Source organism: Megachile rotundata, chromosome 4 (assembly GCF_050947335.1).
Source record: "Megachile rotundata isolate GNS110a chromosome 4, iyMegRotu1, whole genome shotgun sequence".
NCBI lineage: Eukaryota > Metazoa > Arthropoda > Insecta > Hymenoptera > Megachilidae > Megachile > Megachile rotundata.
In genome coordinates, this window is record NC_134986.1 from 13,435,974 (window position 1) to 14,541,553 (window position 1,105,580).

Consider the following 1,105,580-nt stretch of genomic DNA (forward strand, 5'->3'; position numbering starts at 1 on the left):
TCGTATCTGAGAAATAACTTTCGCGTCTATGCCGCACGCTTTGCTTTTTCGCGTTCAACGCAACGAAGGCGTTCCGCTAAAAGCACTCTTGCAGCGAATATCTCGTTAATGTGTCTCGTTAAGAACGAATTCTATGTAAATGTTATGAAAGCTAAGTATCCGTTTATAATGGATCGTGGATATTTTTGTTAGGTAACTGCAACTTTAATGCCCGTTAATTTTAACGCGCCTACGTCACAAAAGATGCTTATAAACGAGCTTTAATATTCATTAAAGCTGAATATGCATTAACGTTAATGCGTGTAATCGGTTTGCAACCGGCTCAACAGAGCTAACAATATGTGAAACGCGTTTCCGTCTTTCGCACCATTACACGTTTAATCGTATTTCGTTGATAAACATTATCCAATCGGTGTATGTTTATTTTTAATTGTCTTTAACGTAACACACCCTTTTTTAATTTTACAAACGTATTACCATTTTCTCGAATAAATTGCTCGATGCAATTTAACTTACAAAAGTTTAATTATATATAGAGGGAACGGTGTGTAAAATAGTCCACGCAAATGGAACAACTCATCTCTGCTTTCATTGCAATTAGAAAAAAAAATTTCGAAAAAAGTATAACATTGTTTCGCTCGCACAGACCATTTTGTGTAGGAAGCTTTTCGGTTCTATCTGCTCGTTCCTAAAAAAAGGGTATTGTATACCCCAGAAAACGACTGGCCACCAACACAAGCATAATCGAACGCGAAACGAACGAAAAGATACATTTTTTACATGCTCGTCGAAAAATGCACTTGGACCGTGGCGCATGATGACCACGTGAAAAGTGGCCGAAACATTTTGCTGATTTTCACGAGTTGCGAGTCGCTATTTTGTTTTTTTTTTTTTGTTTTTTATTCGAAAGGTTTTTCGTGCCACACACTCGCACGCGAGCACGTAAATCGTGCACGTGATGAAAAGTGCTTGTAAATTTCAAGCACGCTAGTAACTGGCCAATGAATAGCACAGGACCACTTCACGAAACGACGCTCTAATGAAATGAAAATTATTTTTAACCGGTGAAAGAGGATCCACCTGTAATCGGTCTAGTCCCGTGAAATTCGCCGTATTAATGGCTGGGGGCTGCGAATTATACGCGGGCATTAAATTTTAATTGCACCTGGTGAATCGCGAATTCTACGCTGCACGGAATTCGAAACGAACGGACAGAAATAGGAACTGGACAATTAAGGAATCTTTAAAAGGAAACCAATGAAATTTGCATTTTTTATATTTATTCTGATAAATTTTAGAGGAAATTACTCGCGCATATGAAGACTGGTATGAGCACATTTTTTGGAGATCACATTTGCAACTGAAATGTAATTTTATTCTAGGTAGCCTCTAGTGAAATAGAAAAAATTGTTCGTAAAATTATTGTCTTCATCTAACATTAAAGATATACATATAATAAAGCTGTAAGGATGAATAGTAACTGTAAGGACAAGCAGTAGTTAAGCTAACCAGATTTACTTTTTATGAATCTGGTTTTTCTTGCAAGGAGTTTATAAAATATATGTAAAATGATTGTCTACTGTGCTAGCCAACTGTGCAGAACATACGATGTTGATTTATTTGATGGCACAAATATTCAGAAATGAGCTGATCACCATTTACAAAAATATTCGTATACAGTCCATACTTGTTATAAATAAAATTGACATCGAAGAAAGTAGAATGGTTTTGCATAAATTAAATGTGATTAAGAAATCGTCAGAGGAGCATCTCTCTCTAACAATAAGCAAGGTTCTCGAATTCAGGAATTCTCGGCTCGGAACAAGTATCGAAACAATTCGAAACCCCGGAGCGATAGGATTGCTCGAATATTTGAAAGAGACGGTATCGAATGTCGATCGGTGCAATGCCGGAAGCCTTGTAGAGTGTCGTTCATCCGATTTTCTAATCGCGTTGCAACAAAACGCGTGACCGATTAAAGGGGTTCGGTCACCTCCGGTTGAAAAAACAGCGATCAATCAGGCAGATCGTATTTTCACGCGAGACAGCGGATCGTTTTTACGGAATTGCGTGGACGATCGATGAGCGGGATGAACGGGAACGAAAGAAACCGGAAGGAAAGGGGACATTGCACGAGCGACCAGGCGAGCGTGCATAAAAATTACGATTCATCTGTCGATCCTGACACATGAAAGAGACGAGCAACACCGTGAGAATGAACGAGCGGAGGAATAAGTGAAGCCTGTCTGATTAACATCCTTGTTTCTTCACATAACTCTACTTGTGGACGTCTGTCGATTAAAATTCTTCGTTTGATTAATCGATTATTGAAAAGAATTTCGAATATAGATTAGACTAATTGGATTAAACGCTTGATACAATAATTGTTAGTCATTCTTGATTTGAAGGTTAGGTTTCTGATCGAAGAATTAAAATTATACTCTGTGCAAGTAGGAATTTTTACCAGAGTTTGTACAAGCAGGAATTTTAGTCTGTTCACTGTTTTATCAATTTTCGTTTGAGTCTACTTTCATTTAACAACTGTGAATCGTGGCAATTATCGATAAGCTGTAAAATGAGTAACAGAACCGATTCGAATAATGTTGATTTTTCTCGTCAACGTTGATTGGCTGTTAGCAGGAAACGCAAGGGTATTAGCGTAACTTATCGATAAGGATATCGATAACAGAAGCTGTAGATGCAGGTCGACGGGGCGATTAGCGACGATGAGCAAAGTGGAATGATTTATTCCATGTCTGAAGGGAAATGGCTGCTCGAGTTTGTCGAAGGGTAAATCCTGGCACACCGAGCGGAAATTCGAAGCTTTTACGAGCTGCATTTCGTACGATCGTTACTGTTTGAGATCTCCGGATGCGAGATGTGACTTCTGGAAGAGAATCGCGGTTAGCTTCTGTAAATAACAAGCTGATACTTTTGATGGATGACTGGTACGATGCGAAAGTTAGTATCTACACCAACGGGCAATACTAATATTGGATTCTTCTACCTCCATCATTTAAATCTATATTTTCCTTTCTGCTTCTAATTTGAATTGCTAATGCACATTCGCGGAATTCATGTAGTCGGGAGATGTAACTTTGCGCGAATTTAACGCGAAATATTTTCTCGAATAATTCATCTTTAAGCACGTCAGATTTTTCTGATATAAAGCTTGTCGGATATCTTAGCGAATTAAATGTATCAGGATATTAATCTCGGTTATTTGATCGAGAATATTTGTCGATCTTTTAATATCGCGGAGTACATTATCCAGACACGGGAGTCCAATCTTCCGTCGAGCACGGTGAACCGCTAATGGAATCGCGATAATTAATTTTATGGCGGAATTGCGGAGAACGAGAGGGAAAGAAACAAGGCCAGAAAATAAGGGAATAGTAGGCAAATATGTTTTTTCCCCAACTATTTTCTCGCCGCGAATAAAAGGGACGCTGAAATCCCCCTAAAAATACACGCGAGAGAAAAGGAGAACGTGTTCGCCGCTGAATTATACGCTCCGCGAAAATTAATAAGAGGAGCGATGTAAACACGTGGCTCTGTAACATGCTGGAGAAATGTAATTAATTCGGGGCTCACCCTCCCTCCTAGACCATTGAATGAAGGATTAGAATCTCGTAATTTTGATCCTAAATAGTTCTGATGTTTCGCGTCACATATGTGACATTTTACGTACACGGTATGTCGGAAAAGGAACTTTTTAAATTTAAGGAAAATTAGCGTCATCCATTAAATATTATTTGTTATCTGGAAACATTATACCTCTCCTACAAAACACAACAATTATTATTGAAATCAAGCAATGAATTGTAAGCTTATAGCGTTTAATACGACAGAACCTTTCGTCACTGTGACAAAGGTGTTTGAAGCAATTCCACAAAAAGATAAAAAATTTACTTTATACGAAAGTATCGAATATTTATGTCCCTTCAGAAGAAATTCTAAAGAAGAAGAAGTTCTTGTATTATTCCTATAACATATGCACCTTTCATTTGAAAGTTAATACGTCCGTAATTGACCCAGCAGAATTACTTCGACATTTTCTTAATTAACGACCCTCATTTATCGTGATCTGGGTTAAATAACGAGAAACGTCGCTTCCAGGGAATTTCAAGAAGAAAAAACAAAATTCAGGAATAAATATTTCTATGAAGCTCGTTAACGAGTTTATTGTCACGAATGTCACCGGCTGAGAGTTTAATTTAACGACGAAAGAAAGTGAAATTAAAAAAAAAGTTAATCTTTAATGACTCGTATTGTGCAGCCGCGTATGGCTGTTTCTATTGTGCCAGTCAGCTGGTTAAGTAAAACGTAATTAACTCGTTGAATAAGTTGAATGCGCGGTGAAAACAGACGCGTGTAACGTGGTTGACTAGAATTGTTATTAACCAGAGTACGATTGTTTCGCTCTGCAATATAAACTTTCCATTTGCTACCTGGTTAAATTGATTTTTGCACCCTGCATTTTCATTAAACTTTGTGAGGAGTTGATATAATGATTAACCACAGCGATAACGTGCTTTAAATTGCTCCATTACGTTGCTGAAACAAATAAGAAATTAACCGTATGTCGAGTATGGTTCGATATTGTATTTCTTTTGGGTTTTATGAATCATTCAGATGGATTGGTTAAATCTTCATAACTTTACTACTTATAATAAACAAAGAAAGAAATTTGTCATGCACTGTACACTGTCACAATACATTTTATAGAAAAGCCTTACTATCTTGTAGATTGAGTTGATAGGTAAAAGAAAATGAGTGTAAAGGATTATGTTTTTCCTACTATTGATAATGATTTTATAAATCGTTCATATAGATTGGTTAAATATATCTTCATAACTTTACTACTTACAATAAGCAACAAAAATTTGTCACTCTACACTGTCATATTTTACAGAAAAGCCTTACTATCTTGTAAATTAAGTTGATAGGTAAAAAGAAATGAGTGTAAAGAATTATATTCTTCCTACTATTAAACAAAAATTGCAGAATAACTAATAAGGCAGCCTATCTAATTAACTTTGAAGGCTTGATTTATGATGGAAATAAATGGAGGATCTCTGAAAGTTTGATCAGAGGCTAACAAGATGTGCGGGTTTGAATGGTGCCTTCTCGGGGAGTTTACAAACTCGAGCACAACAGTTCGTTACTTTTTGAGGATACTGCTGGGTACCGTATGTACTGATGTCAACACATGAGCTGGCGCATGAGACCCAAGAGCTGCCTACCATGTACACATACAGTGACATTTCGGCGAATTAGAATAGTAATAACAATAACTGAATGCGACTCTGTCTTGCTCACACTCGAGTTTGTTATTGTTTTTGTCTAATCAGTGTGCGTGACTGCTCGAGCCAATATAACATTAACCTCTTTCCATGCTTTAACGCGTTCCACTCGTAAAACACTTACAACTCAAATGTGACAAATCTTACTTAAATTTTGAATACTCTTCAACTTGAAATTTAGGTCCAACTATAAGTTGCATTATCAAGGATCCCTGAATATAAAATAATTACATTTTAATTTTCTTTGTTCGTTTTAATGTTATAGCCCTGAATAGTTAGTCTTGTCTGACGCATCTGATAAAATACGTGTGAGTTGTTCACTTTTCTATTCTGATTAATTGAACCCATTCCAGCTTTTCTAAACACCAGGGTCAGCCTCAGGCGCCAACTAATGGTTTGACATCGGTACACGAATAGTTTTCGTTAAAGATCCTCGACGTTGTTGTCAGGGTGCGGATCTTTTCTTTCTTGGAAGAAGCCTGAGTTTACGTGAGTAATATCTGGGAAAGCCCGAGGGTTGCAGAAGCGTATGCAAATGACGCGCGAGTACATAAAAGCAGGATCTGAATGGTTTTGCGTTACCTCTGTTACTCGCGTTTCGATAAACCTCCTTTCGCATAGCCGTATCACGCGTGAAAATGTGCTTTCATATCCCCGTGTATGCTTTCCTCTGATTTAACCGGATCTATGAGCCCTCGTCGTGCATCACGCTGATACACGAGACAAAAATGTATCGGCTCTATTTACGAATCAGGGTGTTTCGATAAATCATACAAAAACTCGAGTCTAATTTTAAAAATTGAGAGGAAGTATATTTTTTGGTATTCGACTTTGTTTTTGGAGAAATTGCGTTTTAACGTTATTTAATGTATATTTGTGACAGAATGTGCTTAGGATAGAAAGAATTATATTCATAGGAAAGATTGTAATAATTTTTTGTTCATTTGTAAAAAATCATGCTTTCGTACAAAAATTTTTTTACAAGTATTTTCATGAATTTTTAAATTTAGTTTTCGTAAAGGTGAAGGTTTTTATTTTTGATTCATGATTGGAACACCCTGTATAAAATGTCCTAATATATTACATACGTGTAGATAAAATCTTGCGAACATTTATTTTTCGAGATAATTTCTCCACGTTGATACAGTCTATCATTATTTATAGGATATGTGTAACGTGAAAATTAAGCTGTACTCCCGTTATTAACTACGAACAAGGATTAATACAAATTTCGCGCAATACTTAAGCACTGGATTTATGTAAAGTTGATTCACGTATAAATTTTGAGATCCTGTAAACGTATGTGCAATGTGCTCCGAAAGTGATGGAAGTGAATTAATTATTGAGAATGAAAATTTGTTAATTTCCAAGATCTAGATTTTTGTGAATGTAACTTGGAATTGTAGGAATTTGGGAATTTAAAGATAGGGAAATTCCGGAGCTTGAATATTTAGGAGTTTAAGAATGTAGGAATTTTGAAATTAGGGGAGTTCGAAAAATTTCAGAGTTCCAAAGTCTCATGATTCGAATGTTTTAAGATTGCAAAGTTCAAAGGTCCCAAAATTCAAAATTTTCAAATTTCACAGCCTCTTAAGGCCAAAGATCTAAAACTTCCGAAGTTATCCGAAAGTCTACGACTTCTGAAGCTTCTGAGTCAAAGAACTCTGTACCCAAAAAATTCTGAAACTCTTGAGCCAAGAAGTCCTTTGGAAAAATTCCACATCAAGAAGTCCTATACTCTAAAATACTAAAGTTTCCTTATCCAAAAACTCTGAAGTCCCTTTCCGACAAATCGAGAAGCTCTCAAAGATCCAGTACCACATTTCGAAGTCGCAAATCAGCAGAAATCGTTAACAAAACGCGGCTTGTTACCGAAACCAACCTGCGTAAAACATTAAATTCTCGATTGCGACCGTCACGAGGCCAATTTTAAATCGCAATTTCCGCGCTATTAATTTTAATCGTTCGACCCGGCCTGAAATAAAATTATACGTACGCTCGCGGCAATCCACGCGCGACAAACACGAATCTGATTGATATACGTATGTGACACGGCGATGATGCGAATTCTCGTTTCTGCAACGAACGCGATTACCGTCGACATTAAAGTTACAAATAAAATTACAGGACGGTCGTGTTACGCGCGACGCCGATTGGAAAACAAGAGATTTCGTCGAACAAATACCGTTTCGAGAATTCCGTTCTCTCCGGTGAATTTTCTGAAAGAACGCAAATATTTCGCTCGCGATTTGTCTAGCGGCTTCGAACGGCCGCGCAATCCGCTTCGAGGAAATCCGCGAGCGCACGAAACACGACGTTCGTGCGGCGCAAAGAAGCTTTCGAGACATCCCTCTTTCGCAAGCTGACTTAATATCGTGAGATTGGATGAATATCGAGACATTTTGACGCTACAACTTTATCCCGCTGTTGAAATCGTTTTCTGCTGTACAGAATGTCTCGCGTTCAAAACATGCTTGTTTCTTGGATTTTTAGGTTATGCAAGTGGTGTAAATGTGGAAGTATAGACTCATATAGTTGAAATATAGACTCATGTTATGTGAGAATAATATTAAATGCGAATGGTCATTTATATATATTATATTGTTTACGTATAGTCACACATGGTCACATATGTATTTATATTATTGTTAACGTGTGACAGTCTCTTACATGTACATATGTGAATTATTGCTAATATGTCACAGGTTAATATAGTCACTTATATGTACATGTGTGTGTCATTGTTCACATGTTACATGTTAACATAGTCACTTATATGTACATGTGTGCATCATTGTTCATATGTAACATACTAACATGTTCACTCATACATGTATTAATTTATATAACATTATATAAATTGTCTTACTTGTCTGAACATTTTAAAATGTCTGACTGATGTGTTCATGAAGGAAGAAGTACTTCAACCATACTAATATTGCTGATATTAAAAGATTGTTTTATTTTATCTTAACTTACATGTTTTATAAGAGAAACTATCATATCTTTCACGTAAATAATTCCATTTTGATTCTAAAATTTCGCAACACGTTTCTGGTTTTACAACGAAATAAATATACATTACAAGGCTTGAAAGCATGCATGATTTACAGTGGAAGTTGAACTTCCATATTTATTCCGCCTCCAAAGTTTCAGGACACGTAAAAGATAATAAATGTATACATTTAAAGAGTTAAATCGTAACAGAAAAGTAATTGTGGATCATAACGATGTTTCTGATGAAATTACGAGAGGTTTTAGCATGCAAGTCAGTTGGGATTGCAAATCGGTCGGAGTAAAGAGGGTTGAAATAGACCGAGTCATGAAATATTCTTGTCCCAACGCGATCATTACCCGCGGTATCTGGCTGTTCAAATTTGCAACAGTCCCGCGAGATTTACGACTTGATGCGTTCGAAAGAATCTGCGAAATAGCGCGAACCGTGGCGCATTAATCGTGAAAAATGCTCCGAAGCTTCCAGAGGAGCCGAAACATCGAAATAAGCGTTCCCCGTCGTACATCATTGAAAATACCGTCGTAAATTGGGGACAACTTTTTCAATCCATTCTCCTTGTTGCCTGGTGGAAATCAAGATTTATGACTTCATACGTAAGCTCGCCGACTATCGTCCATTAGCTATAGCCACGAAACCGTGGGAAAGTTAGAAATCAATATCGTTTTTTTTTTACTGAGAGCTTCCAGCAAATCCTTGCAATATGGTTAGCTTCTCTGTTTATTAACTAGTTCGAAAGTTCGTTCGATCAAACGACGGGATTCACGGTTGTAAGAAGCATTCCGGTTTTACCTGTCGATTGTTAATGATACGAACGTTTTGCTTCGTGATGTTCAAAGTTTTAGAACGGGGTCAAAGAGTTTTACGATGTTTCTTCTTTCGATTTATAATCGGAAGTTGGGATTTAAGAAATATTCGGGGTTGCAAGTTTAAAAGTTTGTGCATAAATATGGAGCTGACAATGTGGATGGTTTTTGGTACGAAAGGACAGCGATGTGAAGTTTTGTCTGTTCTGAGATTTGGAGATTTGGGAATTTGGAGATGTGAGAATTTGGGGATGTGAGAATTTAAGGATGTGAGAATTCGGGGATGTGGGAATTTGGGGGTTTGAGAATTTGAGAGTTTAAGAATTTGGGAATGTGGAAATTTGGAAGTGTGAGAATTTGGAAGAGTGGGAATTTGGGGATGTGAGAATTTAGGGATATGAGAATTTAGGGACGTGAGAATTCGGGGATGTAGAAATTTGGGGGTTTGAGAATTTGGAAGTTTAAGAATTTGGGAATATGGAAATTTGGAAATGTGAGAATTTGGAAGAGTGGGAATTTCGGGATGTGAGAATTTAGGGATATGAGAATTTAGGGACGTGAGAATTCGGTGATGTGGAAATTTGGGGGGTTGAGAATTTGGAAATTTAAGAATTTGGGAATATGGAAATTTGGAAATGTGAGAATTTGGAAGAGTGGGAATTTGGGGATGTGAGAATTTAGGGATATGAGAATTTAGGGACGTGAGAATTCGGTGATGTGGAAATTTGGGGGTTTGAGAATTTGGAAGTTTAAGAATTTGGGAATGTGGAAATTTGGAAATGTGAGAATTTGGAAGAGTGGGAATTTGGGGATGTGAGAATTTAGGGATATGAGAATTTAGGGACGTGAGAATTCGGTGATGTGAAAATTTGGGGGTTTGAGAATTTGAGAGTTTAAGAATTTGGGAATGTGGAAATTTGGAAATGTGAGAATTTCAACATTGAATATTTCAATAACTCAAAAATTTAATAAGATTCCAAAAATTAGAAAAATATCCTAAAAGTTCGAATGAACAGAATATCAAACGCATGCGCATAATACTCCACAAGTTTCAACACAGCAAAAATGTCCAACTGTCTATTTCGCGGACTCTCGTCCAATTAAATCGCGTCAAATTGAATCGTACCACTATCCATCGCATGGAATGAAATCACGCGAGATCGAATCGTCTCGAATGAAATCGGCATCCGAAACCCGTGAAAAACGCATGAAAAATTCTTAAGCAAATTAAACATCGCATAAATGAAGCATTCCCGATAAATAAAGGGTTTAATACCCTTTGAAACGACTTTGGTTGATGAATCGACGCGGATCTTTGAGGCAGATTTCCGAGAATGCAGGGCGAAGGAGTTGAATGGATGACGCGTCAGGACAAAAAGGGCCGGATAGGGCGCGAGACGGGGCGCAGTATTTAATCAGGCGTACATTATGCAAGATTAGACGCGTCTCGAAAATTAATATCCAACGGCAGAGCCGCGGCGCTCTAGTTAATGCCCGTTGATACCCCTATCTCGTGTAAACAGCCACGAAGAACTCGTGGAATCTCGGCTCCTCAGGTTCGCCTTGCTGACATTCGTGTCGGCAGGTAGCGTGCCATCCTCTTTATCTGCTTACATGTGTCTGTCGCTGTATTTGCTTTCGCGGTTTCGGGCTTTAACCTCTGCTGGAACGAGAACAAGAACTTGTCAATTTTACTTCTTCTTCTCATTTAATTACACTTTGCATATATTTAATAATAAGGTTTAATATTTGGATGTTTCAAACATATTTTAATAGGGTATATAACGATAGTAGGGTATGTAAGGTGATAAGGATAGTAAAGGTACTGTGAAGGTTTGGGAATATTTGGATCTAATGACATGTGGACATAGTACTCCAGTCTGTGGATATTCGTGTGTGGATGTATTTGAACCTTGAGACATTTGGATCTATTACTTTGGTGTGTGGATATTCATATGTGGATGTATGTGAATCTTGGGACATATGGATCTAGTACTTCAGTCTGTGGATATTCATATGTGGATGTATTTGAACTTTGAGACATTTGGATCTAGTACTTTGGTGTGTGGATATTCATATGTGGATGTATGTGAATCTTGGGACATATGGATCTAGTACTCTGGTCTGTGGATATTCATATGTGGATGTATGTGAACTTTGAGACATTTGGATCTAGTACTTTGGTCTGTGGATATTCATATGTGGATGTATGTGAATCTTGAGACATATGGATCTAGTACTCTGGTCTGTGGATATTCATATGTGGATGTACGTGAATCACAGTACTTCACATATGGATACAGTACTTCATTCTAAGGATACTCATATCTGTATACATTTAAATTTCGGATCTAAGGACAATCAGATCTAACGATATTCAGATCATGGACTACCTAGACCTAAGAACACTCAGATGTAGAAATACTCGAATCTGGAAAACAAAGACTATTTGTAGACCAGGTATATTTAGACCTACGGGTATTACGATCTAAGGATATTTGGGTACACAGAACTACCGGAATATAGAACTCAAATCTGTACATAATCAAACCTAAAGATATCCAAGACCAGATATCAGACCAAAATATAATTTGCATCCATAAGACAATAATCTCTAAAGATGTCTAACCTATCTTCAGATATTCCATCTGAATACCATACCTACTAACACGTGGCATTTCCCAAAAAAAGAGTGCCAAACATTAATTTCACCTAGCTGAAACATTCGTCAGCATACACCCGGTGATACGACTTCGTTCGACATAATTCACATGTGACGTAAACAACGAGGGACGATAAGAATAGCGAGAAAGTATTACTTGGCATCAGCGTTCACGAAATTCGAGTGCATTTGCGTACATATCCCCGGTTGGCACGGAGATCCCCGAGAGGCTGCCGTACTGAAATAGAGTAATCGCGAATGAAACCATGAAAGGGGTGGCTCGGTTATCAGCTTTAACCGAGATTTCTTGCAAACTGTAGCTCGCGTTCCTTAGTCGCGTTTCATTTTCCTGCGCGGAGAACCGATATTTCGATGCCTCTCGCTTTAATGCCTCCTCTTAATGTGTTCCACTCGTTGCGTACCGTTCTAACGGTCTACCTAACGAGAACGTGCGCGTAATCTGCTTTTCGATTCACTAGATTATCAGAACCGAATAGTGGAATTAGTGTTGCGACCACGGTAGAGTACTCGTGATGATATCTCGGAACATTTGCATCTGAATCTCTCTGAGTAACCACATTTTTGTAGGAGTGGGATAATTGACTTGAACTAGGTATAATAAGTTAAAGGATAAATATTTAGATAAAAGGGGAATATTTACATGCGAGGATCTGATAGTTATAATAGTTAGGTAGAAGGATTTCGTGATTGTTTTTAGTGGGAATGTAGATATGTGTTAGGGATGTTGGAAGCTGGACTCTTGGGAATTGGGGTTTAGGGAATTGAGGTTTAGGGAATTGGGGTTTAGGGAATTGGGATCTTGGGATTTGGGGACTTGAGATTTGGGACCCATGGGATTTGGGGACTTGAGATTTCGGATTTTTTGAGATTTGGAACCCATGGGATTTGGGGACTTGAGATTTTGGATCTTTTGGGATTTGGGACCCATGGGATTTGGGACCCTTGGGGTTTGGAACCCATGGGATTTGGCATCCATGGGATTTAGCACCCTTGGGATTTCGGACCCTTGGGATTTGGGACCCATGGGATTTAAGACCTATTGGATTTGGCACGCATGGGATTTGGGGACTTGAGATTTCGGATCTTTTGGGATTTGGGACCCATGGGATTTGAGGCCCTTGGGATTTGGAACCCATGGGATTTGGCACCCATGGGATATAGCACCCTTGAGATTTGGGACTCTTGGGATTTGGGATCCTTGGGATTTGGGATCCTTGGGATTTAGCACCCATGGGATTTAGCACCCTTGGGATTTGGGACTTGGGAATAGAATTTTAGAGAATTGGAAGCTCGCATGCTGGAATCTAAGAAATCTAAATCAAGTGATTTGGGGCCTTGAAAATTATTCTCTAAGGAATCTATTTATACTCGTCATCCAAAAATTAATTTCTGCATTCAAATATGAAAACCTTCCTATCTAATGTTATAGAAAATGAAATTCCCAAGATCCCAATGTCCCATAGTGCAATTTTCAACACTTCTTCTATTTCCAAGCCCCATCTCCTAATTCCCTAATACCAAATCAAATATCAGCTTCATAAATTAATCCTCAGATTTGACATTAGCCAGAATAATTACAGAGGCACTATCCGGATTTTAGTTCGAAGTTTGCAAGCGGCCACCTATGACATCCAGTTGAAATAACGGCCGAATAATAGTTCCAGATGGTCCACACCGGACGATAAGATAATATCGGTAGAAAATCGGAATTAAAAGCCATCGTCTCGTATCGCGGTTGATTTCTCGTTAGACTCGATCCAGCTGTCGACCAGCTCGTAAATTCTGTCGTGAATCGCGTAAAATTGGTAGTTTCGTTGCGTCACGTGAACGACAGCCGATAAGAGAAAATCACGAGCGGTCCTCGTCGACGTTTTTCGGATGATTTTCAATCGGAAAACATTCTGGTCCGGCTGTCGATCGAGTGGAACGAAAGCTTGCGAATAAACTCGAGCAAACCGTGAATCATCGTCTCCGAAATTGAAAGAGGACAGAAACCGTGATTGAAAAAAAAGAAACGAGTAAATAATCGTCGGAGAGAAGGGAAACGTACTCTCGTTTCACCAATTATTTGCTTGAAAAGAACTGACCGCTTTATTAAATCGTGCAATTTTTCTTCTCGCACAGTTGGCTTCCTTTCGATAATTACACGTGTACTTTCACTTGTCACATTTGTCAATTTTTAAGCTTTTAATGTCTCTTCAAATTACAGTAATAAAAAAATTAATCTTTTAATACTTTACGTTTGTCAACATTTTTTTCCCAATATCCAGAGATCCGCCAACGTTTAGCTTCAAGATACTCAAAGCAATAATTCAGTTTCAAGGATCGTAATTAATGCTAGACCTCTTAAGAGAACTGAAATTGTTCTAAAGTGGAATGGAACTGAAATATGGAGTTGAATTCCCAAGTAACCGGTGACACGAATTTATCGTTAACGATGTTATTTGTAGGATAAAATGAAAAGTGGAATGATATTTCATAGCGACGGAGGAGTAGAAGCTCGTCGAATTAACCGCGCAAGAAAGTAATACTAAGTAATTGTAAGGCAATACAGCTGGTCGTAGTGGCACGTGTGCATACGCGGCTAGCGTCAATAAAGTTTCGTTTTACATGATAGAGTAGACTGCCATAAAGCTAGGTTTTCATCCTGTCCCCCCGTGTCTCGCGTTTCACTTCTGCTTCCTCGGTTTGTCCAACGAGTTTGCGTCGCCTAGCACTCGTGTCACTGTCAATTGCAAACCTTGAATTTATTCTATTCGTTCATTATTCAGAGGGAAATAAAGGTTCACTTTTTCAACATTCGCGGGTGCGTTATGGGGGGATGAATAATTTTAAATCGCTAGATTGATAGGTACATAGGAGCTTTAGAATTGGGATCTTGGGAATTGGGGTTTAGGGAATTGGGGTTTAGGGAATTGGGGTTTAGAGAATTGGGATCTTGAGAATTAGGATCTTGGTATTTGGGATCTTGGGAATTGAGATCTTGGGAATTGGAATCTTGGGAATTGGGAGCTGGGGAATTGGAAGCTTGGGAATTGGGGTTTAGGGAATTGGGGTTTAGAGCATTGAGATCTTGGGAATTAGGATCTTGGGAATTGAAATCTTGGGAATTGGAAATTTGGGAATTAGGAGCTGAGGAATTGGGGGCTTGGGAATTGGGAGCTTGGGAATTGGGAGCTTGGGAATTGGGAGCTTGGGAATTGGAAGCTTGGGAATTGAGAGCTTGGGAATTGGAATTTTGGGAATTGGGGGCTTGGGAATTGGAGGCTTGGGAATTGGGAGCTTGGGAATTGGGAGCTTGGGAATTGGGAGCTTGGGAATTGGAATTTTGGGAATTGGGGGCTTGGGAATTGGGAGCTTGGGAATTGGGAGCTTGGGAATTGGGGTTTAGGGAATTGGGGTTTAGAGAATTGGGATCTTGGGAATTGGGAAATTGGGAATTGGGAGCATGGAAATTGGAATTTTGGGTATTGGGAACTTGGGAATTGGGAGCTTGGGAATTGGCAGCTTGGGAATTGGGAGCTTGGGAATTGGAAGCTTGGGAATTGAGAGCTTGGGAATTGGAATTTTGGGAATTGGGAACTTGGGAATTAAGAGCTTGAGAATTGGGAGCTTGGGAGTTGAGAGCTTGGGAGTTGAAAGCTTGGGAATTCGGAGCTTGGGAATTGGGAGCTTGGGAATCAGAATTCTGAGAATTGCAATCTTGGGAATTAGAATTTAGTGAATTCGATTCTTGCAAATTATGTCGAAATAAATCACTAAAAATCCATATGAAAAAATGGCAAATGGTTACTGTTACCAAGATCATAAACCTATCCAAAAATATCCACGATCAAACTTGAAGTTAGTGTTGCTCTTCTAGAAAAATTAACCACTTTCATAATATATAGTTCATCACAAGAGTCGATAAAGGCAGTACTGGTCATAGACATCCCTATCGTCGTTCTGTAACCTGTGTTTTTTTAACTTATCCCACCTTAATCATAACCTCAAATTAAGATCTAGAGAATAGTGGTATAGGGAGAACAGAAAAAATGCTTCCATCTAACCCTGACAGGGTTAATAGAAAAGAGGAAAAGGTTAATGGACGAAGAAATTTTTCAAACAAACTATTATATTATTTGTATAGACCGAAATGCATATCTGAGAATATTGGAGTTTTAAAAATAAAATCTATTTTACCTGAATTTCTCCCTTCACTTCCCTTTTCAATTCCGCAATCCAATCCTCAGCATTCTTTCGTTACTTATTGCCTCCCGGTACACGGCAAGTAATCGAAAACTACAGCACCTTAGTATACACTGAGCGTTCTTTATGATAATTGTCTGTCGAGGCTTTAAAGTTCGTTTAGGATTTGCGTTTATTTCGTTCCCACATTTCTAACGTCACCGTTCAATTCCATTTTCAATACATAAATTAAATACCGAATTCGATAAACTCGCACAAATAAAAATTATAAAAACCATTATATGTAATTTTGGGACAGAAAAACTGTTCGCTCGTTATTTTATATAAAGAATTCGATATTGTTTGAAATAATAGAAATTTCGTGGTCGTTATCCGATGACCCGCGTTTCATCCGACAAATATTAATCCCCGAACGATTATAAAAGGGCGGGCGCAACGTGAACGATATTATCGGGAAAATTGGAAATACGAAAATGAAAAGCGAAGTATTTGGAGGTCGAACGGAGCGTGCATCGCGGCGATCTAATTACGAGAAATCGCTTCATTACCTTCGCCGTGATTTAAATTCACCGTGGAACCGCGGAAAAATCGAACCGCAGGGATCTTCGAGCGAGCTTCCAATTAATTTCCACCGGCTTCACCGGTTCAATGGGGTTGTTTCACGGAACGATTGATTTGTCGAAAAGACGATAGAACTTATTGCCGATCGATCCTTTTATGCTTCTAATAATTTTATACTGCCGCGTGCTAGGCAACCGTACGTCTATTTTAGTCATAGATACTTGATATACTAATTTTATGTTTATTTTTTATTTGGAGATTAGGGTAATTGTAGTGGGTGACTTTTTATTTAGAGTAATTGTAGTGGGTGACGGGTAAGATTTTGATATGTAGGTTTTGCAATTTTTCAGTTTTTGAATTTGTGAGGGTTGGGGGTTTGAGTAGTTTGAGTATTCTCGTTTTATACTTCCAAATTTCTATACATTCGAATTCCTATTTTACTAATTTATATTCCCAGATTCCTATATCTTCAAATCTCCAAACTTCCAAACTTCTAGCTCTTCAAACCCTCATTATCCCAAATTCTGAAACCTCAAATCTCCACATTCTCAAATCGCATTATCCCAAATTCTCATACCTCAAATTCCCATATTCACAAATTCCCAATACTCTACATCCCCGATTCCCTAAATCCACCTACCCCCAAATCCCCATATTCTCAAATTCCCAACACTCTACATCACCGATTCCCTAAATCCACCCACCCCCAAATTCCCATTTTCTCAAATTCCCAACACTTTACATCACCGATTCCCTAAGTCCACCCACTCTCAAGTCCCCATATTCTAAAATTCCCAACACCCTACATCCCCGATTCCCTAAATCCACCCACTCCCTAATCCCCATATTCTCAAATTCCCAACACTCTACATCACCGATTCCCTAAATCCACCTACTCCCTAATCCCCATATTCTCAAATTCCCAACACTCTACATCACCGATTCCCTGAACCCACCCACCCCCAAATCCCCATATTCTCAAATTCCCAACACCCTACATCCCCGATTCCCAAAATCCACCCACCCCCAAATCCCCAATTACCAACAGTGCTACTCCTTCAAATTTCCAAAAGCTTTAATCTTGACAATTGTGAAAAGTCCTCAATCCATCTCCAACTTCCCCAGTACAATTCTACTTCACAGAACTTCATTACACAGTGAGTGTAGCGTAAGAAATAAACCAACCGCGATTGAACGCGAAATGAAGGCGTCTCTCAAAGCAAGCAGAACCGTGGTTTAAGCGATTCGGTTAACAGGTACCTCATTCACCGAGCAAATCTTCGTCATCGATGATCCGCGCAGTCGTAGATAGCTGAGGTCTATTTGGTGCCGGTTGGCTGTCACAAAGGGAAGATCTAACAAAGATAGGGGAAACGCGGAACGGAGGAGCAGAGAGGGTGCTGCGATTTTGGTGGAACGCGGCTGGAACGACTAAGTGGAGGGGGACGAAGGGTGCAGCAGCAGGGAAGGGAACGATTACACAGGTGGATGAAAGCGGGTCTGACCCGCGTGCACCCCCGAGCTCCGGGTTAGTCACATATTTGCCGACGTACGAAGGACTAAAAGCTTTTCACTCGCGGCTCTATTTTCGACCCGTAAATCGTGTTCCGTTACTACCCTTACGCGAAACAGAAACGCAACCGATTCTCGTTTTGAGATACCATCTTCGTTTTGGTCGATTTGGTTCCTTTGGCAGAGACCTGTTACGGATCATGATTTAACCTATTTACCTTAACCCCTTCCGGTGCCATTTATTTCGGATGCGTTAGTCAAGACTAACTGTTCAAAACTATAACGTTAAAACGGACAAAAAAATTTTCCGAGAGTTCAATAGTTTCAAAAATTAGAAATTTTATAATTTGGAAAGTTAAAGATCTAGAAGTGTAGAAGTCGAAAAATTGAAAATTCGAAAAACCCTAGAAATCTAGAAATCTAGAAATCTAGAAATCTAGGAATCTACAAAACAAATCCAGTAATCCAAAAATCCCAAAATTCCAAAATCTCCAAATCCCCAAATCCCCAAATCCCCAAATACTAAAATTCCAAAATCCCCAAATCCCAAAATCCCCAAATCCCCAAATCCCAAAATCCTCAAATCCCAAAATCCCCAAATACTAAAATTCCAAAATCCCCAAATCCCAAAATCCCAAAATCCCAAAATCCCAAAATCCCCAAATCCCAAAATCCCAAAATCCCCAAATCCCCAAATCCCCAAATCCCAAAATCCCAAAATCCCCGAATCCCCAAATCCAAAGACCCAAAAATCCTAAAAATCTAAAAATTCCAAAATCTAAAAGTCCAAAAATCCAAAAATCTAGAAGCCAATAAATCCATAAAAATATAAATCCACCAGAAACGAACACTACCAAAAATGAAAAGTTAACAGCCCGACACAACCTAATATTTACGTTAGTTCTCCTCCGGAGCATAAATAACGAACAATGTCAAATTTTCTTAAGCTGAAAATTCGTCTGGCTCTCGTGCATTTTATTAATATGGAAATGGGATTTAATATTGAAAGAAGGCCGGCCAAGCTTTCGGATTCAACGCGTTCCATTCGGCTGTTTAAATACCGGGCTATTTACATCCGGACTCGTTAGTTCGGAGTTTCTTTCGTTGGATAAACAGGAACTTTTCCGGGGCCAAGATCTTCCTCCTCCGAGATTTCTAAGTAGAAGAATATAATATTGAAAACTTTTGCTACTTCGCTCGCGAACACGAGGTGTTCGAAACTTTTCAGCCCCTTATCGACATTTCGAATCTGTGTCAATTTTCCTGTAATTTTAGGTCGAATTTTTTCGAACTCTTATTGTCTTTTATGATACCGAAAGTGATGTTCGCTGTTTATCGATTTAATATCGGATTAATTTCGGGGAAAATTTCAAAGGTACACCGTTTGAAAAATATTCCATCATTACGGATATATTATCAGCCAATAATTACGCGGGATAATTAATTGACAGTGCTTGTTTCTCTGCAGCTCTGTTTGAATGGCCGTCTGATTTCGCGGAACGTCCCCTATTGTCAAAGAATTTCAGATCGAATTACGCGCAATCAAATTCATCTTCTTCGCCGTTTCATCGCAATAAATTACTGACATATCTACCAATGAAACGCTATTTGCACGAGTATTCACGATACGTACCTTTGTAAACGAAGGATCAACCGCGTTATTTTCCAACCGAGCAAATTGATTGTTCGAATGTTGAAGCGTTTTCACAAAAGTTCGCAACAACGGTATCGCTCGTCGGTCGAATTTATTAATTGATTTCAATCTGTCGTTGTCATCGATTCCTCCGCTCCTCTCTGTTCAAAAAATATTTCCCGTTGTTTCGTTTTATCCTGCGTCTCGTTACATCGCGACGAACGGTATTTCGTTTCGGAGGAGCGCTCGATCGGCGAAATCACGAATTACTCCGTAACGAACCGAATAAAAACAGAGAACGGTGAGGGACGCGCGAAAAACCCACTGGGAGAGATAGTTAGAGGAAGACGGAAAAAATAGCGGATTACGCGAGATGGTAAACAGAATGCGTACAAAGTGAAAGAAAATAGAAAAAGAGGTAGTGAAAGAGATTCTGAAAAAGCGAAGAGAGAGAAGAATTTGAAAGAAACGGATGAAAAATGTGAAAAAGATTCGAGGTAGAAAGGGAACCGTGTAAAAAACACGGAGGAAAAGTTAAAGGTGCAAAAAGGTTGGAAGATGAAGGAAAATAAAGGGACGAGGCTGGACAAACGAACGGGGTTGAAAAGCGAGAGCAAAACACAGGGTGAAACTGAGCGAAAGAGAGAGAGAGGGTAAAAAGATAAAGAGAAACAAAAAGTATGCACTTGCCGCGCAACGAACGAGTTCAATTTGTTACGAGCTAGTCGGTCGTCGATTTTCACGTGCGCGATCGGACGAGAATCGAAAATCGCCTTGGAAAAGAGTGGAAAACGGGAACGGACTGTGAGTCGTTTTCCGACTCGTTTTCGAGTATCAGATTCTCTCTCGGGTCAATTCGTCGACTGGCCAACTGTTATTTCCATTTCGGGACGGACTAGAAACACGTTTTCACGAGAAAATAGAATCATCCTCCGCTTTAACACTCGTGCGCCAAACACGCTCATTTTAACGCAATATGTATTCTAATCGAACGCGAATGAAGGATTGCAAAATCTGAATCAAAGTTATTCTCCTGTTACGAAGGTTATTTGCATCTACTTCTGAATTGTTAAATGCCATTTGTCCATTGGTTTTTAATACTTCTTATGTATTCAGGGTGTTGCTGAGATATTTGCTTTAGGAAATTATAAGAGTTGTCAATTGTTAAAAGATGTTTAATTATTACAAGAAGTTAATTTTCGAACATTATATTCAAGTTTTTATTACATATATAATAACACAATTTGATTAACCCCTTAACCTACAATTTTCTAAACAGCTGCGTCATTCACAGTTCACTAATTATTGCTACAACTTGAAAATAAATAAAAAAAATTGAAAAGTTAGATACGTTGTGTGTTCCATGATGATAGATTCTGAAGATTATAGTCAGAATTGAACGCAAAATTCAGTTACATGCGTCTGCTTTGTCATGTGAACTACAAGGTGCGCCAGTGTGACATTCTAGGACAAGGGGTTAAGAAAGAAATAAAAATGACCTCGCAGTCACTCGTAAGTTCCTTCAGGGATTCGACGATTTCCTGGATTCGCCTGTTCCCAACACGCCGAGTTTATTCGTTCTAAAAGCGTCGTGAAAGGGGACACCCCTGTCCGATTTACGAGCAGAGAAAGTTTTTTGACGGCTCGAGTGGCATCTGATCGGTTTGTTTTTCAGCGGGTAACCCAGACGGTCGGAATGGAAATAAAGAGAAAAGAGGAAAAACTACGGTCCCCATTGGCCATCAAACTCCGAGGAAAATTATGACGTCCGCGGGGAGGGTGTCGGTTTACCATGATCCTTTTCGTGGCCGCCTATTGTGTCCTCCTGAAAACCTCCCCGTATTCTACGGTTTGTACGCCTTCCCCGACACGTTCATCGCTTCCTGCCGGCTCCTTTAAGTCTTTGTACTCTTCGCCGAGAGTTCTGCCGATCGACGGAACTCGATCGGCACTCGAGTCGTTCGACCGCCGCATTATCTTCCGCGAAACTTTCTTATGGCTCGTCCCTCTTTTCGATCATTCGCCGCTTCTTCTTCGAAACTAACTTCCCGCAATCCCGGCATACGGCTTCCGGAACAACTACGGACTACTCCTTCTATTTGCATCCATTTTTCTCTGCTTACGCGCAACAAACGATTTTCGAAATCTTGGCTTACTGTTCGCTTTAAAGTAATTGAATGTCGATGCAACTCGACATTTTCAATACTTTCAGAAGGGTATTACTGTTATAGATGTTCTGTTTTACAGTTTATAAATGATGTGAGTTGGGAGAAACTAGTATTGATCTCTGCTGTGAGGAGTTTCAGCGATTTTGATAGGTCGCAAGTAGAACGAGTCAACGATAAGCGATGCGGGTGTGCAGATCAAACATGGACGCTTAAGTAGAACAAGTCAATAATGGCCACTTCGTTGGCTGAAATTTGTTTTTGAACATTTCAGACAATTTAAAGACCTCTAGTTAATATTTGTTTAAAAATCTCTAACAAATAATGTATATTTCAAGGTCTCTAATAAAATTCATTTCAAGATCTGTAACAATTAATAAACATTTAATCTCGAATAACTAATATACATTTAATGATCTTGGACAGTCCATATATGTTTAAAGACCTGTAACAATTAATGATCATTAAAAAATTTCTGCCAATCAATGTGCATTTCAAGGTCTCTGATAAAATTCATTTTAAGACCTGCAATATTTAATAAACATTTAATCTCGAACAGTTAATATGCATTTAATGATCTTGGACATTCCTTTACATGAACAGTCTTTTACATGAACCTAAAGCATCCTAACCTCTCACATCGAATTATTTTCAAAACCATTCATCTCAAAAACTTTCAAGTATCCGAATTTAACAGAAGTACATTCTGTAGGTCCGATTTGCATCGAGTTTTCATTGATTCCAATTAACGAAATTGACGAGGGTCAATTAAGAAAATTATTTTCGCTAAACGAGACCGATTCCCGAAACACGAATTCGATCAATTCTGTTTAGGACGGTGACCAGTTATTATCCTAATTTGTAGGTTACCGATTTGTTTGCCACGTTTGCGCCACTGTTAAACACAATAATTTTCAATTAATTAGTGTACACGCCGCAATATGAGGCAATAACTGCGATCAGTATTTAACTGCTGTGCATGCAATCTTCATCAAGCTCTATAATACTGCGTTTGCACAAGAATTAGCGGAATTAACCTGCATATGGCAAATTAACTTGACACTGTCCGTTATGATCATTGCTTCGGTAAATTATATGTTTCTCTATTTCCGATTTTCTAAACAGTTGTGTTCCTTACAAAATAGCAAACTATAAATAAATACTTTGATCCTAGTCACAAACCTGTTCACAATAAAATTGCAAGAAGCTACATTGAAAATCTTGTTACAAATAAAATTTGACGATAATCATGTTATCGACGTTCAGTTAAAAAATTGAACATAAACACCAGATTATTTACAAAATATTATTCTCACCCCCTTTGATCCTAGTCACTCAATAATCAGTTCAGAATAAAATCACAAGAAGCAACATTGAAAGTCTTGTTACAAATAAAATTTGACAATAATCATGTTATCAGTGTTCATTTAAACAATTGAACATAAATAACAAATTATTTACAAAACATTCTTTTCACTCTTGTAATTCTACTCACCTACATACCAGTTCAAAATAAGATATAAAGAAGCAACACTAAAAAACTTGTTTCAAATAAAGTTTGATGACAATCAAATCAGTGTTCACTAATCACAAACTAATTCACAAATCAGTAAATAAAATGAAAACACTGAAAATTTCCCAAACGAAACTTGACGAGACTCGAGTTATCGTTAAACAATTATGAAATCGTAGACAAAAGGAATCTGACAACGGAAGGAAAATGTGAAGGGTATTTTTGCAATGTTTAAAGAGCAACGTTACAATGCAAATAAGCTATACATATTAACGAGTACGATTATCTCTGGCAAATTACACGAGGCTCGTACAGTGTCTCTTGTTCCTTATCCTCGTAATCGTTTTCGGATAACGCCGAATGCCTGTAAGAGTTTCTCCAGAGGTATTTGCATGCCCCTCGGGAGCCAGCCCCTCGTATAAACATGCCCGCATCCCCTTTTCTTTCGATCAGGTAAATACCTCGATGTGAATTGCGGCTTGCCAACCCTCGGGGGACCGGAAACTCATCCTGATAGCTGATCCTTAATTCCGTTAGTCCTTCATCTTCCAAAGGTGAACGAGTCTGATGGTTAAAGGTAACTCGATGGATTATTCGAGCTTCATATAATTCGATCAAGACGATGTCGATACGATATAGCTCCTAACTTTGCTAATGTTAAGCTTTTTGCTGTTGTTGATCGTCTTTTTGTTGCGTTTTGGAGATGGGAATTTTACTGGGTGTGGGAACGGGGTGGAGGTTGTATTTTTGTGGGTGATGGTCGAGGAGGTGAAGATGGGTTTATGAATTTATTGAGTTTTGGGGGTTGAGAGTTCGGGAAGGTGAGAAGTTGGGAATTTGGAGACTTGAAGGTTTAGGAATTTGGAAATTTGTAAGTGTAGACAGTCAGTGGGTTTGTGAATTTATTGAGTTTTGGGGGTTGAGAATTCGGGAAGGTGAGAAGTTGGTAATTTAGAGACTTGAAAGTTTAGGAAGTTGGATATTTGTAAGTGTAGACAGTGGTAGAATTTGGAAATTTGTAAGTATAGACAGTCAATGGGTTTGTGAATTTATTGAGTTTTGGGGGTTGAGAATTCGGGAAGGTGAGAAGTTGGGAATTTGGAGACTTGAATATTTAGGAGTTTGGAAATTTGTAAATGTAAACAGTGATTAAATTTGCAAATTTGTAAGTATAGACAGTCAGAAATTTAAAAATTAAAAAATTCAGTGATTTAAGAATGTGGAAATTTCCACCCCTAAAATCGAAAAACATGGAAACCCAAAATTTGATAATTTTCCAAACACCGATTTTAAACTCCTCCGCAAATGAATACACCCTCAAACCATTCAAACAGTTAACACTCTATTACAATCTGAAAATGACCACTTTGAGTTACAACTTCAATACTCGTTAACGCAGAGTTACACCCCCGTCCAAAATCCAATACTCGTTACCGTTGATTTACAATTTCGCCTAAAATCCAATACGCGTTAACTTTGAATTCATGCTACGCATCTCTGTAAAAAGCCGAAACTTTCAAATGATCACGGCTCCGTTTTTTCTCGTATTTCCGAGCAATTACAGAAATTACCAGGGCTCGTAAACAAAGGAGGGAACACGACAACAAATTTTTACACGCGTTTCGCGGATGAAGTTTCTCTCGTCTCTTTAATCTCATGATTCCGGTTCGTTTATCGACCCATCTCTTTTTTTTAACTCTCGCCGATGGTTCCCCTTCCGTATCATTTCTCTGTTCATTTCTGAGGAAGAAAAGGAGCAGTTTTCAATCTCGAAAGATGTACCGGAAACGCGACAAGCGACGTTGATCTTGCACGAAAGACTTAACGCAAGTGCGTCTCCGGCGAGAAAAGGGCGAAGGGTGATATCGGGAGAAGTGCAATATCTTAAAATTCGAAGCGGGGAAATCGTGCATTGTAGTTGAGAAGGGAGTGCAAGCAACGTTCGGTGAATAGCAGGAATTCGAGCTTCCGGTTTTTCAAGATATTGCTTCTGCTATGGGATTACAACCAGTTTCAACTTTCCAGACAAAACGAGAGGATTCAGAAAATAATATCTGTGGATAGGAGATATCGTACGAGTGTTATAGATGTACCGAGATACAAATCGAACTTGGGGTTCTTATAGAATCTTTTGTATTGGGCGATTTTTGGAAATTTTTCGAGATTTCGTTTGTAGGTGAGGTGTGAGAATGTTGGAAAATTTGGGGATCTACGAATGTGGAAGTTTTGGGATTTAAAGGTTCAGGAGTTTAGATGGTTAGGAAGGTTAGGGGGAAGTAGAAGTAGAGGATCTACGAATATGGGGATGTGGAGATTTGGAGATGGAGAAATTTGAATATCTAAGATGTTCAGGAGTAGAAATAGACATTTGAGTATCTTTGGAGAGACAGGTATGGCAAGTTGGAGATTTGAAAGTGGAGGAATTTGAATATCTAAGAAGTTCAAGGGTAGAAATAGACATTTGAGGATCTGGGAAGACCCAGGTATGGCAAGATGGAGATTTGAAAGTGGAGGAATTTGAATATCCAAGAAGTTTAAGGGTAGAAATAGACCTTTGAGGATCTACGGATATGGGGATCTGCAAGTTTCGAAATGGAAAAATTTGAATACCTAAGAAGTTCAGGAGTGGAAGTTTGAGAAGTCTATGGACATGGAAATTTAGGAACTTGAAGATGTAGAAATTTGAATATTTGAACTTTGAATAATTAGATGTAGAAGTAGAGTTTTTAAATCTTAGGAGTTTTGATAACTAATAAAACCTAGTAAAAGCAATCCTAGAATCTCAGTATTATCCTAAAAGATAATCACTGTAAAAAGACCTCACTTCCACAGTGACCTCCTATAAAATAAATCACACGGAATGATAGAAATTGATGAAAAATAGCAGTTTCATCCACTCCGACATTCTTAATCCCACGATCCTTATTAGATCAGAAAGTTCATGTCGGAAAGTTATAACCCAGCCAACGTAATCTATCGTGACAACCCGCGTTAATTACAACTAACGTTTACGAAATGCATACCTAATCTCGAGTTTCCTTGTATTTCAGAATGACGTGGCTTTGTTTAATATAATTGGTCGCCATGGTAAAGTGGCCGGGCTCGTAAAAGCCCATGGAATACTGTCGAAACAAACGGGTCCGAACAGTTACCCCGGAGAGCTTTAATGGCCACTTGAATCGAGTTTGTGGTCTCTTTACCTCTCTGCTGCTTCTTAGAAAAAAAAGAAATAAATGGCAAGCTTGAGAAAGGAAGGGAACGGAGAAATCGTGAAACGAAAAATCCAATTTACTCGTAATCGCGTCACCGCTTTCGGCCCGATTAATCTCTCTTTTCTCTTTTTTATCCCCTGATCTTATCATCTGCGGTATATCGTGTTATGCTTCTTTCGTTAGACGGAGATTTTAGAGTCGTTTAGCAAATATTAAATTATAAAATTTCGTGTATATCGTTTGTTATATTTTTAAGTGTAGGTAGGCTTAAATGGAGGAGGCTTTGTGGAGGTTTCAGTTGGATGCCACTAGATGACGCAGGAGACTTGACTTTCTCGCTAGTAACCGATGAGTAAATCGCTTCTATGCATCTCTGTGTCTAACGCAGGGGTCTTCTAGAATGCTTTACTGAATTCCTAAATTCTTACTTTCCCGAATTTTCACACTCCCAAATTTTCACATTCCCAAATTCCCATGTTCCCAAATTCTCACATACTGAAATTCCCACATTCCCGAATTCTCACACACCCAAATTCTCACATCTCCAAATTTCTATATCCTCGAATTCTCACGCCCCCAAATTCTCACATTCCCAAATTCTCACTCTCCCAAATTCTCACGCCCCCAAATTCTCACATTCTCAAATTCCCACTCTCCCAAATTCCCTCATCCCCAAATTCTCACATGCACAGGTTTCCACATCTCCAAATTCTCACATCCCCAAATTCCCACATCTCCAAATTCCCACGTCCCCAAATTCTCACATTTTCAAATTCCCACATCTCCAAATTCCCACATCTCCAAATTTCCACATCTCCAAATTCCCACATCTCCAAATTCCCACATCCCCAAATTCTCACATCCCCAAATTCTCACATCCCCAAATTCTCACATACCCAAATTCCCACATCCCTAAATTCTCACATCCCCAAATTTCCACATCCCTAAATTCTCACACCCCAAAATTCTCACATCTACAAATTTCCACATCTCCAAATTCCCACGTCCCCAAATTCTCACATCCCCAAATTCCCACATCTCCAAATTCCCACATTCCCAAATTCTCACATCCCCAAATTCCCATACCCCCAAATTCTCACATCCCCAAATTCCCATATCCCCCAATTCCCACATCACTCATCCACCTATCCTCAAACCCCCACATCCCTAAATTTCCATATCTCCACCTATCCACACCCCACTACCTAAACTTCCACATCACCTTCCAAATTAAAAAATCTCCCAATTTCAGTACACCTATCTACCTTGATCCCCCGAAAGCCCTAAGTTAATCGAAGTCAAAGAAGCAGAAACTACAATCGCCATTCCTTTCGACAAAATTCCTTTGTTTAACCACAGCAATTTCGTTAAGACCTCACAGCGCAGCAAAGGCTCCTACCGGTGAATGTCCGAGTCTTTTCATTGGACCACTGGTCGATCTTTGTAAAAGTAGCTTCGTCATTCATTAAGTTGAGCACCCAGTTTCGTCTTTACCCAGCCCATTTCTACGGATCCCCCTCTCATCCTCATTTTTCTTCGACGTTGTTTCCGTTCCTTTGTTTTTCTCGCGCCCTTCTTGGTCGCAACCTTTATCCGTCGTTTCTTTCAATTTGCCCGGCTGTTCACCGTTTTTCTACTAATTTCATCGTTCCCTTTCCACCCTCTGTTTTGCGTTGCTTCAGACGACTCGACAGATTAAATCACATTATTTTCTCCTCTCCCTGGATCTTTTCTCCATTTATTTTTTTTATCTTCCTTTTAACCCTTCAGCCGCTGCTTCCTTTCACGGGGGAAGAATTAATCTTTCGCATAGAAGAACGCTTCTTCCATTCTTGTTGTTTTTACTTTCGAGACTCGTAATGAGATACTTAATGCTACGTTTGCGTCAACGGAATTTGCTCTTTGTACGATGCCGGATCTGCCAAGCCGAGTTTCTGCGAATTGTTGCGACGAAATTTTTTTTTATTTAAGTAAAACTGAAAGCTGGAGTAATTCCAATATTTTCTCGCATAATCAATTCTTACGATTATTCTCTTCTCAAGTATATTCTTTTGATATGATCACGAACTTTTTTATTTTAATCCTTACATGATCATGTGGGGGTTGAAATACCTTCAACTCTTTGCTGCACTATGTCACTAATACTTTAATACATTTTTTGCATATTGTATATTTTATCATATATTATATTATATTATATTTTCATCATATATTAATATTTGCATTATAAGAAAGTTTACTTTCTCATCATCACTCACAACAGTAAAAAAATGCAGACATTTTCAAAGATTCAAAAAATCACGCAATAATAGTGGAATAAATAGTAGAACCCATGTAAACGATAAGATTCATAAAAATCGAATGAACAAGGCGATGACTAAGGGTAGAAACGAGGGGTAGAATGCTGGTAGTAGCAAAGGTACAGTAATTTTACTCGTCGACGTCTGTTTTCAACGGGCAGAAAGCCCGATAAGGCCAGGAAGGAAGTGGCTTCGTTGTTTCCCGTTTTCAGTGAGCCTCGCTCTCCAGAATGAGCGTACACTTTGCTCATCCTCTTCCATCAGGCTTTTTCGTTGGCCAACCTCTTTTGCCAGAGTAATATCGACGAGTTACCATCGTTAATCGATTATATTATCGACGAGATCGTCGATTTTTCATTACCCTCTGGAAGCTGGATTCTCCTTCACGCTGCCAAAAATTCTTTAATCTCTTCCTGTCATTATTGATTCACCAATGTGGTTGCTAATTCACCTTAATAAAATTGTCAACACGATCCTTTGCAATTTTCCTCCAAAGTCGTGATATTACATTTTCTTGAAATAAAAGCATTGTGCGAATTGCAAGCAGGAATATTTTTAAATGGAAATGACCGAATGCTTGATATTCAAAACGATTTGTTATGTTGAAACGCAATTTATCTTACGTTTGTTCCTACATGACCAAGAACAATTTTTCCGACGATTTCATAATACATAAAGATTTTCGAACCCATTGTTCCGTGGCCAGCGTGTAACCGATAGCGAAGCTTTTGTTCCGATTTTTCCCTCGAAATTACCGTAAAATACGTTTCGACCCTGGTCAGTCTGCCGGCTATTTAAATCTATTCGCCGGCATTATTTCCGGGACTGCGGCCACCGCAATTCGATACATATCGATCAATTTAACGGCTTTACTCTCTGTCATGGAAGATGATTGAGTTGCCGGCGGAATTGATTGAATCTTTTTCCACCGAACGAATATCAACAAAACTATTCGGAGAATTCGGTTCGGCTGTATCGAACGTTATATAAGAAAGAGGAAATAAATGAGAGGAAAAAGGGCAGAGTGACCTAATAAACGTGTACCACGCGATCGAAAGGAACTGCATTCTTCTCGATTATAGACGGTGACTGAATCGGATGTCACGAAATTTACAGCCGTATCTCAGACGAAAATCCTGATAAATCGGCCAGGGAACATCGTACAGTCTCAGCTCCTGAACGGCTGTATCGAAGGTGTTTGAAATATGTTGCTCTATGCTGGCGATTTTTATCACTGCGATTTATTAACTCGACTTACATTTTCTCTTGTAACGACTCACAATCGTCTCGTGAATTATGGTGCTCGCATGACTAGTATCCTTTCGTTACACTATGGAAGTCCTTATACTATCAAATTTTAATTCATGAATCACAATGAAGGTTTTCCATGAAAAGAGTCAAAGTGAAATTTTTATTCGTGCATCAAATAAAGAGACTAAAAGTAAAGAGTTACTGAACCTGTTAAAAAATGTTCATATGTTGACATGATTCATATCTTGATTCATTTCATGAATATTTTTCTTGAACACATAATCATACAATACGTGAAGACAATGTACTTAGTCCATTTTATAATTGAAAATATTCGAGCACGTATATGAAACTTTCAAGCTAATTGTCTATGACAGAGCGGAAGGAAGTTCATTTTTAATAAGATCGATCGAGCAGCGATTCGGAGAGTCACGGCGTATCTAGGTGACATACAAATGCTTGAAAGGGATGTTCGATCACCGTGGTCCATCGACAAGTTAATTTTCTACGCGAACAGCGGCAATTACCAGGCCGAATAGCCTTCCTGGACGTGACAGTGTTAAAACGGAGGTCGTTTCAACGGATTCGTGATGAAGCCAGAGCGGCGTGCCGCTATCACGAAATTTATGAAGTCCGTAGGAAAAAGCAGTTGATCGAACGTCCGCAGACGAAGCCGAAATAACGACGTCAGCTGAAACTAGTTTCGAACTAGTTGAACCGAATAGTCGATCACAGGGTTCGCTAAAAGATTCAAAGGGATAACTTTTGTCGCGAGTGGCCAACGGGCCAGATGCGTGGCCAATTGATTGTCGAAGTGTGAAATGGTCGGACAGAGAGAGAGAGAGAGGGTCGAAGAGGTCGGTTGGCAGGACGCCGGCACGAAAACCGTGTAATCACGGGATTCCGTGGAATTAGCCGAGCTCCGGGAAAATTCAGGCTGCAGAATCGATTCCTCGAGCCGTGCCGAGGTTTTCGCTGATTAACGCATACCGGAGACCCAGTTTAAGAACTCCCGCCGCAAACAAGCGTATCCAGCAGCTACACAAAGGTGTACCTCCGTGTCGTTTGCCTGCGAGCGGCCCTTTAATAATGGAGAGGTTAATTAAAATCTTCGTGGTCACGGGGATGGTCGCGTTACGAAATAAACAACCCGAGTATCTTTCCGCGGACAAAGCTGAAACACGATCGCTGAAAGGCACCATTGTACCTTTTTATGAACAATGCATCGGCCCCACGGGAAAATCACCAGAATGCTACGATTGAGTGCACGTTCTCTTTCTGTATTTTCAAGTCTTTTTTTGGGAACCTTCATTATTCATTCGGAATGTGTATATACAAGTATCGAATTCAGAAATTTCGTTCATTTGATGGTATGGGAAAAGGGGGGACATTTGGAACGACATTTGGAGCGACCGGTGGGTCATCAAGTGATGGTCTCATGTGGCGAAGTAACTCACCAAAGCATCATCGTAGATACCATTGATAAAATAGTTGAACTAAGCAGCATCCACGATATTTCACTACGTCATCATCTTTCATCATTCTCTATTACAAAAGCATATTTAATGCACCTCGCAACTTCGCTACCATCTCAACATCACATGTGAACATTATAACTTCCATTCCTAATTACAATATATTATAACAAACATGGAAATGTCGTACCACCTGAATACATCAACCAACTTCAGTAACCGTACACTTATTTACTAATTTTATTACAAAATAAAACCGAGAATATCCTATATTATGCTACTGATCCATGAATAAGAGTTACAAGAACGGGCAAATCTGACGGCACAAATTGGCCGTCTTTGTTAACGATATAATAACAGGCACGATTTCCGGTTGGTAAAAAGGAGGAGCAAGAAATGTTTCGAAGGAACAGCGTCTGTCGTACTTTGGACGCGTAACCGCAGCAATTTCCGCAGGCTGTTAGCGAGGCGGTAAGGTGGATAAGGTGGTAAAGAGATGCACACGAGCGAGCCTCTCGTCGACGTTAATTAAGAGGCATTAAGAGACTCCGGGAGACGTTGGTCGTCGGCCCTTTAATATCTGTCGGTCGGCAACCAAGCCGTAACCGGTGATTTTCCACCCACCGACTGACCTAAATTTCCTTGCTTTCGCTATTCATAACGGCGAGCTACCACCCTCTTCTTCCTCATCCTCGTATCACTTTTTTTTACCTTTTCCTCTTGCCTTTGTTTCGAGCCACCCACTTTCGAGCGTGCGTGAGTTCCACAAATGAATTGCTATGATAATTACCTGGCAAATACGCGTGATTGTGTGAAAATTGATAATTTTATAAAATGCAAGAAAATAAAAATATGTAGAAAGTAATAGCGTTCTAAAGGAATGTTAAACAATTTGATCTTCGTTTAAAAAATTAACATTCCACTTCTCTTTTTGCTGGATATACCAAATTAAACGTATTGAATATGTAATATTAATATTAGTGAAATATTTACATTCCCTAAAAATAATTGATTTGTGAGTCGTGTAAGAATTATTAGGATTTTGGAACGTGGTCTTGTTCCCTTAAATATCCGTCACTCGTTTGAAGGATAGGAACGTCAGCTTTCATCTGGCAAAACGTTTCACGGTACCTCGCATTTGCATTCTCACAAAGCGTTCAAAGAAGTCACACTAATGGTGGTGTATCTTTGAATCAGAAAGTAGCGTGCGATTAATGACAGTTATAGTGCGATGTAGTTACTCGTTTACTATGAAATTTGATTTCGAGAAATTCAGAATCTGAAAGGAAGAAAGGAGACTTGTTTTATAAATTTGAGAATTTGAAAATTTTCTCTGTGAAAGTTGTAGAGAAAAGAATCTATATGGAGTACCCTATCCCAGTAATAATCGGAACTCATTAAGCGTCTCGCTTAGCATTTTAAACATCTCCGAAAGGATCAGAAGCGATAAAGAAATAAAAGAGAAATTCCTTCGATAAAATATTAAATACTTGAGTCGATCGCAATTAAAGGAACATCCACGTCTTGATATTGAACTACATTCCCTGAGAAATGAGGTACAAAGCTTTTCATCCGGCCTTCCAATATCTACACAAACGTAAATTAAAATCAACAGCCAAATCTCCCTAGAAATAAATTTCTTATCGACCAACTTTTCTAATCTACAGAATTAATTCTTTTCTTAACGAATCCCTTTTTCGCCGAGCTACGAAGAAAAGTAGAAAATTTGCCAAAAGTTTCGAGCTTCTCGAACGGTCGCGTCGGTTCGACGTTAATGCATCGAGATCTCGATCGAAATTCTGGGCGAACGGGGGGCTGCGGAAAAGAATCGCCGGAAGAAAAAAACGCCGAAGAAAAAGAAGCTGTCGGTCGGTGAACGCGCGAGAAAGAAGGGTGGAGAGAATAAAGCGGAAAAACGCGGCCGTTCTCTTCGCAAGCTCAATTTCTAGGGAATGCGAGCTGCGCGCGATCCACTTTTCTACTTTATCGTTCGGAGCTAGCCCGTTTAAGCTCTCCGCGTCCGATCGACAAGGAAATTTCTGCACGACTTCCCCGGGATTATGTTGTTCCCGTGGTCGTGAATCGGTGAGTTGTAGTTTAATAAATTCCCGAGGACCTCCTCGCGATCGGCTACTTTCTTTACGCTTTTACCCAATCGACAATCTCCGGATACTGTCCTCTTTCAACCATTTTCTTCGTTCAACCAGATAACAAGCATTTTCGCCAAACAATTAATCACATGCGCATATACGTTGATTTTACATATTGATCATACATGTTGATTTTTTATAATGATTTTATATGTTGGTTATATTTGTTGATTTTTTATATTGATTTTATATGTTGGTTATATATGTTGATTTTTTATATTGATTTTATATGTTGGTTATATATGTTGATTATATGTATTGATCACATATGTCAATTACATATGTTCATTATACATACTGAAAATATTTGTTGATCATATGCATTGATCATACATATATGTCAATTACATATGTTGATTACATATGTTGACAATATGTGTTGATTATATGTATGTTCATTGCATATGTAGATTATGTGTGGTGACAATATATGTTGGTCACATATGTTCATTGTATGTAATGATCATGTACAATGATTACATGTTTCAATAACATATGTTGATTATACATGTCCATTGTATATGTTAATTATAAATGTTGATTATATGTGTTGATAATATGTAGTGATTATTTACGTTGATTATGTACATTGATTTAATATATTGATTACATATGTTGATTACATATATTGAATAGATATACTGATTACATATGTTGAATACATATGTTGAGTAGATATATTGATTACATATGTTGATTAAGTATGATGATTTTATATATTGATTAGTTATATTGATTATATAATATTGATGATATATATTGCTTGTATATGTTCATTATGTATCTTGATTAAGTATGTTGATTTTATATATTGATTAGGTATATTGATTATATAATATTGATGAAATATATTACTTGTATATGTTCATTATATATCTTGATTAAGTATGTTGATTTTACATATTGATTAGGTATATTGATTATATAATATTGATGATATATATTACTTGTATATGTTCATTATGTATGTTGATTAAGTATGTTGACTTTACATATTGATTAGGTATATTGATTATATAATATTGATGATATATATTGCTTGTATATGTTCATTATGTATCTTGATTAAGTATGTTGATTTTACATATTGATTAGATATATTGATTATATAATATTGATGAAATATATTGCTCATATATATTGATAGTGTAAATTGATAATATATGTAGATTAAAATCAGTTGATAATGAAGAAACAAAGAAATATTCGTATGAAGGATAAAAAACGCCAAACGCAGCACAATAGCGAGATAAATCTCGGTGCGGGATTCCGGTGATTCTCTGGATTTCGATGTTCCTGTTCTGAGTCGGGCAACGGTGGACCCGTAAATACCGTGAGCTGTCGATACGATCGGATCCACGCTTCTTGCCGAGCCATTCAAAATTCCGCAGCATCCGTCTGCAAAGTGGATTCCGATCGAAACGTCGTTCCACGGCGCTGCCAATGGATTGTCTTCGAGTCAAACGTCCTGTCGTTTCTGTCCTCTAATCCGTGGACGGAACGTCCGTCTGTCTAAATGGTTATCCTCCAGGCTGTAACAGGATTTTGCGATCCTTGCGGTGAATTCCATGCCCACGTTGCACGGATTTCCTCTATCGATCTACCTTACGCTCTCGTGATATTGCTGCGGTGTATTGTCGCTTTGCTAACTTCTGACCAGACGATCGTGCAAAAGACTCAACTGTTGAATGATATTCTGAACTTTCGTTTATGGTCTCTGGTTGGGATGTTGGAAATGGGTGTATTTGCTGGTACGTGAATTTGGGGATGTAAGAAGTTGGTGATGGAGAAGTTTGGGGAAATGGGAATTTGAAGGGGTAGTATGGAGATGTGGGAATAGCGGGATATAGGAGTTTGATGATTCATAAATTTGGAGATATGTGCGTTTTGAAATGTGTAACGTGGTGTATGTGAGAATTTAAGTACATGTAAATAGATGAATATGTAAATGGGTGAATATGTGAGTATGTGAATATGTGACTAAGTAAATGGGTGAATATGTGAATGAGTGAATATGTGAATATGTGAATGGGTGAATATGTGAATGAGTGAATATGTGAATATGTGAGTATGTGAATATGTAACTATTTGAATGGGTGAATATGTGAGTATTTGAATATGTGAATATATGAATGGGTGAATATGCAAGTATGTGAATATGTGACTATGTGAATTTGACAAATATGAAAATTCATAATTTACAAAATTATAAGCAGTAAGCCCCTAAACATAGAAATACAGTAAAACGAAAGGTGTCTACTTGAAACCGAGCCTACTAAAAAGCATTGTTCAAAATGGTTCTCGGACGACATCGCGCAGTTTAACAGGCTGTTGCAAGACAAGAAACATTTTTGAGTGTCGCATTACGCGATTTAACTCGTAATACGGGCTCTACTCGAGTCGAGTCGTTAACCTGAAGCATTCGTAAACTTCGTCGCGGGGGATTTTAACGGGTTTAGCAGACTTGAAGCGGGAACTTGCGCGCTTAAAGTCTGCTTCCGGCGGATGAACAATCGTCAACGTCGAATGAATTAAGAGGCTTCCTTTTTAGCTTCATTTCCTCTTTCTTTTCTCTGCTTTTTACATCGAAGAATTTAATAATTTAGTTACACACGCTGTGCATTGACGTATACATACATACATGTACATGTATACATATGTGTACATATGTTTACACATACATGTATAGTAAATGAAACTTCAATATGAATGACGAGATATGATCATTTAATTTTGTATAAATAGTAATGATGACTGATAGTACTATATCAGATAGTTACTAATGATAATTCATTGGTGACGTCATCAACAAAATATATACTCCTGTAGAAGTTTATTATAAGTAATATTTATATTCATAACTGCCTACTTTATGAATCTTAACAAATTAAATCTCTAAAGTATTGCAAGTAAGTAATCCTCACAATATCTAAATAGTATTTACACATTTTACCTCCTTCCAATTATTTCATTTAAAAAAAAAAAATCATACATGCATGCAGTATATTTCATTGCATTTTACTTTTCACGAAAGTACCGCATAATTACGTATAAACACAATAACAATACTTCAGTTAATTATCTCAACGAAAGCAACGAACATCCGACTAAAAATGTCGCGTTACCAGACAAGGTGCAAAATTGGCCATTTCCCAGCATTTTCCTCTAAAGCAACCTTTTCAAACGTTTCCATTTCGCACACAACTCGACAAGTATACAGTTTCTCGTCCTCCTCTCCGCATCACAAAAGAGCGGCAGGTTAGGTCTCCACGGAATCGAGGAGGTACTCGATGCGGATCGATCGATCTATCGATGTATTCAGCGAGGGCATCGAGTTGTTTAACCAGCAATACCGGCAACCACCAATCGGCAGCCAGTGATGGATTACTCGGTGTGGCGAATATGATATTCCCAATTAACGGTGATACCTCGCGCAAAATTATTCGGCGAAGTCAGTGTTTAATAATGGAAATCGGAAAGGCAACACGTACGAGATTCCTCGACCCGGAATCTGATTCGCACAAATCGTGTAGACTCTGTGGACTATTACGCACCTGGGACTTTTCGGCGCAATTCCACGCTTGGGAATACCAAAGTTGTTTCAATTTGAACTATTATGCTTCTATATATCTGGCATTTAAGGTACCGTTGCAATATTGTTGGATTTCAGATTTTAGGATTGATGTACTGCGGAGTTTAAATTTATGGATTGTATAAATTTTGAATTAGCGATTTTGAGTAATTATTAAGGTTTCAAATTGACTAGTTCTCAAATTCCAGATCTGCTTATTGTTAGGGCTCAAAGTTTTTAAAACATCAAATTATCAAACAAGATCCTGAATTCTCAAATCCCCTAGTCCCTCAATCCTTAAATATCCAAGACCGCAAATTCCCAAATTACCAGATTTCTAAATTTGAATCTCTTAAATCCCCAAAGTTGCTGAACCCCAAATTCTCAAATTCTCAAGTCCCTAAATCCCCATATTCCTAAATTACCAAATTCCTAATTTTCCAATCTCCTAAATCCCCAAAGTTGCTAAGCCCCAAATTCTCAAGTCCCTAAATCCCCATATTCCCAAATGACCAAATTCCTAATTTTCCAATCTCCTAAATCCCCAAAGTTGCTAAACCCCAAATTTTCAAATTCCCAAGTCCCTAAATCCCCAAATTCCCAAATGACCAAATTCCTAATTTTCCAATCTCCTAAATCCCCAAACTTGCATAATCCCAAATTCTCAAGTCTCTAAATCCCCAAATCCCCAAATTCCTAAATTCCCAAACTCCCAAACTCCCAAATTCCCAAATTCCCAAATTCCCAAATTCCCAAATTTTCCACTTCCCAAATTCTCAATTCCCCTAAATTCCAAAATTCTCAAATTAGAAATCACCTTCTAATAATCCAGAATGTCTCCTCCAGACAGAATCTTGTAACTAAAAGTGAAGTAACAACGAAACTGTTCGATCAACAGTAGAAATCGTGGTATTCACGCTTGCTAATCTATTCGGAAAATTTGACTGTACAACTATCTTCGTTGGAAGTTCTCTGTACAAGGCGGATCCAGTTCATACATGGCCCGTTCCGTAGCATTATACGTCAGAGAAGCTTCGGAGCAGCCTAAGCTAAACACGTCTCAAAGGACATAAGGAAGGTGCATCAAACTAGTTGAGACTCAATCAGCCGAAGTACAACATCAAAGACTGCTCGAATCACTGGATACCATTTGATAAAGACCGAGTGATAACGAGGACAAGGAGATCTTCGTGAAAACGTGTCGAAAACATTGAGGTACATACATGGAGTTTGAAGTCAATGGGGTAGTAAGGTTCAAGGTATAGGGGCTAGTAATGATAGGTCGGGTAACTTCGTTCTTCTTCGCTGTTATTCGGGTAGTCACGTGATACGAGTTACAGGCTGTAGACTTGTAGATATTATAAATACATATGATCGAATATTTCAACATTTCCTAAAGAATGAGAGAGATTATTATGAAAAGAACATCCTAAATTATAAATAAGTGGATAATAATAAAAAAGAGACGTTGAAAAACCTCAGTTTCTTAAGAAAAGTATGTAAATACAAAATTCTGTATATTATACAATATAGCACCTCTTGATACCACACTGCACGACATTATCCGACACGAACCGAATGCATCCGAAGCTAACCGATGTACCACTACAGCACTTCTACAGCTTCTAATGTTAAGAATTTCTTCCTTTAAAGTACTTTACGTTTTATTTATATACACCTATGGTTGTCACAATTGCTTGATTGATATCTGCAGAGTGATATTTGATGCCCCTCTGTTTATTCCTGCTGTTTGCACTGAATTAGCAGTGTCTATTTAGATCGATCTTAATTTGTCTGGAATTTCAGCGACGTTTCGATTAAGCTACACAGGAGATGATTTATGCGATTATCGAGAACGTGCGATTGTAAATAAAAACGTGTTATGGCATAGCGGCCAAATTTGAATATCGACTTACTAATTAACGCGATTCGAGCAATTATTGAGGCTGATTTGGTTATACACGATGATATTCGGGGCTAATGTATGCAGATCAAACGGGATTATGTGGTATTCGAGTTTGATAATCTTCGCCGTTTCGAGAGTTTACGCTAATAGATAAAAGTTAGCGAAGCAAGCGGGTAAATAACCATTCGAATATTAGCAGAATTTCGATTTAAATTAAATTAGAATTTAATGTGATTGAATTTGGAGCGATTCGAATTCAACGTGATTCGAATTTGGCGCGCTTCAAATTTAGGGAGATCCAATTCGGATCGATTCAAATTTGGTGCGATTGGAATTTGGAGAGATCCACTTCGGAACGATAGAAATTTGGTGCGATTGAAATTTGGGGAGATCCAATTCGGAACGATTCGAACTTGGCGCGATTGGAATTTGGAAAGATCCAATTCGGAACGATAGAAATTTGGGACGATTGAAATTTGGGGAGATCCAATTCGGAACGATTCAAATTTAGCGCGATTGGAATTTGGAGAGATCCAATTCGGAACGATTCGAACTTGGCGCGATTGGAATTTGGAAAAATCCAATTCGGAACGATAGAAATTTGGGACGATTGAAATTTGGGGAGATCCAATTCGGAACGATTCAAATTTGGCGCGATTGGAATTTGGAGAAATCCAATTCGGAACGATTCAAATTTGGCGCGATTGGAATTTGGAGAGATCCAATTCGGAACGATTCGAATTTGGCGCGATTGGAATTTGGGGAGATCCAATTCGGAACGATTCAAATTTGGCGCGATTGGAATTTGGAGAAATCCAATTCAGAACGATTCAAATTTGGGGCGATTGAAACTTGGGGAGATCCAATTCGGAACGATTCAAATTTGGGGCGATTGAAACTTGGGGAGATCCAATTCGGAACGATTCGAATTTAGCGCGCTTCAAATTTGGGGAGGTCCAATTCGGAACGATTGAAATTTAGGGAGATCCAATGCGGAACGATTGAAATTTGGCGCGCTTCAAATTTGCAAAAATCCAATCTGAAACGATTCAAATTCGACGTGATTCAAGTTCAACTCAAAGCAACCAGAATTCAGCATGATTCAAATTCAACACCCTTCAACTCAACATAATTAAACTCCACACAATCCACCTCAATACAAATCTTAAATCCCCCTCAACCTAATTCAATTGACTCCAGTGCTAAATTCCTCAAATTCAATTCACCTCATTCAATCCTTAACTCTTCCATAAATCTTCCCAATAACATCAAAATGAAAGAAGAGCCCTACTTCAGAAATCATAAAAGAGTACAATAAAAATTACTTAAAACAGAAACCACTTATTTAAATACAAACTTGAGAAGGCAACAAAATATTATCTGAAGTTAAATCTTTCTTCAGTTTCCCATTGTTTGAGCCTACACAAAAGTATCCTGTAGGATCCTTGGTCCTTTTTCGTGTCAAAGAGAAACACCAGGTTTTCAGTGGTTCGCGAACAGGAAACGCTAATTAGAGCCTCTACACCTGGCCACTCCAGCTCCTAGACAATAATTATCGCGAGAAATCCCACGGTGGCTGGACCTGGCAAAACGATGCCGTTTTCAAGCAGGGATTGTGGCCACAAAACGTGGATGTTGAAAACCTTCTAACGACAGCCATTTAAAACTGAGCACTTTTTTGTTCCAGTCTAAGAGACTTCAGTTTTTTTCTATCTCGTTATAACAACTGTTTAATGCGATATTCGAGTTTTGGAAACAAGATTATTTTTTTATTAGCGGTTTATTACATGTATTTAATTTATCATTTAGTGATATGCATAATATATTTATTATATGTATAATGTATGTGGAGGAAATTCAAAGAAAATTGTTCGGTATTTAAATTCATTCACAAGGTTTTTAATATTTGTGTAATTTTATATGGTTTGTTTAATGTTTATTTATTTGAGATTAATTAATAGATGAGAAATAGGTGTACAATTTTTGGAAAGAATATGCATAATGTATGTGGAGGAAATTCAAAGAAAATTGTTCGGTATTTAAATTCATTCTCGAGGTTTCTGATATTTGTGTAATTTTGTATAATTTGTTTAATGTTTATTTTTTTGGGATTAATTAGTGGATAAGAAGTAGGTATACAGTTTTTGGAAAGTATATGCATAATGTATGTAGATGAAATTCAAAGAAAATTGTTCGGTATTTAAATTCATTCTCGAGGTTTTTGATATTTGTGTAATTTTGTATAATTTGTTTAATGTTTATTTATTTGGGATTAATTAGTGGATAAGAATTAGGTATACAGTTTTTGGAAAGTATAACAAGTATTAGGGAAAACTATATAACAGGTAACGAGCGTTTAGAACCGTGTTTCTATGTGTCGGTCAATACGTAGGTATTTCTACTGAACTCCACGGTCTGACTAAACACTGACCTCCTCTACTTGCTCCGCTACATCGTTTCTAACAAACTTCACTTTTTATCCAAAAATCAACTGAACCCTCGACTATTTCTGTTTCTAAATAATCACACGATGACTTTCTCGAACATTCAACAAATTTTGTTCACGAAATCACTATCACATAACTGAATACATCAAGTACAGTCTACAAATACACATTTAACACTAAAACTACCAAACCGGTCAAATGACCGCTCCACAAGTTTCTTATTATAAGATAGACATTTTATTAAAATACATTCCTTCAAATCAGTACGGATTTTCATCAAGATAAAGAATAAATATGAGCACTAATTTATGTTTCATTTGTATATTTATTTTTTTACTTCATTTTTAGTTTCAAGTTAAGTACATATTATATGCCGGTAGGTTTAATGTTAATCAACATATTCTTTGCAAACTTACTCCAACATATCGAACCAATTAAATATTTCGAAGCAAGTCTCTAATTAAAAATTGAAATATTTGAGAAGCAATCAGATATCAATCGCACCGTCAAAAAGAGAACGCAAGGAACGACGAAATTAAAAGGAAGGAATATAGGGAGAAGTTTGACAGATGTTAATTACGAATAAAAAACGAGAAAACGTGGTTGACGAGATTCGAGAACAATGATGATACATCCAGGTTCCAGGCATGTTTAACGAGCAGAGATATCGAGTTTGTCGGTTCGATTTCGCGAATGCTATGGTCGCAAAGTTTCACCGTGCGACTGCGTGGCCAATTGCCTGGAAAATGAGAAACGTCGACTCACGCTAATTAGGGTCTCGACCTTCGACCCTCCCGCTGCTATACATGATAATTATTGCGAGAAATCCTCTTTGATAGCGGCCCAATGCGAGAACCTATGCAACGAGGCAGTTCCATTAATAAAGGCTCACAGTTTACCGCATTATTTACGATTGTAATCGCTGCAGCGAGCCTGCAATCGATACCTCTTTTATTTCATACCGGCATTTACGCGTAAATAAAAATGTTGTAAAATTGGGGGAAATGTAATCGTGCCGGTGATGTTTAATTAGTCTTTGGAGAATGTAAAGCTGTTGGAAATTTTGGAATTTGAGAGTTTGGGAATTTGAGAGTTTTGGAATTTGAGAGGTTTGGAATTTGAGAATTTTGGAATCTGAGAGCTTGGGAATTTGAGAGATTGGGAATTTGAGGGTTTGGGAATTTGAGAGTTTGGGAATTTGAGAGTTTTGGAATTTGAGAGTTTTGGAATTTGAAAGTTTTGGAATTTGAGAGTATGGGAATTTGAGAGATTGGAAATTTGAGAGATTGGGAATTTGAAAGTTTTGGAATTTGAGAATTTTGGAATTTTAGAGTTTTGGAATTTGAGAGTATTGGAATTTGAGAGATTGGGAATTTGAGAGTTTGGAATTTGGGAATTTTGGAATTTGAGAGTTTTGGAATTTGAGAGTTTGGGAATTTGAGAGTTTTGGAATTTGAGAGTTTTGGAATTTGAGAGATTGGAAATTTGAGAGTTTTGGAATTTGGGAGCGTGGGAATTTGAGAATTTTCAAATTTGAGAGTTTTGGAATTTGAGAGCGTGGAAATTTGAGAGTTTTGAAATTTGAGAGTTTGGGAATTTGAGAGATGGGGAATTTGAGAGTTTGGGCATTTGAGAGCGTGGGAATTTGAGAGTTTTGGAAGTTGAGAGCGTGAAAATTTGAGAATTTTGGAATTTGAGAGTTTTGGAATTTGAGAGTGTGGGAATTTGAGAGTTTAGGAATTTGAGAATTTAGAAATAGGAATAATTCCCCTCAGCTTAAACCCCGCCTCTAGAGCCCCCACACCGGGAAATTACCGAACCCCACCTACCCCACATTTCCAATTCACATTCCTACACAATCACAAGAGCAAAAGCACCCTAATCGAATTTTTCTCCAAAAATATTAATTCTACCCACACAAAATATCTTCCCCTGAAATTCACATTCGCACCTACAATTAACGTCTGTTCCATTACACGCATCATTCCCGCGATAAGATTGATCCAATTATAAAACGTGCTTCGTTAAAACTTATCAGACATTTGTGCCCGCATTGATTGGACACCATGCATCGCAGACAGTATGTAATTAATAATTAACGCACCGAAAAAACCAGTTTCAGAAAAAAAATCTCGTGCACAATTTCTCTTTTCATTCTCCCTTTTTTTTTAGTTCGAACTTGTCGATTATTTTCACGTAGGATCAGGGGATTTTCAAACAGCTTGTACAAAAGCTTGCGTACGTATAACCGACAAAATATTCTTGTACAGCATTTTTTTGTTTCATTTTTTAGGAAGTTGTGAGTTAAAGCCAGCCAGACGATAGGTCATTAAAATGCAAAGCGAGGATCAAAGGATGGGATTGGATCCACTGTGCGGCTGGCTGGCTGTTTCAAACTTTTCTGTACACGCGAAATCGAAATCGAACGTGCAAAGGTGACGTTATCTCTCTCGTTATTTTTTTCCGTAGTAATTTGTCGTGTTTAGATCGGATGAACGAGTTTATTACGGAGTGTGCATTGTTTTTGAAGCTCCCTGTGCTCGCCGGTGCATTATGCAAGCAGTCGGTACGAAACGACGATAAAACAAAGCGCCTTATGAAGGCTGTTAAAAACGAGGTTTAAGACCTTATGGAGTAACTCTGTTCGAGCACTAAGAAATGTTCAGCCATTTTGTTACTAACGATTGTATGCTAACAGGTCGCCGGTCATTAAATGTGTATGCACCGAGCGATTATAGTCATCTGCCTCTGATCGCTCACTTTGTACGAAAAAGCATTACGAAGCAAAGCACCGCATAATATACCGAAACTGGTTTTATACAGCGAATTTCTAATGAAATATCGCAAGGAATTTATTTCCATATGTAAACGCTTGTCGATTCAACATTGTCGTAGTACGAAAGTTAATCGACGCAGCTTTAAAAATGAATGCTTTCTATCTGGGTCAACTCTGGGTCAGGATTAAATGAAAAACACGTTCTGTTTTGATGCAAAGTGTTATTTTCTGTTCGAAAAACTGTTCGTTGGAAAAACTGGTCGTACGGTAACTTTCCTGTTTTACATTGGAAGTGTTAGAGATCGAGCTTCAAACGTAAAAGGTCCGACAATATTTTGTAACGTACAAATGTCACAAAATGGATACTGCGATATTTTGGGGCAGAATCTGTTATTGCAATCTTTGATTTGAAACATGCTACTTGTAACTATAAAATATTAATTTTATATTAGTTTCTTTAATGGAGCTTTTGTATAGGCACTTTTATTGGACTTCAAGCTTTAAATTGATATATTATATGTACTATTATGTGATACTTTTATGTCATGAAATTGTACGTGAAACTTTCAGTGCTTCAAGATCAGTCATTCTTACCTGAGTTCGATGATCTACCATTTTGTATTAAGGATACAAATGAAATGTTTGTTCATATGTCTGCAACTATAATTTGACATATGTGCAACTTTGCGTATGTACAATAACATATGTACAATATTTTCATATCATAAATTATCTTAAATAAATAAATGTTTCTTTGTCATCGCTGAGTCAGCCATTTTACATTAAGGTCAGCATATGTACATCTTTGCATATGTACAATAACATATGTACAATATTTTCGTATCATGATATTATCTTAAATAAATAAATGTTTCTTTGTCATCGTTGAGTCAGCCATTTTACATTAAGGTCAGCATATGTACAACTTTGCATATGTACAATAGCATATGTACAATAATTTCGTATCATGAAATTATCTTACATAAATAAATGTTTCTTTGTCATCGTTCAGTCAGCCATTTTGTATTAAGACAAGCAGCCATTTTACATTAAGACCAGCAGCCATTTTCCTTACACCTTTAAATGAACACTCATTCGTCACCAAAAGTAACAATTGTATTAAACAAATCCACGTTCCAAAAATCCTTTCTCTCGTTTATATGAAAATGGCGGAACTTCCGAATAAATCCCCACGGAGCAGTTGTAATTACTTGACGCGTGTTTAGCTTTTCTCTTGTCACGAAAGAAGCATCGACGACACGGTTGCTCTGCAATACTGGTAGACGAAAGAGTGGGGGTTTGAAAATCGCCAGAGGGAATTTTCGTTCGGCTTGCAAAAGCGACGACATCCTTTTTCCACGTGGTGGTCCCTCGAATATTCCCTGGGGAGGGTTATACAGAAAACGGTGCACACACACGCGCACGTAAGTACACACATAGGAACACACCGCACCGGTTCGAAGGGAATAGACACAGCGGGATGGAGTGACAGGAAGTGGAAGGATATTAGCCTGGATGTCACTCGACGTAATAGGAAGAGGTGAGCAGCCCTCTTTCCCTCCGGGTCCCAACCGGCTACCCCCTTTCTCTATACGTCCCCAGGGTGCGAGACACCCTCCAACAGGAAACAGGTCTCTCCAGTAACGACAGCTCCTACGTTGCTTCTACGCTTTCACCGATGGATTTTCGACCCGATATCGATAGCTTCTTCATCCCCGTCAGACTTCATTTCGTTTTCTAATGGGACAAATAACCTGTGTACTCACCTTGTCGCCTGTGAATAATGTACTTAAAGAATAAGTTATAGGTACACTGCGGATGTTTCTAGTCTTTGGGTACAAACTTGCGATATAGGCTTATGTCATTAGGTATTTTATGGGACTTGTATTATAGGGGTATATTTTCATATGGTTCTTATTTTGGGATGCGAGGTGTTCTTTCAATTTCAGATTTCTATGCTTGTAAATTTCTTGAATTTCCAAGTTGCTGAATTTCCAAATCCCAAAATTCCCAAGTGTCGAAATTCTCAGATTACCAAATTCTATCTGTTCCTAGAACCTTAGAATTCTAGCGTCTATAAATTCGCAAGTCTTCAAATTGCTGAGACCCCAAATTCACAAACTTTCGAACTCTCATGTTCCCAAATTCTCACGTCCCCAATTTCTCACATCCCCAATTTCTCACATCTCCAGATTCTCACGTGCCCAGATCCTCACGTCCCCAATTTCTCACATCTCCAGATCCTCACGTCTCCAGATCCTCACATCTCCAGATCCTCACGTCTCCAGATCCTCACGCCCCCATATCCTCACGTCCCCATATCCTCACGTCCCCATATCCTCACGTCCTTAAATTCTCAATTCCCCAAATTCCTATGTCCCCAAATTCTCAAATCCCCAAATTCTTATGTCCCTAAATTCTCGAATCCCCAAATTCCTATGTCCCCAAATTGCCAAAACCCCAAATTCTAAAATTTCCATTCTCACATCTCTAAATTCTCCAACCCCGAATTTTCAAAATCCCCAATTCTCGAATCTCCAAATTTACTTAATTTCCAAATCCGCACCAAATGACACGGACTCAAGCGCTTCAAATTGAAACCGAATTCAATCACGTCAGAGCAGCATCGAATTTAATTGTATCGAGTCAAATCACGTCGGATTCAATTACATAGAGTCAAGCCGCTTTAAATTGTATCTCATGGAACCTCGATCGAATTGAATCGTATCAGAGCTTACCAAAATAATCCGCGAATAATTCGCGTTTTACCGCGTTTAAGATCGTTTTATATAGCCGACACCATTAAAAAATTCCGAATAACGCGGAGTTTAAAAAAAAATATATATCGAACCGTATTAACGACGATTCGCGTTTCCGCCTTTTCAATTACTTTGCCAGACTGGTATCGACAAAACAAGCTTCCACGTTCGAATGTAAAATACGCTTCTGGCCCGGTGAAACTCGCGAAACAGAGATAACGTAAAAATACCTTGGCAAATGCCGGATCAATATCCGGATTTTCGTGCTAAAACTTTTTGCACGATCAGAGTTTGCAGCGCACGTCGAAAAATTGCCAGAACTGAAAAAAAGTCTTCGGAAAATTTGATGGTGATCCTGTTAATCCGACTACGTGCTAATTTACTACCGAATCAATAACGTTGATTACACGTTTCACTCGATATATTCCATTCTTCCATTAAACAATTCTCTTCATGATTTTTTCAACACTTTTTTAACAAGTTCTCTTAAACTAATCATTTATTAAAAATCATATTACAATAGGAAACTTTTTTAAGATTTATGAAATGGGAGTTATTACTGTATTTGTATGTTTATTATTTTTAATGTAGTTGCATGTTGAGATTATTTTGTGAGGTTTGAAATGCAAAAATTTTAAAGGTAGTATAAATTACATTTAGACATGTTTTTTTAAATTGTTGCCCCACATTCGTTGTAGCTGTGATAATATCATATGTTGTAATGTAATTATACATATATGATATATGTATATATGAACCCTATTTTTGCAAAGGAAAATGTTGTTCAGAGTCACGTCCTCTACCAACATTTCTGGTAGAAATGTTTCGCACCAATTGTGAGACACCCTGTATATGACATATGATACATGCATATTACACATATGTATAATATATGATGTTATTATATATTTTTGTTATATAGTATTTATATATTGTATTTAAAATATATGTATATAATATAATATACATCATGTAATATAATAATGTACAGTACCTTTGCATTATACATATAATATAATAAGTATGTGTGTACATGATACGATAACTGTTATTGGATAATTTGAGGAGTTACTTCGAGAACTCCATGCATTAAAACAATTATATAATAAAATTTGTTATTACAATAAAATTGAATGAATATAATAAAATTGTTGAAATGTAAGAATAAGTGAATAGATAGGGTAAATTACAGACGTAACATATTGCACACATAATGTAACACAACGGCAATTAACAGCTGCGCGATATGCAGTGATAACTGGAACGATATTGACGTAACCAGCAGCCAATTACTAAACGCAACATCACTGATCCACTAATATATCCGTGGAATCTCATTTGGACGTACGTACACGTCGACCAAGCGAAACGAGCGTATTTCCAGTTATGGTCGTTTCAGCGTTAATTCGCGAAACGACGATGGCTTCTCTGATTTCGCTCGCAGGTACTCGCTCGAGCCCTCGCGAATATTCTCCGGCGCTCGCTTCCTGCCGGCTGCCGGAACTTTGAACGTGTCCCGGGCCGAAAACTTGCCGCTAACGAGATAATAATTTTGACACCCACGGAACAGGAGATAGACGAAGTTACGCGCGTTTGTACACCGGTGAAAATTTCCCTGTAAACTCTTGCCGCTACGGCGCGGCGCGCTTGTAAAAAAGTTACCACGCAGAAACGCGTTAATTAGCGGCAGAAGCCGCGCCCGGAAAATCCAAGGCGGATAATTATCGTGGCGGTTGGAATTGTCAACGATCGATGCCGCGATACGGGCTGTCTCTAATTTAATCCTTTGAGCGTCAACTTACTCTGTTAGTCTCGTTTTATTAAGCTTCTCCGTATCAAACTCTCTCCTTGATTTCCTAGCCTTAAGCCGTTGTACAATGCTACTTATCATATGTCAATCCACAGGTTTGGTGAAAATGTCTATGTAAATCCTCCTCTAATTTTCTTTACATTACGAGACCCTTTACGACCAAAAATACAATTATGATTTTGTCAATTTCATGACATAAAGTTATTTTATAATAGTACTTGCTATTTGGAACTTATAGTTTTATGAACAAACGTACATAAACATTTTATCGATATTTTCAATATAACGTGGCTGACTGAAAAGCGTAGTACAGGATGATCGTTTTTGAAACATGAAAAGTCCATCAAGATTTGATGACATAGTGTTACAAAGTGATACTTATGCTATATGATTTTAAAGTTTAAGGTACTATAAAAGCAGCTGTATACACGTTTCACCGATATCCTCAATATAGAATGACTCTCAAGTACCGCAATCAATTTTGAAACAGTGTCACATGGTTTCACATGAAAGCATCAAGTAGTCGAGTATATAAATTTTAATCTTGAAAACGTTTTACCATTATTTATAATACAAATCCTTCCTTAAACAGAACATGAATTGGCTAAACTTTCAGTTAAGTAAAAGGCTTCCACTTTGGGATATTGAATATTATAAAACAACCTAATAAAATTAAACTAGTATACCCAATTTCCCAAATAGGTATCAGTCTGCTCTAAACCACATTTCACATAGGAAGTATGTGGTTTCATGAATCTATTTTGAACAACCCTGTACAATCAACCACAGCTCATTGACTTTCGTTGATGGTACATACATGTACGTCTACGCCATAGAATCTATAGCCATGAAAGGGTCAAAGGAACGATCTCTGAAACCTCTTTCAAGCATGAAGCAAAAGCAACAGATACACACCCCCGAACGATATTCACATTTTGCGGAGTTAGTCGAGCGGACAAATGAACGACGAGATACGTACGTGGCACGTTATAGTAATTTGTCGCGGATTTTGCAACGAAACGAGAGAGCTTGCGCACAGATGATATTCTCGCCTGGTGGTTCTCCCTGTACGCTGAAACAGCCGACAGCTTTGTTCACGTTTTTTATTTTTCGAAATCCTTGCACCGATGACAGCGTACAGAGCGAGCAGACGGTGGTGATAAATGATTTCCAGACTCGACGAGGGAGATGCTTCTTTTGAATCCGATGTGACGACTCGGTAAATTGGACAAGTGATTCGGATACTGATGCTTTTGAATTACGCAAATTTACTTTTTTACATTTTGGTCTCGAAATTTTTCTGAAGGTCTCTAATTTTAAATTATTCAATTTATACAATGTTTCAAATTAGCTGACTGCGTTTTGAAATTTCTAAATTGTCTGATTTGAAGGTTTGTGTATCCTTGTATACCCTTTCTAAATTTTTAAATCCCCAGTTTTTAAATATCTAAATTACCAAATGTTCAAGTTTATAAAATTTGTCAGTTGTCCACTAAAAGAGATACCCATCACACTCTCTTTCTCTTACAACGTCATTTACCCCGCAAAAGCCCACAACTCACAACAGAACGATGTAATAACGTTCTCCGAATAATCGGCAAATAAAAAGCACCCCATTTCCCGTCGCTAGAGCGCAAAGGTTCGACAAATTCGCCGATGTAGCAAGTCGAGTTACAGAAGCGTTCAAAGTTGGCTCGTAATAATCGATCTCGTTAAAGTTGAACACCGAACAGAAACGGTGTGTCGTTCCGTTTCGAATTTTCGATCTTTTTCGCCAACTTTCCAGCGTGGCCGCGACACGAGACGGAGAGAGAGAAAAAAAAAAGAGGAGGGAAGAAAATTCTTCCGGCAATCAGAGTTCGAAAGTGCATTCCAACGAAACGTTATACCCCCTTCCTCAGCCCCTGGCCGACCCCTTGTTGGTTCGAGTTTGATCGAACGCCTATTTCCACGTTTCTGGGCCATTCGAGGCGAACAAAGTAGGGGAAGCGAATGAAAGGTAAGGAGATCACGCTCGCGTGTCGGACCAAGTTTTTCCGTCGAACAAACTGCGAGGAAAAGAAAAGTCCAAGAGGATTATCGGCATCGAGTTTCGGCATTCGGTCTTTCATTGCCGTTTAGAGTTCTTTTCGCTTTGACCCGCTCGAACCCTCGAAGAAGTGGCAATCGTTTCGTGTTGTCGCATTGCTGTTCCCTGCTAAACTTTCATCCTGGAGAATCTTTCCGAATCGTGTCCTATCGTCCAGAACGTATTGTCCGACAACTATTGTAATTCCAGTTTGTTCTTCCGTTCACGTAATGGTTAAACACGACGCAAACATGTCGGAAAATGACACCTATGCTCGCAGGTTGACACGGTTAAAAATAACTGCATAAACGTTTCATCGCGTTTCTTCCTACCAAATGAGTAATCGCGCGATGTAAATCATTGTATACTCGTGTCAAGCTACAGATTTACTGCCTGATGTGTTTGACATACATTTATGACCCAATGTATTAAGTAATGTACCAACATATTTGCATGGCATACTTTGTCAAGTAAATCCTGATACATTCTACATTTGATGTCTATGGAAACAGGTCAACACTATCAACATGTTAATTCTGTGATAATACATCACGTATTACAGTATGTCATTTATTTTTACACGGTGAAGTCTTTTCGTTAAAATCATACAAATATTCATACAAACATAAATAAATATCACGATCGTCAGTTAAGAAAATAAATTTCTTTTTATTCCTGTTACGTCATAACACGGTAACAAAATAGCGCAGCATGTCGTAATAATATAATATTGTAGTTTGAACATTTCTGAACCGCGTAGTTCTTCTCTGATACCCGAGAGACGTGTCACAAACTTTTAGTCGCCCGCCATGTACTCAACATGGCTTCCGGTAAAATTTACAGGAACGAATTTGGACAAATCGAGTCGACGTCTCGTACCTTTACCGAATCGACAGAGAACGGGTTTGCTCGAACAACTTCCAGATGTCTGCTGCCATTAGCGTAGCTTCCATCGAGCAGGAAATTGTCACGAGGAAGCGTTTCGCCACGGTCCCTTGAGTGGCCGAAACCGATTTTCACGGTTCGCCAAGCAATCGGCTAACGATTCGCGACCTATCCAAGCTAATTCGAGTGGATGCTCCAACAGCTGTCCACCTATTTATACGTAGAATTACTATACGAGTCCATAACTTCTACAATAGGCGTAGAATTGTAAGGAATAAAATTAATTTACAGCGTGCGAAATTACTACGCATGAAGTTTGAACGCGCAAAATTATTATGCATGGAGTTCGAATGCGGAGACATTCTAATGCATAGGGTTACAGCGCGTGCAATTATTACGCGTCGAATTACAGCGTGTGAAATTACAACGCGAGGAATTGTAATTCATGAAGTTACAGAGCATGAAATTCTAACGCGTGGCAATATAACGTATGAGACTCTAACGCGTGGTAATGCAAAGTGTAGAATTATGGCGCTTAGACTTACAATGAGTCGAATTACAATGCGTAATGGTATAACGCGTGAAATTCTATCGCATCACGATACAACACGTGGAAGTGTAGTTCGTAGAATCGCAGCGCGTTAATTGCTAACGTGTGGAATTTCAGCGTGTGAGATTCTGACGCGTGGAATTACAGTGTGTGAAATTACAAAGCTTGGAATTATAGCGCGTGGACTTGTAACTCGTAGAGTTCCAGCGTGTGAAATTCTAACGCGTGGAATTAAAGTGCGTGAAATTATAACGCGTAGGATCACAGCGCAGGGAATTACAACGTGTAGACTTATAACTCATGAAGTTCCAGCGCGTGAAATTCTGACGCATGGAAATAAAGTGCGTGAAATTGCAACGCGTGGAATTACAACGCGTAGACTTGTAACTCATGGAGTTCCAGCATGTGAAACTCTAACGCATGGAATTAAAGTGCGTGAAATTGCAACGCGTGGAATTATAGCGCGTAGAATTACAACGCGTAGACTTGTAACTCATGGAGTTGCAGCATGTGAAATTCTAACGGATGGAATTAAAGTGCGTGAAATTGCAACGCGTGGAATTACAGTTCGTAGACTTGTAACTCATGGAGTTCCAGCGCATGAAATTCTGACGCATGGAGTTATAACGCGTGAAATTGTAACGCGCGATGATACGTGAAAGTAAACTGGAGGTGATATAACATATATATGCCCACCCAATTTATTTTTCCAAGCACGTTATATGGCAGTGAAAAAGGCAGCTAAAGCCACATCAAAGCAAAAATGGTCGAAAATGAAATTGGTAAGAATCGATATGAAAGGTGTCGAGCGGCGTTCGATATTTGATCGATAATCAAAGGAGTCCACGTGCGTAAAGCCGACGATTGAACGTTGGATGGTTAACTGTGCACATCGAGGCGCGTATATATACGCACGCGTGCACCTCTGATACGTGCGTGCTCGCGCGAGTGTGCAACGGATCGTCCGTGTTTATCCACGTGCTGGTGCGCGCACGATATTTGCCATAGGAAACCACACAATGGCCCGTCACACCGCAACTCGACCATGGCAGACGTGCCGTACCTACGGCAATGCGGAATACACTCACACATATGTACACACACGTTTCGAGGTACAGCTGGATTCGAGTGTCGATACCGGACTGACACACAAAGCTCTTCTTCCCTTTCATCCTCGACTCGCTCTCGGCCGGGGAACAAAGAAGTTAACCAGGAACATGTCTCTGCTTCTCGACTCTTTTGTACGCCGGCCACGTGTTATTCCGCTGAACGATTACCGCTTTGATTCGCCGGTGACGGGGCTTTCGAAAACGATTGCGGGTGTCGAGTGATCCCGTGAATCGATGCCCGGAACTTCGAGAGGTGTTTCCAGGTGTTCCGGGGCCGTCGGACGTGTACTACCTTCCAAATCATTCTGTCCGCTTTTGTTTCTGGGATGTTGTTGCTGATCAGGGCTAGGTACGTGTATGGAAATCGATTTTGGAACTACACTACGGACGTTGTAGGATACATACAGTATTACTGATATTTCTATGGCTTTTCTCTGAATGGTGTTTGATTTCTGCGATATTTTCATTTTGAACTTTGTACAGATCTGGGTATTCTGTTACGTAGCGGAGATTTGTAGGAAAATTCGGTAGCTGCGGTGGTAGAATATCTGGCTGTGAATCTGATGGTAGCAGGATCAAATCCAACGATTATGTACAGAATTCTTTTTTCTCTTTTTTTTTATGAATTTTTATCATGGAACTATGCTTATTAAAAATATCTGTATATCTTACATAAATCTTAAACCTGAAGTTTGAAGTTTCGCTTCTAATAAATATTAGAACCACAATATTATGTTATACTATGTATTTTGTGTAATGTAACACTGTGAAAATAGCCAAGTAATTTTTTAGTAACACGATGTAAGTAGGCTTTCATTAAAGAGTCAATCATTTCCACATAAATTATCAATTTATTTAGGTAGCTCTAATTTCGTCATCTAACGCACATAAACCTACTCAGTGCCCTTAACCTCGATCAAGGAGAAGTTCATTAACCTGGACTCAATTACTAGTATTAAACGATTGTTTAACAATCATCGGACAATCTGCCTGTGCAAGCTTTCCATGGAAGCGGATGCAATCGATGCTGGCCAAGCCGTGGCAGCTTTAAACGCCGATACACGGCATAAAAGCCATCAAGCTCCGTTCTGTACACACCCGTCGAGATCAGAAAATTAATTTACATCCTATCCTGTACCGGTGCGTCTAGTACAGGTTTCGTGGTAATTTTACGGAACTTCGAGGTTTAGAGCCAGACAGTGATGACGCTGGGAGCTCTAATGAGATCTCTTCGAGTCGTAATTACTTCCCAAAAGAGAGAATTATGCTAACCTGAGAACTACCGAAAAATAGGACCTTTCGAATCCAAACTTTGCACTGATTTAATGATTACACTTTTCGTGTCTCTGCTATTATATTTCAGAGATGAGGATGAGAGTGAGATTCAAGATTATGTGGCTGTAGATGAGATTTAAGTTGATGGATGAGGTTTAAGTGCATGGATAAGGTTTATGACTTGAAGTGCGAAAGAGTGTTTGAGTAGAGTGACATCGATAGACATGCATTGTATATGAAATAGAATTGTTGTGTGACATATAAACTGAGAGTTCTGTTCGAATTAAATATATCATCAGTTAAAGCGTTAGCTCAACATATATCATCCTGAACTATTTCAAGAGTACTAAACTTAATAACGAACAAAAATAAATTTAAAAATTCGGTGTTTCAAACGTAGACTTGCCCTATGGTTGACCTTTTCAGCGATTCGCATATCATTTATCAATGAGAAAATTAATTGGCAGATCGATGGAGACACGGTGCAGCGGTCCGTGACGGAAGAGGAACCGAATCGATTGATCTCTTGTCTTTGAGCACAAGGGACACTATTTGCTTCGCAGTGTATACGTAGTTAGCCGTGGTCCACATTGGGTCAATGCATCGAATCGCGCTATCGAATTTCGTGCAGCAACTATCTTGCTTCCCGTACGTATATTACCGGCCCTGGTTGAACGTAACGTCATAAACTAAGGGCTGCGGATAGGTATTTGCGGGCAACAGTTCCATTTCCTAACGCGAGCGAAAACGGGACAGTAGTTCTACTCGCACCCCCCTCGAAACTTTGGATTTATGCGCGGCATTGCACAACAATATCCGTGGCCGAAAAGTATCCCGTCGAGATACTTTGTCTCCTAACGCTTCGACGAAACCGTACCACCGTTTCCTGTTAACGTTGCTTCCGTTTAATTCTGCCTCGATGGACCCTGCGAGTATTCATATACTCTGATTTGCACGTTGCTTTGATGAAGCTAAAGCGGGGAATTAGCTTGTTTTGGGACCAGTCGGAATTTTGGGGTTTGGCTGTTTAGAGGGGCTTGGGTACTTGGGATTTGGGGTTTGAGTACTTCGGCTATTTTTTTAGTTAGGGTCTTGAGAGGTCTGGAAGGTTAGTAGTTGGAAGTTGGAAGGTTTTGTTTGGAAGGTGGAAGGCAATTTTGGGATTTGGCTGTTTAGAGAGGTTTAGGTACTTTGGCAATTTTTTCAGTTGGGGTCTTGGGAGGTCTGAAAGGTTGATAGTTGCAAGTTGGAAGGTTTTGTTTGAAAGATGGAAGCCAATTTTGGGATTTGGCTGTTTAGAGGGGTTTGGGTACTTGGGATTTGGAATTTGGGTACTTTGGCAATTTTTTTAGTTGGGGCCTTGAGAGATGTGGAAGATTGGTAGTTGCAAGTTGGAAGGTTTTGTTTTTAATTTTTGGACGTTGCATGTTTGAGTTTTGGAAGTTTGAGATCTCAGAACTTTTTGGACCATGTTTGGAATTTTACTATTTTGGCATTTGCAGATTTGGGATCTTGGAGTTCTTTCATTTCAAAGTTCTAATAGTTGGAAATTATAGAGCATTATAGCTTAAGGCCCTTGAAATTATAAAATCATGGAATATTTCAATTTTACGATCTTAGAATTATAGAACCATTATACCTTGAGGACTATAAGTCTTTTTCGAAGTTTAAGAACTTTAAGAATTTTCAATCACCGAGTTTTAGAAGTTTGGAAATTTTATGAACCTTGAACAACTTTGTAATTTTGAACTCACTTAAAATGATTAAATACAACCAACTGTGAGACCCAGACTTTAGTTCCAATCTTGGAAAGTGTGCAATGCCAATTAATATCGTACACCATTATGTTAATAATGTTTATCGTAACCATGAAAAGAGAAGGCATCGCGAAACTCGGCACTGATTAGTAGGTTTGCGTGGAACCGCGATGCAACGGATGCAATATGCAGCCGAACTGCATCACGGGTGATGAATAAGTAACATTAATTAGCCTGCGTCACGGTCGACCCCAATGTCAAAATGAATTAACACCGCCGGCATTCTTCGTTTGCTCTCATGAATTAACGACGAGCTTACTCTTTGACCTGTCGTTTCTCATCGACGTAGACAGCTACCTGGCAAATGTTGATCTTTCTACGAATATCTTTTTTCCCATTGTCATTCTATGTGTTACTCAAATGTCAATCCATCCGTGAAATTAGTTAAATATATTTTTATTTGGAAAACTGCCGCTTGTTCCAGTATCGATGTAAATGTTTAATTTTATCATCTCATTTCAGTGATGATCAGATGGACAGTAAACACAATATTGAATAATGACCGAAAAATAAATCGGGTAGTATAACATTAAATATTAATCGTTCATTAAATGACAGTTAATGAATTATTTTATGGTAGGACAATTTGCAGTTATTTAATAATTTCATAATAAATTTTAATCATTTAATATTAAATGTATGTGCAATCATTTAATAATCTGACAACAAATGTGCAGTTATTTACCAAGTCCGGTATGCAATTATTTAATAACCGTATATCAAGTAGTAAACGAATAAAAATTGAACATTTCAGAGGAATATTAAACGAAAGATACGTGTCAGAAGAATAATTATCGAGTCCAGCAAGATAGTTAATAAAAAAAGTAAGAATTTGGATTATAAAGTTAAATTAATTTTAATTAAGAAGTTGAGACGTTCTCGAAAGCTTCTTGAAGGAGGGCGCAGGTTACTTCCGGTAGTTCCCTGTTCCCCGTTATCCGACGGTGTTTTCAATCGTATGCGGCGTTTCGTATCCACGGCACGAAAGCTTCCTTACTCTTAATCCTTAATTAACCCGAATTCGAACCGATTCCCGGCAAGTAGTTCCAGTTCAATTCGAACTTTAATCTCGAGGCAGACGGGCGTTTCGAATAACCAGCACGGAAACAGGGCGCCGTGTTTTCCCTCCCGGAACACCCTGGAATCCCGACGAAACAATAATTCGAACTTTCCAGCGGAACAGCCGGAAAAATATGGACGTTCTATGGGTCCCTTAGCCGAGTTTCCTCCCGGACTTTATTGCGAACCACTGCTCCCGAGAATGGCACGCGAAATCGTTGAAATATCTTCCTCTATTCTCCCTTTTCCTTTTCGTTCCCTTCTTTTAACTGTACCCTCCGCAAACTTCCATGAAATTTTCATTTGTCGTTAAGTCGTTCTTCGAAATCATCTATATAAAACAACTCGATTCACAAATATTTTAGGTTAGGTTGCTAGATACTTTCCTTGAAATCAATGATTTTCACCTACATAAAGAATTATTGCATATGTTCAATTATATTTATTTTTATTTATTTTTAATTTCGAATTATGTGTAGTACGGTTACAATTTATTATATATAATCACTAATCTCATAAAATGTGAATCTATTATAAAAATATATAGCAATTACAATCGTTAATAACGAGTCATGTCCGCGCACGGCCATCTTGAGCGTGAACTTCAGCACCTAACCTAACCAAGGGAACCGAACGCTAAGTGAACATCTGTTCGGGATAATTTCTTGTTGAGAATCGAACGCACGGACAGTTGAATTTGTAGCAGAGTTCGGACCAGCCTGTGGGATAGCAAGTTTCTGATACATAAAGTAGCTTACACCACTTAAAGAGTTTGATAGTTCGAAGCTTACCATCGACTGATTCAACTAGAATTCCCATTTCGAGTTCGAATACATGCTGTCTGTTCTGGTTTCTAGAGTCGACTTGTCTTCTGTTTATTTAGGTCCGGCTAGATAAATAAAAACCTACTCTCAATTAACGAGTTAACTGTGCAAACACCAACTATCAAATTATTTGATATTTCTGGCGAAAAATGAATTACTAATGAAATTCTTGTCGCAATGTAAATTAAACTATAAATATATTATAAAAATAAATCTCAATGCACACGATATTATAGTAAAGTGACTGCACAAGAGGCATTTTAAATTCTAAAAGATCTTTTAATAGTTAGTAAAAGTACACGTTAATATCAACTCCATGCAAATACGTGACACTATGACAAAATCTCGCTCGAATTTTTAAAACGCCCCAATTTAAAGTTTGTCCAATTACAATTTGCATAGTCAAGATTTGCCGAGTATTGACATAAAATTCCAACAATTTTTTTCTGGTTCAATATCCCAGCCGACAAAATTGTAAGGTAAGGGGTTAAATATCAATTTGTCGAAAGCGAGACTTAATTATTTGACGAAATTAAATCGCCGGTTGACGAGGAACGTGTTAAAAGATAAAAATCCTTTTCTAGCGAAATAATTGGATGGTAAGAAGCGGCGAAGGGACAGGATTGTTCGTTTGGATTCATTAAGGGAATTACATCGAGACAGCCGGTGGAAAGCAATTTGAACGAAGATCGACCGCTATATTCGAGAAAATAATAACGTCAGCCCCCGTTGTTCGGCGTAATGGCAGCAGGAATTGTAACGCAGAAGCTCCGAGGTCTTTTCTTCGCAACCACCGTGAAGACCTGGCAGGAATTGTTCCGTCGAGTTCGAATGCGTAACGTGATCTCGCGCGACGTTTCCGTGCCTCCTCTCGGAGAACTTCGTTCAAGCTGCTCTGACATTTCCATCAAAGAACTCAACCCCCCGAACAATGCGTGCTAATTAAGGAAAGAGCAATTATGAAAGTCGTTTCCTTTCATTCTTCTCGTTCCTCTTATATACAGTTTCCTTAACAAATACCAACTAGTTAACGTGTCGATTACTCTTCTCTTTTGGATTCTCTTTCTGTTTGCTCTTCTTTGACATTTTACAATTTTAGAAATTTTAGAAATTTGTCTTTTTTACAATTTTAGATATTTTTTAATTTTGGAATTTTAGATATTTTTTAATTTTGGGGAGTTGGGAAGTTTGAGGTCTTTGGAGGTTAGAATTTTTGAATATTGAAGTTTGAGAAATTTAGAAACTTTGATTCTATGCATTGAAAGTTTGAAACTATAGAAGTTTGTTCTTTTGAGTACTTACAAATTTTAAAATAGCTTTCTGAAATTTTAGGACATTGAATATACTTGAAAATACTTGAAGCTACTTGAAATTTTGTGAAGACTTTGAGGCTGTTTTTAATATGACATTTTAAAATGTTACATATCTAAAATTTTAAGATTTTGAATCTTCAGCTGCTTCAAATTTTATGAACACTTTGAGACTCTTTTTAATATGAAATTTTAAAAAAATTTTAATATTTCTACAATTTTAAGACTTTGAATCTTCAGCTACTTGAAATTTTGTAAAGACTTTGAGACTCCTTTAAAATAAAATTTAAAAAACGTTGTATAATAAATCCTGAAACTTTGAATCTTTCCACAAGTATAAAATTCCGCAATGATATCCAGAAACATATTTTTCGTATAGGGGTAATATATCGCAGCGAAACACCCTATATACCGTGATGGGACTAAAGAAACATGGAAAGCAAGAATTTTGTTGGAGTGTAACGACGTCGTGGTTTAAAAAGAAACAGGGGTCGTAAAATCAGGCAACTTCCAGATGGAGTGGTGAGTTTCGATGAAAGAATTACAGGAATAACCGGGGAAAGAAAGTGGAAGCTGTGTCGTTTGAGAAATTGGAAAGGCTGGGAATGGCGATGCAGTTAAAGCTGCCTCGAATTTATCGCTTACCTTTACCTTCGCTCGATAATTCCTGTTCCTTTATGGCTCGGCTTACTGTAACCATTTTTCCCTTTTTTTGTTTAGAAAAATAACGAGCAACCACGATCGATGTTCGATCGAAAAGTGGTCTTGTTACGGGAGCTAAATTCGGGGATCAAGAAATAAAGGAAACTGTTCTCTGTGTTGTATTTGATGACAGAAATGGTAGAGTGCAATGTGGGGTTGTTGTATTGGCATCAATTATTGTATCTTTTTAATGGTGTGATAATTGAGTTGAAATAAGTTTTATTTTTATTATTGTCGTTCTGTGTTAGCAAATTTGACAATTTTAAGAACCTTGCAAGAATTTCAGTATTTGTTACAATTTGTTTAGGAATCTGTATATCCTCATGTCTCCACATTATCTAATTTCCACGTTCTCAAATCTCTATATCTCCAAGTACCTTCATCCCCAAATCTCCACATTCCCAAATCCTCACATTCTCAAACTACTACATTCCCAAATTCCCACATCCCCAAATCTCCACATACCCAAATCTCCGCATCTCCAAATCACCGTATCTCCAAACTTCCACATCCCCAAATCTCCATAACTCCAAATCTCCACATACCCAAATCTTCACATCTCCAAATCAGCACATCTCCAAACTTCCACATCCCCAAATCTCCACATCCCCAAATCTCCACATCCCCAAATCTCCACATCTTCAAATCCTCACATACCCAAATCCTCACATACCCAAATCTCCACATCCCCAAATCCACACATCCCCAAATCCACATATCCCCAAATCTCCACATCTCCAAATCACCACATCTCCAAACTTCCACATCCCCAAATCTCCACATCCCCAAATCTCCACATCCCCAAATTTCCACATCCCCAAATCCACACATACCCAAATCTCCACATCCCCAACTCACCAAATCGTCAAATCCCCAGCCCCCCAAATTCCTGAACTAAATCCCCAAATTTCCAAATCCACATTTTAATACTTTCATCCCATAAAATCATCATAGACTCTCACCTATCGCAGTAGATTGTTCATCATAATTAACTGTTAGTTATTTGATATTACGATTATTAGTAAGCGGTTTATATAATAATTTCTATCGAATTTCATGTGCCACTTTGTGAAATATTTGTATCATGAAATCAAGCTACATATTACGTGTTGAAATTGGTCATTGTTCGCTATAATTAGCTGTCAGCTATTTCATGCTACGAACATTAATGAAGGGCTTATAGATCTTTTCGATGAACTTTAAGCTTTAAATTGACACGTGCCATTTTGTGGAGCTTATGTGATGTGTCTGAGATACAGTACGTTTCAAAGTTGGTCACTGCTTACTGTAAGCTATCAACCATCTACGGTTAACCTTCTACACACCAACTCTTGGTTGCAAAGTACACATCACGTTCAGTAATTATACAGAAGAGTAGCTATACAGAAGTAGCTGTAGAAGTGTAACTTTTGAATTACATAACATAGGAACACCGTGTATATCGAAATAAAAGAAAAACTCGTAAGGAAGGTGATGGTAAGGATGATCCCTTTCTTCTTCGGAGCATAAAGAACGATCCTGAGCGATCGTCGGTCATTATTCTCGTTGCGTAACTATTACGTTTCCCGTCGCGTGCGTTTTATTTCCCTTCATACTTCAGACTCGTTCGCAACAAGCCCCGTTGGTACGGTGTCCCATACACTGACAACTACCACTGGGAAGAATACGACGCGTGTGTAACGGAGAATACTAGAAGGGATTTAGTAAAGTCCGGCCATAAAGAGTAAATTACGATGTCGGTCTCGCTTCACAGTTTTACGCCGCGCCGTTGTCGTCGTCCGTGTTGTCCTCCCCCTGTGTATTCTCCGCCATTGTGAACCTGCCATCCACTTTCTGACGCACAAATAAACTGAACCCAGCTTTGGGATATTGTGGTGACCGTGCGGGAACACCATCTTCCTCGTCGTTTTCGACGATTTTCCTCGTAAATCGAGCGTGAGAGTTAAACGCCGCAGAAGAGCCGGCTAGTAGAAATACGGGGCTAATTAACTGGCTCAAATGTTTATCATCTAGCGAGCTTTGCGAAGTAAATGTTAATCGTTTAATGCATAAGTTGTAAATCTTGTAGATTATGTTTTGAACAACTATGTATATTTTCTAATCTTCAACTAATATTTTAACATTCTCCTCCTTTACTTTTACCTCAGTTTTCTTATCGAACCACCCTGATCCACCTCGTTTCTTACAATTAACAACTAAACCAACACACGAACTCGTAAGTTCGGCTTTCTACTAGATATTTCCACCCCTTTCTCCGTAAAAATAACGTGAAAACCTTATAAAAGCGTATCTCGATTCTACCACCTTTCATCGTAATTTTAACCACTAAAGTGTTTTCGTACATTCGCTACATTATGAACTAACGATTCAGAAGAAACAGATTCCAAGGAACCTAATTAATGAGCAATATACAACTGTATTCATTTAATCCGCCGAGTCTTTCACTCGCAAACGTTTATATAGAAAGTCCGTACTTAATAAACGAAAGGTAAAGAACCCTCCTTTCTTGAAGCCGAAGATATAAGGCGGTGAAGACACGCAGAAAAGGGGTGGATATTAAAGGAATGAATATTAATTCTCCGCGATCCATTGTGCCGTGAAAGTTGTAATTCGAAGAATTTGCCGTCTACAAGGGTGGTTCATTGAAAATCCGTTTAAACACTTTTGACGGTAATTTTGCCGTCGTTGGTTAGCTTCATATTAAATGGAATTCCTGTTAAATGACGTACCTATTCAGCTCGGACAAAGTGGACACGCATGTTATGCAAAAACGGTATCGTGTAACGGATAGGACGATTATAATATCAACGTTGCCAATGACGAACGTTCGAAACGCACCCCTATTGCTTTCGCGCAGTCGATCACCGTGAAGACCGTTGACGTCCATTTTGTCATTATTTCGGGGAACAAAGCCCTCGTTACGGAATTAGCTCATTGTCGCAGGATGTGGACAGTTTTGGGGGTTTTGAAATATTGGTAGTTTGGGAATTTTGAAATATTTGCACTTTGGGATGTTTTGAAATATTGGCACTTTGGAAATTTTAAAATATTGGTACTTCACGAATTTTTTAATTTTGGGGTTTCGAACGTGGAGACATAATTTCTTAGATTTTGGTATTTTTGTACTCTGTCTTCTATTTTAGGAACTTTAGGGCCCTGGAAGATTTCCTTGGAAGTTTGCAATTTGTTTATATTGCAGGTTTGGAACTTGTGAATTATGGGGCTTTTGGGAGTTTGGAGATGTTGAAATATTGCAACTTTGAGATTAAGAAATATTAGAACTTTTGAAACTTCAAATTTTAGGGATTTCAGAATTATTTAATTTTAGAGATTTTCAACTTCGGAGATGTTCAGAAATTTCAACCTTGTGACTCGCACCTTCAGAACCTGAAGATGAATACCACATTTCTCCATGTCAAAATCTAGGAGCTAACTCCGAAACTTTGATACTATACAAAACTTCGAAACATGTTTTTCTCCAGCACCGACACCCAACGACAAAGCGCCAGCGCAAGATGACCACAGACGTCGTTCGCGACATTACAATTAAAAATGAGATTTTGTGGCTGACGTCGCAGCGAATAGGTGGTCCATAGAGAGAAAAAGGGATTCGTGTAGCATTAACGAAGTGTTGGCGAGAGAAGTGGGTCACACCTGACTCTGCCTCGTCGTCTGGAACGCTGCGTGCCCATGCAAATGCATCCACTCTTTTTCTGTCGTTTTCAGTTTCACTCGAGCGTGTACAGTTTATAAAAGGCACTCGGTGACTCGGTCTGTTTAAGCTTCAACTAGACGACTGGACCCGATACCTTCACAGGGGCCGAATGCCAGCAAAGGAGAGCGAAATGAAATTGTTTAAATTTCTACCGGTCAGAAACAGTTGTTCAGAGAATGACGCATGGTAAATGAAAAACATGGAGAAAAAGTAATAAAGTTGGTTTTACTGTTTGTACGACGACTGTGTAAATCGGGATTAATATGGGGGCGTAATTGAAACGAGGGAACTTACAATTGATTTTAACTTCTTTCAACCTCAACATCAAACTTCTTTAGTTAGGAATTCCGAAATAGAAATGTTGTAGTCTGGGAATTTGGATAGAAGAGTAAATTGGTGAATTTGAGAGATGTAGAGTTTTAATATGTCTGACAATTTTTAATTTGCAAAAGCTATGTAACTTGAGGATTTGAGGACGTAGAAATTTTTGCACCGAGGATTTGAACCCATCACTACCTACAAGTACGCTATTCATCTCTCGAATGAACAAATATTTCCTTCAAACTTAAAGCGCTTCCAGTTCGAGGTCTTCAAACAAAGTTGTGCACCATGAATTAAAGAAGCCGATAAACTCGCCATAAAACCCAAGAACAATTAGAGTATTGCGAAGTTTCTTGTTCGCGAAACAATTCCCAATGGCGGCAGGGTTTAATCGCGATTAGAGTAGAATATTTCTCTCGTAATGATCGGTAGGAAAATGGCGTTTTAATCATGGCCGATGTTGGTAACCGGTATTACTCCCGAGAATATGAACGATAACAACAAGAAACTTGCACGAAATCGCATTTGGGGCGCACGGTTGTAGAGTGCAAAACGAATTAGCGGAAAGCGGCCGACGACGTTGCATTTGCATATCTTCCAGGGTTTTCCTGTCGTCGTCCCGCGAACCAGAAGAAGACGTAGCTTCCGGCCGCGTGCCTCTCGTTCGTTGGCTTATCTGTACCCAGCTGGCAATGAAAGAACTCCTTGAACGTCTCGATTCTCCCGAAGTAAGAATTTCCTTCGCGGAGAAATATCGGGGAAAATCTCATTCGACTTTCCCCTTGAATTTCATTTCTGTACCCGAACTGTATCTCCTTCGAATCATTTCCTCCCTTTTTTTTCTCTCTCTTGCCCTCTTTCGCTGAACGAATAGAAAGGTTTTGCTCGAGTCTCGTGTAGGAAAATTTTGAGTTACATTTCAAAGGATATTTTCGTCTTCGGTTTAATCGAAAGGGTACTCGAGCTTTCCGCATCCCTGAAGGGAATTGTCCCTCTTTGGCTGCGCGATATTTAACGATGCTGCCGAACCAACCGAAAAGCATTCCTCGAATACTTCTCCTCGATCGCACAGACCTGTTTTCTCTCGCACGAAATTGAATAACGGAGTTTCGTTTTTGCCACTGTCTCACTCGCTGAATTGCTTCCGTTCTTTGTAATAACGCTCTTCGCTCTTATTAACGATGCTCGCATCAGTGATCGATTTAGGTTATGTTCGATCGGGACGCCATTTTAAACTGACCCGAGGACAAAAGTTTCGAGTGAAGACAGTCAGGAATAAACTTTTCTCGGAATAATTTATTCATTGGTCTAACAATTTTTATTTGAAGAACTCTTATTTAAAATTAACTAAAGTTTCATGTTCTCTCGTGTTTTTATATAATTATTAAAACTCTGCATTGTTCTTCTTTTTAATTGCTAATTGTAAGTTTTTATTGAAGACAAAAATTCATTCTAACATATATGTCAACTCTGATTCGTGAATGTTTTTATTTTAAATAATCTTATGACAAAGTTCGAATAATACAATGTCCTGTTCTACTGCAAATTGTAAAGTTTTAAATTATAATGTTAGACAATCAGATCTTGAGTCACGTTTGATCCTGTTGAATTTAACCGAAATTTTTTCTTGGAAACAACTTTAGGTCACTTGAAAGTGTTTAACAAAATGGGATAATTGTAGAAAATGTTCTCGGAAACAATTGAAGCGATTCTCGGAGGTTCTCGCGGTTCGCTCGAAGGATTTCAGAGGGCAACGTTCTAACTGCACATGAAAACGCGAGGAACCAGGAACCAGCTTATTTGCATGTCCCTGGTACATCCTGGTGCGTTGCACCGCGAAAACACGACGTCGTATCTTCCATATAATGCTTGCACACGTATACAAACCTGGAAGACGGAACCCGAGTAAAAGGAAGTACCGGAATTCAACGACCAGCATCACATGCGTAAAGCTGCTTCACAAATCAACCACATTTTCACTTTTAATGCTACGTTTTATGGTAGAAATTTCAGCGTCCACATTTTCAGATATGTGAATTGACCAAATTGCAAATTTTTGAAGTGTTAAGTTAATCTTCTAAAGTTGTGGACTCTGAAGTTACCAATTCTTAAATACTCAAATCGTCAAATTTTTAAAGTTTGAGTACTCAGATTCCTAAATCCTTGAGGATCAAATTCACAACGTTTCAAATTCACAACGATCAAATTCTCAAATCTCCAAACTCTCATCCCCCTAAATTCTCAAATCCCCAAAATTCTCAACCCCCTAAATTCTCAAATCTCCAAACTCTCAAGCTCCTAAATTCTCAAATCCCCAAAATCTCAACCCCTTAAATTCTCAGCTCCCTAAAATCTCAACCCCCTAAATTTTCAAATCCCCAAACTTCTCAACCCCCTAAATTCTCAAATCCCCAATATCTCAACTCCCTAAATTCTCAAATCTCCAAAATTCTCAACCCCCTAAATTCTCAAATCACCAAAATTCTCAACCCCCTAAATTCTCAAATCCCCAAAATTCTCAAGCCTCTAAATTCTCAAATCCCCAAAATTCTCAATCCCCTAAGTTCTGAAATCCCCAAAATTTCAACCCTCTAAGTTCTGAAATCCCCAAAATCTCAAACCCCTAAATTCTCAAATCCCCAAAATTTCAACCCTCTAAGTTCTCAGCTCCCCAAAATCTCACCCCCCTAAATTTTCAGCTCCCCAAATACCTAAACTTCAAAACCAAATCCAACGCAAATTACCCTATAACAAAACTCCGCTCTCTAAAATTCCTCCATCGAACTTACGTATCTCCTACATCTCAATATCATCGATTCCTGAATTTGTCAACGATTCGAAAAGCCATAGTATCACGAAGAAACGAATAATCGTTGCATTGTTCGAAGAAAACGTTATCAGAAACGTTTCTTCGAATACGGAATTGTAGCACGGTGTTTTCATAAAGTATTCCGGAGCACGACTGCGTGAGCATTTACTTCGCTCGTTGTATATCATAGCTGGATAAAAGTTTTCGTTGTTTATTGCTGAAAAATACGGTCGGTCCGTATAGCGTGTTCGCGTCGGCGAAGAAACAAAAAGCAAAAAATAGTAGAGAATTAGTAAAATGTGGTTATAGTTAGAGGATTTCTGGGATGCGCGTGAAACATCGCGTTTCCCAGACGTCCTAGCACATTATTCATCGCGAACTCTCACCCCTTATATATCATTTTTAACTTTCGACCTACCTGATACCGACTCGATTCAAAGAATCATGTTTCGGAATATTTGACAAATTTTATGACGTGGTGCAATAATCGATTCCTTGACAATTTTGGTTTTGAGAAATTCTATATATTTTGATGAGACTGTAACCTTTAAAATTATATAGTATAATTTTGTGATACTTTTATGTCATCGAATTAGAGATGACATAAATTTGAAGCGACATATTATTAAATATTGAATATTATTGAAAAGTGATATTACTCAATATAGCTATTAAAAGACCTGTATTTATAATTATGTAAAAACTATTCTGTATAATTGTTAAAAACATTTTATTCAAAATATTATACTAACCTATGAACCCATTCCTATTATTCGCAAACTCGATAAATAATTCGAATGCAAAGTGTCAGCAAGAATCTATCGCAAGCACACAAAAACGATTTGAATGTTACAATGGGCTCCGATCGAAATATCCTAGCTGATACTAATTTCCTCGAGGGAAATCGAACGATCGACCGTTTTCAGGTGCACAGAAACCCCCCACGGAATCTCGAAATTGCTCCTTCATCTCTGGCCCGGGTAAAGGCGTCGCGACCGTGGTTCTGCGCGAGGCTATCTAAAATTCATGAATCAAATGGCAGTGGGACACGTTCGCTTAAAATTCCAATCGTATTCAAAATAAATAACCGGTTTCAACTCGACCACGTGTTTATGCAAGTTTAATTAAAAAGAAACCCCCGCGAATCGACGGAATTAATTGCGGTACGAATATTTAGAAACACTTTTTTTGTTCAAATACTCGATCGCCAGAAGGAGCGATTCATTTTTTGAACCATAAATTTTCAAACCAATTTGATAAATTGCTCGCTCAACTGTTTGTTCGAATGTTTACTTGCTCTAGACTCGAATTACATTTTTTTTAATAATGTGAAAAATTGTTTCTGATTTTTATGAACCACATATTTCAGTATTTTATGAAAGATATAAAGCTTTTTTTGTAGATAAGCTCGTAGTGAATATTTGCAAGAATATTTAGTTTCAAGTCATAACTTAAAACAGTTTGTTTGAAACTTCTTTTGATCTTCTTAAACCTGTCACTAACAAAGTTTAAATAAAAACTTGCTAACACAATACTTATCCAACAAAAATCGAATGCAACTGAGCTTCTCGATTTACCATTAACTTCTATCCTCCTTAAGGGTGTCTTCGTATCCAGCGAATTATAAATTTGTATCCAGCGTATATGAATGATACGAACATCCAAGAGGGTGAAATTCTAACAATCGCATCTCATCAAGGCGCGATAACCAAGGAAAAGTAACGCGAGTGGATGAAGTCTATCGCGGGGGGTGGCTCGTTAAGCTGAAAATTATGAGATAATTAATATGCGGTTCGTCGCCTTCGTCTCTCTGTCCTCATCCCCGTTCTCCACGCCCTTACGTGAACCTTCCCGTTCGCTTCGGTAAACCAAGTCAATACATAACGCAATTACCTGACAAGTAGATGGAGGTTGCCTGTGGCGGTGTATCAACGCAGGCGTTAACGCACCCCTTATTGCACGTGCAGCTGCACGTACGTGCATCTACCACCTACACACGCAGTTGCACGCGTGCACCTGCAGGATCGAGGATCCTGTCTTTCAAGGGGTTCTGAAGTCGAGAAATGCAACGAAGTCTCTCGTGTAATTATCAACCTACAGAACGATTTTCTGCGATGTAATAATGCAGAGACGGCAGCCATGTTTGCTTCAGTCAAACGCAGGATATTCGGAGAGGATTACATCTATCGATATAGATTTCGCGAACCAAATAGTTTTACTTGTGTAATGTGTTAGGTGCTTGTGGAAATTTCGTTGTAATTTGAATTCGTTTGAATGTAATAGGGCGTTTACACTGAGCAAACCTGGAGTTAATAAACCTTAAAAAGGTAGAAATAGAGGGTAGAGGGTAGAAGTCAAGCAACTTCAAATCCCCAATTTAAACGTTCCGAAAGTTCCTTAGAGTCTCAGAAATTCTGCAATTATAAAATTGAGATGTTCCCAGACAAATTCCAATGTGCTAAAAGTCTTAAAAATTCCTCAGAGTCTCAGACATTCTACAATTATAAAATTGCAATGTACCAAGACTAATTCCAAAGTGCAAAACTCCTAAAAATTCTACAAAGTCCCAGAAATTCTACAATTATAAAATTGTAATATACCAAAGTAAATTCCAAAGTGTTAAAAGTCCTAAAAATTCCTCAAAATTCCACAAATTCTAAAATTAGAAAATTGTATTATACCAAAACAAATTTCAAAGTGCTAAAAATCGTAAAAATTCCTACATCCCAAAGTCCCCAGACTTCTCAGAGATATTAACAGTTCAACGAACTATGATCGTGTGGGAAGATGATGTGCGTCGATACAATCCCACGAGATCCCGATGATTGTGGTTGATATTAATTGAAGAGTTCGCGTATCAGACAGGGTGGAAAACAGGGATGCGACTCTGATGTTGAATGGATACACTCGAGTCGAGGATTTAATGAAGAATCGTTCAAAGTTTGGTGGTTGTTCGAACACGGTTTTTTCAAGCACGCAATTAGAGTAATTGAGAGGTCTCGTTATTTCCACTGTGTGGAACTTCGGATCCTGGAATTGTTTACTTTGCTTCGAACGGCTGGAATGTCACGAAGCAGCGCTGTTTCGATCACTTCCGATATCTTGTTCAACCGTCGAACAAAAATTCATTACCCTACCGTTAAAAACCAATTAAACGTTGCCAATTGTTAATCCTGTGTTAATAAAAATAGATTAACCGTTTTTTCCCCCGTGGAAAGTTTCGATAAAACGTTTTTGGCAAATACTGCTTTAATATGAAATTTTTAGTAGAAACAGGATTTTCATCGTTTCTTGACATACGATCAAACGAGCTTGAATTTTTATCAAAACGATCGAAGCTTTCATTAAAAACATTCCGCTCGGTATTGAAATTTTTCTCATCTTTGATCCGATCACGTTATTGAAATTTCCGTCCTGTAGAGTTCTGTTATTGCGCTCGGTTTTCATTTTTGCTATAGGATTAATCGATTATTGATAATCATTCTAATACGCGGCAATTCATGTACGGGAAATATTAAACACAATATGCTGCAAAATACTGTCACAAATTTCTGCCCTTATTATCTACGTTTTCGATTAATTCGAAATTTAAACAGTATCTCACAGATGACACTTCAAAATATCGATATTAACGTATTATCATTAAACGACATAAAACACGAATAATATTAATGTTTCAGTATTATCAGCAAATATCAAGGACCCTAAAGTAGTAACGATATGAATATAATCGTCCATAAGTTTCCCGGTTAGCAACGATAACGAACGTCTCGTATTTACCCCATAACTCAAATTAAACGCCATGCAAGATACGTAACGCTTTCAAGATACGTGTGCACTAAATTGCGTGTCGCCAGAATCGTCGAGGTCGAGAAAATTTGCATGCACCTCGCCGAATGGTGTTTCCTGTCGTTCAGAAGATTCGCGTAGTGCAACTATCGACTCCTTACATTCATAATGCATCGCACGTGCATCGAGTCAATGCGATTACACGGCTGAACGGAGTTAAACACCCTCTTCGGGCCAAGCCTCCAATGACGTTTACGCATGATCGCGTCTCGGCTTATAGACTTCCTGTCTCGAACCTATTTCCGGTTGTTTCTTTTCAAAATTGCGATTCGCCTTGGATGAAACTCGAATCTGATACATATGGTTCCATTGTACGATGCAGTTTGCTGCTTGTTCTCGAATTCTGTGTGCAACTGAAAAGAGTTACTCTGCATAAAGGTTTCTACGCGAAACTTCTGCCATTCTACATGAAAATAATATTGGATAAAACTTGTTTATATGTCTTCAAAAAATGAACCTCAAATATTATTTCAAACATCTAAATATTACAAGAAAATTTGTTTGTGACAAGAAAAACAACAGCCACCCTCTTGCAGTTGTACCACAAAGAATAAAGAATAATTGATAAAAATTATACTGTAATTGTAATTCAAAATTGTCTTAAAAAAAATGAACCTCAAAATTATTTTAAACATCTAAATATTATATAAAAATTTTTTGTGACAAGAAAAACAACAGCCACCCTTTTGCGGTTGTACCACAAAGAATAAAAAATAATTAACAAAAATTATACTATAATTGTAATTCAAAATTGTCTTAAAAAAATGAACCTCGAATATTATCTCAAATATCTAAATATTACAAGAGAATTTGTTTGTGGCCAGACAAATAACAACCACCCCTTTCCAATTACACCACGAAGAGTAAAAAGTAGTTAACAAGAATTGTATTATAATTGTAATTGAAAATTGTGAAGAGCGATTTTAAATTATATAGGTAAATATGATATTATTTGTGGCTGCTAATCTGTTGGCTGGTCATCAACACGTTAATTGCAAGAAGTTGCGAGCGCACGTCTAATCCAAAGGATCGATGCATCGGCAAGTTATCCTCCTGAAACTTCCCTAGGATACACAGGATGTGTACGCAGTAGAAGCAGCGTGTTCTCGTATATCCTGGCCGATATCGGCTTCCTGTGGGAGTACACACACGTTTTGGCAACATGGTTACGCGGATCACTGAAGTTCGACACGCTGCTCGAATAACGAGAGGCCAATAGAAAGCACGCTTGAATCTCTGGTCCATATTGACCGATTGATGGAAAACCATCTTCTCATGGTTACAGAGTGTGCCCCGTTTAACGCGACCCCATTTGCTATTCTCCCAACGTGGAAAATAAACCGTCCAAGATTAAAAATCGTCTTATAAAAATATACTGCAACTTGATGGAAATTTGAAGTATTCCTTCTTGTAATAGAAAAATATATTTCAACTTGATGGAAATTTGAAGTATTCTCCTAATAACATGCATATTAATTCATTCATTCGATGTTCCTTCAACGAAGATATCTTCTGTAAATACATTGTTACAGAATAATTATACATACAATTATCTTCCGTATAAACAGAAGATCAGGAAAAGCAAACAACTGCGAAAAAGATCACGTAGCAAACCGTAGAAGGGAAGGAAGTTTGTTTAATTAGAAAGGAGACTAGGTAGAAAATGCAGGTATACACCGACGGAAGTATGCCGAATGCATAATTAAGTTGAGCTTCAGCTGCAAGGTATTTAGGTCTGCTCGAATAACCCGAGAAAGTTGGCAACTTTTGATATCGTGATGGAAATTTGAAAAATGCTGCTCTGTTTTAACGAGAACTTTAAGTATGACATTTGCAACCTATCGCTAAACTGTACAGCGTCCGAAACATCTTCGATCTCTCGTTATTTCGCCGCTACGAGACCCGAATGTTCAGAGGAACGCTTCTAATTTAGATGTTAGACCGAAACGTTGATATTTCTCAATTCGTAACAGACGAGGAAACGGACACACGTATTTGGAAGGAAACTTTTGATCAGTCGAGTGTGCGAGTGGATGATGGCTGGCGAGACGATAGCCAGAGGAATCCACGAATTTTATATAGTCCAGAATGCACCAGGAGAGAAGAGACGACCGGGAAAAACGCCGGCGGGCTTCCATGCCAGCCCCGGGATTATAATAATTCGCGTCACTGCATCCAATTTCAATTTACCTTTGGCTGGGTTGAACGCGTCGCCAGAAAGCCGAGACTACTTCGTTAACTGGACCTCCGTGCTCTGCGTCTCGGATCAACGTTCTTTTTTTTTCGGTCATAAGTAACTGATACCATTTAACTTTCGCGAGAGAAAAATTGAGACTGAGAATAGGAAATGTGGGAGAAACGCGTTCACGAACTGGGAACTTTTATAGTTGGGAGTTGTTTGGTGGTTTAAAAATTTAGAGATTCGGGAGTACAAAAATTTAAGAACATAAAAATTGTTGAAATTTTGTTACTTTTGAAGCTGGAAGAATTTGTAGTCTTCTATATAGAGATTTTGATATTCTACTTCCACGCGTGAATTCTCTTTAAAAAACAACATCTCTTCCAGACGAGAGACAATTACATTTAATAAACGAATTTGATTTGACAAGAAATGAAGTAAATGTAGGTAATAATTGGTAACATTAAAATACGTAATTTGCAGTAGAGTATTTATGAAAGTAAATTCGTAGATAAGAGGGTGGGTTAATGCCACCGTCGACGCGAGCTACAATATCCGACGAGGAAATATTAAACGGGCTATTTTCCGTGTACTCTGCACGTTCGCAGCGTGACGAGCCGATTAATAGCGGAAACAATATCCGATCTCCATTTACGGTCTGAAAAATAACAAAGAAGCTGCGGAAAAGGGAAAAATGGTGAACGTGGTATGAGAAGGGTCGAAGTAACGGGAAGAAGAGAGACAGATTCGAAGATACAAGGTGGAAGAGCGAAATGGAACGAGTTGGAGAAATTCTATGGTGAAGCAACGTGCAGGCAGTGATTTGCGGCTGGTCCTCCGGGTATTTCCATGGTCTCGACAAAATAAATTGTTGTTTCCTCTTGAGAATTCGAGGAGGACGAATCCGGTACCCGCGAATGCCCCGAACAATATCGTTTGTACCTTCGAGCTAAAGGGGTGGCCCTCCTCTTCTTCTTCTTCTTCTGCTTCTTCTTCTCCTTTCCCCTCTCTCTCTCTTCAACCGTCCGACACTAAAATTTATGATACGTCGCGCATTTATATTCCCACACCTTCCATAAATTTTACTTTACGCGCATGTAAGTGGCTCCACTTTTGTTCATAGATATCTACGACTGTCAGATTTATGTCCGCGTACGTGCCACGATTCGATGCCCGAGACACGGTAGAGGCGGGCACGGAAATGGAAGGATACTATCCTGTTATCGAGTGATAAAGCTGCCGAATCGTCTCTATTATACGCTATCGGCTTTCTTAGTTAAAGCTAGAATCACGGTTTCGACAGTTCGCCTTCGTTTTTCCCACTTTGCCGGTAAATCAAATGTTTGCCACGTCGAATTGAAGAATCAAACAAATCGGAATTTCGACTTGCGATTCTTGAGAAAAATACGTATTGATTACACTCGTCATCAAATTATACCGTGGCCCAATTTTTTATCTAATAATAAAACAGTAATAAACAGGAACACATTAGGTTTAATTATTTCGATTGAGTACTTTAACGTGTAACTCTTAAAAGAAAAATAATTTAAAGAAGTAAGGAATCTTTATTTTAATCTTGAAATTAATAGAATTTTTAAATGTGCTACCCTATATATTTGTTTATATGTTTCATTTAATTTATTGAGCGAGCGAGACGAAAGCGAGCGAAGATCTTATACTTGACTTAGCAACTTCTTTGTCCGCGTTTTTCTTTGCACCATTCAACCAATTTTCATCAAATTTTGCACGCACATGCGTATGTACATCCAGATGGACATAGAAAAAAGAATTTTTTAAAAGATATAAAACTACAAAGTATTGCATATAGAAATAATGCAATTTATGGACTAAAAAATTAGCGTCCATCTAGCGGCGAAACTGCGAACTAAACTGAAAAAATGTATGTCCGAACACGCAGTAAAGGGGTCAAATAAAAATTGATTTTCTGGGCTTAATAGGCAGAAAAATGAATAACTTATTCAACAAAAATTGCTTTAAAATGTCTAAGGAAGCATACTACGTCGTCAAAGTTGCGAAATATTTCTTTTTATATTTTTCCTTATCGCGTGTACGGGTTAAAAACCATATCCCCGACCTAGTACAATAATAAAAGACATAATTTTGCAAACTAAATCTTTGCAATCTAGTTTACTAATTAGTAAACTAGAGGTTTCATTTCTTCTTTCTTACAAATTTATATAAAAACCCTTCAAATGATACTATTGGCACCATCTACCACTCAGCAATAAAAACAAAACAGAAAATCACTATTTTTACAAAAATGCCTCACTCTTGCCTCCTTAGATGAAAGTAAAATATTCTATAATTTCAATACAATTCAGTAATGCAGAAGAATAAAAAATTTTTTTAAATTATATTGAGCTAACAATGAAGCCATCTATCGATCAAGTATAGTACTATCTGGACCAAGTTTTTCTCCCAGCGATAAAATAGAAATCTACAACACTCAGAATTCATAACTATTCGTAATATAAAATATTCTTAATATTCAGTCAACCTGACTACAAGATCTTATCTCGTTCACTGTTACATGTATAAGTCTATAATGCTTTATATTACAAGTGCTGATCAAGTATCAATTCACAAAAGTTTAATTTTCGCGGGTCTGTCATTACGCAACGCCACTGTGGTTTTTATAATACATTCTATTGCAACTTTCCTATCTATGTTTACTAGTACGCATGGCTGTCAACGTGAGAACAAAATTGTTTTAATTGCCCTTGGGAACACTAAATTAACCGAATTTACCGACGTTACAAGATAATTACATATTTAAAGTGAACAGAGATTTATGCAATTACTCGATATCAAATATCGTAAGATATTTCTAAGTTCACTTATTGAATCGTTTCGTCTGAAATCAGTGTATGCAGTTCGTGCACAATTGGTGGTCACGTTGAATCATCGGAAGTAATTGTCAATCTAAACTCTTTGAAGGCACAAGATTGAGCATTATGTGCGCGAAAATGGCTTTTCAGCATCAGGCTGGTACTGCTATGAAATGCTTAAGTGTACGTATATCTTATAGTAAATTAATTCTAAAACTGGGCGTTATATCAACAATCGTTTCGTTTCTTTGGAGCATGCTATGTGATAATATCATTTTTCTATAATTTCTAATAACGTCATACCTATAAAAAGTTCTTATTAATAACTGCATATTATTCCAGATTTAATTTAGCAATCCTATAATTATTTAGTACCATGAATATTATAATTTTAGATACCGATTACTTTGCACAAGGAAACAGAAGTCGATGAAAATGGTGAAGAAGTAATGAAATGTGGTTTTAAAATAGGAGGTGGAATTGATCAAGATTTCAGGAAAAGTCCACAGGGTTATACGGATAATGTAAGTTAATGTGATATAAGCATTGTATATATTTGCAGGTTATTTATACAAATTGTTTTAGGGCATATATGTTACTGAAGTACATGAGGGATCAGCAGCAGCAAAAAGTGGTCTCCGAATGCATGATAAAATTTTACAATGCAATGGATATGACTTTACGATGGTAACTCATAAGAAAGCAGTATCGTATATAAGGAAACATCCAGTATTAAATCTATTAGTAGCCCGTAAAGGAGTAACCAGTACTTAATTACCAAATGAAGTATCTATTTGGTCTAAGGAAAGTATTTATTTCATCCTATACGTTAACAAAGTCAATTTATTCTAACTACGTGTCTACCAAATATCAAATTAGATTATGATCAATAGTAAAGTATTCTTCAGTTAACTTTATAAATGCAAACTGATAAAATTCTTAATATTTTATTTTTTATTTTATAATTGTATCAGTAACAGGTGTCAAAAACTTCATTTGAGATAGGGACACGATGTTAATTCGTGCATGTTCAATAACATTTACATTTACTTTGGGAACATAATGATTATCTCTCGTTACAGTAGACATAAGATATTAAAACGGTAGTTTGATATATATGTATAAAAGCCCTGTTACGATTCATTATTGTTGTTGATAAGGATAACAGTATGTAAGTGTTTTTTAATAACTCGTGATAACTAATAACACATTATTGTGTGTAATTGTGCTTGAAAAACATAATTTACGTATTTACGTGTGAAAATCATGCTATCTAATGTTTGTTGTATATCAAAATTTTCATCTATATTTCTTGTGCCAAACAGTAGCTGCTACGTGGAATCCATATGAATATTTCTCGTCATTGTGTATATATTTATATACAAAAAAGTTCCATAAGCAAATCTATTTAAATGAAGAACAAATTTTGATCAATTTCAATCAAAGAAATAGTTGTATGGATAAAAGTTATGATATTTTAATGCTTTAAGTATTTCTACATTGTAAAATATAACAAAAATGCCAAAGCATAATGAAGTTACACTAGTTTAGATACACAACATACTTTTTACAAAATTTTGTATTTCTAGTATATCAGTACACTATCATAAGATTTATACAAAATATTTCGAATTTACACATTTAAAGTATTCTTTATCTATTGAAACAGTTATACAATAAACATTGTTTCAATACTTTTAACAAGTATACACCTAGGGTATACATAATTTATGTGAATAAGTATTAAGATACATTGAACTACTGCATTTAAGTGCATTTGAGAACAAGTTTTATTAAACTAAAATGAAAATCATTGAGACTGTTCACTTTAAGACCAACAGAAGTATTAAATTTTGTATTTTGTAACTTTTAACTTTACCCAGTACTGAACGTTTCAATGCATTTATACATGTTCTTACAAATAAGAAAAACAAATTTGTATTTTATCTTCCGTAAATTGGTTCTATAAGTATCATAAGTGAAACAAAAGGAACAGTTCCTGTAATACATATAACTTTCTTTCATATCCTGAAGTTTTAAATACAATCACGGCAAAAATGTCAAACCAGTTCATAAGGCATAGTATAATATGTTGTCATAATTTTATAACTAGTCTACTAACAGGAAGGAATTTAAACAAAATTGTAAACTGTAAATTATTACGTGTGCAATCAATATGCATGCACCCTAGTATTATAAGATTTTTGTATAGAATCCTGGTGTGACAAATTATATGCATTAGTTCGATCAACTAAGATAAATATCATGTTATTTATTACCAAAAAAGATGATTAATATAGAGAAATATGAAAAAAGATATCTATTGTTTATTATTTAATAGTAAATAAACGTCCTACAACATCCTATACAAAGTTTTATGTATTTGCATGTAACTCTTATTTAATATTTCAAAGAATAAAAAGCAGAGAAATTGTAATTAAAAATTCCTTTTGTAATTTTTAACTCGCAATATAATTTTGTTATTAAATAGTTAATTTGTTAAGTGATTAACAGATAGTTGCTCAATCATATGATGCCCAAACAATGTAGTAAAGGCCATTTTATTTGCTGTATATTTTTTAATAAAATATATTTAATTTATTACTATCAATAAGTAATTATTTATCTTTTATCTTACTTAATTCATATAAGTGAAATTATAAATATATTATTATAATATTGCTTTATTCATTTAAATCTCGCTTGAAAACGCGCCATAATGATGTGACGCTGACGCGTGGTGACGTGTCTAGAACTCTCTACGTGGATGGTGTATGTGTGACACGTCGTTAGCTACTCTTCTACCTCCTACTGCCAGTAAACGTTTAAAGTAATTTGAAGGAACACGTTATCAGAACGTAACGCGACTTCAAACAGTGATTTTACTTGAATATTTCGGACGTGTTAATTATACTCGTATAATTATACATACGGTTAAAAAGTAAAGTAATTCAAGATCTTTATTAAATACAATTCAGAAGAAACAACAGGTTATTGTACAGCAAATTTGTTGTGATCATCTGGTACTTGTTCAAGATTTTAAATTAAAAATATACAATGGTAAGTAATTTAGTAGAATCTGGAATAGAAAAAAATTTTCTCGATATTTATGGTTATATTTTGTTTGTTTTTATAAGCCTGCCGCACCTAGTGCAACTTCGGTCGGAGCCGCGGGGAGATCACCAAGCAAAGCCATAGCACCTAGAACAAGCGGTAGCGGTACTGTCAGGCAAAGGAAAACTGCCACAACTACTTCAACCAGAAGTAGAAATACAGGTGCTGGCTCTGATGGTATGTGGAGGTTTTACACAGATGACTCCCCTGGCATTAAAGTGTAAGTAAATACAACATTGTTTTGGAAAAAAAATGTTACATACACAAAGGCTTGTAGCTTCTATTGTATTACTGTTAATGAATTAGAGTTTAATGCTAAATATTTTCTATCCATAAAGTACAAATTCGAATAATCAAAGTTAAAAATATTTTATTGATAACACAATATGTTTACAGAGGACCAGTACCGGTGCTCGTGATGTCCCTGCTCTTCATTGCATCTGTGTTCATGCTTCACATCTGGGGCAAATACACTAGATCTTAAAATTGAATGTGGTTTACAAATATATCTAAAGAATTGGTGCGATGAAAGAGGAAAATGTGGAATAACTAAGAACAGATTTAAAAAACTTAAGCCAGTCATACTCAGAAGGAATGTGGATATCAAGAAGGCTTACTATGTATATTTTTAATATGGTTTCTTAATTGATTTAAGGAAATCCGAGCCCTGCTCGTCGTACATTGCATTTTCATAAGATGGATCTCTTGAACAATGCACTTTTTATCGCGAAACAAAACAGAAATTTAATGCGCGATCATAAATATTACCATTGTAATCGTTTACTTTCATGGAACTGAATTTTATAACATTTGTAAAAAGATATCTTGAAAAAAATTGTATTTGTGCATAATAAGCGATCGACACGGTACTGATTGTCGTTCAGTATTGTTGATCATATACTGGTTATTGTTTGTAAAGTTACTATTACGATGATATACATGTACAATATTAAAATAAATTATTCTTTGTCCAATTAGATGTATCAAGGTATGAAACTGATTCTTTTCATGTTCATTTCTTTGCGCGAGATTCCCGAAGAGATCAACTTCAATGTCCCTAAAAGATCTTTCAAATTCATTGTCTTCTTCACTACAATGCGAGCAAAAAGCGATTTTGTAATGCGCCATGTTTCATTTAACTGGAAACTCATTTGCTGTCGTGTATACGTATTGATTTCATTCTGAATGCGCGCAGCTTGCGGCGCTCTCCGAAAAGGAATTAATCCGGATAAATTAAACAGCGTAAACAATCGCTTCATTGTGAAAACAGCAAAACATTCCCTTACTAAGATATTACCAATACAATTTTTTCAAACTCGCATATTTGTACAAATATCAATTAATTATAAATATAATATGAATATGTAAATAGAAAAGTTTTGGTACGTTATTAATATTTTGTTATATTAGAAATAAGTATTTCAAATGTTCAATGTTAAGTGTATGTACTTAAATACAGTATACATCAACGCTAAAGAAACGCATAAAAGCTAATAATTCTCGGGAGACCTTGCTTCAGGTGATAATCAGTATCTGAATCAAGAAACTCAATAGGTAGACACCATAGACTACCGACTAGAGGGAGACACCTAATGCGATAGAAAAGGACAGAGCTAGAAGGCGTCTGTACAGCATCGAGCATAGTGCACTCCTCTTGCAAAAATGGTGAGCTTGCATAGAATACTTTGTAGAATTGCAATTTTAAGAATTTTTAAATTTGATAATTTGGAACATTCTCAAAATTAGAAGTTGTGGAATTGGAAAGTGTGGAGATTTGAATATTTGGAATTTTGGGAATTTTGGATTTAAAAAATTTAGAAACTGAAGCACTTAGAATTTTGGAAATATAAAATTTAGGCGCTTAGAATTTTGGAAATGTATCATTTTGAAAATCTGAGAATTTGTGATTTTAGAAATTGTCAAGTATAGAAATTTAGAAACTTGAAAATTTGGAAATGTGTAAATTTTTTTGACCTCTTCTTTCTTTGTATCAATATTTTCTTTGAGAAAAATATTATTTATACCAAATTGCTATCCCTACTCTTACGTCGCCATTTTCCTGAGAATAAGGTTGCAATGCCTTGAGCTATACAACGATACGCTCACAGTTCGACCTCGTAGCACGTGATCATGGGTTTCTCTTCTCGTTTTAGACACGACATTGAATCCCCTCGTAGTCCTGCCACTGCGTGTCGTCGCGGGTGGAACGTCGAGCAAGTCCACCCGTATTGTCAGTTGCTGCAATGAGACTCCTCTCTTTCGAGGTAAATCGTCGTTACTTCTTAACCAGTATACATTACACTTCGACTACTTCAGGCGGTTTTCTAGCCACAGACAGGGTGTCTCCGCGTACCGACGATTCTCCTTCAAATTTCTTCAATATTTTCATTCATACTTACAGTGATTAATATACCTTTCATTCGTGCAATCATTTTCTATATACAGTTAAAAAATTTATAATTAACGATGAATATTTTTATTGACGAATTAAATTTGTGAACAGTGCTGACATTCTTATGGTTGTTAATATTGAAGAATGATAACAGTTTGTAATGGTTACAAAATAACAGTAGTGAACTGGGTAGTTTGATTGATTGATGTTTTAAGTAATCGTTCGCTTTCCTATTGTTCGGAAGATTTGAAGATTTTGAAAATTCAACTCATGGTTGTACAATGCAAAAATTTCGTATCGCGAGTTTCAAGACACGGTGAGTACGGAACTTTTGTTTTTTTTTTTAAATTTTGATGACTGAAATTATATTTTTTTATCGTGGTACATGAAAATAAAAGGTAGTTCGAGTATCGTGGTTATCGACAATGAAGGTAAATGTGATTTTCAATGATTTTCTATCTTATGTGAGATTAATGAATTATGCGAACTGCATTGCGACGCGAAGCGTCGCGGAAACAAGTTAAATGCGATAAGATTGATTAAAATCTACTTACGAGAGTTAAAAAGTGCACAATAATAAAAGCATAAGAATAATTTTTATTTTCAAACGACAAATATTGTTTATAATTTTTTTAATGTAGTAAACGTATATAATATACAGTTTTAATTTATATTTAAATTGAAAGCTATATATGCGATTTATTTAATTCTTAACGTAAGGAAGTAGAGTTTTATTAAAAAGTACCATTATTATTTCGATATGTATATTCTTATTTAATACATGCTACTGTGCTGTGTACAAGACACAGCATAATCGATAAACGGAAAGTATCAACATGCTGGTTATACATGAAATAAAATAGAACCATAAAAATATCAAGTGTCAAGTTTCAGTATTAATACACCTATGGTATTGTTAAGACTGCATGTACTAGCATAGCAAATATTTTCTATAGTGGGCACGTATTACTTGGAGAATAAACACTGAAATTTAAAGTACACATTCAAACTATCTTATGGAATTTGTCGGACAAATTGAAAGAGAAATAAATTTAAATAATTATTTCTTCAAATTTAGGATATTTGACATTAGTAATTTAAAAATTTTCAAATTTGTAAATTTTCAAAATCTCTAAATTCCAAAATTTAAAAATTCTGATTTCCCAAATTTTCAAAATTTCCTAATTCCAAAATCCTAAAATTTTGAATTCTCAAATTTTCAAAATTTCTAATTTCAAAATCCTAAAGTTCCAAATTCTCAAATTTCCAAAATCTCTAAATTCCAAAATCCTAAAATTCCAAATTCTCAAATTTCCAAATTCTCTAAATTCCAAATTCTCAAATTTTCAAAATCTTTGAATCCCAAACTTCTGAAATTCTAAATTCTCAAATTTTCAAAATCTCATTGCCACATTTCGAAATTTAAAAATTTGTAAATAGCCGACTACCTACAATTTGAAATTGAGGATACCCGCGTAAACTTCCTTCCCTCCTGACAAATTACAAAATTTGACCTAGTTTATTAGCAAACAGTGATCATCGAAAATAAGAAAATTTTTGTTTTAAGAGTGATTATAAATTCACGTTCGTTAGCAATATTAACGGCTTAATTAACGATTCCAGATTCGTAAATAGTTCATCGAGCGGAGGGGCGGGTAATCAACGAGGATCAATGGCGGTCGATATTTTGGACGAGGACCACTTCGCGGTGAGCGCGATCGTCACCGTCGGTATGCAAATTATCTTCTTCACGATCGCAGCGACCTTCCAACTGGACAAATTGACGGACTTTGCCGGCGGCACAAACTTCATCATTCTTGCCCTTCTCACTTTCTTTCTCGGCCAAGTGGGCAAGGTATTCTAATTATAAACTGTGTCCGTACACCAAAAGAGTGTGCACAGAAACCTAGTAATAAGAATTCTGCATTGTAAAGCTACAAAATATTTGTTTCCACTGCGAGTATTTATTTCTGTATATCCGTTTGTTTACAAAAGTTTTGTGGCTACTAAAAACGGAACATTTAAGAGTTTCATTTATATGGTTATTGATCTAAAATATGTTTTTCAGCCTTATGACAGCAGACAACTTATGGTAACAGTATTTGTTTGCCTATGGGGCTTTCGTTTATCTGCATATCTGCTGTACCGGATTATTAAGATTGGACGTGATAAGAGGTTCGAAGATCGTCGCAGTAATGTAATTCGTTTTGCAGTATTTTGGACATTTCAGGTAATGAGAATAAATTGTTTAATTGTCATGAGTATCTGTGTACTGAAATGTGATTATATTTTTAGGCTGTATGGGTGTACGTGGTGAGTTTACCAGTGATCATCATCAATTCACCACGACATAAAATTCCACCTGCTCCCAAGACTATGACACCATATGACAGTGCTGGTACTGGACTATTTGTGACTGGGTTGCTTGCTGAAACCTATGCTGATCTCCAGAAATTCTCCTTCAAACAAGATCCTGTAAATAATGGCAAATGGTGCAACGATGGTATGGTCAAACACTTGTAGATAGTTCTAAATGTTAGTTCTTTGCTAATAGACCTTTTGTGTTTTATGTTAGGACTGTGGCGATTGTCTAGACACCCGAATTACTTTGGAGAGATCGTAGTCTGGTGGGGTATCTTTGTGATATCATTGAACGTAATTGAAGGAGCCGAATGGGTAGCTATAGCATCTCCGATCTTCACGACGTTCATCATTCTATTCTTGTCCGGAATGCCTCTATTGGAAAGAGCTTCCGACGAGAGATACCGCGAGTAAGTGTCTGCTTTGAGGTATTTACGGACTTCCTGGTATCTACTTTCCAGACTTACAAGTTACTATAATCGCCACGTTTCTGGGATTCTAAATGCTTGATCGTTTTACAGCAATGCAGAGTATCGCTACTACAAACAGTCCACATCGCCCTTGATACCGATACCGCCGTCAATCTACGTAGAGGTGCCACATTTCCTCAAGTTTCTCTTCTGCTGCGAATTCCCTTTGTACGATTCATTGGACGTGAAGCCACGAGCAGCTGTCACCGAGTCGACGTCCATAAGTCTTGCTGCATCCACGTAGCTATAGCCACACGCCGGACGTCAAAGTTCTGAATCCGGCGTGCAATCAAGCGTCACGGCCACGGCCAGCACAGCCTTTTAACGATGCTATTAAGATCCTTTACGTTTTACTATTTGTGTCTCACTCGCTTGAGAGTAAAACTCGCAAAATTTAGAGTTTATTCATGTCCATGTAAACTTTCCAATTTGAAACTATATACATTTGTGTTAGTAAAACGTGAGAAATGATTACTATCATATGGTACTTTCAAAGGAAGCTGAAAATCAAACATACTTGAATATATTCTCTATGAATTTTTTGACGATTTCTAATTTATATAAGAAAGAGTTTAAAATATATTTGAACGTATACAACGTTGAAGATCTTGATTGTACTACCTCGAATCAGATGTTCTTGATATTGAAATCAAGTTCATCGCGATAGTTAGATTGATAGATACCAAATTAAATGTATAATAGTTAATTCCAGAGTCGAAACTATATGTATATATATATAGTTTACGCTGAAACTTCGTACAAAGCAGTTGAGTAATTTCATTTTGTAAAATGCAGTATACCTTAGTTGTATTCCAAAAATAAATTGTAATATTTATGTAGCCGTATTGGTTGCACTACAACAGCAGTTTCAGGATAAAATTGAAAATATTTTTGGATCAGTAGGGACCACACGCACAATTATATTAATTGCTTATGTATAGTTTTACATGCGTAGATGTAAACTTAACTTTGGAAAAGAGACTTACAAGCGAAATAAGACTTGGAAGAAACATTAATGAAACACGAGAAGAAGGCAGTTGTTACTTAACAATTTCTTCCCAACTCTTGCTTGCCATCAAGTTATAAATCCGTTAAAACTCGTACTAAATCAAATCTTGTTCCAAAGAAATATTTAAATAAAAATTTTGACGTAAGTTAACGTTTAATCTGAATGTAATTTATTGTAAAAAATAAGAGCCTGTTTGAATGACATTGAATGACTGTGCATAATTTAATTGTAGCACTTAATTATAGCAATATAAAACATATCCTAATGCCGAGTAGAAGACTATTAAAGAACAAAGGCATGAATAAAAGAAAAAATTAATTATCGTAAGCTGTGTTCTTTTGAAATATCAATCACTTTCAGATCTAATATTTCTAAATTCTTCTTATAAATAAGAAAAGGATTATATCGAACACTTTAAATGACTAATTTGTCAAATAATTAAACACGACGCGCTTTAAAAAGAATGCAGCTATAGATGAAAATTGTCCGCCAAATTATAAATAAAATGTTACATTGTAAACGATCCTCTGAGATCGTTTCAATCGTTTGTTGTTATGTAAATCTTCAGAATTTTAGATAATAAAGAAAAGTTGATTCAATCGTATTTTTATTTTATTCTAAATCCTTTATTTTTTTATCCGTTCATTCTTTGCATACGATAATATACAATAGACATCTCACTATGATAAATTTAGCGGTAGAATTAAAAAATTGATCCGCAGCATCTAGCGCATGGTGTTCACCAGCTGCTCCTGGTAGCAGGATCGCAGAAAAGCGAGGAGGTATACGAACAGAAGAGGTATCCGTGGATTAAAATGGCTCCTGGTTAAAATAGCTAAAGAGAAATAATTTATTTCTTAATCTAATTTAAAAATAAATTATAGTAATAACTTTTAAATAAGGTTTTTAAAAGTGTTTTGCATGTAATTAATAAATTTAGAAAAATTGATTCGATGGATACATATTCATGTTAAGATGTCCGAAGTATCGAAAAATCTGTCGGTAAAACTGAAAATTTGATCAGCGCCATCTAGCGGATGTTTCCCAAACCTTACTCCTGGTAGCAGGATCGCAGAAAAGCAAGGAGGTATCCGGAGGTGGCAGGAGGTTCCCGCGCAAATTCGCGCATGCGCGGTAGGACCTGACTCCCACCACCAATCCAATATGGCGTCATAGATACATCGAAGTAATGACGAATTAATTAATTAATTACTCGTTTTCTGAATATAATTTACACACTTTCATGGTCACAAAATGTTCGTCAAATTTATTTTAACACCTTTATACAGAATTAGTTAATCAAATATCGTAGTAGAATTATTAGTATTGATATTTATTAATAATTAATTCCTTTGAAATAAAATCTTCAAAAATAATGCGTTAGAAAATAGACAATAATTCAGGGATTATTTTGCAATCATAAAAATGCATGAATTGTGCTTAGAAAATGAGTAATTAATTATTTGTTATCGTCAATTTCAATTACTCCGGGAGACGCCATCTTGAAAAAGGGACGTATTTCTAGCTCTACCGCGCATGCGGTAGAAAAATAATTTTTATCGTTTTTCCAGGTTAATACACGTTAATATACCTCAAATTACTTCAAGAAGCAATTCTAATTCGCTTTGGAATGTTCTAAATGTGTTAATAACTCGGAAATGTTGATAAATCCATGAATTGTATCTTTGCTGTAGTTTCATTAGTTTCTGGGTTCCACCGCTAGACAGCGTAAGTGCATTCGCAGCCAGTGCGCGCGAAAATATGAAATTTAGAATACGGAGAGCAAGATTCCCAAAATTCCTTCGAATTATTTTTGTCATATTATGACAATATAACCTATGTTCAGTATAACCTATTATTACACATACTACTACTGTAATTATGGATAGAACTATTATTATTATTATTATTATTATTATTATTATTATTATTACTCTTATTATTATCAATATAACATATGTTATTACCCATATTACGACAATTATTATCGCTGGAACTGTAATTATTCATACTAATCTTATTATTATCAATATTACTACGCATATTACTACTTTTATCATCATTATCCTTATTATTCTTATTATTATCAATATTACTACGCATATTACTACTTTTACCATCATTACCTTATTATCCTTATTATTATCAATATTATTACGCATATTACTACCTTTATCATCATTATCCTTATTATCCTTATTATTATCAATATTATTACGCATATTACTACCTTTATCATCATTATCCTTATTATCCTTATTATTATCAATATTACTACGCATATTACTACTTTTATCATCATTATCCTTATTATTCTTATTATTATCAATATTACTACGCATATTACTACTTTTATCATCGCTGGAACTGTAATTATCCTTACTACTCTTATTATTATCAATATTTCTACGCATATTACTACTTTTATCATCATTATTCTTATTATTCTTATTATTATCAATATTTCTACGCATATTACTACTTTTATCATCATTATCCTTATTATTCTTATTATTATCAATATTACTACGCATATTACTACTTTTATCATCGCCGGAACTGTAATTATCCTTACTACTCTTATTATTATCAATATTATTACGCATATTACTACTTTCATCATCATTATCCTTATTATTCTTATTATTATCAAAGTTATTACGCATGTTACTATCTTTATCATCATTATCCTTATTATCCTTATTATTATCAATATTACTACGCATATTACTACTTTTATCATCATTATCCTTATTATCCTTATTATTATCAATATTATTACGCATATTACTACCTTTATCATCATTATCCATATTATCCTTATTATTATCAATATTACTACGCATATTACTACTTTTATCATCATTATCCTTATTACTCTTATTATTATCAATATTATTATGCATATTACTACTTTTATCATCGCTGGAACTGTAATTATCCTTACTACTCTTATTATTATCAGTATTATTATGCATATTACTACTTTAATCATCGCTGGAACTGTAATTATCCTTACTACTCTTATTATTATCAATATTTCGACGCATATTACTACTTTCATCATCATTATCCTTATTATTCTTATTATTATCAAAGTTATTACGCTTATTACTATTTTTATCATCATTATCCTTATTATTCTTGTTATTACCAATATTATTACGCATATTACGACTATTATCATCGCTTGAACTGTAATTATCCTTACTACTTTTATAATTATCAATATGATTACGCATATTACTACTTTTATCATCATTATCCTTATTATTCCGATTATTATCGATATTATTACGAATATTACGACTAATTATCATCGCTGGAACTGTATTATTCTTAGTACTCTTATTATTATCAATATAACCTATATTATTACCCATATAATTATTATTATTAATAGTAATAATCGATTTTTAATATAAATAATCCTTATTACTCTTATTATAATCAATATAACCTATATATTACCCATATTACTATAATAATTACCGCTCACACTATAATTATTATACTTATCGCTCTTATTATTATCAATTTAACTTATATCACTATCCATATTGTTGCTTCTATTATTGTTATAACTATTATAAAGAGTAGTCATCCATTTTTAATATAAAAATAATCCTATTTACTCTTAATATTACCAATAAAACCAATATTATTAAGCATATAACTCTTCTTATAATAGTCAGAACTATTATTATTATCATTATCCCTCTTATTATTATCAATATAACTTATATTATTCCCCATATTACTGATACTATTATCGTTGGAACTATAATTATTATCCTTGCTACTGTTATTACCATCAGTCTGGGCCAAAGGTTAGGTTATATTAGGTTAGGTCTGGGTCTAAGGTTAGGTTATATAAGGTTAGGTCTCGGTACCTAACCTACCTAACCTTTTTTTTTTTTTTTTTTTGTTTAAGGAAGACAGAAATCCAGTAACGGACACCTGGGAAGATAGCCCAGATAGTGTGAGACTCCCGCTTCCGACGCCCCTAGAAGAGGGACGGTTTCCACGGCCTACTCACTAAAACTGTCTCCCGCCCCCACCACAAGGGTGGAGGGTGGCGGCAACCCGCCAAGGCTCCCGTATCGTAAACGACATAGTCCCCTTGGTCTAGGCCATCGCTCGCTGTTGTGAAAGAAGGACTCTCCCCCCCACCCCTCGCGAATGTGTTCCATGTGTGAGGAATGGATGCCCTCAACCAAAGAGATTTGACCCGAGAGGCACGTCAAGAACTAGGGGAGACTCCCGTGCGTGTAGCACCGATCTCCAGCTGAACTTGTAACGTCCACTCGGCGCCTCCTCTCGGTGGGCGAGAACATACGGCAAGAAACCGCGACCTCTCCCCACCATTTCGCACCTATGTGTCGCTGTCGACTTGGTATTAAAGGTAAGTATGTAGGGTAAGTCTAACTCTGTTCGCTAAGCTATATTCGTTATTTCCGCCCCCGCCCCCGCAAACGGTATTCTGACTGCTATTGTTGTTTCTGTACTATGCTTTCTAGTTGTCCTATATTTGTTCCTTCTAGGGTAAGTCTAGCTCTGTTCGTTTCAGCTATATTCTCGTTTCCCGCCCCCACCCCCGCGCCCCCGCCCCCACAACACTGTTCCTGACTGTTATCTTATCTCCGTATACCCTTACTCTTATCTCATTACGCCGAACCCTAATTTCATTTTCCCTCTGATTTTGCATTCGGTTTTCGCTTGTGCCCCTCACCCCGGCTGTTACCCCGTTCCCTCTTACCGCGTTTCCTACTTCGTCCCAGTCCTCTTTCACAACGCTACTTGAGCCCATTGCTCTCGGTATTTATTTCTTTTCTCTCTTCCAGCACTTTCCCTCGGTTCTCAATCCGTCCCCTAATGGTGCTGTGACCAGGCTGACGTTCAAGTTCCTCGTTCCAGTACTTTCCGATCAAAAAGTCTGCCAAGCCTTCGGGTCGCTCATAGCGTTGCCCGCCATTGTTGCTGCTTTCATTTGTTGCCGCCGTTTAGGCGCCAGCCAAATTTCCTTATGTTTCCTCCTTCTTCTCTCCCGCCGATCCCCTCGGTCCCCATTGTCGCCCCCTAATGGTGCTATGACCAGGCTGACGACTGGGTCCCTAATTGAATCAGCAGTTGATCAGAAGGATCCTCTGCTCAGTTTAATCTCTCTCCCTCCTCTCCCCCGCTCAGTCGGTCACCGTTTTGTGCCCCCTAATGGTGCTATGACCAGGCTGACACCGGTTTCCTCCTTTGCAGGTTTGAGTCGTTCGATCGATCGTGTCTTGTTTTCTCCTTCTTCTCTTCCGCCGATCCCACTCGGTCCCCATTGTCGCCCCCTAATGGTGCCATGACCAGGCTGACGACTGGGTCCCCAGTTGAATCAACAGTTGATCAGAAGGGTGCTTTGCTCAATTGACCTCTCTCCCTCCTCTCCCCAGCTCAGTCGGTCCCCGCTTTGTGCCCCCTAATGGTGCTATGACCAGGCTGACACCGGTTTCCTCCCTTGCGGGTTTGAGTCGTTTGATCGGTCGTTTCTATTTTGTTTCGCCGTTTCTTCTGCCCCTGCTCTTCCTCTTCCTCTTCTCCCTCTCGCTGTCCTCTTGCTTCTTTCCCTCCTCTTGCCGTTACCTCTTCACCCTCACGCTGTCCTCTTACTTCTTCCCCTCCTCTTGCCATTTGAAAAGCGCGCCGTGCCACCGCCGTCTTGCTTGTCGCTGCATCCTTTTTCTTCACCCTTTAGGGCCGCTCTCCAAATGTTCGCAGCGTTCCTTCCCTCGCCATGCTGGATATTCTGGTTATTCTCAGTGCGGCCCCTTTTCTCCACCGTCGTTGTGTCTTCGTGTCTTCGGAGTTTCCAGAGTGCTGGAGCGTTTTCCACAGTTCTTCCAGCTATACTATACTATACTACACTATACTATACACTATATACTGTACTATACTATACTATATACTATACTATACTATACTATACACTATATACTATACTATACTATACACTATATACTATACTATACTATACTATACTATATACTATACTATACTATACACTATATACTATACTATACACTATATACTATACTATACTATACACTATATACTATACTATACTATACTATATACTATACTATACACTATACACTATACACTATACACTATACACTATACACTATACACTATACACTATATACTATATACTATATACTATACTATACTATATACTATATACTATACTATACTATACACTATATACTATACTATACACTATATACTATACTATACTATACACTATATACTATACTATACTATACTATATACTATACTATACACTATACACTATACACTATACACTATACACTACACACTATACACTATACACTATACACTATATACTATATACTATATACTATACTATACTATATACTATATACTATACTATACTATACACTATATACTATACTATACTATATACTATACTATACACTATACACTATACACTATACACTATACACTATACACTATACACTATACACTATACACTATACACTATATACTATATACTATATACTATACTATACTATACACTATATACTATACTATACTATACTATACTATACACTATATACTATACTATACTATACACTATATACTATACTATACTATACTATACTATATACTATACTATACACTATACACTATACACTATACACTATACACTATACACTATACACTATATACTATATACTATATACTATACTATACTATACACTATATACTATACTATACTATACTATATACTATACTATACTATACACTATATACTATACTATATACTATACTATACTATACACTATATACTATACTATACGATACTATATACTATACTACACTATACACTATATACTATACTATACTATACTATACTATATACTATACTATACTATACACTATATACTATACTATACTATACTATACTATATACTATACTATACTATACACTATATACTATACTATACTATACACTATATACTATACTATACTATACTATATACTATACTATACTATATACTATACACTATACACTATACACTATACACTATACACTATACACTATACACTATACACTATACACTATACACTATACACTATACACTATATACTATATACTATATACTATATACTATACTATACTATACACTATATACTATACTATACTATACTATATACTATACTATACTATACACTATATACTATACCATACTACACTATATACTATACTATACTATACTATACACTATATACTATACTATACTATACACTATACACTATACACTATATACTATACTATACTATACTATACTATACACTATATACTATACTATACTATACTATACTATACTATACTATACACTATACACTATATACTATACTATACTATATACTCTACCACACTATACACTATACACTATACACTATACACTATACACTATACACTATACACTATACACTATACACTATACACTATACACTATACACTATACTATACTATACTATACTATATACTATACACTATACTATATACTATACACTATACTATACTATACTATACTATACTATACTATACTATACTATACTATACTATACTATACTATACACTATATACTATACTATACACTATATACTATACTATACTATACACTATATACTATACTATACACTATATACTATACTATACTATACTATACTATACTATACACTATACACTATACACTATACACTATACACTATACACTATACACTATACACTATACACTATACACTATACACTATACACTATACTATACTATACTATACTATATACTATATACTATACTATATACTATACACTATACTATACTATACTATACTATACTATACTATACTATACTATACTATACTATACTATACTATACTATACTATACTATACTATACTATACTATACACTATATACTATACTATACACTATATACTATACTATACTATACACTATATACTATACTATACACTATATACTATACTATACTATACTATACTATACTATACTATACACTATACACTATATACTATACTATACTATACTATACTATACTATATACTCTACCACACTATACACTATACACTATACACTATACACTATACACTATACACTGTACACTATACACTATACACTGTACACTATACACTATACACTATACACTATACACTGTACACTATACACTATACACTATACACTATACACTATACTATACTATACTATACTATACTATACTATACTATACACTATATACTATACTATACTATACTATACTATACTATACACTATACACTATACACTATACTATACTATACTATACTATATACTATATACTATATACTATACTATACTATATACTATATACTATACTATACTATACTATATACTATATACTATACTATACTATACTATACTATACACTATACACTATATACTATACACTATACACTATATACTATACTATACTATACACTATACACTATACACTATACACTATACACTATACACTATACACTATACACTATACACTATACACTATACACTATACACTATACACTATACACTATACACTATACACTATACACTATACACTATACACTATACACTATACACTATACACTATACACTATACACTATACACTATACACTATACACTATACACTATACTATACTATACTATATACTATATACTATACTATACACTATATACTATACTATACTATATTATACTATACATTATACACTATATACTATACTATACTATATACTATACTATACTATACTATACTATACACTATATACTATACTATACTATACTATACTATACTATACTATACTATATACTATACTACACTATACACTATACACTATACACTATACACTATACACTATACACTATACACTATACACTATACACTATACACTATACACTATACACTATACACTATACACTACACACTACACACTATACACTATACACTATACACTATACACTATACACTATACACTATACACTATACACTATACACTATACACTATACACTATACACTATACACTATACACTATACACTATACACTATACACTATACACTATACACTATACACTATACACTATACACTATACACTATACACTATACACTATACACTATACACTATACACTATACACTATACACTATACACTATACACCTGATCTGACCTAACCTTCGGCCCAGACCTAACCTAATCTGACCTAACCTTGGGCCCAGACCTAACCTAATCTGACCTAACCTTGGGCCCAGACCTAACCTAATCTGACCTAACCTTGGGCCCAGACCTAACCTAATCTGACCTAACCTTGTGCCCAGACCTAACCTAATCTAACCTAACCTCGGGCCCAGACCTAACCTAATCTGACCTAACCTCGGGCCCAGACCTAACCTAATCTGACCTAACCTCGGGCCCAGACCTAACCTAATCTGACCTAACCTTGGGCCCAGACCTAACCTAATCTGACCTAACCTTGGGCCCAGACCTAACCTAACCTGACCTAACCTCGGGCCCAGACCTAACCTAATCTGACCTAACCTTGGGCCCAGACCTAACCTAACCTGACCTAACCTTGGGCCCAGACCTAACCTAATCTGACCTAACCTTGGGCCCAGACCTAACCTGACCTGACCTAACCTTGGGCCCAGACCTAACCTAATCTGACCTAACCTCGGGCCCAGACCTAACCTAATCTGACCTAACCTTGGGCCCAGACCTAACCTAATCTGACCTAACCTTAGGCCCTGGCTTAACCTAACGTGACCTAACCTTGGGGACTGACCTAACCTAATATAACCGAATATTGATAATAATAAGAGTAGTGAGGATAATTACAGTTCCTGCGATGATAGTAGTCGTGATATGCGAATAATATTGATAATAATAAGAATAATAAGGTTAATGATGATAAAAGTGATAATATGCGTAATGATATTGGTAATAATAAGAATAATACGGATAATGATGATAAAAGTAGTAATATGGGTAATAATATTGATAAAAATAAGAGTAGTAAGGATAATTACAGTTCCAGCGACGATAGTAGTCGTAATATGCGTAATAATATTGATAATAATAAGAATAATAAGGTTAATGATGATAAAAGTGATAATATGCGTAATAATATTGATAATAATAGGAATAATAAGGATAATGATGATAAAAGTAGTAATATGCGTAATAATATTGGAAAAAATAAGAGTCGTAAGGATAATTACAGTTCCAGCGACGATAGTAGTCGTAATATGCGTAATAATATTGATAATAATAAGAATAATAAGGTTAATGATGATAAAAGTGATAATATGCGTAATGATATTGGTAATAATAAGAATAATACGGATAATGATGATAAAAGTAGTAATATGCGTAATAATATTGATAAAAATAAGAGTAGTAAGGATAATTACAGTTCCAGCGACGATAGTAGTCGTAATATGCGTAATAATATTGATAATAATAACAATAATAAGGATAATGATGATAAAAGTAGTAATATGCGTAATAATATAGATAAAAATAAGAGTCGTAAGGATAATTACAGTTCCAGCCACGATAGTAGTCGTAATATGCGTAATAATATTGATAATAATAAGAATAATAAGGTTAATGATGATAAAAGTAATAATATGCGTAATAATATTGGTAATAATAAGAATAATACGGATAATGATGATAAAAGTAGTAATATGCGTAATAATATTGATAATAATAAGAGTAGTAAGGATAATTACAGTTCCAGCGATGATTAAAGTAGTAATATGCATAATAATACTGATAATAATAAGAGTAATAAGGATAATGATGATAAAAGTAGTAATATGCGTAGAAATATTGATAATAATAAGAATAAAAAGGATAATGATGATAAAAGTAGTAATATGCGTAGTAATATTGATAATAATAAGAGTAATAAGGATAATGATGATAAAAGTAGTAATATGCGTAGAAATATTGTTAATAATAAGAATAAAAAGGATAATGATGATAAAAGTAGTAATATGCGTAGAAATATTGATAATAATAAGAGTAGTAAGGATAATTACAGTTCCAGCGATGATTAAAGTAGTAATATGCATAATAATACTGATAATAATAAGAGTAATAAGGATAATGATGATAAAAGTAGTAATATGCGTAGAAATATTGTTAATAATAAGAATAAAAAGGATAATGATGATAAAAGTAGTAATATGCGTAGTAATATTGATAATAATAAGAGTAATAAGGATAATGATGATAAAAGTAGTAATATGCGTAGAAATATTGTTAATAATAAGAATAAAAAGGATAATGATGATAAAAGTAGTAATATGCGTAGAAATATTGATAATAATAAGAGTAGTAAGAATAATTACAGTTCCAGCGATGATTAAAGTAGTAATATGCATAATAATACTGATAATAATAAGAGTAATAAGGATAATGATGATAAAAGTAGTAATATGCGTAGAAATATTGTTAATAATAAGAATAAAAAGGATAATGATGATAAAAGTAGTAATATGCGTAGAAATATTGATAATAATAAGAGTAGTAAGGATAATTACAGTTCCAGCGATGATTAAAGTAGTAATATGCATAATAATACTGATAATAATAAGAGTAATAAGGATAATGATGATAAAAGTAGTAATATGCGTAGAAATATTGTTAATAATAAGAATAAAAAGGATAATGATGATAAAAGTAGTAATATGCGTAGAAATATTGATAATAATAAGAGTAGTAAGAATAATTACAGTTCCAGCGATGATTAAAGTAGTAATATGCATAATAATACTGATAATAATAAGAGTAATAAGGATAATGATGATAAAAGTAGTAATATGCGTAGAAATATTGTTAATAATAAGAATAAAAAGGATAATGATGATAAAAGTAGTAATATGCGTAGAAATATTGATAATAATAAGAGTAGTAAGGATAATTACAGTTCCAGCGATGATTAAAGTAGTAATATGCATAATAATACTGATAATAATAAGAGTAATAAGGATAATGATGATAAAAGTAGTAATATGCGTAGAAATATTGATAATAATAAGAATAAAAAGGATAATGATGATAAAAGTAGTAATATGCGTAGTAATATTGATAATAATAAGAGTAATAAGGATAATGATGATAAAAGTAGTAATATGCGTAGAAATATTGATAATAATAAGAATAAAAAGGATAATGATGATAAAAGTAGTAATATGCGTAGTAATATTGATAATAATAAGAGTAATAAGGATAATGATAATGAAAGTAGTAATATGCGTAGTAATATTGAGAATAATAAGAATAATAAGGATAATGATGATAAAAGAAGTAATATGCGTAGTAATATTGGTAATAATAAGAATAAGAAGGATAATAATGATAAAAGTAGTAATATGCGTAGAAATATTGATAATAATTGGAGTAGTAAGGATAATTACAGTTCCAGCGATGATTAAAGTAGTAATATGCATAATAATACTGATAATAATAAGAGTAATAAGGATAATGATGATAAAAGTCGTAATATGCGTAGAAATATTGATAATAATAAGAATAATAAGAATAATGATGATAAAAGTAGTAATATGCGTAGAAATATTGATAATAATAAGAGTAGTAAGGATAATTACAGTTCCAGCGATGATTAAAGTAGTAATATGCATAATAATACTGATAATAATAAGAGTAATAAGGATAATGATGATAAAAGTAGTAATATGCGTAGAAATATTGTTAATAATAAGAATAAAAAGGATAATGATGATAAAAGTAGTAATATGCGTAGAAATATTGATAATAATAAGAGTAGTAAGGATAATTACAGTTCCAGCGATGATTAAAGTAGTAATATGCATAATAATACTGATAATAATAAGAGTAATAAGGATAATGATGATAAAAGTAGTAATATGCGTAGAAATATTGTTAATAATAAGAATAAAAAGGATAATGATGATAAAAGTAGTAATATGCGTAGAAATATTGATAATAATAAGAGTAGTAAGGATAATTACAGTTCCAGCGATGATTAAAGTAGTAATATGCATAATAATACTGATAATAATAAGAGTAATAAGGATAATGATGATAAAAGTCGTAATATGCGTAGAAATATTGATAATAATAAGAATAATAAGAATAATGATGATAAAAGTAGTAATATGCGTAGAAATATTGATAATAATAAGAGTAGTAAGGATAATTACAGTTCCAGCGATGATTAAAGTAGTAATATGCATAATAATACTGATAATAATAAGAGTAATAAGGATAATGATGATAAAAGTAGTAATATGCGTAGAAATATTGTTAATAATAAGAATAAAAAGGATAATGATGATAAAAGTAGTAATATGCGTAGAAATATTGATAATAATAAGAGTAGTAAGGATAATTACAGTTCCAGCGATGATTAAAGTAGTAATATGCATAATAATACTGATAATAATAAGAGTAATAAGGATAATGATGATAAAAGTAGTAATATGCGTAGAAATATTGTTAATAATAAGAATAAAAAGGATAATGATGATAAAAGTAGTAATATGCGTAGAAATATTGATAATAATAAGAGTAGTAAGGATAATTACAGTTCCAGCGATGATTAAAGTAGTAATATGCATAATAATACTGATAATAATAAGAGTAATAAGGATAATGATGATAAAAGTAGTAATATGCGTAGAAATATTGTTAATAATAAGAATAAAAAGGATAATGATGATAAAAGTAGTAATATGCGTAGAAATATTGATAATAATAAGAGTAGTAAGGATAATTACAGTTCCAGCGATGATTAAAGTAGTAATATGCATAATAATACTGATAATAATAAGAGTAATAAGGATAATGATGATAAAAGTAGTAATATGCGTAGAAATATTGTTAATAATAAGAATAAAAAGGATAATGATGATAAAAGTAGTAATATGCGTAGAAATATTGATAATAATAAGAGTAGTAAGGATAATTACAGTTCCAGCGATGATTAAAGTAGTAATATGCATAATAATACTGATAATAATAAGAGTAATAAGGATAATGATGATAAAAGTAGTAATATGCGTAGAAATATTGTTAATAATAAGAATAAAAAGGATAATGATGATAAAAGTAGTAATATGCGTAGAAATATTGATAATAATAAGAGTAGTAAGGATAATTACAGTTCCAGCGATGATTAAAGTAGTAATATGCATAATAATACTGATAATAATAAGAGTAATAAGGATAATGATGATAAAAGTAGTAATATGCGTAGAAATATTGTTAATAATAAGAATAAAAAGGATAATGATGATAAAAGTAGTAATATGCGTAGAAATATTGATAATAATAAGAGTAGTAAGGATAATTACAGTTCCAGCGATGATTAAAGTAGTAATATGCATAATAATACTGATAATAATAAGAGTAATAAGGATAATGATGATAAAAGTCGTAATATGCGTAGAAATATTGATAATAATAAGAATAATAAGAATAATGATGATAAAAGTAGTAATATGCGTAGAAATATTGATAATAATAAGAGTAGTAAGGATAATTACAGTTCCAGCGATGATTAAAGTAGTAATATGCATAATAATACTGATAATAATAAGAGTAATAAGGATAATGATGATAAAAGTAGTAATATGCGTAGAAATATTGTTAATAATAAGAATAAAAAGGATAATGATGATAAAAGTAGTAATATGCGTAGAAATATTGATAATAATAAGAGTAGTAAGGATAATTACAGTTCCAGCGATGATTAAAGTAGTAATATGCATAATAATACTGATAATAATAAGAGTAATAAGGATAATGATGATAAAAGTAGTAATATGCGTAGAAATATTGTTAATAATAAGAATAAAAAGGATAATGATGATAAAAGTAGTAATATGCGTAGAAATATTGATAATAATAAGAGTAGTAAGGATAATTACAGTTCCAGCGATGATTAAAGTAGTAATATGCATAATAATACTGATAATAATAAGAGTAATAAGGATAATGATGATAAAAGTAGTAATATGCGTAGAAATATTGTTAATAATAAGAATAAAAAGGATAATGATGATAAAAGTAGTAATATGCGTAGAAATATTGATAATAATAAGAGTAGTAAGGATAATTACAGTTCCAGCGATGATTAAAGTAGTAATATGCATAATAATACTGATAATAATAAGAGTAATAAGGATAATGATGATAAAAGTAGTAATATGCGTAGAAATATTGTTAATAATAAGAATAAAAAGGATAATGATGATAAAAGTAGTAATATGCGTAGAAATATTGATAATAATAAGAGTAGTAAGGATAATTACAGTTCCAGCGATGATTAAAGTAGTAATATGCATAATAATACTGATAATAATAAGAGTAATAAGGATAATGATGATAAAAGTCGTAATATGCGTAGAAATATTGATAATAATAAGAATAATAAGAATAATGATGATAAAAGTAGTAATATGCGTAGAAATATTGATAATAATAAGAGTAGTAAGGATAATTACAGTTCCAGCGATGATTAAAGTAGTAATATGCATAATAATACTGATAATAATAAGAGTAATAAGGATAATGATGATAAAAGTAGTAATATGCATAATAATAATGATAATAATAAGCATGATAAGGATAATGATAATAAAAGTTGTAATATGCGTAATAATATTGATAATAATAAGAGTAGTAAGGATAATTACAGTTGAAGCGATGATAATAGTCGTAATATGGGTAATAATATTAATAATAATAAGAATAATAAGCATAATAATAATAGTTGTAACGATAATAAAAGTAGTAATATGGGTAGTGATACCGGTTAAATTGATAATAATAATAGTAAGGATAATAATTATAGTTCCACGATAATAGTAATAGTAACATGGGGAGTGATATATGTTAGGTCTCCAGACTTAACCGGATACAATCTAACCTTAGTCCCTGACCTAACATGATCCGAACTAACCTTAGATCCTGACCTAACCTAATATAACCTAACTGTAGGCATGACCTAACATAATGCGACCTAACCTTGGACCCTGACCTAACCGAATATAACCTAACCGCATGCCTGATCTAATCTGTTGATTGTCTGTTATGTTTAAGAATGTAATGGAAAGGATTGTATAAGTACATGAATTCTTTTGTTTATTTAGTGTAACTTCATAAATACATACAATTTGAAAATATATTTTGTACAATTTTTTATTTATGTAACTCTTTATTAGCTTAATTCTTTGTCGAAGATCAAGGCAGATTGTGTGTATATTCAATTTTGGATCTGAAAAATAAAAGCATTTATAATAACATATTTATTGTTGTTGCACGATTTAATAATATTTTTACGTGAAAGTTAGAACATTAGTAAACAGAAAATGTGAATTATAAAAATAATAAATTGAATAACTATTTATAAGGTAGTAGTTTAAGGCTTAAAGTACTTTTAAGTAGCGCGCAGATCAGTGTGGGCAGTCCCAGTGCATGCGCAGTAAGCTATCCGTAGAATCCTCAGTAGTGTATATACTTTGATGAAATATAAGGTATCATTAGGCCCGAGTGAGGAAAAAAAATAAATCTGAAGAAAATTGCAGGAAAGAGAATAAAAGGGTTAAATAATACAACAGATTATATATAATAAAAGTAATATTAAATTTATTTATGATTATTATTATTTTTTACGTTTGCAGCCGATTTGTTATATGAATACCAATATTTGTTGCAAGAGCAAAGGAAAAAGATACCGCTCGATTTTTATCGGATCTATGTATATTAACAAAATAAAATCCATGTATTTCTTTGTTATTGTTTCTCTGATATTATAATTTTCACACGTATAAAATATAGTTATTCAAAGAGGTCCTTCCAAATCGTTTTTCTTAAATAATAAATTCATTCATATTTTAAAAGTTATTGTGCTTTTGTGTTATTTTAAATATAATAATCTCCCATATTCCATCATATTATTCCCATTATATTATATTATATAATTCACGATATATATATATATAGTTGTATAGTTTTATACAGTCATATATGTAACTAACCTAACCCAGCCTAATGTAATCCAACCCAACCTATACATTCATAGTTTACAGTGCAATTATAAGAATTTTTGAAAAATTATGTAGAATCATTAAGGTGCCCTCATCAGTCACCACTGTGTGTACCGGCTAGGTACGGCATTGGCAGCAACCTGTGACGTCGCTGACGCATGCGCATAAAGCTCTCGCGTGAGATAAAATCTCACGACTGCCCAACACTACGCATGCACTGGGACTGCCCAACAATGACTGCCTCCGGATACCTCCTCGCTTTTCTGCGATCCTGCTACCAGGAGTAGGGTTTGGGAAACATCCGCTAGATGGCGCTGATCAATTTTTTTTTTTTTTCAAATTTACCGACAGATTTTTCTGAACTCTGAACATCGTAAATGCATATCGATTCATAGTTAGTTCGAAACTTGTTAGTATTTTATTAATTCTGAGTTATACATATAAAATATATATATGGGAAAAATGTGCAAATAGATGAATTATTTGCAGAAATTGAGTAATTAATCGGATATGCATTTTAATTTTAAAATATGTTATCATGTTGAAATAGGGGCACCCATACCGTTCGTATACCTCTTTCATTTTCCTATCATGCCGCTTCCAGGGGCACGTTAGATGACTATTCAAAAAGTCTTTTATCGCGAAGCAAAAAATGTCTAATATGCAATTTCCCTTCAACGATTTAACACTAATGTAAGAAATCAAAAACTTCTCTAGCATAATATAAAGCAAACTAACTTACCTGCTGTATAATTGTACGTGGTCCAACGATCTTCCAAGCAGATAATTATAAAAATAAATAAAAAGATAAATAAAAAAATAAATAAAATAAAATAAATAAATAAAAATAAATAAAATCTAGGAGGGTATTAATAAAGATCAAAGAAATTTCGTAAAGATCACATTATATTTATAAACACATTTTATTTGTTCGTATGTATATCGTTAATAAATGGTGATATAATAATGACAATGAAATGTATAGCGCCGAGCATAAAACGAGCAGTCATATTATAATTATTATTAATATTCCTCTTACGATAAACCTTACTGTATTGGATGTGTGCCTACCTACTGTGCTTGCAACGTTTATGGTCTTGTCCAAGTGTTTTTTTCCTTTTCTCGTTCTTCATCACTAATTTTATTATTATTATTATTATTTATACTCGTACTCGTAATAATTCATAATAATAATAATCCGTAATAATAATAATATTAATCATATGTAACCACGGGTGTAAACGTATGCGTTGTCCTAAGGTATAAACAGCTTTCACACACTAATTATTTACTTGTGTTATTTATCATTATTATTATTATTTTTTTTTACCTTTTGTCCTTTATGTAATCGTAATCGTCGTTTAATTATAAGTAAGCTACTTAAATATAATTATCCTCGTGTTTTATCGTGGAATTATTATTTTGTGACCGCGGCTGTTATTGACCCGGCGGCCTCGTACAAAAACAGTTCAATTCCCGTTCGATATTATATAACATTATACATCAAAAAATGTCTGAGTTGTATGTACTTTTTCTTTTCTTCTTTCTTTTCGATGCGTGAAAGACACTTTTGTATTTTTTTTTTAATCTCGTAATGTAAAATTTTTATTACTCTCGCGCAGGAGAGATAAATGTTATCTAATAAAAAGTTGAACTAATACACGGGACAGCACAGCGTTTCATTCGTTTTTCTTTTTCTTTTTCATTTGGTTCCAACATCGAAAGGAAACCCAGACACACAAGAAATTCTGTTTTTTGCCTGTGCCTCTTTTCTCATTTGTTTAATTTTAAATTCATTTTGTTCTTGTGAAAAGAAAAAGAAGAAACAAAGACGGTGTCGAAGCGTCTGCGATTTCGAGACGCGTCGCTTCCGCTTCCATCCGTTTCCGACGAACGCTACCCTAATTCGGATTGCATCCGCGTATACGTAATACAAATATCTATATAATAATGTACAAATCATCGTAAATATATCATTTTCTGTCGATCCGTAATCGCACAGATGAGTCTTCGTTCGTCGAAACGTCGTCAATGAACCATAAAAAACGGAAAAACCAGTCAACCAGAAAATGTGCGCGCGCGCTTATCATTTTTTTGTATCAAGTGTAAAAACAGTTTCGCTTCGAAATTGACGCGAATGAAGCAGGTGATATCGTGTATAAGAGACAATTAAAAAAGATTGTATCAGTCGCCTTCTCTGATGCATCCAATGACTTTAACATTTAATTTCTGATCATTTTCATCATCAGAAGAATTATTTAATCATACAGATGTATCAGAAAAGGAAATATTCTATCACGCGAAACCTAATGACTCGAAAATGACGTGCATCTAATTACAATTTCTAAAGAACGATTGAACAGGGGTGTTTTCTATTTCGACTAAACAGCAGCACGACTAAACGAAGATCATGATGTGATATACGGTACACGTTACTTGGAACGCTAGGTACGTAACTCATTTTGCACAGTAAGAGCCAATGGTATGGTAATAAGAGGCGACCGCAAGAAGACGCCTGAATCAGTGACGCTCTTCTGTCTATCGCCAACCATAAACGATAATCTCGCTCCCTAAACTGCATCGCGTACATCCCTTTGCTACGATGTACGCTGATGCGTTTTTCTTTTGGCCACTGTTCTCATCGAAGATCTCATACCACCTGCACGCGTCAGGCTATTGCATTTAATATATTGCAAACCTACGATATTCTAATGACTTATGAGATAGCCCCGTTCTCTGTTATCTTTTGTTGTTCTCGTTCTTCACCCGGGGAGGGAGGGCGAAGGGTCCTTGGGTCGGATCAAGTTTGTTCGTTTCCGGGTGTGCTTCGGGTGCGTCGATGAGAAATGACGTTAACATGTTACGAACGTATATAAACGAAGTATTTAACATTATGAGCCTATTAATATATCTATACGTATAAGTAGAGAGCTCTAACTTTAAAAACGTTTGTCGAATCTTTGCGACTCGCATGTTTTTCTTCGCTCTTTCGCACACATTCTATCGCCTCTTCTTGTCTCGCATGTACTCTATTCTCAAACATTCGTCTCACACATTCTATACATTCGCTATAACATTTACTCGTTCTCTATCACTCTCTCTACATTGGCTCGCATACAACGCTCATTCTTTCATCACCCTCTCCGTCTCTCCCTTATCCCCCCCTCCATCATCCTACCAGATCACACCCTCAATTTTCCGCAAGTTTGAAATCCTCTTTCCCTTTGAACGACTTATTTACTTAGTTGTCCCCTCGAGACAGCTTATTTCCCCTCTTTCTCCTTCTCTTTGTTCTCGTCAACCTCCTTATCCTTCTCCAACTCCTTCTCCTCTTTATCCGCTTTCTCCTTGTCGCCCTCTTTCTCCTCCTTCGACTCTTTCGTTTCCTTCGCCTCCTCTTTGCCCTCCTTCTCCTCCTGCTTCTCCGGCTTCGGTAAATGCGTGTTCATGTCAAGAGTGGAACAGATCTGGTCCCAATCCGGGAAGCATCGCTCCTTCATGCGCGAACAATGGCCGACCAAATTTGGGCAGTTCTCCTGCATGTAGTCCCGTAGGCTGTACGACGTCTCTTTGTCGATGTACAGGATCTGGGCGAGATGCGCGAACGCCACAACATCCAACTATTAAAAACAAGAAATATATTAAATTAATTTCAAATAAATCGAGACAAATTCCTCTCATGTTAAAGAGAAGACATCATTGCACGAGGGTGTACAGTTCTGAGTAGCTTACAAGAAATTAGTTCTAAGAACTCGAAGCTGATGCATCACAGCACCCATTAAATCGCATCGATGAGCTTATTTTAACTGTACAATTGAATCATGCAGACTGATTTCAAGTATGATTGAATCACATTTGAAGCATATTGATCTCATAAAGTATACAATTGTTGAGCGAACGAAAAGCGTACCGTGGTCGGTTCATCTCCGAAGAAGAAGGGCTTATCAGCAAGCATATCAGAGAGAACCTTGAGATCAGCGCAACCGAACTGGGACACCTCTTCAGGAGTATACACTCCCATGCCCTGGGCCTTCACCTTCTTCACACCCTGTAATAAATGTCCGTTAGAAACCGTTGCAAATTGAGAGCGACAACTAAGTCAGTAATCGCAAAAAATGAAATTCAAACGAAAGATTTACCTTGCGTCCGTACGTAAGCTTGAAGAGAAAGTTTAGAATACCATTGGGAATACGGCTGCCAAGTACATGTTGAAGGTTCACCTTATACCCCTTCAGAACCTGATCGAAGTTCTTGGTGCGCCAACACGTGACCACCCAAACTAGATGATTCTCGATCATCGATATCATTGCATGAGAAACGCTTCGTTGTTCGGACGTAAGGCCGGCATCTAGGTCCTTGCCGAATTTTTGGCTCAATTCGCGAAGAATGATGGTGCTGTCCGCGATCTCTTCGCCGTTTAGCTCTACGAACGGCAGCGCACCCTTCTTGGAACGGAACTTCAGCTTGTGATCCACGTTCTGTAACAAACAAGTGACGTTTTAATTAAACTCTTTATTCCACCACTGATATAAAGAAAATTTATTCTATTCTTAGAATAATCTTCTTAAATCTGTAATGCTCAAACGCGCGTATACGCTTCGGTTTGGAAGCCTATGTTGTACACCCTGATCTGGGAAATAAAAAAACGAAGAAAAAAGGAGAAGAACACTCGGAGGGCTTCGATGCCGTAGCGACTAAGGTGCCCCGTTCACAGTTGGCTGGGGTTCGATTTCAACACGATTCAATTTCGTATAAAAACGTTCTTCTATGTTAGGATTTACTTAATTTGCCATTCCCATAAATTAAGCTTTCTAAATTTACCATGTACGTTAAAAATAGTACAACACAATAGTGGAATACGACAAGTGGCGATATAACGCTGAGCAATATAACACGTGCAAATGCAACGTAACATACGGTGATATAATGCGTGAAAACTGAACACATGAAACTACAACATACGGTGATATAATATGTGGAAATAAAACATTCGGCAATATAACGCGAGGAAATTTAACGCGTGAAAATACAACATATGGCGATATAACGCGTGGAAATTCGACATACGGCGATATAACGCGAGGAATTTTTAACGCGTGAAAATACAACATACGGCAATATAACGCGTGGAAATGTAACATATGGCGATCTAACGCGTGGAAATACAACATTCGACAATATAACGCGAGAAAATTTAACGCGTGAAAATACAACATATGGCAATGTAACGCATGAAAATACAGCACATGGCGATATAACGCGTGGAAATACAACATACGGCAATATAACGCGAGGAAATTTAACGCGTGAAAACACAACCTACGGCGATATAACGTGTGGAAATACAACATACGGTGATATAACGCGTGGAAATTCAGCATAGAGCAAAATAGCGCGTGGTAAATTAACCCGCGGCAATATAACTAATATAATTACTTATTTCATGCAACTAAAAAATATCCATATCCCCAAGTCCCCAACGAATGTGTTAAATAGCATTTAACCGGTGCATCGAGTGCAACAAATGCACCTGCACGCTCTATTTATACGCGTCAGTGCCACACACCGAGCACTTCATAAGTCAAATAAGATATCTGGTGTACTTTACAGGTGGATCGAATTGCAAAGCAATATTGATAACGCGATATACGCGTGCGAAGATTTCAAGTATATCTCGGGGTCACCACGCAACAATAATTTCAACGAAGTTCAATTAATTTTGCGAATCAGACGCGTATCGCGCAAACGATACTCGATAAGAGAGAAACAAAATACTATAATATCGGATATACACCGACTTTTATTAGACGTCAGAGATAATAAGGGGGCTAACGGGGCAACCGGATGTAGCACACTTTCTTCAACTTCGGTTTACAACAACGGTGAAGTTCAAACATTGTCAATGAGCATATTACCGTGATTTCACCAAAGCATATTAAATAAGAAACTTTCTAGCCATCTGTTAACGCATTTCACTTCGTACAAACCCGACACAAAACCAATGTTTCATACACAATGCAGGTAAGAGTTAGATTAGACCCGATTACCTCCCGAACTCATCTCTCGCAACTAATGAACGTAACAAGAAAAGAAAGGATGAATCGTGTATCTATGGTACAAAAATTATTTCTTGCATCTGTTCTCACGATTCAAATATTGGCGCTATTACCAAAGACACGGTCGCACGTAATTCGAACGTCAACGGAACCGAAATATCGCTAATGACTGTACGTGTCGATAGCGTATCGATAATCCATAGTATTACTGTTAATCGCAGGTGAGCAGGAAAACGAACACGAGCAGCGAAACAGTTTACCGAGAAACGTTTCTCGTGTCAATTACGATCGACAAGTGGAACACCGTCGAGTTCGCGTTGTCGCCTATAGAAATCACCTGAATTAACCGTACGATAATGCGCGAAGAGAGCGTAGCATCGAGTCCGGTCCCACGAAAAGGGGAACAATGTCGCGATGTACGTGGGAATACCTCTTCGGAAGGAGCTCATCATCGTTGGTAATCAACGAGTGTCGAACGCGGTTGCGGCATCATCAGAAATAAACGAAAGTACAAGTCGAAAGACCCGAAAAGGGGAGTTAAGGACGGTCCTCAAAGTCTGTACGTGGCACAGTTGTATTGGTGGTAATAGCGATGATGGAAACGACGACGTTGACGACGATGGAGGTGCACCGGCTGTTTTGCAATGTGAACGGCACTGTGATAATGGTAAGTAACGAACGGGTGGCACAGAAAGTGGGGGGTTGCACGAAAGACGAACGGAGAGAAACCGAGAGCAACAGAGGATGTATGCCAATGCGAATTCCGTGCAGAAGAAAGAGTCTAGGAGATATAAGGAGAAAGAAGGATGGGAAAGGAGAAGGACGAACAATCGAGGGGAGAGAAGAAAAAGAGCTCGAGGGAGCCAAAAAAAGTGACACGCACATGTAACAGAAGTCGGAAAGATAAAGGGATAGAGTTCGCTGGAATATTATTAAGTGCTTGATAATATCAATAACTGGATGTTTTGATATTTTGATATCGTTAAGGTTAATCGGCGTAACTGAAATTCAGTTAAACTTCTAACTCGATTATAATTATTCTTCTTCGAAATTAAGTTAGTTCAGACGCGAAGCTTAAACAAGAATAAATGGACTCCACGATAGAATCATGGAGCATTATTATTAACCTTAACGATATCGTTAAGTATCAAATCTATCGATCAATAACGACACTTCATAAGATTGCTCGTTGATCCTTCAAAACCCTACCGATTATAATTTAAGATATAATTTAAGAAAAATATGCAGTGTGTATGTACAAAGTTACTCGTAGAAACTTATCGTAGAAACTGTCAGAAAAGGGAGAAAAAAAAAGCGGGAGACATATAAAGCATCAAATGAGGAATGGTGAAGCCGTATTGTATACCCAAGGGTGCAACGACTTGACCAAAGCGTGAAAATCCGATATGCCGAGAATTAAATATCCTGTGGCGTAAAATCGATGAAGCGGTCGGTACTGATTAATTCGCTGGTCCGCACGTTTTAGCAGATGGCGTTGCGGTCGCTCGCATCCCGCGCGACGATCGTTAAAACCGCCCGTCCGCGCGCATTCAAAAGCGCATAATAACCGGAAGAAAGAGAGCGAACTGGAATATCGCGGAGAAGCGTGTATCAATTCGAAGAGATGAAAAGTCGAGCAGACACGGAGGGGTGTAGGTGGAGTACAAATTACCGCGGGGCAGCTTCCCGTTCGCGATCTCGCGCGAATCGGATATACGCGCATGCGCGTACGGACTTCCTCTGGATAAGCGCAGGGGTGCACCTCTCCGCTTGTCTGTGATTTTGGGGGATTAAACGTGAAACGTCGAAAATTTCAAGTTTTTAATTTTTGAATCTTCAAATATTCTGGTTCCTAAATTTACAAATCTGAGAATACTCGAGTTTCTAAAATTATAAATTATGAATCTGAAATGTTTGTCTGCAAAAATCAGCGAGTGGTGGGATGTATATTGCACGTTCAGAGAGGGGAGGTACTCGATAATGCACTGTAGGTTTACACGTCGAGCGAGAAAAAATGATAATACACCCCAAGAGAATGCAAATGACGCGCAAGCAATGTAAATCAAAACGCAATGCGACTAAAAGAGTTTCCCGAGAATTTGGCAGTATCAACAAACTTCCAAAAAGTGAAAAGAAACGAGGTAGCCAGAATACGAGGGAGAAAAAGGGATCACCGAGCGGAGCTAGAAAAACCTGAGAACACCAAACGAAGCACGGAATAACGAGGGGAGAGCATGAAACCCAGAGAGAGAGAGCACAGGGGGGTGGCAGACAGACAGACCGGGAGCGAGAGGACAGATCGAAAGGGAAAGAGAGGGAAAATGAAAAAGAGAAGCCAGAGAGGGAATCAGGGAGTGGTAAAACAGGGAAGAGGAGAGGGGAGAACGCGTGGGGTTAGAAAGAGACGGTGAACATTGAAAAACGAGAAAGAAAGAGCAAGTACAAGACAAAGTCGAGTGGTGGAGGCAGAGAAGGAGAAGGATAAACGGAGGGTGAATGGGTGGGTGGAAGGGAGAAGAAACAAGCTGGAGGACGATGAACTCTGCCGGTAGGCAGCTTCCGTCGCCTGGCAACGTCCTCCTCCTCCTCCCTTTTACCTCCTCCTCTCCCTGAGGCTTCACGCCGTTATGTCGTGGTATCGTACGTAGGCAGTCCTCGTCATGGACGTAGTAGTCGTGTCATCGTCTTCGTCGGTGACGATCATGGTAGTCGCTGTATTTTCACGTAGCTCGTGGCTCTCGCAGCTTGCGCGCTGCGTATTGATCGCACACGGGATGTGCTACTCTGCTACTACCTGGTGCTAGCCGACTGCTCCAGCGCCGGCCTCAACCGCCAGGAGAGAGCTTTAGCCACAGCCCTACGCAGAGGGCCAATGTGGCTTCTCCCCTCTCGATATGACTCTCTTGCTTCTTGCCTCACAACGATCGACTTCCACCGACTGGTTTATTCGGATTCCTTTTTTGGTCTTCGATGAGCAACAAATGTTTTACAGGTTATTGGAAAGAGGCGCGTGCTTCACCGTTGCGTCATCGATGCATACACTACCATCACAACTTAGATTATCGCTTTTGTGATGCATTTTAAAATGTTTCTTCTAATTCATAAATACTGGTAAATGATTTTTGGTGATGAATACTGGTATGTGTACTTGAAATGGAACTTGCAACATGCAGACACAGGAACTCGTGACTTTAGATTACAGAACTTGAGACATCAAAAGAAAGCTCTTAGAGACACTCTAATATCGGATGTACCCTAAATCTCGAAGCTCGTGAAGGACTCTGACGTTACAGGTACTCTGAATATCACGCACAGGTCGCACGAAATGTGCGCTCTAAATATCGCACGCATTGTAATATTGAATGCACTCTAATTATCGGATCTCACGATATCGCGTGCACTGTAAATATCGCACGTATCATGTGCAGTCTAAATATTGCATGATGCGATATCGCGTGCTCGGTCGTCGAAAGTTTAAACCAACAGTGATGCGTTCAACAATTAGAATGATTACGATGACTGGACCTCCGTTTCGATTTAAAGAAATTCGATAGTACTCAAGGCTTTTGAAATAGCGAGGGAAAGAAGATTACGGCACGCAATCGTACCCAAGAGATAGCTATTTCTTTGGAATAGTGGATATCGAGGTAGCAATCTCGAGAACAATTTTATCCCGGCAAGTTATCGGTCGTTCCACCTGATCACCGAACGATTTTCTCACCCCGTTCCACCTTGATAATATTACAGTCCGTTACTCGAGTATTAACTTGGGATTAGTCACGCTGAAAGTTTGAAGAACCATTCGATGGAGTAGAACATCCTATAAAGGGTTCGATGCAAATAAAATGAACCCGTAACACCGCTCCTGAGTTAAACGCCGCTTCGGGTTATAATTCTCGAAACTTACAACGTAACCCACGTATCTGTACGGTGTACAAGGTATTGTCCGCGACACATGATCACAAAACAACGAAAGACACAAAGGGGACATAAATATGCCGGTGTGGAGCAATGTTTCTATTGTTCGATTTCTATTGATCGAGGAAAGCGCGAACGCCTCCGCGCGCAGAAACACGTCGTCCGAGATTGTGTTGCCCACGGGCAACATCGTTTCCCGTTGTATCAATGGCGGAACGTTGGTGGCCCGATGAAAATACCGTCGAGAGGTGAATGGTTGCACGTGAAAATAGTTTCACTACAAGGCTAGCACACGCGTGGTCATAAAGGAATGCTGGCGCGAACCGATCAGCCGAAAACGAAAGCAAACGCAGCTGTGACTGCCAAGTACAATGAACTTAAAGCTTGGCAGACAACCTCGGTGGCCGGGACGCTTACGATTTATCAAACTCATTTTCTTTTAAAAAAAACACCGATGGAAATTGTTCGGTTGAATGTTATTGATTCACCTATGGCTCAATCAAGATAGCAGAACAGGGTATTAATAGCATCTGTAGCCTCATGATGCTTTCAATTATGGGTTGCTATTAAAGTATAATATGATAGTGCAGATTCGTTGCCAGATAAGATATTAATGTTAGGTTATTGCGATGAAGTTCAGGAACGAGAGGGTGGTTAGAATTTATTGACACGAAAGTAGCACACAAAGTAATAACAAAGTTGCACTTATTGTTTACTGATTGAAAGAATAATGTTTAATGAAAATAACAGTATAAACATTTCAGTGATAATGTAAAAAAAATTAGTATGAAATGGTTGGTTAGTAGTTAAACTGTGGTTATTCCAAGAAAATGAATTCTAATAGGGCATAAATGTAAAATCATTATTTAACGATGAGTCACGTATGACTCATGGGGGTAGATAGCATGTGTAAATCGTGGGTCATCCTTGCACGACCTTAGCTCGTAAACGTATATCGTTCACTCCATTTTAAGAAGCAAACATTTACCTAGCGCCGTCTTCTGATAAACCAATAATACACGTTTATTGCTCCACCACTAAGAACTGTTAAAATCGAAGAAAATTAACACCGAAGCTGCCAATGGAAGAGAAATTTCCACGCAGTTTGCTCGCAAATTGCTCATACCACCCTGGCAGGAAATCGGTGTATTAACAACAACGAGCAAAGACGAAGATCGTCGTTTTAACGCGAAAAGCTCGTTCCCCTAGTTAGCCATCCGTGGGTTCGTCAAAAGAAACGGGCAAAAAGAGGAAACGCGAAATTACGCAGCGTATCTGACAATGGCCCTCCGAGAATGCCCGTTTTTCTTGGATACTTCGCGAACAATGAACAATTTGTTGCGTAAAACAGCCGTAGCCTTGATTTGATGCGCCTTCATTCTGACAATGTAGTACATTTACATATATTAAGAAAACCTTATAAGAAATTTATAGAAAAAATATATTGAAAAAAGTGAATAGAAATTTCAAGTGATAGCAGTAGCTAGTTCATTATTAACCTACAAATTGAGCATCGCCGACTCTTCAGATAGATCTTTGGTACATGTAGGGTATAGTATAAGGAGAGATACAATGATGGGAAAAAATTCTAGCTACGAAAGTTTCAAGTCCAAGAGTTTTCAAGTCTACAACTAAAAACTGGAAGTTGCAAAGTGTAAAACTACCCAAGTCTGAAAGTCTGAAAGATCTCAATTTCCACAAGAAGTGTCCTAACCTTAGAAGTCTCAAAGTGTGAACCTTCATAAATCTAAAAGTCCAAAGTCTAAAAACCTCAAAGTCTCTAAGTGTGACAGTTTCCGAAGAGTTCCAAAATTTGCTCAATAAAGAATAAATGTTCTAATATAGAAGAAATTTGATATTTAACTAAAATTTTACAAAACCAGTTTCAACTATCTGCCGACGCGAAAGTTCACGTCCTATTGTCCGATATATATCAGCTACAAAGAAAAAGGAGATGGTACATATTGAAATCATCGGTATCATCTAGCCTCGACCTTTCGGAGTGCCTACGATCCTGACAACTGGTCGCACACCTTGTAATGGAGAGGCCTGAAAGTGGTCCCCTCATTCTCGTCTAACTCGTACACTAGGCTGCCTCCGCCTATCTAACCGTTAACAAATGACCCCATCGCTCGATTACGTCCACGACAGAGCGAAAGAGAGAGCTATACTTTCAGGACGCGACACGGAATCGTGTACCCCATAAATATTCCTAATGGGCGCCCCGTCGAGATGTTCAGAAGCTGTAAAACGAGTGGCCCTTATTCTCTCCACGGTGTTCACCCGCTGATTAACTTCATAGGATTATAAAACTCGTCCTCACCCTGGAGCGATGGACCCGGTTCTTTGAGAACAATGTGCAAATTTTGGGTGATTTTAGGATGTGAGATGTGGAGAATAATTATCATGGTAACTGGAGAATGATTATAGGTAACGGATAAGAATACATTTTTCATTAAAAAACATTGAATTACAATGAGAACTAATAACTACTTTAAATGTGAACTTTGAAGTCCAGGTATGTGTTGGGACTCATATGAGTGCTTATTAAGATTCGACTATTTTTCCAAGCTTAGAAGATCGTCCTTTGCGAGCAACACAAAATATGTACATCTCTCCTCAAGCCTTTCGAAACCGCTACAAAATAATTTTCCTTTAAACTATATTTGATTCTCCCTCCATAAGAAGCCATTTGCCTCGAATTCGGGTCCTAACTAAATCAGACCAACCAGCAACGTGCACTTTTTTTAACGTAATCCCGCATTAAATTTCAACCTATCCCCCACATATGTTCTTATTATACGGTCTCTTTTAGCCACGTTAACTCCCCAGTTCGTAATAGGATTAAGTAGGATAATATGAAATATGTTGCTTAGGAATTCCGTATGGAGGACCGTGAATCTCGAAACTGCACTTGCACATCAATTATCCCTACCAACGAAGAAAATCCTACGCAACACACGTAAACGTGGGATGCCGGGCCACTCTGCATCACTTACGACGAATCTGAAAAGTCTATCAGTATAAATTAACTCGGAAGAAGATTGCATTCGCCCGACCATATTCTCCCGCTTTGCCCAACGTCTAATTTCCGACTCGTTGCCTACCAACACCCCCTCCGCCCCGTTGGAAATTCCGATCTACAATCATACAATTAAATTTTAACAACGATCACGCTGCACGTCGGACTCTACTATGTGCGCTTGAGAACGTGGTAGACTCGTCACTTGACCGATTTTCAACTTTAGTGTTCTACATTCAAAATTTTACTGTGAAGATATTCTTGGTGATACTGCATTTTTAAATATTGTGGAGGTTTAATTAATAGACAGTGAATTCGTGTTTTTGGTAAGAGATGGCTGAAGTTATTCGAAAGAGTAAATTGGGGAAATGTTCGTTCAAATTGAGAGTTGTGGAGGAAGAATACGGATGACATGGTTTGAACAAAGTTTAAATTAAAATTGAATGAATGGTTTTTCAATATAACATCAAGTTATTAAATCGTATCTTTGTATGTTTCGAAGTCGATCATGCCTTGCTATAAGTAGTAGACAATTCAGGACTAGTAAACATTTTCTATTTAAGATATTATTACAACCTTTATATGTGTACTCATTTTGTACAACTTCTGGGTCAACATGTCAATTTCAGTCTGATACATTTACCCAAATAATCAGCTATTGCCAAGAATATCGATGAGGCACATAAACTCACTTTCATCGAACTGATACGCCATAAGTACATTTTTATACCTCTGTCAGCAAATCGCTTCATGAATGCACATTTCCCAGATTCCCCGCTTCCGTCAATAGCCCATTAGTCATCTGACATTAACGAAACGCTAATATCGTTTTTATTGCGCTTCAAATTGATACGCCATAAATGCCACTTAGCTTTAATGTCATCAAATCCCGTCCGACATAAAACCGTTTATCGTAACTGGCAAGCAGCCATTTTGTACAAAGTATATCAATGAACTGTCTACACAGCGATTCGCGTCGAATAATAATCTTCGTAGCTGTCGTGCATGTTGCTTCACTTTTCTGTCACGAAATCGTGTCAGCGGCGATAACGTAGTTTCGCGAGTTCCAGGCGATCGATTTGCAAGGGAAAGTATTAAGGGAGGGCAGATAAGACAGGGTTGTAGCCACTCGAATTCAGTGCTTTCCAGCTTCGGAGCGCGTCACGTAGCGGCGATAAAAATCCGGTCGTTCGCCAAGCGAAGAACGAGTCTAGAACTCGGTAGAGGTCGGTGGCCGGCCTACCTCAACAACGTATCGACACTCGATGCCGCAGCACATGTCGGCCAGCAGTTCAACACGTGTGTTGTCCAGATACCGTGTGTTCACCTTGCGAGCTGCGTTTCCGCGTCAACGTGCAACCACGCAGTACGTCGTCATCGCATAACGGAGCTCCACTTACGAAATCTAACTAAATAGTTCTTTAAACTCTACGTGCAAAATATATGATCTACTTTGCAGGTTATGGAGACTTGTGGTATAGTCAGAATGTAGAGCCTGGAGGCACGTGGTGATTATTGGTCAATTAGATGTGGGGTATATAAGAACTCAGACATGTAGGAATTTAGGGATATAGAAATTTGGTGATACAGCAATTAGGAAATATAAAAATTTTGAAACAAGCACAATGCACAAATGTACTGATGAATACAAAAAATTATTATACGAATTTGAAGATCTATAACTTTGTGAACTAGCAACTAATACAAGTCATCTAGAAAGCTAGAACCCAAGAACCTAAAGTTTCCAATTTTCTCCTAACAATGGTAAAACTATTACAAACAGGAAGGCGATAGTATTCATCGGATGAGATCATCGGTATAATGCGTGTATCAATGCAAAAGAATCCACATTATCATACGAGCTTCCCTACTTTACATGTAATTGTACGCTCGTGCCAACGAGCTACACTCTTCCAGTCAATCTAACAGATAACCATCCTTTTTTCCCGTCTTTAATAGAATTATCTGAAAACCGCCAGTTTTCTGGCCGCGTCCGATAGATCAGTCAATCATCGAACAATGAACTTCCTTCATACCGCGTGAAACGTCTTATGAAACGGCCAGATAATTCTTCGTTGATATACGGACAATGGAAGAGTCGAAAGGAAACGGTGCTCGTTCGAGGCTGCGATATCGACTCTGCCGATGCGATTACGGCATCGTGTGTCGTCGATAAGAACACGACTCGTCCTGAAGATGCTGATTAGATACTGGACTCGAAGGAATCTTCGAGAGAAGTAGACGCCCCATTTGCAAAGTATTCAAGAGAATAACGACCATAAAAGTTAATTTAAATGAACTCTTTAATCAGGGACAAAAATAACACTACTTATATTTGAAACTGATTTATCTTCCGAGAAGTTATTTTTAATACAAAATATTCTAAAGGAGCTTCTTGACATAGCTAATGAATAATCCGCAAAAACGGGTCAAGGTTTTGTGAGATGCCACTGTAGAATATAAATACGATACAGAAAAATGCAGGGCAACAGAAAGCTTCTTTGTTGCATAGTTCATTCACAATTTAAGCGGTTTGAATAAATACGAAAGATTGAGATTTTGATGCGAGCTATAAACGGACTGGTCCATTGTATTTCAAGATTCAGCCATCTTGTATGGAGAATATTCATGAAACGTTTATGCAGCCATTTCTGTGAAGCTTCAAACGTTACATTGACATATCATAAGTGATATTTTGAGACACTTTTCTGTCATGAAATCGTGTCATACTTTGCAGGTGTTAAAATTAGACACTGTCTCCTATAACCGGCAGCCGGCCATTTTGTATTTAAAATATTTACGAAACGCTCACGTGATCCTTTTTCCGAAGCTTTAAACTTTAAATTGATATATTGCGAGTGATATTTGGAGATACTTTTCTGTCATCAAACTTCATCTGACCTATTTTATGTTAAGAGCATGAAAGGATAGAATTATCATTAAACCTTCAGCTTTAATTTATTACATTCATTTACAATACTTTCATGTCATCAAACTTTCAACAAGACTTCGGGTTTAATACAACCCGGTAATAAATAAAATAAAACCCGTATCATGCTCGACGTGAAATTATCGCAGCATTCTGATTGATTCGATAAAATAAATTTCCCGCATGGTTTTACCGTACTGTGGTGAAACGTGTTAAGTACACTTCTCGTCGACCTAAAACATTTCCACTGGTGGTACGAGGATCGATACGACTAGCAGCCTCCAAGAAAAAGAGAACATCGAACGACGTTCCGTACCCGCGCACGCAAACCTACATTGCTCCGAGAGTTCATTCTTCAAACGGTGCAATGAACCCACACGACAAAACGAATTTCTCGCGCTCGAGGAATGCCAGTCCGAGCCCCGTGAAGTCTTTCAAGCGTTCCACCGCGATAAGATAAGCAGTAATGAGGTTCAATTGGAAGATTAATTAATTAAGAACCGCGGCAAAGGGGATAAATTGGGTACATTGCGGTGGTATGCCGGCGCGATGCATGTGTACCAGCAAACTGGCCTCTTCGTTTTAACTCGGAAAAGGAGAAAGATGAATATTTCTGTCAACGATCTCGATTTTATTCTTCTTTGGTTCTATAGGATAAAGTAAAAATATCAATTGTGTATAGTGCTGATAACACCAGAAATGATACTCTTAAAATTTACTAATATTCGATATACTGGTGGTTCCACATTTAAACGTGGAAAATATTGAAACATCTTATAGGAGAATCTTGATATAACTTTTGATGAAACTATTGAAGTAACATTTTGAAGTAATTCGATGAACGCAACCGAGAGAAAATTGAAAGAACATGGCAGTAGAAAATCCAACCCTCGTTATTCTTTCACGACTACAACGCGTGATAAACGTAGTTTTTTCCACCCACGTTTACGCAACAGGCCAAACAGATAAAAGTAAAGAACTTCCTCCGGGATGCCGAAAATCTCTCGAATTCCATGCACGTGGTTCCGGGTTAGGGGTCGAGTCGAAGGTTAGAACCCCAAATTCTTCACGAAAGTAACTTATACACGAGGTTCTGGAATAAGATCGTTCCCTAGTTCCCTCGGACGAAATGACTCCGTTTTTATTTCTTCTTGCACGTATAAACTTGGATCGTACGACGATGTACATCGTTCTCGTTTCTTCGATGAAAGACGATCGGCTTCGCTTTGTTCCTGTTACAGATGATACGTACAATCACGACTCCAGAGGTCTCGATGCTATTTTAAGAAAACGTTGCCCTCGCATTCGTTCTTAACGACCTTATTTCTGCCGCGATATACCAACCACGGGGTTATTCGAATCTTCAAAGCTTGTCTTGTGACACGATCAACGCAATACCTCACCTTAGATACGCAGTAATCGCAGTAATCTTTGCAGATAATTTTATTGGGTATAACCGCAGAAATTTATGTAAATTCATTTCAATAAAGAGAGGAAGTCTTTGATATTTAATATGTTAATGTATTTTAATATTTGTAATTCGAGATATTTAGAGTGCGTATAATATTCAGGATAAGATTGATAAGTGCACTCGATCTTGATGTGAAATAAAAATTAGAGTGCGCGGATATTATGATGCGCTCGAAGTTAGAGAGTGCAGAGTATTGCATTGTAATTGGCATTAGAGTGCGTACACAATTTGTGGAACTCGAAATTAGAGTGCGTACAAAATCGTTGGAACTCGAAATTAGAGTGCGCGCCAAATTGATCGAACTCGAAATTAGATGCGCTTAAAATCAACGGAACTCGAAATTCGAGTGCGTTCGAAATCGCTGAAACTCGAAATTAGAATGCGCTTGAAATAGGCGGCACTCGAAATTAGAGTGTGCTTGAAATTGGCGCAACTCGAAGTTAGAGTGCGCATGAATTTGGAGGCACTCGAAATTACAGTGCGCTCGAAATTGGAGGAACTTGAAATTAGAGCGCGCTCGAAATTGGAAGAACTCGAAATTAGAGTGCGCTCGAAATTGGACGAACTCGAAATTAGAGGGCGCTTGGATTTGCTGGAACTCGAAATTACAGTGCGCTCGAAATTGGAGGCGCTGGAAATTAGAGTGCGCTCGAAATAGGAGGAACTCGAAATTAGAGCGCTCGAAATGGGAGGAACTCGAAATTAGAGTGCGCTCGAAATTGGAGGCGCTCGAAATTGGACGAACTCGAAATTGGTGGAACTCGAAATTAGAGTGTGCGTTTTCAAACCTCTGAATTACAGTGCGTTCGATCTCAACGTTCCATCGATATTAGAGTGCACTAACAGAGTGCATCCTACTACTTGGGTCGGTTCAAAATTAGATGAAATGAATTTTACATCGCATTTAATATTAGAGAGCATACAATATTTAAATCATGTCTATCATACGATTCTCGATGTGCCCGCACCAAGAATCGAGTGAACGATTATACCGAGTCGACTATTATTCACCCGATATCGGACATTTCATGTCGATAATCAATTCTGTAATATAATTTGAAATGCGACATAGTTTCACAGAAGACATTTATAAAGTTGTTAAACGAGAGAGTTATAGTACGTCTATTTTCATGAGCACAAGTTGCATGCGTTTCCAACACCCACTATAGATATGAAAAATGAATTTCACGATAAGAAGATTATTACGTACAAACACGATATTCAAGCGGCCGTTGTTGCATCATTCAAAATTAAAACCGACCTTTTCCCTTATCTCCCGTCTTAGAACATTCCCGTAGAAACTCCGTACGTCCATTAAAGCAGGAAAAGTTTCAAGGTGAAAAAACGGAAATCCTCTTTCAACGGAACGACGTATCTTCGAGTACGTTCTGTCATGTCCGCGTGGAAGTAAAGTGCTTTCAAACCTGATATTCAAGGCATTTGTCACGATGTGTCTAGTTCGGAACAGCATTCGAGACAGTAAGATTGTACCTCGGTTGTACTTAATAATTCATACGCGTCGATATGAAGAGTAATTCGCTTTGTTCATGTACTCGGTGGATATCATTTACATGAACGCGTTCGACTACAGTGTTCTACCAAGCAAATATTTGAGATGCCAAAAGATTTCTAAGCGAACTTTTACATAAACGTCTACTAAACACAAATCTAATATCTGAGATACTAAAAATCACACACAGACAATTGTGTAAAAAAAATATATTATTAAATAGAAGAATTACTAACAACTTAGCTACTAGAAATATACCTAATGGATATACTTACACAAATACCAAACGTAAAGTACCAAACAAGATTCAATTTCAAAGCCATCAAAAGTTACCCAATAAAAAAAAAGCTTACTAACAAAAATACTCAGTTACCAAAAAATGTGTACTGATATGAATCTACTCCTGAACAAACCGCAGAGCTACTAAAAGAAAAATCGATGCAAAGATATCGAACAAAAAAATAACTAGAAATTACAAAATGGTGCCAATATTTTCTAAGAACATTCCAATATAAGCCTTGCATAAAAAAATACTTAAGTACATAACGGCATGCTGTCGCGAATTAGCAAGCGAGGTCGGGGCGAGGTTCAAGAATGAAACGAGCAAGGATCGATATTCATCGATCGTTTTTTAAACATAAAAATAGGTTGTATACTTGAAACGATCGACCGGTTGGCGTGCTACTATTTCTCCAACTGCGTTCCACGTATCCGCTCGAACGAGAACGTTCGGAAATACGCTTAAATGTACACAAACACGTAGAATAGTCATGGTGTTACAAATTACGACGACGGTGCAGCAGGTGCGATTTTTTTACGCATTTAAATGCCGAATGAGTCAGCTGTGCTTCTCAGGTGTGACGATAGTTTGAAATACAGTGCGGCGAAACGATTCGAACAGAGGGTTTGATCCTACGTCTATACGATATCTAAATATATTTGAAATTTATATTTTTAAAACGGTGTATCTGAGTTATTGGACAACAATTTGCTTTTGATGTTCGAAAACACATGATTACTGCTTTAATGAGCCCGCTATCGTCGATAACCTAAATAGTTTTTCAGAAGCAGTCTTATCAACAGTGATTTATTCCAGTTTAAATATAACGTATTCTAGATCGTTTTATCTCCGTCTGAATACGTGGAGTCTATTTTTAAAGCGATCGATTATGTTATAAATATTACATAAATTTCGAAACGTGAATTTTACTCTGAAATAAAATTTGCAGTCAGTGAGTTCTATAATCTGTTACCCTAATTCTGTATAACTTAATTTATTGATCTGAGCTACTGTTACTCAATAATTTTTAACTTTTATTGATCGATAAAGCTGACGTCGAGCTAGCACAAACCGATACATTCATCAGAAAAAGTTGAATGATTAACAAATACGTTATCCTAACGAGGCAGTTACAAATTAACAAATCCCGACGTGGTGATCATTAAGCTGTTGGTTACACGAGATTCACGTATCAGCTGGAATGATCATAAAATGAGTTCGTAATTATTCATGCCGAATGATTCACCGGAATGGTATATCCTGGAATCGAGACCAATGAAGCCTCGGGTTGTCGTTTCTCGGTAAGATAACGATTATGTTCAAAGGAAAACATTATTCGCTTTTCCGGGACATTGTTATTTAAAGTCGATAACCAACGATGTCATTGTTACATTATTTATTCGTAAAAACCAAGTGAAGTCATCAAATATATGGATCTATGATCTGATATGTTAGATCTGTGCCTTTACGAAGATTTGAATTTGGAGATATTGGGAGTACTTGTACATTTAGAGTCATTTGCTGGGATTTGGGGACATTTGCTAAGGAATAGAAACACTACTTCAAATCTATAAATACCTATACCTAATTTTGATCAGAGCTACTTCTGAGGTTGATCCTAGAAATATTAGGACGTACACATATTTAAATCTAGCGATGTTGAACCTAAGGATAGTAGAAGCATGTATAGCTCCAGGGATATTCAGCTCCAAGTGTGTGAGGCTCAGAGATATTGAGATCAATGAATTTTTAAAAAAGATTGAAAACTGAATTTAGAGGTACAGAGGTCCAGGTATCTGGAATTTAATATACGAGAATGCAGGTATATAGAAATATAGGAATTTGAACGTATCAAACACGTTTCAATACAATTTTGTTGTAAAATTCCGAGTAAGCCACGTCAGCTCAGAGATATTCAAAGAATTTTTCAAAAAAATTGCAAATTAAATTTAGAGATACAGGAATTATATGAGGATGCATGTATCTAAAGATACAGCAATTTGAACGTATCAAGCATGTTTCAACAATTTTATTATAAAATTCCGAGTAAGCTACGTCAGCGACAACCATAAGCGTATCATTGAGTGGAGAAATAGTAAGGACGCTTTCGAAGGCGTTAATAACACGTGCCTGCACGTGTCTTACGTGAATTCGAGGCACAAGTTGCAATCGACAGGTAAATCTGTATTCACGGAACGAGCAACTCGATTGAACAGACTAGCCACGAACGAGTCGGACGGAGAATGCTTTATATAGCGATGAAAGGAAGGAACGCTTATATCGCGTATTGCGTCTTCGAATGGACACACAAGTCCTCGAGCGGAAACCGCGTCGCGACGTCTATAAACGCGATATTGACGACCAACGATGGAAAACAACTTTCCATGTGTTAACGTGATACCGTTTCCTTACACGAGCCTACGTTGCGTCGATTGAACGTTACGCGTATCAAAATCGATTCCGCACGTGCCTGTATGCGTCTACGCATAGGTATCCGCTCGTATCGATCGTCATTCAAACCACAAATTGTATCTCTCTCTTATACGGCTACAGACACAATTTATATCTTTTTTACGAGGATCCGATATGGTATAGCCACTGTGAAATATTAACGGAACTGCATAGCAAGCATTCTTTATTTATTGCACAGTCCGAGAAGACCAATGAAGATTTCAAACGATACATCTTTGGTATTTTAGACCTATTGAACATGGACGATCAATATATTACAGACCATTGTCAATATTTACTGGCAAACTGCTTCTCCGTTCTAAACGCGAAAATATATATCGATCGTCTTAGACTCATTTTACACTCACGGCATTAAACTACTGGCAATGTGCCAAGTAATTACAACTAATTAGAAAAAAAATCAAGAACAATGGATAGATTAATAATAATCGGATGGTGAAAGTGTCTAAGTGAAAATGAAGGAGTTAAAATGGAAGATTATCGCTTATTAAAGCATACCTTAGCGAAGAACAAAGAGGAATGACTTAAGACGTAGAATGGCAAAGCGTCGTTCGAGGCACGTCGCATTCTGCACAAGGCAATCGTGCACGCATAGGCATGGGAAAAATGCGCTTGCTTAATGCATTTAAATTCATCAATTCAAGGATATCTCAAGCGCCACGGTTAAATTTATTTCCTTTTAAAGCTCTTATAAATACCTAACGGAGAAATTTTCATTTCTTTCGACGACGGTGTAAGTTTTTATTATGACACGCAGTTAAATATCTTGAGTACAAGACACCTTTCGATCGTTCATAAGAAAGTTCATAAGACGCTCGTGCTTTTATTTTGATAACACGTTATTACGTTTTGCGAACATTTCTATTGCAATCATTGTCGGGAATTGAAAGAAAAGTCAATCACTTATTGAAGCTTGCTAGCCTCAATGAAGGGAATCGAGTTACGCGTTCAAACAACTGGGAAGCATATTGAGCACCACCCACGACGAATAAAAGCACTTTGAATATTTTGCACTCCAACAATCGCTTTTCGCTTATTTTTCCAACCGTTACACCTCTGCAAAACTTAAATTACGCTTCTCAATTTATATTTCATACAGGGGGTTTCACTCAAGAACTAAATTATGTACGTACTACTAAAAACAGAGAAAATGACTAACATAGTTTTACATGGTTACAGAATATACGTTCAACAACAAACCATATAACCATACATCGATATCTAAGCCATATATCAATTTAATAACAGAGAAACTAATTTATATGTTCGACTTAAACGAGACACCCTGTACCATCATTTATTTTCGGTCCTCGATCGATAAATTGAAGACAAACTACCCAAATAAAGGGCCTACGACATTGTTATACCAATAAAGACTTATTGGTCATTAAATTTTATTAGCCCTAAAGGACCCACGTGAAGGAAGGTTTCCGACCGAGAATTCCCAAATACCCATTCATCAATGGTACAAGGCATTTGGAAATTCCGATGGAAGAAAATTGTTCCAAGTTGTACCGTTAAGATTAGTAACACGTGTGTACGGCGTGTACAGGGCGTTTTCAGTGGTGAGTGGCTTCCATGAAACTGTTTTAAAAGGCCTGACAAGCAAAGGAGGGGAACGGTTTACCCACATCTTCTCTACCTGCGCGTTTCCGGTGATTTAAAGAGCCCGACCTGCCTCAAGCGTGAAGCGTGGCCGCACACGTTTTTCCCTCTACCTGGTCGCGTTAGCCGATCGGAACAGTAGGCCAACCATGCTCTCCAGAATGAAAGTCTTATTAACGCTATTTCACGTGCTGCCGCCGTAATTGAGAAATTAACGCGGTTGTACCAAAGTGGATCGATAACATCGAGTGACAGTCACTGAACCCACAGCTATCGAGAGTTCAGGAATTTGGGAATGTTGGGTTACTTGGAGATTCGAGAGTTTGGGTCATTTTGGAGGTTTGAAGGTCTGAGAGTTTGGAAATGTGGGGATTTGGGAGTTTAAGAGTTTGAAAATTTGTGAATTGAGAGATTTGGGGATGTAAAGATTTGTGAGTTTAGGAATTTAATGATTTCTGAACTTAAGAATTTGTAGATCTAGAAATCTGAGATGTTTGAGTTACTCGAGAAGTTTGAAAATTTGAGAACAGAAACATTTGAAGATCTAAGGATTTGTAAATTTAGGGATCTGAGTATTTATGAATTTAGAAACGCTTTCAGAACTTGGTCTAATAATTCAAAAGCATAGATATATTAAACTTGCAAACTTCCCACTATTCAAACCCAGAAAGCTATTATAGAACTCGAAACTCCAAAACTATAAATAGAGGAATATCTAACTTGACGATAGCTACGCTTCACTTCACAGCATTTAGAGTATAGTCACATCCATGGTGAAAATCACAATACGACATAAATGACTGGAATTTGCGAAGAGAATCTTAGTGGGAAGAGGTCAGAAAATAATGATGTCGAAATTCTTTCTGAGAAGACGTTGCTCAGGAAATAATCTAAAGCCTACAGTTATGGCATGGGTTGGGTCAAGATTTAACGAGCCATGGAACGAGCTGTGAGTCATGGGATCTAACTCTCTCGGGAGAGTATACTTTGCAAAGAAAAATACCAGATGAAACGTGCCTACATGGTATTCAGGTTGAGAGAAATTGCTATTTGGACACCTTTTTGCGATGTTTATCATCTGTCCGTTCAAGTGTTCCTGATTAAGCTATCGCTGCAGTTCGGTTAAGTGCTTAAATTACATGATTGATATCGGTCGAATCATTGAATCTATTTTGATACTCTGTAAATCATGGGACCGACCTTCGTGTTGGTTGCACCAAGTGCGAACTTCAGAGCCCATCTTCTTTCAAATCCTATCACATAAGACTCACAGTGAAACTAATAATCTTATCTGAAGAACTAAAGTTATCAAAATGTGGTAGTATAGTAGTCTCGGCGTAATTAGCACTGAAACTTGGTCTTGGTTCTCTAGGGAGAAGTAAGAAGTTAATCCTGCACTCCAATGATGCGTGAATCGTATTGGAAAAGTTCTGCATCGTTAAACCGAATTGTTTGATGATTTCATAGAGAAGAGTTTTCACGAAAAGCCAGTGTTTGTTCGGAAGTACGAGGAGCCAAGGTTGCCGACAAGATCCGCGACCTCGATCGGATTCGCCAGCAAAGAGATCTGCTTTCTCTCATTACATCGTCATGAAAGTATAATTCCCCTTATGCTCGATGGAGCACCGAACAGAAGATGCTCGGTGCGAGTTGGCTGTTTATTGCAAAATTGCAAATGCGATTCATCGTTGGCCCCAGCGTGTAACGGCGTCATTCAATGGGCGAGTTGCAACGTAATTATAATGTATCGCTTTCATAGAGCTAAGCTCTCGTGCTCGGCATGTATCGCGGATACCATTCGCGAGTAAATCGGACCGGAAACGAGTTTAGCGCGTTGGAGAAACGTCGGAAATAATCGATTATACCGGGCACAAATGGTTCAGCCGATGAACTTCATGGGGACATGCGCGCCATGTATGGTGAACGCGTTGTTACCCGCTATTCGACGACGACCATTCATCGTTGCATTCATTTGCGAAAAACTATCACGTCGACGGAGTTTCGATAGTTTTCCGACGACACGGTTTAACAGTTTGTAATCCTGTTTCGAATTTTACTCGACTTCGTAATTGGTCCTAGTTACCGAAGTCTGCTTTCATGTTACTGAATATGTATCACTGCTACCATTAATTCTGCGTATTCAAGTAGCAAAACTAATCTCCTGAATTTTTAACCGCTTCAAGTTCTAACTTTGGTCGATGAACTTCCCTGTACTATCACTCATACATATTGATTTTGATTAACAATTTGAATAACGTACAAGACACAGAATATCAATTATATAATTGAATGAAAGATGAAAATTTTGAATCAGTTCGTCTGCGCCATTTTCTTTTAAAATATCCACCAATTTGTTCTTCTCGAAACCTACCCGGTATTTATCCCGAAAACGAAACGAATCGACGTTTCATTTGTAAAAATCCACGAGCCATTTCAAAAGTATTCGTATAAAAACAAGCGAAGAACCGAATCTTCTGCGTAATCGATTAATTTACGCCCGCCATTATCAATAAAAGTGTGACGCCAATGTTAGAAGCGGTTCTGGAACTTTAAATAGAAGAAAAGTTCCAATTATCTCGAGGATCAGAAACATTTCACGTACGATCGTCTGTGAACGTTCGAAAAAAGAAAATGAGGTGAAAAAGAGAGAAGCCGCCGATAAATTAGCACAGTTTCACGCGTTCCCGTGTCCCGCTAACTTTCGCACCGAAAAGCGCGCGTCTTGGCAAGAAAGCGTGAGAAGCAGATACGAAACAGAGAATTCTTGTTTAAGATTTTTTCATAACCCACATTTATGTGTTAGCGATTCGTCGCGCGACCATGTCTACGTCTTCGAAAGTGTTGTCTTCCTTCTCTTTGTTTCGCAATCCCATGCAAATCGCGTATCCTTTCAAGGACTACCATTATCGGCATGAATATTCATATGTTGTACGTTGGACAATGAACGCGATGCATTTAAAACGATTCGAACCGGTGAACATACCGTGAGCATGTTAAATTACCCAATACAATTAATGACGCACCTTGTGCGTCTTATACTATCAAGTATAATTAACGACGCACCTTGTGCGTCTTATATTATCCAATATAATCAATGACGCATATTGTGCGTCTTGTACTATTCAATATGATCAACGAAGTAGTTTATGCATTTTATACTATTCAACACAATTAATGACGCATCTGGTGCGTCTTGTACGGTCCAACATAGTCAACGAAGTATCTTATGCATTTTATACTATTCAACACAATTAACGACGCACATGGTGCGTCTTATACTATCTAACATAATCAATGAAGTACCTTGTGCATTTTATACTATTCAGTACAGCTAACGACGCACTTGGTGCGTCTTGTACTATCCAACACAAGCAATGACGTACTTTATGCATTTTATACTATTCACCTCAATTGATGACGCACCTGGTGCGTCTTGTACTATCCAACATAATCAATGAAGTACTTTATGCATTTTATAATATTCAATACAGCCAACGACGCACCTGGTGCGTCTTGTACTATCCAACACAATCAATGAAGTACCTTGTGCATCTTATAATATTCAATACAGCCAACGACGCACCTGGTGCGTCTTGTACTGTCCAACATAATCAATGAAATACCTTGTGCATTTTATATTATTCAATACAGCTAACGACACACCTCATGCGTCTTGTACTATCAATACCGTCAGCGACGCACCTTGTGCGTCTGATACCACTCAATATAATCAGCGACGCACAATGTATGTCTTACACTACTCGAATCAATCAACGACACACCACGTGTGTTATAATATTTGCGCAATGTAATTAATGGCATATCACGCGTGTCAGTTACTGATATAATTAATGACGCACCACATGTGTCTATATCTGCAGCAACGTACTTCATGGCGCCTCCTGCATCCAACAATAATTACCATAATAAATGAAGAAATAAGACATTTTCTTAAGTGATTATTAACGACGATGGAAGAATATAAGGTCTCGATAAGTAGGTACTAATGCCCGGCACACCCTGTAAATATAATGTTGCTGCAAAACAAGAACAAGTAACAATACATCATAACCGAAGATTGCATCTTGGATTTCTGCACTGTAATTATCGGGCCCCCAACAACACCGTAATTATATTTCCAATAAACGCAGCGGTTACTTCGAGCAGTGAAGAATGTATTCGTCTGCTCGGAACATTTTATTATTAACATATTGCCTGTTTTACATTAGCACGTGGAATCGTTAAGGTTTAACGAGAAGAGAGCTTCCTTTCGTATATAGGATTCGTAAACAATGGTTGTAAGATGGAGCGAAGATGAAAAGCATTTCTTGGAAACTTCGATGCATCGTTATGCCGAGGACAAAATTGCCCAAGTTGGCCAATTGATTCGGACCATTCCGCACGTTATTTATACCTATCTTGGTAATGATTAGTTCAATAAGAACTTCCTCCGTATTACCTGTGACCTCTTTTGTTCCAGTTCTGTCGTTTTACCATTCGAACGAACGCTCATTACGAAAGGGTTACCACGACTCTTTATATGGAAATACAATCAGTGTATAATTGTTCGAGCCCCGCGCGATTCGCGTGCACGGAAACAAAGAAGACACTTTTTCAATCGTTCGAACAAATCGCGTCCTTTGTTAGAACTTCCAAGAAAAAGAACAAGAACCATGGAAAATTTTATAATAACCCAATTGTACAATTTTTTTTTTTAATTTAAAATCCAAATAATCTCCAAGTCGTAAAAATTAGACGATGGAATGAAACATGTAACAATTACTTCCACGATGTTCCCTAGGGCGTGTGCAAGAAATAACCAATTACGTTCGGAGAATCGAGAACGGGGAACCGGAAGTGGAGGCGTCAGTAACGCTTGACAATCGCATCGGACAAATTACATAAAGTGCAATCGTTCATCAGGGTGTCTAAAAATAGCCCTTAAAACGACCACGTACGGCGGGGAGCAAATTTGTCTGGACCGTGTCTAAAATCGTTTCGAAAGTAAAATAAGACACGGTCTTTTTGTTTTTCCGGAGATCGTTATCGATGGTGACAAAGGCGTCGACTCAACGTCGTCGTAACGTTATCGTAAAAGCACGAAAGAATTAGAAACACTATCGGGTTCGTTGAAATCTGCTTTTCGAACCCTCGACAAACATTATCCCTGTGGCTCCGTTTCGGGGAAAAACGTTATGTTCAACAGATGTCGTGAAGACCCCACATTTAAAGGCGGCCAGATGAAAAAGAACGCTGGTAACGCGTTTAACCTCGAGCTTCCAAAAGTGTTTCGAAAGTGGCGACCACCATCGAATAAAATTCCATGCGTTCCGAACCATGAGAACCGACAGAAGAATTCTCCGAGTTTCGAATTTCTGTTTTAATAACCGAACACGTGATGCGTTATCGATTGACGCAGTCCTTACTTTCGTAAACATATACACATCGTTTTAGAAATCTGACATATTTTAGAGACTCTTTTGTACAGAAAAGTTTGATAATATTGTAAATAAATTTTGCTTTTGATGCCTAACACGAATATGCACTTGTGTATTAATTTTTTTTGTTTGTCATTCGAACAAATTTTGAACGGAAGAAAGAAGAGGAGAACGTGAAAAAAAAAACGTCATCTGTATGAAGATTTTGTACTTTCAGAGTTTTCCGACCCTGATTATTTATCGTCGAGTATTCCACGACCCGCGACTTATATCGCCCCTATGCAGCCAGCAACGATATAAATAAATTGATGGAAAAACGTGCGTAAACAAGCAGAGATAGATGGTAGAACATATTATCTTCTAAAGAAGGAAGTAACTATGTATAGGTGTTCACGTTATTACGAATCTTTTCAAATATTATATCTACATATTTATTATACAAGTTACTCAAACGTGGAGATTTGAATTTGCGCGCCAAAACGTACTGAATACGTTAGTCGCTCCCATTAGTCCTAATATTTCGACAATTATATTAGATTAGTGAATTAATTCTATTTCTATCATTAATTTTACTTGAACAATATCAAGATAATATCAATGTATCGAATTATCGATATTTGTCGATAGTACGGGTTCTACGCAATGTGTCAATATTGATGTGATTGATCACGTGACCTCTGCGAGTATCGACTCATATGAAGATATAGGAAACATCATTTAAATAATATAACATTAACAATAATATAATACATTTAAATGATATAATAGGATTTCTTAAAAAATTAATTCAATTCTAAAAAAGGTCCTCGAAAAATTCCGTTAACTATAAAAAGAATCGTCATCGCGCAAGTGTGTCGCCGACTAAAAATACGAGCCATACAGTACGCTGCGACGATTTCTCGAGCAAAAAATCATCTTCTGGTGAGCGTTTGTTCGGTCACGATATCGATCGATGCATTGTGTTCATCGAAACAACACATGGTTCAGCGGAACGCCACTCTCTTAGTTGACGCGCGAGTCCCGCTCCGGTGGTGTGCGTGTGCGCGTAAGTACGTGTAGCCCGAAGGGGTCTACCGCGTCCTTCCATCCCCCCGAAAACAGAACGCGCAGGATCGAGAGCCTCGGTATACAGGGGCATTTTGCTCTGTTCAACTTGGAAGCCCTCCAATAGGCTTTCCTTGCTCGCCCCCCACGCAACCACTGAAACCCGTTTTAAAAGTCCATAGGAATGCATGCCGCCGGGCCTTTCACCTCTTTCGCGAGAAAATGTATTTTCATGCTTTTCGATCGTATGTACACTTGCGAACACCGTTCGCTTCCCCCAGGAAAAATGATTTAGGGGAAAGAAGACCCATCATTTGTTGATTTTTTTGGTCGTTAGTTTTCCATCTTCAAACTTTCAAATTTGGAATATTGAGAATTTGAAAATTTAGAAATGTACAAATTTTTAAATTTACATATTTAATCCCTAAAATTGAAGATATATATACACGATGCTCCTCCCCCGCGGATCTTTGTATTTAAAGAAAGTCAATGTTGCAAATGTACTCCGTCATCCTTTACTTTACACCAGCAGATATACAAATTTTTACGACAGGAAATGCCACCGAGTGGAGAGAAATCGTTTTAACATAATTACTGTGTCATCAAAATCTTGGAGCTTACTTGATTACAAAATGACGTAGTTACAATAAAGGATCGCTCGATACGAAAGCACGTATCAGGTTTAATGTTTCGTCGTATTAAATGTTACATGTATAATGGGAATGAGATACTTGTAATGTTTAGCTATTACGTGCACGATTACGTGCTTAAGCTTTGCCCTCATCAAAAGAGTCGCGGGTACGTTATCACCGCTTGTCTAGATGTCCGGATGTAAACACTACGCTTTCTATAAATATTTGCGTCTGAAATCCAGAGTGGGCTACCGTATCAGTGTATTCCATCAGAAAATATTTGATCCAAGTACAATTTCAAATTCTAACTGTAAAACTGTCCGTAAATAATAAATTTCGAGCATAACATATGTTCAAATTCAAATCAACGATTTAAGAAAAAAATGCAAATGTCTACTCCATGTTTTCATGAAAATCGATCGATATCGTACAGAGGGTTTTTTTTTTCAAATTTTTACAGAAATCATTAACCATGAAAGAACTAACAATTGAAATGTTCATAAAAAGAATCGGCTATTTAAGCATAAGCCATTTTAGTATAGGAAAGTGCGAAAAGTGATTCGTAATCGTTTAAAAGCACGATTAAACATTGCTTTGGACGCACGGAGGTTGACAAGAGCCGCCATTTTGAAATAATCGGTAAAGGATCCACCTTCTCTATCATTTTTTCTCTAAAGAATACATTAGTTTCTTTAATGAAACTTCATTTATATGATGCTTAGCACGAATAACTAACTAAAATTTCAGTTATAAGTCGGGAAGGGTAAACAGCTAAGAGGACGCCGTTACCCGGAAGAAATACGGCGGCTAGGGTACAACCTCGGGAGCATCGTACTCCATTGATCTCCCGACTCTTGCATCTCGAAATTTGAGCGATTCAATATCATGCGAATAACAATTGAAAGCTTACCTCGTATCTGATGCCGTTGAGCCGCAACCATGTTTCCACCTTGAGACAATACGGCGAGATGGAGGGCAAAAGCGGCGTTCGTGAGAACTGATACAGATAAACAACGTCCTTCTCGTAGTTGGTCTTGTGCACGCTGATAGCCTTGGTCGGTGCGGATGATGCAGCGGCCGCGGCGTCGGTGGCCTCCTCCTTTTTCCCACTTTCTTCTTTCTTCGCCGCATCCTTTTCTTCTTGCTTATTGTCCGGCGGCGTTTCGTCCTTCAGCGCCTCTTTCATCTCTTTCACATCCTTCATCTCCTTGCTCTCCGGTCCAGTGTTTTCTGTCTCCGTTGCCATCGTCATCTTTTCTAGTTTTCACAAGTTGTCGACCGTGTTCCAGTCAAAACGAGAAACGTTAAAGTGAAGAACAAACGTCGAGGGACAAGTTCTCGAGCGACACTGAGAGACTATCTCGAAGAGAGCGCGCACAACACAAACGTACGCCGGGTACTCCTCGATCCCTCTGCTCGCCGGCCGGTTCCTTCTGTCCGCGGCTCTTGTCCCCCAGCCGAAAACGCCAATGCGCATGCGTGAGCGCCACACCCCACTGCTGCCGCCATATTTAATTGGTCCGCCACCCCTGCCCGGTCCGCGTACCCCTCCCTCCCACCACAAAGGTTTATGCCGTCTGCTCTCGCTTCCATTCCCTTCAAATATCTCTTTTCCTCCCGAGAACCCCCATGAGCTGACTCGAAGCACTTTGCCGTGGTTTCACGAGCTTGGCAACACTGCCACCACCGCCACTTCAACAGGACCAAACGCGCAACTATGTTTTTAGGTACCCCTGGATTAATTATGGAACGCCCTAATGGAAAATATCAATCATTTGGTTTCATTTCTTTCAGTTACTACTGACTTTTATGAAGTTTCTTTTATAAACAACTGTTAATGTTGCTCTGAGAGTACATGTGTTAATTATATTAATTTTATTCATGATACTTAGTGAAAAGTAATTTTGAATATATTGGAGTCTTAATTATGGCTTTAGATAGGTAAATGGTTATGAATTTGAAATGGTTATTAATTTTTTTAAATTTCTAGATGTAGAAATATAAGAATTTCTCAATTTTTTTACTTCAAAAATTTACAAATCTTAGAAATTGCACCGATATCCGTGATCTCCACCCGTTACTAGTAGGAAATATCATTAGTATTCGTGAAAGTTCATGCGAGGAAGGACTCCATCACAGGCCATATAAATGGAAGTCATACATATATCCACGGCCGAACTATCATTAAATATAATATCAGATGAAATCACCTTTTTTCTAAATTTCCATATTTAAAAATTCTAAAATTGCCATATTTCTGAATCCCCAAATTTCAGGAATGATAGAACTTTCGATTGTATTAATTTCTATATCGTGTTCGTTATCCGTATATTTTGTCGGCATTAGATATATCAAGACTACACCATAAATCCAAATTTATGATAATTAAAATCATGACGTCTTCTAGATATAGTATGCGGAGGGCCCTATGGTATTTTAGTTTCGGTCCTGGACCAACCCGGCCAACCGCTCTTTTCACTTGTAGTGAACTGGCAACGTTGCACCAGACCGGCGTAACAACGAACCCCTTTTCACAGATTACTTTTTTCTACTCTCTGGCCGATCGACTCCATTTGGAAAACTACCTGCCACAAGTTGCGCCGCCCATGGACGCAAACTCTTCCCGAATCACCCGATGGTTCCTGTTCTCTGCTTTTGTCTTTGCGTTCGCTGATGTCTCGCTTTCTTTCACGCTATTGCTCCCTTTTTATCCTTCTCGCTCCTTTGGAATATCGGTCTGGGATTGTTAAGCCTGTACACGGGATTATACCTTTCCTGTGGGGTACCGCTTCGCTTGGGAGCTATCAATAGCCATAAGGAGGCCAGGTCCCCTCGTTTCGAGGCGCAAACGAATAATCGAATGAATAAGAACTGAAATTCGAAGTAACCTTAATTATTCACGAAATGAAAAGGATTAATAAATGCATTGTATCTTTTATATTGTGTTTTTCTATTTCTTACATATTATAAAACATTTTATGGCGTACTAAAAAAATGGAAAACAATGAGCCTTTTAGGTTTAGTGAAATACAGTATGTTATTAACCTGTTTGCCGATTCTTCTCGTATGCGTTCACGCGGGAAAAAGACAGAGGCCTTAAAAGTGAATAAAAATTTATTTACTCCTGATGTTATAATATTCCCCACAATGTTCGTGATAAATTCACATCGTTGTCCATAGTGTGCGCGTTATCCGTCAGAAAATCTCGTATACAACATTTGGAAAAAAATTACTGACAAATGCTTCGTTTATGACCGCTTGTCTTTCAAATACAATAAATGCATACAATACGTGTAATTACTCTGAAATGATTTTCAACGAAATACCACGAACTACGATTAAACAACGTCGTTGCTTCGTAAAATGTAAAATGGGCGTACCTTAAAAAGATTGACAGTAGTTTTGTAAAATAGAAACATGTATAAAAGAGCAAATAATGTGACAATATGATTCAATCGTTAATTATTTTTACGTCAAGAAAAGTATTCCATACATTCAAGTGCCGCCTTTTTCTCTCGACTGAAGTTGGCAGACATCTGTCAAGTGATCGAATGATAGTAATCAAACGATACTATCGAACGCAGGAGTTTTAAAGCGGCTAATGAATTCGCGCGAAAATTTGAATTTCGATTACGATACACGAAACATTGCAATTACGAACATTGTTACAATCGAATATTGTATTTTCCTTTTTAACGAAATTTAAATAAGAAATACTGAAAATACGTAGGACATGATTCTTAAAATTAAAATTCGCCTAAGAAACAACTTTTATAAATACTGATATTGATGTACGAATTTAGGAGCAGTTCAAAATAAATGCTTGCATTCAATGCAAATCAGTTTTATAATAGAGGTGCTACTATTGATTATCAATACATAGTTGCAGTTAAATACAATTAATTATTACCTCTTTTTTTATTTGCCTTGCGCATCGTTGATTATTAAAAATAACCTTAAATTAAGCGCAATAGTTTGCGACAAATTTTTGTTTATTTTGCACACGTAAATTTTCTAAAGCAACATAGAATAATTTATTAAAAATTAACGGACAGACTTTGAATCGTTTTAGCTGCAGCCATTGCGCTTAAATCCAGTATATGTCGGGCAGTAGCGAAATTATTTTATTATTCTCCTTATTTATAAAGGGAACAGAAATATTTGTTTCGACCGCTGACGCAATATCTGAAAAGATTAGAAACTGAACCATTCTTAATGGTAAATATTGAGCTTGTGCCAGTAAGCGTTGTATTAGCGCGCCTCTATATTACGCAAATTTCAATCATTTTGCTACGCAACGACGTTTTCAAATTTTTATTTCTTTTATTCTCGTGAAAACGTGTAAAAGCATTTACTGATTCTCTCGTCGACTAATTCGCTAAACAACATTGAATTGCTACTAGATCGTTTACATGATTCTCGTAGTAAATCCTACTCACATTTTGTGTTACAATTTTAAAAAATGTATAGAAAATGAAAGAGTATATATACTATAGCAAATGCTATGCATTTCAAACTGGAGATTTTAATGCGTGGTATATTTAGCGTATATCTCTAGTTCAACCGTTTAGCGTTTAACCAGTAGCGTAACTAGGACTTTCGTTTAGGGTGAACCAAATACCCTATACTTCAGATACAGTACTGTGTATGGTAAAGTCATTATACAAGAAAAGAAGACTCCACCAATGAAACAAAAATTGACGGACATGGGAAATTTTTTATATAAAGCTGATTTGAATAAGAAAGCTTACCATACTCAGTACTGTACTTATTCCAATAAATTCTGATAAGAGATCAGTCTACATTTTGGAGGGCAAATGCACCCTGGTCCCTACCTAGCTACGCCAATGAATCCAATATTCTAATTTTATCACATGCTTGAAAACAAATATTTTGATCAACAGAATTTCTTAAATATTAAGTACAATACATTAATTGTATTTAAGGAACGCAGCAATCCAATGTCTGGGCGAAGAAAATCGACAATCGGCGCAAAAATAATGTTTCATTCAGAAAGCAAGTTGAAGTCAGACTTTTACATTAAAATGGAAACAATCGTTACAACGAAGATCATTCGTGTTGGGAATGTGAAAATCTAATCGCCTAAACTTCTTGTACAGCATACAAAAATGATCTGGTGATCTGAACCGATTCTACAATTTTGCAAAAGTGTTCATGCTGTTTTCTCGATCAAACGTGCACGAAAGCGGATAATTTTTGTTCCACCATTACAATTTGGTGTTTAGTGCGAAAACGAGTTCTCCTCGGTTTAGCCAATTGTGTACAATAAAATAAAGAAAGAAAAATCGATATAATTTAGGCCAAAGCGACAAAACTGTGTTACGCGATTTAACCCTTAACGTTCCAACGTTAAATTAATTATCGCTACTCGCATGTAAATTGATATCATAAAACGCACAATCGTATAAGATACATTTCACTAAATTTCATATATAATTATTATCTACAAATAAAATTGTACACCTAAAATACATTTAAAATTAATACTCCCGCGATAGCATTTAATTGCAGTGTACGTTAAACGCACATTTACAAATGTTTAAGTAATTAGATATATTGCTTCTTCAGAATCTCATTTGCTATCTTCTAATGAACAATATGAGCCTTTCAAACTATACATTATGTGCAAACTTCTAAGTACTTATCGAAGAGAACCTTTTTTTAATACAAAAAGGCTGCTTGAGCGTGGCTTAAAATTCACATTAAAAAAAAGTTATCTAACGTAGCAACATATAATTTATCTACTTGCAGCGCAAAATCTCTAATTATCTATTTTCTCTAGAGAGATCGCTTATTTGGGTACAATACAGTCTTGTTATACTACCTTTTGAGCGAATTTTTTAAATTTACGGATTTTCCTAAGCCTTTCACACGACCCTTTCCAGCTTCTACAACCTCGAGGGCTATATAACAAGACTAAACTGTACAGTTGGATTTTATCGTATACCCGTTAAAAAGAGATTACGTTAGCAAAGCTGCAATTGTTTGCATACAAAAGACAAATTCTTTGACCCGCTGATAACACGTTAATTGCGCTGGTCGAACGAAGGTAAACAAGAACGCATCCTTTTTTATCAACCAGCTGTTCCCTTTTATCTCAAAAGTAAATACACATCCTGGCTATGTATTTGGAATTCTCAAAGCACATTTTAGGGGATGGATCGTTAAGGGTTCGAGTAAGCTCTGAAAAAACGAAAATAAAAAAAAAGGAACGAAATCGAGAAGAAAGCAATGATGATTGGATCGGCGCAACTACTTACGTTGGAAGTATGTAATTATCACGTCCCTAGGAAGTCACTATTAAGGAACGAGCTATCCGGTCTATTAAGTTTTACAAGTACTGCCGATTATCTTGTTCGGTTTCACTTTCGCATTCAATAATCTGCAATTAGTAAATTTATTTAAAGAACACCGCTTCAATCTCGATCGTTCAACAGTTGCTAATAGAACGGAATTACAAATTCCTCTTCTCTTTTAAATTAAAATTATTTCTCCTCTTTACATGGGCGTAGCTGGGACAAGGGGTTGATCCTACGGTGGAAGATCTATTTTAAAAATAAATTTGAAATGCATTTGTGGATATCTAGGGGGGTCCAAGCATACTAGGATCTAAGGAGGCTCTAGGGAGATTTGGGTATAGGTATGAGGTCTGAGTATGTGGACATCTAAGGATATTAGCATGCAAGAATTAATAGATATTGGGATACAAAGAATTTAGGAATACAGGAATGTAGAAGTTACAGAATGCATCTGGATATAACAAATGTCTTTCTTCATACTACAGATATTTACTTTAAAATAAACTACCCCTGACTAATAATCAGGCTACGCCCATGTTTCCTTATTTATTATTTTTTAAATAATAAATATCATAGATTTTGCACGCAAGTTCTTTGTTATGCAACGAGAAATACCATGGAATTCTTGAGGCGTAGCGTTTTCTTTCAATCTTTTCCGTTTTCTTCTTTGTTGGTTAAGTTTCTTTTTACGTGGAACGCTAACCGGATCAACTTGCTACTATATAATTTCGTTAACGAGACTCTAATGTATGTACGTCGCCGCGTGTCTATGCATATAGACACACGTATTCTCTTCTACGTTTTCTTCCTCGTCATCTTTTTATTTCATAATTGAAAAAGACAAATCTAACTCGTCGATTTGACCGGCGACGAGTATCTATTCAATATACAATTCCTTAAATGGAATTACATTTGGTTTAAATTACAAAAAATACACAGAATGCGTAATACGTATAAAAACGTGTCGTTTATGCGTCACATTGTTAATAATTAATCTAACATTTGTTCGATTGCAAACAGACTTCGATTCTATATATGGGCTGATTAAAATTGATTAAATCGTTAGTCGAGATTCAATAAAATAATTATTAAAATATTTAAAATAAAATTTAACAATAATTTTTAAAATCAATACTTTCAGTATGTTATTTAAAAAATCAGTGTTGCGATAAAATCAGTATGAATCTAGCTAAGAATCCTATCCTAAATAAAATCATTAAGAGATATTTAAAAAAACGTTGCATGACGTTATCCTATGTATAAAATTGTTAAAAAGCAGTTTTACAAACGATATGAAGTCTGATTGCAACGAATGATCAAGTAGATTATTAATGATCACCAGATTACACCTAGTTTAATCGCTAATATGCTGTTAATACATCACGAGTTATAGTGATATTACACGAAACCTAAAACATAATTATTTATCCCTATGTGTTTGTCGATTTATAATATTCTATGTGCGTATTCGTCGTTCTTTCTACAGCGAAAGCGTGATCACGAACGTAAAACGGTCCCATCTGCTCTGACAATGAAATACTTGTGTGTATGTATGCGTGTGTATGTTACGACACTTAGCTGCCTAATTTCTGGTATACGTGGAATTCTATACCTCTGGTGAATTCTGCGTAGTCGCATTGATATGATCCTGTAAACAAATTCGGAGATCCCGTTCGTCCAGCTCGCTTTCAGTATCGACACTAAAGCTTCTCACATTTTGGCCACCGTTACCTGTCCAATGTTGTTTCCAACTTTCTAATCTCATGACCTGCGACACACATAGAAAATACAGAAATAGTTGATGAATTTTCTGAGTAATCATTTCTACAAAACATTGTATAACTTGTACGTCATCACGTAGAGGAGAAATGTGCGTTAGAAGTTTCTTTCTAAAAATTATTTTTAGTTTGGATTCACTACTTCTTAACTTGAGGAGCAACTACATTTATTTGCACTGTTTCTTAATCTATTCACTTTAAAGACTGTTGTGTACAATATTGTCTTGGAAAGTATCAGGAAGTGAGAGGTCAGTATTACAATTATACAGGCAAATATTATATTGCAGAATTGTGAAATCTCTTAATTAAACTATTATAATCCTTCTGCTTTAAAGTGATGAAGCTAGTGATCACTTTAAATGATAATGCACAGATGAAAAGTCATCCTAAATATTGTACCAAGCAACATGCACATTGGTTGCTATTTAATTGTGCTTAATTGATCTTGGACAAATTTTCTCTGACAGTATTCATTAAATCTGATTACATTAGTGATGGAACAAATGAACAAAGCAAAAACAATGCATGCGAACAGTGATTATAATGCACACAATTAGTAAGATCTTAAAGCATGTTAAATATAATGATGAAGTTCAACTAGTACTACATGAATTATTTCTTATGAGGACAATGAATTCAATGAATGTTTCTGTCCGTAACACTTTTACACTGGGTGCATTTATGTACAATTATATTTACAAATTATACACAATAGGAAGATCTTCATAATAATTTAGAATGATTTGCAATAATTGAACTGTTAAGGGAAATTCAATCTCTTTTTCTGAATTTAAATTATTTCTTAAATGTATCTATTAATAGACTATTCGTATAAAGTATGTATAAAACTGTAAAGAAGAAATACAATTCTTTAATACAATTCACATTGATGTCATGCTACGTACATGAAATGGAAAAAATAATGCTTACGGATGGGTAAAGACTTACTCGAGCCAGCGCCAAGGCTCAGTCTCCGGGCTGGTGATTGGCGTAGGGAACTAAGGAGACAGAGATAACACAGCAATAGAGGGTTAGTTTTACAAGACCATTAGTTTCATTGTGTTCGTGTTTGGTACCTTTACACAATAAGAATTCCATTAGTAATTACAATCAAGGACATATAATACTACATCATCATATCTTTCAATACACCTAATTATACTTGAATAACATTTTTTCAACAGCAGATATTACAATGCATTTTTGCTTAACATCTTGGAAATATAAAGTATTAAAGCAAATGAATGATATCTTTGAAGGTATGTATTTTCTCAATTATAATTTTTTAATTGTTACTCCGTGCTGTGCTAACTCTCAATAACTAATATAATGATCTTAAAGCACAATTAGTATAATAAATAGCAAGCTTGATTCATTATAAAATAATTTCAGTATGTTCGCTACATACAACAGTTTAAGACATTGAAAATTTGATGATCATTTAAAAATACTGCAAGATGTTTACAGAAACTTTTATCAAGTGTATGCATTCAGTATTTTATTCCAAATTTTCAATGTACAATATATTAAAACATAAAGATAAATATTTTCTTATACTGTTATGATGCCCTCAAAGATATAATGTCGTCTTAACTTGAAACAAGAATGATTACTGTGTTCGTTCGAATGCGACAATAACATTAAATGAGTGAATACCATAACAATGATTAATTTAAATGTAAAGCAAATCGACATTTATTATTTGTACTTTGCATTGTAGCAAGGACATAACAAGCTGAGAATGCAATCTATCCTCAAAGCTTTGATATGTAAACCATCTTTTTAGAAATAGATAAATACAATTAGGAATGTTAGTACTCTGAATGGATGAAACTCGATGAATTCTTAACGTGTACAGGTACCTCTGTAGGAATATGTTATTTGTTTATGTGATAAGTGAGATCACCGTGTTTTGGTTTCCATTACAACAATTAATCATTAATTGCAGAGAATAGAAATATGGGATATATTAGTATGAAAATCTGATAAAATGTTACTATCATTAAATTTTGGCAGAAAAAAATGATGGAACTAAAATTATGTCCAATTATTTCTTAATAAATATTTTTGTCTAAATATTTGATGACGTATAATTTTGTATTGTTCATTAGCGTGACAATTAGCCATACATTGCAGTAAGAGGTGCAATTTGTGCATAGTTTTGTGAATCACAATAATACAAAAGCAAAAATCACATCTTTGCTTATTTTACATGTTATCACCACAGATGCAATTTTATACACTTAACAAACAGAACAATAATAGCTTATATTATATACATTTTTTTTATATTTAGCTTGTTAATTCAAAGTAATTGATAAAAAAATGTATTAGTAACACATTGAAAAGTTTATCCTTTGTGACATGTGAATTAACGGTGCAGTATTAAAATAGCCAAAACGGTGTTGAGATCCTAAAACATGATCTTTAAGATGAAAGATATATCAGTGAAATAAATATATTAGCACTTTACAAAAAAACAGTGTTATAAAAAAATATTGAGTGCATTATGATAAATGTGTAATCATATAAAGGATTATACAAACTATTCACAACTAAATTAAATTATTTCCTCCAAATGATAATCCAGATTAACGACTTTGTGAAAGAAATCTGGGAATTTAAATATGTTATAAAATATTACTTCGATGGAACTGTAACTGATCATTGTAAATAATTAATTGAAGAAACTATGTATGTATTAATGACAACAGTAGTTGTATAGAATTTATGTGGTTCTGTGTCTATAACTCATATGAATATGCAGGAATTGCAATAACAAATCAAGATCCTATAATGAAATTTCAACTGGAATTACTTCTATCTTCAAATATACGACAATTTCAATAGTTACGTAATTCTACAAGCTTCGAAATATACTACCTTGCAATCAAATACCAAATTGAATAACGATTGGAATTTAAACTACTATAAAATGGTTATAATACTACGTCTTTACGATCTACCATCATTACTTCTACCTTTTTAAAGATTAAACAAAGGTATGAATTTCAACTTTTAACTGAAGTAATTTAATGTTTATCATTGACAATCGTACACGTCTAGAAGAATAATTATACTTGTGCATAATTGAAAGCATTCTTAATTATGCCATTTACTTTCATTGTTAAAGTAGCACATTATTTCTTTAGATTTACACACCTTATTCAAAAGAAAAATTTCTTTCTATTACAAGTTATTTCACAAAACAATTAAAATAATTTTATGTTTGTCTCTGAGTTAGCACTAAACCTTGTAAAATAGTAGAACTGTCCTACATGTATTCATTTAGTCATGCAAAAGGTGAAAAACCAAAGACAAATTTGACTGTTTTCTTTTCGTAAGAAAATAAAAATTAATCTACATTTAATAACATTTTTTCCAATCACCCCTTACTGCAATTTTTAAAGCAATGCTTTCATTAATGCAGCATAAATATAATCTGAAACTTACACATACCTCAGCTTTTAATTCTGCAACTTTATCTTGCAATTCTCTTACTCTCTCACTGTCGTCTAAATTGTTTCTAAGTTCACCTTCCGCGTGCATCTCTTCATTCTACAATAAAAGGTCAAGAATAAATAAACAGAAATGATCATAGTTACATCCTATTAAATAAATGTCAATACTTTTAATTCAAGAAGAGATATTTTCTGGGTGAGTTCAGCCACTTGCTGCGCGTGTTCCGCATCGCGTATCCTAGCCATCATAGCTTCGTCCTTCATCTTTGACTCCAGGTCAGAATACTTGTGTTGTTGCTCCCTTAATTTGGCAGTAAGTTCTTTTTCTCTAGTTAAAGCAGCTTCTAATTCATCTTTAAGCAATTTCCCTCCTTCGTCCTGCCGACGGAGTTGATTCGTGGCTACCTGTACTTGAGTTTCAAGTTCCATAACTTTCAATCTAAGCTCTTTTACTTCCGTCAAAGCTTCCATTTCTCGAATTCTGGTTGTCATTAAGTCTTCCTCGAATTTTTGCACCTCATGGCCCCTGTTCTCCCAGAACAATAGCTTCTTTGGCGTAGAATCGCTAGCAGGTTGATTTTGGGCTGAACGGTGCTCTTGCAAATGCCTCTGCCAGGCAGAACTTAACTCCATCACTCTCTGCCGAAGATCCTAATAAAATTCGTTAAATGAATCTTTTCACATGTCATAATTAATTAAAACTGAGAATACATGGATCTAAAAGTATTTTAGAAATTTGGGAATACATGTCTTGATATTATCTTTTCTTACCTTTAAGGAAAGATTAGCCTCAGCTTCTCTAAGCTTTACAGCAATCAATTCTTCTTGCAAATGAGCAACAGAATTATCTGGCGTCGATTCACGTAAGGTCTTTTTATCTTGCTCCAATTCCTGTATTCTCGCTCTGAGTTCCCTTATCGTTGCATCATTTTCTGCCTCGTGCAACCGAACCCTTACCAATTCCTCTTGCAAGCACTGTATCATTTCCTCCTTCTGCGACAACGCCTCTTGTTTCGATAGAATTTCTTCTAAGGAAGATTGCTTCGACGTCACGTTCTCCTCTAATAGAAGCGACAAAGATCTCAACTCCTCATGAGCCTGCTCGAGTTGATGACTGGTCTCGAGATGCGTATGCCGAAGGGCTGCTAATTCCCTTTGTACAACGAAAGCAGTTTCCTCCTCTTCTGCGCGAGAAACTTGACCCCTGACCAATCTATCCGCCAGTTCCGCGGATTCAGCTTCAAGAAGTTCAGTTCTTTGCCTAAGTAACCTATTCTCCGCTCTGAGCCTACGAAGCTCAACCATCTCCTCCTGTTCTTTCATTTTTAAAACGGTATAATCTTTCTCCAACTTCTTCATTCTTTTCGGATTTATTTTCATACCATAAGCAAGATTCATGAGGACATCAGGGTCTTTCTCGGCTCTTCCAGGTAGTTGTTTCTGGAAGAACTACAGGCGAAAGGACTGGTCAATATTAGTGAAAGGAAACTACAAGTGGGTCTTCTAGAAACATACACATATTAAATTACACAGGTTTTCCTCTGTCTTCGTCCTTCTGTCTCTGACTCGCATTAATATTCTATCTTTAATCATTTTAAAAACACAGTTGGTCCAAGTCATTACACGCTGTATATAGTGACAACGCGTATAACCAAAATGTCCAAATGTTAATGCGAGTCACTGTATAGATTTAAGATACAAAAGCTGGTGTTGAGAAATTACCTTCAACATGCCTTCCATGTCCAAGCTTAACAAATCTTCCTTGCCTAAATGCAGCATGGCCAACGCAACCTTGAAAATAATCTCCATGCCTTCAGACAGAAACACGTCAAAAATGCGGCAGGCCAGCGGCAGGCTGAGCGCCGTGGTAAAAAGCGTAAGAAACCAAGACGATGCGTACATCGACGTGTGAAAACCTTGTGCCGTGAAATGAGCGTGTAATTCGGGATGCGTGTCAGCAACTAAATGTTCTAGCTGATACATGCACACCCCTAATTCAGCCATACTCGGCTTGAACATGTCTCGCAAACGATACTCTTGCATAAGCGCTACCAGTACAGCGAAAGCTTCCTCCTCCGGCATTTGCTGCAACAACAAATTGACACCTATTTAATTCTGATCAATTGAAACGCGATGACCTACATCCAGTCCTCAAGTATTCATTTTATTCTTTCTATTCTCTTTCTCACTCTCTCACTCTCTTTTTCGCCTCAAACATTAAAGTGTACCTGCATAAGGAGTAATCCTACAATAAATCCCGAACCTTGACAGTATCCCACTTCACGATCATGAAGACTATACGCTTTCATAACGTTAAACAGACTCTCCTGGCCAAGTCCGTCTTTTTCCTTAAAGAAATCATGCTCAGGATAGGTTCTGGCTATGTCCCTCCTAATTATCCTTTCGCACGCGGACGTGGCTTTGATATACTCAGCGAATTGCTTTTTCACAGGAGAGTCGTGAGCACCACTTAGTAGCTGCCAAACAATACCTCTGCAATGATGAATATAAATCAGTCTTTTTGTTAGAAATTTAGAAATTAGTACTTGGTCATGCCTCCCAGATTTCCGATATTACCAATTAACCTAATACAATTCTCAAAAAGGGTTTATTACCTAAAATGATGAGGTATTCCTTGACGTACTAATTCTTTGACGAATTCTTTCCTCTTCTTCCAATGATAATCCCAATCAGCGACGATGTGACCCCACAGGGTCCAAGTATTCTCTTCACCATCGGCTGAATTGTGGCGTCGGGGTGCAGCATCGCCATTCCCTCCGCTACCCCCCGACGCCACCGACACCTGAGATGTGTCAGAACCTTTCCTACTGTGATTACTATGAAGCGAGTTCAACGACTTTGCATCCGATTCAATAAGCCTGTTATCAATCATATCAATCTATTGAGACACACACTTCAGTGTTACAAAAGTTTTTTAATGATAGCATGATACATCTGATACATTAGAGCGCATATACTACTTTATCGTTTTTCTTCGCATCTATTGATTTTACCTAACTCTGTGACGCATGTACAGAAATACAAGCAAATGCCGACTGAATATAAAGACAGATTGCTCAAAATAATTCCAGAATCTTGTATTTGAAGAACTAACTCGTAATCCATGAAGATTATCCATGAAGATTACGTTACAAATTACGTTATACCAAAATTTATAATACTAGAAAATTAAGTAGAAATAAAGATGTTAAGTAGTAATAAAGATTCTACAATTATTTTGAACGCTGATAAGTTACAGTGTAAAACATCGACATGTCTAAAGCACGGATGGTTAGCACATGCAGGGACGATGAGCAAACGGTTCTGGTCAGTTATAATTCACCTATTGGCTTCCTCCAGCTTAGCTAATAGAGCCAGCTCGTCGGTGGGTATTTCCTGCGACGAGTTTATCCTCTCTTCCTCGGATTGAATCGGCGGCGAGCTCGGAAGTATCTTGCTGGCCTGACTGTTGGTTTGAGCGGTCTGGTGTACAGTGGTGCATAAACACAACACGCTCATCACCTGCGGTCCATAACGTGATAATCCTAATTGCCCGGCTGCCTGCTTCTCTTGACCCCTACAAACCAATCATGTATTCAGATTACTTATTCATTGATGAGTAACATTATTATTAACTCGCTGATTTTTCTAAGAATCACTTAATCATCAATCATGACTAATTTTACGAATACAAACGAGGTTTTTTAACGCAACTTGTAGCGTCAAATTTTCGAAACTAGTACACGTAAAAAATGACCAGGAACAAGAAAGCGCTCGATAACGAACATTTTCTATTTCATTATTTAATATTTTTACGCGGTAAAAAAGATCGACGATAAGCTGTACACTCCTCTCACCTTGTCGGCGAACATAATTAATGCGAGAAATCAAAAATTTCACTAACGAACCGACTTTGTCGACTGTAAATCGAGCCGATGCGTTAACCTGGCGTCGTTCACCGAAGTATCAACGTAATTAATGGATTCTAGAGGCAACGAGAGATCATCGAATCGCCAATTAAATGGATTTGAACCGCGAGCTTTTCAATCCTCCCTGATGAATTTCCCGAAAGGCTTCGATGAACGCTCGTTACAGAAATATTCTCTCCCCTTTTTAACCCTTTCATGCAGTCAAATAGAGAGACGAAAAAAATATATAATTTTTATTTTTACTGAGGCGGACAAATTTTTAGACGACTTTTTGTAGTATAAAAATTATAATTATCGCGCAACTAACGGTTGTAGATATATCACACAGGCATAGAATGTATGGCAACGCAAAGACAAACATTCGTTTGTCTGGCCTAATTTTTGTATTTGTCTGTTGAGATACGATCTCGTGAGTGTCAATTAACGTGTTCATTCTACCTTCTTGTGGTTTTATTTCGTGTCCATCGCGCCGCCGCTGGTGCCAGCAAACCACGAAGAACCATCGAGAAACGTTTTCGTTCTTCTGTCGCGAAAGGTATACACTTTCGATCGAGAACACCGTATTTTTTCAAATAACTCGGTAATCACTTTCGATTTTTCCGCGAAACACTCGTCGCGGAATAGTATTTTTCAACGATCATTTGTGGAACTGTTCTGTGCACGATAGTCGAACGACCTTCTCGAATATAAAATCCGTCGAGTTTTTTCATTCTCCGTTCGAGAAGCTTGACACTTTATTTGTTTCACAAATTAATTGGTGAAGTTAGAAACCCTGTGGATTACCCGAGAATATCCGTTTCAATTGCACTGGCAAGTAACAGAAGACGAAGAAGAAAGCCCGAACAATTAGCGCGTGTGAATGGATTAGCGGACGAATGCAACGCTCGAACACGCTTATAGCAAATACGTACAAAATACACCAGCTACCGGATAGAATAATTTATGTTTCTTCGTAGCCTGAATTACCATGGAATTCGTGGCATGTACGAACATCTGTGCACGAAAGTGCGAACGATAACATTGGATAATTCCTACGCAATAGAAATGCGGACGATAGAATATTTTAATTCAAATCTCCAGGAAATTATATCCTGCGAGATTCTATTTAAAAAAATGTTTCATTCGAAAATTTCACACTGAACAGGTCGAACAGAGTTCTATGGCAACTTTTCAATTCTAAACACAAAAGATAACCAGGTTAAAAACGCGCGATCACCCATCCATGATTCCCACCCACGGTGTTTCTTCATTTCGTATTCACCTACAACGCGTACAAATCACAGGTGTGCCCAAACGTTTGATACATTGTATTACTCCTAGATCACACGTCCTGGATTCGCGATTAATACCTTACAACTGTACCTACTGTTTTTTTTAACATTTTTAAATGTGCTTTTCTTTCGTAATTCTTGTAATATTTTTATTATTTCTAATTGCAGACTTGGTGAACTGTGTCGAAAATATGAGATGCGAAGGTGTTAAGCTGTTCGAGAGCAATGACCTTGTGCGTCTTGTATTAATGTATGACACACCTTATGCGTCTTGTATTAATAAAATCTATGACGCATCATGTGCATCTTATATTAATATATGACACACCTTGTGCGTCTTGTATTAATAGATGACACACCTTGTGCGTCCTGTATTAATATAACATATGACACACCTTATGCGTCTTGTATTAATATATGACACACCTTATGCGTCTTATATTAATATAACCTATGGCGCACCATGTGCGTCTTATATTAATATATGACACACATTGTGCGTCTTATATTAATATAACATATGACGCACCAGGTGTGTCCTTCGTTGTACATAAAACGTTCTATTCGTCTGGTAAAGAAATTGGTATTTTTCTAAAGTTTATTTCGAAAATATGGAACGGTACGGAAGTATAACTTGTTGTAATTGTTTGAATAATACCGTAACTAGAAAAACATTACTGAAAACAGTTCTGCACCTGAAAATTGTTCGTTAAGCGTGTGTGCGATAACAGTGTTACTCCGTAGTATACCAATTGCACATTTTTAGATAGTCATAATTATTCAGAAGATAATAAATTCCACTTCAGTTGCTTCAAGTTATTCTACCTACTTCAACGAAACTACTTTTTAGATCAATTAGTTTGTTCTCGAAAGTTGAACGGATCTTGCAAAATCTTATTTCTAATTTTTATTACACTGATTTTATTTTTATTTTAAAAAATTTAATTCTAGGGATATTTAATTTGTCGGTACTTTTTGAATTTGTGTATTATATAAAATTAATTGGTTAGTGTTTGTATGCAGAAAGATTGTGTTGATATTTTAGGGTTGAAAATTGGTCTACGAAGTTCAATCACAGACGAATCGTAATTGCATTAAATTCTTCACGCTTTCATTTCACTTTCCATCATTTCACGCCAACATTAAATTGCAAAAACGTTTATTTCGCCGAGTGGAAAGTTTGATGGATATCGTGGGTCATAGGTGACCCATGCAAATAATCGAATATACTACACAGTACAGTGTGTGTAAGAAATACATGTACAATTTGAAACTGCATCCTGTACGTTGAGATGATGCGATTGTTATAAATATCGATGCTGGATCAGTACCACTCGATATTTCCAGCCTCTCGATAACTCGAAGTCGTTGAACAACTCACATCTCGAAATACAATACAATAATTTTATTATAACAATCACGAATAACTGTGTCGATTATTATCGAGATAAAATGTGGGATCGTTAGGATTTTGCAAATTAGGAAATCCAGAAATGAAAAAATTTGGAAATATGGAAATATTTAAGTTTACATATTAATTCTCCTAAAAATCGAAGACAAGTGGGAGACTGTCGCCTACGCTCGTTCTTATCCCAGGAAGCCTACGTTGCAGTCGAGTGTACAAGATGATACGATTAAAGTAAGTTAAACCACAAACGATTTAAGGTAGGATACAGGTGTGGATGATCGGAACTGTCACTTATCTCGATGCCACGGATAACGAGAGCGTCACGATATCACGGATAACGATCGATCGCGAAGAGTCTCGTTCGACAAGGGCCACCGGTTAATTGGCCAATCGATGTTGATTTTATCGTTCCCTTTTTCGATTAACTGGCACAGTAGGATCGCCAAACACGTACTGGAAAGTACGAAATGGTTTGAGGGTCGATGGAGCCCGCGCAGGCCAGGATGCTCCACATGCGCACCGACCTCTCTCTTTCGTAACGAGTAAATAAAGGAAAAAAGAAGAAACAGCGACTTGATTCAATACGGAAGAGACGATAAAATTCTACGTGAAATTATATGAAACGTCGATTTGGCATGAAATATTCTCTCAAATAGAGTACACGAATCAATTGAACTGTTTAAACGTACAATTATTGTTTATAAATAATTTAATTCAATTTCGGTTCGATTTATTTTCATTCACAAAAATGTTACTTGAAGATTTATTATTAACGTATACTTTTTATGATATAAAAATATTTGACTTGCAGATTCTACTATGCACGTTTGTATCTACGTTAAATAAAACGAATCTAGCGGCAAATAATGTATTCGACGAAGGCAAACAGAAAAGTCTAACTCGTTAATCGGTAAATATTTGTTTGTTCGTCGGCAAGAGAATGTAGAGAGATAGGAGTACTCTTCATTTATTACACTTCATTTTGCGACTGAAACTCTAATTAATTTAAGAAGGAAAACGTACGGTTCATTCATGGTATACACTAGACTATAAATAACATAAAATTGATCGCTTTTAGACGCTCCTACGTTCTATGTTACACCGTGCGTACGTTCACGTGATTCAGAAATAGCATTTTTCTACATTTGAGTTTATAAGCTCCTCGATTTTACGAGCTAAAAAATTTCGAGTTTCAAATTTTCAAATTTCCAAATGTTTGACGGCGAGCCATCAAGGGATGCATAAAAGTTGCATTTGATATTAATTTTTCCTTTTACAACCTCATTCAGGGCCATATAGCGAGACTCTATAGTGTACGAACATTACTCGTGACTCGGTCGATAATACAGCATCTTTAACAAAATTTTTATAATTCTAAAAAAGTGCTATCCGTTATGTCATGAAATAGAAAAATATTAAATCCGATTAGACGTTTTTAACCGAGTTATAAAAAAGAATGAATGTTGTCTATTCAGCGGAAAACAATTATCACGAAAATTAGACACCTTTCACCGACGCACGTTTTGTCGGAAGAAAATTCGTTACGTTCGTTTCTGGACTCTTCGTCGGTATGTGCGCATACGCGTATTGCTCACAACAATATGCTTTTTAATTATTCCGTAAGAATGAATGACGGATCGCTTTACCGTTACAGTTGCACAACACGCGACTACGTATATCGCGCATATACGTGGAAAGCAATCGTCCAAATGCATGTGGAAACAAAGCGATCGAGAAACGTGAAAAAGAATCTAATGGGTTGCACATTCGCGTGTCGTAGAACGCGATGATTCAAAAAATGTTTTGTAGGATTTCAGTAACAGCATTTCCAGGGAAACGTATTGTGTGTACAGTGAACTTTCATGAGAAACATTTCTTTTCAGTATATATTATGTTTAAATTTTAACGTTGCTATTTTGAACTAGCTTGTGACTACGATAAATTCAATGGATGAGAAAAACAGTAAGGTGTTAAATATTCTTTTGTAATGTTTGATTTTCTGTAATTGTATGTTTATTTTGATTTTGATAGAAACAAGAAAACATATTTTAGAATAGTATTATTTACTTAAGTTAATACGAATTATTATATTTAAAATGTAAATATGTGAAGTTGTTAGAAATTGTTTTTCTCTAAATGGTTCATGTTAAAGATTAAACCATAAAATTCACTTATCATGGTATAATAATAACAACTGTGTATTAGTCAATCGTAATGCAGATAGCAAAAGTTCATGTTGCCATGTATAAAGTTAAAAGAAATTATATAACTATAGATTTATAAAATAGTATTACAGAATAAGCTCCATAGTTTTTGAAACTTAACGTTGAATTGAATGTAATGCATTTCAACGTTGAATTAAATATAATATGAGATAAGAGAAACAACTTGCTTAATTTTTTATCTGTTTATCAATCAAATTTTCTTCATTTATTTTATATATTCCTTTAAATGAAACGTCAGTAACATTATCTTACTTTGCAAGTTTAAATTACAAAACAATGTAATTTAAATAAATGTAATTTAAATATTAAACAAAACACTATCTTTTCAAAATAGAGTTCATAGCAGAAGAAATAAATATTTTCAATGTGACATCATTCTTATAATCTTATTTCACGTGCAATTTTAATAATACCATACCATTTCTCATACAAATTAAGTATAAGTGGTCTACAAAATATTGAAAATCGAGTGAAAAGAACGCGAAATGAAATATCAGTAACAGGTGCCTAACAATATGACGACGAAAAAGGAAAACTGTCAGAGTGGCACTTGTCCATATTAACAAACTGTCAGGCGAAACGATTCACCGACAACCATCTGTTTCTGAAATGTACTAAAAGTACTGTGTACCACGTACCTTTGGTAAGATTAATATTCCATATGTTGTCCGCGGAATGAATCACGCACCGAGTCAAAAAATTATGTTTCGTGTTAGCAAAGTCGGTTAAAACGCTGCTACGAGGGCAACGAGGCATATACGCGGCTGTCACCACTTAAAATTGTCATCACGATAGATTTGAGCACGCGCACTGTTACCAACGTTTACATTAATACAGCACCATGCCTTAAATTCTTTTTTCTTTCATTACGTATTCAAAATTCTCCTAAAACATAAATAATTGAGCAAATCTATAATAGAAGCCATTAACGAATGTTAATTGTAAAAGTATAATCATAAAATTGTTGTATATTTACAGTTAATAACTCCCGTGTAAAGTTACTAGTACAACTCAGCTCCACGAAAGACCGTACTCAATTTGCGCAACTTGGTTAACTTCAGCAGACTCTGCTCTGCTTACTGTTGTTTCACTATGCGTGCTTCTCTCTCCGCCAGTCATATACATGGTGAGCAAAAATATATGATTGGGGAGAAGAAACGATACTGCAAGGAGTACACAAAATAGAAAATCACTGGTTATACACATTTGGCGCCACGAACATTATAAGAGCACATGCGCGTTACCCTTGGTTACAAGGCATAGTTAAACCAATGCAAGCTGATTTGCGCAAACGAATGAAAATTCGTCATTTAATGAGTACGTTCTTCCGTGGAACAAAATATAATACCATTGTTACCGCTACCTAAACAATTTATAAAAAACAATTACTTAGTTACTTTCAGTAACATTTGAAATTATACGATACACACGTTGTGTTATGTAAATATATGAATGTATACATTTTTGTAGCTGTATATTTGTCGTATTTACGAATTTAACAAGACAACAGATATTTTAATATCGTCGTAACATTAAAAATATAACTGATTATTTTTTAATCTGTACAAAATGTTTCAAAATAATTGTAACAAATCACTACTTTTAACAACCAGCACATAATACAGAATTTGTTTTCTTTAAGGCATTGTGGTTATCTTTACATCAACTAATACAAGAGACAACATTTTTATAATGAACGTATAAATAAATGTATATGTTTCATACAGTTTGCTACATTTAAAAATATATGTGAAAGTTATTGTATCATAAAGAAATAAATTCTTAAAATGTCGTTAAGAAAATTTATGCATCCAAAGAATAAGTATAAAAAAGTACCGGATTTCAAATTACTTGCATTGTTGTATCCTGAATTTCGTAATGTTGCAAATATAGTAAGATTAATATTAATATTAATACTATTCAAATGGAATACAGGATGTAATTTGTTTATTTAATTTTTAGGATCTAACAGGCAAAGTAAAGATTGACTTCAAGAATGAGGATTGTTTACGAGTACTTACAGAAGTATTATTAAAGCATGATTTTAATCTAGAAGTAAAAATACCACCAAAGAAATTAATACCTACTTTACCATTACGTTTGAACTATATTTTATGGATAGAAGATTTAATGAAACATTCTTCTTTTAATGACATGGAAGAAGTAGTAGGAATAGATATTGGTATAAGAAATAATACAATTTTAATATAAAGTTTTATTCTATCTAAATAATTCCATAAATTAGAATAATCATTGGTTTTATAGGTACAGGTTCAGTTTCCATTTATCCTTTGCTATTTGCAAAAATGTATGGAAATCAAATGATTGGGACAGAAGTTGATGAGACTAGCATACAAACAGCTATTCAACAGATTGAAAATAATAAATTGCAACATTTAATAAAAAGTAAATTATAATCATAAGACTATGAACAAGCTGACACTAATGCAGTAAGCTATATGATTTATTTAATTTCTATCAGAAATTTAAAATAACATATTTTTTACAGTACTAAAAGTAGATGAACAAACAATTTTGAAAGGTGTAATTAATGAAGATAAAGTATATCATTTCACAATGTGTAATCCACCTTTTTTTAAAATAGAGGAAGACTCAGAAAAAGTACAGAAACGTTTGCCACCAAGAAATGCTCCAACTGGAAATAACAATGAACTTACAGTTCAAGGTGGTGAGAGACTATTTGTGATGCAAATGATTAATGAAAGTATAGAGATAAAAGAAAAAGTTAAAGTTTATACCACAATGTTTGGAAGAAGAAGCAATTTATTATTTTTGTTGAAATTTTTAAAAAGAAAAAATATAGAGAATGCAACATGGACAGAATTCTGTCAGGGTCACACAAAACGGTGAACATACTTTTTATAATTATTCTACTTGTTCATATGTAAATATTTATTAATATACTTTCTGATAGATGGGGATTGGCATGGACATTTCTGCCAAAAGATGTTATTGACTTGACAAATGCACCTGTCATAAGAAAAAGTGGAGATTACATTGCAAAGTTATTAAGAGAAAAACGTCCAACCGAATTACAATTTCCTATGCAACATAAATTTTCTTCCTTTGATAATGCAATCAACTTTTTAGAAGAAACATTGGAAGAGTTAAATGTAAAATTTTTATTTATTCTATACTGTACTAAATTTATGGCATCTTAACATATATCACGTTTTACAAATAGGTGCAAATTAAGGAATTGAATTTACCCATTGATGATTTCAATGGTTGGTCGTGTCAGTTGGTTGCGGAAAACGATACGTGGTCTTATGCACGAAGAAAGCGTCGATTAGCTCAAAGACAATTGGACCAATTTAAAGATCATGACAGTGAAAATAGAAGTACATCAAATCATACAGAACATTTGTCAGAGAAATTAATTGAAAATAATTCAAAAGATACAATTGAACAAAAAACAATTCCACCATCAAAAGAAAAATCTGTTGCTAGAGAACCTTTGTTAATATGTAGTTTTTTCGTTGAATTAATAGAACAAGAAGAATCTGAAAATGATGATATAAAAATATCAATGATCTTTGAAAAAGGAACAGGTGGAAAAAATGCTTTAGAAACATTTAAACAGTACTTAATAAACAAATTAAATCTAAGAGAGTATTTTCAAAAGCAAAGTGCTAGGCCTAATAAGAAGAAAAGAAAACGATTGAAAAGTAATACGAGTAATAAATGTGAAACTGATGTTAGTTCGCAAGAAGACGAAAAATCGTTTGAAAACAGTGTGGAGTCTGTCTAAATTGTTAATTCATGTTCTGTATAAAATGGTTTATTTTATCTCAGTTTTATGAAATTATGTAACAGGTAAAATATATGTAAATCAAGTATTTAACTTTATTTATAACCAATAGTCCTTATTAACTAGCATTTTTTTTATCATACATTTTGGCTAACAAGTGCAATATGATCTTTTATGTTGTAAAGTATAAACTTGTTAAACAGAAACTACACAGCATTTCCACTTATTCGTCTTTCATTATTACTCTTATTGTTATACATGTAATAATCAGAACATAAAGTAAATTTGTATTAAAATGAACGTCAAAAAATCACTGATGTTTCAAACTCAGTGATTATAATAATCTGATAAAATCTTGATGTGGGATGTTATTTTTAACATCCTTTATACAACAAATGCTATTTAATAAAATTGTATGATTAAACAACAAAAAAATGTAGACTAACATTTCGGTAACAGTAGATTTTCATTTGTATAATTCTAAGACTAACTGCGGTACTTTTCTAGTAGTAATTAGTAAATTGACGCTACTTCTATAATATGTTGACTAATGAGCTGCTCCTGATAACTTTATTTATGTTCGTGAATGCAACAACGCATCTGTCATTATACCATGCTTTTGCTGCCATCATCTTTTTTATAAAATACCTTTTCTTTCATATAAACAGTAATGAAGCATATATAAAATCCAAATCTTTTTTCAGATTCAAATCTTTATATGCAATAACGATAAAACAATGACAGATGAAAGAAAATTTTTTACGTGATATAAATGGTATAAAAATGATCAATAAAGTTGCATCAGTTATTCTTTTCAAATATAACATATTTATTACATGTCAACCTCTATGTACTTTGATACTGTTTATAAATGACTTATAGTTTAAAGGCTCCTAATTATTTGGTATCAGTAGATTTCCTCAATTATACTTATATTGAATCCATCAGAACTAACTTTATATTTCATTTAAAATAATAAATATTTTTGTTCGTTTAGTATGCACTGGATTTAATGATGGCAACTAGAATGGGAAACTGACAGTAATGTTTAAATGGCACAAACAATGATCTCAAATGTGTACTAGCAAAATAGCCTATTAAAGAGGTACAAAAAAAAAAAAAGAAAAACAATTGACTTATAATCTATAATAATAAAATCCATTATTCATTTCATGATCATTATAACTTTATCGGTACTCTCTAGTGCAATGTAGGCTTCCTTCGGCTAAGGACAAGTGTGAAGGGAAGAACGTTCTATCGCTTGCCTTCAGTTCTGCGGGGATGAAATATGAAAACTTAAAATTTGTCAATCGTAAATCAACATATGGTGGGACTTATTTCCCCTACATTGTCATTATTCCTTAGGAAGTCTACAATGCTTGACGGTGTACTTTGCGTTCCGTTTGAATTTAGCAACACTTGTGCAATACGCTGGAACAAACGCTAATTATCTCGTTGATCGATGGAAGGTGTAATATTCAGAATTTTCATCATTACGATATACAATTAATTGAGCCTTTAGAAAAATGTAATGATACAGGCATGGGTGTAAGAATGAATTCCTAGGTCCATGGATAAAGGCGACACAACTCTCTTTAATTGTTTGAAAACATACCCCGTTTTGTTCGTAGTGGTTCATTAAGTCTGTATTTGATCAAACTATGAACAACGTTCTGATAAGCACATGTGCTAAGGCAATGAATTTCTTTGTTCAGAATTATTTACACAAGTGAAGAATTAGTTATATATTAGTGAATATATATGCAGTCGGAAATCAGTCAAATTAATTTTTTTTAACTTGGCGTATCGTACTCGAGCATCGCGAGCGTTAAAAAATCTAGCTCCCGAAAATTTCACGCTGATATTGTCAATAATCGCCACACTGTAAAAGTTCAATTCTGATAGCACTTTATAAATGTATATACCGATACATCAAATAACGATCCTCATTGAACGATCACCGCAATTTTCGTTTTATCCCAATCAATTATATTATACCATACGCGCGTTACTCCTGCAAAGACTGGACGCGGGCAGGAAAGAGACTAGGATTCAGAAAAAAAATTACTAAGTATCATCATTAGCGACTTAGAATGAGCTCAGCTTTCTGCAGCCACTGGTTCTAATGTTGTTTTATTCTCGTCCAATTTTTTCAACTCTATTTTTTGCGCTTCAACTTTCTTTTCTATTTTTTTATTCTCCTTTTCATCTTTTTTGTTCTCTTTATCTTCCTTCTTAGACTCCTTCTCATTTTTTCTATTTTCTTTTTCTTCCTTTTTATTGTTCTCTTTTTCTTCTTTCTTATTTTCCTTCTCGTTCTTCTTGGTTCCATTTTGAAGAGCCTTGATTTCACCGTCAGGTGTCTGTTCCTTCTGTCGCTTTTCCATTTCTGCTTTGAAATTCTCGATATCCTGCTGGCTGATTTGAACAAACAGAATACCATTGATTACATTCAACATATCCAACACAGATCCCATACTAGGTGGTTGCACTTGAATTGGTGGCAGACTAACGCCCGATTTGCCAGTATAAATTTCGTTCATCTTCTTTTGTAAAACGACGGCCTGTTGCGTAAGATGTCTCAAACAGTCGCTACTTTCTTTGGTCTTTTCATGATCTTCGCCTAATTGTTGCTTGTATATAGCGTATGTTTCCTTCTCGTTATTTAAAGCTGCACGGAAATCACCCATACAAGACTGAGTTCTAGCAACAAGATGATAAGAAACTGCTACTTTTAGAGATCTTGGGCCGTGATATCGAAGATTTAAAGCTAAAGCATGCTCCAAAAAGCGGAGCGATAATTCGTATTCTCCAACGGCGTGAAGTATCAGCGATATATTACTCTAGATAAACATAGAAAATTTATTAAATATTGTCAGATTTTTCTTATCGAACCCTTCATATTAAAACTTACATCAAGAAGTGCTACTTCTGGATGATCTTCGCCACAAACTAATAATGCCAAATAGCGTGCCCTATAGAGTAGCCTTAATGACACGGAAACTTGACCATTGGCGAAAGAGTATAAAGCCAGATGAATCTTTAAACACATATAAATAATAATGTTAACGTAACACAGATTATTAATTTAAACAGTCACTGCGTTTAAGACTTACATATTCTGTAATAGTATATGGGTGATCAATTCCATTAACTCTTTCCGACATGAGTACCGCTTTTTGTTGAGTAGCAAGAGCTTCTGTATGGTCACCCATTATGTAATTTAATCGTGCAAGCATTCTGAGACACTGTGCAATTTCAGGATGCATAGCACCATAAACGTTATTCAAGAGATTCAGTGCCTCACTGATCAATTCATAGCCATCTTTTAAATAACCTTGCTGAATTTTACTTTGACCCGTTGTATAGAAATTGTATGCGTCGCTTGCCTAAAGAAATCGATTGAATACAGATCACATATAAAATAATAAAATTTTACACACGATTCGTCTTTTACTTACTCTAGGATTGATATGTTTAACAACAGGGAATATACTGAGGATATCTTCCTCAAAGAACGTGGCTCTATTCTTATTTTCAAAGTTGTATTCGCGTAACAATATTTGAATACCAGTCTTTATACAGAAATTACGTAGTAAAGAGATTTTTTGAAGATGAAAATGATCTATCGTAGCGTCCAATGATTCTGGGCACGGTGTTTCCCAGTCGTAGTAACTTTTCAGATCTCCTTTAATTTGCTGCCAAAGAGACTTAGGTGTTAAGGAAGCCCACTCCACCTCAGACTGTTGTGGACCATTATTTCTACCTTTCCTTTTATTGCGTCGTTTGGCAGTTTTACTCTGAAGCTGAAATTAGTAGTTATATAAGTTTTTACCTAGAAAATTATTTTATCCATTGATATTTTTAATCTTGATAATTAAATGAACTCCACGAACGAAACGAACTAATATCCTGTGTCAGTATTAATCATACCTCTTCTAGATTCTGTTGCGGATGAATGATTTGTGCTGAAGACAATAGGCAATTCAGGAAATGACTAATTGCCGCAGACAAGCTCATTAATTCTGTACCCTAAAAAATTAATATTAAATTTTTTTGTTCGCAATCATATTAGAAATCGCTTTAGCTCATTTAATATACCTGCATGTAAAACGTGAAGATGTGTTTCGCTGAGCGTAAAATAAGTTCAGAAACAACAATACGTTTAAGATATTGTAATTGTGGAACCGTAGCTAACATGACTGCTAGTTTACCCAGATATCGTACATTGATACCTTTACCATGCAAAGCTTCTACTAATGTACTACCGTCCATTGCGGCAGCTGTGTGATCTAAACATTCTCGAATCTGTAACAAAAAAACTTCATGTAAATTTCTTATTCGCTTAAATTTTTTTATTTCTCAAAATAGATATTCTTCAACAAAACTTACGAAAGTGTGAATTTGCACCGTTAATAAAAAGTCAGCAGCATCTTGTACCAACTGTTTCTGTTTTTTTAAAGCAGGGCCATTTGGATCTGGATGTTTTACACCCGGCGAAAATACATCTGGATTGAACCTAACATCGAATTCAGCTTCTCGCAAACTTCCAACAGCTGCGGCAGCTCGTCTAACTATTTCTTTCGTACTTTCCTCCACTGAAATTAATGGATTAATAAATCAATCTTAAGGTAAAATGATTATCAAATATATATTTTCGTATTACGTACATTCTTGCTTTTCTCCACCAGTAATAGAATCAGTAATACTTTCCACAATTTTTTTGGCTTCATCCGTCTCGATCAGTGCATGAGTAGAATCTTCTTTATTACTATCCACTGCAACGGCATTCGACTCTTCTTTTTTACCTTCCTATAATTAATTAAACATTAAATTATAATGTTATATAATTCATATGCCATGTTTAGATTAGTTATTTATTCTTGCCTTAATAGTAGTCTCTTTTTCCTTCTGCACTCTTCTTGCAGACGTTAGTTGTTGAAGATGAACAGCGGCATGCTTAATGAATTGAACGTATCTGGCCTCAACAAATGAGTCTATTAATTCCTGACGAAGACAAGCTAATTTATGCTTGTGCTCAATTGGAAAACCTAAAGCTTTAGCTTCTTTGCTCAGCTCAACGCCTTCCACTGTAAAGAAACAAACGTATGAAAATGTAATGGTAAAAATTAACTTCAGCTAAGTTATTAAATAAATTACGTACATTTGAGGAAATTGACATCAGGAGGAAAAGTTCGTAACAAATCCAGCACATAATGTCGCGAATCATTTCCAATGATACCTTTGCATTCTACGCTACTGCAAAGTTCAACTTCTTCACCAGCGTCGTTGATAACTTTATGAGGAAGAATTTTTAATTGTTGACCAGTTTTGTTCAACTATGAAATACAATACATTATGAAACACTTGAAAAATGCTTCTTAATATTAACAACAGGATTATGATAAATAACTAACCAGTTCTAGGTACTTAGGATGCGTGAGAACCGTTTTTCCAAAATCTATAGAACCATAAACAACAGATTGCTCCTGCTCGCGTTCCAAGATTCCTGGGATGATTGACTGAGCGGTGACACGGTATCCTCTATGCAGAGGAATACGAGTGATTACCATGAAAACTTAACATCCATTCAATCGAGATGTAAGTTGCGATAGAATACTGAACATCGAACAAGTATGTACAAATGATCCGCTACAAAATATCCACGTCGTACAAATAATGTGACGAAAGGAATGCGTGTACCTAATTTTGTACAAACCTGTAATCAATCACAACGGTACCAAGTGTATAAAGACCGGGTAAGTCAACGGCAGCATACACTCGCACACCCTGAAGATCGTTACGAGGCGCGACAAATGCAGCAGCATCACCGCCAAGCTCTTTATAATGATCTCTCACGTCGAATCCCAGCGAAAAGAAGATATTGTTCCATATAAACATCTGCATTTTTGCCTCTTCTCCTGGATTTATTGCCATCACGTTACCGTCTATCACCGCCACCGCTCCCCGAGTTGCAGCGGCAACGAAATCGCTATGAACCTAATCAATTAATTAATTAATAATAAACAAGCATTTTAATACTATCACTATTTGACATAGGTCGACGTACTTTAACAAAGATATGTATTTGTCAAAAGCGACACTTCTATATTTACTATGAATAAATAAAACTGAACATACTTTAAAGATAGCACGTTCTCTAAGCAATCTTTCTGGCAAGTTTTTACGAGGAAGCTCTCTAGTTGTTTGCAACTCTTCGTTCCAATCTCGAGTTTGTCCTGGTATATGCTCTTCATAGCCCAACTTAGATGAGAAAGCTATAAAAAAAGTATGTCACATATTATTTTACCAGATTCGTACGTAATTAAGGTAACTGTTAAGTACCTAATATGTTATTAACCCTTTAAGTATGATAGGGTTCAACTACAAAGCGCTATTCATAGTCAATCGATCGAAGTTGACGATTTAGCCGCTATCATATCAAAAAGATTAAGAACCCGTATTATCTAATAAAATGAAGCGTACTATCTTCAGCGCGTATTGCATCGATTGTATGCTCGATCTGAGGTGCGGACCACGCGTACAGCTGATACGGTGTAGCCACTCTTTCAAAAGGATGTCTTTGTGTTCTTCGCCTTTGCATGGCAGCGAAACCCCGTTTAAATGCCGGGCTGAGCTGGTTCAGTAGTTCAATTAAGCTGTGACACAGATGACTCGGGGTCGCTGGTTTCGGATTAAACACTTCTTTTGTCGACTGATTGACAAAGAACCCTCTGGCACACGCAGTTAAATAGTACTGTTTGTCCTCTAACGTTACAACGTGTAAGTATAACAAATCACCATGCAACTTTCTATGGCCGGGTGGTGGATTCCATCCGGACGTTGTTAAAACCTGCAAGATGTGATTACCATTAAAATAACTGAAGAAACAACAGAAAGTGATTCGGAATTATGACATCTTACTTTTAAACAAGGAGGACATTTCTGCTCTTTGGCTTGCGGTTGTAGAGGTAGTAACGGTCTATCTTTACACCCGGGTATAATGTAATCGGGCGGAGTACAATCGACCGAATCTGCCCTGCTTTTTTTCTTCTCGAGGATGTCACCATTCGTGACAACATTTAGGAACGATAAACTGGCACACTCGACGCCATTATACGCGTCCGCAGGATCTACGGACTTCAACAAGTCACGGACGTGTCGTACATGTATACGAGCTTCTCGCATTGTATATGGTTCCTCCACGACTTTAATCACCGATCCCTCTTTTAGGCCCTCGATGTTCTTCAGTTCGGCAAAGTTATCCAAAGTGTTGCCATCCAGCTGAAGGGAGAAACATGTTCGGTGGCATGTGTCCTCGCGATCCATGAGTAACTGATGGATTTCCTGTAAAACGTTATAAATGTTTAGTTACTGTATAAATGTTGAAAAAATATTTCGAGGTAGAGAGGGTATATTTACCTGAACCAATTCCATACTGGAAACTTGTATGTCAAAAGGTTCCGCACCCGGACTGACAATTTTAACAGTGAATCCCATGTCTTGAATGAAAACAATTTCTTGCTCACTGCCATCCTTATCACCATCTGCATCTTTCTCACTCTTATCGTTCTTCTTGTCTTTTTCTTCGTCCTTTTCCTTTTCTGTTTCTTTCTCGTTCTCATCACCTTTCTCTTTCGTGGCTTCAACTTCACCCTTCTCGACGACGTTCTTCGCGGCCGTACTCGCACTTCCGGTCTCCTCCGCGGTTTCTTTCATATCTAAACAGAAAAATTAATCAAGTTACCGAAGCTTATAAAATAGTTAAATTACATTCGAACAATTGTATCAATGAAAGTAGGTTACTGAATGATATGAATAAATAAATTGCACAAACATTTTTATTAGCATACATTGCAACTTTTATTAGCAAGTGGTAGCTATTTAAATGAATAGGTTAAACCAGCGAATTAAGTAACTTCCTTAATTACTTTTATTCATTTCAGTGAACATAAAAAAAATAAACTGAAAGAAGATATCTTTACATAAGATATAATAAATTTTTTTATAACGATATTAATAGTATTCACAACTTATTTGCATAAGAAGAAATGAAAACAAAAATTTTTTTATAGATATGGGGTACATTTCTGACTAGATACGGCTATGGATATCCGTAGGTCTACCAGTTGCATTCACCAATGCATTTATAAATAAACGGCAATGTAAATAGTACGCACTTAAATGCCGTACTATTTTTATCGATCTCATGTTTGCAATATACATCCATTCCTGGCGTATGTCGATCTTCGTTGTGTTATGTTATTAATTACGATCTAACTGACACGCCGTTTATCAGTGTTCATTGTGATTCCATCACGATGGTTGTTGAACGTCCGGACATATTTCAAACAATTCGCACCTGTGGGACCTTGATCTTAAACGACCTTGGTACAACTGTTTATAATAATTTACAAAGTACCGTAACAATGTAATAAAACTAAATATACTTATCTATGATAATATAGCTCTTTATTATTATAAACTTTTATTGTTTATTTATTACCGACACACTACACATTTGAATGTAGTTCAGTATATAATTAGAAATCTAGTGATACTTTGGAGATATTGTCATCTAGAGAGTTTTCAATGGTGCTTACTTCCGTAAAAATTGCTTTGGTTGTCACAAATCTAGTTAGCAATCTAATAGAATATTTATACTGGACACGATGTTTTGATTACAACAGTCTTTGCCGCCTCGCTGTTTGCTATCGATTATCGATTGATCATCGAGTTGTCGCCAATCAAAATTTTATTGATTTAGAGGACGTTCACCCAGCTACATCAAGATCAAAAGAAAACCGGAAAGTTTAATGATAACAAACACGAACAGATTAATCGGAAAATATCTTTTTCTGTGTTAGAATTTGGTTGAAAATAATATACTGCATAAAAGTAACGTTACTCGACTATGTACAGTACATACAAGGTTTGTTATAATTACAGCTAAACTCTTTTACTCTACGAATATCTATATTCATACATATGAGTGTCATAATTTACAGTGACTTATCTTGTGAGCAATTGTCTTATCGCATTCTTGTCCATACATTTTACTATTTCGATATAAAGCTGTCCTCCATTTCTAACTAGTAAGCGTTATCGGGAAGAGAGATAAGAAAAGGAACACAGAAAATACTTTGAAGATAAGCAGATAAAAAAGCATGAAAAAAGATGAAATCTAAAATATATTTAAGTTTATCGTTATCTAATTTTAAAACGTTTCCTTAAATTTCATCTAGTAATAAATGAACAACGAAGCAAAATTTATAGAAGATAAAACATTTATCGACGATAAGTTGAGTACTTTTAATGTAAACATACAAATTTCGAGTATAGGAAGTACTTGAATTAATCTGAATCAATTTCGAATCTTCAACACATCCGTTTTACTAATTGTTCTTTTTGAGATCGATATGTACTGTGAAGATGTTTTCGAGTATCGAAGTCGATGGTTGTACCGAAATCGTTTCCTTTAAATATATGACTACGTTCAACTAAATTATTCGAATCGAAAGACAAATATCGAATATAATACATCACATATGGTTCACTCAAATGTATCAGTAGGGTGCCATGTTAATTATTTCTTTCATTATCACTCTCGCGCCTTCTGTAAGAAAACTCGACAAACTTCCATGGCGAACACGTGTTAGTACGCTAGTACACGGTCCTTCAAAGTAGATATTATTTCAAGGCAAACTAGTTCAATCTTTATTATGTAAGATATAGAACACATGGATCTAGGGATATTTAAAGAAATCTTGGAATGTCTAGAGAAATTACAAAATGGTGGAAATCTAAGGATATGAGGAACTTAATTATATCCAGGTATTTATTTGTATTAGATATATCTAGAAATATTGGGGGATATTATGGGTATCTAGTGACATAGGGATATAGAGATTTAGGAATTTATAATACACACATACATTTAGCTTTTACAGTATACACGTTTATAATATCGAATTTGTATCGAAATCGAATTTTATTTAAAAAATAAACCAGATATTACAGTAAAATATAATTTTTAATACACTAGCATCGAAGTGAAGCACAAGGAATACGGCATAACATTAAAAGGAAGACCGATAACCTCTGTTATCGGTAATTCTTTATAATTTACTATTGTTCTTTCGAAACACTTGACCCTTTTATAAAATGTTATTCTTCTTTGATCGTTGAAATTCAACCCTTTTTTGTTTGTAACGTACTATCTAATCGTTAAACGATTAACTACAATTATTGTAATGAATATTACAAAAATAATGATATGTTGCAAATTGCGAAATTACGTCAACAGTAGTCACTCGTAAACACGCACCAAATTTCAGTAATAAATATCCCGTTAATCGATATGGTTACTTTTGTTTAGAACTGTTTTTATCATTTTCATGTGCTCCGTAGATACGCCTATGCGCGCGGGGTCATTAACATGCACGTGTTTTCTTCCATTTGGCTTTTTGAAGGAAACGAAGCTCTAAAAGAAGATGGAATTAACGGAATGGACTAAGTGTGAATTGACGGTGATGAATAACACATCCCTCGATAATTGATTAGGTTTCGTTCGAATTAAGATACTTGTTTCCTTCCGACCGTTGGACTTTGAAAAAAGGGACTGAAGAAACAACACTCAATCACAACTATCGTTTTACACAAAACAGACACACGATTGTGCAATATAATTTACATAATTCTTATTGTTAGCAGATACTATGCATCAACTGTGGACTTGTACTACATAACTTCATACACAAAAACCATTAATGCAATAAATGCTGTTTCGATTTACTTATCAATTTGATAACTAAATATTGTACTATGTAGATATAGATATTTATAAAATTTACACAAAGTATTACTAACACACGTCGAAGTCAATCACACTAGAGAAAAAAATAACAAATTAAATAAATGTCTAATAACAATTATAAGATAAACTACACGTTAAAACATTAGGAAGATGTAATAAAATGAATAGTTAAACAGGACAGGTAACAGACGATTTCATCATCTGACGAGAAACTGATCACGTGTCTCCAAGAAATTAATTTCTTTGAAGTATAAATAAAACTAACCGCAATAATACAAAATATACGAAACAAGGAAAGAAAAAAGTTAAATCGAAAACGTATTTGAATCGATTCGTAGATGCGTCTTCAGAAGAGCACGTCAAATGATACGTTCATGCGTTCTTGTGCAATTATTTGCAAAACGAGCGGTAAGAATATCGACAAGGTAGAAAGCACGATTGCTCATGATAATTAGTATAATAAGTGTGAAAATTCGTCTGCTACACTGGAATCGTGTCTTCTGCTAGTTTCCCTCTTCTAAAACTCGTGGCTCACATGACCCGTGGTACATAGATTCGCGCAATTCGCGCGTTACATAACATCGAGGGCCCGGCTTTTAGCCGAGGCGGCATCGTTAAGGCACACGTTAAAATGAACGAAACACACGGTATCTTGACCAAATCATTACATAACGTGATCATCCGTACAGTTTAATCTTCAAATAAACGACAATCGAGGGGCGTTGATTTTATAAAATCACTATCTATTACTAACCAGTAGTTGTTTGATCCTCGTTGCCGTTCAGCAGAGGGATTTTCGTACTCCCATTTTCCGTGGAGGCCTCGATCTGTGCGCCCAATGTCATCTTTCTCTGATAAACCTTTTCAAATTTTCACACGGCTCCCGTTTAATTTGGCAGCTCTTTATTAACCACGATAACACCTCACGCACACCTCTCAGAATTTATTCCCAAAACGACGTCCTGACTCCTTTCACGAGGAAGCACACTAACTCTGAAACACCCTGAGCCGCTTTTCTCTACCGCACGTGCGTTTCGACGAAGTACAAAGTCTAATGTACGCCATTGGTCGATCTGTCTAGCGGCTTATCGCATAGAATTCTCTGAATGGTTTTCCTACTCACGTGATCCACCCCTTATTATCCGGCAAGTATTTGTGATTGGTTGTTGCCGATGTACCGGATGATATGGTTAAGACTGAAGTTGGTTCTCATCGAAATACTTTCTGATTGGTAGCAGTTGTCAGCTAGGGAAATTCAAACCGGAATGGAATAAAATTACTAGATTGCAAATTTCTAACGTATGCGATATTCATTTGAATAGGTTACAATTTGTATTTTAATTTCAAGAAATCTTGCCCAGCGATAAAGATATACTTTACGAAAGGGAACAGAAGTAAATTTAATGATTTAAAGAAATAATAACATTTTAATCAGTGAAATTTTAGTACATTTCACGAAAGTAAGGTTAAGTGTTTAAGAATGTCGGCAGAAGAACAGACAGATCTGCGTTTGGGGCCAGATCCTAACGTCACTTATCCGATTCAAGTACAATATTGTGGAAATTGTTCTCTTCCTATCGAGGTAAGGAAACATCAGACAGTCGATATTTGAAATTTGTATATTATGACAACGCGTTAATGTACGAATTCTTTGAAAATTATGATCACCATTTATGTCACAGTACTGTGAATATTATCCAGAATATGAAAAATGTAAGCAGTGGCTAGAAAGAAACTTACCAACAGAATTTGAGAAAGTTAAATTGGGTAATCATTGTGTTCATTTGTAGAATCAATTTTTATTTAAGTGAAAGTATCATCCTAAAATAATTTCATGTTTTACCAAGCAGTAGAAGATAATACTACAGAGGCAGGTGGAGGTGAAGATGAAAAGAAACGTCAAAAACGTGGTGGTAAAGGTATGCTCAAAACAAAGAAGAAAGAAGATGTTCCAAAATTAGTGACTGTATCTAGAGCACCTAGAGGCAAAAAGAAATCAGTCACAGTTGTAACTGGTCTTAGTACTTTTGGTAACTTAAAATACTTTTTTATGTGTAATATATTTCTGTTGAAAAATCATCACAGTTATTAAATGACCAATTCACTTTTAATTTCCAGACATAGATTTAAAAGTAGCTGCCAAGTTTTTTGGTTATTACTTTGCATGTGGCTCAAGTGTAACAGGAGATGATGAAATAGTTATACAAGGAGATGTCAAGGATGATCTATTTGAAGTAATACCGGATAAGTGGCCACAGGTAAGGGTAATGGTTTTATTTCAAATATGAATGAAAAGTGTATGAATTTCACCATTTAATGCATTTTCAGATTGATGAGGATTCTATAGATGATCTTGGGGATCAAAAGAGATAATGGGCCAATTTTACTTGCATAATTGTATTTAATATTATACTATTTTTATTTCCGTTTATTACAAATAAAATGTACATAACATACAAGATGTACCTAACATATAAAATGTTTTGAAAGGTGGAAAGTTAAAATGCAAAAACATATTACCCATCTTTATCATCCAACTGATCTTCACCTAAATAATTTGTTATCACTTGAAGTAAAGATAGTACTTCTTCTTCTGTTAAACGGTCTTCACTATCCTCTACAATCTATGAAAACAATATATGTTTAGTTTCAATTATACTAGATGATTTTTTTGTTTTCATGATAAATTACCAATTGTATTTCAAGAGGTGTTTTGGGACACAAATTTAAAAGAGTTAGTTTTTCACATTTTGTCAACTTAAAAGATTCCACTGCTTTCAGAAAATTTTTAATTTTTTCTGGAGATTGACCTTTACATGGTGTTTCTTCCAAGTACCTTACAGTCTGATAAGTTATGGTTGCCAATTGGTTTTGTTTCATTTTTTGTTTTTTATTTGCCTTTATATTTTGCAAAATGTCCAAAACTTCATAATTACTTAAATATGCCGAACATTCTTTGAGTCTGAAATAAAATTTCAACGATTTATTATATTTACATTCTAATTAATAAAGTTATTTGCAAGCATAAAAAAATACACACACTTCCATATCATACAAATATTTAATTGTAATTTGGTTATAATAACAATACTTCAAGTATAAGGTTATGTATTCGCATTTACTATAACTATATTAATACTAAGTAATAACATAGAAACTTCTTAAGGTATTATTAATTGCAGTATATAAAAATAGTATTCGTAATAACAAATCTATAATAACACAAATTTCCTTCACAGAAAGCAAATTCGATTTATGAATGTTATGTTCAAGAGGGCGCACCGATGATGAATTAGCAATCTCAAGCGCGACATTTAAATTTTGTACCTAATTATTAGTACTGATTCTTCGTGAAACAAATCAAGCTTATACATAATTTTTATATTACATTTTATATTTTTAAATATAATAATTTTCTACAAGATATGTATCTGTGTCGAATAAAATTTTTTAAATATAATTATACCATAATACTTTGATAACAATGATAAAACTTTAATGTTGTGAAACTTTTCAGTGACAATAAAGACAAAGTATTGCTGCCATGCGTCATCAACAGAGAATGTATTCATTTTATTCCTGACTTCCATTGAAATTTCCTCATCATTCGATTTTGAAATCGATCGGGAAGCCTTTGAGTTGTGTATATATAAGTATTCATTATAATCAAATTTACGGACTGTAAATATATGAAGATAACATTGAGCTATTTGATTCAGCATATAAAAGCTTGGATAATGTATTCTAAAGTACATAATATCTAGATTTATAAAAACAGTTCATGGTAGTTGTAAAGATACAAAGATAAAATAGCGCGAAATCATTGAATGTAGTGCTTCGTAGAAATTTGCATATTGTATTAGGATTCATAACGAACCATTTTTTAATCATATATGCAGGGCTGGTGTAAAGCGGGTCCACAACACGAGTATCGTTAGCAATCGGTTTATTAGCGAACGAACAATTAGCGAGTGGTCGGTTATCTAACAACCCATAGCGTATAGATCAAACTGATTTTTTTTAGTTTTGGAAACAAAATCGGACTAACAATTTCTGTGATATGCTTTTTTATTTTGTCATTACAAAATTTCACATATTTCATCTATCTAAATTTTCCATATTTCACTTGTTTCAGTTTTTAACATTTCTTTGTTACGAAGTGTTGTTTAGCAGTCAAATTTATTTTCAATTCTGATACATATTTTTAACATTATAAAATTTTGGTAGTGGGCCCGTAAATCTTCGCGCCGTTCCTGCATGCATCTACGAACATTAACACGACCTCTGTGCGCGATCGTCTGACATTTTGCGACGGCAAGTATGTAACACGGTGTGTGCTCTTTCGTGTTTTGTATTTTCAAGTATACTCTGCCATCAGTGTAGTGATACGAGTTAATGATCAATGTGCATTCACGAAGGTGGACAAAATGTAGACCAACATTGTTCTCATTGTTGAAGACGTTGTTGGAGAACGATCGTACGCGAAAATACTACGAGCCGCAACTTTTCTTACAACACGTATCGATCTCTCCGCAGGCAATGCATCTTCCTTGCTTGTCATGCTATGTTTGTAAACTTTTGACCTTGCTTGTTAAAAATCGGTGAAATCTTCTCGATCATTGAGAAATCAAGAATGGAAGTCGTTGGCGATTACGAATACAACACAAAAGATCTGATAGGCCACGGCGCATTCGCTGTAGTCTACAGAGGCAGACATCGTAAAGTGAGTCTGTTTTTCTGGATCAGTAATATAATCGTTGATTTAAAGCGGCAAAAAATTGTTCAATTTTGATCGATTATTCTGCTAATGTATATATATTTTTTTGTAGAAACCAAATTTCGTAGTGGCAATCAAAAGTATCACGAAAAAAAGTTTGGCAAAATCGCAGAATTTACTTGGAAAAGAAATCAAGATACTAAAGGTTTGTCAATGTAATAGATTTTTACCTCTGTATTTGCAATTGAAGAAAAACAGTGAGCGTAACATATTCATTGTTTTCACTTGGTTTTTAATTTAAAGATGTTTTTATTTAGTTGACGAAATAGTATGATTTTTGTTGTGTGTAATTTGTTTAAAATATCATACTGTTTTATATTTCACCAATTGATATTAAAATACATAATTCAATATAAAAATATTTCAGAGTTTGAAAGTAATAATCATTTTTCTAATAATGAATCATTATAATTAATTTTTATCATCGAAGAAACATTTGTAATGTTTTTCTTTTCTGTTCTAATAACAGCTGTTTATTGATTTTGGTTGTTGACTAAAACATTATTATTTTAGGAACTAACAGAATTACATCATGAAAATGTTGTTGCATTATTGGATTGCAAGGTTAGTGAACTAATATAATGCTTATTACACACGCTTTATATGAAAATTATATGACAACATTAATGATTTAATATGCTTGTAAATCATTATTTAGGAATCTAATCATAATGTCTTCCTGGTTATGGAATATTGTAATGGAGGGGACTTAGCTGATTATTTAAGTGGTATGTTTTTCTTTTTTTGAAGAAATGTCTTAGAACATTTGCGAATGTTAAAAATCATTTGAACTCATTTTATTATTTCCTTTTACACTGCTTTTATTAGCAAAAGGCACTCTTTCTGAAGATACTATCAGGGTGTTTTTGAAGCAGTTAGCAGGTGCAATGAAAGCATTGCATGCCAAAGGTGTAATTCATAGAGATCTTAAGCCACAAAACATTCTACTTAGTCATAATTGTGGCAAAGCTTGCCCACAGCCACATCAAATAACATTAAAAATTGGTAGGTGTATTTAATAGTAATAAATTCTTACTTTTACATTTCAGAGAAAAAGTATAATATATGTACTTTTTTCAAAATTAAAAATTAAAGTATACATCTAAAGATTGTTTTTCTGTGTTTCAGCGGATTTTGGTTTTGCTAGGTTCTTACAAGATGGTGTCATGGCTGCAACATTATGTGGGTCACCAATGTACATGGCACCAGAAGTCATAATGTCACTTCAGTACGATGCAAAAGCTGATCTGTGGTCTTTAGGAACAATAGTCTTTCAGTGTCTTACTGGGAAAGCACCATTTCAGGCTCACACACCACATGCTTTAAAACTCTTCTATGAAAAGAATGCCAATTTAGGACCTAAGTATGTTATTGTTTATAATATATGTACATGTATTTGCATTTATAACAAGCAGATACCTTTAGTCAGTTAGTAATTCTTATTAATTGTTTTGTTTGTTTTGATCGTTTTTATTACAGAATTCCAGCTGGAACTTCTCCTGAATTATCTGATCTTTTAATGGGTCTCTTGAGAAGGAATGCTAGAGATCGTATGCCGTTCGATGAATTTTTTGGACATGCTTTTCTTCAAGGAACTAGGGAAAGCCCAAGTCCAGTTCCAGCTGAACTTCCTGCTTCTCCAGGAACATTAGTAATTCAGGAACGAGCTACAGTTGCTGCAAGATCAGAACCAGAAACAACAAGTCCGTGTTCTAGTCCTGAAGATGACTTTGTACTTGTGCCAAGTGATCTCAGTAGTGACACAGACAATAATCCTAATACGCAACAAGTGAAGTAAGTAAATTATTCTACATATTATTTATTAAACTTGCGATATTATTCTATTTTAAATTAATTAGGTACGTTAAACAAACGAGTAGAGAAGCAGTAAGTCCACCGCGACCATGTTTTCTTCCTATTTCGGAACCAATTCCCGTTCCATCTCAAAGAAGCATTACGCAACCATCATCTCCTTCTACTAACACAAGATCCGGAGGTAGTGTTGTTCCTCGCTCTCAACCTATCAGTATGAAGCGCAGTGTGGATACTCATAGAAGTCATGCTCCTGATATTGGCTCCCTTAGTCCACCTAGTGTTCAGTTTGTCATTGGTACACCACCTAGTAGAAGGTATGTAAGTGTAGTTTGCGCAAATCATACATATTATTCAACTGTGTAATAATCTTCAGATTAAGCGAGACGCCTCCACCGCCAACTACATGGCAAGTTAGTCCTGTTGCAAGGCATTCGCATACTTCTAGCGGGACGTCACCGTTACGACGCTCAACTGGCAATAATAGTGCATCTTCGCCACTATTAACAGGGCCGTTAGCAGTGTTAGGTTCTCCTACATCAAGAGCATTTCAAGATAATAATAACACGTTAAGGCATTCACCTGTTATTCCTTTTGGTACAAGAGCTGTTACTCTTCCTGAAATATCTGGTACTTTATCTTTTTTTATAATTTTTAAACCATTTTTATCATTTTTGAAAAATAGTTTTACTGTTGATGAAATTTACAGAAGCAGGTAGTTTCCAAAATCTTCTCCCAGAAGTAAATCCTACGATAATGGATGAACGTCCATTGACATTCATTGCACCTGAACTTCCGGAAGAAACGCTTTTGGAACGAGAACACAACGAAATATTAGCAAAGTTAAACTTTGTTGTTGCATTATGTGAATGTGTATGTGAAGTAGCCAGAACGAGAGCTGGACCTTTGGGTGCACCTTTAGGTGGTATCGAACAAGCAAGTAATGCTGCAACAAGAAGAAGAGCTGAACAAGTAATCTTACTCGTTAGAGCCCTTCAGTGGCTAAGTTCTGGATTAAGTCTTGCGACGCAACAACTCAAGGCTGGTAGATTGCAGCCAACTGCCAGTGTAAAAGAAGGTAAAAATTTGTTTCTTTGTAATCATTGTTATATTTATTAGTTATTATTTATGACGTTATTACTGTTATTATATTGCAGTTGTGAATACAATGAACGAAAAGTTCAGAACGTGCCTCACAGAATGTAAACAGCTCAATAGCGCTGGACTTCTTCATCAAACAGGAGCTACTGCGGACAAAATTCTATATAATCATGCTATCCAAATGGTACATAAATGTTGCGATTTTCGTATATCGAAAACATGTACATGTCTATTCATGCATAAATCTTTTTTAACAGTGTCAATCGGCAGCACTTGACGAATTGTTTGGCAATCCTGCAGAATGTTTTCAGCGATATCACTCGGCACAGATATTGTTACACTCATTATCACAGCATGTCAGTCACAGTCAAGATAGGGCTCTCCTTATTAAATGTAATTTAATTTTATTTAACAAATGCGCTATTCTTCGTTCCAATGTTTTTGGTAATTTAAAAGTGTTTTAAATTGAAATGCTATAAGTATCTTTTTCTTTTTCAGATAAAGATGCTGTTGAAAAACGTTTATACGTACTTCAACAACAAGGATACATTTATGCAACTGATCCTACATAGCGCTTGTGAAACATCGCGGCAAAGTGCAACGACCCGCCCAAATCCATACCATACTCGATACTTCCTTTCTGTAAGATATTCTGCCCTATTCCGTATAAAAACTGTTGATTCATTGATCATCATGATCGCGCTACAAAGATGGCATTGTAGAAAAATAAGATAACATATATAGTAAGGTTTGTTAGATCTACACAGAATAGGGTAGATTATTCCATGAAAGAGTACGACGGTGGTTCTTTACAAGTTTCTTTATATGATTTATTAATGATATATATAATATATATATTATGTTATATATATAATATATATATACATTGTAATGTACGTATGGTTGATTGACTAACCTTTATTTCATATCAAACAATAAACATGTGTATACTAATATGCATTGAGCATTCAGTGCAAAGCTCATTTCTTAAATGATGGTGGTACAATAATTGGAACCAGATTAAAAGTACGAAGTATTATCTATTAATATACATCAATGTTTTTTTGCTACAAAAATATCATTACATATTATTCCTTCTTTCCATCTGTAATTGTCTCTATATTTGGTTTATTATTCCTGTAAATTTCATAGTTCAATGCTGTAGCAAAAGAATTCCATACTAAGTATGGGAGAATTAAATAGCCAGCAATTGGATTCACGTTGTAAAATGAAATACCCATTGCTACGGTGCTTCCCCATAATAATGTGATTTCATATAAAGCCTATAATATTAAAAATACAATTAGGATTATGATTCAGATAGAGTAGCATGTTTATTCCTAATAAAATACCCATTTTATGTTGTGTAATCCAAAGAACAGTGGTGTCCAAGACCAATTTAGTATTAAATTAGTTCCATAAATAGAAAGTGGTATTATTGCTTCTCTAAAACCACCACCATCTCTCCATACTAAATATGAAGAATATCCTATTGTACAATAAATGGTTGTCCACACTGGACCAAATACCCAATTTGGAGGAGTCCAAGAGGGTCTTTTTAATGACTATGAAATACCAATACAAAGATACATTATTTTGTTTATAGTATTTTCAAGCTAATTTCAAATGTAGATTCAGATTCAGATTTTAAAAGTGTTATGTTACCCACTGAATTCCCATTGATACTTTTAAAGATTAATCAAGTTAGTTACCTCATACCAAGGTTTGATATTTTTTCTGGTAATACACGCTCCAGCCCATCCTCCAATATTTGGATGGATAATAGCTCCTATAATTGGCCAAGATATTTTCACAGGCATTTTATTTATAATAAAAACTTATTGCGTTATCCTTAAACGATGAGTTATCGAATATCGATAGCACAGGGCACGCCCGAGAAAGTACAACGCTGTCTACTATGTCTGACGATACTTCCAGTGGTGCAATTATTGTAAACAAGACTATGGAGCGAATTTACGCTATATTCTTACATTTGTTATCTAAGTCACTAAATAGTGACTAATGCAAGTTGCAATGTCATTTATACCACAAACGAGGTACATACAGAATAGACTTCTTATGCAATGCACTTTCATGTTCAACGATTCATGGGACTTTTCAGTTTCATTGTCATTTTTATGCTACGTTATATTGTATTGATTTGAATATTGCATGTGCAGCAGTACATATATATGTACGACATTACGATTATCTGTAGTTGATCATGATTATTTGTTTCAGATTATGTCAAGCCAACTGGGGTTGCCAATGTATACTAAAATGATTAAATAATTATATTTATAATCTGCAATAATATAAAACTTAAAAATTATTTGATTAGTTGTCCATATGAGCTATTTTGGGTTACATAATTTTTTCTGCAAAGCTATATAGTTCCTACCAAAGAACTACTCATATTCATCAAAATTTTTATAATGTTGAATTGTTATATTTTTCATTTTTTTTTTCAAAGTTAATTTATTCGTGTACTCAGTTGAATTCAATTAAATTTAATTAAAATTCTTTTTATCATAGTGGTTGTATCATCAATTCGCTTATGGGTAATATTCTTTATAAAACTTTATACTTTCTCAGTTTATATAAAAGTAAAGAAGAGTATTTTGTTATTGTAAATTAATTAAATTAATAAACCGAAAGTAAATCTTATTTTTTTATGACTTGTAATTTAATATCATTATGAAGTTTGAAAATAGTTAGCGTTAGCGCCATGTTGTGATCGACGACGAAGCTAACCGACAATGGAATTTCGCACTGTGTGGCGCTAGTTAAATGTTCTACAGCTAAGTGCAATTTAAACAATGATCGATTGACCTGACTTTAAACAGATGATATAAAAAGAAGGAAGCCACATAGTGGGGCAACTATAGAATTATAAATATGAAAATGAAATTTATGTAGTATATTTGCTTCGTTGAATAAATTATTTTGCAATAACATGATGCTCTTCTTTATTGCTGCTCACGAAAATTGCTTTTTACAATAAAATAATATTTGGTTATATAGAAGATCATTCCATTATTTCACAATTCCAAAAAACAATTTCTATGAACACATATGCACACGGTTATTGGGAAATGCTATTTTATTTAATATTAGGCGAGCGATATCAGTTTTTTATTTACACATATAATTCAATAAATACAATGAAAACAAAAACATATTTATATCATATAAATTATAAGGGTTTCATGCATAACAATTACAAATGATTATTAGTAGTACAGTGAATACAGAATGTACAGATGTGCGTATGGTTACATATTATTCTAACTAAATAATTGTAATAGTATTATATGTACATTTAAATATACGTATGCACGATTATATAGATACAGGTTCCTCGTACGAAATCAATGTATCACAGTTCAAAAATATGCATATTTAAAAGAGAACTGTTTTAAATGTTATCGGTATAAATTTGCGTTAATGAAAATCTAAAGTCCACGAATATAAAAATGAACAGAAAGAGTTTAAGATGTGAGCAAAATTTTTTAAGGAATTACCATGAATAACATTAACAGTGGTTTTAATTATTTAATTTAAGTTATGGTTTTATATTCTAAGTTTAACCTACGAAATGATGGAATACAGCTATACCTTAATTTTATCTTTTTAAATAAAAAAAGAGTAACGGTAAATAACAACAGAGTTGCGGATATTTCTTAAAATATGAAAATTAATATTAAACAAATACTTTTTAGGAATTTTTCCCTGTATTACGACAAGCTAATGTACATTAGGTAATCTTGTGCTTGGCATCAGTATGTGGAGGAAAGGTTTTATATTTCTTTCTTCTTCTTTTCCTGTGCATTCTTGAATCAAGAACTGATATATTTATGCTACTTGCGTTATCAGACTATTTTTAATTTTCCGTGATTTTCTTTTGTTTTTATTTTTTACGTTCATAAATTATTTGTTCCATTCATTATTTGTTATTTCTTATATTCGCCGCATGAAATATCTTATTACAATACTTTAATCACTTTTCTGAATTTTCACATCCTTCTCCCCATTTACTTCTTTCTTTTGCTCAGATTTAGAACTAAATACTCCAGGAAAATGATTCCTCACGCGTTGTCTTAATTTTTGAGGAATTACCAGAATAGTTGTTATCATATTACCTAAGAATAATACTAGAAACATGCTACTAAGGACTGGAACATGCCAAGTTGCTTCTGGATGAGATGTTAATGTATACAATACATATGCATTATATAATTGGAAAAGGTATCCAGCAAAAAGGAATGGTAACAAAAATGATAATCCACGCCACATCCATGAATGGAAACCTTCTATAGTAATGTCCATGTTATGTCTTTCACCTAGTGCTTTTAAGCGGTACAAAACGCCACGTTGATAACAGAATTGTAAATATTGTACTACACCTGTAAATACCCAGTGTACATTAAAACAATTTTGATTCTTTATTCTATACTATTATTAAGAATATTGAAAAAAGAACTTACTGATATACACATTAAACCACATAAATTGTTGTCTAAATGCATACCATGGCCCAGTGTTAGGCCATACTAATAAAACACCAGATACTACAGTTGATAGAAAATGATGAAATCTCCACCAACCTTTAATTCTTGAACCATTTACCTTTAATATACTTTCCCTTATTGTCAATGTACAATAATACCAAACTAAAAGGAACATAAAACTAAGTTCCAAGGTTCTGTAATATTATATTGTTATGTTAGTTCCTGATAGAGTACTTGTTAAGTTTTGATATAAAACATGTAACATATTACCTGATATTAGTGACTAAATTTAGTACGGATAAAATGAAACCAATCACAGAAAGAACTAACTTAAACTTTTCATATTCATCTTTATATTTGAACCTAAAAGATAAATGATTGATTTAAACATATATATTGTTTGAAACTAAATTTCATACTTACTTATCACTTTTATTTAATATGGATACATTAACACTTCCTAAAATAATTTGGAGGTATGTGCCATTTGATTTTGGTAAGGTTTGTTCTATATCATGTAACTGCTGTTCTCTTCTTGCCATTTGTTTGTCTAAATCTTGTTTTGCTTCGCTTGCATGTAGTCTAATAAAGATTAATACATTTATATATTGAAAATATGTCACATATATTGAAAGCTAAGTACTTACTGTTTGAGTGATTTTGATATTACACCCATTCGGTATCTCTGGTGGGAAATTCCTTTTAAACATTTTGCTTGTAATTCAGTTATTTCTTCTAATTTTGCAATGTATTCCCTGTTCAATACCTATTAATAAAATCAAAATACTGAAACATCATGTTGTTTAAAACGGAAAAACATTTTATTTACAAAAGCTTAATCAAATAATGAATAATTATGAATAGAGTAACAAATTTCTTTATAAATCAAAATTGAATCGTATTTTTAAAGACATAGTTAATGAAAATTGTCAAAATTCGATACTGTACGAAACAGAAAACATTTCATATACCGGTTTCAAGCAGAGATAAATAAAATGTGCACTTAACCTCAATGAAAATGATCCAACGTGTTAAACATCGACAATATTAGTACCCAGGTTTAATAAAATATAATCTTACTTCTAATTCCTTATAATCTTTTGCTAGGTCGGTCCAATCTTTTAAACAGGACTCAATATCGGTATCCATCGTAGCGAAAAAATGGGATGGTGAAGAAAATTCACTAAGAATTTATATATGCAACGAATTGTCGTGTTTTTATACCCACAGACTTCTACTCTATGTCCATCTGTGTCTATGTTCCTATATATATTTTTCCGTGTATGGATCTAGCGACAGAGTAGGAAGCGTGATCTTCAGACCCGACGTATGATAAAAAAGAACATTGAAAGCATATAATACGTATTTATACCATGCATACAATAAGGTATAATTGAGTAATAAATCTTGATAAAAGGCTACTTTTTCTGACGCACTAAATTGTAACACAGTACTTTTCAAACTAATAAAATTCTGAAATTATGAAGTTTCAAAATTTTTAAAATCTAAAGTTGCAAGATAGCAAAAACTCCAGAGTTTCGAAGTCCAAATATTGCAAAGTTGTGATATCTGTACCTTTATCTCATTAGAAATAAATTATATCAAATTACATCCAACAGCCGGAAGCCTGATGAAACGTGTTCAGATAATTTCTTGACGAAATTGAATAAAATAGTAATATTTAACTTACATAACTTGAGTCACAATAATTAATGACACCCTCATCGATCTTGTAAGCTTGTGTATTATCACCCAGAATTTCAATCTAAAATCATTAATAATGATGATTACTAATTGTTTCAATGCACTATTTTGTATGAGCAATATAATGTTAACATAAAAATTATCAAGTCTTAGCTTGTTCATAACTCTAAACTGTATTTATTATTATTAATTTTTAAATTGCGATATTGTGTATTTTTTCTTAACGTTCACGTGTCTACAGACAAAGTCGAATTTCTTATGTCCAGCGAGTTACATTTTTTAATTTCACTATGCTTTGTGCTCCTGGATTATTCGTATTCACGTGTGAACAGGTCACGCTGTTGAATACGTAAATACATATCAGGGAATCGCCAGTATGTACAGTTGGTTAATTTAACCAGCGTGCTGTCGTATTGTTAAACACGCGAATTTTTTCACGGTCGTTGACCAGGCAGCTCCACCGATCTGCGGAGACAAAGGTACTTTGCATTCTCCAGTAAACAAGCTCCCTTATGTTCTGCAGTTGTTATCCATTTCATGATTACTTTTTTTTGATTTCTCTGATAAAAACATTATTAGATAATGAGGGATTAGTGATAAGTTAATGTACGGTTGATAACAGTCATAAATTTCCAGTTATTTTTCTACATAAGGATTTAAGTCAAAGACTTTAATCGTATTTGAGAAAAATAAACTTTTTTCAAATCCAATGCAAATTTTTAATAGCAAACCGCTGATAACAGAGGCCTGATAATTAAAACTTCATTCGTGGCCATATAGAGAGACTCCACTGCTGATAAAAGAAGTCCAAAGAACTAACAGCATATCGCTAGAAGTAAGATTAACATATCCGTGTTTCTATCGACAGCTCTTTTCTCTATACAGACCAGCTTTACTATGCTAATAATTTAAAGAGATATTTGAACCAAACGTGGTCATCGATTGCATTATTTATAATCCTTATCGTCTTGTCTACAGAGTTCTGACTTTATTCAACTATGCACGTAGAATATCTTTCCTCTTTATCTATGTAAATTACATTTGTCTATGTTTCTAGGTACATGATGAATGTATGGCCGAAGAGGTCTTTCCAGAAATATTTGACGAATTACAGTGGTCCGGTATTTGTACTTACTTGCTACAAAAAAGACTACTAATGTGAGAAAGGTGAAAGCGACGAGTAAGGAAAAGTAAAGATTAATTTGATATACCTGTAATATATGATCTATTGCCATATTAATCTTTGCTGAAAACCATCCGAAATAAATATCGTATTTTACTTTCATCTATGACGTACAAATTATTCTTACGTTTCGATCAAATTTATACGCTTCGTAATCTTTTATTCCGAGAATCTTGAATGTGGTCCCCACTTCTTGCCAGAAGTTTCAGCAGTCGATTTAAATATCTTCGAAACTGTTAAACAGTGTATAGTGGTCGTCGTCGTGATTTCTAGATACCGGAGCATAATTTTTAATATATTATAACAGCTTTCGTAACTTAGAATGAGTTTAACGTACTATGAAATTGTTTGTAAAAAGCAAATGAATATTATTATTAGAGCCGACGGAAATAATTAGGTGTGTAAAAAATAGATATTTATTTATTTCTCTAATGACGTGCCACTCAACTTGCATAATAACTTTCATTAAACATATGAGAAAAAAATTATCGTTTTTTATCTGGAAAGTTATCAGTGCCAAATATAACGATAATTGAGTTATTTATGTTTGCAATGTATATAAACTTGTATGTATACTGATAATAGCTGTAGGTTTTGTTACATTGCATCCAATTACAGACTTACAAAATTTTTAATTTGGAACTTTACATATTTCTTAATTTTTTAATTCAGACTTTCCTAATTATCAAATTTAACAATTTATACGTACCAACTTATTAAATTTTTTAACCTTCGGCGCCAGATCTCCAGATGTCATCACTGCATAAAAGTTTAAATAGTTCTCTCCACAACTTTTTTAATCGTGGATGAAGATGCTTCATCGCAGATTAAATTCCTAGAGTAGCAAGCGGTAAATTTAAATTAGAAAATGAAAGGATCACATACCGAATAATTACAATTATAACATGCCAAATTACATACAATTTTCACCGCTCTGCTTACCGCCTTAATTACACTTAATTATGGTAATCTCGACGCCACTGTAATCGTTGAAAAATAAAAATACTGTGAATGACGAGACGGTGGAATTCTCTTGAAAGAAAGTGGAAACCTGCAGCGGAGGGGTAAACGGCTTCTAGATAACGGCATAGTAAACGGTATTCGATCTTCTTCACGTGTGAACCAGTGTTCTGCAATCAGTGTGTGACTTGAATATTTTCTGTGAATTCTATCATTCCTATAATTCGACACTACCTGTTACCGTACCTGTTTCCGGTTACAGTCGGAAACCGCGACAGTTACCCAGGTATACAAACAGTGTCCGCAAACATTTCAATTACCTCACATGTCTCTCTTACCATAAACTTTCGTTTTTTACCATAAAAAACGAATGTCAATTAAAGAACGAAGCTTTCATTTTGAACTGTCACCATCGTTATCATTTCGCGGGTCTTCATCAAGTGTTATCTAGTATGACACCGAGGAAAGAAAACAGGAGCTCCTATCGAGGTACGGGGTCATTTTGTCTCCAATAAAGTCACGTTTGTCATCTCCAGAGAAAACGATTCGTCTGCAAATAAAAGTTTTAAATTAGTCGTGAGCGTGTCAATGTGAAATAATATCTGCATCGTATCATCGATACTAGCACGATCGTTAGCACTCCGAACGCACTTTCAAATCTTCGAATTTGAGAAACTAGAAATTTACGAATTTTTGGATTTTCAAATTTTGAAATTTTGAAAGAAGAATCTCACAAGGAAGAAGCAGCTTGAAACTGTAAGCAGGAAGATGAATTTCACTCGTAATTTTTCCAAAAGTGTCAAATCCATAAGTGTTTGCAACAGTGTTACTTCGATGAAATGGCGCGCAACGGACTGCAGTTATGCAGGCGCGTCGCGCACGTCGAGAATCGATGATCCGTCCGATATCTCGAAATCTACCGATGATACATGTCGATCGAAGACAGAAATCGCGGGAAAATCACGTGACAGAAAATATGCCACTATGGCTACAGCAACGGGAAACGTTCTGCAAGAAGCACCGGAACCGTGGGGACTTCCGGTGTTTGGAACACTTTTCGAGTTTTTGTTTTTTGGCGGACCGAAGAAACAGCACGAGTATGTTGATAAAAGACACAGGGAACTGGGTCCTGTTTACAGAGAACGTTTGGGACCCATCACGGCGGTGTTTGTTAATTCTCCCGATGAGTATCGGAAGATATTTCGATTGGAAGGTGCAGCACCAAAACATTTTTTGCCGGAAACGTGGACCCTCTACAATGAGATACGAAAACGTCGACGCGGTTTATTGTTCATGTATGACATTTTTTAATACGTAGATCAGAGTATTTTAGTTAATAAACAAACACTTATATTTTTCTGTTTTAATTTCGAAACGCGTAGGAACGGCGAAGAGTGGATACACTTTCGTAAGATATTAAACAAAATAATGTTAATGCCAGACCCAACGAATTTAATGGGTGATTCCTGTCACGAAGTAGCTAAAAGACTCGTACAAAAGTGGGATAAACAAATTGACACAAATGCTGTTATCGAGAACATACAGGTTCAGCTTTATCAATGGTCTATTGAGGGTAAAAACAAGTTCCACGTATAAATTGATTAATAAGGTAAAAATAGAAAATATTGTAGATATCATTTTAATTTGATAGCGATGATGGCTACCTTAATGGGTACATATTGGCACTCTTGTAAACAACAATTATCTCAAGATTACGAAAAGTTAGCAAGAACGTTGTATAAAATATTTGAATATTCAGCTAAATTATATACGGTGCCGGCTAAATTAGCGATGACTTTACGGTTACCAGCCTGGACGAAATTTGTCGAATCAGCCGACACGGTTTTCGAAATCGTTCGAATTCTGGTACCGGAAATGACTCGAGTAGCTGGCGACGGTTTATTAAAAAGAATGATGGACGAGGGGATTCATGAGGAGGATGCAATTTGTATCGTTACCGACTTTATTTTAGCAGCTGGCGATACGGTGCGTTTAAAAATAAAATTGCAGTAGATTGTAGTAGATTGACGTTACTTAAAAAATAACATTGAACAATGTTTTTTGTTTAGACAGCGACTAATCTGCAATGGATACTATTATTGCTCTGTAGACATCCTGAAAAGCAACAAAAATTGTTCGAACACTTAAAGAACCTCCAACAAAAAGAATTGCTGCGCGATTCTTTGTTAAAAGGAGTTATTAAAGAATCTCTTAGATTATATCCAATTGCTCCATTCATTTCTCGATATTTACCGGAAGATAGCGTGATCGGTAATTACTTTGTACCAAAAGGGGTAAATGATTTTGTTACTACGTTCTTTGAGAAAGATCGTTTTTAAACGTGAGAGTAGCCAGGAACGTAGAGAATAATCCTTCACATATTTTTGAGGAAAAAAAATTTTGCAATTGCATTAATATTAAAGATAAACAAATTTAAAGTCCGTTTAATGCACTATTATGAAATATACTTTAAGATCATTTTTTCAATAACCTGGCTACTCCCATGTTTTTAAATAAAAAATACTTGATCTAATTTATTACTTTTATGCTACAGGAATTACTGGTGCTTTCACTTTATTCAAGCGGTCGAAACAGCGTAAATTTTCCGCGACCGAATGAATTCCTTCCGGAAAGATGGATTAGGACGGAAGATGGTACTTATGAAGGTGTAGTACACCCACACGCGAGTCTACCATTTGCCTTGGGTGCAAGAAGCTGTATTGGTCGAAAACTTGCGGAGATACAAATATCGCTTGCTTTGGCAGAGGTGATTATACAATTAAAATCGACATGTATTACAAATGAAATATTTTATAAAATATTATATAAAACATTGCAGCTGATTAAGAAATTTGAAATAGAATGTATAAACAAAGATCAAGTGGAATTAATGTTACACTTGATTTCTATTCCATCGGAATCGATAAAATTAAAATTGAAGCGAAGATAATGCAGGAGGTAAAGAAAAGAATACAGGGAAGTAAATGTTCCATTCATACTTTTGATTTTATTCATTTTCCTTTTCATCATGAAGCATTTATATATTTTATCCGTATACGATAGAATCGAATGAACCAGATTTTATATATCTTGGCTATTATATATGTACAATTATTTATCATTTCAGTGCATCAAAGGATGCTCACAAAATTATTAATATACATCAATCCCTTGCTTTAAAATATATTCACAATAAGCACGATTAGGGTATAGATTGAATAAAATATTTTACAATATAAAAGTCTTATTAATTGCATCCTAATTAAAGAATGAAGATTAAATGATTGGACGCTATCACTTCTACTAAGTATCACAATTATATAAAATACGTTTATCGTTAACGTTGGCACAGAACGTTATTAATAATTTCTCTCACTTCGTCCAAAAACTCGTGAAAACTTCCGGTGGTAGAGAAACCTTGGAACGCTTGAACTCTTTCAGACTTTGTCATAGATGCAGTTAAAAAGCTTTTCACGCAACAAGTTTTCAATTCATGGCAAGAATTTAACCTAGCCCAGTTCCAAGCTCTGCTAAAATTTTTGTAATTTAATCTGGATATCGAACTCTCCGTTAAAATTTCTGATATATCAGCCATCAGAAACTTGTCAGCCAGTAAAACAGCGTCTAACAAAGACTCAATAGTTCTATTTTGAACAGTTGCTCCGTTCGCAGCAAGCAACAATGTGTTAAGACTTTCCTTGGACGTATTTCGTAGCTTGACACGTTTTTTCCCTGATTCAGAAAAGTTTCCCTCAAGCATCGCAGAAAAAACGTCAGATTTTTGGCATAGCGTTTGCCTGCAAGCATCGACAGTTGTACCATCGTCCAATTCAAACGTGACCGTTGCAGGTTTTGGATGATTGTCGTAAACTGTTGGAAAATCAGTCGAAGCAGTATCTGTGTTCTGACACTTTTCTACTATTTCAGGTTGAATTTCTAGAGTGTTCGCTAGTTGACAAATTGACCAAATAGCATTCTCATAAAGACTGTGTTGTTGGTCAGAAAGTACGCGAAATATTAATCGAAGACCACCGTAACTATTCAATAAAGATTTGAGAATGTATCGTGATCTAATTAGGAATGGTACTGAGACTGCAATGACAGATTTGTGCGCTTCTTCTCCACGAAGCAATATCGACGTAAGTTCACCTACTGCTCCGCCGGTTTCTGCTAGTGCACATAACTGTCTCGTATATTGTTCTGAACCATATAATGTCTGAGCTTCGAAAACAAAACCCTGTTTTAATAATGGCATTAAATATGCTCCATTTCTGTAACAAAATAATAAATGTTTATATTAATTGATGTAAGATTTATTTGTAAAATAAATATATTTCGTTTACCTTATAATTCTAGTTAAAATTCTAGATGCTCTTTGATTTTTGGCACATCTAATGTAAGCTGTTAAAGCTTCAATGATTGTAGGATCGGCTAATCTGTCGATTGGGTCATTTGAATGACTTAGTCGACTTAATAGTACTAATGTCCAGTCGTTTGTATAATCACAAGCATTTGATTTATTTCCTTTATCCGAATCTTGAGTTTCTTCTATGTTTATAGTTATTGATTTACAACTTTTCAATGATTCCACCTCTTCTTGAGGCTCTGAAAACAGAGGACATTAATTGATACATGTATAATTGTTTTTTAAAAATCATAAATTGTACAATTTAGTGTACCATCTTCGTTATCCATAAATTCTGTATCGCTGCAAACGGGACTGTAATTATCTTCAGTGTTTTCATCGTTTTCTATTGAATCATAAAAAGGTAATGGTGGTGTACTAGGAGGCGAGAAAGAAACACTAGAAGCACTGCCTGGACTCCAATCATCACGATAGTAATCTAAACTAAATCTGTAAAAAGTGTGATCATTAGTTATACATTTTCTACAATTTTATGCCGCGAAGAAATATTATATTCATACCGTCCTGCACTAGTTTTGTTAAATTTGAACTCTGTTTGTTTACTTGGAGGAGAATCATTACTCCTTTTCCTTGAAACACTAATTTCCTCATCATATATTGTTTCAGTCACCATTTTTCTTAATCTGGCAACTAAAATATCAAGCAAACCGTTTTTCACCATTATTACTATACTTGGATCATCATAAACAAATTGTGTCAGTGCATGTAATAACATAGGATGATACTTTTCATTATCAGGATCTTTCAATAAAGTTAATATTAATTCTAAGCCAGATCCTATTCTAATTTTTGCTCTGTTTACAGCTTCTCTAGAAAACAAGCACAGACTAACTAATGTTTCTTTAGACAGTTCTGAATGATCTTTTATGAGAGCAATAAGACATTCAACAGCACCAAAATTTCCCAAAATGGGTCGACATTCTGCAATTTGGCAGAGATTGTACAGACACTTAATTGCCATTTTATTATTTGTATCACAACATTGTACAATGCATTTGTAACCTTGTACATCTTTCTCTCCTCTCATTTGTTCTCTGATACGAGGATCTACTGTACCCAAAAAAGCACACATTGCTTTTAAACAAGCTTCAATTAACTCTAAATATTTAGAATTTGTTTCTGACTTTTCCTTTGCCAACACCAATAGACTTGTAATTCTATAAATTATTCCAGATTCCATGATTTCTTCCCTGCTACCTTCATGCATACTCCAAATATTCCTATAACAATAATTTAGAAATTAATAAAAAATATTAGTTAACACTTTTACTTTACAAAGAGACTATAAATATGTTTTTATCATGATCTTATTAAAGGATAATTATATCTCAGTACCTTATAGCTCTAACACCCATTAAATATGTTTGCATATTTGTATCCAATTGCAGAAGATTAACTAAAGCTTGAACTGCACCAGCTTCGCACAATGATTTAGCATGCCAATCACATTCTGATAAATTTCCAATCAATCTGCAAGCTCGGCAGTGTAGAGTATTTTCTAGTTTGATATGTTTAATTATCGAAACTACACGATTTGCTATTTTAGATCCTCTGACCTGTAATATAATATACTTAAAGTTTACCCTACAAAAAGAGTACTCTATCTGCTTGACATAAGGCTGATTATTTTCAAAAAATATAAAAATAAATGCATTGATACCTTTTCTCTTGCATCTGAACTTATACATGCATTTGCCAGAATACTGAGAGTCATGTTCAGTATTCTTAGATTATGAAAACGAAGTAAATTTACTAAAATGCCTAGTCCAGCATCTTTTGTGAACTGCTTATAGCAGTTCGGTTCGTTTTTAAGTCGTTCTAGACACGAGGATATTCCACTTTTCGAACCTGATTTCATATGTTTCAATAACTCTGGTAGTAGTGGACATTCTTGTTTTTCATTTACAGTTGACATTTTTACAAATAAATGGAAAATTCATAAGTATTCGTTAATTTTTTAAAAGAAACATAACCTCTAAATTGTACTGTCGACGAAATTGACAGCTACACCCGTACAGTAGCTGACAAAAGTTAGATTGGAAAAAATAATTAATAATTTTTTTTATTAAAACATGTTTGAATATCTGCTATACTGTGTATATCGTATCAGTCTTATTAACTTTATAAATATAATTGATTAATTGTTGTATAGAAAAATTATTTGAAGTGTTTCGCTACTTTTTAGTTTAAAATATACATACTGCAATGTCGTACTATTTTGACAGTGTCATATGCAGAGACTGTACATACAATCGAAGAACATAATTGAAATAATAGCAGAGTAATAATGAGTGGAACAAGGTATTTGTCAAGTATAATAATGTCATACATCTCAAGAATTGATATCTTATTACAAATAGTTTCGTTTTCAATATATAGAAGAATCTTTTATGTCATTTTAATTAAAAATCACAAAGAATATCTAACCGCACTTTAAATGCAATGAAACTTTCAACTCCGATTTTAAAGAAATGTATAATAATCTTTCAAATATTCGAAAAATACATGAATTTTTGATATAATTTGTACATACATGATCATAGTTTCAAAATATAACACAAAAGAATCGCGGCTATAGACTATAGATTATGGATCATTTTATCATTAAAATAAGAATAAAGTTCTTTTTTATTTGATAATTATGTCAAACGCCATCTATTTTGTTATGAAAACAAATAAAAAAAGAAAGGGAAGTAGAATATTGTAACATGTCGTAAGCATTATAAATTTCCATTGTGCGTATGCGAAACGTGAAAAGTATTATCATTATCCATGAAGTGCACCTGCTTCTACGAGGACGGTGTCCGCGAACAGAATATAACAGAGTCGCAGGGACGGATAAAATATGTTATCGACCGAAATCATTCTTTGGTACTTTTTGTTCATTTTTTTCTAATGACATTTTTTCACTTTCTTGTGATGTAAATGAAATGATCGAATTCCTAAATTTTTAACAGTTTATATTTCCGCGTATTAAAATTCCTAGATCTTGAAAGTTATAAATTATTGAATTTCCGAATCATCAAATTCTTAACTTTGCAAAAGCTGAAATTCAAAAATTCTCAAGTCTTCGAATTTTCAAATTCCCGAATCTCGAGATTTTCAAATGTCTAAATCCTTAAATTTTCAAATTTATGGATTACGGCGCCTTCGCGTAGTGGCGCCCCAGGCTATCACCCGCTCCACCCGTATATTCCGCCGGCGCTGCGGAGGCGTCAAAATGATAGGAGAGGGCATGGGGATCGGATCGTGGTGAGCTACGCAGGAGATGTCGACAAGATGACAGCGGCCGTATGACGCCCGTTTCGTTGATTCTTGACTACAAATCACGCATGTACTACGAAAGAAAATCGTATCGCAAATAAAACGAACGACTTATGCCTCGTTACGGTGCCAGCTTTACTTTACTGGAATTTCTGTCTCGAAACGAGATCGTAATCGAACGAATTCGGGTGAGAACCGCGATCGCCGCGCCCGTGCAATGTACACAGCGGCCTGAATCCTGCTCAAAATCGTCATCATCCCCGAGGAGTCTTTTCCTTCAACGTCGTGGAGTGAAGTGATGAGCGTTTTCGGGGATTTTCAGCGTGTCTGGGTACAAAGATTCCCGGACAGCGCCTTGCCGGCGGCTTGGGAGGAAGACGTCAGGGCCAACCTAGTCAAGCATAAACAGAAGGTAAAAACCTACTCCTAACTCATATTTTCATCTTGTAATTGTTCTAACAAAGCCTTGTCTTAAACGTAGTTTCCAAACTTTTACTATAATGTGATTTATTAGGAATTCTTTGTTGAGTATTATAAGTTACAGATACTGGAACTGTATGATACAACTCTGCATATTTTGAATTGGACACAGATTATTGCAGAAAGTTTATGCTCTAAATAATAATTAGATATTTGAAATCAGTGAACAAGCTATATATATTTTAAGTAAATTAACATGTTATTTTGATAATTACTTAATGAGATGTAATTTAAAAATTTGAATTTTGCAGCATTATTGTTTAAATTTCTTTTTTAAAAAGATTGTCCAATATACTTTTAAAGAAATTTGTACAATAAATTAAGTTCTGACTATGTGAACTTTCCTTGTTGCTGAGGTAACAGGAACTTTATTTCATGAGTCATCTTGCTCAACTAGGAAATTAATTTAATTCATATTTGAGCGAGGTTAATGTTTGAAATATAATGCAGGTTTTAACTATTTGAAATTTGTATTTTATAACAATATTTTTATTTTAATTTCAACAGGAAATTGAATCATCAAATGTCTACTAAATGTCATATTAAGAATCATAATTCTGGTTACTAAATTTCATAATCTGGTTCGTCCTTAATGAATCATCATCTGGTTATCTTGCTGTTATCATGAACATATTCTATTTACATTATTGTTGTTTCATGATACAAATACACAAAGAATATTTATGAAAAGGTTTAAATTGTGAATGGGTTAACATGTTGTTATTTTTGTAGGTAACAGCTTTGAGGGAAGAACTTGAAAAAGAAGAATTTTATGTGGAATATTTGGAAAGATTATTAGCTGATGTTGAACGTCACAAACAGTTGGCAAATAGTAACACAGCAACTACACCTGAGAAACAGCAACTTGCAGAATCTCATAATCAGAATGCTTGTCAATCGGAAAACAGTATATCAGATTCAACAAAATTGTCTAGAGTTAACCGTGTGGAACCATCAGCTCCACCACTTCCAGTGCGCGAGGATATAAGTAAATTTCAGGACAAATGTGTTTCTGAGTTGAGTTCTACTCTTAGTACAAGCAAAAGGCCCAAAAGTGAGATACCAAAAAGTCCTGATAAAGTGCCTGAACTTAGAAGAAACAGTGATCCAGATGTGCCAAGTAATTATGTCACTGTAATTGAAGTAACAGGAAGCTCAAAGAAAGATAAAAATGAGGAATCTCTTAAGGAAGAGGATGAGAAAGGTGTTTGTTATATATTAATTTTGTACCTATGTTCAGTACCTTTTATGCTTTTATTTAATAAACAGATCTGGAGAATGCAATTAATGAAGATGGAGAAGATGGTGATGCTGAAGCATCTGAGGAGGAACCTTATTATGATTCTGTAGCTGTAGATCAAGCAGGAGAATATATATATATTGGTCCCAATCGTGTCCCACCAGTTGGAAACAATAATGGCAGTAGAGCACCACCAAAGAGACCACCTTCCCTTCCAGATTCACCAGGAACTCAGAGTAACTATGTCAACATCGATTATTTTATACAGTAAGTTATGTTAAGTATTTTATATAATCTGATATCATTTATTTAATCTATATAAGAAATATGTGATTATGATAGGTAAAATTATATGTAAAAACTATTTCTAGACATCGGGCGGCAATGGATAGCGAGGATGAAGAAGGTGCAAGCCCTGCACCAACGATTTTATTGCGCGCTTTTAGTACCGATAACGAAACTGGTAGTAGTGATGCAGAACCTTTAAGTTTAAGCGAAGGTAGTTTAGAATCGCCGACGCCAACTACACCTCGTCGACAAGAGAAAAGTAAAGATCGTGAGGATGATAGAACGTCTATGATTAAGTGTATTGTAAACTCGGTAGTAGAAAGTGAGACTATATATGTTGAATGTTTAAACGTGATGTTACAAGTATGTCGTTTGTTTATTTATTTAAATACAATACAAGAATATTAGAATTGTTACTAAATATATTCTTTTTTTCAGTACATGAAAGCTATCAGAGCTACATTGACAACATCACAACCTGTTATTTCAGAAGATGAATTTGGCACAATGTTTTACAAAATTCCAGAACTACATGCTCTACATCAAACATTTTTGGATGGTCTTAGAAAGAAATTAGAAAAGTGGGATAACAAAACTACCATAGGAGAACAGTTTAAAGTAAGGAATAAAAAAAATAAAAAAATATATTGGTGTCAGAAGTAAACAATTTATTTTATTCTTTATTAATTGTAACATGAAGGTGATGGCCAGCAATATAGGGTTATATGGAGCGTTTTTACATAATTATGCACGCGCTACTGACACCGTGCGAAGGTGTTCTGCACATTCTACTCAGTTTGGTGAAATTACAAGAGATATACGACTTAGAGGTTTTCCCAAAGGGCCAGGTTTATCTCTCGAAGATCTTCTACATAAACCAGTAGCTCGAGTTCAGAAAAACGCCTTAGTATTGCATGTAAATATCTCAGTTTACATATATATACTTTCTTGGTTATTTAGTTATGTTTATAAACATAGGTGTACATACTTCATGGACAAATGGATAACTCGTGAAAATGATGTGGAAATGTACTTAGTTTTATCTTATCTTAGTTCGCACTGATAATTCTGTCTCAATTGATTATAGGATCTTCTTAAGCACACACCAGTGAATCATGCAGATCATGCACCACTTTCAGAAGCTCTTGCTATGACTAGAAATTTCCTAGACGAATTTAATATTATCCAAACGAAATCGATGTTTCCGGTAAGAAAGTATTAAGTTAATCCAAATTATCGTCGGTTTAAATACGCGTGAGAAAAAAATATTGTTATTTTTATTTCAGAGTCATGATAGAGCACAACGAAGATTAGTGAAAAATTCATTTGTAGTGGAATTATCTGATGGTCATAGAAAGTTGAGACACCTTTTTCTTTTTAACGACGTAATTGCCTGCGCTAAATATAAAGCTTCTGGTAGAGACAAATTTACATTTGAATTGAAGTGGTATGTGCCAGTTGCGGAAGCAGTGGTGACAGAGGATGGTGTTGAACCGCGGGAGACTAGTCCAGCTAACGTTGTAGCTTTGAGGTATATTGACAAATATGTTTATATACTTGTTTATGTCAATTAATGGTGTGAATTTCATCTATATTTTCAATAATTAGATCACAAGCATGTACTGTACGTGATCAGATTTTATGGGAAGAACGAAATGACGAGAAACGAATCAGACTTGGTAGTAGAGGTTCAGAAAAGAACAGGAAGAAACTTGCTGAGCTCGAAGCTCAGTTAGTATTAGCATCTCCAAATTTAGTATTACGTGTTGCGCATAAGAGTCAACATCGAGTACAAAATTCGTACACATTCTTTCTATCCAGTGAATTTGAACGTTCTCAATGGGTTGAAGCGGTGGAGGCATTGCAACAGGTAATGCGTTCCCATATGTACCTAGATAAGTCAAAGGTGCGTAATTTAAACATTTTGAATAAATAAGTAAAATAAAGATAATTAATAATGCACTTTTAATTAAATCCAACACGAGGATGCAAGTAAAAATATATTGACAAAAGTTATGTTATTAGTAAAAGCAAAATAAATGTTAACTCTGATTTTCTTTCACTTTTCAGGGTGGCCAACCTCCTGGTCCACTACCTTTATCAATGTACGAATTACAAGCTTGGGTCACTGCTTGCCGAACTTATCTTCAAACAGATATGGGCAGTTATTTATTAAGATCAGGGCGTGACGAAAGCCTATTACTAGGTGATCTTCATTTAACTTTACTTGGTTTAACACCACCAGGTTTAGATAGAGTAGGAGATCTTTATATTATCGTGGAGGTCGACAGTTATGGACACTATTTTAAACGAGCAAGAAGTCGAGTTGCAAGGGGTCAAGCACCAACATGGGGTAAAATTTTATTTTAACAGAAAATAATTAGAGAAATATCAAAATTTTTAATTTGATTTTAACTTTTCATTTTCAATAAAGGTGAAACATTTGTTGTTGAGCTCGAGGGAAGTCAGAACGTTCGAATTTTATTGTATGAAGAATGCGGAACTCGTTCCGTATTGAGAGGCAAATGCATACAAAGATTGAGCAGGTCTTGGCTCCAGTCAGATCAAGTAGAGAGGTCGTTAAATTTAGGACCAGCTACTTTAGACGTAGCTCTTCGTTTCGTTCCAAGTGAAGTAACATTAAGACGGGTACCCTCTGCTAAACCTCAGGGTTTATTTGGAGCTAAGATTCAACAAGTGTGCAAGTATGTCTTCCAACATTTTTATAATTTATATCTTTTTATGTACATAAAAATTAATATGTATATTTTGTACTTAGGCGTGAAAAACGTGATGTTCCCTTCATTATAACAGCATGTGTCAGAGAAGTAGAAAGGAGGGGAGTCGGAGAAGTGGGTTTATATCGCGTTTCTGGCTCAGCTTCCGATTTGACGAAATTGCGTAAATCATTCGAGAGCAATTCATATGAAGCAGAACAATTACTTAAAGAGGTATTATAGAATTACGAAAATATTAATCAATTTTTATATGAACTGATTTACTTTCTTTTTATTTTTGTGTAGGTTGATGTTCATTCCGTAACAGGTGTGCTCAAGTTGTACCTTCGAGAAATGCCTGAAGCTCTCTTTACGGATGCTCTTTATCCATCATTCTTAGAAGCTTTCCAAACAGGCGAGTTATCAAAAGGTGCTGCTTTACGAAGAGTCTACGAAAGTTTGCCAGCCGTAAACAAAGCGGTTATTGACTTTTTGCTTACTCATTTGATACGAGTTAACAAACACGAGGCTCAGAATAAAATGTCTTTGCACAACTTGGCGACAGTGTTTGGACCGACGCTATTACGACCTGGAACGAATTCGCGATCCGACGCGAAGAGTCGAGATCCATTAGCCGCGGGCACTGTAGACGTGATGGCTCAGGCTGGTATACTTTACTGTTTCTTGCAGATGCATATGCAACAAAACAATCAGTCACTCTAGTCGAGAGGTTCTTGTTGATACATCGTAGCGTTAGTTGCTTTCTACGAGTTTGACGTTGAACTCGTAGCAACTTACGCTGGGATTGTAAAATTAACGATTTTTTATAATATATTTTATTAGTTTTGTGACGTATCGTTTATACAACGCTGACTTAGACGCATAAGTAGGAGCAGGCTTTGACGAAACCGATCGACGAAATTCCTCTTACATGTATTCGATCATTGGCGTAACTAGGATTTTTGTCTACGGTGGACCAGGACATGTAGCTTTATTACCATTTAATGAACTGCATCAGACACGATCTTTTGAAACTTTAGGAACTTTAAGATTTTGAAATTTGGGAGTTTGAAAGTTCTCACGAAATATATGAAATATTCTACGTCCTATGTCCCTCACACTACGTGTGTTGGGTCAGTCCATCTTTTTTAGGGAGAAGGTCCACCCAGGTCCATACCTAGTTACGCTAATGTATTTTTTATGCATACGAGTAACGTAGCAAAAAATGTGGTCTTGGAGTAGGTGTACCGGTCACACTTCGAGCTCCGTAATATATATTTTATATTTATATTTCCCTGAAGTCCTAGCTACGATAATTTCTACGTGGTTCACGCGTAAAACGTTTCCATAAAAGCATGCGTTGAACAATTTCTCCCACAAAAACAAAAGAGAGAGAGAGAGAGAGAGAGAAAAGAAAAGAGAGACATAAACAAGGAAGTTTGGTCATTACGCATCCACGTTTTAGAAAATAAATATTTTTTTCCAATGGGGGCGTGTTCCTAGCAGAGAATCTAAATTTTTTTACACGATAACGTAACATACCCGTTGTATGTCCATGAGAATGCCCACGTATTCGAACGAATCACGTTCCTAAATATTTCAGGAAGCACGTTCCTTAAAATGTGCGAAACAATGCTTAACTAATATGAAGTATACTAGCTGTATTCCATTTGCTACTCAATATATATTGTTTCTAAGAAGATCACGTTTTTTCGCAAATTATGAACTGTTCTATTCTTCATATGGATACTTTGATGGAAATGCTCTCGATTTTTTGTAAAGAATATTGCGAAGTAAATAAGTAAGACCAAGTTTTTGATGTTTAAGCTGTGATTAGACTCATGTTTGCTTCCCTCTTTTATCCGGTACATACAAATAATTTTAATAATTGTATCTTCAATAATTGAAATACTTATTAACTTTAAAATATACGTACAATTTATACGTATAAGAATTTTCCTGATTGACATGGGCAACTTTTCTTTTAGTACCTAAAAATACATCATAATTTTAAACAGAGCTAGTTTAGGGAATAAAGTCTATGTTATAAAAATGTGATAAAGTATTCACCAATATATCTATTACACATTCCTTTGTTACGTTACCATTAAGGTAAACATTTATTATATTTGCTACTTTAGTTCCCTATTAATTTTCCTGCAGTCTAAATACAGCTTAATAAAGCACCAAAGAGAACGATTCTCTCTCATACATTCAATAGAGAACCATAGTTAACCCTTTGAAGCATTTTATTTTAAAATAATCAATCATTTTATCAGTGTCTAAAAAAATAAATGTTTATATTGTATCATGTACTGAGTATCTATGTTGCAATATTATTAGGAATGTGCGATATTCAATTTGAGCTCGAGTCGTGTCGGTTAAAGTCTGATGAGTTGTCCGACATAAACACAAATTCGACTAGCACGATTATTTATGAATTTGAAAACTTTAAAATTCGAGTCAGTTCGATTTTATCCGAACATAATCGACTTTTCCCTACCCGACCCGACAGCTCAGCTACCCGCCACATTCGATTATCCTCATATCTCTAAATATTACTAAACTGTATTTTTCTATTATTACAGTATATAACGAATTTGTATTCGTCGTAACTTTTACAGAATCGTTCTCTGTGAACATAGAATGGGTACTGTGCTCTAGACATCTTTGCTTCAAAGGGTTGAAACGACGAAAAGCACGTTTGGCAGTACAAATTTAATACTCGATAGAATCCCGCATTATATGCTAGGACGTTTATGAGCTACATTGTAATCAAGATTAAAAGACAAGTCTGACAAGTGTTCGATAAACAAAATGAAAAAAGGAATCGTACATGAATATTAAATGAAATGAAAACAAAAATTAGGAGAAAATACAAAATCGTGCTAAGGTACTTCCTCGGAAGTGATCTTCGTGCTTTGAACGAAGGCAACTATCGTATGCGTGGTCACAGCGTGCGCGTGTGAATGTATGTGTGTATTTGTAACCCGCTCATGTGTATTATATCGTAAATATTGGATAACTTTAATTTTTATATCGCATTTAGCGTTAAGACGCGTTCCTCTTTTGTACATTTGTGAAACGTGTAAAGACAAAGTTTCCGCTATTGCGATTAACATTATTATTAGCATAACTATTATTATTTTTATTATTCCGTACTATACAGTTAACAATTTTCATAGAGCAAGTATTTGTTAACGACGTTCGATTAAACTTAGCTTACTCGCAGCAAGACGATGTACTGCCAAAAAGAACCCTTAAAGTGCATAAATATACTGGAGGTTTATAAACTTTTACATCGAAAGTATTTATCGTCATCCCGTGGTATATTTTAACCAGTGACGTAACTAGGATCTTTGATCGGTGTGGTCCAGGTCATAGTAACATTTGGAAATATGAAAATTCTTAATATGGAATATATGAGCTATTATGAGTGAGGTCCATCCTGGTCCTTACCTAGTTACTTCAATGATTTTAACATTTTTTTATTTTCCCTCTTTTCTTCTACTTTAACGCAAAGTATTTTACATTCAAGCACACTGTATTGTAACTAGACTTGCTGTTTTATTTTACAAAGCTATATTCTTTTAAGCAGGATGAAAATATACGACGACCTTGGAAGAATATATTGGCAATAAAAAACGTGTAATGAAATATCTGTCATTTTAATGGAAACTAATGTAAATCGACATTTCGATAAGTTTCGTTTTATTTTTTCATTTTCAGGTTTAAATATGACATTTACCGGCCTTAGTGGGTTTCAAAATACTAGATACTATTCGACAGAGAAAGAGATTTACATAGAATTAGTTTCTTGGTTCAAAAACGAAGTTGGACAATTTCGAGCTGGAGGAGCCAGAGGTAGCTTGACGGGTGTCGCTGCTATGTTATCCCATAATCCAGGAAGTCGAGATCCGTCTGATCCATTGCATTGCATCCCTAATTAGCCACAATTTAGTTAGCGGAATGTTGATGAATAAATATTAATAAATTAAAAAATTATCAACCTAATGGAGCAGCCTCGTAAAGATCATGAAGAGCTTGTACACGGACTTTAGTCCACTCGATGCTTTTATAATTCGTAGAAATTCCTTCGTCCACACTGGTTGGCTGACTTTCCCATTCTTTCATATATCGGAAATACGTTCTCAAAGCGTCGTCACTTATCGCGCTCTTACAGACTTCTAGCCTAGCATTCGGATAATAATGTATGTAATTTACACACATTTCATCCGAGATGGCGAATCCACCCAGCGTAATATTTTTTCTGTCTATTGTGTTATACGTACAAGTCGTTATCAACGAATCACCCTGTAATTCATAAGACAATTCGTAGTAAATCATAAGCAACGTGAAGCATCAGATTCTTACAGGAAGGATGGTGACTGGTTTAGGCAAAAGTCGGATCTCTTGAAAATGAGTGGAATAATGATTATCGTAATTTAAAAGAGGCAATTCTTCTCCGTCCCTGATGTGTCGAGTTACAACTTTTGTTCCTGTTAAATGCGTATGAAGTTGGGAACCAAATATGTGAATACCCTGTTGAGGAAGACCGACGCCTGTGCACTCCTGTATGCAGTGACCCGACAAAGTGAATGCTTCCTACAAGAGTAATAATTTCAATTCAAGCTTCACTATAATTGTTTTATGCTCCATGTTACAATCATTTATTACTTGTTGCGGTGGAATTGCCATTTTATCAGTATACTCTAATCCCAGTTCGATCACTCCAGCGTCATATTTTCGAAGACTCTTTGTAAGAATAAAACGAATGCCTGAGGAATCGGTATGCCCATCCTGAAGCTCAGGATTGTTGTAATGCACTTCTAACATAACGTAAGGATTAAAATCCGGACCACCAATCGAGAGACCAGCTTCGTCTGGATAGACGAATGCATCTGCTCCCATTGCCCATGCTGCCAAAACTTTCTTACATATCTAGAAAAGATACATATGAAATGAAATAGTTTTAGAGATCTGGAATATCTACTGACAGTTTTTATTTCCAAATGATTTGAACCAAAGGTCCACATAATTTAGAAATAAATATCTTAACCGAATAATACCTGCGTCTTCTCTGGTCTATCAGTGCCGTCACACGGACCATTGTACATGGGGATTTCGAGATTCGCAGGTCCAGCACAATGGAAGACTTCCATATGATGTACCAAATGCTCATTGCCTGTTTGAATAACTGGGCCAAACTGAAGAATGTGATGTCTACGAATGAACAATTCGATTACAGTCTATCAATTATAATATGGTCACAGAATTAACTCACTTCTGAGCGAGAACGGCTGGCAATTTCTGAACACGGCACCAGTAAGTCGTTTCTTTATTCGGCACTTTCACTTGATCAGCCAGTATTTCAAAATGCCATGCGTTTGAAGGAAATGTTGGTTTTTTATGATGGACTCGAATCAATTCAGTCCTGGCCATACCGGAAGCTTCCGAGTCCGAGACTTGCAACCCAGCTAAAGAAGATAATGGTCCCACACCTTTCAGCCATACTAAATGCGTCGTGCCCCTCTAAAATTTATTTCATCTCTTTAACTGCTTAACAAAATATTAACATTAACTGTTAATTCAATATACCTCCATAATGTAATCATTTTCATCGCAAGTATCAAACTTTCTAGAAAATGTGAACTTTATTACGTTTCCTTTTCTTCTCCACGCAAAGTTATCACAATCTTGCTGCGAATCCAGGTTTAACTTTCCCTCTTCATTCGCCCATGCATCCTGAAGTTATAAAACAAAATGTAATGTAAATATATAAAAAATAGAGAGAATATAAATACCTGCAGCTGAATTTGACGGTGCCAGTCGACCCACAAGACGCAATAATCGGCCGGTTGCAATTCCCCATAGTTTGAGAAACCAATGGCAAACCAAGTATTGTCGGTACCTTTGTAATGAACTTCCGCGATTATGACTTCGCTCATAAAATCAACCCTGGTTCATTTCAAATTATGATTATAATCTTTTTGTTTGAAAACAATTATTATATAGTGAAAAAGGTACCTCCAATGAAAAGTAGCTGCCGAACCAAGTGGAACAGTATGAATGATGCTGTCTTCTGATGATTCTTCTTTGTCCTGATGATTGTGCAAAGATGTGCAGAATCCATTTTTTAAGAGTGCTAATATAATTAATAGGTATGCACCAAAAAACATTTTCGATTTTGCGAGTAACGATACTCGCAGTTTAAAAATTACTTAATTTTGTTCTGTGTATTTTTATAAGAGCATATGACTTTAGTTTCTGGATTAATACAAGTCTTTCGCTAACATTTTTATGATCCTTCACCATCCAGACGTTAATTTCTACTAAACGAATCTGAATGCGTCGGAAAGACGAAGACTTCGTACGAGACAGTTTTGCCGCCGCATCCTTGCGGCGCGCATGCGCGAAAGCGCCATCGCTTCAAAGCTGATTCTTCTTGTTAAAAAAAATGTTAATCGCGATTTATGGAGAATATATGATTAATAAAGTGTTTCAAAAAATTATAAACCGTGTGTGCAAATTATTTGTTAATTATAATTTTGTGGATTTTAAATGTTCGAAGTTTAAGTATTGCTTCGGCATGCGCGGAACTAAATGTTCGAAAGTAAGTTTATCAAAGAACCTTTAATAGACAAAAGCAGAAGTCAGGTAATTTTAATAAATATCATATGTACAACTATCAAATATGCTTAATTTCATAGTTAGTATATAAATTATATAATACTAGCGTTAATATTCTAAGCCTCAACTTCATAAAATCCATCTTCCCACAATTACATTATTCTTGCTTAATCGATATCCGATTATCGAAGTCATCAGTTTCTAATAAACAGGAAATCATATCAGGTGAAATTATAAAACTCTTTAAGAACTCAAGCAGATAACCATTTATGATAAGAAAACGGTGCAGGAAATAAATGCGATAATTAAACATGGTTAAAAATTTAATTTCAGTAACAATGTATTAATGACTAATTAACTATATTCCTTTTTTTCAGTGACCTCTATAAGCATTTATTGAAAATGTGTCCTGATATGTATGCATCATTATACGCATTTTCTAGGTTGATAAAAGAAATTCCGAAGCCCGAGAAAATATCTTAATAATCAAATACCAGAGGGCGCAATATTGCATTCCAAAGACGCGCGTGCTTCTTGTCTCGACCGCAATCAAGAAATTCCGTGGCTCTTATTGCGCGCGCAATTTTCGACAAATGCTTTATTTAACGCGGGTGAATAATAACATTCATTTATTGGCACAACCAAGTAAGAACTGGTAAGGTTAAATACTTTTAAATCCCCAATTTCCAAATTTGGGAAAACTTCGGGAAACTGTGAGAACGGTTTTTGTCGACTGGAACGAAAAATTTTGACAGTTTCAAAAGTGTGTTGTTCGCCGGAGAGATGACACCGCTAATTACATTTTCGTAAGAATTCAATTAATTTTGATTTTATTGGTTAATGTACTATATATTAATTATATGTTTATTAATATTGATTTTATATTGTTTGCAATATATTCCATGGGTCCAAAGATGCTAATTATGTCTCCAAACAGTTCGCACACTGTACTTGTCGATGATATAGGGATTGACATAAGAATGGCAACAAATTTTCTTTCAAATCGCCAACAACCATTCTCATATCTTCTTTTGCAAAAGGAGATTATTTACAAAATAATAAATAAATATTTTCCATAGGTCTTATGAAATTTATTGATGAAAGAATTTTAATTGAACATATATTGTTGACTGTAAGTACAGTAAAAATATTATTACAAAGTTGAACTTTCAATAACCAGTGATAGATGGCGCCAAACCGCACTACATTAATGCATTCGATTAACGTATGATTCATTACACAATTGATGAAACTTTATTCCTACTATAATAATAATGTACAAACATGTACAAACCAAGCTATAATAATGAAATATTATTCCTAACAAGTATTGTATAACCTCGTTTCCTTTATTTCTTTTTAGAATGAAGAACTCGCATAGACGAACCTGTAAATAGGCAGCAGCTTATTGTGCGTTAGTTCTTTCTGAATAAGGGGAAGAGTTGAGCAACCTTCGGCTCTCAGGATCAATGAATGCATCAGCCCCTTTTATGGCCAGTGGTCGGTCGTGCGAAACCCTATGGTCAGGCTGCTCTCACGAATTTACAAACGCATACCGACTATCAGGTAGATTCTAGTAGACCGTCCTACCCAGAAACCTTGACTTTCCGATAGCTTCTACATTTAACAGTTATGTAGAACTTATCTATGTACTATACAAAGAATTATGACAGGTTAGAAGTTTCTAACACTTTGAAAGTTAATATATGGTGGGCTAATAAAATAGCACACTTTAGTGTCATATAACAATAAGTAAAATGAACTGAAATTAAATTAGTATTATGTTGGCCCTATTGAGGTTATAAATATTTAGAACATCCATCACGAACAATAGTATTTGGATTTTCTACTGTATTGGTTATAAGTAACATTCAAAAAGATATGGGACGTACATGTAATTTTGATTATTTAAAACATATGGTAGTTTCTTAATTGTTTCCAACAATGTGCGAACACGCCTGAAAGATAAGAGAATGATATATTTATTTTACTGAGAGTGTACTTAAGAATTATTGCAGGAAATATACCTCGGTTATCAATATTAACAGAAATCGTATATTGTATTGAACGTCGGGCAATCGCTGCTGATAAATGAAAAACCGTGTTCGAAGAAGTTTCTCTTTTTTACAATCGCAACATACACTTACAAATTATTTCAGTCCGTGTTAGACGATTATGCAATGTTGCGAAAGAATAGCGGCGAATTATAAAATATCATTAAATTATCCGTAACTATCCAGTTTATTCGCATGTTTGTTTCAAGGAAATAAGACAGAGAAATTTATTTTCAGATCTTTCACGGAAGATCGCGGACGGAGGAAAAGGAGCCAGTAAGTTGTGGATGCTGACGAGACTGGATTGAACTTAATTGAAAATTTTAATCGCTCGATAAACTAGAGGCGCCTAGGTTCTCATATTACGTAATTCACTCGTTAGATTGTTTCGACAAGCCTTGTCTTACAAACATGTACACACATGATTTGCGTTATATTGAAAAATCATGGGCGTCTTATCTTGTTATCGCATTTTACGGAATGTCACATTTCTCGGATAATAAAAGTGCCGACTTAATGAAAAAGACGCGAATGTTAGAGGATCGAGTTTCTCGAGTCGAAGGTCGAATATGGCTTCCGAATGATGAAAGGTTGATGACTTCTTATTCATATAGCTACTACTGACAGATTTAACGTTTTAAATAGTTTTAAATACGTATACACATCTAAATACAAATTCTGAAGATGTGGGAAGGTTTTCGAAACTAGAACTTTGACAGACCAGGTCATATCAAATTACTAATTTCAAAAGTGCGTCTCAGCCCATAACTGGTTAGGAAATTCCCATTATAATGTATTGTCGAGATTTTGTATGACACCCGGAATTTATTGCAATGATAACAATTCATCGACTTATCAAAGATAACCGAGCTATATGATTAAAATTATAATTAACACGTGCACTTCTAGGACTGTCTTAGAATTGTATGCATAATGACTGTGACTCTTGCGTCACCGGAAAATGTTATAATTCTTTTAAGAGACAATCACTAATCGTTTGCCCGGCTTGAATCGCTAACTGTATAATTAGTATCCGTTATGGTATAGTTATCGAGCAACTAAAATTTTCAATTACCTCCAATTAGAGCTTATTAACTTTGTACATTAGACGATTATTTCTCAACTTATATATTTGTAGTACAGTAATATAGATCAGCCATATTTAATTTGAATCTTGAACAACGCTGAAACGAAGACTATTTTTATTCTTTGGGTGATGGAAGTTCGTGCTCTGAATGAAAACTTGTTTGAAGCACTTGGACCAACTTGTTAAATTACTAGCATCGCAAAAAGAATACAAAGTTTACCGTTCCGGGAAAAATTCAACAAATATTTTTATGAATGATATATGATTCAATCTTCAAAATATTTTCCGGAGAATATGATACATAATTTTATCATCAATATTTATCGTGTTTTTATTGTTTGAACTATAAAGGTATTAATGAATGAAGATTAAGATGAATTTACTGAGAACAATTACAAAATAATCTGTCTATAATTCTGATAACGTTATCAACTTTAACAATTTCTATTCTCCAAAATTATTTGGATAGGTATATCTTGTATATTTGATTTACAGCTAATCTGCGATCTATACGACATATCTGGGAACACTTGCACCTTCATTGATAAAGTACCTTCATTCACCAATATGGAACTCGAAAGGCAGAAAGCGTTTTCTCATCGGTTCTCATCGGTAAACCATGTGTGTTATTAACTATTCTAAAGCTTACATATAATTATCGGCTGAAAGCTTTGATGATAGGCAATATATAAAATATATATGCCAATATATAAAAAAATATTATTTTTCATTTAGCTAACAGCACGCTATTTTCCAAGAAATGTCGTCACGCCGCAACAGCTGCAAGAAGTTGAAAGAACGTGCCGTCTAGGAAGCGAAAGCAAATTGATAAGAGAACGTATCAACCACGGTATTGTACAGTCAAGGGCAAATCTAATTTCCTTACGGAAAATATGACTGTCAAGTGGAAAATGCCTCCCTCTCGTTTATGCAGAGATTTTTGAAATTCAAGACACATCTTGGAATTCAGGGGTATAGGAATTCTGGAAGTCTAGAAACTTGGAACATAGGAAGGGGGAGATATTTCAAGACTTTTCTTAAGAGCTTACTTGATCTTATAGGGGTATGAGATTTTGAAGATTTGGGGTAAAAAATTTTGAGGAGTTTTGGAGATGGAAATACTTGAGAATTTATAAAGTTAATTTAAAATTCAGAAAATATAAAAATTGTAAACATTAAAAAATTTGAAGATGGAAGAATTGCAAAATGAAAAGAGGCCTATATTGCAGCCGAGTGTACGGGGCGCCTCAGCAACATGACCCAGCAGTGGTGACGACACAATAAAGGACGTCGACTCCGGTTGGCGCGAACGAAGGTGGGAAGGGAAGTGCAACTACTCGAAATTCTGAGGACGGGCTGCGGCTCCGTTCGGAGCGGCAGTCGGGAATCAGCGAGTGCACGCGCTTGGACTTCAGTGTCGGAGCAACTGGTCCACGTCGTAAAGCCGCGACAAAAAAGCACGTCAAAGGAATGTAATCTCCGTACGAATGACCGATCTTTTACCCGTCTACGACGCGCTTCAATTCAGACTTTCTCTATTGTCCACGGTAAGTAATATTAATGAAAAGACCGAACCGTGTGTATTTTCAACACGCGCCTCGTAGCGCGCGCACGCCCTGTTGAAATATTCTGCGAGTTGACGGATTACGCTCCACATTTGTGAAATCATTCAGTTTGCTTTTGCAGTTTCATACTCGCCTCTCTGACCATTTATGTAAAGAACCACGTGATACTTTATACGCTTAAGTAGATCTCTTTATGTTCTTTTTCTAATTTTATTTATAAATTCCCTGGAGGAAAATAGTCGCGCTATAGCATGCGCCTAAGCACGTGGTTCTGGTATTCGTTCCACTTTAATTATTATTTTAATACAGGCAATATGTATTATTAATAATTTTGAATTCTCAATTATTGACAATATTATAACTTTACTTATTAGGAAAATTTAATTTATATTTTTTAGTCGACTAAACTTAATTCTTGATATCTGAAATATATGTCATCGGTCTCATATTTTACGACTTCACGATCAACGTTTCTGAAATTACTCTGTTATCAGTTTCGTGTTTCGCAAACTGAGTGCGGAGTAGTTTGTCAGAATTTTGCATGAACTTTCTACGTCAATACAGAAACGCGTGTCCGAATCGTATTATTCTTGTATACATTGGTTTCGTTATCAGTGCGTTTCTGAACACATATGATTTCCTCAAAGTTCTTTTAAAATACGAAATCTGCAGGTGGAAGAATAATTATTATACATTCAAAACGATTAACATATTACGATGTATGTACCGAGTTTGCATCACTTTAATAAATATTTCATCGGCGTGTTTAATCGTTGCACACGAATGCTCTTGTTGCAACATGTTATGATAAAGAAGTCGAAGTAAACGCACTGATTTGATAGTTCAGTAAAACTTTTTTAATGGATTGCAAAATAATGAACAAAGAACGTAATCATTGTAAATTACTGCTTAAATTTTATATCTGAAACGAGTTTATCAGGAAACTACTTATAGCAGACCCGCATTCCTCATGTTAAGTGTACAAAAGGATTCTAATTTAACGACAGTGATCTTGAGATCATATAAGTACTTACACGTTCGATTTCCGGAATTCTCAGCTAACATTAACTGAGTCAATCAATTGTTCTTTTGTTAAGAAACCTTCCAGGAAGGTACAATAGTAATTAGAATACGTTTTTATCAACATTCTCTAACGTCAATTTCTTCGTCAACATTTTTTCACTACACATAAAAAACAGCCTGGTTAAACGTAATAATGATATGAAATAAAAGCGTGCAGATATAACAGCAATTTCAATGTGAATGTATAAGTAATCATTTACGATTGTTGATTATGAAAAGTTGATGTAAAAACTATACGTGTCTTTGATGAATTTTATTTTCTACGAGCAAGATATAAATTAAAGAATTTTATGCAACTGCGATCTACATGAATATGCATTTAGAACAGTACATTTTTTCTTTATGCGACACGCCTAGGTTTCTCAGGAAAACTGTTTCCGGTTCTGTGAAGAGTACCTTTGTAAACTGATTATGGTTTTTGCGAAAGCTTTAGTTTTTCTATTTTATATTAGCATTTATCTTAGACTTTCGCGAATGTGTTAACGTGTACATTACGTATATTATGTCGATTACGATATGACATTTGTGACTCATTTCGAAAACACTCATTACGATAGAACGGAAGGCAATATATATTTTCCTGCTTTAACTTTTTTTTATGTTCTTCATGGTTGACAGTTTGACAATTTTTATGAAATCTCATAATTTGAAAACGAGGTTACTCAAATTGTATTTGGAAATTTCTGTAAACTCTAAAAATAATTTGATGATACCGATACACAATAAATAAAAATAGAAATCATGTGTCTGAGTCAGAAATGTGTAGTAACTTTCGTTAAAGCATTATTCCAAGTTTCCATTTAAACCTACGGTTTAAATATAAAACATTTATTCTAATGAAACGTATTTTTGGCGACAGATAAAAAATGAAGCGATTATCGAATTAATTCAATGACATACGATATAACGAAAATATAGAAATATTTCTGAATTAAACAAAATGCTTTCTTTAAATTGTACGTCAGAAATCGGGTGATAACGTGTTCAAAGTGGAAATGTTATAAATCAGTTTATTTAATGTTAAATGTTAAAATATCCCACGTACCACTGATAGTAGAGTTTACGTAATCACGTCTCAGTAATAAGTATCACTGGTGCGTAGTGTCGAAGTATTGCTAAGTGCAAGTGTTCTGAAATGGAGAAACTTTCAAATGTAGAAAACTACAGGATAAAAGCTGGTAATTGAAAAACTTGAATTGGCTTATTTCCAGAAACCTTTACTGAAGAAACATCTTCAAAGTTGAATGTTTATTTGACTTCCGTTAACTTCGGTGATCCAAATATACATGAAAAATGAATTAGAAATTATGATTTTCGTTTTGCGAACCGAAACTGTAATGTTATTAAAACACCTTTGTGTGATGTAATAGTAATGAATTATTTTGTAGATACATTGTAAATTTTCTATCGTGATGCAACGTTAAAATTTTAATACCACAGCTTATGTTAGTACATAAGTGTTAAGCGGTACCGATAAGTGAAACTCATTAAACAAACGATAATTAAAATGACTAAATGTAACTAATTGCAAATATCAACGCAGAAATGACGGATCGTTCTGACCTCCGCCTTCCTCAATAATTTACATGTGTGTAATAACGTGTGAGGTTTTCTTATTTAGAATCATCTATCTACATGTCGATTGCTTCAGTAATAGCAAACTGTACTTGCACCGCGAATATTTTAATATTATCACTATTGTATCAATGATGTAAGCAATTAGTATTGCAATTAGTAAGCACGTACTGAAAACTTCGTATGGAAAATCAAATATAATTTAGGAAGTGTAAAAATTCAGAAATTAATGCAATGGAGGTAAAATTCAAACAATTTGTAACGCTTGAATTTGTCATTTTAAAACCATATTATTCTTTGCACTTAAAACTTCTTTCTTAATTTCTGAATTTATGTACAATTAAATCAGACTTGTAGCACCGGTCAGTGACCCCCATAACAATTAGGTTGTTAAAAAATCCGATATTTGTAATCGACACGTTAGTGTTCCGAAGTCAAAGTATACGTAAGTCCATAAGTCACTTTCGATATTAATAGTGGCATTACGTGTATCGCAAGTTTACCGATTTACTCACACTTATAATAACGAGTGCCAAATACCGTCCCACTAACTTGACCTTAACCTTCGTCTCCTTTGTTATATGCCAGTAGACAATAGAGAACATTAGTTCGTAAAACCGTCGATTAAAAAAAGCATAAATAACGCTGTTATACTTGATGAACAATGGAGTGTAGAATATACCATGAGACAAGTGTGATCCGGTTGATATGCGATCGAACTTGATTTTTCATCGATGCAGCCACAATTGATTCTGTCCTTGATTTCTTTCATAATTCGCTATGCCTTTGATATACTGATCGTTACGCGATAATCAAAACAGAACGATGCAAATAAAACCATGAAGATTTTCATCAGACTTTCATGAAGATTTAAGGAAGTTCAACTCTGATAATTATAAACAAAAACTATGTTATTAGGCAATATTTGACACATTGAATTGAATGATAGTTGTAGCGAAAGTTAAGATTTATATTCTATGTGATTGCCAATGGTTGTGCTGACAGTGGTTTTATTGTTTCAGTGATCACTGGACAGGCGCGTATTGGCAGCTGTTGAGAAACATCCAAAGAGGCCGAAGACCAGGCTTCTGTAATCGATGGGTTGAGAACGCAAAATTCGTGCTTTTCAGCTTTTCTCTTTTCTCGTAACCAAGGTGTATCGCTTACCGATGAGCCATGCTGAAGGTAGTAGGAGCCTCTTGGCTGCAGACACGCATCTCTACTTACATATTACTCGCCGTAGCTTTGCTAGGAATTGGAGCTATAATCCTCGGCGAATTCGGACAGTAAGCTCATCATTTCTTAACATTAGGCTAATCAACGCAGATACCTACTCACAAGCAAAGAGAAATACCTTAACTCTAACTTTTACAAATCCTCTAAGTCAGTGATGGATAAAGAATTCAAGAACACACAGAGCACACAGAGTAGTTCAAGAACCGACATGCAAAACATAAAAATTTAATAATTAAAGCTTTGAAAATTTTGAAACTGAGAAATTAGGGTTTTGAAAATTGATAACTTTAAAACTCGTTATCAAATTACGCCAATGAATCAAGCGTTATATGGTCATATATTTTGCTTCCCGTTCGCGATAGCTTCTGTCGTGATTGATACGCGTATGTAACGCGTGCTGCAAGTTACAAAGATCGGAAGTATCAGCACTTTAGTTGTAACAAGCTCGATGAGACTGGTCGCGAGTAAGGATTGAGTTACGCGATGTCTGCCATCTCAAGTTCGTCCTCCAGACTGAACTGTTCTGACAATGAATTGACGGCTAACGCACGATGAAAGTGCGTGTATAGGGTGTTCAAAAAGTTTTGGGGTCATAGTTCATTTGCATCGATCGCTCACGTATAGTTAGAGTTGATTGAACTGTGTGTGATATGTATTTTGTTATATTAGACACATAATAAGAATACTTAATACAACTCATGTTTTTCTAATTACTTATTATGTGTTAACAGTGTTGAACAAGATGGAACATATTCAGCTACTGTATTATGGAACCGCAAAGGAGGATACCGTATTGACTTTTGGGGCCAAGGCAACGATCTAACCGCCGTTCCATTGCATGCGGCTCGAGCGTACTATAAAACCGGAATTTTCGAGCATGGGTATAAAAATATTATCACACCTGTTGCATTCGTTGCAATTTCATTGACTTAACTAGTCAGTTGGTTCTGACTCGCGTGTAGTCATTCATGTAACCAGAGACCCGGCTGAGCCTCACTTGCTACATGTACCTTTCAAATTTTCAAATATAAAAATTAAGTACTTCTGGTTACACTGATACTCAAGACAGGGTCCCCATCAATCATTACAAGTAATTAGAAAAGATAAAAAGAGACGTTGATTAGTTAACGATTATCAAATGTTACAGGTGGTCATACATTGAAATCGAAACATCATCGAAGTATCCGGACACAGTGCAAGCATACGCTGCTGGACTTCTGGAAGGAAGTTTGACTTGGCAATTAATTCATCATCATTGGTACAACACCATAAGACCAGAATGCGAAGCGAAACCTGTGGAGTGCCAAAAGTTGACACGGTATCTTCGAGATAATACCGCTATCATTCGCGAACGCGCTGAACTCATGGAATCCACGGATCCATTTTGGCATATGGTACGATGATCGTATCAGTTATCGTAGATTACAAAAGTAATTTACTCGATTGAGTTATTAAGATTACATTTAATCATCAATAAATCAATGTTATTTTAGGTACGATTATTTTATACACAATTGGATGGCATGGAAGCTGGCTGGAAATTTGCTGTACGACGAAGCCGCGTGTCGGTTTCGCTTGAATCAGAAGATTTCTTATGGCTAGCTTTGGGATCCGATTTATCTGGTCTTCTACAAGCTTTTAATATTTCTGGTCCGCCCATGAGTTCTTCCATCTTTTTTAAATCGTTTCCAAGAGATCATTTGGAACCTTTGGTCGCAGTTGGTCATAACACTGCGGCATCGTAAGTTTCGTTTATTATCTTTATTATAGAATTTAGAATTTCGAGTACGTATTAACATAAGTTTTCATTTTTTGGCTGCAAGGAAAACGATAAACGTGGGTACAATTCCACTAATAATAAATTCCTCGAACAGATTTAAATAAATGTTATATAAAAAATGAGCGAGTTTATGTAAACAATTTTTGTTTGCTTTCTAGATACACTCAAATGTTGAGACTTTTAAAAAAATACACATTTGGCTATCATGTATTACCTGCAATAAAAACTGCCGCACTCGTTCCGAGTAGAACAATCGTAATGTCTTCCTATCCGGGGTCATTATCGTCCCGAGACGAATTTTATATGGTGCAGGGAGGAAATCGTGAACTGGTTGTTACCGGAACATCTATGGTTTCAACGAATTGGAGTCATTGGAACTTTTTACACTCCAAGGATCATGTATGATAATCAGTCATTACATTATTAACCATACATATACAAATAAAATCAGTAATTGCAATGTTATAGGTAATGCTAACCGTAAGAGTAATGACAGCAAATCGATTGGCAACGAGTGGTCAATCTTGGTTCAATACTTTATCTCATCAAAATGGCGGTGCTTCTGCTTTACAATGGATTATTTTTGAACCACGTTCAACGACAATGCTGTTAGTCGAACAATTACCAACCGTAACTGTTGCAATGAATTACACAGAGGAGTTTAAGAAAACAGGTTTTATATTCTGTGTCGGTGTGTCAAAGTTTCAGAATATCAATGACACCGTACAACATGCCAAGAAGGATGTGAACGATTCGATGATTCGTTTAGCACGTATACAAGGAAATATTACTACGTTAGAACAATTTCAAAACATGATGCGTGGGTGCAGCCAAGAAGATTGCACTGCCAGGGAAACTAATTTCAATACAGATCAGTTGCAGGCATTAACTTACCGAGGAGATCTAGAGGATGTCCCTTTACCATATGGTGTTATAGATACCAAAATTTTAGTAACCAATATTGATGGCTTCGAAAACTTTGAAGCTACTTCTGGACCAATTACATCACAATCACGAACCCCTTTTAAATGGTCTGCAACTTTTCCTAATATATCACATATAGGACATCCAGACACTTTCGAATTCGAAAGTGTTACACCCAGATGGGTCTGGATTTAATTAATAATATTAACACATTATAAATCTTTAAAAGTTTTTAAGCAATATGTACAAATTTGACATTCAATCAATTCGTTGCAACTGGATTTTACAATTTTTAAACAAAATTTTTAATAGCATTATTAAATCTTTTATTAATTAGCTGGCTCATATGTTAGCCACCTATGGTGAGATTTTATAAAATAAAGTTAAAAGATAAAAAATCTTTTTTTTTACCTAAATTACCTTCAAATACTCATCCTAATCTGTAGGTTTTCTACTGTATCAATTGAGACTGATATTGCATCGCAACGCTCTGGGTGGCAAAAGTAAAAATCAAAGATATTAATGCACATTTATTATTTTAAATAAAGAAACAAACAAAATAATTCCATTGTGCGTGTTACAAGTGTATACAGCTATTACAAGAACTATACAACTTATATATGTAAATAAAATACAACTATAAATATAAAAATATAAATTCGTTCCTATTATATTATACAGACACTTTGTATTATATGTACAATAAGTTATTGGAATGACTTGCATGTTTCATCTCATGAAACTATTTCTGCCATCTTCGAGTGGTGCTTATAACTTCGCTGAAAAAGGAAAAAATGATATTTTTGATTACTGAGGGTAATTATATAATTAAGTAAAATGTGCATAAATAAAATAGAAATTATAAGTTGACTGAACGGTATATAATTTCAATTTACATTTAAAGAAAACATGATGCAAAACAAAGGCTGAATTTTAATAAGTGTAGCTACATTCTGGGGTCTGTTATTCTTTTATACAAATATTAAAAGAATTAGCATACTGTACAGGTATTACTTATTTCGGATTTAGTGGAAAGTTCCTGTTTATTTAAAAGTGCTTTATCTCTTTCGTCCCACAGCGTAAGTCCGTCACATGCGCAGATCTTTTTTGTATTTTGGAACAAACCAGACGAACGAGCAATAATGCCGCACGCTAACCTAATAAATAATCATAATTATAAATATGGCGAATCCTTAGTATATGGTATTATATCTAAATGCATAATATGAATTTTACCTATTTCCACTATTTCCATCTATTTTAGATGTTGGACTACCACCTTTACCTAAATCATCTGCTTTTTCTGTTACAACTAATGATCTTCCAATAATATCAGGTACTTTTATCAGCTTATCTACTTTTCTAAAAGTAGCTCTACCTGTATCATTTACTACTATATTTCCAAGATCGCCAACATGCTGTAATTAATGACAACATTCAATGAAATGATGACTTTCATACTTTTTCATAACTAATGTAAAGTTTTATATTTACTCTATTAAGTACGTTATCCTCAGGACCTCCATGTGCTGCATTATTTGGATTAAAATGTTCTCCAACACTAAAAATAGAATATGGAATAAGAATGGTCTTGCCTATATTAAAAGGAATCTTACAATGCATCCAAGTATACATATACCTACTTATCACAACCTCTGGAGATATCACCACATTCATGTACATGTATGCCATGTTCACCAGGTGCTAACCCATCAATTGTTCCATCAATTATGCATCCATCAGGAGTTTGTGCAAATCTAATTACTCCCATTATTTTGTTTCCTATACTATAACCTGAGTTTCCTCCTAACATTGCAACTGCGCTAGAATTATCTATAACATATTAATTAAGTAGTTATATATTATAGTTAACATCAGCAATATTGACTATATTTCATATCTTTACCTCCATATCCTTTTAAAACTGCTTTCTTTCCAGACTTTTCGATTTTCTCTTGAATTACAGAATATGGTAAACTTGTTTCAACAACAACATTTCCTTTTTCCAATGATATATCAATATTATCAATTCCATTTACACCGGTTAACGATTTGCGTACGGTCTCAACGCAGTTTTGACAAGTCATGTTAACCGCAAATTCGATCTGAAATTATAATAAATATACGATTTTATAATTATAAGTAACATTTCTTTTATTTACTTTTGTAATTTACCTTTGCTGAAGTCATTTTAATATATTTCTGCAGTATTTCTAAATGCCCAAAATAAATTATTTATTTTAAGTCGTAAATTAAGATATAGCTGATCTTACTCTTGCAGGGTTAAAATGTTAACTAAAGTTAACACAGGGATCATACATATGATATCGTACGATATGATAAAATTGTATAAAATTTGCTAATTGGATGACTCCACTAAAATGTAATAATAATGATATTAAAGACATTGTGGTACTGTAAAATTTAAATTGTACATTCTTCTGCAAACATTTTTGAAGCTGCGAGAAAATAGTACTATGAATAGATATTATTAGTGTTTAGAAAGTTGCAAATGTGCACTCGAGTGCAAATTTGGCTTTTCTAGGGAAAATGGTGGCCAAAGAGAGAAAAGCTATTGGTCAAATTATGCTGGGCCACATATTATGCCTAATCCACAGAAACGATAAGTAATAAAATTTATAAAAAGAATGTTTACTTTCAAAGGTTCACTTCATATCGAAATATGAACAATAGGTTATTATAATGTTATTAATTTAAGAAGTTAGTTTGCGTCCGACCACGCATACATATAAGGAAAATAAAAAAATGAATATTTCGGCACTTTGGCGACATAGTATGGTTCCTGAGGCATTTAGAAATAAATTTCTATTAGGGTTTGATGCGTTTTGATGCCTAATAAAGCCAGAAAATCAATTTTTGTCGAATTCGGTCCAAAACGGTAAAGGTGACGCCATCTGGCGGCGAGCGGTGGAACTACGAAAAACTAAAATCTCTATTTTCTCAAAATTGAGCGACTTTTCCGAAATTCTGAGATATACAAATTGTTCCTCGTTGCCTACGGAATCGAACGAATGTAATTATAGCCTGCCAGGACCATTATTAAAGAAAATAGAAAAAAAGCCTATTTCATGGATTAAAAAATTTGCGTAACCCGAATAGGCGTTAATAGGCAAAAAAATGAATAACCTATTGAACAAAAATTGCTTTAAAAAGTCTAAAGAAGCATACTACGTCCTCAATGTTGCGAAATATTACTTTTTATATTTTTCTTTAACGCGTGTACGGGCATACGTTTTTTCGGTTTAGTTCGCATTTCCGCCGCTAGATGGCGCCACAAATTTTCTCCATAAAATTACATTTTTTTCATTTTCTTTATTAAAGCCTTTAGGAAACTTTTATTGCATTATTTTGCTTCTAATGCGATCACATAACACTTTCTGAGCCTCAGAAGTACTCAAAGTTCGCTAATTTTCGAGAAAATCGCATTTTTACATTTCTGTAGTTCCAACTTTCACCGCTAGATGGACGCCAATTTTTTAGTCCATGAAATGGGCTATTTTTCTATTTTCTTTAATAACGGTCCTAGGAGGTTGTAATTACATTCGTTTGATTCCGTAGGCGACAAGGAACAATTTGTATATCTCAGAATTTCGGAAAAGTCGCTATATTTGGAGAAAATCGAGATTTTAATTTTTCGTAGTTCCACTGCTCGCCGCTAGATGGCGTCACTTGTACCGTTTTGGACCGAATTCGACAAAAATTGAGTTTCTGGCTTTATTAGGCATCAAAACGCATCAAACCCTAATAGAAATTTGTTTCTAAATGCCTCAGGAACCATACTACGTCGCCAAAGTGCCGAAATATTGCACTTTGTATGCGCTGTAGAATTGACATAGGCGGCTTATGTACGTATCGGAATGCTGACACAAAATAATTAATTACTCGTTACCCGAACATTATTTATGAACTTTTATGATCCACCCATGTAAATAATACATTGCTGAGAATTCCTCAATCATAAAAGTGCACAAAATATATCCACAAAACGTGTAATAAATTATTCAAAATGACCTCGTATATACCGCTTGTCACCGTGGCCTCAATCAAACAGACCTAGTTATTACATATATTTTAAGTTTCATATTTTTGCGCTTTGACGGGAAATGTATCACTTGTGCCACCTAGCAATAGAACATCAAACTGCCAAAACAAAAAATTATTTTTTTTCCTCCTAAAATAAAGAGATTTATATTCTGTTAATAATCACAAATTGTTCTTTGTGCACAATAAAGTTCGAAAAATGACTTTACAGTTGATGTTGGCATAAAGCCAGTTTGAACCAACAAAATTATCATACGTAAAATGATTCGAACTCATTCTATGTTTATTTTGGACTGTTACAGTACTACAGCGCCATCTGCAACCTTTTATAATTCAAAAAATTAAACATAATACATTTAAAATATCAAAGTAGTTGTATCCATAAGTTACTTCATTTTATTCATAGACTATTTTAAATAATTATAAATAGTTATTTTCATATAATTTGTTCAATAAAAGAACAAATTCATCACACGACGAATATTTGTTGTTCTGCGCATGACATCTCCGGTTAGTCCAGTATAACTAAGTGTAACGTGCATGCGCCTTTATCACTTGGACGGTGACAAAGGGCGTGTGTACCCAGTGATTCAAATATTTTAATTCTTGAATACTAAATATCTAAATTTACAAGTTTCTTTTTTTCCAAATTTCCCAACTCCCAAATTTGCAGAACTCCGAATTTCTATATTTTCAAGTGTACTGATAGGTGGTCCATGTTCCTTCTTGTTGTTTGTTTAATTCGACCACCCTATATATGCATCACTAAGCGGAAAGCGTTTGAGGGCGATTCGTCACCGAATGGTAGCGACCCTACTGAAGTTATCCGAGTGTAACAGAGTATAGATAAATATCAATGTAATAAACAAGACGCTATACTGTCCACGTATAGCCTCAGTATCAGTGTTACGGTTACGGCCACGGCTGTGACAAGTGCTGTGCCCTTGTAACTCCGAATCGTATTAAAAATTTGTTAAACATATTTCGCGGTAAGAATGTTGACAAAGGGGTGGCGTATGATTCTCATTCATTTTCTTATCGCTTGGGAAATCAATTAACTCGCTTTGAATTTGACTAAAACGTGTACGATCAAGCGAATATCCGGGAAAGGCGAATCGCGCACAGCAAGGACGAAGAATAACGCCGTATAGTACGCGGCGTGAAAGGAACGGAAATAGAGGTTAGTTTATTGAACACAACTACCCTAGTCAGTTAAGATGGTAGTCGTTACGGTAGTGGTGGTGGCACAAGTGATGTCATTGATATCAATTTAGTTAAAACGTTCAACGGAGAAGGCATACATAAGAAGAAAATCAATTTTCATAAGCAATTGTGTCTGTGAGAGTGAAAATTTATCTTATCAACTGCTCCTCAGTGCCGATTAGAGATATACAAATGTTACATTGCTTATTAGCGGCGAACAATTGATAATTCATATACATATACCATTTTCTTCCTCTCAATAACTATACTTCTTTCTTTGTTAGTCTTTCCATTTTCTTTCTCTGTTTGTTCCTATGATTCTTTCTCTCCTCCTTGTTTGTTCGTATGCATCGGAGTACCTTCATTTTATTACGAATGAAGCTACCGAAGAACGAGATAGTTCGTCGAAGAAAATACGAGTCGATTGTCGCTCGATCGAAAATCACCGGGTAACTTTGTTCTGAATAATTAAAAGTACGACTATAAGCGCATCAAGAAATATGCAGAGTTTGTAAGTTTGTGTTGTGCAATATTCGCGAAGGTGAGTTATTTGAGAATATGCAGCTACTTGTCATTTGAGCTGGTCACGAACTAAACTTCTTAATTGGAATTCTTTAATTTTTTTCAATTTTAATACCAAAGCATTTGATTAAAAATAAAGTACTAAAATAAAGTGGCAATTTTATTTTGGGGAGTTTATTATTTTGACATATTAGTGGCTCCTTTATTAATAAACATAGAATATGGTATTGTTCTGAATATTACAGAAATTAAGTAACTGACATATTCGTTGTTTTATCGTTATCGTTTCGTGACTCAAAAATTATTTATCGCAAACAATCTATTTGCCCCGCAAAAATCTTTTATCGATCGAAAATAGGTCATTAAGATAAAGTAGGGGAAGTCGGTAGTTACATTCCTTACACTTTTAATGACTCAAAGTATAATGAACTCGGGTAGAGGCGTGTTTGTGTCAAAGAAACACTACCTTGATTTTGTAACTGTAATTATTAACATATTGTGCTCTTGATTGTTGAATATATTAATGGCTTGGGACACAAATAAAGAGTGGACATAAATGTTGTATATATCAAAATTAAATTTTTATATTAATTGTGAATTTGAAAATTATCAAAGCTGAGGATTTATAAAAAAAGTTACAGCATACATTTCAAACTTTGACCCCAGTCTGGAAATAGAAATAATCATGTGTTTATATTCTTAATAGGGTTGTAACAATGTCTAAGAAGACTGCCTGTAACAAAATGTTGGTTCATCAGTTGTCAGCTGTATTACCTGATGATAGACCCATTACATCTATAAGAGTTGTTGAAGATATAGATAAATGTCCACCAAATTTTACAGTGGTAAGTGATAATGGTAAACAAAATGAGCATTTGGTAATGCTTAATATTAATGAAATAAACAATGTTGCATGTATTGGAGTAATTATTCCTATTTTATAATTAGGTTTCAAGAACATATGATCAGGACACTGATGCCGACTTATGGAGAGAAAGTGGACTTTTCATAAAAAAGAAGGGCAGATATATTTGTTTTTCCAAGACTGAAGGGTTACCTCAGTGTGTGGTTGAAGACATAGTAGTTATTAATGAAAGAGATTCTCCTCCAGAAGGATACAGCATGATTTCTAATACTGTTGATTCAAGTGAGCATACGTAAGACTGATCAGAATATTGTTTATTAGAGAAATATTTTCATTTAGTACATTGCGGCAATGGATTTTAGTGCAGAAGGCATGGAGGAAGAAGCAGTTGTGCTATAAAATTAGAAATAAGGATCTATGCTCGAAAGCAGTTACAGATATTATTATATGTAGTAGAATTATGAATAAGGTCTATACCTCCAACATGGCTCCAAATGGATTTATTGCTGCTGGGTATGTGTACAAAATTTTATGTTCATCAAATAGGATTTTTATTCATGTTAAAACATTTTTTCTAATTTTTCAGTGTCATAAATGGAGTTTGGGTTTGCTACAAAACTGTAGATATTGTAAATGGGAATACAAATTCACAATCGTATGTTAATATAGAGTAAGAGTTACTTTTATTCAAGAACAAATTAATTGTGTGTTCGAAAATTTATCAAATGTTACAAATAATGTTATTTATAGTTTACTTCAAAGTGCTTCCCCAAATCCATCAAACGGAACACCTCATAGGGTACCCCCTGAAAGGCCACCAAAACCAAAGTTTTCACCAAAACCAACAAATGGAATTTATCCACAAATTTCTGGGAGTGGGGGAAAAGATTTAGAAGAATCTAGCGATAGAGATTATGAAATTTTAAGTCCCGATGCAAAAATTAAACCTACGAGACCTGCTCCACAACCACCGACAACGGTAGTTGCAGGTGCTTCATCAATTTATGGTACACTGCCAGGATCTTCAGATTTAGATGGAGTTCCATTTGTTCTTAACCCTCGTCTTAATGTTCAATCTGATTCTTCAAATGTAAGTAATTTTAAGAATTATGAAGAATGAAGTTATACTATCTCTAACATATATTTAATAAATATAATATTTATAGACTAAACTTCCTGTAATTAAAGTTTGGACTCAAAAAGACTTGGATAAGGAGGTAAGATATTTAATCGACGTTTATTATATACTAATATAATGTACTGATGTTTTTATTTTTAATTAATCTTCCAGTTCTTTTATGACTTTCGTGCGGAAAGGGAAACTTGAAGAAACCACTGTGCCAAATTGTGTGATTCTTCATGCAATTTTTCAGCTATATCTATACATTTGTATTGATAATATAGCGCTAGCCAAGTGTAATAGAGTGCCTGAACGAGTGATTCATACTAACCTGCGAAAATGGAATCCTTTTAACATTTACTGGTGAGATGTTCGAATTTAAATAATGTCCATTTTCTGAAGTACTTTTTCTTCTGTGTCCTATTTAGATTTTGATACCAGTGACAGTTAGCATTGTATTTTTATAGAGTTGCGTTGTATTTTTATAGATAGTAGAAGTTATATATATTATATATAATTGTATCATATGTTCTAGTTGTTTATAAATCGTCACAAGATATTTAACATTGTACTGGTGTACTCCTATTTCTTAATCAAACGCAAAAATCTTTCAATAAAGTCATTTTTAATTTTATTTCCAACAATAGAAGAAACATGTATATTTTTATTTTTATCCTCATATTGGTGTTTTTCAGCTGACGTTTAACATGATTACATTACCTTTAAATGCTTTAATGGATTATATTCTGATTTTATTATCTCTTTAATGCAACCCGTAATTACATGATATTTACTAAATTTGACAAAATTTTAATTAAAAATTGACTACAAAAATGGACATGACAAATTTCAATAAAGAATAGTATTGGTTGAAATTTGGTAACTGATACATTTTAATGAGACTTATACAGTGGAACTGTTAGTAGTAATTACGGATTAGTATAGAATCACAGAATAATTTAAATCGAAACATGTCGTTATTATTACAAATTTATAAATCTGTAAAAACAGAATAGAAACATTTCTGCGATAAAGACAATAATTTCCGCAGTATTTCTCACAGCAAAATAGTTAAGTTAATATACATACATTGTTACTAGAGATGTACGAGCATTCGAGATTATGGTTTCGAGCTGGGTTTAGAAAAATTTGGGAAATTCGTAACTTTGTAAGTAGGATTTGAATACTTTCAAACTCAACCCGAAACTCAAATATCAAACATATCAGATTACCCGTACATAGTTAGTTACCGTGAATTACTTCATCACTCCTATCGGAAATGCTATAAATAAGTAAGAAATATTTTATTAAAATATACAACACATCAAAATACTTTTTCATTCGAAGCCGCTATAAATAAATTATCTCTACATTTTTTCTATCTATTGTATTAGAAAAAAAAACATCAATAATAATTTACAGAAATACATTTTACCTTCAAAAACGTGTTTAAAAAGCTCAAAGTATTGAAAACACGGTTGAACATTCCTACAGCCATTAACATCCTCAATAACGTGCACAACATTTTTTTAAATTACGTTTCTTTGTCGACAACTTCTTGGTGAAAGAAACTTTTTGGAAAAACTTGAGCCAGTCGTCAAACGAACGGTCCAGTCCAATGTCTCACATGTGTGGTATTATTCGTGGTCGTAGATACACCATGCTTCTCCAAGACCGCGGTTGCTTTAATTTTGTTCTTATACTTTACATCTTTCGGCTTTAGCATACTTTTATGGTTACTCAGCAATCTCGACGGCGTCAGTATAGATTTATTGCTAAGCCCTGTCGCTTCTAGGAAGTGATCGTAGCCGCTACTCGGGTTGGTCGCGGTAAAAGGAACATTATTATTGTCTTTGGTTGCGGCAGATTTCTCGTTCTGGCCAACTGTAGCCCCAAGATTGCCAAGCCTCTCCGAGCCATCGCCTTCGGGTCGATCAGGATCATCGGAGAGATCACACTCGTCCAGATTGAACTCTTCGAAATTCTGTCTGATATCAAACTCTTGATCGAACTCTGAATGAGAGTGTTTCTCTTTCACTTTGCCGCGTTCTTTCGCCTGGTCGTCGGAATCACCTCCAATTTTAAATTCCTCGAAGTGGCGAACTATGTTTGTGACTCTCGGCACCTTCCGCGTTTGTTCGCCGCTAGTTTCATGATTCTGACGCGACTGGAAAGAGGAACGGACATTGTTAAATCTGTTTTTCCAAAAGTTCCCTTCCTCGTTGTTTCCGGGTGATTTATTAACAGTGTCATCAAAGTTCAAGCTCCTCGCCGAGGATACGTTGATCCCTGCCGCCTTCAGGGGAGAGGAGATGAAGCCAAAAATCTTGTTACTGTGCTCTGACGAGCTGGACTCCAGCAGCTGCTGCTTCTTCCTTGTTTCGTCGATCAGAAACGAGGGACTAGGAATTTTTTTCAGGATCAATGTGTTGTTCTTAAACTGCGGCTTGGGCGGTAACGCTGGCGGTGTTTTGGGAGGAGGTGATATTATCTCTGGAAGCGACTCGATGTCTTCGTAATCGAGGTTCTTTGCTATTGTCAGCCCTTTTGTCGACATTTGCAAACATGTCTTCTCCTCGATTCGCTCCAGTTTCAAAGGCGGATTCACCGAGGCGTTCAACGACGATTTCGTCTTCTGCATCGTCGGTGAACAGGCGAAACTACTGTGCCTCGTCTCCTCAACCTCGACCTTTGGCTCTATGATCACAATCGGAATAGCTTTCGATTCCTCTGACTCCTCTTCGAGACTCGACTCGTGATTCACTATGTTAGTTGTTACGCTTGGTGTTGATACAGTTTGAGCAAGACTCATTCCAAACTCGTCCTCCGTTGCAGTAGCTTCGAAACTACTAGCAGGAACATCGTTGAAATCATTCCCTGGCGATTCCTTTTCCGCGATGCCTTCCTCGGAATTCTTCCTCTCCATTTCAGAACCCACTGATTCGATGTCCGACAATTTCGCTGGCTGGAATCGAACGATTCTTCCACGGTGCTTGAATCTCCTAGGTACGGAAAGGATGCTTTCTTCTTCCTCCATGTCTCTGAGAAGGATCTGATTAACGCATTCCAAGACAGAGTTGTGATTACTGTTTGGTCGATATGTGCTGTGCCTGAAGACATCATCGTTCATTTTATCTTCGTCTGGGTCACTGTACCAGTTCCCGCTGGTCTCTTCTACGGTTTGCTCCTCCATTTCCATTTTTAACAGCCTGTAAACAAGAAAACATATCTGTAAAATTCTACTAAGCTGTTGGAATTATTCGTGGAAATTTTTGTTTATCTATAATGGATTTTATCTTTGATAACTGATAACGATGGAGACATTCTTTGAAAATAAATTTTAAACGAAATACTGAAAATTTATAATCTTATCTATCATTTTCACAATACTTTGTTATATGTATTATTTATAACTTTAAATGCCTGGTATGAATATTTTTAATTGGGTACGTGGTTAGGTGATTAGGTATGTTTATACGAGAATATACATGGGTGACAAATTTCTATCACAATATCAAAAGTTTCAGACTCAGTTCTGAGATTCTATGAGTTTGGAAGAGGGCATTTTATAAGGCATTAACACTGTAGCCGACACTTACACTTCGTTGTTATTATTGTTGTTATTGCCGCTACCGTGATTATTATTATTACTATAATCGTCGTTAGTCTTGGATGCGTCGTTGATGATGCACTCAGTGCGTTCCGAGTTCCTCGAATTCGTCTCGTTGCAAGCGTTAACGTAGATAGGCTCCTTCTCCTCATCCTCCGACGCGAAATTACAGTCCATTCCATCATCTTTGCTCTCTGTCCTCGCGATGCTCGTGGCCTCGATTACCTCCGCGTCTTTGCAAGCTTTCTGTACCTTTGACCTACCGATTCCAGCCTTCTTACGAGTCAACTTCGAACCGTTCTCCGTGATCATCGTCTGTTCATCCGCTTCTTCATCCTCGTCATAGTCGTCGTAGATCATCGTAGTTTCGTTCTCGCTATCGGTAAATATAGTCTCTGTGCATCTGTTGGACTTGTTCAACGTCGAGCCAGGGGACACGTCCGTGCTCTCGCCTTCGCAAAAACCTTCTGTGCTTAGCAACGAAGGGCTACCCTCCGTGGTGGTCGTGATAATAGACACATCTGTGTTCTCGCTGCTTGTCAAGCTCGTTTTTGAGATATCGCTGCCGGCGAAGCTGTGGGTCTTCTTCACTCCTCTGTCCAGCTCCCCGAGCGCAACAGGTACCACTTCCGAGGCGTTTAGTTTCGTGATTATCTCACACTTCAGGGTCTGAATGTCTTTGCTAATACTGCAGTCCTGTCGGGGGTTCGCTTGAAACGATGGCAGGCGTATTTGCTGCAACAAGGATTTGTCGTTTAATATACTTTCATGACGATACGGACAAAAAGTTTACAAATGCAGTTTCTCTTGATGTAGCTTAACACATTGAACACGTTAACTCTTTGTACATTATTTGATTAAGTTTTTGACGTACTCAACAGAATGTTTGACTATCTTATTTCCTAAAGTGGAAATCGATTAATGTCACAAAAAAGTAGTATGTCAAATGGGAAATAGTGGGGAGAGCTCATCAAACGAACTGCAGTAAAAGCAAAATTGTATGACTGCCAACTACTCTGGATAATACTGATGCAGAAAAACAAAGTATTTTTATGAACAGTTTCTGCAAACTTTTTGTCCTCACATTTATCGATCGAAACTCACATCGACATTGGAAACTTGAAGATCACCCTCCTCGATGTCGGTCGGTTCAACCTTCACCAAAGTTTTACCCAGCGTTTGTTCGCGTTTGCACTTGATGTAGTTCTTCGTGTAACGTCTGAGCCTGGCGATCTCGAGCTGCTGATTCCTGATCACGTTATCTTTCTCGCAGAGCAGCTGCCTGATCGATTTCTGCTCCTGCTTCAACCGCGCCTCCAGGACTAGCAGAGCACGAAGTATTCGAGAGAGTTGCTGATCTCGAAGGGTTCTCTCGGACTCGTGGCTCGCGGTACGATTGTCCAGCTCTTTCACCAGATCACGGCATCTCTTTGTCGCCGTCTTCAAGGCCTCCTGGGTACGAACGAGCTCTTGCTTCAGCGTTCGTACCTCGGTTTCCATCTGGAATGCAATCGGTTACAAAGATTAGGGCGGTGTTTCTTTGTAATTAGGCAACTTAGATCGTAATTGGAATTTTGCTAGAACTATTATTAATTTCAAAGTTGCAAAATTGTAAAGTTACAAATTCTTGAAACTCCAAAAAATTTTAGAGCCTCAATTTATAATGTCAAAGTTATAAAATTTCACCTTCTAAAATTTCAAACTTACAAAGTACAAAAATTGTGAAATTGTAAAATTAAGAAATGAAGTTACAAGTCCTGAACTTTCAAATTCCTAAAGTCTTCAAATTCTAAGGAGTCGACCTAAGGTTTCTACGTTCCTAAATTCCAATGAACCAAAACCTAAAGTCCTAAAATTGCGACAAAGCGGAATGTAAAATCCTCAAACCGTAAGTCTCAGTCCAGCAGACATCACTCTATTAAAGCAAGTCTATTGACAAAGTATTAACAGTGAATTATGAAATTCTCTGTGAGTCTGAGTCATTTGAAATGGAATATAAAGACGACAGAAGCATGCTGCAAGTCGGATATGAACAATGGGAACACGAAAGCCAAAGGCTCTCTCCTGCTTTGTTCCTTCAGAAGAGAAATCTCAAAGGTTGACTCTGGAGCCCTGGAATTCGTCCAGGTGTAGACACCACTAGGACCGGAAGGACCTGACCTGCAGAAGCTGCTAGGCCAGGTATAAAAAGGGGAACCCAGTCAAAATAAAAAGGGGATCCATTGTTCGAGACTCGGCTTAAAAACTGCATATCTTACTCTGTATCTTTCATGCAATAACATTAAAAATTTGTGAAGCCATCAGCGGTGGGTTTGATCTCTTCTTTGCAAGCTTTTACTTTATCTTTATATTATATACATTTATATATATAATATAATTCTTTGAATAAAGTGTTTAGTTTTATTTTATATGATTGTTATTTTGTAATATATATTACTTATTTTGTATAGTTTGGTTTGTCATTAAATATATGATGTTTGTGATACTTATTGCTGTTGATAAATTTTACAGACTGTACAATTGAACTAATATATTTAATAAGCACATTAACTATTTGTGCTTTAAATATTTTTTTATGTGATAATTTCTAGCAAATTTTTGTAGTAAACCTATTGACAAATCAAGAGTATGTTAGTTATAAATAAAGAATGACAACTTAACAATTTATTAATGTTTATTTTTATAATAATCCACTTCATCATCCTTTAGGTCATGCTTTATGGATAAATATCTTTAGGTCATCCTTTATGAATATAAATAAAATGAGAACAATGTTGAAATTGTTCAATTATCACGATGTAAAGACCGAAGATTGAGTGCGAAGTAACACGGTGATCGACTGGTGAGAAAATATTTACGAAAGCACGTCGAATGCTCGTCATTAGTTGAAATCGAGCACAAGGGCAAGGAAGGGCGCAATTAAATCGCGAGATGCTAATCGCCTCGCGAACAAGAACGCGTCTTTTCAATTAAGGTACATCCCAAGGTAACGGAACTGTGGCGAAGATATTTACAGCGCGAACACCACTTCCTGACATTTCACGAACTTCGTTCTAATGCTTCCAATACACAACCCACTGCGAATCGTTTATGGCAATATTAGGTCATCCTACAAATTCCTTTCATTCCTCCATTGGTATTTGCAGTAAAAAAATTCCAGCTATCTTAAAAGAACCTTCTTTTCATGCAAGTATCTTAATATTACTTCCTTCAATTTTCCTCTTTTCCTAAAAATTAAATTTTTATGAGATGAAATTTACTGATGTTGGTTAGTGAGTAACAATAACAAATTCATTTTTATATAAATTAAAGTTGTACGAAGATTTGTAATACTTATTGTGAACCTAGTACTGTAATTGATATATTGAAAAATTCTGCTACATGAATCTCATGTAATTAACTACAAGTCCTCTTCATTCTGTATGCAGCAAAATAATAAATAGTTTCCATGTTACAAACTTTTTTAAAGATTGCTATATTAAAAAAAATTTGTCTATGCATCTGTATACCTACAGGCACATCTGTGTATCTACATATTTTATTTGCACATAATTATTATAAAAGTCTAAGAGTAGAAAAACGTAAATTTTGCTAATCGTAAAAATATGACGTGAGAAAGGATATAGAAGATAGCAGCGTATTTGTTGCAGCAAAGTGGCATCATCGTTTTGAAGGAGGGTGTTGTCGGTAGCAAAATAACGTGTTGGTGGCAGTAAATTTACAGTGGCAACGGATCGCAGGAAGCCGCAAATTTTCACGGCTGTACACGTTGTAATTATACGAGTGGCTGCTGCGAGAAACGCGTCCGGGGAGTCGACCGTTTCCACTTGGTCGATGGTCTCTTTGCTGGCAGCGAAAGTAATCCCGTGTGTTCGAGATGTTCGATTTTCAACGTCAAGAACCGTGTCCTAGGCTTGTTCGAACGGCCGTCGTATTTTCCCTCGCTCGATTCCACGTTAACTCACACCGTAATCAATTCGCCCTTTAATCCATGAAATGCGCCACACTAAATCAACCTTTTTCTACGAACAAGCTTGTTTTTCAGCCTGGTATTCGCGATGCGAGGTAATCTTCTGGCTACGCATTGTCTGGCCGCGTTGTCTGTGCCACGATTGAAACCGTGCTCTTTTCACGTCGTTTTTGTGGAAACGCGTTTGTACACGAGATAAAAGGTTGCCTCTATTAGACGGCAAGAATAGTGATTGGCTGATCATGTGCACGCTGCGTGTAGCGAGTGGACTTCTTTTTTAATTTGGTCATTTGGAAATTCAGAAATATTCAGATGCATCAAATTTATAAAAATTGCAGATCCATAAATAATAACATAAATTTTTATAAATTAAAAGATTGTTAATTTATAAAAATGAAAAAGGTTTGAGCTTAAAAAGAATCTTCATATTTTAGCACCGACTATGTTTCTCGAAAATGGAGAAAAAACTGGATATTGCTATTCCTTGTTCGTGCAGTCGCATAATTCATTGCCTTGGCACAGTATCAGTTCTCGGAATGTTCAAAATTACGACTTAGCAATTTAAGTGAGCAGACGAGTTCCGGTTCCGATATATGAACGTGACCTCGACCACTTCGAACTTTTTCTCAAGTCGACAAATTTGTATTCCATGACGTCACAGGAATCCCCGATGACTGAGAGAATGCGTCCAGCAATAGTTAGAAAGCGTAGGCCGATGACTTGCTCGTGCCTCGAATGCCAACAATTACAAATGGCCGATCATCGTGCCATGTAATTAATCATAATGCGTCACTATGACTTCTTTAAAAATCTAGGAAAATTAATTCCAACTTCAATCTTAGAATATCTTATAATTAATGAACAGCAAATTAAATATCGATAATGATCAATAATCATTACTACAAAGGTGAAGCATGTGTTATGTTCTCAAATATCTTGATCCTTAAATTCCTGTATTTTTAGACCATTATATCCTTGCATTTCTAAATCCTTATATCCTTCTATTTTTAGACTCTTACTCCTTTATTCCTAATAACAATAAATAATAATTAACTAAACATTTATTATTAAAACCAGATAGCTGATTTAAAATTTGAATCAAAATAACATCAGTGTTTGAAATAATTAAAAATTGCATACTTAAAAAATTCAAGAGTAAACAGTTTTTCCATAACAACACGTGCCAAGTGGTCTCGTACATCAAAAATTTGACACGCGTGCAAACGTGTTTGAAAATCCGACACCCACTACCGTATCCATTCAGTTCAGGTTATAAAGAGGCACATAGAGGTAATGAAAAAGTGTGCTGGCGACTTTCTCCGTTCTTGACCAACGGTTTTTCGGTCCATCGAGGTGCACGATAGGAGGTCAAACGATTCGAGTGGTCGCTACACAACCAGATACCTACTTCGTGCTTATACTTCTACAGTGGGGTACGATTCCAAGAAATGGAGGAATTATTCAGCACCCTACTTTTTGGACGCCAAACCCTATTAGTGCTGAACTCCGTAATCAGAAATCATTATACCACAGTTTTGAGTAATTATACAGTGTAACTCAATATTAATGAGTTACTTTCATTAATATTAATAATGATCTCGATAGATTATAAGGTATTGGTCAGGACGTTGGTTCTGAGTAATTTCATGTACACCGATGCGCTTATCAACCTCTTGGGAAATTTAATAACTTTGAAATGTCCTTGAAAGTCATTAAAATTTATGAAGTATACATATCTTCTGTAGACAGATTCGTTGGAACGCCCTCTATAAAAAAGTGTTAAGATATAATATCAAAAAGGTTAATAGTTTTTAAGATAATTCAAGTAGAAAAATAATTCTGTTCTAATAATTTTGCAGCCATTTAAATTCTTACCAACTGCAAAAATCAGGGCAACCGATTTCAACGCCATCTTCTTTTTACTTTTTCGCCCTAGCCACTGATCGTAGCTCAAAAGCGTGCTAAAAGGATCACGTTCGTTCCCAGCTGACGTCAATGCTGCGTTCTCATCTCCAATAACTCAGAAACACACTTTCCCCGATGTTACGGCGTAACCGGTAAATAGGGATCCATAATTATTGCACGAAATATGAAATAACAGTACGTAAGCGCATTTCTCTTGACCTCGTGTGCTCCTCTATCGGGATCGCTAAACGGTACGTCACGATTTCGCTAGAGAAAAAAATACCGTCGGCACAAACGTGGGACTATGCGGTACGAGTTTTAATTGTCACGAATAAGCGTTCGATTTATCATTGATTTTTCTCGGTCACCAAACAGTAACAGCCAAGATTCCTTATTTCGCAAGCCGATCATGTACACGTAGTAGTCCTCGCGAACACGAGTACAGAATTGTGTCATCGTTAAACAGCCTTCATTGATTGCTTCAGGCTATCTTATTACAATCGATGTAATAATTACCGCGTGTTTTCATGTACCGTTTAGCAATAAGTAGTTCATGTCGGTGTACTTTGTTGTTTGTACAATGGTAAGCATGTTGGGGTTCCCTAGGGAAAATGGCGACGTGGGGGGATCCCCCTCGCTAGCTATTTAGTCAGTAAATTTTGAATTTAAAAACTTGCAAGTTTTCAAATTTTAAATTTATGAAATTTTGGAACTTGATAAATGCGAGAAGTTCCAAGAGTTAAGAGAATTTGGGTACGTGGAAATTCGGAAACTTAGAAATGTGATAATTTAAAAATTAAAAGTTCAAATATTTGTCTGGAAGACAAATGGCGAGAGACTCCTCCCTCTACATTTATCCTTATCCATAAGTAGCCTACATTGCACCGGAGTGTACGTGCTCGCGAAGATAATAAAAGAACTGCAAGATAAATATAAATTTGATACCATATAAGCTACTGTTTTAATCAAGATCGTAATACAATGCAGTATGTAATCCTTGTTTGAAACAAGCAATGTATAACTTAACAAAGATTGCAACAAGATCTTCGGTGAAAACTTCTGAAAGGACAACTGATTCATCATCAGATGACTGTGTATATCGTCGATCGTGCTCAAATAAGCTCACGACACACTTTACGAGTACATCTCTTTCGTCCTGTTGTCGATCTAACAAAAAATTGTTGTATATTTTTTTATAACACACCTCCACGACAGTACTAAAAGAGCGCGTAATTCAATTTTCATTTTTTCATATGTACAATAAACACAAGTGTGTTTTACGATAAGGATTTTTCTTCGTTTGCAGTTTTCTTAGTTAAATCTAAACGCAATAGAACATGATCTTCGGTATTTAATGAAACACCTACCACGTCCAGTAGTTTTTATGTTAAAAAGTCATTCGTATGTTCTTATTGTACTCTGTAGATCATTACCTTAAATTTGATGTGCTGGTGTAGCAAATTTATCCGATACTCGCGAGAAAATCCATATATACAATCGGCATGATATACATCCGATTTTCCACGCACAATCACACATGAATCAACCAAATTTCACCTGATTTCGACACAACATTCTGTCACTGGTCCTCGAGGCATCTGTCGTGCGTCGCCTCCTCGAGGATGCCGGTTACGAGCGCTGCCGAGGATACCCGAGACCTACCGAAGGTCACCGATACTTTCCGGAGACTAGCGCGAATGACCGAACGTTTTCGCGTACCTGACATATTGTACTTCGAATTTCTAAACAACTTTAACTATTTTTTCAAGACACCACATGATTTCCTGTTCATCTTCATGTTTTAAATGATTATTGATTGTGTCCTGCATTCGTAATAGCAAGGAACGATAAGCGATTCATGTGTCAAAGATCGAATGTAGGCGAGACGAAGTTTGGTTACGAACTGGTCAGTCGGCGAGTGGACAGTTAGGCCCAAGAGGGAGTAAAGAATGGTAGGGAGAGGGTTGAAGCATACTCGGATTTCAAAAACACTTTTCTTGCCTTATAAAATTGAAATGCAACGATGCATAGAACTGCGTAGATATTGGTGAGGTCAACGACTGAATTTCTTAATCTGAAAATCTACAAACATTTCGATTTCGAGCTTTAAAGTTTCTATTTCTGAATTCAGAGATTTCCAAACTTTCAAATCTCTAATGTGTCAGAAGTCCAATTTCTTAATCATCAAATTATTGGTCCAAATTTCCAAATTGTAAATTTATGAAATTCCCAAAAGTATACAACTCCAGTATATGATTCAGATTTTTTATTTCGTAGTAATTGAATAATCACTATATCACAGAACAACCTGCAATTATAACAATTATCTCAAAGTCACTGAGAGTAAATTGTTGAAACTGATCCAAGTAAAAAAAATATAGTAGCTGATTTTTTGCTATTTCCTCGAGTTTAATGATAATTCAAAGAAAATTCTTTACGCTCGTTGCGTGTTTGTTGAATAATTGATGAGAAGTGGAAGGACCGTAGTTTCTAAGTGCAGCCCTGAGCTAGAGTCAGACGGGGAGAAGGAAGAAAGTAAGAAAAGCAGGTAGAAGGAGACAGACTTGTTCCGCGTGCACGCGTGCACGAATGTTTGCGTACTTTTTCTATGTGTGGCTTGTTTGCGATCAGATGAAAACAGGTAGGGTCCCCAATAGACCGTACATAATGTAAACGCAGCTACGACATATCTTTTTTTCAGGTAAATTTCCAAACAAATCCACTCGAGTTCCACCCACGCGTTAGTGTGCGAAGTATAAGCAGAAGAAACAGCTGACTCGGGAGTAGCCTTCTTCCGGATTGCGGCGTACTTAACATTCTTAGACCGTTGCCACCGATTTTCCACCTTCTGTACTCGTTAGATCGCCACGTGTATGATCATACATCGACGTGTGTACACTGCATAATGTTTAGTCCGATAAAATACAAAAACAGATTAATATCTGTTGCCTGAGACAGACTTATCACATTATGTTAATTCCGCCGTCACTTTCTTGCTACGAGACAATGTAATCTCAAGATACAGGATAACAAAATTGTTCATTATTACCTGCTTATCTTTCGTTCTACTCTTTTTCAAGAAAAGATTACAGATTAATTATCCGTAAAGTAGCACGTATGTATATACTTCCATTCGCGAAGGTATCAATCATCGTAATCGCTAAGAAGAAATGTCTCTCGTATAATCTTGCGACCTGTAATAGCTGAGATGAGGTGTTTCATTTCTAACGGATCTGTGTAACACCTTTGTAAAGCAAGAATATTAAAAATAGAAAATCAAAACAATCAATCGTCGCGTAGAGTACCGTTTTCGAAACGACATCAGATATCAGCTAGGAATGTTATCGACAGTGATGTATTTCAGTCTCGAGGAGCCTGAGGCGTTAAAAACTTTTGGAACTTGTGTTATAAAGAGATACGAGAAATCAAAACTGTTCCCAACTCCTCAGATTCTTATCCGTAAATTTCTATACACTTTTGTATCTCTTGTTTCCATCCCTATACCAGTTATCTATTTAATACATCTAGTTAATAAATCGTTTATACGATCATCGCAGTAAATACAGAGGAGATAAAAATGAATATCGATATTAATCGACATTTATCACATAGTTAATATAAATAAATGTTTATAGTAGTGCGTGGGTCTGTGCAATATAGGGCCGGAGGCCATTATCGCGCGTGCATAAATCTGACGGTGCTTATCGAGCAGTCGTTCTTGATCTTGTCTGAAAGGAGATCGTTGCGAATGTCGATTGTCCTAGAAAACGAGATTCTACCGGTCGGCGCCAGGTCCGCGATTGTGCAATTGCCCCTTAACGACTTCGTCGGGGCCTTCTTGCAGGCATCCGAGTCCCCCTTTTTGTGGAAACCACCTTTGAGATACCACCTTTAATTCGCGTACGTCTTAATTGCCGTTCGGGAAAAGCGGCGACAACCAACGACGGCTTACGGTGAAACTTCCACGCACGGAATCCGACGTTTTTTCAGCCTATGATTTAACAGACTGTAATTATAGGACACAACTAATAACACGGATCTGGGTATGAATGGAACTCGTTTATGGTCGCTGATTCAGGGATTTATGCGTGAAACGCTCGCGGGATCCTTTGCCGGACCACTCTGCTATATTATTAATTTTTTGCTGTAATAATATGCGCGCTATATGTGGTTTAGATTTGTTCTATATCCGAATGTAGAGTTTAATGGGATCTTACTGAATCCTCATGAAATTAATGAAAAATAATAATAGTGCCACGAGCAATTATATGCTTCGTAAAGGTCCCCTTGAAATTAAACGGTTTCACTGTGATTAAAGCACCTTTAATGGGAATATTTTGTGTGGATTGAGAAATACAACATGGGGGATAAGATCCTATGTGTATAATTAGTTCGGCATGAAGCTCCACCAAGGCATTGGTAATGAAAATGAATTGGTCTTGTAATTACAAATTATGAAGTAAATTACGAAATTATAAACTGTATGTCAAATTATGATATAAATAAAATGAAGAAAAACGGAGTATCAAGAAATTTCTTTACAAATTGAGAAACTGGTTCTAAGTATGTACAAATGCGTATCCTCTAATTCTTCGTTCCCATCACTACCAAGTATTTAATACAACTCAATCAATAGTTGAAAGACATGTCCTAGACATGTTCTGAGACAAGGTCTGAATAAAGGCATGTCCTAGACATGTTCTGAGACAAAGTTTGAACAAAGACATGTCCTAGACATGTTCTGAGACAAGGTCTGAATAAAGGCATGTCCTAGACATGTTCTGAGACAAAGTCTGAACAAAGACATGTCCTAGACATGTTCTGAGACAAAGTTTGAACGAAGATATGTCCTAGACATGTTCTGAGACAAAATTTAAGCAAAGACATGTTCTAGACATGTTCTGAGACAAAGTCTGAACAAATACATGTCCTAGACATGTTCTGAGACAAAGTCTGAACAAAGACATGTTCTGAAACAAGGTCTGAACAAAGACATGTTCTGAGACAAGGTCTGAACAAAGACATGTCCTAATTTTCTGTGATTGAGAAAAATAAACTAGCTGTCAGTAAATTATGAAATTACAAACTGTAAGTCAAATTTGAAGAAAGACATGTCCTAATTTTCTGAGATTGAGAAAAATAAATTAGCTGTGAGTCCGTATAAGAAGTCTGTTAATATATGTATAAGCAGTTTGCAAAGGAAAGATGTTTCATAAAACTCGTATTCAGCAAAAAGTCGCGTATGTAAGAGATCTAGGCAAAGAAACACGAGAGGCAACATTTTCCCAGCGTAACACGAGAGTTTTACTCCAGTTTGAGGGAACAAAGGCATCGAGGGGCAACATAAAGCATCCAACGACTGTACCGTCCTTGATCGTGACTCTATTGCGAGAGGCACAGAAGAGAATAAAAAAAAAGTACGACAAGAACGAAGGAAAGAAGGAGAAGGCAACGGGAATATTCTTGTTGGAAGCAGCAACGGCAGCAGCAGCAGCAGCAGCAGCGAACTCAATTCTGTGCACGATAACGTCTCATCGATTTATTAACTCGGTTACCTTAGGAACCTGGTTCACCAGCCCTCAGTTAGTCCGAGGGATACGGATAACCGTTATCACGATGCACGAATACAATCGATTTCTTACCGCTTGGCTATAGTCCAGCCACAGTTTCGAGTCTATCTTCTTCCTGCACGACATTCTTCCGATGATTGTTGTCCCACCCACTCGCCTTTATTTTTCGCCTCTTCAAGATCACCCGATGGATATATCGCTAGCCCGTAACGGAGGGCCGCCTATTTACGAGCCTCCGATTCCTCGATCGATTTAATCCTTCGCTAACGATTCTTTCTACAAAAGCGAACCGACTAGCGCAAATCGAGCTGAAATTTTTGCCGAGGAAGATATTTTCGTGTTGATTCATCGGAGATTTGCATTCCTCCTCGTTGAGCTAACGTTCCGACCAGACTTCTTACGTTCCAGTTGTCTGTGCTACTTCTTCGTCGATGAACGCATGAGTATGTGAATCTTTTTACACTCAAATTCGATTCTGAGAAGTCAAATGTCTGTTTTGCTGAAATTTATTTGCACTTAGGTAACTTCATTATCTTGGAGGATGTTATCGTGAAGACGTCTTATGATCATAATTGTTCTAAATTTACTTTGCTATGTACTGACGTATGTAAATTGGGTTATATCATGTAAAATTTTTTTTAAGTTTGTTTTCTGTTAGCTACTTAACAATATTAAATTTGTAATATTAGGCAATGAAGTGAGAACTAGGAAAAACTATACATTTGAGCTAGTACTGTTCATGTGGTATATAGGATATAGTATACAATTCTTAAACCTTGGAATCTCTAAATTTTTAATTAGTGAACGTTTCGAGTTCGTCTCACAGAAATATAAAAATTCCCAATTCAGCCCTTCAATTCCCAACTTCAAATCCTAAACTCCAAAGTCCCCAAATCTTGAATTACTAAATCACTCATGTCTTAAACTCTGAAAATCTCCAAATTCCCAATACAGCCCTTCAATTCCTAACTTCAAATCCTAAACTCCAAACTCCCCAAATCTTGAATTACTGAACCAACCATGTATTAAACTCTGGAAATCTCCAAATTTCCAATTCCTGAATTCTTCAATTTCTAAACGCTCCAAATTTCCAAATCTCCAATTTCTAAACGCTCCAAATTCTCGAATCCCCAATTTCTAAACGCTCAAAATTCCAAATCCCCAATTTCTAAACCCTTCAAATTCCCAAATCCCCAATTTCTAAACGCTCCAAATTCCCAAATCCCCAATTTCTAAACCCTCAAAATTCAAAAATCCCCAATTTCTAATCGCTCCAAATTCCCAAATCCCCAATTTCTAAACCCTCAAAATTCAAAAATCCCCAATTTCTAATCGCTCCAAATTTCCAAATCCCCAATTTCTAATCGCTCCAAATTCCCAAATCCCCAATTTCTAAACGCTCCAAATTCCCAAATCCCCAATTTCTAAACGCTCCAAATTCCGAAATCCCCAATTTCTAAACACTCCAAATTCCCAAATCCCCAATTTCTAAACGCTCCAAATTCCGAAATCCCCAATTTCTAAACGCTCCAAATTTCCAAATCCCCAATTTCTAAACGCTCCAAATTCCCAAATCCCCTATTTCTAAACGCTTCAAATTCCCAAATCCCCAAATCTCTAAAACTTGAATTCTCAAACCCCCAAATCTCCAAACACCAAATTCCAAAATACTAAAATTTGCAAATCACGAATATCTCAAATCGCACATTTCCAAATTTGCAAATCTGTTTACGAAACGATCAAATTTCATCTTTATTCAGTTGTCATCACAATATCTCATTCCACTTATCGACCAATTCACCGGCGGCAGAAACGAAGAGATGCACACTAGAACACCATTGAAAACCATCAAAGCACTCGAAACTCGTAACAACCGCGAAGCCGTGTTCAATTACTTTTTCTATCGCGCCACTTAACAGCGATATCGATTTATCTTGCAACTCGATTCGTTGCAAAAATAACTCGTCCGCTTGCACGTCCGACACGTGTACCCGCACAGCTGATGGTTACCTTATTCACAATATATACACGGTGTCACGCACTTGTATCCCCGATCAGGTCGTACACATAAAAAATACCTCGAAATGAAATTTCCTCGATCCTCGGCTGCCGCGAGACTTTCCGAACGACAACGAAAACACGTCGTCGCAAAAGCGAGTTTAAGAGTAACGGTAAAACGATTCCCTGCACAAGAACGTCGTCGTGACTCAACGAATCTGTAATTGACGCGATATGGTGTTAATTGGATGGAATTAATTAGCTTCGACAGCATTAACCGCGCGTTCCGGGGAGCTTCTTCCATACGGTTATGCAAATTAGGCTTCTTTGAACGCGTTGCATCGAGGGATACATCTTTTTATTTTATACAATCTCGACGATTAACCAAATATACAAGTCTTGTATATTTAATATTCCACAGGTCTTTGTGGAAAATGTGGGGAGCAACGCAGGTTTTTGATATTCATTGTTTTTTTTTTGTATTTAGAGGCGGGAGTTTTGAATTCTTAGATTGACCAATATTAATAGTTTTGAGTTTTTCAAAATTTTATATCTTCACATTCGTATAGAAATTACGTAAATCTTTAAATCTTCACATTCATATAAAATTTCATAGATTCTTAACATTCCTAAATTCCCAAACTACCAAACCTCTAAATCTCTAAATTTCTAAATTCCCAAATTTCCAAATTTCTAAATACCTATCTACATAAATTTCTAAATTTTCAAGTTCCTGCACCATAATGATGTCCATGAATCCGCGAATCCACAAATCCTCGAATCCCTAAATTTGCAAATCATTAAATCCCTGAATCCCTAAATTTGCAAATCCTTAAATTGTCGAATCCCTAAATTTGCAAATCCTTAAATCCCCGAATCCATAAATTTTCAAATCCATAAATCCCCAAATCCATAAATCTCCGAATCCCTAAATTTCCGAATCCATAAATCTCTGAATCCATAAATCCCCGAATCCATAAATCCCCGAATCCATAAATCCCCGAATCCATAAATCCCCAAATCCATAAATCCCCGAATCGAAAAATTTCCAAATCCATAAATCCCCGGAATCGATAAATCTCCGAATCCATAAATCCGCGAATCGATAAATCCCCGAATCCACAAATCCCCAAATCCCTAAATTTGCAAATCCTTAAATCCCCGAATCCATAAATTTCCAAATCCATAAATCCCCAAATCCATAAACCCCTGAATCCCCAAATCCCCAAATCCCCAAATCCCTAAATTCTCTAAATTTCCTAAATTTCCTAAATTCCCTAAATTCCCTAAATTTCCTAAATTCCCTAAATTCCCTAAATTCCCTCAATTCCCCAAATTCCCTAAATTCCCTAAAATCCCCAAACTCCCAAATGTCCAAATAACTTTGAAAATGTCAAAACTCGAAAGTTTCACTATCGAAAAACTTTACCAACCAATAAGAAACGAGCAGCGGAGTCCTTTTCCTTTAGGTCGTGATTTTCCGTAGGAAAGGGAACGGTGCCCGGCACTGAACAACGCGAAGAAGCTTTAGAGTGGCGGTAAATCCGCAAATAACACGGTTTAAGCATTTCACCGATCCGTAAACGATCGAATTATCATCGAGAACGTTTACCGCGCACCGCGACGTGAACAAAGTCCGCATTCTGCGAGAAGAAACGTTGGACTAACTGTTCTCGTGGAGCTTGTTCGTTATCTGGGTGTTACCTGCAGGGCACAATGATAACGGCCACGATAATAGCGCTGATTGTTGTAAAGATACACGCGGATTATGTTTGATCGGAATCGGTAAATACATGTAAATACATGTGAATTTTGGATAATTTGCACGTATGGTTCAGGCAGTTAAGATCAGTGAAGATGGGAAGATTTGAATGTTCGTTTTTGTGAATAAATATGGATGTGCACGGTGTAGACAGTAATACGATGTTGTAGGTGCAAGATTTCGAATTTAGAAATTTATAAATTGTATAAATTGAAAGTTTGAACATGTAGAATTAAGTTTTCATATGCATACGCTTTTGAATCATGTAATATAAAAATTTGAAAGTACAGAAATTTCAAATTTTTAAACTAAAAGATTTAGAAACTTAAGTAAATGGTAAGGGATCCTAAAATGTAGAAATTTGGCAAGTGATTGTAGAGTTCAGAAAAGTTAATAATTTCTAAATTTAGAAATGCACCAAATTACCCGCGTATCAATTTGTTAACAACAAAGAACGTGTTGCACAGTAATATCGCGCCTGACGATAAGAAATACAAAAAAAGACTTAGTTATCGTTTCCAGAAGAGAAACGTTCGGTGTTAATTCGTGTAAACCGACTAATCAGATGGTTTCCTGTATTGAGCAAAAGTGTAACGTCAGGAATTACGTCAATATATGGCGAATTAGGGTGTCGCGCAGACTGGTTCTTATCATTTAACGTTCTTATCAGTAAGATAGGTACGTGTAACTGAGCTTCACCAAAATGTTACAAGATCAATACCCGAACAAGATTACAATGAACCCTCCACGTGTTAGATAGACGAACAGGTTGTTATATTACTGTGTTTTGAGATTTTTGTATATGTCATATTTATAGATATTTTTAGATTATTTTTTTTATGTACTTTTAGATATTTTTAGATTTTTTGTTTCATAGAGATTTATATCATTAGATTGATATGTTTTTAGATTTCTATGTTCATAGACATGTATGTCTTCAATTACTATATTTTTATATTTCTATATTCATAGACATCTGTGTCTCCAAATTATTATATTTTTATATTTCTATATTCATAGACATCTGTGTCTCCAAATTACTATATTTTTAGATTTCTATATTAATAGACATCTGTCTCTCCAAATTACTATATCTTTAGATTTCTATATTCATAGACACCTACATATGCATATCCCTACATCTTGGTGTACTAGACACTTACAGACACTTGTAGACACTTATATCCCTAGATCTGTACATTCTTAGACACAGATCTTACATCATATATAAATTCTTTGACATAGATTCTCATATCTCTAGCTCCCTAGATTACTATATCTCGACATCTTTATTTCTAAATGACCTGTCAAATTAATTGTAAACAAACAAAATTTAGAAACACTTATTCTAACCAGGCTAATGATCATAGCAGTCGAGGCCCGTATAAAATCAATCAATTAATCAATCAACTTATCCTAACCTACCAGTAATATCATATTACCTGTATCTTAAAAGTATCTTAAAAATGATACTCCCTCAAATTTTCATTCTTAAATTTTACTTTAAAAAATGCAATAAAAAATTTAAAAAAATCCTCTCACAGAATTATAATATATCACACCCTTCATACGAAATATCCTAAACATAATTCTTTTTAACTATTTCGAGACGTAGTTGGGAAAATAGGTGTCTAAAAGCACTTCCTCTATTTGTCTGTCACAATAAATGGTCTTTTATCTGGTAACTTTTAGTTAGTCCTTAATGGCTGTGACGTCGTTCGCATTGTAAATGCTTACTGTGATGCGGGCACATATGCTCGTGTTACATTTGCACACGAGCACGACGAATGAAAGACAAGTTGAGCAAAGACAGGTGTACAACAAAGGGATGCCTTCTGTGCGGGTCTTTACATACTCTACGACCTTTTAAACGATACGGCTTGACAAGCAGAATACGTCAACTTTTCGCAATCGGACACGGTGAAGCAGCTCGTGACGCCAGCAACCATTTCGTATCCGGTTTCCTGTTTTCATTTTCTTCTTTTTACGTAATTCAGAAACATATGTCCTAGTCATTTCTTTAGAGTCTATTAGAGTATTGTTCGAAAATTAGAACAATTATCCAAGTACGTCGTTTCAATGTTGATTTTAGCTGTTTATAAAGATGTGGTGCTTTTCTGTTTCTCTTCTTCGTAATTTAAAAAATTGGATCAGTGTAGAAAATTTATTTAAAGAGGTAGTGTGTCAGTGTACGATTTGTTCAAAGATAAGTGGACGTACAAGTGAACGATCTGATTAAAAAATTATTAAGTGTGCAAATGGAAGTTTTTTTTTAAAAATTAAGTGTGCAAGTGTAAGTTTCTTCAAAGAATTATTATTAAATTTGCAAGTGTAAGTTTCTTCAAAGAGTTATTATTAAATGTGCAAATGTAAGTTTCTTCAAAGAATAAAATATGCAAGCATGAGTCTCCTTAAATAATTATTAAGTGTACAATTTTGTGTGAAAAGTTATTAAAGGTACAACTATGTACGTTTCCTTTAAAAAATGATTAAACATACATGTATGTTTTATTTAAAAAATCATCGAGTGTCGGATGTCGAGCAAACAGTGCTTGTATAAAAAAATGCTGACCCAGCAAAATTAATGCCCTGACTGTAAAAACTAATAGCACAGAATGGGTGTGACCTGTTTTTAAAGAATATGTGAATGTGTTTTTAAGAAATGTTACTGAAAAACTTGCGAGGATTGCTATTACGAAAACAAGGATTATGGCTTGCAAATTATTGGTTGTTCCACTTATTTTGGCAAGGTCCTCTCGGTCCTTATTGATCCTTGGGAGACATTTCAGCGGACGAATATGTAACCGGTGTTGTCATATCTGCATTTTATTATTTTTCAGTTGCAAAGCTAATTATTCGAAAACTTTCAAAATCTAAAATTTCCGAAATTTCTGTTTCGAAATTTTTAAACTTAAAAATCCTCAAAATTGTCAAATTTTAAAATTCAAAAATTCCTAAGTTTTAAAATTTAAAAATACCAAATTCTCACAAATTTAAAAATTCCAAATTCTAAACAAGTTCAAAAATCAAAAATCCTATATTGCTAAAAATTTGAATATCTCAAACTCCCCAAAATTTCACAATTAAAAAATTGCAGGATCAAGAAATTGTGAACCTGCGAAATATCTGATAATAAATAAAAATATATTCGGAGATTTGATTGTCGCGTTTCGAAGCAACGCCACGCGACGCGACGACTTAACACATAGCCAGCAGAGCAAGAAAGAAATAAAATGGAGGGGAATCGATACAGTGACCAGATAACAATTTGCGTCATAGTCGAGGGTCGTATTGTTCGATCGGTTTACACGATATTTGAAATTTACGGCGCGACGACACGGGTTTTACGACAGGATCGTCGAATGTGCTGTTATCGAGTTGGAACCGCGACAGGATACACGTTGCCTCTTATTGCGACAGATATCCTTTTTAATCCTGTCGCTGCAGTGAATCGAGGAAGTATTTTGTGTCTGAGAATAACATTGTCAACTTCCTAAATCCACCTTGCAAAATAATATCATTCACTTATCGCGAGACGAGTAATCTTAAAAGCAAACCTTCTTAAAAAGTCTTCTTAAACTTTCTTGAAAATAATACAAATAATTTAATTATTATATCAAAATTTTCCTGACACATGAAAACGTTCTTGTAGACCACAAAATGAATAACTTCCTTTATACGGATTATTAAAACAATAAAAATAATTTAATTATTATATCAAAATTTTCCTGACACATGAAAGCATTCTTGTAGACCACAAAATGAATAACTTCCTTTATACGGATTATTAAAACAATAAAAATAATTTAATTATTATATCAAAATTTTCCTGACACATGAAAACAATCTTGTAGACCACAAAATGAATAATTTCCTTTATACTGATTATTTAATATCTTTGAATATCTCTGATGTTCATTTTCCTTGAATGAAGATGTCTTACGAAATGCGTTCGAGTTCAAGAATATCTAAAATTGTTGGAATCTCGATAACATTTGCTATTAGCAGCTACCGCTATCTTATCATTGTTTTTCACCTCGCTTTTCCATCGGATTCATCCGATAATGACACGCGTTTATTATCCTCGTCGGAATTCGCTTCGTTCCGACCGAATTATCCGTGTACATACGCACGTTCGTGGAATCACGACGACGGGTCGAACGAAAAGTTTCTCCTCGTTTTCCATTTAATCGACCAGAAACACTTTTTCACCGTGATTAAAACTCTGCAGTCTTTGAAAGCTGTTAGGGAAAGAGAAACAGCGGGTAAAACTAATGATTAAATGGCTGGAGATGAAGCGTGGATGTAGATCAGGGCGTGGAAATATCGTAATGCTTTCTTGTTGCAATATTGTTTGTGATCTATGAGACAAATTTTATTTGTATGGCGCTATATTACTGGTGGAGTTGTAAAATGGAACTGTGAAATAATTGTGGAATGTTGGGGTTGATTCTTTTTCAAGATATTCATTTTTTAGTATGTGTAAAGATGGCGAATAATTTATGTTATGTATATTACATATACACTGTTACATATAGTATGTTATATTACATATGTTGCACGTATTATATTTTTAAAATTTTTTGGTTTCTATATTTGGAGATCTGTGGAGTTTTAAATCTCTGACATTTAAAAGTCTCTGTACACCTACATGCTTATGCTCCTAGATGTCTATATACCTAGCTCTCTATACACCTACATCTCTATTTCTTTAGATATTTTTATATCTCTACATCTCTATATTTTTGAGTCCCTAAATCTCTACGTCCCTACGCTCCTCTATCTTCATATCCCTAAACTACCCTCTTGTATCCATACCATGCTAGATCTCCATATCCTCAAATCCTTATGACACTATGTGTCCACATCCTTAAAGTTGTTATGTAGAGTTGTTCTCAATCTCTATGTCCCCAGCTTCTCACATCTCCACATTATATATTTAATATATTTATTAATATATTTATATATATGAATATATATTTACATCTTCAGATTTGTATATCCTCACACATATATTTACATCTTGAGATTTGTATATTCTTACATCTAAACATCTCTAAGTCCCTATCTTCCTACATCCTTACATCCGCATGTCCTTATCAAATTATAATATAATAATATGTATCTAGTATTCAATAAACAGTTACACCTTAATCCCGACTTCCTTAACTCAACATTATACCAGTTGGAATTATTCGCTCTGTAAAACACGTGTAGAGAAAATACAACTTTTTACGTAAAACAAGTGCACCATACATCAAACAGGTGTACATACTCGTCAATTGGTCGCGAATTCTTTTTTTAGTATGAAAGTAACTACGGAATGCACCGCTATCGCTTACCGTTGCTCTATTTTTACTCGTTGCATACAACACTCCGGTAGTTAACAGTTTCTTTAATCTTCTCTTTTTTTTCGTGTGTATTTAAACGAGTGTCTGACGTTTATAACACCGTGGATCCGTTATCACAGTTTCGCTCGCTGCAATATGGAAATCATTACTTTCAATTACACACTTCAATCCCGTATCTCCTGCCATCAAAGTTCATAAATTATTAGACTGGTACACGCGAACCGTCCTGTTTTTTCACTGTACCTGATAGACGCACGCTATAATTCTTAATTTATAGGCGTGTATTCAATTGAAATTAATTTTGATTATGATTTTATGCTGTATAATGCAAGATAACGAGAGGAGGACGGTGTAGATTATAATGTTGGAACGCCTTGGATCTGTTTGGGCTGATATGGATGGATTTAGATTGGTTTTATTTGATATGGGTCGATGTGAAGGGATTTGGATCGAATTGGTTTGACTTTGAACGATTTAGGTAGATTTGGATTGATGAAAATTAATTTGGGATGATGTGAATCGATGTGGACCGATTCGAGACGACTTCAGTCGAGTACAAACGACCTCAGACGGTTTGAGCCGACCTAAGTCGATTTGGACCAATCGTGGACCGACTTAAACCGATTAGTGCCGATTTGAGCCGACGTAAATAAATTTGAACCCAATGTGATCGAAAAGCGATGTAAATCGATTTGAACCGACTTCTGCCAATCTAAGCTCCTGCCTATCAAACTTTACCCCACCGTTTACTTGATTAAATTTGACCCTATTCGATTGAAGTAAAAGCGAAATTTCTAATACGCCTATTTAACGTCCGTCGAAAGTTTCTGATAAAATCGCAGGACCCGAACACCCATTATCAAGTTTGTCAACTTTTTCTTTCCACCATGAGTTTTGTAACTGTGCCTCTAATACCACCAACTTTTCCCACTTACGCTCGGCCCCCGTATAATTAATAATTATATACGTTTGTTACGCTTTCTTGGTCTCAGTTTCCTCGTTACGAGCGTCGCTTACGCTCGTATTCGCGCCGAAGAATTCCGCCGCTAACGAGAAAACGATCCGATCGAGGACGTAAGGTTTCACATCCTTGTTCGCAGCGATGGGTCACGATACTTCTCGATTAATAACTTTTCAATTTATAATCCCATATTTCGCAATTAATATCGGGTTACTATTTCATTTATAATCCCATATTTTTCAATTAATATTATGTTACAAAATTATGTATGAAAAAGACCTCCCTGAAACTGGGACTTTAATGACTAGCTGTTATGAGTTTTTAATCAATGAAACAGAAAAAGAGACTGCAATTGTCTCTTAAAAAACTCGTGGATTATTTCCATGAGACAAATACATATTTGTTAAATGACCAAAAATAATCACTGTGTTAAAAAAACACAATAACCTTAAATTGCATATCAGTTAACCTCAAACTTTATATCTGTTCAAATTTTAGCTAAATAAATTTGAACAAATTGTTTAAACTGTTTGTTATATTGTACGTATATTAAGATTAACTGTATATTATATTATATTATATATACATTAAGATTAAATGTATGTTATATTATATGTACATTAAGATTAATTGCATGTTATACATATGAAGATGAAGCGAAATGAGCAAGAGGTTCCCTAATTCAAAAATACAAAAGTCATCAAATTTTAAGGGGTTTGAAAGACAAATTCTGAATAGAAATAGTGTCATACTAACACTTACAACAGACAGAAAAGAGACATTCGTTGACCATGACATTTTAACGTATTATCACATGTGTTGCACGTGTCCACATTAGGACCAAGAATTAGCGTCGAATGCGACGTTAATTTTTCTTTAGAGGACACGTATATAGCGATAATTTTTTATAAATGAAGCGAGACAAATGACGACAATGCGCCTGAATGACGCAGGGAATTTTAAAGCATTTTAAAATAAAGCATCGGACACTTGAATAATGATCCTCGTAAGCCAGTTTCGATGGTTGCACGTGAACGTAACGATATGAAAATAAGTGGTAACCAGAGCGGAATATACGTAATGGAGCATGTGATGAGCTGAAAAAAGATGTAGGTGGGGCACGGTTTTTGCGAATGGAACGAATATGGGGCGAAAGTTCGTTTCTGACATGTGCCCTAGCTTCGAATTTGTCGTGCATGCTGAACGCAACCTTTTAACGCATGAGTTGCGGATATAGAAATAAAATACCTCGGACTTTATTTTATTAATAGAGATTCGCTTTAGAAATCGGATGTGAAACCAACAGCTTACAGAATTATCGAGAAAAGGAAGATTTATCAATTAACTTATCTTTATTGAAACTTCAATCTCTCTATTTCATTTCATAGTAATTTCTCGAAAGCCTTGCACTTAATGGAATTGCATTTAATTGCATTCGAGTTGCAAGTTTTACTAAATCGCGTTATCACAACGATAAAAGGTGGAACATTGAAAGAATAAATATTGTTACTTCGATAAAGGTGTTGTCTGGCAAAATGGTTCAAGAAAATTTCAAGCTGTTTTTAATCAGATCGTGAAGCATCTGTTTCCTCGTTTTCCACGATTAATACAAACCGAATTATACATAAATCATGGCATCATTCATAGATTCGTATCTTTCGGCTCGAGTAATATCATTCTTTAATCATTTATAACTCTCTCTTCGATTTCATCGTCCTTTGTTAAACCGAGCTAACGGAACACGATGGGCGAAGTCGATTTAATTTGAACGGGCTTTGAGGTATCGTTCATTGCATTAGTTCTTTTTTTATCTTACGGGCAATCGGTCCTGATCGAAATTTCTGATTGGAACCTCGTTAAAAAAAACCGCTACACGTCAAAGTGCCTGTGTTAAAACGCAATCGTTCCCAATCTACTTTTTTTATCAAATTTAATATTTACACATTCTCTTTAATATTTGCAAATTTTGTAAAATATTATAAATGAATCATACAAATTTAGTTACATATGTAGTTACATAATGTAAACATATGAATACATATTATGATCAGATTTTAGGGGTCACTGGAACAATCAACAACGGTACAACCTAATTTTTGACACGTTCATTTTTCAAAACACATTCTTTGACTTAGCGAATCGAGGCAACGATTTATCTCGATCACGAAGAGCAGCCCCTTTGCCTGAACATCGTACCGGTATTATTGCTGTTTAGAACGAACGGTACACACAGTCACGTATTCGCTATCGAATGGATCGATTTCGTGTCGGTACGATCCACTTAAAATGCCTACGATGCAAATCAGCCTTAATACTCCTACAATTGACCTACGGATCGGAACTCCCTCAACAGATACCAGAAATTGTTGTCAAAATTTTGGTGCTACGAAGTTCAATTTTCATTGTGCAAATTCACATATCATGACATTGTAATAATTCATCTATCAAATGATACTATACAAGTTCATACATCATAACACTGCATAAATTCATATATGATATGGCATTGTAATAATTCATATATCAAATGATACTATACAAGTTCATACATCATATGACACTGTATAAATTCATACATCATATGACATTGTACCAATTCATATATCAAATGCACTGTTCAAATTTATATATCATATGACACTGAACAAATTCATATATCATATGATATATGATGTATGATAGTGTGTAAAGTTATACATCATATGCACTGTACAAATTTATATATCATATGACACTGTATAAATTCATATATCATATGACATTGTACCAATTTATATATCAAATGATACTGCACAAGTTCATACATCATATGACACTGTATAAATTCATATATCATATGACATTGTACCAATTTATATATCAAATGATACTGCACAAGTTCATACATCATATGACACTGTATAAATTCATATATCATATGACATTGTACCAATTCATATATCAAATGCACTGTTCAAATTTATATATCATATGACATTGAACAAATTCATATATCATATGACATTGAACAAATTCATACATCATATGACAATGAACAAATTCATACATTATATGTCATTGAACAAATTCATACATTATATGTCATTGAACAAATTCACACATTATATGTCATTGAACAAATTCATACATCATATGACATTGGACAAATTCATAGAATATATGACAATGAACAAATTCATACATTATATGACATTGAACAAATTCATACAACATATGACATTGAACAAATTCACACATCATATGACATTGAACAAATTCATACAACATATGACATTGAACAAATTCATACATTATATGTCATTGAACAAATTCATACATCATATGACATTGAACAAATTCATACAACATATGACAATGAACAAATTCATACAACATATGACATTGAACAAATTCATACATTATATGTCATTGAACAAATTCATACAATATGTGACATTGAACAAATTCATACATCATATGTCATTGAACAGATGCATACAACATATGACATTGAACAAATTCATACATCATATGCCATTGAACAAATTCATACATCATACAACATTGTAACAATTCATATATGAAATGAAACCAAATGAAATTGATTACCAAAAATTTGATTAGCGAAATAAAGAAAAATCTTACCCGAAGTAAAGATATATGCAGCACCGTAAAAATTAATTTCCCGTTTCACACGAGTTGTCAGTCTGACTCGGTTTCAACGACTGGAACGCGTACAGCTTCGAGAGCGGGTGTACCAACAACGACCTAGGAATTTAAGATAGTCATCACCGGCGCACTTACATAAGCTTTACCTCGATGTCAGAAGGAACCAGGAAGCGTGTCGTGACGGACGGTAATGCGATCGTAATAACATGTACACCGGTGGAAAGACGTTTCAACAGACGACGGAGGTGGACCGGCTTCTTTGAAACCATCAATGAAATTATCTCGATTATTCTTAACACTTTTCAAGCACTGATAAAAACCGACTGACTCGGTGTTCATTCCGCGGAGAAGGCCATCATGATTTTCTGTTAGGTGTAGCGATTGCTAGATTCATTTTTGTCAAGCAAAATATTAGAGTTTCTTTCTGACTGCTATGATTGACATTCTTTAAAAATTGTTACTTGTGTTCATGAATACTTTTATTTTAATCAAAAGTACATTTATTATTTATTTTAATAAAATGGGGTGCATTTTTGAGATCTTAAGATGAAGGCATGGTTAAGTTTTTAATATATCTTGTTCGACTACTTTTTTTAAATGATACATATTATTAACTTGTATAAACATAATTTTAAACGATGTATCTTATTCAACTACTTTTTTTTAAATGATGCATATTATCAACTTGTACCAGTATAATTATGGCATGCATCATATTTCGCATACTTTAATATGTGCATCTTTAAACACACATTCAAAGACGATCAAAGCGAAGATACTTGAAAATGAAATTTTTCATTTAATACTTGACGAAAGTAGTTCAAAAATAGAATACATAATTCATATTGCATATAACTGACCCCAGTGATTTATTCCGATCGAAACAAAGCGCAAAGGAAGCAGCGCGTAAAAAGAAGGGCAACAAGAATAATCGTAGGTAAGGCACAAATTTATCTGGCAAGTTGGTCAAGGAACGCGTATAAATCAACGTTGGAGCCATTAAATCGTACGGCCACGATAACACGTGAATTTTTTCCTCGCCTAGAGTTTCAATGCGTCTCCATTGTTACGAACAAGCAAGACAATGGACAGATATTACGAGCCACGGAAGGGAAGAACAGAAGTGGCGGAAGAAGAGGAGAACTCGAGTTCTCGAGTTCCTGACCATCTCTCTGGATGGCCTTAGGCTATCCATTAAATCAAATGTGCGTGATAGTGTGGCTACGATTGTCGTGTCAACATCGTATGGAAATAATGAACCGCAAGGAAACATCCTTTTGAGTGCAAATGCGGGAGGAAGATTTGTTGCGTTTAACGTTGGTGCATGGTTGAAGGATATTGGGTAATTCGATATTTTTTTAGGGAATTTGCAAATTGAGAATTTTCTGTAGTTTATAAGTTTTGGGATTATTTATGTAATTTATGCAATTCAAAAATTCCCAAATTTCCAACTCCACTATTCCAAAATTTGCAATTCCAAAATTCCCAATTCCAAATTTATCCAATTCCAAATTTCCCCAATTCCAAATTTCTCAATTCCAAAATTCCCAAATTCCAAATTTCCCAATTCCAAATTTCCCAATTCCAAATTTCCCCAATTCCAAATTTTCCAATTCCAAATTTCCCAATTCCAAATTTCCCCAATTCCAAATTTCCCCAATTCCAAATTTCCCCAATTTCAAATTTCCCCAATTCCAAATTTCCCAAGTCCAAATTTTCCAATTCCAAATTTCCACAATTCCAAATTTCCCAAATCCAAATTTTCCAATTCCAAATTTCCCCAATTCCAAATTTCCCAATTCCAAATTTCCCCAATTCCAAATTTTCCAATTCCAAATTTCCCAATTCCAAATTTCCCCAATTCCAAATTTCCCCAATTCCAAATTTCCCCAATTCCAAATTTCCCCAATTTAAAAATTCCCCAATTCCAAATTTCCCAATTCCAAATTTTCCAATTCCAAATTTCCCCAATTCCAAATTTCCCCAACTTCAAATTTCCCCAATTCCAAATTTCCCAATTCCAAAATTCCCAAATTTCCAACTCCTTAATTCCACATTTTTCAATTCCAAAATTCCCAAATTTCCAACTCTTCAATTCCAAAATTCCCAAATTTTCAACTCCTCAATTCCACATTTTTCAATTCCAAAATTCCCAAATTTCCAACTCTTCAATTCCAAAATTCCCAAATTTTCAACTCCTCAATTCCACATTTTTCAATTCCAAAATTCCCAAATTTCCAACTCTTCAATTCTAAAATTCTCAATTCCAAATTTCCCAATTCCCAAATTTCCAAAAGTGTCCCACTCACAATCTCCCACACCGGAAATATAAACCAACATATCGCTTCCAGTAATAAGAAAGAGTCCTTGATTTAATATCTCGTTTCTTATAGCATGTTATCGATCAGCGAATGAAATGCTAAATCCGATTACTTCCGACTATCGACCACCCATGGTTTTCACGTCATAGCGAACCAATTATATTATACGTCTAATTATTAATAATTACTACGGGAACCTCCGAGGGGACAAAGAGAAACAACGTTATCCCCGGTTACGTAGGGTTTCGCTTTCACAAAGAACGTAAAATTACTACACCGGAGGAGCTGACTTTTAGATATAATTAGCTCTATGGTATCGTTCCGTTACATTTACTTCTGGACTAACGATAGATCGAAACTCTATTTTTTTTCTTTCACCGGGAAGTGATTATCCGGAGAAACGACCGTACAAGGTGAAGAAGCAGTAATTCTGGGAATATTCATGTATGTCGGAATTTGTAACAAAATAATGTTACATTAAAATATTTTGGTCAATTTTAAGTACCTTATAAATAGATTAAAATATAGAACCTTTAATGACACTCTTATTAATATAAAATTAATTGTTGTTGAAAATTTGATCAAAGTTCGGTCTTGCTGGTCTGAAGAAAAATTGACAAACAAGGTTTTTATTATTATAAGAAAAAGATATCCTATATGGCATGTATGAGAAATAGATATCCTATATGGCATGTATAAGACACATGTACAGTATAAATAAAAGAAGTTTCAGATACATATAAAAATTCGAAGTATCCAAAGACAAAAAGTCCTAGATCCAGTAAACTAGCCACTCGGCAAAGCTGTTTGAAATCGCTCGGTCGATTTAAAAATACTTATTATATTTGAAATGGTGCAGCGACCATAAGCAGTTTTTGCGCTAAATGCACGTCGTCAACAGAAATGGCTAACGAGCGTTCGCATCTGAAAAAGTCGTGGGGTCAAGTTCGCGCGCGTTTCTCCTTCAGCTTCGGCGGCTGACATAGCGCATGCCGCGAAAGTCGCGATATGTACTTCGCGGACACGTACCATGTGCATTCTGTTCTCCGGATAAACGCGTGGCATTACGTCTGCGCCAAAGACGTAGACATGTAGCTGACAACATCCTTTGAATGCACCCTTCCTGTTCTCTTTCGACCCGTTGCTCGCGCGCTCACCGGGAACGCGACACTGTCACGTGATATCGCCTTCGGGCTCTCTTGTTCTATCATTTTTTAATCTCACAAAACTACTTCTGAATCGCTACTTTTTTTACTATTACAAAAATTGCAATTTCATTATATTTTTAATTATAAGTTTTCACTTTTTCAATTTATGTATTCGTCAGGTGACTATGTATCATTTTAACAAATTATTAAGCCATGGATTTATTTATCAGTTCATCAATGTATCAGTCTATGAATGTATCAATTGATCAATTCATCAATGTATCTGTCTATGAATGTATCAATTTGTCAAATAATCAATGTATCTGTCTATGGATGTATCAATTTATCAATTCATCAATGTATCTGTCTATGAATGTATCAATTTGTCAATTCATCAATGTATCAGTCTACGAATGTATCAATTTATCAATTCATCAATGTATCAGTCTATGAATGTATCAATTTGTCAATTCATCAATGTATCAGTCTATGAATGTATCAATTGATCAATTCATCAATGTATCTGTCTATGAATGTATCAATTTGTCAAATCATCAATGTATCTGTCTATGGATGTATCAATTTATCAATTCATCAATGTATCAGTCTATGAATGTATCAATTTGTCAATTCATCAATGTATCAGTCTATGAATGTATCAATTTATCAGTACATCAATGTATCTGTCTATGAATGTATCAATTTGTCAATTCGTCAATGTATCTGTCTATGAATGTATCAATTTGTCAATTCGTCAATGTATCTGTCTATGAATGCATCAATTTATCAATTCATCAATGTACCAATGTATTGATTTTATCAATGTAGCAATTCATCAATGTATTCATTCATTAATTCATCAATGCATCAATGTATCAATTTATCAGTGTATCAGTTTATCAATGCACCAATATATCAATTCATCAATGTATTCATTCATCAATGCATCAATGTATCACTTCATCAATGTATCAGTTTATCAATGTATCAATTCATCAATGTATCAATTCATCAATGTATCAATTCATCAATATATCAATTCATCAATGTATGAAAATACCAATACATTGATTCATCAATTCATCAATCTCAAAAATGCCAAATGTACAAACTCAAATATACAAAAGAACCCTACAATATTCGCCCTAATTGTCAACCCTCCCCACATAAAATGCAAAGAAATTTAATTTTAATAACATGGTTCGAATAACACTCTAATTATATCGCCTCTTCCTCTCGCAATTAAAAAATAATTCCGTTAAGAGATATTGCGCAAAATCGTTAATTTGAATACGGTTGAGGACGACGCTTCTCTCGGAACCTTTATGTAACTCCATTGTTGCATAAGAAGAATGTAAAACGTTCATTGCATAAACGTTCATACGTTTCAATTTACTGTTAATTATATCAGCGGACGATAAGACGACCGGTATCGAATTACAAGCCACTAGAATATTACTAAATCATTGCCTAACGATTAAATTATTAATCATCGGTTGAATATTCTATTAAGTCAATCAAGCAACGACTTCTAAGAAGCTAAAACGATCGACCCGTTATGGTCCGATGGCAAGAACGATCGGCTTCCGTTCGAACGTCGAAAGAATTCTTTTCCGTCACGTTTCTTTGATGCTCTTTTGTACAGGGTGATTTATTTTAAATTTATGGGCAACGATTTATTTTTTACTCGATAATAAAAAATAGTGGTTTAGAGAAACATAGTGGATTATAATTACATTTTTACAGCGAGTCAATCAGTATAAATTTACATATGTGGCAGAAGCATATATCATATTGTTTTGCATTTGCCGTACTGGGTGAACCATTAAGTATTTTCACCTTAACTATTTAGAAAAAGATAACAATTAGAAAAGTGCTTTGTATATAAAAAGCGCATTAAAGGAAGAGAGATTTTATTTTATTCCAAAGTGTGTTTTGTTGGTAGAAGATATGCTTTAGCAAAGAAGGAGAAAATTAAAAAATAATTATCTGATTTCGTTGAAGAAGTGTAATGCATATCGTAAACGAATAAAATTAAAATATGGCGCTCTGCACACCTAACCACATAATCCACTCTCGATAATCGTTTCTGATGATTATCAGATTTGTAGACCGCAATTACGACCCATTACATGCGTATAATAATGCAGTAGCACATTTCACTTTGCTATACTTGGTTGAAAAGTTTTTTGCTTTGTTAGCCATTCCACTCATTACAACTTTTCTTTAATCTATAATATTCCAATAAAATATTATATTATATTCCAAAGAATATAATATTTCAATAGAATCGACGATAGAATCAAATTATACGATATAAAATTAAATTATATAAAAGTGTACAGCACTAAATTGTGTTAACAATTACATGTCTATATTCGAATAATTTCAGGGTTAAGAATATAATCTATATAATGTAACACCTCGATTACGTTGTCTCGACAGGTGCTCGAAATGCTGATGAAACTCCATTGACAAATTGTGGACGAAGAAAAATTGCGCAAGCAGTCTGAAGGAAAACCAAGGTGAACAAACAACATTAAACATCTTCAAATGAAAAGAAAATAAATAAAATAAACGCTTACACTTGTACACAAAATGTCGGCTAACGTCGCAACGTTTGTGAAGCATAAGTACATGTACAGAAGAGTGTAAATGATGTAAAACAAGATGTTTAAAAAAATTATACAAAGTAGGTATATTAGGAATACCAGGTAATTAGTATAATACAAACAGAAGACTATTTAAATTCTATGTGAAGAGTCTATGTAAGTAATATTGAATTAATTCCAACTTCCCAATTCCAAAATTTCCAGAGTTCCAAATTTAAAGTTCCAATATTTCCCAATTCCAAAATTCCCAAATTTCCATCTCCTCAATTCCAAAATTCTCAAATTTCCAACTCCCCAATTTCAATATTTCCCAATTTCAAAATTCTCAAATTTCCAATTCCCCAATTCCAATAACCCCCAATTCCAAAATTTCCAAATTTTCAACTCCTCAATTCCAAGATTCCCCAATTCCAAAATTCCCAAATTTCCAACTGCCCAATTCCAATATTCCCCAATTCCAAAATTCCCAAATTTCCAACTCCCCAATTCCAAAATTCCCAAATTTCCAACTCCCCAATTCCAAAATTCCCAAATTTCCAACTCCCCAATTCCAATATTCCCCAATTCCAAAATTCCCAAATTTCCAACTCCCCAATTCCAAAATTCCCAAATTTCCAACTCCCCAATTCCAAAATTCTTAAATTTCCAATTCCCCAATTCCAATAACCTCCAATTCCAAAATTCCCAAATTTTCAACTTTCCAATTCCAAAATTCCCAAATTTCCAACTCTCCAATTCCAAAATTCCCGAATTCTAAAATTCCCAAATTCCCAACTCCCCAGTTTCAAAATTCCCGAATTCTAAAATTCCCAAATTTCCAAATCCCCAATTCCAAAATTCCTAAACTTTCAACTCCCCAATTCCTAAGTTCCCGAATTCTAAAATTCCCAAATTTCCAACTCCCCAATTCCAAAATTCCCAAATTCTAAAATTCCCAAATTCCCAACTCCCCAATTCCTCAATTTCCGAATTCTAAAATTCCAACTATATACCGCCTCAATTTACAAAATAATTCAAAAAAAAACGCTCTCAATAAAAATGTATTAACCAGTATGGAGTATATAACAAACATATTCTTCATATATGATATAATAATAAATATACATTCAACCAATCAATTTATCTAAATTATTAAAAATATCCAAGAGAAATATCGACCCACACTCCAACAGGAGCACAGGGGGTAAAAAATGAGGACACTCCAAAGGCCATGACTACATCCACACTTTATCTAGCAATTTTTCCACCGAGTAAACCCTTATCATCAGCTGCTAGATCGTATCAATATATTTACAACTATGTATAGAGCAAACACAATTTCTCGGCGGATGTCGGAACATGTTGCAACATCGTTAGGAATACCGAAAGAACAGCTATCTCTCGACACCTTTCGCGATTTTATTAATTTCCAGCTGATAAAGTACAGTGGTGAACGATTAAACGACGGCTGCTTACACAAATTAAGTGCGAACATGTTTGAGTGTCGACGAAACGAAAAGTAAAACGTTTGCGTATTAGAAAGCTGGCGTCGGTGCAATCCACTGTTGGCGCGATGCAATTATGTCAAGAATGTTTGCAAACATTATCGTGCAAGATTTCTTCGAAAGAGCCGATTCACCAGATATTAGATAAAAGTATTATTTGATGTACGGATGCTTTTATTGTTCGAAAACATTCTTGTATTCATTTTCTTTCGTGAAGCAGAATCATTAAATTATATTTCTGATTATATAGGTCTATAATTATACTTCTACTAATTATAATGATGTATGACTATTAAATTTTGAACAAATGCTTTATAGTTCTTTTTTTCGCATGATTTATGAGATCTTATCGATTTAGAAGATCTTACCGATTTATGGTTGGTATGTAACGCAAAAAGATATTTATGATTTTAATCAATGAAGATAAATGATTTTAATACACAAAGTGGCTGAAGAAAAATTTTAGAACTTATTTATTTTTTATATTTTTCATCTTTTATTTTTTGCTGAAACTTGAAATGTCTACAGAATGTCATTTTAGAAATTGAATGTAATTGCAAAAGAGGTCAATAAAAAAAAATGAGGACGATGAATTAAAAAAGTAAAAGAAGAGCATCATTTGTTGAAACAAGTCTAAATAGTACTTTCGTGAAAGTTTTGTCATTTAAGTAAAACAGTATGCGGAACAGTTGTTTTCGACTTTCTAGCCGAGTAAATCGTTACACTAATGACCAATCAGGAAACTAATTTACACGATCGATCAACGCTAATTTGTCGTCGTCCATTTGTCCGTTTCTCCTATGAAATTACGCATGTTCTTCAATAACGCGAATGTGCATAATGCAGAGAATTTTCTAATAATAGTATGTGTTGTGTAAAGAACGCATTCTTTAGTAACGTAAGTATGTGTGATGCAAAGAAGTCTTTATAGGATATGCAAATTTTTGTGTAATACAAATTTTTGTAACATATGTGTGACATGTGGAAAATTTTGTAACATGTGTATGATACATGAACATTTTTATAACGTATGTATGATACATGGGAATTTTTGTAACATATGTGTGATATGTGGAAAATTTTGTAACATATGTATGATACATGGAAACTTTTATAACATATGTATGATACATGGAAATTTTTATAATGTGTATATGATACATGGGAATCTTTATAGCATATGTATGATACATGGGAATTTTTGTAACATATGTGTGACATGTGGAAAATTTTGTAACATATGTATGATACATGGAAACTTTTATAACGTATGTATGATACATGGGAATTTTTGTAACATATGTGTGATATGTGGAAAATTTTGTAACATATGTATGATACATGGAAACTTTTGTAACATATGTATGATACATGGAAATTTTTATAATGTGTATATGATACATGGGAATCTTTATAGCATATGTATGATACATGGGAATTTTTGTAACATATGTGTGACATGTGGAAAATTTTGTAACATATGTATGATACATGGAAACTTTTATAACGTATGTATGATACATGGGAATTTTTGTAACATATGTATGACACATGGGAATTTTTGTAACATATGTGTGACGTGTGGAAAATTTTGTAACATATGTATGATACATGGAAACTTTTATAACGTATGTATGATACATGGGAATTTTTATAGCATATGTATGATGCATGGAAATTTTTATAGCATATGTATGACACATGGGAATTTTTTTAACATATGTGTGACATGTGGAAAATTTTGTAACATATGTATGATACATAGAAACTTTTATAACGTATGTATGATACATGGAAATTTTTATAGCATATGTATGATTCATAGAAATTTTTATAATGTATATATGATATGTACATGGAAATTTTTATAACATATGTATGATACATAGAAATTTCTGTAGCTAATGTATAATATAAAGAAATCTTCATAACATATGTATAATGCAAGGAAATCTTCATAACATATGTATATGTCTGTATGGTATATCATCAAACTTTAAGTGCTCACAATATTCAAAAAGTTAAATAAACATCCTTAAAATAACACTCAACAAAACAACTTGCACTGCGATCACATAAATTTGAATCTTTCAAATTATATATTGATACTTTCACAAATATGAATGTTTCTCCAAATTAAACTTTGAATTAATTTTTGAAGACTTGTTACTCGGTACAAATTGCAAAAACAGATGTATATGTATGCAGAAACGGTACATTCCTCAAAAAAATATATTATATTTCCCCACAAAATGTATAACCCTCCACATCATACATGTATAATATATTCATAAAAACATGCATAAAAACCACTTAAAAATTGCAGCAAATTACAAGTACTATTTATAAACCTGTTTATAATATTACCACTCAGCATGATCCATTTTACAATTTTGTAACCGGTTTGTATCATTAGTTTTATTTTCCGTGTAATTGAGGTCCACTTATCGCGTTCACCATCTTTCTAATCTATACTTTACCGTATCAAATTGTGATAGCCACTCGTTTAAATAAAAATAAAGGGAATAGGTTATTAATCTCGATTTCGATGAAACGTCCCTGATATTTCTGTCTCGCTCGGTTCACACCGAGTGTCGAAAACAGTTAAAAATGTGCGAGAAATGTTGGTGTAACGGATTACGCGGTTCATTGAGCCGTACTGAATGCTTAAAATCAAGGACGGAATAATAAATTCTGTGGCATCCGATACCGGTGAAACAGTTTCCGCTGGGAAACCAGAAGAACGGTAGAATTCACCAAGAATTTAGGTACAGCGTATTTTTCTCTTGGTTTATCAGTTTAGTGACTTCGGAACAGCTTTCTCTAGCAGACACGTTTGCAAACTTGAGACACGTTTGCAAACTTGATTAGTTCTCGTAAAAATCCTGGTGGCAGGTGAGATATAGGACATGTAGATATGGTAGGTTTCATGTGAGATGCTATAGGTATCATGCAAGGTATTCTGGGTATTGTGTAAGGTAGATTTTTCATTTGGAAGGGATCTGGAGATTTAGATATTGGGAAATTTGAGATTTGCAAAATTTTGGGATGTGCAGATTTGAGAATTGAGAAATTTGAGAATTGGGGTTGGCAATTAGGAAATTAGGGAGTGTGGAAATTTGGGAATTTGAGGATTTAGGGAAGTGGGTTTGAGAATTGGGAAAATAGGGAGTGTGGGGATTTGAGAATTTGGGGATTTAGGAAAGTGGGTTTCAGAATTAGGAAATTAGGAAATGTGCAGATTTGAGAAGTGGGAAATTAGAGAATGTGGAGATTTGAGAATTAGGAAATTAGGGAGTGTGGGGATTTGAGAATTTGGGGATTTAGGAAACTGGGTTTGAGAATTAGGAAATTAGGGAATGTGGAAATTTGAGAAGTGGGAAATTAGAGAATGTGGAGATTTGAGAATTGGGAAATTAGGGAGTGTGGAGATTTGAGAAGTGGGAAATTAGAGAATGTGGAGATTTGAGAAGTAGGAAATTAGGGAGTGTGGGGATTTGAGAATTTGGGGATTTAGGAAACTGGGTTTGAGAATTAGGAAATTAGGGAATGTGGAAATTTGAGAAGTGGGAAATTAGAGAATGTGGAGATTTGAGAAGTAGGAAATTAGGGAATGTGGAAATTTGAGAATTAGGAAATTAGGGAGTGTGGGGATTTGAGAATTTGGGGATTTAGGAAATTAGGTTTGAGAATTAGGAAATTAGAGAATGTGAAAATTTGAGAATATGGAGCTACGGAGAATTGAACCTTGAGAAATTTAAGAAAGTAAAGAATTAGAAAATTTGAAAATTACAAGATTCGCAAATTAAAAACAGTAAAAAATAATAGGAAGTACTAGTTAATACTAGAGTTAAAAATTTTTAAAATTACAAATTCCATTTGCAAAATTTACTGTCCCTAATGTCCCTAATGTCTCTGAAATCAAAAGCAAATAACAATTGCATACCAAATAACAAAAGGAACGTTCCTCATGCAATGTAAGCATAGAACGCACCCTAGTGAGAATGTATTAGAGTCAGAGATCGCCATTGAGCGGCATAAAAGACGGTCACGATGCAAAGAACGTGAGTGCGAGCACGCGTAGCTCGTAGGAACACGCGGCGGGCATCGCGGCACGCGATTTGCGCAAACGTCTTGATCGCCCGTCTACCAGGCTAACATAAAAGCGGAGCTGTGCATACGCAACACCACGTGACCGGTGCGCGACACACGCGTGCGTGATCGGCACGTGTGGGTGTGCGTGTCGAGTTGCGCGCCGTTCCACACCACTTGCCACCACGTGTGCGCGGATACTACGCGATCGAGGAACTTCTCATCGATTCTCAGAACCGCTTTCATTCATCCTTTTCGTTAGTCTTTCTTCTTTCGACAGTGTACGAAATTCAACAGTGCCTCACTATTTTTATATTCAAAATTTTATTTGTATAAAATATTCCAAATTTTATTCGTGTTTATTTGTATAAAATATTCAACATTTTATTTTTGTTATGTTAAATTTAGTTAAATTGGTAATTTGCTGTTTTTGGTGATTTGTAAAGTTGAAGTTAGTACATTAGATAATACATTGGTTAGCATATTATTATTTCTGATATTGAAAATGTAGAGTAAGGTTATACTTATGTTAATAAAATTTAGTTACAGTGATAAAAATTTAATTACAGTGATTATTTGATATTTTCATGTACTCAGTTCATCAACATTTTGATCTATGTTATAAAAAATTCCCTAGTACATTACAATTTTATTCTCATATTTCACATATGAATTGAAATTAAAATTTATATAAACACTAGTCTTATTAAACTCAGCACTTGGTTCAATAAATCTAGTGCCTGTCCGTTAAGCTACAGTGCACTCACGAGCAACTTTGAACAAAAATTTCTGCCTTATTTTAGAAAGTTGCTTTTGTAAAATTATTACCTCTGATGTGTTCTATAAATGCAGGAAGTTTGAATCAAATTGGTGTTTCAAAGGTTGCGAGATGTTCTTGTAAAATTATAAAGTTAATACGTTTGCTTTGTAATGTAAAAAATGATGTATAATCATCTTTGAGATATGTGGTTAGTAATAATATTATTAATGTAACAACTTAAGAATAAACTGGCACATAAAAAAATAATAATTGCAAGTAAAATTGTATTCTATATCAGATGACGCACATACTACGTCCTCCATAAGACGTTCATGTAAATTTCAAAATTTTTAACAATTTAAAAGTTTGCAAATCTGAAATAACATCAATCAATACTTCCTCAAGTTACTCGAATTAATCGATACTTGATTTCAAAAAGAAGACCGACAATAATTTCTTTCCTCCAAAAAAGACAAACCGAGTATCATGCAATAATTTTTAAATTCCCGCTCAATATCGAGTATAATTCGAAAGCGTCCTTTACAACCTAGAAAAGAAAAGGAAAGAGATAGACAATACGGGTAACGTGTCCCTGAACTCGATACTTTCGCCGCCATTGTGCGCTCATTGCAAAAGGATTTTTGCAACCAAGCTGTAACCTACGTGCGCACAGTTATGCTTTAAAGCGAGCCAATAAATTAATGTTACCAGGGTAGCAGCAACCTAGGAGTGTGGTCGACGTACTTTTGCAAAAAACCTATTATTAACATACTGCCCTGTTCTGTATGCAACAATGTCTCAACATTACTTGCAGTTTAACAATGATTTTGCAACAACATCGTCTCGCGTGCGGCAGCCCCGTTGTAAACGTTCGAACCCGGTCACGAAACGTCCGCATGAAATTCCGGTTTCCGTGTAACGAGAAAACAGACTTTGCCGTCCTGTAAATTCTTTCTCTTGGAGCCAGCGTCGCTTCTTCCGTTTTCGAACTGGCAGGAAAAGTTCCTCTCCTTTTATGCTGCCTTGATCTTTGAGTTTTGCATGCTTGTCTTTTTCTTCTTATTCTTGCGTGTAACTTACGACGGTTCTCTGTTAACGGTGATTAGGGTACTTGTTACATTTGGTACTTCTTAGGACTTGATTAGGGGAGGACGCATCAGGTGCGTCGTTGGCTCCTCCGGTTCCATCGGTTACAGCGCGATGACTCATCCGGTGAATCCGTATTGAATAATTGCATTTGGATCGTAGATTTTTCGTTCATACATTACACCGGGATTAGGTTTTTAAATTCACAAATTTTACAATTTTTAAATTTCTAAATTTTTAAATTGGTAAATTAAGAAGTGTACTTTAGGAATATTCAAAGTTACTAATTAGGAATTTAGGAACTCTCAGATGTTCAATTTTATAAGCACAGAAATCTAAATACGTTTGAACTTTATTTTTAAGTTCGTCTCATTACATTACCCTGACTATTACATTTTATCGTGATGACGCACCAGATGCGTCGTTACCTTGCAAACACATTTACATTCCATTCAAGATATTTGTACTAATTGTTAAAAATAAATGAATGTTAATTGCCTCCACTCAAAATGTCTACCAATCTAATTTAAATTTAAATCAGCACACCCTGTTTTCGAAATAAACCGCCCACTGCAGAGTCAAGGGTTGATTCAGAACGACGCGTGGCAGAGATAGGCGTCAATCGGAATTCCACTTTCCACGTGGGGCATATTTCTTGCCTTTTGTCCAGTCTCGGAAGCGAACAGGGCTATCGGTGTGCTCATAAATAAGGCATAACCGTGAACTTAGCGTAGGCGAGGTATCCTTGCTCGTATGCGTTCACGAGCAAGAAGACGTGTGCCCTCTTCTGCTTCTTGTGTACACGAGGGTAAAAAGAGCCCACTGACGAACCGAGAAAAAAGCCACCGCGAAGTAGCCACTTAGAGGGGACGCTTTTAGCTCGGTGCCTCTAGGCGAGCGTTATTTTCCGTGAATTTATCTGGTTAATGTTTCAGGGAGGGTTGCCTGCTTGGATGGTACTTCGTGATTGAGTAGATTAAACAGGTAGGTGGAGTCGTTTTTATTCTCGTTTTTTTTCAACTTTCGCACCTCCGCCGACGCGAGGTGTCATTCATAGCTGCGTGGAATTTTTACACCCACTTGTGGAGCTGAGAGGGGTGAAGTTAGTCACTGAGGGTTTCGACGAGTTATTTATGAAAAATATTTTGTGACGAATTGGAGTGGCATGTTGGCAATGTAAGAGTCCATGAAAATTTGCATGCCTCTGAATTTCTTTTGTAAAATTGATGGTCTATGGATTTTAAAATTTGAAGAGCCATCTGTAAATGAGCTTACTCTGTAAATGCTTACTCGTTAACGATGGAGTTGTGTAATACTCCATAAATGCATCGAAGAAGAATAATGATATTCCTATTTTTAACAGAGATGTGTATTCTAAACGTGTAAGTCTATAGAGATTAGATAATTTACGGTCCAATGGTGAGACGAATTAGCGAAACTCTTTCTTATTCGCGAATTTTAGTCAATAGACGAACCCGAATGATTTCGTTCTCTTGTGCCAACCATACAATATCCACGAATTTGCATAACACGTCCTCGTTACCGAGAAATGCGAGTGCTCGCAGAAAAGAAACGGTAAAGGAGTACCATGGCAAGAATAAAAGAAGAATCGTTGTCAGCTACGTGGGAAACACAAATTTTTTGAAAATCCGGCTAACGGTCAGTTCGCACGTATTATATCGTCTTCCCTTTACAAAGTGTGTTGCTTCCATAAAAATGAAAAAGAAGAGGATACAAAGGATGACCGTAAGCTCGTAGATAGGTAGACTCTCATGGACGATGAAAGGGATGCAAATGAGAGCGTTAATCGTCGTTATGGATATTCGTAATAAACTCGATGCAAGGAAAATGACTTTCAATCAAAAGATTACGTTTTATCGCTTAATGCACCAATATCCATTCATACTTAAACTTAAACTTAATTTGAGTTAGCCTTATTAATGAAACCTTAAGTTTGTCTAACGTTATTTATAAAGCTTTAAATTGACCTAACCTTATTTATAAAATCTTGAGCTGGTCTAACCCTATTAATAAAAGCTTAATTTAACCTAACCTTATTAACAAAAGCTTAATTTGACCTAACCTTATTTATAAAAGCTTAAATTTGATTAACATATGTTAGGTTAAGCTTAATCTAACCTAACCTATGCTAGGTCACTTTAATCTTTTATAAGTAAAGTTAGGTCAAATTAAACTTTTGTTAATAAGGTTAGGTCAACTTAAGGATTTAAAAATTAGGTTAGATCAATTTAGGGTTTTATAAATTAGGTTAGGTCAACTTAAGCTTTTATAAATTATGCTAGGTCAACTTAAGGTTCCTAAAACAACCCTATGTTAATTCAACATTTATAAATAAGGGTAGACCGACTTCCAAGTACGATCCTACGCGTAAAACAGTTAGATGTGAATTATAGATAAGTTCAAGTGGACTTTTTCTATGGTGCACTCTAACTAGTTTTTATTCGTAAGAATCTTTTCTTCTGAGAAAAAGACGTTCCATTTAAAAAACAAAATTAATCATTAACTCTTGCAAATGCCTCTACTTCTCAAGCTAATATATACATCATGCGACGCTCCATTTAACACCATTTTGTCTAATGATATTCCTTTCTATTTTTTACAGCTTTACAGTTATAACTTGGTTCAGTTACATAGAAAACTCTGCACTGGTCCATATGCAAACATCAGATTCTTCTGGGGCACAAGAAGTCCAACATTTAATGGGAACATTCGCGGGCGGCAATTAAGCAATACTCGGTTCGTCGGTTACTTTTAATTGTTCTTAACGAGGCTAAACACGGACGTGGTCCACGTCACGGCGCATAACAATGAATAACGGTTGCAGTGAACGAGTCCGTTTACTTTTGTTCCCTATTGTCACCGACAACGACAATAAGCCGACCACGCAAGGGCCCAAGTGCGTATCATTGACGTGCGAAACTCGCGTTTACAAATATAATTCTATATAAATTCACAGAATATCGTGTTTTCTTCGAGAAACGAGTACTTACGTATATTCAAAAATATAACGTGTTTATGTACACACGATAGTATCAATCGTTACGTAAAGAATCGATAGAATATGTAGACAACTAATCGATAGGGGTGCGTTTAATCGAAGATGAACGCGTAAATAAATATCCCTTTAGATTTTTATAGCGACTCAGAATTTGTTTAAATTGTGAGGATAATATAAATTTTATGTATACATTGATCATAATCTCTAATTAACATTTAACAATTAGCGTTATGTAATTTTCATGATTACGTGGTATTCTACGTCTTTGAACAAAAATATATTAACCGAATTTTATAATCGTAAGCTTACTATGTACTAAAAATATAATGTTCGGATATAATATTCTATCTGTCAATAATTGTTACGATTTCCAATTTTGTAAATTTGACAACGCAACTATGGACGCGAAGTGCGTCGAATAAAAAAGCGCGGGTTTCGAACAGCGACGCGAAGTAAGCCGCGGTCCGCGCGAAGCAACGCGCTCGAATTTCGCGAAGACATTTGGAAAAGCATTCACTCACCGTCAACTCGGCATTTCGTCCAACATCATTGGAGTGTCGCCGATGGAAACCCGTCACGCTCGAAAATATCGTCGACACAATCATGCGGGTACGGTGTTTCACTGGTCACGTTTATATCGAATGTCAGAACGACGAGAAACCATAAACATCGCGTAAAAACCAAGAGAAAAAAGTTTTGTGCGTCTCTCGTTACGGGACGATGTGCTCACTATACTTTTTAATATAAATGCAACTTAAGTGTTAAGTTAGATTTGACAGTTAACGCTCCTTTCGAACGATTCGCGAAACACACCTGACCGATGGTCGAACCATACTGAGCCAGTCGCACTCGCGAATCTCCCACTAGATTACTCCTACCCCCCACCCCCTGCGCACTACGCAGGTCAAATCATGCGCGCACCCCTTGGCGGATCTTTTTGAAAAATTAAATATATTGCATATTTATCAACAACGTTTTTATTACTTACACTTACGAAGTTTTTATTTTTAGTACACTTTATTACTACATCTATAAGCTACTATTAGCCTATATCTATAAGTAGATTTGTTTTATGGAACTGTTAATCTTAACTACTATTATCATATTTTATAAAATAAACCAGTCATAAAATTATAAAGTACATGTACGTCTTTTAATTCTTAATCAAGGAAACTCTAATATAATTCTTACATTGCATAATTAAGATAAATATTTTTAACCAGATGACAAGGTATGCTGGAATCACGAGCAACGTTTCAAAGGCAATAAGAATGGCGGAGAGATAAGCAAACCTTAACGCAGCATGAGGAATACCACGCGAATAGAATACGCCGTGAAAGACTGAAACACGATAAAGTACAAAAAGGACCGTAATCGAGAGAAGCATAAAGTACATAAGTATGTATCAGCCTGCAATTTACTGGCCATTGAATTTGTTTAACGCGTAAACTGAATGCTTTCGTCGTGGTCCACGGTTGCTTTCCGCGTGTTTATTCACATATGCATCTACGTATAGGGTGTTTCGTTAACGAACGCAACAAACATTTCTTCTGGGAAAATTTTTAAACTTAAAAATTTAGGAATTTAAAAATGTTCAACTTTGCAAGTTGATGAACTTTAATGAGCATAGAAGTCTTAAACTTTAGTCTTCAATTTTTGGAGAATACTTTCAGAAATGACCTCGCTTTGTATTATTATCCCACTTGTTTAAATTTGTAGAAACAGTTGTGATGGTGGGAAACACCCAGTATGTTTCCCATAGAATCAGGCGCGAACTACTTTCCTTCGGTACCTATGATCTTGCGCTTTAATGATATACCTCTCGCACACTATCGTATACATTATTCCCGAGGGTGTATACAGATTATGATACCTGTACGATTATAAAACCTTCGAGACAGGCAGTTATGAGTCACGCTTACGGTGCACAAGGGACCCTCAGGTGGATAGTATAAATGTTAATATCGCTCGTTTATTATAAAGCGTAGAACGCTACGCACCGTGCCGGGGGCTAACAGAAGATACTATTTATGTCGTTACAACGTGCGTTGCTCCTTTCGTTCGTTTTGTTACTTTCATTGAGCGAAACACCAGAAGCATGTGTTAAAACGCTCGAACCCCCATTACATAATCAGGTATTTTCCAGAAGGTCAAGTAACTTTTTTGCGTTAATTGTCGGATGATTGCACCCTTTGAGGACCAACAACCCGTAAACGTACCTACGGCCGACAATGACGTTGCAAAAAAAAACACACGAACGCTGCTACCCCGATCTCGTTAGACTTTGTGTCTAAAGAAAAATTTCTATTCGTGTGATACCATTTTTTATACTAGTTCAATAGTTACACTAGTAATCATTGTTTTACAGTTTAGTTATAAATACAGTTTAGTTTAGTTAGTTATACTGACAGGTGTATATTTTACAGAATCACTATTGTAATTTTATATTTGTTTCTACTAATTAGGTGGAGGGTTATGAATGTAAAGATCCAACGGCATAAATCTACTCACAGAAATTAAAGTATATCTTCAAATTTTAGAAAGTTAAAAATTTTCAAGTTCAAAAGTTAAATATAAAATTATATAGAAAAATTTAAGTTCGCGTCTGACATTAGCAGAGGTTTAAAAAAATTGATTACCCTTTCTCAAGAAGAGTTTGGTTCGTTCCGGTCGAGACTATAAATCATCTATTTAAACTGCTTATTACGTTCGTTTTTATTGTTCGGTTTCGAAGTGGAAGTTCCTAGAAGAAGGTGAGAAACCACTTTCTCGTTGTATTGATGTCGCTATCACTTGAGAGATCGCCGGTCGAAATACATTTCGTATCGTCGATCAATTTTTCAGCAGCTGAAACAGCTTAATTCAATCGCAGTGGGACAATGTATCCGTTGCAAATGTCGACATTCCCGGCAACGATCTCTTTCTTGTCTGCACGATCCTCCTCTGTGGCATGGCTCTCCCACATTCGGTTCTAACCTGACCGCATTCCATGAAGAATCTGTGTCTCCGCCTATCAGAATGCATTCGCATCGTTTTCGATGCGCGAAACTTCTGCAGCAATGACGCATACATCGTTTGCGACAATCTCGAATCCTTTCTTCTGCGAATATGCGTGTTTAATGGCGAAAAGTCAGAGGATACGTTGTACGCATTGGCGTAACGGAGATTTTTGGGAGTTGAAACCATCACACGTTTTATCGCCATTACTACTGTTTATGTTTCGTATATTCATATTCACTATTTCTCTATTTGGAAATTTTTGTATTCCTAAATTTCCATATTTTCAAATTTCCAAATTTCTTAAATTCTACATAAATTCTTCAAAGTCCCAAAATTTTCAAATGTGTAAATCTTTCAATATTTAATTTTTCAAGCATCCATCTTACCCAAGTTAAAAATTGGAAAACCTCCGAATTTTCAAATTCCTTGCGCGATATACAGGGTGCCTCACAAGTGTAGGTCCCTGAAATAGACAGTGAATTCTGAATAAAATTTTCCTTTGCAAGAATAGGGTTTGAAGCTCCATTTTTGAATTAAGGAAAAACATGGACCAATTATATTGCCACGCGCTATATCCCTCCATTCAGATAAACCTGCTTTCTAGGGGGTCTCGATGCACATCTAGTTATGCAAATGTTGATAAATACCACCGCAGAATTTATATCATTGAAGACTCAGTAAATTACAGAGACTGCAATAACACTATTATCACATAACTGATCAATATACAATGTTTACTTCGAAATAATAGCTTCTGTATATCTCTATGTCCAAACAAATTGTTCTCATTTTCTGCTCAAGGTTGGCTACCACATTTATTTGAAAAGTAATACAAGTTGGTTCTAAGAAGTTTTATTAAAGACGTCATAAAAGTCTGTGCAAATCGCAGAGAGAGTCTGCGAAGCACAACGCGGCGGTATCGGGTAACAAAAAACAAGAGCAAAGTTAAATAACTCATGAAAGCAGCTCCGTACGATGAAAATAAAATACAATTTCATCTTAGTTCGCTCGTAAAAACCGTTCAACGGTTTAACCGACGAAGTGAATCGTCAGCTTTTTTCGAGAAGGGATAATGTCATAATTAAAATGAATAATATGTTCGCGACACTGTTCTTGTTTCTCGTCTAAGAGATTACGGTTGGGTACAGAAGGGACTCTACGTCACTTCCTGAGGAACACGGTCACGAGAAATTGCGGTCTACGAAAGAACTCGATAAAGCCGCAAACCGCACGATTGTCCTTGATAACCGGGTAATGTATTTCAGTGAAATACTTTCCATTTGTCATCTCCGTCGAAAGGGATAACTACGTTATTTCCGTGAGAAGCTTATTTTGCAAGTGTCATTTATCCATTCGCGGAAACCAACATTTTATTTACAATAATATTCTACGAATTGTACAAATATTTACGAAATAAGCAACTACATTGTTCACAAATAAAAAGGAATTTTTTATCCAGTAACAATTTGTTATGATATTAACTTCGACCTATACTGCATAACACAAAATCAGCACACTGTATTGAAATGTTAATAACATACACATTTAACAACTTTATAATTTATTATTACAGTTGAGGTGTTTTTAGAGTCCAAAATATTTCAGAAAATGTAAAATAAAATCATCGATTGCACCTGAAAGTTAAAGATGTAAACAGAAAGTTAGTAGAGAAGATTGGCATGTGTTCAGACAGTATACAATACAGCAGGATTTTATTAATTCCGAAGACGCATATTGAGTGTTCGAATAAAGAGAAGACAAAGGAGACAAGTTTCCATGTAACCCTTCATCTTCTCCCTCCAATTATCGAAACGCGACTTTGATGGCATTTCAATCGCCACGGCGCCTGTATTACGCGAAGCACGAAGAATCTTTTGTGTTAAGAAGGGTTCGCACGCGCCCTTTGTTCGACGATGCGTACACGCGCTTCGTTTGCATAAAACGCGTGGATGACTCAGTGTCGCCTTGCGTTGTATAGTGTGAGCATAACGCAATGAACGCACCTGCTTTAAATTCATTGGCGTAACTATTATAGATAGGAACTGGGGTGGTCCCCACTTCACGCGCTTAAAAATATGGACCTCCCCATTTGGCTTAAATTAGGTTATTTAGCTTGCTAATAAAATATACTTTATACTTAGTAATAGGAAAATACAAAAATTTAAAAAATTATGAAGGTTCAAATTATCAAGTATGTAAATTCTCAACTCCCAAAATATTCAATTTCTAAGTTCTAACTTCTTGGAATTTTAAATTCGTAAACTTCCACATTCTCACTTTGCTAAGTTCTCAAATTTCTGGAACCTCAATTGCAAGATTTCCAAAACCCTGATTTCCAAAATTCCTCTTAATTCAGTGCGTACCTGTCGATAGACGTAGAGTCTATCAAACATCCAGCAAAAAATTCGCATTACGCCAGTGTATATCCTTTCTTCCGGCCCGTGGATTTTCTAACGCGTCTGCAAGCCGTGGTCATCGGCATTAGACAGTCGATATTCCCGCCTCGTGCGACCGGAACAATGAAAATCCAGTGGAATACAATGCGAGTCACGGCGACCATGCGGACACGCGGCCTCGCCTGTATGTGTCTCAGAATGTCCCACACAAAGACGAAAAGGCGGAAACATCGGAGACGATAATAACAGAAAGAAAAGGAATCAATAGCCAAGAATCAAAAAGGAGAAAAGAAAGGAGTAGCAAAGGAATCGACGATAAAGCAAAGGGCAGAGCAACGTGCACGCATGATTTACGTGCATGGACGATCGGCTGCATAATTTATCGACGGATCGAGGGCGCATGCGCCGTTGCCCCGTACGCGATTACGCATGCGCCGTTGCCTCGTACACGATTACGCATGCGCACTGACCAAGAATACGCAGCCTCTGCGCAATCGATCACTGTCCACCTCGACCGATGACGTTAATGAGGACGATCGGTACTTAGCGATACTTTAACCTGCTAACCATTGCGGCCGATTACGTGTGCCGTTTGTTTGTGCAACGGAGAAATCATCTAGCCCCCATGAATAAAGATGTTGCGTATCTTGACGAGGGTCGGGCGAAAATTTCGAGCTACTGACTGGGCGTGTGCTTCCTTTTTTTATTTGCAATTTTAATTCGCGATTGACCTTCGACGGATTAATCAGCGAACGCGTGTAGGATGACAAGTGGCAGCGACGTTTTCTTATTGTTATCATAGGTGGGAAATGAAGGATTTTATTCTGTATAATCATACTTAAATTTTTGCAAAATTGTATCAGTTATAAAACTTGATATATGAAGAAGTGTTGTTGTCATTCATTTAATGCACAGTCGTAGCATTTTCAGTTGTAAAATTATTTAACTAACAATCATGTTTGACCACGACGTGCTAATTTATATAAACATAAAAATTGTTATTACAAGCGTATAACAAACAAGTCATATCCCACGATGAAAACTATATATTCTACATAAACATGATCGATGCAATCTGCAGCAAATAATGACCACGTAACATTCTCGCTGATCCACGAATCCGATGGTACGGCAAGCACGATGTTTCCTAGCAGCAATAGCGATCGATAAAGATCCGCAACTGTGTCCGGGAATTAAAACGAATCCGGAAAATGTTATCTCGTTTCGTACAACCGTCAACAAATAAATCGACGTGCACCTCTTCGCAGAATAAATCGCACGCGATCTTTATTTGTTTAGCAGTCGCGAATGAGACGTATGTACGCGCAGGAACGGTCGTCGAAAAACACGGGAGGAAACCACGATCGATCAATGTCATTCTACATGATCACACGGATGAGCATGATTGGCACACCAGTTCACCGCGGTAGCTGTTTCAAACGTTCACGAGGGAGAAATAATCTGTTTACCGGAAAGAATTATGGCGAGGCGTGAGCTTTCGCACGGAAGTGGTCATTGAACGACAGACGTTCGTTTAATGGCCTTGCGACGGCGACAGAATGCAAGTAGTAATTGAACACCGTGCTCAAGCGGGTATCAATCCTGCGGTTCGTTCATCAAAGATTATTTTACACTTCGCTATATATTGCCGTTTGTAGGTGGACATGTGCTAGAGGGGAGCTGTGTGCGAGGAGTGAGGACAGTTTTATGGAGAGAAGAGTTGAGGGATTTGGGGATTTGGAGAGGTGGAAATTGGAAAATTTGAATTTTTAGGGATTTGGGATTGGGGGATGTAGAAATTGAGATATGTGGGAATTGGGGAATGTGGGAATTGGGAAATGTGGGAATTGGGGAATGTGGGAGTTGGGGAATGTGGGAATTGGGGAATGTGGGAATTGGGGAATGTGGGAGTTGGGGAATGTGGGAGTTGGGGGATGTGGGAATTGGAGAATGTGGGAATTGGGGAATGTGGGAATTGGGGAATGTGGGAATTGGGGAATGTGAGAATTGGGGAATGTGGAATTTGGGGAATGTGGGAATTGGGGAATGTGGAATTTGGGGATTTTGGGAATTGGTGAATGTGGAATTTGGGGAATTTGGGAATTGGGGAATGTGGGATTTGGGGAATGTGGGAATTGGGAAATTTGGAATTTGGGAAATTTGGAATTTCGGAAATTTGGAATTTGAGAAATTTAAAATTTGGGAAATTTGGAATTTGGGAAATTTGGAAGTTGGGAAATTTGGAATTTAGGAAATTTGGAAGTTGGGAAATTTGGAAATCTAGAAATTTGAAAATTTGATAAATTACAAATCCTCAAAAAATTTCAAACTAATCCCCAAAAAAATCCAGATAATTAACACCAGACAATTACAACTAACACTCTAAAAAAAAATTAACTTCTAAGCACTAACAATTATCAGATAAACCAGATAAGGATAACGATAGCGCTGTAAAAAGAAGAATTAACTGCAACAGCAAAGAGTAGCATAAAGAACTAAAATCCGCAAAAAGTGTGGTTAAAAATGTCAACAATCTGGAAGTCGCATGAAACATTCATGGGCTAGTCAAATGAATCTCGGACAATGAGTCGGAATTTGTACCCGTGCATATCTTTGCCTATGGTTAAGCTACACCCACGACTTGCTACGAGCTGAACGATAATAAAGCTTCCGGTCTGGTCGCGCCAGCCGCAGGGACAGAAAACAAAACGCCAGAGGAAGAGAAAATTATTATTCCTATACCGCGCGGCGCGTGTACAGAGTTAGGTACACGAACCGGATGCAACGCGTTTGATTTACTTCGTCTACACCTGGCCGTCATCAACCCCTGGATGCGCCCTTAATTAGCTTCCATTTCGATTGCAGTTTACTCTTGGCAAGAAATCTTGCTTTATTTGTTCGTTTAATTGGGTCAGTTTATCTCCGATAAAAATTATGAAATGACTTTTTTTTAAATAGGGAACATTAATTTAATGGGGAATATTCATTTCATTTGAGAAATTATATTAGTGCGATTTGAAGAAAATTTTGGGCAGTGTATTTGGTTTTATTGATTGATGGAATTGTTATTGGAAATTGATGTGCTGTTAACAATAAGAGTGGTGGAATTTCAATTTTTTTATTAGTCGAAGAATTTCTATTTTTCACTTTTTATGTTTTGTAAAATAAAGTAACTTAAAATAAGCTTAACCTTACCAGAGGTTTTTGACTCTTAGGTTAAATTTAAACTAAGTTCTTGTAAATATTCCTAGAAATTTCACGAACACTTATGCAGTCATAGTTTAAAATTATTGTTTACTGTCAATGTTTTATATAAAAAACAATGTGGGTACAAGAAAAATGTTTATCGTGAAATGCGATAACTGCGATTACTCATAATTTCTTTCCACGTGAGATTAGATCTAGCTGTAACTTGCTAGTAATTGATAGTGATCGTTATAACAATTGTTGGCGTCTTTATGATGGAGTCTTTATTTTCAGTAAAAAATAAAAAATGATAGAATCTTTATTTTTTGTAAATAATAAACAATGATGCTGTCTCTATTTTCAGTAAAAAATAAACAATGATGATGTCTTTATTTTCAACAAAAAATAAAAAATGATAGAATCTTTATTTTTTGTAAATAATAAACAATGATGCTGTCTCTATTTTCAATAAAAAATAAACAATGATGATGTCTCTATTTTTTGTAAAAAATAAAAAATGATGGTGTCTTTATTTTCACTAAAAAATAAAAAATGATGATGCCTCTATTTTCAGCAAAAAATAAAAAATGATGGCGTCTCTACTTTCACTAAACAAAAAATTTTGTAAGAAAAGAAGAAAGAATGAATCCCTCATTCTTAGTGAAATTACCGAGAAAGAAATGAAAACTTTCATTCCGAGTTACTGACAAGAACTCAACCAAAAAAACAAGATATAAGATTTACGTAAAATAAATCCAACGCCGCAGGAAAACTTACCCCCTCGCTCTGATCGAAACTCGCGGGCTTAACATCGGCGAGTGTAACGTCCACATAAAAGATGGAATTCGTTTCCCGGCGAAACTGCATGATTCCGTTGCGTGAATCAATAACCTGTTGCCTCGCCGTAAAGAACAATGAAACTCATTTTCCTCATTCCTCATATCATTATTCCCTGAACATCTCTCGCGTTGCACAACTCCTGATTCGAACACTTCATCTTCACGTAAACTTCATGTGTGGAACACTTTAACGAGTCTACATACTTTAACGAATCCACATACTTTAACAAATCTACATTAAACGTACTAATCAAGCGCGCAGTTTCATGTTACATTAGTTAACACGAACATAAGAACGATTCGAGATGACATGTTTGCCGCGAGAATTGTAAAGAAAGTTACAAGTGTAGGAAGGAGACATTTGGTAGTTCTTTTCGCGACGGTAGCCCCGTGAAAACTGGAAAGCGAAACGTTAATCGCACACCTCTCTCGTTTCTGTACGCAACACACACGTACCCCTACCCTCACAGAAATTCGTTCCTCTCCTCCTCGATACGATAGCCCCCCTAGCAGTCAATTAGTGACTCCCTTAATTCGTCATCCCCTTGAAAGTCACGGTGAAATCATATCGCCCCGAGCTCAACTACGATTACGCGTTATCTCAAAGTACTTTGATATTAAGGGACGCCATGGTGCTTTTTATGATCTTTTTTTTATCTCAACAATCAACGTAGTTAAATTGTTAATAAAGAATTATAGAGATATGAGGTATTTATAAGGAAATTGTTAGATTTTGTTGCTGAAGCCTCATATGGATAATCAAGTACTCCATCAGCCATGCATATGTTTTTTTTGTTTTAATAAAAATGTCACGAAACTACTACAAACTATAATAGAAATGTTATAGAACTGCCATAAGTTACTATTCTTTCAATATTTATTATTATTGCAATTTTAATATTTAATATTTCAATATTTATTATTATATCGATTTACTTTTGTAAAATAAAAATTTTGTACATATTGAAGATTGCGAAAGAAAAATTGTATAAAGCTTATTAGGGTAAAAAATTGTAATGAAATTAAAAATTTGTACAGCTAAGTAAAATTTTGATGAAGATGAATTTTAAGTAAGTAAGATTTTGATGAATGAAAGATTGTGATTCAAAGTAGAATTTGAGTGTCCATTGTTATATAAGGAGAAAGAGTTTATGAAATTATTAGTTGATCTCAAAAAGCACTGGACCGATTTTCACGAAACTTTCACTATTTGCTTTCTTATAATCTCTAAATGATTATCGGCTATGAATCGTTCAGCAATGTCATTGTCATTAGAAAAAGAGAAATAGATCATTGGGTTAAATTATTTTTGCATTGACACTGTTGCGCCGTGAAATCGCTCTTCGTAAAAAGTGTCCTAATAGAAATATGCTTTAAGCCTTTCTCGGAATAATTTGTATTCGAATCGTTGTGGGGAATTGCGCGATGGCAATGATGGTTTTGATGGAGAATTTAGTATAAGTTTACGAAATGTCTAAATTTCTAAATTATTAAATTTTCCAATTCCAAAATTTCCAATTCCAAATTTCCCAAATTTCCAACCCCCCAATTCCCACATTCCTTAATTTCCACATTCCCCAATTCCCACATTCCCAATTCCCACATTCCCAATTTCCACATTCCCCAATTCCCACATTCCTTAATTTCCACATTCCCCAATTCCCACAAACCCTAATTTCCACATTCCCCAATTCCCACAAACCCTAATTTCCACATTCCCCAATTCCCACATTCCTCAATTCCCTCATATCCCAATTCCCACATTCCCCAATTCCCACATTCCCCAAATTCCACATTCCCCATTTCCCACATTCCCCAATTCCCACATTCCCCAAATTCCACATTCCCCATTTCCCACATTCCCCAATTCCCACATTCCATAATTTCCACATTCCCCAATTCCCACATTCCCCAATTCCCTCATATCCCAATTTCTACATTCCCCAAATCCCAAATTCCCAAATTTCTACATTCCCCAATTCCCACATATCCCAATTCCTAAATTCCCCAATTTCTAAATTCCCCAATTCCCCAATTCCCCAATTCCGAAATTCCAAACCTCCAAAGTCAAAAATTAAAAAATTAATCTTTCCAAATGTAAAATCTTCAAGTCATTGCCTTTATCTCAACGATCAAGGATTCTTGGAGTAAACAGTGTTAATTCTAGGTAAATAGTCTCAAATAAGTGTAGATTGAAAGTCGTGATAGTGAGTCATTGGGAAATCTCTTCTTGCTACATTTTTTAAGCGAGGAAACAAGTTGCAAATAGAGCATCGTATTTATCGTAACGAAACAATCTTTTCTACTGAATTGCAAGTACTTAAACCATTCATTGAATTTTAATACCAAATTCAAATAATAAACCATGATCGTAAATTTGAAATAAAACTGCAAATTCATTCTGCTACATATGCGTAATGGAAAGAACAGTTGTTTGTAGCGAGAGAAAATTCTAAAGCAAACTTCACGGATTACATTTGTAGAAATGTAGTAGAAAATCGTTTGGTGTAATCATGAGAATAAATTAATGTTTGAAATTAAAAGATCATATCCATAAATGGATATTAAAAATTCCAGTTAGTCTGGATTATTGATTTTGTGAAATTTACGTGTTTTCGAATATATCAAAATGTCTGCTGGCACGGAATTATTAACCACAGCAGAACCACATCTTCTTCCAGGGTAAACAAATTCTGTATTCGATAAATAATTCTAACTAGAGTTATCTTTTATGAAAATATATATTGTCTTTTACAAAAATAAGTAATTGCACATGCTTAATGTTTCACTCTTTATTTTTTATTTATTTTCAATTAAAAAATAGCACCCATTTTGTTATTCGTATAAACGTACATGCTAGTAGTTCTAAATATACCACTTTCAGAAAGACATAAATGTTCTACGAAACGATTCTCTCATGTATCATTATCTTTCCCTTTTACAAATATCGTTGATAAAAAAAGAAAGAAAAACAAATCGTTTATTTTAGATACGATGGATATTGTCCTCAATACCGGTACAGATGTGGCGAAACATATGGAAGTCTCACGCACAAGTTGCTTCTTGATCCCACAGTAAATCATGCGGAAACGCTCGTATTATCAAACCGAGTTACCGATGACTACGAAGTATATTAGTCAATGTTTCATTCCTTTTATTATTCTATTTCCGGATACCCACTAATCGCTATTTGCTTATCGTCAGGTTCAAAGACCGCCAAAGAATGACATAGATATAGTAAATGCTCGATACAAAAGGACTGATCCTATTTACAAACATCCATTATTACCTGGCTACGAAGGTACATAAAATATTTATAAATAATTACACCGTATCGATAACAATTTAAGTATGTTTTAGGTTTTACACCTAGGCTGAATGCCAGTCTCGGACAGAGGTACACGGTAGTTGCTACTGAGGGCCTGGCTGAATTTGAGCGACATCAGTTACAAAACAAAGCTGCACTCAATGAACTCAAAAGAGCTATAGACATTCAGGGTGGATATGGCGAACCACGAAATATGGGAGATCGTTTAGTAAGAAAGGACTGCAATATTTTACAGTGCCTTCTAAACTATATCAAATTTGAGAATTTAAGTTTAGCGAACCAAAAGAGTTTGGGAACCACTGAATTAAGAAAAAATATAACACTCTAGCTAACGAAGGTATATCGCAATTCTTATGCAGCTTATCAAGAGTCAATTTAAATTGCCAATGCTGTCGGTGCGGCCAGATTGCGTGGGTGTAATGAGGAATTTATTTTTGGACGAGCAGTATGAAAAACCCAGAGACCACGCCCCTTCACCGTACTTTATGGATAATGCAAATCCGAAGAAGTATTTTATCAGCAGTAAGCCTCTTCTGTTGAACCTGTTACCTTGAATTTGTCTTCGATTGATCCCGCAGCTTAAAAGTCTTGTAACTAATGTCATGGTATGATTCAACTGTTTTACAAAATATTTCACCTTCGACGAGATTGATCAAAATGATTCAAACAATAGTATTTATAAAAATAATTGATTGAAGAAATTGTAGAACAGATGGATCTTACGGAAAGCGAACAACGAATGCGATACTCGTTCATTCGAGAAAAAGTTAGAAGTATGGGACTAAAATGTCTGTTAGATTACATTGATAAGAACGTTTTGATTGTTTAAGGATATGCGGGTCATATACCGTATGGACATTCGCATTTTGGAGCATCGAACGTTCCTGCTACCAACAGCGCTCTTTGCGAATTTTCATCCAATTATCGAAAACGACAGAGCACTGAATGGGCACCCGTAACAATTACACGACCTGATCCGCCACTTCTGATTCAACCAACGACACTTTACCACAAGCACGTTGGAATGCTTCCAAATTACCTTGGTCATGTCCCTGGCGAAACGTTTAGGTGGCTAATTAGATTCGACTTCGACACGTTTTGAAAGAGTATTGTTTTATTTTAATATTCATTACTTTCAGGTTCGGTAAAACCTTCGGAGCTGACACTAAAGATGCAAAACGGTGGCTTCGTGGAGATTTCTCTGCATAAGATGTACGTATGTGTCGCTGTACAACCGTCATATTTAAAAAATTGTACCACATAAAAATTGTAATGCCCGTATACAAATAAATATTATAGATGTGGAAGTTGCATAATATGCTTAATGTTTAAAATATAACACTAACTTGAACTGCAAACATGTATGGCACTATATTAAAATATGTCTTGCCATTTCTTCTATATCAGTCCATATTACTGTTGAGATTTCCACTTCGTTAAAATTTTAGCTGCCTCCTTCAAATTTTCATCTTTCTATAAAAGAAATAAAAATTGATTATTAACAAAAAGAAAAATTTATTTTAAATTAATTTTTACCTTTATGAAACAGTATCGAACATTGTCTTCCCCTAAATGCTTATGTTCGCGACTATAAAATGCAGATGGAGGAATTCCTTGAACTCCGACATTTTTCGTCATCCACTTCGTAAATCTATAATCCTTATTTTCATCCGTTTCTTCGTCTAACTTGACTTTATCTTTCAAAGCCGTCCAATTGGCAACCATGAAATATCCACCTTCAGGAATCGTCGGAGACATTCCTACATCGCTGAGGAACTTCGCCATGTAATCTCGCTTTGGTAGTAATTCTTTAGCTAAACTCACGAAGTAACAATCTGGTTGACCAAATCTTTCCAATTCCTGTTCGAACCCAATCGCTACTGCTTCCTAAAATTTTAAACAATATGATAAACTTCTATTCTTAATTTATTTATAATATATGATAAATCTATAATTACTTGAAGTGGTGTTGCACAAGTATATACTGAATTTTGATGAACAACTTGTAAATTATATAATAAATTTGCTGGACCATAGGCCCATCCTATTTTCCATCCAGTCACACTGAATGTTTTACCGGCAGAGCCAATCGTGATTGTACGTTCATACATATCGGGCAACGATGCTAAAATGTAGTAACTATTTAGACCATGGATTTTCAGCATAGCAATTAATGTGTTGTAGTGCTTAATTTTATTCTTACCAATTCTAACATGTTTATATGGCTCATAAACGAGCCATTCATACACTTCATCTGATACCACCAGGGTATTCCATTTTTTAGCTAAGTCAGCAATGAACTGTAATTCATCTAGGGTGAATACTTTTCCCACAGGATTATGTGGAGTATTAACTATTATCCCTTTCGTTTTTTCATTGAATAAACTTGCCAATTCCTGTTTGTCAAAGACCCAATCTGATGAACTCAGAGGTCCACTTGAATTTTTCTAGAAAATATGAAAAGAGAAGTTATACAGATGCTATAAAAAAAGATTGCAAAGACATTAATTAATAAATGTGTACACTTAAAGCTTACGGGTTTCAGAGGAATGAACCTTGGAACTCCACCAGCAGATTTAACCATAGGCACATAACAATCGAAGAATGGTTCAATAATTATCCATTCATCACCAGGTTTGGTGTGACCTTGTAATGTAGCATATAATGCTTCGTAAGCACCAGCAGTTACAAGAACTTCATTTTGTGGATCTAAAGTACGATTTAAAAGCTTAGAATATAATTTTGCAATTACATTTACTAAACGAGGATGACCCTGAAATATTAAAAAGTAACACTTCTCATAAAAGTAGTCATACAAAATAAAATAAATAAGAAAGTATTAAAAGTGAACACTCACAAACCCTCTAGTATACTGATTTAAAAGAGGATTGTCACTTGTGGTTGCATCAGCTAAAGCTTTTGTTACATTCTCAGGAGCATGAAAGTCTGGAAAACCTTGACCTAAGTTCAATGGTTTATACTTTAAAGCAAGCTGAATATATTCAACCCTGGAATAAAACCAATTCATTAAATATATATATAAGTACAAATTTTTAATATTAATTCTGAGGTTCTATTTACCACACTGATTTTTCATTGCCTTTCAAGCGATCCGGAAGTTCAAATTTAGACATTCCGACAGAATAACTTCTAATATTTTTTAACGAATGCAATGAAATTGATGCTTTAATACCTTCAGAAATACAAAATCTAGCAAGCATCTAAAAATAATCATAAAATATATATTGCAAAAATACACAAAAATTTACTATACATTATTTCAGTCACAGTAACCAAGATATAATAAATTAGTAATATATATTTCATGTATGTCCTTTGTTTCATTAGTAGTACATGAGTAACATATTGTCAAACACAAATAACAAAGTATTATTATTACAAATAGTTATAAAACCATGGAGAGGATTTGGAAACATACATCTAATAATACAATTATTAAGTAAAATACACGTTTTCTAAAATTATATATCAAAATGTTATTAATTGAACAGACAATACATAAAACTGTAATTGTCAATTTATTATAACTTTAAAGAGTTCTTACCAAAAGAATACGCTAATGTAAAATACCTTACTTTGCCAAATCTACTGCGTAGAATGACTTAATAAGTACATTGCTATATTTTTATAATCCGGTCAAGTGTGACCGCCTGTTTACCGAAACATCTGTACTTATGCAACAAGTTGTTTATTAAAAATAATAGAAAATAAATTCCTAGCTCCGTATAGTAATTTTATAATATGCGGTTGGTACGTTAGACGTTAGTAAACAATTTACAGTTGTTATCAAAGCATAAATAATTTCATATTATTTTCGGGAATGCTTTGATAAAAATCTTTACTAATTACATAATTATAAATTTTCAGATCAAGTAACAGATAAGATTGTAAATATATATCTGTAAGTAATTTCTTAGTACAACATATTTTATGTAATATGATTTATATTAAAAATTTCCCTGTTGTAAAGACTGAGTTGTATGTAGTAAAACAAATTGTTTAAAATTTTACAAAATAAACTTACCGACAGTAAACATAAACTGTGAACAGGTTTCATTATTCAATTTTACATTTAAAATTTACAATTTACAAAATAAGAAATATTGCAGACTTTCTCATACTTGAGACATCTAAAACAATTTGTCAATGAATTCTTTTAAAAGGAGTTCAAGGTAGTTCAAAAGTTTTATTTCAAAGTGAAAGGATATTTAAAATTGAGAGAAGCAACATCTTCTGGTCAATTCTTTAAGCTACAAGTAGAGTTACCATATTTAAAATTTCAGAGCATGTATTTAAACGAAATTAATCATGTTTTTTCTAATTTTGCAGAGGCATTGAAAGAAGTTAACATTAAAAATGACACAATCACAACACGTACTACAAGAATTATATGAATCTTATACAAAAGCTGCAGTTAATATAATTTCTTATTATGGTAAGTTTTGTAAGGTTAAGTTATCAAACAATCAGTGTTTATTACACTGATAAATATGAAATACAACAAATAATTGTCGAATTATATTTATAGAAATGCCTGAGAGAAAGAACAAATTAAAAGAATTAAGAGACCTTGTGCAGAACAACTGTGTTCAAAATAAAAAGTTAAAATCGGCAGAAACTATAAAAAACCGATTATTAGATATTTATAATGATGAGGATGATGACAGTACAGAAATTGATATCGAATCTATTATACAAGTAATTGTATTTTCACTAGTGTATTAAACTATGATAACCATACTAAAGTACTTATTAAATTTCAGCAATATAAACAAACCATATCGGAAATTGATATAGATGTGTCAAATGACGATAATCTTATAGAATTTGATAAACAGGTAGAAGCATTATTAGGTAAGCTAGACCTTATATTAATATCAATAAATACGTTTTTTTAATTCATAGTGGTTATTCAATTTTCTTATTCCCTGAAGATAAAATAGGAAATGAAGCAAATGATGAGGATGCAGAAATGCAATTAACAGGAGGTTATATAAATGTAATTGATCCAATTTCTAAAAAACGAATTGTAGACCCTGTAAAAAATACTCTATGTGGGCACACTTATGACCGTGACAGTATTACACAGATACTAAAAATTAACAAGAAAACAAGGTATATTCTTTATTAGAAAAATTAATTGTTAACCAATAATATTCATCATATATTTTATATTTACAGGTGCCCTGTTGTAGGATGTAAGAGTAAAGAGTTTGTATTGCTATCTCATCTTCGTACAGATATTGTAACAAAAACATATCTTGAAAAAAATCCTGCGTGATCATTGTTGAATTTCAAAATAATAATACAAGTTAACCACTTTTTAATATGTGTCATAGTTAAAGCATATGTAAAATGCAAAGGCACTTTTACACGTTATTAAAGTAAAAATAAATATTTAACATGTGACAAGTCACACACCCAAATACAACATATGTCATGCATTTGAACATAACACATGACATCTTCTAACGTGCTTTACATTGCAAGGATATTTTTCTGATTAGAACGTTGCAGTATGTTGGCCTTGCTCCAAATACCTGCACTTAAGGGTTTATTTTAAGTACAAGAGTACAATTAAGATGGTATTAATATATTGTGATATGTATTATATAAGAACTTTCATGTGGATATTAAATAAAGATACATTTATAATGATATCTTTAGTTTCTCGTATATTATTTTATTATAGAAGAAAGTGTAAAAAAGAAAAACTTTTATAAATATCGAGCACTTGATGTAATCGAGCGAATACTTTTTTCTTTCACTTTGGCACAATTTAATTTTACACATCGTACATGAAAACCATTAAAAGCAAAACAACTTCAAGTTATAACAAGTTTGTTTAATTTGTATCATCACCGATCGATGATGTCAACGCTTAGGCTATGTTTATACTTACGCTTGTATGGTTAGTTCTAATTCTCTCTCGTGGAAGAGCTCACCGTAGCGTTGATGGACTTAACGTGGACACTAAGAATTGGGACCAATTTCTATTCGCTTTCAAAGATTACGATGAATCGCCTAATTACGATATTACACGTTGGACGCGTCAGTTGCATCTGCAGCAATGTGCATTTGTAGAAATTGGCGAAGGATTTTGTGCTGTAAGCAAATTAAACTCTTTAAATGTTTTCCCATTTGCGAACGATCCTGATGTGAACGATCGCGTAGTACATGGTAAAAGCTACAATCACACACAACGAAAGGCAAAAGTTGCGTGTAATACAGTTCTATTTAATATTTAGTTGTTCGTCGAATTACGTAGCATACCTTCGGAATCAAAGGTTCTGGACAACTCTGGAGTCCGAGAGTTCTTTCTGGGTATCTGTCCTTGTTTGACGCTGCACAACTGGGACCTGTGCTCGCCCGAACTGACCGATCAAAGAAAAGCACACTGCACTTTTAACGAGGCCACTCCATATTCAAACACTAGTGCAAGAGTCCACCGACGATTGTGTGATGTGACACTGCTTATCGAAAATGCCGTAAATTGTAATTGCTCCATTACCATAGCGGGCCAGCCTTTACATAAGACGAAAGGTTGTAGCGTAATCAGTACTTATTTTTGTGTCATTGTAGTCAATTAGAATTTCAAATTAACAATATAATTTGTAGGCTTTCCTACGTGCTTTTTGAATCCATTACCAGAATCTCTGTGTTCTCCGCGCAACGTTTGTGGCATCGCACAATGTTCCGCTACTACGATCAAAGGGATACACACCCCTCAGTGCACCTCTAATTGCCACCAGAGACAGCCAGTAATTTACTTTTGCAATATGTGTATTTGCACCGATGTAATAACACATCTGCTTGAAATAACTGGAGAATATTTTTAAAATACAAGTTATTTATAAAATGTGTTTGATCCAATTTTATAAATCAACATAATTTATGGGGTTTTCAGTTCTGCGAAGAGATTGGACCATGGACTTCTATTCCGCCGGAAATTAATTCCTTATGGTCGCGATGGTCTTCCCCGAAATGTAACAACACGTGTGGGAAGGGTTTCATGGTAGCCATAGCGTCGTGCCAAGATCAAGTAACGTAAATAAAAACAAAAGTTTTAGCATAAAAAATGATGACTTATTCGTTGTTTAAAATTGAAATTGTTGGCTACTGCATGCATTTTTGTATATTTTTCAGAGGAAAACCGATGATCGACTGCATTGGTCCAGGATCATTCTGGTGAGACAAAAGTTAGTCAAGGAAGTTGAATTGTTTGATTATGATGAAAGGTGTGAACTTTTCCAGTTGTCCGGATAACATCGGTAAATGTTACTGCGAGGTAAACATCGTCGATGGAATTATGAGAGCGGCCAGGTTCACAGAACCTTGCATTTCTACCGAAGGGTGTACCCCAAGTAACGTTGGTCCATTCACTTTCGAAGGAGAACTCGATCCTGGTAGCAGCATCGACTTCGAAGAAGCTTATGAGAACAATGATCGTGAAAGGTTTGAAGGTACTAACCTATTGTGTTTACTACTGCCATTGGAAAAAACTAGGCATTGGAATTTCAGACCTATGAATGAGGTCTTGAAACTTTGGGATTTGGTGAATTTAAGATTCTGGAACTTTGGAATTTGGGCTCAAAATTTTATTTTGGCATTTTAACACTTGAGAAGTTTTTGAATTTTTATAATTTGAGGATACCTAGAGATTAATATTGTTTCTAAATTTTTGCATCCAAATAATACCACTCAACAACACACAAACAAGTTCCCACGTATAAAGATAAATTCTAACTAAACCATCATGTTTTCAGATGCGCTCTACTACCCAGAATCAGTACTCCCAGCTAAACGTCATCTCCTTCAAGCGTACAGCCGTCGTAGTGTGCAGGAACACGAGTCATGCAAAAATAGACCATCAAAGGAAAACTTTAAACACAACCGGAGATATCGTTCCATTCTCAGAAGTCGATTGAACGATGATGCCAACTATGACCAGCTGCAAGAGGAGGAGGACGAGGAGGACGAGGGAAGAGACGAGGACTACGGCGACAATGACGAAAGGGCTGACGACGAAGAAGACGAAGAAGACGAGGACGAGACGGTGAACGACGAGGAGGCAGCTGGCCATTACGATTACGGTTAGTACTTTAGGCGCGAATCTCTTCCTGGCTTTTCTAGATCGGCTTGAGAGGCTCCGCGAAGGGTCGTCGGAGCCCCGGGAAACGTATTCGTGAGACGAAGTCCGATTACGCGGCGGTTGTGTTCGAGGGTAGGCCAGAGGTCGACGAACTCGAAATGGCGCCTACGGAGATCGGATCGGAGGACTGTGATGATGAGACCACGGAACCGCTGCAGTATTACGATTACGGTGAGGAAACCGTCGGGGAGAGTTGCGTCGAAAATTCTTGGCTTCGTTAAAAGCCCTCGACTTCCGTACCTATAAAACAAGAATGTTCTTGAGAAGTAGATCTGCATATCAGCAGAGGAGAACACTTTGAACTTTAATGTATCCTGTTATTAATCATTTGACTTTGTATGCAAATAGTTCATTTAATATATGAACATTTTATTAATTTACTCTTTTATTATTGTACTATTAATGTATTACTATTTTACTATTTTACAAATTCAGAAATTTAGAAATTTAGTAAATTAGTATTTTTAAAATAACCTAACCTAACCCTACATAATCAAAACGTTTATACAATTTTATATATATTTTTTGTTTCTGTTTATAGATTCTGGAGTAAATACGTTCTTCAATATACAACTTACGTTTGCCTTGAAACTGGTAACACTAAACATTGTACTTTGGTTCTCTTGACATCAATGAAAAAACGCAACGGAGATCAAAGATAGTTATGTCCCTGGTCGTGAAAGGAGTATGATCCAGAAGTTCTCTGATGCAACAGAAACAATGAAAATATATCTCAATTCAAAGTATAAGTACTGAATTGTAAAACGTACCATGTTTTTAATAAATATTATTGCAGAACCAATGTTAATATGTGATAAACATTTATTATGTGACCATTATATATTCGTTATTTAATTAGAATCTATATAAAATTAATTAAAATTTTCATGTATCTTTCATGTAATGATTACCGCAATTATGTATTAATATTTATGTTACTTAAGAACAATGGTTAAATTTAACAAGTGGCGCGAATTAAAATAAAAAACAAAAGAATTACACGTTTTATATAAAATTATTCGTCTAAGCAATCTTCCAATTATTTTAAGTAACAATGTATGAAATTCGAAGTTTCGTGATATTCCAGTGAGAAGAAACAATGAACGAGTTAATTGCAACATTCGTTCGCGAGCATCGAAGCTACACGCTTCTGACGGTTACTTTCACCGGTGATTTAAGTTACCGAGAAAGTGAACCCTTAGGTGTCTCACAATGACCATTGTTTTATGTATTTTTTTTCTGCTTTGCTTCTCGCGAATCGTTGAACGTTTCTTTTAATCTTAATTAGTTTATCGCTTTAAAAGAAACAAGAAAGTTAAAGCGCGGGAAATATTAAAGTGCGTCAACTGTTTATATTATTCTATTCTTTGTACACTTCACTTTTCACTCATATCACATTTATCACTAATGCTATGCGGAGATAATTTTAATAAATTTAAATCTAATATTACATAGCACTTCGACGCGTTCAAATTTCGACGTTTCGAATCGACTCCTGGTAGCCGGAAAACATGAACGTAGAAGAGGTATGCGAGTGATTTGCGCGCCAAGGAGAATACGCGCCTCTGACGTCACTCGGAAATTCAATATGGCGGCGGAACATGAATCAATCAATTTTAAGAAATTAATATTTATACATAAGTTTTGCAATAATATTTTTACAATATGTTATAATTAATTACAGGTAAAATATTTATGAAAGTTATATTAGGTTTAGTTTAGTGTACACTCTTTGAATACCTCCTATACTTTTATGTTATGCTGTTATATTTTTTTAGTTAGAAGCACATAACACTAGGTGGCGCTACAGCAATTTTAAAGCGCGAAATATAAATGAATGAAGAACTAAATTCATTTCAACATGAATTTGTATTAATATTATTAACATACATTGATATTATCAATATTTATAATGTGTATAATATTCATGTTAATATTTACTATTTTATTTCAACGATACCTTTTCTACAAAATAAATTAAAAGACGTTCGAATCTAAAATGCGCTGTAGAGTAATTTATATCCCTTGCACTTAATTTCATTCAGTAAATAAAACTGACATGTGCAGTGATTAAAAGTAAACGATGATCTTGTCAGATGATATTTCTATTTCACTTTTTAACTTAAACAGAGGAGTGTTGACCGAGAAAGAGCCTAAAAGGCCTTTAATTGGATCTGATCGACTTAATTAAGACAATTTATGCGGACGTCAGCCATTTGACGAGAAATACACCCCATACTAAAAGTACTGATCTACGATATTAAAAATGTTTAAAACAATATTCCATTCACTTATAATGTAAATTAAATCCGATTTCCTGATAGAGCAGAAATCGTACTCCTGATTAATTACAGCCCAATTAGGATCAATAAAAGTCATGATCGCTGCAGAGATTATCTATAATTTATGTGCAATAAAAATAAATGTTCACTTTTTTATGTAATAAATAAATTACAATAATATCCAATAAATAAATTACAAATAGAAGTACACGCCGTGTTATATAAACGGTACAGATGAAATAAAACGAATGTAACAACGTTGCGAACAAACGTTACTGTCACAGAATTGTATTATTGTCAACGCACATGAATGCCGTGGTGAATAATGATCAGTATGACTCGTTTGGGTGTGTGAAAGACCCGTTGAATATCGTATTAGGTAAAGTTAAAAAAAGTCACGACACGTGTAACACGATTCCATCTTTCTGTCTCCTAAATCTGACTTGTTTATAGCATAATTGTCGTAATCGAGTTAATGTACGTGATACGTATCTAAACTCGTGTTAATCCATTAAAAACCTCATTACATATTAGACAAAGTTACTAATTTAAATATTTGAATATACTTCGATTCTGAAAAATTTGAATTGCAAAAATATAATGATAAATAAAATCATTCATTACTTCACGTCTGAATATACCCAGAAGGCTATTTATTCCAATATGAATAAATAGTATCCAATCGAGTACGCGAATTTATTCGTGAATCGTAGATAAATTTCTGAATTCATGAATAATGAATGGTGAATGTATAATTTGCATAGCTAATTATTCAAGCGAAATGGATATCTAAATTCTCACTGGACAGCAGCACATTTGTTAATGACAAATGCATTATTGATAATCTCCGTTACTCTTACGGCCAATTAACATTCTACTTGTGTTTAAATTGCAACGAGGCAAAAAGATTAAATTGCTTTCACTCGTGTGATTTAATTGTAAGTACCTACTCTATTGTGTAATATTCCGGCATATCGTTTGATCGTTCGTGTTAGCAGCACAGGAAGATAGACGTTAGAGTGTCCCACATACCAAGATGCAGAATCGTTTTTGTACGTGCACAGATATCACGTAATATTCTGAACGGGAAAGATATTCAATAGGCGTTTTCCAAGGTGCTTCGATAATTAATTACTAACTGCTTGATACTGATACCCGTTATTTCCGTTCTTATGTTAGCAATTCATATATATATATTTTCCGCTCTGACTCGAAAAGAAACTGCGAGGAACGGTCAGTTAAAAAACACGTTAAAGCTACATATGTTACGTACAGGTTAGTTCAGATCTGACTTTTTAATTTTTGTGTTCTTCTTTCTGTAGATAATCGTTTCAAGCTACTTGTACGGCTTTATATATTACACATAAACGTATTTAATTCCTAACTTACATTTATTTATTAGATATTATTACAAATATTATTATAACTTTTAGTTTGTAATGTATTTAACTTAATTTTCATTGTATGTTAATATAAAAATATGAATCAATGATATTTTATTTGATAATAAATTTTAAGGGTTAAAATCATAAAATACTAGTAACTTAAATTCTTTTCATAGCTCCAACTGTTTCTAAAATAAAATGTTACTCTTTTCGAAAATTTAAAGGATCCTGGGGTTCCTGTATGTCTCTGAGAAAAGTCGCAATTGAAAATTGAGCTTCGAAGCGCTTGAATTAAAAGTAAGAAATATGATCAACACAGTGTTTCGATGAGCGCAGCGAATATTTGAATGAGCACGTAACATTTCGTAGACGACGAGACGCGATACGACGCGAGTGCCGATTTAATGAATGACAGCGGTTGAGAGGCGTGTAACGTAACCCTGTTGCTCGCAAATTAGGAAATTAAAGTCACTTAGGGAAACTAGTTTCGAATAAGTTTCGGATGAGAGCTATACTTATCGTTTACTTTATCGATCAACTTTCTAAACCATCCACAGGTATCCCTGTAATTTGCGTTCTAATTACATTTCTTTAATGCAACGATTGATCGTGTGATTAATTTGTATCATAGAAAGGACCATTATTGTAATTATTTTATAAAAAGTGATTGATTAATATATTGATGATTTGTTACATATTAGGTGTAGACACAAGATAATTTTTTATATAAACATTGTTTTATTTCGATGGGGTTCTAAATGAAATATGGAACATGCACGATGAAATTAGGGGAGGATAAGTCATCACTTTACGATGATTGTAAATGCAAACGGCAGCTGAGGGGTCGAAATACTTTTGCATCCCTTTCATAGTAAACATACATTATGGTTGAATCGTTTATAACAAGCAACGCCGCTGTTCGCACCTTCCGCAACGATTTACGACTTGCAACCATTGGCGTAGCTAGGATTTTTTTTAGCTTGGACCAAGGACCCTAGTTGTAACAGTAGTATGGATATTTTGCAGGTTTGATTTTTGGTGATTTGGGGTTTTGAAAATTGGGAATTTGGGGATTTTAGGTTTTGGGAATTTAGAGGTATGGGGATTTAGGGATGTGGGGAATTTAGGGATATGGGGATTTAGAGGTGTGGAGATTTAAAGATGTGAGAATTTAGGGGGTGGGAATTTAGGAATATGGGGATATGAGAATACAAGAATTTAGGGATATGGAGGTACAGGATATAGGGACTAAGGATATGGGAATTTAAGAATTTAGGAATTAGGGTGTTAGAGATCTGAGAATTTATAAATTTAGTCACGTGGAAATTTGAGAATTTAAGAGTTTGAAAATGTGGAGCTAAAAGAACTAAGGATTTCAAGATAGGTATTTGGTAACTGATTACAAAAATTAAAACATTTAATCTCTAATATGAGAAAGAAGAACTAATTATCCTACATTCTACATTTTTGCTACATCATGAGAAGGGGTGTCGACGTCTTGGAGCAGGGGTAAGGGTACCACGCTTGGTCCCTATCTAGTTACGCCAATGCACGCATCGTTCGTTACATAGCCAAAGACTGGGGTTCGGGCGATTGATCGTGGTGCCGTAAGTAACGCGATATCCCGCAAGGAATGCTCGACGATACCTTTAAACGCGAAGCATTGCCGACAGTGTACGTAGAACTTGACCCCGCTGCGTCAATCCATCGCCGTTCGGTGTCAGTGACCTGCCTCAAAAAAAGAAACTAATTCCACCGGCCAGTGGCCCGTTACACACTCGTCGCACACACGACGGCGACGAGACGGATTCTGCGATTTTCTCGAGTCGAATTCAGAGCCCTCCGCCAAAAACTCATCAGACTTCTGCTAAAATTTCGAACCTACAAGATTCGAATAGTCGGTAGATCGATGCTTGACATTAATAGCAGCACGACTCCAAACATTTCAAATTTAGTGACTCGGAGTTGCATCATGTTTCTATTTTTATCTGGTCAAATGACATATTTATGATAATGTGATATAGTTAATGAGAACCATATTTAGTATCACTAAAGAATCATTACTCAAACAGTTCATAAGTTGTATTTATATTCATATTAATTATTAATAAGGTGTAACATCGTTAAGAAGTTATTTATTCATAGAGTTTGTTATAAATGGTATTATAATATAGTAATAATTTATTATCCAATGATAATTATCTCGTCTATAAATCGCAAGTTTCTCGTCCTTGGTTTCCCCAAGTGGATCAAGTACTTGTAGCCCTTCAACCGTGAAAGCCGTTAATTGTTACAAATCCGATGAAACGAAACGTTGCGATATGGAACGATTGCATGGAACATTATAAACGTTCGTAGGTGGGTAGTGCGTCATCGTTCCATATCGTTGCATTCGATGACAATATTTATCTAAAAAAAATTACGTAACGTTTGCAATGTGCCATGTGTTTGATAGGATTTTATTAATAAGTTGATAATTTTGTTTAACAAGATCATTAGTGTTGATTACGGTCTTACAGATAAGAAGTTAGATATAATCTACTATCTCTTTTTATTTTTAGTTTATCAATTTCCTTATGATACAAGTAGCAAAATATTAATGCTTAATTATAACTAAGTGTATTTATCTTGATGACAATACAATATTTCAATGATATCGTGATAAATTGTCTGAGTATTATAAAATAATATAAAACTATAATTTTTTACTTTTGAAACTATCACGTATCAATTTTATTACAATTTTAAATTTTCTAATTTTTTGTTTTACATTTACCAATTTCTCAAATTTAAAAATTGTTGAGGTTTTAGATTTATGCAATGCGTGGCGATATAACGAGAGAGTAATGATTTTTGCTTCAGGCCCCACAACACCAGTGCCATTCCTGCTGTTATACTATTGAAATAAGTGCAAAATTTGTGGTAACGGGTGTGCGTCTTTCATTTGATTGTATTCCCAGTACAGATCATCAGACGTATCAATTAAGTCAATATTGTAGGTCGTGTATAAGACAGCGTTCGTAGTTATCTTCCAATTGCTCACAGGTCCATTGAGTCGTGTATGCAAACCTATGTCAACAAAATAACTGTAGTATGCGTTGCAATGTATGTACAAGCGCAAAAGACTACAAAAGCGCACTCGGCGATAACAACGAGGCGTTCTAACAAATAAGCGGTATACTTCAAAGACATTGAGAAACGCTAACGGAAATGTAGTTTTTGCGCGTCTCTTTGGTTGTCAATTTCAGATAAATCCAATGGAGATGTCTAATCATGAAGAGTTTTATAAGTATCTTTACTTCCTTGTTGTCATTGATGAAATATTGTGTACATGTTTATTATTAGTGGCAACTACAACTGTCTAGCTTGGTAATAAAGTTGACACAATAACACAATTCAATTTATTGTTTATAACAATGTATTATTTGTCCATTCAATAATCGATAAATATGTATTGAGAAACCTGAAACAGTGAAAGTATAGGTATTTTGGTCCTCTGTGGCACAAAAATTATTAGAGAGTATTAATGTTTACAATAACCATTTCGAGCGACTATCAATGATAACAACTTAACCTCTGTACATGTTATTTATTACGTTATATGATAATAAACTGTGTATAGGTATATTGCATCATAACAGAAATATAAAAAGATGCAACATGTATACAATTTTGTCGATCTTTATTTTTCGTTCTGCTGAATTAATCACTCTACTAAATAAGCGATTTGTAGGATCACGTAGAAGTGTTTTTCGAGAAAGGAGTCAATAGCGAAAGAGTTAAGTTATCCTCGAGGCTGCAGGCGAAATCGGTGCGTTTGTTCGTCGCGAAGATATTTTAGTTGATCGCTCGATTTAATCTTGTTGCGATCTCTTGTTCCGACTCATACGTACCGATTTCCTTGGTGACGCAGCATCGAGCCGGTCGGTCCCGCGACAGAAAGAAACGAAAGTAATTCAAGTAGAATATCGATAAAAAGGAAAGAGCCTTTCGTGTTTGTTTGCAACGTCGAAACGTTAAATCGGTACAGGAGAAGAAGAGAAGAAACTGATCGGTAGCACAAGCCGGCTTTACGAACACGTCCGGGGGAGGCCGCGTAACCAGGCTGTGATTGGTCGAGCTGTGTACCACGTGTCGCGGTAGCTCGGGTGGGGATTGGCCAGTACGTCTGCGCACCGCGGGCGAAAGCGGCGAGTTTTGTTCTAGTATTTACCCCGCGGTGTAAAGTTGGCTCTCGCGCTCTCCGTTGTCCTTAAGTCACGTTCCATTGTCCGCGTCGTTTGTCCAAGTTCGTTTCGTATCGTACACCCTTCACGTTTCGTTCCCGGTATGTGGGTTTCAGTGGTGAACGTGCCGTACGAAATAGTGCGCCATGTTCGCGCCGCGAGTAACACGCGATGCACCGGCTAGCGTGGCAAGTGATGCGTTTTTCTCGTGACGTAGTTAGTGTGTGCATTTAAATACCATCCTGGAGTTTGTTGGCCGTGTGTGAGTGTGTGCGTGAATTAACGCGTCCCTGCCCGTTAGGAACGGCAAAAGTCGAGTGGCCGGGAAACAACGAGGCGAAAGCACGCTGTGGGACTGTGGAATGCACGCTGACAGGTATGTACCGCCACGCCGTCACACTCGGAATTCACTGAGCGGTTCTAACCTTCTTTCTTTATCCTTAATATGTTACTTCCTTTCTCGCTCGTAATAACGCAACGCTTGCGTGTGTATTTACGCGATCGTCCACCTCTCTCTCTCGACTCTTCCCTTTCTATCCTCCTTTCCCTTCGTTTTCTCTGTCTCGCTTCTTTCAATGACCTTCCTCGCGCCTGCGCATGCGCCCTAGACGCTGCGCCACTTTTGACAGCTGTCATGGTCGAAATGCGTATGGTGTACAGATGTGATTATTGATTATATTATTGATATCTTATCGATAACTTATTGATACATAACGATATATCGGTAACATTGTTGCAGCGAATAGAGAGCAATGTCAGTGAACTTGACCTAAGTAGAATGAACGAGTAAATTTCCCATTACCTTATATTATAAATATATCGATGCTATATGAATATGTATGTGTTATACTTCTGAACACAATTTCTACTTCACCAAGGTAGTTTTTTAGTTAGTATTACATTCCACATTTTGTATCTTCTTATCAAACTTTACCCATATGCTGTCACTTACATATGTCTTCATCTGTATCGTTAATGATCTATCATTATTTATTTCATGTAGAATGTTTTTAAAATTGGGAACTTTAGAAATTGCGGTATTGAGAAATTTCAGAATTGGAAAGTTAAATTTTAGAAATTGTGAATTGGAAAATCGGAAAAGGCGAAAATTAAGAGAGTCGAGGAACCTTGAAAATTGTTAAGTGAAAGACCGTAATTACTTCGGGCAAAACTTAAGATATGCGTGAACGATATTATCGATACATCGAGTAGTCAATAGCAGTCCGATATTATCGATATTTATCGCTAATGGTATCAATAGTCTCACCTCCAATACAGAAAGGCGGCCCGTTTCATTTCATCGTATATGATCGAAGGGGGAAAAGCAGCATATTGTCGTTCATTGCACTTCTTTCTCCCCTTTCGCGCATATCGGTATATTTCTATTTACGAGTCTGTTCGATAGATCGTTCGTTGAGAACCGTCAGATATCGGCATTTATAGGCATTACTTTATCGTTGTAATTTGAAATAATCACGAATACTTTGTACATCGTATTGCCAAGGAATGAAAGGTTATACTAGAGCAATAGGTTTTAATCTATTTGTGACGTAAATCAGATATCTCTATTACTTCAATGAATTGAACGATTAATCTTTTTTAATAAACGTTAACCATGCGAACGTTACCGAACACATCTGCAGCGTAGTACACGTTATGTAAAGTGAAAGTAGCTGCAGAAACGTGTTAAAGGTTGAGATACGTAATGTAAAATCGTATATAGTTGTAAATTCAGGTTATTGAACGCTTGATTTGTCGTGCGTTGTTCTGTCAGAAAAATCGCGAACTCTTATCATAAGCTGTTAATCAGATGCTTCACGAATCGAATCACTGTAGAATCAGAGAAGAACATAAACAAAAGATGATCTTGATGATGATGATTTTTCTTCGTTAACTCTTTAGCTTCTTTGTATCTCATACCTATTGATGTTGTTCTACGTTGTGTTAGATTAAGTGGTAAAGTGTCAGCTGTTCAGAATTGTTAAATAGATCTGCGTGACGTTATAAGCATGGAATAGTTCGTATCCTTTTCTTTGAAGTTGCCCGCCAAGGACATCTGACAAATGTCATGAGAATGCTGCTTAACCAGAAACGATTGAAATTAAAACACTGCTCGAGATACTATTGCAGATTATATTTAACAGTTAAGGAACATTGAGAAGAGAAAATTTTTGGGGTTAGATCCATGATACTAATTATAGAATACTCATTGTTGCAAAGTGTAATGCAATTTTACTCTGTCGAATATGTTATATATCCGTAGTAATAATTAAAGAAGACTGGTGTTGCACGGTCACGCGTTGTATGGTCATACGTATAGTCATGTGATATATTGTCATATGTTATATGGTCACGCGTTATATAGTTGTGATATACCATGCATAATCACGCAATATATGGTCACGTGCTGGGTAGGCATATGATTTGTTGTCACGCGTTGTATGCTTATGTGTAGTATAGTCATATGATACGTTGTCACGCGTTGCATCGCCACGCGTTGTATTGTCACGCGTTATATGGCAATGCGCTGAATCCCCACGCGTTATATGACCATGCGTTGAATCGCCATGCGATATATGGCCATGCGTTGAATTTACCACGTGTTGAATCGCCACGCGTTATATGGCCATGCGTTGAATTTGCCACACGTTATATGACCATGCGTTGAATCCCCACGCGTTATATGACCATGCGTTGAATCGCCACGCGTTATATGGCCATGCGTTAAATCGCCACGCGTTATATAGCCACGCGTTGAATCCCCACGCGTTATATGGCCATGCGTTGAATCGCCACGCGTTGTATGGCCACGCATTGAATCGCCACGCGTTATATGGCCATGCGTTGAATCGCCACACTTTATATGGCCACGCCTTGAATCGCCACGCGTTATATAGCCATGCGTTGTTTACCATTATTAAATATTGAATAATGTAATACATAAAATTTTGTATTAAACATTTGAAACTTTAAATTATCAAATTTCTAAATTTTCAGATACTTAAATTTGTCAAATACTAAATTTGAAATCCAATGATTAGAGAACAGGAAAATTTCCATACACAAAAATTTGTTAATCAGATAGAGATTATTAATTTTCTCCTATGCTCTGGTGTTCGAACTCGGACAAACTATCTGTGCACCCCGTTCGAAGCACGTGCATTAACTCTCAACGGTTCACCGCGACACAAACGATTACAAAGTACGATTAATATATCTGTTTGCGTATATACAAGGATCCGTATATCGAATTAGAACATCCAATCACATGATGGAGAGCACGCGTTCATTACATAAGTTGTCTGACGCAGTAGCGAACATCAATTTAAGAAAACGTGTTCTTCCGCCGTGCTGTTTCCCATCAGTATTCTAGATTGAGTCCCATTTAACCACCGCGTGTGTGCTTTGGTATCCTTGATCGCAACGCGTGTCGATCGTTCGTCTTTTTATCCGCGAGAACACTTTTTCCGTTGAGTTATGGCTAATTAACACTAGATCGTTAAGTACGAAACTTGACTAATGTCGAAACGCAAACTTTCACGTTTGTTAGCTGGTGTCAAATTTCAGTAGTGGATTAGGTTAGTTCTGTTTGCAGGATGCAATTCTATGTTCTCTGTGTTTTCAAACTTCTACTCTTTGTATCTTCAAATATTTATATTTCGAAATTTCTATATTCACAAATATTTACATTCGATATTTCTGATATATACTACTTTCCTTCAAGAAGGTAAACAATTAATATTATAAGCTTTATAACAAAATTTGCATCGAGCCGTATTCTTAATTGTAGTTCCCAGTGTCAGTACCTCAAAGTACAATCGCGTATATTTCAAGTAATTACAGTAGTCCCGGTGCATTTATTCCGTGAGAGGAAAGAATTGCAGCCTATCCGCGAGCTCGATCATTCAGGCGATCCGGCTAATAAAACGCAGCGGTAAACCGTCGGATATTTCGATTTCGAGCGGTTTGCTGAAATTACGAGCACGCGTGTACCGTTTCGGCCGAGCTGGTCGCAAGAAATACGGCCACAATAAAGAAGTTGTTTCTTCTTTTTCGTTTGACTTTTTTCAACGGGACAAGGAGGTTTCAGGAAGAAGCGGGCCCAAGGATCGTGGCAGGCCGACAACCTCCACGATCCTTATCCAATTACGTATGCGTAACTTCTGGCAGCGTAAGAATGCCCGGCCAAGTCGTTTAAATTCGCGGCCCGAAGCAATATTTAACGTTACACGGGCCCAGGTAGATCTCCGTTCGTTTCACCGCGGAATATACCGACTCCTTCGTATCCTTTCTTGCGTCTTGTATATTTACCGGTACCTTCGGATACTCGAGGTCGATCGTTACACCCACGCGTTTTCCTTCCCAGGCGCGAGTAACGCAAGTTTTTTTTTTTTTTTTAATTAAACCACCGGGAACTGGAATCCAATGGGCGGTGAAAGCAAGTTGTTTCACGGTCGGATTATTGTTTGCTACACGCGCTGACGAATTCTTCTCTCGAGCCACATCATTAATTATTTACCTATTTATTACAATCGAGAATAAATTTGTCTTTTCTAGGGAAAATGTAATAGCCAAGGAAGGGTCTTTCACTCTAGGGATTCAGGATCCATGGACTTGAGATTCTAGGGATTTGGGAGCTAGAGATTTGGGATTTAGAGACTAGGAGATCTAGGGATTTAGAAATTTAGAGAATTGGCATCCAGGAAATTTGGGATCTAGGGATTTGAGATCTAGGGAATTGGAATCTAGGGAATTTAGAACTTAGGGAATTTGGATTCTAGAGGAGTTGAGATCTAGAGGATTGAGATATAGGGAATTTGGGATCTAGGGAAGTGAGAATCTAGGAATGTGGGGTCTAGGAAATTTTGAATCTAGGGAATTGGGAATCTAGGAATTTTGAGTCTAGGAAATTTTTAATCTAGGAAATTTGGGATTTAGGGAATTGGGAATCTAGGAATTTTGGGTCTAGGAAATTTGGGATCTAGGGAATTGGAAATATAGGAATTTGAGGTCTAGGGAATTTGGGATCTAGGGAATTGGAAATATAGGAATTTGAGGTCTAGGGAATTTGGGGCCCAGGGAATTTTAATTCTAGAGAATTGAGCATCTAGGGAATTGGTAATCTTGGAATTTGGGGTCTAGGGAATTTGGATTTTCGGGATCTGAGATATAGGAGATTTGGAATCTAGAGAATTGGGAATCTAAGGATTTGGGATCTGAGAAGTAGATCTGGGGATTTCGGATCTATCGATATTTCGCCTAGGAATTTTTATTTAGAAATCCATGGTCCTAGCTCTTGCACATTTAGGGACTTTTATATCTAGAGTCTTGCAGATCTACGCATTTACAGATCTAGTGACCTGCATCAGTTATTTGGGTCAAGACTCTTTGGAGTCTAGAGACTTTCATCTAGAGTTTCTCGGATATAGAGAAAGACCGTAGACTCGTAGATCTAAAGACTCAGAAATACAGGAATTTGCTATCTAGAGATATGGGAATGTAGGCCCAAAAATTTGACTTTCTATGAATATAGAGATTTGGAAATACGAAAGTTTGCGAATGTAAATGTTTAAAGTACGTATTTAAAGTAGATCTATGTTTAAGCCAAGTAAATTCGAAGTAATAATTCCAAAGATGATATTAATTTAAGTAACGGCAGTAGCAGTCAATAGTACCCGTGCAACAGTTGCCTCATTAAACGCGCTACCAACGTGAATAAACAACAGCACGATGCGCAACAGTTTCGTTCTTTTCTGCACAGCAGAAAATTGCATCACTGAAAATTACGGGTGAATTACACGCGGCGTGCTGCCACTTAGATTCGTCGTGGAACGGTTCCTTTAACAGGCATTAAATATCAGCCGTAAAACGCGGCAGTTCGTTTTCCATAATATTAGCGATCCTCGGTTGGAATCCGTCGAAAGTTCCTCGAAACGTCACAGTTCATAAATTTCTAACAAAGTCCCTCTCGCGATGCTTTCGATTCCGCGCACGCAAACCCAACCGATTCGGGGCTTTGCAAATCATGCGTCTCGTTTCTTATGTAATTCCACGTAACTTCCTTCCCTTTTTTTTTATTCGGTTGTTCGCCTTTGTTCTCGCGGCGAAAGGAAGGGTCGTTCACCGCCGGCTGATTCGCGGATTTGTGTACTAAAATAGTGCACCGTTTTCATGGCAAAATAAATAGAATAGAATTCAGGATGTACGCCGCATTATTCTAAGTAACAGAACGAATGTTTTGACCGAGGTTCGCTTAAACCTCGGACGTATAGTAGCTAATTTAACCCCTTAATATATGTGCATGCTAGATTACTATTTTAAACCTAGCTAAAATAGTAAGAAAAATAAGAATGCTGAACTTACAAAAAATACAGCTAAACATAACTATTAAAAAATTGAAACAGCTTAACTCCTTCCCGTGTCGTTTATCTATCAGACGTGTCGGTCAAGACTAACTATTCAGTACTACAACATTAAAACGAACAAAGAAAATTAAAATGTCCTAAGTATTTTATATTCAGGGATCCTTGATAACGCAACTTACAATTGGACCTAAAAGTTAAAGAACATTCAAAATTTGAGTAAGGTTTGTCACATTTGAGCTGTAAGTGCGTCACGAGCGAGACTCGTCAAAGTACGGGAAGAGGTTAACGAAGTTTCATTGAAGTTGCATGAAACACATTTTTGATTTGTTAGAAAAAAAGCGTGAGAAACCGAATAGAATTTGTAACAAGTGGTATCGTGTGCAAATGAGACACGTGTCGCGAGGAAAGGGTGAAACAATAAGTAGAGCAGAAATCGAAGTCGGTGTGTCGGCTGTTACAGAAAAAGGAGACTCGGCGGCCGGAAGGGTTCGAGGGTAGAGCATGAGGGCCAGCGTGGAAGCACGGAAAGACGGTTCACAGTTCGGTGAAACGGTTAATGAGTGGAAATCACCGAACACGGCTGGCTACGTCTCTGTCTCCCCTGGCTGGAGATGAGCACGAAGGAGCTGAACACGAGCACGATGACAACCACCATGACCACCGGCACGTTACGATCCTCGCCGAAGCTGGATGTCGCGGCCGAGGACGACGAAGAGCCACCGACCCCGTTCGAATCCCTGGACATGGACCTGGTGAACGGACCGAATCCCTGGCTTCCGGCCTACGGTTTCCAGCTACAACATCGTACACATTTCCAGTCCACGCACGAGGATCTACGGGCTAATGGTTCGTACTGTTACTCTTTCACTTTCTACGCGTTCACTGCCCATGGGGTTAGGCTGATCACCGATGTAAACAATACCGACAATGTTATGGAGTCGAATAAATCAACGAGGAACAATGCTACGAGATTCTTAATGGCCTACGTTATGTTCTACAGATATCTCTTTTATCTGCATTTTCATTGATGTGTTTCGGTATTTAAGGACACTTAGCAGAGCTTGCTAAATTGCTGTTTTCAAATTGATAAATTTCTACGCTGTCGCGCTTGAAAATTTGATAATTTCGATTACCTGGAATTTATACAATTGTCTTTTATAAAGATTTTTAAAAAGTCTGATTTCATTTTTGTCACTTCTCAATAAATAATTCATTGAATTCGTTATTAAATATCTTGCTTCAAGAATAAATTTGTATTTCATTAATTAATGTGATTTGACTCGACAAAGAGTGTTATACTTATCTGGAGTTGTACTCCAGTTAGAATTGTGCTTATCTAGAATTTTCTTCTGGCTGATCCACACGCACTTATCATGAATATTTATGCTTTTACCGTATTGGAAGTGAATATTTAAACAGTTAATATTACGCTTTCGTTATTTCCGATTTCTTCGAATGCCCAAGTACTGACAACACCCGAAGCAGTATCATAAGCGCTAATTTGCTCGAATGATCAATCGTGAGTAAGAGAACATTGATTTCCGATAATTTCATTCACGCGTGACAACAACGCAGCTTCGAATTTGTTTCTCGAATTGGTCGCAAAAACATTAGCGAGAAGATGCAATTTATATTCATGAATTTAAATCGTACATTACATCGACGCTTTCGTTACAGCGATTATCGATCGAGAACCGATTAAATATGTTTCCGGTCGTGTCATCTATTCGTTAAGCGTTCGATTAACATTTAAATGGCGCGCAATTAAATGTCCGTCCGATAGTACGGATTTATCCGTGCGATTTCGGCTCGATATCGGATCTCAAAGTTGTACGTAACATGCTAATTGACACTGATTAGCCGCGCGCTCGGTTATTGCGACAAACGGGAAACTTTATTCGCCTGCGACGAATTTCCTGCGTGTCCTGTTCTTCGTCTACGCTCTGAATATCCTCGGCAAGCTGCAACGTTACCGTACTTTTCATCTGATAGAAAATAGCGCGGGTTTGCATACAAATCGCACGTTAATGGCCAGACTTAACGCGAACTACTTTCTACAAACGTGGACGAGCGTGCGAGAGTTAATGAAAAATACAGATTGGATATCTGACTGCGCAATTTCCATTCATGAGAAGGACATCGTCGGATTGTTTACAAAAAATTCTTCGACATTTGCCGGCGAATATGTAGCAAAATTATTGAGTATAGATAGTGTTGATATATTGAGATTTATGAATTTAGGGATATTTTGGATCTAGAAATATATTGGATCTAGGAATATTTGAATCTAGCTATATTTTGGATCTAGGGATATTTGGAGCTATAGGTATTTTCCATCTAGAAATATTTTGGATCTAGGAATATTTGAATCTAGCTATATTTTGGATCTAGGGATATTTGGAACTATAGATATCTTCCATCTAGAAATATTTTGGATCTAGGAATATTTGAATCTAGCCATATTTTGGGTCTAGGGATATTTGGAACTATAGGTATTTTCCATCTAGAAATATATTGGATCTAGGAATATTTGAATCTAGCTATATTTTGGATCTGGGGATATTTGGAACTATAGGTATTTTCCATCTAGAAATATTTTGGATCTAAGAATATTTGAATCTAACCATATTTTGGATCTAGGAATATTTGGAGCTAGGGGTATTTTTGATGTAGAAATATTTTGGATCTAGGGATGTTTGGGTCTACTGATATTGGTATCTAGGAATATCAACACCTACGTATACGATCGTTTAGAAATATAGTGATGATTTACAGACATTGCAACATGAAAATATATATGATATAATACTGAAAATTCCAGGTTTGTTTCCCTAGGAAGAAGAATCTTAGGAATATTTGTTACTTTATTAGTAATTGCTATAAATTCTATGGTAATTGAAATACTTTTTATTAATAATTACGTCTGACTGTGAACTAGTACGCACTTAGCGGAGGATTAAATAATAGCGACTCGTGTAGGGTTTCGAAGAACGTTGAAATATTTGCTCGTCAGACCATCCGTTCGTTTCTTTCAATTGTGTAACCTTGTTGCAATTAGTCGGAGTGTAACGTAAGTACACGAAAGAAGGTAGATCATCGGGTATTTTTGTACGAAACGCTGGATTATTCACGTTGCTTGGTTAAAGGCAACAGGCGACTGCAACAGGTGGTTTCCTTCCATCATGATGTTGCATAGCACTGCGTGCCTCGCCGCTTGTGCAAGACAAATTGCATTCCCGGAAGACGATTTCTTCTTACACTGACCATTACTATACTATAACTATACCAATCCGCTTGTTTTTGCGTAAAATAGAACGGCAGGTCAACTTAGGTTAGGACGGGTCAGGAATTCGATCGGAGTTCAAAGTAACACGTGTAATATTTCACAGTATGCCGTAGCAATTAATGCGAATCGTCGATTGTAGAATTTTTGTGATTTGGAAAAATTCGGATGTTACAAATTCTTACAATGGATTTTTCTTGCTAATCACGGTTTTATTTTGAATTTCAGGCGCAGGTTCACGTTTATGAACTTTGGAGGAAATTTTTCCTTTCATCGATATTTTTTTAGAAGTATGATTGTCTATAAATAATTAACAAGTCCGATGGAGTATTAGTCGCCTGCTGTCCCAATGTTGCAAATTTTTAGACCAATTGGGTGCTGTACCAATATCTGATCCTTTCAAGGGACACCCATTAAAGTTAATTTCTTCAGCTCTTAGGTACTCCGAGAGTAGAGTGCAGACGTGCTGATTCGAATTCACAAACCTCGTTCTTCTTCAACGCTCTCTTATAAATATTTCACGGGATTTGCACTCTTTACGATCGTTTGTTTTTCTTCACGTAGGCCTCCTGGTAGAATTGATAGAACAGGTAGAAGTTGATCATTAAGTTCACTAGCATTATTCCAGGTAGGAATTTCAGGTCTGAGCATCCTGGGATGAACGCCTGCGCCACGTACAGCATCAGTACGATAAATTGAATCTGTTCGGGACAGAAAAGTAATATTAAACATTTTTATAGCACAAAAGTACGCAATATCCATTATTATTAATTTGGTCGAAATGACGCACTAGTGCGTCCTTAGAAATTATACGAAATTACTGTAAAATAATTGTGAATATAAAGACGATAATATCAAACGTTGCAATTAGCGTTGAAAATTTGCTACTTTTGGTGCGACATGAATTTCCCCCTAGATAGTTTCCTGAACGAGTGTAGTTGCTTACCATTTGCATGATGGTGATCAAAGGTTTGATTTTATTAAGGTATCGTTGCACAGTCGGTCCGAACGTTGCCGCCAGATAGTAAGAGTACATTATCACGTGTATCCCGCAATTGACTACCGGAATAGTCATCGTCATTCCATTGACGTTATACTTCACACAAAGCCATGCGATTATAACCGTCGAAACATGGTGATACAGATGTAGAAACGACACTTGTCGTTGTTTCTTTCTTAGGACGAAGATTCCAGTCTCCACGTAATCGATCAATTTTAAGATTAGCAGGTACCACATTATCCTGCAGATCTGTAACAAAAGTTGTTTTTCTCTATGGGAATAAAAAATAAACGGGGTGGGTATGATGCTTTTTGCAGTAGTCTTTTTTAAACCCTTGTCTGACATGTAGTAGCTCATATGTGATGAATCTTACTTTAGTTTTTAATACAAGTTTGAGTCCAAACATAGTTTACAAAATTAAGGATCGTCAGTACAAGCTTGATATAGCATTTCAACTACCTTTATTTATTTTAATATTGTAGTTATGGTCAGCTCTAGTTGACGCACCTGACATGTGACGCACTCATAGTTCATATGTGATGAATCCTACGTGAATTTTTAATACTACTCTATTTGGAGTTTGAGTCCAATAATTTGCAAAGTCAATACATAACACCCGAATATAAGATTGACATAATATTTCAACTGTCTCTATTTATTTTAATATTGCAGTTGTGATTAGCTCTAGCTGACACACCTGACATGTGACGCACTCATAGCTCAAATGTGATGAATCCTACGTGAATTTTTAGTATTACTCTATTTGGAGTTTGAGTCCCATAATTTGCAAAGTTAAAGATTCTCAACACAAGCTTGACATAACATTTCAACTGTCTTTATTTATTTTAATATTGTAGCTGTGATTAGCTCCAACTGACTGTAATAAATCTACATGAATCCACATGTGATTTATCTACATGTGATAAATCCTAAGTAGATTATTAATACTCCCCTATTTGGAGTTTGAATCCAATAATTCACAAAGTCAGAAATCCTTGAATACGAAACGAACAAAACATTCCAACTTCCTTTATTTGTTTTAATATTGTAAATATGAATAATTAATTCTGACATGCACTTGACATGTAAACTGTACAAGGGGTTAATAATCAGGTCGTTGTATATGAAATTATGAAATCGTTTCGAAGTGTCACGTAATTTGTTTTTGCACAAAATTAACATAAAATAGTACCATTGATATATCAGTTCGAAGTTAAAGGTTTAGCGAAAATGAATACTTAAACATTTCGTTGATATTCTCGCTAAATTATTCATATAACATATCTTATTATTTATGTTTTTATATTGATCTTGTTTAGTATTAAACGAGGAATGTTTTTTATCTCTCATTGTATATAAATATAACGAATCTTTTGCATGGTTTACATGCATATGTATATAAGTAAAAAATGAAAGTTAGCTGATTGAATAATGACCTCGATCAATTGATTAATAAAGATTAATTCAAATTGGCTTTGAAGGCAATTTATGTAAAATATTCGTCGCCTTGCAGTTGTGTTTTGAAGGTAAAATGCAGGTATAATTGGAAGATTTCAAATCTAGAAATGCTTAAATATCATAAACGCAGTATGTCTGAAAATTCCTGGGTCCCTTAGTCTGTAATTTTCTATATCTTCAAAATCGAATTCTCAATATCTTCAGAATATAGCAATTCTTTATATCTCTAAATTACTACATTCGAAATTTTTTGTATTCCAGATCACTCTTCACTCACGTATACCTCAATTCCCTAAATCCCCCACATCCTCGATTCCTCAAATTCCTGTACAACCACATCACAGTATCTCCACGTTTCTTCATAAAAATTTGCAAAATATGGAAGAGAAATTTACATTAATATTCTATTATATTGCGCAAAATATCAAAAATACTTTACACTGTAAAGTATGAATGTGTATTTGTTTTCCAGGGTTATTACGCCATTTGCATTGTAACACGTGTTACCGCGTCGAATGTCACGGGGGTCAGCAATGACTGGCACAAGAAATTTAACGTACACTCCGACTCAAACGTAATCGGACTTAGGGTTATATCATCTTGAAACCACGTAGAAAATTTCCTAACAAAGGTTTTGACAATGTTCGGTTGTGTATTCTCAGAATGCTACAAATTTACGATGTCCTTTCATTTTTCTTTTGAAATCATTAATATTTGAGTTATTAATTTTAGTTTTAGTAATATTTGATTCATTAGCTCGTAGCTGTTTTGTGAATCATTAGGATCGACAAGTGTTCTCTTTTAGAAAATAAAGAATTTTTTTCAGTAGAGATAAAAGGGTGAAACCCTGTTTCAAATAATTTACTGACCATCTTTTTGCATATCGATTCTTTGTACTCAAGGATTGATCGATAACTTAAAATGACTTCAAATTAACACTGTCATATAAAAATATTATATTTCAATATTTTGCGTATCTGCATCAAAAGGAAGAAACTTAAACATCAAGCTCTGTATTTTTTGTTTGTACGGTACCTTATAAAATAATCAAGATCGGCTTGTGGGGGCAAGTATTGTAATACGTTGCTCGGCGTCTTCCGCCGTGATTTTTTCGTTCGAAAATTTAACTTAACCTTCCAACTTTTTCTAACTTTAATTCAGAATAATACATAGCCTTCGATCGAATTTGATCTAAATAGAAGTCAAAGTAAAAAATTGAAGTCTAACAGAAATCTCTGAAGCGGTCAGCAAAAATTTTGACGTACACTTGAAACTTTTACAAAAACTTTGAAAGCAACAGTATTGGTACGATTGTTAAGTTCAGACTAAGCAAAGATGGAGTTCAATGACTCGAGATATGAAAATGGTCACTGAGTTGCCGTATTGGGCCGAGTGGCGAACGAGACTTCTCGAGTGCAAAGGTTTAAACGTTAAACTACAAAAATAATAAATACTATGCGTTGCTTAATGATTCAAACACAAAGTTGCAAACTTCACTTTGCGAAGGAAGAAGTCAGTCGTCTGCTGTAACCTCTTTCTCGGACTTACACTACTTGTGAATCACCCTGTATAAAACCCCATCTCTACTCGCGTATACAAAATAAAGACCCAACTCAAAAAAATTGTGGAAAGTGCTAAAAGGCGGCTAATCGTGTGGAAACCTTCATACCTTCATCGACGTAGGATTCATAGTTAAATCGATCGGCGCACAATAGAAGAAGTAATCCTCGTACCATCCAGCGTCAAATATCTCTTTAATGATCAGCGCGTTCGCCACGATTTGAAACACATTGTATATCTTGATGACGGTCTTCAAGGAGTACGCTTTCTTCTTCTCCATATATCTCGGGCCACATTGTAGCACAAAGTACAGGTACGAGAATGTCAACACAAACAGAATCGAAGGCGAGTTTACCAGAATCCAGTCTTTGGTCCTCGGGTCTGTATAATGTTAGAGCCGTTAAAAGATATTTTTTTTGACAATGTACACGCATCTTCGATCACTCACCGGCCAAATCCTCATTCAAGTAGTGATACCATGATAATATACTCATGTTTGACACCTATTCACCGTGACTACTCGCTGCTAAGTCGTCGAGTGCAACTATCACCGTACCGTCCGACTTGTTTTTCGGACAGCGCTGAAAACAATAGAAATAATACGTAAATCAATTATTCTTTATATACGGACCCGTAATCGTGATCCTCAATGAATTTTAAACACGGATAATACGTACGTAGGTCGTGGGAATTGTAAAGCCGAATCGTTTTGTATCTTCGACATTACTTTTTCATTTCCTATAAGGAATTTGATATTAGAATATCTGGTATCGTACATGTTTTTAAGTAGAAATTATTGGGTGTGTGGTTTGATTTTTATTGATAAGTAAAGGTTGTGTTGGAAGGTGTTATGGATATTTTTTGTAGTGACGTAAAAGGTAATCAACGCGTGTTTCGAATAATGTTATTTATTGACGTAGGTGAATGGGAACCGAGGTGAACCTACTGACCCAGTAGCAAATGTGGACTATATTTTAAATTTATGAACTTTATATAAAGTTTTTGAGAAGCAGAATTTCTTAGTGCGTTAAGTAACAAATTTTTTAGGTTGCATGTTACTGTCATATCCCTAAAGTCTCATATTTCTGAAATGTCAGATATCAACCTTTATTGTTCAAATTATTAAATCTTTCAATTCCTATGTTCATGAACTTTTATATCTTTAAAATCTCAAGTCTGAACATTTTCAAGTTTCTAAAGTCTTAAATCTTTAAAATTGCTGAAGTTCCAAATCTTTGAAGTCTCAACTGCTTAAATTCTCAAATCCTTAAAATTAAGTATCTCAAAATTCCTCAGTCTAAAAATTCCTGAATGCCAAAATTCCCAAACCTTAAAATTCCCAAACCTCAAAATTCTCAAATTCTTAAAATTCGCAAATCTAAAAATTCCCAAATCTCAAAAATCCTAAAATTCACAAATATCAAATTTCCCAAGTCTCAAAATTCCTGAATGTCAAAATTCCCAAACCTTAAAATTCCCAAACCTCAAAATTCTCAAATCCCTAAAATTCCCAAATCTCAAAAATCCTAAAATTCACAAATATCAAATTTCCCAAGTCTCAAAATTCCTGAATGTCAAAATTCCCAAACCTTAAAATTCCCAAATCTCAAAATTCTCAAATTCCTAAAATTCCCAAATATCCCAAACTTCCCAAAATTCCAAAACTTAAAAATTCCCAAACCTCGAAAATCCCAAATCCCTAAAATCACAAGTCTCTAAAATCACAAATCCCTGAACTCCCAAACCTCAAAAATCCCTAAACTTTCAAATCTCAAAATTTTCCTATTTCACGTAGAATGACGTTTCATTAAAAAAGTTTTACCAATAGTTATTTTTCAGTTGTACCGTTGAAATGACGTCAATTCAAAGCTCGATAATGTAGTACCGTCACATCATACTGTCTAATGCGGTTCAATTAGGCCACCTTTTTTTTGTACGTTTCCGCTATCGTATCGATGGAATTAAAATACTTCCTATTCTCGTGCACAGCATTTGTTTGCAACTTATATAGAACACATTCTATGGTTTTTGAAAATTTTTTTTTGAGCAATCATAAACTTATCGAATTAAGAAATCTCTAATTTATTTGCGATTTAGACATTTTCCCAGCAAAAGTAATTTAGAAGTTCCGAAATTTAGAAATTTTATATGCAAGGCTTTTTCAGCTACAAAGCTTTAAATATTCTAATTAATGATCATTAAAATTTATTAATTTATCCACTTAAAAATTTGTGAATTTCAAATATGAATATAATTTTATCGTAACAGATACCAATCGAATAATAAAAAATTTAAGTTAATGCTAATAACAACAAATTAGAGTAAAATATTATGCAAGAAAATATAGTGACGTGTCGAAACGATATTATTGTTGCTTATCAATGAACTAAATAGTGTAGTAATATATGCGTATTACGTGATTCATAGTTTATTAATAATCTATCTATGCCATCACCAGAATATATTTACTATTTATCTGATGTTTTTGTTTTCAAATTACGTCTGTTCTCGTATTTCTCTGTCTAACATATATTTCAGCCGAATATTATATTTACGATTTCGGAGTACGTAGTATATTCTCTTGTATATAAACAGTTCCGAAGCGTTCCATGAATTAGTCGAACGAGTTTCGCTGAGATATTAGAAAATACCTTAATATAAGTCACTGTCAGTGCGATAATAAGAGAAACATTATGTACAACAGGAATCGATATCCCAAAACTGTATTGTGTAAGGAAATTTGTAGACACGTGCTTCTAAGGCAAAATTTTTGCATGAAGTTGTGATTAAAATTTTTAATCATACTGCAACTGAAATTGAAATTGTGACCGGAATTGAAATTAAAATTGATGTTAAAATTCATGTAAAAATTTAAATAGAATTAACATTACAGTTGACGTTAACATTGAAACTACAGTTGAAGTTAAAATTAATATTTAAGTTAAAAATGAAAATGAAATTAAAATTCATATAAAAATTTACATAAAATTAATATTAAAGTTGACATTAAAATTGCAATTGAAGTTAAAATTAAAACTGAAACTGAAATTAAATTAAAATTAAAACCAAAATTAAAAATAAAATATAAAATTACCCCCTTTCATCAAATATCTGTCCTAATTCAAAATTGAGATCTTAAAAAGTAAATTTGCTCCCGCACATCAATAAATTCCCAAAAGTGCAATATTTTTTGAAGTTATAATCTGATTTCTCACAAAGTTATCGAGATAAAAAATGATCTGTAGCAAAAATGGAGGTCAAAGACGATCAAACTGCCTAATTAATTATATAATTAAATTTGCTCCATATCAACCGCGAACATCTATTTTAATCGACAAATTAAATTTGTTCACAGACACAGTATTGGTGCAGCAGGTGGATTTTTTAGAAACCATTCTAGAAGAAACATCCGACGATTTGCAAAGCGATTCCGACCGTAGCGGGACCACGTATTGGGTCGGTTCTGATTCAGAAACCGAAAGTGTGATACACATACGAGCGAAGCAGAAATTAGCAGGTAAGAAAAGATTCGTCTGGTATTAGATCTAATTTGGCCCCATGTGATTGTTGCGTACCCCCGAATCGTCTAAGAATAGGTTTAAAAATACCGGGGCTCTTGGACCAGACTGTCTAATGTCAATTTGGCAAGTCCCAACATGGGCTGAATGCCCATGTGTCAAGTTACGTTATAAACAGCGCGAGTTTGTACTTGTAGGGAAGTTTTGACCTGCATAGTGTTGTGTTGGGAAAGACTTGAAAGTTGGGCTGTCGAGTTTCTATATTTTCAAAGATCCAAAACACATTTTCACATTTCTAGTCTCAAATTTTTCATATTCCCAAATTGCCTATATTTTTTAAATTTCGAAAGTACTCTTAGTTCCAGAGCATCAAATTATTAAGTGCCAATAAATATCACCTGATATTCGCATCATTTTATAGAACAAAAAATACCACTTTTATGTTTGATTTTAATTTTTCATATTTAGTAACATATCCCTTGAACTTATATTTGTAACAAATACCAAGGAGATTGTATAAATCAATTTAAAATAATTTATCCGAGACATAATTGATGTTACTCAATTCCCTGTGAGATTCCTTGTAGCATACCAACGGTGCAACGTTCAAGTGTGCACGGTTGCAGTTCTTCAGGTGCCTCTGTCTCTTCCTCGCTTCCTGTATTTGCAAACCTTCGTTTCATTTATTCTTTCGCTTATGCAAACGAATAGACTTGAACAAAATATTGCATTAAATGGTACAATATCTTTTACAATATAAAATTTTTCCAACAGGACTAAAAGTATATACACAATCCAAGAATTGTTTCATGAAAGGATGAATAATACACACTTACATATAGTATAAGGAAATTTTGCTAAACATCTTGTTAAGTAATTTTTCAAAACACCAGCTATTTTTTTAAATAATTTCCTTTAGAGCTTACTCGCATACTATTGAAGTCACATATATAACATGTTATGCTTGAAGCTAATAGAGAATATGTTATTTTGAAGTCACATAGATAACATATTATGTTTGAAGCTACATAGAGAATATGTATTATGTCTGAAGTCTCATAGATAACATGTTACGCCTAAAGTTACATAGTGAACATATATTATGTCTGAAGTCACACAGGTAAAATATTATGCTCGAAGTTACATCAATAACAATACGATCGTGGTTGTCGACTTTTTCGCGAACGGATCGAATGAAAGAGAAACCTAAAAAGCCGCACGCCTTCGGACGTATACTTTTACTTGGAAGTATGTAGATTTAAGCCACTTGCCACGGTAATTAGACGGTAACCGTATCCTAGACAATTAATCTTATATGCTTGTGCTCGCCAGTTATCTTCTCACGAGTATCACTAGCAGTTTCAATAAAACAAACTTACGAAGCTGTTCATTATATTTCTCGATCACGTGTTTTGTAGCAGAGTTTTAAATGGCCGCTATGAAATATCTTGGAACAAGTTCTCAAAGGGTCAGTTAAGGGCCAATTACATTTAATGAAGCGTATCAAACTCTTATCTGTGTGTGTGCGCGATAAACTGTGTATGTTCTGATTTTTGTAGTTACTTAATAGTAAACAATTGGTATTTATATTATATTTGTATGTATTATTATGTGAAGTTTGTTTAGAAAATGGAAGAATTCAATTTCCTAAAAACTTCAGGATAACAAAATACCATTTACTGAACAAACCCAAAAAATATTATTTACCCAAAGAACCCAAAAACTCCAAAACCAAAAATCCGAAACTCAAAACCCACGAAACCCAAAAACCTCAAAACACGAAACTCAGAACCCAAACACAAAAACCCGAAACTCGAAACTCAAACCCAAAAACCCGAAACTCGAAACCCAAACCCAAAAATCCAAAACCCAAACACTCAAAAACCCGAAACCCAAACACTCAAAAACCCGAAACCCAAAAACCCGAAACCCAAAAACCCAGAAACCCAGAAACCCGAAACCCGAAACCCAAAAATCCGAAACCCAAAAACCCAAAACTCGAAACCCAAAACTCAAAACCCAAAATCTCAAGAATCCAAGAACCCAAAACCTGAAAGCAAAAACCCGAAACCCACAAACCCGAAACCCGAAACCCAAAAACCCAAAACTCAAAACCCAAAATCTCAAGAATCCAAGAACCCAAGAACCTAAAACCTGAAAGCCAAAACCCGAAACCCACTAACCCGAAATCCGAAACCCAAAATCTCAAGAATCCAAGAACCCAAAACCCAAAACCTGAAAGCCAAAACCCGAAATCCCAAATTCACGAAACTCAAAAACCAAAAACCCCAAATTCCGAAAACCCGAAATCCCAAATTCACAAAATTCCAAATTCCCAATTTCCCAAAACCCCAAGTTCCAAAAATCCCAATTCCCCAAAATCCCGATATCGAAACTTGCAGACGTGTTTCGATCAAGAAGCAGTTGTTATAAGAACCGAAGCAATTTCTCTGAAATTACAATTGTTTTTTTCATTCCACGTAAAGATATGCGATTGTGTCTACTCCATGTACGATTCTCTTCCGTTGCATCTAATATTAGATCACCTTCAAACGTGATTCATATAGGATTACCATGGACTAGCCGTTGGATTCCACGTGCATGTGATCATGCGAAAATAAACCGACAAGACAACGGGTCGTGTGGAGTAAATTCAATTGCTTCTGTTCGATCGCGTCGGGAATTTTAGCTTTGATACAACTCGATCGGTTACTTGCTTCGCGAAATTAAGATAACTCAATCGTGACCTCGTTACTGTGTCGTCTTATCGTTTGCCAAAATTTCACCCTTTCGACCCGACCAACATATATAGTTTATGTAACTTGTTATGACAACATTTGCTTGACTTACTTTGGGGATCACGTGTTTCGTTAACACTTACGCACATAAATGGTGCTTGAAATTATTTTCATGAAAGATTAGTAGGACAAAATGCAAAAATATGCAAATGAAATGTATGCAAAAATAAATATAAAATACTTAAATATTAAATATAATTTTGATGAAGATTTCATCTATTCATAGAATGCGTTTCACATTGGCACGTGTTAATGAAGATTAATGAATCGCGATAATCTCGCAATGAACGCAACGTGAATGTGATTATTTTCATTCTAGACTTCTGCTTTCCGTCTTCCTTTTCTTTCTAATCTTCTTCCATGACTTACATCATATAGTTTATTGAAAGAGTGTGACATTAAAAGTGTGAAATAAATTACATACAAAATCCAGAAGAGAACGTATTAAGAAAAGTTCGATTATTTATATTGAATACACGAGGAAGGAATTCATTCACCGGAAAGTTTAGTAACATAAAGAAAACCTTGAAAATTAATGGACAACTCGCAACAAGTACAAGTTACCGGTTCATGTTATGTACTTTCGCATGACCTTTTAAACAATAATGGATTACATATCCTCAGTATTCCCGTTTAATTAATGCTTGCATAAATCTATTACGCAACACATTTACTTTTAACGATCATGAAAATCATCGTGAAACAATGTTCCCGATATTTCAGAGACATCGAACGATTAAATTTCGAATATTTGAATTACACGTGTTTACACCGATGTTCTTATCAAATATTCTAGTAAATTGAATTGTTAATTTTTAATCAAAGTTTCGACTATCTTAATTCTTCATCAACGTTCTCTGTAGATACATATGTTACATGGTCTAAATAATATATTCCATCTTCTCATATTTGCAATTTGCTCGTTACGAGTTCTACTAGGCTACACAATGATCTAATGAGGATAATTAATTTTTTTTAATCACACAATTAGAATACATTTGCTTATAAATTGAATTTATGTTTCTACCTTTTATCGCAACGGATGAAAGGTGGTAGCCAATCGATATCTTATCGAAGTTTATATTTGCTCGACATCTTATTTGCTTGCGAAAAACAAAACAAATATTTCAACGTCGAGGAAAGAATTCTCGCGGGCTTTTTAATAGCGTTTTGATGTGCCAATGAATTGTTGATGTTGCCATTGGAATTCCATTTTGAACGCGTTTCCATAAACACGCCGACATCGATTTTCGAAATCAGCGTCCGACGTCGAATTTGTTTTTCTAGCGGCTCTTGGTGGTTAGAAGCTATTACCTTGAAGATGATCTCAATTTTAAACGAATTCTGCGCAAAACAAGCTTCGTACATTTTCTTCCTATATCGCCCCATTATCTCGATTCAACTCGGCTAAATCAACTTGACTTCTATTATTAGCTCTTCAAGGCGAATCGTAGATGATATAAAAATAAAAACGAAAACGGTCGAAACTTCGACGGAAGACTTCTCGACTGTTTTGGACCGCTGAAGGTCTTCGATTTGGAAACGCAGTATTGTTATTTTGTTATTTTATATTTTGGGATTTTTAGGTTTTTTAAATTGTGGAGTTTCAAACAGAGAAGTGGTCACATTTCACCTCTTTATAATTTACCTCTGAAATTTTATTTCCAAATTTTTATACTTTCTAATTCTTCAAAAATCAGAAATTATCAGATACAGAAATTTAGAAGTGATCACATTTTCCAGTGTGCGGCCTTTGAAATTTTCGCGTTTCCAGATTTTTAGATTTTCAAGATTTGGTAATTTGGCAAGTTTGGAATGTTACATATTTATAAAATTTTCAAGTTGAGAAATTTAGAAGTATATAAATGCAATTATACAGCCCTCGATATCAACCTGTTATGTTTTGATCCACATCGCAAGTTAATAGAATTCCCCATCGACGGCCCAGTTTACAAAGTCTAGTCACGGAAGTGGGTCTTGCACGGAGGGGTCGAGCAATCTTGGATTTTACGCGTCCCTCCAGTTCTCTCCGCCAGGAAGCCATGGTTCATTCAACCGGAAGCGACGCTTACGGAGTTACGCGGTCACCGGTTGTCGACTTCGTGACCGTCGTTCGACACGTGATTGACCACACGAGCCGTAACTGATAACCGCTGCTAATGGTAGCGACGTTCTTTTTTCTCGTTTCTTTAACTCGCTCCACCTGATACACCTGTCGCGGTTAACCACTGCGATGCTCAACTTTTTCCAACATTTTCTACCAAAAGTTCTATTAGGAGAAGGTGAAGAATTTGCATTCAAAATATTTTCGTACAAAGTTATCTCATACAAATTGAATTTTTGAAGGTGCTTATCTGGAATCTGTGGAGAAATTCAAAATGGAGGTTCAATATGGTCGATGAATGGTTTGTAATATTTTGGGAAGATTTGTCAGATAATAAGGTTTTGAGATATTAAGGTCATCAAGTGATTTATAAGATATATGATTTTCAAGATTTATAAGATGTGATATATATGATTGATAAGGTTTATAACATGTATGATATACATGATTGATAAGATTTATAACATGTATGATGTACATGATTGATAAGGTTTATAAGATATATGGTTACAAGATTGATATACAAGATTGATAAGGTTTATAAGATATATGATTACAAGATTGATATACAAGATTGATAATGTTTATAAGATATATATTATATATGATTGATAAGGTTTATAACATGTGTGATATACATAATTGATAAAGTTTATAACATGTATGATATATGTGATTTATAAGATTTATGACATGTGATGTACATAATTTATAACGTTTACAAGATACACAATATACATGATTCTCAATTATTACATTAGCAAAAAAATTGTTAATGGAAACATTGCCACAGAACGTATTGCAGTTATGGTTTAACGGAAGGTACAGTATGGCTCGTTAGACGTAGTACTTGAATGTTCTACCAGATAGTAGCACCCATAAAAAAGTGACTTTCCTTGTCCTCCTGGGTGCAAGGAGCAGAAAATTGTAGAGTGTACGTGCGTCCATGATTACAGAAAGGGTTAATGCATCTAGAAGTAGCTAATTAGAGATTTGTATCCACTTCGTGTAGATATTTAAATAGAAATATTGTCAAGTTTGAAACCCGAACTTTCATCTAAAAATCGATTATCTTTACTTTTTGTTACGCCTACTTTGTAATATCAGCAGTGAAAATTTGGTAAGTATGGACTCTTCTTTTTAGAAATTTCTAAATGTAGTTAGACAGGTTACTTCTTGGGGTGACTTTATTTAAGTATCGTAGTGGGATATCGGAATGTGGAAGTTTAGGGATATAAGAATGAGGGATCTCTCCAAAGTTCTACAATACGATTTAGTACTTTACAATCCAATTACCACTAAATCCACGTAGCAATTAAAAATATTGTCTTCGAACTTCCTTTCGCCATAACCGAATACGGTTTCACTAAATAGCATTACGTTGCATATATAATTGAAAGCGTTTAGCGATTTCTTGTAACGTCGCCATACACGGTCCGCCATTGCTCGAAACTGTTCTACGAGCAAAACAGTCTCCCGGAAAGTAGGTTTAGGCCAGTTGATCGCTATCGCGGGCGATCGTCTCGCTTTTACTCTCCCGATAGCCGAGCGAATCAAACACACGCGTCCCGATGGATCCTTTCTGGTTAGAAGCTGATCTTTTCTGATTTCTCGGAAGACGAGCGTCTGGATGGCAGCGGAAGCGACTGCAACTCCGTGGTGCCGAAGAAGAGGCGCCGGAAGTACGACGGCAGCAGCGATCGAGATCACCAGGTGACCTTCGACGACGAGTACCCAGCGTCTCCCAGGTCGTCGAGATCGTCGGCGTCGTCGAGATCGAGCTCTCTGCTGCAGTTCGAGTCGCTGGAAAGAACCTGTGCCACACTGTCGCCTTCCAGCTACAGCTTCGACTCGCTGGAGTACCCTAATCGTTCTAACGCCTCTCATCCCGAGAACACGTCGCCGGACAGCCTCGAACAGGACTACGACAAAGTCCTGCCGAACGGGTTCGGCAATTCTCTTGATCACTTCGCGAGGATCAGGCCTTATCGCAGCTTTGAGAGCCTGGACACGTGCCAGAAAGAAGAGGGCTTCGGCCAAGGGGCTCTGACGAACGGATTCGCACCATTGTACCTGAAACGAAACGTGGATCTGTCGAGAACCAGGAGCAACAAGCACTGTCCGAGGTATGGCAATTTTCAGTTCATGCGATTTAGGTTAAGTTTGGTGCTAAGGTTAAATGCGTTGCTGCATTATGTCCATGGTTAAGGATACGGTTTGGGTAGGTTTCTTATAAATTATTAATGTGTTCCTGGGTCACTAGGATCTCTGTTTCACACGTAATCTAGAGGTAACACGTGTAGATGTAATGAGTAATTAAACTTTGAGTACTCATGAAGTAAATTGCAGCGTGTCGGAGCCTCCATAAGGAGCGTTTGCGGTCCTTTAATAAGAAAAGCTTAATTTAAATTCAGATTATTGTCTCTTCATAATTTAGCTTCCGGGGAGACTCTTTGAAGTAATAAACTATGTATATGCATACGCTATATCTGGGAAATAGAAGGTTGCACCATGGCAGAAACGGCAAAAAATAACGGTAAAGTAGGCGATAAAAAGTTGAACGAAAAATATTTAGAACATAGTGGAGAACCTTTTGAGCAGCTTTTATAACTTAAAAACTGCAGAGAAGCGTAAACAAGGCTACAGAGATAAGAGATTGCTTAAAGGTATGTATTATTAACCCTCCCATTATGTTTAGTTCCGTATCGTTTAGCGATTAAACGAGGTAAAAAGCTGCTCCGGGTAATAAAAACGTCAGCCATATTGCAGTTTCCGCCTAGTTTCACTAGACGTTACGACTGTAGTCGAAAATGTAGACCGCGGAATAAAATAGATCCGAAATAATTAAATTCTTGAACTGCGCGCCGTTAATGTACGTAGACGATAATTTTGAATAGAACTTTTCTTTCCAAAATACGTACATTTACCTATGCTCATAATTATGGTTATAATGAACTCTCGTTGCGTTATTATTGGCATATGCAAATTCATCGTAACGCATCTGCTGTATGCGAGCTTTGGCAGACTCTCGAAACACTGTTGCGTAAATTTTCATAGATTGCGTGATAAACAGAACGGTAAAGGCTCGATTTTTATCGCCGCGATATTATCATGGTTTCATTGTACTCTTGCGATATTACGTCCCAGAGAAACGATATTTTGCGATTGTTGAGCGACGAAGGTCCTCGGTTTTCCTTGGCAACGACTCTCATGCTTCGAGCTTGCTACATGACCCTCGTTTTTTGGCCAAGTTACCGCAATCACGACCCTGAATAGACCTCCTTGACTTTTACTTTTAATTCGAAGCATTCGCGAAATTATGCGCGAATGTCACCAATATTTTACTCTAGATCGTTTCGTTCGGACCCTCATCTTCACAATTTGTCAATGCATATATCCCTTCGGGTTCTTTTCTGTACACCGCTGTATCAGTGGTGGTAGAACTAAAAAATTTCAAATTCCACTAGCTACATGTCTGCTTGACATTTTTATCGTAGAACTGCATTAAAAAACACAAGTTTGAAAAATGCAGCTCAAAAATATTCTCCGTGTTCCGCCACTATCAGTCTTCAGGGTGTTTATTTTGTATCGAACGTTTTGTTGTGGTCTCCGTACACAGAGACTTCTGGCACGAGGACGACGACGAGTACGAGGACGAGGACCTGGACGAGGACCCGTACGAGAATGATCGAACGTTAAACGAGAATCGAACGAGTTCCGAGCTGGAGGATCGACTGACGGTGTTCGGGGATTCCGTGTGCAATTACGCGACCTCGATGGACTACAGAAACACGATCGACCTGCGAGAGATCGGCGTGGAAACGAAGAGGGACACCCTGTTGGATCTGAAGTCTGGCCAGGCAGCAGTGTCGAGTTCCTTTCGTCTGCTGCAGACTAGGTTAAATATAGCCGGTGGTATGGCGCACGCTCGCAACAACATGGTCGCCGATCATCATCCTCGTCACCATCATCATCATCAGCAGCAGCAGCAGCAGCAGCATCAACAACAGCAGCAGCAGCAGCAGTACCGTTACGAGGAACACGAGCTGCGGCAGCACCAGCAGCACCAACGTCAAGGGTGGAGCAAGGAGGAGTGCTTTAATTTTAGATTCACGGATAAATCTCAAAGCGCGCCCAGTCTGCCTAGCAGCGTCGACGAGTCCGCACACGGTCCATGCTCGTTAGCAGCGTATTCATCCTCCTCAAGGGTCACGTCTTTCGTTTCCACCTCGAACCTCTTCGAGAATTACACGAGGGTAGCCAGTGTGCCCATCGATTTGAATCTCTGCGGCGTTTCCGTGGTGAACCCGGACGACGATGCGTGTCATTCTCCAGTGAGCTCGGACGATCACGAAATGGCGGAGGTCACCGGTGTCCTGGAGAAGAAGAAATTGGGTAGTGTGGAGGAGGTTCGACAGAACGGTGAGGAGGAGGAGATGAAGGGCTCGTTGACCAGCTCCGTCAGAACGCAGGCTCCACAGAGTGTGATCGTCGACGGCAAGATGGACGCCGGGAAAGTCGTGGACGACGCGAAGGTCGAGGAAGATCGGTGCTCGAAGCCGAAGAAACAGATCACGTCGACGGTGAAAACGCAGGATCGTGGAAATTGTGTGCTGGATATGGCCATCGCGATCGAGAACGACGTAGACGGCGCGATAGACGACGCGATGAAGCAATTCAAGCGAGACGTGAAAGAAGCTACCGTCTCGAACGGTAACGGTATCCAGAGAACGCCTTCCGGTAGGCCGCGAAGGGTGAAGAACAATGCCAGCTACGAACTGGCTCAGCAATTCGAGGTCGACGAGAAAAGCTTTCGAACGGGTAGACTCCGCAAGGATGTCAGCAACGAAAACGAAAAGAGCCCGAAATCGCCGAAAAGCGGTAGTAAGAAACGAGTGTTGAACAACGCCAGTTATGAATTGGCCCAGCAGTGCGACTACATAAAGGCCCTACAGTCCTCCAGAGGCGCGTTCCAGAGGATGGACGCGTGCGACGAACTCGAAGAATTCGCGTCGGGAAGATCTTCGCGGCTGTGGGTCACCGACATAGTGCAACAGATGAGCAGCAACTCGACGTCGAATCTCAGTAGCCATTACATCGACCCTTACGTGGACACCAAGAAATACTCGAAATCGATGGAGGATCTGAGCGCTCAGTTCTCCATGGGTCCGTTCACCAGGATCCCGATAAACGAGCTGGGTCAGCGGCTGAAGAAGCAGAAGGACGAAACGCTTTTTGATCAGATAAAAAAAAACTCGGATCCATTTTCAGCCTATGGCGAAGGTCCTAAAGCGCGTACCCTAGTAGACGACGAGATAGATTATCCCTGCTTGGAAACCAAACCCATAGGAGCTTCCAGCCTGGAGGGGGGCGTATCGCGCGAGGAAACAAACGCTCGGAAACCCCAGGAACCATCCCCAGTACACGAAAACGTTCCCCAAGACGAGTCACACAAATGTTCGAAAACCACGATATCAAACGTAGTTCCGCAGATCACGATGGACCACGAAGCAACCGTCGAAACGGACCGTTCGAAGAAGTGTTTCATCGGCGACTTCTATCCGGAGAAGATCGTGCGGCTGCAGTCGCCGGAGGAGCAGCGATCCGCCGAAGAGGGTAGTAACGAGGAGATCGGTCGGTCACCGTCGTCCGCGAGCAACAGAAACGCCGGCGAGCGATTGTGGAGGGTCATAGTGGAAAAGCAGGTCGCGGAGAAGGAATCTTCCACGGAGAAGGTTGCGGACGAGAGAGAGAAAGAGGAGGAGCCGGAGAAAGAAAGGGAATCGGTGCAGAAGAAGACGAAGAACGAGGCAACGGAAGCAGCGAGGGGACACAGTGTCCACGTTGTTCGTTGCCCCCCACCCGGCGGTAACGGCAGCAACAGCGACGGCCTGGAACCCGGTGAACGGAGTGGGAATCCAGCGGTGGCCGTGGCAGTTGATACGAATGATCGCGGTGATCGCGACAAACGCGACGAGGAGAACGCCGCGGCAACAACAACTGCGCCGCCGGTGGTCAGGGTAGACCAGCCGACCACGATGTCAGCAACCGGCACGACGAAACGAGGATTCGTCGCGGCACACGCGAAAAACGAGCTACCGGCTCCCGCGAAATTTCAAAGGAACACGATCGTCGACTCGTCGTCCGCGACCATGGCCAAGGAGGAGAGGAAAAAGGGTGGACTCGGTGGTTTCCTGCAGAGATTCTCGAGGCTACGGTTCAGTGGTAAGTCGAAAGTGCCGCGGTCCGAGGTGCAGAAAAAAAGTGACACGCATGGCCAAGTGAATCGGGTGGCCGAGGAAAAGACTAAAAAGGAGCCGGATTATATCATCATACCGTTGCATCCTCCGGAAGAGGAGAAACGGAAGGAGATTCATCCAGAGAACAGGACCAACGACTCCGACAACAACAGGACTACCAGTGATGTTCAGCGAAGTTCTTCCAGTATCAGGTGAGTGGTCTTACGATTCGTGCGAGTTCAGAATTCATTATCGAATATGAAATATTAGGTTAATGAATTTTTCGTGGTATATATACGCACATGTGTACTTGCTAAAGTCACTAACTGCAGTTTTTGAATTATCTTCAAATCTTACTGTAGAAATTGAATCTTCTCGATTACGAAAACATGGGAGAAGTAAAAGTAGTAATTTTCATTTGTACTTTTGTTAATCGTTGTAAATGTAACTGTAGTCAGACGTGCATGCATGTGTAGTACGATGCACGCATGTTTCGAAAGTGACAACGCAAGAAAGTATGTTATTTAGAGGAAGCGAAAAGCTCTTCTTGAACATAATTATATAATATTAAAGCAATCTCAAGTGCCCAAACGCAGCAGTAAATAACTAGGTATTCAAGAAAGTTCCTGCTAATTCCATGTTTCTTGTTAGACTGTATCGTATTTTGAAAGTACAAAAGTATCGAAATGAAACGCGGAAAATATTGATGCCTTGTCGATTTCGTTTTGACGATGTTTACAGCAGTCTCATGCTCGAGTAACGTTGACTTTGACCTTAGAATTATAATTGTTTACACGGTTTCGAGCTACTGTTATAGAACTCTCACCGTGAATCACTTGGTTTACACAGCTTTCTACGGCTTCCGTTAAACATTTGCTTCACCAATCGATGGTGAAAAGCGATAGCAAAATTTGGAATTTTTTATGGCTTTATTGTTAGGTTGTCTGGCGTTGGGGGTATTGGGGTAATTAGGACTTTTGTTTGGGTCAGGTTTAGTTTTAGTGGTTGTGTCGAAGTTGGGAACTTAGAGATTTAGAGATTTAGGATTTGGGGGTTGGAGATTGAGGATTTGGGATTTAGGGATTTTGGTATTTAGGGATTTGGAATTTAGGAGTTGGAGATTTGGTTATTTGAGGATCGGGGAATTAGGGATTTGGGGATTTAGGAATTTGGGGATTTAGGAATTTGGGGATTTAGGGATTTGGGGACTTAGGAATTTGGGGATTTAGGGATTTGGGGACTTAGGAATTTGGGGACTTAGGAATTTGGGGATTTAGGAATCTGGGATTTGGAATTTAGGAGTTGGAGATTTGGTTATTTGGGGATTGGGGAATTGAGAATTTGGGAATTTGGGGATTTGGGGATTTAGGGATTTGGGGATTGGGGAATTGGGGATTTGGGAATTTGGGGATTTAGGGATTTGGGGATTTGGGGACTTAGGAATTTAGGGACTTAGGATTTGGGATTTGGGAGTTAGGGATTTAGAAATTTTGGTATTCAAGGGTTTGGAGATTTAGGAATTTTGTCATTTGGAAATTTAAGTATTTAAAGATTTGTGAATTTGAGGAATTAGGGAATTGAATAATCAGGAATTTAGGAATTTAGCAATTTAGGGGTTTGATAATTTAAGTATTTAAAGATTTGAGGATTTGAACATTTGTGAATTGGGAACTTTGGAGTTAGGGGTTCACAACTTAAAAATTCAGAAATCAGGAACTTCTAAGTTGAATATTTGAGTGTCAAAAATTTCGTCATTTCGGAATTTCAGAATTCGAAAATTGGAACTCGAAAAGTAAATAAAGACCCCAGAATAGTCGAAGCAAAACGTAACACAGCGTAATCTAAACATTCGTCGAATGCAAAAACGAAGACCATAATGTTGTCTTACATAATTGCCGGATTATGAAAGGCACACACAGTATGTATCAGTTGTCTGTTTACGCGGTATCTCTCGAGATTATACGAACGACAGTGAACGCTCTGTTTCGTAGATATTCAACGAACTAACTATTTCTGATAAATGAAAGAGTCTTTTACCATGCTTCTAAATTTTACATTTTAACCAGTATTTGAACCTTCTACTAGGTGTACAGTATCGTATTACCTTCGCAATTAGCCTTAATAATTAGTTAAACTATGCTTGAGGCATGGACATAAATGACCGAACGTTCTCCATATTGGCACCGGAAGCCGAGTGTGTAGTATGAATATTCCCGGTGCGACTCGTTGATCGATTTCGTAAACAATCGATCGTGCAGCGATCACTATGATGTCTCGAGGTTCACGAAACTAGACGCTTAAAATTAACATCAAACCTACCAACATTCAATACACCAAAACTCCAAACACAATATAAAAATAAAAAAATTCACATAAATTACCTCGACAAAAATTAGCACATTTTCAAGTACTTCCGCTACTTTACAGACATCAAACGCTTCTGTATGTCCATAAAAATCAGCACAGATTTCAAGCACCTCAATAAATCAAAAAAAGAAATCTCGCAAACGGGCCAATTAACCGATTTGGTAATTTGAGCGTTAAAAATGCTCGCACTGAGCATGGCAACAGAAAAAATGTCCTCGATGAAGAGTTTCATCGAACCTTCTTATGGCAGACGTCAGAAACTTTCGCCGAGGAAGAGCGTTGGAGGACGCGCTCTGTCTCGATAGTTGGCCTATTTCGATTATTGTAACAATCGTGATGGCATTTTCGATGGCCGTGAATTTGTTTGTAAGCCATTCTCCGTACGAGTTCGCGCGTCTGAAAGCAACGAGGTCAGTGATACCGAGGAGGAGGCTTTCGTAATGGCGGCCAGAGTCGACGAACAGCTGCCAGTCCCTGACACCCACTCCTCTCGATCATCCGTTCCGTTCGCTTCGATTTCATTCCAGCTGCGTTTAATTCTGCTTTCATCGCGTCCTACGTGTAAACACGCGCTGTTACAAATCCCTGCGCCTTTTATGGATCGTTTTCTTCGATCAGTCGAACTTGGAAGCGTTTAGGGTGGTAGAAGCAGTTTAGGCTTTAGCGGTTTTCTGATGTGTACGTGTTTTGGGGTCGTATGTGGGAACACCTGGTTGGGAACTGATGGGACAGGTGAATTGCGATGTGGGTGGATAGGGAGGTGAATGGAGGGATTAAGGAGTAAGGCTGATTGATTGCAGGGGAGTCGAGGGAGCCTTTGATAAGAGGGGTTAGGTTGGGGTAATCAAAGTCGTTTAGGGTTCTGGTTTTAGAGTGTTGCGTGAGGTGTGTTTGGATGCAAGGTATATTTCGCAATTTGGGGATTTGGGGATTTGGGGAATTAGGGAGTTGGGAAGTGAGGGATTTGGGAGTGTAGGAGTGAAGGTATTTGGGGATTCGGAGATTTGGGAATTTTGGGATATGTGGATTTGAGGTTTTAAGGGTATATGATGTTGGGAATTTGGTGTATGTGGGTTTGGGAACTGAGAGATTCGGGGTTTGAGAGTTTGGATGATTAGGGATTTGGGAATGTGACGATTTGGGGATTTAGGGATTTGGCAATGTGACTATTTGGGGATTTGGAGATTTGGGGATGTGACAAATTAGGGGTTTAGGAATTTGGAATGCGACAAACTAGGGATTTCGGGATTTGGTAATGTGACTATTTGGGGATTTAGGGATTTGGGAATGTGACAAACTAGGGATTTAGGGATTTGGTAATGTGACTATTTGGGGATCTAGGGATTTGGGAACGTGACTATTTGGGGGTTTAGGGATTTGGCAATGTGACTATTTGGGGATTTGGAGATTTGGGGATGTGACAAATTAGGGGTTTAGGAATTTGGAATGTGACAAACTAGGGATTTAGGGATTTGGTAATGTGACTATTTGGAGGTTTAGGGATTTGGCAATGTGACTATTTGGGGATTTGGAGATTTGGGAATGTGACGAATTAGGAATTTAGGGATTTGGGAATGTGGTAAACTAGGAATTTAGGGATTTGATAATGTGACAATTTGGGGATTTAGGGAGTGAAGATGTGACAATTTGAGAATTTAGGTAATGGAGATGTGACAATTCGAAAATTTCAAAATTTGGTAATTTAAGTATTTGTAAATTTGTAAATTTGGGAATTTGAGGATCTAATTTGAGCATCCAAATATTTGGAAATGTGAAAATTTCAGAATGTGATCATTTTGGATGAATCAGAGATTTATTTGTTATAGAAGTTTAGAGGTTTGAAGTTTTAGAGATATAATAACGTTACAATTTGATTTTAATAATTCAGGAATTTTGAGATCTACAAATTCAGCTATTTGGATGTGATAATTTAGGAACTTGATAACTTCGGAATTTGCCAATTAGACCAAGTAATTTGCATACCTGAGAAAGGAATTCAGAACTTGAAGTACATGGAGAACTATTAGACCCAGAACGTAATCCTAAGCTAAATACTAGTTGACTAAGGATTTTGCAACTTTGAAAACCTAACAAATAAAAAGACCCAAATTCATTCCAAAGTTTGAAAGCTTATCACTAAAATGAAAACTGAAGTTTGTCACCAAGATGAAAAGTAAAATTTAGCAGCAAAATGAAGACTAGTGTTTGTCACCAAAATGAAAACTATAATTTGACAGCAAAATGAAAACTAAAATTTGACAGCAAAATGAAAAGTAAAATTTAGCAGCAAAATGAAAAGTAAAATTTAGCAGTAAAATGAAGACTAGTGTTTGTCACCAAAATTTGACAGCAAAATGAAAGGTAAAGTCCCTCAGCAAAAAGCAACAGTAGAGACATTCTCTAATGTCACATTTCCCCGACTTTATGGTCGAATGTGTCACATTGCTCCATAGATTGTCGGCGCTGTCCTATCCCCGGTGCATTCCCCGCGTTCCGTGTCTAATTCCACTCTAATCAGGCTTCTCGCTCATCCAATCGATAGGATTTCACTCTCGTTCGCGTTTGTCCCGATCGTCGGCCCCGTAGATCGTTCTCTTCCCTCGTGTACACCGGGGAACCAGTTCGCCTCTGCTCTTAATTGAATTTCACTCTCGCCCCGTTCCGCATTCGTTTTCACGTAATTCGACCTAATTGCATTCCGTAACGGCAACATGCTGTTGTTTAACGTTTATTGTGCCTACCTTCTCCCTTGAAGAACGCTTACTTTTATGGTAATCGATACGCGGATCCTGTTCGATGCTTGCGATATCGTTAGTCAGGGAACTGCATTCGACGATTAAGTCTGATTTATGGGGATACGTGTGAAAGGTACTTTAGTCTGTTATTCACAACCTTCGTGGTTAGAGGAACGTTTTGAATAAATGTTTGAATATTTTGAATGCGTGAAATTGAGTATGATAAATGTTTGCAATGAAAATGTGAATATTTTGGAATTATTAAAATATGAAAGGGGGTGTTCTGAAAATACAATGAATACTCTGAATGTATGAAAACTTAAATATCCTAAAAATACAAGGAATAATAAAAGCAGTAAAAGTCACATTTTCAAGATTTTTTATTTTTTGTTTTAACAAAATTAACTGAACGAACTTAGCAGGGTTGCTCGACTAGTATTTTTTGTTAATTTTTTTATTATTATTTTTATGCAATTTTATCGCTTTTAAATTTCAAGTATTTTTATTGTTTTACAATTTTGAATAATTTTATTGCTTTACATTTTTAAATAATTTTATTGTCTTACAATTTTGAATGATTTTATTAGCTTACAATTTTAAATAATTTTATTGTCTTACAATTTTGAATGACTTTATTGTTTTACATTTTTAAATAACTTTATTGTCTTACAATTTTGAATGATTTTATTGTGTTACAATTTTGAATGGCTTTATTGTTTTACATTTTTAAATAATTTTATTGTCTCACAATTTTAAATGACTTTATTGTCTTACATTTTTAAATAACTTTATTGTCTTGCAATTTTAAATAATTTTATTATCTTACAGACATAAATAATTTTATTGTTTTACCGTTCATAATATTATTATGTTACAATATGAAGGAATAAAATAGCTTTAAAATTTTATAGCATCAAATTATTTTTTATTGGATGAAGATTGAAATACAATTTGTGAGGCCTGGTGCAGACAAGCCACAAGTGATCGTCGAATTAAAAGGAAATGAATAGTTAACGAGCAAGGGTCGTGGCTGAGATTAAGATTAATTGACACAGATGTCAAATCGAACCCCGAGATGATTCATGAAAACATTTATACGGGCACAGTTCGATGACATAGTACCACAAAGTGACACTTATATTACATTGATTTAAAGCTTCTGATTGAAACTTTACGACATTTCTGTTCTCGACACAAAATTGTTGACTCAGATAAGCACCGAGGTGCACACTCCGTGATCGATAAGAATTTCCGACAACCAATTAGTTTCAAAAATATTTGTGAAAGGTTTCCGTTTCCATTGCACTGTTACCTTTAGCAAGCCATAAATTTCGAATTGATGTATCATAAGTACTGTTTTATTACACTTGTATGTTACGAAAGCGAGGTACTGACATTTCGGAATCAAATGTTTAATTAATTTGATGAATTGCTGGTTGATGTGAACGTGGGAGTTCTCGTGCAACTTGGTACACTATCACTGTTAGCTGAGTATACTTCAGAGTCTACGTGAACTATTAACTGTTTGTGTTGATCAATTTTTTTATTTTCAGAATATCCACATTTTCATATTTTCAGAATATTTACCTCTTCACATATTTAGAATAGTTACTTTCGTATTTTCATATTTTCAGAATATTTACGTTTTCATATATTCAGAGCATTCACTTCCATATTTTAATATTTTCAGAATATTTACTTTTTCATGTACTTAGAATAGTGATCATACAGCCTTCAATTGTAATTACTTCACATACTTTCATGGTTGATCCACGTGCTTCAGTTTTTCCATAAAATGATAATGGTAAATAAAAAAGAACAATTAACTTTTAAACGTTCTGTTTATCTGACTTTGTCGCCACACGTTCAAAGATCCCGCTCCATATGGCCGCGTTTTTATTTAGAGTCACCCTCACACCTTATCCGACGATTCAGACTCCGTTTCTTAGAACGACGAACGTATCCGATCCCCTGCGGCTTAGTTTTTCTAAACATTCGTTTTATCGTGTAAAATTTCGTTGAATCAGCACCGCGTCGGTTCTCTTTTGCTTGAGCCATTGCTTTCATTCTACTGAATCGCTTTTAACGCCTCTTCTCGTTTTTAACGCTGTCTCTTCTCGTTTTTAAGGAGAAATTCATTTTTGAAATTCGGGAAATTATTTACTGACCGAGTGTTTAAACTGACTTTAAGGAGAAATTAATTTATTTGTAAATGCAGATATTTTGGAGTATGTCAAATTTTTTATTTTGTTTCAAGGGGTGAAATTATGTGGAAATTATTTAATTTCTGAAATGATAGAATGTTGAAGTTTAGGTACCGTATAATATTATAATAATATATTTTGAATATTTTATGTGTTACATATTATTATTATATTATATGTTACATATTGTAAACTATGTGTTACATATTTTGTTTAAATATTTTATGCAAGATTATCATTTATAATAAAATTGCAATAATGCTACATATATTGTTCAGCATTATCATAATTTTATCATAAATAATAACCGTGGATAATAGAGTTTCAAAGATCGTAACCTTAATGAAGATAATATTTGAATTGCAAATGATTAAATTGAAAATATGAATGTTCCTAATGACTCGTAATGAGCGTACCGTTTTTATACCAGAATCATAAGAACAGCCATAAATCAAACTTGTCACCCCGTCTTAACGAGATAATCTTAGCTACAGATATCTCGAGTCTCACGTCTTCAAAGAAAGTGTAAAACTTCTTATCTAAGGTATTAGATGAGTAGCTGTTAATTTTGACTCATTAATCTAACTAATTGGCAAGTTACGGTCAGTGACTGTTCCAAAACATATTTATTAATCACTCATTCGACTTTATCTTTTAATCTCTAATATTACATTTTGTAATCTGAAAGTTTAAATATTGACGCGGTTCAGATAAAGTTCACTCACTGTCTGGCTCATCGTTTCTACTTTAACAAGCATTGTGGATGGTTTGAATGAAGTTTTATGGATTTGTCGAATGATTCAGAGTAAAAGTAATAGGTATTTTAAGGGTAGATGTGTGTTACTTGATATATGTACATATGTGTTGTTTGACACATGTGAATATGTATTATTTAACATATGTGAGTTTGTGTTGTTTGACATATGTTAATATGTACATCTGACATATGTTAATATGTGTTGTTTGACACATGTGAATATGTGTTATTTATCATATGTGAGTATGTGTTGTTTGACATATGTTAATATGTACATCTGACATATGTTAATATGTGTTGTTTGACATATGTTAATGTGTACATATGACATATGTTAACATGTGTTGCTTGACATATGCATATGTATATTATCTGATGTATGTAAGTATGTGTTGCTTGACATATGCATATGTGTATTCTCTGACATGTGTAAATATGTGTTATCTGACATATGCAAATATGTGTTGCTGACATATGTAAATATGTGTTATCTGACACATGTAAACATATGTTGTTTGACATATGCAAATACGTGCTATTTTACACATATGTATACATATTATTTCACATATGTAAATTATTATTATTTGACATATATAAATATCCATCACCTGACATATGTAAATACGTATCTGACATTTATTAATACACTTCTCATCTATAAATACATATCATACACATTTTGTAACAGATATTAGTATCAACAGTATTTGTCACAAGCATTCAAATTTATAAATTAGGTAATTTGGGATAACTTTAGCTAAGTCTATCCTGAAGCCAAAAAATAATTTCCAACGTTGTTAATAAAATTATGAAAATGCAAAGAGCTACCAACATCGTTAAAAACGTCGATGAGTTAATTGGATAATATTTTAAGTCAATGCAAACATTCTATTAAAACCTCGCGACTCTTCTTCTTCTACACAAAGTACAAATTTTCCATCATTATTCACCGCGATTTCACACTGATCGCTTCAATACAATTCGTCATTTTCTGGTATCGTTCCAAGCACTTATCTTCTTGCAGTTAAATACCCAAGCTGTACAGCTTCTAGTTCATTCGCTGCGCACGAAACAAGACAAATCATCCCACGGCTGTTTACTCGCGAGGGTCGTGCGTCCTCGATGAATCATCTCTAGCTGTGAACCATAATTTAACAATCGATTTATGTATACACACGATTATCTTTCCGAAATCATGATTTCTTTGCTCACTATTCCTTGGTCATTTATTTTCTTCAAACTATCGCTATACAAAATTATTCTCACAATAAATAAAACATACAATCAATTTTTGTACGTTGACACACTTTGCTATTTGAGAGATGTCTGTAGACACACTGCATATTTTTTTACCCAATTCCATGGCAAACCATACGAATTTCGTTTAAGTTGAACGAACGAGGTCGAGTTCCAGTAATAGCGTCTGAAAACGTTCCTCTTCGTTCTCATCGGGATCATCGCGAACGTTCTTATATTTAGAGGTGTGACTTCAACGCTGGATTTTATCATGCTATTAAGTAATCCTGACGTGTCGCTGTTTTTCTGTTACCGTTGAAGCGAACTTGATGCCACTGTCACGTTGTGTAATGTCTATATTACGGAACGACGTTCAGATGTACAGATCGGTAATTAATACCGCATTTGTTGGGTCGAAATTTAGGAGGTTGGGAATTTGGGGAAGTGGGACTTTTCTGAAAGTGGGAATTGGGGAATTTGGGAATTGGGGGTGGGAATTCGGGAAAGTGAGAATTTGGGAATTTTGGAATTGGGGAAAGTGGAATTTCCAGAGAGTGAAATTTCTAACAGTAGGAACTGCAGTTTGACATATGTAAATATGTATGTGGAATTTTTGAATTGGGGAAGTGGGAGTTGGGGAAAGTAGAAATTGAGGAAGTAAGAATTTGGGAAAGTGGGAATTGCAGTTTGACATATGTAAATAGGTATTGGGAATTTTTGAATTGAGGAAGTGGGAGTTGAGGAAAGTAGAAATTGATGAAGTGAAAATTTGGGAAAGTTGGAATTGGAGAAGTGAGAATTTGGGAATTTTGGAATTGGGGAAAGTGGAAATTGGGGGAATGGGAATTGGGAAAAGTGGAAATTGGAGGATTTTGGAATTGGGGAAAGTGGAAATTGGGGGAGTGGGAATTGGAGAAAGTGGAAATTGGGGGAGTGGGAATTGGAGAATTTTGGAATTGGGGAAAGTAGAAATTGGGGGAATGGGAATTGGGGAAAATGGAAATTGGGGGAGTGGGAATTTTAGAATTTTGGAATTGGGGAAAGTGGAAATTGGGGGGATGGGAATTGGGGAAAGTGGAATTTGGGAGCCTGGGAATTTGGGAATTTTGGAATTGGGGAAAGTGGAAATTGGGGGAATGAGAATTGGAGAATTTTGAAATTGGGGAAAGTGGAAATTGGGAAAGTGGAAATTAGGGAAAGAGGAAATTGAGGAACTGGAAATTTGGGAAAGTGGAAATTGGGGAAGTGAAAATTGAGAAAAGTGGAAATTGGGGAACATAGAACTTCCCAATTTTTACAATTTAGAACCTTATAATTTTGTCATTTGAATATTCAGAAATTTGAGATTTCAGACCACGCTGTCTCAAAGTTACACATATTTCAATCCTCCAAACCACAACACAAATATCACAAATTTCAGTTAGTCGAAGGAAACCATTACAGCTCACTACAGAATAAGACCTCGCACACCGTGAGTACACTTATAGGTTTTCAGTAAGATGAAACAAACGACGTGGAAATAGGAAAATACCGGATTACGATGCAAAAGCGTGCGCATACCATCGCTGCAATTTCATTCCCGCTGCACGAGACGTGAGATCATGTTTATAAACGTAGTTGGAACAATGATGGAGAACTGTCGGCCATCTCCTCTAAAATTAGGCTATCCGCGAGTAGCGCTTTCGAAATCATCGCGCCGTTTTCAAAGTCTGGAAATACTTCAGCAATCAGAAGACACCGTGAAACATTTCTAAAACATTCTCAGCTCGAATTTCTTCGATAACCTTATCCTCTTCTGTCAAACTATAGTTTGATCGATTTTATCATCTGTCTTTTAAATTGATAGCGTCAGTTATAGTCTGACTTATGATTATCTTTTGTTATAAAATAGGTCATTTGATCATTTCTGTTGAAATATCTTTGTCAATATTTGAGTCTACTTTTGAGAAACGTGTATAGCTCTAAAAATTGTTTGTTATGTAAAAATTACATTCATATTTGGTTTATATGCTTACATGTATTTTATAGGTTAGTCTGGTTCATACATTTACATCCAGTTTATATTTTACACATAGTGTATTCATTTGCACATAGTTCACATTTTATGTCTAGCTCATACATTTATATCAATTTTGTATTTTTTATCTAGTTTATACAGTTACATGTAGTGTATATTTCATGACTGATTCATACAGTTACATGTACTTTATATTTTGTATATAATTCAGACATTCTCATCTAGTTCAGATTTTATGTCTAGCTCATACATTTACATCGATTTTGTATTTTATATCTAGTTTATACAGTTACATGTAGCATACATTTTATGACTGGTTCATACAGTTACATGTACTTTATATTTTGTATATAATTCAGACATTCTCATCTAGTTCAGATTTTATGTCTACCTTGTGTATTTACATCTAGTTTGAATTTTATATCTATTTATTTTCATTTAGCATACACTTCATGTCTATGCACTTAATCTTGTGTACGTTCCTTAATTATACAATAACAAACAGAGCACATACATTGAGTATAACACAAAATATCAGTGAATCTTCAGACCTCATACACATAAACCCACATTTTCATGAGTAATCCAAATAAAAATAATCAAAGAAGTGTTTGCAAAAGTAACATTGCGATGAAACAGTGATAAAAGTACAAGAGCGAATAAAATTGAAATACATAGTGGTAGTTAAGGATATTTTTGTCTGGAATTTTGTATCAGAAGCTCTGGTTGAGGTTACGTATCCACTCGAATCGAATCGTCGATCATCGAGAAACAAGAAGAGAATTATATTTCTGCGTTACACGATGCCATGAACTCGAGGCATGCAGTCGTACGCGAGCCTACGGTTAAATATACCCCCCATATGCGTGTACGTATGTAGGTGTACGGCTTGAGTAGCCTTATTAGTCTTATTTCATTCCAACACCAGTCCGGAAGTCGTTCGAGGTGGTCCGAGAGCGCGGCTAGCCGCTCGTACAATTCTACAAGCAAACCGTTTGCTTCTGTTTTTGCTCGTTATGTAAAAGCATCGACAACTTTCTGCCCTTTAATCTTCCTTACTACTTTTTCACTCGATTCCTCTCTTTTCATTATTTTTTTAAATACCGACAAATTTTTGTTTTTATCTCGTCGTTGGATTAGCGACGATTTAAATTATTTGGACTTTTATTTTTTTTTAATTTTGGGATTTTATTAATTTTTAGATTGGGGGTGATTTAATTTAATATTGTAAATAAATTTTTATTTTTATAAATTCGAAAGTTTTATTAATTTTCAGATTGGTGGGGGGCTGATTTAATTTAAGATGATTAATAATAACTTATATTAACTTATTTAATAAATGAATTATAATTTATAATAGCCGTGTCTGATTAGAATTTATGGTAGTCATATCTGATTATAATTTATAATAATCATGTCTGATTAGTATGAATATTATTCATATTTGATTGGAATGTATAATATTCATGTCTGGTTAGAATGAATAATATTCATACTTGATAAGAATGTATAATATTCATGTCTGATTAGAATTTATAATAGTCACATTAGATCGACTCATCAGAAAAAGCACTTGAAAGACACTTTTACGTAACCAAAAACATTCGTTCGGCTTTGAACTTCATCGGAGTATCTTTCGTAGACGATAGTGTTTTCGAACCGATGAATTTGCGGGGCAGCTTTCACGCGATTCGATCGTCAATCACGCGGCTCCCGTTACAGGCTGAAGAAAACGCGGAAGCGAACAAACTCCTAAGCGCTTGTTTGTCCGACGATCAGACAACTACACCTGGGATGGGCATCAAGCATTTTAAAACCGAAATAAACACGGGACTCTACTGTGGACACTCCTTTTAGATCTTTTACAAATTTAAGAAAATTGTCAGACCTCTCTTATTGCGTTAGGTTTGTGTTTAAAGTACTATACATGTGCCGCCATTTTGAATTTCCATATTATTATCAAATGAAGTGCATCATTACACAAATCATGTGGATGCAGATTAAAATTGTGTTTACAATATAATGTAATAGCAGTTACAGACTATTATAAGTTATAGATTATTACAATTTATCAAAAAAGTTATAAAAAGACATTCCGATAATCTCAGATGCAAAAAGATGTACAGAATTATTTTACATACTTCCAACGTTATAATAATATTAAGGTATTAAAATGAAAAAGGCTTCTATGAATATTCATAAATGCGGAGCCGTTTCAATCGTGATATTTAGCACTATTGGGCAACAAGTGTTTCAATGTCTTCAAGGTATTAAACTTTTTACAGACGAACATTGAAACACTCCGAGAGAGCACTTTAAGTGCTGAAACGAACATCTGCGGTTGGTCACCGCCCCCTTGCGCGATGAAATGGGTGCTCCAACTCAGACAGATCCAAATCGAACGATCCCCTCAATTGCTCTCAATCGTCCCGTCTCCTCTTCGTTTTTTTTCTTTCTCCTTTCCTGTCTGTCGTAGAAAAATCAAAGAGCATCCTCATCCGACGATTTCGTAGCCGCCGGCTATGTTTCCTGTTCGAACGCTCGACTTTCTATGATTTACGGGTTATGCCGATCGATATGGATGGTGTTAGAAATATTGCTGTGGATGGGCACCGGAGCTCTTATTAATCTTTGAGTTATGATCAATAATTTGAGTATGGTATTTGCTAGGGAAAATTGCGATGTGGATGAGTGTGGAGATAAGTATACGTTCAGATTTTTATATTCGTGTTTGGTAATTTTGAAGTTTGAAAGGTGGAAATTTGAGGGTTTGTGAATTTGAGGGGTTGACGATTTGGGGGTTTGAGAATTTGGGAATTTGATAAATTTGGGGGTTTGAGAATTTGGGAATTTGACAAATTTGGAGCTTTGAGAATTTGGGAATTTGACAAATTTGGGAGTTTGAGAATTTGGGAATTTGACAAATTTGGAGGTTTGAGAATTTGGGAATTTGACAAATTTGGGGGTTTGAGAATTTGGGAATTTGACAAATTTGGGAATTTGAGAATTTGGGAATTTGACAAATTTGGGGGTTTGAGAATTTGGGAATTTGACAAATTTGAGGATCTGAGAATTTGAAAATTTGACAAATTTAGGGGTTTGAGAATTTAGAAATTTGACAAGTTTGGAACTTTGAGAATTTGGGAACTTAACGAATTTGGGGGTTTAAGAATTTGGGAATTTTACAAATTTGGAGGATTGAGAATTTGGGAATTTGACAAATTTGGGGGTTTGAGAATTTGGAAATTTGACAAATTTGAGAATCTGAGAATTTGGAAATTTGACAAATTTCAAGGTTTGAGAATTTGGGAATTTGACAAATTTGAGAGTTCGACAATTAAGTACTTTCAGATATTTGAGATTTGGAAATTTAGGAATTTAAGAAACTTGGGGTTTGAGCATTTGGGAATTTAACAATTTTGAGAACGTTACAAATTTGTGGATTTGAGAATTTACGCATTTGATAATTTTGAAGAAGTCAGAAATTTTGAAATTGAAATTTGAAAATTTTGAAGACGTCACAAATGTGGAGACGTTATATATTTCTGCAATTATATTTTTGACAACTTGAGAATTCAACGATTTGAGATCATTGACAATTTGATGATCTGACGAATTTTACAAATAGTTATCAAAAGACCACTTAACGAAACAGTTAGTCACAGGAAAGCGATAAGATTTGCTCAAATGTTACATAAATAGAAGTTTCTCACGATTTTCGTAGGAAATAGGGGAACACCAGAACGGAAAATGTTCAGTTCAACCGGATCTGATAATCTCTGACTTCTACAATCAGAGACCGTTCAAAGCGGGATTTATCGTGCAACGTATCGTTCTTCCCCTTGATTAAAATGGCTGGCACGATAAAACAGACTTCAAAGTTTATGTTTCAACAATCTTCAGTGCAAACAGTTACCAGAAAACCAAACTGATCATCATGTTTATTATTTTCATAGATTTCTGAGGATTTTGAAAATTTTGGGTTTCAAGATTTATGGGATTTTTGAGTCAGAGATTATGGAAACTTGGAGAGTTGGATATTAGGACGTTTGGGGGTTTGGAGATTTTGGGACTTTGGACATTTAAGGATTTGAAGATTTAGACATTTAGAGATTTAAAGATTTAGATGTTTAAGGGTTAAGGATTTAGTGATTCAGGAATTTCTTGATTTAGGATTTGGGTTTTGAGATTTGAGATTTATGGAATCATTAATTTCTGGCACCCGAGAATTCTAAATTAGGAATGTTTAATAACTCCTAACTTCAGATCTTATGAATTCCTAGATCAACCAATGCAGGATTTGGGGATTATACTTCTGAAGTTGGGAACGTATGTATCAGGGGCGTAAGAGCTACCTAGAGCTACCATTTAAAAATCTATATCCAAGATGTCTGATCTCAAAATTAAAAATCTACAAATTTGCAAGATCAGACATTCCTGACATCAACCACCAGACATCAAACAATACATGTTACTTTGGACACTCGATTTGTCAAATAGCATAAAGTAGTGTCCTCAAAAGGGGTATCGATCGAGAGGTATCATCATCGAGCGATAAAATAGACGCAATTGGTTGTTGCAGCGCGAACGGGAGGGCGCCAGTGTCCAGCAAGCCACCCCTTCCTCCGCAGCCACCCCGCGTCGGGGCGCTGAGTTCGAGATCGTCGACGGGCGCGTCGTCGTCGTCGGCGACGGTGTGTTCGTCGCGCCGACGCGCGGCCACGGACCTTGGAAATCCGGCGGCCATCGAGATGGCGAAAGCCCGTGCGATGCAGGCCGCCCAGGAGCGCCCGGTCGGCCTGCTCGAGACCGACCTCGACGAGGCCGTGCCGTCGACCACGAGCACCGCCGCCTCCACGAACAACGCCGCCGGCAAGAAGACCAGGAGTCTGCTCAATCTGAATCACACCTCGACCGTCCCGAGACCCAGGCCAGAGCACGCCCTCCACGTACCCCAGTCGCCAGTCGCCGCTTCCCACAGGAGCCCCCGCGACGACGACCCCGCGTCCACCATCAACCAACGGCCACACAAATCCATGGAGTTCCTCCTCGACAAGGAGAACCTGCATTTCGTCAAGGTCAGTGCAACCCCTTCCTTTACCCGACTAAATTCCTACGTTCGAAATCACCTACGTCGACATTACGAGATCTACGTATTTAGTGTGTCGGAACGATGTGTCGATATGTACAGTAGGGATATGGGAGTACAATACGAGAAGCGGGGACCTCCGCTATTTGCACATATCCTTTGTCGAGAATACGTGACGTGTCTAATTACGCCTTCGGAGAGTTTGAAGGTTTACTCGCTTTGTTTTTGCGAATCCCTGTATTTACGGGTTGTAGTTCCTTCAGGGTATAGATTGTTCCAATGTACGCGAGTCAATACTTTAAATTGTTTGTCCGCACCACTTTTAACCGGCTCTGTTAATGCACGAGTGTTACTCTAGTTTTTTAACTAAAAGTATACGTGTGTTCTACGGAAGTTATGGTTTGATCGTAATATTTCTGGGAAGTTGGCTAACGGCGTGACTTCTACCCTAATATTTTTAAGAACTTGGCTCACGTATGGTCACTTTGTCTCAATATTTTTTAAATTCGAAAACTTTACTCTCTTTGACTTTAATATTTTTTAAGTTTGAAAGACTTGACCTGCTGTAATTTTATTTATAAAATTTGTTACATTAATGGGACTTCATTTAGATTGCTTTAACTTCAACCCCAATATTTAAAAAATTTTAAAACTTGTTTTATTTCATTATATATTAAAAAAGTTTAGACTTGTTTTACTTTACTATGGCTTTAACTTTAATATTTACAAAATTTAAAAATTTATGTCATGATTTCAACATCAATGTTTTCAAAATTTAAGATACTTGTACTTCACTATAATTTTACTCCAACATTAAATTTAAAAGACTTGTGTCGATTCACTGTAACTAAAATTCCAATATTCAAAGAATTCCACAATTTTAACTTCGACTACTATGTCTTTAGCCTCAATATTTGAAAGATTCAAAAAACTTGATCTACTATGACTTCAACCCCCATATGTTACAAATTCTGCAACCTGATCAACTCTATGGCAATTGTAATCCCAATATATACAAAATTTAACAGTACTTACCTCACTATGTCTTTGACCCTAATATTTAGAAAAAATTAAGATTTGCCTTACTCTAGTGTTCAACCCCAATATATTAAAAATTTTGAAACTCGATTTACTCTACTGTAATTGTAATTCCAATATAGAAAAAATTGAGTAGCCTTATCTGACTGTGTCTTTAACCTTAATACCTTAAAGAATTAAGACTTGACTTACTTCACAGTGTTCAACCCCAATATACTAAAAATTCTAAAACTTGATTACCCCACTATTATTGTAACCCTAATATCTGAAGAATTGAGCTATCCTTGCCTCACTATGCCTTCAACCCCATACTCCAAAAATTAATTTGACTTATTCCACAGATTTCAACCCCAATATATTAAGAATTCTAAAACTTGACTACCTCACTACCCCACTTGTAACCCTAATATCTGAAGAATTTAACTATCGTTACCTCACTATGCCTTCAACCCCAATACTCCAAAAAAATTAACCTGCTTATTTCACAGTGTTCAACCCCAATATACTAAGAATTCTAAAACTTGACTACCTCACTACCCCACTTGTAATCCTAATATCTGAAGAATTTAGTATCGTTACTTCACTATGCTTTCAACCCCAATACTCCAAAAAATTAATTTGACTTATTTCACAGATTTCAACCCCAATATACTAAGAATTCTAAAACTCGATTACCCCACTGTCATTGTAACCCTAATATCTGAAGAATTGAACTATCCTTACCTCACTATGCCTTCAACCCCAGTACTCCAAAAAAAATTAACCTGCTTATTTCACAGTGTTCAACCCCAATATACTAAGAATTCTAAAACTTGACTACCTCACTACCCAACTTGTAACCCTAATATCTGAAGAATTTAACTATCGTTACCTCACTATGCCTTCGACCCCAATACTCCAAAAAATTAATTTGAATTATTTTACAGATTTCAACCCCAATATACTAAGAATTCTAAAACTTGACTACCTCACTACCCCACTTGTAACCCTAATGTCTGAAGAACCTATGTCTTCAACCCCAATACTTAAAACAATTAAGCCTTGCCTCCTCAGTGTTCAACCCCCATTTGACCCAACTACACCAAGTGTTTATAAAAAATATTATATCGATAAAATATGTGAATAGTTAGAAAGTGTGTTGCGGATCGAAGAGTGAAAGGGTTAATCCCGTGACTGGCACTTGTCGAGAGTCTAGGACGGTCGATTGGTACTCCAGGGATCACTTCCTGCGAGAGGTTTTTTGCAGTCCCGGTACTTTGAAGGGAATTTGCGTCTTCTTGGAAGCATGGGGAACGGGGTCGTGACTAGGAAGGGTTTCTCGAGTGCGACAGAGTCAGGGGGTTAATTAACGAATCGTTTGATCGACGTTTAGTCGAAGCGTGTTGGTAGCATATGGTGGCGTTTTCGTGGTTGTGGTGAAGAGTTCGTTAAGGGTTGATGGATTTAATAGTCTGGGGATGGATTGTTTTTTTTTCAGAGACCATTTGTGTGCCAAGAATACTAATTGTGTGTGCCGGTTTGCCTCGGGTTGTTTTTGGCGAGAGCGTTAATTGTTCCGTACACACGTTCGAATTTTGATTAAGGCTGAATCGATGATATAATTATTCTTAATCAACTTTGTGCGTTCGGTAGAGAATTTTGAATAAATACAAAAGTTTGCACTCAGCTCATAAGGCAAACAAGATTATTTAAAGCAAAGAATTTGTGAAATGAGAGAGTGTCAATACAAAATATTAAATCAAAATAATTTACATAAAAGTTTTATTTAAAATTACACGAAAAGTTCTTTTTTTACAGAAATTAATTACAAAACATGACTTTAATTAAAATTTAATGAACTATTTAATGTTAGACAATTTGATGTTAAATTGAAATTTAGTCTGATTAATTCAGGACGCAGAAACAGATTAAATTTTGTTGTGAAATGATTATTTAAGTCTATTTAGAAACACTTAGTTTGACATTCAATTAAAGTTTAATCTGATATACAAATTAAACTAATTGGCGAAAGAGATACGAGTTATACTAATTTAATTCAATTCAACCAGAAATTAATTAGCTATAGGAAGTCCACATGTTCCTATGTTGCTTTTGCACTGGAACAAATGTGTTAAATGCGATAAACAGTTTGCAATCTACTGTGGTTAATTAGCTCTTCGATTTGTTATATTTAAGAACCTATAATTTCAATTTGACATTTTAAACATTCCAAATTTTAATTATTCAAAATTTTCAGATTAAAATTTTCAGATAAAAATTGCACATTAACTGTTAAACAATATTAAGCTGTAAACTGATTAATTTTCCTAAGTTAAACTTTTGATTAACTTTTTCTAATTAATTTTCATTTAAGAGTCAATTTGTATAAATAATATTAACAAAACTATTACACAGTTATTTCGATCGAAGCTCAAGCTTAAAATCGACAGGTCATAAGCGTTATTTTGCAATACCTTTATGTCATCGAATCGTGTCAGACTTTCTATGTTTCGGTGTCGGTCATTGATTGCTGTAACTGGCAATCGGCCATTTTATATTAAGAACACCTGCGAATGGGTTTGTGAAGTCATTTTCATCAAGCTTCGAGCTTCGCACTGGTATGTCAGTGCTATTTTACGGTACTTTTATGTCATCAAATCATATTAGACTTTCTTCGTTTCGAAATATGCTCTTATGCAACCCCCTATGTACTTTTAGATGCAATTATATTTAAATTCAATATTATTTCTTCGAAGAAAAATTTTCTGTCGCAATTGGTCACATGAACTAGTACTTATATTATTATAATTACTTACGAAACTTATTTATTAAATTTGGTACATTTGAAACTTTGGAAATTTAGGGATTTAGAATTGTGAAAATTTTGGGGATTGACAAGTTGAAAATTTAGAGAGTTCGGGGAAATTAGGGTATTTTGGGAATTTGAGGAATTTAGAGTATTTGAGATATTTGGGGAATTTATGGAATTTAGGGAAAAGAATGAACTTGAATTTAAAAATGATATTTTGAACTATAATTATTAAAAATATCAGAGCTGCAAAATAACATTAACGAAAAATCTTGTTGTCTTTAATAAAATGTCCAATTATTTTCAAATAAAAATTTCAAACCCAACAAGATTAATTTCTAAATAATTTATCTAGTAGCGTTAAATTTCAAGGACAAGTATAAAGCACAGCATGCGATAATAATTCTAAATAGAACATCAAGGAAGATCTAACGTGCCAATTCGTTATCACCGAGTAAGGACAGATTAAAAAAATACGTACATACTCTAGCTGACGGTATAATTTCGTTAAGATAATCAGCTTACGAGTCGTTTAAGCCGATAATCATCTAATGCTGATTAATTTTCCTCCGCAGCCACCGGCTTAGTACGCAAATGAATATCTTAAGGAGATATACGGACAGTTATTAAATCTGTCGGATCGAAATATATCAAAGAGGGAAGAAGAATCGCTGGTTGAACAGAGACGAGAGAAACCTGAAAAGCAACACGTTCGATCGAGCACTGATCGCGATGAAGACCTCATTCGGCTTCCCGGACGTCCTTTATAATTTATTCCGCCATTTGTGTACGCTAAACCTATCCTGTGTTCGGCCGTTGCATCCTCCCGATGTTCCATTTAAGTTCATTCTTATTTTTCAAGTGAAACGTTCGGACGTATTAACGTATTTCAGAATTTAAGGTTGTAGAGAGAATAGAAATCAGTTGATATTTCGTCCCCATTTTTCTATCGTCGTAAAATGTGCATGCGGGTAAAAAATGCATGTATATTTTTCCTTTCCTTCTGCATCGGTCATGTAGCGAATAACCGATGCAACAAGGTCAATCGAATGTATAAGCCCCAGTGCCTGTATAATTTATCGTTCGTACGCACGAACTTTTGAATCGGACAGAAGGTTCGTCGAAGTCGCCGTCAGATAATCGCGAGATATCTAACATTTGCATTTTACATGCGCCTACCTACGTTGCCAGCTGAATTTCACATGGATATCGAGCGACAGAGGCAACTCGAATTTCTCTTATCGATTAAGAACAGTGGGAACTTTCACGATCTCGCCGTTTATCCGCGACTTATCGATCTATCGTATATACATCGGAATTAATAGCGACACTCGATGTATCTCTCCTCGCCTCTTTTAAGGAGATCGAATTACTTTGAATTAACGAGTTGTATAGATATCTGATTTAGTTTACTTTGTTTTGCATTCAGGTTTCTTTGCACGAGGAGTGCATTTTGCATTTGTGAAAAGAGTATGTGCAGTCTTGTTGTGTTCTATTGCAGTGGGCCATATAAGTGGAGTATGTGTATCTAGGCAGATGTCAATTTCCCTAGATCACGACATTTATATATTTCAATATCCCTAGACTCCAATTACCTACACCCCCAGTTCTGAAGATTCAAATACCCTAGATTCCAAATTCCCTAAAGCTCAAATTCTCTAGATTCCAATTCCCTAGATTCCCAATTCCCCAATTTTCCAAATTGCTTAAATTTCCAATTCTCTAGATTCCCAAATTCCTAGATACCGAATTTCTTAAATTCCCAATTCCCTAGATTCCAAATTCCTCACATTCCAATTCCCTAGATTCCCAACTCCCTAGATTACAAATTCTCCAGATTCCAATTCCCTAGATTCCCAATTTCCCAAATTCCCCAAGTTCCCTAAATTTCCAATTCTCTAGATTCCCAAATTCCTAGATACCCAATCCCTTAAATTCCCAATTCCCTAGATCCCAAATCTCCTAGATTCCAAATTCCCCACATCCCAATTTCCTAGATTCCCAACTCCCTAGATTACAAATTCTCCAGATTCCAATTCCCTAGATTCCCAATTTCCCAAATTCCCCAAATTCCTTAAATTTCCAATTCTCTAAATTCCCAAATTCCTAGATACCCAATTTCTTAAATTCCCAATTCCCTAGATTCCATTTTCCTAAATATCAGTATTCTTAGATTTCAATATGCAATTTTCCATAAACCTATTTAACCCTACATTCTCGTATCACAGAATTCCCGATTTCTCTATGCACAAATCTGTATATCTTTGATTCCTTAAATGGTTCTAACTTGGCATCCGTGAATACCTAAATTGTTAGATCCACATATCCCCACATCCCCGGTAAAGAGTAATAGCCTCCGACAGAAAACAGCGTCGATAGTGTTCCGCTTTCTCCGTGCTTCACTTCGTCAGCCAACGGAGCCTATTATGCTTGTTCATGAAAAGATAGGTGCATCGATCTAACCGAGAGACGATGATGCTGTCGTCGGTATAATTACTGCGACGACCTCGATGTTCTCTTTCGGTCTTTCTATCCCTTTCTCCGTATTTTTTCACCTGTCTTTCTTGTCCTTTTCCCGTCGGCCTGATCTTGCCGGCATCATTAAGCTCGGTTGCATTTAACAAGACCGAACGATCGGTCCCGTTTGATTTTCTATTTTCTTGCACCCCCCCGATAAACGGCTGTCCTCTATGTACCCTGAATCCTCTATCTAGTTTCGCGACGGATAAACACGATTTGCAGCTCAGGGGATTCGTTCGACGATCCTACAGGATTTTCTTTTGTACCTTTTCTTTCGGAACGGACTCTTTTCTACGTGTTGACTCGCCAACATATCCGAGTGAATTATCGGACTTTCGAGTTGGATGAAATTGGATAGTATTTTTTCGTCCGAACAAGTTTCACGTAAATTGGAATTCGGTGCTGTTGTCGTTGCTCCGTGTTCCTTTGATAATCCTTTTTCGGTCCTGGAATAGTTGCTGCTCGAAATTTTTTAACACAGCTTACTTCCATATAGTTCTATTCAAAAATATATTTCAATAATTCTGTGTTATCTTATGAAGTTTTTAAGTATTGGTAAATGTATGTTTGTTAGTTTGGTGCAGTGAATATAGGAATAATTTTGATACAATATTGTAAGATAGTAAAGCCTGAGAGGTGTATGGAGAACTTTCTACAATAGATATTTCGCAGGTGATGTCCCGAGCCTGTTCTTCCTTTTAACCTGCTTCCAATTTTCGTAATTGTCCATAAATTAGGTCGCTACTTGACGGAGTGTAAGCAAGAGGCACCACCTTTAATAAGGGTCGATAGTTCTAAGGTTAGGCTCATGGGACACACTTCACTCTATGATATGAGCTCCTCGTGGCAGCGAATCAATCGAGTCAGCGTAGTACTTTCAAACCTGAAAATTCTCAAATTTTTGATATTTCAAAAATTGGGAGTTCCTTAAAAAAAATTAAAAACATGAGAAACTAAAAACTTAAAAAATTCAGGAACCAAATAAAATTTTAAAGAAGTTGGAGATCACAAAATCTGCGAAATATTTAGAGAATCGAACAAATTGTTTTCGAGCGTTTCTATCAAAAGGAATCGTGTTGGAGTACGTTTATGTCATACGTTCGATCCTCTCGTTTTTCTGAATACCATCAATCGATGCCGAAGCATCTGTCGCGCATTAAATTCATCCTGAGAATTAAATACACGCACGTGTGCACGCGTGGCAAAGCGACGAAGAAAGGAAGCACTTTCATTTCGAATTCATCTGTCGGAGTGGGTCCTCGTTTACCACACGGCTGTCCCTTTCACACACCTCGATTTATATCCTCTTCCTCTCGAAATCCAGCCTTCTCTCTTTCCTCGCGGTAGCGCGCGGGCTTTTGTTCTAATTAGTCTAGCGAAGAATTTCAATTTACTCGTTCGATCGTTGCACAGTTCTCTTTGAAACGCGTCGACGAGACTCGCGTAATTAAAACAGCCCCTGATGTATTCTTTTTACTCTGCGCACTTTGCAATATTTTTTTTTTTTATTCCTCGAGGTTCACGCACTCTGATACTGTTGGATTTCTCTTTTCTTTTTGCGTTATTCATACTGGCGTAATTGGGATTTTTGTTTGAGGTCGGTCACGTTTTGATTGTCATGCGTTCTATCCTTTGAACGGATATTGCGATCGATCAACGATTCTCAAAATTATCGAATATTTTCAGGTTTTTAGATTTACTTTCGGTAGATCGAGTTTTAGTAAATTTTCAAACTACCATATTGTGTAGGTTTCCAAGTTCTTTCATTTACAAGTTACTAGATAACCGAAGTCGACCAAAATTTTCAGCTCCCTAGATTTCTAAGTTCTTAGATTTGAAAATCCATGACTTCAGAAGACTCTACATTTCCAAACCCCTAAATCCAAAAATTCCGAGGTCAATAAATTTCTAGATTCAAAAATCTCTAGATAAAAAATCACTGGATTCAAAAAATCGCTAGATCGAAAAATTCCTAGTTTCAAGAGTTCCTAGATTCAAGGATCTCTAGATTCAGGAATAAGTAGATTCAAGAATCCCTAGATTCAAGGATCCCTAGATTCAAGGATCCCTAGATTCAAGGATCCCTAAATTCAAGAATCCTTAGATTTAAAGACCCCTAAGTTCAAGGATCCCTAGATTCAAGAATTCCTAAATTCAAGAATCCCTAGATTTAGGAACCCTAAGTTCAAGGATCCCTAGATTCAAGAATCCCTAAATATAAAAATCCCTAAATTCAAAAATGCCTAGATTCAAAATTCTCTAGATCCAAGTATCCCAAGATTCAAAAATCCTTAAATTAACAAATTCCTAGATTCAAGAATCCCTAAATTAAAAAATCCATAGATTCAAGAATCCCTAAATTAAAAAATCCATAGATTCAAGAATCCCTAAATTAAAAAATCCATAGATTCAAGAATCCCTCAATTAAAAAATCCTTCGATTCCCAAATCCATAAATTCAAAAATCCCTAGATTCGAAAAATACCTGTATTAAAAAATCCCTCGATTCCCAAATCCTTAGATTCCCAAGTCCCTAAATTTAAAAATCCCTAGATTCGCAAATATCTAAGTTGTGAAATCTGTAGCTTCAAAAATCCCTAAATTCCCAAATACTAAAATTTCTAATTTCCAAAGTTGCCATTTTGTTAAAACCTTCTAATAAAAAAAATTCCAAATTTCCCAAATTCTCAATTTTTCACATAATATCAACACGTGTTGGTCTCTCAATATATCACCGTATCTGAATTGACTGAGGAAGCTATCCAGTTAGGACGTAACGCGTTACGTCAGATTCTATAGAATATCGGTTGCGATTAGCTTGCATAGAACGTTATAGCGAGCCACGATGAAAAGCGTCGATCGTTTTTCCATGTTGGAAGCATGGTTTTCAGAATAGATCGCGAGCCTGCCACGTTTTTTTACTTCATCACGCAATTCTCCATCGATCGATCAGGCTCGGTGAACGTCATAAACAGAGCGAGAAGAAATTATCATTCTACCATAAGGCTTCGCGCATTAGGCGGACGGAGAGAAGGCACTTCGGTTATGGTCCGTGGTATTTTAAGCGACGCTTATAATTAACACGCGTCCTCGATATTGAATTCGTGGTGGGCGGAAGGGACCTCGAAACTTCGGCTTCCGAAGTAGCACGGCTATCGAGGGAAACTGACAACTAATGTTCATTGATTATACCGAGATGCTGCGTGTTATATTGCATGGACTTCAAACAGCTCAAAGGGAGAGTGAAATGTATTCCTCGGGCGAACTTTATGAAATCTGTGATTATATCAAATCCAGAATTCACTGTTCTCTTTTGTCGTCAACTTCTGGACGTTCTTAAAAAATTTATTGATCATCAATAGGAAAAATGGAGTATTTCTGTTTATTACAGAATTACAGTGTTCTCTTTTGTCGACAACTTCTGGACGTTCTTAATAAATTTATTGATCTTCGATAGGAAAAATGGAGTATTTCTGTTTATTACAGAATTTATTGTTCTCTTTTGTCGTCAACTTCTGTACGTGCTTCTTAAAAAATTTACTAATCTTAAAAAAATGGAATATTTTTGTTTAGTATACTATCGTTTGACTATTTTGCTGATAGAAATAACCTTAGAATGAATGTGGTAATTCACAGTAAGTTACATGGTCACATAAGTTATTGAGCCTTGAATAGTAAAGACATATTTAGTAGACCTAACAAATAACTCTAATAATAAGTTTAGCAAATTTATTGTTCCTCCGGTACTTTTGCGATAATTGAACAAGGACATAAATGTACTGAATATTTGTCAATATGCACACGAATACCTCATCGATTTCCATTTTCCCCCGAATTAAAAATGCAGTTACGTAGATAGATATAGCTCGATCCGTGCATCACTTTTTGACATACGTTCATTAAGAATTGATCAACGTTAATACAAGCTAATAAAACATGTTCCGAATTTCATTAAAATCGTGTCCCTATTTGTACATAGCTGACTTTTGTATAATTGTAACAGAATGAATTTCACAACGAGGAGAATTATTACAGATAATGCAGTTACGTTGTAACTTTGAATCATTAATTGTGATTGATGACCAAGTATTTCATATTGCAGTTATTAATTATTAATTTCATTAAATATACATGATACGGTGGATGTATCATGTATGAACTAATATAAACCTGAAGAGCGTATCGAAGACTGGTCGCAGTGTTTTATAATGAAAACGTAATTTAATTACTAATTAGCGCGGGTAGTGGTTAGATAACAGGTAGAGTGAAATTTAATATTATTTTTGTTAAGAAATTAATATTACATGTTATGTATTGAATATCTGACTTAATATTTAATATTGTTAAATATTATGAGATTGAAACGTAATATTTAGAGATAATTATAGTAAATTTTTGATAATTTAGATTCTCATATATGGATATTCATTCTTAGATCTCAAAATTTCTATATTTTTGAATTTGTGGATATCTTGCATTCTTAGACCTTCGAAGTCTTAGATATCTGAATCATTGTATATTACAAATCCCTGAATCTTTAAATCCTTTTAGTTGTCGTAAATCCATAGCGCCCAAAGTCTCTACATTTCCCAAATTTCCTATATGTCAAGATTTCTGTAGTCACAAATTTATGGACCTCCACATTTCTAAATCGCCAAATCCCTAAATTTCCAATTCCTCAAATCATTAAGTTTTCCAATCTCTAAATTTCCAAATTCTAAGATCGACAAATTCCAAGATCCCCAAATTCCAAGATCCCCAAATCCCAAGATCTCCAAATCCCAAGAACCCTCGAATTCCAAGATCCCCAAATCCCAAGGTCCCCAAATCCCAAGATCTCCAAATCCCAAGAACCCTCGAATTCCAAGATCCCCAAATCCCAAGGTCCCCAAATCCCAAGAACCCCCAAATTCCAAGATCCCCAAATCCCAAGAACCCTCGAATTCCAAGATCCCCAAATCCCAAGATACCCAAATTCCAAGATCCCCAAATCCCAAGATCCCCAAATCCCAAGATCCCCAAATCCCAAGATACCCAAATTCCAAGATCCCCAAATCCCAAGATCCCCAAATCTCAAGATCCCCAAATCCCAAGATCCCGAATTTCCAAAATCCCCAAATCCCAAGATCCCTAAATCCCAAGAACCCCCAAATTCCAAGATCCCCAAATCCCAATCTGCCCGAATCCCAATCTACCCGAATCCCAATCCTCCCAAATCCCAATCTTCCCAAATCGCAATCTACCCAAATCTCTAAATTCCCAAATCCCCAAATCCCAAAATCCCCAAATCCCAAAATCCCCAAATCCCAAAATCCCTAAATCCCCAAATCTCACGCCCCCCAAAATTCCCCACCCCCACATTCCCAAATCCCAAAGTCCTGAAACTCCACCGTCTCCAAATTCCCGCCTCACGGAATTGAATTAAAAAATAAAATACAGTCGGCGATAATTCGTTAGAAGGTTTCTGCGGCGCGCAATGAATTACTGTTCGTCGAATTCCAGACGCTCGGTTGGAAGTCGCCGGAGCGCGTTTTGCGGGAGCACCGTTCGGCACACTTCCGTGGAACGTTCATGAATAAACAATAGAAACTGTTCTTGCACGGCAGCAACAGCATGTGGAGAACCGTTCACGTATCTTCAGCCGCGATAGAAGCGTAGGCAAAATGAACACACGTACCGCGGCGAAAAAGCGTACGAAATCTGCTCTCTCTCGGTCGCTTTACTTTCGTTCCATCCGCATCGCATCGGTAACCGAGGCATTTCCGACGAGCATTAATTTCTGTTCTATATTCCTTCTCTTTCCTTCTGGGCGAAGTCCCGCTCTGCTCGCTGGCCACCCTCTTCCACCATCTGGCTCGTCGCCAATCTCTCCCTTCTTCTTTCTTCCTGTTTTTCGATTTCCTCCCTACTGGCCCACCACCGTCGCTCGTTTGTTATCCCCTTTCTTTCCTTTTACTCTTCCCTCTATCTTTTTCTCCTCGACGCGATTACGTAACGCTCTCTCGGGATGGAATCGTTCCGTATACTTTAACGGTGTCTCTCTTTTCAACTGTCCCATCCTGTTCGTAAACACTCGATCGCGCTCGAATTCGCTAGCCTTGACACTTGTCCGCCAGCGATGAAATTTATCTCCAATGCATGATAGTTTTTAGAGCTAGATTGTTTTCTGGATTCGCCGATGGAATTTTAAGGTAGAATCGCTGCCACGGATAATCGATTCTCATTTTTTTTCACCGGGGATTTATCTTGCGGATTGACGGTGAATAGTTGTCGGGGTTTTAATCGTTTTGATCGAGCATATTGAACTGGCTTTTTTTAAAATGGTTTTTCTTAATTTGGATTTCGATGTAAATCGAAATACATGTATACAGAATTTTATGTAGGTCGGGTGTCGAAAGGAAATGTAGGGAAATTGTTTGACTTTTTTAATTAAACTTCGGAATAACAGAATCTTCGTTAGAATAGTTTGTCTTGTCACTAGTTAATCTTGACTATTATTTTGTTCATTTTGTAAAGGATCAAAATCAATGACATTTCAATATTTCTATGTTAAATACAATTATTATATAAATTTATAAGTATTTATATTTTCTCATATATTTATGTGTAACAAAATTTTTAACAATCAAAGAAAACGTCGATTCAGTTGGATCAACAGACTAAAACGCATTGTTAACCACTTTAACAAGTCCCCTATTATTATCCTCATATTTACCGTATTACGATGGAATTATACTTCTGAAAGTGATAATTTATCAGTGTTAATTGGTTTTCAGCAGTGCGTTAATACAGTTATTCAAAATTATACATCTACCGTACAATAATTTCAAAGTGCACTGAAGAGTACTGAAACCTTGAAAAATTGTTAAAATGAATGATTTTACGTTACAAAACAAAAGAATCGCAATAAACCTAAAATTTCATGCGTTGTAAAACTTTATACCTGAAAAGTCACTCACCATGTCGCGATGGTAAACGTGTAGTGTACCGTGTAAGAACATGTATTATGCCATAAAGAGCGTGATCGGGTCATGTGGACCACAATAGAATGGTTAACCGAACGAGTAGGATCAGGTGGGGGGTCGTAAGTTACTTGCGGGATGTTGAAAAGAGCAAAGGGAGCTGGGGAATTTGGCTTACGAGGTTGGAGGTCGATGACCCTTAGACGTTTGTTGCCAGATCTGGGTTTGGTCCAGGAGAAAAGAGACTAACGATGTAGCTCAGGGGTGAGCAACTTGTCGAGCTAGGAAAAAATACCGATCGTTTTTTACCCTCGCCTATCAATCAATAACCTCCAAACTTTTTTATCGCTTTACGTATAATTTCTGAAATTTGCTGTTTGGAGATTTGGTCTTTGGAGATTTGGTAAGATCAAGAGTTACATATTTAGGAATCTTAATATTCTTTTGAGGAATTCAGATACTACTGCAGTTTGGAATTTGAGGATATAGATATTTGGGAATTTGAGAACTGTAGATGTAGGTTTACGAGGGAGGTTTACTAAGTTTGCAAGTTAGGAATTTGGGGATTAAGAAGTTCGATATTTAGAAAGTTAGGGTTTAGGAATTTCAAAATATTGAGTATGATTGTTCAGAAATTTGCAAGTTTCAAAATTTGTCTATTAATCCGAAAAAGGGTCTAGAAATTCGAAAATGTTCAAACTTACCAATTTCGACATCAAATTTACAAATTAACCCTTAAGTTTCCACAGACACAACAAATCACTTCAATAACCTAATGAACTCTGCCACCTCTCGAATATTAACCCGTTATTTGGTTATATCATACTTGAGCCTCCCTCAATTGTTCTACATCCAACTGGTTCACCCCATTGCTCGTCAAGTGTTCTCCCGTTTTTTACCCGTCCTCTTTTCCCGCTGTTTTAGAAGTTCTCTGTATTGTACGAGCCAGCAGCCATTTCGATTCGCGAGCACAAAGTTAAACGCTGCACCCGTATCTGTTCAAAGGACGATATTTTGGCACCGTTGGTTAACCATCGAGGTGACAGTGAAGAAGTAGTACGAAATCGGCGATTCCGAGTGTCGTATCGTTCGTTTAACAATACCGTTGTCTCTCTCGTTTCGAATCTCTCTGTTCCTCGGGCATGCCGTATTGATCGACGAACACCGACGGTCGAGTCGGCCGAGCTCTCGGTGTTCGACTCCACGTACACACGTCCCTCTTCCGTTTCGGTATTTCGCAATATAATGCATGCCTCTATTCGCCAATCTTTCATTCCGTTTCGTGCTACCTGGCGGATCCTTTGCGCCGTTAGGAAACCTTCTGACAGGGTGCTAGCTAACTGTCCGTTCACCTGACTGATTCGTGGGCCGATTCTATCAGGGGTTCATTTACGAATCGGTACAAATCCTTCATTCCTCGGATTCAAGGTGAATTTTCGGGTGAACTACCTTCTTCGAAATAAAATAGTCTGTGATTTTTTACAGAATCACATTATGGGTAGGATATCTACGAGTTTAACTAGTTTCAGATTAATTATTCCTCGAGTTCGCAGACTTGAAATGATTATTTATAAGTATTGTCTATAAACTTGAAACTGGGAGTTGGGTCATCGATTTTGATAAAACTTTTTCTGACGAACCGAGTAAAAATAAGTCGACCCATATCCCAGCGTTTTTGCCGATGTTCGTTATTTGAGGAAGTTTTTCAATTCTTTGGTTTCAAACAGTATTGAAGTAATACTGATAGAGTTCTTGAACTTATCCTCACATAATCAATTTTTATTTATTTATTTTATTTGGACAATATATCTTTGCATAATTTTGTAGTCATTTATAAAAATTATATTCTATTACCACTTTAACAAATTTTATTCTCAGGTTGCAGTTTATTAACTCACTATAATAGAACTTCAACCCCTAACTCACTGTAATAGTATTCATTTAAAAAGTAAGAAAGGGAAAGATTTTTTTATATATTTTTACTTTATTCCTTTCATGTGGACAATGTATATTTTTGTACAATTTTGGAGTCATGTAAAAATTGTTTCCAATTTTGAAGTCATGTAAAAATTGTTTCCAGTTCTTCACAAAACAAGACACAAATTTATTCTTTGGTTGCAGTTTATCAACCCCTGAATCGCTGTATTAGAATTCGTATATAAAGTAAGAAAGTAAAAGACAAATTTTTTATATATTCTTATTTTATTTCTTTTATGAGGACAATGTATATTTTTGAAGAATTTTGAAGTCATATAAAAATTGTTTTCAATCCTCACGAAAACAAGACACAAATTTATTGTCTGGTTGCAGTTTATCAACCCCTGACTCACTATAATAATATTCGTCTAAAAAGTAAGAAAGTAACAGACAGATTTTTTATATATTTTTATTTTATTCCTTTTATATGGACAATGTATATTTTTGAAGAATTTTGAAGTCATATAAAAATTGTTTTCAATCCTCACGAAAACAAGACACAAATTTGTTGTCTGGTTGTAGTTTATCAACCCCTAACTCACTGTAAAAGAATTCGTCTAAAAAGTAAGAATGTAGACAATGTATATTTTCGTACAATTTCGAAATCATATAAAAATTGTTTTCAATCCTCACAAAAAGAAGACACAAATTTATTGTCTGGTTGTAGTTCATCAACCCCTGACTCACTGTAATAGAATTCCTATAAAAAGTAAAAATATGGACAATGTATATTTTTGTACAATTTTAGAGTCACATAAAAATTATTTTCCCACAAAAGCACCTCATAAATTCATTCTCAGATTGCAGTTTATCAACCCCTAACCAACTAATCGTCTAAAAAGTAAGAAAGTAAGGGAAAGATTGACAGTCGCGTGTCGAGGCGTTTCACTATGAAATATTGCGATTAGCATGTCTCAGATGTGGTGGATTGAAGTAAACGATTATCGAGTTGAAGTGACGTTTAGTATATTTGAATAACGTGTTTCTCGCACGCGTTTACGGACGATGACGCCGACCTGCAAGTATTCGCGTTACGATGACGTGTGCCGTTAATCTCCGGCTTGATTTTAGTACAAAGCGAAAGTAAAGTGTCGGTTGTTTCGTGCTCCACCACGAGTGCTTCTAGTGCTCGTGTTCGTGCATCGTTAAAAAACGCTCTTTTTACGACGCGTTCCGACACTGACACACCGGGTCTTCTTTTTTCAACGAAATGTGTTCGAGCGATGTTAATCAGTGAATCGCGATTTCAGAAAGTGACATATTTACTGATGGATGAATACATCACATAAACTTACATAATAAAATAATAAATACTTCAAGATTTGTGGATTGGAGACTTGATTTACTGTATGGTTTACAAGATAAAAATTTGTAAGTGCAACTTAATTATATCGCGATGGATTCCTGTTGGTAAAAAAATTATTCTGTGTAAAAATAATTTTAGTAAAATTTTGCAAAATTTCTTTTCATAAAAACGAGCAAAGTTACAAAATCTGTGAATGTATATTTTTAAACAAATTCAAACGCAATGATGTAGTGAACCTTTCTAATTTCACATCACGAACATAATCATATACATCATGTTTTATTTCGAATAAAATATATTTAATAGAGTGTTCATCTAAAGCGATGCGTTTAATGTACCATGAACACAAATTACAATTTAAATAATGACATTGTTTCCGCCAGTAATGCGTTAGAATGCATGAAAAGTAGTTTCACGTGAATCGTGTCACGGTTTCGTGTTCTTACACACGTATTCATTAAATTTCAAATTAATGACCGCTCAAGAATCCGAAAGGACTACGTAAAAACATCACGATTCTAGTTTTCTTCTGTGCGCTTTGTATCGATGTCATTAATTACGGCCTCGGAACCAGTCTCTAATGAACCGCAAACGAATTGTGTTTCTAGGCATTCAATAATTCATGTGCCATGCGTTTCACCAAACCCTATCCTTTCGTTAGAAAAGTAATAAATTTATTTGCACAACTCTAATGTATTGCTTATATCGGTTTAATGATGTGACCGATTGTACCCATTGAGATCCCATGGTTCGTGTGAAAGAAATTTTAAAAGTGACATTTTGGTTGAGTACATTTTTATTGGGTCACTGTTGTTGCACAGTTTCTTTCTTAATAGTACACGTAACTGCTTTGCATTGTTATATAAAATTAGTAGAAAAAACAAATGATTAATTCATGAATTTTAGAATAGGTGTACTATTTAAACTTATTCGAATTCTAATATAAACATGTAGAAAAATTATTATATGAAAATTACATATATATGAAAATATTATTAACGTAAATAATGGTCACATTTGCAAAAAATAATGATTACATCTGTAAAATACAGTGATTCCATCTATTACTTTAAATTGTTCCACTTACTACTCCAAACAATTTTCTATTTAATAAAAAATGCCAAGACCAGAATCCAGTTGCTAAAATAATAAAATAAATTTATTAGATGTTACAAGAAAGACGTCCATCAAATTTAAAGAACATATTAAATTAAAAAAAGTACAGTTGACATAAAAATTCGCTTCAGAGATCAATATTTGTAGCTTGCCTTATCTAAGGATTTCCATTCGCGTGATAAAGATCCCCAAGTTTTTCCCCAGTCTTCAACTTCCTCGCTTTTCCGCCAGTTTTACCAAATCGCGTCTCGAGGTTCTCGCCGAGGCAGAAGCGATCATCGGCTGCCATTTGCGGGAAACTTTCAACTCTATGAATACGTATGTTCGTCCTTGGACGATGTTGCGGAACTCGGAAGGCGGGCCAGCACTTCCGGTTTATTTGCGAAACCGTAGCTCATCGTGCCAGTGGTCATTTATCTGCTCCCGTAATCCGCTAGAGAAATCCTCTCTGCTACGCGTCGCTTTGCCTCGTTTCATTTATCGATTAGTCTCGCGACACCTGCACTCGATTGCACGTATTAAAAACCCATTGTTAATTCCTACTTTCGGATTTCAGGATTTTATTGTTTCTACAAGTTTTTTTGGAACTTTTGGTTTTGGGGATTTTTTGTAGTTTTAGGTGTTTGGGATTTGGGAGATTTGGGATTTGGGAAATTTGGGAGATTTGGGATTTGGGAGATTTGGGATTTGGGAGATTTGGGATTTGGGAGATTTGGGATTTGGGAGATTTGGGATTTGGGAGATTTGGGATTTGGGAGATTTGGGATTTGGGAGATTTGGGATTTGGGAGATTTGGGATTTGGGAGATTTGGGAGATTTGGGATTTGGGAGATTTGGGAGATTTGGGAGATTTGGGAGATTTGGGATTTGGGATTCGTGGGATTTGGGATTCGTGGGATTTGGGATTCGTGGGATTTGGGATTCGTGGAATTTGGGATTCGTGGGATTTGGGATTCGTGGAATTTGGGATTCATGGAATGTGGGATTCGTGGGATTTGGGATTCGTGGGATTTGGGATTCGTGGAATTTGGGATTCGTGGAATTTGGGATTCGTGGAATTTGGGATTCGTGGAATTTGGGATTCGTGGGATTTGGGATTCGTGAAATTTGGGATTCGTGGAATTTGGGATTCATGGGATTTGGGATTCGTGGGATTTGGGATTCGTGGAATTTGGGATTCATGGAATGTGGGATTCGTGGGATTTGGGATTCGTGGGATTTAGGATTCGTGGGATTTGGGATTCGTGGGATTTAGGATTCGTGGGATTTGGGATTCGTGGAATGTGGGATTCGTGGAATGTGTGATTCGTGGAATTTGGTATTCGTGGGATTTGGGATTTTTGGGACTCGGGACTAGTGGGACTCGGGACTAGTGAAATTCGGGACCAGTGGGACTCGGGACTAGTGGAACTCGGGGTTATTGGTATTTGGAACTATTGGAACTCGGAGCTAGTACTCTTAACCCTCCCAGAACTATCACAGCTATTGAAACCTTGAGACCTTAGTGGCTATTCACTCTATATTACAATTTCAAAGCTTTGGGACTTCATTCCTGTAAGACTTGTGCTCTTCAAAAAATATAATTTACACATACACAGTAAAAGTAGTACCAAAATAAATCTGAACTATTGTCTCTCCCCAACATCAAAAGCTAAAATCTTCATATTACATATTAAATTACAGTACATTATACAACACATTAACTACTTACCTAAACACCCATTCAATGCAATACTCTCCACTATTTCTACTAGACTACACCTCCCGTCATAAAGTACACCCAGCTGTTATGAATCCCTAGCGAAAGGGTTGAAAAAGATGTCCCAAAAGCGGCTTACTCGTATCTGTGTTCTATGATACGGCAGCGCACGTTCTCGCATTCGCGGCTCATTTTAGCAGGTTAATTCGAATTAAATCTTCTCGACCTGGCTAGCTGCTCCACGAAGATTTCATCTCGAAACATCAGACGAAAACTGGGTCGAATATAACGGGCACAAAAAGCAGTACCACGTTGGATAGACGAGGGTTGCTTCGACAAAAGGGCACACGTCTTTTGAATGCCTTGCTATGTGTCGAATAAGGGTGTGTCGCTATCTTAGAGACTCATACCGTGGAATTGTTTGGAAAGCGAACGAAATTCCGGTGCATGTCGGCTTTCTTGTCCTGCTGTTATAAAGGAGGCCGTCTATAGGAAGTATAGTGTTCTATTTTAATCTGTCTACGTGATTTGATTCACTTGATACGAACTCCATTTTGATTTTCATTCAAAAGATTCATTTTGAAGAGTTAATTTTTATCATGAAATTTTATGCACGTGTTTAGGTTGGTTTGGACATGGTGGCTGTAATATGTTTATTTTAAATTAATTATAATTATATAATTTAATTCATTGTTCGGTTTTAAATAATTTTTCTTTAAGGAACTGACATTTGTAGTAGACTTATGATATTATCATGAAGTTTGAGATCAAAGGAATAGTAATTGATTTTAATAAAAAATTCATGCAAAATGTACTGTATAAGGAATTTTAGAATTTTTAATTTTTTTATTTGTAGACATTCAAATGTACAAAATTAAAAATATATAAAATTATAAATTTATAAAAATATATATGTACAATAAAATTAAAGTTAAAAATTTACAAATGTACAAATGTGTGAATTTGCAAATCTGCAATTACACAAATGCACATATGTACAAAGGTGTAAATGCACATATGTGCAAACGAACATATATACATACACACAAATATAAAAATATAAAAATGCGAATATACAAAAATTTATAAAAAACACTTCATAGAAACATACGAAGACACAAATGTAAAAATATGCAAATACAATTCACAAGAATTAAATTCGAAAGATTTGAACGTGCAAAGCACGCGTATGCATGAATCTACATAGAGAAGTTAGATAAAGTGGGCGTATCAGAGAGATAGAAAGAGACGTAGCGGCGCAAAGTGACAGGAGTGAAATACTCATAGGGAGAAATAGCGAGAGACACATCGAGTGTGAATACCACGTATGCACCGGCCAGGAAACTCGAAGGCCGTTCGAGAATCCGTGATGTGTGGGCGCTCTTCAGCTTTTATGCCCACGTGTGTAACTACAGCTAACTTCGTCACGTGTAGTATCACGTATACCGAGGGCTTCTAACGTTCCGGAGGACTCTCGACAAAGACGCGGGCTGATTTTAACCCCTGACACGGGGACTTGTTCGAATTACTAGGTTAGTTATTAGAGGACGTTGCAAATTGTCGGGAAATTTTAGTAAATTTAGTGGAAGGAGGATTTTGTAGAAGGTTATTTGGAAATTTGGGATTTGGAGATTTGGATTTTTAAGGATTTGGAGATTTAGGGATTTAGGGATTTGGGGATTTGGGGGATTTAGAGGATTCGGGGGATTTGGGGGATTTGAGGAATTTGGGGATTTGGGGGATTTGGGGAATTTGAGGAATTTAGGGGATTTGGGGGATTTGAGGAATTTGGGAAATTTGAGGAATTTAAGGAATTTGGGGGATTTAGGGATTTAGGGAATTTGGAATATATGGATTTGGAGATTTGGGGATTTAGGGATTTGGGGATTTGGGGATTTGGGAATTTGGGGATTTGGAGAATTTGGGGATTTATGGATTTGAAGATTTAGGGACTTGAAAATTTCCAAATTTAGGGATTTAGGGATTTGGAGATTTGGATATTTGAATATTTGGAAATTTGGTGATTTGGAGACTTGGAGACTTGGAAACTTGGAGACTTGGAGACTTGGAGACTTGGAGATTTGGGGACTTGAAGATTTAGAGATTTAAGTGTTTGAAGATTAAGGGACTTGGCAGTTTTGGAATTTATAGAATTTAGTAATTTGGTGATTTAGTGATTTAATGATTCAAGGATTTGGACAAATAGCAATATGAAATTTCATTGACATAGAAATTTAGTGTTTTGGGAACTTATACAATTTATTATCATAAAAATGAAAATCCATAAAGAAATGTGTAAATTTGTACCTCTAGTAATTAAAAAATTTTTCCATTCATCAATCTGAGTGTTCTGTCATTCAACAATTTAAAAATTCATCAACTTAGAAATCTGAGAATTTTGAAAATATAAAAATGTCCACATATAATCAATCCTTGCCACTGTTATATATCTAACACTTACTTTTATATCTTTCTTATTGCTCTTCACCCAAATGCTAATAAAATGCGTGTTCCCTCGCGAGAATTTTTCATTTTCCATGAAATCCAAAAATGGTTGTTCCACTACCTCCGTTTCATTGGCGCTCAGATATCGAGCTGGACCATTAAACGTGCAATCGTACCGGAAGAATTTCTGATAAAGACGGTCGTAACTCTTTTAGCAGCCTCTGCTTTATGGTTGTGATACATCGTCTGATCCCTTTCCTCGTTATACCTTAGAAGTTTTCAGTGGACTCGGTATCTATTGCTTGGTCAGAGTAACGTTTGCATATGCTGATCAGCCAGAAACTTGCTGACACTTCTGACCTTATGGTGCTGTCGTGTGTAAAGATGCAATCTGTAATTCGGAATCGATCATTTCTTCGAAGCAGAAACGACATTTATAATTTATGACATCATCTCATAAAAATGACTGTTTTTGAAAATGAAATAATCTTCTAAATACAAAAATTTTCTTTCTGTTCTTAAATTGTATAACTTGAATTTATTGCAATTCGATCGTCTTCAAATATTCACTCATCTACTTATTGATTCTGTATATTCAGTTTAGTATATTTAGTTTAAAATACAGGTTCCAAATGTCAAAGTTAGATAAAACTAAAAACATAATTTTTATGGTTCTATACAATTATGTCACGACTATTCCAGTGAACGTTCACCGGTAAACATTGACTTTACGATTCGGATCGTAAAGATGGTTTATGCAAGTTGCACACGAATGATCGATACGTCTGATACATCCCTGGCAGTAGATATTAGATTTTTCTTCTGCCAACATTTCTGTGACCTTACATGGTACGCGTCGAAGAATATTGCGTAGCCATCGAAGACCGTAGATACTCGCAAATAGAAAGCCGATATTTACCGTAATTACCGGGCTGTTGTAGCATTGAATGCCGATGATGAAGAAATTTGTTGAGATTCTATTATTTATTGTTTACTCGGTGGCTATTTGCTATGTGGCCACATGTTGGTATTACTGCACATTGAAATTTCTATGTATTGATATTGCCACACGTTAATATTGCGACACATTGACATTTCTACGCGTTAATATTGCCACGCGTTATATTGCATCGCATTGTATTGCCACGCGTAATATTGCCACGTGTTATGTTCCAATGTGTTGTATTACTACCCATTGAAATCTGTGCGTTGAATTAATAAGCATTACTGTTTTTACGCGTTGCTATTACCTCGCGTTATATAGCATCGCATTATATTGCCACGCGTAATATTGCCATATGTTATGTTCCAATGTGTTGTATTACTACCCATTGAAATCTGTGCGTTGAATTAATAAGCACTACTGTTTTTACGCGTTGCTATTACCTCGCGTTATATTGCATCGCATTATATTGCCACGCGTAATATTGCCACGTGTTATGTTACAACGCGTTGTATTACTACGTGTTATGTTACAACGCGTTGTATTACTACTCATTGAAATCTGTGCATTGAATTAATAAACATTACTGTTTTTACCCGTTGGTATTACCTCGCGTTATATTGCCACTCGTTAAATTGCAACACATTGCATTGCTACGCACTGGAATTTCTATGCATTGAACTGCTACGTGCTGAACTGATATGCGTTAGTTTTAACACGTGTTGTATTGCTGCGCACTATATTACGTCGCGTTATATTGCCACTCATTATATTGCAGTACAACGCATTGTCATGCATTAGAATCTTTGTACATTGAATTGCTATGCGTTGATATCTTTATAGGTTGATATTAACATGCGTTGCATAACTTCATGTTATATCGCCTCGTGTTATATTGCAATATGAGCTATTTTTACACAATGGTATCTTTATGTGTCGTATTATTATCTGTTGATATCTCTGCACATAATTGCAAAATTGTTTACCATACAGAATGTATTGTCATACATTATTTACAATGTTGTATTACCTCATGTTATATCGTCTCGTGTTATATTGCAGTATGTGCTATTCTTACGTACTTGTACTTTTGTGTGTCACATTATTAACCGCTGATATCTCTGCACATAAATGCAAAGTTGATTACCATACAAAGTGTATTGTCATGCATTATTTGCAGTGTTGTATTACCTCATGTTATACTGTCTCGTGTTATATTGCAATACGTGATAAGTTTTGGAATCTCTTGTGTTGTATGATGCTTCATATAATCATTTATTATAATTCAAAAAATTACCTTGAAAATGTTATTCTTACCTTAATTATCAGTCACTTACCGTACAAATTTCGCGACGTTATATTTTGCAGAGAAAACTCAGCACGCTTTGATCCAACGACTGCGTAATCGGACAAAGCGTTACACTCTCAATTTTTCGCGTACCCATACATTTTAAACTGCATTCCCGGCGCAGTTTTAAAAGGCGGAACGAAATTCAAAAAAGAAAAAAAGAAAATAAGAAAAGAATTTATAAAAGCAAGCGCAAAATTATTCTTGAACTAGTAGGAAGTCCAATTAACACGAGTAGCATAATGTTTTCATTGCAGTTTAACAGCCGTAAATTCTTCTGGAAACTCGGCAACTGCAGTCTCGCGAAAAATGGCATACCGCCAAGTTTCCATGCTGGTCGTTTCTCTTTTTCTTTTATTCTTTGACTGCAATATCACCGACGGTAGAAAGCGATATAATAAAACGCGGGAATATATAAGCTTACTAATTTCTTTCGACTCTTAAAAAATGATTAACTGCGTACACACGACGGTGTTTTCGAACGAAATTAAATTGCTGTTGTGTACGTGCGACGTACGTCGTTTTGTGGCTATAAACAAAGAAGTAATAGAGAGGAGAGTTGGGAAGCAATTTTGAAAGGTCAAAGGGGCAAATCTTTGGCTGACATGAAAACTGTTATTGGCTGATATTTTGCAGTTGGGATTTTTGGGATTTGGGGATTCTGGGATTTGGAGATTTAGGGATTTAGGGATTTGGAGATTTGGAGATGTTGGGATTTTGGGATTTTGGGATTTTGGGATTTTGGGATTTTGGGATTTTGGGATTTTGGGATTTTGGGATTTTGGGATTTAGGAATTTAGGGATTTAGGGATTTGAGGATTTAGGGTTTGAGAGATTTGGGGGCTTAGGGATTGGGCATTTGTAGGGATTTGAATACTTGGAGATTTTGGGATTTGGGGATTTGGGGATTTAGGAATTTAGGGTTTGAGAGATTTGGGGATTTAGAGATTTGAAAATTTGGAGATTTTTGGATTTAGGGATTTAGGGATTTAGGGATTTGAGGATTTAGGGTTTGAGAGATTTAGAGGTTTAGGGGTTGGGGATTTATAGGGATTTGGATACTTGGGGATTTAGGGATTTGGAGATATAGGATTTGAGAGATTTGAGGATTTAAGTATTTGGGGATTTAGAGTTTGGGGATTTTGGTATTTAGAGATTTTCAGCTTTAGAAATTTAGGAATTTAGGTATGTAGTGATTTTGGGATGTTTGCACTTAGGAATTTAAGCATTCAATGATTTAGAAATATATCATTTCAAGAATTTGAAGATTTTGGAATTTATTAATAGATTGATTGATTGATTTTGTATGGGACTCGACTGCTATGATCATTGGTCCATTTAGCGGTTGAGGACTTTGAGTATTCAGAAATTTCCAAACTTAAAGAATCACAATCATAAAAATGTGAAAGCTTCAAAATATGCTAATAAAATAATTCAAACTAACCACCATCCAAATAACAAATATACTAAAAACCTATACAATATATTTCCTCCCAAAAGTACCTGGCAACACCATCCTCTAAACATCATAAGAGATTCTAGTAGCAACAGCGATCGGTCGATGATGGAACGCGTCGAATTTAGAGCGCGGCATTCTCGAATGTCGAGCGTCGTAGAAAAGACGCGGACTAGGATGCATCGCGGATGCACATGCAATTCCCTTGAGAAACAGCGAGAGCGAGGTCTTTGGCCGACTAATGGCGGATGTAGCCTCGTCTTTGACGCGGCTTTCCCCCAATTTGCGTCAATTGACGACACACGAACGTCGTCGCAGAAAGAAAAGACGTAGACACCGACACACCACTGGCCAGTAATTGAAATTACTGTCACCGACTCGGTTTCTGACACACGAGACGACCGACGATCTTATGCAACCGCGAGTTGTTGCACTTGGAACGCATCGTTAGGCTTGTCTCTCTGAGACGCGGAAATGTGCGATCCTTTATGCCAATGCCGCGTTACCTGCGATTCTTACGTCTGCAAACTGTGACATTTTCTTGCTGCGAGACATGTGCATGTTTATTGTATAATATTTCTTTTTTATTGTTGCTTGGAATTTGTGGGAAGGTTTCTAGTGGAGGAGTGTGGGTGTGGGTTTGGAGGTTTGGAGTTGGGAAATAGGGGGATTTGGGGATTTGGGGATTTGGGGATTTAGGGATTTGGGAATGGAGAGATTTGGGGATTTAGGGATTTGGGGATCTTGGGATTTCGGGATCTTGGAAATTCGGGACCTTGGAAATTTGGAATCTTGGGATTTCGGGATCTTGGAAATTCGGAAGCTTGGGATTTGGGGATTTTGGAAATTCGAGATCTTGGAAATTCGGAATCTTGGGATTTCGGGATCTTGGAAATTTGGAATCTTGGGATTTGGAGATTTTGGAAATTCGGAAGCTTGGGATTTGGGAATTTTGGAAATTCGAGATCTTGGAAATTCGGAATCTTGGGATTTCGGGATTTTGGGAATTCGGGATCTTGGGATTTGGAGATCTTGGAAATTCGGAAGCTTGGGATTTGGGGATTTTGGAAATTCGGGATCTTGGAAATTCGGAATCTTGGGATTTGGAGATCTTGGAAATTCGGAAGCTTGGTATTTGGGGATTCTGGAAATTCGAAATCTTGGAAATTCGGGATCTTGGGATTTGGAGATCTTGGAAATTCGGAATCTTGGGATTTGGGGATTTTGGGAATTCGAGATCTTGGAAATTCGGAATCTTGGGATTTCGGGATCTTGGAAATTCGGAATCTTGGGATTTGGAGATCTTGGAAATTCGGAAGCTTGGTATTTGGGGATTTTGGAAATTCGGAATCTTGGGATTTCGGGATTTAGAAATTTGGGAATTTGGCATTTGCGTGATTTGGAGATTTGGTAATATGGGAATTAGTAGTTTGATTATTTTTGAAGTTAGATATTTGGTAGTTAATTAATCCAGAAATTTGGGAATTTAGAAACTTTGGACCTAGGTGATTCAGAAATTTGGGAATTGGTCACTTAGGTGGTCTGGGAATTTGGAAATAGGGGAATTTGTAATTTGATTATTTTGGGAGATGGATATTTGGTAGTTTATTAAGACAATAGTTTTGGAATTTGCCAATATGGGAATTTAGATATTTGAGAACTCAAAAATATTTACACAACTCAGGGATTTTAATCTAAAAAACATATTGAAACAACAATTTCAAAAGTTTCTTATTTAACAATTTCACTTAAGAAATACAAACACAGCACCATAAAAATTTGAAAGTACAAAAATTACAAAATCTTCAATACGTTCATAATTTCCTAATGTAACAATTTAACGACTTGAAAAACATGACAACGAAATATTTTCACAATGAGAAAGGAAAAAAGTACAAAATAATATTCGAGCGAGTCGATCGTCGCAGTTTCACTCGGGCTGGTTCGAGGACTTTCAGGATGAACATAACTTTTTACCATTCGACGAAGCTGCGTTCTCATGAACACCATGCATATGGTGAACCGTTGTTGGAACGTTAATAACCAAAGGAACACAACGTGCGTAGGCCAAGCCACACGTTCCTCTGTCTATCCTTTGTTTTTCCACGCCGTTAGGTCCCGTTAGTATATCTTTGTATGCCATATGGAAATCTCACGCGAACCTTTGCTGCTCATCGTTATGCATTTCTTTGCGTACAGACAATGGCAGCGACCGGTGCGTGCTTGTTGTTCGATCGACTATGTCTATCATTTATATTTTACAATTCAAACTTTCAACCTCTTAAAATTTCTAAAACACCAAATTTTTAAATTTATAAACTTTCAACCCCCTATTATTTGTTAGTCTATATTTTACGTTTGACAAGCTTCTATCCCTTTTGTTTATATGCAGTTGCATACTTGTAGCAACTAATTTCGTATATTATCGAAGAGGAAGCTACATTACTCACTTTTTATTTTATTTTATAAAAGTTCGTTTACATCTTGTCTCTGTATTCCACCTTAACCTTAACAAAATTCCCAATACCCCAAATTCTAAAATTTCCAAACCTTCAACCCCCTAAAATTCTTAAAACCCCAGATTCTAAAGTTTCTAAACTCTCAACTCTCCAAATTCTAAAATTTCCAAATTCTCAACTCTCCAAATTCCAAAATTTCCAAACTCCTAACTCTCCAAATTCCTAAAACCCCAAATTCTAAAACTTCCAAACTTCCAACCCCCTAAAATTTCTAAAACCCCAAATTCTGAAATTTCTGAACTCTCAACTCTCCAAATTTTAAAATTTCCAAATTCTCAACTCTCCAAATTCCAAAATTTCCAAACTTCCAACTCTTCAAATTTCTAAAACCCCAAATTCTAAAACTTCCAAACTTCCAACCCCCTAAAATTTCTAAAACCCCAAATTCTGAAATTTCTGAACTCTCAACTCTCCAAATTCTAAAATTTCCAAACTCTCAACTCTCCAAATTCCAAAATTTCCAAACTTCCAACTCTTCAAATTCCTAAAACCACAAATTCTAAAACTTCCAAACTTCCAACCCCCTAAAATTTCTAAAATCCCAAATTCTGAAATTTCTGAACTCTCAACTCTCCAAATTCTAAAATTTCCAAACTCTCAACTCTCCAAATTCTAAACTTTCCAAACTCCCAACTCTCCAAATTGCAAAATTTCCAAACTCCCAACTCTCCAAATTTCTAAAACTTCCAAACTTCCAACCCCCTAAAATTCCTGAAACCCCAAATTCTGAAATTTCTAAACTTTCAACTCTCCAAATTCTAAAATTTCCAAACTCTCAACTCTCCAAATTCCAAAATTTCCAAACTCCCAACTCTCCAAATTCCTAAAACCCCAAATTCTAAAACTTCCAAACTTCCAACCCCCTAAAATTCCTAAAACCCCAAATTCTAAAACTTCCGAACTTCCAACCCCCTAAAATTCATAAAACCCCAAATTCTAAACTTTCCAAATTTTCAACCCCCTAATTACTCGAACACCAAACTCCAACCCTCTAAATACGAAAAATTGCACGCGAAAGTAGAGGATGAGTGCAATGTTCTCGAGAAAGAGGGTCAAGGTATAACAGGAGGATAAAAACGAGTTTACATGAACGTAAGAGGGCTCTCTTTTGACTGATATAGACAGAAAGGTTGACTACATCGGTTGATTGGATCGATTTTACCACTGGTTCAGTTTCTCTAATGAAATTTCTCGTATCGTCGGAGCACGTCCATTTATAAACCACACATCCATCGATTACAGGGTTTAACCCTTTGCACTCGAAAGCATTTTTATTGTTGGACAGAAACAACTCTGAAACTTTCTAATTGAAAAGTTTTGTGAACTGTTGTTGAAAAATATTGTAATTGGTGTTTTTTGTTATTAATTGCCACTCTTTGGTTTATTGTGTTTAAACACTTGAGGGGTTGTTAAACTTGTGCAGTCGTCAACCTCTCTCGAGGACATTTTTTTTTGTGGAAATAATTACAGATTTAAATTTTGACTAATTATTCTTTAGCTGTGTTAATAACTAGTTAAGTAATAAATTCAGAAAGTATGGATCATATAGGATTTTTATTAAATAAGTTATTTGAATGAAAGAGAAAAGTTGTGGGATGTAAATTTAGGGAATTATTTTGCAAACCACAATTGAACTTTATTTTATTGATTTTATTTTGAGAAAAACACATAGATCTTCGTAAAATATAATTATTATAGATTTACTAGTACTAAAATTTATTTACAGTGAATGAATTAAGAACCTGAAGAACTTGAATTAAGAACCTGAAATTTTCAAAATAAATTCGTAAAGTAAATTTCAACAGTCGAATCTGAAAACTAGAAACATCATGCAGTTTAATATGCAACAATCAACCTCTTATCTAACATGGCAAACGAAGTTGCAAAATCTCTTTCTTACATGTACACAGTAGAATTACCTAGCAGTAAAAGATATTTAACATCACCTTTGATGTCTCAAACTATCATCACATCCATTCGTACACGCAAGATTATTCAAATAATAAATGGGTACATGGAGATTCGTTGCAAAATATGCGTGGGCGTTGTACACACGTTGCTTCTGCATTTCTTAACGTCCTCTAACTGCGATGTAAGTCAATGATGTAGTTTCTCTTCACATTAACCCTTTGCACTCGTAAGTCTTATATTCGTCATTATGTTTAATTCTACAATTTTAGATATGTGTCTTTTGGCTGAATGTGTAATGTAATACTTTAAATTTTTAGTGGTTGAAATTTTGGAATTTTCAAGTTCCTAAATTCTGAAATTTTCAATTTATCAAATTTCTAACTTCTGAAATTTCCAAATTCTCAAATTTCCAAATTCTCAAATTTCCAATTTCTTCAATTTCCACCTTCTCAAATTTCCAATTTCTCCAATTTCCACCTTCTCAAATTTCCAATTTCTCAAATTTCCAAATTCTCGAATTTCCAAACTCTCAAATTTCCATCTTCTCAAATTTCCAATTTCTCCAGTTTCCACCTTCTCGAATTTCCAATTTCTCCAATTTCCACCTTCTCAAATTTCCAATTTCTCCAATTTCCACCTTCTCAAATTTCCAACTTCTCAAATTTCCAAACTCTCAAATTTCCAATTTCTCCAATTTCCACCTTCTCAATTTTCCAATTTCTTCAATTTCCACCTTCTCAAATTTCCAATTTCTCCAATTCCCACCTTCTCAAATTTCCAACTTCTCAAATTTCCAATTTCTCCAATTCCCACCTTCTCAAATTTCCACCTTCTCAAATTTCCAACTTCTCAAATTTCCAACTTCTCAAATTTCCAACTTCTCAAATTTCCAAATTCTCAAATTTCCAAACTCTCAAATTTCCACCTTCTCCAATTCCCACCTTCTCAAATTTCCACCTTCTCAAATTACCAAATCCCTAAATTCCCAAATTTTCAAATATCCAACCCTTAAACCCCAAATTCCAAAATCCCTCAATTCTCAAATTTCCAAATTTGCAAGTATCCCAAATTTCTAAATTTTCAATCAAGCGTGAAAATCATACGTCACTTTTCGCTCCTATATTTTTCTACCTATCGATACATTACTATATCGATGTCGAGCCAAAGAAAACTTCAAGGAATTTCGAGTTAAAACCCAAAACAATCATCACCAATTTAATCTATCAAAAACACATTTAATACATCGTTATATCGAATTATGTTCGAAGACTACATCGAAGATTTCACGCTACAGGTTTGATTCACAGTTTATCGATATTTGAGGTTGTCTTTCAAATTTCGCTCAAATGTATACACAGACAGGTTTTAATCGTTTTCAAAGCTGCGATAAAGATGTAGTGACCTAGACATCGACGTAAACGAGCTTTCGTAGTAAAGGAAAGCTGTTTTCGCAGCTGTATCGCGAACTAACTAAACGCGTGAACGTAAACCAACCGCTAAATTTGGACATCCTGTAAAAGATGGACTTCCGTTCGTTGAGCCTTCTCGAGTCGTTACTTATTTACGTAAATACTGACACTCTTAGATTAATCTTTTCCTCGAAATTTTCCTTTGTTCAAATGACAATGGTGTTTCAGTTGCACTCTCGTTATAGTTGCACTCAACTTTGCATATTCTCAAGTTTTCAAATTCTCATATTTTTAAATTCTCAAATTTTCAATTTTTCACAATTCCAAACTCTCAAATTTCCAAACTCCCAAATTTCCAACTTCTCAAATTTCCAAATTCTCAAATTTCCAACTTCTCAAATTTCCAATTTCTCCAATTTCCAAATTCTCAAATTTCCTAATTCTCAAATTTCCAACTTCTCAAATTTCCAATCTCTCAAATTTCCAAACTCTCAAATTTCCAACTTCCCAACTTTCCAAATTCTCAAATTCCCAACTTCTCAAATTTCCAACTTCTCAAATTCCTAACTTCTCAAATTTCCAATTTCTCAAATTCCCAACTTCTTAAATTCCTAACTTCTCAAATTTCCAATTTCTCAAATCTCCAACTTTTCAAATTTCCAAATTCTCAAATTTCGAACTTCTCAAATTCCCAACTTCCCAAATTTCCAACTTCTCAAATTTCCAAATTCTCAAATTTCCAACTTCTCAAATTTCCAATTTCTCCAATTTCCAAATTCTCAAATTTCCAAACTCTCAAATTTCCAATCTCTCAAATTTCCAAACTCTCAAATTTCCAATCTCTCAAATTTCCAAACTCTCAAATTTCCAACTTCCCAACTTTCCAAATTCTCAAATTCCCAACTTCTCAAATTCCCAACTTCTCAAATTCCTAACTTCTCAAATTTCCAATTTCTCAAATTTCCAACTTTTCAAATTTCCAACTTTTCAAATTTCCAACTTTTCAAATTTCCGAATTCTCAAATTCTCAACTTCTCAAATTTCCAACCTCTCAAATTTCCAACTTCTCACATTTCCAATTTCTCAAATTCCCAACTTCCCAAATTTCCAATTTCTCAAATTTCCAACCTCTCAAATTTCCAAATTCTCAACTTACCAAATCCCTCAATTCTCAAATTTCCACCTCACCTCCCCAAAACCCCAAACCATCGTCCCCAAATATTTCCCCCTAAACCTCCAACAAAGAGGTCAAACCATTCACCATACAAACGAACATTATTAGCTATTCGAGCAACGACAGTAATGAAGCTCGTAGAATATTAAATCGTTAATTAATAAACATATTAAAGGAGCAGAACACGTAGATGAACGGGACACAACGCGGACAAACAGTGCGAAAGAAATATCGGGGCCGTGTGAAAACGCTCGAACTGCACTCATTGGAAAGCGCTCGTTCCACGACAATAACCGCTTAAATCGTTTTCCAATGTCACAGAGAGCTGACTGGCCGTCGCATGAAACAGACGGAAAATGATCGATCAATTTTCCCGTCGAAACGCGAAGGCGGTCTCGTAGGATGCGAATTATTCGCGTTGAAGGCTAAATGAAAGCCCGAGGAAAATCATTGACCGTACCTGTGTGTAGGATGCTCGTGAAAGTCAGGTAATTTTAACTCGTTCAGCCGGCACTTTTCTTTTTTTTTCTTCTCTCGATGAGACTACGCTGCCGGTCAACAGTTTTTAACTACCTAATTTCCTCGCTGCATTATAATATTCAACGCGTTTCACGCCGGAGTGAAAATGACTTTGAAAATAATTATGGGTAGCGAATCAGTTTTCTGAGGCTTAGGTTGTTAAGTGTGGAAGTATTTTATTTCGTTTGACTTTGGGGATTTGGAAATTTGATGAATTTGGGGGGTTGAAAGTTTGGGAATTTGACAAATTTAGGGTTTGGTAATTTGGGGTTTGAGAATTTGGAAATTTGCCAGATTTGGGATTTGGAAATTTGGGAATTTAGGGATTTGGAAATTTGAAAGTTTGGAAATTGGAGAAGTTGGAATTTTGAGAGTTTAGAAATTTGAGAAGTTGGGAATTTGAGAATTTGGAAATTTGAAAGTTCGGAAATTGGAGAAGTTGGAAATTTGAGAGTTTAGAAATTTGAGAAGTTGGGAATTTGAGAATTTGGAAATTTGAGAATTTGGAAATTTGAGAGTTTGGAAATTTGAGAGTTTAGAAATTTGAGAATTTGGAAATTTGAGAAGTTGGAAATTTGAGAATTTGGAAATTTGAGAAGTTGGAAATTTGAGAAGTTGGAAATTTGAGAATTTGGAAATTTGAGAAGTTGAAAATGTGAGAAGTTGGAAATTTGAAATTTGGAAATTTGAGAAATTGGAAATTTGAAATTTGGAAATTTGAGAATTTAGAAATTTGAGAAGTTGGAAATTTGAGAATTTGGGAATTTAAGAATTCGAGCATTTGGCAATTTTGGATGCGTTAACAATTTGCAAATTTGAGAACTTAGAAATGTGGGAATTGACAGGTTTGTAAATTTATAAATTTGCAAACCTATAATTTCCAACATCCAATAATTGAGATATCTGAACATTTACAAAATGAAAAATGTGGAATTAAATTATCTATCAATATATTACACATGTAACGAGTTAGGAATGTTGCTTTTACACGCGTACGATAATAATTACAGGAATGGAATTTCATCGATGGCTCATGATAATATCGTAAAATTCTCAACGCGGATTGCATAACGTGGAAGTCATAAGCAGCACAGTGTGGTTCTCACGTTTAAAGTATGGGATATGTTTAATGGGGTGTTTTCAGAAGAATAATTGAATAAATTACCGCGAATAATTGCAACGTTCTATGCAGATTTCCAGCATGTATTCTTTTACGATTATTTTTGACAAAAGAAGAATGTTTATTAGTATACAATTATATTACAAGAAAGCTATAATTAACTTCTTTATCGTAGCGTGATTCAGAACATCTTATAATTAACATACATTCTTTATCTTTGACAAAATCTTTGTGAAAAGGGTTTTGTACTTCAACCAGTCTGTTATGTATTTTAACATTAGAGAACTTGTAGATAATATAAAACATTTAGTATCTTATTATTTAGCTATCAAATGTTTAAGTGATGGGTTTAAGTGGATTTGAGTCAATTTGAACAAGTTAGATTCTAACTGAACTAGTCATTTTGTTTTAAGTCACCGGATCTCCTTCCTATATTCCACAACTATCCACTCAATTCTCAAGAACCATCGATTATGCAGTTCCTGATAAATTGTTATTTTAATGTTTCAGCCGCCGGAGAACGAGTTGCAGAAAGTTGGCGAACGAGTGCCGAGCGAACACGAACTCAGAGTGCAGAGATCTCTGCAACGACTGAACGTCCCGGATTGGTACAAGAACTCTCCCGCGGCTCGCGACGGTTTCCGGTTAAAGAGGCACTCCGATGCGTCGCAGCACGGAGGATGGCGTGCTCTCGGCTCCAAAACCACTTCCCTATCGTCCCTTTCGTCGTCTTCCAATAGACAGCCGACTACAGGTAGGAAACTATATTCGACATCAAATTTTTATTTTTTTGAATTCCTATACTTTTGACTACTTAGACTTCGGATTTCTTAGATTTCCTAGATTCTATAGATTTCCAGTTCTCTCGATCACCCTGATTTCCTAGATTCTATAGACTTCCAGTTCTCTCGATTCCCCTGATTTCCTAGATTCCAGAATTTCTTAGATTCCCAAGTTCTTAGATCGCCAACTCTCTAGATCCCCAATTCCCGAGATTCCCGATTCCCTAAATCCCCAATTCCCTAATTCCCCGATTCCCTAAATTCCCAATTCCCAAGATTCCCGATTCCCTAAATCCCCAATTCCCTAATTCCCCGATTCCCTAAATCCCCGATTCCCTAAATCCCCGATTTCCTAAATCCCCAATTCCCTAAATTCCCAATTCCCAAGATTCCCGATTCCCTAATTCCCCGATTCCCTAAATCCCCGATTTCCTAAATCCCCGATTCCCTAAATTCCCAATTCCCAAGATTCCCGATTCCCTAAATCCCCAATTCCCTAATTCCCCGATTCCCTAAATCCCCGATTTCCTAAATCCCCAATTCCCTAATTCCCCGATTCCCTAAATCCCCAATTCCCTAAATCCCCGATTCCCTAAGTCCTCGATTCCCTAAATCCCCGATTCCTTAGATCCCTGATTCCCTAATTCCCCGATTCCCTAATTCCCCGATTCCCTAATTCCCCGATTCCCTAAATCCCCGATTCCCTAAATCCCCGATTCCCTAAATCCTCGTCTCCTTAATCCCCCATTCCCTAAATTCCCAATTCCCTAAATCCCCAATTCTGATCCCCCAAATATCCAAATTTTCAAATTTTCCACAAATTGCCTCTCCTTTTTTTATAAAATTTAAAAAAGTCACTCGTGAAAGTTTAATTGAAGGATGGAAGATGAGTCGAAAGATTGTTCGAAACGTTATTCGAGCGTCGTAATATCGAGCAAACTATAGCGCACACGCCTTTCATACTCGTAAAAAGTCACGGAACGTCCGAAATTAGCGCACAGCGTCGGCCAATTTCATTTACGCGCGTCTCCGTTTCTCGGCGTGCGACACAGTCACGGATATTCTCTGGCTACGGCGAGTAATGGCCGGTAGGAAGCGACTAATAAATTTAGCGGGGCAAGTTAATTCGATTAATTCGCTTCCCTGCGAGCCGTCTCTCAGAGAACACGTCGAACCCAGTTCGCGTTGCCTCGTTGCGAAAGGGTTGCCTTCTAACCTGTCGCTAAAATGTTCGCAACTTGTTTACGATGCTACGGACAACAACCATAATTCACGGATTTTTATGAAGGTTCTGATTGCAAGATTTCTTTGTTAATAGATTTTTATGTAGAATTTTATATTTTCGAGTTTATGCTTTTTCTGTGTTTTTAGATTTAGGTCATTTTGCAGTTTGATATTTTTACTGTTTCTTAGTTAGATAAATTCTTAAGTTTTCAGGTTTTAAGTTGTAAATCTCTGAATTTGGAATATTTTTTATTTTGATTTGTTATGCTTTTAGATTTTTAAATTTCTAAATTATTAGATTTGTAAATTTTTTAATTTCTAAATTATTAGATTTGTAAATTTTTAAATTTCTAAATTATTAGATTTGCAAACTTCTGAGTTCTAGAATTATCAGATTCGTAAATTAAAAAATTCCTAAATTACCAAATTTTTATTTGAAGCTTTCAGAATTTCAAACTTGGAGACCTCGAGATGTTAAGACTTTAAAAATCTATAAATTTAAAAATTGAAGTCTCTAATAATTTAAGAATTAAAAAGTTTAAAAGTATAAAAAGTCGAAAATTGTCCCATAATAACCCAGATCCACCGCACTCTAATCCAAAGATTAACCGACTTCAGAGGTATCTGGACCGCGAAAGGTTAATTCGTTAGAAACCAGAAGGGATGCAAGGTCAATACGAAAAGTAGCTCCCAGAATGTGTGCCGTTGTGTTAATTAAATTTAGAACAGGCTTTACTTAACCCTTTAAGTACTCTGCGCCACTACAGCCTCCCTCCTCTTTACCTTGCATCGAGAGTTGCTGGATATCTTGTTACCTGATGGCAATTTTACACTTGCTGTTTTTATTCTTCTATTTCTTCCTCCACTAAGGAATTTTGCTTTCGATCCAAGTAGATAGTACTAAGTACATAATGTACGGGTGCACTTAAAGTTGTTTACGTTGCTCCTTAATTGAAAAAGAAAACTATTTTATCAGTAAATTATGAGGCAAATATGGCGTCGTAAATGTAGAAATATGGAGTCCTGTACTTTTAACGTTAACTAGTTAAAATTGCATTAAGCTTGCATTATATATTTATTAAGGTAGCTTGTTAAAGCCAAGTAGAATATATTGTTGATATAATATGTTGTTCACTTTTATTATCATAAATGAATAAGTTTATGACATAAAAAGGCGTGTTAGACATTAAGTATTTATGAAGGTAGCTTGTAAAAGCCAATTAGAATATATTGTTGATATAATATATTGTCGTTTACTTTTATTATTATAAATGAGTAAATTTATGACATAAAAAGGCGTGTCGACCATTTTGTTAATTCGCACGCTTAGTGTCACACATTATATTTATGCTCCTAATAGACAACTAAGTATTTTCATACATTTGTATAAAACCGTAAATTAAGAATTTTCAAATCATCATTAGAGAGATAATTAACTATTGTAGGTAATGAATGTTATATATTTTTTTTCGTGTTTTTATGTAGGTGCTCTTCTAAGTCCAAGTCCCACGCCGCCTGTATTCTCAAGATGGAGTACCAGCTTGCTGAACAGTGCCGGAAGTTCGCCAGCAAGTTCGGCGAGGTCGTCGTTCAACCATCGACAGCCATACTTAGGCTGGCGTTCACAAGAACGACTAACGAATCCTCGGACACCGGCAGAACGTCTTGCTCAGGGCATTCTTCCTCAGTTGCAAGCAGCAAACAAGGTTCGTACCCTTACATGCAACAATTTTTACATTCCTACATTTCTGCATTATCATCTCTGAAGATCTCTGAAGATCTGGATTTTCAAGTTCCTTGATCTCCAAATTACTTCTTTGGTTTCTACATTCTTAGATTGTTGGATATTCAAATACCGAGGTCATTGAGTTCTAGGTTTTCAAGTTCATAGATTTTAGAAGGTCTACATTTCCAATTTTTTGGATTCGCAAATTTACACAAATTTCAAATAGCTAGGTTGGAGAATTCATAGATTCCCAAAATCGTACATCCCCGAATTTCTAGATCTCCCAATTCCTAGAATATCCGAATTCCCAGATTCCCGAATTCCTAGGTCCCCCAATTCTTAGACTTCCGAATTTCTAGGTCCCCAAATTCCTAGATCCCCCAATTCCTAAACACCCCAATTTCTAGACCCCCCAATTCCTAAATTTCACAATTCCTAGATCCCCCAATTCCTAGACCTCCCAATTCCTAGACACCCCAATTTCTAGACCCCCCCATTCCTAAATTCCACAATTCTTAGATCCCCCAATTCCTAGACCCCCCAATTCCTAGATCCCCCAATTTCTAGATCCCCCAATTTCTAGATCCCCCAATTCCTAGATCCCCCAATTCCTAAATCCCCCAATTTCTAGATCCCCCAATTTCTAGATCCCCCCATTCCTAGATCCCCGAATTTCTAAATCCCCAAATTCTCAGATACCCAAATTAATACACCTCTAAATTTCATAGTTCCCAAGCTTCTAATTCGTCAAATCCCTTGATTTCCATATCAGTACATACCCAAATCCCAACGTCCCACGTTGCCAAATCCTCACAAATCCCCAAAGATCAACGAGTGGTAGCTCTCCATCCTTCATCACCACATCTTCCCTAGAGAAACCAAATCTCCTGACTCAACATACATTATAGAATCTACTACATTAGTGTCTAATACATATCAGTGTTTGGAGTAGTATCAATGCTTGTCATACTTAAAACTCCTTATTCCACTTCCTTAACTGATAAAATATACTTCATACATGTTACATCTTCAAAAATTCCAAACTCTACAGCACATTTCAAAAGTAATCTCCTCATAATCTAATTGCCTCTAAAATTTTACTTGTACTCGTAATTTAAAGCAGAACGTGTCCCCAAATAATTTTATTTAGCAGCCTTATATAGTGTACCTAAATTTTTAATATACCAGATCATTAAGATTTTTAATTTTTATTTGAATTCGTGAAATCCGGGGCCTCGGTGACCGTGGCTGACCCCTGGCCCCGCCCACGATCTCTTCGATTTCCTCTTTGTTTCAAATTTATTTTTAATTCGCGCAGACAGGGCAGAAACGCAGCGACGTATCTATAATTAGAAATTCTGGCAGAAAAGAGCCACGCTGGCGTCTGGTGGCCTTTGCAACCCGAGACAAATTGACTGTTACCCGATGTTCGCCCTTCTCTAAGGTTAAATCGTACACACCGTATCCCAACTTTAATTACTTGCTCGTTACGGAAAAATAACTGCTTCGTCGAAACGTCTCGTCTCACGGTCGTTTTATTTTGCCAAATTCTTGCTGAGGCTTATTCCCCTTCTCAATCGATATAATTATTCGCTGACATAATTAACCTTCACAATTTTTTATTTGTATCAAATTTGATATGGTTAAATAATAAAGTTTAATATTATATAGTAATAATATAGTTTGAAACTACAATAAACATTAACATTTTGAATGTCGCGAGACTGAGCACATCTTGAGATTCATTAACCTTTTCCGACCCAGTGTTGTCATATGACAAGATCTTATTTTACCTTCAGATGTCCACTTCTTATTGAAATACAACTATGAAGTAATGTATACAGAAATTGTTTATAAATTATAGGAAGATTATTTATATTGCATATGGATGTTTAGAATATAAATCAGCAAAAATATGATTTGTAGCTAAAATAGTTTGTGTTAGAAGTCGATTGTTACATGGTCAGAAGTGATCAACAATATCACTGTTCATGTACAAGTAGAAATAATTACTTCTAGTAAAAGTAACATACTTGAAAAGGTATTAAATGTTAAATATTAAATATAGAGTTTTCATAGTACGTAAAATCTGTAGTATGAAAGATGAATGACCGTAAGAGTACTAAAACACCCGTCTCGTTTCACAGCAGCAACAGCAACAACAACAGCAGCAACAGCAGACAACGAATCAGCAGCTAGAGGTAAGGAACTCGATAAAGGAGGTAACCTCGGCCATTGTGCACTACGTGCAAAGCGGTCAGGAGGTTGGTGGAGGTGGCAGGCTGTCGCCTCGACCTCGACCTGAAGACTGGGACGACAGGGGCGGAGCAAGGTCGACCAGCCCCAGAGGTGAGCACTAAACAACAACCCCTGCCAAAAAAAAAATTTACATCCCACCACCACCACCACTACAACCATCACCACTTTTACTCTTCACGACAAAGGTAATTTTGAGTTTTCCGTCTTGATGTGTTCTCGTTGCCTCTGCATCTATAATTCTGCGACCTAGACACCTCTCTTCTTCTTCTTCTTCTGTCTACCTGCCTGTCTATATGTCTGACTGTTTCTGGTTTACCGTTGTATCAACAGGAATGTTTGTAACATAATTTCTCTCTGTCACTACCAACTCGAAGCACCAGTCTACGATGTTCTTTTTGTGTACTAACGAGAATCGCTTTCAAAATGGTCGACGGTGCATCGTTCGTTCTTTTCTTCACGTTCAAGCCTCGTTAAGCTTCCTCCAGAATTTACATAGAAGTGAACATCTTGGAACTGAATCGTGTATGTGCATATCGAGTAGTGCAGGTGGTTGAAATTGAGCGGAAAATTCATTCGGACACACTCCTTAAACGTATCTTCTGAAGGGATGACTGATATGGTCTTCAGGGTAGGTCTCGTTACATTGCCACGGGAGATGTAGTACTCTTGGAATTGGTTGGAGGAAATTCGAAAAACTTAGTTTGATAACTTCATTTTAAATTCAAAATTTTTCAGACTTCTAACTTTAAGAGTTAACTTCACACATTCCTCGCAGACGTCGAAAATTTGAAAAATAAGTTACCTTGAAAACTCGAAGTTTCTCTATTTGTAACTTTGCTTCGGCACTTTAGTGCTCTATTCGGAAGCTGCGTCAGGTTTAACTGGCAATTTAGATTTCCTCAAAAATATAAAAAACATGACAAAAAACCCACTTGTTTATCAAACGTAGTTAGAGACGATTCACACGAAAGTCGCCCAAACTCGTTAGATAACCTTGACACTAAACCGTATCCCCAGAAGAGGTCCGCAAGGTCGAGCAGGCGATAAAAAGGGAAAAAATGGCGAAGGGCTAGAAGGAAGGCTCGGCCGGTCCACCTTAGCCGACGATGATCTTTAATCACCGAAAGTCTCGCCGAAAGTATGCAGAGGCGACCGGTTGCTATTTCGACAGCCTTGTAGCATCGTGGCCGTGTTGGCCCCGAAATAGATTACCCTGAAGTTTGAATCACCCCTCTTGTGTCTCCGTACGCTTTTCGGTGCGAGCGAACTTACCCTGCCACTCGGCTGACCTTAGGGACAAAATTAAAACAAACATCGAGAGAGAACAGTAGGCGAAGATAACACGTGGCCGCCTGTTACCTCGTACGCTTTTATAATCGTCGAGGATCCATCGATACTGTGATCCATCTGAAGAACGCGCGTCTATGCTTCTGACTGTGCGTGTCTCACGAGAAGACTTGCGGAAGACTGCTGAAGCTAGATCACTAAGACTTGCTAGATTACTCAAGAAACCTAATTGACAAATGTGGTTAGGTCTATATAATATTTCTGAGCTTCAAAACACTTTTGGAACCTCTTCCTAAACTTCCTGTTTCTAATAAAAATTTGTATATTATTTTTCTTTTGAAGTAATACAAAATCTCTAAATATGTGAATAAATGAAAATAAATTTATTAAAATATAACCAATTATTGTTATACCCGTCGTAAATAAAAGTTACTAGTAATGTACCCGTCTGCATCCCCAGAAATCTCAGTGCGGACCTAAATATAATCTTCCCGTGCCAATAACACACTACAACTTGATAACACAACAATTGATGTGTGACTAGAATTACGTCTCCTTTACCCCGATTGGCTAGACTAGTATTTCTTCCGAGAGACTTCTTGTGAGGCACAGTACAGTGTATATTGTACCCTATGGCGATCAGCGGACCCGTCTGTCAATAACGTGTATGTGTGCCGTGTTGTCAGCTGTGTTTGCGTTGTAATTAATATTTCCGTGTTTAGAGCTTCTCCACTAACACGACCTAATCTGAGATTGCGTCGTGTCAACAGTGACTCGACAGTGTTAACGCTGGTAACTAAGAAGATGAACGCGTGTTGACTTTGTTGAACTTTAACTCGTAGAAACTAGTTCTTTTCTGTTTTTCGGTTTCGCGAGCAAACGAGGATCCTGCCAGAGCCGACGCGTGCATATCAACGTTGTTAATTTTTTAAAATTAGGAATGATATTGTAATACTTTTGTTTGGTTTTAGAATTTTCTTCTTGGAAGAAATTCGAAAAGCTTTTTTATCGATAGATTCGTTGTTTGATGTTAGTGAACGAGGTTAAATATTGTAACGACAGATTCGTGATAATTTTTTTATTCAAGGTTAGTCGAAGGTTACTTCAAGGTCACTTCAAGGTCACAGCATATAAAATCGTTGAATTCGTGTTAATATTTTGTATACTACACAGTTAACATACATAATGTCGTTTAAATGAGGTGAACTTTTCATCGAAATAAAACTTCAAAAAATTTGTAGTCGATTGAAAATTGTTTTACTTTCGTTTGAAACACTTTCTTGTTCAACTACGGGAAGTACCAGACTATTCTGTATAATTCTGCCGTTTAAATGTATTGTTTAGGAGATCCATCTCTAACGACCTTGACCTTGATATGTGAAAGTGTGTACTACTGTCAAATTTGTTATAACTAAATCAATAATGAGCTTAAAAGGTGGAGGTGGGTCTTGTAATTAGTCAAAACGACGAACTTCTACTTAACCGCCCCCGAGAGGTTGAACAACTTGTTCTACTGTGACTTTCACACTTGATGTCACTCGGGACTTCTAAAGTTCGCTCCCCGCCATATTGCCCACCGTAGAATCTGCTAGTCTCATTATAAGATTCATAGCGATCAGAGTTGCCAGAGGTAGGGACAAGGTGACGTCACATTACACGCGTGTTATAAGTGCTTATTTACAGTAGTACAAATATTACGTTACTCATGACGTCACATTTTCCCTACGTCAAGTACGGCAACTCCGATAGAATTTGTCTAAGTTTACGCGGAACCGTGTGACATAAAGTGTGAGAGTCGAACACGCGACGGCCCTGGTTCCAGCAACTATCCCCGTAAAAAGGTCTCCGTAGAAAAGAGAAGTCAGCCAGCTAGTCGCCGGCTTCGTTCGCGATCTATCCTAATGAAATGAAACTTGTCCTCGAAGGGAGCGTGAAGCTGTGTTGGATGGAGAGCTCGTTCGTTGGCACGAGACCCGTGGACTCGCCGGAGACGCCGATGAGCCTGGCCACGGACACCGATTGCTGTCCCGGATGCAACGCCACCGGCACCGAGTCCTGCAGTTGCGTCGACTCCGCGACTTCCGGTCTGTTCTTGGATCTGACGCCGACCCGCGACGATAACCAACAGCAGCAGTCGGCCGGCGGTGGAAGTCTCTGTCCGTCGCCGTCCTCGTCCCTCGGTTACCATCATCATCATCACCATCATTCTCATCACCGTCAGCTTCATCATCAGCAACAACAGCAACAACAACAGCAGCAACAGCAGCGTCATCACCGCGGTGAGTTGCTGCTCGCCTAGCGGAAACCCACCACACAAACAGACAAGATACAGGAACGCGTGTACGCTCGCGGACTTGAAGCAACCGGGAACACGTTCGGTCGCGTCACCAAAGCGTATTTCCGCTTCGACGATCAAAGCTGACGAGGACGATTCACGTTGTCGATCCACTGCGATTCGATGGGTTCGTCCGCCACAGAAGATTCGCTAATTGGATAGCTCTTCAGGTTTTAGGGATGTAAGATCGGATGGTTAGTGGTATGATGCTTTCAGGTTGCTTTACGATTCTTCTTGGATAAATATTTTTATATTGTCGATAACTTCAGGGCTTTATGAGACATATCGTTGCTGTTGAAATTGTTGGTCCGTCCTGCTGAAGCTTATGGTGTGATAGGTGTATTTTTTGGGGGATAGGTGTAGTTAGGTTGTGAGTAGGTTGAGGGTGAGTTGGAGACTACATTGCGATGGGATTATCTAGGGAAAATGGCGATTGGAGATTGGGTCATTTAGAGGTTTGGAAGACTGCAAGTTTTGGGGTTTGAAGGTTTGAAGATATAGGAGTTTGGGGGCTTGGGGAGTTGCAGCTTTGGGGCTTGGGAAATTTCTAAAGATGAGGATTTGAGGATTTGGGGATTTAGAGCTTTGGAAATTTGTAAAGAAGAGGATTTTGAGGATTTGAGGATGTGAGAATGTGAGAATGTGAGGATTTGAGGATTTGAGGATTGGAAGAATTGAGGATTTGAGGATTCAACTATTTAATCTTAAAGAAATTTAGGGATGTGAAAATTTTTGGTACCTTGACTCCTTGAAAATTTGACAAGTTATAAAATATAGAAATTCAGAATTTTGAAAACTGGGGATTTGAAAGTTTAGAAATATAAAATGTGGAAATGCCATAAACTTATAAATCTATAAATATAAAAGTCTGAGAACTCATACTGTGCAAAGTTTCAAACTCTCCAATATCCACAACTAAGCGTTTCCTCTCTTTATATCGCCGTTTCCCGAAAATAATCCCACAGCACACTCTTATTTATTTTCCCGAAGGAATGTGATCACACATTAGCCAGTGTACGTGTTAAATTCCGAAGTTGGCAGGTACCATCAAACAGTTTTCTTGGAAGAGTTTCCTCTGACGTGCTTTCAGAGACTCGTCTGCCCGGAATCTCGTCTATTACGTCGCCGATTGCGTACGTCGTATTTGGCTCGGACTGCTGCCCAGTCAACTCGTTTCGTCGGTAAATGCGATCTCGGTCTACACGTGACATTTTTCTTCGCGTTAGGAAAACCCCAGTCCATCGATGCAAATTAAGAACGCTAAATTATATATTTGTCTGTTGTCTTATAGCGTGTATGGAATAGAAGAGGGTAGGATCGAAATTTTATGGTATTATTTTTGGGGAAGTTCTGCCATCTTGAGAACGTTCTTGCTTCTTGTAAATAATTTTGTGATGCTCAGAAATTTTCTATTTTTCTACGAGCCATGTTGTTGGAACCTTGGAAGATCACTATTCCAAATTACCCTTGCTTTTGCACTCTTTTTACCCTCTCACGGTTCTCACGCAATTTCTTGCACAAACGGTCGCTTTTCTTTTGCGGGAAAGGGAAGTGGCGTAACTCGCTGGGAGCCAGGATGGGGATATATTTCAACTTCTCAAATTTCCAAACTCAAATTTCCAAATTCTCAAATTCCCAACTTCTCCAAATTCCAAATTCTCAAATTTCCAACTCCTCCAATTTCCAAACTCTCAAATTTCCAATCTCTCAAATTCCCAACTTCTCAAATTTCCAAATTCTCAAATTCCCAACTTCTCAAATTTCCAATCTCTCAAATTCCCAATTTCTCAAATTTCCAATCTCTCAAATTCCCAATTTCTCAAATTTCCAATCTCTCAAATTCCCAATTTCTCCAATTTCCAACTCCTCCAATTTCCAAACTCTCAAATTTCCAATCTCTCAAATTCCCAACTTCTCAAATTTCCAAATTCTCAAATTCCCAACTTCTCAAATTTCCAATCTCTCAAATTCCCAATTTCTCAAATTTCCAATCTCTCAAATTCCCAATTTCTCCAATTTCCAACTCCTCCAATTTCCAAACTCTCAAATTTCCAATCTCTCAAATTCCCAAAATCTCAAATTCCCAATCTCTCAAATTCCCAATTTCTCCAATTTAAAATTTCCCAAATTCCTAAATTCTCAAAATCCCAAAAATCTAAACCTCTCCTCAAACTTCTCCACCACCTCAAATTCCCAACTCTCAACTTCCCAAAATCCACAACACCTATTATGGAACCTCAATCCATAAAAAATACCTGGCCCACAAAATCCTAGTTACGCCAGTGATATAACAAAAGGAATTCGATAACAAGTAAAAGTTGAATAATATATCTTTTGTGGGTGGCGTTAAAGATGTTGAATAATTATTGAACTAATGATGATGCTTTATATTGATGAATAAGATATAAATGTTAATTGTTGACATGATAGATATTTTTCGAATAATTTTCATGTGTATATGTAGTATAAGCAACTTTTAGTGCTAATGTGTAAGTTAATTATTCAAGTGCAATTACTTTTTAATTTCTATCGCAAAGTCGGGTTCGATTTTTGAGGCTCAATGATGCAGAATCTTGTTATTGCAATGGTTGGAGTTATTGCAATTTGTTTTGGAGATTTTTATAGTAACTTGTGGAAAGAACAACGAACTAGGTTTATCAGTGATTCATAGGGAGTTTATGTTCATTTTGAATTAATCTTCATAGAACTGTGCTATAAAATATAAAATATATAAAAAATGTATACAATCTTTAACATTAATCTTTGTACATCTATTTAATCTTGATCTTGTTATCTTTTATAAAATAAATTATGTTAAAATAACTTGATGAAGTAATTGTATTGTTGAACTTGTAATTTTGTATAAAATGAAAGATTAACTTTTTGTATTTAGTTTGCTTGACAAACAGTTACATGTATAAATTTAAGTAATCCAACAAATTTAAATGCAAATGTAAATTTTATAATAAAAAATATTTTGTAAAACTCACACACAGTTCTATGATGATTCTACAGATTATGAGATCACAAAGTGCAGTGAATTAAAATAATATCGCAACAGTTTGTTCTTTTAATACTACTCTAAAATTAGCAATAAAGCTGCCTGATTCTGAGTTTATCTTCCGCTAAAAAGTTATGCCATGATTACGCTACTACGCCCACGTGGATTATCTCTTTGTTCATTTTTCGTTTCCGTTTATCGTTTTCGTCAGCTTGCAAACTCGCGACCGTGTTTAAGCCGTGTGTGTTACACCGTTGCTCGAGGCTCCAAATGCCACGCTGTTCGTATATGACCGTGATGAAACTCAAGCACGACACGCACAAAGAAACACACAGATCAGGGTAACTCGAAGCTGGATATCCACCCTTCTCGTACACGTTTTGCTCTTTTGTGAAATTCTCTAAGGAACGCCGACGATGAATCCACAGAGGCTTCAATGGCTTTCCGGATCGAAAGCCACCGATGAAGTTCGACTAAAACTTGCAATCGCGTTGGCGAACGTTCTTTAACTATTTGCAATGTTAATTTTGTTAATCAATTTACTGGAAAAAATTTCCATTTTTAAGAAAAAGAATGTATACGTTTATAGAAATATTCGCTAGATGAAAATCTGACTTTCAAATGTAATTTCCGATGTGAAGAAAGAGATACTAATATTAATTTTTTGCAACGAACAGAACAGCTATGCATAGGTAATTGTTATCACCGTTTGTCAACGCGTTAGCATAATTTTCAGTGGATTCTCGTCGACGTGGTCCGCGTCATTCCACAGGCAACCTCTTCGACCCGTTTCATCCCTCGAGATGCGATCGTGTCGACAGGTTTCCTAGTAGACTTTTTACGAACCTTTTACACCACGATTATTCTTTGATTTTTTTTTATCTCGTCACGCGAATATTTTGTAGTTGACTTTGTTACTTTGTTACGACCGCCCCTCGTCGTTGGAAGAAACTACCCCCCCGTTTGCTCCACGATTATACACCTTCCCTTTTCTTTTTTTTTTGCTCTCTACACGTATATTGTCCACATGCGCGTACACATAGAGGCACACTTGTCTATTTTTTGTGAAAAACTCCCGTGTCTCAGATTAGTCTTACCCTTTACTTTTACCAGTAGCAGTTACTTTTTTGCGTTCATGTATGTTTATTGTAAAGTTGTCCACGTTTACTACCTATTAGCTAGCTCGTTATTATATATATATACATATATACATACACATATATATATATATGTAATTTGATAGGTATATGTATACGTATGATTCGTATACACCGTTCATTATTACTTGCAAACTCGTTGATATTATTATTATTATTATTAATTATTATTATTATTAATTACCATTAATTATTATTATGTCATTATTATTATCATTATCGTTACTCTTTTAATTATGAGTGCAGTGGTCGCAGAACCGTTCGTAAAAACACGCATATCAATTTGAAGAATTATGTTCTTTTTCTGTATATTGAATTGTAAGCAAAAACTGTTAATATAGATTAAAGCGTTTTTTTGTTACAAATTTGTGGCGGACGGTTCTGCGCGCTGGTGCTTGATTTTTTTTTTCTTTGCCTTTCTTAAGTGATTCCGTACTTATTGTTCGGAGAAAACGCCAACGATTTATCATTTCTTTGTAGAATTGCGTAATTTACCCTTGACTACAATAAATTATTGTCATTACCCTTTGTGTTGTTTGCGTTTGCCGCTCCTTATCCCGTTCTTGCGTTCTTCGCTATTCTTATTTGATTTTCTATTTCCTTTGTTCCCTTTCTGCGTACGGTGGCCACGAAGTAGTATGATCTCTCGTTGCGAAATTAGTGGAGATTGTAGAGAAATTATTTGAAAGAAGTTTCTTTATGATTAAATCAGAGGTACTTTAAAGACTTCACTTGAGTACACAATTGTGGTAATCAGTTGTAGTACTCTTTAAGTTGAACTTGATGGAAAATATCTTTATATACATACATATATATTAATATATATTATGTATATTAATATAATTTACTGTTAGGTAAATTCATGTAAATTTTCAATCTGTAAGATTTTCGTGTAAACTTTTCTGAAGTTCATTATGTTTTTGTTGTTGGGTAGATTGTGTATTTTTATGTATTAAACAGTAATGAATTAATTGTTGACAAATGTATAAGAATTTAGTAGATGTTCAAAGTATGTTATGGTATGTTATGTCACTTTATATTTAACTACAAGTATATGTAGTATATGAGACATATACAAGCACATGTAACGACAAGTAGCTACTTTATATTCAGTAATATAACATGAAGTTTAAATAATTTGTATACAAGTATATATAACTACAAGTAATTTACTTTATACTCAGTAGCGTAACATCAAGTTCAGTTAAGTTATATACAAGTATATATAACTACAAGTAATTTACTTTATACTCAGTAGCGTAACATCAAGTTCAGTTAATTTATATACAAGTATATATAACTACAAGTAATTTACTTTATACTCAGTAGCGTAACATCAAGTTCAGTTAATTTATATACAAATATATATAGGTACAAGTAATTACTTTATATTCTGTAGCGTAACATGAAGTTCAGTTAATTTATATACAAATATATTGTATAGGTACAAGTAATTACTTTATATTCTGTAGCATAACATGAAGTTCAGTTAATTTATATACAAGTATATATAGCTGCAAGTAATTACTTTATATTCTGTAGCGTAACATCAAGTTCAGTTAATTTATACACAAGTATATATGGCTACAAGCAGTTACTTTTTGCTCAATAACGTAACATCAAGCTCAGTTAATTTATATACAAGTACACGTAACTACAAGTGCTTACTTTATATTCAGTAAAATAATATCAAGTTCAGTTAATATACAAGTACATGCAACTACAAGTGCTTATTTTATATTCAATACAAACATCAAGTTCAGTTACCTTATTCAGGTAAATTCTTAAAGTATCCATTTTGATAAATTTATCTGAAGATTAATGAAGAGAACTACCCCTTTGTAGCCACCTTCGCAACTTCCCCCTTTTTCCACCCCCAAAGACACTGAATTGGATAAACCGTAGTAGAGAATTATTATGATCCATACACGTGTACGTGTGCGCATATCGATTACTTTGGTTGATGATGACGCGGTTCCGCTTGTGTCGTCACGGTAAGTGCTGTATTTGTTTCGTCGCTATAGCTTTCGCCTTTCGTTCTCTTTCTTTCTATTTTTCGTTCACGGTCTTATTTAGCCCGTTGCTTGTTCTCGTATTTCCTTGCCCTCCCCCTCGTGATTTGCGACGCGTCGCTGCTGTAATATTTTCCAGCCGGAAATAGAGCGTGAAACGATAAACTTCTTTTTCGCTGTTTCTTCCGGCCAGACAGAGAACGAGGTTGTGTCGGCTGGACGGAAGGGTTCAAAAGAAAAACCCTTCTTCTTCTTTTCATATTTTTTTTTTTTCGGAGTCATCGTTCTCCTGTTTCTTGTTTTATTTTGCGCTTTCGTGAGTCTCGACGAGGGAGAAAGCGCTCGCTAGAAGTAGGCTAGCGTTTGATAGTAGTACGGTAGTAGACTGTGCAAGTAGACTATACACGTAGAACTATCGTAGAGAAGTAGATGAGAGGTGAAGAAAAATCGAGGGCGTCTCTAGTTACCTTTCCCTCCTCTTTCTTCCATCCTCTTTACTTTTTACTTATCGTTTCTTTTTCACTTAGTTCTTAGGCCTTAACGAAATTGACCCTTTAAGTGCGAGTCCCCTGCTTCTTCAGAACATAATATGTTTCTTAAAATTCATGTAAGTATACGTTCATCCTTAAATGTCTATAAATTCGAACTGTTGAAGTTGCTGTTATAAATTGAACATATTTGTGCATTCATGAATTTGGAAACGTTTAAACATTTATGTAAGTACATGTTCATTTACTGTTTGTGTTCTTTAAGAGATTGTATGAACTTGGGTTAAATTGAAGTAGTGTAGTATACAATTGGTAACTTGTACATAATTGTTTAGTTAGTGTATAGAGTAATTGATTAACAAATTGATTAACACATTGACTGCTGAGTGTGATCAGTGTCATGTTTTTAATACTACAATGACTAACTTCAAATTTAAAAAATGAATGAATATAGGAAACTAAAATAGCATGCAATATTTTATATCCTAATGGATGTACATGTTTATAAAAATTTTTAATAATTTTTGTAATTAAAAATATAAAATTTGTACACTCAGTATTGACACCATGTGAATACATAAAAAGAAAAGAAAATGTTAAATGATATTAATATTACAGTAATTTTTACAAGGTCTATGTTCAATTAAAATTAAAGAACACTGAAATGAATTTAAAGAAATTAAAATATAAATTATTGTAAAATATTGAAACTTAAAAATTGATTGAAATTATAATGATTACTGTTATATAATGATTGTTAAGCACTGTAATAGTCAATGTGTTAAAAAGAATAACCAAAAATTTTTTAAATAAACTTTTCATTTAAATTGTCAAGAGGTACGTGCCTTCGATAATTCTTTTAATTCTTCCACGATAAAAAATGAATAGTAAATAAATATATACTTGCGTAATTGTTTATAAACTACTGTTATATGAAACTTTTAAATCTGCTGTGTTTTCTACGTAAATTGCAAATTGCATTGTCATCTTACAGAATGCATATTACGAAATTAAAATTAATCAGTTCTACCTTGATATGTACATATTTGGTTTTTCATAGTTTTCTGACTTTTAGAAAATGAAGAGTCGTTCTGACTAAATAAAGTAGCTTTATTCTACTGTGACTCTTCTGCTTAATTTTTGAGAATAAGAAATTTCGAATAATTATTCAAACTCGCAAAATTAAACAAAATCAACCAAATCAATTGAGTTCACACAGCAAAGTATCTGCAGAAATATAACCATTACATATTGGATGAACAAACAAATTAAGAGTTACATCAATGTGCAGAGATGAAACGTTACAAAGGAAATACTAATTCAGAAAAATCCAATCAAACACATAAAAGTCAAATGAAATAAACTAATAGAAAGCGATCACTAAATGAAATCTACTTTAATAGCTCAGAAAGTCACAGGTCGTCGTAAAATGAACCTTGAGTAAAATGCTCAGCACTTTCAGCACCGGTGCTTTAAAACAGCAGTCCGGAATGGTGGAGTTTAAAGTAGATGAAATCCAATCTTAAAAGTGAAAAGACAAACTTTAAATATTTGACCTAGTCACAATCCAGCAAAGTTAATATTATTACAAGAGTATACAAACTGTTTGAATACTTCATTAAATAATTGTTACTTCGTGTTGTCAACTCTCTTTAAATTTCGAGATGTTTAAAGAGTTTAGTCAGACATTAATGCTTGTTGGAGTTATTTTAGTAAATAATGATGGGAGAAGATGGAGATTTATAGATAATATTTTATGGGAAATATACAAATTTAATAGGGTTAAGGAAATGGGTAAATAGAAGTTTAGAGAAGTAGTTTAGAGAAGTGGTAGCACCACAAGGTAGTACAGTGACGACTCAATAATTATCTACTTTCATGATTGTATAGATGGATCTTGAAGATGAAGATTCATGCATAATATTATATAAAAAATATACAAATTTAATAGGGTTAAGGAAAAGGATAAATAAGGTTTAGAGAAGTGGTACCATCACAGAGTGATACAGTAACGACACAATAATTCTTTACTTTCATGATTGCATAGATGGATCTTGAAGATGAAGATTCATGCATAATATTATATAAAAAATATACAAATTTAATAGGGTTAAGGGAAAGGATAAATAAGGTTTAGAGAAGTGGTACCACCACAGGGTGATACAGTAACAACTCAATAATTCTCTGCTTTCATGATTGTATAGGTGGATCTTGAAGATGAAGATTCATACATAATATTATATAAAAAATATACAAATTTAATAGGGTTAAGGAAAAGGAGAAATAAGGTTTAGAGAAGTGGTACCACCACAGGGTGATAGAGTAACAACTCGATAATTCTCTACTTTCATAACTGTGTAAGTGGATCTTGTCAGAAGATGAAGATTCCTGCATTTGAAATATAAAGTCCTGACAAAATTAATTTGTCAATCATCACTTAATTTGTTATGCATTATTAGTGCAAGATAAACTTGCAGATATTCATTTATTGTCTACCTATGAAGTGAATTGAGTCGTGTCTTGAGAATTCTATAAGAGCACTAACTCCTACTAGAGAATTAAGTGACTGCTATATCTTCATATAGCTATACTCCTATATTGTTAGCAAGTTCATCTCTGCACATTAACAACCGATTCAAATTTACTTTACTGCAAAGATGTCCATAGTCTCTACATATGTCACATATGGCACTTAAAGGGTTAAGAGTATACCAAAAGCAAACACCAAACACGACCACCGAACACTGTAGGACGATTTCAAAGACCCCGAAGACCAGCCCCACCTATCACGGTTAGTACTGTTCCCCATTTAACAAAACGTGTATAAAACTTTGTCAGCATAATTAATTTTGTGTAACTAACAAGACGATAGTACTAATCGTGATAACAAAAGGGTGAAAGACGAAACGGACAATGTATGATATGACGGACACTGGAGACGGTTGAAGAGGACGATGTCTTGTCTGTGACAAGACGACACCGGACGTCTCTGTCTCTTTCTTGACCCCTGCATGAAACCGATTAGGATCGGGCCAGAGCGATACGGACGAGGCGATGGCGACGGCAGCTCTTCTGCGGAACAAACCGAGTCCCGGTTCCACCACCTTGGAGGACGTCCTTGACTCCCTCCTTGGGCTGCCATCCGCGTCGCGTACCCCGAGTCCTGGGCCAGGTCCCGTCGTAACCGGCACGTCCGCCACCATGCGCCATCGAACTAACGTCGGCCAGGCTAATGCGAAAGCCGGGAAGAGCTGCAGCGACCTACGCCAAGACCTCCAAGGTAGGAGGACTATGTAAGTTTTCGTTCTGAGGCAGATCCTCTCGAGGGACTCGAGAGAGCTCAATCAAACCAATCTACATCCCTCCGACAAATTTGTATGTATCCATACGGGTGTATGTGCGTATTCGTGTCGTGTGCACGAACACAGTGTGGTTTTCGCCAAACTTTTTATGTAAATTTTGATTTTTGATAGCACAAGATCGGTACTGAAAGATCGGTACTGATGATAAAAGATAGAGACGTGGATAAAGTTTTGTTTCAGTAAAGGAGTATTGAGCAAGTCTGTACATTAGGTCAGTGATGGATAATCAAGGTTATAGATGACTTTGACAGATTTGATGACTTTGACTTTCACTTTTTAATTAACAATTCAAGATTTATAGTCTCTTTTTATTTAAAGTTAGAAGATTTGATATAACTATGTCTGTAGATGTATACAGTTTAAAACATTCACATAATGAAATTGTTCAATTATAAAATTAATTGAATTTTAAATTTCTAAATTTATGATTTATTTAATTTGTGAATGAAAAACAAGAATAAAAAAAATGAAGAACTTGGAAACTTGTCAATTTGAAAGTTTTGAAGTTGAAGTATTAGATCTGCAATTTCTATATAAGTACTATGCATCGTTCAGGAAGAATATGTCGGTAAAAATTAAAAATTTGATCAGCGCCATCTAGCGGAATTTGCCCAAACCTTGCTCCTGGTAGCAGGATCGCAGGAAAGCGAGGAGGTATCCGGAGTAACAAGAGGTTTCCCGCGCAGCGGCGCGCATGCGCGGTACAGCCAGACCCCGCCGGCCATCCAATATGGCGTCCGCCATTACGAAACAAATTAACGATGCAGAATAATTAATTACACATTTTATAAGCACTATCTATGCACTTTTATGACTGAACAGTAATTTCTGGATTTTTATCTATTTTCTAGTATAGTATTTGTTGAGATATTACTTGAAAGCAGTTAGTCATTAATAATTATTAAGGTGAATAATTTCAGTGCGAGATTCTGTTAACGAATTTAATATGAAAATGTTAGGAAAGGACTGGAGTTAATTTCTCAGTGATAAATGTGTATAAATTGTACTGAGAAAATGAATAATTAATAAATAAATATATCGTTAATTTGGTGTACGCTGTGACGCCATGTTGGACGCCATGTTGGAGCGGGGGTGTGGTACCGCGCATGCGCGCGGCTGCGCGGGAAACCTACTCCGGCTACCTTCTGCTACTCCGGATACCTCCTCGCTTTCCTGCGATCCTGCTACCAGGAGCGAGGTTTGGGAAAATTCCGCTAGATGGCGCTGATCAAATTTTAATTTTTACCGACAGATTCCCGAACGATACAAAATATATATTACTGTATAGTCCTATATAGTACTTACACAGAAATTACAGATTTAGATTAAGTTAGGTTAAATATTTATTCTAATAACAATTTTAAGTAAAATTCCTTACAATTAAGCCAGTTTCTATTATTATAGAATTGATATGTTAATATTTATGTAGTGAAACCACACTGTGTGCCTATGTCAATTTCGATATGTAAGCCCCGCTTGCGTTTCTCTTCGCCTCGTCGCCACTCACCCCTCAGTCACATACCATCCCTAACTTTCTCTATTTCTCTTTCTATTTTGTATGTATATATTCGTTTCTACCTTTCAGTTCTCTATCATTTAACAGACGGTGTTCGCGTTTCAAATCTTCACAAAAATATTTTAATTTTATATTTTTTTAAGTATATTACTTATAGACCTCGACACTTAAATTTATTTCAAAAATCATTTTGAAGCACAATTACTTATTTTTTTTTTAAATAATCTCACTTTACTGACATATTAAACAATAGACTTACTACTAAGATAATCTAGTTTAAATCTTATCATTTTAATTTAAGGAAAAGTTTGTCAAAGCCTGACACACACATTTTTTGTAATAAAGAGATATGACAAAGTGTAGTTAAATGAACACATTTAGACTTTTGTTCTTATCAATTTTGTTTAGTATGTTGTATAATATTATAGTTTAGCACACTGGATTTTTTTACAACATTACTGATTGCTCAAATATTCTTGCACAAATTTTCACAAGTTCTTTACGTGACACTTCAAACTATTTCGTCAACAGAGCTCAGAAACGTTAGCACCGTCCTAAAACACGATGCGACAGTACCATAATCGTTACTGTCGCATCGTAGAATCAGCGTTCGAATATCCGTGAGACTCATAATCGAGCACGAATCGGACGACTATAAAAGAGCTGAAAAATGCGGTCGGTCGAGGAAGAAAACGCGACCATCTTGCACGTATCGTTTCCATTTACGTTATTTTACACCTTTGCAGAGACGAAACGGCGTCTAAAGTTCAGGGAGGAGACGTAGCGTCTCGTTTCCCCTGAATTCAGACGTCTCTCGATGCCACAGACTAATCAGATCAGAGACGTGCCGAATAAAGCCGATCTGGGAGCCTAGCCGGAGCTAATTACGATTAACCACCACGACCGCCGAAGACGCGAAATCGTTCTAACGCAAAATATGCGAAATTCGTAAGACCTTGTTCTTTTGTTTTTCTTTTTTTTTTCAGCCAACTTCTCTCTAAAACTTTCTTTTTCACTTTGTTTCTGTCGTTTCTTGTCCAGTTCGTTTGCAGTTCCATTTTTCGCACGACCGAAAGCTTCTTTAAAGGCACCCACGGGAGGCTGATCTATCGTCAACGGACACATCCGTTTCCTCTCTCTCTATCTATTTCTCTATCTATCGTTCATGCATATACCGTACGTGTGTGGTTCACGATAATCGATCAGGCATCTAATCGACTTAACAACACTGCGATCACGAGGTCCACGGGTATTATCATTTTCATTTTCATACACACGATGTCGCTTACATTCTCACGCTCCACTATGCTTCGATACGCTCGGTAGAGCTGCTGTTATCGATGGATATCGAAATTTTATCGATAGTTGTCGTTAAAGTGTAGAATGTAACGCGTAATTTTAACGAGTCCAATTTGGGGTACGACAGATTTGAAACCTTGTCCAACTGAACCCAATTTAACTGGACCCCAACCTACTCCCTCCTAAGTTAACCTATATATATCCTATAACATATCCTATAACATAACACGTTTATTAAAATTATGCTTAACATTCTACCCCGGTCTGATATTTCAACGCTATGCATGATATCATAAAATATCAATAAGATATCGATAATCAGCACCTCTAAAGCTCGGTTGTACCTCCGTTCTAAACGTTTACGTTCTCGAAACGGTTTAGAAAGTGTCTGACTATTTCCACAATAGTCTCATAGAGAAAAAGACCGTCAGACAAAACAGGTACAACCGAGACCAGCCACACGAATTCCCAATTGGCACGATCGCGTACTGACTGTCGGTAAACTTGGCAAATGTCGCAGAGTCCGCTAGAAGCGTGATGGACGTGCAAGGAGCCTCGTCGGAGGAGCGCAGCTCGTACTACGTTGGCGAGTTGGTGCGACGAAAGAGCGAGGGCAGCGACGCTATACCCTCGAAAACGGGGGCGATGCAGTCACGGGGTGGTCCGTTACGTCACCGAAGAGTATCGTTCGACAACCAAGAGTCGAACGGTTTGATGAGCGGTAACGCCATGGAGAAGATGGTGCGCTGTCGCAACAACAAGTGCAGCAACACGGCGACCCTGGCCGAGGCTCGGAAGAGCTACAAGAGTTGCCACAACTGCACCTGCCTGTACTGTTCGCGAGAGTGCAGGAGGGCCCACTGGCAGCGTCACCGGAAGACCTGCCTGCACTCACGGGCGGGCAGCCTGTGCAAGCAGGTGTTGTCGTCAGCGAAGGAGGATCCGATCAGTCTGAAGCACATCTCGGCGTTGGCGCGGCGCGGGTACGCGTCCCACGGCCGCGGGGCAGTCAAGTGCTTCTTCTCGAGCCCGGAGTCAGCGGAGAAGTTCATCGCGAACGGTTTCGTGGACCTGGGCGAGCCGACTTACGTGAGGTGGTCGGACCTGCTCGCCAGCGAGATGGGCGTAGAGCTGTACGCCGAGGTGATCAGGCTCTGCAAGTCGTACAACCCGGAGACCAGGCTGGTGCTCTACGTGGCCGTGTGCGTGGTCAGCGAGGTGCCCACGAGCGGGGCGGTCAAGTGGGAGCGGCAGCTGGTGTCCAGGTGCGCCAAGATCCACCTGGACTCCGCCAGCAGACAGCACACCTCCTCGTCCTCCGCGTCCCCTCAGGGCAGGCAACAGTCCACCTCCCCCTGCAACATCACCAGGGAGATGGAGTCGCCGGAGATGCTGGTGCTCACCTCGCTGCCCGGTAACAACGGGCAGAACACGCCCAAGAAGATCAGGGAGATCAGCTTCACCAACATACAGAGGCAACTGAAGCTCAGAGGCGTGTCGCTGAGGAGACACTTCCCGCAGGTGTACAGGAAGCTCCGAGCTTACGTGGACGGCACCGTCGACAAGTTTGCTCCGGTTACCATCTATCCCAGGGACCAGGCGTCCGGCAAAAGCTTCATGTGCATCATTATGCTCGACGTGGAGCCAGAACGCCTCCAGCTGCTTCCTACGGACTCCTCAAGGGTCAGGACCGTCGACATCAGCGTCGAGCAGGAATGAACGTTCATCGGGGACGAGTTCTTATTCGCTTGAATGGTTTTTTTTACTCGATTAGGAAGATTGATTCGTAGGGATATGGACGGAGTACCTTGCGTGGGACTGCGAAGGAAATGGAGAGAAAGTATGACCGTCTTGCGAAGACGGTTTACCAAATCGAGGGAGGGTGGAATACTGCGAAGAGATTTGGGGTCTGATGGACTCTAGTTCTTAGATGCGTATGCTCGCGTTTTGGGTTGGGTAGCGATTATCTTGGACGATGTTGGATTTCATTATGTTGATGGTGGGTGGTACAATTAACGAGGTACAACGTAGGCTTCCTTTAGACGCGAGTTTGGAACACCTCGATATTCGCTCTAAAATGTTGGAGATCTCAATCTAAGAATTTGAGAATCGTTTCAGAATTCTTGAACTGCCAAATCCCAGACTCCTAAATTCCCAAACTCCCAACTCCATAAATTCGGAAACTGACGAAGCCTATCAAGGAAGCTACCACCAACGTAATGAAAGACAATACTCCAATAACTAGGAACGAAGCTTCTGAATGCAAGCTAAAATGGCGTTCACTTTCAGCGTCATGATGCAAGCAATGGTTTCCGTGGGCATTTAACGAGCGTTTGTCAACGACAACTGATGAACATCAGTTGTCGTTCGCGAGCCTTCTTCGTGAACCTTAGAGGTACTTCTAAAGTCGCTTCGATAGATCAAAAAAAAAAATAAAATAAAACTCCTCGATTTGGTTGTTACTCATTGTCAGATGTTTATTAATTACATCGATCGTCGAACGAGTTAACAAGCGATCGTGATAGAACAACGGTTCCTATCGGCATTTAGACACTGAATTGACCTTTTATCTTTGTAAGTCGTTTCGCGACGTTACATGTGTTTCTACGTTGACACGGTGAGTGCCACAGTCGAATGTGTGTATCATTTTAGTTTAGCGCGCTATTAAACGTTTACCTACCATTCTTTACATTGTTTCGTTATCGGTGGCCATAACAGTGGACTTTTACAAATACTTTCGAGGTAACCGCTGCTCTAACGCAGGCACGACTGAGTGGTGACATTGCCGATTACGGTTGGTTTGTATACCATGGGTTACGTAGTATACATATTGGCTCTCGTTATATTGCCGTCGATGGGCAAGTTTCAAAGTTTAGGGAGGTGAAATTGTTGGGTGAGATGCGGAAATTGGAAATTTAAGAAATTTGAGGATTTCAGGTAGAAGGGTTGAAATAGTTGAAAGTAGAAATTTGGGAATCTGAGGATTTGAATTTTTGGGATTTTTTTAACTCGAAAATCATTAACTTAGAAATTTCTAAATTTCACGTATGAGATATACAGGGAGTCCCACAATTATTATAGGTCCTTGGGGTGGTAGATGACGCGATTCTGAATAAGATTTCCCTTTGCAGAAATGGAGTTTGAAGCTTCGTTTTTTAATTATTAAGGAAAAACGCGGAGTAATCCTTGCACTCTGATTGCTACGCGTTAGATTACCATGTGCTGGATTAGTACGCGTTGGTTAACTACGCGTTAGATTACCACGTGTTGGATTATTACGCGTTGGTTAACTACGCGTTAGATTCCTACGCATAGTATTCTCACGCGCTGAATATCCACGCACTGGATTACTACGCGTTGCATATCCACACGCTCGATTACTACGCGTTGCATATCCACACGCTCGATTACTACGCGTTGGATTACTACGCGTTGGATTACCACGCGTTAGATTCCCACGCGTGGCATTACTACGCGTTGAATATCCATGCGCTGGATTACTACGCGTTGCATATCCACACGCTCGATTACTACGCGTTGGATTACTACGCGTTGCATATCCTCACGCTGGATTACTACGCGTTGGATTACCACGCGTTGGATTACCACGCGTAGAATTACCACGCGTTGCATTACTACGCGTTGAATATCCACGCGCTGGATTACTACGCGTTGCATATCCACACGCTCGATTACTACGCGTTGGATTACTACGCGTTGGATTACCACGAGTTAGATTCCCACGCGTAGAATTACCACGCGTTGCATTACTACGCGTTGAATATCCACGCGTTGGATTACTACGCGTTGCATATCCACACGCTGGACTACTACGCGTTGGATTACTACGCGTTGGATTACTACGTATAGGATTACCACGCGTTGCATTACTACGCGTAGAATTACCACGCGTTGCATTACTACGCGTTGGATTACCACGCGTTGGTTAACTACGCGTTAGATTACCACGCGTTAAATTCCCACGCGTAGAATTACCATGCGTGGCATTACTACGCGTTCAATATCCACGCGCTGGATTATTACGCGTTGCATATCCACACGCTGGATTACTACGCGTTGTGGTACTCCGCCTTGGATTACTACGCGTAGAATTACCACGCGTTGCATTATCACGCGTTGGATTATCACGTGTTGAATAACCACGCGTTATCGAAAGCTGTCATTCTCGCGTCTGCGCATGCGTAATCCTCACGCTCTAATTGCTCCACATTTTTCCTTAACACTAGAACTACCAATCAGTCAAAATGACTGGTTTCAGATTTCTCATTTTATATTACATTATTGTCATAATTTTATGGAAATGTCTGTCATATTTTGTTGAGGTAAAAACTAGTTCTATATGTTACTTGATGCTTTAGTATTCATTTATTTCCCTTTTCATTTTATTTTTCATTCTTCGATAAACGAGCATCCAATGTCGGTAGTTCTAGTGTTAATAATTCAAAAACGGAGCTTCAATCCCCATTTCTGCAAAGGGAAATATTATTCAGAACCATGTCAGCTAGCCCCCGTTTCAAGGACCTACACTTGAACTACCTACTCTCTACCATTGTGAGTCACCCTGTATATGTTTGATGTTAAGCAGTATCGAAGTTGTAGAATAAATAAAGGCAATATGTTGAACATGTCGGTCGTGCCGGCTATAACCATAAACCTTTGGATCGCTCGAATGTTCGACGAGTCGTTCTCGAAAGTAACGACGAGGGAAATATCTTGTTGTCCTTTCGTTCGATTTAACGTAGTTACGGTTGTATTTTTTGAATTTTATCCTATATATTATATACATAAAGATTAATTGGTCAGACCGACTCGAGCGTTCTATTATCTCGAGTTAGCCTGAGTCCGTGAAATGGCGAAAAATCCGGGCATATTTGCGGGTTTCAAAGTTCTCCTCGAAAATCGGAAATTTTCGAACCGACTAGCGGCCGGTGTCCCTGAAAGTAGACTTTCTACCGAGTAATCGTCGAGCTCAAAATTCGATCACTACCGTTTCCACAGACGCGATTATTGTGCCAAAACGTAGACAGTTACGAGTTCCTGGACTGCGAACAGATTGCTATATCTGCACGGATCGCGATCGTAGCAGGAACGATGGATGCTTTACAAACATCTCGTGGACTAACTTCGTGGCAACGAGGGACTACTGCTTTCGATAGGAATTTCATTAGAGTCCTCTTGTGTTCCTTTCGGCTATTTAATGATGACTGTCATTCGAACAAGACTACTCAGCTTTTAACGATAAGGAGACACGCTCGGAAATTGTATAGTAAGGGGTACAGCGTGGTTGTAAATGTGTACTTCGTTTATCACACTTACTTACAAATATTTAATTTGTTACTTTCATAATTCACAGAATTATTCTTGTGGTCATTGTAATTTTTTATACGTGATTTTATGAGTAAAAATTGAAGATATACATATGATTTGAAATTGGGAATTTTATTTTCATTTGGGAACTTCTTTTAATTGTTAAGCGTTCTTCTAATTGAGAGTACACGTTCTTGTAAAGTTGGAATGTAATCTTTTATTTTGTATTTCTATGAATTTTTAGTAATTTTTATTTTCTAACTGTCAATATTGTAAGAGTATAACATTGTCAATTGTGTTAGAAATACAGATTTCTGCAAGTACCATAGTAAAATCATTCAAATCCTAAATTCGAATAAAGCAGAATTGCATCAAATTGTTTATTTTTATTTATTTAGTTGACTTAATTATTTAAAATTCATCTGGTTGTATATTGTGCAAAATAAAATTACATTTTCTATGTTATTATAAAGATAAATAAAATAAAGACAGTAAATTTGTTGGAAGAATTACTCATTTCAAACAGTCGCTGTTAATTAAATTGTAAATAAATTTATGTGTAACAATTTTGAACTCTGTAATTGCAGTCTAAATATTTATATACAGTACTATATCTAAAGACATTTACAACCACGCTATATTTCTGCAATGACACAAGAAATTGTTTCAAGCATGAAATAAATTTCTTGCAGATCTTGTTAAACTTTACGTTGAAAATTCGATTGGTTACTTTGTTAAAATAATATTATTTCTTTCAAATAATGTTACGAAGCTCTTTTAATGTTCAATTGAATTTCGATTTTGCGTCTGTAAGTAAATACATACAAATCGTGATCAATAAACGGTAATTAATTGAAATAGAACAGGATTAATTTCTCGGTAAGGTAGAACGCTGTTCGCTATTCTGTTCAGCGAATTATGTTTCTAAAATTGAATCGACGAAATATTTAACTCAATGCTGAACGCAATCGAATTCATTCCTTATTAAATTTATTTCACTTTGAAATTGTTAATTTTTTAAATTTTATTAAATTTCAAATTTTACCTTGCAACGGTGTTGAAAATTATTTGAACAAATGGCAATTTGTTTTTTGTTAAATTTGAAGTTTAAAATTATTTAAACTGTGCTGATCGTTCGAATAATATCCAACACCGATTATATTCAATATTTTAATGTCGATTATATTCAATATTTTAATGTCGATATTATTAAATATTTTAAAGTCGATATTATTAAATATTTTAAAATCAATGACAACAAAAACGATGTCAAGAATTAAACGAAATCCGTGATAATATGTTAAAAGAGAAACAATAATAGTGCCAATGGTGGAGTTCTTAATCTCGCAACGCTCAATAAAGTATCTTCTTTTCACCATGTAAATATCAACCGAGAACAGAGATTTCCAGAATTTTTTAACCAGCGATTATTTATCGATTCTCTCATAAAACACGTTCTATGGAAGCTTTTCAAAAGGAGCTTGCAAACAGACTTAGAAATAAAATTAGTACAACTATCTCAACTCCTGTAATACGTATTTAAGTACTGTAACTCTTTCTTGGTTTCAGTAATAGAAGAAAATATATTTTCGTTCCAATCAAATTTATCTGCTCAGCATGGAACGTGTCGATCTTTCTTTGAATTAGGTGATTGCAAAGGTTTTGATACATTTTTTAATATTATTCGTGGAATGTTGGAAATTTATTGTTAGAATTATTAATTATTTTTTGGGATATTTTTAATATGGAACTGAACAGAAAAATACAGTAGAAAATTTCTTTTAACTTTTTAAAGAGTAAGATACATATGAAACTAACACATATGAAATGGATACTAATAACACATATGAGATTTACTTATATTGCACATGTCATTATGTACTGTTTTATATACTAATTTTTATGTACTAATTTCTTTGTTATATTTTGCAATTGTTTTATTTAATTATCACCCACTTAAAGTACCTACAATATTCTTACTTACAAAGTTACACCATTTTGTTTTCTAACCTCAAACAAAATGAACTTCATAAAGGTTAATATTTGTACTAATGTTAACACATTATGTTTAATCATGTTTAATTATATACTAAATTTTATATGATGTTCAATAATTAAAAATTGTATTAACTCTCCCTTATTAAATGTTCATATTTAAAATTGATTTAAAAAAAAGATGAAAATTATTCAATATCAAAATTATGCTTTTATTGTATGTTCTTTAATATTCAATACCCTTATTCATTTCTTATAACTTCAACAAATATCTTGTTACATTTTTGCATTATTAAATATTGATTTTTATATTCATTTTTAAATATGTATTTTTTCATTCATTTTTAAATATTGATTTTTATATTCATTTTTAAATATGTATTTTTTCATTCATTTTTAAATATGTATTTTTACATTCATTTTTAAATATGTATTTTTACATTCTTTTTTAAATATTGATTTTTGTATTCATTTTTAAATATGTATTTTTACATTCATTTTTAAATATTGATTTTTACATTCATTTTTAAATATGTATTTTTGCATTCATTTTTAAACATTTATTTTTACAGTTCAATTTTAAACATTCATTTTTAAATATTGATTTTTATATTCATTTTAAAATATTTTTTATTTGAAGATTTTTAAAATTGAACACAATACATGTAACATGTCTGAAGGTTCATAAAATGGCGAAAGTAAAGAGCTTCATTTAAAAGATTATGCAATGAATGATCAAGCAAAAATTGTATCAAGACTTTTGCAATGACCTAACAAAACAATAAACTTTAAATTATCAGATGGTAATCAAAAGACTTGGAAATCCACGTTACTTCGACAAAGTAATTTCTAGTGCCAATGGTAGTATCCCTGATAGCTTCTGTCGAGGGTCAAGCAAGGCAATTTGATAAAACTCGAAGGATATTATTCTTGTAACCGTGCTACGCCTTAATCGAGACGAATCGCAGAAGCCGATTTTTGTACGATTTGATGTTGCATCTGCTGTACACCTGGAAATTATCGCTATAAAATATAGAGTACACGTGTAACAAACTTGTCACTTTTCATTTATAATTATTATTTCCCATTTTAGATAGTTTTACGATTATTATATTTTCAGAAATATGCTTCATTGCAAAATAAAAACATCTAATCATTCTGTGTTATAATCATTAACGAAATTATAATTGTATATTAATTATTGTCAATCCTAATTATTTGTTAAAATATAAAATTAAGTATGTGAAATTTTTATATTATTCTTAATTCTATAAATATTTCTATAAAATTAATTTACAAGAAAGAATGATAAAAGTTTCTTGAAATAATTTTTAAAAAACGTCAACTTTTATTCGACTTTTGTATCGAAGATGTAGCAAGTTTGTATAAACCTTGGTTGTGATAAACAGACATGTATTTAAGTTTGTACAGTAGAAGTTTGTATTTAACAAACCCGAAGGATTAGAGTGCTTGTGAGAGAAAGAAAATGAATACATAAGAATGCTGCCCCGAATACCGGTTAGGTATTCCCTAAATAGTACTAGAATACCTCTAAATCGAAATTAGTAACGTTTGTATGTATTAGTTTACCAAATTCGATATTTCACTTTAAAAAAACTTTAATCGAACATTTGTTAAAAAACTATTTGTTGGATAACGGGTCAAGTGAACTTTACAAGTGTAATGAACGAGATTGTCATCATTATTTTCCAATAAAATTTGCTTATAAATGTATACATTTCGATTAAGAATATATGACTAGTATCGTTAAAAAGGATTAATTGTTTACCCAGTGTTTTTAAACAAAATATTCTCGAGTTTAAACTCCTTCGACTAGAACCTATAATCGTTTCTTTTTAAACTATACCGAAACGTATAGACAAATATTCAAAATTATTATCTATCTCCTCTATTTTAAATGAACAGCTCAATCGAACGAGCGATTAGGCTCGTGTAGTCACTTTGAACCTAACGTTATATCGTTTCAACGTCTATTTATCGGTGCTACCAATGTGCTATCATTGTTTTCGTATCTGTGTATGTCTGAATTTTTCAAATAAAATGTTAATTTTATTACAACCTTCCTCTACTTTATACCTCTGGTAAGTTTCCATCACTAATATAATTAACAAATCTGTATTTAAAAAAAAAAACCTATATATAAATTAAAATAATTCTGTCGAAGTATATGGTCTTTAAAATCAGAAATAGATATATATTATACAGGGTGTCTCACAAGTAGCGTAAGTCCCTGAAATGGGGGATAGCTACCTTGATTCTGAATAAGATTTCCCTTTGCAGAAATGGGATTTGAAGCTCCGTTTTTGAATTATTAAGGAAAAATGTAGAGCAATCAGAGCGCGAGGATTGCGCATGCGCAGAGGCGAGAGCGACAACTTTCGATAACGCGTAGTAACCCAGCGTGCGGATATGCAACGCGTAATAATCCAGCGCGTGGATATTCAACGCGTAGTAACGCAACGCATGGTAATTCTACGCATAGGAATCTAACGCGTGGTAATCCAAGGCGTAGTAATGCAACGTGTGGTAATTCTACGCGTAGTAATGCAACGCGTGGTAATTCTACGCGTAGTAATTCTACGCGTGGTAATTCTACGCGTAGTAATGCAACGTGTGGTAATTCTACGCGTAGTAATGCAACGTGTGGTAATTCTACGCGTAGTAATACAACGCGTGGTAATTCTATGCGTAGTAATTCCACGCGTGGTAATTCTACGCGTGGTAATTCTACGCGTAGTAATCCAGCGTGTGGATATCCAACGCGTAGTAATCCAGCGCGTGGATATTCAACGCGTGATAATTCTACGCGTGGTAATCCAACGCGTGGTAATCTAACGCGTAGGAATCTAACGCATGGTAATCTAACGCGTAGGAATCTAACGCGTGGTAATCTAACGCGTAGGAATCTAGCGCGTAGGAATCTAACGCATGGTAATCTAACGCGTAGGAATCTAACGCGTGGTAATCTAACGCGTAGGAATCTAACGCATGGTAATCTAACGCGTAATTAACCAACGCGTAATAATCTAACGCGTAATTAACCAACGCGTAGTAATCCAACGCGTAATAATCCAACATCGTAATCTAAAAAATAAAAATAAAATACAAAACAAAAGAGTACCGGGTGATTCGATGATTTATGAAAGTTTTTGATTTATTTGGCTCTGTACAGATTTGCTACAAATTTTATTATCGTTAATAATACCGTCGTACATTTGTAATCATCGTATGGGTATTACGCTTGCGTCTTTTTCATATTTTCCTTCTTCGTCCTCCATCTTGTTTTATCGTACACGAATGAAATCGCTCATTTATTGCAACGAACTCGAAGTACATACGTGGATGTGTTCTAACGCCTTCTTTATTATCGTAACTGGAAATTCATTATTTTTAGTTTACCGACAGCCGAACGGCTTACAATTATTTTGCACCTGCATTGAGAATTATTCAAAGGACCGATGAGCGAGTATGAGGTTCGTAGTAGAAACAAAAGGAAATCACGAAAAGATATCCCGGTCTCTCCTTTCGCTTTTTTTAGCAGAGATGTTCCTTAATTAAGCTTTGGAATAACCGTGTTTCTTTTTTTTGGTACTATTGGTGTAACTAGGATTTTTGTTTTTGAGGTGGGTTGGGGCAGTTTAGGGTTTGGAAATGTGAGAAATGGGGATTTAAGAATTTGGGGAGGTAGAAATTTGGAAATTTAGGAATTGGGGGTTTAAAAATTAGGGATGTAGAAATTTCAAAGTTTAGGAATTTGGGGATGTAGAAATTTGGGGATATAGGAATTTGGGGATGTAGGAATTTCAAAGTTTAGAAATTTGGAGATGTAGGAATTTCAATGTTTAGAAATTTGGGGATATAGTAATTAGGAAATTAAGATTTGCAAATTTTTAAATTTGGGGATGTGGAAATTTAGGAATTTAGAAGCTTGGAGTTATAGTAATTGAGAAATTAAGATTTGGATATTTAGAATTTGGGGATTTAAGGGTTTGAGTATTTAGAAACTCAGATATTTCAGAGTTGCAGCATTAAAAATTCACCAAGTTGGAAACCACAAAATTTAGAAATTAAATTAATAACACTGAAAGTTCCTATTATATGTTGATTCACAAACCCACCCCTAACCTAGTTACATCAATGCGTACAAGAGTTCCGCGATTATCACTGCATAAAGCACGGTCGACGATGATAATAATAATAATATTAATAATAAAAATAATAATAATAATGATAATAATATTAATAATAATAATATACATTCATACAAAGTTGCACAATATTCAAGCTTACGAACGAAACGATTGTCTGTTTTGTTTCGTTTCGTCTCGCGTTACAAAATTCTCCATAAATACTGTGTCGTAGTTGGCGAAGTAGCTAGAAAGTATAATACCTACGTCTAGTCATCTTACATCTAACGAGTTTATACTTCGAATTATATTATATTTATATTATATATATTTATATATGTATATGTATAAACATAGTACAGACGAGAGACTGATCAATTGTTCGTTTACATATTACATTACATTATAATAGCGTTTTGACTATAACTTTAAAATCATGTGAATGTACACGTGTCGTTGCTGATGAATCCGTTATAGCTACAATTAGAGCGATCCAGTCTCGCCTCCATTACAATCTTAGTAGATTTTTATACAAGGATAAAACGCTGCTTGTCGTCGGTCAGCGAAAATTATTAAATATAAATTACTTTTTCTGTTCGCGCGGTTCGAATCAATCGAACATTTAGTATTTTAAAAGAAAACGAAACGCTAACTCAGGGGACCAACTCTTATTCGCAGGTCCTAGCTAATGTTCAGAAACGAACGCGGTGAGAAACAGATTTTCTGAACATTTCTGCTGTCGCAACACGCAAGATTATACAATAATCTTAACGAGCAATTTACAGGGTGAGTCACCTTTGTCCGACCCATCATTGTTTTCTTAAATTATATCTAAAGACTGTAGACTATAATGCATTTCAGTTCTTTCATACTCAAAATTATTCTATTGAAGTTTGAATATTCTATTTGGAAAACAAAATTTACCTAGAAGGTACACCTTTAAAGAAATTATTGATTTTCTTTATAATTTTTATAAGCAACATTTTCACCTGTTATTTATAATAACAATGATATTTCAGGTGAACAAAGTTGTAAGGTCACCCTGCATGGGTACTGTGTAATTGGTGGAACAACCATTGGTGGAACAAAATATAAATAGAAAATGTAGAGTAACAATTTTTTGTAAAAGCACTCTTTATAGATTATTATTTTTATTGTACTGTCCAGAGCACGAGAGAAAAGTAGCGGGACGGGAACGGGGCAAAGAGGGTAGGCCGCTAGGACCACCTAATCCCCACTTTTCGACTCACGCGTAGCTTCCACCGTTCATCCGTAATGGTGTGGTTTTACATAGGTATAGAAACAGATATTGCTACTATATGTTAAAAAACTCTATCTTTTTCCTCTTACGCGATGCGTAAAACTTTTGGACACTACGACAATGGAATGCCGCTCAACGTATCGCTCGTTCTGTCTCGCTTGTTCTACATATATCTGACTCACTCTCCGCGTCACGCGACTGATTAGTGTATGTGTGCGCCTCGACAAATAGCGTGTTGTTGCCGAAAATGCGTGTGACAATAGGCGGCAACGTTACAATCCGACCACTGCGATGCTCTTTTCGTCCCTCTAGCCCCGTTCCCGTCCCGCTACTTTTCTCTCGTGCTCTGGACAGTATATGCTTCAACTCAGCTATATTTAAAAATAATATTAATTTTGTACTATGTTAAATTATACACATTGTCAATTACTATTCCTATCAGCATCGCACTTGTACCACCAATTACATAGCACTCGGTATATATTTCTGTATAGCATATCTTACCGATAGTGATCATCGTATTTCACCAACATCGATGCAAAATAAATCACAATCATTTTCTGTTACGCTTAACATTGGCAACCGTAATCCTCATTGCAACAGTTATTATATCGCTACTTAGTTTCTCCCTCTAAACGCTAAAAAATATGAATCCTCTCACTCGTTTCGGTAATTATACACATCGCCCTTAGAAGTAATGGAGTATTTTGGTAATCAACGCCTATCCGAGAAACCGAACGCCTTCACGATATCCTGCCCGTTCGCGACACGGAAGATCACTTGGAAACGTAGAAAATGATTTGGAAAACTCGTGTCGTTGTGATAGAACGCAGCGCATGCTATTCGTCGAGCATTACAAAAACATTTAAGGTACAGGTATTTTTTACAGGCTTACGCAAGTAAGGAGAACAGAAAAATATTAGCTCTGCAGTTTGGTTTTCTTTTTCTTTAAATTTACGTACGCGATATTCATCCTCACACGTGTACGCGCGTGCGTGTATATACACAGAGCACTCGCTTGTTTTTTATCCGAAGACTTATACGTATTACATCCTCGTAAAGCGGACGATCGAGAGTCCAAGAAACAGAAAATTAGTTCGCTTTGTTACAGGGTATTAGTATTAGTATTATCATGGAATGTGTCGAGAAGGAAATTCTTTCCTCTACAATCGACATCGAGCAATCGACAGGAAATCGATGCCTAACTGTGCGTACCTTCTTCTTATCCGTATACCTTATCATTTTATCTCTTTTATCTTCGTTGAAGTCTACCTAAAGATCGGTGACTCGAAAAACAGAAATGTAACATGTCCGGTTTATTTGAGCACAAGTATTTCAAATGAATGACGCGAAATAAAATTTCGGACAAAAATTATATAATGTCAAGATTTATCCACTTTTTTTATATTACATTTTAATAATTTTTTACGCAAAATGCTTCGAAGTCCGTGTAAAGAATATATTATTTTATTTAAACATTCTAATATGACTTTTACAGGACGTTCAAGGTCATCGCAAAGTCAGACACAAGCATGTTCTTGATATCATACAATTTTTATCATTTATATTATTCGAAATATTAATATTCTCAAATACATCGGACATACGGATAAACTCTTGTCGCGTTATTTTCAACAATAAAACAAAGTGCCTCCGTTAAAAAAAAAGTACGCATGTTCTTCGAAAAGAAAAGGTTTCTGAAGATAGTTGAACTTTCAAAGATTCTTTGTCACCCTACAGTTCTCGATCAAATCGCAAGAATAAATAAAAATATATCTGGCTGACGATTCTTAGAATCGTCTTTGGACCATTAATCATTATCGTATTATTCAATTAAATACAACGCTGAATTGAGCTTGTGATAAAACCTTAATACGAATTCTTCGTTTATTTTGTACAAAAAAGGGAGAGAACAAAAAGAAAATTATTAAATATACTTTGTTCCTTAACGGGAAAACGAAAAACAACCCTGTGAAAGGCGATTAAACGGTGTATAATAAAAATAATAATCGTCGTTAGAATATTACATTTGTATCTTTAATGGTACTACTTACGATAATGCGTTTACGTGCTTAACACGCTTTCTATATTAACAAAAATTTCTTGTGTATTAACTTTCTTTATCAACATAAATATTAACATATAAATAAGCGAACGACGAAACTCGCTGATTCCTTTGCTTGTATTCACGTTCGATGCCCTTCTTTCTTACGCATGCGCATTGGCGTCATTTTTGTCTGGAGACTTTAGTATTAATAGAATAGACATCTTGTAGGGGGTATGACTGAAATTTTTGAACATTTGGAAGTTGGAGATTTAAAAATTAAGGAGTTGAGAGATGTAGGAATTGAGCATTCAGAAATTTTAAATGTGTATATGAGACTTTAGTTTTGAGAATTGGGGATGTAAGAGTTGGAGATGTAGGAATTAGGGATGTAGAAATTGGGGATGCAAGAAGTGGGGATGTAGAAATTGAGGATGCTAAAAGTGGGGATGTAGAAATTGGGGATGTAGGAATTGATTACGTAGAAATTGGGGATGTAGAAATTGGGGATGCAAGAAGTGGAGATGTAGAAATTGGGGATGTAGGAATTGAGGACATAGAAATTGGGGATGTGGGATTTGGGGATGTAAGAGTTGGGGATATAAGAGTTTGGTGGGTGCAAGAATTAGGGATGTAGGAACTGGGGATGCAGGAATTCAGTACACGAGAACTCAGGATATAAAACTTTGGGTTGACAACTGGAAATGTAGCAATTGTTGTGAGATTTCATACTCCAAAAATCTGAGCAATGTAACAATACTGTACTTTAAAAATTTGAGAACACAAAAAATTCTCATATTACCTAGTAATGCCAATGCACATGCCAAAAAATTAAAAACACATTTCTATGGAACAGTTTCGTGCAAAACGTGTAACATTGTGCGACGAGTAACAGAGGTGGTGTTTCGTTGAAAACAAACAAAACAAGAGAATCGTCAGCCATTTCTCTAGGAGGCAGTGGCGGTGGATGGAAGCGAATTGGGTCACGCGAGATTCGTTTCCTGCTCGCCCCATCCTTCGCTGTCGCACTCGCTTTCCGATGCTGAATCGCTGTCACTAAACTCGACAGCCACACGTCGTGCAAGTATAGAAGCGACGTCGTTTAATGCATTCACACGTTCCACTTCCTTCTGTTCGATCTTCTCTACTTTACGCAATTTAATCCCTGAAAAATAAACGGTACATTTTGGATATAGTTCAGAGAATGTTTCTGAAACTTCAAAGGGTCTGCATACGTTTACACAACATTTTTGTTTGTTCCACTTAGGGAATGTACAAAGTTTGAAGAGGAAATGTCGAGATAACATGCTTTGAAATTTGAACTTCTTGTGAAGTTATGCTTTTGATAGTTTGATGACTTGCAAAGTACCTTTCACAGCTACTAATTTGCTGTACTGAATTGTTAGTACGTTATAACATTATACAACAACTAAAATATTATATTATACTATATTTATATTTCCATCAACATCTGCTAACATTACTTCTCATACACACTTCTTATTCCTACTATTTTATTTTTATTTTACAGTCACTTACAGCTATTTTTATTTACACACTTCAATAATAACAAAAGTTATTAATACAGAAAACTGTTGAATAAAAGTAGCAGAACCCTTTCGATCCCACTGTACATCAGGGACAACGGAAAGTCAATTCTAATTAATTGAATCATAGGATAATTACCGTCTCTGATCGCTTTAAGTAGATCGTTTCGCGGATCGACGAGGGGGATGTTCGGATTAACGGGCTTCCTCAATTGCCCGTCCACGATATTCTTCAACGGTTTCAAGGGTTTCAGCTTGGGCGGATTGGTCGCTATCATTTTGGCAATATCACCGTTGGTTAACGGCACAAGAGGCGATGGTCCATTAGCGACGGGTGGTGGAGGAGGTGGCGGGGGAGGAGGTGGGATATTACAGGGTGGTGAGATGGGCCTAGGTGGTGTGGGATCCGGAGTAGGAGGTGGAGGAGGCAGATCTTGAGGAGCGGCTGGGTCAGTTTCGTCGTTTCCGATCTGTGTCGAATGATTTGGCGGGGTTGGTGTCGAGTGGTGACTCGGTAATGGACTATTCGGACGACTTCCGCTTCTGTTCAACAAGTGCGACGGTATGGAACCTGAAATGATAAAAATTCATTAATAAAAAGGTTCAAACGTATATATTAATAATATACAAGAATATTTGTGTATTATAATTGATACTTTAGGGATAGAATGTTCAGTTTGATATTATCACCTTAATAAATATACTTGTACATCAAAAACTATGCATATATCATCATGCATGTTATCATAAAATCATTATGTACATAAAATATCAAACAATGGTACTTAAGTCACAATCAAAGTATCAAACCATTCTCCCCGCAGTATCATTATATCGCAAAATCGTGAATATATTTACCGTTCATAGGAGGAGGAGACATAGTTTCACCAGGAGGCGGAGGTGGCGGTGGAAGGGTGTCTCTACCGGTGCTCATCGATCTTCCTCGCGTTGGGGTGTTGTTGGCGGATGCTACCGTAGGAGTTGAATTGCTGGAAGCGTTGCTTGGAGGAGCTGGCGGTGGTTGCGAGGGTCGCGATCTGCCACCCCTACTCGGGGTACTCTGGCCACCAGGACTCTGGTACGTCTCGCTTCCCGCCTGTCCTTGACCCGTGCCATAATGCGACCCGTACAGGCTGTCCTCGTAACCCTGGCCCGCGTAATTTGCTGCCCTGTTTGTTCAACAAGCATTGTTTCTTCCGGTTCAGTCCCTTCTCGTTTAGGTAAAATAAGCTCTCAAATTTTAACCCCTCGCACTCACGACCACTCGGAACACGTCAGCGTTTAAGCCTCTCCTGTGGTTTCAATTATACAGTTTGCGCTGCGGTATTTTTAGACGTATCTGATGAAGTTGATCTAATATGAAGTTACATTATTTTGTGGAGTTGAATTGTCCGATGCGATTCAATTATTATCTCATGAAGTTGAATTATTGTCTGATGCAGTTCAATTATTATCTCATGAAGTTGAATTATTGTCTGATGTAATTGAATTATTATCTGATGAAGTTAAGTTATTATCTGACAATACAATTATTTTATGAAGTTGAAGTCTCATGAAATTATATTGTTATCTGATGAAAATTTTTACTTGATGAAGTTGAATTATTACTTTTTCATCGAGATTTATATTCAAGCTTCAAAATAAACATATTAATGATTTCTTTAATACATAACAAAACTTGAAGTCAACCGATGTACCAATATTTTACCCACAACAAAAGTGTTTATGATGAAGTAAAGCAAAATTACGAGAGTCTTACCAGAAGATAAAAATATCTTCATATAATCAACATCATGTAACAACATCATGTAATCAACCCCATATAACATCATCTAATTAAATACACAATAATGTATATGTATATTAAACAGCACAAACTTGTACAAATGAAACCATACAAAAAAAGAAGTACCACACAAAATGACGTACCTATAGTGATCAGAAGATGGAGGACTATAAAGATGTTGTTCCTCCGGTGGATAGCTTCGTCTAAGTTCGATGCTGTTCGGCCTCGGAGGTCGAGGTTCGGTCATCACCATACCCAGCAGCGATTCGTCGGGTATGTTATGGGGTGCCCTATACTGGACACCTTGCGTTGGCATAATGTATTCCCCATGTCCAACGGCCAATTGTCTCTGCCTTTCTCTGGTGTTGTGTGGTTGTCTTATACGCTTCTTGTGTCGGCCACCGCCTCCGCCGCCACCCTCGTTCCGTGGCCTATGCGGCTGTGATGCAGAGATCCTTCGTTAAAAAAGCTCGTCTAGCACGAGCACGCCAGCAAAAGGTGCAAGACAAGCTTAAATTTATCAATCAAGCATGACTCGACGGTTGATCCAGCGGGTTTCGTGAAATTGTGCACAGAGATTCCCAAACTGTGGGTCGCGATTTTGGGGGATGAACTTTAGAATTTTGGCTTCTGAACTTTTTGTGGTTGGAGACTTTTGGGGAATTTTGGATGTGGAATTTTTGGGGTTGGAAATTTTGGAGTTTTGGGATTTTGGGAGGTTGGGGGGTTTAATGTTGGAAACTTTGGAATATTTGAACTTTCGTGAGGGAAACTTTGAGATTTTGAGAGTTTGAGAGTTTGGGAGTTTGGGAATTTGGGAATTTGAGAGTTTGGGAGTTTGGGAGTTTGGGAGTTTAGGAGTTTGGGAGTTTGGGAGTTTGGGAGTTTGGGAGTTTAGGAGTTTAGGAGTTTTTTAATTTTGAGATCTCAGAACTTTCGAGTGATGGAATTTTGAGATTTTTAAACTTGGAATTATGGGATTTTGACACTTCCAAATTTTGGAATACTGAAATTTTGAAAGTTCCAAACTTTGAAACTTTTGGAACTTCGAGATTTCGAAACTTTGGAATTTTTCAAATTTTCAATTTCAGTACTACGGAATTTTGAAACCTTGCAACTTAATTTTGTAATTCCGAATTTTTTAACTTTGTAATGACACTCTACCCATAAAAGTCTAGGAACCCCTTGTAACTATAATTCGTGCTGATAGATATAGCAAGATCGTAAAACTTTACGTATAAATATATCTCATAATTTTGCATTCTATTTTATTTACGATCACACTACATTGTTTCCTATTGATCACTATGTTTGCTTTGAAACTATATTAAAAACCAGATCAACCATCGAACATGAAGGTGTGTAGGAAATAAAAATACTGTTTTTTCAAATATTACACGGATAGAATTATTTGTTCTCTCGTCCGGTAAATAGTAATTGTATGGACATTTGTATGTGTACTTAAAATTAAAAAAAGGACAAAGTTTGCAGGGATACGAAATATTCCAAGATCAAAGACTACCTTTAAAATTCCACAATTTCCAAAATAAAAATTTCCTTTAATTCTTAAAAAAAATGTCTTTTTAATTAAATTTCACCAAGTTAACAAAATTACCTTTTCAGAGTAAGCTTTTTGCACAAAATTTCCTATTTACAATTGAAAAGTGTACATAACCAAATTTCCTATATGAAAAATTTTATAAAATACAAAAATATTAATTCCAAGACGGTCTGCCTTTCAATTTCAACGTCACTAAAAAATTTCACAGCACTTTTCTGTACGCGAAAATGCAACTTTCGGAAAATTTGCAAATTTCAAACTATCTCCACATACAAATGTCATCATTTTATTCCATAACCGCAATTTTATTTCCCACACATGAAACATGACAGGTCGGAAACAAAATAATCCTGAAAATGGCTCGAGACTATAGTATCGATTGCAAGATGGCGCGTGAACAATGATGATGATGATGATGAGAGTAACTTCTATCGAGTACATCCAAAAGTTGCATGGCTGGCACAGAAACGGCAATACAAGTGAATCGACATACGTGACGTGTGATTGTGAGATAAACTATTCGAGTTCGAGAATAGCGAGAGGGTTTGAAGGGGTGGGAAGAGGTGTGATTCGATTCAAAAAGAGGGCTGTTTCAGCGTAGATCGAACTCAGAGTCAAATATAAATATAAAGGTACTGTTAATTCTTACAAAAATTTCAAACGTTAAATAAATAATTTTTAGAAATTCACTTTGCAATTTCATTGATTTTATTGCACTTTGAGTTGGGTGAACTTACAATTGATCAAACAGAGTTTATTAAATTAAGATATTTTTGGCGTTCGCTATTTTAATTTAATTTTTTTTTGTGGATATTTGTTGGTGATTATTTAGGTATGTTTGTAAAATATTTTCAAATTTCTGAGGTGGTGTATTTCTCAATTCCTGGGTTTACAAGCTTTAAAAATTCCAAATTTCCAAATTCTCTTACTTCCCAATTTCCAATCCCCAATTCCCCAAATCTCAAATTATCCAAATCCCAAATTTCCCAATTTCCCAAATTCCAAATCCCCCAAATTCCAAATCTTCTAAATCCCAAATCCCCCAAATTCCAAATTCCCCAAATCCCAAATCCTCCAAATTCCAAATCCCCCAAATTTCCAAATCCCCTAAATTCTCACTTTCCCAAATTCCAAATCCCCCAAATTCCAAATCTTCCAAATTCCAAATCCCCCAAATTCCAAATCCCCTAAATTCCAAATCCCCTAAATTCTCACATTCCCAAATTCCAAATCCCCCAAAATTCCAAATCCCCCAAATTCCAAATTCTCCAAATTCCAAATCCCCCAAATTCCAAACCCTCAAATTCCAAATCCCCCAAATTCCAAATACCCCAAATTTCAAATCCCCCAAATTCCAAATCCCCCAAATTCCAAATCCCCCAAACTCCAAATCCCCCAAATTCCAAATCCCCCAAACTCCAAATTCCCCAAACTCACCCTTCCCCACCTCACCTCTGTATTTACCTTAACTCAAAAACGTCTAAAAATTTGTGTCACAAAATTAAAACCTTCAGAAAATATTCGATCTACGCAACAAAACCGTATTGCCAAGGGGTGATCGAGAACATTGAAGAATGCGATGTCATTTGCTAGCCCTAGCATGTATAAACTACAAACTTTGTCAAGCGAGCATCTATAGCGCAATTTCTATCAGCGCAAAAAACGGTATCGGTTAATGAAAAAACCACAAAAGAAGTGAGAGCTTGATTATGTATGAGTGAGTGGTTGGCGATCGATAATTCATTAAAACTGGATAAAAGGGTAATGTAAAGTAACAACAGAAAAAAGAAAACTACAAAGATCCAAACCATCGACTTGCCTCTCTGAACGGTTCGGCATATTCAGACTCGGTCTATAACGTAAGGGGACAGTTTCAATGGTTAGAATTGTATTATAAGTATAATTGTAACAAAATATTGTATATCGTGTTCATTGCGCACCTCGATAGTGTATTATTGTTACTTCGTGTATGCAACAGTGTGCCTCGCTTTACATTATATTTATACATTTTTATTTTTATATATTTATAACAATTTTGTTCGTGAATAATTGACATAGCAATCGAGATACAAAGAAAAAAAAAGCGGAAAAAAAATGCTCGAGGTGCACGTTTAGATAACGAAGAAGGAAATGGCGGTCCCTCACCTTCTTCCCTCGGTCGTGTAACTTCTTCTCGGTATCTTTTAGCATTTCTTGACTCCACAAGTCGAAGAAGTAATTCGGATCTGTGTAGAATTTTAATCCGTCCTTACCGTCTTCCCTGGAAACAGAAATTTGGGATATTAATTTAGATTATAATTTTCATTCATTTTGCTTGTATATTCACCCTCTGAACTTTGATCTTGTAATTCTATCAAATGACATTTAATGTTTATTAACATCAATACTAGCATTTAATGTTTATTAAAATTAATACTAACATTTAATATTTATTAAATATTTGTTGAAACAGGGTGTACAGTTCACAGGGTGTTAAGTTCTTATATTAAATTACAGAAATTATTGATCCTCAAATTACCTCAAATTATCATTGATGATTTGGTAATCACTGGATTAGGGTTACCAAATCCATCAATGATCAAATGCTTAAATTACCATGGCACTAAATTTACAAATCGTGTAACACATGGACTAAAAACGAATGAAGTACCTGTAAACGTTAAGTTTGTCAAGAGGAGGTGGTGTATCGCATTGATGGTAGGTTTCCAACATGGCCGTCGGCATGGTATCCCTGGAGACAACTTGCTGGTCGAATACCACCGAACTCTTGAACGCCTTCCTCATATGTATATCCTGTAGTGACACTGAAATAACAAACGCAACCTTCAGATATCATCCTACACAATAATTAATTATCGCAACATAACTTGAACTACATGTAGTACATCCAACATACGTGTAACCGACTATTTCTGTCATCACATGATGAAGTATCAGACATACCACATCAACGAATACCAATAATTAATTAATAAACGAACCTCCTTCAACGCTGCTGTCCAACTGCGTAACCTTAACAGCTAGCCGATCTATCCTAGCCTGCAAGGAATTAGCCCTATCGCTCAGTCCATGTGCCTCTCTCGCTAATTCGCCGAACAGGTCCTCCGCGTGCCTGGACAGGCTAGAAAGTTGCCTGATGGTATTAGCCAACGTGCCATTGGTAACAGCTTCTAATTCAGAGGGCAAAGGAAAATCCTCGGGGATGGTGCCGCGTGCGACCAGCACCGGTTCCACCAGTCGCTTCGGTAGCGGCATCTTTTTATATCGCCTTCGAGGATCACTGCTACTCACCCTCTACGGAGACCTGTAACCCATAAATATCAACCTATCATTAGTTAAAGGATATTAATCAAAGGGAAAGCTGCCGGTAATGAAAAAAGGTATTTGCTTTTTGCATTAGTACGCGGAGAGGCTCGTTACGAATGATCTAGAGGAACATTTATCATAACGGATGACTAATGGAATTGTTATTACAGGAAGTTTCTACTGCCGGTGCAGCCTACATTTTCTTTCGCTGTCGTTATGTATCTCCTTTATGGTTATCTGGGTTTTTGTATGTTCTTTGGGGGGTTTAAGGTCAGGTTTTGTAGGATTTGTGGGTTATGGGTTTTGTGGGTGAGAGGTTCGGTGGGTGATAGGTTTTCTGGGGGTTCAAGGTTCTGTTGGAGCTGGATTTTAGAGAAGTCACCGGTTCTATAGGTAGTGGATTCTATTGGACCTAGGTTCTCTATGGGTACTAGGTTCTATTGGACCTAGGTTCCATGGGTACTAGGTTCTATTGGACCGAGGTTCCATGGGTACTAGGTTCTATTGGACCGAGGTTCCATGGGTACTAGGTTCTATTGGACCGAGGTTCCATGGGTACTAGGTTCTATTGGACCGAGGTTCCATGGGTACTAGGTTCTATTGGACCGAGGTTCCATGGGTACTAGGTTCTATTGGACCTAGGTTCCATAGGTCCTCGGTTCCATCGGTACTAGGTTCCATGGGTACTAGGTTCTATTGGACCGAGGTTCCATGGGTACTAGGTTCTATTGGACCTAGGTTCCATAGGTCCTAGGTTCTATTGGACCGAGGTTCCATGGGTACTAGGTTCTATTGGACCGAGGTTCCATGGGTACTAGGTTCTATTGGACCTAGGTTCCATAGGTCCTCGGTTCCATCGGTACTAGGTTCCATGGGTACTAGGTTCTATTGGACCGAGGTTCCATGGGTACTAGGTTCTATTGGACCTAGGTTCCATAGGTCCTCGGTTCCATCGGTACTAGGTTCCATCGGTACTAGGTTCTATTGGACCGAGGTTCCATGGGTACTAGGTTCTATTGGACCTAGGTTCCATAGGTCCTAGGTTCCATCGGTACTAGGTTCTATTGGACCGAGGTTCCATGGGTACTAGGTTCTATTGGACCTAGGTTCCATAGGTCCTCGGTTCCATCGGTACTAGGTTCCATCGGTACTAGGTTCCATCGGTACTAGGTTCCATCGATACCAGGTTCCATCGGTACTAGGTTCCATCGGCACTAGGTTCCATCGGCACTAGGTTCCATCGGCACTAGGTTCCATCGGTACTAGGTTCCATTGGACCTGGGTTCCATAGGTCCTAGGTTCCATAGATCCCCGGTTCCATAGGTCCCCGGTTCCATAGGTCCCCGATTCCATAGGTCCCCGGTTCCATAGGTCCCCGGTTCCATAGGTCCCCGGTTCCATAGGTCCCCGGTTCCATAGGTCCCCGGTTCCATAGGTCCCCGGTTCCATAGGTCCCCGGTTCCATAGATCACAGATCTCTATAGATCCTAGGTCCTCTACAAGTCCTAGGTTCTATAGATCCTAGATTCCATAGATCCTGTGTTCTATAAGTCTTACATCCTCTAGATATTCTAGGTTCTATACGTCCTAGGTCCTCCACAGGTTCCAGGTTTCATATGTCCCAAGTTTCATGTGTCCTAGGCTCCACATTTCCTAGGTTCCATGTGTCCTAGGTTCCACATGTCCCATATTCCATCTCCCACAGACCCAAAACCTTCATATATCATCGGTGCTCTAAAGATCTACCTTCTATTGGTCCTAACTTCTCCCTAAACTCTACATTGTCCTTTAATCTCATACTCTCCACAAATTCCTCATATCACATCCTCCCTAAATTACATATCATTTATATCATATCATTTGCTCCAAATCCCACATCCTCCTTAAACTTTCCTCCACATCATCCTTCCCTACACTCCATATATGCTTTCCTATACTCCCAACTTACCCACATCCACACATCACTACAATCCACACATCAATAACAGTAATACTACATCAATAACAGTAACATTACCCCAGTGAATAACAGAGTAACAAAGCAATAATAATGTTCTTTCATCATCGTTAATTCATAAAGCACATGTAAACTGGGAGTACAAGATAGTGGCGACAGTTTGTATGTAACTGGCGATTTAACCTTCATATTTTATCGATTTAACGTTACGCACGGTGCACAATTATTCATCTGTGTTCGCCGCGGTGCTAATTTATACCATAAACTCAAACACGACGCCATTTAATGCTCGAGTTGAAATAAATATGACGAAGAGAATTACGTAAACCCAATGATGCAAACGATGATACACGCGGATTTTATCGGCGCTGCAGAAACCGCAAGAGTCGTGAACAGTTCTTTCCTCTTTATTCCTCGTATCGACATAAAGATATATCGTGTAGAGAGATACGATTACACTATTTGCAGAAAAGGGACATTCTTTCGAAGCAGTCTTCCGTGAGGATGTGATAGTTCTTCAAGTTCTTTCGCGAAAGATCAATAGTTGGTTGTAACTGACAAGTACCAAATATTTTCTTGAATGAATATCTCAGAGGAACTTTACAACCTACTCCACATTCTTCAGTTAAATATATTTTTCTCTACGTCGTCCACATAAACCTTGTCATCCACATAAACCTTGTCATCCACATAATATCTTAAATAAAAACAACATAGCTTGGAACAATTAATCATTTCAAAGAGATATTATATAAAATATGCAACATTTAATGCTTCACTTTTCCCCATGATTGTCACTTAAAAAAAAATCTGAACCAAAATGACATTCAAGTTTATCTTTCGAGTCTACTGCAATGATTCTGAACTAGATTGATCTGTAATTGATTATCTGATGCTCACAGATCGTCACCTAATGAAAACCATGCAAGAATGAGTGATTTTCAAGTTCATAGTAGATACTCATCGTCCCGAAACGCCGAGTTTTCGCATCGTAACAAATTTACCCTGAAAGCTCGTATCAACGAAACCATGAAATCGCGATGTTATCGATATCGCGTCGAGATATCCTAATGAGAAATAATTAAGACATTGCGGTAATAAATCAGCGAGAAATCTAGATTTATAAGACGAGATGCGGTAATTTTCCAGCAACAAGGTTGCATAGAAGAAACATGTCAGTATTCTCACGGATCCCCTAACATGGTTCTCACTGAATCTATTTGATCGTCGGCACAGCTTTCGATCGGCTTAACGAATACTCTAACGAGTGCAACGACTGTAGGCCTCGCCTTGACTCTTTTCCTTTCCTTACGTTTCCCCCTTGCGATCCCATTGGCCCCGATTAACTTGCCCCGGTTGTTGCCTCTTATCGTTCGCTGCAACTCTCCCAGGGTCAACACGCTACGATAATTAGCGCCGGAAGAGTTGCTGATACAACCCGGGAGGTGCAACTAGCGATAAGCTAGCGATCGACTCGATCGATTTCGAGGATCGATATTAGACATGTTGGAAGATTTTGTTGGACGGTGGTCTTCGGATTTTAGTGGAGATTTGGGAGATTCTGGAGAATTTTGGGGATTATGGGAAACTCAGGGAGGACAAGGGAATTTGGGGGATTATGGGAAATTCAGGGAGGACAAGGGAATTTGGGGGATTTGGGAAATATTTGGGGATGTGGATGCTTGGAGATTTGGGTATCAATACGATAGAGAATTTTGAAGGTTGACAATTTTGGGATTTGGGACGTGGTAATTTGAAGGTGTAATAATTTGAGGAAGTGCTAATGTGGGGATTTGAGAATTTGGAATTTGAGAGATTTGGAATTTGAGAGATTTGGAATTTGAGAGATTTGGAATTTGAGAGATTTGGAATTTGGAGAATTTGGAATTTGAGAGATTTGGAATTTGGAGAATTTGGAATTTGGAGAATTTGGAATTTGAGAGATTTGGAATTTGAGAGATCTGGAATTTGAGAGATTTGGAATTTGAGAGATTTGGAATTTGGAGAATTTGGAATTTGAGAGATTTGGAATTTGAGAGATTTGGAATTTGGAGAATTTGGAATTTGGAAAATTTGGAATTTGAAGAATTTGGAATTTGAGAGATTTGGAATTTGGAGAATTTGGAATTTGAGAGATTTGGAATTTGAGAGATTTGGAATTTGAGAGATTTGGAATTTGGAGAATTTGGAATTTGGGGAATTTGGAATCTGAGAGATTTGGAATTCGGAGAATTTGGAATCTGAGAGATTTGGAATTTGGGGAATTTGGAATCTGGGAGATTTGGAATTTGGAAAATTTGGAATCTGAGAGATTTGGAATTTGGAGAATTTGGAATTTGGAATTTAGGGAATTTGAAATTTGGGGAATTTGAGGAATTTGGAATTTGGAATTTGGAATCTGGGGAATTAAGACTTAAAGTTAGAGACTTGAAGATCACAAAATATAAAGACTAAATAAATTTGAAAATGTAATGGCTTAAAACCATAAAAAGTTGTAAATACTTGACCGCAGATTAAGAAAGCGTCTCCAACTTTAAATACCAAATGCCCATAACTAAATACGTATATACAGCTTTCTTGTACGATGTGAAAGCCGCGTTGCAACAAGATACATATTAACTTGCGTGTAAATATGCAGCAGATCAAAGATATTGCATCGCTTTCCACTGCATGCAATTAAGGAATCCGCAGGAAAACACAGGACGCTTATCGATAACAAATGAGTTTTATCGTGCAATCGCCGTGCTGGAGGAATTGCTTCAAAACTATGTTTCTGTTTGTTCTTATCCCTCTGAGTGCCTTACAAAGATAAGAAACCACTGGAATCCTAAAATATCCTTTAACTTTATCAGCTAAGAATGTGAGCTTCTACTGTAGGACGAATATTTCCAACTTCAGCTATCGACTTTTTCAAAAAAATATTAATTTAGCAACAAAGTTGTGCATAATTAGCAAATTAGGAATAAATTATAGTTACTTTGTAGACACAAATGCAATACTAATTTATAGTGAGCAACTAAATTCGTTAAAATTACTTTATTCATTAAATTTAATTTTGTATATTTTTGAAGTTGTCTTAGTTTTATTATAAACTACTACTACAATTTTTAATAAAATTATTAAAAAACTGGTACCTCAAAATAACACAACAAAATTTTCTCCAATCTTCCTAATTATACATATAATAAATTATTTTATATTTTACACAATAATTATTGCAACTACAACTTCCACAATGTGAGACTCTGTAAACAAACCCTAATTCACTGTCTTTATTAAAATTATCAAATTAAAGATTATTCTGAAAGTGGCAGTAAAATTTTCATGAGAAAGTTTTATTCGTTTCCCCGTTAAAAGTGACTGCCAGTGTAGCTCATAAATGTGTAATCGAATAAAAAGCTTGTCCTGGTATCTAGAGGGGTTGGCCACACCCTTCCTTTGCCTTCTGATCCCTTTGTTTTTAGGGGTCGTTGCTCGGATACGTAAGAATACAGTGACACATCGGGGTTGCTTTAACGACATCCCTTTTTTCTTCCTAGTCTCCTGGCTCTCCACCTTCTCTTTTGATCTGCCGAAAGAAATACTCTTCCGATTTCAATGCTGATTCTCCATTCTAATGTAAATTAAAAATCTCAGCTTCATTCAATGCTGTTATCCCTCTTTTCTTTTTTTATTTTCAAAAGTCTGATTCGGTCTTTCACAAATGTAAGAGAGTCTAGTTAAAAAGCAGAACATTCATTGAATATTTTTTTATTAATTAATACAGTGTTTGTTACAATGAAGGACTTACTTATTTTTGTACAATCATTTTTAATAATTAATTAATACATTTTTTGTTACAATGAAGATCCTACTTATTTTTTTAAAATCATTTTTAATAAACTATTTTTGTAGAATCATTTAATAAACCATTTTTGTACAATCATTTTTAATAATTAATTAATATATTGTTTGTTACAATGAAGAACCTACTTATTTTTTTAGAATCATTTTTAATAAACTATTTTTGCTCAATCATTTAATAAACCATTTTTGCTCAATCATTTAATAAACCATTTTTGTACAACCATTTTTAATAATTAATTAATATATTGTTTGTTACAATGAAGAGCCTACTTATTTTTGTACAATCATTTTTAATAAACATCAAGGTTTAAATTGATATAACATGAGCACCGATTTGCAAATAAAATTGAATTTAACAAAATTGTTTCAAAAATAAAATCAATTTAAAAGCAGCTCATTTTGTGTACAATAAATAAGTTTCATATGAATAAACCACTGTTTACGGTGACTAGAAGTTACTTTAATAAGCAACCATTTTATGTTGAAAATATTAACAAAGAATGTGTATAGACATTTTCATCAAACTTTAAATTTTAAGATGATATGTTAACATTTTGCTGTATTCTCATGTTATTAAATTTGATCAGATGTATGTTTAAAAATGAATTATATTATTCTATATACAAAAGTACATCTAATTACCTAATGTTATACACCATGTTACTTGATAACTATCTAATGTTACATAAAAATGTTATCTACAAACATTACATACAATCACCCCACACCACATCCAAATACCTGATACTCCCTACACATGTCACATTACATGTCTCCCGACAATTCGCACTGAAAATATTTCCATCATAAACTTTCAACCTCTCCATAATTCCCTATTATCCAAAAGCTTTATATCCAAGGACTTAATTTTATTTTCAAGATATGTAGTCGTTGGATAATATCATAAATTATAGAACGTTCAGCGTGTCTGGCAAGTATGTTTCAGCTGACACAGAAAGTGTTACGCTTATGCGAATGGCCTAACAGCAGTATCGTTACTAAGGTTTATGAAACCTTTCGACAGAAGTCGTGTCGACACGTGGGCTGACATTTACGCCGTACAATACGTACGTTATGCTTCGCGAAGAAATAGAAAGTCGATGATTGTTTCTGATAGCTTCGGCTGCACTTTGACCCGATATGAACGACGGAGAAATTGTGGAAAAGGCTAAGCTGATTTTTAATTATCTTTATTTTTCTCACGTTTCATTTGTTTTGTATAACAATTTTTCGTATTTCATTTATTTGATATAATAGTTGTGATTTTATACAAAATTACTGAGGAAGATACAGAAGAATTATTTCGATAAAATTTGATATTATTATATAATTAAGCAAGGTTAATTGTACAATGTACTATTAAAATTTTAACATATAGTAACATATGTCAAACGGTTGCATGACGTCAATAAAAAACATCTCCCTTCCAAAGCAACCGCGTCAACCAATTCTAGCATCAGGTCAAACGACCAGAATGTGGGTTAAGTTTCGATCGAAACAAAAATAAATTTGACTGTACGTAATTTGTATTGTCGGTCGCTGTTGACCGTCACGACATCCAAAGTGTTAATGGGTCAAAAAGTAAAAAAGCAAAAAATCGGGAATAAACACGTTGCGCAAAGCGTTAATCACAGAGCCACGTTAAATGTTTCATTTGCATGAATCGTGTACCTTCCAACAAAGGCTACATCTGCATGCTATCACGGCACGTTATAATTAACATCGTACAGAACCAGTTCTTGCTCCGCCTTGTTCGTTTTTCACCCTTCAGATTAATCGCGAGATTTGAACGTTTGTCGATCTGCCACCCACGCGACATATACACGTACTTCCAATTTCCATTAGAAGAATACAGTCTGGTACCATCAAGGTGAATAAATTCTATCGAGGTAAATAAATTCCGAGCAACAATCGTATGACGGGAACACGAGTAGAATATGAGTCACGGTACCTAGCCTCCTTCGATCTAACACAGGCGTATCTACAGATGTCGACCCACGAGGTGGCGCGTGAGAGACAGAGTAAATTCTCTTCAAGGTGAGCGATTCTAGTTACATTTTGGTAAGTGAGAGTAATGACAATAACTGATGAACGTAGCACTGTTTTCGGATTTTTGAGATTTGAAGAACGGGGGAGAGGACTGTTGAGGATGTGGGGATTTGTGGGATTTGGGATTTGTGGGATATGGGATTCGTGGGATTTGGGGAGATTGGGATTTGGAGAGATTGGGATTCGGAAAGATTGAAATTTGGAGAGATTGGGATTTGGGAAGATTGGGATTTGGGAAGATTGGGATTTGGGGAGATTGGAATTTGGGGAGATTGGAATTTGGAGAGATTGGAATTTGGGGAGATTGGAATTTGAGAAATTTGGAATTTGGGGAATTTGGAATTTTGAGAGATTGGGATTTGAAGAGATTGGGATTTGTGGGATTTGGGATTTGTGGGATTTGGGATTTGTGGGATTTGGGATTTGTGGGATTTGGGATTTGTGGGATTTGGGAATTATGGGATTTGGGATTTGTGGGATTTGGGATTTGTGGGATTTGGGATTTGTGGGATTTGGGATTTGTGGGATTTGGGATTTGTGGGATTTGGGATTTGTGGGATTTGGGATTTGTGGGATTTGGGATTTGTGGGATTTGGGATTTGTGGGATTTGGGATTTGTGGGATTTGGGATTTGTAGGATTTGGGATTTGTGGGATTTGGGATTTGTGGGATTTGGGATTTGTGGGATTTGGGATTTGGAGAGATTGGGATTTGGAAATATTGGGATTTGGGAAATTTGGAATTTGTGAAATTTGGAATTTGGGGAGATTGGAATTTGGGGAGATTGGAATTTGGGAAATTTGGAATTTGGGGAATTTGGAATTTGGAGAGATTGGGATTTGGGAGATTGGAATTTGGGGAGATTGGGATTTGGGAAATTTGGAATTTGGGAAATTTGGAATTTGGGAAATTTGGAATTTGGGAAATTTGGAATTTGGGAAATTTGGAATTTGGGAAATTTGGAATTTGGGAAATTTGGAATTTGTGAAATTTGGAATTTGGGGAATTTGGAATTTGTGAAATTTGGAATTTGTGAAATTTGGAATTTGGGGAGATTGGAATTTGGGGAGATTGGAATTTGGGGAGATTGGAATTTGGGGAGATTGGAATTTGGGAAATTTGGAATTTGAAGAGATTGGAATTTGAGGAGATTGCAACTATTCTGACCAACTGCAGCTCTTCTAAACCTAAATCAGCTTCATGCACCAACTCACGGGTTGACATCAGTACTCTCCATTCTCCCACGCGGTATAGCTTTACAGATTCAGTAGAAAATAAAACACTAACCTCTGCAAGGAGCTGCGAATACTTTGCCAAGTTTTCTATAGGAAACGATAATTTATAGCAGGAAGAGGCTATCAAATCGTAGAAGACTATCGGATCTTAGAAATCATTGACTGCAATGTAAATGATAAAACTCTGTACGATTTAAGATAATATAAATTTGAATTCGTTATAAAATTTAATTATATTTAATAATAAGAAGTAGTGAGAATGTCGAGTACTTTATTATTTACTGTCGATAGTGGAGAACAAGATTTATCAAAATCAGAGCTTATGTGATTAAGTTTTGTAGTTGATATACTTACATTCTTAAGTTGCACTCGAGTGCATTATCGTTAAATAAAATCTTTGATTTTTCTTCGAATTTCTAATTGAAAAATTGTATTCTACTTTTTTTCTTTGGTAAATAATAAAAAGAAACGGTGTGTCTCTTTTGAAAAGAACTATTGAAAAATTGAAAGGTAGATAATAAAGTAGGTAATAAACTAATGTGATATTAAATGTAATGAAAGGCAGAAATGTTACTATCAGGAAACTATAGAATATCATTCTGTTAAAAGATACGAAGTCCCTAGAAACGGAATCTATTTACTTAACATCTTTAAACGAATCGTGAATAATCCTTTGCTCAAGTTGCGTGATCATGTTTTTACCTCCACCTTACTGTATACACAACTTATCTTTGATATTAATGGCCGTGATAAGAGCGGTTGCATTTACGACACCTTTAAGCGAGTTTCAAAATGCCGTCCTTAATTTTACGTGTAAAAGCCTCTTCGTTACGAAACCTTTAGTAGCGAAATTAACTTTATTCGCGAGAGGGAAATTTACAAGAAATATCTTTTTATGACACGTATTACGTTTTTAAGTTATGAATATATGAAATTCAATGCCCAAAAACCAAAGACACCAAAAATTCCAAATTTCCAGTCCCAAACTTTCAAAGTCCCATAAGCCTATAGTTCTAAAAACTTAAAATAAAAAATTTCAAATTTCCAGCCTAAAAGTCCCAAAACCCTAAAAACCTAAATACCAAAAATTCCAAATTTCCAATCCCAAACTTTCAAAGTCCCATAAATCTAAAACCCCAAAAGTCTAAAAACAAGAATTTCAAATTTCCAGCCTAAAAGTCCCAAAACCCTAAAAACCTAAAATACCAAAAATTCCAAATTTCCAGTCCCAGACTTTCAAAGTCCCATAAACCTAAAACCCCAAAAGTCTCAAAACAAGAATTTCAAATTTCCAGCCTAAAAGTCCCAAAACCTTAAAAACCTAAAATACCAAAAATTCCAAATTTCCAGTCCCAAAATTCAAATTCCTAAAATGCCACAACAAAAAATCTCAAAGTCCAAAATTCCCAAAACTCCCCCATGAAAAAAACCAGCCTAAATGACAATTAACCGGAAGTCCAAAAATGTATCGATGTGTCCATGAAAAATAGCCATGAAAGGATTTTTAATGAAGTATAGTTAGAAGGTTACTAAGAAATATCAAAGACTTTGTCCTCGGTTTAATCGTTCGTTCGGTTCTCGATCCATTCTGGGCTACACGTGTGTGGCTACATGAAAACCAAAGCTGCACATGCTGTCCATATGGTCATGTAGCCACGCATGCAAGAACTCGCATTGTGAACGTGTACATTGTACATGCGTCCTATGTAATCCTACTTTTCGAGTGTTCAAGTTTGTCCACTCACTTCTTTGTACCATGATCTTGATCGTCTAATGAACTTAAGATCACTATACTTTTAGTGCTGAAACTACGGAAGTGATCGGTTCATTGTTTTACGAGTTTTTTGAGTTACAAGACTTGTTAAGGTGGTTTTCTTGAAATGGTGATTTTTGTTAAGGTAATTTGGAGATCTGACAATTTGGGGAGATTGGGATTTGTGGGATTTGGGATTTGTGGGATTTGGGATTTGTGGGATTTGGGATTTGTGGGATTTGGGATTTGTGGGATTTGGGATTTGTGGGATTTGGGATTTGTGGGATTTGGGATTTGTGGGATTTGGGATTTGTGGGATTTGGGATTTGTGGGATTTGGGATTTGTGGGATTTGGGATTTGTGGGATTTGGGATTTGTGGGGTTTGGGATTTGTGGGATTTGGGATTTGTGGGATTTGGGATTTGTGGGATTTGGGATTTGTGGGATTTGGGATTTGTGGGATTTGGGATTTGTGGGATTTGGGATTTGTGGGATTTGGGATTTGTGGGATTTGGGATTTGTGGGATTTGGGATTTGTGGGATTTGGGATTTGTGGGATTTGGGATTTGTGGGATTTGGGATTTGTGGGATTTGGGATTTGTGGGATTTGGGATTTGTGGGATTTGGGATTTGGGAAGATTGGAATTTGGAAAATTTGGGATTTGGGGAATTTGGGATTTGGAGAGATTGGAATTTGGGGAGATTGGAATTTGGGAAATTTGGGATTTGGGGAATTTGGGATTTGGAGAGATTGGAATTTGGGGAGATTGGAATTTGGGAAATTTGGGATTTGGGGAATTTGGGATTTAGAGAGATTGGAATTTGGGGAGATTGGAATTTGGGAAATTTGGGATTTGGGGAATTTGGGATTTGGAGAGATTGGAATTTGGGAAATTTGGGATTTGGGGAATTTGGGATTTAGAGAGATTGGAATTTAGGGAGATTGGAATTTGGGAAATTTGGGATTTGGAGAGATTGGAATTTGAGAAATTTGGGATTTGGAGAGATTGGGACTTGAAGAGATTGGGACTTTGAGAGATTGAGAAATTTGCAACTTTAATAATTCAACATTTTGGACTTTTGCTAAATTAAAAATTTGAAGGTTTAAGAATTTGATAATTTATGAAGTTAATAATTTGAGAATTTGAAATGTTTCAAATCTAACAATCCCATAATTTAAAAATATAAAAATTTGGAAACTAAAAGAAGCTTGAAAAATTGAAAAGTTAGCTGGAAAAGTCAGAGGAAGAAAATACAAAAATTTCTACGTTCGAGATATTCGTCACTTTCACTGAATTATGGTGGATCAAGAAATAGCATCGCGATTCGATTGTTCGAGGAAGAAGAAGGCAACGCGACGGAGAGCCGAGGAATGTCAGTCGAGGTAAACGAGGAATTCGAAACGTGTGTGCACGTGAACCATCGACAAGTCGTAGATTCGATTCGAGGCACGCGTATCATTCGACTGATATTGCAAAATCACATCACGTAGCTGCATTAGCATAAGCTCTTTGTTGCCGGTGACGCCGGTCAACCGGACGCATCTTTCGATTGCTTATAATATCGTAACGCCTCGGTTGCACTATATTATTACTTATTATTTAATCTTATTTTTAAAGAAAAACGATCAGGTTAGTGTTATATAAATCGTTACTCAAACTGTAATTCTTTATTTCTGTTAGGAGAAGTCTGAATAAATCGCTAAGGTAGGTGTGATATAACCTACGTATGATATAAGCTATCAAATATTTTAATATTCTATTGATGAACTATTCTCTTGTTGAGGGACTCTCAATTCTTTTATTCTCTCTGACTAACATTAACTTATTGTTCATAACATCTATTTAATAAAATTTTGTCTATTTAATAACACATTAGTAATAATATTAACCCTTTGCCCTCGAGAGACGCCTCTCAGGCGCCAAAATTTGAAATAATTTGAAATACGCATTATTTAACTAATTCTATAATACTGTTCGTGTATAAACATAGTGAAACAGACAATAGTGGACATTATTTGTAAAGAAATAATAACCTTAAAAGAACTTATTTAACACTTTAATTAATAAATTTTAAAACTGCTGTTTGCAAACAATACAATTGTCTTCGAGTGCAAATAATTTAATAACATACATGCATAATATATTATGTAATAATAGACTTCTACAAACTGCTCTTATCACTTCATTTACAACTTCAGCAGCAGAAACATGTTCAAGCAGCAGCAAAAAAGGTTAAACATGGCGAACTCCAAAAATATGCAAACAAAGATACACAATGTGGCCGTCGAATCGAGAACAAGAGTCAGATATACGATAGGTAGCCCGAAGAGGTTAATAAATTCTCCGGGAAGTTAATCCGGAGGTGAAGATGTTGGCAAACAAAGCGGCATACAGGAGAAGACAATAAACGTAACGCACGGAATTCGTCAAGTACCGCGTCCTGGATTACCTGGCCAAGTAGCACGTTCGCAAGTTGGCGCAGTACCACGACCTAAATTTCCCGTTCGTTAAATATTTCATGTTGCAGCGATGCTGACCGACGAAAAGCAGATACTCTGGTTGTATACATGTGTACAGTCGATGGCAAACGCGACTTCCCTAGGGAGTTGTCGCTGAGAGAGTCACTCGATTTTTAGTTAGAATGTTACTTAAGTGGGATGTTTAGGGATTCGGAGGTTTGACACTTTGGGAAACTTGGGATTTTAGGGATTTCAAGGTAGGGGAAGTTTTGAGGATTTAGGAATTTGGGAAGAGGGCAATTTGGAGGTGAGGGATAGGAGATTTGGGGAATTGGGAATTTGAGGAATTGGGAATTTGGGGAATTGGGAATTTGGGGAATTGGGGAATTGGGAATTTGGGGAGATTGGAATTTAGGGAGATTGGAATTTGGGAAATTTGGAATTTGGGAAATTTGGAATTTGGGGAATTTGGAATTTGGGAAGATTGGAATTTGGGGAGATTGGAATTTGGGGAATTGAGAATTTGAGGAATTAGGAATTTGGGGAATTGGGAATTTGGGGAATTGGGGAATTGGGAATTTGGGGAGATTGGAATTTGGGGAGATTGGAATTTAGGGAGATTGGAATTTGGGAAATTTGGAATTTGGGGAATTTGGAATTTGGGAAGATTGGGAATTTGAGGAATTAGCAATTTGGGGAATTGGGAATTTGGGGAATTGAGAATTTGGGGGATTGAGAATTTGGGGAATTGGGAATTTGGAGAATTGGGAATTTGGGGAATTGGGAATTTGGAGAATTGGGAATTTGGGGAATTGGGAATTTGGGAAATTGGGAATTTGGAGAATTTAGGATTTGGAGGAATTTGAAATCTGGAGAGTTTAATATTTGAGGGGATTTGGGATCTGGGGAATTTAGGATTTGGATGAATTTGGAATCTGCGCTATTAGGATTTGGGAAAATTTGAGATCTGGTGAATTTGTGGAATGTGGCATTTAGAGACTGAAAATCTGTAAATTAGGAAATTTGAAAATTATAAATTTATAGATTAGACATCTGAAAGTTTAGGAATTCAAAAACTTGAGGATTTGAAAATTTGTGAAGTTTATGAAACTAATAAATTTGAAAGTGAAAAAATGTTGGACACTGCATCGTTGACCTAATTGAAAGTAAATTTAGAATATATCCAGTGTGAACGTGGTGAAAATTCACCTTGTCGATAACAACACTCGACCGTGGCACCGGGTTCGATAAAACGCTATTTCTGACATTTACAGAAGCCACTCGACGCTATCTACCCACACTTCGTCGAACGGATTTACGAAACGTATGGTATACACCTGATTACGGCAGCACCTATATTTCACTGGTGATATGGAGTCGCTCCATTAATACATTCTGCGTTATTAAATTTCCTCCTATCTTGACAAATATGTACATCAATTCAAACGATATCTTTGAATCTTTGAGCTACTAAATTTACCGAAACCCTAAGTTACCAAATCCTTGACTTACAAATTCTCAAATTTCTGAGTTAAATCCTCAAGTTGTCCACTCCACAAGTTAACAGATTCACGAAATTATCAAATCCTTTAAATGCTGAAAGCAGAAATTATCAAATGTGCAAGTTTGCAAATTTTTAAGTTAGCCAAGCATCAAGTCTCCAAATCCATAAATGTCCAAACTCCCCAATCCCCAATTTTCCAAATTCCAATCTCCCCAAATTTTAATCTTTTCAAATCCCAAATTTCTCAAATTCTAATCTTTCCAAATTCCAAATTCCCCAAATTCCAAATTTCTCAAATTCCAAATTTCTCAAATTCCAATCTCTCCAAATTCCAAATTTCTCAAATTCCAATCTCCCCAAATTCCAAATTCCCCAAATTCCAAATTTCTCAAATTCCAATCTCTCCAAATTCCAAATTTCTCGAATTCCAATCTCCCCAAATTCCAAATTCCGCAAATCCCAAATTTCTCAAATTCCAATCTCCCCAAATTCCAATCTCTCCAAATCCCAAATTTCTCAAATTCCAATCTCCCCAAATTCCAAATTCCCCAAATTCCAAATTTCTCAAATTCCAAATTTCTCAAATTCCAATCTCTCCAAATTCCAAATTTCTCGAATTCCAATCTCCCCAAATTCCAAATTCCCCAAATCCCAATCTCCTCAAATCCCAATCTCTCCAAATCCCAATCTCTCCAAATCCCAATCTCTCCAAATCCCAATCTCTCCAAATCCCAATCTCTCCGAATCCCAATCTCTGCAAATCCCAAATCTCCAAATCCCCTAATCCCCAAATCCCCAAATCCTCAAACTCCCAAATTCCCAAAATTCCCAAATTCCCAAATTTCCAAATCCCTAATCCCCAAATCCCCAAATTCCCAAATTCCCAAATCCCCAAATCTTCAAATCCTCAAACTCCCAAATCCTCAAACTCGCAAATCCCCAAATCTTCAAACTCCCAAATCCCCAAATCCTCAAATCCCCAATTTCCCAATCACCAAAACAATAACCTTCCCAAATTCCCAAATCTCCCAGCTTCCAAAAATTCCAAACTTCCCCAAATCGTTCTCAATCAAAACGGAAAGTCGTTCGTTCACACAGTCCCATTCCGCGCGTCAAAAGCCGCACTAAAGAAGAAAACAATGCCAACTGGAAGGCAACCAATTTTCCTAAATTCCGTTCACTGTAGTCAGCCAAGAAACGTTACATAAGGGAAAGTAGGTTACGCGAAATTATCCGGTAAAGTAATCCACCTTGATCGAAACTGGTACATGGCGTACACCTGCTGTGTTTACTCGCAAGACAAATAGAAATATCAGACTCTTCTTTAACGACATTCGCGCTATCATTTATCTTCCATCGCGATTACCAGAACTTGCATTAGAACCTTGTAAATTGATTAGAGATGCTGCTAATGAACGAGACTTGGCTGCTGATTAATCAACACTTGATGTTTGAAACATTAGAAGGTTGAAGATGTATTATGTGTATTAAGATGTGGGTTCTTTTATGATCATGTGTGTAGATGGTTATACAAAATGGCTATATTATGAAATTTTTTAAGATTTTTAGATTTTGGTAGATTTACAAGCTATTAGATTTGTGAAGATTCTTAGGTTCTTAGATATTAAGATTTTTGTAGAGTTTTAATATCTATCTTCTAATTTGTACATCTCTAAAATTCTATATCCTCCAAATTGCTACATCCCCAAATTTCTATATCCACAAATTCCTACATCCCCAAATTTCTATATCCACAAATTCCTACATTCTCCAAATTCATATATCTCCCAAATTCCTACATCCCCAAATTTCTATATCTCCCAAATTCCTACATCCCCAAATTTCTATATCTCCCAAATTCCTACATCCCCAAATTTCTATATCTCCCAAATTCCTACATCCCCAAATTTCTATATTTCCCAAATTCCTACATCCCTAAATTTCTATATCCCCCAAATTCCTACATCCCCAAATTTCTATATCTCCCAAATTCCTACATCCCCAAATTCCTACATCCCCAAATTCCTACATCCCCAAATTCCTACATCCCCAAATTCCTACATCCCCAAATTCCTACATCCCCAAATTTCTATATTTCCCAAATTCCTACATCCCTAAATTTCTATATCTCCCAAATTCCTACATCCCCAAATTTCTATATCTCCCAAATTCCTACATCCCCAAATTTCTATATCTCCCACATTCCTACATCCCCAAATTCCTACATCCCCAAATTTCTATATTTCCCAAATTCCTACATCCCCAAATTTCTATATCTCCCAAATTCCTACATCCCCAAATTCCTACATCCCCAAATTTCTACATCCACAAATTCCTACATCCTCCAAATTCATACACCACCTTAATTTCATCAAAAACCTCGTGGGATCATCAAGAATAATATCGTAGAACGAATCACTCGCAATAACGTTACGGAATTTGTTTATCGATGATGTAATTTTAGCGCGATTACGCTGACGCGTGTCAATGAACTACATATTATGCAGGTAACCCACCGATGCATTCGGGTCATTGATAAAGGAAGGATGTGAGTCGTTGAGGTTACTATACATATAACGACAGGTTGAATAAATTATACTGATCATGTATTAGAACATCATGCTACAGATCGGTTTATAAAACGTTCTCACGTTTCGTTCACAGCTTCATATATTCCCTTGTTTTCGTATGTTAATTATAGCAACAACTACTACAAATGTAAAAATTTATTTACACTCACGTCTATTAAAAATAATCACACGTTCCATATATAAAATTACAATGAAACAAATACAAATTTCTCACATAATTAAACTGTGTAGGACAATTCGTAAACCACTTGCTAGAACGTTACATCGAGATAAAAATTGCTAAGTTGTTAGTCTGAAATAATTCTGTGTACGGTGCGTAAAGAACTGATGCAGGATCTAGTTGCAAACAGTTCCGTTACACTAACGATTTTCTAGTCTTTACGTAGCAAGTTCATTATCCAGAATTCCTATGCTGGCATCAAGTGAAAGTCAACTAGCAGAAACATCTGTATACCCGGGTTAGTGCACCGAGAAGATGTCTGAAGTGCACGGTCGCCCTTGAGAACAGCCGGTTCTCATTAGCGGTATTTACTTCATTATCGAGCGAAGGCTTAATTAAACTGAGCGCTTACAAAACCACGTGACATCCCGATGAATTCTTCGTTGTACGCGATTTTCTGTAATCCTCGAAACCTCTTAACGGATTCGATCGAAACCATCAGGGTGCAATCCCGTTTGCGTTTCTTTCTTCTGGGTAGAAGATACAAAATTAGGTGTTTAAAAATAGGTGTAATGCTTATTATACGATGTTTATAATAGTCTATTGAATGAAGCGATATGTCAATTTTTTTTAATTATTTAATTATTGGAGATTTTTATGATGCAAACAGTTTGCGCTGTTTTGACGAGTGACGCACTTGTGCTGACTTGTGACGCACTCGTTCTAACTTGTGACGCACTCGTTCTGACTTGTGACGCACTCCTACTGACTTATGACGCACTCCTACTGGCTTATGACGCATTCCCAAAGTTTCAAACCTTCCGAAGATCCAAAATTCCCAAAGTGCCAACTTCGCTAAAGTTCCCGAAGTCCCAAAGTCCCAACACAAAATTTCAAATACTCCCAAGTTCCCAAGATTCCCAAAGAGCCAACTTCGCCAAAGTTCCAAACTCCCCAAAATTCCAAAACTCCCAAGTTCCCAAGATTCCCAAAGAGCCAACTTCGCCAAAGTTCCAAACTCCCCAAAATTCCAAAACTCCCAAGGTCCCAAATTCCCAAAGTGCCACCTTCGCCAAAGTTCCGAAATTCCCAAAGTCCCAAACTTCCTTAAATTCCAAAACTTCCAAGGCCCCAAAATTCCCAAAGTGCCAACTTCGCCAAAGCTCCAAACTTCCCAAAATGCCAAAACTCCCAAGGTCCCAAAATTCCCAAAGTGCCAACTTCGCCAAAGTTCCGAAATTCCCAAAATTCCAAAACTCCTAAGGCCCCAAAATTCCCAAAGTGCCAACATCGCCAAAGTTCCGAAATTCCCAAAGTCCCAAACTCCCCTAAATTCCAAAACTTCCAAGGTCCCAAAATTCCCGAAGTGCCAACTTCGCCAAAGTTCCAAACTCCTCAAAATTCCAAAACTCCCAAGGTCCCAAAATTCCCAAAGTGCCAACTTCGCCAAAGTTCCGAAATTCCCAAAGTCCCATAACTCTCAAAATTTCCAAAACCCTCTAAGTCCCAAAACTCCCCAAAATTCCAAAACCCTCAAAGTCCCAAAACTCCCCAAAGTTCCCACACTTCAAGTCCGCAGAATATTGCACAATTTCCGCAGCATCGCCATGCCCACTGAACCGAGGCAACGTTCCCATAAACGCACAAATTGGCAAGATCCGAGTTTTCAAACTCGAGCGATCAGAATAAACAAATATTTACCGTAGTTTCCCCTCGAACTGCGAAACGATACAGGATTTTCCGAGCGATCGAGCAGACGAGGTTCGAGGCGAGCGGGAAACACGGGGCAAAAAGATATTTTCGTCGAGCCCTCCGTTAAATCGTCAGAAACGCGTATACCGGGGAGTAACGCTTCCGTTCTTTCGAAAGCTACCCCCTGCCACGATAAAAAAGGGGGAGTAAATGACGTCAGACTCGTAACGACCATAATTCTTTCTCTATGTTTGCCATTACACGCACAGGACGGCCCCCGTTCGAGCGGTACACGCGGCAAAAATCGTTCGAGCGTGTCGCACGTGCGTTTACGCTGCTGCGTTATAAATAGGAGTGTTTACAAAAGAGCAGAATGATGAACCGAGCCCGGGAAAATGGAGCAAGTAAGAGTACAATGTACAGAGGAGTTACGCGATACTCTTCGTCACACGAGTTCCTTGAAAACACATTGCAACTTCCGGCTCTTAACTTCGAGGCTTTCAGCCGTTTTACAGCTAAGCGAGCGCTCTAAACTTCGCGATGATACGGTTTCTGACTTTAATTTCATAGACCTATGTTTTGCTACGTGGGTGTGACAAATTTTAAATACGAAAATTACAGGATATCTCAATTTTTGTGTCTCAAATTTGTGCTAAATGTACAAATACAGGTACTTGAATTAGGGAAGATTTTGAATTCTGAACTTCTAAAATTTCTACATCCACAAACCTACCCTATGAAAAGAAAATGTACAAACAGAAAATTAATCATTTTCATTCATCACTAAATTCTTCCTAACGTTTGTTGTCAAATTTGTTTGCAATTCTAAAAATAGCTTTCCTGATAGACCCACCAATCACCCACCCTCCATGCTCAATATACGTAATCATTCAGGTTAACATCCACTTTGTGCACTTAGCACGGTGGTTCATGCTATTAATCGAGTTCCTCTAGGTTAGTTAGATACGTGTACGAAACTCATTAGGATGTATACGCTCGGCTGGTAGCAGGACATGTAAGTTAATTAAATATTCAAATGAGGATGCGACAAGCGCATTGTAACGGTACACGATACATAATATGCTGTAAACCGGTCCATACAAAAATCCTATGTTCAGTTACGTTTGCTATTCAATTACCTTCTCATCGGACTATCATTTCCTTATGCCTATGCACTTCCTTATACCTATACTCTTATATCTCATATCTTTGTATCTTGTATGTCTTACGCTTTTAATTAGCACGTAATTAGAAATTCAAAGATTTATCTAATAGAAAAGAAATCGATACAATTAAAGCTCGATATCAGAAACACCTGATGAATCAGCTAGCAGAAAATACAACTCGACCGCGAACAAACACTCGAAATCGAGTGTAGATTATGTAGACACTCGAATCGAATTGATATTCGCATCGAATAGCCGAAACACGCGAGATTGAAATCCCAACGCAATTGAAAACGCTTTGGAGCGTGAAGTAGAACCGTTAGAAAAGGATCGAAACAAGGAGGAATGATCAAACACGACGAAGGGAACGTAGGCAGAATATTGACCGTGGCAAGACGGATACTTGAGCGCTTAAGTGCCGTACTCGTGTATAGGGTTCGGGTTAACTTGACCCCATACGATTCTCTGCTCTGTCTACCTTTACTAATCCCTCGGTTAAGCGGATCTACCGCGTGCGTGGACGTTTCCGGTCAGATCGCGTGTAACATATCACGCTTTTGTAGTCTAACTCGTTCAAACATGTGAGACAAAATTCGTGGGTCGCAAATTTTTGGGTTTGGGGATATTTGTGTATGAGGAGTGTAGGGGTGTTCATAAAATCTTGTTGAATTTATAATGTGTTGTATTTTGAAATAATATGCAAAATTGTGCAGGAGTTTGAACAAATTTATTGAAATTTTAATCCTAGAATTTCCACATCTTCAAATTTCAAATCCATAAATTAATTAAAGTTTTAGATTTCCAAATCTTCAGATGCTTCAAGTTCCTCCATACCCCAATTCTCAAAACTCCAAATTCTTCAGATCATTCGAATTACCATATTACCCAATTCCCAAATCTCCAAACACCCCAATTCACAAACTGTCAAATTCCCAAATCCTTGCTGATCTAAAAATCTGTTTAGATAAAAATCTATTTAGATCAGCAAGTAGGAAGTCTGTCCCCGCGTTGATCAGCATATTTTTCATAGGGTAGTCTTATTTGCCCGTATACGTTCACGGTGCTACCATGATACACGAGGAACTAGTCCAACCGGAGCATCCACGAGGTCGATGTCTCCGCATTCACCATGACGAATGTTACCCGATACCTTGCTCCGTTCTCTGGATTCTTCACCGTTTCATTCGTACCTTGAGGCGTCCTCATCTTTCATGGACCACCTCCTGTTTCGACTCTCTCGCCTTCCGACCCTGCTGAATGTACCGTGTGTGATATTACGAACAGAGTCAGTCTATGCAACTCGAACTTGTGATTTTTCAAGAACTTTGAATCGTCAAATATTCTTGCGTTTTATGTCAACTCCTTTTCGATCAATTTTAAAGAATGACGATCATCATCCGTTTTTGGACAACGTTCATTCTTAGGACAGCTATTTTTATTGCATTCGTTGATGTTTAATAAGAGCTTTCAATTATATGTTGTTTCATGTAACATGTTTGCAGATGTAACGAAAGGGTAGTAAAGACTTGAAGCTGAAATTGGACATGCAACAAACAGTAATATGAGAATAATCAACCGGTTCTCTAACAAAATAACGCAAAAGTATAAACCGTCTAGGAGTATGTATATTTAACCAGGCAGAGTAAATAGTCTGTCCTGCTTTTAACGTTGTCAGGTAACCTGTCGTCGCCAACGCATTACCACCGAGGTGTCCAAATAGAAGATCCTATACCTCAGATATACCGGAGAAGATCGATAAACATGTTTAAAAGCTTCGTCCCTATGTACCGCCGTTATTTCTGTCGGTTCAAACGGAACACTGATATCCTTTTTACTGTTCGACCTTATCAAATAACATCTGTAAACCGACAAAAAGTATGTATCTGGACTAGAGTCAGACTACGCTAAGTCACACTTTTATATAACGATTCACTCCAGAGTCGTTTGCGTTGCTTTATATTTTGAAATTTATAGAATTTGAAGGTTTCAAATTAGTGTTCACGAAAGTGGGATTTTGGAATTTAAGAATTAAGGGGAATTTGGGGTTTGAAGAATTTTGGATATGATAAGAAAATGTACGAAACTAAAAACATCAAAGGACAGAAAATTAAAAAATTCGCAAACAGTGTAAGTTGGAAATAGAAAGGTGATCAAGTTCACGTAAAGGCTACATTGCAGCAGAGTGTACACTAGGTCTAACAAGTCCACGACAAATTTAATCCTCTCGCGAGAACAGGCGACTGGTCTGTGTGTTCCGTCGTGTAACGCTTCAAAACAGCGAGACCTCGTTTCCGTCACGGGATTCGTGGCCGGTCGTTGGCCGACGAAAAACATCATCGACGAGAAGCAGAGAACGTCAGATGCCGGTATTCGAGCTCGTTCACCAACTATCTATAGTAGACTATTGTGGGGAAAATATTGCTGGGCCGGAATTCGTGGCTGGATCTTTCACAGAGCGATTGTTCTGTGCGGCTCGTCAGCGAGGATTCGCTCCCTAAGGGCACGTTTTCACGCGCCGATAAATAGGGACTTTACCCGTCACAGAAAAGTCTGTGCCAGTCAAAACTGTTGTACTGTACGTCTGACAAGATGTCTGAAAGGGTACTTTGGGTGTAGTGGTATGAACACAACTTTATTCCTGACTGAAGACATATATGTTTTACGACACATATCAACTCTCCATATGTTCATTATTTTAATTACTAATATTTTATCAAAAAGGATATGATGTGTTTTCCTAATAAATTTGCGGATTTGAAGATTGAAGTAGATACTGAAAATTTAAGTAAATTTTGTGGTTGCAATTTTTGAAAAAATACAGAAATTAAAATAACACTCCGTTTCATCTATTTAAATCTTTGAAGTAAGCGAAATGATAAATGAAGAATTCAAAGAGATCAAAGATCTAATTAGTGAAATGGAAGAGCAGATAAAATTCTCATTCTGGGAAATATCGATTCCAGTATGAAGTGGTTCGAAAGAAATGCGAGGGTTTTGATAATATGATTTATAACGTGACACGTTGTCGATCATACGTAATCGACATCGAACTCTTCATTCGCGTAGCATCAATCATCGGGCGAACGAAACAGCTGACTTCAATTAAAAGGCTTCTAACGTGTAATCACTTACGTTGCTCTATCTGTGACTATGATTGATCGGGAAAAGAAGGCGAATGTATCATTGACGAGATCGGTAAACGCAGTGCCGTTTAATTTCACATTCTACTGCGATTAATCGTCACGTTTTAAAATTATATGTTGTCGAGTTTATTCGTGTTATTTGTTTTACAAATTTCGAAACAGTTTCTATGATAGCTTGTGTAATCGAAGCATTAGGTATGATGTATCTGAAAACAGAGTCAGATTTCAGCAAATGAAAGTATCAAAATGGATGTCGGTCAAAGCAAACAATGATTGAAAACATGTTACATCTGTATAATTTGATAACATGAAAGTATTGAAATGGCAGTTTATCAAATTAAGGCTTAATATTCAATGAAGATGATTACATATATACTTTGTTAATGTTTTATTACAAAATGGCTGGGTGTCAGTTAAAGTAAATGATTAGCACATTCCAAAATGATAATTTGGAAATATATTATGTCACACAAAATTTGATGACATAAAAGTTTCACGAAATGGCACTTATGATACACCAATTTAAAGCTTAAAGTTCAAAGAAAATAACTGCACAAACGCTTCATGAATTATTTTAATACAAAATGGCTGATTGTCATTTAAAGCAAGAAATGACCTATTTGGAAAAATATTGAATTTGATATAAATTGATCATATGAAATAAAAGTCTAATATAAATTCATGACATAAAAGTTTCACAAAATGGCACTTATGATACACCAATTTAAAGCTTAAACTTCAAAGAAAATAACTACACAAACCCTCCATGAATTATTTTAATACAAAATGACTGATTGTCAGTTAAAGCAAGAAATGACCTACTTGAAAAAATACTGAATTTGATATAAATTGATCATATGAAATAAAAGTCTAATATAAATTCATGACATAAAAGTTTCACGAAATGGCACTTATGATACACCAATTTCAAGCTTAAAGTTCAAAGAAAATAACTACATAAACGCTCCATGAATTGTCTTACTACAAAATGGCCGATTGTCAGTTAAAGCAAACCCATTTAAAAAAAAATATACGGTTTGATATGAATAAATGAAACGAACTCAAAGTCTGATATAAAAGTATCATAAAATGGCACTTATAGTACATCAATTGAAAGCTTAAAGAAGAGAATGGCTATATAAACCCTCCATAAAAATTCTGATTGTCAGTTAAAGCAAACAATAACCGATTCTATGCACGTTGTTTGTTGGAAATGTTATACGTGATTCACGCTATTTTTACATTCACGATACCTCCACATGCTTTATAGCGTTCTGCGATGTATTATAGGTTTCCAATAACGCGTTACTTTATCGACTTGTAATAGCTTCAGAAGAAGGTTCATTATATTATAAATTACGTGGGTGTATCATTTGATTAGAGTAAAAGTTTGGCGCAGTAAAAATAACTTGAAAGGTTCGACCACTCGTGACGTGATTCTATTTATTTGTTTCTAGATACAACACATTTCATGTATCATTAATATCGTTTCAGTAAAATTTCATTGATTCCAAGGAATTTCATGAATGTTAATGAAGGAACCGTTTTAGTGAAATTCATTAATTTTAATCAAATTTAATGAAACCGTTTTAATAAAGCTTCATCAATTTTAATGATATTACTTTCACGTTTCTCTGATCTCTATCGAACATATAATTCACAAAAATGTAAAACATAAATGAAGTGCTCTAAATATCCCCGTAGTGAAACCAAACGAATGATTTTCAACCTTCAAGAATTAAAAGTACACGGTAACATTAAAATACCGATGGAATTTAATGAAGTATAAATTAAAACCCTTGGATAAAAGATCCAACTTATCGGTATTCTCCTACAGTATAATTAATATAAATTGAAATAAGCTGGATGTTATTACATTAATAGAGGCTTCCAGCCCATGACCGGTATTTTCTAACAAGAATCCTTGTACGGTTGCACCTAAACCCATGTCTGGGTTATGTCGAAGACCCTCAATCGCAATTAAGCTTTATGAGCCTCTCGACGCTCGCAAATCTAATAAATAACTCCCAAGTAATTTCCACGTTCGTCGCGAAGTCGCTAAAAATTTCACTGTAACCAAAACCCGCAAACAAGATTGCGGCACAATACGAGAGAAATCGCGCGTTCTGCAGCGAGTTTATCGTTATCGTCGTAGCTGCACACTCATCCCACGATTCGCCGATTTTGGCGGAGAAATAGAGGCGTGCAACGATAATTTATTGATAACCGGCGGTGCTGAATCACCGCGACGGATAAAGTCGTCGCTGAACCCGTTCAAGGTGCACTTACAAATGTCGATAAGTGGTTAGACTGGTCGTAGACTTCGCGACGTGGGTGGACACCTTGACGTTGATCGAGTTACTCGCGAACAAGCGGTCAACTTCGATAAACTTCCTTCTCGGTGATAATTAACCGAGAAAACGAAATTCGGATCGAAGGATGAGACACTTAAGACGAATTCTAAAGCAAATATCGTGGAGAGGGTTTAATTTGGTAGCGGAGAGTCACTGACCCGATGCCGTTTCGCGCGGCACAAAAGGGACCCGAGCTTTCCGAGACGTTTCGAACTTCCGATTACTGACTGTGAAATATGCTTGAGTGTTTTGTGAAAGGAAGAGGTCGAAGAGAAAGAGGCGATGGTAAGAAATTATCTCGATCGACATTGGGCGTGGCATAGGTATAATTGGATACGGAAGTTCTGAAAGTAGATCTGAAAATTTAGAAAGTTTGCAATTTTTGTGTTAGAATTTGAAGGGTTATACGTTTGTCAAATAGGGAATTTAAAAGTTTAGAAGTTTGGGATCTGGGGAATTTTGAACTTGGGGAGCTTGAGATTTGGGGGAGGTTGAAATCTGGGAATTTGGGATTTGGGGAATTTGGGATTTGGGGAATTTGGGATTTGGGGAATTTGGGATTTGGGGAATTTGGGATTTGGGGAATTTGGGATTTGGGGAATTTGGGATTTGGGGAATTTGGGATTTGGGGAATTTGGGGTTTGGGGAATTTGGGATTTGGGGAATTTGGGATTTGGGGAATTTGGGATTTGGAGAGATTGGAATTTGGGGAGATTGAGATTTGGGAGATTAGGATTTGGGGAGATTGGAATTTGGGGAGATTGGGATTTGGGGAGATTGGGATTTGGGGAGATTGGGATTTGGGGAGATTGGGATTTGGGGAGATTGGGATTTGGGGAGATTGGGATTTGGGGAATTTGGGATTTGGGGAATTTGGGATTTGGAGAGATTGGAATTTGGGGAATTTGGGGAATTTGGGATTTGGGGAATTTGAGATTTGGGGAGATTGGGATTTGGGAAGATTGGGATTTGGGGAGATTGGGATTTGGGGAGATTGGGATTTGGGGAGATTGGGATTTGGGGAGATTGGAATTTGGGGAGATTGGAATTTGGGGAGATTGGAATTTGGGGAGATTGGAATTTGGGAAATTTGGAATTTGGGGAGATTGGAATTTGGGAAATTTGGAATTTGGGGAGATTAGAATTTGGGAAATTTGGAATTTGGAGAATTTGGAATTTGGAGAGATTGGGATTTGGGATCTAAGGAATTCGGGGAATTTGAGATCTAGAGAATTTGGGGTACTTGAGCTCTAGGAAATTTGGAGAATTCAGTGTCTAGGAAATTTGGGGAACTTGGGATTTAAAACAATAGAAGTTTGTAAATATATAAATTCAAAAGCCTAAAACTTGAAAGCACGTAAGCTAACAAATACCGAAGCTCGATACTAAAAATATGCAGATCTTCCATCTCCCAAGAACGAATTATAGTGTTAATTATCGCAATATGTGTGTCATGGTTGCAAATTTACCAGGAATTACCATTTTACGTTGAGTTCTCCCGCGGCGAAAGGGTTAATATGCTACTGCCAATGACCTGAATCGTATTCGTATGTGGACTCACGTGTACGCGTTTGCTTGATGCTTAACATGTTACTGCAATCGCAGCACTGACATCAGCTCCTGTAATCTATGTCGGTATGATCGCCGATGCAGCTGCAATCGCAGTATCATCGATCGAATGTTGTTGCGTGGCACTTTCGCATTGACCTGGCTGGATGCCAACTTTCTATTCTTTTTTCCTGCTCTTCTCTCCTCATAATTGCATGTTTCCTTGAAATTTATCCTCACGATTCGGATCCAAGGTTTTAACATCTTTTTCTCTGTATTCATCCTTTTTCGTTTATTCTCTCGCTACCTTTTGTACTGCTGCTTCACTCCTTTCTTAATATTGATCTTCCTTACTTTATTAAAAATTTCATTTTGCTTTGTATTATATCCTTCTTTCGTTCATACTAAAAGAGTTAACATTTGATATTGACAAATATTAAATTTCTTTATAATACTGATATTAAAAAAATATTTGACATCAAGTATTCAATTCTTAGCATTGATATTAAAATATTTAACCAACACAAAAAGAACGAAACATCGCATAAATTATTCGTACCATACGACTACCATCAGCGCTCTACTTTTATCACCGTTTAAGCCTGCATTTTCATCGTGACGATAAAACAAAAATTGCACGACACGAACACGAAACGATCCCTAAAATCTGCCTGCTCTGTTGTTCGCGTTTCCCTGTTTTTCCCCTTTTTTAATCCATTTTCCATGTCCCGCTTTTCGACGCCCCTCGTCGGTCGTCAACGTCGGGAGATTGCTCGCGTTTTTCCATCAATCCGACCGCGTTAGGCGAATACGCGAGCGAAGAATCAGCGTGATTACACGCGAAGCGCGGATCTCGTCCGCGGACGGTTAAATGGAAGACGGTTCATTGAAATTGTCGTACGCGAAGAGCGACGCTGAAACACCTTGCTTGTACGCATTGAATAGAACGCTGAAGCGAGTGTCTCTCGGTGTAGAGAGCCGTTGAAGGATACCGGTGATTGCGGGTGAAACGGGTTTTTATACCTGATGACATTTAAGAGGATGCAATTAATCGAGTTGTGCGAATGCGAAGCAACGAGAACGCGTTTACTGCTGATTTATATCGGTAATTTGCTACTGATTCGGTTCGAGTTTGCAGTTTTAAAGTGTATCTCGGTTTTAGAGATTATCTTTGGAATTTAGATGGTTTCGTTTCTTCTCATTTTTCATGGGGGCAGCTTTTCAATTCTTTAACTTATTCAAGTTTCAATTTTTCAATTCCGTAGATTTTCAATTTTTCAATTCTTTAAATTTTCAATTTTCCATTTTTCAATTCTTTAAATTTTCAATTTTCCATTGTTCAATTCTTTAAATTTTCAATTTTTCGGTTTTTCAATTCTTCAAATTTTCAATTCTCAGCTTTATTATTCTTCCATTCTCCTCATGTTCAATTTTTCAATTCTTCTACCTCTTCAATTTTTCAATTCTGCAATTTTTCATTTCTTCAATTTTGCAATTCTTTTGTTCACCTTACTTTCAATTTTTCAATTTTAAATTCTTCAATTCTTCTCTTTTTTAATTTTCAATTTTTCAATTCTTCAATTCTTTCCATTTTCAATTTGTCAATTCATCCCTTTTTTTTCAATTTTTCCATTTTTAAATTCTTTAATTTCACCATTTCTGAATTTTCAATTTTTCAATTCTGAAATTTCATACTAAATTTTCAAATTTACGTATTTACAATTAAATAGTAAAACCACAATCACAACAAAAGAATCAAACACGCGCAGCAGCAACAGTTGCAACTGCATTTAATGAATGTTTTTATCACGAACCCAATCGAAACACCGACTAAGCACTTTCGGCCAATCCGAAACGATTGCAACGTAATTGAAAACCATCCAGTTGAATTAAACTGCATGATGATCAGTTTTGCAGAATATTTAATTACACGGTATAAACCGACAACCACATTGTAAAATTCTCATTCAATGACATAAGGAAACATTTAATTTAATTCAATGACATTCGAAGACTAATTGAAATCTGTAATAAGACTGATATTTGTGTTATTTTCGAATACTTAGAATTCCAAATAGGCTATTAAGTTACAAGTTCTTATTCGCCATAAAAATTGATTCCAACAAATACCTAACTTCTGAGTCATAAACAGGTTTGTTTTACCAGTAATTCGAGCGACAAAATTATTTACAATAATTGCTAACATTCGCACATCGGCGCATTTGCTGATCGCTCTACTTTAGAACTGAAACTCGAATCAGCGTCAGCGGCGCGATACCATCTAAATTAATCCCTCTCGTGTGTAATTAACGTCGAGCGCTCGCTACGTCAAGTACCAATAAAATTGAAAGCGAGAACGCTGCCCTCGCTTCATTACGAATTGCTCGACTATTTTCTTGTAAACGTGTATGCACTTTTCATCGTCCGCGGCGACTTTCAGCGTCGTGGTTGCAGCTGCAACCGCGAGGCGCAGATTAACGGAATCAACGAGCTGATCATGCAATAAGCTGATCGTTGTAAATAGCCTTTGCTCCGGACCATTTATAAAGCTCCATTTAAACATAGACTGCGAATCGTTCAAAATAAGCCTCCTATACATCATGCTACTTCGAAACTTTCTTTTCTAGCGAATAGAGAACGTTGTCTTTCTGCAGCAGGTTTATGCAATTTTGCGCACTGCTGAGCAGTGTTGGTGCAACACGAGGTAACGGTAGTGATATTATATTCATGTTATCATAAAATATGTTATAAATTAAGATTATGGAAATTATAGTGTTATTTTAAAAATGACTGATAGTGACTGATAGTTTGAGTGACTGATAGTCGAGTCGACTCAAATACTTCATTGATCGATTAAATAATGAAAATGCAAACATAAGGAATTTCTATTTAACCAAACACGTACAAAAATAACGTATTGTTTAATTCTAAATAGAGTTAAAAAAATAACACTAAATTAAGATTATGGAAATTATAGTGTTATTTTAAAAATGACTGATAGTGACTGATAGTTTGAGTGACTGATAGTCGAGTCGATTCAAATACTTCATTGATCGATTAAATAATAAAAATGCAAACATAAGGAATTTCTATTTAACCAAACACGTACAAAAGTAATGCATTGTTCAATTCTGAATAGAGTTAAAAAAAGATAGCATTAAATTAACAAGACAATGATAGCGAAGAAGAAATTACATTTCAGAATTAGAAGTTATAGACACGAAAGGTGTAGGCTAGAAGATTGAAGGGTAATTACCTTAACTTGGCAAAGATATTGAAATTAGCCAAGTACAGAAGCAACTCTAGGACTATTATAAAAGATCCCAATCAACTATCTATCCGAGATGACTAACGACGGATAATCGTGTAATACTGGCTCGTAGAAGGAAATAGAGGAGCAATTTTCTTCCATGCCGTGAGGCACTTGCCTTGATATCAAAATTGGTTTCAATGCCACTCGGACAAGGCTCGCCAATGGGAGCAAACTGACGGCCAATTTACCGCCACTTTTCACTTTCGAGAAATGACAATGAGTAAACGGATCGTTTTATCCCTGTTAATTTAGTTTCATAAAAAAATTTCATATTTTGTTATTCTGCGATAGGGTAGCGTTATTAACCCTTTGCAAACGGAGGTAATTTGACTGTTTGCAAACAATAACTTTAAAACTTATGTAGTTAAAAAGTTAAATGAATTCTTTTGAGGTTATTATTTCTCTAATAATAATTTCCACAATTGTTTCTTTCACTATATTTACACATCACACGTGTCATATTGTAGAACTAGTTAAAAAATAATTATTTCAGATTGTTGTATTAAATAAAATGGTGACTCTCGAGCGCAAAGGGTTAAGTCTTGAAAGCTTGAGACTTTGGGAATTTGGTAGATTTTGAATTTTGGAATTTGCAGAATTTTGAACTTAGAGAATTTGAGAATGATCAAAGCAATGATGATTTCGAGAAGATAATCTTTGTACGAGTACACTCGAGCATGAAAAGCAGAGGAGCGCACAGGGTGCGCAACTCGAAAATCGCGGTGGTTGAATGAAAAAGTTGTCGGGCTGGTGTGACACCGGATCGTCGCGCAGAAATTCAAGCGTACGCATTGAACGCGACAGAACAAGAACACAAGAGCGAAATGAAACAAGAACAAGTGCAAGAAGATGTTGGATCTGCGCTGAATACTATTCCGACAACACCACGCAGCCACTCGGTTCTGTTTTCTCGAAAAATAGAAAGTAGCAAACCACTGCGGATTCCACGAGCGATCGTTCATGAGTCTTTCAACTACTATGCTTCTCCGTAATATTTCCCCTGGTACACTCGGCTGCGGTGAGACCTTCATTTTCAAAATGAACGCGAATTTCAAGCTTTGCAAGTTTCATATTTCCAGATTCATAATTTTCAAGTTTTAGTTTCCAGATTTTTTCGGTTTTTGGAATTTTTTAATTTATGAGGTTTCAAATGTAAAAGTTCCTGAATTTCCAAATCCCCAAATTTTTGTATCACAAAATCCCCAAATTTTCCAAATCCAATTCCCTAAATCAAAAATTCCACAAATGCCAAATTCCCCAGATCCCAATTTCCCCAAATACCAAATTTCCTAAATCCAAAATTCCCCAAATGCCAAATTCCCCAGATTCCAAATTCTCTATATCCAAAATTCTCGAGATTCCAAATTCCCTAGATCCAAAATTCTCCTAATGCCAAATTCCACAGATTCCAAATTCCCTAGATCCAAAATTCCCCGGATTCCACATTCCCTAGATCCAAAATTCCCCCAATACCAAATTCCCTAGATCCAAAATTCCCCCAATGCCAAATTCCACAGATTCCAAATTCCCCGGATTCCACATTCCCTAGATCCAAAATTCCCCCAATACCAAATTCCCTAGATCCGAAATTCCCCCAATGCCAAATTCCACAGATTCCAAATTCCCTAGATCCGAAATTCCCTCAACGCCAAATTCCACAGATTCCAAATTCCCTAGATCCAAAAATCCCCGGATTCCACATTCCCTAGATCCAAAATTCCCCCAATACCAAATTCCCTAGATCCAAAATTCCCCCAATACCAAATTCCCTAGATCCAAAATTTCCCCAATGCCAAATTCCACAGATTCCAAATTCCCCGGATTCCACATTCCCTAGATCCGAAATTCCCCCAATACCAAATTCCCTAGATCCGAAATTCCCCCAATGCCAAATTCCCCAGATTCCAAATTCCCTAGATCCGAAATTCCCCTAATGCCAAATTGCCCAGATTCCAAATTCCCTAGATCCGAAATTCCCCAATACCAAATCCCCCAGATCCCAAATTCCCTAGATCCGAAATTCCCCTAATGCCAAATTGCCCAGATTCCAAATTCCCTAGATCCGAAATTCCCCAATACCAAATCCCCCAGATCCCAAATTCCCTAGATTCGAAATTCCCCCAATGCCAAATTGCCCAGATTCCAAATTCCCCAAATCCCAAATTCCCTAGATCCCAAACTCTCCACATCCTAAATTCCCAACATTTCCAAATCTCCTCAAATCTCAAATTCCCTAGAACCCAAACTCCCCAGATCCCAAATTCCCGACATTTTCAAATCTCGAAATCTCCAAATGCAGTACTAAATACTTCGATATCTCTTATTTTAGGACAAAGTATTTTACATCGTACAGGAAGTGTACACGTTGTTGCTTGTAACTTTCATCAACTAGTCACTCTGAGTGTTTTAAATTCGTGCAACAAGAAAAGAACGACCGAACTTAACAGGCTCGACGATTCGATTCGAAAGGTTAATTATTTTCTAATTATAAATCGTGAGCGTGCAGAATCGGATAGAGATGGGTCATTTGACCGAGTGGTAGAAAGTAAACGTTATATCATCATAGGAATACCAATCGCCTTGGTGAAAAACCTTTATTCTGTTATTTTACGGTGGGTGATCAAATTACAGCCACTGCGCATTAAACATGACTTTCCAGTTTGTAACAGATAAAGCTACTAATTGTGCGTTTGCAATTTCTATACATGAATATTTCATGTATAGAAAAAATTGCTAAAGAGTATAAACGAGCTGCAATTTAGAAATTAATATCGGATAACTAGTTTCACATGTAATAATTCATTAAATTAAGGTGGTATAATTGTTCGTAGAAATCTGAGAAATATAATTTCATAAGCAAACAAGGGAGTACTTTTTTTGAGACTTGACTATTTAATGAGTTTCGATTGAACTGTCTTGCCTAGAGTCCCAATTAAGCCAGTTAATCGAATACTCGCTACACGGCTGTATTATAAATTCGTCATTGTAACGAGATAACACGTGGAATTTGTCGAACAATACCGCAGCAAAATATTCAACAAAGACAACCTGTTTCCTCGAAAATTTGCAACGCGTAAATTGCTGTTAATTACAGTGCTAATTGTGTGATTCTATACCTTTGCCACGTTAATTGCCGAGGAAAGAAATCGCAAACTGCGAACGATAAATTATGTTCGTAAGAACTGTGCAAAGAAGTGCTTTTCATGTCACGCTAGCTGTACGGCCTTTGTAGTACTACTGTACCTAATTTCAGGTTGCTAGCTTTAACCTTTTGAACTGAAAACACCGGTCTGACTGCCCTAGTGACTTCTATATTTCCGTTCTATACGCAGTTCATATTAATAATAAAATTATCATTTTAAATATATCTACAAAATACTAATAAAAAAATAACCTAACATTGCGCCAAAAGTGAATTGTAGTTTGATTAAATTGTAATAAAGTTAGTTTGTAAAGAACCTTGACATGGCACGAAAATTATAAAGCAAAAAAATTTTACCTTGTATGAAAAATAATAAAAAGAATGAGTATAATAAATAAATAAATTTTATTAATCAATGTGAAAAGTTAAAAATCATCCCACCAATAAAATTACTTTTATTGTAACTAAGAATACATAGAGATAAGTGATGAGTTTATTGGACGATGAAAGGTCAAATGCGTAGATCACAACGCAGTGTGAACGCAACTTTAACACGCTTGAACGAGATGAATTTGCGGAATGACAGCGCTGTGACACGCATGGGAAGACCTATCGGAAAAAGATGATCCAAGATTAGCGAACTAACCGTTGAAAGTAAGGGAGAAATTGGCTATCGGATTTCTCGGAGGGCAGAAAACGTTTAAAATGTCAACAAGGTCGAAAGGCCGGTCGAGTTAATTGGCGCATGAATGTCACGGCAAATTTTAATCGCCGCCATACAATGTAAGATCGGAGAAGATTTATCTTTGCAAGATAAATATAATTTATCTTTCGATTTTCGTATCGTTAAAGCAACCTTAAAACCATTATTTATACCTGCATAAACCATACAACGTATCGTTAATCAGATAGATACATAAAATTAGTCTTTATAGTCTTACAGTACTTATCTGACTTGTAGTGAAATCACAAGATTCATATAAATATTGAAACATCACTTTTCATTATCTGTCTCTTTTTAAAATATAAGGTTGGTACTTGTACATAACCTAGCAAGAAGCATTAAAATATCATGGTAACCTTTCAAAGAGACTGTGTAAATAATTCATTTGATTACACTCTTAAAAGTACAAAGCACATTATACCAAAGACGTTCAAAAAATAAACGGAGTCAATGTTTTTTTTAGGTTATGTATACTGCCAACCTCATACTTTTAAAGAGTCTAAAAACTGTACACTACCAAACAATAATACTGATACGACTTTAAAACAATTAGTATCAATATACAAAATTGATGACAACCTCGTCAATTTGAAAAGTACAGCGATAAAACTGATGCTGGGTACACGGTAAAACGAATGAGATATTTAATTGTACATTTTAAAAGGAAGCTAAGTACTTTGAAGTCTCCCTTGTGTTCGCGAGTACAATTGCAGTCATTAAGGTAATTGCAACTTTAATAAAGTGCAAAGCGAATTGCAACGTGTTTTTAGAAAGAAAACGAAAAGAAGAGTATCAAGACTGAAATATGTCAACAACCGTAAATCGATAATGCTGACGCATACACGCTCCGTACGAGCTAACGGTCCATTGATAAATCACTGGTTGGTAGGTAGGTGAAATTAAACGGTTCGCACGGAGTTGAAAGATTTACAAAAGCAAAATGTGAAAGGAAGGTTACGTTACCCGTTACGTTGTCTCCGCTTCTGTGGCACAAAGATCGGCTCCTGGGTTATTTACCCAGAGAATTATCGTCTCCGTTGTCCTAAACGTGCACGAGATATAAATTGCTAACACACGCGTAATCCGCGATAGGCGAAAACCTTCGGCAGCTCCTCGTCTTCGGCAAGAAAATCAGAGACATATAACGGAGTACTTCTCTTTCCACTGTCACTGTGAACTTGTTATTCGAACCGTGACCGGCCACGATCCACAAACGATCCCGATAGAGAGGTATACACGTACGCACAGAGTATAAAAGATACGTGGACTGGTCACGGAGAATGATTTTCGTCGGTTCGAGCTAGCGTCGGGAAAACCACCCCCTGCACAGCCGGCGCCCCAACAGCCATGTGCCGCCCTAAACCTCCGCCCATTGGCCCGAACAAATCATTCTACGGCTCCCGGTTTTTTCCACGAACAGTTTCGTTTGCACGCGAGATCGCGATCGGCGAGGAATTTCAAAATCGCACACGATTACAGCCGTTTCAGTGTCTGTTACGTTATCATGAACGATAACTGTGCACGACCCATCCCTGCGGGAGCTCACCGAGAAGGGGAAACGGGAAAAGACCGACTGACAAGACGTCACGTCTCCCGGGAGCGCTTCGATCTCACGAAACTCGCTATATCCATCGTACAACTGGCCGCGTGTCTCTGCATAACACTGGTCAATGCACCAGGGCCGACCGACAGCCCTTAAAATCGTTGTCGTAACGCACGAAACGCGAAAATACGCCGCGAAACAATTGCGCACCGACTTCACCCGCGAATCGAGAAAATGGCGTTGCCTGCTCTCTCACGCTAGTCCGCTCTAGCAATACCTCGAGCTACGTTGATTTTTTATCGTTGATCGCTAGCGCCGCTCATTCGATACGGACAAATAGCGCAACGTTGCGCGGGAAATTGGAAACGCTCATTTTTAGTTACGAATTGTTACACCCTAAGTATATGAACACATGGATGAACAAAAGACTTGAAATTCCACTTAATTCCATTTTCTCATGATAAGTACAGTCAGTACATTCTCTAAAAATCAGATGAAATGATCCTAAATTTTGTAATCAGTCTGCAAGCTTAAAAATCAGTACTGTACTAACAAAAATGGTACAAATGGTCAATTCAAATTATTATCTGATACCTGTATAAATGATTCGCATTTAAATGCAATATGCTGCCAAAACATTTAATCGCCTCTGGTATATTGGTATTACAATAGATAACAGAATATTTAGCATATATTAATTAATTAAAATAAAATTAATGAAACGTTAAAGATATACGTGGCGCCACTTGCCGAGGTGCGTTGTATTGAAAAATAAAATGGAAGATATACCGGTTTATCTGAATGATACCGCGCAATGTTTTAATTGTGTGACAAGTAAACGTTGTGTTTATTGTTGTGCAAATTGAGAATCCTTAGCCTAAAGCTATTAATAAATTAAAGAAGTTTTATAAATAGCAAAGAATTTAAGTGTACCATGGCTGACGAGGCAGAACAGGTAAATATGCCTGACTTGTAGTTTTAAATGCAAATCTAACCTATCATAACCTTACACATATTTTGTTTCAGGTACCAGCAATAAATGTTAAAGAACCATTAGATCTCATAAGATTAAGTCTTGATGAAAGAATATATGTTAAAATGAGAAATGAACGTGAATTACGCGGCAGATTGCATGTAAATATTTTTTTTACAGCTTTGGAATGTAATTGTTAAGTTACTTTATGTGCTTTATACGTATTAATTATGTTAAAAATATGTATTCCAGGCGTATGATCAGCATTTGAATATGGTATTAGGAGAAGCTGAAGAAACTGTAACTACGGTAGAAATAGACGAAGAAACTTATGAAGAAGTTTATCGTACTACCAAAAGAAATATTTCCATGCTCTTTGTTCGGGGTGATGGAGTGATTTTGGTCTCTCCACCTAGTATGAGAGCACCAATATAAGATTTATATTTATATTTAACAAATTTAAAAATTAAAAACAAGAAAATAGAACTTTTCTATATTAAAATATTGTTACATTTTGTATTGATAATACTTGACAAATGTGATATGAAACTCAGCAAGACAAAAAACTCAATTCTGATAGATACAAAAAAATGCAATATGTATGAGTACATGAATTTAATTCTGGTAAATCATATTAAAAGTGTATATACAATACAAACTTTTGCAGTACATCGCTATTTAAAGTATTCTTGCAATATTGATCTCAAAAACTTTCATGCACTATACCTTACTTCGCAATTTTGTAGAATGCGTATTGGCTGTATTTCCAATTGTTAATGTAGAGTCTCCAGTCTTCACTATTTGTGTCGTAAGATCTGAAATTCTTTGATCTTTGAGCTTTATCAAAGATTCTAGATGAGAGATTTTTTGATGCAGGGTACTTATAACTTCATTCTTTTCTTCCAATTCTTGTTTGAGTCGGACAAAAACGTGACGTGGAACAGTTTTATTTGCTATTTCCTCAGTATTAAGTACCGACGTAACTTCGTCTCAAATAGTAATATTTCATTTAAATAATTTTTCAACATTTCTTAGCAATTACTTTACTTCACTTACCACTCTTTGCATTTTCGTCATACTCAGAATATAAAGTGTTTCTATCATTGTTGCAATCTTTCAAAATTTTAGCTCGCAGATCGATAAGAACTTTTTCGATTACTCCGGGCTGCGAATTAGCCAATTGATTAATTAAATCCTTCCCCAATTTGATATCAAGTTTCGACAGTACTTTGCGATTTAATGTACACCAATTATCTATTTTCTTTGCGACACTATTTCCCGGAATATAATTATGTATGTCTACGTATTTAGGATAATATCGTTTCAAAAGCTCTGCCATGAAGACTAAAATTTATTAGACAAAGTTTTAATGTACGTAAAAAATTGAAAGGTCGTATAATAACACGACAATTTCTCGTCTTTACCACCATCAGAAAAATCTCGAGCTAAATTCTTCTTCGGTTTAGAGAATGTTATTTGTTCGATCCAAGCGTAGATTTCCCCGAGTTTGTCGCATGGCTCTGATTCTACGCTCATCTTTCTACGTTATTTGCAACAGGAAGAATCCGAGTATGACTTCTTTATACATTGAAATTTACGAACGTCATCGTTCTATATTTATGACGTTCTATCGGTCCCCAATTTTTATTGAACTGACGTAATTTGCATAGCATGCTCTTTGCGAATGCAACTTCACATTTTTCGAGTATTTTGAGATGCTTTTGTCACTACATGCATCTTGAAAACATATATTTTTTATAAAAGATTAGAAAAGATTACGGAACATTGTGAGGAGGTACATAAAATAAAGTCAAGTTAATTTTAATTTAAACTTCACTTTCCTCTGTCTCGATCATAGTATACATTGTAATAAATTAATTTGTGTAGCTATCAGATTGCTATATCATACTGTATTTTTATTTTGTAATTAATTTTCAAACGAGTGCGCGGTTTTGAAGCTGTAATGGCGCTCTCTTGTGGCGGTCGCAAAAATTCAATGATAAAAAATTGTTCTTATTTTTGAGTTTAACGTGAATGAATTATATAAAAAGAACATGATTGAAACAAATATTTTGAATAGTATTATTGACAGTATTATAAATAAATTAGGACTTTTAAAAATTATTAATGTTAATGATATAAGTAATTCATGATATTGTGTGTATTAAAATATAATATTGTACACCAAACAATTAAACATTAAATTTATTTATTTAAAAAGAATTTTCTGTCTAATTAGTTTTCCCAGTCATCGCTAGATGCCGCTGCCAGTACCGTTTTCAAAGTACGCATACGTTTAAAAATTCCTCACATTATTCAAACATGTTTTCCACGATTTTCCTGTCATTTTCAAAACACATACTTCTTATACTTAATGTCACTAAGTTCATATAATTCTCAAATCGAAAATAACTTTTAAAATAAATAAACCATAAATATAAAAATGAGCTCAGCTCTGAGGCAAAGGGTCTTAATTCCTCCAAGTTAAGATAAGAAATTTTGTTATCTCATACTGATTGATTTGGTTGTTCGAATGCCAATACTTTGACGACTGGGCGTTTCAGAATTTTTCAAATTTCTAACTGATGACAAACACCACATTTCAAAAGATAATTTATACCAGAGTCAAAATTTTCATTTTTCCAAAAAATTTAAGATTTAAGAATTATTAAATTTTAATTTACATTGACCACTAATGTGCAGTTGTGTACAGATTTACAAAAAGAAATAACGGTAAGATCAGATAATGTAAGTACATAATCCCCTTTGAAAGAATTGTCAGCTCCATAATTGATTGCACCATAGTACCGTCTTTTTACGATAACCTGACGTACGTGCTTTCTATGAACGTCGTTCAGAGATTCTCAGAATCGATCAGATTTAGCGTAAGAACGGGGCATGTCATACATGAAAGGTGTTTGAGGCGGTAAATTCGAGCCTGCGTTTGTGCGGTGATACGGCATTTATAGAAGGAGCGCACGCCCGGTGTTCCTTCGAAAACCTTGGAGGACCCGAAGCATCACACTCGCTTTCCGAGTAGCACGCTCCACGGACGTCCGAACAAATACTCACGTTTTCCACATTTCTCTTCGGCTTTCTCTGTCGATATTTATTCCATTCGAACGCGGTATTTACTCCATTCGAAGCAACGACACATTATAAACTCGGTTTACTCGTCGAATTAACGCGACTGAAAGTGATCATGCTCAGTGGTTAACAGGTGATCGTAAACTTGCATCGCATCGTAAAACTGCATTGGAAAGTGCGTTACGAGATCTCGGTTTAAAATTATAAAATTATCCGGTGTCATTCACTCGACAAATCATGGCCAGAAAGAGCAGGGGTAAGTAATTAAGTTTTACTCGTTATGTCATAAATTGTTAATTATATGCCTGTTGAAATTGTTTTACCGATAGCGGGAAAATCGATTTTTTTCCCCCGTCGAATCCTGCGACCTTCAAACGTCCTCTGCTCCAGATCTTTACAGAGACGCATTTCTTAGGTTAAAATTAGTTTCTGTATTTTGATTTCTAATATTAAACGCGTTAATCAGGGCTAAAGTTAAACGAAGAAAAGTTGCTACGCTTTTTTCTGATAACTGAAAGATGAAGCGTATGATGCAATTCAAAAGGTATAATGTACCGCGTGGTTGATGCAACTGTGATTGCACAGTTGGTGTATCGTGTCCTGTAATAAAATTACATGCAAATTTATTCGTGCGCAACTTTGTTTTTCGAAAAAATGAAATTTAAATATTTCTTTGGAACTTGCGTTAGGAAATATACTTGGCCAACTTAATCCACGCTTATTTTCTGTAATATATTTTTTTATTTCTTTTACAGAATTTTATTTCTTGGTACAGAATATTGTTATATCGCGATATCAGTTTTTTTTAGAAGTTTCGAAAGGTTTAATTATTTCTTTTGACAGTTCAACTTTGTGTTGACCTCTTAATCTGATGCTCATATCTTTTCTTATTCTTGCTTAAGAGCTGTGATACTCTATATTGTTCAAGAAGTTACATTATTTTTGATTTCTATAACAGAACATTTAAATACTTCAATAAAATATATATTTTTAAAAAACTGCATGTATTGAAAAATATTCTGAAGATTCTTAAAATAAAGTTGCATATAAGTTTGTTCATTTTTATGACTTAGATGAAAAGTACATAATATAAATTGTTGATAATTATAAATCGATAATGTTGATAATTGAATACATGAATTTTATTAATGGATCGATCTTGAATCAATTATTCCGCCGTTTTAATCATTGTATATCGGTAGCTTTTTATTTGACAAGCGCGTGAGCAGAAGATATTCTGGAACCACGTTTTATGTGTTTGTTGACCTATATTGCGACTGGAAATAAACGTTCGAAAAATTGTGTCCGAGTATAACAATTATAATAATTAACGAGGTCGTTCAATTCATCTCCATGACAACCCTTAAGTGCCTTTAATTTGATACCTGTCCACTTTTTCATAATTTAGCAACATATAAAAACTTTCAGTATTGAATGTTGCGAACAAATTTATCCACTTATGTTTCATCCACTTTGTTTTCCTAAAAACAACAAGTATCCTTTTGTTAGTACTAAAGACCTCTCACAGCGAATAAATGTGTAAATCTTGTATCGATTGCACATAGATAATTTGAAGTGTTTACATCTCTTCCTAAAATCCGTACAAGTGATTCGGATGAGATGATGCGCACTTAATTCAAATTCCTCTTAAAAATTCACTTTTCGAGTTATCTTGATTAGATAAGTTTTGACGTGCATTCGAGCGTTCAAGAACGAAGAATGCATGCAGTAGAATGTATGACACAAACTTTTGGAATGACCTATTAAACGATCCGTCCCTGGCTGTTAACCGCAAGAAACGAAGGAGTCGAAGACCCGAAGCACGTTCACCTGTGCTTCATGCTCATCGACACGTTCTCCACCATTCATAACTTGTACCTCGATTTCCCTTCGAAGGCATCGCCCTTTGAAACGAATCATGCTACTTCCAGCCATATGTTTTTACCTATTTATAGATATCTGGGACTTATTTACAGAAACCGGAGGGGTAGTGTTTCCGATACGGTACCTGATGGCGATCATGGGTTCTATCGGTCTCGCTATCATCTATGGATTCAAAGTCAACGTAAGCGTAGCAATTGTTGCAATGGTGAATCATACTGCCGTTAAATTATCCTCCACGTTGCATCAACTTGAATCTAATACGACTGCAATTGTGGAAGAATGTCAGCTCGATGATACTTCTAACACAATAAAGATTGTTAACGAGGTATATAACTTCGTCACAAACTTTTTCTATTAATACCTACGTTATGTTGTAAATATACTAATTAAGTAAAATAGTATAATATATAAATACTATACAAATACTATGCAAATTTTACATTCTGTACATTTGTTTACATTCAAATATACATTGACTTATTCAAACACGAGATCCTTAAAAAATGAATACCACTGCAAAAGAATTAATTTGAACATCGTTCGATTATAGGATGGACCTTTCATATGGAACGAACCTTTGCAAGGTCTCATTCTGTCTTCATATTTCTGGGGATACATGGCATCCCTGCTTCCGGGTGGTAGAATGGCAGAATTATTGTCAGCAAAATGGGTGATGAACGGATCGGTGCTCCTAAACGTTGTAGCCTCCATATTATCACCTGTTGCGGCGGAACTTCATTACTCTCTTTTCATCGTAATGAGAGTTATCCAGGGAATCGGTGGGGTTAGTATATTAAATACGGTAGACTCTCGTTATATTGCCGGTTGAGCGAGTTTGCATACTTAGATTCTTATGTAGATTAATGACCTACCATTATACAAGATCTACTATTAAACGCTGATAATAAGAGTCTACTATAATAATTATAATGGAGTATGCAGTATAACACAGTATAACAGAGTGTTACAGTAACGTTTTATATTGTAGGGTGTAACTTTCCCTGCCATGCATGTTATGATCGCTAAGTGGGCGCCGTCTAATGAAAGAAGTATTCTTGCTTCCATTGTTTATGCAGGTAAAATGATCTTCTTGTTATTTACAACTTTTACACATTTCTGTGATAAAGTGTTATATCTTATAATATAGTTGAAGTTGTTGTCATGATTACTGTAAAATATTTATCGATAGGAACTGCACTTGGTACCGTGATATCTATCCTCTTAACCGGGATACTAGCGGCGAATATGGAATGGAAATGGATATTCTACATCGAAGGATTGCTTTGTTTAATTTGGTGCACAGCTTGGTGGATAATGATCGCAGACAGTCCCGAAGAACAGACTAGATTTATTAGTCAGGAAGAGAAGGATTACATTCTGGAGTCTTTGGGTCATCAAGGAAACAATGGCGAACAAAAGGAGGTTCGTTAAAATGTAGCAATCATCTTCTAACAGATGTATTTTACTTCTTACTTAATTTTTCAGAAATTAGCAGTGCCATGGGGTGAGGTGTTGCGATCTAAACCATTCATGGCAATCTTAATCGCCCATTTCTGCAGTAATTTTGGGTGGTACATGTTGCTCATTGAATTACCCACCTTCATGAATCAAATATTGAAGTTCGATATGAGCTCGGTAAATATTATTAATTAAGACTTAATAATTATTTATTTGTACAATATAATCATTTCTGTCCACAGAATGCTGGTCTCTCTTCCATGCCATTCTTATGTATGTGGTTTTTCACTATGATCCTCAGCAAGACATTAGCTGTTGTACAAGATAAAGGTTTGATCACGGTGACGACGTCACGAAAAATTGCAACGATGCTCTGTAAGTTTGATAAGTGATCCTGTGCATGTTGTGAAGTGGAACTTTAGCTGGAGATTATTTGCAACATTTTTATTTCAGCATCTGTCGTCCCCATGATTTGTTTGATAGGAGTATCTTATGTTGGATGCAGTAGAACCTTAGCTGTTGCATTGATGACCATTGGAGTAACTTGCATTGGTGGAATGTATAGTGGATTCTTATCCAATCACATTGACATTGCTCCAAATTTCGCTGGAACCCTCGTTGCCATCACTAATTGTGTTGCTACTATACCTGGATTTGTGGTACCGATATTTGTAGGGAAATTGACACATGGAAACGTGAGTGTTCATCAAAGTATATGATTACTTATATTAGGGTTGTGAGAGAATATGTGTGAATATACATATGACTACATATCATCAAGAGCCATTTAATGTTTTACAGCAAACTATAGGAGCATGGAGAATTATATTCTTCACAACGGTCGTTTTATACATTGTCGAGGTAGTAGTTTATACTATTTTTGGAAGCGGCGAAGAACAACCGTGGAATAAAGCCAAAGTAGCTGACGAAGAGACGAGCGATCAAACATTGCCGCTGAAAGAAGATATTAAGAAATAAAGTCTATCTTAATGCATAATACTCATTCTAATTAGTTTCTTGTACATACAGTAGAATTATATTATTATTAATTTTAACTTCTTTCAACTTATATGTTACTTGACGAAAAATAAGTTTCTCATAAAAATTTCATTTACATTTCATGTTATTTATTATAATGATAATAAAAATAAGTACAAATAATTATAGAGTAAAATGCAGTTATATTAAATATGTTTAAAATGCTATAATATTATATACAACAATATTTATATTACAAGCGCAGGACTATAATTTTAATTACTTACTCTTGTACTTTTTCTATTTTACAAAAATACATTGGACCGCAATTGCTATTAACGGTAGGGATAATAATATGACCATATTTTAAATCGACTGTACCGAAACTATATACAGACTTCAAAGGTAACAATGCTTCAGACATATCTCTGCAAATATTACATAATTTGTAATGAAGAAATACGATATTATAATAGCAATAATTGATACGTGAGAAAATATATGAAGTACTTACTTCACTGCCATAACAGCACCAGTTTCTTCCCACACCTTTTTCAGTGCGACTTGTACAACACCATCATTTTGTATAGGGCTAAGAGTACACGTTGAATATACAACTGTACCTCCTACCATCACCAATTTGAATGCGTTTCTACAAAAATAAAATACTTGATTAAATATTGTAGAATGAAGAAACAGGTATATTACAACATAACATAAATATATATTTTATATACTCACGATAAAATTTCAGCTTGTATCTCTGGTATTTTCAATCTCTCTTTAATTCTTGACGGACTAAATATATTGTTCTCATCAGTCCGCAAAACATGTCTGTCTGTTGTGCAAGGCACATCAGCTAAGATCTAAAATGATTAATAAAGTTATTTATATACAAAATATTAACTAAATAGAATTAGATATTATAATTCACACCTTATTATAAACATTTTTCTCATCGATTGCTCTAGCATCCATTTCTGTTACAACAAACATGTTTTGTAATTCCGGTATATCTGAACCAAATTGCTGTATAACATCTTTTATCCTCCTTACTCTAGAATGTGAAACATCATTGGCGACTACTACTTGAGGTAAAAGTGTCTGCAAAATAGCTAAAGTTTTCCCACCAGGTGCTGCACACATATCAAGTACAACATCATTTGGCTGTATATCTAAGGCTAATACAGGAAGTATAGATCCAGCATCCATCAAATAATAATCTAAAGAAAAAGTCACTTACATTAGTAACATTTATATACATCATCAATAAAGTGTAGTCAAGTATACACAAATATTTATATATATACCTCGTACACCAGTAGTTCCTATTTTAGGATTTGGAAATCTACTGTTGTTACCTTTTTCATGTATGTATACATGTAAATGCTCTGGAAATGACAGAACAGATTCTTTTACTATATCTACTTTGAAATCTTGAGCTTTGGTGTAGAATTTATACTGATCAGATTCCAGAACCCAGTCATCCAAACCTGCAATATCCACTCATATAAATACAGCATTCTACTTTGAATGTTAAAGATGAGTAAAACTAACCCTTTATTTTTGTTGCAGGTACATATTCATGAAGTAAAGATAGATTTACATTTGGTTCAATAATGCGACTACTATCAATCTCAACTTCATTTAATTCTTGTTCTATAGATTGCAATTTTATTTCACTGGGGTCAGTGATCTGTGCTTCAGGTTTGGCAGCTCCTTCTGCCTTTAATACATCAATTATTTTCGAATGATCACCAGGAAAAAGTGCCTCAAGTTCTGCTAAATGAGCTTTTTCTACCAAATCATCTGTTACTTTATTGGGCTTTTGTGACTCAGTTTCTGACTCATTTTGTTTTTTCATTTGTTTCCTTCTTTCTATATCTTCTTTATAAACATCATATACATTTTTTAAATTTACTGCACCAAGTAACTAAAATAATTTATTTGATATTAAATATTATTAATTTTGATGCTCTTTTTGCAATAATAATGTACCTCTAAATCAGATTGAGCTTTAGCTGAATCACTGAAATTATTTACAACAGCCACATATTTATTACTTTTACCCAACAATACAGCACGTATATCTTCCCAAACTTTTCCATAAACAGTTGCATAAAAGTCATCAAAATGCTCTAATGCTTTGTCTATAGATGTTTTTCTTTTTTTAAGTACCGACTAAAAAAGAAAGTATATATTAATTTTATCATACCTTAAAATAGGTCAATTAAATAATTAAGCAATAGGAACATTAAATTTTGATATACTTATTAGCATTACATTCAAAGTATAAAGTTGATACAATAAATTGGAAATTACTTCATTATAGCAACATTTTAATCTGTTTTGAGGTCTTTTTGATTTATTACAAATAAATTTTATTATAAATAAAATCATACATGATAGTATTACAGATATTCATAAGTCAATAAATTAAGATTATACATGTGTTGTCATGAAGGCATAAACAAATGATTTATAAATTGTCAGTGATAATAAATTATTCCACACGTGTTATGATTGGATAACAAGTATATCGAAATATAACATTTTTATTCTGATAGCAAGGTTAGGAAAGTACAAACCCAGTGATGTTTTGGATTTTTATATCGAACAGGTATTTTCAACAACTGTCTTAATTTCAGCTTATCAACTAACAATACCATTTTTTTATATGTTTATAACTTATTTATTAGACTTAAATCTTAAGTTACTGTAACTTAGGTTATGTTTACAGTGATTCGAAAACATGTACTAGAAATATAGAGACAGAAGAAGGTATGCCAATTCCTAGTTTCATTGACTCTCGTGTTCTACTATAAATTCAAAACTTATAACATTCAAAACTCAATATTTTTTAATTTAAATTTTACAAATTCGAGAATTTATAAATCTGAAAAATTGTGAGTTTAAAATTTCTATGTTTTTCAATCTTTAAATTTGAATGTTTCAAATGTCTGAATTTCTAAGATTGGAAAATTTGAAATTTGTTTCAAACTTCTAAATTTGAAGAAGTTTCTGGAAACCTCTAAGAAGTAATGATTTTATTTCTCCTCCACACGTCGGTCATCTGAATCTTCCGCTTCACCCCTGTATCCCCAGATCCATATTCAAATCGAAAGAAACGGGCAAAGAGCGCGCGAAGGTAAAATCCCAAATATTATCGGTAGATGTCGTTGTCAGTGCTTAAATTTTCTTTGGAATAACACAAGAAGTGGTCGACGTCGATTAACCGTTAGTGAGAGCGGTGCAAAAGAAGAAGGGCGTGAACCGGTGTGAACTGCAGGCACAGGTGAAACAGGACAACCGACGAATCCACGAGTTACGGTACTACCGCTACCACTTGACTAACATTGGACGTCACACCTCTTTTTTTATCAGTCAAGCGTTTTATTTTTGCGCAACGCCGTTCTTTCCCTACTTTGCCGACTTCCTTTATCACGATCTACAGCATGGACCCGGGAAACCACCTAAACAGGTACATGCATGTTACGTACACACGGTGCGTATCAAAACTATATATTATCAAATACGAACGACAAGGAAGCGACGTATTTGTCGTGACATCGAGATGAGAAACGTGTCGAGCAAGACAGAGCGAAATGGGGATGGTGGGGATGGGGACGAGCACATCTTTGTGCTCCCCTCTTGTGAAGGCGCTCGTGTGCTGTGAAACGTGGCTGTTTCGAAAGTTTCTACTCGAAGAGCCTATTTTAGATGCTATAAACCATTTCGACTTGTAAATCATTTTCGAAGGTGTACGAACCTCTATTAACCCGAACAATTATATTGGAACGTACCCCAAGGTCCTCCGCATCGTGATTTACGACCTTTTAACGAACTTTTTTTATTTCTACAGAGAAGTGTAGATTACTTTCAAGAAAATGGCGATGGGGAGAAAGGCCCCGTTAGAGTCTTGGCTGGTACCGTTTCAAATTATAATTTTTCGGATTTAATTAGAGTTTTTGGAATTCGGGGATTTGAATATTTGGGGGGTTTGGAAGTTTCGGTATTCGAGAGTTTAGTTTAGGCGTTTGAGTACTTGGAAAATTGGCGAATTTACAAATTTAATGATTTATGGATTTGGAAACTGGGGTGTTAGGGTTTGAAAATTTGACAATACGATGATAAGGAAATTTGGGATCTCGAGAATCTTCAGATTTCTCTAAAATCAAAGGAAGATAGCGGGGGCTCCTCCCCCTACATCTCCGAAGGAAGTTATCGTAGCATCCGAGCGTAGTACCGCGACGGTTATAATTATAATCAAAGTGAAAAGTGTAGGATAGAATGGTTGCAAAGCGTCTGGTAGCGTTTTGGACGAGGAGCGTAAACGGAGAATCGAGTGAGGCCAACGTGATAATCTTGTTACCCTCGAAACGCGTACAAGATACCGGTGAAAGTCTCCACTGTACGGTAGACGCGAGTTCAGTGTTCTCGAGGGGAACGAAAGGAGAACGTGGTCGCGCAGGAGATCAGCGCTCTTTTGCTCGGTGAAGATCGGCTAAGTCCATGGGGTGCGGTATACCCTGTGCCGTGTCTCGCACACGTCGTCTCCGTTATATACTTTCGTGTGTTCATTGTCACGCATACAGAAACTCTTCCTCTCGATGAATCTCGACGACCCGAATCGCTCGACGGCGAAGCTGGTTTCGTGGATCTCTTCATGAGAGGCACGTCGTACGCGATTTGTCGGGGCACGGGGTGTGACGGGGACTCGAGGGATCGTAAAGGCAATGCACTGTAAGGAGCTCACGACGACTATACCCTCCCCCCGCCCCTCGCGGCCTCCTCCCTCTCGTTCTCTCGCCACCGTCCCTTTCTCTCCCTTCTTTCTTTGCTCCCTCTCTCCCTCCCTCCCCGTCTCTCTTTCTTTCCCTCGTTCTTTCTCCCTCTCCCTTTCTCTCTGTCCCTCTTATCAGAGAACCTCGACTGTACGACCTCACTCGTACTCTCTTTCTCTTTCTCTCTCTTTCTCTCTCTCTTTTTTTTTGTCTCTCTCTTTCTCTCCCTCTCTCGTTCTATTACTCGCTCGGCTGATCTCTCGAGGAGGGCGCGTTAGGGCGCTCGCCAGCCAGCCAACCAACCAGCCAGCCACTCGTGCATCTTAAACGCTTCTGATTCGTGCGCGTTTCGAAATTTCGTACCGATAGGAAATCTGCCCCCGTGGTACAAGCTCCTCGACGAGCGTTTGCGCGAAAGGAAACAGCGAGGCCAAAGGACTCGGAAGTTACGACATCCGGTACACGATACTACCGTTTCCTGTCTCTCGTGACCCTTGGTCCCGCTTCGTCTAGCCCACGTGACCCCGCACCGACGACTGACGCAATTTCGATTGAACGCGCGCGCCTCGCTACGTCAAACGAGTGCCATCGCGCCCACGTAACGTGCATACACTTTATCGGCGCGCCACTTTTGAAATTCTACCCGAGTCGAACCCTCTCGACTTGGATGGAACTATGCCGCTCACCGCGATTCATGGAACATTGCGGGGACGACGGAAACTTTAATTCGCTCGCTGGACAAGGTCCCAGCTAACAGAGTTACAGAAACATATTTGCACATTTGAAGATTTAAATATTTGCAAAGTTTTGGGTTTAGTAATTTTGATGATCGAATATTGAACATAAGGAGGTCCTATATTTTGGAACTTGTAAATATATAAATCGACAGGGACTTAGATCTTGAAATGATTAAATATTCAAATTCCAAAGTCTCACATTTATCAACCTAACCGCAGTACCCAAATTTTGTATCATTCCCAAATTTCGACGTCTCTAAAAATTTCTCTAATACTAAAATATCCAAATGTCCTAAAAATGTGTAAATGTTAAAGATGAGTAAACGCAGACGGTACCTCACAATTTTCCCTATACAAAGTTGCACCGAAATATACGTGGAAGTCTTTTGTGCGACCATGATCAATGTATCCTCGTGAGAATTTCGTGATCCACAAATCCTCGTGAATAACTCCAGCACAGTGGTTGATTTTCTCTTTTAAAATGATTGTATTCGCCGTCGTCGTCGCGGATGGTTACATTCACCGTCGCGAGCGATTGTCTAGGATAGAAGAACGCATGCGCGACAGCTCGGCTCGATCAAAAACCCTACGACGATAACAGTCGAGGGATTCACTCTGATTCGAAGGTTTTTTTTCGTTGTCACCATCCTACGCTTCGCGCGGAGCCGAGCCTCCCGTCACGTGCATGCATGCGTGCACGCGTGCACCGCGCGGAGAGTACGTACATGCGGGGTCGTTGTACGGGCAGGGGGTACCGAGGACAACAGTAACGACTGCACCAACCCACTTGTCCCGACCCTATACAAGTCACGTGCACGTACAGTGCTCGGCAATAATGGTCCCCAGAGGGTGTGACCTATTCTATATGCTGGATTTTCTCCATTGCGATCGGCGAACTTGCTGGTACCAACATTGGTACCGCGACGCCCTCTATGGTAATCTGCCAACACCGCTTTCTTTTCACGGTGTTTATTCTTTTCATAAGCTGTTTTGTTTTTAGCTTTAATTTGGAGGTGTAGGTTTAATCTGGTAGTTGTAGATTGATATATTGGCGAAAACACTGGGTTGTCATTCTATGAGTATTAGTTCTGGGTCTTTAACTAAAACTACCAAACCGGTCAAATGCTCCACAAGTTTCTTATAAAATACATATTTTGTTACATTCCTTGAAATCAGCATTGATTTTCATCAAGATAAAGAATAAACATGTGTCGTTTGTTTATTTATTTTTTAACTTCATCTTAGGTACACATTATATGTCGGTAGGTTTAGTGTTAATTAGATGGTAATTAGGGAAGACTTCTCCTTAAAATGGGAATTGGGTACCCTCATGTGAGGGAGGATTTGTAGACTTCATATTAGAAGCCTAGAAATTTTCGAAGTTGTAATCTGCAAATTTTTAACTTTGCCCAGTAAGGGACCCACCTTTCAACTCCCTAATACTCAAAGTTCCAAATTTCCAATTTTTTAAGTTCCAAAATTTAAACACCTAAATTGCCATTTCCCAAAAAATACTAATATAATATCATACCAATTCTCAATGTCCTTATACACTCTTAATCCTGTACGTAAAGCAACCTACATATGGTCACATATTCCAAACGTCTCTTCCCAAAGAAATAATATTTCGAAATAGCCCTTCACTTCCCAAAGTAATAATATTTCCTCAATGATATCCCCACTATAAAAATTAAATATTTCTGACTTTACAAATATTAACCTGCATATTAAAATATCGACCCACTCCTGCACATAACAATATAAAATACCTGGAAGGTCTAATAATAAATTGAACGCAGAGACACATTGTGGCAAAGTATCATCGGGCGACCGGCATTAGTTGCCGAACGAATTTAGCGTGGTGAGGTCCGAGTCGTTCAAATATTTTGAGCCCCTGACTCGAGATATTCTCTCTCAGCTCGTGGATTGCGAAATACGCGGCTCGGACGGTGCCGGACGATGTACGAGGACGAAAGTAGGTAGGTAGGTAGGTAGGTGGGCAGACGGAAGTCAGTTTAACGGTATCACCTGAGAGCTCACTCAGCCTTCGATCCTTACGCGTGGAATGGGGTTTCACGGAATTCGTAGTTTTCTCTGGACGTTCTTCTCCGCGTTGGTCGTTTTATTTTTTTGTCATTCGTTTTTTACGTCTTTCGTTGCCATCTACGCCCACCTGCGAGGACGATGGAATTTTCGAGTCGCTTTAGGGACTATCACTGTTACCGACTCCGTCGTTGCACGCCCACCCAGGCGAGTTTAGAAGAGAGCATCATAGAACGATACGAGGAGGGAAAAATTGTAGTAGTACATTGTAAATTGCGATTGAGGTCTTAGAGTCCTAGAGGGTGGAATTTTACTCTTTGCGCTGCGGTGGGCAAGATCTTCGTGGTCGTTCGATAACTAATAAAATACATAGCTAGGAAGTTCTCTGTCCGTCTTATTGTCAGTTTTGATAGTTAACAGATTTGGAGGACAATTTCAGTTCCAAAATTTATACATTTAGGATTTTGGAATTTAAAAATGCACAAACTTGAAGATTTGCAAACATGAACATATATAGACTTGAAAAGCTAAAGTTTGAGGATTTTAAAATTTAAAAAATTGTCAATAGTTTGAACACGTGTAAAACTTAAAAATTTGAAGACTTGATTGAACAAAGCAACATTGTAAAGAGCAAGTATACACCCTTGATCCCTAAAACTGGAAGGAAGTAATAAAAAGCTCCTGCCGTAAATTACTCGTCGTTCGAAGGAAGTCTATATTGCCTCTAACTGTACCCGTTCCCCTTACACAACTCGGTACGTAATCTTCCCTGTTTGGTAAGCAGCGGAGCAACAGCATCAGCTTCGAGGAAAGACTTTCGTTAATTTGCTCCAGTTTTGGACCGTTAGCACGGATAAGTTGAAGGGGAACACGGAAGGATCAAGCAAAGCGCAACCCCAGGCCGCGAACGAGTAGAAAAGCCTCCATAAAACGTCGAGAAGATGAGCAGGATGCAGTGGACGTAGCCTGACGTAATGCAGTGTGGGAGCGGCGTAGTACTGGGGGAGGGTCAATGACCTCGTCCCTGACGATCACTGTTCCCCAACAACCCTGTATAGTTAACAGCGATTCTACCTTTTCTACGAAATCTTGGGGCGCTGAGAATTTAGGGATGTGGTAATTTTGAGAGGTATGGAGTTTTGGAGTTTGAGATTTGGAGGTGTAGAGAGTTGGGGAGACAGGAATTTGGGGATATAGGGATTTGGAGATATGGAAATATGGGGATGTAGGAGTTTGGGGACGTGGTAATTTGGGGACGTGGTAATTTAGGGACGTGGTAATTTGGGGACGTAGGAATTTGGGGACGTGGGAATTTGGGGACGTAGGAATTTGGGGACGTAGGGATTTGGAGATATAGAGATTTGGGGACGTAGGGATTTGGAGATATAGAGATTTGGGGACGTAGGAATTTGGGGACGTGGTAATTTGGGGACGTGGTTATTTCAGGACGTAGGAATTTGGGGACGTGGTAATTTGGAGATATAGAGATTTGGGGACGTAGGAATTTGGAGACGTGGTAATTTGGAGACGTGGTAATTTGGGGACGTGGTAATTTGGGGACGTGGTAATTTGGGGACGTGGTAATTTGGAGATATAGAGATTTGGGGACGTAGGAATTTGGGGACGTGGTAATTTGGGGACGTGGTAATTTGGGGACGTAGTAATTTGAGGATGTGGTAATTTGGGGACGTGGTAATTTGGGGACGTAGGGATTTGGAGATATAGAGATTTGGGAACGTAGGAATTTGGGGACGTGGTAATTTGGGGACATAGGAATTTGGGGACGTGGTAATTTGGGGACGTAGGAATTTGGAGACGTGCTAATTTGGGGACGTGGTAATTTGGGGACGTGGTAATTTGGGGACGTAGGGATTTGGAGATATAGAGATTTGGGAACGTAGGAATTTGGGGACGTGGTAATTTGGGGATGTGGTAATTTAGGGACGTGGTCATTTGGGAATGTAGTAACTTGGGAACGTAGAAATTTGGGGACGTGGTAATTTGAGGACGTGGTAATTTAAAGACGTGATTTGGAGATATAGAGATTTGAAGATATAAAGACTTGTAAACTTCCGAATTTGATCTTATAGAATTTTGTGGACTTCAAGAATTCAGGTCATAGTGAAGTTTAGAATTTCAGAACATAGGACTAAAGATACAGGAATTTGAGGACAGAAATTTCAGAATCCCAGGCGAATACCTGCCTATGATCTATGACTGAAAAATTTAAGGGACAATGGCTTTGAACAGTACAGGGAGACGCTATCGAAGCCATAAGAGAGATTTAATTCTGCTTTTATCGATTCATCGAGTTCACCATTGGCGTAGTAGGACTTTTGTGTTGAGGGGTGTCTTTAAATCGCCACGTGTTAAATTGCATCGCCTACAGGTGTGAATATGCAGAGTTAATTACAAATTTCCAAATTTGTGAGATAAATTTAGAAATTGAGTATAAATCAATAACTGTCCCCTATTCGCCTAGAAAAAGCTATCAAGCTTGCGAGTATACACGTGTTGAGTAAATCCAAGGCAATGCCCTTCTGTAAGGATGATAATAGGAGATTGAGAGATATTTCCTTATCGTTCGACGATACCATAAGAAAATGAAACGATATCGCTATTCTTCATTTTGATATTGACGTTTCTAAAGATAACCTCGCATTCTCTATTACTTATTTTGATCCATTCTATCCTTTAACCATAAATGTTTAGTGTAAGGACTACAAATTTTAGAAACCAAAGTACAATTTTTTATGCAGAAATTATTTATAAAATTATTTTATATATTTGACAATACTCCATAAGTTTAAAAATCATCCCCTAAAAAATTTTCATTTGAAACAGCTACCTAACCTTAACTGTTCATCTTATAATTTCAGGAGGGTTTCCTTTAAAATAAAAAATGATAATTCCTATTTTATCATCCTAAATATTGAATGAATACTTTTTTATATACAATATTTAATTAAGTCTAATCTTTAAATTATATCTACAAATAAATAGTAACCTTGAAACGGATTCAACAATGATCTCAGAAGGAATTTGTTTATGACTACTACAAACACATATTTATAACTAAAACTATACCGCAGCTACAAGGAGTGAAATGTTAAATAAATCTTTGCTGCGTGCAGATAACGTCGAGTCCCTGTCCCGTTCGCAACCGGTGCGTTCTCCGTTTTGCTTTTGGACGATCTCCAAACGATTACGTCACTCTTAATTCCCGACTAATCCTCGTTATAATCTCGCAGGCGGACTCGCGAGCGTATAGACGGGTCTTGCCGTAATTATGGGGATTCCCTAAACGATTGTTAGCAAACAAAGGTAGTATGGTTAGTTGGTGGACCAAAGGGAGCCGCTGGTGATGGTGCAGCTACAGCAACAACCTGTTGCAACCACCCCGACACGCCATAGCCAGCGGGAGACGTCCGACAGGTCCGCAGCTGAGAAACTGCGTAGCCACTGGCAGCCATGTTTCTTCTGCGAATTTAACAAACAGCTACAAAGTGTTTCGACGTTGTTCGGAACATTGTACGACCACTCGATTCTTTGTAACAATCGTCAAATGATGTCTTCGTTCAAACCTGCTTGCAGAAAATGCGAATTTCGATCGCGAGAGAACAGGTGCAAAGGTATCTTGTATGTGGAGTGGCATCGGTAATCCTATTTCGAGTAATCCTCGACTCTGGCACGCTACCCTCGTCCACACAATACGGGTTTAGGTCTTTTTGAATCGAATTGAAATTGACTTTGCCTCTGCTACCTGTCTACCTGCTTACCTGCCGCCTCTCAGGGTGAGGAGAGGGACGTGAAATGAAAGGAAACACGGGGGACAGAGAGGCAGTGAACGAACAAAGGGCGTATTCACGCGTCAGAAGTCACCGCAGCGTAACGATAGGGTGGTCCATGGAGAGACCTATAGGACCTACTTTGGTATTTCTCTGGCATACCACTTGTCGCGCATTTATTCTTCTCGCTTCACGGACTTTACTATGTCCTACGTACGTGACTGTTGCTCCGTAACTGAATGTTACTTTCAACGAAACACTATTCTACAAAATTTTCATATCCCATTATCGGGGAGGTCCAAGAATCTAGGGATATAGATTTTTACAAATACAGGGACACATCTACAAGGACTACGAATATAGAAGCATGGAGAAATACAGTCCGAGTATAATACGTCTGAGAATGTAGAGAATATGGAAATCCAAGGACAATATATCTAGGGACGTACAGATCTGTTAAGATCTAGAGATGTAGAGACCTAGATACAATACACATTATTTATGAATACGTCCAAATATAACGCAGCCATGGTATCTAGAACAACGCGCACAGGGTACTTAATTGAAAAACATATTACGATTTTCTGTACGAAATACCGTACACCATAAAACGAAAAAAAAGATAGGGCTGAAAAGGAACGAGAGAAAAGTCAAGTCTTTAGTAGGTCAACGGCGATGTTGTTCCTTCCCTTCGAAGATTACGTCATCGCGCCTCCCAACTCGCGCCCGGACAGCCAACACTGTACGTATCGTGGCCGCTGGTGTATGTGAAGATATGTCATACATGTGTACCAACTCTGTTCCTACGTGTGTACTTGACCACCCACCCGTCCACCCACTTACAGAACTATGGCTACGTTTTAACATACCAGGTATCAGTCACGTTTGAATTCGTGTTCGAGCTTCGCAACGTTAGAAATTCGATCTTGATAAAGGAAAAACCATGACCATCGAGTGCAAAACCATCCACGAAAACGCCACTGGGATCGTGAAATTTCGATCCCGATTTCCTGAGCGTGTAACGTCGATTTCCAGCGTGACACGAGGGTTTACGAACGTTTCTATGCGTGTGACTACTGAAAAGGAACAACAGGGAGGAACGGTGGGAGAGGTATGCGGGTCGGGGTCGAGTCATGCATATCGATGACGACTCGTATGAATTTTTCATACTCTCCTACAATTTGAAAAGCGGTTCGGTCGTTTATGATTCTATAAACCCAATGACCCCTGCGAAGGATCTGCATCACGATCTCCGTACGGCTGCATGGTCATGAACCGCTCCGAAGTAACCGAGTTGGTTTCGACCCGAAGATTCACGTGCACGCGTTTCTTCCTCTTCGTACGTAACGATTCGCCATTGATAGCCGCCATTAGAAAAATCACGTTCATTCGCGGAGCAGAGTGAAAGAAAATGGGAAAGGAAAATGAAAGGAGCCGGCGACGGTTTCGACGAGACGGAGGGAGGGTTCGGTGGTGGGGGTTAGGTAACAAAGTTGGGGTGCAAAGAGAGGTTGGTAAGAAAGAGAGAAGCGACGAGTGAAAGATATTGGTAATCGAGGAATCCGGGAACCCAGAACCGTTCGAACGGTTGGCTGCCGCAGACGCAAGGTCGTTGTCCTTGGGGGATCAACGACCCCTCGATGAGGGATGCCGTGGTGGGGATATATATACACCTCCCCATCCATGACGCCGCCGTCTGGGTATAAGGGCGCCTCCAGGTTGGGTTAGAGCTAGGGTTAGATTTAGAAGTCAGGAATAGGGATGCGGATAGTCACGTAGGTACACGGATAGATAGCCGGGTAGTAGGTGGGAAGTAGGATGAAGAGGCGACGGGGAGACGGGATGACGGCAGAGGGAAAAAAGCTGAAAGGCAGCCCGGGGATAGAAAGTCCATGTTGGGTGGTAAGGCGGGAGAGCGTCGTGAGAGAAGCGTAGGGATAGAAAACGTGGAAGGCAGGTTCGTAGCCGAAAACGGGGTACCCCAGGACCCACCATGCCTTCCTCGTGGGGGTAGAAACTTTTATCTTTCGGTCCAAGTGTCCGTAACCACCTGTTGGGGTGGTGAATCCGCTCCAAACCCACTTAAGATCTCGCACACCAGCCCTTTATTTTCGACCTCGGTTCGTTTCGAATATCCCCCTGCTCTGTTCGTTTCTATACCGCTGTTTTCAAACGCACTCAAGTCCGGATATATGACCACCGGACCGTGTATGGTCAAATGCACCGAGAGGTGAATTTCCGAGAATTGATCGATGTCTAATTACTTTCATACCTTAGTTCCTATTAAACTAGCATTCGTAGAACATGGCTGCACAAAGTCTTTACCGACTAATTAATCTACTGTGCAGTCATTGTCACGCTGTTGTTTACATGAAAATTCTTACATGAAAAAATCTTAATATTTAAAAAATACATCCAGGGTGAGGAACTAATAAATTCATCCAATTTTGGAGGTACTTAACATCATTAAACATATAGCTGAAACTAGTAAGTGTCCCAATAAGCCTCCATATCAAATTTTACAATAAATTAAAAATTCGTTCTACAACTCATGGATGGAAGGTGTCTTAAAACATGTACGTTGCAAACACGTTTATTTTAAGATATATAGCGTGCTGTGCGATTGATACAATTAAAGGGCGATTCATAATAAAAACGCTGAAACAGAGCTCCATTCCGAACACGCAACACGTGACGAGTGTGATGTTCAGAAGCACACCCTTTAACAGAAATCGACAACCATTAAAGCAAAGCCTTGTAATATAATAACTTGCGTTAAGTTCTCGATATTTCATTACGATGTTCAATGTACACTCGTTAAATCTGTTTTACAACTCGTAAGAACGATATACAAGTATATATAGTTCGGCAGTTTCCCTGACCGGTGATCGTAATGTCTGTTTCTGTCATAAGAGATTAAATTTCATTAACCCTCATTTCGCAGCTTTTATTTTGTTTCTACATTTATCGCCACTTATCACGGTTGCCTTATCCTCATCGTGGGTTCTGCAGGTACCGATAAACACAGCGTGTGTGCGACACTTTGGAACACCGAACGGTACAGTCGGTTCGAGGAATATAGTGTGGTCGTCAATTAACATGGGGGTTATAGTCATAATTGTGAAAGTGTACTGGACTTTTAGGATGTTAGACGTTTGAGATTTTAGGAGGTTAAGATTTTAGGATTTCAGAACTTTAGTACATTGAATCTTTCATGTTTTGAAATTTTTGGAGTTCGGGTCTTTGGAACTTGAGTTTTTAGAACTTGAATATTTTTAGAATCTTAAAATTTTTGATCTTTGAGTTTCGTAGTACTTTGGAACATCGAAATTTTAAGATCTTGGGATTTAGAAATTTTGAAATGGTAGAATGGATGCTTTGAGGTAGTAGATTTACGATCGCACTATATCCCCCGAAGCACCTATACAAAGAACGAAGAAAGTAAATGTGTTTACGATGCAGTAAGGTTTGTTTTCGTTGTTTGAAAATTACCATTCAAGTGATGAGAGTAAATGATGGTATCGACGGATATATAAGAGTTGTTGCGAGGCACTGGTTTGGTCCTTCCGTTTTTGTGCGTCGCTCCCGAGGCAATTGAACAGGAAGTGTTTCTTGCAAGGTACCTGCCGCCGGAAGGAGCCGAACCGAAGGTGTCACGGTCCGTAAGGGCCGTGAGAGTGCAGGACGATAGGTGGATCCTTTCTGGACACAGCAGAGCAGAGCAGGGCAGGCGAGGCCAGGGAGCAATGTCCCTTCGAGTCATCCCCTTCCTAACGTATATGTAAGGTATGCACGCCGTTACTCGCCTCCACGGTTACTGACTCTTTTTATCGAACGACGGAATCTTCTACGATTCCTTTCTAACTTTCCCCTTTGAAACGTTAACCCTCTTCCCCTGTTAGTGCGGCATGAATTTCCCGAAACCGCCTGCTCGGCCAGTTTTAAGAGGAGGAAAATCACGATGGTTGGACGCGAGAGTCCGGCAACGTTCTTTACCGTTATTCATTAGTTACAGTTTGAGTATTCCGCTTACTAATCGGACGTTTCTCCGTGAGAATCCGAGTAAAACGGAATAAAGCGAACGACTAAAACGTCGGGTAGAGGAACAACGGCCTACCGTTTCCTTCTGGCCGTGGTTTCTCGGAATATCCTTTGCGGTCGACGATGGATAAGGATATCTGCTTTGAACTCTGAACAGGCAACCGTCCAGTCGAGTCATGCTCTGCCAGGAACTCGGTGAAATCTCATCGGCATATCTCGCTCTTTCTATTTGCGTTGACCTTAAAAACTCGAGGTTGACCTTATGGAAGGGCCGCTCGTCAATCATCATGGGGAACCACTGTACTTTCCGGAGCAAATAGGAAAAATATCGTTTACGCCTCTTAGGGTGTAGCTGGCTTGATAAGATAGTCACTGCTGTCGCAGCGCGACACTGTGGATGTATGTATTTACGTATACACGTGTGTGTATGTGTACGTGATATTAAGGAAGGAGATAGAGAAAGACACGGTTTCATTCTCTGCTGTACCTATCGTGTCGTTTTTCCACGTCACCTTCGTGCATCGAGTTTCCACACTGAAGTTTTGTTCGCCGCGCAAACTGTATAAACTCTGTCGAACAAGAAGGAAAAAGAAAAAAAGGTACGAAGAAAAAGGTAACGTCCTCGAAAACCGTATGTCATTATTGAACGACGAAGCAAAAACGAACGACGAACGCCCTATATCCAACATCTCCGTCTGTCTTTCCATCTCTTCAATAGTCCTAATTAGGTACATACAGTATACACATAAGGCTGTATTGCGACATACCAGTACCGTTCCAACTGGAAACCATATGCGACGGGGGGTTAAGTGTCGTCTTAACCTCCTTTCGGTATTTGGATTCTTAAATCGACTTCGATGGCTTATCAAAAAATTACCCATTTCTATTTCTTACAATCTGAACCGTGCACGACTAACATTATCTTGGGGTTTTCTTAGGAAAAATGAGAGCAGGGTACCCACCATTTTTCATTAGCCTTTAGTCACATTTGAGAACATTCTCAAAAATTTGAGAAGTTGAGTTAGGAAATTAAATTTGTTAATCTATAAGCTTGAATACTTGCAATTTTGTACACCCGATTTAAAGTACGGAAGTTAAAAAATTTTTAAGTATGCACACCTATCATCTCAAAATCGAAAAAAAGCGACGTGCTATTAATTTTTGTTATGAAGTAAAACACCCAGTATGGTCCAACAATAAATATTTATGTATCTGTCCGCCCCACTTCATGCTTTATTACAAATTACAATCGTTTCTGATTCGGAGATACGTTATTGGTATATGTTACAACCACGCTAAAAATACACCGTAACCCGTCACCCTTGACCATGTGATTAGCAACGCTCCACCTTCGACGTTAAGAAGGTAAAGTGTATGTAAATTGTAATGCAAATTCACATATGGCAGTCTTAACATAAATAAGTGGGTAACCAGTCGTCAAATTTCCGTGTTCGCGCGTTGCACAACCAACGTATATACCGAAAATGCTGCGATTGACAAAGTTTTCGTTTCAAAAGAATGTTTGGTCACCAACGAAATAACAGATTTTGTAACGAAATATTCGAATACTCTTCTACAACGACGTACACCGCGTTACTTATAAAACTGAAAAAATATAATAAGTAAAGTAGGAAAAGGAGTAAGTTACATCGATATTATTTCGTTTGAATTTGTCGAAAGCGGTCCGACATAACGCTAGAGACAGCTCGCTGCCAAGTGTACATTGAGATATACAGAAATCGAGAGCACATCCCTGATCTTAATTATAACATTGTGGTCATAGTGGTGGCGGGCAGAGAACCGCGCAAGTGGCTTTTCGAGTATGAAAGGATCGTTGTGCCATAGATATAACGGGGAGCCACGAGGCTTAAAGGCAAGGCAAGGGCTTGGCTTTAGTTAAGAAGTCGGTTGGCCGTCGAACGACGTTGCTAGCCGTTTCTCAACCCTTTCGTAGTTACGTCACGTTAAAAAAGCTATTTGGGGTCAACACCCCGCTGCAGCGACACGTGTAGTACTCCTCGACTCTGTCTCTCCGTCCTCCCTCGACCCTCTCCGCCGTCCTCTTTTCCCTGGTATATGAAGCCAGCCGTCTCCTCTCTGCCTACTCCTCGCGGCTCGGGACGCCATTGCTGCCACCTCCTCCGATAGTATCCCTTCTACTCGCCTTAGTTTCCACTGGATTTCTAAGTTCCCTAGATACTAGCCGGGGCCCTGTTCTAGCCGCGAACGACGTTCCACAGCCATTTCACGGACCGAACGTCGCGGCTATCAACCAACGTACGGTTCAAGGCTGCCGAAGATCAAGGGACTACGGTCGACACCCTGTTTATTCATGAGATTGCGCATTCGCCAGCCTAACAAATAGTCTTCGGCGTCGTAAAAAAAAAACGGGGACGATGATTTCCCTTTCTTTTAATCGTTCGAATTTCATTAACTCGCTCGTACGTAGGCGTATGGACGTTGTAAATTAAGGGAAAACCGTGATTTCTGATAAGATAAGGTATATCGGTTAAGAAAAAAACAGTCGCGATAGGTGTCATTTATATAGTACGCTCTTGTTTCGAGAGATAACCGAAATCGATCGTAGATCTCTCTCGATACACGTTCGCCGAGAGGAGAGTAGGGAGGTCGTAAGATTAGAATGGACGGCGCAGCCCCGAGCGATACAGCCCTGGCCGTGGGCGCGCGCGAGCGGTAGGAGAGCCAACCGAGTTTCTCCAAACGGCGCGGAGTCGACGTAGCAGAACTAGCGCGTTAGTTTTGCTAGAGCGAAACCAAGGACAGCAGAACGGCAAACGCAGAAACAGAAGCGGCAGCGGTGGCGTCGACGGTGGTGGTGACAGTGGCGGTAGCGGTGGCGGCAGCATGCAGAGGAATCGAATGATCGCGACGACGACGACGACGGCTACGGCGTCGGTGGCGGCGGTGGCGGTGGCGGCGGTAGCGAGCAGAGTCAAATGATCGTGGCGGCGTCGGCGACGGCGGCGGCGGTGGCGGTGACGGCGGCGATAGCTCCCCTTTACCCCGACCCACGTTTGTCTATACGTGTATGTCTCTACCTCTTTACCCCGTCCCCGGTACCGTCCCCGCCGCGCCGTGCCGTGCCTACCGCCCCCACCCCAGCTCCGCCACCGACAGATGATCCCTCCGTTCCCGCGTGCTCCGTTCTCCCCTGCTCGGCTCTCTCAGACTCTCCGGAGCTTCCCCTTCCAGCGACTTTTTTTGTCCGTATACGCCTCGTCCATCGCGACAAGGCAGCTTCCAAGCCTTTTTATCAGTCGACCGAAAAGATCCGTGGGGATCCTTCCGCGGCAGCACCCCGCGCATTACTTCCAACCAACCCTCGTGTCGGATACGCGTTACCTTGTGCACGCGCGTTTTCTTCTTTCGTTCGAGTACCGGCCAAATTTTCTTCATTCATGTTTTTAGTCACTCGTATACGTACACTCGTTTTACTTTAAGGGCGTTCGAATAAAAGCGCGGGAAACGATCCGTTGATTCGATCTCCTCGTTGCCCGGAATCGATCGTATCGACGGAGAGATAGCGAAGCGACGCGTAATAAGAGCGACGATAATGAAGTCGTTTCGACATTATTGCGACGGTGTAGAATACGCGTGTCGGGGTAAACGTGTCAAGGTGCCGTCAGCGTAGCGCAACGATTCCGGTGACGACACGCAACCAACACACGTTGATACAACGAGGAAATCGGACGAAGGTGCGTTTATTTCCATGGCAACGTGACGACGCACGGATTCTTTACCCACGGATACGCGGTCGAGGCTCGAGGAACGAAGCGGAAGCCGAAGCAGCGACAAACTACTACCAGGATACGCAAATGTGGTTGGTACTTGTACATTTGCAGCTCAGAAGTTGAGAAACGGCCTCGTGGCGGAGAGTCGGCCGTCTCGCTCTATCTTACGGCGGCCGCTTGGCGAGTCCGCACGGAAAAAAGTGCGCAGACGCGAATCGTGGTTGCGTGTATAACTCCTCCGCAGACGTCTTGGCACATAAGCGAATTTCTTTTCGATTCTTACGACGTTCAACCCCTTTCTACGTACATTTCCGTTCGATCATCCCCGAAATAATTCTAAATCGTATTCCTATTTGTCCCGTTGAAAGGGGTAAACCGTGTTGTCATCCCCTCCTGTCGCGCGATGCGAACAGCGAATACGTTTGCCAAGATATTTAAAAGCGTATAATCAGCGGGAAAATACGAAATAAAGAAGACCGTAAGAAGGATAAACGCGATATCGCGACGCGAGTTAACGTAATCCGTACGACTCTATTTTAAAAACTCGAACGCAGACTCGGTGCCCCTTTAACCCGCATTTTCCTTTATCGAAATAATACTCGAAGCGATAAGCGGCTGTCGCAACCGCTGGAACCGAGCATAACGTCGTCAATGGGTAACAAGTTAGCGAGTAAAGTAAGTAGTCGCGCGAGCTCGTGGCTCCGTTCGGCAGAACGAGTGCGCAGTAACGCGACGTAAGAAGTAGCCAGGAGGTAGGGGAGGGAGAGGGTGTGTTCGCGAAAGAAGCCCGAGGAACGAGGGCGTGCACGCAGGGCAGGGGAAGGTGGCAAGTTTAAGGAAAGGTAGAAAAGAGGGAGAAGTTGGTCACAAGCGTGAGAACAAAGGGGCGAAAATAAGTGCCCTTTTCGGAGGGTGATCGAGGGTGGAGGAGCAAGAAAGAGGAAGACGAATCGAGAGAATGCGTTTGTTAGGTTTCGAAGGAGATAAGGAGAGAGACGAGGACGGTTGGAAGGAAAGAGAAAGACGTCGGGCGATTCGTTCCTTGCGGGTTAAGGAGAGAGTGGGAGAATCGACGGGAGCGAGACGGACGCAACGGGAGCAGCAGGAAAGAGACGAGGAAGGTGGATCGCGAGAGAGGGGAAACGAGAAGGACGAAACGCGCAGGATGGCGCGAGGGAGTAGAGGGTGTCGCGGAGCGAGGGAAGGGAGGTGTGCGTGACGAGAAGGGTGAGAAGGTGGGGGATCGAAGGAGAGGGTGAAGGGTGTAGTGGGGAGGATCGGTGGCGGTGGCGGTGGCAGGATCGCGGGAGGTTGTGCCGTTGTGCGCGGCTCGACGGCTCGGCTTCGGTGGTTCGGTTGAACGAGGGCGCGCAAACGGGCGGGTGTCGCGAGCGTTACGAAGCGGTGAAGGGTACCACGGACGGAAAGCACGGTCGTGGCGCTAGGCGGGCGTAGGCGAGGTTCCGTGACGGCCGTTCGGTGGCGCAGCAGGAATTCTCAGCACGGCAGGCAGCGGGTTGGTCAGCTACGTGGTGTTCGTGCGCCTCTCTCTCTATCGGTGTGTATATGCGCGATTTGCCCCGAGTCCGCGCCTCGACTTGATGACATGGCGTCCTAGCGCTGCACGGACGAAGTCGCACGTCCTCGGTGGAGAGGCTCTCACCCCGTCGTCGAATCAGCCGCATCCCAGGATGCCAAGGTAAGTCGACGTGGTGCCATAGTGTCAATTTACCGGACGAACCGTGTATTAGATCGAAACGAGTCTATAGTTACCGGGGCTCGGGTGTCATCGGGGAAAACCGGGCGGTGTCGATAAGCTGAAAAATGTACGGTGCGCTTCGAGCTCGTTTCGTCAAACCAGGTAGGGTCGTTGCCATCGAGCCTACCCTACGAATCGATATTACCAGTGCGGAGGAGAGGACGCTTCTTTCTCTCTCTCTCGCCCACTTTCTCCCTCTTCACCCCTACACCTATATCTTTCACCTCGCGCTATCTCTCTCTACTCGCCCCCTTGTTCTCCGATCCGAGTTTCACGATCCGTTCCGTTCCGTGTCGTGTGTTCCGTCGTCATCGTTGCTGCCGTCATCGTCATCGTTCGTCGTAGTTACTGTGTAGTGTATAACTCGGATCAAGTGTGTTCGCGCTGGTGCTTCGTATGTTTATACGCGGTCACGATCGTGTTGTACGTGTGCGCGTGTACGGCCATCGTGTGATACCGTGTATACGTAGCCAAGGGTTAACGTCGTGAGCGCAAGCGAGAGAGCGAGTGAACGTTTAGCGGGTTAAAAGGAGAGAGAGGTTAGTTTCACAGTTTCTTGGAAAAACATCGAGGAAAAAAAGTGAAGCGCGTGTAAAGAGGATACTACGTGGCTTATCGACGCATCGACGACAGCGTGCCTCTCGACGTGGATTTTCGCTCAGCCGAGAGAGGGTTGCGTAAATCTTCTCTCCCTCCTCTTTCCCTCGTCTCTCGGCATCGCTCCGTCTTCCTCGTGCACTTCGTCCCTCTCTATTCCCCTTCTCTCTCTGACTCGCTTTTTCTCTCTCCGTCGAACGTGTGTCGCGGTCGGATATGGCGCTGCCCATAGGCGCCGATACGCCCCGGGGTGTCGAGGCTGACTCGACTCGACTCGAGTCGTTCGTTCGTTCGTTCGTTCGTCCATCCGCCGACCATCCTCCCCCTTGTTGTGTTCATTGAGCCGCTTGTTCCCCAGTGTGCCCGTGCAGTTCCTTCCCTCGTGAGGGAGCGTCATTGTTGCCGTCGATTCGTGTTCGCTTCCTCTTCGCCGTTTTCCCCCGGCCCGACACGGTCGTCTCATATTTTTCCTATTCGGCTAATGTAGCCTTCGACTCGCGTTACAATCGTTACCACGTACCATAACAGGTGAGTTGTGTACACATACCTTACTCGTCTTTGCAAACGCGCGAGATCGGATCAGTACCGCAGCCTCGAGCACGAGCACGTGTCAGAACGTGCCTTTCGGTCGGCAGTGTCACCGCGCGCGCGTTAACTAATCTCTTAGTTCCTACATTGTAGTGGAAAATTATGTAACGTGTGTTGGATCGAGGTGACCTTTGGGGGAAAAAAATATTTTCAAAAAAAAAAAAAAGAAAGAAGGGAAGGTTACTTGTGTCAAATGTTCGTAATCGAAGAAAGAGGTTTATCGTTTTGGAACAACTGTGTGAATAGTGGAATATACAGTGACGTGTAGATCAGTGTAACACGGGTGCGTTGTGTATAATTTGTTTTTATCGGCTCGAAACATTGCATATTTTAACAGACGATTTTATTTTCCTTAATGGTAGCTCATTACTAGGGCAGTTAGTTATTCAAGCAGTAGCGTGTACTTTTTGACCAGTTTCGATAGAAACAACGCTTCTGAATATCGAGTGCAGTAAATTATGTCGAAAACAATTTTTGCATTGCATTGTGGTTTCGCGAGAAATGCTCTGTTATAAATACATGACCGCGGATTTGCATCACTCGTTTACGAACATTTTTTATTGTTTCCTTTTTGCGTCTTAAAATATTCATTTACTAAATTTCACTTTATAGTTTATACATTCTCAAGTAGTAACAAATTAACATGTATTTGATAGTTATTTATAATGAAAATCCGCTCCGTGTTTACTATTTACTTTTCCAATATGTTATCAATGAGCATTATCACCATCGGTATTCACTCATCAAATATTAATTTTTAGAAATTGTTTTCGAAACTAGATAACAAATCTCCTGCTTGAGCAAATAAATTTTCCAGTAATTTCCATAGGAGAAAAAAATTAACGTCTGATCCCTTCATTTAAATATAAAAGAATTGTGAGTGTTTATAATTTCGTATACTCCTTTTGCTAAATCTCGTGATTTATTGCAAACTACGTCTTTCGTATTCAAACCCTGAATATTCTGTACTTGGTGCAAGAATTCAAAGTGCAGATTTACCGTTAGCCGACGAGTGTAGTTATCTTAAACAGGGATTCGTTGTTATCTTTGAGATATAGGCATACTTGGACAAAGATTGGACTCGGTTTACGACATTTTGCGCCATATAGTTATTAGGCATTTTTCTTCGTCACATCAGAGATGTACATTCGCTGGTCGACATGAATTTATAGTTACACGCTTAATTCGTATCTTTCTTCGAGTTTCTACTTCTTTATCGTATCACAACTGCTACAAGAATTTTTAGCCGTGTAATGTGGAAAATTCGACAAAAAAACGCGTTCGTCTATCGACCTCCTGCCAAGTGAAATAACCTAACAGCCACGTGGTTCGGACACGTGCTGTTCCTGCTGGTCTACATTACTCCATTTTGAATAATGTTTTAGCTCGTTACTCAATTCACCTTTGTTTCACGAAATTCAATTTAAAATTCTAACAATCCATTATTATACAGAAAAATATTATCCCTTAATATTCTGTTCATTTTATCTCACGATAGAATCCAGAAAAATATTAACAAATTTATAAATAAATTGAGAAAGTAAGGCGAGAATAATATTGAGAGTTACATTTATTTTACTTAAAAGCTAATTAGGTTTTTGTGAAATAATGAAATATTAATGTTATTCAATGTATATTAGTTTTTTTCGTCAGGATAAAATATCGCATTTCGCAATTAAAGGTTATTTAAGACAGGTTCGAGGAAGAAATTTATAAATTATTCAAGGACAGTAACTGCGACATTGTATCAAAAAATTTATTACGAATCACAGATGCGTTTGAAAAATAGTGATATAACCTGCGTACCAGCGACAAGTGCAGGCTTGTGCACTGAAGCTCAACATATTCGTACCCACGTGTGTTTCGTTGAGAACTTACATGGGACTTCCTGCGGGTTCCTGATTAAAGTAGCGTGACGATTTTATCGTGGTACCCGCGAGGGGTTGAAGCGTCGATTATAGTGGTGATGATGGTGGCCGTGCGTGTAGAATAGGGAGGGTTCGACTAAATAGCTCGGTGCCTAGGGATCCCTTGTCATGCTAATATTTGACTAATTTATTAGTGTGACAAGTATCATTTGTCGATTAATCCTGATGAATAGGCAAACAATGGAATTACGCATTCCCCCATTCAAATTTCCCGCGCTTCCGCTCGTTGGCCGATAACATAGATTTCTGCTGCTGCGCCTCATTATCCATGGCAGTGTTTCGTGTCAAAATCTTGCGTATAACAGAAGATTAAAATAGAAATATTTCTCGAGATAAGGAAAAATTTCCTGAATTCTTATCTATAACTCATTTGTCTTATATATATTTTTAATCGATTGAAAATTTCTCTCGCGAACGAGGTTAGAGTATCGTAACAAGTTGCCCATAATCTCTGATCGGAAAATATGGAAGTTTATCAATCGAACGTGATTTTTAATTATATCTTCAATCGTTGATGTTCGTAGTATAATCTTTTACAGGTTATTCTCCAGAGTCGCTATGAATTACATACTTCTATTTTACGGGTAAAAATCGTATGTACTATCTAAAGTGCGTGCGCCTGCGCATTCGTGTAACGGTGATGACTGTGCAACGTGCTGCCTCTCCCTGTACTCCCCATCCGTTGTTCCTTTTATTACGTGTGTGGATTACGACTGTGTGGTCGTCAGGATATATCCATTACAAGAATGTCGGACTCCGACAGCAGTTTGCACTTTTGCCAAGTCGTTGCAGTTTTGATTTTCAGACAGATACGGTGTCAAACATTTTTCGTAAATTTGTCAGCATCGTCGGTAAACAAGAAACAAAGCGGGGGCTACGGTTAGAAAACAGGATTTAATTCTGCTCGATAATTTAATCGTTATGAATAACTTCCGATGACGTCATTTTGAACGCATGATTTTACTCGGTAATGACGAATACTTTACCCTCTGTGTGTTTCATTATCTATCGGTACACGTCACGACTGTTTGTCAGGGGGGTGCTGATTACTCGACAATGCAATAACAGATCCCCGGGGGAGGGGTACCGTTCCGAAGGATATATTTCTGACGGCCTTCTTTTGTCCGAATTTCTTTTATCCTTGGGAATGATTCACCGGGGCTGGTGTGTCAACAACGAAGCCGGTCCGTCGAAACTAGACGCCGTGAAACAAGAATTGGGTATAGCTGCACCTGTTTTCATAACACCATGCAGCTATATCGTGAAATGGGTGTTCAGCTTCGCGCCCTAGTTACACCTGTGTCTAGTATCGTGGAGGCACGTAATACGTTTGCACGACACTGTACGTCAACCGAGGTTGCCACGTTTCTCGTGGTGACTGCTTGCTTGAAAAACGGAGGTCGCATTGAATAACGAGTTACTTGCAAATTATTAGTCAATCCTGGGAGATCGCTGATGTCGATCGAGTCCGAACGATTTTCTTTCTCACGATGAGTCAACTTTCTGTGGGTACTCACCATCCGTGGAATCGAATAATATTATCTTTTTCTAGATCACGGTTTTGTTCTCTGGGAGACAATTTCGAAAACCTTTACGAGCCATTTATTTTTATTTTTAAATACAAAGGTCATCAAATTCTTAATTTCAACATTCCTGAATTTTGAACCGGAAATTTTTATGACCAAAAATATCAGAATTAAATTGTGAAGTCTTAAAGTAGTCTCAAAATTAATGAAGTTTAAAAATTGAAAAATTAAATAGTGTCAGTACTTAAATTTTTATTTTGAAAAATTAAAAAACTTAAAATATAAAAGCGTCGAAATCGTGGGATTCGAAAATTTCAGAGAACCAACCAGGTATATTACAGTACAATATTGTCCATCGCGTGCACAGGATAAATGGTTCCTGTTTAAACCCGCAGAAGGTCATTTCGAAACACCTGTGAATCCTTCAGAGTTAACTTTTCATGAGAACTGGGAGCAGAATTTAGTGAAAGCAGACAGGACAGGGGTGATCGCAGCGCAGCAATGCGCGCATCGAGGGGCGATCGTGTTTAACGGAGGGTCGGCAACGGTGCATAGATTTAATCGCTCTATGGGAACGGAACGTTGCGTAGGAAATCGCTGAAAAGCCAGGCAGCACGATGCAGGGTCGACCACTTTTATGCACAAAATAACACAGTTCCGATTAACGTGAGTTTATTAATTTCCCGCTGATACCAAAATGAAATACGTGGATCAAGGATAAATATAATAAGAACGTAAGCACGTACGTCACGAAATCCCCCGAATATTCAGTTAGCACGTCGGTTAGGTTTTTCAAAGTAGCGCTTCTTTCCCGTTCGTCGGTCGTTAATTTTTATTTTTCCTGTCGTAAACTGTCCCGTTGTTTTTTTCGCGTGGAGGTTTTCGCAATTATTCGAACAGCCGTCTACCATGCGATCGGATACGATGTTTAGAGAAAGAAGTCTGAGGAATCAAGAATGTTCGACTGTGAAAAAATGTAGGGTGGACGCCAATGCGCGCGGCGAGGTCGGCCGTCGTTGTCGGCGGAAGGGTGGTGGTCGTGAGGGCGAGGAGCGTCAGAGAGGGGTAGGTACGAGGTTGAGGAGGTGTAGGAGGGCGCGTTGCCGGGTAGGAGGGGTAGGGTGCAAGCTAACAGAAAGAAAGATGGCCGACCTGTCTGTGAGTGCCACGCGTGAGTGCGTGAGAGTGGCTCACGAGTCAGACTTGGCTGTGTGTACGCTCGGTTCTTGTCTGTGGTGGTCACATGTCTGAGAGGGGCAAAAGAGCAAGCTCTTCAGAGCCGAGATTCAACGTCTCGGAATCCTGGGTGGCGGAGCACGATATTCTTTTAGGGTTGACGACGTTTTTCCACTCGACGAACCTCGTTCGAAACTCTTTATCGGTTTCATTATTTCAAAAACGCCTCGACACTTTGTTCAAATTTTCTATATTATATTTTAAAGAAACTTTATAATTATAGTGCATAGATTTATACATTTTTTACGTCTATATAAATTTTGAATCATAAATTCTTTAGGTCTATATCCTTGGATCTCGATATTACCTACAATATTTCATATTATAAGATTTCTATAACACCTTGTATCTACAGATTTCTATTCCCTCAAGGTTTCTACAAGATCCCACGATCTCTATATTTCTAAACATCTATTATTCCTAGATTTTTAGGTCAATGTTCCTAGATTTTGAATATTGATTTCCAATATCTCTCAACCTGACTACCTTCAGATACCAATACTTTGCAGTTATCAAATATCTCTAGGTTTTAGTCAACTTTATTCCTTATCCCTTTATTTTACCTCAACTTTAGAATATGCTTAGTTGTAGATACAGATAAATCTCGAATGTCCCTAGATTTCGATATTGTCAAAGTTAGAATATTTTTAGATCAATTGTGAGATACAATTATATTTATGTTTATCAGACAATTATCTTGATTAAAATTTCCCTAGATACAATTATCTCTACGTTCATCAGACAATTATCTCGATTAAAATATCCCTAGATAAAACTATCTCTACGTCTATGAGAAAATTATCTTGATTAAAATATCCCTAGATACAACTATCTCTACGTTTATCAGAAAATTATCTCGATTAAAATATCCCTAGATACAACTATCTCTACGTTTATCAGAAAATTATCTTGATTAAAATATCCCTAGATACAACTATCTAAATTCCAATATCCCTAGACCTAATATTCGAAGATTTCAGTATTCCTTAATTCCTAATGTTATACCTAATGTCATTGAAATATCCCTAGATTGGAATGTCCTTGGTAGTGATGTCTAGTAATTATAAATGTCCTAAGTCGCATACGTTTCCGAATTAGGCCGGTGCTTTCGAAACGTTTCAGGCTCTAATTATGCTAATAAGGCCGCATTATTCATCGACGCGTTATAGCGTACGTTTCACACGTATTTTTGCTGCAGCGATCGTTTTATTATTTCCCTATGAATCCGTGTTCGAATATGCAAAAGTAGGCGTGACTTTCCATTCGGTCGACAAACAAACCGAAAATCCGTGTATCCGTGCGTGGTGTGTTTCGAACGACGGAGACGAAGCAACGAATCAGAAATGTTGCGAGTATTTCTCCACGAAGGCTCTAAAATGTGGGACACGTTCCTCGGTAGCCAATCCCTCTTCCCCTTTGCCGCGAAATTCTCCGTTAACTTCGTACCTGGTGCTTCCACTACACCTAACGGAATGAACCGTACCTGTGCTCGATGCCGACAAACTCTGTCGCGCGTGTACGCGTGCTCTTCTCGCGCGCACACGCTCGCACACGCGCGCGCAATCCGGGAATGTGTGAACCGCGAGAGTGCGTTCATCGTTCCAAGCACATCCTGGCACTCCCCCAGTGGGAGGAGGTGCGACAAGGGACAGATATCCGAGCGCACGCTTGCCTCGCTCGATTTGAAACACTCCCGAATTATATCACACCACCGGCCGAGGGAAATCTGCTGCTACCGCTGCTGGCTGATGCTACACTGTTGTCTGCCGGATAACTTTACCCCGAATCGTAATCCGTCCTGCCACTCGCTTCGAACCGTTTCATGGCTAACGATATTGATTATTGCAAACCCAACCTGTCCGCTCACTCCACTTTTTTTTTCTTTTCGCCGTTTTGTTCGTGGACTTCCATTATCGATGCCTCGGGGTGATGTGTAAAGAGATTTCTCTGACCTTTCGAATTAACAGGTTTCGGTGAATTTAACACTAGGCTCCAGACTTTTTCAAATGATGTATTCCGAAGGAATTAATTTCAAGGAAACCACCTCTTACTTTCGTTTTGATCGTCTTACTAGCGTAGGGTGAACTGCAATTTTACTCGTATATTCATTTTAGAAATAAGTGAATTTGTACGTCCTTCTACGTACTTGTCAGAAAATTTGTTCACACCAAGAAGCATCTAGTTCTTTAATTAATTCAGTCATTCTTTTTGACACAGACTTTGGTAATTAATCGATTGTATCAAATACCCCTGGTATATTGAGTCATTTCATTATAAAATTCTTGAATAGTATATTCAAAAAAGAAAAACATAGTTGAACGCTTCAAACAGCTGGTGCCATAAAAACTGCATACTCCTTATCACTATGCAATATTCCTACAGATATTGATAATGTAATTACATGCCTCTCATTTCAAAGAATTAATGAGACACATTAATAAATGCATGATTACTGTCTCTAATCTTTATAATTACCTTCAATTAGTACATTAGTATATCAATTCTGATTACCAACAATTTTACAGTTAATTAAATTAATTCAAAACATCCACTAACGAGTCAAACCTGAAATTTTCAAACATGAAAAAAGAATATTTATCGGAAGATCTGAAAAGAATATTTGTTGGAAGGTTTATTTTTGCGTCAGAAAATAAAAGTATAATACCGTAATCTCTGTATCTAGAGATTAATTATCCCCAAGTTGGAATATTCGCGCCTTTTCTACATCGACCCGTCTTTAATCCGTTTATCTAGCCATTTTGTTCGCTGGTTGCACACTCGGTTGGCTTCGACCTCGATCCACCATTAAAATTCGGTCGATCGATGAAGCAACCCTTATTCTAGACCGACCAATACCAATACTTCCTTCGACTGTTTCTGCTCGCTCCTTTCTCTCCTTTTCTCTCTCTCTCCTCTTGTTCTTTCGCAATTTTTCTTTCGGCGCTCCTCGCGAGCGTTCAAATTCTGCAGACTTACAAAGCTCCGCGATAAAACTCGGTCGAACGTCGGCGTTGTTTGCGGATCCGTTCGCGGTGCGGCATATTATCAGGAGCGAGACGGCCGCGGATGGAGAAAAACGGAAAAATATCTCGGCGTGTCACGACGGTGCACCGTGACGGGCTGCAGAATTCCCGCAGAAACGATTTTGTCGACTGACACGTACATCCTTGAGCGATGACTCAGCAGAATGTTTCTCTATCGATACGTATCTGTTGCCTGGCCACGGCGAGAATAATCCTAGGATAAAAACTTGCCGTTTTTTAAATGCTATTAATGGATCACGTGGTGCGCACCTAGACACCTCTGGTTAGCCGTGCATGCGACGCGTGTTGTACAGTCCGTATAGGAACATGTATACCTACATTTTTATCTGAATGCCGCAAAACGTAACGGGTACCGGTGTATCACTGAATAGGTACATAAAGTACACTTCGATTTACACTGCAATTGATTTTTAATTTTAAAGCTGTAGTAAATTACGTTATAGCAACGTGATATTCATAGTTCTATAGTACATAGTACATGAAACAGCATATAATACAGCATAGTACAGTAGCATATTAGTCATATGATGAAATAGTATAGTAGCATAGTAGCACAGTAACATGTTATATAATGAAATTTTATAGTACCACAGAATACTAATATATCTGCATAATCACATAATTAAATAGTAGTATACCATCATAACGTCCTACCAGTCTAGCACTAGTATAGTATCATAACATCTAATAATAGTATAGTATAGTTGCACAATGAGATAGTATATAAGAATAGCACTACACTTCCAAATCCTTAGAAAATCAATTCTGGAGTTGCACTTTTGTACTACATTTCATGGTCCATTAAAAGAGTTTGTTCAATGAAGTCGATCAAATACGATCAATAATAGTGACCAAAAAGAAGCTTCGTTAAAAAGAACAACCTTGTCCTAATTTCGGTCTATATGTTCCATGTGCTTTCTATAGACACTTAATAAAAATTACGATGAGTGGTGAAAGAGTCCGAATGCCTGATTTTTGTGAGGTCAAAAGTTTGACCATCCAGGTCAAAATTTTGGTCTAAGGGAGAAGGCTTCCATCAGGGAAAATGATGTAGGAGGCATTGTGGATTAGGATGATCTTTTTTGAGAGATGTGGGAGATAATGAATAGAGCGTGATTTCCTGAGGAAAATGGCGATATAGGAAAAAGAAACCTCACTTGTACAAACTTCAATTTCTAGTTAAAAAATGCTCAAACGTTTAAACTTCTAAATGTTTATATTCTCAAACCTCTAGTTTTCAAATTGTAAAATTTATAAATTTTTAAATGAACAATGTTCGTAAATTCTGAAATGTTCAAATCCATAAATTCTCAAACCTTCAAATGTCTAAATAATTTCTGAAATTCTAGACATTCAAATTAGTAAATTCTTAAATTTCTAGCTTTCTAAAATTCAATAACAAAATCCGAAATTCGAATGTGGTCAGATTTTCGCTATCTAGATAGAGATCATTTAGGTTGATATCGCCCCAAACTTTCCCCCGAATCATTTTCCCTAAAGAAGTCCCCCATTCCCTGTGCTGTACAGCTCTTACTAGCCAGACTGTATCTGCCCGTATCCTCTATACGCGGAAGCGTCGAAACAGTAAAAGGCACGAGGAGGAGGACGAGGAGGAGGAGGTAGAAGGACCGAGAAAGAGAAAGAGCGAAGTCGAGGGGGAATGGGAACGAGGGAGAAAGAGAGAGAGATGGAAAGAGAGAGAGACAGGGAGGACGAGCGAGGATTTCAGACTCTCGAAACGCAGCGGTATTTGCCGCGCTTTGTCGTTCGTTTTGTACCTCGGCGTGACTCTGCCGCTGGTGCTGATTACGCAATGCGTGGCCATGAGAGGAGCGAGTCGCGTACACGACATACACACACGCGCGTACACGTACACAATCGTATCCTCGCTTTAAGGACGTGTGCGTCCCGACGAGAATGTAGCGCACGCGTGTGCGTGACACGCATACGAATACCCTCGACGCACGTGTGTGAGCAACAGGCGTGCCTGCGTGCGTGTACGTTCTATTATAGCTGCGCTGTTTGCGACTATGGGTCGCTCTCGCGAACGCACACGCACGCTTAGTTAACCTATAACGCGTCTCGGTGTCGTCGATGATGATGGCCCACATCTCCTGTTTACAACACAAATTGCGACCGAGCACGCGTGCCCAGAAGTGGTGTCCCGTGTCGGCCACCAAGTCCGACCTCTCTGGCTCTCTTACCCTCCATTCTTTCGGCCCAACGCGTATTCTTTCGTCGGGCAAACGTTTCGGGGTCATATGCACGTTGGGTGACGATGCTTTATGCGACACGGGCACGTACCTGCAACCACGGGATATGCAACGCGCATAACGCATTTCGCAAATTTCACCAAGTCCATTTTCGATATTAGCTTCAAAGATGTTGACAAAGTTTCAATCTTCACGAAGCTCAAATGTTCCAAAGTTTCAAATTCAAAAGCCTTCATATCAAGAATTCCTGCCCCTCGAAATAATTCAATCTCTAATTTACCAAGTCGCAAATTCTCCGAACTCGAAGTACAGAAATATAAACTTCCAAATAATCAACTACACTGCTCCCTCAATTACCAACTCCCTCGTAAAACACGTGGCAATATAACGAGACTGCCGTAGTTATCACCAAGCGTTTTACGACGCAAGATATACAGCGTATGTGTGCGTGCATCTTGAATATGCGTTCGTCAGGGGCGACAGTTTTTGTTTGCATCGTTAGTTGGCTGGTAGATACGATGAATATACATAGGCGCGTTAGCCTAGGAACAATGGGGTCGCCGGTTGCGACGGCGATGTCGAATGGAGAAGTCAGTGGTGACGATGCCGATGGATAATGCTGGTGACCGTGATGGTTAAGGGAATATAACGGGACGACAAAGTACCTTGGTCGAGCGGTACACGCGCAGGATAAACCGACTATGTGTGTCTATGTACTTGTATCTTCGTACGCGTGTGTGTGTGTGTTTTATATCTGTATGTTTTGCGCGTTGTTGCTCGCTTTCATCGTGCTCAGTGATGGACAGATAACTGCTCGCCGAGGAGCTTATGGGCACCCGTGCGTGCTCAGGGGTGCTGAATATTCAAGTTTTTGAATTTCTGGATTTTTAGGGTTTTTTGTTAGATTTTTAGATTTTTAGAGTTTTAGATTTCTGGATTTTTAGGTTGTTAGATTGCTAGGATGTTAGATTGTTAGGATGTTAGATTGTTAGATTGTTAGGATGTTAGGCTGTTAGGATGTTAAGATGTTAGGGTGTTAGGATGTTAGGATGTTAAATTGATAGATTTTTAGATTTTTAATTTGTTGGATTCTTAGATTGTTAGATTGCTAGGATGTTAGATTGTTAGGATGTTAAGATGTTAGGGTGTTAGGATGTTAGGGTGTTAGGATGTTAGGATGTTAAATTGTTAGATTTTTAATTTGTTGGGTTCTTAGATTGTTAGATTTATAGTTTTCTAAATTTTCAAATACAAGCGCTGAGAAATTACAAAGTTTTAAGTATAGGCGCTAGATAATTACAAATTTAGAAATTTACAAATTTATAGGTATAGCCGCTGGACAATTATAAGTTTAAAAATTTACAAATTTCTGAATATACACACTGAGAAATTACAAGTTTAGAAATGCAGAAATTTTTGAACATAGACTGGGTGATACAAATTTTCAAGTTTTCAAATGTAGAGATTGAGACATGAAGAAAAGTGTAAATATGAAAATGAAAAGATGTAAATTTGTACGTTGCCCATCGAAGTTGCCCAGGGTTGACTCATAATCGTTACACGAGCGCTTATCAACGAAGTTGGAACATAGAGGCGCGTCTATCTAGCCGGTTACAGTCGCGTAACTCGATTCGATACAGAAGTCGTAAATATCGTTTAATCGAGGTTTATCGTAGTTAGCTGACGGTCGTACGCGTGATCGAACGAGCTGTACCCTCGTTAGATCCGCGCGATTCGCTTTCCTGCTTCCTATTTTACGAATTTCACGATTTCCCGTTATCAGAGCGAAACCGTTCGTTAATCGGTATTAGAGTAGATCGGCTTACGCTCGATACCTTCAACGAGAGGAATGATACGCGCGCATAGGAAGTAATTAACAGCTTAATTATACGAACGGAGCCGTTCGAACGTGTACGATCGTCACGCGGCCTCTATTGTCGATCGGCTGAATAGCATATTCGAGGCGACAACGATGACGCTTCGATCGGTGCACCACTATGAATACGCGACTTTTATTTTGCGCCGGATACGCTTTAGAAGGCCCAGGTTTTTTCGTGTCTGCTCGAAAACTGGTCGAACACGATCCACGGAGCAGTATCCGCGCGACTAAACAAATATAATCAAGAGGTGACTCGATGATGGCTGTTATACCTTTCGAGGAACGCAATTGTGTACACTGTCATGGTCTTCATTTGCGTCTGTTCGCTCGGTTCGCTTCCTCGCCTAACTTTCCACCACGCTTCATCGAATACGTTCGACTAATTTTTTGCCACCTGTTCCACGGATACCTTGCTTCACTCGCTTATGGGGCTTTTCTACTCTAACCGTTAAAACAATTACGCTTTTTGTGCGAGAATATTATCATCGAGTTTATACGGTTTTCAAATTGATGACCGGGCAAAAACATGTGGAGGATCTTTATTCAATACTCTACCAGGCTTCTGATAAAAAGATGAAAAATATGTTTCATTATGCAAATTCGTTATTGCATGTTTACGATATTGTGAGAGCATAATGGCTATTACAAGATGTTTTCAATTACATAGTTTGTTAATTATGAAATTTGTCAATATGTCCCATAAAATGAATTATTCGAAGTGCTTTAAAATACTTCACACAAGAAATGAAAGAAAAATGACATCTTTTGGTATAATTAATAATTATCAAACAAATGATAATTGTCCAAAGGTAATGTTCTTATCTACATCCACTTCAGTACAATTCAATAAATTGATCAAAATTTATCAGACCATACTTTGACTACCCACACAAAAAATAACAAATAACGTTAACGATTTTTCTCATAACTGTACACCTGTTCAGTGAACACAGAAAAATATCCGTGAAACATTGTTTACCGCAAATATTAGTACCACGATCGTAAAACGATCGATCCAGCTGATTCAATAGAATCACTTTACGCAATCGTAGTTAGATAATATATACTCTTAGAATAAACAGTAATTCATAGAACCTTTAATGAACTCTATGCGTAAATTACTATCTTTCGAGGTGACTACACAGTTGTCGTCATGGGGTCAGAACATGTTTTGGAGTAGAAAAAAAAAACGCTTACTGCGATTATAACGTCTGCTTTGTTTCTTTCCTGCTTGCGTATGTATGTATGTCGTAATCGTCGTTAATTATGCGAAACCAACGTTTTCCTACTCTTTTTCAATTCGTTTTTCCTGTGATCGATCAGAGAGGCATTGGCGTAAGTAGGTCGAGATTAGGGTGGATGTAGTTTTGTATGTTTTGGATTTGGCGATATAACGCGAGGTGGTGGAGGAAGTAGTTTAATGGCAGATTTTGGAGTTGAGAGATTTGGTATTTGGGATTTGAAAATTTAGGGATTTTGGGGTATTTAGGATTTGAAAATTTAGGGATTTTGGGGTATTTGGGGAATTTGGGAAATTTAAGGATTTTGGGGTTTTTGGGATTTGAAAATTTAGGGATTTTGGGGTATTTGGGGAATTTGGGAAATTTAGGGATTTTGGGAAATTTGGGGAATTTGGAAAATTTAGGGATTTTGGGGTATTTGGGATTTGAAAATTTAGGTATTTTGGGGTATTTGGGGAATTTGGAAAATTTAGGGATTTTGGGGTATTTGGGGAATTTGGAAAATTTAGGGATTTTGGGGTATTTGGGGAATTTGGGGATTTTGAAATTTGGGGAATTTAGAGATTTTGGAATATGAAAATTGGGAGATTTCGGAATTCGAGAAATTTGGGGAATTTAGGGATTTAGGAATTTGGGAACTTAGGGATCTGGGGAATTTGGAGATTTGGGAACTTAGGAATTGGGGAATTTATGGATTTGGGATCTTAGGGACTTTGGAATTTCGAAGTTCAAAGACTACAAAATTTGGAAACTTGAATATTTTGCAAATCCACTAAATTTGACAACTGAATCCAGCCCAAATTAAATTAAATCAAATTTTGAAATAGATCTCATTACATAATCGCGATATAATAAACACAGCGATATAGCGAGCGACGACCCAACCCACAATTTAACCCCTTGCTATATCAGTTTGTCATGTGCCTCAATCAAAAGTAACTATTAACTAAAATAATATTAAAATCATTAAAGAAAGAAAGTCAGAATGTGACTATTTTATATTAAGTCCTCTTTGACAATACAAATGATAATTGTACTTCAAATTGAAATGTATTCAAGCAAGATTTGTCGCAACCAAACCGTAAGCGCATTCGCTCATCAAAATACTGCAAGGGGTTACAATTTATAGTTCAGAAAAGTGACATTCAAAAGAGCGATCCGATCGATATATCGTCATCAGGCCCCATAGTTCGCGCGAACGATTCTCCTCCACTTTTCTACGACCGATTTAATCAAGCGGTTTGCACGACTTGATTACGTAATCCATTTATCGAGGTTGAAGTCGGTCTGTCGCGATGTCGAAAGAAGGAAGCGAGCATCGAAACTCTCCCGCCACGACATTTCAGAAATTCTCGATCGCCGCTCGATTCCAGTCCGATCCCTATCGTTTATGTAGCACGCCGTGTATCGCACCATGATGACGTGCCATTCACCGTGAAAACCATTCACTCAGGGTATTAACAAGGTCGTGCAAGGTCGTGTACAGACATCCATCCCGCGTTTATATATCGAATATATACCTACGAATACCGCGAACACTCGTGTGTGTGCAACGGGCATTATGTATGCACGTATGCAACGCGTGTATCGAGATTTGCGCGCGAAACCAACGGAACCTGCTATCGATCCGAATGCGTAGAAAATGCTATTGATTCCCTTGGCCCGACCCGTCGACCTCTTCCCTCTGTTACGTGTAGGACCCGATCACCCAGGATCCTCTCTCTTTTCTTCGTCGCTTTTTCCTCCTCCGCCTTCATGAAATTTCAAGTCCTGATCCCGTTCTTTTCCTTCTACGCTTTTTTCCCCTTTGTTTAATGTCGTGGTCCAAAGATCGCTCTTCAAGGCGAAGATGTTTATTCTCGTCCCTTTGTGGGTTGCTTCAGTTTGTAATAGTTTGTCAAATTTAGTATTTTGGAGAGTTCAACATTTGATACTTCCATATTTCTCTAATTGTAAATTGTAGTCTTACGTAGTTCTAAAGTTCCTGATAACCACTTCATCGAATTTCTAAAGTTTTAATTTTGCAAGGTTGAAAATTCCAAATTCCCATGCTGACGAAGTTAGGAATTGGAAGATTAGGAATTTGTGTATTCCCAAATTTTTAAATTCCTAAATCCTCAAAATTCTAAATCACCATATCCCTAAATTCCCGAAGGCCCAAAATTCTAAATTTCCAAATCCTCAAAATTCTAAATCACCATATCCCTAAATTCCCAAAGGCCCAAAATTCTAAATTTCCAAATCCTCAAAATTCTAAATTACCATATTCCTAAATTCCCAAAGGCCCAAAATTCTAAATTTCCAAATCCTCAAAATTCTAAATTACCATATCCCTAAATTCCCAAAGGCCCAAAATTCTAAATTTCTAAATCCTCAAAATTCTAAATCACCATATCCCTAAATTCCCAAATCCTCAAAATTCTAAATCACCATATTCCTAAATTCCCAAAGGCCCAAAATTCTAAATTTCCAAATCCTCAAAATTCTAAATTACCATATCCCTAAATTCCCAAAGGTCCAATATTCTAAATTCCCAAATCCTCAAAATTCTAAATCACCATATCCCTAAATTCCCAAAGGCCCAAAATTCTGAATTCCCAAATCCTCAAAATTCTAAATCACCATATCCCTAAATTCCCGAAGGCCCAAAATTCTAAATTTCCAAATCCTCAAAATTCTAAATCACCATATCCCTAAATTCCCAAAGGACCAAAATTCTAAATTCCCAAATCCTCAAAATTCTAAATCACCATATCCCTAAATTCCCAAAGGCCCAAAATTCTAAATTCCCACATCCATAAATTCCCCCTCTCCTCAAATCCCCAAACTTTCAAACTACCGCACCACCGAATTTCCAACTTCCCAAATTCCCACATCACGTATCTCCCTAATGACCGAACGTATCAATTTCAAATCTCCCGCCCTTAATCGCAGCACGCATCGCGGCACAGGGATATCCCCGATCCCTTTCAACGAGCACTTAATCTGGTCATTACAGCCTTTGAGGGATTCCCAAGCGAAAAGCAACGGGAACGTTGTGCAAATAATTCATCGGTGCTTGTATTACGGACGCAAGTAGCGTCGCCACATGGCAACCGCTTTGTTTTGCAATATCGCGGATACTTGTACCGTCATTGAATGAGTAATCCACCGTATCGCAACCAATGGTAGCTCATTCTCGTCTTCGTTGTGATCAAGATTGGATGACTGTGAATATGCTTTCTTTCTTGTATCTTCCTGTTTAATGTAACTTGTTAGGGTATCTCAATGAGTACAATCTGATGTATTGTAGAATTTTCTTCTACAAAAAGTGCCACTATAAGAAACTGCGGCCTTTGCGCAATGTGGTGGATATTTAGTTTAAAATATTTTCATTTTTAGGTGTTCAAGTTTCATAATTTTATATGTTGAAGTGTTTAGGATTGAGTTAAATGAGGTTATGTTAGGGTTAGGTTAGTTCAGAGTTATGCAGCTTTGTGTTAGGTTTGATCAAGGTTATGTAAGTTTACGTCAGGTTACAAGGTTATGTTTACGTCAAGTTGAGGTTATGTAACTTTAGGTTAGGTCAGATCAGAACTTTGCAAGTTTAGGTTAGGTTACATCAAGGTTAAGTTTACATCAAGTTAGATAAGAGTTATGTAAGTATATGTTAGGTTAGATTATGTAACTTCATCTCAAGTTACATTAGAGTTGTATAAGTTTAGGTTAGGTCAAATCAGAGTTATGTATGTGTAGGTTAGGTTAAATCAGAGTTATGTAAGATCAAGTTAGGTTAGATTAAAGTCATTTAAGTAAGGTTAGGTTAGATCAGACTTATATAAGTGTAGGTTAGGTTAAATCAGAGTTATATAAGATCAAGTTTGGTTGGATTAAAGTCATGTAAGTAAGGTTAGGTTAGATCAGACTTATATAAGTATAGGTTAGGTTAAATCAGAGTTATATAAGATCAAGTTAGGTTAGATTAAAGTCATGTAAGTAAGGTTAGGTTAGATCAGAGTTACGTAAGTTTAAGTTAGATTAGATCATAGTTATGTACTTTTAGAACAGACTTGAATCATGTCAGCATAAAGTAATAAGTTATGATTAAATTTAATTTAAGTTAGTTTTAACAAGAATTATCTGAGGTTAGGTTAAGTTTTATGGTTGTACAAATAACTCGAAGAGAATCTAATTAGATTTGAACGATTAAGTTAGTCGCAGTACTCCACGTCAGCCGCACATTCGTCATAAGGATGTCTTAACGATATTATCGATAACATCATCGATAACAGCGGCTCTAGCCGGGAACCAAGTACTCAAATTACGCTTACGAGAGTCTAAATTGCTCATACACCGTGATGATTCATAGTAAAAACCGAGGAATCGCGTCATTAACTGCTGATTCGAGCGACTACGATGAAAACACTGCCAGATTTCCTGTCCGTGTAGGAAAATTTCTTGGAAACGATATTCGTCGTCCTGGTACCAGAGAGAGAGTCCTCTAAACGCGTGTTCCACGTATATGTACATATATATGTATACGATAACGCTCGCATGCATAATCGTCCATATAAGCCCGCGAGACGACACGCACGAGGTATGAACGTGGGTGTACGACCCTGGAGGACGTAGGTTGGGCGAATAGGCGACTCGCTCGGTTCGTGCCTTTTATGTAATTCTCTCCTCACCCCTTCGCCGGTCCAATCACGGTCACGTACGCAACGTTTGTTTCGCCGAGAGCATGCAACTAGGGACTTTTCTCGCTCGGTCGAAGGGCGGAATTCGTTACGTGACGCGATCAAAAAATCTGTCTGCGTTTCCAAACCGCTTGGATACACCGGCCAGTATGCTACCTTTCCCCGGGGAAAGCGATGTAAGAAAAGCAACTTTTACCGTTCGCTCGAGAGTTGTCTCTCCTGGTTTATACCAGTGGTGGAGATTCTTTTTACTTGGCTATTTGGAAATTTATACATTTGCGAATTTAGACACTTGAGCATTTGGGATAATCTGATGGTTTCAGGATTCAGAGATTTGGACATCTAGAAACTTGGATATTTTGGAATTTAAAAATGTGGACACTTGGGAACTTGGGAGGTCTAACTCAGGATTATACTCCAGCAGAATAACCGAGTAACATCTAACTCCTGTTTGAAATTAGGATCTTCAAGTTATATCCACAGTACAAACATGAAGCTCTAATAAAATATATAACAAACTGTCAGGTTTGAAGTTTCAAGAAGATGATGATAAAATTACGTTCTCCCCATGTCAACCCCATTATAATTAACGACATCCTATCAATAATTTGTGATAGACATAAATTATTAGTCTACATAAATTCACACTACCGATATCACCGATCGTGTAGTGATCAAGCGATGAAATAAGAACACGGTTGTTTGCATACCGATTTTTTATTAACGATTATCCCGTTTGTTTGTCAGATCACGAGAAGGAAGGATATGATAAACTGTGGCCGATGAAGAAGAGAGCACGAGCACGAGTACGAACAGGAGCACGTGTAAGAGCAAGCGGCTTCGTCGAGAAAGACGAGAAGAAACGACGACGAGGCGGCAGCAGCAATACCAATAAAAAGATCAACACTAGATCTGATGTTAGCGGACATTAACGGTAACTTGGCGGATCTGAGAAGCGAAGCGATGGCGTCGCAGAGGTTTTGTCTGCGCTGGAACAATCATCAAAGTAATCTACTCTCCGTTTTCGACCAACTGCTCCATGACGAGTCGTTCGTCGACGTTACGCTGGCTGTCGAGGGTCAGCTACTCAGGGCACACAAAATGGTGCTGTCGGCGTGTAGCCCATACTTTCAGGTATTAACCACCCTCCGATTATACTTAGAACATACCCCTCTTGTTTGATCTTACTACTTTAAACGTTCGCAATTAATTTGGGTAATTAAGGGATTCGAGACATTTGTAGAAATTTAGGGATTTGAGTATTTGAGAACTTTCTAAAGATTTACATTTGCTAATCCTCGAAATACAAAGACATTTTCCTCGGCGAAGGGAAGCACCCATATCCGCTTCTGCTGCGAAGCGAATCACGTTCTAGGACATAATCAATAATTCATAACCGATAAATTAATTCATGACGCGTATTAATAATTCATAAATCGTTTTCTTACCGTTCTCCCTTTTCTCGAATTTTTTTGCAGGCCCTTTTCGTCGGCCACCCCGACAAGCACCCGATAGTCATTCTGAAAGATGTTCCCTACGTGGACATGCGCAGCCTGTTGGATTTCATGTATCGCGGGGAGGTGAGCGTCGACCAGGATAGGCTAACCGCCTTCTTGAGAGTCGCTGAGTCTCTCAGGATAAAGGGCTTAACCGAGGTAAACGAGGACAAGTGTGACTTGCCTAGTATTACCTCTTCGTTGCTTGGCAATCAAAACACAGTACCTCCACCGCCACCGAATCTACATAGAATAAACCAAATCGGGCCTCACCACCACGTCTCGCAGAAGAGGATGCATCATATGTCGAGTCATCCTCTGCTCGGTTCGGCCTTATCCGCGCCAAAGAGGAAACGGGGTAGACCGAGGAAGCTAAGCGGTTCGTCAGACACACCGATCGGCGAGATCAGCGGACAGGAGCTGCAGTCTTGCTCGGGGACCGATCTGGTTCAGGGATCGCCCGAGATGATGGAAATGAAGATGAGTATCGACTTTCAGAGCGAAGGCAGCGGTAACGGCGGCGGCAGAAGCGGGAACAACACCGGTTCCGCGAGTAGTAACAACGTCAGCAGCAACAATGTGGGGAATTCGTCATCGACGGGAAACAACGCGGCTGCATCGTCCTTGTCGTCGTCGAGGAAGGATGAACCGACGGAGAACGGCACCGATACACCCGAGTCGATCACACCCCGCGTGAAACGGGAACCGGAACCTACGCCTAGTACCTCTGCCCAAGGTTAGCTCGCGTTTAACGCGTTCCTTTTAAACAACCTTTGAAACACCGATTTCGTTCAAACAATTGATGTCAGTATTTTGGTACACTCTTTAAAAAATAAGCGGACAATGTACGTTTGAAGCTCAAGAATGTATTAACACATTGAATGTCACACTAGCTCTACGTAGCTTATCCATGGCGTCATCACGAATTAATTATTGTGTTACATTTTATGTACAAATATTTGTAACAGATAAGTGTAACAATTTCTATATGATCTATGTCACATTCTTCGTGCCATGAAAGGTTCTAACATCCGCAGTTTACTCATTACTTTTGACATACTTTATAGTTGTTAGTAGAAATCTTGATCTGAATAGAAATCTGTGTTTCGAAGGTCACGAGAGCCCTTGTAAGAAACATGTCCACGATCCATGTAACAGACACTCATGATTTGAAGTGTTACATATGGCTTAGACACATACCATCAAACCAAGTGTTAAAGTATATGATACTAGGGCGTGAATCTTACAGAGTCACACGTGTGACATGGTAGCGAAAGTGTTTGAGTATAAAAAACGCTCACTTAACAGCACACCTGCAGTGCATCGATTCGGTTTCAGACCATTTTGTTAATTATATGTATTTTACAAATGGTAGTACAGTGACAATATTCATGGATATTAAAATATAAATATTGTAATGTTAATCGGATGCACTGTGTTGCTAAATATGCAACAGTCTTAAGAAAGTTGAAAACTAAAATGCAGATCAGTGGTTTACATATCAGCTGGATAATTTGTACAGTATAATAATTTTACTTTCAATGTTAAGAATGTAGTAGAGAACATGTGGAAATTTGTTTAAAATTAGTGAAAAATTATTGAATCTTTAGGGAGATGTTGAGAAGGTTGAGAACCGTGGTAGTTCATATTTCATGGACATCATTAGCAGTTATACTTGATTATCCAGCTTTGGTAATGCAACTGATTTATGTAATTTTATTTATCATAATCAACATGGAAGTGAAACTTTCTTTGGTATTTGCAGAACGAGTTCTGCATGGGATTGATATCGTAGAGTGACTTTGTCGACGTCGGGTAGACATTCTAGATTTACTGTACAATTTATAGCCGTACTCTGCTGTAACTCTTTCTAGAAACATGGTGATGTCATTCACTCCTTTTTGAAATTTAGAGATTTGAAAATTTAAAGTTCAGTAGATTCGTATGCTCAGATATTTAAAAAATACATATGTAGAACGTATTTTGCATGCGTCACATCAAGATAATCAGAAGCAAGTCACTTGCATTACCAAATCAAAAAACTCACGTAACAGTGTAGAATATTCTACCTGTTTTCGACAAAAAATAATTAACTCCACTCATTACTTATTTTTATATAATCCATTATAATTGACAAGATTATCGATCGATCTAATCGATTCAATTTGTTTTGCAGGCTCTGACGAGACGTTCGCGCGGCCGCACAGTAGGCAAGGGAGCGAAGGTTTCAAGCAAGGTAAGAGATACCATTGTCAGCTTTACACGATTAACAATTTGCTCCACTTTTAATCATCATTTCGTAACGTATACGCGTAATCGAAATAACACGATGTAGGCTGCATCTTTAATATCTTCGATAAGTATTAGCTTAAGCAGATTTAACACTATCAGGAATTAAACCAGACAAGTTTAAAATTAAATAGTGGTTAATTAGACACTATAAAGTTACTTCAAAATATGGAGTTATATTTAATTCTGGACAATGAGGTTCAATAATAAATATTTAGTTTTGAATTATGGAATTGTATGTTAAGGGTGTACAACAATTTTAAGTGTGGTTCTATTTATAGTGGACTCTTGTTATATTGCCATGTATGTGTTATTTAGCAGGTGGTTTTGAAATTTAGAAGTTTGGATGATTTCTACACTTTTATTATATATAGGGTAGTTTCCTAATCCTCACCAAATTACACTAACAAAAAATTCTCTAAAAAAATATTTTTAAATACTAAAATAAATTTTTGCACACCCTTAATTTACCAGTATCTCTACAAAATATCATTTTAAAATGAACCTTAGAATAACATACCTATGTTTGCATAAATGTAACCTTATCGTTACTTTAAGTGATTAATTCTCACATGAGAATAAAAAACCGATTGGACTTTTTCCACCACGATTCGTCGAGGTCGATCGACGGTAGTTAGGATAAAAGATTCGATACTCGAACCTTTCTGATGTTCATATCGTTAACTTTAATATCAGTTATATGTACATATTTATTTCATCAGGGTATCATTATGAAATTACCATTAGATCTGGAGAAAAATTACCGAACTGCTTTACGATGTGCTAATGAATTTAATTTTTCAGAAATTCTCGTCCGTTAATTTTACCTTGTTCGTGGTTGCGCGACTGCGGCAATTCGAAACGCAGTATCGCGGCAACGTTTTCCGAGAAGGTTATCTTTTTTTGATCGTAGACTCAAAGTACACTTAAAGAAAAATTAACCGGAGTCGACGAATTTGTTGACGGACACGATTCGTTAAGATGTTAACTCGAGGACGTCGCCTGAGCTAGCATCCTTACATGAAATTAAGGTCAACAAATCTCGCCGCGTAAAAAAAGAATCAAAAAACGAAAAAAAAACGTGATTTACGTTTGGAGCGAGCGAATAAGCTCCCGGAGGTTCGATACGTGTCGCGAGTTTCTAAAGTCGACCTATTGTTTAGAGAGAAATACAAAAAAAAAAAAGAACCGTTTCCTTTTTTTCCATGCAACCTGAAACGAATCTTTCGGCACGGTTAAAAGCCGTGGCGAAGTAAATCGAAACACGATGCGCAGTGTGTTTTGTTGCGAGCTTTAGAAAACGAGAAACCCTCTGCTTGAGTCACGCGCGTTGACCCGTGACACAAAGTCGAAAATAAAGTACCAAAAAAGTCAAACCAAAAAAACAGTAAAAAAAAATCGAAAACAGAAAATAAGTAATACGAAAGAAATCAGAGTGTACGAGAGAGAAAAGGAAGCCGTCGTCTCGTTGAGGAGTTGTATGCTCATCTGAACCGACGAGACGTTTGAGCGGAACCAAAAAATAAAAAAAAAAAATAAAAAAATATAAAAAAAAATGTGCCAACAAACACACAAGATTACTACTACTACTACTATTACTACTACTATTTACTACTACTACTACTACTTCCCTTTTCGAATGCTGTAGCCTCCAAAAAAATTCTAACCTACCACCCACCAGATTCTCGTTTAAAAGGACAATATGTATTTTATATATACATACCCATGTAATTTTATATGCTCGGCCAATGCGCAGCGCCTCGTTCCTTCTTCTTACTCTCATTCTCCATTTTGTCTTTAAATATATACATACATTTATGTGTATATGTATATATATATACATACATATATATATGTTTCTATTTATCTATCACTTTTTTACTTACCCTTTCAACCCCATTCTATACATATTTACACATCATCCCCGCACGAATGAGAAACGCTTCGCTGCCATTGGCCACTTGGTAAAAGGAGGGGGTGGAGCCAGCTTTTAGCGGTGCTTACTTTTTTTTTCTGATTTTTATTTCAAAACGCTGGTTAACTGGTTTTTTTTCCACGTTCGTTCGTTGCGAGGAAGTTGCGAACGCAGTTACGTTCCCCGAGTGATGACAGACCGCGGTGCAATGAAAGAAAATAAGTTTGCGAAAGAACGACAAAAATTAAACGAAAAAAAAAACAGATACACGAAGCGTGCGTAGTTAACGGACAACGAACGTCGGCAGGTTTATCGCTTCCGCCTTCTCTTGCGTTCTTCTCGTTGCCTAGCGGAAAGAAATCGAGACTTTTCCGTGGAAGAAACAAGAAACGAGAGAAAACACGAACAGGATGAAAAACGAGCGAAACAGACAGTACGGAGAAAAAGAGCAAATTTTTGATAAAAGAAAACGCAAAGAACGAGCGAGAAAGAAAAGATCGAGAGACAGAAGAATAAAAGAGAAACGAACAACATCGACCGTTCTTTGTGGGCATACCAGAAGAGAAACAGAACAGAGAAATAATTCGATGAAAAGAATAATAAAAGAATAGAAGTTAACCGTACTAACGTACGCACGCACGGACGCGAGTGCTTCGAAGATGTCGAACATACGATGATCGTTCGGTAGTGACCGTGAAAACCGTGTTGCTTTGTTCTCTTTGCGCAGGTGAGTTGAGATTAATCTGAGTCACCATTCGATCTCTGAGAGATTACCTTTGCGCGGGGGAAGCGAGGGAACTAGGGGAGGCCAGCCGCTCAAAAAATGAAACCGTTCCGAAATGCCAGAATCTAAAACCATACATATAAAATAAGAGAAAGTCGAATAATATAAAAGAATAATATAATCTGATGTGTAACAGAAGCGAAAAGCGGATTAAATAACTAGTCAAAAAAAAAAAAAATAAAAAATAAAAAAAATGTGTAAAATCGCATCGAAGCTGAGACATGTTAAAAAATAAAAAAAAACGTTTGCTTCATCTCGAGCGTCCCTCGATCTCGATGGATCGTCTTCCCGTTTAAAGATGGATCACGATTTTAGACTTTCTGACGGGACGCACGGACGATTTCTAAAGGGGAGGGTTTGTTTGTTTGTTATCGTTTATTTTATTTTATTTTTCATTTTTTTTTTTTATTGTTTGTGTGTGTACATGGTTCATTAACAATTCACATTCGTGTTTGTAACGAACGTGTGCGTGTGTTTTTGCGTGGCAGTCCGGGTGAACGCTGTTGAATATTGTAAGATTGGCGAGGGGTGAAAGAGGGTGAATGACAAGAGAGAGAGGGAGAGAGAGAAAGAGATAGAGAGACAGAGAGTACGCGTAGGGTGAATGTACGGTGTATATCCATTTGAAAGAAAGAAAGGCTTCGTTGAGTCGGTGAAATGCTGTTGGTGGTATGGCGAACCAAACAGGGCCGTAACGGTCCTCATCGGAGCCGTACGGGATCGAGGCAAAGCCGCGATCAACAGCCGTGCAGAGTAGCGAAAGCGTGCGTGAGAGCGAAAGAATCTGAAGAGGGAATGACGACGAAGAACAGGGTGGGGACACGGAAAAGCGGGTGCGGCATTAAAACACTTTACATGGGACAGAGTTGACGGACAGCCGGTTCGAATACGGTGACTCTTTTTTGCTGGCTCTACCCTTCCTCTTGCTTCCCCCCACAAATATAGATATACGTTATTATCAGTACATTATTTTATACACATTATTATTATTATTATTGCTATAACGAATGGATTTTACATACTTAAGAATCTACAGTTAATAGAAATATGCAGTCGAGACTCCGTATCCGCGATTCGAGACTCAAACTTAGTGACACTAAGTTAACTTGGACTCTTGTTTAAAAATTTAATCGAGAGTTTAATACTTCATCATTGTAAATTACAATTTTTTAGAGGATGTCAACGTTAAAATGGTAATATGCGTTACATGGTACATGTGTACTTTTTTCTTTTGGCAACAACCCTTCGTGGATATGGAGGCTTGACTGTACTATAATTAAGTATAGTATATACAGGGTGGGGCACTTAAATCGGTGCCATGATAGCAAATGGCTTCATATTTGCTTCATTTGTAAAAAAACATAATGCAATGTTAATAACTTCTTTATCGAAGGTGCAAAGAAGATGAAAACCAGTTTCATTTTTACAAAGGAAATATATTCTTCGTAGGACGATTTTAAGCATTTAGAAATTATTAGAGTATAAGAACAAATCACTATTGATTTTTTATCTTTCTAATATTGCACTCTAATATTTCTTTCAAATTGCTTACAATCGATATTCTGCAAAAAAGATGTTTCCTTTAAAAAGATAGTTGCCTGTCATTTCTGCGTACACCGGTATGAAGATGGTTAAATATTGAATTATGTCATCCATAATACCAAGTAATATTGATCTTACGTATTTTTGAGTATCGTCAAAAATAGGTAAACTATTTGGCCTGCTTTAGATGCCTCACCCAACACGTACGTATATTACGGTGGAATGAGATATAGAAACAATTGTTTTTTATTATTCAGAATTTCTAATAGTGAACGAAATTATCTTGCATAATATTTATTGACACATTCCAACTGATTAGTTTCTTAGATTTCAAATTTCAACATTTGACTTGTTAATGTTGAAACTTTGGGAAGTATCATTCAAGAAATTTGGAATATTCACGTATCCCTGTAAGAGACATAATAATGTTACAACTTAAGAAATCATAAATTGTAGCACAGCATAATTATTTACCAATTGCATACAATAAATAGGACTATCTTAAAAGAATCTCCACTAAATGTTGTCAGTAACGAAAATCAATTCTCTAAAGTTACTTGATAAAAGCAAGCACCATTAAAATAAAAAACAAGAGCAAATTTTGCTCGCTATTAGAATTGATGCAATTTTTATTTCCGCCGTGATGTACGTAAGAAAATATAATAAAGTAGATAAATATGGACGTAGAGAACTGTTTAAAGGATAGAGCTTTGTTCTTTTCAGACTCGGAGGAGACGTCTAGTGGTGGTGGCTCGCAGTCACCGACTCACATTCGCATCAACTTCGAGCGTTGCTTTCGCAAGGAGTACAGCGCGTCGTCTCTTCAGGGGAAAACGTCGTCGGCCACCACCGCGTCGTCCATGATGGACGACTCGCAGCAATACTCCGACTCGGAGTCGGAGCAAAAGTCCGTGTCGAAAGACAATTTGAGCAGTGCCATATTTAATCTGGTCGCCGGTGAGTCGGAGATCAGTCAGAGCGACTTCGAGGGATCGTTTAAGGTCGAAAACGAGAGAACGGAGGGTTCGGTGCGGGACTTCTGCGTGAAGGAGGGCGACGTATACCGGTGTACCGTATGCCATCGTACCTACACACACATCAGCAATTTCTGCCGGCACTACGTCACCTCACACAAGCCTAACGTCAAGTACTATCCTTGTCCGGTTTGTTTCAAGGAGTTCACGCGGAAAGATAACATGGTCGCCCACGTGAAGATCATACACAGCCTTAAGCCGCACATGAGTCTGAGCAGCAGTGGCAACAGCAGTATGGGTCAACAGCGGTAGACCTCATCCGAGTCGTCCTCGTCTGAGTCGTCCTCTATTCCGAGGCTACGTTCCTTCGCTCTTCACCATTCTGTCTCCTGAACAAAAACGGGACAACGAACCTAAAACCGAACACACGGTTCGTCACGTATAAACGGGCACGGTTATCGATAATTGTTGAACAAAATCGTTGATCGATTTCTACGCGGTGAGAGTTGAGGAACGTCCGGCCACGAAAGAGGCGGAAATCGTCGGCGTGCGTGTCGTCGGGCTTTCCGGTCAGGCTCGTGGCTGCAAAGGGCTATACACGTTTTCGAACGAAAGAAGAGAGAACAAGTCGTAAGAGTCAGGGTGTCGGGTTTAGAGGGCCATTTAGAGGGGGTGGGGTCGAGGGAGCTAGACACAAGTGTACAAGTTTTAAACGTTGATACATAGATAGTTAATATATTCGTTCTTTTATACGTTCAACGTTCGATAGAGGATAAAAAGAGGATAAGCGTGTTAAGCAATAATAAGATCCGTTAGTACGGAAACGTTTTAATCGCGGACCACGTGCCTGCTGCAGCTCAATTACGGTTTCCCCGTTTCACGACGGAATTATATTAACGAACGGTCATGTGTATGATATTAAAAAGTAAACACGGAAAATGAAACAAAGTAGCAGCTAGTAAAATCAAACGCAAATCGTATGCGACAATTACCTCTTGTTATAACGGCGGTCCAATATCCGTAGGCCGCGATATCGAACCGCGTCTCGAGGCTGTACCACTCGTTTTCTCTTGATTCGTTCGAAAGTTCCGCGCTTTTCGTTGCAGCGTGCGCGAGCTGGAAAGCTCCCTAGTTCGAGGAACGATTTTTTTCTAATCGCGTTGAAACGCGCGAGCCCGGGCATTAAGTTACAAAAGAAATACGAAAAACAAACGAGCTTTACCGCGTTCCTTCCCTCTAAGGGAGTCGCGGATGTTATACAAAATGGAGGAAACGAAAGGAAAAGGAGAGGAGAGAAAAAAGCTAAAAAAAAAAACAGAAAGGAAGCTATCTATGCGCATTACAAAGAGTTTATATATATATATCTATATATACGTATATGATCGAACCGGTGTGTACTCGTTTAGTCGTCTCAACATAGTTCTGCGACAACGGGGTAACAGAAATATACAAAGCGAGACGAATCGCGGATTTAAAGAAGAAAATAACAGTTGCGAGTCCAAATCAACAAAGAAGTATATTTACTATTTGTGCGACTATTATAAAATACGTTTAACGGAGAGAATCAAACGCGTGTGTCGCATGTGTCATTCGAATACGTTCGAATACATGCATACCATACGTACGTACCATAAATAAACGTTTAAAATAGAGGCAAGAACGCGGTACATGCACACACGATAGAAAAATAAGGGAACCACGTAGACTGAGTAAATGCAATATATAATGGGTACGATGACCGTTCGCCATGTTGTTGAGCCGTTGTGCTGTTGTGTCGAGCTGTCGAGCCTGATTCGAAGTTAATATAAAATAAAATAGCGTAAATAAGGGAGCAAAGTTGATAGGTGAAGTCCGCGGAGGTGAATGGGGGATGGGGGAAGGGGGCGGGGAGAGAAAAAGAACCACAGTCCGAAAAAAAAAAACGGGGAAATTTCAAACGGAACGGGGGCATGCAATTTCTTGAAAGACTGCAGAGGAACGGTTTTAACGACACCAAATACAAGATAGTACTGACATTGGATAGACTGAAGGCACTTTAGTAGTAACTTAACGCCATATCGTACTGTACCGTACTCGATTGAACAAAATGAAAAATAACCAGATTTCGTGCATTGGGTCCAGTGTGACTGGACTCCGGATGTATGTACGTTTATTAATTGTTATCACGTGGATGAATTATAATGTATGTTACCCACTTTTGGAATCATGTACCTTTATATTTTTACCGTTTCAATTAGGATACGTTGGCGTAACTAGGACCCTAGATTTTGTAATAGTCTTAGAGGTACATAAGTTGGACTAAGTGGCTTTTTGAAATTTCGAAATTAGGGGTTTATGTGAGATTGTGGAATTTTAGGAATTTACAGATTTAGGACTTTTGAGTTTGAGTTGTTGGAAATTTGAAGATTTTGGAATTTTAGGAAATTCTAATGATATATAATTTTAGGAGTTTTAAATTTGAAAATCAATTATATAAAAAATGTCTAAATTTCTAAAATTTAAATTCTACACTCTCACTGATTATTTGGGGGACGACTAGTGTCAGTCTAGTTACGCCAGCGTTCGTCTAGTGGATAAAAAAAGCTATATATTACTATTCCCGAGAGGGGATGACACCCTTCGGGGTGAACCGATGGTTTTGTTACATAAACTTGCAAGCTATTGCAATTTATCGTAGTTTTATAATCATATACATGATTATCATTTTTTTATTCGTTTTCTCTTGTACATATTCAGTTCTAAAGAACACGTAAGACAAGGATGTGCGTATCCAGGGTCGTAGAAATTTATCGTTGTTAAAAATATATCCTTGTCTTAGTTGTTGCCAGTTTTTAAGCGTCTCACGTATACATAAACGAAGTATGTATTCAATCGTGAAATTGATTTTAAACGGATTGTCGTGTTTCTATGATGACTCGTTGTTCAAAAGGGATACGGCTACAGTGATGGTATCTAGGCTTAGTCGTGAGAGACAGCACTAAAAATACGATCGTAGTTTACTATATTTTGCACTTTACACTTTCGTCGAATCCTCTCTAGTCGAATCTTCGTTCATAGAATTCGTTGGTAGAATCATGAACGACACGCATGAATCGGAGAGGAAGCGAAAAATAAAAAAAACGATTTATATACAAATTTTTTCACTAGTTGGGCATAGACATTTAGACGACTAGAGGCTATATTAATAATAATTATTATAAATATTATTACTGCTACCTATTAATTAATTATTAATCGTAACGGAGACCTTCGTTGTTATTTTAATCGCGTGGGTGTTTTCAAAACGGATAGAAATAGAAAACGAGAGAGGGGGGAGAGAGAAGGGAGGCGAGACCGGGGATGACACGACGAGTGACAATCTTTACGGTCTCGTTCGATCGCCCACGATTGACCAGTGTTGTTCGTTCGTTATTCAAGAGATATCTAGCAGCGTTGCAAAGATTAAACAAAACAACAAAAAAAATAATAATACAAGATTCTAGTTTGTAAGAAATAACGGAGCGACGAGACTAAAGATAATTATCGGACGCATATCCGTACGCGCTAACGAAACGCGTACTTTTTAGAAAGCTAGAGGAGGGATACATTTATTAGTTAGACAGGCAGCAATGATTATTAGAAAGAGAGAAGTTAATAGGCGAAAAAGAAGAAAAGAAAACGAAACACGATAGAGAAACGAAGCAGAACTAAGGAAAAAAGCGAAAACTTCTATTTTGTTTTTCTCTTCTTTTTCTTTTTTTTTTTTAAAGTATTTCGTGATGATGGACCGTGCCGCTGATTCGCAGATCGATATAAGCTCTCAGGTCAATTATTCGTAAAAGGAAATAAAATTTTATAAACTATCATGGACCAAAGAGTATCCGCCGGCTAATAACGGCGGATTATTTTTTCGGTGGGTGAAAACTTTCTTCTTTTTCTTCGTTGAAATTAGGGAAAATGGCGGTCGCTGGCCGGTCTCGGTGAAATCGTGTTCGCGATGGGTTAACGCAAAAGCCCGTCCAAAATGGAAGCAAGACGTGAAAAAATATAGCGAGTATAAACTGATAGTTGATATAGAGATATATATATGTATACACATATTAGGGAGAGAGAGAGAGAGCGCGAGAGAGAAAATAAGGAAAGAAAAAGTGCAAAGAGGCAGCGGCTAAACAGCTTATATATATATCGATTATTAAGCAAAGAGGAAAGAAAATAATAATTAAAGTAATACACTCACATTTGATAATCACTGAGAGGCTAAGACTAACTCAATTTTAGATGGCAGACGAGGGAGTTGAGATTTGTAGGGAAAATCGAATGAATAACGCGTGTCGATGGTCTTATGGAATAGAGCTTCTCGGATTGCCTAAACCTATGGTGGGCTAATGTGCCAGGACACGTTACACGGGCATTTCTACATTTTATAATTAACCAGATATGAATCTATTTACTAATGTACATTCTCATAATTCCAAATTTCTTTTGTAAATTTTATAATTCCAGTTTAACAAACTTGCAAATTTTGAAGTTACTAAAATTCTCAAATTTAAACGTCAGAAAATTTGATATTGTTATATGTCTAAGATTCCGAATTTCTAAAATCCAAACTCTAAATGTTATAAATCCTAAAATCTCCACATTTCTAAATTTCCAAAGATTTCCAAGTAATTGCAATTTTAAATTTCAAGGGTTAAAATCTTTAAGGGTTGGAAAATTTTTCATCTAACAGCTAATGATTAAAAATCAAACAAAATGGCCGTGAAGTGTCAGGCACCCAATGCCCACCGCAGGTCTAAAAAACAAAATATAAAGAAAACAAACGAATTGCCATATTTTCGAGATAAGTTGTATTGTTTCGACGATTAGATTTTTAGTTTGAAACTAGTTTGGAATACCCTTTCAGAGATGGCTTTCCGTGGTAGCTCGGGGGGTGAAAATCCAATTTTATTCGTCCGTAAGGAATGAAGCGTTAGTTTACCCTAGTCGACTTTTACGTGAGAAATCGCTCGAAAGACGCGAAACTCTCTTGAGCTGATCTTTTGTTGACCGTCTGTTTGTTTTTCTCTTTTTTTTTTCGTTGAAATTTTATTTCTCGCATAATATATATATATGTTCTGTTGAATATCTTACTCGCGTATTCGTCGTGAACATCCACCTTCAAACCCCGTTTGCATTGATGACAGCTGCAGAACGTCGAAGAGCAAAACTAAAAATATTGAAGCAAGTGAAATTATGATACTCTAGTTACATCGAATTTCTTTATGGTATCTTAAGGCTCGTGATCAGGGTAAACTGATACCTAATAAAATTGTTGAAATCTAGCAAAAGATCTTCGTGTAGATCGCTACGAAAATTTTATTCGTACAACATTCGCTCACGTTCGTTGCCTTTTTAATGTTGTTAAACTTTTAGACGTAAGGTTGTAAAAAGAAAAATAAAAAAAATTATGGAAATTCATGTTGCCAATCAGTGAAACGTGCGTTAGGTAGAGCGGAGGGTGGTTCGGTGTTGCGGGGGGTGGTGTTCTTTAAGGATTAAACATCTAAATGATATTGAAATCCTTGTATTCGTACAAAATTTAGTGTTCAAATTGTAAAAAGTGTTCATAGTGATGAAGAAGAAAAAAAAAAGTAATGTTGAAGCGTTATTAGGAAATTTCTTGCAACGAGGAGTATCTCCGTGCTTGCGTGTTTTCGACAAGTGAATCGATTTCGGACAAAAATACAAATAATTATCTGCATCGAAAATTTCTACCGACGTATCCGCAGCTGTCTCGTCCCCGTTTAGATAAATTACAAGTAGAGACGAATTTCTCACGCTAATCGCGGTTAGGATCGCAGAGGTCTCGTTGATGAGTTTCGTGTTGAATATATTTTAATTAATTTATAAGTCTACGGACATTGCGGGTGGGTACCAAGGGGAAGTGTATGAGAAAAGAAAGAATAAGAAAATTTTACATAGATTATATTATATTTATACGTGGCTCTTGCAATGGCGACCCACGAGCGATTCTCGTCGTCGTCGTCTTTTCTTTCTTCTTCCTTTCTTCTTCTTCTTCTTTTTTTTTTAATTCGTCCCCTTTCTCCGAAAGGGGTCACCAGTCAATACCGATTATTCTAAGTTCTTTTTCACGTGTTATCGACATTAATCGCTCTTGCAAGAGATCACACCGTGAAAGAAGAATAGAAAGAGTAAAAGAGGTAAATTACGAGGCTTAAAAAGCAGACTGTACTATCGGATAGATTTTAATATATATATATTGAATTTAAATATATATATGTATACATAAACATATATATATATATATATTAAAGAAAGAAAAGAATCATAGTTTATTATCGCAAATAAATTACACGCATTATGTACACAACAGACACGTATACAGAGAGAGAGCGAGAGCGAGAGAGAGCGCGAGAGAGAGAGAGAGAGAAATACATATACAAAAGAAAAAAACGCTCGACTCGGCGTGAAGATGGTACATATATATATATACATATATTATTATTATTGCGATGATTATTATTAATATTATTATTGCGATTATTATTATTAATATTATTATTACGATTATTATTATTATCATTATTATTATATATATTATATATATATATAAACAAAAGTTATATCGAATATATTTTAGTGCTAGTTGATAATACCTATTAACGTCGTTGCAGTTTTATGAGATGATGCGTCAGAAAACGAGAGTAAATGAAGAAAAAAGAAAACGAAAAAAAAAAAGAAAGAAAGAAATGAAAGAAGAAACGCAAACGAGATACGTGGTTGACTTTTAACTTTATATATACACGTTGAATTAACGTACTTCAGTGGGATCCAATAATATTGTAGCGGTGTAATCCCCGATTTGGTGCCTTTTTAAGCGACATAAAATAACGACGATGAAAAGAGAGGGAGAGAGCGAGCGAGAGCGAGAGGGAGAGAGATGATAAAAGAGAGAGAGAGAGAGAAAAAGAAGAAAGAGCAGAATAAAATAAAAATAAATTGTTATCGAAGAAGCAGATGCGATCGTATGGCGCGCTGACGCGCGTGTGTATATCCCCTTTTTTAAAAGAAAATAAAACAAAAAAAACATACAAACAAACAAAATGGCGCGCCTGCATGATCGCGCGCGGATCTAGTGCCAAATAAGCGAGACCTTGTCGTGAAACAAGCGTAAAAGGGAGTGAAGTAAAATAAATAAATAAAAATGAAAAAAAAAAAAATAATAAACAAAAAAGCAAGAAATGAAATTTTATAGGCAACTTTTTAGAGAAGACGAGTCTTTTCTGACGCTGGGTAGACTTAGTATATTTTATATGCACTGATTGTTTGATTATGACTATCGATAATAAAAAAAAAATACAGAACGGTGTTCAATAGATTGTAATTTGAAGGATTTTTAAGTGTCGCTGTACTCTACCGAATTTTTGTCTCTCATATACATTCGCGTGTCCGTTTTCTTTTTTTCTTGCGTCACGCGACGCATCCTCGCGAGCCGGAAATCGAGGATGCGCCACGTTTCCGCTCGATTTTGCGAGATTCGTTGACGACTGCCTGAACTGATTCGATAATCGACGCGAATGATCGATGAGAAATTTTATGAAATGATTGTACGATGCTGCTAACCCTTTGGTTCAAAATTCAAGTTCTAGGTTTAATACATTCATTGTATTTTTAGCCCAAAAATGTTTTTATATGAAAGAAACCTACTACAAAATTTTCTGCGTTGATAAAAAGATTGTACAAGACCAGATTATAAAATTTTGTGAATTGTAGACAGCAACCAAAGGGTTAAGGGTTCACAGAGAAGCGCATCTCGAAAAGTCGTCCGCTAACAGGTTGACTGCCATGAAACATCATCGATCACCCCCACAAAATCACCGCAATGAAATAACAAAAAGGCAAGACTCGAAACACTAAAATAATCGATGAAATCGAAAAACGATTGTAATGAACGTGTGGCAGACAGCATGTTAATTATCGAACGTACAAATAAAGCGCATCGAAGAAGCGAAGAACGAGCGAAAAATGTTCAGCGGTTTGTCGAGAAACGTTAGCGTATCCACTTCTGTTGTTTGAACCGATTTGAACCGAATTGTCAAATTGTTTCTCCTTGTGATAACGATTGCGTGGAATATCCGAGTTTTACCTTTTTAAATTAGTACGAAAGCCGACCAAATCTCTTGTACGAAGCTTTTCTCACCCATTAACCATCTAGTTGGCAATAACAATCTAGTAAATTTCATCGTCTGTTACTTTTTAATTTCGTACGTACACCAGATTCCGTTTTCGTTCACGACTTCACGAAAGTCGTTCTCCTTTATTCTTTTTTTTTTTGTTTGTCGACGATCGTTTTCGCGCTTTTTCATTTCGTTAACGAAGGAAAATATTGCGTTGGAAAAAGTGTCGGAAAACTCTGTATGGCGAACGAGCGTGTACCGATGCTGGATTACGAAGTGAATATCCTCGTGAAAATATATGCAAATCGTGCGTTGTAACGATTAGAAATTAGTGAACTGGATCGTCTGCTAAATGTATGATGTACACGCTTGTCGAGGAACGTAGCGGACTCTAATCGAATCGAAAACTCGAACAGAAAGGTAATTACCATAAACGACTAACAGCGCACCGCAATTCAGTAGAGAAGTTTTGTTTGATTTTCTGTTCCGTTGCGTTTTTCGTCGTTTCGTTTATTATGCGTTATTATTGTTCGCACGTATGTGGAACGTGGATCCATTGACGTAACTAGCGCTTTTTAAGGGTAGGTCATTCTACACTCTGATACGGTATTTGACACAAGTAGCTTTTCTAGGAAAAATCAAGACGAAAAATTCTAGAGAAAACGAATTCTACTGAGAAAAGTGGTAGCACAGAGAAAAGGATTGCTAGAGATTTTCCAATCTTCAAATTATTAATTTCCCACATTTTTTGGCTTCAACCCTACCCTACACTCTAGTTACGCCTCTGAATTAATGTACAGACAGTGATTTTCGGTGATTCTTTCGATGGATGATTCGTCATCAAAGTGCCATAAGTTACTTCGAGAACCATAAATTGTCACACGATTGTTTGTAGCGTTCTTTCTATCGATCTGGAGATCTCGGACGATCGGCATTGCCAGCATCTCATACTTGCATATTGCCAATATACTCCAATAATGCCATATTTTAGTATTATCAATGAACATTGAAAATCCTGAAATATGAGAATTAAAAAAATGAACATTTAAAATAATTTTACCTGCTGACTGAATTAAATCACGTCTTAAACGTGTATCATTTTGAGTCACATTTGGATACAATTTTATATTTCTTCTAAGTTATTTTAAGAGATAGAGTCAATTTAAGATCTAAGGTCAAATGAAGGTTATAGTTTGTTGAATTTACAGCTATAACCTTCTTTTCAGAAAGAAAGACCTTGAGATCCTTTTCTCAAAAAAAGTGAAATGTGGATAAACTGCATCCATTTATAAAGTTCCTTAAAATGCTACATATCATTTAAATGGTCTTTTAATATAATCAGTAGGTAATCAGAGTTATTTTAAATGTTACTCCTTGTTGACTCAGCCTGTTGCAAGGTGTCCCACTTAAGTTAAGCACGTAAATTATCTTGACTGCTATCAAAAGAAAAGATAAATTATGGGGGCTTGTACGGTTTCAAAATTACTGTACGGTCATTAAATATACGTTTTGAAATCGTATACGCTCTCATTTTTATTTTGCAACGAGAGTAATTCGGATGTTGGACTTAATCGTCCGAGACCTCCATAATCAATCTCGTTACGTTCCACACTCGTGTTCACGTAGAAATTTCTCGTTTAGTCACTTGGAACATCCGATACATCCCTCCCACACAAACACACACACCAAATTCGAGAATTCCCGCACTCACCACGAAGCACCGTTACTCTTAGCCAAAAATTACTTTTATTTAGTTTCGTTTTAGCGATCGTGGATGCGTCTTGTTGGCCATCCGCACTCGTTGTCTCGTCGTCGATCATTTTGTCGAGAAATATCGGCGAGGAAACGATTGCCGGAGACAACGAGACGATCTTTTAGATGTTAAGATTCCTACGCAGTGGCTTGCTCGAGCAATTACAAAAGTTTCGATACTGATCGAATGGAAAATAGAAGAACGATTCTCATCGTTGATCGTTTGCTCGAGAAAGCGACCGCGACAGGATGTCGGCGATTATTATTATTTTTTATGGACTTTTGTTTTGCATGTTGCGTACGCGTATTGTTGATTTATTATTTTTACTGTCCGGACGACGAAGAAAAGTGAAAACATTTGGAGAAGAACAAAAAGATAAATATATATATATGTACATGGTTTGTTCGTTGCATTTAACTTTAATTTTCACGAGCCTGCTGGCTGTAAAACTCGTGTTACTTCGTTCTTTTATTTTTAATCTTTCCGTGTTTCTTATCGTCGGGAGAAACGACTGACATTATACAAGTTTATAAAAAAAATTCTATTCATCAAAAGCCACGTCGTTTCTCTCATCGATGTGCATCGTTTTGATTTGCAAGAAACAAAATCATTCGATGTCACAGAACGTAAAAGCAACGTGTACGATCGTCCTACGGTCACCATTTTTTTCAAGTTGGCACACAGGACGATTAACAAAGAATATCAGTGTGGAGTCCTCGGTATCGATTTATCGATTACACGTGGTACATCTGTAGCAACAAGTACGTAAGACTTCTTGTCGCGCGCGAACCTTATTTCAAACGAAAAGAAAGAAATGGAATGGTACGATCATACATTGTTTTGTTTTTGTTTCGTCTGCGCGGAAATTTTTATTTTCGTACAACATAGAACCCCATTCCTAGATCCTTGATCCAATCGCGTTGCTCCACGATTTAAAATAGGGTAGTTATATTTATGTTTCTTCACATTGAACTTTTGTTTACAGGTGTTTATTCGAATTTTATTTGTGTTGTACAGATCATTTGATCGCTTTATTAGCCGGGTCGTAAATCTGATTTATGGCTCGCGTAATTCGATTTTTTCTGTTTGCACGCATTACAGTACGCTGATATTTTAGATAAGTAGATATATTGTACGGATGTTGTCTTCTTAGGGAAAGTGGCGATGTAGAGACAGGAGGCTATAAACTTTTAAATTTTGACAATTTCTTGATTCACCAATTTAAGAATTGAAAAACTTGGAGATTTCAGTACATTCCTCTAAATCTCCAAGTTCAGAAATTTCATATTCACTCTGCAAATTTTTATAGTCCCCATTCTGCATTGATCAAGTCCTCCTTTCTCTATGTATATCGCCATTCCCCAGAGAATCTTCACTCTAAATCTCCACCATCAAAGTACATAATGTCAATTTCGATATTAGCTTGCATTGTGCATGCGATATTCACACGGTCATCCCGTAGCCACCCGCAACACAAATTACATATCGTACCATTATCACCTTACCAAAACTTGAGCAACATTACTGATCCACATCTTTCCGCAGAGTATTCATCGGGGAACGCGAAATCCGACGGCGAGACGTGGAAAGAGAAGGCAAGAAACCAGGGCACGGGTTCGTCGAATCAATCGAGTACGGAGACATCCGGCTCTCGATCGACGGGCAGCAACTCGTTGACGACCACCACGAGTTCGTCGACGTCCGCGTCCAACTCGGGGACGACGACCACCACGGCATCCACGAGAAGTTCGTCGGCATCGCCGGCGACTGGCAGGAACAACGCTCAGAACAGCGGGGGCAGTAGCAGCAGCAGCAGCCCGGCTCCCACGACGAACTCGTCGTCGACGAGCGGTCACCAGGTGGGCACTATGTCCGCCCCGCCGGGCCGACAAGTGCCCAAGAGACGCATGCGACGTCGCGCGACCTCGCACTCGCAAGATCCCGCGGAACAGCTAACGGAGATGTCCGTCCGCGGGTTGAATCTCTTTCGTTACGCCTCGATATCCGAGGGCGTGTATCAGTGTACCGAGTGCGCGAAGCTCGACATCCAGAAGACGTTCAAGAACAAATACAGCTTCCAGAGACACGCTTTCCTCTACCACGAGGGCCACCAGAGGAAGGTGTTCCCATGCCCGGTCTGCGGCAAGGAGTTCTCCAGGCCCGACAAGATGAAGAACCACATGAAGACGGTGCACGATTGTTTCATGCCGAAGGACTGCGTCGTGCCGTTCGGCTTTTTTCTCTCGCCTTAGCGGGCGGCGCGAGGGCGAGGTGGGGTGGTGATCGGTCCAACACGAAGAACGACCAGCACGGCGACCACGGACGAACAGAACGACGGACAACGGACAACGGACATCAACACCGGTCCACAGAGAAACGTTCGAGGTTCCGTACCGAGGACCATGATTAAACACGCGGCTTCCTCGAAGATGTCCGTGTTCAGGCGGGGCCGCGTTTGATTAGAATCACCTTCCGTTTATACCGTCGTCTTCTCAGCGTCGGCCTAGTCTAGTCACCCCGCTATGCGGCGTGGTCGTATACGGAGTTACGAGCGGATAGATACGGTCGGGGTCTGTGCAGACCCATGCGCGGTTTGGTTGGTTTCCACAAGAGCGATGTATGATTTCATCCGGGTGATGACGGTGTAGGGAAATCACCATGCTACTTGCAAAATTTGAAGATGTAGAAAATTGTGATTTTTGTTCAAAATATTAGTAGAAAGCTGTCATCAGCTATCAATTTTATGTTAGTAGCAAGCTGTCAAGCTTATATTAGTAGCATCCTATATCATCGACAAGCTGTCAAGCTTATATTAATTACAGACTATGTCATCAGCAATCTATCAAGTTTAAATTAATAACAAGTTATGTCATCAATAAGCTATCAGATTTATATTAGTGGCAAGCTGTCAAGCTTATATTTGTAACATCCTATGTCATCAGGAAACTGTCAAGCCTATATTAGTAACAGACTATGTCATCAGCGATCTATCAAGTTTATATTAATAACAACTCATGTCATCAACAAGCTATCAGATTTATATTAGTAGGAGACTATACTATCAGCAAGCTATGTCATCAAGCTTCTAAATTTTGTATTAGTAGAATATAATTAGTAGCAGGGGTTTGTCCCTACACTCGTCATTGTCCGAATGAATCCTACTTCGCAAATTGTTGTAGTACTGTCTACATATTGCGGACCAATCGCGCAGCCCATCTCACCCCCGCGACGTTCGACTTGCAAATCTGGTATTAAAGGCGCGATATCGATCGATTTAGTCGTTTAACCGAGCGAATGTTATCGAATGGCCGGTAAGATGAAGACGATGGTGCCGTGCCAGTGGAGGAGTACACCACGCGACCGATCGGATGCAAACACTTGCTTGCAGCAGGACGATATCGAGTGATCGCGCGGAGAAGACACGAACTGACAGAGAAAGAGAAATATAATCTGTTGTAAAAACTCGTGACTACTCGAGTAGTGCTCCTGTGTACATTAGTATTATATTATGATCCTTGAACTGTGCAATAGCGCGCGGATGCTTGTGGCCGATCGACGCGTTTCCGCTTGTTGTCTCCTTCGCTAGCGGGCCATTTTCTTTTCGCGCGTTTTTTTCGTTCTCGGTTGTGTAACGGTTTGTTTTGCGTACGGACGTGAGCACATAAGTGACGTGGAAACCATTTTTGAACATTTTGAACGAGAGACACACTCGACCGCTCTACGTTTGCGTTATGTACGATGTGATGTGCGTGAACCATTGTTTCACAATGCTGAAAGTTCGTAACGTGTCGGGCCCGCGTAACCGGAAACTGAGCTTTTTTAACGGAAATAATAACGATGAATCGTCGCAGTATTTTACGCGGGCGTAGTCTGCATTAATTCCAATTTTCTCGTTATATGTTTTAAGAGTCAAAATTCAATGATGTCGGGGAAATACTTTAAGGGATTATATTCCTTGCGATGCTGACGAGCTTTCTTCGTGCCTTCTTTTTTTTAGGCTACTCTTCGTCGAAGAATGCGTATTTACGGAATAAATCGGTCTTCTTCTTGGACGTTTTTAATAAAACTATGTAACGTAAGCAATACGACTAATGGGACTAACAGGATATAGTCGCGAGTACACTTCTGTTTTTGTGGATCAGTGATGGGCAGTTAGGAGCTAGGGGCGTTGATGGACAAGTAACGAACACTGGATAGAAACCTCAATCTGAAAATTTTGCAATTTCTATACTTGAAAAATTGAACTTAGGAAATTTAAAATTTGTGATCATTAAATCACCAAATTCTAACTTTCTAAATTATCAAATTTCTGTACATGAATATTTGGAAATGTCCACCAGTGCCCTAGCTCTCCCAAGGGCACTAAATCTGCCCACCACTGTTCTAGATCACAACGCGATTAGCTTTAACAAAAATATATATTTCAATGCTTTAACGCGCATGATGTTTTTTGTTTTTCATTTTTTTCTTTTTTTTTTAAACAGACAATTTCAGCAATCTATATGTGAAACGTTGGTTACGAATATTACGTTCTCTCTTCTTTTTACGTACTTCCAAATTTTGCATCTAACACAGTCCCTTCCGCGACTGCACAAAACTCTGCATAGTCACGAGCAGTCATTTTTTTTATTTACCGATGTCATCACAGACCACGTATTTTTTAAGAGAACGTACACGTCGGTTTCTACTTACATTTTCTTTTTACAAACGAACATACGAGCAACTACATGCATATCGTATGATAAAAAGGGAAGACGTTCTTCCAAATTTCTTAAACGTGCAGAGTTTTTTTTAGTCAAGATCGTCCTTTTTTTTTCGTTTTACGTAAGCCTTCCAACACAGATTCGATTCCAATGGTGCGTAGCGAAGCGTATTAGTAGAAGTGTATAAAAAATGGCGGAGAGAAGACGAAAATGTATATTTATCACAGAGTTTATAGATTCACTGCGAGCGCGAAAGACTCGTGGAGTTTGTTAGATAGTGCCTAACTAGAGAGACAAAGAAAAAGAGAGCGAGCGTGAGAGAGAGAGAGAGAGAGAGAGAGAGAGAGAAACACGAATTATACTGCATAGCAGCCTCGGTAAATGTACAGGTTTTCTGGGAAAGTGTATTATAGTTATTACCAATTATTAATTATTATTACTATTATCATTATTGATTTACCATTACTCGCACTACTATTAATGCAGCAAACAATATTATTTTTATTATCACCGTTACAATTTATTGCTATTAATATTATTATTATTATATATATATATATATATATATTGTTTGATAAGAATTTATTAACTTTTAGCTATGGACAAGCACCGATAAAATTGGTTATTATTGCTAGGTATATAAGTTAATGATGCACAGGCAAACACAGACAAGTTATAGAGAAAAAGTTATATATGTATACAGACATAGTATATATTAAATGACCCCTCAAGTTAGTTCGGGTCTGGACCGTTTGTTTTTCTCTTTGATTTATTAATTATTATATTATTATATTATATTATATTATACTTTTTTTCGTTCATTCGTTCGTTTAAAAACCTGAAAGAAATCTATTATTTGATAACATAATTGTTAACACGTTTTCTCATTTTTCTTTTTCTTATTATTTCGGTGTTGGGACACCGCGATGTAGACGTACATAGAGTTCAAGACGAATTACACGGAAAATCACACATAATTTTCGAACACGCCGTTCACACGGTCGTATTAGAACCGATGCAAACGAAGTTTTCCGATCCGTTCGTGAGAACAAACGCCTTTTCTTCTGTCCATGTGTTTGTTCGATGATACAATGGAAAACAATAACGCAGTTACGCAAAACCGCTTTTCAAATTGATCGATCAGACAATTATGTAAGTCAAGAACACCATGTACACCTGGTTGCGATGTATATTTCCTTTAATTGAAAGGAAGTTTATTTTCCTACGTTTTTTACTGAAATAGGTTACTCCTACCATTGACGTAACTAGTACCGGCTAGGGTCAGTTTTCTGTAGAATGCAGATTAGGTTGCGATAACGCGTGGTGATATATTGCGAGACCATACAATTCGATGTAACAGTATAATATATGGCAATGAATAGCTATTTGATGCGTGGTGATCTGACAAGTTGGTATTAGACTCTTAGCAATGTAACGTGTGATGATCTAAGGTATTCGATGCGTGGCGTTGTATCGCGTGGCACTGTAATGCGTGATGATCTAGCGCGTAGATACTCGACGCGTTGCTGTGTAACGTGTGATGATCTAATGCGTAGGTATTCGATGCGTGGCACTGTAACGCGTGGCGATCTAACGTATAGGTGTTCAATGCGTGGTACTGTAACACGTGGCGACCTAACGCGAAGGTATTCCACGCGTGGCGATGTAACGCATGGCGATCTAACGCGTAGCTATTCTACGCGTGGCAATGTAACGCGTAGATATTCGATGCGTGGCACTGTAACGCGTGGCGATCTAACGCATAGGTGTTCAATGCGTGGTACTGTAACACGTGGCGACCTAACGCGTAGGTATTCCACGCGTGGCGATGTAACGCATGGCGATCTAACGCATAGGTATTCTACATGGGGCGATGTAACGCGTAGATATTCGACACGTGGCGATGTAACGCGTAGATATTCGACGCGTGGCGATGTGACGCGTAGATATTCGATGCGTGGTGATCTAACGCGTAGATATTCAACGCGTGGCCATTTAACGCGTAGGTATTCGACGCGTGGCCATCTAACGCGTAAGTATTCGACGCGTGGCGATGTAACACGTAGGTATTCGACGCGTGGCGATCTATCGTGTAGATATTCGACGCGTGGCAATCTACCGCGTAGATATTCGACTCGCAACACTATAACGCATAGATATTCAACTCGTGGTAATGTAACTGTATATTTATACAACGCCTAGCAATGTAACGCGTGATCTAAGACTAGTCCTCAGTCTTCCAAAATCCAAGTTACGTCAATGACCTCAATTCTTACGATCAACCAAAGGAAGTCTACGTCGCAGCCTAGCGTACATATGTACATCTCGTTTGATTATGAATTATTTGACGCTAAAGCATTTCTCTTTTACTTTATTTCCCGACGTAAATGAGCTTAACGATTCGTACATTTAGCAATAAAAAACAAAGCGGTTTGAAAAAAACTGTGGTAGCAGGCGTCGAGCCCTGATATTACACGGATTAACTAACTTTGTTCTACGAATTTATTAGAAATAACATTTAATACTTACACGTCGAGTCTCCGATAGCAACGAACTCTGTCCGATTCTCGTTTCTATTTTGTTTGACACGTTTATCACTACGCCGAGAATTATAATTAAACAACTGTAATTTTCACTGCTGTTATTGAAAAGTGAACTTGTTTGATAAAATCTCATCGTAATTATTTACGAATAACTTTATATTACATAAAGGAACATGAAGTTGTAAAGATTTGATATTCTATGCAATATATGTGGACGTCAAAGTGTAATTATTATATCATATTGCATGTGCTTTTCTTATTATGGCATTCAATGTATTAATATCTTTGATCCAGTTCATGAGACAGTAACCAGTTTTCAAACGTGTATGAAAAATTAAATAGAATTATATTAATATTAATAAAATAACCTGTAACTTGAGAACTGACTAATTGGATAATTACTTGATAACTGATTTTTAATGTGCCTTATTATGATGTCCAGTTAACTTTTTATACCGTAATGAAAGATACATATCTTAAACTTATTATAGTGGTACTTTATAATGAAAAAAAAATTGAGACTAGATTAAAGAATTTGTAAAACAAGTTACAATAATTTTTATTGTACGGTTTATGATATATCAATTGTTACAGAGACAATCAACTTTCTAGAAATATATAATTTTCATCGCTAGTGAGAACGTGTTAAACAATAATTCTAACGAGATTATTCGAACGAATACCGAACGGAAAGCAGTATTTTGGTCTTCCGAATCGGTGTTGTACGCGTGAGAGGGTCGTGTGAAAATGAGCGTGGATGGAATGCATGTATGTCAGAATGATGATGGTTGTCAAAGAGCTATTTAAAAAAGAAAATATATTATATATATACATATACATATATGTAAAGAGAGGTCTATCACGTGAGAGGGAATGTGCATCTGCGTGTGATGTTTTTTTAAATTCAATATTTAACACATTGCCATTCGAGGAAAATCTTCTATTTTGTAATTGGTCAAATGAACTTCAGAATCTCTCATTTTACGTTCTAATTATAACAAGAATAAGAATTTTTTTTTAATTGAAACATTCATAGGTGGTCTTTAAACACTTCAAACTATAGATCAGTATACTTTTAGGATTCTCAATATTTGTTAATAATGAAGAATATATTATCTACATTAAAATGTTAAGAACCTTAAAATGTTGACGATATATTATCTGAAGTTTCCTTTACATGTTGTCAATAGTTTAAAAGGATTATTATGCATCATCTGTTAATTAACAATTTTTATATTATTACCTTATCTTATTTCTATTTATCGTTAATTATAATTTGTTTATTGATAATTATACAACGTTGTAAAATGTCTTAAACATTTTATATATAAAAAGCATAAAACCATAACAGTAATAGATTTTATCATTACACTTGAGAATCATTTTTCATAAAATTAGTGTATTGATTCAAGAGCACCTAAATCAATAAAGCAAAGAACGTAATTATTTCTAATTACATAGAGATATAAAAATAGGAAATATTGGCAATGTGTTGAATAAATTAACAATAAGTGAAAACGACACGTTGGCCGAAGCGCAGACATTGTATTCTCGCACAATCCTTTCTCTTGCGTCCAACTAATCGTTGTTATTATCGTAGAGAACGTAACTTTTACTTTGATATTAATAATGGTATCAACACACGCGCACACACATACATATCCGCTGGAATTATGTATTAGATTATCGATCACTTCTGTTTCCGTTCGACTTCAATTTTTCAAGGCATTTGCGACGGAAGTTTAACGACCTTTCATGGGAGCATATCGCGCATTAACTTTTGCTTGATTGAAACTTTAGATCAGTACCGACGCTAGACTTTATGGAACCCGGTGGCAAAAATTTTTATTTCACACATTTTTTAATTTCTAAATTTGAGAATTTGTAATTTATACAATTTTCAAGTTTAAAAACTACTTTGAGGAATTTCTAAACCTTCAATTTGGAAATTTCTAAATTTCTGATTTTCTAAATATTATAATTTGTGATTTTGAGAATTTGCAAATGTAAAAATATCTAAATTCGAAAATTTACAAGTTTGAATTTCATAAGCCCAGGGTCCGTCAGCTAACGTCGGTGCTGCGTTAATGATTGGTGATCGATGTTTATGTGATCGATATGTGAGAAAAGAGAAGAAAAATATGAGCGTGCGTGATTCGTTATAACAGAGAGAATTTATATAAATATATATACTTTAGAAAAGATAGAGTTGCATCGTTCGAATGAGCACGACACTGACGAGTCTTGAAAAAAACAAAACAAGAAAAAAAACGAAAAAAAAAAGAATTACAAATTCCTAATTTTAATGACGTGTGCAAAAAAGCAATTTAAAAAAAGAAAGGAAAGAAACGGTCGTGTTACTCTTCTTTTCTTCACTTTCCATGCATTGCGACAACATTACCTTACTTCTTACGTTTTAGTTTTATACTGCTATTGTAATAGTTACAAATATTATATATATATTATATATTACTACTATTGCTATTGTCGTCGAGTAGCGTTTATTATTTTATTTCTTAATTTTAACTGTAACACGTCGGGTATAACTTAGCGCGATAAGATGCGTTAGGCTTTAAAAAAAAAAGGAAACCACGGTAACACGTTAGAAGAGGGGGGTGATGCAAAAAGTGAGATAACCCCATAGAGATGCAAAAATGATACGGTTATTGTATTCATAATACAGATATATTTTATTCGAGCGTTAAATGCTATACAGCTTGCGACATAATGCGCTGCCTTCACTTTATATGTTTCCCCACGTTTATTCGTTGATAGAAGATATATATGTATGTATGTGTATCGCATGGTGTTCTGACGAACAGGTTTATATATTTATACGAATATATTATGATTGAAGCTTCTATTTGTCTTAAGCTGCGTCTAAGAGATTATAAAATTATTTTATAATGCTGTGTAAAATTATTTTATAATACTATTTCGCATTTATTAAACCTTGATGGATACATTTTGATAAAATGTGATTTTATGCGAAGATGAACCACAAAGTTGAAGGTTGCTGCGGATATTAATGAAATTAATATTTTGATAATATTTACACTCAAATTGCGTATCATACATCTATTGGCACAAACTAAATTAGCACACCTCACTAGACGCATCTTAATACGAATAGTATTCCTGGAGCAATCTAAAAATTAAGAAACAAGAATCTGTCGCCAGAACAATCATACGATCCGTAATATTACGAATTCGTGGCGTTGCACGTTCAGAAACCAAGGGTACATTGGCAAGCTCGAAAATATTTATAAATGTGTACATTTACAGTTCACATATAAAACCATGTAATCGACCAATCCAAGAGCCAAGAAACAAATGGTAGAACAAGATGCTTGCGAATGTATTCGTGGGTGAATTCGCAAAGTTGACCCGGGAACAAACGAAAGAGGTCTACGTTAGTGATGTGTCCACCTGTATTATTCTTACTTACAGTAATTTTAAAGAAAACGCTGTGATCCAGCGAAGATGATGCAAGCGTGTTTTAGCCAATTTTACGGTCACCGTTATATGTTTATTAATTAGCAATATACACCGCATATACATACATATAATATATATAATATATAGGATACGAGTACTGGCACTTTTATTTGCACCGAACAACAATGGAAGCATCGCACAGCACACTATTGTTTCGATAGAAGAAAGAAGCGGTTACACGCAGGCATACATTCTTGCAGAACACCGACCACGAGAGATACGTTGACGTAGGTTTTTGCAATAGGGACGATAATTGCGTGAACTATTAAGAGATATAAACCGTTGCGGAAGAAAAAAAATTCTATTATATATTATATAGAAATACTATGTTATATTATATTATTATAGTATATTGTACGTTCGCCCTGTTCAGAGGGTGGGTAGCGCGTTCAGACGGAACCACGCAGAAAAAAATACGAGTATGAACGTTATATGCAATTATAATAACAGAGAGTAATTACAATAAAGAAAGGAAAAGTTGCACGTTCGCACATTATCGTCGGCTGTACATTGTTTGTCTCTGAATGTACGGCGCCACACGTATGTACCTAGAATATTTGGTGCCTGGTGGCGATAAGAACGATAACAATCTAAAATAACTATTATTATTTTTATTTGTTTTTATCTAATTGTAGTTTCTTTGTAACTCTTTGTGATATACATTGCAATAGTCTATCCGACCGTTTATTTCTTGTATCGATTAGTGCAACCTCCATTAAAGCAAATCAGAGAAACATAACAACCCTCGAGAGATTCTGTTTCTGAAACAACCACCCCTTATTGCGTGGGTACATCTTGTCACCATGTGCACGATCACGCATTTTTTAACAAGCTTGGGCATATTTTATTTGAAATAAAGAAAACATAACAATTTATTATTTCAACGAATTTATTATCTTTATCTTACAAATAACAATTTTATTTTGTGCGGAGTTCAAATAAATCATTTACTTTTATTTTAATCGAGCAATAACAGATTGTCATTTCGTTTGAATAAAACTCTGTTGAGTATTTTCAGAAATCTGTATTTCAGACAGGGTTTTCGAGGTACTTGAGGAATTGAATAAAAATTTACTCAAGTACAAAATGAAAAATTATAGTCAGACATTTTTCAAGTATGTTATTTGAATAATGCTCAAGACTGACGTTGAACTGCGCTGTTTTAATCCTTCGTCCTTTCACCCTTCCTTTCTATCAGGACCGGTTCTATAGTGCACCACGTGCATTTGGTTTAGGAAAATTCAAATGCAAACATAACCGAAGTTACAAGTTTATACAATATTATATAATACAATATTATATAATATTATATATTACAATATTATAAAAATGTCTGAATTCCTAATATTATTTAACAGAAATTTTAACAATATATTGACACTGAGTAAATTTGAAAATTTAAAGATCTACAAATGTGTCAAATTAAGAATATAAAAATTTGCAGGATCGGTCCTGAATATAGCTGATCCTGAAGGTCCACGAACTAACATCTCTGAATAAAACTAACGCACCTGTACCTATTCTCTTTCCATGTCTAACCAGACCAGCTACCAAGTCTGCCGAGCGACATCACGTTCGAGATCTGCACGTCGTCGTCGTCGTCCTCGCCGCCACCGGCGTCGTCCACGACGGCGACGACGCGAAGCGGCGAGGACGCGTTCAACGAGACGACTAACGAGGGCAGCGAGTTCATCAAGTCCGAGAGGGTGGTCAGCGGGATGCATTTTCTGACGGACCGCGAGGAGGATCGCGGTGATCTGTTGCTGCCAAAATCCGAGTCGGGAGAAGCTGAACCGGAGGTCAGGAAACAGGTTGGTTGGTCTGCTGCTTCTGACACTGCTTCGGCAGGCAGTGCACCACCTGCGGCTGGTTTCGTTCAGAGGACGAACATGAAGAGGGTCCGCAGTTACACGCGTCCTCGCAGACACTGCACCAACAGAAACGGACTGCCCACGAAGAGACAGCTACGAAAACTCGTCACGCCGCGGATTTGATAGGGTGCTTTCCATTCGTGCCATCCTCCTGGCCATTAACCTCCTTCGTTTTCCTTTTATTTGCTTTGATATACGTGTTGCAGTCTTGCGAGACTTAGAGCGAATTAGAACGATGAAGCTTCTTCCTGAATGGAATTCTTGACTCGGAAATTAGAGCTAGGTTTGTAATAGTAATTTTCAGCGGGAAAGTTATATTCGTGAGAATGTTTACTCGTGAGGGAAGTACTTCCCGAAGTTTGAGCTAATATTCTCAATTGCTAAACGCAGTGGTAGTTGCATCAGGGGATCCGCAATTGGTGGTACAATTGATAAAGGGCGTACAATTGACAAAGTGTAGACGTAAGTTATAAATGACTACTAGTTTAGGAATATTAAAAACTATTAAATGTATCAAACTAGGAGGCAAGTAATTGAACTTAAAAATTTATCAAGCTTACTTTGAACTTCAAACTCCACATAATACTTGAAAAAAAATAATATACTTCATTCAAGATTTATAATAATTGCATATTACTTGAGTTGCCAAGATAATTAAGTCAGTATAAATTTGGAGGTTATCCTCAGCCACAAGTGCAAGACTCAATGACCTTGACCGTGACCTTGAATATTTAAACGTACACGCAGATCATAACGGAAAGCAATAAATTGCGCAATAAAGTTCATGCTATAACGCGCTAAATTAACGCGATAACTTTACTGCGCATTATTATTATGAACGGTTAATGACTGCACACATGCCTCAGATTAATGATCATTTTTAATTACACTATCGTCAAACACTTCGTGTATGGCAGGAACGAAACTCTTGTTCTTTAAGATAATTTATAACCTTCATACAATATTAAATTAATGAAACATATTATCACCTGCTTTGCTATACAAAAATTTTTTGTATAGAAATTTTTTTATTAAATTTTTTGTACAGAAATTTTTTTATGAAAAATTTTAAGAATCCTCAAATTTAGTATTTTGCAGAATGACAGTAAATATGAACAAATTTTGTTGTACAATTTTTAGTATTTTTTATGGGTAGAGTTACCCCTTTTTCGATTGTAGTACCAGTTATGGAATAATATGTCTTCTAGATTAAATTCTGCTGGGGAGTCCATAAAAAATATTTAGCTTTTCTCTAAATTATTTTTCTACGTTGACAGCTCTTTTCTTTTTGAATATGGGAGGGTGATATTAGTGAATTTTCCTTCACACGATACCTAATATGCAAGCCTAATCGCACTCAAAGTACATTGGTTATTGATAAACGTTGAAAATTATTTACCTAAGAAACGTATAACAAAATTTTATTCTACGTTTTTAATTTACTCAAATGATAGATATATTATTTTTACAGTTACGTCCACATTAGTACAACATGATGTTACAATAGTTCAGTTAACATAGTTATATCAAATTAATAGACAATGGTTTCGTTGAATAATACAGTGTTATCAAATCGATTAATTGACACGGGTAGTTGTTGATTCGATGTGTACATAGAGTTCCAATCAGATAATACATTTTATCGAACGAACTAGAATATCGTTCGAGTGTTTCAAACTCGTACCATTATAATTAATTAAAAAATTAATTTCAATTCCATTTAAACATTCTTCGTGTGCGTAGCGTTGAATTTTACAAATAGGTAATTTAGCAAAAATTTTGTCCAAAAAATTCTATTGCTATTAATTTACTAACTATATGTGTCCTCGTAGAACGTATTATAGTAAACATCGTTGAACAAATATTCGAACGATGAAATTAAATTCTCATTGACAAAGCGTAAAACATTGAACAGTAGGTGATCCTTGTAAATCGTTCACAAAATTATCTCTTATAGGCGTTGTACGATACAAATGAAATGTTTGTAACACCTGCTTAACTAGCGCCAATTAGTCAAATAAATAGGACCAATTATCTTATCTGCTTGAGTACGTTTTTACCTATGCAAGTCTCCACAGGTGATCGATTAATGACAAGAAACTACGTCAGTGATGGGCAACCGCGTGGGTGAAATATCGGACTTTACAAATTTGCAAATATTTATTTCTGTGCTTTTTATATTCTGAAGTATGCGCAATTTATTTACGAATATAAAAATTCTTAGATCTTCATATCCTTGGACCTCGATATTCCTATAATATTCAATCCTGGATGAAGATATTCCTGTATCATTATATCCTAGATGTAGATATTCACGTGACCATAGATCCCAGACAGAGATATTACTCTATTTTTCGATCCTAGGTGAAGATATTCCTGTATCATTAATTACTAAATGTAGATATTCTCATGAGCATAGATCCCAGACATAGATATTCCTATATTCTTAAATCCTAGATGAAGATATTTCTATATTCTTAAATCTTAGATGAAGATATTTCTATATTCTTAAAACTTAGATATGGATATTCTCATGTCCATAGATCCTAAACCTGGATACTCCTATAGCCCCAAATCCTATATGTAGATATTCCCACATCCCCATATCCCAAACCTTGATATCCCCCACATCTCTATATCCCAGACCTAGGTATTCCTATATTCCCAAATTCTAAATGTGGATATTCCTACATCCCAAAATCTTAGATATAGATATTCCCACATCCCTATATCGTAGATCTAGGTATTCCTATAGCCCCAAATCCTATATATAGATATTCCCACATCCCCATATCCTAAACCTTGATATTCCCACACCCCTATATCCCAAACCTTGATATTCTCACATTCCTATATCCTAAATCTTGACATTCCCACATCCCTCTATCCCAAACCTTGATATTCCCACAGCCCTATATCCCAGACCCAGGTATTCCTATATCCCCAAATTCTAAATGTAGATATTCCTATATCCCCAAATCCTAAGTGTAGATAATCTCACATCCCCATATCTCAAACCTAGATATTCCCACATCCCTATACCCCAAACCTTGATATTCTCACATCGCTATATCCCAAACCTTGATATTCCCACAGCCCTATATCCCAGACCCAGGTATTCCTATATCCCCAAATTCTAAATGTAGATATTCCTATATCCCCAAATCCTAAGTGTAGATAATCTCACATCCCCATATCTCAAACCTAGATGTTCCCACATCCCTATATCCCAAACCTTGATATTCTCACATCCCTATATCCCAAACCTTGATATTCCTACATCTCTATATCCCAAACCTTGATATTCCCACATCTCTATATCCCAAACCTAGACATCCCTATACTCCTAACTCCTAAATACAGAGATATAGATATTCCCATATCCTCACATCTTCAACTCACATATTCTCACATCCATCCACCACTAAATCTCTAGAATCCCATATCCCACATACCTCCACATATTTCTCAAACATCCAACTTCCTAAGTTCTCCAATTCCAAAACTTGAAATTCCCATAAAATTCCCTGTTGCAACACCCATCATTGCTCCTCAGATATTTGAATCTTCCATCACCCTTAATCGTCGACAAAGATATTACTATGCTAAAAGTTCGTGCCAGCCGAATGGAAAGCACCCTAAGAAACGTTGATCTGGAGTAATCCTTTATCACCTCGTGTGCGTCTTATCCGATTTGCCCTTCGTATCTTTTTTATACACATTGCTCGCTCATCGCGCAGAGTTCGTTGAACCGCACTTTCTCTGTGTATAATTACGCGCGGAGATGTTGATCTTATTTTTACGTCGTTTATCTTGGGTGACACCTTTTCTGTCGGTGCATCCTCCATCTTGCGCCACGAACGTTGATCTCGTTTTACGGACACGTGCGTACATCCGAGCGAAAGTTTAGAGGAAAAATTACGAAAATACTTTCGAGCGAAAGGTACTTTAACCCCTTGCTGTACAAGATTTATTTATTTTTGTTTTTTTGAAGTGCCCATTTAGACTAATTAATTTCTTCGTGAGATATGGAATGAATTGTAGCGAATTGTTGCTTGACACGTGTTAATACACCACTACGATTACAGGATAAGAATTGGGGACATTTCCCTGAACGTATACCGCCAACTAGTAAGAAACAAAACCCCTCGAAAAGGTGTCACGTGTGCGCCAAACACAACACACGACGTGAGACAACCTGGCAATGCAAGCAATGCAAGAAAGCTTTACATTTGCAAGTGTGTTTCGAGAAGTATCACGCGCCTCAAGATGATTAGTGAACACCAAACTGTGTACCATGTTATCGTTTCTAATGAACATTATTTCACGCGATCATTTTTTATTGTATCGGCCTTTCAATCATTTTGATTTTCTCTCCTGTTTCTGGTCGTCGTCTGACGAACACATACGTATTTTCTCTTCCTGTGTATCATTACATTATAAGTTCACCGTATGGAGAATAAAGTAGTTTCAAACACAACAACTGAGATAGCTTTCCTTTAACTGCGACAATGTGCACGCGACAGAATTTGAATAGTCTGAATAGGCACGTTAGTCGGCAAGGGGTTAATCGAACTGCCTCTCGAATTGGCTGCGCCATTTTCAGTCGATGTTAACCCGCTCACTGTCTATTAGAATGATGTATGTAGCTCTGCTGATTACTCGTCACACCAGAAATTTTTGTTCATTATGCGTGTAGTTAGCTGGCAACTGGGTTGAGCAGCAATTTGCTTCTTTTGTATGTAAACCTACAAAATTCTAACTTGACAAATTTTGAAATTACCAATGTGTTAAATTGTTATGTTCATAAATTTCTAGATTGTCTAATTTCAAAATTCCTAACTCAAGTGCAGGAATTTACAAATTTCTAAATTCCTGAGATAATGAGTCGCTGTGATCCCTAAACCCCTAAAACCTTAGCTTCCTATTTTTCAAAAACAACAAATCCTCAAATACCCAAACTCTCAGACTTCCAAACCCTTAGCTTTCCAAACAACTAAATCCCTAAATTCCTGAAACATCAACTTTCCATATCTCTAAATCTCCATACCCTCAAATACCCAAACTCTCAAATTTCCAAATCTCTAAATTTCCAAATTCCTCAAATTTCCAAATCCTTAAATCTCCAAATCTCTAAGACCCCAAAACTCTAAATTTACAAATTCCTCAAATTTCCAAATCCTTAAATCTCCAAATCTCTAAGACCCCAAAGCTCTAAATTTACAAATTCCTCAATTTCCAAATCTCTAAACCCCTAAAATTCCAACGTCCCATATCTCTAAATCTGCAAATCCTCAAATCCCCAAATCCTCAAATTTCCAAATCCTCAACTCCCCAAATCCCCAAATCCCTAAACCCCTAAAACTCCAACCTCCCATATATCTAAATCCCCAAATCCACAAATCCCGAAATCTCTAAATCTCTAAAAACGAACAGACAGTGAGCGGTTTAAAAAAGCGTGGGAAAGTAGAAACGGAGAGCGCGCATGCGCGTGAAGGCGCGCGGAATTTGACACGAACGAGGGAGACAGAGAGAGAAAGGGAGAGAAAAAACCAAATAAACGTTGTTTTACAAGCTGCTGGAATACCTCATTCAAAACGACGGTTCCGTAGTCTGCAAGTGGTGCGGCGAGGTCCTACCGTCTCGAACCCGTTGGTACAGGCACAAGTACAAACTCCACGTCCCTACCCAGGTCACCCAGCCGGCGCCGCTCTTCAAGTGCCACAGCTGTAACGCTTACTTCAAGTCCCGCAAGGGTTACATCGGTCACCTGAGCTCGCGGCATTCCGACAACGAGAACGACGAAAACAGAGAAGAGCCGGCCAACAAGAAGGTCCGGAAGACCTCCGATGTAAGTCTTACCCTGTGTCGCGTTTACCGATGGGCATTTCATATTTCAGACACGTTCAAACGGTATTACAAACGAGATGATAGTCTTGAAAGTCTCGAAACCTTTTTATAATTGGGACATTATATTTTTGTTCCTGTTGAGATGATGTTCAGATTTGATGGAGAGATAGAATTTGCTAGGTAATGTTAATTGGAAAGTTCTGAGAAATTCGAGACTTTCGGAGCACTCGAGAGTTAGATGAAAGTGCTTGCTAATGGCCCATCGCTAGCGCGATTAACCCGCTTCATCGCCCTGCTTTCCCGTCTGCTGGCATTTTTATAAGCATGTGAAAGCCCTTCTTTCAATAAGATTTATGCTGGAATTATCTGAGTAAAAAAAAATTAATATTTTTATTGTAAGGTGATGATTATTCTTCTTTCTTCAATTTGGAGATTTGTAAATTTATTAAGGTGCAAGTCTTTGAATTTCTAATCTTCTAATTTCCAAATCCTGAATTCCCCAAAATGCTGAAATTCAAGTCCCCAAATGTTCAAACTTTCATTTAGCAAATACACCGTATAAATCCCCCCATTCCCAAAAGCTGTTCCCAGAAAACATCATAAAAAAAAATGAATACCTTGAACAGTAATAAAACCTAACAAAAATCGCAGTTACGCCACTGCACAATTCTCAGCAAAAAAGAAACTTTTACCTACGTTCCACAAAAGAGGAGGTAACCATACCTCGAACACAAAGGTTCGAAGGTCTAGCAGAACTCTCGAAGGTTATGGAAGGAAGGGCTTACGGTGCTCCCCAGCTTCCGTCCGCTTCCTTGCGCATCATTCGTGATCGTTCGATCGTTCGATCGTGGATAGAGTAAGGGGAAAAATGTGAAACGTGCCCCGACAGATCGGGAAAGGGCCAGACTGGGAGCAGCAGAGAGAGAAAGAAGAGAAGCTGGTGGCGGACATTATCGATCGGGTGAAGAGGGAGTGCGAGGCTCAGGGTGAGACGGTCACGAGACGAGGCTACTCCAGGCGATCTACCGTGATGAACAGCTAAGAGTGAGCCCTCGGGGAGAGGATGAAGGGAGATCTTGTGCCATATCATCGTCGTACGATGCTTTCCTCGTGACACGGATCGAAGAACGTTCGATCAGGTGCGCGCGGATCGATACCTGCCGACGTTCGACCTCGTGCGTCTTTTAATTCGCTACCCCTATGGTTAAGTAATTAAGAGATACTCGGGCGTAGACTAACAATAAGATCAAATTAGGATTAGTAGGGGCTCGCGTTGATGGAGCGGCGTTCTATGCTCAATCAGTCAGAAACCATATACATATATTAATTGGTCGATTGTTCGATCTTCGTAATACGTTCTCTTCAATCGCAATTCTTGTCTTGAGTTCATGGGCTTTTCGTCAAGATTCCCATCGCTCTTATTTTCACGTAAAATATAAAGCGGCTCGAAACAATAAGTAAATCATTCGAAGAATTATCTCTTCGATTCGTATCTTTTTTATTATACTTAGACGTCGAATAAAGACAAGCACACCGTTAATCTTCTATTTTAAAAAATCAAATATGTAAAGAAGAATTAAAAAATATTTAAACATGCGCAAATTTCTAAGTTCTACGAATTGTAAAATTTTTTTTATGACAAATATGAGAACGGAGTTGAAGATTGTTTCATGAGAGAATGCTCGATCGATCGTTCTAATCGACCGCACAGCTACATACAAAGATAAGCCGTGCAACATGAAACGAAGAACGTCGGCAGAACGATCTTCGTCCGTCGAAACGAGGACTACAAACTGTCTAGTCATAATGCACGCGTGGCTGCGTATATTTTTTTCGTATCCTAAACGGCCGCGCGTTGCTGCACGATAATGTATAATAACCTATTCGCGCGATTCGAACTATAATACATATACATATAAACGGGCCTGGGAGTCGCGTCCATGGCTGCCGTCTGGAGGCGGAATAATTTCCTACATTCCAGCCTACGAAAATACAATTTTCGTTCTTAAAAAACATACTAATTGACGATACTCTGATTAGCTATAATCACCTTAAATAACATATGAACATAAAATGGAAAAACATATTAAAATAATACATTAATACATATTTTCAAGTAATGATGTTTATCGAAAAAAGTTGAAAGTGTTTTTGAATAGAAACACGAAGTGCGCATGCGCAGTTAAAAATGCATGCGTTGTATTATATTCAAGAAAACATCTCTATATTTCTCTTTCGATAAATATTTCAATTTTAATGTTGCTATACGTTCAAATCTAATTGCTTCAGTTTCAAGAATTGTCGAAATTAAAATATTTATCGAAAAGAAATAAAGTTTCTTGAATAATGCATTGGGTATACATCCTTAGTGCGCATGCGCAGTATGTACAACGCGCATGCGTGCTACGTTTATTCAAGACGCTGCGTCTTTGTTCAAGAAAACACGTTATTACATATCTCAGAAAAATACTTTAATTTTAGCAGTATCTGTGACTCAAGAAATTACATGTGTGTTTATATCAATTGTTCTACAGTTTGAGAAATTTGTAATAACAGTTATTTTAAGAGGAACAATAATTTCGATGTGTCAAGAAAGTGACTTCAATGTGTCAAGAGGAAGGTTCGATGTATCAAGGTAAACGTACTTTCCTTTCAGAAAGTTTGAGCAATTCAAATCAAAGACATAGGTGAATATAGTTAATCAGAATGCATCGATTGGTATTTTTTAGTGCGAGAATTGTATATTTTTGTGAGCTGAAGTGATGGAAGCGAAGTAATCGCAAGCGTCGCGCTGCTCTCCTCGTCGAGATTCTCGATCGTTTGTTGGGTCGATATCGTTCCTTTGATCTCGGTAAGTTCCGCGGATCTTAATCGCAGCGATACGCGAACGAAAGCGCGAAAGTATAGCCGGTAGAGAGCGAGAATCAGTATTTTTCGTCGCTGATCATTGCGGCCAGATAACTGCCGACTCTGGCTGAGTAATGCCAATCATATCCCTTATCGTGTTTGTTCGAGTGTTCCTTGTCGATGATTCGTATCGTAGAGTAAATCGAGAGAGTCGAAATTCAAAGTTTAGGACTTAAGTTGGAATTAGGCGATAAGGAACACTCGGATTCCGTGTTGGAATACTTTGCATCAGGTACAAAATAATTCTACTTAAAATGTGACCTTACAGATATTTGTTATATCATCATATTTAAATTAGGTTATGTGACAAGTTACGATCAAATTCTAACCTCTTTTTCAAATTTCAAGATTCTAAATTTATTTACTATTGTTCTAAACCTTTATGTATGGTGTACAGTTTTTATCTCTTATTTAATTAATCTCCTATTATACCAATTCGTACCTATCAAAAGGGTATAAAATCAATGACGACTAATTAGACATAATTGCTCGAAGGGTCTTTAGAAGACCCTTAATTTCGACGGGGCAAGTAGAAACACAACACCATCCGTTTTAATTGAATTAAACTATACCTTCCCTCCCTAATTAAAGATAGGATTGTCATTACTCGACCAGGCTCGATGGGATCGTAATTTATTAACGCGTAAATAATTGCGATTCGAACCTGAGAGGCTCTCTCGAAGAGAATCCAGTGCCAAATATATATCTTCCCAGGCGTACGATATCTTGTTGCGTATACAAAATGCGGTACGTTTACTACGATACGCGATAAGAGCGATCGTTTGCTCAAAAGTGCAACCGTACTAAACTAATTTTTCTTCAATTTCGTTCGTTCTCCTTTTTTGTTACGTTCGACGCGCACAGGTGTTCGCAAGGCGTTGTATCGTGATTCGCGTGCATGAGTAACTATTTTTCTTCGTGGAATTGTCGTTCGACAACGGCGGCCGTGAACGTCACCAGACACGTGAAATTCATAGAAATTATATCGGTATACGGGTATTAATGCATCTACGTCGCGTGACCGACGTTCACGAAACTGTTGCTCGAAGTAATTCATAAAATGTTGGTTATGTCTTTTACGTTTTCACACCAAGTACCGAATGACTGAATGTGAATTGTATTTTTTAACTTCGATATTAGGGGACTATTTACGTAGTCAGTATTTGTGATAAAATATTAGTGACATAAATGGTCAGTATTTATCTGAACTTTTATTAAATTTAATGTCAGATGACTTTATTAATTTCAGTACTTGTAAAGTAAACAGTACACTCAGTTGGTAAAAACTAACCTTTAAAACATCTCATGATCTGCTGTCTATGGCTAAAAACATATGTTGCACCACATATGCAATTAAAAAAAAATGAAAATATACTTTAATATATTGTACCAGAAAAATTATACGTATCAAATGAACAAAGTTATACTGACAAAATTTGATTTAATATTGACTTAATAATTTATGTTCATATCGACCATTATACAAAATATTAAACTTGAATATTAGAGTTTAATTTTTATTAATAAAAGTATTAAGATTGTGTAACAAAAATACTGACAAGATAAATAATTCCAATTTTACTAGGAGGGTTCATGAAAATTATAATTTTAAATTGCGTGGTGATCCAGCAACTACCATCGCCATATTTTATCGTTAAAATGACACCGTATGGTAGGGTCGCGTAGAGTGAAAAGAATTCTTTTGCAGGTGGTAGTTTCTAGATACGAAGATCGCATTTATTTCTTTGAATAGAGGTGGTACGTTTTTGATGGTGTGATACGGTCTTTACAGACGAGTACAAAGGCCGCATAACAAGTTCCTCATAAGCACATTAAAGGGATATAAAATGGCCTTCAATGACCTCAGTAAGTCCTTGTATTCGCTGGCAAATTTACGACAAAATTAATTTACCATATATTTCATTTGCTGTACCATGAAAAAATAGTTCAACTCGAAAATTCTTAAAAGTTAAAAATGTAGATTTTGAAAAAGTTTAAAAAATTTGAAAAGTCAGGTATGCCGTTTAATTCAGCGAACTATAAATTATTGTGGTATAAATATTTTTTGTTTTGTATTATTTTATAATGTGTATATTTATACAGATTTATTGTTCGTATTATACAAGATCATGCGAAACGATACAAACGCACCTGACGCGCTCGAACAGGTTAGTCGGACACATACTAGTGTCGCTAGAGGGACGATAGATAGATCGATAAATAGATAAAAAAAAATATATCTACACGTACATGAAGGTACGGATAAATCTAATATATAATGCGCGCTGGCGGTAATTTGCGCGAGAGCATTATATGTATTAATCTTGCTGAATATTCCAAGAAAGTCTGTCCATTTTTTCGAATGTCTCGAAAGTATTTTAATCTCTATTTAATTGTTGCGTGTCGTTACGGCGCAACGGCAGAAGAATGAATTGCATTCGACTCGAGGTTTTAAACAAACGATTACAATTCAGAAGTAGACCGTGCGTGGACACACTGTTATACAGGTTATGAACGCGTACGTAAACTGACTAGTCGTTAAGTTCGGTGCTAATCAAGGAAGGTGTATAAATATTGTACACGCCTTTTTATTACCACTGCGATTGCATCAATTATTTTTTCCTCGGAACGAGCGGAGAGGATTAACTCTTTGGAGGTGTTCACACGACATTCCTGTTCGAATCGTTTTTATTAGATTTTATTAGATGGTGGACACAGGGTGTTTCGACAAATGTATGCACAATTTATTTTGTCATGGATCAAATTGACATCTTATATTAAGGTTAGAATTGTTCAAAGTGACTATGAGTAATAATTTCATTTAATACTTCAATATTTTTATGTTTGGTGTAATGTTTATGTCAAGTTCTATTGTAACATCCTGTACGACTTGCGACATGTTGAAATATGTCCAGAGCCGTCGCTAGACTTTGCAGGGCCCAGGTCTTCATATACTATTCAACACTGTATAAAATTAAATTACAATTAGCTACGAGTATGTCTACAAGAAAATTCTTAAAATTGGCAATACACTAGTTCATACTGTTGTTACACAAGTTCACCAAAAAAAAATCGTCCTAAAATTTTTTAATCAGTCTAATTTCAAAGTATAATTTAAAGCACCCAAAGTTTCTATATTTTCAAGTTCCTAAATTTAAAAATTTATACAAACTTAATTTGAGAAAGTCCCTAAATGTAAGGCCCCAGGCAAGCGTCCCATTTGGACAGCACTAACGGCGGAACTGCCATAACCTAACCTCCAAAGGGCTAACCGGAAAGAGGCAACTCTCTTCTGACATTGCGCGACGGATTTTGCACGTAATTATGTACAGGCGCATACATGAAAGGGAAAGAAACCTCTGCGCGTATACTACATTTTTAATCCTACGTGTGCATAATGAGACTCGCGTGCACGTCTCGACGTAATTGTGTACGGGCAGAGGATGTTAATCGACTTTTGTCGAGGCAAAAACACAAGCCACTTTTCGTCTTCCTCTTACATTCCGGAATGTGGTTCTTTCACGCAGTTCTTCCTAGCGCGTTTCGAATGCGCTTTAAACTAAACCGTGTAATTATGTATCATGATCGATTTAATAGGTGCTTGCGATTCATCTGACACCGAGACACGTACATTTAATTGATTATTTTTTGTGTAGTCAGAGGTCGTTTAGGTAAGATACGGGATATTGAAATTTCGAGACGAGGATTTTAATACGATGGTAACTGGGACGTAAAATGCGCGCAGGTCGCGCTGTGGTCTGATTTTCTGCACGTTCCATTGAATGAAATCAAAAAGTTCGAGAAGACGGAATTTGTTAGAATCCTTGTCGTTTGTGCCAAGCGTAGCCATTTTTAAATCACATCTTACAATTGGTGATGGGCAACTATCTCACAGGGGTATGGAAAAATTCCTAGATATTTAAACTTCCTCATTCCCAATTTTCCAAATTTTTAAAGTAGCAAATTTCTTAATTCGAAAATTATAGATCTTCAAACTTCCACATTTCTAACTTCCAATTTTTCAAAAATAAATTTTCAAATTTCTAAGCTCTTGAATTAAAAAATTTGAAATCTTGATGTACGTCTACTGATTCCTCAGTAAGTAATTCTAGTGTCCATCACTGATGCTCTACAGTTATTCCTCTAAAAAAGAAACGCTAGGTCCAATAAATGTATACGATCCATTTGGGTAGTTTATCCCCGGCAATAGAATCCAAAGCGGGCAGCATTTACCGCCCGTATAAATTTACACTAACGTGTAAACCTGTTTCGTGTAAAACATGTTTGCCATAACTATAAAATATAACGATCCTTCCATTATCAATCGTCTTCCTTGTTATTAACTTATTTTGTACATGATACATAGCGGTGTTGATACAAATGTACTTATATTGCTATTTGGACACCAAAGATATAATTTCTCCTCTCTTGTAATACATAGTATCAAAAACCTTAACACCGTATTCTTCAACTATGAAATTATCTTAACCTATGCGATGGACTTAATCCTAACCTAAACAGTTGCCAGTCACAGAATATAAAAAGAGAAGCAACCAAAAATAAAACGACGTAAAAATTACGCAAATAAAAAATAAAATGTTCATCGCAAATAAAAAATATGTAAAATATAATTTTGTTAAAAAGTGAAGTGAGTACACTCTTTGGGGTCCAAATATACACACACGTGATTCGGATATATTTAACTCGTAGTTGGCACTCTTTAGCAAAGTATAAATGACAACTGAAGTGACCTGTTTCTTCTTTCAAAAGTTGCTAACTTTAATCTGAACGATCGGTAGCATTAATAGATAAAAATACGAAGTTCATCCGATCATCCTGTCGGATCGCGTTTTCTTTAATAACTGGCTTCCTTCAGGTTTTATGACAGGCAGTGGAATCGTTAATACCGTTGAGATTATAGAGAGGAACGGGAAGACGAAATGGTGGCTTGCTCGACACATTTTCAATCTTCCGTATTGAATCTTAAGTGTTACTAATCGTAAGATCGTAAGGCTGACCTCCTACGTCTGATAGGACGATTCAAGTTGAGATTATTCGAAGGAGAGAAAATTATTTATTTGTTTACGAATAACGAGGCCGTTCGCGAATTCCGTATTTCGGGCGAAATTTTGGATCACTCCAACGACTATCATTGTAACGCGGCGACGATCACCGCCCGAATGTGCGACCCCGTCTAAAGGTGCACGAGTATGTACTATATTGATTAAAGCAGAAAATACTACAACAAACCATAGTACTTACGATCACGCTAATCATCTGCGATCAGTAAACATTACAACTAACGAAATCGAACGTATTGTGCATTATATGTCGGGAAAGAAATAAAATCAAAATCAACCGATTGTTATCACATCTTTTTATTCTCACATATCCAACTTCCTAACGTCCTCACTTCAAATCTTTTAAATGACATGAAAACACTCAAGTCACACATAAATAATAAAGTATATATAGTACAGTAACTTAATCTTTCGGGCGGTAAACCCTACCGTTACCATACTGTTCAGACAGTACTAATTTCGACGTGAACCATGTACCACATTAGTTATTATTTAAATGAGATCGGGTTGAAATTCCTTTGAGCACTAAATTTACCAACAAAAACAAGTTACAAGATCTGTATCTTTCTACTCTCCAGAAAATCGTACTTCAATTTTTCAACAGTTCAAAAGTCCCGCTCTTCAATTGTCCTATTCCTTTAAGCACACACGCTGTTTCTACTCGTGATCGTAGATGGCAGCACCGCCATCGTGCAACAGTTCCATGAGAGTTATCTCGCTAGGTAAACGCATTCGCTATGTTCTGTTTACAGTATTACGGTCGCGTCCATCATCGTCGTTAGGTACACCCGTTTCCCCGCTTCTTCCGTTCAGTATTATTATGTTCCGCACGATTTATGGATGATGTCCGAAAGCGTGGTGCGTTCGCGTGTTTCCAAAGGTTGCTTCGCGTGACGATTAACTTGAAAAGTGACGATCGACGCACGACTACGCAGCTATGATTCCGTGTTACGCGATGGTTAATGCTCTTCTGGTGGCCTTGCTGAGTGTCAGTGCTCTTCACGCAGAAGATCCCTTGGCACATCACGGAAGATGCGAACCGATCACGATCAATCTGTGCATGAACTTACCGTACAACGAGACGATCATGCCGAACCTGATGAACCACCAAAAGCAAGAGGACGCCGGTCAAGAGGTGCATCAGTTTGCGCCGTTGGTCAAAATGAAATGCAGTCCAGATCTTCGTTTCTTTCTATGCACAGTGTACGCGCCTGTATGCACCATCATCGACAGGGCTTTACCCCCGTGCAGATCGTTGTGTGAGAGCGCGAGAGCAGGGTGTGAACGTCTGATGAACAGTTTTGGCTTTGCCTGGCCGGAAAATCTTGATTGTTCGAAGCTACCGGTGAACGGTGGAGCGGAACTTTGTGTCGGTCACAATGATACTACACCAACGGAATCGCCGATTTATGCACCACCACATATGCCAGTAGTCGAATTTCAACCCTCCTGGACGGGAGGACGCAAACCGTATAGCAATGGCCCCATACTAGGTGCCAGGGACTTCGGTTTCGTTTGTCCGATACAATTCAAGGTCCCGCAAGAACTCGGTTACTCGTTGAAGGTCGGCGATAAAGTTGAGCCGAATTGTGGCGCACCTTGCGATGGGATGTTTTTCACCGAGAAGGAACGGAGATTTTCGAGGGTCTGGGTCGGTACCTGGGCATCCATCTGCGCGGCCTCTTGTTTCTTCACCTTCCTTACGTTTCTCATTGACACTGATAGATTTAGGTAAAAAAATGTTGATTGTATTCATAATGATGCGTGCTTATTTGCATGTTAAAGCGCATTAGCATAAAATGGGAGGATTAGAAACTTTATGTTATATGCAGATACGATTAAGAAGTTAAACTCTTGAAAGTAGTGTTATATGCGAAGAATTTATTATAATGTAATGTTTATATTATCTTAGAACAATGAAAGAGTTCTATAATGAACGTATTGCCAATTAACTTCTGGTAGTGAAAGCATTGAAGTTATTTAACTGTCAGCTTATATAATTATTTTCACTAATACATCAAATATTAAAATATTATAATTTATGATCCAACACTGATATGTTTCTATGATGTACAGGTATCCAGAAAGGCCAATCATCTTTTTGTCCGTGTGCTACCTCATGGTAGCATTAGCCTATGTGATTGGTTGGGCAGCTGGTAATTCTATCTCGTGCAGAGAACCCTTTACGCCTCCATTAAATATGGAACTTCAAAGGGTATCAACAATAACACAAGGCACCAAGTATGAACTGTGCACTGTACTTTTCATGGTACTTTACTTCTTTGGAATGGCATCTAGTATATGGTGGGTTATCCTAACCCTGACATGGTTCCTGGCAGCTGGATTGAAGTGGGGTCATGAAGCAATAGAAGCCAACTCACAATATTTTCACTTAGCAGCTTGGGCTGCACCAGCAATAAAAACAGTTACTATTCTTGCAATGGGAAAAGTAGAAGGTAAGCTATCAGGGACAGAGTAAAAATGTACCATGATGTAATCCGTGTAACTAATGCACATTATTTTACACAGGAGACATATTATCAGGTGTTTGTTACGTGGGACTTTGGAATGTTGAAGCTCTACGTGGATTTGTCCTGGCACCGTTATGTGTCTACCTTATTCTTGGTACCGCATTTTTGTTGGCTGGATTTGTTTCGCTTTTCCGAATACGTACAGTTATGAAACACGATGGTACAAAGACTGACAAACTAGAGAAATTAATGATTCGTATCGGCATATTTTCTGTACTATACATAGTTCCTGCATTGATTGTCATTGCTTGTTTATTCTATGAACAAGCGTATTTTGATCAATGGATGTTGACTTGGAATATGGAGATGTGTTCAAGTCCAAAACTGCAATCTTTGTATTCCATGCCGTGCCCTGTTGGCGAGCGAACCCGCGATGTTGGGAGGCGACCAGAGTTCGAGGTATTCATGATAAAATATTTAATGGCTATGATTGTTGGTATAACAAGCAGCTTCTGGGTATGGTCAAGCAAAACGTTGACCAGTTGGCGACAGTTTTTTAATCATATACAAGGACGACGCGCCGAGGCGTATGTTTAAAGACTTTTTTTTAGAAAAGATCTGCCTTTCTTAATTACATAAAAGAACGATGCGCTGAAGCGTAAGTTTAATGACTTAATTCAAGAAAAAAAAGATTTATTACTATATCTAATCATTGATTATCGCGTGCTCAAATAACTAATTAAATTGACAAAAAAAAGTACGTATATATATATACGTATTCTATTGCAGCTAACAATAATGTTCGATCTATATGAAGCAGAAATGTTATTAAGTTCAATTCGTCGTAAACAGATCTGAATACGGAGACTTGCATTTTTATATAATTTTTATATCTTATCAGTGCATTGTAAAGAGCAATGAGAATTATATGAATGTACCGTGCCAAAATATTTTTTTACCTAAATGGTTGTACGTTTGTTTAAGCTATTTGTGAATTTTTTCTGTTGTATTTTTACAACAAAAATGTTAGAAAACTAATCGTTGTGTTAGTTTGCAAGTATTATTAGACAATGTTTAAATCATATTTTTAAGTACTAAAACTTTTTTTTTATATATTAACAGAATCCATAATCTAATATCTTATTATTTAAGTTATGAATGCTCAAACTGTTTGCAGACAATGTGTTCAGTGTGTATAAGTGTACTTTCCTGCCATGCACAAAACAGTGGGGTACTATTTGTATGTCTGATCGTAGTTTCAAACCTGTTTCACTTTGGGTTTGATCGATACACAAACAATTACGCTTACTAATTCTCGCGAACAATTTTTATATTTTTTACAAAACATCTTGAGAGATATTTTACGATATTCGATTAAGCATTTAAGATCATTGAAAATCTTGTGTTCAACCAATTATAAAGAATCTTCCGAGGCTTTTCCGTTTTCTAATGTAACTTTTTGAACCTTGCCTTTGCAGGTTACAATTAAAGGCGAGTGTATCTTTGAAAGATGTAAAATTACATTGTAAGACATAGGTAATGCCCTAGGTAAACTAAATTGTATATACCTACATTTATTAATTTTACTATGTACTATAATATATTTTTTAAAAAACTTATGTACATATACATGTCCGCCAAATAATTGGCATTTTCGTATGTTTCCTATGCGTAATCAAATTAATGGATAACTCGATTAATCGGAGTCATTCGAATCCGAAAATGCTCGGTAATGATTTCGCAATCGAGCGCGACCGTTGTTCCAATATGATTAATGAATTCGTCCATTGAAACTGTCGAGCTTTTGTGTATGTCATGTATTTACGGCGACTAATAAAAGAAGATAAACATAAACGAGAAAAAGGAAAATCAAACTGCTGTAGTAAGGTTTCGTTATATGGCTCTGAGGGTGTGAAGATTGAAAAAATATATAAGTAGAATTTTTTTTATACGCTTAATTGTTAAAAATATGTAGCTGGCGAGTTGTATATTTATAAATTTGGTGAACTTAAAAATCTTGAAAAAAGAAAGTCCATTTAAAAGGGATCTCATTCGCGGGGCCATATAATGAGACTACTATGTTAAGACAGCCGTACTTACATTGTAGTAGATGCGCAAAAAAATATATATATGAAATATACGTGACGTTGTGTAAAGTAATTGCAACTATTCTTTATAATAATAAACCGAAATATATCTATATACAAATATTTTGTATGTTATATTTCATCAGTTATAAATATTTAATTAAGAAATATACATTACATTTATATTGATATAACAATTGTAATCGATCACTCAAAATTCAGTTTGTCTTCTGTATTTTCGGGGGTTTAAGGATCCCCATTTTTCGTAAACGGTTCACAAGTAATGGCGTAACAGAGCATGTTACGGCAATTCGAGCAGGCGCCATCACCTTATGAATACCATACGCCAATAGAAAAGTTGAAGAATTAGTAAGAATCTCTTTTATCTGATTATCGTCGGATAAAATAAGTTGAACGAGAGGTTTTAAATCTACCCCACTGAAATATTTAAGATAATTACAAAATGTTATTTAATTTTTATAATAACTGCTAATGTAGATATTAACATGCTCGTTTAAAATTGCTGAAATAATGGACTACAAATTTTATATAAATACCATAATATACAATTGTGAAACTAACCTAGATACAGCTACGTAACAACCACCGAGCGACATTAACGAAAGTGTTACGTGAAATATAATAACCGTAACTCCATAATCCTTGACAATTCTTTTAAATTTGTCTTTCTTGGATAAGACAACATTTGGCTTTTTATCAGTATTATTTTGCGTATTCGTTACTTGCGGTGTAGCCGTCGAATATCCCATACTGCAGATATACTTGTGTGGATACATTGTTTGCAAAAGAATATTCGTTGAGACATAATTTGCCAGACCTGAGTGACAGATTACAATTTCTTGACTGTTTACCTTGCCGGTAATGTGCGTCGTCATATTTTCAAAATGCTTCTAGTTTCATAATAATTACCAAATTCATCTTGCTTTACAATACAACATGGAGAAGAATGTACCGGCAAGATACAGCGCGCAAACAACAAAATAACAATATTTTCTTTTTTTGTTTTTTAATAGTTACATCCCCTCACCATGTACAAAAATAATTCTATCATAAATTCAACATTTCAATAACGTAGAATTAAAAGATCGTGAAGAATTTTGTTTTTCACTGAACTACTAACCACGTTTATCCAGTTTCAGCAGTGGCAAATGAACGCTTCGGTAATGCGATTTCTGCATGTCTTCGGCAATATATTTGTCGTCTCTGGCCCACTGTCCGCCAGGCATATTTAAATGGGTTGATTTTCCGTTGGAACTGTACGGCTTTGGAACGTTGCTCTGCATAGTGCCATTCAAACTAACCGCGCCAAAACAATCGTACGAATCGACGCACGTATCCTCGTATGTTTCCGATCTGTCAGACGCTTCCGTCATCTTCGATGGTTGTTCGGAAAAAAATGATTTGCAGTCACTTTTGTTATACAGCAGCACCGGCACAGCGATATCTCGTGCTCTTTGAGGGGTAAAACGGCCAGTTTCGTTGGCAAATATTTCAGAGACATTTGTGGGAAGTGGTAATGTGGGGGGATTAGGGTAACGACGAACACTTGTTACATGAAGATTTTTCATGCGATTGTGCACCGCTGCGTATCGTGTGCATTGCATTTCAAATGGCGCGTTCACTGAAAAAATTAATAAATAATTAGGACATGCTCTGGTTATTACATGTAGGTCCGTTCATTGTTTATGTCACTTCATGTACACCTGGGGGCAACATAGATTTGGCTACGAAAAAAGGATAGTAATCATGATTTCTCTTTTTACGTTTATTCGTAAACTAACCTACTGCGTCTAATTGTACATAAATGTTTTATCATTCTCGACAAGGTTATGCAATTGGACGCTAGTCATTCTGGAACTATTTCCGCGTTCTTTAAAGAAAAATTTTGTTTAATATTTTCTTCAAATTTTTCTTTATTTTTATAATATGTACATAACCTCATGTTTTATTAATTCTTCTTTGGATTGCATGATCTGTAGTATAGTAAAAACTTATGTATGTAATCTATTATCTTATCAGGTTTTCAAACATTGCAAAATACATTTGTTAGTATTTATCAGTTTGATAATATATAAATAAAGTAATAGTCTTAAGAATTAAAAAATTTAATAAGTAAAGAGGTATACATGACAATTTGATAAATAAACAATGTTTGGTTTGATTGGAAAAATACATAATAAAAATTAAATAATAAAATGGTGTAAATTTCATACCTGCTGGCAAGGCGCGCGAGAAAGCTGACAATAAATCGGAAGAATTATTGATACGAGATAAGTACATCTTAGAACCTTTAAGCCACTTACGAACAGTAAATTTAACGTCACAAAGCTGTTCAAGCTTTTTCACGTGAATATAAAAGTAACAAATATTCTAATATTTATGTATACAAGTAAACAAAATATTGTCTTACAGTTCAATCTCCATTGAGTCACTTAACCTCAGAACGTTCAGGCGTTTATGTACTCGTCAGGTTTCCGTATATAGTTCTAAAATATTACTACGTACTTTATGAAATGCAGGCGCATTGAAAAAAGAACGCTCGTAAAACCGGTTAAATTCTAATATATATATGACAAATCAGTAAGTATACGTTATAAACCACTGATATGTGAACCCAATGCAACCATTTTGAAATACTTGTCATGCATGTAATGTTTTCTACGCCATCTGTAAATTAAATAGCTATATATTGCAAGATTTGATTTGAAATCATTTACTATGTTATCTAATATTCTGTCACTGTTCAATAATGTTATGTAGTGTTAAAAATAGAAATACTTTCAAAATTAAAAGAGTGCAGAGGAAGGCATTTTTTGCAACGGTTTTTTTTTAGTTAAATCATTTTCTTAATTTAGGACTATGTCGTATGACCATGATATTATGAAACACAAAACTTGTTTACATTTAGCTTGTCAGAAATAAAGGAAAAAAGAAAAATATCTTGATGATCATTATAGCGCATTCGTAACTTCGATGCTGGATTTTTTATTACTTTTCTGATTGTAGTTTTATTGACCACGCAATGATTACGCTTTATCGATCTATGATTTTGTAATAGAAATGCAAACGAGATATAGAATGAATCATACATTCCATTGTTATTTTAGTGGGAGTACTGAAAATTTCATTTTTCCTTTTTTTAAGATAGCTTTAAACATTCTTCTTGACCAATGATTCTGATGATCAACATAGAGTATAAGAATTATTGAGAATGATACGCATATAAATACATCAAGAAAAAAGAAAACGATCTTTTAAAAAAACCGCCACAAATATTGTTAGCAGCGCCATCCAACAACAAAGTGCTGAACTGTGATGAACACGTGTAAAGTACCGACTGGATTTTGTCGGTAATTAATTGATTACACTTGAAAGGTAATATACCATCAGCGAATTTTCCATTGTAGTTCCGCGTATCACTACTAGATGGCGCTGCGACGAGACTGCATAAGGGGGCGTTCAAATTAGGCAAATACTTGTCAAAATAGCCTAATGTGAACGACATTTAATACAGCTCAAGAGAGCAATCGTCTGATTTATGTATTCATCACATTTCTTCCATAACTTACAGTTTTCTTCAACTTTTTAGAAGCAAATTAATTGCTACATTATCTTTATTCTCTCAACAGATTTTTATCAGCTTTCTACAAGATCCTGTACTACAGCGCACACTAATACGTACCTATTATTATGATAATTCCGTCCTAGAATTAAGTGTTAATAATGTATCTGTCTATTAATAAAATGTATTACGTCATTTGATGTACAAAAGTGTTTGAAAATAAATATGAATAAAAACAAGTATTTGTGTATTTACTTAGTTATAAATCCTGTCATTCCTATCCCCAAAAATTGCCCTAAATTTTAAAAATTAAAAGATAAAAAACAAAATATCGAGAACTTGTACGAGAAATTCCATCGACCCATTTTTGAAAATTTGTATCAGGAGAACATAAGTTGTGAGGAGGTATCCTCCGTGCCACTTCCTGGAATTTTGCTGACGTCAAATTCCAAGAATTCCCAGGCGGGATTTTTGAAATTCCATGGACCGATTCTGAAAATTTGTATCAGGAGAACATAAGTAGTGAGGAGGTATCTGTGCCACTTCTTGGAATTCTGATGACGTCAAATTCCAAGAATTCCCGGGGCGGGATTTTTGAAATTCCATGGATCGATTTTGAAAATTTGTATCAGGAGAACATAAGTAGTGAGGAGGTATCTGTGCCACTTCTTGGAATTCTGATGACGTCAAATTCCAAGAATTCCCGGGGCGGGATTTTTGAAATTCCATGGATCGATTTTGAAAATTTGTATCAGGAGAACATAAGTTGTGAGGAGGTATCCGTGCCACTTCTTGGAATTCTGATGACGTCAAATTCCAAGAATTCCCGGGGCGGGATTTTTGAAATTCCATGAACCGATTTTGAAAATTTGTATCAGGAGAACATAAGTTGTGAGGAGGTATACTCCGTGCCACTTCTTGGAAATTTGAGGACGTCATTTCCAAGAATTCCCAAGCGGGATTTTTGAAATTCCACTGACCAATTTTGGAAATTTGTATCAGGAGAACATAAGTTGTGAGGAGGTATCCGTGCCACTTCTTGGAATTTTGATGACGTCATTTCCAAGAATTCCCGGACGCGATTTTTGAAATTCCATCAACCCATTTTCGAAAATTTGTATCAGGAGAACATAAGTTGTGAGGAGGTATCCGTGCCACTTCCTGGAATTTTGCTGACGTCAAATTCCAAGAATTCCCGGGCAAAATTTTTGAAATTCCACCGACCAATTTTGAAAATTTGTATCAGGAGAACATAAGTTGTGAGGAGGTATCCGTGCCACTTCTTGGAATTCTGATGACGTCATTTCCAAGAATTCCCAAGCGGGATTTTTGAAATTCCATGGACCCATTTTTGAAAATTTGTATCAGGAGAACATAAGTTGTGAGGAGGTATCCTTCGTGCCACTTCTTGGAATTTTGATGACGTCAAATTCCAAGAATTCCCGGGGCGGGATTTTTGAAATTCCATGGACCGATTTTGAAAATTTGTATCAGGAGAACATAAGTTGTGAGGAGGTATCCATCATGTTACTTCTGGGAATTTTGGTGACGTCAAATTCCAGGAATTCTCATGTTCTCGTGATACAAATTCTCTCTTTCGAATATGTAAATTTTTATTGTGTTGGGTTTGTTAGGTAACAATAAATACACAATGATTGTTGATAAATTTTTCTTTATTTTCACCACTTTTCATACAGTGCATAACTTAATTATACTTATTCTTTAATTATTAACACGGACGTTTCGGCGATATAATATGATGGAACAAGTGGCGCCATCTCTCCGGCGATCAGGGTGAACTACACACTTTTGAAACTCCACTTTAATTAGTTCTTATCTTCTACCGCTAGGTGGCACCACCTAATAACAATTAAATAAATCTTGATTTTTGGGTTTAATCGACAATAAAATGCATCAAATATTAATACAAATTTACTTTAAAATGTCTCGGGAAACATAATATGTCCAAAAAGTCATGAAATCTGACTTTTTATATTTCTCCAATATGCGTATTCGGACATGCATTTTTTGCTTTTAGTTCACCTGTTTCGCCGCTAGATGGCGCTGTACTTTTCCCCATAAAATTTCCTTTTTTCTATTTTCGTTTCCAGAGCTTTCAGCAAGCTTTTATGGCATTATTTCTCTTCTAATTTAATCAGATAACAGTATTCAAGCCCCTAAAATAGTTAAAGTTCGCTAATTTTGCTGAAAATTGGATTTTTATATTTTTGTAGTTCCAACTTTCACCGCTAGATGGCTAGGCTTTTTTTAGTCCATAATTCGCAGTTTATGAAATTTTCAAAAATAATGCTTTGAGCTCACTGTAAAGCCACTTTTCTTACTTTGTTCTACCCGTAGACTGATTTATGATTGTCAAAATTAGGTAAGAATGTCTTGTTTCTCGAAAAAAAAGCAATTGGAATGTTGACTGTTAGCGATGCTGTTTCCAGCGCGCGAAAAAATGCTAATTTTGAAATGTGTGTAAGAATGAGGCATCCAAAATGCTTTCTACTTTCTCAATTAATTTACTTATACTAACTTACTGTCCTTCATAATTTTTTACGTAGTAAATCACCACGATAGTTCCATTATTAAAGTAAATTTTAATGTAAAATTAAATTATAAGAATGGTACTATATATACGATAATCATAAAAAGGTTTTGATCTTCCTAGAATTGTCTTTCTGAGAGGAAAAGTCCTCAAAAGTACTTGCGAAAATTTTATTATTTATCACAGACTTGTTCCTCCAAGCTGCTGTTCCTCATGAAAGTCTTCGCACTCGAAGATTCGCATAACTGGAGCCATCGACCTTGACCGCGAAATACAACAGGGTGAGAAATAGAATTCGTACAACAGCGTTTCAAGTTTCAAAAAACGAAGATTCTTTAATATCTTGGTCGTTGCAAATACGTGTTTAATACGATAAATTGAATCGTTTTTTATTCATGAAAAAAAGATGAATCGTATTCGTTTTCTTAACAAATATTTGAACAAGTTTTTCATTTTTATACGCGAAGATTATATACAAAATAAGTAGATAGTATAGCCGTAACGTGTCACAAAAGATGCAAATAAATTACGTATTTTATTATTCCACGTTTTTATATTACTATTACCTTTTATACGGCGATGAAGTCCAGCTTCTAAATTCCTAAGTAACGAATTCGTATTTTGCAGAAGTATCGCATTCCTCTTTTCTTTCGTTCTAATCGAAAAAATTCTACGAGCAGATTCTCAAAATGATACAATGAAAACATCCCGCGCACAAATGAAAAATCTTACATCCTTCCTTTTTTTTATAATTACGGGTTTCAAAAATGACGCGTCGAGCCGTGCTGAAGTTTTTTAATCATAGTTATTATTATCGTTAATATCCATATAATTATCAATAACTACAGTAAAACACAAAACAAAAATGGTGATATCTGTACATTTCTTCTTCTTCGTCTTAAGTAAGTAGTAACATAAACATTTTTGTATACCAGTAGCCTATAATAGGAAGAAACTAAATCATAATATTCACAGATATTTTACAAGATAGATAAAACACGACGCAGGACACGCACCTCGCGGTGATTCTAATTACTCTATACATATAAAAAAGAACGACGGAATAGAACGGAGAAGAAAAAGTAAAAGACGCGAAGAGGTTCGAGTAGAGTAGACGGAGAAACAGAAACGTCTAAAGAAGACGAAGGGAATTTTCGTTTCCGCACGAAACAAAGGTGGAAAAAAAGAAGAAATACACCGCGACGTGAGCGTCTTGTTCGCGTCCTATTATACTTAAACCGTAGCTGTAATATAATATGCTTTTTTCTTTAAATTCATCGTCTCTCTCGCTCACTTATACTTCTACACTGTACATATGCACAACGCATCTTTTACACTGTACATGCACACGCTCCACGAGTATCCGCGCTGCCTTAAATTAATTCGCGTTTTTACTTCTCTTAGGGATTGCCCGAACACGAGCCGTCTTCTTGCGCTGTTCCTAATCTACGTATATAAGAAACGATAATGGTCAAAACTCTCAAAGTGTTCGAATCGTCGCGTTGGATAAATAAAAAATAAAAAAAACGGCGATCAATCAAGTACAACTAAAAAAGAAAAGAGAAAAAGAAGAAATAAAATTAAGGATATATCGTACAAGATGAAAAACAAAGAATCGAGCGTGTTCCGACAATCCCTAAATACTTTTACATACGGGATTATCCTCTAGAGGCATGCGCCCTACGCGCAGCAGCAATAATATCGCAAATAGGTAAGTTTCCTTTTATATTACTTAATATGTTATTTTTTCTTCCACGGCTTCGTGTGATATAATATAATTTTTCTGGTCTATACACGTAAGCGCATTATTATCCTCGATAACGATTGCTAGAGTCTATGACATTATCACGCGGAACGCGACGAAGGATCAGAGAAAACGTGGGGGGAGAGGGACGAGATTAGGGAGGGGAAGGGGTATGGAAGTGTACGAGAACGGGGCGACGTCAGTGGTCAATGAGATCGGTCATACTGTACTCTGTTAATCCAGTACGACATACTTTTAAGCCCCTTTTCCTTTCTTTTCTTCTGAAATGTGCGGATCGGTACGTTCTAACTAGCCTGATGTAGTAACGTTAATAATAATCAATAGCAGCGATAATAGTAGTAGTAGAGTAGTGGTAATAATAATAGTAGTAGTAGTGGTGATAATAGTATAGTAGTTATAGTAGTAATAGCAGTAGTGGTAGTATAATTAATAATAATAATATTATTAATAATAATAATAATAACATAATAATAATGACGATATTAATCGTAATAATAATAATATAATAATAATAATAATTAATGATAGCCATACGTAATGACGGTGATGACAGCGATAATAATGATAAAGAATCGGAAATAAGAATATTAAAAATCTTGTTTCATAATGTACATAGCGCTAAGATGATAATAATATGTTACATCCTGCTGCGGGAAAATTATATTACACTAGAGATAAACACTATTTTTCGGTAGTCCTTTCGCTCCTTTGTTACTCATCTTTTTTTTTCGTTTTCGCTAAGAGGTCTAGGATCCTAACGTTTTACTTTCTAGTTTCGACACGAGCGGCAGCAGCAACAGCGGCGGCAGCAACTATTGTTACAATTTAATATAATACATAGGTATTTATATAGAGCAGTATTATACAAAAAACACATCACATACCGCGCGCGCGGACCGTACCCGGTCACCGTTTTATATGTTTTCACAATTTTTGTTTTCTTCGTCTTTACGCAGAGATATATATCGTTAAATAATTAAAATCACAGTAGTTATGCCCTTGCTGGCTCGCTTATAATTTATACAAGTATCGTTAATACCTAAGCCTTACTTAAAATAGCTCGTGTATAGTGGTAGGGGTACGTTAGCTTTTTTTTTCATCTTCTTAATGTCCTCTTCTAATCTCTTCTTACTTTTTACGAAATCGACTGTCCATCTAGAGCAACGGTAGATAATAATATGTTTACTGTTTTCCTAGAGGAGGGACGAGCGTTAAAGAGTTTAACGATGCGGTTTCTTTTCGTGTCCTTTCTCGGTTCTCGTGAGGACATCGCGTGGTTTATAATCGAAGGTCTTCGGCTAAGGGCTGGGGTTGTGCCTGACTCGCTTGTCAGAAAGACCAAGAGTGACGTCGGTCGATCTCACAAACGTCGTCAGTAGGATCTGGCGTACTGCGAGTCATTGTTTCATCCAGAATGATCTCGCCCTCGCCAAATAGGTTAGGGAAGAAAGGCAGGCACGGTGATGTTCGCTCATTGACCGCGCTAGCCTCTCTTTGCAGCTTACACAACCCCGTACCTCGTCTTAGGTCTTACGATCTAGAAATCGGCACGATTCGCCGGGATCCATTTGATTGTCACTAATATATCTCTGGGGGAGAGGTCATTTCCCACCAGAATACTCTCCTCTTTTGCTGTACGATGCTGCACTTTGTCGTCGGGACACTCCAGGCTTCATGCCACATGCGAAGCGTCCTACAAGTGCGTGAAGGCGAGAAGTATAGGTAGATTATAATCCAGCAGACCACTGGTTGGCCTCAAACCGTGGCAATTACGATGAGCAAATGGGCGATCTTCGCGACGCGGTGTAACAAGTCTGGTGCGATCCGAGCCAAACTCTCGTTCGCGAAATCGCATGACGGGAAGATGTGGACTACGTATGCAGGCTGCAAATAAAAATAAACAAACTCTTTATTATCATAATTTCTTTTATGCTATAAACTCCACGAGGGACAGAGCGAAAATTGAAAAATTGGTTATCGCTGTAGATAACACGTTAATTTCATGCGAATGTTATATTTCTGCACTCACCTGTTGTGATCCTGGTGCAGCAATGTTGACAATTCCAGCGGCCTGTTTCTGTTGCAAGTACATTATAAATCCGGTCTGAAGGTTTTTACTCTGTTGTAACACGTCTACCTCGTCTCGACCGCAAGGAAGCGCCAGGAGCATACAGTGTTCGTTATCCATCTATAACAATAACCAAGCACGACAATTAGTAACACTCGACAATAAAATAATATGTCCTACATTTGTAGCAGTATTTGTAATCCATTTGCTAAGCTAACATCAGTAAGCTCTATTCTAACTTATCAATACAGAACTGAATATCTGAGTAAACTTAACAAGTACAAGTACAATTTTGTAATACAAACCTGCATCTTCCTGGCGACGCCTTCGACCTGTGTTTGTTCCAGTCTCATTCTTTGAGCGATCCTCAAAGGTGGAGTAGAGCCATCGCTGTTGCAGGGTAGGCTGTCTCTTGCTACGTTCGGATTGCCGAAGACGAAATGCATTTGTACAGCAGCTTGGTCGTTTTTGAGAGCCAGCAGTCCTTGCCACATGACCGGGTAACGCTGCAGCAGCATTTGGAAGGAGTCTGCCTGCGGTGGAACTTGCGAAGCGTGCGGTGGAGTGACCACTTGGTGTTTTCTGGGTCTGTCAGGTGTGATTGCTCTATCGCTAGGTGCTTCGCTCGCAGCGATCGGATACTGAGAGCGCACGTGAGCAGGCGGAGGCTCGTAAAATCCGCCTCTGGCTGCTGCCGGTGCCCCGGTCAACGATGGATTGCTTCCGGCGTTGTATTGCGGTGGTGGCGGTGGTAATCTGGTTGCTCCGTGCAACACGTACACTTGAGCTACTTGAGGGCTGTCGGTGGTGCGATCTTGAGGAGTTCTTGTGCCGCGTCTTAGCTCTAAAGGTGGACTGTGACTGTCCTCTACTATGCCAGTTTCGAGTTTTGGATCTAACGGTAGGTGAGGAGATCGAGTTCCTGGAATGTGGTACGCTATGCGTGGAGCTGTCAAGGCTTCTTGCTGCGCACGCAAATACTGATACTGGAGAACTTGTGGATGCATGTAGTGGGGCGGTAATTCCGCGCCTCTCGTCAGCCCATAGTGGTTCACAACGTCACCCTAAATAAAAGATATTCGCATGTAAATTATTTCCATGGAACTGTTTGTTCGTGTGACTTTATTATTTGTAGTAACGTTTATTGTAGTTAGCGTAGTAAGTACCTGAGAAGCATTAGCATGATGATGGGCAGGTGGGGGCAATGGAGGACTCTGGGATCGATGTGGGGGGACAAGTCCGTACTGGCCCCCTGGTGATGGAGCAGCACCCGCACTCCCATGCTAGCCAAAACCAAGCAAAGTTAGTTCGTCGAGACACTTTTGGACGATACACATTTTATGTAGTTACACACACAGACTGTATACGGATAGATAAACTGAACTCGAATTTAATGTAAGCGTGGAAAATGAATGACTGTAATATTTTTAATTCCAAGTAATAATCACACACATATGTATTAATAGATCGAACTACTTACCAATGGTCCTTCGTAAGACGATATGGGTACTCCACGTGCTTGAGGACTCGCGGTTGGTACCATGATGCAGCCAGACATCGACACCTCCACTTTTGGTGGTTCCATCGTCCCGGTTACCTGATAAAACAAAAATTAATCCATAACAACACTCAAATCTTCAAATTTCAACTACGTCATAATCTAAAATATTTTTACCGGTGGTTTTGGTGCTGGAGGTCTCGAACAGCTGACCCCGACAGGTTGCGGGTTCATGAGATGTGGCTGTGTAGGTGGACTGGGTACAGCACCGGTAACCATCGGCGATACCACGGCTTGCAGCAGGTGAGCTTTCGGATTCAGAGGATGTGGTTGTCCATTTATACCCTTCAGTGTCGTGGACTGAGTGACTGGTTGATGGATTCTCGGTGCTGGAGTGGTTGTCACAGTGGGCGGATGAACGTTCATGGGCAACTTCTGAGGAAGGTTCACTATGGTAGACGCTTGCTGTTTGGCCGCTTGTAGAAGATGTTGTTTAGGGTTCGGTGGAACACCAGTGTTGTTGAGGACCGGTGACATCGGTTGACCTTGTCCCTTTCCATTCGCTGCATTGATCTGAGGTGCCTGCTTCGCGCGTGGGCTCAAACTCGGAGACACGACGCGACTGCTAGGTATTTGCAGATGGAGTCCCTGAACAGGTTGCGCTGGTTTCACGATGTTCTGAACCACCGACGGAGTGGGCACACTGGGAACTGTTGGTTTAGTCAAGACAACTGGTTGCGGCGGTGGAGGTGGCTGCTGTACCGGTGCCGCCAGCTTGCTGGCATTCAACACGTGAGCCTTCAAACTCGTAGGTTTCGACTGAGTCGTGCAAACGGGTGTTATTTGTGGAGTTGTTGCTGTCGTTACAGGTATGGAGGTGATCGACGGGGACGTTGTTGTTGGCTGAATACTGACGGTAGTGGTGACTTGGACTGCAGGAGACTGTGGTTTAGTGATTACGCTGGTTTGTGGTTGAATCTGTGGAGTTTGGATTGGTTCCGCGGGTTGCTCTTTCTTAGGCTCTTCAGCGATCGTCAGGTTCTCCGGCTGAGGTGGTTTCGGTCGTAACACCTCGCTCGTGCTGGGACTGGCGTTGATCATCGCAGCTGGCGTGTTCCGCGAGTCACAAGTGCCTCTAGGTACGGATTGTATTTGACCAGATGCCGTGGAAACTGGAATGTATTGACCCTCCTCAGATTCCCTCATCGGTATCAACATCCCAGTCACGGGATCGATCAACGTCATCGGCTCGTGCGAGACCGGCTTCTGCGTCGGCGACGAAACAACCTGGCTGGTCTCCTCCGTCTTCGGTGTCTCTTCCCGAGGTGGAACACTCTCCTCCTTGCTCTGCATCTCTTGAGGTGCTGGTGGTACCTCCTTGATCTTCTCCTCGCTACTGTCGTCGTTGTTCTCAGACGTTCGTCGCACCGATTTCCGTGCACCCCTCGACGACTTCCGGTGCTCCGTCAACTGCACGGTGGACTGTACATTACGAGAAGAGTTGTTATGTCTCGTACTCCTTCTAGTAGCGTGGACGTTGGTGCTTCCACCGACCACTCCCTTCGTCGTCGACCCACGCACCACGTATTCGATCACGTCGTCGATGGTGTTTCGACTGCCGTCCTTCTCGGCCAACCTTCTGGACTTCCTCGTGGTATTCGTAGCTGGTGAAACGAACTCCTCGGGTGGCACTTCCTTCACGGCGGCTATGGGTGTCGCTGGCGGCGCGTTAGGACCGGTCACGCTCGGTACCGGGGACTTGATCGTGAGAATCAGTCGTGGACGTCCAGCATTGTCCTCTTCGCTATCGTCGTGGAACTCGTAGACATCCGCCGGCAGCTTGTTCTTTTCAACGTGGTGCTTGCTTCCTCTGGGTGTTCTGCCTCCTCGTCTGTGTGCAACGCTCGTCGTGTTTCTGCTGCTTCTTCTGGTTGTCACTCCTCCACGACTACCACCCCGTTTATTTTTCGTTCTACCACCACGACGAATCCTCGTGGATTCGCTCTCGCAAGTTTCCACGCCTTCATCTTGATCGTCGTTCGCGGTGAACGTCTTCTTGGTCTCGCTCTCTGCCGTGGAGTCGGCACTGAACCAGTCGGACTCGTTCTTAGACTGCTCCAGCGTCTCGCTGCTGGTGTTTTGACTGTGCTGATTTTCATCGTCGCCATCGTCGTTACCTTCTCCGTCGCAAAGAGCATCGACCTTCTTGATAACGCTTTCGATGTTCACCTCTTTCGCAGACCAGTAGTCGCTGTCTTCTTTACTGTCGGCTGGATCTTCTTTGCACACGTCGATGGCCAATGGATCGGTGCTAGGCTCTTTCAGTGGATCCTCCACTGGTTCCTCCTCCATATCAACCTCCTCGTTCTCCTTCACTTCTTCTTTCTTGATCTCCATCACTGGCTCTGTCTTCACGGGTGTTTCGACTTCCACTTTCGGAACGAGGAGATTGTCGTCGGAAACCTCAGTTTTGGTCACGCATGGTACTTGCTCCGATTTAACCGGTTCTTGTTGTTCCACCTTCGGTTTCGTATCCACGTTGGTGCTAGGCTGATTCGTAGGATGTTCTGGCTCAGTTTTAGGGAACTCCTCTTTCATCGCGGTCTCTTCTTCCTTTATCTCGGGAGGAGGTTCTTCTTTTATGACGTCCATCGGCTGAGTGGGCTGTATAGGAGGAGTTAGCTGCATGGGTTGAGCCGTTTGCGCTATCTGTGCATCGGCGTCTACTTCCAACTCCTGTTCAGGTGGTACGCGTGTTTCTAAGCACTCGACGGTGCTCTGCTCGTTGGTCGGAGAAGCCGATACGGAAGAGACGGTGGAGGGAACTGTTCTGGTTATGATTGCTTGAGAGACGGTGGATACCAATGGAATGTGAAGTTTCGATGGCTGGCTACTCTGCGAGACTGGCGAATGTCTCTGGCTACTACTGTAAGGCAACGACGTGATGATGCACTTCTCTTCAGCCATAGAAACCGTCACCGTAGACGCGATTTGCTGCGACACGATCGGCACAACGGTCTTGACTAACGGTTGATTAGCCGAAGAAACGGCCGTTGCTCCGATGCTGTGCACCACGGACTTGTGGACCAAATGAGGCTGTCCGTGCGTGACTATTACAGGACTGGGCGTGGAGGAACGCGGCACGTGCGTGGTCAGAAGCTGAAGACTCGACATTTCCTGCTTCTGCCTGGGCGACAGTAGATTATTGTCCGTCGTGATGGAACCTTGGATTTGTTTCTGAGATCTCGAAGACAGGGAACACGTGTCCACGATAGAAGTAGGCTTGCCAAAAACAGGGCTGGACGTGCTGGCGTTAATTTCGATCTTCGCCGTCTCAGGAATGTACGTGGGCGGCTGATTAGGTGAAGGAACTTTAGGAGACGTGGATGCTTTGTTCGTGGGCTCTGGAATAACCGCCGGCGACAACTTAGGCTCTTCTAGACGTTGCGGAGGCTCGTTCGGGTTCACAGGAAGCAACGTTTCGATCACGGATTTGCCGCCTAGAGTCGAGTCCCTGGAACTCTTCACCTGCACTCCAGGAGCTAACGGTGGAACAGGCATGTAAGGGCGGTGTGGAATATTCAACGTCAACGGCGGCAAACCTCCTCGAGGCGCTAGAGCTCTCATCCCTGGAGCATGCTGGATAACCGGTTGCTGAGTCGCAGCCGTAGAGTAAATTTGTTGAGCTGGCGTCTCTAGTCTCTGGGTAGAAACAGAAACGCTGACTGCGATTCTAGCAGGAGGTGGAGACGGTTTTCCAACAGTCGGAAGATGCGGACTCAAAGCCGAGTTCCTTGACCACTGTCCATTGGGCGACAGAGGTTGCAGAACCCTCGGTGATAGCTGCGACGGTACCAGAGGCGGAATCCTGGATGGAACCAGTGGTGGCAGAGGTGTCTGGTTGGAAGAAGCCGATGTGGAGACTGCGGAGATGTTTGGCATTCTAGGCGAAGCTTGTCGCATCGGCACCATCTGCGATTGCGGCGAAACAGGAAGCTTTTGGTACAAGGATTGCACGCTGATAGGTGGTGGTCTAGGACTAGCTGCAGCGATTCTAGGTGTCTCGCTCGTAATGGGCACGCTACACAGGCCCAGAACTGGTGGTTTGTACTGCGGAGGCGGAGATGTCGAAGTACGATGCGCCTGTACAGGGATTCTCTCTGGGCTAGCTGCGCTCGCGTTCGTCTCCACGCTCTCGATTTGCACCGCCTTCGCCGGCTCTCGCGGCTTCTCGTTCAGGTTCCAAGAATGAGCGATCACGGTCGTCGGTGGACTCTCTGGTTTCGTGGTTATGGACGATATGCGCGGCTCGATCGGTTTCTCCGTCGAGGCTAAGGACGGAGCAATAGTGTTGATGGTCTTTGTGGGAGATTTATAGAACGATGGAATGTCTGGTGTTTTCGGTGGCTGTGTCAAGTCGAATGTCTCGTAGTTCGGATCCTCCTCCGTGTCCGTGTCTATCTGCAGATCATGTTCGCTCTGGGGAGTGTCCGGTTTCATGTCTGCCTCGCCTTCGCCGGTAGAAGCGTTCAGACTCTCGACAGCCTGTTGCATCTCTTCAACGTCTTCCTGAGGAGTCTCGGCCGACGCTCCCACCGCGTCTTCCGCTTCCGCGTCTTCTTCTTCTCCCTCGTAGGAGAAGTCCTCCGTTGATCCTCCGAAAGTTTCCTCCAACAACGCCGCCACAGCGTCTTCGGTTTCTTCCTGAGAAATGGCGACTCGAGGTTTATCTTCGGTCTGAGTGGGCGGCGTCGTCGGGGCTGTTACGTCAGGCTCCTCTCTGCCGCTGCGAGACTGACAGCTGTTTTCGCGTTCTTCCGGTTCTGAAATACTCTTCACTGCATTCTCGTGGATGGTTTCGTCGATCTCGATGCCAAATCCAGGAATGAATTTGTCCTTCTTCTTGTCCGGCTTCGAGGTCTGAATGCTGCCGGTCACCACCGGAGGAGTCATCGAAGGTACTGTCGATACGTTGGTCGCGACTTTCGGAATCGGGCTCAGCAAGGTATCCCTGGGTGTTGGTAACGTAGGCGACATGGTTTTAGGAATTAACGGACTGCTGGCTCTAGGAGGACTAGGATCTGCACCCAAGTAGGGTAACTCGCCGCTCTTCTCGTGATGGTGGTGATGATGATGGTGATGGTGATGGTAATCCTTTCTACTACGTTCCTCCTTCGACTTTTTCCTCTTCTTCTTCTTCTCTTTAACCTTCTCCGGAATGGCGGACGGTGTGGATGGTTCGACGCTGTCGTTGTCGTCGGTGAACCGAAATACGTCGTGGTCGTTGCTTTCCGTGCACGCCACGGCCGATTTCGGCGAGTTCGGTAGTCCCAGAAGTTTCGCCTCGATCTCTCGTCCCGCTTCGGCCAGATCGACGCTGTTCTCGTCTTCGGGCGGAAGACGACGTTGTTTCTTCTCCGCTTTCCGTCTGACTCGGTCCACGTCCAACACTGGACTGCGACCACCGTCGCTGTCAGACGCGTAGGTGTTATTTTCCGACGTGATGTTACCCAGTCGATTGAAGAACGTGTTCGACGGACCATCGTCGACGTCGTCCGAGAGCGGGCCGAAGATGTCCTCCATTCGTTGCGAGTCCCTAGCTTCCTGTCTGTTCAGCCTCTTCCTCCTTGCCTTAGCCTTTTCTTCTCCGTTCCTGTCTCTCCTCTTCTCTTTCTTGTTCCGCTGTTTCTTATCCGAGCGTATCCTTTCCTCCGTGCTCTCCAGTACCGTGGTTGCCGACGTGGGCGTCGTACTGACGTTGATGGACTCCGACGTGTGATTCGGCCGACAATCCACGTTACTGGTCACGATATTGGACTTGTTCTTGTGCTCAATGTTCTCCGAGGACTCGGTCTTTATGCTCTCCTCGTTCGACATAGACGAGTTCTTCTGTCTCTTCTGTTTCTTCTTGTGCGACTTCTTACGCGAGTCCCTGTCGTGGTTGTTCACCACGATAGCCGGATGATTTCCACGGAAGGGAACGGAGATTCGCTCGTCGTCGTCCGATGTGCGGGGCTCCTCCTTCACGTTCGGATGAACGCTGTTCACGACCACGTTCGTCGTCTCCAGCGGGTTGTGCTTCTCCTCGGTGTCCGCGAAGCCGAGATCGACATCGCTCTCCAGGAACCTCTCGGTCTTCACCTTCCGAATCTTGTTGTTGAACGATTCCTCCTCTTCGCTCGTATCCGAATGGATACGGGATCGCGAGCTCTTCCTGGATAGGGACTTGGCCCTGGCCGAGTCGGATTCAGAGGTCGCCTCATCTTCCGTCAAGGCCTTGCTGGACACCGAGTCGCCGTCCCATGACGTACTCTGTTTCTTCTCTTCCCGCCTCGCTCGACTTTGCTTCAGCTGCGAGAACTTATCCTTCAGGCGTACCTGACGTTTCTCCTCCAGCTTCTGCATGTTCTTGGTCGAGCGTGCTTTCACCTTGTCGTACATACTGATGTAAGCGGGCTCGTCGTCGACGATGTCGAAGATCGAGTGCTTCTTCGGCTCGTCACTGTCCGTGTCCGTGGCGGATGGATGCCTGGCTACTTGCATCTCGTGCGTGGACAATGGACCGTCGTCCACGTCGCTGTGCAAGTTCAGGGAAGACTGTTGCTGATGATGCTGTTGTATCTCTCGGGAATGATTCGAGCTGACCGTGGTCTGATCGCTCGGCGAGTTCGAATCATTGCGCTTCGAAAGATCCAGTCTCGATAGGAACTCTTTATCCGACTCGTGGGACACTCTCGGGCTTCGTTCTCTCGACTCCTTCTCCGAACGGTTTCGTTTACTTCGTTGTTTCTCTTTACCACTCTCCCGATTGTTTTCCCTGTTTTCTCTGTTCTCCCGATTCTCTCTGTTCTCCCTGTTCGACTCCCTGTTGGACTCCCGGTTCAATTCGCCGTGGCTGGATTCTCTGCCGTCTTGGGTCTGCGTTGACCCGCTGCTCTCTTTGCTGTCGCGACTCTCCCTGCTCTCGCGACTGGAACGATGAGAATCGTTGCGGTGTTTGCGATCCTCGGACCTCCTGTTTTGTCTAGGCCGATCTTTGCTATCTCTGCGATGGTCAGAAATTTTCATACGCTTCGCTTCGTCCTCCGTGGGTCCGTCTTGCGACGAACATCGCCGCTTGATGGACACGGGAGCTGGGGAAATTTGATTCTGAGACTGTGACACGGACTGATGGAGATGATTTTCGGTGGGTTGTCGTCTGCTCTCGTCACGATCCCTCTTTTCTTTGTCCTTCTCTTCTCTGTCCCTCCTTTTCTCGCGCTCAGACTTTTCCTTTTCCCTTCTCTCTTGGTCCTCGCGCTCTCTCCTCTTTTCCCGATCGTGCTTTTCCCGCTCCAGCCTGTCCCTCTCTTCTTTTTCGCGCTTTTCTTTCTCGGCTCGTTCCCGCTCCTCTTTCTCTTTTCTTCGTTCCCTCTCGAGTCGTTCTTTCTCCTCCCTTTCGCGCTTTCTTTCCCTCTCGAGCCGTTCTTTCTCTTCTCGCCTCCTCTCGCGCTCCAACCTATCCCGTTCCTCCTTCTCTCGCCTCTCCTGTTCTTCCCTCTCTTTCCTGAGCCGTTCTTTCTCCTGCTTTTCCCGTTCCAGTCGCAGTTCGCGTTCCTTTCTTTCTCGTTCTTCGCGCTCTCTCCTCTCTCGTTCTTCCCTTTCTCTGCGCTCCTGGCGTTCTTTCTCTTCCCTTTCTCGTTTTTCGCGATCCAACCGCTCCTTCTCTCTTCGCTCTTTCTCTTTAGCTTCATTCTCCTCTCTTTCCTTTCGCTCTCGTTCCCTTTCTTCCCGTTCCCGTTTGTCCTTTTCCTGCCGTTCTTTGTCCAACCTCTCCCGTTCCCGTCTCTCCTCGTCCTTCTCTCGCCTCTCCTCTCGTTCTTTGCGCTCTTGTCTGTCGCGATCCTCTTTCTCCCTTCGTTCCTGCCTTTCGCGATCATCCTTCTCTCTTCGTTCCTTCTCCTCCCTCTCTTTTCTCTCGTAACGTATTTCTTTGTTCTCTCTAGGATGACCGTCGGAGTCGCCGGTATCGTTCGCCACGGCAGAACTTTCCTTCTCCTCCCGGTCTTTGCGGTTCCTCTCAACGTCCGCATCCTCTTTTCGCGATTTTCTCTGGCAATCTTTTCCTTTACTGTACTTGGACTCCCTGCCGCCTTCTTTACTGTCGCGAGAATCTCTGCTCTCCCGACCGCTACTGCTGATTTCCTTCCTCGGCCGAGATCGGGAGCTATCGTTGCTGGACGAAGACAACGAAGTGAGAGAGGAAGAGTTCGACGAGGACGTCGTGGAAGACGATAGCGTCGAGGAGGTAGTGGACATGGAAGTTTGATACTGACTATTCGACAAGGAGGCGCTCGATGTCGTGCTGGAGACCGTGGTCGTTACCGGCGTGATAGCGGTCGTCATCAACGTGGTCGTAGCCGTGGTGGTGGTCGCGACCGCCGTCGCTACGATCGGCGTCGAGAAGGACGTCGACGATGTGGTGACCGCGGACACCAACGAGGAACCAGCGGTACTCAACCCTCGTGTCGTCGACGCACCCAGAACGTGAATACTACTTACGCTACCGTTGCTGCTAAGAATACTACTCGCTGACGCTAAACCACTACTATTGCCACTACTGGCTGCCATTCCGCTACCGATACCGATCGGTAGAGAAACCGGTGGTAATTCGGGGCTAACAGTCTTGATCGACGTGCCGGGTGTGATGGGGGTTGCTGGTGTCGGGTGGACGCAATTGTGCTGCGCCGTCGCCCGTGGGTCCGTCTTCAGCATGGACGACATGGTGGTCGTTAAACTCGAAGACAGGGACGTGCTTGTGCCGATCTGACTGGTCGCAGAGGCGCTGCTGGTCGGCTGTACCGGCGGATGACTAGGAAATGGATACTGCAGGCAAACCTTACTGGTGCAACCTCCGCTCGATGCGAGGCCGCTCGTGCTGCCGATTATCGAGCTGACGTTTATCACGCCAGTGAACTCTCTCGGTTCGTACTTTTCGCTGAAGTTCTCCAGACGCTTCGAGTCTTCGTCGAACACGCTCCTCTTGGCAAGAACCGACTTAACGATGTCGGACGGCTGCACCTCGTGCAGGTCCAAGTCGAGAAGCTTGTGGCGAAACCTAAAACGTTCGGACGCGGTGGCGTCGAGCTTCGCTAACGCGTCGCCACCGGCCGCGCTCAGCGCTCTGGACCCGGACCACTTCTCGTACTTCTCGTCGAGGGAGCGTATCCTTTCTTCGAGGCTGGGCGATTGCGGGGCCGTCTCGCTGTCGGAGCTCGTCGGGCTCGGGCTGGGATGACGAGGCGGCGGCGAAGCAGGCGGTTGAGGAGCGGTTCTCGGACTGGGCGTAGTCGAGGACAGGTTAGCGCACGGTGGACTGGTCACTTTCGCCAAATTCCCGCTACTCGATCGATTGCTACCACTGTTACTACTATTGCTACCGCCGGTGTTGCTGCTGCTGTTGTTGTTGCTGTTCAACATCTGCGCCGCGAATCTCGGCAACGGCAATGACAGTGGCCCATCGTGACTCCTCTCGCGAAATCGCCTCGGCTCGCTGGGTACCAAGTTTTCGGGCCTTTCGTCGACTAGAGGTGTGCCTGGCCGCGATCCATCGTGATGTTCGTGATGCCTTGATCAGAAATTAATCGACTCGTTAGTTTCATTACGCGAGTCCTTGTAATTGATCTTCGAATGCTGTATCGTTTTCTTATTTACGATGAAAGGACGCTAGCGTATTCGTTTCTTACACGCAACTCAACATCGGTTCAGCATTTCTGTGCTATGACTACGAGTACAAACTAAGCTTCGGAGGTCAGCACGGACAGCATTAAACTAAATCAAAATCGATTCAGCGAAGATCAAACACCTCGAAAGTAGAATAAACGACCACGCGAAATGTATTTCTCGTTAGACGATCTAGTGCTATATATGAAGACGCATACCTGCTGGTAACATCGCGTCGTCGCTTGCAAGGTCCAGGACCCCTTCCCTCGCAGCTCCCTCTTCGCGTACCGTGATGCACCACCACTTTACTGTCACTGACCCGCCGAATGTCCATGCCTTTTCTACTGGAGTGCGAGGTGACGAGCAACGACGCGATCTCGGGTTCGTCATCCTCGCACAGTATGGTGGTGGTGGACGTTCCATCGAGTTTCGCTCGTTTCTTCGGGGCGAAACCGACCTCGTCGCCGCTGCTGTGGCACTCCTCGAGTTGCTCCAGCAGGTGGACCCGTTCCTTCTGAAGGTGTCTGATATCCGGCGGCGGCAACAACGGCGGCGGAGGAGCCGGTGGATCCACACTGGTGACGACGCTTTGCACGGCGTGGCGACGCGACGGTGGCGGACAATCGTCGTCGTTCAACTTCCCGTCGCCGAGCACGCTGCTCTGGTAGTCGTCGTGGCTCGCCCCGCTACCTTGACTAAACTCGTCGTAACTGCGGAATCTTCGTGGTGCCGGCTCGCTGTAGTCGCCGTCGTAGTAGGTGTCCTGGTAGGATCGCCTACTGCTACGGGACATAGCGGTCGGGTGCGCCGGACTCGCGCCTGGGGTGCTTCCTCCTCCAGAAGCGCGGGAGTAACTCGCCGTTCTCGACCTCGGGGGCGTCTCGTAGCGGGTAAACCTGCTACTCGAGTTTGACACCGCCACCCCGGAGTCGAAACTGCTACGCTCCCGCCTGGAAGGAATCCTTCAAATAACGAGTGTACAGTATAGTTCGTGTTCTTCGACTGCGTGACACGGGTGCACCCAAATCTCTGTTTATACGATGATCCGCATGCTAACCTAACTTGTCTCCACAATGTCTGAACTCGCTTCATATTTATGAATATACTATCAACAATCACGAGGTCATCAGTCTCTTTAGAACCTACGAATGCTGTACCACGATTGTTAAAAATATCAAGGTCCTTTGGGACCATTCTGAGCATCGTATAAATTGAGACTTGGGTGTGGTTGTATAATTAAAGTGTCCTACGAGGTATCTTACAATTCTCCTCGGGTTATTTAGCAATGACGATGTAACTAATTTTTTAGTAATATTTGATCATTAACTAGTTGTCAATTTTTTAGAATATCTAGATTAATTTCCATATTGAAAATGAATACATAAATCAGCACATCGTTTCACTTAATGAAAGATATAAATCTTGGTAACAAGAACATATCTTGGCAAGAAAAAGACTATTGACAGTACTTTTTGCAAGCAGAGTGTAACGCAATTTTTTCCTTAGCTTTGATAGTTGATATCCAATGATAGTATTTACTGACTCGCTTTATATACACCGCGCCAACAGCAATCAACAGTGCAAATAACATTGATTAAATTTGTAATTTGAAGTTCTTCTTTCAGAGTACTTCTTCCGTCGCACATCGTTTGGCTCATTACATATTTACTTACAATTCAAGGATCTCGTATCAAGATACGAGAAACGAAACGGCAGACAAAATTGTTGCTAACAATCACGTTTCTTTACACAAAGAGTTCTCGGATGAGATACTGCATTTCCTGTTTACGGATACTCGCGTCACGTCTTCATTCATTGAAATTTCAACATTGAAGATCATCTCGAATTCGAGGTCTCTCGTTAACGACTTGCGCATCTAGTTTCTAGTAACCGCGGTCTGATGCATCTTCAAATTACATCGAACAACGCTCGAACTTGCAGCAATCGAGCGCGAAAAGACGTAAATAAAATCGTAAAATCCACGCTTTAATCGCCTCGTTGCAAATACGTGCAATATCTTATTTTTGACGGAACTTGATAACGCGAAATTGCGTGTGCTGTTGTCATGGCTATGCTAAATATTCCGGAAGACTTTGCAGAATACCTCGCAAGACTTTGTGTATTGTATTATGGATGAGAAAACGTTTTACAAAATTCTAGAATTCTTCAATACCTTATGACAAAAATTCTAAAATTATGCAATTCTCTAAGTACCTAAAACTCTAAGTTCCAAAGTCCAAAGTATTTGAAGTTCTCTAATTTCTTGAAACTCAAATTTCAACAACTCTCAACAATTTCAAATTCCAATATCCTAAAATCCTAGCTCCAAAACTTCAAAAACCTTAAATTCTAAAAATTTCAGTATCCAAAAGCTATGGAGACCAGAACAGCAAAGTTCTACGGTCTCAAAATCTCTAATTCCTTGAAGCCGAAACTTCAACAACTCTCAACAACTTAAATCCCAATATTCTAAAATCCCAGCTCCAAAACTCCAAAATCTTAAATTCTAAAAGTTTCAGTATCCAAAAGCTGTGAAGACCAGAACAGCAAAGTCCTACAGTCCCAAAACTCATCCAACTTGTGTGAAATATTTGTTGATAAGTCGACGATGAACCTAAAAAGTATACATACGAGACATCGAAGGTGGTGGCCGACGAAGGTCTCGTGTCCCAAGTCTTTTCGCTGGCAATACCCTGTCGTTCTAGGTGCTCGTAAAAAGTCTCCTGACATTCTCTGGAGGCGAAGTCGACTTGCAGCCGACGACCACGAAGAGCAGCACCTCTCATCTCCTTCACAGCCGCCTGAGCGCAGCTGATCTGCTCGAAGAAGACCAAAGCGTGGCCCCGCTCGCGGTCCACCACGACCTGATTTATTGGTCCAAACTGATGGAACTGCATGTTCAGGTACTTTTCCGACATACAATCTGAAAATGAACATTATTTTTACTACTGAAACTCTACTGTGTTTAAGCTAATTCTTTTCTGTGTCCACCATTTGCGCTGCAGAGAAGCAGTCTCTAATTAGGGTCTGGCTTTGTTAGGGTCTAGCTTTTTTAGTGGAAGTTGTTATGGAGTTATGCTAGTTTTAATACGTGCAAGGGGGAGGCAAGATTATTTGTAATGACGGAGTGAGAGGGATTTTTCGAATTTAGAAATTTTAGATTTGGAGATTGAGAAGTCACAAATTTCCAAATTTCGCAAGTTCTGTGAATGTTACAGGTTCCTTAAATTTTTCGAATTCTCCACAATTTTAAATTTGCAAATTTCCACAGTTTCGAATTTCCTGAACTCCCGAGTTTGAAGTTTGCAAATTTCCACACTATCGAATTTCCTAAACTCCCAAGTTTGAAATTTCAAATTTCCACACTTTCGAATTTCCTAAACTCCCAAGTTTGAAGTTTGCAAATTTCCACACTATCGAATTTCCTAAACTCCCGAGTTTGAAATTTCAAATTTCCACACTTTCGAATTTCCTAAACTCCCAAGTTTGAAATTTGCAAATTTCCACACTATCGAATTTCCTAAACTCCCAAGCTTGAAATTTCAAATTTCCACACTTTCGAATTTCCTAAACTCCCAAGTTTGAAATTTGCAAATTTCCACACTATCGAATTTCCTAAACTCCCAAGTTTGAAATTTGCAAATTTCCACACTTTTGAATTTCCTAAACTTCCAAGTTTGAAATTTGCAAATTTCCACACTTTCGAATTTCCTAAACTCCCAAGCTTGAAATTTGCAAATTTCCACTCTTTCCAATTTCCCAAATTCCCAAGTTTAAAATTTGCAAATTTCCACTCTTTCCAATTTCCCAAATTCCCAAGTTTAAAATTTCAAATTTCCCAAATTTGAAGATCTGAAAATTCACAAACCTTCAAATTTTCAAGTAGAACTCGATAGCGTGGAAATTACAAAACACAAAAGTTGAAAAACGTAGAAATTTCAAAATTTGTAACCTGTGAACTTGAAATTTAAAAATCTCCAAATTAGCAAATTTTCGACATCCGCGCCCCATTCTCGCCGCAAGTTCTGGAGTCCCTTTGCTTATCAATCAAAACTAGCAGAACTTATTTGGAAGTTCCCTTTGTCCAAAAGCAATTTGGGTCGAAACTGTTGTAGAAATCAATACTGTTCTTTACGATAATTACCTCCAATGCCGTCAACCCATACACAGGACGTGGGCATCGATTTTCCAAATCCAAGTTTTATTCGATTCGCGCCCAGGTGTTCGCCATCCATCGATCGCATAGCTTTGACGACGCTACCGATGTCGGAGTATTGGCAGAAGGCATAGCTCGACACAGCGCCTTGTTTTTTAATATCTATTTCCTGCAAGATTCCCGCAAAAACGTTATTTACCTCTCCTACAAGGTTACATGATGTCTGATCCTACTTTATAATAAAAACAGTTCACAATGGAATTTCTATCTTAAAATTTTTATTTTGCCTCTAAAACGCTTTCGATATAATACAACAATGTGTCTAGGAGATTAACAGTGATAAAAAAGAGATATCTTTCAGTCGACTAAGAAAAAATATTTGAATTATTGATAATATAAGTAGATTAAAAATAATAAGGTAATCTGCATGGATGATTCTGTTGAATTATATCGAACATTTAAATATTCATGGAATATGATTAACTGTTTACTACGCACGTCATAAGTGGACATTCGGAAACGTCGCTTCTGGTCGAAATTTTAATATCAAATGGCCGGCAACATGTTATTCGAAAGTATTAGCATAGACGATTAGAATTTTAAAATCTTTCTCGTTTCGCGACTCGGATGCTAAAAACCCGTTTCGTGCGCAAAAAAGCGACTTGGTTCGTAAACCTTGACTAAGCACAATTGAAAAATTTTCTGAGACAATTTTCATAATATGCCGCAATGTTCTTTTACTGATTTAAGAATAATCGCATGCTGTAATATCGGTTCGCCATTTTGAGCTTTGCATTTCGATCAGAATTTCATGATGGGCCGCTTTGAAAACTCTCGAGTATACATTATGAGTATCTCTTAATTTTTGGGCATGAGAATGTACCATTTTAAATCTTGAAACTTTTAATTGCCATGTTTTAAATTTGAAGTTTGGGTTCCAGAATTTTAATTAAGCAAGCATGACAGAGTGATTAGATTTCAATGATACATAATACTATACTGAAAAGTTTTTCAAATTTATTCGTGCAGCAGTGATATAATATATTTCAAGGTCAGACTGGATAAAAATGTCTTGATAGTCACGTTGAAAATATTTTTCGTATCTACGAAACTAAGGCCAGACGGTCGTAACACGTGTACAGAAACACGGTTCCGAATAACGACCTTGACAACGTACTTCAAGGCCACTAAGAATCCCTATGATTACCGGGTTTCGCGGGGTTGAACGAAATCAGAGATACCGACGAAATAGTGAATAACTATTAACACGTAAAGGTTCACGCCGTCGGTTCCTAGCTCATAACACACTCGAATGTGTTATAATTGTGGCGAATGTTGAAACTTACTATTATCTCGCCGAAGGGCTCGAAATGCTTCCTAAGCTCGGACGCGGTGACGTCCTTCTCGAGGTTGCCGATGAAGAGCGTACGCGTCGCCTTCGGATGGTACTCGTCGAGCTCCGCCTCGTACGGCCTGAACTCGTTGTCCTCGACATCGTAGCCCTGATACGGTGCCACCTCGATCTTGCAGCCGAAAAACAGCTTGTCGTGCGACACCTCGAGCGCCTTCTCCACGTCCTCGGGTTTCTTGAAGCAGACCAGGGCGTACCGGTCGCCGGCCGCCCCGACCACCTTCACCCACGTTATTTTCCCGTGCTTCTTGTACTCGTGGAACAGACCGTCCTTGAGGGAGGTGTCGCTGCTGCGTGCCGGTAAATTACGCACGCAGATTGCGAGCGGCCTGCGGTCCTCGGTGACGGCGGCATTTCCGGTGCGGTGCGGCGAACTGCCGGGCGACGTGCTGCCCCCGGAAGTACTGCCGGCGGAACTACCGCTGCGGCTGCTGCTGCTGCTGCCCGAACGGCTACTGCCACTCGGCGAGCTGCTTCCGCTTCGCGATTTTCTGCGCTGTTTTTTGTGCTGTCGTAACGCACCGCTGCTACCGCTCCCGCCACCTCCACCGCCGCCTAGTGGAACAACACGACGAATGTAATCTACACACGTATAGTTCGTTATTGTTATTTACTGTCCTCTCATCTTTCTTATATAATTAATACATTCGACTATCTATACGCTCGAAACAACGCATAACGCGACGCGGCCTAACGCTCTAACTCCAGGAGGTTGTATCGTGTACACCAACTTCGACTCGTGAATTTCAATTAAAAAAGTGTAATACAACTTTTTATAACCGTGAGTGCAAAGTACACAGTACAAAATAAATAAAAAATAATAACTAGTTTATCGTACACATGGTACCTATGTTGCACTTGTTTCTGTACTAAAGCTTTATTCTCACAATTGATGAGAATAAATGTCTTATCTAATTATGCTTTAATCATCTTCATTCTGATCTCTTTAATCTTTAACTCCTACTTTAATCTTCAACCAGCGTTTCTATACTTCAAATGTTAAACTTAAGTTTGAATTGCATCGGATGGTCTCCATTTTGGTCCCCACAATATTATGATTTATGTTCAGTTGGGTTGAAGAAAAGTTTCATAGTAAAGTATGTTTGTGATACAACCACCTTAATTAGTGAGCGACTGTCATGCTTTGGATTTCGTAGCGGTACAATCATTAACGAGCATGCATAACGGAGATTCGATGTTGCAAATTAACGTCACGTGGTGTCTTCTCCAGTTGGCGGGAAACGACCAACTGTGGTCGCGTCGCGGTTCCCGCGCAAAACGTTACTGAACGCACGCGTACAATTACTGCATCGCATATTTTCATTCTTCCACTAATTTTTTTGTAGAAAATAAAATGTACGACGATCTGAATAGATGTCAATTTAGTGTACCTAAATAGTTACGTAGATTTAACTACATTTATCTGGCACTCTTTAGAGCTTTAAGATTTACGAATGTCGACCTTGACCCCCTATGTGAAACGCGTTGTATGCAACTTCACAAAACTTCACAATAATATAAACTTTGCATTACATAATTTCTAAACAGAATGGTCGCAAAATGGTACAGAAAGTTGAACACAATCACAAGACCATAAAACGTATCCGACAAAAATCCCAGAACACTGAAAGAAGCACACGCTATAAAAATAAGAATAGCACGCAGATATTGCAAAAAGGTGAAAGGATTGCATAACTATCGAATCTTAATACCAGAGACGTTATCTCAGGCCCATAAATCGTGAAATGTCTGAACAGCCTTGATGAACAGAACCACGTGTCGTCGGTCGCGAGCTCAGTAACGCAGCGCGGGGCTCGCGTGTGCTCAACAAACGAGCACGGAATCACAGGTAGGTAACATCGGTTATGCGAAAGAGACAGAAATAGCAAAGGAAGGAACACGGCCGTATCCACCTGCAAGAAGACACGCGGGACGTGGACGCAGACGCGGACGCAGACGCAAAGGTGGAAGAAGCAAGCATAACACAGGCAGGAGTTTATATGCATTGGTACAGTCTATTCCACAAGAAAATATACGGCAAAACTTTTGTGCAACTAATTTTTAATCGCTCCTTTCAAATTTCAACGTGTTTGTGTAATTATTGTTATTTATTAACCTTTTCACGATGTGTATGCTAAATAATCGAAGGTAATTTTTATGGTAAAATTGATTTCATACAATATACGATTACACGAAATACATGAATTTCGTATAAATCTGATTTGGACTCGTTAATAATCGGTAAACAAATATTTACTATCCAAAATAATTCGGTACTGATAGGATTAAATCATGAAGTAATTTAATACCCGGCTTGTTATTTCGATCAAAATATTAGCTGTGTCCATCGAAAATAGCGGGACATTCAATCGGTCCAGAGGACACATTATCTACCCTCACGAGTAATAGTTTATTATAATGAATTTAAAAGATATAAAATACTTTCATGAAAAATATTTAGATACTTGTTTTTAAATATTCTTTCTATCCTGTAGTACCTCTAATACTTCCATACTCGACGATTTGACAACACAGTAGCAGGAATTGGTAGTAGGGGCATTAAAATTTATCCGCGAGTCGCGGCAAGGAAAGCAAAGGTAAACGATGGAGCGAGAACTCGTCGAGTGTGGACAGCAATTAGCAAGTACCGAGTCGCTTCGCGACTGGCAAGGTACACATCGTATTAAAGTCGAAAAGGATCTCGTGGAAGATGTATCGTAATAATAAAAAAGCGTTGCCGTATAGTTTGTCGCGGACGAGGCTGTAGAAGGGCAATTACCTTGGTCGTCCTGGTAGGCGTCGTTGTTGGCAGGCGAGGGTGGCGGCGGTGCGTTGCCGTACCTCGAGGTCGTCGACTCGTAGGCCGACCAGGAGGACGGTGGCAGGCCACCACGATGACGATCTAAGTGGGGCGGGGGCGGCGGCCCGGAGGCATACGGGCCGGTTCTCGAGTAGAGCCGATCCCTCGCCCTGGTCGATGTCACGTGGTAGGAGCTGGCCGGAGGTGGACGGCCGCGGGGTATGTAGCCGCCAGGATCACCGGGAGAAGGATCCGCCGGATGGCCGCTGACGACGACGCCACCGCCGCCGCCGACGCCACCGACGCCACCCCCGGATCCGACCCCTCGGCCGCTTCTCTCGCTGCTATAGAAACTGCCGTGTGAGCCACGTGACTCGAAGCTCTCTCCTCCTCTCTCGCGGTCTCGCTCTCTCTCCCGGTCCCTCTCCCTCTCCCTCTCCCGGTCCCTCTCTCTCTCCCTATCTCGATCCCGGTCCCGGTCCCTGTCTCTCTCTCGGTCTCTGTCTCTCTCCCTCTCCCTCTCTCGGTCCCTCTCTCTGTCGTTAACGCCGCCACTGCCGCCACCGCCACCGCCGCCACCACCGCCGCTGCTGCCTCCGCCGCCGCCGACGCCGATTCCGCTTCCGACGCTGCCGCTTCCAACGACGGTGCCGACGCCGACGCCGCCGCCACCGCCACCGCTGCCGCTGCTACCGCTGCCGCCGCCGACGCCGACGCCGCCGCTGACTCCGCTGACGACGCTTCCGCTGACGATGCCGGAACCGCCGCCACTGACGCCACCGACCACTCCGACGACTCCGCCTCCCCCGCTACCCCCGCTCGATCCGTGATCCTCCGAACTTCTGCAACACGACACCCGATCGTTAGAGATCTTTTCGTCGAATACGATCGTGTTTAACGAGAGTGCTACTTTAACTAGCGTTTCTCCGTTCATCGTAAGGGATCATCTAGTTTCGTTGCTGGCTGACCCTAATTAACTTAGACATTACACATGCGAACGGAATTCTACAATTCCGGATACATTACAAAATTATAGAAGATTTCAAAATTGGAGTTTAGAAGTTTAGAAATATTGGGAATATATTATTTCTGCAAGAAACCGTTTCATCTACAGTAGAGTTCTAACTGGAATCACCTCCAAGTCTCTTAATACTAACGACATCAATCATATCTGTGACACTATTGGTGCCAGGTGAACATTATCCCATGTTCTCACACTCTGGTCGGCTCGCTTCCTAATGTCAACTCGAAACTTGGATACTCAGCGTCAGTCTCGCGTTATTGAATTTAAAATGAATATGCTCCCAGGATAAAACGTCGACCCTGCATTGTATAAAGTTCCAATCTCTAATTTTCCAAATGTATAAACTAAAGCATTTGCTCGACCCGGAATATCAACAATATTACTCATAAATCTGTTGAAGGCTTACACCGAGGTGTTACACTTTCACCTCCTAGTCAAAATCGTACGATGCTAAAATAAAAGTTTTAGGAAGCAGATAAGTAAAGAATAATCCATTCACGATTTGTCAGAATGGTCGGAAACGGCTACATATGTACACGCCATACGATTACTCGGTTCTGGGAACACGCGACTTTTGCCGCTCGTCCCGCGTCTCTCCCCGTACATCTTTATCGCATCCGTCGGGGTCAAAGTTCGAAAACGTGGCCGGTTATCAGGAGGCTGCCTCGAAGTTCGTAGCGTGTATGTATCTTCCCTGGACGTGTTTATGCGCGTGCATAGGTGGATCTGTTCGCGTGTGCCGGTCGTAACGACATGCACGGAGCGTAATCGCGTCGAAGAATCGAACCGGCCTTTCTCTCCCGACGCCTCTTCTCTCGTGTTCGTTCCGTTACCATACGGTCACCGTGCGCTTATCTCCCACCTTCGCGAGAAACTTCGACCTGAATCTCTTTAAAGGCAGGATTACGCGTGGCCGTTTCGTTTCTCGTTTCTCTCGAATGATCTTGTTTGCCCGCGAGAGGAACCGGCACGTTGCCATGCGACTTGGACGGAGAAATTTTTCCGTTATCCGAACGACAGTTTCTTTTTTCACATTTTTTTTTTACTGTCGGAATCCGCTTTTGTTCGCGCACCTTCGAAGTTTGCGCAATGCACGATTTCGTTGGGCTACCGTGTGGCGATGTGCAACGTTTGTCGATTTTGCAATTTTACGACTCTAATTACTCTTCTCAATATTACTAATATGACAAGTGACAAGTATGTGTTTAGATAATTTCATAGTTTTCGCAATTCTTAGTTTTTTATATTTTAAATACTTGATTGTAAAGTTCCTACGTCAGTGGATTACTAGATCATTCTCTAAAGGAACCCCTACTTCTCTTTTATAAAAGCTTGAAAATTTGACGATATGAATGTTTCAAATTTGAATATCTCTTCGTTTAAAATTTGTTATATATGGGACACGCGTTACAAAATGCCAATACGTTGGTCGTCGGTGGCGGAAAACGATTCGTACGCAAATAAACATGTCTACCTTGTGTAATGTAACCAAAATGTATTTCACAAGATTTCTTGCAAAACGCGATAACACCATGGTGTGGTGAAATTTTTCATGAGAGATTTGAACCACGTAAACAAGACTTATTTTTTCTGCCGATAAAATTTTTTCGATCTTCAACATTTTTTATTCTAAATTTTTATCGTACATGTAATGTTTCTTATTACATTCGTATTACATTAACACAGAAATGTATATGTTGTAGTGGTACAAACTGCAAAGTCGAAACCATCAAATCAACTAAAAAATTAAAATATAAAAGTGGCGATTAAAATCCATTATACATTGCGTAAGAAATTCTAGTCATCTAAGCAAACTAAACAAAATTGGCAAAAAGTGATATGACACTTTGCACGACAGTGTAAAGTCTGCAGGTATAAATATTGAAGCAAGTATATGTTTAAAAAAAAAAAAATAAAAGATAAGGAAAAACGTAAAATGGTCAACGGTCATTTAATTGCCACGTAATCTTGGGTTGTTAAGTTTCAGAGACGTAAATTATCGAAAATAAAATATAAGTACGTTACACAGGTTTAATAGGAACGCTCGTGATAAAAGCTTTTTTACGACCTCGCTATACCGCGACGCAGTCTGCAACATGTAATTTCATAATTTAGATCTTCTGATATTTTTTATGAACTACAAACATCTTCTAAACTAGCCTGTCGCATAATTCGATCATTTAAATCCATTTATTCTAATTTGAAACGAGTTCTTTGAACTAGAATCTTCTTGGAATAACTTGCTTGAGGAAGAAACAGGAGCAATTAGAACGATCAAATTATGTGGTATCTGATAGTTCAATTATTCTGAGTTCGATCGTAAGTTACGGTGATTAGAAATTTGCATATTTGGGAATTTAAGGTGGGGGGTTGTGGGTTTGGAAATTTGGGGATTTGGTGATTTTGGGATTTGGAGACATTTGTGGGCATCTTGAGAAATTTAGAAATTTCAAATTTGGGATTTTGGAGAAATTAGAATTTGTGAATTGGTACCTTTAGAAATTTAGAAATTTCAAATTTGGGATTTTGGAGAAATTAGAATTTGTGAATTGGTGCCTTCAGAAATTTAGAAATTTCAAATTTGGGATTTTGGAGAAATTAGAATTTGTGAATTGGTACCTTTAGAAATTTAGAAATTTCAAATTTGGGATTTTAGAGAAATTAGAATTTGTGAATTGGGACCCTCAGAAATTTGGAAATTTCAAATTTGGGATTTTGGAGAAATTAAAATTTGTCAATTGGGACCTTCAGAAATTTGGAAATTTCAAATTTGGGATTTTGGAGAAATTAGAATTTGTGAATTGGTACATTTAGAAATTTAGAAATTTCAAATTTGGGATTTTGGAAAAATTAGAATTTGTGAATTGGCACCTTTAGAAATTTAGAAATTTCAAATTTGGAATATTGAAGAAATTAAAATTTGTCAATTGGGACCTTCAGAAATTTAGAAATTTCAAATTTGGGATTTTGGAGAAATTAAAATTTGTCAACTGGTACCTTCAGAAATTTATAAATTTCAAATTTGGGATTTTGGAGAAATTAAAATTTGTCAATTACTACCTCCAAAAATTTAGAAATTTCAAATTTGGTTTCAGAAATGTAAAAATCGGATTTATAAATTTAAATATTTGTCATTTAAAAATTTACAATTCAATAACCTAAAAATTTTGTAAATTTCAGTAATCAAATTTGTATATTCAACCTTTGAAAAAGAACGTTAGTTTTCCCTCTACTAAAAAGAAGCTAACACCCGGATATGCACGGTGATGTTCTCGCATGAGTAACGTGATCAATTTTGTTTCAACTCTTTTTTATCTACGAGCATGAAAAAGGAGTACAAATATCAGCAAACGAATCGCCAATCATCGTTTTGCATACGAAGGACAAAGCGATATACGGTATCAGTCACGCGACCGATGGCAATTCGATACCGCGTATGTGGATCCGCTGGGCAAACACACGTCCTCGGAAAAGTCCACTCTGTAGATCTGACCGTTGTTCAGGATCACATCAGACTTATCGATTTGACCTCATTATTTAGAGATCCACGCTCGAAAAATATCAGATAACAAAAAAACGAAAAATGTACGAAAAACCTTGCATCGTTACAAACGTATCGGGTGAGAGACTTGAGGTTAATGTCTGCAGTAACGCGATACCATTGGGGTATCGATGCCAGTCAAGCTTATCTCGTAAATAACAGCGTTAAAAAACATTTTTACATAGCAATTTTCGTTTTAACAAGCTAGTGAACTATTACGAGATAGGGGAGGTTAGGATAACAGAGGTTAGGACACACAGAACTTTTTTATTTCCCATGAAAACATTCTTATATGTCTAAAAACAAAAATATGTATATAAGAAATAATAGAGACAACCACTCTCGAACCGCCATTTTATGTAGTTGATAAATGTCAAAATAAAATTGGACATAATATTCCTTTTAAACAATATCCTTCCATACTTGTACAGACGTCATAATACTAATAAAACACTGATAATTATTTAAATCACTATTTACTAATTTATAATGCAAATTTTTGTAAATTATAACAAACGTGATTTTGTTAGGTTAGAGTCAAAACTTTCTACCGCATGTTCTGCTTACTGTATGTATCGTACTTTATGTATTACCTACCCATGTACATAAATAACAAGGCTTTGTTAATAACAAAACAACAAAAGCTTGTTGCAAAGACAAGTATCACTGGCCGGTCTGTTTTACGTATAAAATTAGTCTGCACGTCATGCTAACTTTCTTTCGATTCGGTATGCGCGCGCAATTTTTACCGGATATCGTTCGGCTCCCGAAAAGCGCGACGTCGTTCTTTGTTATGACGGATAACGTACACGATTTCCTAGAATCTTGTGTTTAAGTTTGTTATAAAACACTAGCTGGTATGTGTGACATGACTACCGATAAGATATTTTCAGGGTCGTATTATTGCGTTTGCGTGTATCCGTTAATATCGCACACGTTGGAACTACCAACTTTAAAATAAAAACATTCATTTGCATGACCGCCCGACACTCGACGTCATTTTAATAAATATTATGCAATCGAGTACGTAATTGGTCATTAAAATTTTGTTGATCGTGCAGTTGAAACGAATCAGACTGAAAGTTACGTACACCATGCAGTTTATAACCATGTGACGAACATCCATATGGATGATTCATATGCAGATCGAGATCCTTATTATTAATTCGTAAACCTGCAACAATAATGTCATGACCGAGACGAATATATCTATTTGTTTGGTCATTATCATGGTAAGGTGTTTAGTCAAGTATTTGTTTTACAAATTTTGAAGAGAAAGCGTGTGTCTATTTTTGAGGATGAGTAAACGAAGTGCAATTACATGGACGATTTCATGTTTATAAAATTGGAAATTTGGGAACTTGATTTAGCATCTGACTTAGAACTTTTAATCGAACATAGATCACAAATTTTAGATTCAAACCTCTTTGAGGAGATATTATAGTTTATACTTCAAAATAACAGCAACCTCCGAAAGAAAAGAGTATTCCAGTTTTTAGAATTATTATTCAAGCAATAGATCAGGGTCCATAGTCTAGTAGCTACGTAACTGAGAATCAAGCCACCCCCACTCCACACAGTGCGCAGTCGCCAGCGCATGCGCAGTTCAACAAACCCATGTCTGGCAACATCGCTATGACCACGTCGTCACGGTCACCTGAATTTTCGTGGAAACGCGACGCTGCCACGAGCACGGATAAGGTACGCGATAAATGCTGCCAGAATATCGCCTGTAATTGCTTTTAGAGCTTCGAACAATTAGTGAACTGCAAAAAGTTCAGTTGCAAAGCATCAATGGAAGACACAGAAAGAGAGATTTTTATTACCGCTCGAAGAACCGCGAAGAAAAGAAGCTCGTTTGGGATGTACGGGGATTTAAGCGGAACGCGTACGGAGACCGGAATAGCCGGGACAGAAAGCGACACCGTATATGTACTATATCACGTGGCCTGGTAAAACAAGTGCGTGGCAAAAAAGATTTCGACGTTGGAAGAGTGGCAGCACCGTGAACATGGATTACGACGACGACACGTCAATGTGCCCGCGAACAATAACATGATAACCGGCCTTCGTTGATCGATTATCGGGCCAGTTTATTTCCATGAACGCGATTCCGTGCGGGGAATACGTGGTGGCTCGTGACGACCGATATTGGTATAACTGTATTACGTTGCACCGTACGGTCGCACCGAGAAAATCGAATACGTCGGTTATGCGTTCTAAAATACAAGCAGAAAATATGGCTTCGCATTGTACGTAGAAACGTTAATTCGGTTATAGGCGGAGATGAAAAATGCACGGAAGTGGCAGGCTCTGAGAATTCGAACTTTCTATATGGCTACATAAATTACTCCTGTCTCCAAATTTTTGAATACATCAATTCAAGTACGCGGGATTTATAAACGTGATAATTTAGGAATCTGAGAATTTAGCAATTGGAAGTTGGAAATGTGGGCTTTGACAGTGGGTGAAAATCGCTTTAGGAAATTAAGCTGATTTATAGAACTCATTGAACGAATAACTCGAGCACGGAGATGAATTTTATCGTGCTATTCCTTTGTCTACGGGGTATTTAGTCCATCGTTTCGGTTTGCTTCAATTTCATTTAAATCTATTCCGAGCCACGAAATATACGTATTTCTACGGAATAGCCGTGGAATATATTTTACCGAGTTATTAAACCGTTCGATACGTCTCTGGTAACGGTCATTTAACGTCACAAAATGAATGCATGAGCAATTCAGAAAATTAAGGCTTCTTATTAATTGCAGATATTTAACGGTTCTCGTGTTACGTACATAAAAATACCTGCGTGCAGACAGATTTAAAACGTATTCCAAAATTAAACCTCTAATATTTTGATCTTTGTATAATTCAAATATGAAATAATAAAATTGAAATAATTTTTCTAAAAATACTGTTTTTGGGCAGCTTTTGAAAATGAAAATTGTTTTCCATACGTTCTCAATCTTCGGAAATCTCAAATACTCGAAATTCCCAAACACAGTTTATTTCCCTAACGTTTTAAAATAAGCAACGTTTATGACGTTGCAAAAAAGTTTCGAAGCACATCTGTGCGTACAACGTCCGAGTCGAAACAAAAATAAGCATTATGAAACCACGAGGTCGAGTCAACCTTGACCGTAACACTGCAAAGGTTAAGACACGAGCAATAATATTCGTGTTGAATCAAAAGTACATATGTATTTTTATCCTCGCGCCAGATTTTTAAATAAAAGCGTAGCTGCGAGGAGCGCCATTGAAAAATTACGATATACGGTTGGCGCGTGAAAAATCGACGTTCGATAGCCTGGCTCGATACCGACAGCTTCGAGTTCGTGCTCGATACGATCAAGATACGTTTGTTCACAATGGAGACACTTTTCGATAGCGATTGCTATCGAAATCGGCACAATCCAATATTGTATCTCATATGAAATGGCACGAGGCAAATATATTGTGTTGTTCTTTATCTGTCTGCATCGGTATTTTAGCATGTCATGTTAGAAGTACTTACTCTTTGTGGTCTTCACTGATAAACGCGGTTTTATACTTTGGACTTTCATTATTTTAGTTCGGTGCAATAATACCAACTTTCAGGTGGTCATGAAATTTGTTGAAATTTTTATTTTATTTTATACTGATATTTTTTAGTTATTTTAGTTTACTCATTTTTGGTTATTTAGTTCACTAATTTTTGGTTATTTACTTAACTAATTTTTGGTTATTTTAGTTAACTAATTTGAGCTCATTGGTATGAAAATATCTAGATCCTTATTTCCCAATTTATATATTTTTATAAGTCCTTATGTTCCTCCAAGAGGTCCCTAAAATCAAATATTCCCAAATCCCTACATATCCCTATTTACATTTCCAAATCCCTATGTCCCAAAGATCCTATATTTTCAAAGTCCTGTCTCTCTAATTTTGTTTATTTCCAAATCCCTACGTCCCCAAGATCCTATATTTTCAAAATTTTGTCTCCCTAATTTTTTTTATTTCCAAATCCCTAGTCCCCAATATTCTATGCCCACCTCACTCCCCAAATCTTCATTTCCAAACCCCATAATCCTCTACCCCTACTTTTGCTTAATACCAACTAACTGTTGATATTTTCTTGATAAGTACGAGTCAAATTTTATCAGATTACTCATGCTGTTATCTGAATACACACCAACGTGCGTATCATGAAAAACAACTTATGATACCGATAAACGACTAGAGCAGTAACATAACTTGTTCTTTCATTTTTTCATACTACACATTTTTCCATAAATTCTTGTAAACATCATTATCACCCATTTCTATTATTCTATTTTTTCCAAAGAAATGAAAACATCAGATGAAAGTTCAAAATACAATGAAAGATTACATGTGTTGGTCGAACGTGTAAAGTCGAAGGCGTTAAAAAAAGAAGAGACGAGTGAATTAGAATGGACAGTACGTAAATTTTATCGAACGAAAGAGAGAATGGAACAGCCGGTCGTCCGTAACAACGATTCAATGTCGTTTTACCTGCTTCCTGTGTGACGTGCGATTTAATTAATTCCCGCGACGTGACTCATCACAAAAAGCTGCATTTATACGTGCCAAATTGACAATCAAAATATTTTACCCATCTTCCAGCGAAACTATATTTACGGAAAGATAAACTCATTTCGTGTCTCTTCGAGAGAGACGTATATACTCTCATTTGATAAAAAAGGGGTTCATAAAAAATTCTTAAAAATATTTTTCTTATAAATCACTAGCAGGTTTAAGTACATATTCTTCTGGTTTATATTGGAATATTCTTTAAGGTAAAATTTTATGAATTTAAGTTTGAAACATCCCATTTGTGCGAGCATTACAAAATCAGCAAGGATCAGTGTCCTTTGTTATGTACATTAAGATCAGCACACATGTATATAGATTACTAGTTGATTAATTTATTAGATTGATGTCATCATTAGTTTACAAGTGATGTATCAATAGTAATTTACTAGTTAATTCAATAGACTAATACAAGTGATACATCAATCTCAAAAATTGATAACAATGTACCTTATACTGAAAGGTCTTTTTATATTTCAAGAAACACACTGTGCAAATAATTATTATTTTAATAGTGCAAATAATAATTATTATTTTAATAGGGCAAATAATAATAATTTTGAATAGATCCATTCAATATACTTATAGTATAGGAAGATAAATAAAAGGATTGAAATTTACCCGTGCGAGGGAAACCTGTGCTGAAGATGCTGTGGCTCGTAGTATTGTGTGGTAAGGGCTCGTTCGTCCAAGGTATGCTCAGTCGCGTGAGCCTTCGCTGCGGACTTGATATCCATGAACGCCACCGTCGCGGAGGCACCCCCGGTGCTGCCTGAGGAACCGCTGCCCCCGCCACTGCCGCCGCTGCCAGAACTCGAACCGGAACCACCCTCGTTCCCTTCTCCGAGGGCACCACCGGAACCTCCGTCCACGGGGCATTCTTCGCCCCGCGGCAGCAGCTTGACGCTCTGCACGCGTCCATACCTGAAACATGCGAAAAAACATTCCATTTTACTTTACTAATTTCAATCAACTCATACAACAAAAATACTAATTGTACGCGATTACTCATGCTTCTTTCCTTTTGTGCTTAACATAACTCTGCATGTTAGAATTTAAGAGTCTAGGGATATAGGGATGTTTGATATTCATGAATATTTTGAACCTAGAGTAACTTGCAATTTGGGAATGTATGAGATCTAGGGATGTTTGCAGTGTGGACTTGTTTGTAATCAAGAGTCTTTGAGATTTAGGGATCTAGGGATATTTGGGATCAGAAATATTCGAGATCAAGGGATATTTGAGATTTTGAAACGTTTATGGTCTGGGTATACTTGGAAACCATGATATCTGAACTTATGATGTTTAAGATCTAGGGATATCAGCAGTATAATATATTTTCAACTTTGAAGTACTATAAGTATTGTATACCTGGAGATCTAGGTTACATCCGTCTACATAAATATGTTCAGTCCAACAGCATGTAAGATTCAGGATACTCCTTATTTAGAGATCTGAAGGTTCATTGGACCTAGATATATGTGACAGTTATACGTACACAGCAATTTGACATGTAGAAACATTTATAATTTATGAAATAAACTAGAGTAAACTATAACTGACACAGCATTAAGAATACCATAATACATCATGACATGGAGCTGTTCGAAGCACCCATCTTATACCAAATTATGATTTCATCATATTACAAAACAAAGTAAAACATCTCACTAAGTAAACTATGCAAAGTATGACATGATGAAGTGTTAGACGATAAGAGCGACACGGAAAAAAACTTCCATAGAAGTTTGTCTTTCCTGTCTATTTGTGTACTCAATCTATTCAAATTCACAAATATTAGCTCGACAATTAAATTCGCGATACTTGAAAATCAGAATCGTAAAGAAATCGCTTACTAAAAATATAAAACCTTAAAAAATACCCGTAAAGTACGTAAATATATTCAGAGAAATACAGCTTTTTACAAGGTAACGAAATTTACGATATACGTGCATCAGAATGAGCTATAATCCTCGATAATCGAGTTACCGTTACCGCGTAGTAGCGTAATGTACTTTTTTTCCGCGGATTCGTTTATTTCAAAGAAACGAAACAGTAGCCGGTTCATTGCGATCGCGAATCGGTAGGCTTAAAGAAAACGCGGTTGTTTTTTACCCCGTAGAGAAGGTAGATATTGAATTTCGACGAAATTAAAGAAAACAAAGAGTCAAAGTTGTTTCTGGCACACCCTATGTACAGAAAGCTCCGGCAGTAGTAGAAACGGACTTACTAGGTGAGGTAGGGTATCCGGCAGGAGTGGGGAGAGAAGCGTCTTGATAGGTCGATCGAAAGAAGAATATCGTGCGCAAGCGCAAAGACTTCAACGGTTTCGGAGTATCTCTGGGAGTTGTTCGTCTAATCTCGCGTGAGTCGCACGTATTTTCTTGTGCGTTCTTCCGAAGAAAGCCTCTGGTTTTTTTTGCTCCTTCCGGACCATACACACGCAGCTTGCAACAATATCAACGGAAAAATGCATATCACAATAATCCGTTGTTTGTTCTTCACGCTCACAGGCGTCAGTATTATAACGCGAGAGAGAATGCGCGAGAATTGGGCGACACCTTGGATTAACTGCGCAAAACGTATTCGTTAGGCCTAGACGAAAATCGACGAGAACGGTGGATTTATTTCGTAAAACACGAGAAATACAAGGGAATACGGTTAACTCGTCCGTAATTATCCAAACGCTTTTTCGTATTTCGTGATATGTCGGATCGTTTCGGAATGGGGCGTGGCCGCGCTCTACCATATGCGTGTGATTCGATGGGCCACGCGAACTCTTTGTTTAACGGTTATATTATCTCTTTCGTTGTCGCTCGTTTTCCTCGAGCATGTCGAAAATTCACCGTGTCGAAACACCTCGGTGTGTAAGAAGAGATTACGTTTTCTAGAACGATTCCTCGATTCGTGAACTCGTTTTCGGACTTTATCTCTCGATTTCCCTTCGACGAAACGAAGATACGAAACGCAGGAGGGAACGCGTTTCAAAATACTATCGCAACGTACGCATCTTCTGGAAGATTGTTCTCACGAAATGGCAGCCGCAACGCTCATGGTGCCGTTCATACGCGATCATTTTCATTCGGCGTCTCGCGATACGCTGCCTTGTCCTACGGGATCATTTAACGTGTGACGTGCGGAGTGCTCGTTTCGAAATTTCGTTTCTCTAGACGACGAGTGCAATGCTGCTCCATAAAGTGAGTTTAAACCGAAATAAGTGAATACGGACGAGGGATCGTCGTATCGAGAGCGCGTTATTTTGCGAAAGAGAATTGATCGCGATCTGTACGTTGTGGCTGCAAGACTTCCCATCCCACCCCGGGTCGGCTCTCCCCTCTTGTTTTCTTCTCCCACACGTTCTCGCTCGCACGAACACCGAGTACTGAAAAGTCTTGCATACACACACAGACAGACGCCAAACGTCCTTTTCTCTGACACGCATGAGTGAAAGCGGGTGAGAGAGGAGTGACGAGAGGAGAAGAAATAAGATAGAAGGCCAGAAGAGGAAGGGGAAGTCCCAAGTGCCACGGTGGCTGGCTGGCTGGCTGGCAAGCGAGCCACGAACCCCGTACCCATTCCCCTCCACAATTCTCGTTCGTTGCTTGTCGAGGAATTTTACTTCGGCAGACTCGTTCCCAACCTCGATTCCTTCGTTTCTCAACTATGAGCAGTTTCATGTGAAAACATTAGCATGACTTTCCATAAATTTTCAAGTTTCTAGGTCAGAGTCATGTTTCCCGTTTGCGAAAAAGTTTTCGCGAGACGAATCACGAAGACACCGATCATCACGCGAAAAACATGAGCTGTCCGCAATCCGACACCAGAATCTACTGTGTCGAGGAAAATACAGTGAAACAATTACGAGAAATATGCGAGTGTGTGATGACGATGTTCTTCGTTTCGATTTTTCAGTGGTAGACGCTCGTTTGACTAATGTTTCGTTCTCGAACGAAATCGATACTGGAACGGTAACCTCTTCCAGTGTTCTATTAAACGAGAATGTGAGACGTAACGAATTATTCGTAAACGTTGACAGTGCTTCGACTACGTGTTTCCACGGAACAAATTCTTCTTTTTTTTTCGAGAAACCGAATCTTATGATCCACCCAAGTGGATGCCATCCACTTGAATGATCGTTTGTCTTTCTACGTTTGAAATGGGAGACGTACAGGAAATCAATACATCGGCCCACGGTTAAGAGTTCCTACCCACCGTGTGTACGTGTAGGTTGTGTGTGTGTATGTGTGGAAATGAAAGAGGGAAAGGGAGACGGAAAAATTCTCTACTCGTACAAATCAATTAACGTGTCACACAGGTAGAATTTTAGTCCCAGGCAAGGAAAAGGAAGCGGACAATTTTCTCAGTTCACGGAAACTCATTGTAAAATTCACCGATCAAACTTTCATCGTAGAAACTTGACGCGAATGTTCCGCGTTACGTAAACGCTGTCTCGAAATTTTTACACTTGCACCACGACATACGGCACTCGTTTCATTTTTTTAAATCGTTCCTGGGTAATACGGATCGTTCACGGCTACGCGTTATAACGTCGAGCATATTACTATCCTTTATAGAGAATATTGTCAATATTTCAGGGTTTTCAATATTCATTCACAACACTCGAAATTTGTGAAATTGGAATTTGCGGATTTGGAAATTTGGTATTTAAGTATTTGAAAATTTTGAAACTTGGAATATACGATATAATAAACCTGTGGATTTTAAAATGTCGACAACATGTGGTGATTGTCCAAGGAGCTTAGGACAATGGTAGTTAATATTATCAATAAAACGTAGATCTACGTGGTTAGGGATTCTTTCCGTTTCTCTGAATCTCGAAATTCCAAGCTCTATGATTGTGTCGATCTAACAACAATACACGGAGGTTCTACGATTCCGCGAAGAACAGCAGGAATAAAAAGGAACACAATGCCGAACGAGCACTGGCAGGATAACAACAAAGAAAGAAAGCTTTTGTTCCTCGGCTTCTTCCCGATCCCCTCTTGCCCTTTCGCGATTCCACCTTGGTTCGTGTCGAATCGAATAAAAAAACTGGATGGTGCTACGAGGACGTTGGTATTGCCGGAAATTTCCTTTGGAGGTTAAGGACCAATAGACACTAACATTTTTCTAACGATTATTGTTCCCACTTTTCTTCTTGATCTTTATTTTTAGAGACAATCGACTTTTATGACCTACGAAGAGTGAACGTTCTTGATTATCGATATTTAACGGCATAAATAGATCATCAAGACTAAAGAGAGTTTATTCTTGATTAAATTTCATATCTAATTTTATCGTTCCAAATTCATTTATCTTTGTTTAAACTTGAAAACTAACCGAACCTAAGCTAACAATATTATCAGTCAAATTTATTACAATACTTAAACGTATCTGAATATAAGTTAGAAGTTTAAACGAGGATAAACAAACTTACATGATAAAATTACACATACGCAATACCAGCTCTAGCGATATCCTGAGCGCTCTTTCAAAACCTAATCAAAGTCAGCTTACCGATCGTGTAGCTTATGAACCTATACCTCCACTCCCGTTTTCAAAAACGTTGATTATACTTGAAAGAAAGTGGCAACTAACGCTGAGGTTTCAAAAAACGCTAAATGTTTATTGGTACGAACATCATTAGTTTGAAGAAAGGCGTAGAGATCCTCTACGAGGTTGCATTTGTTTAAGAATAATCCCTTTGAAAGGGCGACGCAACGTCTAATTCCATCTACGCGTAGAAGTCTTCCAACAGTACCATTCTAGGCAGACGACACTGACATAAGCCGCAAACGTCGCAAGCAGCAACGTTGGGACGCCTCAACGAGGCCGGCGAGGACGTGGCAACAGCGCTATGACTCAGCTCTCCTCGTTCCAACCGCTTCTCTTGCCCCCTGGCCCCTCTTCAGCTGCCTCTACGCAGCTGACGCCCTTCTCCTCCAGTCGAGAACCGCCCCACCACGGCGCAGCTCGATTCTATCCTTCCTCGTGTCCAACACTCCCCTATCCCCGTCCGCCCGTTCCCGTTCCGCTCCCCTATCGGCTTACCACCCCTTCCTTTTTACCCCCACCCTCTACCGCGACCCCGACTCTCTCGGGTACCGACAACTCGCTTGTCCCCCCTCCGACGATTCCTACGCGGCGTCGTGCCGCTACCAAGACGAACGTGCAAAGTAGTAATGGCGATCTTTTGTCGGATCGATCTAGGATCGATCGGTTCAAGGGAAAAAGGTTTCGTCTTTCACCCACCGTTTTTAATTGCGATCCATCAAGGATCTCCTTTCACGCGATTGGAAATTTTATGCTCGGTATACTGGTCAAGTAGATCGGAAGACTCAACGTCAACTTTTCACATTTTTTAATCTGACAACTTAGAGACTAAGGTACGTTCTCTAACTGAGGGTGTAAGAATGTAGGAATATTTTATAGATATATTTGCAATTGGAGAATTATATTTTGGATGTAGATTCATCTCCAATTTCATATCCAGTCAGAGCATTCTGACTGTCAGAAATTTGCTAACAGAGATTTTCGATTTGGAGATATTTGAGATGTAAGAACTTCTCATCTGCTCTTTTCCAAAATTAGAAATATCTTCAAATTACGAAGCGATGTGAACAGACTGAAATTTGAAAAATGGGAAATTCTAATTATAGTAATATCGATTCCATAAGATCCGATCTTCAGATCGCCATCGCTAGTGCAAAGTTCCCTTTGGAAGAAAAACACCTCTCTCTATCCCCCCTCCGGCCGGTTCACTGCATTTTCCCTCTCCGTCTCCGGGTTCTCTATCCTCGTCCCCTCCTTTTCACACCCTCCCGGCCCCTCGCCGACATCGTCGTTTGTCCTCGTCGTTTCTCCTCGTTCAACGGCCGTTCCTTCTTGTCCCTTTTCTTCTGGATCTTCTTTCTTTCGGGGGCTCTCCCGCTGCCATTTCGCTTCTGTATATCCGTTGCCGGAGTGAACAATGCAACCGTGATCCAGGTGCAGGGGAAAAAAGGGGAAGCAGGGAGCATGCGAGCGGCCAAGCGAGATGAAACGGACACACGGAAGAGGGATAGGAATCGCGAAACGGGGAGCGACACGACTTTCGCGAACGAAATTGTGCAGTTACGCCGCAGAGAATTTACGCGACCGTTCCGGTTGTGTCTGCTTGATTTCTTGCTCTCTTTCGATTCGTGTTTTTTATTGACGCACTCCTCTGATAGCGGCGTGACGCGTTCAGTGATACTACACGGATTATTTCTATGTTTGATTAGATAACTGCATACTTTTTTTAACTGGTCTGCCGATAAACGGTAATCCGTGATGTATGTACTTTATTTGTACCGTGCGATAGACTAAGCTTTTATAAGGGGGTGAGAAATTTTTCACTCTGTCATTAACCCTCCGGATATTTTTCTCTCGCTAGAAAATATCTTGAAAAATTTTCTACCGCCATTTCTTACTACTATATTACCTTATTACTTCATATTACTATTTCTAAAATAAAAATTTCCTTCTGTATTTTATTCTAAAGTACAGCTTAGAAAAAACGGAATTAATTTACTGCTAGTTTGCGTGAGTCATTCTAAAGGATGTAGCAGACGCTTTTATCGGATATATTTTCGATTGACGAATAGAGAGACGCTTTCTTGTCGAAGCGAAGTTAACGGGAAGCGGCGGCACGCGCGCGACCGGATCTGACAGGTTCAAAAGCTCGCGGGCAATGTCAGCAGCACCGATAGTACACGCTTCGGTTATTTACGCTTCTCCGCAGACGAAGGTTATCAACACCGGCTATTACAATACACGCGACGTTCTATTACCGTCGTTCGCAGGAGACGCCGTGTGGACCTCACAGAAACTTCCTTGGCACATAAAATCGCTGGATCAGAGAAGACGTTCCTTCTTTTTTACCGCCGTTTCCCGCCACCGGAGGGACGTTTAAATAAAAACGGATTACGAGACGCGCGCGAAGGATCAACGCGATCGCGGCAATAATTCACTAGCGTTTATCTGCCTTCCTCTTCTAATAGAAACAGCAGAGAGAGAGAAAGAGAAGCAGAGTCCGTCGTCGACTACGAGGCCGCGTGGGTTCGAGGTCGAAGCCGTAGTCACGTTAGGTGACTGCCGTCTGTGTCGTAGCCGAGGTGCCGTTATTTTAATGCAGATACGCAGTCCGGACGAGAATGAAAGGCAAAAGGAGACACATTTGCACGTACCACTGCACGACCGACTGTGATGTACAGCGCGATTGAGGCTCTGTACGGATAATGTCGACTGACAATGAGTCTAGCTCGGATAAGCGGAAATATGGATATTATGGGAAACGTCTATACAGCTTTTCTCTTATTTTATACTGCTTTACGTAACGTTCTATGTATCACTTTAAATAGCAGAACCTTTACCAATACCTACGGCTGATATTGTTAGTGTCTTAGTTTTTAATATTCATTTTATTTCATCTTTTTAATATTCATTGATCATGTAGGGGTAGTTTGGACATTTTTAATCTGCTCATTTAGAAACATGGATATTTGAAATTTATATGCTTTGAACATTACATGTATTCCTTATATTATATTCACTGATTATGTAGGGGTAGTTTGGACATTTTGAATCTGCTCATTTAGAAATATGGATATTTGAAATTTATATGCTTGAACATTACATGTATCCCTTATATTATATTCACTGATTATGTAGGGGTAGTTTGGACATTTTGAATCTGCTGATTTACAAAGATGGACATTAGTAATTTATATACTTGAACATTACATGTTATCTTTATATTATATTCACTGATTATATAGAGGTAATTTGGACATTTTGAATCTGCTGATTTACAAAGATGGACATTAACAATTTATATACTTGAACATTACATGTTATCTTTATATTATATTCACTGATTATATAGAGGTAGTTTGGACATTTTGAATCTGCTGATTTATAAACATGGACATTTGCAATTTATATACTTGAACATTACATGTTATCTTTATATTATATTCATTGATTATATAGAGGTAATTTTGACATTTTGAATCTGCTGATTTACAAAGATGGACATTTGCAATTTATGTGCTTGAACATTACATGTTATTGTATTACATGCTATACTTACATGGTATTTATAGTACTAGCCTTGTAATAATTATATAATTTTTCAACCTGTATATTTTGTATTGCTATTAAAAGACCTGATATGCCGTAAATTGTATTTCCCTGTTTCTGTCTGTATCGATTAAGCTTCACGCTCTGCAGACTAGCAAAGCAATTAATATGTTAATGTAAAAAAAGAGACACTTGGACAAATTTCTGGAGATATTAGTCGAAAAGGCATTCTCGAAGCGTCCAGAGGTGGAAACTACCTGGCGACGGTCAACAAACAAGTGGGATTACCCAGAATATCCTACTCTTTTCAAGGCGACCGACCCGACGAACCGCGGCAAGGGAAGGTAGGCGAGGATCGAAACGTGTCGCAGAAACGTCGAAGGCGTCTCTCTTTCTCTCGGGGCAGGTTATAAAGGGAGATCGTTAGCTGGAAGGTGTGGGAGAGAAAGGCGAGAGGAGAGGAGGTAGAAGAATGAGAAGTAACGGTAGTCGGTATTACAACTCCACCGCGCCTATATTCCGTTTGACGTTTGTCGTTTATGCTTCCCCCTTGCATCGTGGAGAAAGCCGAGAGAGCCTTGTCGTTCGATCCCTTGGTCGCTAACTGCGCGTGCAAAAGAAAGAAGGAAAAAATCAGAACGAGGGGAAAGACTGTGTTTATCGCACGCTTTGCCTGCCGATTCGATGTCTCCTTCGATGCTCGTTATTTTCATGCACGATGCTGCCCAGTTATACGAGACTTCTACGTGGGACGTGCAAATCTTGCTTTTTATTTATTTTTATTCTTTATAACTTTTTGCCAGGCTAAATGAAAATATTGTACACACATTTTTATTTTTCTGTAAATTTCTTATCTATATCAGTTTATTTATAGTTGCATCAGATCGGTCGAGTGACAAGCAATCTATTTTTATCTATATCAGTTTATGTTCATAATTGCATTATTGGAGTGACAAGTGTTTTTGCCTTCAAGTTTACAAATATTTTTCAAAAGTGAAAGTAGTAAGGCAATTTTATAGTATTCTAATAGCATATAAAGAGAACTGCCGAGCGAGATTAGAGAATTTAAAAGGAATAATCAACGGCAACCTAAGTGCAAATAAAAATGTAGATACGCCCGCATGCCCGATTAAAAGTCAACAACCGCTAAAATAAAGAATCCATTGTACTCTGTTATCGTAAACATTCCGCCACTATATAAGTTACATTGCGCTGTGCAAGGGGTGCTATGGTACATAGGAAACGATGGTGATTTCAGCGCGAGAAACTAAGCCAAAAATGTAGAACAACAGATGGGAAAAAAGGAGACTTCGAAGAGAAAAGAGGTGAAGGGAATAATACAGTGGCGTAACTTCCACGTGAAACGATTGCAGGTGCAGCTATTTCAAAAGACATCGTGAAGAAACTTCCATCTTCTTCTTTTTCTATGGTTTCTATATACGTTGTACGAAACGCCGTGCCGGCTCTTTTGCGCCAGAACTATTGTTAGGTATACACGTTTCGCTGCTTACTTTCTTACCGCCATTGTGCACACGTGTGTACACCGCGGAAGGAAACCACCAAGTCGAGAGGAACCGAGAAACAATTAAGGATATAACAAAAATTTCATGCTGTCTGATGCAACGATGGAACACTACCCACGTTAGGTTTCCATCTTCGTTTAATTCGAAAGACAAAGTTAATAAAATTAGAATTAATTTGGGTTAGATTAGATTGAACATTAAGGACAGGTTAGGTTACATTAAAATTAATATTGGATAGGTTAGATTAAATTAAAGTTCAGTTGGGTAGGTTAGGTTAAATTAAAGTTAAGTTGAATGGGTTAGATTACATTAAGGTTTAGTTTGGTAGGTTAGGTTAGATTAAAGTTAAATTGGATGGGTTAGATTAAATTAAGGTTCAGATGGGTAGGTTAGGTTAGATCAAAGATAAATTGGATGAGTTAGATTAAATTAAGGTTCAGATGGGTAGGTTAGGTTAGATTAAAGTTAAATTGGATGGGTTACATTAAATTAAGGTTTAGTTTGGTAGGTTAGGTTAGATTGAAGTTAGGTTGAATGGGTTAGATCACATTAAGGTTTAGTTTGGTAGGTTAAGTTAGATCAAAGTTAAATTGGATGGGTTAGATTAAATTAAGGTTTAGATGGGTAGGTTAGGTTAGATTAAAGTTAAGTTTGATGGGTTAGATTAATTTAAGGTTCAGTTGAGTAGGTTAGGTTACATTAAACGTTACGTTGAGTGGATTAGGTTAGATTAAATTAAGGTTCAGTTGAGGACGTTAGGTTAGATTAAGGTTAAATTACTTAGCAGGTTAGAATGAACAGGTCTGGATAAGATTACATTAAAGTTCGAGCAAGAATGAGTAAATTCGAAGGATAAAATTATAGGATACAAGTCCTAGCTCAATTGCTCCCATTATTCCTAACGATATCTTTACGATATTATCGATGTATCATTAAGTATCAATAAAATATCGATCATCTATCGATAACTGGCAGGTGTTCCTCTAATCGAGAGACGCGTGAGCCACAGATGGTCCACACTGAATTTGCCATTTATGCTGTTTTCATCATCTGTATACCTTGTATTATTACCTCATCCAATTGCTCTTGTAATCTTCTATTACATCTTCAGTACATTTCATACTGAATAACAACATAATTCCTTATTCCTTAGAATACACTTAATTCCAAAGATGACATATTGATAAATAAAACTAATTTAACAAAAAACATCATGTATCTTTTATTATTCATATCATTCTCTAACACAGCAAATATAATACCAAAAAATCTTTCGCAAAATCCAAGTAGCCAATAATTCCTGCAACCAAGATAAAACGAAGACAGAAGGATGAAAGAACACAATGCTCACTAAGCGATAATATCGCGGCTGCAATTACAATGACTCGCACAACAACAACGTTTTCGAACGTAGGAGGATTTAATTACGCCGACGAGGGAAATTTTTCGCGGTATTACAAAGTTTATTTCGAAAGCCGACGAAACTATCCGGGACTCCTTGAGGCACGCGGAACGAGCTCGAGAACGCCAATTAAAACGTAAACGCGTAACAACGATGGGATCTCACTTTGATGAATGTAAGTTTAGACATGACTCTCCTATAGAATAGCATAGGTGAGCAACAACAACGCCAAATGTAAATTCGAGCCATTCATTAGCCTTAACTCTTCGTTCTCTCTGACGTTAATACCGGAAGAACGTTTTGCTTGCAGTCCTACGTGGGTGACTTAAATGTTTTATTGGGTTTTTAAACCTGGAGTGCCGTATCGTAAGTACAGGTGGAAGGGAGAAAATAAGAAGCCACAGGTTTTCGGTTTATTGAGTATGAGTTTTAAATTTGAACTTCGAAAATTGAGTAATTTGAAGAATCAAATCTTGAAATTTTATAAATCTTAGATTTAAATACCACAAATTTTAGGAGACTTAAAATTGCAAATTTTCTGAGGTTAATTTTACAATTTTCAGATTTGAAATTCGGACATCTTTAAATTTCAAAACTATAAATTTTTCAATGCCCCAACATCCAAACATGTAAACTTACAGAGCGTCAAAGAACTAAAAAGTCCTACAAGTACTAAAATTCCAAAAACTCCAAAGTCCCAAAGTCTCCAAATAAAAAACTCCCCAATTCTCATAACACAAAAATTCTAAATCCCTTATTAACTAAAACAGCAAATAATAAATTCCATCCAACAATTACCATCGCCAACACTAAATTTCCCCAATAAAAATCTGTTACCCTCCAAGATTGTTACAATCGATTAAAAAGTTCCTAAAAGCGTGAAACGGTAAACGCAAGCAAACGTCGATCGGTTCGAAGGAACATGTTTTGTTCTGAAGTCGCATCGGTGAATATAAAAGTAGAAACGCGTGTACGTGAACGCAATGCGTAAAAAGGTGCATATATGGAAATCGTGGGTAGAAATAAACACGGGAGAAAGTTTGTACAATTTTTTTTTTGGACGTGCCCGAAGCAATATATACGCGGGTAAATAGAGGAAAATGTTTGCACGCGACTCATTCGGTACAATGTCGATGAATTAAACGCAAAAAGGGAGTAATATTTACATACGCGGAAAATATATAGGGGATATATGATGAACAGGAAGTTCATACTGTTTGTCAATCGCGCATAATGAATATAATGAATGTATTTCGTATCGTATAATTTCTCCGGATTCCAGGAAATAGTGATCGAATATCGCATTGTTTTGCGAAGGTTCGGATGAAAAAGGAAAACCGAGGGAAAAGTTGCGGAACTGTTTCTGAAATTGTTAGATTAAATACCTCCGTGCGTCAGAGCTACAGACTTTCTTTTGCATTTTCATAATTTTTCGCGTTTTATTATAACTTTAATTTAAAATTTTATTTAAATTCCCTTTAAAATTGTCAATTTTATTTAAATTTTATTCAACATTCCCGGTTTTATTTAAATTACATTCAAAAATTTTCAGCCTTATTTAAATTTCATTCAAGATTTTCAACTTGATTTACATTTCACAGAATATTTTTAATTTATTCAAACTTTCGTTTAAAGTTCACCATTTTTTTTTGGAAATTTTCGAAACCACGGAAGTTCATTCGACTTATTCATTTTTGTATGCTATAATAAGAACCAACATATTGTATCTTTTAAAACAATGATATAATTAAACATTATCTTTGAACTGCACAAGATGAACTGCAATATAACAGACTAGACTTGTACAAAATTCAACAAAATTAGATGAAGTAGCTTTTAATAGAACAAAAATCACGTACAAGCTAATAAGACTACTTAAAAAATGATGGAAAACAAAGAATATCAAGTAGCATCTACTAGACTGGAGCAGGATAGACCAAAATGGCGTAGGGCAAAACAAAATGGCGCCGAGTAGAACAAAATGGTGTAGGATACAGCAAAATAGTGCAAGGGAGAACAAAATGATGTAGGATATAATAAAATAGTGCAGGGGTGAACAAAATGGTGTAGGATATAATAAAATAGTGCTGCAGGTAACAAAATGGTGTAGGATATAATAAAATAGTGCAGGGGTGAATAAAATGGTGTAGGATATAATAAAATAGTGCTGCAGGTAACAAAATGGTGTAGGATATAATAAAATAGTGCTGCAGGTAACAAAATAGTGTAGGATATAATAAAATAGTGCAGGAGAGAACAAAATGGTGTAGGATACAATAAAATAGTACAGCAGAAAACAAAATGGAAGAGTGTGAAACAAAATGGAATAATATCAAACAAAATAGAACAGTATATAATAAAATGGAACAGTATGAAACAAAATGGAAGAGTATGCAACAAAATGGAACACTATAAAACAAAATGGAGCAGTATAAAATAAAATGGAATACTATAAAACAAAATGGAACACTGTAAAACAAAATGGAACACTGTAAAACAAAATGGAATAGTATGAAACAAAATGAAACAGTATAAACCAAAATACAGTATAAACCACTGTGAAACAAAATGGAACAGTATAAACCAAAATGGAGCAGTATGAAACAAAACGAAACAATATAAAACAAAAAGAGAACAGTACAAAACAAAATAGATCAGTGTGAAATAAAATGGAATAATACAGAACAATATCAAACAAAATGAAACAGTATGAAACTAACTAGCTAACGAAACAAAATATTACAAAGCAAAATGGAACAATATAAACCAAAATCTAATACCGTGAGCCAAAACGTAACATCAAACAAAATAAAACAAAATGGAACAGTAGAGAAAAGAATGGAAGGTAATAGAAGAGTATCGAAACAGAATCGAATAGAAAACACATTTGAAACGTTGCTAGAATTCGCCATGCTCATTAAGCGTGCACGTATGAAACGTAACGAGGAACAAGCCAACACTGCCGGTTTCTTTTGATCGGGGTCGATGAACCACGAACGTGACTGGCCCACGTCAAACTTTCACGACACCGTGGTCAAATTCTGCGAAGTAAAAAATCGCCACAAACGGCGAGCTAATGTGAATTCACCGCGCGCTGCGAAATTTGGTAGCTTGCCCACCGTCTTAACCTAAATTGACACACTTGACCGAAATGATCTAACGCGGCTATTCTGTTCAGAAGTTAATTAATTCGTTACGACTTTCGAGTTGAAATTCTGCATTAAAAATATCAAGTTTCGCATCGAGGTGTGCCACACTCGACTGTCTTCTATGAATTTAATTAAGACTATATTATATTCGCTATTTAATGTAGGTCAGTGGTTATTTTTGAACCGAAGATGGAGAGAGGAAATAAAAAGCGAAACGTGAAGCGGCATATAAACGCGAAGTATATTTTCATCTTCGAAATTTTATATTATTAAAAGGGTATGAATAAGTAAAAGTTTCCATAAAAGCATTGTTCTTGATATTAGAAACTCGAGGCTGTTATTCGAACCCTATCGGTGATCCGTTAACAAAGATATCGTTCGTTTCATTCTCAATAGTATAATAAATAGGTATAAATAAATCCAGTAAAGGTATCACCGAAATATGTACCTTAAAATTATGTCCAGAAAGTCGGACAAGCTGTGTCTAAAAATAATCAGAATGTTTACTATAAGAGCACCGCGATGATGAATCTTGCCATGCTTGTCCCGTATCCACAATTAGATCCATGCTAGATCATTGAACAGCGAGGTCAGTCTTATCAATTGTCCAAAGAACTCGATCGTTCAACCAATTTATCCCATATTTCTGTAGCGAAACAATGATTTTATTGTTGCGTCTACACCGAGATACAATTCGGGCTGTTTTATTGTCGGCTGTTCGATCGAATTTAACCCTTTCATGTATCCCGAAACGACGCCTTCTTATTGTCGTGTATATCGTGGATCAGATATTTGCGTATTGCGAGTTGCGATATATCGTTTTATTCGTGGTTCTTTGTTTCTTTTAATTCATGTATTCTGAATATACATATATTCAGATATAAATATATTTAACAGATAAATATATATATCTGATATAAATATATATACATATCAGAATATATAAATATATTCTGAAATTACTATGTACTGATATCTATATTATATTTTATGCTATATTATAAAATCTATAGATTGCAACAAAATGTCTATATTTCAAAAATGCAAAAATCCTTAAATTATGAAACTGCTATATGATGAAATCCTTAGATTCTGAAATTGCTGGGCTAAATCCCTAGACCTGACATTCCCAGACTCCAAATCCCTCAATTTGGAAATCACTAGAGCCCAAAATCACTAGACCCTGAAATTCCTAAATTTTGAATTCCTACATTGAAAAATCTCTCATCACCGAATTCCTTAGATTCCGAAATCGTCACAGTAGAAAATCCCTAGATTCCGAAGTCACTATGATAGAAAGTACCTAGACCACGAAATCGACATAATAGAAAATCCCTAGATTCCGAAATCACCAGGATAGAAAGTCTATAGACCTCAAAATCACCATAATAGAAAAACCCTAGATTCCGAAATCACCAGGATAGAAAGTCTCAGGACCTCAAAATCGCAATAATGAATTCCTAGATTCCGAAATCGCAATAATAGAGAAATTCCTAGATTCCGAAATCGCAATAATAGAGAAATTCCTAGATTCCGAAATCGCAATAATAGAGAAATTCCTAGATTCCGAAATCGCAATAATAGAGAAATTCCTAGATTCCGAAATCGCAATAATAGAGAAATTCCTAGATTCCGAAATCGCAATACTAGAAAAATCCCTAAATTCCGAAATCGTCACAGTAGAAGTTCCTAGCTTCCGACAAAGCTACGATAGAAAGTCCCTAGATCCTGAAACCGCCATAGTAAAAAATTCCTAGATCCCGAAACCACTACACTGGAAAATCCCCAGATCCTGTAATCGTTACAGTGACGTCCCTAGATTTCAAAATTACCTCAATAGAAAGTCCCTAGATCCCGAAATCGCTCCAATAAAATGTTCCTAGACCCCAAAATCGCCACAGTAAGAAATCCCTAGAATCCGAAATAACTGCAGTAAATTGTCCCTAGATCCTGAAATTCCAACAGATGGAATCCCTAAACCTTGAAATTACCACAAACAAAATCCCTAAACCCAAAGAGTCGTACATCGCAAAATCCCTGCGTCGCATTGTGAAATTCCTGCGACGCAAAACCACTATATCCCTAAATCTTCGTATCTCGAATAGCAATCGCGAAGAGGATGTTTCAGACGATTTCGTGTTGGCAGGGGAAGATTAAGCAGATTCATTGAATGAAATTTGACTAATTTCGTTGGACAGTTTACACGAGTATTCGTACAATCAGAGTGACACTAGTATTAAGAGCTCGCCAGTGGGGTCAGTTAACACGTTGATTGCCACACTGAAAATGCTCGTGTGTACATAGACACGTTGCATAGCGTTACGAAGGATACAATTATTCGTAACTCTCAGTTTTCTGCGTTGTTTACAGTGATTTTGTGATCAACTGTTCGACATCAGTTTACTCAGACTTTTAGAACGCGAACAGTTATTTTTTTCATCTTTTGGATTTAATGATACGTTCCTCTTTTTTGCGAAGGACGAAATTGGTAGGTCTACTAGTTCACGAATAAGAAACAGATTACGTTTTAACGAATGTTCGCCAACGTGACGTCATTTTTCAGCGACGAACGTGCAGAACGATTGCAATGGAATAAACGTTCGCTAAACACACCGGATTGCTGCCTGACGTAAGGCGGAAACGGTTCAAAAGTAGAATTATTATACAATCACGAGCAATAAAAAATCGTATTACTTCATCAGCATGCATTTAACACGCTCCGCGTTGCGTGAGCTGATCTACGATATCTTACTACCGTATCCTGAATTCGGTAGAAAAATATTTCCTGGACTCGAACAATATTTCTTCAATATTCTTCTTTTCTTTATTTCCCGTGGTTTTTCAATCTTATCACAAGCTGATAACGGACAGTCATTATGTATCATTACCTTATTTTTTATTTTATTATAATCAGGTTTAATAAGAGTACCAGTTACATTACACGTATGAATCCATGCATGTCTTCATCGATACAACAAAATCAAATGGTACTCATAATTGTACGATAACGGGAACGTCAACTGCGAATTATGCAAAATACTGTGTGCTAATTTTTAGATATACTTGAATTATTACTGAAAATGATTATACCTGAATTATTACTGAAAATGATATATGCTGTCTCTTTTTAATTGTTGTATACGGTGATACAGGATGGAACTTATCTTCTTTATACAGAGTTTGTTTTTACTAATTTTATGTGTCTATAAATTATTATGTGAAAAGACATATGTTGTCTCTTCTTAATTATTGCACATATGGTTATACAGAATAAAATTCATATTTCTTCTTCAAAATTTGTCTGCAGTAATTTTATATGTATCTGTAAATTGTTATGTGAGATGACATATGTTGTCGCTTCTTAATTATTGCATATATAGTTATACAGAATAAAATTTATATTTCTTCTTCAAAATTTGTCTGCAGTAATTTTATACGTATCTGTAAATCATTATATTAAATGACATATGTTGTCTCTTTTTAATTATTGCATATATGGTTATACAGAATAAAATTCATATTTCTTCTTCAAAATTTGTCTGCAGTAATTTTATATGTATCTGTAAATTATTATGTGAAAAGACATATGTTGTCTCTTCTTAATTATTGCATATATGGTTATACAGAATAAAATTCATATTTCTTCATCAAAATTTGTCTGCAATAATTTTACATGTATCTGTAAATCATTATATTAAATGACATATGTTGTCTCTTTTTAATTATTTAATACATGGTGTTTCAGAATAAACTTCATATTTCTTCTTCAAAATTTATCCATAATTTATATTTTGTTACTAATTCTACACATATCTATAAATCATTATATTAAATCACATATGTTGTCTCTTTTAATTATTTTATACACAGCACCACAGGAAAAAATTTATATTTCTTATTCAAGGTTTGTTTCTACTAATTTTATGTACATCAATAAATAAAATAAATGAAATATAAAATTATTTCATACCTAGCGATACAAGATAAAATTTATATTTTTTACATTCAGAGTTTGCTCTCCCAATTTTATATCCGTGAAATATTACACGAAATGGCATACTTCGTTCCTTTTTAATAATTGAATACATAGTGATAGAAGATAAAATTGATCTTTTTTGTTCAGAGTTCGTTGAACCGATGGTAGATACACCGAGAGATCTCCATGCAAGATTAATTAATCCTACATTATTAATACGAGTAAAAAGGTTGAATTTGTGTGGGTAGTCTGTGTAACTCAGATGTATCTGTAAAGGTATTTTCAAAAGTATTGTTCGATAGCTATAACATGAAATGTTGCTTTTAGTACTATTGTTAGTGTGATTGTATTGGGTCGTGTGAAAGAAAATTAAAATCAGATACCATGACTTCATTTATATGTATAATTTTTAGTTGTACTGTTTTTATAGGTGAAGTCACTTATTTTATACTTTGATTGTATTACATTATTTGAATTATTTTATACTTCTTAGAATTAGTAGTAAATTATGTTGCTATGAGTTCATTTTAGGGGTAGAATAACCGAGAGGTGCTTAAGATGAAGTGAACAGAATTGAAGAATCCATCAGAACTGAAGAACTGATCAGAACCAAAAAAGAACTGATCAAAACTAAAAAAGAACTGAATGGAACCAAAAAAGAACTCCAGAGGAACCAAAAAAGAACTCCAGAGGAACCAAAACAGAACTCCAAAAGAACCAAAACAGAACAAAAAATATATAAAAAATGTTGCGAGTTGTTTACCACAATAAACTTAACGAGATAAACATACCCAACTATAACAAATAATAACCTATCATTACCTATTTTAAAGACGAGTGACAGGTAATTGAAGCTCCGATAGTGAGTCGCATAAACAAACCAACATATCCGTTAAACATAGTTATTATAAAAAACCTGAGAGTATTTATCCATAAAATATATTCGTTGAACGAACTATGCCAGGACTTTAACAAAAACGTATATAGGTGAATCGAAAGGACGAAAGCTGCAGAGGGTTGCTTAATACTTAAATCTTGACCCGAAAATTAAATCAATACCTTGGTTTAATAAGGGAAAGCGAATCGAGAGGTGCTTCACGCGACAAGTGTATCGTTCAGCTGTATCCAGCGAAGCTGATTAATCACGTGCAACGTTTAACAGCGATTAGCGCGTTCAGCGTCGTGCATTTAGTGTTTCGAGTTTCGGTTGCCTACCCTTTGCTACGTCAAAACGGGGTCAAAGGTGAATCTCGAAAACTTCGATCATCAAACTTTCCGTAATCTAACATTCTATTATGCAAACACATTAAAGTCGTTTTATTTCCTGGGGAAGTCTTTTGTGAATGGGACTTAACGTACGAGTTATTCTCTTGACATACGAGTTATCCCTTGTTCGAGGAGGCTGACTTCAGCTGTGAACAATTTTACTCGAATTTGGAATTTACTTCAGTTTGGAGGATTCCTGAATTATTGAAGGATTGCTGAATTGCCTCAGAAAGTTATTTTTTGTGAACAGTTTCTAACCCTTGACATAGGAGTCACTCCTTGTTCGAGGAGGCTGACTTGGACTTCAGCTGTGAACAATTTTACTCGAATTTGGAATTTACTTCAATTTGGAGGATTGCTAAATTACTGAAGGATTGCTGAATACAATTGACATGGTATTTCAAATTTGTTTGACTGTTTTAATAGTGCAGATGTGATTAATTAGTTCTGAGTGACACACCTGACAAATACATGAGAGTGCAAGGTGGTAAGCTGTGACTAGGGTTCCATCAAATTTGGGTACTTTCTTAATGTTGGTTTAATTAGTTTCTCAGTTTAATAGTTTGTGAAGACTTATTAGTTTATGATGATTTATCAATTTATTAATTTATGATGTAGTCATGGTATTGTAATCGATGAACTTCAAGTTGTGGCATACTGAAGGTAGAATTTAGGAGAAACCTTGATAATGTACGAGCCTTGGAAAATTAATTGGGTGCAAATTCTACTGTAATTATTGAGGAACACAGAGTAAATAATTCTATGAAATTGTGGGGTGAAACTATCCCCAGCAGGAGAAAATTGATTACTAAAATAAGTGTGGAAGATTGAAAAATAAGAAAATGTGGAAATTGAAAAATGGAGAATATGAGGTAAGAAAATATGAAAATGTGGAAATTGAAAAATGGAGAATATGAAGTAGCAAAATTTGAAAATGTGGAAATTGAAAAATGGAGAATATAAAGTAACAAAACTTGAAAATGTTAAAATTGAAAAATGGAGAATATGAAAGCTTGAGAAAATTTAAAAGCGTGCATACTTCCCAAAAATAATAAACATAGCATCCATCTATAAAAAATATAAAATACCCTAATTTATTTATCACAGAATTATCAAATTTGAAGAAAGAAGAATTTGAAACTACCCTACAAAAACACAAGTATCTAACATGCAAAAATATAATTGCTAATAATCGCGCAAATCAGTGTCCACATGTGACAGACACGAGTCGCACTCATGACGTGTACGACCATACTCTGTTGAACAAGGTATCGTCATTTTTCAATTTATGCAACGGATGAACACGTTAGGTCCATAGTCTGATAGAGATTAGTGCTTTTTTCAACCGCGTCATTTTTTTTACATCATAACTTGTTCCACACGTTAACTATCACAAAAAAGAGACCGATACAGCACGCAGTAATCAGTGGACTGCGGAAGTTTCTGCAGATACTTATTTTTATGCGATACTCTCGTTTTATTCGTTTTATCTTTCGTGTTTTATGTTGTTTGCACTTTATTTGTGTTGGTACTTATTTCTGAAATTTTATACAAATTTGGGAAGTTTATTTTTTAGGGAATTTTGGGGACTTTATAGTTAAGAGAATTTTGGGGATTTCTGTAATTGAGGGAATTTTGGGGATTTTAGTACTTAAGGAAATTTGAGGAATTTTAGGAATTTTAATGCCCTTAAGGGAATTTGAGGAATTTTAGGAATTTTAGTGCTTAAGGGAATTTGGGTAATTTTAGGAATTTTAGTACTTAAGGAAATTTGGTGAATTTTAGGAATTTTAGTACTTAAGGAAATTTGGTGAATTTTAGGAATTTCAGTACTTAAGGAAATTTGGTGCATTTTAGGAATTTTAGTACTTAAGGGAATTTGATGAATTTTAGAAATTTTAGTACTTAAGGGAATTTGGGGAATTTTAGGAATTTTATTTCTTGAGGGAAGTTTGAGAATTTTATTTCTGAAGGGAATTTTATTACTAAAGAAAATTTTAGGAATTTTATTATTAAAGAGAATTTTAGAAATTTTATTTCTTAAGCGAAGTTTGGAAATTTTATTTCTGAAGGGAATTTTATTACTAAAGAAAATTTTAGGAATTATATTATTAAAGAGAATTTTAGGAATTTTGTTTCTTAAGGGAAGTTTGAGAATTTTACTTCTGAAGGGGAGTTTGGGAATTTTATTTTTGAATGGAATTTTAGGAATTCTATTATTTAAGAGAATTTTAGGAATTTCGTTTCTTAAAGGAACGTTAAGAATTTTATTTCCTAAATTTCATTTCAAAGTCCTCAAATTTTGTGATTTCCATGTTTACTCATTTTTCAATTTCTTTAGCTTTCATGTTCTTTTCAGTTCATAATATTGAGATCTTCTTATTTCCACATTTTTGTATGTTCAATTTCACATTTTTTTGTGTACAAACATATATGGGATTACAAGAACAATCTGTTCTTTTTCATCGTGAAAAACTGTATCTATGACGTCACACAAGAAGAGGAATTCGCTCGTGCACGAGTGCCTTATTTTTAATCGAATCGCCGCAACAGCCCTCCATCAGAGTAAAGAGGAAACGTGCTCCGTGGAAAATTAAATTCTATCGTTTCCTGTTGACTGACAAAGCTTCGAACTCTCGCTCGAATGCCATCGACCGAAATAGAGCATCATTAAACAGAGGGACGCGTACAGGTTTCTCTACACGCCACCCACGGTGACTCGAACGAAAACCGAAGTCGGTTTACGGTCCGTTTTCACTCGAGACCCCTCCTTTTGCTACCCGTCTTCTGTCCCATATTTTTTCTTCTTCTTTATCCCTTCGGTACACACGTGACTCCGGCGAGAATTAGATCGAGCGTTTACGAGAACTCATAAAATCTGGCTCCAAGGCATAGAACTAGATACGTTTCCACGAAACAACAGCGTGTGGGAAATGTTGCTGGAAATATGCATCCGATTCCGGAACTACGTCGTGAAATTTTATCTCTGATTTTATGGAAGTCCTTGTATTTTCTACGGATAATAGTTACTGGGCTCGAACCGAGGTTGTTTATTATTTCAACCCTTACTGTTTATTGTTTTAGACCTTTGGGCTGTATCGACCGCCATTTTGGTAGATATTTGGCATGAGTTGTATGAGCAACTGTGATATTCTTTTGTGAGCAACTATATTTCATGACTATTTTAGGGCTATGGTATTTTATGACTGTGATACTCTTTTACAAGTGTGGCATTCTTTGACTGTCAGATGTGGATTATGTAATAGGAATACTTTGTAATTAATAGTTTCCAGAAAATTGTGTGATCAATTATATTTGCATTACGGTCAAGTATGATTAGCGTTATTAATGATAAGAATTGTAATTGTTAACAGCCATGAACATTAGAATAATAATATTGCTATCCATCATGAGGACTAATCATAGTATTTTTACCTATCATGAAAATTGTAATAATTATACTGTTACCATGAGCACTATAATTATAGAATTATTAAGTCATGAGCAGTATAATTGTTACCAATCATGGGCATCACTAAGTTATATTACCAAACATGAATATTAAATATTGTCAATTATCAACATTATAACTATAATATCAATATTATAAATGTATTAATTTTTGCAAAGGGAAATTTCATTCAGAATCACGTCAGCAACCCCCCATTTCAGGGACCAATTGTGAGACACCCTGTAGAAAAACTGAAAATCCATTAAACAAAGGGGCGATAATACTAAGTGTTAGATATTATAGTTGTGTAATTTATATATGATAGAGTTATATACAACAAAGATATTTATGTAAGAATTTGAAGTAAGCAAACTATGAATAGAGAAACGAAGAAATAATAATAACGGGTGGTTTGTAGAAGTGGGTTGATTAAACTTGAGAATGTTACACTGTTAGATAATAATATGGAATTTTATACGTGGCGAACCAATCGTTCTACCCGCTTTTCTTACAGTTGGATCAAGGTAATGAAATACCTGGCGTTACAGTGTAAGACGTCGGGGCTTGAATTACATCTTGGATTTCGTGTCTGGTTACAAGTTACACGCGTTTATTGTGATTCTGAACTGACCATCGTCCTCTCTACTTTATTTCCAACCGACGTGTAACCTACTAATTGTGACGATGGGGTTGGACAATTGGGAAAAGTAACCTTCAAATAGTGTCTTGCTATGCAAACAAATTAAACAAGTCTTACTAAACAGGTTACTTGAATGAATCTTACTGAAGAAGCTGTTTAAACAAATCTTAATAGAGAAGCAACTTAAAGGAATCTTAATAGACAAGCTACTTAAACAAATCTTAATAGACAAGCAACTTAAAGGAATCTTAATAGACAAGCTACTTAAAAAAATCGTAATAGAGAAGCAACTTAAAGGAATATTAATTGACAAGCAATTTAAACAAATCTTGATTAGACAAGCAGCTTAAACAATTCTTGATTAGACAAGCAACTTAAACAAATGTTCATTAGAGAAGCAATTTAAACAAATCTTAATAGACAAGCAACTTGAACGAATCTTAATAGACAAGCAACTTAAACAAATCTTGATTAGACAAGCAGCTTAAACAATTCTTGATTAGACAAGCAACTTAAACAAATGTTCATTAGAGAAGCAATTTAAACAAATCTTAATAGACAAGCAACTTAAACAAATCTTAATAGACAAGCTACTTAAACAAATCTTAATAATCAAGCAATTTAAACAAATCTTGATTAGACAAGCAATTCAAACAAATGTTCATTAGAGAAGCAATTTAAATAAATCTTAATAGATAAGCAACTTATGCAAACCTTAATAGACAAATAACTTAAAGGAATCTTAATAGACATGCAACTTAAACAAATCTTGATTACACAAGAAACTTAAACAATTCTTGATTAGACAAACAACTTAAACAAATGTTCATTAGAGAAGCAATTTAAACAAATCTTAATAGAGAAGCAACTTAAACAAATCTTAATAGACAAGCTACTTAAACAAATCTTAAAAATCAAGCAACTTAAACAAATCTTGATTAGACAAGCAGGACAAACTAGAAATTATAAAAGAAAAAATGTAAACTTCAATTAAAGTGGAGAGAAATATAAATTTCACATCTAAACTGAAAGGGTTACAATTCACCTTATGTACTCAAGTTAATGAGACACAGAAGACGTGTTTAATTTATCAAAACATTTATAAATGCAAAATTTTATTTTGACGAGTAAAAGAAGTTGGTAAATCAGAATATTTAGCAATGCAGAATTCCAACTTGATTAACATGAGGATAAAAAGAAGGTAATAAATAACCTAGTCTATCACAGACTCTGCTAAATTAGTTAGACCTTGTGAACCTTAATTATAGCTAAATGCAATGCAATTTACATTTGTAACTTGCAGTGAATAAATTTATTTAAAAATGTATAATTCTTGAAACATTAGTATGAGAGAAGTATGAATAGAATACGAAAATAATAAGAAAAATAAGAAAATGAATAATGAGAAAATAATAAGAAGAAAAATGAGAAAATAAATAATAAGAAAATAATAAGAAGAAAAATAAGAAAACTAATAATAAGAAAATAATTAGAAGAAAAATAAGAAAATAATAAGAAAAATAAGAAAACTAATAATAAGAAAATAATAAGAAGAAAAATAAGAAAACTAATAATAAGAAAATAATAAGAAGAAAAATAAGAAAAAAAATAATAAGAAAATAATTAGAAGAAAAATAAGAAAATAATAAGAAAAATAAGAAAACTAATAATAAGAAAATAATAATAAGAAAAATAAGAAAATAAATAATAAGAAAAATAAGAAAACTAATAATAAGGAAATAACAAGAAGAAAAGTAATAAAACTAATAATAAGAAAGATAAAAAAATAAATAATAAGAAAAATAAGAAAATGAATAATAAGAAAAATAATAAAACAGACACCTAACATTGCACTTATTTATAAAGCACCCAAAAGATTCATACTTAAGAAGCTACACAATCCGAAGAGACAATCATTTACGAAGGAAGAAAGAATAGAAAAGCGAGAGAGGAGCCGCAACCTTTTCGTTCAAAGATCGTTCTAGCACCTTTGGATGCCAACGACCATTCGAGCCGAACGACAAGTCCTGCCTCCCTCTTTTCTACAGTCCTTTGCAAAGAGGGAGTTAACCGTTCTCTTTCCCTCTTCTTGTTTGCCTGGCATCTTCGATGTTACGTAAGGGAAACCCCTGGTCACCTTCACGTCCTTCGTCGCAGAGTCTCCCTTTGCATAGGTAGTTCGCAACAATCATACATACCGGGGTAAAACGATATGTGAGACAACCATTTTTTAACCCCTTGCAGTTCACCCTCGATTAACCTTTCGGAAGGGTCGGTTGTCGATTTGAATATTTGGAATTTTTATACTTTAGAAGATTTTTATTGTGAAGTTGAAATAGTGGTTAGTTATATTTTTTGGTTGATGCATTTTTAAATTTATGGATTGTGGAATTTACAAGTTTCAAGCTTTCAGATTTCCAGGTTTCTAGATTCCCAAATTCCCAAATACACAAACTCCTAGATTTCCTAATTTCCAGATTCTCAGATTTTCAGATTTTCAGATTCCCAAATTCCTAAACTTCAAATTTCTACAAATTTCCAAACTCTCAAGCTCCTAAATTCCCAATTTCCGGATTCCCATATTCCCTCTAATCCCCAGATCCCTAAATCTCCAGATCTCCAAATCCCCAGATCCCAAAATCCACAGATCCCTAAATCCACCGATTCCTAAATCTCCAGATCTCCAAATCCACCGATCCCTAAATCCACCGATCCCTAAATCTCCAGATCCCTAAATTCCTTGATCCCCAAATCCCCAGATCCCTAAATCCCTAGATCCCTAAGTCCTCAGATCCCTAAATCCCCAGTATCCCAAATCTCCACATTCTTCAGTTTCCAAATTTCCATACCTCTCAAATTCTAAAAATTCCCAAGCTTTCAAATTGTCAAATGAAAAGCTTGCACTGGAAAAATAGTTCCTGTTCGCCAGAAATAATTCAGAAAATCATTTAGGAATAAATTACAACCCTTTTCCCGTAGAAGAGAAAACTGGCGGTAAGAAATGCTGCGCGGTGCAATGTGAACATCTATCTTCCGGGGACTATATTTTTTCAAGTGATCCACCTTGTACAAAGTACACCTGCACCCTCTTTTTTTAAACTCGTACAGAGATGTTCCTGTGCAAGAACTTAATTCGTCTCTTCTTAAGATAACGTGTAACAATGTAGATTAAATAATAATGTTAATATTGCTTAATATTATTAATATTGTTAATATTATTTAATATTAATATTGTCAAGTTTTGTTATTGTATTAACATTATTACATTACAGTAAAAACTGTAATATCATTTTTAAGAACATTAAAGTATTGTAAAATAGCATTTATGATGCACTGATTTAAAGCGTAAAGTATCAGAAAAATGACAGTACAAAGCTTTCATTAATCTTTTTATCGCAAAATGCCCGGTGGTCAGTCACGATAAGCAGAAATCAATTTCGAAACCATTTACCGACACAAAGGTCTACAATTATTTATTGACTCAAAGGTCTACAATCATATAATAACACAGTGTCACAAAACAACAATTACAGTACACTGATTTAAAGCTTCAAGTTTAACGAAAATCACCATACAAATGTTTCATCAAAGTTCCCAATAAAAAATCGCCGACAGTCAGTTACGACAAGCAATAATCAATATCAATGAATAACAATTCGTTCGAGACACTTTGATCACACAAAAGTGTCGTAAAGCAACGCTTACAGCGCGTCGATTTAAACCTTGAAGCTTAAGAAAAATGACTGTATAAAGCTTTCATTTATATTCTCGATACAAAATGGCTGGTGGTCAGTTACAAGAAGCAGTGATCGATGCTGAGACATAAAAAGTCTGCAACAGATTTGATAATATGAAAGTAGCATAAAATATCACTTTTAGTATGTTAATTTGAAGCTTGATGTTTGTTACAAATGGCTACATAAATATTTTATTGGTGTTTTTAATACAAAATGGCTGGTGGTCAGTTAATAGAAGCAGTGATCGATTTTGAAACATAAAAAGTCTAAAATAATTTGATGACATAAAAGTAGCATAAAATATCACTTTTGGTATGTTAATTTGTAGCTTGATATTTATTAAAAATGGCTACATAAGCTTTTTTATTGATATTCTTAATACAAAATGGCTGGTGGTCAGTTAATAGAAGCAGTGATCGATTTTGAAACATAAAAAGTCTGAAATAATTTGATGAAATAAAAGTAGCATAAAATATCATTTGTGGTATGTTAATTTGTAGCTTGATATTTATTAAAAATGGCTACATAAGTTTTTTTATTGATATTCTTAACACAAAATGGCTGGTGGTCAGTTAATAGAAGCAGTGATCGATTTTGAAACATAAAAAGTCTGAAATAATTTGATGACATAAAAGCAGCATAAAATATCACTTTTAGTATGTTAATTTGTAGCTTGGTGTTTATTAAAAATGGCTACATAAGTTTTTTTATTGATATTCTTAATACAAAATGGCTGGTGGTCAGTTAATAGAAGCAGTGATCGATTTTGAAACATAAAAAGTCTGAAATAATTTGATGACATAAAAGCAGCATAAAATATCACTTTTAGTATGTTAATTTGTAGCTTGGTGTTTATTAAAAATGGCTATATAAGTATTTCTTTAGTGTTCGTAATACAAAATGGCGGACGGTCAGTCATGAGAAGCAGTGTTCAAATATGATTCTAAAACAATTTGATGACACAAAAGTATTATAAAATATCAATTATGATAGGTTAATTTGTAGCTTGATGTTTGTCAAACATGGCGACGGAAATCTTTCATTAGTGTTCTTAATACAAAATGGCGGACGGTCAGTTACAACGAACAGTGTCGAAGTATAATTCTAAAACTATGTGATGATAGAAAAATACCATAAAACATCAGTTGTGGCACAATAATTTAAAGCTTGATATTGTTTAAAAATACCTAAATTAATCTTTCGTTAATATTCTCAATACAAAATGGCCGACAGTCACTTACAACGAACAGTGTCAAATTATAATTCTAAAAGAAAATGATAACAGAAAAGTACCATAAAGTACCACTTGTAACATAATAATTTGAAGCTAGATATTTTTTAAAAATACCTAAATTAATCTTTCATTTATATTCTGAATACAAAATGGCCGACAGTCACTTACAACGAACAGTGTCAAATTATAATTCTAAAAGAAAATGATAACAGAAAAGTACCATAAAGTACCACTTGTAACATAATAATTTGAAGCTAGATATTTTTTAAAAATACCTAAATTAATCTTTCATTTATATTCTGAATACAAAATGGCCGACAGTCACTTACAACGAACAGTGTCAAATTATAATTCTAAAAGAAAATGATAACAGAAAAGTACCATAAAGTACCACTTGTAGCATAATAATTTGAATCTAGATATTTTTAAAAAATACCTAAATCAATCTTCCATTTATATTCTCCATACAAAATGGCTGACAGTCACTCAAAACAAGCAGTGTCGAATTATAATATTCTAAAAGAAAATGATAACAGAAAAGTACCATAAAGTACCACTTGTAACACAATAATTTGAAGCTTGATATTTTTTAAAAATACCTAAATCAATCTTTCCTTAATATTCTCAACACAAAATGGCCGACAGTCACTTACAACAAGCAATATCAAAATATAATTCTAAAACAACATAACAGAAAAGTACCATAAAATATCCCTTTTAACACAATAATTTGAAGCTAAATATTTTTCCAAAATACCTAAATCACCCTTTCGTTCACATTCTCTACACAAAATGGCTGACAGTCACCACAATCTAAAATACAGATTCTAAAACAATGCGATGAAAGTATTAACTACTATTTTCCACAAACTGCAACAAACTGCACGTTCTGACAAGTAATAAGGTAATAAATCAAATTGAAAAATGTTCCACTGAGCTATTTCTTGCTCCACGACGAAATATAATACTGTTACGATAATGAATCTGTTCGAACGCGTGAACTTACCGCATCTAATTAACGATTTACAGTTGTGAAGCTACGTGTTGTTTGCATTTAATGATACTCCAGCCCGTTATTGAAAATACATTCCGTTACTAACAGGATTTTTGCTCGAGGATAGATGTTAATATATTCCACTTTATGGGATTATGTACATTGCACTGCAATGTTAGCGGCTTACAACGTTGTTCTGTTATTTTTTATTCAATTTTATTTAGAAATACATTAATGTTTAGATAAAGAATGAAATTTATGTGAAAAGTACAAACGAAAAATTTATGGAACTTGTGAATTAAGGTGACGTAGAATAAAACGTGTGAATTAAAAAGAGACAAAGCATATGAATTATGAAAGATAAAGTATTTTAAATAATGAAGGATAAAACTTGTGAATCGAAAAAAATATATCGTGTGAATAAATCTGAGTGGGTTAAAAATTCATATTACATTCGAACTTATAAAAAAAATACATATGGCGTATGGATTTATAAACATGACATATGGAAATTTATAAAAGAATGATATAATCTATGAATTTATAAAAAAAATGATATGACACGTGAATTTATAAAAATGATGTAATATATAAATTTACAAGAGATTATTTCACGTGAATTTATAAAAAAAAAAATGATGCAGTATATGAATTTAAAAAAAAAATGATACAAGAAGTTAGAATTAAAAACTAATTTTAATACAGAGTCGTGACATGATTGCGATATAGAAAAATGCAATATCCATGGTGTCGTGCTGTTTTTCGCACCGAGTATTTTTAGGAAAACAAACTAACAAGGAATTTCAATATGAATTTTTTGGGAGTACGGAAAAGTTTTCACCGGTATTCAAAGACGTAGTTCGTTAATATTTTTAGTGAAAATATTTTCATATTTTTTATTTAGATGTGCGTGTATAAATATATATTGTTAAAGTATATGATATAAAATTAAGGGCAGTAATAGATCAATTATCAGTAATTTGGTTACTGTAAATAATTATTGTTATTGTTGGAGAATGCAGCTGATATGCGATAGTAGTGAATAAATGTGATACTTGATTTCGTATAACAATATTTCTTTTACTAAATTATAAAGTGATCACATACTAAAATCTCTAGATTTTCAAATTTCCAAATTCCAAAATCCTCCGATTCCAAGTTTCCCAAATTCCAAGTGCCCCAAATTCTAAAATCTCCCAATTCCACATTCCCCAAATTCCAAAATCCTCCGATTCCAACTTTCCCAAATTCCAAATGCCCCAAATTCCAAAATCCCCCGATTCCAAAATCCTCCAATTCCAAAATCCCCCAATTCCACATTCTCCAAATTCCAAGTTTCCCAAATTCCAAATGCCCCAAATTCCAAAATCCCCCAGTTCCACATTCTCCCAATTCCAAGTTTCCCAAATTCCAAGTTTCCCAAATTTCAAAATCCCCCAATTCCACATTCCCCAAATTCCAAAATCCCCCAATTCCACATTCCCCCAATTCCACATTCCCCAAATTCCAAAATCCCCCAATTCCACATTCCCCAAATTCCAAAATCCCCAAATTCCAAGTTTCCCAAATTCTAAAATCTCCCAATTCCACATTTCCCAAATTCCAAGTTTCCCAAATTCTAAAATCTCCCAATTCCACATTTCCCCAATTCTAAGTTTCCCAAATTCCAAAATCTCCCAATTCCACATTCCCCAAATTCCAAGTTTCCCAAATTCTAAAATCTCCCAATTCCACATTTCCCCAATTCTAAGTTTCCCAAATTCCAAAATCTCCCAATTCCACATTCCCCAAATTCCAAGTTTCCCAAATTCCAAAATCCCCCAATTCCACATTCCCCAAATTCCAAAATCCCCCAATTCCACATTCCCCAAATTCCAAAATCCCCAAATTCCAAGTTTCCCAAATTCTAAAATCTCCCAATTCCACATTTCCCAAATTCCAAGTTTCCCAAATTCCAACTGCCCCAAATTCCAAAATCCCCCGATTCCAAAATCCCTAGCTTCCATATTCTCCAAATTCCAAAATCCCCTGATTCAAAATTCCCCAGATTCCCAAATTCCCAACCTCTTCAATCCTAAATACTCAAATCTCCCCAAATCACCAAACTCAAAAATTGTCCAAAGTGCAAATTAAAAATGTACCCAAAAAAATTTGTCCCACTTCCCTCCAATAATTCATAAAATCATTGACAAATAAATTACGAAACGCATTCAAAATTGAAACAAGATTTATCGCATTTGAGGGTGTCACGAGTCAGCCTCGTCAAATTACAGGGATTAAAAATGAATTAAACGTAAAGTTCAATTATCGCTAAAATAATATTGAACAATTTTGAAAATTTCACAAGTCAAACAAGCGAGCGTTGCACCCGATTAATCCGACCGTAGAAATTTGTTATTTAACGCGAATAAGGTTGTACCGAAGAGCGATCGATTTGCTGGAAGATAAAAGGCAGCCAAACGATCGAAATTTAACGCAACATTAGTTTAAAGAAGAAATATAAGAGGGTCTGATAAAGGGAATGCTGGTGGGCATCGATGAGATTCCGATAGAAAAGGGAGAGGAGAAAAGTGGAAAGAAAAAAATGCGGGAGCTTCTGCTGAACCGGCGAAGAAAGTTTCTCGATGTATCGAACCGAAGTAATAGACCCTTGCTATTTCTTCTCTTATACATTTCTACCTTGAATTGTCGATCTAAACTTGACAACGACTCGATGCAATTTCTATTTGTATTCCTTGTAGTTTTACGGTGGACACTAGGTACAATTGACTGACACGAAATAAAATTTCTTATTGAACATCTTTCTTGTCAAATGTTTGATGTAACTGTGGAGGTAGTTTGCACTGTGATGGAAATAGATGGACGCTATGAGATTCAATTGGTGTGCTCTTTTGGGAGTAGTGTTTAAGTTATAGGTTACTGGTATTTTTAGTTGGGAATTGGTATTTTTAGGTGTGAGGGATTTCAAGCTTTTGAGGTGACAAATTTCAAATTTCTGGAGTTTTGAATTTTGAGTGTGGAGATTTCTAAGTTTCCAAACCTCTCAAATTCCCAACCTCCCAAATTTTCAAACTCTCAAATCCCCAAATTCTCATATTCCCAGCCTCTCAAATCCCCAAACTCTCAAATCCCCAACCTCTCAAATTCCCAAACTCTCAAATCTCCAATCTCTCAAATCCCCAAACTCTCAAATCCCCAATCTCTCAAATCCCTAAACTCTCAAATCCCCAATCTCTCAAATTCCCAAATTCTCAAATTCCCAAACTCTCAAATCCCCAATCTCTCAAATCCCCAATCTCTCAAATCCCCAAACTCTCAAATCCCCAATCTCTCAAATTCCCAATCTCTCAAATTCCCAATCTCTCAAATTCCCAAACTCTCAAATTCCCAAACTCTCAAATTCCCAATCTCTCAAATTTCCAAATTCTGAAATCCCCAATCTCTCAAATTCCCAATCTCTCAAATCCCCAAACTCTCAAATCCCCAATCTCTCAAATCCCCAAACTCTCCAATCCTCAAATTCTCAAATTCCCAAATTTCTAAAGTTCCAACCTCTCAAATCCCCAAATTCCTAAATTTCCAAACCCTCAAAATTCCCAAAATCCCAAATTTCCATATCTCCCTAAATCCCCTATTCCCCAACTAGCAAAACGCAATGAAAGAACCCGCACTACCATATTATACCTTTACAATAAATTTTTATAAAATGCTTGAAACGCAAGCTTCAAAAAATTCTTACATTTGAAACAGAAATACGTTTTATATTCTCCGGCACGTTTCCTCAAGACCTTCCTCCCGCAAACATTTTTCAAGTTGCTATTCAAAAGAGACAAGAAAGCTCGCGGAGTGGACAAAGCATTAAGTAAACAGGATTTTCTCGTTTAAGGACTGACAAACATTGTACTAACGAGAACATACTTTCACAACTAACGAGTGTGTAGTTTGCTCCTCTTGACAACTAATTGTTGCTCCTACAGATTTTATATTTGCAATGTTACTAACTTTTCAATTTATTTGTTCAGAAATATTCAAATATTTGGGTGATAAGTTTTGTTATTTTTTCATTTTAATATTTTTATATTTTTCAATTTTATTATTTTTTTATTTGGGTGTTTAGACATTTTCAAGTTTTATAATTTTACAAATTTTATATTTTTTTAAATTCAATTTAGCCATCTTCAAATTTTATTAAAATTCAAATTTAATTTTTACATTCAGATATTTAGACATCTTCAAGTTTTCAAATTCTGATATATACATATTTTGAAACTTTAAAAGTTTGTAAAATTAAAAATGTTAAGATTTAAGGATTTTTAGTCAACAAATTTTTAAATTTATAAACACTGAACTTTTGAGATTAGAATTTTCCAATTCTAAATTTGCAAATTCATAAATTAACAAGTTTGATAATTTACAAATTTCAGATTCATAAATTTTCAGTCAGGCATCAGTGAACTTTAAATTCATAAATTTCCAATCTGATATACAAATGCTCAAGCTTTCAACGCATGACCTCTCAAGGTCATACAACGACCCCAGTAGACTCCATTAGTAAACTCAAAATCAGATTCGAACTTGCAGTACTAAAAGTCCATCATTAACTTATATACTAGAATAAACATGATCACGTACCCACAGAAATTTGATTAGAATATGCAACATCAAACATGACTCCACATTTGCAGAAATTTTATCAAAACATACAAGACGAAACACATCCAGAAATTTGATTAGAATATACAAGACCACATTCAGAAATTTGCTTAGAATATGCAATACTACATACACAACGATTTCATTAAAACATGAACCCCTATTGACAAAAATTTTCTCAGAATACACAAGGTTAAAGTTCTTAGCAAAATCCAAAGAAGTTGTAATTTCTTCTAAATTCCCTTATCTCGTATTTACGCCCGTTCCATTATGAAACACGTTGTCCTGTACATTCATCGCTGGATATAGATAGATGACCGTCGAGTATCGTCGCGTTACGACAGTTAGGTGGATCGAACTATAATGGAATCGAACGACCCCGGTTTCTAATAGTTTCTGTGCTCGCGTGCACGTGTGTGAACCGTGTGTGCATGTGTACGAGCCATAATACGCGCCCACGCCACGCGGTGCTACAGTCCTGCGGCAAAACGCGGAGACTGTTGGAAAATGTTTTCCACATAGTTTCCTCGACGAAACTGGGTCGTGCATACGAACCTGGGCTACGTGTGTACGCGTCTAACCGGTCGCTATTCACGATATTCTCAGCTATTTATTTATCGAGGCTGTATTCGCCCTTGCGAACTTCACGGGCAAACGGCGCCTAAGAGGCACCTGTTCGACGTACGCCGATAAATAAATATGTATCGTATGGTCATCTTGCTTTGTCGATTCCAGTCACGTGCACTTGTGTCCGATAATGCTCGGCTTATTAATTTTTTAGTTACTTCTCTGAGCTTTTCGATTCGGCTGCGAGGTTTTTAAACGGTTCGTGGCGGGAAAGGTTGTCATTTGGCGGGAAAGGTTATTAATATGGCGGGAAATTTAAATTTATAATGTTATAGGTTAAGGTTTGTAAAATTTTAAGCAAGACGTTTACGTTTCTTGAAATTGTAGGTGGACAATTAGTTTGTAAGATCGTAGGCGGAAGGTGTAAATATTTATATTATGGGCGGGAAATTTAAATATTTCTAAAATTATAGGTGGGAAATTTAAAGTGCAGCTATGGAAAAAATTGCAGTTACTACCTTTGTAAGTTGCAAGGTTTCTATTTCTATAAATGGCAAAATTTCTACCTTTCTAAACAACGAGATTTCTATTTCTCTAACGGGGGTAGGGTCTCAATGGTTTGCCGCCACTTTTAACGAGCTTTTGTGAGATAATAGAAAATTGAAAAGCGATAATGACGATCATTAACCAGTAACTGCAGTAAAACTGAAATTTTCGGGCAAGGAAGTTATAGAATTTACTGAGGGTACAATGAACAAATCGATTTATAATCATTCTGAAAGTACTCGTAATTAGGAAAATCAAGTTTGTTAGTAATTACAAAAATGGCTGCTATAAATAATTGCAAGAGTTAAATATAATTGTACAAAGTTGATATGAAGTGACATAATAGAAATCAAGCATAAAGTAAATTAATGTAGAAATAAAATTAGTTAAATATAACAGTGATGACATCCTCCCTAAATATCCAATTTATTTCTTTATAAATACATCAAATTTGAAAATTGAAGTAATCCTAAATTTCCAAATTTAACCAAATGTAAAATAATTAAGAAATATAAAAACAACCCCTAATTTGCCTCATTAGCTCCACCACATAATCCTAATCACACCTAAAAATCGACACACCCAAAAATCAAAATATATGCAATATAACGAGTCTGCCATATCCAAAAAGATCGTTGAAATTTATTCTCAGTGTTATCGAGAGAAACGTCGCGAACGAGAAGACGAAGCAGGGGGACACAATGCAATGAAAATAACGCGAATAAAGGGGGAGAAAGGTTTCGTGGCCGGATTATTCCGTAGGTGGGGGTTTTCTGCTGGAAAAATCGAGCATATACCGTGACCGTCTATTTTCGTTTCATCAAGCAGCCGGCGGAAAATTCACGCAATCTCGAGTACCGGTACTTGACTTTCGAGCTCTCCTGCGAACATACAAAACCGGAATATCCCGGCCGTCCTACTGGAGCGACAGAGAACAGCAGAGAAGCTGCCTGTGCTCCCTTACCTCATATACAGGGTGTCTCAAAATTAATTCAAAAAAAAAATACCTATTCTACAGGGCAGAGATGTATAAAATTACCCTACATACATTTCTCTATAAAAAAAAAAAAAAAAAATACATGTAATTGTAGTTTCAACCCCTTCGTGTAGTTTCTTCAAAAATATTCAAAAAATACCTCAACTTATATTTTTGGTGTAATAAACTTTATTTAGATTAATATTTTTTAACGTGGATATATTAATCTTGATATTACATAAGTTAGTATAAAAATACAAGAATATTCTGACTCTTTGGTTTCTTCAGACAATAAACTGTTTTAGAGATAATCGACCTATCAAGGGTTGATTTATCATCCATCTATATTTACATATAATTATATTGTGACCTACATGATTGTTTCATATGTGCTATGCCATACATTGCTAACACAGTTCAAAATTTTTTACATGTACATCAAGAAAAATTATATCACATAACCACCCCTTTCCTCAACCTTGAAATTTCCACCAAATCATCCATATATACAATTGTATACATGTACCACATATGTACCAACATTCTAAGAATTCAGAATTAAAATAAAAGTAACATACAATTTATGTTACTTCACAAAACTTGAAAGTTAACTCAAAGGGGGTGAATTTGAACAAACGTTCACAATTTGAACAAGCGTCCCTTATTCAATACTGGCCTATAATGTTGTTTAGCATGAATTCTGGGACACCCTGTATTTCGATACGTAAATAAATACAAGGTCGACCGGCAAACGTTTCTGGTATATAAAGGGCTTGGAAACTGCTGTGCATAATTGCGATCGGGTAAGTATTGTCCGTGGCGTAAGGGATAAACGCGGTAGATTGGGGGACAAAAGTTTTTCTGTTGTGAAGCGAAACGCGTGCGAGCGCTCCAGGGTTCACGCTCGGCAACGTCGCCATATATCGATCCAGCTGTCACTGTAGGGAACAAGACTGGGGCACGATGGGGCTCGATATCCACGCGAAATGTAACTCTTTCGTTACCGTTCCGACAGCAAAGTTGCTTCCACGTTTCTCCAAGACTTCGATTTATCCGTCGAGTTAGATTAATGATTCGTGAGCGGAGAGTTTCGCGTGTACACCTTTTCTTTGTTCCTCTGATCTAGGAACTAGCGCCTAAATTGCGAGGGTTTTTCTTTTGGAGGTCGATAATCCCGTACTTAACGAGCACGATTTGTCGAATTTTTAATTTTTCAATTTGTAATTACAAATTAAAAGTACACAAGTGTTTTCTATTAAGACACGTGATTCGCACAATTCAGAACTCTGAAAATGTTAAACAGCAGAATTCGCAACCTTCGTGTAATTATGAATTGCTCACTTAAAAGTTGCTCACATTCTGCATAATTGAACAAATAAATTATAATTATTTTACATAGGTAAGCACGAGTTTCATGTGAAAAACGTGCGAGTAAACGTATGAACACGACGCAGGGTAGACGAAGTACCCCGTCCTCTTCTTTGTTTCGTAACAGCGTGTACGTGGCGTTACGTTCGCTTGGTTCCACCAGGCGATTCCCTCCTCGAATTAAGTAGTGAACAAGGAATTTTTGTATTTTCGAACTTGCGTATTCAAGATGATATCTCGTCCGCGTAACATACGAGGAATAATAATAACGAGCGTGTTCTATCGACCAAAGGAAGCGGAGTCGAGAAAGCATACTTTTTAAACCCCCTCGTCTGGGAATTCCAGTGCGTCACACGCGTTAACCTTCGTCCGGCGGATACAGGATTATTTTGACCCAACTCGATGCCATCGTCCTGTAAAGATGGAAAACACTGTTTTTCGACATAAATTTGTACTTGTCAAGCATTCTGTGAACGTGGATCTCGTACAATTTGGGCTACCTTCGGTTAAGGAGGGAGGTAGCGGAAAAATTTCCTACCTCTCGCGATATCTGTTCGTGTTCTTTATTTGCAAAAATAGGGACGTGTAGGGTGGATTTCTTTTAAATTCTTTTTTAGATTTTTATTATGTTTCTTCAGAATTGTTTGTAGGTAGGAAGTCTCTGAAGAGTTACTAGGAGTACAATTTTTAGGAGGTATCAGCTATGATTCTCTCTAGGTGCTTCCTAGATTTTTCTACGATTTTCTTCTCACACTTTTTCCAAACTTTCTGTGTGGGTTTTCAATAGATTCTTTCTAAGTTCTTCCTAGACCCCAACAAGGTTACTAAACTATCTTTAGACTCTTCCAGGGAGTTTAGCTTTTTCCTAGGCTCTTTGTACATTCGTTGTAGGTTCTTTCAAGATCTGTAGAGTCTCACTAGGTTCCTCCAGAGTCTCTTCCCTAGGCTTCTCCTAGACTTTACCAAGGTTCCTAGGTTCTCCCTAGACTCTTCCAGGGTTCTCAAGATCCTTCTAGGTTCTTTCATCCTTGATGAATTTTCCTCATTTCTTTAGTATCTCCTCAAGCTTCTCTTAAGTTTCCATCATTTTCTCATAGTTTTTCTTAAGCTTCAGGTTCCTCCATGGCTCATAGTCTCAAGATTTTCCTAGGCTCTCCTTAAGTTCCCCTTATAGGTACTCCCATGGTTCTCAGTATCTTCTTAGGGTCTCCCTAGGCTCTCCTTAGATTCTTCTTAGGTTGTCCCAAGTTTCTCCCAAGATTGAAAGCAAATGATGGGAGGTGCCACCCTCCATCTTTCCCTTTAACCAAGAGAATCCGTTCCACCCGAGTGTATATGCCTGTAGTGGGAACAGTGTCCAATTAACGCCTTAATTAGTTACGTCGTATATATGCGTCATGACCGAAGTTTACACACAACAAAATTATGTGTTAATGCGTGTATATTAGTGCCATGAAAATTCTTGCGTTTAATATATACCTAAATAATCCATTATGTAGTTCTATCTCTGTTTAAACATAGGAAGCTTTCATTTTCCATGTTATTATTAAAATATTGTTTATTAATTTTACTACATTTTATACAGTACTGATTATTTTACAGGATATTTTAAAATTAATGATTTTGCTATTGTGTAAAAGTGGATTAGAACAGTACGTTCAGTATACAGTTACATATTATTTTCCCCACTTACCAACACGCGATGCTATCTAATTTTTGGAAATATGTTAAACGAAAATAAAAGTCGAAGTGACGCAACACAAGGCAGATCTGATAAAAATACATGACTGGAACTTATACGCTTTCAGAATATTTTAGCATACCTAAATACATGTAATTCTAGAAAAATCATAGACAGTCCCATCAGTTATCTTTCCTATTTTTAACGGCACCGAAAATAATTCAATAGATGAAGCAGAGAGAACTTTGGCAAAATGGAATACTATTTTGTCTATTGTAAAAATTCAATCTTTTAAAATAAATTTGAATTCGGCAACAAAATCCAATTTCAAAGTGAATTCAAAATTGAGCATCATAAAAATGAAAAAAAATCAGCAGAATTAAAGTTGAATCAGAATCAGCATCAATTGAATATCAGCAGCAAAAAAGTCCGAAGAAAAATTCGAAATTAATTAGAATTAAAGACAAGGTTTCTCCGCCCCATTCCTAAAATACAAAATACCAGAAATGAGGATATTATTAGACCGCATAACAACATATCAAAGTCTGAAGTAAAAATAAATGCTATAATCTATCGCGTATTTCTTAGATTGCATAATTTATTTATCGTGTCTGTAACGCGTAAACATCCGCGATCTAACAATTTGTTCATTGATCGAAACGCGAGGGATTCTGAATTTAGTTTTCGGGCAAATCGACCGAGTACTTTCTCCTTAATTCTTAAACTGCAAATCGAGCAGGATATATCCGCGTTCTATTTCGACGGATGTCGAGGTGGAACGGTCGAGAAGAGATTCGCGACCCCAACCGCCCAGCCACCCACAATCGGGCGACCAACCCTCGACGAGGGTTGAACCCAACCCCAACCCGAGGATTCGAAGAGTGACGAGGCAACCCTGGCTGCTGTGCTCCGCTGTTCTGTGCTGTTCTGTGCTTGGCGCACGCGGGAATCCCCTTTCCCTTCCTTTTTGCTTCCTTCATCCCTATCAATGCAGCCCCTAACCGTTCCACCGTTATCACACTCTCCTGCTTTTCCATCACCGACGCTGCTATTCCCCTACATCCGTCCTGATCCTACCCTTTTACCTCCCCTTTTCCCTTTCTTTATCATCCCCAAACCATTTTACCCGTACAGTGAACGAAAAAAGTCCTACGCTTTTTCACGCAGCCTTCGAGCAAACGCTTCTTTCGACAAATACAAAAATTATCCGATGATACATTTTTAGACCTTTTTGAGTATCTGATGGTTTTAAAGGTTTGGGACTTTGGTTTTAAGGTTTGAAGGTTAGACGCAGGGACTTTAAGGTTGTAGAGTGTTTTGAGGAAAATTGGTTTAGTGGATGTTTGAGAAACATTGATAGTTTATATTCATATATCTTGGTTATGTCTGTATGACTTGATCGTTGCCTGGCAATTTCAAATTAGGTGAAGATTAAATAATTTTCAAAGGCAAGTAAAATAAAATCGAAATAATTTTCGAAGCAAAATATGTTCAAACCGAGGTACATCAAGATTTAAAATAATTTCGAATTGAAATAAATTACAATGAGAATAGAAAATATATTCTAAACTTCTAATAAACTTCTAAACTTCCAAATAACACGTAAGATGACTATAAACGAACATTTTCTAATAAAATATTCTAAGTAAAATTTATTAAAAAAATAGTGAAATAATATCGAAGTCAGTAATATTAATTAACAACTTCGTAGAACAACCTGAAATTGTATATATTTTTTGAAAAGACACTTTGAAAGAATGTACGAACAGATACTTTTTTCGTTTACTGTAGGTATACTTCTCTTTCTCTTTACTTCACCCTGATCCCTCTTCATCCCTTCATTACTACACCCTGTGCCAGCAGCGATGGTACTCTTCCTTTTCCGAACCCCTAACAAGGAACTGGAGTACCGGTGAAATTGTAAAACAGCGAAAAGAAAAGCATCCATGTAGGTTAAACCTTGGATACGCTGTCTACTATTTTCTGCGCCGCTGTGTTTTCGCTGGTGATTAATGCTCTAGTGGATTATTATTTGACTGTGTTTATGAGATACATTTTTTTGTTTAGTCTGTTATATTTAGTGGCGAATTGGAATGTTAGGATTCTTTATAGTAGTGAGGTTCAAAGGTTCCTGTATTTTCTAGGATTTTGAGGTTCTAAGGTCTGAGGGTCTTAAAATTTATGAGTGTCAAGGTCTCAGGGTTTTGAGATCTCAGGATCTTGATATTGTAAGGTTTAAAAGCTTTGAAAGGTCTCAAGGTCTCAAAGGTGGAAGGTTCCAAGGTCTGAAGACCTTAATATTCTAAGATTTCGAGGATACCAAAGTTTCAGGGTCCCAAAACTCCAAGGCTTCCGAAGTCTCAAGATTCTAAAACTCTAAGGCTTCTCAAGGTTCTAAAATTCCAAGGTACAAGGTCTCAAGGTTCCCAATATCTCAAAGTCCCAAAATCCCAAGATTCCAAGATGCTGAGACCTGGAACCTCCAAAGTCTCACACTTTCAAAAATCCCAAACCTTCGGAAATCCCAATCTTCCAAAGTTCCTAACCTTTAGAAATTCCAATCTTTCAAAGTCCCAAACCTTCACAAATTCCAATCTTTCAAAATCCCAAACCTTCAGAAATCCCAATCTTCCAAAATCCCAAACCTTCACAAATCCCAATCTTCCAAAATCCCAAACCTTCAAAAATCCCAAATCCTCCAAATCCCAAATCCTCCAAATCCCAAATCCTCCAAATCCCAAATCCTCCAAATCCCAAATCCTCCAAATCCCAAATCCTCCAAATCCCAAATCCTCCAAATTCCAAATCCTCCAAATCCCAAATCCCAAATCCCCCAAATCCCAAATCCTCTAAATTCCAAATCCTCCAAATTCCAAATCTCCCAAATCCCAAATCCTCCAAAGTTCCAAACCTTCACAAATCCTCAACCTTCCAAAATCCCAAATCTTCCAAAGTCTCAAACCTTCAGAAATCCCAAATCTCCCAAAATCCCAAACCACCAAATCCCCAACTCACCTAAAATGAATCAAAGACCAAAATTGTCCAAAGTTTCGTATTTGACTGTGGATCTCCTCGAGTCGCAAAGTATTAATATTTTTACTGATTTTCTATCGCTCGATCTGCCACAACCGAGTGTTACACTGCTTTTTATGTAACTCGTCTACCGGTTGACCACTATCTACCCAGGAAACGTAGCTGGTCAACGAGCAATCTGCTTATTCACGTAGTCGACAAAAACTACATGGTAGATCATTATTGTAGGCGGCTGAGATACACAGTCGAATCATCGGGTCATTCGTGTTGATCCGTATCGTTCGATTTATGTAACTATTTTATACTATTTTATGAGCGAACTGTTACGTTTCAATAAATTAATAAATCCAGAAATTCAACGATGCAGAGATCCAGAAATTTAACAATGTAGATGTGCAGAAATCTAGAAATTTAATAATGTAGAAATCTATAATAGAAATTGATCAGCGTAGAAATGTAAAAATATAGAAATTTAACAAAGTAAAAATACAGAAATCTAGAAATTTAACAATGTAGAAATCTAAAATAGAAATTGACCAGCGTAGAAATGTAAAAATCTAGAAATTTCACAATATAAAAATATAGAGATATAGAAGTCCAAAAATTTAACAATGCAGAAATGTAGAAATCCAGTAATTCAGAAATCTAGAAATTGACCAGTGTAGAAATGTAAAAATCTAGAAATTTCACAATGTAAAAATATAGAAATTTAGAAATCCAAAAATTTAACAATGCAGAAATTTAAAAATCCAGAAACTTAGAAATCCAGAAATCCGAAAATCCGAAAATCCAGAAATCCATAAATCCTGAAATCCTGAAATCCGAAAATCCAGAAATCCAGAAATCAAGAAACCTAACAATTTAAAAGAACAAAAATATAAAAATGTACCAAATTAGAAATGTGCAAATGTAAGGTTCGATAGTAAGAAAATGACGAAATATGGAAAAGATTGCTGCGTGAGCATAATGGTAAAGAAACAGTAACACCTCGAGCACGAGCAGGTACCAGGTACCCCACAGCACGTTTGCGGCACTTTTATCGCGGAGGTATCAAAGCAATTTTCTTGATTCTCCATTGGCATGGCACGGTACCGCGTAAAACGAGCAAAAATTAGCTGTAATGCGGACGTGACACGGCTGATCGCTAAAAAAAACATTTTGTTCGACCAAAACGCAGACGATTCGAGTAATAAAAAGCGGTGTAGCGAAACGAACGAGCCACGTCCGGTTAGATCAACGTTTACCTACACTTGTCCATAATTAATACTAAATTTAAAACGTTGCTTTTTTATTTTTGTTAAATTTCATATAATTTTATACGACTTCCTTTTCACATATATTCTCATATGTTCACATTTATTCACATATATTCACATTTATTCATATTTAATGTAACTCGACAAATTGATTGATAATTGAACCTATTAAAATCCCACACGACAAAATAGTCGTTAACGATTAAATCTTTTTGTGAATTTTTTACTTGCAAAATATATCTATTTATTTATAGTAAAAAGTAAAATTAGAATGGCTGGATATGAATACTTAAATAGGTGATAAAATTGTTACATTTAGAAAAAACTTTATTGAAGTATCCTCAATTGAATATTTCTTAGAAGTTTAAAATATATACCATTCACTTCTGTACAAACAACAAAATGTCGATATCATCTAAAATAGTAATTATTCGACTATTTCCAACCGTGTAACATACTTCTCGATCGATGTTCAAATCGCAGGTCTCCGCTATCGACTTGCCCTCCTTTTTTATTTTAATCTTATCGTATAAATATTTGCTCGGGAAAATCGTGACTCTTGGAAACCATAATAAAAATACTGCACCGTAACTGGGACTATTTCGAACTCCCTTATTTTATTAATATTAAATACTAATTAATTATTTTGTATTACTAACTTAATTTTTACCAAACAATAAGCAATATTTAACTGCAAGATCATATGTAGGAAATGGTATACGACAAAGTATAATTTTTTGATATTTTTAAAATAAATTAAGTGATGATTGATTTATTAGATTATAATTTGTTAAAAGGATTGTTAGTAACCGTAAGGGGTTTCAATTAGTAATTCGTCGTTTATTTAGCAAGTTAGAAATTTTTTTATTAAAAATAGCATCAAGTATTGCAGAGCCATAATTAAATTTAAGACAGGTAAAAAATATTACAAATATCAATTTTAGTACTACCGATTTCATTTGCAAAAAAGTATGAAATTTAATCTAAAAAACCTTATGGACTATGGACTGTAATTTGTATAAATGAATTGCACACCTAATTAAACATATCCTGCTAATATTAATAATAAATAAATATTATCAAATTATCAATTGTCAATAAATTTACGTACAGCACATACTAAAAACAGCTGTGCCCAAAAATGGCTCTCCAAATGCATTTATCATTTTATGATGTTAATTATACCTTTTTCGTCCGACCTCGAGCCTCATACTCCTTTTATCGTGCACACTCGTTTCGATTCGATTTTATGTTCGAATTTGTCTCCATGGCTGATGTAACGTGTCAAGCACAACACATCGTGCCATTTATCGGTTATGAGTCAGGATTAAATGGCCGCATTACGAATGATAATTAACCGCACAACGTGACGCTTATAAAAAGATCCTTACGCGATAAAAATTACATCTTCATCGTGAAAACTTCGCACGAGTCGCATTAAAAAAGAAGTTAGAGAAAAAACGTGTCATGAATCATTTAACGATACTTGTGCTTAAGTCGCATTAACCTGTTAAGGACTTCTTTTTCCAAAAAAAAAATAATTGCATTGTGTAACTTTTTGAATTACAGGAAAAAATCGTTGTTATGGAAACAACAAGTATTTTCAATAATTTCGTTGGTTGGATTGTATGAGATTCGTTTGTGTACAAAATAGAACTTGGGTGACTGTCCACATATGTAGACCTTATGTTTTATGAAGCATACAATAAGATGCAACGAATGGTTGTTAATTAAAACGTGTTAAAAAAATGGTCATAATCAAACAAAAAGACTAAGGAATATTTTAAATCATATAAAACGGTCAGATTTGTCAAACAGTCAAATAGTATTTCAACAGCTATGTGCGTCATATGTGGAAGATACTATAAGGCAAGGGGTTAACTTACTGCCACAATGAAGAAAATGAAAATTGAGGTAGTATTTTCATTCTTGACAAATCCTAAATATTTTTACAATGCCTTATTACATTATTATTCTACAGCTCCAAGTAATTAGTTCAAGTATTATCAGTTAGAAAGGTGAACACACTTTCAACCCTTAGATCTGCAAGCTTATTTTTGCTGTTGTCAGATGTGAACTTTAAAACTCTTCAGTTAAAAAATTCACTGTATTTATTTAATATAATAGTTTCTCTATCATCAATTGCCACTATAGTCAGTTTGACTGTGTTCATACATATGCAACATAATTTTTGCTGTCATCAGATATGAACCTTGAAACAGTCCAATTAAAAAGTTCACTGAATTCATTTCATATAACAATCCCTCTGTTATCAATTACCCTTATAGTCAGTCTGACTATGTTCATACACATACAATACAATTTTTGCTATCATCAGATATGAACCTTGAAACAGTCCAATTAAAAAGTTCACCGAATTCATTTCATATAAAAATTCCTCTGTTATCAATTACCCTTATAGTCAGTCTGACTACGTTCATACACATTGAATATAATTTTTGCTACTGTCACATATGAACCTTGAAACACCTCAATTAAAAAGTTCACCGAATTCATTTCATATAACAATTCCTCTGTTATCAATGACCCTTATAATCAGTTTGACTATGATCATATCACACTGAATATAATTTTTGCTGCTGTCACATATGAACCTTGAAACACCTCAATTAAAAAGTTCACCGATTTCATTTCATATAACAATTCCTCTGTTATCAATTACCCTTATAGTCATACCCTAATTACCCTATGATCATACCACATGTATGTGCACATGCTATATGCATCTACACATGTGTAGCATAAATACAATAAATTCAGTCAAAAAATATTTATTTCAACGAGTCGTATTAAGCTAAATGACCAAGTGCAAAGGATTACAGACATCAGATGAGTCTATAAATTGTCACACACGGGTGTCAAAGTGTTAAAAGTAGCCAGCTTCGTTTACATTTTGAAAGAGCGGTTTGAATGGGTGTTCGACACGCGGTGCTGTCGAGTACCAAATTGAATCAATTGCCACTTATCAAATAACCGTCGGCCAAAGTTACATAAACCGAGTCTCTTTGCAATCGTCGTTTTCTTTCGCATCCGACGATTGTCCTCAATTGTGCGAGATCGCGCAAGGAACGTATGAAACGACGGCATTTTCAATGGGGTTACGTAATGGGAGCTTGACATTTATTTACCTTTCCCTGCCGCGGATACGTTTACCTGCAATCGCGGCCAACCACACGTTACACAACCCTTAAACGGATAACGATCGCGCGTTGATAACGTTTTACGGAGCCTATTCGTTACGTGAGCCGATCGATAGCGAATACAGTGAGGGATATCGAAATTCCCTAACTTCAAGCTTTTACTCGGTAGATCGGCTTTTTGAGGTGTAGAGATTCGTGCGCGTACTTGGGGATCTTTGGGTAATCGGTGTATTCGATTTGGGATTGTATTGCGAGCTTGGTAAATTTTAGGTGATGGAGGATTTTAAATCTTTCATTTTCTAATTCTTATAAGAGAAGCTTGAACTTCTAAATTAGTTAGGTCGAATTTCTGGGACTCCTCGAAGTTCCTAATTTGCACATCTCCAAATTTCTAAATTTTCAAATACACAAATTTCTCAATTTCTAATACTCCACTTCTCCAATTTTCCACATCTCCAATTCTCTACATCTCCGATTCTCCACATCTCCAACTATCCAAATTACAAAATTAGAAAATTCTGTAATTCTTAAGTACAGAACTTCCAACTCTTCAAATATTAAAATCTCCAAATTCCTGTATTTCGAAATTTCCTGTCATGACGAGTTTTAATTTCTAAATCCTTAAATCGTAGAATTATGGAAAGAGTAAATTGCCAAATATGTGAAAGTTGAAATTTTCGAATTCACCAACTAACCTATACGTTATCGAGGAGGAAAAGGTCCATCTACGGACACCTTCACGGTTTTCCTCACGATTTCCAATCGCGAAAAGGACATCCAAGAGTCTGGGTACACCATCGTGGAAAATGTCAGAGCAACATAGTACGTGTAGAGAAAATATCGTTGTTCGATCGTGGATCACGAGAACTTAACAAGTAACCTAGTTCCCGTGACTCTCTATCTTTTCAAAATAGAATTTCACTGATCGTCTACGGTCAACTGTACCGAACTCTGCAATCACATATATGTGTTCACATGTATCAAATTTCTTAAATTACTAAATTAGCACATTTGCAAATTCCTCTATTATAAAATTTTCAAATTTCAAAATCCTTCAGTCCAAAACTAGATCTCAAAGTCTCTACAACAAAAAATTCCTAAACTCCAATAACCTTGTCCCAAAAACCCCTAGACACCAGGGGCCTTATCCCAAAAAATCCCTAGACTCCAGAGATCTTATCCCAAAAAATCCCTAAACTCTACTGAATTAGTCTCAAAAAATTCCCAGACTCCAAGAGCCTTGTCCCAAAAAATCTCTAACATCCAAAGCCCTGTGTCAAAAATCCCTAGATCTCAAAACACCTATACAAAAAAATCCCCAGACCCCAAAAAACCGTTATATCCCCAAGTGCCTATAATGAAAAGTTTCTAGATTCAAAAATCCCTAGAGTCCAAAGATCTTATCCCAAAAAATCCCTAAACTCTACTGAATTAGTCTCAAAAAATTCCCAGACTCCAAGAGCCTTGTCTCAAAAAATCTCTAACATCCAAAGCCCTGTGTCAAAAATCCCTAGATCTCAAAACACCTATACCAAAAAATCCCCAGACCCCAAAAAACCCTTATATCTCCAAGTGCCTATAATGAAAAGTTTCTAGATCCAAAAATCCCTAGACTCCAAAGATCTTATCCCAAAAAATCCCTAAACTCTAATGAATTAGTCTCAAAAAATTTCCAGACTCCAAGAGCCTTGTCCCAAAAAATCTCTAACATCTAAGGCTCTGTGTCAAAAATCCCTAGATCTCAAAACACCTATACCAAAAAATCCCCAGAGCCCAAAAAACCCTTATATCCCTAAGTGCCTATAATAAAAGTTTCCAGATCCAAAAATCCTCCAAATTCTTCTATCACCGAGTGGAAATATCCCTATGATCGACTCGTAAGAGGTCGAGGAATAAAAATGTTGACGTTATCGATCGTCGACTCGGGTTTGTAACGAGTCTGGCATGATATCGCTAGGAAACGACTCGTTTCTTCCATCGAGCCAACGTTTTTTCCTGTTTCTCGAAACGGTTGACGTTCCCAACGACATCCTGCGGTTCATGAAAACGAGGGACCCTAGGTTGCTTTGCATTCCGCGACGAGTGAATTATGGGCAACGGGGCGCGGTGGCACGTCGAGCGGAAAGAGAACACGAACTCTCGTTACGCGTCGCTAAAGAGCAAGAACAAGGGGAGAGGACCGTCGAAAGAAACGCGGTGGAGCAACAACAACAACAACAACGACGACGACGATAAAGAAAGAACGCAGAAACGACCGAGAAGAAATATACGGTCGTTGCAACGATCGAACGAGTTTTTTTTTTGTCCTTCGCCGGGAGAGAAGACGATGGAAAAATGGATTAAGAAGAAGAGAAATCGTTAGACGAACGCGTTCGACGATGTTCCAGCTAGGCAACCGACCGGTAGTCGAGCCTGTAATAACCGGTGATAACCGACCGGTTCTGTAATCATCGTCCGCTGCTCGATCCATCAATAGGTGGCCTGGCTTTAGCCAGCCATCGTTTGCTGCCTGTCCGTGAAAACGACCAGGTTTAAGGAAACGATTCTCCGACTTTCTTGCCGGTCAATGTCATTTCGCCAAGATGGCCTCGTTCAAGCTTCGGAGAACTTCACCTCGGAACAATAACCAATAATTTCCGACTAAGTATATATCCTAATGCGATAACGTAAGCGACGACGTTCGCTAACTCTACGTGACATTTTGCTTAGGTTAGAGAATAGCCACTTTTACGAATTTATATATTTTTTCGTAACTTTATAGGTACGTTGTTCTCAACTCGTTTTTAATTTTTTCTCAATTTGGTAACGATAATCAGTCGGAAAGGTTAAGTTGGAATAGGTTAGGTTGAATTAGTTTGACTTCCTTTGTAGATAGTTTTGGTTTGAATTCGACAATGATAATCAGAAAGGTTAGGTTCGATGATATTAGGTTAGGGTAAGCTGACTTTCTTTGTAAATAGCTTCCTTCTGAATCTGACGACATTCGAGCTTGGGTTCGATTAGGTTAACCTAACATCTCTACCTCAAACCTAAACGAGGTCTATAATCATCCTGTTCTACTTAGAATTTCGGGTTTTACAGAATCCATCATGAAACGAGGAGGTTTAAAACAGTGAATCGATCGATTGTCATAATCATAACCCACATTTTTACAAGGAAATTTGCCAAAAAATATCAAAACTCTGTTTATCTACCGGAGTTTATAATTAAAATACACGTGTACGAGTTGTGCAATACGTATTTATGTAACCTTGTCTGCAAGAACAGAATATACTTTTTTTGGAAAGGCGATATTAATTCTGTCACGCAGGTACTTTTATCGATAAATGTCGATATCGAAACGTAACCGATGATTTGATATGTTGATAATGTCATTAAGTATCGTTATGTCAAGTGAGCGTCACGGAAATAAAATATAACACGTAATTTTAGCGTTAAAATTTATACTTGAGCAAATTTCATGTTTAACCAATAAGATAATTTTACTGAAATCTTGCTATTTTCACTTAAAGGTAAGATGAAGTTTGATGAAGAATAAATAGAATGATAAAATTTAGGTTAAGGATTAGGTTAGACCATAGTCTAACCTAGACCTAACATATTAGGTCGAGGTTAAGATATTACAAAGGTTGTCTGTGTTGAGTTAAATTAGTAGTAGGTTATGGTGAATAATCTTGAGTTTCAGTTAAATGACTTGGGTTCAGGCTTGTTATTAAAGGTTAGGTTACATTAGAGCTTCAGTAGAAATAAGTAGATTTCAATGTTAAAATTATACATTCCATTCTACCTCCATCACTCCCTGCCTCTAACGATATTTTAACGACATTTTAACGATATTATCGTTGTATCGTTAAGTATCAACAAAATATCGATAATCCACCGATAATCAATAGCTACTCTTCTACTTTCCAAAGTACTCCTTTTCTGTTAATGCATATATACTCAGATCTCTAAATACTTAAATCAAAAAATCTTCAAACCTCAAGATTATTAAATACAAAATCCCTCAAATCCTAAAATCTATAAATCCATAAATTCTCAGATCCTAAAATACTTAAATCCAAAGATCCTCAAGCCTTAATATCCTTAAATCCAAAAATTCACAGAGCTCAGTACCCCTAAAACAAAAAATTCTCAAATCCCAAATTCCCTTAATTGTAGAATCCTCAGACACCAAATTTTCTTAACTAAAAAATTCTCAGACCGCAAAATCCTTAAATTGTGAAATTCCCAAACTTCAGTTTCTAATCTAAAAAATTCTCAGATCCCAAAATCCCTAAATTGAAAAATTCTCAAACCCCAAGTCTCTAATCTAAAAAAATTCTAAGATCCCAAAATCCCTAAATTTAAAAATCCTCAGTTCCCAAATTCTCTAAATTGAAAACTTCTCAGATCCCAAAATCCCTAAATTTAAAAATCCTCAGTCCCCAAATTCCCTGAATTGAAAACTTCTCAGATCCCAAAATCCCTAAACTTAAAAATTCTCAGTCCACCACATTCCTAGTTGTCGAATCCTCCCACACTCCTAAAAATGCAGTAGTAGAGATTTTCACCCACGACAGCGATATCTTTCAGGGAAGTGAAATTTGCTGTTAACAGTGGCTATAGACTGGGTGGTCCATAAAGTAACGGGCTATCCCAGCAAACATTTCAACATCCTTCTCCTCTAATGCAGATGGAAATACGAAGAAACAGAGTAGAAGGGAAATACACGAGCCCGAAGACAGCAAACAGAGAAAAAGAGAGCGTGCTTAGCATGCTAGCTACGTTGTAATTGGCACGCCTCGTCGAGACACCAAATGCTCTTTCGAGGTTAGAAGTGCAATGCACTGTTGCGTTCACTGCGCGCCGCTGCAGCACCAGCTGAATGTTTATACCGAGCTAACGGTGTCCAAGGAAATCTCCACGAATGGGTGAATTGATTTTTTCACGCGTTCTCTATTTCGTGGGTATCGGTTGCCACCGATCCATCAAACCAATTTACAACAATTCGAAATTCGACATTTTTTAATATTCTCGAATGTCCTAGTTTCACAATTTTTACGTTCTTTGATTTTTAGTCTGCTAAATTTCCACATTGATAAATTTTATTATTTAGTTATTTCAAAGTTGGGGATTTTTAGACTGTTAGATCCTTACACTGGTAAATTTTATTATTGATTTATTTATTCCTATATTTTGGGATTTTTAGTCTGCTAGATCTTCACATTGGTAAATTTTATTATTTACTTATTTATTTCTATATTTGAGGGTTTTTAGTCTGCTGGATCTCTACACTGATAAATTTTGTTATTGATTTATTTATTTAACTTTGTATCGATTTAAATATGTGGTCATTTATGTAGGGTTATTATTTAGGGTTAAATGCATATGTATGCATAGTTGTGAATTGCTGCAGCTTTATTGAATCACCACTGTTTTTGAAACAGTTATTACGAAATTATTTACTTACGTGTCTAGTATTTCCTCAGAGTATGAAATTGAGAGTAAACTAGTAATTTACGAATTCTGGAATATATAGAGATGTAAAAATTTTCAGTATGATAACAGCTGATTAGTAACGGTATGAAGAGATAAAAAGAAAGTATTAGCAGGTTCTCGAGAGAAATAGGTGTTACGTTCTCCAATAAATAAAACGCAATTTGTAGTAGACCAAGCAGCTGATCGCACTGTGAATCCGATAAACGAGTTGAATTTGTAATGTACTTGAAATTAGCATGCAAAAGAGAAAGTTCGATTTTCCTTGACAAACGTGCCCCTTTTTCTTGCTACTTAGAATTCGCCAGTAACCCCTTGCAATATGAAATTAATTATTAAATTACCAAATCCCTGGTTCCTAAATCCCTAAATTTTAAGATCTTCAAATTATTAAATTTTCCACTCTCAAAGTATTAAATTTCCAAACACCTTTATTCCCAAATTTCCAAATCACCAAATTCCCAAATTATCAACCTCCAAATTACTAAATTCCCAAACTCCCATATTCTCAAATTTTCAACCCCCAAATTACTAAATTTTCCACTCTAAATTATTCAATTTTCAAACACCCCTATTCTCAAATTTTCAACTCCCCAAATTCCCAAATTATCAACCCCCAAATTACCAAATTCCCAAACTCCCATATTCTCAATTTTTCAACCCCCCAAATTACTAAATTTTCCACTCCCAAATTATTAAATTTCCCAACACCCCTATTCTCAAATTTTCAACTCTCCAAATTCCCAAATTGTCAACCCCTAAATTCCCAAATTATCAACCCCTAAATTCCCAAATTCCCAAACTCCCATATTCTCAAATTTTCACACATCACAAACTACCCAAAATTTCCAAATACATCCCAAAATGACTAATTATAATTAACTAATTCACCGAGCAATTTACCTACCCATCTACCGCGCTTTATATCTGTTTGAAAATGTATTAGCACAGAATGAGTGGAAAACTCTGAAGTGTTCTGTAGGTAGCCGTTAAGGGTCTGCATTTTGTGGATTCAAGCCAGTTTCATTCACTTGGCGCAATGCTCGATTACGTAACACGTCGTCTCGCGTATCCGAACCTGCTTTTTGCATGTGCACATGCATCGAGCCGCTGGACTCAAGATTAAGGACAGAGTCGTACAAAGGCAGGAGGGTTGTTCAGATAAAACGAATGCCTATTGTGATCTCCTTCAGACGAATATAACAAGTTCGAGTTTGTATTTTTATTCCTAACCCTTGTGCAGCGTTCAAGTTCTAACTGCGTTCCCTTACATATTATTTTATCTTAAATAAATCTTGTTATTGGTTATTGGTCAAATAAAATATTACATAAATATGTTATATTATTCATTGTCGATTATCACTTTAAGCGAACAACCCGATTATTGATCAGAATAAAATATTACATAAAAATGTCATATATGTTTGTATTTTTTTTTCATAAATGAAATTGATGATTTAGTAACTTATTTATGAAGTTTGTTATTGAGTATAATATTAAATGAAGAACCTTTGAAATCAGCAGTAAATTTCTAATTTAATTTAATTTAATTTTGAAGATAAATATTTAACATTGAATACACTAATAAAGAATTAACTAATATTATACCCTATGAATATATATTTTGGCTACCTCATCAAGAGTCAGCAGATTTCTCCTAAATTTCTATTGCGACTCAATTAAAATTCAAACAGCGTACGCGGATTAAATAGAATGTCGACAGTATTATGAGCGAATAGATTTTGAAACGATTAGGAAATCAGGCGGTAGAGAGTCTGACATAAGAGTTAAACGTACGTAGATTTTTACGGCGGAAGATTGATTATGTGTCAACTGGTAGATAGCTGGCGAGTTTGCAGCGGGAACACGTTCGATTTTACACAAAACGTGTCACAACTTCAACAACGTAAAGCAGACCTTGAGCTACAGGAATTCATTACACTTTGTCTCCGTGAACACGAAAGCATTCCTAAGTGAAACAAACTGCAACTTCCTAATTACCACTGAACGTGCTTTTCCTACTGCATGTATCCTCTCTGTCTTAGCCAATTTTTTTACCAGGAAAATGTTATTGCAGAACATCATCCATAGAACAAACTGGTCGAATGATTAACACTAAACCTACCGGCATATAATGTGTACTTAATTTAAAGTTAAAAAATAAATATACAAACGACAAACCAGGAATGTTATTGCCGAATACCATCCATAGAACAAACTGGTCGAATGATTAACACTAAACCTACCGGCATATAATGTGTACTTAATTTGAAGTTAAAAAATAAATATACAAACGACAAACGACATATACAACGAATATACAAACGACAAAACATAAATTAGTACACACATTTATTCTTTATCTTGATGAAAATCAATTATGATTTCAAAGAATGTACTTTAACGAAATGAGTACCTTATACTAAGAAACTTGTGGAGCGATCATTTGACTGGTTTGGTAGTTTTACTGTTAATGAGAAAATTAGATCACAAATACCATTAAATGTCAAATATCTTTAGGTCCAAACAAATATCTCCAAAATGTTCTCTAAATTGAAAGTAGAAGGTTTATGATATGGCTAAATTGTTAATATTCCTAAGTGAAACAAACTGCAACTCCCTAATTACCATTGAAAGTGCTTTTCTTACTGCAACCATCCTCTCTGTCTTAGCCAATTTTTTTACCAGGAATGTTATTGCCGAACAGAATCGACATAACAAACTGGTCAAATGATTAATGAGAAAATTATATCACAAAAGCCACTACATCTCAAATATCTTTAGGTCCAAAAAAAATTATAACTCAAACACATAATATTCCAAAATGTCCCCTAAATTGAAAGTATCAGTTTATAATATGGCTAATTTGTTAATATTCCTAAGTGAAATAAACTGCAACTTCCTAATTACCACTGAAAGTGCTTTTCTTACTGCAACCATCCTCTCTGTCTTAACCAATTTTTTTATCAGGAATGTTATTGCCGAACAGAATCGACAGAACTGGTCAAATAATTAATGAGAAAATTATATCACAAAGATCACTAAATCCTAAATATCTGTAGGTCCAAAAAAAATTGTATCTCAAACACATAATATTCCAAAATGTTCCCTAAATTGAAAGTATCAGTTTATGATATGTATTACTAATATTCTTTAATCTCCTATCATATAAATCCCTTTGTCGGTACATAGATTGCTAAGTTCGTCAACAATATTGATCCTCTCGATCAGTTAGCCTCTAAAATAGTCGATGATTTAGGATCGCGTCGATATGTCGAAATTGTTGACTCCGAGAATGACGTCGGCTTCCGTAGTGATTTTTATTTTTCGACGCGTACCGTTCTCCCTTACGTAACGCTTACATTCGCTTTTTTCTTTCGCCGCACATACCACGGTTCCTGGTCGATTTAGAATCTTTTACGATCCGCTTCCTCCTCGACGTTCACGAAACGTTTTCTCGTAATATTGCACCGCGGTGCTCAGCGTGGCTCGATAATTTATAATCTATAATTTAATCGCGGATCATAGTTCAACAATCCAGCTACACGTATCGAATTCAATCGATCGATACGCTATTCTCGTATCGATAAAACAACCAATAACAACTGCTTGCTACGACGCTGTATCTCGCGATTCATTGACCGTAGTAAAAGGTTCTAACAACAAGACTGTTAGGATAAATTATACCACTATGACTTTGATACAATTTCAGCAAAAATACACGCGTATCGGACATTTATTCCGTTAAATTACAATCAAATATTACGTAACGCTTTGAAGTGGGTTTCAGATTAACTCTTATCAAGTACGAAGGAAGTTTGAACGCATGTTCAAACTTCACTTAAAAATTACCTGACTGCTATCTCTACGATCATTGATATGCACATATCATAAATATCTAAAACCTGAGACACCCAATATATAAAACCTAAGACACACTATAAACATTCTTCACATAATTTAATTCAATTTTTGAAATTTTAATTGTCTCAAAATTAATACAACAGTCGTATCACGTGCTACTAAAAACTCAGCACTCAAAGAATATAAAATACAAAAGAGATCTAAGACATCCAATATCTAAAACCTAAAACCTATTAATATTCTCCACATAACTTAATTCAACTCTTAACCCCTTGCCGTGCCATTTATTTATGAGGTGCGTCAGTCAAGACTAACCATTCAGGACTATAACATTAAAACGAACAAAGAAAATTAAAATGTTCTAAGTATTTTATATTCAGGGATCCTTGACAACGCAAATTATAGTTGGATCTAAAATTCAAGTTGAAGAGTATTCAAAATTTGAGTAACATTAATCACATTTGAGTTGTGAGTGCGTCACGAGTGAGACTCGTCAAAGCGCGGGAAGGGGTTAAAATTTTAATTATCTCAAAATTAATGCAACAGTCGTATCACATGCTACTAAAAACTCACCAGTCAAAGAATATAAAATACAAAAGAGATCTAAGACACCCAATATCTAAAACCTAAAACCTACTAATATTCTCCACATAACTTAATTCAACTCTTAAAATTTTAATTATCTCAAAATTAATGCAACAGTCTAACGTATCACATTCTAGTAAAAACTCAACACTCAAAGAATATAAAATATAAAAGAGATCATCATTATCTCTGCTCTAACCGGGGGTTAAGTCTCGTATGACCCATAGTTCGTCGTTGAAGCAACCATTCAGATTTTGTCGAAGCCAAACGGAAGATAGGCCGAAGATAGGAGAGGACCGATGCCGATACACGGATATGTGTAAGCGATAACGACTGCGGCCTTGGTTGTGCTTACGCTGGACGATTAAATCCAACGAGGACTCGTTATACGAATACGTATGTAGATGATAACGAGGCCGACCTTGCTGCTTATGTCTGGTCATGTATGTACCACCGAGGAAAGAAAACGTATCGCGGGTCAACAACAGGATCCAATGAACCTACGAGAAAGAATGCCTGCCACGTGGGCCAACGTCTACGCTCGCTTAATTGCGTACACAGAATTTTGCGCGTGCTACGTAAATTCCATCGAGTCACCGTGCAAATTGCCGATGCGATGTTAACAAGGTGACCAAGTGGAATTTCAAAGGAAATTTCGAATGAATTGTTGTTAGGGGGAAGGATTTTGAGATTTTTTAATTATTAAGTTTTGAGGTGTCTGTGACTTGCTTGGGTGTAAAATGATACTTGGGATTGTTAGATTCGTAAGTTTCCAAATTCTTAGACTTCCATATTCACAAATTTCAAAATTCTCAATTTTCCAGATTTGCAAGTTTCGAAATTTTCGGGTCTAAGATCATAAACCTTGGGATTCTCAAATTCATAAATCTCCAAGTACTCAGACTTACATGTTCACAAATCCTAAAATTTTCCAGATTCTTAAATTTCGAAATTCTCAGCTCTAAGATAATAAATCTTGGGATTCTCAAATTCACAGATCTCCAAGCTCTCAGACTTCCATATCCACAAATCCCTAAATTTTCCAGATTCTCAAATTTCGAAATTCTCAGCTCTAAGATAATAAATCTTGGGATTCTCAAATTCACAGATCTCCAAGCTCTCAGCCTTCCACGCTCACAAATCCCAAAATTTTCCAGATTCTCAAACTTCTAAATTCTCAACTCTAAGATCAAAAACCTTGGGATTCTCAAATTCACAGATCTCCAAGCTCTCAGACTTCCATGTTCACAAATCCCTAAATTTTCCAGATTCTCAAACTTCTAAATTCTCAACTCTAAGATCAGAAACCTTGGGATTCTCAAATTCACAGATCTCCAAGCTCTCAGACTTCCATATTCACAAATCCCAAAATTTTCCAGATTATCAAATTTCGAAACCCTCAGCTCTGAGATCAGAAACCTTGGGATTCTCAAATTCACAGACCTCCAAGTTCTCAGACTTCCACGCTCACAAATCCCAAAATTTTCCAGATTCTAAAACTTCGAAATTCTCAGACATCCAAATCCTCAACTATCCATTCTGCTAAACTTCCACCTTCTCAATTCCATGAATTCTTGATTCCTCAAATCCTCAAACCCTCAAATTGTAAATTCTGAAAACACCCCAACCCACATACCTATAATTTCAACATTCCAAAATAATGAACAACCTTAAATTACCTAATGAACTAATATAAAATCTTAAAGAGAACCATAACAAGTACACAATAATTAACCCTTAATTTAACCCATATCGCATATAAACCAACAGGACATTACATGAAGCCGCACGTTCAAACCGGTGGCAATTTAAATAAATAAAGGGAAGAATTTTATTGTAACGTTGAAACGGGGAAGCTGAATGATACGTTACGAAGGGGACATACAATTTGAGAAGTGGTTACACGTTGTAAAGGACCCTTCACGCGGCTGTTTTCAAGAGTATCTCCCCTTTACTTTAAAGGTATGTACCCAGCGGAGACACACACGCTTCGCGCGTCGACGTTTTGCAAGAATCGATTAAACCGACGTGTTGTTGCAAAAGACTGTAATAAAACTGCGCGTTATTCCTCTAATAATAACGAGCCATTTTAAACGATGCGAAACGGAGAAGGCATTTTTTCGAATTGTTCCACGCGGTGCAATTACGTTCTGATGCAGAAGTGTTGTTTTCTTCGTTAAGTGTCGCGAAAACAGGTGGAGAGGATATTGTGACACGTGGAGGTAATTTTGTTGAAGAGTGTTTGTTTGGTGGGATTTGAGAATTGGGGGATGGTGGGAATTTTAATAGGAAATTTTGAGATTTGAGGATTTGGGAATTTGGGGGTTTGAGGGTGTGGAAATTTAAGGGTGTAAATATTGGGGAATTTCGGGATTTGGTAGATATTGAAATTTGGGAATTTGAGAGTTTGCAAATATTGGAATTTGGGATTTCAAGAGTTGGCAATTTAGAGATCGGGAAATTTTGGAACTAGGAAATTTGAGAATTTGGCAATTTAGGAATCTGGAAATTTTGGAACTAGGAAATTTGAGAATTTGGTAATTTAGAGATCTGGAAATTTTGGAACTCGGAAATTTGAGAATTTGGCAATTTAGGAATCTGGAAATTTTGGAACTAGGAAATTTGAGAATTTGGCAATTTAGGAATCTGGAAATTTTGGAACTAGGAAATTTGAGAATTTGGGAATTTAGGAATCTGAAAATTTTGGAACTCGGAAATTTGAGAATTTGGCAATTTAGAAATCTGGAAATTTTGGAACTAGGAAATTTGAGAATTTGGCAAAATAGAGATCTGGAAATTTTGGAACTAGGAAATTTGAGAATTTGACAATTTAGAGATCTGGAAATTTTTGAACTAGGAAATTTGAGAATTTGGGAATTTAGGAATCTGGAAATTTTGGAACTAGGAAATTTGAGAATTTGACAATTTAGAGATCTGGAAATTTTGGAACTAGGAAATTTGAGAATTTGGGAATTTAGGAATCTGAAAATTTTGGAACTCGGAAATTTGAGAATTTGGCAATTTAGAAATCTGGAAATTTTGGAACTAGGAAATTTGAGAATTTGGCAAAATAGAGATCTGGAAATTTTGGAACTAGGAAATTTGAGAATTTGGTAATTTAAAACTCTGGAAATTTTGGAACTCGAAAATTTGAGAATCTTGCAATTTAGAAATCTATAAATTCTAGAACTCGGAAATTTGAAGATCTACGGATTCAAAATTTTGGAAATGTAAAAATTTAACAATTTACAAATACGACAATTTAAAAATAGAAACCTGAACATCTACATAATTCAGAAATCTGAAAATTTACATCTCCAAACATTTTTTAATCTACGTATTATTCAAATTTGTCATAATCGAATGCAACTTGCTATTCACACGATCAATGTCAATTCCACTAACAAAAAGTCAGTCAATTGCCAATCTTCATCCACAGCTGATCGTATTGGAAATAGGTTTAACAATTCTTAATTGACTCTCAATAAAAAGGTAACTCGGTTCAATGAAAACAACATAATACATGATATAATGATATTCAAAATAATAGTCTCTTTTTTACTATTATTAGATTATATCTGATCCAATTGAACTTCTAATTGCTCAATCCTATTTTACTGTTTCTATCGACAGAATTAATAATACACGATGCACATATGTTCAGTCAAATGTTTCATGAAATAAGATGATACAGGTGTCAGTATTAGAAAGTGTAGCACAACAACTTAGTTAAGAAGTATAAATATTGCGTCATTTTCTGGTTTCGTAGTAACATTAACTACCAGAAACCAGTAAGTTCTCGTGTTACGGAGATAAAAACGAAAACAACTTGGGAAGGGTTAGTAATAACCTGAAATCTCTCTGATGAATTTCTACATGAGATCACACACCTTTATTTTTCGTGTTTTATTTAATTTCTTCACCACAAATAAATATAACATAAGTTCCTTCGATGTATACTGTTTCCCACATCAAAATGAAAATTGTAATAATTTGTTTTAGAATGATAAATAGCAATTTATCATTTCAATGAAAAGAAGATTCATACAGTACCAGTAACAATTTCATGAACTAATTTCGATATCTCCCTCCACACGAATTTTAAAACAGCAACGAAAGAAATAGGAAGAATAAATGATTACAAATCGAATCTAAACTCTGACTCGAACAAAGATCAGCATTATCAGCTCTTCGTATTAATAATTATACTGAACCTACTAATTGAACATTTCCCTATTGACAAATACATTTCGCACCTAATACCAGATCTTAAACAACACATCTTCCTCCAATATTTGACTTCTAGAAAAAAACAAGGAAGATTAATAGCACTAACTATCGATAGGATTAACGAGTTCTATTCGTTCGATCGTAACGTTCGATCAGGTAGCCTAACCTCGTTACACGTCGATTGTCGTGACATCGTCCATAAACCGCGGCGCTAATTGAATCACGATTTCGTGAACGTTCGGATCTCGGTTGAAAGGATGTCGAAAAGAACCTGTCGCTTGAAAAACAGCAAGATTTTCGCGATGGCTGCCACTTTACTCTGTTGCCGATGGAATAAGTGTGTCACGGCCAGCCGGTAGTAGGAACGACGCTCGTTCAGTCGAGCCAGGAAAGCTTCTCTACTGATATACACGACCGAAAGGTGAGTGTACAGCAAAATGCTGACTTTGTACGTGTGTACGTGGCCTCCTATGTATCTACATATGTGTATCTGCGTCTGTAGTGGTACACGCGCGAAACAGAGAAAGAGAATTCTATCCTACATAGGGTGTACCACAAATTTACCCACAAATTGCCAATATTCTCTACGGCTTTTAAGATAGCCCCGACAGACGAAAACATATGTACTATTACATTTACATTTATATTTCGAAATTATTACGTTTCGATGTCCTACGATATTCAATTGTTTCTGTATCTGTAGAACGCTGTTATTGGATCTTTCAGCTTCTGGGATTACTATGACTGTAGTTACATCCTTACATCGTTTAGACATCGCGAAGTTACAATAGATTTCTAGATACTAGATTTAGGTGCTAGATAGTATTTACAGATTATAAGATGTGTAGCATCTAGTACTATTATGTATATAATAGATTTCTGTATGCATTAAAATATTCATAGATTTTAATATCCCTAAGTATCTCAATTTTTAAATTTCTTTTAAATTTTTAAATTACTAGATTAATAATATCTCCGAGGTGTATACTATTACTAGATCACGAATATCCCTATATATTCATTTCCTCAGATTCCGATTTCATATGTCCCAAGATCCCAAATTTCCCAAGATCCAAAAAATCACTAGATTCGAAAATCACCAAATCCAAGAATCGCTAGATCAAAAATCAGTAGATCAAAAAAATCACCAAATCCAAGAATCGCTGGATCAAAAATCAGTAGATCAAAAAAATCACCAAATCCAAAAATCACTAGATCCAAAATCCCAAAATTCAAAACTCACTTGATCCAAAAATCACCCTATTGAAAGGTACCCATATCCCTATACTCTAATGACATTATACACACATGCCTCTTGAAAATATCCCTGGGCCCTATACATCACTAGATCTGTAATATATCCAAATCCCTACATCGTCTTATCCCTAAATTCCTATTTCTTACATGTCAAAATGCATATATTTAATAAATGTTCATAGTTTCAGCGTAAATCTGAATATCCCTCTAATCTTAATTTAATTTTGCACGACCGCCATTTTCCCCTAAATGAACCTTGTGACACGAGGAAGTGTCACAACGATAACGTAAATGATTGCGACAACGTAAACGGTGCTAAACGTCTTTATACAATAATGGAAATACAAGCGATAATGCGCATTACGTAATAATGTAAAGTACGAGATAAACGCGAGTGATGAAATTTGAAGTCGAATAAAAAGAAAAACGAGAAGAACACCCTGTATATAAAAGTAATACATAGCAAAAGCGGTTGTAGGTGGAGAAGGTTATTACGATCATAGCCTCTTTCTCCGTCTTTTTTTCTCCCGTTCACTATAGCAGCTACCCGGTCGTTCGCTAGTTCCTTTTCTAACTGGCTCTCTCTCGATGTGTCAGAAGACTCGTTTAACCTTTACGAGGTATACCAGGCGACAAAGAAAGAACAAAATTGACATCAATCGCTGCCTCCATACAATTCTTTAATCTGGTTAATTAACCTTTTCGTGTACTTATTTTTTCTCGTAGGGTGCTTATTTCGATGAATATACATTTCTAACGTGTTATGAAATAAATCGTGGCAGGAAAAAAGATTCTGAACCCGGATCTCCCGTTTAAAAGGTGACTGCGCTAAGCAGTACGCTATGCAGAACGTCGGCGGACATTCTTTCTGCGAACTACAACCCTTTATTACGAAAGATCATTATAGTGACCGTTAAGGCTACCGCTGTAAATATGTAATTATATAGCGGGGTGCAACGTAGGGTCAAACAAGGCGAAGAACCTTCAGGAATCCTGATGTAAATTCTTCATTTTACGAATAACATTTTCAAACCCTCAAGCTTTTTTCATTGCATTAGTAAATTTGTAAATACCCAAAGATCCACATTTGTAAATTTTTAAATCTTCAGCCCTCTAATTCTCTAACTTAAAAAATTTCACACTCTTCGATTATCAGACTTACGAATTTCCAAATCTTGGAACCCTAAATTTCCAAATCCTCAAAACATCAAATAAATTTACAAATCCCAAAGCTCCAAACTCGTAAATTTCCAAACGTCCAAACCCACGAATTTACAGATCTTCAAAGCCCCAAATTGGCACATCCTCAAACACCCAAATATCCAAACTTCTGAAAATTGCCAACACATTCAACTCCACAAATCTCCAACTAAAATACTAAATAAACTCAACGGTAGTTTACTAGTTAATCCTCGAATCTGACTGCTCGAAAAACTCGAGCAGGATGAAAAATGCAGATTACGCGTGAAAAGCGTAATGACGAAACCCATCTAAACTCACCGGTGAAAAAGCAAGCAGCCATAGAGATTTAAATTTGAACGTTTAGCAATCGGCTTCCTACGCTGCTGCAGCTCCTAATTCAGACAAGGATACCAACGTCGAGTTTCTCTCGTTAGGAGCACGTAGTCTCGGTAGTCCTACAACAGCACCGGTTCTTATGAATATTTATTGTTCGAGGGCCTGCTTGTGTACGCTTTCTTCCGTGTTCGCGCGGTTATTTCGCAGGAGGCACTCGATCATACGCGCGCGCCTTATTCTCTCTAGTATCTCGGTTTCTCCATTTTGTATTATACAGGGTGGCACGAACTTCCTTAGAAAAGGCGGAGAAAAATGACACTATAGAATACTAAAAAATTATGTGATGTATGTACAGTTTAGGAACTTTTTTGGAAACTGGAAATAAGAAAATTTGGAGAAGTGTGGAAGTTTATGTATTTAAAAATGATTCAAATCCAAATCATGCAAAGTCAATATCTCGAAGACTAATATATCAGAGTAACTAGACCTTGTATGTTCCAATTTTTCTGGGTTCCAATCTAACATCCCTAGATATCATATATCTTAATTTTAATAAATTCCAGTATTCCTAAATTCCAATATTCTCAAGTGCCAACACCCCTATAGATCCTGGTACTCGAATATATCGAAGTACCGTAATTTAATGCTAAAAATTGAAACACATACAAATTTAAAAACCCCAAAAATTTCTAACAATCTTATTTTCCATCTACGTATATTTCCCTTAAGCCTAACCTAACCATTTTACCTACAGTAGCGATACTCTTCACAAAAATGACTGGGTAAAGATATAACTCAGCGAGAAACAGTAAGCTGACCTTAAAATCTGTTCTAGTGTTATTACCAGAAAAAACTATTTACTTCCCAGAACGTCCTCCTTCACAGCGGACAACTTTCATAACAGCAATTTCTTCGTATCTACGATCTGCGCGATATTCGTGCGGTGTACAATTAAACGGGACACACTGTACGTAATGTACGAGAAGATCTCTCGTCTCCAGCAAGGAAGAGGTGAGCGAAAGAGGCGGCCTGCGGAGGTGGTGGAGGTAAAGGAGTCGTTGAACTACAAAACAACAGACGTAGATGACCGGCCTAAAAACGCTGAAAGGAAGGAGGCGGCCTCTCTCGATTTGTGTCGCTACGTGACTGCTAATTGCTGCTTGCTCTTTTTTACGCGTCGAGTGTCCTGTTTCCTGCTCGACGATTAGCCCTTTCGCTGCGAAGGGCCTTCTGAATGTAATCGTCGTCGGAAATTAATCGGGACTTGCATTTTACTTTGTAGACATTAACAGTAAGAATTTATTGGACTTTCAAGACTTAAATGGTGGAATTAAAAAATATACAATTTTTATCTCTTGTGGTAAATTTTAATATGTGCACCTGTAGGTTGAACGGATAACATTTATCGAATTGGTCATTTACTCTCTCATAGTTTATAAGTTAGTATATTTGGAATCGTTGATAGGTAATGATTATGAGAACTGAGAAATACTATTCTTGACAATGAAGAGATACTACTCCAGATATTAATATTCTTGAATTTCAATATCCTAGATCATAATGTTCTTAGGTCACAATAATCGAAGACGCAAATACTTTTAGACCCTCTAGGGATCCCTAGACTGCGATATTCTTGGGCTACAATATCCCTAGATTTCTATAAATCTCTAGTTTGTGACATCTTTGAACTCTTAACCCTGCTGTTCAATGTCCCTAGATTTGAATACAATATTCCTAGTTTCATACACGCCGAGATCCAAATATCTCTAGACCTCGATATCCTCAGATTCCAGATATCCTAGATCCCAAATATCCTCAGATCTCAGATACCCTTAGATCTAAAATATCCCTAGATCCAAGATACCCTTAGATCCCAAATATCCTTAGATCTAAAATATTCCTAGATCCCAATATCCTCGGATTCCAGATATCCCTAGATCCCAATATCCTCGGATTCCAGATATCCCTAGATCCCAGATATCCTCAGATCTAAAATATCTCTAGATCCCAATATCCTCAGATTCCAGATATCCCTAAATCCCAATATCCTCGGATTCCAGATATCCCTAAATCCCAGATATCCTCAGATCTAAAATATCTCTAGATCCCAATATCCTCAGATTCCAGATATCCTAAGATCCAAAATATCCCTAGATCCAGATATCCCTAGATCCCAGATCCAAGATATTCTTAGATCTAAGATACCCTTAGATCCAAAATATCCCTAGATCCCAGATACTCCTAAATCGAAAATACCCCTAGAGCCTAGATCCAAAATATCCCTAGAACCAAAATATCCTTAGAACTAAAATATCTCCAGCTCCAATATATCCCAAAATCTAAAATAAACCTAGAGCCTAATATCCCTAGATCCCATTCTCCCTAGATCTCGATATCTTGAGATTCCTAAATAGTCATGCCCGAGTTACGCATAAAGCGGGCATACCGTAAATTTTCTTGCAGGAGCATAAAGATGATAGAGCGTACAATCTAACGAGACAGAAATAAATCCGATGAAACATTGGCACGGGCAACCGGCACGCCGGGACGCACGGTTTGGATTTTACTGCTCCGCTTCGAGTCGCCCCACCCCCTTTTAATGCACTCTTATTTTAAGCATCGATATTTATGAATGGCAACGAAGAAACAGCAAAGTTCGTTGCAACGTTTTGCCCACCACTCTCGGCATGTGCGCGCGGTCCCGAAGCGTGGGTCGCCCCCGTCTTATTTCGCTTTCTCTAAACATGCAAACACGCTGTTGTAATTGCGAAACTTCTGAATGAATCTAGATTCCTTAACGAAATTGTGCAACTTCGCGAACGCGCGAAGTCGACCGAGCCGAATCGATCCACGGAGCCGAAAGGACGGAAACGCCGGATGAAAGCGCTATATTCACGGCCCTTTCCGACTGCGAAACACAAACGAGTCTTCTCTACTCTAGAAGCTTCGCGAGCCTATACAAAACTTCGGATTGCGTAATCAGTCGAAGGCAAAAGTGAAACACATAAACAAACGATCAAAGGGGACCTTCGCGTTGTGTGCGACCAACGCTCTTCTGTAACGCGCAATTTCTGCGACGTTAAAACGCTTTATATCCCCGATAACGCGATACCCCTGAACGGCCAGCGATTCTACCTGCAGAAATAAAGAAAAACCGTGGAGCAACATTTGTTTGTACCCGCCTTCGTTTCCGGGAAAATTTAATTACAAAATCTTTTATGTTTACTGGGAAATTCGCTCGCGGTAATACGTAAACTATCGAAGCGTTTCTTCGACAGAAATCCATTTACCCTTTACCGTATAAAATCGTTCACCGAACGAGTTCTCCTTTCCGTGAAATGCTTTCGCAAGAGTAAAGATGCATACGCGGATAAAAATTCGTCTAGGCACGACGTACGTGACCTAACACTCGCATTGTGAAACTTATAAGCGGATTTTCCTGTACTGTCTTTAGCCGCAGTATGCAGACGTTAAATAATATAATCGCGGTTTACGCGTGTGCCAGTTTCGATGAGCGAAGGCTAACGCGTTTTGTTTCCAAGGGACGGAATAATAAAAAACGGGAACGCGCATCGAGCTCCTCCTAGACCCGTTGTCCATTAATATATGCGAAGAAGAAGCGTGACGTAGTTTCGCGTCCTCGATAGAAAATCGATGTGCATCGAAATCTATGTTTAAACCGTGATAATTTCGTCGGGCAATTTCGAATGCACCTGCTAACGCTTCTTCTGTTTCCGTTGCATAATTTTAACCTTTAACCGGTTGCTGACGCATTTGCGTTCGCCTGGATCTCTGGCGTTTCAAATAGAAACGGGAACGCGTTTTCTGCACGTGACGAAATGTTATGAAAGCCCTTACCTTTACAATGCCCCCAGGTATATACGCACTATCGATCGACCCGCGAACGTTATTCAATGAAATAATTACAATAAGGGACTGAATGTGAACCAGTTCAAACGTTGCATCACAAAAATTGACTACGATCCTGTCTTCTATTCATACGATTCTGGTATGGCAACGTTCATAATACAAACGCTAATAAATCTTTTACATGCAAATTTCTTGCCTTCTTAGGTCTATCTCCCAATACTTACACTTTTCTATATCCTTACGTTACTAGATAGTAATATACGGTAGACAAATATCACTGGATTCTAATAAGCTAACACATGTAGACTCAAATATCGCTAGATCTCAACACACCTATATGGCAGTATATTTCATCAAACATCACTAGACCTCAATGTAGCTGTATGCTAACATTACTAGTGACCCTATGTTCCTCTTTCCTAATTTCTCTATATCCCAAAATTTCAATGATGTGTAACTCAAGAACCAAATATCCTAAGATCACTAAATTCCAATAACCCTAGATACAAAAATCCCTCGACCTCCTTCAACATGTCTAAATAAAAATAGAAATTACGAAGCATATAGTATTTAGAATTTCTTGCATGCCACCCAGCGTGAAACATGTACGCCTAATAATGTAACAATTCTATGATAAATACGTAATTTAACAGCATCGAGTAGGTTCCTTTCACGACAATTTCTAGCAGCCATCGAATCTCCCAAGAGAATTCTAAAGATTCTCTAACGAGACATTTTCCACGTATTCATGCGGCTTTCTCTCGCCGGCAGTTTCTTCCACTTTGACACAGCATTTTTCATTTGCATGGATGGATTATGCAAAGAACTTTCCAAAGTACAAAACGCCGAAGAAAGATCTCTTTTCTTCGAGGAGAAACGAGAAGAATCGAAATTCGTCCGTTCATCGATTCATATCGCGAGTTCAACGACTTCGTGTAATACTTCGATTTAGCTCATCAGCTCTCCTTGGCTATTATAACCGGCACGGAATACAACGTACACTCTCCAAACGAAACACACGCGATTTTCTCTGTCCCAGAAACGATCCTGATTAGAATACTGACGTAACTAACCACGAGCGCATCGTAAATGAGTCATTAGATTATTTCTACACGAAAATCCTACGTTTACGTTCGTTTCTTTAATTAAATGGTCTTTTACCTTTTACACGTTATACCATACACAGCTACGTGACTCGACATTCTTATATCGCTATCGACGTTATCTCTATAAAATAGTGCATTTATCGCATGAAAATCAAGGTCTACTTAATCTAGGAAATAATTATAACGATGAGGCTGTACACACAACAAAACACGCCTCGACTATTTTATTTTACAAATATAACAGAACCTTCAACATTGCAGTAAAAAATAATTGACCAAAAATTCACCTAAGGAAAGAACCCATAAGTATTGATAAAAATGGATACTTGGTAGGTTTCTAAGTCGGGCAGATGCATATCTAGGATAATTGATTTTATCAGTAGCGATGGACATCGTCCGTATCTCAATCTCCCCGGCAGGAGCACATAATCGCGGCGATTTACGAACGATAATCTCGCCGGGTGTAAAGTCCGGCAAAAGGAAATTTCGTTATCGCTCGTTCTATTCGCGATATATATTTTCTCGGCCGGCCGTTCCTCGAAGCCCCATTTTCGAGGGGTTCCTCGCTATAAGGTGGTTTTCTCGAGCGTCAGATATACATGTACTGTACACACATACGTGGCGGGTATATAGACACATAAACGCGTGTATACGCTATATGGACACAAGGGGTTGCAATGCCTCGTGTGACGCAGCAACGAAGCAAAGGGTGGGGACCCTGGCGTGTATGTGCTTCTCCCTACCGTATATAATGCCGCCCTCCCGGTCCCCTCCCCCCGTTCACGATCTCACCCTCCCCTTCGCACTACTCTCCCTCGACCGCCCACCTTCTCTGACTCTCCCCATCGGCCCTATTCTCCCCACCGATATTCACTGCCGGCGCCCCTCGGTGTATCCCGGCGACGTTGCCGGGTGTTACATAATAGCCGTGCGACGTTGCCAGGCTTCTTTCGACGACAAGCGACGTTGCCAGCTCGAACCGGTGTACCATGTCGAACTGCCTCTCTGCCTTGCTTGCCTGGTCTGGCCTAGCGTGGCCTGGCCTGCTCGTCTACCTACCTAACTCGCCCGACAGAGAATCTAGCTAAACCCACTATATCCAGGATCTTTCAGCTACGTTTCTCTTCTTTGCGATTAACCTACCGATTCGAGCCCACTACGCACTCTCGCTAGTCGAGTGTGAAACCTTTCTTATCATTTTTCTTATGCCTTCGTTTTTACACTTTGATCTGACAAGTATTTCGCTCTTAACTTTTTACGTATTTTTTTAGACTGTTAATACTGTAGAGAATGTAGTTAGATATAGTATTTAGAAATTTTGAACTTAGAACTTTTGGTTATGTTTCTCTATGCAAGTTGATGACGAGCCCATTTGTTAGGCACTCTCGCTACTCGGGTGTGGAACCTTTCTTATAATTTTTCTTACGCTTACACTTTTACACTTTGATCACCTCTGTCAAGTATTTCACTCTTAGCTTTTTGCACGGTTTTAACATATTTTTTGAACGGGTACCTAGTATGATGTAGCATATAGTTAGGTCCAGTGTTTAGAACGCATTGTTATTTTTTTCTATACAAGTTGATAACTACAAACCCATTCGTTGGGAATTCTTGTTTTAGTCTCGTATGAAACCTTTCGTACACTTCGGTTTTTTACTTTGATGACCGCTGTCATGTATTCACCATGTCCCTCAACTTCTTGTCCCTTAATTTCCACATTCTCTTTACTATTACCTAATACAACAGAGAATGTAGGTCTAGTATTCAGAATTTTTTGGTTAAGTTTCTTTATTCAAGCACTAAGGACGTGCCCACTCGTCACGCACTGTTGCTATTCAAGTGTGAAGCCTTTCTTTATATTTTTGATATGCTTCAATGTTAACATTTAACACTGTGACTTCTTATGCTATTCTATCTATATTTATTCAGATAAATGCAAATTGCAATTTAAGCATTGACAATTTCGTTTAGTGTTTTCGTAGATAACTATGAGTAATGGTTGTCGAGTAGAAGAATAATGCGTAAAATTGCAAGAAAATATAGAAACTGTAAAGTCATCGGAGTGTTGGGTATCGCAGAAAGTTCGGACTTTGGTATACTAGACAAAGGAGGATATTTTTAATTTGTAAAACAAGTGATTATTATTGTAATATCGATGTCAAGTAAGTGAAACGTTCACCAGCAGTATGAGTAAAAATAATTTTTTGGCTTTTAAGGAAATTCAAAATAACACTCCTGCGTTACTGCAGAAAGTTACATACTATAATTTTAAATTCAGTTATCTTCACAATAGTACTATTAACAATTAATACTATTAACAGTACTATTAGCCTTTATTTAGATATTATTTACACCCAGTAAAATATTTTAGGAATTTTATAATGAATGGTGCTTCTAACACAACCACCCTAAATTTAAGTCTGATTATATCGTGGTTAAGAGTCCTTTAAAATTCGTATAACATTTTAACTTTCCTTATTTTAATATCGTTGCATTAAATGTTTAATCATAAAACCACTGACAGTTACCAAATCACAAAGGGTTAAAGGGGTTGCTCCGTGAAAAGCCAGAGGAATAAAGTTCAATTATTAACGAGAGGTGTGACTATCGATTATCGATATCTTATTAATATTTAACGATATATCGACAATATATATATCGTAAAGATATTGTTAATGGGAATAAAGGGAGGGGTCGTTGAACTTGACTGAAGTAAAATATAACGCGTAAATTTATAACACAATTTCGTATGCAGGAAATTATACTTTATAAATATAAATATTTCTCGAGTCAATTTAAATTTCATTCATGCAGTACTGATTGTTATATTTTACATTTTGCGATTGGTCATGTGTTATTATTTACATTTACCATATGATAATTTAATTTATAATAGACTTCCTTATAAAACTACATTTAGTGAAGTATAATACAGTACAGTAATTTTTTAAATATAATTTTGAATACTAAAGACGAGCTATTTATATAACACGAACAAAAAATCATAATGTACGCTTCTGATAAATGGGAGATATAGTTTATTTTTAGAATAAACTTTCAAAGATTATCAGTACTGTTCGAAAAATTATCAATTCGATTATATTTATAGTTAAATGAACGGGATTAGACGTACGGGTTCAATGTACCCATTTGAACTAGATAAGAGTTAAAAACATAGGCTTGCGTATGTAGATATGTCTTTCATAAAAATAAAAGTACAAACCACATACGCTAATGTTATATTTGGTTATTTGTTAAAAGAATGTCTGTTACAAGTTAGATATTTGTTTGCACTTCAACATATGATAAAACTATTAGAACATATATGAACAAATTAAATCAGTTTCAATAAACTACCATTTCTATCAGTGAGTTAGATGATTTACTCTATTACAGTTTTGTCACTTGAAGATTATTTACTAAATATATTTATCATGTACAAAAGTTTATCTCATACCATGAACGTATGCACATACCGAACAAAATAAATACGTTTATTAAATAATAGCACATAACGAACAAAAATTATAAATGAACAAATTACAGTCTATGCTATACTATGAAGCCTATAAGAATAGCCCTGTATCACGAAGAAAATAAATATTATTTAATTCAGCTCAAAAGTAGTATTCACACGATGTCAAATATTAAAACATCATCATACATTATACATCAACAAGGAGTCAAAGGAAACTAAATTCTACAATACAATTATAAAAAATTATTAACAAATGTCCACACATGAAATATATACAGCAAAAATACAAGACACTGTTACTACAGCGATACCCAGAATTTTTAGACAGGGACGTTGCTTGTTTAGGAACGTCCAACTCCACAGATTTATGTACGTTGGCGAAAAGTCGATGGCTAGGGACAGCGTTTCACAGGCACAGAGGTGTTGGCCGTATTTGACGAATCTGTTATGGCAATTCCCTTTGTCCCTGAGAACTTGGGCCCAACCCTGGAGTCCGGATGTCTCGGGCTGGTTCCGGATCTCAGATTACCAGGCCCCTCGAGGCGTTTCAAACGGAGCCTCGCTCTACTTATTTCATGCTTGAAAAATATCAACTGGATGTGGTGAGAAAGATTCCTTTGTTCTTTCTTTATACACGTATTAACTACATCGGTCGGTTACGCATTAATATTGCGTTAGAAAAGAAATGTTGGGGTGCTTTTCTGGACTGGGTTGACTAGGGACACTAGATTTTTCCAAAAGTGGGGATATGAAATTTTGGAACTCAGGATTTGAGAAATTGAGGAGTGGGAAATTTCAGAATTGGTATTTTAGGATATTAGAAATTAGGGGAGGTGGAAATTTGGGGAGGTGAAAATTTGGGGAAGTGGAAATTTGGAGAGTTGGAAAATTGAGGGGTTGGAAATTTGGGGAGGTGGAAATTTAGAGAGTTGGAAACTTGAGGGGTTGGGAATTTGGAGAAGTGGAAATTTGGGGAGTTGGAAATTTGGAGAGTTGGAAATTTGAGGGGTTGGAAATTTGGAGAGTTGGAAATTTGGGGAGTTGGAAATTTGAAGAGTTGGAAATTTGAGGGGTTGGAAATTTGGAGAGGGAAATTTGAGGGGTTGGAAATTTGGAGAGTTGGAAATTTGGGAAACTAGAAATTTAGGGAGATGGAAATTTGAGGAATCGAAAATTTGAGAGTTATAAATTTAGTAATCTAAAAATTTGGAGAATTGGAAATTTGAGTTGAAAATTTGGGGAAGTAGAAATTTAATAATATAAAATTTATATCCACAAAAAAGTAATGAATCTCAAATATGTCTACCTAACAGTACACAACAACCTCTAAGATAATTGCAAATTTCTTTCATCTACAAGGAACACCCGACTATCAAAATGACAAAGAAATGGTATTTCTAGAGAAGATAGCATAAAGATTCTGAGCATGTAATGCGATACAATTAAGTCTGCACGGGGGCCCGCGAAGAGGGATTTATTTTTGAATCCGAAAGGTAGGGCCTTGAAATCTACAAAAACGCGCGCGTTCTGACTGGTCCCCAAGATGAAGGCGCCGTTGCCAATTTGACCAGCGCATAATACCGGCAACGTCGCGGCAAACCCTATCGATTCCAGATCTACAATTTCTCGTCGGCCCTCTGGGTCACTCGAGCACGTTTCCGTGGAATGTACGTGGTTACAAGAACCATTACGTCCATTACGAAAAATTGCGATGAAAAAAAAAAAAACGTGAAGGGATAAAGCGATCGTGGCGTTTCGGTATTCACCTCGTGGGAATACGCGTGTACATACTTCACGTGTGTCGAATATCCAACACTTCAGACTTCATAAAGCATTCTATTAATACGAAACAACGGAACCGAACGTTATATACTCAGGAGGGGAACAGGAAAAGAAAGTTCGAAGAGCAGGTGTCTGGGTTTATACGCGAATATGTCTCGTACGGAGTCGTAAAAAATAAACATCGGTGACGAGAGGGGTTAAGAAACTGGGGTTGAACGTAGGGGAAAAAGCAGGTAATGGCGGTCACTTATGTAATAACTGTAATAAACTCAAGTATGTAGTCAAATATTTATTGCAAGTTTACGTGTACAAACTTCAACTACATTAACTCAATCATCTGATAAATACTTTGGTACTTCGTGCCATTTTTATATAAACATTATTTCATTCTTAAATAAAATAAAATAACTTTTAATTACTATTGTCAGCATTAGATATGCTGTAAGTGACTGAACCTACTGGGACTTTTGACTAATGTCCCTAGATGTCTAGATCACAATATCCCTAAATCTCAATACCACAATGGATATCTCTAGATTTGTACACTATAGTATTAAAGTGCCTATAATTTCACTATTGGATAACAGTTGAATTTTCATAGAAATCTGTCTAATCTGAAATATATTGTTTGACATTCTTTTGATCATTTAATAATGCATCAGTATAAAATATATATACTATAGAAAAATAAAATAAACTACAGAACAGTAGTGCAGTGAGAAAAATATACTATAACAAAATATATAAGAATGTCTGTACCTAAAAAACCCGCAAATAATACAAATAACAAAAGACCATAAAAAAATAATATTTATTAAAAAATAAAAAATACTATTCAATGAAACTTTCAATAACTTTAACGCTCATCTTAACTCTCAACACAATAATAAAACTCTCCAAAAACTATCAAACAATATAAAATTATTCACGACAATCAACATCAAAAGTAACCTGTACATAAAATACACCAAGAACGTAAAGAATGTGTATAAACATTAAAAAAACACAGGAAGCAAAAATGTTAGAATGGTCATAAGTTTCGACTAATGTTTTCGGGACGGTTAATCGTCCACCTCCTTCTTGAACTCCGTATCTTAGCCGGTGAAAGTCAGTCGTGTATTCTACGTGGCCAAGAGCCCTTGGAGAACATACGAGACATATGTGCATATACATATATACTATATATAATCGAGACAGACATGCACAGACTTGAGTTACGGTAGAAATATTATACACACTTGTCGCATCTTAAAATATTGGTATAGATAACGAGTGCGGGATGATTCCGCCTCATTACGTATTAAAAATGACTACAAAGAGCTTGCCAACTGTGACATGTTTATGCTAACATTGTATCTCATTTTCAAACATTTTGTTTCGCCTCGTGTGTTTGGTGCTGGCTCTTTTTTATTGGGGGGACTGGAGGGAGGAACGCTGTCCTCCATTTTGGGGAACTTCAGTGTTACAAATTTTCAAAGTTGTAATTTGTGAATTTATATATTTTTAAATTTTCAAACTTACAAATTTATATATTTTCAAAATCCTAATCTCTAAATTTATACATTCTCAAAATTTCAAATTGCTGGTCTCCCAATATCTGCTACCTAAATCTTCAATAACCCAAAGTCTCAACTATAAAAAATGAGCACGTCCCTAGTGCATCCACATGACTAAAAATTGCAAGCAACAAATCACTGTATCCTGTAATTCACTCGCGATAAGTTTGAAACTATACACTAACGAATACTCTCGAATAATCGCAGTCTCACGGATCGTTATAATTGGTTAGAGGAAGGAGCTAATTTTGTTAGCACTTTTAAGCGGAAAATAAAAATTGCGAACGACGGAACGGAGAGTAACTAAGTGTCCAAGTTCGCAGAACGATGATCGAGGCAAGTATACGGAGTGGTCCGTTTACCAAGCTGCCACAACTCAGTCGGGCTTTTCTGTGTGAGAGAGAAGCAAAAGATGCAACGTTGCCAAGCCGACAACACGTAAACGACCGGCGCAGACATGGCAACGTCACGAAACGAGAGACACGCCGCGAGACACGAAGGAGAGAAGGCAACATAGTCGTTTCAGTTTGAAACGCAATGCCGGCCGTTTGCCAGATACCGTAACAGGGTCGACGGATGAAGAAATTTGGCGGTATCGGCTTCTTCGTGCGAGTGTGTGTGAAGACCTCGATGTCTGAATTGCCCGAAACTCTTTCGCGGCGAAACGTCACGAAAACGTCGGGGCAAAATTACACTGCAGTTTTATGCCTATGTCTACGTCGCACGAACGTTACGGAGAATATTACCGAAAGTCGTGCGTTCGCAATAAGGACGTTCGCAGTAAAAATAAGGATGAACACTGGAACTATATTTGCATACTTATCTGTTTGCATAATTGAAATAGTAGCTTGGTGACTAAATTTTTACGTATGTATTTTCTTCTAGCTAGAATTCTATTAGAGAAAAATTACATAAGATGCTTGAGTAGATTTGAAAAACTAGAAACTTCGAAATACAGTAAAGACTGGATAACTGCGACGAACGATGGACTGGATAACTGCAACGTTACTATCCCCACCACTTAGGGGGATCCCCCTTGAATTTTGACACTCGACGAGCGAGCAGCGTGTGTAATGTAATCCGAACCGGCGTATCGATGTGACAACACTAATGCAACAGTAAAACTTTTTTATTTTTTGGTGTTACTAAATATTACTTTTACCAATGTAATTGTGAAATTCTCCTGATCAAAATAAGACCAAACACGGCATAATTTGAACAACATTTGTTTATGTAGTAATATTGTTTGTTTTTTCGAGTGTATGGAGGCGCGATTTTGTATGGAACCAAAAGACTATTACTTGTCAGACTTCTCTAAAAATTTAATTTTAAACAGCCTCACTCGTTCACTCTCTGTCCTTTCCTACGTTTAGCAGTCGACGCGAGCCAAATGTAAACAAGGAATCGACACCTCGACTCGATAACTGCAACAAAATCGGGAACAAGCGTTGCAGTTATCGAGTCGAGGTGTCGATTCTTTGTTTACATTTGGCTCGCGTCGACCGCTAAACGTAGGAAAGGACAGAGAGCGAACGAGAGAGACTATTTAAAAGTAGAGAATCGACACCTCGACTCGATAACTGCAACAAAATCGGGAACAAGCGTTGCAGTTATCGAGTCGAGGTGTCGATTCTTTGTTTACATTTGGCTCGCGTCGACCGCTAAATGTAGGAAAGGACAAAGAGCGAACGTGAGGGGCTATTAAAAATTAAATTTTTAGTAAAGTCGAATGAGTAATGGTCTTTTGGTTCCATATAAAATCGCACCTCAATACACTAGAAAAAACAAACAATATTACTACATAAACAAATGTTGTTCAAATTATGCCGTGTTTGGTCTTATTTTGATCAGGAGAATCTCACAATTACATTGGTAAAAGTAATATTTAGCAAAACCAAAAACTAAAAAAGTTTTACTGTTGCATTAGTGTTGTCACACCGATACGTCTCTGCCGATTGTTTTCTTTCCTCGGACCTCTCTCTCTTCCAGTCTCTGTCCTTTTCTACGTTCGGCGCTCGGCTCGAGCTAAATGTAAACAAAAAATCGACACCTCGACTCGATAACTGCAACGCTTGGGTCCCGATTTTGTTGCAGTTATCCAGTCTTTACTGTATTTACTGAACACACACTTTCCTATATTTTGTACATATTAATGGCGTATACTTTGAACTGAAGATATACGAGAGTAAAAGGAAAAATAAAATAACGTTTTACAAAGTTGGTAATAGAAGTATCCATATCCCAACGGCGCAATGCGTCAAGAGAGCAACGTTCCAATTAACTGTGCGATCTTCGACCCTGTGCATTCTCATTTGCGTAAAATCGATACTGCTTGGATAGATAGATCTCTCGAACTTGTTTTTTTGAAAAGTAATAATTTATTCGAGCTTGACAGTTATTAGTAATAATCGCAATGTTAATATAAAAGTGACAAATCGTTTCCGTATTGTCGCACGTGTGAATGCTCAGTACTGTGAATGGAATTACAAGTAGTCACTACTGGAATTGAATTGAATGAAGAAGTCTCAACTCGTACAGACTTGAATCACGTAAATTCAATTCAAAAATTGAATGTCAAGTTCAATACAAAAATTGAATGTCAAGTTCAATTCATGAATTGAATAATCTTAAATTCAATTATAAAATTGAATAATGTCAAGTTCAATGCAAGAATTGAATGATGTTTTCAAGTTGAATTGAATCACAGGGAATTGAAATTAGTTGAATTGAAATCTATTCAAGTGAATAATGAGGAACTGAAGTTTGTTGAACTGAATCATGAAGAATTGAAATTAAATTGAATCATGTCGAATTGAAACGGATTGAATTGAACCATATGGAATTGAAATTCGTTGAATTGAATCATACAAAATTGAAATTGGTTGAATTATATGAAATTGAAAAGTGTCGAATCACACCAACTTGAACCTCCTCGAACCAAAATCCCCTTACTTGAATCCTACATAATTGAATTCCATCAAATTCAACAAAAATACCACGTTCGCTTAAATGTCCAAGTAGGATAAAGAGCCTCCTCGTTACAAACACCCTAAAAAACATGATAGGCATATTTCGCGAAAGAAGAGAAAAAAGAAAGGAAGGAATTCGATTGCCGCTAGAAGAAAGAAACAAGCACACAAGGCAACGAGTCCCAGCGTACATAGAGTATATATGTGCACATGTAACTCGGATACATATTTATGACAGCTCGTATATCATCGTAGGTACACCAACACACGAAAATGCGTGTGACTGGAAGGTTGGAGAGTCGAAGGTTTTCGGATGGGTGACGTCGAGTGGAACACGAGGACGAGGCGCAGAGGCAAAAGGTGGGGTGAGCATGGGGTGCAGGGGCGCGGTACGATATGGGGTGGGGAGAGATGGGGCAGAGTGAGGCTGGCGAAGGGGAGGTGGTCGACCACGCGCGATCAATATAACAAAATACGCCGGCAACCCGCACGTACATACATGTACGCGTGCGCGCACACACGTACAATCAGCTGCAACGTAGGCTTCCTCTATACCTGAAATTTTATCATTTTCGAATCATCCTATTTCCGATATTTTTTCCTTTACTTATTCTCCGTTTTCAAATACTAATTCGGGTAAGATTTATTACTTCAACGTTGAAGGATTGAAACCTAACATAATTGCAATAGTGACAAGAATTTATTTCAGTCTCTAAGTTATTAAATTTTCTGTCTTCAATTTTTTAATTACTAAATTCTCAGATGTCCAAATCCTATTTCCCACATTCTCAAATTTCCAAGTTCTCAATTTTCTATATCCTAAATTATCAAATTCTCAAATTTCCAAATCCTAATTTCCCAAACTCTCAAATTTCCAAATCCTACATTCCTTAATCCTCAAATTCCTAAATCGTACATTCCCCAATTCTCAAAATCCCAAATCCAGCATTATCTAATTCTCAAAAATTCCAAATTCCAAATTTCCACTTTCCAAATCCTAAATTCCTAAATTCCCAAATTCTAAAAAATTCCAAATTCGAATTTCTAAACCCTAGAGTTCCCACCCTCCCAAATCTCTAAACCTTCAAATTCTACCCCCTCCAAATCCCCAATTCTCAAATTCCCAAACCCTACATTCCCCAATTCCCAAATTCCCAAATTCTCAAAAATTCCAAATTTCCATTCTCCAAATCCTAAATTCCCAAATTCTCAAAAAATCCAAATTCCCAATTTGCAAACCCTAGAGTTTCCACCCTCCCAAATCTCTAAACCTTCAAATTCTACCCCCTCCAAAACCCCAATTCTCAAATTCCCAAACCCTACATTCCCCAATTCCCAAATTCCCAAATCCTAAATTCCCAAATTCTCAAAAATTCCAAATTTCCATTCTCCAAATCCCAAATTCCCAAATTCTCAAAAAATTCAAATTCCCAATTTCCAAACCCTATAGTTTCCACCCTTCCAAATCTCTAAACCTTCAAATTCCAACCCCTCCAAATTCCCAAACCCCCAAATCCCAAAATCCACTGAAAAATTCACAAATACTAGATAAATCCGAATATACACTAACTAAAAAGCAACGGTTCTAAAGCATTCTGTCAATAAACCGGCCCACACACGCATAAATTGTAAATATAATCTAGACGTGCATACAGCTTCAGGTGTGTGTATGCGTGTGTACGAAAGCAGTGCATACTCTTATCTCCGTGTGACCATAAATTGCGAACGCGATACGTGTGCATATTACTTGTGCACGGGCACATATACGTGTGCTCGATGGATACGGTTGTATCGTTCGCGACGTAGTGAACACAGAGAAATTCGGAGGTACATCATATGCCATGCGTGTACGGGGTGTCCCAATAAAATGTATGCACTACCATATAATTCAATAAACAAAAAATGAATTTAAATTGACATCGCATTACTTGTAAATTTAAATATTCTTTATGACTGCCTCCCAATATTTTTATGAACGATATTCGTGTACGTCTTGTTGAGACACCTTATATGTATGCAGTGCAAATATGTATTAGTAAGCGGGTGCGTCGCACGATGCACATGTCGTACGCATAAGAATGTGGCGGACGTGCGTTTCAAAACACATCTTCGAATCTGATTTCGGACCCACACAAAGAAATGGTCGAATGTCTGCAGGGTCTGACAGAATTCTTATTTTTGTGCAAATGTTGCTTTGCACGGGAGAACATAGTGAATGCATTCTTCTGACTACTATTGTGTACATGCAAATGTATCTAACATTGGGTATTTATATTAGACATACAAGAAAGTCCTGTTTCTAATTGTCAGATAGTAGGTAAATGTTCTGAGACAATAAAAAGATGCGTCAGATATTGGAATATTATTTAATTCTCTGGAAAATTATTTCTGTTAATTAAAATTTCAAGATCTGATATCATCTGAATATTAAGTTTTAGGAAGGGGAAGTCGTTAAATATTAATTTTTCCATCAAAATAATTATTCTGATAATTAATGGAGAACCAGAATATTCATTAGAGACTATTTTAATGAATTTTTAGTGGGGGACCAACCCTGACTACGTTTCAAAAATAGGCTCCTCCGAAGGTTAAAAAGGATTAAATTACTTTGCATTATTTTTGAATATTATGCAATGTTCAGAGTCCATAACGTATAAAATTTTAACAAACTTGTATTTGTTCGCAAAACAATCTGGTATGCATTAATTAATTATAACGAAATGCGGAAGTATCCCAAAAAGGACAATTAGTTTAAAAATGACGAAACGATCAAAAATATGCAAGTTGATAATAAGGAAGAAATAATGAAATGAATATCGTTCTTTACGTATCGTGCGTTTCAAGAAAGGTCAACGGCGTAACGACGCCACCCGCCATTTTAAGGACAAACCTTTAAGGCTATAACGCACGGTAGACGACCGTAAGAACGAAGCCAACGTACAAACGAAGTATCGCCAGCTGGCACGTAAAATGTAGCGCCGCTGGCAATGCGAATATTCACCGACATGTGCGTTTCGAGAAGAAAAATTAATGGCACGAAACAGATTAGGATCCGTATTGAAAACATTGCCCATTCATTTCTCCTTAAAAACGAACACTGCTTTCTATTATAGTAGTTAAACAGCACTACGGATTTCATCCAAGTACTTTATGCCAAGACTTTGCAGGGAAACCGCGTTCATTAGTGTAATTTTAATACCTATTTCATGATTTTTTATAAGTATAGAATCAAATTTAGAGAAGAATAAAAAAATGTCACTATAAACATTAGTGTAACTAGGGTCTTGCAATGTGGGATAAATTTCCTAGCAAATTTTACCAAATTTCCAAATTCTCAAATTCTATTCTCTAGTTTATAATTTTCCCCGTTTCCAAATTCCCCAAATCTCAATTTCCCCATTTAGCAAATTTCCTTTACAATTTTCCCCAAATTTTCAAATTCCCCAATTCAATGCATTAAATTCCCAAATTCCAATTACGTCAATGACAAAAAAATGAAAATAATTTCGAAAGTACTACATATTTCTATATAAATAATATTAAATAAATATATGAATAGTAATAAGTAAGAAAAGATATCTGAATTATAGAACAGAAGTAGTATTTCATCGTTATATCGCGATACGTAACGTAGTGAACTTTATTATGTAAATCACGACACAGGACGTATACTCGTAAACCTATAAATAACTGTCGTGTGCCTGAAAATTAATGAAACTGTGAAACAGCTTCTTCAACATCGTGACATTAAGTGTAGTAAATTATTTTACATTGTAGTTTATACCGCGTTCTCGGGTATCCGTAGGTTGAGCGACACTGCGCCACGTCACCGTTAGTTTTCACTTCTGTTTTCCTACTTCGATCTTTACTCCTCAACAATTTTACCTGCATTCCAGGTACATTCGTAATTTCTATATTCTGTATTGTCTTAAATTAGGGATATAACTACTTTCTTCGTATATTTATATGATCAGAGACAGAACACTTAAAAATCCATCCTTTCTTTCCAGTAATGTATAAAATAAAATAATTCTCTATCTTCAAAGATTTAACAGAAAAATATAAAAATTCACTACCACCTAAATAAAATATGAAAATATAATATGAAGTACTACCTCTATTTTTAACTTACTTAGAAATTTCTACAACCTAAGGTGTCTTAAAAATCCCACCGTACTTTCTATACGACAAAATGTCCATTATATTCGCTACAAGTTAAAGTGTTCATAAAACTTAGCGAAAGTTGCTAAATTCGTGTAATGCATCATCGCAAACACTAACGCAATAGAGCAATAACTATAAATTGTTCGTAAATTATGAATTTTACACATGTGAGCCATATGTTGTATGATTGTTGACCGTTGTGAACCTGAGTGTTATTTCTTGAGGAAGGATAAAATTAACTAAAGATTTTGACTGTAAATTGTACGATCGTTTGTATTTTATTTAAAATATTTCGTTTTCGGAGCACGCGAAAGGCGTGCCCGGTGAACGGAGCCACAAAATGAGCGCCACTGTCGAACAATAACTTCGTGCCGCTGCGAGCTCTCAAAATGGCTGTCCTCAGCTATTATTACTTCGGGGAAAAAACAAATGACGGCGCGCTCACGCTACGAGGAGAGGAGAGACAGAGCCAAGGCTCTCTGTATATCGTATGGTGTATACGTATGTATACAAGAGGTGTGGGTGCGTATATACGCGTGCAGGATCCTCGATCTACGTACGGGATCGAAAACATTGAGTACACCTTACGGATTCCTAAATTCTGTCTCTATCTATCCATTGGCGTAACCAGCATTTTTATCTGCCAATTTAACAATTCACAAATTTTTAGATTTAGTGACTTAGAAACTTTCAAACTTGAAAATGTAAAAATTTGGGAATTCAAAATTTCCACTTTTGCAAGTCTAAAAACTTGTAACTCAAAATTTTTTAAATTTACCTTTCTCTCATTTTGTATATTACCTCGTTACGCCAATGTAACCAGTAGTACTTTATTGCAACGAAATATATAAATAAATGTACGCATATAACGACCACGTTGTATCGTTCAAATTGCTATTGTACATAATATTTTAAGGCCTGGTTTATCTAGCCAGCGATATAAAACCTGGCAGGCAACTATAGTATACGACCATATACAGTCATAAAAGTTCAGACGAAATTATCGTTGACCGTACCCAAAACTACCGGCAACAATGCAAACGTTCTATGCCCTAGCCTGAAAATATATGCAAAGGGTCGGAGTTCCTTTCCCGGCAAATTGACCGTAGGTCTGCACGGTTCACGGATAAATCAAAATTATTTCAACAAATTAGAAAGCCAGTAAATCTCGTTGAATGTCTTCAGGTTCGTGCCCTCTACGTCAGAGGACACAGGTAGACGGTAAGCGGAAAAATAAGCACGAATTTGGTGCGCACTAACCGGGAATAACGTGTTTGAATATTTTATATGTATACAAGGTGTCCTCAGTTTTCGCATACAAATTTAATCAGTGTACTACGCGTAATTATACATCTAAGCCTGATACATAATTTTAAGTTTATTTACACTCGAAACATAATTTTATTATTCAAACCTATGGACTCTTTGAAAGCTTGAAATCTAATCCTAACCCTGACCTAACATAACTTATGATTCAAATGTATCCTTGTTGAAATTTCAAATCTAATCTGACTTAGCTCCAAACAAGAATAACTAGATGTAAATGATAAAATGTGTCTCTTTCTACCTCGATTACTCCCATTGTCTCTGTTCGAAGTTTAAACGAGAACAAATAGATCGAATAATAAAATTACGCGGTATATACTATTTCAGTCACTCTCACTCGCCTTAACGATATTTGTATGATATCATCGATATATCGAATTACCAATAACATTTGAATATTACTGATGTATCGAATTACCGATAACATTCAATATTATCGATAACGACGCGTTTATGAAACAGGGTGGCGAAGTTTGTACGGTAAAACGCAGGACACCCTGTATAGTTACGTAAGACGCCTTTTGTTAGAAGGCCATAGAAAAAGTAGAAAAGAAGAAAGGGCACTCACCGTTTGAAATGCTCTCGTATGCGATCCTCTCGGATGTTTTCCGGCAGATTTCCAACCCACAGGTGACGTGTCTCTCTAACCATTTTGCTCCGAACTCTTCATTTGGGATCGGATGTTGTGGTATCGTTTGGCGGCACTGTACAACGACACACAACTTCGCCCGACGCTAATCACGGCACTCTCACCACACCACCGATATTCAATACCGCCAGCGGGTCGGCTCAAGGAAGCCTCTTTCTCGTTTCCTTCGAATATCGCTCCTCGCTTGTTTCGCGACAAATCAATGATCCGTGTACCAACAACACGATCGATCTCGTATTCGTTTCACGAAAACGATGCAAAAAAAAAAGAAGAAACTAACTCGTTGAGCTCGCGACACACACGCGATCAAAGACGAAGGAGAACCGTTACGTGTATTCCACGACGAAGCAAAACGAGCTTCCTCCCACTTCGACACTCCCAATTTAATCACTGGCAACAAACAGATTATCACTAGTCACTAGCCGGAAGGTGGTGACCCCAGGCACGACGAGTGCTGTCGTCAGGGCAGCGCCGTAGAACGATCGGCCGACAGAAGAAGAGGGTAGCAACGGAGCTCTCGCGATAAAATTTTTGCGTCGCGATGCACGACGCCGTCGACGACGAAGAAGAGGAGGAGGAGGAGCCTCGATAGTGGACACCACTGATGGCAACGGCTACGAGAATCAAGACCGTCGCCGAACACCACATCGTACACCACTGGATCGCGTTATGAAGAAAGGCGGCTAATCACACGTCACACCAAGCACACCGGGCACAACGCGCGGACCACGTATCCCGACGCATATCTGCCGAGCATAATCACACTCGCGTGATTCGTCGCGCACCGACAGAGAGAGGCTTTCAAACTCTCGCGGAAAACCCCACTGAAGAAAAAACAATCGATCTTACATACGGGACGATAGAACCGTCGCTCTTTATTTCCTCTATTCCCGTTTAAATAATCGACGCGCACGACACACTACTTTTCACTCTGCGTAGTTGCTTCTTTCACGTACATACACTGATTTTGCACCGCTCTCGTGCCTCTCCAAACGGTATATTCTACGTCGAATACATTTCTCGGTTAAAAGCGAGGCGCGGTTTCGTTTTTTCCCGATCGGACAATCAAACTTCTCGTAACGTGCATTGATCGAACGGTTTTCGCGTGTGTACCAGCGATACAATCGCTACGATGCACGCTTGTATACGCACGTCTTAAACGCACTCGCTTCGTTCACTCGGGCCATGTAACGCGGATGGAGCTGCCTTCGCTCCTTCTCACTGCACTACACTACTCGAAGTGACGTCACCGTGGCGGGAGCGTAGTATGGCTCGCTGGCTAGCATCGGTGTTGGTCGAAAGGTGGGGGAAACCGCGTAGGGGAACGAAACGAGTCTACCTCGGAAAGCGGCGGCTTGCAATTGCGATCGTCGCCCGCCAGCCGGTGAAGTGTGTCCCTGGTGGGGGGAACTTTTCGTGCGTCCCCGGAGGGGAGAGAGTGGGGGGCGACTCGTTCGAATCGAAGCAAGGACAGGTAGGGGGCACGCCGGGAGAGAGGGGATAACGGGTCGAACGAGCTAACCCGAACGCTCCCCGAACCGCGCTCGTCCCTCGTCGTCGGATTCTATCTCTCTCCTCGGCTCTTCTCGTCCCTTTCCGTCGATGCTCCTTCGCTCGCCTCCCCGCCCCCTCTTAGCGAATCGCACCGTACCCCGTCCTTCCATCTTTTTCTCTTCCTACCTCGTAATCTCACCGTCCTCTTCCTCCTACGTCGTTGCTTCTCAACCGCCATCTTTGTTGTACGCTCACTCTCTCTCTCTCTAGCACGCTCTCTACAGGGCCGGTTTACGGCCAGCTAATTACCCGGGGCATCGGTACTTTCTACCGAGAATAAAGACGGAAAATCGGATTATTACGAAAATAAAAGTACTTCACTTTGTAACGTGCTCTCTAATCAAGGAAGTAACGATCAAACAAACGCGTCAACAGGATCGACTGTACTATGGTCATACCGAAGCTTCCTTTGCTTTATCCCGTACCACTTGCTTTCGATTTTGAAAAGTCTCGAAATTTATCAGTTTTCAAATTTTCAGAAGTCCAAAGCTCAAATTTTTCAATTTCACGATTCCCAAATCATCAGATCTAATCATTCGAGAACTTTGAAGTATCAATCAAATCTGGTAAATCTGATGACTTGAAAAATGTTTTTCTCAGAAGAAGCCAGATTTGCCCCTCGGTGTACAAGCTAATTAATGATTTACTACTATAGCTGCTTTATGTGTAAATATCATGCGTTACGATGTTAAGGCACGAGATATCCAGCATAATGTTATTTTACCAACGCTATTTTTCTGCGATAAAATATATTATGAAACAAAAACCTGATTATATAAAACTTCTTTGACGTCTATAACAATCCTCTTTAATTCCACTTAATAAGTTTAATCGTGGCAATAAATACTCAACGATAAAAACCTCTAATTCAAATATTGAAAATACATACGACGGAAAATACGAAAAAGAGTCAGTGGCAAAAATGAAGCGTAGTTTTCGTAACACTCGCACGGTGTTACGTTGTACTTCACAATTATTCAATTTCGTCGATTTATTGCATTAATATTTATTTCTAACATTATCATATTGAAAGTTGAATAGAGATACGCGAATACTTGACTTTTCAAGCGAAGTACGGGTACCGGACCCGTATTGAGCCGAGCCTGCCCTTGCTCCATCTTGTTTCCGCTAAAATCACGTCAAAGTTGTAGATTCATGGCGTCGATGCGGTGGCTGCGACTTCACGAGGTCTACTGTTCATTTATCCTTTCGTGTTGCATGTTCTTTTTACGGTACACGACAGTTTGCTCATACGAAATTAACTCTATTGGCGACAATACCAAACATCCGTTTGTCGGTTAGAGTACGTCATCGAGGCTAGAGAAAGCGATTTCCGTCGCACTCGAATTACTTCGTCCGAAAACGAAGCCAGTTTCATGACTGTTTCGTGCTGAGAACGTTTGTACGAGGTACGCCTATTGCGTGTTCTGTGCTGCTGATTTATAACCACACAATGTACACCGGTCGTACATTAAAGATGTTCGTTTCGTTGAAATTAGGTTATTGTTAAACAAACCATTAATTGCAATATTTTATACGTGCAAGATATTTTGAAGATTCGTTAACTTTTCGCGGACGAGCAACTCTTATTCAACCATTATACACTCGCGTATAATTTCGAGGAAAATCGTTTGCAAATTCGTTATTTATGTTCAGCAAATATTTTCTTATGGAAACTAGAGATAATAATTTTATGATGATTTATGTATTTATACTATAAATAAATTTTATGATATATTACTATGTTCAAGGAAATGTATATAACTTGTTTATAAGGATACGTGTGTTAAATTAGCATGAATTTTTGTACAACGCTTTTTGGATTCATTGACCGTTTTTCTTGGGATTTATATTTTTAATTAGAACTGTTTTAGTTAAAGAAGATTTGTGAAGAAGGTCGTGTTGTAAAGTAAATTCAGTAGGTTAAAAATATTACGCGAGTCTTTTGTAGATGTTTTACCACTTTTTAATTGAGGTTTCCAAAACAGCACCTCGAGCGCCATCTAGCGGTGAGCTACAAAGTTAACGAATTAAAGAAGTTGACTTTTTTATATAAAATAAGAGGATTTTGAATGTTATTAACGAGTATAAAACAGTTTCTGATCATGATAAGAATAGAACAATTGATATATAGTTTGATTATAGCTTTAAAATCGGTTATTTAAAAAATTACATTTTCTGTAGTCGGAAATGCTGTTGCCATCTAGCGGCAGAAGCAATAACGAAACTACAATTCGCTTCCGCCACAAATTTTTGATGCTTTGATATTGTCACGTACATGTTTCTGCTTATTAAACTGATGTGCTGATTTTTAGAGTAGCCATTTATAAGTCATTTTTAAAAAATAAAATGTGTATAATAAATTGTCAATAAAAAACTTTATATCATTACAGAGTCATATTTAATGTATCCCCTCTGATTAGATAAGTTTGAAAATTGTCATATTCCAGCAGAACACCCTTTAGATCTTATTTATTACAAGTCACAAAAATTTCATTTAAAAAAGAAAAATAAAAATCTATATAAAATACAATTTTACATGGTCATCCATTACGTGTGATTTCATTTTGATGATACATCTTGTTATCTTCCTATTTTTTCTGTGTTCAGTCACCAGACATCTACAAAAAAAAAAAATTGTAATCAATATAAAATATGTATGATAAAGTAAAATAAAAAATTTAAATGTAGAACAATATTTTTTCACTCCATGAGGTCGATTATATGAGGTCGTAAAAAATTATCATCCTCGAAAGTGGGTCTCCCATAAAGTTTGGAAAACCTCTACTTAATATTAAATATGCGCATTGTATTACAGATTTGTATCATTTTATAAAATACTTTTCATTTTGAAATTTGAAATAACAAATGCTAGCGTCAATGATTTTATTCTTTACGATTTTAATTTGATATGAGCCCTAATCGATACGACAGGAAAAATGCAAGAGGGTTCTACAACCCCCGAAATTGTATGGCAACAGAAAAATGTATCGTGCGAATGGTTTGCCCTATAGCGCGGGGTTGCTATGCTGTATTATCGTTTAATACGGATCGACGATGTCTAACCCCTTTGTAATACTTATAAGTTGGAATAAGTATTCACCCACGTTATAAAGACTTTTTAAGTATACTTTTACATTTTTTCACACATATTCAACGATGCTGTCGAAAGAAAAAACTTATTCGGAAATCTCGCAACCACCCGAAGATGAACCTTCTATTTTATCGCTTGATGCGAGTGAACGAAAATTAGCTCGCAAACTCCGTATTAATCGACGTGTAGAAGCGCAAATTAGGTATGAATTAAAAGTTAAAATATTATTAAAATGTAAATATAAAAGAGCTTTTTTTAGAACGTTAGATTTAATGTAGCGATTAAAAGCTTATAATATTTTAAATGTGGAATTTTTAGGAAAACGAAGGCTCTTGATGATGAAATTATTGAAATAACTCCCGTTGAGAAACAAATTCTTGATAGTATAGAAACTTTAGAAAAGTTGGCTGCAGAAGGGGATGAAGTGGTATGTGTAATTCTTTAAACAACTAGTTGATATTATTCTTAGACAAATAGTTAAGTAGCACAAAATTTAAAAAGAATTGTTGCATCAAAATATACTGAAATACTTAATATAAATATATCATATGTTTGCAGGTTGCTGGTGTAAGAGTAGCAACTGATGCAAAAGAGTTGCGAAGACGAAAGGAAGTAAAGGAAACAAGAGAGAAAGTATTAAAAATACTCGAAGAAGAGGACCAAAATTGCATGGAAAAATATAATGAGATCGCTAAAAAATGGCCGAGTATTCTTGCATCTAAAGACCCATTAGAAATCCATGATGAGTTGGAGGCTCAGCAAGCGAAGTGTCGTGAGATCCTGGATAAAAAGGATGCCTTAATCGCGCAATTGAAAGAAGATTTGGAACACGCAGATTTAAAATATGAAGAGGACGTGAAAAAACAGAACGAGGATATCGATTTGCTTATAGAAAGAATGGAAAACCAAGTCAGTTTCTACAGAAAAATTACTATTTTCATTTACTTATTAATTTCTAAACATAATTATTTTTCAAACTAAAAATGAACCTTTCTAATTTCGTGCAGGTGCGTACAATGACCAAAGCGTATCGTCACGAATTAAATTTGATCGAAAATGTAATCGAATCAGAGCGCAAGCTATTTCTGAAATCCTCCGTCGAGAAATGGGAAGCGTTATTTAAAAAGCTTCAAGACGATACCTTCGAAGCGAGGGAAAAGAAGAAAGAGATAATGCTCGAGTACGAAAGAGACATGAAGAAAGCGATCATAGAGCACCAAGAGAAATACAGGGAACAAAAGATTGCGTTAGAAATAGAGATACAAAATCTTATGCAACAGATTCAAACTATGAAGGCTGCGTGTTTAATGAACATTGAGAAGTTGGATTACAATTATACCGTGCTGAAGCGCCGGGAAGAAGAAAACCTTATTGTGAAGAATCAGCAGAAACGAAGAATTAATAAGTTTGTATCATACTTTTAAATATGCATTCTCAAATTCCTAAAATCCCGAATTACTCGATCGTTTTTTTAGACTTCAGGATATATTGAACGATTTGAAAAAAACGTACGCGGCTTTAGAAGAATCCACGAGACAGGAGATTCAAAAGCACACGAATCAGATATTAAAAACTCACAGAGCTATACAAGAATTGGAAGAGAAGTCTAATCAAATAGCAACCATTAACGACACGAAGTACATGCAAATCTGGGACCTGAATATTAGAACTGCGGACGAGTTAGTCGACAAGGTAATAGTTAACGATGTACGAGTAATAAGGATCGTTTCTAATTGGCATGTTTTAGATTTTAACGGCGGATAGAATTATACACGAGCAATTGCTAGGTGTGGAATGGCAACCACCGAAAGAGCAGTTGTTGAGGAAGGAGGATTTACCATCATATTGTGGTGCAATGTGCGCCATAAAAGAGAGTAAAATTCTTAAAGAAAATATTCATAAAGATTGCATATTGTTTAAACAAACAACTGTTTATCATTTTACCATTTGAAGCTTCATTTTCAAGATGTAGCAAATTATTATTATATTGCAACAAATGTATACAACAATATACATAGTATTTTGTAATTACAAGAAGATGAAGTTTAAATGGTAACGTGGTAGAAAGTTGTTTCTTTCACCAACACAAAAAAATTTTTTTATTGAAGAGAAGGAAGAAGCCAAAAAGAGAAAAATCATTTCTAAATCGTACAAACCAGCGACCACTCTGGAAGACATTAATCTAGAGCGAAATTTATTGAATCATATCGCTAAATTAATATCCAACCACTGTGACTATATCATTGAAGATACTTTGAAAGAGTTGCTTTCAGATTATACGGAAGATGACAAGTTGCTGATTCGATTGGATAAAATATTTACAGTAATCTTTCTTGAATAAAATTCTTTCTTTCTTGGTACTTGCATTACCAAAGGTCAAATATATAGAATATTAATGTTTTCAGGCACTGCATATCACGTCCGAGCAAGAGCTTCAATTTTTATTAAATTTCTTTTTACCATATGCACACTGTCCTACTTGCTCAATCAAAACCGTGAGTACACCAAGTGTTTGTGGAGCAACTAGTGAAACCACAGAAAGTTCTTCGTCCACGTGCGTGTGAAAAATGCGATCTATTCTGAAACAAATGATTCATTTAAACTAGAATATCAATGATAAATATGAAACTTTTAGGGGCACGTTACCTCGTGTTTGTGGTAGCGATGTGGAAGTTAGTGAAGCAGAAAACAAGCTAGTGTCAGCTATGGAACAAGCATTCTGTTGTGATGAATTGTCGAAAGACACGACTAGTTCGAGTAGTGATACTGCAGAATCTGCACCATCTGAAACGCCTCCCGAAAATGTACAGATTGAATCAACATGTGTAGCTGAAGGTGTTATAGAAGTCACTGGCGGTAGGTGATGAAGAATAAACTTGATATACTTACAGTTAAAATGTAGAGATATGTTAATGGCTTAATTATATTATTTTATGTTTCTTAGCGGATGGTGAACCAAAAAGACAATTAGTGTGTGACAAAGGTCACTTGTTGGTGATTGAAACCGAATTCGTATCGAACGCGTTGAAAGATTTCGTAGAGAGATACGAATTCGTTAAAAATGTCGAAGACTCTACAGACAATAAAAAAGAGTTCAAAGAAAAAGTGACGGTATCACGAAACATAACGGAGGATGATATAACGGAGTTTTGGGAACGATATCGTAATATCTTTTCGGAAGATAGAGAAAGACTTTGGGACAATCTGATAGTTGGTCTGAAAAAGTATTATGAAATATTAAAAGACAGACATCAGTTAAATATTGAAACTGAGGCTTTGAGAAAACAGAATGCGGAATTGCGTCGTTTATTAAACAAATATTCCACAGAGATAACGTTGAACAATGAATAAAATATTTGAAAAAATTTATTGAACATAGTGTGGAATTTTTGATAAAAATTATAAGGTTCACAAAGTCGTAATTTATTAAGAATTACAACATCATATATTTTTCTATTATCTTTCAAATGATTATACTTGTACATTTATACAATGCAGCAGTGCATTCTTGCACTATTTCAGTTAATATTAGAGGCACTATTAATAACTAAAATATATCTAATTTCTTAATATATGATCTTTTTATTTTAATTGTATATTATATTATAATATTATAAAGGAAGAGTGCCAAGAGTAAGATGTATACTTCAATACACTGATTAAATCATGCATGTGTATGAACAAACATTACAAGTGGTATCATATGTATGTGTACTTGGAAAGTCGAGTACCATTCATCAAATTAATTTGATGAAAAATAGTGTGGTTTTAGAATTGCTTCCTTTAATTTTTTCTAAGAATAAAACATTTATATTTGAATGCATCATACATGTATTAAAATAGATATATTCATTTAGTTGCACTTTTCCTATGCCTGATTTGTGAAACATCTTGGTACAAAGTTATTTGATAATAATTAAATAAAGTTCTTAGGATGTACACCAGTCTTAGGTTTTCTCCAATGTGAAAAAACCCTTTTCTTTTTTATAGTTCTTACTTGATTTAATTTGAAAGTGTGTCTTTTTGATGTTATATGCTGTAATGTAACATTTTATTATTACTTTGTTATATATTTATTTAGGTTTTGTAGTCGGAATCATAACATACCACATTGTATTGAGCTGGAGAATTGAAAATTTTGTTGCACATGTTACACGAAAGTGATGTGCTTTTAGATCCCGAGTTTTCTTGGACATTCGTAGTGGTTGGTGTCATTGAATTGCCAAATTCTTTGCCATCCCACTCACCTAAGCATCAATGTGCGATCAATACTATCTATGTATCACAACCGCTAATGCGGTTAAATGTGATAATAAATCAGCTTGAACACTACATTCATGCTATGGGAAAAGTAAACATTAATATAAACAATTCTAACAAAAGATATCACTAAATAACTTTTAACATGCATAAGCGCTTATAAATAATTTTATTTTATTAAAAAAAATATATGTTTAACAATCATTCAATTATATTGTCTTCTTACAGGTACAGAATAATAAAAAATATACAGATGATATTCTACAAAAAAAAACTGTTACAATAAAGCAAGTTAATTTTAATAATTATAGATTATTGTAAATTAGTTATTTATTAAAGGAAGTTATGGGTATGGATGAAATTAAGTAAAATGAAGTAGTACAGGGAAAAGAATTGTGTATATTACATATTTGAAAAAGATTTAACAAAACAGAAATAGTCAAATATCCTCTCAAGCTATACCAATTTGATTGGTTACAACATATAACTCAATAACTCGTGATCGAGTTTGTACTTTTTGGCAGTATTTTTACAAATAAATAAATAAATAAATAAACAAATAATATATGTACAATTTTCGCCTGACAAAAATAAATAATACAAAATACATGATATATAAATAAATAAATAATAAACAATAAATAATGATGAATAAATTATAACAAGTTTGAAAATATCTGAGTATTTTAACGATTGTTACATTAAAGCTGTTTAGGCAGTAAGCAGTTCATCCCATATTAGTTTAGAAAAACAAGTGAAAAGTAAATGTAAGCAGCAGTGTTACGCATGCAAATGTGAATAAAAGTAGGCAATAAATTAGCACAACAACATTCTTTCCTATTAGTCTATCCAAACACATGGCTCGACTATATCTAATTCTATATGGTAGTGATTTTCGTGCCATGTAGGATTTATTACCTCTCATTGCTTTCTTTTTATGTCGGCTTCCTGCAAAAAACAAAATCTTTTTAATATATTATTCATATGAAAAAATATAACAAGTATTAATTTATCAAATACCATTCAAATGTGTCTGAAGTTGCTGAATAGAGTTTAGACAAACATTACACACGTTACATTTTAATCCATTTGTTTCTTCATCTTTTGTAAATGATACTTTTGTTTCTTCAAGAGATGCCATTATGTTCTTGGATCTCATCTGTAAAGCAGGCATATGTATCTCTATATTCTTTGGCATTTATATTCTTGTAATTAATTTATACTAAAACATGTTTTTGATTGCATACGAATCATGCTACAACTTGTTACTTAACACCTATTTAGTTTTATGTACAAACCTGTTTAGCATGGCGAGCACCTTGTAAATGAGTATCTAATACTGTTTGACTTGTAAATGAAAGATCACAATCATCGCATCTAACAAGAGGCTTTTTTGTGGGTAAATTACCCATTATATTATCCATTACTGCTTTGGTTACAGGGTCATTGAGGCTTGTGGTCATTATACTTTCTGTTGATACAGCCATTATTGTAACTGAAAGTTTAACATATCAATCAGTATATCTAATGATAATATAAGAAATACATTTAACTAAATTCTAGTGCATAATATAAAAATTAAGAATTATATTCACATATTACTATAACACATTACAATATTAACATTGGAATAATTATATATTTGTGAAACTATTTCGTGCGGTAATAATATAAGTGAAAAATAAGCATATTGACTTTGAAAATAATGATTATTAGTACCATTAAGTTATATATGCATACACACTGATTATGAATTATTTATTTAATGATATGATCTTTTGAATATGTATGTCTATTCACAAAATTATTTTAAAGTATTTAGTACGCACAATAAACTTTTTACCTCTTCTATGAATGTTCAAAGGTATTTAACGGATAACAGTGTTTATAAATGAAAGGTGCCTTGCGCTGTTTCGGATATACAAGTTCTCGAGTTGGTAGCCCGTTTCTTTTAGGAATATTATACTCAAGGATTATCAACTCGATATTCGATTTGATAGGTTCACAAAGTTCCTAGCGCCGTTTTTAAGGCATGTTCAACAATCATATCATAGATCAAAGTATTACGCATAATTAATTCAGAAGAAATTTTAAATTATTCTTGAAACCACATGTATTAATGAAACTGTTTTACCGGATCGAGTTAATATACTACGACAAAAACACTCGAAAAAGAATATAAATGGTATTGTAAATTAATACTTATAATTTAATATATATAATTATTTCATACGTAATTATTATCTTTCTTTTATTCACGCTTTTTTAAATACATTACTTGCATCATTAAGTGTTTAAATTGTAATATTCCAATACGTCATATTTAAACATATATGTATCATTTATTGCCTAATTTCTATATTAATATTAGACTAGCTTCAAATATTTCTATTTGAAATTCAAAATTTATTTGAAACGTAGGTAGATTCGAAATTCAAACGAAATAAGTAAAAACAATAAAGGAGAGATAAAAAGTTTATCCGCGATGCTTTAACAAGTACCTACTGAGTTAGCGAGCAACTGTTTCCATTGTCGGGAAATAAAATTCTTTGAACGGAAACAGTTCGTTAATGAAATAATGCATAAAATCAAACAGGTGAATGAAGCTTTGAAACAGATCGATCCAATCAGCGGTTTTCGATGTCCAGTGTCGGTCGTAGTAGAACGTAATATTCGCGGCTTAAAGAAAGATAGCCAATTAGAAAAGTTGGCGAGTATCGTCGGTCGGTACTTGGGTACGTGTGTTTGTGGGAGTGTGTATAGGTGACGGTCGCGAAATATAGTAGCAGCCATCTTATATTTTGTGTCGGAGAAAAACAATTTGGCCGTACAAATGTTTCGCGATTGTCCGTGAAGCCGCTCGAGAACGGGAGGCGTGCGCTCGATGAGGCGTGACGTTTTTCGACCCTAGCTCGGACCACTACATTAGCAAAGGTTCGTAGATTGCTGCTTTCTTCCTTGGCTACGAGCAAAAGCGACCCCCACTTAACGAAGCGCTTATGAAGAATCCGGTTTCGCAGTCAAAATATTCCGCCGTTTCCCTCGTCGCTTTTTTAAAAATAGAGTTGCCTGCGTTGCTTACTGCTGGGTTACGTTCTGTTGACGACGGCATCGTACCGTCTTCGTGTGCTTCGCGTAAAAGTTATGCAATCAGCTGATCGTTCAGCTACCTTCTGTCACTTGTCAAAGATAAATGTCAAAGCGATTGGTCTAACCTGACACGCGTATATACGAGTCGGACATGCATGAAACCGGAATTACGAGTGTATCTACATCGTCGCAGATATTCATACCTCGAGCAGTGTCCTAAATGGCAACTTATAGAGGTTCCCTGTCATGCAGGTGGATTGGTACGCAGGATATGAGCAGCTTGTCAAGCGCAACCTGACTCTGCTCCCCCAAGAAGAAGCAGCGCAACAGCAGGAGCCACAGTCACAACAGCTGGCTCAGCCGCAACAGACTGATATAATGACGTCCATGTTTGAACAACAAATCAAAAGCGAACCCATGGGGTTCTATTCTGTTGCGTCGAGCCGCTCGGATGGTTCCAATTCTATGGTTAATTTATCGGACGATCGCGAAGACCTATCACAACAAGAGGATCATCTTCAATCCCAGCAGCAAGCGACGCTACAATTAAGCCAGCAACAGGGTCAACAACAAACACAACAGAGCCAACAGACGCAACAGAGTCAACAGCAGCAGAGTCAGACGGTGCAACAAGAAGTTCCAAGCCGCCAATCGACAGGTCAACAAACGGTTAAAGAAGGTTCCCGGTCAAAACCGCAACCTTGTAAGGTATGCGGCAAGGTGCTATCCTCTGCTTCGTCGTACTATGTACATATGAAACTTCACTCGGGCAACAAACCATATCATTGTACCGTATGCGAGGCAAGTTTTTGTCGGAAGCCATATTTGGAAGTGCACATGAGGACGCACACAGGAGAAAGACCTTTCCAGTGTGAGCTGTGCTTGAAAAGGTTTACTCAGAAGAGTAGTCTTAATACTCACAAACGGGTACATACAGGAGAAAGACCTTATGCCTGCGATATTTGTCAGAAACGTTTTGCGGTGAAAAGTTATGTGACAGCTCACCGTTGGAGCCACGTAGCAGAAAAGCCTTTGGTGTGCGACAGATGTTCGCTCACCTTCACGTCCAAGAGTCAATTCGCAATACACATCCGTACCCACACAGCAAGTACCACGTACGAGTGCAACATTTGTGGTCGTACATTTGTACGTGACAGTTATCTTATACGGCATCAGAATCGAGTACACCGTGATATGAATCAAAGCAGTACAAATCACAATCCACCTACGCCACAGAGTACAGGCGATGGGACACCAGGTACAGACTTCGAGAGTCCAGTTTGTGATTTACGCTACAGCGAAGGACCTTCTTCGTTGGATGGGTTAGCAGGTTCTAAAGGAGGCATCGCAGCTGAAATCGCAAGTTTAGCCAAGCAAAATAATCTTCAACTTCCTCTACCGCTGTTACATCCGCAGACTACCAACTAGTGTTTAGACGGCAGCGTGTCCGAGTCCCTACCACAACACCAATCACCGCAGCAAGTAGTATGTCCCACCTCGGCGTCTTCGCCGTTCACACTTAATTCACCTGTGTCTCACGAGCACACCACACCGCAGAGTGTCTACCAAACGACGGGCTCATCCAGCTCGCTGGACAGCCTCAGCTCCCAACTCTATCCGCAAATTTCATCGTCCCCTATAGAATCATCGGAGTCGCATCATCAGTCGCATCAACTGCAACGCGGCATCCCTCCGCCAGGGCTTCATCCTGCACTCTATTTATACGCTCAGTACTCGAACGCGAGTTCCCCGATCTCGTACCCCGAATATATTCAACGCAACAATTGAATTAGCCAGTTTATGCCAGCAATGACGATTTTTACCACGAACGGAGTGGTCGATCAGCGCGAAAAATCACGGACTCTTCGATCGCGTGTCATTTAATGGTGCTGGTTAAACAAAGTGCCTAAAAAAGCATCCGCTTTCTGGATCGTGACGGATGCTTATACTCGATCGCGGATTGATAAACGCTAAAAAGAATTTTCACGCACCGAGGTTATATTTCGATTCTTTTTTTACTATTTTCCTTTTCTTTTTATAACGGAAATGAATGGATCAATTGTAAATTGATTGCCGTTTTGCACGTATCTCACCGATGCATTTTGATCCATCTAATGGACAACCACGTTGACGAGCGTATTTTAACGAGAATTAAATAGCACCGTTCGAAGGGACTTCTCCTCGTTTTTAACCGTTCTGTCGTGGTACATCGATGTTAGCATAAACTAAAGAAAAAAAAAAAAACCGCGAGCAACGTTTCTACACGAGTTTTCCAAGTTTCCGCACTTCTTGATTTACCTGTTTTTTCCAATCACATCTGCGAGTACATATACATATATATATATCTATGTGTGTATATATATTATGCGCGAGAAACCATTACACATACACATATTTATATTATATTTTTAAAGGAGTTTAGTCACTTGGATCTGTGATATAGATAGTAATTATTGTCTACAATGTTTAAAACTATTGGTTTACTATTTTGATGATATCAAAACAAGGAAAAAAAAGAAAGAAAGCAATGTCACGGAGCGATGTAGCTATCAGAATTTAAACGGACATTGGTCTCTACCGAAGGTGTTTGGTAGACACCCTACTACTACTTTTACAGAACAAACAAAAACAACAACATTACTATACTAATGCTACTACTACTATTACTACAGCTACTAGTACTACTCTTACTAATACTATCATTACCACTTCCACCACCACCACCGCCACCGCCACTACCACCAATACCACAACCACCACCATTTTCCCAACTATATATTACTCTCGCTATTATTATTACCACTACTACTACTACGACTACTACTGCTACTGTTATTATTATTATTAGAAACACGCAAACGTTACTTCGTTTTAGCGCGTGTGTCGATAGGACCTGTAACTCAGTCGTCATGGTTTCTCTTTAATTTATAATTTTAAGTTTGTTCTTCTTCTTCAATTTTGTTTCCTTCCTTCACCACCTTCTTCGCTCTTTTCTTATTTCCCTATACTAATTTTTACTATACCTCGCGTGTCTGAGACGATAGATACGTGTCTCGGTGTTAATATTCTTTTACCACGTAGGACTTTACTCTGTACAGCTTTGAATCAGTTCCATAGGTGTACTTACTTTTCACATATCGAAGTGTATTGTACACACAAGATACATATTGTACATACGTATACATATACATATGGGTGTATTATAAAACGACGAGCGGATGTGCAGATCGTAAGATACTAAATACTAAGAGTGTAATAGCAGGGCTGTTGATTTTTCTTTGACTACTATTAGAGATTAGTTTTAGCGATTACTATTATTACTATTATTATTATTACTATTACTATTATTATTATTACTACTGTTCTGGTTATTACGATTATCAGTAATCTTTTTATCGCTAACGCCACAAAAGCTTAAAACGCAAAAAGCGGGGGAACCATGACAGCCGCGAGTTCAAACTCGAAAATTTTTCGTTTCCTTCGAACATTTTGCGCACAGATCAGTGCGGTGTCCGTTCGTTTCGCCGATCAAACGAAAATAGACGAGATCTCGAATTGTGCACTAGCGCGACACGCGTACAACGTGTGCGCGCGCACCAAGTGATTTTGAATCGACAGCGGCAAAACAAAAGGTATATGGTTTTACGTCGATTAGAACTGTGATGGAATTGTGCTCGCCAGGCAGTTATTCAATTTACAATATTGAAAATTACTGAATTTTCATATTTCAGCATCCTCAGATTTTTGTAATTTCTCAAATTATCAAATTTTTTAATCGCAAACTTCTGAACGCTGAAATTTCCTCGAGTTAAAAATTTACAAGGTTCTCAAAAATTTTTATCGCGACTCATCTTAGTGCATGCGAGTGTCCGGCGAGCGCGGGCCATCATCGAGAAAGGTAATCAAAAGGAAGAAACGTAACAGAACGGAACCAAAAGAAGCTAAAAAATCGCAAAACGAGAGAATAGTAAATCGCGCTAGCGTGCCTCGAACCTTCTTGTATCGTAGGTCCTTCTCGACGATCTTTTTTTAGTCTTCACGTTGAACAAAAAAGGAAGAACAATTCTCTGCGCGCGTATGCCTGAGGCTTTTGATTTAAATGAGACGCGAAGTCAAGTCACCGGGCAAGACTGATTTACTCGCAAGGGATTGCGAACACAGAAAGAGGAAAAGAAAAAAAAAAGAAATATTCTTTGTTCTCCTTGTTTGTTGTTTTCGTTGGTATTTTACGTGCGCGTGGATGTGTACATATATTTCTATTTTATAGAAAAGCGGGGAGACGAACGACGCTTTCCCGTTTCTTCGCGAAGGAAAGTCGAAGAAAGGGGAAAATGTCGGTAATCGCGTTTTGGCTCGGGAAACCAGGTGCAATGAGAGAACGAGGAAAAGAAAAAATGATAAAAGCGATGATCTTCATGCTGGCTAGTCATTGTACAGCTCTATGAGATGCTAATCGTACTACAAAAGCTGTGATTTAAAGCCTCCGTGCATATGGCCGCGCAGCTCCTAATTATTATTATAGTGATAACATATTTTGTAGCTTGTTACAACTGTAAGTACAGTAGGTAGCTAGTAGGGATACCTAAGTAAAACAAAAAAAAAAAAAAGAAATAAGAAGGAAGAACAAATTACAGTTCCGAATTGATCGGTCGATTCTTCATTCCGATCTCTTTTCTTTCTTTCTCTTTTTCATTTCTTATCCACCCCACTTTCTCTCTTTTCGGTTCTCGATCCCCTTGCTCTACCCTCTTTCGATTTCTTCTTTTGTTACGCGTGTCTTCACGGTGCTGGGTAACGAAACGTGTCATTCCGTGAATATAGAAGAATAACAAGGATTAAGCAACAAGGTTTGCTTCTTTAATGCTTTCATTTTAGATGTTTATTAGTTTATTCGTAAGGCAATGCAGAGGATAGATTTTAATTCTGTTTTAGATTCGTTGTTTTATGACAGTGATGGGATCAGAATTCTAAATTTTTCCGATTCAGACATTTTTAAATATTTGCAAATTCGCAAGTTCTCAAATTTTCGATTCTTCATTCAGAAATTTGGGAACTTGAGAATCGAAGGGTTTTTAAATTTGCGCAGAATTTTGATTTCGGAATCTTTGGGAATTTGGAAATTTTGAAGTTAAGTTCCCAAATTTCCAAATTCGCCCGTCACTGTTTTACGAGATAATTACAAGTTGTTGCTTGTTTTTTATATATTTAAGAAATGTTTATCTTTTTATTAGCTGTGAATTCATCAAATTATGTCAAGACTGAGAAATTTCCAATAAAAGATTTTTTTTTTGTAGTATTTGTAGATTTTTCTTCGCTTGTTAATACGATATTTTGACTCGTTGGTAGAAAAGCTGTTTGTACGATAAGAGAAAGACCCACGAGGGTTTTCCATTCGACCAATGATGTATTAAAATTAATTTTCTACGTTCTCTTCTTTTGTCAATATTTTATTTGTAGTTAAGCGTATACGTGTAAGTTGTAATGTTAAGCCGGAAAGAAGAAGCGCGAGCGGAGGGAAATGATTTTTCTCAATAAAATAAAATCGAGTATGCGAAATAAAACTTTTTCTTTTATTTATGTGCTATGACTTGACCTCACGAATATTTAACCTAGTATTATTTAAGGTATCATAATTCTCTTCGACGATTATTCGAACATTTTATCAATTTTCACTAACACGATCCGGGTATCATTCGAGTTTCATGCTTCGGTTACGACCACAGTAATATTCAGTATTTTACCAGTATTTTAAACGACAGAATTTCTGTCGGCAATGAGATTCATCGCTTCGAACAAATCGCGAGTTTAAAACTAATTTATGTTCTTCAAGAAAAATCATTTTCTTTCAAGCTATGCTTCACTTTTTTTATATGTGTACATTTTTGACGCGTAGAAAATTAGATATTTTTGCATGCGGTTTAGAGATAATGGCGGACAGAAATCTAACCCATTCGTAGTTAAATAAAAATGGAACCTGTAAAGCTTTAGAATTAAACTATATTTAAGAATAGGACAGAAAGTTATTAAGAAATTTCTAAATTTCTGTACGCGAATTGCAATATCAAACATAATCAAACTGTTTTATAACCTAAAAATTTGCCTACGAATGGGTTAAGAAAGATTGTCTCACGGAGATTAAGAACAAGGCGCATCGAATCGTTATCCAGCACTGGAGCACACTTTATGTCTCCCTGAACATTTTAACGATCTCAATAATTCCGACCGCTACTTCGCGGACGTATTCTCTTCGAGTTCTCTTTCGTTCGTGTTACGCGTATCAAATGATCCGTGTATTATTTCGTCAGAAGAGAGGACATTGAGTAGATGAATAGGTCCTTTCTTCGAATGAGCACACGTCGGACCAATATGTAAGAATATTAAAACAAAAATATTAAGAAAGAGAAAGAAGAAGATCGCTAGGAAAAAAGGGTAATACAACAAATACGAGACAAAATACAAACGAAAGAAACAGAAACAAAAGTATACTTCAGAGGTATAATTCATTAGGAAGTCATCGATCATCCTTACTTTTTTTTGGGATTATCACGCGTATATCGTTTCTTAATATTTTGATTGCCACGATTTAACTTTGTTAAATTAATTTTGTTGGAATATGGAAGAATGGAGATAAATCAGAATGGAGACTCGATAATTCACTGCGCTGGGGGCTCTTGGGCGAGACGTGGAATGCGTTAACGTGTAAATTTTACATTTTTATATTTCTAACAATGTACGTTTAGAGATTTCCAAATTTTTATATTTTTACTGTTCTAAATTTTTTAATTACAAGGTTTCCAAACTTCCAAATTGTCAGGTAATCAAATTTGTAAATTTCTGAATTTCCAAATTTCCAAATTCCCTAATTCCATAATTCCCCAATTCCAAAATTTCCCAACTCCTAATTTCCCAATTCCAAAATGTCCCAACTCCTAATTTTCCAATTCCATAATTCCCCAATTCCATAATTCCCCAATTCCATAATTCCCGAATTCCATAATTTCCCAATTCCAAAATTTCCCAATTCCATAATTCTCCAATTCTATAATTCCCCAATTCCATAATTCCCCAATTCCAAAATTCCCAAATTCCATAATTCCCCAATTCCAAAATTTCCCAACTCCTAATTTCCCAATTCCAAAATTTCCCAACTCCTAATTTTCCAATTTCATAATTCCCCAATTCCATAATTCCCGAATTCCATAATTTCCCAATTCCAAAATTTCCCAATTCCATAATTCTCCAATTCCATAATTCCCCAATTCCATAATTCCCAAATTCCATAATTCCCCAATTCCAAAATTCCCAAATTCCATAATTCTCCAATTCCAAAATTCCCCAATTCCAAATTTCCCCAATTCCCAAATTCCCAAATTCCCAAATACCCAAATTCCCAAATTCCCAAATTCCCAAATTCCCAAATTCCCAAATTCCCAAATTCCCAAATTCCCAAATTCCAAAATTCCCAAATACCCAAATTCCCAAATTCCCAAATTCCCAAATTCCCAAATCTGAGAATCTGAGAGTCCAAACCAATCTGAAAACCTAAAAATCCGAGAAAATGAGAAACTGAAAATTTGACTGTGGCAATCAAGATGTTAATGAGAATCGTCTTCTTTTTATTCCTTTTCTGTCTTCTCTGTAAGCTCCGCTTTTCTTCGTTCTTTCCTGTCGTTAGAATCGAGAAGAAAAAGAGAAGGTTATTATTCGAACGATGAAAGGGACATAAGAGAGAAATGGGTTATGAGGTGACGCCGAGATGAAAATGGCTTGGAGAATACCGATATTCCGTGCAATGTGATTGTTGTGTTATCGAACCATATTTTTTACATGACCGTTTTGCAAAGTGATTATAATTTATATATACATGTATGTATATTATTATACATTACGTATGTATTTGTTGAGTATATACAGGGTGTCTCAGTAAACTACGTTATAGTAACGTCTCTATTATTTTTAATTATACAGAAAAATACTTGAAGAATTATTTGATTCAGAGGAACATGTATTGTAATGAAAAATTTTTTTCAAGATTATATTTCTTAGGAGATTATCGATATTTTTTAACAACTGCAAATTTTCATTTATATTCTATGAAATATTTTACAAAAGTATTAGAGTATAATATACAAAAATTTAATAACTAGTGAGATATTTCAAATTTTTTTAAATCAAAGATTTTAAACTTGAATTTAAAATATCCTACAAGCCATACATTTTTTGCATATTGTACTCTAATAATTTTACATGAAAATAAGTTTCAGGAAATATCGATGACTAAAAATTTGAGATTAAAAGCTCCAAAAAATATAACCTTGAAAAAGAACTTTAATTAAGATTGTTCTTTTGAAGAATTCATCCTTCAAGTATTTCACTCAGTTAACAGTAATAGAGATATTTTATAACAGAGTCATCGAGACACCCTGTATATTAATTGTCTTTGTACGCGATTAAAATTAACACGTTTTCATTTGTCCATTCAAGTGTACATATTATGTTACGATTAATAACTATTTCGTGCTCGTACGCCCGTGTCAGTATTATTACGTTTCGTCGCGAAATCTCGATGCATGTACCGCTGCCAACCCACGAGTCGGCGCGTGGCGGACATAGAAGAGCTGCAGTTGTAAAGAAAAATGGCCTCGCACGTATTTTCGGAGGTGCATTGGCTCGAGCACACCAATTAGGCTAAAAACAATGACAGACGAGGGTGAGATAGTTGCAGCAGTTGCCATTATTTGTCGAAATGTAACTGAAAGCGTTCAGAGCTTTTATTTTGATTTCGCGCCAACTTGTGGGTTGACATCTGTACATCAGTTTCATCTCGAGGTTATGGTGTGTCAATTACCATCGTGTCGATCGTTATGGAGAGTCACTGGTATTTTTTAGTACAATAAAATCTTGTAGTCATATTCGAGATATATTTTGAAGGTACTTTGCGAAGTTTGTGTAATTTAGTACAGAAGGGTTGGGTTTTTTATTAAGTTTGCGAGGACGCCATATTCCTCGTGGATTATAGTCATGTTATTTGTTGATCAAAGATTTCATTGCAGTAGGATGTAACTGGTAACGTGGAGAAACCTGTGTTGATATCGTATTACAAAATTACGTGGAATAGTAATAAGGACAGTTATTTGATCCATTCTGTGAGGATACGCTGACTCAAAGCGAACTTTTTCGAAGATCTGGTTTGAGCCGTTAATCGACCTGTATCAAACCTTTTGATTTTTTCCATGTTATATCAATTCTTATATATTGCAATACCAAAGTAACCCATTTATGACTCAATTTATACATTTATAAATTCCCAAACTTCTGTATTAACAAACTACCAAATTTCTAATTATAAACATTTGCAATTTCAAATTTAATATTTCTATATTAAAACTTGTTCATTATTTTCTAATTAACATATTCATTGAGTCTTCTACATAGAAGACTAGACTGAAGGGGACGTTGTTATTTAAAATTCTTTTTCTTCAGTTATTAAATTATACTTATAGTGTTCATAATCAGTGACTCCCACAACACTCAACACATTAACCCTTACCAGAATTAATAGACAGCTAAAATATACACAAATCAATTTTGATAAACATACTTTATTTTCAAAATAAATTCTCAGAAATACTCAAAGCTCTCACAAAACTGAGTTATATTCAGACCTGACATATTTCATAAACTAGATACTCTATGATAAGCCCGTTGTGACCGGATAAGGGTTAATCTTTACAGTGCGAAATGAAATGCAGCTAAGTTCTCCGCGTGACCGAGGAACTTTTTACATCACACGATATCTAAAATGTAAAATGTAAAACTTTCATCATTTTTCACTTTCAAGTATCTGCAATATACAGGGAAATTTTTATATCCTTAGTAGCAAATCAAAATACTGATACGATTGTTGTTAGGCCACGCGTTATTCTGTAGGATCAGTGAAGTAGGGATTCTAACATATGTGGGGTGTCTCTTTTAATTGGTATGTGGAGCAATTTTGGAATTTTTAAATTTTGATGTTCTTAAATTTTCGAGTTTGTGAATTTATATATTTTTCAGTTTTGCAAGTTCTCAAATTTCCAAATTTCCATGTCCTCAAACTCCTATATTCTCAAATCCATACATCCCCAAATCCATACGACCTTAAATCCACATATCCTCAATTCCACACGTCCCCAATTCCACACATCCTCAATTCTACACGTCCCCAATTCCACACATTCCTAAATTCACACGTTCCTAAATCCACACGTCCCCAATTCCACACATTCTCAAATCCACACGTCCCCAATTCCACACATTCTCAAATCCACACGTCCCCAATTCCACATATCCCCAAATCCACACGTCCCCAATTCCACATATCCCCAAATCCAGACGTCCCCAATTCCACACATTCTCAAATCCACACGTCCCCAATTCCACATATCCCCAAATCCAGACGTCCCCAATTCCACACATTCTCAAATTCACACGTCCCCAATTCCACATATCCCCAAATCCACACGTCCCCAATTCCACACATTCTCAAATCCACACATTCCCAAATTCACACGTTCCCAAATTCACACGTCCCCAATTCTACACATTCTCAAATCCACACGTCGCCAAATTCACACATCCCCAATTCTACACATCCTCAATTCCACACATCCCTATATCCACACATCCCTAAATCTACACATCCTCAATTCCACACATCCCCAATTCCATATATCCCCAAATCCACACGTCTCTAAATCCACACATCTCAAAATTCACATATCCTCTAATCTACACATTCCCAAATCCACACATCCCCCATTCTACACATATCGTCAAATCCCTACATTTCCAATTCCCTATATGTTCAAATTTCTACATCCTCAACCCTTACATCTCCAAATTCCCAAATTTAAAAATTCTCAAACCCCAAACCCCAATATCTGCAAACTCTCGAACTCCTCAAATTCCTCAAATTTCAAAAATTTCCAAATCTTCAAATCTTGCAAAAGACAATTAAACGAGACACCTTACATAACCGAGAAGCTTCAGAATTTCGTGGTAGGCCTCGCGGCATCAGTCTCGAAGCAGTTCCTGCTCCATCGAGCCCTTTCAACCCTTCAGTCGGGTGCTTTCCCACCTATCTGATCGGCTGTAGGACACTTCTTGATACACTCCATTCCGCGTAGTTTAACAGTTTCGCTCGTCTCCTGGTACGAACGGTTCGCAAAGAGTAATTAAATCGACCTTAGCGAGGGGGTGAGTCCAGGATGGGGCTGGGTTAATCAGCGAAGAGTCGAGGGTGAAAAAAGGTGGCACGTGACGAGGGTCTGGGTGGTATACGAATTTAATAAGAGCGAAATCAATCTCGGTTCATTACGGAGGATAGTTAACCGACGAAAAGGAGGAAGCGAAGGGAAAAAAATGAGCGTTGGATGACGGTAACGCAGAGGCTGCGAAAGGGATGGGTGATTAACAAGGAAAAGAAGAGAAAAGACAGAGGTAGGGATAAAAAAAAGAATAAAAAAAAGCCTCGAATAATACGAGTTTGAAAGATTACAAACGATGCTCGCGTCGTTCGACATTGCGCCTGTACCATTTTGCTTCTTTAGCAGAGTACAATGCCATTTATTTTTGTAATACGTTTACGTAGGATAGCTATTATTTTTTATAGAGGTTTACCGTGCTACCGTAAGTCTTATAGAGGCCTGCGTAACGAAGGGACAAGAAAAAGGCAAAAAAAAAATTAATTAAAAAAAAATAATAGCGTAGGATTTTGTCGTAGAAGTCGCGGATCAACACCCGTGTCGTCGTCGCGATTCGACACATGAAAATAGGAAATAAAGACACGCACTTCTAGCACTGGCTTTTTACTTTCGTACTATGACAGTGACCCGGTGGTCCTCGGACACGTCGGTGGTGGGCAATGGTGCCCCGCGGGCGCGGGGTTGTGAAGCCGAGGTATAGGGTGCTGAGAGATTATCAATTTTTCAATTTGATAATTAGAAATTTTTATACTTTTCAGCTTTTGAATTTTAGATTCTTCAATTTTTATATTTACAAATTTTTTAATTTGTTTCACATTTCAGTTGTACATCTACAAATTTTCTACATTTTTCAGAGCTCTTTAAATTGTAAATACCAAATTCCTTAGATCCCATGGATTTCAAACCTTTTAAATTCCAAATTGCCTAGATTTCAAATTCCTGAACTCTAAATTCCCTGGATCCAAAATTTTCTAGAACTCGAATTATGTAGATTCAAGATTTCCTAGATTGCAAATTTCTTACATCCCAAATTCCACAGATCCCAAATTACTTAGACCCCGAATTCCCAAAACCCCAAATTCCCTAGATCATAAATTCCTTAGACTCCAAATTCCCTAGGCCCCAAATTCCCTATACCCCGAATTTCTAAACCCCCAAATTTCCTAGATCCCAAATTCCTTAAACCCCAAATTCCCTCAATCCCAAATTCCCTAAACCCCAAATTCCTAAACCCCCAAATTTCCTAGATCCTAAATTCCCTAAACCCCAAATTCCCTAAGCCCCGAATTCCCAAAACCCCAAATTTCCTAGACCCCGAATTCCTAAGCCTCCAAATTTCCTACATCCCAAATTCCCTAGACCCCGAATTCCCAAAACCCCAAATTTCTTAAATCCCAAATTCCCAAAATTCCCAATTCCATAAATTTAAAATGTTCAAATATTCCTTTCAACAACTCAGCAAATCACTAAACTTCTAAACCTATAAATTTGAAAACTTGAAATCTCCGCATGAACCTAGCACCTCGCCACTGCACGCAGTCGCGCCCGCGAAATCTTCAAAGAGCACACGATTTGCCCGTCACTGATCCGCAATGACGTTTTCTCGCAAATAAACGTTTTATAGCGAAACAAGGGATCGCGTGAACCGTAACCGCAGTATGAAATCTCGTCTTGTCAGTTCGAGCTCCTCTTTGTGAACCTCCTGTTTGTATTTTATTAAGGGAGGAGGGAGTAAAAATGGAAACCAGCAATAACAGAAACATGCTACAGACTCGTTTCGTTTCCGCAGAAAGAAATCGTGTCCGTTTCGATGGTAATTTCGACCTTTCCGAGGACGGCTTTTTTTTACCCGTCGATGATCGATTGTCGTCGAAGCGGCGCAATGCGACCTAGACTATAGGGAACACGCAATACTTCCACCGATTTCGCTGCTTCTCCTTTGAACCAATCGGAATTCACGGATAAACCTCTTGACGTGAGAACGGAATATGGCTGTTCCGTTTTTTGAGGAAATTTTAAACGAAAACATAGTAAGAGACATAATTAAAATTAATACAGATATATGATAATTGACCAGTGTATGATATTTAAGAGGAATCGTGTCTATTACGGTAATATATGTGGATTAGAAACGATTACTACAGGCTATTAAGTTTTTGAGTTAGGTTAGGTTAGGTTTACAGAAAATTACTTCATGAACCGCAGATTGTTTTTTATTTTTAATTTTAATTGACGTGGATGTGTTATGATTAGCACCCACTGATGTTAAATTTGACAAACATTTTAATGAATAGTAATTTTATTTTTTGACAAACTAAATCAGGCACTCTGTCTCTTATTTAATTTTTATTTAGTTCAATTATTTTTTAAATAATTGAGTTGATTTAAATTTATACTCCAATCGATATTCAGTAATATCCTGTCAAATGATAAACAGTCATTTGTCATTTGACAAATAAAAAAAGTATATAAAAATCCTGTAAATTTAATCGAAACGTCAAGGGGTAGTCCACGAATCGAGCAGCGAGATCCTCGAAATCAAACAGCCACTAAAAAGTAATAAATATAGTATACTACACCTTGATGCCATTATAATGTACGAACCAATTAAACGCAAAGCTATCAAGAACAAGAACAGTGCTGCTAAGATGTATAAATAAGCGCAAGAGAGACGTGTCTCTCTCTAAAATCGCAGTGCTGCGAACGGATCCTCCGTTCGAGAGTACGCATCGATATTTTTCTACGCGACACCGGAAGTTTCGATACTTCTCACTACGCGTTTCGTCTTCAGAGATCTCCGTTTCGAACGTCTTCCCCGGTCTCAAACTTGTTTCCATCGTTTTCGTTCGAGTGAGGATTTTTCGTTAACGATACGGGTTTCTCGTTCAACTTATACACACACGTACACACACTAAATTACTGTGTGCGTCTGACAAGTTGGCTCGAGCTAATTACACAAACTGACAGTAGGATTCATCGAATAAAAATAAAAAGGGTCGTGAAGGTACTTTTAATATTCAGTCGATATTGAACTTTTACTGAATTTAATTTTAATTTCTCGTTGAAATTTATTAAATAATTTTACTACATAATTTTAGTATGTTTAATATGAAATGCCTCATTATAATTATTTCATTAATATATTTATTGCAATGTTGAAATGAGAGAAATTCTACGCGTAAGAATTCCACGCGTGGTAATTCGATGCATAGTAGTTCGAGGCGTAGGAATTCCACGCGTAGGAATTCGACACGTGATAATTCCACGCGTAGGAATTCGACGCGTGGTAATTCCACGCGTAGGAATTCTACGCGTGGTAATTCGACGCGTGGTAATTTGACGCGTGATAATTCCACGCGTAGGAATTCGACGCGTGGTAATTCGACGCGTGGTAATTTGACGCGTGATAATTCCACGCGTAGGAATTCGACGCGTGATAATTCCACGCGTAGGTATTCGACGCGTGGTAATACCACGCGTAGGAATTTGACGCGTGGTAATTCGACGCGTGATAATTCCACGCGTAGGAATTCGACGCGTGGTAATTCCACGCGTAGGAATTCGACGCGTGGTAATTCGACGCGTGATAATTCCACGCGTAGGAATTCGACGCGTGGTAATTCGACGTGTGATAATTCGACGTGTGATAATTCGACGCGTGGTAATTGTACGCGAAGGTATTCCACGCGTAGGAATTTCCCAATTCCCCAATTCCCAAATTTAGAATCACTCGTAACGCTGAAACGAGAGTCGGCCATTTTGATTACCAAGTTCACAAGATGGCCGGCTCGCGTGTTTTAACATTTTCAGTAGTAACAGTTTTCGACTGCCAACTTATCAGACACGAAGAGTACACGTACACGGACAAGCACATCGGTCAACCGCAAAACGGGGTGTTAATTCGAAAGAAAAAAAGAAAGAAAATGGGCTCGAATGATTATTTAGGCCATAAGTACAAGCGTAAGATTTTTTATTGCTAATATTTTCCCTCAGGTCGAGTCTCGAACGGTGCCTAAAAAGCTTTGATTAAGGAGCAAATAAAACAAAGAATAAATGAAATGGTTAAATAGAAAAAAAAAGAAGCAAGTTCTGAATTGCGTGTCGATGAACACTTTTTTTTAAACACACGGAAAGAATAGAGTGAAGGGTTGTTTTATGTCGAAGAGCAAGATCATACAAGTAGATACATGATTTAGGGAGAGGATGAGAGAGAGGATGTTGATGAAAGAAAGATTTATTTCATTCGTAGAAAGTTTCTGATAAGAAGATATTAAAGATACAGGACATACCTAATTATACATACCGTCGATGCGTAGAAAGTACCGTAAATATGTATTATATACATGTATGTATATGATAGAACAGTGATGGGCAATTGGACCCTCAAGGGCAGATGGTGTTCAGGTATCGATGGGTAATTCGATGTGAAATTTTCTATGTTCTCAAAAATTTCAAGACGCAGAATTTCCAAATGTATAGATTTCAAATTTAAATAGATATTGAATTTACATATCCTTCAGGTCCAATCTTCAAAGTTTTCAAGTACCTGGATTTTTAGAATTCTCAAAGACTCAAATCTCCAAATTCTCAAATTCCCAAATCTTCAAATTTCCACGCCCCCAAATTGATACGTCCCCAAATTCCCACATTCCCAAATTTCCACATCCCCAAATTGCCACGTCTCCAAATTTCCACATCCCCAAATTTCCACATCCCCGAATTCCCACATCCCCAAATTCCCACATTTCCCAATTCTCACATCCCCCAATTCCTACATCCCCAAATTGCCACGTCTCCAAATTCCCACTTCCCCAAATTGCCACGTCTCCGAATTCCCACATGCCCAAATTCCCACATCCTCAAATTCCTACATCCCCAAATTCCCACATCCCCAAATTCTCACATTCCCAAATTTCCACATCCCCAAATTCCCAAAACTCCAAATCCTTAAATCTTCCCCTTCTCAATCCCCAAAACTTCAAAACCGTTAAATCCCCAAAATCTCAAAATTAAAAAATTTCCAAACACCATGGATCAAGCACCATGCTCGGGCTAATGACCATAGTAGTCGACGCCTACAACAGTAATCAATCAATCAATCAATCAAGCACCATGCTCCCTGCTGCGTTTGACCTCATATGGGCACCCGATTTGCCCATCACTGTAATAGACCCACAAAATAAGCGCGAGTGTGTAAGTGTTGTATACGTACACATGTATGTTTATGAAAGTGTTCGAATGTGTGTATGTGTGTTGAAGGTCGAAAGCAGAGATTATCCACTTAGGATCTCGAAAGCATACAGAAAGCAGCGAAAATTGTGCTGCGATTGGTTGCAGGGTAATTTTTCTCGGGTGAAAATAATTAGGTTGTCGTACATGGTCTTCTCATTCGATTTCTGAAACCTCGTTTTTTAGGAAAATACGCTGTTCGAGTGAGCGATAGGCATTCGGTATACTCACTTGTTCTTGAGCTGTTCGATCAAATATTCTGAACAATTTTGAGAAGATGTCTTATATGACCTGGAAGATTTAGGTGTTTGCAAAAGTTTTAGTTTCTTTCTTTCAACATATAATTACAAGTTTAATTATGTGAACTGTTTGAAGCTATTAGTGTTTTGAGGTTCAAACTTCAATTTATGTTTCATTCGATACGATGATTTTATTTTACACGTGACATCAATAATAAATACGTTTTATTATTAACACAGAATAATGTCAGTAAAAAAGAAGCTTTAAAAATGATTTAAAAATATGTAGAACATAACAACATCACATTTAGCATAATAAATTTTGAAGAAGAACAAAATAGTGTACTTTGGTCAAATTGTTACTGAATTGTTATTATTCTCTTCCTTTTTTTTAACAAATCAAATTCATAGAATTACACAATAAAATTTTAAAAAATCATTAGAAAAAGTTCATCAAAAATAAAAGTACACAATTTCGACCATAATTGTCCTCCCTATCTGATACAATAAAATAAAATAACAAATGAAATAGTTACACAAAATTTTTTTCATTATATCTTTACAATGCTTCAAGTTTCTCAGCTTGAATCGACTACAACTTTTGCAAATTTCTAAAAAAAAATTGTTCTTCAATATATTGATACATGAAATCAACATTAATCGACATTTATCTCTAAAGAGAAAAAACGCTGTTTCATGTAACTAAAAATATATGTCACGAAGAAGAGTAAAAATTGTAAAAGAAAAGTTAAAAAGCAAGGAAGTCGAGTATCAAATTATATCCTCTCGAACAAAACAGACCCACGACCTTGCGTACATCGTATGCACGCGAAACCTAAATCCAAATGCCAGCATGCTCTCTATTCATGTTTAAAGTGGTTTTCCTCGAGTACGAGGATTCGGAAAAGACTCGATTCCACGATATCATTTTCTAGTTTTTCTCGTTTTCACGGAGAAAAATCATTCGACTACTGATTTTTAATCTTTTGCAGTCCTGCATCAATATTGTTCCAGCTAATCTTGCGTCTGATATATTTAGAAAATATATTGGATATTTGTAATATCATGATTGTATATAGTCGAGGATATTGTAGACTTCGAGGGAAAATTTCTGGAGAAAATGGCGACTTGAGAAGGTTTAGGGGATTGTTGAGTTTTTTTGTTTGAGGAAATGACGATTTAAGGAGAGGAAATAATATTTGTGGAATTTGGAAGAGGTTGAGAAGGATGTTGCAAGTTTTGGGTTTGTAAGATTTTCAAGTTTTGAAAGTAGTAAGCTTTTAAATTTCCAAATTTTCCAATTTTTCAATTTTCCAATTTCCTAATTTCCCAAATTCTTAATTCCCTAATTTCCACGCATAGGTATTCTACGCGTGATAATTCTACGTGTAGGTATTCCACGCGTGGTAATTCTACGCGTAGAAGTTCCACGCGTGGTAATTCTACGCGTGGTAATTCTATGCGTAGGAATTCCACGCGTGGTAATTTGACGCGTAGGAATTCCACGCGTGGTAATTCTACGCGTGGTAATTCTATGCGTAGGAATTCCACGCGTGGTAATTTGACGCGTAGGAATTCCACGCGTGGTAATTCGATGCGTGGTAATTCTATGCGTAGGAATTCCACGCGTGGTAATTTGACGCGTAGGAATTCCACGCGTGGTAATTTGACGCGTAGGAATTCCACGCGTGGTAATTCGATGCGTGGTAATTCGATGCGTGGTAATTCCACGCGTAGAAATTCGACGCGTGGTAATTCTATGCGTAGGAATTCCACGCGTGGTAATTTGACGCGTAGGAATTCCACGCGTGGTAATTCGATGCGTGGTAATTCCACGCGTGGTAATTCGATGCGTGGTAATTCCACGCGTAGAAATTCGACGCGTGGTAATTCTACGCGTAGGTATTCCATGCGTGCTAATTCTACGCGTAGGAATTTCCCAATTCCCCAATTCCCAAATTTCCTATACTTTACATTTCAAAAATTTCCAAATTCCAAAATCCCCAACCTCGAAAATATTTAAACACTTTCCCAACCCACAAAAATAAACTTGCAGTCGATCCTCAGATCTTCTCTCGCGCTATGGCCATTCTCTCTAGGAAGTCTTCCCAGCCTTACACCGAACCTCACGGTGTTCTTTCTTGATATTTTTGAAAGGGAAAAATTCACAATCAATCGAACGGAACTAAATGGCAAAGAGGTAATTCGGACCGCAAATGGTTAACAGCACCAATTTCGTCGTGTTCTATTTAACCGGCGAGAATAAATTTCAATCTACAGATCTAATATAAAGGACAATGAACAAGTAGATAGGTCACACCGATACATGTATATGTACCTCTAAATAACGTAAGAGACGAGAGTACGCACTTTTGTAATAGTAGTTTTGAAAGAACGAAAAGCGATAAAAACGATAGCGTATAATTCTATATATAAATATATTATAAATATATATATATATACATAAAGATATAAAGATGAAAAGAGTTGACGCTTGATAACACCATAGTTTTCACCGACATATCCTGGTTAAACACATCCTCTTTACGTACATACTGCATACCTAGGCTCTTATCGCAAAAAACGATTACTACACGAAGGTATAAATAAGGTATTTTAATGAACAAAAAAAAAGATAACATTAATATGATTACGATTCTGATTATTTATCGTTGTTTATTATTTACATTATGATTAATAACGAGAGTATAGGATAATCGCGTAACGATGGTACAACTGAGGCAAGTATGTACTGTACATAGCTGTCACCCTCTGCCCCACCATGCGACTATATAAATATATAAATATATAAATAAACAAATAAATATATATATATTATATATATATAAATACATTTAAAAAAATGCCATTATATTGCAGAACATTAATCATTGTTGTATTAATGATTATTTTCAAATACTGTCATTATTGTTATTATTTTAACGTAGATCATTGTAATTATTATTATTATTATTGCTATTATGATTACGATTATTGTAATAATTATTAGTACCGTTATGATCATTACCATAAGATGTTACAAGAAAAAAATGAAACGCGTGTAATTTTAATTAGCGAAAGTTAGATCCTCGCTCGAAGCATCAACAGATTGGATACAGTTCTATTTTTATTTTGCATCGAGTTGGATTCTACCTCAGTTTTATTGTTACAATTATCGGAGAAAGAAACCGGGGGAAGGAATGGGGACAGTAGATGAAAAGAACATTGGCGTAAGTAGGCTGATATCGGGGTGGACTTGATCCTCTCTAGAATGCAATAGGGACTCTTTGTAATAGGGGATGTAATCTGCAATATGTGGCGATTTAATGCGTGGTAACGCGTGGTAATTCTACGCGTTGGTATTCCACGCGTGGTAATTCGACGCATGGTAATTCCACGCGTGGTAATTCTACGCGTAGGAATTCCACGCGTGGTAATTCTACGCGCAGGTATTCCACGCGTGGTAATTCCACGCGTGGTAATTCTACGCGCAGGTATTCCACGCGTGGTAATTCGATGCATAGTAGTTCCACGCGTGGTAATTCTACGCGTAGGTATTCCACGCGTGGTAATTCTATGCGTAGGAATTCCACGCGTGGTAATTCGATGCGTGGTAATTCGACGCGTAGGAATTCAATGCGTGGTAATTCGACGCGTGGGAATTCGACGCGTGGTAATTCGACGCGTGGTAATTCGATGCGTGATAATTCCACGCGTGGTAATTTGACGCGTGGTGATTCCACGCGTGGTAATTCTACGCGTAGGTATTCCATGCGTGCTAATTCTACGCGTGGTAATTCTATGCGTAGGAATTCCACGCGTGGTAATTCGACGCGTGGTGATTCCACGCGTGGTAATTCAATGCGTGGTAATTCGAAGCGTGGTAATTCGACGCGTGGTAATTCTACGCGTGGTAATTAGACACATGATATCTCTCCACATGGTAATTCACTACTCGCTAATTCAACGCAGCATAATTCGCCGCCCTATAATTCAGCGCATAACAATTCCACCCACAGTGATCTAATTCGTGATACTTCGTTGCAACAACGCGTGCCATACAACACGTGGCCATACAACGCAAAGCTATAATCCTAGTTACGCCAATGGAAATGTCTATAATTTTGGTACGTGGAGGTGTTAATTAATCGTTACGTTTAACGAGAATCGTCAAAGCTGCAGCGACCTCAGCCTGTGATAGTTACAAAGGATATTATTTAAATTAAGAATCTGCTGTGTGTCGCGTGAAACGTATAGATCGGCTATAATAATAGGTTCGACAAATCGAACTATACAATTTTTGCGATTTTTATTATGGGGATGTGTACGTTCCCGTTTTAACGTTGAGAGCTCATTACAAGTCGGACGAACACCACGGTTACGTATCGTTTTGATATTGTTGTCGATATTAGATTTTTAAATTACATTTTGTAATGAGCTTCGATTCGTATACGTATACATGCGTTTTAAGAAAGTTACGAGTAAACGAACTTTTGTTTTTTATTCGATGCGATATAGTAGGATGTAATTTGACTCGAATCGTAACGATAAATGGATATTAAGGATTCATAGATTCTTTCGATTTGTGTTGTGTTATACAGGGTGCGATACTAAATAGATATTACTGGGTGGATCTGGCTCTGCCATAAAATAAATTTATTCCTCATTTTCACGAAAGTAGGCCAAGTGCTTCATTAAATCTGAAATTGCCATAAAAAATAATAGCACGTTTTACAACCATAAAATTTCACAAAAAGAATATTATGAGCCAAGCGATTAAAAAGTAATTATTTGTACTGTCCAGACAAATACCTACTGTAATTCATTCTTCTTGGACCACCAATTTTACCGCATTCTGTATAATGCAACGTTATATGTATATTAGATCGGTGCGAAAGGTTCAGGGTTAATTTATAAATTTTAGACATACGGAACATTATTAAATTTACGAATAATTTTCAAGTTTAAGCTTTCTGAAACGACTCCTACAAGAGAGACCTTAAAAAGAAATTATTGATCATAAATTGCGTACCAAAGTTGATAGAAACTGCTTTATTGTCTCGGATTTGTGACTCCAGCTTAAAAATATGTGATAAACCTTTCGCACTAACCTGATGTTTCGTAATTTTATCTATTAGGGGTATACAAGAATTTCCATCAACTTTAGTGAAATTTGCAACGCGATATTTTTTAATTAAAAATATTTTACTACCTACAGAAATATTCAATGTTCGATTCGAAGATAATAAGTGGAGATTGCTTATTGAAAATAAGCAGAAAAGCCTTGAAAAGAGTTATTACACAACCAATTCCGAGTTAACCCATGAACGTCCAGAAGGAAACGCGCAATAAAATTAAGTGAACACAATAACACCATAAAAAGCAGGCATACTTTCCCTTTTGTATGTAAAGAAACGGTATATACTCGAACCAGGTACAAAGTAAAATAAAACGAGGTACTCAGATACAACGGACGCTAATAGGTTAATAAGTAGGTTTAAATGCGATGGAATGTTTTGCATACCCCTAATATAACCGCATGTGATAAAGGAGATAGAAGAAGGGAGTGTAAAGGTAAATGTAACGAGTGTCGTCGAGTGCTTTAACGATATAATAACGTAACAAACGCTGTGCGCTTGTGATCTTCAAGAATTTACGTGATTTATTCTTTCTTTCTGTTAAAATGATCCGTTCTATTTTTCATTGTATGCTGCGACATGTGAAAGAAACGGCTCGAACGAGCTTCCGTACAGTATGTTCCTTTATTAGGCGAGACACGCAATGATCATTTATAATTAGCTGTAATACGTACCGTCTGCCTGTAGGGCTTCGTAATAATTTTTTCAGTATATTTACTGTATTGTGATGTTAACTTAAGCCACGGGGAACGTGGGAGAATTAACTGGAGGTCGCTGTAGCAAATCCTACAGCTCTGAGTCGAGAGGATCTCACTTTCTGATTTTTTTAGCTTGTCTGAGGAATGTCCAATAAGCGGATGTCGACTATTCTCGACGAATAAGAAAATTAAGAAAAGAAATTAATAATAAAACGAAGAAGCAAAATGTACCCCGCATAATTATCTTCGAACGATGAGATGCGATGATTTGGGAACTGTACATTGTGATCAGCAAACAGACTACAATGTAGTTTGTTCGTAATTGAATGAACAAACGAAAACACTTGTGTAATAAAGTAGATATCCAAAAAAATCTTATCATAAATCGATTTCTTTTTATCCAATCTACAATTCCTCATATCTTTACCATTCTACGCGTAGAAATTCCATGCGTGGTAATTCGACGCGTGATAATTTAACGCGTAGGAATTCCACGCGTGGTAATTCGACGCGTAGGAATTCCACGCGTGGTAATTCGACGCGTGGTAATTTGACGTGTGGTAATTCGACGCGTGGTAATTCGATGCGTGGTAATTCGATGCGTGATAGTTCCACGCGTGGTAATTCGATGCATGATAGTTCCACGCATGGTAATTCGATGCGTGGTAATTCGACGCGTGATAATTCAACGCGTGGTAATTTGACGCGTAGGAATTCCACGCGTGGTAATTCGATGCATGATAGTTCCACGCATGGTAATTCGATGCGTGGTAATTCGACGCGTGATAATTCAACGCGTGGTAATTTGACGCGTAGGAATTCCACGCGTGGTAATTCGATGAGTGGTAATTCGATGCGTGGTAATTCGACGCGTGGTAATTCGACGCGTGGTAATTCGATGCATGGTAATTCGATGCGTGATAGTTCCACACATGGTAAATCTCCGCGTGGTAATTCGACGCGTGGTAATTCGATGCATGGTAATTCGATGCGTGATAGTTCCACGCATGGTAAATCTCCGCGTGGTAATTCGATGCGTGATAGTTCCACGCGTGGTAAATCTCCGCGTGGTAATTCGATGCGTGATAGTTCCACGAGTGGTAAATCTCCGCGTGGTTATTCGACGCGTAGCGATCTAAAACTTCTTAAAAATATAACATATCCATGAAGATATAACATGTACTCGTTCCTCCTATTTCGTCCAATTTATTTTATAACACCATTACACAAAATATTTGTCTTATTCCATCTCAACATCGACAACAGCATCCTCGACAACAACCTGCTCCGACGTCACCGGAGCCTGCACCGTAGGCAACGGGTCAGGAGACCGAGTGTAAGTATTACTGGTTAAATGTTCTTTAAAATATTCACCACCCCTCTCTTCGTACTCCTTCTTGCTTACTAAATATTCCGGGAGGTTTCCATTCAAGCCAAAGTCCCTAGCACCGTACCACGCGTCTATGCTGGAGTTTTTGGCGATGTTTATTTGAAAATTGGAACCGAATGGCCTGATTTCGCGTAGTTCGCGATTCAGTCTCTCTAATAGGCCGGGAAATTTTGTTGGACCACCGGTGAGGAATATGTTTCCTACGAGACGAGATTGTAATTCTGGTGGGTATAGTTTTAAGACGAATTCGATTGTTTCAGCAATGCCTGCTTCTACGGAACCGATCATGGATGGTTGGAATAATATTTCTGGAGCTCTTAGGCATTCTACTCCTACGTGTAACTGATGAGTTTCTCCGGGGACTATGGGGACGTTTGATCCAGCTCCGTCGAATTCTGGATCGTGGTGGCGTAACACGTCTTCTAGTTCAAGCAGCTTTTCTTGTTCTAGCTCTGAATCTGAATCTCCACCTTCCTGTATCAAAATATGTAATACTGCTTTGGATTACTGGGTAACTCTTCTAATGTGGTTAATAGGTCAATGATCCTAAGAACCTACTAAGAAACTACTTAGAATAAAGACTGAAAAATAAAAGTATATACAAACCCTATTAATAACTTTATAAACATCCCAGTCTTCATCCCTCATACCAAAATCATCATCACGTTTCTCTTTTCTTGCTAACTGGCTTATTATACGCATTCTTTCTTGTGCAGCTGCTGTTCTGCGTTTTGCCATATCTTGTCTACGCTGTCTCTTCGCCATGCGCTTTTCTAATATTTCTTGCCTAAGGTATGTCAAAAATTGTATTTCTGTATTATACTAAAAATAAAAATTGCATTACCTTTTCTTTCTTACACCCGCTATCCACTCATCAAAATCTTGTTGATCTTTTGGTTGTAAACTTGATTTGATTTTTGGCTTCTGTTCTTCCATCGTGATATTTTCCTCTTGCGAATTAGCCGCTACTATTTTTTGTCTAGTTCTTTCTACCTTGGCTTGCAAGTTATTAATCATTTTTATCAAATCCGCTTCATTCGCTAGTGAGTAAGTTTTTAACGCTTGATCAAATTCGTCTGTTTCACCTTCCTCTAATAGATCTTGGACGGCTAACAATTGATTCAGCTGCTCTTCGTCTTCTGCCAACTATAAATAATTACTTCAAGATCTTAATACAAATGTAATTAATTTCTTTTATTTATAAAAACACTTACTCTCTCTTCTCTTTTCCTTGCATTTATTTCCATTAATCTCCTAGCTAACTCGCGTTTTCTCTCTTTCTGTTGTTCTACAGTCAAACCAGGAGCATTTGCAGGAGCAATGTAAGGTAATTGTACCCTCAATACATTTGCATCGTAATGATCTGGGTCTGCCCATTTAGAAATTTCCTCTTGATAATTTAAAGCTATCGTTGAATGTTCATGAATTAATTCCTGCAAAATAAGAAGATAAGCATTTGGATATATAAAGAGAAGGATGTAAGATGTACAGACCTCTGCTCGACTAGGTGTTATAGCATTCACATGCACTGGATATTTAAGCTGAAGTAATCTGTGCATGTAAGATGTAATATGATATCCACCAACATTGATCCTCCTTGAATTAACAGGGTCTGCTTTACCATCTAATATAGGTATTATATGAGTAGTATGGTATCCAATACTAATTATTAAACCATCTGGAGGACAGTTGTTGTGTTGGTATGAAAATAAACAATCTACTCCATATGCAATTGCAGGTACATTATAACATTCGAATAAAAGTTCTGCCATCACTAAAAGAAATATAATTAGTAAATAAATCTCAGTCTGTAGCAAAGTACAGTATCAAATGTATCTTACAATTTCTTGAATAGTTAGGATTAAGAAATGCTTCAGTTAAGATAATTGGATGATTTACTGCTCCATCTGTATCTATTCCCATATGAGTGAAAGTGTAATCAAATATTTGTTCCTGGGCTTCAAAGTGAGTTACTACATTCCGGTCAAATTGTGTTTTTAACTGGAATCTGACAGCTTCAATGTTTGCTATGTCATTTCCAACCTGAGGTTCTCCATCCTTTTTACCACGTTCTTTTCTTGGCTTTGCAATAAGATTTTTAAATATTAACTGAGGTTCTTTCTCCGTTGCCCATCCAACCCTACAGTTGTATGATCCTAATACAAAACATTCATTAATTACATTTAAAATACATACATCAAACTAGTACACTTGTCTAACCATTATCAATAACAAGAGGTGTTGCTTCAGTTTTTACTCTCTCTGGGTAAGGATGAATTATGTCTGGAACTGCTTTTACATCTTTCAATTCTAGAATCTCCATTTTATGTAAATTATTAGTCTTTGTTAAAAACTGATATTAGTATAAAATGCGCAAATCTGTTGTTTCTCTGGAAAAATGTCAGCCAAGGGGAACAAGTTCTACCCGCAATAACGTTTACACATCAGTATATATCTAACCTATAAAATTCATTTTCGAAATGGATAAATAAAATTGTCGCAAATACATCTCTACTTCTAAAATCAAGTACTAATTTGCTTTACAATGTTTAACAAATGTAAACATGTCGAGAAAGTCGGAAATTGCAAAAATTTGTATTTGATATTTATTTCTATTAGTTCATACTTTTCAATGCTAGAGGGCTAGGCTTTTTTTGGTCCATCATGGAGCCAAGAATAAAAGGAGCCTGTAAAAATGATTTTTAGGGACTTCAAGAAAATTTTTGGCGATCTTATGTTATTCCTAATATCACTGATGATAGTATAAATGCAATATTAATAAAAATATAACATATTAATCAGTAAAATCGCTAAAAATTGAGTTTTTTCAAAAATTGAACATGTGGCGCCATCTCTCCGGCGAACGGGGTGAACTACACGTATTTGGAGCTGGTGTTTCATTAGTTCTACAGATTGCCGTTAGGGGGCGTCTCAGGTGGCGCCGCCTAGTGGCAGTGTGAGGAACTAATGAAGGTGCTGTTCGAAATACGTGTAGTTCACCCTGTTCGCCGGAGAGATGGCGCTAGTAGTTATAATTTTTTTATCGGATTTAGTTAATATTGAATTTTTGCTCTTAATACGTAATAATAAATGTCAAATTGCTTTGGAAAGCAATAGTAATTAGTATATATTTAGTATTTTATATGATATAAATATTTTAATTTAGGAAAAAGTTCAATTTTTAGTTTTGACAGTTTGACCCTTGTTCATTAGATGGCGATAGGAGTTTAGTTTGCAGACTGTTCGCGCGAATATTAATTTTAAAATACATGTTACAAAACGGAACCCCAAAATGCACTTTGAAATTTCAGTATTTGTCAGATTTGACATTTAAGAATTTTGCGATTCGTTCGTTTCAACACTGAAATTTTAGAATTCGTCAGATTCGATGTTTTGGAATTTTTAAATTTGTCAGATTTGACGTTTTGGATTTTTGGACTTTGTCAGTTTTGACACTTTGAAATTTCAGTACTTGTCAGATTCAACACTCTGAAATTTCAGAACTAGTCAGATTGGACATATTGGAATTTTTAAATTCATCAATTTCAACACTTTGTAATTTCCAAATTTAACAGATTCGACGTTGTGAAATTCCAAAATGTCAGATTCGGCATTTCGAAATTAGGCAATTGAGAAATCTGGAACAAAGCAGTTCAGCTATAGCAGCCGTTCTCCAAACTTCGAAAGTGGCCGAACGTCCATCGAACCAGGAAGACTGTCGGCGAAATAGAAAAGAATCCGGACGAGATCGCGGCAGAATCGGCACACGATTTTCTCGCGGGAGAAGAGCAGCACGGCGATGGGCCGGAATTCATGAAACGAATGTTCCTGTTCGTTCGATCGAGCGAGGCGATAGCGAGGCTTACGATTTACCGTCATTCTCGCGGATCGGCGAGCAACGGTCACAGATAGAGAACCCTCTGAATCGTAGCACCCGATAGAGCCGCGGTTGCGTTATGTTGCCGCTAATTTGGATTTATGTTCGCATTCGCACGTCCTGCTACGTCTCTCAACACCTCGCGCCGCCACCGACAGATCTTCGATTGGGGGGCCCTCTTTTTCCACTTTTTGCAGAAAAATCAGGGGCCCGTTGGTTGTATCGAGCCGCGAGAAGCCGCGATCACGGAATCGGTAACGAGCGAACGTCGCGAGGATGATGGATGGTCGAGAACGCCTTTAGCCTTGTTTCTTCGTGTTCCCTGATACGTGAAATTCGATAAACTGTCAGCAGATGTTATCTCGCATTACACGTAAACGTCGACGGGGCTAAAATCATGCTATATGTGAGAAAAACCTGCCAAATGCGCTATGATCTAGGCTGCGTGCGCTAGGAAATTGGTCCGCCATTTTGAGCTAAACCGGAGCTCACTTGGCGTTAAAATTTAAATATCTTTTTCAATTTTCGTAATAGCGTTAGAGTTAATCAAAAAATATTTGTATGACAAATATTCTGATTATTCTGAGTATCGTAAAATATTGGTGTCGTATTTATTTTTACTTTAACATGTTCAATTCTAACAATATACATACTATATGTACTTATTTATTTGGTCTATGTACCTGGCATTGAAATAAATAAGAATCATTGATTCATCAAGTCGCTTTAACTAATCACTGAATTTATAGACGTAAAAGTAAGTTCACAATTATTTCGATCAATAAAAAATTGTAAAATGAAACAGCAATTTTCTAAAGTTAGATCTTAACAAGGTTCCATTAAGACAATAACAGAAATGGTTTTTGAGTTCCACGTTAATTTGAAATTTTTTGCTGAGCATTTGTGGAAGCTCATCGTCACATGCAAAGTAGCGAAGGGACGAGGAGCAGAAGGTAGGTAAACTTGGAGTATCGACGCGCAAGGAATTAACCATGGGGTCAAAGGGTTAAAACGATAAGTGGGAAGGTTGTAACGGGGGTGGGGATTAACCTTCTTCCGATGGAAAGATGAGATACACAGGATCTCGCGACGGATAAAGACGAAGAAGATTAATCGTCTCGGATGGCTTTGCGATCGGCAGCTATCGAGCAGTCTCGGATTATGAGTTTTCAGGGCCTGTGTCTATCAAATCTTTAGAGAACTTAAAACTTTTGGAGATAGAAATATATCTTTATTATGAGACTTAGAAGGTACATACAATTTTTACAATTTAAGAGGAAGATAAAAATATATTTTTATGATGGAACTTAAGTGGAGAACAAAAGTTTAATGAAACTTACAGTGATAACATAAATCTTCAGCAGTAATAATTTACAAAATATACTCTATTTATAAATAAATAATTAGAAGAAATACATGAAGAGTTGGAGCTTTTTATTTATGGACATCGTACTTTATACAGTAGGTTCATTATTAAGAATTTTAACATCACTTTGTATATTGCATATTATATCAATAAAATTATGTCAATACTATGTTAAGTAACATTGGAACTATCGAAATTTTATTTCTATATAAAAATGAAGTCTACAAACTCAATCCTTTTCCTTCCATTTTGATTCGTCCCTGTCGCGAATAAATATTATAAACGACCGCCCGTTTAATACCCCCAGTGATTACGGTTACCGATAATCATCGTACTTGACCGAAGAAACCCGTTTGGAAAATTGCGAAACCCACTGACAATAATATTTCACGTTTGTCCGCCGGCATCACCGACTTCCATTAATAATTACTCAATCAGCGTCCGAGTCGGTGATGATCATCTACTTTTGGTATTCAGTATTTTTCATTTTTATCTTGGCACATCGATAACACGATGGTTCTCATTTGACCGTGCTATACGATAAATACAGTAAGTCATAGATTTTATATTTGGAGTATTAAATTGGATGAAAATGTTTGTCAGTTTGTTATGAGAACTGAAGTTGGTTTGAATTTTGCCGCCGCGCGAGCTCCGGTTTAGATCAACATGGCGGAACGTTTAACATCTGTGATCAGTAGCGATCACCTCGCACTTTTTTTTGTATGTAGGATGATTATAGGGCTCTGTTAAGGGTTAATGAGAGTCATTGTATATTATACTTGATAGCATATTGTAGTATTATTATAAAATAACCTTTATTGTACTACTATTATATTATTATACTACATACTACTGTAGTATGTACTACACTGTACCAGGGATATTGTATTAATTTATTGTCTACGCTATAATTATTGACTCATTAAGGATATTTTAAAGAAAATGCTGTACCAGGGATATTGTATTAATTTTATTAGGGTCTACGCCACAATTATTGACCCATCACGAATATTTTAAAGAAACTACAATTAAACACATCATTTAAAAAAATTATACAAAATTATACCGAATAAAATTCACAGAATTTTGATAAAAGAGTTCTCCATCGAGTTACAATTTTTTAAAGAACCACGTCAATCAATTTTTTCCTGCTTGCAAAGAACTGAGGTATCGTCGAGTAAACAGAGGTCACCGACGGTTTAGTTCGTTTTATATCACGAGCCTTCCTCTTACACCTTATTATCCGGCCATAGACGTGTTCACCGGTCTTTCTCCTTACCCTTTCTAACAACCTTGTCCCGCGAGAATGTAATCGGTCCCAAGGATGCCGCGAACCTGAAGAGGAAGAGAGGTCGATAGGTTAAAAGGGTTAAGAAAGATAGAACTAATTGCTCGGTAAGTAATATCTCATAGAAATACGCGCGGTTACACCGATGGGGCGGTGGGGGATTAATAAAAATCGCCAGCCTCATTTATTCCGAGCCGTTTAATTAAACACTTCGCGAAGATATTAATTCAATCCCGTCCGTTGTCCTTTAATCAGCGCCTTAATACGTGCCGGTATTTATCGAACGACGGTTTTTATCCGAGATGGAACGAGTTTTTACTCCCAGAACTATTTAATTATGCGAGACTCGTACGCGATTTTATTTATGCGGTAGGTCCACTTAAACTGTCGATCATATATTTATCAGCGCGTGCAATTTGAATATTGCTAATGGTTGTTATGGTATTTGCGATGATTACTCGGGTATTTAGTTAATTTACAGGTTTGAGGAATTTATATTATTGATTTATTAATTTATGATGGGGAAACGGAAAGCTACCGATGGCAACACGTGAGGTGGCGCGTGAAGAGAAGTGTTTAGGGGCTTCAGGTGGTTAGAATAAAAAAATGCACGCTTAGACTGGAAGTTTTAAGACTAATAAGACTTCTTTTAGTTTAGGTCACGCACCAACTCATGGGTTGACATCTGTAGATGCATTGAATTATTATAGCAGTCTAATATACAGGGTGTCTCACAACTACTGTAAGAGCTGAAAAGGGGTGGTAGCTGATTCTGAACAATTTTTTGTTCCTCCTACCAATTGCCTCACCTACCACTCCTTTTCAGCTCTTACAATAATTGTGGCACACCCAGTACATAGCAATCTATATAAAAAATTATGTATTACATTCTGTATACCAATTATCTATTCCATCTCTCATATTTACCATAAAAATTAAAAAGTGATTAAAGCTAAATTTAAGTACCTGTAAACCTTGAGCTATAAAATTGAGTCAAACTAAAAATATAAAATTGAGAAATATTACAATATAATAATGTTGAAGATATTTTTCATCGCTTAATTTAAAAATAGCTCATAATTTACCGAAGATGTCAATTAAATTTTTACGTTGACGTGTGCCCGTCTGGAATCTACAAAAAGTTCAGAAGATCTTTAGGTAACCCGAAGGAAAAGTGGTTCCTCATTGTGGTACAAAATTTACGATGTGCCGTGTTTTTCATAGGGATAGCTACTGGGCAAAATAGCTCGTCGATTAGAATTGCAAATCAAGTAGCTACCGTAATCAAAATAGTGGCTTTAAAAATAGAACTGATTTAAGGTTTTGAGAAAAAAGGAACGGGAGAAAATGTGTGTTTTAGGTGTTCGTTTGTAATGTTGGGTTGTGAGGATTTTAGGGGAAAATGTATAGGGTGTTCTATTCAAAGGGAATTTGGAAATTTGGGAGGTGAGAAATTTAGGAAATTTTGGGAATTTGGGAAATTAGGGAATTTGGGGAACTTGGGGAATTTGAGAAATTTAGGAAATTTAGGGAATTTAGGGAATTTGGGGAACTTGGGGAACTTGGGGAACTTGGGGAACTTGGGAAACTTGAGGAATTTGAAAATTTGGAAATTTGGAAGTTTGAAAATCTGTAAATCTGGGAATATAGAAATATAGAAATTTGGAAATTTGGAAATTTGGAAATTTGAAAATTTGGAAATTTGGAAATTTGGAAAATAGGAAATTTGGAAAATAGGAAATTTGAAAATTAGGCAATTGGGAAATTGGGAAATTTGGAAATTGGGAAATTAGGCAATTTGGAAATGGGGAAATTGGGAAATTTGGATATTTGGAAATTTGGAAATTTGGAAATTTGGAAATTCGGAAATTCGAAAATTTGGAAATTTGGAAATTTGGAAATTTGGAAATTTAAAAATTTGGAAATTCAGAAGTTTATTATCTTGCAAACCTATAAATTTGCAAACTTTCTCAATACTTTCAAAATAATTAATTCAGAATTTGAACCTGATAAATTACAAAAACTTGCAAACTGAAACTTAAAAAAAGTCTAAATCCTCAAATCCTCAAATTCTCCTTCTAACCTAAATTTGTAGAATTATTTAGAGAATTCAGAATATACTTATCGTTTCGTTATCCTGTGCTACCTCGTGACTCGAAGTAGTTAGAGGTTAGGGTTAGAGCAACGAGCTAAAACGAAAGGTCATCGTGTGTAGAACGGTGAACCTGTTCTTTATGAGACAATGTTGCTCACGTATTGCTTCCTCTCTCCCATTTAATTAAGCAAAAACCTACCACGAATTTGTTGAAACAACATTTTTGCCATGTACCGTTTTTCTCATCACTGAAAAAATAAAAAAATTAAATATCTTTCGAAATAATGAAAATCAATTACAAACACTCCAATACTATGTACTCCATTTATCTTTTGCTTTAAATTAATCAGAATGAGCTGTTAGTGAATACATGATGCACTGTGAAGGACCGATGTCTCGTAAGAAATTGTCAAAAATAAATTTGTGACCACGAAGCGTGCAAATCACTAGGGAGATTCGCTAGGAAAGTATCGCGGAAAGTATCGGTCGTCGTCCGCCAACGTCTGTAATCTAGAGCCGTAACCATTTGGTCGATTAGGGTTACGGAAAGAGAGGGAGGGGGCAAAAAACCGACAGAAAATGAAATACGGATTACAGTGGTTGTCCGAGCAGGATAATGACTAGTAATGATGACCTTAGTCAGCATTCTTGCTACCACGCGGTCCGGATCAAATTTTTCTTTTTTTCACACCCGCATCTTCGGGCATTTTCGTCCAAAGTTGATATTCTTTTCTATGATTTAGGGTTTGCAAACTACATTTCCAAATTTAGAAACTTTTCGATTCCCAAAATTTCTAAATTTTCAAATTTAATTCCTCGATTCGCAAATTTTTACGCCTTTCAATTTATAAATTCCAATTCTAAATTCCCCAAATTATCAAGTTTCCAAATTTCCAAATTTCTAAATTTCTAAATTTCCAAACTTCCAATTTTCCAATTTTCTAATTTCCAAATTTCTAAATTTCCAAACTCCCAAATTTCCAAATTTCTAAATTTCCAAACTTCCAAATTTCCAAATTTCTAAATTTCCAAATTTCCAAATTTCCCCATTTCCAAATTGCCTAATTTCCCAATTTCCAAATTTCCAAATTTCCCAATTTCCCAACTTCCCAATTGCCTAATTTTCCAATTTCCTAATTTCCAAATTTCCAAATTTCCAAATTCCTCAAATCCCCCGAATTCTCTAATTTCCCTAAATTCCCTAAATCTCCAACGTCCCCAATTTCCCAAATACCCCAAATTCCTACCAGCACAGAGAGTTAATATTTCTACGGTTATTAAAATAAGTAAATTTCTTTAGAATTCTAACACAAACCACTATCATAATTAACCACATAACTATTATTTCCGACTCTATCATCGATTGTCCATTTATCGTCACGCACACATCGCCACTTTTCAAGAGGATAATAAGATCGAACCGAGGACATTTTCTTTTCTCTTTTTCATTCTCTTCTCTGCCAGGTATCCGATCATCGTTCGGCGTATTTATTTACCGAGCCACGATCGATCTCCGAATCGGCGCGACAATGCTTGTCGCCCGTAATGAATCTTGCTTGTCGCATAATGAGAGCATAAATTATGCGCTTCTCTCGTACAACGAACCTCCTCTCTTTCTCTCCTTGCTTCGTTTCACCGTGGGCTTCGCAATAAATTCTATGCTATAAGATCCTATATACTTGCTCCCTCGCGTACTCTCCTCTTTCTGTTATACCTCTTCTCTCCATCTTTATTTCGTCTGGGTATCTCCTCGTCCAATTTCCTTTTCGATAAACGATTTACATTATAATTACATTTATTATAATTTGGATCGATGGTTTTCTATTATTAGTGTGCTAGAGAAAATTTTTGGTTGATTTTAGTTTTTGGTGTACTATTTTATTCAGAAGTTATATGAATAAGTTTTGAACATAATTACATATATTTATAAGTGGTTTAATTAATGTTAGTGTATCTACGGGGTGAAGTTTAATCTACTAATGCAAGTCTCCTTGAACACTTCTCACTGCAAAATTGACTTTTATATGACCTTCGTGTGTTCACCAATCAGACTAGTTACACGAAATTGTTTCTCTGTCAGAACAAGACCACTCTAAGAAGAAATTCTCAATTTAACTGTATCTCATTGACTCAGTTATATCTTGTTTACTGAAAAAAACACCAGTCAACCATTATCTACCTGAGACATTAATAAGCATATTCATGAATTTATATCTTATCGATGCATTTACAGTGTATAGAATCTGTCGGAGAGATAAAAACTCTCAAAGTGTCTGCATTGTTATTTGAAACGTCCCTCACCAACCCATTCGCAATCCCTTGAATCTACCAAAGAGACAGAGATAGTCATCAAGAATTGCTTGAAGTCCTCAGGAAAGTCCTTAATTGCTCAAAATATTAGTAAATTCCTCAAATGAAATTCACCTCATCGACTGATGTAGCTTGAATCTATCGAAGAGACAAAAACAGCTATCTATATCTCCCTACAAGAAAATCTGACACTCTCAAAATCTCTGCATTCTCAAGTGTTCCTAACTACAATAGCTTGAATCTACCAAAGAAACAGTCCTCCAATCTCCCCAAAATCTATCTAAAATCTACCCTAAATTCCTCAATTGAAATACACTTCATCGACTGATATACCTCGAATCTATCGAAGAGACAAAAACTGCTATCTACATCTCCCTACAAGAAAATCTGAAACTCTCCACATCTCTGTATTTTCAAGTGCTCTTAACTACAATAGCTTGAATCTATCAAAGAAACAGTCCTCAAATCTACCCAAAATACTAATAAATTCCTCAACTGAAATACACCTCATCGACTGATATATCTCGAATCTATCGAAGAGACAAAAACTGCTATCTACATCTCCCTACAAGAAAATCTGAAACTCTCAAAATCTCTGCATTCTCAAACGTCCCTAACCAAAATACCTTAAATCTACCAAAGAAACAGTCCTCAAATCTCCCCAAAATCTACCCAAAATCTACCCTAAATTCCTCAACAGAAATACACCTCGATGTACCTCGAATCCATCGAAAATTTCAGCAACAAAGAGGTAAGAATCCTTACTAGATTAATTTACGTTCATCCCTTATCTCCGTGGTTTCCCATCAATTTCCCCGTTCTCATTATCCGAGGCTATGAGTAAAAAGCAGCCCCGTCTTTCGAATACTTGTACCTTTTTGCGAGTTTTTCCTCGTTCCCTGGTGGCACCTATCGTCCCTAGGATCTCATTGTTCGTCCTCGTTCCTCTCGTTTACGCTCGGCTATAAGGTGCTCGCGGTTCACGTGAAGGTGTATCGGCGCGTGTTCGGCCGCGCTCGAACGGGCTCGTATATATTTACCTGGCAATTAGTTTTGCGGAGAATGTTGTTGTCCTTGGTCGTACGGACACACGAGCAATCCCGCTCGTTTGCGGGGGTGTCCCCTTCTGCACGGCAGTCTCTATATCGCGCTCGAACATACCCGGACGGCTTCTCCAGGAGGTGCAAAACGGGCGCAGGTGCAATGCCTTCTTCGATACTATGCCTCTTCAAAATTTTCCGTGTCTCACGCTAAACAATTATCTTACTTGGTAATATACAAGCAAAATCATTTGGTAGAAATTTTTGATGAAATTAAAAATATGAAAATGGATTATCAAAATTATTTTTGTAACTTTGTTGATTTCTGATGTTGTTTGAAGAAAATGTTTAAAAAAATACTTAACAAGATTGATACAGGATTTATCAAAGTACTTGACAAAATAATTCATAGAGAATATGTCAAAGTGTCTGACAAAATAATTGAGGAAAGACGTATCAAAATTGTTGACAAAATAATTCATGTAAAATATATCAATGTGTGAGACAAATTTATTGATGCAAAATAATTGATGTACAATACATTAAAAATTTGACTAAATAATTTATACAAAATACAATTAATATGATAAAAATAATTTATACAATGTATATCAAAATGCTTGATGAAATAATTGTTATAAAATGTGACAAAATAGTTGTCAAAATAATTTATACAAAGTACATTCAAATCTTTGATAAAATAATTGATACAATGTATATCAAAATACTTGATGAAATAATTGTTATAAAATTGGACAAAATACTTGTCAAAATAATTCATACAAAGTACATTAAAATCCTTAATAAAATAATTGATACAAGATTTATGAAAATTCTTGATAAAATCATTAACAAGAAGATGTATCAAAACTCTTAATAAAATCAATAGCATCAGATTTATCAAAATTCTCACCAAAACATCATAAAATTTATAAAAATTCTTAACAAAACAATAAAATAAAAAATTAACAAAAATTCCTTCCAAAATAATATATAACAAAAAGTATATAAAAATCTTTGAAGAGCATTTTACAAAAGAAAAAATCAAACCTCAAAAAGAGAAAATAAATACAAAGTCCCCGAAGAGAAACTGTGCTCACAGTGAGCAGCAGACGTACGATGCATCGAATGATACCTGGAGCTAATCATTTTTAATTTGTCGGTTATCGAACCGTTATCTCGAGCAGCGTTAAAACAGGCACGATACCGATTTTTCTCGATGCACGGTTAAACGCATCCACGTTTAAATTACATCTGCTTAAGAGTGTCGGCCACGGGACCGCTCTCAGATCGCGAAACAATGGCGGACCGATAAAATAACTGGAGGATTCATTTATTCTACCGTAACTATACGTGCCTGCTCTCTCATAAGACTAACCTAAGGATCAGTGACGCGCAATCGTTGGGCCAAAATTTTAGACCAGAATATTTCAATAATTATTTATAACCTTTTTCGCTTGAAACAATTTTTTTTTATTTTGAAGAATGCGATTCAAGAATATTTTCTGCATAAATTCTACGATTAATTTAAAATAATTTTGCTTGTAAATTAAAATAATTCTCGCGTAATACTCTTGAAGTAATAGTCATTTTATGACTTAAGAGAAGTAATTCGTAATGGAAGCGAAGTATTAAAGCTTGCGTAGTAATTTTGCGCACCACTGTTCAATCGACAGCGACGAAAAGTATGTTGCCCTCTGTTCTCCATCTACTTTGGTCAGTTACTCCCCTTTAACACCACGGTACTACTTTTCTGCCAGCGATTCAAGCACGATAGATCGAAAGGGAAGAGCGGAACGGCTCCGGCGTCGATCCATCCGTTCTCTTTTTGCTCGTCCCTCCTCTATCCGTCGCCTCTTCCTTCCTTCCTGGAGGGTTGGCTCGGACTTTTTCGCCCGGAATCTCGGCGAGAGTCGGAGGTAACGGAGATACGCGGTACGAGGTGTTGTTGCAACAAGGTGTTAGATTAATTGTACGATTAAATCGTCGTAAATCTCGAAAAGGGACGCCCACTGCCCTCGTGTGGCCGCCCTCTTTGCTTCTCGCGGAGATGATCGAGCGAGAGCAACGAAAGATGTATCGGTCGGAATAAAACAGAGTGAGAGAGGAGGAGAAGAGAGGAGCTCGACGTTTTCAGGCCGATACGAATCTTTATGGCGAGGAGATCCTCTCGCCATCCTCGCGTACAGTCAACTGCAAATCTGGATTCCCTAGGGAATGTATAAGGACGAATTTTTGAAATCTGGGGATTTTCAGATAGGGGGGTTTGGAAATTTGAGGATAGCTAGGGTTTCAGAGGTATTTGAGGATCTCAGAGATTTGGTAGTCGAGTGATTTGAAAATCTAAGAATTTGGGGGGTTTAGAGATTTGGGGATCTTGGGATTCGGGGATTTAAGGAATTCGGGAGATTGGGATTTGGGGAGAGTGGAATTTGGGGATCTTGGGATTTGGGGAGAGTGGGTTTTGGGGGATCCTGGGATTTGAGGAGATTGGGATTTGGGGAGAGTGGGTTTTGGGGATCTTGGGATTTGGGGACATTGGAATTTGGGGATCTTGGGATTTGGGGAAAGTGGGATTTGGCTATCTAGGGAATTTGGGGTCTACAGAATTCGTGAATCTTGGGATTTGGGGAGAGTGGGTTTTGAGGATCTTGGGATTTGGGGATTTTGGGATTTGGGAAGATTGGAATTTGGGAAGAGTGGAATTTGGGGAAAGTGGGATTTGGCTATCTAGGGAATTCGGGGTCTACAGAATTCGGGAATCTTGGGATTTGGGGAGAGTGGAATTTGGGGAGAGTGGAATTTGGGGAAAGTGGGATTTGGGAATCTAGGGAATTCGGGGTCTACAGAATACGGGAATCTTGGCGATTGGGGAGAGTGGAATTTAGGGAGAGTGGAATTTGGGGAAAGTGGGATTTGGGAATCTAGGGAATTCGGGGTCTACAGAATACGGGAATCTTGGGGATTGGGGAGAGTGGAATTTAGGGAGAGTGGGATTTGGAAATCTGGGGAATTCGGGGTCTATGGAATTCGGGAATCTTGGGATTTGGGAATCTAGGGAATTCGGGTTCTATGTAATTCGAAATCTAGGAAATTCTGGATATAGAAAATTCGGGATCTAGGGAATTCGGAACGTAGAGAATTCAGAATCTAGGGAATTCGGTGATCTATGGAATTCGGGGAAGTAGCGAATTCGGGGATCTAGGGAATTGGTCGATGTAGAGATTTGGAATTCATACAATTATGAATATAGAGAATTTAGGCATTTTGAAAATTAGAAATTTAGGAATTTAAAGATCTGAAAATTTGAAGGTCTAGAGATTTAGAAGTCTTGGAGCGTCTCGTTTATTTAACGCGATTCGATTATAATTTTTGAAAACATCCATACAAATTATGATGTTTCCAGTTCCTCGTTAGTGGCGTCAATTTCTCCATGATTTAATTCCATCCGCGATAGCCGCAAAAACATTTTATAATCGTGACGAGGCACTCGAATTTATCCTCGATTAGGTTCGCATAATTTCTGGACTTTCACTCGCCCACAATTTCAAACTGCTTTCGCTTTTTCTTTTCAGACATGGTTGTCTGTTATGGAGGTAACGCTTGAGCAATTCTATGATTTTCAGATTTTTTAATTATTCAATTTAAATTTGAATTGCAGCATTAAAACATGAAATCTAGAAAATTAGAAAATTTAAAAGTTTGAAAATTAAAAATTATAAAAAATTAGAAAATTTAAAAGCTTGAAAATTAGAAATTAGAAAAACTTGAAAATTAGAAGTTGCTAAATGAAAAAATTTAAAAACTTGAAAATTAGAAAATATGAAAACTTGAAAATTAGAAAATATAAAAACTTGAAAATTAGAAAATGTAAAAACTTGAGAATTAGAAAATATAAAAACTTGAAAATTTAAAAGCTTGAAAATTAGAAAATTAGCAAATTCAAAAGCTTGGTAATTTGACATTTCACAAATCTAAAAACACAGAAATATAAAATAAAAAAGAATCACGAATGTACAAATTAGGAAAGCAGCAAACACAGAGTGGCCCACTAAAAATCCAACGCAAGTTTCATCCCACAAGTTTCACGAGCATAAATTTTCGAATCAAGAAATTGCTCATCCACGCAAACCTCGGTGACCGTTTTATTCTCGAAATATATCAAAGATCGGAACAACGAATTCGAGATTAATGGGCTTTTTATGCACTCGAGCATTATTGAGTAACAGAGCAACAATAAAAAGAAGGCCATAAACCGAACGAAGGTTGAATAGGATCCAAATTTATAACATTAAATTCGTGTCCTTCGATCGTCATTAAAGTACCGGTTGCGAAACGTTTACGAGGTGAGGCAAGGTTTAAATGAAAATGCACTTTTTGGTGGTTTTGCAGCACGTTTTTTTTTATTATTTTTTTTCCTTTTATCTCTGCTTCGTGTTAGTATCTCGCTTCCAAATCCTGACAGCAAGAACGTCGGCATACGATAAAAAATATGCGTGTACATACATTGACCGGTATCACGTGTTACGCCGTCGATGAGTGTACCGATGTCAACACATAAGTTGGCGCCTGATGTTAACAGTAAGTAAGAGAAGCTGTATTCGTAAGCATTTAGAGTTTTATATAGGGAAATGAGAATAAGGATAATAATGACAATGATAGTCACAAAAATAATGACAAGGATAATGACAATAATAAGGACAAGAATAATGACAAGGATAACTAACTGTTGAACTGCAAGTAGCACTATATCGATCACTTGACAGACGTTTGAAGAATGTCATTGCTTTTGGGATAAATTGGTGTGCGTGACTGTGAGAGTCAATTGTTCTACTGTTGAAAATTTCATTTGCAATCTCTCGAACTTGCAGTCTTCTGAATTTGGGATCTACCGAATTTACAATCTTCCGAATTTGGGATCTTTCGAATTTGGGATCTTCCGAATTTGGGATCTACCGAATTTCCAATCTTCCGAATTTACAGTCTTCCGAATTTTGCAATCTTCCGAATTTGGGATCTTCCGAATTTGGGATCTACCGAATTTCCAATTTCCCGAATTTCCAATCTTCCGAATTTCCACTCTTCCGAATTTGCAATCTTCCGAATTTGGGATCTACCGAATTTCCACTCTCCCGAATTTGCAATCTCCCGAATTTGCAATCTTCCGAATTTGGGATTTACCGAATTTCCAATTTCCCGAATTTCCACTCTCCCGAATTTGCAATCTCCCGAATTTGCAATCTTCCGAATTTGGTATCTACCGAATTTCCAATTTCCCGAATTTCCAATCTTCCGAATTACCAATTTCCCGAATTTCCAATCTCCAGAATTTCCACTCTCCCAAATTTGCAATCTCCCGAATTTGCAATCTTCCGAATTTCCAGTCTCCCGAATTCGGAATCTCCCGAATTTGCAATCTTCCGAATTTGCAATCTCCCGAATTCGGAATCTCCCGAATTTGCAATCTCCCGAATTCGGAATCTCCCGAATTCGAAGTCCCCCGAATTTGCAATCTCCCGAATTCGGAATCCTCCGAATTTGCAATCTCCCAAATTTGGGATCCCCCGAATTTGCAATCTCCCGAGTTTGGGATCCCCAGAATTTGCAATCTCCCAAATTTGAAATCTCCCGGATTCGAAATCCCCCAAAATTCGCAATATCCCAAACTTACAATCTCCCAAATTTACAATTTCCCAAACTTGCCATCTCCCGAATTCGCAATTTTGCAACCTCGAATTCTTCCGAATTTCCAAAAATGTGACCCTAAACAACACTTGTTTGCTAACCTGACCAATTGAAGAATTACTATAAGAATTGAACTAAATTCTAAATTCGTCAGCCTCACTCATCGTCAGTCACCAACTCATGTATTGACATCGGTACCTCCGTTATTAATAATTAATAATATAACGGTTCGATGTGTCTAATGTGAATTAATCTCATTACGGAACAGTCGAAACAATGATGTAAACGATGCTAGTATAAATACCTAATAAACTCGCAACAAGATCGACCTTAATGTAGTAAAGAAACAACTCTTAATACTAATTAAATAAACAAGGTTAACCCTTAATTAAGTTGGATATAAATAATGCGTTCGCGTATCGTCGTTTCGCGATTATTTACAATGTTTAGCGAATAATCGCTTCGCTGAGAATCACTGGTCTAATATGGAAGCACTCTTCTTCTTTCGCTTTAATTACACGCGTTTTTATTCGGGTAAATTGAAATATGATTTGGAGATTCATAAATTTCGACTATTTTTATGTCTTCTAATTCTTCAGTTTAGAAATTAAGTTTTTTAATTTTTTAATTTACAAGATTTGAAATTTTCTAAATATTCTTCTTGAATTTTTCAAGTTTTTAAATTTTCAAGTTTTCAAGTTTCTGAATTTTTAAATTTCCAAGTTTTCGAATTTCAAATTTTCAAGTTACCAAGTTTCATATTTCAAATTTTCAAATTTAGAATTAAATAAATTTTAATCACGTCCTTGACAATCATAGTGTTAAAAAAAAACAAGTTAAAAAACATTCTTATATTTTCCAATCTCGAAGCGTTATAAAACACCTCGATTGGATGCATGATTGCCTCTTGTTTTTTGGTAAAAGTTAATTAAGCAGCTCTTAACAGCCAGTCGATATAAACTTTTTAAATCTCCTTTTTTATTATATCATCTACTGAATAGCTTAATTGGTAGCTATATTCTATAATTATATTGGTAATTATTGTCATTTACGAGTTGTAATTTGAAAAATTTCCTCTTTTTGTAATGCATTGAATCGTCGTATGTGGATGTATTGTATGTATACATTAACATATAAGGATTTAATAAGGTAATGTACGTAATGCATCCACATATGATGATTTAATGCATTACATACATCCACATATGACGATTTAATGCATTACATACATTCACATATGACGATTTAATGCATTACATATGTTCACATATGACGATTTAATATACATATTACATATGTTCACATATGACGATTTAATACATTACATACATTCACATATGACGATTCATATTTTTCACATATGTTGCTACACAACATTTCCACATATGTTTGATAATTTAATGTATGACATACATTAACATATTAAATCCTTATATGATAATGTATGTAATACATTAAATTATCATATGTTAACATATGTAATACATTAAACAATTGCATGTGACATATGCAATACATCAAATCGTCATACGTTGATGTATGTAACACATCATACAGTTAACTCCAAATGCAAAGCCCGAATCAAATGATCGAATCTTCTTGACACTTGAAAGAATTTTCATTTCACACAGGACAAAATCAATGCAACTTGTCAATCGTTCAAATAAATCTCCCGCTTAAAAAAGCACAAGAAAAATGTCCTCTCCTTCGATTCCGAAATATTGTTGTTTGCGCAAGACCGCTAAAAGGCGTGTAGGTAAATCCGAGAGGTGTCCGATCGGAATCGATAATACTGCCGAACGAAACTGATAATCCAGAATAGTTTACGGTTATCGTTGATTTGCAACGAGCTGAGAAATTACGTCGACGAACGAAAGAGTTTTTCGGGAGAGATTGAAAAGTGGCGGAACAGGTATTTCGAAGTAATTTTGATAAGAAGCGAACAGTCGTCGCCTTCAATTTCTAATAACACCGAATTTTATGGAGATTATTAAAGCGTCGTTTAACCGACATGCTTCGGGGACACGATTTCGACCCGGTATTCGTTCGCGACTTTACGAGAATCGCTCTCGAATCGACGTTACCGCGTACGCGCCATTTGCAATCGAATATTCCCGCCAATTTACATATTCGGCTTCGACCTTCTTAAACGTGTCTCGATTTCGGATAAATTTGATGGGTGTTTGTGCTCGATATCGAGGGAAAATTTGCATTTGCGTCTTATGCGAAGAAAGCTTAAACTGTTTCTTTTAGCGTTCATGGGCGTAGCCAGTTGATGGGGTTCTTTATTTTTTATGGTAAATGTAACCACTTTTAAGAGACTTTAAATTCATTCTTTTGTATTGCGATTGTATTAAATATTAGTTAATACAATTATAGTACATTGTATTAAATATTAGTTAATACAATTTATTATTATTTTGTGTTAAATATTAGTTAACACAATTTATTTGATTTTATGTAATTAAATAACAGTTAGTACGATTTACTATTTGTGCAGCACAATTGTATTAGTTAATACAATTTATTAATACTTGTACAATACAATTGTTTCAAATATTAATTAATATAATTTATTTTTATTACGTTGCGTTAAGATAGTACAATTCATTAATTTTTATATAACATACTTGTACTAAACATCAGTTAATTACTGATTTATTTACGATTTACAGATTTTTATACAATATATGCTTTATCAAATTTTTGTATATCATACAAAAATATATTTTCGTATATCTATTAAAATTGTACATGTATCAAATATTATTAATCACGATTTTAATTTTACTTTTTCTTTTGGAGTGGTGTTAAGGGCACTTATTTTGTAAGGGAGTTTACCCTCCTTAGTTTTGCTTTTGGCTACGCTCATGCAAATGTACCATAGAAAAAATATTTTCAGAGTTTAATTTCCGATTAGTGCTAAAGCGAAAGATTCGGCTGGTTTCGAGGAAATAATCGAACCGATTCAGAGGTGCTGATATCGACTACGTTATCGATAAATATCGATATTATCGAAATATTATTGATTCAGTGCAATAATATATCGAAGAAAAATATATGTTATATTGAATTTAGAATAAATTACGAAATGATTGAGTTATTGTACAGTTCAAATTATAATGCAATTAAATTGTTCTGTAATTGAAAAGTAATTACGTAACTATGTAATTATGTGACTATGTAACGCAGTTAAGTTATCTTGTAATTCAATTTGAAACATAATTAAGTTATCTTGTAATTCAACTTGAAACATAATTAAGTTACCTTGTAATTCAACTTGAAACATAATTAAATCACCATCTAACTGAAACTGCACCGCTATCTAATTCAAATAATTTCATCATCAAGTCAAAAGTAATTAAATTACAGTGAAATTCAAATTACAACCCAGTAAAACTAAAGTGTAATTAAATTACATGAACTCACAGTGAAGTTCAATAAGCCCATAATTATCTATCGATGAAATAATTGATCGATATCAGCACCCCTAGACTGCCACATTCTTTGGCTTAACGAACAATTCACAGGAATTTCCCGAACACTTAGCGGAAAATTGCACTTGTAGAAGAAGAAAGAACATTTTCAAACTACATACTTTTCGATCGTTGCAATTTAATTGCATCACCCTTTTGTTCTCCAACGTTCGATTTACAATGCTCGACGCCAAACGCGAAATCGAAACCAGTCATGCGACCTCGACGTCTTACGCAGAACTTTCTAACGATATGTATGTATATATATATAGTTACGTATAAAATATATGTATATGTATATATATTAATACGGCTACGAACAAACTCGGTTAAATAAATAAAAAATATTGAAGAAAAACGCGAACGTACAAAATGATTATGCCGAGTATTTTATGTACAACCGTATCTCGGTGAGCGAAACGTTTCGAGAGTTAGTAGAACTAGCTTCAACTGGGTGAGTTCTTAAATAAACGTGATAAAATCGCATTAAATAAACATGTACAGTGGCGGTTGGGTAGTTAAGATCGCTTCGTAGTTTCGATGTTAAATGAGATCGATTATTGAGACTGGATTTAGTTGTTTTTGGGACAGATAACCTCATTTTGGATTGGTGATATCGAATAATTGGAACACTGTTGGATAGCTGAATTGCAGACATATTTTTTAGGTCCAGGGATTTTAAGTTTGCAAATTTTATGACTTCAAAATTTTTAAGTTCTTAGATTTCAATATTTTCTTTTTTAATATTTTTCAATTTTGGTATTTTAGTTTTGAAGCTTTTAAGTTTTCAAGCTTCTAGATTTTAATATTTTCCTCTTTACCATTTTTCAACTTTGGTATTCTTCAATTTTTCAAGTTTTTGAATTTCCAAGCTTCCAGATTTTAATATATATCACTTTACAATTTTTCAATTTTGGCATTCTTCAATTTTTCAAGTTTTCGAATTTCCAAGCTTCCAGATTTTAATATATTCCACTTTACAAATTTTCAATTTTGGCATTCTTCAATTTTTCAAGTTTTCGAATTTCCAAGCTTCCAGATTTTAATATATACCACTTTACAAGTTTTCAATTTTGGTATTCTTCAATTTTTCAAGTTTTCGAATTTCCAAGCTTCCAGATTTTAATATATACTACTTTACAATTTTTCAATTTTGGTATTCTTCAATTTTTCAAGTTTTCGAATTTCCAAGCTTCCAGATTTTAATATTTTCCTCTTTACCATTTTTTAACTTTGGCATTCTTTAATTTTTCAACTTTTCAAATTTCCAAGTTTTTATTGGAAGTTGATTGCTGGATCACCAAATTACTAATTTTGAAAGTTTGTAAAAATTTCTAAATTACTAACATTTTTCCAAATGTACAAACACTCACATTTCTATATTTCTAAATTACCTTCTGTAATTTCCAAGACACACAGTTGGTCCGTCCCATAATTCCAAGTATCTGTCCGCCATTTTGTTGACGCGCCTCCACAAAACGTAACATTAGATGAACGTAACAAAACGTAACAATAAAGAGAAAATTATTAAGAATAAAATTATATTGTCTCACAAAACGTCTACCAAGAATTAGCGACAAATTAAACACAACAATTAACAATATTTTAAAACCTGCATTTTCTAAATTACGAAGGGATCCTACCCGCCACTGTATCCACAAACCATCGAATTCCAGCTGTTCACACGACCTCATCTCCAAAATATCGATAAAGATCAGTGATCAGCAGGAATTCAAGTACTCGTTTAAATAAAATCTTAACAAAAAAACTGGTTAATGTTTCGGAAAGTTAAGAGTCGCTATCGATGATCGATTAACGGTTATAGAAGGGAACGAGTCGAAGGGGAAGAAAAAAAAAGACAGAAATCTCTTCGAGTAACTTAACAGGCGACTCACGTGAGTCGCCGTGATGCTTATACGCCTAAATTGAACTTACACGCTAGATCGTTCATGGAACATACAACGTTTAATATATCATAGATATATGGGACCAAAATCACCAGAACCAGCCGCGCAAAACTTTCGCGCCTCGAGCCATCCACGATCGCCATTCAACCGTTTTTATTTCTACCTTCTCGAGGAAATTCTATGCCCTTCGAGAAAGGGAGGCGTGACTGAGTATCCTAGGACGAATTGATCGTGCGTCGATCGTTTCACGCCGTACGAGCGAAATTTTCCGCTCCGCTCGGCGCATCCCTCTGTCGGGATTTCGTTCTGAAAATCTTCAGGGACGGCTTTTTTATTGAAACTTGCTTTCTTTCACTTTCAAAAGGAATCTCTTTACAATGGAAAAGAAAATAAATATTCTCTCAATTCTTTCCTTTTTTCTTTCATCGAACTTGGTACACAAGAGGTGAATTTCAAATTGATGACAAAATTTGGAAAAATAAAATTTCACTCCGGTAAATTCAGTTAGCGAATTTACACCCGTTAAAAAAGCAAATAGACTTGATCCTTTTAACTCATCTTGCACCCTCTTAAGTCATAGTCTTGCACCCTCATAGCCGTCCCTGCAAGTAGGATTCGCCACGATTAAGGCACTTGTGTTTCCACATGAAAATACGTTCGAAAAATATATCGGTATAAAAATAGAGTTTTCAGGTAGATTTTCGGGAAAAAATGGCGGGATCGAGCAGCAGCGAATGGTTCCGCTGGCTGACCGTGTTCCTAGATCGTGGATCCATAGATCGGATTCAGCTCGAGGCTCCGGCGACCGGCGCTGGTAAGCAATCGTGAGAACAGAGAGGAAAGAGCAGTTTCTTCCCTTTTCTCCAACGAAATCTTCACTTACTTCGCTTATTCCTCGTTGTTTCTCCGTTCTCGAGCAACGAAGCGAGGGATCGTAGAAGCCGCACACTCGAAACTCGCCGGACGTACCTCCGGTCGAGGTATCGAGCGCGTCGATCGTGCGTCGATCTTTCGACGGGTACAGATCGCGAGTGTCGCGTGCCAACGCGGAAGAACAGCGGTGTGGTGCGTCGGTAACAAACTAATAACAGTACAACGGTATATGATACCGATTTAATAGCTGCATTAGCTCGTTACTAGATTATACTATGGTTAGTGAGAACGCGGAGTTAGCGCAATCTTGGGTAATCGATGTTTCGCGAATCTGGGGATAAGTACACTTCGGGTTGGCCTTTGACGGCAGTATCCTCGATTTTTTAAAAATTAAGTATTTACAACTTGAACCTTTTTTATTTTTAGATTTGTCAATTCTGAAGTTTTTGGACATTTAACTTTTATTCGTGTGTTTGTAATTTTTAGATCATCAATATTCGTTTACAAATTTGTTAATTCATAAACATCTGAAGTTTCTTTAAGTTAAAAATTTCTAAGCTTACAAACTTTTTGCAAGTACTACATGGTTATGTATTAAATGTTAAAAACTAATTGTTTTAACATTTAACAATTCAAAGATATTTTGAAACATCTTTCAATTTTCAAACATTTATTAAAATGTCCTTTAAGATTCAAATTTGAAGGCTGGAAAATTAGTGGTAAGGTAAATCCGCCGCCATTTTCCGTATAAGGTAGCCATACTCGTCCGTGTACTCAGCATGGTTACTCTATTATTACCGTATTAGTATAACGTTAGTATTAGCTGTGCTTAATATACCGGTTGTGTTGGCCGCCATCGACGCGTCGGCACGCGATCATCGTTCTCAAATTTATCATCGGCAAAAAAAAGTAATGAAAAAACCATCGTAAACGCGAATCCCGTGACCAGACGTACTAGTCGAAAGATCGCGAAATCGACCCTGCGGTCGTCCCAACCACAAGACGCGACCGGTGCGTCGCGGTGAAATGGTGGATCGCGTCTTACTTTTTACCGGATATTCGATTATATTACAACAGAGAGAGGTTAGGACAGAGACAGAGAGAAAGGTTGGTGGAAGAAAATGGGGGACGGGGAATAGAGAATTCGGGGTTCGCCCAAAACGGGCGTACTAAATGGTACCCAAAGCGTGTCTAAGCGTTGGTCCACGTTGAACCACGCGTCGTCACGTTTGGATCGTATCTTTACCTTCGACCTCCGTTACTGATTCTTTTAATCAGCCACACCGAGAGCACGCACGCAACAGGACAGGCACACCATCGTTATATCGTGTTAAGTTGAAAATGATTGCACGTTGAAAGGGAATCGGAAGCTGGTTCCCTTCGATGAACGCCGGGCACCGGTTGTGGACGGCCTCGGTGCCCGGAATCGGTGGAGAGGCGTTAACCCTTTGCTGTCGAAAGGACGAAACGTTACCCCGACTGGTTATATACTTAATAAATACTCGAACGAATCGTTTGGTAGCGGACGAGGCCCCGATCCGATCCAAGCGAACTTGCCCCGTGTTCGCGATAACCGCGGTAACACCTCGAGCGAGAGCAAAGGTTTAACGGGACCCATCGTTTTAAAGGCAGTAAGGATGGCAGAACTGATAGACGAGCCTCTGGCTACGCTCCGTCTTCTTCATGATACCCTTCTTGTAGTATTGTCTGATGCTACGACTCAGCTTGTCGTAGTTCATGGCCGGACGATTTTTCCGCTTGCCCCAGAGCCTGGCCACTCGAACCGAGTCCTCGATTTTGAACACGCCTTTGCCGCGATCCAACCAGCGTATGCACGAACCGTGGACACCGGGACTCTGCAGCAGCTCCTTCAGGAACTGCCACAGGTGGATGTGGGATCCGCCGTTTCGCATCTTACCGCCACCGCCACCACCGCCCGCTCCGGTTTGGGAGGAACCGCAGTCTTCGTCTTCGTCTGGAAAAATAGGGGCCTCACGCTTAGTGCGAGTCTTTTTAGCTATTAGAAAAAATTTCTAGTCAGATTTGGTGATTTTTTTTGATAAATTGAAGGGTTAACTTTAGTATGTGGACAGTAAGTACATGACTGGCAGCAGGTACACTTGAGCGCAACGTAGACTTTCTTTGTATGACACATAACTAAATAATCTTGTAATTTCTGAAGTCCCTAAATTTCCAAATTTTCAATTTCCAATTATCAAGCTTGAAATACCAGAATTTAAACAATAAAACATTGCATGTAACAAATTCACATACATTGCTCTGTCCACTCTCTATCCACCACCTCTCACTAGGCCATATAGCGAGACTAACCCCTAACCCCTACTCCTAACCCCTACGTCCACATTGCCCAAACTTCTGATCCCATCAAAACGGCACCGATATTTTCTCGACCTCCTAATTATTGCCTGCGCACAACCTGGATACAAAGACTCGACATTTAATTTACAACTCGCGCTTAGCATACTGATGTCCGTAATTACAGTCGGCGCGTCGAGTAATTACGCTTTGGCTCGATTAACCGCGTCGATAACGGTCCGATATCTCTGTGTCGTGCATATCGTGTGTCTTATCAGCAAGATTCTGTTAGCACGCATAATTGTAAGGTTACGCGCAAAGCTGTGGCGTTTAAACGAGAAACAATCGTGGTTATATTTCATCGTAACGTATCTCTTCAGGGTATTATAGTTAAATATAATTTATCAGTTGACTCACCGTCAGAGAAATCGACGCTGCAGGAAGAGCCCTTAACGCTGACGGCTGCCGCGTTCCCGATAGGGGATGAGGCACTGTTGTTGCTGTTGCTGTTACTGCTGCTGTTGTTGCTTGGTGTCTGAACTACGCCTGCGGGACTCCAGGAAGCTGCCAGTGTGTTACGTGGAGATTCCTCCACGGCTGCCTTCCAGATTTCTAACTGAGCATGCAAAATACTTCCACACTGCAACAGAAATTGCATCTCTTTGTTAATTTTTGGTCTGTTTTAAATATTTCGTGAAATGTTACTTTTTTATTTAAATTTATCTGAAATATTTTTGTAGAAATATTATTTTAAATACTGCGACTGGTTGTTAATACTGGCACGAAGTTGATTTTATAATAGTACTCTTTTATTAAAATTTTTCAATATTGTACAAATTTAAGTATCGTGATTAATTGTTATTCTTTCTGTTTTAAATGTTTCTCACATTGTTCCTTTTTTATTCAAATATTATTTAAAATACTTTTGTAAATTTTATCACTCTATGTTCCAGCTATGTACAAAAATTTGAACATCGTTGCACAACGTAAGGTCGCCACAAAATTAAATAAACTATAGGGCATTATTCACAATTTTTATCAGAAATATTTGTTCAGGAGAATTTATTCTGTTCCTTGTTTCATAAACTCTCGAACCAATTTCACTTAACAAAATGTACCTATAAGTTCCGTAATTAATGTTATGCTTCCAATGAACGATAATTATCAGTCGTGCCAATAGCAGTTACGTTACCGAAAGTGTTCGGAATCGATAATGGTTATTGGTAACAAAAAATTAATTCTCGTCATCGACAATGGTAGTCGGTAACAAAAAAACAGCCACGTTAATAATAGTGATTGGTAGTAAGACAAAAATTGCAATTATTTATAACACCCATTCATAACCCAGACAGTGAACACTTTATCATCGTCTTTTTCTTGATCAGCTGCTCGTCAGTTTTGGCACAAGAAGTTTTTTTAAAAATATGCACAATTTTTTGAGAACATGACATGTGTCTTAAGAAAATGAACAATTTTTTAGAGACTTGACGAGTTTTCTAAAAATATGAAGACTTTTTAAAGAAAATGACAAGGTTTTTGAGATAATGAACAATTTTTTAAGAACATGAAAAATTTTCTAAAGGCATGAAAAACTTTTTAAGAACATGACAAGTTTTTAAAGAAAATGAACAATTTTTTAAGAACATGAAAAATTTTCTACAAATATGAAAAATTTGTTGAGAACATGACAAGGTTTTTAAGAAAATGAACAATTTTTTAAGAACATGAAAAATTTTCTACAAATATGAAAAATTTGTTGAGAACATGACAAGGTTTTTAAGAAAATGAACAATTTTTTAAGAACATGAAAAATTTTCTACAAATATGAAAAATTTGTTGAGAACATGACAAGGTTTTTAAGAAAATGAACAATTTTTTAAGAACATGAAAAATTTTCTACAAATATGAAAAATTTGTTGAGAACATGACAAGGTTTTTAAGAAAATAAACAATTTTTTAAGAACATAACAAGTGTTCTAAAAACCTAAAAAATTTGTTAAGAACCTGACAAGTTTTTAAAGAAAATAAACAATTTTTTAAGGTTCCAAAAACAAGAAAAATTTTATAAGGACATAATAAATTTTTAAATAAAATAAAATTTTTTCAAGAAGAAGCAAAATGTATTAAAAATATGAAAAGTTGTATTTTAAACTGTAGTAGCCAGTAAACATTAATTATAGGTTTGTATCTTATAAATATATCAGTAGACCGTTGCGTCTCCGTTTAAAATTCCTCCGTTTTCCCCAGTAATCGCGTGTCGAATCTCGAAACGAACGAGTTTAACAAACTAATCAAATTAATTTGTCGTTTTCTCCAGACGTTTTCTCCCGCAATCTCTAAAAACCATCTTATCTCTAATGACCGTGTGCGGTGTCCATTTTGCAGAAATAGCGTAGTACCCCTTCTACCGCGGTATTGTAAGAAGTTCCAAGAATGTGTTCGGCGGTGTAAGGAGAGGGAACTGGTGGGAAGAGAAGAAGAAGAAGTCAGGAAGAGTCGAGTAGATAAATTTATCATAGCCGGAGATTAATAGCACCCCGCAAGAGTTCCGTGGTAATGTAAAACAATTAAGTTTCACGGTAACCGTACGAACAAGCCCAAGATAAATAAGAAGAAACGCAAGGTGGCGGAACGACCAACAAAAGCGTACACGGACAGAATTGGAATACTTAACGATAACTGTACATTTTCGAGCGAATAATTTGGAGCCACCGTGAAACACGATGCAATTACTTTGGAACATCGAGGAACAACTTGAATGGAAAATGCACTCGGTTCCGAGAGCTAATGGAATATTTCGAATGGCTGTTACGGATAATCGCTGCAGTCGTTAGGGATCGGTACATTTCACTTGGACATGAAACTAATTTTTCTTTATTTTATTTTCATTTGAAGGATTGATCTTGAAAAATATTTTTTAATTTTTGGGGGGTAAATTTGGAGTTTTGAAATTTTTTAATCTGAGAATTTGGAAATTGTAGAATTATTAAATTTGAAAATTTGGGGTTCATCGAATTTTCGAACTTCTGAATTTTTAATTCATCGAATTCTCAAATTTTGGATATTAAAATTATGGTGTTTGCAAGCTTGAGAAATCGGGAATTATCGAGATCTCAAGTTTGAGAATTAGGAAATTATCGAAATCTCAAGCTTGAGAATTAGGAAATTATCGAACTCTCAATCTTGAGAATTCGGGAATTACCGAATTCTCGATCTTGTGAATTAGGAAATTACCGAGTTCTCAAACTTGAGAATTAGGAAATTATCGAACCCTCAATCTTGCGAATTAGGAAATTATCGAAATCTCAAGCTTGAGAATTAGGAAATTATCGGATTCTCAATCTTGAGAATTCGGGAATTACCGAATTCTCGATCTTGCGAATTAGGAAATTATCGAAATCTCAAGCTTGAGAATTAGGAAATTATCGAACCCTCAATCTTGCGAATTAGGAAATTATCGAAATCTCAAGCTTGAGAATTAGGAAGTTATCGAATTCTCAATCTTGCGAATTAGGAAATTAACGAAATCTCAAGCTTGAGAATTAGGAAATTATCGAATTCTCAATCTTGAGAATTAGGAAATTACCGAATTCTCGATCTTGCGAATTAGGAAATTACCGAGTTCTCAAACTTGAGAATTAGGAAATTATCGAACCCCCAATCTTGCGAATTAGGAAATTATCGAATTCTCAATCTTGCGAATTAGGAAATTATCGAATTCTCAATCTTGCGAATTAGGAAATTATCGAATCCTTAGTCTTGCGAATTAGGAAATTATCGAGTTCCCAAACTTGTAAATTACGAAATCTCTCCACAGCCATAACACAAAATAAATTTATAAACTTTGAAATTCTGAACTTCCCAAATTTAAAAATTTATTACCCATTCAAACAAATCCCCAAAATCCGAAATCTCTCCACAAATAAAACACAAAATATTTCTCTAAAATAACATTTAATAGATGGTTTCAATCGATCCAACCCAATGGTGCTGATAGAGGGGGAAGAAGGAAAGCGATAAGAGGAAAATGCGTGAAAAGTAGAAAACCCATAGGAAGGGGAAGTTGGTAGCTACAGGGGAATACTGGATACGTAAGCGTTAGAATTCCATCGACGGAGTCGTTGCGCCGCGAGAGAAGAGAAAGCGGCTCTGTTGAGACGCAACAGGCAGTCGAGCAAGCCAGGCATTCGGTTGACCCACTTTTCGATCGTTTCTGCCGGGCAAATAGCTCGTCTGCGGACGTATATATACGCCATACGATCCTGTTGTTTGATGTTGAGGAGACTGGAATCGGGAATATGGGAGACAATGGAGATGTGGGATCTCATAATCTTCTTTGAGACATTACACTATTATTATAGAGGCATTGGGCTATATCTGTAAATTGCAAAATTTCAAAAGTGCTCAAATAGCTAAGAAGTCAAACTTCCTTGGTCCTCAAATTGTAAGGTCTCCAAATTTCCATATCCTCAATTTTCTACACTCCCAAACTCCTATGACTCCAAATTTTCACTTCCCCAAATTTCTATATCCAAAAACTCCCATATTCCCAAATTCCCACATCCCCAAATTGCCACATCTCCAAATTTCCACATTCCCCGATTGCCACGTCCCCAAATTCCCACATTCTCAAATTCTCACATCCCCAAATTGCCACGTCCCCGAATTCCCACATCTCCAAATTGCTACGTCCCCAAATTGCTACGTTCCCAAATTCCCACATTCCCAAATTCCCACATCTCTAAATTCCCACATCTCCAAATTTCCACATTCCCAAATTGCCACGTCCCCGAATTCCCACATCCCCAAACTTCCACATCTCCAAATTCCCACATCTCCAAATTTCCACATCCCCAAATTCCCAAATTCCCAAATTCCCAAATTCCCACATCCCTAAATTCCCACATCTCCAAATTTCCACATCCCCCGATTGCCACGTCCCCAAATTCCCACATTCCCAAATTCCCACATCTCCAAATTCCCACATCCCCAAATTCCCACAGCTCCAAATTTCCACATCCCCAAATTGCCACGTCATCAAATTCCCACATCCCCAAATTGCCACGTTCCCAAATTTTCACATCTCCAAATTTCTACATTCCCAAATTCCCATATCCTCCAATTTCCATATCCCTAAATTCTATTAAGGAAGCAGCCAATGTGGACGTTTAAAATATCGGTTGTTTGGCGCGTATGCTAGTGGCGCCACGGATCGCATGAAATAATCAACAATCTTCTTCCTGTTACCGGTCCGCGCCCCACTGCACGAACTGTTTAGTCGTTATATTTATGTGAAACTGTATGTATCTCTTAATTCGTTATTTTTTCTCTTTCTCATTATATATTTGCAAAGTGTAACTCTGTTTACATATGTATAAATTAAATCTATAAAGATGGTGGCACTTATTTCAACCTATAATCAAATTCCCACCTCCCCAAATAGATACATTCCAAAATTCCCCACTCTTCAAATTGCGTTCACCTCCCAAACACCCCCCTCCCCAAATTCCCAACTCACCATCTCCCTAGAAACCAAAATCCCATAGTCCCAAGAACAATAAAGTATCGAATTCCAGAAAGCACGATATGCAAGTCATATTCCGTCAGTACGGAGAAAATTGCATATTCGCGAGATGCAAATGCGTATACCGCGACCGTGCGTAGCAACTTCGGGGCACGAACGAAATAAACACGCGAGCCTCCTCTCCGAGCAATTTCGCTGTCCCGGCAATGGGAAAGCGGTGCATCGATCCCTCGGAAATGTTCCGTGAATCGAATTCCCAGCGTTCGATTATAGCGCCGGCTCGCACGCCGAACCTCCATAACGAATGCGGAATACATTAATGACTTCTTCTTCTTCTTCTTCTTCTCCGGGGTTTCACGAACGGTATGAATTATTTAACCGGTGGTTTGGTATATCAGGTCAAAGGCAAACGGGCTGCGGGGCCGATTTTTCCGGCGAATTATGGCGAGTGATCATGAACGAGTTCGATCATGATTCCACGTTACTAAGTCAGTCGTTGCGAACTGTGCTGCAATTATCCAATTACCGGAGGCAAAACTGAATCTATTATGCACCCGTATCATCATTCTAACATGCTATGCTCGCTACTTCGATCTTCCGGTATTCGACATTGTTACACAAAAATTCTAACTTCTGTTACATTTTAATGGCTACGATTACGAACGACTTCGAGTAGCTATTATCGGGTTGAGAGACTTCGAATGCATCATTTTTTATCGGAACATTGCATGTATTATTTTTTATGGGATTGAAGACTAACGTATAATCTTTTACCGGTTCGAAGACATTGAATGCGTGATTTTTTATCGTTTCGGTTGAAGACATTGAATGTATTCTTTATCGGAGTGAATGTATAATTTTATGTTGGGTTGAGTTATTGTTTTTCGACGATGAGTTATGCTGTTCTCGTTGGTGGATGTTTATTCGTAACTATGTTTATTAATATATAGAATTTGAAAAATTAGAATTTATAATGTACAGTTAGAAATGTTAGTATCCTCGTAATCCGATGACCCGTTATCGGTCGTAATTTGGAAATTAGCGGTTTTACGGAGCTACTCGAACACGATCTAATCGGTGGTCTCTAAGATACGAAAAAGTCTATAAAATTACAAAGGTCATGGATTTTACGATGTCCGTGGTTCGTTAAGCTTTATCTCGAGGTGTTTTTTCAATGAGGTTATCTGGTGTCTTAACCAGGAATTCAAAACAGAGATCACAAGCCTTATAAGAAAGATAAGAACCTGTTATTGAATAATAAAAAACCTATTGGAAGAACAGTACACTCCGCTTCCGTTTCTAACCGACTTCAAAAGAAGAATTACTACTTTATATAAATTAATTTGATGTAACTTTTCTAATTACTATCATGTTCAAAATTAATGAAAAATTGAAACGTTAGATAAAAATTGGAGATTGAGATATCGAAACTTTTTGAAAAAGGTGCAAAGGACTTCAGATGAAAAGTATTGAAAATACTAATAAAATTAAAACAGAATTGAATAATTGATTAGTTGAATATTATTGAAACAATGTAACAGAAAATTACCATTAATAATGTATATAAAAATCGAGTTAAAAAAGAATACAGATGTTGTCAAATTCTTGCATGCACACCAATGACATCACTGACTACAATATTTAAATTTGCCGCCAATTTCAAAAGATTAATATTACTAAGCTAAAAACGTATTCACATGAACACAAAAGTTGGTCAATAATATTAAACAATAATCTCATTCTAATTCAATTATTCTATTCCTTCCACTGTTCCTCTTTTTCTTGAATTCAATCTAAATTCACATTTGGCGCCAATTTCAAAAAGTTAATACAAACCTATAAAAAAAGAACATTATCTCGTAATAATAAGCGCTACGGTTTAACTCTAAGTGTTTTTCCGTTCGAAGACTAAAAGTTGTACAAAGTTTAACGAAAAAAAATGATTAGATCTAAGGTGATCGTGTTTAGAAGTAAATTGCGAGTTGCGGTTTCGCCGTTGTTACTCGAACGAAGAAAAGAATGAAACGATATCCTGGGCTCGTTCGATAAAGAAACTAATGGCGGCGAGTCAGCCGAGAAACACTCACGGACAAGGTCCGGTGAAAGTGAATTTCCTGGAAATCGGTGTGCGTCCACGTTCTTTCCTCGTAATCCATGGCGCGAAGGGGCACAAGAACGTCGGCGTGAGTAAGCAACTGGCGTAATAATACGGTTTGTGCCGTTTAACGGGAACCAGGATTCTCCCGATACCTTTCCTACGTGCGTCTGAATACGTGCTTTTAGTCTTGTCGATCGCCGATTTCCGTACAGTCTTCTCTACACCGTTATTTACTCCGCTCGATTCAACCCTTTTCTTATTAACGATCAAACCGATTCTACACGCTCGTCGTAAAACCGTTCCCGAATATTACGGCTAAGTGAATGCGCCATCAACTTAACATGCTAATTGTTATGGGTTCCTTTAATGATCGGATCTTGCTATTTTATTGACTGTACCTTGTGGTGTTCTTTGCCACGCACTATATTGCCAAGTATTAGGTAATGCTCACTGCTATTTAAATTTCCAAATTTATAATTCCCTAACTTCCAAATTTCTTAAATCCCCCAAATTTCCTAAATTCCAAGTCTTCCAAATTGCAAGTCTCCCAAATTCCAAATCCCTCAAATTCCAAATCTCCCTAATCCCAAATTCCCCAAATTCCAAATCCCCCAAATTCCACATCCCCCAAATTCCACATCTCCCAAATTCCAAATCTCTTAAATTCCAAATCCCCCAAATCCCAAAGTCCCCAAATCCCAAATCCCCCAAATTCCAAATCCCCCAAATTCCAAATCCCCCAAATTCCACATCCCCCAAATTCCGAAACCCCCAAATTCCAAATCCCCCAAATCCCAAATTCCCCAAATTCCAAATCCCCCAAATCCCAAATTCCCCAAATTCCAAATCCCCCAAATTCCAAATCCCCCAAATTCTACATCCCCCAAATTCCGAAACCCCCAAATTCCAAATCCCCCAAATTCCAAATATCCCAAATTCCAAATCCCCCAAATTCCAAATCTCCCAAATTCCAAATTTCCCAAATTCTAAATTCCCCAAATTCCACATCCCCCAAATTCCAAATCCCCCAAATTCCAAATCCCCCAAATTCCGAAACCCCCAAATTCCAAATCCCCCAAATCCCAAATTCCCCAAATTCCAAATCCCCCAAATCCCAAATTCCCCAAATTCCAAATCCCCCAAATTCCAAATCCCCCAAATTCCACATCCCCCAAATTTCCCAAATTTCCCAAATTCCCCAAATCCTCCAAATTCCTCAAATCCCCCAAATTTCCTAAATTTCCTAAATTCCCCAATTCTCAAAATTCTATTCACCTAATTCCCAAATTCCTCAAATTTACACCAGTGGATCACTAAAAGAACGTCACGAAATTCCAGAGAGTAATTGGTTCGTTAAAACGGCACTCGAGTCCGCGAATAATCGTTGCTCTTCGGTTCGAACGGCATTGCGTAACGGTACCGTTTGAAAACGCGACTTACGCGTTAGCCGATTTTAACGAGACGACCAGTCGCTCAGCGACAGAAACTGCGTACAGTAAAGATTCTTTCGGGGGAAACTCACCTGCGGGGCTCGTTGACAGAATTCTTCTTCCGTGAGGGAAGCCAAGGTTGCACCGTCCACGTTGAAACTCTCCAATGGCACCGAGGGCAACTGCAATTGCCTTCTGGCCCATTGTATCCAAGCTGCTACGTCCGCTGCGCTCCAGCGTCGTGGCTCTGCAATTTTATTTAACGATGGGTTAACTACTCTGTAAATACGCTTCAAGCATTTTAGTCAAATTATTAACTATAAAGTAGGGTATCATTTTTTTAACTGAACTTTGGGTCTTTTGGTAGACTCTGAGATTTTTTAATTTCTGGATTTCTGATTTTTTGAATATTTGGATTTTTTATATGTTGAGATGTTGAGATATTGAAGTTGGATTTTTGGAATTTCGGAATTTTAGGGATGTTAAGAATTTTGGGTACTTTGGGACTTTTGAACCTTTGAAATTTACAACTTTGAAATTTTGGGACTTTGCAAGTTTAATACTATGTATGATGGTACTGTATACTTTTCAATTTTCGAATCTCAGAGTCTAAAAACTTAAAAGCCAAAATCCTATAGAATTTCCACAATTTAACAACAAAGAATTTCTCTAAATTCCACAATGAAGAAATTGCGTAGTCTTCTCCCTTAGTACCATTTTGTTCAGTGATTAATCTACTCCTGCCGCAATTGATTACGTTTCTGTCCGATACACGTATTTTATTAACATATTCGAGATCGACGCGTTCCATTCATACGAGTCACTTTCGATTTTGCTGGTAGAATTTTTCTTGGAATTTCTCGTCGGTAACCGTCGATCGTTGTGCTACTTTGAAATCGAGTTCACCCGCCGTGATGCGTGTTATTCGAACGTCACCCACTATGGCCACCAATGAACAATACTCCACAAGATTTAGTATTTTTGATTTAAGTAAGTACAGTCGATTTAATATTTTTGATCTGTAGGTAATTATTTGTTCTTTTTTAAGTCGATTTTTATATACATTGTATATGTTATTTGAATTCTTTCTTAATTTACTCGTAGCGTGTTTTGAATTTGGCGTCAAATTATGAACATTTAAATATTGTTTTAATCAGAGTGATTTTGTTGTATATTTATGAATTAAATGGTAGATGTATTCGGTTTTAAGATGTATATATTTGTATATCTCCTTTTTTAAATATTCAATTGATCATTTTTAAATTGATCTATTTTAATTTTGGCGCGAATTTCAAACAATCGACATCAGTAGATTAAAGAAGGATTCAAATGTGAAGCAAACATTAACTCTCATACAATGACAATTTTTTTTTAACTTTCTTATTTTTTCCACAAAGAACTTCTCTTTGAAGTTGGTCTTATTTTTTTCTTAAGATCTAAAGATTGTAAATGAGTAGTTTGGTTCGCAAGAAAATGTTAGAAAAGTAGCGGAAGCGAGACGCGACCTTGAGGAGAGCCTCGAAATTTCGTAACTTCTCGTGAAAGCACTATGTGACTTCGTAACTTATTCCGAGCATGACATCATGCTACCAACTAATAGTCGAACCGGTCGCTCCTACGTTCACGAAGATAACGTCGAACACGTTTGCCCGCGGCAAGGTAGCAACAAGGTCTAACAGTCTAATGGACGCTCACGCACCTCCTTATTGCCTTAGGAACACCGTGTATCTCGATACAATTTATTAATTTATTACGCGACAATTAACCCAACGGTCATTAAACGCGATAACGACTCCGAGATTTTTCCAGTCTCAAAGGACGGCGACAAATTGCTGTGAAATCTCGCTGATAATTAACACGTTCGCTTCGCGGTAAAAACTGCTTACCGTAATTGCAATTATCTGGAATAACATCGGTTTGTCTTTTTAATCTACTTCCCGCTCATTTTCTCGCGTAATTATACGGATATACAGTATATTCTCAGAGTCTCAATTAATAGGGTTTCACTACGATTTATGAGGTGCGTCAAACCTAACCATTCCTACAATACCAAAACAATAAAAAAAATAAAAATGTTCATGATAAAAAAAATAATCATGCCTGTCAACGATGAGTTTGCATATCAAGTATATAAATTGATAAATAAAATTGAAAATTAAAACGCATTGAAAACGTGACAAAGATTTATCATGCACCGCGAGTGCGTCACGAGCATAGTCATTATAGTAGAAGAGGTCGAAGAGAGGAAACCGATAAATGTCACTCACCAGGATGAATGCCGAGTGCGACGCAGGTGTTGTCGAAGTCCTTCTGCAGTTGTTGTATGGCCAAGCTGAGTACGGGTTCGATCTGTTCTCTGGTGAGGTCCCCGACGCATTCGCCGGGTTCCATGTCTTCGACGAACCCGGTCCCGACGCTCCCGAGATCCACGGGTCTCAGATTGTACTTCCTCTGAAAGCTGGTGTCCCTCAGAACCTCCCTGAGCAACTGATGGTCGCTCTTTTGCCCGTCCTTGAAAAGCTCCTCCTCCTTTTGCAGAGGATTCCTGACCTCGTCCTGTATTCTCTCCAGCTTCAGGCTCGAGTTCGTCCTGGTCACGTCGGTGAACTCTTTTCGTGCACCCTTGAACAGCAAGTTCCTCAACGGAGAACCGTTCTCGAGTTCTATCGGGTCCGGCGACGAGGAAGCGCTCGACGAGGACGAAGAGGAGGAGGAGGACGACGAGGAAGAATTGCTGCTGCAACTGGATCGAGGTTCCTCTTTGAACAGGATTTCCTTCAACAACGGGTGTCCTTGCACCGTGGTATCTTCTTTCTTCGCGAAGAAGTCCGCGTCAAGGCTGTTGTAGATGTCCTCCTCTGTTCTAGGAGGAGTACAGGGCACCGTGCAATCGGTAGAGTCCTCTCGATAGCCCAGACTCTCGGCCAAGAGTCTGAAATCATCGTTACGTCGGTGTTATGGGGTGGTTTTGTCTTATGGGGTATGTGGAGGTAGCTCATTTCAGTTTTAGAGCTATATTTTCCCTTGCGATCTCTCTTCGTGATATGTCTTCGTTGCTTTTGATCGAACACAAAGAAAACTATGATGAAATCTCAAGAGTTTAAGATCGTAATCAGTGCCAATTTACCAAATTCATAAGTTTGAGAACTTCATAAAATTTCCAAATCATTACTCACACAAGTTTCAAAATTTCTGAAGACCAAAATTAAAAATTTCCATGACCCAACCTGACCGATGTACTTCCCCACCCATAAGTACTACCCATACCCATAAGATACTCATCAATGCCCATCATCTGCCCATCAACATACCCATCTTCTTATATTCCAGTAACCAAAAGCATTCATATAAATATGATTCATGTGAACTCATATACCTGGACTCCTGCAAGATGGCCAGAAGATCAAGGCTCTTCTCCCTCTTGATAGGTTGTTTGGCGGACGGTTCTGGACTCGTTGGATAGAATTGCGCGCTCTGAGGACTTCTCGGCACGTAGTAAGGACTCGTAGGATATCCAGGCGATCCTTCGTGCGAATAATTTGGCGACAGTTCGCCGGCTGCGCCCGAATATGGAGGGCTCGAGTATGTGATCGGTGAACCAGGACGCGGCGATTGTGCTTCCTGCTTGATTTGCGCTGGTTTCAAAGTATTTTGAGCATTTGCGGCGCTGTAATCGTCCGATAGAAGGGACAAATCGAACTGAAACGTGATGTAATCGAACGACGGCAAGTAGCCGGCTGCTGAAGGCACTGTTTGTGGCATCTGAAACAGTGGAAAGAAAAATCTGCTGTTAGGTGAAATGTCTTATTGCAGCTGGTATTTGAATACAAGTTCTTGGATTATTTGGACGGAGAACAGGATGGTCTCAAAACAGGGTGGTCTCAAAAAGAGATTTTTCAATTCTATTTAAAATTATGTAAAATAATGTATATATGTGCATTTATCTATAAATAAAATAGGACAACCTGTGGTCTGGTTGAGTTCAATAGATTCACTTATGAATATAATTCAGTAGATAATTTTTGAAATCCTAAGAATTCTAACTATTCAAATTTTAGGAATTTGTCTTTAAAGTTATACAACAAATAGAATGCTATCAAGAATAACCAAAGAAGCAATAAATGTTGAAACCAATGAATAAAATCGTTTTTCAATCTGAGAATCAGATACTTAACAGGATGATTTTTAGCCATTCGTTTGTCGAACGAGATAAAGCTTGAAGGAGAGAAGCAAAGTTGCTTTATATCGCCGACAATGCCACGATTTATTTAGGCCTGTACGAGGTAAGAAAGAAAAGATCTAAACGAAATGATACAGTTTCTTCGAGACAGCAACGATGGACCAAGGGTTCCATTTATCTTTCCACGGTGTTTATTGCCCGTCCAGCGCTTAAACTCGCGTCAGTTTGTTACGCTCCGTAAGTCACTTCTGGCTCCGAGCGATCTCGAGGTCCATCCTTGAAGGATCACGGAGCGTTCATCCTTGCCGTATCCTACTGTCAACCGTCTAATTTGAACGCTAACGTTATGATCATTTCAATACGAATTGGTGTCCACAGTGTTAATGAGGGGATTTGGCGGTGTTGGAATTTGGGGATGTTAGGAGACATTTTGGAATTTGGGGATTCCTCAGAGATGGAATTTAAGAACTTGGAAATGACTGATATGGTATTTGGGGATCTGGGAATTACTGATATAGTATTTGGGGATCTGGGAATTTCTATATAGAATTTTGAGATTTGGGGTCTTAGGAATGCGGGGATGTAGAGATTTGGAGTCTTAGAAATATGTGGATGTAGAGACTCGGGGACTTAGGAATCTAGAAATTAGTAAATCCAGAGTTTTGTGAGCTTAGAAATTTGGGTATCTAAAAGTTTGCAAGCCTAAGGATGTAAAGAGATGGGAACCTATGAATTTAGAAGTCTGTGAACTTAAGAATCAGTGAATCTATGAATTCAGAGCAATTTTTAATAATAAATAAAAACTACTACCAGTTTCCCAATTTTGAACAATAAAAATCTAAATCTTGAGATAGTGAACTTGATCAACTTCGAAGCGCAAGAATCCTATCCCGCAGCGTGAAACGAAGAGGAAGATCCAGCTCGGTTCTCATCGAGCGAGTCGGTAATTAAAACTTCAGCCCCTGGGTTCAAAGGATCAAAGGCGCGCGGTATAAAAAACTAGTCTCGTAATCTCTCATATCCGCTAATAAATAAATGCGCCGCACAGTTTCCTAGTAAATAATCTCTAACGATTCGCCATTAACGTGTTTGGTCGAAAAGGAGAGGAAGCGTTCGGCGCCGAAATGAAACACTTTCCAGGACGCGATGGTGTACGTTGTGCACCTTAAGGGCCCATTTATCTTTCCGTGTGTTTATTGCCCGTCGCGTGTTTGACCTCGCATCAGTTTGTTACGCTTTGTAAGCCCATTACAACGTTCCCAGTGCATCTTCCCTACGCTCAGGCGGGGTCGCGTCTGACATTTTGACGTAGTGCCCCGCAAAGGTCGACGCGAAATAAACGATTATACCCATACCACGGGGCCCGAGCCGTGGATTTGCACGCTTACACACTCGTTTATGCCCGCGTAGAGACACAATAACAATACCCCTTCCCTATTACGTTCACAGTGTATTCGCAAGCAACACACCGCGAAACCAGAGAAAGATAAGCTACGAGGAGAAGAGATACGGGGGAGGGTTCAGCCACAAAAGAGAACCGCTTATTTCTTGACTTCTCCTAGCCTCCCGCGAAAGGTCCCAGGGAGAAGAGAATGTTTATCTATGCTGATGGGATCTATGGACGATGGAATTCTTGCCGGGGCTTTCCTGAATCGCCCGTGAGAGAACGGGATGCTGCTCGACAGCGTTCACCCAAGGAAAAGGTGTCTGATACCCTTTACTCAACGATTATACTACTTTTTCACCCCTTAGCCTCTACGTTATTACTAGCTTTCAAAGTAAAATAACTTATTTATTTTTCTGAGAACGTATGAAGAGATGTGGTTTTTAGATTTGTTTCATGTGTCGATATATTAACCCTTCACGCTTGAAGGTACTTTTGCTGCTACCAGGTAGCAAACCATTACAGAATTATTTTAAAATCATTACTAGTCATTGTCTGTTTCGCTATGTTCATATCAACATAGTTTTGTTCATATGTACAATACAACAAATGTAGGTAAGAAATATTTATTCCAAGTCGTATTAAATCTAATACTAACTGTGAGTCACCTTTCAAATGCAAAGGAACTTGAAGACAGTGAAAGGACAACTAATGTTTCTTCAAATCTATCAGAATATTCATGACATCAGATTACAAAATAAAAATATAGAAATATCATCCTATAAATAATTCTTTTAGTAAACAATATGAAAAAAGTGTGGAGTATTCAAAAACTAATAACTCACTAAAAAACTCACGTTAGTTCAGAATCTTAATACGCCAATTAATATTCGAAATGAGCTGGAAATTCTCCGAAAAACAGCGTGATGTTTCGATTTACGATCCATAAAACGGTTTTAATTGGCCGCGACATTGAATATCATTGTTCGGTTCGTTCCGTCACCGATCGATCGTCACCGGTGTCGATTTCTCGAAAACGATCAGGCCAGTCCCGAATCGTGACTCGGCTGGAATTCCGCGTTTAATGCACGAAAGGAGAGAATGCAGCTGCACCGTTGGTTAGCCGGTAACGTGACGTCAACGACTGGTCCTTAGGAAAGGCCAAAGAGATAGCAGGAAACCGAGGAAGCCGTAAAAACTTGTTACCGAGACGATTTTGTGGTCCTCGGGTCATAAAACGAACGGGTCCGAGCGGCGTGTCGATCCGCGTCTCATCGATTAATCGACCGCTTTCAAATATACCCGACTTATCAATTAATTTGTGAGCATCGAGCTAAGTGAAACTTTTTGTTTCCTGCTTGAGAAACAGTGTTTTAGCGAAAAAATTTTAAGTCGCCGAACTAATGGATCTCGACTTATGAGACATATAAGATATTTTCAGCGAATTCTTTTTCTGCTCTCCAATGTTAATTTGAATGCACTTCATCGCAGATTTAAATGCAAATGAACTTTCTACTTTGGTATGACTAATCTTCTCGAAATATCACTAGAGTTTGAATATTATATGTATTCAATTTTTAAGAAATTTTGTGGGAAAATATGTTAGTGAGTAAGGATTGAACAATGACGTATTGCGATAGCAATGCGGAAATCGATAAGAACTCATGGAAATTTCTTTGACTTTCTCCATGAGTGGCTATCGAAGGTCAGGATGAGACCATTATCGATCACGTGCGAAGCTCGTCTGGTCCAGATGATGATTACTTCCAAGCTCCACGATGAGCATGTGACTATCGTGTCACATCTTAAACTCGCAACATCTTTTCGGAATATCCCGCTTCTTTAAGGTGTCACAAGTTTAATTGAAATTATATCAGAAACTAATCAAATATGGACACACCATTTTGTTTTCTGGCTGATATTTTAAATATTGCAAAAAATTGTAACCTTGCATTTATTTGTTCAATAGTAAGGGAAACTATGCTCCATTTAAGGGCAGTCATTTATCTGTACTTCAGTTATGAGCAGTCATATATTTGTTCTACATTTAAAGGAGGTCATGAAGCTTCACTTAAGGACAAGTATGTATTTGAGCTTAATGTAAGATCAGTTATATTTGAACGTAATATAAAGACAAACAGATGTTTGTATTTGAAGATAGTTATTTATATGTCATATAAGAGCAGTCATTTATTTGTGGTCAATTTAAGTCATATATCTATCAATCACATATTTATATTCAATGTAAGAAAGCTTTGTACTTATCCTTAATTTAAAGACAGTTATTTATTTTTAATTTCAGGGCAATATATATTAGCGTTCAATTTACAGACAGCCATATATCTGTACTCTATTTAAAGATAGTCAACTTAAGATCAACCTTACGAAACAAATTAAAATATGAAGATAATGAACCTAAAGAGAAGGTAGTTCAACGACCCGACAAGAGTACAAAACAGGTTCAAGGACAACGATTGTACGGTTCACAGGACCAAACTTCAAGGATGATCCTTAATCTGTCGTGACGTAACGATATTAGAAAGGAATATGACGTCAGGGTCCCACTTCGTCTTATGATTCTTCAACTTCTTTTCATTCGACTCGGACAATTGTGTATGGTTCTCTGTCGAATTGTGCTTTTGATTAATCGAACAATTCGTTCTTTGATAACGGCTAATTGTGCCGTTACACGCGCTTAGGTATTCGTTTTCGATAAACAAATTCTTACTGACGTTTCGATAACTCTTATGTAATTCGTATCGATCGTGTTTTCGAAGTTACGTGTATCTTGGCACGATTAATCTTCTTTTTTTGCTTAACTTCGCTGGATTTATAATCTGTTGATTCTACTTTCGTATTTTTGTAACGGGTGTTGTGAACGAAATTATTAAAATTTCTTTTTAATAAAAAATTCTTTTTAATAATTTCATCGATAATAATATTTAATAATTTTGTTACTAGCTTCGTTTCATTAAATAGTTAGTGTTCTTTAAATAATTAGTGAGACTGAAAGGAGACGTTCTGTATTTTGAATTAATTCAAATTTTCGCGGGCTAAGATTGAGCGCTCGGACATTTTGTGCTTCTCGAATCGAAATGGGTGTTATTAATACGTTCGAATGTCACAAGATTATACCGTTACCTGTCATGACATTCAACGGCGTCGATCCGCATACTTCTCGCCGAGATAATTACCATCCGAAGCGTGTTGGAGCGAATCGCATGCACGGGATCCATCGGTGAACACTCGATGCCGATCGAACTTCCCTCGCTAATTGTTCGATAAACAATCCGACCTCGAGATTAACGCCTGTCACCTTTCCGTTCCCCGAAATTCACGATCGCGCGAAATAACGGTAGAAACGTAACTTTTCGTGGAACGACCCAGTTGAAATGTTGCGTAAGACGACGATACAAAAAGAAGTGGAGAACAGGAACGATCGATTAATCTTCTTTCTTCGTGGCAGCCCGTAATGATCGTTACACGTGGCTCGAGATTAGTTCGCGGTTTACAATAATGACGGCGTGACAGCAATTTCCAGAAGAATAGAAGACATTCTAATTAATTCGATGTTTGTTTTCGAACAATTATGGCTGAATAATCGATGAGGGAACAGATGGTCGTATTCTTCTGAAGCTTATTACTTTCTTTAATGATCGTTTGTTCAAGATGTAAATGTTAGTTCTTGAGGAAAATTACTTCTCTAGCTGTAATTTCGAGGAAAATAATTTTTAACAATTTCATTTATTTTTTAACAAATTTTGATAAAAAAAGTTCTTGTGCAGAGAGTGGTTTTGTTAGGTAGAGTGGAGAATGTTGTTAGAAACAGAGGGTTGCGAGATCGAATCTCTTTGTGATCATTCTTTTTTTACAATTTTTTTTAAACATTTTTTTTGGTATTTAAATGTATAATTATTCATTGTAAATATTCACTATATAGTATTTATTCATTCTATGTATTTTCTATGCAATATTTATTCACACTATGTATAATTCACTGTATGTATTCATTATACAATTATACAAATTAAATAAAATTTTATAACTTGTAAGAATAATTTGCAATGAAAATTTGTTCATATTTTTCATTTAAAATAATCTTACTCTATTTACAATTATAATAATGACATTATATAAATGTTATTAGAAATATGTTTTAAAATACTCTTTAATATTTATGTCTATTAAAACAAGATATGTGATACAAGATATTTAATAAAAAAAAAAGCAGAAGAGTATTTCCAATTGAAAACCAGTATAATTCGATCAAAGTGTAAAATGAATAAGCAAACATTTAAATACGCAAAAAGTCCCATGAGTTAGTATATTATAACGAGAAGAGCAAACATGTTTAAAGTGTTACGAAATGAAATTGAGAGAAATAAAGTGACAGCACGGAAATGAGCTGAGAAGTAATTAACGACGTGAGCAAGCGCAATTGACACGATCAATTTAATTGCCGGATGAAATCGATTACTTTCAATTGTCTCATCGAAGTGCGCCTAATACGCGCGGCAATTTTGAAACTAATCAAACATAATTTTCTTTGAAGCAATCTGACTGTACGCGAAATTGAGAATTATTCAAATAATATTTGTTTGAATCATTCTGTGTCTGAATACTATGTTGTATTCGATATTAGAAAAATATTTAACATTCAAATATTATAATAATTTAAATAATGTACTAATTTCAAGATTATACTGCTTTCAAAATATGTAAAAAATTATTTAAATATTTTATTGCACTGTATTTGAAAAATGTACAAATTCAAAAATGATTGAATAAAATATTATCTTGTTTGTTTGGAAATAATTGTAATTTAAAATAATTGTAAGATTATTGGAAGATCAAAATGATTTTGTTGAAGAGCTCCATCATTTTATTAAAATAAAATAATTTTCTATTTGATATTTAAATAAGTTCTCACTAACATAATTTCCTTCTTGATACAACTTTCTACATTTTATATAAAAATTGCTAATTACAGAAAATTATGTAATTAAAAAAAAATTATGTAACATTTTATAGTAAAGTTTGTAGTAAATTGATTCAAGCTAACCTTACCATAATTATTTCCTTCAAACTCAATTAGCTCTCACAAAAACTGATTTCATTTCACCCGAAACTCATTCCACACGTTCTAAAATAGAAATGAATGGAAAACAAACTAAAAAAAAGTACAACGATCACTTTTTACAAGATATAAAACCATGTCTGCGATGTAATTAAGAAGACGGTGAGATAATTAAGAGAACGTCAAAGAGACTGATTTAAACGTCGTTGCGAGCATCGGTGCACAACAATGAAGCGAAGATGAACCATCGATTACAGAGATGTTTTTCCAGAATCACGTAACGGCAAGAATAAATGATTAAGTCGTCGACTAAAATCGATTATCCGCGGACGCATCGAGAATCAGGAACTGACGTTCGATACGAGTTTCAATTATTTTTAACCTCGAGTATCCTCTCGGTATTAAAAACCGCGAATTAAAACCACATCGAAGAAGAAACACGTTGAGATGACTCGTGAATTCCGTTGAAAAGCCACCCGAGATCACTGCACCGAATTCGACACTTTTCGCGATGAAAGCGACGGCTAAAGAACGTACTGTAACTGCAAACACGGCACACAGAATTCGGAAGGTTCGAAACAACGAAAATGCTGATTAAACGGCGATACGTTCACCTGGAAATGTTGCGATGGCTACGCGGGCGGTCGAGTATCTGAATCGGACGTGAACGACCGCTCTTCTCGAACACGTGTACCATCCATGACAGTTGCGTACTATCTAAGATCATCGTCTCGAGAGATCGTCCCACCTCTCCATTTATACGTTTTACTCTACATTCGAACAACGCTGTACAGTCCGCGGCAAATATGCCTTCCCTACATTAGAAAATTAACATCGGTCAACCTGTTGAGCGAGTAGTAACTTTCAGGGATTTTTTTCGAGCTTTGGAAGGATTGGGATGGGTTGGAAATAAGGGGAGAATTCGAGCAAGTGGAATTTTGGGATTTTGGGACGTGAGATGTGGATAGAGGAAGCTGAACATTTGGGTATGTAGGGATTTGGGGATATCGGGACTTGGGGATGTAGAAATTTGAGAATATAGGAATTTAGAAATATTAGAAATTGGGGATGTGTAGATTTGGGGACGTACAAATTTGGGAATATAGGAATTTAGAAATATTAGAAATTGGGGATGAGTAGATTTGGGGACGTACATATTTGGGAATATAGGAATTTAGAAATATTAGAAATTGGGGATGTAGACATATGGAGATTTGCAGATTTTGGGGACGTAGAGATTTGGAGGTGTAGGGATTTGGGGATATGTAAATTTGGAGATGTGTGGATTTAGTGATGTGTGGATTTGGAGATGTATGGGATTGGGGATGTGTGGATTTGGGGATGTGTGGATTTGACGATATGTGGATTCGGGGATGTGTGAATATGGGGATGTGTGGATTTAGGGACGTGTGGATTTGGGGATGAGTGGAATTGGGGATGTGTGGAATTGAGAATGTGTGGATTTAGAGACGTGTGGATTTGGGAATGTGTGGAATTGAGGATGTGTGAATTTGGGAATGTGTGGAATTGGGGATGTGTGGAATTGAGAATGTGTGGATTTAGGGACGTGTGGATTTGGGGATGTGTGAAGTTGGGGATGAGTGGATTTAGAGATGTGTGAATTTGGGGATGTGTGGATTTATGGATGTGTAGAAATTTGAGGATGTAGAAATTTGGAACTATAGGAATTTGGAAATCTAAAAATTTGTCAATACAAAAATTCCAAATAGACATTCCAAAACTTGAAGAATCGACAATACATAAATTTAGACATACATGAATTCAGGAATCCCGAAATGTATTTGGAAAATACCAAACTACTAACTAGTCAGACTTCTAAAAATATAAAAATGCAAAATTTCCAAGGCATGACATCTCATCGCAACCCCTGGTTGTTCCCAAGTTCCCCGGGCACCCGTTCTGCCCATCACTCACTTAAATTATCAATTTACGTTGATTCGCTCATTTCCAAGAACTATTTTTTTCTTTCACCCGTGTTACCCGCTTTCCAAGAATTGACGCACGCCTTTGACATCTGCATTACATCTACGTAATAACCACTTATTACTTTGTAGTGAATCACTACTATTATTTCGAATTGTATTCCACTCGATTTGAAATTACGAGAATCTGTGAACAAGTATGATAATGGGAAATAAATTTGAAATCGAATACTTCGAAGATGCATTTGCATAGATTTTTGCACAGATTTACACGCCGTTGAATTCATAATAAACGCAGATCGCTAACGATAGGAAAATGTTTTGAATAATAATTTCTTTTTGTCGTCGTTTTCTCGGTTGAGAACAAGGACTTTGCGTTAAGGAAAGACGACTTTTCTTTCGCGATTAATCTTTTCCTCTTCCTGAATTACAAGGACGAGAGGATTCCTCGGTGCAACGGTAACCTTATGAAAATTACTCAGATGTTTCCTACATTATTTTCACAATACTGCGTAAATTCAATTACGATCGAAACCGCCGATACGGCTCGATTATCGATTCCGTTCGATCTATAACGCAAACCCTGATGATCTCACGACCAAACACCATTCTTTCACCGATCAAACTGCTAAACTTGTAATTAATATGTTAGCTTCAATGTACGATAAGTAAATGATTTTTAGGTTTGATTATTTTTTTAAACAAATTCATAATGAAATTATCCTATTTTATTCATAGCAAAAGTAGTACAGTTAAGTACATACTATGAATCAACATATGTTCATTTTTCTGAATAAATTCAATTTGGAACCATATAATTTTATTTTATACATTAGAACATACATGTTCATTTTTTTTAAATAAATTTCAAAACAACATACATGTTCATTTTTTTTAAATAAATTCCAATGAACAACAGATTATTCTATATTGTTCATTGTAAAGTATTATGAACTGCAATATACAATTTACTTCACCAAATTCATCACGACATTAAATTGTTTTACTTTATACATTGGAAACTACATATTCCTTTTTTTAATTAAATTTGAATTAAGAGAGAATTTTCTGTAATTCAATAATGAGTTAAAAACCAAAATTTTCATAAACTGTATGTACGGTAAATAAATTTACATACATGCACCTACATGTGACATATCTCTTGCTTTTATAATATAAATGCACCAATATAAATAACTGTCATAAGATACAAACTTGCTTCGGCGTCGCATAAAACGATTAAAATCGTGGCAGAGGAGAGCAACGGGAAAAAGGGACTATGCAAGTGTACATCGGTGAACTGCAAAACTGGCACATATTTGAATACGCGTATCGTGAGGATGACTAACGGTATACCCGTTGGATTCCGTTCGAGTAACGCAAGAATGAATGAGAAAAAATTGAAAAGGTAACGCAAAAAGCGAGAAGAAACCGTTTATTATTCAATTAACCATGTTCGATTAAGACGTGATCAATTCAAAGAGTTTTTCAGTGATTCAGTAACAACGTTCTCCATTTTTTGCATCGTCCGAATCTTCACACTTATTGTAAGGCATGCAAGTGTAAAAAGCATCGGATTTTTTTTATTACGAGGTGAAGTATTTTACATTTTTATCGTCGCATTATTTAACTTCCGAAATTTTCATATTTGTAAGTACTCGAATTCCAACATTTTTGAAACAACAAATTTTTAAAAATATGAAGACAGGAAATAAATTCTAGATACTTAAATCATCAGATTACAAAATCTATGGATTCAAAAGTTACTACAAATTCAAATTTCTGGATTCAAATATCTTTAGATATTTTATTTGGAGTCACTAAAATCTCAAGATTTCGAAAATCTCTCCACTGGAAACTTAATAGATGTATGACTCTGTAAGTAGGGAAAACTAAAAAATCCCTAGATCCTTAGATTTAAAAATCGTCAGATTCAAAAGTCCCTAAACACTAAAATTCCTAGATTTAAAATTCCCTTAATTTTACAATCCATAGACTCTAAAAGACCCCAGATCTAAAAAAAGCTTGAATCTAAAACCCCCAGATCTAGAAATCCCCAATTCAAAAAATCTCTAAATCCAAGGATCCCTAGATCTAAAAACCTTCAGATCTAATAATCCACAGATTTAGAAATCCCCAAATCCCTAAATCTCCAATTCCACAAATCCCCACATCCCTAGATCTGCAATTCCACAAATCCCCAAATCCCCAAATCTCTAAATCTCCAATTCCGCAAATCTCCATATCCCTAGATCTGCAATTCCACAAACCCCCAAATCCCCAAATTCCTAAATTCCCAAATTCCCAAATCTCTAAATCTCCATTTCCACAAATCCCTAAATGCCTAAATCTCTAATTCCACAAATCCCCAAATCCCTAAATCTCTAATTCCACAAATCCCTAAATCCCTAAATCTCTAATTCCATAAATCCCCAAATCCCTAAATCTCCAATTCCACAAATCCCCAAATCCCTAAATCTCTAATTCCACAAACCCCCAAATCCCTAAGTCTCTAATTCCACAAATCCCCATATCCCTAGATCTGCAATTCCACAAATCCCAAAATCCCCAAATTCCTAAATTCCCAAATTCCCAAATTCCCAAATTCCCAAATTCCTAAATCCCCATGTTCCTAGATCTGCAATTCCACAAATCCCCAAATCTCCAAATCCCCAAATCCCTAAATTCCTAAATCCCCAAATTCCCAAATTCCTAAATCCCTAAATCTTTAAATCCTTAAATCCCTAAATCTCCAAATCCCTAAGTCCCTAAATTCCTAAATCTCTAATTTCTCAATTCCCCACTAACCAAAATTCTTACACTCCTAAAATTCGCAAATTTCAAAAAATCCCTATGAATCAGTGTAAGCGTCCCAACACATATCCCCTAGGGAAGATTTGGCGACGACTGTACGCGAAGAGAACACTGGGAAGAAGGTGTAGGTATCGATAGACGGTCGAATAAGAAGAAAGGGGGAATATAGGGAGATAAAAGGAGCAACGTCGATGAAAAGAAACTAAAATCAGAGTTTCTAAGTAACGTGCATCGGCATGGCGCGTGTGTACGAACCACTTGAGAGTACAAGTTATGCTCGAACCGGCGCATAACGATAATGTGCATAACTTATGCGCATATAATGCAAGTACTCCGCGAGAACCATCGACGTTGCACCTTCGTGGTGTTGCTATATGGAAAGCTGGCATGGTAAACTAGCTAAAGATTCCGAATGGCAATAACGTTGACTAAACACGGCCGCGGGAACGGGCCTCTTTATTCCCGCACCTTTCTTCGCTCGATAAGGAATGCGCGTTTCTACGCCAAGTGGCAAATAATGCCGCAACCACCTTCGTATTTATTAATCTTCGATACGGAAAATACCCTTTATTCGATGTTGCATTGTGAAGGTATTTAATTCTCGAGATAACAACTCTATTTACCTGTTAATTAGAACTCTGCGAACTTGAGGTTATTTGGCTTCTTTTATTATTTGTATACTGGGTGATTGAGTCGAATATTTTTTATACCGAAAACTGCATTCTTCGAAGTCTCCAAAAATATTTTGAACGTCTTTAAACTATCTATCCGCAATAACCGATGACGTACAAAATAAAGAGCTTTCCTATCCATGCGTCGAAGTCTCCGCAATCCTCGGTGCTCGCCTGGATTCAAAAATCCCTGAACCATCGACAATCAAACCTCTCTCAAATGAGTCATCATGAAATCACGCAACTCGACGTAACTCGTCGATGTACCTCGTTTCGGACCCACTTTAAATCGTCCTATCGCGACGATCCATACATTAACTCGTCCGCGAAATCCCACGTCATTCACAAAATTATCAAATCGACTCGAGTTTAAATTCGACGAATGACGTGACCACGAAACTTTCGATTCGACGAATTTGCGACATAAAACTGGGCCTCGTTAGAGCGTTCTCTTCGGTAAGAATCGTTCGCTGGCTCGAGTTCAACCGGTCAGTTCGAGAATCCAGGTGTTCGTACCGGCAACAGGTCGAATTTATAACGTCCACGGTGTTATACGAAGAGAGCAGACCGGTGTTCTAGGACAACGGCCTCGGAAAGATCTGAGCCCTATAAAACGTTTAATAACGCGGCCTTAAGGGCCGCTCACGACGGACAAAGGCAGACCTGCTGTAACTTCTTTCACGGTGATGCACAAGCGGCATTATCGAGCCGCGTTATGCCCCCATTATGCGGTATTATGTTACTATTTACGCTATCGCGACTCCCTATTTATTTGTCTTGCCTCGCCTTCTTTACACCTTCTCGCTACTCTTCCTTTTGGCATTTTTTGGTTTTCAGACACTTTTCGCGCCATTTTTTGGGTCAGAAAAGCTCATTGCAAACACTAATCTTATTTCATTTTCTGAATAAATATTAGGTATTATAGAATATTCTTTAGCAAGTAAAGTTACGTGGAATGGGTTATGTATGGGATAAGTGAATTTGCTAAGTTGGTCACATACGATCACTGTGACGCTCAGCATCAATACAATGATCAATTTTATTTATATTTTATTTTCTACTTAATCAGTATACATATGTCATTGAATTTGTTTTATTCTATCCCCAAAATTAATAGTTTGCAAGTCTTATTTTAGTATGTTTTGGAAAAAGTGAATTTGCAGCGTTGGTCACATATGTCACATATGACATAAGAACAAGGTTATTGATTTTTTTATTTCATTTTTTAATTTGATAGTATATATAATTATCTCAATGCTAAGAGACCTAAAATGTCCTTTTTGTCTGTTTGTCCTAAAAATATTTAATTTGACTGAATTTGAAGTGATGGTCACATATGTCACATATGACATAAGAACAAGTATACTTGATTTTTTAATTTCATCCTATAATATGTTAGTGTATACAATTATCTCAATACTAAGAGACTTAAAATGTCCTTTTTGTCTGTTTTTCCTAAAAATATTTAATTCAACTGAGTTTGCATTGTTGGTCACATATGTCACATATGACATAAGAACAAAAATACTTAATCTTCCAATTTTATCTCTTAATCTATTAATGTATATAATTGTCTGGACATTAAGAACCTTAATATATCCCTCTCACTTGCTTCTCCTATAAATAATAAATTTAACTGAATCTACAGTGTTGTCACATATGTCACATATGCCATAAGAACAAAAATACTTAATCTTCCAATTTTATCCTTAAATATATTAATGTATATAATTGTCTGGACATTAAGAACCTTAATATATCCCTCTCACTTGCTTCTCCTATAAATAATAAATTTAACTGAATCTACAGTGTTGTCACATATGTCACATATGCCATAAGAACAAAAATACTTAATCTTCCAATTTTATCCTTAAATATATTAATGTACATAATTGTCTGGACATTAAGAACCTTAATATATCCCTCTCACTTGTTTCTCCTATAAATAATAAATTTAACTGAATCTACAGTGTTGTCACATATGTCACATATGCCATAAGAACAAATACACTCAATCTTCCAACATCATCCTTTGATCCATTAGTATCTACAATTACTTCATTATTAAGAGTCCCAAAATGTTCCTCTCCCTAAAAATAATTCCTCTAAAAATAATTAATTTAAACTTGCAACGTCGACCCCAACTATGACCATATGGTAATCAATAAAATGAGTAAGAAAGATCAGTAAGAAAAGATTGGTAGTCAAAAGTGGTTGAGCATCAACCCCATCACCCGTAGCCTATTATTACTAAACGATTATGCAGTCGTATGATGAAAGAGCATAGAACTGAATCGTAAACGTTTTCTATCGGCGAGTCGCGAGTTCCACGTTTGCTACCTCGAGCGCATAATCGAGTCTCGTTAATAATTGCCTCATTATTGCGCACCGTTGCGCCGCATCGTTTGTACCCGAGATATTGGCAGTGTTCGCTATTAATAACACTTTGCCGCCCACGCATCGCCATTGTTGCGAGTGGGTCCCGCGCGTTACACGTGTGCGCGTTGCGATCGCGGTGCATACATTACGATGCATCCTCAAAGATGCACGCAGCGGTCCAACAAAGGCGCGAAAAGCCCGCGTTCCGCATAATCGAACGATTCAATTCCACGGATACGAGCCTCGTTCTACGGCGTATTCATTGCCCCATAAGATTTCTCCTTGCTCTTTCCTCTCCTTACATCGAGAAATGTACATACTTTAATATCGACGTACTTTTCTATCATCTATTTCTCTCATATGAGCTCTTCTTTTGTTTAAAAATGAAATTCATTGAAAAATAATGTAACAGGTTTCTCAATTTTTGAGTTTCAAACAAATGAATTTTTAATGGGGTATGTTTAGAAAATTTATAAAATTGAATTTTTAAAATTGAACATGTCATGCAATGATAAAGAAAGTAACTTCTTTCTTCAGCTGTTAGAAGCATTCTATATTGTACTCTGTATCAAACACTTTGTATTAAGATTTAGAAATTTGTACCTTTGAGAAGATTAAAAAATTGTGAAGTTTGGAAATGATGATTATAAACAAACATCTCTGATGTAATCACAAGCATGGATAATAATAAAAGTATTAAAAAAATTCCAAGTGCAGTATACATATGTGTAGATCAGCTAGTGACGACAGAGTAAAAATTCAACATCCCCAAACTCGATAATTTATGGAACATATGCAATGAAAAATAAAGATAACTTCTTTCTTCAGTTGTTAGAAGCATTCTATATTGCACTCTGTATCAAGCACTTTGTATTAAGATTTAGAAATTTGTAACTTTGAGAAGATTAAAAAATTAAGAAGCTTGAAAATGATGATTATAAACAAACATCTCTGATGTAATCACAAACATGGAAAATAATAAAAGTATTAAAAAAATTCTAAGAGCAGTATACATATGTGTAGATCAGCTAGTGACGACAGAGTAAAAATTCAACATCCCCAAACTCGATAACTTATGGAACATATGCAATGAAAAATAAAGATAACTTCTTTCTTCAGTTGTTAGAAGCATTCTATATTGCACTCTGTATCAAGCACTTTGTATTAAGATTTAGAAATTTGTACCTTTGGAAAGAATAAAAAATTGAGAAGTTTAGAAATGAGGAATATAAACAAACATCACTGATGTAATCACAAAGATGGAAAATAATAAAAGTATTAAAAAAATTCCAAAAGCAGTGTATGTATAGATTAGCTAGTGACGACAGAGTAAAAATTTAACATCCCCTAACTCGAACAGGTTGCAAATTTATTTGGCAAGCATCTAATTTCTCCGATTTTAAATTAATCACCCTGAACGAGGGTACTAAACCCGGCACGGCGATCAAGCGTATCGAACGCGAATATAAATAAACGACACGACCATTAATTTTCTTAAATGGAGCAACAGACTTTGTGTTGCGCGGTTAGCCGATCGCAATGGATTGTAAATCGCGGCAAGTTCGCGATACGTATCGGTCTAAGCGATCTTTAGGCAAGAAAATCAGCAAATAAAGATTGGTATCGGGAAAAACCGTCTCGTGAAGTCATGAGTCGTATATCGATTGTTAAACGATCGAAGCCATCAACGATACGATCTCCTCTTCGAGTTCTTTTTTATGCCTCCATGACAAGTTACACGGTTTTTTCCGCGATCGAATATAAATATAATTCTTGAAAAACGTACCGATCGATCGATACGTTTGTCCGACATCCGTGGACGTCAACGAGGAACGCGAATCCTGGTTGGAAAAAGATTTCGTAGAAGAAAAAGAGAGGAACTTATGATCGCGAGTATGAATATGCTGATTCGACGCTTAGCTTCGGGATTCCGGATACGGGAGCACCTATCATTATTTACGAGTGGATAAAACCTCGATCCGATTTTAAATTAGCTACCCGGAAGAATGCCGATCACCCACGTACGAACGGAAAAAAGAAACCGATTCAGACGTAACGATCGATACGCATCGGACGTTCGACTAGTTTCGTAAGAAGAAAAAAGAGAAATGAGCCACCAGTGTTTTGGTATTCGAAAAATGACCGTTGAGCCTCTTTCTCGGACCAGATTCTAGCATATTATTAACGAACTTGTTATGGTAGATACATACCTTGCTAGCGCCGTTAGCGTTGCTCGAACGGGGCCACTTTGCTTGTACATTCAATTTCAGGATATTTATCTTACACTTGTTTACACGTTTAAGCTCTCTCGAACACGTTTGCGATCTTTTTAATTTTGTTAGGTTTGCGATCTTTTTAATTTTGTTAGGTTTGCGATCTTTTTAATTTTGTTTAGTTTGTAATCTTTTTAATTTTATTAAGTTTGCAATTTTTTTAATTTTGTTAAGGTTGCAAAATTTTAATATCACAGATTGTTCAATTCACAAGTTTACAGTTATCACATTTTGATGTTTTCAGATTTAGAATTACACAGATTCGAAAGTATAGCAGTTTTCAAATTTCTAAATTGATAGAATTGCTACATCGACTACAATATAAGTAGAGTCAGCTGTTACATTCACTGCAATATAACTAGAGTCAGCTGCTACATACACTGCAATATAACTAGAGTCAGCTGCTACATCCACTGCAATATAAGTAGAGTAAGCTGTTACATCCACTGCAATATAACTAGAGTGAACTGCTACATCCACTGCAATATAACTAGAGTCAGCTGCTACATCCACTGCAATATAATTAGAGTGAGCTGCTACGTCCTCTGCAATATAACTAGAGTCAGCTGCTACATCCACTGCAATATAATTAGAGTCAGTTGCTACATCCACTGCAATATAACTAGAGTCAGCTGCTACATCTACTGCAATATAACTAGAGTCAGTTGCTACATCCACTGCAATATAACTAGAGTCAGCTGCTACATCCACTGCAATATAACTAGAGTCAGCTGTTACATCCACTGCAATATAATTAGAGTGAGCTGCTACATCCACTGCCAAATAACTACAGTCAGCTGCTACATCCACTGCAATATAATTAAAGTGAGCTGCTACATCCACTGCAATATAACTAGAGTCAGCTGCTACATCCACTGCAATATAATTAGAGTCATCTGCTACATTCACTGCAATATAACTAGAGTCATCTGCTACATCCTCTGCAATATAACTAGAGTCAACTACATTCGTCCTTCCATCATTGATCAACATGATCAAAAAATATATCTCAGGTTCTACAAACTCTACCTACAGCTCTGTTTTTATTTCACCGCCATTAAGTAACAGCAAACCAGCTCAAGATTAACTCGTCTAAAAATTCTAGTTCGCTTTTAACGTCAACAACAAAAGTGGAAACAATTTGCAATTAGCTGGAATTTGCAATTAAATCGAATATTTTGTTTTTCGGCTAAGTAACATTTTCATATTTTACACCGATACCATCTACGCTCGTAAAACACGATGACAAAATTCACCTTCGACACACGAGCCTGATACGATCAGAATCACGGAAACATTATGTATTCTACAGATTTACAACGGTCTTATTTTTCATTTAATATCCGTATGGCTGTCGTTGTAGTGCCGCCAGTGAATATAAACTAGTCGAGTTTTTACGTCAGCAACTACTATCTTATTTCTGTCTAATCACCGGCTAATTGAGGACCCTGCAGCAAAAGGGGCAGCGACATTTTTAAAACTTCTTATACGTTGCGTAAATTTGCCTACAAAATGTAGTGGTCTTTTATCGTGAGAAGAATTTACTGTTCTTTAAAAAGAGGAATGATATTTTGAAGTAAGTAGTGTTTAAATTACACTGATTATCAATTTTGAAATTAATAAAAATTGTTCTTTTTATAATTTTGTAACAAGCTTTGCAATATTACTAATAAATTTTATTTTAATATACTACTAATAAGTTTTTAAATTTCTTGAAATTATTCTTCTTGTAATTTCATAAAAAATTGTTCTCGAATTTTTACAATTATAATATATTTATACAGTTATCCAACTTTTACATATGTAACATATGTTACAAGTAGTATATGCTATTCAAGTACATTTATTACAAGGAGTATAAACTATAATATTCTATATAATATATAAGCAAAAATTTGCAAAAAAAATATACTAAAAATGTATATAAAAAAAATGTTATTCTATAATATAAATTAAATCATTACAAAACGTGTCCGCCCCTTTGGCGGGAAAATAGCGAACATTCAAATTAAAATAACAGGTGAGGCCACTATTTGTGACTCACCCTGTACAAGCTTGTATACTTTTTTCTTTCGAGTTACGTCGATGGTCTCCCTCTGTTCGTTTTTACACCCTCTGCGTCATTCTTTTTGTTGCAATATATGAGACTGGAAGGAGCTAGATAGAGAGAGAGGGAGAGAGACGGAGTTAGGAAGTTGTTGGTCATGTGGGACCGTGATTTGGAAAACCCGGAGTGGCCGACCTTGAAAGTGTCAGACCGTTCTCCACGCGAGAGAAGGACAATCTCTTCCTCTCTTTACAACCTTCTTTCTGTCTCCTTCCGTCTCGTTTTTTCTTCCCTTATTTGGCTTCTCTTTTCCTCTTGCTCGACATTCTCTTCTCTTCGTCCGTCGTTCTCTGTCTCTTTTTCTTCTTCTTTCGGTCATTGTCTTTGTTATTTGGTATATACGCGTGTAGTTGGATATTTTGAGAGAAGATTTTTGGAGTTTTAGATTTTTAGATTGTTGCATTTTTAGAGTGTTGGATTTTTAGATTGTTGGATTTTTAGATTGTTGGATTTTTAGAGTGTTGGATTTTTCGAGTGTTGCATTTTTAGATTGTTGGATTTTTCGAGTGTTGCATTTTTAGATTGTTGGATTTTTAGAGTGCTGGACTTTTAGATTGTTGGATTTTTAGATTGTTGGATTTTTAGAGTGCTGGACTTTTAGATTGTTGGATTTTTAGATTGTTGGATTTTTAGAGTGCTGGACTTTTAGATTGTTGGATTTTTCGAGTGTTGGATTTTTGGATTTTTAGATTTTTGGAGTTTTAGATTTTTAGAATGTTGGATTTTTCGAAGGCTGGATTTTTAGATTGTTGGATTTTTAGATTGTTGGATTTTTAAATTGCTAGATTTTTAGATTTGTAGATTTTCAGATTTTTGGATTTTTAAATTTTTATATACATACATCGCCATACTTCTTTAATACTTTCAGATCAATATTCTTAGATCCTCATATGCCTAGATATCACCATTCCTCCATCTCTATGTCCTCACATCCCTATACCTCCACATCCCCATATCTTCATATTCCCAATACATAGATCTTCTCACCATCATTATATTTCTGTCTCCCGATCCTCTTATACTCCCATATTGCCCCGTTTACAATGTACAGTTTAGAGTTTACAGTTTACGGCGATCGATGCCACGAGTTACGATTCTCGTCGAGTTCAGGCTTGCGCAATATTCCGATTGAAATGTTTACAGGGTGAAAGTAGACCGGTGGGGATAAGGAGAGCTCTGATTCGCCAGCAAACATTTCTTTTTATTCCGTGCACGAATCAGATTCTGTTATCTCGTCGCTTTGTTCGAACGACGCGTTAAACGATGATCTTATTTCAGCGTTACCGAATATACCCACCGTCGCTGCTACGCGGACTTTCCAGTAATTAGCAGCCAATCTATCTTCAATCGTTCTTTCGTTCTCCTAATTAATACTATCGATCTTTCACGCTTCTTAACTGCCATATTGTTCATACTTGACTAATAATTTTCACAATTTGATTTATTGCTGGTGGCTAGTTTGAGGGGATGGGATTGAGAAATTTGGGGATGTGGAGGTTTGGGAGGTTTGGAAGTTGGAGATTTAGGGATATTGGGGTTTGGATACTTGAGGAGGTAAATATTTGGGGATTTGAGAAGTTGGGGAGGTACAAGTTTGGGATTTTGGGAGTTGGGAGATTAGAAATTTGGGGATTTGGGGATTCAGGAGATTAGCAATTTGGGGACTTGGAGATTTGGGAGATTAGAAATTTGGGGACGTAGAAATTTGGGGAGTTGGGAGATTAGAAATTTGGGGATTTGGGGATTCAGGAGATTAGCAATTTGGAGACTTGGAGATTTGAGAGATTAGAAATTTGGGGACGTAGAAATTTGGGGATTTGGTGACTTGGGGATGTAAGAATTTGGGGACTTGGAGATTTGGGAAATTAGAAATTTGGAGATTTAGGGATTTAAGAATCTGTGAGTTTAGGAATCTTGGAATTTGGGGATCTTGGGATTTGGGGATCTTGGGATTTGGGGATCTTGGGACTTGGGGATCTTGGGATTTGGGTATGTTGGAAATTGGAGACCTTGGAATTTGGGGACTTTGGGATTTTAGAGATCTTGAGATTTGGAGGTCTTGAGATTTGATGATCTTGGAATTTGCAGACTTTGGAATTTAGAGACCTTGTAATTAGTGAATATTGGAAATTGGGAACCCTGGGATTTGGGGACTTTGAGAGTTAGGAATTTTGAGATTCGGAGATCTTGTGATCTGATGATCTCTGAATTTGGAGACCTTGCGATTGAAGGATCTTGGGATTTGATGATCCTTGGAAGTCAGGAAATTTTGTAAATAAGACTTCCAATATAAAAATTGAAAAATTTGCATATTGCCAAATTTTCAACTTCATATGTATTCATCTAAAAAAAAAAAAAAATTGTACACTGCATCCGAACATAATAAAATCGACCAGTTACAAGTTACCAATTACCAAATTGTCAAATTTGCAACGTCATGTGTACTCATCTTCAAAAAGTCGTATACTGCAGTCGAATCAATAAGTTGCATTTGTTTCTCGCAAGATTCGTCGAATTCGTAACGAGACCGCCTTATCGTTCGATATCTAATCGCGAACGACACGGTCGTTGAAAACAATCGCAGAAGCAGTTAACAGAGCTGGTATAAAAGATTAGACACAGAGTTTCTTTTCCTTTATTCAAGGAGGCATCGTGCGCCGCCTTTCTCTTTGCGCAACCGTTCCATTTCCAGACAACAAAAGCCAAGTCGAAGCTTCACGTATCGGCCTAGGGAGAGAGAGAGAGAGAGAAAGAGAGAGAAAGAGAAAAAAGGTTTAATAGGATTTGCTAAGCAGGTAAATGTCGAACCGCATACTTGAATAATTTATTTCGTCCCGGTGAACCGTATCTGCGGCTCGATTGAAAAACTTCACGTTCGACCTAGCCGCTCGATTACCACCGATTCGACTAATTAACAGCTTTTCCGCGATCGTGTAAATTGCATCGAGTGTGATAACGGGTTGATTTGAATAAACGCTATAAATCAACGCCGGAGAAGAAAAAATTGTTGAGACGATAAATAATCGTTAAGTAACACCGTTGCATCGTAGAACGTCGAGCAAATTATAATCCGACGATTTATAATTTTTTTAATTGATTATGGTTGTGGATACGCTTTGCAAGGTAGACATTGTACGATGAAATATTTATTTAACTCGACTTTCACCTTTCGACTCGGTTTTAAATGTTCAAAGCTTCCTACTTTCTAAATTAATCCCCGTTGAAATGCAAACTTGACGGAAATTAGCGAGCTGATCGGAGTAAAAGTTTCGATGAGGAACGAGGATCATTCGTTGGAGTTCGTCCAAGTTTCGGAGCTGAAAATCACTCGACTGCGAATCGACGTGCAAACAAAATGGTGGGAGTAGATGTACATAAAATGTATATGTATAAAATGTCTCAAGAAAGCGTGCGCTTTCTTATTTTGTTTGAATATTTCAAAAAATGAAATTTATTGTGCGGAGTTTAAGAAGGATTGGCATTTTGAACTTGAACAAAAGATACTAATAAAAAATTAAAAAGTAAAATATTTGTAAAAAACAATTTTATAAAAACAACAATAATAATATTTATAAAAAAAACAAATATTTTTTATTGAAAAAAATTATTGGAGATCAGACAAAAATTGATTTAAAATTGATGATAGATTAAAGAATAATTAATTTGATATTAATTATAGGTTAACGAAACATTAATTTAATATTGATTGCAAATTAAAGAAAAATTGATTTCAAATTTATTATAGATCAAACAAAAATTTATTTTAAATTAATTGCAGGTCAAAATTGATTCAAAATTGATTACATGTAAAAAATTATTAATTTAACACTTACTGTAGATCAAAGAAAAATTGATTCAAAATTGATTGCAAGTCAAAGAAGAATTAATTTAAGCTTGACTATAAATCAAATAAAAATTGATTTGATATTGCTTGCAGATCAAAGAAAAGTTGATTTAAAATTGATTACATGTAAAAAAATATTAATTTAATATTTACTGGAGATTAAGGAAAAATTGATTCAAAATTGATTGCAAGTCAAAGAAGAATTAATTTAAGCTTGACTAGAAATCAAATAAAAATTGATTTGATATTGCTTGCAGATCAAAGAGAACTTAATTTAAAATTGATTACATGTAAAAAAAAATTGATTTAATATTACTTGCAGATCAAAGAAAAATTGATTCAAAATTGATTGCAAGTCAAAGAAGAATTAATTTAAACTTGACTATAAATCAAATAAAAATTGATTTGATATTGCTTTAAGATCAAAGAAAAATTGATTTAAAATTGATCGCAGGTCAAAGAAATATTTATTATAAATTTATCTAAAGAGATTATATAAATCTTATTATCAAATGATCTAATCCTTTATTTATCATAAAAATACACATACTTGATTATCATACTTAATTCTTTGCTGTGTGCTTTCAATATGAAATTGATTGATTTATCATAAAAAATTGTGTACCCACTTTATTATCCTACGATCTAATCCCTTGTGATATAATCAATTAAGAAGAAAATGTAATTTCGAAGTTTAGAAAATACGTAAATCGCCTCGATTAAATGAGTGTACGAAGAGACTCGATAAAATAAGATTTCTGTTTGCAAAGATTTAAGATTAAAGGTGTTTTATAAATTGAAGGACGTTGCACACCTCGATATCGTAAAGTGTGATATTTGATCGAATTTCGATGGAATCGCGTTCGATGTTCGGTAAATTTGTATCGAATCGCGTGCGATGTCCGGTAAATTTCGATCGAACGGAGTAAATTTCGCTCTCGCGAGACGCAAGCATGTTCGCCACCCACTTTCGGAATACGCGATAAACGAGCTTCTCGATCCACGGTCTCGGGTGAAAATATAATTGAAGCGGTGCGCAAAATTGGTAAATGAAAGCGCGTTAAATTACTGTGGTAGTACAACTCGCCGGAGGATACATATTTCACGTTGTAATGCCGTTTTACGCGATGCGTTGATGGCGGTAGTTTTCAGAGCGGCACGATAAATCGCGGCATCGAGCGATTGCGCGTGTTCGCCGCAAGAAAACACGCGTTGCTTAATCCCTTAATAGTTTTCGCGAGATTTAAACCGCAAGGAATCGTGGTCCGTTCGGAACGTTTTAGATGAAAAACGATTACGAATTAAATTAATGTTAATCCATCGAACCGATAATATTCTACGCTCTTCAATCTTATTGAAATATGAGCAGGAAATGTTTCATGATTATTATTATTCTGAGTTTCAAGAATTCGAGATAGGATCTTGATATATTGCAGTTTTGTTGGATGGCTGTAGATGGTATTTGAGAAACGGCCATATAACGAGAGATTCCTTCCAGTGGAATTCTGTTCAAGTTTTGAGTACTACGAATTTTGGAAGCTAAAGTTTTTTGGTTGTTCGAAATTAGGGAAATTAAGGAGATTAGAGACATTGAAGAAATTAGAGAGATTGGGGAAATTAGAGAAATTGGAGAAATTAGGAAAGTTAGGGAAATTAGGGAAATTTTAAGAGTTTGAAATTTTCGAAATTTGAGAATAAAGATAGAAAACTAGGAAATTGGGGAATTTTGGAATTGGGAATTTTGAAATTGGGAAATTTTGGAATTGGGGAATTATGGAATTGGGGTAATATGGAATTGGGGAATTATGGAATTGGGAAATGATGGAATTGGGGAGTTATGGAATTGGGGAGCTATGGAATTGGGGAGCTATGGAATTGGGGAGCTATGGAATTGGTGAGTTATGGAATTGGTGAGTTATGGAATTGGGGAGCTATGAAATTGGGAAGTTATGGAATTGGGGAGCTATGGAATTGGGAAGTTATGGAATTGGAGAGTTATGGAATTGGGGAATTATGGAGTTGGGGAATTATGGAATTGGGGAGCTATGGAATTGGGGAGTTATGGAATTGGGAAATTATGGAATTGGGGAGTTATGGAATTGGGGAGTTGTGGAATTGGGAAATTATGGAATTGGGAAATAAGAGAATTGGAGAATTATGGAATTAGGAAATTAGGAAGTTAGAAAATTAGGAAATTAGGAAATTAACAAATTGAAAGTTTGGGAAATTGAAAAATTAGAAAATTAGGAAATTAGCAAATACTCGAATTGAATCTCCAACCCAAAGAGACAAGAATTTTCTTCCGTTTCTCTCGACAGAACGACGAGTTAACTGGTTTCCCGGTTAACAGGTTAAACGAGACCAGAACAGCAGAACTAATTAACGGCAATGGAGTTTCGCGGTTCACGAGATACGAATAATTCGGAGTCGTTTCCTTGCCACGCATCGAAATCACCGGAGACTCGTCGCGCGCGAACCTGACAAATGAATTATAGCTGGCATCACAGACAATCAGCTTGCCGACATTGGCACAATCCATAAATGGACTTAATTAAGGATCCTGCCTCTACACTCTGTTGCTCCTATCAAATTCATTAGCAGCTTCGACATAGCATTCGCATTTCAAGGCCCCAAAAAATAGACATCTTTCCTTTTTTTGATAAGAGTGACTTCGAGTTTTTTCAAAGTATCTTTGTTAATTTTTGTATACTATAATTTATATACATTATTATGATTTATTTTGGTGAATGGTTTATATTAATTAAGAATGCTGATGTGTATAATTATATTTTAAAATATCTACATCTTATGTGGTTACGTTTGGAAATGTTAACATATGTGTATGTATAATTACATATGGGAATAACATACTACATAATTACATTTAAAAACATTAATGTACATATGTGATTAATTACATATGAAAATATTAACACACTACATGACTACATTTAAAAACAGTAATGTACATATGTGATTAATTACATATGAAAATATTAACACACTACATAACTACATTTAAAAACAGTAATGTACATATGTGATTAATTACATATGAGAATATTAACATGCTATATGTACAATTACACTTGCAAACATTAACATATATGTATAATTACATATGAAGATATTAACACAACCACATTTTAAGACGTTGACATATATATATTATATAATTTCACATGAGAATATTAACATACTACATAACTACAATTAAAAACATTAACACACATGAATAATTACATACGACAATATTAACATACCACACATTTAATTACACTTGAAATCGATAACATATGAACACTAATATACCACATAAACACGCGTGAACACATGAACACGTAATAAATGTTAAAATATTATATACTGCCATTCGAAAATGACTCTAAACAGTCATTTACAGAAACATATACAGCAATCTAAACGTTAGCGTGACGAAGTAATGCTCACCTTCGTTACTCGAACGAGTGCACGAGTTCTCGGACATTTTTAACGCGCAGCCCAGCATAAAATAACGTAATTCATGCGGCTTATTAAGTACGCGCACGCTACTTACTTACCACTTACGCGTCCATACACGAGTTCACCCACCCAAATCCGTTTGCCTACATTTCGAGCTGCACGAAGAAAAATCATCGTGCCCGTTCCATAAGGCGCGATACCGTTTCTTAATTAACAATATTACAGACCAGGTAGCCCGGTAAAACAGCCGAACGTGACTTGACAAATGTGAAACTGGTTCGATACTTAAAATCGAACCTGCCATCACAATACGCTTAATTGAATACAATTTCAAGTGAGGAGACCATGAAATGTTATTGTTCTTTTGTTATAAATATACACTGTAAGTGGTTGTTAGGGTTAGGTTAGGTTACTTTTGAGTGGAAGTTGAATTGAGTATTTTGGATGAGGTGGAGATTTTTTGGGGGGAAAATGGGGGACGAGGGGTAGAATGAGGTTTTAGGGTTTTGCAAGTTTGGAATTTTTTGGTTGATGAAGGTGTTTGAATTTTTGAAGTGGCAAGTTTTGTATGGTTTTAGATTTTGCATGTTCTCAAACTCATAAATTTTTTAATTTTTACGAATTCTTAAATTTTCTTAACCTCAAACTTTTAAGTTTTCAAACTTTCTCAATCTCAAACTTTTAAATTTTCAAATTTTTTTAACCTCAAACTTTTGAGTTTTCAAACTTCTAAATTCTCAAACTCTTAAATAGCTAAATTTTCCAATTTCTGAAACTTCCAAATTCTCAAACTCCCAAATTCTCAAGCTTTCAAATTCTCAAGCTTCCAAATTCTCAAGCCTCCAAATTCCTAAATTTTCCAAATTCTCAAGCTCCCAAATCCCTAAATTTTCCAAATTCTCAAGCGTCCAAATTCTCAAACTCCCAAATTCCCAAGTTTCCAAATCCCTAAATTTTCCAAATTCTCAAGCGTCCAAATTCTCAAACTCCCAAATTCCCAAGTTTCCAAATCCCTAAATTTTCCAAATTCTCAAGCGTCCAAATTCTCAAACTCCCAAATTCTCAAGCTTCCAAATTCTCAAGCCCCCAAATTCCTAAATTTTCCAAATTCTCAAACTCCCAAATTCTCAAGCTCCCAAATCTCTAAATTTTCCAAATTCTCAAGCGTCCAAATTCTCAAACTCCCAAATACTCAAACTCCCAAATTCCCAAGTTCCCAAATCCCTAAATTTTCCAAATTCTCAAGCGTCCAAATTCTTAAACTTCCAAATTCTCAAACTCCCAAATTCCCAAGCTCCCAAATCCCAAAATTTTCCAAATTCTCAAGCCTCCAAATTCTCAAGCCCCCAAATTCCTAAATTTTCCAAATTCTCAAACTCCCAAATCCCTAAATTTTCTAAATTCTCAAACTCCCAAATTCTCAAGCTTCCAAATTCTCAAACTCCCAAATTCCCAAGCTCCCAAATCCCAAAATTTTCCAAATTCTCAAGCTTCCAAATTCTCAAACTTCCAAATCCCAAAATTTCCCAAATTCTCAAACTCCCAAATCCCCAAATTTTCCATAATTATCCCCACCAAAAGATCCCAGTCAAATCCCCAAATAAACTGTACCTATCTCGTCCTAACTCACTTCCCTTATTTTTAACTTAATTTGCAAGAAAGTCTCTAAAATAAATCCTCAACCACTTAGCCATTTCACCAGTCACTCAACTACTAATCAGAAACATCTAACTGGTTAATTGTCTCCTCCCCTTTTATCCTTGCAAATAGTAAAGAGCGACACCGAACTAGTTTTAATTACTGTACGAGTTATTAACCGCGCTGTTATTACACATTTCTGTCGTCTAATTAACATAACCGCACTTCTCGTGTCGATGGGACGCACAAAGAGAGCCACGTATTACCATTTACACAACGGACACCGATCAGACCGTTATGACATAATTTATTCGTTTTAATACGCGTCCCCATAAGCCGGTAATCCGCGACGAAGAAGGTGCGGAGAAACGTTAGAGAAACATCGACTAACGCTATATACGAGTACACGTAGTCGTGGAGTTTTAATTGAAGATGCCACGAGCAACGGTACAGCGAACCAAACGAAACGAATAAAGTGTACGGCCGTACGCGAACAGGTCGATCTCAAAACGCAGCCAGTGGACAAGCGGATTTTTTGCATGCGAAACGAGACGCCGGGTTTCCTCGTGCATACAGATACCGGGGCTCATCGAACGAACATACGTAATTAGCTTTTACGTTGTATGCGCAAATTTTACGGGATATGTGGACGAATTTAGGTTTAGGGATTCGTGGAGGAAACTTCGTCATTTTTTTGGGAGGAGAATAGTTTGATGGAAAATGGGGATGGAAAAGTTGAGAATTGAGGGAAGTTGCACATTTTGAAATTTTAGAATTTCCAAATTGACAAATTCTCAGAATTTGCAAAAATTTGGAATTTCAAGACCTGGAATTGAAGAATATGGAATTTCAAAATCTGAAATCGCAAAATTTGGAATTTAAAATCATGGAATTGCAAAGAATCGAATTTTCAAACTTGGAATTTCAAAGCTTGGAATTGCAACACTTGGAATTGCAACACTTGGAATTTCGAAGCTTGGAATTGCAACATTTGAAATCTTGAAGCTTGGAATTGCAAAACTCGGAATCTCGAAGCTTGGAATTGCAACATTTGGAATCCCAAAGCTTGGAACTGCAACACTTGGAACTTCGACGCTCGGAATTGCAACACTTGGAATTTCGAAGCTTGGAATTGCAACTCTTGGAATTTCAAAGTTTGGAATTGCAACACTTAAAATCTCGAAGCTTGGAATTGCAACACGTGGAATCTCAAAGCTTGGAATTGCAACACTTAGAATTTCAAAGCTTGGAATAGCGACACTTGGAATTACAAAGCTCGGAATTGCAACACTTGGAATCTCAAAGCTGGGAATTGCAACACTGGGAGTTTCGAAGCTTGGAATTGCAACACTTGGAATTTCGAAGCTTGGAATTGCAATACTTGGAATTTCGAAGCTTGGAATTGCAACACTTGGAATTTCGACGCTTGGAATTGCAACACTTGGAATTGCAACACTTAGAATTTCAAAGCTTAGAATAGCGTCACTTGGAAATTCCAAAGCTTGAAATTTCAAAGCTTGGAATTGCAAAGCACCGAATTTCGAAACTTGGAATTGCAAAACTTCGAATTTCAGAGCTTGGAAGTGCAACACTTGGAATTTCAAAGATTGGGATTGCAACACTTCGAATTTCAAAGCTTGGAAAGCAAAGCACCGAATTTCGAAACGTGGAATTGCAAAACTTCGAATTTCAAAGCTTGGAATTGCAACATTTGGAATTTTCGGCACTCGAAAAGCGAACGAAGATTAAAATCGAAGAGCAGAGGACTTCATGTATCGAATTAAAAGCGAACACCTTTCGAGTTACTTAAAGCTCGTTATTAAAAACTTACGAGATCGATCGAGTCGCCAGGTAATTCTTTTCATCCGCGTTTCGCCAGTATCTAATGATTACCATTCCGCTTGGAATTCCTGGCGAGCTCGAGATACTTGCCGCGGTAATAAATTGAAGGTAATTATAAATTACTACGGTTATTATGACGCTAATCGTTTGTTCATTTTCGGCCGGTGTAAAAATATTGCTTCAATTTGTGTCGGAAAGGTGGATACGCACCGTGTGTACCATTAAATATCATGATAATAAAGAATCATGAAAGATACATTTGCGCAAACTGGAAATCGTTTTACGCGCCTTTTTTATACCACGTGATCCTGGCGGACGGCCCGGGAAAATTTAAGATATAATACGGTATAGTACTTTATTCCGCGATAACGATGTTATGATCTTTAAACGAAACGACAATTTTTCTCTCACCAATTTGAACTTTCACGATTTCGATAATATTAACTTAACTTAGTGTTCTCGGTCGAGGTGTTGTGTAATTTATTAATATGTGGAGATAATAAACGAAGGGCATCAGAAAGTTGAAAGCAACTTTTAATACGCGATAAATTATGCAAATTCTTAGCAATCGCATCGATGTAAAGTAACAGAATTATCTTTCGTGAAACACAAAGGCATATAAGTTGAATTATTTATTTCGTAAAACCTTTTTATTCCACTCTTAATATATTATTGATGAATTCACAAATGTAGAGACCAAATCTCCAAACTGATAAATCCTCAATTCACCACGTTTCGAAACTTCGAACTCTTGAAATCATTCCTAAATCTCCCAGTTCCCAAATCATCAAATTCTTTAATTACTAAACTCCCCAATTTCTAAATGTTCAACTTCCCAAATCCCTAATTACAAATTTCCAAAATGTCTCAACTCGCAAACTAACAAACCTCCAAACCCCAAAATTGCCACCTTCCCAACAGACGAGCACCTAAAAATTTGTCAAAACTACGATAGTAAACGCGGCTGTCGACGCAATAAAATAGCCCAGGTGATAAAACGCGAAAATCCTAAGTTGGTCGATCAACGTTCCCTCAAAACCGTGTCCGCAGTTCGATAAGGATCGGTGTTCACGAGCGTACGCCGCAAGATCGAGCGATATTTGGTCGATCCCCGAGGTTCCGAATAGAGAACGAACGGCTTTTCGATCGGTTCGTAAAGTTTTTCCCTTGTCGGATAAAGAGAAAAAGGAAGCGTATATTGGGGGGTTTCAGCCGGTGTACGTGGCACGTACGTACACTTTACCGAGTCGCGTTTTATATCTACCGGTAACGTTCGCGGCATATTTTATACTCGCTGACTTATGTTTAATTCAGCGGAACACCGTGGCTCCGTAGTTCGCATACGGGAAACAGAGAAAGAGAGAAGATCGGCGAATGCGGGAAGATTGAGCGTAGATTGGCCGGGTCGAGGGAGCAAACGTCGTGAAAAAAGAACGGCCGGGAACGGGTTAAAAATTGAAAACGCGGCAATAATTTATTTCGCTAACATCCGACTGCGCCTTCCAACGTCGACCCGCTCCACGCCTCGAGCATTTCGATGCGCGATCGCCTTTCGTCTTTCGAAACCATCTTTTTCGATCGTTACTTTTCTCATAGACCACTTACCATACGAACCACTTCCTTTTTTCAGTCTTTCCCAAATTCCACCCATTTTTTTACAGAACTAAATTTACGTTAGAACTTCAGATTTTGAATTACTTCAATTACAAAAATTAGCTTCATGCATGTTAACTTTCATGGAGGTAAAGAATCATTGTATGATCTACTTCATGACTTCTTCATTTATCATACAATAGGTTAGAATCCATTATTTATTTTTATATTTTAATTTCAATAAGTGGACTAAATGTCTAGGAAGACTAAACATCTTAATTTCAAGGAAAATTGACTAAAAGTGAAGTAATTAACAAATATTAATTTTTGACTGTTTTGGTCATTAATACCTATCTATTACAAACGATAAAAATTTCTTTAGGTATTGCTAACCATTATCGTTAATCAGAATTTTAACTTGGTTATCGATAACCATTATGCACCATCATGAATTCCATTATAAATTCCGAGATGTGTAATTCAAGATAAAATATTTTCACCGAGAGAACATCATTCGAAACACACCTTCCAAGTATAATCGAAATAATATCCACCTTGCACTTTCGTTTGATATTTAAATGTTTGCCCTTTCGAGATCTCTGCAGTCATGTCTAAATCTTCGTATTTACCGAATTCTTCAGAAATGCTGAACCAAATATTCCAAATGCTTACTTACAGTATTGTAAACAATATGATATATTTGTCAGGTGCAAACTAACTGAGTTACAATATCAAAAAAGACAAAGAAAAATGTTATGACTATTTGGCATCGTTGACCATGCAAATAATTAGACTTGTCAAATCAGAGTATTCAAAATTCGAGTAAAATTGATCTCAAAGTATGAATACCTCATGAGACTCGTCAAAATAGCGCAAGGGGTGAAAGAACCCTTTAAAAATACAAGTCAGTAAAATTATAAGATCACTGTGCTCGAAAAGTCGCATTTAATGATAAAATATCTAGAAATGCACCCTGTTCCATTTGAAGCGTATACCTAACCTAACCAATACTACTTGGTTTATGACATTTTCGTAGCTCGAGCTTTGTACGGCCATGCTCGCCTTATTTGCGATCGGCCGACGCTCGATAAACCCGCTATGAGAGGAAAGAGCGATTCACGTGGTCGGAAAAAATAGGCTGACGCGATATGCTCTCGAAAAACTTTTACCTCGCAGAAAATTGCCGAGCTGACCATGTGGGCGTCCAACTTTTCTCCTCCTCGTCCCACGTTTTGCCGGACTGTCGTCACACCCGCGCTTCGCGCAAACGGTGGGCGGACTATACTATTTACTATATCGCTCGGTGCGTACCGCTTTAAATATAACGCATGGCGTGCACGCTCAAAGATATAGTGGCGTTACGTCGACAAAGCGCGGATGATGAATCGTCGACGGTGTTTTCCGAGGCTCGTCGGTAACGCGTCACTGCGATCACGATTTATCTCGTTCGTACACGTCGGATACGAAAATGGATTAATGGCGTACGGAATCAAACGTTCGCTAAATAACCGGTCCTCCATCTGATAACAGTTCACAACCTTTGTTCGCTCATTTTTTAACCCCTTGTCTGACTTATGACGCACGGTTTAAGTGTACTGAATTTTACTCCCACTCTGAATATACTTCAATTTGAAGTTCGAAGAGTAATTATAATTTAGACAATTAAAAATCAATAGACAAAATGTTATTAACCTTCTATGTTCGTTTTAGTATTATAACAATGAACAGTTACTTTCAAATGACGCACATGACGCACTAGACGTATATTAATCTGATGAAAGGGATTAACCCCTTCCCAGATGCGTCAGTCAAGACTAACTATTCAGAACTATAACATTAAAACGAACAGAGAAAATTAAAATATTGTGCATATTTTATATTCAAGGATCCTTGGTAATGCAATTTATAGATGGAACCTAAATTTCAAGTTGAAGAGCGTTCAAAATTTGAGTAAGGTTTGTCACATTTAAGTTGTAAGTGCGTCACGAGCGAGACTCGTCAAAGCACGGGAAGAGGTTAAATAAAATGTGTAAATTCAGCAAAAATGTGGCAGAAAAATTACTTGAACAATAAATGCTGAAGACTACGATTGCTCGTCAACCCCCACAACCCTCAACCGAAAATAGCGAAATATTAGTAGAATCCTCGAAAAGGAGCGTAAGCAAAATTCGCCAATAAGAAACGAAAATATCGGGTGGAAACACCAACGCTTTGACATTATAGGTTGCCTCCGACGCGACGCTTTGATGTCTGTAAAAAGCGTATCGGCTCGCAGAATAAGGCCGTGGCTGTCACGCTTAAGGCTCGCGCAACAATTCGCTGGCAAACTGCGAATAATACGTACGTGGTATACCGCGTGTACGCCCTTACGGAGCGAATTATCGTGGCGGCCAGGTATCGTAAACACGTGAACGTTATGTCTTTAGCAGCCTCGCAGGAAACATCGATCGGTGCCCTCGATTGTATCGTTGTCGTTGTAACGATAGTCGAGTCGCGGAGACATTCGCCTCCGCAATGTCGATGCAATCGTAGAACCGCGGCTCTTGTTCTCCTCTAAGTATCGTGCTGTTCCGAACGAGATCGTTCTTGCGACGCTATTCCACGCGATTTTACGATAGAAAATCCGACGATGAACATCCCTTTTAAAGCGGACGATTTCGAACGATATCGAGGGTGCTGACTCGAAAACCCTTTTATTCTACCAGCATTTTATATTTTATGGATATGGAACTCTTTTTTATTTACTGTTTTGTATTTGTTCTCTGACAAATATTAACTTGGAGTCAAGTCGTGAGGTACATCACAATTCGAATTTAGCAAAAATTTTCAAGATCCTTGATTTCGTTGTTTTGACACTTGTACCATGTCACATATTGCTACAAATTTTCATGTAAATCTATCACATGAGACTATGTCACATATTGTTATAAATTTTCATATAAATCTATCACATGAAACTATGGATAATATACCACTACTGTACCATTACTGTGCCACGATTTGTTACGACACAAAATGGCTACCTAATTTCCCTTCCATATGGCAATCGCAATAAGCCCTGATTCGACTACCTTGAATCACCCCGATTTTTCCCTATTCAATCACCTTATGTAGGTTAGTCGCAAAGTGTCGGAGAAAGGCGAAGATAAATGATACAGGTAGGTAAAAGGCGATAAGGGTGTGAAGAAACAATAAAGGTCATGAGAGGTGTTCCTGAAATACGATAGGCTAATGATACACCTCTGAACATTCGCGGTTTTCATTCCGCGAGCGAACACTCGAATCAGACCTTTGCCAAAGGTCAATATGAAAATTAAATGATACGAAAATACAGGCGGTTATACGAACCAGTTCGGATATAATTAATTGTCGTTGTCATAAAGTTGCGAAGAAACGTGACAAAAAGACGAAGGAGCCGAACCGATAAGCGACATATTTTACTTTTTCGGTTGTTCGATATTTAACCTCCTCGTATGCTAAGTTACTTCGATTTTCAGGTCAAGAAGTAACCAAAAGACATTATCGTTTCATATACAAAGGGACTTAATTTATAAAGACAAAAGGACTTAACCCTTTACGTTCGAACGTAATTTGACTGTTCGCAAACAGCAACTTTAAAACTTAATTAAAAAATTAAATGAATTCTCTTGAGATTATTATTTCTCTACTAATTATTTCCACTATTGTTTGTTTCTCTATGTTTATACATCCCACGTATCATATTATAGAAACAGTTAAAAAATGCTTATTTCAAGTTATTGTATTAAATAAAATGGTGACTGAGAGTCACCCCTCGAGCGTAAAGGGTTAAATTTAAAAAAAATATATAATATCGAAACAGGGGTGAATGTGGTATTTGGATGGCTAATTCAGCATTCGATAAGAGCAATTAATCGAAAACGAGGCAGTAAGAAGCAGGAATCCGTGGTCAGGAAAGAGAAAGGATAGTTCCTGGCAGGAGGCGTTCCTGGAACGTGGTATGGATGGCATCCTCGCAGGATAATACCGTACAGCCGCATACGTGGACGAGTACACGACGCGACGATTGTGCTCGCGTACCCCGCCATTATAATGGATTCAAACTAAGGGTTTGTATTGAGATATCAGTATGTGGCCGGGCACCGGTAATGGCCTCCCGTTCTAAGAACCCGCCTCCTGTGTATCCAGAGCAGATAGGATATGTGCTACTCTCTCTTTCTGCATTCGCGATGCAGGGTATAAGTATCTATATGTAACCGTGTAACCGCTATCAGATTTCACCCCTCTACCTTCATTTCTGACCCTACCGAGCTCTACTTCGATAAAAAAATAATTGAATTGTTGGGATTATTTGAGAGCAATTGTCACGGGTAGATTTCACCCTTCTTGGAATTTTTGACCAAATACATTTCAGTGATTTGTGATGATGTTCAGTTTATTTGTGGTTACAGACTGTCTATTTAGTAGAATTGAATTCGGGATATTTAACCCTTTCCTATGTCGAGTGTGGCTCGACATTTTATTTGGATCTCATAAATAATCCAGATAAATAGATTGTAGTATGTTATCATTTATTTATTGCTTGTAATAAAAGAAACATGTAATTGTTACATACTCTGCTTTGTTGCAATACATTTTATTGGGAACCCCTTTCTTGATCTATTTAGTAAATTAAGGAGTCGGTAGGTGAAAGATATTGAGGAGTGCAAAGGGTTAAGAGCAATCTTGAAATAATAAAATTCTTCTACATTGACTCCATTTCTACCAGACTTCGATGCTTGCATACTAGGTGAATTTGAGAAATATTTAATTCTTTGCACTACGATTTGTCAGATGCGTCAATCAGAACTATATGTCAATTTAGTATCATGCAATCGACTATGCAAATAATTAGACTTGAGCTCCAAATTAAAGCATATTGAAAATTTGAATAAAATTGAAGTATACGAAGTACAGTGGACAAAGTATACGACTCGTCAAAATAGTTCAAGGGGTTGACCCTCCTATAGAACCCCTCATTCCTCCAAATAAAAATGTCCGCTCGTAACCCGTGGAGCTCATAGCAGATGAGGTGGAGAATCCGATTAGACGATCGGAATCGAGGATTCTTATTGAGATATCAGTCGGTCGAGCAGTGGGTGACGCGGGTAATGATGATCGTCGATTCTCGGAACCCGTTTGCGCATCCGGAGCAGACGGTGCACGATCGTCCTGCACCCTTCTCGCTTCTGATAGCTCGAGCTGTGCGAACCGCTTGCATCGCTCTCTATTGCGGCGTCATAACTTACGAACTTGTATTCATGAACGTAAAGGTGAGAGGGAGAGCGTGGCGTCGTAAATTCAAGCCGCGACGCCGTGTACGCGAACGTGTAGAATTAAAACGCGAGATACTATAACTCTCGCCGTGATTTTTCTCCTACGTTCGGCGTGTCTGACGTTTTACGCGCGGGCACGCCGTTTTAACTCAACTTTGATAAATATGAGACGAAGTTGCGCGCTGCCACAGGTGTGAACTCGTTCAGGATGCATTAAATCTTTCCGGGAGCGGAAGGTGTCGGGAAAGGATTCATAGATTGGCTCGTTCGAGGAGAGAAATATGAATTGTAGAAGGTTCTGGGAATCGGTGACGTTACGTGAGAAAGAATCTTAATTCTAGACTAATGAAAATCTAATCAGATGGATAAAACCGATGACGTTTGTCGCTGATCAAATTGGCCTTCGATGTCTTCTATTTCTCTTCTTCAATGTTACAGAAGTTCTTTTTTATATTTTGAATTCATTTTCTGTGACTACAGAATTATACTACAGTTGTCACATTTTCCGACATGCATTTAAACTTCTTCATTTTCGTTTGCAGAAGATGTAGAAATATATAAACAAGAAATTTATGAATTTGTGCACTTGAGAATTTAATTTTACTATTGTGGAAACAGAGGCACACGTGCGCGGTTTAAATTTGGCGCCCTAAATATCTGTATTAACCTAAAATCGACTTTTATGCATTAATCTAAAGAAAACCTCTGTAACGAAGATTTTTATTACAAAATATATCCCAAATTCAAAAAGTGACTAATCATATCTTAGTTTCTCATTTGATTTATTCTTAAGTTCATAATTTTCTATATCTTCAACCCTGTCCTATCCACAACCACTGCCTATCCACAGCCTCGAGTACAAAACTGTCCTAGCGCATCAGAATAAACTTGCAAAAAAAGAAACAATTCTCTACCAACAAACTTAACCGCAAATATTTCGATACAAAGATTATGGAGTCCATAAAGAATCTCCGTATTTCATTAACGACGTCCCAGCATAGTTCAATCCTCTGTTAATGAATACAAATGGCTACAATTTAATCGGAAATTTAATCGGGCAGCTTGGAATAGCAGATAAGTCCTTAATACTTTCGTTAACGGAGGAATTCCAAGTAAAACAAAACCCTGGATACATTGTACGAACAGAGAAAGAAATAAGTGGTGGAGGAGGTAAAAGACGTTACACAGAGGGAGAACACGAGTTTCATTTGAATAGAATAGGTCGATAGTGATTTACGATACCCGAGGCTCGTCCGCTCGTGACTGTTTTCCACTTCTTCTTTATCTTTTTTCCACGATGGTACACCTCTTGCCGCGACCTCTCTTTTTAATGACATTACAAAATTCGTGTGCTCTGAACTTTGTCTTCCGTCGCCTGAAGAATGGAGGCGAGACACAATGCACCCCCCATAAGATGAGCTCTGGGTATTCAGGGTAACGAGTCTACCTTTACTACTTTTCAGGTTAGGCAGTGCTAGGCAGGTTAGGCACGTTAGTTGTACATTAGAAATTTCAATGTCTTATTCGAAAATTAGGAAGTTTATTTTTAGATAATTATTATGATCGAAGTTTATATGAACACTGTGAAATTTATTTTATGTAAGTTTCAGGAAATTATGATAGGAATCGAAATTTATGACTTGGTAATTGCCCAATTTATTTGATCTCATTTTTAGGTAATTATGATAAGGAACATCGAAATTTATGATCTGATTCCGCAAATTTTATTTCGTTTTCACTTAATTATAATTGGGGACATCGGAATTTATAACCTGATAAATCTGAAACGGGTTATTCAGAGACTTATAAGTTCGGAAATAAAATTTCAAATTTTTTATATTTTTCAATCTTTAATGTTCCAAATCTTAATCACTAAATTTTTAGAGTCTTATACTTGGAAACATGGAAAAATATGACTTAAAAATTTAAAGCCACAGAAATTGCAAAACTTTTAGAATAAATAATTGAACCCTTCAGATGGGTACCTGAAGTGTTCAGAAGGGTAGATATAATAATTTTGAAATTATTTTTAAATACTCTCATGTAGTTGTTGGTTAAAAATACATTAACATACTTTTTATTTAAATAAATTTACTCTTACAAATGTATATTTATAAATTGTATGTATATTTATGAATTGTATGAAAGACACAATTATTCCTAAATATGTATAATGAAATTCTGAATTGCACAAAAGACCAAGAAATCAACAAATCGAACATACATAGTCAATGCAGCGTAAAACTGCATACCAGCATACGTAAAGACTAATGCAAGTATTAATGATAAGTGATTAACGATTAATCACGCCTTTCTATCTAATCCGAAAGCAACCGCGATTTCGATCTCGACTGCGTCGAGAAACGCGTGTAAATTATCAGCTCTAACCGACCGATGTACCGTCAGTTCAAAACGAAAGAAGAAAAAAAGGGAACCGAAGAGGAAGAAGAAGAAAAGGATGAACGAGCGAACAAAAAGCTTTGAAAACTCGTTCATTAAACGTGCGTAAAGGCTGGTTCGTATGTAGGCGACTCGCGGACAAGAGTATCAAGCGGCCTAACGGTAAAGCCACGTACCGAAGAAACTCGGTTGCTGCACGGCTACATACCGACATAAACCAGACACATGTGTGTTTACCTGCACGTATGTACACACACGCGCGAAATACGCGTAGAAAATTCAAGCAAACGAAAAAAACTAATCACGGACGAAATCTTCGCGAACGAGAACCGCTCGAAATATTTTATACTTATCATAAAATCATTCGTACACGTAACTGTATATATGACATCCCGATATATACGGTATAACGATATAGTCGGGTGCGTTCGATAGCCACAATCAGACTGGAATTTATGATCGATGCACGGACAAATGGATTCGCGTTTAATATGTAACATATGTGACGTATATGTTTAGGATTTTTATTTGATGTTATTAAAATTTGTCTCGTATTTTAGAAAGTACGGTTAGATAATTAAGGTAGGGGCTTGTTATGTGAAATCGTGTAGTGCGTATGAGTGTAGTGTGCATTCTGATATGTGTGGGATGTGAGGTATGTGAGGGAAGTGTATTCTAATATTTGGTTATGTTTGAGTGATGGTTGGTGGAATGTTAGAAATAGATTTTTGTATTTATAGGGGATGGAAATTTGGGGGTTGGAAGTTCAAGCTTTTGGGAAGTTGGAAAGTGGGAAATTGGGGGATTTGGAAGTTGTGGAATATTAAAATTTGAAATTTGTGGAATTCTAAAATTTGGAAACTGTATAATATTATAATTCGGAAGATTGAAGAATTGAAAATTTGGAAAGTGGAGGACTCTGAGATTTGCAGATTTGAGAATTGTGAAATATTGTAATTTGGGAATTTGAAGAATTGGAGATTTGGAAATTAGAGAGCCCCGAATTTGGAAATGATAGAATTTGGAAATGTGAGAATTCAAGAGATTAAAAATTTGAAACTAGAAAAATTGTAAAATTTGAAACCAGAAAAATTAAAAAATTTGAAACCAGAAAAATTAAAAAATTTGAAACTAGAAAAATTAAAAAATTTGAAAAGTTGTTCACATATAAAATTCGGTACATTTTCCTCACTCGAGAAAGTGTATCGAAAAGAGATAAGAATCATAAAAAATGATATACATATTAGAAATCGGCCCGCAGAATTCACGCGCAATTACGACATACTACTCCCGATACGCAGAGAAAATTGTTACATTTTTAATAACTGCGTGTTTCCCACGAGTGAAGAAAAAACAGTAATTCCAGGTGATATATCGCTGTCACTCGTAAACGCTTGTCTAAGAATACGCATCGTAATCTGTACAAATCAATGAAATTGAAAAAAGAAGGAACATTATTGCAGACTTCCGTAACAACGCAAGAATTTTCTGATCGATAATGGGACAATAATCGCGAGTGTCGTAACGGGTAAATAATCCTCTTCATTCTCGTTACATCAACGTGTACTTCATTTTTTTATTCAATTTTAAATGACACTCGTCTAGAGAAGATCTAAGAATATAGAAACAATTTGGCTGATGTAAGATTTTCAAGCGAAGCATAATGTACTTTCATTCTCAAAATATTCTCCTCGCAATTATACAGGTCGATACAGAATTCGATTTTCCGATTCTTCAAACATTGTAAAAAAATTTACACTTTTTACAAAGTAGTTAAACTGCAAAATCGGGCTCCCCGAGCTGCATAATTGTGCAAATAATATTTTGAAAAAGAAAATATGAGAAAATATTGCTTCCTCGCTTGAAAATCGTACGTCGGTGAAATTGTACTGTCCTTGTCTCTCCTGTACGAAGAGAGACAAGGATCGTCGGAGTTCTCGGTTTTGCCGCACGAGGCCCCCAATGTCGATTCAGAGACAATTCGTCACTTCACTAGAATCTAGTGACTAAAACTAGACCCTTGACGACGACTTCTCGTCGGCTGCTAAGAAGCTGGTAATTTATGAAACAGGGAGAGAATGAGAAAGAATGCGTGCATAGGTGAATGTGTGTAGAGAAAGAGACGGTTCAGAGGATGGATAGCGAAGCGTCGTGGGAGCATTGTGTACAGATCTATTTTTTTTTCTTTTTTACATAATAAAACCGAAAACGATTCTTGGGACCTGTTCGTCTTCTTTCAATTGTTGACTTTGTTTTACGAAAGCGCGTCGTAACACTTTTGTAAATTTGTTCTTATTTTTTGATAAGTGTCCTTTGTAAATTAATAAAAAATATACATTTCGGGAAACGTAGACCCAGAAAATTGACTTCTTTTGGTTCAATCCTTCTTTTGTATTATAGCAATTTTAATGATGTAAAGAATGAGAAGGAATAAAGGAAAAATATATGTGGTTAATTTCTAAAATAAGACCCTTAACGAGACGGTGTTTGCAATTTCACGTCTAAGTCGAAAACGGGTATAAAAGTAGAACGAGGGGAAAGCCAATTACTCAAAGCACGCGTTTCTTTCGCGCCGGTGTGAAGACACGAGTTCGGTTAATGCGTCGTAATGAATATTAACATAATTAACGAAGAATTCGAGGTTAGGTATTGAATAGTTCTGATACTCGGATCGTTCTCACGGTGGTTAGGTAATTTTTCAAGACCGATGACAACTGAATGAAGACGCAATAATGAGAGAACACACAATATCGAACACGGCTTCCCTAGGGAAAATGTCGATGAGTATCTCAATACCGATAGTCTTAAAAATACGATTCTCAAAATATTTAGGTTAACTCAAATGTATACGTATTTATTATAAACTAATTAAATTGTATTTATAGTATTAACGGTATAAACAGTACAATGCTGTAAATATTGAATAAAATTTTTCTGAGCAAAGTTTACACTCCTTTCTAAACGTCGCCATTTTCCGTGTCTCATGCGTCACAGCGGGAACACAGAAAGGTTGATCAGAATTATTAAAGTTTACCACGCTGCACAAGCATGATTCCTACGGTATGAACAAAATGCTGTTGAATGATTATAATAAAACGCAGAATCCTGCAAACTCTGAGGACATTTTATTGCGTGAAACGGGCTATAAATCGACGTCTCTATCGCGTAAAGTTTCGTCGAGATTCTTTGGCTTTTCAGAATCGTTTACAGTTTGACGTCATAGGTGTTTACATAGCCTCTCGTGTAATCGTTTTATTGGAAAATATAAGTACCGAATTCACGACGTCGTTCGAGTTTCGGAGAAGGCAAAAAAGACCAGTTCAATTAGTACATCCTTAATTAGTTAAATGAAGAACGCTCGCAAAAATTCCTGGATCCCGCGGAGATCTCGTCGAACGGAAACTTTCTTTCATGGAAACGGTACTCGCGCGAGGAAAACCGTTTTAATGAAAGCAGCGCGCCGTAATAAAGCAGTAAAACCATGGCAGACCGTGGTAACTATGGAAATAACGTAACAGTACTGAATTTACATTAATTTTAACGAGTAACTGGAATCGTAACTATTCTTCTTCGATTAACGTTTAATGGACTTCACGGACTTCATTATTTGTTAATGATACAGATATATTGATATGTTCAGTGTATGTGGAGCGAGAATTTCAGAATTTAATTATTTACAAAGCGATCTTGGGAATTTAGGGATTTGGCAATCTAGGGAATTTAGAAGCTTAAGGATTTGGTAATTTTGGAATTTGGGAATTTAGGGATTTGGTAATCTAGGGATTCGGTATTTTAGAGATTTGGCAATTTAGGGAATTTGCAATATAGGAATTTGGAAGCTTAAGGATTTGGTAATTTTGGAATTTGGGAAATTAGGGATTTGGTAATCTAGGGATTCGGTATTTTAGAGATTTGGTAATCTAGGGAATTTAGAATATAGGAATTTGGAAGCTTAAGGATTTGGTAAATTTGGAATTTGGGAATTTAGGGATTTGGTAATCTAGGGATTCGGTATTTTAGAGATTTGGCAATTTAGGGAATTTGGAATATAGGAATTTTGGAATTTAGGGATTCGGTATTTTAGGGATTTGGTAATATAGGAATTCGGTATTTTAGGGATTTAGCACACTAGGGAATTTGCAATATAGGAATTTGGCAATTTTGGAATTTAGGAATTTAGGGATTCGGTATTTTAGGGATTTGGTAGTCTAGGAAATTTAATAATTTTGGAATATGGAAATCTAAGGAATTTCGTAAGCTAGGGAATTCGGTAATTTTGTAATATGGAAATCTAGGGAATTCGGTAATTTTGGAATATGGAAATCTACAGAATTTGGTAATTTCTAAATACAGTAATCTAGGAAATTTGAGAATTTTGGAATTTGGTAATCTAGGAAATTTTGAAATTTGCAAATATTTGCGTATATACAAACCCTAAAATTTGAGCATTAAAAAATTTGAAAACTAAAATCCACGATTGAAAATCTCAGAATTGGAACCCTTTTCCCAACAGTTCCCATTCATGCCTTCGCGCACTCGTTGAAAATGAAAATACCTATTCTTGTGCTCGTCTCTTTTCTTTTTTTTCCACCGCGTTCCTGAACGACCGCGAACACGAAGGTTCGACGAATACGCGAACGGAATAGTAATAGCCGGTATTATTAGTTGAACGTAGCTGCGTAATCGACGAGCAGCGTTTAGTTTGAGATTAGCCTACGTGATCGGCAAGAGTAAACGTTTTTCCCGTTGTCACGTTGAACGATTCTTTCAAGAAAGTCGAACTTTCTAAATTCTGAAAAAGGTTCGACTCGGATCTTTTTCCTTTCCACGTTTCAGCCGTTTTTCTCGGCAGTCGTTTGCTAGAGTAAAACTACCTCACATGGGACTTATTTTTAAAGAACATTGTTACTCTCGACGAAGGTCGCTTTTATACAAGTTTTATATACATTTTATACGACCAAGGTCGCTTTTATACAAGTTTTATACACATTTTATTCACAGTTTATAGTTTTAAACTTCAAGACGTTTTTAGTACAATTTTATATCAGTGTCGAGGTTTTGATTGTATATACACAGATGCTCAAGAATGGATTTCTTTGTTCATTAAATTCATTTCTTTTTTACAAATCGAGATATTAATTTTAGGTTCATATAATACTTTTTCTAAACTAGCTGTGACCTATGAATTTAAAGGATGCATAATTTTTTAGTCGGAGACTGAGATGAATATTAGCAAGGGGTTGGTACATTTATGGAACTCCTAAAAATTAACCTTAACGCAAATCAACCTACTATTTACAATACACCAAATTTTATTTAGGAACTACAAACTTAAAGAACTCCTAAAAATTAACCTTAATGCAAATCAACCTACTATTTACAATACATCAAATTTTATTTAGGAACTACAAACTTAAAGAACTCCTAAAAATTAACCTTAATGCAAACCAACCTACTATTTACAATACATCAAATTTTATTTAAGGACTACAAACTTAAAGAACTCCTAAAAATTAACCTTAATGCAAATCAACCTACTATTTACAATACACCAAATTTTATTTAGGGACTACAAACTTAAAGAACTCCTAAAAATTAACCTTAATGCAAACCAACCTAATATTTACAATACACCAAATTTTATTTAGGGACTACAAATTTAAAGAACTCCTAAAAATTAACCTTAATGCAAATCAACCTAATATTTACAATACACCAAATTTTATTTAGGGACTAGAAACTTAAAGAACTCCTAAAAATTAACCTTAATGCAAACCAACCTACTATTTACAATACACGAAATTTTATTTAGGGACTACAAACTTAAAAAATATTGGCTGTAATTTTTATCTGAAAATCAAGTTTAATCAGAATAGAGGGTTGGTATGCGACGCAGTGTAATTTCCGAGTTATCGATGTCGTAATTGAAACCGGTGCATTCTACGCAACATGAGGTTATTGTTTCTCGTTGGTACGTGCACTTTTGCTCTTTCCATCTTCCTCATCCGGATGTGCGTGAAACGGTCGCTGGTATCGCGGAATCCGGTCGCACTTGGACACGTCTTACGTTCGAACCGTCACAGAACATTAACCGTATATATTACTCACCGATCTAATGTTCTGGTGTGCCCCCGCTATTTAGCCGTTCTATGCTTTCTAGAGATGGCCAAAAGTATTTATGACCATTGTTCGTCGCGTCGGTATGTCGTGGAAAAGCAACCGGCTGAATAGATAATTGGTAACACGGTTTGTTCGGTTGGTTACGTTTAATTACCGTACACGTGTAAATTGCCAATTGAGACGTTTGAAATTCTTCGCGGTTTATACGCCGTGACGCGTTCCTAATGGAAAATCGTTTTGTTTTCAAAAGGAAACAACACAATTGATTTCTTCATGCACTCGAAAGCGTCCCAATTTCCTGCGGTGAAATAACAAATTCTCGTTGCGTGATTTTAAACGATGCTATCGTGCCATGAAAATTGTTTCATTACGTTTTCTCTGAATTTTTGTTTATTAATAAATTTTATCTTTCGGATCTTTACGTGATCTGTTAGGAAAATAATTGTACATCTACATTTAAAGTAACATTTACTCTTGTAGAACAATTTGAGACACGCAAAGGTAACATTTACTCTTGTATAACAATTTGAGATATTACTGAATATATCAACATAATATTAATAATGTACCAGTTTATAATAGAGATGCTATTAATAGAGATGTACCTCATTTACGTAAAAGAAAAAATTAGTATAATTTATACGAGGCCAGTATTTCCGAACAATCAGCAAAAATACAGGAATCACTTAACCGAGCACGTTCTCGCGCGTAAAGATCACGTGAAAGGGATTAAAGACGCGATGCTAACTTCCAACCACCTGGGAATGGATTTGTTAACATCGAATTAGCGGTTGAAATCCATTGCATCGCCGTTTACGAGATGCATCCACGCGTACGCGAGCCTTTTACTCGGGTCAATTATCCGCAAGAATTCCGTGTAATCGCATAAGATGAAAAGGTGTACGTGTAACAAACGAGGTGAAAGTAAGAGACGGGTGCCCCGGTGTAGTCCCGATCGAAACAACGAAACCTTGAATATATCACGAGTCGTTTCGTAAAGATCGTATGTAACGTTACGACGGTATCTTATCGTCTCAACTAATAAAAACTTCTTCAATGAGTTATTTACGTGAATGAACGCGCCATGCGAAATTAGCCTCAAGCACGTGATGTTTACTTTGCAATCTAACGCGCTCATCTTTTCTGATAATGCGAAAGATCCGCATGGATCTTCCTGATACCGCGTTTTTATCTTTCACGGTGACTATGTAAAAATTTATTCCTTCTCATGAAATTTATCGACGTTATTTTCAATTCATATTTTATTATAATGTATTGTGCTTCGATTAATCTATGAATTTGGTATTTATGATGTTGTGTCTCATATCAGCAATTTATAAATTTTTAACAATTACAGATTTTCAAGTTGTAGGTCTTGAAATTTTCTAATCCTTCAGATTAAAAAATTTTTAAATCCTTAAACTCCTACATGTCCACATTTATAAATTTCCAAATTCCCACATTACAAAGAACCTGTATTTTATAATTAAAAAATGTCTATATTTATATATCCACATAACGTTCCTTTGACTTTCTTCAGTTACTAAAGTTTCTTAATTTCCAGGTTCTCCCAAATGAAACCTGCACTGCATTAAATTCAGCCTACATCACACATGCACCACCTCATACGTGTACGTAATGTCTCACAGCCATGTACATACAGATAAACGATAGCAGAGTACTAGAAGAGTACTTTGTAACCATAAACGTGTCCATCAGCCAACCGCCCCCGTTCTAAATCGTCGCCGCTGGCGATTCAGTAGTAAGGGTCAACGAAAAATGCCCCAATCCCGCGTCAGCGTCCGATCCATCGAAATTCGAGGACAAAACGAATCGCGAGGTTAAGCGAGACTAAACGACGTTCTCGAGGGTGAACGGATATCAGAGACAACGGGGGGCGAGGAAACGAGGCAAGCAAATCGTTCTGCAAGACGGGAATCCCTGAAGGTAAGAGAGATCGTTGTTCGCGTTACAAAGTATTTTAAAGGCGGCGAGGAATGAACGCGGTTGAGCGACAAGACAAAGAATATCAGCTGGTAATGGCCGCTGTAAATTTCACGTTACCGAGGCCGAAACGATACAGTGAACACAACGGACAGACGGATGGACGGTTCGCGTAGGACACAGCCGAGCAAAAGGGACTCGCTTAGAGCAGCGGGGAAGAGATTGCGAGAAACGTGAGACGACGGGATCTCGTAACCTTTTCTTCTTCTCGACGAGATGACCGAAAGAGCGACGAGGATACCTCGATCACCCGTTAACTACGAATAATTCTTCGAGGTGCTGCACGACCACGTTTTACGTCTTTACACTTTTCACCTGCATCTACGCCTTTTCTACTTCCTTTGCTGTCTGAAGATTTACTGCGATATTTCTCAATTTAGCATATTTATCGTGTTTTAGAATATGTATAATTAATTATTTGCATTAACAAATTCAGTGACGTAATAGACGTTAGAGCACCAGGAAGAATTCATGCAATGTAACCTGACGAGGTTACACGAACATTCCCGACTTCTAGCGAGCGCGGTCTCGAAAGGATTGCGACAAACTTTATCAATTTCTACGCAATTTTAATTACATTTTCGTTTCAAGAAAAATTGCTCAATTTCAAGAAGGTTAATCACATTCTACAAGGATTAATGACCATAAATTATATAATTAATAATCACTAAGAATTGATAATTATAATAATTGTGTATAATATATTAACAATATTGTGGAAGACAAGCGCGCCAGAAAGAATTCGTACAATGCCGCGCGACGGAATCACGCGAGCATTCCCGACTTTAAACGAACGCGGTCATGCTCATCCTCTCGCGACAACCGTTATCAATTTCTACTTAATTTTGATTACATTTCAATTTCCCCTTACGATAACACAATATTAAGCATTCAGGCTGTAAATATAATTTTACTACCTTCAAAGAATTTTTAATTCGATTACAACATCTCCAATATTCAACAAAGTTACGTGACAGTAGACGTCAATTTATCTACGGACTTCTCACATAAATCTTCAAGTTTTTAAGTCCGTATGCAATCGCCAGGTTTCTCAATTTTCAAGTATGTTAATCCCGTTCTAAGAATGAATAATTATAGAAGAATATTAATAAAAATTAATATATGATGATGGACACCCTAGTGCGCGATTCGTAAAATACCGCGTGACGAAATCGCGCGAACATTTCCGACTTTCAACGAACGCGATTAAGACAGCCGCTGTTAACAATCTATACGTCATAGACTTAATTTTCTCTTATGACGAAGCAAGATATTTATCTTCATATCTTGAGATCTTGATTTTAAATAAAATTCATCAAACCTTTCAACTACAAAGTTTCACAGTTTTATCTGCCATCAGTAAAAATACCTTCGAGTGCAAGTGGTTCATATCTGTAATATCTATATTTGTAGCATTTATATGTGTAGCAATATCTGTATTTATAGCATTTATACGCGCAGTAATATCTATATTTGAGGTGTTAATATCTGTGGCATTATCTAATGTGTATTTGTGGTTTTAGTATGTGTAGCAATATATTTTTAATTTTAATATGCGTAGGAAAATTTGTATCTGTAGAATTTATACATGTAGCAATATCTACATATGTTTGCAGTATTCATATGTATAATAATATCCACATATGTTTGCAGTATTCATATGTGTAGAAATATCCACATATGTTTGTAGTATTAATATGTGTAGTAAAATTTGCATTTGCAGAATTTATACATGTAGTAATATCTACATATGCTTGCAGTATTAATATGTATAATAATATCCACATATGTTTGCAGTATTCATATGTGTAGTAACATCCACATATGTTTGCAGTATTAATATGTGTAGTAAAATTTGCATTTGCAGAATTTATACATGTAGTAATATCTACATATGCTTGCAGTATTAATATGTATAATAATATCCACATATGTTTGCAGTATTCATATGTGTAGAAATATCCACATATGTTTGCAGTATTAATATATGTAATAATATCTTCATTTGTAGATTCAATATGTGTAGCAATATTTATATCTTTAATTTTAACATGTGTAGTAAAATTTGTATCTGTAGAATTTATACATGTGGTAATATCTACATATGTTTGCAGTATTAATATGTGTAATAATATCTACATTTGTAGATTCAGTATGTGTAGCAATCTCTATATTTGTAAATTCAATATGTGTAGGAATATCTGTATCAGTAGTAATATATATATGTGTAGTAAATCGTCAGATAACTTTCTCGCCATCGAATGTTAATCGACCTTTGTAGTTGCCTTTCGAAAACCGTGGCGCTCTCTGCGGAAACCTCGACCTCGCTCGATTTATCCACCGTTCCTAGCATTACCGGTTATCGTACGATCGTTACGATTTGCGTCAATACCGACCACCCACGTGCACGCACCGAACGCTGATTAATGCCCCCGATTTCGGCCCGTTGATCGATCCTAGATCGTAGATCGCCGGCACGACAACACGCGAAACCAGCGTCACTTTTGCTCCGCTCGAACCCGATCGTAACGGTTGTGCAAGGTCTCGTTCGACGACTTTTCACCCGTTCGTAAAACGGTCTTTCTATCGGTATTTAGAGATGCCATTGATATTCGTCAGACGACTGAAACTTGGGCGAGTTCTGGCTGCCTCTCGATTTATGCGAACCACGCGAGACTTGTTCTTCGCGTCGTTTCCACTCGATGATTCACGAATTTCGCAACTATATGCATACTCGCAGGGTGTTCAACAGCTTCGAAGAATTCTGATTTATTTTGTTTACCGAAAAAATTGAGTGTCTTGAAATTTGAGAACTGCTACCATGGAATTAATGTGAGACACGTTTGTTTTGATGTTTTTGGAATAGTTCGAAATATTTGGGAAGATAAATAAATTGAAACTTCAGGAATTTACGAACTTCACCACTGGATGTTTCTTGTATAATAAAATTTTATATGCATACTGTATACATGTACAATTATTTTACTGTACCTATTTTTATTTTCTAACAATAATAATCATAAATGAACAGAGTATGATTGACCAAAAATATAATTATTAATAAACAGAACGATTTAATTTTATGTCATATGTGTTTGGAAGCTGCGACCTATTAAGTCATCACATAAACTATTAAATACATGTGTACACATGTTATTGTGAAATAAAATTGTGCAACAACTGTTGTACCAGGAAATTGTACAATAATAAACTGTACCCAAGAATTGTACAACAACTGTAAATTGTGGAAGAAACTTGACAAATAATTATAAATTGTATAATAATTGTGAGCTACCCAAACTTTATACACAGTCATTTTTCTAAGTAGAAGAGACATTTCGATCGAATAAATGAATGAGAATTATGTGTACGAGTTCCTTGAACGCACCCTAGCCAAGGGTTAAAACGAACAACGCCCGGTATCTTTATACCGGAGACTCGTTGTTCAAATCGCACGAAGTCGCCTGAAGAAGAAGATTTCAGTTTTCACGAATCGACCCGAAGAAAATCGAAAAGCGCCGTATGTAAATCGGCATTGTTCACGAGACGTTGTAATGATCGCTGTATTGTGCCGTATGCATGTAAATCCGTGCAGTTCGAACTGAAAAGTTCGCCGGAGAACAAAGGGGGTAGACACCTGAGTAACACGGCGAACGGTTTGTCGGCGCACTTGAACATATTTTTCTTTTTTCTTCTCGGGAATAATACAGCGAATTCTTTGGTTCGCTGGCCCCGTAGCCAGCCAAAGGACGAAGGGTGAAGAAGAAGAAGAAGAAGAAGGAGTAAAAGGGCGAAAGGGGACGACAACGCGACGCGGTTCCAGGAAAGTCGAGAAGGTCATCGCGAGTCTCCCGTGGCTACCAGAAACGATTGAAACAATGAATCGTGAGAGGAAGGATTCGATCGTGCTTACACGGTTTCAGCAATTAAATTCAGGGATGCGGTGGTCCGCAAGGTCGTCCAGACGATAGTGTACCGAGTAGAATTTACTTTGTTGGAAGGTGAACGCGACGGTACGGGTAGCGACGATTTTGGAAATCTTTGGCTACTGGCAAGGTTAGGTGGGTCATCGACTTTGATCGAACTATGGCGGAAGAATTTGCAGACCACTTTTTCATGGCTAGTGCTATTGACTAGTATTAGGGGACGTATTTAACATTGATTGCTTTTAAGCTTATTGTATTACCATAAGTATTTGATCATTCTGTTCACTGTACACTGCACACGTATGTACACGTAGTACCCTATAACATACATTAGTACCCTAGTACTACCCTAATAGTACCCTAAGATACATAATATTATATACACATTATATTACATAATATAACATACATGCAATACACTACCTATAAATAATATGCTATATATTATTAATTGCAGCATAATAAAATATAAACACTCAAGGATCGAATAAAATAAATAAATGTAGGAAGAAACAAAATGATTGCTCGTACAGTATCTTTAGAATCTACCACCACCTTCAGAATACATAGCATCACTTTTCCTTCCACATCCACCTACACATCTCTTACTAATTTAATATGTCATGGAATGTCAGAATTAAATATTAAATATCACTTCAAGCAGAGTATTGCCAAAACCATCAAAATACAGGTTATTTTAATTCCCTTCCAGATTCGTCAAAGTGGTATCAAGATATCCCGACTGACATTCGTGTCAATCAGATGTAAATGTTCTATTTCATCGTCACCGATCGAATCGGATAAAAATCGTCCATTTTGAATTCGGTTATATATTCTAGTCGCGCTTCAAGGCCACCCTTTATATCGTTTATCGAGACAGCCCAAGAAAATCCTATTAATAACACCGCAATTTTCCCCGTCGCCGCTATCGACAACGGTACACTCCGTTACCATCGAGATCGTAATTACAATCTCGAGTCAGGTTACGTAACAAACGCCTCTAACGTCTCGATATCGTGAGCGAACCTTTCGTTGTTATTTCGTTATCGAATTCAAACATTTCTTAACGCATTGTTACACTTTTATTATTTTAAATTGTCAAAGTTTCTGGGACTAGGGTTAAACATACAAATTCGGTTTTAACAGGGGGATGCAATTTGTGTTCTAGGTAAAGTGTCTTTAGGTAAATTCATCGTCGAGAGGTAGATTCGTGTTTAACAGGTAGATTTGCATGTTTAATGATTGTAATAAGAATCTTTTATTTGGATTGTATGATTGTGATGGATAGGTTACTACACACCCCTATGTAGAATATAGATCTCTTTGGAATATGGGGATCTGTAGGCGAAGGGACATTAGGATATAAGAAAGTAATGATCTAGATGTAGGTATCTAGAGGAGATCTAAGGATAGAGATCTAAGGATATATTATTCATTGGAATCAAAAGATCTGTGGATCTGTACAGGCATAGGGCTTGGAGGACATATGAATACATATATGTAGGTACACAGACGTACATATATGAGATTTAGAGATCTAAGGATGCAGCAATCTAAGAATACAGAAATTTAATATAAAAATCCACGGATGTGTAAATCTGCGGAAATAGAGACCGGGAAAATAGAAATCTAGGAAAAACTTAATTTAAAAAAAAAATAGAAATCTGGAGATACCGAAATCCAGCAATATAGAGACATAGGCATATAGTCAAGGAACCTGAAATCCAGCAATCTAGGTCCCTAAATAAAATACAAAAACTTATAATCACTAAACTACCTATAAACCCAGAAGTCGAAGAATAAACTTCCCAATATTAATCACTCGCAGACATATCGCTCTTGCAGAAATTGAAAAATCCGTAGGAGGAAAAACGTCCGCAAAGCTTAAGAACGATGTGTTTCGCGGCGCACCGGTTGGATGACGAGGAAAACGAGACAGTTGAAAATGCGGAGAGAAAGAGTACCGAGAGGAGGAAAGGAGAAGAGGAGAGGAGAAATCAAGCCCGCAAAAGTCGTGTCGTGGAAACGAGTCTGCCGCAATTACTACGAGGCTGCTATCCTCGGACCAGGAACGAACGACCAACCACGCCCTCGCTAATGCGAGACCGGGACAGGATTTCGAATTGCCTCGGCAAGGACATCAACTATATACGACGACCGACACAAAGACCGGCTAGTGAGATTTTTTAATTACACCCTGTTTACGCGGTCAGCCGCGAGAGTATGCTCGCTTGTCTGACTGGCATACTCTACTCGGGCCATGAGATTTATGATGGACGGAATCGCTGTCCTTTTTCTTCGTCGAAAATTATTTCCGCGGCTATTTAACAGGTGTTCGATTGTACCCTATTATTTTCGATATTTTTTAGTTTGATTACACGGAACACGGTGGTTGTTTCAGATTGTCACGCGTGATCACACGTGTTGGATGCAATTTGTGTCGAGGAGAAAGTGTCGATACTCTTTAAGCTACGTCACTCTGTATGGATGACTGTTAAATTTTCGTACGGACCTGTCGTGTGTTATTAAGAAGTATTTGGAACTAGGCATGTGTAAATTTCGTGAGAATTTGACGAGGTAAAAATACTTGGAGGAATTTTTAACTGCTTCCGTGTGGCAGTCGGTAGAACTATGAATAGTATTGTGTGTTCGTCTCCAATAATTGTGTAAGCGACAGGAAATAGGTGTAAAAGTAGCAGACTGGAAAAGCAGTTATTCTTTAATGAGATCTACACTTTCCAAGGGGCAACGATCTGTTCGCAAGAAAAAATACTACGAACTTGAATGTCGATATGACGAAACGTATTGCGTTTTTCTTATAATAGAAAAGTGTTACTTTGTGTAATGCTGTAATTAACAACCGTAATAAGAGATCGAACGAAGAAATAATACAATGTAATTTGTTCCGCGAAATCTTCCTTCTTTTTATCGCTCGATGACATCGCAGAATCCTCACAGAAAAGGACATCGGATGCTTAATGCGTGAGTTCATAATTTGAAAAATTGTCTAAATACTTGAAAAATTGGTATGAATAACGCATCGGAATTCAAAAAGTCGACTAACATGGAGCGGCTTAATGGATACGAGAGCCACTTAATTATTCCTGGGATTTCCACCGTGGTAAGTTTGCGATCGATCGATCGAGTGGAGCAAACGTGGAAGAGAATACGGAATGAACAGTCGTTTTATGCGAGAACGGAGAATATTTTAATAAGAATAGATCGCTATTCGAGAAGCGATTCGCTAAAATACTCGAACAAGCATGGGAAGGTCGATAACGCGAACTTGAGCCACACCGCAACGCGCGTGTGTCAGTGTCGTGTTAAGACGTATATCCATAAATACATAGATCTTTAGATTCCTGTATCGCTGCATCTTTATATCGCGATATCTGTATATCCTCGGAATTACATATTCGTAGACCTGCTACAGACTTTTGATATCCCTAGGTCGCATCCTTAGACGCAATATTTCTAGACTATAATATTACTATAATACTAGATCTAATATTCTTTTTTTCGCAGATATCTAGGTTTGATATTTATATAGAATAGATATTTGTACATTGCTATATTTTAAGAATTGATATTCATAGATATTCCTAGACTTGCATTCTTAAATTACAAGATCCAATATTCCTGGAAATCTAGATATCTAGATTCAGTATCCCTATCTTTTAAGAGCTGATATCCCTAGTTCTTTAGGTTCCACAATCCATAGGATCCTAGATACTTAAATTCGATATCCCTAGCTATCTAGATTCCTCGAATCAATGTTCCTAGGTTTCGATATCCCTGGGTCCAGATATCTCTAGATCTTAATATCTCTAGATCTCAATCTCCCTAGATCCCAATCTCTCTAGATCCAAATATCTCTAGACCCCGATCTCCCTAGATCCCAATCTCCCTAGATCCCAATCTCCCTAGTTCTCAATCTCCCTAATTCCCAACCTCCCTAGTTCCCAATCTCCCTATATCCCACTCTCCCTAATTCCCAATCTCCCTAGATTCCTATCTCCCTAGATCCCAATCTGTCTAAATCCGAATCTCCCTAAATCCCAATATCCCTAGATCCCAATCTTCCTAGTTCCCTATCTCCCTAGATCCCAATCTCCCTAATTCCCAACCTCCCTAGTTCCCAATCTCCCTATATCCCAATCTCCCTATATCCCAATCTCCCTAGATCCCTATCTCCCTAGATTCCAATCTCCCTAGATCCCTATCTCCCTAGATCCCAATCTCCCTAGATCCCTATCTCCCTAGATCCCAATCTCCCTAGATCCCAATCTCCCTAGATCCCAATCTCCCTAGATTCCAATCTCCCTATATCCCAATCTCCCTAGATCCCTATCTCCCTAGATCCCTATCTCCCTAGATTCCAATCTCCCTAAATCCCAATCTCCCTAAATCCCAATCTCCCTAAATCCTAATCTCCCTAAATCCCAATCTCCCTAAATCCCAATCTCCCTAAATCCCAATCTCCCTAAATCCCAATCTCCCTAAATTTCAATCTCCCTAGATCCCAATATCTCAAGATTTCAATATTTCTAAATCCCAAAATCCCTAGACCCCCAGATCACAATATCTTCAGATTCCGATAACCCTAAAATAAATATCCCTAAATACTAAAATTCCTATATCCCTAAAATTCTACCTAGAGATGACAGCCCTTACAAGTCAAGCTTTAGTTCCCCCAAATCTTTAAATTCTTTTACAGAAACAGGAAAGCGAGGACAATAAAATCCAAGGATCGAAGATGGTGTCCAACGTTACAGATGACCAACGAAATTTTAGATACATCTAATACGTGAATATGGTAATGTAAAATTCATGTCGTCTGGCCTTATAGAGCTTTTTCATGAATACATAATTCTATTACAGAACATACGCATTAACCACTCGGCGAAAAGACGAAATGAAAACATGCGCGAATAATGCGGGTTGCGAACGAAACGGATCGTTCACCACGCGAACGAAATACCGAATAATTTTGATACAGTTTATTGATACGCAGAAAAACGGGGAAGTGGGTTGAAGAAGTTGAGACGCGGTGCGAACAGATGAGCAAGGAAGAATCTTGAAAAAGAAATGCAGCGAGATAAATATCTGGCGAAAGCGAAATTCTTGGAGGCGTTTATCTTATTTACAAGAAACGACATTTTTACAAGAAACGACAAACAAATAATTTTAGCTTCTGCATCGTGCAAAGTTCACCGTCAACCGGCGTGATAAGAAAGGAATCAATTAATCGCTCGTTAGTATCAATCTTTACGACTTTCTCGGATGAAAAAATCTATCGAAACGTTGCGAACGACGAAGAAGTGTAAACGAGAAGTATTTAGAGACAATTGTGAAGGCGTTCCCTTCGAAAGATAAAGACCGAAGAAACATTCGAACGCGATTAAGGTTTTCCTAATTGACGAATCGTCGATGTTAAATTTTGCCTAATTTGATGAAATTTTGAAGGAACGACACCTTGTTTTCGCTTCCGTTTTTACTGCAAAATTTTCCATTACGTGTCAGCCGAGTGAATTTCTCGTAGCTGACTACCAACTGTTTAGTTGTAGTAGATTCGAAAGTTAGCCTTCCGCGAGCGACCGTCTCTGACTGTTGTTTGTGTCTTTCTACGACAGGGCCGTATCTACTTAAACAAACTGGGACAATGCGTTCGTAACGGCGAAACTGTTCCATCGATCCTCCGCAAAGATAAGACTTTTGAATAATTTCAATGATATGTGGGTGATTAAACGGTGAGGAAAGGCTACTGTTCCCGAACGATACCGTGAAAATGAAATTTCGTTTTCAGATTGCGTCATGAAACGCGAAATTAGATTAACGAGTTAAAGTTCATTGAGGATCGAAAATTCGAGTATCCGATTAATATTTATTGCGTAGCGGTTACTCGAGCATTTGTTACTAAACGAAAGATCTGTATTCGTACTCGGAAATTTATTACCAAGTAATCAATACGATTCTAATTATTGAAACAATTTAACGAACGCAAAAGCGTTCATTATGAAACAAAATTATTACGTAATGCGCGTATTTTTTTCCAAGAATCTTACAGTTTATCCATCAGCATAGATATTCAAAGCAGATAAATTTATCATGCTGATTTGCAAATTAGTAGCGAGAAACGTAATTTTAAAAGTGATTAACGGAGGACAGATGTTGACGCGGGAAGTGCGCCGATTTGAATTTGCCTGTGAAAAATCATCCGGGTCCCCCGTTATTATACGCGATTCCTGTCCACGGTTTTGCTCATTATCGTCAACCAGCAGGCTTAGATGCCATTTCACTTGTAGAACATCCGTTACTTTCAAAGTGGCTCGGTCAAATTAATTCTAATTGCCGTACCGCACGTACTAAGTTTTCTAGGTTTTACTACCTTCAAAATTAGAAGAAATTTGGCGGGAAAAATATTAGGTAAGTTATGCATAATTATAACTAATTTTGCATAAGTAACTTATTTTATAATGATGTCCATTTTAATTCTAATATAAATTTAATAAGAAACTTATAAATTCATTGTTTAAAAAATAAGTTACATAATACTATGAATTTGTAATACTATTCGTGTAACAAGAAATTGTAATTACAAAAGATAAGCAGTGTTTTCCATAATTTCAGTAATTATAAAGTAACATTACTCCTGAAATAATCTCATTAGTTATGAATTTCACATCTAGGTTTTCAAGTAACACATTTGAAAATTCGCGCCTAATAAACCTCCCCGCTGCACGAAAGTAGTTTAAATGGCGGCAGTTTTGGCGCCAATTCTACCATCCCCATATGCGTTCAATTAAAGAATACACACGCAAGACTTTATCACATAATTGTATTCTCATTCTCTCAAAAGTACCAATCGTAATTAAAACAAATAAAATATCGTATAACAAAACGTTTATCACGTAGAACGAAAGAAAGCACACTTTTTACGTGTTTCAATAAATAAATAAAAACAAGTGACTTACCGTTTCCACCATGTCGAATCCTCCTCCGTACACCATCTCGTCTTTCCCGGTGTTTTTCCGTGGTATCACACTTTTGACAGTTTCTCCCGCGTCTGTCGAACGGTGCTGCCTCGAAGGGTGGCAGTCGATCTCTCGAACGGAGAAGAGAGATCGACTCACTCGCTAAGGCGACTCCAGTCTTCACGCAAGATTCCGCAGTCTGTCGTACTCTCCTCGGTCTGTTTTGTTTTCCTCACTTATCTTTCCCTTCACCTTGTCCAGTATATTTTTTTTAATTCGCGCGTTATCGAACCTCCCTCAACGTGTCGAGGCTTTCGTGTGCCGCGTGCGACTGACTGGGCCGAGCGGCGAGCGCGCGTCCGCCACTACGGTCTTCGAATTCAAGCGCGCCGAGTTTACCCGACCGCGGCCGATCGTCGCCGAACGCGACTCGACCTACTATCGCGCGCGCGCGAGCCTGTCTCGCGCCTTCCTCGCGAAATGTCCACGATCCTTAAACACTGACACCTTGCAAAGAATCGATGTTACTCCTCTCGATCATTCGATTATGTTTTCAGAGCTTCCTTTCCTCCTTCCACGATCTACCATTCCTTCGAGGCAGCTGTTCCCGAGCTTCTTACGCGATGATTTCGAGAAAGTTGCAACTACGGTCACACTCACTTCGCGCACTCGCGAATCTTTTCGAGGTTCACGAAATCACTCGAGTTCACTTTGACAGACTTCTTCCAACGACACTGACCGAGGAACTACTTCTCGAGCCGAAACGGACAAACACTGGTACTATTCTGTTGACGACGATGGTAATTTGTGCACGACGTATATCGCGAGTTACCTTTGGATGACTGATCCGTGCGAACGGCGCGAGACGAGTTCGTTCAAGTCGACGACGCGACCTACTAAGGATTCTCGCGCATGCGCACTGCGCTCGCTGTTTTTACCGACGATGCAACCGGTACGCAATTCGCGCGACGATTTATCGTTAAAAAATCGTGGAATGCTAATAAATTAACTTTCGAATGAAACTATTTAGAAAAAGGAAATACAAGGATACACTAGTACACGTTAATTTTCTTGAATTCTATCCTACTTTGCGAATGTGATGTGTTTTCTTTTTGGAGGAAACATTGTTGCAATCGCGAACGAATGGCGGGAAATTTTTGAGCGCCAATTACGAATTACGGAGAGCTCTTACGTTCATTGGTATTCTATCTTCATTCATACTAATGATTGAATCGTTTGAAAAATTGTGTTGCGAGAATTTGAAATTGTAGAAAATACAGAGATTCAAATATTTGTTTTAGAAATTTATAGACATAAAAATTCGAAAGTCTGAAAATTTAAAAAATTGAAAAATATAAAAATTGCGACTTTAAAGATGTTAATGTGTTTACTGCTTTAGTGCTACCTGACCTAATTATAGAGCATAACGTTAGCTGTACCTGCAGATTCCCGTAAAAATCCCATAAAGCTGTAAAGCCAGGAATATTAGTCGCTGGTGAGCATCACACCAAGATCTTATCTGGTATCGAGCGTGTTAACACGGTCGTTTCGATAACGATGTGGTCCGTTCGATGTAACTGTGAAGAAGAAAAAAGAAACCGAAAGACGTTATCGTAACGAGCGAAAATAACCGATGAAAAGCTCTGTTACGGCATTCTTCGGAACATAGCGTGTAGAATCCGCTACCAGCCTTGATCCGACAGTAAATATGTTGGTACACGCGTGGCGAGCTCCTTGGAAACGCACTCTAACGATCCGCGCGAGAGCACGCAGGTATTTGCGTGGGCGATTAGTCGACGATTAGATCCGCGACACGCTTTATGGAGGAAAAGTGGACACAATGGTCCTTTCTGACTTATGGCGATACAGGATGGTGGCGCCGTTCCCGGGGATTGTGAAACGGATTCCAGGCCAAGTTTTCCGGCTCTGACGTCAAACTTTCGACAGATTATGCTGTCCGCGAAAACACGGAAATTGCAGGTTTCTTTATTCGATCACGTAAATGACACGTTGCTCGATGTAATTGGAAAATGATCCTTCTGTCAGCAACGAAAGGAACACCTTCATAATGCCGACAGTCAACTGCAAAAGTTATGTTATTAGGCTCTTACTGTTAATTACTAACAAATGTTTTATATTTATAGAAATTTTGTGAAATATTTGAAATTAAGTTTTTTAAAATGTTATGTACAATATAAGGTACTAATAATATAAATAAAATGAAAAATTATAATTGTAAAGGTGAGGAACGTTTTTGGTAGTGTCATTAATTAAAAAATTTGCAATGTATTCATGTTTGACGAATTATTAAAAATTTATATATTTTATGTAATACAGCTGCAACTCGTCGCAACATCGTTGATAAATTAATTACATAGAGTAGTGTTACATAATTTAGTCTTATAGAGTAGATAATTTTTAAAAAATATTGATGCAATGTAAGTGAAGCATGATATAAAAGAAGCAAAAAAGTAAATACCTTTCCTGTCAATCATTATGTCGAACACATGCTATTGAGAACTGCACCTGTCTCTTCCCTGAACTTGTATTTCTGAAACGGTTAATTATTTTCGTTCTGCGCAATTTATATTAACGTGAGGCTTCTCGAAGGTTTTAATTAACGATTAAAATTTTATAATTCGATCATTTGTTATGGGAATAATTATTTCTAAACCATACTATTTTTATAACGAAAAATGTATATCTTATTTCAACGGATTAAATAAAAATTTAATTTAATTTCCTGCATGATAATCGTTACGTCGTTTGAGTGATTACGCTGCAGCACAAAACAACGAGTGCTTAGGATTCCTCAAATGCTTCATAGCAATCGAAAGACGCGTGCCAGCGCATTACAAATCTAATTCACCGAAGAAACACTTAAATACAGACGTTAACGTATAAAAAAGCAGACATGAAACGGCGGAAATTATAAATTATACTTTTATACGCAACGAGAACATATCTTAATTTTACTGGACTCCAAGGTATAAATTAACCTTTAATTGTATCGCGCATTTATAATCCACCATTGATTAACGGAAACGATCGATCATGTGGCAACAATCGCCATGAGTTTTTGCACCCACGTGCGTCATGCATGCAAATTTCTATTACTGCGTCTAGAACATAAAAAAGAAAAATTGACGGATGAATCAAGCTGATGCAAAAAATTGGCTCGTGTCTTTTGAGAAAGTCGATAATCGTTTTTCTCTTTCGTGTTCTTGTTTCGCGTTTGATGTTGCGTCAGGAACTTTCAGAATCCTTACGCAATGAATTCATAGTACTCGACCCTCTTCGGCGTTAAAGATCCTTTTCTTGAATTTTACATTGTTCCTCAGTCAATTTTATAGTGCAGACTTTCATACTCTCGAGTTCTTAAATTTACAAATTTTTTAATTTGTCACTTTCTGAATTTACGAGTCACAATTATCATAATTTAAAAATTTTCAAATATTAAGTTATAAGTAATAAGTCAATATATTAGTATAAAATTGATTTGCTATTACCTAGCATCGAACACTACTATCATTATCAAAATTAACACAGACAAATCCTAGTTACCATGATGTGTAATATCAACGTCCATAAAGTACCGATAAAGAAATTTATTAGCACTGTAAAATCAATGTACACTGATAATAGACAATTGAATTGATCGCGATTGCATTTTGGTCACCCGAGGAATTCCTATAGGAATACAATTGATCCCGGTAAAATGATCAATTTAACTAGCCTATTGATCTATCGATTTCAATGGATCTTATTACCCAATAAAAACACTTTCATCGTCGTTACGTGGAACCGTTGCAGACTAACGACCATACTCACCACTCCAACACGCAGTTTACGTGGCGGTCTTTCCCCATTGCGAAACACCATATCCGGCTGGGAAATTAAATCGTTTCGCGCGTTGAAAAGATCAATTTACGTGCGTCCGTGTAAATTATTACGTGCGAACGAACTTTTGCTCTCGACGCTTTCGCTTTCTTGTTAAGCTGACTTTCCTGGAGGATTTCGAATTTGGTCGAATTTTCGGAGAAACTTGAAGTGCTTCAATCACTGCTCAGTGATCGAAAAAGAATTTGAACCACGAGATATTCAATAAAATTTGAGGTCTTTACAATTGTCTAGATATTATAAACACAAGACTTTCATGCCTGGTTGCAAAATTAAATTTTGAGGTTAACTGGTTAAATTCCATCACTTGCAAAAGATAGCTAACTTTTTAAAATCATCATTGAGTTTATTACTTAAACAAACGTTATAAATCTTGACAACCATTAAAAATAACATTCATGAAACTTGAAGCATGTCGAAAACAAATCCTTTTACAAACTGAGAAACTTCTCTTGACTGAGAAACCAGAAGAAAGGATTACATTTTTATTTGCCAAAAAGTTAAGAAGAGGTATAAATTTTTGAATTGTCGTGTATCGAAGTTAATGGTGAGAAAAATTGTCGCCGGTTTCTGAAAAAGAGAAGAGAAAGTGTGCTGTACGTCAGCTTCCACCGCGTATCCGCCAGGAGCTTCGCAGATTGCGAAAAGGGCGTACGTTTGCCCTTGTACGTTGAGCAGTCGCATACGAGCAGCAGTTCTTTTCTTCCCGACATAAATCCTCTTCGTTTTTTTCTGTCGTTCGCGCTTTCTCACCAGCTGAACGACGTTAACGTGGCGAACATCGACGTCACTGCAGTCGACCGCTTTTATTTTCTACTCGCTTCTGCGATTCTCACACGATTCCCCTCGTTCAGGGTGCACAAAACACCGGCCGAGACTGTTTTCACCGAACGTAGCTCCCCCGATTTCCGTTCTACTGACGTAATTTCGCAGATAAAGAAACAGAATTCTGCGCTTAAGGTACTCCTTAACGAACCAGATGAGTATTAACAAGCTTGCGAAGGTATTGCAGATAATATGGTATTGTGTGGATAATCTCTTTCAATATTATTCTAAGTTGTTATTATATGATGGCATAATAACGTGGGCACTTTATGATGGAGCTGTGAACTGACACCTCATAAGTACATCAATCTTCTACTTCCAAAATCGGCCATTTTATATACATCAGCGTAAGTATTGATCCATAACAGTAGCTATAAAATTGAATATTATTGTGATAGAAGTAACCAGAGTATTTCATATGAAGACCATACACAATAAGGTTATGTAGTCTTCTCCATCATAGTGCAAGCTTTGATCTAACATCTCATAAGTACATCAACCTTCCATCTCCAAAATCCGCCATTTTATATGTACCGTCCTAATTATTGATCCACAACATGAGCTATAAAATTGAATACTATTGTGATACAAGTAACCAGGTTATTTCATATGAAGACCTACACAATAAGGTTATGTAGTCTTCTCCATCATAATTCAAGCTTTGATCTAACATCTCATAAATCCATCAACCTTCCATTTCCAAAATCCGCCATTTTATATACATCGACCTAATTATTGAACCACAACACGAGCTATAAAATTGAATATTATAGAAACGAGTGTCCAGCATCGTATACAGGTGCGAAAGCAATAACCAAAGGTGCAACGCGTCACGTCGGTTTCCGCGAAAAGCGCCTCGTTTCCGGCGGCCAACGTCGATGCGATAAAAAGCAACGTCGAAACAAGTAAACGCCTAATGAACCGCGCGAAACGCGAATCGTTGGCCGTAACAAGCGACCGCCTTGTTAATTAGCCGTTCGAGCGAAACATAGACGCGACGCGATCGTTGCAATACTGTCTTTAGCCAAGGGATAAGTTGTTGAGCGTTGGCTATTAAATCGGCTGAAAAAGAAGATATAATGCCGACTTAGCCGGTGAAAGGGAATATTGTGGGTCTTTTGTGTCGAACGTTTACAGGTGCTGGCAAAAACGATGGCGATGCTGACTTACGAGACGATTAGTTTATCGCGGGTTTAGTTTCCCTCGTGCTGGATCGGACAGACGGAAGTTTATTGCCGCTTTTAATGTCGCTTTCGTTGGATTATCGTGGCGATGAATCAATGAGGGTGGTTAATTTTTATTGATCGTAAATGTAGTTCGCTCGATAGTCAATGAATTGTGATTATCAGTTATAGCTCGTGTTTTCACTCTTGACAGTTTCTTTGAATGGCTCTCTTTTCTTCCTTTGTGTACTAACGTTTCATTACTTCTCTGCTACACAATTTCGTCATCTTAACATTTCACCGTACTTGTAATTTTACTATTTTATGATGTTCTACCATTTCACGTGAATCGAATTGAAATTGAGAAATATTTATGGTCTTCATAACTTCTTACGAAACTCCTAAATCATGACTAAAGGATGTACACAATTTAAACGGATCAAATTCTTATACATCAGTCACGCGTATCAAAATATTGTATCAACACTATTTATAAAATTCCAAGGTACGTGAAACCACGTGCAAGTCATCGGCTATAACAGCCGTGTTTTTCACAATTTTTTCCTTTCTCTGAATTATGTTGTCAACGGTGTCCCCGATGAAAATTATATACCATTGATTTACCGCATAATTTGTCACATATGAAAGGTGATCGATTTTTGTACGAGGTCGATAGCGATCGATAAAACGCCGGTTATTTCACATAAATTATCCTCTACCGAAGTTAATTAAATTCTTTATGTCAAAGGAGCCGCATTTTATGGTCCGAAGGAATAATCGAGGATCTCGAACGAATTATTAAGATGGCGGACGTATTTATGGTGAAGAGTCGGAGGGGGAAGTTGGACGATCTTTAACCGAGGATCGTAGTTGTAATTTCTCAAGTTGTTTCGCGGAGGACGGGTGTGTACGGGGCCTAAGGATGCTCCAGGAGACCTCATGCAAGATACCACGGGGTGGTCGCAATACGCGAACGTTACGAAGATGCGGGACGATGAAAAATCTCTGGTATCTCGAGCCAAGATCCCTCGAACAATGGGATATCTTCGGGACCGAGTCGGTTACGGTGGACAATTATTGCTCGATTGCCGGAAGATAATGTTTCATCGTGGATGAAATAATGATTTTCTTTCGGCCGTACGGAAACATGTGAAAATTCCTCGATAATGGCGCCCCGTAAATTATTTCCGTCGATGGTTACCGATGCCATCACGATAATTGGACGGCCTTCTACCCTCCATGCTAGGGGAATTTTGAAGAAATGGGAAAGCGATCAGCTTACTTTCCTTGCAAGTCGAACCAGAATTCAAAACAGTGATATTAACTTTGTAGGTACGAATAAGAAAATAATTACATTTGTCACGAATTCGTTTATAAGTCTGTTAATTATTCCGACATGATTAATACACTAGTTTTTCAATAATAATAGTTATATCTCAATAATCTCTAAGTGCCCATCAATGAAGCGTCAGTTCTTGGCGCCAAAAGGACGCCATTTTGGTGAACTCGGTTCTGCTCGAACTATAATCTCGCTTGCATTCTACGTTTTACTGTAAAATAGTATAAAATTAATGTAAAAAATACTTCTAATTACACTAAAAATGAGGTACATTAGCTACAGCAGTACAATAAAGTGAAATTTTATTAAAAAAAAATTCACAATAGCAAACATTTATTAGTAACCACATATACAGCATACTAATCTAACTTACCCAAACATATTAAGTAATAAAAAATTTATAATAAACGCCACAGAATTATTCCCATATCAATATAATACAGTTAACAACTCTAAAACATCTGTTCAACAATAAATCCTCGGAAGAATTATCAAGCAAACAAGATAGAATTTGCGCGGGATTTTCGAACGAATCAAGTATGATCTATATCTATGAATAAGCAATCTGTTTCTGTACTTAGAAATTACCTCTGTTATTAACATTTCAAATGACTCTACGTCCCCATAAAGTTAGAGTTCACAAAGGTTCCTTGTAAAGGACAGGCTTTACGACGTGGTAAAGGAACAGAGTAACCATAAAACAAGGAGATCGTTGAACAGTCAAAGAGTATTAATTTGTATGATAAACCGTCGATAGTCAGCGGGAACGCGTATCGTAAAAGGTTGCGACAATACTTTTCAAAGGTTACGATACGAATTGCAATGCCGTGTCGTAACCTTTCGCAAACCGCAACGAACGTCGTGAACATACCAGATAATAGCTGGTATTATCGTTTTCGAGCGTAATTACCATTTTCCCGGTGTCCACGCCTGTGTCGTGCAGTTTTTCACGAAAGATACATGGTGCTCTGTTCGGTGATTGTATTATGGGGACAAATTTTTAAAATCCTGATTTGTATACGACGTTTATGTACCTAGGTGGCTAGATGACGATAAAACAGAAGTGCAATTAAAAATTTGGGGAATAGATTTGGTAAATAGAGTCAGAGTCCACCTTCCCAGATTTCAAACTTAAAATTTGTCTTTTCTGTCACTACCAGCGTGTTTTCCTTCTATATTCAAGGATATTTTGATGCATAAAATCTTCAAATCTTTAAATCTTTACTTAAAATCTCACCCCATGAAATGCCAAAATCTGTTGAAATCTGGAAATAGTTTACCTTAAATAAAAGTCTGGTGTATATTTCTGTGAAGCAGAAATGTGTATCCGATCGAAATGATTGTTGTGAGTCGATCTTAAGGCGATCGGCGCTTATTGAAGAGCAAGAGGAGGTGAGTAGGGGTTGTAGAAAAAGGTAGACGAAGAGAAAAGAAGAAGAAGAACAAGAAGCAACAACGGCAGCAGCAGCAGCGTCGGATGAAGAAGAAGAGGACCGAAGACTGGAGCAAGAGGAAGAGACAAAGAGAATTGACCACCTCCTCTTCAGGGTGCTCTTACCGTGCGTAAATATAGGGCACACCACGTAGCCGAGTGCACCGTGGAGGGTGACCTCGATGACCCTCGGTACCCGAAGGCAGCCGTACGATGAAGAGGAGGCCGAAGAAGGGGGAGGGAAGACGAACGGGAGAGAAACAAGTCGCGCTCGCTGGCGAACGTAGGAAAAAGGAAGTCCAAGCAGGGAAGCTCGAGCGGCCACGGGAGGATAGAAGAGGACGAGACGTGAACGAACGAGGATAAAAAAGGAGCAGAGGGAGAGGGAGAGGTACGCTAAAGAGACGTACGTTCCCACACGAACCCCCCAAGATGCGTCCTGGCATCGTCGGGTCTGAACCCCCGATGCCCAGAAGCTGATAAAAACAGCTACAAAACTGCCTACCGGTGTTTTCTGCCTTTTGCTCCTGCATTACTCCCACCACCGAACATCACCCTCCCTATATCGCGACTCTCCGTTCGCCACCTTCTTCTTTCCCTTCTTCGCTCCTCTTTCTCGCCTTTCGGTAAAACCTGGACCAAAGGGGAGACTCCGATGGCGTGTTGACCCGAGTTATGCGACTACCTCGCACCCGATTGACTCGTTTTCGCGGATGTCCCGCCGATGCTAATTTTATCCTTGTCTTTTCTACCCCCTCACGTAGACGTAGACCATGTGCTGCGTATTTCGAATACCCGAATATCCACCAAACTTTACTACGATTTGTCGTTTGCAAAAATTTGCATTTGTCGTCTGCAAAGCGTGGACATATTTGAGTTATACAAATCGGAGAGTATAGACACTTGGGAGTTCAAAATATGGAAGTTGAGAGATACTGAAGTTTAGGGATATAGTTGTTTCGAGATGTAGATTCGAGTATGTTATTCATAAGTATGGAGTTTGGGAAGCAGTCAAATTGGGGATACCGTTGGGAATACCATTGGGGATTATAAGAGTTTGGGGATCTAAAAATTTGGACATACAGATATTTGAAAATATGGAAAGAGGATCTAGGTATTTGAGAATATAGACTTGGGCATGTAGGTGTTTGGTAAAATACAAATTTGAGAATCTAGAAATTTGGACATCCAGATATTTGCAAATGTAGTAACTTGGGATGTAAACAATCAAAAATATTAGGCATTTGAACACATAGAAATTTACAAAACATACTAATTAAAAAATACACAAACTTGAGCCTACTAATATAACTAAATCTATTCTCCTCCCCTAACCACCAACACATTCTTATTATTCTAACACTCACACATAATCAGACCAAAACAATAAACCCCTCTACGCACCTCTTCACACCACTAAAATCCACTTCAAAACCATAACATTCACTATTGTCAGTATCCCTACGGATTGATGCGTTCTCTTTTGTTTTGGTTGGTAATCGAACCGCGAACATCAAAGTCGTTCATCAGCAAGCAAGAACGATTTATCGTTTGGCCGATCGGAGGGGAGCTTTTCACGAAAGTTCGTTCGATCATGGGTATCGTGCAAGAAGAACAACGACGACGAGTGGAGGCCGTGTAATTGCGATTCGATTCCCCACGTGTGCAATCAGCTCTCTCGCATTGTCGCGATTGCGACATCGATCTATCGTGGGAATGCGCGAGAAAAGTATACACCGGGATTTCTTTGCCCAACGATGCCAGAGATGACAGGACTGACTCATTCCGTGCAACCGTCTCTTGCTACACGCTTTCTATGATTCAGTGCTTCGAAGATTCGGTAATGCTGCAAATTTACGGATAACGTTACGGTAGAAGCGAGATCTAGGGGAAAAGATATTAGCTTGTTCTCACGTGAGAAAGGTTTTTGTACCAAGTTTCAATTTTACAAATTTTACGAATTTGAGGAATTTGATGAATTTTATGAAGTTTATAAATTTTATACATTCGACAATTTTTATGAATTCTGTCAATTTTATACATTTTATAGATTTGTGCAATTTTATGAATTCTATTGATTTTGTAAATTTTGCAAATTTTATAAATTTTTGTGAATTTTATCAAGTTTATAAATTTTGCATATTCTACAAATTTTACTAATTTTATCAAGTTTATAAATTTTACAGATTCGACAAATTTTATAAATTCTGTCAATTTTATAAATTTTATAGATTTGAGCAATTTTATGAATTCTATTGATTTTGTAAATTTTGCAAATTTTATAAACTTTTGTGAATTTTATCAAGTTTATAAATTTTGCAGATTCTACAAATTTTACGAATTCTATCAAGTTTATAAATTTTACAGATTCGACAAATTTTATGAATTCTGTCAATTTTATAAATTTTATAGATTTGAGCAATTTTATGAATTCTATCAATTTTGTAAATTTTACAAATTTTACAAGTTTTGTGAATTTTATCAAGTTTATAAATTTTACAAATTCGACAAATTTTATGAATACTATAAACCTTATAAATTTTGCAGATTCTATAAATTTTACGAGTTCTATCAAGTTTATAAATTTTGCAGATTCTACAAATTTTACTAATTTTATCAAGTTTATAAATTTTACAAATTTGACAAATTTTATGAATACTATAAACCTTATAAATTTTGCAGATTCTATAAATTTTATGAGTTCTATCAAGTTTATAAATTTTGCAGATTCTACAAATTTTACTAATTGTATCAATTTTATAAACTTCATAGATTCTTCAAATTTTGCAAATGTCATAAACTTCACAATTTTTGTAATTTCACAAACTTTACCAATTTGATGAACTTCACAAATGACAAATCTTAGAACCTTTCACCTTATCAATATAAACAAATAAAAAACTTAAATCGATAACCTGATAATTGCCAAGAGTCCAAGTACAAAATGGCGTCCACTTCCGTACTCCTCGATACAGCAGAAACCCCACATTGCACCTAAACACTGCACCGTACCTTTCACATCTGATAATTAAATTTTTACAAACACTCCTATCGTAATTTCCTCTATCTCCCCAAAATGCTATCCATAAACTGTCGAAACGATCGTTGCAATTCGTACAAGAAGTCACGAATCCGTGAGATCGAAGCTCGAAGCGTTAAAAACGTCCTTGTTCGTTTATATTTATCGTAGCTCGTAATTTTGCATGGACAGGGTTTGAAATCGGGATGAGAACTAGAAGCAGAGATCGCTCGATGTTACGCGATTGAGATTCGATGCGGCGATAAATGCTACACGAGAGACCCAGCTCTATTCTTTTTCCTTTTTATGTATAAAGAAATGCGGTTGCAACACGATTCGGTACCGTTGTGTTATAGTCACGGTAAAACAGTCCTTCTTGATTACGAAACGAAATGTTACGGTAGTATATTAGGAACTTTTTTTTTTTTAAATCACTCGAGAGTTGTAGAAAATCTGCCAGGAAGAAGACAAAGACCGCGACTTTCAATCATAAAATACTAGGTGAAAGAAGAGAAACCACTTGTTGTTGTGACACTTGCGAGAGAAAACCCGGTCTGCTTCTTGGCGATTGTTTGAAGAATGTCGTGTCTCAAAACGGCTGAATCATTTCGTAGGGGAAAATATTATATTTGTAGACTTGTATAACAAGCAATGTTATTTTCTTCGAGTATTTAATGTAGTCTTTACTGTTACTCTTTACTTTAATAATCTTTGAAGTGACTCTTCTGATAATCTTCTTGTGTGGACTGGTTCATACGTCAACTTTCTACATGTGTGCAGTACATGTGCACACTTTGTAAAGTCATGAAGTTCACACTTCATTTATGACACACTTTATAAAGCAGACATTTTTAAGTAGACGCAAAATTTAAGGAAATGGATTTACTTTGTACATTCAGAAATCTAGGAGTTTCCCATTTACAAAGTGGAAGATCTTGAAAATGTCCCGCAAACTACAGAAATTGTGAAATAAGAAAATATAGAAATTCGCAGACGATATCGAAAGAAGTCAACCTTCGAGAATACTAGCGTTATCGTGGAGTAGCTTTCAGTATCGACACAAGTACGCGTCTCGCATTCTCGATGACTGCCATTAGCTGTAATTATCCGAGAGCAAAGTAAAAAAATTTGCAAAGGCATCGCGAGCACGCGTGGGTGTTCCAGGTCTTACAATCGATGCGTACGCGCTTCTTCTTCCTTGCTCCTCTTCGTCTTATTCCTTCGTTTCCTCCTCCTCTTCTTCTTCTTCTGCTTTAACCGTGCACACGAAGGGAACGCGCGGGACTTCGATTTCGCTGTTGCTCTCCGTTAATTTATTTAAATTGCCGGAGAACCAAGTGGCATGTGGTACCAAACGATTCGAGCCGGTATTGTCGGTGAACTCTCTTGTTATTTATCGGCGCGAAATTCCGTTTCAGGGATTTTCGTGGCAAGGCTGCCGGTGAAACCTGTACAAACATGCCTTCCACCTTTTATCCTCGAGCGTGTTTCGAGCTTCCACTGAAACTCTGACACAGCAGAGTGTTAACAGTGGCCGGATTATCGAAATACAGTCTGCCTTCTTGCAAACTAAGCCGCTTCTACCGACAACATATTTTATTAGTTTTTTTTTAATTCGACTTAATATAAAAAATAATGATGTCTGTGTAATACTGAAATTTTGGAATGACACCGTACCAGCAAGATTTGGAAACGATGTTTAATATGTAAAATATGGGGGAACAGTTACTGGAGGAACATCTTTAATTATTATGTCAGAATACTACTTCAAATATTTTTTTTTAATTCACAGAATTATAGAAGAGTAACAGTGAAGTTTGTAATTTTAATGGGATTGATATTTGACACTTAAAGATTTTAGAAATTAGAGGAAATCTGAGAATTTTCTTGAGAAATTTCTGAACTCTGGAATTTAAGAATCCTATTTGGTTTCCGGTAATTTGAAAATTCGAGAATGTTAAATTTTCTAAGAATGTTAAAATTTCTAAATTGTTAACTGACCCCAAAATTTCCGAGTTCACTTACATCAGAGTGATCTCACTAGATATCACCCCATACTCGAAATTTTCCATTCGATGTTGACCTTCTTTCAGGATTCACACCTGTATCATGTCAATAAAAATATCTCTATGGTAGATCCGTCATTACCTTGTCTTCAAGCAAAGAAAAAAAGAGTATCTCTCCAAGCGATATTTATTATTTCTGTCGGTGCGTCACTTAACGTCATATCTAGTCAGCTGTCCTTAATGACTATTAAATACAACATAGCGAATGATTCATGTTCCAAACCGATCCTCATGGTTGTTCTCACCGTAAAGGAGAACGCGTGGTATTAAAAAAAAATGAAAGGAAGAATGAATTCACGAACAAAACCACCCCTATTTCTTCCCTTTTGCTATTTCCTAGTTCTTAACTTACTATAATACGTTGCTATAGTGCAAAAGAAAGATTGAACCAAAAGGAGTCAATTTTCTGGGTCTACGTTTCCCGAAATGTTTATTTTTCATTAATTTACAAAGGACACTTATCAAAAAATAAGAACAAATTTACAAAAGTGTTACGACGCGCTTTCGTAAAACAAAGTCAACAATTGAAAGAAGACGAACAGGACCCAAGAATCGTTTTCGGTTTTATTATGTAAAAAAGAAAAAAAAATAGATCTGTACACAATGCTCCCACGACGCTTCGCTATCCATCCTCTGAACCGTCTCTTTCTCTACACACATTCACCTATGCACGCATTCTTTCTCATTCTCTCCCTGTTTCATAAATTACCAGCTTCTTAGCAGCCGACGAGAAGTCGTCGTCAAGGGTCTAGTTTTAGTCACTAGATTCTAGTGAAGTGACGAATTGTCTCTGAATCGACATTGGGGGCCTCGAGCGGCAAAACCGAGAACTCCGACGATCCTTGTCTCTCTTCGTACAGGAGAGACAAGGACAGTACAATTTCATCGACGTACGATTTTTAAGCGAGGAAGCAATATTTTCTCATACTTTCTTTTTCAAAATATTATTTGCACAATTATGCAGCTCGGAGAGCCCGATTTTGCAGTTTAACTACTTTGTAAAAAGTGTAAATTTTTTTACAACGTTTGAAGAATCGGAAAATCGAATTCTGTATCGACCTGTATAATTGCAAGGAGAATATCTTGAGAATGACGGTACGAGGTGTTTCGCTTGAAAATCATACATTAGTTAAATTGCTTTTATCGCAGAAGAAATAAAGTCGGTTTTTCGATTTTCCCGGAAGAGGTCCACGATACTGGACCCTTAAATCGATCTTTGTGGGTGGGCATCAGAAGTCGGAACGCCCTCTTTCACGCGAAGACACCGCGGATCGTCACTGTCCAGAGAGTCGTGACGAGCCGCATCGCCCTCGATTAATTACCTTAATTGCGACCAACGTTACAAATGTTTCAAAGTGGTACGAGCCATCGGTCGCTCCTACCCCAGAAACGTTTGCAAGGCGTCCAGTCGTTACTCCTGTCGCGAATCGGAACGAAACTCCACGCTTTCCGAATTGTTTCGTCATCGCTGTCGACGGGCATCGCTCAACTCTTAAAACATGAAGATTAAATCACTCAATTAAAACTAAATCACTCACTAAATTATTACATTTCCCAATTTATAAATTTATAAAGTTCTGAAGCTCTGAATTATATTCATAAAAACTTATAAGTAAACAATATAGAAAATTAAAATTACAATATTTCTAAATTTTCAACTGTTAATAATTTTACATCTCTCTTCCTCAAAATGTAGCAAACTTGAAAATTAAAAGTTACTAAATTATATTTCAGAAAAGTTGGAAGTGAATTATTATAGAATACGTTCTTCGTGTTTTAAGAATGAACGATCGAGTCACGTCACGTCCCGTTATCAGCTACGTACAATAAAAATAAAATACATAATCACCCAACAACTATCTGCGCGTAACGCTACGATCTATACATAAAAAAAGGAGGAGGAAATTTCGAGAAGTTTCTCTTCAACATCGAGCAAACAGATTGACTTTTAATGAATATCTAAAAGAATACTTATTTCGAAGCATCGCTACCACCAGCTTGTTCATTCCAGATTTTCATGCTCGCGAATCGCTTCTCTTATTCTATGGATTACGCGAAAAATTTTTATTATTTTCTTGCTAATTTTATCCCACTACTTCGGACACGATCCTAGTACCATTTCTCACTAACGACTGCAACTGTTGTGCCGCTCCCTGAAACACAAACATTCGAAATATTATATTTGTAGCAAAAATATAATTTCTGTTTTTTAATTATTATATTTGGGAGTCAATGAATTTGTTAGTGTATCTATATTTTAGAACCATTTTGGTAATTTGAAAATTTGATATAATTATCAAATTACTAACTACTAAATTATCAAGTTACCAAGCCACATAATTGTCAAGATATCAATTTGACATCAAAGTATCAAACTATCAAGTTACCAAGGTACCAAGCTACCAAGCTGTCAAGCTACGAAGCTACCAAACTATCAAACTACCACGCTACCAAGTTAGCAAGCTACCAAACTATCAAGTTACCAAGGTACCAAGGTATCAAGCTGTCAAGCTACGAAGCTACCAAACTATCAAACTACCACGCTACCAAGTTATCAAGCTACTAAGTTAGCAAGCTACCAAGCTACCAAGCTACCAAACTATCAAGTTACCAAGGTACCAAACTACCAAGCTGTCAAGCTACGAAGCTACCAAACTATCAAACTACCACGCTACCAAGTTATCAAGCTACCAAGCTACCAAGCTATCAAGTTACCTAGTTACCAAGCTATCAAGGTATCAAGCTATCAAGCTACTAATCTATCAAGCTACCAAGCTACCAAGCTACCAATCTATCAACCTACCAATCTACCAAGCTATCAAATTATCACGCTCCTAAATCATGAAGGTACCAACTTGCCAATTAACCAATCTACTAAACTACCAACTGTGCAAGTTTTAGAATTACCAACGCAGCAATCTATTAATTTTCCAGGTTGCCAATTATCAAGTTGCAAATGACCAAGTCACTAAATCCCAAATTTACAATATACCCACACTATCATATAAAAAAAATTGCAAAATATCCATTATTGTTCTCATCATACTCCCTATTATCCACCTCTCCATCACATACTTGATCTACCCATACCTTCCAGCCCTTATCTACCCATCTACCAATAATAAATTCAATAACTAAAACTTACGCTTAATGCAGCACCGAGGAATTGACTGAACGCCCTGGTAGCACCAAATATCGCGCCATTATCCGAATTGCCAGCGGCAGCCGACTGTCCCGGTGTAGCGTAATTGGAGAAGGAGCTGAAGAGAGGAGGTGGATACGTGGAGCTCGGCGACCACGTTGTTGTGCGTACCCTTGGTCTTGAGGTTGGTCTCGGTGTCACCGTGTTTTTCGTCGTATCCGTGGCTCGAGTCGCAGTCGAAGTCGGCCTTGTTGTAATTGTCGTAGACCCGCTGCTAGCCGGGGATAAGCTCGGAGCAGAGGTGACGCTCTGGCCGAGGCTCTGTTACAAGACAAGCAATTATTTTCTTTTATCGCCGTTCGCTTTTTCTTCGCTACGAAGTCCGATTAAACGCCTCTCGAATCGCACCGTTCCGCTCTGTGCTCCTTTTCCGCTCCGGGCAGAAACAATTACGACGAGATTGATATTAATTAAAATCAGTCGCGTATTCGGAGATCGTTTATCAAACTGTGCAATGGTCTTATAAATTGTTAGTATTTTTGTCTTATTTCTTGTTTTTTATGAGTTGAAAGCAAAAGTTCTTTTATAAGCTGTTTTTGACTCTTTGTAATTTTTTTATGGTAGAGGAATGACAAACGTGTTTAAAATTTTTTGGAAAATTTGCTTTTCTATATTTTTCAAGTTTCTAGCCCTTACTTGACTAACAAATATGGAATGTGGAACTAAATAAAAATTGTAAGAAGAATCGTGATTTAAAAGAAAGTATGTGAAGTAACATGTATGTGAAGTAACATGTATGTAATTCTTTAAAAAATAACAATTAGAATTTTTAGAAGTTTATCCAACAACACATCTAAATAGTTAATTAACAATACTGTTAAGGTACTCACAGCCAACTGCAATTGCTCCCTGATGTTAGTAGCAGGCGTTTCGGGTTCGATGCCTTGAGCCTTCAACAACGCTGCCAACAGAGCAGCGTTGCTGATTTCCGTTTGCGGAGGAGGAGTACTTGTCGGGGAAGCCTGTCCGCTTAAAATTGCTCTCAAGAAGGCTTCATCGTCCAGAGAATTTTTCGAACCGCCAGCTTTCTCATCTATTAATTCATCAAATCATTACTTCATTAAAAAAATTCAAGTACACATCAAGAATCTCATAGACACTGCTAGTATTCAGACCTTCAAAAATTACAAAATTTAGTCCAAAAATTTCAAAAGTTACCATATGAATACTACATGTCTTAAGAAGAAAATGTCTTAATTTCAAGTTCAGAAACCCAACAGTGCCCACAATATAATCTCCCCATAGCCTAAACTGTTCCTCACCCTGTTGAGCGGCTCTCAGTATCGACAGCAAGAACCTGGTCTCCTCTTCAGGAGAGAAAGTGGAAGTAGGAACAGATAACCTGGGGTTCGGATTATTCAGCAACGATTTCTTCGTCGTCGACAACAGTGGAACCGGCGTAGCAGCCTTCTTTTCTACTCCGATCGAATTCGGAGTGCTCACATGAATCTTCGAGATATCAATCGTGTTGACTGTTGTAGTACGAGCTGTGGTAGTCGTGGTGGTAGTTGTGGTAGTGGTACTAGTCGTTGTCGGTCTTTGCGTAGTTGGTATCGGCTTCGGAGTGATGTTCACAGACTTCGTAACAGTCTTCACCTGCTTAGTCCTCAAAGGTCTCTCAGTAGTCGATGGCCCAAAAAGTCCTCCGCCCAGAAGAGTCTGCCACAAGAGTCCCGCTAAACCCACGGGAGCCTCAGTGGTGGTTCTGGGCCGAGTCACTGTTTTAGGGGAGACTGGGACTTTTGTGGTGCTTATTAGGGTGGTTTTGTCGGTCGTCGAAGGAGCGCTCGTGATGATGTCTCTCTTCGCGGTCGTGGTCGAAATCGAGGTCTGAGTGACTTGTTCCGTCGTTGAACTAATGGGCGCTTTCTGACTAGTTTGCTGGGTCGGTTTCCACGTTGGCGACGTGGCGGTCGATGATGGGGATAAATCGATCACTATCGGCTCGTAGGACTTTGGAGACTGGTAGACGGAATTCGGAGAGGCGTTCTCGAAGCTGATGGCCTTTGGGGCGCGGGTTGGGCCTGGGTCGGGGCCGTTCAGTGCCAGGGACAAAATCTATTCACAAATTTTGACAATTGTAAGACAAAATACATGTTAACTCTAGTATACATTAAATATCATATCTGTCATATCTCGAAAAAGATATTAACAATGAGCAATGATCTAAAGTTAATGTCCTTTCATTCGAAAACAATTTAACACTAAAACTACCAAACCAATCAAATAACCGCTCCTCACGTTTCTTATTATAAGGTACACATTTTGTTAAAGTACATTCCTTGAAATCAACAATGATTTTCATTAAGATAAAGAATAAATGTGTGTGCTAATTTATGTTTCGTTTGTACATTTATTCTTTAACTTCATTTTTAATTTCAAAGTAAGTGTACATTATATGTCGGTAGGTTTAGTGTTAAACATGAAGTGCACTATTTTAATCCTGCATCTAAGTATTTAGTTGCTTCTAAATATTATCAAGAAGAAAATTTGAAGGTTTCATCATCAAATAATTTGTCATTCAGCGCAGAAGATTTATATCCCCCGATCGATGGAGGGTAATCATTTATACTCTTATCTTTCAATGAAGGTACAAATTCATTTATCACCGGTACATTAACGCGATCCATTATCCATCGACTCAGCGTTATGAACAGATGACATATCGTACAAACCGTTGCGGGGAATAAAGAAGGCCGTTGGCAAGGTTGTTACGGTCCATTCACCGTGACTAGTCGATAATATGATTACGATCGTCATAGATAAGTCATTACATTTTTTTCTCGTAGGGGTAATTGAATGTAATCGGCGATAAACCGAATTTTTCTTCCTGTATGATTCAGACGAGGCGATTTTATATCGCGTGCGAAGTGAAAGGAAACATAACGATTCGTTTATTTGCAATTCGTCTTACTAATTCGATTTCTGTTCGCTTTTCTAGTATTAAGTTTACTCAGACACTATTAACGTGTTTGTAGACGTACCTTGTTGGCTAACAGCTGCTCGACTTGGGTTAGGGTCTTTGTTTTAGATCCTCGAGAATTATCCTGCAACTGAACGAAGACGAAAATATAAAATAAATATTATAACTACAATTTAATAAGGAAAAGGCTGTTTTATGATTGTTCATATTTTGTTAACAATTTTTCAACCAGTCGAATGCACTTCTTTGTTTGAATATTTTTAAACCTGTCAATGTATAGTTGTACATATATGAGGTTCACATAGTACCCATACGAACAAATATTTAAACTTGTCAATGTATACTTGTACACATATGAAGTCCACATAGTACCCATACGAACATATATTTAAACTTGTCAAATTATACTTGTACACATATGAAGTCCACATAGTACTCATACGAACAAATATTTAAACCCGTCAATATATGCTTGTACACATATGAAGTCCATATAGTATCCATACGAACAAATATTTAAACCTGTCAATGTATGCTTGTACACATATGAAGTCCACATAGTACCCATACGAACAAATATTTAAACCTGTCAATGTATACTAGTACACATATGAAGTCCACATGGTACCCATACTAACAAATATTTAAATCTGTCACTGCATACTTGTACACATATGAAGTCCACATAGTATCCATACGAACAAATATTTAAACCCGTCAATGTATGCTTGTACACATATGAAGTCCACATAGTACCCATACGAACATATATTTAAACCTGTCAATGTATGCTTGTACACATATGAAGTCCACATAGTACCCATACGAACAAATACTTAAACCTGTCAATGTATACTTGTACACATATGAAGTCCATATAGTACCCATGTGAACAAATATTTAAACCTGTCAATGTATACTTGTACACATATGAAGTCCACATAGTACTCATACGAACATATATTTAAACCTGTCAATGTATGCTTGTACACATATGAAGTCCACATAGTACCCATACGAACAAATACAGTTTATACACATATGAACAATTAAAATCAATGAAGCTGGCCCGATCACTTACCAATGAATTCAGGAACACCAGGTCATTAAACGACGTTCCAAATGCGTTCTGCTGTTGCATATTATTCAACAAGTTTGCAGGCAAATTAGTCGGTGTTGTCGAAGGAGGTCCTGTGGATCCAGGAGTTGACTGAGGTGCTTGCGATGCAGCATTAGTTTGAGCAGTTGTAGGCTGTGGTGTAGTTGTAGATGGTGTTGTAGTTGTAGTTGGAGCTATGGTAGTAGTTGGTGTTGATGGAGGTGGTGGTGGAGTTGCTGATGTTGATGGTGTAGCTGGTGGTGTTGGTGCCATAGTAGTAGTAATAGGAGTAGTTTGCATCGTCGTACTAGGAACAGCTCCTGTGACACTAAGCACGCCATTTCCCCTTGGCATACCAATCGCGTTCGAAAGTGGAGTGAAAATTTCCACGAATGGGTTCACCGGCCTTGCTGCAGTCGGATTGCTCGATTCCGAAGAATCATCCTGAAATAACGAATTATATATCGAATCGTAATGTACTCGTACGTGTGCCAATAAATGTGGTAAAATACTAATAAGTGTGGTCCATATAATTTTGAAAACAAAGGGTGGAATTTGATAATCTATTTGGGGCTCTGGACAACACTGATTTAGAGGGCAACGTCCATCGAATACGAACCAGCGAGTTCGATGCAACTGAAGCTGTTATTATCGGCGAGGAGGTAGTAATACCGAAAATTTGATCCAATGGATCCCTCCATGGGAATCCTGGTGGAGCTGTAACTTGACCTCCTGGTTCATTGTTCAAAAGATTTGCGAAAGACGGCACGGATGGCGACGGTCCCAAATTTGATCCGGTCTATATTTTAACACATCGTAATTGTACTTGTATGTAATTGTATGCCATTATACTTGTATCAAATAATTTTCGATCTTTAACAAAATTTTAATTAAATACTTCATATCTTTGTTCTCAATTTTTGAACAGAATTTTAATGAATCTCTAAACGCTGCAACTTTGATCAAAACTTAATAATAATAAAATTCTATGTACTTCGTCTTTTAATCAAATTTTAACGAATCTCGAAATAACTTTGGAAGAAACTATATGTTAATGAAATCCTAAACACCTGAATATTTAACTAAATTACAAGGAACTTCTAAATTAAGTGCTAATACAAGATCTGATAGAAATAACAAGTCCTACATACTACAATTTATGAACGTCATTTTTTCCAAAATTACCTCTAAACTTCTAACATAACAAAATACCAATAAAATTGTAAATACTTAAATTTTTAACAAAACTACATTTCTCCTAAATGAAATAAAAATTACATTTCTCCTAAATAAAATAAAAACTACATTTCTCCTAAATAAAATAAAAACTACATTTCTCCTAAATGAAATAAAAACTACATTTCTCCTAAATAAAATAAAAACTACATTTCTCCTAAATAAAATAAAAACTACATTTCTCCTAAATAAAATAAAAACTACATTTCTCCTAAATGAAATAAAAACTACATTCCTCCTAAATCAAATAAAAACTACATTTCCCCCAAATAAAAAAGAAGCATGAATTCCTCCTAAAAGTTTATCTTAAATTTTAAATTAACAAACTTTGCATCAATCATTGCAAACAAACACGAATAAAGATCAGGTGTGTAGAACGTAACTTACAGCCACCGAGTTTATTTTGACACCGAGGACACGCGGGTTGGTGGTGGAGGCCCCATCGGTCCAATAATTGACGAACTTGTCCTGAAAGATTCGACATTGCTCGTATTTTTTCGTCTCTTTCTCTCAGAGATACGTTGCAGCGCTGAAAGAATCAGCCACAGCGTCGTTGTAAATCATGTTCTGTCTCTGTTGCTTTCTTACCTGTCCGATGTACACGGAGCTGCGTTGACCTCCGACCTCTTTCGTCCTGGTGGCCTCGTCCCTCTCTCGATCCTGTACGATACGACCGCCCTGCGAAACGGTCGGCGGTCGACCGGTACTTACTGTCGGCGTCACCGATGCTGTCCCCATTTGCGTATTTACCAGGGCATTGCTCTAAACAACGCGACATTATTCCAACTTTTTTTCATGCGTACATACCCATCAATTGTTCGTTAGACGGGACTAATGCTGGGGATGATGATGAACTTTATCGAATACCAATGCAATTAACGTTATCAATGCATTATCATATTTTTACCTTCTACTTGTGCGAGACTTGCGTACTTTTATAATACTCGAACATATTTTTATTGAATAGACTCTGTACACTGATGCATTGAGATTGAGACACTTGACGGTCAATAGACTATTTAATAAGAATAATAATTTGTGACAGTGGCAGTTGTGGACACTGGAACAGCAACCCCTATTTTTCACTTGACATTATTAATAACATAGTAAAAAAACAATATTTGATTCTGTCATTTTAGAATTTCGTCAAGTTTTTCAATAGAATTTTTTTGTTACATACGTTTGTATTTTGTTTTAATAATTTTAAAGAAGAGAGTAAATGTTTTCTACAATAGCATCAGTACTGATTTTAGCTACGAGCCGCCATTTTCTTGTGGCGAGTCTAATCTGTGTTTTTGAATAAATGTTTTAAAATAAATATATCCAGTCAGTTTTCATACTGCTTGTATTTTTATACTATTACGTATAAAGACAGTATAATATACAATATGTATACTGTTTGTTCTGTACTTTTTTTTGTGTTTATGTTCGAGGACCAAAAGTATGTAGGTCTGGAGCACTGCAGCCAGTTCAAATGATGCGGTTATTTGACCGATTCGGTAATAACCGAAGGCAGCGTTCGAACAGGTATTGCAACCCATATTCTGTCCATTGAGCCGTGTGTGGAGGTGTGTGAGTGTGAGGATTGGAAACTTGGAGACGTTGGAATGTAGGTATTTGTACGTGTGGGAATTTGAGAATGTGCGGATTTGGATGCATTGAGATTCAGTAATGTGAGGAATTCGGGAGTGTGGCGATTTGAGAATGTGGAGATTTGAAAATGTAGGAATGTGGTAATTTTGGTTCGTGAGGGTCTAGGAATATGGGGATGTAGAAAACTTGAAATGTAGGGATTTGGAAATATTGGAATGTGGAAATTTTTGGATGTAGAAACTTGGGAATACGGAGATTTCGGAATTTAGAAATTTGGAAATACCAAAATTTGTAAATGTAGGAATTTAAGTAAGTACTGATTCTGCATTGTGGAAATTCGGGACCATAGAAATTTGAAAATGTACTGACTTTCAAATGTGAGGATTTGAATCTTAAAATTTGGGAATTTAGGAAATTTGTTAATTTTAAATTAAAAGATAGAATATAGACTCATATGAACGCTGCCTTCGCTCATCATCAAATCAGTTCAACCCCATTGTTTAAACAACACAAATTTTAATAAAAAGTCAGATTCCTATTTAAAGGTGCATCTTCAAAGTGCGCGGTGCAAACATACGACAATTTCATAGAAACTATTATGTACATATTTACAATAAAATTATACGCAATGATGTTCATATATGTACATTTTGTATATACACATGAAGATGATATGAAAGAATGCAACCTGAAATAACGAAATGGGTATTTGATAAATTCTCTGAAAGAACGGAACCGAAAATAAACTACAATAATTAATAATCACGTCATTTGGAAAATTAATATATCACCAAAACGTCTACTTCGAACCAAAGCGTTAAACAAGAAGCAAGTATCTACACTGTGTCATTGTAAACATAATTACAGATAATTTATTAAACAAAATATTTGCAAATTTTTTACTTGTAAACAAGCTGTAACTCCACAAAGTTACCAAACTCAATTCTACGGTTAATTAAACATCCCCGAACAATTTCCATCCAAATTGAAAAAATCTTTGATGATCACCCTCCTTCCCTTAAAGAAACCGTCTCATTGTCAGATTTTTACTAAGAATTTACAAACACCTCATAATTTTTCACAAACTCTCAAAAAATCCAAAATACTAAAATACCATAAATGACCTAAAGCACCTACAGTGGTTAAGAAGGTTCAAAAAAAGAAAGTAGTTCAAATTGGATGCAAAAAGTTTGTCAAAACTAATTTTTCCCTCGAGTATTATCTTCGACCTATCATGCGTGGGCCCGTTATGCAACAATGACACAATTCCTGGTATAATCAGCAAAGTGAAAAAATGAACGGACGATTGTCGAGCGTAACTTTCTCGCACGGCTAACGATCGATGATGAACAGGTGGAATAAGAGATACCATTTCGTTGGTGCTCGGGAGGCTAGCAGGGGTACCAAGTGGCCCCGTGAAACCGGGTCCACCTCCATTGGGGCCGACGATCGCGTTACCAGTAAGGCCGAGGTCAACGGTGCCGGGACTTTGGACGATTCTCATCGGCTCAGGTCTACGAATATTACTGTACACCGGGCCTTGATACTGATTGTAAACGCCTTGGTTAGCCTGGTTATAATACGGTCTGGGTGGTGGCCTGTTAGTGGTAGTGGTAGTGCTAAGTGAGAACACAACCTCGACGGGGCTCCTAGGTGGGTCCGGTATTATCGTTCCGTTCGGGAATTTCCGGACCAGCCTGCCATCCGGGAAGATACCGAATATCACGTACGGGCTGTCCACGTTCCTAGCATCGATCAGGTTGTCCTCCGGTCGTTTCCTAACGATCGTTTTGTTAGGATATATCCCGTAGACCAGATAGTCCCGCAGGGGAGCTCTGGTGGTGGAGCTGAGGCTGAACCTGGGGGCAGGCGTCAACCTGGAGCCCCCGAATCGACCCATGTACGCCGTCGTGGGAGCCTGAGAAGACGGAGCCATCGTCGAAGTCGCAGGAGTGGTTTGCATCGACGGGGTCGTCGTTTCGGCGGTTGTGTTCGCGGCGGTTGCGTTCATGGTCATCATCGTTGCGTTCATGGGTCCCATAGGTTGCATCGTTGTCCCAGCTTCGGTGGAAACGAGATTGTCCTCTACGGCACCCGTGACCGTCGTAGGAACCGTCGTGTCGGGCATCGGCGTGACGGTGACGACACCCATGCTCGACTGTGTCGTTGCGAGCTCGGGAACGCGTCCGATTTTCGTCGTTGTCTGCGTCGTCGTAGTCATCGTCGGCGTCGTAGTCGTAGTCTCGACCGAAGATGAAGTGGTTGAAACGAGAGACTGGGTAGTGGATTGCATGGGAGAAGGTGTGGAAGGTGTCATGGTCATGGGAGTGGTGTTCTCGGTCGTTTGGCCGATTCCTGAACCTGCCGTCCCTTGGGCGGTTGCTGATGTCGTATCCTGGAAACGGGCAACAACAGTTGGAGTTTCGTTCTCGAGGTTGGGGGTTGTTTGGGGGAGGTTTGTTGTTTCGCTGGGCGTATTAGTAGTGGTTTCCACAATGGACTCTAGGCTGGACGTTAGCGGGGTCTGGCTGGTGGTGACCTCAGCGTCGTCCATCGGGTTAACGTCCAATCGCGGAGTGCTCGTGATCGGCGACGTGGTTGTCACGTCGGTTGTTACGCTTTGGATCGACTCTGTAGTGGACACCACCGTGGTTTGCTCGACTATCATTTCGGGCAACGGCGTGCTCATCGTATTTACAGTGGACTGAGTTGTTTCAGGAATCGTGGTTACTTCGGGTTGATTAGTGCTAGTGTTTGGCGAAAGCTCTGGTGTTACGGTCGTGAGATCGGTTAATGGTGTAGTGGTTTCTGTAAGTTCGGGAGCCGCTTGCGGCCCCGTCGTCGTCGTCGTCGAGTCGGTCGATATCAAATCGAACGTGTTAGTGGTTAGTTCAAAATTAATGGCGGTGGATGCGACTGTCGTTTCCGTGTTTTGTGTGGTTGTCGACAACTGAGTCGTGGTGTCCGGGCCACTTTCGAGCCTGGACAATACGTTAATCAAGAGGGTCGTTTGTTCGTTTTCGGTCGTTAACGAGGGGGTGGTCGACTCTACGTTCTCGGCGAGGGGTGTTCCTAACGTTGCGGTGTCGTTCGTTCGCGCGACATCCACCAGGTTGTCGAGCATGTTATTCACTAGAGTTGTACTGGGCGTGTCTGTCGAACTCTCCGTAGACGAAACGGTCACGGTGGGGTCTGTGGAGTCCACCTCGTTCTGCGAGGGATCGACCGAAAGTGTGGTAACGTCAGACATAGTTACAGTGGTCGGAGTTGCTTCTACGGTTTCTGTCGTGACATCCGGCGAAATCGACGACGATTCCGAGGCTTGAATCGTGCCTGACACGCCAGAAACATCGGTCGTCGTTTGAACAGGTACCGATGTTTCGGTGTCGTTCATCTCTTCCGAAAAGAGGGTCTTGGCGATGGACATTAATTCTGTCAGTAAAGTATCGTTCGTGGTGGTAACCGTCGACGCAGTGGTCGCATCAACGTCTAACGGAGGGCTGGAGGAACTGTTGGGGTCGCCTACGGTGGTCGATTCTGTGTTCGGAACTGTTTGAGAGTCTTGTGGTGTTACTGGTGTGGTGGTTGTAACTGGACTCGATTCGTCCAGCGTGTTGGCTTCTTGGGTAGATACCATTGAGCTGGACGGGTCAGTCGTGGTCGCAGGTGTCGTAGTAGGGACTGAGCCTACTGCGCTCTGGGTAGTGGTTTCATCGGTGGTTGCCGGTTCAGCTGTTCCCGTTTCGTTCAACTGCGACAGACTCTGCAGGGTATTGTTCGCGTCGAATCTAATATCTAATATCGCGTTCGATATCTCGGTCGTTGGAGGTATAGTCGTGGAGTCTACACTCGGCTGCGTGGTAACGTTCAGAGACGCTTGCAAACGGGACAGAATATCCTGCGCTAAATCGATCAGTCTAGGTCGCGACGTGGTGGTAGGTATCATCGTAGTTGTCTCCGCATCCACCATATTGCTCGATATGGCCTCGGTTGTGGGGGCATCGGTCGAACTCGAATCGGTCGACTGAGTGGCTGGCGTCTCGGAGAACGGTATAGTATTGCTCTCCGGACTTTCGGACATACTCGCGGCGTCGCTGACGGCAGCCATCGTGGTACTCTCCGTCAGACCTTGCGCACCTTGAGTGGTCGACGCGGCCTCGGTCGTACTAGGCACATTTGCTTCGGTACTGGACCCTGTCGTGGTAGGAGCTTCCGTGGTAGTCGTCGAGAGTATCTGACTACTTTCTGAGCTTCCGACGGTCGTAGTCGGCGCATCCGTGCTACTTTGTTCAGGTGGCGACATGGAAACTGCGTTGGTGGAAGGTTGCTCGGTAGAGGGTGATTCCGTGCTGGAGGCTTGTTGTTCGGCGTTAGAGGGTTGTTCGGTCGTGGTGGCAACCTGTTCGGTGGTCGCAGGGGTTTCAGGGACTCCCGTGGTAACCGCGGGGGTGGTGTTCTCCGTATCCTCGGATAATCTCGAGGTCAGAGTAGTGTTCGCGGTGGTGTCTGGGGTCTGTGGGCCGGTGGTCGCTACGGAGGGGCTTGTGGTGTCATTGTTAGAATTACTGCTGTTGTCGTTAGCGACAGTGGCGTTAGAGTCTACCTGGAGAACCCTGTCGGCCTGTACGCTCGTGTTCGCTTCTAATTCGTTCCTGATGTCTGCCGACTCCAACGCGTGATAAAGGGTCAAGAACCTTGGCTCGCCAGGACTCGAGACATCGATCGGTGGTGCCGAACCAGAGTTCTAAAAACATAAATTTCGTGCGTGCAGGGTGCTATACATACGGTAGATCGAAGGTGCCGGGTGGTCCTGCAGAAACTTTATGTACAGACATATAGACATTGATCTAGGATATTTACACTAGCAGATAGAATCACGCGATACGCGGTGCTCGTTCTTGGAAATGATTGTTAATTTAAACGATACGACCGGACGATCGATCGGACGCATAATCGAAGGAGTATACACCATCTCTTGGTGGAGATACGAACTATCCGAGGAAGAGGAGAAACCGAGGCTGCTTTAATACGCTACAAACGCGCGGATTAGCGAGCTAGAAACTCGTTCTTTGAGCAATGGATCGCTGATACAGGCGATAGAGACTGGTTGCCCGTTCACTTTGATTTTTTTTCTTTTTAATCGCCATCTCTCGCAGCTGTTAATCTTCTCTCACAGAGGTCTCCAGCGATATGTCCTAACGACGTCGAATCGGAACGAAATCCCAACGAGGTTTAACTCGACGTTAACTACTTCCGAATAGTTGCGACAAAATTACTTGAAAATTTTCATCGACAATCCGTGATTTTTTTGCTAAGTTTGTAATGAGTCCGATCCACCCACGTGTCCCAGATACGATCGCTTTAAGACAGTTTCAACGTGTGTACACATTATGCAGCATCCATTTACTTTCACTCGTTACCGCCTCGAATACCGCGAAATGGACAGATCACGAAAAGTCTACCCACGTAATCGGAATGCGTTCATATTAGAAAGTAAAGTCCAGTTACGTCGGATTCAAATGAAACGTTAAGTTCGTTGCAGAACGTTTATTTAATCTTGAAGCTGCGCGAGTACAAAATCTATTAAACTTATGACTATTCTATGTACTTTCGGGCATCACAGTCTCGTGTTCGTTTTATGATCTACGTACGAGCTCGGTATGAGATTAAAGAACAAGCGAAGCTATTTGGAAGATTTTATTTGATCAATGTTACAATCAAGAACGAACAACTGCGTATCACGTGCGATCCAAGAACCAAGTACATTTATTACCAAAAACATATATATTTGTATAATTCTATATAACACAATATATGCACTGTAAGTGATAAGAAAATACCTGTAAGTAAATATCTGTACATATTAGTACGAGTAAACCCAAGAGAGTAGCATAAAAAAGTTCAACGTTAATCACAAATTAGTGGTCTTTTTTTATTCGTTTTCTTCTCTATTACTTGTAATCTTTTTTTTGTTCTATTTAACTGTAGTGCTAGTGAAAAATTTTGTACATGATGAATGTTAAAAGTGTAACTTTATAGTAAACTAAGTACGACGATCCTGCGGCGCTAAATGAAGATAGATGAATATAATTAGTGGCGAACAAGGTACAATTAGTTCAACGAAGTTTATTCGTATCGATGCCGTTAAGATCGTGATTCCCGGATGGAGTTGTGATGATACCAATGTGATCGGTCCAAGATGGCGGCGCGACAGCTTCGATCTCCTCGGTTATCTTCGTGGTGAAAACCTTTTAAGCACACAAAAAACGACCACACTGACTCACTGTTAATCAGCTACGACTTTCTTCTGCCACGTAATCTTACCTCGGTAATCATCGTCACGATCCATCTCTTTCGCACACATTCTATGTTTTTTATATTTTTACGACTTTCTTAGAACAGTGCAAAGGTAGATAATTTGCGAGGAATCTTACGTTACCTTTGTTCAATCGTATTCGGGAAACTCGATAAAATGTAAGCGGGATATTGTAAAATGTACTGTTTGGATATCTAATAAGTAAAATCTATGTCATACAAGTATTGTACTGAATCTTATTATATTTCTAAATTCATCATATTATGTCTGTACATTTCTATATCTCTAGATCTCTTCTGTGTTCTTATATATTTATGTTCCTAGAGTTCTATGCTTCTAAATGCCCAAAAAACTGCCCAAATGTCCATCAATCTCCATAAAAGTACTCCCTGTCCCTCGTTATATTTACTCACGTAGGTACTTGGAGTCCTATGTTTTCAGATATCTGTGTTATTAGACTTCTATGTATTAAGATCCCTATGTCTCTAAGTCCCTATATCTCAAGATCTAATGCCTCGAAACCCCTATGTACCCATGTATACCTAGCTCCCCATACATATTCATATTCCCTTGCATTCTACTTTTTATAAATATCTACACTCATATGTCTCAATATTCCTACGTCTCCTAAGTTCCCTATATTCCTACCTGCATCCTCCTAAAGTTACAAAGCACCTTATTTAAAGAAAACGAAAGAACTTACGTTTGCAAATGGAACTGTCTTAAATACCTTCGGTTAGTTAATGAATACATCATAAAAGCGATTGAAATATTGAATTGAAACTTTGAAATGATCTTACCTCTACGGTTGTAGCTGGTGTTGTAGACGAGCTAGTGATCGATGGCACAGTGGGTTGATAAATGTTATTTTGTTTTCTGACAAATAATTCTGCACCTTTGTATCTCGCGCTAAATCGTGGCGGTGATCCGTTTGGCGTGATTCTGGGAGCTGAATTCTGAAACAATATTTAGAAATTTATTTCCTTTGATTTCGTAATTCCAGATTTACAAATTTTCTAACTTCAAAATTTCCAAATGTAGAAATATCAAATATTTAACTTTAGAAAGCTCAAACTCTGAAAAGTTAAATGTTCTAAAAATTCAAAAATATGAGAATATCTTCACATATTTTTATTCTTCCAAATCAAAAAACTACCCAAATATCCATCAATCTCCGTATATTCAATCAATCTCCGTATTCCCCGTCCCTCGGTATAATTACTGATCACAACTAATTAAAAATTTAATCAGAGTCAATGACAATCAAGGCCCCAACAAAAATCAATCTATCAAAAATCTAATTTATCCAAAAACAAGAAAACTACTCACCACATTAACGTTGCTGTAGGATCCAGAGAACACCGGCGTCTTGTTACCGAGCGAGTTGAGCAGCGGAGCGACGGTGCTTCGCAGTTGTTCCAACAGGGTTCCATTTCCCGCGAGAATGGTGCTTCTGGTCGGATTGAAGATATTGCTGCCGGTGTCTCCGTTACTGCTGCCGGTAATGCCAGCCGCTTCCTGCGCGGTGTCGTTGCTGATCCTCAGGTTAACCTGCGGTTCCTGCGCTACCGATCGAGCGCTTTCTGTCGAGGTCTTCAGAGTCGCGGAATACTTGGTCGATCTGGGAGTGATGGCGACTCCAGCACCCTCAACCTTGGTACTGGATTCCACCAAGGTCGTCGGCACCTCGGAGTGTCTTCTGTAGGTCGCGGTTCTAGGACGAAACTCCAGCTTCTTCGTCTGCGTCGCTACTCCTTCCGTGGTGGTCTTCGATTTACCCTCTGTAGCCTTCACCACGGACTTCTTCCTGGAGTACCTGCTGGTAGCAACAGGTACCTTCGTGGTGATCGTCGCTTCGTAGTCCGTCAACTTGTCGTCGATCGATTTCGGTTTCGTTCGTTTGCTGTATCGGGGTCTGAAGGTGGGTTTGGTAACTGTCGTGGACTTGGTTCTTCTCGCATCCTCTTCGCGGGAGCTTTGGAACTTCCGTTGCCCTCCGTTCTGTTTGGACGAGGCGTAGGTCTTTTTGGACGTTACGAGATTCTCTTCGGGGGTCGTAGATTGTTCCTGCGATTTGGTGACGCGCGATTGATACGCGTAAGGCTTCTTCGGTTTGAAAGTGGTAATGGTGTCGTCGTGTTCGCGTCTCTTCGAGGTCTCCTCCTTGGATTTCTTTCCGTTCCGAGCGCTGGACAGGCGAATCCGCGTGGTGTCTATGGTGGTCGCCGATCCCTCTTCAGCGGAGGACAAGGTGACCACCGACTGACTCGACGAGTATGGCTTGGTGGTTTGTTCGGCAGCCCTTTCCTCCACCGAGATCGAGGTGACCATTCTCTCGGAGATGATTCGTCCTTTCTTCGAATTCGGTCTAGCGAACCTAGAGGAGTCGTCGCCTGTCCTCGCGGAAACTTTCGACTTCTCGTCTTCTCGAGACCTCTTTTCCGTGGACGTTCTGCGACCCGCAGACGGTTTAACGAACTTGGCGACCTTGGCCGTCTCATCGACCGTCGACGCCACGGTCGGCCTCGGTTTGCTGAAAGAGGAGGCCGTGGTTGCGTCGAGATCATTCTCCTCGATGTTCAACTCTGGCTTCACTAACCTCCTAGCCAGCTCCAGCTTCATCCTCGATCGTTCGGCGAACAGAGCGGCCGACGATCTCTTCACCTGAAAGGTTCGTTGAAACAGCCCCGTTTTAGGATAGTGGATTACCGCCGAAGAGAGTAAAGCCGGCTCCGGAAGCTCGAGCGGGGACTCTGTTAGTGTGCCACGGTCTCGACGAGGTTCCCGTCGCCGGGAGACGTTCTCAAGGTCACTCGGAAAGCATACACTCGCGACAAGTCGGGGGGACAATAGTTCGATTAGGGGGAGCTCGGTTTTCTCCTACATGAAGAATAGGAGCCTGAGGAAGCGCAGAAACGAGACGATCCAGGCTGCCATTTGGCTCGTAACGAGCGTCAGCCACGATTTCACTGTACTGGACAACAACTGAAACGTTTAATCACTGTTATCAGACGATTAGGCGATCGGGAGACGTGCGAGAGGAAGAGAGGCGTGATCACGACCTAAATGAACGATCCAAGTCGATGACTAATTCGACCTAACAAGCCGGAATCTGCTAAACCAAACTACTCTTAACCGCCCGCCAAACCGTTTGACTCGATTCTGACCTCGGTAGAAATTTCTTTCGCGTCGAGCATTTCTTTCGGATCTAGGGTCAGAATTGATTCACGCGCCTGATCGGACGGTTAATTTATTGTACGCTACGAAAGTTACTCTACTGTAAGGAAACACAACACGTATTCGTTCGACGTATCCTTTCAAAAGCGTCAGTCAAGCGATTAGCTGCGGTGAACGAGGTGATTTTTGGTTTTATTCTTCTTCGGCTTATTCGATCCCGTGGAGAATTCTGAGGCTTTTTGTATCGGGGAAAGTAAATAGCTTCGAACGCATCAAAGTGGAGATATCAATCTTATTTCAATCATACGACCTTCTTTCACCTATGTAATTAGGACGTAGTTTCGTGCGAAATTCTATTAACTTAACCTCAAAATTAACTTTGAGTGCTCTTTGCTGTTATCTGCTTTCACTGTAATAAGTGGTATTAATTTGTTGATGGACTGTCACTTTAATACAGTTAGGTGATTTATGTTATTTATAGACAAGTATTATCTCTTCCTTCACGAGATTGGTTAACGAGTTCTTCACGTATTTTGCAATATACAGTACACCTAAAAATAATCAATTAAAAGTCTCACAACAGTGATGTACATTGTCATCAATGTTCATTAATGAGGTACTAAGTTAAAATTTCGCATGAAATAGATCTATGACTTCATCACATGAAAATTGTCAAATGTAGACTTATTTTGATAACCAAACTGTAACGTTTACTTTCACTATTCCAAGAAAAACAAAACTTTCCACGGGATCTCCTAGTGATTTGGTTCCAGGACGACGGGTACCATTAAATATTCGCTGATGAGCATCGTAGACCTCCCTTTCTCAGGGAAAATAACGTTGGAGGGTGAGGTCCTCTTCTCAATTTTTGATCGACCAATTCTCGAAGTTTAGAAATATTTAGGAATATGTGAATTTGGAAATTTGAAAGTTCTCAGGTTTGATGATGAAACATTGACCTAAAGAGCAGAGACAAGTACAAAACTCGTCCCAACCCTGGTTCTTACCCACAGCCTACTTGCACGTAACCGAATAAAAAATAAGTGCAGAAGTGAAGCAATCAAATAATTGGCACCAGACCTAATAAGATCTTAAAGTTGAATTTACGAAATCCCTGTACACGATCATTTGGTCCCAATTCTCATCAAGAAACAAAGGGTGCTTTCCACAAAATCAATCTCGATATAATTACAAGCTAGAAACCCGTTCGAACGTGATTCGAAAGAGACTGTCCCGTCAAATTGAAAAATGTCGAAAGTGCACCATTCGATTAGAAGATCTCTTTCGGAGCATAAAATCGAACTAGATCGATCGTGCTACCCGTGGAGAACAAATCGGAACGCATTATATTCAGGTAGGTCAAACGAACCTTCACTTTCTCCGGCGGGATTCCGAAACGAAAGTAACCGAACGAAACCCGAAAACCAGTTTGCCAGCTGCGTAATACTCTCTTAACTCGTTCGAGTGAAATCCTCGGATTACTTTGTACTCCAAATAAGCGATTTTCTTCGACGAATACGACCCTCGGATAGCGCCACGGACCTTGAGAGTACTCCTCGTCGAGGATTCGTGTTAGGATATCGTTCGATCCAGTCCTGTTTGGAGATTAGACGATATCGTCGATGACCCAACAAATTCGCCTCTCGAACGAGAGACCAACCACCAAAACAAGCTCGTTTTTTCGTCGCTCTTTCTCTTTTAAGGGTCTAGAATTTCTCAATTCAATTCTGGATAGAGACTCAATCACGAAATAATCGAGGTTAAATCTATATATCATTTTGCAGCAAGTGGTACGAAATTTGATTTGTGATGACTTTGATGGAAGTTGCAATATAAATTACAGGGTGATACAAGTTACAGATATGAAATTTTTCTGGTGTTTGTTGTATTATGAAGTGTAGTAGGTTTATTATTAAAATATTTTTTTGTAGGCAATGTTTAATTTGGAGCAATAATATTATAATACTATAATCAAATTAAAATTAATAAGAGAAGATTTGTTATTTCTGTAACTTGCATCGTTTAGATAAATTTCTTCGCAAATTGAATTTCGCGCCACATTGCTGAAAAATGGCGGACCGGTGCACCATCGTTATTTCGTGATCACGGAGGATTTCTAATTCCAAATCAATTTTGACCTCATCTGACGAAATTTACAAACTTTCGTGATACTTGTCATTCTTCTTCTGCTTCATACATAAAAGAGACAGTAATAATTTCGCTGAAGTAAATTCTGAGACAAAGAACGTTTTCTCATACTTTCTTTTCCAAAATATTACTCGGTACATATTAAGTTTGTCTCTGTACACTTGATAAAAAGAGAAAATATTTTTTTACACTATAAGAGATGAATTATAAAATTGTACTCTGCATTAATTATAAAATGAAGTCCAGCGTTATGCAAATATTTTGAGAAAGTACAAGAAAATATTGCTTCATCATTTCACTTCGAAATTGTTCTTGTCTTCTCTCAAAAGACAAGATTCACCAAAGTCACCAGAATTCCACAATTTGACTAAACCCTTAAGCTTGTTAATCGCTCATCATTTTCCAGTCTTGTTTGGTCGTCAATGATGACAGAAAGCAGAACTTAGTTAATCCAGCGCTTAATCTCACATATTCCAAGAAAATATTCTAACTTGTATTTCAATTGACCAGTTCGAATGTTAGAAAATCATATATGCACTTATTTATATTTGGTGTAAAAAGGAATAAGTTTATTGCGTACCCTAAGTATGTTAGAACATTTGATATATTTTTTAGTGACACACAGTGACCTCTTTTATGAATCTAACTCATAGAAAATGATGGAGTCATTTGAAAGATAAATAGTATATCGAATCGAAATGCTACTAGATTAGAACTTTCGTCAGGTATATCATTGTGCAACGCATGACATTATTAATGTTGTCACACATTTAATAGCAGAGCTGGCATCGGATTGACGTAGACATGTTCCTATTATAATGGTTACTAGAGCGGTCAAACTGTGACGTCAAAACTTGAGTTATTAATTTTTTAGGTTGCAGAGAAATTCGATACAAAATTTGCTACTTAACAAATTGGAGAAATTGGAAAAATTGGAAATATATTTAAGGATATTAAAATTGAGAAACATAGATTTGGAGATCTATGTATTTTGAAATATAGAAATTGGGGAGCATCGAAGTTTGAAAATGTAGAAATATAAAAATATAGAAATTTGAAGACTTAAATATTTGAGAATATATTCAGGAAGATTTGCAAAATAGAATGATACTTGGGATATGGAAAATGTCACACCAAAAATACGATTGCTATATCATTTTCTAACACGTGTGCTAGCAACACGTCACGTTCCATTATTTCTGATAAAATTCTGACGAATCCAAAGCAAGAGCTGATCTATAAATGACATTGAAAAATGTGAAGAAGAAGAAGAAGAAGAAGAAAGAAGAATAAAAAAACATCTACTATCTTCTACAATCACCATAATTTCCATAAACTAAAATATTAAATATTTTCCCAAATAATAATTATTGCCAATACAGACCAGCGTCAACTAAAGATTAACCAGAAGAAATCAAAATGGCCGAAACGTGACGTAGCTCGCACATGGAAGACTCTAAACAAAAGCGATCGCGTGATGCAAATGTTGTACTCTTACGCGTCGCAATCCGTTGGCATTTATCAACGCGAACTCAATAAAATTTTGATCCTTGACTACAAGATCCCCTGAAGCTGCGTTTTCGAGGTCCTCGATTGTCCTCGAGTTGCTTCTCGAGCGTCGACCAAAGGTATTCTTCTGATCCTACACGAATCGTTTCAAAATAGAAAGTACTATACTCCTAAACTACATGAAAATGATTTCACCGGTATAACTCTTTCGGAAACTTGAAACGACTCTTTGTAACGTCTGAACAATCGTCCGCGAGAAAGGGAACCATTTTTACTTGGTGTGTTCTGTTACGTGCATGCTGATTATATTATTGTTTCGTGTTAGAGTTACATAGATATATACAAGTGGTTTTGATATTGTCAGTCGTGCTAAATTTTAGCTGTTCGTTGTACCATATTTGATTTCTTTTTTTTTTAGTCATACGTCAATGGTGTTACGTCTACGTATTATAAGTATCGTTCGTATAAGCTTGAAGATCGTTGAACTAGAATGGAAGCACAGAAAATATATGTTACATTTATTAATCAGAGATAAAGAAAGATACAATTGATCGGATGCTGTAAGCTGATTTGTAGGACACACGGAACTCTTACCTCCAATGGCGTTCTAGAGGTAGTTTTCGGGGCTGGTATTTTCGTGTTCGTACTCTTCTGAAATCATACTTCTCAATTAGCTTGGGTAACTTTATTTGATGACGTTATCGAATGTGATCAGAACTTTAACACGTTTACTGCGGTTCACTATTATAATTTTTTTACATTTCGGTCATTTGACAGATTTCTGTTATTTGACAGATTTCAGTAATTGTCATTTCGCTCATTTCATTAATACGAAATGAAATTCAACAACATTGTAGGTACACGTAATTTACCTACAGTTACATAATTTCTAAATTTATACATTTTTAAATTCATCAATTTAAGTTTTAAGATTTAAGGAATTCAAGTTTTCTTATATTTTTCCACTGTCTACTTACATCAATTTTACTTTTTTTTTTCATTTTGTTTGCTCAAAAATGCAATCTTACTCAGCTAATCCAACATAACAACACATGTGTATTTTCCTCAGTAAACGTGTTAAAAAGTACTAACAAGAAAAAAAAATAACGCCACACAAAATTTCCATTTCCCCTAAAATTGCACTAAACCAAACTCACCAACAGAGACAACCTGGCCTTAAACTCCGGCGGATAGTTGTCGCTCTCTTCATGCTCCTGTTTCCCAGGTGCAACGTTCCTATTCTTCTCGAACGTTTTATTACCCCTTCTGAAACTCTTCGTAGTAACATCCATCTCCGTAGTGCTCTCCTCCGTGGACTGCAGCTTTTTAGAACCTCTTCTCGCGGTGGATGTAGAGGTTTCCACCGTAGTTACGATTTCGGTGCTCGTCGATACCTCGTTCTGAGGAATCACTTCGTTCGTTTGGTCTCTGGACGAAGGGATCGTTTGTGGAAGGTTGTCGGAGTAGTTCAAGTTAGGTGGTCGTCTTCTGAGGGTCCAACCGGGGTTTATGTAGGAATCGTTTTTCGGGATGGGTCTTCTGGACTCCCCGGTGTTTGATGCATCCAGAGATGGCTTTCGTCCTCTGAAGCCGAGTCCGTGGTTGAAGAAATCTTCCTTTAGTTTTCTTCCTTGATTGCCTCTGCCTCTTCCTCGGTTTCGTTCGGTTGTAGAGGATGATCGCGACGTGCTTCGGGTTGTGGTTGAAGTTGTCGTTGGTTTAAGGGTGGTGCTGGAGACTTCGGGCTCGGTGCTCGTCGAGTCGGTGAAGACTGTTGTCTCTGGCGCGACGGTTGTGGTGACATCTAGGTAAAAAATAAAATTCATACTGACTTAAAATTTGCAGAATAATACGAGTTTATACGAGTACAAGTTTTGTACAATTCGAAAGTGACGAAGGGAGACATCAGTCTACATGAATTTGATAGGTCCCTTCATGTTCTGAAGACTTTCAAAGGAGTTACTCAAATATTTTTTATATTCAATATAATCTTATTTATCTTTATAAAATAGCTGAAAATCCATCATATTATAAGGACTCATTTCAGCAATTATTCTGAACTACTTGTCAATGAATTATCGATAGTCGATAAAAATGTGTGGCACAAACACCAATAAATCTGACAATAATAAAACACATAAATAAATATATAAAATACTACAAACATATGTACATTAAGAAATACACGAGATACTAAAAATAATGTACCTTAAATAAAATGTCACATACATAAATTAAGTTACAAACTTTCCTCGAAATCAATGTTCATTTTCATCAAGGTAAAAAGTTAACACGTACATATTCTAACTTGCATCATACGCTTGCAGTTCAGAAATAAACTCACCCGTAGCCAGAGGCGTCGTTTCCGTCCTCGCTCTGCTCCTGGATCTCCTGGCATCCTGATCCTGTCCGCGACTTTCCACCGACCTCGTAGTTCCCTCGGAAAGTCTGGACCTCCTATCCAAGGAATTCCTGTCTCCCGATTTTCGTTTGACATCCACATCTGCACTCTTCGCCTGTTCTCTACCCCTAGATCTCGATCTCGATTCACTAGCGCTCTTCCTAGTTTCCTTCAAACGATCCCTGGAGGCGGCTTTCCTCGAACCAACCTCGTTAGCTTCCGTGGTGGAGAAGTCGTTGAACCTGGACGATCCTCTTCGGGAGCCGTTTCTGGAGGAGCCGGCAGCTTCGGAGTCGCTCGATCGTCCTCTGCTCTTCCTCTCGGCTCCTGACCTGCCCCTGAGAGTCTCCTTGGTGTCCGACCTTCTTTGGGAAACGATTCCGAAGCCGACTGTCGTTGGATCACTGGAAGGACTCTCTGTTCCGTCGACTGCGAGAGGAATGTCGACTCTGACGCTTTCGGACTCGTACAAAAGGGCTTCTTGACCTTTGCGAGCAACGGAGTTCTCCCTGTTCACCTTCGACCTGCCGGACCTACTGCGCTCCGTTGTGGGTCTGCCTCTTTTGAAGGAAACTGTAGTCGTCTCCACGTTCTCCGATTTTTTATTATACCTCCTCGACGCGGGTATCTGCGTCTTCAGGTCCTTCGTGGAGAACGTCGTCTGGATCTTCCTGCCGGTCCTCGACCTCGAAGACTCCGTCGTCAACGCGAAGACCGACGGCCCTGTGTTGTCCAGCCTCTCCGTGACTCCGTCGGATCTCCCGTTCGACACCTTTCGAGATATGACCTTGGAATCTATCGCGTTTTCATCCTTCGACCTCGTCCTCTCTGGAGAGAACCTTTTACCGTTTCTTCTGTTCGGGTCCGTGGTCCTTCTTGCGGGGATTTCGGTCACATCGCTCGCTGTGGGGCTTGGACGTTTGGTTGTGGACTCCGAGTCGGTCGGAGAGGTTGTTCTGTCGTTTCGTTCGAAGTTCGATGAGGTTGTTCTGTCGTTTCGTTCGAAGTTCGATGAGGTTGTTCTGTCGTTTCGTTCGAAGTTCGATTTTCTTGACTGCGATCTGTCCTGAGATCTGGATCTTGAGAGCGAAGCGGTTGTGGATTCCTCTAGCGATCTTGAGTTGAACCTCAGAGTACCTCGACCTGCGGTTTTCTGATCGTCGACCTAAAATTTGCGATAGGAAGGTGCTTCAGAATTTTTGAAGGAAAGTTTTTGATTTATTTAGAGCAAGTTTTCGTCATGGACTAGTCTGAAGAATTTTTATTTTAACGACTTGATAAAGTGACTGTATGAACTCTGAAATATTATGTTATAACTTAGCGCTGTATTATGTGAACATGTGAATTATGTCCAAACTTAACGTTGCATTATATGAACATATGAATTATATTCAAACCTAATGTTAAATTATATGAACAAGTGAATCATGTTCAAACTTAGCGTTGCATTATGTGAACATGTGAATTATGTCCAAACTTAGTGATAATTATATGAACATATAAATTATATTCAAACTTAACGTTGAATTATATGAACAAGTGAATCATGTTCAAACTTAGCGTTGCATTATATGAACATGTAAATTATATTCAAATTTAGCGTTGAATTATATGAACATATGAGTTATATTCAAACTTAGCGTTGAATTATGTGAACATATGAATCATGTTCAAACTTAGCGTTGCATTATATGAACATGTAAATTATATTCAAATTTAGCGTTGAATTATATGAACATATGAGTTATATTCAAACTTAGCGTTGAATTATGTGAACATATGAATCATGTTCAAACTTAGCGTTGCATTATATGAACATGTAAATTATATTCAAATTTAGCGTTGAATTATATGAACATATGAGTTATATTCAAACTTAGCGTTGAATTATGTGAACATATGAATCATGTTCAAACTTTGGGTTGCATTATGTGAACACATGAATCATATTCAAACTTTGAATTGCATTATGTGAACATATGAATCATGTTCAAACTTTGGGTTGCATTATGTGAACACATGAATCATGTTCAAACTTTAAATTGCATTATGTGAACACATGAATAATGTTCAAACTTTGAATTGCATTATGTGAACATATGAATAATGTTCAAATTTTGAATTCCATTATGTAAGCAAGTGAATTATCTCCAAACTTAGCTTTGAATTACATGAACAAATGAATCATGTTCAAACTTAGGATTAAACCACGTGAACATATGAATCATGTTCAAACTTCGACTTCACATCCTATCTAACTAAACGCCTCATAAAACGTCAAGCAAATCTCTTCAAAGAGATGAATATCTATCTTTCTTTTATACTAATTAATATGAGAAGTCAAGTGAGTCCAAATGAAAGTATAAGTATGCAAAATAAAAGGATCCAAAAAGAATAATAAAAGAATAACCGATCAGCCTCTGTTTAACGAACCGTAATTTAATTATACCTCCAGTTAATTTATTCGGCTGACACGATTCGAGATGCACTCGAACGAAACGATTCTCGTTACCTATTTCCATAATTAAACGATAACGCGACGATTATGAGGGTGGATCGATTTGCATGAAAGATTTTAGCACGCGAATTCGATCGATAAATCTTTCGTAAGTGTTACGAAGACGTCCAGCATCATCGTGTGTTGCAATACGCCTGCGACGCGTTACAGGTGAACCATTAATTCTCTGCAATTGGAGCAAGGAAGTTCGTAATCAATCTAATGCAACACGAGGATTATAAGATAGGAACAAAATTAAATAGTTACTTGATCATTTATTTGCAGATGTCACGGTGTATTATGGACATCTTTCAAAAACGTTGACACTTATGATCAAAAACAATGCAGAATATTTTAAGACCTGATTGATCAAATCATCATAAAACATGATTGTTCATAGAACAAATATGATCATGAACATAGAAAATAGACGGTCAAAATAAAATTTATGGTCAATTGTCAAGTAATATTTCTGCACTTATATTTCATAAGAAATTGTTTGCTTTTCTTGATAATTTCGTAATACATAAAAATTAATGAACATAAATATAACATGATTAGAAGTACACCATAGTACAATCTGATACATGTGCAATTAACAAATATTTAAAAAATAATGTTGAAATAAATATAATTTAAATATAAATTTAACTAAAGCATCCTATACAAAGTGACAAGTAAACCATCAAGAAAATAATAAATTCAAAATTATTTACGATGTCGATTGAACTCTGAACTATACCATGATTGATGGCAAGTTACGTAAACGCAGGAAAAAATGTCAAGGAAGGAATTATTCATGAGATACACGATTAGCTTAAATAGAGGTAACAAGTCTCTGAAAATTGTTGATCGTTGACAACATAGCTAATGGAGTTAACTGAAGCTTGTTCTATCATTAAATCGGGTAACCACTAACTCATCTTGTGATTATGGTTCTTCCGCGTCCATCGATAGTAAACGACGGCATAAATAGACCCGTAATTTTACGGACCAGTCACCGATAACTGCCTCGAATCACGAACTGATCAATTAATCAATTAGAGTCTTGGGGAAGGCGAATCTGGTGAAATTGCATGGAGTAGACCAAAATACAGTGGAGAAATAGGGCGAAGATAACAAGCTTTTGGGTGTTTCCATTTTGTGATGGGTAGAGGAATTGAATGGAATTGTGGACGTTTGGGTATTTGGAATTTATTGTAATTGGGGGGTTTGGGGATTTGGGGAAATTTGGGATTGGGAATATTGGAATTGGGGAAATTTGGAATTGGGGAATTTTGGAATTGGAAATTTTGAAATTGGGGAATTTTGAAATTGGAGAAATTTGGAATTGGAAAAAATTGGAATTGGGGAATTTAGGAATTAGGGAAATTTGGAATTGGGGAATATTGGAATTGGGGAAATATGGAATTGGGGAATTTTGGAGTTGGAAATTTTGAAATTGGAGAAATTTGGAATTGGAAAAATTTGGAATTGGGGAATTATGGAATTGGAAATTTTGAAATTGGAGAAATTTGGAATTGGAAAAATTTGGAATTGGGGAATTTAGGAATTAGGGAAACTTGGAATTGGGGAAATGTGGAATTGGGGAATTATGGAATTGGAAATTTTGAAATTGGAGAAATTTGGAATTGGAAAAATTTGGAATTGGGGAATTTAGGAATTAGGGAAACTTGGAATTGGGGAAATGTGGAATTGGGGAATTATGGAATTGGAAATTTTGAAATTGGAGAAATTTGGAATTGGAAAAATTTGGAATTGGGGAATTTAGGAATTAGGGAAACTTGGAATTGGGGAAATGTGGAATTGGGGAATGTTGGAATTGGAAATTTTGAAATTGGGGAATTTTGAAATTGGAGAAATTTGGAATTGGGGAATTTAGGAATTGGGGAAATTTGGAATTGGGGAAATGTGGAATTGGGAAAATGTGAAATTGGGAAAATGTGGAATTGGGGAATATTGGAATTGGGGAAACTTGGAATTGGGAAAATTTGGAATTGGGGAAATGTGGAATTGGGGAATTTAGGAATTGGGAAAATGTGGAATTGGGGAATATTGGAATTGGGGAAACTTGGAATTGGGAAAATTTGGAATTGGGAAAATTTGGAATTAGGGAAATTTGGAATTGAATAAATTCAAACTGAAAATTCAACACCAATAAAAATCCACAAAAACATTTCAAACCAATGAAGTCTACGTGACGGGAAGCATTTCATCCAGAACCGTGGCAAATGTGACCCAAAGGTCATAACCTCTGCCGGGTGAACGGCACTTGCCCTAACGAGAAAACTCCTTCCGTTTGGTCGGCTCTTAAACGCGAACGAACCCCGTGAACGGGTCAAGAGGCGGTCGTATTTACCTAAGAACATTTTCAGCATAATAAGACCAACGGACTCGACTCCGGTACGCCTTGGCGTTCCAGTTTCGTTTCTCCTTATCTGTCCAAGACACACGTAGAATCGCCACGGAAAGTAAAAGTCGGTGTTTCACGTCACGTTACCTAGTCAACCATGGAACCGAACTACGAACAGTGAACAGCCTTTGGCGAACGAACGGGGGCCTGCAACGAAATAACGTCCTCGTTGGCTTTCCCGAGTGGACGCAACTGTTTTTCCCCACGATTTTGTCTCAAATGCTCCTCCAAGTTGACCAGAACAGAAAACGTTATGCGTTTTTATTCGGAGAGAGTGCAAATGATACTCTGCAGATGGACACTGTATGGTCGAATCGTTATTATGATATTCTTTTTAATGGGACAAAATTATTTTCTATCGTGTACGAGGGTATGAGGGTTAAATTGTTAGGTTGGAAATTTGTTTGAACTGGGGAATTTTGAGATTGGGGAAAATTGGAATGGGGGGGACTTTAGAATTAGGGAAATTAGGATACGGGAAATTGTGGAATTTGGAAATTAGGAGTTGGGGAATTATGGAATTGGGGAAATTAGGAGTTGGGGAATTATAGAATTGGGAAATTATGGAATTAGGGAAATTTGGAATTGGGAAATTATGGAATTGGGGAATTATGGAATTGGGGAATTATGGAATTGGGGAATTATGGAATAGGAAAATTATGGAATTGGGAAATTAGGATTTGGGGAATTATGGAATTGGGAAATGAGGAGTTGGGAAATTGAAAAATTGGTAAATTGAGAAATTGGGAAAATGGGAAATTCGATATCTGGGAAATTGGAAAATTGAGAAATTCGATAACTCAGAAATAAGAAATTTGAGAAATTCCAGAATGTAATAATTTTCAAATCTGAAAATTCGCAAATTTAAAATCCTACAAATTTATATTCTTCCAAAATCTCAAATCCCTAAATCCTGAAATTTCCACTAGCCCCGTCAAATAAGAGGAATGCATTTTTGCAATACCTGTAAATACATTCAGAAAATCGAAACTTCTTTCGCCCGAGTGACCGTATTTCGCAAAAATCACAAACACGTTCTTGAAAAACAATCTGTACCTTCGAAACAACATTCTTGGCAGGGATTTGTAACGCAGATATTCATATTTCGTAGTCAACTAGCACTCAGTATGTGGAACTCGTATAACGACCCAGCATTTCTATTAACGATATTCTACGCAGGTCCTGGCCGCTCAAACCAGTAACTGAAGTGGCTTCATTCTCCAATTCCAAGCTCCTCAATGTTAACAGCACTGACCAGTGCTGTTTTTTTAAACAACTGGCATTTGTTTAAAAAAATACTGACTCTATGATGTAAGCTGACCAGGAGGATTCAATTATAGGTTACGAGGTTCATCCAGCGAAAGTACGCTCGCGTCGGGACTCGTTTTTCTTTTTATCAGTGCAGTGGATGAGAAAACACCTTTCACGACAGAGAATCCTTTCGAAACTCCTTTTAATAGTGATAGAACTGATCTCAAATGCTGGTCACTTCTGCTTGAAATAGACTTTTTTTTAAGCTTTATTTGGACATACTATTTTTTGTTGTATTATAATTTTATTATAATTTCCCAACTTTTTATTTTCCAATTCCATAATTCCCAACTCCCAATTTCCCAATTCCATTATTCCCTAATTCCATAATTTCCCAATTTCAGAATTCCTCAATTCCAAATTTCCCCAATTCCAAATTTCCCCAATTCCAAAATTCCCTAATTCCTAATTGCCCAATTCCATAATTCCTCAATTCCAAAATTCCTCAATTCCATATGTTAGGATTAGCTCCAGGAAAATAAACTGCAGTGCTGAGGTGAACGGAAAATACTTTAATAATATAAAAATGTCTTTACAAAATGCGCGGTGCTTCGTAGACGAAGGTAAAACTGTAACTGTAGGACAAAGCATCGTGATGCGTGTTCGGACGCGCATAGCGCAGTTCATTTGTTTTGTCCGTTACTTCCAACACCATAATTCCATAATTCCCCAATTCTCAAATTTCTCCAATTCCAAAATTCCCAAATTCCTAATTGCCCAATTCCATGACTTCCCAATTCCATAATTTCCCAATTCCAAATTTCCTCAATTCCAAAATTCCTCAATTCCTAATTCCCCAATTCCTAATTCCCCAATTCCAAAATTCTCCAATTCCCCAATTTCCTAATTCTCCAATTCACAAATCTGAAATTTCCATTTCTCAATCTCCCCACCTCTCCAAATCCAAAAAACCAAATTTCAAACTAAAAAAAATTTTACATTCCCATATTTCACAATCAAACTACCATTACCCCAATCATGACTCACAAAAACCTGTTCAAACATAAATCCCCTGATCAATAATCTCCCCCGAAGCCGGTCCCAAAACCGAACGACAAATGAACAAAGTGCACAATAATGTTCTACATACGCTCTCCATACGCGAAATAAATTTTCGCAAGGATATTGTACCCTGAACAACCTCTCGTGGCACGCATTACGCAAACAAGATCAGTAAAAGATATTTTTGTCGAACCATTTTACGTCGCATAATTTAAAAAGCTTATGAAAGTATTTGCGACGACAAAAGAACCTCAAGGTAACTGTTCGAAACGATTGTTCAAGGACCGAATAATTTCACAGAGAAATGCATCTCCAATCATTATCGAATTTTTCCGAGCTAGTTTTTATAATAATCATTTTCTGCATTGTGACAATTCTACTGGAAAAACTTTCTCTAAAAGAAAAAATTACATTGTTTCGCTACTAAGTCACTGCTTAGAAGCAGTTGAAATTGTATGCAATTTCTTTGATATTGTAACAAAGAAGTAAACTTTCGATTCGACGATCGATTTGCACTTTTTTAGAGAGATTCGTAAAAAAGAAGTGAATCATAGTCGAGAAATATGGGTTTCTAGGAATCGAGTCAAATCTATTGTTCCTGCCAATTATAATAAAATATGTGGAATGCAAATTTGAGGTTCAGTGGCGATAAAATTGTGCAATTTCTTCGGGAGAAACAATTTTTACCTGAAAAGGTATTGGCAGGGAAATTAATTCTGTACAAGAAGGATATTAATGAAACCTCCTACGTTGCAATTACGTTCATTCGATTTCGAAACTACTTGGACAACGCTTTTCCCTATTTGCCACAAGTTGGCTGGCAATGCTAATACAGCTGCGCATGTTAGCTACAAAGTGCGTTTGGCTGTCAGGGACGGATCATGATCTGTGGAGACCATGCATATGTTTTGTTCTTGTACTTGTAGATTATGAGGTGCTTTTGGTTATGTGTATGTCCACGTATGTTGCTCATAGAGAAATATATAAATTTCAGTTTTTGAGGTGAGGAATTTGGGTACTTGGAATTGTTGAGAATTTTAGATTTTGGGAATTTCAAGGTTTGTAAAATTTTGGGGATTTTAGAACCTTACAAATTTGTAGAATTTTTAAATTTTTAAAAATGTTTAGCATTTGTAGAATTTTTAGAACTTATTGAATTTTTAAAATTTTATGATTTTTAGAATTTTATGAATTTTTAGAATTTTATGAATTTTTAGAATTTTTAGAATTTTTAGAATTTTTAGAATTTTTAGAATTTTATGAATTTTTAGAATTTTATGAATTTTTAGAATTTCATGAATTTTTAGAATTTTATGTGTTACGTACGCCAATGATTTTTTACTCCTCGAAGATGAATATTCAGGAATAGCCTAAGACCACCGCGAAGCGAGAGTCTAGTCTTGCCTAGGTTTTCCAGTTACCAGGGTTTCCTTATTAGGCTTCGCTCGAGAACATCTAACGTCTTCGGACCAACGCGATGAAAATTCGTTAGACGAAAACGTCGCGTTGATTCGTTCCCACCGTCTCCACCACTACTCGTTTTCTACCCATTTTTGAGTATAAAAAGGGTTGTGGAGAAGACGCCTCGGACCCAGTTAATTCTCGAACGTGGACTAACGAGGAACCTTTGTCAGAGTTTAGTTAGAGTCTTTCACGTTGAATTAAAACTAAGTCACTTTTGAGCAAGATCGGGTTAGAGTCCCCTTCGAGCAACATTGATAACCATACAGTACGTATAGTTTACTGTTAGGCATTTTTCCCAAAGTACTTTCGGGTCCCCGTTTCGCTTGTTTTTCGTTAAAACTGGGCAGGATTAGATTCTCGCTTTGTCGGAGTCGAAACATATTAAACTCAAGTAAAATCAAGTCAAGAACATTTTCTTGTAAAAATCACCTTAACCGACAAATACACATAACCATTTGTAATTCCGGTTTTGGGAAAAGAATATATTTTCAACTTTTATTTTTAAACTTAATTATTGCCTTTGTCAATTTATAACCAAAGTCCTAACAAACCCACCAGTCGGTATATCTTAGCCGCTCGAGGTATACTGGCATATCTTTGTTACGAGCACAACTACTAACATTTCCTGTGACACCCGGCGTTAGCCATACGTCGGCTAGTTCACATATCATTTTCCTGGGGCACCCGGCGTTAGCCATACGTCGGTACATCCCCGCGTCTTGACCAATCCTGTGACCCCCGGCGTTAGCCATACGTCGGCTAGTTCACGATAACCAACCTCCTGGGGCACCCGGCGTTAGCCATACGTCGGCTCATCCCCGCGTCTATTTTCCTTTGGCGCTCAGGTTAAGTAACAAACCTGAGTTAGCCTAGTAACACTGCCTTGACCAAAATACAGCCCCCAGCCACGCGGCTGTGACCCCTCCGGCTCGTAACATATGAATTTTTAGAATTTTATGAATTTTATGAATTTTATGAATTTTATGAATTTTATGAATTTTATGAATTTTTAGAATTTTATGAATTTTTAGAATTTTATGAATTTTATGAATTTTATGAATTTTATGAATTTTATGAATTTTTAGAATTTCATGAATTTTTAGAATTTTATGAATTTTTAGAATTCTTAGAACTGTAAAGAGTTCTCAATATTAAGACAATGATATACAATCATTTATGAAGGAGTTGAGGAATGGAGTATACGCTTGTTCTTGCTAAACTGTATTATAGTGTATCTGTCAACAAATGTCAGTTCTGAATGTGGTGATCAGCGTGTTAATATTGATCCAGCCCTGGTAGCTGGCAACAGTGAGAGGTTAACTCAATACCTTGCAACGGAGATTGTTATCGGAACACCATCGAGTCGTTGAAAAGTTATCAGCTAGAAATGGACAACCTCATTCTAATTTTCCAAGGTTGAATTGGAAAATTTATGTGTCATCTACTTTAGAAATTGGGGAATTTTGAAGTTGGCAAATTTAGAATTTGAGAATTTTGAAATTGGCAGATTTAGAATTGGAAACGTAGAAATTAGGAAAGTTGAGGAATTGAGTAGTTAGGGAATTAGGGGATAGGGATTTCCCCTAATTTCCTCATTCCATAATTCCCCAATTCCAAATTTCCCTAATTCCAAAATTCTCCAATTCCAAAATTCCCCAATTCCAAATTTCTCTAATTCCAAAATTTCCCAATTCGAAATATCTCAATTCCAAATTTTCCCAATTTCATATTTCCCCAATTCCAAATTTCTCAATTCCCCAATTACATAATTCCAAATTTCCCTAATTCCAAATTTCCCCAATTCCAAATTTCCCCAATTCCAAAATTCTCCAATTCCAAAATTCCTCAATTCCAAATTTCCCTAATTCCAAAATTTCCCAATTCGAAATATCTCAATTCCAAATTTCCCCAATTTCAAATTTCCCCAATTTCAAATTTCCCCAATTCCAAATTTCTCAATTCTCCAATTACATAATTCCAAATTTCCCTAATTCCAAATTTCCCCAATTCCAAAATTCTCCAATTCCAAAATTCCTCAATTCCAAATTTCCCTAATTCCAAAATTTCCCAATTCGAAATATCTCAATTCCAAATTTCCCCAATTTCAAATTTCTCAATTCCCCAATTCCCCAATTCCTCAATTCCCCAATTCCCCAATTCTATAATTCCAAATTTCCCCAATTCCAAATTTCCCCAATTTCAAATTTCCCCAATTCCAAATTTCCCCAATTCCAAATTTCTCAATTCCCCAATTCCCCAATTCCATAATTCCAAATTTCCCCAATCCCAAATTTCCCCAATTCCAAATTCCCCAATCCCAAATTCCCCAATCCCAAATTCCCAAATTCCCAAATTTCTCAACTTACTCCCAACTCCCCAAATCCCAACATTTCCAAATCCCCTAAATCTCCAAATCCCCACATATCCAAACCCCCAAATTCCAAATCATCCTCCCACACTCCCGCCTCAAAAATTTTGCAATCTCCCATCAAATTCACCGAACCCGAAGCACTGCACTTTCCGCAGAACGAAAAATCTTATCCAGAATCACGACGATTGCAAAGTTCTTGCATGCTCCTAATTAGAGATGTGCACGAAATTACAGTTCGGTAGATTTCGATCGAAGATCCTCCTGATCGGTATGAATCCGAGATCGTGACGTCCAATTACACGAATTAACAGGCAATTTGTAATTGCACGGGGGAGAGTTAGCAATGTTGCAAGGATGTTCGTTCCAGTCGAGTAAAAAAATTCTAGATAAAAACGAGATAATTGAATGCAGCTCGTTAGAAATGAAGTGAACAGTAATCTGATTCGATTCGAGTTTCACTTTTCTGAAGAAACTGGAGGAAAGATGCATATAGTGGTGATTGCCGAATATTTGTGGTCGGTGGAAGGTTGATTTGGTGGAAGGTAAATGTACATAAGATAATTCGCTCTTTGACTGACATGTTACGTATGTATGGGTGACATGGGATTACATTTTTAATTCATACATTTATAATTCTCAAATATTTCGTATTTTTATATTTTTAAATTTTTAAGCTATGTAATTTAATAAGTTATTAAGTCTTTAGTTCTTTAGTTTTTTAGTTCCCTAATTCCTTATCCCCTAATTTCCTATCTGTTAATTCCCTGGGGTATAGGAAATAAGGGGATAGGAAATTAGAGAATACGAAATTAGAAACCTAACGAACTAAGAATCTACAGAACTAAAGAACTATTATTAAAACCTACATTTTCTAACAAAAAACCGTTTGGACCTCCCAAAAAGTATAAAATAAAACCCCGAATTAATTAATAGCGCCATTAACAACCACTTAAATCATAAAACTAATCCAACAAAAAAAGTATATCCGTGTCTCCCAAATTTCAATGTTGAACGTGAAATTTCAATGTCTCTCAAGGGGAATAAAATCGATCCCAGTCACACTGGAATAATGTCACCAATATCGCACCGCATGTCCTTGGATTTCGACAGTGTCTCAACCTCGAAGCCTTGCATCTCGGTTGCGATCGAAAATCTACTTTCGCCGTCCGACATCAGTGAATCCGATGAAGATTAGAGCTCTGCAAGCTACGAAATAATCGATCACGCGATCTGAGAACGGATCCTCGGACCTATCGACTTGGTTAAGGGCTGTGAATTATTCATGGGGTTATTAGTGATTTTCCGCGCCGTTTGACTCCGTGAACCGTCGATGCGGTTTCACTTAAATCGGCGTTTTCGACAGATCGTTGGAGAGAATAGTCTCACGGATCCAGTGATTATGATTTTCTTCTTTGATAAATAAAAAAGTTTCGTTGCCTTAAATATGTTAAATATACTAATATTTAGTATTTAAATATTAAACTAATACTTAGATTATATTTATACTTTAATATGGTTTAGTAATTATTGATATGAGAGAAAGATTAATGTGGCAAATATACTGATGTCAGAGATATAATTTTACAAGGTGTCTTAAATAGTGTAACTACCAATAGTAAGTGGTTGAGCCAGAAATTCTGAACTACATTTCCCTTTGCGAAAATGCGGTGTGAAGCTTCGTTTTTGAATTATTAAGGAAAAACACGTGCCTATGAGCGAGTGACAGCTTAGAGCCGTGATCGAACGTGATCAAGCACCTTTGCGTCGAGACAGTCTAAACGTCTACTAAGAAGGCTTTTTGTCAAAACTCTTTGTGTTGAATAATGAAAAATTTTGTCAAAACTCAGCTAAATAATGATTAGAATTAGAAATAATGTTCACTTACTCATTTCTTGTAAATAACTGACAAGTCAATCTAAATCAGACACACCTAACGAAGACCCTGTATATTTTACTGTCATTGTACACGATTGCAAGTTGCAAAAGGAAAAAGATGGCATAAATGAATGAGATGAAATAAAAAATGACAACATTATATATTAATAATTTAAAGGGTAAAAATTGTTATAAATTTTCAATAAGTTTGAACCCTGAGTAAAATGAGCGTCGAGACTCAAACGCCAACTTCGATGAAGAGAATAAATGAAGTGAACTAATTTTTAACCGTGTTTCCAATTTTACACGCTCCGATTAAAGTAACAAAGTAGGAACGATTCTAATGTAACAATACAGTACAGCGTATAATTGTGTCAACCTAGTGGAACAATATTCAATTTTGCAACTGATCTAGATTCGTTCGATCATACATATAATAGATCGATAATATTGGGTTGATGCATATGAAATGATTTCGAAAATAGAAAGTCGGGGTTGATGACATAAAGACTTATGGTATCCCAATTTAAAACTTGAAATATGGTAATGAGTCTTGTGTAACCTATCGGTTAATATTCTTAATATAAAATACGTGGTAAATACTGGCTTTGATATTTCTATGAAATATCTGGTTCTTTTAGTGTTAACATAAAATACCTGGTAACCTTGATATTAATATATGCTATCTGGTACTTGTAGCACTATATGAGCTACATTTAAGGTACATAAAATACCTAGTAACTTTAATATTGATGTAAAACATCTGGTACTTTGGTACTAATATAAAATACCTGGTAACTTTGACATTAATATAAAATACCTGACATCTTATAATATAAATATTAATTAATAAATATCTGGTACTTTTGAGATTAATATAAAATACCTAGTACCTTTGGTGTTACAATAAAACACCTAATATATCACATTGTCAATTTCCTCTAATTTACATAATTAAAAAAAAAGAACAATCGATTTGAAAGTTTCTGATTATACCTAGGAAGATCCTCAACAAAGATCCTCAGCAAAAAGTATCTAGGAAATAAATTGTGGAATCATGGTTGCAAGCTGACCTAATGTTCAAGCGAACAGTAGGCAGGTTATATAAGAAAACTAAAAAAAAAAAGAACGAAGGCTTCCAAGTTTGCTCAAGAAGAAAAAATGTTAATGCAGGTAGAAGCGACCTGAAAAAACTGGTTCGAAAATTGTAGGGTGTGGTCCTTGTTGGCCCCGTAAGACGATCCAACGGATCCTTTCACATGTACCTCTATCTTAGCATCCGTATTTCGCAAGATTGTTTTCGGTAGGTATTTTACCATATCATTTATGAATATATGTGCTGCAATATGTGCGGGATGTATCCATTTATGAGCAACGGGAGTTCGAATGAGGGAAAATGACGAAGTAGAGGAATGGTGAATTAGGGTAGGTTTATTTTGTTTGGGGTAAGTTCAAGTTTTTGTAGGTTTTAGGGTCTGAAGTTTGGGGATTATTCGAGTTATTGTTCATTTTATGGTAGTTTATAGGATTTTTGTAAACTCAAGTTTAGGAATTTGGAATTTGAGATTTGGGGTTTTTGAAGGTTGGAAGGTTGGAAGGTTGGAATTTAAGGGATTTGGAATTTAGGGATTGGGGAATTAGAGAATTGGGAAATTAGGGAATTGGGGGATTAGGGAATTGGGGGATTAGGGAATTGGGGAATTAGGGAATTGGGAAATTAGGGAATTGGGAAATTAGGGAGTTGGGAATTAGGGAATTGGGAAATTAGGGAATTGAGGGATTAGGGAATTGGGGGATTAGGGAATTGGGAAATTAGGGAATTGGGAAATTAGGGAATTGGGAAATTAGGGAATTGGGAAATTAGGGAATTGGGAAATTAGGGAATTGGGAAATTAGGGAATTGGGAAATTAGGAAATTGGGGAATTGGAAAATTTGGGTATTTAGAAAATTGGGGAATTGGAGAATTTGGGTATTTAGGAATTTGGTCAGTTGGAAAGTTGGGGAACTGGGAAATTGGGAAATGAGGGAATTGGGAAATTGAGAAATTGGAAAATTGGGAAATTGGGAGATTAGGAGTTTAGGAAATTGGAAAAGTGGGAAATTGGAAAAGTGGGAAAGTGGGAAAGTGGGAAAGTGGAATAGTGGAAAAGTGGAAAAGTGGGAAACTGGCAAATTGAGAAATGGGAAAACTTGAAAATCGTAAAATTGAGAAATTAAAAATGCAGGATCTCAGAAATATAATTTGTAAATGTTTGGGAACCACTGTCATAAAGAAATAAAATCAATCATGTGCTTTGTTCAATTACGCCAATTGGTGTATTGCTCACTGCTAGGTAAATTTTTTACGGCAAAGGCAAATGTCCTTCAACAGGAATCTTGCTTAATGTTTCGTTTTCTATCTTTCCAATAGCAATTGCAGCGAGATACGTCGAATCATACAGATTAATCAAACTTTTCCACAATCATTCAATAAATCCTCTTTCTCTTCATTTTCAACTTCCATTACTAATTCTTTCTTTATTGCTTCATTTATTTAACATTTCATTCATTATAAAATTATTGACCAATCATTCTTCATTCAACATTATTGATCAGTCATTTTTCATTCATGTAACATTATTGATGTACATAAAATTAATTTATATCAAATTCAATCTTTCTAAATAAACCCATGTATAAAAATATTTTATTTTACACAATTTTTCACGTATTCTTTTATACCGATTCACTCCAATTTCTCCATTGTACCATTTCAAAAGAACCTCCTATACAATATAAAAATTTGTCAGGGTAATTATTTATTATAGAAAGACAACTACGGACAGTTTCACGAATCATAAATCGTGCGAGGAGGAAAATGATGAAGCAGCCTCTGTTGCCTGAGGCCTTGTAGAAAGTTGACGCTCGGTTTTGCGGTTCGAAATCATGCTAGAGGTCGGCATCGTTTCGATCGCACGCGGCCAACTGCAAAACTCGTTCGATCGCCTCTACATTTTTCATTGATATTATGCCTAACGATCACTTGTCGTCCATCTGTCGCGATCGCCTTGCGAACACTTCATTTTCTGTTCAATTCCGAAGTGAAACGGAGCAGGAAGCGAAATGATTTTATAACCAGAACATCTACTAATTACGTACCGGTTGATATTCTGAGTTATACTTTTTCTTGTAATTGTCTTTGCTTTCTTTATTACTCTTTTGTGTAATAGTGGGTTTGGTGAGCTGGGATTTGGAAGATGGAGAGTAGGGTGACTTTTGAGAGTTTTGGGTTAGAATGCAAGAGTTGTGAAGTATCAAGGTTATAAAATTAGAGACTTTTAGGTCGTTGGAAAGTTATCGACTAGAAATGGACAGCCTCATTCTAAGTAAAAGTTGTAAAATTCGAATATTTCAAAGTTTCAAAGTTCTGAAGTTCCAAAGTCTTAAAACTTGCAGTCTCTGGGCCTTGAACTCCTAAAGTCTCCAGATTCGAAAACTCCTAAATGCTAAATTTTCCAAATCCTAAATTTCCCAAATCTAGAAATTCTCAAATCCTAAAATCCATATTTTTAAAAATTCCCAAATCTTAAAATCCCCAAACCCTAAAATCCCCAAATCCTAAAATCCATATTTTTAAAAATTCCCAAATCTTAAAATCCCCAAACCCTAAAATCCCCAAATCCAAAAAGCTGCAAATCCTAAAATCCATATTTTTAAAAATTCCCAAATCTTAAAATCCCCAAATCCTAAAATCCCCAAATCCAAAAGCCTGCAAATCCTAAAATCCCTAAATTCTCAAATGTCCAAGTTCTAAAATCCCCAAATTCTAAAATCCCCAAATCTAAAAACTTGCAAATCCTAAATTCCATATTTTTAAAAATTCCCAAATCTTAAAATCCCCAAACCCTAAAATCCCCAAATCTAAAAACCTGCAGATCCTAAAATCCCTAAATTCTTAAATGTCCAAGTTCTAAAATCCCCCAATTCTAAAATCCCCAAATCCCAAATTTCCCAAACCCTAAAATCTCCAAATCCAACAACCCCCAAAATTCTAAAATCGCTAAATTCTCAAATATCCAAGCCTTAAAATCCCCAGTCCCACAAATTACCCCAAAAAAAACTCTTCCATCTCCAAAAGTCCTAAACTCGCAGAAACCCAAATTCCCACGTACACAAAACCTTAATAAAAATTTTAAAAATCCAACTTGCAAGACAAGATTTTACCTCATAAATAATCCACATCAACTCAATTAAAATTTTTGTAAAAGTTCAACATCGTAAAATAATAAAATTATTAATGTATTCAGTGAAAAGATTCGTCAAAATGCAAACAAAAATTTAGGATTCACTTCCTAAATTCCTGTGAGGGGACATCCTCTTGATATTTATCGAGGTTATATAATCGCAGGATTCGAAGATCGTCGTGCGACTACGAAATTGAATAGGCTACTAGATGCAAAAGAAACTCTCATCGAAATCAAAAGAGAAAGCAATATTTGCATCGACTCGAGCGCGTTTTTTTTTGCAAATTCAAGTTTCTTTACACGCATATAAAAATCATCGGAAACAACGTACTCGGACAAGGATATAGAAAGGATCGATTATCGCGTCACATTATGCGATCACTTTCGATTTAACTATCACTTCCGACACTCGACTTCCACGTTTCTTTCAAGATCCTACTGGAATTATTGTCGCATGTGAAGATTGAGGAGGTGGGAGATGTTTTCGAATTTTTTTGGAAGTAGACCGAGGATGTGGATGTATCGAAATTTGCTAAGTAGAGAAATTTTAATTTCTCTTCTATTTAAAGGAAGATAAGTATGCAGAAGGATTGATAAAATGTGAAAGGGTATTTATTATGTACATTTTTTAATATTTTATAATTTTACTTTTCTTGATTTCTAAATTTCTAAATTTTTGTAGTTTTAGACTTTTTAACTCCTGAGTATTAGAATTTCTAATTTTGGAATTGCCGAATTTTCAAATTCCAAAATTACTAAATTCCTAACTCCCCTAGATTCTAAATTCTCTAATTCTAAATTTGCCAATTCCAAAATTCCCCAATTTCCCAATCTCCCAATCTCCCAATCTCCCAATCTCCCAATCTCCCAATCTTCCAATCTTCCAATCTTCCAATCTTCCAATTTCCCAATCTCCCAATTCCCCATTTTCCCAATTTTCTAATTTCCCTATTTCCCACCTTTGCAATTTCTCATTTTCCCAATTTTTCACTTTTACAATTTCCCACTTTCCCACTTTCCCAATTTCCCAATTTCCCAATCTCCCAATTTCCCAATTTCCCAATCTCCCAATCTCCCAATTTTCTAATTTCCCTATTTCTCACCTTTGCAATTTCTCATATTCCCAATTTTTCACTTTTACAATTTTCAATTTTCCCACTTTCCCAATTTCCCAATTTCCCAATCTCCCAATCTCCCAATCTCCCAATCTCCCAATCTCCCAATTTCCCAATCTCCCAATTTCCCAATCTCCCAATTTCCCAATCTCACAATCTCCCAATTTCCCAATTTCCCAATCTCCCAAAATCCCAATCTCCCAATCTCCCAATCTCCCAATCTCCCAATCTTCCAATTTCCCAATTTACCAATTTTCCAATTTCAGCTTTCTTCTCATAAAGCTATACTACATTCTCCTGCTCCCCGCGATTCAACCTAACCTTTAATTTCATTTCCCTTTCGTTCTCTTCATTTTTTCTAGAAACAATGGTAATCGTACACAGCGAATTTGCCTTCTTATTGCACACCGTTTCCTCGCCTGGATTCGCTTCCTGTTTCTTGTTACGTTCGACGAGTTCTACAATCGTTATCTTTTCAATTATTAGTTTCTCTTATCCTTTTTTTTCGCGCGGATCTCGAAGGACCGAGCAGAAAACTATATTTCAAGGCGAATAGTTGCAACATTTTACGCTGTGTAATAGGAGATTGTCGCGCCGATGCTGCCATTTATGGATACTAGCCTCTTTATTAGTAAATATGAATATGTTCATTTGTAATGTTAACTGTAAATGTTAATTTCAAATGTTAACTTTAAATGTTGACTATAAATATTAATTTCAAATATTAATTTTAAATATTAACTATAAATGTTAACTTAAATTTCAATTTATGATGTTTTCAGCAACCACATGTAACTTGAACTTGAACGAAAATTAAATTAAAAAGTACATAGATTAATTTTCATTAAATTCAAAGATGTACATAGTCGCGGAAACCATGCTGAACATTAAAAACAATAGAAAAGTACAATTTAATTTTAGCAACAAAAAAAATTGATGTATCTTCAGAGTTTGATCGAGTTCATCGATTTACGAGATCTAACGAAGATGAATTAAAAATTTCCGATATCTTCGTCATTACGAATTACGCAAATCGTCCAGTCAGCATGAATTATGCAAAATTCATACGTTACATCTAATTCCGATCCTGTTGGGTCAGGTTAGGGATAATAGCGATCCACTGAATTATGAAACGGTGCCATGCTAATATCCCAGAGATTGTTGAGTTGCACGGTGTTACATCTCTGACCATTACGTGTCGAAATCACGACAATTAACCTGATTATACGAGCATGAGTGCGTGTGTCTTCGATAAAAACATGAAGATATGCCGAGTGTTTCACCTTTGATCGGAATTCATTAAACGGGAATCAAGTATGTTAGTGATTTGTCCTGTGTGAAGAAAAAGTTGATCGCGAGAGAAACATTGTTGTTGTTCGATACATTTTTTTATATGTCCTCTTTTTTTTCGTTACTAGAAAAAGTTTACACTGTAAGTAAAATCAGTGTACGTTAAGTAACGACTGATTTGCATGTTTGATTATTTTATTGGAAGAAGGATATCGTGTTGATAGGTGTGTTTATAGTACAGTATTTGCATATACTGGGTAGAAGTGATAGATTTTATTTTTGAGAAGTGATGAGTTAGGTAATGAGGAGGTTAGGTGGTTAGCAGTTTGTTATTAGGGGGATGTATGTGTATCTTTTGATTTGGGAATTTTGGGATTTTTGGGGAAATTGGGAAATTTTGGAAATTTGAGAAGTGTGGGGAAATTGGGAAAATTGGGGAATTTGGGAAAGGGAAATTAGGGAATTTGGGAGTTATTGGAATTAGGGAATTATGGAATTGGGAAATTAGGAGTTGGGGAATAATGGAATTGGGAAATTAGGAGTTGGGGAATAATGGAATTGGGAAATTAGGAGTTGGGGAATTATGGAATTGGGGAGTAATGGAATTGGAAAATTAGGAGTTGGGGAATTATAGAATTGGGGAGTTATGAAATTGGGAAATTATGGAATTGGAAAATTAGGAGTTGGGGAATTATGGAATTGGAAAATTATGGAATTGGGAAATTATGGAATTGGGAAGTAATGGAATTGGAAAATTAGGAGTTGGGGAATTATGGAATTGGGGAGTTATGGAATTGGGGAGTTATGGAATTGGGAAATTATGGAATTGGGGAGTAATGGAATTGGAAAATTAGGAGTTGGGGAATTATGGAATTGGGGAGTTATGGAATTGGGGAGTTATGGAATTGGGGAGTTATGGAATTGGGAAATTATGGAATTGGGGAATTATGGAATTGGAGAGTTATGGAATTGTGGAATAATGGAATTGGAAAATTAGGAGTTGGGAAATTATGAAATTGGAAAATTAGAAGTTGGGGAATTATGGAATTGGGAAATTATGGAAACTTGAGAAACTAAAAATATGAAAATTCCAATCTAATCTAATTCCTCAAACTTTCCAAATCCCCAAAAATGAAAAATCTTCTCTTCCCTCCTCAAATTTCAAAATTCTCAAATATTCAAATTTCTAATTTACGAAATTCAAAACTTCCGTAAACAGAAGATATTACATATCACTTTCTCTATCCCACACCTCACTGCCCATACACTGTCCATACAATGCCCTCGACCAGGCAATGTCCTCCAATGGCCCCGAGTTCTTCCAACACATCGCTAATAAAACAAAATTCGATAACGACAAAATTAACCAGAGTATTACGAAGGAAAAGAACAGCACGATTTTCAGGAAGTCTGACGAGGTAAACGATGCAGAAGCGGCGCTTTCTCCGATAGAAAACCTGATTTAGATTACGTTTGCACGTGCTTGTGCAAGGTGCAACATCAATCTGGGTGTACACACGCGTACGTACGCGTGCTTTTGCACACTCGATAATCACGTTGCATCTGAACGTTGTATGCAATCGTTGTGCATACAAACTCGTGTCTAAAACCAACCGAGTAAATTCAACAAACTCTTCGCGAAGGGACAGACAAATGATCCTGATTTACGAGCTCTTGCAGCGACAGCCTTGAAGAGATTATGCTACGTGATATGTTCGTAGCAATTAAACACGTTGAAACTTTGTACTATTGACGGATTCGTTGCTGATATTTTCATTTTTCTATTGCTATTTTTTTTTGTAATTTTTGATTGTAGGTTTTTTAATGATTTTTATGATTATAATTCCTTTTGTGATTTTCATGGTTGGAATATTTTTTTGTGATTTTTATAAATACAATTTTTTTATGATTTTTAAAGTTACAATTTTTTCATGATTTTTAAAATTGCAACCTTTTCATGATTCTCATGATTATAATTTTCTCATGATAATTGTGTTTACGTTCAGCATATGTTTAAATAAAAAACATTTTATTTCCTGAATTTTTACTAGCAAAAATAGTTTCAAAGGAACATAATGTTAGACATAACTTTAATTGAACTAACATTAAAATTAAGATAGCTGTGTCTATAATTTTAAATAATAATTTCATTTGAACACGAACAATATTGAATACAATGTTAATATAATTGAAATTAAAATTAAAATTGAAATAATTATTATCATAATTTCATTTGTAGGAAGACGATGTTAAATATAATTTTAAAATAATTAAAATTGAAATAATTATAATAATTTTATTTTCAGACAGACAATGTTAAATATAATTTTGACTGAATTAAAAAATCGAAATGAAAATTGAACTGACTATAATAATTTTAAACAATGATCTCAATTAAAGAAATTAAAAAATATAATAAAATAAAAGTTGTGAGCATCGTGTGGTCATCTCGCAGCCCACACATCCCGATCGTGATTAGCACATATCGTTACAAAATGTTACATAACTAGATTACCGTTACGAGCTCTGTTACTATTTATCCCGTTCGAAGTGGACGTCGGTTATTATTTCTGAAATAGCCGCGTGTCTCGTCGGGTTATGACAATTTAACCAGAAGAAAGATTTCCATTCCAGAAGAGATGCTATTCCCGTTTCCGCATTCTCCGCTAACTTCTCAGAAATCATGCGATGCAGAGCAGGCCAGAAAATTGAAAGAAACAAGCTATGCAATTATTTCCAGATTCATACAGTCTGTTGTAAGCCCGATTTCTCGACAATTGGCCGATTTAAACGCGATTCACGTTGATTGTTTGGCACTATCTCCAATTTTCCCTATTTTCCACCACAATTGCCGTAGCTTTCTTCTCGCAATGGTTTATTACATTTTTCTGCTCCATGCGATTCACCTTTAATTTCATTTCCTTTCTTTTTTATTGTTTCTTTGTGACAGTGGTTCACAAACTCTTCTGGTTTTCATTTTCGGGTTCTGAATTTTTGGTGTTTTAGTGTTTGATGGTTGCAAGGTCTCTATATTCTCAAATTTCGGAATTTATAAATTCGTAGATTTTGGAATTGTGGAATTCCTGCATTTATAATTTTCCCAATTTCCCAAATTCTCAATTTCCTAATTTCCACTCTCACCAAATCCCAATATTCCCAAATTCCACTCTCCCCAAATCCCAATCTTCCCAAATTCCACTCTCCTCAAGTTCCAATCTTCTCAAATTCCAATCTCTCAAAATCCCAATCCCTCCAAATCCCAAATTTTCAAATTCCCAATTTCCCAATTTCCACTCTCACCAAATCCCAATCTTCCCAAATTCCAATCTCTCCAAATTCCACTCTCCCCAAATCCCAATCTTCTCAAATTCCAATCTCCCAAAATCTGAATCCCTCCAAATCCCAAATTTTCAAATTCCCAATTTCCCAATTTCCACTCTCACCAAATCCCAATCTTCCCAAATTCCAATCTCTCCAAATTCCACTCTCCCCAAATCCCAATCTTCCCAAATTCCACTCTCCTCAAGTCCCAATCTTCCCAAATTCCAATCTCTCCAAATTCCACTCTCCCCAAATCCCAATCTTCCCAAATTCCACTCTCCTCAAGTCCCAATCTTCTCAAATTCCAATCTCCCAAAATCCCAATCCCTCCAAATTCCAAATTCCCAATTTCCCACTTTCCCAATTTCCCAATTTCCCAATCTCCCAATTTCCCAATTTCCCAAATTTCTACATTTTCAAATTCACCAAATTTTCCAAAATTCTCAAGTTCCCAATTTCCACCCAAACCACTATCCTCTCAAAACCACTTCTCAACTCCAAAAATTTCACACTTAACAAGAAGCATAAAAACCGTGTCACCAGGTGAACAGAAGCCACCATAATTTCTCCGTTTCCCAGACAAACCAATAACCTATTCATAGCAAGTTACTCAATGTATTAAATTATAACATACATCTATATTTCTAGCAAACACTATTCTCATTCCCATGAACACCTAATCTCGTTCCTATCACACTCTATTCAAAAGTACCGTAATATTAATCGTGGAAGACAATTAATTATACAACGAGATCAATATTTACACAAGAACATTAATATTATAGCGGTATAATTGATCCTAGAAAAGTAGCACAGGTTACCTGCGTAGAAACCTACGCGAAATGTCCACCAAAAACAGATATTTACTCGTACGGTGTAAAAACAAGCTACAGGTTTTAGTTACGTTGAATATGTCCCGTTGCATTAACCTGTTGCATTACGTGCACTTTTCGTTGCATCATCGGTGTACGAGCGGTTGCCATTAACCTGTTCGAGCGAAGTATTTTGTGGTTTAGTGACGGCTATCGTTTCGTTTCTAATCGAAAAGGAATCTTAAACAATCGCAGGTGTATTCGTGGGCTTTCGTCACTTCTATTCGTTCCTTAGTTCATTTAGTTTTACACAATAAATATTTAATACAACGATTTATTTATCGCTTTAGAAAGTATGTACATTTTTAGAGAATTTGTGGAGGACGTTGACCTTGACACTCATGGTAACCATGCGAAATATTCGGCAGACTTTAGTTGTTAAAGTAGTCGTTATAAATAGTTACTTATTTTAACTAGAATTTTTTAAGTCAATTTTGATTAAGTATGTTGCAAATTTTGTTAATTTTAAGACAAATCCAAATTTTCTATATTTGTATGTTTTTATATGATCACGTTTCAATATAACTATATTTATATTTAAGTAGTTAGTGTATTTCAAAATTTGTAGAAATAAAAAATTTACTAATGTGAATGAGTGTATGAAATACTGTAATAAATGAATTTCTAAAGTGCATATTTCCTTAATTGCTTTAAACAAATGCACATTCTGCCGCGTTAAATGAGATTCACGGTTGCATAATACTCCTATAAGACATAAAACTACATAAATTATTTCTGTTGAATAATAATACCGTTAGAGTGTTAAATATAACAGCAATGCTGTAGTTAGATATAATAGCAAAAATGCACTGGAGGAATAGTGTAATATATGTAGAGTGGTAATATTGTAGTTCAGTAAAATTCACAGCAATGATAATAGAAATGAAAATAGTAATGACGTAGTATAGTATAGTATAGTATAGTATAGTAATAGTACTAATAATAGTGACAGTAATAGTAATATTAAAAGTAATAGGAACAGTAATAGTAACAGTAATAGTAACAGTAATAGTAACAGTAATAGTAATACTAATAGCAACAGTAATAGTGACAGTAACAGTAGCAGTAATAGTAAGAGTAATAGTAACAGTAATAGTAACAGTAATAGTAATACTAATAGCAACAGTAATAGTGACAGTAATAGTAAGAGTAATAGTAACAGTAATACTAACAGTAATAGTAACAGTGAATAGTAAGAGTAATAGTAACAGTAATAGTAACAGTGAATAGTAACAGTAATAGTAACAGTAATAGTAATAGTAATAGTAATAGTAATAGTAATATTAATAGTAATAGTAACAGTAATAGTAAGAGTAATAGTAACAGTAATACTAACAGTTATAGTAACAGTGAATAGTAAGAGTAATAATAGTAGGAATAGTGATAGTAATAGTAACAGTGAATAGTAAGAGTAATAATAGTAGGAATAGTGATAGTAATAGTAACAGTAATAGTAACAGTGAATAGTAACAGTAATAGTAATAGTAATAGTAATATTAATAGTAATAGTAACAGTAATAGTAAGAGTAATAGTAACAGTAATACTAACAGTAATAGTAACAGTGAATAGTAAGAGTAATAATAGTAGGAATAGTGATAGTAATAGTAACAGTAATAGTAACAGTGAATAGTAACAGTAATAGTAACAGTAATAGTAACAGTAATAGTAACAGTAATAGTGACAGTAACAGTAGCAGTAATAGTAATAGTAATAGTAATAGTAATACTAATAGTAACACTAATAGTAAGAGTAACAGTAATAGTAATAGTAATAGTAATAGTAATAGTAATAGTAATAGTAATAGTAATAGTAATAGTAATAGTAATAGTAATAGTAATAGTAATAATAATATCAATAGTAACAATAACAGTAATAGTAAGAGTAATAGTAACAGTAATACTAACAGTAATAGTAACAGTGAATAGTAAGAGTAATAATAGTAGGAATAGTAATAGTAATAGTAACAGTAATACTAACAGTAATAGTAACAGTGAATAGTAAGAGTAATAACAGTAGAAATAGTGATAATAATAGTAACAGTAATATTAACACCAGTACTAACACCAATAAAATTGAAACCAAATCTTCAAAAAAAAAAGCTGACCTCCCGAATTCCCAATACAATGCAATTTGTCAGACTTCAATCAAGACCGATCAAGGATACGTATGTCCTTCGAGAAAGATTGATAAGGATAGTAGAAATTCCGTGGTAAGAGTAGGCGACCTTGGACCGTGCACCTCATTCGACGTGCTTCTGTTACCTATGTATGTATGTCTTCGATAATTACATGCAACTAGGAAGATCCCTAATAACGGGATGTTGCAAAGGTTTCGACAACCATCACAAAAACTGTTCCACATTAATAACATTCGCCTTGCGTAATTTTTTATGTCGATCCTCCATGTCGCCTTTTAATGCTGTCCAAGGATTTTCAGAAATTTCTCTTACGCAACTATGAAATGGTTCACGTATGCTGATATCTCGATACCACGAGTTCTACTTTGTAGAGAAACCTGAACTCTTAGTATGCTTCGACAATGGTTTTGTTTGCTGTTATTTTGGAATTCATGAATTTTGGGGTTTTTGAGGATGGGTGGAGAAATTTTAGGTGTGTGGAGATGTGGAGATTAGGGGATTTGAGGATTTGGAGATTAGGGGATTTGGATATTTAGAGATTTGGGGATTTAGGGATTTGGGGATTTGGGGATTTGGGGATTTGGGGATTTGGGGATTTGGGGATTTAGGGATTTGGGGATTTGGGGATTTGAGGGTTCAAGGATTTGGGGATTTGGGGATTTGGGGATTTGGGGATTTGGGGATTTGGGGATTTGGGGATTTGGGGATTTGGGGATTTGGGGATTTGGGGATTTGGGGATTTGGGGATTTGAGGATTTGGGGATTTGGGGATTTGGGGATTCAGGGATTTGGGGATTTGAGGGTTCAAGGATTTGGGGATTTGGGGATTTGAGGATTTGGGGATTCGCGAATTTGGGGAATCGGGAATTTGAGAGTTCAAGGATTTGAGGATTTAAAGATTTGGGAATTTGAGAATATGGGGATTTGACGATTTGGGGATTTGGGGATTCGGGGATTTGAGGATTTGGGAATTTGGGGATTTGGAGATGCGGGGATATGGGGATTTAATAGTTTAAGGATTTGAGGATATGGAAATTTGACGATTTGGGGATTTGGGAATTTGACGATTTGGGGATTTGGGAATTTGGCTATTTTTGGATTAGGGGATTTGAGAATTTAAGGATTTGAACACCATAATTAGTGATATGAGGATTTGGAGATTTGTGGATTTGGGGATTTGAAAATTTATTTTAATAATTTGAAAATATAATAGAATTATATATAATAGAATTATAAATATAATTATAGAATATTATACAATTATATAATAGAATTATAAATAGAAATATATCAGAAATTTGTAAATGTAGTTTAAATAAATAAATTTTGAAAGTTTATTGAACTTCTGTTAGAAACAATTTTCTGCGCAATTTCAATTGGTCTTACCACGAGTCATCATTATATCGTTGGTGCGTGTTCATAATTGTTTGACTTTCATTATTCAAGGTTTCCCAGCACTATTCCTTCGACTGCTAACAAAGATTCGCGTTTTCCGTGTTTCCTATCATAAAGATCCCATAAAGCACGTGTGAATTCCATAAAATCAAAGCTGGCTACGTAACAGAACATAACTATGACTAATTTCTACTCGTAACGTAACCACTATACCTTCTCGCCTTTTTTAATCCACCTGTTACTACATTTTATACGCTATCGATATACCTGAGTACTATGATTTGTATTATCTTGCACTTGATATGGTTATTTATGATATTTCGAAAATATTTTTTTGGCAGAAAGGAAATTTGCAAATTTTGGTATTTCGAGATTTGGAGATTTCGGGATTTAGGGAGTTGGTAATTTAGGAATTTGGGGATTTAAAAATTTGGTAATTCGGAGATTTGGAGGTGTAGAATTTGGTGCTTTACGGAATTTGGGATTTAGAAATTCGATAATTTAGGCATTTGGGGATTTAGAATTTGGACATTTAGAAATTTGGTAATTTAGAAATTTGGGAATTGAGGAAATTGGTAATTTAGGAAATTGGAGATATAGAAATTTGATAAATTACTAAAATAAATGAATGAGCTCGAAAATTTGAGAACTCACATATTTTTGCCCCCAAACTAAAAATAATTTTTGTATCGCACAAAATTTCAAATGCACCGCTAATAAAAACAAGTAACAACAAAAAGTAATAAGAATTCCTCTAACAAGCAACATTATTATTTCCCAATATTCCTCGTAAATCTCATCTCCTCTTTCGCCACCCAGCACAAATAATATCAGTTTCTCGATTAATCCGCTAGAAAAGCGTGTTACACTTTATTTGCCAACAACATGAAATTTCCTGAGCAATGTACCTGAAAGTTCCAGCTAATCGTTCCAGCAATGTTATCATCAAAAAATAATGAATTTCGTTGATGAAACAAAATCCGCTGACCTCATCCTGTTGCTTCTCCGTTCGCGTTGCGATTCGATTACGCAAAACCGAGCAAGGAATACAAAATGCCGTAACACGGGAAGTAACGCCCGTAATAGATGTGTAATTTAGATTAAAGATCGTGGATGATGCGCGTTAACTTTCGACGAGATCGAGCTATCTTCGGTATCTTGTCTGAAAGGTTCATCAACCATCGGCCAACAATGGGTATCATTAATATTTCGATGTATGCCTGCAATGTTTGCTTAATCGGAATCCGAGTGGTATTTTTCGACTCGTATCTCCGAGATGTTTCAAGTCCGGTATATTTACGAAACGCGAAACGACTTTCTAGTTTGCAATCATCTTTTCAAAAGTGGAAGATCGAATTTAATTCGAGACCGTTTCGAGTCAAGGTTGCAACAGACCTCTTAGTCGGAGATTAATTAGCGGTGGGAAACGGTGAATGCGGTCGAAAATTTAATTTTAATTATAGTTTGTTGTAGTCGATGGTATTCGCTCTTTTGGAAGTATTCATTTGTTTCGGGGTTTTTTAGAAATTTGGGAGTTTAGGGATTTGAGGATTTGGGGATTTGGAAATTAAGGGATTAGGGTTTAGGGATTTGGGGGTTTAGGGATTTGGAGAGCTAAGGATTTGGGGATTGAGGGATATGGGAATTTGTGGAATTGGTGATCTAGGGATTTGGGAGTTTAGGGATTTGCGGGGTTAAGGATTTGGGGGTTTAGGGATATTGGAAGTTGTGGAATTGGTGATCTAGGGATTTGGAAATGTGTGGAATTGGGGATCTAGGGATTTGGGAATTAGTGGAATTGGAAATCTATGGATTTGGGGATTTGTGGAATTAGAGATCTAGAGGTTTGGGGGTTTATGGAATCGGAAATCTAGGGATTTGGAAATGTGTGGAATTGGAGGTTTAGGGATTTGGAAATGTGTGGAATCGGAAATCTAGGGATTTGGAAATATGTGGAATTGGAGATCTAGGGATTTGGAAATGTGTGGAATTGGAAATCTAGGGATTTGGAAATGTGTGGAATTGGAAAACTGGGGATTTGGAAATGTGTGGAATTGGAAATCTATGAATTTGTAATTGTGTGGAATTGGAAAACTAGGGATTTGGAAATGTGTGGAATCGGAAATCTAGGGATTTGGAAATGTGTAGAACTGGAAATCTAGGAATTTGTAAATGTGTGGAATTGGAAATCTAGGGACTTAGAAATTTGTTAAATTGAAGATCTAGGGACTTAGAAAGATTTAGGAAGATCTAGGAATGGAGACACACGCCGCCATTTTACATAATACACCTTTCCTTCTCGATAGAAACAAATCGATTAAAAGTTATAACATTCTAAACACGATTTCGTGCGTTATCCATCTGTTCCGTATCGTGAAAGTTGTATCTATCGCAAAGATTTCTTAATAAGCAATTGAAAAAGAGCGACCGACTTTCCTGTCCAGTAAAAAGCATCGATGCGTTGCTAACAGCGAATAACGCTTCATTGATAGTGAAATGTGGGACATCGCGTGGTTCTACGATGTCAAGATTGTATTTTCACTTATGACTCCTTTTTCCCATTTTGCGAATAATTTCAGCTCCGTGTTCAGAATTTAACGTACCGTTGCAACAATCGCATGAACAACTAGACATAAATTATTAATGAAACAGATGATTGCTTACGAACATGTATGGTTATTAAGATTTCTAGTTATGCAAGTTTGGTTATGATGTTTTACAAACCTGTTTAGCATTGATAAGCAGAGGACTCTTTTTTTTTACTATGAAACAGCTTCTGTTGTGTAATAAACGTTTGGTGAAAAGTTACGTGAAACATCTTTGCGTGTCTGACTAGATGCAGCTGTTTCTACTGCGACGTGTCTGATGGCACGGAAAATAATTGCTTTATTTTATAATACGTGTAGAACATGTACATCTTCTGGTCTTCGTTATTTCTTTGTGCTACTTGTTGCAATAATTTTGTTAGGATTTATTTAGGTAGGTAATTACGGAGTTGTTAGTTTAGAAAGTTACGTTTTCATATCGTCAGATGTTAGACAATTTTTGGATTTGGACATCAAATTTATTGATTCAGATATTCGTCTTTTGGAATTTTAATGGTGTCTAGTACAAATCCCCAATTCCTTAAATTAGCAAATCCCTAAATTTTCAAATTTAGAAATGTTCACATTCTAAATTTCCAATTAACTTAATTAGTAAGTTTCTAAATTTCCAAATTTCCGAATGCCCAAATCCCTAGATCTCCAATTCCACAAATCCCCAAATCCCTAGATCTCCAATTCCACAAATCCCCAAATCCATAGATCTCCAATTCCATAAATCTCTAAATCCCTAGATCTCCAATTCCATAAATCCCCAAATCCCTAGATCTCCAATTCCATAAATCCCCAAATCCCTAGACCTCCAATTTCACAAATCCCCAAATTCCCAGATCTCCAATTCCACAAATCCCCAAATCCCTAGATCTCCAATTCCACAAATCCCTAAATCCCTAGATCTCCAATTCCATAAATCCCCAAATCCCTAGATCTCCAATTCCACAAATCCCCAAATCCATAGATCTCCAATTCCATAAATCTCTAAATCCCTAGATCTCCAATTCCATAAATCCCCAAATCCCTAGATCTCCAATTCCATAAATCCCCAAATCCCTAGACCTCCAATTTCACAAATCCCCAAATTCCCAGATCTCCAATTCCACAAATCCCCAAATCCCTAGATCTCCAATTCCACAAATCCCTAAATCCCTAGATCTCCAATTCCATAAATCCCCAAATCCCCAGACCTCCAATTCCACAAATCCCCAAATTCCCAGATCTCCAATTCCACAAATCCCCAAATCCCTAGATCTCCAAATCCCTAAATCCCCAAATTCCCAAATATCCAACCCCCATCACCCCCAAATCCCTAAATCTCCAAGTCCCCAAATTTATTCCCCTTTCGTAACACCAATTAAAACCACAAATATTAACACAACAATTAATTTATAAAAAATACCAACGTAATAAAGAGAAGGTAAAATTAAAAATGACAAAGGGCATAACAAGCGAGCGTACGCTAACGCAACCGCATTTTTCTTTCTCCGCTTTTGAAAATCCCCTATCAAGATAGCTCCTCAACTGGCTGGAACGATCGCGCATTTTTTCGCGTCGTATTAATTAATCGCTTCTACGGTAATTACGCGCAAGTAACGGTGTTACTTTAAGCCGACCTGTCGCCTGTTTTCACGAGCGCTACGTTAAATAACGAGCACGAGAAGTTGCATTGAAATATAGACCGGATAATCCTGCAGAATGCACTGGCAGTCGCGTATAAACTTTAACAAACGCTTGATACCTCCGATCCCTCTAACGGGTGGACCAAAATAAATTTAACTTTACGACATTTTTCCTTCGTAATATTTACGTATTTTTATTTGAACTTTCAGTTTGAGCTAACATTATTCTATGTATTAATTTATATAGGTTTTATTCTTGGAATTATTCTTGAGTGAAGTTAGGTTAGGTTTGATTTCAAGTTTAAAGTATAAGAATAACGTTATGTGTTCATGTGAAGTTACATTTGGTTTGGTTAAGTTTGAGGTTTAATCTAGGGTATTAGTATTATACATTCATATAAAATTAAATGTGATTAGGTTTGAAACTTAAACAAAGAACAACTAAATGACAAAACCAAGTGTGAGGTTAGGTAACAACTTACGTTCGAGGCTCCATCAAAAACAAATACATTTGAATAATTTTATTTAATAGTATCACAATGAATAATGTTTAGTATCCGAGGATTGCTCGACACTAGACAAATCACGTGAACCAGATACGTCTATTAGGATTAGGTCATTAAACGAGAACAGAAGTGAATTGTCAGATGCGTATCGGCTAAGCTTTCTCTACTAAGGATTAAAATATCTAATAGGACGACAACTGGCTGTTTTACTTTCGATAGAAATACAAATTAATTCAGACATCTTGTTAAAGCTTATGTCGACACCCTGTGTTGTCCACATTGTTCAACATCCTCGAGAAAAAGGTTCTACTAAAATGATATAACTACGTGTATAGCAAACGTAAGTAAAAACTATAGTAAAACTATAGTAAGACTGTGGAAAGACAGTAAAACTAATCTCTAATAAAATTTTCTTTTCAAGAAAAGCACCACACGAGACAATTATGTATATGTATCTGTCAGAACGCATTTGTAACGTTATTTGTTCAATGACACGCATAATCGCATCCGGTTGAATCGATGACCCGATTCATGTCCTGTCCCACACCCAGCCAATCTCAGTCGTCATTGTTCGATAATAAATATTATCTAGATCGATTGAGAAGCCGAAAATTTACGAGCACCCGTTGCATTATTTGCCAGGAGAGACCGGCGCACGACTAGGCGTGGCCCACGCGAACCTGCAGCTCTATTTTCTTCCTTTCTTCACCACAGTGTCCATTTCAGTCTCTCTCTATATCGCCTATCTACTATCTCGAAGCACTTGAAAATACGATACACTTGCGAGCTCATAACGCGATCGCAGGTTCCCGCCATTTTTAGAGCAAACTCCATCTTCCGAACGATTTGCGTTCTATAGCGTCGTTGACACCGTTATCGAATACGTTCTTTGTTCTCCTTTGTTATTTACGAGGAAATTTACATAGAAAGTTATATTGTTAGGAACAGGTATTATGGAACATCGGTTTATATTTCATGCCTTCCACATGTTCTCAAGTCTTCACATTTTCGAGTCTTCACATTCTCAAATTATAGAGAATAATTTGTTGCAAATTAATTTATAAAGTTACTTTGTTAAAAATTATTGTAAGAAGCAGAAGGTTTTCTTAATAATTGCATGTTAATATTTTCATGTATGTATATACGTAGGTAATATTTATATTTTATTCTGTGCATGCATTTCATTTATTTATTTATTCATTCATTTATATTTTTTATGTGTAATTATATGCATTCATATTTATTTTTTATGTATAATTATATACATACATGTATATTGAATATATCAAATATTACTTCATTTACAGAATCATTATAAAATTACCTACGTAACTTTTCATTAAAGAAACGTTCTTTATAAATTGAATTTCGCGCCACGGTACTTGCGCAACCAAAATGGCGGCCGATCAAAATCGACGCCACTTCCCTCAATAAAAAAGCGTAATTTAACAGAATGCTTGACTATTACCAACCAAGATGAGATAATAATAACTTACAAGAAAGAATAATTCAAGATAATCGAATTTAACGCATAGCACGTTTAATAATCTCGCATAATAACCTTTCCCTTTCGAGTGGAACGCTCGAAACTCGCGATAGAAATGCATCCAGCGTAACGTTTGGATCCTGTTACTTCTATTTACCATGAAAACTTTCGAATGATCGACACGTGGTGTCTAAAGTACAGGATTATGACTCGCATGAAAGCATTCGAGACGTCATTTTTAACGACGGCAACCGATAACCTTTGAATAAATCGGAACGGACATCTTCATCGAGATCGCAACACGGATAAAACGATTGAGAAATCGATAATTAACTCGTTAATCGAATACAATTAGGAAATCGTAACGAGATAAAAATTGTATAAGATGCAACCAGGTCATAAGTATTCCGGAGGAATTGAAAAAATGAGAAAAAACCGCGGCGTCATTAACGCTAATTTTATGGAAAGCGAAGTTAACGATTTCAGTCACTTTCTATCGAGAAACGAACGTCACGTTTCTATTTCTCGGGTAACGTAATTAATTCCTTCTCCTATCACGAGTTCCTCGTTTTGCGACTATTTTTCGAAATAATACAGAAGTCGAAACGATGCAGGCAGGTTTTTTGCGGCGTTACGTGACGCGAGTTGATTAACTTTGTAGACATAAGTGATTCGGTAGATCAATCAGTGCTCCGAGAATAGCTCACGGGGATTTATGGGTAATTGGGTGCAGTGATGAGTTGTGAGAAATTTGAGACTCCGAAATTTATCAAGATTTCAGAGCTGGAAGTCTAGAAATTTTATTATTTACAAAATTGGTAAATTGAAGATATAGAAACGTAAAGATGTGAGAAGCTGACAATTGAAGTGTGTGATGAAATAATTTAAGAAATTTATAACTTGAATCTGTAGTAGAATTTAGGAAGTTGATAATTTAAAGATCTAGTAAAATAAAAATTTGACGCTTTAAAAACAGACTTAGAAACAAACTTAACAGCAAAGAAAAGCAGACCCGTTAGAAAAACAAATCTGATATATTACCACTCGAAAAGTAAATAAAATTAAGAAATTTTCAGACCTAGAAATTTATAACATCAAACTTAAAAATTTAATAATTCCAGAAGACCAAAATCTCTATAAACATAAAAACTAAAAAAGTGAATGTCCACAAGTGCAGATCACATGCACATTGCCCTTGGGGCAGCTGCCCACCGTCACAGATAAAGAGACCAAGTAAAACAGTGGAACGAGCAAATTGAAGATGCGACTTAACGACAGGAAACGAAGAAACGCACAGAAAACACGTGAGGATTTCCTTTTCGAGGCAAGGTCCCATTGTCGTGGACCATCTTCGCAAATAACTTCCTTTCTACGACGTTAATTATCTAGCCTGCACATTCGATCACGAGACTTGGTCGAATTATAAAGATTAATCCGTTCCAGTGGCTCGGTAGCCTTCGTGAAAAGGAAAGAGGAAAAAAATTAACGCCGCCACCACATTAAATGCAACGCAATATCCTTGACACGGAATCGATGCACTCTTGAATCACATTTGCAATGGGGGAAAAAAAACGATCGTGTCGTTGGAAAACTGCGAAACGGACTGTGGTTTATCGTGTCAATCACCTCGACTTCATTGCATTTTTTTTCAACCCTCAAAATCGCTGATTGATGACTCGGTGAAACGTCAATTTGGATTCTTGTAATTTTCAGGTTATGGAAAGTTAAATTATATAAATCATTCTTATTGTAAATAATTATAATGGTGTCTTTCAAAAATCTTTTGCGATAAGTAATCATTGTAAGATAATGCTCATAATAGCACAATTTAAATACTTTTCATATAAAAATAATTTCTATATTGTTACAAATAATATTCTAGACAAAAAAATTGTTACAAATAATATATAGATAACAAATAAATAATAAAAATAATTTCTATCAGTAAATAATTTCTGAAATTCATGAATGTTACTCATAATCAGAATAATTTTAAATTCATATAAAATTAAATTAAAAGTTGATGACTAGAATATATGTTTGTATTTTAATAACTTCATCTGTTCAGTCTAAATAAAAATCTTCAATTTTGCACAACGTGTGTAGGAATACAAACTTCTCAAGATAAAAAATGAATTTTAATGCGTCTTTATGAATGCATTTAATTAAAAGTAAATATAAAAAATTGACCAATTAAGTAGTTGTCCCTCAACCGAGAACATTTATGTTAATAACTCGAGTTTACGAAATAAGTAGATGACAAAAAGTTGGTCGTAGTTCGAGTTTAATTAAGAAGTAATTGATTTTTTATTCGCACGGTTTATATACAGTTATCTGTTTCGCAAGTTTTTTACTTACCTGAGTGCCACGTTCACGAAGACCTTCGGTCGTGACGAAAAGCAGCACCACCAATGCCACCGCCGTGCACCACGAAAATCTCCGCGCCATTCTGCAAAAGAAACCCATGAATATGTTAACGAACAATGAAGAGAACAAATGTAAAGCAAGGTGGTTTGAAAGGGGATTTTTATTTGGAACTGGTTTTGAAACCAGGAATTCGACTTTGGATTAAGCATGAGTTACTTAATTTTAGAGAAACATAATAATGATAATAAATATTCATAATTTATGAGAACTCATCATAATGTACTTAGTAATACATTATAATAAGAGAACAAGGATTTTCTGTTTAAAAGAAAATATTGCAAAATCTTAGGTTGAGGGTGCACAATAAAAAATGCTATTATAAAAGATAAATAATGTGTTCTAACAGCTTCTTTCAATATTTTCAATTGAATATAATAATTTTTAATTAAATTTCATAGTTGTACAACGTACCAAACCTTGAAGAAGTTCTTGGTTATAAAATAAGAAACAAAGCAATAAATTTTAGTAACAGAACAATAAAGCAGGTCCTCAAAAATTTAAATTTATTCAACTGTTAAAATTAAAGAAAATTTAGTACCAACAAATATACTGATTCGCATTTAATTAATATTAGAAGAAACAGGAATCTCTGTTTCTTGCGTAGCTTGTAAACCTAACCTCCATTTTGCAATACCTTTTCACATTTCAATAACTCCGGTTAATTGCTACAATAGTAAAACAGTAAACAGAACATCGATGTTTTTATAGAAACTAAAAGGTTAAAACCCTTAACCTTTATTCCTCCAACATTACACAAGAATGCAGTAATAACAGTAGCGTCAGAAAATAAAATGGCGATCAAACTAGGACATTTAATCATCGAAATATTTGACCCTTTCGTTGTCCCTTCCATATCATTTCTCCCATAATACGCCGGTTATAAATTGCCCTCGATATTATTAAGTTACACCGCATCGTTCTGTCTTGCTCGAGGGTTATTTTTACGCCATCAAGGATGAATACGCGATTACCCTCTTTGTTCCTACATCAAAAAGATCGATCGAACCTTATTTTTATCTCCCGTTGTTGCGGCAGAACCGCCACGTATTTGTTCCATTAAAAATAACAGGAACTGACGGTGTCGCATAGAAAATAGAATTTCATCCTTTGAGCATCGATTTCGTAATACAAGATAAGTATATATCGTTGTTTGTTTTATGCTCTTTAATTGGCACCGTCTTCAGAAGCAACGGGTTCGAAAGGAGGCCAAGGTTCGTTTCATGGTGCTTCGAGAGGATTCAAAATCCCCATACCCCACCCTCCGAAACCTGAATCTGTCAAGATATATCTTAAATTTCTGCTCGATACCGGTTTGCGAAAATGTCGCTAAAAATAATTGCATAACTGGATAACGCGACTGTGCAAAAACGATGTTCCAATCTCATTTTTTTGGTACACGTTTATCGTGGCTGATTTTACATCACGATCTACTTTTTTGGGGAAAATTACGTTGATTAATTCTTGCATTTATGTAATCTTTCAAATTTTCATGTTTGTAAGTTTGCAAATTTTTTTATTTTAAATTTGAAAATGTTCAAGCTTGAGTAAGGTTTGAAAATTGGAGAATTAACTCCGTCAAACTATGCTAAAATTTATCCTGGTAAATATAATAATCTACGTCCCAACAAATATGGTCGCCACACGTTTTCTCACCATTGTTCTTATATTTCTAGGTCCTCGATGAAACATTGTGTATTTTATTATAAATGAAGTATATTTGAAAGAAAAATTGTATCTTTTTATTAAGAGACATTATACATTATTTTAAAAAGATATGACGTATTTTATTTTAAGAAAACATAATCTTATGTTACACAGACATGGTGTGTCTTATTATAAAGAGACATAGTGTATTTAAAAGAAGAATTTCATAAAAAGACATGATTCTTTTCATAAAGAGACATAAATTATTTTAAGTAGATATATATTTTGTTAGGAAAATATAATCTTATGTTACAGAGACATTGTATAACATATTTTAAAGAGACGGTGTCATCACGAAAATCGACAACAAAGGTGAAACCGGTTCCCAGATGATCAGGATTTGACAAACGGTGATCTAACGAGGTCGTCTCAAGTACACGGTGAGTCGTGATGATCGTGAGCTCTTTCGATCCTCCTTCCTCTTCAACGCGAAGATCAAGAAGGAGAGGAGGAAGATCAAGATCAGCCATGGATCGACGACCGTACTCGAAATACCGTTAGACTCGTTCGCGTTGCATTACGATTCATTCAACTTTTGCATCATCCATTCAACTTTTCCGCGCCCATTTTCTTCGCCCAAACCCGTTTCTCGGCCTCGCATCTACCCTCCTCTAAAACAATGCTATGCATTATGTATTTTTTTAACACAAGAAATAATTAAAAATTATTAAAAAATAATTAAAAATTATTAAAAAATAATTAGAAATTATTTTTTGTGCTAACAATTCTTTTCATTTTTGTAATGTTACAATTTCGCTGTATTATACAGTTCTTCTTTTATTAAATTGGAAGTACAACAAGCATTTGCTTATCGTTGAAGTAAATTGATTTTTAAGAGAAATTTATTGAAATGATTTTCTAAAAGTTGAAAGATATTTTCTTTTACTACTATGTGGTATTTTATATTTGCTTTATATATTCTTATAATATACTCTTTTTATAGTTACACTATTTTATTTTGTTTCTATACAGATTCATACATTTTTATGTTTTTAGAAGAATTATGACAAATTTTTTCAGACTAAAAAATAAGAAGCTAAATAAGAATGTAAACATCTAAACAGTTAACATTAGATAAACAGTTTTACAATTTCCTCCTAATAAGGTGTCTACGGCAGCCATAATTACAATGATTTTATATTCGATCGAGTGAAAGATAAAGAACGGTAATAATCTCCATGAAGTTAACCTCACTTTCACTCCTACTGACGCACACGTTGCGTCCCTCGTTTCAATCACGCTCCCACAATTTTCTGCTCCTACATTCATTGCTACCGTATCCACTTCTTTACAAAGAACCACACTCGTTAATTTTTTGATAATTACCTTTATGAAATTAACAGAACATGCGTCAGTATCAGTAGGAGTATTAAATGCTTAGAATGTAATATAAATGAAGGCGATTGTAGGAGAGCCGTAGAAAAAGGAGAGCCATTAATTCGTTCGTAACCTATTACGTTCGCCAACTAAAAACGTTCACGAGAGAACAGTTTCCGAGCCGATTCCTTTCCACGATCGTGCACGCGAGCGATCGAAAGTAAATTCTCCTAGGCGCTATATGCAACTGCACTAGAACTGCGCTAACTGCATCGGTTTGAGGCCGCGATCGTGAAGCATATTCCGTATCGTTGAAAATGTTGAAAGTATCATTCCAGCTAATAATAGAAAACTAATAAAATAATTCAGTTTTAGAGCACGAAACTTCAATTGTAAAATGAAATACTTCTTTCGTAAGGGGAATGTAAATATGTTGGCGAAGATGGTATCGATGTTAGGTGGTATAATTGCTAGATATATTTGGGTAATGCAATTTTTAGGGAATGCAATATTATTTTACTGGGCGTTTATTTTAATAGATGGTTTACTGTTTTGACACTTTGATGTTTCTAGTGTTGGAGTGGTGTGGTATGTTATTGGTCCGTTGTTTAAATACTTCACTATTCTACTTCTAGCTCATTGGTACACTGACATACTGTATTAGGAAATATATATTGCTAAATTGTTAAATTTCTATATTTTTATATAGCTCTGGTCTCCTATTTTTAAATTTTGGTATCTCTAGTCTTCTACGTCCATAGATTGCTATAACCTCATAGCTTTCAACCCTTATATTTCTATATCTCGATACACATCTCATTGAGATTGTATCTCAAGATTGCTATCTTCCTATATCTCAAAATTCCTACACTCTTATATTGACTTCTATGGTCCTAGATCTCTATCACTCTAGATTTCTATATCATTAGTACTCTACGTCTTTACATCCCTATATTCCTTGACTTCTATCTTTCTATCTTTGGATCCTTAAGTCCCTAAACACCTACATCCCTCTACCTCCACATCGTTTGATCCATAGCCCTCCATCCAGAACCCTAGCTAGCTACATGTCTAGAATCCTATATTTCTACCTTCCCACGTACCTATCCTCACATCCCCAGTTTCTGGACAAGAAGACCTTGATCACCTAACAATCACAATTATCCTATCCCTAATTTCTAAACAAGAAGACCTTGATAATCCAACTACCTCCACTATCCTAACATCCCCAATTTACACAAGACCTCCACCACTAACCTAACCATTCTCCCACCCCTTCTCATCTTCTCCACTATCCTCATCTCCACCCAAATTCTCTCATTCTCATCCTCCCCAAAAATACAAACCATATTGTAATCTAACAACCAAACTCCCCATTCGCTTTCCAATGTACAAGAAAGAAAACGATCGCAAGAAAAGTGAACCGTACAAGCCTCCAGAAAGAATAATTTAAGAAAAGCACGTAGCTGAACGGTACGCTGATCTCGCCGGCAATTTTCAGCGTTGTTGTTCGATTTAAGGGTCCGTGACGAGCTGCACGGTGCTGCGGGCTAGCCGGGCCACGATCATTTCGGCACGGTCCGCTCTGGCAAGCGGCGGGTTTTTACGTAAGAAAGCGCGGGGGAACATCTAGAAGTTTGCACGCGAGAAAGTCGACTACCGGAGTTATACAGGCAACGGTCAGTTAATTCCGCGGTCGGTCGGCTAATATTCTGCAACTACAGCCGGTTCTACCGATCACGGAACCGACCACCGCCGATTCCAGATGCTTTTTTTTTCAGGGGAAACGAGTTTTCCCGCCGAGTTTTCGTTCCCAGGAAAACACGCTCGTTTCGTCACCGAAGGACCGATTGAGAACCTTGCTAACCTTTGAATAGATTTGTACAAACGAACTTAAACAGATGAGAATAGATTTATTCTATGAAACAAAGCTTTCAGTGACGGAGCTGGTAAAAATGATTGATCAGAAGATTTGCAGAAAATGTCAGAAGATAGAATGATAGAATGATAGAATGAGCATAGTATAAATTTTGGAGTACGTGTATGTTTGGAGTAGTGAGGGGGTCGCGTGTGACTGCAGTGGCCCATGGAAAGTCGCAGGTGGCAAAGGTGTTAAGGACGGCGTAGGCGTTGGGTAGCGTAACAAAGTACGTAAAGTGGAACGTTATCTACGAAGGTGCATCGTCCCTCAAAAAATCCTTGATTCGTTCCCATAGACTCACGGTTTTCCCATGTCGGGACCTCCTTTCGATCGCACTTGAATCACGCTCACCTTGCAGCTTCTTAGAGTCCGATCCAATGTTTCATTTCAAAACACCTGGGGCCACGCGGCTTCTTCCTTCTTGTCGCGTGCACTGGTCGTCGATAATCACAACGTGAAGCGGATACAATCGGTTTGGAGAGTTCTCGGAAAAGAATCACTGAAGTGCACGAGGTGAGTTAGGTGAGATGCAAACGAACGTGATGCATCATCGCGAGGTGTATGGCTCGACCGGTGTGGCAAAGCGCGTGTTCGCGTGTACCTTTGTCGACGGAATGCTCGGAGACAAATGCAAGTCGATCGAACGACCGCCGTGTCAAAAAACCTGGCTCTAAATGGGGGAGAAAAAAAGTGTTCGCCCGACCATTTTCCCTTTCGCCCGGCTCTCGACAGCCACCACCACCGACGCCGTTTGCTATACGCCTAGCCCCTACCCTCGCGCTGCTTACTCGAAAGCCTCCCCCTCCTTAGACACGTCGCCTCGTTCCTCGTTCCTCTTACTGACTGATAGCTGCTTTGATATGCGTGACTTCCTGCGATCTTGCATGGACACGGATATACAGCCTCTTTCTGGACCAAAAGTACGTTTATATTGATTTGTTACAATTATGGGTGCTCACTTAATAGAATCATTCAGAGTTCACTACTAACTTCTATTATGGTTGATCACTTTCGTTACAGATATTCGTCAAGTTTCGTTTAGGTGAACCGATTGAAACATGACATAGTTCATCATAACTGAATGTTTGGATAATATAACTTCATCATAGTTCACTACTAAATACATAGCTAACTTCTGTCGTGGTTTGATCATTTTCATTACAGATGTTCGTAAAGCTTCATCTATGTGAACCGATTGAAAGATGACACAGTTTGTCATAACTGAGTGTGCGGATAATATAACTACATCATAGTTCACTACTAAATACATAGCTAACTTCTGTCGTGGTTTGATCATTTTCATTACAGATGTTCGTAAAGCTTCATCTATGTGAACCAATTGAAAGATAACACAGTTCGTCATAACTGAGTGCTTGAATAATATAACTCCATCATAGTTCACTGCTAAAGACATAGCTAACTTCTATCAGGGTTTGATCATTTTCATTACAGATATTCATAAAGCTCCGTCTATTTGAACCGATTGAGAGATAACAGTTTGTCATAACTGGATGTTCAGATAATACAACTCCATCATAGTTTACTGCTAACTACATAGCTAACTTTTATCATGGTTCGATTATTTTTATTACAGTAACCACAGGTTCGCCATAATTGGATGTTCAAATAATAGAATTCCAGTAACTTCTGCTTCTATTACGGTTCAATCGTTTGTGTAATAGTTGATGTTCGTGAAGCTCCGTTGATTTGGACCGAGAGAGGGTTCGCCATAACTGAGCGCTCAGAAAATGAAGGTCTACTATCTCCTTCTTTTACGGTTAGGTGTAGAAGTTGATAGTGTATAACTCTGGTTAGGCAAATCAGTCTAGGAATTTTAATGTTTAGAAATTTTTGATGCAGCATTTTGAATGTTTGGAAATTTGGTGATTTAGAGATTTGTCTATGTAGGGGTTGAAGTCTGGGAAATTTGTGAATTTGAGAATTTGGACGTTCAGAAAATTGTGCACTTGTGAATTTGAAAATTTGGAAGCTTGAAAATATAGAGATTTATTGCTTCAATAGCCCTATTACAATTTAAGAATCTTAAAATACTACATATTTCAAAATACATGTAAATAATCCTTGTATAAATGCTAATTAAAGATTCGATAAAATTTGAAGACGTCGAGTCAATCTAGAATTGTACAGTTGACAAAGCACATTACTTTCACCTTGACATTTGAATACAGAAACGAAATTAATAATTGAACCGTACGATTCAATTCGAAAGTGGATTGCAAAGGCAGCGATTACGCTCTTAATGACCGATTGTCTACCTATTTCCTGCACGCGCTCTATAATAATAAGAAATATCGCTCTGAAATTGAAAACGTTTCGCTAGCTGCTAGTGCTAACATAAAACCAGGTTACTCGACTTCGAACCCTTTATAAACGTGTTCCAGTTTTCTTTATGCTTGACAATGACGCTTCGTATACATGAAACACGATTGTTCGCGACACAATAACGATGTTCGATCGTTTTGTTTTTCATGAAAAAGGAGTTTGAACGAAAAAATTTGACCTCCATCGATGCATTAACTAAAGAACTAATTTTGGTATAAATAGAAACCTTTAAGAATAGAAATGCTGCTGTTGTATTATTTTTTATTTTTGTGCAACTACGCGCTTCGAGGAGAATACACTTAACGCCATCTTGTACTTTGTTCGAGCGACAAAATTACCGAAATGAAAATATTTTTATCGAAATAAGCAAATTTTTGATATATTACAAACAGAATAAAATCAATATACAATAAATATATAGCATATTAATCAATTAAATATATTTTAATTGGGTTTTTTACAAATTGAACGAGTGGCGCCATCTCTCCGGCGAACAGGGTGAACTACGCGTATTTGAAACACGTATTTCATTAGTTCCTACCTTTCACCGCTAGGTGTCGAATAAGTTTAAGATTCTCGCTCTAAAGTTGAATACTTAGACATCTAGCGGTAGAAAATAAGAACTAATGAACCTTGAGTTTTAAATACGTGTAGTTCACCCTGTTTGTTGAAGAGATGGCGCCACATATTCCATTTTTTGTAAACAATTAATATTGATTTTATTAGCTTAATTTACTGTAATAAACATTAAATTATATCACAGTGTAACTTCAGAATGTTTTGACTCTTCATTTGAATAATACAAATGTGTCAGTAAAAAAATTGTGTATTATATGTACTTTCTTGGGTACAGATTACAGACGCACGTATTTTAAAAAGATGTAGTATATTTCTTCCAATAATATATTGCAAATGACGTTTTAAGAAATAGTTATTTGAATACAACTGTATCGAGCATTGCTCCCAGACACTGAACAATGTTTGTGGCCATAAGCGTGTCCACTTTTTCCTCTAAATGCCGTTTTGGATCTTGTTTGCCCACATTTTTTATGGCTAATTGTTGGGGCGTCATTTTTTCCTCGTCTTCCAATGCCTAAAAGTGCAAATTCCGAGATTAGGTATATCTGATTTATAATCCTAACTTGAAAAAATAGTTAACATTCAATACTATACCTTGTTATAATTCTTGGCAAGCTCAAGCATTTCAGATACAATATTTTCATTGAGTCTACTGTGTTCAGAGTATTCTGCAAGTGTGAGACCGTCCATCCATGTCTTTTTGTGTAAATTTAATAGCATTTTTTGCTCTAATTCATTTTTACGGTAGTTAATACTAATGCTATAATAATGACGATTTAAACCATGAATTAATGCTTGAACAGATGGCTTTTGTAGATGACCTAAATTGGATGTAGTCTGACGTGGTTCTTGTCCTAGAACCTGTAATTTATATATATTTATCTTATCTTATTTCTTAATAACTTAAGTTTATTTAAGAAATTATTTCTTTACCATCATGTTTGGATTAATTAATCTAAATGCATCAATAACAACTTTTCCTTTTACTGATTGTATAGGATCAATTACAACAGCCACTGCCCTTTCACTAAGAGCTTCAAATGACTGTTGTGTATTAATATCTACACCAGAAAGCCAACAACCAAAACCTGGATGAGAGTGATACCATCCTACTACCATTTCTGGCCGACCAGTTTGTTTAAGCATATCTAACATTTTTGCTTGAAATACTGGATCAACTGCTTCTACGCTAACTCCCTAAGAAAATATGAATAACAGTAGCAAATCAATATTAAGACAGTACAACAGCAATAATTAATGAAGTCAAATAAAACAAAGATGATGCAATGAAAAATTTTCATGCTTACTGTTCCAGTTTGAGGCATAGCAAACACATCAATAACACGAACAGTGTAATCATCAACAAATTCTCCAAGCATCAGACCCATCACTTCCATAGGTACACCAGCACGTCCATGTTTAAGCATTTTCAAAAGTGCTAGTGATGATATGTATACCTAATAACAGCAAGAAATTTATTAATGAACATAAGGCAAAGATATAATAAACACATTCACACGTCACATATAATAAATTATACCTGTTCTGCAGTATCAACAACTGGAGCATCCGAGGGAGGAGGTCCTTGACTGAGGCCTGGCATAGTACCTCCTAATCTCAATAATCGGTCCATATTTGCTTATTTCTTCTCTCTTCACAATCATGAAAATAATTATGATTTCGAAATATAAGACATTCTAATTATTGACTCTCATAATTTAATCACAAGTGACAATTTCTGATTAGGTTAATTTCATGCAAAACACATAGGAAAGTGTAGTGTTATTACAATTCATACAAGGCTTATTTATTTATTTACTTACTTATTAAACTGAACTACTAATAAGATATACTATAATTTATCAGTCATTCGTTGTACAAAGTAAATACTTTTTTGTACGGGAATACATACACTGACAACTATCAAATGTGCACACTCACGAGCGCGGCCTATTGGAGCGATTATCATTCGCTCTCTGATCATTTATTCGCGCAACGCAGCTAACTTCAGTAAGTTTCCCACCACTTGGTATTTTCTGTAAGCATTTATAATATTTTGAACGATGAATTTCACAGTATAGTGAAAATGACTGAAGTAAAACGATCAGTTCTACGAAATTCAAGAGCCGGGCCACACGGCGTAGGTAAGCTTCAATTTGCTGTAATCAGCAACTTATTAAAAACATACAGTTAATCATGCAGTAATACAGATACTTTTAATCAGTTTTTGGTAAATTCGAGTTATGTTCGTATTTTTCTATGGTATACTTTTCAGAGTAAACTATACTAAAACTGATATGTTGTTGATAAAGTAACGTTTTTGTTTATAAATTACAGTATTTAACATTTTAAAATATCATTGTTATTATATCAAATAATGTGATGATATCAGTAATTTGATATGAATTGGTTTTATAGGTGACCCTAATGACACTTTTTTAAGAAAAGTTGAAAAAGATGTTCTTATACCACAAAAAATGAGAGATAAAGCAAGAGAAGAAAAATGTGTGAAAGAAGTTCAAGGTAGATTCAGTAATATTTATTTACATGCTAGTATGGTGGTACTTTCAATATAAAATACACTTGTCATTTAATTTACAGAGTTTAATACCTGTTGTAAAAATTCTAGTTTTTTAATGGTATTCAAATGCAGAGATGTAAATACTGCATTAAAATCATGTTTAGAAACATGGTTTAATGATCCAGCATTTAAAGAAGAGTGTACGCAAGAATATCTACAAGAAAGAAGTGAATATAGAAGAACTGGTATACCGGTAAAATCAAAAAGAACAAGAGCTGTATCAACATCATAAGTTAAAGGTAAATTGTGCATTTATTAAATGCAAAAATGTAAATATGCATATTTGTAGTACCAGATTTTCTTTAATAAAAAATGATAACTTTGGATAAAATAAAATAATAAAGAATATGATAATATAAAAATGTAATATTTATTAATGTACAGACACTTATTTGTAAATGTAATAAATTACTTAGCACAAAATTAATATGAATCATCATCTTCTTCTTCTGCATCTCTATTATGTTTGGGATTCAATCTCCTCCATAGTACTTCTCTTACAGAAAATTCTGACAATATATCCACATTAAATGAGTTAGATGTTTCTATAGCTGAAGATGGCCATAAAACTTGTGCAAATAGTATTTCCTAAATTTATAATGTACAACAAAATTAAATTTTTTTAAATATACATAATTCAGTTAATGCTAAATTACTTGTATAAATTACCTTGGCAGCAGTCTCTGATAATCTTTCTAATCCTAATAGATTACTCCACGTTAATTTATGCATAATCTTATTTTCATTTCTAAGTAATGTATCACCATCTATAACATCCACTAACACAATGTAGGATGCATGGTAAAATGGTGGTCCTTGTTTATACAACACTGGAATGTTAAAAGCTATTTATAGTGGCATCACTAAATGAAAATGATCACAAAAAGAATATAATACTAACAAAAGTCTCCACCATATTTGAGTCCTGGTTTCACTACCCACCCTTTACTTCGAAAATAATGATATACAACATATTTTGGCACAAAATTTTTGTCTGCTTTACAAAAAAAATGCCAAGCACTATCAACATCTAATAAATTACCATCAAAGTCTATTAAATTTAAACAGCCTAAGCCATACAAGAGAAAAAACGTTTCTTCAAATGTGAGATGCAAAGTTTCTTGCACTGGAAAACTTTCTTGTTTAATCTTAGGTTCTATTTCTTTTAAATAATTTTCTGTCTCTGAATCACTATCTGGGAGAACAAGTAGTTCATTTTGAATGTTTACATCATCATTAATAAAATACATATCATCCTTTTTAAAATTAAAATCTTCAAAACAAAAAGGTCCTTCTTTCCCTTCATCTTCTATGCATTCATCATTGTTATCAATACATTCTTCAGTCATATTTTCACTTATAATATTCAATGAATCATCTTTTACGGAATCAAGCTCTGTATGACTTGTTTCTGCCTTTTTATCAATTTCTTTACTAGTTTCTTCATTTTTTTCAGGAGAATCATTTGTATCTAATTCAATTATATCTGGTGTATTTTCTTTCCTTGAAATATTTAAAGATTTATCATTGTGTTTATCCTCATTTTCCAAATGAATAAATTCATATTCTTCTAAGTTTGTCTGTTTACTATTGTTAGGTACCATACTTAATTCATTAAATTGTTTTAACCATTCTTCCCTCCGAACCCATTGTCTATTTCTTACAACAGGAGGTGCTCCATACCTTGGTTTTCCAAATGAAGGAAAACCACGAGACAGTGAACCTTTACCAAAGAAACCCTGAGCAAATTACAAATCACATAAAGTACAACTAAAAGTATATGTTGTGTAGCATAAATAAAAACAGTTATCATTCAAATTTAATCAGAAAGGAATTATTATTATAAATTTTAATTTTTACATGTTATTATAAAGAATAATTACCATGGAATGTATTGCGACAATTTCATTAGGGTCGATTATACATGATCCTAATTCTGTAAGCTGAGCAGTATAAGTTGTCCATGCATCTTTATTACCTATTATAATTGGAAAAGGCGGTTGTTCTTTCAGTTTGACACGCCGTTTTTTCTTTGGTTCTCGTACATTCATTTTATAATTTTTAATAATTTCGAATCACCGTGATTAAGTTATAATCAAGTGCAATATAATTTGATATTGAATTTTATATCAAGCTTAAAATTTTTATGTTTACAAATGTGTTTAAGGTTTATGTGTTTATATACATCGTTCATTTTCGTACATAATTACCACAACTTTTATTTCCATATTATATTAATGTAATACAGTTTATAAATATACAAGTACGATATTATTTTTTTATACATTTCACGAGAATAAACTTTGTCTTTAAGGTTATTGTAGAAGGTGAAACGTGTTGAAATGGAGATAGTGTAGCCTGTCAGCATCATTATATCACGCGCGCGCACATACTCAACACTACTGCAGAACCACATTAATATAATGTGAATTATCGAAATACAAAGTTTAAAATTTGTATAACATGCATTACTTTTTATAAATGTTATATTTTAATCTTTTAGTAGTTGATAATGATAATCTTTTAGTACTTGATAATGTATAATCAAGGAAAACATAAATGAGGAAACTATAGGATGGTATAATTATAAAATTTATTTATAAAAATTAACATGTATATATAAATGGATATTATTACATAGCCCCAAATATAAATATAAACAGTCTATATATTTAAAAAATACTTTCATTAATTTGAAGCAATTTCTAACATTTCATTAATATTAACTATCTTTTCTCTTGGTTTTCCTAATAATTTTCCCCTTTCACATTCTGCTTTATCAATTTTTTTCCAGCCATTGTATGATACCACAGGTACATTTTTATATTTAAGAATTTCAAATAAACCTTCAGAACCTGATTTGTTTTCTACAATTGATAATTCTTTACTTATTAAAGCACCAATTTGAAGTGCATTTGTCATTGTTGATAATATAACTCCAACAGGACCTGTTGCAGCCCAACCTGCAGCATAAAGTTTATCCTGAACTTTACCTTCTATGTTTTTCACACGACCAGCTTTGTCATCAAATGGTATTAATTTGTCTATCTGAACAGATTTATATCCAATACTACGAAATGCGAGGTTACATGGCATCTCTTCAAATGACCCAGTAGGTACCGCAACTTGTTTCGGTATATCGTCTCCTTCCAGTTTAGTTATTGCAAATTTAATACTATTTACGCTATTAGAACCTAAAAATTCTGTGGGACTTCTCAAAAATATTGGATGAAATTCTTTTGAATTTCTTGGTTCTGAAGGTACTTCTTCAACATGTTTTAGCATTAGTTCAGTCAGTCTTTTTCGCGGTCTTGCTAAACTACTAACTACTTCTTTTACACCTGAGAAATCATCTTTGCGCCAATAAGTATGACAGCCTTCTAACTTCAACATTTCACGGAGTTCAGCAATTGTAAAAGCTGCTTGTAGTGGTCCTCTTCTGCCTACCAGAGACACTTTACGGATTTTACTTTGTGACAATTTTTCTAATGCAAATGATGTTATATCAGTATGCTAAAATAATATGATTAAAGATGAATTATAAAATTATGTTGTAAATCATGCTTTATAGGTAACTTAAAATGTACCTTTAATTTATCTATCGGGGATAACAAAATTCTTGCAATATCTATGGCAACATTACCTTGCCCTAATATAATAGCTTCTTCTATGTCTAAATTTATATCTAAATTACTATCTGCTGGTAGTCCATTATACCAACCAACAAAACGTCGCCCCGATATTATATTATTTAAATTTTCTCCGGGTATACCAAGTGCTCTATCTGCTTCAGCACCAAACGTCTGAAATATTAGAAAAATATTGTTAATGTTGTTTATGATAGATTACTTAATAACAACAAATATGTAATAACTATACCAGTAATACAGCGTGATACATTTCTTGCAATTCCTTTAGTGTAACATCTTTCCCTACGTTAACATTTCCTATAAATTGGAAACGCGGGTTAGACGCAGTTTTCTCAAAAGTATGAATAATATTTTTCACTTCTGGATGGTCTGGAGCTACACCAAACCGAACTAAGCCAAATGGTACAGGTAATTTTTCCAATACATCCACTTTAACATCACTAGAAGTCTAAATAGAATTGTTCTTATTATGCTATAACTTTATAATAAAATATACTGTGCTTGCCTTTAGTAACTGTTGCGCAGCATAAAATCCTGCTGGTCCTGCACCAACAATACATACTTTCGGTACAATAGGTTCGGTTGAAAATAAACGAATATAGTTGCAAATTGTACCAAATTTCTTATTCATTTTGATAATTGTACTAAATTAAAATAAAATGCATTATATATTAAAACTATTTTTCTAAATATTATGAAACTATATAATATTTTGAAAAGAAGACAGCCAAGGATTATTGCTTCTAAACTACTTAGAATATACTACCGTGTTACTTAATTTTATACTACAAATTTCTTTTACAAAAAAGATACTACATATGTAAAAGATAATATGCATGTCTAATAATTACCAGTATTAAATATTATTATGTAAAGTCATACTGATTGTAACAAACATTACTTCATAATCACATAAGAAAATTATACACCATTTACAAACATGTAGTTAGTGTTTATTATACCAAAAGTAATACAACTTTGGCTTTTTACAGAGCATATATTTTATGTATTACTTTTCCCATCAATAGTATTGTCTTTCACCTTATATAATACATAGTCAATATATGTTTTTATAACCCAACAATTAAATTCTTCTGCTGAATAACATAAATTAAATCCTAAAAAAACATAATGTGTAATATTGAAATATTATACAATTGTGTAATTGGAATACAATAATGAAGTATTTTTTTACCTTCATATAAAACTGATACCGGGATTATCTCCAGAACAGCTCTTCCTTGTTTTTCAATGTTGACAGAAGCAGCTTTAATTTCATGTAAGAATTCTAACGCTTTGAGATTGGAGTTATAATTTTCTAAAGTAATTTCTAAGCCTAAATCGTTACTAGCTGTTACTTTCAGTACACTAAATGTACAGCTTAAAATATAAAGAAGTCCAACACTAAGGTAAGTGAGTAATGGATAACCAATTAAAATTAAAGTTTCTCCACTGTTAAGACATTGTATTGTATCACAAATTTTAGTAATTATTTTATGGCTATCATATTCATTTGTACTTGGAAAAACTAGAACTTTATGTTGAAATTTATTAGAAACTTCATCTTCTAATTTTTTTATACTTTCTGTGGAAGGAAACTGTATTTTGTAACCCAATGTCATAAGGATGTCATCAACACCATTTTTTATTTTTAAAGCAATTCTGCTGCAAAATTTTGAATTGCATATTCTATGAAAGATTTTTCCAGAACATATATGTAAATTTTCTGGTAATTTGGTAGACTCATACTATAAAAAAAGAAAATTTAATTGTAAATATGTTGTAACAAACTTTCTAATTAATTTAAAGAGAAGTTCAAATATAATATAAGATATAAAGTGGCTTACTTTCATACATGTATTGGATTTTACATGTAACTTCAGTTTGTTAAAATCATTACAAAAACTTTCTAATCGTTCTGAAGGTGATAAATGTTGTTGTTCACAACGTTCATGATAAGATCCTTGTAATGTCCTCCTATGTTCATTAGTATTAGTACTTTTTTCTAATGCAACTGCTTTTCCTACAATTTCCCCTGATTTCAGTTTTTGTAAGTTATAATCTTTTATATATTTATCAGCAACTATATATTGCATTTGTTTCAGATCATGTAACATTTTACGATTAGTAGATTTAAATGTAATAATATTATTCTCTATGACTAGACATTGATGTGCTTTAAAGAATTTGCTGCATTCTATGATCTGTTCTATAAATTCAGGTGGAATATCAGATTCACTAAATATTGCCTGTTGAGGACCATGGTCATAGTGTTCTCTAAGTTTTTCTAAATATGGGGAAATAAATGTTGGTCCTTTAAAGTTTATGCACACTACATATGTCTCTGAATTTCCTTCTTTACTTGTTATTGGTTTTATCACATTGACATTATCAAAACAACAAGATAATAAGTAAAGCAAACATATTGTATTGCATTCAAATGTGGTAAAAATTTTTAATAAGAAGCTACCTCCTGTAGCTAGTAGATGCAAAGCTGCAACAGTTTCACAGAAATGTAAATGTGTCAGAACACTTTCTTGTTCTGCAGGAACATCTGTACAGTCTATACTGCCATCAGCAGTAATTAAAAATATATTATTTTCTAGTTCTGAAACTTTTATAAGTTCATCTAAATTACTTAAATTCATAATATTTCCAGTATTGTCTTCTCCAAAACACCAATGATCTAATGTATGTCTTATGAATCTATCATCATCGATCATCACAGATGATGGGTTACCTTCATAATACGGATTTAATGTCATAGCAATCCAGTTCCATTGTATGTCAGGTTCATTAGTTTTTAACCAATGGTTTAAAGATGTAATAAAAGCTCCAGGTGCTTCACACAAATGAATAGATGTAAAACTTTTATTATTACAGTTAATATGATTTACTGGTACCAAAGGAAAGCTTGAGACTATCTCATAAAATTTACACCATGCTTGAGTTAAAAGTTCTGGCTCAACTTTGATTCTTAGATTTGTCATAACATTTTTTGCAATGTTTCTTAATCTTGTATGCAACTGCCATTCGTGACTATCATACTTATCTAAATAGCTTTTTACATTATTTAATTCATCCTTCAAAATTTGTAATTCTTTCACTTTCCACAGACAGTCCTTAAACATTAGTTTTGGTTCAGGCAACGAATAATGTCCATTATTTACAATGGGAAAATGCTTCCTGAATAAATTATTTATATGTTCATTTGCAGTTTGTTTCTTATGATGTGATGGATTCTTTGTTGCAAACGGTGTTTGCATTGTTTGCGAAATATGCTCCTCTAGTTCCATTGTTTTGTTCAAATCATTCATACAACTTAAGCTGCACAAATGAAACAATTATACTTTCAGTAAACTAAACTTTTTCTTCGTAGTTCAAAATAAACGAAAAACGGAAAAGTACAATTAATGAACAATAAACATTAAGTTCTTTTTTTCGAAAAAAACATAATTTTAAACATTTTTGTTAGGTTGTTTTTCATGCAACATCTCGGCTGTCTTCTTGTATTCAAACGTCAAAATTATTTCTCACCTTGTACTATAGAAATAGCTTTATTTTACGTAATATTCAGTAAATGTCTGTATTAGGTTATTCGATTATAAGACAAACAAATTTATACACTGTAATGTAAATACGTAATACAGTATCGATTCCTAACAAGCAACAGTTTTGTGATTTGTAACAAGCAAATTTCTATCCCCTCTTCTTTGTTTGAAGCAATGATGTGATCAATGATGAGATATTGGACGGGTTTTTTCGCGCATGTGCGGCACCCCTCATTATTTTTCAAAAATTTTTATAATTTCGTTGTGAAATATGAATGTATAGGTTGGATAAGATTAGATTATATACATATTTACATATTTGAGGAGCAGATGGAAAGGAAGGGTACTAAAATAACTGTAACCAAAATATATAATAAAGCCATTTGGTGGCGCCGCTAAATACATACGCTGCGTACGTTCCTGCATTTCTCGCGCATGCGCGCAAAAACCCGTCCAATATCTCATCACTGGTTTGAAGTCGGCCGCTACATATACTTCTAATTACGAAATATTCTGATACCTACTGAATGTAATCACGAAAGAATAGGGCCGTCGTACGGATAAAGAAGGACCCCAACTTTAATTTTTATGACAAGGGCCTGAAAACTCACTTTCTGAGCACAGTCTATGAAGTTTTATGATTAAAGAATGGTCAGCAATGCATTATTTACATGGTTCGATAATAAAAGTTCATAAATAATGTTCGGGTTCCTCCACTCACCGCTAGATGGCGCTACATGTACCGTTTTGGCCCGAATTTGACAAAAATTGATTTTCCGGCTTTATTAGACATCAAAACGCGTCAAACCCTAATAGAAATTTGTTTCTAAATACCTCCGGAACCATACTACGTCGTCAAAGTGTCGAAATATTGCACTCTGCATGCGCAGTAGAATTGACATAGGCGGCTCTTGTACGTATCGCAATGCTGAAGTTATGAGGATCAGTTTTTTCGGTGATTATTCCTCCGTGGCAAGTCCGATTTAAAATTTTTTTTTCTATGTCCATCTGGATGTACATACGCATGTACGTGCAAAATTTGATGAGAATGAGAATTAACTCAATAATTAACAACAAGAATTAAAAAATGAAATTTTTTATTTTATAAAATATATATTCAGGACAAAAGAAATTACAACGCAGAGATTATATAGGGCAATTATTAAGTGTAATCTATTATTAAGGGCTATGATGTCAAAGTAACACAAATTATATATAACAGTAATTTATTTACATAGTAGCTTATATTACAATCTTTCATAACAGGAATACTGATAAGCGTGACAGTGTATGAATGAATTAACCGGTGAATTGTGAGAACCAAACAGTCCAAATAATGAAAATAAATTTCGAACTAAAAAGTTACTGGAACACCAATCGTGAGCAGATGACTCTTCTTTATCCTCGGTAGATAGTTGATTGCGGCGAGTCGAAATCTTCTCATCTATCTTTAGTGCTGTCATGAAAATCATTAAACTTCTATCTGACATATTCGTCACTTCTTGTACCCCAGTTTACGTAACGCCTTCAGATCCACGTCGCCGTAATAATCTTCGCTACAAAATTTAATATTCGTTCAGTCGAAATGCATTATTTATTTTGTTGAGGGAAAGTGGAGCTAGGTACGAAGAGCAAGTTGCTTTAGTTTTAGTGACGTAGATGAAACATTTATATTATTGACATAAGAAGTGAGCATTTTGGAGTATTTGGGATTTGCGGAATTGGGACTTGGGGAATTGGGATTTGGGGGATTTGGGATTTGGGGGATTTGGGATTTGGGGGATTTGGGATTTGGGGGATTTGGGATTTGGGGAATTTGGGATGTGGGGGATTGGGGATTTGTGGGATTTGGGGTTTGTGGGATTTGGGACTTATGGAATTAGGGGTTTGTGGGATTTGGGACTTGTGGAATTAGGGGTTTGTGGGATTTGGGACTTGTGGAATTAGGGGTTTGTGGGATTTGGGACTTGTGGAATAAGGGGTTTGTGGGATTTGGGATTTGGGGAATTTGGGATGTGGGGGATTGGGGATTTGTGGGATTTGGGGTTTGTGGGATTTGGGACTTATGGAATTAGGGGTTTGTGGGATTTGGGACTTATGGAATTAGGGGTTTGTGGGATTTGGGATTTGGGGAATTTGGGATGTGGGAGATTGGGGATTTATGGGATTTGGGGTTTGTGGGATTTGGGATTTGTGGGATTTGGGATTTGGGGGATTTGGGACTTATGGAATTAGGGGTTTGTGGGATATGGGACTTGTGGAATTAGAGGTTTGTGGGATTTGGGACTTGTGGAATTAGGGGTTTATGGGATTTGGGATGTGGGGGATTGGGGATTTGTGGGATTTGGGGTTTGTGGGATTTGGGATTTGTGGGATTTGGGATTTGGGGGACTTGGAATTTGGGGGATTTGGGACTTGTGGAATTAGGGGTTTGTGGGATTTGGAGTTTGTAGGACTTGGGGTTTGCGGGATTTGGGACTTGTGGAATTTGGGTTTTGTGGGATTTGGGAATTGTGGGATTTGGGATTTTGGGATCTGGCATTTGTGGGATTTGGAACTTGTGGAATTTGGGACTTGTGGAATTTGGGGTTTACGGGATTTGGGATTTGTGGGATTGGGGGTTTATGGGATTTGTGGATTTTGTAGGATTTATGAAATTTGTGGAATTTGTGGAACTGGTGGGATTTGTGGGTTTTGTAGGATTTGTGAAATTTGTGGGACTGATGAGATTTGTGGTTTTTGTGGGATTTGTGGAACTTGTGGGACTTGTGGGATTTGAGATTTGGGGGACACGAAGCATTTCTACAATTTCTAGAATTTATGTGATTTGTGGGATTTGTAGGATTTGCAAGATTCGTAGAAACTCGGAATTTATGGGATTTGTACAATTTGGGTCTTGCGATGAACAGACTTACAAATATAAAACATTACAGACTTGTAAATTACAATACTTGCAACTTAAATATTTGTATCAATAAAAAGTTTGAAATATCTCTTATATCAAATTCCTCATCTCACACAATAAAAACCAATAAAAGTCTCAAGGGGAGAATACATAACTCACCCTAGTTCCATCTATTTCCATCACTGATTATTTACCTCGATAAATCCATAGCGCAAAGTACCTGTGTGTTATTCGAAAGAAGAAAACAGTCGCTTCACAGTTATTCAATTAACAAGCATGCAGTTAGATCGACAGTAATTAAGTCTCCAACAAAAAGCGACACGAAATGACACCATACATAGAAAAATGACACCACAGAGATCGGGTACCGAGGTTATCAAAAGCACACAAACATTTTTCACGAATTTTTCATTTATTGTACGAATTTTTCACATCACTTAAAAATATACGGACGAGTCTAGTTTACGCAAGCATGCTCGACCGAGGCCAAGAGTGTCAAGTTCGAATTCAATAATTTTTCATTCTTCATCGAATTCTTTAAATCACATTCGACAAACAGTATATTCACATACTCGAAATCCTTCCAGATTCTCGATCGAACTCACAACGATGAAATAAAAGTTCGACTCGATAAAAAAGTCATCGATTCGACCTTCAATTCGATTTTCAACTTTCAAGCGCGATGGCAACGAATAAAATATAAAAGAAAATGTGGGACAATTTTATCCATCTTTCATAGGTGCAATCAGTCTCTGTAATTCCCCACGTTCTCTGGATAATTCCCCAATCGAAACGCGTGGAATTAAAATCGCGAATAAAACGTCCATCGTCGCCATCATCGAATCAGACCTCGATTACCATTTCTCTCAAACTACAAAATCATTCGATTCAAATCCTGTCTCGAATGCGATCGAGTATTGCTCTTGACGCCCGGCGTTACATATTTCGAGGTATCGAACATCATGTTCTCTCGAGATTGTATGAGTTGTGTGTGTGTGTGTGTTGTGTAGAAGACAAAAGTTTTGGGGTACAAGGAATGAGAGGATGGATGGATAGGGCGAAGAGGTGTGATAAGGGTGGAGTAAAGAGTGTAAGAGATTAGAAATTATTCTTGAAGGGGTGCGTTGGGCCTCGCAGGTGCCGATGGGGGCCTTGGTTTACTCTGGGGCTTCCTGTTCTCGTTGTGCTGAATTCCGGTAAGCAGCTCGCTCTTCCTGATGCTCTTTAGGTCCAAGTCACCGTAGTAATCCTCACTGTGAAGCAGAATCGGGAAAAGCGGTTAGGACATGCGTGACCTTCCACCGGATTTTATAGTGATGGGCCGTTTATCATTTCTCTTGTGGAGAACTATGATGAGTTGCTAATGTTTAGGGGTTCATGTTTGTAGGAATATTTGGGAGCTTCATAGTTGTACGAGATGTGGAGGTATTGATGGGAAAATATATTTGGAGGGTTTGGGAAATTTGGGATTTGTGGAGTTGAGGAGTTGAGGAGTTGAGGAGTTGAGGATTTGATGGGTTGGGATTTGAGGAATTTGAGACTTGGAGAATTTGGAATTTGGGGAGTGCAGGATTTGAGGAGTATGACGTTTGGGGAGTTTGGAATTTGAGGAATTTGGGATTTAGAGAGTTTAGAATTTGGGGAGTTTGGGAGTTGGGAAATTGGGGAATTGGGAATTTGGGATTTGGAGGGATTGGGATTTAGGAAGATTGGGACTTGGGAAGATGGGAATTTGGGAAGATGGGGATTTTGGGAGATTGGGACTTGGGAAGATGGGAATTTGGGAGATTGGGATTTGGGGAGAGTGGAATTTGGAGAGATTGAAATTTGGAGAGATTGGAATTTGGGGAAATTAGGATGTGGAAAGGGTGGAATTTGGGGAGAGTGGAATTTGGAGAGATTGGAATTTGGGAAAATTAGGATTTAGAAAGGGTGGAATTTGGGGAGAGTGGAATTTGGAGAGATTGGAATTTGGGAAAATTAGGATTTGGAAAGGGTGGAATTTGGGGAGAGTGGAATTTGGGGAAATTAGGATTTGGGGAGAGTGGAATTTTGAGAGAGTGGAATTTGGGAAAATTAGGATTTAGAAAGGGTGGAATTTGGGGAGAGTGGAATTTGGAGAGATTGGAATTTGGGAAAATTAGGATTTGGAAAGGGTGGAATTTGGGGAGAGTGGAATTTCGGGAAATTAGGATTTGGGGAGAGTGGAATTTTGAGAGAGTGGAATTTGGAAAAATTGAAATTTGGAAAGAATGGAATGTGAAGAGACTGAAATTTGGAAAAATTAGAACTTGGAAAAATTACGATTTCAAGAGAGTACAATTTGAGAAAACAGAAAATTGAGAGAAATAAAGATTTGAAATGATTAGCCCATCACTACCTGCCTCATGTGCAGTCTCGTGTTCAGTTAATTACATTCGTGAAGAAGAATCGCACATATATCAGTTTAGTACACTTGTGCATGTGTAATCGAGAAGTATAGTCTGTCGAGAAAATATCCAGAGTATTGTTATAAATTAATTACTTCCATTTGTTAGACGATTTTGTTGTTAATTAACACAATTGATTATTGGAATATTCCAACCATTGGAAAGAACCATGTATACATACCTCAGCCTTACAATTACACCTTATTAAATACAATATTGTTTTTAGAAAATTTGTTGTCATTAATCAATTTTAATTTAAGCCTCAACTTTGATGATGTCTATCTCGTATTTAGATTGAAGTGACTCATTATGTTTTATGTAAATTTGAGTTGATGTGGAAATTTAAGATTTATGATTCAGTAGGATACGACTGTTTATTATATATCAATATGGTATTCATGTTAATACTGTATGTACATGTATGTCCATTATAGTATTGATTGACAAGTGATATATGATGAGTGAGTAGGTAGAATGCTTTTGTGGACATTGAATAATGCTCAGTTCTTAGACTTCTGGATTTTGAAATCTATCAATTCTCAAATTTTTATGTTTTTATATTAGTATGTTCCTTAATCCCTACATTTCTAAATTTCTATATTTCTAATTTCCTACGTTCCCAAATTCCTACATCTCCAAATTTCTATGATCTCGAATTTCTACACTCCCAAATTCCTACACTCCCAAATCCCTACATTCCCAAATCCCACATCCCCAAATCTCTACATCCCCAAATCTCTACATTCCCAAATCCCTACATTCCCAAATCTCTACATCCCCGAATCGCTACATCCCCAAATCCCTACACCCCCAAATCTCTACATCCCCGAATCGCTACATCCCCGAATCTCTACATTCCCAAATCTCTACATCCCCAAATCCCTACACTCCCAAATCCCTACATTCCCAAATCCCTATATCCCTAAATCCCTACATTCCCAAATCCCTACACCCCTAAATCTCTACATTTCCAAATCTCTACATCCCCAAATCCCTACATCCCTAAATCCCTACACTCCCAAATCCCTACATCCCCAAATCCCTACATTCCCAAATCCCTACATTCCCAAATCCCACATCCCCAAATCTCTACACCCCTAAATTGCCACACTCCCAAATCCCATATCCCCAAATCCCCCTATCATCAAATTATCAAATCCACAAAATGAAAAATTTCGAATTCCTAAATCCCCAAATTCTCAAACTCCCAAATTCCAATTCCGTTTACTACATTTCAGCGTCCCGCATCATCCTTCATCCACCACAACTCGCAACTAAATATGAATCTCACCCTATAATATACCATCTATACATATAATAGTCAAACATACTAAAATACATCACATGTCTACAAGTATCAATTTTAATAACACGTTGCAGTTATAAAACATTCGTACACGTTATTCCTCTTGTCAACGAATATTATGTAAATATAACGTTACCAACATTTATTATACCGTTACGCAAAACCTATCGACCAGTTATGAGAGCAGAATGTCTCTCGAATTTAATTACGTCACTCCAGAAAAAATTGAGATATCTTACGAACGTCCAGACAGCGTATTCGCGAGTTTTAAAGACCCGTAATCACCCACGGACTATCTGGTTTATCCAGAATTCGTCTTTACATAACAGCCGGTCTGAAACCTTCCCGATCCGTTGAAATTCGCTGTCTTTATCGCTACTCGAAGCTCGGGAGAAAGCATACTAGGAAGTTTAAAAATCCCTTTCGAAAAAAAAAGAAAAACGAAAGCATTTCTTTACAGTTCAAACCGTGAAGTTTCCTGGAGCAACTTTACCGCTACACTTTCGCGTTCCGATTACTTTCGAAGAACGAAACGAGGCTTATTTTGTCCGGTTTCGTAATATAATTACTTTCTTTCAGTGACTCGGATTCACTTGCGGTTATACGGATTTTTAATTCGTGAGAACATGTAGAGCGAATTAAATGGTGATTTAATTGGAGTGATATATCTAGAGTGTTAATTACAGAGAACATAGAGGACGTGTACACGATCGGTCTTAGATGTTTCTTGAAAATGGTATAAGTAAGAGATAATAATTATCTGGTATTGGTTTTTTATGAATTCTTTATATAAGATGTGGAGATATGGCAGAAGACTTCAATATTGTAAAAAATTTAACACACTAATTAATGCATTAATTAGTACACTAGTATGGTAGTTAATACACTGACTAATACAGTAATTAATACAATAATTCATACATTTATTACTACATCACTGTGACTAATATGATCATTTAAAACAAAAATTTTATGAGTAAAATTTATTTCTTTAATGACTCTATTGATTGTTTTAAGAAATTTTTATTTATAGCAATGTTTAGATATTTCAAGTTCTTCATGATCATCATTTTAGTTCATTTTAGTCATGTAATTAAATACAGATTCTCTGAAAATGTTATCCGATTGAAAAACCAATATGGCGTCAGGGGTTGGCGCATGCGCACTGCGCGTATTCTTCATCGTCAATAACGATGCATATAATAATTGTTTTCTGGTATACATAGCTTAATAATTTTTTATAGAAAACATTCCAACAGATTCGAACAATGTATTAAAAGTAAATATTGCACTTAATAAGTGTATTTAATTATGATTTCTAAAATGTACTACATATGCCTCTTCTTTCGACGCCATATTGGTTCCCAATCTTCATAAAGAACACATTCTTTAAACGCATTTAATACAAGATTATGTTCGTTCAATTATTATTTATGTTAAGGTCATTGAAATTATACTTGAATTTCTTTTTATACTTTATCATGTATTATATTTGTTACTGTCTTTATTTTATCTCAGTAGTTAATCATGTTATTAAAAACCTCAAGTTATGTACAATTTAATTTATGTTCATTCTTGTACTTTATATTATAATGAATCGTAAGTTTGTTTCTATCATTGTTTTTATTTTATTGCAGTTGCTAATCATTTTATTAAAAACTTCAAGTTATGTGCAATTTAATTTATGTTCATTCTTGTACTTTATATTATAATGACTCATAAGTTTGTTTCTATCATTGTTTTTATTTTATTGCAGTTGTTAATCATATTATTAAACTTGACTTCAAGCTATGTATAATTGAATTCATTATTCTTATACTTTATATTATAATGAATCATAAGTTTGTTTCTATCATTGTTTTCATTTTATTGCAGTTGCTAGTCATTTTATTAGAAACTTCAAGTTATGTGTAATTTAATTTATGTTCATTCTTGTACTTTATATTTTAATGAATCATAAATTTGTTTCTATCATTGTTTTTATTTTATTGCAGTTGTTAATCATGTTATTAAACTTGACTTCAAGCTATGTACAATTAAATTCATTATTCTTATACTTTATATTATAATGAATCATAAATTTGTTTCTATCATTGTTCTTATTTAATCGCAGTTACTAATCATTTTATTAAAAACTTTAAGTTATGTGCAATTTAATTTATGTTCATTCTTGTACTTTATATTATAATGAATCATAAGTTTGTTTCTATCATTGTTTTTATTTTATTGCAGTCGTTAATCATCTTATTAAACGTAATTTAAAGTTATGTGTAATTAAATTCATTATTCTTATACTTTATATTATAATGAATTATAAAATTGTTTCTACCTATTCATTATTTATATCCTTATATCAATAACCATATAACAAATCAACAAAATAAACTCACCATCCAGGAACATCCTCAGGGTCCTCGCAAGCTCCGCTTCCGTCAGCGTCTCCAATCTTGAAGACGGTGCCGATGGGGCAACCATATTCCCTGGCGATACCTTCCAGGCATATGTAATATTTTCTGCAGTCTTCAGGATGGGCGTGTCTGCTGAAGCTGCCGGATGCTCCGCTCACTTCGCCAGCGGCCGGACACGCGAAACCTCCTGCGACCTCTGCGCAATGCGATAAATAGCACATGAAACGTGATGAGATAGACCAACGAAAGAGAGAGGCGTTTCTTGTTCTTTATTTTCTGTAATCCGCGTTGTAAACCGGCGAACAATAAAACGGGAGTATATACGGCTTTCTGACGTTCAAGATGAAGAAACACAGGATGTGGGATTGCTGTCACGTATCGGTTATCGACGAGCAACGGAATGAATTAATAATACTTCAGGTACTTTGGATTAGTCGATGGTTTGAATTAGTTTATACATGTTGGACTGATACTTTTGTATTTTTAAGTTTTTTAGTTCTTGAGGATTGGAATTTCTGGGTTTATCAAATTTTAGCATTCATAAATTGATAGATCTATTTCCAAATTTAGGGAGTGTAGGTTTTCATATGGGTGGGTCTCAAATTCTTAAAAATCTCAAATTCCGGGATTCTCAAGTACCTATACCTCCAAATACCTACACCCCCAAATATCTACACTCCCAAATACCTATGCACCCAAATTACATCCCAAAATTCATAGATCTCCAAATTCCTACATATCCAATTTCACAAATTTCCAACCTCCTAATTTCCCAAATTCCATGATATCCAATTCCACAAATTTCCAAACTCCTAAATCCCCAAATCCCTACATCTCCAATTCCACAAATTTCCAAATCCCTAAATCCCCAAATCCCATGATAACCAATTCCACAAATTTCCAAATCCCTAAGCCCCCCAATCCCATAATAACCAATTCCACAAATTTCCAAACTCCTAAATTCCCAAATCCCTACATCTCCAATTCCACAAATTTCCAAATCCCTAAATCCCCAAATCCCATGATAACCAAATCCACAAATTTCCAAATCCCTAAATCCCCAAATCCCATAATAACCAATTCCACAAATTTCCAAACTCCTAAATCCCCAAATCCCTACATCTCCAATTCCACAAATTTCCAAATCCCTAAATCCCCAAATCCCATGATAACCAATTCCACAAATTTCCAAATCCCTAAGCCCCCCAATCCCCACATCCCCAAATCCCTAAACTTCCACATCCATGACTCTCCAAATCCCAACATCCCTAACTCTCGCGACCCCCCAAACCTAACTTAGTCCCCAAATTATAACACCCCCAACAATCAACGAGTAATCTCCTTCTCTCTCCTTCCCTCCATCCTAAAATTTTCCTCAAAAATATCCTTGCTCATACGAACCTTCATTTTTGCATTCAGGTACTTGATCAGCCCACATGCAGACTCTAGCTTCCCGGTCGTAAGCAAGTCCAGGGCTGCACTGATACCTGGAGGCCTCACCGTTCCAGCAGTTCCAGAAGACGTCGCATTTCTTCTCATCGGGGAAAATACCGTACAGACGCGGACAATGCGGCGTGCTGATGGCTGGTTCCAATTGTGACCTGTCGCCGCAGTCCACGTTGTGGAGGTAGTCGCAGTTCTCGGTGAGGAACTTGCTGTCGGATGCGTCGAAAGCGAGACCGTTGCCGCACGTCTTCAGCTCCGCGACGTTGTTGTCGCATTTCCAGTATTTGTCGCAGGATATGTGATGGGGGTAGAAGCCGAAGTCGTCGGGACATTTGAAGGATTCTTGGGCGGTCGCGCCTGTGGACATTGGTAATTAACGGGTTAAGTGAGAAAGAGAAGTGGTTCTCAAAGAACATGCATGTATAAATATAATGTATGTTATGTTATTGTAAATGTAATTTATTAAAATATGACAGGACATTAAAATATGACAAAGATTAAAATATGACAAGAATTAAAATATGTATGATTTGATGTCTTATTTGAGACTTTTGATCCAACAAGTAAACATATACTAGAAGAGCAAAATGGTTAAATCAATAATTCTTCTTTCACATTAGATAAACAGGTTATATGTTATGTAATAAGGTTCTGGCTAGGTATGTTAGACTTGTAATCGAATATCTCCTTGAACGACAGCACTTTTTGACCCAATACAAGGAGGACGAAGAAAGTTTCGTTTCCATTCAGGTAAGTTCAATCTGTTTTTTTTGGGTGTGTATGGAGAAAGCACTTCGATGTTCTTTTGATCGTGGAACGACTTCGTTTGGTCATTTTGTATTGGTAACACATTAATCCTGATTTTAATAGCGGATTAACACTTTGGATGACATTGTAAATGGATGGTCAGGTTGAAATTGTAAAAAATATTTTTAGTCAGACATTTTTAGTTTATGTCTTTTTTACTGGACAATGTTTAATGAATTTGGTGAAATTATTTATTATATAATGGTCTTTCAAAGTCGTAGATATATGTGGATATTTATGTACATATGAGTGATGTAATCAAAGAGATGACTGAGAACAAATGAAGAAGATATTTATTTAATTTTGGATGACAGTGAAAGTAATTTATAGAAAGAAATTGGCAAATTGAATATTAATAATCATGCAGTAAGGAATTGCAAGGCACTCGATCAGCAAAGAAAAATAATAAATCAGGAATTCGAAATTAGTTATGAATCATGAATCAACAGAAAATTGCTAAATAAATGTAACCATTACATAACTAGAGGAAGTATTAAAAGTAATAAGAACAAAATTATCGAGATCCTGTCTAACTAATGGATTTCAAAGAGGGGACTTAAAAATTCCTAAAATTCGCAAACTACAGTCAGGTAAAAGTAACGTAATCCTACTAAGAATAACCTAACCATCAGCAAGTACAAATCGAAATGTCCCAAATAAAGATTGTGCAAAACCTCATCGAGAGCTCATCTACATTTTCCAACCTCGATCAATCGTGAAAAATGTGTTCTGCGGTCAGAGGCTGCACAACAGCACTTTAATCGGTGTCAGAGATAGCCGGTAATCGCGGTTCAATTTTCCCGTTGGTTGGGTCTTGCTTTCGCGAGAAAATTAAACAATAAGGTGACTGCAGACCACAAACATCCTCCGCCATTCAATTTCTCATCACAATGCGTGTTCACGATTCCGAAGTGGAGGTGGTTCCGAAGGAGGGGGTAGAATCCGAGACAAAGACGCAGGACGTCGACACTCCTTTTATTACCGATGCTAATACCGGCCTTATATCGTGGCATCTCGGCCGCCAATTACACCTAATAATCAGTTGTTCTTATTTTTTCTCCGGGCACAAAGTATGATGTCTGAATAACCTAAACGTCTTATGTAAGGGACACAAAGTGACTTTCGCCAGGCGCTTTCACTTTGGGCCCAGAGCCAGGCCCAAGCTACCAACCGCCACGGCTTCGTGACTTGGGCCCTCCCAGCATCCCGTTCACTTAGCTCTCCTCCACACGCGTACACGCGCGTGTACATATGCGCCGACGTATGTACTCTCGTGTATATACGGCGCCGGAGAACCCTGGTCTCCGTTATTATTCACTTTCGCTCGAGTCCCAAAAGTGGCCGGACCCCTTTTCGGCAATCGACGACGATGGCGATAAAAAGAAGGGTCAAGATCTGGGCCAAGGTTATCCTGTCGGCGTGCAAAAAGTATGGCGTGACGAGAAGGTTTCTCCGCGCACGGAAATCGAATACGCCTTTTTGATCTCGTTCCACCGGTAGATCGTTCGGATGATTTTTCTTTCAGGAAAGACTCGGGAAAGGTGCTTGTCGACGCGAAGAACGGCCGAGAAACACGCAGAGAAGTTTCTAGATGCTTTATACCGGATCGCTTTTGTGCAAATTTACTCTGGTCGCGTTACGAGTGATTGATTTGTATTGTGGATACTGTTTAACCGCACAGCGAACTCGTTTTCCTTTCCCTGGCTATTCATGCGTTGTATCGTATTGTAATCTTGCTTTTCTAATATGGACTCTGTAATGAGGTACTTCTTTATGTCGAATTATTGTTATATTTTGTTTGGACTATTATGTGAATTACAATTGATTATTTATTAAATGATTTATCATAGACAATTTATTAAATGATTTATCAGGGACTATTTATTAAATGATTTATCATAGACTTTTTATTAAATGATTTATCAGGGACTATTTATGAAATGATTTATCATAGACTTTTTATTAAATGATTTATCAGGGACTATTTATTAAATGATTTATCATAGACTTTTTATTAAATGATTTATCATAGACTTTTTATTAAATGATTCAACAGGGACTATTTATTAAATAATTTATCATAGACTTTTTATTAAATGATTTATCATGGACTATTTATTAAATGATTCATCAGGGACTATTTATTAAATAATTTATCATAGACTTTTTATTAAATGATTCATCATGGACTATTTATTAAATAATTTATCATAGACTTTCTATTAAATGATTCATCATGGACTTTTTACTAAATGATTTATCATAGATATTTTATTAAATGAATTATTCTGGACTAATTTTAAAATTAATTATTATGGACTGACTATTAAATGAATTATTACAAATCAATTATTAAATGGATTACTATGAACCATTTATTAAATGCATTATTATAGTCTGACTGATAAATGAATTATTAAAGTACAGTAGTTAACTGAACAATTATTATGATGTAATTATTTAATGGATTATTATGATCCAATTATTAAATGAACTGTTATGGATCAATTTGCTAAATGGATTATTATGGACTACTCATCTCATGGATCACTGTAATTTAATTATTAAATGAATTATTGTAGACTGATTACTATAGGATTTTTTATGTGGACCAATTGTTGAATGGAGTATAATGGAGTAATTATGAAATGAATTGTAGTGGAATGATTAATAAATAAATAAATTATTGTAACTATTAGGTGGATTACTGTGGAGTAATTATTAGGTGTGCCAATAAGTATCCCCTCAGATATTCCTCTAACGAACCATCAAATACAGACTACCTCTGAATAAAAGTTTGACAAACCACAAAATTCGAAAATGTAGATCACCTGATCACTTCCATAAAATTGCTACGATTCGAAATACAAATGGCTGTCGGTGAATCTAAATCGAAGTTATGAAGCGATGCAATATGGGACTTCTCGAACAGTCACAAAAGACCCATGATAGAGAAACTATATAGAAGGCACAATAATCCCGTTCATGTCGAACGTAAATTAGGAAGGAATCGAAGACTATCGTGAAAAACGTTGGAAGAGTTCACTCCCTTAGTGAATACACACGCATATGTCACACACTAGATAGTCCTCCACTTCCGGTAGAACGATAAGTCCTCGAGTAACACTTTGATCCCCCGTTCCGTACAATCTCCACCCAGATTCTACAATCCACCCTGATTTTACAATCCTCGTAATCGCGTTAATCTCGGGTACGTACCGGCGATCAGAATGGCGGCAATCACGTAGTACGTCCTCATGGTAACGATCGTGTGTGTGTCTTCCCGCGTGGTGTGATCGAGTTACTTCTCTCGGGATCGAAATTTAAATAAAAAAAAAAAATTACTGTCACTATTGCGAGCACAGGCTCCACCGTGCAGAGAGAACTCTGTGTGTTTGCGCCCTGTCGTTCTCCACCTTTATATAAGTGATTGGTCACGTGTTGTTCCTCTTCCACCTCCTGCAGAACCTCCTTCTCTTCTCCTCGTCACTTCAAGAAGAGGTACATTGCTACGTTTCTTCTTTCTCTCCCTCTCACCCGAGTCTGATCTCCCTCTCCTTTTTCCTTTATTCTTCTCCGCTGAAAATGTCACCCGAAGACCTAACAGAAGGCCCCCGTAATAACCTCTGTTCTTCTTCGTCCCCCTCCTCTTCGACACCGTCGCATCCTTGCCCGTTGCATTGCCTTAAATGCTAAAATCATTTTTTTATACCCGATATCTTCTGCTTCGATGATTCCCGATACTTTTTATTCTTTCCTTTTTCCAGGACCAGACCTGTTCGAAGCTGGTTTTTGCTGAGATCCACCTCAAAATTCACTTTTTGATTTTTATCGCAATGGTTTTGTTCCTTTTGGGGATTCTAGAGGATGTTGAAAGCATTCTGATTAGACCTGCGCTACTACCAAAGGAGTTGGATAGTTTTCAAGCTTCTGTTAGAATATTTTTGATAGAAGGGATTGTACATTTTTAGAGGAATTTTTTGGGGTATGTGGATGACCTGTGGAGTCACATGTGGATCATTTGAGGAGTCATATGTGGATGATCACTTATGGAAACATGTGGATAGTTATATTTTTTATGGATACAAGGATTGTGAATTTTTGGAGGAATTTTTTGGGATATGTGGATGACTTGTGGAGTCACATGTGGATCACTTGTGGAGTCATATGTGGATGATCACTTGTGGTAACATGTGGATATGTGGATTTATAGTTGTGTAGTAAATTACTAAGCCTTTTCATAAGTTTCTAATGTTCCTAATCTTTCTTCTTTCTAAATTTCCAAACTGACAAATTCTGAAACTCGAAGTCCCAAATTCCCAAACTTCCAAATTTCTAAATTCCCCAAATTTCTCTTTCCCAAACTCCCAAGTTCTGAAACTTGAAGTCCCAAACTCCCAAACACCCAAATTTCTACATTCTCCCAATCTCTCAAATTTCCCAAACTCCCAAGTTCTGAAACCAGAAGTCCCAAACTCCCAAATTCCCAAATTTCTCAAATTTCCCAAACTCCCAAGTTCTGAAACCTGAAGTTCCAAACTCCTAAACTCCCAAATTTCTAAATTTCCCAAATCTCTCAAATTTCCTAAACTTCCAAATTCTGAAACTTGAAGTCCCAAACTCCCAAACTCCCAAATTTCTAAATTTCCCAAATTTCTCAAATTTCCTAAACTTCCAAATTCTGAAACTTAAAGTCCCAAACTCCCAAACTCCCAAATTTCTACATTCTCCCAATTTCTCAAATTTCCCAAACTCCCAAGTTCTGAAACCAGAAGTCCCAAACTCCCAAATTCCCAAATTTCTCAAATTTCCGAAACTCCCAAATTCTGAAACCTGAAGTCCCAAACTCCTAAACTCCCAAATCTCTCAAATTTCCTAAACTTCCAAATTCTGAAACTTGAAGTCCCAAACTCCCAAACTCCCAAATTTCTACATTCTCCCAATTTCTCAAATTTCCCAAACTCCCAAATTCTGAAACCTGAAGTCCCAAACCCTGAAACTCCCAAATTTTTTAAATTTCCAAAACTCTCAGATTCTGAAACCTGAAATCCCAAACCCTGAAACTCCCAAATTTCTCAAATCCCCAAACTCCCAAATTTCTAAATTTTCCAAAATTCCCAAACTCCCCAAATTCTCCAAATCTCCAACCTCGCAAACCTCCTAAATTCCCAAGAACCGAATTCCTAAACCCCTGAAACACCTAAATCCCTGAACCCTGAATTCTGAAACAGCAAAACGTCGTCCGTCGTTAGGTCTATATTTGGTCGATCGGTAGTCTAGAATCGAGTTAGCGATCGCTAACTGGTATCTGTTGGTTAACCTCTGTCGGAATGTTGAACAGGGTGGTGTATCAGGACTGGGTGTCACGGTGAGTCACGTTGCTCGTGCTCGACCTTCGCCCCCTTCCAGCCTTCTCCGTTATTTTATATCGCCTAACCGCTTGGCCTTACGATTATTATTATTATAATCACGTTACGATCGGTCAGTATTCTGCAAATCGTACGACCATACAATGTACGCTGTCTGTGTACGAAAACAGTCGCACCTGCACGGATTCGACGAATTTTGATGGCCAGATAGCTCACGTACGGATCGGTACAATGACAATATGGAAGCTTATATAGCATGTGATGGACGATGACTGTCTGCAGTCGTGACCAAAAAAATTTTCATTGATATGTCTCGAAATGTTTGACATTGCAAGGAAGTGTTTCTTAGGAAATTTCTCTAGGAATGTTAAGATGTACAAGGATGATGTACGATGTTTATATATGTCGAGTAAAATGTAAACAAGTTATGTAATCTATGAGATACCTGTGGATTAAATAGTATTAAGTGGAATTTAGGGAGGTGGACATTTGGGGATTTGGGAATTTAGGGAGGTGGACATTTGGGGATTTGGGAATTTAGAGTTTTGGGAATTTAGGAAGATGGAAATTTAGGGATTTGGGAATTTAGGGAGGTGGAAATTTAGGGATTTGGAAATTTAGGGAGGTGGAAATTTAGGGATTTGGGAATTTAGGGAGGTGGAAATTTAGCGAGGTAGAAATGTAGGGATTTGGGAATTTAGAGAGGTGGAAATTTAGGGATTTGGAAATTTAGGGAGGTGGAAATTTAGGGATTTGGGAATTTAGAGAGGTGGACATTTGGGGATTTGGGAATTTTAAGTTTTGGGAATTTAGGAAGATGGAAATTTAGGGATTTGGGAATTTAGGAAGGTGGAAACTTAGGGATTTGGAAATTTAGCGAGGTGGAAATTTAGGGACTTGGGAATTTAGAGAGGTGGGCATTTGGGGATTTGGGAATTTTGAGTTTTGGGAATTTAGGAAGGTGGAAATTTAGGGATTTGGGAATTTAGGGAGGTGGACATTTGGGGATTTGGGAATTTTAAGTTTTGGGAATTTAGGAAGATGGAAATTTAGGGATTTGGGAATTTAGGAAGGTGGAAACTTAGGGATTTGGAAATTTAGCGAGGTGGAAATTTAGGGATTTGGGAATTTAGGGGTTTGGGAATTTAGGGATTTGGGAATTTTGAGTTTTGGGAATTTAGGAAGGTGGAAATTTAGGGATTTGGAAATTTAGGGAGGTGGAAATTTAGGGATTTGGGAATTTAGAGAGGTGGAAATTTAGGGATTTGGAAATTTAGGAAAGTGGAAATTTAACCAGGTGGAAATTTAGGGATTTGGGAATTTAGAGAGGTGGACATTTGGGGATTTGGAAATTTAGGGAGGTGGAAATTTAGGGATTTGGGAATTTAGAGAGGTGGAAATTTAGGGATTTGGAAATTTAGGGAAGTGGAAATTTAGCGAGGTGGAAATTTGGGAAAGTGGAAATTTAACGAGGTGGAAATTTAGGGATTTGAGAATTTAGAGAGGTGAAAATTTAGGGATTTGGGAATTTAGAGAGGTGGAAATTGAGGGATTTGGAAATTTAGGGAGGTGGAAATTTAGCAAGATGAAAATTTAGGGATTTGAGAATCTAGGGGTTTGGGAATTATGGTGGATTTATGGTTGCTTAGCTGAATTTCATATATATCAAGTGCATGAGTATGTAATTTGAAAGTATGAGGTCTGCAAGTTCTTACGTTTGATTTTTGAGTTCTTGGGTGTATTACAAATTAATAATTTTTGAAATTTGGAAGCTCGTGAATTTTATAAATATACAAACTTGAGGATTTGGAAATCTGTAATCTTAGGAAATAAACTTGTAAATTTTGTGAACTTAAAAATTGTAGAAAGATGTAAATTTTGTGATCCCAGAAATTTTAGAAACTTATAAATTTTACAAATACAGAAACTCGTTGTAAATATAAAACCCCAGAAATTCAAAAAAGTAGGAATTTAGAAATTCATAAACTTAAAAATTCATAATATTTAAAAGATATATTAAATTTCTAGAGAAACCGTTTGTTACGTATTACGAGTTTTCGGCTACCACGAATAGAAAGTCCATTAGGATCAAGTCCATACTGACCATGATATAATCTAACAGAATATCTTTCGTTCAACATCGTCCAATTAAAAACGTTTCCTTAACCTTGGTCCGTCTACAGAATTTTCGTCGGTGAAAATGATTTCGTAGACTTCGATAGGACTTCACACAGACGATTCAACCAACGATTTGACATTTATTTCCTTACATCATCGATTCGCATTTCTGTCAGTTGTTGCGTTTCTTCTACAAGAAAGTTCCCAGGATTTTGCAACTATTTCGACATTTTTCTCTTACACCTTGCGGCGAAGATTGGTTTCGTGGAATTGCATTTTGAAAGCGATCGATCTGTGTTTAAAAAATACACGTTCAGTGATGTTGATTAAATAACCATTCTGTTATTGTCAGTTTTTTATTACACTTTATAGTTCATGAGTTTTATAACAATAAGGTTCATAGTTTTATTTTCATTCTATTTAATTCAAATTTACTTTACAGGTTCACATACTTTCATAATCCTAACCTAATCAGCTGCATTTCCCGCCAAAATCGCAGCCACAAAATTTTTATTCAATAAATGAAAAAACCTCCATACGATAATAAAATACTAAAAACAATAATACACTAATCAAATAATAATTAACGAAGTAAATAATTTTATATTCATTTAAATAATTCCATCACAGTTTTCGTTACAACCATCATGTCACTCATCCGCCATTTTGTCGAATCTTCCTACCCAAGGAATCCTCAACAATAATTTTAAGCAGTTTCGAGTGAAACTGTAAATTGTTACCTTCTCTTCGATATTCCGTACAACTCCCATGTACGAAAGGAATTTTGAAATTTCACAATGTTGTAGAAAAAGTAGCAAAACGAAGATATTCTAATTCAAGGTATCTCTGTGACGGTTTCAATCAAGGAGGACAGGCGCATGTTAATGCGGGGCGCTTTCGACGACAACGGAACTTTCTCGCTCGGCTTAATCCAGTTTCTCGAATAAATCGCATTGCTTGGTGTTTACGCTTACGTGCACGTCCACGATCTAGCGATCTAACGAACGGCAAAAAACCACGTATCGATCTCGCGGGTTGATCGACCTTGGATCCTCGCGAAGTAAACGAAGGCGAAAGTGGCTCCATCGTTTACCAATTACTCTATCAATTTTAGATAAACTTGAGCTAATGTATTAATGGGATTGGAGATTTCACTTGGGGAGTATGGGAAATTCTTGGGGATATGATGGAGGAGTTTAGTTGTTTTTGGATTTGGGGAGAGTGGAATTGGGAGAGATTGGAATTTAGGGAAATTAGGATTTGGGAAGGGTGGAATTTGGGGAGAGTGGAATTTGGAAATTTGGGGAATTTGGGGAGAGTGGAATTTGGAGAGATTGGAATTTGGGGAAATTAGGATTTGAAAAGGGTGGAATTTGGGGAGAGTGGAATTTGGGGAGATTGGAATTTGGGGAAATTAGGATTTGAAAAGGGTGGAATTTGGGGAGAGTGGAATTTAGGGAGATTGGAATTTGGGGAAATTAGGATTTGGGAAGGGTGGAATTTGGGGAGAGTGGAATTGGGAGAGATTGGAATTTGGGGAAATTAGGATTTGAAAAGGGTGGAATTTGGGGAGAGTGGAATTTGGGGAGATTGGAATTTGGGGAAATTAGGATTTGGAAAGGGTGGAATTTGGGGAGAGTGGAATTTGGGGAAATTAGGATTTGGAAAGGGTGGAATTTGGGGAGAGTGGAATTTGGAGAGATTGGAATTTGGGGAAATTAGGATTTGAAAAGGGTGGAATTTGGGGAGAGTGGAATTTGGGGAAATTAGGATTTGAAAAGGGTGGAATTTGAAAAGGGTGGAATTTGGGGAGAGTGGAATTTGGGGAAATTAGGATTTGAAAAGGGTGGAATTTGGGGAGAGTGGAATTTGGGGAGATTGGAATTTGGGGAAATTAGGATTTGAAAAGGGTGGAATTTGGGGAGAGTGGAATTTGGAATTTTGGGGAATTTGGGGTGATTGGGATTTGGGAAGAATGAAATTGGAAGAGATTGGGTATGGAAGTTTGATGGACTTTTAAGATCTTAGAATTTTGAGAGTTTGGAGATTTGGGACTTTAGAGTATTTTGAATGCTGGAGATTTGGAATTTTGGTAGTTTGAGGACTTTTAGAATTCTGGAACCTTGTGAAGTTTGGGAATTTGCAATGTTAAGCACTTTCGAAAGGTCGTTGAGGTTCTTGCAGCTGCAAACGTTGAAACTTTTGGATTTTGCCTCATTCTCAATATTAAAATATTACAAATTCTAAAGTATTGTCTAAAATATTAAAATAGTGTCAATACGAAACTACTAAGAACTCTGACATAATATAAACTAATCATCCGAAATCTCCAGTACAGCAGTCTTCATCCAAAAAACAAACAACCCTCGTTTAATCACCAAATCCCCGAACCGTGTCTAATAAATTAAAATCCCATTACAGTAACAATAAAATCAGAGTTACAGTCTCCTTAAAAGTATCAAGTTTTTAATAATGGCGAGTGATATACAGCATCCGATGGTAAAGGTCGCAGCCACAATCAAGGCTGCAGTTTTGCGAATTAAATACGGCCATGAAAGTGGATAGAAATCAAAACTTATAATGCTCTTATGGGCTGGATAATTAGGAGTTTCACGTCCGCGCTTAATGGTTACGAGGTGAAATAACATTTTTGTGGCTCATCGTAAGGAAATCGCTTGTCCGCTTATCGATAACTTGTTCGAGATAGTTACTCTTCTTTTATCGGGGTTTCCGGTAAAAGCTTCTGTCTTCACTTTTTTCTTGTTTAGAAGAATTTAGGTGGTAAACAGAAATTTATAGAATTTATGAAATTTATAGAATTTATATAATTTATAGAATTTATTGAATTGATGGAATTGATAGAATTGATGGAATTAATAGAATTTATAGAATTGATGGAATTGATGGAATTGATAGAATTTATAGAATTTATAGAATTTATAGAATTTATAGAATTTATAGAATTAATGGAATTGATAGAATTGATAGAATTGATAGAATTAATAGAATTGATAAAATTTATACAATTTATACAATTTATACAATTTATGCAATTTATACAATTTATACAATTTATGCAATTTATGCAATTTATGCAATTTATACAATTTGTACAATTTATACAATTTATACAATTTATACAATTTATACAATTTATACAATTTATACAATTTATACAATTTATACAATTTATACAATTTATATAATTTATACACTTTATCATTGTGTGTACAAATAAGTTCATGAAGCAACAAAATGGCTGTATCCAAAGTACTACTCACTATTGTAAAACCTATTTTCGTTTGTCACTGAATAATTATATAATTATTATAATGGTTTTATAAATACACCCTAGGTATTCGTACGGACACTCCTTCAATCCTTTGTACTCCAGAGGTGACTTGCACCTGTCACAGCGACTTGAATGGCGCCCGAAAGGTCACAGTAGTTATTTCATCTATGGGAGAGCTTCTGAAACTTTCATGTCTGGGATCCACTTTCGAAAATAGTCATTTTAACGCTCCATTGCGATGCATATTTTAAGAAAGTGAAAGGTTCGACAAAAAATGCACTTCTACTAGAAATTTAGGCACATAGCAATTTATAGATCTAGATAGAGGTAATAACAGTTTGTAGACATAGAAAGAGGATGTATTTTACTAATTTTAAAATATCATAACTGAAGAATGTGAAAACTTAACAGCTTGATGATTTAAAAATTGCAAAGTGAATTTCACTAATTTGAAAATGTCATAATTGAAGAATGTGAAAACTTAACAGCTTGATGATTTAAAAATTCAAAATAAATTTAACTAATTGGAAAACGTCATCATTGGAAGAATTTAGGGAATTTAGAAACTTAAGAAATCTCAAAATACATGTATGAATATATGTATGAAATTTTTTCCACATATGTATATGTCCTTATCTGAAAGAAGTTACATTGTACACATCATTTAAAAATGAAGTCCACTTAAACCATTACACTTAGGCTATTTTAAACACGTCATCAGTGATTAATTCTACAAGTATCCATAACAGCAATAAGCATCCATAACAGCAACAAGTATCCATAAATGTCTAAAGAACAAACTTCCGTCAAAGTAGTCGCAAGTAGGCATCAAAAAGTGCACGTGCAAAGGGTAGAACGTGAGGAGACTAAGTACGGACACCCGAATACGAAATCCTCGGAGGAGGAAGGGAGTCGGACACCGGATGGCTAATGCAGAAACACCTTCCGGATAACGGTATAGCTGCACCGTGTGTTTTATTGCGGTAGCAGTAGGTGTTACGTGCCGCAATGTGCCAAGGATGCAGGTGCCGCGCCTCTCTCGTTGATTAATATTCGGCTCGTTGATCTCCTTAAGTCAGCCGATTCAAGCAGGACAACTGGACGTCCTCCCCCTGGGTTTTGCTGTTACCTTGCCCTGAATCCCTGCTCAACGCCTTTGCAAGGTATACAGGGTATCTTGAGAAATATGCGCTCTCCGGGTGTCTATGTAGCCTCCAGATGTTTATACGTTTATGATATATCGATGTCTGTGGAGACTGCTTTTCTCACTGGTGAATGTGAAAATTTAGGGTGGATTATGGGTGCTAGTAAATCCACTCTCCTCAAATCCCAATTTTACAAATTCCAGTCTTCCCAGATTCCAATATTTTCCAATTTCACTCTTCCCAAATTCCAATATTTTCCAATTTCACTCTTCCCAAATTCCAATCACCCCAAATTCCCCAAATTTCCAAACTCCACTCTCTCCAAATTCCGCTCTTTCCAAATCCTAATTTCCCCAAATTCCAATCTCTCCAAATTCCACTCTCCCTAAATTCCCAAGTTCCCCGAATTCCTCAAATTTCCAAATTCCACTCTCCCCAAATTCCACCCTTCCCAAATCCTAATTTCCCTAAATTCCAATCTATCCCAATTCCATTCTCCCCAAATCCCACAAATCCCAAATCCCACAAATCCCAAATCCCACAAATCCCAAATCCCACAAATCCCAAATCCCACAAATCCCAAATCCCACAAATCCCAAATCCCACAAATCCCAAATCCCACAAATCCCAAATCCCACAAATCCCAAATCCCACAAATCCCAAATCCCACAAATCCCAAATTCCCCAAATCCCAAATCCCACAAATCCCAAATCCCACAAATCCCAAATCCCACAAATCCCAAATCCCACAAATCCCAAATCCCACAAATCCCAAATCCCACAAATCCCAAATCCCACAAATCCCAAATCCCACAAATCCCAAATCCCACAAATCCCAAATTCCCCAAATCCCAAATCCCACAAATCCCAAATCCCACAAATCCCAAATCCCACAAATCCCAAATCCCACAAATCCCAAATCCCACAAATCCCAAATCCCACAAATCCCAAATCCCACAAATCCCAAATCCCACAAATCCCAAATCCCACAAATCCCAAATCCCACAAATCCCAAATCCCACAAATCCCAAATTCCTACTAGGCGATTTGGGTGCTTTTAGGATTTTGATATAGGTATTATAACTGCATTGACATACAGAGTTTAGGAATATGTCTAACATCTAATTTTTCTGATTTCGGATACTTTGATATTCGTTCTGGTTTTAATTTTGTTGTCGTCTTCAAAATATCTTGAAGCATTTTCTGCTAGTTTTAGGTATCTTCAGGTGTTTCTCCCTTGGTAATTGTAGGTGCTTTTGAACGGATTAAACAGGTACTTTAAATAGATTTTTACAAGTATTTTATATTATAGGAAATTTGAAAAGCCACTTAGCCACTAACACTAACAAGGCTACAATAAATTCTTCCTCACATTTTTCTTTTGTATCTCACTTCACACAATCCATTTCCTCGTGACATTAATTTCCTTTTGTTCGTCATCGAACCTCTCCAGCCTTTCTCGATAAAAATTCGTCGAAGGCTTGCTTCTCGATATACTTGGAAGCACGTTGCTCTCCACCAAGGATAGCTGGAAACATGAATGCCGGATCAAGCGATGAACGGGGTGAAAATAACAGCATTACAGTTCCTTATGATTAATCGGATCGTTTGCATTCAGACTGTGTTTCTCATGATTTCTAACGTGAAACGAGGTGAAGATTCTTCAATAGCGATTTTTAATACCGATTCAAAGAGATACTCGGTCGAGTTATTGCGTAAAGTGCATCAATGAGAGATGTACAATTGCTGGGTTTGATACGATTCAATGAGTTTTATTGATCTTTTGTAATAACGATGACTATTGCAACTGATTATTCACTATTTTGTATTATATTTATTAATAATGTATTCATGTATGTTAAAATAAAGTTTAAACTTAATTTTATAATAAAAGTTACGTCATCGACTGTTTACTGTAACTGATCGTCCACCATTTTGCACAACTACTCATCAAATATTCATGTAGTAGCTACACAAAAGTTTAAACATAAAATTGCTATGTCACAAGTATTATTTTGTATCATTCCTTCAAGTCACTGAACCTCAAATTTATTCAAGTTATTTTATTAAGTCTTGCTTTTAACTTCGACTGTTCACTGTAACTGATCGTCCACCATTTTATATTACAACCATTCATAAAATGTTCATGAAGTATCTACATAAAAAGCACGACTTCTGATACATCACAGATATTATTGAAACATTTACAATCATTTATCAAAATCATTTATATCATCAAATAATGTAAACATCCCTATATTCCTTAATTTATAATTCCATAAATGTCCAACAACAACCTAAACATTCGATTCTCCAATTTTCAATCTAAAACTTATCTACTCGTTCTAATCAAAGTCTACCGTTGCATTTACGATGTTTTCGTCGACCAGTCCCCAGTTTTCATAAGGTTACCGTTATGCTGTCTTTTGTATGCCAACGACATCCGCTCGCGTCACCGGAACCGACGGTGTATCAGACTCGATTCGAAGAATTATGCTCCCGATGCGGTATAATTATATTCGTAATCGACGTAACCGTGTGGGTCTTTACAACCTTTTATTTATGGCCGATGACACGACACTTCGCAGCCGATAAATCATTCATCTAAACGGTGCAGGGATTGCGTATGGACGATGCCGAATCATTATTCCGCCTTTTATCGAGCTGGCAGATCTCGTTACGGATATGGATTTAGCGAGTTCAATGCACGCGAAGCATTATTCTAGAGTCTTCCACTTCGTTTCGTTGCACTCCGTCTTAGCAAATCTGTGTTTCGTGTTTATTACGAGGTTGTGAATTTTTGAGGAGGTTTTTTAGGGATGTGGTACTTTAATTGTGGTACTTTCTGGGTTTCTCAAAGTTTCAAGCTTGAGAAATTTCACTCTTCCCAAATCCCAATCTGCTAAATTGCAATCTCCCCAAATTAAAATCTTCCCAAATTTCAATCTCTTTACACTTCACTCTTCTCAAATCCCAATTTCCCCAAATTCCCAACTCCCCCAAATTCCCCAAATTTCCAAATACCACTCTCCCCAAATTCCACACTTTCCAAATTCCACTCTCCCCAAATTCCCCAAATTTCCAAATTCCACTCTCCCCAAATTCCACCCTTTCCAAATTCCACTCTCCCCAAATTTCCCAAATTTCCAAATTCCACTCACCCCAAATTCCCCAAATTTCCAATTCCACTCTCCCCAAATTCCCCAAATTTCCAAATTCCACTCTCCCCAAATTCCACCCTTTCCAAATTCCACTCTCCCCAAATTCCCCAAATCTCCAAATTCCACTCTCCCCAAATTCCACCCTTTCCAAATTCCACTCTCCCCAAATTCCCCAAATTTCCAAATTCCACTCTCCCCAAATTCCCCAAATTTCCAAATTCCACTCTCCCCAAATTCCTCAAATTTCCAAATTCCACTCTCCCCAAATTCCACCTTTTCCAAATTCCACTCTCCCCAAATTCCACCCTTTCCAAATTCCACTCTCCCCAAATTCCACTCTCCCCAAATTCCAAACTATCCAAATTCCACTCTCCTCCAATTCCAGTCTCCAATATTCCAATCTCCCCAAATTCCAATCTCTTCAAACTTCACTCTTCCCAAATCCCAATCTCCCCAAATTTCCAAGTTCCCTAAATTCCCCAAACTCTCCAAATTCCACAAATCCCACAAATTTCTTCAAATTCCCCAAATTCCCAAACTTGCTAAATTCCTCCAAATCCCAAAATTCCCAAATCCCTAAATTTTCAAACGCAAACCAAGCAGCATAATAAACCATGCCAACGTCGAATTGCATAAGCGGTACTGAACGCGTTAGCAGAGAGGACTGTTGCCCGGAGATTGAAGATGAAACGGGGTGCACAGACGACCCGACATGCTTTTATCTGGTTCGGTGCATCGTTCGCCCCAGTCACAAGAGTGAAAGTCGAGTGCTATGTTGAACGCTCATCGTTCAGCAGCATCCGAAAGCTGCACCTTGGCTTCTGTACTTATTATAGTATGCACGATTTACGATCTCGTCGATGATTAATAATTTCGTGTAACATCTTTCGGGACGTGTCCTTAATTTTCTACATGTCATGTATATTCAAGTATATGTGTACAACGAGGCTAAAATGTTATTACTATACTTTGTTTTCTTTTTTGGAAATAAGTTTGATGGATGATGAAGAGTTTTGGGTTTGAGAAATTTGGAAGGTTGGGGTTTTTAATATTTTGGGAGTTGGAGAGTTTTAAGGTTAAGGATGAGAGTCTTTTGGAGAGTTAGAAATTTGGTAATTTGAGGAGTGGATAATTTGAGAAGTTGAGAAGTTGAGATGTTCTAAGTTTGCAAATTTACAAACTTCTAAACTTCCAAATTTCCAAATTTCCAAATATTCAAATCTTCAAATTTCTTACATTTCAATCCACAGATTCCCAAATTTCCAATTTTGCGAATTATCACGCCCCAAATTTCCACATTTCTAATTTCCAAATTTCCTAACTCTCAATCCCCCAATTTCCAAACTTCTGAATTATCACGCCCCAAATTCTCACATTTCCAATTTCGTCAATCCCCAAATTCCCAAATTCCCCAACTCTCAATCCCCAAATTTCCAAATTTCCGAAATATCACGCCCCAAATTCTCACATTTCCAATTTCGTCAATCCCCAAATTTGCAAACTCCCTAACTCTCAATCCCCAAATTCCCAAATTCCCCAACTCTCAATCCCCAAATTTCCAAATTTCCGAATTATCACGCCCCGAATTCCCACATTTCTAATTTCGTTAATCTCCAAATTTGCAAACTCCCTAACTCTCAATCCCCAAATTTCCAAATTCCCCAACTCTCAATCCCCAAATTTCCAAATTCCCCAACTCTCAATCCCCAAATTTCCAACTTCCCCAACTTCTCACTCCCCCAATTTCCAACTTCCCCAACTCTCACTCTCCAAATCCCCAAATCACCCCACTAAATCTCCACTACATCACATCCAATCAACCACAAAAACCCCAGCAGTTCCAATCCCTTTCAAATTTCAGCACCTATATAATTTCTATTGTATCCGTAACGGTTCAATCATCTTATATTTCAATAACAATATGGATCGTGACTCGGATTTCGTGCAGCCGACATTGTAGTAAATACCCGGAGTTCATTAATCAGCATCGTTACACAATGCGTTTACGTCATAGTTATCCTGTACACAACGCCTCGCAACATAACGTCTCACTCGCGAAATATTACGATGTCGCGATCGATAGGCATTAAACCAGCGAAAAGAAACAGAGACGGGGGCGTGCGGCGCGTAAAAGTCATCAGACGTTTCTTTGGCGCGGGTGAAAGAGGGTGGCCGAGGTTGTTGACACCGGGTTATAGTACTTGCTTAAGTTCCTTGAACGTTTCGACGTCGGCGGCACGTTGCTCTGAGAATGCCGATCAGAGAGAAGCTCCTCCCTGAACGCGGTTTGCATTTCTATTTCGCGTTTCCTTCGCGATCATGTAGCCCGATATCAACGCTAACATTGTACCATTGTATTGAAACGACCGGTACCCGTCATTTCACGCGCTATCTTTCTTCCTTGGATCATGCTAATTTCCAGGGTATTCTTTTCGGATTCTCGTCGTAATAAGTGGGTTATGGCATGCGATTTTTGGTTTAAATAGAGAGGAGTTTACGCTGGTAATGGATATGAAAATTTAGGGATTGTGCTGTAGTATTTGGGATTTTCTTTTCTATGCGGATTAATGCAACGTGTGGTAATTGAGCCGTTCAGTGCACACATTGATTAACTCCATTTTTTGAAACATCGTAAATTTAAGTGTTAAAGCATTTGGTATAGTCATAACTTTTTCTATTTATAATAATTTAAGATTTTTCAAAAAATGGAGTCAATCAATGTGTGCACTGAACGGCTCAATTCTACGCATAGTTATCCAACGCGTAGTAATCCAACGCATCGTAACCTAGCGTGCGGATATCCAACCGTAGTAGTCCAGCGCGTGGATATTCAACGCGTAGAAATCCAACGCGCAGTAATGCAACGCGTGGTAATTCTACGCGTAGTTATCCAACGCGTAGGAATCCAACGCGTAGTAACCCAGCGTGCAGATATCCAACCGTAGTAGTCCAGCGCGTGGATATTCAACGCGTAGAAATCCAACGCGCAGTAATGCAACGCGTGGTAATTCTACGCGCAGTAATCCAACGCGTAGTAACCCAGCGTGCAGATATCCAATGCGTAGTAATCCAGCGCGTGGATATTCAACGCGTAGTAATCCAGCGCGCAGGAATGCAACGCGTGGTAATTCTATGCGGAGGAATCCAACGCGTAGTAATCCAATGCGTAGTAACCCAGCGTACGGATATCCAACGCGTGGATATTTAACGCGTAGTAATCCAGCGCGTGGATATTCAACGCGTAGTAATCCAACGTGCAGATATCCAACGCGTAGTAACCCAGCGCGTGGATATTCAACGCGTAGAAATCCAACGCGCAGTAATGCAACGCGTGGTAATTCTACGCGTAGGAATCCAACGCGTAGTAACCCAGCGTGCAGATATCCAACGCGTAGTAATCCAGCGCGTGGATATTCAACGCGTAGAAATTCAACGCGCAGTAATGCAACGCGTGGTAATTCTACGCGTAGGAATCCAACGCGTAGTAACCCAGCGTGCAGATATTCAACGCGTAGTAATCCAGCGCGTGGATATTCAACGCGTGGATATTTAATGCGTAGTAATCCAGCGCGTGGATATTCAACGCGTAGTAACCCAGCGTGCGGATATCCAACGCGTAGTAATCCAACGCGTAGTAATCCAGCGCGTAGTAATCCAGCGCGTAGTAATCCAACGCGCAGTAATGCAACGCATGGTAATTCTACGCGTAGTAATCTAACGCGTAGTAACCCAGCGTGCAGATATTCAACGCGTAGTAATCCAACGCGTGGATATTTAACGCGTAGTAATCCAGCGCGTGGATATTCAACGCGTAGTAACCCAGCGTGCGGATATCCAACGCGTAGTAATCCAACGCGTAGTAATCCAGCGCGTAGTAATCCAACGCGCAGTAATGCAACGCATAATAATTCTACGCGTAGTAATCTAACGCGTCGTAATGTAACGCGTAGTAACCTAACGTTCGGATATCCTCTAAACAACTACACTGCCACAACGCGACGGATGAGTCTTTTGAGCAAAAGGAAAGCCGTGAGTCGAAAACTGGGGGACACTTAAAAGTCCTATCGCGCAGAGTTCAGAGAGAAAACCGTTTGAACGCTTCGCGGAATAAAATAGCCGGATTCTCGCGAAAGGGAAAAGACGTGCCAGGCAGACAGACTGACAGACAAACCCGCGGATTTACGGACGGAACGTGAATATCTGGGCTGATTTCGAAATCGTTACGAGAACTTTCTTCGAACGGATCGTCTATAGGGAAACTTGCGGATCGGAGCTTCGTTAATTGTCTTTGCCTCGGATTATGGAAATTTTCCTTCGGAATGTCTTAACGAGCTATCCTATTGTTCTCTTTTTCTCTCTTTCGTTGAATGTTTTTACATACTTTTAACATACACAACATACTTTTTTTTTTCTCGATTTTAGTTAATAACACCTTTCGTATGTTCATAAATCATGTGTAGTTTTAACACGTTCGAGTAACGCGATATTATAGGTGATTGCTTGTAGGTTTTGTAATTAAAAAGAAGGATAAAATGTGGAAAATTTACTTTCGAATGGGTGTACGTTCTTTGTATGACTAGTTTTTGATGTTCCAGTACATTCATACATTTATAATGTGCACAGAAATTATTTATTTAAACAATTCTTACCATAGTAATATAACAATTGAACATGTTAGATGATGAATAAATTTTGTTCTATGATGATTACAAGTATTTTATTATTTTATTATTTGTTTTTTAAATGAAAGTTAAGGAAAGTATGAACATAAATGCAGTTAATTCAATTTGCCAATCTTCCACATTACAAATTGCACAATCAGCAAAGTTACAAATATTTCACTTTGCAATCTAATAAATTTTGAATTACATAAATTGAAATATTTTTGTGAGAATGTAGAAGTACCTTTGGTATCCTAATGCTTTTGTCGAGTCAACTTTCAACGAAATGATTTAGAAACTCTTTTGCATCGAAAAGGTTAACGAATGTCCGAATTTATATTCCACGTTTCACGTCCCTGCAATTCTATTTCAGTATCTCGAAATCGTGCAGCAGTCTGTTATAAACGTATTATAATGAGAAACCATTAGATCTCATGCTCGATTAGTCAAATGGAAAGGGGAATCCTCGCGAACGAAGTCAATGTATTCAGAATCAGTGCGGTTATAGTGGATGCACTCCGCTGATGCGGCAAACCATTTGCTAACTCGTTTCGCGATGATATTATAACAACGCTTGAGAATAAAAATTCGTATTGCACTCGATGACAATTGAAACTGTCCGATGTCGTTGGACATCGATTTCTATGTTATTGTCACGCGAAACATGTTAATCGACGCTCGTAAAACATTATGTAAGATTTTACAACGCGTTAGAAGTATGCTCGTTATGTCACGTGTAGTGTAATGCACGCATACGTGAATATAATACTTTAAGCGTGATGAAACAATGCATGGCTTGTACTATGTTTGATAATTTGTGTAATTTCATGCTTTCAATTCGTTTGTTATGAATAAATGCATAATATGGCATGTGTCATATTTCCACAAGTTGTATTACCACGCGTTATATTGCCACGCGTTGTATCACCACGCGTTGGATCACCACGCGTTATATCGCCACGCACCGTATCACCACGCGTTGTATTACCACGCGTTATATCGCCATGTACTGTATCTCCACGCGTTGTATCACCACGTGTTGAACCAACACGCGTTGTATCACCATGCGTTATATCGCCACGCGCCGTATTACCACGCGTTATATCGCCACGCGTTGTATCACCACGCGTTGAATCACCACGCGTTGGACCACCGCGCGTTCTATCACCACGCGTTGGACCACCACGCGTCGTATCACCACGCGTAGGACCACCACGCGTTATATCGCCACGCGCCGTATCACCACGCGTTATATCGCCACGCACCGTATCTCCACGCGTTGTATTACCACGCGTTATATCGCCACGCGTTGGACCACCGCGCGTTGTATCACCACGCGTTGGACCACCACGCGTTATATCGCCACGCGCCGTATTACCACGCGTTGTATCTCCACGCGTTGTATTACCACGCGTTATATCGCCACGCGTTGTATCACCACGCGTTGGACCACCGCGCGTTGTATCACCACGCATTGGACCACCACGCGTTATATCGCCACGCACCGTATCTCCACGCGTTGTATTACCACGCGTTACATCGCCACGCTCCGCATCACCACGCGTTGCATTACCACGCGTTGTATTACCATGCGTTATATCGCCACGCACCGTATCTCCACGCGTTGCATTACCACACGTTATATCGCCACGCACTGGATCACCACACAGTGCCCTACCTCGCGTTATATAACCACGCGTTATATCACCACACATTGCTTCATCACGCATTGTATAACCACAAGTCATATCATTTTTCATTAGATCCTTATATACAATATTTCTTCGCATTGTATCGCCACGTGTATTACTATACATTATATCGCCGAAAGTCATCCTAATCTCTTATTACCGTCACAATTTGTCACGTAATAAAGTTAATTATTCCTCAAACAATGAATCGAATAAATCTGATTAAACTTTTCCTGACTCGTTGCACTCAATGAAGCTAATTAACTGCAAAAAAATAACGCAACAATGAATGTGAATTATGAGATGATTGCGAGTAAAGTACCTAATTCCCACGATTTAAGTAGCAACTCCCGGTGTATCGCTGTTTAGTACTGTCAACGTTACTTTCCTTGTTAAATAACAATTATCGGATCGATTATCTCACGATGTTGATTCAAGGATATATGTTAGCAACAAAATTCGCCTGGAGTGTTGGCTCGGTAACGGGACGAGATTTACGATAAGATGTAGGTGAACGCATAACTTTAGCCTAAAGGCTTGTTTCTCAACTTTAGCGGTTTGCTTTTAGCAAATCTTCTGGTGCTCTTTTTGATAGAGTAATGAGGTTTACTTTCGAAAGGGAAAGAATGTAAATTTCCTTAATGTTATACAGTATGTGCTATAATAATTTTGATGCAATTATATCGACTTATTTTATGACTTATTGTATTGTAATTACTGCTTCGCATTAAGTACTACAATATAATAATTATAAAGCAATAGCATGATACTGAATGGCACTAATATTTTGTATTAAATAACATAACGTTACATATTGTATATTATATAAAATATTAACAATACGTGTTGAATATTAAAATAATCAAGCACTAATTGTACTCCCACGTGATAACAGTAGTTCGTGTCGAGTACGCGTTTAAAACAGAATATTAAGTACTCACATTTACTATGATCTGATCGCAAAACTATTTCTGTGATCAGACGTATACACAAGCGGACTTAATGAATATAAATAGTTATACCCGTTCTAAGTAAACCGTTGCTACACCTTGGTAACCATAGTTCCACGTATCACGTACTTACGTGTCTGTTTCCGTATTCCGTCACGTCACCGTAAAACAGTTACTGCGATCGTGACAAATTCGTAACGCCGATCAAAATAAAAAAACAATCTATCTTTTCTAAGGCCCTTGTAATTTCATCCATCACCATTCACCAAGCATATACGTTTCAATGAAGCTTAACAAGTGTACAACAACGGTGTACCATGGAATCTGATCATGTGGATAATTAGAGAAATCACGAATTGAAGTATTGCGTAAGCTTAAGCAATACTATTGAGAGCAATTAAACTCGAAACCTGCTTTAGATTTCACTTTGGTGAGATTACAATCGGATGAATGTGTTAGACTTGCTCTTGAATTCGGGGAAATTTCAATTATGGAACTTTTGGGTGATAAGAGTTTGGGGGTTTGGGACTTAGGGAGTGTTGGGGATTGAGAGATTTGGAATTTGGGGAGATTGGGACTTTGGGAGATTGGGATTTGGGGAGATTGGGATTTGGGGAGAGTGGGATTTGAGGAGAGTGGAATTTGGGGAAATTGGGATTTGGAGAGAGTGGGATTTGGAGAGGGTGGAATTTGGGGAGAGTGGGATTTGGGGAGAGTGGGATTTGGGAAGATTGGGATTTGGGGAGAGTGGGATTTGGGGAAAGTGGGATTTAGGGAGATTGGGATTTGGGGAGAGTGGGATTTGGGGAGAGTGGGATTTGGGGAGAGTGGAATTTGGGGAGAGTGGAATTTGGGAAGATTGGAATTTGGGGAGATTGGGATTTGGGGAGAGTGGGATTTGGGGAGATTGGGATTTGGGGAGAGTGGGATTTGGAGAGATTGGGATTTGGGGAGATTGGGATTTGGGGAGAGTGGGATTTGGAGAGATTGGGATTTGGGGAGAGTGGGATTTGGAGAGATTGGGATTTAGGGAAATTGGAATTTGAGGAGATTGGGATTTGGAGAGATTGGGATTTGGGGAGATTGGAATTTGGGAAGATTGGGATTTGGGGAGATTGGAATTTGGGGAGATTGGAATTTGGGGAGATTGGAATTTGAGGAGATTGGAATTTGGGGAGATTGGGATTTGGAGAGATTGGGATTTGGGGAGAGTGGAATTTGAGAAGATTGGAATTTGGGGAGATTGGGATTTAGAGAGATTGGGATTTGGAGAGAGTGGAATTTGGCGAGATTGGGATTTGGAGAGTTTGGGATTTGGAGAGATTGGGATTTATGAAGATTGGGATTTGAGGAGATTGCAATTTGGTTAAATTGGAATTTGAGAAGATTGGGATTTGATAAGATTGCAAGTCCACCAAAATTCCACTCAAACCCACAAAAATGAATAACAATCCATTAAGTCCTCTCCTCGCATAACAATCTGCCACAAATATAAATCCCCACATCCAAATATGGCCGACAGTCCTGAAAGAATCGCACGTGTACGCTTTCGTTCGAACTACATCAAGGATTAATGCTTGCGTGCACGAAATAGCTCGGAGAAAAATCCTCAACATCCTCCTCGCGATCCGATTCGCGTATTCGCACCTCGATCATCGTCATTAGCTCATTAGGCACCGCGAATTCCTAATATCCTCGGATCACGACAAGAGAAAGCTAGCACGCTTGTTCGAGAACAAGAGCAAACGAACCGCATACACGCCTTTCCAGTGTATGCAAAACGAGCAACAACTCTCGATTCCTATTTTCACCCCGCTTTTCCCGCCGCTTTTTCACGCCGAAGCACGCCGGTGCGTTTCTTGGAGCGCGCGAAGCGTATCGACGGCCGATTTACCGGTCGCGAGCCGGTACGCGTTATTTTTGATCCGATCGCGGAAGAAATACGTCTAAATATATATTCGATACTCGACGGCCGATTAGCCGACCGCGTTACACGATCACGCGCTTGATAATTGTCCGCTCGATAATCGTATGAGCGAGAGACATAGCAGGCCCATGGATACCTGGGGAATATCTAGGGCGCAGCGAAGTGGTTCTCCTTGGACAACCGATGCCGCATTCCGATCCATGCATCTCCAGTCGGTTCTCTTTTCCAATCTTTTTCACTATCTTTTCCTTACTTTGCTGGATTTCAGAAATACGGTGGATAATAATAATAAGATACGAAGGATAATAGGATATTTATTATCGGATAATTAAATGGAAATAATGAGAAGAAATATAAAGGACTTCACTATGTGTAGTTTAACTTTAACCCTTCTCTCGGTTTCTCACAATACGATACCACACTTCAAGAGTACATCACATTGTTTCTTTCTGTAGATTTTCGGTAGCGAGGATCTTAAAAAGACACTCGTGTTCTCTTATGTTCGATTGGTTTCAAGCTTCATTCCCAATCATGTTCACTTCGTTCCAAGCTTCATTCCAAGCTTGTCATTCACACCATGCACCCATGCCATACGACTACGCAGTTCACATACACACACGCCACATATGGAGTGCAGACATGATAACATTTTTGGGGTTGCAGAAATTATAATATTCTCAGGTTCTATGGTTACTTCAAGAATTATGAAGTTCAAGTATTTTCAGCTACCATTTGAGGTTCTATGGTTTCTTCAAGAATTATGAAGTTCAAATATTTCTGGCTATCATTTGAGGTTCTATGGTTACTTCAAGAATTATGTAGTCCAAATGCCTTCAGTTAGCATTTAAGGTTCTATGGTTTCTTAAAAAATTATTAAGTCCAAATGTCTTCAACTACCATCTGAGGTTCCATAGTTTCTTCAAGAATTATGAAGTTCAAGTATTTACAGCTACCATCTGAGGTTCTATGATTTCTTCAAGAATTATGAAGTCCACATATCTTCAGTCACCATTTGCTTCAACAGTTCCAAATTTAAATAACACGAAACAGTGAACATTTTCAGCTCTAAAATTCAGCAAAAATAAAGTTAAAAAATTTCAAAGTTTGATAATTTTTCTACAACAAAGCTTCTGAACATTTCAAGTCTTTAACCCTCGAGGTTCCAAAACTTCATAATTTGAAAGACTTCAACAAAACCCTAAAATTAAAAGTTTGTTAAGTTAATAAAATGTATTTATTTAAAATAAAATTCTGAATATAAAAGGAAGTTGTTGGAAGATAAATAGGCAACGTCTTCTAGTTTCATCTAAGAGTCAGCCATATTGTAGGAGGCATATTGATCAAATACTTATCCAATCACTTTCATCGAATCCTAAGTTTTAACTTAATATTCCATAAGTGCCATTTTGCGGCACTTCTCTGTCATCAGATCGTGTTAGACTTTCTACGTTTCGAAATTGATCATTGTTTGCTATAACTGGCAACCAGCCATTTTCTATTAAAAACGTTGATGAAAGGTTTGTGTAATCATTTTCATCTACCTTTCAACTTCGAGTGTATAAAACTAGATACGTTATACGTGCTGTTTTTCAGTACCTTTCTGTTGTCGAATCTTGTAAGACTTTCATGTTGCATTTATTAATTTAATTTGATCATTTGAAAGTTTCATAAAGATTAAATAATATATTAGACATAAAAATTAAAGACTTAGAAATTTGTAAATCAGCACGTTTGTAAATTTGCAACTCAGATATAAATTTAATTTGATCACTTGAAAAATTCATAAAGATTAGACAATATATTAGACATAAAAATTAAAGATTTAGACATTTGTAAATCAGCACGTTTGTAAATTTGCAACTCAGATATAAATTTAATTTGATCACTTGAAAAATTCATAAAGATTAAACAATATATTAGACATAAGAATTAATGATTTAGACATTTGTAAATCAGCACGTTTGTAAATTTGAAACTCAGATATAAATATAATTTGATCACTTGAAAAATTCATAAAGATTAAACAATATATTAGACATAAGAATTAATGATTTAGATATTTGTAAATCAGCACGTTCGTAAATTTGAAACTCAGAAAAATAAATCATCACAACTGCAAATTTGAAACTCAGAAATAAATAAAAAAATGTATAAATTCAGTTACATAACCGTTCGCATCAAATATTCAGTAACCTAAATCTCCCATCTAGATAATACTCGTTGCGATGCCTCTATTACTATCGCTATAATTGCTCTCATGATGCACGTATTTTATAACAACCCACGATGTATTTTAATAGCGCGTTCGAAAGAAAGAAGGAAGAAATAGGAATCACGTAGAAAAGAAAACAGTTTTACGTTAATGCGCGCTTCGTTCCAAGAATCGATTTCACACGACGCTTATTCTTGATGCAAGATCGTGGGATTATCGCAACAATTCGCCCTCGATTAATCAATCTTCCACGTATTCACGGCATTACACACGATTTATGCAGTTATTACTTAACGTAAAGAGCTTTTCTCATGCAGCTAGAATCGTAATTTCTTTTAAAGTAGCTGTTCAACCACGGAAAACCTACACTAAGTTCCTCGACACACGAGCTAGCTAATCGTTACGTTCATTAATCCCTCGTGCAACAGGGTCTTTTCGGCCTCCAGTTTCTTGGGACGAAAAATTCGTGTCACGGTCGCGCAATTTAATTATTCCGGTAATTTATGACCGGGGCAGCGATGGGCGAATTGTGGGCCATTGCAGTGATTTTAAACTTTCTGATTTTTTAAGTTTTATTTGGGTATTTGGGGGTTTGAGTTTATGGGTTGATTATTTGGATTTTTGGAAATTTGGGAATTTGGGGATTTGGGGACTTAGGGAGGTGAGAATTTAGGAATTTGGGGATTTGAGGACTTGGGGATTTGGGGATTTGGGGATTTGGGGATTTGGGGATTTGGGGATTTAGGGATTTGGGGATTTGGGGGATTTGGAGATTTGCGGATTTGGGGAAATTGGGGAGTGTTGGACCTTGTGAGTATTGGGATTTGGGAGTATTGGGATTTGCAAGTATTGGGATTTGGGAGTGTTGGACCTTGGGAGTATTGGGATTTGGGAGTGTTGGAATCAAATTGGGGTCCAACCAATGTTGGACCTTGAGAGTGTTGGACCTTGGAAGTGTTGGACCTTGGGAGTATTGGGATTTGGGAGTGTTGGACCTTGGGAGTGTTGGGATTTGGGAGTGTTGGACCTTGGGAGTATTGGAATTTGAGAGTGTTGGGATTTGGGAGTGTTGGACCTTGGGAGTATTGGAATTTGGGAGTGTTGGGATTTGGGAGTGTTGGACCTTGGGAGTGTTGGAATTTGGGAGTGTTGGACCTCAGGAGTATTAAACCTTGTAAGTGTTGGACCTTGGGAGTATTGGGATTTGGGAGTATTGGGATTTGAGAGTGTTGGGATTTGGGAGATTGGGATTCGAGGAGATTGGGATTTGGGGAGAATGGAGATTTCGAGATTTAGGGATGTAGGAATTTTTGGGATTTGGAAATTTAGAGACCTCAGAGTGTAGTGACTTTGTCTTTCTTCACTTCGTAGTTATTTAACTACATTGAATGCATAACAGTGGTCATCCATGACCCCAATAGTAAGCAGCGTGTTAAGGACAGTAAGGAAATAGGAAATTAATATGAAATTGTTTAACACGGTTATTCGCTTGACAATATGCAAAGAGGTCATTCTCTTAGTATACTTGCTATTCAATTATGCTAATTCTTTGATGATTATCTTTGTCTACCATTAATGTCAACTTTTGCATAATATAACATAACGTGTACAATAATTGTAACTATTTTGTATTATAATATTCATAATATCCACTAATTTCCAAATTATCAAAAAGATTATTAAAATTATTATCATCCATTTTATAAACAATTTTCTTTATCATTTTAAACACTCTTCATAATTAATTTTTTTAAAAATCAACTTTCATGTCCTGTATCAATTATGTCACCACTATTGAAACATCAACTACTAAAAATGTATAATATAAAATACCCGAAGTAAGAAATTTACGATCAAAGTTATGCACATACTTAACATTTAACGAACGAAACTTTCTAAATAACACGTACCTAAAAATTTCTTAAAGGATGCATCCGACGCCATCTGATGCTGTTACTACCATCTCAACACTGTTTAAATTCCGCGCGTTTAATTCGCCATTCAAATTTCACCTCTTCGTGTTAAAAACAGCTACAAATAGAAGAGTGTCAACAAACGATGCTATAATTTTCAAAGTTAGATTTCTGGAGAAAACAACTTTTTGCTTGAAAAAGATAAAATATATCAAGCATTCTTTCGCTGTGATTCTGAGAAGCTTAAAATACTTGTTTGGATAAAAATAGTGTTTGCACGAAAGCGAATGCTTGTAGATGTGGATTAAAATGTTGCTACATAGTTTCTTGGCTAATAAATCTTGATATATTTTACCAATAGATAATGTTTTGATAAAAATGTTATTTTTGTGTTTTTGACGTTCAGAGCTTTATTTTCACTCTTTAATTGCAATAACTATGATTAAATTAGACTTGTAATAATTTTTTTTAAATTAGTAAGTGATCATATTTGACTAAATTATTAAATGTAGTAACTCGGACTATTTTAATAATAATAATAATTCTAACTAAATTAATACTTGTAATAATTTTGACTAAATTAGTAAGTGATCATCTTTGACTAAATTATTAAATGTAGTAACTCGGACTATTTTCATAATAATAATAATTCTAACTAAATTAATACTTGTAGTAATTTTGACTAAATTAGTAAGTGATCATCTTTGACTAAATTATTAAATGTAGTAACTCGGACTATTTTCATAATAATAATAATTCTAACTAAATTAATACTTGTAATAATTTTGACTAAATTAGTAAGTGATCATCTCTGACTAAATTAGTAAGTGCATCATTTTTGACTAAAAATATCTGACTGAATCAACAATCATAATTACAAACACAACTCCTTACAAAAACACAATTTCCATAACCAAGTACAAATTTCCAAAAAAATAATATTCAAAACAATTTTCTCTTCACGCCACAATTATTAAGAAAATACGATCCAAACTACTGTATCTGACCTTACAGTGAAACGTACCTTTGCCGCTTCGTCCCGATGCGTTTATGGTGCCAGAAGGTGAATTACGCAACGACATATTATATGCATGTTCCTCTCGCCTCGCCTGCCATAAGCAACTCAGCTGTGCGTATTCGCGGTAAGGTTAAACTCCAGTGACATTTTGGACGACTTTCACCGTTCCAATCGACGAGTGGAATACTGCTTTCTTCGTCTTTTCGTCTCGAGATATGGCTCCGGATTAAACGAACTCGTCTCTCCGTTTGTTCATAAACAACCGTGACCATTCATTTCATTTCGTATCTCGGTACATGATGCTACATTTACTTCTCAATTCATTTCTTTGATTTTATGCTTTGTCATTGTGGTATCGCTTTATGGATTTATTTTATTTATTAATTTTTGTGAAATTATAAATTATATTTGGTTAGAATTTTATTTATTGTTTGTCTGATTGATATTCACATTCACATTAATATCAATTTTTATGGAATTTGAATTGTACTTATTAAGTTTGATGAAATTATAAATTCCCACGTTTTCCAATTGCTACATTCCCTAATTCCCACATTCCCCGATTCCCACATTCCCCAATTACAACATTCCCCAATTTCCACATTCCCCAATTCCCATATTCTACAATTCCCATATTCCCCAATTCCCACATTCCACAATTCCCACATTCCACAATTCCCACATTCCCCAATTCCCACATTCTCCAATTCCCACATTCCCCAATTCCTCAATTCCCACATTCCCCAATTTCCACATTCCCCAATTCCTAAATTCCTCAATTCCCACATTCCCCAATTCCCACATTTCCCAATTCCCACATTCCCCAATTCCCACATTCCCCAATTCCCACATTCCCCAATTCCCACCTTCCCCAATTCCCACTTCTTACAAGTCCTCCTTACCTGTTCAAATTTGACAATGGATAATAAAAGTCCCAACACAAATTTCAATTTCTAAACCACCAGCTACCTGGCAGTATTTTGTAATCCCACTCGCTAGAATTCTTGCTAATGAGTTGTCACCTAGGAAGTAAGTAGTTACGTCCCGTTCGCAATCAGCCACGTAAGAATTTCCTGAAACCGTCGCTCGAATAGAATGCAACGTAGGTATCGAGGCTAGAATTATTTGTATTAATCCTCGATGAAAATGCGCGCTTACGTGTGCAAATTATAAGTTACATAAATATCGACGGGGTCTTTCACTGGAAAGTAAACGCGCGATTACACCGCGCCTGTGTGAGTGTAAATATTTGTTTAAATACCTTCAGAACCCGTCGGTGACATTAAGGTAACCAGCTTCCGTGCGACAAGTTGAGGTATTTCGTTCGACGATATTATTTGATCGAAACACGAGGAGCTTATCGTTGAAAAGAGTAAGAGAAAGGGAAAGTGGCCTTCCATTTCTCAAGCGTCAAACGACTGTCGTTGACGCTGTCGACCTTGCCAGATGCCGATCGTTTTCTACGAGAAATACAGATCATCGTTGCAATGGTCGCTGGTCAAATTTGTCGATTTCTAGTTGTGTTTGAACAGCTTTGACAAGATGGGGTTCTTGGAATTGGGGGATTTAGATTTGGAGGAAATTGCTGATTGGAGAACTTTGGAATTGGGGATTTAGGAATTGGGAATTTAGGAATTGGGAATTTTGGAATTGGGAATTTTGGAATTGGGAATTTATGAATTGGGAATTTTGGAATTGGGAATTTAGGAATTGGGGAATGTGGGATTGGGAATTTAGGAATTGGGGAATGTGAGAATTGGGGAATGTGGGAATTGGGGAATGTGGTAATTGGGGAATGTGAGAATTGGGGAATGTGGGAATTAGAGAATGTAGGAATTGAGGAATATGTGAATTGGGGAATGTGGGAATTGGGGAATGTGGTAATTGGGGAATGTGAGAATTGGGGAATGTGGGAATTAGGGAATGTGAGAATTGGGGAACATAGTAATTGGGGAATGTAGGAATTGGGAATTTATAATCGGCAAATTTAGGAATTGACACAGAAATTAGGTAGCGAATGTCATTCCACATTTCATAACATATAAAAATGTATTACAAACAAATTACAATTGCTCGTAATAGAACATCAATAGGAGTTTCATCGTTGTGCAATGTTAAAATCCGAGCGAACAAAGAATGAGCAAGACGGTGGGCTGTGGTTAATGCGTTCCAGGAATTCGAGGAAAGTTTGCCCGAGCATGGCCCCTGCTGACAGAAAGACAGTCCCCTGGGGCTCCTCGGAACGTCTCTTTATTTTCCCAAAACCGGATTTTCAGTTCATGGTGTATGCACCGTTCCGATCCGTCCCTGTTGAGTCTATATATACTTCTGTTAGACGGCTACCTACCGGAGTTGCAAAACCTCCGGCAAGGTGACCTAGTTGTACCTTCGATCGAAGTAGGTTGGAGAACCTAAGGATCCAGTTGAGTTATCGCCAGATTGTTCCGTGTTTCGATTATGTTGCTTTAACTTCGTTCTTTTAATTTGAAGTTGACAATTATATTTTTAAATTTGTATATTTTCTTTTTTGTTTTTGGAATTATTTTTGTGGTACTTTGTAATATGATCAAGCTTTAATTTTAATTATAGATATGTTTAAAATTAAATGGTTCTACTTCTGAAGATTAATATTTTTTATCATATGTTATTAATATAGTAATGTTGTTAACATATGTTAATACATTTTTAAATATTTAGGTTCATATAAAATTTCTTTTCAGATTAACTGCTCTGATCTTATCTGATGAATTTTAACTTGACTGAGCTAATCAGATAGTTAAACCTAACCTAATGCAACCTTACTTCATATAACCTAACCTTATCTAATTTAATTTAACCTAACCTCACTTAGACTAATTCGTTTCCAATATACTTAAAAAGAATGTAACAACTGCTACTATTTGTATGTTCATCCAGGTTATTATATTACAAAACCAAGAACCAATCAGTTCCCAATGGTAGCTTCTAAAAATGTATTTAATTATACAACTTATGATATCACGACTGCTGCATCTCTTAACCTATAAAACCTAACCTACAAAAATAAATCTCATAACCTATAAACCAAGATGCAAATGACGTACACAAATAAACATCACACCCTATAAAACTAATGCAAATAACCTGTAAAACCGATGCCAATATCCTATAAAACTCATGCAAATAACCTATAAAAATCTGGGAACACCTCATAACCTATAAAAATCGGTGAACACCTCATAACCTATAAAAATCGATACAAATAACCTACAAACGTCCCTACAAAAACCGAGATAAAACAAAATTTCCAGCGAAAAGAATAAAAATTAATGGAATAATTTTCGAATAGAAGGCACAAGTTCTCCAATGGCTGTGCACGTGTGTGGCCTTTCTTTTAAATGGAACAGGCAGAACGCGTTTCTAAACAGGATCGCTGGCAAGTAACACGGACACAGAGGTAGAAAGGTAGGAAGAAAGGAACGGTTAGAGAAAGAGAGAATCCAAGGAATTCAAGTCACACCTAGAAACAATGACTTCCAAGAGATATTCGCCTTGCACCGAGCAGAAAAAAGAAAGAAATGCCGTGGAGGGGAATGCAATGGACGTAGGCGCGGAAACCCACGGAATCTTCCTTCGGTTGTCTTTTGCGCTTTTATTTAATCGCACAGACTCTTTGAATTGTTTGTGTTCGAGCTTATCAAGCGAAATCCTTGCGTACCTCGGTTCGCGTATTTTCGCGTGTGTCACGCACGAGAAATGCAGTTAGGACGCCCACATGGCTTCGCGGAAACTCGGCCCTGAAACAACGCGTGTTCCTTGACGGGTGCATGACCTGACTGCGTGCAAATGTTTTAGAATTATGCGAAATATTTCGAGTTTTCGTAACAGATCTGATACTTTTGATGCTAGAAGGATGAAAAAGGTTATGAAGATAGACGGTGGTATCTGTAGGATGTAGAGGGATGAGTTACAAGTATGACTCTACATATATTGCCGGGGGACTGTAGCTATTGGCAATGTGGGCAGAGGTCATTCAACAAGTTCATTTAACAGTGTTTCATTTAGTTTTTGCTGTAAAATTAATCGAAACTTTTTTTTGTGAATGAGATGATATAGCTGAATGAAAAGAGTAGAGCTTGCGTAAGAGTAAATATTCAGTGATTCTCAAACTGGTTTTCAAGTTTTGGTGCAAATTTATTTTGAGGTTCGTCAATTTACAGGTTTCTAAATTTTTATATTCTCAAATTCTCAAGTTTCAAATTTCTAAATTTCCCAATTCCTAAATTCCCCAATTCTCAAATCCCCAAATTCCAAATTTGTCAATTCCACATTTCCAAATTCCAAATCTCCCAATTCCACATTCCCAAATTCCAAATCCTCCAATTCCACATCCCCCAATTCCCAAATCCCCCAATTCCCAAATCCCCCAATTCCCAAATCCCCCAATTCCCAAATCCCCCAATTCCCAAATCCCCCAATTCCCAAATCCCCAAATTTCTAAATCTCCTAATTCCCAAATCCCCCAATTCTCAAATCCCCAAATTCCAAATTTCCCAATTCCACATTCCCAAATTCCAAATCTCCCAATTCCACATCCCCAAATTCCAAATCCCCCAATTCCCAAGTCCCCCAATTCCCAAATCCCCAAATTCCTAAATCTCCCAATTCCCAAATCCCCCAATTCCCAAATCCCCAAATTCCAAATTTCCCAATTCCACATTCCCAAATTCCAAATCTCCCAATTCCACATTCCCAAATTCCAAATCCTCCAATTCCACATCCCCCAATTCCCAAATCCCCCAATTCCCAAATCCCCCAATTCCCAAATCCCCCAATTCCCAAATCTCCCAATTCCCAAATCCCCCAATTCCCAAATCCCCAAATTTCTAAATCTCCTAATTCCCAAATCCCCCAATTCTCAAATCCCCAAATTCCAAATTTCCCAATTCCACATTCCCAAATTCCAAATCTCCCAATTCCACATCCCCAAATTCCAAATCCCCCAATTCCCAAGTCCCCCAATTCCCAAATCCCCAAATTCCTAAATCTCCCAATTCCCAAATCCCCCAATTCCCAAATCCCCAAATTCCAAATTTCCCAATTCCACATTCCCAAATTCCAAATCTCCCAATTCCACATTCCCAAATTCCAAATCCTCCAATTCCACATCCCCCAATTCCCAAATCCCCCAATTCCCAAATCCCCCAATTCCCAAATCCCCCAATTCCCAAATCCCCAAATTTCTAAATCTCCTAATTCTCAAATCCCCCAATTCTCAAATCCCCAATTCCCAAATCCCCCAATTCCACATTCCCAAATTCCAAATCTCCCAATTCCACATCCCCAATTCCCAAATCCCCAAACTCCAGAATCCCCAAACTCCAGAATCCCCAAATTCCAAAATCCCCAAATTCCCAAATGCCCAACTCCACCTCCCACACAAATCCCTCTCCACAAATTAACCTGCTACCATCCTACATAACAACTCTTTCAACTAACTTATAAACATAGCGTGAAGCCAGCAATTTGAAGTTGGCTATCGTTTCTAATTAATTGGTGTTACATAGTAACCGCACGGTATTCAGGAAAGTTACCAACCCCATGAAAAGGCCAGTAACAGAAAGATAAGCTACTTTTACTGTCAACTTTCATAGGCTACATTCATCCTACACTCCGATTTATATAATATTCGACTGTGTAAATTACAGTCGTTCCTAATGCAACGATTCCTAGTTGTTGCACTATCTTGATTCATGTTAAATATTCTCTGCTCGGTTTGAAAGTTTTAATTAATCAGAACCTGCAGTAGTTATTTTACGTATGTGCATAACTCATTGATAAGATGATTTTCTCATCCAATATTTATTGCATGTGTATATTTGAGAAAGTAGCTTATGTTGATAATTTATGTTGATTCTTTGTATTATGTATACATGAAGGATTATATGAATAGTAAAAATTATGTACATTAATAATTTTTAATAAAGATGTAAAATAACGATGAACATCATTAATAATGTTTTTAGTGTTTCAAGATTTGAGGGATATTTCGTGTTTTTTAAGATTTCTCTCAAAGTGATTTCTACAGTAAATTAATTATTACTTCGAGTATTTACTGAAATAATTTCTGTCTTTCATTCTTTGTGTCGTTTCATAATTTTAACACTTATCAAGTTTATAATTTATAATTGTATGTCTGTCGAGTTTAAAATTATTGTTATCTAGGTTTCCACTTTTCTGTCACTGATAATTAAAATTAATTTCATTGCATTTTTAGAAACTTATTGATACAAATATAATTGTAATCAGTGAATAACTTAATAGTTTCAATAAGTCAATAATATGTAATTGAAGGTTTATTGATTTTCTGTAATTCATTCTTGAGTTAATTTTTAATTTATCTCCACATGTGGTGGACAAGAGAAGTGTGTGAACCAAACACGTGTCTCCTGCACGTCTGAACGCATGAATCTAGCACGTTTCGCCGGTCGTAGCACGTAATCCACGTTGGTTTTCAAGTTTTATCGATTTCGAACCAGGAATATTAGCGTTGATTGGTTCTATGACGTAATCGAATAATCAACTTCCTCGTTCTATTTCGGCCATAATTACGTGATGTTCGAACGTTTCATTGTAATCCTAACTACAAGTCGAATCTTTCATCGAAATTAACATTTAACAAGACTTTCTCTATGAAAGATTATTGTTGTTCCTTTAATTTTACACTTTAATGATGTACTTTTACATAATTATAATTGCATTCCTAATTTTAATTCTTTAAAAATTGTATACATTGCAGTGGTTAAAATTATAGAATACGGAAAGTGAAAGATATTTTATGGAAGAAATGTTATGAAGAAAAATAGAATACTGTACTTTGATATTTGTTAACATTTAATTGAAATCTTCAAATCTTCAATTCTCCAAATTTCCAAATCTCCAAAGTTCCAAATTTTCAAATCGTCAATTCTCCAAATTTCCAAATCTCCAAATCTTCAAATCTTCAATTCTCTAAAGTTCCAAATCTTCAAATCTTCAATTCTCCAAATTTCCAAATCTCCAAAGTTCCAAATTTTCAAATCGTCAATTCTCCAAATTTCCAAATCTTCAAATCTTCAATTCTCTAAAGTTCCAAATCTTCAAATCTTCAATTCTCCAAATTTCCAAATCTCCAAAGTTCCAAATTTTCAAATCGTCAATTCTCCAAATTTCCAAATCTTCAAATATTCAATTCTCTAAAGTTCCAAATCTTCAAATCTTCAATTCTCCAAATTTCCAAATCTCCAAAGTTCCAAATTTTCAAATCGTCAATTCTCCAAATTTCCAAATCTTCAAATATTCAATTCTCTAAAGTTCCAAATTTTCAAATCTTTAATTTTCCAAATTTCCAAATTTTCAAATTTTCAATTCTCTAAAGTTCCAAATCTTCAAATCTTCGATTCTCCAAATTTCCAAATCTCCAAAGTTCCAAATTTTCAAATCGTCAATTCTCCAAATTTCCAAATCTTCAAACCTTCAATTTTCCAAATCTCCAAAGTTCCAAATCTTCAAATCGTCAATTCTCCAAAGTTCCAAATCTTCAAATCGTCAATTCTCCAAATTTCCAAATCTTCAAATCTTCAATTCTCCAAAGTTCCAAATCTTCAAATTTTCAAATCTTCAATTCTCCAACTTTTCAATCAAATCCTAAAAAATTCTTCAAATCTTCCAAAATTCTTCAAATTCCAAAAATACTAAAAGACATAAAATACATAAATAAATTTGTATCTATATCAATATAGTACACACAGGTGCCGTAATATAACATTACAAGCAATTTTCTCTTTCCTGAATTTATAATAACAGATAATAATAGATAAGTATTTTAAGCGTAGACAGTTTAAAAAGTAGAGTATCGGTACTCGCTCCGTTAATCTTTCCGTTTTCTCCTTAATGAGCATCGTAAAAGATGGCTGAAATTGCTTCTGCTCATCGCCGGTGATTTCATGAGAATTTAGAACGCCTCTTCTTTTCCTCTGTTGATTAGTATGCATTAGGGTACACGCGTTTCGTTCAAGTTCGCACAAAAGCACGTTTGTCGGGCGTGGCACCAAGAAAGCCGGGAAAGTGATATCTCTTTCCTGTCGGTGTGTTCTGTTCGATTCAGGAACGGATTGAGGTTACTTCTAACCCTGTTACTTCAACGACAGTGAAATTAATATACTAACTTTATATACTTTATTTATTTCAATCACTTCATCAATTTTTCTATTTCGAAGATATTCAATTTTTGGTTCAATCTTTTTTTTTTTCTTTTCATTTTAGTTCAATTTTTTTTTCTTTTCATTTCGGTTCAATTTTTTTTCTTCTTATTTCGATTCAATTTTTTTTTCTTTTCATTTCGGTTCTTCGCCATTTTTTCTTCTTCATTCTTCTTTTCAATTATTTTTCCTTTTATTTCTTTTTAAATTCTGTCGTATTTAGTAGGTGGAGTATTTATTTTTTGTAGGTAAAACAAGTCATTTTTTGTTTCAATAATTTTTAGTTTTATCTCTCTTTAAATGTAATGCTCTCTCATACTTATTATTAGGAGTATTCATTATAGTTATTCATTGCAGATAAAATAATTTATTCTTCATTTCAATAATATTTACTTTTAACACTCTTCAAATGTAATACTCTCATATTTATTTGGAGTATTTATTATATTTATTCCTTGTAGGTAAAATATATCATTCTTCGTCTCAATAATTTTTACTTTTACCTCTTCTTAAATGTAATACTCTCATATTTATTTTTTAAAGTGTTTATTATATTTATTCCTTGAAGGTTAAATAAATTATTCTTCATCTAAAAAATTGTTACTTCTATCTCTTATTAAAAATCCTCTCGCATGTATTACTTAAACAATTCATTATATTTGTTCCTTGCAGGTAAAACAAATAATTCTTCATTATAAAAATTGTTACTTCTATCTCTTATTAAAAATCCTCTCGCATGTATTACTTAAACAATTCATTATATTTGTTCCTTGCAGGTAAAACAAATAATTCTTCATTATAAAAATTGTTACTTTTATCTGTTTTTAAAAATCCTTCCACATTTATTGTTTAAACTATTCATTATATTTATTCATTGCAGATAACATAAATTATTCTTCATCTGAAAACTTGTTACTTCTATCTCTTTTTAAAAATCCTTCCACATTTATTGTTTAAACTATTCATTATATTTATTCATTGCAGATAAAATAAATAATTCTTCATCTAAAAAATTGTTACTTGTGTCTCTTCTTAAAAATCCTCCTACATTTATTCATTCAACATTTCATTATATTTATTCATTGTAGGTAAAATAAATTTTAATTCAAAAAAGCAAGTGTTCTAATAAGAAACATTTAACTTCCCTCATTTTTTAACAATGTTTTTAAAAATAATATTCTCGCGAGTGCGTCAGTAAGAAAGAATCTACCATTACGTAATTCCGAAATTTTACGATGCGGGTGAAACGTGAACTCGACTTTCGTGTTACTTTCGTTTCTAAACACTTTCCAAATTTTTACCAGATTTTTCTGGTTTTGCATGCTTTCTTCGGGTCGTAAAATTCGACTAGCAAATAATGTTCGAAAAACGCGGCGACAAGTTTGATCGACAAACGGAAGTCGAGGTTGGCGCTTCTTGTGCAAGGATAAAGAAATAGTCGATAGAGGAAAAAAAGAGTAATTCTATGGTTTCGTGTGGTAAAATCTATTTTTAGTAGATCCTGCGTAATATCCTTTCTCTTTGAATGAAATATGCTCTTATTCTGTTTTACGCTTTTGGAGAACGGGATGGTATGGTGTCGCGCTCTTATGGTGGAGAACGGAATTATTTAGTTCTTGCTTCTTTAGGTTCTCTGTTACCAGCTAGAAGATAACGGAGTTTTCTTACTTGATCATTACTACATTTTCTATATATTCTTTTACTTAAATTAAAAAAATTTTGTATTAGAACAAAGGAGTTACATTTATTTAAAATCTTAAAGTTTCATTAATATCAAAATTGAAATTGAAGTTTTTCAAGTTTTTCTTAAATTAATATATGGGGTGGTTTATTTTGATGGTGAATTCAGTATAAAGTCAAAGGAGGAAATTTTAAAAAACTTTTATACAATATTTATATAATATGTAGTCTTATAATTATACTTGAAAGAAGCAAATTACGATTTAAGCTTGTATCAAGTGCAGTTAATGGTTCATTTTAAATGAAGATAATTAAGAACAGATAATTTTGTAATTACTTGAAATTTAGCTAGTTTACTAACACTAATGTTATAAAAATTAGTACTTTTAATATTTTGTTCTAAAAATTTGGTACGAATGAAAGAGGAAAAGGATATTTGAAGTAAACTCAGATTGTAGGAAAAGTCGATGCTTTATTTAAGTAAAAATAGTTAGCGAATTTAATACAAAGCGTAAGTACTAACGGTAAGTGACTCGTTGATTAGCTGAAACAGAAAAGAGAAATATAATTTAATAGTTGTAATGCGTGGTTCTTGTTGAAAACAGTTAGCTTAGTTTTATATTTTTATGTTTAAATGAATTATGAGCCCGCTATATTGTAATTTCTACCTTCTAGTTTTTTAGTTTTTAAATTACTAAATTTACAGGTTCCTAAATTTGCAAATTACTGAGTCTCAAAATTCTTATATTCTATAATTTCTAAATTCCCAAAATTTTATATTTCCAACTTCGTAAATCCCCAACTTCCTAAATTCCCAACTTCTTATATTCTTAACTTCCTAAATCCCCAAATTTTTAAATTCTATAATTTCTAAATTCTCAACTTCCTAAATTCCTAACTTCCTAAATCCTCAACTTTCTAAATTCCCAACTTCCTAAATTTCTAATTTCCTAAATTCCCAACTTCCTAAATTCCCAAACTCCCAAATTCCCAACTCCCTAAATTCCCAACTTCCTAAATTCCCAAACTCTTAAATTCCCAACTTTCTAAATTCCCAACTTCCTAAATTCCCAAACTCCTAAATTCCCAACTCCCTAAATTCCCAACTTTCTAAATTCCCAACTTCCTAAATTTCTAATTTCCTAAATTCCCAACTTCCTAAATTCCCAACTTCCTAAATTCCCAACTTCCTAAATTCCCAAACTCCCAAATTCCCAACTCCCTAAATTCCCAACTTCCTAAATTCCCAAACTCTTAAATTCCCAACTTTCTAAATTCCCAACTTTCTAAATTCCCAAACTCCTAAATTCCCAACTCCCTAAATTCCCAACTTCTTAAATTTCCAACTTCCTAAATTCCCAGCTTCCTAAATTCCCAAATTCCCAAATTCCATAACTCCTCACTCTCCAAACTCCTAAAACCCCAAATACCTAAACTCCCAAACTTCCAAACCTCCAAATCCCAAATTTCCACCTTCTTAAACCCCACAACACCAAACCCAAAATTACCACCCTCACAAAATCACCTACCCTACCTAACCTACCTAACCTAACTCCTATACCCCACCCTACACATCTCAATAATCCCTACCCCCTATACCCCACCCTACACATGTCAATAATCCCTAACCCCTATACTCCACCCTACTCATCTCAATAACCCCTACCCCACCCCAACCCTCCCATAAACTACCAAAACCCACCATTTGGCAATAGAGAAGGGCTTGCAACTATCCGAAGGCCTGTCGTACGTCAATCCAGTCACGCACTGCACCAGCTGCGGCCTTCCGTTTCTGCAGACCACTACGTTCGTGCAAGCATCATTCAACCTATGCATATCTCCGTCGTTACAAGGAACCTTAGTCAGACTCGCAGGGATGCTTTGCAGCAATGTCCACGCGTTTTCAATTTCCTGTGGCGTATCCTGCACTCCTAGCAACTCTTTCTTTTGACTGTCGATTTCCAGTTGCGAGGCTACGGGTCTTTGGTTCCACGGATCTGGCTCCGCTTTGCTCAGCCAAGGATTGTTGGGATAAGATGGCGACGGTCCGTAAGATGGCGGCGAGGGTCCGTAAGATGGCTGCTGCGGTTGCTGCGGTTGTGAAGGAACGTAGGGTGGTTGTGAAGGAATATAGGGTGGCTGTGAAGGAACGTAAGGTGGCTGTGAAGGAATATAGGGTGGCTGTGAAGGAACATAGGGTGGCTGTGAAGGAACATAAGGTGGCTGTGAAGGAACATAAGGTGGTGACGTCGGATAAGTAGGCTGCGGAGGTAAAGAAGGTTGAACAGGTGACTGCGTCTGCGAAGGAACCGTCGGAAGCGTGGGTCCAGGAGTCGCTGCACCTTTGCAATCGACGTTGTATGGGTAGTCGCAGACACCCAGCAACTGTGAAGCAATAAATTACAGAAATGAGAGGCTGCATAAAGCAGACGTATAAGGCATGCACGGGGAGAAGACGCTACTCCTAAAATGGCGAGTCTAGCGGGCTCATTAGCATAGCCTGCAAACGTGTTCTTAGACTTTAACGGACTACAGTTTAGCAAGATACAAGCTAGATGCTTCAAGACTCTTCTGAACAAGAACGTTCTCTATTTCAATTCTTAAAACAGTAAATTATATAGTTTATTTCAAAATTGAAGCGTAAATTGATGAGTAAAAATTGATTTAATAAATTTAATTTTAAAATGAAGTTAAAAAATGAATAAATGACTGAACATAAAAAGGATGTACAAATTAATTCTTTATCTTGATGAAAATATACCTGGATTTCAAGAAGAGCTTCTTGAAAAATTGTGCAAGTTATAGAGTTTGAAACTTGTGGAGATCATTTGAACGTTTTAGTAGTGTAGTATTAAAAATGATGAAGTTTGATCAATTTTACAAATCAAAATTATTTTACTGACTCTTAAGGGTTAACCTTAGTCTAAATGTTTTTTTTTTAATATAATAATTGAATATTTCAAACACAAGCAAAAATGAATACATAATTTGTACTCTTTATAACGAATGAATTAGAACTAATTTGTAGTATTGGTAGTAGTACTACTTCTACTTAAGAGCTAGTAGTAGTAGTTGTAGTTGCAAATACAAGTTTTTCATGTAAATCATATTAAGTTAATGTAATTATAAAATGTCTGAATATCAACGTAAACTTCAAATAACAATTAGAGATTGTATAACAGTATTTTCGAAACTAGAAATTAAACTAGAATTTAATTTCAAGAAGCAACACGGAAGTAGCCTTTGACCGTGTACGGAGGGCAAGTGGGAGTACAGAGATTCTCACGCTCGCATGACGCATGTCATTTTGAGACTTAAAATTCCGCCAGCGAGTTAGGAATAACCCGAGAATTAAATTCTTACGTCATTGTAGACCAGACCACGAGGACAGCCGAATTTGATGGGCTTTCGGTAGACGCAGACGTAGAACTCTGAGCAGTTCGTCGCACTTCTGTAACGACCGTTCGGTTCGGGGCACAGTTTTGATCCAGGCGGCATAGGCGGCCCTGTAAAAAGAATCACATTGTTAAATGATGAAAAAATTGTTTATCATGCTTTTGCAGTACAGAGATGTAAGTTGACATTGAAAATTCTTTTTGTTTAAAATATTGCTTGATGTAAGAAGAATAGTATATTGAGTTCAAGGTGGAATGAAATTTTAAATGCTAGTCTGGAATTAATTTTTTTATGTTCATTTAAGAGGAATGCGGTTTTCAAACTTTTAATATAATGCGTGGTGTTAAATAATTTGTTCTATGCAGGTAAGAAGATCAGTTTTGTTTAATGACATAAATTTAACTTTTTTAAAAAAATATTTAGGAAGACCATGGAGGAGGAACAGTTTTGCTTCATGATGTAAATTTAACTTTTTTAAGAAGACAATTAAACAGGAAAATTGTAACATAGTATAGTGATAAGAGAGTAGAATGATGGAACTATAAAGTGGTAATGTAATTAAGTAACAAAATGTAAAAGTGGCAGGGTAATCAAATAGTAAAATAGTAAAATAGTAAAGTAGTAAAGTAGTAATGTAGTAAAGTAGTAAAGTAGTAAAGTAGTAAAGTAGTAAAATAGTAAAGTAGTAACGTAGTAAAGTAGTAAAGTAGTTAAGTAGTAAAGTAGTAAAGTAGTAAAGTAGTAAAGTAGTAAAATAGTAAAATAGTAAAATAGTAATATAGTAATATAGTAAAATAGTAAAATAGTAAAATAGTAAAATAGTAAAATAGTAAAATAGCAAAACAGCAAAACAGTAAAATAGTAAAATAGTAGAATAGTAGAATAGTAAAATAGGAAAATATAAAATATAATAAAATAGTAAAATAGTAAAATAGTAAAATAGCAAAATAGCAAAATAGCAAAGTACTGAAATAGCAAAGTACTGAAATAGCAAAGTGCTAAAATAATAAAATACCAAAAAACCCAAATAGTAAAATAAAAAATAATAGCAAAAGAATAAAATAGAAAAATAATAAAATAAACTACTAAAATAGTAAAACAGTAAAATAGTAAAATACCATAATTATAACACAACTAAACAAAAATACAAAAAAACCGAAAAAGTAAAACAAAAAAAAGTACAATACAAATCTCCACCTACATCCCCACAACAAATACAATAAACTTCAGCAATTTCCTTCCAAATAATCAAACACATCTACTTACTCGGCGTAGGCAGAGGTCGACTACCACAGTTCACATTATAGTCATAGTCGCAAACCAAGGTAATATCATTAAAGAGCAGCCCATCAGGACAAGTTTGCTCCGTAACCACATCGTCCCAACAATTCAAATAATTGGCGCAGCCTTTAGGACTTGGAAATTGTCCCCTCGGAGCGTAGCATCCAGGTGGTGGAGTTATGGATGGTATCGGTGCAATAGTGATAGGACCTGGTAGCTCGTTCGTGTCTCCAGGTCCAGGAATTAGCGGATAAAGTTGTCTCGTGTTCACGTCTTCTGAATCTACTGATCCGGTTATGTTCGTGTTGGTATTAGGATCTTTCCAGCTACCGCCACGGGTGTCTAGCTTTTGTAGATCCACGAGGTCCCATACGCTTTCTAAATCTGTTGGGTGAAGGATGAAATGTGTGATGTTATAATTTTGTTGGCGTTGTTAGGTACATTTCAAGTTTTCAAGGTTTTAATAGCTGAATCACAAAATTTTTAAGTTTTTGATTCAGAAATTTCTAAATTTCTAAACTTGTAAATTTTTTAATTTCTAAATTAAGTAGATTCTTAAGGTTATAAATTTCCAAATTCCTAAATTAACTTTAAAAATTCCGAAATTTCTAAACTTGTAAATTTTTTAATTTATAAATTAAGTAGATTCTCAAGGTTATAAATTTTCAAATTCCTGAATTAACTTTAAAAATTCCTAAATTTCTAAACTTCAAAATTTTCAAATTTCTAAATTAACCAAATTCTCAAGGTTATAAATTTTCAAATTCTGAAATCACAAAATTTCTATGATTCCAATTCCCAAATTCCTCAATCCCTAAATTTCTAAATTCCCAACTTCCTAAATTTCCAACTTCCTAAATCACCAACTTCCTAAATCCCCAACTTCCTACATTTCCAACTTCCTAAATTCCCACCTTTCTAAATCCCCAAATTCCTAAATTCTATAATTTTTAAATTCCCAAATCCTAAATCCCCAAATTCCTAAATTCCCCAAATCCTAAATCCCCAAATTCCTAAATCTCCCAATTTCTAAATTCCCAAATTCCTAAATCCCCAATAAATAAATCCCTAAATTCCTAATTTCCTAAATTTCCAAATTCTCAAATCTCCAAATTCCCCAGATTAGAAATTCCCAAATCACAAAATTTCCAAATTTCTAATTCCCAAATCACACAATTTCCAAATTTCTAATTCCCAAATCACAAAATTTCCAAATTTCTAATTCCCAAATTCCCAAATTCCCAAATTCCCAAATTCCCAAATTCCCAAATTTCCAAATTCCCAAATTTCCAAATTCCCAAATTTCTAATTCCCAAATTTCCAAATTCCCAAATCACAAAATTTCCAAATTTCCAAATTTCCAAATCACAAAATTTCCAAATTTCCAAATTACCAAATTTCCAAAATCCTAAATCTCTAAACTCTCAAACCCCTGAACCCCTAAAAATCGCCAAAAACCTCCACCCCAAATAACTTCACAGAAAGTGCAATCAAACTACGTTCCAGAACCCCTGAACCGTCCATCAACCTCATCAGTTAGCACCAATCAGCCCGTCCCAAAAAGGAACAAACCCAACAAAAAACCACACAGCAGTCTCACAAGAAAACCCCCCCAAAAAACAAGAAAAATTCCATGAAATAAATAAATATTCTAAAGAATCTCCCTAAATAAATATCCTAAATAATTAAAATTGAATGAAACGACTGACCTTGATGTCGAGGGTGTACCCTGGCATCGATGTTCTCCGCGGTGGCCGCGGTGGTCGTCCGTCTTCTAGCGTGAGCGAGTGCGAGCACAGCGGGCAACACCATCAAGATGAACCTCATGTTGACCTCTGCCCTTCTGATCATCGATAAATCCTTGGGTACAAGCACCCTAAATGCGACCGTCGAATGAACTCGCGTTAACCGTTGAGGGATCGTTCGAACCTCCGAGTCCTTGCGCGATGTCCTGATGCTGGATGGTCTGGACCTGGTCGGTTCGAGGGCTTACATAGGGCATCCCCCACCATTCTGCTCTTCCCGTAGGGAGTAGCTTCTCAGGACCCCAATTACACGGGCGCAGGAGGACCCTGCGGTGGACTGTTGCTCAGGAAGTGCACGCTTCTGCAACGCTCTTCTTGGTTGCCTGCGAAATGCCCCTCCACTTGCTCGTCACCGGGGTCGAAGACGCCACAAGGACGCGTTTCGGTGTACGGACTCTTATTGGAGATTCGAAATGACCGGTCGTGGTTACCTGTTGATCATTCGTCGTTCACGGAACGTATGGTCAAAAAATGGTGGTGGACGACCGCGTAGGATGTCAAGGTCCCTTCAGGATTGTACGGATTCCCCGGCCTTTCGACGGTAACGGTATTGTCAGTCGTTCTGCAGTTCGTACAATTTTGGTATTCTGCCATGGCGATCTGATGCAACTGCAGGGGTCGATGCATGACCCCTAGTTTCTTCGGTTCTTTCTTTAGGAAACTTCTAACAGGAAACTGTGTTTGCTGGGTTTAACGAGCTTTGCGTGGTGATGTGTCGTGTAGGGAATGGTACGGTACGGTCTAAGACGGACGTTTGAATTGGTCTGGAGATAAAGTAACGTTAACTTGGAAATGGTACTTGTAGTGCAATTTTAAGTGTGCAAGATTTATAGTCTTTAACGTAGAGCAATTATTTGAAGGGTCTTACTTAAGTACACCTATGTTATTTTCATTAGGATTCATTTCATTGTGAGGTAACTTTAATTGAATCGGTAGATCTGGATTGAATCAGCAGGCACTTTAATTGAATCAGTAGATGTGAATTGAAACATCAGATACTTTAAGTGAAACATTAGATCTTGATGGAATCATCAGACACTTTAATTGAATTATTAAATCTTGACTGAATTATCAGACACTTTAATTGAATCATCAGATCTTGATGAAATTATCAGACACTTTAATTGAATTATTAAATCTTGACTGAATTAGCAGACACTTTAATTGAATCAGTAGATCTTGATGCAATTATCAGACACTTTAATTGAATTATTAAATCTTCACTAAATTATCAGACACTTTAATTGAATCATCAGATCTTGATGAAATCATCAGACACTTTAATTGAATTATTAAATCTTGACTGAATTAGCAGACACTTTAATTGAATCTGTAGATCTTGATGCTATAATCAGACACTTTAATTGAATTATTAAATCTTGACTGAACCATCAGACACTTTAATTGAATTATTAAATCTTGACTGAATCATCAGACACTTTAATTGAATCAGTAGATCTTGATGCTATCATCAGACACTTTAATTGAATTATTAAATCTTGACTGAATTATCAGACGCTTTAATTGAATCATCAGATCTTGATGCTATCATCAGACACTTTAATTGAATTATTAAATCTTGACTGAATTATCAGACACTTTAATTGAATCATCAGATCTTGATGAAATCATCAGACACTTTAATTGAATTATTAAATCTGGACTGAATCATCAGACACTTTAATTGAATCAGTAGATCTTGATGCAATTATCAGACACTTTAATTGAATTATTAAATCTTCACTGAATTATCAGACACTTTAATTGAATCATCAAATCTTGATGAAATCATCAGACACTTTAATTGAATTATTAAATCTTGACTGAATTATCAGACGCTTTAATTGAATCATCAGATCTTGATGCTATCATCAGACATTTCAATTGAATTATTAAATCTTGACTGAATCATCAGACACTTTAATTGAGTCAGTAGATCTTGACGATCTCACCAGACACTTTAATTGAATCACCATGGTCTTACTTAAGTATCAACATCTTTAATTGAATCATCAGATGAGTCCTCAAGTAATAATTCCTAATGGCACTGAGTCATCAAATGAACATAAAATTGAAATTCACAAACAAGTTCATAAACTTGAAGACCCAGTCTGCTTTGCCTTAATCAAATCTATGTTAACCATGTAAGATATGATCATTTTTTGCTAATATTTATAGCAATTCAGAATTAACATTCTTAAATGAAATTCCTTATATAATTTTGCATGTAGATAATCTTCTAGATAATTTCCAGAAACGTCAACTTGTACAGACGGTATAACACAGCACATTGTAGAAGAGTAATAACATATCCCAGCGTAGACACGGCTAGTAACCTCTGACTCCGAGGCTACACTTCACCGTCCGCGACAAAGAAACTTTTGTTATTCCGTAGAGGAAGGACAAAAGTCACTGTCCGCGCGAACGAGCGATTAAAATACAGATCAAGTTCGATTCCACGATTCGGGTAGAACGTCGGAATCTGGCGAGCTTCCGGTGTCCTTGGAGAACTGACGCAACTCGACAGACAGAAATCTCGATCGTTGAACTTGTGAATCTTACTGCTGGAATGCACTCCGCTCTTTGAAAGACACTCATTACCGAAATGCATTCCGATATTCAGGATCCTTAAATGAACCTTCTTTCCTGGTGTCCGGCTTCGGGATATTGCGTGAATTTTATGGAGCGGGTTGCGTTGCCAGGACCGGGCCTCGTCGTCTTTTTTATTATCCGGCAATAAGGAAGATTCCTTCGGCGAATAAACAAGAGAGAGACGGAGACAGAAATAAAGATACAAGGAACGAATCCACGTAATCCTGAAATCCAGATATCCGTGCTCGATGGACCCACGGGTTTTGGCAAGAATACCGCGTACGCTCGTGAGTCACGCGTGACCTCAGCACTTGCTTTTCCATGCGCGAGGCACATTTTACCGAAACAGTTAAATGACACGATATTTTCAGTGTTTTCGAACAGTTTGTTGCTCCCTTGTATGTCCTTATCTAGTAACGAGGAGGTCGATAAACTTCGACCCACGGAAGACACACCTTCTATTTTTATATGGGCAGGACTGAATTTGGATACTTTTGAAATATTGATGGGGAGAGGTAATGTTATACGTTTGATTTGTGCAGGGTCATTCATGGTTAGTTAATTTTATCAATTTTTGGAGAGGGTTATGGGTAATTGTGTGGTTGGGTTGTTAGGTTGGACTGGAGTGGTTTAGACTGATCTTAGATGTGGATGAATCATATGTGAGGTAAGGTTCTCGAGTCTCTAAAGTCCAAATCTCCAAATTATTAAATCTACCTAAACTCCTAAACTCCTAAACTAATAAACTCGTAAACTCGTAAACTTCTGAACTCCTAAACTAATAAACTCGTAAACTCGTAAACTCGTAAACTCCTGAACTTCTAAACTTCTAAACTTCTAAACACCTAAACCCTTGAATCTCTAAATCCTTAAATCCCTTAATTCCCAAATCTTTAAATCCCCAAAAAGTCTCAAGTGCTAAAATTTCCAAATCCCCAAATCCTCAATTCTCAAAATCCCAAATGTCCAAATGTCCAAATCTTCAAATCTCCAAATCTCCAAATCTCCAAATCCTCAAATTTCAAAACCTCACATCCTTGAATCTACAAATCTACAAATTCCTAAAATCCTAAATCCTTGAATCCCTAAATCTTCGAATCCCTAAATCCTTGAATCCCTAAATCCTTGAATCCCTAAATCTTTGAATCTCTAAATCCTTGAATCTCTAAATCCTTGAATCCCTAAATCCTTGAATCCCTAAATCCTTGAATCTCTAAATCTCTAAATCCTTGAATCTCTAAATCCCTAAATCCTTGAATCTCTAAATCCCTAAATCCCTAAATCCCTAAATCCCTAAATCCCTAAATCCTTGAATCTCTAAATCCCTAAATCCCTAAATCTCTAAATCCCTGAATCCCTGAATCCCAAAATCCCAAAATCCCTAAATCCCAAATTCTCCAAATTCTCCAAATCCAAAAAATCCTCAAATCCCAAAATCCCTAAATCATCCACCTCTACCTCCCGAACCAAAAACCGAAATAAAACAGCAAACCCCGTAAATTATATATAATAATACACATTCTCTGTCGTGTCAGTCCTACCGTTCCTTCCTTTCATAAGTAGTATCTTTTTCTCGGCCCGCTATTTCTCGCCCACGTTTTTCATACCCACCATGTCTTGTTTTTCCATTTCGTTCATTTTGGATAGCACGCCGTGGGCTCTCGACTATTCAGTCTCGCTATACGGCTATTCGTTGCGGGCTGCTCGGTTTGAACGGGAACCTGACCGAAACAAGAGCAAAACCCTGGAGCAGGATCGAACGTGGAGAGGAACGATACTCGGTTGGCAAAATGAGAAAGGATCGACGAGATTAATTCGACCGGTGAAATAAATGATAACGGTGTAAGCTCGTTGGATATATGTCAGATTAAGTTCTGGCGTCAATTTTAATATTTTTTACATGACTCGTTGGAGAGAGAAGATCATTGGGGTGGCAATGTTCGGAGTCAATGTTGTAATCCTGAGTGACTTTATGGAGAGTGATATATTTACTGAATGTGATACAGTTTCTTAGGTATTGATATTTTTAGATTTTTAGATAGGTAGATAGGTAGATAGGTAGATAGCTAGATAGCTAGATAGCTAGATAGGTAGATAGGTAGATAGGTAGATAGCTAGATACCTAGATACCTAGATAGCTAAATAGCTAGATAGCTAGATACCTAGATACCTAAATTGTTACATAGATTGCTAGATTTTTAGATACCTAGATACCTAGATACCTCGACACCTAGATACCTAGATGATTAGGTAGGTCGCTAGATTTCTACATCCATAAGTACTTAGACAGCTAGATATTTACATCCCCAGATATGTAGCTCAGTGGATACTTAAACCATATGATAGGTAGATCCTCAGATAGATACCTAGGTCCCTAGATATTTGGGCTACTGGATACTTAGATCACTGAGTACCTAGGCTACTGGATGCTTACATCACTGGCTGCTTAAGATGACTGGGTACCTAGATCTCTAGATTCCTAGGTTAATGGATATTTAGATCACTGGATACCTAGTCTCTAGATACCTAGCTCACTGAATACCTACATCACTTGATACTTAGATCACTGGACACTTAGTCCAGTCCTGGTCCCTGGACACTTAGATCACTGGCTACCCAGAACCCTTGATTCCTAAGTTACTGGACACTCAGACCACTGGACACCTAGATCTGGACAATCCTATACTAGACCTTAATTTCTACATCTGATGTCGTCCTTCACTCCTCCAAAAACAACCACACAAAATACTTAACAAACCCAAAATAAAATTGAAGTAAACCTAAACCAGTCTAGCAAACGAACCAGGTTTAAAATCATTCGAACGTAAACTTTACATTGCTACCGATCATACCCGGTTTAATATCGTTTAATTACACTTTTGCCAATTTATCTCGAGCACGAACAAATTACTTATCTTCATCTGCGCAAGTAATTACCTCATACCCAAGTGACGAACATTCGTTTCATATCGCGTGTTCAACAACCAGTCGAATAAAAGAGGAGTACAGGTGTGCGTACAGCTATATTTGGAGAGAGAAGTTTCTTTTTTCATCCGTGATTTGTCGACGTATCCGTGAATCTGCTTAGTAAACACAGCTTGAGCCGAGTACGATCGCGGAGATTGTACGAAGTTATGAAGTTTCAACGAGTCTAACAGTTAACGAATTCACGTCACGAATAACCACAGTGTTTCACATATTATCTCTGCACGCAGGAGCTCGCAGATCTTCCCTGCCCCTCCGCGTATGTTCCTAGACAGCTACGGTAATATGTACAATATGTGACCGGCTATAAAAATGTTATATGTTGTACGTATTGTCTTCCTACGTTAACGAATGATGCATATGACACTGTACGCGGAATGCTAACGGGCCGATATTAGGAACGGGTGGGCGACAACTTAAGGCATTATCGTTTGGCCTCGGTTTGTTGATGATTGGCCAGTGGCGTAACTAGGGACTTTGGGTATTGGGAGATACTTGGGAATTTGAAGATTTATGTGAATTTGGGACACACATCCTCAATTTGAAAGTTTGGGGAGTTGAAAAATTTGGGTTTAGTGATGTGGGAGTTTGGAGGTTAGGGAATTGGGAGATTAGGAATTGTGGATTTAGGGAATTGGGAAATGAGGAATTGAGGAATGTGGGAATTGGGGAATGTGGGAATGGGGGAATGTGGGAGTGTGGAAATTGGGAAATTATGGAATTGGGGTATGTGAGAATTGGGGAATGTGGGAATTGGGGAATGTGGTAATTGGGGAATGTGAGAATTGGGGAATATGGGAATTGGGGAGTGTAGAAATTGGAAAATGTGGGAATTGGAGAATATGGGAATGGGGGAATGTGGAAATTGGGGAATGTGGGAATTGGGGAATGTGGAAATTGGGGAATGTGGGAATTGGGGAATGTGGGAATTGGGGAATGTGGGAATTGGGGAATGTGGGGAGTGGAGAATGTGGGAATTGGGGAATGTGGGAATTGGGGAATATGGGAATTGGGGAGTGTAGAAATTGGAAAATGTGGGAATTGGAGAATATGGGAATGGGGAAATGTGGAAATTGGGGAATGTGGAAATTGGGGAATGTGGGAATTGGGGAATGTGGGAATTGGGGAATGTGGGAATTGGGGAATGTGGAAATTGGGAAATGTAAAAATTTGGAAAATGTGGGAATTGGGGAATGTGGGAATTGGGGAATGTGGGAATTGGGGAATGTGGGAATTGGGGAATGTGGAAATTGGGAAATGTAAAAATTTGGAAAATGTGGGAATTGGAAAATGTGGAAATTGGGAAATGTGGAAATTGAGGAATATGGAAATTGGTGAATGTAGAAATTGGCGAGTGCGTGAATTAGGATGTGAAATGTAGAAATTAACTACTAAAAAATCTTCAAGCCATCAATCCCTCAATTAACAGTCCAATCAATTCAATAAAATGTCTCTAAATGCAATGACAGCACGATACGAAAGCGTTCATTCATCCTTCAGCACAATTAATTTCTTTCACCGATAATGCCAACCACTATATTGCATAAAGTATTACTCTCAGCGGTGTCGAATCGGGCCATAAATTCGACGCGACTTACACGATCCACCACTTAAGCCCAAATACGACCGCGATATCCTTCGAAAGGATGTGCTTGAATCACGCATATTTAAACGCTGTCTAGCAGCTCTTTACTCGAGTGAGTCTCCGAGCAACATCGTGGAACAATTCAATTTCCTTGCCAGCTCGTGACGGACAGGAAAGTGCTCTTTTCAGTCGTCTCCTTTGATCCTTGAGATCTTATTATCGTGTCTGGGACTCTCTTTCTCTTGCGTGTCCTTCCGAGTCTGTTCTAATTTGTCGGGACGAATGAAAGGACGAAGAAATTGAACGCGGAGATTCCTAGGGAGTTGGTTCTTTTTGTTTGAATAGGAATTTTATTGTTAAAAATTAAGAAAGAGGGGAATAGTTAAATCTTATTGTTATTTAATAATTAATTTTGTCAAATATTTCAGTTTATGCATTTGTACTTGTGTCAAAAAGAAGTGTAACTTAAAAAATCTTATATAACCTAAAAATTTCACTCTCACTGAAATAAAAATGGCGACGTATCTGATTTTGAATCAGTTGCACCTTTAATATCATTTTTTATAAATGAGATAAAGAAGTAACACTTAATTTCAATTATTGTGGCCACTATATCTGGATCTCTCCTGTATAAAACATTAGCGACTGTTTACTTTTTTATCATTGAACACTTATATTTTCAACTGAATTGCGTGTCATTTAAGGAATGCACATAAACGGTGAGAGAACAAGAACAGGACGTGTCACTTTCTACTTACTTGTTCATTAGTCGACACACTAGATTGCACATATTTATTCTGCAAATACATATTTCTCATATTTCACATTTTTCACATACTTCACATATTTTGAGAAATTTTACATATGTCACATATTTATTCTGCAAATACATATTTCACATTTTTCACATACTTCACAGATTTTGAGAAATTTTACATATGTCACATATTTATTCTGCAAATACATATTTCTCATATTTCACATTTTTCACATACTTCACAGATTTTGAGAAATTTTACATATGTCACATATTTATTCTGCAAATACATATTTCTCATATTTCTCATATTTCACATTTTTCACATACTTCACAGATTTTGAGAAATTTTACATATGTCACATATTTATTCTGCAAATACATATTTCTCATATTTCTCATATTTCACATTTTTCACATACTTCACAGATTTTGAGAAATTTTACATATGTCACATATTTATTCTGCAAATACATATTTCTCATATTTCTCATATTTCACATTTTTCACATACTTCACAGATTTTGAGAAATTTTACATATGTCACATATTTATTCTGCAAATACATATTGCTCATATTTCTCATATTTCACATTTTTCACATACTTCACATACTTTGAGAAATTTTACAAATGTCATATTTATTCTGCAAATACATATTTCTCATATTTCACATTTTTCACATACTTCACATATTTTGAGAAATTTCACATATGTCACATATTTCACATATTTTATATGTTTCACATATGTGCATATATAACATGTACACATTGTGCATATTTGACACATGTTACATATTCAATATAAATTACTGATGATATGAATAAATTGTTTACATTTCACATACATCATATACTTCATACAAATTAACGATATCTAAAAAAATAATCTACATACATTATCAGCATACATTATACATTTCTCAATAATCTTATTAAACTCCTAAATGAACATAAAATATAAATTTCTTAGTAGTCGTTTGATAACCCTTATTTTATGAGTTACTCAATTCACAAACCTAAAGAAGAAAACAGTTTGACTAATTCATTTGTCCGTTTCAACTCTTGTAACAGGATTAACCTGCAAGAAAACCACCGTGTCAAACGAGATAATTCAACTTTTCACGTAAGCTCTGGTTCTGGTATTTCCCGAGGAAAGTTGTAGCCGACGAGGCGTAATTTTACTTTCTCTCAAACTCCAATCACGCCTGTTATACACAGAAAAAATCGTTTGCATTAATTTTCGGTAGCAAAGTATCCACCTGCTGTGTACCTGCTATTAGTGTTGTAACTAGTCTGCGGATATTTATGTCGATAAAATTCGTTCAACTATGTGAGAAGTATGTGGACGGTATTTTAATGTTATGTAGCATGCGTTGATATGTTGTGTAGGTATGCGTGGATATGTTATTTGGATATGTGTATTTGTCGATTACGTATGAATGTTATGGGGACATAGGTAGTTTTCAAAGGAAATTCTCCAATTCACAAATTTTCAGTTCACCAAATTCGAAACCTTCCAACTTCTCAAGTTCCCAAATTTCCAATTTCCCAGATTTCCAAATTTCCAAATTCCCAAATTTCCAATTTCCCAAATTCCCAAACTCCCAAATTCCCAAATTCCCAAATTCCCAAATTCCCAAATTCCCAAATTCCCAAATTCCCAAATTCTCAAATTTCCAACTTCCCAAATTCCCAAACTCCCAAATTTCCAACTCTCCAAATTCCGAACTCCCAAATTCCCAAATTCTCAAATTTCAAAATTCTCAAATTTCCAACTTCCCAAATTCCCAAACTCCCAAATTCCCAACTCCCAAATTCCCAAACTCCCAAATTTCCAACTCTCCAAATTCCGAACTCCCAAATTCCCAAATTCCCAAATTTCCAACTTCTCAAATTCCCAAACACCCAAATTTCCAACTCTCCAAATTCCCAAATTTCCAACTCCCCAAATTCCCAAATTCCCAAATTTCCAACTCCCCAAATCCCAAATTTCCACCTCCCAAACTCCCAAATTTCCACCTCCCAACTTCTCACCCCTGTAACCCCTCACCCTCTCATCCTCCCAAAGCTCCCCACCATCCCATCACCATCCACTACACACTCCCACATCAAAACAGCACCCAACAACAAACCACCAGTACCCACAGTTCAAGAAACCCGTAAATCCTCCCAAACACGTAGAACCGCATTGGAATTCAAGTCCCCGAGAAATACGATCGCTGATCGAAGCCTCTTCCGATTCTTGATCGCCGAAAATTCAGGGAGTCATCGGTCGATTACGGTAAGTGCTCGTATCTTTTCCCGCGATTTATTCCCCTCTTTCTAAACCACTTCACAAAGAACGATCTCCGAGTTACTTCGAAGGGTGGACCACCTTTTACGTTCTTCTGGACTAACGAGACGCTCCGATGAATTCGAACGAGCATTACGGTATCCTCTCGCTGGTTCTGCATTTTCATTGCTGTCCGTATTTTTATTTCCTTCGAGAGTGCACCCAAAAGATTTCAGGCATTCGAGGCCCGAGTTCCAAAAGGAACACGCGGAGCTTTTACAAAGGGCGTCGATATTAATTCTTTTAGGGTCACCTCTGCAACGTGAATAACGACCGGTCACAATGCCTAACCGTTCAATGGATTTGCATAAAAAACACTCACGGGGTTCTCGATAAATATATAGGGTGTTTCACAATTAGGGGAGGTAACTGAAATGGGGGGTGGATGACGGTTGTTGGTGCTCTGATTGCTACGTGTTAGATTACCATGCGTTGGATTATTACGCGTTGGAATACTACGCGTTGGATTACCACGCGCTAGATTACCACGCGTTGGATATCCACGCGTTGGATTACCACGCGCTGGATTACTACGCGTTGGATATCCACGCGCTGGATTACTACGCGTTGGATTACTACGCGTAGGATTACTATGCGTTGGATATCCACGCGCTGGATTACCACGCGCTGGATTACTACGCGTTGGATATCCACGCGCTGGATTACTACGCGTTGGATTACTACGCGTAGGATTACCACGCGTTGGATATCCACGCGCTGGATTACTACGCGTTGGATTACTACGCGTAGGATTACCACGCGTTGCATTACTACGCGTAGAATTATCACGCGTCGCATTACCACGCATTGGAATACTACGCGCTGGATTACTACGCGTTGGATTCCTACGCGTTGGATTACTACGCGTCGGATTACCACGCGTTGCATTACCACGCATTAGAATACTACGCGATGGATATCCACGCGCTGGTTTACTACGCGTTGGATTCCTACGCGTTGCATTACTATGCGTAGAATTACCACGCGTCGCATTACCACGCGTTGGATATCCACGCGTTGGATTACCATGCGCTGGATTACCACGCGTTGGATATCCACGCGCTGGATTACTACGCGTTGGATTCCTACGCGTTGGATTACTATGCGTAGAATTACCACGCGTTGCATTACTACGCATTGAAATACTACGCGTTGCATTACTACGCGATGGATATCCACGCGCTGGTTTACTACGCGTTGGATTACTACGCGTAGAATTACCACGCGTTGCATTACCACGCGTAGAATCACCACGCGTTGAAATACTACGTTATCGAAAGCTATCGCTGTCCCATCTGCGTACGTGTAATCCTCTCATTCTGATTGCTCCATATATTTCCTTAATAATTCAAAAACGAAGCTTCAAACCCCATTTCTGCACAGGGCAATCTTATTCAGAATCACGTCAGCTACCTCCCATTTCAGGGACCTACACTAATTGTGAAACACCCTGTAGAATAGCTGAAAGAAATTCACGACTGATATTTTTCAGGTATAACTGGCAATTCTTCTGCCTTTCGGAATAGCGTATTCTTAAATGCTTGCCAGGATACCTTGTAACAGTCGAAGCAAGTGGCGGAGATGAAACCCTTCGCTTCCTCGAAGCATCGTAAATATTCTTTGTACTTTGTTCGCGGGAAAATTGCTTTAGTGCTTCTGGGTAATTGGTAGGAATTTTAATTGTTTATTGATGCTTGAAGTGTGGATCTACATGGTGAAGTTGGGATACAGGTGTTTGGATGAAAGTTGAACATTGATTTTGTCCTTGGAAAGTTTACTTAAATGAATATCACTTTTACTTAAATGAACATCATCATTTAAATGAACATCACTACTTAAATGAATCTTAACATTTAAATGAACGTCACTACTTAAATGAATCTTAACATTTAAATGAACATCACCAACTCAACACAATTGATTCCAAAAGCAAAGAAAAAAGATCCTCAAAAGAAAAAAATCCACAAAAGTCCCCTTTGTAACAGCGAACCCTAAATATTTAAAAGATATAAAATTACCAAGAACCGCGTTAATTCCAGGAAGACAAATTCCTCTACTTAGGGTTGCATTCTTCCGTTGCACCTGAAAGGTACGCAGCTGCGGATTCACTGTAAGGACATTCGTAGGAAAGCCCGGATAAAATAAAAGATCCACGAAGACAAGCTTCATAAACACCTTGAGTTATTTCTTCTTTTGACTACTGTCTACCTCGACTCGCGTGACAGCGTTTTATTTCATGCTTTTGCGACGATTGTCACGCACATGCGTACCGTTATTGTGTACCTATTGAGCAATGCTTGTAACAAGGAGTTTAATCGTTTTACACCATTCTTGCAACCCGTTCGACATCCTTGTTACAAGGTGCGAGCGTGTCGGGATTCAGGCACGTTTTTGTCAATCTTACGTGATCAAATTTTAATAGACAGGCTAAATAATCATCGCAAATTATCGTCGCAAATAATCATGGTAAATAATCATTTTAAACAATCATCGTACGTAACCATTGTAAATAATCATCATGAATAAACATTGTAAATAATCATCGCAAATTATCGTCGTAAATAATCATGGTAAATAATCATTTTAAACAATCATCGTACGTAACCATTGTAAATAATCATCATGAATAAACATTGTAAATAATCATCGCAAATTATCGTCGTAAATAATCATGGTAAATAATCATTTTAAACAATCATCGTAAGTAATCATAGTAAATATTCATTATAAATAAACATTGTAAATACTCATAGTAAATAATCATAGTAAATAATCGTCTTAAATAATTATCATAAATAAACATTGAAAATAGTCATTGTAAATAACCATTCTAAATAATCATCGTAAGTAATCATCTTACACAGTCATCATAAATAAATCGTTGTAAATAACCATTGTAAATAATCATCATAAATAATCATCATTAATAATCATCCTAAATAATCATTGTATATAACCATTGTAAATAATCATCATGAATAATCATCTTTAGTAATCATCATAAATAATCATTATAAATAATCATGATAAATTAAGCTTGTATAAAATGTATCTAAATACAGTCTTTCAGATTTTCGACACGAGTCGGGATTTCCCATGGATCGGTTAGACGATCTAATGAAGCGAATATATTTCGGCGAGGAGAAAGATGGAGCAAGCGATAAAACAATTAAAAAGGAAGCAAAGGACCAACAGGATGAGACGTACCGCAGGAGGGTCCGCAACGAAGAAAAATAAAAGATAAGAGCAGAAAATAAGAGAAGAGAAGAGAAGAAGTGGTGGACTCGAACTCGTCAAGGACCAGAGGTCCTTGCTCTCCGGGTCATAGCGAGCCACAGACTCACAACACTTTCTGTACTTCGGGCTGAACCAGAGGCTCTCAAATTTAATCTATTTTTAATCGTTCTTTTATCATTTTTAATCATTCTTTTATTCGTCTTTGTTCATTCATCTACTTTTTTGTTGGGTATATTCATTTTTAGTTGCTGAAAGTGGAAGTTGTTTTAATGACTGGGAGAGTGGTCTATTTTCTAGGTAGAGTAAAGTAGAATGGACTGATATCGGTTTTCAAGATGGAGGAATAAGTTTCCTAAGTTAACCCTTCAGTTTTCTCAACTTTCAATTCTCCAAATCCCTATTTCTAAATCCTTAATTTATCAAAATTCCAATTTAACGAATTCAAATCTTCTAAAATTCCAATTCGCCAAATTCCAATCTTCCAAAATTCCAATTGACCAAATTCCAATCTTCCAAAATTCCAATTCACCAAATTCCAATCTTCCAAATCCCTAAATCCCCAAATTCCAATCTTCCAAAATTCCCAAATCCCCAAAATTCCAATTCGCCAAATTCCAATCTTCCAAATTCCTAAATCCCCAAATTTCCAATCTTCTAAAATTCCAATTCGCCAAATTCCAATCTTCCAAAATTCCAATTCGCCAAATTCCAATCTTCCAAAATTCCAATTCGCCAAATTCCAATCTTCCAAAATTCCAATTCGCCAAATTCCAATCTTCCAAATCCCTAAATCCCCAAATTCCAATCTTCCAAAATTCCCAAATCCCCAAAATTCCAATTCGCCAAATTCCAATCTTCCAAATTCCTAAATCCCCAAATTTCCAATCTTCTAAAATTCCAATTCGCCAAATTCCAATCTTCCAAAATTCCAATTCGCCAAATTCCAATCTTCCAAAATTCCAATTCGCCAAATTCCAATCTTCCAAAATCCCCAATCTTCCAAAATCCCCAATATTCCAAAATCCCCAATCTTCCAAAATTCCAATCTTCCAAAATCCCCAATCTTCCAAAATTCCAATCTTCCAAAATTCCAATTCGCCAAATTCCAATCTTCCAAATCCCTAAATCCCCAATCTACCAAAATTCCAATCCCCCAAATCCCCAATCTTCTAAAATTCCAATTCACCAAATTTCAATCTTCCAAATCCCTAAATCCCCAAATTCCATTTCCCAAATTTCCAAATCCCTAAATCCCCAAATCCTTAACCTCCCAACTCCCCAAATTCCCAAATTTCCACTTAATTATTATCTAGTACTAAATAATATTCATCACTCCACTCTATAATATTCATCACAATGTCACTTGACTAACGTCTCAATGAACTTGCACATACTTTTCACATCCACATCTGCATAAATAATAGCAGTCATTGTATCACATGAAATATAGCGGATTTCACTTTAGCAACATGTTAATTAAAGCGTTACTCTAATACGAAAATACGCTGGAGTCATCCGACCGAGATAGCTGAGGTGTCGCGCCATTAATCTGTCAACGAGGAGCCCATAATAAAATGGAAGATAAGCAACTGCCACCGGACTTGTGCATCTTGCAATTTCCTTCAGAGATGCACAAACTGTTCTCTTTACAGTCAAGGTTTTATTATGTCGACACGCGTCGTCATCTTGCTAAAGTAGAGCAACAAAATAAATTTTACTCCAGCATTTTTTATGTTATTTTATTATTTATTTTTCTCTGAATGAATCATTTACTTCTTTCTGAATTAATTTACATTTTTTCTGGTTTCATAATTTATTTTGAACTTTAGTTAATTATTTCTCTGAATCAATGATTAACCTTTTGCTAAAGCAAAGCAACAAAATAAATTTTCTTCCAGTATTTTTTTAAATTATTTCATTATTTACTTCTTCCTGAATGAATCATTTACTTCGTACTGAATGAATTTACATTTTCTCTGGTTTCATAATTTATTTTGAACTTTAGTTAATTATTTCTCTGAATCAATGATTAACCTTTTGCTAAAGCAAAGCAACAAAATAAATTTTCTTCCAGTATTTTTTAAAATTATTTCATTATTTACTTCTTCCTGAATGAAACATTTACTTCTTCCTGAATGAATTTACATTTTCTCTGGTTTCATAATTTATTTTGAACTTTAGTCAATGAATTCTCTGAATCAAGAATTTATCTTCCTCTGAATCAACAATTTACCTTTCTCTGAATTTAAAATTTACCTTTTCCTTAATCAACGATATACTTCCTCCTAAAAGAAGAAAAAACTTCAATCACAATTTTCCTAAAAAAAAACTCGTTCGTAGATTAGCAAAATCAAACATGGATTTATGCACAGAATATTTACATAATCGTGAGGTGTTGAAAGTTTCAGTGAAAAACGCAGTATGCTAGAAAGCATCATGCATTTCCTCCATAATTACTTCTTTTTTGCTTCGGAGAGACGTAATGATGATCGAAAGTGGGACGTGATTTATGGTAACATTAATCGCGTGCTTATCTTTAATAATTTTTACGTTAATCAGTGCGTTTTTCGAGGTCAGATACAGGAATGTGGAGTTTAACAAATTGAATTACTTTGAAGTGTATTATATTTTAAGTGGAAGGAGATGTGTGATAGAATGTGGATGTTTTCAACGGGAAACTGCAACCAGTTTTGCGGAGACGTTGAAAAGTTGCCTCTACTTTAGGCGCATTCTAATAAGCATTTTTTCTAGTCAAAACAGAAACAGTACTTTACTAGATATTATTTCTAAAATATTGTTAATAATGAATTCAACAGAAATTTGTTTTATAATTTTTAATTGCAAAATGTCCTAAATACCCTAATCTTCAAGCTAAATAATTTATTATATAGGGATTTCGCTGTAAATTGCAACCTAACGCGTTCGATTACTACACGTTAAATATCCAATCGCTGGATTACTACGCGTTGGATATCCACACGCTGGGCTACTACGTGTTGGATTACTACGCGTTGGATTACCACGCGTTGCATTATTACGCGTAGAATTATCACGCGTTGCATTACCACACGTTGGAATACTATGCGTTGGATTACCACGCGCTGGATTACTACGCGTTCGATATTTACACGCTGGGTTACTACGCGTTGGATTACTATGCGTAGAATTACCATACGTTGCATTATTACGCGTAGAATTATCACGCGTTGCATTACCACGCGTTGGAATACTATGCATAGGATTACCACGCGCTGGATTACTACGCGTTCGATATTCACACGCTGGGTTACTACGCGTTGGATTACTACGCGTAGAATTACCACACGTTGCATTACTACGCGTAGAATTATCACGCGTTGCATTACCACGCGTTGGAATACTATGCGTTGGATTACCACGCGCTGGATTACTATGCGTTCGATATTCACACGCTGGGTTACTACGCGTTGGATTACTACGCGTAGAATTACCACACGTTGCATTACTACGCGTAGAATTATCACGCGTTGCATTACCACGCGTTGGAATACTATGCGTTGGATTACCACGCGCTGGATTACTACGCGTTCGATATTCACACGCTGGGTTACTACGCGTAGAATTACCATACGTTGCATTACTACGCGTAGAATTATCACGCGTTGCATTACCACGCGTTGGAATACTATGCGTTGGATTACCACGCGCTGGATTACTACGCGTTCGGTATTCACACGCTGGGTTACTACGCGTTGGATTACTACGCGTAGAATTACCACACGTTGCATTACTACGCGTAGAATTATCACGCGTTGCATTACCACGCGTAGAATTACCACGCGTTGCATTACCACGCGTAGAATTATCACGCGTTGCATTACCACGCGTTGGATTACCACACGTTGCATTACTACGCGTAGAATTATCACGCGTTGCATTACCACGCGTAGAATTACCACGCGTTGCATTACCACGCGTAGAATTACCATGCGTTGCATTACTATACGTTGGATTACTACGCATTCAATATCCACAGACTGAATTACTACGCATTGGATTACTACTTAAGCTAAATAATCTATGCTATAGGGATTTCACTGTAAAAAGCAACCTAACCTAACCTACTCTAACCTTTCAATTTACTGCTGCAGTAAATTTCCATATTATTAAGAATGATAAAATTTCTTCTAATTAACAATTTCAATGCACCAAATAATTTCTAAATACTCATCTTGTATAATAATCCACAAGTTGCAAAATAATCCACAAGAAAGATCCAGAAACATCTCGAAACTCATTATACAGTTAGCATCCTTAGAATCCTAACCTATAAGCGAGGTTCACTGCCTGTTCCCGATCGAAGTGCAAGGTGCCTCACATAATCGAACAAAATTAATTAAAGGGTTTAATGAGTAATTAAATTCGATAGAGAGAATAGGAAGAACGAAGGGGAACGAGGAGCTAACGCACACCGCGAGAGACTTTCGAAACATGGCGACCATTGTTTCATTCTTATGTGTCTCGTTTCCTCTTGTGACCATTCTCACCGAGCATCGAGATAATCCTTCTTTAGTAACAGCTCGTCCTCTGTTTTCTTGCACAAGGGAACAAGGTGAGAGTCCTTGTTAAATACTGAGCTTCGAGTGTTCCTCCTTCCGGGAAGTATGTTCGGTTCCTTACGAAATCTTTCCTCTATTTTTTCATTGTTAATTCGCTCGATTCGAATATTTAATCATAATATCATAATGTCTAATTATACTAGAGATTCCCAGTAACACAATGGGACTTTGATTTATTTGCAATCTACGAAGAAAATGATTTAGGAAAATATTATTATTATACATTTGATCTTTGATGGTTCATTTGATCAATTTTTAATTGTATGATCAATTTCATTAACTTGTTGTTGTACCTTACAGATTTTCTTTTAGTTATTCTGCAGTTAAAAATTGTTACAATTTTTTGAAGCATATTATTCTTTTTTTATAAACATTTTATATGATGAAAATGATTTTTCAAAAATAAATTGCGTGATCCAAAGCACTGTTTTAACATATATATTAAAAACGCCATTTTGGAGGACAAATAACTGGAAAATTAATTATTAATAATATTATCTATACTGTCTAAGTATTTTCTGATAATATTAAAAGTTTAGATAATTAACAATTAATTAAAAGTTTGAACATTTAACAATTGATTAAAAGTTTGAACAATTAACAATTAATTAATAGTTTTCCAAATGCAAAGTTTGAAATTCATCTTAAAATACAAAGAAACATTCTTATAATCTTAACTTTTTTATAATTGCTAATACATTCACATCGTATATCGTGTATAATCGCCTAACAAATTGTGTTTACATATTTATAAATACCAATTAATTACCAGTTATATCTTTCAACGCCTCCACGTTACTATTTGCTAATTCCCAAATGACAGAATCAATTTAATAAACGTTAATCAGTGTTCACAATCCAAGGAAGCGTCAAGAGCAATTAATCAAGTTGAATTACTTTCTCGCTCATTATTTTAAATCATTCCAACTGACATCAAATTCACACGTCACTCAATTACGAAGATTCACACGCCTGTGAAACTTCTATTTCTGCAGAATTATTACATTTTGTTGCTTTAATAATATATAAACATCATGAATAATTCAAATATTACCAATTAATTTATAAGTATATAATTGATACATTATTAAACTGTGAAGTTTCGAAAAATTTGAGGTTAGAATATATTTCAAGTTAACATAGTTTTAAAACAGTCTTTAATTAAGAATTGTAGCACAGATTTTCTCCTATTAAAATATATTAAATGATGAAGGCAATAATATTTCATTAACTGACTTTAATTGTTTCTTAAAATGAAACGATTATAAAGATATACAAATTATCTCTTTTCTTTATTTCAAATTTGCAAGAATAACTTTCTTGGAAAATGATTTAACTGCTTCAAAAAAACATCATATAAATCATCGTAGGAATAAGTTGTATAAATTATACGGCGTGAATCACTTCTCTCGATAGCTATCGTTAGTTAACGATGCGTTAGATTACCACGCGTTAGGTTCCTACGCGTTAGATTACCACGCGTGAGATTTCTACGAGATGAATTACTACGCGTTGAATATCCACCCGCTGGGTTACTACGCATTGGATTACTACGCGTAGAATTACGTCGCGTTGCATTACCACGCGTTGCACTACCACGCGTTGCACTACCACGCGTTGCATTACCACGCGTTGCATTACCACGCGTAGAATTACCACGCGTTGCATTACCACGCGTTGCACTACCACGCGTTGCACTACCACGCGTTGCACTACCACGCGTTGCATTACCACGCGTTGCACTACCACGCGTTGCACTACCACGCGTTGCACTACCACGCGTTGCACTACCACGCGTTGCACTACCACGCGTTGCACTACCACGCGTTGCACTACCACGCGTTGCACTACCACGCGTTGCACTACCACGCGTTGCATTACCATGCGTTGCATTACCACGCGTTGCACTACCACGCGTTGCACTACCACGCGTTGCATTACCACGCGTTGCACTACCACGCGTTGCACTACCACGCGTTGCATTACCACGCATTGCATTACTACGCGTAGAATTATCACGCGTTGGAATACCACGCGTTATCTTAATACAGTCGCTGTCGCGTATGCGCATGCGTACTCCTCTCACTCTGATTGATCTGTGTTTTTCCTTAATAATTCAAAAACGAAGCTTCATACCCCATTTTTGCAAAGGGAAATCTTTTTCAGAGTCAAGTCAGCTATCTCCCACTTCAGAGACCTACACTAATTGTGAGACATCCTGTAAAAATATCCTAGTGATTCTTTCGTACTCTTCTAACACAATTAACCGAGAACGAAGAGAATCCCTGAGATTGCATAACGAAAAATTATTTATTTCACCATCGATTACCTCCTAATCGACCCAATGATTGTTGCAAACCGCCGCATAACGACAGCGAAAGCGTTGAAGACATCGAGCAAATCTATGCTCGCTTTCTAAGCATTAACAAAGTGTTTTTGATTTCGAATGACTTGTTAAACGTGTTAAACGTTCAATTATCGCTCGGATTTCGTTTGGAGCTTTTCACGAATTCAGCGAAAGCGACATATTCCGAAGCATGTAAAGTAAGAAAAAATTCCATGAAATTATGGAAATATTTTGAGGCCGATCGGTTTTGCAAAATCGTCAACAGGATCACTAGGAAACGAGTGAAAGGAACGGAAGAGTAGGGACCGAATTGAGACGGGGGCACAGAGAAACCGTTCCATTATTCATTCCCGTGGAATTAATAATAAATTCTAAACGCTCTGTCTTTACGATCCACTTTGTTGCACAACTGCGACCCTATAAATGGAAAAGCGAGAAACCGTGTGGTGATCGTTTTAAGGATACATTTGGTTATAGAAAGTCTTTTCTTTTGTTCTCTGTAAACAAACGAATCTTCTTGCTGAATTTTGTTCGTTCAGGATGCAACTTTTCCTTTTTCCGTCAGCTGTTGCGAGAGCATTTTGTGGAAGACATTTTTTAGTGTGTCAAGAAAAATTGGAGGGTATTATTTGAGGATTAAAATTGAGACATTTTAGAGGACTCTAAAATTTTGAAAATACTTTAACTTTAATTTTAAGAAATGTTTGACATTGCTGTAGTGTAATGTTCATATAAATTTTTATTTAATCTTTTGTATCATTAAATGTTTCAATTTTAAAAAATATCTGACGTTGCTGTAGTATAAGGTTCATATAAATTTTTATTTAATTTTTTGTGTCATTAATTGTTTCAATTTTAAAAAATATCTGACGTTGCTGTAGTATAAGGTTCATATAAATTTTTATTTAATCTTTTGTATCATTAATTGTTTCAATTTTAAAAAATATCTGACGTTGCTGTAGTATAAGGTTCATATAAATTTTTATTTAATTTTTTGTATCATTAATTGTTTCAATTTTAAAAAATGTTTCACATTGCTATAGTATAAGGTTCATATAAATTTTTATTTAATTTTTTGTGTCATTAATTGTTTCAATTTTAAAAAATGTCTAATATTGCTACAATATCAGACTTGTAAAAATTTTATTGAATTTTTGTATCATTAATTGTTTCAATTTTAAAAAATGTTTAATATTACAACAATGTAAGCTTTGTAAAATTTTTAATGAATTTCTATATCATTAATTGCTTCAATTTTAAAAAATGTTTAACATTGCAACAATGTAAGTCTTGTTAAAATTTTATTGAATTTTTATATCATTGATTTATATCAATTTTTAAAACAGTTTCATTAAAATAGTTGTCCAACCTAACCTAACCAACAATACTTTGAAACAGACTTGAAACTTTTCTGATATAATAACCATTACGAAACCCAACCATAATTACAGCGAAAAAGTGTAAAAAAGTTAGAACAATTCAGCTGTATACTAACCACGGAGATTACACACTCAAATGCATTTCATTGATAAAGATCTTCTAAATTACACGCAGTAGTCTTATCCAATCGCTCTTAATTTCCCACTGATTGTTACCCAGGTTTCTAACCTAAGTGTCTAAGCGTAACGAGACATGTACACAGACATACACCGAAGAGTGTAAGAATGAAAAACAGTGTCAGCAAATTTTATTCAACGATCAACAGTGTTTCACCATTATTTTCACCGAGTTATCACGTGAAGCGGCTCGAATCGGTGAAAGAAACCGTGAAGGCCTTCTTTTGAGATCGCTGAAACGCAAAAGAATATCGCATCGGTAACAAGAGCAATAGCCGTTGTGGGATCGGTTAAGAATCACAGAATTATCGATTATTGTGGTTGGATACTTTAGAAATTATGTTTGGACAATTTTTGGATTAGGTTGTTTATTAATATTTACAGGAATGATGACATTGTTTTAGGTAAATTTTTTATTTTGTCATTTATGGGCGTTCTATAGTTACTTATACAGGATTTATAGTTACTTATAGAGTTTACTTCCCCAATTCGACTTCCAAATTCCCCAGATTCCAAATTCCCCGAATTCCAAATTTCCCAAATTCCATTCTCCCCAGATTCCAATTTTCCAAATTCCAAATTCCCTAAATTTCAAATTTCCCAAATTCCACTCTCCCCAGATTCCAATTTCCCAAATTCCAAATTCCCCAAATTCCAAATTCCCCAAATTCCAAATTCCCCAAATTCCACATTCCCCAAATTCCAAATTCCCCAAATTCCAATTTCCCAAATTCCAAATTCTCCAAATTCCAAATTCCCCAAATTCCAAATTCCCCAAATTCCAAATTCCCCAAATTCCACATTCCCCAAATTCCAAATTCCCCAAATTCCAATTTCCCAAATTCCAAATTCCCCAAATTTCAAATTCCCCAAATTCCAATTTCCCAAATTCCAAATTCCCCAAATTTCAAATTTCCCATATTCCACTCTCCCCAGATTCCAATTTCCCAAATTCCAAATTCCCCAAATTCCAAATTACCCAAATTCCAAATTCCCCAAATTCCAAATTCCCCAAATTCCAAATTCCCCAAATTCCAAATTCCCCAAATTCCAAATTCCCCAAATTCCAAATTCCCCAAATTTCAAATTTCCCAAATTCCACTCTCTCCAGATTCCAATTTCCCCCAATTCCAAATTCTCCAGATTCCAATTTCTCCAAAAATCCAAATTTTACAAATTCCAAATTCCACAAATTTCCAATTCCCCAATTCCCCATTCTCCAAAGTTATAGAGAGTTACTTTAGGCAGTTACTTTATAGTTACTCATAGAGAATTTATAGTTACCTATGGAGGATTCATAGTTATTTATAGAGGTGAGGATGTTTAGTATACAAAGTGGGTTACTTCGTAATATTATCTTCATATATGTCATTTATGTAATATATGAAGATTCTTATTATATAGTAGGAAATATCAGTTTTTGTAGATGGAGACACCTTGGAAACCTAAGTCGGACATGGTTGTATAGGAGATATTACTCAGAACGTTGACCCTGAGACCATGCACATATCAAGGTCAAGGAAATCAGTGAAGTGTACTTTTCTATGTAACTGTCAATGATACTGCATATTGTTCGGATTTATTGGGAGTATTGAAAGAATTTCTGTATGAGAAACTTAGACATTATAAAATCTTAATTTTTTAAATTTTCTAAATTTCTCAAATTCTCAAAATTCCAATTTTCCGAACTAGCAAATTCCATCACTCATAAATTCCCGAATTCCTAATTTCCAATGCTTCCATTTCTCCGAAGTCTCAGTTCCCCAAGTTTCACATTCTCCAAATTCTCAATCCCCCGAATTCTCAATTCCCCAAATTCTCAATTCTCCAAATTCCATATTTCCCAAATTCTCAATTCCCCAAATACTCAATTTCCCAGATTCTCAATTCCCCAAATTCTCAATTCCCCAAATTCCATATTCCCTAAATTCTCAATCCTCCGAATTCTCAATTCTCCAAATTCTCAATTTTCCAAATTCTCAATCCCCCGAATTCTCAATTCCCCAAATTCCATATTCCCCAAATTCCCAACCCCCCGAATTCTCAATTCTCCAAATTCTCAATTTCCCAAATTCAATATTCCCCAAATTCTCAATCCCCCGAATTCTCAATTCCCCGAATTCTCAATTCCCCAAATTCTCAATTCCCCAAATTTCCAATTCTCCAAATTCTCAATTCCCCAAATTCCCAATTTCCCAAATTCCGAATTCCCCAAATTCCCAAATCCCCTAATTTCCCTAATTTCCCAAATTTCCCAAATTCCCAAATTCCCCAAATTTCTCAAATTTTCTAAATTTCTCAAATTCCCTAAAGCCACTCATTCATCAACTCCCATACCAAGTTCCCCTACCACCACACCCACAAAACCGCAAAACAGTTGAATCATAAACACCATATTTCTCAAACATTCTCCCACAATTACCCATCATAATTCGCCGAAGTCATATATTTTCCGAAGGACAAACTAGCAGGATATTTCGTAAAACCAAGCCACAAGGTAGTAGATTATCATAATAAAAAGTAAGAAAATAATTGTAGAAAGTGATCCCGATCGATCTGATCGATCAGTGATTCCCATAAAATTCCACTCGACGATCCATATCAAAACATGAATCAAATTACTCATCCATTACGCAAGAACAAGTTCCTTTTTTGCTTCGGGTAACATTGAATCGCAAACAGGAAGAAAAAGAAAGAAAGAGGGATACCTACGTATCAATCAATCAATATTAATCGTACCGCATTATCTTTATAGCCGCACAGCGTGATGACGCTGAAGAAATGTCTGGAAAGCAAAAAAGCTTGCTTGAAGGACATTTGTGATGCTCTTCTTACTTTGTTGTGTGCATGGTAAATAGGGAGAGTAGGGAGATTTAGTTTTTGGGTGCTTTCTATTGATTGCAGATTTCAAATTTTTTAAATTAACAATTTTTACAAATTTTTTATTTTTCCAATTCCAAATTTCCTAGATTCAAAGTTCCCAAAATTGTAAATTTCCCAGATTTCAATTTCCCCAAATTCTAAATTTTCTAGATTCCAATTTCCCCCAATTCCAAGTTTCCCAAATTGCAAATTCCCCAAATTCCAAATTCCTCAGATTCCAAATTCCCCAAATTCCACTCTCCCCAGATTCCAAATTCCCCCAATTCCAAATTTTCCAGATTCCAAATTCCCCAAATTCCACTCTCCCCAGATTCCAATTTTCCAAATTCCAAATTCTCCAGATTCCAAATTCTCCAGATTTCAAATTCCCTAAATTCCACTCTCCCCAAATTCCACTCTCCCCAGATTCCAAATTCCCCCAATTCCAAATTTTCCAGATTCCAAATTCCCCAAATTTCACTCTCCCCAGATTCCAATTTTCTAAATTCCAAATTCTCCAAATTCCAAATTCTCCAGATTTCAAAATCCCTAAATTCCACTCTCCCCATATTCCAAATTCCCCCAATTCCAAATTTTCCAGATTCCAAATTCCCCAAATTCCACTCTCCCCAGATTCCAATCTTCTAAATTCCAAATTCTCCAGATTCCAAATTCCCCAGATTCCAAATTCCCCAGATTCCAAATTCCCTAAATTCCACTCTCTCCAAATTCCACTCTCCCCAGATTCCAAATTTCTCAAATTTCTATTTCCAATTCCCCCCATTTCTATTTCCCCAAATTCCCAATTCTCCCATTCTTATTTCCCCAATTTCCCAAGCTCCCATCTCCCAAAATTCTCTACTCCTCAAATTCCCAACTCTCCCCATTCCTATCTCCCTAGATTCCCAACTTCTACCACTTCCCAAACTCCAACTTCCCAAATTCTCCCAATCCCCCAATTACTCAATCAATCCTCAATTACTCAATTTCCCCCACACTCCCACCTTTCCAAATTCCCTAAACTTCCAACTAACCAAACATCCACATATCCAAATCCCTAAATCCACAATAAAATCCTCAAAATCCGTAAATCCACAGTAAAATCCTCAAAATCCTTAAATCCACAATAAAATCCTCAAAATCCCTAAATCCACAATAAAATCCTCAAAATCCCTAAATCCACAATAAAATCCTCAAAATCCCTAAATCCACAATAAAATCCTCAAAATCCCTAAATCCACAATAAAATCCTCAAAATCCCAAAATCCTACCCTAAAAAATTTCTAAACTCCCCAAGACCATCCAGAAGCCCAACTAGTGTCACCACTACCTTGTACCCCAATACCCTAATTTTCCCTAGTGAACCCTAGCAGGCTTTCTTATATACAAAGCATCGTATCATCAATGAGGATAGCTAGCAAGCCGGCTGACTCGATAGAAGAAACCAGGTGTGTTCTCCATGGTGAGGCCTTCCTATGCGGCAGAGATCGGACCTGCCGGAAGAGTGGGGAGCTCATATAAGACACGAAGCCAAACGCCTCTCCCAGTGACCAGTCTCGACACGAAAACTCATCAGCCGAGCTTCTTCGGTTCTCATAGCAACCACTTGGCATCAGACCCTCCTTTGAATGGTACCAACCGCCGGATTGAAATTCGAGTAGATTCCATCGAATCGAATTGGTCTTGTTCAAGGCCGTGCCGGACAGAAGTCAGAAATGGTGTCCTCCGAGGTTCTCTCGATTCTTCTGCTGTTCCTGGCTGCCCACGGTGAGTCTTTTATTCCTCTTCTTCCTCTTCCCGTTCTTCCAGGTATACTCAGGATCGATTCTACCCTATACTGCCATTTTGTTTTATTAAGCCTTCGACCGACGCGAATTACTTGTCTGTATAAATCACGATTTACTGGCTGGGCTTGTGCGTGTGCTTGTTCGTTAGTGTTTCATTCTTGTGCGGAGAAATATTTTCTTTTTAGTTTTATTCTTTTGGGGAATGTAATTTTTGGAGATTTTTAGGATTTTAATTTTTGGTATTGGTGGGTCGGTAGAAGGTGTTCGATTCGGGGGTTAAATAAGATAGTTATGAAAGTTTTTGAGAGCACGTTTACTTGTTCGATATACTGAGAAATAGGTAATTTTTTTTTTAGTGAAGTTTAGGTGTTCTGATAATGCACTTGATATTTGTTATTTATTAGATTTCTGTGATAATGCGTTGATCTCTTCAAGGACAATATTATATACAAATATGTTTAACATCAAAAAGTATGTAATTTTATATTAAAAAGTTTGCATACGTTTAATATTCAGTTCAACGAACAATGACTACATATGTGATTCTTATCACTTTTTTTCATGTATTGTTAACAAGTTTTATTTAATAATTATCGATTCAAAATAAGTAAAGTATTAAGTAAAGAATCGAACCATTTCTCTTTCTAACCTCAAAAATAATTATTCCTGACGAAGTATGATTAACTTTCTCACTGACTAATAGTATGGTATTAATGTCGTATCAGGTCTTCTTTAATTTTTCTTCCTTTAGTTACTAGATAATATGCTAGATACAGAAGTACATATTAGTACTTGTCACATAAAACACGTATGAAGATACTTGACTTGATTTATGAATTATTTTACATACACTCAGTAACTTTTAAATTAAATGTAACTAAACATTGGATGTATAATTGAATACAGTGGAACATCTAATATTTCATGAAACAGACTTGAATATTTGATTGAGTGCAATTGAACATTGAATATTAGTTGAATATTTAATTATTGCAAATAATCAAGTACTAAAACCATGATAAAATTGTTCAAAATTTATGTGAATCGAACACTGACATATACATACATGTTTACTTTCAAATTCAACAGCCGACGGCCATATATGCGGACTTCATCGATTTCTCTTATATCAATATTTTTACAACTTTCTTATTGAATTCTTACTAATCAATTTTCAACTTTATTCTTCGCTTCTTTACTTTAAACTTTAATAATAAATAAGATAGTTATATAAAACAGCTTTCTAACCATTTCTAACCTAACCTTTAAAAATCGTCTCCAAAAAGATGAACACAAACATTGAAATAAAAAATATAATGTATAAGTATATAAATATACTAAAAAATAAATAAGTAAACAATAAATACACACATTAATATCACCACAAACCTCCAAATAAAAAATACACCCAAAAAACAAATAAGTAAACTAATAAATTAATACACGTTCCTTATTTTAATAAACAGAAACCAATAAATTTTGTAACTCGAAACAAGAAACTAGTAAAGCGATCATTTGACCGGTTCGCTAGTTTTACTGTTAATTAAGTGGATGAAGAAAAAACGAGCATCGGTAAGGCGGTTTTACGCGACGCGAGTGCAAGTGAAAACGGACTTTCTGTGATCAGACGAGCGCATTTCTTGCAGCCGCTGGATCTAAAAAAGTGCGCGTCGGCCTACTTTCGCGTTTGCGTTCCTCGTCGACGCTCTCGCGATGCTTCAATTATAAATACTCGCGATCTGTCGTGTCCCGTGTGAAATCGATGGTAATTTCAGCAATTAATTAACCGTAAAATCGGCTGCCGGTTACCTTCGCGTGTAACGTAGATATTAAGCGTACTTGATCGAAATAATTTCACCGGTGGCACAGATACCATCGACATCGTAAGACATTTTAAAAATTGTTATTTATTAAGACATTTTAAAAATTGTAACTTACTAAGACATTTTAAAAATTGTAACTGATTAAGACATTTTAAAAATTGTAACTTATTAAGACATTTTAAAAATTGTAACTTATTAAGACATTTTAAAAATTGTAACTAATTAAGACATTTTAAAAATTGTAGTTTACTAAGACATTTTAAAAATTGTAACTTATTAGGACATTTTAAAAATTGTAACTGATTAAGACATTTTAAAAATTGTAACTTATTAAGACATTTTAAAAATTGTAACTTACTAAGACATTTTAAAAATTGTAACTTATTAAGACATTTTAAAAATTGTCATTTATTAAGACATTTTAAAAATTGTAACTTATTAAGACATTTTAAAAATTGTAACTGATTAAGACATTTTAAAAATTGTAATTTTTTAAGACAATTTTAAAAATTGTTATTTATTAAGACATTTTAAAAATTGTTATTTATTAAGACATTTTTAAAATTGTAACTTATTAAAACATTTTAAAAATTCTAACTTATTAAGACATTTTAAAAATTGTAATTTTTTAAGACAATTTTAAAAATTGTTATTTATTAAGACATTTTAAAAATTGTAATTTATTAAGACATTTTAAAAATTGTAATTTATTAAGACATTTTAAAAATTCTAACTTATTAAGACATTTTAAAAATTCTAACTTATTAAGACATTTTAAAAATTGTAACTGATTAAGACATTTTAAAAATTATAACTTATTAAGACATTTTAAAAATTGTCATTTATAAAGACATTTTAAAAATTGTAACTTATTAAGACATTTTAAAAATTGTCATTTATAAAGACATTTTAAAAATTGCTATTTTTTAAGACATTTAAAAATTGTCTTTCACTAAAGAGATTTTTATAAATCAAATTTTACAAAATGTCTTACAAAATTGATAAAATCTTTGTTGCAAAAAAATTCATATCCAAAGGGCAGTACATAACAATGATAAAAATGGTCATCAACAACTATAACAGCCATTAAACGAAGTGATATAATCTGTTAGGTGAACATCGCCGTTTAGGTTCGATCGCGATCGATGGTTCTTAAGTTTTTTTCTTTCTCACGCTATGGACGCGTATACACGGTCTACTTTTTTTTCGTTACACAATCTCCATTATCGTCTAACACGGTGTTCGTAACTTCAAAGAATGCCCCCACTTCGTACAATTATTACACGCGTGTTCGTTAAACAATGACGGCCATTCACCGTGTTTCACACATCTCGAGAACTTTCTCCCGTGTCTCGGGAGTGAAAATATGAAAGTAGCTCTACGGACAGATTACTCTCTCTCTCTCTCTCTCTCTTGTTCTCCTCCGCATATTTTGCATCCGCGGACCGTAAGTTCGCTGATCGATTTTTCGATAGTCTCCGGGGAAGAAAGTTTTTACTCGGCACGATTTCAACTGGCAGTCATAAATCAAAATGATGTGGATTGAATTCGGTTATAAATTATTTATGATGCTTTTTATTTTGATGTTTAATGTGATTTAGAAGTGATGTAGTTGAAAATTATAGAGTTTGCATGTTTCTTCTCTCATGAGAAATTTGCTTGTTTATGGACTTGTATATTTTGAAGCTTCCAGTTTTGGAATTTGTGCTTTCAAGCTTAAAAAATGTCAAAATTGCTGAATTTACTGTTGCTTGAATTTTTAACCTACCTCGTATTCAGATTCTTGGATTTTCAAATTTTTTAATTTGCGAAGATGCAATCATGAAATCTTGAAATTTCCAAATTAACAAATTCCCAAATTCATTAAATTTTCATGTATAAAAATTTCCAAATTTTCAAATTACCTAACCAATTTCCCCTATTTTGCAAATCCCTAACCTTCAATATGACTAACTCCTAAATCCTCCATCCCCTTCCTAAATTCTCAGATTATAAAATTCCGAAATCCCCAAATTCTTAGATGACTAATCCCTAAATCCCCTATTTCTCAGGTTACAAAATTCCTAAATCCCCTAATTCTCAAATTGACTAATTCCTAAATCCCCCAATTCTCAAATTACAAAATCCTTAAATTCCCAAATTGTCAAATTGACCAATCACTAAATCCCCAAATTTTCAAATCATCAAACCTTCAAATCCCTAAATCCCCAAATCACCAAACCTTCAAATCCCCAAAACCCCTAATCACCAAACCTTCAAATCCCTAAATTCCCTAATCACCAAACCTCCAAATCTCCAAAACCCCTAATCGCCAAACCTTCAAATTAACAAAACCCCAAATCACCAAACCTTCAAATCCCCAAAACCCCAAATCACCAAACCTTCAAATCCCCAAATCTCCAAATCACCAAACCTTCAAGTCCCCAAAACCCCTAATCACCAAACCTTTAAATCCCCAAATCTCCAAATCACCAAACCTTCAAATCTCCAAAATCTCCAAATCCCCAAATCTCAAAATCTCAAAATTCCCCCAAAGATTGCCACAGTAAAAAAAACTGCATGATACACACTCTGTACCAACTTTAAACACAATTCGCAAAATGTCACTTGTCCGGTTAGCCTCTTCAGTTACGAAACACGAGTGAGGTAAAAGTACTTCCTCAAGTTTCGTAATTCTTTCTAAATAAATACTTGGTCCTCGTTTGACGGAGTAATTGTTACATGATTTTTCAATACTTTCACTCTGCTCCACACGTACAGTACCAGAGAAATCAATTCGGACTAACTGATGAACTGTTTTCTCAGTTTCGTAGAAAATTAGATACTTCGCACCAAAATGGCGGACGTCGAATCAGCATCACTAAAACACAACTTCAAATCGATTGAAATTCTTTCAAATTCTTTAAAGAAATTAATTTATAGTAGAAATTATAGGAATTTATAAAAAATATTCTAATCTTCTGAAGAAATATTTCATAATATTTTTTGAAGCGTATTTTAATCTGTAATTTAAGTCTACGTTAATAGAAATTAATTAATAATAGAAACTTTAGGAACTTATAAAAAATATTCTAATCATCAGAAGAACTGTTCAAAATATTTTTGAAGTGTATCTTAATCTGTATTTATGTCTATGTTTATTGAATTGACTACAATCAAAAGAATGCAAATGGTGAGTGACTCCACGCGAAAGATATTCTAAAAGGTTTCCAAACTGGTTTGTTATTTTAAAATACCAGTATCATAATTTATTCTCCTTTGTTTCTAATTATATATCGTTACTTCACAAATATTTTTGTCATTCACTGTTTATTACTCAGAAATAATAGTTTGATATAAATTATACAATCTTAAGATATAAATTTTAAATATAGAACCTGAATCTCAAACTAGAACTTAGATCAGAATATTAAATCAGAACTTACGCTTCTAATTTATCAATCCTAAAAGACTACTTGCTGTTCTAACAGCAATGTTTAATGTTGTAACCGATGTATGATTTAATTACACATTTCATGTGATTTTATTTCACTTCATTTTAATTTATCAAACATTTCATTTTATTTTATTTCATTTTAAGTTATGAAACGTTTCATATGATTTTATTTCATTTCATTTTAATTTATCAAACATTTAATTTAATTTAATTTTATTTCATTTTAAGTTATGAAACGTTTCATATGATTTTATTTCATTTCATTTTAATTTATCGAACACTTAATTTGATTTTATTTCATTCCATTTTAGTTCATCAAACATTTCATATGATTTTATTTCATTTCATTTTAATTTATCGAACATTTAATTTGATTTTATTTCATTCCATTTTAGTTCATCAAACATTTCATATGATTTTATTTCACTTCATTTTAATTCATCAAACATTTCATATGATTTTATTTCATTCCATTTTAATTCATCAAACGATAAATTATTTGCAAGAACACTCAGATAAAATTTATCTGAAAACACATGTCAGTACTATAAAAGTCTTCGACAATATCTCGTTTAATCTTAAATCGAGCAACTATCTATCGAGCAGTCTATCTTCGGAGATTCTCCATCTTGAATCACGAGACATACCATGCATCGATCTCCTTCGATCTGCAGCTACGCTTTACGTAAGAGATTCCACTTTCTATCGTAGCGTTCAGTTTTATTAGAGATTATTTTCGTGCTAGCAAGATAACCGGTGTCCCACGTAATCTTCGAATTATTTATTTATTTTCACTGGACAGTTTCCGCGGTTGCTTTCCTTCCTCCGGAATTCGCTGGCGAAACTGGTCTACTTCCTTTGGAAACCTTGAGGTGCTTCCGGCTCTCTGTGGAACCGGAAACGCTGATTCCGGAGAAAAACCGATATTATCATTCGAAAAAAGAACACAAAGAAAAGAAAATTCTCTACCTGTACAATACCACAAAAATTATTATAAAACTTCCTAAAAAAGGAACAAGATAAATCAAACGACTTCAGAGCAAAATAAAATCCACCATACCACAAAAATTATTATAAAACTTCCTAAAAAAGAAACAAGATAAATGAAACGACTTCAGAGCAAAATAAAATCCACCATACCACAAAAATTATTATAAAACTTCCTAAAAAAGAAACAAGACAAATCAAACGACTTCAGAGCAAAATAAAATCCACCATACCACAAAAATTATTATAAAACTTCCTAAAAAAGAAACAAGATAAATCAAAGGACTTCAGAGCAAAATAAAATCCACCATACCACAAAAATTATTATAAAACTTCCTAAAAAAAAAAACAAGATAAATCAAACGACTTCAGAGCAAAATAAAATCCACCACACCACAAAAATTATTATAAAACTTCCTAAAAAAGAAACAAGATTTCAGAGCAAAATAAAATCCGCCATATCACAAAAATAAAACTTCTTTTCCACGAAAGAAAGTTACAATAATCGATTTGAAAGTGTCCATACAAAATCTGATTGTCACAGAAATTGTTATAATAATAACGTTTGAGAAATTCTAACAAGATATTAAAGAAAAACGGTGACGTTTAATTACCATTAAGTACAAACCGACAAAGTCGTGAGAAGGAAAAAAGGTTAGATAGAGATAAAGAAAAGGGAAGTTGTTGGATATCTAGCAAACGGTGTCCGATCGGTGTAGTTTATTACACGAGTTGCCTTTTGACGTGGAACGTTGCACTTTACGGAAGGAACGCGAAAAGGTGGGGCTCTCTGTATAGCAACTGTTCCTGCAACTCTCTACGGGTCCAGGGAAGGCCGTCGATGTTTGATTATTTCCACATTCAGGAAGCAGATCGTTAAAACGTCAGACTACATTTTTCTTGTACCGTTTATAGGTTCAATTATTTAGTATTAACATAGAGGGGAGAGATAGGTTGATCTGAATTTGCAGTTTTTGCGTTTTATAAGTTTTTTATGAGCAGGTACTTTAGGGAATTATATTATATGCAAACTTTGATAGTCTTTTGGGGAGGCTTTAGGTGTGTAAATGCTGAATACTTAAGGTTGCAAGCTTGTAATTCTTTAAATTTGCAAATTGTGAAATATGGTATTCTAACCTTAAATGCAGAGGTTTTCTAGATCCTCAAATTTCTACAAACACTTCATAAATTTATAAGGTTCCTAAACCCTGAATTCTTAAGTTTTCAAATTCCTAAATTCGTAAACCCCCGAGTTCTCAAATCCCAAATACTCAAATTTGCAACTTCTCAAATCCCTATATTCTCAAAGTTGCAACTTCTCAAATACCCCAAATTCTCAAAGTTGCAACTTCTCAAACCCCCAAATTCTCAAAGTTGCAACTTCTCAAACCCCCAAATTCTCAAAGTTGCAACTTCTCAAACCCCCAAATTCTCATAGTTGCAACTTCTCAAACCCCCAAATTCTCATAGTTGCAACTTCTCAAACCCCCAAATTCTCATAGTTGCAACTTCTCAAACCCCCAAATTCTCATAGTTGCAACTTCTCAAATCCCCAAATTCTCAAAGTTGCAACTTCTCAAACCCCCAAATTCTCAAAGTTGCAACTTTTCAAATCCCCAAATCCCAAAATCCCAAAATCCCAAAGTTCCCAAAGTTCCCGAAGTTCCCAAAATTCCTAAAACTCCCAAAATCCCCAAAATTCCCAAAATTCCCAAAATTCCCAAAATCCCAAAATTCCCAAAATCCCAAAATCCCAAAATTCCCAAAATCCCAAAATCCACAAAATTCCCAAAATCTCCAAAATTCCAAAAATCCTCTAAATCCCTAAATTCCCTAAACCCTCACATCACATCCCCAATTTCCCAACTCTGCAACTCATCAAATTCCCATTTACCCAATTTAAAAATACCAAAAATAAAAAATTAGTTAAAACACGACGTTCTCCATTGGAAAGTGAACGAAGTCAGAAAATAGATACGCGGTGAAGCACAGTGTCGTCCCATAATAATCAAACGGAAACAGGTTTAGTCACGCATGACTTCTCTGATATGCATAAACGAATGCATGCAACATCTATGTGCAGTTACATCGTCAGGGATAGCCGAGAGAAAGGTCGATTTGCGTACTTGTCTATACAAATTCTCTAAATCGATTCGAGAACCATAAGCTCGACGAATTTTACCTCTGTATAGCCCATTATTCCAAGCGAAATTAACTTTCCAACTGAGAAATACCATTTTCTATGAATAGATCCCACAATTTCACTTAACTGTATTCAATTGCATGCAAACTTAACAGAAAGAAAATTTTAGAGGAAAATTCTTGCAAGGTTTAATTGAAAATTATTGTATACTGATCTAAGTTGATTCAGAGTGAAAACTTTTTATTTATTTTATTTTATTTTTGGAATGAAAATTTTTATTTATTTTATTTTATTTTGGAATGAAAATTTATTTTAGGTTGTGTTTTATTGGAATGATGTTGTAATTATTTTAGGAAGAAAAAATTGGGAATACAAAATTTTTCTCCCTTTTTAATTAATGTTACTATTAATGTATGTAAGTAGTTGGTTCTCAAAGAAATTTTCTGTGAGAAAAGAAATTTTTTAGGAAAGTCAACTTTGCTAATTTTTGTGAACAATTTTTTGTTACCTATTAGTGTTCAGTTTAATATATAACAGTTTGTTTATTGATTAGCTGACTTGCTAGATTGCAAGATATATTCTGTTGTAATACCATTTGAACTTGAGAAGACTTCCGTAAATAAATCACTACGAATAATAGCTACAAAATTATTAAACAGAGGCAGTCACTCAAGTATCAGAACAACTCAGTTTGATCGCAGACTTTGAGGTTATGTCTTGAATGACGTAACCATTATCTCCTGACAGTATGTTTTAACCTTTTAACAAGTTTTATTGACAAATACTACTTATGCAATAGTTAAATTTTCTTGTCTGACACTCGAACAAGTAGCTAATCATACTTGACGAGCACAAAAATAAGAAATTAATAAAAAACTTTGTCTACGTGCGGTCTATAAAACGTAAATGATTAAGGGGTTGCAAAATATAAATGATTAGATCTACAAAGCTTGATTAGTTTTACAGAATGATTAGTTTTACAAAAACTGAATTGTTAGTGCTACAAAAACTGAATTGTTAGTGCTACAAAAACTGAATTGTTAGAGCTACAAAAACTGAATGACTAGTTTTACAAAACCTAAATGATTGGCGGTTTAAGTATAAATAATTGTTTCCCGCCGAAACATTGTCAACTTCGATAGTTATTGTTGAACGCAAAAAGCTGATTGACTACAAGCACTTACTTCTTCGCTAGAAGTCGTAAAGGAAGGGAAAGTAACCTGCTGCCATGACACTACTAATAGGAATCCCTGTTGCATAACTTAGCCGTTTAACCGACGATCTGTTCACCTACAAAATTAGCAGACTTCCAGTGATTTCAATGCCTGGAAAGCGATGTCATGTGCAGACGCGGCGTTAAAAATTCTTATGTGTTTGATATTAAGTTTAATATTTATATAACTAGTATATAACTATTTATATACTATTAGGTTTAATAATTATCTAGATATATTATGTGAAATTCTTATTGTGCTTTTATGTAATTTCATACATTATTTCGTAAAATAAAATTGGTATTTGTTTGCAAAATTTATTATGCAAAATTTGATGGTGTTTTTTTGCAAATTTGATTGATTGTTACCTTTTCTTAAGGTACCAAAATTTATTTTCGAAGTTTGATAAGATTAATCAAGTATTGAATAGTTGGTTTGGATATTTCTAGTGAGCGAATTAATCTGAAAACGTTCGTCGCATTTGTGTGTATTGTATTAATGCCTGTTCGCATGAAACAGCATTCTATCGAGCATTCTAGACTTCTGAAAGGCGGCAAAGCAATCCATTTTGAAAGGTATGGGATAGTCAGAGGCGTGCGCTCGATTTTCCTCAGGTATGCGATCTCCCCGTTACTCGACGAAAAATCTCGATGCTTCATAAACTGAATAACATGTACCTGTTAGAAATCATTATTTCTAAAACCAGAAAAAAGAACCAATATTAACTTCTCTAATTTTAATACACACATTCGCTAATAATATTAAAATTTCAAATCAATTATCCTTCATGTATTTTCTCCTCATTCATTTTTCTTGCATTTAACGAACTGTAAAAATATTTTAGATATTCGTCTTAAATTATACACCCTGTAAGGCAAACATAAAAAGACATTGTAACAAACATACCAAATAAAATAGAAGACAGTAATATTTTCTAAAATGAAACTAGTCACACGATATTAAAAGATATCAATTTCTGATACACTGGAATCTGTTTACTAAATGCAAGAAAAATGTGGATTTCTTTCGTGCTAAACGTGTTTTCGAGGAAAGATGGTGGACCCAGAATAGAATCCTGAATGTCAAGGATACATGGAAGGTGTAAAACAGGATAATCTTCCTGTCATCCACGGATTACGAGGGTCGAGTTTTTAAGTGGTAAATTAATTTAAACGAGATGCAGTCTGTTCACGTCTGGTTTCTCCTGCGGAGAGGAACTCCCATTTAATCTAGGAACGTTTTTAACTTTTGTGGACTTCAATCTTTGAAAATACACAAATGTACTTGGAAGAATATAGACGTAGACATTTAAGAATCATGCAATTTGTAAATTTTTTAAGTTGAAGATGCACAAATGTACAATCTTGAAAATTTAAATACTTGAGAACCTAAAAATATTTATAAATCCACCTTTGGACTTAAAGATCTACAAATTAAAATTTAGGAATTTGTGAACTTTCAATGCACTAATAAATTGGAAAGAAGAAATGTGACATGAATATGTCTCCCAATGAAAAAGCCTGAATTGCAACCGGAAGGACTAGACCCGCAAGTACCCTAAACGTTATAACAGGAATATCTAGGGGAAAGTAGGGTAGAACCGGGTAGGCGGGTGAAACCGGATACTCCTGTTTTTCCTATTATTTCATGCACTACTAGTAACCATTCTAGAACACTAAATCAGTTTATACTTGCAATGCATAACTTTCTTGGTCTTTAGTCTTTCACTAATATAAGCTAGTCCTATGCAAAAATTAGATACTCGAAGTGTTAAAGAAGTATTGTAAGAATCATCGTATGAAGTGTCAAAGAAGTAAAATCATAATAGTATGAAAGAAGTGGTATCAGAAAAGTAGTATCAAAGAAGTGAAATCATAGTAGTATGATAAAAGTGGTATCAGGAAAGTAGTATCAAAGAAGTAGTATCAAAGTAGTATCAAAGAAATAAAAAATACAGTATCAAAGAAGTAATATTACTTCTAAAAGAAGTAGTAGTAGTAGAAATAGTACTAAAAAAAATAAACACCCTAGAAATAGTACAATAACTGAAATGCCAAAAAGTACAGAATAAGCAAATACAGAATAAAATTTAATACCTTGCTATGAACAAATAAATTTGCAACTCAAGCATTTATTTTTCCACTGTCATTAATCCACTAGGATCAATGTTCAGTAACGATAAAAATAAATTTCACGAGAAGTGAACATAAATCACCAATGATAAATTGCCAATAAGAAAAGTTACCTAATTGTACCTTGTAATATTTATACGAAAAAATAATCGAACAAGTGTCGCAGCCATTTTTATTCACCGTGATCCTCGTAATCGCGATGAAGGATGAGAACGATAGATACAACGTCACGAACCGAATCTCGCATTTTATGGAGCATGGAGGAAAGGGGTACCATGAAGGTTGCAAGTCAAGGCTAGGGACTTTCACTTGCGCCCGTAGCGTGCTCTCTTGGGAGCGCACCACGAGCTACCTTCCCACCTTACTTTACTATTTACTTTTCTACCTGGTCTTTAAGAGAACAGCGACCGAATTACGCCCATTACACGAGATATTACCGGCTGCGTATAATTCTGTGGTATAAACGATTTCGTGGTTTTAAGATTTACTTGAAATGAATCTGGGAGATTGAGACACTGCGTTGTTGAAGCTTAATGGTTTTAACTTGATTTTCATGTAACTCTTGTTACCACAATTTCTAATTTTCCGAATTTTTAATTTAAACTAATTCTAATTTGACAAGTTCACAAATTCATAATTCATCAAATTCGGAATCTTCCAAATGTGAAACTCTTCAAAGTTCTAAACTCTCAATTTCTAATTTCCCAAATTTATAATCTTCGAAATATCAGATTCCCCGACTTTCTAAACCTATAATTCTCAATTTCTCAAATAATTAATTTCCTCAATTTCTAATTTGCCAAATTCTCAATTACCCAATTCCCAACTCCCCAATTCCAAATTTCCCAATTCCACGTTTTCCAATTCCAAATTTCCCAAATTTCCAACTCCCCAATTCCCAAACTCCCAAATTTCCAACTCTCCAAATTCTCAACTCCCAAATTCCCAAATTTTCAAATTTCCAACTTCCCGAATTCCCAAACTCCCCAATTCCAAAATTCCCAAATTCCCAAACTCTCAAATTTCCAACTCTCCAAATACTCAACTCCCAAATTCCCAAATTCTCAAATTTCCAACTTTTCGAATTCCCAAACTCCCCAATTCCAAAATTCCCAAATTTCCAACTCTCCAAATTCTCAACTCCCAAATTCCCAAATTCTCAAATTTCCAACTTCTCGAATTCCCAAACTCCCCAATTCCAAAATTCCCAAATTTCCAACTCTCCAAATTCTCAACTCCCAAATTCCCAAATTCTCAAATTTCCAACTTCCCGATTTCCCAAACTCCCCAATTCCAAAATTCCCAAATTCCCAAACTCCCAAATTTCCAACTCTCCAAATACTCAACTCCCAAATTCCCAAATTCTCAAATTTCCAACTTCCCGAATTCCCAAACTCCCCAATTCCAAAGTTCCCAAATTCCCAAACTCCCAAATTTCCAACTCTCCAAATTCTCAACTCCCAAATTCCTAAATTCTCAAATTTCCAACTTCTCGAATTCCCAAACTCCCCAATTCCAAAATTCCCAAATTCCCAAACTCCCAAATTTCCAACTCACCAAATTCTCAAATTTCCAACTTCTCGAATTCCCAAACTCCCCAATTCCAAAATTCCCAAATTCCCAATTACCCCAATTCTAAATTCCCCTAAATACCAAATTCCTAATCCTCCAATTTCTAATTCCTCAAATTGCTAACCTTGTAAATATCAAATACCCCAAATTTTTACCTTTCCAAATATTAAATCCCTCCAACCCTAAATTCCAACAATCCTCAAATCCCAAAATTCTCCAAATTCCCCCAAGAAACTACCCTCAAAAATTCCCGAACCAATCAACTGTTAACGTCAAATTTTTTAATTTCAAATAAAATTATTCTTAAGCACTTTGAACATAATAATGGAAACAGTTGTTACAACACCGTAATTAAACGAAGAGAACAAATAGACATTGATAAATCGTATATTCTTGCCGATTATAATACACACCGGTTATATCGCAATTTTCACACGATTACGCAGAACGCTTATAACGAACATTAACACCTTTCCATTTATAATTTACATCTGGGAAAGTATCACACGGAGCACTGCATTCTGCAACGCATAATGCACATTACTGCATTTTATGTTTGATCTAGAGATTACGACGACGTTATAAACTGCGGTGCATAATTATATTTTATCTATCTGCTAATGACTGTAGAAAGCAAGTGTTGCGATGTAACAGGAAAATTCTAGAAGATCGACAAATTACGCTTGTAAATTATATTTTACATTTTAATAATGTGTAGTTTGAATTTTTATATAATACTGAAAGTGAGGAAAAATTGATACGCAATGAGATGTTAATTTTGTGCTAGTATTTTTATTGCGATAATTGAAAATAATATGAGATTTGCAAGAATGTAATATTGACAATGATTTTTCTTTGCAAAGAGTTGTATTTCTTCATATTCAAGATGTTGCAAAATAAATTTTATTTAATATTTTCTATTGTAAATTAATTTTATTAATTAATTATTGTAAATTAATTTTACGTATTCTAACTTTTGTTAAAATACATGAATTTTTGTTTATGGAAAGCTCCTACCATTTTTTTTAGGCAATATCCTTTCTGAATAAAAAAATGTACAAGTAAAAAAATTGTTTCACTTAAAAAATTTAAATGAAGCATAAATGAACCACGTAATTAAATTCACGAGTTAAGATATTGGAGTCAAGATTTTACTAAAGTACTTGCATTTTTAAAAAAGACCAATTGAATTCCTAAATTAGTGTTTATAAACTGCCCCTGCATAAAAATGTCCCGTGTCAAGAAATAAAATTGGCAAAAATGTGCGTTAAAAAACCGGAAATTCTTACCAAAAAAAAAGCGACCAAATCGTACGAATCTTACCGTATATTCTTATCCCTCCGTACGCACCTTGCATACCGTCCCGAAATCGAATTATAAATTCCACGGAACCTCGCGTCCCGAGATTCCCACAGTTTTAAGCTTTTCTGACATTAAAAAAAAAAGTTGTGTCGAACGTGAGATCACGAAGAAAGGATCGGTGTGCCAACGAACGATGAGTCACGATTGTTCGATCGGATCGAAGCAAGAAATCGTGTTACTATGCCTCACGGTCGCCGGGAACGTGTTCCTGAATCGAAAGAAGAGAAGCAACGTGCTGTCGTGCAACTTGATATTATATCGCCAGTCATTTGGCCTTCTCAATGGAAGCACGCATAATGATGGAATTTATTAGCTCGATGAAAGAACGGTGGCGATGAAAGAAGCTTAGACGAGGATCAACTTCAAGTCGATTCAAATTGTTTGGTCAGGGGGTTGATCAATCGCTTCTTTATCGACACTCATTTGTATACACTCATTGTACTCATTGGTGTACATTTAACAAGAATATTGACAGTTACAAACACAGTTTGTTTATCATAGGAAATACTGTGTAGAATTATTTACTTATTCACTGTATGAAAGAATATATTTATTGGTTAGTAAAATTTGATACGCTGCTATGTACATCAGTTGCATAATAGACGTCAATTGTAGAATAGACTTTTATTGTTTTGCTGAGTAATTATAATACTTCATATGTCACAACCTTGTCCACTTAAACACTTAATCGTAATTCAACCCTCAACAGTAATCCTTAAGATTGAAATACTAATCTAAGAACCTAACCTAACCATAAATCTTAACCCTTAAACATCACCCTCTAATAAATTTCAAAATTAAATCCTTAACATACTTAAATAAACTGAAATTACAAATATAAATTCTTGTATAATTTCCAACGATTCCATTAGTAACCCAAAAAAAATATTTCAGGATCACAGGCCCAGAAGCAGCAGCAAGAGGATCCTTGCCAAACAAAGTCCAGAGTCGTCGGCGACATAGAATACTGCGATCGTTACTGGGAATGCGTCAACGGACGTCCAGAATTGTTCGACTGTCCAAATGGTTTGGTATTCGCTGGGAAACATCGAGGCGTAACCGAGGGTTGCGACTACCCCTGGAGAGCGAACTACTGCGACGGAAAACGTCAGGCGAATCCACCTATCCCGGCTGATCATTGCGATTGGTTATATGGAATTTTTGGTCATGAGACTTCTTGCACGAGGTATTGGACCTGCTGGAACGGTACCGCTACTGAACAACTTTGCATCGGTGGACTTTTGTATAATGAGAGGGCAAGGTCTTGTGATTGGCCGGAAAACGTCGAGGGATGCCAGAAACATCGTGAGTAATGATTTTGATAAAAACTGTAAGCTTGATGAGCGAGTAGAATGAAATATTTTGTAGAAGTATAGTAAGAATGTTAAAAATGTTATAAATTATTTGTGATGGAATGTTGTTTGTGTGTTGACAAATATGGAGTTAGTTGTTTTAAATAGTTTGTTATGTTAGCATTAATGAAGTGAGATGTTTATTAATAAATTTGATTAATCATTGATTATAAGGAGTGTTACTAGCAATTTACTGTATCATCATACATTGAGCAATTTATTAATAGTTTGCTGAATTACAATTAACAGATTGAACTATTAGTAAAGAATTTGCTATATCTTCATACATTGAACAATTTATTAACAGTTTGCTGAATTACAATTAACAAATTGAATTATTAACTAAGAATTTGCTATATCTTCATACATTGAGCAATTTATTAATCGTTTGCTGAATCACAATTAACAGATTGAACTATTAGTTAACAATTTGCTATATCATTATACATTGAACAATTTATTAACAGTTTGCTGAATTACAATTAACAGATTGAATTATTAACTAAGAATTTGCTATATCATCATACATTGAGCAATTTATTAATAGTTTGCTGAATCACAATTAACAGATTGAACTATTAGTTAAGAATTTGCTATATCATCATACATTGAACAATTTATTAACAGTTTGCTGAATTACAATTAACAAATTGAATTATTAACTAAGAATTTGCTGTATCATCATACATTGAACAATTTATTAACAGTTTGCTGAATTACAATTAACAGATTGAACTATTAGTTAAGAATTTGCTATATCTTCATACATTGAACAATTTATTAACAGTTTGCTGAATTACAATTAACAAATTGAATTATTAACTAAGAATTTGCTGTATCATCATACATTGAACAATTTATTAACAGTTTGCTAAATTACCATTAACAGATTGAACTATTAACTAAGAATTTGCTATATCTTCATACATTGAACAATTTATTAACAGTTTACTGAATTACAATTAACAGATTGAACTATTAGTTAAGAATTTACTATATCATCGTACATTGAACAATTTATTAACAGTTTGCTAAATTACAATTAACAGATTGAACTATTACCTAAGAATTTGCTATATCATCATTAACAAATTGAACTGTTAACTATATACTGTATCATCATTAACAAATTGAACTATTTAAGAACTTGCAATATCACCTCTAAGAAATTGTTTACTAAAAAATAATTATTTACTAAAAATCTGCTAAATCATCACATAAACTTGCTTATCTACTACATCATCTCAAAGCTACTAACAATTCACCACATCACCAGTAACATATTTTAATTTTGTTACATCTTTTGTTAATTTTGTCACACTCTTTCACAAATTGCGACCCGAGAATTTCCTATTTAAGCATTCCTCCATTTCGAAGAAGCAGTTTCATCTCGTGTTTCGCAAAACACCGTAGCAAAGTTCGCGATCATTCTCACTTTCGAAAGTGGCCATACAAGAAAAACGCACACACGTGTGTCCTTTCTTTCCTTGCTCGAGGCGTTGCTCGAAGTCACTGCCCTCCGCAGAGAAAAAGAGGCGAGTTAATTAACATTCAGAGTAAGTCGCCGTAAGCTTTCTGCTCGCTTGACAATTTGACGCGTCAAAATTTCATTTCGTGATTTGATTTCATTTTTCAAAATTTCATCGTGAAACGATCTCTCAATGAAAGAAGTGTAAATTTGGCTGATGAAACGTAGTTTAAACGTCGAGTGTTAAATTGTAAATTCTTATGTGAAAGCTATTGTAAATATTTTGTAATTTCATGTAAGAATTTTGTAACTGTCTATAAGCACAAATTATGGCTCCAGAAATTATGGCTCCAGAATATTCTTGGAATAGGAACTTTCTTTGGAGGATGTTGACCTCCATTTTGTAGAACCACGTTACGTAACACCATACGTTTATCACGTGATTTTTATGAACAGTAATCACCTTGCACATCTATTCATGCGAATACTGTTTTTTGTTGTACTTTGTACCAAGGTTAACTGCAATATTATGTTCCATTGAGTTGCTGCCACTTCCTGAAAATTTGCTGGGCAATCCAGGTTATTTGTTTACTTTAATGCAGCACAAAATATCATATAGTCATTATTGCATTATAATTCATATAGAAGGGTATGCAACACAAAATGTATTAGCATTGCAATTGTTAAGATAGGTTCAATTATATCTTCCAACTTACTATTTCACTTATACACATAATTAGGAATTTGCAAAATTTTCTGATAGAAATTCTCAAGGTTTAAACTACTATACTTTGCTAGGACACTTTTGCTAATTATTAAAGTGCTACAACTTCTTGAGATAACCTTGTTATTCTTTAAACTGCTATCACCTCTTGAAACACCCTTGTTAATCATTAAACTGCTCTAACCTCTTGGGACACCCTTGTTAATCTTTACATTGAGGCTTCTGAAAAACTTTGTGGAGCTTAAAAATTACTTTTGATGAGCTAAATCACTATCAAATTGAACATTAAAGCTTCGCAATAATTATCAGAAAGCTAACACATAGTTTTCACTGCCATTTTAATTCATTTTAAAAATAACCTCTCTTCATCTTCAAACGCTGAACCTTCATTTGATTATGCATCACAACTAATCTGTTAAAGACATGTTTCATATATCACCATCTACAGCTATATCACATATAAAACTACACAATAAAATTATATATAAAGCTACATTATTTTGTATACATAACATTGCTTCATCAATAACTCTTCATCTCCATCTTCAAAATTTCCAATATTTGTTCTCAAATATTTCTAAAGGTTATCTTAAAACAACTTGTAACTTTCTCATTACAAAACGATTCACCAATCCGTAATTTAATCTTTCAACAGCACTCTGCAACGACGACGCGAACGGAAATGTGCCCCTGGGCAAGTCTTGCAACCGTTACTGGCAATGTCAAGGTGGATACCCAAGATTACAGAGATGTCCAGCGATGTTGGTCTTCGACAGAAGGTCGTTGAGGTGCGTTGTTCCACCCACGGAAGACTGCGACGTACCTACGACACCACCGAACCTAGAGGGTGATCTTCCGGAAGGAAGGAACGAACAAGAACCGGAAGAAGAGAATCTTCCTCCTGGTGTTCCACCTCTGCCTGCTGGTGCACTGCCTATTCCTCTTCGAGCTCGTTCCAGAAATTAAATTATAATAAGGAATTCTTTTGTGGGACCTTAAGTCGAGTTTCTACGTGTGCAAAGATAATGTGTTGCTATTAGCAAGATGATAGATATTTTTTTAGTGTGACGTTGGGTTGGATTTTAAGAGAAAATTAAGGGAAAAATTGAAGTTAGATGACTGTTTTTGGTAACTTGAAGTTAGATGACTGTTTTTGATAAGTTGAAGTTAGATGACTGTTGAGGTTATGACTTGTTGAGTTCATTTTGATTGATTTTATATGGAAATTCATATTCAAGTTTTGAGATATAACCTCAAATATAGAGGTGCATTTTAACATGAAGATATATATTGAAACTTAATATAGAAATTCAATATTTAAATTTAAAATAGAAGTTCAGTATATAAGTGCAAGATAGAAATTCAAGTTTAAACATAAAATAAAACTTCAAAATTTAATTTAGAAATAGAAATTCAATATATAAATTTGAAACAAAAATTCAATATTTAAATTTGAGATAAAAATTGAATATATATATTTGAAACAAAAATTGAATATTTAAATTTGATACAAAAATTGAATATTTAAATTTGAAACAAAAATACAATATATAAATGCAAAACAAAAATTCAAGTTTAAACATAAAATAAAACTTCAAGATTCAATTTTGAAATAGTAGTTCAATATTTAAATTTGAAATAGAAATTCAATATATAAATTTGAAACAAAAATGGAATATTTAAATTTGATACAAAAATTCAATATTTAAATTTGAAACAAAAATACAATATATAAATGCAGAACAAAAATTCAAGTTTAAACATAAAATAAAACTTCAAGATTCAATTTTGAAATAGTAGTTCAATATTTAAACTTGAAATAGAAATTCAATATATAAATTTGAAACAAAAATGGAATATTTAAATTTGAAACAAAAATTCAATATTTAAACTTGAAACAAAAATACAATATATAAATGCAGAACAAAAATTCAAGTTTAAACATAAAATAAAACTTCAAGATTCAATTTTGAAATAGTAGTTCAATATTTAAACTTGAAATAGAAATTCAATATATAAATTTGATACAAAAATTCAATATTTAAATTTGAAACAAAAATACAATATATAAATGCAAAACAAAAATTCAAGTTTAAACATAAAATAAAACTTCAAGATTCAATTTTGAAATAGTAGTTCAATATTTAAATTTGAAATAGAAATTTAATATATAAATTTGAAACAAAAATTCAATATTCAAATTTGAAAAAGAAAATAGAATGTATAAATACAAGATAGAAATTCAAGTTTAAACATAAAATAGAACTTCAAGGTTTAATTTGGAAATAGAAATTCAATATATAAATTTGAAACAAAAATTCAATATTTAAACTTGAAACAAAAATACAATATATAAATGCAGAACAAAAATTCAAGTTTAAACATAAAATAAAACTTCAAGATTCAATTTTGAAATAGTAGTTCAATATTTAAACTTGAAATAGAAATTCAATATATAAATTTGATACAAAAATTCAATATTTAAATTTGAAACAAAAATACAATATATAAATGCAAAACAAAAATTCAAGTTTAAACATAAAATAAAACTTCAAGATTCAATTTTGAAATAGTAGTTCAATATTTAAATTTGAAATAGAAATTTAATATATAAATTTGAAACAAAAATTCAATATTCAAATTTGAAAAAGAAAATAGAATGTATAAATACAAGATAGAAATTCAAGTTTAAACATAAAATAGAACTTCAAGGTTTAATTTGGAAATAGAAATTCAATATATAAATTTGAAACAAAAATTCAATATTTAAATTTGATACAAAAATTCAATATTTAAACTTGAAACAAAAATACAATATATAAATGCAAAACAAGAATCCAACTTTAAATTTGAACATTAAATATAGCATACGTAGTAACACAACTTAAGAGTCATCCACAAAGAACGCTTCAAAACTTCTTTCAAAACCGCCATATTGGCTTTAAAAAAAAATTCACCGATACAAATCGGTAGCTCTCGAAACGAGAGCACTCTTGTTAAATTCTACGTTTTATGTATATTCACCGCTTCTAGAATACGTTCTGTTACGTTTCACCGGAAGTAACAGTTTTCTTCTGTCCTTTCTCGTCGACGCTTATCGTCACCTTTTCTGCACGTACTTTTAAGTTAAACGATGTATGTAATATCGTAAGGTACACATTTTGATTGTATCCCCCTTTAATCGTTAAGCTCTCACCGACCGTTCTTTTATCATTTTATTTGTTTATTTAGTCAAAGTGTAAATATTCCTCGTAGCCATTCTCACCGTCTTCTCGCGTTAATCATAGGTAAGTCGATCAGAAACACCTGTACGAATGTAGACACGTTGGAATAAAGTATACGTTGTATATTTTTTGTACGCATGTCCACATTTTTTATTCGAAATACTGATTGTACATATTTCTTTCTTTTTTCTTTATTCAAAATGGTAACTAAGTTTACACGGAGAAATAAATTTTTAATAATTACAGAGATCTATTTTTTCTTTCGGAGCTAATTTTTTATGGTTAAAAATCAAATAAATTACTACTTCGTGTTGTTTTACATAAATAAACTGATAGTTTGAGAGAATGAATCGAATGTTAACAAATTTCAAGGTTCCTGGTTGATGCAATTCACTGCTTCTAAATAATTTAGAGGTTATTGGCACTGAAACAGAAAAGAATACTGTTTGTATTGTGTTTATGGAATGCGAATAGAATGTTTGATTCATAGGTTTACCAGTGAGGCAGTTCATCACGGTCCATACAGCTCAGAGATACGGAATCGAAAAGCTTGTCCTCTCCGCAGGTTAACAGTCGTGGATGTCCGTCGACGCAGGTAATTAATCTTCCGCAATCACCGGGTACTGGGAATCTGTAAAATGGACATTTGTTAGTACTTCATTCATTAATCTTTTAGGGCTGCTCTTATATTATATGCAAATTTAGTATTTTGGAGAATTTGAGAATTTGGAAGTTTGGGAATTTGGGAATATGTGGATTTGGGGAGGTAGGAATTGGGAGGGTTGAGAATTTGGTAGCTTGGAAATTTGGGAATATGTAGATTTGGGGATTTAGGAATTCGGGAAATTGGGAATTTGGGGAGTTGAGAATTGGGGGCTTGGAAATGGAAATATGGAATTTGGGGAGTTTGGAATTTGGGGGATTTGGAATTTGGGAAATTTGGAATTTGGGGAGTTTGGAATTTGGGGGATTTGGAATTTGGGAAATTTGGAATTTGGGGAGTTTGGAATTTGGGGGATTTGGAATTTGGGAAATTTGGAATTTGGGGAGTTTGGAATTTGGGGAGTTTGGAATTTGGGGGATTTGGAATTTGAGAAATTTGGAGTTTGGGGAGTTTGGAATTTGGGAAATTTGGAATTTGGGGGATTTGGAATTTGGGAAATTTGGAATTTGGGGAGTTTGGAATTTGTGGGATTTGGAATTTGGGAAATTTGGAATTTGGGAGATTTGGAATTTGGGAAATTTGGAGTTTGGGGAGTTTGGAATTTGGGGGATTTGGAATTTGGCAAATTTGGAATTTGGGGCGTTCGGAATTTGGAAAATTTGGAATTTGTGGAGTTTGGAATTTGGGAGATTTGGAATTTGGGGGATTTGGAATTTGGGAAATTTGGAATTTGGGGGATTTGGAATTTGGGAAATTTGGAATTTGGGGGATTTGGAATTTGGGAAATTTGGAATTTGTGGAGTTTGGAATTTGGTGGATTTGGAATTCGGGGAATTTAGAATTTGGGAAAATTGGAATCTGGGAAATTTGGAACTAGGGAAATTTGAAATTTGCAAAATTTAGAATCTAGGCAATTTGAAATTTGGAAAATTTGCTCAAACTAGCACTTAAACACAATTATCCTCAACAAAACCTTTACTCCACCATAAATAAAACTTCCCCACAAATTTTATTACACCCTAATAACCGTGTTTTGATCACCGCTATATCAAAGGCAACCATTTATTTATAGCTGCTCTCAAGAGTAATTTCATGTCCGGTTCTCATCGCGATTGTAATGTAAATAAAAAGGAGAACACGGTGCATTTGTTAACAGAGCTGATGGTAAAACAAAATAATCGTAAAACACGTGTCTTCTCTCAGCGGGCGGTGAAACCCTCCGATATCCGGAGCTGGACCGGTTTTTAATTTGTGTGCAGAGTAAACGCGAATTCACGTAGTATTTAACTTCTTCATTTATTTTCGAAAGAGACCCATGCAATATTTTCTTTTTAGATGAATCTCCGGTGTTATTTGAGAAGGATATCCTGTTTTCGTGGGGTATTTTATTTGCAGTCCTTTTTAAGCGGGTATCCATTACCCTCTTATTTTATTATCTCAAGTTTTGTTTTGTGATTTTTTGTGGGACATTTGAGATAACTTTGTTAGGTCGGTTACTTAAATGATTATTTAAAATATGCATTGATTATTAGATGCATTGATTAGACAAAAGAAATTTACTATTTATTTACTTGTTATTTAATATTGATAATGAGGATCATTGAGTCACTCATGTTTATAATCTTTTTAATAATTTTTACTCGGTGTTAGAAATTTTATTTTTTTTATTTTGATTTGTACTATCATATTTGATTCACCATTATTATTAATTAGATACTTCTTTGTGTATTTAGAGTTTTTACAAACGTTCATAAGCACTTCGAGACTTGAAAAGTAAAAACATGAGAAACTGCTAGTGTCACATCTTAAAAAAATTCCCATATTCATTAAACAGTTACAATTATAACTATTACAGTTACAGTTAATAATTACAATTCTTCATAGGCCTAAGTAACAAATTTGTACACATTTTGTCAATAAATAATTTTGCTAAACTTAAAGAATTATTGTAAAAAATAATTCTCTAACCTTGACACTTACAGCAGACTACTCTTGCTTTAAAAAATTCCATTCTTAATTTAAACTTGATAAACAATATTTATGCAACATCGATAATACACCAAGATTGTTTATTAAACAGTCTAAGACCTGTCTATACCATAAATACGTTTTTAATGAATTACCTATTGCAAAAATAAAAATAAATTTTGTACATACCTGGGATATGGCCAGAATTTGGCAGCAGCGCCGTGAGAGGGCGCCTTGTGAGGGCACTTGAATCCAACTATTTCCTCCGGGTTGCAATAGGGCAATAATTGATCAGGCCACACACAGGTGTGACTCTTCGGTTCGTATACTAATCCTGCATCGCAATGTGTTTCTTCAGGATGTCCATGAACGCATTTGATATAAGTCGTGCTGCACGAATCGCTGATGGGGTACAATCCGAACTGGAATTCGCAGCCGGGGGTGCTGTGTGGGGTCACTGAAAATTATTTCCATAAAAGAATATTTCTCATTTAAAAGATACAGAACAATATTCTTATCATATTTCAAGCAAGATTTTACATTATTTATTTACTTATTGATATGAAGTTTAAACGAAACATTACTGAATACTTGAAATAAAATATTAATAAAATTGAATAATTCTTTTGCAGAATAGTAAATATTTTTGTGAACTATGTATGTATGTATATATTTAAACTTGTATATTTTAATATTTTTTTCTTATGAGGAATAATATGAAGTTTGAATGAAAAGTTGCTAAATATTTTAAATAAAATATTCTTCTGCAGAATAGTAAATATATGAACTATGTATTTTCGCATTTTTGAACTTGTGTATTCTAATGTTTTTTTCTAACGAGCAATAAATAAGTAAAATATTTTCACATCTAATGGAGAAGGTATTTAACCTTGCAGGTGTAAATAGAACCGCGATATTTTCTTCCTAGATTTCATGGTCGACAAGCTTACAGAAGTTGAATGTTATTTGCAGACGTAAATTGTAATGTACGTAACCATTGTTCAGGTTAGGTTAGCTTTTAAAACAGTGTTCGACGAAATATTTAACCTATCATTATTTGAATTTTGTATTCGTCAAAATACCACTGATTTTCAAGTAACTCGAAGAAGAAATAACAGACTACCATCATTTGATAATAAAAAAATATGTAACAATATTTTGTTATATTTTATAGACAATTACTTTACAAACAAGACAAGCGAATTTATGGAATAAGTTGTCTGATTTACATCGCTGTTAAAAAGCAAACGAGCAACAGAGAACACATCGTTGTAATTGATGTAATTTGTGGCAAGTCTTCATGATGGATGACAGTGACGTGACCTACTAAAGCACGGTAAATGTTACCGAAATTACTTTGCCGTGCAACTTTTACTTTCTTGCACGAATTGTTACGTATGCCCAGCAGAAATTTTATCTTCTTTTTCACCCTTTGAAGTTTGGCAACAACGAAAAGAAGCTGCCAATATTGATTTTTGCTAATCGTTTTTAAGGAATGGTTTAAGATATCATTATAATCTTTCTATTTTATTATACAACTTTCTGCATCTAAATTTTTAGTATTAGTCAAAGTTATTTGGAAATTAAAAATTAATTAAATTGTGCTTTAGTTACAAATTAGTTTAGCTTTACTTAAAATTATTTTTTAGCTGCAACTTCTGAATCAGAAATTAGTTAAAGCATGCTTTAGATACAAATTAGTTTAACTTTAGTTAAAATTAATTTTTAGTTGCAATTTCTGAATCAGAAATTAGTTTAGCTTTAGTTAAAATTATTTTTAGCTTCAACTTCTGAATCAGAAATTAGTTAAAGCATGCTTTAGATACAAATTAGTTTAACTTTAGTGAAAATTAATTTTTAGTTGCATTTTCTGAATCAGAAATTAGTTTAGCCTTAGTTAAAATTATTTTTTAGCTTCAACTTCTGAATCAGAAATTAGTTAAAGTATACTTTAGATACAAATTAGTTTAACTTTAGTTAAAATTAATTTTTAGTTGCAATTTCTGAATCAGAAATTAGTTTAGCTTTAGTTAAAATTATTTTTTAGTTACAATTTAGTTTAGTTGTAGCTAAATTTTCATATATTATTCAGGTTTAGTTGCTTGAAATAACTGGATTAAATTAAGCTCCATTGTATTAAAATTTAACATAATATTTGATGTTAATAATACTTTCATAAAATTAATAATATTTGACAATATATTATTATGTTAAAATATTACTTGTTTTATATTACTACTCATAACCTTTTGTTTCTCTCAAATAACAAAGAAAATAATTTGCAATAAACGTCTATAATTGCATCAGTCTGCGCCATTACCAAAATGGCTATTAGAAAATGGCCGCCACACAATTTCAAACTCCAACAATAATTTATATAAACTTATCAGTTTTGTATTATTATACAAAGTAACAAGTGTTGCTATTTCTACAGATTATAAGTACATATTTTTTGGAATGTCGTGTATTTAATATTTACTATAACCATTTCGCAATACGTACATATATGTACGTGACATCGATAGGAATAATCGAGGGCGTAAGGTGATATACAATACTTACGGTCAGCCTTGCGATCTCCGCAATTAACAGCCCAATAATAGTTGCAGTGTTGGTACACAGATCCGTGACCGTCAAAAAGTAGTCCATTCTCGCAGTATTCGAGGGTCAGGGTGCCATTTGTGCAGAGGAAGTATGCGTTGCAGCTTTCAGGGTGGGGGTACGCGTGGATCCCATATGGGTCGGGGCAGGGTGGTGCACCCAGAAGAGTAGTTCCTTCGACTGTTTAACAAAAAGAAGTACTTCAATTATTATATCAAGGCTATTCAAATACCCTAATATAAATTTACTAAATAAACTTCAACGATGACTCTAAAAAACCTGTAACCTATATACAAATAGAAATTAAAAAATTAAACATTGAATCATTACAAAATTATACTATTGTCACATTATTACAGATGTTACAGAAAAAAAGAACAAAAGTATAGAGTAGATCTCGTCTACAAATTAAATCTGTGATCTAATGAACTCAATCTAAAAAAAATCTCCTTCAAAAGTGAATTAACTTGACAATATCAGTAAACTATAAAATCTCTCAGAGCTATCAGCGATCGATGTCAAAGTACCATTCACAAACTCACCAATCTCGCTGCGCAGAAACGTGGCTCATAAATTCTGGCGATAGAACGACGCAATAAAAAACAATTAAAATTCACAATAGCGAAGGATAAAACGATTAACAAAACCAGTTAAAGATGCAGTTTCTGAAGCGAGAGGAAATGACGAAGTTTCACGATTTAAATTCCCACGTCGATTCATCGAGGCGAGTCACGTAGCGACGATATTCGTGCATCGTCGAGTGGAAAGTCTACGCTTCTTTTTACGTTGAAGAAATGCTGGATGGAATGCCGCAAATCGTCGACGATTTCGAGCTAATTGATCGCGCGAGGATTTCTAACCGATAGTCAAAATAGAAAGGATATGAGGACGAGGAGCAATCCTGTCGCTGGTGGAAGGAGAAACTCGAATATCCTTAACGATATATCGTGCGGGTCTAAGTTAATGTTATCAATGCTGAAAGAGAAAGGAAAGAACGTGATCATCTATCACTTGGAACTGTAGCAAGGCGAGAAACATTCGGTATTATGTTAGCACGTGTAACTTTCAACTTTTAGGGTGGTGGATTGGAAGATTGGTGGATTTTTGGATTGGTGGATTTTTAGAGTGGTGGATTTTTAGATTGGAAGATTTTTGGATTGGTGAATTTTTAGATTGGTGGATTTTTAGATTGATGTATTTTTAGATTGGTGGATTTTTAGATTGGTGGATTTTTAGATTGAAGGATTTTTAGATTGGTGGATTTTTAGATTGGTGGATTTTTAGATTGGTGGATTTTTAGGTTGGAAGATTTTTAGATTGATGGATTTTTAGATTGGTGGATTTTTAGATAGGTGGATTTTTAGATTGATGGATTTTTAGATTGGTGGATTTTTAAATAGGTGGATTTTTAGATTGATGGATTTTTAGATTAGTGGATTTTTGAATTGGTGGATTTTTAGATTAGTGGATTTTTAGATTGGTAGATTTTTAGATTCCAAAGTTCCTAGATCCTCAGATTTCTATATCCCTAGATTCCTAGATCCTCAGATTCCTAAACCCCTAGATTCCTAGATGCTCAGATTTCTAGATCCCAAGATTCCCAGATCCTCAGATTCCTAAACTCCCAGATTCCTAGATCCCTGAATTCCCAACTCTTTAAATCTCTAGATTCCCTAAATTCCTTAGATTTCTGGACTCTCAGACTCCTAGGTCCCCAGTTTCCTTGATCCTTAATTTCCAGGATTACTGGATGTCCTGATACCTACATCTCTAGATCCACATATTTCGTTCTCAGGACCACTAGATTACTAGACTTCTAAATTCTTACATTGCTAGGTTCCTATATTCCTTCCACATCTTCAGATTTCTTGATTTATAGCTCTCCATATTTCTTGATTTCTAAATTTCTAGATTTCTAGGTTTCTACATCTGTGGTTTCTAGATTTCTACGTTTCTGGGTTTCTAGATCTCGATTTCTCAGATCTCCAAATCCGTAGATAAATCTCTTGTACTTTGATCCTCATATTCATCTCAATGTACCACATGTTCATATGTTCTCTTTCTACGTTTATTAATCCCTAAATACCTACCTCTCTGATAGCTCCAAATTCATATAAACTTAGCTCCCTATTATAGATAGACAAATTCTCACCTAGACTGTATTCCTAAATACTTATCAGTATTATAGAAAGTCAAATCTTAAGATCCTCAATCTCGATTGTAGATAAACAGATCCCTAAGTAGATAAATCCTCAGATAGATCCATAGACATCTCTAACTATGCAGATCCTTAGCTCTAATCATAGATGAACCCTCAATAGATTCCATATAGAATACTACCATCTAATAGTAGATCCTCACATAGATTCCCAGATACTCCAACACCCTGGATCCTCCAACAAGATTCTCAATATCGGTAAAATCTAAAGAGCACAACCAGCAACATCAAAGATAAACGATCAATAGTTAAATACCATCGATGTACCCGGATAGCACAGATCACCCGCAACCATAAATTACCACCACCTAGAAAGCACTCTGACGACACGATCCAACACGGAAAAATAGAAGAGGAGGAAGACGCGGGAAAAGGGACAAAGAGTCTACGAGACAGCGCGCATGAATAATGCAACCCGATCAGATGGTAGCCAGCGATAAACGAATTTGAAAATAATAGACGGAGGCGTGAACGGCAGACAAGCTCCGCCATTATATCATAGACCACGTAACCATATGGCGAGAGGATCACGTTGGCGGGCTCAGTGAAAGCTATTGAAATCCTACGACTGTCGTAACACGAGGGAACGAACGGTACCAGATGCAGCGACGCCTGCGGGGATGCAACCTGGAGAACGGCCGATGCACCTGACGCATCGTCGGATGCTGAACCCTGAAGAGGATCGAACCGTACCGGTTCACCAAACGCGACCTTCCTGAATGAACGCCGATCGCCGCAGAAACACTTACCGGAGAGCAAAAAAACCGCCAGGGCCAATAGGGTCACGATCCTCGGGTGGCTCATTGCTGCTCTCGGCTCGGTCTAATCCTCCACGGGTTGACTCTGACTACTGACACTTAGTTATCGACCTCGGGACAACAACTTCTCCCTTCACTTGCTTTGTACGCTTGCTCGACCGTTTCGGTACCCCACCAGATCGGTCCCCGCGGTTTCTTACCGCGATCGTGCGGCTTCGGTTTAACGGCGAGTGCAGCCGAGCGAACGATTCTCGGCCGGATTTCTTTTCGCGCGCTTTGCCCGAAAATACGGGAACAGCTGGACATCAAGATGGTGCTGGGGTTCGATGGTAGATGGCGAACGATGGATTCATTTGCTTTCTATATATTTAGGTAGCTTTGTGTCTACGTTTAGGTCTACCTATGAACTTTTTATGAAGTGATTTGGAGGTTCACATGTGCATTTGTGTATCAAGGTTTTCTACCCACATGTAGGCACCTGTGTGTGTTGTAGATCACATGTGGACCTGGAGATAATAACGTACAAATCTATGTTTGTCTATGTAATTACATTCTTCTACCTGTCACTGTGATTATTTCTATATTTACATCAGCCATTACACCCCTAGCTATGTTGCTTACATATAAGTTACTTAACTTTACCTTCGTATCAACGTTCACTTGAGTATCCAGGTGTTGATTGAGTATCTAGGTCCATTTATGTCTAGGTCTATTTTGATCTGATATGATTGCATCTATTCTTGTCTAGGTAATTACATTCACTGTCTAGAATTATTTATGTGTCTTACATTTATGTGTCTACATGGATGTAAGAGGTTAGGGTGAGTCTGACGTCCTTAAGCTACTAGCTGTCCCTCTAAAATGGGACGTAACCCCTGAAAATATAAACTAGCACTCCAAAATAAGGTCTGATCATTCAGAATGTGACCCAACATCCTCAAAATTGAAACTAGCTTCTCTATAATGAAAATCAGTCACGAAATTATTATTTGAGTCTTCTGATCTTATTGGAAGATCAAGAGGATCAAACAAATTATTGAAAAGATCATAAAGAGCATTTATCGTCTCACAAAATCATGTCTCAACTGAAATAGACATATGGACCAAACTCATCCTTACTGAGTTCGAACGAAATGTAATTGTTATGAATCTTTAATGTAAGTCAGTAATTAAGAATGTACATTATATTAAAATAAAGTGACAATGAATATTGAACATCTGTAGTAAAGTTATTGAACCTAACCCATCCCAGACAAATAGTCTATAGTACCTAATTTCCTTCAAGTCTCCTAATTCGTGTAACTAATAATAATGGAGGCATCTAAGTACCTTCGTGTGGTACCTAAGTGTCCATACCTAAGGTAAGGTCTACACCTAAGTGTCCATACCTAAGGTAACATCCACACCTAAGTGTGCCATATCTAAGGTAAGGTCCACACCTAAGTGTCCATACCTAACGTAAAGTCCACACCTAAATGTCCATACCTAAGGTAAGGTCCACACCTAAGTGTCCATACCTAAGATAAAGTCCATACCTAAGTGTCCATACCTAAGGTAAGGTCTACGCCTAAGTGTCCATACCTAAGATAAAGTCCACGCCTAAGTGTCCATACCTAAGGTAACATCCACACCTAAGTGTGCCATATCTAAGGTAAAGTCTACACCTAAGTGTCCATACCTAAAGTAAGGTCCACACCTAAGTGTCCATACCTAAGATAAAGTCCACGCCTAAGTGTCCATACCTAAGGTAAGTTCCACACCTAAGTGTACCATGCCTAACGTGCACCTAGTCCAGTTTACCTAATTCTACTTATATATTAAGACATACGTATACATATATACATGCGTTTCTGTATGTAGATATATGAATAGATAAATTTCGTAGCAGTCGATATAGCATATAACGTGAAGAACGATTACCCCCTCAGGGTCTTAGCTGGTCTTACGCAACAGCTATCGCTACCTCGAGCCCGAAGGGGGAACCAGATCTCCCAGCATGGATAGTGAAAGCCGACGAATACCACTCGCGATCTTGCTACTCACGATCAGCATTGTCGGTGAACCGGTCAGATGAACGAAACGAACACGTCACGGTCATGTCGCTGATCGATGATTGATCCAGCTCTTGATCCTGTGTCCGTCGAATATGCTCGACGTTTTGTAATACGGACATTTTGAAAACGGTCGCAAATTTATACCTTTCGATTCTTATACTGTTGATATGTACTGAAATTTATTGTACGATAAATGAGAAGTGATGTTCAAGATGAGGTATTGATCTTCTTGATGATTTTTGAGTAGTGATATTAAATATAAAATTGAGGAAAAGGGATTGTAAATAGGGAAATTTGAGATGGTGTGGGAGGAGGTGGATTTTATTTGGAAGAGTGAGGTATGGATGTGGAGATTTTTAGGAAGATTTGAAGATTAGAGCGTTGGGGAGAGCCATATGTTAGATTGTGACGCGTCAGATTACAACGCGTTGGATTACTACGCGTTAGATTACTACGCGAGAGATTACTACACGTTAGATTATTACGCGTTAGATTACTACGCGTAGAATTACCACGCGTTGCATTACTACGCGTTGGATTTCGACGCGTTGAATATCCACGCGCTGGATTACTACGCGTTGGATATCCACGCGCTGGGTTACTAAGCGTTGGATTACTACGCATTGGATATCCACACGCTGGGTTACTACGCGTTGGATTACTACGCATAGAATTACCACGCGTTGCATTACCACGCGTTGCATTACAACGCGTAGAATTATCACGCGTTGCATTACCACGCGTTGGAACACCACGCGTTGGATTACCGCGCGCTGGATTATTTCGCGTTGGATATCCACGCGTTGGATTACTACGCGTTGGATTATCACGCGTTGCATTACTACGCGTAGAATTACCACGCGTTGCATTACTACGCGTTAGATTACGACGCGTTGAACATCCACGCGCTGGATTACTACGCGTTGGATATCCACACGCTGGGTTACTACGCGTTGGATTACTACGCGTTTCATTACCACACGTTGCATTACTACGCGTAGAATTACCACGCGTTGCATTACAACGCGTAGAATTATCACGCATTGCATTACCACGCGTTGGAATACCACGCGTTGGATTACCACGCGCTGGATTATTTCGCGTTGGATATCCACGCGTTGGATTACTACGCGTTGGATTACCACGCGTTGCATTACTACGCGATTAAATTACTACGCGTTAAATTACTACACAATTAAATTACTACCCGTTAGATTACTACGCGCTACATTACTACACGTCAAACTACCACGAATTAAATCGCTACACATTACAGCACGACATCAAATTATTACACGGTAAATTACTACCCACAAGATTATTATCTACACAGTAGATTGCTACTCATTAGAATCCTACAAGTTAGATTTCTACGCATTAGATCGCTATCCACCAGTTAGATTACTACAAGATTTTTACGCATTAAATTACTACGCATTAGGCTTCTACACATTAAATTACTCTACGCGTAATATTATTACGCATTAGATTACTACATGTTAGATCGTTATGTGCTAACTGCATGTTGCATCACCACTCATTAAAATCTTCGCACGTCAAATTACACATTGTACTTCAACACTTTGAATCGTCATTCATTAATTACGTCAATTAGAACAGACACATGGATTTGTTTCATGACGTTAATAAAATGTATTATTAATACACTGGTAGACAATCTATTAAATACATTGATAGACATTGTTACAATGTTTTTAATCGAATTTTTAGGAGACTAATTTTAGTATAAAGTTAGATAGAAAATTAAATACATCTGATCATCTTGGCAATTCTATAAAATACAGTTTAGAAACTTTTTTATTTTTCAATCATTTTTCAACAACTTTCACGAGGTATTTATATTAAATAATTATTGTAAGGAGTGTTTGGAAATTTTGTATCGAATGCTACAAGATGTTATAACTATTTATGAACGGAAATGTAAGTCATTCGTCTGGAGAATGCATTTCCACGTGGCGCATTATAAATTACGTAAAGAGAAAGGTTGCAATCGGTCGAATTAAGTGAAATTGTCTACCCACGTAAGAAATGATTTTATGCGAAGCCTATTGTATTCAAATGCGATCAATTTTCGATGATTCAAGTGAAAAATTGTCACTCAGCCTCTCTCTTAAGCAGCGACCTACGTGTTTAATGCTTGCGATAAAAAGAAAACGCCTTGGAATTTGAGAGCAAAAAGAAAGGAATGATTGACGACTTATTTTTATATTTTTATGTAAGCTGCAGTATTTTATTTTACTTCGATCTCTCTTTTAAGTAAAAAGCACACATGTACTCAAATAAATGACATAATAACTACATCATGCTTTCTTCTATCTTTTGTAATAAAAATATCATTGTATTTTTTTGTTTAACGATTCTTAAAAATCATTGAATTTTTTTAAAGTGAAAATGGGAGAAGAATTTGTTATTTTAACTTGTGAGTTTTATTTTATTCCTTACTTAGCTTAAATGCATCAAACATTAATTGTATACTTCTTCATTTTCTGCAATAAAAAAATAACAAACATCTATAAATTTCTGAAATGTGAAAAAAAAGAACCAAATCATCTACGTATCAATTTTTTATTTTACAGACAAAATTAGAGTATCGTATTTTACAGTCGAAATTATTGATAGAAAAGGAAAGAAATGTGAACGCTGCGGACCTTTCGGATACCATTTAAATCTCTCCCCGTTACATGTTAAGTGGCGACTATTGATTTCCCCGTTACAACAAACGGCAACAAAATTGTCGACGCTATAAATTTCCTGAGCGTAATATCCGTTTACATAAGGAGAAAGGTATAATTATCGTGGAGGAGTATGCAAAAGCCACCCATTTACGTAAGTGAATCGCGGGTTTATTGTTCTTAAGTGTAATAAAAAAAAAATAATAATAATTAAGCGTTACAAACGTATCGCTGAGTAACTGGCACCTTGTCTTTGTTCTCAGTTTTTGTTCTTGTAGTAGTCCTCGCTGCAACAAGAAAGTGGAAACGAAAATCAGGTTTATTTGTTCAAGATAAATTTCGCGTATAAAAAGTAGGAAGACATTCATTTCTTTTTTGTTTAATTTTGGGATGTTGTTTGGGAATTTGGAGATTTAAAGAATTTAGGGATTTTGGGATTTGGAGATTTGGGAAATTTAGGGATTTTGGGATTTGGAGATTTGGAAAATTTAGGGATTTTGGGATTTGGAAATTTGGAAAATTTAGGGATTTTGGGATTTGGAAATTTGGAGAATTTAGGGAATTTAGGGATTTGGGGATTGGGAGATTGGGAGATTGGGAGATTGGGAGATTGGGAGATTGGGGAATTTAGGGATTTTGGGATTTGGAGATTTGGAAAATTTAGGGATTTTGAGATTTGGAAATTTGGAGAATTTAGGGAATTTAGGGATTTGGGGATTGGGAGATTGGGAGATTGGGAGATTGGGGAATTTAGGGATTTGGGATTTGGGATTTGGAGATTTGGGGAATTCAGGGATTTTAGGGTTTGGAGATTTGGGAAATTTAGGGATTTGGAGATTGGAAGATTGGAAGTTTGGAAGATTGGGGAATTTAGGGATTTGGGATTTGGAGTTTTGGGGAATTTAACGATTTGGGGCTTGGAGATTTAGGGATTTGGAAATTGAAGAATTTGGGAATTTAGAAATTTGACAGCTTTGTAAATTGGGAAAATTAAGAATTTGGAAATTTGGGGATTTTAAGCATTTGGGGAACTTGATAACTTGAACACTTAAAACTTTGCAAACTTGCAAACTTGATAGCTTGAAACCTTGAAACCTAGCAAAAATACAAACTTAATAACTAAAAAACTCTCAACCCCCATCTATCTCAACAACATATAAGAACCCAAAAACTTGTTAGGTTATAATTATAACCTAACCACCAATAACCTAACCAAGAAACCCTCCAGGTACTCTAAGTTCTCACCATCCAGGTACATTCTCCGGATCAGTACACCTGAAGCTGTCCTCGCTATAAACGGTCCCAGCTTCGCACTGTCCCTTCTGCGGTGCGACGCCATTTTTACAAATATAAAACTTGGCGCAGTCCTCGGGATGCGGATAAGTAGGATGCGGTAAGATTCTACCAAGAGGACCAGACACATCTCCTTCGGGACACACGAAGCCATCATCCAAAACATCTCTCCTCACGTTCTCGCATAATCTCGTCGCATCTGCCGGCCAGACGCAGCTAGAAACCTTGTCCTCGTAGATCAAACTCGGAGGACAAGGCATTATTTGAGGGACGCCATCGATACAGTTCACGAAACGATCGCACGCTGTTGGGTCCTCGTGTTTGAAGTAGCCGTTCGCTCGGGGACATCCTTTGCTTGGCTGTGGCTCCTCTGTAATAAAATGAAGCTTTTAAGAAGAACATATAAAATGAAGTTTTAAAAAAGAACATATAAAATGAAGCTTTTAAAAAAGAACATACAAAATGAAATTTTAAAAAAGTACATACAAAATGAAATTTTAAAAAAGAAGATATAAGATGAAGCTTTTAAAAAAGAACATATAAGATGTAGCTTTTAAAAAAGAACATACAAAATGAAATTTTAAAAAAGAAGATATAAAATGAAGCTTTTAAAAAAGAACATATAAGATGAAGTTTTTAAAAAAGAACATACAAAATGAAATTTTAAAAAAGTACATACAAAATGAAATTTTAAAAAAGAAGATATAAAATGAAGCTTTTAAAAAAGAACATATAAGATGAAGCTTTTAAAAAGATCATATAAAATGAAGCTTTTAAAAAGAACATATAAAATGAAGCTTTTAGAAATAACATACAAAATGAAGTTTTAAAGAAGTTCACATAAAATGTAGTTTTTAAAGCAATCATATAAAATGAAGCTTTTAAGGAAATCATACAATATGTACTGTCTAAGAAGATCATATAAAATGAGGTTTTTGAGGACATCATAGAAAATGTAGTTTTTAAATAAATCATGTAAAATGTAGTTTTTAAATCAATCATATAAAATGTAGTTTTTAAGGAGATCATATAAAATGTAGTTTCTAAAAAGATCATATAAAATGAAGTTTTTAAAAAGAACACACAAAATGATGTTTTAAAGGAGTTCATATGAAATGAAGGTTTTTAAAAGAACACACAAAATGATGTTTTAAAGGAGTTCATATGAAATGAAGGTTTTTAAAAGAACATACAAAATGAAATTTTAAAGGAGTTCATATACAATTAAGTTTTTAAAAAGAACATACAAAATGAAATTTTAAAGGAGTTCATATAAAATTAAGTTTTTAAAAAGAACATAAAAATGAAGTTTTTAAGATCATATAAAATGTAGTTTTAGAGGAGATCATATAAAAGGTAGTTTCTAAGAAGATCATACAAAAGGTATTTTCTAAGAAGATCATATAATTTGTAGTTCTTAAGGAGATCATATAAAATGTAGTTTTTAAGGAGATCATATAAAATGTAGTTTTTAAGGAGATCATATAAAATGTAGTTTTTAAGGAGATCATAAAAAATGCAGTTTTTAAGGAGATCATAAAAAATGTAGTTTTTAAGGAGATCATACAAAATATTGTTTTTAAGGAGATCATAGAAAATGTAGTTTTTTCTACAATCACTGAAATACCGGTTTTTATACAATCACTGAAACAGTAAAAGAAACATCGAACTCTTGTCCTTTCACCGAGATTCTTGGGACCGCAGGAACGGAGGAGATTAACATGCAGATTTATTCGCTCGATAAAAAATGGTACCTGAAAGAGCCGAAGAGGCGGTTAGAAGCAAGGTTGAAAACGAATTTAGCAAAGAATTCGCGGAGAAACTGGTTTATCCTAATTTATCGCGTTTGCCGACATTGCCAATCTAATCGTTTAATTTACTCGTTTATTTGTCGAGGGGAGATTGTGCAGAGTCATCAAATGGTGAACGCCATTTTTAGATCGGAAATGTTTGGACGGTTATGAGTTGGAATAAAAATAGCGGATAGAAGAAAGTGAGGTTGGAAATATGAGACAGGTAACATCTTTGGTAATATATTATTAGAAATTTGGTGTTATGATGGAAACTTTGAAAAGTATTGTAAGAAAAGTATTATAACCGAAGGGAGATTGTGCAGAGTCATCAAATGGTGAACGCCATTTTTAGATCGGAAATGTTTGGAAGGTTATGAGTTGGAATAAAAATAGCGGATAGAAGAAAGTGAGGTTGGAAATATGAGACAGGTAACATCTTTGGTAATATATTATTAGAAATTTGGTGTTATGATGGAAAAGTATTATAAAGTGTTGGAGTATGGAAGAAAGTATGCATATTTTATGGGTGGAAAGTTTAGAGAATATTTGCATGTGATTATCTGATCTTTGTGGAACTAGATTAATTGAGAGCTTGTTAGTTGTTGAGATATTATTGAATTTTATTAGGTTTTCAAATTTGTTAGTTAACGTAGAAGAGAATTAAAATTTTTCTCAAATATAATGCTAGCAATGTAGCAATAAATATGTACATATAATACTAGCAATATTATATACAAATATAATATATCAAATAATGTAAGTAACAACTATTTTATACTTGTAATATATTAATAAAACTGTCACTGTAATTTGAAAATAGTAAAAGAAATTTTTTAATAAGAAACATTGTTACAATATTTATTATACATATTGTAACCATTTTTCTATTAATAAATTTGTTATAATAAATTTGTTTATTATCATTTTGAAGCTAAATTCTCTGAAGTAGAACCTTTAACATTTTTCTAAAGTGTATTCTTTGTAATAATATATGTAATCAGTGCAATATAGGGTGTAGCTGATTGGGAATGCAAGTTACGAGGTTGCTCGGAATTTCTCGAAAATAGAAGACACTGTGACCAGAATATTCTCGCGCGCACGATATCGATACTCGTAACTTTCACCTTTGGTTTCGCATAAGTTTGCTCCTACAAGTGATGTTTCCGTGATTATATCTTGTTCGATTAGATAAATTCAAGTTTCTACTTGCCCTTTCAAACGAGCTTCAAAATATGGGGAAAATGTACGGGTTTATGAATGGATTGCGGAAGTTTGTGCATTTGTTACGTGTTGGGATACGTGAAAATTATGGTAAATGAATGTTTAAGACTGAGTTTATATTTCTGAAAATTTAGTTTTGTAATTTAAGCGTGTTACAATTTATAAATGTATACATTTTTAAAGATACAAAAATTGAAAGTTTAAAAACTTGAACTCAAAGTTTAGAAATCTGAATTCAAAGTTGAAAAAAAAGTTTAAAAATGTGAAAATATTGGCGACTCTGGTGGTGGATGATATTAAATATTTAGTTTAATATACTTATTATAAAAAAATTGCTAAACTACAAATATAAAATTAAAAATTTTATTAAAGACAGTAGAGGAGGAATTTAAACTTCAACCCCTTCGGTCCTACCCTTATCATATTTAATAAATAATTCATCACACCTTCCAAATTATTATATCTACAATTTTAATAACTTCAAACTGTAATTTTTTCAATTACTCAAAATATTTATTACACCTTAAATCTATGCAATCTTAAATAATTCAACAAGTCAAAATTTACCCAACACCTAAAAACCTGTGTATGAATGATATCAGACTTGATGGGTTAATTTAAATTATAGAAAAAGCTTTCAACTGTTAAAATTATAATAATGACTTGAAACAACAAATTGAGTTATTACCTTAGAAAACTAGTCCCCAACATCCCTTAACATATTACAATATTATAGTATTATAATATTCAAGTAGAATCATATGTGAATATTCATATGAAATACAAATATTGTAACATCACATCATACACAGAAATGAATATTAAAACGTAGCATTGAAAATATAAAATATTGCAAAGTATTGTAAAATATTGTAACATCCCATCATACAAAAAAAATTAATACTAAAATATTGAAACACTGAAAATATAAAATATTGCAAAGTATTGTAAAATATTGTAACATCCCATCATGCAAAAAAAATTAATACTAAAATATTGAAACATTGAAAATATAAAATATTGCAAAGTATTGTAAAATATTGTAACATCCCATCATACAAAAAAAAATAATACTAAAATATTGAAACACTGAAAATATAAAATATTGCAAAGTATTGTAAAATATTGTAACATCCCATCATGCAAAAAAAATTAATACTAAAGTATTAAAACATTCAAAATAATAAAATATTGTAATATTGAACACCAGACAGTGAGTAACACCACCAAAGAACGAGTACTACAACATCACCCCATGCAGAGTATTATAAAACAGTCTCATTGCAACATCGCATCATAACACCGCAACCAAGAGAGCGTTCCCCATTAATCTACTTCCACCAAGTTAAATAAGAAGATTAAAATCAAGAAGATTGTAGCAAAAGAATATTAAAACTTACGAAGAAGAGTTCTATCTCCGCAAGGAACATTAGCCGGCAGATCACAGAACTCCTTCTTAGGGTTGTCGTCCCTGAAGACGAGACCGTCCTTGCACAGTTTCTCTTCCGCCTTACCATCCACGCAGGCGTAATAGAGATCGCACTGTTCCGGATCCGGGAAGAAGCCCTTCGCTTCCGGGCACCTAAACTGCCCTCTGCTGAAGGTCACCGCACCGAGCAACAAAAGGCTGGTGACCACGTACCGGACCATGGTCCTTCTCTCGAAACCCTTAATCTTAAGTCAAGAAACACGCGCAGTTCCTCCTCTTCGTCCTCTTTATCTTCTTCTTGTGACTTGTCGACAGCACGTAGCAAACGTGGGTATGACGTGAGTGCAGACCTGAAACTGGTCCTGATTCGCCTGCGAGCCACACCACCACTGCATCTTTCCTTGCATTTCACAACACCCTACCCCCCTTTCGCCGAAACTCCTTTCTCCCTTGCTCCGCTAACGCCGCTTTTCTTACACGGGAACACGCGTTGCATACATGCGCCTCTACACGCTCTCCCAAAATGGAGATTTTTAACACAAAAGGGTGATTCATGCTTACTGGCTTGTTAGGGACTTGTGGTGGTTGAGGAAGAGATGGGGGAAGAGGTGGGTTTCGAGTTTTGGGGGAATGGAATTTAGGGTGGGTGGAATTTGGAAGCTTGGGATTGGAATGATGACATTCTGGGATTTGGGGAATTTTGAGATTTTGGGATTTGGGGGATTTGGAGAATTTTGGGATTTGGGGAATTTGGAATTTGGGGGATTTGGAATTTGGGGAATTTGGATTTTGGGGAGTTTGGAATTTGGAGGATTTGGAATTTGGAGAATTTGGAACTTGGGGGATTTGGAATTTGGGGAGTTTGGAATTTGGGGGAGTTGGAATTTGAGTAGTTTGGAATTTGGGGAGTTTGGAATTTGGGGGATTTGGAATTTGAGAAGTTTGGAATTTGGGGAGTTTGGAATTTGGAGAATTTGGAATTTGAAGAGTTTGGAATTTGGAGAATTTGGAATTTGAGGAGTTTGGAATTTGGAGAATTTGGAATTTGGGGGAGTTGGAATTTGAGGAGTTTGGAATTTGGGGAGTTTGGAATTTGGGGAGTTTGGAATTTGGGGAGTTTGGAATTTGGGGAGTTTGGAATTTGGAGAATTTGGAATTTGAAGAGTTTGGAATTTGGGGAGTTTGGAATTTCGAGAGTTTGGAATTTGGGGAGTTTGGAATTTGGGGAGTTTGGAATTTGGGGAGTTTGAAATTTGGAGAATTTGGAATTTGGGGAATTTGGAATTTGGGGAGTTTGAAATTTGGAGAATTTGGAATTTGGGGAATTTGGAATTTGAGGAGTTTGGAATTTGGAGAATTTGGAATTTGGAGGATTTGGAATTTGGGGAGTTCGGAATTTGGAGAATTTGGAATTTAGAGAATTTGGAATTTAGAGAATTTGGAATTTGGGGGATCTGGAATTTGGGGAATTTAGAATTTGGAATTTGAGAAGTTTGGAATTTTGGGATTTTTGGAATTTCCTCTACTTTTTATTTTGAAACCTCCTGTACATAATGGCGACTCAAGACTCGCCCGGCTTTCTGTCCCGCATTACGTCTATCTTTTCATTCTTTTTACATTTCTCGTTTGCACGTAAGTATATTATCGATACCGATATTGCTGTCTGTTGCCGGCTTCCGGGTGTACAAACCCACCCTGTGACAACTGTTACCTGGTCACAAGGCTTATCAGTGATCCGGGTAGCAAGTTATCCGACCAGTTCCGGAAGAAATTTGCTAACGGAAGTGATTGGGGAAGTTGCGATGAAAAATTGAGATGTTTCTTTCTGAAAAAGATTAGATATGTGAATGACTTGCTGGTTTTGTTTCGCGGAAAATTATGCTTACTCTGGTTGATTGTAATTTGTGAAAGTAATTAGCGGTGGATTTTCGCAAACCGGAAGACGTAAATAGGAATGCATTAAGGGGATTTTTAGTTGCCGGAAATTGTGGGACATTCAGTTGTTAAATTCTCAAGTTCCAAACTTAAAAATTCCAAATTTCCAAATTTCTAAAATTCCCAAATTCCCAAATTCCCAAATTCCAAATTTCCCAAATACCAAATTTCCCGATTTCCAAATTTCCCAACTTCCAAATTTCCCAACTTCCAAATTTCCCAACTTCCAAATTTCCCAACTTCCACATTTCCCCAATTCCAAATTTCCCAAATTCCACATTTCCCAAATTCCACATTTCCAAATTTCCAAAATTCCAAAATCCCAAAATTCCAGTATTCCAAATTTGCAAACTCCCTGAATCCCAAAATCCCCAATTTTCTTCCAAACCCACCATGGTATCAGAACCCACATTCTAACAACCTCTATTAGATATAGAAAATCAATCATTCCACACACAATCATTAATTAAAATTTTTAGATACGTCCTGTATAGTTTCACAAGCATTTGTGAAATTGTATTTACGCAACACTATGAAAGTGTTAGTGAATATTAATTCCATTTTTAAAAATAGAACTCCTAACGCCATCTCTCCGGCGAACAGGATGAACTACACGGTTTTGAAACTGTAGTTTCATTAGTTCCCATAAGTGCCGCTAGAGGCGCCACGTCTATTTTTCCGACTTTTTTTTTTATAAATAATCAGCGCCATCTGTCCGGCGAACGGAGTGAACTACGCACACTGGGAACTGCAGGTTCGTTAGTTCCTATTTATAGTCGCTAGATGGCGCAAATTGTGTTTTCTGTTAGCGCGCGAAAATTTAAATTGTCTTTTATACCTCCTTCACACGCTAACTCGCTGATACTTGCATTATGAATGTAAATTTCGATATGAAATTCAGTTCTAAAGAGTTAAATTGCATTCTGATATGGTTACTTACCTTTGAATTCTGCAATTCATGGTACTTACAGGATTTGTAACCTTTCATCCATTTGATAGTAAAAACTTTTACAACAAAAATAGAGCGACTTTGATAATTTATTAAAATAAATTAATATTCTACAATCACAGTTCATGTTTTATTATTAATTTTACAAATATACATCTTATTATCAAAATATGGTACATCTTTGTCTTATTTACTAAATATTACACTTAATTATTGCAATTAATAGTAATATCATAACTCAGACAAATATAAAATTATTACGATCGAAGAGGCACTTTTTTCAAGTATCTGCTTATTTTTGATTTTTGTTTCTTTTGTATCGAATCTATCGATGTATTAAGTGAGGGTAAGTTTTCAAGAGATGGTAAACTTATTGTTTTCGTGATGGTGTATTTTCTTTTATCATAGTCTACTTTTCGAATCCATTTTCGCCATAGTGGCATGAAGTTCATGCGTTTCTTATTTTTATCTTGTACATTATCTAATTTAGAATTATTTGGTGTTTCCACTGTTACAAGTGATTCATTGACGTCTTTTAATACTTCATCTTCCTTCAATGGTGTTAAACATTTTGGATTTTCTTCGGTTTGGTATTTGATATTTGTCTTAACAGTTCTAAAAATAGCCTCATTTTCAGTAAATAATTGCAATTCCTTTTCTGTGTTTACACTGAAAATGGAATAGAATTTTTTATAGAATAAAATAGAACAACCATTGATGCAAAGTTAAAACAGGCTGAATGAAGATACAGTACCCATTTACAGTTTTTACAGAATCTCGTAACCGTTCCCAGAAATTATATAAACACCGTTTATAATCGAGTACAAACATGTAGTTCAATTGTCGTGGTAATTCACACTGTCCATACAAACATGGTATGATTTTCCGTTGACCTTTACCTAAGTAAACCAGACATATTAATACAATATAAAAATTATGAACTATGGTTACCCAAGTAAAATTATAATATTGAAGTGTACAATAACTTACAAATGCCAGATCCTTGAGCATAGGATAAAAAGAAATCATTTGCTGGACTTTTAAGAAAATTAGGTGATACTATAACAATTAATCTGTTACAACGTTCTGATATTAATGTCATTACAGCTTGATGTTCAAATGTAATTCCACCAATTAAATCTCGATCTTTCAAACAAAGCTGAAAATATATTTCTCTTAAATATTCTTCTTATATTTCATTTCTTTTACATATTCTATATTAATTCCATTTTATTACCTTCAAATTATATTGTTTCTCTAATTTCTCTACTGTCATCAAAGCAAAGTTCTCATCCTCATCCGCATACAGTAAAAAAGCATCATAATATTGATTTTGTAATCCTTGCCTGACCCTATAAATATCATCTGTTGGAAAAGATGGAATGATCAACAATATTCAATTATGATGATCAGTTACCTTGTTTAATAATATAACATTCTATACCTCAAATGACTTACCTACAGTCAAAATTTTTTTATCAATTTCATTTTCTATGACTTCAGCCGAGTTCTCAGACGACAAATATTTAGCAGCATCTTTTTCTATAACATAAACACAATACAACTAAAGTACAACTATAAAATATAAGATGTTTCAAAAGGAAGCAGGAAAATATGAAGTTCTTAGAACAAGGATATTTTTAAAATATCCTTATATATTTAAAAAAATTATGTAGCAAAATTACAAACCAAACAATTCAGATGTATCATCTATAATGTCCCATCTATCAATTTCTTCTAATGCTGTTTGTAAATCCTTAAGTGTAACATCCTTCTGCCTTTCTTGCCAAATCGATAAAATATATGCGGATGGATCAGAATGCGACATTAACAATGGTAATATTTCACCACTCAAGTTGGATGAATGTGCAAGACCTCTCCAATCTCTAAACATCACAAATTCTTAAAAGTTGTTCCACTATGTTTAAATATATAAAGTAAAATTTATGTACAAATAAAATTTATTAAACTTTATGAATCACATGTCATTATTTATCAATTGTCACTTTACCTTGGCAAACCATTTTCAGTTGGTATTACTTTTGGAGGATTTAGTAATGTTGAAATAACTTCTTTAGTTTTCACAGACAAAGCAACAAGTGGCACTTTTGACAGGTCAGTTGTCATTTTGTCTTCTTGAACACAGTCAAATTATTTTTGGTAACAAGGTTTTTTCAACTAAATTAGTTGAACACTACTTTATCCTAAATCGTCATTATTAGAAAAATACATTATGTACATCTAATAATTATCTCTAATCGTTGGACCTGTTAAAGTCACTTGATCAATTGTATATTTCTACACAATCTTGTTTCATTTCGACTTTTCTTTCTTGGAGATTATTCAGCAGGGGTAGGAAATTCCCCTCTTGCAGCAACATGATTAGCTTTTTGCGCCATCTAGCCAATATTTGATTCTTTTCGGAACTAAATTTAATATCTCACTTTTTTTGTTTACATAAATCGTAAGAATAAAACGATTACATTATCTAATTATATAGCATTAAGGTTATTTTAGATAAGAAAGACGTAAATAACGGCTTCAATATAAAGAAAGATGTTGTTAACAGAAAATATATCCTATGATATGAAAGGAAAGTGAAGTTCAAGAAAACGAGCGTTTATTACATTGAACTTTCTGCACTGAATTGATAATTGATTATAGTACTGAAAGCAATGTATGAAAGAAATTTGTCGATTACATCGTTGCATTAAAAATAGAAAACGAAGATAAAATCGAGAGAAAATGACGAATTAATTCGCAAGTAGACCGTAACAGCGCTTCTAGCGCTAGTAATTGTCACTTTTCCGTTGACTATCGTGCGAATTTGTTCGAATTATTCGCGGTGCTCATTTCTGTAGACACGGTCATGTTTTAATTGTTGTTTGTAAAATATGTTAATTGAGTGGATGCAAAAATATTACATCACGTTTCAATAAGGTAATAATGCGTACAAATTCGTTTTTAAACGTTGAACGTCCACTTCGAGGAAGTTAACCTCAGATCCATTTGACATTTTTTAACGTCATAATATGCATTAATGAACAAAATTGGTATTTCAAAATGACCCTTTCATGCACGCAAATATGATGTGTTTTATTTGTATGAGTTATGAACCAGTGTCAAATAATATATATTATTTGCGAGCACTTCAAGAATTTCGGCATATGTAATTCAAGTTTCGATTTCGATTTCACATCCGCTAACGACTTTTCGATTGCGATTTCAAATTATGAATTTCGAATGTTGTGTAAGCGACAGCGTTGTTGGAAAATTTTCAGATCTTCCAGTTCCAAATTTCAAAATTTCATAACTTTTATAATTTCTACATTTTTAATTTCTTAAATTCACAAATTTCCAAATTTGCAGATTCACAAATTTGTAAGGTTTAGTGTTGACGAATTATTGCGTAGATAAAAATTACACACTGATAGCAACAAATAACTTACTAAAATGATTTTAATGTTGTTGAATTAAATCATTCTGTAATTTATAATATTGATTTTTGTATATTATGATATTTATTATTATAATATTTTATAATAATGTACCTTTACTATTTTATTTGTTAATTATTAAAGCATTATTTTTTTATGCAACTTATACAATTTTCCCAATTTTATCAACCCATTATTTTCATATTTCAGTGTTACATAAGTGCATACATATAAGATGACAGACCCAAAGCCATCAGGACTAAGGCCACCGTCAAAAATTGGTAGACCATGCAGCAATCTACCACCAAGACCAGCAGTTCCACCATCGCCTCCAAGATCATCAATGAGTGAGTTCATAACAACGAACTGTATTATATCCATAATATATTTGAGAGTATAGTGTTTAGTTTATTTTTAACAAGAAGAATGTTAAATTTCAGTATGCTTGTTAGTCATTGTACACATGGAATAATTTGTGTATGATAATAGAAGTCTAAAGAGGGCCATGAAATATTGTTATAACGAAGCCACTTGTAATATGATACATAAATTATTGCACATAATTAATGATTCAATAATAAATGTACTGAAATTTAACATTATTATTATTTGAAATTTATGTTATGTGGCATATGCATGCTTAGAAAAATTATATTTTATTTCTCATTATTTTCATACTTTAAACATATATGTTTGTGTCACAAACATGAAAGAATACAAGTCTGGGAGTTTTCAAGGAGCTTTATATTTCAATTGTTCGCGTCTTCATAATGATAAGGTAATGTTACTGTGTCCTGATATAATCTAATCATTGGAATACATCTTACATTTATGTTGACATATAAATATGAGCAAAAGGTATATACAGGGTGTCTCAGTATTGATGGCACATCCAGCAAGTCTTTAAAGTATTAAAATTTGTAGAATAAAATCATTTGTTTTCAGAGCTGCTGCATGTATGTGAGCTACCTGTGTGCAAGTTTTAGGAAATTGTCTTTCACTCTTGAAAAATGCTGATTTATATGAATATGGATTTGGGAGAGTAATGTTGGATAACTGTGAGGAAGATGAGATCTCTCATTTGCTATTAATTTTTGAAGAACATAGGAAAAATCCAATGTGTATCATCCTTGAAGAAGTTGCACATCTACATGCAGTGGCTCTGTTCTACTGGCTTTAATTGAAGTTTCCATCTTAAGAGTATATAAATTTGATGAAAGAAATACAATGAATAATTAAATATGATCCACGTGAAATACACGTGTAACATGGATAGGGAAAATGAAACCGATCAAGGGTTTAGACTAGTTCGATGCTGAATGCGACTCATTAATTCCCCACGCGGTGCAAACGAGTACGCCCACGAGACCCTGAGACGAACGTGAACGAATACTTTTACAAGCTCGAACCCGCAAACTTCTCACGAGTCGTTCTTCCACCTCTCAACGGAACGCATCTTGTCCGAGCGAGCCGGTAAATATATCGATTTCTCATTAACAAACGCCACAGTTTTGATTAAGCATCGTGAACAATTTGGTTGATACTTCCTTTAAAACAGTGAAGTAAATTTCAGTCGTTTTTGTGTTATTTATTACTAACATAAAAAATCATTTTGTCCCATTCATTCTTTTAACTGTGTGTAATAGGTGTTACTGAAGATCATAAATGTTTTGTTTGGATTCTTCACACTGGATCTGTTTCATTGAAATTCTCTGATTCTTCAATGTTCATCAACATCTTTAATGTTCCATTGAAAAATTCTCTGCATTACAAAAGTTTATTGTTAAATGCTTGTTCTGGTGACTGGAATATGGTTGTATATTTTTCTTTAATATTTAAAAACATGTTTTACCCTTGCTTAAAATTTCTAGTATCGATATTTGAATAATTTACCCAATTTTTCTGGATTACTTTCTAATCTGAATTTTCCATTTTGTTTAAGGTCTTCAAATTTGCAATCAGTGTTAGAAGGCACTTTTAAAATTACTAGAATGTAAAGATGATCCCAAGATCTCTTAGAATCACCAAAATTTTGAATTACAAAATGTGTGTTGGATTTCCCAAGTTTGAGTACAATTTATCCTTTCTGAATCTTGATAAAATTGATCTACCAATCCTGTCCATTAACCCGCATTTTATTTTAGAACACATGCTTAAAAAGCAAGGTCCTGCGCCTTTAGATCCAGATAAGTCGCTCGATTATTCATCAAGACACGCGCTACAACGCGTACAAAAGCGTCCGTCTCGCATCGAGGGCACCCATCTTGCCTTATTGGTTCATCCAGTGGCTTCGTTGCACCGATGCACAAATGGATGAGAAGCTAGGAACCTGCGTGTGCAGTCATCATGACGCACGCGGTTATGCAATCCCAGTGTTTATTGTACGCTCGATTTCCAACCGTTTCGTCTTTCCTCCCACGTGTTTGCCTCGTTTCCCTTTTTCGGGCAGGGCTTTTCGCGCCAACTTTGCCCGTGATCTTTATACGATCGCGTGTATCTTGGCTCGGGTTTCGAAACGCGATCGGAAAGCTCAAGGTAACGATGTCAATTTTCGATTTGACGTGCAAACGGATACGTTTCCCGATATCTGATATTCGAAACAAGGGAAGGTCCTCTTGAAGAAGTGTGAAAAATCACACGGCTTTCCTTTCAGTTCTTTATTTTCTCTCGTTATCTTGGAGAAATTGATTCTCGGTTTGTATTAGGTTAGCGGTAGAGGTGCACGAGAATGTGGATAGAGATCGAATCACCTGGGTGAGGTCAGATTCAGAAAAGTCTGGATATTCGAGGATGTGGAGAACTTGAATTTTTAAGATAAACTTTGTTGAATTAGATTCTGGATTTTGAAAGTTCTTTAAAGTCCCAGAGATTCAAATATTTCAGAGTCTCAAATGTCCAAAGCTTCAAAGTTGTAAAATCTTAAGCTCCCAAAATTTCTAACATCTCAAAATTCTCCCAAGGTTCCAAAGCAAGTTCCAAATATTTTAAACTACAAAAATTCAGAAGTTCTCTATTCTCTAAAACCCTAAACCAAGTGTTAAGATTTATTGCCTCAGTTATCTCATTATTTCTCTCATGGAGAACTAACAGTTTGTAAAGACATACCGCAGGCTTTTAAAATTCATGACATTCCTCGATCGAGTTATTCATCACTCGTGTCACTCTAAAAGTTACAAACAGATCACACATGTTTACGTGTTTTTACTACGAATGATTCCGGCCTAAATCACGTTTGTCCGAGGTGACAATCTTTTGTTCTGACGTAAGTCCTCATGTTGTTTAATAACAGTCGCCTAAATATGGGCAGATCAACGGTTCATCGTAACGATATTCCGAATAATATTGCGCGTTTCGAGTGTCCATTTTTGAGAGATAGATTATTAACATATTTTACTGGCGCCAGTGACATAACACGTTGGGTTGCATTCTTAATCTCCTTCGTTGATCAGACATCTGGTAATTGGATACAGAGTACCATTGATGTGGTTCTTCTAATTAAACTACTAGATTTATTTCTTAAAGCATTTAATCTTCTGTTAAGTACGTCATAAACAAATTTTGATTAAAATTAAAAAATTGATAATCAGATTGTTGTAAACTTATCGATGCTATCTTTTTAGATGAAAGAGTTAAAGGAAAGATACATGTGGTCAGAGTATTAAGTTGCAAAATTGAGCGTTTCAAGGAAAGGTGTGCAAAGTAACGAAAATTTGATACATCAGCGAGTTGGTCACCGGTTACGATTGAAAATCAATTCTCGAGAGGATCGCGGATCGCGTTACCATGATTTTCATTAGATCAGATTCCAGGTACAAATTGCTACCTGACGAGCGTAATAGTAATCGTATAGTTACACCATTAACCTTGTTTACACGATGTACACGGGAGAGATTGAGGTATCTTGGATTGTATGACTACGTATTGTATGGATCGCGTTACAAGCGTTTCGCTTCACGCGGTCAAGGTGCTTGACACTTTACGTGATGTTTATTTTGGTATCGCTACTTGTAACAAGTACGAAATAGATCTTAAAAATCAATTAAATCTACGTGACTATTATTTTAATCATATATTTCTTGCGAGTTCTTTGAAAATCGATTGAAGAATCAATGTAAAGATTTATTTCGTGCAAGGTTTAATGCGACTAAGATGTTAGACTTGCATCGTTCAGGTTGTCTCTTTTTTGTAGAGTGAGTCATTGTTTAACCATTGGAAATGTTGGATGATGATGCATCGTTCTTTATATAGTATTTTAAAAGTAAAATTACGTCTTTGAAACTTGTAGACGTGATCTTAAATTTTTTATAGTCTTTAGATACATTTTAACGTGGTGTATAATTGACGATGCAATTTCGATACTTTTATGATTATGAGTAATGTATAATATTGACCTTCATTTATATGCATTTGACGTTAAAAAGTATCTTCTACTCACAACATTAATAAGATAAATTAATGTCTTAAATATTAAAATTCATATCTTCAGTGATTAAAATTCATTCTTTTTTGTGAAATCAAAATGTTAGCCCATTTGATTAACAGACTCGCTAAACAAGAATATTCACATAAATCTCACAGAGGAATAAATTATAGATAAATGTTTCAGATACAACACTTTACATTTCAAGTTCCTGAAAGTTTAAATTTCGTTTCAAACACCGTTTCAAGTTCCGCATATGGTGTACAATGATTATCGCAGAGATTGTGCATACACAATCTAGATTAATCTAGAATAATATAATCGTTTCGCTCTAATCGCGAATCTATCTCGTCGAACAGCGGACTTCAGCCCACGCGAACAACCTACAACCAGCGTTCGCCCACGTTTGTTTATGAATAATTAATTTCATCGTTAATCGCTATACTTTTTTCTTTTTTCTGGTAACGCGGTGCTGTAATTGAATTATATTATGGGTGAGGATAGGCAGATGTAGTTTGGTCATAAATTAAGTAGTCTCTAATTCTTAGAGTTCCAAAATTAAGGAAGTTAAAAAATGTTAACAAATAAAAATAAAATTGAAGAATTGTAAAATAAGGAAGTTTTGAAATTGTCAAGTTTTAGAGTTAAAAAATTTAGGAATTTATACATTAAAAAATTCTAAAATCTCAGCCCTAAAAATTTTCAAGTTTCAAAATCTTCTATGTACAATTTTTAAAATTAAAAAATTATAAGCTTGCAATATTCTATAATATAATAAATTGCTATATCTTTGAACTTAAATACAAGTTAAGATATAACTTGAAAATTGCTCGAATCTCTTTGAACAAGATATCAGTCAAATATTTATTAAACTATTGCCACAAAAGTAACAGTATATCATATACCACAAAAATGACTACACCACACATATACATATGCTATATTTTATAACACATAGGTTTCAAAACCTCATTACTCCCCTTTACATAATTCCCCGCATAACATCAAAGGAAATTAACTTCCTCTACGTTGCAACAGCAATTAAAAAACCAAGCCCTGATAGAAGCATCACGGTTTATTTTATCGTGCGTGACACGTTTTCATTTCCAACGACGGCTTGTCACGTTCAACCCCGTGATAAAAGGTTCCGCAATCCCGTTCACAAAAGCATGCTTCCTCCGGTTTGATCTGCATTGTTTTGCGTTATTTTGCATGACCACAGACCAGATGGATCATCTTTGGGAAACGCATGGCCGTCGATTAAGCGAGGCTGGCCTGCGCAGAGGATCAGGTAGGTATTTCATTTCATCTTTTTCTTTTCTTTTATTTTCAAGAGGGATGCAAAAGTAATAATCTTTTAATACAAGATAATAGTAAAAGATTTAATCATTTCATTCTTCTGATAGTGATGAATAAAATGATGTGATAATTTATGATGTGCTAAATGCACTCAGATTAACTGCAAGGACCACCTTGAAAATTAATTAATCTTCTAAATAAAAGATGAAGTATGTTTCTAGATTTGAATATCAATGAACAAAAATTTGTTTAATCAATTAATTGTTTATTTATTTAATCACTGTTGCATCACTCTACAGTAGAAACATTTTTCTCTTTGTGAATCGTCTCGTAAATCGTGTATTGTCCATGTAGTAGCGCAAAGGTTGCAAGCTTGTTGCATGTGCTTTTCGACAAATCTTCCAGACAAGAGCCCAAAATGCGAGCGAAATATTTAGCACAATTCTGATCGAATTCTCAAAATTCCGAATACTGGAGACAATTCGATTAACGTCATACTGTAATCACAGGAGAGACCGTCAGTATTCGAAGAATTTGAATTTTCCGATACACAAGATATCTGCTCCCCAAATTCCGATCTCTCTGAAACAATTAACGCTTGTGTCGGACAGATAACAGTGTCGTCTTAACAGAGGACACCGACAGCTTCATAATAGGAGATCGAGTATGGGTCGGTGGTACGAAGCCAGGTGCCATTGCATACATCGGAGAGACGCAGTTCGCGCCAGGAGACTGGGCTGGTGTGGTCCTGGATGAACCGATCGGTAAGACACTTCAGATCCTCCAAATACTGCTAAAATTCGAGAAACTAAAAAATGAGATGTTCAGGCAAGAACGATGGATCGGTGGCTGGCTGCCGATACTTCCAGTGCGAGCCGAAACGAGGAATATTCTCTCGTTTGACGAGACTCACCAGGACGCCGTTGATGGACGTGTCACCGACACAGAAGACTCCAACGTCGCCGATTGGCAGCACGAGAGAAGGCCTAAGCAAGTCCATGTCTCCGTCTTTGAGTAAGGAACGCTGCAAGAGATACTCTCCTCGTCCATAGTGTGCTTGAAAATTGTCCTGGGATTGAATGCGCAGGAAGAGCAATTACGCCTTCGTAAACACCTCGAATAAAATCTGTTCGTTGTTGGAGAGTTTTGCAGTTCGTATTGTTAACATTGTGTATCTGTTATTTGTTGAGGAACTGCAAGATTCTGCGAATGCACGCCATTAGCAATAGCTTAGCGCACTGTTTAGAATAGATTGTATATTTGTTTGTCCTCGCTGTTTGTATTTGTAAACGCCATGTCTAACCCTTTTGTTACTGTACATAGTTGACATGTATTGTTAACAAATATGTTTTGTTAACCAATGTGAAATTTTGTAAAATATTCTGACAGTTGCCAGAAATGTTCTGAGAGTTATTGTAGTCACTTTTGAAATGCGACAAGCTGTATAGACAACTTTAGTTTTGTAATGAAAGGGTTAACACATTTTTGTACTTTGTTATACAACACATTGGCAGCTGACACAGTTTCAAAATCTGTAGTTCTAAGATATCTTGTATTTACAAATTACTTGCACATTATGATTAGAACTTTATTTGTTACATCTGTTTGTAAATTATTAGTGCCATGACTAGTATAGTCATATGCGAAAAAGCACATTTAGCAAAGGAGACCTCAGACGATATATCATTTCTGTATTTAATATACTCGTCTAAGATCTCCATTAGGATCTCGTCAGTTGCGAATTTGTTATCGTAGCACTTCTGGTAGATTTCATTTGGGAAAACTATATAATCCTTTGTGGCCTGTAGTAACCATTTATGTAGCTGAACCTTGAATTGTCTTCAATAAATAAATCGGATGTGCGCCGATTCCTCATCCTCTTCTCGTCGCTAGAATTGTATATGTATTCTGAAAGGGCATTTGATGTAATAGTGCACTGTATTGCATGTTGTATTCAATGTTCGAGTTGATAAAATATGTAAATGTAACGTCATGCAGACGCATCAACAACGAGTCTGTCGTCCACGATGTCGACGAGGGATCTCAGGATAGGCGACAGAGTAATAGTATCGTCCAGTCAAGGCAGTAAAACAGGTGTCCTCAGGTACATGGGCATCACAGACTTCGCAGCAGGCGACTGGTGCGGCGTAGAGCTTGATGATCCGATTGGAAAAAACGATGGTTCCGTTGGTGACAGAAGGTCTGCATCGAGATTCTTAATTCCATAGTCTGAGCCCAGATTTTGAATATTCAAGGTTCTGATGGTCCCTCCACTCAGCCACGTGCCTTTGCTAGCAATATAACTATAAAGACTTTGCTTTATCGATACTATTTAATTCCATATTCAGAAGTAGTGACCTCGAACTGACAATCTCCTGGCTCTGACTATAGCGGAAAGTATCAAGAAGCGATGAATTCTGGAAAAGTCGAAAGAGAAGTTGCTCGTGTGGGAGGAACGTTTGTTCGATTCTGCAATGTCGAATTAATTAACGAATCGATCATACCTGTGGGTGTATTTATAGCTTTGCTCATAGGAGTAGACGTGAACAGATAACGATGCTTTACAAACTGCAGTATCTCACTATATGAACCTGCATGAGACTATAGAAACTGAAGGATCATATAACTCATACAGTTTGATTATCAAAAATTTACTGTACATCATTACTCTTTATAAAGACAAATATTATAATATTTCATCAATTTCCATTGCAATTCATGTTCTTGATACCGCCACTTAGCTCTCTCTTTGTGTCAGGCTAGCTAACTGCTTTAGCATTGATTCAGGTACTTCGAATGTCGACCTAAATACGGCTTGTTCGCACCCGCACACAAGGTCAGCCGATCGCCAACTAGCAAAAGGTCATCGTGCATGGTGCATAAGCCAACTGGCGCTGCGCTTAACTCGTCCCTGAAGAAGACTGGTTCCAGAGAATCTCTCCTTTCACTGTCAAGTGTCGCCAGCACCGCAAGTGTCGCCACCAGGACTGGTGTTACCTCTGCGAGGGTAAGATTCACCGTGCCAGAATAAGGAGAATGGTCTTCAGCTTGCATCTTCTGTCCAGAATGCAGATTCTTGGCTATTTACTCTGAGGCATTGTTGAAAGCAATTAGGGAATCACATGTTCTAATGAATACCTCATTATGTAGATTATTAGACAATCTTGAACAAATGATTCCTCTTGTTTTGAACGCATCAACATGTGTCTCTTTCTACGAATAAAGTATAACTTCTGTTAGATTGCTTTGAAAAATGTTTATAAAAGAACTATTAGCTTGTTAGTTATGTGTTGTTATTGTTGTTTTTGTTGAGTAACATTGTTGAGCGTAACTTGATTTCCAAAGAGTTGTTTGACAATCTTAATATTTGTATGTTCCTAACTGTTATAGTATAGATGATATCTAATTGATGTTATGAAAATAGTTCAGACCTATATTTTTTTATAGAAGATACTTATTTAATAGAGAAAAGATTAAATAACGAGTAGAAGGAGTTGCAGCTTAATTGTATGGCTGTTGCATGATACATATTTGTTATCTGTTGCATCCAATATTCCAGAGGCCTGGTTTGCGCACGTCGACACCTGCACGAACCACACTGCAGGTGAGAGTATGATTTAATATCTGTTTGTATTAATTATGAAATGAATAATTCAAGCGCTCTTTATTTAGAACATACTGCAAAAGTAAATGAACAAATGTGGTTGTGATTGTAGATTGTGCCCTACTTTAAGCATAATTCTATGATTTGAGAATTATGATTTATTAAATTCACCTGTATGGCCATTGTAATTGTAATCATGTACTGTTTAGTCACTGTAGACAATACAGTTTTATTTATTAGAATGTAATTGCTAATTATGTAGTAGTTGATAAGTAGTTTAGAAAAGTAATACTTGTATGTAATGTTAATAAAATCCTCTGTCCACTCCTTTTATTCTCCTTGGAAACCAATTCCCACTTAGATGGGAATTTCTTTTGTAAATTGATCTTCTTTTATATCACCAAAAACAATTATGTTTACCTACCAAAAAAAGCAGTTTTGATTCTGCTAGATAGTTTACTAGTTTCTTTATACCAAATGTGAGAAATTTTCATATTTAATTGTCATCCAAATGAATAAGAAATATTGAACCTTAGATACTCTTTTATGTGCATACAAAATTCATTACAACGCCAAGCTTGAAATATTTATGTTACTTCGTTTGCACGTTTCTGTTGTATCAATTAAAAACCGGTTTTTCAACCATTTAAAAGTTCAAGTGCAGTATCAAGAATAAAATATGAGTTGTAGAAACATACCAGTATGCGTTAGGATGACAATTAAATATTAACTATTGAAGCTATATTATGTAACAAACATGCTCCCAAACACAGCTTAGTTTCCAATAATTCCTTCAATAACTATGTATCCCATTTAGAAAAATGTAAATAAATAATATATCATGTACAACTTTCCTTATATATGTTTTCATTATTTTAGGAAACGTTAAAAGAAAAGCAGCAGGAGATAGAGTTCCTTCGAAAAGAGAGAGATTTAGAACGTGAACGTGTTACAAAAGCCGCAAATCAAGCAGACCAAGCAGAACAATCTATTATTTCAATAAAACAAGAATATGAACAGGTTACCACATTATATGTATATACATCTCGAATGTTTTCAATACATATTTTAATGGTATTAAGAATATCATTGTGATTTTAGTATCGGGAAAAGATGCAAAAAACAGTTACAGAGGCAGAATCTGCATTCACAAAACTATTGGCAGAAAAGAATGCTCTGGCTTTACAATTGGAGGAGGAGAAGAGGAAATGCGAAGATCTTCTGTTTCGGTTTGAAGAAGAATCAGTCAATAAGGATGATATTCAGGTACATATTTCATGCATAGGTACAGTAATTCATAATAAAATAAACTTAAAGTACGAGGTAAGCTATGAATTAGTCAGAGAAAGAACTTTGCAAGAATGTTTAATGAATTTATCAAGTGGTCAAAAAAGAACAAGGTGAAATAATCAAAGTGTATATTATTTCTCTCTTTCTTTGCTTTCACTTTGTTTAGTCAGATTTCCTTTTCTACTTCTGTTTCGAAAAGTATCAGATACACCAAATTTTTATTCGATAAACATCTACAAACAATAGAATTAGAATGTAGATTAATATGCTTTTACCAGCATTAGGAGCTTTTACATGACAAATGGTGTTGGGTACAGATTCAGATCTTGGATTAAATTCCCATAATATAAAGTGTTCTTAAACAATCATACATAAAATTAAAAGTTCGGCATTTCGTAAGGTACATGAAGCATTTTTATCCAGGCTTTGGGTTAACGCAGAAACCTTATCGTTTATTTTCAGAAAGAGAGAACTGAGCAATGTGTGAGTATCCAATGGCAGCTGTTTGAGCCACAGGAGGGGTTGATGATGCTGTTTTTCTGCACCGCTTCTCTTATCGTCACTGTAGTCATGTCATTTAACGTTTCATCGCTATTTTGTCAAAAAGCTATGTGACGTCGCATTATCTCTTCAAGGCTTTTCACAATTAATTCTTTTCAACCTTCGTTAACATTAAGTATCAGATTAAAGGGGCGATAGTATCATAGTGTCCTATTCTATAGTATCGTAGAATATATAAAGTGGTTAAAATTATATTACATATGTATAAAGTTTGATCATTATGCTATGAAGTACATTAGATAAAAAGGTGTGGGATTAAAATGCTCTGCAGTGCACTGCAAAATAATTGCTGATTCTAGTAATGCTTTCATTATGCTGAATTTGTGCTTTACGTATGGGTCTCATACTTAGTATTAATACGTAATGATCAGTAAGGCAGTATATGACAAATTTAACGAGTAATGTAATTTATTTGTTTATTTATATATTTATTTCGTACTAATTATTATTTATTATTGTAAACTTTCTTTGGATACACTATGTTGAATTTATATGTTTCCAATTAATATATATTATTACTCTGCAAGATGAAATAATATGGTTCACATTTGTTTGAGCATTTAAAAAGACTTTTTTTTGTATTTTATTGCACTTTCGCCTAAATCAACGTAATCAATAAACGGTATTCTTGAATATATCTTGGGCATTTAACGCTAATTAATGTGTACATAAGAGATTTTATCTAGGCACTAAGCAATTGTGTTTCTCGTTAGGTGATAAATACGGTAAATGAAAATAGGATAAAGGATCTCGAAAAGCAGTTGTTAGAGGAAAGGGAACGCGTTGCTCAATTAGAACGTGATAGCATAAAATTGTTTGAAACTGAAGAGGAATTGACGCGTCTTCGTAATGAGATCTCTACTGTTACTGCTCAAGATAAACATCAGTTGGAAGGTATTTTGATAAATATTACATTGATAAATTATATTTTGTAAATATTAATTAAATTAAATTAATTTAGAATTGCAAATTCACAACAAGACTCTGGAAGTAATTAAAAACGATCTTGAAAAAGAGGTACAGGAAAAAACAGCACTCATAGAACAATGTGTCGCACAAATAAAGGAACTAGAAAAGAATAATTTACAGGAGAAAAATACTCTAATAGAAAATATGAAAAAAGAATTTGAAAATAGTACAAATACTTTAAAAGAACAACTGCAACAGGCCACAGAAATGATAGAGACTGTACGAAAAGAAGCCACGAGTGAAAAGGAATTATTGGTATCCAAATATGAGAAAATGGTAGAGGAGAAAGAAAATCTTCTAAAAATCAAAACGCAAGAATTAGAGATTGAATCTAGGAAACAATTAGAGTCACAAAACGTAGCTTTGGAAGATCTTAAAGCTGAGAACATGAAGCAAATTAACAAACTTTCAGAATCCTTTAACGAACAGTTGAATGTGAAGGATTCAGAAATCAAAGAAGTTTCAATGCAGCTAAATCAGAAGATATCTGAGACTGAGAAATTAATGGCAGAATTGTCAGCGCAGGTTGAAATAAATAAAAAGAAAGATGAAGAATTAAGTATCACTTTAAAAAAGATTGAAGAACTGAGCGAGAAGCTGAAATTAATGGAAGAGAAAAATGATATGCTTTCTAAGCAACTACAAGAATATCAATCAAAGGCTGAAGATAGTTTTAAAATACTACAAGAAAAACAAAAATTAGAACAAGACATTGCTTCTTTACGGGCTACCGAAGTAAATTCATCTACGCAGTTGCAAAAATTGAATGAAGAATTGAAAGTTAAAGAGAAGGAGTTATCGGAGCTTCGTTTATCTACAGAGACTGAAATAAAAAAATTAATTAATCGTTATGAATGCCAAATTGAAGAGAAGACGAAGTATATTGAAGAAGCAAATACAAATATATCTCAGAAGTCTCTGTTACTTAGCAAATTAGAAAATGATATAGTTGAACTGAAATCCATTCTAGCGAATAAAGATGAAGAAATAAAAAATCTTACAAAGAAAACTTCAGAGTTGCAGAATGCGCTTACCATATCAGAACAAAGTAAGACAAATTTGGAGAATCAACTCCGAGCATTCGAAAGTAACATAGAAAACTTAAATCAACAGGTGGCTGGTACAGAAAATAAACTGTCGCAGGTCACAGCTCAAAAAGAAAAATTGGAATCTGATATTGCAAATTTGATAAGTAGTTCCACTGATTCGTCTGCGCAACTTGTAAAATATAATGAAGATTTGCGAATCAAAGAGAAAGAATTGGATGAATTAAAAGATAAAGTATTCAAAAGTGATAATACGCTCAAATCGTTAGAGGCTAAATTGAATAACACTGAGGTAGAATTAAAAGAAGCTACTACAGTAATTCAAGAACAACGCTCAGCATTAGAAGATAATAAGACTCAATTAGAAAAGGAGAGAGCATTAAATACAACATTATCTGATAAAATGAAAGCTATTGAAATAGAAAACGTAGAACTCAATAAACAAATACAGGAGAATGAACGCGTTAAACAAAATCTTAAAGAAAAATCTGAAGAAACATCAAATCTTATGAGTCAATTAGCAAGTAGTAAAGAGGAGATTGTTAATCTTCAGAAACAATGCGATACTTTGCAAAATTCACATAAAGAAGAAGTATCATCACTTCAAAAAGAAGTAAGTAATTTGCAATCGGAGCTAGCAGCTTCTAAAGAAGAAACAAAAGCTTTGCAAAAACTGAAATCTAAATTAGAGGCTGATCAAAGTGCCAATCGTTGGTCTATCGAAGAACTAACAGAAAAATTAGAAGCTGAAACTAAAAGTCGTTCAAAGTTGGAATCTTTGATAGCAGAAAAAGATTCTAATTTTCAGCAGTTGCAAAATAAATACTTAAAACTGCAAGAAACAAACGAAACATTAGCAGCTAGTAAAGAAACCAGTAATAAAAATCTTGCAACTTCGTTACAAACTATGTCCAGTGAAATAAATGAATTGAAAGACAAACTAGTCAGTGCAACAGAGACTATCAAAGTTAAAGAAGATGCTCTTCTTCAAACGAAGAAAGAAGCTGAGCAAACTGAAGCACAGATTTCGCAACTTAATGAAACTATTACACGTATGCAAAAAGAACAGTCAGACAGTGCAAGTGAAACGAAGAAAATACAAGATATACTTACAGCAAAAAAAACAGAAATGTCCAACATTTTAGAGACAAAAGCTTCCTTGGAAAGTAAAGTGCAAACTTTAGAATCACAATTATTAGATAATACAAAAACTTTGGAGTCCCAATTAAAGAATGTACAACAAGAATTAGCCACAAAAGATAATTCACTTCAGGAGATGGAACGTTTAATGAAAGAATTGGAAAGCTCCAAAGATGAATCAATAACGAAGTTACAAAGTAATTATGAATGTGAAATCAAATCTAAGCAAACTGAACTTGAAACTGCAATAAAGGAAAGTTCTGACTTACAACAGAAACATCAATCGCTTCAGAATTTGGTAGACAAACAAAGTACTGACTTAAATAATAAAGAAGCAATGATACAAGAATTAACAGCACAAATTAAACTTTTAGAAAATGCACAAACAGAGAAGCTTAAAACAGATGAACAGACACGAAATGAGGAGGTCAAAGTCATTCAGAGTCAACTTAATGAAGTGATCAAAGAAAATAGAAACTTGATAGATACTAAAGAATCGCTTGAAAAATTATTAAAAGATCAGGAAGAGAAAGTTGAGATGCTAACAAATACTATTAAAAACAAGGATAAAGAAACTGAGAAGAATATGCAGAATTTGATGGAAAAATTAAATCGTATATCTTCGGAATCCGCACAATTGAAGGAAGTACAAAACAATTTGTAAGTATACATAATGGTAATATAAATTTTAGTATGCTTTTAGTACATAATGTGTAATAAAGATTTGTACACTTTAGGGAAAAGGAAAATAAATTAATTACTGCAAAGTGGACAGAAGCAACGAATCAGTTAAAACTAACTCGTGAAAATATAAAGAACAACTATGATGTAAGTTCCTAACTTTGATATCTGAATGTACCATTATAATAATCAACAAGAGTAATGAATTATTTATATTTCAGGCAGCGGGAGGTGACATGAAACACATAGGTAACATTCTGTTATAATTTATCCTTTTTTTACATATTACTTTTTAAATAGTATAGTAACCATAAAATTATTGGTTCTAGTCGATAAAGATATTGATATCTTAAAATTAAAAGAAGAAAATGAAACGGCGAAAAGCCAAATAGATTTCTTAAATTCTGTAATAGTGGATATGCAACGTAAAAATGAGTCTTTATTATGTAAAATTGAAGTTCTTGAAATGGGAGTACCTGCTAACGAAGCTGATGAGTATACGACGTACGTATTATCATAATTAATTAATATACGATTCATAATTTTAAATATTAATTATCTAATTGCAGTGCCACGTTAGAGAAACGTATGGCTGCGCCACGTATGTTCTGTGATATTTGTGATCAGTTCGACTTACACGAAACGGAAGATTGTCCACGTCAAGCCCAAGACTTTTTGGAAACGGAAAAAATTGCAAAATCTCCAAAAAAGGTTTCGGTGGAAAGACCGTACTGCGAGAATTGTGAAAGTAAGAGTTTATCATTTAGAATTGTACGAACTGTATTTCTTTTTGCATTTGTCTGCAACGTTCTTTGTTCCAAAAAAAAGAATAGATGTTTAAGACTTTCTTCGAGAAAACTTTGGCAACTCCTAAGAAGTATCACATAATGATCAAAAGAAATATTTTTGTTTTGATTAATATAATTTCTTTATTGAGACATATCTTCTAAATCTACTAAGTTTTCCTTTCTAACCATCTTGTTACGCTATCCAATTTCATTGATGATTTTTTTGATTGTTTTGCAGTGTTTGGACACGATACTCGTGATTGCGATGATGCCGAAACATTTTAACAGCGTGTTATTATTTGTAAACCTACCTTTCCGCTTCTCAGATATTCTAGATACAAGAAGAAACCTGTTGACATTTAGCAGAGTATATTTTTATATAAAAAAAGTTTAAAGCTACCGTTGTGTGTACGTCTTCCCGCATTGGGTATGGGTGTTCATCCAAGAATTTCAACAAGTCGATAAAAATCTGTGCTCTTCCTTGTTAAATTTATGGTTTAAAAATCTATATATGTTTATTGGATTGTTTTTTGCGTGCATATTTGTGCTTCCATGTAATTGTTAAAGTACAAAGCCATACCGTTCGATTACAAGCTATAGTTATGGTTAAATTGTTATGTTGTTTAATGATTAATATAAACTGAACATATTTGGTTCGTTTTCAGGACGAAAAGCTGTACGTATACCGATTAAGGGGGCTGGCTAAAGTCCAATGTAATTATGTACATAATAGTTATTTATATCAACCTGTATATGTATTTAATAATTTATTTAGTGTTAAAAAGCGCAGAAAGTACAGTGATAGTTCCTGTAATTGAAGAACGCAATGATAAAATCATTAGCGTTCGAAGCGTAAGACAGTTCTTGCATAATTTGCGAAAGCTTATTTTGATTTAATTGGTAGTACATTTTTCTGAAAAATGTTTGTACAATAAGTACAAAAAAAAAAATATTTATTTTGTTTACATTGTTTGTTATTTTTATCATTAATATTTGTACGAAAATCATTTCAGCAAAATTGTACTACTATGACTTACCATTGTCTTGCCTTTTAACTAAGCTTTAACACAGGGTTGATACATTCATTAAATTAGTCTTAAAACTTCATGCTTTGTAGTTAAGAGAAATAAAATTGTAAGAGACTGATTTTAGTATTTTACAGAGATTCATTCAAATTAAAAGTAAATACTGATTAGTTATAATAAAGAAAACAAGTTATTGTTAATTCTCCTTTGTATCTCTCTAGAAAAATCCTTATCAAAATGATATAATATATAAATATTATAAACAATTTCTTAAAATTGATTTTATTTAATCATTCTTATATACAAATACTTTTAGTTTATTCATTAAAGTATATCAGGTCACTTTGTAACAAGATCTCATTCATACTTGTTGATATTTAATTATATACATAATTCCTTAAAATATCTATATTAAATAACTAATAGAACTTAATCCAAACCTTCTTTTTTCTCTTTGATAGCTTCCTGTAATATTTAAAAAAAAAATAAAAATAAAATTTGAAAAAGTCACTCTATATATAAGATTTAATAGTTGTATTTTACCTTGAAACGTTCTTCAAATAATGAAAGTTCTGCAATAAGATCTGTAATCGCATGCATAAAAGCTTCGTGTGGTGTGTAGTCTGATGTTGTTTGAATCCTAATCACAAATTTATGTTCTAATGGATGAGGAACTTTGTATCCAGCAAATAAAACTTGGGGGTCCTTTAATAATTGGCTATTAAATAACAAAACAGCTTTAGAACCAAATAAAATCATACACATTTATGAAACTACACAACAATAATACTTACTTGCGGATCATGTTTCCAAGAGTATGGTCTTCCTTATTCACTGTGAAAATTGCGGCATTCGGAACCTTAGTGTCTTGCTCTTTAATAATCCTAAGCACAACGTCTAATATTATAAATATCTTCCAAAATTGAAAAATGATAGGTTAATTAATTCAGAACACTTACTTTTTCTCTCCTTCGTAAAGAAGGAATGATTCAAAGGTGGGTGGTGCGTTCATTATGTAGTTGAAGTGTTGTGTACAACGTTAAAATCAAACTTTGCAATTGCGTTATTTAAATAATTCAATTTTTAAACTAAACTGACAGATCACAAACAACGTCTACTACAGTTTACTATTGCCACGGTTTAATGAATCATGTAAATGAACTATTTTAATTGCATTACAACTACAGCGACATCTGTAGAACCGATCATTCAGATGCTCTGTAATTACAAGTGTGAAGCCTCTCTCTATATAGCCTATTTCTGCCTTTGTAGCCATATACAAGGCAGGACAAAATAAACAGAGTACAAGAATCGGTCATAATGTAGCACAAGAATGCATGATTTGAAGTACTATATAAGATGCATATGACAAAATGGTTTACATTATAAAAGAAGATAAAAGAAAGCTAGTACTTAACAAATTAACTACAAGATAAATTGAAGATTCATAGTCCGTTAATAAATGATATAATTTTCTTTGAAATGTTAACACTTTGGGGCAGTGAATAAAAGGTAGTTCGATGTTGAAAACGATAGTTGTGAAATTTATAAAAAGAGGGCGGGAAGATCGACTTGTGTTGTATTCTTTAGTCCATCTAATAGCAATATCGTTTCTGACGATTCGACAGCGAAGCAAGACTTATTCCGACTTCGCCGGAGCCGCAAAATAGTTGTCAAAATGGCGGGCGAAGGTGCTGCAAATGTGAATCCAAATTGTGAGGTCGTTCGCGGACAAACGTTCGAAGTTGGCCCGCGATATACGAATTTATCGTACATGGGCGAGGGTGCTTACGGGATGGTCGTGTAAGTGTCTTCAAGTCAATTTTCCTCCTGTTAACTTCCGAGAACTTTCGCCCGTGTATCGACTGGCTGACAGGCCGAAAGATAAACAATCAAACACATGCTTAATACGTGAACGATCGATTCTTTGTCGAAATATTTACTCTGCGATGCGTGTCAAAGATTTTACGTTTATTTTGACACCGTGCACAGCCGTTATTATGTGCTATTCATCGTTATGTATCCTTGCCTTTTGGCGCCACTTTTAAACGCGATTGTCACACCCTTTTAAACCCCCGTCTACTTGTGTTAGTGTTACGACTTCCTTGTTCCCGTCGCTTATCTCTCGCTTATCGGTCTTATCATTACACTGTTAACCAAATCATGATTATTCTGCGAATATCTTCTGAGAGCGATACGTATTTGCGTTCGAAATTTACGAATTTCTTCTTAGAAAGTATCGCATTTTTTAATTATTTGATGCTGCTTTTTTTATTTTTGAAAAACTTATTATTTTATGCTACAAATATTCCCATTATCGGTTACTATCAGAAACTAAAAAATTATATAAGCATATGTTAAATTGAAAGGAAATGTTAACAATAAAACTACCCTAAGCACTCTCATTAAATCTTAATAAGCTTTTGCAATTTGATAGACTATGTTGTTACAAATCTTCCTGTACATAGATTCAAGCACAGATGATCAATAATTTAATAGGTATTTAACATTAAAGATTGACAATTACATGATCTATTGAGTTTCAAAAGCTAGTTAAGATCAAAAAGCCACTATTTAAAGTAGTTTTCTTATAAGGATACTCTACAATATGAGAAAGCTGTTTTAATTATATCAATATATATAGAATTTAAAAAGTAATTTCATATATTTTGGAATTATCTGTTTTTTTAGATCTGCTTATGATAATGTAACAAAGACAAAGGTAGCTATTAAAAAAATTTCACCTTTTGAACATCAGACTTATAGCCAGAGAACTTTAAGAGAAATAAAAATTTTGACTAGGTTTAAGCATGAAAATGTGAGTATTTTTGTAATGTGAGTACATTATTGACTGGCAGAGAACAAGTGATAAAAATACATTACCCCTGTAATTTTTTTTTAGATAATAGATATAAGGGATATATTAAGGGCACCTACTATAGAACAAATGAAAGATGTATATATTGTTCAATGTTTAATGGAAACTGATCTCTATAAACTTCTGAAAACACAGGTTAATATAATTACTGATGATTGCTGAAAGCATTCAGAAAGTTTAATGTGAAAATACCTTTACAATTTCAGGCTATTAGTAATGATCACATATGCTATTTTCTTTACCAAATATTGAGAGGATTAAAGTACATTCATTCCGCAAATGTATTGCACAGAGACTTGAAACCAAGCAACTTGCTATTGAATACCACGTGTGACCTTAAAATCTGTGATTTTGGTTTAGCTAGAGTTGCTGATCCAGAGCATAATCATGCTGGTTTTCTTACCGAATATGTAGCTACAAGATGGTATAGAGCTCCAGAAATAATGCTCAATTCAAAGGTAACTGATACTTGATGAATTTTAACTTGAAAATAGTACAACAGATAATAATATGTTATCATTGTTACAGGGTTATACTAAGTCTATAGACATTTGGTCAGTTGGTTGTATTCTTGCAGAAATGCTTTCAAGACGAGCAATATTTCCAGGCAAGCATTACTTAGACCAACTGAACCATATATTAGGAGTCCTTGGATCACCATCTCCTGAAGATCTTGAGTGCATTATAAATGAAAAAGTATACATTATGCTCTTTGAAATATTATCCACATGTGTTTATAAATCTATTTAGATGATTTTTAAACATTATTTTAGGCGCGAAATTACCTTCAATCTTTACCATACAAACCAAAGGTTCCATGGACAAGTCTTTTCCCAAATGCCGATCCGCGAGCTTTAGACCTTTTAGATAAAATGCTAACTTTTAATCCTAACAAACGAATTGTCGTGGAAGATGCACTCGCGCATCCTTACTTAGAGCAATATTACGATCCAGCTGATGAAGTATGCATACGTTTTCGTAAATTACGATTATCAATAACAAACGACCAAATACTAAAGCTAAATTATTTCAGCCTGTCGCAGAAGAGCCATTCAAGTTTGATATGGAGCTAGACAATCTTCCAAAAGAAGTTTTGAAACAGTATATCTTTGAAGAAACTCTTCTATTCCAGAAGAATCATCAAGAAAACGCTATGTAGTCTACTGGTATCTACAAACAATCCTGTTTTCTTAAAGAGTAGAGTAGAAAAGAGTTTTGTAAAATAGAAAATAATTAATGAAAGTATTGAATCACGTTGCAGCTGCAGTTAGCGTGCAGGGTGACGAAAAAGGAGGCGAAGGTGCGGCGTCAAAGTAACAGAAGTGTACTTCTTTCACAGTTGTCTACGATCGAAGCAAGAAAAATAAAACGAAACCAAAAACATTCTACGAGGACATTATAATCGAAGAAAATTAGTACCAGCGACGACCATGGCGAGAAACGGGCGAAGCAGGAGGCGGTGAATGAGGTAAAAAACAAAAACAAAAAACCGCAGTGTCCGTGCATATACTTGTACATTCGCATGTCTTTACCGGAAAACAAAATACAGTGTCTCTTTTTTTGTTACATTGAACGCATAATATTAATTTGTACAATAACTTTTATTTATCCCGAATTATATGTAGGTAACGCTAGTTGACGATTTATTGTTAATCATCGTATCATACACATTGTCTGTGATTTAATTGCCGAGCGAGTGACGTGGTCGGTGTAATGTGCGAGATATTCTGAGCCACGTAATAACGGCGACCGATAAGATGAATGTGCGCAGAGAGAAAGAGAGAGAGAGAATTTGTGTGCTTGTCCGTAACTGAAGTATATAGATGTACGTATATAAATATCAGTGTACTACGAAACAACAGCCATTAAATTCATCCAACTGTTTGCCGATAGTTTCCTTATTATCATTATGTAATGTTCAGTGTCATTCTTGTAGTAGCTGCGTACCTCGCGGAAATTCGTTTTTGCATCAATCGGACTTAGCTAGCAGAAGAAAAAGATGGAGAGAGAATGAGATGAAGAGACAGCAAGAAGGAGAAAGAATGAGAAGAGAGTGCGTGCGAATGAGAGAGGCGTAAAACGTTTAATTCGTAATTAATTGCACTCGATGCAATTTCCAGTTCTTCTAAGCCATTTAATTGCGCCTTGTTTTACGAGCTACAGGTATTATTACACTGATACTGCCATTCTTGTGCGATAGAACGCATGGTGTCTGTTTGAATGCGGTGTCTGTTTGTATTGTTTATTTTATATATATATATATATATGCATACATATATATATTTCTGATCTTTTTACACGCTTTAATATACCACATTTTTGTTTCTTTTTCCTTTTGCGTTAAGCATCTCGAAGAATTCCTTACTTGTTCATAAAATTAGTGTATCGTGTCGTTCTTTCCTCCTACGTACATGTAAAAGCAGCACTTCCTTTTCATAAAGTCCACTTGTCTCTGGACACGATTTCTGGGATTCAAACACTCACCATGTGAGTTAAACATACGATATAAAATAATGTTCTTGTTTCGATTCGTATGCTTTCGCTCTAAATGTACATGCGTATACTCGAACGATTCTTTTTTGATATTCAATATATAACTCTAGCTTGGAGAAATGTGGCCGTGACAAATGGAAAGTGATTTGATCCGTGTGTGTATACGTGAACAGTATCATCGACGGTAAGAAACAAGAACCTTGTCCGACTGTGAACGCGACAGAAGTCGAATGATTATTAAAGCACAAGTAACATATGAACGATTGATTTAATATTGCTTGTTACCCATATACGAGAAGCTTTAACAGAAGTAAAATTATTATTTTCGATGAAACGATGTTACTTTCAACAAAATAAGGACATGCTTGTTGAGACAGAAAAATAGAAGAAACAAATCATCCTTATTTTGGATAAGACCAATCACACGTGTACAAATGAAACATTAGGATTTTGTTAATAATAAAAAGAAAGTAAGGACGACATGAGAGAGAGAGTGAGAGATTGAGTGATTAGCAAGAAGAAGAAGGAATCAGAACGAAACGCTTTGCCTCCCTCGAATAATCAGATCTCACGTTCTTCGATGCATCCAATAAAATGATTCTTCATTGATAATACGTGTCAATGGTATATTTATAATTGAACTGGGGGCGTTGATGCGTTATCAATAATTATACATTTTCTATATCCAAGTTGCGATAACGCTTCGTTGCCTCCAATTGAGATATCCTTTTTGCGATTTATCAAGTATTAGATGAAAACTGTATTACCCAGGCGAGTGTCCTTTTCGATTGCTCAGCGTGTATTATGCTTTACGAAACCTTGAAGGATGTATTGGATTATCGATCTGGCCTTGTCGCTGCTTATATCTGGAGCTCGATGAAAAATAATCTACGAGAGGAGTATCTCGTCAATAATCAGTCAAGATCTCCAATTATGCAGAATAGAATTTCAATAATTATCAGATGCTTCGCGGAGAAAATTTCGAAAACTGGTGGCTGGCGCAATTAAATTTTCAAAATCTATTCAAGCTTAGTGACTATCACTAGAGCTAGGAGATCCATTCCGAAGAAAAATAATTGCGCTTTGATAAGTTTAATCAGTATTATTTTTTGAATCTATTAGAAAAGGTTTTCTTTCACGGAAGAAATATAGATTCTTTTATGACGACGAGAATCTAATTTAATACGTGTCTTTTTTGCACGTCGCTTGTCCTTGCAAACATAATTGAACCATTGACGTCGTTGGAATATTCAGACGGTGATTTCACCTATGGAAATTAGTAATTAATCAATTACGTGGAATAACGCGTTGCTTTCCACGGCAGATAAACCTTCCTGGTTGATTTTTCTCGCGAGAAATCGAAAAGGACAGCTTGCACTCGTTTAAGTATACGTGACATCTTATTAAATTCTTGATGTGAAACATTTTGATCCGCGCTTAAAGATATTGAAAGTCGTTTAATGGAATTTGTCTGATAGAATCTTTCGGAGTCGAGAAATACGTTGAACGTATAATTTTCAATATTTCGAAAGTTTTACAAAGGGAATACAGGAAGAAAGATCTCGCAATGCGTAGGAATCACAAGCTTATACTTTTTGTCATATCTTTGTGCTGTATAGGCTGTTTCATAATATGTGAGACCCACTTCAGCAGTCATTCATTATTTAACTTGAACAACTAAATCATAGTGACCTTAACACGTTGACTGCCATGGGGGTCACTGTTGACCGGCACCACGTATTTAATGTAATACAAAATTAAATCAAATGTTCAGTAGCATTATACTAATTGCACATGGTAGCAAGCTTAAATTAAAAAATAAAACAATGTTATTCTAAATAACTGCACGTTGGTGTAGATAGTTATTTTTTATTTCAACGAGAAAATTTTCAAACTTTTTGGTTGTAACTGTAGAAAGACCCTGATCAAAAATCCCAGTTATGTTGATCCATTTTAACTGGGTAGTCAACAGAAATATCACGTATTGTATACAATTTATTACAAAGTACTTCATTGTTTTACTTTCCTCTCGTGGGTCCCATATGTTTATAAAACACCATGTATCTTTATTCGTAATAAAGCTATCGAAGCAAGAGCAAATTTTACAAAAGTCGTACATAAAACGAGATATTGTTCATTAACGTTTCAATGCAGTTCGCGGATTATTAAAAGAAAGAGCTATCCCTTTCTTCCTCGTACCCTTTCGTCTGCAATTTTCGAGCGCAAAATTGAACTTATTTCCAGGCAGTTTCTTCGAATTTCCCTTTCTGCGTGTACAGACGCTATATGTCAGAATTTCACGATTATATGTATATGTATTTAAGAAGCTAATCTCGAAAACGGTTTCGACCGTCGATAAATTAGCATCGCGAAATGTTTGTCGAGTAATTTTCACGAGCTGCCTCGAAATGAACGAGCAGAAATTTATTGGGCCTGACAAACGATATCGGTGTTCCAAAATCACTGTTAATTAAAAAGCTGTTAAATATATTATGTTTTACAGAGGTGATTGGCATTGAATGCAAACTTCAAAATTAAATATTCTTACATGTGCACTTGTTAAGTGGTTATAATGCTACCGAGGTGCTAATGTGATTATTTATCAGCTAGAGCTGCTAATTCAATTTTCAAGGTGTTACTACGTGATTCATAGATAAGGTTGATAAAGACTTGACAAATATTTGTAAACCGAAGACAGATTCTAATGGAAATCACAGACATTCGACATCGTCAATATTTCAGATTTCACAATATTTACAATATTGTTAAAAATATTGAGAATTCTAAAGTATTGGCATGTGTTGATAGCCTGAGTTCATTTTACAGAAAGATTAAAATAATGTACACCAGAAGTTTCCTTCAGAATTTTCATTAAAAATTGATGTTTCCTTTAAAACTTATCCCAACCAGAAATTCAAACATTGTGACATTCAATTTTGAAGTCTTTTGCAAGCATCACCTCTGTAAATCGTGATAATTATTATCTTAACACCTTGTACAAGTCAGAGAATCTAAACATGGCTCTCTGAATTTGTTATGCAACTAGTTTGTCTAGGAACAGGTTGAAATCGACATTTAAATCTCTGATTGTTCGTAGCTGTAAGAAGTATAAATATGGCATTGAAGATTAAGTATTCAATTCCATTATCTGTTTTCTCTTCTTGTTAATGAACGGAAACCGTGATTTTACATTGAACCCTATAACGTGTTCGATCGAGCAAAGTATTTCGAAAGAAAAGGTCAATGAGACTTCGTCAATTCGTTGCGAGAATGTATGAATATTTCATCTATCATTAAGGATCTACGGAACATCGTGTTTGATGCGTACACTTCGGGGAGAAGTTAATAAAAGAAAAGGAACAATTGGAACACCATTATCGGCAAATAAAAGAGGCACAGGACGCAAACGGAATATGCGAGCAACGATATAATGTAGCGTTTAATATACAATTGATAGAAACTATTATCAATATCATCAGGCCTAATATACTTAAACGTTGCGTGTATTTGTTGTTGTTGCCGATTCATATCTTATATATACATATATATCCGAATATTGAAAGAATATTTCGTCTATGGATTTTAAATGTTATACGTCATTTACGATAAAAGAAAAAGAACAAAAAAACGAAGCGGAAATTGGAAAAAGAGATGCCTCGATCGGTTGAGAATATTAATTAGAAAAATGCATCAACACAGTTTTTACGTAGGATAGAACAGTGATGGGCAAATCGAGTGCTCGGAACCTAAGGGCAGTGCACTATGCGACAATGAAGAGCGATATCAAATCAATGTTTCCACTTGTGGGTACTAGACGAATACAGTAAATACAGTAATCGAGCATAATGAGTGGTAATTTAGCACGTGGTAATGCGTGAACGCGTGGCGATATATGGCGCAGTAATGTGACGAGTGGTAATCTAACGGGTGGCTATGTAACGCGTGATAATGGAACGCGTAGTGATATAAGGCGCAGTAATTTGATGAGTGGTAATCTAACGGGTGGCAATCTGACGCGTGAGAATGGAACGCGTAGCGATCTAACGCGTGGTAATGGAACGCGTAGCGATCTAACGGGTGGTAATCTAACGCATGATAATGGAACGCGTAGCGGTCTAACGCGTGGTAATGGAACGCGTAGCGATCTAACTGGTGGTAATCTAACGCGTGATAATGGAACGCGTAGCGGTCTAACGCGTGGTAATGGAACGCGTAGCGATCTAACGGGTGGTAATCTAACGCGTGATAATGGAACGCGTAGCGATCTAACGGGTGGTAATCTAACGCATGATAATGGAACGCGTAGCGATCTAACGGGTGGTAATCTAACGCGTGATAATGGAACGCGTAGCGATCTAACGGGTGGTAATCCAATGCGTAATAATTGAATGCGACATACTCTAACGAATGGTAATTTAATGTGTAATAGTAGAACGCTTGGTGATGTAATGAGTGGCAATGTAATGCGTGGTTATACAATGCGTGAAGAGCACGTTGCCCATCACTGTGATAGAAGAATGGAAACCTCGATATCTTGCACGATTGCCTTTTAACAAACGAGATTGGTATTTTTGATTCCGAAGCGTCAGCACCTTGCAAAGACTAGAATTGATAATCAGTAGATCTTACGTTTAACGGAATGTATAAAGAAAAGAAACGTAGATAACGTTAGAATATTTGATAGACAGAAAGTATGTAGATTATTTAAAGCACATAATTAATAGTAATAATAGTTGTAGTATTTAAACGCTGAATGGTATCAAAAATATTTGACCTCGTTTGTTAATGCATTGAATTACCTCGTGCCTCGGCTGCATTCATAGAATCTAACGTATAAAAAAATGATCTTTAAATTTATTGCTGGTAGTTCTGTTTTTGTTTGTTAATTATTAAAGAGGTACTTCTGTTTCAAGAATAGTACAAAGATGCGATTAAATTAATGCGAATAAATCAAAGAAACCTATGAATGCGGCTAAAGAATATTCCGATAATCCACTGTGTTCTTTAAAAAAGAAGTCTATCTTTTCTTTTTTTAAATTACTTCAGTCATTTCTCCGAATAATTGTTATTCATGTAAATGATAAATATATATATGTACATCTTGCATATATATATATTATACATATGTATGTACTGAAATTGTAATTATCAATTATTGTATTTTAAAAATAACTATTCAAAGTATTATTGTGCTAATATAAAAGCGGCTTTATTGGTCAATTATTCGGAATCGATGTCACAATTATTCTTATCCTTACTTCCCACTGTTGTATCTAATTCTATTCTCGTTTTGTTACTTTATTCTCTTATTTGATACGTGAAAAATTGCACACAGAAAAGTCTTTGTTTTGTATTCGAAGAAAACTGGTTTAACCATCGTTATTACATCGCGTTTTTTGTTGGTTTCTTTAATGTACAATTCTGAGAAATTACAGATTACGAAACATTTCATTATTTGCAAAATACGTAAGGAAAATATATCCTAAATGCTTTGTACGTATTACTATCAATTACTCGCATAATTTTATTTTTATTTACAATCATATTGAGCATTATCAAGTGCTTTTCTGTTTTTTACTAATTTTATTATTGAAAATTAAAGAGAAAAAATTTGTGTAAATCATTATCACGATTTCGATGCATAATGAATGAAATATTCATTTGCAAATATTTTTATCGTATGACAGCGTATCAGTTCCGTTGTTACAAAATATCTGAAAATACCTTTTTCTAGAACATGATTTGATTTGATTATATTGCAATAATGTAATTATTAAAAACGCATAATTCATCGTAAAATATTATCGATCAGACAAACGAATATTTAAAAATATATCGTTTCTCAGTACTTCGAGACCTTCTTTTATGATCATTTATGTTAGGTAATATCTATGTACATTTCAGGAAGCACTCATTACCCGTTTTAAAGACAGGAAAATATACAAAATATATTATCATTATATAAAAGATACTCCTATCTTAAATATCAAAAAGTCAGTGTGTATAAAAATTATGAACCAAAAACAAAATGTTTAATCCTTACATTCTCGAGCAAGCAATTCATTTGACAAAGCGAACCATTTCTGTCATAAATAACCAACTGAAATTAAACTTCGTAACATTACAAATTTCATAGTTTAGAACTGAATAATAAACGAACAAGATTTTGTCGCACGTATCGAATAACACGAGTAAATACATCCGCAAGATAACATTATCCTCATGTAGTTTTAAAACAAATCATGCAATGTGTTACTTTAGTAAAAGTGTACGAATGTGTACGACTGAAGTCGTAGCAGATTCGGAGTAATGAGTGCATTTTCTATATTTTTATACACCAATTATAGTTTTCACCATGTTGCATTCCTCCACGGAAACACCACAACCAATCTCACACTTTTATGATAATTCTTTCAATTAATTAACAATTATTCCGTTTCACTTCCTTCCTCTGTATATTTATCATTTTTCACTTCTATCCTTAATGGAGAACGTCCTCTAGTGTGGTTACCGATGCGAGATCGAAGATCACCGCCTTTTAAAGTACTCCTTAGATCTCGTACTTTTGGTTGCCTATAAAATGTTATTTTACTTACATAAAAGTAGCTTAAAATAAATATCGATTTGCTAAAATGATTACCTGTCTTTTACAGAGTTATCGATGACTTCGCTTTTTACATGATTCAATCTCGCCCATACCGTCGAAGCAACGCGGGGTTTGTGTTGCACTACTTTTATTACACTGCCTTTAGGCCCTTGTACTTCTTTCGCAGGTCTATCGCTATCATCGTCGCTGTAGTCTTCATTTTCATCATCTTCCTCTTCTTCTTCTTGCTCCTCTTCATCTGATGCTTGCCATTCACCTTCTTCTTTTTCTTGACTTTCATTATCTTCTATAATCTCACCATCTTCTTCCTACATAATTGAAATATACTATATATTTAAACTGCACTAATTGTAATTCAATTCATACGTTCTAAGTCACTACCTCTGACTCATTCAGTTTTAACGGATTAGACTTTGCCGCATTTGTATTCGTTACAACCACTTGAATTGCATCACGGAATTGCATTCCTTTTCTCGACCTACCGAGCCTCGATCGTAAATCATTATCCTTGTTTAAATTGTTTAACATTGTCTACGAACATATAACGAATGCGATAAATAAATCCTGTCGGTATATAAAGATTTAATTGGTAGTAAATGTTACTAACTTGCTGTCTAAGTTTTGCTCGTCGTTTATGTATTTTTTCTTCTTCGTCATCTGCATGCATTCGCATCCGTAATACTTTACTCCTCTTACACCAATCATCTTCGCTTTCATTACTTGAACTGCTCTGCTCCTCGGCCTGCGTTACATCTTTCGGAGGTTGCTTTACGCCTAACCTTTCTTTTACACTACGACCCTGTTCTTTAGGTTCATTCTTCGTAACAAAATCGTTTTCCATAGCGTCGTTTAGTCCCCAACTTTCGGACAGCGCACCCCACGGATTTTTTACGCGTTTGTTATCTTTAGCATTTTCTTCTCCATCATCTCTAAACTTTCTTTTATTCTGCTTAATTTGTTTGTACATTCGCTTACGGGATTCAGTTAAAATTCCTTTGATACCTAGAAGGAAAAATAATTGTTCAGAATATGTAACTATAAAATATACTATTTTCTCTTTGTCTATGATTTTACCTCCGAAATTAGGGTTGCCATATTTTTTATAATATTCACTCATTTTTTCAGCATTTGGTTGCTTTTTATCAGCTCTAGTAGCAAACCTGAGAAATATTGCTTTAGACTTGGGGTAGTCCACTCCTTTTCTCCATAAACCAGGAGGCAATGGACAATTGATATCTTTGATATTTATATGGTCTCCTGTATCTTTTGTTTCATTTACAGCTTCATCATCATTCATTTCTATGGTACACTCATTGTTGGTTACATTATTCTCTTCAGTTGGATTGCTATCAAATATTTTTGAATTTTTTTGATCTGGCTTCTCTAATCCCACAATTCTTTTGGATAATCCTAACATAGCTCTGGCTGCAGACACATTATCTAACCATACCACATTACCTACAATACATTATATTTTAGAAATCTATTAGTATCTTAATGTTTAGTAAATTAAAAGTTTTAATTTGTAAAAAACTTTTAAGTTGTTTTTACATGACACATCATTGATCCATTCAATGGATGCTGGAGCATAATCCTCAAAATACTTGAATACATCTTTAGTACTCATTTCTTCTGTGCCCCTCATGTGTATCACGTTCAGTCTGATATTTTTTGTATTTTCATTATCTTCTACAATTCCCATACTAAAAATCAAGATAACTTGCGCTAGATTAAAGTCAACAAATCATCACATTTTGTCCATCAAATTATTACATGTCTGGATTTTCACCTAGAATATAAGTCTTGCTCTTGATTCGACAGGCTGGGTTTTATCTTATCCGTTAATCCAAAACGTTTGGCTCTCTCTTCCATTTTCAATTTTTCTTCTTTACTAAATATATCTATGCCTGTTGTAAACATACCACCACGATTTTCATAACGGCTGTCCACATGTACCTATTACATTATACAAAAACATGATTCAACGCAAACTGCTCATCAAAATAGTAAACTGAAAAGTGTACAAGATGCAAAAATAAAAAGTATGACAAAGAACCTAATAAAAATTCTTTGTTAATTTCAATTAAATTATTATCATTAATATTTATGTACCTCCGGTACTTGCACATCGTTTAATATAAATGGTTTTACATCAGTTTCAACAGGATCAACAATTTTACTGTCATCTGTGACTGGATCTACTTCCACGTCCATAGGTTCGCTTGTTTCATCCATTTTTCAAGATTCGTTTCTACTTTCTCACAAGGTTATGAAATGTGCACAGAAACACATGAAATATTAATTAGTGGAACAACTATTTACAACGCACCAAGAGAAACAACGCGATAGGTTATGGTACACATTCGCTTTTACTATATATAAATATTCAGATTACATATCTTGTAGTTCTCGGCGATACTAGCGCCCTCACTAATTTTAGCGCCAAATTCAAATTGTATGATGTCGACTTCGGAACTGTTTACAGAGAATGTTTGTTGTTCAATAAACTTATCATTCCGAGCTGCATATCGATTTTATTGTCCTTTATCAAAATGATGTTATTAGAGATAATGATATAAGGGGATTTTAGTCGTACGTTATTTTATTGTCTAAAGATAATCTGTGAAATCTAGGAAAGTTTCGCTTAATAATCTTCTTGAAAGTCGTAAAATTTATGCTTGATTATGCTCAATTATATAGATGATTGAAAATATTTGCGCCTATATTTTTTAATTTCCTAGTTTTTAAATGAGGAGTGAAAAATAAAAATACATTCCAAACTAAAAAATATAGAAATGTATGAATCTTGTAATTTTTTATTTTATGAACTTTTATGTATTATATGAAAGGACTTATATTGTCAATTTTTACAACCCCGACTGTAATATACAAGATTAACGTTTATTGCGTTACAATATTAATAATAATGTCGATTTTTGTTGGAACAAAGTTTGAACCCTATTTATCCAAAAAATTCAAAACAGATTAAGCGAAAAAAATTTCCAATAATTGAACAATCGCGATTCAATGACGATTAATGACCTACATAACAAAGTCAATAAAATAACTAAATCTCTATCACAGATAGAGATTCAAAGCAAACTATAGATAATATTATTTTTATCAGTCTAAAGTTGTATATGCGAGATTTCCTGGCAAGTAATTGACACGTGCGCATAATATTGATTTAATTATATAATCTCCTCTTTGCAAAATGTGTAACATTGCTAAATTATTTGTTTCAAAAATTGATGATTAATTGTGACACTTACTGTTACATATTTGAGTAAAAGAATTGATATATAAAATTATTTAAAAAGTGCCATTGAAACTCACCCTCCTCTTTGAAGGATCTTTATGTGATAATTTTATTATCAGTTCAAACGATAAAAACATTCAAATCATAAAAATAGTACATAAAATACTAATCAATTAATGTTTTAAATTATTAATAAAAACGATTCAATTTCTCTATGTGTGTCATGTAGAAAGATTCGATTTTAAAGACTTAAAAACACCCTCAATTTTCAGTCACGTTTCCCCAATCGTTCAAGTTCGAAATCAAAAGGAATGCCAACCAACACATGGCTTGTTTCTAACCAGGCATTTAGTGATAAATTAAGGAGCGATGGCTTCTATTAACACAGTTCGTCAGTAACGTCGGCTGAACGTGGTTGTTCTTGCTCTGAAACGCGTCAAACGGACCAGAGCGTCCACACGTTCGACGGTTCCCGGCGAATCGTCTCAAGCTTTTTAATGACTGCGGGATTAAGTGGAATTTTTTTTAATTGAACAAACTGTGCAAAACGCGATTTCAAGATGCTCGAGAACGGGATACAGATGAATGATATGGTAAGTCGAACTCTTTGATCAAATTGAATCTTTGGATTCCTTCAGATTCTTCAGGATGTTTTAACTTGATGTTATGAAATAAAAATAAATGTGCTTGTTACGAAGAGATGTTTATTAAAAATAATGTATTAAACATTTATTAAGAATAGACCTGTGACTGGAGTTTACAGAAGGTGGAAAATTACGAAAACTCTTTCTTTTCGTTCACTGTTGAGAATTAACTAGCTAACTCTTCGTTCACAGTTCAATTTTATAAAAATAATGATACAGTCTATTTTAAGGAACTTCATATTCGGTTTTTCGTACCGGAAAAATATTTATCAGTAAATACTAGAATACTAAACACTAGAATTATTAAAGAAAACCTTGAATAAAAATTAGTTTCATTCAAGGTTTCGAATAAGTCGATTACACGAAGTAATTTTTGCGGGATACTGGTACAGCGATCAGCTGCCGACCGCAAGATATTTCTAGCTCCACAGTAAACTTCAGATTGATTTCAATTATCTAGCGATCTACCGCTGCGTTTATATTTTTCTAAATGTGAGAATCCTATTGAATAAAGTAACCGATAGTAATTCTAGATTTGCATATCAAGTTTATAATGGTACGTTCGACGCGATGAGTAGGATACTATGTAATTAGTTAAATAACATTAGTGGCACTTGAGTCGCAGTTTGATTTGATCTAAATATATCGTAAATAGTGTGATCGACGATATGAAGGGTACCGAGACTTCTTCACTACAAGGATTTCATTGTTTTCCTTTCTTATAATGTGTACTCTATTTTAGCCACATTTTATTTGTTTTTGTGGAAATATAGAGGTCTCTCTTTTAATATTTTTTTTGTTCATTTATGTTTAGCTTTTGAATTTTTTGAATTTTTCAGTCGGGAAGTTTTGGAAAGGTAGTTTCATATTTTAGAAATTTGATGCTTTAATAGATAGGAAGTTTGATAGTTTGATACATAAGAAATTTGATACTTTGATAGATAGGAAGCTTGATAGTTTGATAGTTTGATACATTAGAAAATTGGTACTTTAATAGATAAGAAGTTTGATAGTTTGATACCTAAGAAAGGTACTTTGATAGATAGGAAATTTGATAGTTTGATACATAAGAAATTTGATGCTTTGGTACATAAGAAATTTGATACTTTGATACATAAGAAATTTGAGACTTTGATACATAAGAAATTTGATACTTTGATACATAAGAAATTTGATACTTTGATACATAAGAAACTTGATACTTTGATACATAAGAAATTTGATACTTTGAGACATAAGAAACTTAATACTTTGATACATAAGAAACTTGATACTTTGATACATAAGAAATTTGATACTTTGAGACATAAGAAACTTAATACTTTGATACATAAGAAACTTGATACTATGATACATAAGAAACTTGATACTTTGATACATAAGAAATTTGGTACTTTCAAAAATGTTAAGAAACTTGGAACTTTGGGAGATTCAATATCTCGAAATTCATAAATTTAAAAAGATGATAATTCCCAAGTTTTGCTATCACGAAATTTTGTTCTAAGACTTGAATAGTACTTTATATATATTTCTACAAATTTTATTTTTGATCTAAACTTCAAATACTTCACTACACAGAGTGAAACAAACATTGAGAGACACTGAGCGATAGCAAATAATAAACTTGATCGTGAACTTGAACGTCCATGATCATCAAAAGTATAGTACATCGTCGATAGATTCTAATTAAGGCGTTAGGTTACGAATATCGTAACATTCAGATTTAGTAATGAAGCGATTAAAAATTCTAGATCACAAGATACATCGAGGTTTGCGCCATTAAATCCAACCTTCGCGAATCGATTAGTATACTGAATTGAGAGTTGAATGAGAAAAGAAAACATTGCAAACTTTTGTACTAATCTTTGCGCTGTCTGTTTTCAAACGTCGTTCGATCTAATTTTCGTAATTTTTTGTTTAAACATATTCTGTGCTCGATTATTGATCGTTTGCTTATGAGACTGAGCAAAAAATAGTCAAGATTGACGCAGTGTAGTAACGCTACTGTAAATCAGATTCAATGTTGAAAATATTAAACGTAGAATGGCGACTTTTTATTTCTATAATTTTTCAAGATAGATTGATTAGACTTTTCAATTACTTTGGTAAATAAGTTTAAACTTACTGACTGTGATGTTCAAATTAATTCAAATTAATGTAATTTTGTGACTGTAATGTTCAAGTTAATTTGTAATTTTGTGACTGTAATGTTCAAATAAATTTGTAATTTTGTGACTGTAATGTTCAAATAAATTTATAATTTTGTGACTGTAATGTTCAAATAAATTTATAATTTTGTGACTGTAATGTTCAAGTTAATTTGTAATTTTGTGACTGTAATGTTCAAATAAATTTATAATTTTGTAAGTGTAATGTTCAAGTTAATTTGTAATTTTGTGACTGTAATGTTCAAATAAATTTATAATTTTGTGACTGTAATGTTCAAATAAATTTGTAATTTTGTGATTGTAATGTTCAAATAAATTTGTAATTCTGTGACTGTAATGTTCAAGTTAACTTGTAATTCTGTGACTGTACTATTCAAGTCAATTTGTAATTTTGTTCTTCTTAAATTATTAAATCTTCATTTAATTAGACTTGTGTATTACAATCAGTATAATCAAAAACTAAACGTAACAGGTTTGTTAAATAACTTATCCTTCTACAAATAACTTATCCTTCTAGAAATAAACGAAATTCTACAAAAAGAAATAAACGAAATTACTCAACCTACCAAACCACCCTGACGGAAGATTTACATAAGAGGGCCATACAAACGGCGCAAAGAAATTCCTCTCTTTTAATTGCATTACTCTCTGTTAATTATTGTAGCACTATCGTTCCGTTTCAATGAACGCGATACAATTAATCATTCCCCTTACTCAGCTGTTACATTACGCAACCAAGCTCCTCGTTATAATAAAAACTAATCCTGTCTATCGTGGAAGAAATAAAACAAAGAGACGCAAAATTTGTTCTTATACACATCTACGTTTTTTAACAATCTCCATTTTAAATAATCGTACGATAATCGTATTCTTAATTAGGATTCCTACATGATTGTGTAGGAATTGATATAATGAATCTGTTTAACGATTAAGTCCTGCATATAAACGAGCTGAAAAGATGATCTAAATGTCGAGAGTATGACATAAGACGAATTGATTATTTATGTTTTCAAGAACTTCGTTCAGTTTAATCGAACGATCGTTTACTTCATTTCAGAACGTGGAAAATTCAAGTTTCACGTCGCCAGCGACTAAAAAGGACGGCGGAAGGAACACAAATCTCACTTATGGCATCGACGACGTTCCACCATGGTATCTATGCTTGTTCATGGCTTTACAGGTACTTCACATTGCGTTAAAATTGAATGAGAATTAAAGTTTTGGGGGTTTGAGAAATTTTGCAATTGGGAATTTGGGCAATCTGGGTGATTTGGAGGATTTGGGGGATTTAGGGGATTTGGAAGATTTGGTGATTGGTAGTTGGAAGAGTTGGGTATGTGGAAAATTGAAAGTTTGAGAAATTGAACCTTTGGGGAATTGGAAATTTAAGACCTTAGGAATCTGGGGAATTTGGAGTTCGAGGAAATTGGAATCTGGGGAGAGTGGAATTGGGGGAAATTCGAATCTGGACAATTTAGAATTTGAGGAATTTACAATTTGGGAAATTTGGAATTGGGGGAAATTGGAATCTGGGGAACTTGGAAACTAACGAGAGTGGAATTTGGGGAATTTGGAATTTGAGAAATTTAGAATCTCGGGAGAGTGGAATTGGGGGAAATTCGAATCTGGACAATTTGGAATTTGGGAAATTTGGAATTGGGGGAGAGTGGAATTGGGGGAAATTCGAATCTGGACAATTTGGAATTTGGGAAATTTGGAATTGGGGGAAATTGGAATCTGGGCAACTTGGAAACTAAGGAGAGTGGAATTTGGGGAATTTGGAATTCGAGGAAATTGGAATCTGGGGAGAGTGGAATTGAGGGAAATTTGAATCTGGACAATTTGGAATTTGGGAAATTTGGAATTGGGGGAAATTGGAATTGGGGGATTTGGAATTGGGGGGATTTGGAATTTGGGAAATTTGGAATTTGGGAGATTTGAAATTTGGGAGATTTGAAATTTGGGAGATTTAGAATTTGGGAAATTTGGAATTGGGGGAAATTGGAATCTGGGGAACTTGGAAACTAAGGAGAGTGGAATTTGGGGAATTTGGAATTCGCGGAAATTGGAATCTGGGGAGAGTGGAATTGAGGGAAATTCGAATCTGGACAATTTGGAATTTGGGAAATTTGGAATTGGGGGAAATTGGAATCTGGGCAACTTGGAATCTGAGGAGAGTGGAATCTAGGGAATTTTGAATTGGAAGAAATTGGAATCTGGGCAACTTGGAATCTGAAGAGAGTGGAATTTGGAGAAGTTAGAATTTGAGAAATTTAGAATCTGGAGGATTTGGAATTTGGAATCTAGTAAATTTGGAATTTGGAGAATTAAAAATTTGAAAAATAGTAACTCAGAGAATTACAAATTTCAAGAATTTAAATTTGCCTCATTTCCAATTTGAAGTCCAAAAATTTTTACCCACCAAAATTTCAAATTCCAATGAATTTCAAAGTAGACAAATTCCCAATTAACACCATCCAGAATTTTAATCCCTTTATACATATACCGTGATCACGTACAAAATATCCAGTCACACGTGCAGTATTGATAAGATACCCTGCAATCCTTGTCTTAACACCTGGCGAACCTTGTCACGTACTAAATGTCTATTTAACTGTTAATCTTTGGATTCCAATTTTTTCAATTACCTTCTAAAAGATACTATCATGTTTTCAGCATTACTTGACCATGATAGGCGCCATCGTTTCAATTCCATTTATCCTGACGCCAGCACTGTGCATGGCGGAGGATGATCCTTCGAGGAGCTACATTATTTCCACCATGATCTTCGTCACGGGATTAGTAACATTCGTCCAAACAACCGTAGGATGCAGGTAACAACATTTCTCAATGTCCTCTTTAATTTAAACAAACCTAATTTTAATCACAAATCTTAATAAACATTCGTGCAAACAACCGTAGGATGCAGGTAACATTTTTCAATGTCCTCTTTAATTTAAACAAACTTAATTTTAATCACAAATCTTAATAAACATTCGTGCAAACAACCGTAGAATGCAGGTAACATTTTTCAATGTCCTCTTTAATTTAAACAAACCTAATTTTAATCACAAATCTTAATAAACATTCGTGCAAACAACCGTAGGATGCAGGTAACATTTTTCAATGTCCTCTTTAATTTAAACAAACTTAATTTTAATCACAAATCTTAATAAACATTCGTGCAAACAACCGTAGAATGCAGGTAACATTTTTCAATGTCCTCTTTAATTTAAACAAACCTAATTTTAATCACAAATCTTAATAAACATTCGTGCAAACAACCGTAGGATGCAGGTAACATTTTTCAATGTCTTCTTTAATTTAAACAAACCAAATTTTAATCACAAATCTTAATAAACATTCGAGCAGACAACAGGAGGATGCAGGTAACATTTTTCAATGTCCTCTTTAATTTAAACAAACCTAATTTTAATCACAAATCTTAATAAACATTCGTGCAAACAACTGTAGGATGCAGGTAACATTTTTCAATGTCCTCTTTAACTTAAATAATTCTAATTTTAATCACAAATCTCCTCAATAATAATTTGTCAATTGTTTCCCTATATAGCTAATTTATTGTAACTTCTTTATCCTGCTAATTTATTGTAACTTCTTATGTATAATCTCCCATGATGTAACATAATTACTAATCATTCGAATACATTAAGGTGGTAACGTTCAATAGGCACCGGTTGAATTATGTGAGCAACTTTACGACCACGAGGCAATTACACCTCACAGCCTGCAAATACGAAGATTAAAGTTTAAGTTTCGTTATCGTTGATAAAAACTGTATCCTGATGTTATTGTATCGCGCAATTCGCAACTATGTATTACATGTATGTATGTACACCTACTACACCTAATATGTGTACACCTAATCGAATTAAAACGCGATTTCAACGTGTGTACGGACTATTAGAATTTAATCAAGACGGAATGCGAATGGCTGTTGTTTCATGCACGTTTCACGCTTGTAGCTTATGTCTACAGCATATTCTAACGCTAATTTTCATGTCTTTATCGCTTAGTACTCTCGTTTAGCAAGATTTACAGACCTCTAACGATTCGTAACAAGTTCCGGGAAGAATATTGCTCGCAATTTTAATACAAATTTTTACGACATAACAGCTGGGTTTCGTAATTCCTCAGGAAAATTATTTTACAACTTATTGATGCTGAATGGAAATTTACGACTTCATTTTGTGAGATATAATCTCTTTTATCCAACTTCACTTTACTAATTCACTTGGAGTTTGGAAGTTGAGGAATTTTGAATCTGAAGAATTTTGAAGCTGAGGAATTTGAAGTTTGGGGAATTTGGAATTTAGGGAATTTTCAATTTGGAGAATTTAGAGTCGGGGGACTTTTCAGTTTAGGGAGTTTGGAATTTGGGGAATTTTCAATTTAGGAAATTTGGAATTTGCGGAATTTGGAATCTGGGGGATTTTAAAATTGAGGCATTTGGAATTTGGAGAATTTGGAATCTGGGGGGTTTGGAAATTGGGAAATTTGGGGGATTTGGAATTTGGGAAATTTAGAACTTGAGAAATTTGGAACTTGGGAAATTTGAAACTTGAGAAATTTGGAATTTGGGAAATTTAGAACTTGAGAAATTTGGAATTTGGGAAATTTGGGGGATTTGGAATTTGGGAAATTTAGAACTTGAGAAATTTGGAACTTGGGAAATTTAGAACTTGAGAAATTTGGAACTTGGGAAATTTGAAACTTGAGAAATTTGGAACTTGGGAAATTTGAAACTTGGGAAATTTGAAACTTGAGAAATTTGGAATTTGGGAAATTTAGAACTTGAGAAATTTGGAATTTGGGAAATTTGCAACTTGGGAAATTTGAAACTTGAGAAATTTGGAATTTGGGAAATTTAGAACTTGAGAAATTTGGAATTTGGGAAATTTGCAACTTGGGAAATTTGAAACTTGAGAAATTTGGAACTTGAGAAATTTGGAATTTGGGAAATTTGAAACTTGAGAAATTTGGAACTTAGGAAATTTGGAACTTGAGAAATTTGGAATTTGGGAAATTTGAAACTTGAGAAATTTGGAATTTGGGAAATTTAGAACTTGAGAAATTTGGAATTTGGGAAATTTGCAACTTGGGAAATTTGGAACTTGAGAAATTTGGAACTTGGGAAATTTGAAACTTGAGAAATTTGGAACTTGGGAAATTTAGAACTTGAGAAATTTGGAAATTTGGAATCTCAGGAATTTAGAATCTTGTTGGAGCAACTGTTATAGCAAAACTTTAATATTCTCTGTCATAGATTACCTTTGGTGCAAGGAGGAACCATATCGTTTTTAGTCCCAACCCTAGCAATTCTAAATTTGCCGCAATGGAAATGTCCTCCACCGGAAGTGTTAAACGAAATGTCCGTAGAAAATCGAACGGAACTATGGCAAGTCAGAATGAGAGAACTATCGGGCGCCATTGCCATTTCCGCCCTGTTCCAAGTGATCATCGGATTCGGAGGTATTTATTGTATTTAGTTTTCTAAAATGACTAAAATTACCTTTTCAAAATTGTGCATTGATCATTTTATATTCATCTTCAAGTATTTACTGTATTCTATTGTATTCGGTTTTTTAAAATGACTAAAATTACCTTTTCAATATTGTACATTGATCATTTTATATTTATTTCCAAACAGGTATTATTGGTTATTTACTGAAATTTATAACACCTTTAACGATCGTGCCCACTGTCTCGCTAGTCGGATTATCCTTATTCGAAAATGCCGCCGACGCAGCCTCCCAACATTGGGGTATTGCAGCCGGGTAAATCATTCAAATTCTCATAAAGAAAATCCATCATTAATAAGATAAAGATCCATCGTCTAACATCTTTACAATATTTTGCAGGACCATACTGATGTTGACGATGTACTCTCAAATAATGGTCAACGTGCCCTTCCCAATTTTGATATATCGCAAAGGACAGGGCATAAAGCTCGTCTGGTTTGAGCTGTTCAAACTCTTTCCGGTAAAATAGCTTCCTTAAATTAATAACATTAAAAATTAAAAATCTGAAATTAAATTAAAGACCTAAAATTAAAGATCCAATATTCTGAACTCATTCAATTCATAGTTGATATCTTTTCTTCTAACTACAGGTGTTATTAACAATAGTAGTCATGTGGATAATCTGCACGATTTTAACAGTGACCGACACACTGCCAGTCGGTCATCCAGCCAGAGCAGATAGTAAATTAAGAATCATTAACGATTCTCCATGGTTCAGGGTACCGTATCCTGGACAATGGGGAACACCGACAGTCAGTCTGTCGGGGGTACTTGGTATGCTAGCTGGGGTATTAGCATGTACAGTGGAGTCCATAAGTTATTATCCTACGACGTCAAGGATGTGTGGTAATTTGGAATATAATAAAGATAATGGAATAATTTATTGGTTAATTCAAATGTAAATTTTCTTGCGAAGGCGCTCCTCCGCCACCGGTTCACGCCATTAACCGAGGCATCGGTATGGAAGGGTTGGGGACCATGCTGGCTGGACTCTGGGGAAGTGGAAATGGTACAAATACGTTTGGAGAAAATGTTGGAACTATAGGTAATTTGTTAGCGTTTAATCAAATTTTGTATAAAAAGTTGATGTCCATTTTTAATTTGGGGAAGTGGGAATTTGGGGAAGTGGGAATTTGGGGAAGTGGGAATTTAGGGAAGTGGGAATTTGGAGGATTTGGAATTTGGGAGATTTGGAATTTGGGAGATTTGGAATTTAGGGGATTTGGAATTTGGGAGATTTGGAATTTGGGGAAAGTGGAATTTGGGGAATGTGGAATTTGGGGAATTTGGAATTTAGAGGATTTGGAATTTGGGAGATTTGGAATTTGGGAGATTTGGAATTTGGCAGATTTGGAATTTGGGAGATTTGGAATTTGGAGGATTTGGAATTTGGGAGATTTGGAATTTGGGAGATTTGGAATTTGGGAGATTTGAAATTTAGGAGATTTGGAATTTGGGGAATTTGGAATTTGGATAATTCGGAATTTGGGGAAAGTGGAATTTGGGGAATGTGGAATTTGGGGAATTTGGAATTTAGAGGATTTGGAATTTGGGAGATTTGGAATTTGGAGAATTTGGAATTTGGGGAAAGTGGAATTTGGGGAATGTGGAATTTGGGGAATTTGAAATTTAGAGGATTTGGAATTTGGGAGATTTGGAATTTGGGGAATGTGGAATTTGGGGAATGTGGAATTTGGGGAATTTGGAATTGAGGGAAGTGGGAATTTGGGGAATTTGGAATTTGGAGTATTTAGAATTTGGAGAATGTGGAATTTGGAACTTGGAGAACAATCTATATTTTTCCTTTCACTCTTCAAATGTTAAAAAAGAAAACCTTTGACTCTATCATTGTGATGAACAATATTTTGTACTCTATAAATCCACTGCACTAACTATAATAGTTAAAAATCTTAATTTTAAATAAAATAACAGGAGTGACAAAGGTTGGCAGTCGCAGAGTCATACAATGGGCGTGCGGACTAATGATTCTGCAAGGATTAATCAGCAAATTTGGCGCCGTTTTTATCATCATCCCCGAGCCCATAGTTGGTGGAATATTCTGTGTGATGTTTGGAATGATCTGTGCTTTCGGTGCGTTACAAGAACACATTACATTGTAAAATAACAAACCAATATTAACGAAATACTTGATTTGTAGGTCTATCTGCGTTGCAGTACATAAATCTGAATTCAGCGAGGAATTTATACATTCTTGGATTTTCCATTTTCTTCCCATTAGTAAGATCATTAACAATGTATAATAACAATTTTTCCTTCAAAGAATGATATATTTTTCTGTGATTTTTAGGTTTTATCGAAGTGGATGATCAAACACTCGGATGTGATCCAAACCGGAAACGACATAGCTGACGGGGTTATCACGGTGTTGCTTAGTACAACTATTTTGGTTGGGGGTGTAGTGGGATGTTTACTGGATAATCTCATACCAGGTATAAATTGTTTTTTAAGTATAAAGTTGCAGTTTAAATTATTGCTTTTGAATTAAAGGTACCCCGGAAGAACGTGGTCTCATAGCATGGGCAAATGAAATGGAGTTAGATACCGGAAAAGATGAGAAAGAACAAGGGGAATACGTACCGAACACATTCGATTTTCCGTTTGGAATGAGTGTCTTACGAAGGTAAAACAATATTCATATCAACTTCATTTTAAACCTTTTATTAATGAATTTCTTTCTTCTAGATGGAAGTGGACCCAGTACGTACCATTTTTACCTACATACAGGCCTGCAATTTACTCGTGTAATAAGAGAAAACAATGAGCAAAAGTGTACATTATACTTGGTGAACCATTGTTAATGAGTACAAGAAAATTTGTTATAGTGTAAATATTGAAGAAACACTATGCAAGCGAGAGACTGTTAATTGAATGTTAAGGTCACACTAGAATGCAAATAAAAAATATTTTTATATAAATGATGAGGCACTTCTTTTTATAGATTTTAGTATTTGAACGTCGATAAGGTAGAAAATGTTTAGTAGAATAATTTCTTGTATTGGCAAACAGTGACACACCTGGCAAACACCGTGTCTGGCGCGAATACGTTGGAATTAAGTTCTTTAAATGTTATTTTTCACAATTTGCACTAAAGTAAATAAATACGAATATGGCTACATCTTCGGACGTTGCTACGGTATTAAGTGTGCATATAGGATATGCACATTTTATTTTCATTACGTTTAATTTGCACTTTTAAGGAAACATAACCTATACTTAACCTAAATTGTTTTAACCGGCTTGTTTAAAACATTCTTTTTTGTTAAAGTAACATGTATTAACAAAGAAAATGTATTATTTCTTTGAAATAAATTTATGTGTGAAATAATGTATATGTTGTATTTATATGTAAAAGTATATTTTGAATATGCTTTGAAATGTAAATAAATAGTAATAAGTCATATCTACTAATCTCAAGTATCTACACTGAAATTATATCCATCATAATTTAACTTAACTAGTACAATGAACCTGATCATTATTTCTTAATCCGTGTATAGATCAGATTACAAAGATACCTGAGTTTGCCCCTGGTACAACGATGTAAGGAAATAGCAACATTAATAGAGGAATCCAGTACCACGGAATTACAACATGTATTCCCAATATTGATAGATTCATTGTTTGGAACTACTGATAATATTGGTTGGGGTTTACACAGTATTACTTATAAGAAAAATCTCCAAGAATATGAAACGCTTTGCAACTTTCTTAATCCATTGGGACCAGTTTTTTCTTTGTGTTATAAATTATTGCCAGATTGTTACTTAAAATACAACTTTCCAGTCTCATATTTACCTGTATGTAAAAAATGAAACTATATTTTACTACTTATACATTAGCAAATTAGTAATCTTTGTAATTTCTTCACTTCAGGTAAAAATACGTTCAATGTTGGAAGAAGGTGTAATACCACCATTTTATCTTGACAAAATTAGAGAAGATCAAGGCATACGTACTGTAACTGCTTTAAACATGAGTATCCTTTTCTATTCAGTATTGTAACAAACTGTTTCTAAGCATATTTTATATAGCATCCTTAGCAGTTACACATATCCCTTTGAATATTACATCTTTCATTTTGCTTATCATCTGACGAACCCATGGTTGCAAGTACAGCAGCAAGAAAATGTCTGGGTGAATTGGGAAACTGTCTATGTCCAATTAGCGCATTGCTACTTATATCACTTTTTACCTAGAGATAATTCTCCAGTTCTTCCTATAATTGGTCCATATATTAGGAGAACCCCTCAACGAAAAGTAGTTCAGTCACCTGATCTAAAAAGGTATTTTATGGATTCTCTGATACTGAGCAAATTAACATCCACAAAATTGCATTTCTTAGAAATGTAATTATAAGTTAAAAATTTAATTCAGAGATTATTACAGATTACAATCACCTAGACTCCTGAGAACATCTATATTGTCACCAGAATCTATGTTATCTCCAAATTCTGCATCAACTGTACCACAGCAACAGTGTCTACCACAAGTTTGGAGAAGTGAAACTGTGGTTCAAGTTTTTCTTGATTTTTGGCTGGAGTACACAGAAGATGACCAATTGAATTCGCGATTAGGTACATCTTACTCTGCATCCATACCACGTCGCGTAAGTGTATGACGAAATCATGGTCGTAAAACCGACATATATACAGATGGATTCAATTTTAATTACAGCATAGCATTCATTCTGGAGAACACATACGTCTTGTACGGGCTTTTATAAAGACTTTGCATGAATTTGCGAATAGTGCAATCGGCGATAAAAGTGCAATGGACGAACTAAAACGGTATAAAAACTTTAAATAGAAATTTCAGAAAAATTAGAAATTGTATAATTACATTTTTTGCAGAATAATTTTACCTTCTGTCCAAGGTAAAATTTATACATTCCTTCGAAAGGCTATACATCATTGGCCTTTAGATAGTTCATTTAGATTAATTTTGGAAGCATGGTTAAGCTTCATCCAACCATGGAGATATTTTCCTGGTATAACATATACTAAAGAAGGGTAAGCATACAATTTAAAAACTTATTTCATATACTATAAAATTTTCTTATAATCACAGTAAATTGGAAGAAGAAGAGAGAGGAAAGATTCACGACGTGTACAGATGGATGCCCTTTATTGCCCATAATTTATTAGCTTATACAGCCATATTTCAACAATTGCTACCGCGTTTCATGAGAACAGACCTAGTAGCTCCCAAAAATGCATTAATGCTGTTCAGAGTTACAAAGGTATTCTCGCAGCCGTACTTAGCAAAAATAATATGCGAAGTAGAGAATCACATGGACGATATCGGAATAAGTAGAAGTCGAGTGTCTACAAATCAGTGGGCATCAATCGTACGACAACAAATTTTAGAACTTGAAGGACCAACGTACCAATACGTTCCTATGTTCTCTACAGCCACTATCTCACAAGTATGTAAAATATATAGCTATACTTGAAGTGCTTTCTACTTATTGATTTCTGTTATCTCAGGTTGTGTGCTTGTTAAGCACGATCAAACAATCTCATTTAACAGCAACTAGTTTGATCGATGCTTTAGAGCAGAAGAGAAAAAATAGACGGTTTTTGTTAGCTATATGGGAACTCTTCAACGGTGAAGACTATTCTTCAGACGATATCAGTATAGAAGAACGACGTCGCGTTCCCATATATCTGGCAAATGCACAGCAACAGTTAATCGAAATCTTTGAGGTAAAATGGTCTATCATATATATCTTCCAAAAATATGTCTAAGTATTGAACGTATTTTTATAGATTAATGTAGAAGAGATTCCTCAGGTAGCAATCGAAGCTGACCAAGAATACCATGAAAGTATTCTATCCACATCCTTCTGTCATCAGTCACAAGTAAGATAACTCTGTTGCTTCATTATTAAGAAGGATATCATTACTATTCCTTACTAATCTTTCAGATGGATTCGAGTCTAGACACCAGCAAGCCAGGTGTCTTCGTACCTGTACAACAAGACAGGCAAACGTGCAAGTACATCGAATATCTGGGAGACCCGGAATTGCAGCCAGTTCGAAGTAACGAATGTGCTTTTCTCGTTAGAAATTTGTACAAACTTTGTACTTACATAAACATGAAAGTATGACGCATTCTTTAGCAATACGCCGTGTAACGATAGTCATTCTTAGTATGGAAAGTAACTTGATTAGAAATTCTTGTAACTCTAATATTTTTTGAACAGTACCGACATAAGATACCTGGGTTGTACTACCGACGCGGTTTCCTCGGCAGCATTTGCCGACAAATCTTACAACCACCTACGACAGTCGTGAAACTGTCAAAACGAACACAGAATGGACTATCTGGCTCGTCCGAGGAACGTATCCCTCCACGATTGAGCTTACGACCGTTGGCTAATTATAGCCTTCTAACGACCCTAACGTTGGGACTGTTTATCGTTTGGCTTACAAAGTACGAGATCTAATTGGTGCTAAATCATTATAGTTACGAAAATGTCAGATATACAATTTAATGTTTCTTTTTCAGTTTCGGTGTCTCCATGTTTTTTGGATTTGTTTTTTGCATATGGTTCGTTTACATATTAATACGAGCAACGTTGGAATCTTGGAGATCAATGGACGTACACCGCGCTACAATACTTCACGCGATTCATTGAATTTATTTATACATATGTATTGTAATTTTCAAAATGTTACGCGCAATTGTTATGAAATAATTTAAAACGAATACATTTTTATCGAAAGTATGAGACTGAACAAAATCCTAGAAAATATTATGTACTTTAATAACTCCGGCAAATTGGTACTTTGTACTGCAGGTGAAATACGCTTTTGAAATCTAGATATCGGAAAGATGGTTATTATTTAATCAATATCAGCCGATCATTTCTGCCGATGGTATGGCACGTACATTCACTTAAGCAAGGTGGTTCGTTAACGTTGATATTGTGAGTCAGAAAATTGGCATGGGACTGCGGCGAAAGCTTTCCAGATGGAAGAAACGAATGAAAAAAGGAAATAGAAAAGTAGAGCTCATAATTTTCTCTCGTTTCATACGATATCTTTTGTTACCGCGAGGAAATATTCAGGAATTCAAGAAGAACTTAAATATCTAAGAAGTATTTATACTTCATTTATGTTGCAACTTAACACCGAACAAAAAGCTACACCTCTAATTGGACCTCCCTACTTGTCACCAGGCTCTAGTAGCATTTTATGTTTTCTGGGTATCCTGCTAACTTTAATAAAATGTGTTTTACATAAAAACGAACTTTGTTAATAATTAATTATCGGTATTAATTTGTGAAACTTTTGTGAGAAATTCTTTTTTAAATAAACTTGTTATTTAGACGACATACAAGTCATAGGTAAATTAAGGCATAATTTATATTTAGACATATGATTATATAGAAGTTGTACGTGATATAATTACTCTCCCAACGTGGTCACAAATGATACGTTGGCACGAAACACATTAAGTTTTTGCGGATCAGGAAGCTTGCGATCACCCAGAAATGTCTTTATACATTTCCAATGTCATTAAGCCATTAGATATCTAGTTTTATGGGTGCGTTTGTCCCGTGCATCACGAACATGACCCGTTTTCGATTCAGACCTGCACAACTTACGTTCTCGTCGACGTTGTCTAGGCTTAACTCATTCAACTTTGCAGTACAATTAAGGATCCTTTTATGCACTCTCAAACGACCTGTTATGCGCCTGTTACGTACAATAAAGCACGTTTGAATTACCTAGAATGGACTCGTTCACTATTCGTCAAGATTATTGGATGCGCTAAGGTGTCTTTTAGCCGTTGGATACGTGTCACTTAAAATCTATGTATGATTATCAGGAACATCCATTAGCGTAACTAGGTAGGCACCAAGGGATCGCTAAAATAATTGGGCTATGGGGGATGATTTATAATATGTAGGATTTTTTAATTTTTTAGAAATCTTTAGAAATGATGAAATTCCTAAATTTTGAAATTTAAAATTTTTTAATTTCTAAAGTCTCAAATTTTTAAATTTGCAAGTTCCTTTACCCTGTTCTCAAATCTTCCAGTTCCTTAATTTTTCAATTTCCAAGCCTTTAAATTTAAAAACTCATAAATTTTCTACTGTAAAAAAAGTTTAGCTACTCCGCTGAGAGCTGAAACGAAATGATTCCCATGTGCGAATTTGTATGACTATCCAGTTACCTTAATTGCCCGATTAAGAAACTGAGTATGTGAATGTAGGTTCACGGAACATTGATATTTTTGAAAGTAGCAGAAATCAATTAGAATGCATGTAACATCGATGCAGTTTCATCGATATTTTAATGCAAGAACGGTGGATTTCATGGAAGTCGGTTCTCACCGCACATCCGACTAATTACGTAATTGCCAGTTATTAGAACAATGTAATAACAAGCGGAGGTCGAAGACATGTTTAAGGTCACTCCAGCAATTAAAATTCATCGTTAATTTTATTACACTCTGTAATTTTCACGCGTTGACGTTTCAACCCTCCACGGAATAAGTAATCACGAACAGGAAGTAAAATTATTAAGCAAGTTAACATCTGCTTAATAATTACTTTACCTGATATCTACCTAATATTTCCTTTATTACGAAATGCATTACTGATTTATAAAAAGGTTCGTATTATTGTACGTAGAGTTATGAGATTTCTTTCAGGTCATTTTAAGGATCGATCATTTGAGACACTATATCCTACCATAAAATTGAATCCCTGGTAACTCGCAAGAAGTCGATTTCTCACTTACGAACACACGTACGTGGTATAAAACCACCTTCCGCGAAAGGGAGAACGAAAAATGTGCAGATCCATTTGTCCGGTTAGCCTTGATAGTAATTCTATCCTGTCTAATGTCGAATGAAATAATAAATACCTGCTTGTTTGCAAGACGATCCTACTTGACTTGCAGAATGCTGCAGTAAACTATTTCTATCATTTTCAAGATTCAAGTCTATGTTCATTAACTATAAAATAAAATTTCTGAATTTCTTTATCAAGCTTTATGGGGACATATAAATATATATGAAGAAGTATGTAAACACGTATCATAAGAATCTATACAGTATAAAAATAGAAGGAATCTAAATTCGGATAAAAATATTTATTTTTACTAAATATTTTGAAACGAAACTTGTAGTAGTTAAAGAAGGTATAAGTCATATAACACGTACATACAGAAAGTATGTATTTTTATACTTTGTATAGAAAGTCATATAACATTTTATCTGTTTTATAATTTAACTTCAGCTAATCACATTTAGCCCAAATACTCCTTCACACCGTTTGATGATTCAGAGAATGAACTTCCGGAAATATCAGAATTGATATAAATAGAGATTTCTATTCCTGAGGTCAATATATTACGCCTATCAGCATATCCCTCATTAATTATACGATGTATTGTGTTTTCCAAGTATTTTTATCGGAAGACTTCGAGTAAACTCGAGGATTAATAAAAGATGGGTAATTCGCACATTTGCTTGCAGTATTATAACCGTGCAAGGTGGATCCTTTTTGATGAATACAGCAGACAGCGGTATAATGTAAGCGATTTCCGATAAATACAGACCTCCCTATGTCGTGGGTAGTTTTCGTCAGAAGTTCGTATAATGCGGGTCACGGATTCTTTTTGATAAATATAGTGGATCCGTATAATGTGGGCTTTTTCGATAAATACGATAATTAAGTATTAGGCAGTAGGTCAAGGTTTCCCACAGTATTATACTCTGGGATCTCATTTTAAAAACAATTTTCCACTTACCTGTAATACATCTTCTAAAATGTTGAAGTTCCATATTCCGAGATGACAAGATCTTCCAAAATCCTGAAGTTTGTAAGTTCCAGAATTCCAGTACTGCAATCGCACCATCAGTCTCAATAATACCTGTAATAAAATATACAAGTCTTACAAAAGTGAAATTTACTTTACATTCAATAGATATTTAATACTAATCCAAAAGAATGATTTACATGTAAATAACATAAAAATCCTGAAGCCCCAAATTTTTGAAGTTACAAAGTGATATTTTGAATAAAGTAACATTGAAGTTCCAAGGGAAATGAGTTGTGTAAAATACGAAACTATCATAGTGTGTAGTATCGTCGATTTTCTTTCTCCAGTTTGCCACTACCGCTTCCGTTCCACCTCCACCGTCGTTTTGTCCCCGCGTGTCACGAAGAAGAACTCAGTTACGCGCCACGGGGTTGAGAAGACGGACGCGTTCCCTGAACGCGTTCTATCCACGCACAATCGTGTTTCATTCCAATTTCGTATTTTTAGAGAAACACCGCTCTCAAGATTCACCTTGATCTAATAACGACCTGTGACAGTTCGAAAAATACCGCGCGTCATCGTTGACCGACGTTGATTGGTTCTCTGGAGACTCGCGCCGTTCCGATCGGCCGAAAAGAAATCGAGCCGTTTGAAATTGTTCGGGAAATTCGAACGATTCCGCGAAGTTTATTTCGAATTTACATAAAACGAATATTCTAGATCGTGAAGGATCTTTAAGCGCTAAAATTTCAGTGAAAATATTATGAAGGTTATAATGATGTTTGGGAAGTGATATGCTAAGCCTCTATAAATAAAGATAGGCGTAAAAGCTTAGAATAGAGTATCAGCGTATATGATGATATTAAAACACGATTGCGTCCACCACTATTTTATGATGACATTTATCACTTCCCACAATCTCTTAAACGAACGTTTTTCATCTGTTCTAGTAATAAAGCTTTAGCTCGCAAGTCGATATTTTAAAACGATTATAAACACAATTTCATTGACTCGAAACGTTTTGTACGAAAGTTCGAAGCATTTCAAAACGAGCGTCGAGGGAAGTTTCCGATCAAAACTTTGATAGTTTTCCAAGCGTCGTGTGTTGCCTGATAATTCGTCCGTCAGCTGTATCGAATTTATTCTCAAGATACCCATAACTTCAAAATTACGTCTAAAAATAACCATCGAAGTTATTACTTCGATTCTTTCAACTCTTGAGCGTGAAACTTGAAGAGAAGCTTTTATATCGTTGTGAAATTAAAATTTTAATCTGTCCCTTTCGGTGAGTTTCTTAATCACGCCATTGTGTGACGAGTAATGAAGAATCGCTTGAGATATTACGTTTACTTTGTTTCCACTGTCAAGAGACAAAAGAATGTTTATCACTGACTGGAAAACCCCATGAATTTTAATCATCTCCAAAATTTATAACAAAAGACTTCAGCACAGAAAAAAGTACATTAAAACATAGAGTTGTTTGACGAACATGCGTTGCAAAATTGTGAATCATAATAAACTGTACAAGTGTGCGATCGAAAAGTGGTTGGATTCGAAACGTCGACACAATGAACGCGACCCGTGGTTTTCAATTGCTGTGCTACTTAACGGACAATTCGTTGCTGTTTAAACGAACTAACATCGCCAAAGATAGTGTACATTGTTTGAGGACACGGTTGAACTACGAACTTTACCGTAACTATAATTCAGAAGACTAACATTTGACGCTCGTTGTTTGGACGGATTGCTTGAACAGGACTGCCCACTTGCTGGCCCGTTTCAAATGAAAATCAGACGGTAGTTTGCGTCGAGCTGTACTGGCTATTTTAAAATTGGAAGATCGTAAATTGCGTTCCCAGTGGATCAATTAACCCTTGCATGACGGTAGCTGGACCTATCTTGAGTTAACCGAGTTCCTGCTTCGCTATTCGAGGGTTAAATGTATATAGCAGACTCTCGTTATATTGTTATCTATACTGGTGAAACTTACTAGTTATTAGAGAAAACAAGATCTGCATAAGTCGCTGTACCTTCAGGCGGTGTATCTACACGTTATATTTCATTATTTTGTACTGCCATAAGTTGCACTGTTAAACGCTGTAACTCCTCTGGTTGCAAATTTTTAAATTCTTCAACTTCTTCAACAAATCTTCAACTTTGTAAATCGCTTCATCTTTTCTTATACAAATTCTAGAACTTTCTATTGTTGCAACTCCGCCCATGGCAATATAACGAAGTCTACTACGCCCATTATAAACGTGAATCCTTGTTCTATACAAAAAATATTTGCAGTTATTAAAACTAAATGAAAAATTAGAAGTGGAATTTTGTAATAAAGAATAAAATTTGTATAAAGTTTACAGGTAACCTGAAAAAGTCCAGTGATAAAGATGGTCGTTTGAATCCGCAGATAAAGTTGGTACGGTTTTTAAATGAAAATAGAGGTAAGACCTAATCCAGCGGATTAATGTACGCTGTTATTCATAGGAGAGAGACACAATTCGTTGCGTGTAAAATGGAACAAGTATCATTAGCTGTCGCGCCACGTCCATACAAATAAGCAGCGATGCTTCCTTCTTCCGGTCTTTTTCATCGCACGTGTTGCTGCTGTCTTTTTGCTAAAACAAAATCGATCGATTACCATCAAGCGTGATACAACAGTCGTGGGTCGTTGTCCTTTAACGTCAGAAAGAACCGGAAGAGATGTAACGCTGGTTTGTCCTTGAACACTGGCTCTCATTCGAATATAGAAAGGTTTCGAAACTTTTGATTCATAAATTGTTCGTGGATTGTGCAATACTTCGGAACGGGCCATTGAAAGGTCATAACACTTCAGGAAGTGAAGACTCATCTGGTTGATTTTCTTGAAAATATCAGCTTGTGTGAACTCAGCAAAAGTAAATGATGAAGAGTTTAATTTTTCACAAACATGATCAAGAATGAAAAACATTCCGCGAGGATCTATTTAAGGAAGTGGCATCAAGCTCGCGTGACGCTTCGTTTCGCTGGGTATCATGGAAATTCTCTGTACAGAAATTAAGAGGATCCATTAAAAAGATCGGAAAAAAGCGTGTGTCACGCGACGCCGGTGTTTTCCATTTGTCACGGATCTTCCAATATACCCCAACAGCAGAAGACAAATGAACAACGATCGATTATTGAGCCGTTCGAAACTAATGAGAATCACTTGAGATATATCTCACGATCAGTGATGGACACATCAAGTGCTCCCTGAAGAGCTCGTTGGGCAACGGCGTGCACGGTAGTGATGGGGTGTAGGACAACCAAAGTGATAAATCCCTCGTTATTAAGACTTCAAATTCCGAAATTTGGAACTTTGGAAATGTTGGAATTTTGAAACTTCGAAATTTAGTGATTTGTTGGAAATTAATAAACTCAGAGATACAGGAATTGAAATTTGTAAATTGGTCTATTAACTATCCACTAGTGGCCGTCAGTAGCATGTCCGAGAACCTCACCCTTACTCGTGCAGTTGCCTCTGACATATCCGATAATGTTTCACTTTATAAATGGCTACAGATAGCAGAAGATGTTCTCCAACTTCCGGAGAAACTTGATCATTTAACAAAAATATTCCAACAGTGATTGTTACGCAGCAACGTTAAACTTCCGAGTATCAGCGTCCATCGTGATGGAATTTCCATTAAACAACAGCGTATTGGCCGATAATTTGACCGTGACAGAGGCGAATTCGTCTACCCGTTCGGAGCTTAATCTACCGTACACAGTTTGTGAGATCCTTGTGGCGGTTTGCGCGGTGTTCGGTAACGGACTGGTAATCATCGTTTTCAGCAAAGAGCGAAAACTTCGTCGACGAACGAACTATTATATCATCTCTTTAGCAACGGCCGATCTGTTGGTTGGATTGTTCGCCATACCGTTCGCCATTCTGGCTAGCATCGGTTTACCGACGAACCTGCACGCTTGTCTATTCACCGTCTCCGTGTTGGTCGTCCTGTGCACCATCAGCATCTTCTGCCTGGTGGCGGTGTCCGTCGATCGTTACTGGGCGATACTTCATCCCATGGGATACTCCCGCACCGTACGCACTAAAACTGCCATAGGTAAGGGTGAATGATGACTTTGATGCAGGTTTCAAAATTCTCAGATAGAGTAACACGTCCAGTTAATCTTTTAGACTTGGTCTACATTTGTAACATAGATTCTCCGTAGTTTAGAATAAATTGGTTTTTGGGTTTGGGAAAGATTAAGGAGAATTTAGAAGGAGGTAGTGATTGTATTGGAGGAGTCTGGTACTTATGAAAATCTAAGATCTGTAGAGACCTAAAAAATCTAAAATCAATGCGAACTAGAACCTAGCGTTCCTCCGTACGAATGTTTACATACATTAGTCACGCATTTGTTTCGGCGTTTGCGTGTAAAAGGCAGGTAGGCATGATGAAATCAACGCGCAAGTAGTGTAACTCGATAATTGCGCAGACACCGCGAAAACTTCGTAGAAACGCGCAACGAGTCGAGCAATTGTTATTCGTTACCTTGTGCAATCCGATGATCCAATTAAAATCGTGTCTTCTCGGAAGCATTTTGCATGGCACACGTAACCATTTAATCGTGCTACCGTAAGGCAATATTGATCCCAGCTATGCAATTATAATTTACGGAACTGTTTGCTCGAAAGCACCTGTTACTCGTTCGACACAACTTTCAGAATTTCAATCCAACATTCAAATGACTAATCTCTTCTTTCTTGATTAATCTAGAACATGTAAAAGTTTGATATATTTAATACAGATGTATGTATGGTCCTTCTAGTTTTGATTATACAAAAGTACATGGAGTAATTTTAATAGAAATTCGATAATTACTTTTAGGGTCTTGTAGTGTAAAATGTTCCTGATATTGCTTACGCAATTTCTGTTTAAAGTGCACACGATGAGGGATGTACATCACGTCCTGCTATATTAGAATACACGACATCAGGCTGTTGATTAAACAACATTGTGCAGCAGTCCTCAGAAACCAATGCTGTTTCCTATTGAGTTGCAATGCTATTGATAATACATTGAAATGGAGACAGTTTTGTGACTTTTAGTTCAAGAAACTTACCTTTCTCTGGAAGAGTAAGGTCGGTGGCAACAGGTGGTAGGTGTTGCTGGCACCTGAGGGATTTTAATATCTTAGACGAAGCTGTATAGTGAATAACTTTGCTAATAAGTTTCAGTAAAATTTAGTGATATATTATGCTGTAAACTTTTAATCATTCCAATTTAAGTACTGCTCAAATCTTGGTAATCTGTGTCTCGATATAAAGGAAGTATAAAATTATAAGATCCGTAAATTCTGTTAACAGTATAATTACTATTCAGCACAATACGTTAGGAATTAAAAATTGCATTACGAGTATGATGTTTATGCGAACGTGTCATATAAAGTGTACACTATAATTTCCATCCATTCGATTTCCCAAAGGACTTTTTCTTCCGTTGTGTCACAGAATTGATAGAAATCGTGTCCTTGCGATTCTCTCTGTAACTTCAAAGAGTTCATACATTGCAATATCTTAAAGGATCAAACACCGAAGGGTGTTATTAATTGAATAACGTAATTTAAATTCATAAAGGAAAAGGGTTTGAATGTTACGAACGGGAAATGTCTAACAAATAAAATTCATAGCTTTGTTAGACTTCTCTCGTTTTACAGCCCGTTTGACCGTGATTAATTCAAGCGTTTCGCCTGTTTATGGCACGACTGATTTTAATTACAACACCGCTGACTGATACCATCACTCAAGGCGAAAAAGGTGCGTTTATTGCTGTGCTCTGTAATCGATAACGTTCACGTGTACTTCCTATCGTCGACTTCTTTGACCGACTTCCAATTTCTGCCTTAAAACGTCTATAATTTCCATTAGAAACCCTTCGTCATGACAGAAAGAAGAGTAACATTAATCGTGAACTTATTACTTAATAACTTATCAGAATTTCACCCTTTTTGATGGAGTAGCAACATATTTGTCGAGGCACTTTAATTTCCTCCAAGGGCGAAGAGCAAGAAGTTAGCCATGAACTGTCCTTATCAGGGGCCATATCTGAAATAATATAATACTTAGTGGTATATTATAACGCTTTAATTCTGCTTACTCAGATAATAAACAGTATAATATAAAAAGTTTTTTCCTAGAAAAAAGAAGATCTAACGTATAGATTAGAAAGAATGGTAGAAATAATATCAGAGGTACAATTAAAAAGAAACATACTCTTTGCAGGTATAATTTGCGTGTGCTGGATTGCCGGCACTCTGGTCGGCTTTCTGCCGCTTTTCGGTTGGAACGCGGGCGAGAAATCCAACCAGAAATGCATCTTTACCGAGGTGATGGATTACGATTACTTGGTGTTCCTATACTTCGCCACGATCATCTTTCCCGCGCTATTAATTGCAGCCTTCTACGCTCACATCTACCGAGTGGTTGTAAAACAGGTCAGACACTTTTAACCGTAAATACACGATCATCGCGTATACCCACGTGCGATATGCAAACACGATAACGAATTAATGAAGATCGCCCGGTGTTTGTTGGTCATCGCAATTTACTTCTTTTAATTAATCAAACATACTTGACACAGCAACGTGTGCATTAATATTTCACATTTTAAAGACAACAATAAAGCTTAAAAACTAAAAGCAACCTTTTCAGTTGTATTATTTTCTACTTGTTGAAATAAAATCCTATACCGAATAGAACAATATAGTAAAATATTGTTTCAAATTATTTAACAAATCTCTCCACGTGTCTATGTTCTTTGGTCACATGAACATTTTGTTATATAAAATAAGTCTACATTATATTCGTTCTATATATATTTTTATAGCTGCAACAAATCGTGACGATGAATCCAGGTCGAAGGACCGGAAATCAAACGACAGGAACGATGCTGCGATTACTTGGAGCAGCCAGGAAACGCGAAGTAAAAGCTACGCAAAATCTGTCACGCATAGTGATCTTCTTCATCATCTGTTGGTTCCCTCTGTATACCATTAATTGCATCATGGCGTTCTGTCCGGGATGCAAAGTGAACGAAATCTTGATGAATTTCTGCATCATCTTGTCGCACATGAATTCGGCTGGTAACCCGTTACTATACGCATATCATTTAAAAGATTTCCGCGCAGCGTTGAAGAACTTCATGTGGAGGCTACTTTTCCCGCACAGCGACGTAAAGTCCAGCGTGATTAGCGTGATACACGATCGTGGCTCTCTGGTTGGTTCGCAACGACAGCTACAAAGGCAGACGGGTAGTCAACCTGCATCGAGAGGACAGAGATCAAATTTATTGCGACAAGTAAATGTTTAACAATATTTTCATGAAAATCTATTTTTGTTACCTTTTAAGTATATATGTGATATGTGTGGGAGTATAGAACCGCTATTTAACTAAAAAAAAAATATTCTCGCACTTTACGGGGAGATAACAATATTATTCATCAAAGTTTCAACAAATAAAATGTAGAGTTTATCATAAAATTATTGTTCTCTGTTAAAAATACATATCTTATCTGATCAAACAAAAGATACAATGTTGTAACAATGTATGTTTTAAAAACAGGTGACTGACGTCAAATTGAGGGGATCATATTCGACGCCTCGCAAAGTTTCGATTCGAGAGAAAGAGTTGTGCAACGCAAACGCATCCAGTTCTTCGCACAGCGACAAGCCGGAAGTAGACGATTGCGCGAACGACAATACGACACAAGATGACGAGTTCCGTCGAAACGGCAGCGATAATTTTAAGATTAAAACGATTGATTCGAGTTTATCGATAACTCCGTCTCACATTTCGTCCATAGAATTACAGACTTACAAACCTTTGATGCCGCTTCTTCCGGCGGAAGTCGATCACGTCGAAGAGACGCCACCATCCTCTATTTTCGTGATCGAAGTGGATGTAAATCACGTTGATTCCGTTCACGAAAGTATGGACGAACTGACGGAAAACAAAGATAAAGGTTGATGATATTTGGCGGGATTTTCATGTTCGATCTAACTAAATAATCGATGACATCGTCGTCGATAATAACAATTAATGAATCGTGATTATTTAAGTATGATTACCGAAAATTATGGAGCGTTGAAGGTTTTCTAAAATCGAACACGATGTATTTTTGATGTTAGTCTTGTAATTTGATGTATGATACTGTAAATCCTGGTGTTAATACTCGACACAAAATGGCGGACAAATAAACGTCGTGTGCTGCGTTAAATGGAATATTTAATCGATGTTATACTCGAACACCTCGCAAAACTAGAAATAAATGAATTCGTGAGCTACAGATAAAATATTCATGTAATTTACTTTCCAAAACTTGTAAAACATTCTGTATCAGTAATATGTTTCAACCGGGATTAAAATACATTTAGCGCCAAAATGGAAATAAAAATGAAAAACAGAATATGTTATCGACTATGGAAATCTGTCCTTACCTGCACGTTTGAAGAGTACCATCAGCGTTATCTGGTTTCGAAGTATTGTACTGCGACATAGAGCTGTCTCCACCACTCACTTTACACTGATTCTTTTTCAAATATAAAAATTCTCACACAATATAGTTCTGCGTGTTATATCAAATTTAAGAATAACAATTATATAGAAATGGTAAAAAAGTTTAAACAAGCTTATCAAATACAAAATGTAGTTCGTACCGCGATTCATATAATTAATTACACTAATAAAATGAACAGTATTAATTGAATTTAACGGAAAAAATACACGTGGCGCCGTCCAGTGACAGTGTGGAGAACTAATGAAGCTACAGTTTCAAAACTGCGTAGTTCACCCTGTTCGCAGGAGAGATGGCGGTTTGCTCCATTTTCGTTGATGACGTCACTTTTTAAAAAACCGCGCGTAAATGAATTTTTCACAACATATAAAAATGAAACTTTTTAAAAAACATGAAACTATTATGTGTTCAAAATAGTTCGCACACTATACTGAATTTCTTCGGTAATAAGTAGTTACAAAAAATTATATAAAAATACATTTGAATACAAGATATGAATTTACAAGGTATACGCACGGGAAGGTTATTAAAATAATGAATTGCAATAATTAATTTATATAATAATGAGTTACAACAAAATATCTCGTAATATATTAATTTTACAACATATCTGTTAGAGTAAGTTAATAAAAACGACGAATTTGAATAGTTACAACAATAATTTTATAAATAAATAACTAAAAAATTATTAATTACAATAAAACATATCGTCATATATTTATTAAAAATCATTTTGCAACATATCTGCAAAAGTAAGTTAAAAAAAATAATAAATTTATTTATTTATAACAATAAATTTGTTAATAAACAATCGAGAAGTATAAAATTATAAAAAAATTAACGTTAAATAGTTATACAACAAGCAACCATAATGGTTGCACGCTATTGGTCGATTACATGATGTTTAATTGGCTACTGAAAACTACCAATCGCACTTACACTTGAAGAGGTCGCCCGTGCTCAGTTTTGTTTTGGAAGTCGAGGAGGTCGGATCAGTCCTGTCAACACATACCGGTACGAGTCAAGGGTTCACTTATCCGATATTGTGCTTGTCCCTGTCTTACCTAATGTGTTATAACAAGTGTCTAGTGTGCTTTAATAAATATTTTTTAATAAATATGGGGGTGTATTAATAAATTTTATGGTGTGATTCAACAAGTGTCAGTGACTTTAACAGTGTGTTACCTGCGTGCATATACGGATATATTAGTGTACCTAGTGTATTATTACCAGTGTTTAGTGTGCTTTAATAAATATTTTTTATTAATTATGGGGGTGTATTAACAAATTTTATGGTGTGGTTTTACAAGTGTCAGTGACTTTACATGTGTGTTTCCTTAAGTGATTGTGCACGTGTATACGGATATATTAGTGTTTTATGGCGCGGTTATTTAAATGTTTTATTAATTTTTTAACGTTTTAATGCATTTTGTGGAGTGATTATTTAAGTGTTTTTACAAATTGTTACTGGTTATTAGTGCACTTTATGCAACTGTTATTTAAGTGTTTTGACATAATGCTACTGGTGCTTTAGTGTATTTTATGCAACTGTTATTTAATTGTTTTAACAAACGGTTACTAGTGCTTTAATGTATTTTATGCAATGATTATTTAAATATTTTGACAAATTGTTACTGGTGCTTTGGTGTACTTAATGCAATGATTATTTAAGTGTATTGACATACTGTTACTAGTGCTTTAGTGTATTTTATGCAATGATTATTTAAATATTTTGACAAATTGTTACTGGTGTTTTAGTGTACTTTATGCAATGATTATTTAAATGTATTGACATACTGTTACTAGTGCTTTAGTGTATTTTATGCAATGATTATTTAAATATTTTAACAAACTGTTACTGGTGTGTAGTGTAGTTACCTACGTGTTCCGGTATATTTTTGCAAACGTTCTAACATGCTCTCTAAAGTAATTACGCAATTGTTATGAGATACATTTTCGAATATTTTATAATATTTCACGTTGTGACATGAACGTTTGCAAATTTATAACCAACTCCTAGTTCTGCATGCCTCTATATGTTTTTACATGTTTGTACAAGTAGTAGTCAAAATACGTGTATGTTATCAAAATGCAAATCGATAAACACAGTTAATTAATCGTTGTAATTTATTTATGATTACAGAAGGCCAACTGCCAAACCGCAACAGCCAAATCTGATGAAAGTGGTCAATCAATCAAGCAGCCAAGCAGCCAACCAATCAAGCAGTCAATTAACCAAGCAGCCAATCAATCTGTATGATGCAATGCCTCCCACACGTGCTGTCACAGATGCTCTACCGGTAAAACGATCGCAGTGGCGCAAGTCAGCGATCGGTGAGTCGCATGCTTTACGATTCCTCCGGTTCCCATCATGTCGTAGGACGAATGGTCCGAATCGACACGGGAACTGGTTGTATTTTATATTTTTGAGCGAGCATAGTGACCACGACTGTACGATCGTGCAAAATTCGTACACACTGTTTATTTCATTTATTAGCTCAGGTCAGGGTTTTCTTGTACATCGCGTTTTAACTTCTTTACAATTTAAAATTAAAATTAGTACATAGAAGTCGGATGACCCTCCGATTTCACAGTAGTTGTCGAGTCACTTTTATAAAGTTATAGAGTCACTTTCAATTTTTACGTACGCGTGAAAATTTTTTAAATAAATGTACAAGAAAGTATCGCGAGAAACAGATTTCGATATCAAAGTTATTTACGAATGTTTGAGTCATTTAGAAATTTACTTTGATATCACAAATCTGTTAAAAATGAAACTACCGATATACTTAGATTTTTGCAAAGTGATCTTCCATTTTCCATTTCGAAAATTTTTTAAAGTTAGAGTCAATTTTTGCTGGAAGACACTTTATTAGCATGTTTCTAATCATGTTTTTTAGCTCAGGATTTTCAGCACACATGAAGAAAACTGGTAGGTCAAAATACATGTGGCCGTGTTCATTTTTATGCTCTATACTCATGCGCATGCTTAGATGCTACTCGCATGGGTTAGGGCAGGTGGACACGGTTTAGTTTTAAGATGTTTTGGCGATCGACAAATTGACAGTGAATTATCGACACAAGTTACACGCGTGTGTGTGTGGTTAGGTCGTGGACCTTGTGTCGATTAAACTATAGATTTATTTTTTAAACTTTGCAAAATTCTATTTGAAAATGCATACAAAATGCAAGTCGAGTCATTTGAAAATTTTATAAAATGAATAAGTTAATAACTTGTATGAGTAGTTAAAATTATTACATGTACATATTACATTGAATATTCGAAAGAGTACAAAAATGAAATATGTTCAATGTTCACTGTCGATTGTCGATCGATTTCAGCAAAAAGGTATGAACTTAGAGTGTGAATGTAGTATTGAACTCGGGTGTCGGAGACGTCCCGGGACGTACTCCCTAGGATTAGGCTTATTTGCACCCGGGTGGTATGTGTGAGAACCGTGGAGTGTGTTTTTGTGAGAATGAACTTTGCAATTTTTTAAATATAGCGATAGGCAGGCAGGTAGCTTACTTCTGGTGTGAATGAGTTAGTTTTAAGTAGGTAGGGCCAGAGCAAGCTTTCACGTTTCTCTTTCCTCCTCTCTCACACGTGAGATGCTTGTATCTGGGGGGTTTACGAAAAATCGAGAAGAGAAAAATTAAATATGAATATATTTAATATCTCTTGAACTCGATTGTTCGTTCAGGCCAGGCCTTTTAGTTTGTAAGTCGCAGTCGGGTTCTAGATCCGACTGCAAAAATGAAGTATAAAGTGAAGTGAAGTGAAGTGAGTGAATTAAAATATTCTGCTCGGACATTCTTTTACGGACAGCGCATTCTAAGAATCGCTGGTCGTATATCTTTTTTGAGTATTTTTCTTGATTATCAAACTAACTTATTAGATATTACATAAAATTTCGATTTTCTTATCGATCGAAATAAATGGATAGTAATGCAATTTTATTGTTATAAAACTGTCTGCTATCTGTTTATGGAGATTGATAGCAAAATTGAGAATTTATGTAATTGAAAACTAAGAATGTCCGAGTTACCGTAAAATTTCGCGAGTGATTTTTGTGAGGCTTTGCCGAAGAGAGAAGAGGCTATATGCCGAAGAGCCCCGGCAAAATTTGCCAAAGAAGAGGGGAACTATTAATGGCTGTCCATCTTAGGATGGACAGTCATTTGTCACTATGCTCGCTATTATTTTCTTGTATTTTACATGTGCTTTTTGAACGATACGAAATGTATCGTTTTGCTCGAATTTTTACGAGCAAAGCCACTCGCGATTTTTATGCCCTCCCAATTAAATTTCGAAATTAAAGATTTTTGCATAACTTTGCGATTACATTTCGAGATTAAAGATTTTTGCATATCTTCGCGATTATATTACGAAATTAGAGATTTTTGCATCTCTTCGCGATTACATTTCGAAATTAGAGATTTTTGCATCCCTTCGCGATTACATTTCGAAATTAGAGATTTTTGCATCCCTTCGCGATTACATTTCGAAATTAGAGATTTTTGCATCCCTTCGCGATTACAGTACGAAATTATAGATTTTTAAATTCCTTCACGATTAAATTACGAAATTAAAAATTTTTGTATCCCTTCGCGATTTTATCTCGAGCTTCGAGATTTGTATATCCCTTCGCGATTTTAATTTCCCTGAATTTTATGTGTTAATTATTTTTCTCTGTTTCAGGAATTGATTTTGAATAAATTGTTTTATTGTTGATTGATTTTAAATTCGTATTTTTCATTGTGTTTTTTGTTTCTCGATAGGGTTGTTTCACTTCTTCTTGTACAATTTTATTTGTTAATAAAATTTTGTATGTTTCAGATTTTATTTTTTGGTAAGTTAACATGTTCTCTCTTCTCAAATTTCTGTCTTAATAAATTTTTGTCTGTTTTAGTATTTCTTCTTTGGTAAATTCTGTTGTCTTCTCAAATCCGCAATTTTCATTGCGTTTTGTATTTTCTGAAATTCTTGTATGAAATAAAGAAAAATTTTCCTCCCCCTCCCACAATTTTCTGTGTTAATAGAATTTTGTCTGTTTCAGATTTTTATTTTATGTAAGTAATTCAATATTTCGTAATTGTCATAATTATTCTTGTCTGTTTCAGATATTTATTTCAAGTAAGTATTGAAATCATTCATTTTTGTCTTAATAACTTTTATTTATTTCAGCATTTTATTTTTGGTAAGTTATGTACAGTGCATTAGTTTTACATTAATTTCGAGCTTGTGGGAGGAAGGGTGGGCTCGGGCGCAGGTTTTTCGTCACGTCATGTGGCGAAAAGCTTGCGCACATTGTAAGTACCTCTTATTCTAAATTGCACTCATCTTTGTCACAATTTTTTAACTTACGTATTAGATTACAGTAATAGTTTGTTATTTTTTTGTAGTTTTTTTTAATAATTTCTCCAAACTTAAAAGAAAGTTCTTCCAACTTTCTTTCCTATCTTCTTGCAATTTTTACAAAGTTTTATATGCGAGTGCAATTTTAGAATAAGAGGTACATGTAGGGCATTTAGAATGTATTATAGTATGCGTGAGTGTGTGAATGGTGTGTGTCCTGCATCCTGTACTCACTGATAGGGCACCTAATACTTTATCTCATTTTATTTCTAGCTTCAAAGTTTTCAACACTTTATTTCTTCCTCTCTCTAACTTTATTTTTTGATTGGTTTTTAATTCTTGTACTTTGATTTCAGTTTCTCTTTCATTTCATGCGACAATATTACTTCGAGCGTCGAAGTCTTTGGACCACCTGGTGATTTCAATTCGGTCTTGAAATTTTTAATATCTTTAGGTTTTTATTTCAAATTTGAGGTTTTCAAAGAGTACCCTGATTTTATTTCAAGTTTTGAGGTTTCTTAATCTCTACGTCTTTTTATTTCGGAGTTGAGGTTTTTGAATCTATAATTTCATTTCGGATTTTAAGGTTTTCAAAGCCTATGATCTCGATTTTTCAAAAGTTTCGTTTCGAATAAAGGGAGATTTCATTTTTTGCTCCTTCCATTTTCTGTCATAATTACTTTTATCTGTTTCAGGTCTTATTTTAAGTAAGTAATTTATTTTCTTTATTAATAAATATTTGTCTGTTTCAGGTATTTATTTTATGTAAGTAATTTATTTTCTTTATTAATAAATATTTGTCTGTTTCAGGTATTTATTATATGTAAGTAATTTATTTTCTATGTTAATATATTTGTCTGTTTCAGGAATTTATTGAAGTAAGTAATTTATTTTCTTTATTAATAAATATTTGTCTGTTTCAGGTATTTATTTTATGTAAGTAATTTATTTTCTATGTTAATATATTTGTCTGTTTCAGGGATTTATTGTAAGTAAGTAATTTATTTTCTTTATTAATAAATATTTGTCTGTTTCAGGTCTTATTTTAAGTAAGTAATTTATTTTCTTTATTAATAAATATTTATCTGTTTCAGGTATTTATTTTATGTAAGTAATTTATTTTCTATGTTAATAAATATTTGTCTGTTTCAGGTATTTATTTTATGTAAGTAATTTATTTTCTATGTTAATATATTTGTCTGTTTCAGGAATTTATTGAAGTAAGTAATTTATTTTCTTTATTAATAAATATTTGTCTGTTTCAGGTATTTATTTTATGTAAGTAATTTATTTTCTATGTTAATATATTTGTCTGTTTCAGGAATTTATTGAAGTAAGTAATTTATTTTCTTTATTAATAAATATTTGTCTGTTTCAGATATTTATTGTAAGTAAGTAATTTATTTTCTTTATTAATAAATATTTGTCTGTTTCAGGAATTTATTTAAAGTAAGTAATTTATTTTCTATGTTAATATATTTGTCTGTTTCAGGAATTTATTGAAGTAAGTAATTTATTTTCTTTATTAATAAATATTTGTCTGTTTCAGGAATTTATTTAAAGTAAGTAATTTATTTTCTTTAATAATAAATATTTGTCTGTTTCAGGAATTTATTTTAAGTAAGTAATTTATTTTCTTTATTAATAAATATTTGTCTGTTTCAGGTATTTATTTTATGTAAGTAATTTATTTTCTATGTTAATATATTTGTCTGTTTCAGGGATTTATTGTAAGTAAGTAATTTATTTTCTTTATTAATAAATATTTGTCTGTTTCAGGAATTTATTGTAAGTAAGTAATTTATTTTCTTTATTAATAAATATTTGTCTGTTTCAGGAATTTATTTAAAGTAAGTAATTTATTTTCTGTGTTAATAATTATTTGTCAGTTTCAAGAATTTATTTTAAGTAAGTCATTTATTTTCTATGTTAATAATTAATAATTATTTCTCTGTTTCAGGAATTTATTTTAAGTAAGTAATGTATTTTCTATGTTAATAATTATTTCTCTGTTTCAGGAATTTATTTTAAGTAAGTAATTTATTTTCTATGTTAATAAATATTTGTCAGTTTCAGATTTTTATTTTATGTAAGTAATTCAATTTTTCATATGTGTCTAATTATATTTTATCTGTTTCAGATTTTTTTTTTATGTGCCTAATTACATTTTGTCTGTTTTAGATTTTTATTTTATGAAAGTAATTTTTATTGTTTCATAGTTATCTTAACTACTTTTGTCTGTTTCAGGTTTTTATTTTATGCAAGTAATTCAACTTGTTATTTTGTCTAATTACATTTTGTCTGTTTCAGATTTTAATTTTATGTAAGTAATTTTTAATGATCCATACTTGTCTCAACTATATTTGTATGTTTCAGGTTTTTATTTTAATGATTCATGTTCCTCTTAATTTATATATTTCCCAAGTATATTGTATTTTATTTGCGTATTTTTATCGAGTCGACTCGAGTTTTATTTCACTTTTATTCCGAAAATGTTAATATAAACTTAAATGTTAGCATGAATTCTGCATGCATTCTATAGGTAGGGAATAGATCATCATTAAAGACTTCCTTCGAGGGATATCATCAACTAATGCATTAATTTTAAGTAATTTTAAGTTAGTTTTAAGTTGCGTCTATTGTAACATATTGTAGTATGCATGAGTGCATGTGTGAATGGCGTATACGCGAAGATTGAAGACATCGATCATCGAGGGATCATCGAGGAATCACCGAGGGATGCGTGCGTTAGTTTTAAGTTAATTGTATGCGTGCGTTAGTTTTAAGTAAAGTGTGCTTGTGGGCAGGGCGGGTGGGTCCCTGTAAGTGCCTCTTATTCTAACTTGCACTCTTGCATCTTCTGAATTCTCAAGCTTTGTACGCGTTAGATTGTAGTATACTCGGTTATTTTTTGTCAATCGTTCCGAACCCAAGTGGATCATTGGGGGTTCATAGCGCTGTGAACACGCGGCAGAGGTGAGCTGCAAGTGCTGGTGTAGCGCCAGGGACACATCTCTGCGGGGCCGATCGATTGATGAACCATCTCGATCTGCCGCCTCACGGCAGGGGTCTCCTCTCTGCGGTCAGACTTGCTTCAAACGCAAGCGGGGAGAAATGGGAGACCCTCCGCGGATGTGTCACTCGTTCTTGCCAGTATTTTCGGTTCATCTCTGTCTCGTGGTTCACGTAAGTCACTATGGACTACCCTTTGACCCATGGAAGGCGAGGTTCACTTGACGAAAAATACTGATCCCCTTTTTTCACAGAAAGTTCTTCTAACTTTCTTTTCTTTTTGTAGAAAGTTCTTCTAACTTTCTTCCCTTTGCTTTTCGAGTTCGTCATAGATTATTCGAGTGCAATCTTAGAATAAGAGGCACCGTGCGGCGTTTGGAATAAGTTAAGCGTATGTGTGTGGGGCCCCATGCTATTAGTATTAAGTTAATGTATGTGTGTGCGTGTGGTACAAGTTCTTTGCTGGATTGTGGTAAAGAACTTGTATATGCGAGCCTATGAGCTAAGTAGAGTCAGAACTCGTTTATCCTTCCGATAAATGAGGTTGCATTTGGAGGGTGGAAGGGATTTGGAGTTAGGGTGGGTCACTATTTTATCGTAGCCACCTCCTCGTGGTGTGACCCGGTAATCGATGTCGTTTTCTAAATATTGTTCACGAAATTAACTTTAGAAAACGATATCGAGCTAAGAGCTACGATTATAACTTCTCAATTTCATATGTATATTACATTAATTCCGAGCTGTGGGAGGAAGGGTGGGCTCGGGCGCAGGTTTTTCGTCACACGTGGCGAAAAGCTTGCGCAAATTGTAAGTGCCTTTTGTTCTAACTTGCACTTATCTTTAAGACAATTTTTTAACTTGTTACATATTAGATTGTAGTAGTAGCCTATCATTTTTATTGTTAATTGCTTCAAACTTAAAAGAAAGTTCTTCCAACTTTCTTCTTGAAACATTTTCTTTACAAAGTTTTAGATTATACGAGGGCAATTTTAGAACAAAAGGCACAGTTAGGGATTTTATAATATGTGTATTGTAGTATGAGTGAGTGTGTGAAAGTATAGGATGCAGGACCTATTCATTTCATTGTGGGATCACAGAGTTTTTCAAATTCTAAATGATTTTATTTTTCGCTTTGAAGATTTCAGGTTTTGTTGCTATTTTACTTTTTGCACCGAAATTTTCAAGTCTCTGCACTATTTTATTTCGTGCACCGAAGTTTTCAAGACTTTCTGCTATTTTATTTATTGTTCTGAAGTTTTCAAGTCTCTGTTCTATTTTATTTCTTGGTTCGAAGTTTTCAAGACTTCCTGCTATTTTATTTATTGTTCTGAAGTTTTCAAGTCTCTGCTCTATTTTATTTCTTGCTCTGAAGTTTTCAAGTCTCTTTGATATTTTATTTCTTGTTCTGAAGTTTTCAAGACTATTCTCCATTTTATTTCTTCTACTATATTATTTTGTTATTTGATTGGTTTTTAATAAGGATTAAAGGGTACTTTCATATCATGTGTGAATATTATACGCGAAGATTGAAGACATCGATCATCGTGGGATCATCGTGGGATCATCGAGGGATGCATGCGTTAGTTTTAAGTCGATTAAGCTTTAAGTTAGTTTTAAGTAAAGTGTGCTCGTGGGCGGGCGGGTGGGTCCCTGTAAGTGCCTCTCATTCTAACTTGCACTCATCTTCACAACTCTCAATCTTTGTACGCGTTAGCTTGTAGTATACCCAGTTATTTTTTGTCAATCGTTCCGAACCCAAGTGGATCATTGGGGGTTCATAGCGCTGTGAACACGCGGCAGAGGTGAGCTGCAAGTGCTGGTGTAGCACCAGGGACACATCTCTGCGGGGCCGATCGATTGATGAACCATCTCGATCTGCCGCCTCACGGCAGGGGTCTCCTCTCTGCGGTCAGACTTGCTTCAAACGCAAGCGGGGAGAAATGGGAGACCCTCCGCGGATGTGTCACTCGTTCTTGCCAGTATTTTCGGTTCATCTCTGTCTCGTGGTTCACGTAAGTCACTATGGACTACCCTTTGACCCATGGAAGGCGAGGTTCACTTGGCGAAAAATACTGATCCCCTTTTTTCACAGAAAGTTCTTCCAACTTTCTTTTCTTTTTGTAGAAAGTTCTTCTAACTTTCTTTGCTTGTTGGCGGAAAGTTCTTCTAACTTTCTTCCCTTTGCTTTTTGAATTCGTCATAGATCATATGAGTGCAATCTTAGAATGAGAGGTACCATGCGGCGTTTAGAATAAGTTAAGCGTATGTGTGTGGCATGCCATACGATTAGTATTAAGTTAATGTATGTGTGTGTGTGTGTGTGATACAAGTGTTTTACTGGATTGTGGTAAAGAACTTGTATATGCGAGCGTGTGAGCTAAGTAGAGTCAGAACTCATTTATCCTTCTGATAAATGAGGTTGTATTTGGAGGGTGGAAGGGATTTGGAGTTAGGGTGGGTCACTATCGTAGCAACCTCCACGTGGTGTGACCTGGTAATCGATATAGTTTTCTAAACATTTTTTAAAAAATGGACTTTAGAAAACGATATCGAGCTGATAGCTACGAATTAAATTATAATTTCATTTGCTTTACATTTTGGATCAAATAAGCATCTATTACAAGTTCCATACTTATCCAAATTTAGAAAATTTACAAATCTTATAATAAAACGCAAATCTTTGCAAAATTAGATGAGCAAAACTACTTTCATGTC

General features: G+C 36.4%; 60 protein-coding genes and 8 long non-coding RNA genes across 189 annotated transcripts; 30 read left to right on the forward strand and 38 right to left on the reverse strand.

Moving 5' to 3' along the window:
* Positions 1-76,185: 76,185 nt before the first annotated feature.
* LOC100880385 (tax1-binding protein 3 homolog) lies at positions 76,186-78,675 on the forward strand. Its single transcript, XM_003704965.3, has 3 exons — positions 76,186-76,541; positions 76,754-76,882; positions 76,944-78,675. The coding sequence occupies exons 1-3, from the start codon at positions 76,485-76,487 to the stop codon at positions 77,130-77,132; spliced, it is 375 nt and encodes a 124-aa protein (XP_003705013.1). The 5' UTR covers positions 76,186-76,484; the 3' UTR covers positions 77,133-78,675.
* Positions 78,676-79,111: 436 nt separating this feature from the next.
* On the forward strand, positions 79,112-80,449 carry Sec61beta (Sec61 translocon subunit beta). The gene is made up of 3 exons (XM_003704966.3): positions 79,112-79,418; positions 79,496-79,692; positions 79,869-80,449. Exons 1-3 carry the CDS (start codon positions 79,416-79,418, stop codon positions 79,954-79,956), a joined length of 288 nt encoding a protein of 95 aa, XP_003705014.1. The 5' UTR covers positions 79,112-79,415; the 3' UTR covers positions 79,957-80,449.
* Positions 80,450-80,591: 142 nt separating this feature from the next.
* On the forward strand, positions 80,592-86,303 carry LOC100880271 (uncharacterized). Of its 5 annotated transcripts, XM_012289212.2 has the most exons (8): positions 80,592-81,137; positions 81,626-81,736; positions 82,109-82,180; positions 83,488-83,719; positions 83,933-84,094; positions 84,160-84,367; positions 84,440-84,635; positions 84,747-86,303. In XM_012289212.2, exons 3-8 carry the CDS (start codon positions 82,146-82,148, stop codon positions 84,937-84,939), a joined length of 1,026 nt encoding a protein of 341 aa, XP_012144602.1. In that variant the 5' UTR covers positions 80,592-81,137; positions 81,626-81,736; positions 82,109-82,145; the 3' UTR covers positions 84,940-86,303. The 5 variants fall into 5 exon arrangements, with proteins under 5 accessions (XP_012144602.1, XP_012144603.1, XP_003705012.1 ...); XM_012289213.2 differs by lacking the exon at positions 82,109-82,180; XM_076531448.1 differs by lacking the exon at positions 80,592-81,137 and having other exon boundaries at positions 81,571-81,736.
* Positions 86,304-103,733: 17,430 nt separating this feature from the next.
* On the reverse strand, positions 103,734-134,636 carry fax (failed axon connections). The gene is made up of 4 exons (XM_003704017.3): positions 134,133-134,636; positions 106,985-107,323; positions 106,756-106,893; positions 103,734-106,465 (listed from the first exon to the last, which is right to left on the reverse strand). Exons 1-4 carry the CDS (start codon positions 134,472-134,474, stop codon positions 106,109-106,111), a joined length of 1,176 nt encoding a protein of 391 aa, XP_003704065.1. The 5' UTR covers positions 134,475-134,636; the 3' UTR covers positions 103,734-106,108.
* Positions 134,637-134,806: 170 nt separating this feature from the next.
* Evi5 (ecotropic viral integration site 5) lies at positions 134,807-154,708 on the reverse strand. Of its 7 annotated transcripts, none has more exons than XR_013037862.1 (11): positions 149,149-150,266; positions 148,125-148,358; positions 147,397-147,660; positions 147,010-147,274; positions 146,504-146,866; positions 145,553-146,230; positions 144,950-145,432; positions 144,780-144,878; positions 141,155-141,310; positions 135,808-136,093; positions 134,807-134,976 (listed from the first exon to the last, which is right to left on the reverse strand). XR_013037862.1 is itself a non-coding variant. In XM_012286930.2 (11 exons), the coding sequence occupies exons 3-11, from the start codon at positions 148,298-148,300 to the stop codon at positions 135,911-135,913; spliced, it is 2,667 nt and encodes an 888-aa protein (XP_012142320.1). In that variant the 5' UTR covers positions 148,301-148,358; positions 154,253-154,499; positions 154,591-154,708; the 3' UTR covers positions 135,128-135,910. The 7 variants fall into 7 exon arrangements, 5 of the variants coding, with proteins under 5 accessions (XP_076386788.1, XP_012142320.1, XP_076386789.1 ...); XM_012286930.2 differs by lacking the exons at positions 134,807-134,976; positions 149,149-150,266 and adding exons at positions 154,253-154,499; positions 154,591-154,708 and having other exon boundaries at positions 135,128-136,093; XR_013037863.1 differs by lacking the exons at positions 134,807-134,976; positions 135,808-136,093 and adding exons at positions 136,319-139,426; positions 139,504-139,625 and having other exon boundaries at positions 149,149-150,257.
* LOC100882516 (U6 small nuclear RNA (adenine-(43)-N(6))-methyltransferase) lies at positions 142,334-158,517 on the forward strand. 5 transcript variants are annotated; one of them, XR_013037864.1, is made up of 7 exons: positions 155,077-155,506; positions 155,577-155,796; positions 155,880-156,020; positions 156,124-156,481; positions 156,550-156,748; positions 156,820-157,451; positions 158,091-158,517. XR_013037864.1 is itself a non-coding variant. In XM_076530679.1 (7 exons), the coding sequence occupies exons 2-7, from the start codon at positions 155,402-155,404 to the stop codon at positions 157,384-157,386; spliced, it is 1,590 nt and encodes a 529-aa protein (XP_076386794.1). In that variant the 5' UTR covers positions 155,161-155,176; positions 155,257-155,401; the 3' UTR covers positions 157,387-157,474. The 5 variants fall into 5 exon arrangements, 3 of the variants coding, with proteins under 3 accessions (XP_076386796.1, XP_076386795.1, XP_076386794.1); XR_013037865.1 differs by having other exon boundaries at positions 158,384-158,517; XM_076530679.1 differs by lacking the exon at positions 158,091-158,517 and having other exon boundaries at positions 155,161-155,176; positions 155,257-155,506; positions 156,820-157,474.
* On the reverse strand, positions 157,458-169,269 carry clu (clustered mitochondria protein homolog). Its single transcript, XM_003704019.3, has 17 exons — positions 168,957-169,269; positions 164,809-165,107; positions 164,311-164,733; positions 163,873-164,239; positions 163,528-163,664; positions 163,106-163,386; positions 162,804-162,930; positions 162,551-162,725; positions 162,274-162,476; positions 162,057-162,198; positions 161,779-161,984; positions 161,488-161,694; positions 161,320-161,418; positions 160,848-161,192; positions 160,503-160,775; positions 160,301-160,426; positions 157,458-160,229 (listed from the first exon to the last, which is right to left on the reverse strand). Exons 1-17 carry the CDS (start codon positions 169,045-169,047, stop codon positions 159,486-159,488), a joined length of 4,245 nt encoding a protein of 1,414 aa, XP_003704067.1. The 5' UTR covers positions 169,048-169,269; the 3' UTR covers positions 157,458-159,485.
* Positions 169,270-169,460: 191 nt separating this feature from the next.
* DENR (density-regulated protein) lies at positions 169,461-170,661 on the forward strand. Its single transcript, XM_012286928.2, has 5 exons — positions 169,461-169,784; positions 169,885-169,969; positions 170,053-170,232; positions 170,321-170,460; positions 170,531-170,661. Exons 1-5 carry the CDS (start codon positions 169,683-169,685, stop codon positions 170,573-170,575), a joined length of 552 nt encoding a protein of 183 aa, XP_012142318.1. The 5' UTR covers positions 169,461-169,682; the 3' UTR covers positions 170,576-170,661.
* crcp (CGRP receptor component) lies at positions 170,584-171,572 on the reverse strand. Its single transcript, XM_003704021.3, has 3 exons — positions 171,243-171,572; positions 170,894-171,164; positions 170,584-170,826 (listed from the first exon to the last, which is right to left on the reverse strand). Exons 1-3 carry the CDS (start codon positions 171,248-171,250, stop codon positions 170,719-170,721), a joined length of 387 nt encoding a protein of 128 aa, XP_003704069.1. The 5' UTR covers positions 171,251-171,572; the 3' UTR covers positions 170,584-170,718.
* An 890-nt stretch (positions 171,573-172,462) lies between these two features.
* On the forward strand, positions 172,463-176,943 carry Atg1 (serine/threonine-protein kinase unc-51-like protein Atg1). Of its 3 annotated transcripts, none has more exons than XM_012286935.2 (13): positions 172,464-172,925; positions 173,032-173,124; positions 173,493-173,543; positions 173,638-173,707; positions 173,808-173,984; positions 174,108-174,342; positions 174,459-174,773; positions 174,839-175,108; positions 175,168-175,421; positions 175,477-175,869; positions 175,949-176,076; positions 176,150-176,285; positions 176,391-176,943. In XM_012286935.2, exons 1-13 carry the CDS (start codon positions 172,836-172,838, stop codon positions 176,462-176,464), a joined length of 2,286 nt encoding a protein of 761 aa, XP_012142325.1. In that variant the 5' UTR covers positions 172,464-172,835; the 3' UTR covers positions 176,465-176,943. The 3 variants fall into 3 exon arrangements, with proteins under 3 accessions (XP_076386792.1, XP_012142325.1, XP_003704070.1); XM_003704022.3 differs by having other exon boundaries at positions 172,473-172,925; positions 175,501-175,869; XM_076530677.1 differs by lacking the exon at positions 173,493-173,543 and having other exon boundaries at positions 172,463-172,925.
* Tspo (Translocator protein) lies at positions 176,913-178,359 on the reverse strand. Its single transcript, XM_003704023.3, has 3 exons — positions 177,605-178,359; positions 177,245-177,457; positions 176,913-177,175 (listed from the first exon to the last, which is right to left on the reverse strand). Exons 1-3 carry the CDS (start codon positions 177,710-177,712, stop codon positions 176,981-176,983), a joined length of 516 nt encoding a protein of 171 aa, XP_003704071.1. The 5' UTR covers positions 177,713-178,359; the 3' UTR covers positions 176,913-176,980.
* Positions 178,360-179,422: 1,063 nt separating this feature from the next.
* Positions 179,423-184,367, reverse strand: LOC100882625 (transmembrane protein 120 homolog). Of its 10 annotated transcripts, none has more exons than XM_076530684.1 (11): positions 184,212-184,345; positions 184,000-184,125; positions 183,418-183,559; positions 183,319-183,353; positions 182,094-182,572; positions 181,484-181,717; positions 181,051-181,169; positions 180,827-180,985; positions 180,674-180,766; positions 180,380-180,597; positions 179,423-180,298 (listed from the first exon to the last, which is right to left on the reverse strand). In XM_076530684.1, the coding sequence occupies exons 6-11, from the start codon at positions 181,550-181,552 to the stop codon at positions 179,889-179,891; spliced, it is 1,068 nt and encodes a 355-aa protein (XP_076386799.1). In that variant the 5' UTR covers positions 181,553-181,717; positions 182,094-182,572; positions 183,319-183,353; positions 183,418-183,559; positions 184,000-184,125; positions 184,212-184,345; the 3' UTR covers positions 179,423-179,888. The 10 variants fall into 10 exon arrangements, with proteins under 10 accessions (XP_076386799.1, XP_076386797.1, XP_012142344.1 ...); XM_076530682.1 differs by having other exon boundaries at positions 182,094-183,245; XM_012286954.2 differs by lacking the exon at positions 183,319-183,353 and having other exon boundaries at positions 181,484-181,692; positions 182,094-182,168.
* A 651-nt stretch (positions 184,368-185,018) lies between these two features.
* On the forward strand, positions 185,019-188,555 carry sad (Cytochrome P450 family protein sad). 2 transcript variants are annotated; one of them, XM_003704005.3, is made up of 6 exons: positions 185,019-185,545; positions 185,633-185,823; positions 185,902-186,236; positions 186,320-186,544; positions 186,805-187,017; positions 187,090-188,555. In XM_003704005.3, the coding sequence occupies exons 1-6, from the start codon at positions 185,019-185,021 to the stop codon at positions 187,198-187,200; spliced, it is 1,602 nt and encodes a 533-aa protein (XP_003704053.2). In that variant the 3' UTR covers positions 187,201-188,555. The 2 variants fall into 2 exon arrangements, with proteins under 2 accessions (XP_003704053.2, XP_076386793.1); XM_076530678.1 differs by lacking the exon at positions 187,090-188,555 and having other exon boundaries at positions 186,320-186,521; positions 186,805-187,011.
* On the reverse strand, positions 187,232-191,018 carry Rnb (BTB/POZ domain-containing protein Rnb). Its single transcript, XM_003704006.3, has 6 exons — positions 190,337-191,018; positions 190,012-190,232; positions 189,177-189,896; positions 188,930-189,105; positions 188,594-188,855; positions 187,232-188,521 (listed from the first exon to the last, which is right to left on the reverse strand). The coding sequence occupies exons 1-6, from the start codon at positions 190,589-190,591 to the stop codon at positions 187,588-187,590; spliced, it is 2,568 nt and encodes an 855-aa protein (XP_003704054.2). The 5' UTR covers positions 190,592-191,018; the 3' UTR covers positions 187,232-187,587.
* An 853-nt stretch (positions 191,019-191,871) lies between these two features.
* RhoGAP1A (Rho GTPase activating protein at 1A) lies at positions 191,872-199,964 on the forward strand. Of its 2 annotated transcripts, none has more exons than XM_012286958.2 (13): positions 191,872-192,352; positions 193,153-193,624; positions 193,690-193,927; positions 194,032-194,311; positions 194,387-194,566; positions 194,649-194,864; positions 195,036-195,155; positions 195,235-195,479; positions 195,557-195,854; positions 196,019-196,301; positions 196,383-196,653; positions 196,728-196,899; positions 196,972-199,964. In XM_012286958.2, exons 1-13 carry the CDS (start codon positions 192,239-192,241, stop codon positions 197,386-197,388), a joined length of 3,306 nt encoding a protein of 1,101 aa, XP_012142348.1. In that variant the 5' UTR covers positions 191,872-192,238; the 3' UTR covers positions 197,389-199,964. The 2 variants fall into 2 exon arrangements, with proteins under 2 accessions (XP_012142348.1, XP_003704072.1); XM_003704024.3 differs by having other exon boundaries at positions 195,557-195,818.
* A 33-nt stretch (positions 199,965-199,997) lies between these two features.
* Positions 199,998-203,144, reverse strand: Tbh (tyramine beta hydroxylase). The gene is made up of 9 exons (XM_012286957.2): positions 202,693-203,144; positions 202,470-202,623; positions 202,264-202,410; positions 201,950-202,197; positions 201,735-201,888; positions 201,343-201,606; positions 201,040-201,270; positions 200,676-200,979; positions 199,998-200,607 (listed from the first exon to the last, which is right to left on the reverse strand). Exons 1-9 carry the CDS (start codon positions 202,842-202,844, stop codon positions 200,465-200,467), a joined length of 1,797 nt encoding a protein of 598 aa, XP_012142347.2. The 5' UTR covers positions 202,845-203,144; the 3' UTR covers positions 199,998-200,464.
* A 693-nt stretch (positions 203,145-203,837) lies between these two features.
* LOC143264380 (uncharacterized) lies at positions 203,838-207,309 on the forward strand. Its single transcript, XR_013038102.1, has 5 exons — positions 203,838-203,950; positions 204,375-204,427; positions 204,659-205,625; positions 206,932-207,057; positions 207,172-207,309. It is a non-coding gene; the product is annotated as an uncharacterized LOC143264380 (long non-coding RNA).
* A 480-nt stretch (positions 207,310-207,789) lies between these two features.
* Positions 207,790-214,999, forward strand: lama (phospholipase B domain containing lamina ancestor). Its single transcript, XM_003704025.3, has 7 exons — positions 207,790-207,983; positions 211,682-211,945; positions 212,627-212,776; positions 213,043-213,289; positions 213,389-213,636; positions 213,834-214,074; positions 214,144-214,999. The coding sequence occupies exons 2-7, from the start codon at positions 211,836-211,838 to the stop codon at positions 214,792-214,794; spliced, it is 1,647 nt and encodes a 548-aa protein (XP_003704073.1). The 5' UTR covers positions 207,790-207,983; positions 211,682-211,835; the 3' UTR covers positions 214,795-214,999.
* A 244-nt stretch (positions 215,000-215,243) lies between these two features.
* On the reverse strand, positions 215,244-217,071 carry Ccs (copper chaperone for superoxide dismutase). 3 transcript variants are annotated; one of them, XR_001096203.2, is made up of 7 exons: positions 216,775-217,070; positions 216,506-216,704; positions 216,243-216,432; positions 216,094-216,160; positions 215,836-216,017; positions 215,496-215,756; positions 215,244-215,378 (listed from the first exon to the last, which is right to left on the reverse strand). XR_001096203.2 is itself a non-coding variant. In XM_012286960.2 (7 exons), the coding sequence occupies exons 1-7, from the start codon at positions 216,787-216,789 to the stop codon at positions 215,368-215,370; spliced, it is 816 nt and encodes a 271-aa protein (XP_012142350.1). In that variant the 5' UTR covers positions 216,790-217,071; the 3' UTR covers positions 215,244-215,367. The 3 variants fall into 3 exon arrangements, 2 of the variants coding, with proteins under 2 accessions (XP_012142350.1, XP_012142352.1); XM_012286960.2 differs by having other exon boundaries at positions 215,605-215,756; positions 216,775-217,071; XM_012286962.2 differs by having other exon boundaries at positions 215,614-215,756.
* A 2,134-nt stretch (positions 217,072-219,205) lies between these two features.
* Positions 219,206-222,935, forward strand: Mvb12 (multivesicular body subunit 12-like Mvb12). Of its 3 annotated transcripts, none has more exons than XM_012286977.2 (8): positions 219,206-219,841; positions 221,093-221,231; positions 221,335-221,533; positions 221,614-221,764; positions 221,838-221,906; positions 222,002-222,341; positions 222,418-222,468; positions 222,543-222,935. In XM_012286977.2, exons 2-8 carry the CDS (start codon positions 221,103-221,105, stop codon positions 222,576-222,578), a joined length of 975 nt encoding a protein of 324 aa, XP_012142367.1. In that variant the 5' UTR covers positions 219,206-219,841; positions 221,093-221,102; the 3' UTR covers positions 222,579-222,935. The 3 variants fall into 3 exon arrangements, with proteins under 3 accessions (XP_012142367.1, XP_003704075.1, XP_012142366.1); XM_003704027.3 differs by having other exon boundaries at positions 219,208-219,841; positions 221,838-221,921; XM_012286976.2 differs by lacking the exon at positions 219,206-219,841 and adding an exon at positions 219,862-220,405 and having other exon boundaries at positions 221,838-221,921.
* Positions 222,936-223,660: 725 nt separating this feature from the next.
* LOC100876019 (uncharacterized) lies at positions 223,661-277,857 on the reverse strand. 6 transcript variants are annotated; one of them, XM_076531282.1, is made up of 4 exons: positions 277,028-277,857; positions 227,086-227,481; positions 225,971-226,716; positions 223,661-225,580 (listed from the first exon to the last, which is right to left on the reverse strand). In XM_076531282.1, the coding sequence occupies exons 1-4, from the start codon at positions 277,115-277,117 to the stop codon at positions 223,969-223,971; spliced, it is 2,844 nt and encodes a 947-aa protein (XP_076387397.1). In that variant the 5' UTR covers positions 277,118-277,857; the 3' UTR covers positions 223,661-223,968. The 6 variants fall into 6 exon arrangements, with proteins under 6 accessions (XP_076387397.1, XP_012142362.1, XP_076387396.1 ...); XM_012286972.2 differs by lacking the exon at positions 277,028-277,857 and adding an exon at positions 268,190-268,503; XM_076531281.1 differs by lacking the exon at positions 277,028-277,857 and adding an exon at positions 240,858-241,007.
* LOC143264379 (uncharacterized) lies at positions 252,158-258,332 on the forward strand. The gene is made up of 2 exons (XM_076531283.1): positions 252,158-252,488; positions 257,061-258,332. Exons 1-2 carry the CDS (start codon positions 252,199-252,201, stop codon positions 257,074-257,076), a joined length of 306 nt encoding a protein of 101 aa, XP_076387398.1. The 5' UTR covers positions 252,158-252,198; the 3' UTR covers positions 257,077-258,332.
* On the forward strand, positions 265,683-267,828 carry LOC143264381 (uncharacterized). Its single transcript, XR_013038103.1, has 3 exons — positions 265,683-266,031; positions 266,112-266,308; positions 267,273-267,828. It is a non-coding gene; the product is annotated as an uncharacterized LOC143264381 (long non-coding RNA).
* Positions 277,858-279,453: 1,596 nt separating the features above from the next.
* Positions 279,454-281,724, forward strand: LOC100883064 (CIMIP2 protein CG18335). The gene is made up of 7 exons (XM_003704008.3): positions 279,454-279,771; positions 280,079-280,217; positions 280,294-280,390; positions 280,450-280,625; positions 280,777-280,939; positions 281,248-281,485; positions 281,557-281,724. Exons 1-7 carry the CDS (start codon positions 279,719-279,721, stop codon positions 281,624-281,626), a joined length of 936 nt encoding a protein of 311 aa, XP_003704056.2. The 5' UTR covers positions 279,454-279,718; the 3' UTR covers positions 281,627-281,724.
* Positions 279,867-286,480, reverse strand: Kyat (Kynurenine aminotransferase). 5 transcript variants are annotated; one of them, XM_012286970.2, is made up of 8 exons: positions 286,341-286,480; positions 283,499-283,638; positions 283,275-283,425; positions 282,954-283,190; positions 282,621-282,864; positions 282,376-282,542; positions 281,954-282,304; positions 279,867-281,890 (listed from the first exon to the last, which is right to left on the reverse strand). In XM_012286970.2, the coding sequence occupies exons 2-8, from the start codon at positions 283,636-283,638 to the stop codon at positions 281,831-281,833; spliced, it is 1,350 nt and encodes a 449-aa protein (XP_012142360.1). In that variant the 5' UTR covers positions 286,341-286,480; the 3' UTR covers positions 279,867-281,830. The 5 variants fall into 5 exon arrangements, with proteins under 5 accessions (XP_012142360.1, XP_076387544.1, XP_012142359.1 ...); XM_076531429.1 differs by lacking the exon at positions 286,341-286,480 and adding an exon at positions 284,463-284,569; XM_012286969.2 differs by lacking the exon at positions 286,341-286,480 and adding an exon at positions 284,014-284,162.
* On the forward strand, positions 284,211-286,096 carry LOC100876133 (E3 SUMO-protein ligase NSE2). 3 transcript variants are annotated; one of them, XM_012286964.2, is made up of 6 exons: positions 284,211-284,339; positions 284,768-284,873; positions 284,967-285,136; positions 285,202-285,292; positions 285,373-285,553; positions 285,620-286,096. In XM_012286964.2, exons 2-6 carry the CDS (start codon positions 284,795-284,797, stop codon positions 285,717-285,719), a joined length of 621 nt encoding a protein of 206 aa, XP_012142354.1. In that variant the 5' UTR covers positions 284,211-284,339; positions 284,768-284,794; the 3' UTR covers positions 285,720-286,096. The 3 variants fall into 3 exon arrangements, with proteins under 3 accessions (XP_012142354.1, XP_012142355.1, XP_003704077.1); XM_012286965.2 differs by lacking the exon at positions 284,211-284,339 and adding an exon at positions 284,582-284,694; XM_003704029.3 differs by lacking the exon at positions 284,211-284,339 and having other exon boundaries at positions 284,701-284,873.
* On the forward strand, positions 286,253-289,398 carry LOC100883287 (uncharacterized). 4 transcript variants are annotated; one of them, XM_076531426.1, is made up of 9 exons: positions 286,253-286,545; positions 286,687-286,981; positions 287,057-287,199; positions 287,346-287,485; positions 287,585-287,626; positions 287,693-287,901; positions 288,205-288,494; positions 288,572-288,761; positions 289,132-289,398. In XM_076531426.1, the coding sequence occupies exons 1-9, from the start codon at positions 286,327-286,329 to the stop codon at positions 289,215-289,217; spliced, it is 1,614 nt and encodes a 537-aa protein (XP_076387541.1). In that variant the 5' UTR covers positions 286,253-286,326; the 3' UTR covers positions 289,218-289,398. The 4 variants fall into 4 exon arrangements, with proteins under 4 accessions (XP_076387541.1, XP_076387542.1, XP_012142353.2 ...); XM_076531427.1 differs by having other exon boundaries at positions 286,687-286,933; XM_076531428.1 differs by having other exon boundaries at positions 286,499-286,618.
* On the reverse strand, positions 288,344-289,292 carry LOC143264404 (uncharacterized). The gene is made up of 2 exons (XR_013038131.1): positions 289,169-289,292; positions 288,344-288,830 (listed from the first exon to the last, which is right to left on the reverse strand). It is a non-coding gene; the product is annotated as an uncharacterized LOC143264404 (long non-coding RNA).
* Positions 289,399-294,376: 4,978 nt separating the features above from the next.
* Positions 294,377-296,308, reverse strand: LOC105662660 (uncharacterized). Of its 2 annotated transcripts, XR_001096206.2 has the most exons (4): positions 296,151-296,307; positions 295,439-295,720; positions 295,034-295,326; positions 294,377-294,666 (listed from the first exon to the last, which is right to left on the reverse strand). It is a non-coding gene; the product is annotated as an uncharacterized LOC105662660 (long non-coding RNA). The 2 variants fall into 2 exon arrangements; XR_013037804.1 differs by having other exon boundaries at positions 294,377-295,326; positions 296,151-296,308.
* A 152-nt stretch (positions 296,309-296,460) lies between these two features.
* Positions 296,461-406,289, forward strand: LOC100883400 (uncharacterized). Of its 8 annotated transcripts, none has more exons than XR_013037795.1 (13): positions 296,461-296,859; positions 303,309-303,694; positions 313,505-313,666; positions 320,188-320,695; positions 322,189-325,020; positions 340,710-341,205; positions 375,976-376,219; positions 378,957-379,177; positions 381,345-381,546; positions 384,669-385,022; positions 394,762-395,029; positions 397,361-397,562; positions 397,656-397,842. XR_013037795.1 is itself a non-coding variant. In XM_076530395.1 (12 exons), the coding sequence occupies exons 2-12, from the start codon at positions 303,460-303,462 to the stop codon at positions 399,630-399,632; spliced, it is 6,708 nt and encodes a 2,235-aa protein (XP_076386510.1). In that variant the 5' UTR covers positions 296,461-296,859; positions 303,309-303,459; the 3' UTR covers positions 399,633-406,289. The 8 variants fall into 8 exon arrangements, 6 of the variants coding, with proteins under 6 accessions (XP_076386510.1, XP_076386511.1, XP_076386515.1 ...); XR_013037796.1 differs by having other exon boundaries at positions 394,762-395,016; XM_076530395.1 differs by lacking the exons at positions 397,361-397,562; positions 397,656-397,842 and adding an exon at positions 398,434-406,289 and having other exon boundaries at positions 394,762-395,016.
* On the reverse strand, positions 306,323-310,758 carry LOC100876248 (very long chain fatty acid elongase AAEL008004). The gene is made up of 4 exons (XM_003704030.3): positions 310,598-310,758; positions 310,259-310,530; positions 307,078-307,380; positions 306,323-306,832 (listed from the first exon to the last, which is right to left on the reverse strand). Exons 1-4 carry the CDS (start codon positions 310,641-310,643, stop codon positions 306,668-306,670), a joined length of 786 nt encoding a protein of 261 aa, XP_003704078.1. The 5' UTR covers positions 310,644-310,758; the 3' UTR covers positions 306,323-306,667.
* Positions 406,290-408,385: 2,096 nt separating the features above from the next.
* SCAR (wiskott-Aldrich syndrome protein family member 3 SCAR) lies at positions 408,386-457,355 on the reverse strand. Of its 2 annotated transcripts, XM_012286978.2 has the most exons (9): positions 456,491-457,355; positions 420,565-420,887; positions 420,234-420,387; positions 419,729-419,843; positions 419,403-419,435; positions 416,166-416,461; positions 415,095-415,405; positions 414,376-414,807; positions 408,386-413,854 (listed from the first exon to the last, which is right to left on the reverse strand). In XM_012286978.2, the coding sequence occupies exons 2-9, from the start codon at positions 420,836-420,838 to the stop codon at positions 413,673-413,675; spliced, it is 1,797 nt and encodes a 598-aa protein (XP_012142368.1). In that variant the 5' UTR covers positions 420,839-420,887; positions 456,491-457,355; the 3' UTR covers positions 408,386-413,672. The 2 variants fall into 2 exon arrangements, with proteins under 2 accessions (XP_012142368.1, XP_003704079.1); XM_003704031.3 differs by lacking the exon at positions 419,403-419,435.
* A 466-nt stretch (positions 457,356-457,821) lies between these two features.
* On the forward strand, positions 457,822-458,720 carry LSm3 (U6 snRNA-associated Sm-like protein LSm3). The gene is made up of 3 exons (XM_003704032.3): positions 457,822-458,025; positions 458,097-458,204; positions 458,296-458,720. Exons 1-3 carry the CDS (start codon positions 458,005-458,007, stop codon positions 458,476-458,478), a joined length of 312 nt encoding a protein of 103 aa, XP_003704080.1. The 5' UTR covers positions 457,822-458,004; the 3' UTR covers positions 458,479-458,720.
* On the reverse strand, positions 458,644-460,171 carry LOC100883511 (sperm flagellar protein 1). The gene is made up of 3 exons (XM_012286981.2): positions 459,468-460,171; positions 459,100-459,387; positions 458,644-459,032 (listed from the first exon to the last, which is right to left on the reverse strand). Exons 1-3 carry the CDS (start codon positions 459,577-459,579, stop codon positions 458,764-458,766), a joined length of 669 nt encoding a protein of 222 aa, XP_012142371.1. The 5' UTR covers positions 459,580-460,171; the 3' UTR covers positions 458,644-458,763.
* Positions 460,172-460,846: 675 nt separating this feature from the next.
* MFS3 (major facilitator superfamily transporter 3) lies at positions 460,847-465,979 on the forward strand. 2 transcript variants are annotated; one of them, XM_076530411.1, is made up of 9 exons: positions 460,847-461,386; positions 463,086-463,339; positions 463,565-463,798; positions 464,003-464,090; positions 464,204-464,436; positions 464,500-464,649; positions 464,715-464,847; positions 464,926-465,167; positions 465,274-465,979. In XM_076530411.1, exons 1-9 carry the CDS (start codon positions 461,368-461,370, stop codon positions 465,448-465,450), a joined length of 1,530 nt encoding a protein of 509 aa, XP_076386526.1. In that variant the 5' UTR covers positions 460,847-461,367; the 3' UTR covers positions 465,451-465,979. The 2 variants fall into 2 exon arrangements, with proteins under 2 accessions (XP_076386526.1, XP_012142373.1); XM_012286983.2 differs by having other exon boundaries at positions 460,850-461,386; positions 463,107-463,339.
* l(2)10685 (5-methylcytosine rRNA methyltransferase l(2)10685) lies at positions 465,240-468,234 on the reverse strand. 2 transcript variants are annotated; one of them, XM_003704013.3, is made up of 9 exons: positions 468,039-468,234; positions 467,449-467,631; positions 467,008-467,383; positions 466,761-466,943; positions 466,387-466,673; positions 466,192-466,316; positions 465,965-466,102; positions 465,738-465,878; positions 465,240-465,426 (listed from the first exon to the last, which is right to left on the reverse strand). In XM_003704013.3, the coding sequence occupies exons 1-9, from the start codon at positions 468,117-468,119 to the stop codon at positions 465,414-465,416; spliced, it is 1,527 nt and encodes a 508-aa protein (XP_003704061.2). In that variant the 5' UTR covers positions 468,120-468,234; the 3' UTR covers positions 465,240-465,413. The 2 variants fall into 2 exon arrangements, with proteins under 2 accessions (XP_003704061.2, XP_076386525.1); XM_076530410.1 differs by lacking the exon at positions 468,039-468,234 and adding an exon at positions 467,734-467,865.
* Positions 468,235-484,145: 15,911 nt separating this feature from the next.
* On the forward strand, positions 484,146-550,926 carry ttk (zinc finger and BTB domain-containing protein ttk). Of its 12 annotated transcripts, XR_013037798.1 has the most exons (8): positions 485,942-486,294; positions 506,030-506,416; positions 506,761-507,514; positions 508,955-509,014; positions 536,478-536,746; positions 542,382-542,657; positions 543,546-545,291; positions 545,386-550,926. XR_013037798.1 is itself a non-coding variant. In XM_076530407.1 (7 exons), the coding sequence occupies exons 2-7, from the start codon at positions 506,198-506,200 to the stop codon at positions 543,696-543,698; spliced, it is 1,731 nt and encodes a 576-aa protein (XP_076386522.1). In that variant the 5' UTR covers positions 485,942-486,294; positions 506,030-506,197; the 3' UTR covers positions 543,699-550,926. The 12 variants fall into 12 exon arrangements, 10 of the variants coding, with proteins under 10 accessions (XP_012142376.1, XP_076386522.1, XP_076386523.1 ...); XM_076530407.1 differs by having other exon boundaries at positions 543,546-550,926; XM_076530408.1 differs by having other exon boundaries at positions 485,944-486,294; positions 542,499-542,657; positions 543,546-550,926.
* On the reverse strand, positions 489,140-496,498 carry LOC143264240 (uncharacterized). Of its 2 annotated transcripts, XR_013037806.1 has the most exons (4): positions 494,895-496,498; positions 494,705-494,794; positions 493,235-494,605; positions 489,140-492,417 (listed from the first exon to the last, which is right to left on the reverse strand). It is a non-coding gene; the product is annotated as an uncharacterized LOC143264240 (long non-coding RNA). The 2 variants fall into 2 exon arrangements; XR_013037805.1 differs by having other exon boundaries at positions 489,140-494,605.
* A 141-nt stretch (positions 550,927-551,067) lies between the features above and the next one.
* fz (frizzled class receptor) lies at positions 551,068-555,325 on the forward strand. Its single transcript, XM_003704034.3, has 3 exons — positions 551,068-552,375; positions 552,721-553,100; positions 553,174-555,325. The coding sequence occupies exons 1-3, from the start codon at positions 551,582-551,584 to the stop codon at positions 553,710-553,712; spliced, it is 1,713 nt and encodes a 570-aa protein (XP_003704082.1). The 5' UTR covers positions 551,068-551,581; the 3' UTR covers positions 553,713-555,325.
* LOC100883848 (uncharacterized) lies at positions 555,308-557,573 on the reverse strand. The gene is made up of 4 exons (XM_012286992.2): positions 557,437-557,573; positions 556,344-556,844; positions 555,785-556,040; positions 555,308-555,640 (listed from the first exon to the last, which is right to left on the reverse strand). The coding sequence occupies exons 1-4, from the start codon at positions 557,501-557,503 to the stop codon at positions 555,421-555,423; spliced, it is 1,044 nt and encodes a 347-aa protein (XP_012142382.1). The 5' UTR covers positions 557,504-557,573; the 3' UTR covers positions 555,308-555,420.
* A 4,549-nt stretch (positions 557,574-562,122) lies between these two features.
* LOC100883957 (uncharacterized) lies at positions 562,123-680,683 on the reverse strand. 7 transcript variants are annotated; one of them, XM_076530388.1, is made up of 13 exons: positions 679,361-680,683; positions 594,516-594,818; positions 584,716-585,578; positions 581,872-582,518; positions 580,514-580,694; positions 579,001-579,292; positions 576,588-577,319; positions 566,845-576,274; positions 566,650-566,766; positions 566,336-566,452; positions 565,475-566,233; positions 565,131-565,289; positions 562,123-564,985 (listed from the first exon to the last, which is right to left on the reverse strand). In XM_076530388.1, the coding sequence occupies exons 1-13, from the start codon at positions 679,441-679,443 to the stop codon at positions 564,857-564,859; spliced, it is 13,812 nt and encodes a 4,603-aa protein (XP_076386503.1). In that variant the 5' UTR covers positions 679,444-680,683; the 3' UTR covers positions 562,123-564,856. The 7 variants fall into 7 exon arrangements, with proteins under 7 accessions (XP_076386503.1, XP_076386502.1, XP_076386504.1 ...); XM_076530387.1 differs by having other exon boundaries at positions 576,588-577,331; XM_076530389.1 differs by having other exon boundaries at positions 576,588-577,331; positions 581,872-582,491; positions 679,361-680,682.
* Positions 680,684-683,439: 2,756 nt separating this feature from the next.
* On the reverse strand, positions 683,440-691,142 carry LOC100874666 (zinc finger protein 346). 7 transcript variants are annotated; one of them, XM_012286997.2, is made up of 6 exons: positions 690,851-691,142; positions 689,648-689,844; positions 689,370-689,508; positions 689,268-689,297; positions 688,197-688,336; positions 683,440-683,616 (listed from the first exon to the last, which is right to left on the reverse strand). In XM_012286997.2, exons 1-6 carry the CDS (start codon positions 691,140-691,142, stop codon positions 683,602-683,604), a joined length of 813 nt encoding a protein of 270 aa, XP_012142387.1. In that variant the 3' UTR covers positions 683,440-683,601. The 7 variants fall into 7 exon arrangements, with proteins under 7 accessions (XP_012142387.1, XP_012142386.1, XP_012142384.1 ...); XM_012286996.2 differs by lacking the exon at positions 683,440-683,616 and adding an exon at positions 687,027-687,162; XM_012286994.2 differs by lacking the exon at positions 683,440-683,616 and adding an exon at positions 687,605-688,125.
* On the forward strand, positions 683,623-687,463 carry LOC100884070 (dynein regulatory complex protein 1). 2 transcript variants are annotated; one of them, XM_076530401.1, is made up of 10 exons: positions 683,623-684,291; positions 684,408-684,516; positions 684,648-684,998; positions 685,097-685,494; positions 685,565-685,781; positions 685,837-685,963; positions 686,198-686,412; positions 686,495-686,643; positions 686,725-686,945; positions 687,034-687,463. In XM_076530401.1, the coding sequence occupies exons 1-10, from the start codon at positions 684,155-684,157 to the stop codon at positions 687,438-687,440; spliced, it is 2,331 nt and encodes a 776-aa protein (XP_076386516.1). In that variant the 5' UTR covers positions 683,623-684,154; the 3' UTR covers positions 687,441-687,463. The 2 variants fall into 2 exon arrangements, with proteins under 2 accessions (XP_076386516.1, XP_076386517.1); XM_076530402.1 differs by lacking the exon at positions 685,837-685,963 and having other exon boundaries at positions 686,203-686,412.
* On the forward strand, positions 690,405-716,215 carry LOC100882185 (uncharacterized). 6 transcript variants are annotated; one of them, XR_013037801.1, is made up of 4 exons: positions 690,405-690,534; positions 690,946-691,283; positions 715,256-715,325; positions 715,640-716,215. XR_013037801.1 is itself a non-coding variant. In XM_012286993.2 (2 exons), the coding sequence occupies exon 2, from the start codon at positions 691,818-691,820 to the stop codon at positions 692,865-692,867; it is 1,050 nt and encodes a 349-aa protein (XP_012142383.1). In that variant the 5' UTR covers positions 691,143-691,283; positions 691,692-691,817; the 3' UTR covers positions 692,868-714,374. The 6 variants fall into 6 exon arrangements, 2 of the variants coding, with proteins under 2 accessions (XP_012142383.1, XP_076386528.1); XR_013037800.1 differs by having other exon boundaries at positions 715,256-716,215; XR_013037803.1 differs by lacking the exon at positions 690,946-691,283 and having other exon boundaries at positions 690,443-690,534; positions 715,640-715,989.
* On the reverse strand, positions 715,180-718,023 carry Arp5 (Actin-related protein 5). The gene is made up of 7 exons (XM_003704001.3): positions 717,600-718,023; positions 717,221-717,535; positions 716,873-717,153; positions 716,594-716,812; positions 716,224-716,525; positions 715,986-716,166; positions 715,180-715,853 (listed from the first exon to the last, which is right to left on the reverse strand). The coding sequence occupies exons 1-7, from the start codon at positions 717,700-717,702 to the stop codon at positions 715,230-715,232; spliced, it is 2,025 nt and encodes a 674-aa protein (XP_003704049.1). The 5' UTR covers positions 717,703-718,023; the 3' UTR covers positions 715,180-715,229.
* Positions 718,024-720,791: 2,768 nt separating this feature from the next.
* Positions 720,792-813,848, reverse strand: Ets98B (DNA-binding protein Ets98B). Of its 4 annotated transcripts, XR_013038134.1 has the most exons (7): positions 812,590-813,846; positions 754,041-754,426; positions 752,932-753,596; positions 750,757-750,911; positions 742,030-742,252; positions 727,356-727,565; positions 720,792-721,957 (listed from the first exon to the last, which is right to left on the reverse strand). XR_013038134.1 is itself a non-coding variant. In XM_076531451.1 (6 exons), exons 1-6 carry the CDS (start codon positions 812,623-812,625, stop codon positions 727,561-727,563), a joined length of 1,470 nt encoding a protein of 489 aa, XP_076387566.1. In that variant the 5' UTR covers positions 812,626-813,846; the 3' UTR covers positions 725,871-727,560. The 4 variants fall into 4 exon arrangements, 3 of the variants coding, with proteins under 3 accessions (XP_076387566.1, XP_012142392.1, XP_003704050.2); XM_076531451.1 differs by lacking the exon at positions 720,792-721,957 and having other exon boundaries at positions 725,871-727,565; XM_012287002.2 differs by lacking the exons at positions 720,792-721,957; positions 727,356-727,565 and adding an exon at positions 731,730-741,313 and having other exon boundaries at positions 812,590-813,848.
* A 12,883-nt stretch (positions 813,849-826,731) lies between these two features.
* Positions 826,732-895,823, reverse strand: LOC100879044 (uncharacterized). Of its 10 annotated transcripts, none has more exons than XM_076531327.1 (20): positions 893,796-895,823; positions 893,157-893,714; positions 887,795-887,885; positions 852,954-853,102; positions 851,881-852,887; positions 850,694-851,340; positions 850,131-850,187; positions 849,526-849,669; positions 844,032-845,366; positions 843,503-843,658; positions 837,756-841,130; positions 835,382-835,555; positions 835,181-835,261; positions 834,177-834,356; positions 833,540-834,001; positions 832,520-832,588; positions 830,798-831,593; positions 830,366-830,568; positions 829,479-829,796; positions 826,732-828,486 (listed from the first exon to the last, which is right to left on the reverse strand). In XM_076531327.1, the coding sequence occupies exons 3-20, from the start codon at positions 887,882-887,884 to the stop codon at positions 828,418-828,420; spliced, it is 9,312 nt and encodes a 3,103-aa protein (XP_076387442.1). In that variant the 5' UTR covers position 887,885; positions 893,157-893,714; positions 893,796-895,823; the 3' UTR covers positions 826,732-828,417. The 10 variants fall into 10 exon arrangements, with proteins under 10 accessions (XP_076387442.1, XP_076387441.1, XP_076387448.1 ...); XM_076531326.1 differs by having other exon boundaries at positions 852,921-853,102; XM_076531333.1 differs by having other exon boundaries at positions 837,756-838,781; positions 840,990-841,130; positions 851,881-853,102.
* Positions 895,824-895,958: 135 nt separating this feature from the next.
* Positions 895,959-897,692, reverse strand: Rpn11 (regulatory particle non-ATPase 11). 2 transcript variants are annotated; one of them, XM_003705764.3, is made up of 6 exons: positions 897,551-897,692; positions 897,268-897,379; positions 897,035-897,184; positions 896,661-896,924; positions 896,322-896,588; positions 895,959-896,241 (listed from the first exon to the last, which is right to left on the reverse strand). In XM_003705764.3, the coding sequence occupies exons 2-6, from the start codon at positions 897,358-897,360 to the stop codon at positions 896,080-896,082; spliced, it is 936 nt and encodes a 311-aa protein (XP_003705812.1). In that variant the 5' UTR covers positions 897,361-897,379; positions 897,551-897,692; the 3' UTR covers positions 895,959-896,079. The 2 variants fall into 2 exon arrangements, with proteins under 2 accessions (XP_003705812.1, XP_076387452.1); XM_076531337.1 differs by having other exon boundaries at positions 897,640-897,658.
* Positions 897,693-897,731: 39 nt separating this feature from the next.
* Positions 897,732-898,735, forward strand: LOC100879157 (COX assembly mitochondrial protein homolog). Its single transcript, XM_003705756.3, has 3 exons — positions 897,732-897,871; positions 898,146-898,250; positions 898,329-898,735. The coding sequence occupies exons 1-3, from the start codon at positions 897,814-897,816 to the stop codon at positions 898,538-898,540; spliced, it is 375 nt and encodes a 124-aa protein (XP_003705804.1). The 5' UTR covers positions 897,732-897,813; the 3' UTR covers positions 898,541-898,735.
* On the reverse strand, positions 898,660-900,743 carry Tsen2 (tRNA splicing endonuclease subunit 2). The gene is made up of 4 exons (XM_003705765.3): positions 900,192-900,743; positions 899,210-900,047; positions 898,978-899,138; positions 898,660-898,896 (listed from the first exon to the last, which is right to left on the reverse strand). Exons 1-4 carry the CDS (start codon positions 900,357-900,359, stop codon positions 898,732-898,734), a joined length of 1,332 nt encoding a protein of 443 aa, XP_003705813.2. The 5' UTR covers positions 900,360-900,743; the 3' UTR covers positions 898,660-898,731.
* Positions 900,744-900,884: 141 nt separating this feature from the next.
* Positions 900,885-905,834, reverse strand: LOC100879270 (NADPH:adrenodoxin oxidoreductase, mitochondrial). Of its 5 annotated transcripts, none has more exons than XM_003705757.3 (5): positions 905,496-905,774; positions 902,464-902,602; positions 902,188-902,406; positions 901,896-902,111; positions 900,885-901,821 (listed from the first exon to the last, which is right to left on the reverse strand). In XM_003705757.3, exons 2-5 carry the CDS (start codon positions 902,587-902,589, stop codon positions 900,997-900,999), a joined length of 1,386 nt encoding a protein of 461 aa, XP_003705805.2. In that variant the 5' UTR covers positions 902,590-902,602; positions 905,496-905,774; the 3' UTR covers positions 900,885-900,996. The 5 variants fall into 5 exon arrangements, with proteins under 5 accessions (XP_003705805.2, XP_076387450.1, XP_076387451.1 ...); XM_076531335.1 differs by having other exon boundaries at positions 902,188-902,255; positions 905,496-905,771; XM_076531336.1 differs by lacking the exon at positions 905,496-905,774 and adding an exon at positions 902,810-902,963 and having other exon boundaries at positions 902,188-902,255.
* Positions 905,835-906,718: 884 nt separating this feature from the next.
* Gasp (Chitin binding Peritrophin-A domain-containing protein Gasp) lies at positions 906,719-920,217 on the reverse strand. Of its 2 annotated transcripts, none has more exons than XM_012291170.2 (4): positions 920,030-920,217; positions 915,959-916,360; positions 914,540-914,753; positions 906,719-907,065 (listed from the first exon to the last, which is right to left on the reverse strand). In XM_012291170.2, exons 1-4 carry the CDS (start codon positions 920,067-920,069, stop codon positions 907,005-907,007), a joined length of 717 nt encoding a protein of 238 aa, XP_012146560.1. In that variant the 5' UTR covers positions 920,070-920,217; the 3' UTR covers positions 906,719-907,004. The 2 variants fall into 2 exon arrangements, with proteins under 2 accessions (XP_012146560.1, XP_003705814.1); XM_003705766.3 differs by lacking the exon at positions 906,719-907,065 and adding an exon at positions 908,808-909,667 and having other exon boundaries at positions 920,030-920,216.
* A 36,401-nt stretch (positions 920,218-956,618) lies between these two features.
* On the reverse strand, positions 956,619-962,724 carry LOC100879494 (uncharacterized). Of its 2 annotated transcripts, none has more exons than XM_012291172.2 (5): positions 962,553-962,724; positions 960,829-961,221; positions 959,530-959,672; positions 957,869-958,551; positions 956,619-956,710 (listed from the first exon to the last, which is right to left on the reverse strand). In XM_012291172.2, the coding sequence occupies exons 1-5, from the start codon at positions 962,692-962,694 to the stop codon at positions 956,707-956,709; spliced, it is 1,365 nt and encodes a 454-aa protein (XP_012146562.1). In that variant the 5' UTR covers positions 962,695-962,724; the 3' UTR covers positions 956,619-956,706. The 2 variants fall into 2 exon arrangements, with proteins under 2 accessions (XP_012146562.1, XP_012146561.1); XM_012291171.2 differs by having other exon boundaries at positions 960,829-961,227.
* A 17,857-nt stretch (positions 962,725-980,581) lies between these two features.
* LOC143264386 (uncharacterized) lies at positions 980,582-987,068 on the reverse strand. The gene is given in 7 exon segments (XM_076531301.1): positions 980,582-980,628; positions 980,631-980,692; positions 980,694-980,812; positions 981,712-981,752; positions 984,790-984,817; positions 984,820-984,875; positions 987,065-987,068. Coding segments are annotated over 7 exon segments (357 nt in total).
* Positions 987,069-989,031: 1,963 nt separating this feature from the next.
* LOC100879603 (peritrophin-1) lies at positions 989,032-1,010,862 on the forward strand. The gene is made up of 3 exons (XM_012291173.2): positions 989,032-989,271; positions 1,004,855-1,005,265; positions 1,008,160-1,010,862. Exons 1-3 carry the CDS (start codon positions 989,220-989,222, stop codon positions 1,008,468-1,008,470), a joined length of 774 nt encoding a protein of 257 aa, XP_012146563.2. The 5' UTR covers positions 989,032-989,219; the 3' UTR covers positions 1,008,471-1,010,862.
* Cpap3-d (cuticular protein analogous to peritrophins 3-D) lies at positions 1,010,847-1,019,088 on the reverse strand. The gene is made up of 5 exons (XM_003705761.3): positions 1,018,929-1,019,088; positions 1,015,923-1,016,141; positions 1,013,550-1,013,817; positions 1,011,225-1,011,359; positions 1,010,847-1,011,152 (listed from the first exon to the last, which is right to left on the reverse strand). Exons 1-5 carry the CDS (start codon positions 1,018,981-1,018,983, stop codon positions 1,011,137-1,011,139), a joined length of 693 nt encoding a protein of 230 aa, XP_003705809.1. The 5' UTR covers positions 1,018,984-1,019,088; the 3' UTR covers positions 1,010,847-1,011,136.
* A 4,475-nt stretch (positions 1,019,089-1,023,563) lies between these two features.
* On the reverse strand, positions 1,023,564-1,029,822 carry LOC100879824 (protein obstructor-E). The gene is made up of 3 exons (XM_003705762.3): positions 1,029,392-1,029,822; positions 1,024,930-1,025,347; positions 1,023,564-1,023,971 (listed from the first exon to the last, which is right to left on the reverse strand). Exons 1-3 carry the CDS (start codon positions 1,029,639-1,029,641, stop codon positions 1,023,944-1,023,946), a joined length of 696 nt encoding a protein of 231 aa, XP_003705810.1. The 5' UTR covers positions 1,029,642-1,029,822; the 3' UTR covers positions 1,023,564-1,023,943.
* Positions 1,029,823-1,032,412: 2,590 nt separating this feature from the next.
* Positions 1,032,413-1,034,724, reverse strand: Myd88 (myeloid differentiation primary response protein MyD88). Of its 2 annotated transcripts, none has more exons than XM_003705763.3 (7): positions 1,034,316-1,034,724; positions 1,033,994-1,034,190; positions 1,033,763-1,033,846; positions 1,033,542-1,033,669; positions 1,033,295-1,033,463; positions 1,033,059-1,033,203; positions 1,032,413-1,032,973 (listed from the first exon to the last, which is right to left on the reverse strand). In XM_003705763.3, exons 1-7 carry the CDS (start codon positions 1,034,429-1,034,431, stop codon positions 1,032,562-1,032,564), a joined length of 1,251 nt encoding a protein of 416 aa, XP_003705811.1. In that variant the 5' UTR covers positions 1,034,432-1,034,724; the 3' UTR covers positions 1,032,413-1,032,561. The 2 variants fall into 2 exon arrangements, with proteins under 2 accessions (XP_003705811.1, XP_012146576.1); XM_012291186.2 differs by having other exon boundaries at positions 1,033,994-1,034,222; positions 1,034,316-1,034,436.
* A 186-nt stretch (positions 1,034,725-1,034,910) lies between these two features.
* On the forward strand, positions 1,034,911-1,052,764 carry CLIP-190 (Cytoplasmic linker protein 190). Of its 12 annotated transcripts, none has more exons than XM_012291177.2 (18): positions 1,034,932-1,035,244; positions 1,035,952-1,036,088; positions 1,041,384-1,041,452; positions 1,042,072-1,042,224; positions 1,042,289-1,042,474; positions 1,043,459-1,043,660; positions 1,044,248-1,044,467; positions 1,045,020-1,045,064; positions 1,045,944-1,046,084; positions 1,046,166-1,046,330; positions 1,046,817-1,046,837; positions 1,047,629-1,047,809; positions 1,047,877-1,050,730; positions 1,050,808-1,050,898; positions 1,050,973-1,051,000; positions 1,051,081-1,051,255; positions 1,051,321-1,051,499; positions 1,052,205-1,052,764. In XM_012291177.2, exons 2-18 carry the CDS (start codon positions 1,035,977-1,035,979, stop codon positions 1,052,243-1,052,245), a joined length of 4,863 nt encoding a protein of 1,620 aa, XP_012146567.2. In that variant the 5' UTR covers positions 1,034,932-1,035,244; positions 1,035,952-1,035,976; the 3' UTR covers positions 1,052,246-1,052,764. The 12 variants fall into 12 exon arrangements, with proteins under 12 accessions (XP_012146574.2, XP_076387289.1, XP_012146567.2 ...); XM_012291176.2 differs by having other exon boundaries at positions 1,034,942-1,035,244; positions 1,051,778-1,052,764; XM_012291178.2 differs by lacking the exon at positions 1,046,817-1,046,837 and having other exon boundaries at positions 1,034,940-1,035,244; positions 1,051,778-1,052,764.
* Positions 1,036,468-1,039,010, reverse strand: LOC143264347 (uncharacterized). Its single transcript, XR_013038055.1, has 2 exons — positions 1,037,594-1,039,010; positions 1,036,468-1,037,503 (listed from the first exon to the last, which is right to left on the reverse strand). It is a non-coding gene; the product is annotated as an uncharacterized LOC143264347 (long non-coding RNA).
* Positions 1,052,765-1,052,830: 66 nt separating the features above from the next.
* Positions 1,052,831-1,053,725, reverse strand: Rpb11 (DNA-directed RNA polymerase II subunit RPB11). Its single transcript, XM_003705749.3, has 4 exons — positions 1,053,524-1,053,725; positions 1,053,359-1,053,448; positions 1,053,108-1,053,282; positions 1,052,831-1,053,029 (listed from the first exon to the last, which is right to left on the reverse strand). The coding sequence occupies exons 1-4, from the start codon at positions 1,053,574-1,053,576 to the stop codon at positions 1,052,994-1,052,996; spliced, it is 354 nt and encodes a 117-aa protein (XP_003705797.1). The 5' UTR covers positions 1,053,577-1,053,725; the 3' UTR covers positions 1,052,831-1,052,993.
* Positions 1,053,726-1,054,161: 436 nt separating this feature from the next.
* On the forward strand, positions 1,054,162-1,057,326 carry rl (Mitogen-activated protein kinase rl). 2 transcript variants are annotated; one of them, XM_012291191.2, is made up of 8 exons: positions 1,054,162-1,054,367; positions 1,055,256-1,055,382; positions 1,055,467-1,055,577; positions 1,055,649-1,055,900; positions 1,055,971-1,056,138; positions 1,056,216-1,056,404; positions 1,056,476-1,056,608; positions 1,056,782-1,057,326. In XM_012291191.2, exons 1-7 carry the CDS (start codon positions 1,054,243-1,054,245, stop codon positions 1,056,599-1,056,601), a joined length of 1,098 nt encoding a protein of 365 aa, XP_012146581.1. In that variant the 5' UTR covers positions 1,054,162-1,054,242; the 3' UTR covers positions 1,056,602-1,056,608; positions 1,056,782-1,057,326. The 2 variants fall into 2 exon arrangements, with proteins under 2 accessions (XP_012146581.1, XP_076387292.1); XM_076531177.1 differs by having other exon boundaries at positions 1,054,163-1,054,367; positions 1,056,704-1,057,326.
* Positions 1,057,327-1,063,119: 5,793 nt separating this feature from the next.
* Positions 1,063,120-1,086,286, reverse strand: LOC100878601 (uncharacterized). Of its 2 annotated transcripts, XM_076531175.1 has the most exons (9): positions 1,086,266-1,086,286; positions 1,085,945-1,086,067; positions 1,066,332-1,066,498; positions 1,066,094-1,066,245; positions 1,065,617-1,066,000; positions 1,065,150-1,065,544; positions 1,064,924-1,065,073; positions 1,064,576-1,064,850; positions 1,063,120-1,064,508 (listed from the first exon to the last, which is right to left on the reverse strand). In XM_076531175.1, exons 1-9 carry the CDS (start codon positions 1,086,269-1,086,271, stop codon positions 1,064,364-1,064,366), a joined length of 1,797 nt encoding a protein of 598 aa, XP_076387290.1. In that variant the 5' UTR covers positions 1,086,272-1,086,286; the 3' UTR covers positions 1,063,120-1,064,363. The 2 variants fall into 2 exon arrangements, with proteins under 2 accessions (XP_076387290.1, XP_003705799.1); XM_003705751.3 differs by lacking the exons at positions 1,085,945-1,086,067; positions 1,086,266-1,086,286 and adding an exon at positions 1,066,655-1,066,926.
* Positions 1,068,167-1,079,092, forward strand: LOC100878714 (solute carrier family 23 member 1). Its single transcript, XM_003705752.3, has 13 exons — positions 1,068,167-1,068,394; positions 1,071,671-1,071,793; positions 1,073,290-1,073,447; positions 1,075,901-1,076,106; positions 1,076,285-1,076,411; positions 1,076,496-1,076,616; positions 1,076,747-1,077,002; positions 1,077,073-1,077,201; positions 1,078,089-1,078,247; positions 1,078,315-1,078,394; positions 1,078,465-1,078,606; positions 1,078,665-1,078,797; positions 1,078,860-1,079,092. The coding sequence occupies exons 1-13, from the start codon at positions 1,068,362-1,068,364 to the stop codon at positions 1,078,936-1,078,938; spliced, it is 1,746 nt and encodes a 581-aa protein (XP_003705800.1). The 5' UTR covers positions 1,068,167-1,068,361; the 3' UTR covers positions 1,078,939-1,079,092.
* LOC100878827 (sphingomyelin phosphodiesterase 4) lies at positions 1,079,128-1,082,907 on the forward strand. 3 transcript variants are annotated; one of them, XM_012291187.2, is made up of 13 exons: positions 1,079,128-1,079,310; positions 1,079,675-1,079,974; positions 1,080,051-1,080,153; positions 1,080,229-1,080,460; positions 1,080,552-1,080,783; positions 1,080,852-1,080,964; positions 1,081,028-1,081,186; positions 1,081,245-1,081,602; positions 1,081,664-1,081,882; positions 1,081,946-1,082,038; positions 1,082,104-1,082,280; positions 1,082,383-1,082,612; positions 1,082,688-1,082,907. In XM_012291187.2, the coding sequence occupies exons 1-13, from the start codon at positions 1,079,284-1,079,286 to the stop codon at positions 1,082,815-1,082,817; spliced, it is 2,373 nt and encodes a 790-aa protein (XP_012146577.2). In that variant the 5' UTR covers positions 1,079,128-1,079,283; the 3' UTR covers positions 1,082,818-1,082,907. The 3 variants fall into 3 exon arrangements, with proteins under 3 accessions (XP_012146577.2, XP_012146578.2, XP_012146579.2); XM_012291188.2 differs by having other exon boundaries at positions 1,079,149-1,079,310; positions 1,080,564-1,080,783; XM_012291189.2 differs by having other exon boundaries at positions 1,079,175-1,079,310; positions 1,081,970-1,082,038.
* A 1,463-nt stretch (positions 1,086,287-1,087,749) lies between the features above and the next one.
* LOC143264345 (uncharacterized) lies at positions 1,087,750-1,088,460 on the reverse strand. Its single transcript, XR_013038053.1, has 3 exons — positions 1,088,325-1,088,460; positions 1,087,947-1,088,227; positions 1,087,750-1,087,875 (listed from the first exon to the last, which is right to left on the reverse strand). It is a non-coding gene; the product is annotated as an uncharacterized LOC143264345 (long non-coding RNA).
* Positions 1,088,461-1,089,608: 1,148 nt separating this feature from the next.
* LOC100878934 (adenosine receptor A2b) lies at positions 1,089,609-1,094,197 on the forward strand. The gene is made up of 4 exons (XM_003705754.3): positions 1,089,609-1,090,041; positions 1,092,204-1,092,415; positions 1,092,808-1,093,278; positions 1,093,543-1,094,197. Exons 1-4 carry the CDS (start codon positions 1,089,609-1,089,611, stop codon positions 1,093,945-1,093,947), a joined length of 1,521 nt encoding a protein of 506 aa, XP_003705802.2. The 3' UTR covers positions 1,093,948-1,094,197.
* LOC143264346 (uncharacterized) lies at positions 1,090,041-1,092,230 on the reverse strand. Its single transcript, XR_013038054.1, has 3 exons — positions 1,091,045-1,092,230; positions 1,090,804-1,090,970; positions 1,090,041-1,090,694 (listed from the first exon to the last, which is right to left on the reverse strand). It is a non-coding gene; the product is annotated as an uncharacterized LOC143264346 (long non-coding RNA).
* Positions 1,094,198-1,105,580: the final 11,383 nt, after the last annotated feature.

What these genes read in the sequence shown, in the direction of transcription:
- LOC100880385 (XM_003704965.3), top strand. Translation starts at nt 76,485, where the DNA reads ATGTGCGCGAAAATGGCTTTTCAGCATCAGGCTGGTACTGCTATGAAA. An exon ending in CTGCTATGAAATGCTTAAGT is followed by an intron (nt 76,542 to 76,753) that starts GTACGTATATCT and finishes TTATAATTTTAG; the next exon opens with ATACCGATTACTTTGCACAA. An exon ending in CACAGGGTTATACGGATAAT is followed by an intron (nt 76,883 to 76,943) that starts GTAAGTTAATGT and finishes AAATTGTTTTAG; the next exon opens with GGCATATATGTTACTGAAGT.
- Sec61beta (XM_003704966.3), top strand. An exon ending in GACTCCCCTGGCATTAAAGT is followed by an intron (nt 79,693 to 79,868) that starts GTAAGTAAATAC and finishes ATATGTTTACAG; the next exon opens with AGGACCAGTACCGGTGCTCG.
- LOC100880271 (XM_012289212.2), top strand. Translation starts at nt 82,146, where the DNA reads ATGCAAAAATTTCGTATCGCGAGTTTCAAGACACG. An exon ending in ATCGCGAGTTTCAAGACACG is followed by an intron (nt 82,181 to 83,487) that starts GTGAGTACGGAA and finishes TAACGATTCCAG; the next exon opens with ATTCGTAAATAGTTCATCGA. An exon ending in CAGTATTTTGGACATTTCAG is followed by an intron (nt 84,095 to 84,159) that starts GTAATGAGAATA and finishes TTATATTTTTAG; the next exon opens with GCTGTATGGGTGTACGTGGT.
- fax (XM_003704017.3), bottom strand. Translation starts at nt 134,474, where the DNA reads ATGACGATGGCAACGGAGACAGAAAACACTGGACCGGAGAGCAAGGAG. An exon ending in TCAACGGCATCAGATACGAG is followed by an intron (nt 107,324 to 134,132) that starts GTAAGCTTTCAA and finishes TGTTTGTTACAG; the next exon opens with AACGTGGATCACAAGCTGAA. An exon ending in TCGGAGATGAACCGACCACG is followed by an intron (nt 106,466 to 106,755) that starts GTACGCTTTTCG and finishes TGTTTTTAATAG; the next exon opens with TTGGATGTTGTGGCGTTCGC.
- Evi5 (XM_076530673.1), bottom strand. Translation starts at nt 149,213, where the DNA reads ATGGTTCTTCGTGGTTTGCTGGCACCAGCGGCGGCGCGATGGACACGA. An exon ending in AGGCTAATCTTTCCTTAAAG is followed by an intron (nt 145,433 to 145,552) that starts GTAAGAAAAGAT and finishes GAATTTTATTAG; the next exon opens with GATCTTCGGCAGAGAGTGAT. An exon ending in CTACGCAGAATTCACCAGAG is followed by an intron (nt 136,094 to 141,154) that starts GTATAGAATTCC and finishes TTCGAATTTCAG; the next exon opens with TTCTTATTCATTCGATTATT.
- LOC100882516 (XM_076530679.1), top strand. Translation starts at nt 155,402, where the DNA reads ATGTCGTTAAGAAAATTTATGCATCCAAAGAATAAGTATAAAAAAGTA. An exon ending in TTCGTAATGTTGCAAATATA is followed by an intron (nt 155,507 to 155,576) that starts GTAAGATTAATA and finishes TTTAATTTTTAG; the next exon opens with GATCTAACAGGCAAAGTAAA. An exon ending in AGTAGTAGGAATAGATATTG is followed by an intron (nt 155,797 to 155,879) that starts GTATAAGAAATA and finishes TTGGTTTTATAG; the next exon opens with GTACAGGTTCAGTTTCCATT.
- clu (XM_003704019.3), bottom strand. Translation starts at nt 169,047, where the DNA reads ATGACATTGGGCGCACAGATCGAGGCCTCCACGGAAAATGGGAGTACG. An exon ending in CGGTGCAAATTCACACTTTC is followed by an intron (nt 161,695 to 161,778) that starts GTAAGTTTTGTT and finishes TTTTTGTTACAG; the next exon opens with ATTCGAGAATGTTTAGATCA. An exon ending in CAGAAGTAGCACTTCTTGAT is followed by an intron (nt 160,230 to 160,300) that starts GTAAGTTTTAAT and finishes ATGTTTATCTAG; the next exon opens with AGTAATATATCGCTGATACT.
- DENR (XM_012286928.2), top strand. Translation starts at nt 169,683, where the DNA reads ATGTCGGCAGAAGAACAGACAGATCTGCGTTTGGGGCCAGATCCTAAC. An exon ending in ATTGTTCTCTTCCTATCGAG is followed by an intron (nt 169,785 to 169,884) that starts GTAAGGAAACAT and finishes TTTATGTCACAG; the next exon opens with TACTGTGAATATTATCCAGA. An exon ending in ATTTGAGAAAGTTAAATTGG is followed by an intron (nt 169,970 to 170,052) that starts GTAATCATTGTG and finishes TTTACCAAGCAG; the next exon opens with TAGAAGATAATACTACAGAG.
- crcp (XM_003704021.3), bottom strand. An exon ending in CACCTCTTGAAATACAATTG is followed by an intron (nt 170,827 to 170,893) that starts GTAATTTATCAT and finishes TTGTTTTCATAG; the next exon opens with ATTGTAGAGGATAGTGAAGA.
- Atg1 (XM_012286935.2), top strand. Translation starts at nt 172,836, where the DNA reads ATGGAAGTCGTTGGCGATTACGAATACAACACAAAAGATCTGATAGGC. An exon ending in TCAAATAACATTAAAAATTG is followed by an intron (nt 173,985 to 174,107) that starts GTAGGTGTATTT and finishes TCTGTGTTTCAG; the next exon opens with CGGATTTTGGTTTTGCTAGG. An exon ending in AACTGCCAGTGTAAAAGAAG is followed by an intron (nt 175,870 to 175,948) that starts GTAAAAATTTGT and finishes ATTATATTGCAG; the next exon opens with TTGTGAATACAATGAACGAA.
- Tspo (XM_003704023.3), bottom strand. Translation starts at nt 177,712, where the DNA reads ATGCCTGTGAAAATATCTTGGCCAATTATAGGAGCTATTATCCATCCA. An exon ending in ATATCAAACCTTGGTATGAG is followed by an intron (nt 177,458 to 177,604) that starts GTAACTAACTTG and finishes GGTATTTCATAG; the next exon opens with TCATTAAAAAGACCCTCTTG. An exon ending in GATTACACAACATAAAATGG is followed by an intron (nt 177,176 to 177,244) that starts GTATTTTATTAG and finishes TTAATATTATAG; the next exon opens with GCTTTATATGAAATCACATT.
- LOC100882625 (XM_076530683.1), bottom strand. Translation starts at nt 181,552, where the DNA reads ATGGATACCGATATTGAGTCCTGTTTAAAAGATTGGACCGACCTAGCA. An exon ending in AAGATTATAAGGAATTAGAA is followed by an intron (nt 181,170 to 181,483) that starts GTAAGATTATAT and finishes TTTTATTAATAG; the next exon opens with GTATTGAACAGGGAATACAT. An exon ending in AATTTAGTCACTAATATCAG is followed by an intron (nt 180,598 to 180,673) that starts GTAATATGTTAC and finishes ATAATATTACAG; the next exon opens with AACCTTGGAACTTAGTTTTA.
- sad (XM_003704005.3), top strand. Translation starts at nt 185,019, where the DNA reads ATGAATTTCACTCGTAATTTTTCCAAAAGTGTCAAATCCATAAGTGTT. An exon ending in TTATCAATGGTCTATTGAGG is followed by an intron (nt 185,824 to 185,901) that starts GTAAAAACAAGT and finishes TTAATTTGATAG; the next exon opens with CGATGATGGCTACCTTAATG. An exon ending in ATTACTTTGTACCAAAAGGG is followed by an intron (nt 186,545 to 186,804) that starts GTAAATGATTTT and finishes TTTATGCTACAG; the next exon opens with GAATTACTGGTGCTTTCACT.
- Rnb (XM_003704006.3), bottom strand. Translation starts at nt 190,591, where the DNA reads ATGTCAACTGTAAATGAAAAACAAGAATGTCCACTACTACCAGAGTTA. An exon ending in AACAAAACTAGTGCAGGACG is followed by an intron (nt 189,106 to 189,176) that starts GTATGAATATAA and finishes CACTTTTTACAG; the next exon opens with ATTTAGTTTAGATTACTATC. An exon ending in ATTTATGGATAACGAAGATG is followed by an intron (nt 188,856 to 188,929) that starts GTACACTAAATT and finishes CTCTGTTTTCAG; the next exon opens with AGCCTCAAGAAGAGGTGGAA.
- RhoGAP1A (XM_012286958.2), top strand. Translation starts at nt 192,239, where the DNA reads ATGAGCGTTTTCGGGGATTTTCAGCGTGTCTGGGTACAAAGATTCCCG. An exon ending in AACATCGATTATTTTATACA is followed by an intron (nt 193,928 to 194,031) that starts GTAAGTTATGTT and finishes AACTATTTCTAG; the next exon opens with ACATCGGGCGGCAATGGATA. An exon ending in TGTACCTAGATAAGTCAAAG is followed by an intron (nt 195,855 to 196,018) that starts GTGCGTAATTTA and finishes TTCACTTTTCAG; the next exon opens with GGTGGCCAACCTCCTGGTCC.
- Tbh (XM_012286957.2), bottom strand. Translation starts at nt 202,844, where the DNA reads ATGTTTTTTGGTGCATACCTATTAATTATATTAGCACTCTTAAAAAAT. An exon ending in GCAGCTACTTTTCATTGGAG is followed by an intron (nt 202,624 to 202,692) that starts GTACCTTTTTCA and finishes GAAATGAACCAG; the next exon opens with GGTTGATTTTATGAGCGAAG. An exon ending in TTACGAGGCTGCTCCATTAG is followed by an intron (nt 200,608 to 200,675) that starts GTTGATAATTTT and finishes GTGGCTAATTAG; the next exon opens with GGATGCAATGCAATGGATCA.
- lama (XM_003704025.3), top strand. Translation starts at nt 211,836, where the DNA reads ATGCTGAAGGTAGTAGGAGCCTCTTGGCTGCAGACACGCATCTCTACT. An exon ending in ATCCTCGGCGAATTCGGACA is followed by an intron (nt 211,946 to 212,626) that starts GTAAGCTCATCA and finishes ATGTGTTAACAG; the next exon opens with TGTTGAACAAGATGGAACAT. An exon ending in CGGATCCATTTTGGCATATG is followed by an intron (nt 213,290 to 213,388) that starts GTACGATGATCG and finishes ATGTTATTTTAG; the next exon opens with GTACGATTATTTTATACACA.
- Ccs (XM_012286960.2), bottom strand. An exon ending in AGTTTTAAAAGGATATGGAG is followed by an intron (nt 216,433 to 216,505) that starts GTAAAGATATGA and finishes AATATGTTATAG; the next exon opens with ATAATTCTAGCGCAGTTGCA. An exon ending in ATCTCCAGAGGTTGTGATAA is followed by an intron (nt 216,161 to 216,242) that starts GTAGGTATATGT and finishes TTCTATTTTTAG; the next exon opens with TGTTGGAGAACATTTTAATC.
- Mvb12 (XM_003704027.3), top strand. Translation starts at nt 221,103, where the DNA reads ATGTCTAAGAAGACTGCCTGTAACAAAATGTTGGTTCATCAGTTGTCA. An exon ending in GTCCACCAAATTTTACAGTG is followed by an intron (nt 221,232 to 221,334) that starts GTAAGTGATAAT and finishes TTTTATAATTAG; the next exon opens with GTTTCAAGAACATATGATCA. An exon ending in CAATCGTATGTTAATATAGA is followed by an intron (nt 221,922 to 222,001) that starts GTAAGAGTTACT and finishes TGTTATTTATAG; the next exon opens with TTTACTTCAAAGTGCTTCCC.
- LOC100876019 (XM_076531281.1), bottom strand. Translation starts at nt 240,992, where the DNA reads ATGCTTAAACCGTGTTATTTGCGGATTTACCGCCACTCTAAAGCTTCT. An exon ending in CCGCTGCTCGTTTCTTATTG is followed by an intron (nt 227,482 to 240,857) that starts GTTGGTAAAGTT and finishes ATTGCATTCCAG; the next exon opens with ATGGAAACCGAGGTACGAAC. An exon ending in TTCAAGTTTCCAATGTCGAT is followed by an intron (nt 226,717 to 227,085) that starts GTGAGTTTCGAT and finishes TCCTTGTTGCAG; the next exon opens with CAAATACGCCTGCCATCGTT.
- LOC143264379 (XM_076531283.1), top strand. Translation starts at nt 252,199, where the DNA reads ATGCGTCTCCATTGTTACGAACAAGCAAGACAATGGACAGATATTACG.
- LOC100883064 (XM_003704008.3), top strand. Translation starts at nt 279,719, where the DNA reads ATGTCTGCTGGCACGGAATTATTAACCACAGCAGAACCACATCTTCTT. An exon ending in GAACCACATCTTCTTCCAGG is followed by an intron (nt 279,772 to 280,078) that starts GTAAACAAATTC and finishes CGTTTATTTTAG; the next exon opens with ATACGATGGATATTGTCCTC. An exon ending in GTCCCTGGCGAAACGTTTAG is followed by an intron (nt 281,486 to 281,556) that starts GTGGCTAATTAG and finishes CATTACTTTCAG; the next exon opens with GTTCGGTAAAACCTTCGGAG.
- Kyat (XM_076531429.1), bottom strand. Translation starts at nt 284,495, where the DNA reads ATGAAACCTGTTCACAGTTTATGTTTACTGTCG. An exon ending in ATCAGTATACTAGAGGGTTT is followed by an intron (nt 283,191 to 283,274) that starts GTGAGTGTTCAC and finishes TTAATATTTCAG; the next exon opens with GGTCATCCTCGTTTAGTAAA. An exon ending in ATATAAACATGTTAGAATTG is followed by an intron (nt 282,543 to 282,620) that starts GTAAGAATAAAA and finishes ACTACATTTTAG; the next exon opens with CATCGTTGCCCGATATGTAT.
- LOC100876133 (XM_012286964.2), top strand. Translation starts at nt 284,795, where the DNA reads ATGACACAATCACAACACGTACTACAAGAATTATATGAATCTTATACA. An exon ending in ATATCGAATCTATTATACAA is followed by an intron (nt 285,137 to 285,201) that starts GTAATTGTATTT and finishes ATTAAATTTCAG; the next exon opens with CAATATAAACAAACCATATC. An exon ending in AAAATTAACAAGAAAACAAG is followed by an intron (nt 285,554 to 285,619) that starts GTATATTCTTTA and finishes TTATATTTACAG; the next exon opens with GTGCCCTGTTGTAGGATGTA.
- LOC100883287 (XM_076531426.1), top strand. Translation starts at nt 286,327, where the DNA reads ATGTTTATACTTACGCTTGTATGGTTAGTTCTAATTCTCTCTCGTGGA. An exon ending in TGATCGTGAAAGGTTTGAAG is followed by an intron (nt 287,902 to 288,204) that starts GTACTAACCTAT and finishes TCATGTTTTCAG; the next exon opens with ATGCGCTCTACTACCCAGAA. An exon ending in AAGAAGACGAGGACGAGACG is followed by an intron (nt 288,495 to 288,571) that starts GTGAACGACGAG and finishes TGGCTTTTCTAG; the next exon opens with ATCGGCTTGAGAGGCTCCGC.
- LOC100883400 (XM_076530395.1), top strand. Translation starts at nt 303,460, where the DNA reads ATGAGCACGAAGGAGCTGAACACGAGCACGATGACAACCACCATGACC. An exon ending in AGAACCTGCATTTCGTCAAG is followed by an intron (nt 341,206 to 375,975) that starts GTCAGTGCAACC and finishes TTAATGTTTCAG; the next exon opens with CCGCCGGAGAACGAGTTGCA. An exon ending in AAGGTCGACCAGCCCCAGAG is followed by an intron (nt 381,547 to 384,668) that starts GTGAGCACTAAA and finishes TTGTCCTCGAAG; the next exon opens with GGAGCGTGAAGCTGTGTTGG.
- LOC100876248 (XM_003704030.3), bottom strand. Translation starts at nt 310,643, where the DNA reads ATGAGTATATTATCATGGTATCACTACTTGAATGAGGATTTGGCCG. An exon ending in CTTGAATGAGGATTTGGCCG is followed by an intron (nt 310,531 to 310,597) that starts GTGAGTGATCGA and finishes AACATTATACAG; the next exon opens with ACCCGAGGACCAAAGACTGG. An exon ending in TGATCACCATCATGCAAATG is followed by an intron (nt 306,833 to 307,077) that starts GTAAGCAACTAC and finishes TGTCCCGAACAG; the next exon opens with ATTCAATTTATCGTACTGAT.
- SCAR (XM_012286978.2), bottom strand. Translation starts at nt 420,838, where the DNA reads ATGCCGCTACCGAAGCGACTGGTGGAACCGGTGCTGGTCGCACGCGGC. An exon ending in GACAAACTTAACGTTTACAG is followed by an intron (nt 419,844 to 420,233) that starts GTACTTCATTCG and finishes TTCTGTTTCCAG; the next exon opens with GGAAGACGGTAAGGACGGAT. An exon ending in TACACGACCGAGGGAAGAAG is followed by an intron (nt 419,436 to 419,728) that starts GTGAGGGACCGC and finishes CTTACGTTATAG; the next exon opens with ACCGAGTCTGAATATGCCGA.
- LSm3 (XM_003704032.3), top strand. Translation starts at nt 458,005, where the DNA reads ATGGCTGACGAGGCAGAACAG. An exon ending in TGGCTGACGAGGCAGAACAG is followed by an intron (nt 458,026 to 458,096) that starts GTAAATATGCCT and finishes ATTTTGTTTCAG; the next exon opens with GTACCAGCAATAAATGTTAA. An exon ending in AATTACGCGGCAGATTGCAT is followed by an intron (nt 458,205 to 458,295) that starts GTAAATATTTTT and finishes TATGTATTCCAG; the next exon opens with GCGTATGATCAGCATTTGAA.
- LOC100883511 (XM_012286981.2), bottom strand. Translation starts at nt 459,579, where the DNA reads ATGAGCGTAGAATCAGAGCCATGCGACAAACTCGGGGAAATCTACGCT. An exon ending in TCGAGATTTTTCTGATGGTG is followed by an intron (nt 459,388 to 459,467) that starts GTAAAGACGAGA and finishes AATAAATTTTAG; the next exon opens with TCTTCATGGCAGAGCTTTTG. An exon ending in TGACGAAAATGCAAAGAGTG is followed by an intron (nt 459,033 to 459,099) that starts GTAAGTGAAGTA and finishes TTACTATTTGAG; the next exon opens with ACGAAGTTACGTCGGTACTT.
- MFS3 (XM_076530411.1), top strand. An exon ending in TGCTTCCATTGTTTATGCAG is followed by an intron (nt 464,091 to 464,203) that starts GTAAAATGATCT and finishes ATTTATCGATAG; the next exon opens with GAACTGCACTTGGTACCGTG. An exon ending in GGAAATTGACACATGGAAAC is followed by an intron (nt 465,168 to 465,273) that starts GTGAGTGTTCAT and finishes AATGTTTTACAG; the next exon opens with CAAACTATAGGAGCATGGAG.
- ttk (XM_012286986.2), top strand. Translation starts at nt 506,198, where the DNA reads ATGTTAGCGGACATTAACGGTAACTTGGCGGATCTGAGAAGCGAAGCG. An exon ending in CGTGTAGCCCATACTTTCAG is followed by an intron (nt 506,417 to 506,760) that starts GTATTAACCACC and finishes ATTTTTTTGCAG; the next exon opens with GCCCTTTTCGTCGGCCACCC. An exon ending in GCCTAGTACCTCTGCCCAAG is followed by an intron (nt 507,515 to 508,954) that starts GTTAGCTCGCGT and finishes TTTGTTTTGCAG; the next exon opens with GCTCTGACGAGACGTTCGCG.
- fz (XM_003704034.3), top strand. Translation starts at nt 551,582, where the DNA reads ATGATTCCGTGTTACGCGATGGTTAATGCTCTTCTGGTGGCCTTGCTG. An exon ending in ATTGACACTGATAGATTTAG is followed by an intron (nt 552,376 to 552,720) that starts GTAAAAAAATGT and finishes TATGATGTACAG; the next exon opens with GTATCCAGAAAGGCCAATCA. An exon ending in TGCAATGGGAAAAGTAGAAG is followed by an intron (nt 553,101 to 553,173) that starts GTAAGCTATCAG and finishes TATTTTACACAG; the next exon opens with GAGACATATTATCAGGTGTT.
- LOC100883848 (XM_012286992.2), bottom strand. Translation starts at nt 557,503, where the DNA reads ATGTACTTATCTCGTATCAATAATTCTTCCGATTTATTGTCAGCTTTC. An exon ending in GCTGAAACTGGATAAACGTG is followed by an intron (nt 556,041 to 556,343) that starts GTTAGTAGTTCA and finishes TCTGTCACTCAG; the next exon opens with GTCTGGCAAATTATGTCTCA. An exon ending in TGTTACGTAGCTGTATCTAG is followed by an intron (nt 555,641 to 555,784) that starts GTTAGTTTCACA and finishes TAAATATTTCAG; the next exon opens with TGGGGTAGATTTAAAACCTC.
- LOC100883957 (XM_076530387.1), bottom strand. Translation starts at nt 679,443, where the DNA reads ATGGTTAGAGAGACACGTCACCTGTGGGTTGGAAATCTGCCGGAAAAC. An exon ending in GCCACCACCTTCGATGTCTC is followed by an intron (nt 577,332 to 579,000) that starts GTATGTATACTT and finishes CGTTATTTGAAG; the next exon opens with GATTCCTTCCAGGCGGGAGC. An exon ending in CTCCAGCACCAAAACCACCG is followed by an intron (nt 566,767 to 566,844) that starts GTAAAAATATTT and finishes TTGTTTTATCAG; the next exon opens with GTAACCGGGACGATGGAACC.
- LOC100884070 (XM_076530401.1), top strand. Translation starts at nt 684,155, where the DNA reads ATGCTGTCGAAAGAAAAAACTTATTCGGAAATCTCGCAACCACCCGAA. An exon ending in CTGCAGAAGGGGATGAAGTG is followed by an intron (nt 684,517 to 684,647) that starts GTATGTGTAATT and finishes ATATGTTTGCAG; the next exon opens with GTTGCTGGTGTAAGAGTAGC. An exon ending in TGTTATAGAAGTCACTGGCG is followed by an intron (nt 686,946 to 687,033) that starts GTAGGTGATGAA and finishes TATGTTTCTTAG; the next exon opens with CGGATGGTGAACCAAAAAGA.
- LOC100874666 (XM_012286994.2), bottom strand. Translation starts at nt 691,142, where the DNA reads ATGGCTGCTACTATATTTCGCGACCGTCACCTATACACACTCCCACAA. An exon ending in GTTGCTCGCTAACTCAGTAG is followed by an intron (nt 689,845 to 690,850) that starts GTACTTGTTAAA and finishes TTAAACTTTCAG; the next exon opens with TTACAATAATGGCTGTATCA. An exon ending in GTGCTCGCCATGCTAAACAG is followed by an intron (nt 689,509 to 689,647) that starts GTTTGTACATAA and finishes CCTGCTTTACAG; the next exon opens with ATGAGATCCAAGAACATAAT.
- LOC100882185 (XM_076530413.1), top strand. Translation starts at nt 691,686, where the DNA reads ATGCAGGTGGATTGGTACGCAGGATATGAGCAGCTTGTCAAGCGCAAC.
- Arp5 (XM_003704001.3), bottom strand. Translation starts at nt 717,702, where the DNA reads ATGGAGATTCTAGAATTGAAAGATGTAAAAGCAGTTCCAGACATAATT. An exon ending in ACCTCTTGTTATTGATAATG is followed by an intron (nt 717,536 to 717,599) that starts GTTAGACAAGTG and finishes GTTTTGTATTAG; the next exon opens with GATCATACAACTGTAGGGTT. An exon ending in TTTATAAAGTTATTAATAGG is followed by an intron (nt 715,854 to 715,985) that starts GTTTGTATATAC and finishes ATTTTGATACAG; the next exon opens with GAAGGTGGAGATTCAGATTC.
- Ets98B (XM_012287002.2), bottom strand. Translation starts at nt 812,625, where the DNA reads ATGGTGTACGGAGGAGGATTCGACATGGTGGAAACG. An exon ending in GATTCGACATGGTGGAAACG is followed by an intron (nt 754,427 to 812,589) that starts GTAAGTCACTTG and finishes CCACTGTTTCAG; the next exon opens with ATGCCACAAACAGTGCCTTC. An exon ending in CGCACTCGGCATTCATCCTG is followed by an intron (nt 750,912 to 752,931) that starts GTGAGTGACATT and finishes ATAAAATTGCAG; the next exon opens with AGCCACGACGCTGGAGCGCA.
- LOC100879044 (XM_076531324.1), bottom strand. Translation starts at nt 887,884, where the DNA reads ATGGCGCGGAGATTTTCGTGGTGCACGGCGGTGGCATTGGTGGTGCTG. An exon ending in CCTACAGCAACGTTAATGTG is followed by an intron (nt 843,659 to 844,031) that starts GTGAGTAGTTTT and finishes ATATTGTTTCAG; the next exon opens with AATTCAGCTCCCAGAATCAC. An exon ending in TGGTGTTCCTGAATTCATTG is followed by an intron (nt 832,589 to 833,539) that starts GTAAGTGATCGG and finishes GTCTTCGTTCAG; the next exon opens with TTGCAGGATAATTCTCGAGG.
- Rpn11 (XM_003705764.3), bottom strand. Translation starts at nt 897,360, where the DNA reads ATGGACCGATTATTGAGATTAGGAGGTACTATGCCAGGCCTCAGTCAA. An exon ending in TTGTTGATACTGCAGAACAG is followed by an intron (nt 897,185 to 897,267) that starts GTATAATTTATT and finishes TGCTGTTATTAG; the next exon opens with GTATACATATCATCACTAGC. An exon ending in TAATTAATCCAAACATGATG is followed by an intron (nt 896,589 to 896,660) that starts GTAAAGAAATAA and finishes TATAAATTACAG; the next exon opens with GTTCTAGGACAAGAACCACG.
- LOC100879157 (XM_003705756.3), top strand. Translation starts at nt 897,814, where the DNA reads ATGACTGAAGTAAAACGATCAGTTCTACGAAATTCAAGAGCCGGGCCA. An exon ending in AGCCGGGCCACACGGCGTAG is followed by an intron (nt 897,872 to 898,145) that starts GTAAGCTTCAAT and finishes TTGGTTTTATAG; the next exon opens with GTGACCCTAATGACACTTTT. An exon ending in ATGTGTGAAAGAAGTTCAAG is followed by an intron (nt 898,251 to 898,328) that starts GTAGATTCAGTA and finishes TTTAATTTACAG; the next exon opens with AGTTTAATACCTGTTGTAAA.
- Tsen2 (XM_003705765.3), bottom strand. Translation starts at nt 900,359, where the DNA reads ATGAATGTACGAGAACCAAAGAAAAAACGGCGTGTCAAACTGAAAGAA. An exon ending in TTGTCGCAATACATTCCATG is followed by an intron (nt 900,048 to 900,191) that starts GTAATTATTCTT and finishes TAATTTGCTCAG; the next exon opens with GGTTTCTTTGGTAAAGGTTC. An exon ending in CAAATATGGTGGAGACTTTT is followed by an intron (nt 899,139 to 899,209) that starts GTTAGTATTATA and finishes TTAACATTCCAG; the next exon opens with TGTTGTATAAACAAGGACCA.
- LOC100879270 (XM_012291165.2), bottom strand. Translation starts at nt 905,275, where the DNA reads ATGAATGATTTGAACAAAACAATGGAACTAGAGGAGCATATTTCGCAA. An exon ending in AATCCAATACATGTATGAAA is followed by an intron (nt 903,707 to 903,805) that starts GTAAGCCACTTT and finishes CTTTTTTTATAG; the next exon opens with TATGAGTCTACCAAATTACC. An exon ending in GGTATCAGTTTTATATGAAG is followed by an intron (nt 903,077 to 903,153) that starts GTAAAAAAATAC and finishes ATGTTTTTTTAG; the next exon opens with GATTTAATTTATGTTATTCA.
- Gasp (XM_003705766.3), bottom strand. Translation starts at nt 920,069, where the DNA reads ATGAGGACGTACTACGTGATTGCCGCCATTCTGATCGCCG. An exon ending in ACCTGAATGCAAAAATGAAG is followed by an intron (nt 914,754 to 915,958) that starts GTTCGTATGAGC and finishes CGCATTGCGCAG; the next exon opens with AGGTCGCAGGAGGTTTCGCG. An exon ending in CCTGAGGATGTTCCTGGATG is followed by an intron (nt 909,668 to 914,539) that starts GTGAGTTTATTT and finishes TCTGCTTCACAG; the next exon opens with TGAGGATTACTACGGTGACT.
- LOC100879494 (XM_012291171.2), bottom strand. Translation starts at nt 962,694, where the DNA reads ATGATCAGAAGGGCAGAGGTCAACATGAGGTTCATCTTGATGGTGTTG. An exon ending in GGTACACCCTCGACATCAAG is followed by an intron (nt 961,228 to 962,552) that starts GTCAGTCGTTTC and finishes TTCACCCAACAG; the next exon opens with ATTTAGAAAGCGTATGGGAC. An exon ending in GTGGTCTGGTCTACAATGAC is followed by an intron (nt 958,552 to 959,529) that starts GTAAGAATTTAA and finishes ATTGCTTCACAG; the next exon opens with TTGCTGGGTGTCTGCGACTA.
- LOC100879603 (XM_012291173.2), top strand. Translation starts at nt 989,220, where the DNA reads ATGGTGTCCTCCGAGGTTCTCTCGATTCTTCTGCTGTTCCTGGCTGCC. An exon ending in GCTGTTCCTGGCTGCCCACG is followed by an intron (nt 989,272 to 1,004,854) that starts GTGAGTCTTTTA and finishes AAAATATTTCAG; the next exon opens with GATCACAGGCCCAGAAGCAG. An exon ending in CGAGGGATGCCAGAAACATC is followed by an intron (nt 1,005,266 to 1,008,159) that starts GTGAGTAATGAT and finishes ATCTTTCAACAG; the next exon opens with CACTCTGCAACGACGACGCG.
- Cpap3-d (XM_003705761.3), bottom strand. Translation starts at nt 1,018,983, where the DNA reads ATGAGCCACCCGAGGATCGTGACCCTATTGGCCCTGGCGGTTTTTTTG. An exon ending in CGGAGATCGCAAGGCTGACC is followed by an intron (nt 1,013,818 to 1,015,922) that starts GTAAGTATTGTA and finishes AATAATTTTCAG; the next exon opens with TGACCCCACACAGCACCCCC. An exon ending in AAATTCTGGCCATATCCCAG is followed by an intron (nt 1,011,360 to 1,013,549) that starts GTATGTACAAAA and finishes TCCATTTTACAG; the next exon opens with ATTCCCAGTACCCGGTGATT.
- LOC100879824 (XM_003705762.3), bottom strand. Translation starts at nt 1,029,641, where the DNA reads ATGGTCCGGTACGTGGTCACCAGCCTTTTGTTGCTCGGTGCGGTGACC. An exon ending in CGGAGATAGAACTCTTCTTC is followed by an intron (nt 1,025,348 to 1,029,391) that starts GTAAGTTTTAAT and finishes ATTTTATTACAG; the next exon opens with AGGAGCCACAGCCAAGCAAA. An exon ending in CCGGAGAATGTACCTGGATG is followed by an intron (nt 1,023,972 to 1,024,929) that starts GTGAGAACTTAG and finishes TTCTTGTTGCAG; the next exon opens with CGAGGACTACTACAAGAACA.
- Myd88 (XM_003705763.3), bottom strand. Translation starts at nt 1,034,431, where the DNA reads ATGACAACTGACCTGTCAAAAGTGCCACTTGTTGCTTTGTCTGTGAAA. An exon ending in ACTGAAAATGGTTTGCCAAG is followed by an intron (nt 1,034,191 to 1,034,315) that starts GTAAAGTGACAA and finishes TGTGATGTTTAG; the next exon opens with AGATTGGAGAGGTCTTGCAC. An exon ending in TGCTCAAGGATCTGGCATTT is followed by an intron (nt 1,033,204 to 1,033,294) that starts GTAAGTTATTGT and finishes TGGTTTACTTAG; the next exon opens with GTAAAGGTCAACGGAAAATC.
- CLIP-190 (XM_012291176.2), top strand. Translation starts at nt 1,035,977, where the DNA reads ATGACAGACCCAAAGCCATCAGGACTAAGGCCACCGTCAAAAATTGGT. An exon ending in AGATAAACATCAGTTGGAAG is followed by an intron (nt 1,047,810 to 1,047,876) that starts GTATTTTGATAA and finishes AAATTAATTTAG; the next exon opens with AATTGCAAATTCACAACAAG. An exon ending in GTACTGCGAGAATTGTGAAA is followed by an intron (nt 1,051,500 to 1,051,777) that starts GTAAGAGTTTAT and finishes ATTGTTTTGCAG; the next exon opens with TGTTTGGACACGATACTCGT.
- Rpb11 (XM_003705749.3), bottom strand. Translation starts at nt 1,053,576, where the DNA reads ATGAACGCACCACCCACCTTTGAATCATTCCTTCTTTACGAAGGAGAG. An exon ending in CTTTACGAAGGAGAGAAAAA is followed by an intron (nt 1,053,449 to 1,053,523) that starts GTAAGTGTTCTG and finishes CGTTGTGCTTAG; the next exon opens with GATTATTAAAGAGCAAGACA. An exon ending in CTTGGAAACATGATCCGCAA is followed by an intron (nt 1,053,283 to 1,053,358) that starts GTAAGTATTATT and finishes GTTATTTAATAG; the next exon opens with CCAATTATTAAAGGACCCCC.
- rl (XM_012291191.2), top strand. Translation starts at nt 1,054,243, where the DNA reads ATGGCGGGCGAAGGTGCTGCAAATGTGAATCCAAATTGTGAGGTCGTT. An exon ending in GGTGCTTACGGGATGGTCGT is followed by an intron (nt 1,054,368 to 1,055,255) that starts GTAAGTGTCTTC and finishes CTGTTTTTTTAG; the next exon opens with ATCTGCTTATGATAATGTAA. An exon ending in AGTGCATTATAAATGAAAAA is followed by an intron (nt 1,056,139 to 1,056,215) that starts GTATACATTATG and finishes ACATTATTTTAG; the next exon opens with GCGCGAAATTACCTTCAATC.
- LOC100878714 (XM_003705752.3), top strand. Translation starts at nt 1,068,362, where the DNA reads ATGCTCGAGAACGGGATACAGATGAATGATATG. An exon ending in TTTCCATTTTCTTCCCATTA is followed by an intron (nt 1,078,395 to 1,078,464) that starts GTAAGATCATTA and finishes TGTGATTTTTAG; the next exon opens with GTTTTATCGAAGTGGATGAT. An exon ending in ACTGGATAATCTCATACCAG is followed by an intron (nt 1,078,607 to 1,078,664) that starts GTATAAATTGTT and finishes TTTGAATTAAAG; the next exon opens with GTACCCCGGAAGAACGTGGT.
- LOC100878827 (XM_012291187.2), top strand. Translation starts at nt 1,079,284, where the DNA reads ATGGCTACATCTTCGGACGTTGCTACG. An exon ending in TGTAACTGCTTTAAACATGA is followed by an intron (nt 1,080,154 to 1,080,228) that starts GTATCCTTTTCT and finishes GCAGTTACACAT; the next exon opens with ATCCCTTTGAATATTACATC. An exon ending in AGTTAATCGAAATCTTTGAG is followed by an intron (nt 1,081,883 to 1,081,945) that starts GTAAAATGGTCT and finishes GTATTTTTATAG; the next exon opens with ATTAATGTAGAAGAGATTCC.
- LOC100878601 (XM_076531175.1), bottom strand. An exon ending in TTTTAGAAGATGTATTACAG is followed by an intron (nt 1,066,499 to 1,085,944) that starts GTAAGTGGAAAA and finishes ATAATGTAATAG; the next exon opens with GTACATGTGGACAGCCGTTA. An exon ending in GATAACTCTGTAAAAGACAG is followed by an intron (nt 1,064,509 to 1,064,575) that starts GTAATCATTTTA and finishes AACATTTTATAG; the next exon opens with GCAACCAAAAGTACGAGATC.
- LOC100878934 (XM_003705754.3), top strand. Translation starts at nt 1,089,609, where the DNA reads ATGGAATTTCCATTAAACAACAGCGTATTGGCCGATAATTTGACCGTG. An exon ending in ACCGAGTGGTTGTAAAACAG is followed by an intron (nt 1,092,416 to 1,092,807) that starts GTCAGACACTTT and finishes ATATTTTTATAG; the next exon opens with CTGCAACAAATCGTGACGAT. An exon ending in GATCAAATTTATTGCGACAA is followed by an intron (nt 1,093,279 to 1,093,542) that starts GTAAATGTTTAA and finishes TTTTAAAAACAG; the next exon opens with GTGACTGACGTCAAATTGAG.